At 34.2% G+C, this 1,153,433-nt stretch overlaps 36 protein-coding genes, 1 long non-coding RNA gene and 1 pseudogene across 69 annotated transcripts; 20 read left to right on the forward strand and 18 right to left on the reverse strand.

Annotated features, from left to right (window-relative positions):
* The first annotated feature begins 678 nt into the window (after positions 1-678).
* On the forward strand, positions 679-41,486 carry LOC111048503. 3 transcript variants are annotated; one of them, XM_022334399.2, is made up of 8 exons: positions 679-918; positions 8,089-8,215; positions 8,488-8,622; positions 9,332-9,474; positions 22,477-22,706; positions 28,567-28,835; positions 30,861-31,175; positions 37,355-41,486. In XM_022334399.2, the coding sequence occupies exons 3-8, from the start codon at positions 8,569-8,571 to the stop codon at positions 38,672-38,674; spliced, it is 2,331 nt and encodes a 776-aa protein (XP_022190091.2). In that variant the 5' UTR covers positions 679-918; positions 8,089-8,215; positions 8,488-8,568; the 3' UTR covers positions 38,675-41,486. The 3 variants fall into 3 exon arrangements, with proteins under 3 accessions (XP_022190091.2, XP_022190092.2, XP_022190093.2); XM_022334400.2 differs by having other exon boundaries at positions 694-1,129; XM_022334401.2 differs by having other exon boundaries at positions 694-872.
* Positions 41,487-44,955: 3,469 nt separating this feature from the next.
* Positions 44,956-62,596, reverse strand: LOC111048499 (hyaluronidase B). Of its 4 annotated transcripts, none has more exons than XM_039424932.1 (6): positions 62,204-62,596; positions 54,883-55,217; positions 50,159-50,298; positions 48,712-48,836; positions 46,763-46,964; positions 44,956-46,044 (listed from the first exon to the last, which is right to left on the reverse strand). In XM_039424932.1, the coding sequence occupies exons 1-6, from the start codon at positions 62,269-62,271 to the stop codon at positions 45,790-45,792; spliced, it is 1,125 nt and encodes a 374-aa protein (XP_039280866.1). In that variant the 5' UTR covers positions 62,272-62,596; the 3' UTR covers positions 44,956-45,789. The 4 variants fall into 4 exon arrangements, with proteins under 4 accessions (XP_039280866.1, XP_039280857.1, XP_022190087.1 ...); XM_039424923.1 differs by having other exon boundaries at positions 48,712-48,890; positions 62,204-62,588; XM_022334395.2 differs by having other exon boundaries at positions 48,712-48,890; positions 54,883-55,199; positions 62,204-62,583.
* Positions 62,597-86,075: 23,479 nt separating this feature from the next.
* Positions 86,076-90,691, forward strand: LOC111048500. The gene is made up of 3 exons (XM_039424966.1): positions 86,076-86,387; positions 89,580-89,666; positions 90,530-90,691. The coding sequence occupies exons 1-3, from the start codon at positions 86,286-86,288 to the stop codon at positions 90,554-90,556; spliced, it is 216 nt and encodes a 71-aa protein (XP_039280900.1). The 5' UTR covers positions 86,076-86,285; the 3' UTR covers positions 90,557-90,691.
* A 422-nt stretch (positions 90,692-91,113) lies between these two features.
* Positions 91,114-105,767, reverse strand: LOC111048504. 4 transcript variants are annotated; one of them, XR_002605909.2, is made up of 8 exons: positions 105,612-105,767; positions 103,559-103,678; positions 100,220-100,254; positions 98,734-98,845; positions 98,136-98,205; positions 97,161-97,307; positions 94,838-95,007; positions 91,114-92,561 (listed from the first exon to the last, which is right to left on the reverse strand). XR_002605909.2 is itself a non-coding variant. In XM_022334402.2 (7 exons), the coding sequence occupies exons 2-7, from the start codon at positions 103,595-103,597 to the stop codon at positions 92,488-92,490; spliced, it is 477 nt and encodes a 158-aa protein (XP_022190094.1). In that variant the 5' UTR covers positions 103,598-103,678; positions 105,612-105,767; the 3' UTR covers positions 91,114-92,487. The 4 variants fall into 4 exon arrangements, 2 of the variants coding, with proteins under 2 accessions (XP_022190094.1, XP_039280893.1); XR_002605910.2 differs by having other exon boundaries at positions 105,685-105,755; XM_022334402.2 differs by lacking the exon at positions 94,838-95,007.
* A 2,065-nt stretch (positions 105,768-107,832) lies between these two features.
* LOC111048505 (ubiquitin carboxyl-terminal hydrolase 10) lies at positions 107,833-136,158 on the reverse strand. The gene is made up of 18 exons (XM_022334403.2): positions 136,001-136,158; positions 132,841-133,013; positions 131,553-131,728; positions 128,987-129,258; positions 127,240-127,374; positions 125,971-126,728; positions 124,465-124,693; positions 123,928-124,021; positions 123,357-123,532; positions 123,040-123,165; positions 121,737-121,865; positions 120,664-120,782; positions 119,180-119,375; positions 117,789-118,021; positions 113,212-113,328; positions 112,511-112,635; positions 112,060-112,203; positions 107,833-110,408 (listed from the first exon to the last, which is right to left on the reverse strand). Exons 2-18 carry the CDS (start codon positions 132,975-132,977, stop codon positions 110,338-110,340), a joined length of 3,237 nt encoding a protein of 1,078 aa, XP_022190095.1. The 5' UTR covers positions 132,978-133,013; positions 136,001-136,158; the 3' UTR covers positions 107,833-110,337.
* Positions 114,361-114,466, reverse strand: LOC120349528 (annotated as a pseudogene).
* Positions 136,159-136,477: 319 nt separating the features above from the next.
* On the forward strand, positions 136,478-144,024 carry LOC111048501 (NADH dehydrogenase [ubiquinone] 1 beta subcomplex subunit 3). 4 transcript variants are annotated; one of them, XM_022334397.2, is made up of 4 exons: positions 136,758-136,893; positions 138,416-138,449; positions 142,040-142,189; positions 143,718-144,024. In XM_022334397.2, the coding sequence occupies exons 3-4, from the start codon at positions 142,068-142,070 to the stop codon at positions 143,899-143,901; spliced, it is 306 nt and encodes a 101-aa protein (XP_022190089.1). In that variant the 5' UTR covers positions 136,758-136,893; positions 138,416-138,449; positions 142,040-142,067; the 3' UTR covers positions 143,902-144,024. The 4 variants fall into 4 exon arrangements, with proteins under 4 accessions (XP_022190088.1, XP_022190089.1, XP_039280932.1 ...); XM_022334396.2 differs by lacking the exon at positions 138,416-138,449 and having other exon boundaries at positions 136,478-136,893; XM_039424998.1 differs by lacking the exons at positions 136,758-136,893; positions 138,416-138,449 and adding an exon at positions 140,434-140,520.
* An 11,671-nt stretch (positions 144,025-155,695) lies between these two features.
* LOC120350634 lies at positions 155,696-203,988 on the forward strand. Its single transcript, XM_039425021.1, has 4 exons — positions 155,696-156,095; positions 199,954-200,109; positions 200,951-201,027; positions 203,729-203,988. Exons 1-4 carry the CDS (start codon positions 156,076-156,078, stop codon positions 203,821-203,823), a joined length of 348 nt encoding a protein of 115 aa, XP_039280955.1. The 5' UTR covers positions 155,696-156,075; the 3' UTR covers positions 203,824-203,988.
* Positions 203,989-204,620: 632 nt separating this feature from the next.
* LOC111048507 (chorion peroxidase) lies at positions 204,621-218,019 on the forward strand. Its single transcript, XM_039425011.1, has 13 exons — positions 204,621-204,814; positions 207,186-207,359; positions 208,377-208,455; positions 208,683-208,828; positions 209,417-209,544; positions 210,390-210,503; positions 211,295-211,427; positions 211,883-212,010; positions 212,578-212,687; positions 213,130-213,222; positions 213,916-214,085; positions 214,720-214,828; positions 215,824-218,019. Exons 1-13 carry the CDS (start codon positions 204,646-204,648, stop codon positions 215,978-215,980), a joined length of 1,710 nt encoding a protein of 569 aa, XP_039280945.1. The 5' UTR covers positions 204,621-204,645; the 3' UTR covers positions 215,981-218,019.
* A 3,665-nt stretch (positions 218,020-221,684) lies between these two features.
* On the forward strand, positions 221,685-328,067 carry LOC111048508 (histone demethylase UTY). Of its 5 annotated transcripts, none has more exons than XM_039425028.1 (21): positions 221,685-222,106; positions 223,220-223,286; positions 224,299-224,488; positions 228,274-228,382; positions 299,456-299,631; positions 300,248-300,376; positions 301,834-302,059; positions 303,260-303,360; positions 305,017-305,302; positions 306,497-306,683; positions 309,122-309,382; positions 313,392-313,634; positions 314,481-314,666; positions 315,553-315,757; positions 318,847-318,963; positions 319,621-319,762; positions 320,910-321,139; positions 323,126-323,439; positions 324,935-325,138; positions 326,307-326,773; positions 327,829-328,067. In XM_039425028.1, exons 1-21 carry the CDS (start codon positions 222,039-222,041, stop codon positions 328,034-328,036), a joined length of 4,116 nt encoding a protein of 1,371 aa, XP_039280962.1. In that variant the 5' UTR covers positions 221,685-222,038; the 3' UTR covers positions 328,037-328,067. The 5 variants fall into 5 exon arrangements, with proteins under 5 accessions (XP_039280962.1, XP_039280970.1, XP_039280976.1 ...); XM_039425036.1 differs by having other exon boundaries at positions 309,125-309,382; XM_039425042.1 differs by lacking the exons at positions 221,685-222,106; positions 223,220-223,286; positions 224,299-224,488; positions 228,274-228,382 and adding an exon at positions 263,889-264,668.
* Positions 328,068-340,307: 12,240 nt separating this feature from the next.
* On the forward strand, positions 340,308-580,544 carry LOC111053314 (potassium voltage-gated channel protein Shaw). 3 transcript variants are annotated; one of them, XM_039425067.1, is made up of 12 exons: positions 340,308-340,661; positions 396,055-396,088; positions 484,566-484,833; positions 542,077-542,209; positions 545,484-545,663; positions 556,299-556,529; positions 558,748-559,059; positions 560,101-560,310; positions 563,286-563,433; positions 564,878-564,985; positions 566,215-566,342; positions 577,471-580,544. In XM_039425067.1, the coding sequence occupies exons 3-12, from the start codon at positions 484,640-484,642 to the stop codon at positions 577,591-577,593; spliced, it is 1,767 nt and encodes a 588-aa protein (XP_039281001.1). In that variant the 5' UTR covers positions 340,308-340,661; positions 396,055-396,088; positions 484,566-484,639; the 3' UTR covers positions 577,594-580,544. The 3 variants fall into 3 exon arrangements, with proteins under 3 accessions (XP_039281001.1, XP_039280995.1, XP_039280997.1); XM_039425061.1 differs by lacking the exon at positions 577,471-580,544 and adding an exon at positions 569,798-570,205 and having other exon boundaries at positions 340,312-340,661; XM_039425063.1 differs by lacking the exons at positions 396,055-396,088; positions 577,471-580,544 and adding an exon at positions 569,798-570,205 and having other exon boundaries at positions 340,312-340,661.
* On the forward strand, positions 340,341-378,378 carry LOC120349867 (piggyBac transposable element-derived protein 4-like). Its single transcript, XM_039421131.1, has 3 exons — positions 340,341-340,469; positions 367,258-367,362; positions 377,038-378,378. The coding sequence occupies exons 1-3, from the start codon at positions 340,341-340,343 to the stop codon at positions 378,376-378,378; spliced, it is 1,575 nt and encodes a 524-aa protein (XP_039277065.1).
* Positions 380,548-389,426, reverse strand: LOC120348702. Its single transcript, XM_039425079.1, has 3 exons — positions 389,146-389,426; positions 384,407-384,560; positions 380,548-383,749 (listed from the first exon to the last, which is right to left on the reverse strand). Exons 1-3 carry the CDS (start codon positions 389,303-389,305, stop codon positions 383,440-383,442), a joined length of 624 nt encoding a protein of 207 aa, XP_039281013.1. The 5' UTR covers positions 389,306-389,426; the 3' UTR covers positions 380,548-383,439.
* On the forward strand, positions 507,914-509,646 carry LOC120350649. The gene is made up of 2 exons (XR_005570966.1): positions 507,914-508,443; positions 509,461-509,646. It is a non-coding gene; the product is annotated as an uncharacterized LOC120350649 (long non-coding RNA).
* A 2,646-nt stretch (positions 580,545-583,190) lies between the features above and the next one.
* Positions 583,191-603,162, reverse strand: LOC111053312 (ATP-binding cassette sub-family B member 6, mitochondrial). Its single transcript, XM_022340169.2, has 15 exons — positions 602,945-603,162; positions 599,887-600,180; positions 598,577-598,776; positions 597,178-597,331; positions 596,238-596,415; positions 595,765-595,931; positions 594,828-595,065; positions 594,126-594,301; positions 592,276-592,481; positions 590,530-590,737; positions 587,680-587,858; positions 586,670-586,784; positions 585,171-585,311; positions 584,240-584,361; positions 583,191-583,694 (listed from the first exon to the last, which is right to left on the reverse strand). The coding sequence occupies exons 2-15, from the start codon at positions 600,178-600,180 to the stop codon at positions 583,571-583,573; spliced, it is 2,502 nt and encodes an 833-aa protein (XP_022195861.2). The 5' UTR covers positions 602,945-603,162; the 3' UTR covers positions 583,191-583,570.
* A 236-nt stretch (positions 603,163-603,398) lies between these two features.
* LOC111053315 (DNA-directed RNA polymerase I subunit RPA2) lies at positions 603,399-652,617 on the forward strand. The gene is made up of 22 exons (XM_039425094.1): positions 603,399-603,675; positions 605,087-605,221; positions 605,848-606,039; positions 606,804-607,043; positions 612,459-612,631; positions 613,667-613,819; positions 617,815-617,977; positions 618,385-618,475; positions 618,616-618,729; positions 620,438-620,640; positions 621,600-621,809; positions 622,054-622,251; positions 623,068-623,175; positions 624,898-625,074; positions 634,340-634,441; positions 641,157-641,269; positions 643,733-643,877; positions 645,346-645,502; positions 648,303-648,428; positions 649,780-649,907; positions 650,663-650,827; positions 652,026-652,617. Exons 1-22 carry the CDS (start codon positions 603,604-603,606, stop codon positions 652,257-652,259), a joined length of 3,399 nt encoding a protein of 1,132 aa, XP_039281028.1. The 5' UTR covers positions 603,399-603,603; the 3' UTR covers positions 652,260-652,617.
* A 6,070-nt stretch (positions 652,618-658,687) lies between these two features.
* On the forward strand, positions 658,688-667,467 carry LOC111048618 (meiotic nuclear division protein 1 homolog). Of its 2 annotated transcripts, none has more exons than XM_022334541.2 (6): positions 658,688-658,996; positions 661,923-662,015; positions 662,787-662,923; positions 663,425-663,530; positions 664,325-664,471; positions 665,610-667,467. In XM_022334541.2, exons 2-6 carry the CDS (start codon positions 661,926-661,928, stop codon positions 665,742-665,744), a joined length of 615 nt encoding a protein of 204 aa, XP_022190233.2. In that variant the 5' UTR covers positions 658,688-658,996; positions 661,923-661,925; the 3' UTR covers positions 665,745-667,467. The 2 variants fall into 2 exon arrangements, with proteins under 2 accessions (XP_022190233.2, XP_022190234.2); XM_022334542.2 differs by having other exon boundaries at positions 658,724-659,000; positions 665,610-666,724.
* LOC111048617 (E3 ubiquitin-protein ligase MSL2) lies at positions 667,182-686,363 on the reverse strand. Its single transcript, XM_022334540.2, has 4 exons — positions 685,418-686,363; positions 683,814-684,110; positions 671,062-671,163; positions 667,182-668,414 (listed from the first exon to the last, which is right to left on the reverse strand). The coding sequence occupies exons 1-4, from the start codon at positions 686,177-686,179 to the stop codon at positions 668,295-668,297; spliced, it is 1,281 nt and encodes a 426-aa protein (XP_022190232.1). The 5' UTR covers positions 686,180-686,363; the 3' UTR covers positions 667,182-668,294.
* Positions 686,364-688,061: 1,698 nt separating this feature from the next.
* LOC111048616 (transmembrane GTPase Marf) lies at positions 688,062-705,150 on the reverse strand. Of its 2 annotated transcripts, XM_022334538.2 has the most exons (14): positions 705,003-705,150; positions 703,438-703,564; positions 702,917-703,079; positions 701,621-701,851; positions 700,669-700,776; positions 700,187-700,213; positions 698,268-698,421; positions 697,285-697,423; positions 696,623-696,800; positions 695,730-695,937; positions 693,990-694,222; positions 693,187-693,363; positions 691,458-691,654; positions 688,062-689,676 (listed from the first exon to the last, which is right to left on the reverse strand). In XM_022334538.2, exons 2-14 carry the CDS (start codon positions 703,458-703,460, stop codon positions 689,472-689,474), a joined length of 2,043 nt encoding a protein of 680 aa, XP_022190230.2. In that variant the 5' UTR covers positions 703,461-703,564; positions 705,003-705,150; the 3' UTR covers positions 688,062-689,471. The 2 variants fall into 2 exon arrangements, with proteins under 2 accessions (XP_022190230.2, XP_022190231.2); XM_022334539.2 differs by lacking the exon at positions 700,187-700,213 and having other exon boundaries at positions 688,071-689,676.
* Positions 705,151-709,303: 4,153 nt separating this feature from the next.
* Positions 709,304-744,698, reverse strand: LOC111048626 (serine protease nudel). The gene is made up of 15 exons (XM_039421301.1): positions 744,440-744,698; positions 740,696-740,839; positions 739,915-740,082; positions 737,054-738,709; positions 735,639-735,836; positions 733,759-733,919; positions 732,689-732,825; positions 731,732-731,955; positions 729,888-730,187; positions 727,152-727,296; positions 717,525-717,655; positions 713,224-716,181; positions 712,492-712,747; positions 710,643-710,756; positions 709,304-709,722 (listed from the first exon to the last, which is right to left on the reverse strand). Exons 2-15 carry the CDS (start codon positions 740,811-740,813, stop codon positions 709,434-709,436), a joined length of 6,855 nt encoding a protein of 2,284 aa, XP_039277235.1. The 5' UTR covers positions 740,814-740,839; positions 744,440-744,698; the 3' UTR covers positions 709,304-709,433.
* Positions 744,699-754,546: 9,848 nt separating this feature from the next.
* Positions 754,547-783,463, reverse strand: LOC111048613 (translation machinery-associated protein 16 homolog). The gene is made up of 5 exons (XM_022334536.2): positions 783,244-783,463; positions 771,254-771,348; positions 770,758-770,901; positions 755,946-756,091; positions 754,547-754,776 (listed from the first exon to the last, which is right to left on the reverse strand). Exons 1-5 carry the CDS (start codon positions 783,244-783,246, stop codon positions 754,562-754,564), a joined length of 603 nt encoding a protein of 200 aa, XP_022190228.2. The 5' UTR covers positions 783,247-783,463; the 3' UTR covers positions 754,547-754,561.
* A 9,091-nt stretch (positions 783,464-792,554) lies between these two features.
* LOC111045871 (zinc finger protein 2-like) lies at positions 792,555-829,445 on the forward strand. 3 transcript variants are annotated; one of them, XM_039425184.1, is made up of 6 exons: positions 792,555-792,812; positions 794,310-794,447; positions 795,469-795,564; positions 819,807-819,905; positions 822,282-822,432; positions 825,880-829,445. In XM_039425184.1, exons 1-6 carry the CDS (start codon positions 792,660-792,662, stop codon positions 827,175-827,177), a joined length of 1,935 nt encoding a protein of 644 aa, XP_039281118.1. In that variant the 5' UTR covers positions 792,555-792,659; the 3' UTR covers positions 827,178-829,445. The 3 variants fall into 3 exon arrangements, with proteins under 3 accessions (XP_039281118.1, XP_022187039.2, XP_039281127.1); XM_022331347.2 differs by lacking the exons at positions 792,555-792,812; positions 794,310-794,447; positions 795,469-795,564 and adding an exon at positions 811,919-812,121; XM_039425193.1 differs by lacking the exons at positions 792,555-792,812; positions 794,310-794,447; positions 795,469-795,564 and adding an exon at positions 812,249-812,990.
* Positions 829,446-835,648: 6,203 nt separating this feature from the next.
* Positions 835,649-841,773, reverse strand: LOC111063368 (cytochrome c-like). 2 transcript variants are annotated; one of them, XM_022331348.2, is made up of 4 exons: positions 841,324-841,773; positions 839,540-839,598; positions 837,505-837,646; positions 835,649-836,193 (listed from the first exon to the last, which is right to left on the reverse strand). In XM_022331348.2, exons 2-4 carry the CDS (start codon positions 839,576-839,578, stop codon positions 836,048-836,050), a joined length of 327 nt encoding a protein of 108 aa, XP_022187040.1. In that variant the 5' UTR covers positions 839,579-839,598; positions 841,324-841,773; the 3' UTR covers positions 835,649-836,047. The 2 variants fall into 2 exon arrangements, with proteins under 2 accessions (XP_022187040.1, XP_039281147.1); XM_039425213.1 differs by lacking the exon at positions 841,324-841,773 and adding an exon at positions 839,906-840,095.
* On the forward strand, positions 841,724-859,001 carry LOC111053513 (succinate dehydrogenase [ubiquinone] flavoprotein subunit, mitochondrial). Its single transcript, XM_039425199.1, has 13 exons — positions 841,724-841,912; positions 844,312-844,395; positions 845,118-845,335; positions 846,232-846,332; positions 847,437-847,723; positions 849,140-849,278; positions 850,989-851,157; positions 852,309-852,504; positions 854,305-854,502; positions 855,825-856,016; positions 856,516-856,659; positions 857,662-857,775; positions 858,332-859,001. The coding sequence occupies exons 1-13, from the start codon at positions 841,850-841,852 to the stop codon at positions 858,416-858,418; spliced, it is 1,992 nt and encodes a 663-aa protein (XP_039281133.1). The 5' UTR covers positions 841,724-841,849; the 3' UTR covers positions 858,419-859,001.
* LOC111053512 (reticulocyte-binding protein PFD0110w) lies at positions 858,835-863,246 on the reverse strand. Its single transcript, XM_022340417.2, has 3 exons — positions 863,024-863,246; positions 859,414-862,080; positions 858,835-858,876 (listed from the first exon to the last, which is right to left on the reverse strand). Exons 1-3 carry the CDS (start codon positions 863,042-863,044, stop codon positions 858,835-858,837), a joined length of 2,730 nt encoding a protein of 909 aa, XP_022196109.2. The 5' UTR covers positions 863,045-863,246.
* A 7,505-nt stretch (positions 863,247-870,751) lies between these two features.
* LOC111053511 (insulin receptor substrate 1-B) lies at positions 870,752-906,587 on the forward strand. Of its 7 annotated transcripts, none has more exons than XM_039425224.1 (17): positions 870,752-870,860; positions 874,177-874,301; positions 876,258-876,367; positions 877,576-877,781; positions 880,016-880,164; positions 881,021-881,163; positions 882,192-882,310; positions 883,491-883,592; positions 885,747-885,929; positions 889,758-889,917; positions 891,189-891,364; positions 891,859-891,989; positions 892,361-892,442; positions 894,297-894,461; positions 895,448-895,646; positions 896,162-898,048; positions 898,696-906,587. In XM_039425224.1, the coding sequence occupies exons 1-17, from the start codon at positions 870,767-870,769 to the stop codon at positions 898,883-898,885; spliced, it is 4,221 nt and encodes a 1,406-aa protein (XP_039281158.1). In that variant the 5' UTR covers positions 870,752-870,766; the 3' UTR covers positions 898,886-906,587. The 7 variants fall into 7 exon arrangements, with proteins under 7 accessions (XP_039281158.1, XP_039281168.1, XP_039281189.1 ...); XM_039425234.1 differs by having other exon boundaries at positions 891,862-891,989; XM_039425248.1 differs by lacking the exon at positions 870,752-870,860 and adding an exon at positions 872,643-872,756.
* A 6,035-nt stretch (positions 906,588-912,622) lies between these two features.
* Positions 912,623-946,239, forward strand: LOC111050700 (26S proteasome regulatory subunit 7). The gene is made up of 9 exons (XM_039425276.1): positions 912,623-912,825; positions 931,694-931,731; positions 932,683-932,856; positions 933,610-933,749; positions 935,209-935,377; positions 936,514-936,678; positions 938,397-938,588; positions 939,644-939,839; positions 945,966-946,239. The coding sequence occupies exons 1-9, from the start codon at positions 912,756-912,758 to the stop codon at positions 946,121-946,123; spliced, it is 1,302 nt and encodes a 433-aa protein (XP_039281210.1). The 5' UTR covers positions 912,623-912,755; the 3' UTR covers positions 946,124-946,239.
* A 12,712-nt stretch (positions 946,240-958,951) lies between these two features.
* Positions 958,952-970,653, reverse strand: LOC111050692. The gene is made up of 3 exons (XM_022337040.2): positions 970,453-970,653; positions 963,781-964,047; positions 958,952-960,711 (listed from the first exon to the last, which is right to left on the reverse strand). Exons 1-3 carry the CDS (start codon positions 970,511-970,513, stop codon positions 960,485-960,487), a joined length of 555 nt encoding a protein of 184 aa, XP_022192732.1. The 5' UTR covers positions 970,514-970,653; the 3' UTR covers positions 958,952-960,484.
* A 5,233-nt stretch (positions 970,654-975,886) lies between these two features.
* Positions 975,887-982,294, reverse strand: LOC111050699. Of its 5 annotated transcripts, none has more exons than XM_039425308.1 (4): positions 982,245-982,294; positions 979,367-979,445; positions 978,596-978,755; positions 975,887-977,258 (listed from the first exon to the last, which is right to left on the reverse strand). In XM_039425308.1, the coding sequence occupies exons 1-4, from the start codon at positions 982,263-982,265 to the stop codon at positions 977,009-977,011; spliced, it is 510 nt and encodes a 169-aa protein (XP_039281242.1). In that variant the 5' UTR covers positions 982,266-982,294; the 3' UTR covers positions 975,887-977,008. The 5 variants fall into 5 exon arrangements, with proteins under 5 accessions (XP_039281242.1, XP_022192739.2, XP_039281251.1 ...); XM_022337047.2 differs by lacking the exon at positions 982,245-982,294 and adding an exon at positions 981,202-981,476 and having other exon boundaries at positions 978,600-978,755; XM_039425317.1 differs by lacking the exon at positions 982,245-982,294 and adding an exon at positions 981,202-981,465.
* A 1,078-nt stretch (positions 982,295-983,372) lies between these two features.
* Positions 983,373-994,835, reverse strand: LOC111050691. The gene is made up of 4 exons (XM_039425335.1): positions 994,486-994,835; positions 991,083-991,165; positions 987,630-987,779; positions 983,373-984,456 (listed from the first exon to the last, which is right to left on the reverse strand). The coding sequence occupies exons 2-4, from the start codon at positions 991,144-991,146 to the stop codon at positions 984,242-984,244; spliced, it is 429 nt and encodes a 142-aa protein (XP_039281269.1). The 5' UTR covers positions 991,147-991,165; positions 994,486-994,835; the 3' UTR covers positions 983,373-984,241.
* A 7,746-nt stretch (positions 994,836-1,002,581) lies between these two features.
* Positions 1,002,582-1,012,032, forward strand: LOC111057717. Its single transcript, XM_039425343.1, has 3 exons — positions 1,002,582-1,003,664; positions 1,009,082-1,009,249; positions 1,010,835-1,012,032. Exons 1-3 carry the CDS (start codon positions 1,003,598-1,003,600, stop codon positions 1,011,038-1,011,040), a joined length of 441 nt encoding a protein of 146 aa, XP_039281277.1. The 5' UTR covers positions 1,002,582-1,003,597; the 3' UTR covers positions 1,011,041-1,012,032.
* Positions 1,012,033-1,021,754: 9,722 nt separating this feature from the next.
* LOC111050695 lies at positions 1,021,755-1,026,703 on the forward strand. The gene is made up of 2 exons (XM_022337043.2): positions 1,021,755-1,021,880; positions 1,023,348-1,026,703. The coding sequence occupies exon 2, from the start codon at positions 1,023,574-1,023,576 to the stop codon at positions 1,026,400-1,026,402; it is 2,829 nt and encodes a 942-aa protein (XP_022192735.2). The 5' UTR covers positions 1,021,755-1,021,880; positions 1,023,348-1,023,573; the 3' UTR covers positions 1,026,403-1,026,703.
* A 7,294-nt stretch (positions 1,026,704-1,033,997) lies between these two features.
* LOC111057712 (probable malate dehydrogenase, mitochondrial) lies at positions 1,033,998-1,042,312 on the reverse strand. The gene is made up of 4 exons (XM_022345171.2): positions 1,041,849-1,042,312; positions 1,041,031-1,041,183; positions 1,039,526-1,039,786; positions 1,033,998-1,034,996 (listed from the first exon to the last, which is right to left on the reverse strand). The coding sequence occupies exons 1-4, from the start codon at positions 1,042,146-1,042,148 to the stop codon at positions 1,034,652-1,034,654; spliced, it is 1,059 nt and encodes a 352-aa protein (XP_022200863.2). The 5' UTR covers positions 1,042,149-1,042,312; the 3' UTR covers positions 1,033,998-1,034,651.
* Positions 1,042,313-1,043,180: 868 nt separating this feature from the next.
* LOC111057711 (ATPase family AAA domain-containing protein 1) lies at positions 1,043,181-1,055,691 on the reverse strand. The gene is made up of 7 exons (XM_022345169.2): positions 1,055,213-1,055,691; positions 1,054,400-1,054,441; positions 1,053,328-1,053,505; positions 1,051,577-1,051,777; positions 1,046,551-1,046,747; positions 1,044,700-1,044,920; positions 1,043,181-1,044,051 (listed from the first exon to the last, which is right to left on the reverse strand). The coding sequence occupies exons 1-7, from the start codon at positions 1,055,354-1,055,356 to the stop codon at positions 1,043,895-1,043,897; spliced, it is 1,140 nt and encodes a 379-aa protein (XP_022200861.1). The 5' UTR covers positions 1,055,357-1,055,691; the 3' UTR covers positions 1,043,181-1,043,894.
* Positions 1,055,692-1,058,364: 2,673 nt separating this feature from the next.
* Positions 1,058,365-1,067,170, forward strand: LOC111057715 (endonuclease G, mitochondrial). The gene is made up of 5 exons (XM_022345174.2): positions 1,058,365-1,058,855; positions 1,061,623-1,061,816; positions 1,062,322-1,062,558; positions 1,065,574-1,065,754; positions 1,066,531-1,067,170. The coding sequence occupies exons 1-5, from the start codon at positions 1,058,610-1,058,612 to the stop codon at positions 1,066,633-1,066,635; spliced, it is 963 nt and encodes a 320-aa protein (XP_022200866.2). The 5' UTR covers positions 1,058,365-1,058,609; the 3' UTR covers positions 1,066,636-1,067,170.
* A 404-nt stretch (positions 1,067,171-1,067,574) lies between these two features.
* Positions 1,067,575-1,093,252, forward strand: LOC111057713 (dynein heavy chain 2, axonemal). The gene is made up of 17 exons (XM_039421491.1): positions 1,067,575-1,067,923; positions 1,068,780-1,068,856; positions 1,069,141-1,069,498; positions 1,069,919-1,070,083; positions 1,070,529-1,070,642; positions 1,071,199-1,071,323; positions 1,071,684-1,071,850; positions 1,072,879-1,073,044; positions 1,073,784-1,073,929; positions 1,074,515-1,074,691; positions 1,075,021-1,083,172; positions 1,083,785-1,083,951; positions 1,084,532-1,084,703; positions 1,085,598-1,088,666; positions 1,089,498-1,089,593; positions 1,090,666-1,090,816; positions 1,091,586-1,093,252. The coding sequence occupies exons 1-17, from the start codon at positions 1,067,836-1,067,838 to the stop codon at positions 1,091,738-1,091,740; spliced, it is 13,545 nt and encodes a 4,514-aa protein (XP_039277425.1). The 5' UTR covers positions 1,067,575-1,067,835; the 3' UTR covers positions 1,091,741-1,093,252.
* A 1,053-nt stretch (positions 1,093,253-1,094,305) lies between these two features.
* LOC111057716 (trithorax group protein osa-like) lies at positions 1,094,306-1,100,627 on the forward strand. Its single transcript, XM_022345175.2, has 2 exons — positions 1,094,306-1,095,450; positions 1,097,448-1,100,627. Exons 1-2 carry the CDS (start codon positions 1,095,433-1,095,435, stop codon positions 1,099,512-1,099,514), a joined length of 2,085 nt encoding a protein of 694 aa, XP_022200867.2. The 5' UTR covers positions 1,094,306-1,095,432; the 3' UTR covers positions 1,099,515-1,100,627.
* Positions 1,100,628-1,111,075: 10,448 nt separating this feature from the next.
* Positions 1,111,076-1,133,871, reverse strand: LOC111057710 (leucine-rich repeat extensin-like protein 5). The gene is made up of 2 exons (XM_022345167.2): positions 1,133,707-1,133,871; positions 1,111,076-1,113,956 (listed from the first exon to the last, which is right to left on the reverse strand). Exons 1-2 carry the CDS (start codon positions 1,133,722-1,133,724, stop codon positions 1,112,373-1,112,375), a joined length of 1,602 nt encoding a protein of 533 aa, XP_022200859.2. The 5' UTR covers positions 1,133,725-1,133,871; the 3' UTR covers positions 1,111,076-1,112,372.
* Positions 1,133,872-1,153,433: the final 19,562 nt, after the last annotated feature.

The following is a 1,153,433-nucleotide window of genomic DNA, read 5'->3' on the forward strand; positions in this document are numbered from 1 at the left end:
TTAGTTTTTTTTGGATTATATTTAATAATGTTCTATAAGGTTAGGTTAGGTTTTTGCTTTAAAATTGCAATATGCTAGAAAGGGCTAGAGTCCAGGTAGAATTATGCTTTTTGATATTTCAAAGGTGGAAAGATAGGTTAGGATTTTGCTTTGAAATTGCAATATGCTGAAAGGGATTAGAGGTTTTTTCAAATAGTTATGTTTATTAATGTTTTAAATGTAAAAGGGGAGGTTGAGGGTTTGGTTTTTGTTTTGAAATGGCAATATGCTGACTTAGTTATAGTTTTTTTTAACATCAGTTAAACAACAACTGTTATATTTTATTAATTATATTTTTCAAAAGTACTCTTTCTTTTATTAAATAAAATGAAAATATATTGATTATTATATTGAATTTAATGATAAATCATCATTGGATAATAATATCTTCATCAAATAGAATGATGATTGGCTCCAGTTATAGTGCTCGGTAACCATCATCACAGAGAACGTTACATTCAAAGATCTGACTGAATGGAACGGGAAAAACCCGTTGCTAACGCATGCGCGATACGGTGCTGTCTGTGACAGAGATTATTATGAGACAGTTATTATTTGATCAGCTGTTTATTAACACTGAAGAAGAAACTGAGCATGGGTAGCATTTTCTTGAAGGAGAAAATCAATTACGGTATTTTGTTATTTCTTCTGATTTCAGGAATTCAGATTCTTGTTATAACCTAAAACCACCAAAAACAGTCACCTGTGACAGAAAAGCTCAACTCTTCAAACTAATATTTGAAAATTAGTATACTCATCTCTCATTTAGTTATAATTAGAGAATTATCTCATCAATATTGCGTTTCTGGGACAATTTTGGCTCAGTTAATGAGGTATCTAAGCTTACATCATGTTTAGGCTTGATTGCTTTTTCTTAATGTGAGTTGAAATTATCTACTACATCTCTAGACATTTTACTGTTTTTGATTATTTTCCAATATCAAAGATAAGTACGTCAAGTTTTTTGTGTTATTGACCAAGTGTAGTGAGGTAATTTTTAACTCATTTGCTTTTGTCTGTGGGTGTAGGGCATTTTTGACCAAATCCTTTTTGATCACATTTGGCAGGAATTTTCACTTTTTTTAATCAGGTATGTGTTTTTAAATCAAGTTTTTTTAAGGATACTTATTGCATTTTTTTTTAAAGTAACTAACTTGCCTACTACTGAACATAGAAAGCAACAGACTATAGAATTAACAAAAAACGATAAACTGTCAGATGGATTGTAAATCGTCTGCAATTAGTACCTAACATGATTTAAGTTTAACTATTTCTCTTAACTGTTCATAGCATTCAAGTCGGGCTGACCAATTCATAGTAAAACTTTGAAATATTACCCCAAGTTGTAAGTTAGGCTACCTGAATTAATATTAGTTGGTAGTAGTTATGAGTTCGTACCTATTGTGATTTTGTGAAATTGAATAGAAATTTGCCTATCCAGCTTATCGGTTAATCCGTCCATTCCGTCAGGAAAACTAGTAGCAGATTTCCTTGACCCTGTAGAATAAAAATAAGATATTTTCAGACTAGGTGACTGAAAATTAGATGTATTATACATTATTAGTGCAAAAATATAGTTCAAGTATATTTAATGTAAAAGATGATTTGTACATGCAATAAACCAGCCTTCGTGGTGTACTGACCAAGTCAACAAGTCCATGAGAGATAGATTAGCATGCTTTTAATGTAGTAAAAGTAGCATTTGGTATTTCAGAATTTCTGAACGATGATCTATGTCTAGATTTTGTAAAGTTAAATGCTTCCAAGTTGCAGCTCAACTTTTTCTTCTCCAAACAAATCTTTATGTGTGGTAAACCTTTGGCTGTAGATGGTACTCAGTTGAAGTTGGTAACGTCAGTGCGTTGATTTTGTTGCCAATGGTCTCTACAATGTTAAAAGTAAAGTCTAGGCCAATTATTATTTGCCATATCTCACAATCTATCTGCAGGAGGTGAGAAGGGCAATGAAAACAAATACAAATTGATGTAAGGCTGTCTAAAATATAATTCTAGTCAAAAATGAATGTTTTATGTCAGTTCCTACTTCAGACGAATAAATCTGAAAGACAAAATTTGAGGTGGGCTTTCAAAATCAGCGTCAAATCTGAAACACAACAGATGTCTTTGAGGTGGGCATCACTTGGTGATGTTTACAATGCTTTTCAAGTCAGTGATTAGCAGCATAGCTGCTCCATTGTGAAAATTTACCAATGACTGACTGGAATATGTAGTTTTCGTACCCTGTTCAAGATATCAATAATTATTTCCATTTCAATAAGGAATCCAAATGAACTGGGAAAATATTGGCCATTATATCCATACCTATTTTCCTCAAAGTGTTTGAAGCTGTGGTATTTTTCCAGCTCTGTGCCTACTTGACCTGGATTGTCAGACAGATGGTGATGATTGGTGGTGATGAATATTTCTGGGCTTCGTGGTTGATTTCACTTTGAACCCGGAGAATTTACATGATATTCAGTAACCTGTCAAAAGTTTAGTTAGATTCCTAAAGCTTAGTCATGTCTAGAGCATACTGGTAGATACCGGTACAGATAACTCCTGCCTCTGAAAAATGAGGGTTCTCTGCGCCCTGACTCCTTTGTATTGGCTCAAACATTGTGTTTTAGAATATATCAAGATATATAATCAAAACATCTTCATAATATATTCAAGATTTTGACAGTCGACTGCCCAACCTAAACTAATCTAACCAAGCCTAAACTATCTAACCATGCCTAAATTAATACAACCAAGCCTAACCTAATAATTATGATAACACTGTAATAATAATAATTGACCTTTACATCACCCCTTACAGTCAATCCGTTCTACTACATGGCGCTTCAAATATCTGCTTCAGTATGCTTGAGCAATTTTACGTGTAATAGGAGTATAGGACGGCTCAAGCCTTTATTTATTGCAACTGCCAATGGTAGGCTAATTTTGTATTGTAACATATTCATCAGTGTCAAATGTTTCAAAGGAATCAACTCTATTTACATATTCTTATACATCTTTCAAGTGGTAACTTCTCACATGAGCATGAAACTGATGAAATTTCCTCGAATTGCGTGGGAACCAAAATTTCAACTCCATGATTGCCAACTTTCAGGTTTCCATATAAGCATTTGTGCAGTAAAACAGCGTCAAATATTTCTCTATGCCATTCCAAGGTTTCAAGATTGACTTCCCGACTGACTGTTCAAACCTTACCTAAAAGGTTGTTCAGGGTACTCTGGGTTAGGGTTTTGATCAGGTTAGGCTTTGTTTGATGACTTGGGAATGGTTAGACATGATTAGGCCTGGTTTGACAATTTCTAGAATTCAATTAGAAGCAGAACAAAATGTGGACTACGGTACTAGTAGATGCAAAATACGTGCCGTGTTACCATGCAAACATGTTAAACTCTCTAAGCAAAAAAAAAATTATTTATTTTTCAAATATTTTAATAACTACTAATTGAATTGAAAAAAATATTTTTTACTTTCTGTGTGTCAATCCATTTTTACATTAGACGGATTTTACTCACATGCTTCATAAGTTTTTGTTACGAAACTTCATGTTTTATTTCCAACTCCTATAAGTTGGAGTATGCTTGATGGTACCGGTATTCATATTCTTTCTGATTAATTATTAATATTTGATTTAATTATTCTGTTTATTTAATCCTTCAATACTGCAAGGGGAGAAACTTACACTGTATTCCATCCTCCAATTCAACATTAGAACACCAAATATTGGACTGTCTTAAGAATTTCTATTTCAATCTCATTTCAAGCATAATACTTACTTTACTTTACTTTATGTGGCTCTACAGTCCAAGATGAACTTTGGCCTCAACATGTCGCCTCCACGTCTCTCTATATTGTGCTCTCTGCCGCCAGTTTGTCACTCCTAGCATACGCAGATCACCCATCACGTCACTAATCCATCTTCTCCTTGGCCTTCCTCTTCTCCCCGTCCCAATCACTATATCATCCATTATTCTAACCGGTCCTCTTTCTTCAGCCATTCTTACTACATGACCAAGCCATTCGATTCTTCTTGCTTTTATGGAGCTTATAATATTTTCTTCCCCGATTTTTTCATCTATCTCACAATTAAATCTGCCTCGCCATATACCTTCGTCACATATTGGACCCCAAATTCTTCTGAACATCTTTCTTTAACAGTCATCTGTTATTTTTAGGTTGTTCCCTTGTCTTGTTCGCTCATTCGTCGACATTCTCATGTACTTGGTCTTCTCCACATTTATTTCTAGACCTAAAATTCGGGCTTCGTCCTTCACTTTGCAAAAGAGCTCTTTTAAATTATTTTGATTTCTGGACATAAGAACTACATTGTCTGCATAGGCTAGTACTTGAGATGTTTTATTCACAGTTGTTCCTTTCATACCCAGCCTCTGAATTACCGTTTCAAGGACTAGCTTGAAGAGTGTGGCTGAGGCTGAGAGTGCGTCTCCTTGTCTGACTCTGGCAGTAACTCTAAAAGTTTGACTTAGTTTATTTCCTACTTTTACTTGGGCTGTTGTGTTGTCCATTGTCAGATTTATGAAGTTCCGAAGTCAGATCAGCTTCCCTGGTATTCCGACTTCTTGTAATATTCTTATCATTCTGTTCCTTTTAACACTATCAAAAGCTTGGCGGAAATCCATAAACATCATGTGAAGCTCTGTGTTATATTCATAACATTTTTCCATGATCTGATTCATTGTGAAAATCTGGTCTGTTGTGCCTCCCCCTTACCTGTATCCACATTGATGATCACCTATTATTTCTTCTGCATAAACTCCAAGTCTTTTCAACAGAAGAGAATAGAAAAGCTTGTACGCTGTACATAGTAAGGTTATGCCTCTGTAGTTTTTGCAGGTCATTTTATCTCCTTTTTTTAGTATCGGACATATCACTCCTTTCCTCCACTCTTCCGGTATCTTTTCTTGCTGTCATATCCACAATATCATTGTATGTAGAGCTTTCACCATCTTATTGCCTCCGTACTTGATAAGTTCAGTGGGTATTGCATCTTTCCCAGGGACCTTGTTGTTCTTAAACTTATTTATTACTTCTTCATAGTTTGGAGGGTGGATAAAGGGTTCAGCGCTGTAAAATGTAGTTTGATCCTCATCAGCATCATCATCATCATCATTGTCAACTCGGTTCAGGACATTTTGAAAGTATTCATCCCATCTGTTCATTATATTATTTTCTTCTCCAAGCACTTTTCCATCACCATCTTTACAAGCCATTAATTTTGGTTGATATCCTTTCTACATTCTTTTAACTGCATGAATAAAAAAATGTTTTTAAATTTAATAAATTTAAATAAATTTTCTACTTTCATTTTGCTCATTCAATTTCCTCTATGTTTTCTATAAGCTTTTTCATGTAGTCTCTTTTCTTCCTTCTGCATATTTTGTTGGCTGCTTTCCGGCTTTCTAGATATTTAGCAGGATTTCTTCTGATATCTCTCTGAATCATTACTCTTCTATCATTATTTTTCCTTCAAATGGCTTCTCTAGTCTCATCATCATACCATTCCTCGTTCCTACCCCTTCTCTTCTCTTCTCTCCCAGATTTTCATTGGCAACTTGCCGTGCTACCAATTTCTCCTAAATCGGTTGGATAGCAAATTTTCACCTATTAACCTAAGGAAGGTTATCGGCTCCAACGTAATAGATTCTTGGTAAACTATGAATGGATCTATCGCCTATGAATGAGAAATCCAGTTTTCAGAGCAAATGAACTTATAATCTTCAGAAGAATTTTGGCAATACACTACACAAATACACAAAGAACAATATCTTACACGTTTAAGCATCTAAAGTCACTACAAGCTAAATACTTATCCAGTTTATATAGTTGAAAAACAATGGCTATAGGCTTGTATACACAATAAACAAATTATAGACAAAATAGAACACTATAAACTGTTTAAAACTCAATTTAAAACATTAATAATTCACTTAAACAGAAAAATATTCAGAGAGCACAAAATTACAACACACGCAGCCAGCCATAGTTTTAGAGAGAAAAAGTAAGCCTAGCTACAAGGGACAGAGCAGAGCTTTGTAGACACTTCCAACCAGTGTCGACGTTACGGACACGTCACCAAAAAATTATAAATTACAAGTTTAGAATTCACATTTTATATTTGTTTCCAATAAAACTTTATTTTGAAACTGTTATTTTAAATTTTATATATCATCTCTATATTATCTGTTAATTTTGTTAACTCTGTTTACAGAGTTTGTTTTTTCAGTGATACCATTGAACATGCAACACAATCATTTACGATAAATTCTCAGTCAAAAAGTTGTCCGTATATCGATGACTCTGATATTTACTATAAAGTTTTATAGATCTCGAATTGAAGATTCGATTCCAATCGAGAAAAAATGTAATATTACAAACTTCATTAATTGTATTCTTCAGATGGTTCTAAAGTTCTTGTACATCTCTTTCTTCTTCCTCTAATTCGTTCAGGCCATCTGGTATCAATCATTCCATCTCATTTCTATATCTTGCTTCATATTCTTCATTTTTTAGTTTTTCTATATAAAACATGCATCCTCTTGTTCCACTCCCATATTCTCTCTCTCTCTCAGTTTGGCAGACACAAGAAAATGATGAGTCACAGTTTGGTCCTCTTTGAGATCTGACATTTATAATGGATGCCTCTTAGATATTAACACGTAATCAATCTGAGTGCCCAATTCTGCTGATGGAGCCGTCCAGGTACCCTTATGGATATTTTTCATTGGAAAATATGTGCTGCTTATTATCATATCGTTTGCCATTGCGAATTCACATAATCTCATTCCATTATCATTTGTTACATCATGTAACGTACACTTCCCTGCAACTCCTCTCAGGAAATCCTCTTTAACAATCTGGGCATTCAAGTTTAGTCTCCAAGCACAATCAATAAGTCATATTTTGGTACTAATCTGATCTCTTTTTCTAATTTCTCATAGAAACTATTTTTGTCATCCTCGTCAGCCTCTTCAGTTGGAGCATACGCAGATATTAATGTTATATTTCTGAATTTTCCCTTGATTTTCTCTGATACGGCACAATCTACTACTAGCTGGGTAAAAGCCTAAGATTCATGATTTCAATCTCTTTCCTACCATGAATCCTACTCCTCCTTGTCCTGTCCTTTCCTCTGGCCCACTGTACATGAATGAAAAATCTTTCTTGTCTATTCTGCCATTTCCATTCCATCGTGTTTCTTGTAGTGCGACCCATTGGACATTGAATTTTAGCATTCATTCCCTATCTCCATCATTTTTCCAACTCTCATCACTGTCCTTACATTCCATGTGGCAAGATTCCAATCCAATTTTCTTAATCTTTTTTTTTATTGGCATTTCCGTTTCTATTTCCTTTATTCCTGTCCCAATTCCGAGGCTCATTTTGAGGTTTCACAATAAGCTGTTTTTTTCGTGGAAGAGTTATTAGCACCTCGCCCAACCCCCAACCTGGAGGACCAGGTAATTTTTCTTTCGGGGTTTTCTTCCCTTAGCCTCTGAAGGTCCACTGAGCTCCATCTCAAGGCAGCAGTTGCTGGTTTTGTTCCACCCCAGGTATTTAATTTCCCCGGTACCCCCTATATCTAGGAGGCATTCCCCAATCCGCCACCTGGGGAGGCGCCCGATAGGCAACCAGCAACTCCCACGGGAATGTTGGATGTGTTTCGACACATCCAGAGGAGTTTATAAATTCAAAAACATTAAATATTTTTATAAATTTTCAATTTTAACTTTACAATTATTTATGTAAAGTTTTTCAAAATGATACCTCACTATATAATATAATACCTGTTGAGGTTATTAATTCATCATCAAATTAATACAAAATTATACACAAGACAGATTAATGCAAAAATGCTAAAAACCTAAAACTATATCACCCTAACAATCACTTAGTACAATGATACTAAACCGATGAACTATTTTCAACTAGAAATTACCACAAGTATAAAAAGTACTGAATAATAAAAAAATAGTCAATATAATCACTAATAAGATTTTTCATCAAATTGTTCTAGTTTGTCATCGAATAAAAACCAGTTTTCACTGAGCGGCTATTGCCGAGCTGCTAATTTTGAATTATCAAAGGAGATGCAGCAATGATTTTATCATCCAAGGCAACGATTACCTGAGGATATTCTTTCCGTGAGTTCAACTCTTATTGTACCTATGTATCAATCCTAATAACGTATCGCCTAAATAATATTTAAGTTTTTGAAAAATCGACTAAAATGTTACCTCAAAATTTTCATGTTTTGTAGGCTTATAATATATATCACCCTCACCATCACTTAGTACAATGATACTAAACCGATGAACTATTTTCAACTAGAAATTACCACAAGTATAAAAAGTACTGAATAATAAAAAAATAGTGAATATAAACACTAATAAGATTTTTCATCAAATTGTTCTAGTTTGTCATCGAATAAAAACCAGTCTTCACTGAGCGGCCATTGCCGAGCTGCTAATTTTGAATTATCAAAGGAGATGCAACAATGATTTTAACATCCAAGGATCCAAGGCAACGATTACCTGAGGATATTCTTTCCGTGAGTTCAACTCTTATTGTACCTATGTATCAATCCTAATAACGTATCGCCTAAATAATATTCAAGTTTTTGAAAAATCGACCAAAAAGTTACCTTAAAATTTTCATATTTTGTATGCTAATAATATAGGTTTATAAATACAATTTATTTACATATTTTTCTATTGTTCATTTATTATCCTACAATAATTTATCAGGGAAAAGAGATCCTCCAACTATATACTAGAATATAGTTGCTATAATTCAGAGGTATGTAATACTTATCAGAAATATTGTATTCAATTTTTGTTCGTGATATGATCAATAGCATAATAATAAGTTATTAATAGTGACTATCAATCAAAATGGTAGTGTAAACCAAATCATGAACTTCGCATAACCACTGGACTGTTGATTTTAAATTCAGGTTAAAAGCAGTCTTTGGCGAATGCCTGTTGTTTTCACCTGGATTGTATCTATTGTCTACTCCGATAGACACATGTACAGTTTAGTGAATCATATTACATTTTATGTTTGGGAGAATTACAATTTTACTTCCTATCAACAAAGTATATTATCTTACTTGGTATTTGGTACAGCAGTCTCAAGGCTGTAGGAGTTCATAAATCAACTGATAATCGATCATCTTTTATTGACTTATAATAATAATTATTGATCGAGAAAATGATTATCTTATCTAATAATAATAATAACTGATATTCTATTTTCAGCGTTTAGAATCAACTATTCTAGATCGCAAGAAAAAGTATATTGATAAAATCAATGTACTTTTGGCATCATGGGAGCAAGTTCCGACATACCTTATTTGTGCATCCTTTGAAGTGATAGACAAGCTGATAAGGATCATCTACAGGTAATGTCATTTCATCCATATTATCTCTATTTATAGTTTTCGATTTTAATAGATTAGATATGCATTTATTGCGTTTCAAGTACTGATTCTGAATTATCATTGTATTCGTCTTAAAATGATACCATAGCTACAAGGGGCAAGTCACAAGTGGCGTTTTGTTCAGTGACAGACCAGGAAGCTCTCTGATTGGCTGATTGGGTTGATATGTTGCGTGGGCTTCCTATCCAACCAAGAAGAGAGTCCTGTAAAAACGCAAACCCTCCTGTGTGGTTTGGCCCTGGAAAGAGATCCCATGTTATGGGGTTTTTATGTTCCAAATTTCATTTTTTTGTTCAAGCCAAAAGTCCAAGTAGTTCTATTTTGTCAAGCTATGTAATGCTTTCTTTATGAGAGAGTCTCTAATACTGTGTCGTCCATACACTACCATCCGTGCAAGACAGTAATAATCAACAATAGACGACAGCAATCGACAATCGCTTTGAAATAACAGTAAAATTTGGAACACAAACGCCCTATACCATGGGATATGTTCTTATGCTATTTTTTCTCAATGTTGATACGTTTGGAGTATGAATTTAACGCTATTGAGTGAATTCTATGTCTAAGAATATTTATTTAGATCTTGGTAATTTATCAGTAGGCCTATTCTATTGTTAATTAGTATCCCTAGTTCGGAATCTTCAATCTAGGCCTATAATATAATAAAGGAAAAAATCGGCTTTTACATATAGGGGATAGGAAATTCACGAATGATATGCAACATCATGTCTGAACTACTGAACTGATTAACACTTGAAATTATGCATATAGATTTTAATTAATTTACCGAGGATGGTTGTTTATTTATTTATCATTTACAATCAACAGGACAAAGAAACAGACTACAGTCCAAAACTTATTTTCAGCCCAATTTCATAAAATAGATTTCCAAATAAAGGTTATAGGCCTATTTCCAATTCTTCAAATTTTCATCTTGTAATTAGACCCTTGCGGAGAACGAGATACCTGCAGCTAGTCTTTCAGGAAAATAATATTTTTCTCTTTTAAATTTAATGATGTATCAAACCAGTGAAGTACTTCACGCAGGGCCCGTAACCCGGCTGGAGGACATTTAAAAATACTGGCAAGTGTACTAAGCAAGCCTCGGACAAGGACAGGATTAATCGGAAACAAAATAATGGAACTACTACTTCAAAGAATAAATGAATATCGGAAACTTTAAAAACTGCGACATGGAACGTAAGAGGTTTAACGAACAAAGAATGTGAACTGGCCCGAATATTATATGAGAACAAAATAAAATTAGCTGCCATTACAGAGACCAAGAAAAAACTACAAGGTAGCTGTTACAGGGAGAACTACTTGATGTTGTTTAGTGGAGTTGGAAAGAGCCAGCGAACCAGCAAGGGAGTTGCAATATTTGTAGATAAAAGTTGGGAGAAGAACATAACAGACTATAAATTTATAAGCGAGCGAATTATGTCTGTGAGAATTCGACATGACAGAGGCAACTTCACAGTTATTGCAGTTTATGCTCCAGAGGACTCAAATGACCCTTTGAAAAATGGAGAAACAGAAACTTTCTACAAACAACTTCAAAAAATTATAGCAGCCGTCAATCCAAATGATGATCTGTTGTTGCTGGGTGATTTTAATGGAAGGGTTGGAAATAATTACATACCAAATTGTGTTGGGACTTTCGGAGAGACGGTTACAAACAGGAATGGTCATAAACTGAGAGATTTTGTAACCTTCAACAATTTGAAGATAACTAACACTTTTTATAGAAAAAAAGATATTCATAAATTCACCTGGACTGCCAGAGGATATAGATCAGTCATTGATTATATCATCATAAATCAAAGATTGGCTGGTCAGATGAGGGATGTTAGAGTTTTCAGAGGGTTTGATTTGAACTCAGATCATTTCATGGTAGTCGGCAAAATTGATTTATGGAAGAGATGGAAGCGCTCTCGGAATTTAAGGTGCCAAAATGTTGATGAAGTTTTCAAAGTGTCTCTTTTGCAAGATGAAAGCATCAAATACTTTTACCAAAGACGAGTTACAGAGAAACTAATGACAATACCAACTGAAAATGACCTGGAAAAAGAATGGAACAATATTAGTACTGCAATAAAATCAGCTGCTGCCGAAGCAGTTGGTATGAGAAGAAAGCTACGAAAAAGAAAAGGCTTGAAAATATGGAATGAGGAGTTGAGACAAGCAGTTCAAGAAAAACAGCGATTGTATAAACGCTGGCTGCAAAATCAGTCTGAGAACAACAAACGTCTATACTGTCAAGCCCGAAATCATGCCAGATCTGTTGTTAGGCAAGCTCATCAATCAGTATGGGAGAACTTCATCACCACCGTCGAGGAAGATCTGTTTGGCCGCCAGGAATTGGCTTATAAGTTCATGAGATCAATGAACCAAGAAAGAAGAGATGCTGCTGAAATAAACTGTGTTTCCATGGATGAATGGCTAAAACACTATAAAAACCTGTGGTACGATGATTCAATGAGAAATCTGAGTTTCGAAAAATGTGTTCAATGTTGCGTTGATGAAATAACAATGGAAGAGTTTGAGAGCGCAATAAAAGCTGCTAAAAATCGTAAGGCTCCGGGTCCAGATGGAATAAACACTGAATTTATCAAATATGGAGGATTCATTCTCCATCTGAGACTACTACATTTATTAAATGTATGCTGGAAAACTCATAGTGTGCCCAAGTCATGGTCCAAGTCTTGAGTTATTTCTCTTTTCAAAAAAGGTGATAGAACTGACCCTAAAAATTATAGAGGGATTAGCCTTTTGGACACAATATATAAGATATTCGCTTCTCTATTGAATAGAAGGCTTCAGCATATAACAGATGCTCTGATTGCAGAGAGCCAGATGGGATTCAGGAGGGGTCGTTCATGACTCTCTTGTGGGGAATAATGTTGAATAAAGGCTACCCAAGACATTTGGTGACTATCATTGCTGAACTGTATTCAAAAACATCTGTTCTGATAAGTATAAAAGGTGAACCTGAGAAAGAGTTGATCATAAACAAAGGAGTTAGACAAGGATGCCCACTTTCACCTACGCTATTTAATATATATATTGACGAGCTGATGAGCAATTGGCGACAAAGAGTAGACTCAGGTGTTAAAATTGGGCAGGGAGTCTTCCTCAACTCTCTCATGTTTTCTGACGATACAGTGATAGTTCAGGAAAGTGAGGATAAGCTACAGATGTCAATTCATGAGCTTCAAGCTGTAAGTACAGATTTCAATATGATTATATCAGCTCAGAAATCGAAAGTAATGGCATTTCGGGGCAAGTGGCCCTTACGTTTCAAAATAGTTCTGAATAATATAATAATGGAACAGGTGAGGAACTTTAAATATCTCGGCTGTGATGTATCCTATGACAGAGAATGTGATATACCTCAGAAAATAGGAAAGTTTAACTCAATTTGTGGAGTCATTCACCGAACATTAAAGGGTAAGGCCAGAAAAGAGACTGAGATTAAGTTCTATAGGACAATGGCCATCCCTTTAATGACATACGGTAGTGAGGTATGGACAAAGACCAAGAATGATGACTCACGAATTCAGGCATCAGAGATGAGATTTCCGCGCAGCATTCAAGGATACTCGAGACGAGACCACATAAGTAATGAAACAATTCGAAGTGAGTGCAATGTGCAACCACTAACAGCAAGCATTAAAAAAAAATACAGATTAAAATGGACAAATCACCTGCGCCGTATGCCACCAACTCGTCTTCCACTACAAGCTTGGAAGTTGTAGTTGGATGGGAAAAGGGACGTCGGAAGACCGAGGAAGCGGTGGACACCGGAACAGGCTTTACAAGCCTAGTCCATGATGATGATGATGATGATGATGATGATGATGATGATCAAACCAGTATTTATGATTAGAACTTCCTTTCCCTCAACCTTCCCTTTCCCTATCACCATACATTAGGAAAATATTTTTGTTTCCCCAAAGGTTCCTCGACTACATAATTTTATATGTTTGAGAGCTACCTTGTCCGAAATAGTATATTTCGCACCTAGGGCCGAAAATGAGACTTTTCCGGCTCGAAATCGGTTTTCGAGTCCGAGGCCGTAGGCCGAGGACTAGAAAAGATTGAGAGCCGGAAAAACATTTTTGCCCATGGTGATAACGTTATTTTTCGCCACACAGAAAAATAAACAATATAAATATGAGAATAATTGTTTATTAGGCACTTCCGAAAGCAAAACAGGAAGGTCATAGCTCTAGCAAATCTGAGGTAATCTGAATATCAGGAAATTGTCCAAGTATTTTCATTTTTTATTCTGATTTGTATAAATAACCTAAAAGATTATGTTCAATTATGTAAGAGTTTGAGTTTATAATTTTTATTCTTCCAAATTACAATAAGATGATATTATTATAAATGTTTTGATTCTTGAATAATAAACACAAATAATGAAAAGTTTTTTGATCAGCTGTTTTAGCACACTTGAAATTTGGCCAATCTGAATGTCAACGTCAACAATGCTTGTTGTCGTTGACTTCGGAAGTTTAGGTTAGAAGTTCTATCCTACTCTGAAAATCGAATTTGAATAGTTTATAATATATATCTTATCTGTATTATATTCATCCAAATAAAATAATAGTATCTTATTGCAGAATACTTATTCAATTCTAGAAGCATAAACTGATTCCGTTTCATAAACCATTTTGTAAACACGTTCACATCAAATCAGAATCAGCTGACTTCAAGGTTATTTTACAGCCCTAGGGCTGTAAAACTTTTACCGGCCTGGTCAGAAAACAATCATTTTCGGCTTCCATATGACGCACGAAAACCAGATCATTACATCCAAGTGGGGCGAAAAAGTATTTTTTTTTTTCATTAAGAAAATGAATTTTCGCCCCACTTGGATGTAATGAGCTGGTTTACGTGCGTCATATGGAGGCCGAAAGTGATTGTTTTCTGACCAGGCCGGTAAAATTTTTACGGCCCTAGGGCTGTAAAATAACCTTGAAGTCAGCTGATTCTGATTTGATGTGAACGTGTTTACAAAATAGTTTATAAAACGGAATCAGTTTATGCTTCTAGAATTGAATAAAGTTTTTGCAATAAGATACTATCATTTTATTTGGATGAATGGAATACAAATGAGATATTATAAACTATTCAAATTCAATTTTCAGAGTATAGTAGAATCTAACCTCAAACCTCCTAGTTACAGCGTTTATCACGGAACATGGTGGATAAACGGAATCATTTTATGCTTCTAGAATTCAATAAAGTATTCTGCAATAATATACTATCATTTTATTTGGATGAATGGAATACAAATGAGATATTATAAACTATTCAAATTCAATTTTCAGAGTATAGTAGAATCTAACCTCAAACCTCCTAGTTACAGCGTTTATCACGGAACATGGTGGATAAACGGAATCATTTTATGCTTCTAGAATTCAATAAAGTATTCTGCAATAATATACTATCATTTTATTTGGATGAATAAAATACAGATAAGATGTATATTATAAACTATTCAAATAATTAGTTACAGCGTTTATCACGGAACATGGTGGATAAACGGAATCATTTTATGCTTCTAGAATTCAATAAAGTATTCTGCAATAATATACTATCATTTTATTTGGATGAATAAAATACAGATAAGATGTATATTATAAACTATTCAAATAATTCGATTTTCAGAGTAGGATAGAACTTCTAACCTAAACTTCCGTTGACATTCAGATTGGCCAAATTTCAAGTGTGCTAAAACAGCTGATCAAAAACTTTTCATTATTTGTGTTTATCATTCAATAATTAAAACATTTATAATAATATCATCTTATTGTCATTTGGAAGAATAAAAAGTATAAACTCAACCTCTTACATAATTGAACATAATCTTTTAGACAAATCAGAATAAAAAATACTTGGACAATTTCTTGATATTCAGATTACCTCAGATTTGCTAGAGCTATGACCTTCCACTTTTGCTTTCGGAAGTGCTTATAATAGACAATTAATCTCATATATATATATTGTTCATTTTTCTGTGTGGCGAAAAATAACGTTCTCACCATGGGCAAAAATGTTTTTCCGGCTCTCAATCTTTTCTAGTCCTCGGCCTACGGCCTCGGACTTGAAAACCGATTTCGAGCCAGAAAAGTCTCATTTTCGGCCCTTGGTGCGAAATATACTATTAGGGGTTTTATTAAGAGTTTCCTAACTTTGACTATTTATTGTGGCCGTTTAGTGTATAGTTGAAACTGTAAGTGTCAAATTGGCTCTTATCTATTCCGTATGTCTCGGCCAAATTACTATGCACAGTTATTAACGTCCAATAGCCTTGCGATCCATTGTTGTATCTTGTGTGGATGTTGTTCAAATTTTTAGCGAACCAGTTCACTCAGATTTGTTCACCACATTGCGATCAGTTCTCTTGATAGAAAGATCATTGCGATCGTATAATAGTCGATCCTTTGGAATTATTGCTTTCACAGAAATCTTACTATTTAGAAGTTACTATTTTGTGAAAATATTCAAGTTAAAACTTACTATTTTGTGAAAGCAATATTTTAAAAGCTTCGCCCATTATACGATCGCAATTATATTTCTATCGAGAGAACTGATCAATATACAGGGTGTTTCAGAAGTAGTGTCGAGAATTTTAGGGTATTGTACCTGGATGCTAGGAGACTACAAATGTCATATTTGAAGTGTCCAAAACTCAGCGGTTATCCTTATAGCTGCCATTTTGTTTTTTTCACTTGAAAATTTTTATCTCAAGAACGAAATGTTGTATTGATCTGAAATTTGGCATGAATATTTATGCTATAAAGACTCAACTATGAAAAATAAAAAAAAAAATTTTCGTTGAAATTTTTTCAAAATGGCGGCCATTTTAAATTTTTGATGGCGAATATCTCGAAAACCGTCCATTTTAAAGAAAATTTACAAGAGACAAAAAAGTTAGCAAATTTTTTCACGATTCCAATAATACCTAATTTATTAAGATTGGTCGAAGAATAACAGAGAAATTAATTTTTTTCGTACTGCATGCATGACCACTTTTCACCATTTAAAGATCAATATTAATTTTTTAATTCCAGATGTATTTAAGATGAAGCTTTGAAACTCGGTATGGCTCCATATGGGCAAACAGATGATTTTACAATGGTTTTCAGATGATAATGTTTGTCTTGTAAAAGTATTGTTGTTTCATTAAAAGTAAAGAACCAGATGTAGTGCTTCCTATTTCTTAGTCTCACGTTTCCTAGGTCTTATTTCTATCTTAAATTTCCAGTTTCAATATTTTCTTACGTTGCTTCTACACAAATATTTAATTATTGTAATGGAATTTAGTTCGCTGGAGTACACCGACATTCACTTCATGTATGGAGCAGCTCTTGGCAATGCGACCGAAGCAAGAAGAATGTATGCAGCTGCATTTCCAAACCGCCGTCTCCCTTCCGACAAGGTGTTCACAAGAACTCACAATCGGCTGAGAGAAGTTGGTTCATTTGAACGGAACAGGGTAATTGCTGGTAGGCCTCGAGCAGTTCGAAATGTTGCTTTTGAAGAGGAAGTATTGCAGAAATTCGATTTCAATCCTAGAACGAGTACGAGAGCAGTTGCAAAGCAAATCAATTCAAGTGCTTCTTCTGTGTGGCGTGTACTAAACAAGGAAAGACTTCACCCCTTCCGCTTTCAAAAAGTTCACTCATTGGTTGAACGCGACTATGAGCCAAGAGTTAACTGTGCCCGTTGGTTTCTTCAGCAAGACATTATCCAACCAAATTTTCTAGAAAATGTGTTATTTACCGATGAGTCCAGCTTTACAAGAGAAGGAATCTTCAACTCTCGCAACAGTCACGTCTGGGCCTTAGACAATCCTCATGAGGTCAAAGTGCGTGGTTATCAGCATAGATTTCCGCTGAATGTTTGGACCATACATTCTTCCTAATCGTCTGAATTCTCCCACGTACATTACTTTTTTAAGAGACATACTACCAGAACTTTTGGAAGATGTGCCTCTTGCAAACAGATATAATATTTGGTTTCAACATGATGGTGCCCCTGCTCATTTCGGAAATGTTGTTACGGACTTTCTGAACATGACCTATCGTCAGCGGTGGATTGGGCGGGGTGGACCAGTACCGTGGCCCGCACGTTCACCTGACCTCAACCCTTTAGATTTTTTTTCTGGGGCCATATGAAAGACTTGTTTACAGCACGCCAGTAGAAAACGAAGAAGACCTTGTGGCAAGAGTGGTTACTGCAGCAGGTGCCATTCAAGATGATGAAAATGCTTTTATAGCAGTTCGACGGTCCATGATTGAAAGGTGCAGACTGTGTAATCAAGTTGAAGGACGGCATTTTGAGCAATTGCTGCATTAGTATCAGTGAACCGATTTGAGTGAAATTAATATTTTTCAATGTAAAATAAAATTTGGAGGAAAGTTATTCTTGTATATTTCTGTAATAAGAACGGTTTTCATGAAATTATAAAAAAAATTAATATTGATCTTAAAATGGTGAAAAATGGTCATTCATGCAGTACGAAAAAAATTAATTTCTCTGTTATTCTTCGACCAATCTTAATAAATTAGGTATCATTGGAATCGTGAAAAAATTTGCTAACTTTTTTGTCTCTTGTAAATTTTCTTTAAAATGGACGGTTTTCGAGATATTCGCCATCAAAAATTTAAAATGGCCGCCATTTTGAAAAATTTCAACGAAAAATTGCCAAATTTCAGATCAATACAACATTTCGTTCTTGAGATAAAAATTTTTAAGTGAAAAAAACAAAATGGCAGCTATAAGGATAACCGCTGAGTTTTGGACACTTCAAATATGACATTTGTAGTCTCCTAGCATCCAGGTACAATACCCTAAAATTCTCGACACTACTTCTGAAACACCCTGTATATATTGAATATATTGAAATTTATTTCCCAAAATAAACAAAAACAAAACATTATAATACAACACTTTACAGCAAAAGAGAAACGCTAGTGAGATTTACAAAACAGTGTATAATATAGAAAAATACATAATAATAAATGTTAATCCATGCAAAAAAGTACAGTACATTAACTCAAGAGGAAAATATTAATACCTGCATAGGCGTTGAACCTGTGCGCAGATATGAGTCCTATAATAGAATTCAATTGTAGTTGAAAGTTAAGTTGGGAAAATAAATGAGAAAAAAAAAACAACTCAGAATTATCGGTTAAAATAATAATTGAGAGGAAAAGAAAAAAACTAAGAAGAGAGAGACAGGTTCATCAAGAAATTTTTATGTTTTTTTTTTAAATATTGCATCTAATAAATTAGATATTTTTATTCAATACAGCAGACAAATCACAGCGTAATCCTCATATAAAGGATGAGGCTTTTTTAATACAGCTGTCTAACGGTTAGAACTTTGAAATCGGTAAATAGATCGTTGGTTGGGTACAGTCTGGGTTTGGAAGATATAGCTTTAATTAAAAATTTCTTTGTAATGAACAATTTATTGAAATGGACATCTCTGGCTCCCCCCCAGGCAATGATTCCATACTGCAGGACCGATTGGCCATAAGCAAAATATACCAATCGAGCAATATCTCTATCTCTCAGCATGCCGATATTGTAGAACTTATAAATCAAAAATCTTAACCTACGACATAAGTTGTTAATATGTGTGTCCCACCTTAAGTGTTGGTCAAGGATAATACCTAGGAACTTTGTATTTTTTTCACCTATTATGCTAGGGCAGTCACAGGTTCCATTGACATTCAGCAAACAGGAATGAATTTTTAGCTCATTAAGATTTCTAGGGAGACCCGACTTATTAGGTGAGAAAGTTAAATAAATACTTTTCTTCGAGTTCAACGTTAAGGTGTGTTCATCCAGATAATTTTTTATTTTTCTTAGACCATTTTCACAGATAACCTTCATGTCTTCCCAGGAATCAGCCGAAAAAACGAGGGTGGTATCATCTGCATAGGACAAAATTTCACAGTTTTTAACTCCCATTCTAAGCATATCATTGATATAGATTAGAAACAGTATTGGAGACAATACTGTCCCCTGAGGCAATTCATAATTAGATAAATTAATGGTACTCATTTTACCATCCAAGGTCAGATACTGAGAGCGTTCTTTTAAATAATTAATGAATAATTTTAGTGGGATGCCACGTATGCCCAAATATTGTAGCTTCTCGAGTAGTCTGTCATGAGTTATAGAATCGAAAGCTTTACTGAGGTCGATAAACACAGCTAAAGTTTTACTTTAATCGTTAAAATTCTCGTATATAATATTTACTATCTTAACTATTGTATCCTCCGCACCTTTACCTTCTTGGAAGCCATACTGATTATCCTGAATTATTTTATGGATATTTAAATATTTTATGAGACGGAATTTTGAAACTTTTTCCATAATTTAAGAGAAATCATCCAATAAACTTATTGGTCGATAGTTGGAGGGATCCTTGTGGTCACCAGATTTGAATAAAGGAACAATTGAGGCAATTTTGAAATGTTTTGGAAAGATTCCTTCTGTAAAGCATTTGTTAATGATCATAGATAACGGGAAAGCAATATAATGAGCTATTCTTTTTATGGTTAAATCAGATATTTTGTCTATACCCGGAGATGAATTATTTTTCAAAGAAAGAATTAATTTTAAAATCTCATTTTCATTAGTAGGATACAGAAAGAAAGAGTTTGGAGAGTTTATTTTTGAATCTGAACTAGTCGTGTGAGACGGTGGGTAGTTGTTTTTTTATTTAAGTTTTTCCGCATATATTTTACCCACATCGGCAAAATGTTTATTGAGTACATCTGCGTCGATTTTTGGGGATGTAACTTTCTTTTCTTTGCCTAACAGTTCGTTGATGCAACTCCAAGTTTTATTACTGTTACCCTTAGCGTCTGAAATTTTGTTTCTGTAATACGTTATTTTACATAGTCTGATGAGTTTGTTTAGCCTGTTTCTGTAATCTGTAAATTCCTTTTTAAGATTGATATTATAAAGTTGTTTAGTAAGAGTTCTATGCATTTTATCTCTGTTGCGGATAGATTGGATAAGTCCTTTTGTAATCCAATTTTGGGCTTTTGATGGGCTTTTTAGTAGAAGCGATCTGAATAAAGCTATGCAATCTGTTTATTAGAATATCAGTTGATTTGTTTGCATCGTTGAGGGGGTCATTTATATCCACCCACTTTTCAGATTCTAACATTTTATAAAGTGTATCAAAGTTTATTATGTCTCTTTGGATTTGGGTTTTATTGTTACTGTTTGTTAGAGGTAAACTTATATGTAGGCAAGTGGAATAGTGATCTGTTATATTGGTTTTAAAAATAATTCCCAACATGTCGTAATCCTTTAGATCGCGGCCTTTTAAGAAAATGTGATCAATGCAAGAAGATGAATTTAAGTGAACTCTAGTTGCTTTATTAATGTAAGACCTGAAGCCATAGGAAGACATGGAGTTGAAATAATCATCTGTGTATTTATTGTTGGAACTTAAATTTATATTGAGGTCCCCCAGAATTATAATATTTCTATGATCTCTAAAAAAGTGTAAGCAAATATTGAAGCTATTTAGAAAGCGTTCCATGTTAGAAGATGGGGATCTGTATAATGCTAAAATAGTTATATCCACATTCTTCAAAGGCTGAGATATATTTAGTATAATGCTACTGCATTCATCCATACTATAATTTACTCTGGTGACATTTAATGAATCTTTGAAAAATATACAAATACCATCACATTTATTCAACTTACTGGACTGATTGAGTACGCTATAATCTATTAATAGAGAAATCGAAATAGTTATTATCTGTAATCCATGTCTCCGTGAGAACAATAACATGGAAAGTAGTTTTGCTATTTTGAATTAAGTATGCAAATTCGTTAAATATGCAAGTATGCAATGTGGTGAACAAATTTAAGGAAACTGATTCGCTAAAATTTTGAACAACATCCATACAAGATACAACAATGGATCGCAAGATCTGCCAAAAATAATATTGTCACTGTACATGGGAATATGCTAGAGAATCAGCGGCAGTCATCACGCACAAGATCTTTCTGACTTCAAATTAACGAATACAGCTGGACTTCTAGTCATTTTAGCAAGGCTGCTCAATGCACCAGACAACGTACAGAACAATTTTCATTACCGATGTGAGATTTCCAAACAAGGGTATTTCGATCAGAGACGATGTCAACTAGTCACAAAAATCCTGTGATTTGTCACTGCTGAACTTTTTCTTGAAGAGCTATACCAAGTCACAGGTCTATGCCAATAAGCCGTGGACCAGCGATGACTTAGAAGTCAACATTACACGAGCCATCAATTCAGCCGGATTTGTGCGCCAGACTAATGAAAAATGGACTTCCACCAGGCGCGGCTATTTGAACATTATTCCAGATGCATAATGTCATTGATATGCCTTTCAAACAAAAATATATCTCAGCAATATATTAAAAACTCCTTGTTTATGTATAAGAAACCCTAAAGGAAACCCCCTATATATTATTTTGATGAATTTTTCATCTACCATCAAATCATCTCAATTTCAATCATTCAATTTCAAATCATCTCAATTTCAATCATTGGTGTGTTGTTTTTCAACCACATATCCTTGAAAATATCTAACTGTTCACAAACAAATAATGTACAAGAAACTGGTATTAGGTGACTTCAGGTTACAATGTATTTATTTGTGTAGTTAAGAATATTAGTTGACGTAAACCATCACGTTTAAGCTGGTTACCATGTAAACCATCACGTTTAAGCTGGTTACCATGTACTTAGTTGTGGAGAAATTACTGATGAATTTTTCTCTTATTGCGTAATCAAACTAAAACCTAGGCTTAGAAAAGCTTATACTCTTTATATAAGCTTTTATTGAATAATCCTATATGTTTAAAATTAGAAAGAACCGATGGGGTGTATCATTGTTCCATTGATTTTCGTGATTCTAGATACACGTTGCATCTCATTCTGAAAGCTGACTGGAAACATGTGAGTAAGGCCAGCAAAACTCATCTCATGGTTACTGTAACCAGATGTCACCGTGAACTTGACATGAAGAAGAATCCCTATGGTCTTTGTACTGCGCTCTGCGTTAATCTCATTAACATCATCAACGACCCTTGGGACGTCAAAGTATTGACGGACATCATTCACGGAAACCAACCTATCAATCAAGAAGGTCAGTTGCTATCTTTCATAATAATCATCAACACTCAATACTATTTATTCTGTAGCTTTTGATTTGGATTGTTGAAGTTTGATTGGTCATTAATGGATCAATATTGATATTATCAATATGAAATCATTTTAGAATAATGTAATTTTTATAGCGGATGCTCATAAGGGCATCACTTTTTGCTTGTGCGTGGGTAATGGGGAGTGCGTTGGTGAATTGATGAGATGATCACACGTCCATGTTATCGGCGGGATTCGAACCCACAAACCAGGCGGTGCTGGTAGACCGAAGTTTGTACACTCCTTACCACTAGAACAACCTGGCCGGCATTGCATTAAAGTCTAAATGCAAGTGTAAATTAAACAGAGCGAGTCTTTCGTTGAACCAACACGCGCTCGTTCTTGGCAAAACATCTGACACAACGTTTTAAAATGACAGCTAAAAGAGCAATTTGCGTCCGGGCGCAAATGTCATTCCGTGGTCATTTTGGAGTAACAGCCGTGGAAGATGACTCAATTTCTTCGTTAGGTCTAGCATAATAAGGATCGTGATGATGATATGTCGAAATCACAGGCAAACACCTCGGAAACAAGATGGCCGCCAACATTTTCAGGGTTTTGCTATATCGCTTGTATTTTAATTCAAAATATTCAACCGTTTTTTAGACGAAAATATTTTTAAAATCTTCCTCTACAATTTTTGTTTTATAAAATTTTCCACTAAAACGCATTCCCAAGTCTGTACCTTCAAGGAGTCATGAGTTACACGGTTTTCTAATAATTGTTGGGATTGGCATTTGGTGGAAAAAGCGTGTTTTCCGCTGCAAACAGTAAAATATGGACTTACAGCCTCCAACCAGATGTCATTTTGAAGCTTTGGAAATATTCTTCAACACTGTGCCAATAATACTAGTGTTTCTCTACTGCGAATACATGTACAGGGTGGAAAGTGAAATATTGTCCCCGAAAAATGTATGTTTCAAGCTTTTGAAGTTGAATAAATCATGGAAAGAGTGGTCGAAATGAGATGAATCTCTCGAACATCATTGTTTAGTCAATTTTAAACACTTTGGTGGTAAAACCAATCCGATATCTCTCACAATAACTAACAAGCGATATAATTTCTGTCAATAATGACCGCCATCTTGTATTTTTCAATGATGTGGAATATTTTCGTTGTTTCCATCATCAATATTCTTATTCGTCTTCTTATTCGATTTTACAGTTCCAGCTAGTTACCTCATGCGTATGGAAAAACACCAGAAATCATGCCGGGGTTTCTTCGGAGGGCGCTGGAAAACTCATTTTTTGACGTACAGCGCATGAAGATATATTGTTTAAAATTTGAAAAAACACTCTTAATTTCATAGATTTAAAATTTCTCTATATCTCTTGCACAAAAAAAGTTATAATGGAATGAAATTTGAACAAATTTAGAAAAAAGTTTTTTTGGGCTTTTGAAGTTCATAACTAAAAAAATTCGCGTTTTAGAGGAAAATTTTATAAAACAAAAATTGTAGAGGAAGATTTTAAAAATATTTTCGTCTAAAAAACGGTTGAATATCTTGAATTAAAATACAAGCGATATAGCAAAACCCTGAAAATTTTGGCGGCCATCTTGTTTCCTAGGTGTTTGCTTGTGATTTCGACTTATCATCATCACGATTCTTATTATGCTAGACCTAACGAAGAAATTGAGCATCTTCCACGGCTGTTATTCAAAAATGACCACGGAGTGCCTTATTCATGTCATTTGCGCCCGGACTATAACGAAAGACTAGCTCTCTAGTTTACACTTGCATTTGGCCTTTAATATACTTGAAAAATGGAAATCAGGGGCCATCTCCTAATGCTCTTTCTTTTACATTGGGGAAATTTATGATTTACTCTCTCTGCTTCATGCTAGGCTCTCCACTGCACTATTTTTTCAACGTAGACCTAAGGCTTATATGGACACCATCTTTAGTTTTACAGTACAGTATATATACTAACAGGTGCTCTACTACAACCGACGCAACCCAAACTTTGAGAACATCGGTTTGAGTAATACATCTGTCATTTTAGGTCCCGAAGCTTCTATGTTCGCAAAAGTGTATTAAAGGTTAAATGCAAGTGTAAACTAAGAGAGCTAGTCTTTTGTTAATGCTGTTTCAGCTGTCATTTTGTAACGTTGTCAAATGTTTTTTCAAGAACGAACGCATGTTTATTTTCATTTTCAAGTGTATTAAAGGCCAAATGCAAGAGTGTAAACTAAAGAGAGATAGTCATTCGTTAGTGCTGTTTTAGCTGTCATTTTGTAACGTCGTGCCAAATTTACTTTTTTTGCTAAGAATGATTACGTGTTTATTTTAGAGACTTATATTGTTTGTAAATCTTACAAATATGGGAAAATAAGCTACGCTCTGAGTTTCTCCATACTGTAGCTCCCAGTAAGTCGATGATAATGCGGTTGATTGATATACTTTTCACAACTGGTCAAGTGCTACATGATAAAAATCTAACTTGCCTGCCAACAAAGTTGGCATTATTATCGACTTATTAGGAACTGCAGTATGAGGAAACTCTGTTCAAAACTTATTTTGGCCAGATCTGTAAAGCCTTGTGGACATGTCGCCCGGCTTTATCGAATCATGACGGCCCGAACCGAATTCAACCCGAATCAAGTCGGTACGGATCGAGGAAGTCGAATTGAAATCAGTAGTGTGGACGTGTTGAACGAGAATGCGCAACATTTCACACCATTTTTTCAATATTTATTTTATTGAAAATTATTTTAAGTTTATATTATATTAATATATCCATCATAATTATAATTATTTATGATCGAATTTAAAGAGGTGGCCCAATGATACGTAAGAATCTCATGTTGCCAAAAAACGCAGAGTCTTTGCAAGGCGCTGGCTTACTGGAATAGCTGTTCTGAATTTTGTGTCTTGTTTGATGATTACTGGTGCAATTTTACTTGATATATTTTCAAAATCGGAATTATTCATTCTAAAAAAAGTTCTGCAAGCCTACGTCACATCTGTATTCCAAGTTCAAATCATCAACATCATTTTGCAATAAATCCTTCATAAATTCTTCAGTAGCCTACTATATTTTTTCCGTCTCGGACAAGGCTGGGTCTTACCCAACACCTCCTTGGGCGGCGACGACGGCGATCATGCTGACTTTCTGCAACTGCAATGATAATTGCAGCAGCCGCCACTGCAGCGTCTTCCGAGTCACTCATTTATCCATTAACAGTAATTTTAATTCACTTACACCGGCGTGAGCCGCTCGACTAGTCCACATTTACGGAGGTATGTGGACAAGTCAAATATCGAACGTGTCGATCGACACGTGTGGATCGACTTTTTCGATCGGCATAGTCTGGACGCGGCTTAAGATTTACAAACAATATAGGTTTTTTAAATCAAAATGCGTTCGTTCTTGGCAAAACATCTGACGACGTTACAAAATGACAGCTGAAACTAACGAAAGACCAGCTCTCTTAGTTTATACTTGTATTTAGCCTTTAATACACTTTTTGCGAACATAGAAGCTTCGGGACTAGAATTAACCTATGTATTTCTTCTATCTTCTCAAAGTTTGGGTAGCGTCGGTTGTTAAACACCCGTTAAGATATACTGTATTGTATAACTGATTAAGGATTGTATCCTTATAAGCCTTAAGTTGATGTTGAGAAAATAGTGCAGCAGTGAGCCTAGCATGTAGCAGAGAGAGAGATAGAGTAAATGATAAATTTCCCAAATGTTAAAGGTAGATAGAGAACCAGAAGATCGCCCCTGGTTTTCATTGTTTGAAATGTCAGCCAGAAGCCATGTCCTGGTGCGTTGCACATTATCCTGATACAGGGGGGAACAGAGCAGTGATTCTTTTCTACATCCTGTAATCTATACACATTAATAATAATAAAAATAATAGTTGTCAAGGTATTTCCAAGGGAATAGTTTGAGCCCATTGTGGTTTTGTTTAGCTCTGAACCATTGTCTGCATTGCTCAATTCCACAACACATGGATTCAAGCTGAAGGGAGAAGCAAGAGAAATTCATCCACTGTCCCACATGATGTATATGGATGATATCAAGCTATATGCAGGTACTGAAAATCAACTGAAGGAAATGCTGGGTCTGGTTAGAACCTTCTCTGCTGATATCTGCATGGCATTTGGTCTGGAGAAGTGTAGGACACTCAGTGTTGTGAGAGGTCAAGTCAAGGCACAGGTGATTGATGAGGACCTGGATAGTGCTTTTGCAGCGATGGGGCCAAGTGATGTCTACAAGTACTTAGGCTTTTGCCAGGCTAGACAAATAGACCAGAAGAATGTCAAGCTGAAAATGAAGGACACATACCTGACCAGACTGAGGAGACTTTTAAAGACCATTTATTGCTAAATGGCAATAATATGTTCAAGGCCATCAATACTTATGCAATACCTGTGCTGACTTACTCATTTGGTGTTGTTTGTTGGACTGCAACTGATTTGGAAGATCTTATGCTGATCAACAAGAGTACTCCTCACTAAGTTCAGAGCTCATCACCCTAAGGCCTGTATAGAGATGCTCATATTGCCAAGAAAGAAAGGCGGACGCGGGCTCATTGATATAAAATGGTCTTGTGAGAGACAAATCAGAAGCATGAAGACATACTTCATGGAGAAGGAAGGTGACTTGTATGCAGTGGTGAGAAAAGCTGATAAAGGGTACACTCCACTTAATCTTTCTGAGCTGCCTACTGCGGACTTTAAACCAACAGACAGCATGAGAGTGCGATTCTGGAGCAATGGAAGTCGAAGCAGCTTCATGGAAGACATGCATTTGCCTTATCTCAGCCTGGAGTTGATGAGGAGGCTTCCAATGCATGGCTTTGGCACAGGGACCTGTTTATTGAAACGGAAGGATTCTTGGTGGCAATACAGGATCAAGTAATCGCAACAAAAAAATATCAAAATCATATAATGAAGCTGCCTATAAATAATGATTCATGCAGACGTTGTATTTTGGCACCTGAGACTATTCAGTACATCATGTCAGCATGTCAATCACTGGCAGCTACTGACTATTTAAAGCGCCACAATGCAGTAGCTAGGATCTTGCATCAGGACCTTGATTTGAAGTACAAAATAATCAATCAGAAGCTGCCCTACTACTCATACAAGCCATCCCCAGTCTTGAAGAATGAGACACATAAGTTGTACTGGGACCGGTCGGTGCTGACAGACAGAGCAGTTGCTCATAATAGACCAGATATTATCATCCTCATGGATAAGGTAGCCAAGGAAACAACACTGATAGATGTTGGCATACCATGCTGCCACAACTTGGACCAGTATTATAATGAAAAGGTCTCCAAGTACCTTCCCTTGGTTGCTGAGATCAAGGATGTCTGGATGCAAGAAAAAGTCACAATTGTTTCTGTCATTATCTCCACGGTTGGAGTTGTAACTAAAAAAGTGTCAGCAAATCTTTGTCAGATGGGAATATCAAAAAGTGCAAAATATCCTATGGAAAAAGCAGTTGTTCTCAGTACAGCATCCATTGTGAGATCATTTTTGAACATTTCAGTTTAGTAATGCACCAAAGTCTTGCCAAAGGCCGACTTTGACTGCAATAAACACTCACTTATCATGTGATGAATAAAATGAAAATAATAATACTTATTATCAATTTATTCCACGCTCTGTCAAATTTTAGTGGATTCTTTAAATCTGTAAGTGGAGACTTCTTAGTCTTGAAATATGATTTATAGTATTGAAATATGATTTAATACAAATTCCATTGCTTGATAATGTTATACTCATATTTACTCTTCATACAGTTCTACTCTTCTAATTTTACTATTATGTGCTTCCTTTTTTTCAGCACAAAAATATTTCACTTATGAAAATGGGGTACTAGTTGTGATGAGGATAGAGGCGCTTGTCGATTCGAAATGTGAAGATTTTGCTCTACGGCTGGCGGACTCTTGCCAACAATTCTTGAGAACCGAGAAAACTAACAAGTCGAACAATAATACTAGTCAAGAGGAAAGAAAAGAGCTAATATTGGAAACATATCAACTTGATCTGATCATGGATCTCTACCTTACACTGTTGTTTCGTTGTGAGAAAAACTGTGAACTGAAATCAATTGTAAGTATTTGAATCAGGCCGGTCTCAGTTCCTCTCCATTTCAGTTCATCTATGCATCAAAACATAACCTAAAAGGTTCTGTTCAATTACGTTTTATAGTTAAAATAGTAGGTTAAGGCCCGCCGCAAAGTAGAGCCATGCTAATCCACGAAAAGCAACCCACGCCGTGGGATGTTTTGTAAACCATTGCTAGGCTTTACCAGACATATGTGTAATACATGCAATGAATAATCCACTTGTCAGCTGATTGATTATGAATAATTCTAAAGCAATGGTTTACAAAACATCCCACGGCGTGGGTTGCTTTTCGTGGATTAGCGTGGGTCTACTTTGCGGCGGGCCTTAGGGGGTTGGTTTTTGCTTTCAAATGGCAATATGTTGGTATTATTAGAAATGTTTTGTTAATATTACATAATAAATGCAATGAACGTAAACGTTGATCAAATCGCTGAATTTTGATGAACTGAAATCTAGATGAAATAAATGTCACCTTTTGAATCGTTCTTGAATTTGAAATCCATTTAATTTTTATTCTTCCAATTTCCTTCATGGGAGACAATCAAAATTATGCTATAAATTGATTAAATGAGCTCTGATAAGAATAACAATAGATAAGCTAAAGATTACCATCAAATGCATTCATTTATTTATCTCATATTGTACAATTATACCTTCTGAAATAGCCCAACAGGATAATGGCTGTTCTATTTCAACTCATACAACACTTCAAATCAAGGTTATATACTATGTGTTACATCTACAGTCCAAAACAAAAAACAAATTCAGAATTAAAAAACCATCACCATGAATGTCCAAAATTAACATAAAAAACTATTCAAAATGCCCTCAATTTTGAATTAAATTGAAAATTTCTGAGTAAAAAATCACATTCACTATTGGGTGGAAGTTTTTGAATAGCGTTTTTCTTCAATAATTTAATAAAGCACTTATCAAGATGTACTCGTATTAACTCTTTAAATGAAACGTTCTACCGACGATTGTCTGGATAGACTGAGATACTGGAATTCTATTCAGCTGAGGTTGAAAATTCATTTCTAATGTAAATGTGTGTCAGATTTATTATTGAACGAGCAAAGTGAGCTCTTACTGATGACTAGAGCCACTAGTTATACGTTTGTGGGTTTGTTTGACGATAACTTTCGATTGAATCATGAATCTACTTCAAATTTTTAACACATTTTCTTTGGACCAATTATACAGATCGAATTCATTGGCCAATGAAATTGACTCACACCTTCTTACTTTATGAGAATTCAATAGGATAACTTTGAAAGCGCTTAAGGAAAATTTGTAGGTACCGGTATTGATTCATCATCCAACTGACTTGTGTTTTGTGTAATGTTACAAATACAATTTTCGTTCTTTTCCGTCAAATTATAACAGCTATTTGCGAGTTATCACACAGATTCTGTACATTATGCGCCGACACGTGATTTTAGTTTAAATTCAGATTCTGACTCATTTATCCGTATGGAGTAGGATACTATGAATTTCTATTGCTTACAAGTTGCGGATTTCAAAGTCAGTACAATTGGCTTTGAGCAATCTGCATTGTTTATGGGCGGATTTCCAGCCTGGAGCGCTCACAAAAGCTATTTGTTGTTAGTTGAACGTTGACTAAGATGTTCGGAATTTTAAGTTGTATGAGAAATTCACGAGATCCTTCATGACTTAGTTTTTTTTTATAAATGTTAACCATTCACTTTGTTTCAAAATATGACTATTAATTCAGTTAGGTACTTACTTCAGTTGCTTACTTATTAACTCGAGTTGACCGGTCAAGTAAAAAATATTATATTTTATTCAGCACACAAAAACAGTGTCTGCCTATATGATACAAAATAATAGAAATTTTAGAATTTTTTGACTCAAGTTGATCATATTTCAAATTCATTCAGTGTGTGAATAGAAACCATAATATTTATTCGCCATTAACTTTTTAGGATAAGAATAACGTTTTTTATCGAATACTTTTTTTCATTTGTTCATGTTTTTTTCGAACAGTTTCAGGATTATGACCTGACGGAGGGAGTTCATCTTCTTCAACGGTTTCGTGATCGAAAATGCGGATTTGGCTTTAACAAAAAGCTGTGGAAGAATTATAAGATGACAGTCGAGGTTGGTTGCTGTGTGTTTCTGACCAAAGCATTCCTACAACCAATCGAAGAAATTGAAAACTGTTCTCTATTGGAAGCTCTTATCAAGGAATGGCTCACTTTTCAAACAGGAAGTCAGTTGGAAGATGTTATAAGAAAGTTAGTCTATTCAGCTCGCTCTTCACAGCACATCTATACGTTCTGCGAAGTTTTAATAAAGCATGTAAGTCATTTCCATCAATTCATTTTAAAATAATCTTCAAAAAAATTAACTAGAATTTAAAATCTAATAGAAAGTTATCTCAATTTTATGTGTTCAGTCTACTCAAACCGTACTCAATAGATTTTACAACCTCCATAATTCATTCCATTATGATTAGGACTTCTGTGAGATCAAAATGCTTCATTTATTTATCCAGTTTAAGCTTTTTTCGTAACTACAATATGAACAGCAGTTGTGTTTCATAACTTTTGCAATGCTTTGTGTAAATAGAAACAAGTCGTCCATAATATGATTAATAATTACAATAATGTTTCCAAAGAATGGGGTAAAATGTTTGAAAATAGGCAATAATATAATATTGAGGCGCTATACAAGCCACATCGGCAGGCTAGACTAGGGCAGACAGCGAGGCTGCCCTTTTTGCCTACCGATGTGGCTGCTGACTGTAGTGAGGTCCACCCACGTTACAATGGCAGTGTCTTATTAGCAATACCATTGCTATCCTTATCTATCATTCAACAAAGCGGATAGCGCTATCTCTTTCTTGCTTCGCTCTGTTGCCAGATCGTCTTTTAGCAATATAGAATTAATAATCAATTAACAAAATATTTTATTTTTATTATAAAAATTCATTATAAAATTATTGAAAAATATCATTTCTTGCTTATTAAAATATATATTTTTTTCTATTGGTCAATACTATAGCCATCTAGTCTAAAGACTAATGAGCCAATTTTTTCTATCCTAAAATACTACTTGAAAAATTGAACAGTGAATTTCTCATAAGGAACTCTTACTGCTATTGTTTAATTAATGTACACTTATTGACTGCACTATAGAAGCTGGATTCACTCAATCACTGCTCTGCTCTTTCACTGGACACTACTTGAACAAGCAATACACTAGTTCAAACGGTTTCCTCCTTTTGAGCCTCCGCACCAACCCTCCATTGTCTAGCAGCTGGATTGCCTCGACGTTGTCATGATGGTGCAGTAGCCCCTCGTGCCTCTCCGCTTGCCTCTGGATCTCGGTGGACACCAGGTCGACGTGCAGGTCTCTATGAAGATCGCTGTTCCTGACATACCAAGGAGCATCCACAATGTTCCTTAGCACTTTGTTTTGAAAACTTTGTATGACATTAATGTTGCTGTCTTTGGTACACCTCCAAAGTTGTATACCATACGTCCATACTGGATTTAATATCTGTTTGTACAGAAGTACTTTGTTTCGGATTGAAAGGATAGAGTTTCTTCCGATCAGCCAATACAGCTTCTTATATTTGATTCCAAGCTCTTCTCTCTTCTTCTTGACATGGGCCTTCCAGCAAAGCTTTGCGTCCAAGGTCATACCTAGATACTTGGCATCATTAGCATATGGTACAACTTGGTTGTTGATAGTTATTGGTATGGGCAGGTCCTTCTTATTGGTAAAATTGATGTGAATCGACTTTGTTTCATTCAATTTCATTCTCCACTTTCTAGTCCAATCTTGAATTTTGTTGATGGATCTCTTGTGTTTCTCTGTTGCATAAGAATGTTACTGTCTACTGATAATATGGCTGTGTCGTCTGCAAATGTTGCTGTAGTATTCTCATCAAGGCTGGGAATATCGCTGGTAAAGAACTGGTCCCAGAACACTGCCTTGAGGAACTCCTGCTTTAATTTCCTTCAAATCAGAATATGTACTTTCATGCCTGACCCTAAAGTATCTGTCAGTGAGATAGGATTGTAATATATCTGTATATTGCTTTGGTAGCACTTTTTTGAGCTTGAAAATGAGACCTTCATGCCATACTTCATCAAAAGCTTGCCCTATATCAAGGAAAGCTGCTGAACAAACTTTTTCTCCTCTAAGCACTTCTCTATCACATTTATAATCCGATGTACTTGGATAGGACCGGTAACAATGATATTGGCCTATGATGATACTTCATGTGGCTCTTTACCTGGCTTTAGTAGCATTATAACCTCTGCTACTTTCCATATTCCTGGTACGAATTTTAGTCTGAAAGAAGCATTCAAAATGTTTGTTAATTTCACTATTGCTTTCCTTGGTAGGTGCTTGAGGACTGAGCCAGTTATCATGTCAAATCCAGGGTTTTTTTTATTCAGATTTCTTATTTCTCTTCTCACCTCTTCTACAGTGACACGCATTATTTCTTGATTCGGCTGTAAGATATTCTCATCCGCGTCTAAAGATTCCTCTTCACCTGTGTTGTTTGGCTGGAAAACGTTTACAAGATGATTCGCAAATGTCTGTGCCTTTTCATCACTACTTCTTGCCCATTGTCTGTCCTGCTTTCTGAGAGGAGGAGATTGTTGAATGGTTCGTTTTATTTTTTTAGCTGCCTTCCAGGGTGAGTAGTCCCTACTGCATTCTGCTGTCAAGTTTCTCGAGTAACTATTAACTGATTCATCCTTGATACATTGAATCTCTCTCCTTAGTTCTTGAGTTAGATTGTTCAAAACTCTTTTGTCTTGGGAACGTGATTGCTGCCATCTCCTTCTAGCTCTTCGTTTTTCAACAATCAATTCTCTGATTTCCGCAGGGTAATTATTTCCTGTGGTTCTTCTTCTGATTTGTGGGGTATTACACCATGCTGCCTGTTGGATATCAGCCACAAACTTCTCCAACTCCCGATCAATATGTTCTTCGTTCCTTAATGGTGAGTTCAATTATATTCTTTCCTCCAGCATCTGTTGGAAACCATCCCAATCAGTGCGGCTATTTGCTAACGCTGGACAAGTATTTTCCTTCGGTAGAATTGAATCACTTAGAGTCATAATGATGGGTGAGTGGTAGGAATTAAGTTCGAAACTATCCTCTAAATGCAAATAATTAACTGATATATTTTTTGTCAGGAAGAAATCTATGAGATCTGGGATTTTTCTCTTATCGGTGGCCAGTAGGTTGGTTTACTAGTTGAAAGAGCTTCGCACCTCATCTCTTTCATTGCTTCGAAGAGCTGTCTTCCCTTGTGAGTTGTTAAGCGCGATCCCCAATGCACGTGCTTTGCATTGAAATCACCACCAAGAATGAATTTTTCTCCTAACATATCAAGCAATGTCGAATACTCCTCTCTTCTGATGGAATATCTGGGAGGACAGTAAATAGCTGCAACAACGAAGTGATAATTTACCGCTTGCACTGCTACACCTATCAATTGAATTCTACCACTTTCATGTTTCACTTCTTCATGATGTTGTAGATTGTGTCTGATAATGATGGCACTCCCACCCCTCGCGACATTGCTGGGATGTAAAGCATGATAGATCTTAAAGCCTTTGAATTTAATAAACGATTGATTTGTAAAGTGAGTTTCAGATATAAGACATATATCTATTTTTTCTATGTCTAGAACTGCTTCTAACTCCTGTTGTCGTTGTAACAATCCATTCGCGTTCCATTTCATTATTTTTAGTGAATGAATCATTTGAATTTCAGTAGTTTACTCTGTTCTAACTTCTGAAATTTAGATTGTAGTGAGGTGATTATTTGCTCTTGTCTATCCAGTTTTGCCAAGATGAGCTGCAAAATATTATTGGTGCCTTCTTCTACTTCACTTTTTGGCTCTTCCAATTTCAGTCTATTTTATATTGAGACAATCTGGGCGAAAGTTAATTTCTTAAATGCTCTACCATTGTTTAGATTGTGAGCTTCTGTATTTTCCGTGATTTTTGGTGGGATATTTTGAATGATTTTCTCTCGTGAATCTGCAATAGTTTTTGTTTTAGTAGAATTCCTGATTTTTTGCAATTTGATTGCGACAGTGCAGCATTGATAGCTGGCTGGATGTGCTTCACCGCAATGAATACATTTTGGTAGAACATCGTTGGGTTTTAAACATTCCTTTGTTTGGTGTTTACCTGCACACTTATCTCACCTAGGCTTCTTGTTACAATATTTTTGTGTGTGGCCGTAAGCTTGGCAACGTTTGCATTGCGGTATCAGATTGGCCTTCTTCAATGCTTCAACCTCCACTCTACAGCCCAGTATATTTTTCGATTCAAATACTGTTTTAATATCTTCTTCCGCGCTGAATGAGACTATGAACATATCTAATGGTTCTCTTGTCTTCCACCTCAGCTTGTTTACAACTTCTAGAACTTCCAATCCTCGTACTTCCAAATCTTCCAGAATAATTTCTGTACTACAAGAGTGATGAATCTTTTTAATCATCACTCTTATTGGTCTCGACTGTTTATCTTCATAGGAGTGCCAGTTGAGCCCATCTTTAATCAATTCTCTGGTAATATTCCGATAAGTTTCTGAATCAACTGCATTTACTTTGAATGTTGCTTTACTTAACAGTTTTATCCTAAATTTGTCAGCTGGTGACACTTTTTTCAAACTCGTAAGAATTACATTCAGATTCTTAATACCATCCACAATGATTGGCGGTGGTGACATTTCTCTCTTCTTCCTCTTTTCCTCCTCACTGATGGATTTTTCCACGGGAGTGATTTTATTATTCAAATTCTGTTGCTTCTTTTTTGCAGACTCATTTTTGAGTTCTGGCGATGGGGTGCTAAGCTTTCTCTTCTTGGTAGCCCGCTTAGTACGAGTTCTGATCCATTCAGTTTCTTTAGCCAATTCTTCTTCATTTGTCGAGTAGTTCTCGGCTGCTGAGCTGGTAGGCTGTGGGCTATGGATCTTTTTCTCAATATTGAGAAATCTTTTTTCCAAATTCTGCATTTTTTGCAAGAGTTCGTCGGCGTTGCTTCTCTCTAGCTCCTTCCTTTTCTCATCAGATTCCTTCCAGGCGATGAAAAGTACCTGCTCGGCTGAAGATTTGAGTTTATTTGCTTTTATGTATTGATCCGGTGAACACTGGATTTCTGGTGTATTTGCAATGTTGTTGGTGTCCATGCTCTCGTTAGTGGCTTCCTTTTCTTCTTGCTCTGATGCAGGAAAACTAGATGGCTTCACTAAGTCGGACATAGTGCGATTTCGCTACCATACATTTCAAACAGCACTCGTAATCACACTTACGCACACGGAAACGCGAACGGAGCTATATTACCGCCGCGAAAAGCAGGTCGCTTTGCTTGCATAAAATACCGCGGTTGACGACCGATACTCGATGCAATATTTTTGTTCCAATTTTAATCGCGAACAAACTGCTGACTCACTACTTCTACACTACACTATTACTACTTCACTATACGTCCGTTCTCTACGAGTTCTAGCGCAATACTCAAAAATATAATTGATTATTTCAAACGAAAATGAACAGTTAATATTATATCAATAAACCTGTATCAGCTACCGTCTATAGAAAAAAATCACAAGACAGAGGATTGGCATCATTGTTCTCCTATTTTTCTCCACTGCCATTATAACGTGGACTCACTTAAGTTTTTTTCACATAGGCCTATAGCTGGAAAACTTTGGTTTTCGACTGGAAGGTTCAGCTTTGTTTGAACTACTAGTAAGAAGGTGAACACACATAATCAAAATTCCTCAACCCCACACCTAGTGCTTAGGGGATGAGAGTGGTTTAAAAGTTGCATTTTTTATTTTTTCTTACACGCTTACATCTTGGAAGCAATTATCATCACAGACATACCCAGTCTTACAAAAAATGAAGTTTGATAAATTCTTTGTAAGTTTTTCAGTAGAGTTTAGTGATATCTTAAATAGTTTTTGTGATAAACGCTCTTGAAAATGTGATAATTTTCATAAACAGTTTTCCATCCAACTTCTTGTGTTTTCAGTGCTTATAACATACCAACAATGCATCAAGGATATGAGGAAATGAATACTAAACGTGGGGTTGTAGAGTATTAAATTCTGTTTAGTTTGATGTATCAAATAATAATTTATTTTATGCTTTCCTCCAATCAACAATAATTATTGTTATAGCAGCTTTAGTATCGAGTGTGAAATCTTCTGTTCAATGGGTCGATTTGGCAAAAATCGCAGAAAAGTAGAAAAGGAACCAAAAATCCGAGGTTTCTGGGGCACCTTGTAAAGAACTCCAGGACTAAAAGGTCGACTTTTTGTATTCAAGCCGTCTAATACTCCAGAATCACAATAGAGTCTCATTGATAAAGTCTTAATTCTACACTTTCCAAATAAATCTCGAAGAACACAAACTCATAATATATATCATCACCATTACATAACAATTTTGTGATGATTTCCCTTACTAATCAGACTTTCTATTTCTGTTTCAGTTTGGCTTGAAATTGAAGTCATTTTGTATAGAACTATTCATAATAGCACTAACCGTTAATATGAATGAGATCGAGACACATAGAGACAAAAATGACACAGAGAAAGTACGAGAAAAAGAGGTACAACTTGCTCGTGGGTTTTTGATTTTGGCAGATCTTCTACAAGATGATATGGGAGTTTGTCGGGAGTGTGTATTGACGGCGTTTTCATTGAATCCAACTGAATCAATTTTGGAACGAATCAAAAGTTTAGCCGTGGCTACTGGAAAGTGTACACCTGCTGACGACGCTAGTGACCAGCTGCAAGGCTCAATGTCAATTCAACAGCAGTCTCCAAATTGCACAGATTACCATCCCAATGGCTCTTCCTTGATCAACAAACAATGTAGTGTTTCCAGCTCGATGGATGGATGTTTTTCAGATAGTATTACTATAACAGAGCAAACCCATGATGCATTAATAAGAATTAAAGAAGAAGCTTCGACTGAATCTCCAAACTATGTATTATCTTCGCTAAGTTCCGTTTTGAATGCTGAATCCCTTGGACTTTCTAATGTATTGTGCAATGATTTGGCAACAATAATTAGCAGTCCGCGTTACCAAATGTTGAGCTGGGTTCTAGATTGGCCCAGACTGCTTGCAATTTGCGAGTCATATCTTAAGTCCGGCTGTCAAATGAAAAATCAAACCAAAGAACTAAAATTCCTCAATATAGACTACAATATTTTCAAAGATTGGCCCAAAGTAGTTGACCGTGATATGTATTGTGATATAGAAAAAGGGTATGAACAGTGCATCGAGCCAAATTACTATTTCGTGCATACTAAAATTACCAAAAATACTAATTCTGAAACAGCAGAAACGTTTACGAACAAAACAAAGAAGAAACGGCAAAGACCAAGGAAAGATCCCACCTATGTGACTCGGGAAAGTAAAAGGAAAAGAAAACCCATTAATACTTCATTCAAATACATGTATCTTGACATGTCAGATACAGATACAGGAACTGAAGATTGTTTTTCAAATAGCAACAGCTCGGAGAGTGATGTTTTTCAATCTCAACTAGAGAAAATTAATCTCAAATCGGCAAGAAATTGCAAAAGTAAAGCAAAAGATATTAATTACCAAAAACCTATTAATGATGAAAGCATTGTCAGTGTTATGCCAAATAGTGGAGAATCACAGACCAGTTTCATAAACAAACCAAACAATTTGTCTCCACTTGGAAAAACCAGTGATACGGGTTATTCTGTCTTGGAAATGCTAAGGATGTTTCGTCGAGCGCCAAAACAAACCACCGCTAATCCTGGAGCTAATTAGCTATATCTAAAACCATGCACTGATCTATCTAACCTGCAGAGATCTCAGAGGATAGCAGAATGAATAATTGGACAAATAATTGATTAGTGGTGCAATAAACTCGGCTATTTAACTAAAGGGTATCGAACTATGTATCCAACAATTTTAATACCTGGGTATTTATCTTCTATATAAAACATAGGCTACGTTAAAGTATCCAGATGCATTCATGAGTTGCCAGATGGCCAAATAAAAGTTCAACTGAATTGTCTTCAGGTAAAATGAACAAGATTTCATTGTACGATTTTTACATTCAATGAATATATTTCCAGTTGGGCTTGAATACAATGAAGACTGTATATAATCATATGAGACTTATCTATTTCTTTAATTGATTGGTACTTCCTTGAATCAATCTTGAATTTTATCATCGCAGGTTATACGATTCGAATAAGTCAGATTACCCAAGTTAGTGCCCGAGTTACTTTAACGATTTTTAAAAGAGCCAAATAGATAATTTTATAGATGTTTCTGTTCATCTCTTGAACTATGACCAACTTATTAAGTTTCTTTTATAAGAAACACTCAAAGTTCACATAACATCATTTTTGAGAATAAAGTTCAGCTAATAACTGTGATACATTATGCTTCCAAGCATGAATTGTTTTTCACTTTCAATAAAAAAACATCCTACTTGTAAATGTGCTCCAATCAGGGTAGGCTGAGTAACATTTTTTATAAGGAACACTCAAAGTTCACGGAACATGATTTTTGAGAATAAAGTTTAGCTATCAGCTCTGATAGAATATGCTTCCAAACATGAATTATTGTTTACTTTTGATTAAAAAAAACACATCTCACTTGAAAATGTCCTCCAATCAGGGTAGTCTGAGTAAATTTTTTTCTCCTATGAATACTGCGTTTGTAAATCGTTGTAGTTTATGAAAATGTTGACCACTCCATATAAAATTTATTCAGTTCTCATACTCCTCAGTATGAATAATCATTGCAGTGTCATTGATTTCATTGTACTTCATTGAAGTACAAATATTGGTAATAAAATGAGGTAGTTTAGCACATATAGCAACGCCAACATTAGTTTTGGAACAAACTGCATCTAAATAGGTCAGTACAACTACAAATAGTAGTCCTCAGTTTTGCAAAATTCTTTTGATACACCCACTTTATATATTTGTGTATACTTAATATAGCTCTGTTGCTAGTGAGCCTTAAGCTTAGACAACATTAATTCACGGCGAACATCAATTTGGAAGTTCGATTTTCTGGAGATCAATTTAAATGGTTCATTATATTGATACACCGGTTCTTTGCTGTTCTCTTTATTGATAGAAGCGATTAGTGAACGTCTGTTTTAATTCAGGAAAACGCGCAAAGCCCAGTTAATACGTTAATATTATTGATTAGGTACTCAATCTTCACTGTATTCAAGGCCCAACATTGTTATCACTAATTAAATTTGAGAAAATAATCTCTAACATTAACTGCATGATTCAGTGTTGAAGAAATATTGTTCATTGAATGAACTTAAAGTTGCGTCCTAATGAACCTCTTTTGTTTTATTATTATTTTAATTTGTATTTTTGAGTATTGAGTTTTTATTTTATATTTTTGTTTGTACTTAGTTCTGATGTTTTTGTTCCTACAATCTAATAAAATTGATTGTGCTAATTTTTTGGATCATGATTGTTTGTTTCTCACAATGTATAATATAGTAGGTAGGCCTACTGTTATAGTTCATTTGACTACTGAGTTTATTGACGTATTAAGATAGAACTGTACTTTTCTTAAGTCTGATATATCTGGTCGAGTTATAGATGATTATTATTTAAAGTATTCTGCAGAACATATAAGACTGTGAAAAGTGTTCATTACTTAATATGATTAACTATTTAAACACTTTCTATAACCTATTACTATCAATATTTAAAATCTTGAAGAATATCAGTTGGATTGAGAGTACACTGTAGGTAGACGAGTACTCTCAAAAATATGTAGGCTGTGAAAAATGCTTAATATATTGTTTCAGTTTTTATATTATATGTTATTATTGGTATTTTATTTTGGTGATGGTTATCTTGTCAAGTTGAAATATCCACTTGAACATCACATTGTGTATGAGTTTACTGAAAAAAGTAAACATTTTTTGTCTAGCAATGCGTAAGAAGATAAGGACTGTGCACCACGGTTTTTAAAACGTTTTATCTATCAAATTACCTGAATGAAACAAATTTCTAAGGAAAAACTTTCTTTATAAATCATTCTTACTTTCTAAGTTATGATCGCTCAAAGTTGAAATCTTCAGGGGGATTCATTTTCAAATTGGTAGTAAATAAATTCATTAAATTATTATTTAGTATGTCGTATTTGATTTCTCAAAATATACTAGGACAATTTTTCTTTTTTGAAAAATGACCAAATTCAAGTTCTTTCTTTAATTGGAATAAATTTGTCTAGAATTGATATTTTGAGAAATCAAATATATCACGAGATGAACAATAATATCATATATCTTTAAGAATGTAGCCTATCCGCAAAATTTCATGAATTTATTTGCTACCAATTGATTGATTGATGATTTGATTTATTTTACATAAAGAAGTTTCATCTTCTTTCTTAAGTTTACATTATAATGAATAATGCACAAAATATGTTATTATCATTCAGAACAATAAAGTCCAAAGGTATATGCATGGGAAAGTAAACTAGAGACCCCCTGGCTTGAAGAACTCGCTTATGAACTGTTGTATTGATCTCTGAGATCTTTTACAAGTATGATATTACAGTATTAGGTTCCATGGGGATCCTATTCCAATTGAAAAAAAAACTTTCTGTCGCTTCAAAACTTTTGTCCGCTATCTTGGATCCAACTTCATTTTTCAAATCGGAAGGTGGTCATGTTAAACATGATTTCGATACAGAGTTTCAAAGGAAAATAAATGGCGAAACCAGCACATCGATATCTCAAACCGTTTCAATGATCTCAACATTTGAAGATACGAATAAATGATACATAAATTAAAAGACTGAGTACCTATACATTGAATAATCAAGTGCTAGTGAGCATTAATAGTAGCTTCTACTCACAAATTTAACACTGAACAAAAAAATTTGTCATAGCAACTACAGTAACTATATTACCCATGGGTAATATAGTTACTGTAATAGCAACTGCTATCAAAAGTAGTATTATTAATTACATGTATGTTACAGACAGGCAGACAGACGTTAACGGAAGCGAATTAATATAATAGAACTTATAAATTAATGTTGTGTATTATTCAGCTGAAATCATGTGTCGGCGCATAAAGTTAACAAAAAGTTAAGTTGTCGACTGTGTCTGACAGTCTGTGAGAATCTCCCAAATAGCATCAGCTTTTTCAAATGAATGGAAGGGAAATCGAAGAAATAGCATGCAATTAATTCCAGCTGACTAAATAATAAAATCAAAACAAATATTTTCTTATGCACATTCAATGTTATTTTTATATCCTGATAAAGGACGAAGGAGTGACTCAATCTTGTTGTCCAACGAACTTGACCTGTAAAAAGGTTCGAAGTATTCGAGATCAAAATTTGAAGCTGATTGATTTATTCTCTCTAAAGTTCTTGTCAAACATACTTGTTGAAAATGACTTTGACCTTCTGCAAGTCAAAAGTGAGAAATTCGCTAACGCTCGCTCAATAAATTAATCAATGAATTACTAATAAATTAATTTTAAACAAAATAATATTTTTAAAAACATCAGTTTCCGGCCTTGAATTACATACTAAAAGTAAATATTATCTTACATAACATCTCTCAATAAAATTCGACTATGGATCACCCCCAACGTTTCAAATTTGAACGCTCATAACTCAAAATGTAAAAACTATAAATAAAGGTTCTTTATTAGAAATTTGTTTCATTTAGGTATCTTGATAGTACGCTATCCAAAACGAATTACTTTGAAAAGTATCACCAGTAAAATGTTTTCAAAATCTCAGTGCACAGCTTTTTTATTGCTGATCATAAAATCATATCATTGACTATATGAAATTTTAAACATCACTCTCTTCAACTTATTATGTTATGAATTTCATAGGATTTTTCTCGTAAAAATATCAGTGTAATGTGATAAACCCCTTATGAAAATGTAAGACCCCTACCTAAATGTAAAAATATAAATAGTTTTAATGTACAATATTATTTGGTGCTTAGTAATAATTAAATTTATTTATTTATTACACAATTTTTACATGAAATCACTTTATAGAGAAAAACTCTGGTGATGTATGAAACGTAAACTTAATATTTGATGAATAATAAAATAATAATTTGGTTATTTTGCAGTTATTGGACTGATCTAGGTTCTCAGTTCACTACTGATAGTGCTATTCTAGGCTGGTTTAGTTGAATAGAGATTCACTTGAATGTATAGCATTAGAGGATGGATTCTTCATGGTATTGTTGATCTAGTGAAACAAAAATTTTCTAAAAATATCAATTTTTGAAAAAGTTATTCAATTTACCAAAAATAACTCAACTAAACGTTATTTTTAGTGAATTGAAAAACTATCTTAAAAATTGATATTTTCAGAAAATTTTTGTTTTACTAGATCAACAATACCATGAAGAATCTATCCTCTGAATCTCATGGATTTATCTCTTACCGAATTTGAAATGTTCTGTCCCAAAAATTTAATCTTTAGGCGCGCATATCTCAAAAAGTAATGATCAGAAAAAAAATTCCTGAGAAAACTTTTTCATTTTGATACTTTGTTGATATACAAGTCGATAAACTTTGAGAAATATCACAAGTAGAAAGTTTATTTTTAGCCTTTGCACAGCCTTAAGCTGTTTTACCCATCTGTTCACAATGAATTTGTTGCCTTTATTAAAAAAATAATCTTTTCACGATAGACAAATCATATTTCGGTAACCAAGACGCCTGGAATCTACGCTACAATGGTTTCAAGTAGTTGCCCGTCGATATTATCCACCCCTTACTTACATGCTTATCTATCATTCTCCAACTAACCCTTACATTTCCTTTTGTTAAACTTTCTCAAACACTCTTTTCTGTGTATTTTTAATAATTTTATACTTTATGTATGGTTATAACCAATATACCTAGAATACAATGTACTCTAGGTACATCAGTTCATAGACCTGACCATATAATGTTCAATCAGAATATTTGATATGAATTGATATTTTAAGTTTTAATTCAAGTTGGAAGTTTAAGTTTTGAAATTAGACTATTGTTTTCAAGTTTTATTTTCTATTTTAGCAAAGGCAATAAAAACCCTAGTCTGACAAGCCTGTCAGATAATTCATTAAAGAGAATTTTATTTCCAAACCACCAAACTTTAATTTGGTATATTCTCATATCTTATCAGCAAAATGATGAATTATTATCTCATGTAAAATATGTCTATGGATGTAATTATTGCATGAAATAGTTGATAAATGTTTAATTGAAACTTGACTTCAATGTCTATTGAAACTACATTCCAGTAGAAGCAAGTTTGCATTAAACTAATTTGTGTTTTATAAGTCGATATTATCCACCCCTTACTTATATGCTTATCTATCATTCTCCAACTAACCCTTACATTTCCTTTTGTTAAACTTTCTCAAACACTCTTTTCTGTGTATTTTTAATAATTTTATACTTTATGTATGGATAAAATGAATGAATGTTCATTGTGAATTTATTAATTTTTTTCAAGTGCCATTGCTTATAATTTGCGGCTATTAAAAAGTTGTTTGAACAGTAAAAATAAATAGTCTATCACAAAATGTTTAGTATTTTTTGTAAGATCCTATCCATTTCAATATTTTTAGGATAATAATATTTTCATGAAATTAATTTCATTGTCACTAAACTCGTTCTGTGGAACATGTGGTGGCATTCGATTACATAACATCCAGTGTTATTAATTGGAAGGTTTAATCGAGTGTGAAGATTGGAGATTAGTGAATCTCTAGATTGGAAAACTGGTCAATCATTTTTGACACTTCTGAATGTTCATCATAGAGCGCACTATTTCGCCTTTATGCTTTCTGTATAGTTCTGTTAGGAGCAATTCTCACTTCCTTCTTTTTAACATATTCTAGGTCGAAAGATAACAGAGTAGGTCTAGACTACCTTAATGTAATAAATATATGCATTTGAAAATATACATAGTCGTACTGATATTTTCCTGATAATTGAAAAATTATGGTGTAAATAAACAAAAACTATTTACAGTATAAACAAACGTTATTAGGTTATTAATATCAAGTTATGACCTTACAATTTTTTTTCAAAAGTGGGTGTTTAATCAAATGTAGCAGATTACTATGCCATGAGCCATGTACAACGAATGGAGCAAAACAGAACACAGAAACAGATGCATGTTGGACGAATGTCCAAGAGGTCGCCCCAGAACCCGCTGGCTTCAAGATGTGCAGAGAGATCTGGCGTGCTTTGGAGTGAGAAACTGGAGGAGGCGAGCAGGTGATAGAGATTATTGGAGGCGCATTGTTGAGGAGGCCAAGGTGAGAGTACCAGATTCACACTTTTTTGACCAAATGCTAGAAGATTGCAATTTTTTATTGAATTCCAATAACTAGCTCTTTAAACTACTTTTAGCTCTTTCAGTTCATGAACTATAATTATTCACAAATAATGTGAAAATTTTCATTAGTTGAGTTAGTCAATTTTATTGAAAAGTTGGAAGCTCTTTGATAATGAGTAAAAACCAATTATCTTATAAAAATAAATTGAGTATTTGCACACTGCATTTTCTTTATCACAAAAATAGTCCAATCCAAAAAAAAAATTCAACCTCCATTGCTCGTTAACTTCGTTTTAAATTTCATTTACGGTAATTTAATGGTTCGAATTTGATTTCAACAGTAGAAGCAGTAAAATATATTCAATGTTCAGTTTTGAACATTGCAATTACAGCAATTTTTGTTAAGAATATTATTTATTCCTCGTTTGCGAGATTGTTCATGAAAGTTGCTTTTGTCACAGTCTCCTCTCATGCACACAATATTATTTACATATTTATTTTCCCCGACTGGGTAAACTATGGCTGTCACTCTCACTAGAACACAGAATATTGATCCGGAAAGTAAGGCAACGTCATCTTACCAATATCACTTCTTTTTCCACTTCATTAGGATCTATACTCTCATTGAAATGAATTTTTTGTTTTATTCTCTCCCATCTCTCCAGTCTTTGTTTCACTATTTTCACTGTTGGTCCCAAAATTCTGTCAACATAGTCTAGAAGAGCTAAGCACTTTTCCTTGGTATTCACATCATTGGTTGCACCCCAGATTATAACACCGTTTGATCCTTTTTTCTTTGGTATTTCCAGTGAATTTATAAGATCCTCCTGGAAAAAAGAATACGGTAATATCAATTGATCTAGTTTGGTACACGTACTTCATGATCTTCCTAGAAAACAAATTAACTGATCTAGTTTGGCACACGTTCTATATAATACTTCAATACCACTTACACATAGATATTTTTCAATTATACTATTAATTTGAATCAAGAATCAAATCTAATTCAAAGTTTCATAAAATCCTTTGGCACCGATTACCTGAAATCTGATATCACATTACCGTACCGTACTTGAGCCTACTATTATACATATAATATTGTAGTAATATTAAAAATAGTATAATACTTTAAATTTATAATATACCAGCAGGTAACCCGTGCTTCGCAAGAGGCCAATTAAAAACTTGACGTATTAAAATCTTGAAAATTGGAAATAGACCTATAACTATCCTCGGTAAATTGTGAACCTATATGTAAAATTTCAAGTTAAACAGTTCAGTAGTTCATATGTGATGATGCGTCATTCGTGAATTTCCTATCCCTTACGTGTATAAGCTAATTTTTTCAGTAACACCTAGACTTCTGTTTTGATTGAAATTATAAAATACTCGGATCTTCAATATGGCTTATGAAAATCAGGTACCAGTACCTGTTACAGTATCTTTGACATTCTCGAAAAAAATTATCATAAAGATTTATACTAAGTAACGTATAGGTGCTAGTAGATTAAATTTTCATTATTTTCCAAATGTTTTTCTACTCACACGACTCAAAAATCTGTTGACATCGTGATATTTGTACCATGTGTATGGGAAAACTGGCTTGAACTTGCCCTTGTGTGACAACCTGTAGGCTTCCTCCATTCGACCAATCATGAACTTTGCTCTTTTTTCTTCAGTCATGCCTTGATTTTTCAAGTATAGAGATGGATATAGAGCAGTGCTCTCATCGAAGAACCATTTCAATCTGAAAACAAATTTAGAATTCTTTACATAAAATTACTCTGGTCTTGAAATCTATAAATATGAATGTAAAATATGAAGTTCTTAAAATCAATTAGGTACATTTTTAATATACGGTAAATTTATTATACTAATCATTTATCATACTCCCGACAAAATTTATCCAGTAACTTTACTGTAATTGCACTCGGCATTCCTTACATTTTAGAGGTGGATTGATAAATTAATTCAGTTTGTTGATACCAGAATATCCCTAGAGTAATGCGTGCTTGAGGAGATGCTGAGCTTCAAGATTTTTATCAATAGGTACTTAGATACTTTTTATAATACTTGAAATATTGATAATTAATATAATAAATTGCATGTCTACCTGTAAATCATCAAGTTCCACTTATTGAAGAATAAAATTCTAGTCTTGTGTATAATCAAGCACACAATACAAGGTTTCAGGGTTGGACCAAATGAGAGAAATCTCGCTCTAAGAAAGGATTATGAAGAAATATATAAGTATATATTCTAAACCCAGGATAGTGTTAAGTGGAACATTTAGGGAGTGTGTGAATCATAGTGTACAGTACACTTCAATGTACCTAGAATACCTAACGTACGTAATGTATTCTAGGTACCTTGGTACACGTCAACGTCAAGTGCACTATAATATGCAAGTACTGTTGTGTAGCACGATACAAATTCTTGATATCTGTAGACATTAAAAAACTGACTCTAGTTTTGATTTTTTCTAAAAAAAATTGAATTCATATACATAAGACATAGTCAGAGCTGGATTAAATATTTCAGGCTTCACGCTTGTTCACTTCAGGCTTTCACAGAAAACGAGTTTGAATCTATTTTTCATACGTGTAAAAGTATGGTATTAATTATGGTATTAAGTATCGTATTAATTCCTGGTAAGGGATTATGTTTTTAGCGTTTGGACATCAACAACTGAAAATGTAATATAATGAGGATCAAGGAGCAAGGATAATAATCTTCTTTCATTTTGATCTAAGTCTATTTAATGCTCAGATACCGTATGTCAAACATAAATATATTCTCATTGGTCTTTGAATTGTCCATTGTTTATATTTAATTATTCTTCATTCTGAATTATCAATTATTTATAATTCAAAATAATTTTACTACTTTAAATTTGGCTGAATATGAAACTATACTATAATATGAAGGACTCCTGTCCTTCAATCTGAGCTGAAATGTTCAACCACACGGATAGCCTACTTTCGTACACGTATACATTTGCTGATCTTCTTAAAATGTATGAATTCAGGGCTACTTATTTTTATTTATAAAATAGAATTATAGCATCCTTTTTTCAATTAATAAAATAATAGATTAAAAATACAAATAATTATTACTAAACAGTTATAATTTGTATTTTTAATCTATTATTTTATTAATTTCAAAAAAGGTACTATAATAATTCTATTTTATAAATTTGCTGATATGTCAGCCCATCCCTAATTTTATATCCTTCGTCTAGATTTGTGCTCCAGCTTTATATAGAGTAGAGCTTAACTTCATCAGAAAAATATTTTTCAATCAAGTCGTCGCTATTCATATGTGGTTCTTGAGAAGGTTCTCAGTCAAAATACTGTGGTTTCCTCGAGCAAGCATAAACTACAATCGTTCTGATTGGCTCTTGCTATATTTTGCTTGGCAAAATATAGAGTAAAACAATATACTTGTTTTCAAAAATCGTTTATAAATACGAACAAAAAAAGCAGCATATTTACCTGTTATTATCCTCTATCACATCTTCTGTGCAAGATAGTTTGTTATTGCCTGTCAATTTGTAATTGAAACAAAACGGATATCCATAATAGCCCCATTTTGCCAGCGGTCTCAATTGTTTGGACACCTGCAGAGTTGTCAACAGAAATGATTTGGCAGCCTTCTCAAATTGAGTCGTAGCCTATAAAATTAAGAGGAAACAATCATGTCACACTCTCATCTATATTCATGAGTTTATCCCAATTTGAATACTCTCACTTTTAGTGTGTTTATAGTATAAGATGAAATTGATGCTTCCAAAGTAAGTACCTTCAGTACTTCAAAATATTATTAGATTCGATGCGATAAATAATTCACTCTTTATTGAAATAATTTATTCTTCCAAATGCAATAAATATACATCTCATGTTGAAAAAGTAGGTTTAAATTTTTATATGTAAACATTTAAATTGTAGCATTTTACATATTATACAATTTGAGAAACACTTATTTGTGAATCTCTTTCTTCATTTATGAATAAATCAAATTTGCTTCTAATTTATCCATTTTTATATATGTTCCACACCAATATGAATATTATTCATTGTATTGAAGCAGTTTATTGTTGACCGAGCGAAGTGAGGTCTAAGATTCAAGTCGACGGTTTGGCATTTCTCGTAATGTTTAAATGTTTATATGTTGCGCATTTATGGCGAAATGCGGTAATAGATTTTCATGAAATTTGACAGGTATGTTCCTTTTTTAATTGCGCGTCGACGTATATACAAGGTTTTTTGGAAATTTTGCATTTCAAGGAGAATATAAAAGGAAAAAGGAGCCTCCTTCATACGCCAATATTAGAGTAAAAATCAGACTATAGAATTATTCATCATAAATCAGCTGACAAGTGATTACACAGATGTGTGGAGAAGCCAGTCTATTGCTGTATTTCCATAGGTCTATAGTTTCAATCAGGTACTTGTGGATGAGAATACTGCGTGTGGTGTACTGTTCACAGAACTACTAGTAATAATTATAGAGTCCAGAGAACCATAAGAATAGGCATAATACGTAACTGAAAAAATATGAATACGGTAGATCAAGTGGAACGGTATTCTTCCAATAACTATAAGTAATGTGATAATGATTCCTACCTCTATTATAGAAAAATGTCATTGAAAATATTATGATTTTAATAAAAAAGGAGCCCAGGTACCATTCAGTGGTTCATCATTAAAAGGTGATACGTCAAAGTCAAAGTATTCTTCTCAAATATATTATTTTTATTATAAAAAGAAAATCCAAATTGAATGCTGTAAAGTGTTAGTTTTATAAGTAAACGAAAGTGTTTCGTTCAATAATTATTATTATTGATTCATTAGTATTTGAATAAATGCAATACTGTATCTCAGTAATTTCTATATTTAAGATAGCTAGATGAGATACCTCAAAATGTTATCTTGTACCTACCTCTTTCTCGACAGCACTTTCACTCAGCCACGGTTGGCTCTTCTTCACCAGATTCCTCGAATAGATTCTGTAAGAATTCAGTGATCCCCAGTTCTCCCTCCATATAGGCCTCCAGTGTTCAAAATCAATTATGGCTATCCCTGCAAAAATAAATGTTCAATGAAATTGTTTTGTTTCATATTTTTGGTATTTGGTTTGATTTTTAAAACAAAAATCTGGTGTGGCGCACTCACACAACTTTCCTTGCCGTTATGAGAATTGATCACCTGACGCTAGTGTTCCCGCGCATCTCGAGTCTACTTTTCAAAGATTTGAGCCAGCTGGTGACAGGGCAATAACGCTGAAGACACACGAGGTGTGCTATCTCTTCATAGTGAATCATTTAATAGAATCAACAGTTGCCAACAGTTTGCAATTGGATAATCACATTTTCTCGAATTTCGAGCTTATTTTTAATTTTAGGTGGAAATGTTACTGAACATTAATTGTAGAGATTCTCCTGCTGACTATTTTCCACTCGAAATTTTTTGTTTAAATTGTATCTGAAGCCTGATAATTGAGAATCTAGAATCAAACTTTGCATAGATGGGGTGGAGCTCCTGAAATTTTTACAGATATGGGACTTGTGGCAGTTGATAGAGCTTATCGATGAATATTTCAGGTATAACTTTAATCAAAATCGTTGGAGCCGTTTTCGAGAAAATCGTGAAAAACCCTGTTTTTGACAACATTTTCGCCATTTTAGCCGCCATCTTGAATCGCATTTGATCGAAATTGTTCGTGTCGGATCCTTATATTGTAAGAGCCTTACGTTCCAAATTTCAAGTCATTCCATTAATTGGGAGATGAGATATCGTGTACACAGACGCACATACACTCATACACACACACACACACACACACACCACACACACACACACACACACCACACACACACACACCACACACACACACACCACACACACACACACACACACACACACACACACACACACACACACACACCACACACACACACACACACACACACACACACACCACACACACACACACAACACACACACACACACACACACACACACACACACACACACACACACACACACATACAGACCAATACCCAAAAACCACTTTTTTGGACTCAGGGGACCTTGAAACGTATAGAAATTTAGAAATTGGGGTACCTCAATTTTTTTCGGAAAGCAATACTTTCCTTACCTGTGGTAATAGGGCAAGGAAAGTAAAAACTAACTCACTCATTGGCCTATTAACATGTTTTGATCAATTTTCTAAATTAATTGAATAAACCATTGTATCCAATAGTATAGCCTAGTAAATTTTTTTTCTCATACTATCTAGTATTACTTTTTATCATTCTCAGATGAATGTCTGATGACATTTCTATGAATAATGTAATAATGATTCCTATCACTATTATGAAAAAATACCATTGAATATATTATCAAAAAAGAGCCTGCCATTCATGCGGGTAAAAACAATTTTGAAATTCGAAATAAATAATTCGATACCCAAAATGAGTTATTTTATTCTCTAACTCTATTTTCATCACACTTAATTCATTTTGAATGACTCGTTACATAAATAATATTATATAAAATAGTAATAAAATACGGTATTCATTCATTTATAACGTTCACCGTTTTTCTATTGTGATTCATAACCAGGGAGCACTTGCCTTCCACTCTGCATGACTTTGAAATCATGATGAGCCGTATTGTTAGTATAATGCCGTGTAACACAGCCTTCTCCCTATGATATGTTTTTAGGGATGCCCCTCCGTCTCTCCACCCAAACTATGGGTAAACATCAAAATTTGTCATAATATATATTAATGCTTTGTATATTGGGCTAGGTGGGACCGATATACAGGAGGGAGGGAGGATATAGAGAGTCGGAGTACTCCTCCATCAACAAAAAGGCATAAACCTTCAAGTTTTTTTTCAGAATTATCATCATGAGAATAAAACTTATAGGCCGCTTTCACACTTACCGATTGTCGACCGACATTTTTATTATTGTCACGACACCCACAAAATGTTCTCCATTGGCTAATTCTCACCAACTAGTCTAGTCTATATATATACATAAAAAAAGGGGTGTGCATGCAATTTATATTGTAGTTCTGATTTTCCAATATATTATTTGAATACATGAGAGAAGTCCAGAGCCAAATTCTTCATGCAAAATTTCCTTGTGCTATATACAAAGTGGCCCAAATATCTCGTATTTTCGGTTAATTTTCCAGTTTTCAACTATTTTTGCCAAATCCAGTGATCGGACAGAAAAATTTGTTCTCGTCTTTCATTAACATTATAAAATTCTAAATGAAATGAGATCATTCGGAACTCTTTATCTCCAATGAGTACTGGGTTATAATTTTTCAAAAATGAGTGGAATTTTAAGAAAAAATTAATTTTGATGATATTAAGATATATAATTTGTATTTATAAGTTGTATAGGCCTATATAATATTGTATTTTTACTTTCCTTGCCCTATTACCATAGGTAAGGAAAGTATTGCTTTCCAAAAAAAATTAAGTTACCCTAATTTTGAGTTTTCTATACGTTCCAAGGTCCCCTGAGTCCAAAAACATGATTTTTGTGTGTTAGTCTGTATATATATATATATATATATATATATATATATATATATATATATGTGTGTGTGTGTGTGTGTGGTGTGTGTGTGGTGTGTGTGTGTGTGTTGTGTGTGTGTGTGTGGGTGTGTGTGTGTGTGTGTGGTGTGTGTGTGTGTGTGTGTGTGTGTGGTGTGTGTGTGTGTGTTGTGTGTGGTGTGTGGTGTGTGTGTGTGTGGTGTGTGTGTGTGTATCGTGTCTGTGAACACGATAACTCAATTCCTAATCAACCGATTGACTTGAAATTTTAAACTTAAGGTCCTTAGACCATGAGGATCCGACAATAAGAAATTCAATAAGATTGAATTCAAAATGGCGGATAATCACTAAAAAAACCATGTTTTTCACGGTTTTCTCGAAAACGGCTCTAACGATTTTCTTCAAATTTATACCATTGATGGCTATTTATAAGCCCTATCAGCTGACATATAAGTCTCATTTCTGGGAAAATTTCAGGAGCTCCGTAATATTCTTGAGAAAAATGGCGGATAATTACTAAAAAAACATGTTTTTCACGATTTTCTCAAAAATAACTCGACCGATTTTTTTTAAATTCATTCCCTGTATAGTTATTTATCAGCTCTATCAACTGGCATGAGTCTCCTTTCTGGGAAACTGATGGCGTGTCCACCCCATCCTTGAGAAATGGACTTAGTAACCTCCTGAGGTTACTCTTGTGCATGAGGTAGGTAGGTAGCGCAGTTCATAAAAAAGAGCACATAGTCGAGATATTTCATCTGTAGAACAGCTGTTTTGACGACTTTAAAAAAGTGACGACTGAAAAAAATTATCGAATTTCACAATTTACACAAAGGAGAAAGTACTCTGAAAACAATTATATATACACATATACAGAAGTCTGATCGTAGCTTCGAATATGAGCAAGGAAAGTTGTGTGAGTGTACCATACCAGATTTTTATATATTGTATTTATATTTATATTTTTTCAATTTATATTTTTATATATTGTATTTATTATTTGTACTGAAATTAAGATATATTATGATATATAATTTGTATTTGATCAACGATATATCCCGATTGTTACAATCTAGATGTAAAGTTCAAAATCCCTCTGGGCGTAATTTTGTGCTCTACAATCTTAGACTGGGTAGTGAGCTGTATCTCATATAGATTTTCAGGTACACCGGACATCAATGCTGCTTGTATTGTGAAAAACACATCATTTTCAGCTTCAACCATCATCACCATCTATATTGTCCTCACAGTGATATTTTGCACAATGATATAAGATCAAGAGATTATGTTCTATGAGAATCACCCGTTAGATCACGAAATGATCCACGACATAGGGCTCATATATGGACATTAGGTATCTCATATTCATTTATTCATATACAAATACGATCCAGGTAAAAACAACAGGCATTCGCCCAAAACTGCTCTAAACCCTAATTTGGAATACACAGTCTAGAGTTTATGTAAAAATGATAACTTAATTCACACACTATTTTGAGTCCAAAAAAATGTATCTTTCTCATGAGTTGAACTACTTTTTTTCAGTGAAATATAGTGATATTTATCCATAATAGAACACTAGAATATTGTCTATAAAAATATCATATGACAAACTATTTTTGGAAGTTGAATGTATGAACTATTTACTCATTGGTTGGAGGTCACAAATATTCCGCCATTTTGCGTTGATCTTCAGACTGATTGTACATTGTAAACTAGTAGAAGGTATTCTATTCATGAATTGTGGCTCATTGGAATATTATAAGGTTGCCGCTCATCATTCAATTTTCCCTATAGATCGCCAAAGTACTGTACCTTTTCTTAGTTACTACCCACAGATTAATAGAATCGAAGATATTTTTCTCGGGCCACTCTCGTGTTTCGGATGGACACGTTAAGTCGTCGGTCGCGGCTGCCTAAAACCAGTCGCTAGGTCATGTCAGATGCCCTGAAATTGATCAGTTGCGACCTGATAACTCTGGCACCAGGCCTGAGCCAGCCAGGTGACTCCATTTATGATAATGGAATCGATATTATTAGGTGAATGGTCACTTGATATTTTTGTTATTAAGAGAATGGAATCGGTACCCTTGAAGCCAGCATCGGGTATGAGCCGCTCGATGTCGTTGCGGTAGATGTGGAGATGCTTGGTGAGATTGGCGGCTTGCGGCACGCCGCCGTTGCGGGGCTGTTGCGGCGTGAGGCGGGTTGCGTCGAGCAGGGCGGGGAACAGCCCCGGGTCGTAGAGCAGCGCCACCGCGTTGCCTCGGAACTGGTCACCCCGGTTCTGCAGCAAACCCCACTGCTCAGATACACTTGAGAAGTTCAGGCCGTGCTTGTGGCACATAAACGTCGGCACGTTCCACAATACTTTGTACTTGGCCGCTGCCGCCACATTTGCTACTCTGCAACACAAGTTGAAGCTGTGCAAATGCTAATAAAAAACTCTCTGACGTTTTTCAAAGTTGTTCGATTTGTGTACTATCAAGCTATCAAAATGAAAAAGTTTTCTCGAGAAAAATTTTTTTTCTCCAATCATTACTTTTTGAGACATGAGCGCATAAAATTTAAATTTCTGGGACAGGTCATTTCAAATTCGGTAAGAGATAAATCCATGAACTTTTGAGGATGAATTCTTCATGGTATTTTGATTCAATGAAACAAACATTTTCTGAAAAGATCAATTTTTGAGAGTTTTTCAATTTAACAAAAATAGCCTTTAGTTGAGCTATTTTTGGTAAATTGAATAACTTTCTCAAAAATTTATATTCTCAGAATGGAGAATTTATCGTCAAAATTTCATATAACTATTTCTTACCGAATTTGAAATGACCTGTCCCAAAAATTAAAACTTTATGCGCTCATATCTCAAAAAGTAATTATCGGAGATAATTTTTTTCCTGAGAAAACAGGAGAAAAATTTTCTTAGATTTTTTTATTTTGATAGCTTGAGAGAGTTTTAAAATTTTACCTTAAAGTTTTTTAAGGTATACTAATTAAAAACTCCAAAAAAATGTCACCTTCAAATTGAATCAATGCTGTTGCTCTGAACAACATTGGAAGGATTTCTGGAATAAGCTATTGAGATACAATATTGTGTTAAATGCTCTATAGAATGAGCCATTGTAGTGGAAAATATTTGTTCTTGCGTGGTTGCATTTGCTACTCTGCAACCGTAATAGGCCTACTCCATATATATGACAGTAAGATCTATTTCATGATACCTTTAACTTCAATTCTAACTCTATGTCACGTGAAACAAAAAAAGTTTGGGTCCGCTGCACAGTGAATGATTGAGAATGAGATACATTATTTGTTGAGGGAAATGAATGAACTGATTGAATTACAGTATATCAATCTCTCTCAGTCAAGGTTTTGGGGATAGCGTACAGCGATACTCACAATACTACAGGATGTCAAGTTATTCATTCTTATTTTTAATCAATTTATATAATTATCGTAATTAAGGTACTGTTGGGTTTCATACGTGAACTAGGACGATATATACGGATCTTTCTTAGATTTTCCTCCGTTTATGAGTGAGTTGCTCCGTTAGAGTGAGTTTTATTAGCAAGAAATTTGGCTCTTGTCACCTAGCGGCTACCTTTTTGATAGGAGTGTACCTAATAAGCACTGTATATGAAACTAATTAGCACTTATCGAGTATTTATGTCAAAACTCACGATTCAACCCCTTTTACACAAAAAGACACAAAAGTACTCTTCTTGATCGAAGTCCTTTTTGAACTATATGATGCAAAAAGTTTCAATTCTATTTTTCTAAAAGAGAATTAACTTAACTCTTTTCAACTCTCAATTAACTCTTTTTCTAAAGAGTTAATTTTACCTATTGAGTGAATGATGAAAAATCAATTTTTCACTTCCGATAGTGTAATATGAGCAATTACTTTCATTTTACTTTCAACACGATATTTCACTCTTATTCTCAGATTATAAGCAATCCATAATAATTATAATAAAATTAGCCGGGAATCAATGATATCTATTGCTTCCCTTTCTAACTAATTGATATTAATTGAAAAGCTCTCGCGACATCTTGCAGTTCAATACGGTATGCACTTACGAAATCAATATCGAAACTATTAGAAGAATTCATTCATATGAAATTAACTCGAACTTTTAAATCGTCATGAATCTTTATAATTATCTGCAGAGTATAAAAAGTTGAGTTTGACAGACGCATGCTTCCTCAATATCATGGTGTCGCTCGTGTTGTGAAATTTATTCCATTCGATAAACGGAGGCAAACTGTTCGGCACATATACTGCCTATAATAATATAGATTGGCTGAATGTCTCATAAATGAACTTCACTGCACTGAAATTATTGTCATAATGTATTTATGGGCTTTTGTTCAACTGGACTACTTCATTCTTATCACTGAATTCATTAGAATGAGTGAGGTCGTTGGCACATAAAACCAATATGTTAATCAAGTGTCATGCTTTGAGTTTTGATCCTTCTTAAACACTACTGATGACACATCGATTTAATAATTATTACTTGTCAGTTGAGACTTTGAGTTATATGGTTTACCATAGATTTGAACACTCATCAGCTTCATTTATCGAATATTGTCTCCTGATGACACGCATAAACTTACAAATTAATAAGAATTTTCTCAAGTAAACATAATAATAATGAAGGATTTCCACTATTAAGAGTTGAAATCAATATTTGTCATTTTCATTTGGAGCTGCTCTGCAAGCAGATTATCCATTTAGAAGTCATCAATTATTTATCTGAGTTAAGAGAAGAATCCAGACATAGAATTTATCTGAATTATTATCGTACTTGTATGAGATTTATGAATTATATCGTGCAGTATGAGAAAGCACAATCTTATATCTGTTACCAAAGAATCAATTAAAAATTGTTGTACCTACCTCGTCGAAACAAGTTTTTATAGGAAACAGAATCGGCGTTAAATGTTGATGATTTATTATGGAAAACACTCATGTAGATCATTTTTATCTAAATAAAACTCAATTATCATGTTATGTTAGTAGTGATTAGTGAAACCTTCACAAGTTTCATAAGGTTCATACATACAACATTTTGTACTCCTTGAATCTAAGAACAGATTCTAGACTACTAGCATGTTATCAACTACTATTCTATCAAAGTACTACTACTATTCAAAGGAGTGTTTAAAGAGGGGGGGGGTTGATAGAGACGAAGACTGTATCATTGAAATTCTTGAGGGGGGTTAAAAAACAATTCTTTTGAGGAGTTCCCAAAAACGAGCAGCATTTTAGCGAGTGACGATAGAAATTGTTGGTGGGGGGGGGGTGCGTCATCGGGCTTGGGGTATTTTATCAATATAAATAAAGTGGATATTTTTTAGCAATTTGTCGGATTCCATTTATTCATGAATAAACTTGAATGGTCCATGTATTGATCAAAATTGAATTCTGGCCGTTTTTTGTAATTGCAGGAAGTAACGTTGTACTGAACCTGTTCTATTTTGCGCGTTTATTGAAAGAGAGTGACAGAATCCATTGCATCGCATTTTAATGCTCTCTCACCTACCAAGTAGGCCTACCACCCAATTTGTGTTCCAACAAGATGAGATTTCACCTGCAATTACAAGAAAGACTGGACTGTTTTCAGTTCCTGAATCGGCTGACATGTAGCAAGTGTTTTTAAGCGGCAAATGAAAAGAAAAGAAGAAATATCCGCGTTACAAGACTGAACGCAGTGCAGGTTCAAGGTGGAAGTAGCTAATTAGGTACCACTGTGTGAAGGCTACTCAACAAACTAGAATTTAACTTTGAATGTTCAGGACTACGGTACCGCACTATTGTATCATTTTAACAATGGTATCTTGATATGTCCAGTTTCTCATTGGATTGATTTGTTCCCGAAGGGATCCTTATAGATGACAGCATGGTAAGTCTAGTTTGGAGTTTGAGTGCAATCCTCTGCCTGCCAGTCTGTCTCCACCTTTCTTTCACCCTCTCTCTCTCTCTCTCTCTCTCTCTCTCTCTCACACACACACACACACACACACACACACACACTCTCTCTCTCTCTCTCTATTTTTTTCCCAATTTGATTCGTTTAATCTAGTAATTATATAGCGTTGTATTGGAGGGTTGAGTGTAAGAGAGGGCCGGCTGCGCCCTAACTCCGCCCTCCTAGGTAAAAAATAAAGGCAGCAATTCTATTCTATTCTATATATCTCTCTTTAACTTTTCATTTATGTGCATGTCTTGATGTTTATGATAAGTTTTTATAAGTTTGTAACATATTGGCATTGTATTTTTTATTGGAGTGTTGTGTATAAGAGAGGGCCTGATGTACCCTAACATCCCCCTCCTGGGTTTAAGGCTAAAAAAACTTTCTACTGGTGATATTTTTCAAACTTTTTCAATTTGTAGACTATCAAGCTAACAATAAAATGAAAAAGTTTTCTCAGGATTTTTTTTCCGATCATTACTTTTTGAGATATGAGCGCCTAAAGTTTAAATTTTCGGAACAGTAGATCATTTCAAATTCGGTAAGAAATAAATCCTTGAAATTTTGAAGATAAATTCTCCATGTTGATTGAATAAATCAGAAATTTTCTGAAATTATCAATTTTTAAGAAAGTTATTCAATCAAACAAAAATGTTGGTCATTTTTAGTAAATTAAATAATTTTCTAAAAAAACTATATTTTTAGGAAATTTTTGTTTCATTTAATCAACAATACCATGAATAATTTATCCTATAAATTTCATGGATTTGGAAAATATATCTTAACGAATTTGAAATGATCTGTCACAAAAACTTAAACTTTATGCGTTCATATCTCAAAAAGTAGGTATTGATCGGAAAAAAATCCCTGAGAGAACTTTTTCATTTTGATAGCTTGATACTATCAAAAAACTTTGAAAAATATCACCAGTAAATAGTTTTTTAGCCTTCGCACAGCCTTAAAATAAATACAGCAATTCAATTCTATTTTTTCTCTCTCTCTCTGTCACACACACACACCACACACACACACACACACACACACACACACACGCGCGCGCGCGCGTTTTGCTAGTCTCTCCTTACTATGCAGTTCTTATTTGAAGCTCTTCTGATATGAGAATAAGATTGAAAGCATCATGCCTCCAAAGTTGTATACCTTGTAACTGGTGAAGAAAGGTATTTTTTAAAACAGTCTGAATCTAAAACTTCCATTTGGAAATAATTAGAGAATGAATAAGGCTTTCTTACAGAAAACTGCTCCCGCATCATCCAAAATTCTCTTCTCCATTATTATTCCAATAAACACATAATTATATTGCATACTGAATCTCGAGTGATTGTGGAAATAGCTTCTCATTAAAATTACTACATGTCTTCTTCATATGTTCCGATGAATATTAGCTCAGTTCTCTGCTAGTAGGCCTACAGTATAAACTTTCTAAATATTCAAATATAAATAAAAATTCAACAAAATTATTATTAACTCATTAAATCCGTTGCATGACGAATATCTAGTCCTGACCTAATTCCACATTTAATTATTGACGATTGACCGATTTCATTAACAGTTCAAGCTATATGATGAAAACTATGGAAGATATTACAATAAATGTCTATGCCGATTCTTCTGGAACTTCTTCTTTATTCCACAAATCTCATGACTGATCTTATTGACGACAAGCAATATACATAATTTAAGCTGAATTCTCGGTAATTTGTGTAATACATGGAGTTTCCAGGATAGTTGAGTTGGAGGAAGCTCTTGGTAATTACGTTTCCAATTACCTAGAGTGAATGCATAGCCATTTACCTAGAACTCTCAGATCTCTCACTCATCGGCTGGTAGATTACTCATATGAAATTTAATTGATTATCATTCTTGCATTGAAATATTTATGCTTAAGACAGCATATCGGTTTGGCTACCTACATTAATTGAGACGAACCCTAAGTTAGTTATTGGTGCATTTTTTACTTCTATTGTTTAGTAATAGACTCATCTGAAACTGCTTTTATATACTGCTCTCGCTTGACAATAAACTCAATAAGTACATGAGCTTCCCAGTTTCAAAAAAAAACCTATAGAAAGTGATCATTGTTGACAATGTGAATGATTAAATGATAGAAAATTATTTTAAATGTTACAATTTTTTTTATAAAAGCACTTACCTATCATCTTAGTTTTTTTCTATCAACTCTCCCATTTCCAATCCTCTTAGTTCAAGACTTGAACATTCTATTCTAACAATAAATTATTAGGCGTTTTGAATGTAAAAGGTGATATGAATATTATTACCAAAATAGAACAATAATAATATAATTTTTGTTCCTGTCTGATGTAGGCCTATTCAAGAAAAAAATATTTTTGTGTTGAGAAGAGCACAGTCGAATTAGAATATTCTATTTTAATCTCAAATTTCATTAAAACCCCATTTCACTGATATCTTTTTAAATCCTAATTTGCTATTTTTCTCCACCATTACATTGTGCAATTAATAGTATAATGAATGTAATTAATTTTTTAAAGAATGGACAATAATTGAAGCCAGTTAACTGGTACCTATTCAATTTGAATAGGATGATTCGAACCGACATCATTATTCCCTGCATAATTTTCTTTAATGTTTACATTAGTAGCTTAGTATATTGTAGAGGATATAGTACCGTATTTAGAATATTCATATTCATATTGATAGATTTCTAATAGAACTTATATATTTCATAGAAAAAACATGTAAATTCAAATATAATTTAAAGATGGTCAATATTCAAAGATTTCTTGAATTTATTGACATAAATTCAAGTTTTTTCTGCATTTTAGTATGCAGATAATGAAATTATTTCATGATAAATGGTTTCAATATTATTATATTCTGTACAGTATGTATAAATTCAAAAGTAGTTTAATCAATGAAGTAGGCCTACATTATTTTAATCATAAGTTTATGAGAAATGAGATTGCTAGATTGTATTTTCGGATTTTTGTTTGTTTTTCTATGACAGTCCACAATATTTTTAAAAGTAAAGCAAATTTTTCTTCATAGTCAATATTAATAAGTCAATATCAAATTCATAAGTCACAAATCACAAATTCTATGCACATCTTCAACTCGATATATCAATGCCGTACTTCAGGCAATCAATAAATAATATTCCACTACATCACATGACATAAATTTAATTTTATTTAGTAAATTCGAATATCAACTACAGTGAAATTGTACCTTTGTACTGTCGAAGAGTGCAAAAACTGAATCAAGTTATATTTATGTTGTTTTAGGACATTTTTTAACGGTAAAATTCATCTTTTTTTAGGGGGGAAAATTAATGAAGTGAATTATTAGTCTCCTTGTTTTGCATAATAATCAAGTTCAAATTAGTATTATAGTGAATATTGATTTTTGATACACGACCAATGTGTTCCTACCTGGCAAAAAGGAAGCAGAGCATGCAGATGCAGTGGAGTAGGAGGCCTATGTTGTAAGCGTGTGCCATCTCGCGCTCGACGGTCAATCGGTGCGGTGGCCGGTGGAAGGAAGGACTCGCCGACAGCCACAGTGCACTGAACAACTCACTCGGCGATCGACACAAATATATAGGCTTAACCGATCGACACCAAACACAATACCACAATCAAACCAAATCAGCTGCGCTTATGGCGCCCACCGCGCCGATCAACTTTTTCACATCCAGATGAACTTCGGATTTGCATTATAGATTCACTTGAAGATTCTCTGGTTTTTCATAATATTGAGGATTTGTCAATTCAAGTGATTTTGATTTATTAATCTCCTTCATTCACATGTGTATCATTTTCTCCTCCACACGCAGACGATTTTTCTTCGTGGAGGAATTCCGTAATATATTGAGTTAGTTTCTTGTTTCACTGCTTACTAAAAATATATTTTGTAAATGAAATTATGAGATGAGCGGATGTGAAGGACAAATGCTGATCAAACAAGAGTGAGGCTATTTCACAGAATCGGCTCTGCTATTCGGGGTTTCATCGTATGATAATCAAATATAGCAGTATGATGATAAAAAGTGTATGATAAATTGAAATTTTTATACATACTCTATTTCACTTCATATTAGCCTACTCTTAGGAAGTACCTTTTGGTGAAGAGTTATAAGCTATGTGGTTTGAGGCAAGATAAACACTTGAGTTTGAGCTCAAGATGAGGAAGGAATCTCCTTCACTGGAAAATTGAGTATAGCAATAATATTTGTAGTTTCAATAGTTTTTAAAATCATTTGTTCAAAAACTTACATTATATTTGTAGTAGAAATTCGAATTAATTCACAAGTTTCAACAAATCCATTCTTTAAAATTCTGCATGAAATTCTTCAATATTTCAGGTAATATCCCCCCATTCTTGCAATACAAAAATATCCATCACTGTAAAAAATTTCTAATTTCCAATATTTCACTTCCGTAATGAGTCAAATTGGTAGAGAATGTCCAAAATAGGTAGTTGTTCCCAAACTCTTAAAAGTTGAATTTCTCACTTTTTTGATCACTATAATAAACCTTAATTCCCGATGTATTCAAACTCTCAAGGCCACTGTGGTTTCAATATTGAACTTGGAAAGTGATAGTAGGCCTACAGCATTGCACTTTTTTAGAAGAGTTGCAAGATCGTTGAACCGCATGATAATCAAGCTGTGCAAACAACACGGAAGGAGTTTATCAACAACTGGGCCGACTCAGCTATGCTGACAACTGACTGACAAAAAGCACCGGCTGCAACTCCCGACTCCTGATGGCTAGTCACCTGGAGAAACTATTACTGTGAGGATTTCATTTGGACTGCATGAACAAGACATCGCATGACGTTTCGCTCGTTTACAATACGCTGTCTTCCATTCATCTTGTCACCAGATATTAAATGTTCATCAAGTATCTGCTAATGGAGACGGAGATAAATTAAACCGCATTGTATATAAATAAAAGGAACAATAGAAAGTTTCAAATTAATGTAGATGATGATGAATGATGACTATGGAAAAGCAATTAATCTCATATCATTGAGTTTGAAAAAAATATAAAACTTGATTTTCAAGAAAAATATTTTGCTATTCCAGGAATTATGCAGGATTGAGAACGTAGAAGTTTGGTAATGGAATTATTGAAACAGCCAAATATCACGCGAGTCTAACAAAACATGCGATTTAAATAAATTATACAATTAATTAAATGAAATAAATGAATATCAAACGATATCCTGAAGAACGGTTAAAGTTAGAAGAGAAATTGCACATGGAATAGGAAGATGAAAATACATATTTATGGAGTTCATCAAAATTATAATATGGCTTAACACATTCCCAAACGAATTTTCTGAACAATGAACGATTGATACAAAGTCCATATGGATTTCGAATGAAAAATACGGTATGAAAAACATCTATGTAAAGTTGGATTTCCAATAAAAAACTTGTTAATTACTGAGATGATTAAAATATATACTTTAGCTTATTTTGTTAAAAACTTAAATGTTCAAATCAGATGAACATCATCCTTAGCAATTCCAGATTTAAAACAATTTTAATTAAATAAGAATAGTTTTCATTACAATCAAATTTACATGATATTATGATCCTTCTTTAAAATGATCTCAAACACTGTTTGTTTTACTTAACAATTTAGTTTCAAGTTTCAAATTCATTATAAGAACAAAGACTTATTTACTCTGTATTAAAAGAAGCATGGTGAAAAAATTCCTGCAGGTATGAATTAACAAACATTTCATAGCTTTTTCAACAAAAGAATGATAATTGTACTACTTAGTCACTGATTTCCCAACATTTCCGTTCGCTTGGTGTATTGTGCTAATATAAATAATAGGAGAAAATCAATCATGACGGAATTCCGTAGACAAAGAGCTAATGGAATTATACCTTCAGGTCTCACTTGCCTTTTTCTTTCTTTTTAAAAATTTCAATCAATGTATTCAGAAAAAAGATAATATTTAACAGGCCTATTCATTTAAATTGAAAAAACAATGATTAATTGAGAACTAATGTGCTATTATCTATTTTGTATGCTTTCTGATTAGTTCCATTCTACTACTTTAGAATAAAAGACGAGGCTTCATAATATGATACCGTTTATGTATCGTGCCAGTACAATTTCAAATAGTTAGGTACTTTTGATATCAAATACCTACTTAAATATTACTCTGCATGTATAGTTTTGTTATTAGTTTTTTTGAGTTTATAGTTTGTGAAAAACCAACTTTTAACAAAATAGAAGAAACTTGACAAACCGTGAATACTATAGTACACGACCACGCGTAATTATTAGTATTATATAAACGTAATTATTACAACCACGACCACGAAATTATAAGACGTATTTTAAATAAAAGTTTTTTGCATGCACAAACTGATCAAATACAGTTTTCTGTACGGTACAACAATGTTTGAAAATTCTTCATTTCAATTTATTATTAAATCCTTGATTCACATGAGAGCTTGTAATCGTAGGGTGATTTAATTGAAAGTAAACTATTGTAAGAAAGTGAAAGGAAAATTTTTATAAGTCAAGAAATATTAAAATGTTTCTTGGGAAAATAATATATTTTCAGGTAAAAAGAACTAGTCATAGAAATACTTATCCAGAACAAATAATTTTAATTACTCTTCTTACCATTCAGCTTAATGTGACTATTTAATTTAACGATTTTGTTTGAAAATTAATCATTTCAATTGATGATTGAATCCTTGATTCATATGAGAGCTTGTAATCGTAGGGTGATTAATTAAGAGTGAACTATTGTAAGAAAGTAAAGGGAAAAATTTAATAAGTCAGGAAATATTAAAATTTTTCTTGGGGAAATCATATATCTTTAGGTATAAATAACTAGTCATAGAAACACTTATTTAGAACAAATAATTTTAATTACACTTCTTACCATTCAGCTTAATTTGACTTATTACAGATTTCTCTTTGATGAATGAGAATGTACTTTTTTAAATATTGACACAGCTTCTATCTACACTTTCATTTGATTTTCACTTTGTAGAACAGGGGCAGCATTCCATTTTAGCTGGGGACTCAACTTTTTCACTTGACTTGTTGAAAATGTATGTAATGGTTGGTAAAACAGCAAATAACATCTTCTTGATAAATTTAATAGGAATTTTGTCTACACCCATAGCATTACTATGAATACGTTGAATTGCTCTGAAAGTGTCTTCTTCTGAGATTGGATGGAAATGAAATTGATCAGTGATTGGTAAATCTAAGTTTGTAACCTGCTCTTCAAGATCATCAATGTGATTAGCAATGACAACTTCGTCGCGTTGGTTAGAGTGTGAAACGAAATGGTCATTTATATTATTCAATGGTAAGTCAATTTGTGGATTCGATTTCTCTTTGCCAAGCCCGAATTCTTTTATTCCCTGCCAAAGTGATTTAGAGTCTTGTCTATTGTTTGTCATAACGAATTCAAGTACCTAATCTTTGAGTTCCGTAATTCCTGTTTAACCCTATTTCTAAGGCTCCTATACTCTATCAAACTGTCCAAGTCAATGTCTTTTAAATTTTCTATGTGCTTTACCTCTACGTCCCATCATCTTAAGTATGTCTTCAGTCATCCACGGTACTCGTCGTTTTCTATTAATCCTCCTTGTCACATAAGGTGCATGTTTGTCATACAAAGTCAAAGTCCAATTCTCGAAAGTCTTGACCATGTCATCAACTGAGGGTAATGCTTCAATTTGATGCCATGGAGTCTGAGCCACATCAGTCAGGAAGGCGGCTTCATCAAAGTTTTTGAAGTCTCTATAAGTGATAATTTTCTGTTTTGGCTTGGGTATCTTATGGGAAAGTACACAGTAGATCAAATCATGTCTAGAAATAGCTGGGACTGAGATTTGGCCTGCTTGAACAACCTCATTGGGATCACTAACAATGAGAAGGTCAATGAGTGTGTCTGATTCATTAGTATGATGAGTTGGATCGAGAGGTAAAATAGTCATGTTTAGGCATTGGAAAATTGTAGTCAGTTGAAGTTGTAGTCACTTGAGTTTGAGCTCAAGATGAGGAAGGAATCTCCTTCACTGGAAAATTGAGTATAGCAATAATATTTGTAGTTTCAAAAGTTTTTAAAATCATTTGTTCAAAAACTTACATTATATTTGTAGTAGAAATTCGAATTAATTCACAAGTTTCAACAATCCATTCTTTAAAATCTGCATGAAATTCTTCAATATTTCAGGTGATATCCCCCATTCTTGCAATACAAAAATATCCATCACTGTAAAAAATTTCTAATTTCCCATATTTCACTTCCGTATAAATTTATACGTTTAAACAATAATAAAATGATCGTATACTTAACATCGATGGAATAATAAAATTCAAGTCGCAATGCTGTACTACGGATTTTTGTAAATGTTCATAACCTGAAAGAATTTTTAAGATTTCTATCGACAAGAGTGATCTCCATGCTGGCGACTACTCCCAAATCAAAAACACAGATGCTTTCTTCAATTTCAGTACAATAAAATAAATGAATATCAAACGATATCCTGAAGAACGGTTAAAGTTAGAAGAGAAATTGCACATGGAATAGGAAGATGAAAATACATATTTATGGAGTTCATCAAATTATAATATGGCTTAACACATTCCCAAACGAATTTTCTGAACAATGAACGATTGATACAAAGTCCATATGGATTTCGAATGAAAAATACGGTATGAAAACATCTATGTAAAGTTGGATTTCCAATAAAAACTTGTTAATTACTGAGATGATTAAAATATATACTTTAGCTTATTTTGTTAAAAACTTAAATGTTCAAATCAGATGAACATCATCCTTAGCAATTCCAGATTTAAAACAATTTTAATTAAATAAGAATACTTTTCATTACAATCAAATTTACATGATATTATGATCCTTCTTTAAAATGATCTCAAACACTGTTTGTTTTACTTAACAATTTAGTTTCAAGTTTCAAATTCATTATAAGAACAAAGACTTATTTACTCTGTATTAAAAGAAGCATGGTGAAAAAATTCCTGCAGGTATGAATTAACAAACATTTCATAGCTTTTTCAACAAAAGAATGATAATTGTACTACTTAGTCACTGATTTCCCAACATTTCCGTTCGCTTGGTGTATTGTGCTAATATAAATAATAGGATAAAATCAATCATGACGGAATTCCGTAGACAAAGAGCTAATGGAATTATACCTTCAGGTCTCACTTGCCTTTTTTTCTTCTTTTAAAAATTTCATCAATGTATTCAGAAAAGATAAATTTAACAGGCCTATTCATTTAAATGAAAAAAACAATGATTAATTGAGAACTAATGTGCTATTATCTATTTTGTATGCTTTCTGATTAGTTCCATTCTACTACTTTAGAATAAAGACGAGGCTTTATAATATGATAGCGTTTATGTATCGTGCCAGTGCAATTTCAAATAGTTAGGTACTTTTGATATCAAATACCTACTTAAATATTACTCTGCATGTATAGTTTTGTTATTAGTTTTTTACTTCCTTGCCCTACTACCATAGGTAAGGAAAGTATTGCTTTCCAAAAAATAAAGGTACCCCAATTTCAAGTTTTCTATACGTTTCAAGGTCCCCTGAGTCCAAAAACATGATTTTTGGGTATGGGTCTGTGTGTGTGTATGTGTGTATGTGTGTGTGTGTGTATGTCTGTGAACACGATAACTCCATTCCTAATTAACCGATCGACTTGAAATTTTAAACTTAAGGTCCTATACCATGAGGACCCGACAATAAGAAATTCAATAAAAATCAATTCAAGATGGCGGAAAAAATGGCGGATATTACTAAAAAACCATGTTTTTCCACGTTTTTCTCGAAAATGGCTCTAACGATTTTCTTCAAATTATATCATGGATAGCTATTTATAAGCCCTATCAACTAGCATAAGTCTCATTTCTGGGAAAATTTCAGGAGCTCCGTAATATTCTTGAGAAAAATGGCGGAAAATGACTAAAAACCATGTTTTTCACGGTTTTCTCGAAAACGGCTCCAACGATTTTCTTCAAATTCATACCATGGATAGCTATTTTTAAGCCCTATCAACTGGCATAAGTTTCATTTCTGGGAAAATTTCAGGAGCTCCGTAATATCTTGAGAAAAATGGCGGATAATGACTAAAAATCCATGTTTTTCACCGTTTTCCTCGAAAACTGCTCTAACGATTACTTCAAATTCATACCATGGATAGATATTCATAAGCACTATCAACTGGCATGAGTCTCATTTCTGGGAAAATTCCATGAGCTCCGTATATTCTTGAGAATAATGGCGGATATGACCAAAAACCAGGTTTTTCACGGTTTTCTCGAAAACGGCTCTAACGATTTTCTTCAAATTCAAGCCATGGGTCCATATATAAGTCCTATCAATGACATGATTTTTTCCTTGGAAAATTGCAGGAGCTCCGTAATATTCTTGAGAAAAATGGCGGATAATTACTAAAACCATGTTTTTCACGATTTTTTCAAAATAACTTGACCGATTTTTTTCAAATTCATACTCTGTATAGTTATTTATCAGCTCTATTAACTGGCATGAGTCTCCTTTCTGGGAAACTAATGGGGGGTCCACCCGATCCTTCAGAAATGGACTTTGTAACCTCCTTCTCGTGCATGAGGTAGGTAGGTAGAGCAGTTCATAAAAAGAACAAAGACTTATTTACTCTGTATTAAAAGAAGCATGGTGAAAAAATTCCTGCAGGTATGAATTAACAAACATTTCATAGCTTTTTCAACAAAAGAATGATAATTGTACTACTTAGTCACTGATTTCCCAACATTTCCGTTCGCTTGGTGTATTGTGCTAATATAAATAATAGGATAAAATCAATCATGACGGAATTCCGTAGACAAAGAGCTAATGGAATTATACCTTCAGGTCTCACTTGCCTTTTTCTTTCTTTTTAAAAATTTCAATCAATGTATTCAGAAAAAAGATAAATTTAACAGGCCTATTCATTTAAATTGAAAAAACAATGATTAATTGAGAACTAATGTGCTATTATCTATTTTGTATGCTTTCTGATTAGTTCCATTCTACTACTTTAGAATAAAGACGAGGCTTCATAATATGATAGCGTTTATGTATCGTGCCAGTGCAATTTCAAATAGTTAGGTACTTTTGATATCAAATACCTACTTAAATATTACTCTGCATGTATAGTTTTGTTATTAGTTTTTTGAGTTTATAGTTTGTGAAAAACCAACTTTTAACAAAATAGAAGAAACTTGACAAACCGTGAATACTATAGTACACGACCACGCGTAATTATTAGTATTATATAAACGTAATTATTACAACCACGACCACGAAATTATAAGACGTATTTTAAATAAAAGTTTGTTGCATGCACAAACTGATCAAATCTAGTTTTCTGTACGGTACAACAATGTTTGAAAATTCATCATTTCAATTTATTATTAAATCCTTGATTCATATGAGAGCTTGTAATCGTAGGGTGATTTAATTGAAAGTAAACTATTGTAAGAAAGTGAAAGGAAAATTTTTATAAGTCAAGAAATATTAAAATGTTTCTTGGGAAAATAATATATTTTCAGGTAAAAAGAACTAGTCATAGAAATACTTATTCAGAACAAATAATTTTAATTACTCTTCTTACCATTCAGCTTAATGTGACTATTTAATTTAACGATTTTGTTTGAAAATTAATCATTTCAATTGATGATTGAATCCTTGATTCATATGAGAGCTTGTAATCGTAGGGTGATTAATTAAGAGTGAACTATTGTAAGAAAGTAAAGGGAAAAATTTAATAAGTCAGGAAATATTAAAATTTTTCTTGGGAAAATCATATATCTTTAGGTATAAATAACTAGTCATAGAAACACTTATTTAGAACAAATAATTTTAATTACACTTCTTACCATTCAGCTTAATTTGACTTATTACAGATTTCTCTTTGATGAATGAGAATGTACTTTTTTAAATATTGACACAGCTTCTATCTACACTTTCATTTGATTTTCACTTTGTAGAACAGGGGCAGCATTCCATTTTAGCTGGGGACTCAACTTTTTCACTTGACTTTATATCGATACTCTCGTTGTTACAATCCTGATTACTTCTGATTTGTCGAATAAGATCACTTTTCAAATTAGCCATCACAGTTACAGTTTGAAGACGGGCTTTTCTGACTGATTCTCTCAAAACGTGCAGCTCCTTTTGGGCATTGGCGATTCGCCTTCTTGATTCGCAGATGCGCTTCCTTGATCTCGATATGCCATTGCAAATTTTCATTCGCTTTTTCCAAGCTTTATCACAGTCAGCATCTTCAGAAATCGGCAGAGCGTCATCTCCTTCTAATAGAGTGTCATCGTCTTCATCATTCTCTAGCTCATCGTCGCTTTGCCTCACCTTAGCTGCTAAGCTTGCCGAATACTCTGGATTTGCCATCAGGTATATGATTCCAGCTATCATTGCAACAGCTATCCAGAAGGACCAGAAAATCATTCTGCCAAATTATCAAGTCTTAGGAAAAAATAAAGCTGAAAACATCCATAATTTAGAATCACAATTTCAATTTTGAATAACACATCCCACAATTTTTCTTAGAACTACATTTCAAAATATTATGATTCTAAAAACAGCTGTAAACATTGAGAAAGCTTTTTGAGTTTCAAATTAAAAAAAAAAAATGTTATGATTTATTCATGTTCAGATCCGTATAAATTTATACGTTTAAACAATAATAAAATGATCGTATACTTAACATCGATGGAATAATAAAATTCAAGTCGCAATGCTGTACTACGGATTTTTGTAAATGTTCATAACCTGAAAGAATTTTTAAGATTTCTATCGACAAGAGTGATCTCCATGCTGGCGACTACTCCCAAATCAAAAACACAGATGCTTTCTTCAATTTCAGTACAATAAAATAAAAATATTGTCATACATCTGATGAAGAAGTTTCCATGGAGCAGACCCTGAAAATGAGACTATAATATTATAATAGTCCAGTCAACAAAGATTAAAGACATTGATGCGCAACAAATTAGGGGAAAGCTGAATTTTTGAAAGGTGCTAGTATACATAGAACATAGCCTAGAGAGTCCCCATCGTTACAACCTTTTGCCTCTTCTCCAGGAGCCCCGTATATCTATTGTTCAGGAAGATAATCTCATATAAAGTCAGAAAATTAGGAAATATTCACCTTATAATTTTATATTCTGTCTAGTAAAAGTTGACGCTTCTGTTGTTTGAGAAAAATTCCACGTATAAGAGTTGAATCTCGTTTTAAGACATTCAAAATGATGTTGGCCCTATCATAAGTCAAACTTTTTTGGTGTCCTATAATCTTAATTTTCCAGTTAATCTGTACAATATGAATATTTTTTTCGCGCTAGATGCCCATTTGAGTAAACCACCAACAGGTCTTTTTCGGGAAAACTATTATTATACGAGCTTTATTCTGTTCTCAATTCCCAGTAGCTCGAAAACCCTTGGTGATAGAGAATTGAATTTGGTCTCAAATGGTGAATCAGGAATTCTTCTTTAACCTGCATTCAATTGAATTGGAAATTAATAGTTTTGAAATTATTTAGGTAAGTTTGAAGAAACCAAAGATTTCAAGAAATGTATCCTCTCTCCAGAGTTTATGTCTTCCAATCAAACGGAGTGGATGAAGACAGATTTGAGATTACAGGGCTTATAGAGGATAAAATTCCCTTCAATTCTATACCGATTACCTGTCTTCATCCACTCCGTTTTCAATTGGAAAATGGCTTGAACTTTGCAGAGAGGATAAATGTCTTGAAATCTCCGGCTTCTTTTAACTCACCTAACTAATTTCAAAACTATTTATCTTCAATTTAATGCAAATGAAAGGAAATGTCATGATATACAATTTGAAACCAAATTCTATTCTCTATCACCAGCAAGGACTTCGGAATTGGATGGAATTGAGAACAGAAAAAAAAACTTTTAATAATAGTTTTCCCGGAAAGCACCTGTTGGTGATAGTATTACTCAAATGGACATCTAGCGTGAAAAAACATGTATTGTGCAGATTAACTGGACAATTAACATTATAGGACATCAAAAATGACTTATGACTTATCAAAAAGTACTCGCTTGACTTAAAATAAATCATTCTAAAGGTCGTAACTTCTAAAACGGAAGCGTAAACTTTTATAAGACAAAATGAATATGAAATCCTGAGGTGAAAATTTTCTGATTTTCTGGCTTTATATGAGAATAACTTCGTCAACAATATATATATATATTATATATATATATATTATATATATATATATATATATATATATATATATATATATATATATCAGGATTTCATATTCATTTTGTCTTATAAATGTTACGCTTCCGTTTTAGAAGAAAATGTTACATATAGAAGTTATTGCTCGTTTACGACCTTTAGAATGATTTATTTTAAGTCAAGCGAGTATATATATATATATAATATATATATATATATATATATATATATATATATTCGATGAAATGTTATATGACATTAATATTGTAGATCTATTCATCCTTGGAAGAATTAAATCAAAGTCAGATCGATATCTTGATTTGGAGCTGAGATATACTTGTTTTAAGTAAACCATTGTAGTTTCGAACTTCACCCCCCCAGGAGGGAGTGTCCTGATGAAGGGGGAGCGAGCGATGTAACGATGGTGACTCTCTGGTTCCTGGCTATGTACTATGTACATACTAACACCCTGCAAAAATCCAGCTTTTCCCTAATTTGTTGCGCAAAATCCTGTTTTTTTTTTGTCTTCATTGACTGGGATTTAATAATAATAATAATAAATCATTTTATTTGTTTCGACAAACGCCATACAAATGAGTTGAGTTGATACGCCTACATAATACATAACAATAGATAAAATATGTTTAAAAATCAAATACAGACAATCATCACAGTATTACATGCAAATTTCAATAAAAAAGTAACAATAGAAAACAGTAAAATGAGCAAAAATGACTAATTATAAGAAATATCACAAATAACAATAGCAATCACTTTTAGACAGGCAAAGTAGAGCTACTCTGCATTTCTCCTAGACAGAGCTTTCAAGATATATTCATATACGTTTACAGTTTTTTCATTATAAAAATTAAGTCAAGTTTTTCCAATCTAAATCTGAAATAGTAAAAGAATAAATTATGAATTGAAGCCTGAATTCTTTTGTTTAACTTTGCCATTCACTGTACCACTCTTCCAATAATTGAGGAATACTCTGACTCTATTGTCTGCCTGTTTGCCCTTGTTGACAAAATGCCAGACCCAATCGGGTACGGTTCTAATATTCAGGATTAACGGCTTATTAACGGGTTGGCATACAAAACATGTACAGCATAATTGGTGGGCTTTAATATTCAACCCCAATGTATACTCGTAAAAGCAGCATTTTGTCAATACCATAGCATAGACAATAGACTTCTAGCTTTACTGTCATCGCTTCACTGATTTACTGGCAAAATCACACACGAAAAGTATGATTGATCGTATTCTATCAGCAGGTTTGCGGGTGTCGCTGATCGCTTTATTACGTCAGAGTCAACGACCTGCCAAAAGACACAACACGAATAATGTCTGCAGAACAACGGAGCTATAACAAACAGCAAAGGCAAATCTAGTAGTTACTCCATTGAGGCAAAGGGGGCTTCACTGAGTTCTTCACCAACCAACAGAATCACAATACTCGCGACAAATCGAGCGTAACAGGGTCGCCACACCCATTCATAACCGAGCAATAGTTACGATGATGATTATTATTACTATAATTGGCGGCAGCTAGAAGCCACTCCATCCATCACTCCAAATATCCTACTACAATACGACAGTAGGTCTCAACTTTGAACAGGTGTTCGATAATGAATGAGCAAGTTTGTTTTCAAGTAAACTACTCTTGCAACTAAAGTATGAGAAATAACTTTGATATCTTGTCACCTAGACAATTTTTTTAAATAGGATAGAAAAGCAATATACTCTAAAAGAAAGGCAATAGGTTAATAGGAGATCCTTTTTTCTCGAGCAGAAAGGTCCACATTCACATTAATATATTGTCGAGAAAAATATTCATAAAAACATGATTTATTATTTCTCAAACAATTCACAAAAACTGCAATGTTAGATAGCCCATAATTGAAAAATATTTATGTTTTTTTTCATGGAATACTCTGGATCCAAAATCCAGTATTAAAATAATAGAGAAGTAATCTTGATGTTGCAATATGGATTCATCATTTCATAGCAGAATACAGTAGCCTACCGTACTCCGTTTAGCTACTTGCGCCTGCCACTTGTTCTGTTCGGTCAGACATTCTGTTCGAAGTTGCTCGGAAGGCTACAGCTCTTTCAATTCCATGTATGCTATCATTCCTGTATGAAAATAATGAATCAAATTATCAACTAGACTGGACTAAGGCGAAGATACTTCTGTAAAACTTAAATTTTTGGGTCGAGCTACATTATTAGATAAGGATGGCCAAAGTAAGCTCGTACTATAGAAGTTTCCATTGTAAAGAAAAACTTGATAATAAACTACTGTTTTATATCATGCTTACCGAATACCAACTCTAAAAAACACACCTCGAGCGTTTTGCCTGATTAGGCTAGTTGTAGATGGAATACTTGATGAATTATTCTGTTTTAAATAAGGACAAAGGTCGAGTACCTTTATTTCAGTAGTTTGAAACTAAATTTGCACTGATGTATTTTCTTTATATCGATTTATTCTTGAATTTTAGTTGAGACATCGGAAATAAAGTTGGTATAGGTTCTATCGTATAGGTACCAGTTCTGAAATGAAAATGCATGAGCGACACCTATGGAGTAAAAATAATTCATTAAAGAGTAGTAATTTGGTTGATCAAGGATAAATTTATTGTTTTAACAAATCCGTTGCTTCGCTCGGCATGGTCAACTATAATACCGGTACATAAGATGCACTCCTAAGCGGGCCATTCACTATCCGATTTCTTGTCCAACATGTGGTCCAATATTCAATTTTTGATTCGAAGTCGGACCGTGAATGTTGAAGTCGGTTGTTGATGTATGGTCGATTGTTGCCGGACGAGTTGGAAGAGTCGGGTGAACTGAAGACCCGACTCCTCCAACATCCCATATAGTCAGATTTGTAGAACGGTCTTGGAGATGTTGGACAAAAGGAGCATAAGTGATGAAAGATCCGTCTAGTGGTCTTACTATACAGGTCCAACACTCTTGGAAAAAAAAGAAAAGTCGGCATCAAAAGAAATCGGATAGTGAATGGCCCGCTTTATTAGCATTAATTACTATTGCCAACACTTTTGGAACGAAAAAAATGAAACTTTTCAATAAGAAGCTCCCTTCCAGGAAGCTCATAGAGGATAACATCAGTTACAAAATAAATTAATGGTACTATATCAAAAATGTTTATCTCTGCCTTTATCGATCTGCTTCTAATATTTTCAATCGCAATCCTCAGCACCCAGCAGAGAGCAATCGAATATTTTATTTATTGATAGGTTATTAAGATTCATTAAGCAAAGCTTAGATGGAACTATTTCCTGTTGATTGCGCAGTCTTTGATTTGCAGAAACTATTTTACCGATTCCATTTGATGCCGCCGCAAGCCCTCAAGGATCTAGTTTCTAATAAACACCTCTACTACTCAGCATAGGCAAATCCATTTAAATTCTTCTCAGTGCTGTGTTATTATGAAGATTGTTGGCAACAACTTTCCAAGTTATGTCATCATACTACTAATAACGAATGAGACAAATGAACTAACATGTGTCGTAAGTCGTAATCATGATAATTATCATAAAATAGGCACATAAATAACTCTTTTCCGACGGACAAGGGCATTAGAATCAAAACGATATTGTGAAGATGAGATCCAATTTCTACACAGTCTATGATCGGTATTTTCTGCCAAAAATCTTAAATATGCTTTGATACTTCTATCTTTAATTAAGATTATAATTTATTTCATAATTAAAATTCTTGATTTATATTTCTTCTAATTATCTAATTAGCTTCTCTCATCTTAAAACTGTATCAATCAGAATTTGATACACACAGGCCTGCCAAGTCTACATCCAAATCTCTACCTGTATTCTCGTGAAAATTGTGTTTTTTTTAAATGAAATTAGTTTGAAATGAACAATATACAAGTCGTGATAGAGAAAGGTAATGTTAATAATGTGAGCCTCGAGTGAAAACACATTCGGGAGGATCAGTGAAAACAGAGCAAACTGGGAAAATTGCTTGTAGTAGGCCTAATTTCATAACATTCGTATTGCATGAATGTGTCATGACAGCTCTCAATGAAGGAGTGGTGGAAGTTCTAGAGGCGTACTCTTCTGCTTCTAAGTTGACCACTAATTTCACAAAACAAAAACTGTCGTCATGCTACTCCAAGTGGAACAGAATGAGTGTGCTTGTGGTATTTCAGCAGAAAATTCTAAAAAAATATGAAATCTTCAATGTGATATAATCTACAATGTTTGAGAATAAGGCTTACAAAGCAAACTCCAAATCTTTATATTATGAAGGCCTATATATTCGATTATTTCAACTCATTTTTATATTAATTTATCAACGTGCATCTTATATATTTGACCTATTGTAGTGGTACCTACAATATACATACGGTAATATACATAAATAGATTTTTATTTTTCCTCTAATTATTCAATTGCTTGTCATATCTTAGAACTGTTTCCATCAAAATTTGATTACACATAGGACTGACTAGTCTAATCCAAATCTCCACCTGCATTCTCGTGGAAGGCAGTATACAGTAACTGTAGTACTAACTAGTTACCAGTCAAAATTTCAATTAAATCCCGGGAGTTTTGAACCTACCCAAAGCTGTAGGTTCACTCATCTCTCTCATCATCATTACATCATCATCATCATCATCAGATTCATTTACATAGGCTTTACAAGCCTAGCTGATGTGGGCATCATCCTCAGCAAAAAAGTTCTTCGAAATAATCTCAAATCACTAGATACTGGACCTTCCAGTTCATTAATTGCGAAAATTCGCAATTCGTTGTTTCAAAAATTAACTGCATAATTTCCGCAATAGCATCGTCGCTGATAGAGAACTTATTTGTTATAAAATTTAACAAAAAACCGGTTATTTTTGCGTATTTGTAACGTAGCCTTATTTTCTTCTCGCCTGAATTTGGACTCACTTCAAATTTTTCAGATGCGAATTTTAGAAAATATTTTGCAAGTTTGTTCAAACTATAATTTAAAGATAAACTGCATTTTAGCTCAAACTGCATTTTAGCTCTCCTCACATCTCGTCACACTCACACCATTCTCGTATTTGTTTCTTTTTTTAATGTTTGCCGAATGCAGGTGCCCCAGCTAGACAAAGGCGTGCTGTCAACCTTTGATACCTATTAATGCCAATATTTGTTATCATTAATGCCAATGCCAACCCAGTCATGGATTTGGAATGCTCCAATCGAAGAGATTTAAGATCTTTCCTCCTTTCTCTTATCACTTACGCACAAATAAATTTTTAGGTCGGCATTTTCCAGCAAGAAAAATTACCATTTTATATCCAATTATTAAAAAGAGCTTCTGAAAAAATAAACGTGTCTCCATCTAACCATTTTCCTATGAAGCGGTTAGGCTCAACTCACACTTACGCGACTCAGGTCGAAAAGAGACTCGAATCCAGTCGAGAGCATGTGTCTCCAAATGGTGACACTCAGACCAGTCGATTCTAGTCTCCGCGACGTCACCATTTGGAAGAACATGCTCTCGACTAGAGTCGAGTCTCTTCTCGACTGAGTCGCGTAAGTGTGAGTTGAGCCTTAATGTTTTGGAGAATTACCCAAAGTTGCTATTGTCTACTTGATTTGAAGTAGTATTTTTTCTTTTAACCACTATTTATTATCATTTCCATTCCTGAAATTTGTTTAAAAAACGCTTATAGGCATACAGGTACTCACGTAATGTTTGAACAGAACATAGTAGGCCTACTGTTCAGCAGGCAAAGCCACGTAACTATAATATCATACAAAATACAAATATTATTGTATCATAATAATTTTCTTAAATGCCTGGAATGAAGAAACTCTTAGCTTTAATTATAGGAAGATCAGAAAAATGTAATACTTTTCAAGTAGAATGTAGATCAAGCGCATGTGTAGGCCTATCTCTATGTTATTGTTGTCACTGCAAAATATTTTCCGGCAAAAGTACCGTATCCGTAGGTAATATCAAGCATGAAGAGTAGGCTATTATTCAAATTTCTAAGTAAGTGAATAGCTTCCTACAAAAGTAAAACCACAGAATATTTCGTGAATCACTTCAACGTGTTGTATCATGTTACGCGGTGAGATAAAGCCTTGAATTAGTGAATAAGTTGGCAGATAGTCCTAGCGACATTAGGAAGTCAATATGGTGAAGATGAACTGATAGGACTGCTATCGAATTATGCTAATGCGATCATAATCTAAACACACTCATTGTTGAATTGGACTGGATTTTTTTTTACAGCCTCAGAAAAGTGTCGTTACCAGTATTTATTTATTCACTACATTATCGGCTTGGCTTCTAAGTTATATGCGTATTTAAACTAAATTATTAACAGTTAGAAATTCAGGCAGGATGCAGTCCCGTTTCAAAGAGTAGACTCAACTATAAAAAAAAATAATGAGGAAATCTTGAACCTCACTAGAGACTTGTAACCTGTAGGCCTTGAATAATACTATCAATATTTTACAGAAAATCGTTAAATTTACTGGTATCTACTAATTTTTATTGCAACAACAGATCAAATTCCATGAATGAATGACAACAGTTGAATAAAATTTCCTTGATCAAGAGCGAGCTGCGAGCTATATTCAAGTAGACTATTAATATAACGAGAATATACTTCCAATATTGTACTCAAGCATTGTATTTGCGCATCTCAGGAAAAGAAGTGGAATCAATCAATATTCTTACCAACTGGGATTAGTCCAGGCAATGAATGCTCAAAAAAAGGTACGGTATAGAGGGAAAAGTTTGGGACAAAATTTCTGAGCCCGCAGCTCTGTTCAGGATGGTAAGGGGGTGAACATATCAAAAAACCTCATCACTTCTACCCCCTGTACTAATAAGGGGGTGAAGGTGGTTCAAAAGTACCATATTTTGGTTTTTTGCGTATATCTCGAACAATATGCGGCGTCTTTCGGGAATTTTTGTCAAAATTGAAGCTCACAAATTAGCGTACAAGTTTCATCTGTAACATTTTACATATCTCTCATAGTTTTGTAGGTATGAGCTCTCGAAAATGTCACATTTTGAATAAAAACTCTTCCGGCTCAGATTTTTCATCTTTTTGGCCTTATAACTTTTCAACGATTGATTGAAAAAATCCGTGCCAATCATGAGCTCATAGAGTATCATAATCTCTTCAATTTCATTTATTATTTCATTATTTTACGTATCTCCCCACGATTGTTGCAGCCGTTACAGTGTTGAGTGTAATATATTCTGTTAAACAACAATAGATCAATTGACCGTGGAATTTGGAGGGAATGTTTGGTGCACAATATTTGACATCGCAGCTTTGTTTGGACTACTCAGAGGGTAAACATATAAAAAGTCCTCATCCCTACCCCTTGTGCTTAAGGGTGAGGGTGGTTTAAAAGTTGCGTTATTTCATTTCTGGCTTACACGCATTTATCTTTGAAACAATGCATTTCAGCGACATGACTGACTGAGCAAAAGTGAAGCTAGATAAATTTCCTACAAGTTAGAGTTTTGTGATATCTCTTTTAGTTTCAGAGATATTCACTTTTAAAAATGTAAAATCTTTGAAAAGACAGTTTTTCTTCAAACTTTTTCAACTTTCAGGGCTTATTACTCAACAAAAATGCATTGAGTACTGAACGCTGGGATATAGAGCATTCAATTCTCTTCAATTTGATGTATTTATTTCACCATTTTATGATTTCCATCAAATGTTATGACAGCTTTAAAGTTGAGTGTGAAATTCTCAAACATACACACCAATACCAATATCAAAAAATCACTTTTTTGGACTCAGGGGACCTTGAAGTGTATAGAAATTTACAAATTGGGGTACCTTATTGTTTACTTTCCTTGCCCTACCTATTACCATAGGTAAGGAAAGTATTGCTTAAAAAACTAAGGTACCCCAATTTCAAAATGTCTATACGTATCAATGTCCCCTGAGTCCAAAAAATTGGTTTTTGGATATTGGTCTGTATGTGTGTGTATGAGCGTCTGTGTGTATGTATCTCATCTCCCAATTAACGAAATGACTTGAAATTTGGAACTTAAGGTCCTTACACTATAAGGATCCGACACGAACAATTTCGATCAAATGCAATTCAAGATGGTGACTAAAATAGCGAAAATGTTGTTAAAATTAGGGGTTTTCGCGATTTTCTCGAAAACGGCTCCAACAATTTTAATCAAATTTATACCTAAAATTGTCATTGATGAGATCTATTAACAGCCACAAGTCCCATATCTGTAAAAATTTCAGGAGCTCCGCCCCATCTATTGAAAGTTTGATTTTAGATTCCAAATTATCAGGCTTCAGATACAATTTAAACGAAAAATTTCAAGTGGAAAAGATTGAGCGTAAAAATCTCTACAATTGATATTCAGTAACATTTTCACCTGAAATTGTAAATAAGCTCGAAATTCGAGAAAATGTGATTATTCAATTGCAAACTGTTGGCAACTGTTGATTCTATTGAATCATCCACTATGAAGAGATAGCAGACCTCGTGTGTCTCCAGCGTTATTGTCCTGGCACCAGCTGGTTCAGATCTTGGAATAGTAGACTTGAGATAAAAATCAATTTTGATGAATTTTAGTTTTTGATCAGCAATATCTTGCGATTGTTACCATTTAGATATATAATTCAAAATCCCTCTGGGCGTATTTTTGTGCTCTACAATCTGAAATCAGGTAGAGCGCTCTATCTCATATAGATTTCCAGGTACACCTGACAACAATGCTCCTTGTATTGAGATATTGCTGATAAAAAACAAGAATTCATCAAAATTGATTTTTTTCTTCAAATTTGACTCATTTTTGAAAAAATCATAACTCCGAACTCATTGGGGATAGAGAGTTCCGAACGATCTCATTTTATTCAGAATTTCATAATCCAAAAAAAAAAGACTAGAGCAAATTTTTCTTTCCGATTACGAGATTTGGCAGAAATAGCTGAAAACTAGAAAATGAGTCGAAAATACGAGGTTTTTGGGCCACTCTCTATCTAGCACAAGGAAATTTTGCATGAAGAAATTGGTTCTGGACTTCTCTTATTTACCCAAATAATATATTAAAAAAAATAAAACTACAATATAAATTGCATACACCAATGTATATAGTCAATGTACTGGACTATTATTCATCATAAATCAGCTGTCGAGTGGATTATAAATTGTATGCAATGACGCTTGCAATTCAATATCTCAATGTAACCATACAGAAACAATAAGTTGCTCTATGGCGTAATAACTTACGCTATTGTTTCTCTATGATGTAACCTAGTAAAAAAACAGTTGTTGTGTGCACTATTAATTGCATGCAGTGAGGCATGCAATTCATAACTTAAAGTATCATAGTATTTTCTCCCGACTTTTCTCTGCTTTCAACTCGGTAAGCTTTTGATGATAGCTGCATAGCTGTTAACATCAAATTATTAGCATTGTCGATACCTGCTCTACCCGAACAGCCATTAGTCGTTTATACAACGATATCTCGCCGACACGACAGGACATGACAGAATTTACTCTGATGGACAGTATCAGAGGAGACTGTGGTTTATAACTGCGCAAGGTCTACTGTTCACAGAACTACTAGTCTAATAGATTTCAAGAAGAGGAACGAAAGTTAATTCCTACCTACCATATTGAATTTCCTTTCATTTTCTACAGGAATATGAAGAAGTAGAAGCAAAAGCAGAGAAGAAGAGAAAAGAAAATAGACTAGGAGAAAAAGAAAAAAAGGTAATAGAAGAGAAGAGAAGAAAAAATAAGGGAAGAGAAGATAAGAGAGAAAAAGAGGAGAGAAGTGGCACTTCTACTACACCGTACCATAGAGAAATGCGTTATTGTTTCTCTATGACCGTACTTTCTACCGTTTGCGACAAACTAGAGTAGTTTCCGGTCGTTTGGGAAACCTGTCACTTTCGGTTGTTTGGGACTCTCAACACTTTCGGCTCAATGAGACAAACCACGTTTTCTGTCGATTGGGAAAATTCTTTAAAGTTTCCGGTCATTTGGTATTCGGCTGAATGAGAAAGTTCCAGTTTCAATATTTCATTAATTCTGTCAAATGGGAAAAAGTAGTTTTCGGTTGTGTGGGAAAATATAGCGTTTCGGTCGTTTGGGGCTCTGTCAATTGGAATGCCACCAGCAAGAACACCTTGTATAAATGTTATTAATTATCCTAATAGCTTTCATCCTGTAGAAGAAAACCACCGGTATAAGGATAATTTTTAAGATTAATACAAGGTGTTCTGCTTGCAGAACTTACGGTATTTAAAAAAGAGAATTGTGACGGCTCCTGCTATTTATACATTAGATATTTATGAAGATGTATGAAGAGAACCAGGTGAGTCATCCCCATAATACAGGATTGATTACAGGATATTCAGATCCCATATACAGGATTTGTTTACCCACCTCATAGACTTTGTCTGCTGGAGAGTTGTGGCCCGTTTTATATGGAAATGGAAATATTCAATTAAATTCCATCTCAGATAAGAGAAATTGAGGGCTTGAAGGACTTAAAAAAACACTCAGGGAATTTCTTGTATTGTGTCCTTACAGACTAGCAGACATCCTTGTTGGTTGATGTTTGATTAAAGTATCTTATGTTCACTTGACTGTTGTGTTGAAAGATAAAGGATAATAGTAATACAGTGTTAGATTACACTCTAACATGTTATACTGCGGGAGCGTTGCTTCCTTAATAGTCCGGGCGCAAATGTCATGAATAAGGCACTCCGTGGTCATTTTTGACTAACAGCCGTGGAAGATGTTTCAATTTCTTTGTTTGGTCTAGCATAATAAGGATCGTGATGATGATAAGTCGAAATCACAGGAAAACACCTCGGAAACAAGATGGCCGCAAAATTTTCAGGGTTTTGCTATATTAGAAGCGATAATCTGATTTCAAGAGTTTGAAGTTATATTCACCTTAGTAAAAGTTGGTGGAATTGGATAAATCTTTCAGATATTGTAGTATGATTATTTTGGAGGTTCCAGATGGCTGAATTGATCCGATATCCTCGACATTATTTGAATTACAGACAATTTCTTGAAAATCAACATATTTTTGCCGCCATTTTGTTTTTTCATGATGACAAACATTTTTGAGATTGCCATCAAGGATATTCTCTTTCTACACATCATTATAGAGAGATTGATACCATTCCCAAGTCTGTACCTTCAAGGAGTCATGAGTTACACGGTTTTCTAATTGTTGGGATTGGCATTTGGTGGAAAAAGCGTGCTTTCCGCTGCAAACAGTACTTTTTACTCTTTTTCCAATGACGCTCCAGCCGTAAAATATGGACTTACAGCCTCCAACTAGATGTCATTTTGAAGCTTTGGAAATATTCCAAAACACTGTGCCAATAATACTAGTGTTTGACTACTGCGAATACATATACACGATGGAAAGTAAAATATTGTCCACGAAAAATGTATCTTTCAAGTTTTTGAAGTTGAATAAATAATGGAAAGAGTGGTCGAAATGAGGGGATTCTCTCGAACATCATTGTTTGGTTAATTCTAAACACTTTGGTGGTAAAACCAATCCAATATCTCTCACAATAACTGAATAACAAGCGATATAGAAATTTCTGTCAATAATAACCGCCATCTTGTATTTTTCAATGATCGAATATTTTTGTTGTTTCCGTCATCAATATTCTTATTCGTCTTGTTGTAACGAAAAGATTGAGACCATTTGCAAGTCTCTATCTTGAAGTTGTCATGAAAAAATCGATTCTATAGTTCTAGCTTCTTACCTCATGCTTACGGAAAAACGCACCAGAAATCATGCAAGGTTTTCTTTGCAGGGCGCTGGAGAACTCATTTGTTGACGTACAGCGCATGAAGATATATCGCTCCAAAGTTGAAAAAACGCTCTAAATTTCATAGATTTAGAATTCCTCTGTGTCTCTTGCACAAAAACTTTATAATGGAATGAAATTTGAACAAATTTAGAAAAAAAGTTTTTTTGGGCTTTTGAAGGTTATAACTAAAAAACATTCGTTTAAAGGAGAATTTTACAAAACAAACATTGTAGAGGAAGGTTTTTAAAATATTTTCGTTTAGAAAAACGGTTGATTATCTTGAACGGTTATTGAAGTAGAAGCGATATAGCAAAACCCTGAAAATTTTGGCGGCCATCTTGTTTCGGAGGTGTTTGCCTGTGATTCCGACTTATCATCATCAAGATCCTTTTTATACTAGACCTTATGAAGAAATTGAGACATCTTCCGCGGCTGTTACTCAAAAATGACCACGGAACGACATTTGCGCCCGTACTATGATGCAGTTTTATAATTATGATGAACAGTAAAGTGAATATGAATTTTCACAAGGTAAAGGGACAGGTTAGGGAGGTTGGGTTTTAGCTTTCAATTGGCTATAATATGTTGATATTATTCAAAATAATATGTCCAATCGTAGTCCTCGCAATTATAGCCGTCATATATATTGTGAGGTCCACGTTATAATGTCAGTTTTTGATTAGCAATGGTATTGGTATCATTGTCTATCATTCAACAAAGCAGATAGCGCTATCTCTTTCTTGCTTTGATCTGATTCCAGATCGTCTTTTAACAATGTAGAATTGATAATATTTTTAACAAAATATTTCATCTTATTATTATGAAATTATTGAAAAATATAACTTCTCGCTTAATGAAATATAATTGATTATTTTAAGCTAGAATGAAAAGTTCACATTAAATCACATTACTAAACCTGTATCAGCTATCGTCTATAGAAGGCATTGACAAGACAGAGGATCGGCAACGTTGTTCTCTTATCTTTCTCCACTGTCATTATAACGTGGACTCGTGGACCTTACCATAATAATGTTACAGAGTCGCATGAATTGGGAATATCTGGAACTCGATATACATAGTTACTGCAGCTAGCCGGAATTGGACATTTAACATGGATATTTTGATTTCCAAATATTTCTAATTCCGCGGTCCCTATTCAAATAACTGATTGAATGAAAACGTTAGTTGCACATGCGCATTATGGTAATAAGTTAGGATCAGATGGTATTGTGATAACATCAGCTGTTGGGTAGGGTCACAGCTGAGCTCAGAGAAAATTTAACCTTTAAAATTGGAAAATATTATATTGGAGAATAGGAGTCCATCAACCATCATTGTTTGTCTGATATACAACCTTTTCCCGATTTATTCTGACAATTTGTGTCATTGAAATACTTTTTATCTTGCAAAATGTGGTATGAAATTTTACCATGTATTGGAATAATGACAGCATGTCTTGCTCTTCCAAAATATTTAATTCCACTCAATCAGAGTCTGTGGCAAAATGGAAACGTAAGTAAGCTACTGATTTTGTAATAATCTATAGTCTCCAAAATGTAATAAAAAGCCCCAAATTTGCCTGCTAAGTGCTAAATTATGCCATTACCCCAAGATTTTTTCTAAATGTGAAAGTAGTACGGTACTAGATAATTGGAATTAGCAAAATGCTACCTACCATTAGCTAAATGGTACTAAACTGACATTGGAATCAGTAAATGCCTAGTCTCGTAACCTATTCATACAAATTATTGTTTACTGCATTAGGCTCCAAAAATACAAAAAATGTAATAGATGCGTCTTTACAATGCATGTTTTTTTGGGGCGGGACTATTTCGCTGTTATACTATTATAGATGAGGTCTTAGGCCTAATGCTGAGGTTAAAATCTGTCCATTAATTATTACTTGATATTTGTGTCAGTCTTGTTTACCTTTGAATGAATTAAAGTGAGGTCCCCGTTATAATGGCAGTGTTTGATTAACAGTGGAATTGCTATCTTTTATCATTCAACAATGGGGATAGAGCTATCTCTTTCTCGCTTTGCTCTGTTGCCAGTTCTTCTTTTAACAATGCAGATTTAATAATTAATCAACAAAATATTTCATTTTAGTTATATAAATTTATTGAAAAATTTATTGCTTAATAAAATATAATTGATTATTTTAAACGAGAATAAACAGTTGATATTACATTAATAAACCTGTATCAGCTACCGTCTATAGAAGGCATTGACGAGACAGAGGTTGGGCAACGTTGTTCTCCTATCTTCCTCCACTGCCATCATCATAACGTAAACCTGACTATAGCAACTTTAGTGTGGATGGGTGGTTTGCCAGCGCTGAGCTGGCCTCCGCTAGCCAATGAAGGCCAGTTCTGGCAAACACATTAGCGCTAGCCGACGTTGGCTTTCGTTGGGCCAATATGTTGATGCGGCATTTCTTAGTCATAACACACAGAGTGGTTGCATGTTTTACATACCTTATTGTCGGCTGAGACAAGAGACTCATGTCCTCCAGTTAACAGCCTTGAGCACCCAGGCATTCAGTGTAATGTTGAAGTGTTGGTTTACAGAAAACTCTTCCATTGGTTACATTAGTTCTTCGAAGTCACAGTCACCATGCCATCTTGAAAACTCACGTTTGAAGACATGACTTGACTTCAAGAAAAGTTTATTCTAGTACTGTAATCGTTTTTTAACAACCTATCAAACCAAAGCACTTGAAACTAATTGTTAAAGTTTCTTGGTAAGCTTATAAAAAACTTGACATTTATTATTATCAGCTCAATTTACGAAAATAAGGGCTAGACCGGATTAGGCGTTTTCAGAGTCGGCAGGACAGGAAGCTCTCTGATTGGCTGATCGGGTTGGCGCCTCAAACACCCTAATAATCTAATATGATCTCGCACTTAGTTGAAGCTTTGCAAACCTCATTAATTTGCTTATAGTTGAACATTAGACTATTCCAAATAAATACCACACTTCAAGCATGTGCTTTAATGATGATTTTGTTATTAAAGTTTAATTGAATCATCATTCTAGCCTTTTCCCATGTCATTTGGGGTCGGCTATCCGAATCAATTTGCGCCATTATTTTCTGTCTTTTGTAATTTTTAGGTTTACGCCCATCGTCTTCATATATCTATCAACTATCATATCTTTACATATCACCGGGGGGTGACCTTGGCCTCTTTTACCCTCAGCCGTGCTAATTATCGCTAAATATCATATAATTATGATAGGTCAAACTATCAAAGTGGACTCTCGCACATCTTCTTTTTTTTACTTACTTTTTTACTTCTGTTGTCTTCGCCGCAGTCTGCTGGCCGGGGAATTGTCATTAAATACTTCTCCTGTATTGGTGCAACCTTGAATGTGCCACGGATGTACCGGTATTCATTCCGAACCTTGTCCATCAGGGTCACACCTCTAGCCCACCTAAGAATTCGCATTTCTGTACAGTGCATTTTCTATTCCTCTTGCTTGCGCATCGACCAATATTCCGCACCATACAGAAGGACGGGTCGAACTGCTCTCCTGTATATATTCCCCTTGATGCGAACAGGCATTTTTGAGTCACATAGCACCCCAGTCAGTGCTCTCCACTTTTGTCACCCTGCTTGGATCCTGTTTTCCACGTCTTCTTTGGTGCTCGACTCATTAGTTATTATGGAACCATGGTACTTGAAATTGAAGACTTTATTAAGGGGAATATTATCTATTTGTGGTGGGGATACGTTTGCGTCCACACCAGAGAAATTGCAGTGCATGTATTCCGTTTTCGTTCGGATTATTCTGAGCCCTCGGCTTTCTAAACGGTTACTCCATAGGTTTAGCTCGTTTTGTATGTGTTCAGCCGATTCTGACACAATCACTATATCGTCAGCATACAGTAGTGTCCATGGAGCGGGAAGTTGTACTTCAGTGACATAATTCATGACCGCATTAAACAGAAATGGGCTCAACATTGACGCCTGTTGCACTCCTACATGCACATGGAATTCTTCACTCAATTCAACTGGAGTATGCACCCTTGTGACACTTTTTCTAGGTCTATAAAAATGAGGTGAAGGTTGTTTCTAGATGTTTTATACTTATGTAAGAGCAGCTTGATAGAGTGGATGGTTCCTTCCCCACTTGAGAATCCACATTGGTTTGGAGTCAACTTTATAAGCTGGGATCCTGGGATAGTCTTCTAGTCAGCACAGTTTCCCATATTTCCAAGTTGTGCAAAGTTAGCTTTGTGACTCGATAGTTTCCGCATTCGGCAGCGTCACCTTTATTTTTATAGAAAGGGATGATAGTACTATTTCTCCACATGACAGGCATTGTACGATGTTCAATGACTTTATTCAACAAGTTCGCTAACCAGGCTATCCCATTGTCACTTACTTTTTTATTATTTATATGGTCTACTAATAATCTATATGTATTCACAGTCTTCAGCTTCTATCTTATTCTATGTTCTTCATCAGCTTCATGGCTCTTCGTTTACTGTCTGTCAGTGAAGTGCATGATTAGCATTTTGTCTTAACTAGTCCGAGAGTGAGAGCGATTCCCTGTCTGTCTCGCACTCGTTACATTAAGGGCCAGTTAAGAAATTAGGCTGTACATCACTGTAAATAGATGAAGAGGATAGTACGGATACTAAATTATGGATGATTCAGGATAAAAATGGTGTATGACTTAATCTTTATTATTTTTCAGCCTTACAGAAGAGATATGTGTATCAGCTTCAATAGAAATCAATACCTGAGAGATTTGGAATTGAATGGAAACTCTTACAAAGTACAGGTCAGTAAGTCTAGCCACACATTTTGATCAATCACGATGGGATGTTAGCCTATAAGATGTTATGTCATTCGCCACATTACATTATGCTCAAAACTGAAAACAAATTGAGATGCAATATTCGCGAATGCTCACAATATTTGTCGAAAATACAGCATTGAAACGGTTTGAGATATCGATGTGCGGGTTTCGCAATTAATTTTCCTTTGAAATTCTGTATCGAAATCATGTATCACATGGCCACCTTCCCATTTGAAAAAATGAGGTTGGAGTCAAAATAAAGCTGGATTCGAAATGAAACTGGAATAGGATTCCCATGGAACCTACTACTGTAATATTATATTTGTAAAAGATATATTTAGCTATTTCTATAATAATTCTCACCAACTCATTATAATTACAAGTTGCGGATCTCAGAGATCAATACAACAGTTCGTGAGCGAGTTCTTCAACCCAGGGGGTCATTAGTCATATTAATCTTCAACTATAAATATCTATTGAATAATCTGTGCAGACTATTTTTCTTTATTTATATTTATCTTTCTCTATTGTTCTTAATTTCTTGACCATTGCCATGAAGAATATTGTCCAAGCTAGATAATTAAAAAAAAATTATGATTTAAAAAATCATATTAACTTACATTCAAAATATGTATATAATTTCCTATTTAAAATTTCCTCCAACGAAGATTAATCTCCGTTGTAGTGTGACAAAATAATTGTTTATGTTCGCCTATAAATTCGTTGCTCTTCAAATTCCTTTGTAAAATGATTTTCTTTCTACGAAGAAAAACTGACATTGAGAAAACTAGCGGATAAGCTTATCAGAGTCCAGTAGTTGATGAAGAAATGTTTATATTTTTCAGGGATTGGACTTCATTCCAGACGAATAAATGATCGAGTAATAAAGTAAATAATTTTAGTCATGTTCAGAAATCCTTCTTATTCGTAAATCATTGTAATATTTGTCGTTCATATAAATGTAAAATTATACTGTCAATGAATAAAATGAATTGATCATTTCCTAACTAGCAGTATTATTTATATTTCTTCTCAAAAATTGATTGAGCTCTTTACAAGATAGTTGTACCTGCATTCAAGTCTAAATGAGAAAAAAAAGTTCTCGAGAATCCATAGAAAAATGTTGCTCTTGTCTGCACTGAAAGCTATAGTCGCCGCACCCACCGCATATTGTTTCGAATGTCATGCAGGAGAAATATCTTGTTGACGCTACTATATCTTTACGAATTATATCATAATATAATATTTGTTAAGTGATTATAGTCATGAACACACCGATTTGGGACTCCGGAAAACGATTCTTTATTTTTACGAGGACAATTCTATCCATTTAACAACGGCTCCATCCGTTGTTAACTAATAGAATTACCGAGAAAAAATCGCATAACTCTTATTGATAGCTTTTAGTAGGGTAAATAAAATCTCAAACTACAATTTGATGAATATATTATATATTATTTCCTTCAAAATTAATTTCTTATTAATTAAAAACCTTAACTTTAAACAGTTCAATTTGCAATGGGAAAATTTTGCAATCACATGCAAAATAAGATTGAGGCACAATATGCTTTTTGGTTCTTTCATTATTTCTTTATCATGCAATAACCAGGCATGCGGCACAGTTTATTATAACATTCATTAAAGAAAATATTCATAGACAATGATAGACAATTCACACTCTTAGATCTATGTCGTAGAAGCCTTAGACGATAGGCTCCATCAACTTTGATTAGAGGATACAATTATATTTATAATCAAAACAATCCTTTGCAGTAATCCTCTAAAAAATAATCATCAATGATTCAGAAAATTTTGAAAACAATTGGTTATGTCTTAACAATAGGTACTATTTTTTTAAACAAATCAATAACCGATGTTAGTTAGGAAATCGTTAAACTGGGAGGATAAGCTTCAAAAATGCGTGTTGATCCAAATAAGTATACTTTCATTTGACGAATATCTCTTACAGTGGTTTTGTAAACGGTTAATAAATATAAATTCTTACATAAATTTTACTAATGTTGTATATTGTTTCAAAAAATAACTTTATGAATTACCCAATGCTAATTACATTAATCTCTAGACAATAATTTAAAAAACCTGTAATATTAATTGACACAATATTTTTTATTTCAAATAGAAAACATCTATCACATAAAGTAATTGTTAAAATCGTTTTTCAACTAACTAGTGTAAATAAACAAATTACAATAATTAAAACATTAAAATGGAAATACGTTGACGATAATATCGTTACTGGTGATGTAAGTACTAGAATTACATAAATTTTCTAAAAATTAAAAGTTATTCTATTAATAGTGTTGATTGTGATTTATATGGTATGTTTAATGAGAATTACTCGATGTCACTGAAAAGACACTCCTAATATTTTCCATGAACTGATTCTATACATCCGATATCAATACCATGATTTGCTTGAAACAAATAGTCATTGCTGCAATATCAAAAGTAGTAGCGGTAATTCGCCGTTATAAATTCAACTCTGTGACAACAAGTAACCCACTTCCCATTTAGTTATTTATCTGAAATACACTAATGAGTTGATGCTCTTTCAGTGAACTCCACAAACAAAATAATTAAGCATCAGATATTAATAATCTTGCAACCAATTCCAAATTCCAACATAATTATTATGATGCATGTTCAATAGTTTACACATAATTATGGATTATAAGTACTGACTAGTTGGAACACAGATTATGCTTATATTCTTACACCAATTATTATTGGTTATGGTTCATGAATCACACTTTGGATGTCCAAGAAATTCCGATTCACTTTACTACGTCAGAACTCCAACAGAAGAACTGTCTATATCTTCGTATGTATTTCTCTGCACTTCGGCTGGATTCAGGTCTGGAACATAATAAATATATTAAAAGAAATCAAAGTAACAAAAGGATTTTTAAATCAAGGAGTGTAATTTTGTTGCACTGCATACGAATATTGAAAAACCAAAATTTCTTTAATCAAGCATAATCCAAATAATGCATCTCCTTTTCATATCAAATAATCAAATCCGATTCCAGCAAGTGATCCCAAGTTTTATACAAATGGATAACACATTATCTATTAATTGATAAAAATGTGAATATTCAAGAATTAAATATAGATCCATATTTGAAGGCAATCTCAAGTCTTTAATCTTAGGGTTTTGCCATAGAGAAAAGATAGCACAAGAAGATATCCCATGGTATATGTTCCAATTGTTCACTCAAGCCGATAGTAGTTTTTTCGTGAAGGTATGTGATGCTGGTAGGTTATCATGTGCTGTTCTTACACTCTCACTCAGCCAAAACAGTAATAATGCACAGTAGTCGACAGTAATCGGCTTGAGTTAACAAAAATCGGCTAGAAAATTGGGACAAACTACCTATACCATGGGATATCTTCTTATGCTATCTTTTCTCTATGGTTTTATTTATGAGCTATCCGTCTATTGATGGAAGCACGAGTGCAACTGCTGGATGAAAACGAATTCAGGTCACAAACATTGGCTTGATTCGGTGATCGAACTCCACTCATCTGCTTCAATATCGATTGAGTAGGCTAACAGGCCTTGCTAGAAACAAATTTCGATTTGTGGGTCCATAATTTCCCAGTAGTCTAAATGACCTACCGGTAGTCTATTAGGAAAACTCTCCAACAAGAGTCTGAAAATCAACAAAATGACAAAATCAACATGAATACTTGAGAAATGGTTCTCATTTGAACGACCCTAGAATGAGAGAGACACATGATTATCATTTACTTTTGTAAGGACATTAGTCATTGGTACGATAATACCATCATTAATTAATCGTGAAAAGCGTTAAGGGAATCAAGCATTAATAAACCAATAAATCAACTCAATAACCGAAATCAGTGCTGGACTAGTATTTTAATAATTGAAGAAAGTGTAAGTAGCATCCTAGTGATTGTTGAAATTTACAAAAACTACAAACTCATGCAGTACAGCAAGCGATGCAATTCAACTCGTAAATCAAACTAACTAATAAGTTTCATGCTAAATACATGCATAGTTCGCAATAGCAGAATAGTGACTAGGGCAAGAATATGAGAAGAAACAATGCATTTGACGAATATGAGTGAATAGGCTTATTATGACAAATTTCATGCTAGAGGCTGGAGCCCGTTGGGTTATCAATGTTCACTTATAAGGAGAAAAGTTGAAGTAAAATAGAATAATATACACAACATATTAATTTATTGAGTAATAAAAATGTAAAGAACAATGCATGAGGTTTCTGTCTAATAAGAAGAAAATTGATTAGTTATGAAGGTTGATCCTTCTATCTCTGCTTTTTTTAATAGAATATGTGAGTACCAATAAACCCAAATTTGAATACAGCATACATTTATACACACACGTCTCCATTGCTGTAGGAGTATTAGTAAGCTTGAATACTCTCGCTTTCCACCAATCAACTTGATTTACTCTTTATTTTCAATTTTCCACCTCCCATTGAATACTGCATAATAATTCTGTGAGACGATCTAGAAATAAGGACCAAGCCACACGAGACAGGACAGGAAGTTCACGCGAAACGCCGATCCAATCAGCCAATGGGAGAGCTATCCTGTTGTATAGACTGAAAAAACGCATCATGTGGCTTGGCCCTAATCATTTGATTATCCAAACAATAAACTATTTATTTACTTATACACAAATCATCTATTTATAACTGGGAGAGAGCAACAGGCTTAGCCCAAAACTGTTCTTCTCTAAAATGTTAAAAAACAATAGTTTCTTAATTAATTATTATAAACATTATTATCATTGATGTTAATGCAATTCTTTCAATTTGCAGTTGACCCCAAAATAATACAAACGTTTAAAACAAGGTTTCAATTTTATTTTCTATAGTTATTTATTAATGGTTAATCTATTTTGTTGAAGTAAGCCTAAATTGAGCACATTTCATTTGATGTACAATTATTACAGCTCATTATTGAGCTAACATGAACTAATTTCCACAATTTCTCTACACATAGTTAATACACGTTTATTGATATACAGTTCATTCTATTTACAGTGCAAATTGAAACAGTTATGAAATTTGAATTGTGCATTTTTATAATGATCAATTGACAATAGGAATGGAAAAGCCCCAACTGAATTGGGGACCTACCTAGTGGCGTAAAGTGAAATGTGAATGAGTAAAGTGAAGAAGGTGACCGTAGTGAGTGGAGACCAAGGATGAAACTGTGAAGATGTTGATGGATTAGATGCGAGGCACCGTCTGCCCTCCGCCCACCGCAGTCGGAGACATGCCGTCTTGTCGTTGCGTCAGGTCGAAACCTAAGCAGTCAACTTATTTGTAATGCATGTGTTGCTCACGCTTCTCTCCAAATGGACGTCACTCAAGCATCACACCTCCACCTTTCTTAACAATATCATCTGTTATCCCGACAACTTAGCAATAGCTAACAATAGGTAGAGGAATACAGGCAATAATGTTACCTGTATATTTTAACTGAATAAAATAATAATATCGAGTGACCTGGCTAGCTCACGTCTGGTGTCAGAGTTTTCATGTCGCAACTGATCAATTTCAGAGCCTCTGACATGACCTAACGACTTGGTTTGTTAGGCAGCCGGGACTGACAATTAACGTGTCCATCCGAAACACTGAATATTCATTACAATATGTCTTCCATCAAGCCAGTACTATTTAAACTGAATAATATTGCTTTGAAAAATCCGATGACCATTTCAAATTATCTTTTTGATCCACCATCGGTGCTCAAATTGACATCTAATGACCTGCAGTATAATTTTCGTTCATATGATGTAGTGTCACGCGTTTTCCCGCACAAAGGCTCGATTCAACCATTTAGCAAGTGAAGGATCTACAACTTTTTCAATGAAAAGCTAGATAGATATTTTCATGATCAACGTCATTTGAATTGAAATCCGTGAGAGAGAGAATTAATTTAACGTGGACAGTCTAAACTCTTGGAGATCTACTCTACTACTAAATGCGATTTCGCGTAGTTAGTTGATAACCATGCTTTGTTCTACTTCTAAGTACAGCAGTCGAAATATCTAGATACCAATTTGTATTAGAGAAACACTAATATTATATTCTAGTTGAAGCATAAAGCTACAGAGTAAGTAATGCATGTAATCCAATCTATGAATACTAGTACATTATACAACTAAGCTAGAAAATCAAATTAAAATTAATATTTATTCAATTCATTAAATTGATCTATATGAAATAGAATAATTTATTCTTTAGAGTGACTGAATATTTAATAATAATTATAGAGATGAAAAATTCAGATTCAATTGTATTCCAAACAATTCCAGGGTTCTCGAAAATAAAACCTATGAGATGCAGTCTCAAGTGAGAACAACTTTATTTTTCATATAAAATAAGAAACAAGTAACATATATATTAGAATAAAAAATTATCATTTCAAATTGCATTGGAAATGGAATTTAGCTGCATAACAACCATTACAAAATTGTGGAAGCAGTGTACTGTTGAATAGAAAAAGTATTCTGTAGTTCATGAGGAATTCATTCATTTATGTATTATTCCCATTTTACGTGAAAATTAGAAATATGTTACAGTCTTGAAAGGCGGAGAATGAATATTTAACAATAGTTTGAAGGAGCAGCCCTTTATACAATAACCAAGGGGATCTCCCCGCAATTAAAGCTTCACGCATGCGTATTTGTCCCTGACAATCCTACAGAACTGAATTGCATTGGCAGAACAAGTAAGTACGTCAATTAAGTTAAATTTGTATTTGCACATTTAAAGTATTCAAAGTGATATTATGAAGTATCTTTTCTGTAGTATTATTATGCTGCTAATGAGATTATCTGCTACGCTTCACTCGATGAGAAACTCTTCTTCTAAATTTATTGAAATGCTACAAATTCTTGATGCACAGATAGCTCGGTCATGGTTTTCACACAATCATTGGAAAGATAATTGTCATGCAAGTTTGATAGATGATGAAGGTCCTGTACATGCGAAGTGTCTAAATCTAAAATAATTATCAGAACAATTGATATTTTTTGAACAGACTAATTCCATTTACTGGGTTTCTAGGAAATAGGGAAAGATGAGACTACAGAAGAGCTTACATAATTATCACAATAAGAAGTGAAATACTAATTTACAATAGAAATGAGGTTCATATGGTGTTGGAATGATCAAAATGTCTGTAACAGTTTAATGATAATGAGATGAAGAAAAAACAACTCCTAAATGATAAATTGATAATAAAGTCTAATTCTAATTGAAAATTCCTGAATCAATTTCTAATTATATTCCAATTAAAAGCAAGTTTTCCAATATTATTTTTTCTGCTATCTTTTCGATGATTCTTATACTTCATTTGATAGGCAAAATACAAGAAAGCAGGTTCATGAAAACTTTCCCCAAGCAAACGTTCGATAACCCATGTCATTCATCACATCAAGAGCTCACTCACCAAATATCGTTCCAAATGTAGCCGGGTAGAATCCGCCTGATAGCCCCATCCTGTTGGCACAGTTCTTACCCATTACAACGGTGGATACCGGCCTGAAAACCAGGTTCAAGATGGCCAGGGCGTAACTGAACACTGTTCCCACGTACCCTGTCAACACAAAGTCAGAATAACGAGTATATAAACAGAAAAGCTGAGACATATAAATTGAAATTGTAGTCAGCTCCACACTATCGCCAAGTCGCTTGCGAAGCGGCTCACTGTATACGGGGCGGAGTGAAGGCGAACGGTGGCATAGTAGCCATCCACACTCTCGCGCTCATCGTCATTAGTAGGCACTTGGCAAGAGTGTGGAAGTGGCATTCGATCTTTTCATACAGAGGGCAAAATCACTGTACAGAAGAAATCGCTTATTATCATTGATGAATAAAATTAACTGATGAATGATGAAATTAATAATGAATAGTGTTGCAGTTGAAAATCCAAGTTAGCTGAAAACCTATAGTGAGGTCCACGTTATAATGACAGTATTTGATCAACTTTGGTTTTTCTATCCTTGTCTATCATTCGACAAAGCCGGTGGTAATATCCTTTTCTAGGTCCACAATGATGCCAATTGTTTTTGACAGTGTAGAAATATAATTAATTAATACAGAGAATCGGCATCGCTATTCTTTTATCTTTATCCACTGCCATTATAACGTGGACCTCACTATAACAGCGTTGCATCAAATTCAATTCAATTTTATTCAGAAATAAAAACATTGCACAATGAATAATAAACCTAATTTAAAATGTGAAAAATTGAAATGTAATATTAATATCAAAATAAATAAGTATATATAAATATCACCATTCATGGATTATAAATACTTGTGCAAGGAGGAATTTAATATTAGTTCCATTGAATTTGGAAACTTTTGTCAATAAATGAATGAAGATCCATAAAAAAACTTATTATTGACATTTTGAACTTACCGTGGTAAGGAAAGTAGAATAGAATCACAATAATATCCATCAGTATTGCACAGAAATTTATAAGAATCGCCTGGAAAAAATAATTTGAATTTTAGTCAAGAAATGATATTCCAAATCATGAATTGTAGCATATAATTATTTACATTGGTATTTTGAATAATCTTGTTGAACTGAGTTATTAACTGATAATAATTGAGTTATAACCGTTTTCAAATTACTTTTGTTTTTAATAATAAATTCCCACAATTCTTGCCCTTTTCCATTTTATTCCACTCTAGTATGATAATAGTACTACATTTATGAACTAGGAACATGAGTTCAGAAATGAACTACATTTATGAGTTAGATAATACATAGTTGAAATATGAGAAACAGTAGATTTATTGAGTTACCAGAAATTAAATTAATAATTGAAATATAAAACTGAGGGTGAAGCCCACATAAGCTCTTAGGCTTCTGCGTGGATGAGTGAGAGGGATGATGAGATATAATTCTCACTCTATTTCACTAAGAAAAGGAATTGAAATTGAACATACAGAAAAGAATGAAATGTCTTGCTTGATTAGTACCTAACATGCTTAAATATCGTTATACTTACTATTTGTAAAGGTTCTTCTTTTTCCTTTTCATAAATACTCCATATCAAAGCGAAAAGAAAGAATAAATTATAAAATAGGTAACTATCTGGACTCCAAACACCTTGTATGCCCCTGAAAATAATAAATTGTACCAGTGAGTTTGTTGAACACTAAACGTAGCAATAAACGTAGCCTTAGCCTAGTTGTATTAATATCTTCTTTTTGAGCAACATATCACACTTTCTAAGAAACCTATTAACACTAAGGATTTGATGGCTTAGTATAAGCAGCTATCTACAAACAAAGCTTGCCGATAGTTGATAAAACCAAAGGTTTATATGTATATATTGAAATTTGAAGCCATAAGTTTTTCAAAAAGTCTAATTTTTCACATTTGGAAATATAATATCAAGAGCTGGCATAATATTAAACTTTCAATATTTTGGTGAGAAAGATGAAGAGGAAAATTTGAAACACCAAACCCTAACAAGGTAAAAACTGTAGATATTTATCTACTAGTAAACACACACAGCAACAGACAGACGGAGAAAAAATTAAACGTGCAGACGTGCAATAAACAAAACACTCTCTTATTTTATTATATTCACGTTGTTCGATGCATATCATTGTGTGCAAATATTACTGCAAACCGTTTCCGTTTCATAAGACTTTCAAATTTTCATGTATCAGGTTCCTAAATATGTAAATATTCAATGATAAAAAAACTACAAGAAATATTTCATATGTATTTAAAATATTATTCCAAAAAGATAAGCTATAAAGACAATCAATAACAATGAAGTCAAGAATAAAGGCTTAAAGAGGACCCACAAGTACTACTATATTGCGATTAATTTTTTAGTTGATATTACTGATCACATACATGATTATTATTCAACTAGTTGTCACAATTCAAATTCACAAGACGACAAACCGTCCAACAATCTAGACGTAATTAATAATTCAATTTAAAATATTGCACTTGGTGCAATCAAGTGAGAAAGTAAAGATACCTGAATTATTTTACTAAAATGAAACTATGAAATCTTACAGAGATCTTTTCGCTCCTCTGTCACAGGCAAGTGCTCATAAGTGGGCATCCAATCTTTTATGTTGAATGCTATCATTGTTATGAATTTTATTTTTTGGAATAAAGAATTTCAATTTCATACATTCTGACTACAGTGTAATGAATTATTAATTATTATAATAACTCAGATATTATATCTAATTATTTATTAATTAAAGTGAAAAAAATTCATTCTGATTATAATAATTATTTATTAAATACAGAAAATTACGGTAATTAATTTCTGAAAAGAATTGCATCATTTATAGGTATGTTACAGTTATGAATTTTTCAATAATCCCTTACAAACTAAAAATCTGACAAAGGCATTTTAAAAAATGTCAATTACGATACGTTCAAATAGTGAAGTGAGCATTTAACATTAAAAATTGAATAATGAACAATTTACGAAATATTGCAGTGACACAAAAACTCACCATGATATAAGTACAAAGTGTACGGCAAAGACAAGCTGAAAAAAGAAACAGAAATTGAATAATACACATAAAATAATTAATGACTAATTAACTAATTTTAATGACTAATTGAAGTTTCATGATACACAAGGATTACCTTTTGTTTTTATTTTGATGCCTGAGAGCGAACAGAACAAATACAAAAAAATGTCATGGGGCTACTTTAATTATAGAATATCACTAGTACCCTCATTATATTTTTATAAATCTTAATAAAAAAATAATATTTTATAATAAAAACAATATTTCAAGTATTCATCATACTGATTACAGGAATATGATTTTTGATAAAATATCTAGCTAATAACAGCACAATGAAGTAGCCTAATAAATTTGAAAATAATATTAAATGTAAAAATTAAAACGATTTTAATATTGAAAATCAAAATATTTAAAAAATAGTTTCCTAACCTGGGGTTTTCAGAACACACAGATATTGCAAATTAGAAGGACAGTTTTCAGGACAACATTTATTTGCAACGACAATAATTAATAATATTAATCCATCAACTGAGATACTACGATGTTGATAATTTTTGTGAGTATCCAAATACATTAGGTTATAGTAAAAAGAGAAATGAATTGTTCGAACCAATTATCACCTATCAAATCCTAGCTGATGACCAATAATCTAAAAACTGATATTAGACATAAAAATGAAAATAATTTTACCTTCAATAAAGTAGTAGGTTTGAAACGGTCCATCGAAATTATAATTATATTCATAATTTAAAGCGCACAGAATATAACTCAAGAAGAGACATAGGCTGAAGTGTGGTTAGTCACAAGTCAAATGTAAATTGTCGATTGATTACAGGTACTGTAGAAGGAAAACTAAAGTAGGATACCTAGTAAAACTGGGGCAGATCCAAGTTGTGAAGGTAAGTGCAGAGCATTCAGTCTGAATAGATTATGATTTTGAATGGTGAGTAATTCATTATCCGTGGTACCTGTTCAGATCAATAAGCCGACAAGGCCAAGATAATTACTGCTCTCACTCACTGACCACTGAGAGCAATAGAAACCCCTGAAATATTAATACTTTGACCCCTTAAAAACTGGAATGCTGTTAAGCTTCAACAAAAGCATGGAACCGTTTAATTGCTGTTTTAGAAACATGGTGGATTCATCAGATGCAATGCAACTGAATAAAGTTGATGATTGTTTTAAAAACCATAATAAGTATTTCCAAATATTATGATATAATATTAGGTATTTTTATGTTGGATACATATTTTGAGAATTAGGAACCAAATTTTATTTTTTATGATATGATAATTGGAAAATGTATTGAAGTGACAAACTTCATAATAAATTATAAAAGAGAAGAATAAACAATGTATTGATGAGCTGAAAAACTTGAAACCTCATTTTGGATTGAATTAAAAATCTCCCTTTCTCCAGCAAGGGAGAAAGATTAAAAAGTGACGATCATTCATTGCATGATTCATAGTCTGAATTGCTATTATTTATAACACAAGAGTGAACCACTTTGATGAAAAAGAAATCAGATTATAAGAACTCATTGAACATTCCAAATTAGCTAGCATTCTAATTGGCATTGGAAAATAATAAAAATTAAAAGACAAACATATCTTATGAACCTGATCAATCCTCAAAATTTCAAATTTCATTGTAATATATTCTACATTTCATTGAACTGGTGCCCTTGAATTATTCTTTCTCAGTAATCGAGTCGATTTTATGCTAAGACATATTTGACAAGACTGTCAGGAATGATAGGCTTATCGTCTTTCAACAGGAAAATTAGTGGTGAACAGACAGAAGCATCGTATTTTGTTCTAACATGCTAAATATCCTTAATTTTAGCTCTGAAAAAATAACTATCGCACTGAAGTTTTGAAAGGTTTAATGCTTCCAACAACAAATGTTTTGTTAAATAATAGTCTTGTGAAATAAAAAATAGCAGAATAAACATTTCAAAAGGTACGGTAACCATTGCATTGTGCTGTATATAATGAAATTTTTAGGTCAATAAATTTGTTTCATGTGTGTCAGATCGCAGATGCTCCTAAATCACTAATCAGATCAATTTTAATAGCATATTCCTGAGCAATTCAAAGATTTCATGTTTTGAAAATGAAAATATTCTTTATCAGATATTTTCAATATTCTTGAACATGGAACGTAGGATAACAGGTGAATGAGAGATAAGCTAAAAGTAATTTATAATGTGGATTAATCGAAATAGGTGTGATAAGACCTATCTCAGTCAAGAAGCAACAAATTAGTAACTTACGAATTTATTGGATGAGACTGTAATTTTGCTTTAATAACCAAGAAAACCAATTCAAGTATTTTTTTAAATACATACCTAATTAAAGACAGATATGATAATAATTTATAGTATCAGGATTATAAGACGGTAATTTTTTTCAACCTCCGATTGGCCATGAAGACGAATGTATATAAAATAATATTTTTTCATCAAAAGTTACATACATTTATGATAATTACGGTGAAGGTTGAGCGTTGAGGCACTTTTCATATCAGTAGACCAGCCTAGCAAAACCCTCTTCATAAAATGCTGCCGCTAATAATGAGCTAGTGGGCTATGACTTTTTTTTTGGAGCTGAGCTTCATTAGTTTGCCCTCAAAGTAAGTCAGCTCCTTGTAAATTTGGAAGCTCTGCCCCCAAGTCATGTATTGAGTTAGGGGGAAAAGGTCAAAGTTACTAGTGCCAAGTCAGGTTTGTATGGTGGGTGATCGAAACCATCCTATCTGATTTGTTGGAGGAGCCGTTTTGTTATACCAGCACTGTAAGTCCGAGTTGTCATGCATCACATCATGCAACGATTCCGGAAATCATTTCAAATGACGCCTCTCATTTTTTGAGAACATTCACGCACAACATCATCACTCATAATATTTCTTGCGTAAATTTGAATTATTCTTCTAGTGCTGAACTATTGCCTTTTGCTTGCAAAAACGAATAACGCTAAGCAATTAGCACTTGGCGGGAGACTTCAGTGAGGCGGCCATGTTTCTGCGTCTATAACTCGACAACAATTGACGATCTGGCCGCACCAATCACAGGGCGTTTGGTGGGAAAGACAAGCTGTTCAGCTTTGTGAAATTCGCCCCTTAAAGCATGTCAGTGTCTTATAACATGTGACCGGAGGTTAAAAAAAAAATGACCCTCGTATGAATTCAAAACTGATATAATTTAGTATAAAAGATCGAGAATCGATATACAACCATGGAATTATATAATTTTTATACATGGCAAATTTAGAATAATAGCTATTAATTGAATTTTAAAATAATGAAATACATTACCTTTAGAGGAATGATGGGAACAGCATTCAAGTCTGCCATCTTATTCTATGAAAACTATCTAGTCAAATAGGATTCATAAAAATTCAGCTGAATGAGAAAAAACTTTCAAAGAGAATAAACCTGTGAAGGAAAAATAATTTCAGATTAATATTGTTTGTATTTTTTCAGTGAACTGAAAGATCACCAAGACTTACGATAATACCGCATTTTTTTATTTGGACGTTGATATATGATGATTTTGATTACAAATATGATTAATATAATGGCACGGATACATTTATTTCCAGGTCCCAGAATATTATATGCTTTATCCACTGTTGTTTTGAAAGCATAATCAAAATAGCTGAACCATTGGCCGTAGACATAAGAAGCTGCTTTGAAGTTTCTTTTAGAAATATTGATGTGCAAACCAGAAGAATATGGTTCAGGTGTTATAGTCCTTAGGGCAGTGACATATCAATTGCCAATGACCAAAATATAGAATCAGTAAATGAGATAAGAGTGCTAGGAGTGGTGATTGACTCTGGCCTTACAAGGAAACCTCATCTGGAATGCCTAAAAAACAAACTCAACTCAGTTTTTGTTTGAGAAACCTAAAAGCTACCCTGGATTCGACTGCTCTTAGAAGCGTTTATTTCTCTCTGTTTCACACCTTCCTAACCCACAGAATTATTTTCTGGGAAAATTCTAGTGATCTGAAAATTCTAGATGTTCAGTTTACAGAAGTGGGCCTTGAGGGTGATGATTGGGGAATCAATAGGAACAAGTTATTGTCGGCCCTACTTCAAAAATCTTGAAATTTTATTCTTCCATTCCCAAGCATTATTTTTGAAACAATCTGCTCAATAAAAAACATATTCACGAATTTAACCACTACCTCCGTAAACACAGGTGAAGCATTTCATAGATCCTCTATCAGGTACAGAAGTAACTTGAGAGGATGCGCACCGGAGTAGCATGTATGAACGAGGTGTACTGAGTTATATCGTTTTCCAAAAGATCCACTGTGGAGCAGATAAGTGTAGAGTTCAATCTAATTGAACACAATGTAGGCTGGTGGTTTTCAATCACCGAGGATGAGACAAACAGCAACAAATGAGTCAGTCAAGCTGTTTGGCTTTTGGATGGATGAAAATTTAAACTGGAAACACCATTATGGCACTGATTTTCAAGATTATATTCCTTTTAAAGCAGTACTTGAAGACCAGAATGTGTTATTTTGGCTAACCATTCAATCGTTCATCAATCAATAATTTATTAGGTAATAATTTATGAGGGGATATGCTTATGGGGGGGGGGAGAGGTTCACTGCCGGCCTCATGGATCACAGGTATCAATAATTGGTAATGACCTCAAATAACAACTAACAAGTAGACTCATAATTATCAAATAAGAAAGAAAATACCTTAGCACAATAGAGTTTATTAAATTCAGCTATTGGCTAGAAAGTACGTGCTGCTAAGAAAGGAGGCTAATGATTGAGCATTGATCTAAAATGTATTATTGTTACCGGTACTCACTTCTAAGACTATGCATCGTATATTGTAGGTGATTGCTGGTACCTATAGGCTAAAGTAAGACATCACGTCCACTTTTTATAAATCTATTTCACATCTAAGGGCTTAATTAAATGTAATTATTTGTTTTAGGCTTCAGGGACGTATTTCTCTTAGATAGGTTAATATATTCTTTAATCTTTTATAAATTTTAGACTCAAAGTCCATTAACATAGCCTACCGCATTTTCACGTAGAAATAGCTATCTACTTGCACAATAAATATATAACTTAATAGGTTATTAAAGTATACCAATTCAAATAGAAACCTATCATTATGTTTAAACAAAATGAGTTGGTAAACGGATCAACATCTAATGGACACTTTTAATTCAAGATATCGGTAAATTGCTAGAACCTACTTAGATTTTCATTGCATTGGGTGTTGCCATAAATTATGTAACATTACCAAAGTGATTGTGAAAGAGAACGTTACCTAGGTTTATTGTAAAAAGAACGTGGTATAGATAAATAAAAATAGTTTATCAGACTAATTACCTTGATTATAATTCTATTAAGATCAAAATTTTATAACAGGCACTAAGATAAATAAATGCACGTCACAACTTACAACACTTGCAAATTACAAATAACCTTCCTCATTCCTTTTATAAACAAAACTTCGTCTGTCAACAATTTCCATGTGACTGTCGAAGTCAGAGTCGAAACAGTTGATAGTCGATTAAATACTTGATATGAATTAATTATATCGACACCTTGGTTGTCGATGCTATCGATAAGTCGAAAGTTAATTATTAAATACTCGTTCTCAAATTATTATATCGACTCATTGGCTGTCAATATTATCGATAAGTCGATAGAATACTCGATCTCAAATTAGATGACTTAAGAATAATTTTATTGTTGTCAATGTCAATATTCAAGAAAATTACAAGATTGGAACTATTATAATTCTTTTCTTCTACATCAATAATGCTCAAACAGATAAAATAATAAGTTTTGGACATTTTGTTGTCAATAGGCCTGTAGGAAATTTATTTTTCTCGGCATCTGGGGAGAGGGGGACCCCTGACCATCATGTGTGCGGCTTTGAAGTCATTACAAATAAATTATATGGTTGGTCACCAGATAGCCAACACTGCCGTGAGGCTAGTTGAGACTAATAACCAATAAAATAATATTTAGAACATTTCATCAAATGATTTTTTTTTATTTTAGGCTCGTATCATATTGGGACACTCAGAAGTAAGGTTGACGCTACTACGTCACTCCTGGTACACATCAGTTGAGGCAAGAGATTTTGGTGTCCGGCTGAATTCTCAGTTCTCGCTCAAGACCACCAAAATTTGGTGTATCAACTGGTGTACCTAGTGAAATCAATGCCCCGCGACTCGCGAGGACACCAATAGGAAAGTGATGTAGTAGCGTCCGCCTCTTAAAGGTCGGTGTCGGTTCTGTGGCAGCTGGTGGATCCCCCGAGCCCCGAGGACAACCGGTTACCGTCGATGGCTCTTTCCACTCCATGTAGACGCTCTCAGTTGCTGCACGTTGCTGTTTATTTATTTATTATTTTCATCCTAGTGTCCCAATGTAAAACGAGCCTAAAATGCACAATAGTACTAAACCGTTGAATGTGATTTTCAATCTTAATGGTTAATGAGATACATACAACTTGAGGGCCATGCCACATGAAGCGTTTTTGCACTGGCGGTTGACAAGTCGACAGGGCAGGAAAATCTCCGAGTGAGTGACTGATCGCAGCCCAATCAGCTGATAATACGCCAATCGGAGAGCTCCCTGCCCTGTCGACTCGTCCGTCGCCAGTGATAAACGCTTCAGTGTCTTGGCTCTAATGCCTAACTATAGTTTGTGTAAAATAAGTTGAGACTTGGCCCTCCATCCCAAGAAATTACAGGGTTGCCAAATCGTGTAAAATTGCAACTTTCTCAAATTTCCAATTCAACGTCAGAATTGGATGCAGAATATCATCCCCGATATCCTAGTAGGGCTAGAAAAGTTTCAGGGTTGAAAGATCAAAAGAAAATTTAACTTATTTTGATAAAATTGGAAACATCGCAAAAATTTGTTTTTCTTTTGAATATCACTTCTCTCAGAATCATGGGGCGTTGTAATGCGTAATAATTTCATATCAAATTAACGGGGAGAATGTCTCCTTTCTATTGATGTCTGGATAATTTTTATCCGACCAATAGTTATTTTTTAATTAATATTTATGCTTGTCAATGTCAAGACATTTCGCCTTACAAGCTCATCTAGCTTACCGTAAAGATAGGTTTTCGTTAGTTTATAAGGCCTCACAGTCTTTTGCGACTAAAACTGGTGAAAATAAAAATCATTCAAAACTGTGGATAGAAATTAGCAGATATAACCTCACAAGAACAAAAACCATTCAGTTTTGATGTAATGACTGACGTACGATATCAAGTGAGTGAGTCAGCACGATTTATGGTTTTGAATAGTAACATTTTGACTAGTTGCACGACTAGTCGTCAACTCGTTGCGCATTAACGAAGCCCAACCTTCACTTGTTTACCGTTGTCCTTGCTTGTACAGGAATCCTCAAGGCTTTTGCAGGTTAACCTCTCCATAGTTATACCATAATTGAAGAATGGCTGACCTCAAGTAAAACATTTTTGCACAGTGGTGAATATTCTTATTACTTTTGCATTTTGATAAGTGTCAAGAATACCATGACTGTCGTTACAGGCCAAAATAAACTAGTTATGAATAATTTGAATTGCCTGATGATATGATGAATTCTTTATTATGTATCCATTAACAACCGTTCAAAATTATAAGTAAACAATCCATAATGAAAACAATATAATAAACAATTAATAGCATTAATAATAATGTTGAAAAACTCATTTTATTGGGGTTAGGTTCATATGCGATTTGAACTTATTGAGCTATAATTACTGAAGAAACAAATTATTATTCATAGCAGAACTATAAATAATTATATCAACTTAAGAGTAATAATAATTGTAAATTTAACGAGCGTAGAAAATCACAGACACCAAATCACACAAGTTTAATTGAATTAAATTATTACTTTTCGCCCGACTATAAACATAACTTAATGCCTAAGACAAATATAGAAAATAAAGTCAGAATGCGAGTATAATATTACACAAACGTAATTAAAGAGAACCATTACAATGTCGCACTTGGAGCATGTAGACATGATGGCATTGAACGCTGCGTTCATACTCGAGTTAAAACTTCTCCAAAATCTGTCTAGAGGGGCAACTAACGTTGGAGAGAGATGGAGAACCAGTTCAAACAATTAAAACGAGAATAGAGTAATGCCGTAGTCTTAGAAGCAAGCACAGTTGCCAAGTTCACAAACAGGTTCATACGATACAGTGCTTTGAGAGGAAACTACATATGCATATCAAGTGGAGTTGATCTTTTACTCTAAAGACTACAGAAGGCTGTCCGCTCTAGCACGGCTACATCGCGACCGCTGTATCACTGATTTTCTCTGCTTCACTATCCATCAGATTTGGAAGATGTTTAACTCGACTAGACGTTCCAAGCTAATAGATAAATCATGGATTTTTACACACCAATTTAAAAATTGCACCATTTTTTCAGGTATTCTAATTCTAAAACTAGAACGAAGCGTTCAACACCGACATGTGTACGTAGCCTTTCGAAAAGAGCATATTATCATGCTTCCAGGTAAATCGATCTCAACAACTCATTTCCCGTAACACACTCTCAAACGTCTACTTAATGCATGACATATCCAATACGTGTATTTTACAATAATAAAAAAATAAAATTTAATAAGAATAATTTACAAACATCAATTTCGAAAGATAACATTTGAACGAATACATAGAATGGTCAAATCAGTCGTATAAAAGTACTCCAATGAGTGATTGACAAATAGTATTTTAGTTTTTTCTCAACGAAGAACACAAACTAGCAATTTGAACTATAACATTATATGCCCTGAAATTTATAAGGAAACTCTGACACCAGACAGGTCACACGATTTAGTTTTATTATTATAACATTCAAACCCCGAGATTTAAGCCCAATAATGGACTAATTTCGTGTTTGAAATGAGATTTAGTTTCAAACTGGTGTTCAATAAAATAATTCTTTAAAAATCTAAAAAATAAATTATGCCTTGTAAGGTTATATTGTTGATTACTATCTCATTCAAATAGAAATAAGAATCTGATTTATTGAAAAATAGAATATTGTTTTAAAAAGAATAACTCCGCGTCAACTTATATGCAAAAATGAATAGTTCATTTTCCTACAGACTTTGTTCATAACTCTCAAATTTCAAAAAAAATATAAAAATAATCGGAATCGCACTTTACAACAACTCTAGTATAGTTAATTAATACACAATGAGCCACAATTTTGTTTTGTGTCAAATAATAATAATTATTATACTAAAACATAAAAATAAGATAAGAGAGTAAACATATAAAAATTATAGTACTAAAGTAAATTTAAATAGTAGATTCTGAAAGCTGTTTCGAATTTAGCATTTACAATTGAAATAGTATATTTAAAAAAATGAAGAGCAAACATACCCATTTTGAGTTATCTCTGGAGACCATTCAATGGAATCATGAGTGAATCAACAGAATTGTCATTTAATATAATAATTGAATATTTATTATGATTTGGCAGACAAACAGGTTTGCTATGCCTGTTAAGAAGTTCAATGTAACTCCTTTTTCCATGATATTGGGAGTGGGAATTTGATCGATATTTATCTCAAAGTAAAATATTGATCAGCGGATAATTATTGTAGTAATCAACGAGAAAAATCTAGTAAATGAAAAAAGCTTAGAAAATTAAAAACGTTGAATTGATTTTAATTCACTTATAACGGGTGTGAAAGTGTGGGTTATTTTAATCAATTCTGGCGAGCTTCAAAGTATATTTTCAACATAAACATGAGTTTCAACAAATCGCTATTATCTTTTTGTTCAATTCCAAGCATGTTTGCATCATTAGTATGTAATTGACAGGAACGTGGTAAGTTGAGTCCCCAAAATGATAATGCGAGGAGTCGGATTATAGAAGGAACAATATTAACGAACTGAACAAACTGGAGAGTATCTCATAATTTCTTACTCTAATATATAGGATAGACTCTCAAACAAGTGTCAGGTCTTAAGTGAAATTATTGTACTGACAAGTGATGGAGAACTTAATCGAAAGCTAATGCATTCATCGCGGTAGAAAATCATCAACATTTGTTCAGCTACTGAGAGTTGGAGCTGCAGGCGGCGGCAACACCATCACTCACAGTGGGCCATGTGCCCACTGACAAACCTGAAAACAAATTCATTTATATTAAAATACTCGAAACATGTCGAGTTAACAAAATAAGGAAAAGGATACTAGTTCATTAATTGAAAAATGTATTGTGTAGCCGTACAAGATACCATACACTTAGAACTATAGAATATAACAAAGAAAATATTACATTGTATATTGTATACTATTATTTCATCACAATTATTGTCAACAGTATCCTTCCATATAAATCAACATCAGGTGAATTATTGTGAACTAGCAGATAACCCGTGCTCCGCAAGGGTTTGATTAAAAACTTGACAAACTTAAAACTTGATCTACTGAAATCTTGAAAAATTTAAAATAGGCCTATAACCATCCTCGGTAAATTAAAAATCAATATACAAAATTTCAAATTCATCAGTTCAGTAGTTCAGACGTGATGATGGGTCATTCATGAATTTCCTATCCCGTACATGTACAAGCAGATTCTTTCCTTTATTATATTATAGATAATTCTGATATAGAATTCCCGGGAATTCAAGATCAAGGAAATATTCCCAGGGAATTTAAGGGAAATATTCCCAAAATCTATTATTTTTGTGTAAAATTACAAAAAATCCCTTTTTATCATACCAAGTGGAATCACAGGTTATTCATGGTCAGTTGTAAGTTTTATAAGAATGATTGTAATAAGTAACTTTCTTTAAAACTGTAATAAGGACAAAGAATTAAGTAATTTTAAGTTAATAGAATGATAATTTCAGGATTGCTATGAAAAGGAATGAGCGCTCATTTCCAATCATTTAATTCTAAAGGGCCACCACTATTTATCATGCTAATTTTATGTCTTGGAAATTAAATCAGTTTTCAATTAGATTTCTGTCAGTCGGTAACAATAGACAATACAATTCTGTGTGTACTTGAGTCTTGTATTGCACAAAAATGGCATGATATAATAATGATAATAATAAATAATCTATTACTTTGCAGAAAAAGGAGCCTACACTAATTTTAACTCAAAAATACAAAATCCAGAACAAAGTAGGGGGGGAACCAGTAGAATCAATAGTATCGGATTTCAGTAGTAAGTAAAGTAAAGTCTAGTCAAATTTTTATGCATTGATGTAATATGTGAGGTAGCATAATTATATTTACTCTGCTTCTATGAATGGATGATATAATAGATAATATATAATTATATTATATAAATCACGGTATTGATTTCTGATATTGATTATCATATAAAATGTGTCTAAACATGATTAATTTTAACTATTGTTTTAAAGCATTTTGATAAATTCCCATATATTCACAAAATTCCTTGGCCAGGAAAATATTCCCAAATCATGAGTTTCTTCCCACTGAGAATGTTCCCGACCCACATCACTACTTTTATATGAAAATAATACTAACAAGTTTATTACAAAATGTTTGCAGGAGAAGTTGTATAATCTTATATAATAGTTTCAAATAGTTCAATGTATAATATTTATGATCATTATCATTGTCAGGGTTTGTATTTTAGGATCGTTAAACATTCGTTAATCATGACACGTTTTCTTTGAAGAATACACTTTTCGAAAGCGTTTTACGAGTCCTTGACCCTAGAAAATATTTTACCCTAGGAGTATCACTATTAAGTATTTGAAATTGAGAATATGATATTACAATATTTTTGAGTTACCTCTTTTCTTGTAGAACAAAATGTAGGCATTGCTGTAATCTTCTTCCTGCGGCATCTGCTTAGTGACGTAGTCATCATTGTAGTAGTGCCATTCACCGGTTTGCGGGTGCTGGGTGTACGATGTGTAGTGACCAGCCGAGACGCCTGCAACACATTCAACATTTTTTGTCATATCTATTTGTTCACATCTTTCAAAAACTTGTTATCATTTGTAACTTTGTGCTGATAAAGCCAACTTGACAACACAGAAATAGCTGAGAATGGCCAATGATTACAAAATCTGAATATTTTGTCGTATAACTTTTTACCGACTAATTAACTTACTCATATAACTTTTAACTAATTACCTACTATATAACTAATTAATATTACCTTATATAACTAATTACCTACTCATATAACTTTAAACCGACTAATTAAGTGAGGACACATTTAAAAGACGGATAATTACCTCCTATATGACAAACACAAGCATACAAGTCATATAACGAAGTGTAGGGGCTGAGGTTCAGTCCATGGATGGGAAATATCACTTTGTCTTCCAATTTCGTACTGACGCCATCGTGAAAAACAAATCTGTGAACAGTACAAATGCAGAAACTTGAAACCACCTGTCAGGTCATACAAACATATAAATTAAAAACATTTTCCATTTAGATACATTTTTCAAGCGCTAGTTCAATTAGTTAGATAATGTATTACTACTACTACATAATCCGAACAGGGTGCGCTACCAACGGTTTAAAACTCCATCCTCACTCGTCAGCATGACAACAAACTTTCTATTCCTGTATGCTAATTCTATGATAAGATTGAGATGTTGTATAAGTTACAGAAGTACAGATAAATTTTGAAAAATCAACCGTTGTTTTAAACAGTTTCAAGTATTTTAAAACTTGATGGAAAAGAAACGAAAGAGCCGGAATTGAGTTAGCTGACTTGCAACTTGTACATCAAGATTGTTCTTGGTTTTTGTGTGATCTCCCTAATTTTCCACATCACTACTAGGTTGGCAGTGAACGGAGGTCCAAGTCGAGCATCAATCAACGTTCGAAGTTGGAAGTTGCAAAATTCGAAGGAAATTGGAATTATAAATTGTATTCATGAAATTAACATGGCGAGTATGATTTGATATTGGAGTGATTCACTAACCTCTTTAAATACACAATCAGATAATCAGGATAACGCCAAATGGAGAGAGTCTTCGTTGCACATTGATTCTTCTGACACTTGGGACAAAACCAAGGGTTCTGTTTATCAAGCACCTCGCTGCGGAAAAAGACAAAATACATGGATTTGATGTTTTGATATAAATACTACTGAATCCTGAACATGAGACATGCCACGAGAAAAATAGTGAATAACATGCTGCAAATTATTGTGTTAAAAATCCGAACTGCAATAAATTAAAGAAAGCATATTATTATGTCCGGTTTCACTAAGCTCGGTCAAGATATTTTGGCATGGACAAATCAGGTACGCTTGCTTCACAACGTGTTCACTGGAACATATGATCGCATGACAATAGTCACTGTCGATAATTCCAGTGCACACTTGTAGATTGTAATCGGATTGACCATTTTGAAATGTCTTGTTTGGAATTGGTGAAATCGGGCATAGATTGGAAAATCCAAGAGTTACTTTTGAAAACGTTGAACAAGTAGACGAATATAACCACATACAGCCAGAATAGAAAGATATATACGAATATAGCCAACACAAAAATTATTCACTACACCCTCACAAGTCTCATTTGTGAAAAATGGAAGTACATCGGAATATCATGGGGAATGATAACCCATTTGCTCTAGAATATTAGTCCCAGAAAGCAAATTTAAACATGTTTGGGACTTCATTTAGATGTAACAGTATTAATCTGACATGCGATTAAATTCCTTATCTAGTCTGAATAGTCATGTCGTTTTAATGATAGCCAACTTTCGAAACAGAAACCAAATAGACACAATAGACAGAATCATCAAGGTTTTCATCTTAAAAGAAATAATATGTGGTCCCTAATATGGAGGTCCCTAGTATGAATGAGCCAACTACGCATGCCTGACTGCTGTGTTACTAATTATGAAATTGCGGCATACTAGGCTCTTGACTTCAATAGCTGACAAAAACTCAGCTAGTTGACCGAATGTTTTAGAAATGTATAGTAGCGTTTTGATGCTGTGAAAGAGGTAAATCTCCCTAGAAATCAAGTTGTGAGTCCGTTATGAAGCAACAGATTGGAAAAGAGGTGACTAGTCCAAGTCATCTGTCTGTTTCATGTAATGTATCTACAACGTTATTGTAGAAAATTGTGCATTCGCAGGGGTCAACCAAGTCGCAGTGCAATGACAAGGTCTCGCCCTGGGTAACCACATTCTTGATCAAGGTAACCCCTACGCCAGGTAAGTATGTAATCAATGTATCTACAATTTTCTATTTCCTGCCATATTTTCATGTTTCATATTCACTTTTTCTTTATAGGGCTCTCTACAATAATTATTAGGAAAATATAAAAAGGGTACTGGATAATTTACATTTTATTTCTATATTTCATGTTTCTACACTTTTCCATTTGTTGCCATGCTATGTTTTATGTTTCTACATTTTTCTATTCCCAGCCATGCTATATGTTTCATGTTTCCCTGACTTTTCCAGGAGTATTCATCTGTCAGCTTTCAAGCGTAATCTAGACAGGCTTCGTAAAAATAAACCTTTATGCCACATCCACATGTTGGCCCAATGACGACCAGCGCCAGAGTGTGGGTGGTTTGCCAACGTTGGCTAGCGCTGGTCTTCATTGGGAACTGGCCACATTGTAGGCTGGACACTACAAAGTTAGTAGACAGAAGGTGGTCACTCATCTGTAGTATTCAAGTTGACATGCAATTGGAGTGGGGGAATTGCAGCCGGGACCTAGGCTGTAGTACAGAGCAGGCAGAATATCGCATTATTGAAAATCATACGGTGACGTATAGTCAAATTATTGACCGAACGAGTGAGTCTATGTTTTAACTCGGATTTTCTTTTGTCTGTCTGTATATAACGCGATTAGAATCGCGTTGATAGAATTCGATGGGATTTGGCAGGAATATTCCTTTTTCAACTGCGCGTCGATGTATACACAAGGTTTTTTGAAATTTTGCATTTTAAGGATAATATGAAAAGAAAAGGAATTCCTCCATACTCTGATATCACTGTCTCTTTTCTGTATAGGGCTACTTGTAATATAATAGAAATAAAAATAAAAATCTCAGTACCCTTTTTTGAATTATTTCATCTTTGATTAGTAGACTTGAGATGCGCGTGAACACTAGCGTCAGTTGATCAATTTTCAGTTGATCATAATGGCAAGGAAAGTTGTGTGAGTGCGCCACACTAGATTTTTTAAAATTACATGTTTACAAAAACATGTTTCAACATTGGTGCCATTTTCAAGTGATATGAAGTAAATAAATAGTAAGTAAAAAAATGCCATTTTTGATAGAATCATGCAAATTTGAATCCAAAATCTACAGTCCTAGTTCATAAAACCATAAGAATACAATAACATATGATCAAAAATATGAATCTTCCAGCAGTATTTATTTATTCACTTCATATCTCTTGAAAATGGCATCAATGTTGAAACATGACTGTTGTGATAAAATAATTTTAAAAAAATCTGGTGTGGCGCACTCACACAACTTTCCTTGCCATTATGAAAATATTGATCAACTGACACTAGTGTTCACGCGCATCTCAAGTCTACTATTCAAAGATCTAAGCCAGCTGGTGACAGGACAATAACGCTGCAGACATACGAAGTCTGATATCTCTTCATAGTGAAGGATTTAATAGAATCAACAGTTGCCAACAGTTTGCAATTTAAAAATCTTATTTTCTTGAACTTTGAGCTTATTTTCAATTTAAGGTGAAAATGTTACTGAACATAGTAGAGATTGTTATGCTCAATCTTTTGCACTTGAAATTTCTTGTTTAAATTGTATCTGAAGCCTGATAATTGGGAATCTAAAATCAAACTTTGCATAGATGGGGCGGAGCTCCAGGAATTTTTACAGATATGGGACTTGTGGCAGTTGATAGAGCTTACAATGACTTTTTTAGGTATAAAAATTTTTTGATCAAAATCGTTGGAGCCGTTTTCGAGAAAATCGCGAAAACCCCTGTTTTTTACAACATTTTCGTCACACACACACACACACACACACACACACACACACACACACACACACACACACATACAGACCAATACCCAAAAACCACTTTTTTGGACTCAGGGGACCTTGAAACGTATAGAAATTTTGGAATTGGGGTACCTTATTTTTTTCGGAAAGCAATACTTTCCTTACCTATGGTAATAGGGAAAGGAAAATAAAAGGGTACTGAGATTTTTATTTCTATTTCTGATATCACTAAATATATCATCTACTCTGATGATAAGATTAATCAGACTAGAATTATTCATAATCAATCAGCTGACAAGTGGATTATTCATTGCATGCATTACACAGATGTCTGGCCGTGTCTATTTCTAAAAGGTAGGATTTCAATATTTCTTATGATGCGTGCCCATCAGTATCAATATTCTCACATTTGAAAAACAAATTTAATAGGTGATTGAAAATGAAATAATAAGTGATTAAATGAACTGAATAATACTGAAGAAATTATAATATTCTTGATTAAGAAAAGTAATTTTTAAATAGTTGATTCTTATCAGATGGAAAGATTATCACGGAACTGGATAATTATCATATGGGATACAAATTCAAACGTGAACTGAGTTTATTAACATAAGTGAGTTTTTGATCATGGAGAAAACAAATAGTTTTTAAGAGTACATTATGATTCAACTGAATCAACTAGAACAAGTGACATCAGATACTTGTAGATGAGAAAACTGCGTGAGGTCTACTGTTCACAGAACTACTAGTACAACACAAACATTTTCTGACATGCAAGGTTTCTGTTTCTGCTTTACAATAATTATCAAAACATTTAAATAATACAAGCATTTTGCCATTTAATAGCCAAACCCCCCTTCTAACCTTCCCTTTCAAACCCTTAAGGTTTTTTCATCTTCTAGGTCGTGTTTATATTTTGTAGTTTGGCTGTACATCAGCTTGTGAAAACTGGGATGAGATATTTTGATTCTCGTAGAACATATGTTTATCGGTTTATTGCAATGCATTGGTTTATCAAGATTTTTTATAGATTAATCTGAAATTATAATAGTATAACGTTGTCTACTAACGCTTTTCCAGCTTATTAACTTTTTCGTGTCACGTTTTTAGATTCTCGAAAAACTTTCAACTTCATTTTATTCATACAAGTTGAATGAACTTGAAATATTTAACAAAACCATTAGAATCGTAGATTCATTCGCTATAAGTATGGAGAATTTTACAGTTCTAGGTCAATCTTGAGGGTATTAAACGACGATGTATTTGAAGATAAAGTGAATAAACTGTATGCTCAGTGTGGTAACTCTATCACTTTTTTACTACATGTGACGTCACGCTGGCGTTCCCCCCACCACTTCGAATCTTACACCTGTGAGTGATCAACATTCTATCTACTAACGTTGTAGGCACTATATTCTTTCACTCCAATTTTCAGTACATGAATACCTACATTTTTATTGCAATCCGTTTCTTTAGTATAAGTATAAAGCTAGTCTACGTGATTTATATATTTCATTGATTGTCTATAATGTTTGTGCGTTTGCTTACCTTTGACTGAAGGCCTGTATGCAGTCGTAGATGCGTAGCGGTTGCTGGCTGCGTAGGGCGGCGACACTCTCGTGCTTGGAGACGTGCAGCTCTGACACGGGTTCGGTGAAGGTGACAGCCAGAGTGTCTCCAGTGCGCAGGTGCACAGGGCCACCGTCCTCCCCCTCCCCTTCCCCCTCCACCACACAGCCGCGGCAGTGCGAGTTGAACATGCACCTCGAGCAGTGGCGACCCTGTTCAACATACATTCAACATACACTTTTCGTGACTTGTTATCCTTAAGATGCAATTCCTTAACGGCGTCTAGGGCCGCCGCGGCTAGAGCACGTACTTATAACTTTGTTGGATTCGATGATTCATTGGATATTGAATTGAATTGAAATATGAATCGTAAAAGCAAAATAGTAGACAACACTTCTAATCCGCCTGCTACCATTTGTTTATACAACATAAAAATCCGATGAGTCATCGAATCTAATTAGTTAATAGGTTATGAGCTCTAGCGGCGGCGGCTCTAACCATGCGTCTCGAGATGCCGCTAAGGAATTGCACCTTTAGACTTATAGAAATTATAAAAATTGTCTGCTTATAGCCAGTAAGCGCCATTCGAGACAGTGGCATATTCTGGTGAAGAAAACTTCAATAAATATAGTTCAACAATAGATATTATATGTATACATATGTATGTATGTTCAAGTATGAATTTCTGTAACAAGTGTGCGAAAACCTTCTTTGCAAAACGAGATAGAATTTGAATTTGGTCATAAGAAAACACATAGCTAAGCTGTCAAGTTTCGCAAAATGCTTTATAAATTTCATGTAGCTCATAAGTTACTGATGACTACTGCATTCTTCATAATAAATAGTAGGCCTATATTGTTATTTATTGTATTTCGATGTTTTGATTGACCTTGTATTTCTACAAAATCATCTAAAAGCAGTTATGAAGTCAAACTTCTCCTACTACACTGTTGATAGGACTTCCCCTACCACACTATTGAGTAAGTTTGACACTGTTGAAATTATATGTTTTGCAATCGGGTGGTGGGAGGATAAGTTGGCAGTAGGTGGCAATAAAAAAATTATCAATAAACAATTTACTATTCTAAATAAAACATTATGGCACTTATTAGTAATAACTATTTACTTCATTTAACACCGCCGTCTCAAGTTACGTTACTTAAGTTTGGATTCGTATGCCCAATTAGAACAGAAAAAGACATCGGTGAGAGTTAGCACGGCAGCAGCTTGGTCTCATCCCAATAATTAGTCAACATTACTAATCTGCTATGTTGAAAATACGTGACTTTTGTGAGGAAAAGGCTCAAAACATCCAAAGCGTGACGTAGCTAATAAATCCCAGCGTATGAATAATATTTGGTAGACCTTACCTGACCATCAACTAGGAGAATCTTGAAGTCACCTTCGTAAGGATTAATGGAAGCGATCACCGAATACAGACTTTGGCAGCTAATATTATTTGGTAGACGCAAAAGACCCGGATGACCGAATAGACTAACAGTCTTTTTATTGTTATTGCCATCTCCAAGTGTATCTAGGCGATAAACCACAGGAACATGAAGCATCCTGCAACAAACAATATAGATAATGCATTTCTCACTTGAAACTTCAAACGCACAATATAAAAAACCCAACAAAAGTATATTTGTGAAGAATTAAGGGGAGTCGAATACAATAATGCGTATGAAATGGACAAGATCATAATGAATATCAATGAACATGAGAATATCAACATGGAATAATAATGGGAAACGGAAAAGTTAGAGGTCCTTAAAAATTCAATGAGGTATCCACCAGGGAAAAACATTCAAGGTAAATAAGGAATGAAAAAAGGACAGTAATTTCAGGATGGGTAAATTTGATATTTGAAAAAGTTATTAGGGGAATGATAGGAGTAAAAACATCCGTAAAGCCAGTGAATCTTGAATTTATGATTGAAATGTATGTGAATATATAAATGACAAAACAATAAATTGGATATATACTTCCACTTATCAGTTCAAACAGAGTGTGCCACGAAAGGTGTAGATACTAGATAAAATTCACAACAAAACACTACCAATAAAATTTTCCTACATCGACCTTACTTTTCGAGATATATAGATTTTCGATATTTTTGAAAACGTCAATAACAAGAATACTATCAGTCAATATCTAATTTTAATAATATCATTGGAAAGAGGAAGACATTTACAATAACATTAATATAATTAAATTAATTTGAAATTGGTTTTGGACTCGGCGGATGCAATTTTTACAACTTTGAGCGATCATAAAAAGTTTAAAGACGTCAAACAAAGGAACAAATTATATAAATCTCATTACAAATTCCTTCCTCTTTCCAATCTTATCCTTGGAAATAAATGTAGACTGATAGTTTTCTCCTAGTTATTGACATTTTCAAAAAATATCGAATAATCTATATAACTCGAAAACGTCGATATAAGACAATTTTACTGGTCATTTTTTTATGTAAATTTCATGTGATACAAATGTTAAGGTCTTCGGCTGTTACACCTTTCATGAGACACCCTGAATACTTGGGGTGGGTAGACGGTGAGGTGTGAAGAGTTCATGAACAATTTGATAGCTGCTTCATATCACCGGGAATATAATAATGAACTATCCGAAATGTATGTGACACAGGCAACTGCCTGGCGTATAACTAAACTTATTGTTAGTAGATCAAAGTAGACTTTATGAATCATGGTTTAAACATTTTTATTCACAACTCAAAACAATTGAGGGTCCTGCCAAACCCGAAGGTTTTCGGCGGTTGCCCAGTTACAAAATTGATAAAATTTACGATTCTTTCCCCTTTGTGAAAATTGATGAGAATAGTTAGTATTCTTACCGAACAGTAGGCCAAGACGGCAGGGATTTTTCGACAGCAACAAGTTCTATGTCAGGATCCAGCTTGAGTCGACACACTGGACAAACCATGCCATCTTTGCCATAATGCTCGCACGATGTCTGAAACATGAATTTCAACCTGATATCTCTATCTCCTGCTGTCATTACAGGATTAATATTCACATGCCCTTTATGGTAGGATGCAGAGCGATTTTCATTTTTTGTCGTTTTGTTTATGTTAAAATTTTATAATTTGCAGAAAATCAATATTGGGTTGTCTTAATTTTAATTTTATTGTCTATATCAACTTTATTCAGCAGCTTTATTATTTGTAAGAGTAGAGAAAAAACGATTGAACCAACTTTTATATAATATGTTCCTCAATTTTTTATTAATGTACTTGATAAATGTATTAACTAACAAGGAATTGAGATTATACTTCCTGTCAAATGTTGGTGAAGCATTGAAAGAATGCAAGTACAACTGATGAATTCTACTTCGAATAGGAGTGATGATGCATCATTATTATTGTAAAACTATTGGGTACAAATAACAACTTTTACATATCAAGTAAGACAACTAGTAACAAAATTCAAAATATGTAGTAATCCATATTTTGTACACTTCAAGGATAAATAATGCAAGAGATAATTTGTTGACTATTTCGAACTCAACCAAATATAATCTGCTGTCTTTACAGGATAAATATTCACATGCTCTTTATGAAATTATGCAGAGCATATAAACAGAGTGACTGTTATCATTCTTCACATTTATGTTGAAGTTCAACTGTCTGCAGTAAAATCTAGCTTGAATGGTTTACTTTTCAATTTGATGTAAATATCCATTGACTTTCAATTCCACCTTCTGCCATGAAGATGAACAGAAGATTTCTTCTGAAGCAAAATTATCCTTGCTGATAACACAAATAATTAATTATTGATCACATTTATTGCAAAAATTCAATGAAGCTACAACATTCTAATTGAAAATTCTCAGACAAAAATTTTTGAAGCATGATATTGAATGATATACTAAATGACGTACTTCATCATCGATTAATTGTAAATTTACCGTGACACAAGCATCACAAAGAACACAGTCGCAGCCCAAATGCCTCTTCATGTTGGCTTCTTTTTCTTCAAAGCAAATGGTACACTTCGGATTGGCTGACATCTGTTCATCTTCTCCACCATCCCACACCTACAATAAAAGTGGGCAAATAAGTGTTGACATAAAAATATAACCGATAAACAGAAAAACTGAAGATACAAAAGGACATGAAAAACGGAAAATTGCATAGTAAAAAGTGATCTACTGTTTACTTATAGAGTAACAAGGGATCATCGATAATATTATATATGAAGGAATTAGCTCATACATGTACGGGATAGGAAATACACCATTGCGCATTATCACTTATGAACTGAAATTAACTTGTAATTTTATCTGAAGACTCTGAATTTACCGAGGATGGATACAGACTTATTGCTATTACTAAACCAATTCGAGTTTGATAATTAAAACAAATTTATCCGATTTCAAGGTCACGCAACAATACAAGCCCAACCAAATAGAGCTTTATCCAAGAGTCTTCGTAATGTAATTGGTAGGACGCGCGGCTCATGAACCAAATGTTGTGGGTTCGAAGCCAATCAAACTCTTTTGCTGTGAATTTTCAACTCTGAAAAAGATTATCCACGTAATTTTGACAAAGTAATAAATAATTATTCTATTTTTATGTTTCCTGCACATAATGAGATTGCATTTACAACACAAAATTTTCCCCAGCACGGGTTAACCTGCTAGTGATTTATAAAACCAGCATTAGCCTACATGGTTAACAAATACTGTACTTTGCATGTATATAGGATATTCTTATTTCTAGATCTTGCTTTAGAAAAATGTTGAACAAACTATAAAGTATCAGGCAAGCTCAAATAATTATCAATTTCCAGAGCTTCACGGCAGTTGAAGAAAGAAACTGCAAGCGGTGAGTCACTATTTATTTTTAAGAAAATACTTCTTAAATTAGAAGATATTTGGAGTGTTAGTGAAGTTTTTTGAAGTTAAGTTTCGAAGCGATCGATGGGAGGGATTATTAATCTAAAATGAGTTCCAACAAAATTATCGAGCAATAGCATAGAGAAACAATAGCGTAAGTAGATATCCCATGGTATAGGGAATTTATGTCGCAACTTTTACTGTTATCTCAAGCCGATTACTGTCGATTATTGTCAATGTTCACTATTTTTTTGGGGTGATAGTGTATGAACGGCACAATTTGAGAGACTACCAGCGTCACACAGCTGCATAGGAAAGAACTATGCAGTTATAGTTACCTTAAACTATAGTTACCTTATAGAACTATAGTTACCTTATCTGATGATAAATTCTTTGTCTCTTCACTCGGTTCAATATCTGAATCTACGTTGACTTCCAATTCAAATGCATAAATGCTTCGTACCACATCGTCCACGAATCTAATTAGGTGGTTATCGTTCTGAAACAACATAAGAATTCATTTGAAAATTTATTTACAAATCTTATAAATTATATAAATTCACAAATGTAGCAAATGATGGATATTTCTAAATTTGACAAGTTTTAATATCATGACTTAATCTATTTTAACAGAGAATGCGTTTGCTTATCAGTGCAAGTATAAGAAAATGATAAAATATCAGCACTAACCAAGAATTTCGCAATGTGATTTTCAAGGACCTCAGCCAGAATAATAGGACCTCTGACGTCTGAATCCTCTAACAGTCTTAACATTTGTTCTTTCAATGTTGACACTTTGTCTCTCTTATTCAATGTTACTACGTATTGAACTGGAACACTTTTACTGGCAGGAACGAACGTTACACCTTAAACACAGAATACAAAACCAATTAGAATTGTGTGATATTACTATCACCACCATTCAAGTTGCAAGACAAAAATGCTAAGTACTGATACATCTTACAAAGAACTGTGCCAATATATTTTTAATTTATAATAATATGGGTTGGAGAATTATGGTACCACAATCAAAGTGATTGAAAACGATAATTTTAATAAAATTATGTTCCTACCTAACTTCTGCTTACTTCACTTAACAAAGTTCCAAATGTTGAAGAACAATACCGAATCTAAATATGAATAAGGTAATTATACGAAACTTATCTAAGATTAAAATTTAGATTTTTGAAGTGTAAAGGAATCACTTTGAGATAAATAAAGAAACTATTGTTATAAAATACAAATTTTGAATACTACTCACATATTTGCCTTTCCATAGCATGAGGTAGAGGAACTGATAAGTACATAAATGGCTCATATGTGACTGACACATATTTGCAAGCTGAACATACAACCTGAAAAAGTTCAAACAGTTGTCCAGTAACACACTACAGAAAACTGTGACGCTTATAGAATAAAACAGTAATATTTGAGAACAATATCTGACATGGCTGACAATTTCTTGTATTATCTATTGGTAAACACCACCTGGAAAATATTGGACCAATAAGGATCTCAATTCATTTTTGTGAAGTTCCAAGTCACTCAAATTTTAGATTTATTCTATCTCATTTTCACCTATGATATTGCATTGAAATAATGATTTGAAAATGCAAAACTCAAGGCTGACGGACATAAGCCCACAGTTGGGAAAAAAGTCCCTCCCCAGGTGTTCGAATGTTGTAACGAACACAGTCTGTCTGCATATTTCTGCATTCAGACGTTTCATTTTTTCTCAGTTTGTCTACTGCTGTGTGCGTTTACTTCTTCAATGTGAAAAGTGATATGAGGTACTAACCGTGCTTTTGAATTGACCTTGGAAAGTATCGACAATAATGCTTTGATTGGAGGCGAGATGCTTTTCCCAATGGTTGTCGGCCTCTTCCTCCGGCTTTTCTCCATCGGACAGTTTGCTACTACTGACTCCGTCCAGCACAATCGGCTCAACTAGGCTGCTACTAGCACCAGCTGTTTCTGCCTCCATATTTATATCATCAAGCTTTCTCTGCTTCCTTTCACATTCAATCCTAGAAAAGAATTAGTCTTGAATTGATTCAGCTCTATCAATTAGATACATTCTATTAATGATTAGTGGCTTATGAATAAATTGAGCTCCATCAATTAGATACATTCTATTATGTTATTTATCTGTTCAAAACATGCACAATTAAACATCAATAGAATTAATAAATTCAACACAAAAACTTTTCCCCAGTGAATTACTAAATGAAACATATCTAACTGTGAATAATCACATTCTACTTTCAGAGTAGTTTTGATGATGATATAATATATCATTATTATGAGAGTTATCCATACTGAATAAATAGTAAACATCTAGTATTTTTTATTCAGTACCCACATTCTAATACGATGAATGACTTGAATGGAATTGATTAACATTTTTCTTGACTCAGCCGCATTCAATCACTAATTCAAACATCATTTAAGTTAATGCTTGTAAGTCGAACAAGAATCATCATAATTATTCAGAATCAACTAGCCTACTCTTTATGAGACTGTTATCCCTAGTCCCTTGTTGTAACCCAGACCAATCATTGCCTACATGTTTAATTTAAATACGTATGATAGTGTATCCTAAACTGCGCCAGGGATCTGCATGACTATATAATGTAGTCAATTTGTAGATCTGCTCCAAAAGCAGTCTGATGTTGAATCAGTATTGAATTAGTTTGGCAATAATGCTTTACATGAACAGTGTGCATTTGTCACAAAGATAAGTTGGGTTAAAAAAATTAAGATTTTCAAGTAATAGAACAATAGCAAATCTGTGGATGTTTCAAACATTATTAATCGTTAGGGACTAGTAGTAATCTTATTTCTCCACTTAATTAAGTGATAAAAAGTGGGGTTAATACTCTACATTATATATTCACTTTTTCTTTAGGGTTACTACAATAATTGAATTAAAATAAGAGTGCCGTTTTTACAAGTTTTTAATACACAACATGTTTCGACTCATTAGAGCCATTGTCAAATAAAATTTATGAACATAGCTAGCATTAATTCAAAGTTGTTTACTTTATTATCTTTGTACTTGAAAATGACCTTAGCCTAATGAATTGAAACATGTAGTGCATTAATAGAATATAAAAAGGTATTTGATGATTTCTATTTCATATGGATGGTTTCTTCTTAATCACAGTCAATAACAGACAATCAGTGGGAATAATGGTATGCATCTTATCGATTATTAATCGTAATCCTTAGATTACGGTAGTCATATTCATTAATCATACTCCTAATCATTAATAGAGTTTATTTCTTGAAATGATGTACATACCTCAAATTCTTCTCGACGAGATTGATGTCGAGGACGCGGTTTTTGCGCTCGTGCTCCATCTTGTGGTTCTTCTCGTGTTCAGCGTCGGCGTCGGCGGCGTCCGCTTCGAAGCGATGCATCTTGATGCGCTTGAGGTCGAGCCCCTCCCTGAAGTCGGCCACGCTGCTGTACTGGGTCACCGTGCTGTTCACTCGTTTGCCGTTCGTCGTATTGTTCTCGTAGATTTGAAACACATTAACGTTCGAGGACTCTTTTCGACGGGTATTCTCACTCTTCGGGTACTTATCCGAATCGAACTTTATCTCGTTGTTCACTTCTTCATCAGTCACTAAAACGTTCACATTCGATGTCTTGGCATCCTTCATTATGTCCTTTATATTGCTTAGACAATGACTATAATTATTTAACGCACTATTGTTATCAGACTTTATCCCAGTTTCATTTGATTTCAAGTTATTGCCTACTATCCGACTATTTACAAAACTGCTACTCGACACATTTTTGGATTTCACAGGTAAATTTATATTAACTGAACACTCGCTGGACTGTTTTACTTTTGACTGGTCCTCGTTCAAACCTAGATTATTCTTCTCGACACTAGCGCTTTCATTTTCTCCATTCAGTTTTTCCACGAATGTTTTATCGCCACTGTCCGCAAAACTGATCAGCATATTGTTGGTGTTGGTCTGAGGGATGTCATTCGAGTCCATGTCTTCGCCAGAAGAGCAGCAGTTGTCAATCTCTTCACAAGCAATTCCCTATAAACATTAAATTAAAATGTACCTATGTTCATGGAAAAATCATTAAAACTAAAATATGATTTATTAATATATACATGTGATACATAATATGAGTTATAGAAAACTATATTATTTTATTACTATATTATTACATCTTTGGTATTAGATAAAAAAGTTCAAGATGAAGTAGGCTACAGGTTCAGTTTATTGCCAATAGAAAAATTAAAAACCAAATGGTTTTGAAAAACTTGTTGATTGTTAAGAGTAAATCATTGATATATTCTTATGAATATTGATAATTGTTATGGAGAGGCAATATCAAGATTATTGATAGAGGAAATTTGACAGCAGAACCCCTGAGATGGTGATTAGACGATAGAAGATATTGAAACATGTCTACTTTAGCTAGCTGTGAAAGTTTGTTAGGATAAGGCTGCATTCTGACTGTGAGAAAATGTTCGATGTACATAGTGTTTGTTTCAACTGGTGCTGATTTTTTTATTATTGAATAGATGGAATAAAATCTTACTTCATCAACTTGGAAGAGTTTGTCCATGATGACATCATCAACAGGCTCAGGGTTCGAAGATGTTTTGCTTCCTGCAGAGTTCAGTTGTTCATGAAGGCCATCCAGCAATAGAGCCAAAAATTCTTGACAATCGTGCTGTAACAAGATATTTCGATTGAAACACTGTAATTAATGAAATGGAATTGAAATATTATCTATTCGGCTGAGTTAGGACAGCGCCTAGAACAATGTGAAAGTGAGTTAGATAAATGATAGTGATTCAAATTAACACTGTTTCACCCAAATGTCCATATCCAACGTAAGGTATGAAAGGTATCATACCATAGATGATTAGAATCCTGATTATCTAGGAGAGCCGAAATTGTAAGATGTGAGTGATTGTAAAATGTTCTGGAGTATAGCACCACAAATATCAAAAATGTTACTTTAGAAATAAAAAACGTGTGAAAAGTGAAAATTGTATAGTAAAAATGAATATGATTATTTGACGTGACTGGATCTTCGGACAACATGATGTATGTCTTTTTTATCAAACACAGCAAAATAATAGTTATTGCATGATCAGTTTTGCTACAGAAGTGAGGATAAACCCTAAACCCATAGAGATACAATGAATAGAAAATTTGTTTAAATCTTAAAAAAAGAAGGTTACTATCAAAAACAACTCGTTTTGAAGAGTTGTAGAGAAGAGAATGGAAGGAATTAGAACAAAACAGGTTGCCTTTATTTGGGATTGGAAGATGTCTGGAGATAAAACAGAGAAGATTCCAAGAGGCCTACCACACAATTAAAAATTCTATAATATTTCTTTGACCAACGAGCTTTTATGGCAACATCTATCTATACTATAATAAAGGAAAGAACTGGTTTATACACGTACAAGATAGAAAAATTATGTTTGACGCATCATCACGTCTGAACTACTGGACTGATTAACTTGAAATTTTGCAAATAGATTCTTAATTAACATAGGATGGTTATAGGCTATTTTCAATTATTCAAGATTTCATTACGTCAAGTTTTCAGTCTGTAAAATTTCAAAATAGACTCTTGCGGAGCTCGGGTTACCTGCTAGTCTTTTATAACATATTTGATGTTCTAACGTATAAAGATGCAATTCCTAAATACTCTAGCCACGCTGCATTAATATATGGCCAGCTGTAGTCGACATAAACAACAATAATATATAGTAATAGGTTGCCGCATGGTTAGAATCTAGACATCCCTTAAGCGACGTTTACATTGGTCAAGTTTTGTATGGAATGAATGTATTTTGCAAATTTGAAGTAAAGTTTACAAGAGTAGAAACGAATTCACTATACCAATGTAGACCCTTCTTCAAGTTTTGTAGATATTGAACATGTGTGACTTTTGGATTCAACTTGAATCTTCCATCCAACCAACATATGGGGAAATAAGATAAAAACAGTTGTCAGGCAATGTAGAATGCATGAAAACAACTCAAAAGGAGAGTATGATGCACGAAAATAGTGAAAAGTGAAAAGAACTAGGACTAATTAGAGTTTTCAATTTATAATTACAGTAGCCTATATACATTTTTCAATTTACAATTTTATACATAATTATATCTTTTGAGATTATGAAAAGTCAAGTAAATTCACGTTACTTAAATTCAAGTAAACTTTACCAATGTAAACACCTCTTCAACAATAGCACCTTAATACGGATCTAATGGAAAATCAAATCAAACACTTCGTCACAAAATGACCTATTCGATGAAGCTGACCTGTCTGAAGTCCTTGAACTGCGGATAGAGAGCGCCGAGCGACTGCTTGAAGTCGCCGGGCTGCACGGACGAATAGTGGCCACTCCACATCTTGTCGGTGAGCGCGGCCAGCCGAGCCGTCAGCGAGCCGTCCTCACTGAGTTGCGACTGCGACTTGTCCAGCAGACAGCGGACCAGCGACGGCGTCGCCATCAGGCACTGCACGCCCGTGCTCATGAAACACGTGTTGCCCAGGTTGCGCAGGCCACACACGCCCGCCTCTCCGTTCGAATCTGCAACCAAACGCAAACCGTTCCATCAATCGAAGGTAGCAGGAAGTAGATGTCTATTGAATTGTAAGCTTTGTAGGGAGGAGGGTGTAGGTGTCAGTTGAATCGAAATCTCGTAGATCCTCATTACACGGAATATTTATGAATGTATTGGATAAGACGACTTGAAAGTCATCCACTCAATATTATCAAAAAGTTTTTGAGAAACTAGTATCGGTTATCACACCTCTACAGTGACATTCACTTTGAACTTTCAGCCTTAGCTGAATGGGAACAGTTTGAAGTGAATCGCACCATAGTAGGCTACTATACTCTGAGAGAAGATGTTAACAAACATGCGTGTGCAAGAGTGGATTTTGGAGCATCAAGACCGATTTACAGTAGCTTTCAACATCTTTGTCATGAACTGGACTGAATAATCACAGTGTGTGATTCAGTGTGAATGAATGCATTTCTCAAGCACTATTACGAGTTGTTTTTTTTTCAACAGTATGCATTCACAAGCAAATGAGGATACATAAACCTTCAGTAGTATTGGAATTGCTTCCAATATATACAGGGTTTCAGAAGTAGTGTCGAACATTTTAGGGTATTGTTCCTGGATAATAGGAGACTACAAATATCATATTTGAAGTGTCCAAAGCTCAGCGGTTATCCTTATAGCTGCCATTTTGTTTTTTTTTCACTTAGGGATTCTTATCTCAAGAACGACATGTTGTATTGATCTGAATTTTGGCATGAATATTTATGCTATAAAGACTCAACTTAAAAAAATAAAATGAAAAATTTTCGATGTAAATTTTTAAAATGACGGCCATTTTAAAATTTTGATGGCAAATTTCACGAAAGCCTTTCACTTGACAGAAAATTTACAAGAGACAAAAAAGTTGGAAAATTTTATCAAGATTTCAAGGATACCTTATTTCTTAAGATTGGTCAAATAATAACAGAGAAATTAATTATTTTAAACAATCATACTTTTACAAGACAAACAAGATCATCTGAAAACATTGTAAAATCAGCTGTATGGCCATATGGAGCCATACTGAGTTCCAAAGCATCATCTCATACAATTGGAATTAAAAATTTAATATTGATGTTTAAATGGTGAAAAGTGGTCATGCATGCAATACGAAAAGAATTCATTTCTGTGTTATTCGTTGACCAATCTTAATAAATAAGGTATCCTTGAAATCTTGATAAAATTTGCTAACTTTTTTGTCTCTTGTAAATTTTCTGTAAGTGAACGGCTTTCGTGAAATTTGCCATCAACATTTTAAAATGGCCGCCATTTTGAAAATTTACATAGAAAATTGTTCATTTTATTTTTTAAATTTGAGTCTTTATAGCATAAATATTCATGCCAAATTTCAGATCAATACAACATTTCGTTGAGATAAAAATTCCCAAGTGAAAAAACAAAATGGCAGCTATGAGTTTCGGACACTTTAAATATGATATTATTGTAGTCTCCTATCATCCAGGAACAATACCCTAAAATATTCGACACTACTTCTGAAACACCCTGTATATAAACATGGAGAGAAATGCAAAACCGTCGACTTGAATCGTAGACCTCACTTCGCTCAGTCAAAAAAACATACTGTAGTTGAAAACAATTTACACTAAACTTATAAGTTTAATATATTTTAACCATTTGTTCAAAGTAAGGCTTATCTCTAACGGTAGAGCATGCATGCACAAAGACAGTCGACTTACATTGATGTGTCATCACAGCTGTGATTACAGCAAAACGCTTCGAGCAAAATTTTTTGAGGCTAAGTTTTCGTATCTCCGATTTTTGTTTTTTCTACGCTGCTCTATTTGAGATTAAATTATCAGTATAATTTGTAATTTGCACGTGGTTTATTTATTGTTATTGGTTGTCTATTTCATGTTAGAGGCCTCTCGCTGTTGACAGCTGTGATGACACACCAATGTGAGTCGACTGTGTAAGACATGCATGTTCTACCGTTAGTGGCTGCCTAAAAAGCAGTCGTTAGGTCATGTCAGAGGCCCTGAAATTGATCATTAAATGAAAGCATTTCTCAATCACTATTACGAATTGTTTTTTTTTTCAATCACCTGAGCGAGCCAGGTTACTCGATATTATTATTATATAGTGGCCAGCCTCACATAACCACACAACTATTCAAAGGGATGATCTCATTTAAAAAATGATGTTTGCATTATAATAAAACAGTAATTAATAGAATTGAATTCTGAAATTTTTCGCGTCCAAAGTTAAGAGCCACTTGTATAGTTGAGCTGAGATATGCAGAGATAGACCTACTTACCGGATACATCGTTGATATGATCGCCAGAGGAGAAAAGAGCGTCGAGTTCAGTGGTGAATGGATCGGGATCGGATGCCACTTCCACACAGGACGTGTAGTCACCGTATCCAGAAGGCGGAGGAAGTGGGATCGCGTAGTCGGATGACGGCGGTGAGTTGAAAATCGTATCATCACCCCTACAATTATAAATAAATGCATAATATACTGTAATGTAATGGAAAATGAAATGAAATCATTCTTAAATGCAATCATAAATAAATGCATAATATACTGTAATGTAATGGAAAATGAAATGAAATCATTCTTTACTAATCCAAATTCAGGACTTTTTGGTACTCTCTACCACTCAACTTCGAAATAACTATAATTATCAAAGGCAATAATCAGACTAAGGGTATTAGATCACATTGGATGCGTACATGTGAAAGTGCATGCGTGGTCTTGCATGAAAAAATCTGAAAAGAGCAATAGGAACATTCACACTGAACGCGAGCACTTGCTGGTGGCGTTCAGTGTGAGCAGCTGCAAACAATTCACAACGTACTTAAATGGTTCTTTCCAGATTTAGTTTCTCGGCTCATGCATGATTTCACGTACATATTTGCACATTTGCAATGTGATCATTTGAGCCCATCCCAGTGTCATTTGATTTCAAGTTATTGACAACTAAACAACTATTCATTCAACTCCTACTGGAAAGAATATATCAACTCACTGTTGAAAACAACAATCCATATTGTTGTTCAAAACTTAGTTTCCAGAGATTGAGTTACTAGCATAGGCCTACTATGTGAAAAAGTAAGAGTTCAGTGTCATACAGTTCAACACAGGTTCCTTATCATTTTGATTGAGGTTGGTTGACAAGATTTTCTGATATATTTGAACGGAATCAAGAGCTCAGATAAATGAGTACCTAAGCCCAGTCACTGTGTCACTAAGCTCTAAGATCATTAAAACTCAGCGTTTTCAATAACTAATTTTCTCACACTGAAGTAGCTCCTTTTATTCAGCAACATTATAAATATAGATGTCTCTTGCCATTAGAGCCCCCATAATACATCATATTTCTCTTTTGTTTTTGTAGAATAGACTTTATATTAAAATTGAATGGACTACAAGTGTAACCCTATCACTCAATCTTAGTGAGCCCTAATTTCATGTTCAGGAACCGTTTTTAGTTTCACATTTTGGGAATTTATTCTTACTCATATATGACGATAAGACAATGTAATTAAAAGTAAATTGGAGAATAAGGACCATTAAAGAGGAGAAATAGAATTTAACATACCAAGTGTTTTCAATCCCCATCACTTGAGTTTTATTCTGATAGTGAGCCGTACTTTTCAATGAAGGTTGACTGTTGAAGTCTAAAAGAAGAGGTTGGGGGAGAACACTGGCTTCGCTTCCTTCAACATCGATGTCCATCAAGCAGTTTTTCGCTAATGTCTGGGTATTTGGAATCTGAAAAAAATTTCAAGTAGGCTTGTTAGCAAAAGGAGCAATATCTCATAACCCTCTCACTTCAGTATCAGAAAAGTAGTGTTGATAAATTTTAAAAAGCGGAAAAGTCAGCAGTTCTCACCACTGTTGAGAAATATAAGATGGAGAGAAATGTTACAATGAAGAAAGGGCATAACATCTTTTGAAAAGAAAGATCATGCTAGTTCAAACCTTTCAAGTTTATTAGCCTACAAGAGAAATATACAGCATATAAGTTAAATTGAACACTGTATTCAGAAATGTGTCAATTTGCCAATTGTTGCAAAACTGAAGATTTACACACAGCACTGAGGCTGCTGCAACAGTAGTAATGAAATGCGTAAAATTGGACAGAATTTAATGCTCTATACATTTATAAACTAAATAAATTTTTCCGTCGATTTAAAAAAGTTATGAGCAAAAATCTGGTGTGGCGCACTCACACAACTTTCCTTGCCGTTATGAAAATTGATCACCCGACGCTAGTGTGCACGCGCATCTCAAGTCTACTTATAAACAAAGATCTGAGCCAGCTGGTGACAGGACAATAATGCTGGAGACATACGAGGTCTGCTATCTCTTCATAGTGAATCATTTAATAGAATCAACAGTTGCCAACAGTTTGCAATTGAATAATCACATTTTCTCGAATTTCGTGCTTATTTTCAATTTTAGGTGAAAATGTAACTAATTATTAATTGTAGAGATTTTCATGCTTAATCTTTTCCACTCGATTTTTTTTGTTTAAATTTCATCTGAAGCCTGATAATTGGGAATCTAAAATCAAACTTTGCATAGATGGGGCAGAGCTCCTGAAATTTTTACAGATATGAGACTTGTGGCAGTTGATAGAGCTTATCAATTACTATTTTTGGTATAAATTTAATCGAAATCGTTGGAGCCGTTTTTGAGAAAATCGCGAAAACCCCTGTTTTTGACAACATTTTCGCCATTTCAGCCGCCATCTTGAATTGCATTTGATCGAAATTGTTCGTGTCGGAAGTCATTCCGTTAATTGGGAGATGAGATATCGTGTACACAGACGCACATACACTCATAGTGTAGTTGATTGGTACCAGCTGTAGATAATCGTTCCTTGGAAGACCTAGGCTATACAAATAATGATCACTCCCCTATCATTGAGAAACTGGAAAATGTTGGGAAAAAATATTCATCTCATGAAATAGTGTTGTTCATATTGAATTCATTAAAATTACTGAAGAATGACAGACTAAATAATTTTTTTTTCAAATTTAGCTTAGATTATATTCATACTAAAATGTAATATGGAAAGAATATGGAATTCTGTGTAATTCATCGTACATAGCATATTTCCTGGACTATCTGTTAACAATCAACAACTATGAAAACATTAAATCCATCTTTGAAACACTGATTTAACCTATCTATTTTTTCAATTCAACACTTTACTGAAAGATATTACTACCAATAAATTGATAGAGGAGAATATATTTTCGGAATAATAAATGCTGCATGACTAAGCACATAGGAAGTCCGTATTGAGATGTAAATAAAAATATTGATTGTCAGATAAATATCATGATTCACCAAGTAAAATCAAGTGTGACATGAGATACATTGACTTTTTAGCGGTACGAAGTTCGCCAGGTAAGCAAGTAATTAATAAAATTTCAATAACACAATAAGAGGTCAATCGTGGAGAATTTTACATACGGTACACTTACGTTTCAATATTTTGCTAATTTACGGTCCAACACAAGCGTAAAGTAGAATGCTGTCAACAATAGCCTACCTACTGACAGATTTACGTTATCTATATAAATAAAAATCCAGCCTAAAATTTCAACATTCAATAACTTTTTCATGTGCACCAAATTTGATTTTTTTAGTTGTGTTCGTTATGTTCAGAACCAGGTAAATGGTATTATATTCAGGTGGTATCACTTAATTAATAATTTATAATCCGACTTCAGGACTCTTTCCTACGGTCCTTCAAAGATTACATGTAATCCTTATGGGAGAAGATATGTGAGCTGGCCAGACAGAAATAGAAATCAGCTGTTATAATCATTGCGTCATACTACAGCCGTCGGTAGATAGTAGACAAGAGTGTGTGCTGCTCCATAACCGCCCATGTATTTTATTCTAAACGCCTCGACTAAAAACAAAATTACTGTTTTGTGTGCAACCATCCAGCAGTGCGGCCTCAGGTTACATGCTCAAGTCATTACTTTGTTTCGAATAATTGTGCTGTCTTCGGAGTTCAGAATTAATTGATTTTTAGTAAATGATTTATTTTGCAGTTGTAAAATTATCTATAAAATATAATGCCGCATCGCGCCTCCTCAGGTGTGCATCCAGCTAAAGTTTTTCATGAGTTGCATTCAACTATTTGGCGGTACGAAATTCGCCAGGCCAGCTAGTCTTAAATATTAATAATGATGAATAAATAATTTATTAAACTGTAAAAAATATTATCAAACCTTACAAAAAAATTCATCTAAACCAACCATTTTTAATTTTTGTGAAAGACTAGTTGAATCAGTTGAAGTAGGTAAACAACATGGTTTATTGATGTTGAATTTGAAGTTTAATAAGCTTATAATCAGTAGAATTTTGACTATTTATGTCAAAAAAACTTTGACCAAGTTATGTTTTATCAATACAAATCAAATTAAAACAAAATCAACCTGAACAAACAGTATTAGGCTCCTCAGAAAATTAATCTGAGTGAGCACAAGCATGTGTTATGATGTTTCACTAGAAATATTATAGACCCCAGTAAATTTCAACTTACAAATAAACTGATAAAGTTTCACATAATTGAAATCAACATAAGGGATATGATTTGCAGAAAACATGAGAAAGTGAAAAGGAATAGGCCTTTAGTACAGCTTTCTCTTCACGATTCATCAATTTCCGTGTGTCAACTACAACTGTGGAGTTGAACAAAAACTTCAATTTTAGAAATAAACAAAAATATTTACCTGAAAATCGATAAACACAAATTGTAGAATAAAGTGGAAGACAGTAATTATGATAGAGAAATTACATAAAAAAGTTAGAAGTTAATATTCCGCCGACAAGAACTCAATACTTCAAAAGATCCCAGTGGTTACCCTGAGGAGTGCGCCCAAGGTAAAAGATTAAGGTTATCTTGTTCTTGTTCTGAACGAATTATGAAAAACAATGATTTGTAATGAGTTTTTGTACCAAAATTCCGATTTAATGAAATTTACTATGTTTGTCTGTTATGAGAATATTATTTTAGTGGGATCAAAGCGATTCATATATATTGAAATTTGTATTTTGATACATTGAACATTATAAATGGATTGAATTAATATTTTTCAAATTCCGAAGGCTTTTCCTATGAGATTTGATTATAATTATCAATATGTATTAATAGTAGGAAATGAAAAATGTGTATTAAAGATATATTCTTTCTTGTGTTGGTGAACTTGTAAGCGGGAATGTAAGTATCACATTAAACTTACCGCAGCTACGCTCTGAAGTTGTGAATAGACCTTAATATTTAAATATCTCATCTCTACAGTTTTTTTAATGTAGAAAATCTTCGATTCTTTTTAAATCTTGAATAATTCTCTCAACTTACTTGATTTCTATGTCCATTAAAAATTAAACTCTTTCATTTTTGATGCCCAGACGTACTTCGACTCCAATCTCGAGTTTTGCTTGTCGATTGGTTGATATCTCGACCTGTCGAGTGTCGACCACCTTTTCTGTTTCTTCTTCTTGATTTCTTGTACTTACTTCGTAGTTCGTACTTCGTAGTCTGCTATTTTCTGTGATATGACCTTTGAATTGCTATGATGAAAATCATAAGAAACATTCACTAATATTCATTAAAACTAAGAAGGTAAAGTATTTCCATCGAATTAAATTAAATTTACATAACTCTATGAAGGAGCATCATTCCGATTTGATATTGAACATTCAAATAGACTGTAATGCAATACTTTTAATATTCTAACCTAACTTTTTATGTAGAACTTTGAATAATAATTCTGAAAGATCTACTCTCCTTTTATCTTGGCCACTCATTTTAATAATTTCTATAAATTATTATATCAATATTTTTAAAAACTTAAATTTCCAAAATTTAAGTTCAAATATCTCAAAAGCTGTGTAAACAATAAATTTATATCTTAGTGTTCGTTTTGGGTTAATACTGAGTTCTTGGTTTGTAAATAATTGCAACTGCTTTTGTTGTGCTCTGTAGTCTCCCAATATCACTCCAATAAAGCCTTATCACAGCTACATAAACTTATTAATATTGTCAATATTTGACAGCTCTTGATATGTTATGGCACCTATCTTGTCAATTAACTTTTATCAGGTGTGTATAACTTATTGTAAAATTTGAAGTATTCGCGGTTGATATTCATATTTTAGGTTTTGTTTGTTATAGGTGACTTTTTATTTAATTGTTCAGTTGAAAAGTTATTTATATCAGCTATCGAGTCTATAAAATCTGACAACATTATAAATTAGGTTCCTACTATTGCTTTGAAGGTATATGTTTACAAATTTTTTTTGCTAAGTTTAAGGTTCAGAGTTTTGCAGAGGGTGAAGTGGTGTGTCTCCACTCTTGCATTTTAATTATAGTGAGGTCCAAATATTATAATGGCAGTAAGTTATTTGATTAACAATGGTATTGCTATCCTCGTCTATCATTCGACAAAGCAGATAGCGATATCCTTTTCCAGCTCAGCAACATTGCCAGATCATTTTTAACAATTTAGAAATATACAGGTAATTAATTAACAAAATATTCAATCTCAATAAAAAATATAACTATTTTTAATAACTATTGAATATTTAACAGCTATTTTCTAAAGAAGGTAGCCACTGCAAGGCAGAGGCAATCGGCAATTCTGTTCTATCTTTCTCCACTGCCAACATAATGTGGACTCACTTTAGTACCGAGTGCAACAGAAACACATAATCTACTAAACCTCAAGACAAGACCTCACTCAACCCCAGTTTTTCCTGTCAAATGAAATAACATGATGCTGCATGTTTCATCCTTGGCATGAGATTGAATAATTCACAAAATATGTTGGTTATACAACAGTCCTCAATATATTATATTAACTTAGGAGAGGAATCATGTTACACGTTAGAGTAGCTGATATGTCAGAAATAAAATCCTTCCGACCGTGAGAGCCTCAGTACACCTACTTTATGGACAAGCCTCATCATATCTTAGTAAACCTCTAATCTGTAATTGAGCATGTACTAACTATATAAGCGTTTCCTATCTCCACTACCCTTGTATTTAATTAGCTAAGTGACATATTCTACATATTTCAGTAGACATTATATTATCTCAACTGCATTCATTCCCCATGTACTTTCTGGTAATTTATATGTTTCAGAATCTGGAGTAAAAATACAGGGTTGGGCAACAAGGTATGAATCATTTTGAAAAGCAGTTAGACTACTTACTCATTTCTAAATGTATCTCAAAATGTTTCTTTGTTGTGTAGCCTACATAGAGGAAAAATTGTGACAAATTGAACTTTTTTTCAAATAAACTCCTCTTATCGTGCTGTACTTTCGACCACAGAAACTATTATCATCATTTTTGAGTGATTCATCTCAATTTTCATGAGTAATACTAAGGCTTCATTGGGTTATTTAGTGGAATGACACCTTGTTCTATTTTTGAGTATTTTCCAATATATATTCCTGGAAACTTTTTCCAGCTATGTTGTGCAGAGTGTTACTGCTTTCTGCATTAAATTTTGCACTCATGAAGGCAGTTTAAAACTGTGCAACCTTTCTGGCAGTTACCTTCATATAACACCTGTAGCTGACATTATCAAAGACACTATCGTCTCTCGTGCTCCCACATATAATTCTATATCCTCTAAAGCAGATATTCAATCAGTTTCTCAATACTGTATTGTATCAAATTGTGCGTGTTTGGTATGCCTATTCCCATTGAGAATGTTATTTGATTTTGTCTTTCTATTAATATGATGTCTGGTCTATCGTTAGCTATTGTTTCATCCGTGAGTTTTTATCGATCCCAGTAGGCCTACTGTTTGTGGATTGAATTAAAAAAAAAAAAAAACATCACTATGATTCTATTTATATTACAGAACTGAATTTGGTAACAGGTTGTGTTGAACTGCCAAACTTAAATGTTAAATCTTTGCCACCTGGTTGTTTCTAAGAAGGTAGTCTGTTGCTACTAGAGCCTGGCATGCACTTGGTATTTATGTTGAATTGTCTCAGATGACTGGTGACATCTCCGGCATGTATATATGTTCCCAGGCTCTTTAATGTAACTGAGATAAGTCTTGGTAGCAACACACTGATTCTGTATGGCCAACTTGAAACCCCCAGTCTCAGCAAATATGCCACCTCAACTGAACCAGGCATTGGATGATTGCTGACTTATAAAAGCATTAGTCAGGTCATGAGCATGGCGCTTCTCTAGCCATTCCTGTTGTGCAATAGCTATGTGATCCTCACACAAATGGGGGTGCTCAAGTTCAGTGTGGCAAGGATCAAGTGGAGTGCTGCCACAACAACCTTGTATATTAATGAACTTTGAGGAGAAAGTAATTCCTCAGAGAATGCTTTTGCCCTTGGCGGAGTCTGTGTATATCCAACAGGCCTCCTCCACCTTTACTTCTTGGCAATATTAGACGCTCCACTGCTGATTTCGGGTGATGCAATCTGAATTTGGTGAACAGCCTACGAGTGGAGCGCGCTAAGCCTTCCAACTCTGTCTCAGACCATTTCACCACACCACAAGTATACTTAATGACAGGGACAGCATATGTTTTGATAGCCCTTGAAGCCCTGAATGAGATAATAACACAAGACATTTGAGCGACATCGCCTACAATGCTTTAGACGTGTATGGACAACTTCTCACAATGTATACAGGAGTGTCCGACAAAGATGGACGCCATTTTAGGTTGATGTTATTTCTCGTTCGTGATCAAGTTTGAAATCTTCCTCTCTTAAAATGGCGGCTACATTGAAAATACACAATAGAAATAAAATTTAGTCTCGTTCAAAAATGATTGTGTAAGTCCTTTCCCAGTTCATACATTCTTCATTGCTCAACCCTGTAAACATTGATATTGTAGAACAGGAAGCTCTCCCATTTATTATTAGTTGTATACAAAAACTCGTGTACATGGGTTTGTAGGCTGCTCTAATTATTTTATATCAGTCCATCCTAGTGGCGAATGCTGACAGTAACCCTTGGCATGAGGTGACAAAGGAGATTTTATGCTTTATTAATGTGTACTTAGAATAGATCAAATATGTGTATGAGAATATGAAACTGCAATCTTTCATGGAAAGCCTTTTAATGAAAAAAACTGTGCACCATGCTTTTGGGAACTTTTAATTGGATAAATTTCTAGGTATTTCGATTTGGATACTAACGCCTACCAAAATTGTACAATACGAAGACATTTCTGAGGAAAAACTTGTTTGATTATTTTCAATTTTTGAGGTATGAAGAACGCCTACATTTGTAATCTTGGGGAGATGATTTTCTGAAATTTTAAAGGTTCTCAGTTCTCAGTACTTTTGTTCAGTTTATCATCTTATATTGGATCTTGTTATAGAAAAGAATTATTCAAGATATTGTTTATATTTTATTTAATTTCTTATAACATTAATCCTACAGAAATTATTCTAGTATAAAAAAATAACTCGAATTTTGTTATTTTTTCAATATTATAGAATTTTCAAAGAATCAATACTCTGAGAAATAATGTATTCTCAAAATGACATTAGATTATTTGCTACCAATTTGGAAATGAATCTCCCCAAGATATCAACTCTAGGCTTATATCTGAAAGCGTAAAAGAGATAATAAAGGTTTTTCCTTGGCATTTTTATATATATATATTTTTTCAAATTCATAGTATCCTAATCAAACAGTAAAATGTTTTATCAAAGTGAGGTACACAACGTGCAACGGGTGGAGTGGCTATGTATTTCGTTGTATGACAGGGAATGCTGAAACTGCCCGCAAGCCTTGCTAGGGCAATCAGTCTGGGTCTATATCTACGTATATATCGGACAGCGCGCGCTTACGTTCATCGCTATAGTTTTGGCTGCAGAGCATGCGAAAACAGAACGGCCAGCTCAACTGTATGATACAGTATCATGTTGAATGATACAGTATCATGTTTAATGATACAGTATCATGTTGAATGATACAGTATCTCGTTGAATGATACACAACGACCTATCAACGTCAGTAGTAATACAATTTGCGCAATCACTTGCCTAACCTAGAATGCTCTGAGAATTCGCCACTGGTTCATCCATTCCAAATCGTGTGAAATTGAGGCTGGAGTGAAGTTGGAATCGATAAATTGTATTTATTTTCTGTGAATAAAATTACAAATCATATAAATATGATCGCGAAAGAACAACAGGCATGGCCCAAAACTATTCTATTCCAAAATTTTGATAATGATTAACATGTCCGAAAAAATAGGTTATGTTTTTACTGTTAGAAGTTCAAGTTCAATTTTTGTCCAAAAATATATCATATAAGCTTGAAATTTTGAAATTAGAAGGATTAAAACACCAGATTATAGTCAAATATTACACAATTTCAGTTTATCAAACGTTATCGATGATCCTTGGTGTTTGAAATTCCAGATTTTTTTATATCATACATTGATTCAAAAAAAAGGAATTTGTGCTCCGGGTACAGTAATATTTTTGAAACTATAATATTTTGGGTAATCAAAATGTTCTCTCAATATAGTTTAACGCTGTAGATACAGGTAAAAATCGTTGATGATCAGTTGCAAAAATTCCTTTGAAATTATCTTTTGATAGTTGAAATTAGTCTATATTGAAGATTTGTTATTATTTGGTCCAAGATGATTGTTTGAAACTTTCTCAAGACGAGGTATAAATATTCCAATCTATTTCAAAGTAATTTTGTCTTATCAGTTAATGTGATATGTTTCTTTTTGATAAATCTAAAATGGTATATCTCTTTACAGAACTGAATATAATCTAGTAGGAGAGACAATGGGTGGACACAGCAAGATACAGATTCCTGATTATAAAATCTATCGAGTTGAAGATGTACCTGAGCTAATGAAAGTAAAGGAGGCCTTAGCCAAGAAAGGCCTCAAGGACCCATGGCTACGGTAATATATACATTATATTCCAGTATATTTTTGTAGTTCTAGAAGATCAATAAAATAGATATTTGTGCAACTAGTGCGCAAAGTGACAGTTTGCTGCACCGAAAGAAACGTTTATGCAAGAGCCGTAGGCGAGGGCGGAATGGTTTCTTGAGTGCAGCAGAGGAACTTTGCGCAAGTATTTCACATTAATTTTTTCCTACAGTTACCATTGAATATGAGAAGTGGTTGATTATGGGTAAAATGATGGCTGAAATCCATCAAATGTTTGTCTGTATAATTTTGTTATTAATAATAACTTTAATTTATTTTAAACTTGATAATCCAATTAAAAATTAATAATCGATAATTTATTCAAATTAAAAATTAAATTGATCCAATTAATTTGAAAATTTTAATAATTTTGAGTAAATCTTAAATTCTAAATAATTTTTCAACCAATCAATTTATGAATAAAAAAATTATTTGAAATAATGAATAATTAATAATTTTCAAAATGTATAATTTAATGAGTTCTCATTTTTATTTATTTGAAAATCAGAAAAAATATTGTTAGAACAAATTCGCATTCAAAATACACGCCAACAATGTCAACAGCTGATTGGGATGGCTGCAAGATAATACGCAAATTATTAGTATAAAGTAATACTTTGCGCACTAGAGCGGAAAAGTGATTCTCTGCGTTCTGTAATCAGTGCAGGAATGGTCACTTTTCAAGGTAACTGTAGGAAAAATATATTTCCAACATTCAGTTTTTTCTTCTTATATCAGTTTTATCTTCATAGGGTTCTAGTTCCTGAATAAATTCCTAGGTCTCTCATGACAGATTTTCTTGTTATATTTTACGAGACTTTTTTGAAGTAATGGTGCTATTTTCATTTCAAAAGATTGAACAAATATTATATAAATGAACAATCAATTTGAAAATCTTCATCATTCCTAACGGTTGGTACTTGTTAACAATTCGATTTTTAGAATATTGTCGTTCATGAAACGTTTGTATATCTTAAATACAAGCGATATAGCAAAACCCTAAACATTTTGGTGGCCATCTTGTTCTCAAAGTGTTGCCTGTGATTTCGACTTATCATCATCGCGTTTCTCATTAACGAAGAAATTGAGATATCTTCCACGGCTGTTACCCAAAAATGACTACGGAATGACATTTGCGCCCGGACTAGAATAATATTCAATAATTGTGACCCTTGAAGAATGATACATAAAATACATTCATATAACCTAATGTAGTTATTCATTGGAAGAGGGACAGTTTTGTGCATAGGCATGTTATGCTTTTCTGTAGGATGATATTTTGTGAAAAATCTATTATCAAAGATGTTTGTTTTGGCGTTGAGCTATAACCTGTAAGCCCCTATGGGTTGTAAGTTTGTATGAATGTATTAAATAAATAATCGTACATGATGAGATACGTAAATATGTATAGAGTTATATACTTTGATACGTTTTCATTATCAATACATTAATAAAATTATCAATTATAATGGATAATATGAATAGTTTCATGTTGCAGGAATGAAGTTTGGCGCTACCATCCATCGTTTGGTGGCTCAAAGATGAACAATTTGAAAATAATTTTCGGTCGTGGCTTCAAGGCGGGTGTGGCGCTGACCGCCGCTTCGATCGCGCTCGAGTACGCCTACGCGGCGGCGTTCCCCTCCGACGATCACCACGGCCATCACGCCGAGCACCACTAGTGTTAACAATTAGTTCAAATGCAATGCTCTACTAGGAAATTAATTGAATCATTATTATCATTCAACAACTTATAAAATAGTGTTATTGTTACAATAAATACAAACTGATATCTTATTTGATAACAGTGATTTTGATTGTTCCTCCGAATTCAAGATAGGTTCCCAGAAATTCCTTTAGTAACTCAGTCTATACTGGGTGGCGCAGCCAACGGGGAATTTTTTTAACTATGTCGGTATCACGATTAAATTCATGAAAGTGGTAAATTATTAATGAAATGAAATGTATCCAGCATGCCATTTATACTAACTTATACAACATCATATGTTGTCATAAACTGCCCCTATAAATTTTTGTCTTCAAGTTTAAGTTTATCATTACAAACATTCACCAAACCAAAGTTTGTCAATGTCACATTGAAAAGATGTTCCCTTCGGCGTTCACAGTCTGTTATGAATACTTTGAAATTGAAGTGCAACAAATTTTGGAGAATGGTAGTGATTCTGTTTTCAATGTACTCCTCCAATTCATGGGTTGTATCTTACAGTGACACGTCAATGTCAATGATGTTCCAAGTTGGTAATGCTGTCAAAATGTAGGCTGTGGTGCCAATTTTACCTTTTTATTGAAATTCTCTCATATTTAATGCACGTTCTGAACCAGTCAAATGATCCATCGTCCATGTTCTAAATGGCAATGCTTTCACATGATTATCAAACAACTGCCCACTCTACAGTGCTATCAACTGTAACTTTGGAAATTTCCTATATACCTGCGCCACCCTTCACTAACTGAATCCTCAATGTATAATTACCTATTCATATGTAAAGCCGGCTCGAAATATATGGCTCCAACAAAAGGAAATTATCGAATTCAATTCTCAGAGTTTATCATTCGAATTCAAAATATCGACAAATTTTGCTACTTTGGTAAGTTTCAAATAATAAGACTTGTATCACATTCGGCCACATTCAACCAGTGTGTCGCCATGTGTCAGAGCGAGTCGTGGGCCATGAGTTCTTATTGCGCGTATTACAGTAGGGTCATCAGACTCTGGATGGCGGCCGGCCGCCGGCTGGTGTCTATCTCGGGTCGCCAGCCCGGCAGCCAATCCTGATTTATTTCTGCTAAAAATTACCTGGTGGAATTTAGCTTTGGTCGAAAAAAGCTACGCACGGTATTTGATACAGAATTTTTTCTATAGATGATTCCAATTCCAATTCTTCTTTAATAACATATTAAACTAGTTCAATAATATTACTTTATGATACTTCATCTACTTGAAAATATAGGATCACTACTTTGTCATTAAACGTTCTAAAATTTGTAAACTACCATTTTTTGTAGATTGCCAGGTTGTCGCTCGTTAGCTCATTGCCCAGATTTTCATTTTTGTGATATTATGGAAATAAATTAGATTAACCATTGCTATCAGAAATAAAAATGCAATTGTACAGAGGTTTTCCGGTAAAGCTATGGTGATAGAACAGTTGCTGAGAAGCTGAAACAACCTATGCTCAGAGATGGTTTGGTTGATCCAATGGTGAGTGAGTTTGATCAAAAATTCCTGAGACCAATTTATTGCGTTTCTGAGAATTCGAATAATTTTGATACGTAGGCTACTCATTCATACTCAATAGTATGATTGCAGTATAACTCTAAATTCGGTGTAAGAAAAGAGGTGGCTGGAGAATATGTCTCATGCTTTATAATAGAGTTGTTGTTGTTGGCAAAAAACCTTCCACATTCGTTGTCATATTATGGTGTAAGGCTATTGTCATAAAGGAGTGTCATGAACAGTTGGCAGAATATGAGTTGCATCTTTCCATTTCAATATTATTATCGATCGCTTCACTCATGAGAGCCACAACAAGCACACACATGTATTAATAGAATAGTTGATCTGCTGTGTCGATTATTTTAGCAGAATATGATTGTAAATTATTGCAAATCTGGATTCACAACAGCCTCCTGGGCCCTTTGTTGCATGTTAAAATACAAGCTAATAGTTTAATACTCTCCCACTCCAACAATCAACTGACTACTGATATAATTTTGTATTTTATAATGCAATAGTGCCCTCAGGAGTCTTAATTTATTGATAACATGGACTCGGAATTTGATTCAAAGTGAAGCAACATAACCTACTTTTTAGACATTGACTTACTTCTATCAAAATTTGGTCCTTTTCTAATCATGTATTTGATTAGTGCAATGTTAAATATAAATAAATCGGAGGCCTTTCCAATCCTTGAATCGTCATATTTTAATATTCTGTTGTTTCTGATGAACTTTCATGTTGCTGGTGATACTCCTATTGTAAAAAATTCATATCTAAAAACGTACATTAGTACATCAAGTAATACTGCAGTTGTAACAGAAGTCCTTTCACATCCATGAGTGGACTTTTTGTGTAGTGCTATTGATATATAGAGAAGTGACGAGTCTGATGTAGTTAGAGTAACAGAAAAGCGTCTAGAATTTTCTTCTCCGTCTGCGCCGGTAATGTCTCCATTGAGTTGAGTCTGCTGCGAGTGAAATTTCGATGTGATAGGCGTGTAAATGCTCGACCAACCGGAAAATATCAGATCGACAATGAAAACAGCCAGCGAATACAAGAAGAATTAAACATAGCCGCTAGAATAACGTATGGAATGCCAGGCTAACAGAAAAGAAAATGTGGGAAAATAATAATAATTATCAAATTGATAGGATTGGAAACCCCAAGTTTTATGTTCTTGAAAATTGAGCTTTGAATGCGGTCATTGGCTTTGCATTAAAATAAAATGTGCTATTCCCTTTCATTTGTTTGAGAAAGAGTAATTCATATAAGTCAAAAATTTTCATAATAATTCCCTTCTTTAAGTTGAGAAATCTGTTCCTTATTCTGTTGGTTCATCCCGAATTCTGTAATTATTGTCAATAAATGAATAATTTAATATATCTATAGAATTGAAACTTGACATTTCAATAGCTATAAACTTTTACAATAGCTATAGTGAGGTCCACGTTATAATGGCAGTGGAGAAATTATAGAACAACGTTGCTGATTCTCCGCCTTCCATAGGATATATAGCTGATACCGGTAATCTGATGAAATATAAACTATTCATTCTTCATTCTTGTTAAGAATTATATTTTTTGATAATCACCATTATATTCTATTCGACAAAAAATATCTTTTCAATGATTCAACAATAAATTTTTATAATTGAGATTGAATATTTTGTTAATTAATTATATTTCTAAATTGTTGAAAAATGATCTGGTAACGTTGCGGAGCTAGAAAAGAATGAGCGCTATCTGTTTTGTCGAATGATAGACAAGGACAGCAACATTCATGTTGATCAGATATTGCCATTATGTCGTGGACCTCTCTATAGCTATTTTGGAATACGCTATTTCTCATATTCCTCATTTTTCAAGAAAGCCAATGTATTGTCTTCTTTCAATATTAGTGAGCCATTATGAATAAAATTAAAAACATCATAATGTAAATATTGCCTTTGCATGACACATCTGATCGTGAGGAAGAAATAATTGGATGTGTGGAAAAGGATGACTGAATCTATCGGAAAGTGGTTGGAGGGTGAAAGGGGGTTTATTACTAGCTCTTTCTCTCTATCATCATCAACATTAGGTCAAGAACAACCTTCATTCTTTCCAATCCAGTAATTAATCGGCCTGGAGATTTCACAACAGCTGTGTCTTCCATAGATCGTAAGCTAAAAAGTACAAGCCATCAGCCACAAGATAATGTTCTAGGTCGCTCATCTTCTGGGAGAAACAAGGACAAACACCTTTCGAAGGAAGTCTCCAGCAGCTAGAAGGAGCAAACCAGGACATAAATCACTCTTTCTTTTCTTCTCAATGTTTCAACTAATCGAGCAGGTAGATTATCATCAGATGCCTGATTCTTGATTTCACGCCCACTGGTCTCCTATCATAATGTCTGAGATTATCCTAACAAAAAACTGCAACATTCAAGTGGCGTGGTTACTTTCTGCAACCTTCCAGTGCTGGCTGGATTGCAGCTACATTCAACAATCTATAGGCTAATCAAGTATCTTCATGCATGTTCATCGTAAGAAACGAATAATTTTAATACACTGGAATGATATTGAATCATCTCAGACTTACAATGATAGCATATCCGGTGTAAAGCACAGCTATCAGGAGCCTCTCTCATAAAACAATAATCTAGTTATAATAATATAAGACTCTGATTTTGTTCTCTATCGTATCAAAATTAGCTCTCTATTAATAAATTCAAAAGCTCCAACCTCCAGCAGTTCAGTAATACATACACAACTTTTAGGCTACTGTACTTTTATGCAAATATAATTTGTCCATTACAGTATTTCATACAGGCTAATTTTGCAATTCTAATTTTATTTGTAATTCCCAGAACTCATCGTCATAATATAATACCACGATTTTCCTTATCACACTTCTATAAACGGCTTATACTTGGAACCATATAAAACTACCACCGTCTGTCAATCAAAATTAAACTTGCAAACAACCTCTATATATATATACGGTATATATAGCTTTGAAAGAGTGTGCGAACCAGGTCACTCAGTTCTCAAGTTGGATATGCTATGAATCACTCAAAAATGTCAGCATTCTATGCGAAGACCATCAATCCTTCCCATTCAACAAATGTTGACAGTTTGCAGTGAATCTCACTAAAAGTACTGTTATTTTCTTCCACCATACTTGAGTGAATATTACAATACTAAAATACCCTCATTCAAACCCTATAACTGTGAAAACTATACTAACTCAACTGTACAGAGTATCCTCTGATAATTATAGTGTATTTCTACTGAGTTTCAAGTTATATTTTCTTGTTATACAAATTCAGCTTATTCATTTTCATGTGTATTCAACTAAATCAACTTACAGCAGCCTAAACTCTACAAAAATTATTTATTTTTTTCTCTACTTATTACATTTCTCTCAAGAACAGTACCGTACCTGGATTTACAGTAGGCCTACCGTACACAAGAATGTTATAGTAGGTACCGTAATGGACAGAATAAAGTATGAATGTTTGTTGTAGTTTAGACACTGTATTTCCAACTATTCAGATACACAGAGTCTCAACTACAACAGAGTTATTATGAAATGTTTCGTCATGGAAAACAACATCAACTGTATATTATGTATTTTTTAACAGAGTGCAGATTGGATTCCTAGCCATAGCATTATTTATGATTAATGATGTCAACGTTGAATCTGACATGATCTACTGTGTAGGCTACAGTTGGAAACTCAATAGTTCATTTAGATCGTAAATTTTAGCGAAAAAGTTCTATCCAAAATGATGGACCACTCTCAAAATCTCATATTCAACCGATAGCACGGCACTTATCTAATCTGTGTTGCGAATCACAATGAACGTAATCATAATCAACGAGATGCGAATCACTCTGTAAAAAGGTTTCCTGTCGTGAAATTCCGATAAGAGATAAGAAAAAATATTGAAAAGTGGTAAACAGGCTTGTTTTTGAATTTATTGTTATAATAGGTCTAATAAGAAGTATCATTTCAATTCTGCACTACTATCTTGGATTACACTTGATGAGGTCCTTCTTCGCAATGGATTATTTTCAAAGGATTATTTATAATTTCTTCAGGGAATGGGCATGAATAAGGGATACTGTACATGGAGATATAACTTGAGTTTTATAACTTGAAAATTTATATTATGTGTTGAAATCAATCTTCCAAAAATACCTCTCCAATCCCATCCATCAAGTTATTATTATCATTTGTTATTTCTATAACTAGATACTCATTCAATATTAACCTCCTCTCAATATTCCACTCAATGAAGCCTATTCATTGAAGCAAGGTCTGTCTTTCAAGTAGGTTGGAATTGAATCTAGGGCTTTGAGATGTATGATTATCATGCTTTGAATATTAATAATATGTATATTTTGAAGGTCTTCTCAGAAACTCAACCCTATCGAATTCAATCGATGATGTAGCCTCATCTGCCCTACACTTGGTGTTCAGTATCGACAATCGTAGTCGTTGGTTTAATTGATCAACATCATCTGTCTTTGCCTGCACTTGTCCTTGGCAAGGCTGAATTCAGGCCAGCTCTTCTTCAAATAACCGATCCCATAAAGTTTAAAGATCAGGCAACATCATCATCATTTATGTATCCCACCTGAATAGTCCCAATCATCTTTATATTTCTGCTGCTTCTATCAAGGTAATAACTGTTAATAATATGGAATCAACGACCTATTACGATTGACAAGTGTAATTGAAGAGTCTCAAATGAACCGAATTTGTCGAGAGCATCATTTGCTCGTGACTGGATCTTCCTCGATTCCAACTTCAACTAAATCCAAATGGCCATCCTTTCCTACAGTCCTCATCATCATGGTTATTATCATCAAACTAATAATCATTTTTGTCTAGTGATGATCAAATGCAGAGTTGAATGATGAGTTGTATGTCTACAAGTTGGTGAAATATAATTATCTCTTCTAATCCTACTACCGTATCCTTAGTAATTGTTTCTCAACTCTTGGTATCAAAGTTCGATAATATCCAGAAGCGAACTAGAATGATGAAATTATGTACAGGTACTTCAAAAGCCGAAGACTGAAAGTTAAAACTAGAACACACTTATTTAAAATGTCAAAAAGGTGGATTTTTTTGTGCTCAATATTGAAGTTGATACCATATTATGTAAATTCATTTTGCAATGATTGATTAGGCCTACCGTGTATATTCTTTTGATGACGAGAGTTGAAAAATCTGCTCAATAAGTATAATCTCTAAATCAGAGACAGGCCTACAAACATTTGACATAACCGTGACCTCTTGAGTTGTATCTCTTTCAACAAGAAACTATCATCCTATCTCCAAATTCTAAAAGGTTTTTAATTTAAAAAGACTGATTGCAGCCGTTTAATTAAATACCGAATTGAATGGTATTATTCATGTATATTCTTTTCGACTTTGTGCATGATGCCCATAGGTTTGACGATTTGGGTTTTCCAGGTGTAAGTCTACATCCGAAACCTCCAATCAAGGAGGTATACATAATAGAGATATAGATAGAGGTATATCTACTATCTGTATAGATAATAGCCTATATCGTCAAGGGAGGTCAGTGATATTAGATGATTGATTCGAGAACTTCAAGTTTAACTAAACTCACAACTGTTTTAAAATCAATCTGAGAGTATTCTGAAAGTCAAAAATAAAACGTTCATGTGTCTAAAATAGTTTATTCAGGTTAATGAAATTCCACATTCACTTTTTCAATCTTTAGTGTTTCTGATACTGTGATCAATGTATATTGCAACATAACTTGAGAGCTCTTTAGCCCTATAAACTGTTTAATTAATCAAGTGACTGTTCTCTGTCGTGTCAAAACTAAAAATAATTATTCTTGAGATCAAGAAGTTAGGTGCATTTCGAAGAGTTTTCATTGAGTTGGAAACAGTCACTTTTGTACAAGGTGGCCTTGTTTCAAATGTAATTTATAAATAAGAGGATGTTTGTTTGTTTGGAAGATTTAGAATGTGTTAGGAGAGCTGAAGTTTACAATCCTTGAAGAGGATTCTGTCATGAGACGTTACGAAATTAGTAGAAACAGGAAAATAATACTGATTATTATTATTGATTCTACTTAGGCCCAAATCCGCTTTCGATTTCAGAAACAGATTACTAATGTTATTTTTACCTTCTCTAGTAAATAGGATGAAAGATACTGTATTGAACTCATTTAATCCTTGGTAAGACCAATCTCATCCGTAATAGACGAGTTAATGATACCATGTGGTTCAATGTTATTGTTGAGAGAATACATCCGTGTGAGATCAGACCTTTCGCTCTGGACAAGCCATCTATTTTCGTTATAAGAATTTATTGGTGCTTGTCTGTTAAGCGAGACAAACTAGAGTGATCCTTTCCAATATCAAATCAATTCTGCTATAGTGAAAAGAGACAGCAAGAACTATCATTGTGCATTGTTAGAACCATAACATTTTATTGGGTAGGAAATTATCACTTCATCAAGTAGTACGATTGCACTGATACCTGAATATCATTTTCAAGGGTAGCTTGGATATCACAACTGTGGAGTCTTTTTCCAGAGTTCCAACTTTCTGAGTCACTCTCTGGAGACAAATAGTATATCTACAAAAACTGAATATGATAAAAGCAGTTTTTGACGTTACTTAATTGAACTGATAACTCTTCTTTTCAAGTTCAAGTTTTTGATTCATAGTGCGAAATTCATTCAAGATTCCCAGCTGATGATAAACGTCAGGAAATGTAGCAAGAGAATTTCGGGATTTATTACCCCTCTTTTAAAATTAAAGAAATAACAATATATTATGCTCGAAATAACAGAAATGAAGAAAGCTTTAATCCCGAAAATAGCTCGAAACGATTTTCCAGTGACTATACTTTTCCAGTATTTAAACGAAATTTAGAGGGACTATTTTTCTCTCATCATTTGGATCATCAGCTTTGCTGATTTATCTTTCTCTCCCGAACAAGCCAAGAATAAGGGCTAGTATAAGATCCAGTGTTATTCAACTTTTCCCTAGTACCATATATTAACTATTCTTGAATATTTACTATTGCGTGTTGCTCCTCCATGTTAGTACTCTAAAATAATACTTTAATAATAATACTTACCAATATTAAGAATAAGAAGGTATATTAATTCAATGTACGATGTTCCCATGTAGTATAGTTTTCTAGTATTCTTCCCTATTCACCTTCAGCTTGTCTGAATTGAACTGTTGAGACAAATTTTAAATGTATTCCATGAATAATCTCTTTTTTATTAGGCTTCTTAGTGCTTACCAAGTCAAAGTGTGTGTGTGTGATTTCTCCGAAATTAAAGTTGCAAAAGCTTTATCAGCAATTTGAAGAGGAAAATTGGCGAATCTCGTTGGGCGTTGAGAGGAGGCAGGAAGGGAAAGCCTGGTCCGGGCCGTTATGCCGTAATGATAATGTTATTTTGGTCTGCAGCCAGATTGCTGGAATAACAATAATAACGACGATGATAGTGCCAGGGAAAGTTGTTCAAATCCAACCAGTTCTGGCAGAATAATTATTCAATAGCTTTCGGATTGAGACCCGGCAACCACGACGACAATTTGCTGGTCGAATTCAACTCAAACATACTCGCCAAATACCAGAACAGGAAACTATCGGAACGATCGCGTAATATCGATCAGACCCATACTACTTCGTGCATCAAATAAAATTGCTCTGCTTATGCATTTCAACTTGTTGCATTTTATAACACAATTCCTCGATTGTGGAATCAATTGCAGGATAAGAACTACTTGGTAATAAAGTTGATGGAACTTATCTATCAGTTTGATTTTAATCTTGTTTTTAGAACAAGATGTCTAGTAATTTGAAAAATTATACATCTTACTGAAACAGACTAACTCAAGCATCAATATTGTTGAGCTCAAAATTTTTGTGTTTTTATAGAATTATGTTGTGATTTTGAAGTTTGTTTCATGTTTTTATGGAAGTTTTATTATCAATCTATCTAAATTTGAAATTGTCCATTTTATTCTGCTTTGTATATTCAGATTGATGATTTGGTGTATAAATTGAAATTGACATAACCTACATAATATTTGGACAATTCAAGATAAAATGAGGAAATTGAAGAAGTTTTGGACAATAGCCTGTTTTTTCTTTTCCGACTATTGTATTGTTTCCTCTAATAAATAAACTAGAATAAAAATACATGTGTGATTAAGCATACAATCAAAATGATAAAAAATTTGTTGCATGTTGCTTCTATGAGTTGGGGAGTTACTTATTAGTACATATTATATTGATAAGTTAGCTGAAATAAGATTGCAAATTGAATGGAACATGTCATTGGATTTAAGAATGGATGTAAGAATGGGAAATGAATGGAAAAGGAATTGTATTTTTGTTACTGAAGTAGATTTCATTAGTGAAATCTAAAGCCGAAAGACTAAACGTAAATTTACATTTTGCTAGGAAAAGTGTGAGTCACATAAAAGTCTGAACTTATAGTTTGCTGAGTTTCGAAAAGAGATGAAAGTGTAGTGGATGAATAAAAGTTGCAGGTGAAAAATATCGTCCTTTAAAACAGTAGCTTTCACTGCCACTGAGCTGAATAAGACAAACACATCGTTTACTCACACGTACTTGCTTTACTACGGTACAGGTACTGTAATAGAATAGAATAGACATGGTTATGCAAACCGGCCACTTAAAATCCAGGTTGGCCATTACTTTCAAAATCCGCTGAGCAATAAAGAGGAGCAGCTTCCTAATATGAAGCATTTAACTACGCTTTGCTAGCGTACATTTACTAGCATACACACTTAGTACCTGTGTTGCACAAGGCATACTTATAAGGCACACGGTACAGTAGTGTAAAGCTGGCCAGTATTTATACAAATAATTATTCTTTTACGAAACAAGAGCACATCTTAAGTAGGAAATTTAAATAGATGATGTTTGATAATTTTCGAAAAATTTGAAGTTGTGATTCTCTTATTGACTGGTTTTTGATAATTTCGGAGGAAGCTTTAAAGTAGAGCAATGCACGAGCTCGTATCAAGAGAGAAATTTAATGAAATATTATATTTCTGAAGCTCAAATATGTGTTGATTAATCATTATTTGAATTATTCATTAGTCACTCTATAGTTCATTATCTTGAACTTACAATTTTCTTCAACCGAAAATAATCCTCCCAGTATTGGTTATTATTACCACTAAGCTAAACACAAAACATCTTCTACGCTGAAGAATATTTAATATTCGCTGAATATTTAATGAAGTATTTATCTACGCTGAATATTTAATGAAATATTATATTTCTGAAGCTCAAATATGTGTTGATTAATCATTATTTGAATTATTCATTAGTCACTCTATAGTTCATTATCTTGAACTTACAATTTTCTTCAACCGAAAATAATCCTCCCAGTATTGGTTATTATTACCACTAAGCTAAACACAAAACATCTTCTACAGGGGTGCCCTCAGGGGGGGGAGCGGTGACTGTGTTCATGAAATTCTTAAGGGGGGGGGGGTTCAAAGAAAACCATCCTTGAGGCGGTCCTAAAAGGTCTGCAGAGTTTTATTTATAAAAGGAGTGACATTGGACGGGGGTGATACTGGGGGGGGGGTTGCGTGATTGGGTTTCGGAGAGGAATACACCCCTGTCTATTACCATGTTCGAGGAATTTCAAATAAATTTGAAGTTTTGCTTCGAGTGCTGAGATTCTTTTTAGTTCCGTTTACGCTGGGAACATAGAATCAAATATACGCCAACTCTTAATATAATTAACAGGAAAGTATAGTTAACAGGATAGTTCTATCACTGGAGAGTACTGAACTAATTTCCAAATAAACTTGACTAGCTTGTGCTCCTCAACTAAGGTAGGCCTACCTTTATTCTTGTGTGAATAAAGATATCTGATAGCAGAAGAGGTGACTCAAATTGAGAGGGGTTCTATCTCGCTGAACTGATTTCCAAAAAAGTCTACCATCTTATGTTCCTCAACTGAGGAATCTGATAGTGAAAGAGCTTAGTTGACTCTACTTGAGAGGAGTGTTTTTTGCTGGAGAGTCCTCATCCGAGTTTACAGATTACACTTGGTCAGCTTGTTTGAAACAGAGGAATCCGATAGCAAACGAGCCATAAACGTTTGCTAGATGTATGTGTGAGAGTGTGAATGTGTGTGAGTGCAGCGAAAGGAAAGTGTGACCGAGTCCGTGAACGTAGATGACCGGTACCGTGCCACTCTTTCCATCGGCGCTCCTCGTTGCGCTGCTCATCGTGACGCTTCTGCCACAGAGACGGCGGCGAGGACGATACGCGCCAAGACGGTCCCAGGTGCACAGGTCCCACTCACCGCTCAGTGCAAAGTCGCGTCGTGCCGTGAGTGCATGAACCAACCAACCAACCAACCAACACAAGGAGAGTGCCAGTTCTTCGTCCTTATTCGAGTGCTCAGCAACAGTACTGTTTGTCAGTTTTAGTTCTCCATGACGACGGTGGCGTTTATTAACTCTAATCGGCGTTGCGTTTGTGAAAAGTAGTTTATCAACAAGTTTTCAAGTTGATGACAAAAACAATACAAGGAATAACTTTTCTACAGATTTGTGTGATACACTGAAATGACGGCTATATTCAACAGGTATGCAATAAATATTCCAATACACTAATATATTAATAAATAATAATATATTATATAAAATAATTTTGTATTATATTATTATAATATTATATAAATAAATTTAAATAAAAAACACTAAATATTATATTAATAATTTTGTTTCCAACTATACTTATATAATTTTGTTCCCCTTTCTGTACAATTACCTCTCACATTCTCATTTCTTGGCGATAATGGAGTAGGCTATTACTATTTATTTCCATCATTGATAATTAAATAAGTTGCTCACAATTATTAATCAAGAATAATATTTTCTTCAACTTACAGACATATGATTGTATTCAACAATATTCGTAGTCCTTACTTATGTTTCGCTCTCAATTTGTATAATTATTATTATACTAATCTATTATCAAATCAATAAAATATTATTATTGACACTTTATTTTTTAACTCTGGGCAATAATATCAGTTTTTACTTTCCTTGCCCTATAACCATAGGTAAGGAAAGTATTGCTTTCCGAAAAAAATAAGGTACCCTAATTTCTAAATTTCAGTAACATTTTCACCTAAATTTGAAAATAAACTCGAAATTCGAAAAAATGTGATTATTCAATTGCTAACTGTTGGCAACTGTTGATTCTATTAAATCATTCACTATGAAGAGATAGCAGACCTCGTGTGTCTCCAGCGTTATTGTCCTGTCATCAGCTGGCTCAGATCTTTGAATAGTAGACTTGAGATGCGCGTTTACACTATGGCTCAGATCTTTGAATAGTAGACTCGAGATACGCGTGAACACTAAGAGTCAGGTGATCAATAATATTTTCATAACGGCAAGGAAAGTTGTGTGAGTGCGCCACACCAGATTTTTTCTGTAGGCTTCTTATTTGAATAAATGGCTCTATCTGTTTTATAGAATCTTTCACTTATTTAGCAGCCACTTTCATTCATCACTGAATGAAAAATGATTGAAATGACTAAACTATCTGATACTAGACTGTGTAGTATCCTCGAGTTTCAATTTTTGTATGAAACAAATCGACAGATCTCAAGAGAATTCTCAATTTGTGAGTGAATTTTGTAATACTCTCGTTATGCTTCTATTCTCTGGACATGCTTATTCTTCTTTGATATTGATATCAAATCAATAGAGCATAATAGAAATTCTCCATGTACCTGGTACCTTTATGAGCATGGTACTAACTGGATTGAAATAAAATATAAGAGTTCGGAGAGCGCTATGTAAAAGTGGAATCAAGCATTGAGTAATTTCCAGCCAAGTTTTCCAATCACATTCAACTGAGATATGATTTGACTTTAATGGACATTTTCAAGTACCCAATCACAAAATTCAGTTGAAATACTCGACAAAATTAAAAGTGAGAGATAATTGAGTATTAATAATACTCATAAATTTTATGATCTCTTTCAATTGAGAAGAATTGGACCTAATCTGTTGTATATGTTTCGTGGAAAATCCATTTAAATGGTTCAAATGAGACTATTTAGATGAAAAAAAAATATTAGAAAATGCATTGAAAACCTTGCTATATCCACTATAAAACCAATCTAATCCACTATCCATGACGAACTGCTAGTTCATAATTCGTTTTTGAACTATTTTTGAAGACACTAGTGTCAAGTTTTTAAATAAAAGTTGTTAAAAACAAGTACTTAAATGTGGAGTGCTTTCGGATTTTTTAATCCATTTTCTACACATAGAAATGAATGATATGACTCCTTCATTACTTCCCTTAACCATTAAATGATTTTTTTCTAATCTGATGTTTCTAAATTGATTATATCATTTTATGTTTTTAAATTCGGGAGAGGAATATCCAAAGGTTTTTGTCTCTCTCGTCTCTCCTAATAATTCCAATGATGATTTTCCGTACAAATGGAGAATAGAAAATGAATAATAAAAAATCATCATTTTCCTCTCAAACGCAGAGTGAATATTGTAAGGAGAATGAATGATATATTAGAATTGAGTAATAATGCGAGTAGCCTACATGAAACTAAAAAAAAAATTTGAATCTCTCGATGCAACAATGTATCAGTTTCTAGTTGAGTGAAATTAGTTATAATTATAATTCGATGAGCTTATTCCTTTTAGTCCTTGTCAATGAAGTGTAATTTGATCTTCTATCTCCATCAAGAAGACCACAAAAACCTATGTTCTCACCACATACATGCGGCAATGAATTCAATTCCTTCATGTATGGTTTGCAATATCAAGTCATTGTTGATCTTGTAGCCTACTCTGAGAATCAATTGGGCATGAAAGTTATTTCAATTTTTTGTTATTGTAGACATCAATATGTATTAGAGAAGTTCTCATGTAAAAAAATAATAACCTATATTTTTTATAAAGAAGGATTATTCTTCTATTCCTGTATTTTTAGAATAAAATACACAAGTCGTATTTTATTCTAGTTGTGACCAATAAATCCAACAATAACATCAGTCATTGCCATTCAATAGTAGTTTTTGAAAAAGTTAGGTCCCTATTCTGGGAAATGATTTTCCGAATTTCTGAGCATCACAAGAATACGAAATCGAATCCATGGTAATAGGATTAGTAATAAATCTTACGCATATGTGATAAAATTTGAACTTCGGTATACAATTACTGCTAACTGTTTTTCTTCTATATTAGACCTATACTCAAATTTGTTTTCAAATATATCTTTCATTGAGAAATTATAATATCGATACATACTGATACTCTTCTAATTTAAGTCTCAAATTTTAATAGGCCTAAGCACCATGATATTATATACTCTTTTGTTCGCTATAGATAGTGATAGCCTAACAATGCATGGGTTGCCATTCAGTATGTGAGTTAATCTTGAGAGCATGGAAGTACATTTTTTAGTTGTAGAGTATAACTGAGAATGTCCACTACTAAATGCATTCATTCAACTACATACAAAAAGTACAAGGTACGATTGTGAGAAATTTTAATGAATTCGAAGCCCATCAATTTGTTTTCATTGTGATCAATTAATCATGTATTTTTCATTTGTAGTAATAGCAATTAGTTGGAAATTTTAGTATAGGAATCGGGATTAATTTCTATACAGAATAGTACTCCTTCTACGCGAGATTACTTTCCAGGAGAAATGAGAATCCTTTTATTTTGAAGTGATGCTTCAAATCCTATTTGTTCTAATCTACACTTAAATGTGGTGGTTTTCTAAGACACTCAAACAGGTTCTGGTAGTTCATTCTGGTTCCATCGGATGTCAATAACAATGATGAAGAAACGTTTCACTTATAATGCTATTCAAAAATATTTCAGTGTTACGGTCAAAACCAACTCGGATTGTATAAACTTTCTACCTTGCGGTCAAATTCGCAGAGAAAGTTGAAGGTCGAAAGGCCAACATTGCTAAATGTGTGTGAAGTTGTGATTTGAATGTATTTTTTCTAATTCTACTGTTATGACCAAGAACAGAGCCTCTTAGCTCTTCAGAGAAGTGAATTTAATAGATGAAGAGGAATTTTCGGAAATTCAATTATTAATTTCCAACCCTGTTTGTAAAATTATGTTGGAAAAATAACTTCAGAATCATTTTATTGAAAATTTAGTGGATTGATAAAACTTCGTTTCCTATCTAGAAGGAATGATAAATTCTGGACCGATGTAATGTGATATAGATAATAGAGCTCGGAATTAATTGATTGTGCAGAGTTCTGCTCCAGTGACTGAATCAAAGTGCTTTCGGCATCATTCCAGACTAGTCGCACGTCGCAGTCTAATTGCTGGAATTCAATCAATAAAAAGTGGCTCAATACAATAATTGTCTTATAATTCAGAAGCGGGTCAAATTTTCCGTCCACAATTAATAGTCCGATTATCATGTAAACGTATACTAAGACCAAGTTTTGGTTCCAGACAATGTCATTAGTCTGAGCGCGCGGCTCTGACTCTACTAGCAGTTTCATAAAATTTTGGCTTACTCAGTCTCTAGGAAATAAAAGTTCCAAACTAACAAAATTGATGTCTACAAACTTACTAATGTTTTTAGAAAAAAAATCTCTGGGTTTGAATTTTATAATAACAATATCGTGTGACCAGGCTGGGTCAGGTCTGGTATAAGAGTTTTCAGGTCGCACCTGATCAATTTCAGGGCATCTGACATGACCTAACGACTGCTTTTAAACATCCGGAACCGACGATAATATTATCATGTCCATCTGAAGCCCTGGAAAATATAGACCGACATAATATATAACGATCTTCACCACTTACCTGCCCTGCTCCGAAATCATACTTCCAATATTGTAGACAAAACTTCAAAATAATGCAGTCTTATATTATGTGAGGGATTGAGACTACAAGTTTGAAGACTATTCTCAAAGTCAGAATTTTTTTCCCTATATTCGTATCCAAGACAAAACTCAGTCTTCTCCCAATGCCAAAAATATAATTATTATTTCAAGTTTTTTGTTGGGCAGGCTCCATTTGAATCATAATCGAAAGAGAATCTTTCTTCACACCAAGCCACAAATGACAGATCTAGTTCATCTAGTGGTTGTAGACAGATCTTTTTCATCTTAGAGACACCTTTATCCTTCTTGATTATTTTTCCTTCTCCAGAACCTTTCCCGCCTATACCACCGACTCCTTCTCCTCTTTCATTGAAGCTTATTTCACCTCCTTCTCCTTTTCCTCCTCCCTCTCCTCGTCTCCTCCTCCTCCTTCTCGCCTTCTTCTTCTTCCTCCTTTCCCCCTTCTCTTTTTCATCCTTCGTCTCCTACTCCTCCACCCCCTCCTTCTTCTTCTTCTCCTTCTTCTTCTTCTTCTTCTTCTTCTTCTCTTCTTCTTCTTCTTCTTCTTCTTCTTCTTCTTCTTCTTCTTCTTCTTCTTCTTCTTCTTCTTCTTCCTTCTTCTTCTTCTCTTCTTCTTCTTCTTCTTCTTCTTCTTCTTCTTCTTCTTCTTCTTCTCTTCTTCTCTTCTTCTTCTTCTTCTTCTTCTTCTTCTTCTTCTTCTCTTCTTCTTCTTCTCCTTCTCCAAATCATCCTCCACCTCCTGTTCATCTCCTCATCTTCCTTCTCCTTGATCAATTTCTCCACCATATTATCAAGTTATGTTTATCACTGGGTTCCTTCTCCCCTCTCATCTCAACAGAGCAGTTTTTGATAAGATTTGGCTCTCGCCTTGCCTTGACTTGGGAAGCGTGAATGCTTGATTTCACGGTTGGTGGATAACTGACGCAAATATTATGAATGGCGACGGGCGAAGTCTGCTCGCCGTTGCCGACCCAGATCTGCAGCTCTTGAGAAACCACCAAGCCGATCCGAATTATTACGAGTGACATTTCGTGAATCCCACCACGAAATAATATGCGACAGCATCGCCGAAGATGCTCCATAAACCGACACCAGACACCATCGATCACATTATCCGCTTTCTCGCAGCTTATCTTCTAAGCTGAAATAACGTTCACTTTTCATATCTAGATATTATTTTGATCGAAGATATTCTTCGTTCTACGAATCTATAAAATTGCATCAGAGCTAGTTGACAATTTTGGAGTGAACTGGGGAGAACAATAATCTATAGAAGAACACAGATAGTACCGTATGAATTAATCTTGAAAAAATTATAAAATTAATAGAATAGAATATATTATTGGGATGAATGAATTGGTTACTTGGATGCTTCTAGGTCTAAGCTTCAAAACTTGATAAGGTTTAGAGAGCTTGAATGTCGAGTATTAGGATGAAATTACCTAAGCGATAAAAATGAACTTTGTGTTGTAGCCAAGTGAAATTTTAATTCTCCCGTTGTAAATTGCAGTGATGTGCATAAGGCTTGAAAAAGTTTCATGAGAGGCTTCGATTAGTACAGGTCAGCCTTTAGAAATGGTCAATATCTCTTATCATAATAATCTCTTTTAATAATAATAATTATATTGGCACAGTATATCGACTATGTGACTTGAAATCAGCTTTAAGCCTTACTTACACTACTGCGAATCGCATGACGGGAGAGGGGTGATTTTAAAATACTGATTGAATAAATCGTCCACTGTCACCGTTGTCGACATGACATTCGCAGTGTTATGTCATAGGATCTAATGATTACAGTGCTTAAGATATCAGATGATATAATATTCACTGCATATAGAAACTTGTAGGTTATATTTCTCTATCAAAATAAACGTTTAAGAATTAAATTATATTTCTCACTCAAAATAAACATTTAAGAATTAATTATAGAGTCAGATTTATTAAAATGTTATCTGGGTTAATAGGATTTTTCCGGTTGATCAAATTCTTTTCGAAGCTTTGGGAATGTTGAAATCTGGAATAGTTTTATATCTGGTATCATCCCAACCATTATGCAATATTCAATCGCTTATTACTTACGTAAAGGATGCGGAACGTGATGCCTTGGACATACTACTGCGAGCACGATGAGATCTCAGAAAACCAATCTGAAGACCTCATCCAGAAGCTTGATTGTTATCTAAGATTTAAAATAATTCGGTGACCACGAACATATTGATGTAAACAAAAACTAGACAAATTTGCTTGACTCAGATTGAGGCTGCTGAGTTGATTCCTAGAATATCTCACATTTACCTGATGTCTCTACAAGTTAGGAATGCGAAAAATGCTAATTAGTTTTGTTGCTTGAGGCAGCAATAGTCGTCCGGGGAAAGTGCTATGTGGTTGGACATCGCTGTTCCGGAATATTTTTCATCTTAGTTCTTTACTGGACTAAAAAGGCGATCGTGTAATCCGATACCGTTTTACTGTAATTCAATTTTTCCTCTTCGACATGCTTTTAAAGCTCATGCTCATTTGTTTCACAACTTGTGAAAGTTTTGGAGAAAAAACTATCGAGCTCTGGTCAATATTATAGGGATTGAATCTGTGCTCGAAAGATATTCTATAGCACGTGCCTACCCATACCTTGTTTACTTTATTGATATAGTGGCTATTCCTAGTTCTAGAGCAAACATGGAAGTATATATGCTCTGGTTATTCGTTTAACAGACATTGGACAGTCCAGCTAAGGAGAGAACCTCATACGATTTTATCACTCAAATTTCTAACAGTGTATGCTTTATTCTAGTTTCATGTATGTTTGAACAGGACTCATTCAATTATTATCATTGGCATATATACAATATACTCAGTCTCTCATCAACCATAGCCGCTGCAATATTAAGTAAACGTTTTGTACAAATTCCAGTACATATTCCTGGAGATATGCTCACTTATAGTTTCGTTGCAAATAAATGGAATGATAGAGCACTGGTGACTGGGAGCAATAATTATTAAATTTGCCATGATAATTATCAAGTAGAAATATAGTGTTTCTATTTTGCTGTTATTGAAATTTGAATGCCGTATCAGTGGATGTTAATAATAAAACAGGATAGCGCTCAAATTGATAGTATTGAATTGAAATTGAAGCTTAAAATTCCTTCATCTCTCTCTCTCTCTCTCACTCTCTCTCTCTCTCTCTCTCTCTCTCTCTCTCTCTCTCTCTCTCTCTCTCTCTCTCTCTCTCTCTAAACGTACAGTATACATTGAAATTGAAAACTAGGGGCTCCATATTATTACATAGATGTAAAATTAGCTTCAAGGTTGGGTTATTATTACAGTCTAATTACGGTAGTCTACATCAATTTTCGAGATTATTAAAAAATGTGTTCAATTTATATTCAATGTTTTTATAACTGAAAGTTATAATATTGATTTATCAAAGACCTCTCATTATAAATTGTTCAATTCATTTTTTTTCAAATTGAAGCGATTTAATTTTAAAAAAATAATTTTGATAACAAGAAAAACTCTAGTTTGCATACAAAATTCCAATTTAGAATCAAAAATGTTCAGGGTTAGGCATTTAAGTAAGGATAATTTGTCATAGAAGTTACCCTCATATTTAAACGAAACTTGATTTTTTTCTCCCAGTGTGTAAGTTGTAATGTTGCAATTGAAATAATTGTATATAGCAAACTGTAGCATTGATTAGCGATAAATAACATCATTCTGGAAAATGCAGTTCGTTTATGGAGTGTATAGAACTTCATGCTTTGAGGTAGCCCATAAAAAATAGTCTCAATGTGGCATGTCCGGTAATCGAGGAAGTCACTGCACATCTCCACGCAACGTTGTGAGGCGTCCAGGGAAGGTCTCGATGTATGTCATATGTTGGGTCCATACAGTAGCGAGGTTGACAGAATTCTGTCTAATCTATTGTGACACAAAAAACACGCAGTATTATTAGGTAACGATATGAATTAACAGTCTTCTCGAGAAAAGTAAGGGTCAACAATGAAGTTCGATTCATGCCACAGTAAACTATTCATCATTGCCACAAAAACAGCAATGACAAATAGAAACCCCCAATCTTCATCAAACGTTTCCTCCATGGCATTTAAGGAAATGTTATCTCTTGCACGGCACTCAGACATAATCTTCTCACAACGTCTACCAGAGTGTAGACATCAGACACCATTCCATTTGTTATTTTTCGTACATAATTAATGTTACAATTTCTTCTTCTCAAGAACTGCGATCCCTAGAGCTGGCGATCGTCTCGATCGAGACTCATGTACGCCTCAGCCGACTGGCAACGTCTCGATCGAGATGATCTATTTCAGCCTTCTATATCTCATTTCCCTGCAGTCTGTTCGCTTCGAGAATTATACCACTAGATTCAGCATGCTTTTATCTTCATGTCCATATGTTTTTTCAGTACTCTAATATCTCTTAGTGATCTAGTATCTAGCTTTTTCTGAGCGATGTAAACATAGTGTTACTGTGTTAGTTGTTGATAGTTACGTGTCTTGCAAACTGTTAAAATGAGTGAATTATCAAGAAGCAGTGATATTCGTGGATGTTTATTGCATTTAGAAAATGACGACAATGATAGTAATATATTTATAGATGAATCTGATGAATATTTCAGTGACAATTCACATGAAAGTGAGGACAGTGACGAAGTGACGTTAGTAAACATTCCTGAACAAAACATTGACAACGAAGAAAATGAACCCCAAATTGAACAATCATTGCAAGTAAATAATATTGATCCTTTAGATGATAATTTGGTATGTGATAATATAGTAGATGAAGGAATTCCTGTCCCTTTACCAGCTCCAAATTGGGTCAGAATCTACCCCCCAGAAGAAGAAATGAATGTTGAGGAACACTTCAATGTTAGAAATGTAGAATGTTAGAAATCCACTTCAATGAAAACAAATTTTGTTATTATGCTTTTTTATATTATACAAGTGTACATATTCTGAATCTGGATAACATAGGTTATGTTATTGTAAATCTGTTGTGTTTTGGCTCATTTAGAACTCATGTGAAAAACAGTGATTATATCTTAAGTGTTTCAAAATAAAAAAAATAAACTTTCAAGTGAATATTTTTCAAATTTTCGAATAAAAGACATACAAGGAATTCTCTGGTGAGTTTTATTTTTACTTAATATTATTCCTCGTTATTTTCTGAATGAAATGATATATGATACTTTATGATATGTGCTTTAGAGGTATTTCTATAATTATTCAGACAAACCACTGCATACATGCAAAATTCGGTTAGTCTCCTACGGCCAAAAATGCGCATACACTATTACAGATTTTTGTATATAAATCTATTATTCTGCATTTTTTCTTACTATAAGTTTACATATTTTGAATCTAGATGAAAAAAGGAGTGTTTTGACTATTTTGGAATTTCTGTGGTGAACAATGTTGAAAACTTATGAGTGGTTGAAAATGGAAAAAAAATTCAATCCAATTTTTTTTCAAATATTCGTTCAAAAAACAATCAAGAAATTTTTTGTGGGTTTTATTCCTACATTTTATTATTCCTTAGGATTTTCTAAAAAAAACGATGTAAAATAAGTCATATTTCTTGCTTTAGAAGTATTTTTACAATTATTCAAAATAACCTCTGCATACATGTCAAATTTGGCTTGACAGTTTCGGTGAAAATGACCGCCAGTTACACGAAGAGCAAAAATTGAGTTTTGTATAGAAATGAGTGAGTATCTGCTACTTCGATATCCATATCTACATCAATACCTCATTGCCCAACTCTGTAGGCCTATGTGCAAGAAAACTTTTCTCCACATATATATGTCCTTCCACTGATATGAGTATCTCGTCCATTTATGATATTTACAATAACCTTGAAAAATTGGAAAAATTTGGACAATTTAACCAACATTGTAGTACCTAGATACCTCGGAGTATCGAACGAGTTAATGAACGTCTTTGCTCCATAATATCATATCAAATAAATTCAATGCTCTGCTCTCATGGTTGATGACTATTATTTCTATTCAATTAAACAGCCTCTTTGGCAGGCTGGATAGAAAGTCGATTCTATAAATCTTTGGAGTATAATATTGAAAGTCACAACAATTAACTTGATGCAATCTAAACAAAGAATGCTGGGAGGTTTTTTATTTTAAAGTGCATAGAAGCATTTGAAGTTCACTCTTCCCAAGTCAATCTCTTGGAGAATGCTGCTGATAGTGAAGACGTAATAATATAAATAGTCTTAAAGGCTACACGAAAAGCATCTTACAATCTCTGCCCAAATTGAAGGTGGGAACGGCTTTTTTATCGCCATCATCAAATAATTCACATTCACTTGAATAGGTTGAGAAGCAAGAATCCTTGTTGCAGTGAGACTGGAGGCTTTCATGAACACATCTCATGTCCATTATCATCAAATATTCTACTCTATGTAAATGCAACTAGGAAGAGAGTGTAGATTGTAAAGGCAGTAGTAATAAGTGACGTTCCAAGGATAGAGACTGCTCACTGATCAACTGTTTTGACATCCGTACAAAAGCACATCGGTAAAAGTGTTCCGCTTTAAAAGCTATTCACATTCACGCTTCCTCACGCTTTAATGAAGATGGAGCTTCCCATCCCATAGAGCAATTTCCTTGCTTCAGTCCAGCCTGCTTGCGCATGTCAGTGATAAAATGACATCATTGACTGTTCAAGCTCTCGTGCTCCACGTAAAGTATCTGTGCTAACTCAAAAAATGAAATTTAAAGTGTTTGTAATGTGATTCTCCAAGCTATTATTAAGAACAACATTCACCAACATTCTGGCAAGCAGACTGTGTCCTTGACATTCTGCGGGGATGAGGACACAAAATCAAATCTTGATCAAAAAACGTCCTAAAAAACGGTCAGCAGTGTTGAAGCAATCAGTACTGACGATTTTTTTCGAATAGGGGGGGGGGGGAATAGACCCACTGTTTTTGATGGTTCCGAACCCCCAGAAAGTGATTTTGAATTTGACAGTGGAGCTGCCCTTAGAATTTACCCATCCAATGGAAGAACTAAGAGCATGACGATAAAATTTCTGAAGTTGAAATTTTACAGCTGGCTCAACCCGCTCAACCCATTTATTTGTGAATACGTTCAAGAACTATTAGACTCAAAGACCTTGATCTTGAACATTATGTAAATTGGATTAAATTATATGTAATCATGAATTGAAATTTTACATATTTTTTTCAAGAGAGGCGATTAAATTGATTAAAAGAGAGACCAGAAGCTGCTGTGGCTGGCCTTGGAATGCGATTTGATCACAGAGAAAATGAATTGCCGACAACACGGCATTCATGTTTCCCAAAACAGATGTGATAAGGTTTTAGAGTAGGTGATGCCCTCATGGTTTCGAAAGTTACATCGGACGAAAACGAAACTTTTTAGGCTGGTCGTTGTAATGAAATGCCTTTCTCTCTCCGGCTGTCAGTTGCTGCTATAAGCGGGTCGCATCGCATCGCATCTGCGGTACGTGACCCGTACATAAATGACCTTGTGTGAGAGTTGTCCACTAGCGCTTGCTTGGACCCTACTATCTATACTCCCATTTCACAGGCAAGCGCTGCCATGTTGTACTGCATTTAGCAAAGTCGCACTTGAATACTTCCGGATTCTTGGATTTCGTCATAAAAATAGGTGTTTTGAAAGTAGTTCAAGAAAAAAATACAACTCTATAAGGCTGCAAGGGTATGCCAAATAGACTATAGGCTTCAAGCCTATGCTTGAAGTGGCACAAATTATATAGAATTTAGTATTTTCAAACGAAATGTGAAATATGTTCAATATTATTATCTATTAATGAACGGATATCTAACATTTTCTGTATCTACAAATTGATATCCAGTGGAACCACAACCTTTATCTTAATTATTTAATAGAATTTAGTATTTTCAAACGAAATGTGAAATATGTTCAATATTATTATCTATTAATGAACGGATATCTAACATGTTCTATATCTACAAATTGATATTCAGTGGAACCACAACCTTTATCTTAATAATTTACTTATAATACTTTTTCTGTCATTTACATAAATAATTCTCATCCTTTATATAACCTCCATGCAGAATTTCATTGTTATTGATTTGTAAATAATTCTTATCCTTAATATAACCTTTATGCAGAATCTCATTGATATTGATTTTTAGATATAAATGAGGTAAGATTCATCCTCAGTGAATAAGGTTTGAATCCAGGATTGAAATTCGACACTGTGGGTTCTTCATGCCTGACGAACGGCGAGCGTTCCTTTGTCATTCACACCCTATATTTATTATTTGTTTTCCATACAATTCCTTGTCTGGAATTGTCTCACAAGATGTAGAATGCAGCCTGTCATTGGTTTGATTCCATGATCTTCATGAAGCTCAAATAAGTCTTTACAAGCTCATTGCAAGAGATCAACATAATTATTTTTCATTAATAAACCACTCCTGTTGGAACGAACTAGTCTGAAGAGCAAGCAAACTTTAAGGTCGAATAAGATTTCTCAACAATGAGAAATATTTGATAAATTCCACAATTTCCATGACATCAATTAATAGTTTCCAATGTTGAACAATTTATTCGGATATTTGGACTCAAATTAACAGCAGTTCAAGTGTGGTTATCAAAGGTTGGATCCGGAATCAAAAGAGGCTAACTTTTTTGGTCGGTGATTGGATCAAAAACCGTGTAATATACAAATTGTATAACAGAAGAGCCTAATTTTTGTGGCAAGAAATGATCCAATTGCGATTGAAAAAGTAAGCGAACAATAACCTAGGTCGAAATTCTGAGCTCATCCACACTAGCAGTGATTGTTGAGCACGACATTAGGTGAGGTGAGGTGAGCCTATTACAAAAGCGCGCTGGCGCTGCCAACAGAGCCGGAATCCAAAACGTCCTACTTCCATCACGATGCAGTTTGGCCTGCAGTGAGATTCACGTCAAACGGTCAGCAATCCATATAAAAAAAATAATTACTTTCGATTCAACCAATGCTGGCTGTTTAAAGTGAATATCACTATACTGCAGTGCAGTGTAACATTAGATGATCCGAATCACATGGGAATCGATTGTGATAGCTTCTGGCCAAGGCCTCACCAGCCTACATATCACACGAACAGGTCATCAAGATCGCTCTAATTGTGATAATTGCAAAACTTGGGACACGTAATCTGGATCCTTTATCCAAATGTGTTCAGTGAGCTGGTTGCCGGCGGGGTTGGTCCAGTGGTAAGGAGCGTTACAAACTTCGGTCTGCTAGTACCACCTGGTTTGTGGGTTCGAATCCCGCCGATGGCATGGTTGTTTAATCATCTCATCAATTCACCAACGCCCTTAATGGTAGTGCTAATGGTATACGAGGAGCTCTTTTCTTATGCCCATATTCTTTTGTTATAATACAAAACAGACGAAACTGGTGTCAACATTTGAATAGGATGCCATCCAGAATAATTCAATAGAAGCTCAATATCACAAGATATTGTGAGGAAGGTCGAGGATATGATGGTCACTAGAACAGATTAATCGAAGAAAAACCTGGTTCTTGAGATGATGATGGTAAACCCTAATAGAAGCCTTATCCTTGAAATTGAAGTAGTTTCGAGTGATCACCAGGTTATTCATTTACTACTTCTACTACATGTCGACGCTGCAACATCAATGGAAACATATCCATAAAAATTGGAAGAGGATTATTCGTAAATTAATCAGAATCATTACATTATTTATAGCCTTGAAAAACCATTAAACGATGTTTAGTATAGTTCGATATGATACAAAAAATAATGTTTGCTAACAACATGTTTAGCCTACTGTTGTACAAAAATAATAAAATGAGTAGGGCATAGAGATCTGCGGTCACTTTCTTAACATAGGCAATAATATTGGGAATGAAACTCTAATGAATTCAATGAATTTGTGTGGAGCGTAGGTATCGATTATTTTATTTCTAAATCTGGTTTTAGCTTCATTCGGATTCTTCAATAATCTATTCATTTTTCCACATTTTGTGCTAGTCTCACTCCTTTACTATCTTAATACATCAACTCAAATGATAATCCCATATGATTATTTAGAAAAATTTCGAAAGGTTTTTAAACAATAAACAAAGTAATAAGTGCAGGAAAGTGGATGATTCAGGATCAATTCAGAGGTGACAAATCAAATTTAAATTGTTTTAAAATTACTTTTCTAGCAGAGACATCTTGATTGTTGATGGAGTTCTATCTTAACTTTCTCCATTATGATGCATTCGCGAAGATATTCAAGAGAACAGATGGCGAACGAGGAAGAGGAGTAGCATCATCAATAATGTCATCCCTTTAATTTTGCAAAAGATTGGAAGGCAACGTGTAGTTTTCCTGATGACTGATATGACTCTCTGTTTTTGTAGATCTTCACTTTCTCATTGAACTAACAGCATTCTCAATAATTATTGTTATGCTCATCAAAAATATCCCGCTTGACATTTCTGGAATCGTTAATCCTTTCGCAGAATGTCGTGGATTAAAATTTCTCTAAATGCCACTGTCTGATTCCGTTCTCCGTTGAATTCACAGGTGATTGATACCTCAGTAGATTCTACTACACGCGGAAATTAGACTGTTTTAGCTCCTATTAGATTAATCACAAAGATCAAGATTTCTTAACGAAAAATGGTTTTAGAGTAATAATTTTTCCTGTAATGGCATTCTTTATAATATAATATAATTTGATATCAATGCTTCATATTCAAACAATGCAGACAGACTGGAGTTGATATCACTGTGAACTGTAGAGAAAACACTGAATTTAAATTAAAATTATTCCAGATTATTGACTCTTAAGACATCATAAAGGTACCGAAGGTACTAAACTTTAATTAATACATATTAATAACTCTCAAGACGTGGTGAAGGTACTGAATATTATGTAGACTCATGCTGTTCTCGAACTACTCTTCTTAGAAATGAGTATTTAATCTCCAATCACTCTTGAACCTTGAAAAAGTAGACTTTTGAGGATATTGGAGAAGGTGTAGCACGATTCCATACGCATACCACACACATTCGAAAACATGTAAAACCAAGTGAAGTTGACGCGTTGCCTGGAATTACGTGAACTCAACTCGTTTTCGTTGTCATGAGTTCACACGTAATGAATACCTTATCAACGGGGGCTGATGGTTCGTGCACATTGAAGGAGAAGATACATTATCCTGTGGCTTCATTCAGCGTGCACTGTTACCTAATTGCATCACATTTGTTGCGAAGCTTGCTGGCAAACTTGCATGTACATGCGAGTCGTGTGAAGATCATTAATTGGTAAAACCCACATTGAAGCAAGCACGACTCGTAAGAATGTACACATTGAAACCTGAGAGCACTAGATTGTCACACTTCAACACACGCCAAATGTGTGTTTTATTTCATGATTTATTGGAGGTATCAACTCATAAATATATTTTGATTAACTCATGGAATCTTCAATAAATCAATTTTGTCATTCCTTGTGCACTATTCAATTTAGACGAATCATATAACCACTATATTTCAACAAACAAAGCAACGTCAGAGGTTGTCTTAATAAGATCGTTAAATAGATTTTGATCTGCTCTCAATTTTTCATATTCGGGGCTTATACATTTTTGAAAAGAGTACCTCTATTTCTTGACAGAATGTATTTCTTGACTTTATATATTTTGTTTGATTCGTATTACATTTTAACTTGAAGTGGATCTCTCCCTTCTTCGTAACGTAGTAATTTCAAAAAAATTATTGCTGCATAAGAAGAATTCCACATCTAAAAAATGTTATACATCTACATGTTTTGTATTACACAAAGTATTGTATTCAACTCAAGTTGGAAACTTCATCATAGAGCTACGATACAAACTACTCACATATCTACTAATCCATTAGGCCTAATGAATTTGATCAGACGAAAAGTGTGTTTTGGAGGCCTCAAAGTAAGAATTAGTGATAACGAATTCGCCGACAGGAAGTTATTTGGGAATGGGAACCATCATCATTCAATTTTGTTAACTGAAAACTCGCTATCTCAGCCCTTCAATTACCGTTCAGTTTCTGTGAATACGTTCTCTCAATATGAGGTGAAAAAACCTGTTGAGTGGTTGACAAAACTTTCTCCTTGCTCCTCAAACACACGCGGAATACTCCTCTCTCGGCTGTAATTTATAATTCCAGTTTAACGATGTCTTCCTCATATTTATCGTTTTCGTTTTCGATCCAAGATTTTCGTTCTTCAGCTAATTTGTACTGCTCTAAAACGCTTTCAAAAACGAACAAGTCGATTTGTTGATACTGGAAAGGTGGTTGAATTCCTTACCCTCAGTTATCATTTTTGGTGTTTAATTTTTTTTAAGATATCCTTATCACCAAAAGCATCTTTATATTATCTTGGTGAGGCAGGTTACTCTAAACAAATACAAACTGAACCGGAGAACGATCGAATCTTGGGAGAATAAAATGCATTTATTAGAATACATGGAAACGGATTTCATGATAATGCCTGAGACAAATACAAGTTTAGTAATCAGCAATCTAGAGTAGAAATCTTTCACTTTGTTTGAATACAATCTTAACTGTTTCAAAATTGTTCTCGTTGAAATACTTTTCGGTTACAAATACTCTACATCCGAGCGAACTTACAAAGTTATTGTGTTCTACAACAAAGTAAGCTATTTCCCTCAAGATGAATGCAATGCTGAATTATATTAACAATGAAGTATGCCAAGCAAACATCAGAGAATACTGGAAAAGGTATTTAGAGTGCATTGTAGTTCATGAGGTTTATTGATCAATTACTGATACAAGTACATTCTCCAGTGTTGTTAATACGGTATGGATGAGCCCATGATTGCTCATTTTTAAAGAGCAATCGTGAAAGTGCAGCAGCAGCTCTACCGAAGTTCGATTAAGCCACTCACTGGTTTGCCGTCTGCTAGTGAATTATCTCTGTGATCGGGAGCTACACTTTCTGGACCATACATGTATATTAATCAAGTGCGAGAATCGAAAATGGTTTCACTATACATCTACATGAACCTGAACCTGATCCACATTCGAACACGGTACTAGAAATTTTTCTCAAATAGAATGTTGTCGTAAAATTTAGAGCTTCTTCACAATAAAGATAATACTGTATCCATAGAAACTCCAAATAATCTTATTATTTTTCAAGTCAATCAATAGTTGTTCATATCTTATAATCATGAGCGAATTCCAAAAATAAATTTCATGTAATATACCTAACTCGTTTTCAATATTACGATGATTGTCTGTGAATTGAATAGACAAGCTTCCGTTTTAACAACAGGATGGATGACTATTGCTAGTGGGCCACACGATGCAGCAACTACCGGAGGTTCAGCTATAGCAAAGACAATAGTTGAGAAAGCTGTCGCTGCTGCTTCTGCTTCATTCAAGTGCTTGACCGGAATTGTAACTTTCTCATCCAATCGTAAAGCAGTTGTCGTTATTACTCAACGAAAAGATTAGCATTCGTCGAAAAAATCAATTAATTCTGACTTAATGGCGAAGTTTCTATGTGGAAGATGTGGAAGCTCCTACATTTCTCAATCTGGATAACTTTTTCAGGTTTTGGGGAAGATTACGATACGTTATGGAACAAAAAATGTAAGATCATCAAGAGAGTAAACAAGAAAGAGGATTCTTCAAAATTCAGTCATGTGCAAATCAATAGTGGGGACAGAAAGTGTGCTATGTTTTGCTGGTACCTTGGTATAAGATAAATCCTGATAGATAAATTGCAGGAACAGCTCAGAACAAAATTTTTCGTGTCCGTTCAAAATGTAATTTTCCATTAATAGCTAATGCTTCAAATTTGCGAATTTTATTCCAGCTGCGTTCTCTGGTGTGTGTACTCGTCTTACTGCTGCTTTCGTGCTTTTAATAAAACGATCAAGGGATCAAGCAAATATAGAATTCTATATTGTATTCAGAACGATTGTGGACGCATATTTATGATGAATGATCGTATTCTGAAACACAATATTCCATTCATATCAGATCATACAGGCCATATCTTTGTTCACTGAATTGTTCAGTTATTCATTGTGTATTGTGATGCGATGCATCCCGGATCCACTGTCACTTCCAAGCATGAATTGTGCTTCCAATTTACTGCTCTCTCTTCCTCTATTTCAAGTGCATCCATGCATCTTGAGTATATTCCTGCTTTGAAGTGCATCTACTTTGTTTATGACCCGGGATTCTAAAAAAATCGTTCCTCTGTGTGTGGTCTATTGGTCCTACTCTGCTATTAAAGAAAGATTAGCTGAACAGAAGTTGAAAAATAACGGTATAATTATCTTGAGTCCAGAAAATCGTATTTTTTGAAGGTGACTTCCAGCTGCTGACAGCTGGAACGGTAATGCCAAGTCCATCTCAACTACAGAGTCAGTTGTCATGTCAGTAGTCAGAAGTCACGGCTTCGTCACGCTAGAGCTAGCCGCTCCACTTGTCAAGTGTTCTGACTCTCCCAGCTCCCACTTAACTTAATTCTGATGCACGAACGTTTGTTCACTATTTGATCTTCTTCATGTCCTCGGTTTGAAATGTGAAAAATGGAACAGCTACCTGCTTTCTTCGATTATACAGGAAAATGATGAATTATTCACTTTATGTATTTCACTTTTTACCGGTTGTCTGGTAAAAGCTCGAATATAAAACAATAGTTCAAATAATGAAATACAACAGTATTCACAATAGACTGTGTCTCATCTAACAAGGACACAGCTATGTCATGGAGCGATGGAGCTCTAATAATGTAGTTCCTGAAATTATGATCTATACAGATAGGTATGGCGTATATGGAGAAATTGGGTTTATGAGATACTATTACTAACAAAAAGTTATGCTGGAATTCTCAACTGTGAATTGAATTTGAGTCGTTGCTAATCAAATATTTTTTTGCAGGTGAGAAAAGCTCAGAACAAACCAATCTGGTGAAACTGCATGAATGGAACAAGTATACGAGTACCAGAGAAGTAAGTCATTGAAAACTATTTTATTCAAAAGCATTCTCTCTAAACTCCATCATTCGGAATGTTTATTTCTATGAATTTTATTATGTTTATGCTTCCACTGTTTGAATGCTCCCTTATCCTCAGATTATTTTCAACAAATTTTTTGAGCATTAATATCTGATAGAGCAACAGATGAACACTAGAAGAGGATTTTCAAGTGAATCTTCGAATCTTCACTTCACTTTATAAGGATTGGAACACTTTTAACAGTTTAGAACACTCAGATTGGAACACACAAAAAGTTTTTGAACACTAGAAATAATTTGCATTACAGCAGTAATGTCTGTAATTGGTCTGTGAGTTCCACAATAATAGATAATATATATTATCAGTGGAAATAATAACGTGTGCAAAATAAGAATAAGTCTAATGATAGGGCGTTGAGGTCATTACATATCCTTATAGTAGTTTCTGTTTGGATTTGAAAGAAGATGAAGGAACCACGATAACCATTTCTTGTCTATTCGTTAGAATTCAAATGCAGTCCTTCACGAACGTTAGTTTCCTAATGTGTTTCACACCATTCACCCTCATCAAAAACAATAGGCCACTTAAATAAGTAGATCATGAACATTCTGAAACAGATTTCATGCGAAGTCAATGATGTCATTCACACATTCCCTGTTACGTTTCCTAAGTGCAATCCATATAGAAACCTTGCTGTCACGACATAGGACGGGAGGTGCCATCCGGCTTGCTGAGAGATACGTCCTTGACATTTCATTTGCAAACAATAAAAAGTAATGTTCATTGTCGCTCTCTTTGAAACGACAACTAATCTAATGGGTCTATTAACACTCAATAATATTTCATGACAGATATTTAGGTAGAAAGACAAACTAATTCAGAATACGCAGTGATCAGTCGACTTATGTCATTTCGTTTTTCATTTTCAGATAAGGTCAATTTTAAGGATAACCTTAATTTTTCCCTTGAAATTTTGAAAGATTGATTCTAGGCTCGTTTCTCGTTTTCTCTTGGAAATCCTGTAAATAAATTACTAGATTAGTAAATATAATTTCATTATGGGCAGTTTGTAAAGAATTTTAAAAAAATCAGGAAAGAATTTTGCTATTAGATCCTGCTAGCAATCTGATTGAACGTAAAGGACAGGATTTTTCTCAAAAAGTACAAGAATTGAGTTGATAAATTTTTCCTATTGACAATTCCCCGGTCTATTGACTGCGGTGAAGACCTAAATAACTGAAACCATAGAGAAATAATAGCGTTAGTAGATATCCCATGGTATATGACGTTTATGTCGCATCTTTTACTGTTATCTCAAGCCGATAGTCCACATAGTTCTTCCCCGTGAAGCTGTGTAACGCTCCTAGTCTCTCATACTGTGCCGTTCATTCACTCTCACCCCAACAAAACAGTAAACATCGACAATAATTGACAGTAATTGGCTTGAGATAACAGTAAAAGTTTCGACATAAACGCCCTATACCATGGGATATCTACTTAAGCTATTGTTTTTCTATGCTGAAACTGAAATGAACTGAATGTATACGTTATTCCCGGTCTGTTTGTAACTATTATTATTTCTAGGTAGAAGATACCTTTTCCTAACTCTTTTCTTGTGAAATCTGTGCGCATTTTCACGACAATCTCAATATTATTCCATGATTACATCAACCAGAGACGTTCAATAGGAGCTATTCAGAGGATTCCCCAGGGCTGTAGAGAATCAAGAGATCTCCATTGAAGGGGGCGGGGAACAAGATATAGTTTTTAAATTATCTTGAACTCCCTTCACTGGGGATGAAAAAATGTAGATATGAGCCAATCATAAAAATTTAATTTTTAGATGTAATTTTATTAGTTGGAAACAGACATTACATGAGTTTTACCAAGTCATACACTTTATTATTTTGGAAATGAAAATCTCACCATTTCCCGGGTTCAGGTTTTTTCTAGTCTTTAGTTGTATATTTTCACCATGATTAATCTGAAATCAACTTCAGTGTTATTAAACATCTTTTTAATGTTTTCCATCTCTTCATTAATTCAATCTATCCTTGAAATTAGAATTGAAAAATGTAAGCTCCCAAAAAATATATTGTATTAATGTAGACTGAAACATGTATATCAAATCCAGTAAGCTCAACGAAGCCTCAATATCATACATCTGAATAATATTTGACTTCTATTGGCTAGTTTGTTTTTTAAAGGATCTACACATCTCCATATATGAGTAAGCACTTCTGTAAGTAAAAATGCTAGTCAGTACAGAAGCTGTTACCATCTTCATCAGCCAATGTAAACAACCACTTTGAAAGTACAATTTGGTCGAATCAGCGGTTGAATAAGGCACTAACTACTCAAGGACTTGTGGAGAACGACTGAGTGAAATCACCTGTTAACAGACTGACAGCAGTTTACCGCTCAGTCAATCGTCAATGGTTCAGTTGTTATTCATTCCGTTACAGATTGCCAACACCAGGCAACTCGTATAAATTAGTCGCCTCTTTTAAGATGAATTAGCATCCTGCTCCAGTATGTTAGTTTGCAGACTATCAGTTATGTAAGAAGTGTCTCCATTAGCTGAACCCTGAACTGGATAAATTTGTTTTATCGCGACAGTTAGTTGCGACTCCTTTTACTCCGCGCAGATTGTCTGACATTGTTTTCTATAAATGAACAATGTAAACTATGCAGAAGTAGTACAGAGACAGTAACACAGGAGTAAACATGTTTTGTCACTCATCATCTTGTCGGAGTTGTAGTTGACTTGGAATGTGAGTTTCAAGTCAGGACTCCAAGCATAACTAGGAAAAGGTTGTTGAATTTTAAGTGTTCCCGTGTATCCGTTTATCAACCTACATAACATTTGATGCGTCGCTTATCTAGGAATGAAACTAGACAACTTGTTTTTATTGTTCAGTAGTTTGTTAATGAATTAAATTTATTCTCCGGTAGATTGTAAGATTTATAAGACATTTATTGTAAGATTTATGTTGACTTGGAATATCGAGGAATGTTGATTAACGAAAATCATTGAGCAATAGGTTATTTTATTGAAAGAGCTGTACGGCCACAGTATCAGTGATCCCGAACAACCAATCGTGATAGATGACTGAGAGATGGAGAACTCTCAGCAGTCAGTACTATAACGTGGGAACAGTGACAAGTTTAATAATATGGAAAATGATCGGAATCACCTCAAAGATATTGAAGAGAGTTATGGATTAACTTGCCATGAATATATAATGAAAAGGGGTTCCAAATTATAATTCTGATCTGTAGATCTGGCTGGCTCCGATGTGAACAGAGTAGCAAAGAACTAATGAGAGTAGCTTAGCATGGATTTGTATCATTATCGGATTTTATTCAGAAGCAAGTTTGTTCTACGTATTGAGGATGAACCGAACTGATAATAAATGAAAACAAGTTGTTGGACCGCTTTCACCGTCCAATGCCACAGGCAGAAGCTGGTTGGCACAACTTGTTGAAATAAATTGGTTAGTTGGACATTTAATCGATACATACTATATGGATAACACCATCAAATTTCTGTCATTGAAAACAAAAAATACTTGCCGACCTCCAAAAAAACTGACAAAAAAATGCCCTGTAATATAAAGTCTGAATGACTCAATTTTAGAATAGTCAGTGTCAACTGATCTAGCTGATTCAATGGATATTCTATCGAAACCTTGATAATGTGCATGGAATATGGAAGAAATTCAATAATGTTATTCCAAAGCCTACTAATATTTTCAGTACATCAATCATTTAAGTAACATGTACTATTAAAATTGGGTAACATTACTAATACAACAAAGGAGTCCCGTATAAAGCATGGATACATACTAGTCATGAATATACTAATATAAATAAATAAGACAGCAGAATAGAATGTTATTCGAATAATCAAAATGATCACCAATTACCATTCCTCCACATGAGTATCTTCAAACAGTTCACGCTATCTGAATAGCTCATGGTTAGTTCATCTATGCTTCATAGCTTAAGCTATCTGAAATGCTTTGTATGCAGTTACATTACAGTGATATTAATACATTTCCAATTGATTTCCGCTTCCCTGACGTGATTTCAATGTCACCCATCACATCAGACGGAAGAGTTATTATACTAACGACCATTCATCCCCCAGGCTCTCTGAAGTTGGAAATGTGTTTCTGTTTCTGAACTCTAGTGAACTGAACTAACTCATGACAAATCAAGTTCAATTTACTGTCTGGTGATCGATTAGGCCTACTTGGCCTTCATTAACCATCTACTAAGTACCTGTGAAAATACTCAAATTAATTCTGGTCAGGAATCATTAAAATGTACAACCTCTCATTAAGTCATACATGTCATGCATATAAAATCAACTATAAATTCCGGGTCGATTAATCTCAATAAATGACAGCTAAATGATGGGTGTTTTTAAAGTCTGGGGATAATGAGTCCTGTCATTAAATAGAAATTACAGCAATATCCTCTAGACTAACTATAATTTTGAATATAACGGATTTGAAAAACAAGCTAACTATACCCAATCTCATCATCAATCTGGTAATTTGAGAGCTGCACCTCTACCATCTTATAGAATCAATCAATCTGGTGTATAATAATATCTAACATCGATACCTCTATAATGACATTACTGTATCATCTATAATGGATGGATACATCTATGATTCAACTTCAACACGATAGGTATGTAATTATTGATGTTTATAGGCTTTATTCAATTGATCAATGGATGATCTGGTATTCAATCGTTGTTGTCAGAGTTATTCCTGTCTTCGTATTTTTCTCCCTCTTTCCATTTGAAGATTTTTTCCCGTTTCCTTCTACAGGATATATTTCATTTTTCCCGCGTTCATATTCACTTCTATACTTCAAAGTTTTGGGGGCTTCAATCTACTGCTTGATAATACCTTTCAGAATGATTCACATGTTTTCAAAGCAAAATTAATTTTTCATAAACAATTATAATAACACTCATTTGAAAAATAATTTGTACGACAATATTGGCACCAGGAAGGTGGGCCACCAGGTGCACACTTTGTCAACAATCATACTTCTCTTTGTGAGTTGTAAGTGCTCATCTTACATCAAACCTTATCATACCAAGACTGTACCTAACACTATAACTAATGTTCTCAGCGCAACTTTCAATCTGATTATGTTCAAACTTAACATTTCTATTTACTGTGCAAATTTCAAGTTGGAAAATCCAACAGAAAAACTACATCTGACGAGTTGAAAAGAAAACTGAAAATCAAACCTATTCTTATTCAATTTTTCTGAGCAAAATGCCTAGAGCCATCCAATTTTCCACTTTTTCAGGTCTTTATTATTCCAGTTTCAATTTTTATTACTTGATCATTTGAGCTCAAATGATTCATCGAAAATGTGAAATTATATAATTATTCATTGAACTCTTGAAATCTGGTAATGAGCAGTTTATATTTTATTGAGATATATGCGACCATGGATGAAATGTTATTTGTTGGTCTATCTCCTGAAACAGAGAATGTAAAAGAAGAAGGTTATGTCGACAGATCGATTGATCTGTTGTAGTTGTAATGTGTCAACTGAAATCAATAAAAAAGTAAGAGTTAGTGATAAATGTATGAGTTTACATTTCTGCAACATATAACATGGCCGAATCTATCAGTGCCTTCCACCCGACCTGTTTGGATAGAACTGACTCCAACGATCCAAATAAAAAATCATCCCTTCGAAAAAACTGGAAATGTGAACAATGCAATCAGAATGATCGTCAAGACAAAGCCTGTGACCAGTCACAAGACATTCTTGAAGTTATAAATGCATTCCGAAAAGAAAACAACGAGAAACTCGACGCTATGCAGGGCAATTTGAATAAGGTCAGTAACGATATTAGTGAACTAAAAATACAGTTCAAGGATGTAACTGCTAAGTGTGATAAAAACTCTGAAGAAATAGACAGACTAACTCTTGCTAATAATAAATTATCAACTGAAGTTGAAGATTTGAAATTAGAGGTAGCCAATCTCCAGCAACATACACGCAAAAACAATATTGTGATCTCGGGTATTCCTGTAACTAAAGGTGAAAATGTGTGTGCAATACTGCAGAATTTGGCACTTCAACTCAATATTCCATTTGACAGATATGCTATTTCTGCCGCACACAGACTCCCTAATAGAAATAAAAACTTTCCTCCATCAATTGTTGTGAACTTTGTATCGAGGGTCGTGAAAGCAGAATGGCTGTACGCACGAAAGCAAACTAAAAATCTTTCTGCCAGAAATATTCATGTTAATTTCCCGGAAACCACAATATTTATTAATGAACACTTGTCTCCACATATGGGTGCCATCTTCAACCATGCAAGAGCTCTCTGCAAGGCTGGAAAACTAGCCAGCGTCTCAGTCAACGATTGCAGAGTACTTGTTAAAAAACATCAAGCAGGACCGGTAATTCGTATAACTTCAATGGCCCAATTGAATGAATTAACATCACAGACTCTTACTGATGAAAATGCTGCATAGCTCAGCAAACTAGATTAAGGATCAGAAAATTACAATTACTTGCAAATACCGATACCACACTTATTCGTAATTAGTGTATTAATCTTAACTCACTTCTATTAAGTGTCAAGATACTATAATTTAATTTTCTTCAGCTATCTATTTTCTTCTAGTCTGTTCTTTATCCATTAATAAGTGAATACTTATAGATCATACTCCAGGAAACAATTACATAATGTAAAAGAAAAATTCATATTTGAGAACTTGTTATTATGACGTACAGTACTGGAATGGCAGGAATAAAAATTGCCTATTACCTAATGTTTGAGGATTGAATATTACCATGCTTTAGCTTGAAGTAACAGATCTTACTGTCATTTTAACTAGTATGTAATTAGCTGGTGTATAGAAAATTATCAACTGATGATACTGTAATATACATATATTTTTAAAGTCTGAACATAAAAAGAATAAATTACCAGTTTGATCTTCGGAAATATATTCCAATCTATCCAACGATAAAATATTCTATAATCATAATAATATTATCCATCATTATTATCGTTCACACAAGTTCTTACTATAAATTCAAAATTACTAGCACACCGCAATAATTTCTTGAAACGAGAATGTATAATACAGTATAATCTTACTTTATCCATATTATCTACTTAGATTACCTACATATTTAAATAAAATCTATCTTTACTAAACTTATAGATGTAAATAATTCAAATGATATTATTATTTAGGCCTACACTCTTATATTACCAGTGTGACACTAACACAAATGATAAACTTCATTTTTAATTTTTAATGCCTCGTGTCATATCGTAGTTGGCTGGTTATAAGTTGCCTAGGCAAAGATCGCTGGCTTTAACGCTAGTGATGTTTGTTGAAGCCGTTATCATTATTACAGGTACCTGTAGAATTATCTAATCTATTATTGCACCCGAATTCTTCTTTGTTTTTCTTTCTGCTTATTCATTGAATCATTCAACTATAAAGAATAACTCGATTTACCATTCATGTATAAACAAATGTATCACATAGCTGAATAAAGCATTGTAAATTTAGATTTTTAAAATACAAAATTTCAATAAGACATTTAACCCTCCTATTCAAACCGGTTGCATAAAATTCTGCAAGGTTTCAAACATGATTTGATGTTTTATTTTGAAATAAATTAATCATTTGCATTCTGTTCCTCGTACTCCCATTACTATGTGGGTTATTTTATTCTTATTATTTTTATTCTCTTTTTCGTCTTAGAAATTTTTCCTTTGATTGGGGTATTGCAATCACTGGCTATATGTTATGAGTGTGTAGGCCTACTTAAGGCCTACTTCACGATTGTAAGTGAGCATTTTATATTTTATTGTTCAATCGTGTATGCACATGCGAGCGGCAAACGATTTTACTTTTTTTTCTTTTCGTCTTAATGGATGATTTCGTTGATAATTTAGTTGATATGAGAGACGTGTATACTAGCATTTTTGAAGATTTTAGTTTGTTTAATTTTTTTACTGGGGAGCAGGGTGAGATTGGGAGCATTAGTTTTTTAAGCTTGAATATAAGAAGCTATAATAAACATATAGATGAATTGATAGTGATTCTGAACAGTTACAATAAAAAATTTGACATTATAGTTCTTACTGAAACGTGGACTGATGATAGCTGCGTGACAGTGAATATGGAAGGATATGATGTATTTTTAAATAAGAATAGTCGAAATCAGAACGATGGAGTGATAGTCTATGTTAATAAATGTTTTGCTGTGTGCCAGGGGGATGTAAGTCTTGATGGTGCGTCATGTGTGAAATTGGACCTTTCTCTCAATGCTGAACGTTTCTGTTTGTTAGCAATCTACAGAAGCCCCTCTGCTGACATAGAACCTTTTATTAATAATCTTGAGACTTACATCATTAACAGGAATCGAGACTGTACACATTTTATAATGGGTGATATTAATTGTTGTATTTTGCCTCGTGAAATACCTGATCACACGGCGGAGCGGTACTTGGATGTTCTCTATGCTGCTGGCTTTGTCAGTTGCATAAACGTACCTACCAGGATTACTGACACGACGGCCGCCTGCCTTGATCATGTTTTCACAGATGTAAAGAATACTAATGCTATAAGGTCAGCCGTAATCAGATGCAGCATGACTGATCATGATTTTACCGTATGCCAAATTCAAATGTTAAATAATAAAAAACAGTCTCAATTTAATCAAAATCGACGGGTTACAGTTTTAGATGAAGATCTAGTTTCTCAGCTCATTGCTAATTGTGATTGGTCCGATGTAACAAGTACACCAGATGTGAATTCCAGTTGCGAAATTTTTATTAACAAACTCAAGCAAATTATTTTTCAGGCCACAGAAACTAAAATTATTTCATCTAAAAACTTCAAAATTAAACCGTGGATCTCTAGTGGTTTACTGAAATGCATCCGTCAGAGAGATAAATTAAGCAAAAAATTAAAACAACAGCCTTTCAATGCTACTTTAAGAGAACAATTCAAAAAATACAGAAATCACCTCACTAAGTTATTAAAGACAGCCAAAGAGACTTATTTTCGAAATAAAGTAGCCAATGCTGGCAGTGATAGCAAAAAACTTTGGAGTAGTATTAAAGAAATCACTGGATTAGGTAAAAATGCCGACAGATTCCCTATTCAACATTTTTTAAACAATAGAGGTAATGATAATTTGGAACCTGGTGAAATAGTAAATGTTGCTAATAATTTCAACAATTATTATGTAAATGTAGGTGCTAATCTTGCTGGGGCCATACCCAATATTGCTGAAGGACCAGTAAATGATGCGGATTTCAGTGTGGATTCGCATTTTGAACTGTTGCCTGTTTGTGATGTTGAATTAATAAGAATTATAGGTGATCTTAAAGGAGGATCTGCGCCGGGCATTGATAAAATTCCAGCTTCGTTAATTAAGAAAAATATTAATTCTTTGAAAATACCATTACTTCATATCATTAATTGTAGCTTTTTGCAAGGAGTCTTCCCTGAAAACTTAAAAGTTGGAAAAGTCGTTCCCATACATAAGTCTGGCCCTAAAAGTCATTTTGTTAGTTACCGACCTATCAATTTAGTCAGTGTCATATCCAAAGTCATCGAGAAAGCAGTTAGGCATCAATTAGAGAAATACTTGATAAATAATAACATTCTATTCGAGAATCAATTTGGTTTCAGAAAGGACAAAAATCTTAATGACAACCTTTTCCTCTTAACCAATCAAATACATAATTTAATTTCTGTTAACAAAAAAGTTCTTCTGACCTTCATTGATTTAGCTAAAGCTTTCGATTCGATTGATAGGGATATTCTTTTAAAAAAACTGAAGTATATTGGTGTTCGGGGTGCTTCTCTCCAGTGGTTTGAGAGCTACTTTAGTGGAAGGAGTCAAGTTGTTTCTATCTTGGACAAAGAGAGTTCACCAATGAATAACCACTTTGGAGTGATTCAGGGTAGCACTCTGGGCCCAATACTGTTTTTAATTTATATAAATAACCTGAGTAAGGTGAATATTGATAATAGTCATATATATTTGTATGCAGACGATACCGCGTTGCTTTTTGAGGGAAACAACTGGGATGAGGTTTTTCACGCAGCTGAGGTAGGATTGGGTGTTGTGAAGGACTGGTTTGATGATAATCGACTAACCATCAATATCAGCAAGACGAAATACCTACCTATTTCCATTAGAGCCAATGGTGACCCAATCGGTCTAGAACTGAAATTACACACCTGTGGCGCACAGAATAATTATACACAATGTCAGTGTGAGTGTATTGAACGAGTATATGAATATAAATACCTCGGCGTGATATTTGATTGTCGGCTGAAATGGAGCAATCATATACACTACCTTAGAAATAGGCTCCGAAAATTTATTTATGTATTTGCATCATTAAGCGGAATCCTTACACCCACTATAATAAAACAAGTTTATTTTGCTTACATTCAGTCCATCTTACAGTATGGTATTATAGCTTGGGGTGGTACATTCAAAACTACATTGGCTCCTTTATCAACTGTTCAGAAACTTATAATGAAAAGCGCCTTACGCAAACCACTAACATATCCATCAGATTATCTCTTTGAAGAATTTAAGGTATTAAATATACAACAATTATACATAAGAACCCTAACCTTGTATATATTCAAACACAAAGTAGCTATATTTTCTAATATCATTCACAATTATAACACAAGAACAGCTGTAAATATCGGTATCGTCAACCCCAGACTTACTAGAACTTTCTCCTCCACTTCGTCACATTATAAAATGCATTTCCTTTTTCAAAAACTGCCCGTCTACTTGAAAAATCCTGTCAATTTGAGAATAAGTCACTATAAAAAATTAGTCAACGATTGGGTGACTTCCCTAAACCCAGAGGAGCAGGAAGGTATTTTAGTATCACCTTACTCTTTCCGATGATTGTACCTTTTTTGGCTAATAATTATTGTATATTGCCTAAACATTGAGGGTGAGTGACTGATGGGTGAATGAGTACGCTTGTTGGATGTGAGTGTTCTCGATCCTTGGTCAAAAAAGCAGGTTTTCAACAATATTATTGTATCTTTTTTACGATTTTATTTTGTTCGTCGATCTCACCGTGCTTCCCACTTCGTTTTTAGTTTTGGTTTATTTTATTTTTATCCATAATAATACCTCTCTCCAGATTGAGTTTTGTTTTATTTGTTACACTAGTTCCATTTATTCTTAAATAATTTTTTTCTATTTTTATTGTATTTATAGTCATAATTTTGCATAGCTATGAATAGTTAAATTTAAGATTATTTATATTGGATGCTGTAATAAGCACTCCATTCGCAGTTTATTGCTGAGATGAAAAAAGATGAGAAAGATTTGATATTATAAATACCAAATATTAATATTATCGCAGGAAAGATGTATAGTTTGTGAAAATTACTTTTTGTGAATAAGCATAATTTTATTCAAATCAATAATTGTTTATGATTCCTAGAGACATTCAGTAGAACTGGTGACCTCTAGTTGAAATCTTTATCTTCCAGAATAGAAAACTTCAAGAATAGGAAATTGGTGGTTCAAAATCACGGTAAATAAAATAGAATTCAACAAGAGTTCAATCTCAAAGGGATTTCAACTTCTAAAGAATCGAGAGCTTTTAAGCCGAAATGAAAAGTTATTAATTGCTTCCTTGTTTATGAATGGGATTTCCTTGTAGAAGAAATTGTGCTCATCAAACGACTTGATACAAAGTTGTATGACAAGAAAGTTGAAACAGAATTACTTATCAAATCACTGAACAAGGTGCCAATTACTGCTAAACGACTCATTGATTAAGAAATCTCCACATGAATCATTGGTCTGAAAGGAATAGTGCAAAAAACCAGGAATAATCCTGCAGACTGGAAGAGTTGATCGAACAGCTTCTTAGGATTAAATACTAAGCATCTTGGAATAAAGCTGTTTCCCTATTATGTAATAATTATGATTCATGATAAAATTAGCAAATCGATTACTCGTTATTCGTTGAGAATACAGGAAATTCTGACAAACAACACTGAAGCGAAGCCAAGTTGATGCATTGCATGGAGTAGAGGCTTTTGGTAAAATAAGGAATGGTTAACATGTGCGTTAAAGACACTTTTGAATTATATTGATGCATAATCACAAGAACGTTTTTCGTAATAAATGTCACGTTATTCGGAAAAAATGTCACGTTTTTCGGAATTAATGTCCAACTCCAGTTTTAGTCTACTGGAGATGGTTGATCCCAAAGTCCAGATATATAGCAGTCAAACGTGGAGCTAACATTTAAAATAAGATTTCAATGCCATCTATCTCTGAAATGACAATAACACTGATTAAACGCTTACTAACATTTGAAATAAGATTGCAATGCTATCGTTGCTGTTGATTCCTATCTCCAGAAGTTATTTGTACTTTAATAATCGCAATTTATCTAGCTTTCCCCACTTACTGTTCACAAAACTAATGCGTTGAAGGTTGAAAATGATGCCCTGGGGAACGGGGAAAATATATCTGGTGTCTGGCACAGTAACGATCCTGCTCTTCTAATGCTCTGTTGATTACTGTTCCACAATAATCAGACGAATCCTCTCTCTTCAAATTGATCGTTCCTAAATGCACCTTTCCTTACCAGTGCTTTCCTCACCACCATGTTGCACTGCAACATTCACAGAATTATGTTAATGCACCGGCAATTTTCCTTGCTTTTGAAGATTCTCCTGCTAATTTGCTTTGTGTTGAGGCGGTGTGCTCTGAATTTCATGGTATAAACCTGTTGATTGCCTGTGATTGTCTCGGATTCATAACATCAAGCATGAAACTGTGAGGTCTAGGATTCTAATGATCCACTGGATGTTCATCAATAACAATAAACTATCAAGTTCACTTTGTCTGTGCAATCGATGACTTTATTGTTATGATATTTATTATCAAATCATACGATTCAGGTTGGATATTGAATCTTCAATAACGCAAAAGTAAGGCATTCTAAATGGTACGATAAATCAGGTAAAATCGTCAAATCTTTGTATATTTCAAAGTAATCGAGAATAGAATCATATTATCATTGGGTAAAAGAAAGGAGACGGGGCCGCGCTACCTGTGCACTAGGCTATAGTTCCAAAAAGGTACATCCTCAAACTCTCGACTAACATACTTTATTGTCCTCTGATTCCGCTTCATTGCTCTCATTAGTGGCCCGTGTGCTTTCTTGCAGGCAATAATTCTAGCTGGTAGCTAGTAGCACCAACTTATCTATTACTTTGCACTATACATCTGTTACTTTTATTCTCTGCAATTATTGGATGTAAATCAGTGATCAAGTATTTGTAATTATTGTATTATACCCAATGGTTCATTTGATGAAACTCAACTTGCTCACAAGCTGTATACAGACTAAATTGAGTTACATACAGTTCAATACTTATTGAACGTACGATTTTTTGGCGTACTTTCGAATTCTATTAGATTGAACACGACTTGGCAAATATATGATGTGTATGATATGTTTGTCAAGTCCCATTCGATCTCATAGAATTTATAAGGACGGCTAACAAATGTACGTCCAAAAATCGATGTGGGCTTCACACACCACGTACATTTCACTAAATTTGTACTTGTCATCGATAGTAATGTGTGTGTTTATCCAATCACTGTATGCTACCACTGGTTTACAGCTGAAAGTGCCTTCAAGTAACCACACTGGTCCACCAATATATTGCTTGGAGTGGTAAACTCTCAATAGACCACGTGGTAATGAATCAATAGACCACGATAATGTCGAAATTTAATAACAATAGGTGACCACTGAAGGTTCTTTAGAACTTCTACCTGTCCATCCATTGTTTTCGGTGGCCCCGTCTCATTTCTTTAACCCTTATTATTTTTTAAACAAATCATGAGATTCAGGCTAGATCTTTTCGTATTCTGAAATCAAATTATTTATAATATTCGAAATAATACGTGGAATCAAATGATATCGGCAAAGTTTATTAGCTTTCAAAGTATTCTTTACTAGGATGAGTACTTTACAAGAGCACCTACTTTATCAGGTTGGGCCTCAGTATTCTCAGAGTTTAGCTATTCTTTCTAACACATTACTTCATTCGATTGAATAATGAATTTCATGTTCTAGTTTCTATTGAATGGAAACACCATAGTGATCATCTTTAACTTCTATGTTCTTCAGACGTTGAGGAATCTATTACTCAATAGTCACAACAATAAATCTGAGACCTTGGCTACACTTGGCTGAAGTGAAGGGGTCTTTGTAGAGGCTGGAACTGATCTCTCATTGCAGCAGATGCTTATCCTGAAATGTGGATCGATAACAACATATATACATTCATAGTCAGTAATGACTGTGCAGAAAAAGCTGTGTCTTTGATCAACGATAAGTATTTATGAACGAATGAGCTGCTGCCATAAAATCTTAGAAGGAAATTAGACAGCCGAGAACGACCAGTGTATTGAAGATTATGTACTGGTTAGTTAGTTATAGCATACCAAATGACCAGGGTTCGGACCCGGATGAGTATGACATCTTTCTATATACGATGATTTCAAGGTTAAAACGAAAATGATTTATATCTTGAAATCAAACAACATCACTATCGCATCACTCCAACCTTATGGCAAATGATTATTCTAGATTGAGAAAGGATTTGTTGGAATCATAACAGAGTGATCGAAATATGAAGGGAGAAAAGGATACAGAATATGCTGAGGTGATATGAAGATGTCTAATGCTGCTTGATTGATAGAATTTGTCTCTCATGTTGACGATCTCATGACATGAGCCTCAGGCTTTTGCGTTTTGAGTGAGTGGAAAGAAGCCTAGAGGTAAAGAGGTAAAGTCTCAGGAGAACTTGAAAACATTTATAAAAATATTTCTAGCTCATAATTCGAAATGAGCAATTGTTTAGAACCAACCATAAGTAAATTGAAACCTAGCATTAATTATTATCTAAAACTTCTAAGATGTTAGAAATTCGATCGGTATTCAAAGCGTTCTTCACCTATATTATCTATTCTGAGAGATTGGTGATGCCAAGCTAATTTCAGGAACAATCACTTTTCCAAGATTTCGAATAGAAGTGCTCTACAAGAACTATGATATTACCAGCTATTATTTTTGCAATAAATTAATAAAGACTATTCCCCTTTCGCTCAATTGGAAATCATTGGACGAAATTTACACTAGTTTGGAATATTGAAAGACGGGTTTTTGACTAGAATTATTCGATTTATTGGGTGAAAGAAATATCAATTAATGAAGCCTAGGGTAATTGACTAATTTCTATTTTTCATTGGATTTATTGAATAATATAGTCTAGTAGTAGGCCTATAATGTGCCATTCTCCTGACATTTGAGACAGTCATAATCAAAAAAGTTTTGAATCGCTTGTTTGGAAACAAACGAAACTGAATTTCCTTACTAGTAAAACAGAATCTCCAGTACGGAGGCAAATGCCCTCATCTGAGCATTGAAGAAGAATTCGATGACTGCATTGAGAAGAGAATGCTCGAAAGACCTCTCTCCATTGCGTAAACATAATTGAAAATTGCGCAACATTATTAATAGCGTCATCTTTCGTCGGCCGGATGACTATCAGCGGCAACAACGGCAATATTTCAAAATTTCTTTGCCATTTGATGATGATGGCGACCGACACCTGTTGATACTGGCTGAAGAGCTCCACTGTCCGCGTGTTCGCGCCTCACGCAAGCACTCACGTCTCGTGCCAAACATGGATATCCTGTCCTCTCCTCACTGCTCCATTCATGCTTGGCAAACTCTTTTATCGACGGTCATGTCGTGTTGTTGAGTCACGGCCTCAATGAATGACCATGAGAGCCGGTGGTAATTTCTATTGTATTTCATTTGAAAGTGTTTAAACTTGCTTAATGGTATTGAATCACTCTGAAGTATTTAAAGAACTTCAGGTGCTTGAGAATGAATTATTGAGAGCATTCTATTCGAAATTTTAGAATTTGACAAGTGATTGAACATGGAATTGACTAGTCTAAAAGTTTTCTCAACTCTGAATTGCCGACTGCAGATACTTATTTCAACTGTACATTACAAGTTTCCACTGGGAGAAATATGTTACCATGATCATCACTTCGTGATTTATTCAATGAATTGAACCACACAAGCTTCAATTTCTCTGTTTAACGGTTTCTGAGCATGAAATAGCCTATGATTGGTTGTTTGTAAATCACTCTCATACGGTTAGTAAAGAATAAATCTCCAGGATTTTTTCTTAAATACCACTTATGATTTTATTATTCCATTTCCCATAAATTAGTAACTTTACTAGAATGAGTATTATTTGGGGAAGATTCGTTTTATTGTACTGTGAATTTGAGAACAAATTATAGGAGAAATTCAATATTAGAGGAGTGATTTTTGGAGGAATGTAGTCTATTGTAATGTGCTGTTTCCTAACAATAAAACGAATATGAATTTAAGGAATGTTTTCCTTAATTTAAGAAATGTGACTTCAAGTCGTTTTTTATTGAATTCGAGTGTTCATCAGCAGCTACTCAACACTTTAACATAGAATCATCTTGATATTCAATCAATTTATCCTCCAATGAGCTGAAGGCTTCTTAAGCAGGGTGCTAAAACTTTGTTGTTCACAGAGCCACAGCATGGAACGAAATCCTTCTGCTGCTTTTAGACTGTAATAGATTATTCAACAAGCGTTTAACGGTGCATGGTTACAAAACGATCAGAATGGTAACACGTTCAATGACTGCCATTCAACGAAAAGTAGGTCTCATATTGATAGTAATGTGCTTATGCAATTTAAGAACGCTCTTGAACGAGACGTGACGTGTGCAGGCGTCTATCATCCATGTAAGTTACAGGTGGCCAACGATAAACTAATTTCTCTTTCTTACTCATAGTTGTTGTGCATAAATAGCACCATTGTGTTGTCATGTAATATACAATACTCCAAGAATCATTGCGGAATAGCAAGCAGAATAGTATGCTCCACATTGCAATTTTATTACAATTGGGAGGAGTAATCTACCCAGTAAAGTTTTGCTGCTGAGATGATATTTATAACACTCCACATGATAAGGCAAGAGTGTTTGCATCTATGATATTCCACTCTTCACGAAAATATATTACAAGAGAATGATAAGAACTATCATATTATACATGTAAGATTCACTTCACACTATCAGCATTCCTTATATATACAGGTATAACATCAATGCTTCCCGTTCAACCAATGCTGACACTGGGCTGACAGTATGGAAAGAATCTCATAAAATAGTTGCATCTAATGAATCAATAGTTGGTTACAGAAATTTACGTACCGTAGTTACATACGTGGTTACATACGTATCGTATGTTTACGATTATAGAGCTTGTTGAATCATGAGGCATAAAACTATATAAAAATTGTGATATATCTACCTATCTTCCCCCGCTACCGAAATTCTGAATACAATTGATAATATTTTCGGTGAAATTGAATAAATAATCAGTGTATTCGATCATAGTGGAATGGATTTTGATGATTTTCCAATTCTATACAATAATAAAATGTATTGGGAGTGTAATTACAATTTTCCACATCTGTTGAGAAGGTACTCAACAATGAAAAATTCAAAATTAAATAGTTCCCATTATTTATCTCACTTCTCTCGAAATAGAATACTGTGGAATGTGGGTTAAGCCTTGTACCGTAAATTTCAATCCAACTGAGTAAAGATAAAGATCTGAATACCGGTACTTTGAGAAAGCCGAGTAGACTAGTTTGAGGCGTCATACTGATTCTAGTGATTAAATACCCAACTTCCGTTCTAATTCATGGACAATTTTTCAACCATCGTCCCCACAAATGATTTTCCCAACTATGCTTGATAAGGAGTTGGATATATGGTATTCCTTTCTTATTCAAATTGAATTCGAATCATATAGTTCATATGCTCGCTTATTGTTCAAGATATGAAAAAATTGGTTTTGTTCCTCGAAATTCGATTGATATCATTATTATCATTCAATGGAGTGGCTCATCACTATTTTGAAAATTCAAAATTATTTGGATATGCAAATTGATGGTATTTCATCTAATCGTTTATTGAGCTGGACTGATTTGTCATTTATAACAGAAAAAGATGTAACTACTTGAAACTCATTTTCAGGCAAATTTTGACTCAAAGCTAGGATTTGAGTCAGGTGTATACTGTATAATGGTATCCGTATAGCTAGAACCAATGTATTAACATTGTATTCTAGGTACTTTGGCTAGAACTATTGACTTGTCGCTAGTCATTCTAGTCAAGTTTCTATTTAAGTTTCAATCGACCTATTGTGTCCTTCTGATACGATACACTAGTTCTGACTGACACACTAGACGTAGATAGCAGAAAGTAAATCAGAGGGAGGCCAAGGAGAGAGAAAAGGTTGAACAGTGTCAGGAGATAGAGCTATATCAAAGTCGCTATGATAGCTTCAATGTCCATCGTAAAGTAAAGGAAGTGTCTGGGAAGTTCTGTTCTAACAAAAGTGGTCGATTAGCGGATGTACACGGCAATTTGGTGATTGATAAGGATGAGAGGAAGAAGGTGTGGGAGCAATATTTAAAGGATTTATTCCATGACCTCAGAGCACAGCAGCCTGTCTTTGAAGATGACACTGGACCGAAAATTCTATTGGAAGAGGTGAAGGCGGCTATGAAGCAGATGAAGGATGGAAAGGCAACGGGACCGGATGAAATATCCATTGAATTTTTGAAGTTAATGGATGAAGAAAATATAAAGACAATAACCAAAATTTTCAACCACATTTACTCAACAGGAAAAATCCCAAATCAATTATTGGAGTCAGAGTTCATTGCAATTCCAAAGAAGACAAGTGCAAAAGCCTGTGGAGACTTCCGAACATTAAGTTTGATGAGTCACATGCTTAAAGTGTTTTTAAAAGTCATTCACAAAAGAATTTATAACAAATGTGAAGAGCAAATTTCACCCAATCAATTTGGTTTTGTAAAGGCTGTGGGAACAAGGGAAGCTCTGTTTGGTGTGCAGGTTCTGTTTCAGAGATGCAGAGATGTGGGTTGTAATGTTTTTGCATGTCTGATTGATTACAAGAAGGCCTTCGTCCGTGTTCAACATGAGAAAATGATGTATGTCTTGAGAAGAAGTGGGATTGATGGAAAAGACCTAACAATTATAGCCAACTTATATTGGAATCAATCAGCCTTTCTCGGAGTAGATGGAGAACATACAGAAAAGGTGAAGATCCTGCGAGGAGTTAGACAGGGTTGCATACATCACCTATCATTTTCAACCTATATTCAGAGCACATATTCAGAGAAGCACTTGAATATATGAATGAAGGTATTTCAATCAATGGAGAGAAGCTTAACAATTTACGCTATGCTGATGATACCATTGTGTTCTCTGATTCCATAGAGGGCCTGCAAAAGCTGATGAATAGGATTGCAGAAACGAGTAAAACCTATGGACTTGATATAAACTCAGCCAAAACAAAGCTCATGATCATTAGTAAAGATGACATCCAAGGAGCGGAGCTGTACATTGATCAGACGAAAATTGATAGGGTCGCACAATATATCTACCTTGGAACTATGATTAATGAGTCATGGGATAATTCTCAGGAGATCCGGTGTCGGATTGCAAAAGCCAAAAGTGCTTTCATAACAATGTTTTCAAGAGCCATGACCTCACCTTGCATACGAAGATTCGATTACTGAAGTGCTATGTGTACTCAGTACTGTTGTATGGTGTTGAATCATGGACTCTAAAGCAAAACACAGTAGCAAAGCTCCAAGCATTTGAGTTATGGCTGTATAGGAGAATCCTGAGGATACCATGGACTGATAGGATTTCCAATCAGGAGGTGTTGAGGAGGATGAATATGGCCCCAGAACTGGTTAACATCATAAAATTCAGGAAGTTGCAATACTTGGGCCACATAATGCGCAATAAGGGCAGATATGAGCTATTGCAAAGCATACTGCAGGGCAAAATAGAAGGCAGGAGAGCCCCAGGTCGAAGAAGAATATCCTGGCTGGCCAACCTGAGAGCCTGGTTTGGAAAAACCTCCATTCAATTGTTCCGGAGCGCAACTAACAAAGTCATCATAGCCAATATGATCGCCAACGTTCAAAACGGACAGGCACCTTAAGAAGAAGAAGAAGAAATCAGAGGGAGGGGACATAGTTGTTAGGCCTCCCCAAGATCTTAGACCATCCACAATAATACTCTGTCTCCATAAGTTTTTGCTCCATTTTGTTCAGTGATATTCCATCTCACCAGTACAAGAGATTTGTAGAATAATTGGGAGAGTGTCAACATTATTCTATTCAGAAAATTCAATTGACAACTTCCTTGTTAATTGATTATCACAATTCAGTGTATAAACTTGAAATCACTCGAATGTTCCTGATACTGCTTATCGAAGTGATGAACAAACGAAAATGATGTTAAGCATCCTCTCGATGAAACATGATTGTTATTACTAAAGTTGCCAGACACATCATGCAGATGATCTGATCGATGAAATTGCGAAAGCTTGGCTATTAAATTTGAAAGTGAAAGTAGATCTGGTTGTCGTGTTAACACGGTGAAAATAAAAGTCACTGACTATTTTTAGATTTATGATGGTTATTTGAGAATTATCAAGACAATTGACATACATCATGCCATCAACAGTTCACAAGTAAAGAGGAAGGGAATAGATATATTTGAAAAGAAAAACTCGAGCAAGAAACATTACCAAGTTTGGAGTATTCGTGTTTAATGGACGATAAACGTTGTCCCGCCTTCATCAAACTTTTAGATGATGCTCCGTGACCTCAAACTTTCTTCTGCATCGACTTGGTGATAATTTGTATTCTCGTTTGAAACGGACTAATCTCACCCGGAAAGTACCATTTGGTCAACTCTCTTCGTGATCTTTTCTTTCATACAATTTATAATTCTAAATGTAGACTTGATGTATGAAACATTTATTATAGTGATCTGAAGTGGAGAAACCAAGACTACTACTCGAAAAAGTGAGCATTAATTGAAGGACGTTTCCAGGCCTCTCTGGACGTCCCATCAATATTTAGAAAACTCATACAAGAGAGGAAAAATTGTTAGAAACTAACAGAGACCTTCGCAATTTACAAGATTCTAGAATCACAATTGACGAACATCAAGGAGAGGTGTACAGACAATATGACGTTATTATTATTTCTAGAATATATACAATTACAATCCATAGATTATTTTCGTTCAATTACAGTATGAGATTTCTCAGAGAGGCAGTGAAACTGTTTTACCGTAGGTGAGAATGCACTTTTCGGATTAGTTCCTTGCTTGATGCTTGATTGAACAGTTTGCGATAAAATCAAGTTTGCTGTTACTTGGCGTTGGCAACAGCTCAGAGACAGAGACCGACCAACGACATAATGAGTTGAATGATTGGACAGCTTGATTGGAATTTCTACTCGTCCAACCACTTGAGTGGCCACTTAATAGCTGGCAACATTGTATTATAGTGTATACAACTTTGTATTACTTATGTACGGGGCGTTCTAAGCTACACTTAAATATACAGTCGATGTCCGATAATGTTCAGAATTCTAGGCATCTTGAATAATAATATCATAGTACCTCTACATGGAATTGATGAATGAATACTACTATTACTTTTCCCCGTAATTCAATATTGCAACGAATCAAGAAAGCATGTATTGAAATCCATTTGAAAAATCTTCCACTCATTTGAAACAAATGCCTATTTCACGTGGCTTTCACTTTGGTTTTTATATTCTTATCGATTTAATTGAGCTCTTCTGTGTATTCTTGGAACTATTCAGTTTTGTTGATGGCGGTGAGCAAGTGGATAGCTTCGTTAGTTATTAGCATTTCAGAATTTATTTTTTTCGGAGTAAAATCATTTCATTCATTGTTTGTTGTGTCTATTCAATCGTTTCTAATGAAAATATCAATCATACTATATCATCCCTAAAATCATTAAGACATGAGGAATGGAGTTACAGAAGAAGTTGAAGGAGCAGTCTCTTAGAAGGAGTTCCCATTAGTATTCCTCATGCATTGCTGCAAGTCTGCGGTTCTGAATAACTCTCACTATGTGAAAAAACTGCCAAGCTAGAGTCTTGAGTCATAAAGATGATAAACTCATGTAGCTTTTGTTGTTAAAATGTAATGGAATATGTAATGACCTTTTCACAAGCTTTTCACGTCTTTATTAGAGTTTTTATCGTGTAGTACCTACCTAATCTTCCCCATTGTATATGGGTTTATTAAACAGAGTCGTGGGATTAGAGGATAGTAAGACCAGGGAAAGTAAATGAATTCATTCAATCAATCATTGAATAGAATTTTATTATGATTGGGAGAGAATAAAACGTAATATGTATTTCCATAAAAAGCATGACATACTTGAGGCACAGTTGACAGAACGCATGTATCAACAGTTCCATTTATTAAAATGTGTTTTATTATATAATAGCCTAATGAATACGGGCCGGAATGGGGACCCTTGGACGCTCGATTCTTGGGGGGAGGGTAGAAAATCACAAAATCAGATCCCAAAAAAAGGTCAGCAGTGTGCGTCATTGGGATAATATACGTGTTCTATTGTAGTATATATGACTTAAAAGCTGATATATCAAGATATACAGGTTTTTTGATAACGTCAAGGCTTCAGCCGTCTGAAACGATGGAAACCAATCATAAAATTGGCGAATTCTCTATTATTCCGACTTTGTTATACAAATTTACAACATATCTAGACAACTCAATGAAGCTAAACAACGACTCACAGATGTAGTCGAGCAGATGTATGCATGAACAGTGGGACCAATGTAGGCTACCTAGAATACATGGTATTCTAGTGGGGCATGATCGCTATTCTAGTGGGATTCATACAGTGGGACAATGACATGAACATGAATTGGTCATGACCGGGTCAGAGAGATGGGTCAGCTGACTGTAGGTTGGCAAAGCAAGTGCCGACATAAAACCGTTGGGGAAGGAACCGGTTGCATAAGTGGATCCCGTTGTTCCGTTGCTCTCCTCATCGTCAACAGTTTCACTTGAACGGCGAACGTTGTTATCTCTGAGCTCAGTCACCTCCTTTGAACGACGGCGACAAACCGCGTGGCAGCTGCGACTGAGATGGACGATGGTCGCAGTCGCACACGTCACTGGCTCGTAAAAGAGAAAGCTGTCGGTCGGCTCAAGGAAAGAATATCCTCTTCTTGTTTCTTGTTTGGGCAATGTCACGGCCGCCGAAGCTCAAGGACGAATCGCGTTGTTCGTCACTCAGACGGATCGGTCACTCGGATCTCCCTCCATCATACGCCTGTCGCACTCATTCATGTTCATCTCTCGTCTTCACAAATTGATAATAAAGGATACCAGATTAATAAAGGTTACCTAGATACCATGCCTTTCATACTTATCGGAATTGTCTTTTATATATAACGGTAGGTAGATCTCTAATCGAATGTATTGAATATTCGATGAATGAATATATTGGTGAATAGACTTCCGAAATAATGTTGGTTATTTCTCAACAATTGATGTGTACCCAATTGATACTGCTATTCTGGTAAATGAAGCTTCACTATGTTTAAACTTTTTTTACATCCAGTGTTAGTTGATATAATAACTTCAGAATAGTGATTTCTGTAAAAACGTTTTCCAGTGAAATTCAAACTCGAGCGGGAAAAAAAGACCATCATTCTAATCAAATCTCATCGATTTGGCGTTTTGTGTCTGTATGAGAAGGCGACGTGTGGAATATGATATTAGCTGTTGTGCAGACCCAGGATAACAAGAAACTTAAAAAACGATGTGAGATTCCTGACGGACAGGAACTTGAGAGTTTTGATGATGATGATGGAGAAGGAAAATTTTAATAAAGACGCTTTATTCTAGACGGGCAACTATGTCTAGCTTGTTAACAAGTCATAACATGTCGAGTATCTCGTAAGTCTCCTCTAGTCTAACTACAACCGCAAATAATTTCATGAAGATCATCCCATTTGAATTCTGTACTGCACATTTCAAATGATGGATTCAAAATATGTCTTTGTCCGGAGGGGCAATGCTGGTATTTTTTTTTTAATTCGGAGCTTCTGTTTTAACATCTTATTGTTCCTTCTCACATCCGCCAACTACTTTGAATGTTGAACCATCATTATTTCATTTTCATCAAGGAGCCAAATTTGTGAAATTTGATTATATCAAATAATTGTTGTTCATTCGAATGATTCACTATACTTATGTAATATAACGTTTTTTGAAAATAAAATTGTATAAATTGACAAGCTTTTCAGTTGTCAACCAACAACTGAAACTGAGTTGTCGCTGTGTTGCTAGCTCAGAGCCTTCCAAAAATGTTTTCAACTCAATTCTTGATCACTTATTACCTCTCACTTGATGTTCTATCAATATTCCTTGTTTGTATGTTTCAGCCGTGTGCCAGCGGCTTTACTGGGTCTAGTGGCTTGGTCGTCAGCGATACAGTTCGCACCCTCCGATGGGGGTGGGGAGTGCGCCCTTCGGCTGGACGGTCCGGGGAGGTCTAGTGCGTTTGACTTCCACCTCAACACGCTCAGGGGTGGACCTTTGTTAGTATTGCAATTTTATCATCTGTTCCAATTGAATCTTATGATAATTATTCCTTTCATTACTGCGAAAGAAATAAATAGAATATTTTAATCGCTCAATCGAGTGAGTTTACAAAGTTTATTCTTAATTTCAACCGTTTAGAGTTGAGTAATAGAATGGACCTTAATTTCTCAGTGTGTGGTAGAGCGCACATGAGATTCCTCAATCTCTCACTTTTAATTCAATTACATTTCTATTTTTGGACTCAGATTATTGGATAACAAGACAGTTTCCTTTTCATTCTATTAATGTTTGTCTTGTGTTGTCCATTACATTTCAAATCATCTTGATGGCTGTGCACTAAAAATATTTTTAAGAATACAAAACGGAGAAAATGAGCATAATCAACTCATTCTGTGCGTATTATTACACGAACATGTGTCCAGCTCCATTAGCCAGAGTTGCTAGCACGAAATGTGGTGCCGAGGCTGCCTCGGAGCGTCAGTGCGACGATTGAAAAGATGAAAGGAAACCTAGCAACGAATCATCTGAAGAATCGTTTGACACCGCTGCTACTACCGTGTGTTCAGCTCTATTGAGTTACACTGATTGATGCTACGATTCGTCAGACGCTTCTTTGAACGCCAAAGAAAAAAACTCGCCATATGACTTGGGTCTAAATGATGTAAATCGAAATGAAAATTTTTTGATCCGAATTGGGTGACGAGTCTTTACTCAAGAGTTTGACTACTCAATCATCACAAAATGTAAATATGTATAACTAGAAATAAATGTTATAGATATGTCTATTATTTGTCGATGCTGAATGAGTCATAACGGCTTATGTAATTTATGTTACAGTGGTGCTGGAGGTTCAGGGACCTGTATCACTTACGATGCAGTCAATCATGCATACATTGAAGCCAGAAAGAGAATACGTGAGTAAAATTTTCTTACAATAATATTACTTAATATGACTCACAATTATCCGTACCAAATCATTCATAGCGATTTGGAGTACTTCTCTAACCAGATAACTGAATGTTTGAAATCATCGAAACTATTTCCCAACAAAATCAATCATAGTGATTTGGAATACTTTTTATACTAGAAAACTGAATGATTTGCAACCTACAATAATCGAAACTATTTCCAGCTAATGAGATCGATTCATGGGGCATTAATCTCCACGAAGATCAGTACATGATATCATCCCAGTACACCTTTAACAATCCAAAAATATGTAACTACAATATATAGATAGAAACCACACACCGTACAAACCTATTAGATTATAACATTTCAAAAGACTTCATCATTCCATCAATCTCAGAAGATTGATCTCTGTCTATTGAGAGAGTCGATAAGGAAGGAGATTTCGTTTTGTCCGCAGCACTAGAAAATTATACACTACAAGTTGTGAGAACATTTTTCCGGATGTCCAATTTACCAGACAGACATTTTAGTAAGCAATCGCATTACTATCTCATCTATCCTGTCCAATGCTCCAGATATTCTCAACGCTTCATCCTAGAGCTCTTATCTATTGCGTAATTCATTGAATAGAACGGCTGGCGTTAGACAATAGCATCTAATTGGCTTGCTGAAAGACGTCTGCGCTGATTCGGCGAGCAGATTCAAAGTGGTCCTCTGCCCAGTTAATGACATGGCTCACGTCTCCATGTCTGAAGTCTGAATGTCTTCGCTCCACTTAACAAATCTTCACCTGCTCAAACAAAGGAGCAATTTACTGAGTTGCACTCTCACTTTCAATCTAGAGCAACATACACACTCATATAGTTCGTTCTTTTTGTTAAATGTTAATAGCATATCACACTCATGAAATGTTCACAACATAACATATTTCAGCAAAAATTTTCTTCCACTAGGTCACACTGTAGATCTTGCTTCGAAAAACTGAGTAAAAGTTTTGTTCATTTGGACGAAAATCTATATGAAAAGGAACCAATCATTCATATTCATCACACTCATAACATTTTTGAAATGTTCGCAACATAATAATATGATTCACTTTAATGATTCACATTCATCTGCTGAGTTTTCGTTCCTCTATCTGTATGAGGAATATAAGAGCTTCTTGAAGCTCAACAATTCATTACTGTAGGTACTGTACAACCGTAATGTATGGAAAGGAGCTCATCTGACTGAATTTTCTCGCATCATCCATTATTCCATATAATTTTCTTGCAGCTCACCAATTCAATACTATATCCTGTGTACTCGCCTAATTTCTAATAAATTTTTATGAAGAAATGGCTTTTTATTTTATTTTTATGTGATGCTTCAAACAAACATTAATGTCCGAGTTTAAAATTCTTTACAAGTCCTGCACATTCTTTACAATTCGATACAAGTCCTGCACAAGGAATTGGAGCGAAACCAGATTCCCAGGATCAGGGTAATCGATATGGCTATCAGGATTGCAGAATTGTTACTTCTCATTGCATTTATTTTTCAATTTCATTCGCAATCCCCACTTTCTCTGAATAGCTTGTGAGAAAGTACATACGCACAAGCCTACAGGTACGGCGCTGACCAGGTGAAGCTACTCGCTTTCAAAGTTCATACCTTAACGAACTACTTCCCTATCAAGGAATAGAGTAGAAATTGGTGGTCTGCCAAGTGAACGAAGGTCGCTCCATACTATATTCTCCATTTCTGCTCCTCCTCAATGCTTTCTCTGTGTGTTTACGTTTGCTCTTCTCTAAATCAGGATGCGGACCACATGGATCGAAGATCTTAATTGCAATCACTGTCGCCTTAATGGATCGACTGCTATAAATAATAGAAAGAGAATGGCAAGGCAAACTCTACTTTGTATTCTATGAACTCATTTCTAATCCAGTGCAGGTTGAAACTCTCTATTAACAAGATTTGTTTTTCATTTTCTTGTCGCAGCATCTCAATACCTTCAATGCATCATCATCATTTTTGTTATCCATGCTAAAGACTGAAGCTCATGTGAACATCATCCTCAGCAAAAATTTATCAGAATTATAAAAAGAAAAGTCTTTTGAAAGCAGCGTGTTAAATAAAAATTTATACAATATTGGTATACTCTATTATCTTGCAATTCAATTTTAATGTACAGTATCTTTCAACTTGCAATTCTCATTATGAGCTGATGCCTATTGAATATAGTTTTATAAACTGGGAACAAATAAATCTGCCGTACTGGAAATTCATTGACCCATGAAAGTTGAAAGTGAAAATATAAAAATTGAGTAACGGAATTCATTCTTTGATGGGATATGGGAATGGACTTTGAATAATTATTCTGTTTGACTATTTTCTCGAATGTTGTTTTATGAGTTCTCAATTTCATCTAATCAAAATATGAACAGACTATAGGATTCCTGTCCTTTTTTTGTATTTATTCCTAGTTCTATTACCTCTTTTAAATTCCTTTTAACAACTGTATGACCACTAAGAATTGGTTTTCATGAGTTCTCACTCTTCGTGACTCTATATTCTAAATGAAAGAACTCAGTAGACCTACTTTCAAGTGATTCCATCCTCTCATGATCAATATCAAATAAAGATATTGATCGATTCCGATAAATTTCAATATTGTTTCAGCAATTGCTAAACAATTTCCAATTGTTTTCATGTTTGCAGAGGTATCCCAGCCGCATGGAGAGTGGAAACCACACGAAGTGGCATCAGTTGGAGAGCTGCTACTCGACATGTCCATTCAGCTTGCCAAACAGTGAGTATTGCAAAACATTCTCAAACGATTGCAATTCGAACATGATTGATTGAATAGTATTTTCATCAAAACTTAGCACAAGAATTCAACTCCGTTCTATCACATTGTGAAGAAGTTCTTACATTTCAATGCAAGGAAGACGATTGAAACCTTAAACCTTGATTCGCAAGTTAATATTTATTCTAATTCCATCTATATAAATACGATTATCTTTTAGGACATAAGATCAAGTTAACCCTTCGATTCCTTCCATTTTTGATTACTCAAATTTCATCGATACTATGTATGACTCTCACTTGCTCTCTGTTCTCATTCTGATCTCCTTCTCAACTCCAATAATTCAATACTGTATAAGAAACTATAGAATCTGCGATATGTTTCCAATGTGATTCACTGCTATGAATGTAATACTATATTATGTAAAATATTCACTTTTACTATGATATAAAATTTGAATTTAATAAACAGGAATTGATAGAAAGAACATGTTGAACGAAAGGAGAACGTTTGGATTTGCAGGGCAATCCTTTCCCAGTTGGAAGAAGAGTCACCTTGTGGCCAGACCACGTAAAGTGACACCACGCATCGAGAGATTTTTGAAGTCGGAACAGGCAAAAAATATACTTTTCAAAATCTTCCTTCTTGAAGGAAGACAACGACGATTCTCTTTCATAATGTTGAAGGTTTATTCAATTATTCATTTGCGGTTTTCCAGTATCAGTAAAATAATTATTTTACATGAATATGATTATGACAGTAGTGTCTTGATTTGTGAATGAATGAGTGTATGGTTTGCAGGCTTGTGGGTCCACTGTTCGGCGATGGCATGACGACACCACGCATCAGCGTGACGGGCAAACAGCTGCCAATACCACGTATCGTGTCACGTACCATGCATCCTGACGAGGGCTACCATGAACACGCCGGCACCGTCATGATTGTCGCTTGGGGTCAGTTCATGGACCACGACTTCACGCTCACTGCCACTCCACTTGGTAAGGCATTCACAATAAAGATAGTTTGGAATGTAAATCAATAGGAAATTGCATTTGTTCAAATGCTAAATGATATGAATTGATTATTGAACGAAGTTCCAAATGAAACGCAGCCTACAACGCCATGATTGTCAGTTTGGTTAAAGCATGTCTAACCGGCAATTGGGAGGAATCTTTCTCGATTTTCGGGATGACTAATAATTTTTGGATAGAATTCTAGAGTTAACTACTTAGAACTCATATAATTTTCTTGTAGTAGTTCACTCGGTTGTCAAGAATTTGCAGTATAGCAGCAGTATTTGCAGTCTTCAGGGTTGTTGACAGCATTTAATTGAATTCTCCTACATTTATTAATTGATTATTCTATGTTTTTTGAACCCTTCAATTTGAATATTCCATTTCCCAGAGAGAAGTAGTTATCATGCAGTTACATTCTTTACAGAAATACTAATATTTTAAACTTTTATTATAGCAATGAAATAGTGAGATCTGAATATAAGGAACCCAGATAAAATTGGGCAAATAACTTGCTATAACTCTCTACTTATTCTGAATCCCGAAGATACTCCCTTTATATAAGACACGTATATAGGCCTACTACACAGAGAAGGAAGGATTCTTTTCCTTCCTCCCTTTTCTTCTTCTTCTTCCAATTTCTTATCTTTTCACTTTCTGTTCCTTTCCTCTTCTTATATTTCCCTTTCCCTTCTCTGTATTTACTACGAGTTCGGTCCATTGAGATAATATTGGGACCCAACTGTAGGCCTACCCATTGAAACATGAAATGCTGTGAAATACTATAATTATTCTGCTGCAGAGAAATAGTCGCATGATTGATTACTTGATAATGTGCAATTTTTTATCTATTCCATTAGAGGTATACAACATCAAAAAATTCGTAAAATTTGTCTAATTAATTTTTTGCCCTGTAAACAAATGTAAAAGATTCATGACTACTTTCGAACAGTAAAAATCCAAGGAGAGATTTGTCAGGATCAATGACAAAACCTACATTAATTCATTCTATGCTACTGACTTGAGGGTGTGTGGACTGGATTCATGTTTTGTCGCTTGTAGACTATGACTGATTCAGTTCAAGCTCAGGTAGCCGGGAAGTTATGGCCATGTTTACATCTATAAGTTAGTTTGTAGCGATAAGTGCTTTGCATAATAACACGAAATTATAGTGTCTGCGACACAGGCAGTAAAAAGCGTGGCAATAAATAATAATAATATCGCTCGTAGCTGGAGATGATGATGACTTTCACTCGATATGAGAGCCCAGTCGCTGAGTTCAGCAGCCCAGTATATGGAACCGGTGCAGAGCAGAGAAGATGGCCCTACTCTCGGATCTCGGCCTCCTCTCTGCTGCTCTAATCACGCGTGACTGTCGAGATTGCACTGGATTGGTGTATGCTCTCCACCCGGCTGGAGTCTGCTGGTTGCCACCATGAGATAAGAGAAAACTGGCTAAGAATTATTGCGGCTCCAAGATTTACATCTTGTACACCTATAATTAGAAGCCTTTCTCGATTCTATGGAAGCTATCTGAATACATTAATAAACATTTCGCTATGGATACTTCTTTTCTCGTTGTGACTGATTTATGAGTTGTAGCCTCAGTGACAACGAAAAAGCGGCGGAAGTTGTAAAAGCAATAATTATGTTTTGGTTCGATCTCCGTCATTCAGTGAAGAATTTTAAATTATTTTCCTCCAAGTTTGAATTTTCTTAGGAAGATTAGGATTTCATAGGGAAGCGACTGATGGCTTAATAATTGTGCTGATAAGCTATATAATTTTAATAAGTTATAAAATCTGCTGCTCCCGTTGTAAAGGTGACCACTTCAAGAGTCGACTCCTCATATCATGTATGAGTTGATTCCCGGAATCGCTTCCCGGTGGTTCGGAACCTACTGTAGGGCCTGTCATCTCGCATTATCATCCGTCTCATCTCATTACATACGAACAAGCCTGAAACTCATCATCCTCGGCAAAAAAATCATTTCTACCATCGCATAAGGAACAGTTTTTGGCTTTACGCCTGTTTTTCCTTTCCCAATCATTCATAATTGAGAATGATATTGTATGTATCAATGTATAAATAAAAATATGACATGAAAAGAGCTATTTCATGACTTAACTATGTCATTCATAATATTTCATGGCTTTATTTATATTTGTTGCTTGACTACATGATGGTAACACAGAATATCAATGAGCAATATCAATGTTAGTATCAGAGAGATAAATTTTTCCTCTTATTAATTCTATTCTTTACATCTATTGTTTTGATACATCCATCAAGTTACATTGATTGACTTCTATTTAATGTAAAACATGTCTAATTCAATCAAATGTAATTGTTAAAGATCCCCTGAATAAGAACGAGCCAGAGGAATGCTGCAACCGACCTCCCCACCTCAAGAACCCCTACTGCTTGGACATAGAAGTGCCTGAGGATGACTATTTCTACAGAAAATTCGGCGTCAAATGTCAGGACTTTGTCAGAGGATTCCCGGCCGTGCGTCCTGGATGCAGACTAGGTGAATATTTTCTTCTTGATCCTCTTACACATATCAAATCCTACCTTATATCAAGTTATAACTAGGCAATAAAATCATAAGTTTTCCCACTTAATAATATTAAAGTATAATAATGTTATAAAAAGTATAAAGAGAAAATTGTATTATTATTGCTTCTCACTCTAATACCTATTTGGATTAGAATTATATTTCATCAAATTTTCAAACACAAATCAAGTACCTTGGTGATGAAAAATGTATCAGTAGAATTTTTTTATTGTAAGATTCCATTGTAGTTGGAATTCAATAGATTTAACTCTCGGTATGTGAGAATTATTGTTCTCCATGTAGGCATGTTGGCTTACTAAATACTACGGGTACATTGTACAAGCATGCTGAATTGCCGTACTGATACCATGATGTTAAAAAGTAGAATAGAACAAATCTGAATTTGCATACTAAACTGGTTCAATGACCGCTTTGATTAAAATATTGTGGCAAGGGAAATTTTTAAAACCGCCTTCATAATATTCTCTTCGTTCTGTTATTATAACCTCTTCAAAATTCGATTATTGATAACTTCTAGCTTGTTTTTCTGAAGTTTTCTAATTTGCATTTTTTTAAATTCTGGCGTAGAAGAAGATTTGCCTGCTTTGTCTTTCTTCCACATTTAATTTCTTACTTGGACTTATTTCTACATGCTATACATGATTAAATAAGTACAGAATAATATATCTACAAATACGTGTTTTGCCTACATGAATTGCTTGTATGTTTATGTAATTGAATTACCTGTTCCAATAAAAATTGAGAACTCCAGAGATGAAAAAGTCTCCCTCATGAATTCAGCTAGCTCATTATACACTAACCACGCCAGTGTAAGTAATACCGTACCGTACGCCTTTTTCCTTCATTAGCATTTGAACATTTTGAAGGATTCACATCTACATACATCATCGGATACTAAATTTAGTAAGATTATGAAAATACATTTTTAGAGAATTTTCATCAATAATGTGATATTAACCAATATTTCAGGTTCAAGGACACCTTTCAACACGTTAACTGGTGTTATCGACGCAAATACTGTTTATGGAGTGTCTGAGCAGTTTGCCAGGTAATAAATCCATTTTATTTCGCTGAATTACATTCAAAACACTCGAACGTTTCGTAAACAGTTTATATTTGAACCATTCTAAAGTCATATTATGAATGTCTCCTTAACTTTAAATGTTCAATGAATGCCATATTATCTGGCAGCATAATAATACAAATTATGTATAGGCTACTATCAATTTAAAAACCAATATATCTAATTGTTGAAAATGTCAACATTTTTTACAGACATTTACGCAGCGGATATGGAGGTCTTTTGAGGATGAACCCAGTATTCTCAGAATACGGTCTAAAAGACTTGCTACCAATGAAACTCGATATTCCCGATGAAGGCTGTACAAGAACTAACAGATCTCAGTTCTGTTTTGAAGCAGGTAAGCTCCAAAAGGGAAAAATTTATTAGTCAATACATATTTTTTTATGAGTCAATCATCATATTATCAGAGACTAGAGTTCATAATATAATTTATCTCAAAATTTACATGGGAGCATACATCTATTTTTTCAATACATCAGAGATGGCTTTCTCACTGGATGCTTGAAATAAACGGGAATGGATATCATACCTGTCCTTATACATCTTCATACGTGTCTAAAACTTCACAGATCATTGAGTATTTTTATAACGTGAGCATAAAGAGAGCAAACATAAATTTTATGAAGCGAAGAGTTGATTACAACTTGAATACAGCAGAGCTTACTCCCAATGCTCAAAATTGGGAAAGAGGACAGTTCTGGGCTAGGCCTTGGTCCTTTTATGATCATGTATCATGTAAGTTATAATGAGTTGTGTATTATGAAATGTAAATGAATAAATGCTAAATTGGAGTATGAAAGCTACGAGTACCTTGTAGCTCAGTCATGTATTTGCTAAACTGTAACTCCATGGAACTCGTTTCCATTTTATTCTATTGATCTGCTTGCTTATTTACTCGATAAGAACAAGAAGTTTTATGTTGCAGGAGAAATTCGAGTGAATGAGCAACTCGTGCTTGCTTGCATGCACACACTTATGGCCAGAGAACACAACAGGCTGGCACATGCCCTGTCTCAAATCAATCCCCACTGGGATGATGAAACTCTTTATCAGGTAAATACATATCCAATAACGATATATTTATCCATATACTTACTTATTATCATCCATTAAAATCATGTGTATTATTTATTTATTTAAAAATATGTGGGCCCATATAGATAAATCCAAAAATACTGCGACTGTCCCCATCTTACTGATAATGTTTAAACATTTCCATTTTCGTTCTTTAGAGTAGTGTACAAGAAAACAAAATCAAACTTTTTGATCAAGATGATAGTGAAATTATATCCAGTGCATTTAATATGAATGTGGAGGGCATAAAAAATTCATTAGAGATTGAACGCATCCATTGATTTAGTGTAGGGGTGGGGGGGTCTCCCAGGTTACAACCCGTTCCCCCCATGAGCTCAAAAAAGACACAAAAATCCAAGATCGAAGATAAGAGGGTGGTGGAAGCGAGTAAGTTACAAAGAAATAATTGAAGTTCTTCCAATCGTCAAAAGTAGTCGGAGTAACTTATTTATCCTCTTCTTTTCAAGGACGAATTTAATTTCCTTCAACCCTGAAACTTTTCAGCACTACTGGAATATCGGAGATGATATCTGCATATAATTCTGTGGTTGAATTCGAAATGTGAGAATTTTGCAAATTTACACAATTTGGCAATGCTGAACGCTGTTCTCTCTTCGGATGGAAAGCCAATTCTCAACTCATTTTAAACAGACTCAAGTGCAATCCAAACATCCGTAAAACACAAATTTACAATTAAAAAGCGAATCCCCTACATGGTAGGGTATCGGGTATGCTGAAGAGAAGCTTTTTCTTTCGTATTGGCTCGTATGGAGATTGATGATGTTACTAGCACTTTATTTAATGGAATATTGATTTTTCAACAGGAGGCCAGAAGAATTGTCATTGCAGAGATACAACACATTACTTACAACGAATTCCTTCCAATTCTTCTAGGAAAAGAGATCATGGAGAAGTTTGGTCTTCTACTACAGAAAGAGGTATAGTTTCATTTCAAGCTTGAATTCATCATCCAGTAAAAAATAGAAAAATTTTACTCTATTCAGTCATGTTCTCAACAATTACCAGATATTTCTGACTCTTGTCAGATTAAAAATCTATGAGTAGGCCTACTCAATTCAATTCCTTCGGAAAATTAGAAAAATCCATCCAAACATACAATTTTTATTTTCATGAAGATGATAATGATGTAGTCCATGGGAAATTTAGATTTGTAAGACAAGTTATATGGATTAATCATGACTTTGTAGAAATTCTTCATACAACAGGAATCAGGATTGTCATTTAACCGACTGGTTATATTATCTCGCTAGCACAATTAATTCACTCTGGTATTTTTCCAGTAGTTTTGAGAAAAGTCTTCATATTAATATAATGATTATATTACGAGAAAAACTTTCTAGTTAATGAGGTAAATAAAGCTCAGCTTAATAATTTTTGGGAGCATGTCTCATTATTTTCGTGAAAGCCAAGAAATAAAAAGAATGTTCAATCATTTGCATTCTAACATACATAGATTCTTCTCCTCATAAACTGTGAGTATCAGAAAATTAATAATTTATAAATAAAAATATAACTCTAAGCACCCTTTTTGAATAATTAATTATTAAATTTATATTTTAATTCATATTCAAAAGTTGAAAAAGACAATTAATAATTTTATATTAATATAATCTGTCAACTGTCATCTAAGGAGAGTGCAATCATTCTCGCATATTTTGTTGAAAAATTAAATCAACTATGGTACTTAATATCTTGCTTTATATTTCAGGGCTACTGGGATGGATATGATCCTGAAGTGAATCCAAATATAATTGATGCGTTTTCTGCAGCAGCTTTTAGATTTGGCCACACTCTATTACCAACAGCTGTAGAAAGATGGAGCAAGGCTCACAAATTCATAGGTTCTTATGATAATACATTAATACTTCCATATAAATATGTCACTTAGTGCACAAATTATCTCCAGTCACGTTTTGAGAGTACAAACTTAGAATATTTTTTTTTTCCCATGTTAAAGTGAACCATGTTATCCCATGTACATTACATTAGAATGGTGGAAATGATAAATGATATTCCTGTTATAACCAATTAAATTGAAAATTATGTTTCAATTTATTTTTACTTATCAATTTACAAGATTCTCTTAAACATTGCTGGGTCTCCTATTCACTCTGAAACTGAACAAAATTTTACAATCTTCCATCATCAGTAATAATTGAATCCCAATACAACTAACAATCACCGAAATTATCAATTTAAGGCTATATAAATAGCCAACCACTCATTTTTACAAATACTGGTGTCTTACTAATGTCTTGGTGCAATCTACTGGTTTTATGCTTTCTTAAATTTTCAGCTTCAAAGAGATTATCAGACCTGATCAGACGGCCATACGACTTGTACAGAGCTGGTGTGATTGATGAATACTTCATGGGGCTGATGAATCAAGTAGCACAAGCCATGGATGATTCAGTAACGCAAGAAGTAAGATATTATTCCTTATTATTATGTTTTTATTTATTATATAATTCAAAAATTCAATTGTGCCTCAAAAGTTAAGAGAAGCTTTAACCTCTAACTTATTCAATTATTCTAGTATTTATTATAAATCCATGTAATATTCTGTTGAGGATATTATGTTCCACAAGTATTCCTGACAGAAGATTATAGTGTCTTGCTGGATAAAAAAATATTTGTTACAGTATAAATATTTCAATGGTTATATATTATTATGAGAATTTTATTAAGTTGTCAATGAACATCAGGAAATGTATTGATTGAACGGCATGTTTCCCTAACTGTATGAAAATTTTCTAAACCCTTCAAGATCACCCCAAAGGAAAAAAAATCAAGAGGAGTTGATTTCTAGAAGTACCTAACACTCCCTGTTGCTCTTGGCAAAATGAATTGACTACATTATCGCACACAAAACAATATACTGCAAACCTGTTGTAGCCTGTACACATGAAATAACTTTTACATAATACATAAATAGTGGGTACTATCCAGCACAGATTTTGATTGAGATTTTAATTAATTAATTATACACAGGTCACCAACAACTTATTCAAGAAACCAGGACGACACTTTGGAATGGATCTTGTCGCGTTCAATATGCAAAGAGGAAGAGACTTTGGAATTCCAGGATACATGGAGTTCAGGTAAACAAACCAATCACATCATAAATCATTCCATTTCTCTGTTGTTTGATTGATGAAAGGTTTAATATTGCTGTAATGATGATGAAAATAGTTGCAAAATATGTGGGGAATATTGCTAGTGTGTGAGTTTCAGAAATGTACCTATATTTTGTGTTGCATGAAAAAGCTATTTTATAAAGAGATGACAAGGTTTCCATTAGCATTGATTTTAGAGGTTCTATATTGATTCTATTTCAGTGAGCATGTTAAAATGGTATATAAAATAAAAGGAAATATAGTAATCTTGAAGATTTGTCTATTTCCATGAAATTTAGTTCTACTATCAAATATTGAATATTCAACGTTATTCTCCAGTGCATATTACACATAATTGGATTAATAAATGCCCAAATGTTTCAATAATATTGAAGATTTGTACACATTTTTAACTCTTTCATTCTAGGAAATTCTGTGGACTACCAGGTGCTCATTCCTTTGACGGTCTTTTTGGAGCTATGCCGAATACAACAATAAACCGTTACACAACTGTTTATGAGTAAGTGTTGAGAACTATATAAATAGTAGGCCTACCTACACCATTCCTATAAATTTCTCAAACGTCCATTCTCTCTCAATGGGGTATTTCAGTATCTATATTTGAGCTCATTATCGATGGATTGATGCTTTAAATTATATTTATTTATTTATTACAAAAACAAGGAAGACTACAGGCAGTAAGCCCAAAACAGTCTTCACTAACTGATATTGGTCGACTATCCATTTTCTCTAATAATATCAGAAGTTTAGTATAAAAATTATTGGCATAGCTATTCATAATTGAGATGAGTATATTATATATAATTTCTTTTTTATTTTAAGTAGTTTTTTTCGGCCCAAACAGGTTTTTGTAACCTTTGGGATTATTTTCCATGTATATTCGATTTTTGTTAATGTTCTTCTGGGTATGATTGTGTTTTTTAGTTATATGCTAATTGTTTCAGTGACTATGTAATTTCATGCTCTGTATATATTGTAAAAATGTAAAAAAATTGATTTGAAAAAAAATCTGTTATTTGCATATTATCAAACAAATTTGAATTTGAGTGGAGTAGAGTTTGACTTTTAAAAAAATCAGACTTTTAAGATAAGTCGTTTTAGTGTCATGTTATTGATGAAGTAATGACAAATGTGATGAATATTGATGAATATTTGAGAGGTAGAACAGGTATTGAACAATTGATGATTACAGCCACCCATCGGATGTGGACTTGTGGTCGGGAGGAGTGTCGGAGCGGCCGCTACCAGGCAGCATGATTGGACCGACTTTCGGCTGCATCATAGCCACTCAGTTCAGCTACGCCAGGAGAGGTGATCGGTTCTGGTATGAGCTGCCCAATCAGCCATCATCTTTCACACCTGGTCAGCAAAACATTCTTTATTTTCATACACAACTAAAACACCCAACTAATGTTCATATATTCAAGTACTGTATTAAAAATGTCTGATAATTCTATTCTCTGTGGCCTCAGATTATTACTCAATAGTGAAAAATAATCATTTCTGCTGAGGATGAGGATGATACACAAATAATCATCTGAGGCTTGTTAATATTTTATAGATTAGTTCATCGGATTTATCCTCTACTTTGACCACAATTGAGGAAGTAGACCTTATGGCTAACTTTTTTAAACAGTTCAGCAAATTTTGCGTGATTTGTAAGTGGAATTTCAGCATTAGCCTCTAACTCGATTCTGAGTAACATATCTAGCAAAGATAAATATTAATAGTCAGTAGTTTTGATGCTTGATTATAATTCGTATTAAATCGACTGCAATCTTCCAACACGTAAGAGAGATTTAGTACTCATGTTGAGTACATGTGACATTAAAGGGCTTCTATATTTCAATTTAACTCACAACAGAATCCAGTGAATAATGAAATTATGAAGTATTTTCAGATAAGAGTGAGGAAAGTATTATGGTTTCAAAGTTGAACTGTTGAACAACAAATAGGTAGTTAGTTATTGATTACGGTATGTGTTTTATTTTTTCAGAGCAACTGCAGGAAATAAGGAAAATCAAATTGGCGAGAATAATTTGCGATAACACTGATCTAATAGACACTATCCAAGTCTACCCAATGGTCTTGCCTGACCATGAAATGTAAGTTCAATTTGATTTTTTTCCACTTTGAAATACAGTAATAAAATGATGCATAACTGTCTATGAAACTTTCAAAATTTATATTTTGTTTCATTCATGTATCCAAACTCTTCTCCAGTTTAGAAACCACTTATTGTTTAGCACAATAATTATTCTTCTATTTAAATTTTCAAGCAAATTTTATAACAGTTATAATGATTACTTCAATACTGAATAACAATTCATATGAGAAATGCATGACAAAATGAACGAATTCACTTTACATTAGCTTACATTCCATAATAAATCGCCAATAAAATATGCCAGAAAATAGTACTATCATCTGACAATAGGCCTACTACTGTAACACACTATCATTGTACGTCTAGGCTGCACTACATCACTTACGACACAACAATATTTTTTCGCAGATAGATTCTGAATAGGTCTACATTAGAATACACTAATCAATCTTATTTTTAAGCTGCCCAATAATTCACTGAATGTGGTGATAATAGTCAATAAGCTTCTGAATGCATCAAAATTAGTGTTTCCTTGCTCTGTGAAAATCTGAGATTGCAACTCTGGTTTGCACACAGGCATTTGACCATGCAGACCATTTCCTAAAAAGTTATTTAGCTTAGATTCTTGGGATTGTTTTTAATTTTTGTTGATGTTTGTATTGAAACAGTGTTTGAGTACTTAAAGATTTTTTTTTGTAAATCGATCTTTTTGGGATTGAATATCAATCTATCTGACTGTCTGTAATTTGTTTTTATATAGGCTACAGTATATTTAATCTATAAGTCTATTTTATAGAAAGATTCATTTCTAAGGTATTTATTTGTGTGAACATCCCAGAAAAAAATTATTTTAATGGATATTTTTTGTGTTGTATACTGTTGATGAATATTGGATAAATCAATTAATCTTTGACCAAAATTGAGTTTTAATAGATATTGTGTGAACGGCACTAAGTTTACAAATAATATTATATTCTTTGCAATGAATTTCAGTAATCCAAGAGTTCCATGCAGAAGCAGCATACTTCCTCACATAGACTTGACCAAGTGGGCCGACTTCAGTGGCTCGCCCACAGGTCAGTCCGGTCCAGGAGCATTCAGCAACAACATCCATGGAACAGCATTCGATCCACTACTAGGAAAGAAATGACAAACTCTAGTTGAATAGATTAGTGTGAACATTTTCAAGAACATTGATTTGAAGCGTCAACTCTCCATCATTCTGTTGACCAGTAACCACCCTCGACTGAATATAAACTCATGCCATTCATATTGAAGGGGTGGAATAAGAGAAGTCACTTTACACTTCAGACTTACATTTATGACTCTTCTGCTATTCATAAACGTACGAGAAATATCATAATAGAATTGCGAGTAAACAGCTAATCATTATCGATAACATTTATAATTATTTATTTAGTTACCATATACATCCAAGAACTCAATATTTAAAAGATTATTCAATTTATAACAACTTATAATAAGATGTTTGTGTGAGAACATTTGATTTAAGTAGAAAATAGGTTCTGCTCTTCTTCTCAAATTTATTCCACAATCATCAACAAAGCGACTTTGAAGTATTCGGATTTGAAAGAAGTTTCCTTATAAATAAATTAATTTTCCATTCATTAATGACTAAACAAATTTAATGGTAAGTTTAGTTAATGACGTTGAGTATGTGAAGCAATAGCCATTTAAAGTACTTTATGATTGATTTTATTGGCTTCTATTATAATTTTGACAGAAATAATTTGGATAATCTGTCACAATAAATAAGATTTGATAACCTTACATTCCATCATATCATTCTCTTTTAAGATAATTTATACTTTAAAAATAAAATGATATTTCTAATTCTGATAATCTTTTTGTAAAAATGATGGATTCAGGAAAGCATGATTTCTGAACTTCTACATGAAATATTACAAACATAGGCCTACTATTTATTTGTTATAATAAATACTATTATAGGCCCATTATCATCAACCAAACGTACATAATTCTTTATGGAATTTTAATAATGTGTCATCTTAGTTCAAGTAATAATAGTATTAAAAAAGGACTTTTTCCAACACTAAGATACGAGACATCATGAATATTTATGTCAGCTCAAAAGCACTGTATTTACGGTATATTTATTTATTAGTGTGAATAAATCTGAAAATTTGAAAAATATATTAAAATTGGTAAAATTTAGCTATATTTACTTTTTATGCTCAATAAATTGTAATGTCTTCTTGGACTGCATTTTGGGCCACCTAGGTGAATCTATGTGCAGATGAAGGATGTAATTTATTATTTCAATACAAATTAGAAAAAAATAAGGCACTGAATTTACCATTTTCCATTTCAACTCTTTAATTCAAATCAAAGTACCTACTGATTTGACCTTAGTTCATGTATATTTGTGCCAAAACTAGTTTATTAAATAACTTTTAAGAGATTGTAAATAATGTGTAATGATTACTATAGAACTAATAATTTGCAATAAAGTGTTTGAAAATAACTCTTGTGATTCTTGTATGAAAGGATAAAAAATATTGATGAGAAGGTATTGCTAGTTTGTCTGATCAATTAAATTCTGTATCAATTCAACATGAAAAGTTGATGATCGTAGGATTAAGCTTGAAAGTTGAAAGCTCAAAAGAAAAATACTACCTATGAATTGTTGTGGTTTTGGAGCTCAAAACCTTTTCTTGAATGATGGATGTGAACCAATAGAGCTTGATTTTGTTACGCAATATTATATTGTATAAAGAATTATTATCTTAAATTTTTGAAAAAACTCAGGTTGAATAGTTTTTTTTTTCTTATAACCCAAAACTTAACAAAATTTGTTATAATTTGCCTCTGCTTCTACTGTATTTAATATATAGCTCAAGTTCTTGAATAGTCTTGGATTACCTTATATTATTATACAAGCTCTTATTATTGGATAATGAAAAGTTAAATAACCTTATTCTTCTGAAAAAAGTATTGAATTTTCCCATTGACAAAATCAAATTTGTACAGATAATTTAAATTCTTTATTGTAGCTATTGTATAGTTTTTTGTATTCTTTATTTATCGTCAGTATTTGTTCTCATTTCATTATAATCAATAAAATATAATAAATTATAAAATGGCTTCATTAAAACGTTATAGTTAACTATATAGAGGGTTGAATAAATACAGTAATGTTCCTGTCGGTAATTTACCAGTTTCTTTCAGAATAACAGCTCCATCTCTTGATTATTGATATTTATCAAAATAACTCTACATTCTTTCATTGAAATGGAAACCTCCACATGTGTATTATATTCTAGAAATTTGGAATTTTTACATGGATAATCAGCAGGAGAAATTGTACATTAATCATTCAAGAAAGAGAATCATTCAAATAGCGAGCAAAAGAACAGCATATACAGCCTAAGGCATGAATACGGTATCTTGAAATTGCAAAACAAATTATGCATATGCACTCATTGGCCAACAAAAAATTAGAAACATTCAGAGTCGGCCCAATGTACCTAGAATACAATGTATTGATTCAGCCTATGTAGCCTGTCTGTGCGGTTTTCGCCATTCATTTTCTCTTGGAACCGTGCTTCTTTGAGGTACTAGCATTTGTCTTAATGCGTTGCTCAGCTCTGTGTATCGAAATCATGTATCATGAATTTGGATTCATATGAGGGACAAATATGTTATTGAAGCGACAGAGTAATTTTTTAAGAGTAAGTTCTCATTTCAAATAGGGACCCCAATGAAACCTATACTGTCAATATTATTCTTGTAGAAGAAATATTCAGCTGTTTCCATAATTTTCACCAACTCTGTGTAATTAAAAGTTGCGGTTTCAAAGATTACAATACTATAAAATAAGTTGAGACTCTGCTCTGCATCCGAAGAGGCTAAAAGGTTGCAAAGTCGTGTAAAATTTCAACTTTCTCAAATTTCCAATTTAACGTCAGAATTGGATGTAGAATATCAACTCCGATATGCCAGTAGTCCTAAAAAAGTTCCAGGGTTGAAGGAGGGTTGTAGGAAATTTAACTTTTTTGATGAATTTGGAAATATCGCGAAAATTTGTTTACCTATCTTTTGAATACCACTTCTCTCAGAATCATGGGGCGTCGTAATGCAAAAGAATTTTATTTCAAATTAACGGGAAGAATGCCTCCTTTCTATTAGTATCTGGATCATTTTCATACGATCTATAGTTATTTTTAAATTAATGATTATGCTTATCAATGTTGAGAAATTTAGAACAGGAAACATGCAATTTATCACATGCTAGAAACTTTCTTGTTTTAAAAGATAAGTGGGTGGTGGAAGCGTGAAAGTTTCTCAGAAATAATTGAAATAATTTTTCCAGTTGTCAAAAGTAGTCAGAAGGTTGTATTTTGGTCTTCAAGGGATTCTAAAATTAGAAGGGCACCTGCATGGTATTGTGTACTAATAAATTGCATGCTGAAGGCTGGCAATTTACAAGATATTTGACTGAATTATTTCAAACACAAGCAGCTGATTCCCTTCAGGATGGCTGCAATGCAACATTGCTTGGATTATTCGAGGTGACGTTTTAATTTTCATATTTATAATCATGTGGCTTCCAATTATTTAAAACTATTTTTCCAGTTGTCAAAAGTAGTCGGAAGAATGTATTTTGGCCTCTCAGGAGTTTCAAAGTCAAGGATAGCGGCTGAATGGTTTGCCACCATTTGCTATCAATAGCTGGGTCCTACAAAAACAAAATACAGTACGCTTGAAAAATTCAATGACTGCAATCCGCATGATTATAAAAAATATGAAAATTAAAACCTCGTCTTGAATAATCCCAGAAGTGTTGCATTGTAGCCTTTTTTTAGAGAATCAACTGCTTCTGCTTAATATGTTTGAAATAATTCAGTCAGATATCTTGTAAATTGCCAGCCTTTAGCATACAATTTAGTACAAAATACCATGCAGGCGCCCTTCTAAGTTTAGAATTCCTTGAAGACCAAAATACAACCTTCTGACTACTTTTGACAGCTGGAAAAATAATTTCAATTATTTCTGAGAAACTTTCACACTTTCACCACCCGCTTATCTTTTGAAACAAAAACGTTCCTATAGTGAGGTTTTTAGCACTAATGGCATATCGGGGTTGATATTCTACATTCAATTCTGACGTTAAATTTAAAATTTGATAAATTTGCAATTTCACACGATTTGGCAACCTTGTAATTTCTTCGGAAGGAGACCAAGTCTCGACTTATTTTACACAGATTATACAGTTCTTGAGCGAGTTCTCCAACCTAGAGGGGGTCACTAGTTGGGTACTTTTGAATAATCAGATAATCATGTACTTTAGGCATATTACAAATTAAGATTTGGATTTTATTTAAGTTGAAGTTTTTTTCGCTAAAAAAATGACGAGACTGAGCCTAATTTTGCTAGTTGGTAGGAAGCTTCAGGTATAGGATATTAACATTATGTATTAAATTGCAATATACTCAATATTTATTGCTTGAATGATTTCCATCCGTCAGTTCAGAATTTTTTCTCGCAAAATACACGTGATGAGGTGATGACTAGACTTATCTTATCAAACTTATTTTTATCAATCTTATCCGATTGTTAGGAAACGTAAGCTTATGAACTCATATATTATCACCTATTGGTAATGATTGAGCAGATTTATAAGAAATTTAAAATTCTGTGTCTGTACTTAAAGTGAACTGAGCTCAGGAACCACTACAGCGGAACTTCATGGGTGGGACAGATTTTCCATCCGCGTCGATCAGACTTTCATCGATTACAGTAATAGGTAGGCCTACTGTAGTTTGAAATAGAGTTAATCCTCATAGTAGTATTATCATGATGGAATTATAGATCAGGTATTTTATAGTAGGATAATTGAAAAAAGTACAATAATTATGCAGATGAGTATAGTAACTTACAGCCTATTTTTATTTTACGGAAGGCCCTTGGTAAAATAAGTAGTGTGGCTTACAGAAGGCCTATGTAGAACCTATTCGACACAAAATTAAAAATATAGCCTATTACTTACAGGACATAAGTTGCAATAATTGATAAATAATTACAATATAAATACAGTATTAATTTAATTTGTCTTGATTACAAATCCAACCACTCTTGTACTGCACATTGTAATCATTGCTTATATTAGTGCATGAAAAATAAATCCTTCTATAGTGAGGCCCACGTTATAATGGCAGGGAAGAAAGATATGAGAAAAGCGTTGCCAATATTATTCTCTGCCTTGTCAATGCCTATAGATAGATGATGATTCCGGAAAATATGCTGAAATACAATGATAATAAAGTTCATGATTTTGATAAAATATTGGTTGGTTATTTATATTTTTACTTTGTTGAAAAACAATCTGGCAACGTTGCAGAGATGAAGAATATTGCTCTCTGCTTTGGCGGATGATAGACAAGGATAGCAGCAAGAATGTTTAAATCACCTATATTTGAGTTGATTGGTAATAATTTTTTTTTAGGTGAAATCAATCTCAATATTAGTGAATGTCATCACAAGTATGAGAAACAGAATTAAAATTTAGAATAATTATGTTGAAGTACAATTGAATTTCATGTAATAGGTAGTAATAAAAAAAACGCGTTTCGGCCAATTATGGATAACATTTGAATTTCCCGGGTAATCTACATGATCATTTTTGTTCATCAATCTCGAATTAAGATAAGTTGAAGTCCTTTCATACTTTAAAATTTTTCTCAGAACTTGAATTTTTTGAATTTAGAAAATTGTTCATTAGAAAACACTAAATACGGGATTTTCTTCCGTAAAGAATGTCAGTCTGTCTGTCTGCTGCATCACTGTTTTTCATACAACTTGAACTCTTGAAAGGTCATTTCTGCTCGTAATTATAAAAATAGAAATGGGAGCTAGGAGTTGAGAAAATTTTTTATCAAGTAGTAGTTTAAGTGATGAAAGATGTGATAAAAAGTGTTTTTAGTCCCTGTCATAACTATTTTTGAGAGATTTTTACTTAATTTTTAAGATTTTTTCATAAAAGAATGGTTTAGTTATGAACCAAATTCCGTGATCCCTTCGAGTTCGAATTGAGCACAGTGATCTGTTGTCATGAGTGTGCCTGAACTTCTAGGATGTGCAATTTTAAATGTTTTGTAAATTTTTATTATAAAAAATATATAGTTTAAATTTTAATATGGTGTGATTTGGTTGTCCAAGTCTCAAATATGGCTCAAGAAACCGATGAAATTAACTTGACACCACAAGAGTTACAGGTGCTATCAGAACTTGACAGGTAAGCAAAACATGGCTACTTTTAATTTTTATTAGTTAATATTATTACATTTATTATTTATCAGTGACAACTGGTTCAATAGACAGTAATTTTGTCGAAGTATCAAATTATGTAAATATTTATAGGTTTAATCAGGAGATTAACTTTAGTTGATGTAATCTTCTGTACCGAATTAGGTTATGTGACAAGTTTGACATTTCGTCTGCTACAATAATACAGAATGATAAAATTATAACTTGATGTTTTTATTGCAGTAAAGTTGAGAGATATAACTTTCTAATGTGTCTCTTACTTATTCAAATTGGCATTATATAGCCTATTCAATAATACGCTAAAAAATAACTTTTCTCCACACTTTAGGCATATAAGTTATCTTCATAAAATAATGTTTAGATAATACCGTAATATTTAATGATGCGTAGGCTACTGATTTATCTTTGGTGTTATATATACAAATAATGTATTTAATTATTTAAAAATTACTTGTCAGGCGCTTTTAAAATAAAATTTCTACTACTGCCAAATAGAATTTTAAATTTTAAATAACCGTATAAACCATTACTTAAATCTGAAAGACACTGGTAATAATCATGTTCATAGTAAGTTAGTTGGATTATATAAATTCATTTTATAATGATTTAAGTATCTCCTTTTTGAGTAGTATTTTGGTTTTGATACAGTTTTGCTGTAAATTCCTATTTTCCAGATCAATTTTTTAACTTTATTTTATTTCCAAACTGATGAAGTTAAGGTTATATAATGTTTTGAAACTAGTCGATCCTCATATGAATATGAAAGGATTTTGTAGAAAATTTTAATTTAAAAGGAGCAGAGATTTTTTAAACATGATTTCACTTTTCATGGTACTAATCAAGGTAAGTCCACTACTACCCACAGTACTTTTCAATTTCGTCACAGATATTGATGAAACCAATATTCCATTAATCAAAGTTTTGAAATTGGATTTTAAAGCAGCAAGGACGAATTCATTACCTACTTTCCTTACCTCTTTCGAAACACTTCGAAATTTTTACAGAAAGATTGTCTAATTTTATGAAAAGCTTTGTGTATTTTTGAATTACAGTATTTGTTTAATCAAAGTAATTTTTTCAGCCGCCAGTTCGGGTTTTTAAAATTGAACTCTCCAGAACAAGCCAAGAAGAAGGAGCTCGTTGTCAAGGTAAGATATTTCTTTTGTTCAATTTGTGAATAAATAAATGTAGCATAATTTTCTTAATAATTATTTTGTGTTCAGTTACAACAAGGTAAAAATGAAGAGCTCAAATTTGTACAAACAATTTTTTGATTCAAATACACTTAATTAATTAAAACAACAATTTCAATTGATGCTCATCCTCAATTTGATTTTTCAAAAGTAAATTTTATGACAGATTCCATCCAGAACTCACCCATTTTTATGGCTGTAGTTCGGTTGGTTATTTTATATTTTTTATTAGCAGATAAGAAAATTAGCTAAATTCAATTTAAATTGATAGATATGAATACAATATTACAGTTATTCAACATGATGATAATAATATTATATAGGATTACATATAAAATAAATCAATAAATTATTATTTCCGGATTAGAATTTTTTGTGTGTCCTTATTTATTGAATGAATACAAGTTAATACAATATTCAGAAAAACAGCCAATAGCCCTAAAAACATGCATTTTTTCTCATAAATAGTCCAAATAATTATGTTATGCCCAAATTTCAACACAAAAAATCAGTTTTCCATTGGAAATTAACAATTCGTAATCAATATTTTCTAGAAGAGAATTCACAAGAAGAGGTAAACGTAGGCTCCATCCATGTTGCGAATTAACTATTTAGAGAGTTGGGAGTCCTTGTCATACAAAAATTATATAATAAAAGTTCATTTATTATTCAGTAATTCATGTGAATAAACTAAATTCAAATTGTTCATGAGAGATTCACCATAATCACCATGATAATGATTGAAATTATTTCAATATCAGTTTTATGTTGCCGTCAGTACATCCTTTAAAATGTAGAAGAAAATTGAATATATTATGCAATACATTAGTTCTTACCAAGTTGCATCAAAGCTGATAATATGTCAGGGTGGAATTTGAATTTTGAAAATATTATAGGCTTAATTTATTATTCTAACATTTGGAAATGAGTTTACAAATAATATTAATTCTCTACTAATATTTTGCAGGCTGTCAAGTACCTGGAGCGCATGCTGATTCAGGCTCAAAATGAGAAAGAAAGAAGTAAACAATTGAAAAAAGATGAAGAAAGTGCCAAAGCGGAAAGCCCAGATTCCAGTGTCAAGGAGATCAACATCGATCCCAAGACTTACTGCAAGCTGGGCCATTTCCACCTACTATTGGAAGACTATTCTAAAGGTTTGTACTCACAACTTAATATTTCTAGTAAGTCATAATAATATACTTCACATATATTGTAGGTAATATGCTAATACGAATTTAATTATTTCAATTTCCTATCACTTATCATAAGACAAGCGGTAACGGGGCATTGTTGTCAAGTTATAGACCTAGAAACATGGCCGCCTCACAAGTGTCCCGCTAAGTGCTAGCTATGCGTTATTCGTTTTTGCAAGCAAAATACAGTACATAAATCTAAGGAAGAATTATTCAAGTTTATGCAGGAAACGTTATAAGCGATGATGTGTGTGAATGGTATCGGAAAATCAAAGACGTCATTTGAAATGACTTCCGGAATCGTTGTGATGTATAACAACTCGAACTAACAGTGTTTGTGCAACCAAACAGATTCTCCAGCCGAATACATGACTTGGGGGCAGAGCTTCCAAATTTACAAGGAGCTCCAAAACAACGTCATAGCCCACTTAAACTCATTTGGCGGCAGAATTTTTGGTAGGCTGGTACACTGATATGTCAAATGCCTTAACCTTCACTGTCTTCTATTTATCACCCATCAGAGGTTGAAATAAATTACCCTCGTAGATAATGTGATTCTGAAGAAATATTTCAGTAGCTTATTAGTTGGAAACATGAGAATTGGTATTGGATTGAAAGGACTTCCCAAGAAATAGATTATTCCACCATTAGAAACATTTAGGGCCGGTTTCCGAGCTCGGGATTTAGCTAAGTTCTAGACTTTAACTGGCTTTAAACTCTGGAGTCAGAAAATTGGCTTTCCGAGTCAGAGCGTTAACGTAGTTGAGGACTTGAATAGACTCTGGAGTTTAGAGATCACGTTAGACCCTGGAGTTTATAATTCCACTTTCTGAGTGAAGGGCTTATAAGTCCAGGACTTGAATTAGATTCTCGCCTCTTTTCAAGTCGAGGATTTGTTAAAAATCGTCAAGTCCAGAACTTAGATAAAATTATGCGTAAATACTAACCTTATTCTACGAATATGACATAACCTAAACATGTTCAAGAAAAATAATACAGGATTGGCTTGGAATTTATATTCCAATCTTAATGTTATTAATCAATGTCATATTCAACATATTAAATAACAATAATAAATTATTATTCCATTTTTTTTAAACAAATACGTTTTCAAACTCAATAGCCTAATGAAATTTTTATTCAAAAATCACTGGTTAGGATCAATGATCAATAATAGCATAAAGTAAAATAAAATGTTTATTCATTCATCTTTCAAAAGGTAAAGTTTTGCTTTGAATATTTCACAAAATAGTTTAGAGAGCATGCTCATTTGAATTATCCCGCTGCAATCAGCTGTTTTCGTTTTGCTATAATACCAACAATATAACAGCAAAATATTGTGAATTTCCCTCATGTTTACTAAATTAAAGTCCTGGACTCAAATAAGTCGAGAACTTTATAGACCCCGGAGTTTAGAAGATAAAATCGTGACTCAGAAAGTCGATTTAGACCCGAGAGCTTATTTCAGTCCTTGACTCTGTAAGTCCAGAACTTATAGATCCCGAGCTCGGAAACCGCCCCATAAAGTTCTATTTCTGGTTGAAAAAATATAGACACTATAAATTTTGAACCTAATAGAATAATAAATTGAATAATACACCATATTACACATTTTTTATGTCCTGCCTTAGAGAAAAATGGCAACGTCGCTAAGTAGCTATAGTGAGGTCCACATTATAATTGGCATTGTTCGATTAACATTGGTGTTGCTATCCTTGTCTATCATTCGACAGAACAGATAGAGCTATTCTTTTCTAACATTTTGCAACGTTGCCACATCGTTTTCAAACAATGTAGAAATAAAATTAACAAAATATTCAATCTCAATTATGAAAATGTATTATTTAGTCATTGAAAATATATATTTTCTTGACGAATGAAATATAATTTATTATTTAAAAAAGGCATTGCAGGGAATCTGCAACGCTGTTTTCCTATCTTTCTTCACTGCAGTTATAACGTGTACCTCACTATAGAAGCATTGCATACAATATTGCATACCGCACCATAAAGGTAGGCGCACACAGATCGTCATCGGACGGACGGCACGCATCGAACGGATCAGACGATTAGATTTGATGCATTGTTTTCAATTGGAGTGCGCATACCTATCCTCACTATACCTATCCAATTGAAAACAATGCATCAAATATAATCGTCTGATCCGCATCGTCTATTTCCTTAAGCGTAAATTTCCGCAGTCGACGACGGCAAGCATTGTTGACATTCATATTGTCCAAATTTCAAGTGTGCTAAAACAGCTGACCAAATAACTTTTCATTATTTGTCTTTATTATTAAGGAATTAAACATTTCTAAATGTTAACATATTGCCATTTAAAAGTATAAAAAAATAGAAGCTCAACCTGCCCCATTAAAACATAATTGAACATAATATTTTTGGTTATGTAGACAAATTGAAATCTACCCAACCTGAGATTCTCTCCCTGTCGTAGTCGACGACGGCATTTACGCACAAAGGAAAAACCCAGCTTTAAAGGTGCATTTTCGTTTGTGCGTAAATTTCCGCAGTCGACGACGGCAAGCATTGTTGACATCTTAGACCAGTTATAGAATAGACACGGTGGGAAGTCTAGCCTCTGAAGCCAACATCTACTGCCATATCTCCAAATCGTGACGTCATCATCGGATAGAAAACTTTCAGATTGTGTCTATTTCAGAAGGATGTAAATATTCATTAAAATGGTAAACTCCAGCTGCGCTCCCGCTGAAATAGACACAATCTGCTATGGAAAACAATGTAAACAAACTCTACAGAAAAGTTTTCTATCTGATGCTGACGTCACGATTTGGAGATTTGGCAGTAGATGTTGGCTTCATCGACTTTCAGTATGAATATACAATAGGCCGTGTCTATTCTATAACTGGACTAAGGTTGACATTCATATTGTCCAAACTTCAAGTTTGCTACAATAGCTGATCAAATAACTTTTCATTATTTGTGTTTATTATTCAAGAATAAAAACATTTCTGATAATATCAAAATATTGCCATTTAAAAGTATAAAAAAGTATAAACTCAAGATCACCCATTAAAACATAATTGAACATAATCTTTTAGGTTATTTAGACAAATTAATTGAAATCTACCCAATATTATAGTGAGGTCCACGTTATAATGGCAGTGGATAAAGATAGGAGAATAGCGATGCCGAATCTCTGCATTAATTAATTATATTTCTACACTGTCAAAAACATAATTGGCATCGTTGTGGACCTAGAAAAGGATAGTACAACCGGCTTTGTCGAATGATAGACAAGGATAGCAAAACCAAAGTTGATCAAATACTGTCATTATAACGTGGACCTCACTATAGATCCTCACCCTGTCGTGGTCGACGACGGCATTTACGCACAAACGAAATCCCAGCTTGAGCTGCATTCAGATTTACGCGCCGCGAACACGCGAATTTCACTTTTCATCAGCTGATTATATCTGTATTTGTACAGGAACGGTAAGATACAGATATAAAAAACTTTGCATCAGCTGATTCAAAGTGAATTGCTCGTGTTCACGGTGCGTAATCTGTACGCACCTTTACAGCTGATTTCAGATCTATTTCATTAACATTGTTGTCAATTTTTCGGGCATTGCATTTTTATAATGATTAATAGGTACAGCTGTGATTACACTCTATAATCAACGCAAACTTGAAAAGTCTATGATCTCTTTATTCCTGAAACTTTCTGTTTGCGCATTTTTGTTCATTGTTGATTGTTGTTACAGCAATGTCGGCTTACCAGAAGTTCTTCAATCTGAAATCGGATTATTGGAAAGACGCCAACTTCCTCTATGGCCAAGGACTCGTCTACTTCCACTTCAATGCCTTCCAATGGTCAGTTTCCTCATTTTATACACATTATTATTTTAACAGAATCACATCTTGAAAAATTGGTTAGTCTTCAGTGCGTTCCAATTTCACTCAAAATATGTATGCTATGTATCCAAATTTGTATCCTCTTTCCAAATTGGCTGTACTTATTTACTGAATTTTAAATGACATCCAATCCATACTTTTTATTCTTCTAATATATCTATTAAAAATGTGATTAGATTTTAAAAATAAAAGTGTGATATTGTTTACGGCTAATTTAAAATAATTCTTGGATAATAGATAATGTAGCAACCTTTTTGTCGCGATGTTGTATGGAGAATTTAATATTTTCTTAGTTTTTAAATGAATAATAAATACTAGAATTATAACTTTCTACAATTTTATTGAAATAAACACAATGTATAAAATATCAAAGAATGCTTTCTTCTAACTCTAGCAATTTCTTGTCCTTTCCGTTATTCAAACTCATACATTATAAGGGAAGAGGAATCTTCCTTAACTAATTCATCAACTGTAATTTCTCTCATATTCATCCAATTTATTACAGATTGATGGTTTAAAATTCTCTTTGTTATTTGGTGCATATCATCAGTCCTTGATGCTTTAGTTGCATATTCTGAATACTGTACTGTACTAATTACTGTACTGTTAAGCTGCGACTGTAAATTTTCTGTGATAACAATATTAAAGATATTCTTGAAGCTTCATCTTGTAGCCTAGTCTGGTTCTGAATTTGATAATTAAGGTTCAAAAGTTCCCCTTCAAAACTTGTTCAATTTATATAAAATGTTTTATATACGATACACTTTGAGTTATAAAAATTACCGAATAATTTTAAATGCACACGGAAAACTATTAATAACAGCATCATCAAGTCATCTTGAAGATCAGCTGTGTAGGAGACCCCTTAAATATTTGCACATTTTATCTATTTGATAAACTGCAGGCTGATGATAGTACCCTATTTGATACGGTTCTACCTTACACTTCTGTCAACTAGGCAATGAACAAGGAAATATCTTATAATGTAGAAGTTGAATCGTCTCCATGTTTAAATGCGATTAACTTGTTATCAAGTACTATTTATACTTCTATACTATATACAGTAGATAGTATACTGTAATAGTACTATAAATATTCCTCAGAAATGAAGGGAATAGACCGATCGATTTCAAAATAGTAATATTCTACAACTATTCCAACTGATTCAAACTATTATCACCTGAGAAATGATTGAGAAATTCGAATGGCGTAGCAATATCATTTGAAAAGAGGCGGTTTTCCGAAAGGGATGATTGAGCTGGTAGTTCAGTTTGTCTCCGATAGGTTGCATTACCGCCTGCAGAACTCCTTTCTGCCGCTTCACCCTACAGCCCTAACCACTACCCTTCATCCTGCACTATACAATGATTTGCCTTCTGATTACATTTCAAAAGTAACACTTTCATAAAATAAACAGAAACGATTCGTGCATATTTTATATGAATATTGCTGTTCAGTGGTCTAATTTAAGTTCATTCTTAATAAATTTAGATAGGAAAAAATGTTTTCTTTACTTGTGTCTCACTATTTCACTGATACGAATTCAAACTCTTTTCTACCTACAATCTTACAAATTGATGGTAAATTTCAGCTACATCTGCAGTTTTTGGTTATCTTAGATTCATTTATCTGAAAGCAATCCAACAATCCAATCTACCGAAAATAATTCAAGATCCATTCATTTTGCATGTTAGGCTACCTTTATTCAATGACGTATAATAATATGATGGTTCTAATAATATTATATCCACGTATTTGTTCAATATAACTGTAAATTCCTTCAGAGCTTCAAATTTTAGGTTGAATTAGAGATGAGCGTTACACATCTATTTCACTTGTCTGTCCCCCAACATCTTCAAAAGTATTTGGTGAAAAAATAACATTTTAACTCATTGGGCACATTGATTTTAATGTACCAAAAGCAGTACAGCAATGTTTTCTTTGATTATTCATTTCTTCAATTTATTATACTTCTTTTAATTTGAATATTTTTTTTTCTAAAAAGGAGATCTTTTCAAATCATGCCCTACTTCATTATTATGTATGCTTCTATTTTATTTTAGGCTATATACTTTCAAGATAATACTTATCTATTATGTTATTTATGTCTAGTATTTATTTAATTTTTGCAAGTATGTCAAACTTATCTCCTAAGTTCTTTCTTTTGGTTGAAATAGCTAGAAGTAAAGTGAAAACGATTGAGTTATCGAGCCGTATCTGACTCTGCAGACTTTTCCCCCTAATTTGGAAACCTACTCACCAGCTATAGTTTTCAATTTTCACGTAGGTTTCGTTCCTGTTTTATTGAAGATTAAAAAATGTGCAAAATAAATGGGGTGTTATGCAAAACTTTTAGATCGAACCATTGATCTAATAAACTCGAGGAGCTCCTGACACACTTATGAATAATTTTGGTGAATCGGTGCTCTAGAATGGAGTGAGTCGCTCTGTTTGAAAAGCACTTCAATGTGCATTGCAATTGACGCATCCCTCTTTTAATCATTCCCTCGTTGGTTTCTCTATAAAATCAATCAATTTTTTCATTCTGCCACCATCTGGTCTGATGTATATTTCCAATTATTATTCAATTTCTTTCACTAGGTCAATGACCTGAACGCTGTACATATCACATATATATTTCTCTCACCCTATTTGTCACATTCAAATGTTTAATAACTATGACCTCTCAGACATTCATCATGTTCAAGAGTACTAGATTAGGTACATTTATCTTCCTGAACTGAAACAACGTTTTTTTATGTCCTATTTCGAATGCATATTTCAACTAATCTGACTATCAAACATTTCTAGTATGTATGTAAAATGAACACTTCCCTCTAATTATTTATATAAAACAATATTATTATGTAAAATAGGTTGTAATCAGAGAATAGCTGTACATTGTATAGATTGTCTATTCTAACTGTCTATTGCAATTGTATCAGAATTAGTCGAGTTTGAATTGGTTGAAAAATTCCCTCTCATTTTACTATTTTTTATGATTATTCGCTTATGGAGTCTAGTATTTCTATGTAGAGAATCTGTAAATATGGCAACCATATGGAATCCTTAACTATTAAAAATATTTACAACAGAAGTCATGCTTTTAATATTTGTTTTTTAAGAAATCAAACCGTCAACTTCTGTAGTGATTTTGAATTTTTGATCCATACCTCAATGATTTGAAAGTAGCTGGTATTCCCAAATCTCTTCAAGATTCTGATCCAATTGAGTAAAGTTTTGTCAAAGATTTTATCCTCTACCTGCCATAGTCTATAAATAAATTATGTTGACGTTTTTTCCAATTGACCTAGCCGAATAGTTAGGCTCTAGTTCATTCTTAATAACTTATGAATGAACTCAGTAGTAGCATTAATATATAAAAATGTTTCGTTCCTGTTGTTGGGCACATCGATCTACATTCTATGTAACGTGCTGTAGATGTGGAATCCAAGGAAAGTTATTAAAGAATTTATTATTTATTGAGCCGTTGGCTGGCACAATACAGCCCGGAAGCATAATATAGCTGCCGTCCTCGCCTCGCCGTTCTCTAAAATTGCACGTGCAGAATGAACGTACCGTCATGGCCGACTATGGTGAAGGGGTGTCTCCCCTCCTCCCCCCTTTATTTCTTCCCCCATCCCATCATTCCATCCTCGCGTTTCTCTCTTCTTGGTTTGATACTGTTGTATTCCACTTCACTCTACTCCCTACATTGCTGGCTGCTGGGATAGAGCACACAATTTACTTTCACGGCACTACTCTTCTATTACGTCTCTGCTTCCCCTACATTTAACCCTTCATGAACTCACTCTATTTTATATAGCTTTTGTCTTTCTTACATTGTAAATAATGGTAAAAAAATTACGCCTTACTTTCTCTTACATGGTTCATAACTAAGGTTGCTAATAGTTATTGATATTGGAAGTAAGTGCTTGATGTATAAATATTCAATAGTAGGCCTAAGCCTTTTTGAAATTTGCTGATTAGAATATAATGACAATAAATAATTGTTCTAAACGTATCTTATTGGTTTTGTGGGCAGTGAAATCAATGAATGCAGTATTAAATGCAACAGTTGAGTTGTGGTTTGTAATTTATCCCCGTTTGCAAACAAGATTTTCTTCAGCAAACGGTACTGTATATTCAAATCTATTATTAATCTATTAATATTTTTTCCCTTTGTCATTATCATCAGAATGAATTTTACGGTATAGGCATGGCTGCCTGGTCCGGTCTTTGAAATAGCCTTTAGAAATTGAAATTTATTTCTATCCTGATTTTCCCCTTTGTATGATTGTAAATATTCTGTCTTCGAATAAAACTTGATTCGATTTGATTTATTAGAATTTAATTATTAAATGAATAATAGAACTCATATTCGAATTGCTTTATACAAGAAGGTCATTGAGCAAAAAATAATTTTGGCAGTCTTGAGAAAACTGATTTTTCATGTTTCTTGAAAAATTTAAACAGAAACCTTTTACAGAAAAGACAACACAAACTTATCAAACCAAAGAAAGGGGTAGACAGAAACCTTCAAATAATTTATTAGTTTGTAATTATTAATTATTATCGCTGTAACATTTTCATTACGGAATGAAATCCATATGAAATTCAAAATAATGAAAAACCATGAACTTCCATTGAAATCTACTTTGGAATTGGAAAATATTTTTTTCTTGTATAGAGCGATTCACTTGTATAATTATATTTCGGACCTAATTCATTCAACGGAATCAAAGCACGCACAGTTGAAGCATAAACAAAGATCAACAACTACTAAAAACTGGGTCCCAGGATGAGTCCTTCTCTTAAAATATAACAGACTAATTACTATCAGTTTCTTTTTTACTGTATTACTAATTGGAAGGTTTTTGTCACTCGAGCCACACAAAAGGTTTTGTTCTATTGATCGACGAATTTCGCCAGCAGCTGGATCATCTCTGCTTTGTCACGATGTTGAAGTCAATTTTTATGATTTGAAGAGCCATCCACTTGATCTCTTCTGCCACTCATGGAATTAGAGCTCTCCATTTATATCCGAATATCTGATTATCTGTTGCCTTCACTACATTCCGAAGAAATTTATTCTGGAACTTCGGGATCTTTCTCTTGCTGGCGCAGCCCCAAAGTTGGTCTTCATAAATCCAGTCTGTTTGTAGAAAATTAGTTTATTGAGATGGATAATGAAGAACTTCTCGCTAGCCACCAGTACAGCTTGCTATATTCCATAACTAGTTCTTCTATTTTTTCTTTCCATGAGCGAAGTTTTGATTCCAGAGTCATATCCAGGTACTTTTGGCTAGTCCAAGTTGATGATTTAGATTCTTGCTTACATTTCGAAGCTTGAAGAAATATATTTATGTTGAATGAGTACAGACTTCTATTCATGGGTCATAAATTCATGGTTCTCGCTGAAGTTTTAGAGTTATTGATGATACTAGTTGTAGTTATATTGTTTTTGTCATATTAGTTAATAATTGTTGTAGTTATATTAGTGATATCACCTTGCTCACTTGGCCAAGTAAGGATCCAACATCCTTAGTCTAGTCTGGTTTAATCGATTAGCATTTCGTCGATAAGTTAATTCACTCACTCATAAATAAATTCCAACCTTAGAAGATGGTGACATAGCATAGGGCACCTGCCTTTTCCTTACTGCTCCTCATGCAGCTGCTGAACACTGGCCAAGTGAGATTCACTGTAAACTGTCAGCCTTGATTGAATGGAAGCTTTGATGATATTCATAAGGAAGAATGTCGGGATATATTGAATTGCACTATAGTAACTTTGTTTAAAGACTTATAAGACGGCTCTCCGGTGTCCGGTAAGACTTGAAGCACAGGGTCTGGAATTATGATGCCCACCTTGTAGACACTCTCACAAAGAGTGAAGAAACGACATCCTCCACTCACAAATGCTGAGCTCTCGCCTAATATTTCTTGTAACCTATAGACAGAGCAGAGCAGCGCAGGTGCTATGTACACCTGTGCTAGAAACCTGTAACAGAGACGAATTAAATATAGGTTACAAGATGCGAATTCTACCGTTGAGTCTCTTCGGAACGGTTTTTCACCTTTCAATGAGAACATTAATCATACGTTTTAATTACTCCTTCCATCTAATTGTTTGACTTTCAGGTTTTCAAATTTCCCATCAGGTGCGGGAATGTCATCTTTGTTTGGTTTTAGCAGTGAATTGTTAGATACTGACATCCACATCAGAATGTTTAACGCAACGTTTCTATTGTTTTCTCTCATGAACAGCTTCCCACTTAAACAACACGATAAACTAAGTACCAATAAGTTCTTGAATGAAGTTCTTAATTTCGCCTTGAAATAACAATTTTCACAGATTAACAGGAATTGTAAATTTCGGTTTCTTCTTTTCGTTTTTGATTGTTATTAGTATAATACAAAAATTACTTTATCATGGACTTATAAAAAATAAGTTGTTGAAATTTATTATCATGGAAAAATATGTTGTTGTTTTTTTAAATCAAATAGAAGAATCGGAGCACAGTCGATTGGTTATTGTTGTGAAAATATAGAAACTATATTCCAAAGAAATTTGAAATTTTTCTTAATAATAAACATGTTCTATTCAAAGTTGAATTTCGGTAAATGAAGTAAATTGGATAGGCTTACTGTATTATAGGCCAAGGCTTAGACCCAACTATTTTAAGCAAACTAGTTTGAACAACTTGTTTAATTTTAAATAAAATTAGTGTCTTCCCACTGACGATTAACCCAGTTGATTGTCACACTGTTATATTTCAAGGTTATGAAATGAAAGTGGTTGCGAATCGTTGGTTAGGCTACATGTGCAGTCTATTAGTAGCCTTAACACACTTGAATTTACAGTTCTTCTTCCTTACTATTATATTGCAATTTCTATTCTATTTCCCGCATAACCTCATGCTTCATGCGGGTGTTCTAAATTCTATCCATCACAGCATAGCTTTCTTCTCGTTGAATTTTACATCACCATTTCAGAAGCCGTTGAAAGCACCTGGCTGCTGCTTCCCCAGTCATGTTTTTCCTCAGCGGTTTACACTTTAACTATCCATTGAATTGAACTATTTTTTGAATTGTTACAATATAATTGATTGAATGTCATTATCCATCTTCATTCACTTATTTATTGAATTTGAATGAATAAATTTATTTATTCCTCTTGAATAAATTTATTCATTCATTTTGAATGAATAAAGTAGATTCTCCGTTCTACTTTGATAACTTAAGGAAACCGTAAGGATAACAATAAGGAGCCCGTTACATGGTCAAAGATTTGATTTCCTATTAGACAGACCCGTGCTAGACTAGTAGATATTTGATAGATCTGACCAAATATTTGTCAGCGTAATGGGGCTCTAAGACAACTTGGTTGGCACATGTTTAGAACATTGACAAATTTGATTAAAACCATTAAGAGTACTATTCTGTGTTGTATAGATATATATTTGAAATCATCGATAATAGATTGGGAGCTTCACCACTACCTCCGTAAACAAAGCCGTAGTGCATTCGTGTGACGTCAGCAAAGGTAGGGCTCCTACACCAATAAAAAATCGTTGATTTCAGCTGATCTATATCAGCTAGTGTTTTTATTGGTCTAGGAGCCCTACCTGTGCTGACGTCACACGAACGCACTACGGCTTTGTTTACGGAGGTAGTGGCTTCACCGGGTTACATAACGTTCTGTGATGTATATAGGAGTCCACTTCAGAGTTACGCCTTATTACAAAGGGTCGGTCGTCTTTTCAGTAACAGTTTCCTGTAACAGTTTGATTAGATCTTTAAATAGCTGATTCTAGCATTATGCAATTTAGGAAACGCCCCCGCTGGAAATTTTAGGCCACATAGTTTTTCAAACCAATGTCTTGAGCAATATCTAGTTTATCCTACAACAAATTTGTTAGCTCTGTAAAAGCTCAATTATTCGCTAGTAATTCATTTTCTTTAATATTTTCAATTTTCTGAAACGAATTTTTATTCCAGTAATCAAAGTTGCAATAAGTTGTTTAGTCTTTTCCTGTTTCTATTCACTAAAGCCGGGTCCATACTGAACAAATGTTCGACAATCATGTTTGTTGGAACAGTTTGGAAAAATTTTATTATGTATGACAGACAATGTTTGCCCGTGGCCAGTGTGTACGCGTCACAAAACAAAATATTGTCAAGTGGGGAGAGCAGGTTTTATGTTTTACAGCAAACACTGAAAATTTTCGGAAAACAGTAATATTTTGTTTGGCAAACAATGATTGTCCAAACTTTTTGAAATGTTTGTCCCTGAGCCCTTCAACAAACATGTTTGCCGAACATGTATGTCGAACATTTGTTCAGTGTGGACACGGCTTTACACCCTCTTCACAATAGGACACATACATCACCTTATTCATTCATTCTCGTCGGATATTCAATAAGCTCTTGAAGATACATATAGGCTATGCTCCGTTGGCCTCAAGATGAACTGAAATCATTACTAGCAGGAGACATGGATGCAATATTTACCTATTCGCTGAGAAGAGACGGCTGCAAAGTTTTTGCTGGTCGTGGCTTCTAGCATTGGTTGGCTAGGGTCAGCGGACGCTATGCTAAATAATTGAATTGGCGTAGTCTACTCGGCTGAATCGATTTAGGAGCTGTGTGCTGGCAGATCGATTGGTGCTGATGAGGAGGAAGAAGAGGAGGTGCTGATGAGGAGGAAGAGAATGACGATGTCTGAGGGTGTAAGTGCGGATGATGCCTGCAACGAACAGCAGCAAAGCGATAGAACGTGCAATGAAAGACCCTTTCTCTCTGCACCCTTCGTCGCCCTGTGCTGTGTGCTGTGCTGCAGCTCTGGCCATCGGATGGAAGCGAGCAAAGTATCGAGCGAACCCCTGAATATGGCGCTTCGACTCTCCAGCAAGTGGAGAGAACTTCTTGCCAACTACATCAAGTATTCATTCTCTCCAATACTTCTTCGCCAACCTCTGCTCTGTCTGCTCTCACAAACCATTAGAAAGCATCGCAATTCATAACTTCCTATTTGCATTTCACACAACTTAATTTTCCATCTCTTCATAATTATTCCAAGATTTCTCTCTCCAAAAGCAATCGCTCAAATTATTTAATTTTCAATTAATAATACATTTCCTCAGAAAAACCTTCTCAAAGCTCACATTATTAAATTTTAATAAACAATATTACATTATACATTTTACACAAAATGTTCCGAAGTTTTTGTGCTAAGTCTTTCAAGAATAAGGAACAAGGGCAGTTTGGGCCTATTAAAGATTGGCTTGTCAAATAGGTATGTTTGTGCACACAATAGACAAGCAATCTATTGTTATTGCATGCACGTCGTCTTATGGCTATGTGGTGTGTGTATTTTTGTCAGTTATTTTCGTTTTTCAAGACTAGTAATAGTAAATTCCCAGTAATAAGGCGACGGAGTTAGAAAATGTATACACTTTCATATTTTCTCACATGTGTTGATAAGAAAATGAAGCTATTGGAGATAAATATGAGAATACTTTTTGAAATGAGATTAAATTATAAACTTGTTACTTCCAGTAATCAAGATCTAGTATTCAAATACATGATTTATAGATGATTTGAAGGGGTTTCAAATTACAACAGATTGTCAAAAAATCAAATAAGAATCTATTTTATCTCATCATGTGTATTGAAATCTGCTTTGATAGATTCTGCTTCTGACTGGGCCAGCTGTTATATGGAACGTTCAATAACTGTTCACGGTTCACGGGTTCAATAATCCGTGACTTTTTCTTAAAAGTATTCTCCGAATGCAGCCTGTGTACAGTGCATTGTGAACTTAAGGGAGAAATTGTGTAGAAGGATGTCACGTGTAAACGCTTGTGTCTGGCCCAATTAAAGCGTTTTCCCCGCCCCTGTGCTGGAGCGTACTCGAGTACAGCCAACAGCGCTCATTTCCTCCGTTCTATCTTCGTCACCAGCCTGCCTAATTAACTGTATCTCGAGAATCCCACATCCGGGCCACTGCAACTTCCTCTTCATCTCTATTTCAATGCTTCCATTTTTCCTGTCTCTCCATGCAAATATTGAGGAGGCAACTTCGATTTTCCCGCGTGCATGACCTACTTATGTTTTATGACTTCATCGTTGCTGGATAAAGCTTCGTTTTTTAATAGAGGAAGCATTGCGTGTGCACGCACTTCATGTTTGGAGCCTTTTACTTGACCTCAATGGATAAAAATATAGAATTTTCAATGTACCTGTAACTTCGACAAAAATACTATAATAGACAAACAAATTTATGTTTGATGAAAGAAAATCACATTTATTGAGGAAGATAAGTTTACTAGCTAGGCTTAGAAATTCCATCATAATTTTCTTCAAAATAAAAGCGTTTATGTATTCAGTAATTATAAAACAATGAAAAATTGAAAAATCCATATCAGGGTTAGATTCGATAATTCGGTAAAAACTTTCATATATTTAATTTTGTCATCTCGAATAATTCTAATTAAATAGTCTTTTTTGCTGATGGTGATGAGCTCTAGGCTCATGAGTGGGTAATAAGAGATGAATAGACTTACAGTTTTAGGTGGGTTCCGAACTACCGGCAAGCGATTTTGCAACTCATGAATCGTATTCAGAGGAGTTGGCTCAAGCGGTCACCTTCCAACGGGAGTAGGAAAACTAAGTTCATGTCTTTACTGCTTATGTTCAATGAGTGCTATTCTCTATCATGAGATATAAATATCAGCTACCTGTAGCTGATTTTCTTCAATTTCAATTATCAATTTATTTACCAATTTCACAAAAAATCTAATGTTTTATGTTTATAAACCTAATTTTTTTAGGTTTTGATTAACATATCTGAATTTTCGGATAAAAATATAGTATTACAGTTAGTTACAGTTACATTCAGGTCTTATTGAATGAGAATAATTATTCAAAAGTGGCAAAGAATTATTAGCTAGGTAGATGTTATACTCATAAGTGATTGATTTGCATGAGATAGCATTCACATATTTGCATGAGATAACATTCACAGATTTGCATGAGATAGCATTCACAGATTTGCATGAGATAGCATTCACAATGTTAATAGAATAATGATAATAATTCATATTCATTGGTCTAATTAAATTCTAAAAGCTCATTTTTTCATTACTACGTTGCTGCTATGGAATTTGTTTTCAATAACTAAATTTACTTGCTGAAGAATCTAATATAGAAAGGAGTTGGAATGGATGCGGAACTGTATTTGTTGGTATTGTTCACCTAGCGGGGCGTTGTGGTATTGATCAGCACACCCCATGTGATCCAACGTATTCGCCTCTGGTAATGGATTCATCAGTTGAGTCAGTTGTGGGAGCAACAGCGTCTCCTCTGTCAACAGTCGGTTGTCAGGTCACATCTCCCTTCTGACACATTTTTCTCACAAAGCTATTGCACAGATTAGTCACCATTTCATCACCAGCCCACTGCGTCAATTATTATGCTAAACCGATCGCTCACACGACATACATATTTTATTTGTGATGAAGTGTCGGCTCATAATTTTATCAGCTCTCGTTTCTTTCAAAAGCGACTGAAAGGAGACTTCCAGAAACGTTGAATATAAGATTTGCTGAATAGATTCAGGAATCAACCTCAATCTAAAATAGACTGATTGACCTATGAGTGATTGAATGCGAGAATGATGGCTTGTTGATTTTTCGATTTATGAATTCTCAAGGGTTTCTTTTTTAATAATACTCGTACGTTAAAAACTTATTTTTCAGAGAGGAAAGTTCAGAATTCAATTGTAGCTAAATCAAACAAACTCAATAGACTTGAGATTTATTATTCTTTTTTTCTATTATTTCTTTTCACCTTAGAGATGATTTTGAACCACAGATCGATTAGAAACTATCGAGAAACACTGTAAATGAAATAGTGGTATTATGAAGCTACCTTGGAAACATATTTCCAATGGAAGCAGAAATATGTGAACAAGTTTCAGCTGTAAACCAGTGGTAGCATACAGTGATTGGATAAACACACACATTACTATCGATGACAAGTACAAATTTAGTGAAGCGTACGTGGTGTGTAATGCCCACATCGATTTTTAGTTGTCCTTACATTTGTTAGCCGTCCTTATAAATTCTATGAGATCGAATGGGTCTTGACAAACATATGATACATTTGCCAAGTTGTGTTCAATCTAATAGGATTTGAAAGGACGCAAAAAAAATCGTACGTTCAATAAGTATCGAATTGTATGTAACTCAATTTAGTCTGTTTGCAGCTTGTGAGCAAGTTGAGTTTTATCAAATGAACCATTGGGAATAATACAATAATTACAAGTACTTGATCACTGATTTACATCCAATAATTGCAGAGAATACAAGTAGGTAACAGATGTATAGTGCAAAGTAATAGATAAGTTGGTGCTACAGTATCAGCTAGAATTACCTTCAAGAAAGCACACGGGGCCACTAATGAGAGTAGTGAAGCGGAATCAGAGGACAATAAAGTATGTTAGTCGAGAGTTAGAGGATGCACCTTTTTGGAACAATAGCCCAGTGCACAGGTAGCGCGGCCCCGTCTCCTTTTTTTAACCCAGTCTCTACTATTATGCCAATACAGTCTCTACTGGCTATCTATGTGAAATGTGATTTTATAGTTAGACATATTTTGTGAACAGGAGCATGAAAGGTGAAAAAATGGAAAGAGGCAGAAAGTAAATAAAAAAGAAGTCTACGACAACGATGACGTCTTTGCGTATTCAATCTAACATAAATTTCCTTCAGTTCAGGAATAATAGATTTATAAAAAATATTTTACTAGCAATAAATATTACGACATCGTAAAACTCAGTCTGTCATCGCGTTTGTGATCTAAATAATCTCGGATGATCCGTATCTCGCTGGACGTTGGAGCTTCCTACATTTAGTAGAGTCATAGCAATGGTGGTGCGTTACGTGAAAAGTGCGTGCTGTGCGTAGTGCGTACGCCAGCCTCGTCGCATCACACGCACCTTCCGCCCCATCCCACAACCCAGACCCCTTCGCTTGTATTGATCAAATGCGTGCCACGTTGCCACATCGATCTGAAATATAGTCTCTCTCTCTCTGTCTCTCCCGTTTCCTATCTCTTGTCCTCTTATCAGATCTTCTACTGTGGTGTGTATGGTGCTCTTCACTCTTCACTCTCTCCAGCCTACCCTTAATCCTCAGCTCCTCATCCCTGCTCTTTTCTTGTTGTTCTCTGTCCTCATCCTGCTGTAATCTGTGAGCTACACTGCTATATCCTCTGTCGTGGGTGATCCACCCTCTTTTAAACGCGCACCGGCCATCTGTCTGCTTAAGCACATTTTCTAGTGTACTCCAAATTTCTGTTGATGCCATTTCCTTTAAACGGCTCACACTGCGCATGCTAGTACGTCCCTGTTGGCTGGATGCATTTCAGGCATTCACAGTCCACCCTCTTGTGGCCTTTTATTCAGACCAATTGATAGTCTCATTGACAATTGAATAATTCGATATCACAACTTATTATTGAACGAGGAATATTTGCTCATGTTTACTACGAATACAATTCGTTTACTGGTATTGATAATGGAGATCCTCTCCTTCCATTAAGAATTGAGGAGCTCTCATTTCTGCCGAACTTACTATTCGTGTCATACTTTGGTCATTTTGTGTCAAATTTTTATTTTGGAAAATCAACAGGATTCGGAGAGTTGTTTCGTGCAGCTGTGGATAGAGTGAAGCTATCCACCATTGTTGCCAACGTCTGGGAGTGGACAGACACATGAAGAGGAAGAAAAGATGATTAATTAGAATAGAACCTTCCATTACAGAATTGATAGGCTGTCAGATTTCAAACCAAAAAGTTCAAACCAACTACACTGTGGCACCAATTCAACATTGACATAAATATAGTTTTATCACAGATGTGTTGAATAAAAAGCGTGGTATAAGAAAAACGAATGGCCCAAATCGCTTCACTGTTCTCTATTGCTCACCTGAAGTTAGTTAAAAAATGGGATAATAGAACAACTTGCTGAAACAGCATTGGAAAATGTTATGGCTAGGCGCATGTATTCTCGAAAATATTATGCTTGTGAAAACTTCCGGATAATCCTGAAATGTATGAAAAGGCCTTCATTTAAGAGGGCCTCCTCCACCAAAGTTTTCAAAGATTACCATGTACATAAAATACCAGAACCGGGACTAAAATGATGTAGTGTTGATTGACCGTCCAAACACAATTGAGAGGTGGAAGAGTACTTTACTCCTTGGAGAGTTTCAGTATGAATCTCTACCATCCAAATTTCATCTGTGATTTACTTATATTTATGTTTTGATCCATGTGGCTTCTGTTAATAATTTAAAATGTTTTTATATGTTCTAACTGTAATCGAAACAAAATTATTGGACGTAATTAGGTATAATCTAGTGGCAGGCATTAAGTTATCGAATGAATGGTTTGTCTTTACAGCTTGCTTAAGATTATGTATTCCTATAGACTAGCCTCAATTGCACCAGCGTCTACGTAGTTGAATGCTAAGCCTGAGCCCTGAGGACATTCACGCACTCCAAATAAATCACCAGCTTTCACTCACGCACTAACACACCCACGTCAAAGATGCAGCCTTCTTCGTCTCTCCAAACGGAAATGATTTCCCTTCCTTCCGTCCGTTGATCTTTGAAGATGTCTGTTGCCATAGTCACGTGATCATGTTCTCTGTTCTCAAATTCTTGTGATCACGTGAGCTTTTCAAACGCCAGCTGAAATGTTGTTTATTGTTACAGGCTATAGTAAACATCATTGGAGTGCCATCATGTAGCTTCTAAACTTGTGCTCAATTTTCGTTTCTGTATAGAATTTTCAACTGCCACTTGGAGTTTGATAAATTATATGACTGTTATTCTTGATTGAAAGTGATATTTCTCCCAACGTTTCGGTATTAGTATTCAGAAAAATCTTGTTATTGTCCATAGACAATGAATCTTAAGTAGTAACAGGAGGTTGAAGAATAATGCCATCAATGCAATGGTTTATTTTGCTTGCCAATATGAAGCCAGAGAGAGAGAGAGAGAGAGAGAGAGAGAGAGAGAGAGAGAGAGAGAGAGAGAGAGAGAGAGAGAGAGAGAGAGAGAGAGTGAGTGAGAGAGAGAGAAGTAATTTTTTATTAGTAATTGTATTTCATCATAATATTGAGTTGAGCTTTAACAAAATAGATGTGGATTACACCTGATACTTTATGAGTCAGTCAACAACTTTTTTTTCTGTGACTGATAATAATACTTGATAATTTGTCTATTCGGACTGATCTAATCATGAGAACAGTAATGGCTGTCGATTTCTTGTTTCTTGTGGACGAAGTTTGGGTCCTCTGTGTCTTGACGGGCATAGTGTAGGAGGGTTTATTAACGTCCAAATCCAAATCCACCTCCAAGGGCGCCCGCGTTAGCCTGTGAGGACGCGAATCCACCGCCACCTCCGTAGCCGCCTCCTGGGAAGCCGCCAAATCCACCGCCAGGGAATCCACCACCGCCTCCGTAGCCGCCTCCGAAGGCTCCAGCCGCTGACATGGCTGAGGCACCTGAAAAACCGCCTCCGTAGCCTAGTTGCCTTTTGGGTCGGTCAATAGCGGCAATATGGTCAGCTGATGCAGGAGTGTGGTCGGGAGCCCAGCTCTTGATGAGGGCGGCTAGTTCGGCCTTCTCGATCTCGAAGTCGATGGGGAGGGCGTTGCTGGTGAAGACGGACAGTGTCAGACCATCGCGGCGACAGATCTGCTTGCCCGGCTCATGGCTCAGGTGACAGGCGAACTTGATTGGTGGCTCGGCATCAAACGGAGCGGCTGAAACGGCTGCTGCCAAAGCAAACAAGATGAATTGCAAGAACATCTCTGTGTGGAGAAGAGACCGAACTCGATTCAACTTCTGATTCGATCGTTCTCAGTGGGTCCGTTTTATAGGTGATGCTGATTGAGTCCAGCTTTGGGGAATACCTGAGCGATGAGCGATGAGCGATGAGCGATGAAATCACAATTCATTATCACTCGTTACTAATGAGAGCCATAGTCAGATACTCTTGAAACTGTCAGCATTGGATGGATTGAAATGATGGATGTTACTCATAAGGAATGCTGACAGTTTGAAGTGGATCTCAGTACAGTCTATCATAGCGATGAATGTAGTTGCAGAGCTGTAGGCCTATTGGCTTTTCTAAGATATGATAATGGAGTTTCCTTTGACGTCAATGATCTTCAAATCTATAACAACAGGAAGTTGGTCGGGTCGTTATTTGCCGTAAAATAGGTTTCAAATTGAAGTACCTAAATCCACAGACAGCCTACCACAACCCGTTGCTTTCTTTTATCAAAAGTTGTACTAGTTCTGTTGTACAAATACTCCGTTCATAGATTGTTTTTAAACATTTTTTGTTCGTGAACAAGATAACATTCATCATCAATTAACATTTTCGACAAAATAAACATAACTTTTTCATAATACAAATAGAAAATTTCTAAAATCGAATCAAATCAAATTTATTGCCAAATTAATATAAATTCACAAATACCCATGAAAAACAAAATTCAGTTTCATACATTGGAAATTTACTAACAAAATTAGAAAAAACTTTAATTGAAAATGAATAATAATATTATATATAATATTGGCGTTACTAGCATAACAAAGTTTGTGCACTAGCGACGAGCATTCAGTAAGCACTCTAATCATATTAGAGAGAAATAAAAAAAGTATCTGTATGAAACAAAAATTTAGCAAACACTTTCAACAAAAATCAAGCATACACTTAAAAAAACATGATAATGGAGTAGTTCATAGCATAAACATAAACGCAAACACAATATAAAATATAAGAAAATATTCATTTTGATATATCAGGAATTTGAATACAGTACAGGACATATTAAATTAAATTCAGTTTACGACACAACTTTTAGGTAGTAAAGGGGGAAATAAATAAATAAAACATGAAAATAAAGAATTGATAAATGCCTAGAATTGAAATAAAATTAAAACTACTACAACATTTTCGGTCTTGATCCAGTTCTCAATTTTCGTTTCAAGTGCTTCTGGAATAATATTTATTAGTTTATTTACTGTGTAGTTGAATTGTCTTCTGCATATAGATGTGTCAATTAGAGTAACTATATAGGTTCGAGGAACATATCTATATGCTAAGCTGAGATAAACTTATTTCTTTAGCATTTGTATTCTCAACTATTCACCAATATCAGAATAAAGATTATCTACTAGTATATGAATAACACTTCCAATCTTGAAATACTTGAATGAACTGAAAAATGAAGAATGAAATTGAGAAATGATCAGTTACATATACAACCTCGTTTATTTGATTGAAATTGATTTCTCCAGTTCTCTTCTTATGTTCAAAAATCAATTACCACCAAATGGATCCCTCTAATTCGTTGTTCAAGCATTTTTTGTAATACAATTGGCAGGAACTTGATTGAAGAGGGTGGAATCAATTGTATTCTACATCAAAAAGAACCGCTAGAATTGAGCGATTTGAGAACTTCCTGGTGGGAAGCTTCCTCCATCTGCTTTGATCTTTACTCCTACCTCCTAAGTTGTATTGACTCGTGAAAACCTCCCTTCAGATCGTCTCGTGAATAAGTCATGAAACAATCTTCTTGGTACGTTATACAGCTTCCGCATTTTACTAAGAAAACCGACAGCACTTCCTAATCTTTTGAGACTGGCAGTCCCAGAAATCTTCACTCCCAAATTGTCACGGGTGATAATTTTATGTATGTAATTATTCAAATTATTCCCATTTATACTTGCAACTACTGTAACTCAGATAGGCTACCTTTCTAATTTATAACTGAATTTGATTCTGGAAAATTAGAACGATAATATTCATTGCTTGGTTTGGTACGTTATTGTTATCGTTCAAGTCCTGTCAAGATAAAAACGAAATAGTCACTCAATTTTGAAAATACGAACCACTCTGGAATCCAGAATCTATAAGATATACAGTATTTTATTCATAACGTAGGGCCTTAAGTCTATAGGATTTATTGGTCTCAATCTTTTATTAATGAATGAATAATGCAATTCTTCGGTTGTTGTTAATATCAATAATGACTTGACCCAAGCTATTGTAACACGTAGACTATTCCATTGGATTGATTGATTCACAAACCAATATATTTACAAACCAATACAATGCAATAGAACAATCATTGAGAATAGAAAGAGGGACTATCGCCTGATCTTAAGCTATACTAAGCTTTGAGTTTTCTATTCTTGTAGTGTCTCTGTTGATGAAACATCTATAGGTACCTGGATATGAAACTCTATATTTCATCATTCTCAATAGCTTTATTGCCTGAAGTCTAAGTACTAAACTGCAGCTGGATAAAATAATGGCTACAACTACTTGCTATATACAACAATTGCAATTGTAATTGTACGGTATAACAATAGTGTAGTTGTCTAGTACTATAGATGCACATTGTCTCTGTTGGTAACGATCTCGACTAGAACACGAGAATTGGAACAATTACTCGAATAATTCAGATGCAGTATCTATTATTACGTAAGACACTACTTTGTAGCTAATAATTCAGAATAATTGTTCTACTTTTGTAATCCAATAGTGTTGTATTCCAGGTAGCTAAATGCGCCAAGTCCTTTATAGAGCTTGTTATCTTTTATTCTCGTGTGTCAATAAATGTACATTTCCGTTTCTTAAAAATTGCCATTCTATTGATAATCAGTTTTTTCACCTTGTTATTGTCATACTTTCATTTTCTACAACCAGTTGAATAAAAGAAAAGCATACGACACTCGAAAATGAGTGTATCCGTAGAATGCAGAAATATGCAAATATGGAATTGATTCCTGACTATTCAAGTCAACGATTTATTCCCTGTTAATAGTTTTAATATCATATAATCAATATTCTTTATTCTTTCTTACAATAAGTACATCATAAAAATTATAGGGAGCGGAAAAATGAGGTATCCTTGTGCCATTCCTCTCCCTAATTTAGATAAGGTCACACATAGTCCAAAATAAGTTGAGTTTTGTAGTTGTTCACTTCACAAAATGTTCAGTCCTTGATTATTTTCACAAAGTAGATTTTTAAATTTAGATGCTTCAAAGCCAAACATAGAAGAAATATAAATAAAAATAGAAATCTATGTACCATTTTTAAAATTGTTTACTCACAACATGTTTCGGCTGTATGATGCCATAATTGAGTGATTGGAAAATAAATAAAATGATCACTTGATAATGACATCAAATAGCCGAAACATGTTGTGAGTGAACAATTTTAAAAAGTTCACTTAGATTTCTATTTTTATTTATATTTGAGAATAGCCGTAACGAAAAAATACAATAGAAGAAATATTACATATTAAAATACGATAGGAAATATTGACATATTAAATAAATTGATATGTCAAATCAAAGGAAAAAAACAAGCTTTGGAAAAGCTTGTTAAATTGAAGGACCAAGAAAACAAGCTTGATTACTAACATTACATTATCTACTCAAGTTCAACTCTAGAACATAATAAGAACTACAGTAGCATAATATTTTTCTTATTCGTACTTGACTATTTGAATTATAACTATCAATACACTACAAATATTTCAAGTCAAGTTCAATGTATGTTTTGTTTTGTTTCAGGTAAATATTTTCTCGGGCTTTCCTTGAGATCTTGATTTGTTGATTCATTCAGGTAAATCTAAATATAGTTCTGCATTTAGTGACCAATATTTAATAGCTCCTAACCCAATGGTTCTCTTCTGAGAGAAATTGCTATTTGTCCTAGTAGTCCCTAATGGAAATCGTTGCTGGATGTGTAAATGGCTTTAAGAAGATTATTTGTAGTCATAGTGGTCGTGGGCAGCTAGTGCTGCCCAAACCATACCAGTACCGCGAAGTAACTGATTAACTTATAGTTTGCGACTTGTAAAATATGAGAAATTTACATTTTTCTTCAGCGTTGGTGGGAAAAACGAATACTGTTCCATAATCGGATTGATTCTTTTGTTCTTAATTGAAATCAAATCTAGGTCTATTTTTAAATAGAATTATGCAAACATTGATACATTATCAATTTTATAGATTTGAGGCTCAGTCACAATTCAATGTTATGTTAGACGAGAGTCTTACAGTTTTTCAGAAAACTTCTGACATGAATAACCGTAAACACAGTTTTGCCTTGAAAGGACATGAAATTATTTTATACTTATTATCTCAAAAATTAACATACCATACACCAAAAATTAATACTTTGAAAGATTTCATTATCAAATAATTATCATTTCCGCAATTTTATAAAGTGCTCTTCAGACTTGAGACGATAAATAATCCAATTTAGACTTTCCAATAAATTAAAGCTCAACTCTTATCAAGCTTGTAGATTCTAATATTATAATTGAGTATCATACGAAGGTGAACAATCTTTCAGTTATGTTGTGACGTAGTATCTATCTTCAGCTTTGGATTATTGCTATTTATAATTGGCCTAGTTGGCTGCATTTTATCGTCTGCCTTTCAATAAACCTCATTACATTCAACTCATCTTCAAAATCCTTAATATACTAGAGTATAACCAGTCTGAACATGGCTTGTCTTGCTTCGTCTCACTTCATATTTGAATTCGAATTAGAGATAATTATTCAAAAAATCGATGGTAATTTATTGAATACTGTTTTATAATTGAGGCAATGCATTTGATTAATGTTCTTAAACTGATTTTTGTAAAGTATACGTTATTGAAGGACAAGGTGTTCACCAACTTCACTTATCAGTTGAAAATATTCATAATAGAGTCCAAAAAATGTTTGGTACTCGGGTAATGGTACAATATTAAAACCTTCAATTAAGGGTACCAGGAACTACGAAAGAAAACGTTCACCAGTTCTCTCTGCAAGATTGAAATTTAATCATCATTTGTAGAATAATGTTTGATAAAGCTCATTTCAAAGTTCAAACACATTTTAATATCGGAACACAAAAATCACAACAAAGAAATCTTGGAAAGTTTCCCTTATGCATAAAATGAATGATTTTACGATTTCTTCACAAAGTGAAGTTTCGGATTACAGGAAACATTCTAATGTGGTACATTCCTTTATTTTATTCGCATAGTTGATACGCTATGTGCATTCACCAGAATAATGAATTGCATAGGAACAGCATACGATGAAACGACTCACTACATGCAACGGGAAGCTCTGCTCTGCTGTGAGCACGGCACAGTTTCTTGACCTTTCCCAACAGTTGTGCCACCCTCCCCTCCCCCTCCACCCGCGTCATTGCGAGTTTGGGAGCGTTAACCGCGACTATGTTGTTTCTCAGGACTTTATCTCCGTCCAGAGTCTAGACAATCTACGGTCTCTATGCGCTTGCAACATGTAAACAAGAGCTTCATAGTGATAAAATTCTCCTAGTTACAGCTTTATGAAGATTGGGAAAGCTATTTTACAACTTAAAATATTGCAAAAAGCTTTCAGTTTGATAGCTTTTATTGATTGCTTGCAAATGGGATAAATGCATTACCCTTAATAAATTGGTAATAATAAGTACCCATGAATCAAACAGTTTATTCGAGGATTGCAGATCAATATGTCATTGGCGTAGTATTCGAAATGAATAATTGTGGAGAACAAACTAGATATAGCTTCATAGAGGAAAGATTAATAACGATTGGTTGAATTTGAATTCCGCATACTCAATAAAACGAGTTGAAATGAACTTTCGTCTATAATATATTGATGTATTTGCCGTTCTTTAAATGCATGCACTCTAAAAACCGCTTATACTAGTTAGTAGAAAATGTAAGAATCCGACAGAATTTCAAACCATTCTTCCTGAAATGGAATCAACTTACGGGGTGGTGGTATATGATGGAGATTTCCCTGAGTGATTGATTGATTGATACTAATCAAAGATGAAATGTGAATCGACTGATGTAAAAATATGTATTTGTTGAAATTATTGATAGATAAATATAGTTGTTGAAAAAATACTTCCCGTTCCTGATGCCATGATGATAGAAAGTTGTGACCACATTGCTAAAACACTTGACAAATGAAGGGGAAGGTTAGGCAAACCGTGTTACGCATACACACACAGTGTCAGCGTCTCTTTTCTATTGTGTATGAATATAGATAAGATAAGATAAGATAAGATTCTTTATTTCGCATCCATTTTAAAACAACAGAACAGCGCACAAAACTAAAAAAAAGATAGCAAATAGGAATAATAAAACAATACTTAAGACAACTTTTTAACCGAATAAATGTGAAATTTGCTGATAATACTAATTGTATTAATTCTCATTATAGGATGATGAAATGTAATCTAGCACAGCTACTCTGTTTTACAAAAATACACCATAATTAATGCACGAAATAAAATACTGCATGACCTTGCTGACAAGGTCACGTTCGCATTGCAGGAGCATCACTGAACAGAACTAAAGGACAGTTCAAAACAAGCAAAACTTAACTTAATAAATAATAATGAAAATAGATAAAATATATTAAGGTTGAGAAAAGAAATACAATAAAAAATAATAAGAACTAAAAAATACAAAAAATAATCTATCCTGAATATAATTCAAAGAACAAAAGTACTGATATAAATAAACTATCGAGTTTTTGAAGCATGTAGATAATAAATATACAGTTAATATTTCTATTTGAACAATAACAAAAATAAAAAAGCCACATTCAAGTACATCAGTGTACATTGACATAGAACAATGAATGTCTTCAGTCTAGTAGTTTAGAACTTACTTCATGAAAACATCAAAATTCAAGGATAATAGTTCGAGATTTATAGAACCAGTGAATCCAGTTGTATATACGTTCACTTGATTAGAGTGTGGACCATTATCATCTAGATTATCTAGATGATGAGTACACATTCTGAAATTATTTTCCACTTTCACGAGAAAACTTTTTTTTTTGTTCTCCACAATCACGGTTATCTTACTATTTTTCCTGATATTTCAATTTTAAAAAATTCTGTTAAATAATACAGTTGAGTTATGAAATAAATTAAACAATCAATCTTTCTAATCAAGAACTCAATAACTCTGAACTGAGAGTTCAATAACAGACCAGTCTCTAATGGGATGTTGTCGTTTGAGCTTTGGCTGCTGGAAGGAAGAACGATGCAATTACGATCATGTAATGCGTGCAACCAATAAGTGCAGCAAGATGCCTCTCGTTTCCTCTCCAATAATAATGAAGATTGTGTGGAGAAGACCTTCATCTTCGATTTAGTCTGAATGCGAGGACACAACGAAGAGCGTCTACTGGCATTGGAGGCGATTTAATACGCTGCCGCTTTACTTTCAGTGGTGAAAGCCATTCTCCCATGTCGTCGTGGAAGCGCATGCACTCAACAACGTTCAAGCGGCAAGGTCGCTCATAAACGCCCAACGTTTTACAATGGCAGTGCTGCAGTCATTACATAAACGCGCTCATCTTTTATCTTCCGACTATGTCCTGTGACGACGCTCTTGCAACAAATTTAGCCTTTCTGAATCAAGCATCTATGTTGCACTCAAGGTTTTATCACCTGAAAACTATTAAAACTGATAAAATACCGCCATAAAATCTTGACTTACGTTGATTGCCTCTCCGCAGTCAGTGTTTTACTGTGAAAATACACTATTATCAAGCGTGAGACGTTTACTGAAAACACTTTTTGATTGGATTGAAACATTACTACGAAAATATCAAATAAGTTTGATCTTATCTGAAGGTAGATGGAACATTTCTCCAGTTCAGGAAATGGGTTGATGAATACTGATGAAACAAAAATATAGATTTTCTTTCTCATAGCCAACATCTTTTCAGTTCACAATCTTCATGGATGGGGCCAAAATTATTGGACTGTGTTATCCACGATTTATTTTTTTTGTCTGCATGAGTAACTAGCATCAGAGACAAATAAATAGACAATTGAATAGTATCTTTACTCTAAGCTACCATTCAACATTCTCTTTTATGTTTGACTGCAATTCTCAATCGGTGTCATTGCAGACGTTTCAAGGCTACAGTGCCTTATCATTTCTCTGCATTACTGGTGTTCTGATATTTCCTCTTGGTAGAATGAAGTCCTTCTAATTTGTAGTACTCGGTAAATCAGAAATTGTAATATTAATATTTCTCAGTGAAATTTATGAACGTTATTATTCAAACTAATTCAAATCACATTAATCTACAATAATATTTAGTCAAAAATAAATAATGTTATTAACATAATTTTATGAATTTTATTAATTGGACTCGAAATTGGGCAAAAAATATTAAGTGGCAAACATAACCTATTTTTTGACAATTTCCATCCAAATTTGGGAAAGGAACAGTTTAGGGCTTTAAGTCTGTTGTTCCTTTCCGAATGGTTAAGAATGATATTCTATCTATCAATGTACAAATAAATAAATAAATTATAGAACTTTTGCCAAAGTATTATCTTTAAATCTTAGCTATATCAGACCAATTATATCAACTAAGCCGATATCAAGCCACTGCTTTTTTCAACTATCCAGTCGTGAGGCCTAATCGGAAAAATGCCAATTGAACTACAGATTCCTAAAAAGTTACAGAAGGCAACTAGTTTGCAAAAAAGCCTGTTCACTGAGAACAGTTCTTTGTCAGTGGGAATACATAAATAAAATAGAGTAAGCTTAAAGAAAGAAGATGTACAATATTGGCAACTTTTTCAGGGGGTTGTGATTGAAATGGTACTTTACTCTTCCATGTCGTGTAAAGAGGTTTATTGCAAGAGTGCAAGCAGCGGAAGCACTCTTGAATGCTTCACTAATCACTGTTGGTGTTGCCTGAAATCCGAATGCCGAGATATCAAGCATGCTACGAAGTGCTTGCAATGCGTATCAGGTGAGCGAAAAGAGGCAGGTGTACTCCCTTCCATTTGCGTCGCGCCGCGCAGGACTGAGGAAGGCAGGACGAGTCCATTTGCTCCTCTGTCCAAATGGGGTTGAATTGAGAGGGAGAGCTGTGTTTGTAAACTGTAGTCGGTAGCTCATCCCCTCGACTTGCAATAGCAAGCGACTAGGAAACCAATTAACCATCACTTTGAATATAAACTGTAATGAGTTGAGCTGCGTTGCTCATCTCTCATTGGGTGAGATGAATGATGATGCTCTTTCAATTATTAAAATGAATCCATTTTGTGTAGGAGAGCTTGAGAGTAGAGATAACTCTATTAATTGCATATTTCCAAGAGTTAAATTCCTTTGCTAAACTTAGCTAACATTGCTGAAGTTTTGTTTTGTTTATCCCAAATACATTTTTCAAAAACTTTCTTAGCCAAGTAAGTTTTGGTTTGGCTGGCACCCGATAACAGGTAGCCTACCATTCAAATCTATTCCAGTAGCTATAGTGAGATTCACGTTATAAAGTCAGCACCTGATTAACATTAGTTTTGATATCCCTGTCTGTCATTAGATAAAACATATAGCTCTATTCTTCTCTACTTGAAAACCGGGTTATCTACTATATCATGAAAATTGTCAACACTTTAGTCCTATCATTTCCACTGGCCTCATAACGTGAATCTCTCTATAGTTATACAATTCTTATTCTCATTGTTTCTCAATGCATGACCAATAATATTATTGAAAATAGTTTATCAATAGTCTGCCTCAGTTAGCTCAATACTAATTTCTATTGAATTGTCTGGGATATAGGGATTTGAGGTATTGTTATTTTCACCTAACATAGAAAGCTTAACAATGTATATATAATTCAAGGAAAAATTTAAATAAGTAGAAAAAACAATCTTATTATTGTTGAAAAATATTTACTTTGCTATGGTTATCAGACGAGACGAAAATTCGTAATTTAATACAATGTAAGAACCCTTTATTGTATTCCTTTACATTTGCATTATTATTTACCCTTTAAAGTATTAGTTCTCACTCATCTTGTAGACATGAATTAACTCTGCCCTAAAAATTGCTTTTAGAGTGAACAGAGTTTTAGGTTTTTGGAACTAGGAAAAGTTGGGTCTGGTCTATTATCATTACTGATGTATTTTGTTATCAGACTACCCTATATCACTAAAGCACAAAGCTCTGATTCCTAATGAATGTATTCAGTTGGGCAGAGAAAGGATAACATTCGTTCATATCGGAGTGCTCTTTCATCTTCATTCTTCATTCTGCCTATTATGAACACTCATAAAAACAAATGTTATTCTCTCTCAGTCGAACATAATCTGAGTATAAATCATTGGAAAGAAGGGTCTGTGTGCACGTTTCGTATAATATTATCCCATCGATAATAAATGGGCAAACGCTTGCCTGCCACGAGAGCGTATCATGGTGATACACAGCAGTTCTGTGGATAAGGGTGCCGTCTGAGGGCTGCCGAAAGGAGCGGTTTGTTGTGTGTTGCAGTTGCGTTGCGTTGCGTTGCCTGCTGGGAGGTGTGTCCTGTGCCTGTTCTGTGTCGCGGGTTGTCGGCTGGTCCGACTACTCAACTTCTACCTGGCTGCTTGTCTTGCCGAGAGCTGGAATCTTGCTAGCACATTTATTTCGAGGATTGATTTTACCGTGCTTTAGTGCTTGTGTTGTTTTTATGTGTGAAAATTAAAAATTCGTTTGCATCGTCAAGTTTGGTTTCAACGAAAATCATGATTTCTCTTGAGAGAAACTCTAAAATAGATTCATTCATATATTGTCGCACTTACTTGCTAAGCATGTCGACTTTTGTTTGCTAGACATTCTTCAGTGCTCCAATATTAAAAGCTTGATTTTTCCAAGTTTATTGATTAAATCCGTTCTAAAAGTATTCTGCTCTTCAAGAAGTTTATTATTGTGTGATAAAAATACCCTCGCGATCTCTGTGTGCCTTGAGTGACGTAGGGTGATCGACTCAATTCGTTGGAATAGATCTGTATACAAACAAGTCTTAAACATTTAAATACCCACCAGTGTATTTGCGCTTGCGCTCTCTTACAACTTACGCATTCTTCTCATCGTTACATCAGTGTTTCTCATATCATCGTGGAATTGCAAAGCAATAATTAACTCAACATAGTTATCAATAATAATCATTGACGGAGTTTTTAAAAATAGTAGAGTATAACGCAACTCAATTGCCTTCTAAAGAGTACAACTACTTTTAACGTTTGCAAATTAAGGGTTAGTGCAACGTATAGGCTTACTTCGAAATTTTGAACACCAACTCTTCAATACTAATAAGAGACTTTTCAAGTTTTTTGCAGAGTATAGAGTGAAGACACAGTCGAATGCCTTGCTTAAGTCCAATAGTAAGATCCAACTGGTTGCTTGAGTTCAAAACCATTCAAAACATATTCAACAAGTTTTTCAATTGCATCAATAGTACTATGATTCGGTCTAAAGCCATACTGAGAAGGATAGAACAGCTGGTTGTTAACAAATATTCATTAAGTTGAATTACAATACATGTCTCAATGATTTTACTTAGTATAGGTACAATTGCATTGGTCTATAGTTCTGGGGTTCATTAGGATCCCCCTTCTTAAACAGGTGTAACTTTGGTAACTTTTAGAAAATCAGGAAAAACTCCTTCACTCAGTATATAATTTACAATAAGTCAGTTCAGATATAAAAACATCAACTACATTTTTCAACAAATAATTTGACATACAATACACATCCTCAGATTTTGAGTGACTCATTCTATTTATAATAAGACTAATGATTGTTTCATCAACCTTCTTAAATTTAAAATTTTGGTTATTCAGATTACTATTGATACTATTATTTAAAAGATCAGAGAAGTCTACATCATTTGTACTATTACTATTTGTTTGAATATTACCAGTAGCACATGACACATTAACAAAAATTATTAAACTGCTCAGGAGAGATTGGAATGACCTGTTTTGTTGAATTTACCAGATTACTTCATTTTTGACAATTTGCCAGGCTGCCTTGCATTGATTTTAGCCTCAGCTATAAATTTACCATTAGCTACAAGTTTTGCCCTAGAAATCTCTTTCTTGTATTTTATCTTTAAATTCTTGAACATAATTTTATACTCAAGGTTATTAGTGCTCTTCCATTTGTTATATATCACAAGAAGTAGTTTACGCATACTATCAAGTTCAGGAGTAAACCAGTTTATCACAGATGCTTTCTTCTTACCATTTATATTTCTAACATTTATGTATGGACAGCTAACATTGAAATACTTTGTAAAAATATATAAGAAGTTCCTAACACACTATTTACATCTTTGGTATAAATATCAGACCAGTCTGCGGTAGTCAATAACTGTCTGAAATAGTTTAGATTATCTAGAGTAATAAAACGCTTCTTAATGTATGTTCTACTACATGCGTCATCATTTTCAACCTCTGATGTAGGATCCAAATAGAAAGTAGACCAGATACCTGCATGATCAGAGATCATGTCCTGTTCTAGAAACTTTAGCTCCACACTGTTGGCTGAAATATTTGATGCTACAATGTCAAGACAAGAATTGAATCTGGTAGGACATTTATGAACACAGTAGATATCAAATGATCTTAGTAGATTTAACAATTCAATACCAGCACTATCATTTTCTTTTAAGATATCTACATTTAGGTCTCCTGTAATAACTATATGTTTAAAATGTTTAGGTCCGTTTGTCAAATCAGATAAAATTTTTTCAAGATTTAAAATGAACTGGTTAAAATTAGAACTAGGAGGACGGTATATGCATAAAATTATCACCTTAGATTTAGACATCTTAATAGCTGAAACTTCAAAAGCAGCTTCAATGCAGTACCTTTCAACATCTAGCTGTTCAAACAGCATACTTTTAGCCACGTATATTGCAGAGCCTCCATACGGTGATTGTCTACAGTAGCAACTAGCTAATACAAAATCTTCAGGAACATACAAAGAAATCTCATCCTCTAGGAGCCAATGCTCGTTAACACAAATTACATTAGCTGGTGTTTCATTTAAAATAATCTCCAGTTCATGTATTTTATTACGGAGCGATTGTACAACTTAAAATATTGCAAAAAGCTTTCAGTTTGATAGCTTTTATTGATTGCTTGCAAATGGGATAAATGCATTACCCTTAATAAATTGGTAATAATAAGTACCCATGAATCAAACAGTTTATTCGAGGATTGCAGATCAATATGTCATTGGCGTAGTATTCGAAATGAATAATTGTGGAGAACAAACTTAGCTTCATAGAGGAAAGATTAATAACGATTGGTTGAATTTGAATTCCGCATACTCAATAAAACGAGTTGAAATGAACTTTCGTCTATAATATATTGATGTATTTGCCGTTCTTTAAATGCATGCACTCTAAAAACCGCTTATACTAGTAGAAAATGTAAGAATCCGACAGAATTTCAAACCATTCTTCCTGAAATGGAATCAACTTACGGGGTGGTGGTATATGATGGAGATTTCCCTGAGTGATTGATTGATTGATACTAATCAAAGATGAAATGTGAATCGACTGATGTAAAAATATGTATTTGTTGAATTTATTGATAGATAAATATAGTTGTTGAAAAAATACTTCCCGTTCCTGATGCCATGATGATAGAAAGTTGTGACCACATTGCTAAAACACTTGACAAATGAAGGGGAAGGTTAGGCAAACCGTGTTACGCATACACACACAGTGTCAGCGTCTCTTTTCTATTGTGTATGAATATAGATAAGATAAGATAAGATAAGATTCTTTATTTCGCATCCATTTTAAAACAACAGAACAGCGCACAAAACTGAAAAAAAAGATAGCAAATAAGAATAATAAAACAATACTTAAGACAACTTTTTAACCGAATAAATGTGAAATTTGCTGATAATACTAATTGTATTAATTCTCATTATAGGATGATGAAATGTAATCTAGTACAGCTACTCTGTTCTACAAAAATACACCATAATTAATGCACGAAATAAAATACTGCATGACCTTGCTGATAAGGTCATGTTCGCATTGCAGGAGCATCACTGAACAGAACTAAAGGACAGTTCAAAACAAGCAAAACTTAACTTAATAAATAATAATGAAAATAGATAAAATATATTAAGGTTGAGAAAAGAAATACAATAAAAAATAATAAGAACTAAAAAAATACAAAAAATAATCTATCCTGAATATAATTCAAAGAACAAAAGTACTGATATAAATAATCTATCGAGTTTTTGAAGCATGTAGATAATAAATATACAGTTAATATTTCTATTTGAACAATAACAAAAATAAAAAAGCCACATTCAAGTACATCAGTGTACATTGACATAGAACAATGAATGTCTTCAGTCTAGTAGTTTAGAACTTACTTCATGAAAACATCAAAATTCAAGGATAATAGTTCGAGATTTATAGAACTAGTTAATCCAGTTGTATATACGTTCACTTGATTAGAGTGTGGACCATTATCTAGATGATGAGTACACATTCTGAAATTATTTTCCACTTTCACGAGAAAACTCTTTTTTTTTGTTCTCCACAATCACGGTTATATTACTTTTTTTCCTGACATTTCAATTTTAAAAAATTCTGTTAAATAATAGAGTTGAGTTATGAAATAAATTAAACAATCAATCTTTCTAATCAAGAACTCAATAACTCTGAACTGAGAGTTCAATAACAGACCAGTCTCTAATGGGATGTTGTCGTTTGAGCTTTGGCTGCTGGAAGGAAGAACGATGCAATTACGATCATGTAATGCGTGCAACCAATAAGTGCAGCAAGATGCCTCTCGTTTCCTCTCCAATAATAATGAAGATTGTGTGGAGAAGACCTTCATCTTCGATTTAGTCTGAATGCGAGGACACAACGAAGAGCGTCTACTGGCATTGGAGGCGATTTAATACGCTGCCGCTTTACTTTCAGTGGTGAAAGCCATTCTCCCATGTCGTCGTGGAAGCGCATGCACTCAACAACGTTCAAGCGGCAAGGTCGCTCATAAACGCCCAACGTTTTACAATGGCAGTGCTGCAGTCATTACATAAACGCGCTCATCTTTTATCTTCCGACTATGTCCTGTGACGACGCTCTTGCAACAAATTTAGCCTTTCTGAATCAAACATCTATGTTGCACTCAAGGTTTTATCACCTGAAAACTATTAAAACTGATAAAATACTTCCATAAAAACTTGACTTACGTTGATTGCCACTCCGCAGTCAGTGTTTTACTGTGAAAATACACTATTATCAAGCGTGAGACGTTGGATTGAAACATTACTATGAAAATATCAAAACAAGTTTGATCTTATCTGAAGGTAGATGGAACATTTCTCCTGTTCAGGAAATGGGTTGATGAATACTGATGAAAGAAAAATATAGATTTTCTTTCTCATAGCCAACATCTTTTCAGTTCACAATCTTCATGGATGGGGCCAAAATTATTGGACTGTGTTATCCACGATTTATTTTTTTTGTCTGCATGAGTAACTAGCATCAGAGACAAATAAATAGACAATTGAATAGTATCTTTACTTTATGCTACCATTCAACATTCTCTTTTATGTTTGACTGTATATCTAATCTCATCTCGTCATAGAAAGGCACCATATGCAATATTTATTCTATTTGTTGCAATTCTCAATCGGTGTCATTGCACACGTTCCAAGGCTACAGTGCCTTATCATTTCTCTACATTACTGGTGATCTGATATTTCCTCTTGGTAGAATGAAGTCCTTCTAATTTGTGGTACTCGGTAAATCGGAAATTGTATCCATTAATATTTCTCAGTGAAATTTATGAACGTTATTATTCAAACTAATTCAAATCACATTAATCTCCAATAATATTAAGTCAAGAATAAATAATGTTATTAACATAATTTTATGAATTTTATAAATTGGACTCGAAATTGGGCAAAAATTATTAAGTGGCAAACATAACCTATTTTTGAAGAATTTTCATCCAAATTTGGGAAAGAAACAGTTTAGGGCTTTAAGTCTGTTGTTCCTTTCCGAATGGTTAAGAATGATATTCTATCTATCAATGTACAAATAAATAAATAAATTATAGAACTTTTGCCAAAGTATTATCTTTAAATCTTAGCTATATAAGACCAATTATATCAACTAAGCCGATATCAAGCCACTGCTTTTTTCAACTATCCAGTCGTGAGGCCTAATCGGAAAAATGCCAATTAAACTACAGATTCCTAAAAAGTTACAGAAGGCAACTAGTTTGCAAAAAAACCTGTTCACTGAGAACAGTTCTTTGTCAGTGGGAATACATAAATAAAATAGAGTAAGCTTAAAGAAAGAAGATGTACAATATTGGCAACTTTTTCAGGGGGTTGTGATTGAAATGGTACTTTACTCTTCCATGTCGTGTAAAGAGGTTTATTGCAAGAGTGCAAGCAGCGGAAGCACTCTTGAATGCTTCACTAATCACTGTTGGTGTTGCCTGAAATTCGAATGCCGAGATATCAAGCATGCTACGAAGTGCTTGCAATGCGTATCAGGTGAGCGAAAAGAGGCAGGTGTACTCCCTTCCATTTGCGTCGCGCCGCGCAGGACTGAGGAAGGCAGGACGAGTCCATTTGCTCCTCTGTCCAAATGGGGTTGAATTGAGAGGGAGAGCTGTGTTTGTAAACTGTAGTCGGTAGCTCATCCCCCCGACTTGCAATAGCAAGCGACTAGGAAACCAATTAACCATCACTTTGAATATAAACTGTAATGAGTTGAGCTGCGTTGCTCATCTCTCATTGGGTGAGATGAATGATGATGCTCTTTAAATTATTAAAATGAATCCATTTTGTGTAGGAGAGCTTGAGAGTAGAGATAACTCTATTAATTGCATATTTCCAAGAGTTAAATTCCTTTGCTAAACTTAGCTAACATTGCTGAAGTTTTGTTTTGTTTATCCCAAATACATTTTTCAAAAACTTTCTTAGCCAAGTAAGTTTTGGTTTGGCTGGCACCCGATAACAGGTAGCCTACCATTCAAATCTATTCGAGTAGCTATAGTGAGATTCACGTTATAAAGTCAGCACCTGATTAACATTAGTTTTGATATCCCTGTCTGTCATTAGATAAAACATATAGCTCTATTCTTCTCTACTTGAAAACCGGGTTATCTACTATATCATGAAAATTGTCAACACTTTAGTCCTATCATTTCCACTGGCCTCATAACGTGAATCTCTCTATAGTTATACAATTCTTATTCTCATTGTTTCTCAATGCATGACCAATAATATTATTGATTACCAATAATAGTTTATCAATACTCTGCCTCAGTTAGCTCAATACTAATTTCTATTGAATTGTCTGGGATATAGGGATTTGAGGTATTGTTATTTTCACCTAACATAGAAAGCTTAACAATGTATATATAATTCAAGGAAAAATTTGAATAAGTAGAAAAAACAATCTTATTATTGTTGAAAAATATTTACTTTGCTATGGTTATCAGACGAGACGAAAATTCGTAATTTAATACAATGTAAGAACCCTTTATTGTATTCCTTTACATTTGCATTATTATTTACCCTTTAAAGTATTAGTTCTCACTCATCTTGTAGACATGAATTAACTCTGCCCTAAAAATTGCTTTTAGAGTGAACAGAGTTTTAGGTTTTTGGAACTAGGAAAAGTTGGGTCTGGTCTATTATCATTACTGATGTATTTTGTTATCAGACTACCCTATATCACTAAAGCATAAAGCTCTGATTCCTAATGAATGTATTCAGTTGGGCAGAGAAAGGATAACATTCGTTCATATCGGAGTGCTCTTTCATCTTCATTCTTCATTCTGCCTATTATGAACACTCATGTTATTCTCTCTCAGTCGAACATAATCTGAGTATAAATCATTGGAAAGAAGGGTCTGTGTGCACGTTTCGTATAATATTATCCCATCGATAATAAATGGGCAAACGCTTGCCTGCCACGAGAGCGTATCATGGTGATACACAGCAGTTCTGTGGATAAGGGTGCCGTCTGAGGGCTGCCGAAAGGAGCGGTTTGTTGTGTGTTGCAGTTGCGTTGCGTTGCGTTGCCTGCTGGGAGGTGTGTCCTGTGCCTGTTCTGTGTCGCGGGTTGTCGGCTGGTCCGACTACTCAACTTCTACCTGGCTGCTTGTCTTGCCGAGAGCTGGAATCTTGCTAGCACATTTATTTCGAGGATTGATTTTACCGTGCTTTAGTGCTTGTGTTGTTTTTATGTGTGAAAATTAAAAATTCGTTTGCATCGTCAAGTTTGGTTTCAACGAAAATCATGATTTCTCTTGAGAGAAACTCTAAAATAGATTCATTCATATATTGTCGCACTTACTTGCTAAGCATGTCGACTTTTGTTTGCTAGACATTCTTCAGTGCTCCAATATTAAAAGCTTGATTTTTCCAAGTTTATTGATTAAATCCGTTCTAAAAGTATTCTGCTCTTCAAGAAGTTTATTATTGTGTGATAAAAATACCCTCGCGATCTCTGTGTGCCTTGAGTGACGTAGGGTGATCGACTCAATTCGTTGGAATAGATCTGTATACAAACAAGTCTTAAACATTTAAATACCCACCAGTGTATTTGCGCTTGCGCTCTCTTACAACTTACGCATTCTTCTCATCGTTACATCAGTGTTTCTCATATCATCGTGGAATTGCAAAGCAATAATTAACTCAACATAGTTATCAATAATAATCATTGACGGAGTTTTTAAAAATAGTAGAGTATAACGCAACTCAATTGCCTTCTAAAGAGTACAACTACTTTTAACGTTTGCAAATTAAGGGTTAGTGCAACGTATAGGCTTACTTCGAAATTTTGAACACCAACTCTTCAATACTAATAAGAGACATTTTGAAGTTCAGAGAAATATAGACTATGAAAGTTTTATTGTGATTTTCTTTAAAGTTTGCTCAAGTACCACGTTGTTCGTTCATCTATATAGGCTATCTATTCGTGTTAGTGTACTTGAAAGTGAATATCTTGACAAGTTGATAGCCAGGAACATCCTGAACATTGTGGTTTCCTCCATTAAAACCACATCCATCAATCTCAAGGTAATTGTAAAATTTTATATCTCTCTTTAGTTCTCAAATTCATCATTGCTATTTATCAATTATCGCTTTAATTTTCTTTTAATGTAGCTCATATTCGTTTACAAGTTCTCCCCAATCCTGTTCCAGAAACCACTCCCTGTGCTTATTTTAACTTATCTATTTTTTCACTCACTTTATTCTCATTCAAGATCAAGAACCTGTACTATGAAAGCTTTTTACATTATTAAAGACAAATGCTGCGTCTTCCTAACATTGATTCATGATTCAGAGTCCTGCATATGGCTTCTACTCACTCACTAGGCTCCAGTTATAAGTTATAACCTGGTTTAAAATCTTAGAATTTTCGTGTACCTATTCTCTCAATTTTCAGTGAGGATAGTGAGATTGAACTTAAGTTTATCGAAGTAAAATTCAATTCATTCATGCATTTCCTTTCAACGAAAATCATGATTTCTCTTGAGAGAAACTCTAAAATAGATTCATTCATATATTGTCGCACTTACTTGCTAAGCATGTCGACTTTTGTTTGCTAGACATTCTTCAGTGCTCCAATATTAAAAGCTTGATTTTTCCAAGTTTATTGATTAAATCCGTTCTAAAAGTATTCTGCTCTTCAAGAAGTTTATTATTGTGTGATAAAAATACCCTCGCGATCTCTGTGTGCCTTGAGTGACGTAGGGTGATCGACTCAATTCGTTGGAATAGATCTGTATACAAACAAGTCTTAAACATTTAAATACCCACCAGTGTATTTGCGCTTGCGCTCTCTTACAACTTACGCATTCTTCTCATCGTTACATCAGTGTTTCTCATATCATCGTGGAATTGCAAAGCAATAATTAACTCAACATAGTTATCAATAATAATCATTGACGGAGTTTTTAAAAATAGTAGAGTATAACGCAACTCAATTGCCTTCTAAAGAGTACAACTACTTTTAACGTTTGCAAATTAAGGGTTAGTGCAACGTATAGGCTTACTTCGAAATTTTGAACACCAACTCTTCAATACTAATAAGAGACATTTTGAAGTTCAGAGAAATATAGACTATGAAAGTTTTATTGTGATTTTTCTTTAAAGTTTGCTCAAGTACCACGTTGTTCGTTCATCTATATAGGCTATCTATTCGTGTTAGTGTACTTGAAAGTGAATATCTTGACAAGTTGATAGCCAGGAACATCCTGAACATTGTGGTTTCCTCCATTAAAACCACATCCATCAATCTCAAGGTAATTGTAAAATTTTATATCTCTCTTTAGTTCTCAAATTCATCATTGCTATTTATCAATTATCGCTTTAATTTTCTTTTAATGTAGCTCATATTCGTTTACAAGTTCTCCCCAATCCTGTTCCAGAAACCACTCCCTGTGCTTATTTTAACTTATCTATTTTTTCACTCACTTTATTCTCATTCAAGATCAAGAACCTGTACTATGAAAGCTTTTTACATTATTAAAGACAAATGCTGCGTCTTCCTAACATTGATTCATGATTCAGAGTCCTGCATATGGCTTCTACTCACTCACTAGGCTCCAGTTATAAGTTATAACCTGGTTTAAAATCTTAGAATTTTCGTGTACCTATTCTCTCAATTTCATTCATGCATTTCCTTTCAAATATTTACTTCAATTTCAGTTTCCCATCAATCCATTCATCTCTCTTGTAGAACATCGTCCTTCTCATGGAAATCCTTCAAGCATTCTGTCAGTTTTTCATGGTCGTTAATGTCTGTTCAGCTATATTTTCCTTTTGGAATCCTTACACAATTAAAAATTTATCATTCAGTCATAATTTCACAGTTATCCAAGGAACACAATGTTCCAAGGAACTGCATGGTTGAATAATAATAGAGATAATGAAATTTCCGTTATCATACTTTCCCTCTTTCCAAATACTGTATCAATATTAGTATGTCATGTTTCCACAGGATTTAATAGCCTCTATTGTCCCTTCTCACTTTATTATTACTGTAGATGAATGTGAATAGCTCAATTTAAATGTAAGGTACTTGCTATAATCTGAGACTTCCATTAAAACAAGTTCATACCAACCTATATCCATGCTAAAAAGGTATTATTATTATTATAGATTAAGCCCATTAGTAGATTAAGTAATTGATCATTAGTATTATCACAGACAAGAGATACATGTTGTTCATTACTCCGTGGTATTATCACTATACTATTTCCATGGACCAATATAGTTTTATTCCCAATCTACTCAATCTACATAGCCCAATAGAACGCTATTTAGTTAAGCCGTCAGAATATATTATGTTTATTTATCATAATATACTATAATTTACATAATAGTATACTAAATATATAATCATTCTCATGTGATGCGGTGATACCTGAACTCATTTTAGAACAATGTGCATGTTACATAATGGTCAACTACACCCATCAATTCCCTTTTTACTATATTCAGTAGCTCTGAACAGTCTGATCATACAAGCTGTCTATCCATGAATAAACAAACATGTAGTGCTTTAAAACTCGCTGTGTGGAGTAACATTTGAGAGTGAGTAAATAGATTGGGTTGATTTAAAGGGCAAAAAGTGGATTGATGAGAGAGATACAGTGGCAGGAGCAGTAGAGTCTAGTAGAGCAGACAGGAGAGCCGTTGCGTTGCAAGACAAAGAGAAATGTAACCGCGGGTCATTATCCTCTCTCGCTGGCACCAAAGTCCGGTTGCCGTCCGTCGACTCTGAGGTGGCAGTGCCAGAGGAGAGGAAGAGGAAAAGAGATGGCACATCCACCAACTAGCTATTTTCGGATGCGCCTACCTCGCCGATGTTTTTTCTTGTTGTTGCGGTGCTGTCTGTCTCTGTAGGTGAGTGAGTGAGCGGAGAGTGATGAAACCGTTCGTTCTTCGGTGAATTCTGTGCTTATAATTGCATTTCTCTCCAGCGTCCATGATCTTTGAAGAATGCCATTGTTAGGTGCTGTCACAGATCAAAATCCGTAGCACACTACTGGGGTACTGTATTCGTGTCAAACATCGAAGAAATTTGTTTGAATACAAACTCATTTGTAAGAGAAAGTGAACTTTGAACAACATGTAATCTGTGATCATCAGCACCCATTAATACTGAAACATACAACCATCTTCAAATAGATTGGTTTCATGTAAATATTTACACAATGATATCAAATGGTCATCGATCATAATAATTATAAAATGACCCCATCGCTCTTGCAGAAAAAACTTAAGTATGCATGTAGTAAAGAACCTCTCGAACTAAAAATGAATTTTAGGGTTGTAGTCAATCCTCTATTTCTTTTGATTCCGTTTAATTCGTTCTTCCTGAAGAACAATTTCATATTATCCACATTATCCATATAAGTCGGATATTCATTATTACATGAAGTTGAGTAAATTCGTCTGGCTATTTGTTGATAGTGAGTCCCTTGTGGGAAGGTCTCACTTCGCCTAAATATATAATTTGATCTCACGACTTTCATACTCAACCGGGACCGAAAGTTCAACGTGCCCATCCGATAACACGGGGGTGCTCTGGCTAAACACTTTTGTTCGTATCCGGGTTTAACCCGGGACCCCTATCAAATGAACTGATCTTATACTAGTTTCATTGATCTACCATCGAATTTTCAATATTATGATTCTATCTTCTTCCTCTTGCATTTATGGAAAAAATTGTTAAATAATTGAAGATCTTTGAATTTTGTATTGGAATAGGCTATTTTGAACCTTATTAGAATGTTTTATTGCTAGTCTCGTATTCAAGCCTTAGAAATAGTTCGTGAACACTCTACTCAGAGGAATGAATAGTTTTCTAGGGAGTATTATATTTCCTTGGACAGAATCGTGTCCTTGGGATTCTTTCTTTAGTTCGGGCTCCATTTGGAGTTTGATTTTGAATGACAGGTGTGTGGTCTTGGCCTATTGGTTGATCTGTTGTGAACAGTAAGAAGCCCAACGAAAATGCGTCCAAGCGCGAGCAGAATAGGCCTAAATCCATATAGAAAAGGAAGCCCTGAAAGGGCAACACTGCGACTACGACGGCTGTCCTCCCTTCTTCCCAGTCCTGCGCCCTCGGCCCTTATTGGTGAATTGGCGTGCGTGTGATAGCGTACGAAGGGCTGAGCCTGAGCAGCCTCTCCGGAGCAAGCTTCTCCCACGGGTCATAATATGCTAGTCATTCTGCCACAATGGCACATGCTTTATACCATTTTTCTGGCCTCATTTGTTTTGAAGTTAGATGTAATAACACCAACTCCAATACTGGTTGTATATTAGATGCTTGGCTGTGGATCTGCCAACAATGTGATACTAGCTGTTTGATAATAGCTGTATATTATACTAACGATGATGGTCTAGGTCTGGGTACAAGCTTGTTGAGACTATTTTCTTGTCAGTATGTAGATTAAATTCTCTTCACAATACCCTATTACTCCTTTATGGTCGTACACTTCAAATGATGGTTATATTTTCTCGATTTATACCTCAAAATACTACACAATGGTCATTATCAAATGTCATCATTTAACATTCCATAAAAACTTCAAAGATAAAAGGGTATCAAAGTACTTTTCAATCTGATATTTTCAATACAGAAGAACCAATCAGAAACTTAACATCTTGTGATAGCAGTTTTCAAAAAGAAGGATTTTCAAATATGATCTTACCGATTACAGCATGACTAATTGTCTATTCTCATAGTAGTTATAAAGTTTTTGTCATTAAGTACTAAACGTGGCTATTTTTCACATTTGTAGTTGAAATATAAATTTTAAACAATGATTTCCGTGTACTGTAGACTAATAAATTCAATTGAGAGTTGCTTCCTGTTTATTTGGTTCCTTGTCAGTCATTGTTTAGTTGGTTGGGTCAGCAATTTCATTTTCGCATAATGTAAAACTTTTCTATAGCCACCTTGTAAATACTATACCTACATTGCTTGTGAAATGTAGTAGCCCAGTACCTTTTGGCTTTGGCTCTTGGCTTGCTTCTTCATCTTCCTTATAATGTATTTTGAAAATCAATCTTATCCACCTTGTAAGTCCAAGATTTCCATCCCTCAATAAATAAAGGCAAGAAAATGATGTTGCTTGATATGCATATATTTTTTATTCAGAAAGAACTCAAATCGAATGACTTGAAAGCTTGATTGGTTAATGAACAAACTGTAAATGTTGTAGCTAATGGACTTTTGAAACAACACAAATCCATTTCGTGAAGCAAGATAGAAAAGACAGCACTGTAACAACATCATTATTTACGTTACCACTGGATTTTTTTCTCGGGCCAACAAAGAAACCATTCTTGAACTTCGTTTTCTGGCTGTTTACCGACTATTTTCCCTGCTAATTATTATTTAAAGCACATAACATTGAAGAAGGCTGCTCCATTCATCTGGCCACACAATGGTTGTGAATGGCTGAAGAGGGCGAAAGAAATGCCATTCATTGAGTAACCTGTTCGCAATTGACGTGAACTCGTTGAGGTAGGCCATGGCTGGGCGCATATAGTCAACGGTACTCCTGTTTTATTCATATAAGCAGTAGGCCGAGATATTGTTGAAGAGTAGGCCTACACGGGGGCTCTGAATAAGAGGGAAAAAGTTCTCACCTGGTTTTATTCATTTTTCAGGCCGAAATGTGCTCTATTATCTCGTATTTACGAGTAGCTGTAGGCCTATTTGACATTTGTAGGGAATTGCAGGCACATTTCATCATAAAGTTAAATTTTTCGTACATTGTATATATATTATATATATTGTATTTGTTGAATGTAATTCATTCCATGTAGATTTAAATACAAATAAAAATAGAAATCTATTGCAAGCTAGTATTTATTTAATGTCATTTTATTTATTTTCCAATCACTTGATAATGACATCATATAGCCGAAACATGTTGTGACTAAACAGTTAAAAAAAAGGTACACTTTCAATTTTTATTTACATTCAAGAGTAGCCCTAAAGAAAAAAAGACCATGTAGACTTGTTTGACAAAAAGATGCAATTCAAGTTTTATTACTTCTACCTCAGAGGAAAGAAGCACTACTAAGTATGCTTATTCCGTGCTTCTACTATGAAATTCTCCACTTTTGCTATTGCAACTCCGCTAATTATGGAGTGCTCTTATCAAATCTCTGATAAAAAATTATAAATAATGCTATTGTTTGTTGAGAATGAAGTTAATAGTAGGTTTCAGAGAACTTTCTTGAAGTATCATTGATTTTTTCTCCATGTAGTGAATTTTCAATCGAATTAATAGGAATACTGTTTTGTACTCTATTTTATTCTCAAATTCACATCCTTAGTAAATTAAAACTAGTCTGATAAACTTCATGCATCGTTTTATGATTGAGAACATGGAGAAAATCGTTTGACTTGATGGCATATTATACAATCAGAACCAATCTAACTTATCAGTGAAGAACCAATTAGGTAGCTGATTTGAAATGGTATGGATCCGACAACCGTGAACGAGCTGTGATTGACAGATCTCCTTGTCTGGCAATATAATGTGATCAGCTGTTCCTCAACAAAGCTTTACTGTTGAGGCGTATAGGATAGTAGTACTCTCTGGAGGAATATACATTCCACTTATGATAATAAAACTGAATTGAACGTGTCTCGAGTAAATTTTCGCTATGCCCTCTTTGATATTTAATTTTATGTGACGTTCTCATCAATTAAGTATTCAGCCTTTTTTTGAAGCCTGGGGAGGAGGTAGGATTGAAATTCCTTGAACTACATAAGCTTGATATCATCAATCCCTTCTATCAATTGAAAGAGTTGAGAATCACTGATAGCAGAAAAATTGAAAACAAAATTTCACTGCCCATTCATTTTCCCAGTGAAGAGCTGGTGGTAACAATAATTTAAGCTTCTAAGAACGTCAAACCTTATATGGGTGAAGCCATACATTATATTATGCTTCTATATAAGTATTCAACACAAGCAACCTTTCCTACAGGTACCGGTACTATCATCATTATTTTGATTCGTAAATTAAATTTGAAGACTGCTCACATTCGTACTGCCGTTAGCACGTCCGGTCGACCGTCCTTTGAGCGATGAAAAAGAAGAGGATGAAGAAGAAGAAGAGTGCTTTGTTTCCGTCAGCTGTCGGCCATGATGCGTCGAGCCCGCGGCACGTCACCTCGTTTCGGCCCCCTCCCCCTCCCCTCTCCTCCTCATCATCATCATCCCCTGCACCGGTCTACTGCTCTGTTGTGCAGTGTTGCCAGCTCGTGCCCCTGCCTGCTGCCTCCTTGCTTCTATAACTACTACTACTACTGCAGCACTGCCCGTCGATACTGTTGGTTCGCCAGTCTCGTGATGTCATGAATTTAAAAGGCCTCTGCGCCTCGCAATGTTCATCATATCAACAGGGTAAACTGTCAACCTGTCATGGAAATTCTAGTGATGAGTGAAAATGGGAGAGTCAAGCCCCTTGGTGTACGATAATCAAATGCAGTAACTAAACCAAAACGCCTGTGGTTCATTTTGTATACACCCTTCCACCCTTGCAAGATACAATCCTACAATCAAAAAGTATAATAACTTATTGAAATTCACAATTATTAGGAAGAGGTAAAAATTCTTTGTTTTTTTTCACAAGAACCTTGTTTGACGGCAATTGATTTTGCTCTCGTATTTGTATCGTGACTGTGATAAACAAATGCATTCTCAACTTTTAATTTGAAAGTTGGGAGTTGTATTTACTGATATTGAAAGTATCATCTCGGTGGTGAGATGGAAATGGATTTATGCAATAAATTGTGGGTAGACAATATTATTGTGAAGGTAAACAATATTATTGTGATTTAGAGAAATATATAGCTAAACATAGAAATATATAGCTCTATACATATGGCTATATAATTATGTATACCATTGGATGACTCTTCATATTTCAACTTCAACATTTTGTCAATGAATTATACTCATATCATATTCCGAAATTCATGCACCAGCTCTAAACCAAATACTTCCTTTTCCGAACGAGAACCGGAAGTCGAAGAGTGTGAGAGAAATATCAACCCCTAGTAGAGTAGCTCTTCGAAATTCACATGGATTTTCCATGCCATGCAACTCTGACACCTGCTATCTATTTACTCGGATGTTGCTTATTATTTACACATTTATTTTACTTTTCTTTTTTACTTTTTACAATAATCACGTAATCTTTCTGGTGCAATATCCTTTTGAATTACTATATAGATACAACTTGTTTTTTCATTGCTCTTTTGCTACATTTCTACGGGTTCCTATCTTTTACCAAATTGTTTTCTTTCAGCTTCTGCTTCAAGGTAGTGACTCCATGCACGAAATATATTTTTGTACATATTCTCTTTTTATGTGTCATATTACCTTATCTACTTTTATGAATAATTCATCAAAACCTACTTCAACAAAATCTATTATTATACTGTACTAAACACTATAGTATTACAAGAAAAACGTCATATATCCAACAACGGAGTAGGCTAGCAATCTAGCAATAATGAATACGTTACATTGCACTACTTTTTTGATAATAGAAAGCTCATCTATGTATTCTTTAATATTTTTTCATATTTGATTGATAGATATCCTCTTTCATGGTTGTCCATTAAAGCTGCTGTTCTGGTGTGATGATTTTCCCCAGAAAAGCATAGACATTTTCCATAACATGTAGGCTACTCATGTACCCTTCAAGATTTCACTCTGTCTAAAAAATACTATTTTTATGTAATTTTCATTTCATGTCCAGAACTTTTATATAGCAATCTCAACAATCATACCTCTTATTGATCGAAGCAATCTCTCGAGAGTGATTGAAGTGCATCAATTGATCAGCTGAGTGAGTATTGATTGATTAGAATACCGGAATAATCCCGTTGGCAGAGGTAGGCTGTGTTTGACTGGCAAGTAGTAAACAAGTGACCGGGGTCAGTGCTCTTGCTCTGAGCGATGCGGTGACTTTATCATCAGCATCATCTGTTGGATGTTGGCTCTGGTCGCTGCCAAACCACTCGTTTCACGCCAAGACCACTGTCTTTTTATTGCGAGCCTTAGCAATTCTATGACTTCCCCATCAGCGACCACAGCTAGACCTAGGTCGGCCTTGACCTCACCTGCTGCTCTTGTGGGGGTCACTGACTTGACTCAGCCACCATTTCTCAAGTATTTGCAACGTCTATTTAAACATGTTTACCTTATTAGTTGAGATTGTCTATAAATAGTCTTCTAGTAACACCAAAAAAATTATTCAATCTTCTCGTTTTCCTGGTCTGCACAGAACAGTATCAGTCTTGAATAAGCTGATCATTCTTATTTGGCATTGTTCAGATCCCAAACTGATGATGTCGCTCAACGAAACTCAGCATTGAGTATCAATCCCATTCTACTTTTGATATTCTAACCATTAATTGATTCATTGATGTAGTCTAATATTTTAGTATCAAAAACAATAGTCCTGCACTAATGAATATTCTATTATTCAAATTATTCTATTCATCCAACTATCACTATAATAAGTTTAATAAGTTTCTGCAGCCAATTATTTGTTTTCTTTCTATAATATCAACATTTATTCATACCATATTCTCAATCAGTATTTTTCTCAAATTTAGTTTAATATAATAATTTTAATTTTCATAATTTAGTTTATCGATTTTAAATTCAGCGAATTATGCCAGGCCCTCACAAACACAGGCTTAAGCCTACATGTGAGTCTCTCACAACATAAGGGTAGGCCTATATGTACTGTAACTGTACTGTATTATTTGTAAATTGTGAGAATAAAAAATTGATTTGATATAATTTGATAGTCACTTCCATATCAATCTGATCACTATCCTCATTCCCAAAGAATATGATGTATTGTTGAAATTAATTTTATTCAATCCATATCATTTTTCTATCAATTTTATATATCCATATCAAATTAAATCAAATCATTTATTGTTAAAAAGCATTGGAAAATGTACAACAACGTCAAGGTATTAAGTAAAAATATTCATCCACCGTATAGAGACATTTCCCGATTAACAAGTCCCTCAAATACGTCCTGTAAGATGCGATATCCATCACTCTCACGGACTCAGGTAGGCAGTTGAACAATTTTATGGACATCTGCTGCCAGCTCTGTTTAGATAAATTGTAACGGCAGTGTCTGACTAACTTTGTACTTGTTACGTGTGTTGTGACTATGGAAGTCAGAGTTTATCTCAAAATCTCGAATGTTTTTTCTAATGTAAAGCAAACATTCGAATACATATAGAGATAGCAATGTTAAGACACACCTTTCTATAAACAAGTTCCTACATGGTGTGCGAGGGGGCTTTCTACATAGAATTCTCAATGATTTTTTCTGTAACCTGAAATAATTATTGCAGTGGAGCAATTTCCCCATAAACGGATACCATACACAAAATGACTCTGAATGTAAGAAAAATACACATTCATTAGTACAGGTAAACCCACAATTCCATTAAGTCTTCGCTGAAGGAATGTACCTTTATGCACTTTTTTAGCAATGTAACTGGTATGACACTTCCAATTTAAATTTGTGTCGATATTCACTCCAAGAGGAAACAGAGGGGTTGGATTCTTCGTTAACAAACAGCTTAAAGGTGGATTTTCAGAATTCAGAGCTGTGTCAGACAGGATTGCGCTTCTCAGAATCAAAATCGGAAACAATAAGTTGATGATAGTACAAGTACATGCACCGACTTCGGTCAGCTCAGACGAGGAGGTGGAGATGTTTTACGAAGCAGTAGAGGAGATAATTGCTCAGAAGCGATGCGGAGAAAAATTAATCATTATGGGAGATTTCAATGCAAAGATTGGAATAACAAATAAAGATTAGAGTAGAATAGCAATTGGAAATGAAAGAGGAGAAATGCTACTGGACTTCACTTCAAGAAACAACCTAAAAGTGGTAAATAGGAGTTTCAGAGGAAGTATTGAAGATAAATGGACCTGGAAATCACCATTGGGAGGCCTGCACGAATTAGATTACTTGATTATTGAAGAGAGTAACGATATGGTTCGGAAATTAGAGGTAGTTAAAACATTCAAGTACGACTCTGATCATAGATTGTTGATGGCTGGAGTATTACTTCACAAGCGAAGGTTTTTCATAAAGAAGAAATGCATAAGGATAGAGCAAGTAAATTATTCAAGGTTTGTGGAGAAATTAGAGGAGGAAATAAGGAGTAGGAGTCGTAACTTGACGGAAACAAGCAGTATTGAAGTGATTTATGAAAATATAATACAATCTATTCATATGGCTTATAGTGGACTGGAGAGAGTGCAACAGAATGGGAGAAGACGGAGCAATAAAATTTCGCCTGAAACGAAGTGTCTGATTGAAAGGAGAGAAGCACTAAATAGGATCCTATGAAGACTGAAGAGGAAAAGTACGAACATAGCAATCTTAGGAAAGAAGTAAGAAAAAGAATAAGGAGAGAGCTGAAAGATTACGAAGAAAATGTTATAAGTACAATTATGTCAACTTCGGGTTCGACAAAGAAGATAAATCAGAAGCTTAGTTCCACTACAAGGAAATGGATCTCCAAGTTGAATACTGAAGATGGAACAGCAACTGAAAGAAAACAAATTTTGGATCAAGTAACAGTCTTTTATGAGCAATTGTATAAAAAAGATAACCCCAACGAAATATGTACAGAGACAGATAGTCTTCAGGTGGAAATGGAGTTTCAAGGATTAAGTATATTGGAAGTTGAAATAAGACATGCCATTAAAAATCTTAAAAAAGGAAAAGCCCCGGGAAAGGATGGAATTACATGTGAAGCAATAATAACAGGAATGGATAAACTCATAAAACCACTCACTATACTATTCAACAAGATTCTAAAGGAAAAGGTTATACCCAGTGATTGGAAAACAAACAAGATCATAATACTGTTTAAAAAAGGATCAAGGTTTGATATTAAAAACTACAGACCGATTACTCTCTCCTCAGTTATATATAAGATATTTGCCTCAATCATAAAAAACAGGATAATAAATAAAGTATATGAAAACCATCCAACTGAGCAGGCAGGATTCAGACCCGGCTACTCTACAACTGATCATTTACAGGCTGCGAATCAGATTATTGAGAAGTGCACAGAATATAGTATACCGATATACCTGGGTCTAATCGATTTCCATAAAGCGTTTGACAGTCTTAATCATTGTAGGATGTGGGATGCACTAAGAGAAACGGGAATAGATAGAGAATATATAAATGTTATTAGAAGTTTATACGAGAACACGGAGGTATATGTCGAGCTTGAGAGAAGAGGGAGAAATATTAAAATAGAGAAAGGACTCAAGCAGGGTTGTCCACTGTCCCCGGTTATATTCAATTGTTGTTTGGAGTATATATTTCGCAGATTGGAGTGGGAAGGCAGAGGGCTTCGGATTAACGGCCAAGAGCTCACGAATCTCCGATTTGCAGATGATGTTATGATCATAGCAAGCAGCGCTATAGAGATGAAGGGTATGATAGAGGAATTAGTTGGTGCTAGTGAAGCGATGGGTCTCCATCTAAATGCACAGAAGACAAGAATAATGACCAATGCAGAAAGAATAAGTGTGCAAGTAGGCTGCGGAAGTATTGAGTATGTGGAGGAATATGAGTATCTGGGTCAGATTCTATCATTCACGAATAGAGCGGCAAAGGAAGTGAAACACAGGATTGACAAAGGATGGAAAAAGTATTGGGCTTTGAAAAGAATATTTAAGGGAAACTATTCCAACAATCTAAAAGCGAGAACTCTATCAATGTGCGTATACCCTGCAATACTATATGGAGCGCAGACCTGGGCACTCACAGAAAATCAAGATAAGAAGCTGGAGACGACGCAAACTAAAATGCTGAGAAGTATTCTTGGCCTGAAGCAAGTACAAAGAGTTACAAACAGGGATATATTAAGGAAAGTAAAGGTGAAGTACTTGCAAAAAGAGGCTCATGTAATGAAATGGAAGTGGGCCGGACACGTAGCGAGACTGCCTGAAGATCGATGGACAAGGATTTGCACGGAGTGGGTACCGATGGACAGGACCAGGAGACGAGGACGGCCACCGACCAGATGGAGGGACGAGTTGTGCCAGAGAGTGGGCCATGCATGGGCGACTACGGCCAGAAATAGGCAATTATGGGCTAAAATAATAAAGAAACTATGATTGTAAATATATTTTGTAAACAGATTTTTATGATTGTAATTTAAATTTGTGTCGATATTCACTCCAAGGAAATTCATTGACTCTTTATTCACTATTCTCGTGTCACAACTGAATATCATATGCTTTGTTTTCCTAATGTTTAGACTGAGGTTATTGGCTGCACAATGGGATAAATATAATAAATACGAAAAACTAGATTTTTTTAATGTATCAAGGTTTTCATAAACCGTCCTGTAAATATCAAGTTCTACAAAAACAGGCCAGGAAACCAATGTTTATTTGGCCATATTAAGTATCAAATTGGAAACTATGTTCGTGCTATTTTTTATTATATTCAAATAGGTTATACTATGTTATTATATTACACTTTATTCCTTTTACTAGAACAAGCAAGGCTATTACTTGGCTATTTACTAAGGCTAACAGCAAGTGAAGAAACTATTCAAAAAGACTCAGTATGGCCGCATATCCATACCTCTTTCTATAAACTTTGATAAAAATATTGGTTGGATTAGAAGCTCAATATTGATAGTATTGTATTCTATTCCCTAAATATGTTAATCCAATGCTGAATTTCAGTCGTCTGATACCTTATCAGACTTTCCTCCTACTTCATCGGCATTTGTGAGCAATAAACTACCACTATAACCAAAATATTGCGGTCATATTTGAAGCTCAGTTCATTTGTGTTGAACAAAACTAATAAATTCACCATAACCTGCTTCCCCTTGTATTTAAATTCCACTTGAGGCTATTACTTCGAAGTGAATTAGCTATTCCTATTTCTTGGTAAGCTGCAAGTAACTGGTGAGGTGTATGCGGTAGGTTAAGGACCGCGACAGGTCACGGGGTTTGCGTGTGGCCCAGGCTCCACCACTGGAAAAGCTCAACGTTCGACGAACTAAACTCCGACGGCAACAAAATAGCAGGTCGCGTGCACTGATTTTTATTATTTTTATATTCGCTATTTAAGTTCCAGTCCACATTTTTCTACATTTAACCAATCGTGGCGCCCTTTAATCGAGAAGGCTGCTGCCAGGTGGAATGGCACGGGTAATCACGCTAGAAATTATCACGTAAACTATGTACCTGAGCAAACACCTCTTTGTCCCACCCCCCGTTTTCACACGCATGTACCTCTTATCCGATAATCTTAATATGTTTGAAAAGTCTTCATATGGGTTGATGACCAGTGCGTGTTAATGCGTTCCTGTTCTAATTAACATACCCTCCTTGTAATTCATTTTTCATTCATAACTTGTCTTAAATTATTTTTACGACCCACTGGTGTTACATTAGAGTCGTGCTCACGCATATTGGATGAATGAAATGTTTATTCTACGATTGAACATTCCACCTCATTGACACATTCATAGTTTCTAGAATGGTTTCCACAGGCATTCACTCGACCAAACCACTCAATTTTTAGTTGATTTTGAAATGAAATTTAAGGATACAATAAACTAGAAACAATCAAGTGCAGTCTTTCTGAATATGAGTAAATAGCAGCAGTAGTAGCCTACTAAAGATCTTTCGTGTTTTTTAACTAGATGGTGTGTGAATGTTATAATGCATTTATATTCTTCTCATCTCGCATGTATTCTTCTTGAACTCGAAAGTGGATAATCCTTTGATTAGATGAAGCCTTCAATTTGATTAGACCTTTTCAGATTATCTTGAGGAGTGTTTTCTATATTCTTTGAAGTCAATCACAGCAAAATGTACAGCATGCTGAGAAATATTATAGGATAGGTTTTCATCTCTTTCATCATGTCTGAGAAAGATGATTGGTTGACGATATCAAGTTTTTCGACCTTGGTTAGGTATACTTAATAGGCCTGTAAATTACGTGTTGAGGCCAAAGCTGAGTTGGTGGGTAATCATGTTGGCTGTTGGCTGGTCTGATGTTTTGGGAGCAGGGAGATGGGCCCGGCCCGTCCATGGCCCCTTGCCACCCCTCTCTACTCTTTGTCAATTCACTCCCTGCTTTCTACTACCTGTGCGTTGCTACGATCCACATCCGCTCGAAAAACGAAAATAAGAAATAGTGTTTTCAAACTATCCATACGTGCTGTTTCGCCTGTCAGTCTCTCCTCTCCCCTGCGGTGCAGCCTCAAACTGCTGAAAGGTCTTTCAGTGCAGTGGTCAGTGCTATAACGTGTTATAGCCTATTCTTCAACTTGAAATGATTTGATTTGTCTTGAAAAATCGTTGATGAAACAAGTGGAACTTGTCAATTATTTTTATTCCGAGTTCTCTTGAAATTATTCAAGATCATGTGAGTGAATGATCAAACAACATTTTTCGTTGCTCACTTGCTTCTCTCCTAAGAAACTATTGATAATGATGATGATGATCATTGATGATGATGATGAGACTTACTGATCATCATCATCATCATCATCTTCACTTTAAATAAATTGATAAACATTGATTAATATTAGGCAAATTAGCGAATTAAATTCGTTTTAGTGTTGCATCGTCTCTTTATATGATTTATTGCTATTTATTTTAGAAAATTCCTCTATTAATTCTTAATGAAATATTTATTGAAAAGCTTTAGTATGAAGTACAAATACGTTTGGCTACAGTTGGCGGTAATATTATTCATTAAAATTTGATCTATTATTGTATTTCTGAACCAATGTAAATTTTCTATTTTATAAGAAACTTCCTCTATTAGCAGGAGATTACGTAGGCGACTGAGTTTAATCATGTTTTCCTGAAAGAAGCTCAATAGAAAACTAATGAGTTGACTAATTTGTTAGATGTTGAAAATATAAATCAATATTACAAAAAACTTGTGATAAATTATTAACTTACTAACCGACCGACTTGATAATAATAAGCCATAATAATGACTTATTATGAATTATATTGCCAGGTTATAAATCGTCATTGAAAAACTGTTCTTCACTTATCAATACTTTTCCTATTGCTCGTTTGTTTCAGAGTGAAATTTATAGCTGTCCGAAAAGTCAGACAGTTTTCAATTGATTTGAACGGTGTGAATTGTTTACTATTCAGTTGTGTCAAACTGTCAGCAGCATTTAATGTGTTGTAGCACATCATAAATCTCCAGCCATTATAGTCGAAGGAGGATCATAAAACAATTGTGCCAGCCCAGTGTTTACGGCCCATTCGCAGGGTGACTTCCCATTGAGTGAGCTGCGTGAGGGCGTATTCTTCCTTCTCCCTATTCTTCCTTCTCTGTGACAATACGCTTTATCGAAAATCTACCTTACCCATTTCCTATTGTAGTTGTCTCGCTCCAAATGTTCTTTTTGAATTTACAATCTGCAACAAACTAATCACCCCACACGCTAGAAATTCCCACGGAGTTCAACAATCAATTACGACTGCCTTTTGTTGTTTCTAATTCAAGTTCTTTTGAAATGTTCAATCAACAGGCTATTAGTCACAGTTTCCAATAGTCAAACACAATCTTTTGTTAATGGAATCCTTTATTTTCTCAGTTCGAAACTTTCAAACATTTTGAGCAGTTTATTTTGAGTTTTCCCAGTTTACCTATTGTTAGAGTATTTTTTTACAGTTTATATTCTGTTTTTGAAAAAAGACACATTATTTGACAAAACCTTTCTGCCTTGGATGGTGATGAATAGATTCAACTGAAATCTCAATGGAAATTCAACAGCGTGCATAGGCCCACGTCAAACTCCACAAGTTTATGATTGAAGCTACAATGAAAATCACCTAACTTGAAATAAAATAAATTAACACTATTTAAGATATTGTCAAGTATGAAAATAGTAGCTTCATCCCACTAGTTATACCTGATAAAAAATTCTATATTCTAAAATATCTCTGAAAATTTTATATTTCTGAAACTTGAGAATGAAATTATCATTCACCATCAAATATCATGTCACGTCATTTATAAAATTAGCTAGAGAATTGAAAATTCTGTTTGCAAGTCTGTAATGAAAAGTCTGTAGTGAAATGAAAAATACTGATGAATTTTGCCTTCTCTTCTTTCTTATTCTTGTTTTTCCCCTTTCCTTATTGAAAAATTTACGTTTCATATTTCATAATGACAAAGTAGTCAGTCATATATGTCGAAATGATCGTAAAATTGTGCAGTATGCTAGCACAAAGACTTTTAAAGCGCTGTTCTACCATGCCATTTCATGTTGGTTTGATTCTTCTTTTCTTCAGAATGTTTTAAACCAGTTTTCGTGTGGGATCCCTTTGTTTTTCCTTGCTTTTTTCTGCCGACCGCACTCACATTCTGTCTGAAGGACACTGCACTGGATTATTTTTCTTCCATAGTCTTCCACTCTTCGCGAACTCCTTGACAAAGAAAGGGTATCGACCAAAGACCAACTTGAAATGCGCTTGCAAAATCCCCCTGCTCATTTCTCTCGCTTCTTTGATTCTTTTTCTCAACAATAACATCTCACGACAGGTTGCTACTTGGTTTGGTTTGTTTCATCCCTGCAGGTAGATCTGTGGGACCTACACGTATTTCTCTCTCTAATCAGCTGATTAGTCAAGGTCTTTTGTACCTATAGAAGTCAACTTGAGTGAATTAGAAGAACACCAACCTATTGTTTCAAAAATGTTTTGTAATAATATATTGCTGCATGCTCCAATTCTTTCATAATAATTGTTCAAGTGCAGTTTTTACAGATCCACTTTGGACGAAATTTCATCTGAAACTCGATCAGATTCATATCAAGTCTGGTTTGTCATGATGTGGTTCATTTTGTGTTGCCACCAGTTGATTTCAGTTTGAGCTTTTAATGTTTAACCGGCCCTCAATGTTACATTAACTGCACATCAATGTCATTTCAGATAATCGATTCAATTTTTACAATCTACTCTTATTTTACTATTGACTTTCACTTATCTTCCACTTATTGAATGGGTCCTTTGTGTTGAAGTGCTTGTCGTGTCAACATTTTCTATTCTATCGAAAGTTTTTGAAAAACTTATTAAACTATTTTATTTGTTTCAGGTACGTTTGCTGTTACATTCTGAGTTCAGGTATTTGGGATTATTTCTGTGAGTGGAATTTCTTTTATATTGGTGATTCAACAAGCTCCTTCAAACATATCTTGATTTTTGTGTAGCCAGATTGATTCAGTAACATGTAATCGAACTTTATAAATTTCCAATTAATTTTTAGAAGCCTAATCAATTCCAATGAATGATCAAAAGCTTTTTACAAATAACCTATTAATGATTTCTGTAACTGCTTTTTGAAATAATTCCAGAATGTAATAGGCCAATATTTTCAGAGATGTTAGCAGTATGGATGCTTATTTGAATAAGGGTATTAGTATAAACTAACGTTCAAGCAGTGGAAGAAATTCTTCTTCTTTTGAGATTTCCTAGAAAATGAGATGAGATAAAGGTGAAAAAGAAAGTGATAACTTTTGTCAATGATTCTCATCATTGAGAAAATCACTCACCTCAGCTCTCATTCGGCTTCATTTTCAACTGATTCCATATTTATTTAATTATTCAATAATTGTAAAATTCATCCTATCATGAATTCGTTGCACCGTTGTTCCCCCCATCGTTAATTCACTCGTGAATGAATGATGAAAGTCAATGAATAATGGACTCACACACGTTTTATCTCCATGCAGCTCTTATCTTGAATTATAATTCATTATTGGAACTTGATTAATATGGCAGTCGATTGATAGAGACGCTAGAGCTTTTCCCGTACATGCATTATTGTTTTTGGCCTCTTTTCTGTTTGAAGGTTGCGTGTAGGCTGTTGACAGTGCTTGTAGCATTGGCAACAAGGCGGAAGCAGCAGAAATAGTCACTTCTTATTTGTCCTTGTGATCTGTGACAGCCGACCATTGGCTGCACGATTGCATGCTTGTTTTGCAATATAGGCCTACTATAGTGCACTTGGCCTACAATACTCTAGCTATAATTTCCTTCATTATTTATTAGTTGTTTGACATAGAAACCAATCCACCCATAGATTTGAGTTGTGATCCTATTTAATTTAAATGTCAGTTTCTGTTGCTAAGTGACCATGAAAATTATACTTAAAACCTTGAAATGTCATAGCTGTGATTATCATTCAGGTTTACTATAATATTTACTCAATGAAAATAATTTTCATATCAATCTTATAGATTTCAGTGATGAGTGATTAGAGTCCTCTTGGAAATAACTTACATTAGCTAACATGTAAAAATTATATTACAATGTTGTAAATGGACATAAGAAAATAGAAATATGGCATAATAATTTTGTTTTCCACATTTCCCTTCATAACCCATGATTTTTTATTCCTACTCATTATCTTCAATTACTTATTGCCCTTAATAGGCACACATTCCCTGGATGGTAGAAAAGTGACACTTCGTATCAAATACGGTTATTGGCATTATATAAGTACCAAATATTATTGATTTAATAGAAAAATTGCTGACAAACTCTTAATTCTTCAAATTGATAATCCCACATTATTAGTAGGCCTACTCGAATTTTCCAGGCATGTGTTCTGTTGATTGCATTGTTGTACTCTTTCATTCATTTAGTTTTCTATGTTTGCAGCTCCTGAAGTTCTCAAATGCCTTTAATTCAATTTATGATTTATAAAACCATGTGAACTTCCATGACCAGCTTTGTACTGAATATAGCTGTAGCGGAAGTCTTTAGCTGTAGTTACGCAGATAATGGATTGAAGAAATTGTCCCTGAATCCGGCAACTATCCACGGACAAATTTAGAAAATCACATTTCGAAAATCGATTTAGATTTTATCACAGCAATGCCGATAAGCATTTTGAAGAAATATTTTTTTAGAGGAAAATTGATAATAAAATATTTTAATCTTGTTCCCTCTGCTATAAACCCTCTTCTAACATCCTCTTATAATTGAATCAGCTTCTTATATTATTAGGCCAATGTTTATTGAATCACTCTACAGTCACTTTTATGTTTTATGTCATCTGTCATCTGTTCTGCTTCTTCACTTTTTGAGACAAAAAACGTTTGATTATTGATTGATTAATTTACCATCAAAATTATTGATAGATTTTCCATTCATGATTGAAACGTTCAGGTCTATTGATGGCAATGGATAAAGTAGTAGTGAAATGTTATCCTAGTAGAATATGAGCCCTGATTCACTCGAGTGTCTCATCATTCTAGTCTCGCTTCAAATCAACGTTCCTTTTTTGTATGAGTCGTGGAATAACGTTGCTCACAGTCAGGAACACGTTTCCAAGTGATTCTCAAGCACTATCAAGCCGGGAAGGCGGTTTTTTGTTGATGGATGCCGGAGGATAGAGGCCGATGACATCATTGCGAGGGAGATACCACAGACGAGTGAGAGTTGTGTGGAAGAGCAGGAGCAGGTGATAAAGGAAGACGGAATAAGGAAAGGAAACAGATAGCATGTCTTGCGCTGCGCTGGAAGGAAGCGGGATGCTCGTTACGGTGCGGCCAGCGCTGCTAGCAGGTTCAATGCACTCGGCTGTTACGGGTTGCTTCTTCTTCTCGCTTTGCCCATCTCCACTACTCTCCTCTTTTTCTATTTCCCGTCCTCACCGGCAAAATTTATAAAGTTATGTCAAAATGCTTACAGGCATTGCTATATACATTGCTTAGCCGGCTTAGGGCTTGTTGCCACGAATGGCAAACAACATGTTATTTGCAAGAACTGGTCGATTTCGGAAAAGACGACTCCAGGTGTGTTTTGAACATTTTTATTAGTGTTTCCGGTGGCTATCAGCAACAAAATGTAACTTGTTTGTGTCATCATTTATAAATTTAGGCTTCAGCGTTCTCACATCAGAAAATTTATTGTCAGTTACTTTACGACTCTACTTTTCTGACTCGTCAATTCTAGCTCGAATTCAATAAATCAAAACTATCAATTCCAGCTAAACAACCAAAGAGTTAATTTCCCCATCAGAAATGAAGACGCTTTTTTGAGTAGTTTAAGAAGATGATAGTCAAATATTATTTTGAGTAGCGATATTTGAACCAGATATTAAAGTAGATTAGGAGTGGTAATTCTGTTCATACAAAAATTCTGGCTATCTACTATCCTAGTCAAAAGCCAGATCATATTTCAATTGAGATTGGGATGTAATTTGGGGAAAGTAGTTTGGAGTTTTGCTTAGTCTGGTAGTGTGGGAATGAAATCCGTACTATCATGAAACTATCATTTCTATTTTCAATAAACCTATTGAAAAACTTGAAACAATCCTCTTCAACCGGAAATAATGTCGATGCTCTGATAGACGTGGAAAACAAGTATAAATCAATCAGTTGTTTGCAAACTCATCAATGTTGAAGAGATGAGACAGAATTGAGAGAGTTGTTGTTGGTGGTCGAAACCCAATTGAAAAGCAGGCCGAGGGCCAATCGATCGCTGTCTTGTGGTCATGGATGGAAGCTGCAGCCAGAACCGGTTCGCTTGGCGAGTAAAGAACGCCGCGACTATTATCTCAGCGGCCAATGACCACTACAACTTTTCTTTTTTGTTTTTCTCTCGATTCCATCACGTGGATGGTGATTGTAGGTATGGTGTCATCAGATGTCTATGTACGCATATCGATGCCACAGATATGAGTTCTCATCAACATTCAGGAATGCTAATCACCATTTGTGGGTGGCTGGTTTTGTTAGGGTGGAGTAATTTCAGTTCAACAGAGTACTGGAGTTCCATTCAGGCCCATTTTGTTTCACATGCTTGACTGTTGATGCACTGATGTAGTTTGAAAAGATGACGATTTTTCATTTGTGCCAATGAAGTTTCTCATGCATTTCAGATTATCCCCAGTCCATTCCAAAATGTAACCATACTCAAACGAATTATTACCTATAGTTTATCCCATTTATAAAAATGAAAATGACCTTGGCAAGACGGCTGGGTTTCATACATGAATCTTGAAAGTCTATTATAATTTATACTGGTGACGCATCAATCTACGACAAGATTCCAGATCCACATGTTGAAAATAGAGAATGATTCCCACGTATTGTTTAGATTCCAGTAGACACAACTATAATTTCGTTTGATCGATTTGAACGTGATTGAACTTTTACGCGTTCATGATCCTATCATCAAATCTACTCATCATAATATTCTGGTAGAACGAGTCAGAACTGGAAAGGAGCTCTTATCCTCAACCCTAATAGTCAACCCTATTTGGTGATACAAAGCATTCTCACATTCTTTCAACTTGCCTCTCCATAGTATCGAGATTACAGTAGATTCTATTCAGTTTCATTTTTTTTCATGAAAAAAATTCGTTCTTTGTTTAGTTGTTTTTGCGAGGAGCGAGGATTACTCAGTTACTGTATAAAAATTATTTATACTTCATTGCCCATGCAGACTGCATACTTTACATTTCAAAAACAATAACTTTTTCACTATGATATCTTACTAATAATCAGTCAATATCTTATTCATAAGCCTTTCGCACACCACTGCGGACGGCAAAGATTTCAACCATTTAACAGCATGTTAAAAATTATTTTTCTCTCGTCGCCGTCATGCGAATTGTAGTGTTGTACAATGCTCTCCATTATGTTATTTTATACATTATTAACAATAATAATAATAATTATTAGCCTCCATTTTACTGGGTAAGAAGGTGGATTTGGCTATTAAGCAAAATGACACCTCTTTCTATTTTAGAATATTCAACAATTGATGTTGTGTGCACAGTATGATTGCTTTTTGAATCAGATACACCCATGCTGACAATCCTAACTTTTTCAACTTTATTATCATTATCATTTTATACATACATTTATCGTCAATTCAACTACGCTATGATTTCTAATTCTATAGTTACAATCTCATCTCTTGTTTTTTCTTGGATATCAAACTCAGATTGTGATATTGAACTTTATTTGTTTGTTTATTGAAATATCCAGATTCCTTATTCATTTCTCCTCCTCCTCCTCCTCCTCCTCCTCCTCCTCCTCCTCCTCCTCCTCCTTCTCCTCCTCCTCCTCCTCCTTCTCCTCCTCCTCCTCCTCCTCCTTCTGCTGGATAAATAAAAAAGTTCTGGTTACTAAAAATTCGGTGGTTGAAAAAAGTGGAATGCATTGGTGTCTTTTTGTCGATGCGCTCTCTCTATTGGCTCACCGCCGTCCGAAAGATGAATTGCCAATCAATTGGAAATTTCATGCTCTCTGTTCGTTCTTATTACAAGTGCCGCTTCATTCGAGCTTCAGTCTCCTACCTTAAACCATTCACTGTATTTTAATTGCTCCATTTCCATTCTGACGTTTATCTCTCTCCTCTCATTGTATAGTAGCCTATCTTGTCCTGATCGAAAGTGAAAAAGTTGTCCAGCCTTTTTTTGGTGGAACGCTGTGTAGAGAGGAATCCGTGCTACTGGCTACAGAAGGCATTACTCAAAGTTTGATTTCATTAAAAAAAGGATCGGTTTCGTTTGAGTTGAATTTGTTTTGTTCTTAATTATTCTCGTCTAGATTCTGACTAGACTGTGACTAGTCAACAGCCACAAATCAGTCCAGGTGTTGACATTCTTCAAAGCAATGTGAAAACCATTTTCAATACTTATTAATATTTTCCATTCAAAATAATCCATTTCTAGTATTCATATAATTTTCTCAATCCATCTCATTCATAACGTTTCTAAATCCATTATAACATCAATGTTGAAAGATAAATTATTTTTCACTCTATCAATATTTACTTATTGGGCTTCCTTCACTAGTCCTGTTATGAATCGATAATAGAATATTTTCATGAACCTCACAGGCAACCAGTATTCTCTATTTTATTGCAAAATTGTATATATTATATTAAAATATTATCATAATGTAATGAATAGTTTTCTTTTCTGACTATAGTATTATTTTCTCTATCCATTAAATAGTGATTAAAAACTGTTCAAATGAATATATTCATCGTAAGTCTTCTTCAGTAGCCGAGTAAACGATTAAATAGAAAGTGTTGGAATAAAATATTGCATTAAAAGAATTATAAGAACAATATTGAATGAAAAGAAACAAACTTTGATTTTTACAAGCGCTAAACATTAAATTAAACAGTATGGCTAATCATTGTGTATCTTCTGAGGCTCGATATACGCAAAAGTGTATAATATCCTTCAATAATGTCGTATTTTCTAAATGCATCAATCAGTCTTATCTAGGGTTCGTCAATGTGATAGTTAACCAGTTCATATTAAAATAAAGAATTGGTTTATTCATTGAATGTTGATTATCTACTTAACAAATAATTCACAATAAAATTATTGTAACTTGACTATAATTCACAATAATTATTGTAACTTCTTATAAATATAAAATAACAAATGAGAAGAAAGTCTTGAATACGAGGCTCGTGTTGTGATTTCACTCCTTTTGTCTTGACTGTCCAATCAATAATGATTGAGTGTAGATTTCCTATCTGAGCGTATTTCCTCTGTCTTTTCAAGTCTCCAGCAAACTCAAATACATAATACAACAGGGCGGTGTAGATGGTTAGCAAAACTTCTTTGCCAATAAAAGTGGAGAAACGAGATCTGCATTCTTTCTCAGATCAACTACTTGCTTCGGGGAAAAAGAGGAGGATATTAAAAAGTTCAGCGACCCTCGAATCGTAGGCTATGTTTCGACTGGAGTGGACCCACCTAGTCAACCTTGTACCTGTCCCTCCCCCCACCACTACTACCATGTTCATTCACTAAATTTCGCGTGTTCCCCCGCCGACCCACCATTACTCTTATCCGGTACTACAGTCACTTATGCTCCATTGTTGGTTGGCTTGCAAATGACTCATTCTTTACGCTTCCAAAAGACCTGAAGCACAACTTGGCACTCCCTGTTTGTGTTGGAGGAAATAAGGATGATAGAATTGTGGATGCACTATGGCGGATACTGTTGGTAGGTAAAGAAAAGTTGTGACACTCGAAAACTTAACCAAATTAATAGTCTAGTATAACCAACAATCATATTCAATCATTATCATTCATACAATCAATTATTGTTTATTAATAATCATATTGTGTAATTTCTCTTCTCTCAGTAATTGTATCAAAATGAAGAGTCAAAATCAAAAACATTCTTGTATAGTGGAAGGATTGACATCCCTAATCTGTTCCAATGTTTCAAGTTGTGAGAATTTGTACAAGAAAACTACTACTAGGTGATTAGTCTAGACGTCTAGACTTATCAAACACCACATAGTTATTTCAAGTGGAATGCTGCCCTCCTAACACATGTTGTACAATATTTAACAGATATAACTATTTTCGTCTACAATCAATGCTATCTTTAGTTCTCACTTACTCAGTATTATATTCCTCTTCTGCCACCCATAATTCTACAGGGAACAACTTTTGTTATGCCGAGTCTCTTTCTTATTTTCACACATCTCAAAAAATTATTTCGATCGGTAGACGTGACTGCTGCATGTTTAGCCAAGAGTTGAAATGGCCCCTTGTGCGCTTGAGTAGCGAATCATTCTGGCATAATAGTGCTACTTTTTTGCTTTTGTGCCCAGTAGCACCCCAGTACTGCTTCTGCTTTTGATGGATCAACAGTTGGAAGAGGGTCGGGTGTTAGAAAGAGTAAAGTAAAACAGTATGAGGGATGCAACCCTTCATGTTTTAGTGGAGTGTGCGTTCTCTTTTTGCCCCTTCCTCCTCTCATTCACTCTCTCTTTCTTCCCTCTCACTCTATTTCTCTCACTCTCTCTCTCTCTCTCTCTCTCTCTCTCTCTCTCTTCCTCTCTTACAATTTAATACTCATACTCTCTCATTGTCTCACTTATACACATTCCCTCTGTATCACTCCTACTCCCTTTGGTTTTCTCTTTTGGTTTTCTCACCAACACTCAGGCTTGGCTTCATTCTCATTCAGCCTTTGAATTCCTGAGGGAGAGTATTGATCAGTGGACCTATAGCATAGGCCTAGTGACGTCACCACTGATTGTGTTCGGCTTCACCATTTTGCTTGGCCAGCCAGAATAGAATGTTTATCATAGAATAGAATGTAATCTCTAATCACAAAGTCAAACGTTTCCAGTAATTGTCCTCAGTTCAGTTTGTCAATTGAAAAACTGTGAACCTTTGGAGTTCATTGAATAATTTACATTCGCGATTTTCATGAACTTTCAATTATTATTCATTATTATGTATTTATTTTCATGCAAAGGTTTCCAGAAATTGTCCTCAGTTTGATATTGCTTAGTCAATATTATAGGACTGTGAACCTTTGGATCTATTAGATAGGCCTAATTTACATTGTTTCAGCTTTATTGTAGATTTATTGATAATAAAAATCTTCCTTGAAAACTATATTTACAGTCGAATTCATGAACTTCAAATTCTTTTATTCAAATACGTTTTGTTGATAATATTCCCAATCAATTCTGGCCCATCCATCAATCAACGGATTTGTATTATTCAATTATTCATTGTTAATGAGCTACTGTTTTCATCTTCAAGCTGATTTCTACAAAATAAGCTCAATATCCTTCACACTTTGATTTATTGTTTTTGGGGTTCAGCTTGCTGTGTCTCCCTAGTAGTTTCATAATCTTGTACTATGTGCTCAATGAAATTAATAAATGAACATCAGTTCATCAAAAAATAGGATCTTTATTAGTGCGTGTTTAGTTAGCAATTTATATCAGAACATACTAGAAACTGATTGACTAATTGATGACCTAAGAAATCGCTGTATCACTTCTGTATGCTCTCTTCGACGCCGTAGAACAGAATAGGCCTACCCTTCAAGTCGGACATGTGAATTGAGTAATCAGTCTGAAAGTATAGACTACCTAACTGATCTAATGATGCTTTGCAGTCCTAGTCTCCTCCTTTTCAACATCCATCTACAACATTGCAGCTTCACTCTTTCTTAGCTTTGTACTTGCAAAAATTATGTAAACGATAAAGTTAATTTTATATATTTATTCATAATTTTATATACTATGAACACACATATTCATGATTTAAAATCATTAGAGAGAGGATCATACGGAATGATGGGTCTCTCCTAAGTTATTTCTTGTTCAATGGATCTATTCAAACGTGGAATGATTGAAAGCAGACGAACGCGCTTTGATGCGTGTGTAATATGGCTGGAGAGAGAAAGGAGTAGAATGGAGATAATTATGGTGTGTAGCTCACTGTAAAGTATGAAGGGTATTGTGTGGGAGTGAGTGAGAGGGGGTCTCTTCATCCACCTGTTGTGTGTTGCTGGCCGACTGATGATAATGGACCAGCAGACAGCTGTTTACCAGGTGCTTTCTGGCTGCTCCTTTGTGCCACAGCTGCTGCTATCCCATCCTATCCTGGGACAATTACTGTCTTGGCCAGCTTATTTTGGAGGCTGTGCATAAGGTTTCAGGAGATGATGGTGCTGTCGATTCTAGTAGCAACAGGCTGATTCTACGCACATCTTTACAACTTGGACTCTATTTTTGGTATCTCTGTTTTTATCTGACAAAACAGTTATTCAATTGTATTCTATTTTATCCTTTATTTAATCATGAGTGGCCTAATATATGATGAATTATAAAAACACTTCACTCACATGGGCTACTTTTTAACAAATTAATAAAAACAATATACAAATCTTGTAGTACCCTTTATTTTTTAAAAACTTAAAAATAGTTCAACAACTAGTTTCGAAAAACTAGGGTTTTCATACTGAATTGAACATTTCAACTCTCAGCAACACAGTACACAGTAATTCAATCTCTATCTGATTTATATCAATCTCTATTCAGTCTGTATCTATCTCGATAGATAGTAGCAACACTTTGTTTTATGCTCAGAATTATACAGTACTGAACTCAGTCACGTTTATTAAGGTTGTCCTAGTATCGCGTAAACTAATGAATTTATTCAGTAGAATCATATAGAAAAGATAGCATAATGTTATATCTTTCTAGCATAGAGAAAAGAGTGAGAGAAACTCAACCATAGAGAGAAGCATAATGCTATATTTTCTCTATGGTGGCAATTGTATAGAAAACACCATATCCAAACAGATGGAAATAAATTGCAAGTTGCATTTGTTCAAATGCTAATTAATGAATGATTATTATTAAACGAAAATCCCAATTAAATGCTGTAAATCACCCCGAAGACTTCTGCTACTGCAAATATTGACAACAGGGTAAACAACTAGATGGAAATTCGATGATCTCTACTATACAAAAATTATTTGTATTATATATTATTCAATAAATATCCAAACAGAAGAAGAAGCGTTATTAAAAAAATGATGTTAGCGGAAATTGTTGGTAACTAATGTATTACTTTTTCGAGTAAGCAAATGACATGCATGTTCTAAAAATTATTCCCAATCAAATACTTGAATCGTTTCTAATCAAATACTTATACTGTTTTTCATTGTTTGAATCTTGTACAATTCATTCGCATAGATCATCAAATACTGTATAGGCCTTCAGTGAAAAGACCAACGAAATTCATCAGGTCTATCTTATCTCACACGATATCTCCAATCTAAAGGCATCTAAATATCTTATGTACATATTTCTTCGTAAATAGGATGACATAAATACGATTCAGAAATCCAATATTAAATCAAATGCGGGAAGTAGCGGTTGGCCAAGCTGCAAGTTTCACTCGATTTCTAAGCTATTTATAGAGTCGCTCTGGGTGTACTGTTCGGAATGTTCAACAATGATAATAGTTTGCATTTGCTGTATTGAGATTCAGTTGAAACTGTTAGAATTCTTCGTTCGCTTCCCATTCAAAGAATGCTGATAGTTTTGAGTGGATCTCAAGCCTGACCATGGATGATGGCAACAATGTGATGCGGGTGGGGACGGAGGCGTGTTGCACGTGTGACGTGTTGCCCAGGTGAGAGAGAGAGTGGCACAGGGCACAAGCAACCAGTCATCGGTTCGACATTCTACTGAAGACACCGCGCTGTCGCTATCAGCTGCCTAGGTCGGTGCTCAAAGTGTCGCTGTGATTCGAGTGTTATCAGTGTGTGATTATTGGTTTCCACTTGGTATTGAACCTGTTGTGCAGTGGTGTAGTGTATAGTTTTTTTATTCTCAAGGATATACTGAATTTGAATGAGATTTCCATTATTCATTCAGCAGGATATAGCTGATACAGTTCACGAGTTGTTCTACCAGAATGAATTTCTATTCCACCGAGGTAAAATTATAATGTTGATTCTTACAAAATTGGTTTTTGAACAAAAGCACTGAGTCAATTTCTAATTCAAAAAATCATAAATTAATTTCCAAGGGTATTGAATTTCTATTTAAACTGACTGCGGACATGAATAATCACTCCCTTGTAAATAAATAATATCAATAGTGGAAAACTCAAGATTCTCAACATGTAGCTATAAACTGCTCATCATCAAGTTGTAGATTCCTTAAACCTCGTTCTGAGACGTTTTGTAACTATGAAAATGCTTGTACGAACATGTGTAATAAATAACATGTGTATTTTATGTAATGATTGTACGAGTACAGATTGAATAGAACTACTCCAATCCAATTTGAACAAAGCTACGTTTTTCAAAGAGTAACTGGTGGTAATTGAAGTGATTAGAAAGACAGTTAATTCACCCTAATTCAAAATATGGTTGAAATCAGATTGTAGTCAAATAATTGAATCTATTAAGGATTATACAAATATACATCATACATTAATGCATAATCAATGAAACATTTAACTTACTGTATTGGAAACTACTCTCCATAAATAATTATCAGTAGGCAGTGTTCAACTTTTGGGTCATCAGGTCACACAAGCGACCTTGAATTTATTCGAAGCTGACTATAACAGCCTACACGATTATCGATTTTGAAATTCATCGTTGAATATTGAAAGCTTTAATTTAATTGCCAATTGGCATTGATAGTAGAATTTTCGCTTTTGCTTACTGCTCTTTCAAATGGATTTTCCCTGAATTTTCCACTGTGTACCTCAAATGAGTTTTCTTTTTCCAAGAAAATTCAATTCACGTAACGTGATCTCTTGGAAATTACACACGAGGGATTCCCAGTAATACGCCAGTCATGATTAGTCAATCCATGTCATTGCTGCAAGTCATCCGTTTCACGTCCTTGAGTTGAGTACGCGGAAATGAAATGTCAGCATCGCTTCTACTCAAAATTATTACTGTAATACTTGAGTGGCAGTTTCCTCCGCGTCCCCCCCTTTCAGTCGATGATGACGACGGCGATGATCCTCTTTATGACGTCATTTCTGGTGCTATCACTGACCCCCTCTCCCCCTCAACGACTCACCATGACTCGACACCGTATTGTGTTGTGAGTACTATACTGTACTATCCGCGCGACCTACTTTCTGAGTGCTGCTTTTATCCGAGCTCTTCGCCAATGCAACGGAACCAACTAGTTGCATACATTCATAAATAATATTGAATCTCATAGGTAACGTGCACGTGGCTAAATCATACCTTTTTCAGTTTTTAAACGATAATTCTCACGATCAACTAGTTTTTCTTCTGAAAAATCCAATCATTGATCTATCGATATTCCATTGATTATGTATATGTATATCCATATATATTTATATCCAGATTTATCCTTCCATATCCTCCTATATTTAAGTAACTATAATATTGCAGTCATTGAACCATACATTAGTGTGTAATGTGTAATTCTCAGTATGATGTAAGCGTCCGATATTCAAGGATCATTTATGTGCAATAAATTTTGAATCCTTATAATTATAAGACCTTGGTCTTATTCATATAAATCATTAGTGGGAGTCACTTAACTATCAAAAATAGTGATTGCAATTTTCGTTGGTACTCTATATCGATCCGCCTTTTGAGTTAGTTGAACTCAAGGATATAGTATATAATATTTATACTAACTCAATTATATACAATACTATACTGTATACTATTGAATTGAACTAACCCGATTAGTATTTAATCATTTGTGAGTAATCATAAGTACTCATCATGAGTTCCCACCTCTTGTCTGTCAAGAATATACAATAGAGTTCATTCAAATCTAGTTGCTACTCACAAATATTGACTTGGGAATCACATTCTACGTTATTCTAATTATTTATCATCTATTGGAATTTTTCTCTAAAATGTTATTTATGTTTGGAATTGATAATCCAATATGGCTGCCTTCATCTTGAAGATAGATAGCAAAGAATCATAAATAGGATTCTGGCGGTCTCATTGGATGAGGGATTTCAAATGTAATTTGAGGAAATGTATGTAAAAGTGTAGGTGACGTTCGTGATTACTGCGGTAGTGGCTTAATTTCAGGGGCTAGTTATGCAATCTGGTCATCCTTTGTTCTTAGGGGTTAGTTATGCAATCTGCAATACTTGTTTTTTTATCAAACCATGATTGACACACCTTCGATACAGATGAAGTTCATTGTTCATAATGTTGTTCATTTGTGTGATTTAAAGCCGGGTCCAGACGCTCAAGTTTAGCTTCAGTCTTTTGCTCAAGCAAAAGTCGAAGCATGGAAGTCGTTGCGTCTGGACTATCTACAAAATTTCAATCTATTTACAATCACTGTGTCTCGAGATATGACATGTAAACAAAGCAATTTAACGATTAACAGTAATATTTTTGTCATTATTTTGCTAAGTATAGCATTATCCAGTTGAATCAGCGAAAAAATACGATATAATTATTACTCATCTACTGGATATATGTCAACAGTATACAATTCAGACTCAATGAACCATATCACAATTCATATTGAAGTGACACATATCCTCTAGCTACTTTGGACTCTAGTAAAAATTAGAATTGGAACCGTTTTGGGCGTAAGTTAGCCTGTGGTACTTTTCTGTAAGTTGTATAATTCTGAATGATGGAATGAATGAAAAATAAATAAACATAATTATCAAGAACTGAACTTGTGAGCACAAAAATAGGAAAACGGGCGACATAAGACGGATGCGTGTGAACGCAATTTTACATCAGTCTTTTGCTTGAACCAAACGATCCGTATTTTGCTTGAGCAAAGACTGATGGTAAACTTGAGCGTCTGGACCCGGCTTAAGATAAGAATCACTCATCTATTATGAATGAATGTTTATTCTATTCAACAATGATAGCATACATAACCATAGAAAAGTATGTAATATCTGAGGGAGTAGTATCTGATTACTCAATAATCAAAAATAATAACAATTTTAAATCCACTTTACTAGATTATATAATAACTTATTGTATTATCCATATTACTAGATTGTTTTCTAATTCATATTTGTTTGATCTTCATAGTTTTTTTTTGTGATTGTGATTGTGTTGGAAATGATGGTGAGATACGGTGCAGTAGAACTGTATCAACAGTAAATGCAGTAAAATGAGTGCAGTAGAACTCCAAGAGAATCCGAATAATCAATTTCTGTCTATTTAGAATTGGATTCAGATTTCGTAATATTGATAAAGCGGTTGGCTTGGGCCAAAACCTGTTGAAGTTTTTCAATTAAGAAATTACTAATAAATGTGAAATCTAAAATAAATTTTGAATATAGATGGTTAAATATAAAACAAATGTGATAAAATATAATAAAGTAGAATGAAAAATTAAAAATTGTACTCATGATATCTGTCTATTCAGAATTAGTAGATAGCAGATTAGTAGTCAGATTTCGGAATATTTATGAAGCGGTTGGTTTGGGCCAAAACCTGATGAGGCTTTTGAATTGAGAAATTACTGTATTGAATCATTGTAAATGAATTAGAATAAAGTGGAATGAGAAAATTAAATATCTTACTCACACAACAAAAGAGGACTAAGTAAATATTTCTATTGTCAACATTATATTAATTAGGAAGACCATTTCGGAGTAAACATTCACGATTCACGCTGCATAATTATATCAATTTGAACTCTCGTATTATCATCTGTTTTGAATCAGAACAATAGTTTCAAAAGCTAATTGTTGATCAGTGATCAGCGAGTGACGTAATTGAATTGTGGACTAATAATACAGCAATGCACTGCCAGCTGCCAGGTGTGTCAAGGCCTCGCCTTGCATTGGCAATTGCATTGAGCGTTGCATTTGCAGTTGCATTGGGCGATGCTTTGTTGTGTCGAATGCAGCTGCAATTTCCCACCATTGCACTCTCGCAAACTGTGCCAAGGCGACGCTCACATCAACTGGATTGCCCATTCTGGGTCATCTCTTCTTCTTCTTGCACTTCCTCGTCTTCCTTCTCCTTCCCACTCACCGTGTTGTTGAACTTTTGTCTCTTTTACGTCCTCTCAGTAATGCAATATACATCATGTTGTATAATTTATTACCAGCTCTGTTGGCTTGTTACACCCGCCTCATTGTAGTGAAAGTTTCACTTACACAACTCTGATTTCTTTTTAGTTTCCGTTTTCTTCTATTGTCTCACTCTTGTCCTTGTTAAAATTCTTGATGGAATCCATTATTGTTCTTGGTGCTATTCATTCAAATAATCTTTATAATATGAGTAACTAAATCCATAATTCAGTGGACTGTGCTGCCAGTGCTCGTCAATCGAAATAATTCGGGCAGAAACTATGAAATAATTACAGGTAGTAAATAATATAGTACTGTGCATTGTGTATCATGGTATTATGAGAGAAGTGTTATCTTATTGTAAATGATAATTTTCAATGCATCTCAAAATACTGATGAATCAGAAATCAATTTTTTCGATTACATCGAGATTGATAATACAATATTTATATGACGTTATTTATCAATATATTCGTTAGTTGAGAAAATAATTAGCTTATGCAACTTGTCGGTTCACCAAAGACTAATGTTCTAGTTCCCTAGTTCGTGTTTCATTGACTTCTCCTTTTTACACCGTTCTCAGATATTCATTCACGTATTAATCGGTTGAAATATAACATTTACTTTCTTTGAGTAATATGTATTCATATATTCATACATATATGATTTGGTAAAAACAACAGGCATTCGCCCAAAACCGCTTCAAACCTTAATTTAGAATACACCGCTCTAGATGTAGAAATCTTATCAATAAATTCTAGCCAATATCGTTCAACTTAGCTCTGTAAAACTAGAAACTAAAACCTTCTCCAAAGATTGAGGTATACTCTCTCGAAACGATGGTTTCCCAGTTACTCATTACTGCATATTCAAATACAGCACAATTAGAGAAGAAGGAAATTGACTTCAAAATCACATACAGTTACTGAAATATAGTTTGTAAACTGTAATACCTAGTTTTCACCTTGCTCAATATTGTTCAATGTGTTTAGAGTCTGTTACTAAATTGAAGGAATGAATCATTTACGTAAGTGCTATGTGTACAAAATAGTCTCTCTCAGGTAGGTAGACAATGTAAACCTGACGTCAAAAAACAATTTTGGTTTAATTGTTAGATCCTCTTCTCCCTTGACAATTTCAGCATGACGAATCGGAGAGTGGAATATCGTATTTCCCCTGTGCACAGTGTGTAACTAGCCGCAACTTCCTGTTACCGAATGGCCAATTCCAAATAGAACACACCAATGTGGAAATCTAGTCGGATGTTCGCCTCAATTATCCTAAAAAGATACTCGTGTAGGTGAAGTTGTGAGGTTGAGTAAGAGGAAAAGAATGCGGTGGAGTGACCACTTGTGATCATTTTCCTGGTACGTTTTTATTCCTTTTTAATTTTGCCGTGGTGAATCTCCTACCATGATACTAGTCGAGGTCGTTGCACTAGCTGAGCGGCCGACTCAGCCATCGCCACACGCATCTCTGTGTGACGTCGACTCTCTCACTCTCTCCCTGTGGGTCAAGGTCACTCCCGAATTATTCAATCGCGTCATAGGCAGCGGCCCCCTTGGGCTCGTCATAATATTTTGGCTCCATGCCATTCAATGACGTTTGTTGATCTGATGGACTAGCCAATGTGTGAGTGCAATGCTGCTCTCCATAGAACCATTTGCAGTAATTGTAAGCGCCAATTGGGATATAGTTTATATTTATCGTCCAGTTTAGTTTTGGTTCATTGAATACTTACAAATTTTAAATGTTGAAGTTTGGAAAATACCTAGTTTATCACCCCTTTCTGATTCTCCAAGCGTTTAGTTTGTTGAGTTACACAGTTCTGATTCGTATTTCGATCTCCATTGGTAGCATCTGTATTTGTAAGCAGTAATTTGGTTCAACTTTTGTTTGGATTTTAAGACCATAGAAATAAGATCCCACCTTCCTCTTCACTCATTTGAAGATTGAAGATTGACATTGAAGATCTTGACTCATTGAAGATATTATATTCGATCTTTGGAATCACTTTTTATTAGTAGTTTTTGGTGATGAATAGAATAGAATGAATTTTTAAGTTGATGGCCTGAAGAAATTTGCCTAGTAATGTCCACTCTTCCACTTAACAACATAGCCACTTAATCATAATATAATGATAGTGATTGCATTCCTTTTTATTACTACTAGTGGATACGATTATCTCTTTCAATGTAGGATATAACAAAATAATCTTGAAGCAATGAAAAATTTTTAAGAAAGATTGAAAAATATGATGGCCAGAACTTATTTCAGAATAGAAAAATACAGCTGCTGATCAATTGACATTCATACAAATAATTATTTGCACTCTTGGGGTCAGGCTCTCGTATTCCTGTTTCTGTCAGATTCCGCGAATTAATAAACACTTCGTATCACATCTTTGAGCTAACTGAATTAATCGAATTAATTCATTTTTATTTTGCCATAATAGCCTAAAATAATAGTTTGTACGATTTGATGGACAGCCAACGATGCGCTTCCCTTATACCATGCTTTCCTTCTTTGTTGAGAGAATAATGGTTATGATCTTCTCTGTTTGGTACACGTATTTTGCTCGCGTTGTTGAGTAGGTGGTGATGAAATATTAATGAGTGGTTATTGGTGGTGTGTTGCAGGGCGATCAAAGCATTCCAGCAAGTTCTGTACGTTGAGCCGAGCTACTCGCGCGCCAATGAAGTCCACCTGCGGCTTGGATTGATGTTCAAAGTGAACAATGACTGGGAATCGGCATTGAAGCACTTGCAGCTCTCACTCATCGACACAAGTCCTAGCACTTTTTCTAAACTTGAAAGTGAGTAATTTTGGGCTTTATCTATATACTGTACCCACTAAATTTAAGATGAATCAAGATGTGACGAAACGTGATTTCTACTTCTATATTAAGTACTTCATAAATAAATTTAGCCGATGAAACAAATCAAATATGTAACTATCATTAACAGACATAAATTACAGTATTATCATCCCTCCACAAGTTCATAATCATTAGTCTCTTTAATTACTTGACAATCTCTAAAAAATTATATTTTGTTTATTGCTTTATCAAACCTTGATCAATCCAGTGCCAATCCATTGTTTCGCTTTTAGAGTACCGTAATGAGTAAATCTCATTGTGATTTGTATCATTGCTGTTTAATTTCGAACAACTCGTTTATGATTTCTGCTATTGTAGATGAAATATCAATTATACAATCAATATTCTAAATTGTAGATCGATATATAATAATTTGTTAATAGAAACAATATAAAAACTTGTAGTACTCTTTATTATTAAAAACTCTAAAATATTTCAATGACTATTTTCGACCATAACTTAAGTAATTTTCAAGTTGAAATGACATTTCAACTTTTACAAAAGTAGCTCATATTAGTGGAGTGTTTTTAATTAATTTGTTTATTTTTTCCAGTAAAATTTCACATTGCACATCTCTACGAAGTTCAGGGGAAGTACAAGACTGCGAAGGATAACTACGAACAGCTTTTGAAAGAAAAAGAACTGCCCACCCATCTGAAAGCAGACATTTGCCGACAGTTAGGTAAATAAATATTCATTCCATTTTTGAGGAATAACCAAACCTCAGAACTGATTACTAAGTTTATGCTTCACTCCCATGCACCTACTATTTTTTTATGACTATGTTATAAAAATTGGAGTATCGTTTTTATGATCTATACTAACTCCGAAGTTTTTGTTAGATGAACAATTTCATAATGTGGAGCTATCAGCTATAGCGTTCAAATAAATGTCTAAAGTTGAGTCGCCAACCCTGTGCAACATTGTTTCGAATATCAAATACTTGTGCGGTTCAGTGAAAATATTATCCCCATGAGTTCTAAGGCCAAACAATTAATTGCAACTGTTTCACCATAAACCTACACCAAAACAAAATTAACCATCCTCTTCTGCATAGAACATTACTCTTCGTACTAATTATTTCATATTAGAATTTCTCCTCGGCTTCCTAAATTTATCATTAAGCCTATAAATCCCACCAAAATTAAATTTTTTCTACAATTCCACCAATATTATGCTTATCTCAATATATTTTGTTCTTATATGCAAATGAAATACGCGTTTGCATGATTATTTGCAAATAAAATAGGCATAATTTATTCATATTACTTGAGTTTTCAAAAATAACAAGCATGTCACTTTTATTAACTGTTATTGCGTTGTATGAATTTTGATGTACTCGACATAATTCTTGTATTAATATGTTCAGTCATAGTCTTTAAGAAATATTATTCAAATGCTAAATAGTATTTCGTTTTAAATTACTTTTACGTGATGAAACAAGTTTACTTTGTAATTAAATTTGAATTTTTGTGTGTAGTGCAGTACAAATATTTTAGTTTATTTTACAATGCAATACATTGTTGTCAATTTATCATTGGATGCAACAAGTGTTGTTTACATTATATGCAGTTCTATGCAACTGGTGCATTTACGTTGAATTCAAATCAGTTTGATAATCTACAATGATCACTATTGAACACAATGAATATCAGTTGACCACTACAAGATTCGACGCTGAAAATCATTCTCTGGTAATTTTTTATACATCCTATGCTCTTTGATTCTGGTAAAATGTTCACATCCCCAGTACTCAAATGTATAGTACATTAAAACCATTCGGTTATCCTAGTCGCACACCAAAGTAGTGTAGCTTTCAAGCTCATGAAGTCATTTCTTTTAACTACATGGTTCGATCAGATAATACTCTTCTTCATCTACTTGTCCGTTACTTTTAATTGCTTTTCGGTGTTTGAAACTGACCTATTCACTATATTCTCCTTAGCACGTCTATAAGTACAATATTCATTGGTAGTACATACATTAGTGATTTTTCACCCATAAAAGCCCCAATAACTCCATTATTAGATTATTACTAGCAACTAATAATGTTGTCCTACTATTGGAGCTTCAATAACTTGTTCAATTAGATTAATTTGATCGATAGTGACAGGTTAGTGAGTTGTGGTTTGATTTCAGGATGGATGTATCACTGTGTTGAAACTCTGGGTGAGAAGACACAGCGAGAAAGTCTAGCCATTCACTGCCTGCAAAAGTCGATCGAAGCTGATCCGAAGTCCGGCCAGTCACTGTACCTCCTCGGTCGCTGTTACGCCAGCGTCGGCAAGGTTCATGACGCCTTCATCGCTTACCGAAACTCGGTAGAAAAGAGTGAAGGAAACGCTGACACATGGTGCTCAATAGGGTCAGTTTATTCACGCCTAGTCTGACTCAACTATTTCAACTTTTCCATTCATTGTGAGGTCACTATCATTGGTCATCTCAGGTCACCTCAATTGCTGATACTCATGAATCATCTTGCAATTGAATGAATAATGGCGGACTCATATGCCAGTCAGTTTTCCAGTGACTAGACTGAAAAGGAAAGCTGGCTGGCCGCTTGAGAATCAGTCATTAGTCAGTCTCAATAGGACAATATCCGTTTCCAGTGTTGAACCTCATGGTAAACATGTTTAGAGGTAACAGATATTAGCGGATCAGCAGTGAATTCACTTTCATAAGATAAACCAGTCAAATTCCAATCGAATTCATGAGTCTTAATGAAACATTTTTTTTGTAATATCCATTCCTCTTAATAGAAAATGCTCTACACACTACAGTATTTATCAACATTTCTTTGAGGGACAGAGCATTCAAAAATGTGTTAGTCTATTAAGTTATATTGAATAACGGAATATTACTAGTTGCATTTATCTTTTTAACCGTTATTATGTTTTAATTGGAAATTAATTTATCAGCTTCAGCAAGTATTCAGGCTAGCCTGAAGTCTGTGGAAACCCCCCCCCCCTTCCCTTAAAGATATTTTGTAATCCTTCAGCAGTATTTTACTTTTTTCAAATGAAAACATGGATAGTCCCATTATGTTGAGGGATTATTATAACACTTTGCCCTTTATTCAAGAACACCTCCATATCTTACAATGTTGACATGCCCTCGTAAATGCTTATTCCAAAAAAAAACATATCTATTGCAATGTACCTTTATCAAAAGTAAATTTTGATCACTTGTAGTATATTTCATATTATGATGGAAGGAAACTGCCTTCAGGATGCTTGCTCAGTTGAGACAGTCAAGGCTGGAAAATTCATCTTCCATCACGGCGGTATTACGTTATTCATCGGGAATCCAATGATATGAAACGTTATAAAAAGTGCTGTCCCCCAAATTAATGTTGATGATGCCAACTAAGTTAATGTTGAACAATTTATATTTTTCAATAAAACCGTTGCTTGAGATGTAACCTATTAAAAATATCAATTATTGTAAGTAATACTATTGATATCGTAGAAGATATTCCATTATATACTCTGATCCTATTGTTTAATTTCATATGATGAAATGATGATTGAAAATCAATTCATATAATTTGTTTCATTAATTTCAGAGTACTCTACCAGCAGCAAAGCCAGCCTATGGATGCTTTGCAAGCCTACATCTGTGCTGTACAATTGGATAAGAGTCATAGTGCAGCTTGGACTAATTTAGGTAAATATTTCTAATTACTTGAAATATTCTTGGTGTTAAAATGGTTCAACAAATCCTTGTTGATCGAAATGGCATATTGAGTTGCAATCTGAACTATTTGAAGCTCAATTAGGAGCGTATTTATCTTATCTTGTGGCCTACCCACTGAAAACCTAACAATGAATAATTTCCCTGATGAACCATATTGCTATATTTTTACATAAATCTATCGTACACACTTCTGAATTATCTTGGTGTATCTATTATCGCTTGAATAAAAAAATAAGATACCTGTATAGTCACTGGCTCTACAAGTATGAGGTGTTCTCCTTGCATTGAACTGTTTTTACATGATTAATTATTCAAACTAGTAATGTTTCATTGGATATTGTTCATATTTATTGGGATAACTTGAGAGCACATTACAACATGGTTTTTGATGAAATGAGATAGGACTTGTGTAATGAAGTTTTGTGGTGAGTTTTCATTTATTCAATTGTTTGAAGACAAATGTAACTGTATTTATAATGTTAACATGATTTTAAAAAATATCATATCACAGTGTATTAATTACAACACATAGAATTACATAACAGTGTCATTCAATTCCTCTACAAGGCGACACAGTAGTCGACAATAAACTAGATCTTTTTCTCATCATCTTGGTTTAGGTGTGTGACAGGACTTGTCCTTATTTCATCAATTCATTTGAAACATCACTGATATTGTATTATATACCCCATATCATATTACTCATAGGTTTTCCTCATTCCATATGAATTGTCATAGTATCAAATGAATCAGTCTAGATTTCATACTTTACATAACGTACATTGATGCCAATTAAAATTGTAATACTTCAAAAATTTTGATTTTACTCGAATAAAGTTCTATTCTTGCTCGTGATACTTTAAGTTCTATTTTCAATTTCCTATTCTGCATTCCCCTTTTCTTCGTTTCTTCATTATCAGATTAGTAGTAATTCAATATTAGTTGAAAGTGGAAAGTAGAAGTATGGGCAGTGATTCCGGAAGGAATTTGACTCTGTGATCGCACTGATGAGCTTTCGATAAGATAAGTTAAGATCCATGCGCCTGCTAGTCCCATAATAAGACCTGCTAGACCAATAATTGAATAGCTGACTCCACCAAATATTATTTATGAGTTTGAAAATCGCTACCCGGTGGTTCGGAACCCTTCTAAAGTTGTAGATCCTCTCATCTCTCATCATCATCTGTCTCATTACTCAAGCACAAACCTGGGGCTTGGAGATTCAGATTCAGATTCCTTTATTCATGTGTTTAACAATACAAAATTCAACTTACGTTCTAGAGTTAAAAATAAATACCATTAGCAGTAAAATAACATGGTGAATCTTATTAAACTAAAGAGTTCTACAATAATATTGAACAAGAAAAATGACGAAATATGCGAAAGTAAAGGTACTACTGTATAATGCTTTCACATGAAACGGTGAAGTTTGGACCTTAAGAAGTCCATTCTCAGAGAGGGTATCGAGGATACCATCCCCTTCAGCACTTAACCGTGGGAGATTGGAGGGTACAGACGGTGATCGTTAGCAAAAAATTACCAATTATCATCATGATGCACTAGACAACAAAACATTCCCGATCATACTTATTCAACCCAACTGATACTCATATTTCTTGTTGACAGGTATTTTATACGAGAGCTGCAATCAACCACGCGATGCATATGCGTGCTACGTGAACGCGACCCGTGGAAGCGACAGTACAAACAACAACAACAATAACAACAACAACAACAGTAGTAGTAGTGGTCAACTGAGCGGCGGCGCACTGGCTACGCAGGCGCACAAGTTGACGGCGGCCGCCTCTGCCTCCGCCTCCCTCAACCAGGGCATGAACCCCAACCTCAGCCAGCGCATCAAGTTCCTGCAGACGCATCTCGGCAACGCTCCCATGCCCAGCATCACTAGCAAGTCAGTGCCACTTTCACTTTCTCACCAAATTGGTTATATAGTTCATGAGAGTGACCCAGACGTCACTCACTACCCATCACAAAGCTTTGGTTACTTAACTGCAATGTTAGTGATTTGAGTTATGGGTTGTTCTGTATAGTGAATAGAAATATTTCCTATTAAAGTATGATAATAGGGCTACTTGGATTGTTTAATTATTATAGAGATAACTAGTACCCTCTTCAAAACGTTTTTACATAAACACTACTAGTTTCAGCCATCATGCCATTTTGATACTTGAAAGTGGCATGAGTGCTGAAACTAGTATTGTTTATGTGAAACAGTTTAAATAGGGTACTAGTTATTTCTATAAAAATTGGAGAAATATTTTTTGTTCAAGTATTTTGATAGGGCTATTTCAAAGTTTAAAAGTTACAAGGAATTTCCAGTACCTTTATGTTTTATTTCAGACACGACTAGAATCTGACAATACCAGAAACTAGTCTTGTCTAGAATGAAATATAAAGGTACTGGTAATTCTTTGTAATTGAACTTCGTATGAGGATATTTGAACAAAGAATGTTATTTATATTTATTACACAGAGTGGCCGGTAATACCTGAAACTAGGAGTCATGTCTCAAATAAAACGAAAGCGCTCACTTCTGCGCTAAGAAATTTCTCAGCAATTACTTTTAAAAAATTCTAATATTTCTAATAACAGTTGATATTTTTTAATGGAATAAATCGTACAAATTTAATTATAAATTATAATTATAGATTGAAGTACAGGATTGAAGAGAGGAACTAATCAAATAAAATCACATTAAACAAAACTAGAATATACTGTACAATATTCTTATTCGTATTGTATACAAGTCTCGTGTCATATTCATATTTATTGATTTTCAAATTTACATGAAAGTTGGAGAGCATCAACAAGATGATAAGAAATAGTTTAGATGAGTCAAATTATCAGGAGAACAATAAAATATTCTAGAAATGAAAAACTCCACTTGAATTTCACATCTGAAATTGAATAAGTGTACCAAAGTGACGTTTATAATAATTATTGAAAGTATCCAGTTATTCTCAGCTAATGAATTGATTAAAGTTTAAAATGTATACAAGTATTGCTAAAATATTAGAAACGTATTTTCTATGAGGTTTAGGTTGTTTCCATTTTGGCTAAACGGTTCCATTTTGATGCATTTCAGGCGACGCCAGCTGCCCTCAATCGAGGAAGCATGGAATCTGCCGATCTCAGCCGAGATGTCCTCGCGACAGCAGCAGCAGCAACAACAACAACAACAACAGCAGCAGCAACAACAGCAGCAACAGCAGCAGAATGCTAGCCAGCAACGAGCGGGCCAGCAACAGGTCCCTTATCAAAAATCGGCCCAGGTAATTATCATGAAAACCTACGAACTAGCTGGATATAACTAGTGTCATTATTAGATCAATGTTCACATTCGGTTCTATCACATCATTCATTATGATCCTAAAATATTCGACCAATTTCGAATTTAGGTAAAAAGCAATAGACAGCGGTGGTAGTGCGCTTATTTTTAAGTTCAAAACTTCATTGTATGTCCTCGAATCTGTGACAAGCTTCATTTAACTTAGTTGGATTCGTGGTAGCTTCGTAGGGCTGTTGAGTGAGGCTACGACGCTGTGTGCTTTCACAGAAGTTAATCGGTTTTTACTATTCAAAGACGTATTCAACCAGAGACTAATGTGAATATTGTTGTAAATCAGACTGAACCACTGAAATAGTTTTTTTTTTATAAAAAGAAATGTGACGTATCGGTCAGTATGCTTTTACAATTGCATTACGTTAAAATATTTATCACCATTTGTAACCAAGTTATAATTTTTTATAAAAAATATTGGGGGCTCCACATCTTCCCAGATGGGAAGAAGAGTTACAAAGGAGGAGATACATAGGTAGAGATGGTAGAGCAGATATTTTAAAGAAATGAAAAGAAGAAATCATTCTAAGAAATACAAAATTTATTGGTTTACAATATTTAAAAAGAAATAAATTTGAAATGTATAATTTAAAAAGTTATATAATTTAGGCTATGAAGAAAAGGAAACAGATTATTATCGAACAAGTCTTTATTTATCTTATATAAAAAGGAGTTTCTATTTATTTCAATTCGATTAATTTCTGATAATATTATTTACTTAAGATTATGAGGATTTTCCTCTTAGTTGAAATACTCTACATTTTATTTATTATTTTTAAATTCCTATTAGAAAGAAAAGCAACATGGCATTATAATTTTATAACTACTAAAATGATGAATAATTAATTGAGTACGATACCAATCCCCTTTATGATGACCATCTCGTCAGCTTTGGCTGGAAGGTGCGGTCTAGAGGAAGGTCCAGGTCCTGGCCAGTCAGAGTCTTTGGATGTTCGCGAGGAGCGGCACTCATTCGAAAAAGTGGGAAAATCTAATATGAAAATGCCGGCTGGTGGGGAGACTGGAAAGTTCCACCACTCTGAAGCTCTGCGATTTTTCATTCAGTCAGCGCAATTTGGCTTTCTAGTGTTCCTGATTTTATTATTGAAAATTGAAAAGGAAAATAAATTTAAATTTTATGTGCTTGAGGAGCTGTCAAAACCCATGGTTCATGACAGAAACATAGAAAATCAATCAGAGATTCTCATCAATTTTACTTTTATTCGTCTGTAGGCCTAATGGATTTAACAATTCATGCTCCTGATTTAATTTCAACATACAGCCTGTTTTTCAAGTCCTCCAAATTCTTCCTCCAACCCTTAGTGGGGTTTCATACCAAAGCTGGGCCGAGCTGAGCTGAGCCGAGCCGAGCGGAATCCGCGTGTGCGCTAACTATGCAGGATTTAGTCGGGAGCATTCAAATCAACGCTGGGCCGAGCCGAGCGGATTTGTGCAGTCGGCTTGACGCACAACTCGAGCGTTTTCGGCCAAGCGGATTCTTCCTTCTTTCAGTTTATTTCGATCTTCCCACGTAGTGAGTTCTCACTACAAGGCTAGAAAACCTACTGAGTGAATCGGCTTCAGTGTGAATGCAGGCAGATTCCGCTCGGCCGATTCCGCTGGGCTTGGCCCGACCCGGCCCAGCTTTGGTGTGAAATGGGCCTTACAGATAGAACTGAAAAACTTATGTCTTTTTTAGAATAATTTCCCATATTTATCAATTTCCTTTTTCAAAATTCTTTTGTAAGTCTAATTATTAATAACTATGATTGAAAGAAGTTGATGTTGTCAGTACCACTTTATCATCATCAACGTCTTATTCTATCAATTATGGAGAAATATAACATCTCTTCCCATACAATCAAATTATTATAATGAAAAATTAATGTCGCATGAAAGAAGAAAATGTTCATTCCAATGATAGCATTTTTTAAAAATATACTTACCATTGTTTGAATAAAAAGATTTCATTTTAAATTATTAGCTTAAGATTTAGTAACAGTTAAGTCTCTACTCCAACTGGCGAACAAGTGTTTCACTTATGCCAGTAGTTCTTCACCTCCAGCCGTATTTTACAGATAGATGATATAGATATTTAGAATAATAATTATTGTTTTTTTCTGATTGTCACATCTTTGTACTGTTTTTGTGAAATAAATTGAATTGAATTGAAATGCTCCTTCTAGAATAAACTAGTAAAACATGTTTTTGATCATTCAATATAAGAGAAAAGTATTAAACTTGAAAACATTCATAATTATTGAAAAGTATGTTTGAACTACTTCCAGCTCTCACAATTAGAATAGGTGTTTTCTAACAATTTTTCCTAAAAGTTGTCTATGATATTGATAAATGTGACATTTGCATTAGCAGTCTAGCCAACCGCAGCAGCAGCCGACCAGCAACGGGGCACAGGGCCACCAGGGTCCGCCGCCCCCCTACCCGGCGCAGGCAGCAGTCACTGCCAAGCGCTTCAAGCCGGGCGGAGGCGGAGAGGTGAGTCCGCCTCAGAGGCCGGCCGTCGTAGCCGCCCCCACCGCCCCCGCACCACCCGTCTACCTCAACCAACAGCAGCTCCTGCAGTTGCAGTACCTACAGCAGAATGCCGCCAACCTCACTGTGCAGCAACAGGTAAGTTTGCCGACTCAATCACATTACCGTAGATTGTACCGTAGAATTTCAGTGGAGATCCGATTTAACGAATTTTTAGACTGGGATACAAGAGTGAAAAATTCTTGTATAGAGGTAACAGTGAGAAATTATTTATCACATGCCAGGTCTTGAAAAGCCTATTGCATTTATAAAATTACAACATTGCAAAATTACAAAATGATAGTGAATTGAAAATATTATTCTAAATGTACAAAAGAAGAAATAAAAAGTAAACTAAGTTGAAAATAATTGAAAAATATAAGAGTAAGACAAAAAAGTATAACCTCATTACAATTGAAAAATATTAAGATACATATATGGTGAAGAAGGAAGAACATTGTTGTAACAAACTAATGAAGAATAATAATAAAAATCTGGTGTGGCGCACTCACACAACTTTCCTTGCCGTTATGAAAATTGATCACCTGACGCTAGTGTTCACGCACATCTCAAGTATACTATTCAAAGATCTGAAGCAGCTGGTGACAGGACAATAACGCTGGAGACATACGAGGTCTGCTATCTCTTCATAGTGAATCATTTAATAGAATCAACAGTTGCCAACAGTTTGCAATTGAATAATCACATTTTCTCAAATTTCGAGCTTATTTTCAATTTTAGGTGAAAATGTTACTGAACATTACTTGTAGAGATTTTTATGCTCAATCTTTTCCACTTCAATGTTTTTTTTTTAAAATTGTATCTGAAGCCTGATAATTGGGAATCTAAAATCAAACTTTGCATAGATGGGACGGAGCTCCTGAAATTATTACAGATATGGGACTTGTAGCAGTTGATAGAGCTTATCAATGACTATTTTAGGTATGAATTTGATTAAAATCGTTGGAGCCGTTTTCGAGAAAATCGCAAAAACCCTGTTTTTGACAACATTTTTGCCATTTTAGCCGCCATCTTGAATTGCATTTGATCGAAATTGTTCGTGTCGGATCCTTATAGTGTAAGGACCTTAAGTTCCAAATTTCAAGTCATTCCGTTTATTGGGAGATGAGATATCGTGTACACAGACGCACATACACTCATACACACACACACCCACATACAGGCCAATACCCAAAAACCACTTTTCTGGACTCAGGGGTCCTTGAAACGTATAGAAATTTAGAAATTGGGGTACCTTAATTTTTTTCGGAAAGCAATACTTTCCTTACCTACGTAAGGAAATATGGCAAGGAAATATGGTAATAGGGCAAGGAAAGTAAAAAAAGTAAAAGAAAGTTATGATGAAGGAAGAAACAGATGATGAAGAAGAGTACTGGAATTGAAAAGATAATTGTATAAGATTGATAAGTTCACATTGTCACTATTATTGGTCTAATAAATTCAAATGGAATTATAAAAACTAGACCAAACCCGCCCTGCAATGCTGCGCCCGGAATGCTGCAATTCCATCCATAAACTCTATATGAAAATCGCAAAAATGGAGATAAAGAACAAAGATACAGAATATCAATGCCGAATCCTATACTCTAAGCTTGGTAGCTACTGAGAAGTTGGTAGAGCCTTTTTTTGAAAGTAGACAATGAGCCGAATAAAAATATTTTCAGGCAACTCATTCCATTTTTCTTTGTGGCCGTAACCACAAAATAATGATTAAAAATTGCTGTTCGATGCAATGGAATTTGCAGCTTATATTGGTGTGTTCTTGTTCCTCGTCCCGGATTAACACTTGAAATCAGTGTGAGAGATTCGCGAAGGTAACATGGTCCCTCATCCAGCACCAACACTTGAAAGTCAGACAGAGAATGAAGAACTTTCGACGCTCCTTCAGTTTAAGCCAGCCAAGATCAGCAAAGAGAGGAGTGACATGTGCATCTCTTCTTGCATCAAAGATGAACCGCACAGCAAAGTTCATAGACCGCTGCAATTTATTACTCAGTTCATTGGAAATATCATTATTTGCAATGCAACAGTAATAAAGGAATGGAATAATCAATGCATTCACTAGTGTAGCTCTTATTGATTTAGGCAGATAATTCCTAATCCCTTTCAGCTGATGCATACCACCAAAAACTTTATTACACACATGTGTGGTTTGTTCATTCCAGTTGAGAGAACTGTCAACAAAGACTCCAAGAATACGCACACATTCAGAATATGCTATGACATTTCCATTGATCATGACTGATGGAGGATTGATCAATGTCAATTTATACACTAGCCTGGGATAGCCTGTAATAATACTTTTAGTTTTAGTTGGATTTAGTCTGAGACCATGATCAACAAGTTTTGCAATGTCCTCATTCATCCGATTCACAGACAAATGAAAGTTTTCAGAAGGAAAATGAAGATATATGATGAGATCGTCGGCAAAAAGATGATAAAGTATGAAAACATCGTAGGAGAATTATTTATTTATATGGAAATAGAGACGGATTACTTCAAGAGTGCGCGGTGGCAGTCGGCTATATTGAATTATTATGTCCCATATTCAAATTCATTTTATTTTCAGAAAGTACATTTTACAATAATATATTCCCTGAAAATTACTCCTCTAATATGAAACAAGTCCGTGTTTAGAGAAGGAGTCAATATAACAAAAGGTACAATACAAGAAAGAAAAAGTTGATTTTACACTGCTGTAGTTTACAAGCATAAGCTATTCAAACATATTTACATTCGACAATACTATAATAAACGCAAATTGGTAATAAGATCAATGTACTCTTTTGAAATATAAAGTGGCCTTATCTATGGACAGGAATTCATATTCAATATGCTATTGGAAAGATAATATTTAATTCTTCAGGGCAATCGCTCTATTATTTGATAATTTCATAATAATTCACAATTTCAAGGTTCAACTTTTTTAAAATATTTTTGGAAGGAATAGGCCTATGTAGCCTCCTCTCCTTTACATTAAATAATACTCCATCCAATTGAGTTTTTCCAAGAAGATCCATGAAAACTGTAGACATGATGTGTTCGAAAAAGATTGGCACGGTTTTTGCATTGACCTTACGTAATTAACATTAATTCAATATAGCCAACTGCTACTGCGCACTCTTTAGTTCAACTTTTAGAATATCAACAGGAACACTATTATCATGATTGCTATTGTTTCCCCTGCAGTTAGAATAGAATAAATCAATGATTTGTGGTTACTGTTTAGGGTGAACTCATTTAAATACAAGCACTGATTTCGTTGTCACTTGAATTTCTCTTTTGAATGAGTTGAATTTCTCATAAAATAACTTAATAATCTATAAATTCAAATTGTTATAAATCAATCATGATTTAAGGAGCATTAAACACCAAAAAGTTTGACCATTTGGCCTGCATGTTTTTCCAGCTGAAAAGAGTTTCTAATTACGAGGCGCGTTCATAAAGTAAGGGCCGTTTGGTCACAGAAAAAATGTACTCATAGGAAATAAATTTTATTGTCATATTTAGTTAGATACAATCTTTCTTTACTTCTTTACATAATCGCCGTTCACTTGTAAGCATTTTTCGTACCGCTGCACCAGCTTCTTTAACCCCTGTGCATAGAAGCTTGCCGCCTGAAAGTGGAACCAGTTGACAACGGCGTTTTCGAGTCCCTCTTCTGTTTCAAAGCGTTGTCCACCGAACCACTATTTAAAATGCAAAAAGGGGAAGTAATCGCTATGTACAAGGTCGGGACTGGACAGTGGGTGGTCAAAAAGTTCTCAACGAAAATCTCGAATTTTCTCCATGGTTTTGGCAGCAGTGTGAGGACGCGCGTTATCGTGGAGGAGAATTATGCCAGATGACAGTGATCCCGACCTAGCACCTAGCGACTACTTCCTCTTCTTGCATTTTGAACAGTCGGTGGACAAAGCTTTGAAACCGAAGGAGGAATCAAAAACGCCGTTGTCAACTGATTCCATTCTCAGGCGGCAAGCCTTTCTACAGTTTTTTGAAAAACATAATCTCATACTCATGAAAATTGATAGACCTTGATGTTTCAATCCTTCTCACTAACAATGACACTGGTATTTTCTGTTGCTAGAATCTGATGCAACACCTGCAGCAGCAGTATCGTCTGATGCAGCAACATCAACAACAGTTGAGATTGCAACAACAACAACAACAGCAGCAGCAGCAACAGCAACAACAGGAGCAACAGCAGAGGGTTGCAGCGGGCGTGAGGCAACAACAGCAGGTGACTGTGGCCGGAGGATTTGTGGCCAACGCGCCTGCCACCCACTATCAGACCTCTGTCATCAAAGCCTACCCTCAACAACAGCAACAGGTAATTTCACTCTCATCACAAACCCAACTATTACTATTGATTCACAAGTATCATGGGAATTTAAATGCAATGGAGTGAAGCATTAAGCGAGTAGAAGTCATAAATCTCACAGTACTCTAAATATTCATGTATTTACTTGTTTGTATAAGATTTTTTCAAGAAAATGTATTTCATAAAAGGATTGAAAGTTTTCACTCCACTCACCTTATGGAATATGGTAAATATATGGCTATCTGCTTATATCCTAAGACTGGAATACAACAGGTTAGAATGCATTCCCTTTAAAAAAAGGAAATTTTAGTGAAATGGGAAGATTGAGTGTATGTTTGAAGCAGAAGTTTCTTGACCGAACAACAAATACGTAATGGTCAATTCCATGAAATTATCATAAAAAATTGTTGATTAAATTAGAATTGAAAGTTTTCATTCCACAACATGTAAAGAGTGGGATGCAACAAGTTAGAATGCATTTCCTGAAAAAAATTTTTTTTTCGTAAATGGGAAGATTGCTTGTACGTTTGGAGCAGAAACTCTATGACCAAACAACAAATATGTAATGGTGGTTCACTCCACCATATTATCGTACAAAGGTTTACATTTGAACTATGATTTTTCTATTGAACTCTGTATTCCTTACACTCCTATAGTCTGGTTTTTACACACTCTTATTATATCAATTTAGAGAAAATGAGAATTATTTTAATCTTCATAATATCTACTTTTCTATGTATACAGTAAGTTTGTTAATCACTTTCAGTTTTACCTGAAATTCTCATGTTATCAATTACATTCTAATTGTTTGTTTGAAATGAGTTGTAATCAAAATATTTCCATCTATTATTGCAGGTAATGCAAGCTGGCTTCAATTCAGATGTTCAACAGCCTGGATTCCAGCAACAGCAACAACAACAACAGCAACAACAACAGCAGCAGCAACAACAACAACAACAACAACCTGCTTTTAAAGCTACACCAGCCACTGCGCCATACCAATACCAATACACTTCACCCTCACAGCCTGGCTACACACAGGTAAACACAAAACTGGATATCATCAATAATTAAATTTGGATCTATTGGGATTATAATAATTTCGTACTGATCATCAACTTCTAGTTGATTGTTTCAAAATGTGACTGTTAACTTCCCAAGAGTACATTACTCATAAAGACGCTTTCTTAGCGTTTGTTTGATTTCTTTTATTGTTTAGTCCAATTCAAATCAAATCCACTAACTTTTGTTTTTACTTAGAAACATATGCAGTACAGTACATAATTATACATAGTATATAATCAATAGATTCTATAGGTAATTATTATTGAACAAAAATCCAATTTAAATCCATAGGTATCTTTTTAATACTTTGGCGGTTCACTATTTCCCATGATGAATAACTGACTAGCTCAATTTTGATATCTTTTTTGTTTACATATTTTTTTTCAAAATCTAAAATCATGATTATTTTACCAAAATTTGTTTTACTATAAACTTTACTTTCACCAGTGCGTAACGTGCGTGGTACAATTTTATTTATTTTAATTCGTGTTGAACAACACAGTATACAGTTCAGTATCATCGTATTCTAGTCATTACTTTCATTTGTGTTTCTGCCCACCGTTGAGATCTCTTGATCGATTGTTTAAAATGATTTATCGGTCTCTATTTTCAATGTTATCGTATATCTTCATTCTACTCTCCACTATAATAACTAGTCGTTGTTCTGAATACTAAAATTTGTGAATACCAACTTACTAATATTTGATTGAATATTAATAAAAATTAATTACAAATATGTTATTATTTAATTATATTACAATTAATTCAAGAATAAATTGAGAATATATACGAATGATATGTGTGAATACATTAGAGAATCTTAATAGTAAAGTTTGCATTGATTGTTGTGTTTGGCTTTTAGATCTCATCGACGGGTGGTGAGGTGGGCAGCCAGGTGGGCTACGGCGTGACAGCTGGCGACAAGACACCGGCAGCACCCGACCTCGACCAGGAGCTGCAGGCATTGTTGTCGCAGAAGGACATTGCCACCTCCCTGGCTGAGGACCTGCTCAAGCACTTTGGCTCGCCCGGCAACCCAGCCGAAGACGAACCACCACACGATTCCGGTCAGTCAGTCAACCTCACTCCAACTCACCACGCACTCACTCCACTCGGTCTTTGTAATCAATCTGTTGACGTTTCGTTTCAGATGCGGTTCAGATGAGTTGAGATTGACACTAGTAGATTCGGCAATTGATATAGGTAGCGTACGACAAGACATCCCGTAGCTCTCATTGTTGCAAATGGCAGCCTGGGGCCTTCTCGTCGTGCGCTACCCCTAGGGCCAACCACATGAAGCGTTTTTTCTGGAGTTCTTGCACTGCTGGCGGATGAGTCACCAGGGTAGGAAGCGTCCCTATTGGCTAATTATCAGCTGATTTCCGAACGCCAACTCAAACAGCCAATAATCAGCCGATGGGACAGCTTCCTGTCTTGCCGATTCGTCCGCCGCCAGTGTAAGAACGCCTGTAAAAACGCTTCATGTGTCTCTTGGTGTTAGGTGTAGGTTCGGATTCGATAGTCGTACGGTTGATAGAACAGTTTCTTTTAGTTTATTCGTGTTGTTTGTCGTATATTTTTGATCTGCTTGTGGAGTCAATTGTTGGATTTGTGTTCTTAGATTGAAGTATATCAGTAACAATCAGCCGATTTTGGACGTATTATGATATATGTTCTCTACTTTAGCTACACAGCTATATGTTCTCTACTTTAGCTACACAGCTATATGTTCTCTACTTTAGCTACACAGCTATTATTTGCGGTGGTTCGGAACCCACCTCAACCTAGTCCACTCGTCTTTCATAATCATCCGTCTCATTACCCACGCACAAGCCTGGAGCTCATATGGGCATCACATTTAGCGAAAATCAGAATAAATATGTGATGAAACATCAGCCATTACTATTATTGGAATTAGAACAATTGCTTATGAATGAGCTATTAATATTAAAATAATATCAATTGCCAATTTGTAATAAATAATCAATTAACAGAAATCCAAATTTAATAATGCTACAAAATACTCTGTAAACTTTCGTAGCTGTAAATATTTTTAACAGAGAAAATAGCTGGAAGAAATCAGCTTTTGCATTAAATTAGGATTTTTAATTGATAGAAATTCAGTTTAGGTACGAATTCCATGTGAACTCAGATGTACAAGTCGGTTCAATTCAACAGTGATATATACTGGGTTTTGGTACATATGATATCTTATTAAATCTCATTTAGCAGTATATTTTTTTGGAATATCTTCTTGTTTACAGAATGAATTGAAAATGTTCAAAATCAATACCATAACCAAATCGATTGTGTAGCCATTAATTAGCTCATCAAAAAGAACTATCTGATAGATTTTTGAATATGTTTTTCAATGTTTCTCCACAAGTAGATTAGGAATTTGGACGGATTACATAAATTATACGTTATATTATTTGATAGAAGGATGACTTCTCGCTGACGCAGCTACCACTACTAGCTGCGCTCCTCGCTACCAGTTCAACACTACCACAACTCGCACGCTGTCATTAGTCATTTTCATTTGGTTCTTAATTTAATATTTTTTTAATGAAGAAATTTTATAGATTTACTGAACGCGTTTGTAAGTGAGAGCTGATGTCCAACTTTGAACGGAAAACTCTCTTGAACAATACATTCGCAATTATTAGGTTAAAAACGTGTAACTTGACTAACAATGAATTTTTTCCGAATTCGGAGTTACAAATTCGTTAGAACTGCTCTTGAAAAACTCAACATTTGTCCTTCAGGCAATCATCAAATCATACTAAACGTCATATTAAAATAATTACCTTTACCCCTTCACTCTAGAGCAGAGAGAAATCGGACCCAGAAAAATAATTACGATCTTTATAGCTTAGACATCAAAAATGGTTAGGTGACGTATATGAATAATTTTTGTTTGCGATTTCAATGCAATGAAATATTCCATCGACAAGTGAATTCCTCTATTGCTTTGAATTCGGGATTGATCTCTTTCTGTTCTGATCATCCGAGATTACTAGAAAGTTTTATCTACCATAAACTGAATCACCAAATATTAAAATGTTCATAATTCATTTTTCGCGTGAAATTTTTCAATTAAATGTTCTTTCCTTGCAAAATATTACTACTTTGAAATGATCGAGTGTATTTTTAATTATGTTTTCTCTTACATGTGCAACTGAACGAGATGTGACAGGTTCTGTGATTTTACTTATTACCCTATTTATTCCAAGTTTCCACTTCCTTCTTTCCTATTACTTAATTGTTCAACTGCTAATTCCTGTAAATTTTCATAATTCAACCGAGAAAGCATGCCAGCATCTCGTGTAAAGCATGTTTAATATTATTGAAATGATTAAATTCAAATTAAAAATATCACCCATTTTCATTCTCATAACATTGCTTTTAAGATTCATTTAAGAGTAATGAATCATGCTGCTTATCATTCACATCCGTTTGGGGGTTTCCACCCTTCAAAAAATGATACTACTGTACCATAATTGAATAAAAGTAGTTACAATTAACAATCCATGTATACTCCCAATTAACATACAATATAACCGAAACGTTTTTGACGCTTAATATTTTAATTCTAATAAATGACATGCGTGTGTTATTGAATCAATAAAATGCTGAATTTATCTTTATGGCCATCCAAGCAGCAATCTAATTGTCATGTATGGCTATCGTAGCTGAAAAAATAAAATTATTGCCATTATTTTACTTTTTGTGCATCCTACTCAGCATTTGAATAAATTTTATTACAAATATTAGCATATTGCCTCTTGTAGAATTATATTATTCACACAATGTTCATTATGAAATGCATCATTTTGCATTGTCAAAAACTATCCAATCGTAGCTAAAACTTGAACTGTTTCAATAGTGTTGAAAATCAGTAATACTATATTGAAAATTGAATTACTCCACGATAGTAAAAAACGTAATGTTAAAAGAATTGCTCAATCTATTAGCTCATCTCTTGTCCTTTGAGTTTCTTCAAGAGAACAAACTCTAAAAAATTATAAGATTGTATGAACTTACCAATAAATCCCCAATACTTTCCAGTACATTGCCCTTTTGAATCCCTCTACTTAGATGGTAAGCATGTATGGTAGTTGTACAGCGCTGAGTGTAATTTTGTTGGTTTCTGCAGGTGAACGCCACACTCTGAGCTCGGGACCATTCTCTCCGTCCAACCTGTCTTCGTCCAACGCCGATGAGGGCGTCAACCCCTCTCACTCCAACACCGCCACCACACCCTCTCAGTCCGGTAAGCATAAACTACAACTTTATTTGTTCAATTCATTTATTGATTAAAGATACACAATTATTCTTCGCATGATGTAAATTATAAAAATATTTTGAAAGCGATTCATTAAAGCTAATTGCCATTTCATTGCATACTTCAGTACAATACGTAATTATAATTATAAATGGAAAACAATTTAACCAATTATTTTCAAATGAACATTTTAAAAATGCTTGATGGCATTGGTTTTATCTGATTTGCTGGATTGTATGTTCCCAATTTATAAGATACTTTATTTTTCCTTTTGTATAAGAATGTGTTATTCTTTCTCTTGCTATTATTTTTTATATTTAGATTAAAATAATTCAATTGGAATCAATTGCTAGATCAAAAAGCTAGACAGTATATATCCCAATACTAGAAACAGGTTGTTTACTATGACTGGTTGTATCCAGGTAATGTTTAGAATTGTTCTTTTATATTTATAAATTAAAGGGAAATGCCATTTAGTCATGTGCCATTCAAAAGCCAAATTTTATTCCTTTCGTCTAACTATGCTCTCATCAATGGCTTATTCGCTATTCATATAAAAAGCTTCAAGATTTCATCAAATGAAACAATTTCCAATTCTTGTTAATTACTTGTTACTGAAATTCACTATTTATTCGATATTTTTAGGATTGAAGACAGAAAGTGATACTTCAGAAAGACTGAAAATAGAAGAAGAAGACGTGAAAGACGAGTCGTTGATGCACGATTCCCAGTCGGAGAATGAGTACAGCATAGAAATGGATGCGCAATCTGTGCTCGACATGTGCAAGTAAGACAAAGTCATTCTCTACTACTTCAATTTCTCGATTCCTCAACAACTCAACAGTAACAAATATTTTCTTATCGTAATTTATCTCCTCCACAAAGTTATAACTAACTCTCAACATAAAAATAGTATTCCCTGTGAAGTAGTAAATAATATGAAAGTGATATTCAGTTGAATATCTGTATCAGTGGATCTTAATTTCATTCACAACCACTTAGTAAGTATTAAGATAGTAAGATAGTAAGTATTTGTAAGTAAGATAGTAAGTATTGTATCTGATGCCCGGTTTCCAGGACACTCTTTAGGCTGAATCGTTGTCTAACGAGTAGCTATGATGGCCCATTGGATTTAATAATAGTCTCAGAAACTGGGCCTATAAATCTCGGTTCAATCAACTGGGGAACGATAATGGTGTGAAAACTGAAACTAGATTCGCTTTGCCTCAATAATAAGTGGTTGTAATAATCTTGAAGTTTCTCTATTCTATATGAACATTGATCTTTTTAGTATTATTCTATTAATCCTATTTATTTTGTTTCTTTCTGTGTAGAGTGTGTAGAGGATAAGTTAGATGATAATATGTACTATTAGATTTGAAATGATATTCAGAGTTATAATGAAGCACACACATAATGGAGTAAATTGGAATATTCTTATAAAATATTATTTTAATGGAAATAATCGCTAGCTGTGTCAATTAAGCATACTATTATACCAACTTACTATTTTTTCTTTTAAACACTGACATGCAGTCAATTATTTGATGAAATAAACGTGTTGGTTTACTGTTGAAAATGGGTTCTTGAAACTTGAGAATACTCTAGTCAGTAAGTAAACTAACTTGTTTATTACATCAAATGCATGTCTGTGCTTAAAATAGATGGATATTTTTTCATTCAACTTAGCATACTATTACGCAAGCTATTTTATTATTCATTCAACACAGCATACTATTACACCAGCACATAGTTAAACGTCGACAAATTAAAAGTACAATTCACTGAATTTAGTCATCACAATCTTCTATTATATATGACAAAATAGTATGTTGATACATTGCAGTTGGAATGGATCAAAAAACCATAATTTGTATTAGACTATGTTAGTTGTTCTAGTGATTGACATGTTGTTGCTTTTTGCGTTGTTGCAGAGGCCAAGGCCTGAACGGCGTGTCGACGTGTAGCGTGCTGAGCGACAAGGCGCCTCCCCCCGCCCCTCCCGAGCCCCCCGGTGTGCGCCTGACGCGTGAACAACTTCTGCCCCCCACCCCCAGTGTCTACCTCGAGAACAAGAAGGACGCCTTTAGTCCGCGGCTGCAGGAGTTCTGTCTCAAGCATCCCATTGCCGTCGTGCGTGGTCTTGCAGCCGCTCTCAAGCTCGGTCAGTTCAGTTCATCCATATCAATTCATCATTCATTCATTGCCTTACCAATTTCAATAGGCTATCATATCAAATCAATAATTTTCTTGCTCCACCTACTAACTACTTTCTCAAGTTCTATCCATCTCATACTTTCTTTCTCCATAAAAAATACGATTTCATGATAATACTAAACTTAAAATCAAATTCTGCAATTTTTGCTATACGGAGCTTGAAGCCAATTAATTATTAAAGAGGAGTTTCTCCGAAATGTCTATTTTTCAATATTCTACTCTCTTCTGTCTATCGTTTTGCTTTCTGAGGGATTTCGGGCGGTTCCATCGAAATATTTAAGACTCCAAAATTGGGCGTTTTAAATAATGGCTGGAGAATCAATCAGAACTAGTTGTCGCCCTCTCTTTGAACAGTATAGAGTTCTGTCATTATCCAGCCTTTATATTCTTGAAGCCATTTGTTCTATAAAAAAGCATGCATCTGATTTTACTACCGGTGTTTCAATTCACAAATATGAAACCAGGTACCGTTAAAATCTGAGGGTCGACGCCCAAACCACTCTGTATGAACGGGGTTAGAGGCTCGGGAATATGCTTATAATGTTCTACCTGTACGACTCAGGGAACTCAAAGGGAAAAAATTCAGAGATCAGTTACAGAGAGAGTTACTGGAAATATGTGTGTATACGGCTGAGGAGTTTAGAAGTTATTATGGGCAAAACATGGGAAAATAAACTTATACATCTCAAATGTATATAAGAAGTCAATAAATCTATTGGCAAATCAACTTACCCCTTTCATATGTGGTCAATGGATGATAAAAAACTGGCCTACCAACAAATCCCAGCATATAGAAAGATCTTTTTCATTTTCCTATCATCATCCAATGACTGCCTATGGAAGGAGTTTGAGTATCAACCAATAAATATTCAAGTTATTTATATATCCCGAATCGTGATCGATGCTCGTAATGAGCTCTGTATTTGTGTTTGTAGTGCATACATTTTTCCAGTAACACTCCTCTCAATAGTTGGATTCTGAACTCCTTACCTGTGTAATGAAGTTTTTATAATTGTAATCAGTATCTAACCACAACTACAATATATTATATCGTTTCTAAACTACAATCTATAATATCATAATTTACAATCTATCTATATTAGATGTGACTGAGCTAATAGTATTATATTTTCAACATGTACATTTGACGATATTCAACTATGTATTGTAATCAAATACTGTATACTTCATTGAGCAAGTTGCATCCACAAGCCTGCACTTGATATCATTGAAAGCTTACTGATGATAAGCTCCATTGAATAAAAAATATCTTTATAGAACTACTTGTGCCCTTTCCATTTTCAAAGACTCAGTAATTCTATGTGATAAACTTTCAGAAAAGATTATCAATAATACATGATGATTTAGTTAGCCTTTATATTTATTTATGGAGTATCGGTGGTCTGGTGGATAGAGTGCTTGCGTAGCAAACTAGAGATCCCTGGTTCAAACATGTTCATCACCAAACGTTTCTGACCAGGTCACTCCTGTGTTATCGGATGGGCACGTTAAATTGTCGGTCCCGGTTGACAGTCGTAAGGCTTAAATGATATATTCAGGCGAGGTTGAACTTCCGTCAAGGACTCCTCACCAATATAATCCATACAATAATTATATTATATTTATTTTTTCTCCAATATTTTCAATTTTAAGGTAGTTGCTGAAAATATTAGACCTGGTGTGAAGTACATTCATGTTTCATTGAATTAGAAAAGAATGCTCATTCGTTTTTTTCAGACTAGATTAGAATGTATTTTCAAAAATAGAATATATAAAATAAAATAGAACTTCCAAGTAGCCCTATTGAAACAAATTATTAATATATAAATCTTATCTTTGTTGATGTATGTGTATGCATGAACTTTTGCCTCCTCGCTCACATAGCGAACTACTGTCGGTTAATTAACATGGTGCGTTATTTTGCTTGCCACAGACCTAGGCCTGTTCTCGACGAAGACGCTGGTGGAGGCGAACCCGGACCACACAGTGGAGGTGCGCACGCAGGTGCAGCAGAGCGCCGATGAGAACTGGGACCATGTGCTGGGCCGCCGCGGCTGGGCGTGCATCTCGCATCGCTCGCACACCACCATTGCCAAGTACGCGCAGTACCAGGCCTCCTCCTTCCAGGACAGCCTCAAGGAGGAGCGCGACAAGGCCGCCAACAACCCAAGTGTCACCAACCTCTCCGACTCTGATTCGAAAGACTCAACGGGTGTCGTGCGCAAGAAGAAGACCACCGTCAATTCGGTACGTGTTCGACCTCGTTCAATTCTCAGCTTTTGATACCATAGAGAAAATATAGCATAAGTAGATATCCCATGTTATAGGTATTTTATGTTTCAAATTTCAAGCAGATTTATTGTTGAATCAAGCCGATTACTATTGCCCACTATCTATTATTATTGTTTTGGCCGGTGAGAGTGGAAAAACGGCACAGTATGAGTGACTACCAGCTCCACTTAGCTTCACAAAAAAGAACTATGTTGACTATCGACTTGAATTAACAGTGAAAATTGGAACACAAACGCCCTAAATCATGGGATAATGATATCTTCTCATATTTTCTCCATGTTGATACTTGACCTATGATTAAGTTTAGATCTTCATCTATTAAAAATAAAAAATGAACGAAAGCTTGTAGCACAGCTTTCTAGCAATTCCATGCCCAAAACCCTTTTCTTCTAACGTTGGAAAAATTGAATAAATTTTTTACATTTACACAGATATTTAAGGGCAGATGTAATGTGATCAATTCAATTACTGAAGTGTAAATGTAAATACATTCAATTCAATTACATGAGTGTAAATTGAAATACATTCACGCATATCTCAACTTTGATTGATACTTTTTCCCAGTGGTTTTGAGTACTTTTTGAGTCCAACGTTGGTTCACTAATAATTTTTGTTTTGTTTATGAATTTCATTTTTAATTCATATTGAGTTGAGGGAGCATATTTTGTTAAGCTGAGCAGATTTGGTTTTTATCTGTTGTTTCCGTTGTAAAATTGTAAATAAATTAATTAATGTTATGAAATTAAATCTACATGTTCAATTTTCCTTATCATAATAGTTTGCATTTATGAGTAAGGAACAATAAACATTACTGATAAAAGTAAAAAGGTACCTCAAAACGTTACGTCTGAATTAGTTAATGAATCGTACATTAATAAGTACAGTAGATATGATCAGCAAACTATGGACATTTGTCGAATCGTCTTGGAACGCTGTGACCAACAAACATTTTGATATGACAGCTTCTTATATTTGGATGGCAATTGTATGCAAATTGTTACTGAGTTGGAATGGTCAGCTAATCCAAAAAAGTATTTGCCTAATCCTCTTGGAACTCTGTTACTACTACTCTGTTACAATTACCTCTTCTTCTCAGTAGATTTCGTTCATATTTATGACAATTTGATACAAATTGTTACTTATTGAATAGATACCATAAAGACATTTGTTGGATTATTTATAATGCTGTTACTTTTAAAACATTCTTCCTTCCAAGGAGACAGATTCCTTACGTTTTTATGACAATTGAATACAAATTATTACTTATTTAGTAAGTATGATAGCCAGATTCAAGAAATTATCGAATCCTCTTGAAACGCTGTACATGCTTGTAAAGTCTGATATATTTCATGTACATATTTGACATGTGACATATTTGTACGTGTGACATATTTCATGTACATATTTGCTTGTTTGGATGAAGTTGTGACTTGGTGTTTGTGTGTTGCAGGTGGCGGGTTTGAAGGCGCCACCCGGCTCCAAGATGCTGCGCTTCGGCACCAATGTGGACTTGTCGGACGAGCGCAAGTGGCGCTTGCAGCTGCATGAGCTGGGCAAGCTGCCCGCATTCGCACGTGTCGTCTCCGCCGGCAACATGCTCTCGCACGTCGGCCACGTCATTCTCGGCATGAACACTGTACAACTCTACATGAAGGTATGTGAACCTATAGAGTCCATGAGAAGCTAAAAGAAACTATCTTTCTGTAATATTAGGCTGAAATCAACCGTTTTATCAATAATTATGTTATCTCAATTTTGACAATCTTATACTCTGTTAAGATAGATAGATAGATTGATTGATTTAATTCTTTTGCTAACGGACCATACAGTCATCAGCAACGTCAATAGAATATTCATAACACTTAACACTTAATTTATTATAAAGTATGTGTGAAAAACTCCTCCAAAGAATAGAAGGGGTTTGCACGCAGAAGATCGAACAGTAATTTGCCGAACAAAGAGACTGGATAATTTTTATTGACTCTGGCAACCTATTGTAGACCTTTGTTCCTAAGACGTGATGGAGCTTCTGTACTTTGGTTAATCTTGTACGTTGGGTATCAAGTTGTTGTCTTTGGCGGGTGTTGTATGAATGAACCATACCTCTTGTGTTCATTTTACACTTATTTTTATGTATATATAAGACAACAACAAAAATATATTGGTTGTAAACCGTTAATATTCCAAGAGAAACAAATAACGGTTTACAATGTTCCCTGAAAGTGGCCCCCACTATTATCCTCACAGCTTTTTTCTGGAGAAGGAGAACACCAGAAACATGACTACTTCCACCCCAGTGTAGGATACCATATGACAGAAGACTGAGAAGATTATATAACTAAGTAGGAAGATACTTCCATGATATCATGCAGACATCAGCCGTGTAACATTTGCTAACAATGCATTTTCTGAGCTATTTCCCGAAGATGATAAAGTCGCTCTATTCTCTTCCTTGGAGATAAAAAGGGATTCGATTTCAATGTTAGTTAAGCTACAGAACCTACATTAAAAATAGATGAATATAAAACTTGAATGAACGAACCATAATGAAGTGATTTCAAAATAAAACACTCATAGATTATACTCTTTTAATGTGTTGGAAATCTTGGAAAATGAATTATTTTAAAATCAATTATTTGTTTCCTGTGTTGCATATCCATACATTTTCACTAATGATATAAAACTTAATTTTAAAAACATTTATGATGTGAAAAATATAGTAGGGACAAATGTAGTAGTGACACTACTAATATTAGTAGTGGCAATCGTTTTGACCTGTTGTGAAACCAAAAATGATTTTTTTGTTTGTTTGTTTGTTATAGGTGCCAGGCAGCCGAACACCGGGCCACCAGGAGAACAACAACTTCTGCTCGATCAACATCAACATCGGGCCGGGCGACTGCGAGTGGTTCGCGGTGCCCGACGCCTACTGGGGCGTCATCTACAACCTCTGCGAGAAGAACAACCTCAACTACCTGCACGGCTCGTGGTGGCCGGCGCTGGAGGACCTCTACGACGAGAACGTGCCTGTCTACCGGTTCGTGCAGCGGCCGGGTGACCTGGTGTGGGTGAACTCGGGCTGCGTGCACTGGGTCCAGGCCACCGGCTGGTGCAACAACATCGCCTGGAATGTGGGGCCCCTTACCGCCCGCCAATACCATCTCGCCATCGAACGCTACCAGTGGAACAAGCTGCAGAGCTTCAAGTCGATTGTGCCCATGCTGCATCTCTCCTGGAACCTCGCGCGCAACATCAAGGTCTCCGATCCTAAACTATTCGAGCTAATCAAGTGAGTTCATTCAAAAGAATAGAAATACGAGTTTATATTCTTTCCTAAATTTACATTTCATATCAGCCTGCAATCAAATTTAATAGAACACAAATATGAATTTATATTTTTTCCTGAATTTACATTTCAAATCAGCCTGCACACCCCACCATGCTACCTTGTATTTGATATGTTTATCTAATTTGTTATTTTTGAATAAATTTGAAATTCTAATTTTGAAAAAGAATATTAATCACAAACGACAAAACACAATCACAAATCATCTAAATCATTACCATCATACTAAATTATTTCTCATAATTCTATTTTTTATTCAGTTTTATTTTACACTGTTGTTATGTTTGTGCTGCAAGCATTATTGTGCCCTGTTTAAAATGTTACAATCATGTATAATTTTGACTAAATAAACCCAATTCAATATTTTTCAGTTATTTCTATCACTCATTCATTTGTTTATTTATTTGCACATAACTGAAGATAGACTCTACCATCATAACAACGTAGAGGCGATTCAGCTTCTGGAAACGCGGTCATAAATAGGGTACTTGAAAGAAAAAAAAATCGAATTTATATAGTTTCGGGAGTGTCAAAAACTTTAATGAAAGAGAAAATTAATTGTGATGAATTTCCATAAAAAGGCTTTTAGCCTGCTGTCCAATTGTTACTAATTTGGGAGAGCAAAATATTTCTGGTGATCCAAATTGGTGCTATATTTCAATTGATATTATAATTGTGAAATTATCCTTATAAAATTACAAATACAATAAACGAATCAACTATAAAAGTACACTTTGGAAATAAACAAATCACAATTATCGAAAAAACCATGAGGAACAACCTCCTTAAAGTAGCAAGCTCTTTCTACATCAGCTAGCTGTAATGAACTTACACAGTTTATTATATATAGGTTATGAGTTGATCCTCACGCTATTTGAACATATCGATTTTAGCAACAACACTCTGTTACTGAAGCTTGTAGAACTTCATATTTGTCACTATTATTTTTCGATACCGTTGATTCTCCCTATACTAAGCTGTGTGTCTCTTTTTTCCAGAAATTGTCTTCTCAGAACCCTGAGACAGTGTGCCCTTATCTTGGAATTCGTCAAATCAAAAGGAGTGGAAGTACGTTTCCACGGCCGCGGCAAAAACGAAGCATCCCACTATTGTGGACAATGCGAGGTAATTAATCAACTTGCTATTTTGAAGGGAAAATTAGTACCGGTAGTACACTTTCTACATTACTTGAAATTTACATTCTGAATTGGTTTTATTGTATTTCAATCAACTACTAGAATAGTAATATCCCATATAAATAACATATAATTGTAAATTATTAGTATTTTATATTTCAGGGGGATATTTTCTTTTTCTTCATAGACAATATTTGTGTTGAATTTATGTATTCCAAATTATGTAATGTACTCTGTATTTATCACTTTTGTCTTCAATTATATAAGTAATAAGAATCTTATTATTTGCCTTTTGTTATAACATATCACATTTTTTGTTATTAGTTGAATTGTGTAACATATAAATATTTTTTTGCAATTTTGTATCATGAACACTTAGGGCCGGTTTCCGAGCTCGGGATTCTGCTAAGTTCTAGACTCTAAACAGCTGGAGTCAGTTAATATTGATCTGGATGTATTAGTTTGTATTTATTGTATTGCATTCATGAATTACCAATAAAATTTGCATTATTGAATATATGAAGTTATCGATTTGATATAGAGGTAAATTATCAATAATTATGAACACAATTAGAAGATAATTTCTACTTCCAAATTGCATAAGTAGCTAGCTATTTATGTACTAAGAGCTTAAAGCGGAAATTCATCGCTCAAGAAAAAGTGTTATCAGGTGATGTGTAGAGAAGCATGATAATTTCATAAGAGCAATACAGAAAATTATATACTACATTATCTAACACTGATATATGAATCTTTATGACTGAAAAATGAAAAATCAAAGGCTTCAATAAATTATTGTATTTTTCTAACTATTCAATCGATTTTGATTTTGATTAAGGTTATAAATTCATGAGCAAACCTAACTTGGCATTATCTATTCGGAGAATTGTAATTTAACAAATTATTTGATGCTATTTCATCCAAATTACATCAACTAATACCATCAATCATTATTTTTTTGTCGACACGATAACTGGGCTATTTTTGTTGTGTTACTTTGCTATTTCTTCTTCAAACAATAAGAATTGTTTTAATTTTGACTCATTCATGTGTAAAATAAAATTGTATGCCTTGAATAAAGAGATTGATTGACTGAATAGCTTCAACTAATTCAAATTTGAATTGAAATTTAATCAGTCAAAGTAAATGTTATAAAAGCAAGTTATTTGCAATATAATTTTCTCAGAGAAGACAAATTTAAACTTAATCCGTTTCATCTTGTCTGCCAATTAACTTTTGATTTTCATCCATTTTCATCTAATTTAATATTGCTTTAGCTATGTCAGTACTTAATAAGACTTCAACAATTCTGGAGCACTCCTCTGAACATTTAACTTCCAAAATGAATAGTTAGTCATTGTGAATGCATTGTGATGTCAACCAATAATTGTATTGTTTTGTTGCAGCAAAGCCCAGTGAATATGCAAGGATGACACATCAGCGAGCGCTCTGCTGGCATGTCCGGCTAATCGGCTTCCCGCAGCTTGTGCCACTCTCACTACAATCAACTCTTAGAGCAATTATTATTAGGCTCACCCCAGCCTAACATCAAGTGCTGTATTGTCGGCCAATTGTCGTTCAACAACACTCATGTAATCGTGCTATCAATTAGAAGAGGAAATATTCTAAATTTTAACAAATTTCGCGTTCAGACAATGACAATCTTCATTTTTATTGTTGAAAATGTGGAATGATTGACAGTGTATTATATGTGATTTTAACTAGGTAGTTGTAAAAATATTATCAATGTATTATCTTTATCACCAAATGCCTTCGATTGTTTCTCCGAGGGAGGAGGAAATGTTGAAGAGAGCTACAGAAACAAGTTCCTGAATGAAGAAGATATTCGAACGGGCTCGAACAGTGCTCTATGTTTGTGTTGGATATTTGCTTATTAACTTATTGACTCGTGCATTTTGCATAAGTCGCTGCTTTAGTTCTGAACCAGTTCCAAGAGACAGATATATTGGTTGGATGTGTGTAATATTTAGGGTGGAATCTGGTTGGGCAATGTACAGAAGAATATATGTAATTGATCGGTAATGATAAGTATAATCTCAGTAGAGATCAAAATTTTATTTTCAATCCAACTAGTGTTCTGTGAAATGAGGTTTAGTGGATGAGAACGGTGATGTTAGTTACATTTTTGTTGAAAGTTTATGGGGTGTGTGTACCTTGGGATTTTTTTTTGTTCTGTTTGTCACTGTTTTGTATGTGTGTCGCAGTATTTAATAATTATTTTCTCAAATCTAAAATAGCTTTCTCACGGCTCTTGAGTTTGGAAGAAAGAGCCTGGTCGAATTTGCCGTTCTTTTTCTCATTAGTTTGATAGTTTTTAGTTCTAAATGCAGGTGATTGAAATCGCCCGAAAAACAATGATCTCACAATTTTACTGTTATGAAGAAATGACAAAATGCTGTGCATGGACTGTTGGAATTTTTAAAGCCAAGACAGATGTTATTGTGGTGTAAGCTGTGATCTACGCTTAACAGCACACATGCCAACTCTCACACCAATATTTATAATGTTCATAACTTTGACGAAATATACTTTTAATAATGATAATACTCATATTTATTGAATTTTATTATTTCTAATTGCATTTTGAATCGCATAAGATAAAGTGATAGATAGATTGAAGACCGGAATTAGATTAATAGTGTTTAAACAATACTCTTATTAAAATTTATTTTATTCAATGATTACATTTGAAATCATCATAGGGGAAAAATCATTTCAATATAATTATGATGAAGTCAACTGAACCTCGGATATTGAAGTTCACTATATTGAACCTAATATATTTAGGTTATTAGTACATTTAAAATAATATACTTGTGGTCAATTACAATGAAATGAAATATGATATTAAAATAATGTTATTTACTATGCAATGTTCAGTGTAAAAGCAAACATGAAATGAAATATGATATTAAATGCTATTTATTATACAATGTTCAGTGTAAAAGCAAACATGAAATGAAATTAAATATGATATTATTATTTTTATTTTTATACAATGTTCAGTGTAAAAGCAAACGTGAAACAATTGGGTTGTATAAAAATATCGAGGAAAATGATTTATTATGCAGCCTTTAAGTTGAGTGGGGGGATTATTCGATACTATGGATATTGCATGTATTTATAAATAATTTATTTGGTATGAAAACAATAATTTTGTTTTGCTTATTGGATAAGGTTCTTACAAAATTTGGCTGATAAAACTGGTTGCTTGGTCTTTTGTAAAATTATCAATCATCATACGTTTTCCAACCATGTACACTAGATTTATTGAATATGAAAACGTTCTTTACTTTTTCAATACAATATGCTGGAAAACAGTTGTTGGATTTCTACTTACTAAAATTATCAAACATTTTACGAACAAAACAACATTTGAATTGTGGTTAATGTCCATTCCAAATTCCACTTTTACAGGTTGACTCACTTCACTTATTCCTTGTCCTTAGGAATCGGTTATCCAGTCTCACTAGTAAATTAACAAAACTTTATCGAAGATTTTCGAAGGTCTACTTGAAATATTGTAATAGAATATAGATTCTTCTATTGGATAAGATCTCAATTCGACTGAATAAGCAAACTAGTACAAAACTTTCAGCCATATTTAAACGTAAAATCTTCTCAAGTAGCAAATTTATGCAATGTGTGCGTGAATTTCACTCTAGCATTGAATTTTGCAAGTAAAGTATTATAAGTTTGAGTGATTTGAATTCTTCTCACCTGAATAAAGAACACTAACAATGTTTTTTACTAAATGAAGCTTATAAAAAATCTTGTTTTTCAACACTATTCAAAATTTTCAAAAATATTTACTATTTGAAAATTTCTTGAATTATCTATCACTCTCATATAAATTTAAATTTGCTCTGATTGTATTTTCGCTTGATTTTATTAAAAAGTCACATATTCTGATTTCAAATTAATTTGCTATATTAGAACTAAAGTTCACAAATAAGTTGAGCATATTAAATGTATTTATTGATTAACAATCTTCATAATGTTCGTTACTTCATTCAAACCATTGATTGTAATCACTTGAATAATGTGTTTTCATCCTTTTTTCAAATCGCATAGATTTCCACTGCCATAGATGTTAATAAATTTGTTCAGTGCTCAAGTTATCGAATCTGTATCAATGTCAATAGACGAACAGTTACACAATACTGTTTCATCTGTATCTTTACATATCCGTTCAAGTATGTGATAGAATCAATAATCGATTTTTGCACTTTCTTTTGAGCAACAAACTTGAAATAATAAGGCAGTTCATGCAGTGTTAGATCTTTTTCAAATTAGATAGCTACGCTCTAGCATTTACAAATCTTTGTTCAAATCGTCTCGTATAAATCAGTGTATTAACGCACTATCACTGCCTCAACAGTTTTTAGTACTCAAAGTTGAAAAGTTGTTAAAATATAGACACTAAATTCTAATCAATAATAGTGATAAATATTTGTCATCACAATATTGTTTTTCTTGCTACAGTACAAGTGCTCTTGTAATTCAGAGTAGTAATAATATTCTTATTTCACTAGTGCCTCTGTTCAGTCTCAGGTGAGCGTTGCCAAATTGTTTGATTCACAATTTAGAGTGCTGGCACTATTTAAGAGTGCATAAACATTTGAAGCGCTTTGGAAATAGTTTACATGAGTAAGACTGTAGTGTAGTTGAATATAAAATTGTGATTTGACGATTATCCTAAAACTATTTCAAGATATTTATTACCAAACTGTTATTAGTAATTTGTGGTATTTTTTATTATGTGGTGGCTGATTTTAAGCTTACATTGTGATATTCTAGCTCTGTTTATCATTCTATTTTGTTTTGTCTACTTGAGAAATGGACTAATCAATTTCTAAATTTGTATAACAAAAAACCTCAACGTAAAGAACGAACATAAACTAAGATCCTCGATGGATTGATTACCTTTGTTAGTTACTCTGATTATCATTTCTATAATGGAATAAAATGATTTCAAATTCGGGAGAGAAATAGTTGAGTTTCGCCGGTTTTCGCTCCCAATTTTTTATAATATGTGCACGTACTAATGAATAAAATTATTATATTATTTTCATGAAGATAAATGGATTAGATTCATAAGCTCTTTTCATATAATTTTAAACACGATATCGGTACAAGTACTCTCAGTTATCAACTAAAGCTACTTGCATTCTTTCTTAAACAATCAACCCCTTCCCCACGCACAATTCCACGTACAATTTTCAAATTGTACATCATCCTTTGTAGAAGAGAAATGAGAATTTTCATAATGTAAGCTCAAATCCTCGACTGATACTCCAATGTATGATTCACATAAATAATGAAATTAATTTTCCACTCTTGTGTTCCTAATTAATTGATATTCTTCCGTTTCAATCAAACTTCAATGTGTGTGTGTTTTTAAGGTTCTAGAAAAGCCACTGCCCTAAAACTTATATGTTTCATTAAACTAGCTAGCAATTGAAAATTTTTACTCGTCTGCCAAATGGGGAAAATTCTAAGGTGTTCAGTATTTTAAGTTCCATCTTCATTTTAAATGTTACTACCTTGTGGTTTATAATATTTATTTATTGTTTCTATGCAAGAAGTGAAAATAATTTAAGATTGCTGATAGATTTAGAAATTAAATGTAGATGAGAAAACATCAACGTTCAAACAAAAATATGTGCCTGTTAAGTTACTACTATGTATATGCATAAATATGATACTTTAGTAATAAAAAACATAATTCTTAATAATTCACATACTCCATTCATCACTATCGTTATCATTATAATCATCATTGTTAGATATAAATCTAAAATATTCATGCGCATTGATTACATCTGTGATTACTAGATTCTTTAGATGGCTACCCATGTTGATTACTTTCTAGTTGTTGAAAATATTCATGTATTATTTATTATTATATAATTCCAGAATCTCTTGGAGATAACCATTCAAAAATGGTTAGGATTTAATAATGTATCAACCTTTATAAATTGAGTTCACTCTTAGTGTGGCTCATCAATATTCTCATATTCTCACTAGTAAACATTTGTTGAACTTCGTCCCATAGAAATTAAATTATGAATATAATTCATAAAATAATTTCAAAATCAGTTCTATCTAAACCAGTAATTTATTCACAGGGCCTAGAAACGCATCATGTAACAATGCGTATGCTTTAATAATGTAACTTCACAGAATACAAAAATAATAAGAATATTATTGCGAGCAACCTTTCCATATTATCGTAGAATATTTATGTACCGGTTACTTTGAATTTTGAGAGAAATGACTATGACAATTTTAACCTAAATATTTTCAATCAATCGATTGTAAATAAAATGAAAAAATCTATTTATGAATTTATTTCTATTTAGAGTTAATAGAGATTCATCTAATGATATTCATGAATCACCAGGAACACTGCCACATTTGTGTTGTATATTAGTTTGTAATTTACCGATTAATTCTAATGATATTGAAAATACTGGAGTTTTATTAATATATATTATATATATGATGATATTGTCAACAGAATTGTTATATGATAACTTTGCTCTATCATCCTTAGGTAAGGAAATATTAAAACAATACTATTTGATCCACTATGTAAATAATTGAATATTTAAAGAGCAACATTGTTTATAAGTATATAATGTAATTAGTGAATAAAATTATCATTTGAATGTAGTATTGAGTTTACTACAATACAACCTCACCCTTCCCCCCTTTAAAGTATCAATCTTTCTCAAGTCGTTAGTACACCTTCAATAACATAATGTACAAGGAACAAAAATTTGAAATAGTAATTGCTCTCTCGTAGAACAGACTATAAAATATAGAGTGACTTTATATCAGGTATGGTGTCACGAGTTTTCAGGTCGTAATTGATCAATTTCAAGGCTTTAGACATGCTTCAAATTATTTTCTAAGGCAGCCGGGACCGATGACTTTACGTGTCCATCCGAAACACGGGACTGGCCACTACCTCCGTAAACAAAGCCGTAGTGCATTCAGACCAAGGGTAGAGCTCCTACACCAATAAAAAATTGTTGATTTCCGCTGATCTATATCAGCTAGTGTTTTAATTGGTGTAAGGGCCCTACCTGTGCTGACGTCACACGAATGCACTACGGCTTTGTTTACGGAGGTAGTGGTCTGGCCCGAGACAAATATCTTGGCTGGTCGAGATTCGAACTCTGGTCCTCTGGTTAATTAAGCGCGAGCGTCTAAACCACTCGACTACAGCCAACACACAAAGATTGTTCATTCATATTCATTTGATGAAACACATTACAACATTGGAAGAAACAAACAGGTGCTAGCCAAAAACTTCTTCTCTTCCTAAATTTAGTTCATTAAAAAAATTGTTATAGATTAAAAGTAATGATTTTCGGGATTTTGTCTGGAAAATGTTTGAACCAATTCCCAAAGTCAGGAAAAAGTATCAGAATCAGGAAAATTTGCTGTGACAATCCGATCTCCCAATTTCAGATTGTCAGAAGTTAGAATATTGATGTTTAGAAAAACCAGCAGCAGCTAGAAGAAAAACAATAAATGCAATAGATAGCAATCGACGATCAAAAGCTTGTCATATTAAGACTTAGAAAAGGTAGAATTCCTAGATTTAAATTAGAGAATTGCAGGATGTCATGCATTTCAGAAACTATGCCGTCAATAAAAAATATATATTTATCAACTAGATATTTCGTAGGCCTATGTTTATTAAATTATTAATAATTCACTTGATGCTTAGGCCTATTCCTTGTGTTCCATTGCTATAATGAACATGTTAAGTGTAAATACCTACTTTTCGCTGCAAATCAAGCACTATTGGTTCAATAACCTGAAAAAGTAACTTGAAAATGTATGCATCCAAAACTAATATTTGAAAAATACAGTAAAATGATAGTCTTTTACACTTCCAAAGCTCTTTGCTCCATATTCATTCCCGTGAAACCTCGTTCTAAATAATATATATAGGTCTTCAATCTCAATTAATTAGATTTTCATAGTATTATTTCAGGAACAAGAATTATTTAACTTAAATATGCACGTAATTTGGACATCATCTGAATTTGTCTTGAAGTTGTCACATTATCAAATTAGTCACCCAAGTCATTCCCGAGTCAATCGTGTGGCAAACAATAAACTAAACTCTTTTAAATTTGGGTGAGAAAATATTATTATTATTCATTATTCTGGAAAAGGATGTGCAGATATTGTCAAGTCTCAATGATAATGATATATTCATCATAGTAAATACATTTTACTGGTGCGTAATCAGTCCCAACTCTCAACGATTGGTAATTTGTTGACAGCATTTAGATTTACAGTTGCTATTACTTCAAGTTTCAGCTTCTAATGAATCAATAAATTATGAATAGAATAACTCTATTCATGGAAGCTTCAAATGGTATTTCTTTAATCTGTACGTAAATGGCATTACTGTAATGTACTATGAACTGTATTATAACATTAATAGAATTAGGCCTGCTGTGGTTTTCTCTGTTATATCACTTACAGAGCTGTCCTATATTATCAATCCAGCTTCCCGCATCTGGCCAAGCTTAAAGGTTTCATCGATAGAATTATTCTATCAGTAATTTATTGATCCATTAGAAGCTGAGATTTGCAAGGATAGCAACTGTAAATACATTTTTTTCAACAAATAATGGATTTTGGGAGTTCGGACTGATTGCGCTCCAGTAAATTGTTCTTACTATGATGATCACATCATCAGTCAGACTTGGAAATAGCTGCGCATGAATTACCAGAATATTTTCCCCTCTGGGATCAACCACTTCCTGGAAGGGAGTCTGGCTAAATTGATGATTCGTTCTCATCTCAGGAACCCTGTTCTCGTCTGGTTCACAATTTCTTGACGAGATTCCCCCAGTTGATCTCCGAGATAGGAATCTGCAAGAATTTACCTCTGATTTCTAATTTAATCACGATCTCTGCTTTATCAGCAATCATTTTGTCGTGCCCCCCCCATTTCTTGAATGCTTGCAGCGTAGCAACATTTTTCCAATCACGTTACCTTACTTTGCATTATTTTGTTGTATCTCTCCTATCGTGAACAATGTAGCTCTGGATCTTGAAAATATTACTTCAAGAGATATTTCAAGCTGAAATATCTTGTTCATAACTTAATCTTATGGTCCAGCTCCTTCTACTTTGAAAATTATTCTCTAATTTATTATGAAAATGATTAAATTTGACAAAATAAATTTTCAAGAAAAGTGCGATTATTTCAATTTGAAGATTTAGATTTATTATAGAGTTATGATTATGATGACTTTCAACGAATTGGCAGATTACAGGAAAAATAAGGGGAAAGGCGGAAATCGACATTTTTCTGAGAACAATAATGGCATTCACTTTTTGCGGGATGCTCTTCCTTATACCATTCATTTACATTGCTTTCTCAAAAAACGTTTATTCCAAATAAGAAATGTGAGATAATATCTTGAGTCAACCTCATTTTTATTGTGGAGGAATTTTAATGGTACCATACTGAAATGATAAATGTTATCCGTCTCTATCATATAGAATTTCCAAACATTGAAACGTACATACTGAGAATTCCATCATGTTTCTTTATATATCATTGATCTCATCCTAGATCGTTCAAATCTTCCTGAAAATATTTCAATCTAGCAGAAGTCGTTACTGTGCTTCCTCAAAGCAATTATTTTATGTAGTTGACCATTTGTTTTACTTGAAAATAGTGTTTGAAACGGTATGATGAGTCCATTCAAAACACAAGTTAGGACACACAGGGTTGGATTTTATAATAAGCTCGGAAGGGCCAGAACAGTTCCCTGGGTTAAAGCTTCAAGGGGACGCTCGCCCAATTAAATTTATTTTTTTCAATACTTACCAGGAATAGAAATGAATAGACATAACTTAATTTTCTAGAATCGATAAAAAGTATTAGGTTAATAGAGAATTCTAATTTCAAAGTTCAGAATTTTGTGGCGTAGCGACCTCTTAGTTTAGACGACTCAAGGCTTTTGGCGTACAATCATTCCACCATGATTTCTCAATAACCACTCAAGATTCTCTTCAGCTTTATTTGACAAATCAGTTTATTCCACATTAGAGCCAATTGGTTATTTTTAATATGAGAAATGTTATTCACATTTGGAAGCTACTTTTCAATCACTTATATTCGAAGAAACTTCATATTTCAGTGTCGAGTGAGTTGAAGGAATACGTGTACAGTGTTGAGTGAACATGCACAGAATAATGAGTTTTGCAGTCGCTGCTATGTGCAGTGTGCAGCAGACGGGAAAATGTGTGTTACATTCATGATGCATCATATTATAATCGCGTTGGGATTTCCTCCAGCCCACCTTTCGAAGCAATGTATCTCACTTGCTATCTGCTATTGTGCGGTCTTCATCTTGAATCTGGATTGTGTTGCGGGTGATTCATTGGCTGGTTGTCTCTCGGCCTAAGCGATGGTGTACGTGCATAGCAATCTTTGTCGGCAGCAATTTTTTCTTTTAAACCCTCTTGTCATGGAATCTCATCATCTTCGCGTGCCCTTCGTCTCTGCTTCTATTTCTGAGCACTACTTACCACTTTACCTCTCCTCTCCTCCTAACCTTGGTTGAGTCGCAAATAGCTTTTCGCAACTCGCAAATGTAAAACATGACAGCTTTCCTATTTATTTGATTGATGATTGCAGCAGAAAGAATAAATTCACACCATTTATTATGGCTGAATGATGTCCACTATTACGTTTTCCTCTTGCCACTTGTATTCAGCTGCTATGAAAAGCCAGAAAATCATGATGAAGGAGAATCTTAAAAGCTGTTACACCTTTGTCCCTAACCGTGATATATCATGTTCCTATTCATCAATTTCATATCCTTATTGGATAAGTCCTTATTCTAGGACTTTATTGGCGACTAAGTGTTGTTTGCACAGTGCGAGGATTACAGTGCTGGATTGTATACACAGTCTGTTGTTTTAATGTGGTTTATTTTGAGATCAAATCACCATATACCGAGTCAATTCAACTTGATTAAACTACCTTTAATGGAAACAATATGAAAACATGGAGTGCGCTTTTATTTAAAACTTGAAAAAGACCAAAGCAAGCCGAAACTAGTTGTTTGAAACGTTTTTAATGAAAGGGTACTTCATGTTTGTAGTACCTTTAGTGGATAACAGATGGAGGTTTTTATAATAAATTGAGAAAATAAAATCGATTTATCAACTAATTTTCTAATGTCCATGAAAATTTTCAAAGATAGCTTTGAATATTGTGATAATTCGTCATTGCTCCTATAGTGAGGTCCACGTTATAATGGTAGTGTAGGAAGATAAGAGAAAAGGGTTGCCAGATCTCAGCCTTGCCACCAAAACAACTGATACTGGTATATCTGATGGATTTAACTGTGCATTATTGTTGAAAATATTTTATTTGTCAAGAAAATATATTTTTTAAAGATGTAATAATAAATTTTCATGATTGAGATAAAATATTTTGTCAATTAGTTGAATTTCTACATTGTTGATAAACGATGTGGCAACATCGCAATGTGTGAAAAAGATAGCGCCATCTGCTTTGTTGAACGATAGACAAGGATAGCAACATCATTGCAAATTACACACTGCCATTATAACGTGGACCTCACTATAGTATCATGCCTTGATAATCGAATCGAAGGAAGGTAAAGGCTTTACTTGCTCCTGTTTGAAAAATATTTAATGTTAAAGTATGAAACCTCGCCAATTACCTTTGGTTCTAGAGAAAATAGAAAGAAGAAAATACTGTGAAATGAATCTATAAGGCAAGGTTTGTAGCTTCACTAAATGATTCATAGATATTTGATTACAGATAAATATATGATTCTCGACTTGCAGAAGAGGAAAAGAGATTTAGAGATTCATAACTCCAACTACTTGAAAATTGCTTTCTCACCATATAAATATATCCTATGCTAGAGGAAAGAAACGAAATCGATTTATTATTGACATCCATCAAGAGACTTCCCTTAACTTCTTTTGAAATGGGTATTGTTTCCCTGGAGTTAGTCGAGGGAAGCAATATTTTATAAATGATCAACAGTGTGGTGAAACTTTACTGCAGTCTTCTATAAGTCGGTGCAAAAGAATAGCTCTTTCTATATTGCAGAGCTCTTCGTCTTCGAAATAAGTTTGTGTGGAAGGTTGGTAAAGTGCATTTGGTGTGTGCGTGGGACACAGGGTCACCCGCTCCCACCTGTCATAACCATTTGCTAGCGAGTTTCTCGCCAGGTGCTTTTCCGTTCCATTAGGTAGGGCTTGGGTTTGGGCCTGCGCTAGCCAGAGACCAGAATGTTGCTGTTGTCTATATGTAGACGTCCATGACAGGCGTGGCAGAACGGGATGCGGTTGCCATGACAACGCACGGGCCTGAAGCGACGCTGGGCGTCGAGACGCTCAGTCAGCGCCCGACGGCTGCGTCGGTGACATCAGTCGCTCCCTTGCCAACCGTCAGTCGCCTACTCAGCCGATCGCGACGCGTCACGCGAGTTTCTCACTAAAACATCATTCCTGAAATTTTCTTGTCATACAAAAAGTGTTTCAATAAAACGTCGTAATAAAATTCAAGTAGAAAGACTACTTCATTGCAACAAGTTTTTGAAAAAGTTGGTTTGAACAGTTTCCACACACCTGGTTTACAGGTAGGAGTTTGAAAATTCCATATGCTCTCCAGAATTTAAAAATAGAGTAAATTTCAAATACCGAATATTATTGTTTGAGAATGTAGAACTATTGAAGTAAATTATTTAAGATAGAAATCAACCACTTATAGCTGCGCACAAAAAACTCGCTTAAAACATTGAATTCAATCTGTACGGCAATTTCTTAATTTTCAATTATCTTCAAATTCAATGAACAAACTAGAAAACTTGATTTCATATTTTAATCTGCTAGGTTATTGCAATCCACAAGTATACTAATTCGCTGTCTGATCAATGAGAAATAAGCCTTCTAGTCTAGAGAGGTGAGATCATTAATTTTTATACGTTCACTTTTGTAGCTGGCCCGGATTTGATTTGAGTACCCATTCCAAATTTAGAGCTTTGAATAAATCGATAAAATTCAATTAGATCATCGAAATCATCGATACGGTATTTGTAATCTCGAAATTTGTAAACTTGAAACAATTTCTTAGTCGTCGAAATGATTCTACAAACAATGAATCTTTCTCTGCATAGAGAATCTGTTGTTGAGAGTATTTTTTGGTTTCTAGAAGAACGTTTCCAAATGAACTAATCTAATGAGAAAGTGATGTGTCTCAACTGCTAGTTATCCAGTTCATGATAATCAAAATTTAGTAAAATGTTTGAATTAGTGATTTTTTCCGTTTTATCTATCAGGATAAGTGGAGAGTGATCTATAATTTCATTGAGAAGGTGAATGCTTATTCGCCAGAACGATACCATTTACTTTCTATGATAGAGAGTCTATCTTTGAGTCTCGGTCATTCATCTAATCAAGTACCTAATAATGTCTTAAAATCACTTGATCCATGTATTGAAAAATGTAATTGTCAAAATTTCAATTCTGTGGTATGTTTGTATGTGAATTAGTAGAAGAGTAATTATACTGAGTATTTTATTAGAAACATGAGTTTATTAATTTACAGAGTTCCTAATCGATTTTTGATGGAAATTTGCATAGTGCTAGGACATGATGTTACCTACATCCTACTCTAATTATTTCTGTCAGGCTTTAACAATTAGCCAGACTATTCATGCATGCTGGCAATCAGTTACAGAGGATCGCTTTGAGCTAGGGAGCAAATTACAATAGATGAATTAACGGCCTTTGATTCTGGGTCCTATAGACGTGAATGGTTGGTTACTATTCATTACTATTACCACGGGCCACATCGACTCGTGTTCGCCTCTGATGATCAATCTAGATGTATGGTGATGTGAAGCATATCGTGCACTATCAACTCATGGAAAATTCATGCTGATGTACACAAGATTCTCCTCTAGATTAATGTTCGGCAGGAATCAGCTCAGTTTCATAGCACGTATTTACCTCCCATGTAAACAGAATCCAATATTGAGCGTTCAGCATAGATACCGTTCAGAATATTATCAAATAGAAACCTCAAAGCTGGTTGCACGAATTTCTGTTATTACTGTTGGGCTATAATTTACACTGTGTTGTAACTAATACTTTGAAATAAATCTTTTGTCTGGATCAACTGCAATTTAGCTGGTTTTTAAATCGTAATTTTAAAATGATTGAAACTCTTTACTGAAAGAAAGCATAATATTTTTTGAGTTGCTAAAGACAATTCCATGATTCAGATAGTGGAGAGGAAGATTCAGTCATAGAGTAAAATTGAATCAGCATGGAATGGAGGTTGGATGATTTTTTTTAAATAGAGTAGAATCATCGATATACCTGACTCAATTTATTTGAAGCATGAGCACTGTTTTGTCATTCAAATTCCTGGAAAACTAGTGATATAGATAAACATTCAACATCCAGGATTAAATCAATTTAGATATAACATGACACTCAACCGAACTTGGTTTGTCGGAGTCGAAGTGCCATGTTAAACCTACCTCATGCTTGTTCGAGGCTGATCAAAGTACGCACATATGCAAATGCATTGAAGCGAGAGTACAAATACGTTATAATTCCATCAACAAACACAAACTTTTCAACTGTTATGTTGGAAATTGGTATTTATTACATGAGTTCGTAATGCCAACCATTCTCTTCTCGCTGTGCTTTGATGAGTCGTTAGTGGGAACCAGGTCGATTCTCTTCTGAATTGAGGTTTGAAATGGAGCATTTGCATGGCTGCCTTCCTCGAACATGCGAGCGCAACAAGTAGCACTTCACTTTTTGCTAATTTAACTGAGAACAAGCTCCAAACTAACAAGATAATGGAATATAATGGCGCAAATTCAGTCCACGGATTCATCAATCGTTTCAGATAGAGAGAAAGGATTTATCTTACGTAAAAATGAACAGGCTTTAACGGATTTTCCTGAGCAGAAAAAAAGGTTACATGTTCAGCTCATACGATTTGTACAGCGTGACCTCAAACAACATCTGGAAAATTGACCATCCATTGGAATGCAATTCATTTAGCATCCAAGCCACTAGCTTTTTTATCTAGTTCATCCACTAGCTTTTTTAAACCTACTATATAATATGCAAACGGCGCTACTAATCGCATAGAATTGACTGAGGTTTATTAGAATTCATAGAATTTTCAATTTATTCACAACACACAAAAATACAATGAGTAAAAGCAATATATAACAAATCAATAACAATAACAGTAACAATGATATTAACACATTAAAAGACAATAAAATGATGTGTGCTGGAAGAAAGAGGGGGAAAATACCTTGCCAACTATGGTTTCCCATGTAATAGGCAGGTAAGGTATAACTGGAAGGGAAGGGTGTGTGATAGGGAAGTGGAAGAAGTTGGGTAGATAGGCATGGCTGAGGGAAGGGAAGATAGGATGTAAATTAAAGATCCAGGAAACGGTTACAATAATTTAAAGATTGAAAAAATAATTGTTTTTTATCCATTTAATGATTCCCTGTTTCATTTTCTTTGTAATTTTAGCATTGTTGAGATGATGATCCGGAATTTTATTGATTATTATAGTAGAGATAAATAAGTTGCCGTCTAATTGTTTCAGTATTAGTATTATATATCAAATACTTATTTGAAGTAGGGTCTCAAGCGGTCATGTCTATTTAATGAGTTGTTGGTGCATGGAAAATTGATTCTATTTTTTATTAAATATTTAATTACATTTTCAACATATAACTGTCAAAACCTTGAATTCCTCGAATATGAGGTCAGACGTGAAATTGACTGAGGTTTATTAGACGTGTGGTGTTGGGAATTAGTTTGAGTTGTTTACTTGCATTCTAGTTGACAGGACACAAGTACTAAAGGGTTGAACCCGTAGTGTATGAAAATAATTGCCGTCTGGGTGTTTTCAGTGTGACAGAGACAATGCTAGTGAGCTGATTGATGATTGCATTGGACAGTTTTATACTCTGGCAGAAGCCGATGTGATAAATTGTGTCTGCATTGGTGCTTGTTTCGCACCTCTGCCACTGATTACCCTGCAATCGATAGGCTACAGCTACAGCGTCTGTTTACAGCTTTGTTTTATCGTTCCAGACCAGCGTATTATAGCTAACTTATAGATTCAATGCTTACCTTGGTTTAACGTACACTTTTGTGGAGTTATTTTATAACACGAATAATAATTTGGAGTTTGGATCGGTACTGTAGCAAGAAAACACCACAGCACATTGTTGAAATGGTTTTAAATAAAGCGAATAGCACAAGAGCAAATTCTATAAAATTGTTATACTTTTGAAGTTCAGGTTTCTCAACCCTTGAACAATTTAAAGTTTTCAACATGGTTTGGTTTTAGGTAGTTAGGTGGTTGATACGGTAATTCAGTTTAAGTGTTCTGTTTTCAGTTATATTACAGAAGCAATAATTATTTTGATCAAACAGGACCACTGTGAGGAAAACTTTCTAATGTGTTTTTCAAAGCATTATTGATGCAGCTCTCACAGTATTGGAAGAGGATAACAATTCAAAAGAATGAAATATGAGCATTTCTTTTAATGAAATATATCTGTATAAGGAAAAAAGCTGAGAGAATTCTTTTCATTTCCGATTAAATAAGCTAATGCTTAGATAAGATGATTATGATTAAATAGCTTGAATAAGATAATGCCATAGGAGGTAAATGAGTACATAAGAATAAGTCTATTCTACTCATCATTCGCCAGTAGAAGGAAAGCGATTCTCAGCGAGTCGGCGAAAGATTTCCATGAGCAGCGAAGTGAGGCATATCTCATGTATCCTCATAACTCACAGTTTCCTCGGGGATTGGACCTCGCCGGCCGATTCACCGTACATTATACGCTTCGGTTACCAACAAACTCCCCGACGATAAGCAATTCATAATTCACTCCTTGGGTACAAAATTCTCCTGCGGAAGCCTTTGTTTTTGTATTGAGCTTTCTTCACCGAACATGTTTATTGGTTGAACAATTCTATTAAATCCTTCCAATAAACCATCTCAATGAAACGAATAGGTAGCATCACTCAATTCAACGAATGAGTAACTTGAGATAGGATTGTTTCTATCAATTTTCGGACAAAGAGCAGCATTATGTTGTTTATTTTGTCGGATAATTATGTCAGCAGTTTCATTTGATTTTTCAATTCTCATCATAATCAAAGTTGAACAAGATTCTATGTTGAAATATTACCACCTAAAATGGGTAGTATTATCCATATCTAAACTATTACAAATGAAAAGATTATTGTTATGCTCTAATAAATTTATATACCCGACATAAATGCTATATCATTTGAGTATCTGATTATAAATACAGGGAAAAAAAGACCTCAATACAGGGGAAACAAGTAATATTTCATGTGAATCAACTACCCGATTGGCAATAAATCTTTCAAGAGTTTAAACAGTAATCGAGATCCACTCTCTCAATAGATTCATGGAAACAATGATTTTGAGAGTTTTAATTATTGGTTCATTTGACCATTGATTATTGAATATCCGGATTCTCAGGAGCAGGATCCAAAATCCAGTAATGAGTCACTCTTTGGGAAATAATTGAATGTTAGTTATTATAATATCTTCAACATTAAATCAGGATTCAATTAAATTCGGTTCAATTGAGAGGAAAGGATTGCTCGTTCAGAACAAAACTGTGTTGATAATATTACAAAAAAGATGTATTCTGAAGCCAGCAATTGTCACTCTTGTATTCGTTAATTGAAGCTTTTTCAGTGTTCGATTCGAATGGGCTGATGAGTTTTGTGTGTCAACAGCAACATTAGCTTTCATTCGAACAGCCAATGGCAGGCAACTTCATTGCCGACAATCAATAGGACGAAAAAGGATTCTCAACAAATGCCGATGGCTTCAACCCGGACAGAATAGAAGGATTTATTGAAAAGATACAATGACAATGAATTGAAAACGGAATTTGCACATTGAGTTGATAGAAAAGGAGAATAGTATTCATCCACACAAGCTATGGATTTGCTTCATTCCTATTTCATCGGATCAAATTCAGTTTAGATTAAATTCGAAACAGGGGATATATTCAATCAATATTTTCAATTTGACTACATTTTGCATTTTGGAATGGCGCTAGAATAATAATTATTCACTACTCTTCGCAATATTCTGTATAACATTTGAATTAGTAATACGCCGCCTATCCATTATAACTGCTGTCATTGATTCAGCTACTGATTATGTATACTAGACTACATTTTATGCATTGTTTGAAATACGAGAAGAGGTATTTTCTTTGAATGGAGTAGAAATAGTTTAGATCGTGTATTGTAGAAATGCTCTGAAGATTATGATCACTGGTCCGGAAATCATGCTTTCCAAATCAATAAATTTGTATCAACCGTCTCAGCATTTTATTGTTTTTTATAGATAAGAATATCCTATAAAGGTATTTAAATAATTGTGCTTTTGGAGAAAAATACCTGGATAAATATTGAGGTGATCTTGAAAAATCAAACTCCATAGAAAGTGAGAAATGTTTAACATTGGTGGACGAGTCATCCTTCATTTCTATGTCATAGTAGAGAATAATGTGACATTTTTGAATTATAGAGAAATCTAAATACCATCATAAAGTGAAGATACTGTTTAATTAAATAAATTCCTATTGATTTGCCTCTGGTATTATTATAGGAGATATTATATAAATGAGATCTTATCGGAATACTGCAATGAATTAAACATTATCGTACGTTGGAAAATATACCTTCATAATATATCTGTAAAAGTATTAAATAATTCTTGTTGCTATGCCTCCGTCAATCTGTTTTGTAAGTTTCCTCTTCAATTCTCTTCTCTTCAAATCACATTTCGCAAACAGTTAATCTCATCGAAAGCTAGCTCTTGGGATCTTGAATACTCTCTCCATTTCAGAGCACAGTGTTCAGAAGTGGGATGGATGACAAAGGCTAATCCATTGCTGTATTGTTTCATAAAAGTTTTGAAGAGCACAATTCCCCTTCTCTATTATTCGGGGATTTTTGCTTTGTGCTGCTTTGTTTAAATATTGCTCAACGCAGTAAGTGATTTTTATGGAACTGAATCGCGCTATTCATCTCTCTTTATTTTTATCAGTATTCTCGTGTACGCTAGAAAAATATTCTTCATTTGTCATCTTCTTCTCAGAATCAGGCGTACACGAGAAATACTCGTCTAAAAGTATTACCATACTTTTAGAGGTCTGCCAATATCCCTTCTACTATAGGGTCTAAATCTCATGACAGCTTTTTGAATTCTAGTATCTAGAACCAATATGGTATTGATCAATTGGTCTAGAACCAATTGAGGTATTTCCAGTCCAATATACTCCTATATTTCAAGCTGTGCAGCTAATGATGATACTGTATTCCTAACTCATTTCTAAAGTCATTATTGCGGAATCTGTCCAACTTTGTACAACCTTTCACATTTCGAAGAAAACGCATCTCTGCTGGTTGCTCAATCAAGTTGCACCAAAGCAACTATTCTTCTTGCACCGAGCCTTAATGTTTTTTCTTGCTCATCCAAGTTTCTGATCCATACAATAATGAAAGTACCGCCATCATTCTATAAAATTTAGATTGTGTCTCCTTCCTTGTCCTGTTTTCCAATCGGCGTTTTATTGTACCACATATTTCTCTATTTGTAACATCTAATTCAATTTTGTCCTTTCGATACTCATTTACATCAGAATTAATCCTTCTCGGGAAATAAGATTTATATGTTTCCCAAGAACAAGCTTCTTTAAGAAAATAGCAATAATGGGATCTAGTAGTATTTTATAGCGAACTGTTCACAAAATAGTAATACTATGCCTTCAAGAAATATACTGTGGTCAAAAGAAAAAGTTAAAATTTGATTTCTAGTGAACTGAGAGGAATGGAGAAATGAATAGGTCTCGTTTGTTTGCTCTATGAAATATATAATTCAGCATAGCCAGCTTGGCCTGTTTCATTATTGGCTATGTTTGCGTAGGTATCGGTTTGGAAATTCACTTCCACAAGAGAATAGCTTGAAGAATGATTAGAAAAGACGTTTCATAACAAAGACTTGGTTTCATGAAATATTAGAAGCAGAGGTAAGCTGTCTACGTGAGTCTCGAAGTTAGTGAAAGTTTGTGGCTGCTGGTGGAGTTTGAACACTTGGGGATCGTGAATGGCGTGTTTCTTACAACTTTCTAGAGATTTTGTTTGGATTTTCTTGTTCTTTCCAAGTTTATTCAGAGCTCTCCCAGTTTCCAACAAGTTACTTCGAATCATAGGAGAGGCAGTGGTGATGATGATGCAGATGGATTAAAATTACGGTGATGATGGTAATTTCCCGTGTAATAAGCTACGGATCCCGGATGCTTCTCTCGCAATTGTCATGGTTATGCTCAAACTTTAACTCAAGTTCGATAATAAATGAGCTACTTGAAGCTTGAATTTGAACAATGTAAAGATTCCCTCTCGTGGATGATATTCGAGTTCACAAGAAATTCATTGTGATGATTTTCTCACAATTCTTTCCTAAAGTGGATCTGCACATCCATTTCCACAACTTTCTCTATTGAGCTAAATTATTTTTGCTGAAGATGAAGCCCACAAGTCATGGGCTTTAGTTTTGTGCGTGAGTAATAAAACTGATAATGATAGGAGATGAGTGAAACTACAGCTTGAGGTGTGTTCCGAATCAGCGAGGAGTAATTTCAAACTTATAAATGGTATTTAGAGGATCTCGACTCTTGAAGTGGTCACCCTCACTAAAAGACTAGTAGGCGCATGGATATAGATTTATTATAGACCCTATAATCTTATACGGTCTATATCTTATCAGCGCGAACACAAAGCCAATCACTTCCCTCAATTTATGGTGATATTTGGCTACTTTTGTATTATGATAAAGAACACAAATATTTCCTATTAACATTATAATTTGTCAAATTTGGTGTGAATCCTGAATCTAGCTCCCTCAGAAACATATCCTACACTCAGTTTGGAATCAGGGAGTTTTTTTTAATGTTTTGAGAAATGAAGTGATATTACATCAACAACTTATGTGAATCTTTGAGGAAGAGTCACTGAATAACATGATGTAATTATTTCACATTTTATTGCTCCAGCTTCCATTTTTATTAAGATATTTTTTATTTTTGTTAAGTGTTAATCAGAAAGGATCTCGCAGAGAACTGAAAGAAGATGCAACGAATCACAAGACAATGGATCATAACAGTAAGAGGCTCTTCTATTTCGAATATAAAGTCACAAGTTACACATTGAATATTACTACGGCACATATCCAGAATATAATTCCCTTTATAGAAACTCGTCAAAAATCACTATCTGAAAGTTCAGTGCGCTCTTCAAACTATAGTCTACTGCAGTGACAAACAAGGTGCATGATCAAACCGATGTTTGAAGAAAAATAATAGCTGGGAAGCCAAGTAGATCATGATATTAAACATGCACAATTCTGCACAGTGCGTCTGAACGGGTTCAATAATAATGGGTTGACTGAATAATGAGATGGATAAGTTGGCTGCCAAAGTGGTGCTTCATAAGGGATGAAGATCCCTTGAGTTATCGTGGATACCGGAGGCAAGAATAGATCATATTAATATGATCCATTCTAATGGCAGGCTCAACGTCACATCAGTCTGTCCACACATCACAAGGTATTAACAAGCAATTAGCCAAGCTTAGCAGTTAGCACCGCTTCACTTGGCATCCACGTCCAAGGCTGCTTCATCCAGCTTATAAATTCTAAATTAAAGTCAGGTATGACAATAAAATGATCGATGGTAGTAATAATCACCTTTGTAGAGCTTAACATCTGAATCTATTCCTCCACTCCGTGATACTGTGATCTTAATCTTAATGTCAATGTCATTGTGAGGAATATAATTGTATTCATATAGATTCTGATATGATGAGTATGATAAAGATCATATTTGAAAAGGTTTTTATTTAACGCATTTCATGCTATTGTTTTATATAATTCAACTTTCTTCAAGTTCACTTTGGAAATATCAGTCTATTAGTATTGAATTATGTTTATTCCAATTCGTCTATTAGTCTACTAAGAGAAATATTAGTTCAATAAATATTGGGATTTTACTTACACTTGACTAGCATTTATCAAACTTGCGTTCCAAAATAGGAAAAAAAACCACCATTCACATTTGAATACTTTTGGCATAAGACAATTTCCGCTTTATACGTTGAACATAAAAAAATCATAATTTATTTGATCCTTTAGTTTCAAATGATCACAGAATACGAAATGGAGTATACAATTAGATCAAGAGAGATAATTCCTCTTAATTTTCATTGTAATCTACGATTTGTCAAGTGATTGATGAAGATTACAAGACTGGGAGGCCCACTCTGCGTTCGGCTCACGAGTGAGTGAAAGCGGAAATTTGTTTTGTTTGCTGGAGGAAATCCCCACATAAGAGAATCCTAAGCCCATCAATGGGCTCTGGATTCGAGGGGCTGTGGACTTCCCTTCCAATGATACAGGACGTAAACAAAGTCTCTTTTTCATTAACTCGAATGAATGCTTTCTCTTGACAGCCATGAGCGCTCTGCTGTTATTCAATCTCTCACAAGATTGAGAAGAATGATACGTTTGGAGTCGAGAATTTGTAGTTCTGAGAGTTAACAATAATATTGGAATAGAAGTATGAATCGGAGCATATAGCAATTCTTCGTATGAACTGATTTTATGTAAACAAACAACAAGTGAATACGAAGCTAAATTTACAATTTATTGTTGATAAGGATCGATTAAAGATTATTATGCGATCAGCAAAGCCAGAATAACTCAAGTTAGTACGGTATCTGGCAATAGTTCCATAACTATTTAACGGTTCTGACCATAAAGCACATGGTATCATTTTACGCCTGTGTTGATATAATCAACATAACATTTATTTATGATTGATTCCATCATAATTATCTCAGCCATTTGTTCAGTTTTAGCCCCAATCTTTTCACTGTACTAAAAAATAACTGTGGAGTAAATGTTCATCAGAGTTGAATGCTTATTTACTGTGAATTTCTTACTACTGAATTGCCTTAATATTATCTCTAAATTGATTTTCGTCATTCTATATCTAAACTTACTAGATTCTATCAAAATTCCATAGATATTCGAACATATGAGATGATGCTCACTAAAATAGCACCTAAAACCACTTAAATAGAGGACCAGAATGTACATATAGAAAAGCGCAGGAAAATTGTTAGCAACCTACTTCGTTACTGTAATTTTTGGTGACAAATAGCATACTAAGCAGTAACAACCAAAAACAAGCTTTGCGAATAAAATCTAGTGGTTATAAGCTTCTCAGTTTTAAGAATTTCTCTCATTCTCTCGCGATTCAAACAAAATAGTTTTTAATCCACTTTGCAGCGTTGCTCTGAGTTCTTGCAGACTTTATAATCTCTTATGATTATAATCCCCAAATTAACTACTAAAAATAGCTGGACTGCAACTTTAAGATTGTGCATTGAGTTATTATTTTCGAGTCTTGGATGCAAGGCACATGCAAGTACGGCTGTCAGTGAATAATCATAAAGCAGAATGTAATGCTTCATTTCATCATCATTCTACAACACAAGATGCTAGAAAAACTTTTTTCGACTCTCGATATAACACATTATTCGACATAATACACAATATCATATACACAATATAACAGCATTCATTCTACTCTTTACAAATACGTAACACATTGATGAAGGATAATTATGTTACAAAACAGTTTGAGTTGAAAATATGGATTCAACCGAGAATCTTTATTAAAGAATAATATAGGAGGCCGCGGGGAGGTTTTCTAAATTTTCAGATGGAAAATCATTGTGAAACTCGCATCAGAGCAGAAAACTGGCTCAGGAGGAAAATAATGGTCTCGTTAATTTTTCCCGTCGTTTTCATCTATTGTCAATGTCTATGTCATTCCGAGTTGTTTGTTCTGCACGGCTACGTCTATATAACAAGAACCATACCAGCCTTTGTTATTTCCATCTCTCATGTTGATTCATGACATTTTTCATGCTGAGATTCTAATTGGAATCTTATTCCATAGATGAAGAGCTTGTGTAAATGATTATAGACGATAATTCACAATGTTTGTTTGAACAATTTATATCTTCAATAAAACAAACAATTTGAGATTTGATTTCCAATCATTTTTATCGCTAATGATTGAAGTCGTTGTCCATTGACAGTCCTTATACTTTGATGAGCATAATGATTTCCTCCTTTATATTTGAGAGATCCTAGTTTTCATCCAAGTTTCTCAGGAAAAATCAAACTTCTAGAATTCATGAATTGAATCGTTTGACAGTATTGCAAAATCTTGAAAAAACCCTTGAGGAAAGTTGAAAACAGTTACTATACTGTATATCTCACCTTCCATGGGACAAGTTAAATTGTAATTGACGTCCTCAATTCAGATCCAGACAAATACGATTATTTTTCCATTTCCACACCATAAAATTGTGTTGAATATCAATGCGATTATTGCATAAAGTTCTAAGCAGTGTTGATGGTTTATGCATATTTATCAGTGATATTACCAAGAATGGACGCTGTTGAGATTTAAGTAGAAATTCATGTAGGCTTTTAGGATGAGTCGTGTCCTTGATGTGAATATCGTAAAAACGAGTCACTTCTAAGTTCATGAAATCCTCGAAGGAGTTGGAGATTGATAACATATTATTTTATAACTTCACTGCCTATCTTTATGACTGTCATTCATGGAGTTTTGTGACCCCTTCCATCATGGTAACAATTTTTTTATCTCTTCCATCATTGATTACTCCTATTCCCTATTCCCTTACCGCATTCAACATGATTATAAATAAATGGATCCTTATTCATTCAATGCATTTAAAATCCATGAGATACAGAAAATACATCGAAAAGATATGAATATCAATATCAAAGTGATACAATAATAGGAAAATGAATGGTTGTAGAAGTCAATAGTTTAATATCAAATTTGGTCAAAATTTGTCAATATCAATAGTCAAACAGAATAATCAATAGTCAATGTTACCCTGGAAAACATGTTAAATCAATCAATTCATTTTTATTCATGAAATGTACAAGTACAATGTACAATGTTAAGTGTCATGCTTTGATTAGTATACATGGAAAACTATGAAAGCTTTGCTTTTGGAAGAGTTTCAAGGCTTTAACGTCTCATCTATATCTTCAACATCAATTTTTTCTAAAATATTGATAAATGAAGAATTGAAATTAACATGCACGGAATAGGGAATACATGTTTGACGAATCAACAATCCTGAACTATCCAGCTGATTAACTTGGAATTCTGCTTAGAAATTCTGAATTCACCGAGGATTGTTATAGACCAATTCTTATTCCTTTTAATCAACTAGTAGTGATAATATAATAATAATTGAATGAGAGGTTGTGGATCCGAGTCATTTTTCCGCTCAGAATTTCCATCTACAATGGAGATTATTTACGTAATTTTGGCAAAATAATTAATTATAATTCTATTTTTTTAAATTAATTTTTCTATTGCTGTCAAGTGAATTCGATAGGATAATAGTTTAAATTCTTAGTATGGATCTGTAGAACTATAATTCATTATATTTTTGGCTTTTCACAGACCCTTCCAGAGTGTTTGGTTATACTACAGTAACTATATTACCCAATAACATAGTTACTGTAGGTAATATAGTTATGATATAGTTACTGGGTAATATAGTTACTGTAGGTTATACCTGCTCGTATAGTAGCCTATATCCATTATTCAACCTCCAGATATAAATGATTTTCTACCCAATGGAAGAGCAGTTAGGTTTTTATTAAAGTTTTGTGAAATGTAGCCAGTATAACACAATTTCGTTAATCGACACACTTCATACTCTTACAATACACAATTTATACTATTGTATGTTGCACAAAGAAGTAAATCTACATGTGCATGTGATCTCTTATGATTCAATTCAATACAATCTAATTTAATCAAATTCAATGCATGAATGAGTAAGTATAGGAGTATGTATGGATATTTATTAAAGTTACACGTTGCAATATATATGGGAGTATGTATGGATATTTTTTAGGGTCAACTTACACGTTGCTTATTGAATTTTTTTGTCTCATCCATATCGCTTGCGAAGTGCATTACATTGTATCGGATGGTGGGGGGAGGGGTGGTGTCTTGTTATTATGTAGTAGAGAGTGAAGTTTGATGGCGGCGCAGCAGTCCATTAGTCGAAGCGAGACGATGTCACCGCCGCACGTCGAACACTAATGGACGCCACCACCGAGGCACCGACCTCCTTTGAGAATGCATGCTTCCTGTAGTTGCAATATCGGGCAGACGGGCAGGTTCTCTTTATAAAACAATTAGAACACCAGCCAGCCACCCATTCACTCGTGGCCTGGCCGGCTGTCAAGAGCTGTAGCCGCCGCTAACATTCTCCCAAGCCCAAAGTGGGCCCGACAACACACCTGATGGAGCAGCATTATTATATCAACCGACATAGCGTTGGATGCCCTCAGTGCCGTCTCGCCTCTACCATCAATAACACTTCATCAAAATTCCATTCACATTTGTTTTCAGATGTAGACGATGTGTCATCAATTGAACGATCGAATTAATGAATTTTCATAATTGAACGAACGTAGCGAGTTCTTACTGATGGCTAGAACGTTTTTTATTATTAATATTACTACATGACATTAAAATTATTATAACATTGACAATATGTCATACAGTTCACAAAAAAAATAAAATATAGCATAATTCCAACAATATGCATAACAATAATTACCGTAATAGATATGATGACATTTCAATTATTATACATTCCTGTTGGAAGAAAAAGAGGTGTAAGAAGAAAAAATCTGGTGTGGCGCACTCACACAACTTTCCTTGCCGTTAGGAGAATTGATCACCTGAAGCTAGATCAAATGCGATTCAAGATGGCGGCTAACATGGCGAAAATGTTGTCAAAAACAGGGTTTTTCGCGATTTTCTCGAAAACGGCTCCAACTATTTTGATTAAAATTATACCTGAAATAGTCATTGATATGCTCTATCAACTGCCTTGAGTCCCATATATGTAAAAATTTCAGGAGCTCCGCCCCATCTATGCAAAGTTTGATTTCAGATTCTCAATTATCAGGCTTCAGATACAATTTAAACAAAGAATTTTGAGTGGAAAAGATTCAGAATGAGAATCTCTACAATTAATGTTCAGTAACATTTTCACCTAAAATTAAAAATAAGCTTGAAATTCGAGAAAATGTGATCATCCAATTGCAAACTGTTGGCAACTGTTGATTCTATTAAATGATTCACTATGAAGAGAAAGCACACGTCGTGTGTCTTCAGCGTTGCCATGTCACCAGCTGGCTCAAATCTTTGAATAGTAGACTTGAGATGCGCGGAAACACTAGCGTCAGGTGATCAATTCTCATAACGGCAAGGAAAGTTGTGTGAGTGCGCCACACCAGATTTTTTCTTCTTACACCTCTTTTTCTTCCAACAGGAATGTATAATAATTGAAATGTCATCATATCTATTACGGTAATTATTGTTATGCATATTGTTGGAATTATGTTATATTTTATCATTTTTGTGAACTGTATGACATATTGTCAATGTTATAATAATTTAATATCATTTAGTAAAAATGACATTTGAGTTTATACTGTTATTGAGTAAGCTTAATTTTTTTGTTGTTGTCATGTCTCATTAATGAGTCTCTACTAAGGGATATGGAAAAAAGAATTGGAATGGATAGTATGAGTAGGAGACAGTAGAGGCTGTTGATTTTTGAAGGCGATGGAAAGTTGTGAGGAGGGCTGACAAAAGATCATGATTCGTACTCTGAGACCGCGCGGACTTAGAGTGGATGCTCTATGCTACTCCTTTCTACTCCACCAAACGACCAGCTTAGTGAGGCACTCTCAGAATAAACTGCAGCCTATTTGAACATTCTGTATTCTCTTTTGGCAAAAGAAAAATATGGAGTCGTCAAAATGCACTCATCGCTCGCTGTCTCTCTGAATTATTCACTATATAGGTATACTGGATGATGATAGATCAACCCAAATCCATATATCTTTTACAGCTCATTTATATATCACAGATCATCTTTGAACGATGTCATAACTTATTTATTTCTTGAGTGGCTATCACTTTCTTCTCATTCGAATAAACATTCACTTGCCTCTCATATAAATAACCCTCCAACATGTGCTTATGGGCATGTTTACAAGGTTTACATAAACTCACTTCCATCAATGGTCTGTTGCAACAGATTGAATTATAATCATGAATATTTTGTGCAAATTACATGACATGTTACAAACATTAATTGATGGAAGTTTGTTGAGTTTCCTTCTGATGAGAAGAGCGAGTTTGAGTTCATGAATTCCATACAAACATAGAAAAAAATGTAATAGCGTACTATTGATGGGTCATATCAGCAGAGTTCTAGATTTTAAATCAATATGGTCTATGGAGAACTTATAAAGTGGGAGAAAAACTTTTTAGAGTAATGCAATCACTTCAATATCGTATTATCATAGATTAAATTGTTGGGCAGAGGGTTTTGGATGATTTGGAACCACAAACTCAGTGTAGATCAGTGACACACTCATTTTCAATTACAACGAATATCAAAATCTATATTCTTAGTGTGTACCTTTGATGTTGCCATTTGAAAAATTCAAGATGAAAAATGTATTATGTAAGAAAAATAACATCTTTAGAATAGCAATCATCTCCATAAAATTCTTGAGACCTTGTGAAATTTGTACATACCCTCTGAAGCATTGCACGTTGGATCGATCAGATTTGTTGTTTTATTTTTTCACTCATAGCTTTCATATGCACGTGTAATGAAGTTTTGAAGTAGTTACATGGTGAGATGTCCAGTAACCGTTAGCAGCAAACCCCACATCTCCATGCAACAAAATGAGGCGTTCGCGGAAGTACTTCATGAAGTTCTTCATCCGATGATGTGAGAAAGGCTGGAGTTGGATATATTTTGAATGAATTTGAAGAGAGTGCTGGTGAAGATTGTTGCTTTTGTCCCATGTCTGAGCTCGGTGTCGGTGTCGGTGTCCATCACTTCACCGGCAATCAGTCAATCGACTCCAACTCTAATGATTCCTTAGTTTAAACGTAACTTGAATTATACTAAAATGATTCGACAAATCCCTATATCACGTCCACTGGATGGAACTCCTTAAATTAATATGAAATAATTGAATGAATAAGAATTCCAAATCTGCTTTCGAAGTAGGCCTATGCAGACGTTGAAATCATACAATATGGTATTGTCCATACGTCCGGCATCTTCTCAGTTGTGGTGAGAAAGAGTCACTGGGAATTGCTTAATAATTATTTTTTCTCACTTATCCATAAATGACACACACAAAAACCGTTGATGGACCGTTTTTCAAAAGAAGTAAACGTAAGTGTCAATAAAGAAGTAACGAGTAATGCCACACCAGTCGCTGTGTAGGGTTATTTCATGGAGTTTACGTGGATTGACTTCACGTTCAATACTTCATGGCAGTTTTGTAGACAAATTTTCACCATGTCTACACTCTACAGAACTTTTTTTGTATACACAACCATCAATGATGGGGAGCCTTGTTAATGTTTCCTCTTTTAAGAGGAACTCCATTTTAGTGCTGTTTTTTTAAACAGCAATTAATATTTCAATTTTTCGATTTTGAATTTTCCAAATTGCAACATCCAAGGTGAACACTAACAATATCAATTTGGGGTTTTGTCGGAAAATTAGTTTGTAATTGTCATTTCTAATCTGCCCAACAATATTCAATTTTTGAAAACTCAACAATTTCCTGCTCACAATTACTGATATTTATCAAAAACGAAAAAATTATAACAGATGACTTGTGATCTGAAAAATTCAAGCCAGCATACAATTAAAACTAGTAATTAGATAGAATTATAACATTTGCAAAAACTATTCACATAGAGCTATTATTTCAAATACGAATGAACGTTTTTTCCCACTGACGTGAGCACCTTCAAGTCCCTTGAAATTCATTACATCCAATAATAATTTAGTGAAAACAGTGTAAATTTTCACTGAAAATTATCATTCACAGCAGTGAATAACTTCATGTTTATTTTTATTTATTTATTTATTCACATTTAACAATACACACATCAAATACTTGATTAGAAAAGGATGAACAGGCCTAGCCCAAAACTGCTCCCTTTCCGAATTTTGATAGAAGTAAGCCAATGTTGCCTCATTTTGCATGAAAATCGGTGAAATTGCATCTCTTAATGGTTCAAGGAAATCTGATTTCAACCAACATCGATATCTATGGCAAATCGAACATGTGCAAAAAGTGCTAAAGCCTTGCAGGCTTTATAAACAGCTCCACGGAATAATCGATGTGATGTGTTATGAGAGCTGAATTGCTGATCGAGAAAAGCTATTTTGTAGATGAGTTGAAACGAAAACCGTGTGCGAAAGTTTTGCATTGCGTTGGGTTTGCGTTGGAAGTAGGTGAGAGAGCGACGTGTTTCGGGATGAGAACAGTAATTTGTCGCCACTAGAACATGACAGCGTCGTTTTTTGTAGTAAGTGATGGATTCAGGTGATGCGTTCTGTGGTTGGGTTTTTGCCCTGTTTTTGAGTGGCGGGAACAAGATTTGAGATGAACGATGGATGCGGCAAGGAGGGATGATTTGGACTGATGGAATTCTCTTTTTTTCTGCATAGAATAAACGAATTCGTCAAATAGAAGATTGGATGATCCGATGGAGAGGGTGGGCATCAAGATGGATTGTGCTGAACGAGTGCATCATTTGTCCCTGCAATCATTACCGCAAGCACGTTATCAGACAAATTATCTACAAGCACGTTATCTACAAAAAAAAAACAGTTTAGGACATTTGGGCTGATACGTTCCATTGAACTTTGGCAACATAAATGTACCGTATGCCACTTTTGTAGCACAGATTTGCACATCTGCATGGTCTTACGCAATCTGGAGCATTCTTGTATTCGGTTGAAGATTCATCTGTCAATTTAATGTGTTAAATGACAGATTGACTGTCTGCTTGATTTAATATGTATTGGTTTGGAGATTCAGAAAATGCCATTTTGTACATTGCAGGTTCCACTATTGAATAATAAATTGGAGACACGATTCACATAATCATGGAATTACATTATAATGGAATGACATTTTCTAACACTATCGTAGGAAATTATTCAGGGTGGCAAGTGATAATTGATCAAGTGAGACGGAAATTATCTTATGATTATAATGTTATGGGGGAGATGAATTTTGATATTCTGATAAAAGATTAGTCTCATATTGGAAGGTTAGTTATCATTAGTTAGGTTAGTACCCAAGCTGAGTTATCATTGAGGTAGCCTACTTCCAACTGTACTGGATGATGTATATTGATCTTGAGTTATCAGAAATGAGGGAAGAACATTTAAAAATGATGGAATTTCTTGAAATCACTGATGGTTCTCGAAAGTTTTAATTGCGTTCAAGAGAAACGCTTTTTACGATGTTGAAATCCAATATTCAGAGCAGAGGCCTACCCATTTTCTTTAATTAAAATTTATATCCATGATGTGGAAGGGAGAAAGAGGTGAGATTCCATGGAAACGAGCGATACTTTCCTTAGATTGTCTGTTCTGGCGTCGGCTTCCGAGTATCCTCAAAACCTTTCAATGAGTTGTTTACTGAGTGAAAACCTTTCCATTGAGACGCAATCGAATAGTACAAACGAACTTAACGGATCACTCTGCAAAATCAACCGAATAAAGCGATCAAATCCCATTCAAATCTATTTTGATTCCTATATTATGATCTGATAATTTGATTAGGGCATTGACTTCCACATAAATGTATCAATTAGTAAATGGATCAATGACTAATAGACATCATTTATTGAATAGCTAATATTTTTGGAAGCTAATAGATCATCTTTTCAGTAATTGTGATCAGTAAAATGAAAATACTCATGATAACTAGGTACAAAATGGCTTTATATAATTATGAGACCATAGTTTACATCAATATAGTGGGTTGATTGGATAATTTATAATTTATTTTTACAAAGAAGCACTGATTGGAAGAGAAAAATTAAGGATACCCCTTCTACTATTTCTCTCCCAAATTTAGATAACATTTTAAAAGTCCGAAATAGGGTTATGATAATTACTTCATTCATGCTTAAACGTCATCTTAGGTGGAAGGGTAGAAATGTGAAAGAGTGGTGAAGTTTGTGAATTTAAATTAGTGAACATGAAGACATCATACGAGAAATTGAAATTGAAATTATATTCACTCTTCTTTTTAGAAAGTAGCCTACAAACAATATATATATATATATATATATATATATATAATATATATATATATAATATATATATATATATACAAAGCTTGAAGAAGGTTCCTCACATGGGCAAAGCCTGTGTGCGAGAACAAGTTCTCTACAATTCCATGTACTAAACAGTGATAGATATGACAAAGATAGAACACAATTGAAGAACAAAACAACTTCAATCAATAATAAGCACTAAACCATAACATATTACCGAAACAAAAGAAAAAGAGCGATAATAATTATCAATTATAATATATATTACTTACAGACGAGAAATTATAATTAATGATGTTCAATTATTTGTAATTTATTCAAGTAATATTACAATTTGTTATCAATCTCTTTGAAAATGTTTTTTTTATTATTGAGAACAGATACATGCCAACAACTACTGTTCTCATTTATTCTACTTTCCCCATAAATTTTATAGTTAACGGCCTATTCTATTTTGATTTAAAATTATAAAAATTACTATATTTATCAGTAGGAATAACCTCACCCTAGATTATTCCTAACTATTTCTTGCAATAAGGATAGGAAGGGGATGTTTGTTCTTTATGATGGAGGTCTGATAAGTTCGGACCCCTAACTTTCCTGTTGTAACAGGCCAAATCTCATTTTGGCACACAATACAGGGGCATGAAAATGTGCCGTTTCCCTGCCCCTCCGCCACCCTGGCCTTCCCGCTGCCCGTCCAGGAACATCCGATTGCTATGCTTCCTCTCAATCATATATTATTCAATCCGAGTCAGAAAAACGGGCAAGCCGATCCAATTGGCTGATTCTACAGTCGGGCTGCGCTGAGCTGCGATTGCTCTCCTAGCAGCTTTAATGCTTCAAATGGAAAGCAGCTATTTGACCAGCATGATGGAAATTCATTGGGACTTAGTTCGGCTTTTAATGGAGGCTTGAAAGCACCACCTATCGAACGCGGACAACTTTTTCAGCACGGGATCAACAACACATGATTGAGTAAAACATGTCTCTCATGAATATCGTGTGAGTCTCACGATGAGGAATTTATTAATTACGATCATCCATGTGAGTTTCACATGCATGGGAATACTGTACTTCGCGAGTTAATCTTCAAAAACGATGGAGCAGTTATAGTGAGATTCACGTTATAAAATCAGTTGAAATAATAGGACCACAGGGTTGTCAAGTTTCAGATTTCCACCGCCTTCCATAGTTTGTATTGAATAAGTTGAAACTTGGCCCTCCATCCGAAGAAATATCAGCGTTGTTATTTTTTGTGTAAAATTGTGACTTTCTAAAATTTCTAACTTAATCACATAATTGTATGTTGAATTATCATCCCCATTTTCTAATAGTGATAAAAAGGTTTTAGGGTTAATAGGAAAATCAATTTCTTTATGAAATTGAGAAGATTGCGGAAACATATTATCATTTTGAATATTAGATAGTTCCTAATATTTGTTCCTAAGTACACTACCTGATATTTTGCATTAGATCAAAAGAGATACTGTGAAGGGTGAATAGACACAACAAGTTTTGATTATCAATAATTGTTCAGAACCTTCCAAAAACATGTAGGCTATTACTGGATAATAGGATTAGTTGACTTAAAACTCATATAATTATGATATTAATTTCGTTCTTTGTTAATAATTAGGCCTACCAATTATAATAATTATTTGTGGAGAATATAGTATATTTCGCACCTAGGGCCGAAAATGAGACTTTTCCGGCTCGAAATCGGTTTTCAAGTCCGAGGCCGTAGGCCGAGGACTAGAAAAGATTGAGAGCCGGAAAAACATTTTTGCCCGTGTTGCGAACGCTATTTTTCGCCACACCAAAAAAAACTTCCCAATATATAAGAAATTGGAGAGTAAATAAAATTCAAACAGCGTATTTTGATAGTTTGAATCTTGGTTATGACAACTTTCACTGTCAATTAATTTCAATATTACTAATTAATAATTTACAATAGTGACAATATTTTTATACTATTAATATTTCGAATAATTGTTTGAATTTTTATAGCTCACGCTTTGCGTCTGGTGCAATATCTCATGGATAGATGGATGAATAGTATTTTCATTACTATTTTGAAATAATGTGTTTAAAAAATTAATATAATTGCATATTTCACAGTTTTGTCTCAGAATATATCTAAAAAATTGATTGAAATTTAAATTACGGTAACTAATATAAAAAATGGCTAATAAAAGTCGAAATTCATCGACAAAAAAAATGTCATTGACCGAGGTCCGAACCTAGATCATGTTTGTAATTTACTGAGCTTTGAGTTCTGATGTATCACGCATTTACGCTCTCGGCCATTGGGTATTGTTGATCGTAGAGGCCTGTAAGTCAGGTAATGTATGTAGGCTACTATAATATAGGTAGAGTATAGCGGCATCTTGAAGCCGGTTTGCCGGCATTTTCACAACAAAATATTGCTCTGAAAATAGTTAAATCATAGAAAAACATTCGAAGATTCAATCTTGAGTGGGCCTAATGTTTTCTCTATATGGTTTGATATTGAAGAAAAATTATCTAAAAGTTTTAATAATGAATTACGGAAAAATTACTAGGTATTTTTCAGTCAAGGCTGAGTTTCACCAGTAGGCGTACCTTAAACTTTAGATCTCTGCTGTATTTTCCTATTATTATTGTTGATTGTATTGCATTAAGAAGTGGAATTCGTTAATAAAAAAGAAACAATTATTACTCTACCTCACTTTTAAATATTGATACAATTATTGTACTTTGATTTCAAATTCGATTCTTCACTTTTAAATACTTGCGATACGTACCTTTCTGACAATCGACAATGCAGCCAACATTATATTGTTGAGGCTATGGAGATATCATCGTATTCTATTGTTTGATATCAAAAACACAATAATAAATATTAAATTATGAAACAGTAATTTATAAAATATATTATAGACATGATACCGCGATTCACGATACATAATTATATAGATTATTACAGTCATTATGAGATTATCTCTCTATGATTTTTGTGAGATCGGACACGATCAGCTGTTATTAAAGGTCATTTTACAGCCCTAGGGCCGTAAAGTTTTACCGGCCTGGTCGGAAAACAATCACTTTCGGCCTCCATATGACGCACGTAAACCAGCTCATTACATCCAAGTGTGGCGAAAATATATTTTCTTATTATTAAATCATGGATTCTCATCTTGAGCTTATTATATTTCTTTATAGTGAACAAACGATTTGGAAACGTGGATGGGCTAGAAAATAGAGCTATAGGCTGTATCTAATGACTTAAAAGGATAGAAGAAACCAATTATTTCAATCAGGTGTCGACTTTATAACGTGATCTCACTATTGGAGAGTTTGCACCAACAACAATGATATATATGATGAATATTAATGTTTTCTATTTGAAAAGTTGCGAAGTTCAGTAATAACTGCCAAAGCTTAAAGTGTGAACTTCATGAATAAATGAGCTTCAAGGTTCATGATTTGTATAACATCGAACGCCCATCATCATCCTTTCTAATAATTCTCACGAAAAAGCCTGATATGTGAGCATCATTCTCTGCTCAATCAGCTCAGATTAAAAAGCTGAAACAAACAAGTTCTTTCCAGGCTACCTCTGTCCATTCTTTTCACAAGTTTAGGATTACGTTCTCCACAAATTCGAAATAGCAGTTGCAAAAGGTGTCTAGTGGTCGATCATTATTCCCTCATAAAATTTAGAATAACGAGCTGTTACCACATTCGTGAGTACATTAACATCCAGGATACCGGTTCCAAACCGGTAGAGAAAACGAGGGAAAAGAAAGGTGTTTTCACACATTCCCCTTGAAGTTCGTTTGCTTTTCACATTTTTCATTCTATTGACATAGCACGGTTGAACGAAGAATAAACTTTCTGCTTCCAGAAATTTGATTACCGCAATCCTGCCACTTCTCTCATTCATAAAAAATTAAGATTCACCATTTTCGGGAGAGAAATAGGAATTGCAAGTGAAGAATGAGGAAAACAAGGCTCTCACTATGATTCTGCCAGAGTGAGAAGAGATCAACCTGACATTTTAAGACAGACAGTTTCCTTCCATGATTCAGATATTCTCTTTCATAAACTTGAATGTGTATATTTTTATCGTGAAGTCTAATCTCTCTTAATAGTAAAACAATCAATGGCAGAGATTGTCATCATAAGAGAGATTCATCATAAGTAGTCAAAACCAGTTAGCAGTTATTCTCTTCATCATTTGAAATAAAAATTAGAAATCCCTTGCTTTCTTCCCTATCTGGTTTTGTAGTAACCTATATAACTTCATTTTTCTCATCCCTCATCTGTAAGAAGTATCTTTTTTTCTATATTTTTCTCATCCCTCATCTGGCATCACATCGTATTGCTTCACGGAATGAAAAATGCATAGTGACAGTGGAAGGAAAGATTAATGGAGTTCAAGCTCCATGTATTCGACTGTGTCATGATTCTCAGGTAGTACTCTATAAATTGCATGAGACATGGAATTAGATTTTCTATCTTTAACTTTCTATTGTATTTTGAATCAGCCTTCACATTATCACTTGTGTTTTGTTTCTTAGAGAAGATAGAGATGAATTGTTACATACGAAAGACAATGGGAAAATTCTTCCAATCCAGATTGATGAACTCGTAAATTCATGGTTGTGGCTTGTGAAGAAAATTAAAAATATAAATGAACTTTTGAATGTTGAACATTGTGAATTCTTAGCGCAGAACTGTCATAGAAATCGGAATCGTTGAATAAGTTGGGGTCTATCGGTATAGCATTGATCCACTGACGAATAACTCGCTATAAGAACTGGAAATGGCATGATGGCAGCCATAGCATACCTTGATCAGAGATAGAGTGTCAGATGCCATTTCAGTATGGAATTGGCTCAAAGTTTCTAGACATCATTTTCTATTGATACTCGGAAGGAATTCAAGCATTCCAATGGTGCCGACGGCGGATGTATATGTCGAAATGTATAAATATATATAGATTCGGGAAAACTTTACCGAATTCAGACATGGTTCAGTGAGACTCAACAATTCAGCAATGATTGTTTGCAAGCTCATCGCTTAGTTGGAGAAGTTGGCTAAGGATTGCCTGTGATTGCTGGTAGAGAAGCATCTAACATCTACATAAACGTTGAGGAAAGTTGCTTGGAGTTCTGTGTAGTTATCTCTGTGTCTCTACTCTCTATCGATGACAATCAGTATGATATAACCTATCCAGCACTCCTCTCCACTAATCTGATCAAAATGGAGGAATGTATGTTGTAGCTGTGAAATGTATTGGGTAGAAAAGTTTTGTATATCAACTGACATCTACATCCATTGCCTTTTTAGAAACATTATAAATAACGTTTTATTAGGTCTATTTACCAAAAATTTTGAATTGATGTATAATCTATATATAAGAGAGTGTGGGGTTGTGTTTGTTCATTTGTTCGCATCAAAACATGTCAACTTGTGGATTGCATACCGGAAAATCGGGAATGATTTAGATCTCCAAATTTTGTACATAGATTCTAAAAATTTCAATCTCGTGCACCTGGAAGCCCAAATTTCAATTTTCCTTCTAGATTTTTCAGAATAATGTTCGAATTTCATTAATGGTACATAAGATTTCATAAAAAAATCACCAAATCATATGGTCGAAATTATAGAAGGAACATCTGTTTCTATTATTGCTATCTACCTGATACAACTTAACCTCAATAATATTGCTTTGATAATTGATAAATATTTTTAATAATAATAATACTATTTTTATTATGAATATAATAATAGTATCGTTTTGATAATCATTATTTTTTTTTCATTTTCACAAACTCTGTACCGTATAATAGTATGATGAATGTGAAACAGCTGCATCAAAGAAAATATCTCAAAAACATATGTTTGGAAAAAATCTGGTGTGGCGCACTCACACAACTTTCCTTGCCGTTATGAAAATTGATCACCTGACACTAGTATTCAATAATTCAAAGGTAGAGAATAACATTCTGAATAGAAAATGAATCATTAATTTTTATATGAATGTTGCTCAATCACAATAACGAGACAAAGTGCTATGAACAAATAATGTTAACATGAATAAAGTGCTATCTCTTGTAATGTTTCCCTGTAACAATATTAATATCATGATTATTGGCTGGGATCTAAAACTACGTTGACTGATGTGCCCAGATTAATACCAGGTTGCATCTTCTGTATTATTGCCATTTGCCATCTGAATGTTTTGCTACGTAATAATAGTTTCAGGTTATCTGAATAATTTTCCAGTTTAATTTGTCAGAGAAGAAAACTTTTCAACAAAAGTATCTCAGATCCTTATATTTCCATTCCTTACTCCCACATATCCTTCACCATTCACAACGAATCAACCGACCATGAGTTCATGATGCGATGTTACTCAATCGTTATAATAATATAATACTACTACTACTACTACTACTAATAATTATAATAATAATAATAATAATAATAATATATTTCTTATAAACAAATATTTGCCTGGGTGCCTCAAGGAACAAGATCTAACTGATGTAGAAGGCAGTGATGCTCGAAACTGTATCAATGGTTAGGGCATTCTTAACCTAGCAGCAGAATAATTCATCAAAGTCTTGTCATAGACCGATTTTGATGAAAAACTCACTTAGTAATGTGATGAAAAATGAAAATAATAATAATATTTCAATCGTTATATTATTATGAATGGAAGTTCATTGAGCGTTACCTAGAGGATACAGAATATCTTTCTAAGGTAATTGAATCATCTCTTTTAAACTGATATTCGTAGAGTCTTATTCAATTCCACGTGGTGCGTGTAAATGGCTCTCAGATGAAGAGTCTAATCACTTGTGACTACGTGACTGGCAACTTGCACGAGCACATGCTACCCTTGGTAATTTTCTTATTTGATCTTTATGTGAATCTCGGTAGTTCCCAATCTTTTAATATGAAAGGAAAAGAAAATCCGTGGTAATTCTATTCCCGAGGGAAAACTTGAGCTCCGCATTTCGGTCTCTTGCAGGGAAAAGCTTCTTTCGAAAAACGAGAAAGATAATAACGGTGGCTCTGCAGCCGCAAGAGTATTATCACATCCTAAGTCTGCGTTTAGGATCTGATCCTGATGGAAAATACGGCCAGAATAAGGGAACCTCTGCATTGGCTATGCCAGCTATTTGACTTGGAATGAATACATTTTCTTTTAAGAGAGAACTGTACTTTACATGTATGAGTTACTTAGTTTCAAGCTGTGAGATTTGAATAAATTAGCAATGTTCTTGAGGAAACAAGGGAAATTTTACGTCTCAACGTTCAACTTCATGAAAGCATTCTGTTTATATTTTGTTTACAAACAAATCGCAACTGACAATGCAGGAATTTTCAGATTAAATCCACATTATAAGGCAAAAATATTAGAACTTCGCTGTCATGTTTTTGCAACTTGCTCAGTCATAATAGATAATAATAGCCTCATAAAGTATGATATGCATCACTATGATATTTTCAATATAGTGTGTTGAATAATTATATAATTTCACGGTTATAAGAGATGATTGTATTGTATACTAGCAGTTAACCCATGCGTTGCTGTGAGGAAAATTTTGTGTTGTTAAATGCAATTTCCAGGAAATGTAAGAAAATTGCATAATTATTTATTATTTTGACGAAATTACGAGGATTATCTTCATCAGAGTTGAAAACTTAAAAAAAATGTTTGATTGGGTTCCAAACCGCAACCTTTTTAGTCAAGAGTGCTTGTTACCGACAAAGTTTTGAAATCACATAAAGTAAGCTATGTTTGGTTGGTATGTAAACTTTAAATCACAAATTGAATTAATCTGTCTTGATTTTTTAATTAGAACTAATTGATTACTAGCAATGGAACCAAGCCTATGTCCATCCTCGGTAAATTCAGTATCTTCTTGTAAAATTGCAAGTTAATCAGTTCATAATTCCTTTATTATGTTATGGATTATAAGAAATATTGTGAGTGATATTAATTCCATTTGTACAAGCTCTTATCATTAAAATGATTGGGGGAGAAATAAATGAAAATTGTGAACTATTCCTCTCCTGAATTCGGTTGAACAACAAAATGAGGTTGAATGCACTTTCCATCTGGGAAAAGTCTATTAGACAGATTTTAAAGATTGGGTAATAATATAAGGATCAAGACGAATACATCAATTTAACGGTGTATTTGGCAAATAAGAAAACCAATCCTCGACGATTTAATGTACGAGCCAGTTATATTGATTTGTTGAAGATGGCCGATTGACCCACCAATAGTATTAAAAATATCAATTCCACCGTTAAGATAATGTTTGATAGTTCAAGTTATCAGACTTGGGCCAATCAATATAGGCTCTATGTTTCCAATGGTTTCTCAGTTTGGCTCCAAGCCAAAAGGGAGTGAGCTTAAAATAGATACAGCTTGTGCAGTTTATTAGTATCGTAGTTTTATTTTTCATCTAGCATTTTTTTTAGAATTAGAGTGTACATTATGATGATTTATGATTTAACACCTATCCTCTGACCTGCTCCTCATTCCAACCCTCAAGTCCTTTTCATTCCATTATTTTATCTGATACTTCCCAAAATTTAATGAAGATATGCGTCTTTTCCAGGCAAAACGCAGTTTGTTCTGATGAGATTTAATTTTCATTCATTCCACTGTAATACTTGGTATCATCAATTGTATTTAATAGTTTAATAATTGTTTCAAAAATGAGAATCTCATGATATTTTAAAATACAACACTAAAAACATTTATACCACTATCTTCGCCGGTAGATTTAATTACGTGCTTGCCTGAGAATGAGATTAATATTCAACCCAGGCTATGTCCTAAAGCACATGACTCTCATAATATTGTTGAGGTCGCTAGTACACCTCATTTGGTGTGAGGATTAAGACTGGAGGAAATTATAAATTCTACGATCTTGACCCATTGTTGGCTGTTAAAATTGTTGTAAGATATCATGTGCATTTACGTGATATGCTCTCAAAATAATGTGAACTGTTGGATTAGGTTCAAAAGTGAATAATTTGTATCAACCCTGACCTGAATTATTTATCGTATTATGTAAAAATACTTCTTATCTTGTGTGAAGATGCACAACAGGCTCATGCCTGTGTCCCAATATGAGCACAATACTGTTCAAATTAGATAATAAATTGTAAACGAAGCATTTAAATAGACTCATTTCCTAGTCCATTTGTAACAGTAACTATCATGGATATATCAGTAACAAACTTGGAAAACAGATAAATTTCTTCATAATTATGATGAGAGTATGAAAGCTGATGATTCATGAGGTGTATTTAAAAGCATGATTTTTCATAGCAATCGTGCCATTTTCCATTATGTTTTGAGTGTTGATGATGTTACAGTATTTTTGTCATACTTATTCAATTGCAGCTGTTTTCCATGCATTGAATCAATCCGGTAAACAGCTGTTTGCAGAACAAGAAAACATTTGATTTTCATCACAGTATACTATACTGTAAAGAGATCATATGTTTTCTTTACAGTCGAGTATGTTTCCTAGTTCTATGGTTAGTCCTATGTTAATATAATAACTCAAATAATTCAACTACGTTTCGGGCAGAAACACTGCAATTTCAGTCGAGTGTTTTCCGCTTTTCCAAGTACGTTTTCGTAGCTAGACCATAAACTATTGATTGAATTTTAAATAGTTTAAATAGTTAGATAGTTTCCAACCACGTTGAATGAGTTGAGACATTTCAATACGATCAAGCATGATCTAATTTTATATTAAAGAGAAGAGTTGTTTGTTGAAACTTCATATGTTATTATCATCAATAGCGTATCCTCTTCATGTACGCATTATCCTCTTTAAAACAGTTCAGACAAGGCTTATAAGTTCTCCCAAACATTACCGGTATAAGCTCTTGCTTCGCATAATGAGAGTTCAGGTATCAGTTTTCGATTAACTACAAGATGAAGTATGCATAAATTGATAAGTTGATTCTAAGGAATCGCGTTAACATATTCTGAAATTGCAAGTTCAAAGTCTATTCTTGGAATAAAATAAGTTGAAGATTTAAAATCATATCTGTTCTTCGATTGTCATTACAGTATCGGTAAAATTTATTATTGAATTCACCATGGAAAAATACGATATTGGAACGAAATTCGTGGAATAAGAAGTAAAGGCTCAAAGCCACACTCAATGGCTGATTCTCAATAACACAGTCATTTTCTCATTGGTGAAAACTCCGTAGAGCACAATGATTTCAATGGAAGGAAATTGGAGGCGTTTCATGAAGATTTGGCATGTAACAGAATCTTTAATACAATCAATTTATAGAAATCATTGATCATTTTATAAATCCATGTTATTCAACACACAAAAGGTCATGAATATAATCTATCTTTTTCCCATCCTGCATTCAATTATCATCATTATTGATGTGATGCTCATCGTGATTGACAGCATCACTGATGCTGAATGTGTATCCGATACAATGAATGTCCGATGGCGAAATAGCCTATACATACATAAGTAAAAGAATGATTTATGAGTAGAAAAATCAAATTCTGTGTAGAATATAAGCTACAAAAAATACATGAGGAACCAATCATCTGAACCTATTCAATTGCAAATCCTTCTGTCAAAGGAAGCATTTTCTCCTTTTTTCGATAAGATAAAATATAGTAACAAGACCAGTAAGATTTATTATTCATCTATATATATATATATATATATTATATATATATATATATATATATATATATTATATATATATATATAAAAGCGAAATGGCACTCACTCATTGACTGACTGACTGACTCACTCACTCACTCACTCACTCGCAGAACTAAAAATTTACCGGACCAAAAACGTTCAAATTTGGTAGGTATGTTCAGTTGGCCCTTTGGAGGCGCACTAAGAAATCTTTTGTCGATATTTTAACTCTAAGGTTGGTTTTTAAGGGTTTAAAGTTCGTATTTTATCTATACATATATAAAAGCGAAATGGCACTCACTCACTGACTGACTGACTGACTCACTCACTCACTCACTCACTCGCAGAACTAAAAATCTACCGGACCAAATACGTTAAATTTTCAGTTGGCCCTTTGGAGGCGCACTAAGAAATCTTTTGGCGATATTTTAACTCTAAGGGTGGTTTTTGAGGGTTTAAAGTTCGTCTTTTAGCATGTATATTCTTCTTATTCCAATATCTTAAAATTATAATTGAAATGTCCATACCATATGTTATTATAGAACTATAATCTAGAGAGAGTACCTCTTCGAAATAGTTGTTCTGGTAACTAAATTAAAAATTTCGTCAGGTTGGCATTAAGTTGAGTTGACTTTGTTAGGTTGGCACCAAGTTGAAGATTGAAATGCATTTATCCAGGACCTCCTAAATACCAATTTATCCAGTACCTCCTAAATACCTATTAGGAGGTCCTGATTTATCGCGGAGTTGATTGGGTACTGCTACTTCAATCAGAGCTATTCCTGGAAATATTGTATTACTAGCCATCAGGCTCGCTTCGCTCGCCATATCCGTTTAGCCAGACGTTTAGTCTCGACCCCCGACTGGATCGTCCCAACATATGATAAAAATATGACATAACATTTCAAATTTGGTAGGTGTGTTCAGTTGGCCCTTTAGATGCGCAATAAGAACAGATTTGAACAAATTCGGTACAGAGCCCCCTGGCTAGACGGATATGGCGAGCGAAGCGAGCCTGACGGCTAGTTCACTATATTTTTACTATTTCTGACTCAGATTTCAAAGTGTTGAAATAAAGTGGGCATAAAAACTATGTTAATCTCACATTCTTATAAACACTCCGGATCAAAGATCACTCTTTATCCTCCAGAATAAAGTTTTTACTATTTTGGCTCAAAATTGCCTGAACTTGCAATAACAAGTATGAGAATGGAAACATTGGGATTTTGTCAAAAAAATCACTTATTTAATATGAAATAACAAACATCTTTCGTCACCAATGGTGTCATCATCAGTGTGATTAATTTTATACCCCACTTATAGTTTACTCATTCAATAATAATTCACTTCACCATTATCCAAGTTCTGTGCCGAGCACTATTTTTAGTTCAGGCCTTTTCCCAAGTTATAATGGTAAATTCAATATGCAATAGACTAGAGCCATTATTGTAAGTGAGTTAGCGAAATAAATTATTTTCTCTCTCTCATATCAACGGCCATGACTTCAAGTTTCCCAGGATAGATATTTAAAAATTGTGGCTCCGAGTCGTCGAGGAATGTTGATTATGGGATTATCTCTAAAACTTAGCCTTCCTGTCGCGACATAGAGTGCGATAAGTTGGAAAACAGCAAGTATTACAATTATAACAAACTAATAATTTTGCAGTTACTATTTTGTCCTAAGGCTCTAGAAGCCACGCGACGATTGGTCAAATATGATCCCCATATTTTCATTCGCCTAATAGGAGACATGTTTATAAATACAGTAGTGGGGCGATTCCCCAGCCGAGAGACCAGATTACGTTTCGGAGGACACTTTGCTAGGAGCACTACGAGAGTAAAGATGTAGTCATTATGTTTCGCCCTTTTTGAGCAAGTTTATAAGTTTATATCATTAGTTAATGTAGGAGTTAGTTTTATTTTTATTAAAGTTTATATTTTCTAGTAGTGCTGAAAAGTTTGATTGCGTTTCTTCATCATATATGAATAATTGTTTCTTCAAATAACCGCTAAGGTACGTAAAATAAGTTTAAAATATAATTTAGGGAATTTAATTAATTGAAACCTCCATCAGAGAGTATTTTATCAACAAAGCCTGTTATTGTTCAAGTTGATAATATTGATTGAGAATAGTCCTTTTGATTTTATTAGTGATGGAAGATACTTTATTTTATTTTTTTTCTAAAGAAGTACAGAAAGGAGAGAAGAAAGTTTTCAGTTATGTTACATTTGAGTTATTGGTTCTGGAGATATATTATCGTTGAGTATTGCTGAAAATCAGGAAGATATGTAAATCAAATTGAAATGTAAATTTTAATGTTATGTCAAGTTTGAGACTTGCTAAGGTTTTATATTTTTCTGACTGTGTTAAGGCTCTTAACTGAACGCTAATTTATTAAATTATACCAGAGCTTTTGAATTATTTGTGAAGGAAGATTCATTAATTCTGATACAGAGAATCAGTAGTTTAAAGATAAAAATCGATGTAAAATTAGGATTCAAATAGAATGAGAGAATTCAAATAATCTGTAATCAATAGATAACTCCTTTTTTAGCTTTTGATGAATTGTAGGAAGAGTTAAAAATTAATGCTGTAATACATTTATTTACAGCGGTTCATGTGTGACCCCAAACCAACTTCATGTTTCACCCCTTCAAAATCCAGCTTTAAGACACAACTTCATACCATTATGGACTCCACGAGCAAGGCATGTCGTAAGAGGTACCGAGGTACGAGAGGTAAGAGGTAAGAGAAGTACCTGACCAGAATTGACGTAAGGCCGTTTCGGGAGACGGAGGTTCTGCATTGCAAGATGACTTCCCGACATCATCAACTCAACTCTAAAGCCGTGTTTTCGTAACGGGCAGAAGCAGAATCGATTCAAGCGCTCCAAGCGGGCAGAAACAGTAACACTCAAAGAACTAGTTCTTTTTTCCAAATTTTAAATCGTGCTAGAAACAGCTGATATTACAATTTGTTTTTTTCAAACATCAATGAACAAAGTTTTTATACTATATTACTTTTTTGCTATTGTTGCTGCCACCTATTTTTTCTTTTGCTTAAACATTTTGTTCAAACTTATTCAACCGAACGAAAAATATAAGGCTATGCTAAAATGTGCGACTATAACTTTAAAACTATTGCCGCATTAGAAAATCAGTATGAAGAAGAGTTAATTTTAATTACTTTACTTGAAGTAGTGATGATGAGAACAGCGAAAATGAAGAACCAAAAAAAAAAGGAAGGCGATGCATCCAATGTACAAAGAACGTAATAGGGAAGGAGTATTTCAAAATTTGATCATGAGGCATTTAACAGACAATAACAGCAAGTTCAAAGAGTATTTAAGGGTAGATAAAGATCTGTTTGAATTGCTACTTGAGAATGTTAAAGATGATTTAGAGCCGTCGAGGAGGAGGAATAATTCAATCTCAGCTTCTGAAAAATTGGCGTAACTCTGAGGTAAGAAAATTACATTGCAATCTAATAATTGTATGTGCACTATTAATGTTGAATAAAAAAACATTTTTCAAGTTCTTTACAATATTTATATTACATGAATTATTAAATGTGTTGACATTCATCCTTTTAACTCACCAGCTTTTAATTTACTGTAGGCCTGCCATATACATTAAGGTGTGTATTGTTAGCTGATTTAATACCATGTAATAATTATTATGAAATAAATGATCTATTTTTATAGATGATGATTGATTGTTCATCAAACGTCAACCTCAAGAGTAAAATCGTCTAATGATCGATTACCTGGTTTGTTGAAGTAATAGTGGTAGACTATTTGCTTGAAGTAAAAAATGCCGCTTGCTTTTTCAGATCACTTTCATTGATACCTTATTTTTTGGTGCTTTTCAAGAATTCAAATATTTATCTTTCAATCAATAAAAAAATTAGGTTAATCAATTATAATGTCATTAACTTTTAACATTGACTACTTTGGATTGAACAGCAATGTACCCCTGCACATAACAAACTATGATAAATGATAATATTTTTTTTTATTTTTCGTCCAGAATACTGTTTACCTTTGCTGGCACAATTTTAATTTTGCCAAAGCCTTTACAATGGACTATATTATTATAAGAATAATAATTGGACTTTACCAACTAATAAAATGAAGTGATTATCTTCGTCATTCTCAGTTGATATTGGAAATTATTTTCCTTTACACTGTGGAATAAATACATTTCAGTTTTAATTCAATAGTATCAATGAAAAAAAACATTCATAAGAAAAAAAGAAAAATCAACAGTAGTGTTTCGATTTATTTAGAATATGGTAAAAAATACTTAACAGATTATGAAGAGTGAAATAAAATTATTGCACCCTTGTAATTATTCAAATTACTTATATCACAATCAAGAAGTTACAAATTGAAAGTTAAATAATGCTCTCTGGTTTACCTAATTAATTCTAATTGTTTTAATAACCATTGAATAATCTAAACAGAGAAAGTGATCTAGTATTATTCTAACATATTTTCTATGATGAAAGAGATGTTTTGTATTCAATAAATAAATATAGACTACTACAACTTATAACATTTTTTTTATTTATTATAAGTAGTAGAATTGAACAATTTTCCACTAAATGTATTATATTTTTCAACTCAGGAGAGCCAATTTTAAATTGGAACAAAAATAAACAAAACAACATTGAATCAACAAAGATAAACTGAACACATTGAATCAATATAATTAATGCTAATTTATGTTCATAATGTTTATAAAGAGTGAGTCATATGTATGGGAACCCGTCAATAAATTGGAGACTGTTGTAGATATAATACTGCAACTTCCAGGATAAGTCATTGGTCAAATACTCTACCTTTCGAAATTCAACTGAATTTCAACCCCTCATAAGGGGGTGACTTGGGGGTTGTAACTCGAATATTTTAAATGTAAACACCCATTATGTGGTACATAATTTTAACCCAGTAAGAACCACGTATGGGTGGAATCCCACCCAAGCATTCTTCTTTTCAAGCTGCGCATGCGCCAACGTTTCCTATCCCCTCCTCCATTCCAGTACCCTCCCATGCCTACCTCATCAGTCGAGCTGCAGCCTTTGTTGGTGGAACTACATAGTCTGTTTCTATATTTCTCAATTTTTATCTTCCTGGGTGACAAACCACCCAACGTTGTCGTGTATGTTCTCAACTTCAGAACAAAGTAAGTGTGAGTATTTTTCTAGTTTTATTTACAATCTACAGTCAATGTTGAATGTATACAGCAAGAAAAACGTTGGTTTTCACTTTATTGTGGGTTTTTCATCTCCATGGGTGGAGATCCATTGTTTATCTCATTGTTTATCTTCCTGGGTGACAACCACCCAACGTTGTTGTGTATGTTCTCAATTTCAGAACGAAGTGAGTGTGAGTATTTTTCTAGTTTTATTTACAATCTACAGTCGATGTTGATTGTATACAGCAAGATTCACTTTCAAAAATGTTGGTTTCCACTTATTGTGGGTTTTCCATGTCCATGGGAGGAGATCCACCCATTGTTTTTTGTACGTTCTAAACTTTATAGTACGTTTGAGAGTTCTTTTCAATTTTATTCTCAAAATATGGTAAAATAGGCAATGAAATGCAGTATTTCAACAGGTTCATTTGCAAAAATAAACAGTCAAGGTGATGTAATACCTCTCAAACTGGTCAGTAATCACTTCCAGTTCAATTTGGCAAATGAATGAGTAATTTTTCCTCTCTTGTAACTAATTCTGTGCATTGTTGTTTGGATTGCATACTTTCACATATTCTTCTTTGCCTATCTGCACAACTTTTTTCTGCTTGATTTCAAGGCAAGTACTTACATAGAAGGACTTTTGTTTGTTTGTTCAGGTGAGCAAGATGAGCTCCATTCCACTTTTTCGTACGCCTGAAGAGATCACAGCAGAACTAGAAAGGCAGCAGCAAGAAGATGATGAGTTTGAAGAATCGTGTTCAGAAGATGAGGATGGATTATTGATGAATGATGATGATGTGGACGATGAGTTTGATGCTGAAGGACCAAGACATGATACTCAGATGGAGATAGATCCAGAGAATAGAGAATTTTTGATTGGGAAGGATGGCGAGACTATATGGACCAATAAGACTCTACAATCACCATTTGGACGGACTCCAGCAAGGAATATAATAACACACTTTCCTGGTGCCAAAGGAATAGCTAAAGATCTGAAGAAAGAGATTGATCTATTTTCTTTGTTTGTCACTGAAGAAATGATGAACATTTTGGAACGTTATACAAACGAAGAAATAGAGAGAAAATGCTCCAAACATGAATGGTTGGCCAAAGAAAGGTACACACACCCTACCAATGTTCCAGAAATAAAGGCTCTGATAGGACTTTTGTTTATGGCTGGAGAGTTGAAAAATTCTGGACTGAACCTACAAGACCTGTTTTCACCAATTCATGGACCACCAATTTTTCGCTATGGGATGTCAAAAAATCGTTTTCAGTTTCTTCTTCTAACTCTTCGCTTTGATGATAAAAACAGTCGTGCTGAGAGAAAAGCTAATGATAGATTTGCTGCTTTCAGAGAGTTTTGGGAATTATTCTTGAAAAATTGTAGAGCTTACTACACTCCATCAGAATATGTAACAGTTGATGAGACTCTACTCAGTTTCAGGGGACGATGCATATTCCGGATGTACATGAAGAATAAACCGGACAAGTACGGTCTAAAAATAGTTTCCCTATGCGATGCAAAAACGTATTACTTCTTAGGAGGTATACCATATCTTGGTAAAGAGAGGAGAGAGATTGAAAATGTGTCGAAACCCACAAGTTATGTCCTGAATCTAGTAGATTCTCTGAAGAATAGTAATAGGAACGTCACCACAGATAACTGGTTCACGTCCTGTGAGTTGGCAGACAAACTAACAAGCAAGAAACTCACACTAGTAGGAACGATGCGAAAGAATAAAAGAGAGATTCCACCAGAGTTTTTGGAAACAAAGGGTGCTCCAGTAATGTCATCTCGATTCCTATACGACCCTGAAAAGATGATGGTTTCCTTCACTCCAAAGAAAAATAAGAACGTAATACTTCTTTCATCAATGCATGGTGATGGCTTCGTGAATGAAGTAACAAAAAAGCCAGAGATAATAGAATTCTACAACATGACAAAGGGGGAGTTGATGTATTTGATCGTCTATGCCATGAAAAAAAACTACTAAACGCAAAACAAGCCGTTGGCCTATGCGATATTTTTATGGAGTTCTGGATTTTGCAGGAGTGAATGCTTATGTGCTCCATAAAATTAATAATGTTCAAGATACCTATTCTTCACGTGTCAGAGGAACATTTTTGAAAACCTTGGCCACTGATTTGGTTGAACCATGTTTGAAGGTGAGAGCCCAAAATGCCAGACTTCCCAAAATGCTTCGCTTGTCAATCAAACATCATCTAGGTGAAGAGCAACCTCAACGTCCAGTTCAACCACAGGATACAAGGAAACCGAGAAGATGTGACGTGTGTAATGAAGGGAGCAAAACAAAGGATAGGAAAGGCTATGCATTCTGTGAGAAATGTGGGAAATGCTTATGTGGTGAGCATAAAAAAGTAATTTGTAATGGCTGCCTGAATAATGATGATTCAGATTGAAACTATGTACCTTTTTTCATGATTTTTATCTTGTAATAAAACAACAATTGACAGAAATACGTTTTATTTCTTTCCTACCAAATACTCTTAGGATTCAACTTGAAAATCATGAAATATCATGCTGGGTTGGATTCCACCCAACGTGGGTGGTTGGGTCCAGGGAACTCACGTGGTTCCTGCTGGGTTAAAGGCCTTTTTAAAACAAGAAAGATAACATTAATCAAAATGTTATATTATACTTGTATCCAAAATGGCGGCTGATTGAAGTTATAGTTTTCAAAGAAATAATTTATAAAGTTCAATCATCATAGAACATTTTGATTAGACACTTTGTTCATAGAACACTTTGAGTTTAAACCCCAAGTCACCCCCTTATGAGGGGTTGAAATTCAGTTGTACTTCAAAAGGTAGAGTATTCGACCAATAACTTATCCTGAAAGTTACAGTACTATATCTACAACAGTCTCCAATTTGATGAAGAGTTCCCATACATATGACTCACTCTGTATAATAAAATCAAATGATTATTTGATAACTTGAGAATTTTTATATAATACAACTTACAAAATTACAATGTTTTAATAGAAGGTTACACTTTATTAGTTATATTATTAAGATGTCACTCGTATCATTATAATACCTTAGAACAAAGATAATATAGCCTAATTTTCAGCTTAATGCTATTGTCCAAAATATTAACATAAATTTGAATTAATTTATAATGATTCAATTTTTTTTTATTGCTCCCGTGAGTTTAAACTTAAACATGCAATATGTAATCATTATATGATATGGTACAGGACGATATTTTTATTTCATTTCAATAATAGTGGTGCCCCTATATAGAATAAGTGAAAATCATAAAATGATATTCTACAACTTTGCCATGAGTGCTATTGATATATTTGCTCATTCTAATCAGTTAATGCACATTCATTTCAGAAGTTTTCAAAGTGCTAATCAGATTTTAATCATTGTCTAATCAATTATCTGCTGTACAAAACCGTTACGTGGTCAGATAATAACGAATCTACCTCTACGGTATTTTATTCATACAATACAGTGTACAAATAATACTGAATCACTTGGCCAAATTACTACTAGGAGGTTAAAGTAAAGTAGAGAAAATTTACCAGAACAGAGTTCTTTCTAATTTTCTTTGGTTCTAGATGAGATGATGACATATTGATCAAATCCTCCTCCCACGATGACAATAAATTAGTCATGAGTCAGTCTTAAGTTACCATAGTTATTTGGCTCAGTGTTCTCAATGTGTGGTACAACTAATTTCGTCCAGATATGTTCTTTCAATTGAATAATACTGTAACAACAACAGTACTGTAAAAATAGAGATTATTCACTATATATTACCAAATCATAAAATTTTATTGAGAAGTCAAAATCTTTTCAATTTTTATATACTTTTAACACTAAAATAGTTCATATATAAACGTTGCTAGGAATAACTATTTACAGAGAGTTACTTCTATAAAGACATAGTTTATTCTAGACAGATTTATTCTATATTATACATCAATATCGGGGCACCGAGCTTCGCTCGTTATTTTTATTTATTGATAAACAGAACACCATTTTCTAAAATGATCGTGTTTATATTTTACATCCGGCTATACGTCAGCTTATGAATTTCGGGGATGCGATATTTTGATTTTCCACAGAATCACTCGCTCACTTTTTACTATCCACAGACTGAAAGTCCACACTTGAAAGTCTCAGCTGTTTCAGCCAAGGATGAATTATCCTTTTAATGTCGTTCAGCGAGTTTTCCCTAGGATGAGACCTAGTGCAATCGAATTTTTATATCATAAACCCACTATGTTCCAAATTTCGTGAAAATCGTTAGAGCCGGTATCGAGATCAGTTAAACATAGATAACCAGATATAAAAATATAAACAGATATACAGAAATTGCTCGCTTAATATAATAGGATGTCCCACGAAGAGGTTTACACGTTTAATTTTATATTACGTGCACATTCATGCACCAAACTTTTTCAAATTTTACACAGTTTACAAAGTAGGTTCCGAAAATATTCTGGGAAAATTTCAGCTCCCCAACCTTCTTAGAAACAAAATGGCGGCATATTGAAAATTCTACAAATTTGCTTCCTATAAAAACTACTTTCATGAGTTATCTGGATGGTACCAGAAATGGATCAAGCAATCTCCCAACAAGATGGTGCTCTACCTAATTTCGCAAATCATGTCATGCAATTACTAAATGACAAACTTCATGGCTGTTGGATTGATCGTGAAAGTGATTATTTTAGATTGTGCACCCCGATCATCAGATTAAACTGATTGTGACTTCTTTCTATGGGGTTACTTGAAGAAAAACGTTTATACCCATAGCTTCAATAATGATGGGGAACTAGAACGATCAATAGAAGAGGAACTTCCCGGATATGGCGGAGTTTCTTTGTAAGAGCTTATGAATAATTTTGTGAGTATCAGTGTGTTACTGTGGATGGGTTTCAATTGAATAATTTTGGACTTTAAGGTTTTTCATTAGGCTATGTTCTATTTTTTTTTAAATAAAAGTCATATTGCCCTAAAAAGCAACAATAAATATTTTAAAAAGCCACAAACATCTTTTTAATGTTTTTGAAGTATCGTTTTTCAATATGCCATCATTTTGTTTCTACGAAGGTTAGGAAGTTGAAATTTTCCCAGAATATTTTTAGAACCTACTTTGTAGACTGTGTAAAATTCAAAAAAGTTCTGTGCATGAATGGGCACGTAATATAAAATCAAATGTGTAAACCTCTTCATGGGAAACACGGTGTACATCAGACTTGATGTCTCTTCTATCAAATAAAATCCATCAGGTTGTTGGATCAGCACCGCGGGTTTTACGCCATGTCATAAATTAAAGTCATTCTATTTTAATACTATACTATACTATGGTAATCATAGTCAAGAATTTAATACTTATTTAAAAAATCACAAGCAATGAGAAATCAGTGTTTTCGTAAAGAGTATAAAAGTAGATTTCTTGACATTATGTATTGAAGTCTTGTATCGCATTAAAACCTTTACATTAAAAAAAAATAAAGTCGCATTCAGAATGGCGGATCCAAGATGGCGGACTAGATTTTTAAAGTCATGATAAAAAATTATTTTTAATTTGAGTAGGATCCCCAATCACACCCACCGTAAAATCACCTTTGTGTATGAGATATTAAGCCGTTCTCGGACTTTTCACCCAACCTGTATATATATTATGAGAGTAACAATTAACAAACTACAATCCTTGCTAAGTTTCATCTTGAAAATCGTTCACGAAGGAATAAAAAAATAAATTAAAGTAGAACTCCAATTATCCGAATTAATTGGGACTGACCCCATTAGGTTAATCAAATATTTGAACATAATATATATGTAGAAGCGAAATGGCACTGATTCATTCACCCACTCACTCATTCATAATCAAAAGAGCTGAAAATCTACTGGACCAAACAATTCAAATTTGTCAGGTTTGTTCAGTTGGCAATCTAGAGGCGCACTAAGAACAGATTTGAAAAAATCAAAAGATACGCTCAAAATCTGCGTTTTCCCACCTTTTTCAAGAACTAATTGACAAAAAATGTCCTAACTTGGTACACAGGCTCAGCTGAGGAATAGAAAAGTTGTATTGTGAGTTAAGTTCCGCCTAAAGTTAAGACGCCCAAGATTGGCGGATTTTGAGCGTTTTTCTTGTGTTTTCAAGAACTTCTCAAGAACTAATTGACAGATTATGTTTAAATTTCGTACAGAAGTTCATCAAGAGTCTAGAAATTTATTCTTAAGAGGACTCAGAATTACGCCAAAGATATGCCCCATATAGGCACTTTTAAAGCGTTTTCCAAGCGTTTTTTAGAGGGTTACTTTTCTCAAGTTTTTCATTGAAGTTTAAAATAATTTTTCTACATTTCTCATGCAAATTCATACAAGCATATTCTTATTTGAGAGGGTTATATATGTATGTTTGTTAAGTTTCCCATATCATTACTGTTTCAAATTTCAAAGAACTATTAGACTGAAATACAATTATCATCATAGTATCCTAACCAAGTTTCTAGTTCAGAAATAAATGAATATTTATCAATTGTGATAAAAATAAAGAATTCTGCAACCCTACACTACATAATTAAAATAAAACTGGTGATTGAATAGACTGACTTTTTGACGGAAAGAACAAAGCTCAAATGAAAAATGCAGGCGAGCGAAGTGAGTCTGCTGATCCTATATTTGGATGATCCAGCCGGGGGTCCAGGGGGCGGAGCCCTCTAGCTAGACGGATAAGGCGTGCAAAGCGAGCCTGTCGGCTAGTATTTGGATAATTGGATTTTTCACAGAAAAATAATGGGAATTGGATAAAAACTTTTTTAAAATATATTATAGTAGTATTAATTTAATTATAACCTGTTGAATGCTGTATGAATCAACTTTGCTGAAACATTGTGAATGCTTTTCCAACACTTCTAAAAATTGTGGGAATTTTGCTTATTTTATCTAAAAGCAATTTGGATAATTGGAGTTCTACTGTAATGGTTGGGAAAGTTATTCTTCTCCTTCCTTTTCTTCTGCCAACCTAATCTCAACTTCTGAAACCAGGTCACTCATTTTTTTTTTTAAATGGCTATTTCTTTTTTTGGGAAACCCCGCATGGTATCCGCTAGACTACTGAAAAATTTCTCTAGGTTATCTGGTGGGGGAGGAAGAGGAATATTGGGTCTATCCACCATCTTCTTCATCAATTTCACCCTTAGTTCGTCCTTCTCGTTCTGTGGCGGCGGAGCTCTCTTGTTGGAGTTTGAAGTAGGAATCCTTTGAAGAACGGGCAAATCAAGAACAATCGCTTCTTGTCCCTCATCAACATGAACATCAACACTCTCCACTGCTGGCGCCTTCTCCAAATCGGTTAAGAAGTTTGATTTCGTCCTGAATAATAGAAATATGCTTTCAGATTTCATTATTTTTCAATGGATTTATAAGAAAATTAGATAAAATTAAAAAATTAGAGACATTCTTTACTTTTTAAAATTTTCTACATGTTTCAATTTATGTCATTTTCAAGAGAGTGAGTACGAAAATGACATTAGTCGAAACAATCATGCAGAAAATAAAATGAAGTTGGAAGAATGGTATTTTGATTTTTCAATTATTACATAAATATATGAGTAAGCCCTTACCAAGAAAGTGAATAGTGATATTACTTTGTAGCTTATTGATAAAAGCAATTCTTTTGAAAATGATAATATTCAAAAGTATTCATGGACAGAAATGGAAATTTTCCATGTATAAGAAAAATAACTAATGTACAATAATATTTTGAAAGCTCTCTGCCTCACAATACTGAACACTGTCTCATAACACTGTGTGCATAAAAAAGTCTTTAGGTTATGCCAAGAGGCCCTGAAATTGATCAGGAGCGACCTGAAAACTCTGACACCAGAACCTGAGCCAGCCAGGTCACTCATTATTATTATTATTAACACTGAAACTCAAGAAGCCTAGATTTAAAATTTTGAAAATCATATCGGGGTTACTTGACATCAAAGACTAACTAATAAAAAAGAAAAGAGTTGCAACACTTACAGTCTCTGCACAAAATGCGATCCATCTAGGAATGCTAATTTGTCATCAGCCGGAACAATTCCGTCGGAGGATGACCCAGTTCCTTTCTTATTTGCTGCTTTTTGGCGCCTCTGATAATCTCTCATTACTTTCCATTTTGATTTGCAATCTTCCACTGAAATTAAGGATAAAGTAAATAGCTTTAATAAGATTTTATCAAAAGATGTCTTCAAGAATTAATACAGAATTGTAATCATTCATTTTTCAGGTACTTGGCAACAGGTGAATCGTACCGATCATTGGCATTTGCTTACCGGATTCACTATTCTTGGATCAGTAAAGCAATCTCAAAATGTTTAGAGAGCATTGTAAAAAAATTTCTACATGTTGTCATGCCAGAGCCAACAGAAGAACAGTTCAAAAAAATTTCAGCTGATTTTGAAAGACTCTGGAATTATCCGATGTGCTGTGGAGCGATCGATGGAAAACATATACGTATCGTCTGTCCTCCAAAAAGTGGTTCCCTTTACTTCAATTATAAAGGTTTTTTTTCGGTAGTTTTGCTAGCAATAGTGGATGCACAATACAGATTTGTTGCGGTAGATGTGGGATCCTATGGTCGGGAAGGGGATGCCGGGATATTTAAGAAGAGTAAGATGGGGGAAAAAATTATTAAAAATCAATTCAATCTACCACAACCAGCCACGATAGCTGGTACAGAAATTAAAGTACCCCATGTGATTTTGGGTGATGAGGCTTTCTCTTTACAAGATAACCTCATGAAATCATACCCGAGAGAACAAGCCCTGAATGACAGAGAAAAGGCAATTTACAATTGTCGACACAGTCGGGCACGACGCACTACTGAAAATGCATTTGGCATAATGACTTCATATTTTAGAATATTTCATTCTCCGATTCCTCTGAACGCAGAGAAAGTAGACAATGTAATTTTAGCTTGTTGTATTCTACACAACATGATGAGGGATGCAAAAATTCCTGCACCACAACAAAGGCATCTTGAGGACATAAATACACTGACACCAACAGAACACATGGTGAGCCTTTCAAAACCAGGAAACAGCAGATCAAAAGATTCTGCAATTGAAATCCGAAACAAATTTAAAGATTATTTTTGTGGTCCTGGAAGACTTGGTTACCCAAGAAATTAGTTCAATTCATAGCCTCCTGGGGAAATTTTTAACCGACTGACTCACCCACAGTTTACAATTTCAGAATAACCTACAACATAGATTGTAATAAAACTTGGAATTCAGTTTTCCCATAGATCCTAGTTGTTCATTTATGAAATATTTTAGAGAAATTCCAAATTACAGACTCAGCAACAGGTAATTAAAAAAGTTTATACTTATTATTACTCACTAGCAAGTAACCCGTGCTTTGCAATGGGGAAAGTTTTGTGTTTTAATATGGAATCAATTCAAGTCCAGAAACTAAAAAAAATACAATAATTATTTATTATCTCGTCAAAATTACGTGGATAATCTTCATCAGAATTGAACATTTTCAGCCAAAGAAAATAGTATGATTGGTCTCGAACCCACTACCATTCATTCATGAATTATTGATCTTGGTCTTGAATCGCGCGTGCTACCACTCACGCCACGAATTGGCGTTGTTTGGTTGGGTTTTTATCGTTGTGTAAACTTTGGATCACAAATTGAATAAATTTGTTACAATTATTTAATTTAAATTTATTGATTAATGAAAATGGAAATAGGCATATGACTATTCTTTGTAATTAAGAATCTATAAGCTTTGAAAATTTCAAGTTAATCAGTTCAGTAGTTCAGACATGATGATGCACCATTCAAGTATACAATCTCGTAGATGTATCAGCCAATACTTTTCTTTATAATATAGAACTTCTCTCAAGATTTAAAAAGTTGTATTTTTGGATAGATACTTTCAAAATTGATAGAAAAATGAATTCATCATTAATTTTGAGTGTGAATACTTCATGGTAATCTTCTTTAATTAAATAGAAATATCACAATATCTTCAAAATATAAATTCAATCAATTTTCGTAAAATTATTTGATCTGAGTTATTAAAATAAACAAAAAAACTTTGAGAAATGTCAGCTGTAGAAAGTTACAGAAAACCTGTTGCTAGGAAGGTTTTTCCTTTTTAACTGTTTGAAGTTTGGTCCCTTGGAACCAATGTTGTAAGGATTTAATGAATTTACCTTTTTTTGAAAGACTCATCATGATCAAAGTAGTTTTATAACTGTTGTGGTTCGAATGTCAGTAAATTAATAACAGTTTTAATTCAATATTAATATTTTTCAATTTTTTTTCTATCTGATCAAAAAGTTAGGTAAGTAATTAATTTTCAATTTTATTATCACTGTTCAGATTTTATTATTAAAAGTATATTTATACTTTTAATAATAAAATCTGAACAGTGATATTAAAATTAAATTTATTTTTAAATAATTAGAACCTATCAGTGAAATATGGATAACTTATCTAAGAATATACAGATAGAAGAAGTTTTGTGGGAAAAAGGATTCATATTTTTCCATTTCCTAATGTTTTATTTGTTCACATTATCCAAAAAATAATACTGATATAGCCTATACTGTCTGTTGGATAGAATACAACATGTTAAAATTATATTGTCAAAGTATTACGCGTCCCCTAGCTTTGCCTCTGTGACTTTGAAACGGCATAAATTGTAATATTTGAAATTTGTTATGAGTATTATGTATAATTTTAAATTTGGGTTGATATTCTTTGAAGCCATATTATGAGACATGTCTGCCGTTAACATAAAATTCTAGTACAGTTTATGGATACCTTCATATATTCAAATTTAACACACATCAGAAATGTGTATCAATAATTATTATCATAATCTGATGAGGTATATCGAGACATACCGATAATAATTGTTCTAATTATAAGTTTATTTATAATGAAAAGTTTGATTCTAAGTTTTTACATAAAGAATATTCTTACATTTATTTTGTTTTTCATCATTTTGTAAATTGTTTCTAGAATACTTTGTTAGGCTACTGTATTTGTCAGTTTGGTGGGATAAATTTAATTTCCCTTACACTTTTTTTTCATTTTTCTATGCACTTCATATTAAAATGAATGGGAGAAGAAAGAAGAAGATATCAATCTGAATAACAGCAATAATTTGCATACATGAAAAATCTTGCTTTCTATGATTAGAACGACAAATAATCAAAGATGTCGGATATAAATTACTTTCAGTGGTAATCAAGAGCATTCCTTTCTAAATTACATTTTTGCAACAAGTTTGGTACAAGTACATTGGACCAAGGTAACTAAATTCCTGCTATTCTTATATTTTGTAAGAAAACAGACGTCCAAAATGTTAATGACGACCAAGTTGAATGTGAATGAGGGATATTATTTTAATTTATTTATAATTGCTATATTCATCCTTTTTTAAAAATTAAATAAAAATTACAAGAGGGGAGTGAGCGAAAGTTTTTCTTTCTGAATATTTAGATGACTTAAATGTTTAAAATTTAGTTTTGTTCACATCTATGAACATCACAACTATGAATGAATAATGAATGTCCAAGTATATTAATAAATAAGTTCAAAGTAGAATAATTATTTAGACTCAATCCGGCAATAGCATAATTATAATATATTATGTTTCAAAAAAGGGTCTTATCTGGTTTTTCTTTTCATTTTTTGTTGACATGTCTTCGTGGTTTTGTAATCACATTATGGACATGCAATATAATATGAGTAGATACTCATATCAATAATTTTGTATTTACGTTAAGGTTTGTGTGCATAGAAAGCTTAGGTTAGGTTGAGGAGGGTTGTGCGAACAAAAAGGTATGGTTAGGATGGGTATTATAGGTAATGTTAGATTTATCATTTGATGAACATTTGATTTCCGATTACATGGCAAGCAGTGAGTTGATAATTGAGAAAACTTGAAAATGTATAATCGAGTGAATGGGTTGAATAATCAGTAAATAATACAGCCTGTAAATTGACAAGCACTGTCCAGAGACGAGATTAATGTTCAAAAAAATGAAAATAAAACTATAGGCTACATATAGTTGACAAGAAAGTTTTCCTGTCTGGGGGCACACTGATTCAAGATGCAAATTGATAATTTAAATTTAGATCTGAATCATGGAATATATTGAGATCAACTTATTGCCAGTTTCAATAAGTTGTCTGTAATAATAATAACTAATGTATTTTGTAATTACGTTCGTAATAGAGATATATGGAAGTCTTTTAAACCAGAGTTGTCAACTGAGATTTCAATGAACTATGGCCACTTGTTACCAACTTTGTTAAATAGGCTTGTACATAGAATTGACTACTTTATAAAAAAAACTATTTTCTTGTAAACTCTGGTGTAAACAAAGCTTGACATTGTTGGCATAAATTGGCAATATACCTATTAGCATATTACCAAGATTGAATTTACAACTAGTTCAATATTGGATTCTTCTCTGTTCTTTGTGATTACAATTTGTTACAGTACCTAAAAAATGTAGTCTAGGTTATGTAATTATTACTGAAATAATAGAACAGATATGATAAAATGAATATTATTTGTAAAAATCAACTTCTTGATGCATCAACAAGTATTTTCTTCTTAAAAAAGAAAAACTATAGCCTATAGGTTTGGCTACAATAGAGAGTATACCGATAGAATACAAGAATGTGCCAAAATAATAATGATATCAACTTGGGTAAATAAATTTATAAATAATTGTGTCTACTTACTTGACTTCTCCATAGTAGCAGCAATATTTTTCCATGTTTTATTTTTCAAAAAGGAATTCCGATAATCGGGATGCGATATTTGATACAAAACTTCGTTTTGCCTAATCAAGTCTATCAATTTTTCCTCTTCTTCCTTTGAAAATTTTGTTTTATTATCCATTTTAGAATAATTTTAAAAAGCACAATATTCCACAAAATAGCAAAGAAATCACAAATCGTCATAACTCAGAAGCTTCACAGAAACATTCAACGATTCAACATTGAGGTTAAAAGAAACATGGCGACCGATCCAGACCCAGAGAAAGATTAAATTCTGCTGGTGTCACGTGATCAGAGCAGAAAAATAGTTTGAAGCTGTCTGTTCCCGTCGACAGAATCCCGAAATTAGTTCTTTTTCTACTGAACGGTTCACTCGCAGTGATCGGTCAAAGCAAAATAGCATTGTGTTGATAGGCCTTAAAAAGAACGGCAAAATGAGTGACAGTTCGTTTATGAATTGAATAGTTCTTTTTTTCTGCTCAACTTTCTGCCGATGGGTGAACACTCCCATAAGAACCAATGTTAATTTAAAGTGAATTCTGTCGTCTGCCCGTTACGAAAACACACCTTTAGAAGAAAACGCCGAAATAACAAAATAACATCGAAAGGAAACACGACGGAAACAATCAACAAAGTGCAGTGAAACAAAGGGTCATACAAAAACGTCAAAGTGCGGGTTTGAAATTGGTGTATGGGGTTATCGACGAAATTTGAGTTCTTTGGGTTTTTTTGTTTCGAGTTTTGTTCTGAAATTAATATTTGCAACTGATATTATTTGGTTTGGTGACGTATTAATATCTAAAGTAAGGATAGTAATGCGCCCCCAGATCAGAGAATAAAGGTAATGTAACGTGTTAAATTTAATATGATTCTTATTCTCTTTCGTGTCAGTATTGTTGATATTTTGTTTGTTTTAAAATATTGTAGTGTTAAAATAGTGAACGGCGATTAAATCAGGCATGGCAAAAACCTATTGTAGTTTTTCTGACTCTAACCCGTTCGCCTGCATGAATTGAAATAGTATATACTCAGATTCATTTTCTAGATGTGCCGGCCTACTTCAAAATTCTAAAAATTTTATTCAAAATTATTTTTATTCAATTACCTTCATAAAGGTTAAGCACAGTTCTTATAATTAATTAATTAATTTGTTTCCAACTTTTTTGCAACCCTATTGTGTGTATCCTAACCTACAATTTCAAATTTTAAATTTTCACACTGATGATGACACCATTGGTGTTGAAACATGTTTGTTATTGACCGAGCGAAGTGAGGTATAAGATTCAAGTCGACGGTTTTGCATTTCTCGTTATGTTTATATTTATGTTCCGCATTTACAGCAAAACGCCGCAATAGATTTCCATGAAATTTGACAGGTATGTTACTTCTTGAATTTCACGTCGACATGTACATAAGGTTTTCCGAAATTTTGCATTTTAAGGATAGTAAAAAAGAAAAGGAGTCTCCTTTGAACGCCAATATTTACCGTAAAAATCAGACTTCAGAATTATTCATCATAAATCAGCTGTCGAGTGGATTATAAATTGCATGCAATTTATATCTCAATGTAACTTGGTAAGAAATCAGCTGTAGTGTGGACTATTAATTGCAAGCGATGAGGCATGCAATTGATAACTCGAAGTAGCATACTATTTTCTCTGGACTCTTCTCTGCTTTCAACTCGGCAAGCTTTTGATGGTAGTAGCATAGTAGTCCAGGCAATGAATGCTCAAAAAAGGGTATAGAGGGAAAAGTTTGGAAGACAATTTTTGACCCTGCAGTTCTGTTTAGGGTAATGAGGAGGTAAACATATCAAAAGTCCCCATCCCTACCCCCTGTGCTAAGAGGGTGGGTGTGGTTGAAAGGTACCATTTTTTGGTTTCTCGCATATAACTCGAAAGTTATGAATTTCACAGACATGACTATTCTATAAGAAATTAAAGCTACATAATTTCCTACAATATTGATCAAACAACTTTTTCTATATCTCTTTTACTTTTCAAGATAGCTCTAAAAGATGTGACATTTTTGAAAAAGCACATTTTCCTTCGATTTTTTGCTATTTTTGCTCTTATAACTTTTTTAATATCGATGGGAAAAATCCATGCTGATCATGAGCTTATAAAGCATAAAATTCTCTTCCATTTTAATGTATAATTTCATAAGTTTACGCACTAATGCCCACGACTGTTGCAGCAGCTTCAGTGTTGAGTGTGAGATCTTCAGTTATGCAAAAATAGACCAATTGACAAAGGAATTTGGAGATTATGTTTTGAACACAATTTTTGACTTCGCAGCTTTGTTGAGACCAGTTAGGGGGTGAACATATCAAAAGTCCCTATCCCTACCCCTTGTGCTAAAGGGATGAGGGTGGATTAAAAGTTTCATTTTTCAATGGTTTGCTTACACGCTCATATCTTGAGAAAAATACGTTCAACCGACATGACTAACCATTCAAAAATAAAACTTGATAAATTCTCTACAATATTTTTTCTGTGGTGATTTGTGATATCTCCAACAGTTTTCGAGATATACGCTCTTAAATGTGTAAAATTGTTGAAATAACAGCTTTTAATCCTATTTCTTGATGTTTCAGGGCCTACAACTCTCCAACAATGCATTGTAAAAATGAATGCTCACCGTCTATTTGTAGAGCTTTGTTTTCTTTTCAATTTGAAGTATTACTTCACACTTCTTAATGTTTTCCTTCCATTCTTATAGCAGATTCTAGGTGGGGGGTGAAATTTTAATTTTGTAAAAATTGATCACTTGTCAATGAAATATTTAAGTCTGGAATATCTGGTACACAATTTTTGACTTTGTAGCTTAATGAAGACTGGTTTGTAGGTTAATATAGCAAAAATACGCATCTCTAGCCCGTCTATTGAAGGTGTGGAACTGCTAAGTTGACACTTGTTGCAGAGTTGAAAATTTCACAACCAACATTGAATCTGCTATAACAATGGAAGGAAAACTTTAAGTAGTGAAATAAAACATCAAATTGAAGAGGAAACAAAGCTCTACAAATCTACAATGAGCATTCATTTTTACGATGCATTGTTGGAGAGTTGTAGGCCCTGAAACATCAAAAATAGGATTAAAAGCTGTTAACATTATGTTAACCCTGTATAACTTTACACCGACACCGACACGACAGGACAGGACATAATTCACTCTGATGAACAGTATTAGAGGAGGCTGTAGTTTTTAACTGCGCGAGGTCTACTGTTCACAGAGCTACTAGTTTTTTAATAAATAAGTGATTTTTTTAGACAAAATCCCAGTGTTTTCATTTTGGATAAATAACACAATATCTCATCAGCAACAGTATCTGAAGTGAAATTATAAGAACTTCGGTTCGAACAGAGATTCACTGATGGTCTTCCATAAATATCATAGAGAAAAAATAATGTTGATGAATTTTCATTATAAAATACTTGTATTCTTGTATACGAGAATTCTTGCATCATTCTTCTCTGTTCATATCTAGAAGGATGTCTTCGTGACATGCCAAAATCATGCTCGATCGTGAAATAATGGCTTCTAGCAAGCATCAACAGCAGGTTGATGCCAAAGAGTGAGCGAAGGGGAGAGGGAGTTGAGGTGACGTGAGATCGACAAACTGATGACATTCTATAAGCTCTCGCGATTTCCGGGAGCTGTCAATCCAGCGGCAACCGGCATCGAATCAAATCGCAGCATTCAATGTTGATAACTTTTACTCTTGCCTACTATTTGCTAAGCTCTCATAAACCAGCATTACATCAGAAACCGGATATTATCAGATATTGTTCATCTCACAAACCTGTTCATCCTTATAACTATGAAGATAATTAGAAAACGTAGTGATTAAATGATCGAGTAGTTTCTCACAATCATGCTGGAAATAAGATCTGACCTTTCTTATTGGAAGTATTGTAATGGAACATCGTACATCACTACTGCGTACTGCGTGACGATTATACACTAAAATGAACAGAATCTATCTCAACGTCATTTTGTAGTGTACAATGTATAAATATTATTCCATACTGGGCGGATAGGGATCCCTGGAAGGGATAATTATCATTGAAGAATTGATCACTTGTTCGAAAACGGAGCTATGTTGGGAGATACATATTATAATCATAATAATAATAATAGGATTTGATAACATGTAATAAAAACGAAATAAAACATTAACTTTAGCGATGGGAAATGTGAATACAATCTATCAACTTAAACCAAATAATTCATGAGAAACACAAGAAGCTGGGCAAATCTCTAGCAAATATCACCCTCTGTGAAGTACTCGTTCATTTGAGGCCTCATTGATAGAGGTCTAGTAAGAGACGTTCTATTTTGGACTTTCATAAACAACGCCATTCTGAAGCAATAAAATGGAACGTTCCAGATTGCTATTTTCTGTCGTTAAAATAATAATCTATCAATAGCAGAAGCCACGGAGTCTAAACATCACGAAATTCAGTTCAAAACAGAACTACTGATGTAGAAAGTACTGAACAGAAAAATTCCAGACTAATGTCTCAGAACGACAACAGTGCACTTTCACGCTCGTTCAAGTGCATGAAGTGAGAGGAAAAATTACAAACACGTGAAACTTTCTTTCAAAGTTTCTCATGGAAACATTTTTATTATTGGTTGTGAGGTTAGATGATTCTGTATGTATGAATTGTAATCATCTTCCTTACCTAAAGGCTATGTTTGTAGTGACTATTTCTAGAACTCGCATCCCACTATTCTTCATCATGTTATTCTTGTCACAACTCGACTCTTAGAAGATATAGAAAACTGAATCATTATAAGAAGATCCACTGCAGGGAACAACTCAATAAGGATTATTTATATCATTTCGAACACATTGATTGGTGAGGAACAACTGTTGTTCAAAGCAGCCATATTTATCTCTTTCACAAATTGTTGATACAAGCTGTAGTGGAGTTGAAATTGTTTATTCAGGAATGTTTGTATTTGAAGTTTGATATGAATGAGAAGGGGTAGCTTTCCTCCACCTAGAATCTTAGCGCACGATGAAGTGACGGGAATTGGGCAAAGTTGTTGCCAGAAGATGCTGTGTTGTTTTAGCTTCAATCTCCCACTCCCTCACTCCCACACACCTTCACCATTCCTGTCTGACGCAAAACTACGTAGCTCCATGAACCAATGACGAGCTCCCTGGCCTTCCATTCTAATAACTATGTCGTCCCATCTCCAATCTGCATAGTGATTATTAACCTATTGTTCCGACGTCCTTCACTTGCTGCTTGGAACACAATAACTTGTTCAATCAACGAATGGCGTCCACAGTTACTGTCTATGTCAATTTCACCCTATAATTAATATTTCAAGGAGCTGCGACACGTTCAATAACTCAGAGCAATGAATAACTATGCTATGAAAGAGAGAGGTAGCTGTTAACGTCTTGAGATATCTAGATAATTAATGAACATCCTATTAGTATACATGAATTAGTTGACTATATTAGTTCTCAATGTTTCAATGTAATCAATCTTATGTGATGAGCCTATCGTGAGTTCATCAGGCTGTCCTAGAAAATCAAAATTCTTCAGGAGTTATTTTTATAGTTAATAGTTAATCTTTATAGTTAACTCTTATGAGTTATCTGCATGATAATTATTGTTGATCAGGCAAATAACTGCAAAAACATGCAATATTGTTGATCATGATGAATGTTGCCTATGAACAGCGCTGATCTCACGTTTGGAGGATATTTTTGTAAAATCAAAACTTATTTTTTTCGAATCATCTTCTTAAAATTGACAAATCTTCATCCAAAAAAGTTGAATTGCAACTCTTAAAGGCTTTTGAATACCTTACGCTCTTCATTAACGTCTATTTCCTGTATCCACAGATAAATTTCAATATTTTTAGTTTATCTGTTGCGCTGTAATCCAGAAAAAAATCGTCTTCTATTTTTAATTTATAAACATTCATGACGACTATCATGAAACACTAAAGTTGAAATGCTATCAAATGAATGAATCAAGTTCTAAGAGTTCAGAAGGCGGTTGGAAACTGTTGTTCTGTTGGAAAAAAATGGGGGATTACGAGTCCCATGAGAAAGAAATATCAGAGATAAAAGTTTTACCTCACGAGTGGCATTTCAAGTACTGTCCGTCGAGAGAAAAACAAAAGAATCTGGGGGATGTCAAGGTGGAATAGATTCTTAGTAAGGAAACTACGATGATACCGGTATGAGAACATCTGGAAGAGGATAAACTGCTGTATAGTTGGAGAATAATGGCGATTGGGAGAGCAAAACCCACCTGAGTGGCCCTGAGCAAGATGGATGCTCAGCGTGCTAGAGAGCTAAAAAACATGGAAATGTATTTTTGAATGTAGTTGATGATGGGGGATAGAAAATGAGGGGAATATGACTTGTTATGATATAAAATTATTGTAGAGAATAGTTTGAATTATAGTGAATAACTCTTTTCAAACAATAAAGAGTCAATCGTTATGATATTCATGTAATCTAAAATCAGGATCGGCCTTTATTAGTTTGTAATACAGTTCGATTTGACAATCATTTTTCATTGATAATCATTGAACAGCGGAAAAATCAATAATTAATGCTGTAACATACATATTTTGTTTCCATTCTCTTCAACAAAGTAGATATAGTATTCAGGATTTTTGAAGTATCAGGCTTACTTGAATCGATTAGGCTTTTATTATTTTCTAATAAGTATGCATGTAACTGTATATAGAAGTATGGATAGCGCAATTGAATCTGTTTCTTTTGTGACAGTGAATTTTGTTTCTCAATGGTGAATTAAAATAAAAATACTGAATAAATGCTCTGCTAATGTTTTCTCATCACTGAAAATTATCTTGAAATTTTTTCAGAAGAATCACAACAAAAGGTTCTCTGTGAAATCAGGTAAGGTGAACATTTCACTTGTTTTCTTATTCCCCTCACTATTATAAAGAATGATACTTTTGAAAAATGTAAACTGTAAACCTCTATGAAACAAATCATCAAGTTTGGAATTCCATTGTATTAAATCAAGTTCTCTTGTCAAACCAATCTTCTTGTTACATTCAAAGTAAACGGTGTATGTATGTCGGGTCGTTTGGATAAGAATTTTACCATTTTTTAAAATTCAATATAACAATAATTCACAGTTCATAGTAAGCAGATCAAAGTTCTTGCATAAGCATACAAGAAATGAAATATTATTAAAAAAAGTACCGCATGATTTTTCCATGATTACATTAAAGTTTATTCATATGAGATCTGGGGTTTCAATCTTTTTTCGCGAAAATTCTGTATGTGCATATTATAATATTCGAAATATTTTTATTTAAGGATCTTCTATACAAAACTATACACACAGATGAATAGGAGTATTCTATGATGGCTCACTTGCAGGATACAAAAGAATCAAGCAAATACGAAACTATTCCACTTTTCAAAATGATAATATTCTAATTTAGAGAAGAAAACTGAAGAAATAGCAATTAATAGGCATAGATAGGCCGCCCGACGAGAAATGAGAATATGCAAAATTATTATGCCAGGGAAATCTTAAGATAACTCATCCAATTCCATTTTCCAACTTCAAGACTGTGTGAATACTGTATTTTCTCTGCAGTCTGGTTCTAATGGATTTCTCGATTGGAACTACATGGAAAACAACTAGTGAGTTAGTTCTTTATTGTTTAGCTGTTGAGAGGCATTCGACTACATGCTGAGAGAGATGGAGTTGATTATAAGGAAAGTGAATGCGGGGCGCCTCGCCACCCCCAGTGTTGTTGATGCTCTACGCATCCCCAATGAATCACATTTATTGCCGACCACTTGAGAGCTCTTACATGATAATGTGAATTCCAGAATAAACAAAACAATTATTCTAACACTCGCATACAACTCACTTACACGGCATGAACTTTAATATAATGGGTTCAATGGAATGAATCGTCTTATACCTGCATGGGATAGGAAATATTCAAGAATGTCACATAATCACGTCAGAACTACTAAACTGATGGCTTGAAATTTTGCATATAGATTCTTGATTTACTAAGGATTGTTATAGGCTTATTTTTGGTTCTTCAAGATTTCAGTACCGTACGTCAAGTTTTCAGTTTGTCAAGTGATTTAAACAGACCTTTGCGGAGCACGGGTTACCTACTACTGTTAAAAAAATCCAATTAAAAATGTATAATATTAACATCATGGTGCTTTGATTCGTTCTCTATCAAATTTTCCAATTATAAATGAAATTATTCAAGTTTAATTAATTTGCCATGACATTATAAATCAAGTATACGAATAAATTAAATGAAAATATCGATGGATACATGTATATAGTCGTGCTCAAGTTGAGTAAATTCGTATGGCTTTTGTTGGTGGGGAGTCCCTTGTGGGAAGGTCCCACCACCTGAATATATAATTTAAGCCGTCAATGGGCCATACGACTGTCATACTTCAGCCGGGACCGACAATTTAACGTGCCCATCCGATAAGTTGAGTGGAATACTTGAGATTCTCAATACACAGGAATAATAAATAAATTCTCCTGAATTAGTTGTTGACTGAGTTGCATTGCGCACTATTCTTATTACTGTTGGGCTATTTTAATTCAACACTCTTGACAAATTTTCAATGTTCACGTCCCAAGTATGTTGATGAGAATACAGTATCACATCTCAGTTCTTGAAAGATGATGGTAGTACATTGGATTTACAAGAACTAGGTCTACTATTGATCATCGTTTCTAATAGGAATGGATGCGCATCTCAGGAATGTGTTTTATTGGTATAGATTGGAACATTAATGAGGATAATATAAACAGGCTCAAGGGCAATAATTATTGTAAGTTCCCATGTATAGTGATGGATGTTCATACTTCAAATTCAAAGAATTGAATATCAACTCAAAATCATTATAAATAAGAAATTTTAAATGTGATTTATGAAGCCGATATCCTCCTGGTTGACTAGTTGGAATAAAAAAAACTCATTTGGAAACTGGAAAAATCACAAATCTGTAATATTCATGTTATCCAACAGAGAAACTGGATTGTATGTGGCTTCGGGTGTTATTTGTCATGAATCAATACTGTGCTTCTCCGCATATTCAGTACAGAATGAAATGCAATACTGTGAATGTAATGGATGCTACTCACTCAGTAATCAATAATTCCGTCTCTTCAGTGTTGCGGTTGTTTATTTAACAGTCATTCATCAATACAGTAATATGTTTTTCAGCAGTAACATAAATATGAATAGAATCATGACTGAGCGAATTTTGTCGTAAATTAAAATCTCAGTATTCTGAATGTTCTAGTTTCCAATCCCAATAGCTGACTGGAAGGACAGCAAATATAGATGACCGATAATGATACAGATGAAATCTATTCGACTTCTTGCAATCCCGTAATTTAATTGCAACTTATTCATTGTTTGTTTATTTGAAACACAAGTTTTGCATGCTTTTACAAGTTCCGTCGGTTCCGGGAGGGGCAAATAAGATTCACCCCCTGTACAACCTAAGTACTATTTCTTAGGAGTTAGTATAGGACATATATGTATATTATTTGCACTCAATATTTGTATTTTTAAAATATGATTTTTTCAAGAAATACCCATTCGAAAGAGAAATGCAGAGGAAGGAGAATAAAAACAATCCTTTTGAAATTGAGAATAAATTATTTCGAGCTAACAGATTACACACATTTCTTGGAAAATATTCAAGAATCCATCGCTCATAAAATTTGCAGTGGAGAAAGTAGGGGATTGGAAGCTGGACATTGAACGGTGGTTATATTTCTGATTGGGAGCCAAGCGGGTAATCAATCATCGGAGTTTTCTGTTGATGCCAAAAAATTGCGTTAAGGAAAGATGCTTTATATCGCTAATTTCTGAAGCTACTCAGCCTTTTCTTCTCCTCTGCTGATCGCATCAACGCAAGCTGTTTGAACAGATTAAATTCTTCTTCATTCGAAAGAATTCAATAGCGCTTCAGGTCTATTCATTCTGGAAGCCTTTTCACCTCGCTGCAAGCAAAAAATATTTCGTAGGATTTTATTAAGAGCCGTAATATCTGACGAGGTGAAAAGCAAGCGTCCTATATACTGTACTCACCCATTGTGAGTACTCAGCCCGCCTCACCTATCACAGACAACTCTCTCACTCTCACTGCCCATCACAATTAAGTCTTCTCTCTCTCGAGGTGAGAGTGTGTAATAATGGGCACCGTCTTTCAAGACTGCGTCACCCGAAACTTTCAACACACAATAGATTAGAGTGATAAATGCTCACAAAGGAGAGTTTTTGACATCCGAATTTTCATTTACGGCTCGAGTTTTCCTCATTATTTGTGGAAATTCTTCAAATTACAGAGGATTTGGAGCGTTCGCGAAGCTCAACTTGGTCTTCAAAGAGCTTATAACTCCCTCAATGATTAATATGAATGATAGATTAAATCTCTGATATAGTTCATCACATCTCCTGGCATCAAGTGGCTTTATTTAAAATAGTGATAAATTCTATGAAAGTATAGATAACGATAATGATCAATGGTTACACCAGAGTAACCATAAATAGGGTATGCTTATATTTTATCTCTGCTTATACATTCCGCAGTTTGCTGACTGCTGCATAAGAGGTCCACAAGTAATACTATGGCTTACATTTTTTTAGATAGTCCACTTTTTTAAGATGGCTCCACTTGATGGTCCACCAATTTAAAAAGCTTCAAAATAGGCTACTCCATTCCACGTTTGATAATCAATGATAATCGTAGTATGTTTCCCATGTTTAATTTTTCATATAGGGTTACCACTTTTATTGCAATCATAATAACATCAAGGTACCCTTTTTATGTTCAATGCATGACATGTTTCAGATCACCAGAGTCATTATCAAATGCAAACTCTTGCAAGCAATTTGATAATGACTCTAATGAGATTGAACATATCACGCATAAATTAAAATATAAAATATCAAAAGGATTTAATTAATGTTATTTTTATCTAGATATGTTATCAATATTTTGATAGATCTGGTGTATATGATCATGATTAAAGGTTTTAACTCGAGAGGTTTAACTAGTACTGTGGGTGGACCGTATTGTTCAAGATAATATCTTGCTGCAAAAATGAAGAATCTTGTAACCCTTAGACAATGCTCTTACTTAAATTTAATTTTGAAGGAAGCTTAAATACTCGAAATTATCTGAAACTAAGATAATGACTGTTAGTCGATAGTACTGGATCTCAACAATCAATGTACTGAATGGGAATGGATGAGAAAATTTCCCGGTGATAAAAGTCATGTTGATTTTACTTTCTCATTAGAAAAGTTCGTAATGCACAGTCTTTTTTAGAGCTCTATAAACACGTCATGAGTTATTACAAAGCAGTTTGGAACACTTTATTATGCAAATTTCTCCGTGTCAATGACTGTACGCGTATCAACTTTTCCGGGAGCGATTATCCCAAAGTGTGAAAAGTTTTGAGCAGGTGGATGGGGAATCACAGCTTAGCTTGAATTTCAGCTACAAAGTACTCAAACATATATTATCCGTGATCGTTTCACTGACCAGTCAAATATAAATTATTCATGAGCTCTTGAGATATTCCGTTTTTCGACTAGCTGCGCTTTAAAGTGATGTGCCACATGAAAATTCAAATTCATACCAGAGAATAGCAGTGGAAAGAGTAGCACGTCAGTGGAAGTACTGTCATTTCTGGCTTGATGGTAATGGTATAAAAGTCAGCTTTAGGGGAAAATTCCAGCTATTTGTCATGTGTGCGTCTGTTGAAGTAGAAAAGTTTAATATTAATGAGCTGGGTTTTGTTTGTGAGTCTAACTCGATTCAGCACAATGAAGAATAAAAATCTCAAGTGTCACGCACATTCTCTACAATTCAATTATAGTGCAATTAACAAAACAATCTTGAACTCGAATGAGCTCGATCTACAAAATGATGAAATGTTGGTAAATTTTCTTTTTTTAAATGTAAGTTTTGTCTCTCTTCTAATTCAGATTACAAATACAAATTACTGTGATTCCTTCCTGGAAATTCAAATTAAATTTGTTTCAGCATGATCAGATTAGTGTCATCATCATCATCATCATCATCATCATCATCACATCATCATTGATGATGCATTGTATAATGTGATACTAGCATAACACTGTAGCCTCACTAAACGCCTTCGTCACTAGAGAGCGAAGAAGCTAGCTGATAATCATCAATTGATATGTTTCCAAGCGGAGCTAGAATCTGACAGGTGCCTTTTCAGCAAGGGAGGGAGTCTCATTTCAAGCTGTAAGGGATGAAGTCTGCTGCTTCGATGATATTTATGAGCGATAGAACGCTTTGGCACAGCTCCTTGGTACATACTGCCAAGACTATCAAGTTATTGGCTCCTAGTTTCCCCGTCGCTAAACTGGAAAAATCCTTATTGAAATTTTAACAGCAACCGATTCCCAGCCAAGCATTTCCCTCGAATCACGAGATTCAGAACATTATTTCCTGAGTCAGTTACTGCCAACTGCCTATTACTGGAGATGACAAAAAAGCTATTCTATATTTCTCATACTTCGTTACAGGAACAAATAGTGTTGGGTTTTTTCGATCATGTGAATGAAATACACTCAACTTATCTTTCATATAAATAAATTTGAATGACATTCAACTACGGACTTTTCCACTGTAATGTTGAGCCTCAATCATTTGAACATACTCTATTAGAGAAAAAGTAGTTCAATTGAGCATATATTCAAAATCAGGTAGGAGAAATATCGTCCAACAATGTTAGTTTGGAAAAGTCAGAACTGATAGTGTTCAAACAAGTAAAAAAGTTTGAATCAGTGTTCCATCATGCAGCTTCCTGCTTGATACAGTAATCGAATATTAATTCGTTTCCGAACTTAAATTGAAAAACTATATTCTAGATAGAGTTCCCTAGCTCAATCAGTGCTGATGGAGGAACGTCTTGTGCAAGAACAACGGATTGAAGCTCATCACTTTAGTAAACCTTTTATACTGATTTCCCAACTTCTAAAGCACATGAAGAAAGACTCAAACTCGTTTTGTAAGAAACAACATTCGGTTCAACTTTGTTTTTGTTTCAAACTAAAGACGAAAGGAATAAACTCAATGTGCGATTTATTTTGTTTTAGTTCCTTCCTATTCAACTGAAGTAAGTCTTTCAAGAACAGAAATATATGGACAATCTAAGGACTGACTCTCAATCATTTAAATGCTCTTAAAATGTAAAATGAGTTCTAAGTTTCAATCGAGAGTCCTCACGATCCCATTCTGAATCAATCACTTCTCAAAGTATAAAAAAATGACAAATTCATCATAATATATTAATTTCAGGCTCTCTTATAAATAAACCTGTTGTTTGCCTTGCACTTCCTGCAAAGGATTATGGAGGATTTATTGTGATATTGAATACATGAGTGCCCACCCACAGAGGAAGGGAGCGAAGATCCAATGTTTTACACGGAAAAGCGGCTCTAGGTTTATTAGCAGAAAGCCTTTAATGACAATACAAAAGGCTTTTGATTGTTTCTGGAAATAGTTATCAACTTTTTCAAATAAATGAGTTTGAAGGAAGCACATATCATTTTATGATATTTTGGTTAGGGATAGGAAAATATGCATGTAGAAAGGGCTACCAAAGCTCAAGAACATCTCTTCTAATCCACCTGTCTGATATAACTGCCCACCCATCGTTATTGCGGGATAAAAAAATAGAAGAAAAAACAATAACAATTCAACTACCTACACTTCTGATTTCATTTTCCATTATCATGATATTACTAGAATCTTCTAGAAGCTCGCAATGAGAAAAACTATATTATCTCAATATCAAGTAACGATGTTACACATATATTCCAGCATACTAATAGCATGTATGTCGAACATGAATTGCACAGAACTGTATATTTTATAAAATGATAGCCAGAAAATTTGGAGAATTAATAACGTATAATACAAACCATTCTACAGTACCTCAGTTTTTGCTTGGACTTGATAATTTTATTATGAAGAAGCAGTGAATTGGATCATCCCGACTGGCTTTTGTTCTGAATGATTTTGAAATTCGAGCCGGAATGGGATGATGGATTGCCAGTGCTTGAATGCGTCCTGCGATTCGAATGTGTGAATCCTGTTTCACGTGTGGATCAACGGAAACTTTCAACAATTTCGCGTGGAATCAGGTAGAGAATTCGCGCATCATATAGCAGGAATGGTGACTGTGAACCTTTTGCAAAACTCGAATGTTCGAATAATGATTTGAAACTATTCTTGGCTTCTGAGTAGTTCATGCTGAGCTTCTGAGTAGAGTTGCAGCTTGACTTTTGAAGCTAATGACAATTTTTTTTAACAAAGTAACTAGTAAATTTATCGGACATGAGTAGAAGATAAAAATGTACGGTACAATTATTTTGAAGGCTATAACGTCATCAGAGATCATAATTTTACCAATATGCTCCATCGAATAGCCTTTTGTAAATTTTTTTCAAGTTTGGAAACTTATGAATCAATTGTATTTTCATTCGGAAGCTTACTTATTCTCTGATCCTGTCTCGTTTTAAAGATAGAATTGGTTTGGCTTTTTGTTGGTTGGGAATACCTTATGGACAGATTCCTCCTTGTCGTCGTCGTCTTCTTACAAGGATTGGGCAATTTGCCTGTTCCACCTTGTCTAAATATAATTCGTCAATGGGCCTTACGACTATCATACTTCAGCCAGAACCGACAATTTAACCTGGCCATTCGATCACACGAGAGTGACTTGTGAAAACTTTGCCCCATTGTGATTTAGCTCAAGAGATTTGACTATATCGTAATTTTATCACCTCTCATTTGACAGTCATAGTAGAATTGACTTTTAAACCCAAGTTCTTCCTCGAATCTAAACAGTTGGTCTTTCAGAGATGGCTCTGATAGGAGAAGTTGCGAGATAATGTTGCATTGATCTTGGTTCTACTAAATGCAACATTCTTGAATGATCTTGTTTGTGCCGATACATGGTTCTAAACAACATTGCATAGAACTAATAGAAGCTTCATAATTCTAACGAGTTCTCGATACAGTATGAGATGAATCTATTCCAACAATAAATCCATTTTCAGCAATTGTTCCGAGATGACTGATGATTGTGGCTATCATCAAAAGAGCATCACTCATCACTCATTCGACATCCGAAAGAACTCTTGTCAATAAAATTGATGTGACTAGACAAGTGAATGATTATTGTGCAGTTTGCTCACTGACATGACAGCTACACTCTTCTCCAGTCTTTCTCGCATCGATTTCCTCCCATATAACAATGAAAATAATGCTCCCACATGACATGAATGCACTTTTCAAGATATTCCTTGTTATCATGAATATTTCATATTCCCTGTGGATTATCATGAATATTCTACTGAAGACACTTTTATCAATAATGGATAGCAGAATATTATATTTTTCATTACGTTTTCGTTCTATTAGTTTGAACAACTGCATGTGAGTGATATTGAAAAATATAGCATTTCAATCAATGGTCGTTTGATTTTGTTATTTCAATCTTTTATATAACTTTTTGAATAAAAAATAAGCTATTCAATTCCATGCAAAGGTTATTCATTCATTATGATTTTTGTCAAAGCAACCAATATTCTACTATCATCAATTTATTCAAAGCTATTACCAAAAACATTGAAATAGATCAGACGTCTGAATTTAATGTGGGCGTGAATTCCAGTGGACGTGGGAAGCAATCATCATTTTTTCCTATTAAATAATAACTAGAACAGATTTTATTCGATAATCAAATATAGGTGAAATAAAAGCGATATTGTCAGTTCCAATATCGCATTATTTTACCTTAATGTGGAGGAATTACATAATATCTCTGTTCATAGTGTAAATTCAAAGATAGTTCATATCAATACAACTAGGTACTGTCTCTCTAGAAGCACATTCCATATTTCCGTACCGTACATTCCATATTTATGGCAGTTTTGGTTGGTTCCACTTCAATTCTCATCATATACTCAACATATATTGACAACATCTCTATTTCTTGACATTTCATATCGATTTCACCCTAAATAAGTTGTGATATGGATGGAGTTATTTGTTCAATGATAATTTATATACAGATAAATCAAATTCCACATCGAATAATGAAAAATTAGAGGTGTTTTACTATCATCGTAAGATTAATCCAATTTTGTTATTATACTAGTTTTTTTTTCAATTTGCCGCAGTTTTTCAGACTCATAAAAGAAGAAACTCTCCCAGAGATTTCGTTTTCGGATTGTCCTTTTTAAAACAATTGGATATTGAATTTGAAAATTTGTGTAGATGTTCACATACCATTTCATAAGTGAAGAACAGTTGGACGTACATGATAAACATTTTGATACGATAGAAATATTAATATCGGACTTAATTTCATCTGACTCATGAACGGTGGATAACTGAAATGAAAAGTCCTGAACACTGAAATCCCAGCCTCAGTATTCCCAAGGTGCATGAGAGAAAGTGTTAAAATAGAAAATTGTTTGGCTTCCCCCTGGAAGTATAGACCTATGGTAACCATGCTCTCTCTAAACGGAGTTAGTTCAAATACAGGCTACCATGTAAGATTTTCTTTCCTCCGAGAGTTTCGAGAGAGAGGGAGTGAGAGTGCGCGAGTGAGACCTGCAATGACCTAGAGAGAAATGCTCTTCATGTTTCTGAGCTCAACGCTTCACAAAGGCGAAATCATGAAAAATTAGAGAACGCTTTTGACGGTAGGAGCGGAAATTCAACCCTTTTCATTTGATGTCAGACTTATCTTCAGAGCACTAGAGAGACGCGTCAGGGCTTAATTGTCCTCATGAGATTGGAACTCTGTGAAAGGACGGCCAAGAAAATCACTTGCCACTGCCCTTTCAACACCAAAACCTCTAAATCTGATATCAAGACCATGCAAACACCTGAGATTAAAGAAATTGCCTTAGACTACTAGTCTAATAAACATCTCCAAACCTCCTCACAACTAAAGCTGCTCAAGAGTCTTACATTTGCCTGCACTTGACAGTTTTTGTTACAAACATTTCTCAAATAACAAGATGAAAAATAGTGCTATTCTTTTGAAGCACTGTATTCCTTATTCATAAAGAATTTTCACTGCTCAACTTTTCCGAACGTTTATTTCTCAATTTTAAAAACTGTAGTCTACTGACTTTGTGAGCCTCAATTCTCATTTTTCCAACCCTCATCAACCAGATACTTCTCTTCTTCTTCTCCCTCTATTTTCCTCACCATTCTAATCTCTCATCATCAATGCAAGAGAAATTGAATTTGTTTTCCAAAGAAGATAAGCATTAGTACTCGCATCATCATCATCATCATCATAATCATCATCGATGAAGCTTCGGCTATCAACATAGCAAATTCATTATTCAGCTATCTCTTTCTATTCTTTCTCACGTACCTTCAATTAGTTTATGATTCCTTTGTTCTGGCAATATTCCCTCTTTCATCTGTTTAACCTGTGAATTTCTCATCATGGAAATGTAATACACTCCGACCTCTGTGCAGGTATACTCAAATTAATTCTGCCCCGTCCGCTAACCACTGGCAAAACACACCCCGGATAATGTAATGCGTGTAGGCTGCTATGGTGAGATTCACTTTGATCTGTCAGTAATCCCCATCACTGAGCATTCATGCTTTACATTAAACCAATGCTGACTGATCCATGTAGCTGCCTTGCTCGCCTACAGCAACAAATTCTACAAATACAACTTGAACACACAAAGTGGTTACACATGCATGCCTCGTATAGCAGCTGCATCAGCAGCATGAGCAGCAAAAGGAAAGCATAGCAATATTATAAAGCACTTTGCTCTATGATAATCGATATCCTGTTTATACAATCAGGCAAGAATGCAAGCTACCAACATGCATTAGGTATTGTAATTCAGATATGGCCTGTTTAAACTACATGTGAAACGGTATAATATGCAATGTTGTGCATTTTATAATATATTAATTATGTACTAAAATGCATGCCTATATGATGCTCTAGATTGGTGGTTGAATAGGGTTTCTCAGCTATCAGAACTTACTGGTATTCACAGAACAAAATTGATTTCTTTTCATTAAAGCGAATTGAAGGATAAATTCCAGCAGTTAAATATTGTAATGGATGAACCGAATAATATAACTATTTGATTTGATTTTGATTATGCTTAGAAACTCATCGCGAAAAATTTTAGTGCTTTCCTACTACAGCCAGGCATAAAAAAGACAGTCTCTAAAAAAATATAAATGAAAATACTAAATATATTCAGCGATTCTTGGAATTCTCATGAAATATGATACTTTTTCGGACTGGAACAATGAGACCAAGATAATAATATTTTTCTCTGAATAAAGACTGTGCTTCTATATTCTAGTTGACAGCAGTTGACAGAAGAGTTGTTTTGATGTATTACATTGCGGATACTTAAGAATAACGTTCTAGTCATAGCTCACATCATGAATATTTCAAATCAGGAAAATCCTACATCCATTATTATCATCATACATTCTCGAAAATTTCTCCCTCATAATATTTTCCTCCAGTTCTTCACCAACATTCTCCGAATTACCCTAAACTGATTGACTAATTTCAATTCATCTTGGAGTATTTAGAAATCATGGGCATGGATCAACTCCTCAATCAACCACTTTTACTGCCAACCAATTCTACAATAGTTATTGAATTTTGTAATATTTTTTGAATCCTTGTAGTGAATCATTCCTCTTTAGAAATTAATGCATCCAAAAATCGTGAGAGCATGGTCATGAATCAGCTTCTCAATAAGGAGTTCCTAGTGTCGACCTATTCTACTCATGCTATTAAGTTTTACAGTTCGATTCTACTGTCTTTTTTATGTCTTGTAGTAGGTAATCTTTTCTCAACATAGTCAGAAAGCAGCATTTCATTACGTAACACTCTATGAGTTGGGAGAGAACTTAATCAGTTTTACCAACTCCTACAAATAAAGTTAATCCAACTTTTTCTACTGCTATTAATGCATCGATTATATAATATACATGAAGCTACTCAAGACGCATGATAAGTGAATAGTAATATTTTATATTCATTATTCCTATTAACATATTACATCTCAACATTATTCCTAGAGACTATAACAACTCATAAACTTCATAACTGTCTTCAGCACCTCTCATTTTCCAAGTGAATTCTTTTTCAATCTTTTTCCAATCATTTACTAATTCCATTATGATTCATTGCAATTAGAGAATAGAGTTATACCAGAGTAAACGACCTCTATGGATCGTCATCTTTCGCATAACGTGATGAAGGGATGCTTCCTTAGATGTAGGAAAGGATTACTTCTAAAGTTCATACTAAACTTAACTCAGTCTAGGGATGGACCTTATTCATGATCTCAGACTCATTGAAAGCTGTTCAATGATTTGAAAAATTTTAATTATTATATTGCTTCACATTTTTTTCACAATTTGCAAAGAGTCACTTGTTATTGAGTATCACTTGAACTCTGATACAACATTCCATATTCCAGTAATAATCTGTCACTTGGGATGTCAGTTTGGGATATCGGTGTCCAGGCTATTGCGAAAGCGTTTAATTTGCATCTGAATTGTGTGGCTAATCTAGCAGCTGTCATCCTCACTGGATAAGCGGTTCCAACTAACGCCTGTCTCTCTTGCTCATCACTTGTTCCCAATTACATCCCTCCTGTCAGAATATCTTCGAGAATTATTGCTGTCAGATAAATAACCAGTATAGATAGATAACCCATTTGCAATTATGCGATAGCTTTGCAAATTGTAATGTTTTGGGCTTCCCAAGTGACGTAATGCTGCATTCGTAAATTATTATTGAATTTCACACCTCTTTTCTGCATCATTGAATTACTTTATAAAAATGATAGTTTCTTAATGAAGTCAAGTCAAGTTAAGTCATGTTAAATCAAGCTTTATTTCATTGGATAAACTATATTATTTTTCAATGTCATCTATTGCTAGAATCTAAACATATTATAATGAGATCCACAATGTTTATATGAAGACATTAGTGTTAAAATATGTGGAATAAGCGAACATAGACACTGATGTATCCGTTCGTTCGCTGGGTTGGATTCTAACAAGTCTACAAATAACAATCCACAAAGGCAGGAAGAGGGAGTTCTGAAATGAAAAACGATCCAGCAAAGGAAGTGGAAATTTCAACCAGTAGATCAGAAGGCCTATTTCAATTTCTGACGTATCTTAAGGAGAGTAGTAGAATAGGGTAATAATCAATATTGATGAATAGTCAGAGATAATTCAAACAAGTAAACAGAGGAACAAGAAAACAGCACGTAATGACAAATAAAACACATCACTCTACATATCAATTCAATATTACAGTACATTACATCAGAATTAACTAAGAATTTTTAAGCTATAACCTTCCTGATTATTCGAAATAGATATTATGGTGATGAAATGGTAGTATAAAACAAGGTTGATGTTTTACCCTTATATTGAAAAAACACTTATAATTGCTACAGTGTATCATGTATACATGATATCATGATACATGCTACATGTATCACTTGTGAGTCTAACTAAAAATATATTGTGACAAAGCATGACAAGTTGTAATACATCCATGATGTATGACTTCATTATAGCACTAATTCACAGTAGTTGACAGTTGATCTAAAAATTCGACCACATAGGCAGCTATATGAATTATAAATACCTTCATTTGGCCAATTGGCAATTTTTGCAAGTAGGCATGAAACTTTGATGCAAAAGTTATATAAGGCGCGACAAAAACGGATTCTTTCCGACCCGGTGGCCCAGATGAGATGAGCTCCAACTTTTCTCATCATCCTATATGACGAATGCAAATTGGAGTTGCAGAAATGTTTAATAAGTAGCGCCGCCTTATCTCGCCTTACTCCATGAACATTTTTATTCAGGAGAGCATCAACAATGGAAAAGTGATGGAAGTGAGCTGTCTAATCCAATTCGGAAAGTTGCCTTTCCGATGCGAAAGTTATTAAGGAATCACAAGAAGAAGAGAGGCGCTCTAAGGGAATGCACGATGGATGAAGCCATGGAAGGTGAGAGAACATTACTCCAAGTTAGCTTGATACTTATTTCAAGTTAAAACTTCCACAGTTGAATTGACTATGATTTATGAATGAACAATAATTTATCTGTCCACCACAAGGAGATAAGGAGCAGACAAGAGCTCATTGTGTTTTACAGCTTTAAAGGTAATCTATTCCACAAAGCTCCACTCTTTGTGTGTGAGACAGTTTCCATAGAATCTCTCTTCAACAATAGACATTATTCTACTTCGACTCATTTTTCATTCACGACCACTCTCTGTTATTACCACAAACGGCACAAATCATAGACTAGTTTTGGGCTAGGCCTGTTGATCTCGCCCAGTCTTATCTCTATTTTGAATTTGTGTATTGATAAATAAATAGATAATATCGGGGACCGAGCTTCGCTCTGGAGTACAGAAGCATAAAAAATTTATTACGAAAGAAGAAATTATAATAACATTCATAATGTTCTATCTAATCACAGTAAATTGAGATTAATTCCCAGAGGAATGAAAAAATTTCCCTCCAAAGGCCCAGTTCACAAAAGCCAGTTAAATTTTAATCCTGATTAACTTCACCTGAACCAAATCAGAGAAGACCATTTCAAAAAGATGGATCTACTGGATTGAAAATAGCCCAGCTTTTTTGCAACCGGCACTAAGTACCTGATTGAATGATTACAAAAGTTCAACAGCTTAGTCAAATTTTTGACACAGTCCCACACACATGAACTCGCTCACTCACTTCCATCACCTACAGCCGACGAAATAATTATTATCAGCAGCTTTTCCAAGTATGAATAATAATTATCCTTTTAATGTCCTTCAGCGGGTTTTCCCAGGGATGAGACGTAGTGCAATCGAATCTTTATATTATAAACCTACTGTGCTCTGAATTTCGTGAGAATCGTTAGAGCCGTTTTCGAGATCTGTTGAAATACAAACATATAAACATCTAAACATCTAATCATATAAACAGAAGTTGCTCGTTTAATAGTATAGGATATGAATAAGTTGATAAATAAAATTTTTAAATTAATTTTCAAAATATTTGGAAATATTTCCTTTTGATAATAAAGTACAAATGAAACTTTTATATTTAAAAGTTTAAACATAAACATAAATTATGTTTATCACAATAATTTATGATTATGATAAAATTATTTATCATGAATTATAAATTTATAAATGTATATAATTTATAGATTCAAAAAATTTATAAATTTTTATAAGTGTAAAAGAAAATCATAATCTATACTTATAAAATTCTTATCTCACTGACTCACTGACTCACTGATCACGATTTCTGGAAAACTACTGGATGGATTGCAACAAAACTTAGAATATAGCTTCCTCGGTGCTCACTAAGAAATCTTTTGGCGATATTTCAACTCTAAGGGTGGTTTTCAAGGGTTTAAAGTTCGGCATTTAGCATGTATATTCTTCTTCTCCCAATCTCTTAATTATAATTGATATGGCCATACCATATGTTACTATAGACCTATAATCTAGAGAGAGTACCTATTCGAAACAGTTGATAACTGGCAACAAACAATTAATAATTTTGTCAGATTGGCATTAAGTTGAGATTATTTCATTAGGTTGGCACCAAGTTGAAGAATTAATTAAAATGCATTTATCGAGAACAAATTGATTGGGCACTGCTGCTATGCTGCTTCAATCAGAGCTATTTCTGGGAGTATAGATAATTTTTATTTTTCATAAAACAAACTTTTATGACGGGAGTTGCTTCTATAAATTATTGATCCTATTCTATCAAGACTAATTTTGTTTGTATATCCGACAGATCGCGAAAACTGCTCAAAGGGGTATTTTAAAAACTTCAGAAGTGTCCGTCCAAATCCGGCCAAAATTTAACTTGGGCGAAAGAAAGGGGTTATTTATTAAAACGGCCAAATAGCTGTTGCTTTTCCTAATGTGAAAATATCTTGCATAGAAGTAAGGCGCTTCCCCCATGAATCAATTATTCCCAAACATTGATTGTTTTACCAAAGAAAATATAAGGTAGCTTTCGATAAAAATATTGGAGAATATTTATAACAGTTCGTTGACTGTCAGTATTCCTCATTAATAGCATCAATGCTCCCCTTTCAAACAATGCTGACACATTGATGTGAATCTTACCATAATCTGGTTACTTTAGATGAAGAAAATAATGTTGATGATCGCTACTGTTTCAATTTCAATCATGTTTGACATTTCTGCTTTTGATGCCAGCTGTTATTATTATGTGAAATAAGCTCTCATTGAATGAAATAATCATAATCATTGAAGTCAATAATTATACTAAAAAAGCAATTTGTTTGAATATGAGTGTTTGTGGATATAAATATGTATCTATGTCGGACGGATCTCGAGAACGGCTCTAACGATTTTGATTGAATATAATGTGCTTCCAACAAAAAACATTATTTTGGAACAGGTCTCAACTCTGGGATAATTCGTTGAACTACCAAGAGAAAGGATTATTGGTCCCTCAAGTAGCATCTGATCAGAAATAAGTTTTCTATAGTCTGTTGAAAACGAGAGAAAGTGTAAGCAAATAAAAAACATTATAATAGCTGTGGTTGAGTTACCAAATTTGGCAACCTTAATTTAAAACATTGCAGTATTCATGGGACATCTGGAAGAATAGGTTCAAAAAGTGACAGGATGATAGCAAAAGAAATTTAAAATCGATCTCTCCAAACATATGGTAGTTGAATGTGATGTTCATTGTGAGGTGATAGAAATTCTACTGATTTCTTCAGCTTCTGTTGTGTTGGTTCCTCTGTTACTCTATGATGGTACGCAGCCATGGCCTTGAGAGAGACAGTTGCACTGGCTGTTAATTCATAATCCGGACTAAATACCACGAGAACCAGAGAAGCCTTCTATTAAAAAAAAACCCTGCTCTGATGAACTCTCATGAAATTTAATCCTGATTGAAATTGAACATGCTTTTGTGCTGGGCCTGATATTTTCATGTTTCAAAATTAGCTAAAAACTAGATCGAAAAAAACATAATATTCCATCAGCTGTTCCTATTTCCTTTCATGATGCTATTACGACACAAGACAAACCTATTGATATTGATAGATCACAAGTAAATTGTAAAGTTGTCAATTAAGATAGAAATTAAATTGAGTTACATGTTAGTTTACATGCAAATTTTCATCCCTAAGCTTTTGGTTTCAAGCTAAGATCAAACAAAGAAATCATATTATAATGGTAGTCAATAACCGAAACAATTGAATTAACTCTATTCAGATTTATGCAAATCCACATTAAAATGATCCCACTCTAATATTTATGATAGTAAAGTTTAGGACATGAGGAATCAGCCACAATAAATGTTATATTAACTATTATGAATGGACTCTTATGTATGAATGGACTTCCATGTAAGAAAGAATCAGTGGATTGGCTGCTTTTACACTCTTGGATAAGTGAAACGAAAAGTAAGCGACAGGCTATGCCAAAAATTCCAGAATAAGCAAGAGATCCATGTATACCAGTGTCATCAAATTCCGAATCAACTTAATTTGGAATTTATCCTTCAATCGCATCAAGCAAAATCGAAAATAATAATATGATCACTGCTAATTTGATAACTGTCAACGGGAAATATTAATCGCAATGAATAAAGTCGAGGTTGACTTCTAAGCCCCACCCAATATTTTACAAAATTCGATGCAATCAGACTAATATTCTACAGAACACTTCCAACACTTCCAAATTAAATTATAATTATTCGAATGATTCGACTCAATAATTTTCATGCCAAGTTGTGTCTCAATCTCAAAAACTATTATAACAATTTTTATAGAATTTAAATTATAAATGTTTCACAAAAATAATAATATATATTAATTCCTACAGCGAAGCACGGGTGCCCTGCTAGTAACTTTATAAATTTATATACACAAATTTATAAATTATCTCTTTAAACTATATGTTCTTTGTTCTTTAAATATATAGTTTTAAAAAACTATATGTTTAATTATGTTTAATAAAGTAAACATATATTTCATGTTTCCTTTTGATGATGGTTCTTTACTGGTTCATTTATATTTTCTGGGTAAATGAGATCTCGACGTAACTGTAGCCTCAAATGAATTGAAACTATAATAATTATTGTAGTTCATGAACTCATAGCATTTCAGATTCATCGAATGTTTATCGATAGCTATTGCAGGTGTGTCTTTTCAGTTGAACTGTAGTATTATTCATGAAGTAATCCAAAACCGATTCCACTAGAAATATCTATCACTAGTGAATTCAATGAGCTGTAACTTAGAATTGGAGTTGCATGTTTCGAGAGGAACATGGTCTGTCTATGGAAGGAATAAACTCGATTTTTCTGTGTTAGTTGTCGGTGAACATTGTGTGTTGTCCGATAAAACTCTTTGTGTTGTCCGCTCGTGCAGAAAGCCGCCTCAGGCATTACTGCATGTTGGTTGAGGTGAATTTTAGTTACCACGATGAGACCTGCCATCGCGCAAAGGGGCAACCTACATTGTTAGTAGGATGCTTCATAGCAATCGGCACATTAATGTTTCACAACGTTCAGTCCAAGTGTAGACATGTTCTCTTAACTTAGTGGATAAATTGAAATTGGAACTAGTTCAATACCGGGAATCAAAGTAAACGTTTTCTGAAGAATACTCGAGAAATTACAGCTCGGGATGAGGGAGAGGTATAGATGAGCAAAGAGAAATATAGGCCAAAGGAAATATACCTGAACTGTAAGAAAATCTCCAGTCAAACGAACATTTACTGTTCAAATGTGAATGTGACAGAAGACGCACTACCAGACTTGAACTTTCTAGAATTTTTTAGTATGAACACAACTTATAATAAGTTTTCGATATTTCAAGAAGATAACAGGACGTTTAGGATGTAATATGACTTAATTTCATATTTTACTAGTTGATCATTCACACCTAAAATATTTGAACGATGTTATTAGAATGAGGCGATTTTCAAACAGATCACTGAAACACTTCAAACAATATGAAAATTGTAATTATTGCAGTTCGAATTTAGTACGAATGAGATAACCTGTTTCATTACTGAACGGACGAGAACCAATAACAATAAGGAATCAATAATGGGGAGTTGGGAATCGATTACTAATATTCGTATTCATATGGAATTGATATCTATCATTTAAAGTTGAGATTGATTGCAATACTTGTTTAAGAATGAGCATCTTGATTATATTTATTGATTGGAGTCAGACATGTTGAAAATGGAAGAGTAAACGCTCTGGAGCATGGGAAGTCGAATCACTTCAGCTGTCAAAGACAAGGACCGTTCACCAGATACAACCAAACCCAAATTGCTGTTCAACTCTTGAGTTCCAAAACGGTTATATTCTACCATAGTTTCATTCATTTAAAGTTTGAATAGCCTTCTCACAAACAAGATAAGTTTGGTGAACTTAATGACCGTTGAGACCAGTGATTGAATCAATCACTAACACTTTCCACCTTCAACTCTGAAACTAGTTCGGTACCTGTCCAAAGCCGAAGTACTCTCAGTTCCCATATAGCTTGAAATCAGTGGAGTGACTGGAATCAGTAAAATCAGTTCATCACTTTGTCAATGAGGACGGTTTCTGTAAACTATTGCTAACAATTACGAATGTAATGCTGTCAATAAGAAGATATATTCATTTATTCATCCATGTACAACTAATATACATGTATAAGAATGAAAAACTGATTATTCCTTATCAAATTTATATAATAGTCCGAGTAAAAATGTAGGCTGTGTTAATCCCACTTCTTTGAATATCAAATTACATTATTAATTTAATGATTAATTTTTCAATTATTATAAAAACAATATATTCGTTGTTTATTATTTATTAATCGAGTGCTGTAACAATAAAAGCAGTAGTTCCTGCAGTTTCACCACATGAGTGAACCGTTTATTAGGTGTATAAACTATTCATTTTTTGAGAATTTTTTTGTGGAATGCATAGAGATTAATATGAATGTGCTCAATGTCCAAGTACATTTTTTATTGTATTGATGTATGATTAGTGAGTAGGCCTAGAGCACACACGGTGTGATTGCTTTGCAACTGTTTGAAATGTATTTATTTGAATGGGGAAACACAAACAAAGCAACACAACTGTTTTTTTTCCAGTATCAAACCAGTCTGAAACTAGAATACGAATATTGATCCAAGAAAATTAATGCAACTGATCAACAACCGGCCTTCTGTCAGTACATCCGGGTGTGGATTAAAGTTTTGTGTCAGTTGAAAATTGATTTCAGGAGAATTTACGGTTTGCAACCGTAACTGAAAGTCACAGTCACACCGTGTGCGCAGCGCTGGGCCTCTGAGTGACTAAACAATTGAGCGATTTAGTTATCTGTGAAGAATTAGTGAGAGAAAAGGCGAATGCACACAGCAACAGTCAGATGTGAGCAGATAGACTGAGAACAAGCGTCTATTGAGCATACATACAGACGTGTGAGTGCGTTGCTGTATTCTAACACCTATAAAGAGTGTCCTTTCCTTCTTTTGTCTGTTGCTGTGTGCGTTTCCCGTAAGAGTATCTGGAGAACAATCCATCATCATCTTCAGTGAATACAGAGGTTTATTGATTTTGATGTTAAGTGATATTTATATTATTATGACTTGGAAATCACCGTTTCTTTCTGTTACTCCGAAGATATTCTGTAGCCTGATGCTCTGCAGATACTCAGGTACGCCTTCACTATCAAAAAGAGCTCATGTTAATGTCGTCAGGTGAAAGTAAACGAGTTTCTCTCTCCGCAAAGCCCTATAGGAATCGATGCTTCTACATATGAATGAGCGTATAGGAAAGAAATGGAGCATTCACTTTCATGTTAGTTGTGCGATGACCATTTAATGGTTATTACTCTTTAGTTTTTAGTTTAAAAAACGATCTGTTAATCAAATTGCAAACATGCAGAGTTGCAGAATTAAATTTTATAAGTAAGATGGAATGTACAATAACAATCGACTCTTATTTCCATAGGTTGTTCAGTTTTTCGGACAGTCTTCTGGGATTTGTGAATGGAATGATATTTCTTCATCAGTTGGGTGGAATAAGCAATATTACGAGTAGATAGTTTGACAAAATAGTTTCATAGTCTGAATGTTTCAGATGATAAAACCATTAAACGTGAAAACTAATCCTGTAGTCCTCGTGGTTTGAAAAACATTTTTTTATTTGAGTACTAGTGAACATGGACATTTAGAAGTAGCATGAGATTACATATTTGGATTTTCGTTTAATAATTATTCATCAGATCATTTTTTTTTAAGTTGGAGTAGTTGGCTGATTCTTCTAGTTCGTAGAATTGACAAGATTTTTTGTTAATCTACGAACTAGAAAAAATTGATGAATTTTCCAGTGAAAATTTGCATACCTAGCATCGGTAAGGTATTGCCAGAACGGGATGCTGTAATAGGAATGTGTGAGCTCTTTGTGTGCGACTAAATTCGATTGAGCTACACAGACTGTTCACAAAGCAGAGTGATATCGACGAGAAACACATTCCTAAACAATCCAGGTTACTGAATGTATGGAATAACCAACCTATTCGCAGTTTATGATAACATGGATGAATAATAATGTCTCTCTCAAATTCTCTAGAAAAACGTTCTGCTCGTGATCACGAACATAAAGCAAAATATTCCTGATCCATATTCTATATTTCATTATGCTGTACTGTACTTATACTTATACTGTACTGTACTATATTTTCCATACACTGGTATCCTATGAAGTTTTTCATCTGCTAAAAGAACAAGCTCCTTATATATTTCTTCTAATCTTCACAATAAGCTTTTTGTTCAAATAATCATAGGGAAGAGTGGCGTGAGACCGGATAGCTAAGCTTTATTAGCATGTAGATATCTTACTATCATACATACAACTTGTAACAATTACACGGTTTGCTTTTTTGTGGTAATTTAGTTTTAAATTGTCACTGAAGAGAATCAAATCAGTCTCATGCTTTTCCACTTGTGAAAAAAGTGGAATTATATGGTTTTACCCTATACATAAATAAATTGAAATAAATGCAATTATTTGTTGTTTGAATTGATAAATTTAATTCGATTTGTTATATTTTTTATGATCATTCAACCATCAATGTGTAAAACAGAATTTCATTCACAGCTATCTGTACTAATAATATTCTGTAGAAAAATGCTCTGTAGCAAATACTGCCAATTTAATCTTTAAAATTGCGGGGTAAAATCTACTTTGCAACCGTAGCTGTAAGTCACAGTCACACCGTGTGCGCTGCGCTGGGCCTTTGAGTAACTAAACAATTGAGCGATTTAGTTATCTGTAAAGAATTAGTGAGAGAAAAGGCGAATGCACACAGCAACAGTCACATGTAAGCAGATAGACTGAGAACAAGCGTCTATTGAGGATACATACAGACGTGTGAGTGCGTTGCTGAATTCTAACACCTATAAAGAGAGACTTTTCCTTCTTCCGTCTGTTGCTGTGTGCGTTTCCCGTAAGAGTATCTGGAGAAAAAACCATCATCATCTTCAGTGAATACAGAGGTTTATTGATTTTGATGTTAAGTGATATTTATATTATTATGACTTGGAAATCACCGTTTCTTTCTGTTACTCCGAAGATATTCTGTAGCCTGATGCTCTGCAGATATTCAGCTACGCCTTCACTATCAAAAAGAGCTCATGTTAATGTCGTCAGGTGAAAGTAAACGAGTTTCTCTCTCTCCGCAAAGCCCTATAGGAATCGATGCTTCTACATATGAATGAGCGTATAGGAAAGAAATGGAGCATTCACTTTCATGTTAGTTGTGCGATGACCATTTAATGGTTATTACTCTTTAGTTTTTAGTTTAAAAAACGATCTGTTAATCAAGTTGCAAACATGCAGAGTTGCAGAATTAAATTTTGTAAGTAAGATGGAATGTACAATAACAATCGACTCTTATTTCCATAGGTCGTTCAGTTTTTCGGACAGTCTTCTGGGATTTGTGAATGGAATAATATTTCGTCATCAGTTGGGTGGAATAAGCAATATTATGAGTAGATAGTTTGACAAAATGGTTTCATAGTCTGAATGTTTCAGATGATATTCAATAAAACCATTAAACGTGAAAACTAATCCTGTAGTCCTCGTGGTTTGAAAAACATTTTTTTATTTGAGTACTAGTGAACATGGACATTTAGAAGTAGCATGAGATTACATATTTGGATTTTCGTTTGATAATTATTCATCAGATAAGTTTTTTTAAGTTGGAGTAGTTGGCTGATTCTTCTAGTTCGTAGAATTGACAAGATGTTTTGTTAATCTACGAACTAGAAAAAATTGATGAATTTTCCAGTGAAAATTTGCATACCTACCTATCGGTAAGGTATTGCCAAAACGAAATGTTGTGATAGGAATGTGTGAGCTCTTTGTGTGCGACTAAATTCGATTGAGCTACACAGCCTGTTCACAAAGCAGAGTGATATCGACGAGAAACACATTCCTAAACAATCCAGGTTACTGAATGTATGGAATAACCAACCTATTTGGAGTTTATGATAACATGGATGAATAATAATGTCTCTCTCAAATTCTCTAGAAAAACGTTCTGCTCGTGATCACGAACATAAAGCTTCATATTCCTGATCCATATTCTATATTTCAATATGCTGTACTGTACTAATCTTATACTTATACTGTACTGTACTATATTTTCCATACACTGGTATCCTATGAAGTTTTTCATCTGCTAAAAGAACAAGCTCATTATATATTTCTTCTAATCTTCACAATAAGCTTTTTGTTCAAATAATCTTAGGGAAGAGTGGCGTGAGACCGGATAGCTAAGCTTTATTAGCATGTAGATCATACATACAACTTGTAACAATTACACGGTTTGTTTTTTGTGGTAATTTAGTTTTAAATTGTCACTGAGGAGAATCAAATCAGTCTCATGCTTTTCCACTTGTGAAAAAAGTGGAATTATATGGTTTTACCCTAGACATGAATAAATCGAAATAAATGCAATCATTTGTTGTTTGAATTGATAAATTTAATTCGATTTGTTATATTTTTTATGATCATTCAACCATCAATGTGTAAAACAGAATTTCATTCACAGCTATCTGTATTAATAATATTCTGTAGAAAAATGCTCTGCAGCAAATACTGCCAATTTAATCTTTAAAATTGCGGGGTAAAATCTAGTTTAACCCCAAACATCATACCCGGTTGCTAGGGACAGTAAAAAGTGTGACATATTTTGAGTGTATGAATAAAATATAGCCATATCACAGTGAATACGGTATAAAGATATAAAAGTTATTTTATTTATAGTAGATGGTTGAAGTTTCTTTAAAATTTAGAAGTAAATCGGTGAAACAATCAAATGCTTTTCAAATTTTATACTGTGTAGGTATATTATGGCGTTATGTACTGAACTCTATTCCCTCTCCATGTAGGCTATTGGTTAGTATAATAATGTATTATTCATTGGAAGGTAGCAGCACTTACTGGATCATAATCACACTCCCCGGTTTCACCTGACTTCCCGGTTCCATCCTACTCACTCTCACTCTTGTTTTTACATATTTGTCAACACATATGACTGGAAAAATCAAAATGTTGTAATTTTAAGCTTCGTTTACACCAAATTTGTCAACAAAATGTTTATTTTTCCTTATATATTCCATTATAGATTCTATTAGATTGAACATGAATATTAGCATACACATTATTTGCATATGTGTTTGTCAAGTTCCGTTCAATATAAAATAATCTATAAAGACGGAAAAATAAACATTTTGTCGATAACTGTGGTTTAAACGCAGCTTTATCCTTCTTCTTTTGCAAGTTGGAATAGATTAACAAGTTCACGTAATTTTTGCTTCACAAGGTAGAATCATTAATTATTATTCTAATAAAATATTTATGGAGAAGTATGCTATATATTCATCCCAGTAATCGAAATCATGGAAAATTCAACTTGATGTGTTGTCACAGAGAAAACATGTACCTCCACTTGATATTCTTTATCCTTTCAAAGTTATTAAAGAGGACAGATTCTTCAATTTTATCAAGGGTGGCAAATTCAATAATATTGCGTTTCCAATGGATCACCCCTCGAAAATATTTTATTTCATAAAGATTCTACCGATAACCAACCGATCATTCTGAACTGGTCAGCCTTATAATTCTATTAAGGATTAATCTTATTTGAATAAATTTGATACAGTTAGAAATTTAATTCAATTAAATTAATTTTTTTTCTGAAACTTATGGTTTTTAATTTTATAATTATATTTAATTTAATTAGATTAGTAGTTGTTCGTAAACATTATTTGATAACTTTAATTAATCATCGTGAACAACATGTTTGTGGAGCAGTGAGAATAGGATAATGTAAAACATATGCATTTAAACATTGAAATTGTAACATTATCTGGAACAAATTCTAGAATCCTAAACTAACATTATTATAACAATAATTGAGATCATTGGACGATACTCCGAATTCATAATCCAGTCTTTCGGTATATTGTGGAATAGAATGAGCATTGAAATGAACTCCTGACCTTATGACCCGTTACGTCACAGCTAACTTGGTCTCTACAGGACGAGCAGCGCAGCGCTTACGTTAGCCCACTTGCATCCATCTATTGTTGTCATTAGCGAATGTCCGCACAATTATCACAAATTGTTATTCGGAGGACTAATAATAATAATTACCATTATCATTGTGAAAGTTTGAGAAAATTAGCTTCGATTGTTAATTGAAATCACAAGCATTGTTTGTGAATTTATTGTTATCCTACACATACATTTTTGTCAACATCAAGCTTTTTCTCAAGAAAGAATTCCTTTCTAGCAATAGCTTCAGCTTATCGATTCATATAGATTTACCTATGAGCGTTGAATAATTGGGATGTAATTTCAGAATAATTGAATATTCAAATAAATTTATGTATCAATATTACCTTTATAAATAATATTACTTGAAGAATATTTGCTGATAAGTAATTTATAATTACACTTTTTATTGTTTAGTGATTGTGGTAGTGTAATTTTCCCTTGCATGTGATTGCGATTGATCATTGTTTGAACTTTTTCAATAAATTCTGATGGTATAATAATACCCTGGTATCTTATTGCTTCAATACATCCACTTCGACGATATCTCACCATTTCTCGGGAATTCACCGAGCTATAACTTCTGGCACCGCAAAGAATGTTCAGTTTTTAATAATTTTAGTTGACTTAAATGTTATTATCATGATTAGTAAAGTCATAGAACTAGAACAGTTTACTGCTTAACAAATTTTTGTCACCTATGGTTTGTTTTACCTGTGTACCTATATTCCCAAATTTGAAACTATGGTCAAGTTGTCCTGACAGAGGCAGAGGCAGTATACTCGTTTATTAGTCGATGTTTGGCTTCAATATGTCGAGTCAATTCGTGCAACTTGCTGGGTGATAAATTGAAGAGGAGTGGGAGTGGTGAGGGAAGGGATGTCAGTCCCCAGTCTTGGAATTGGCAGACTTAATGGAGGGTAGCATGGCCCTGTGCCAGATATTCCCATCGCGCGGTACGTCCAATGTAGTTTCAAGTAGCAATCAATGGCTGTAAATACCAGCAAACTGATTCACTCAGCTGTGTGGGATTCCGATCCGACTCAAGTCCATCATTGATAATGATCGACCATAAACTACCTCGGCTACCACATACCACTGAGATTAACGTCTACATTTCACTCGCTAGTATCGCACATTGTTCGAAACAATGCACAAATCTTCAGTTATAAGCACAAACAATCAATTTCTTGCTAGTAAAGGATATATCAGATATTTATAAACGGTGTTCAAGCTTATTCTTATGAATTATACTTTTGAGCTTCTTGTTTTGATTACTCCTCATCCTCGAGATCTTATCAAAGATCGTATAATTATATATCAAGATCACAATTTTATTACAATAGAATCTCCAATCTTAAAAATTATGCCGTTAACCTTTTGAGCAACTATTTCTCATATTTATTATACTTCCTCAACCTCGAGATCTTCGGTAGTGCTTAATTTTACTTCAATAACTTCTCCAATCACTACTCAACCACAACAGATTGACACCAGAAGTTGAAAATCTGTGAAATTATTTGAAGAACTTTGAAAAATTGAAAATAGCATATACATTTTGAAGCTCTAGAACTAGAGATCTGGTCATAAATGACAATTATTAGAGTTCTTCGAGTTCCATTATAAGAATGATTGATGATCAGTTGATGACCGAACCTGGAAATGTCTTCAATAATGTTTATATTGAAGTTTGTCAAATCTCTTCTGTGGTAGTGGCGTTGATGGAAGTGGTGTAACAAGGATGTGGTGGCTCGGTTTACTGATAGTGTTGACTAGTTAACTCGGTTCTACCGATTATAACAATGATTGGATGATACAGAGCGTCATACTAGCCTGCATAAACACTGTTCACCAGAAACTCGATCAACTATTAACTATACAAGATTGATCTATCAAACTTGGTTATTAATTATGTATGATTCTCAATCACCACAAGCTGCTTCAACACAAACTAGGTCACTACAGTTTGGCTTTATTATATCAACGTAAAGGAGTTGCTTTAATTCAAGAATACACAAATCTTCTGATATGTGAGATCCAACAAGATTGTCTCAGAAAACTATAGAAATATTTTCATGGATTGGTGGAAATTTAAAAATGTATTAATCTTTAATTTGATCACGCATTACAATAGTTTGTAGAAAAAATAAGTCTACCCCAAAGATTCTATTCTATGCATCCTAAACATATTCCGAAATTGAACGAATAAATTAATGAAAAAGAAATTATGTTCAACGTATGAATGATTTCATGAACGATTGTTACTCACAGAGTTATACTCATTTTTGAAATTTGAGAATATAAAAAGGAATAAGCATACCAATAAACTGTCAATTCTTTTCTAAGAACATAAGTAATTCAACGTAAAAGGGGAGAAAAATTCTACAACATTGACATTTTATTCTGTAAGAAAATCCATTTAATATCAGAGAAATTATATTTTTCCAAGTATACACACTCATATCAGCTTAAGAGAAACCGATGACAGCACTCTCAGCTCCAAAAAGGATAAAGAGAAGTTCTGTTTTCCCACTTCACTAGAACGGTACAAACGAATCGTGGCGAGAGGAAAGTATAAGTGCCAACCAGAATCAATGCTATGCGAATCAAATTGAACTTGTTATGAACTGAATGCTCTGCAAATGCGGTTCTATTAGATGATGAACCAAACTATGAACAAAAGCACCACCTATGTGAATGAAAGCACGCTTAATTTTCTCCAACCGCCGGCATAACAAACACAGAAATTCACTCACGTATTAGGCTTCTATTCACTCATGAACTCAGCCTCACTTACTCACACATTCCACTCTCATTCCTAGGATTTCCTGAGGCTAATACGTACATTGGTTTTGTATCATAATACACTACAACCTTGCTATTTATTAAGCTAGCCTGATAAGAAACGAAAATACTTTACGAAAAGAGTAAAATTTCTAGTGAACTTCATGTTCTAGTTAGGGACTCTCAACATTTTCCAGTTTATTATATTAGTATAATAATCAGAATAATTCTTCAACCATTATTCAAAATTATGAAATTCATAAAGCATAAGTAACAATCGACATTGAAAAGTCATTGTAACCCCACAGAGACACACTTACTTCATGCTAACACAGTAGACACACTGGGGTGTTCAACACCCCAATTTAATTTTGCATTTTTCTTTGAAAAATATACAGAAAACAAGTACTTAGCCCATAATTTATCATCTCTTTATCATTTTTGTTCCAAGTGCATACACAAATCGAAAGTGAAGCACTGCTTATCAATATTTATACTAATTTTAGAAGTACGTATGTTCCGCCTGAGTGTTGGAGCTCCTAATCTGGTTTGAAGGAATGGCTTGATCATTGCCAATGACAACTTTATCAAAAACTCACGTCTCTTTATTTTATTGTTTTGAACCTCAAGTTGTAGAGAATCATAGCATTTATTCCACTCTGATCCATCATCCCATACCACATTCGTAGTGGTCAATACAAGTAAATCTTTGTAATAAAAGTATTTAGACTGTATCCTATAAAAAACCACGACCTGATATTTATAATTATTAAAATATTTCATGCTCTACCGATTGATGCCAAGCAGGAGGCTAATCGTTATTTAACTATAAAAATGACGTGACAATATCTATTGTTCAGGAAGTTATTCCTGTACATAGTAATAAAATTATGAAATCTTCGCCTCCTCATTCTTTACATTGACTAATAAAAGTTAACGCTTTTATTTTTCGAAAAAATGTTACGTATAAAAGCTGCAGCTCCTTACAAGACCTCTGAAATGATAATATCATGAGTCATACTCTTTTGATTTCCTATGATGTAAATAAATTATTCATAGTTGATTACCAGTTGATGATAGAAAATTGAATTTGGCCTCAAATTGTGGACCAGTATTGTTCCTTTCACAGGCATTGAATTGAGAATAAATAGTTTTGAAATTAGTTACGTAAGTATAAAGAAGCTGAATATTTCAAGAAATTCATCCTCTCCAGAGCATCTCCAGAGCAAATTCATCCTCTCAAGTCATTTTTCAATCAAATGGAGTGGATGAAGACGAATTCGAGGCAACGAAGCTTATGGAGAATAGAATTCTTCACAATTCTATTCACTAATAACTTGTTTTTCTCTTGCATTAATCTCTAGTTAGTGGGTGATAATCAAAAGAAAACTACTGAAAAAAAAATGATTTTCAATTACTTGTCAATTCTTTGTAAAATTTAATGGAGCTTGAAGGGGAGAAATGTCTCTACAGACTAACTATATTCAACAATTTCCATCTTCAATATTCTCAAAAGAGGAGAACAGATTGGAAATTTCGCCCAGTCTAAATTAGGTTTGTAGCATTGTCAACTGCACTTCACCACTCTGTCAGTAAAAGCAGTCTACAAGGTCACCAGCTCATCTTGTTCTTCGTTTGGGGTGTCTTCTACACTGGATCGGCAACGTTGTTCTCCTATATTTCTTCTCTGCCATTATAACGTGGACCTCACTAAAGTATATAGATACATAGACACATAGTATGTCGATGTATATAATATACTCACTTGAGTATGACATGTTCTTGTCATCATACATTAATGGGCTCATACAGGAGCTTATAAAAATAATACTGATAATTTATTAAAAATATATATATGGTATTTATCCTATAGTATTGAGGAATAAAAATAAATCGCACACCATAAACAATTTGATACATATATTAACAAATATTGCAAAAAATAAATCAGAGCAAAAAATATATAGAGCGACAAAAAATATATAATATAAGATAGAACAATAATCGAAATCAATAAAATATCACAGGCCAAATACTATTCCTTAAATTTTATAGCACGAAACGTTACCATGTGCTTTCATTTTTATGATCATATGCATTCATTTGCATGTAGCTGCGATATCAGCTTGCTAATACCTGTCGACTTGGACAATTCTATTTTTAAACTAAATTCTTAAAATCAGCATGACAAATTGACAAACTAGTAATCCAAATATATATATTAAATTCTATAGTATCTAATAGATTTCTTTGTAATAAATATATATTTTATCTCAGGGTGCGAGATTCGGCACCTGAAGGAATAAATAGAGCAATTCATCTAGTGAATCAGAGCTACAATAAACTATCGCAAATTATATATTGCAGAAATTAATGATCATATGAATATTGTATTAACAGCCTAGATTTTATACTTCTTTGATTGATAGATCTTCCAATATATGAATTGATTCGTTACTTTCTAATAAAATACCTTTTATACTACATTTACTTGCGCAAGTATTTTTACCAAATTCTTAATTTATAAGAAACCCTTTCGATGAGCTAGCTTTGATTCTTATGTAATTTCGAAGCACTGAGGGCGCCCTATCACTATTTCAATATTTTTCACTCACGTGCCGGAATTTTCTTATGAGCTGCTGAAGTCGATCCAACTCCTGGTGGTCCTGGATTATTGTATCCGGAGTCGTCTCTTCCAAGGGGTTACAAATTATTCAAAAATGACTTTTGCTTTATAAGAGCATCACAAAGTCTTATAAGAAATTTAGTAATTCAATTTAACTTTAAATTATTACAAGGTATTACGCTCTATAATTTTTGGTGACCTCTCATGGTGGTAGTTGGCAGGCGAGTGTGGTTCTCGTTTCTCAATTTTACAATTCTCATTTCCGATTTCTAAATTTGCATAAAATTTGAATATTCTATTCCTCCGCCATTCAAGGCTCAAATAGACCGTACTAAAATATTAAGTTATTACTTATGTTAGATATTTAATAATTTCTTTGCCTTCAGGCCATATCCAAAACATAGACTATACAACAATTTTTATAAATTCTTATTATTTGTAGAAATATATACAAATATTTTTGAATCAGCTCACTATTGCCGCCTATCAATTGCCACTATTTGATTGGTGCATGCAAATTATTACAGTATTCATGCACCAGTAACCTCATACTTCCTTAATACATTTAATTATTTTTGTTGTGTTTTTAAATATGCTCTTTACATGCTAAGTAATTTTTTATAGATTATTAGTTGTTTCATACATTACATAATTAGCCACGTGAGACTTTTAGTTCCTCAATTGCATACTGTTTTGCCACAATAAATTTCTGCTAAGGTGTTTGGTAAGATTCTACGTTGTATGGCTCGGTCGATCGTTAGGTCGCCGATCACTAAATGTTTATGCCTAACCTCAATTTTCAATATTTTATATAATATTATATATTAGCAAAATTCATTTCCATTCCTCTTAGGCTGTTGTACAGTTTAGCCAGGACGTCTGATATTATCTAATCTTTACGTTATCTCTTTGGCGATATTAGCCAATCACTTCACTTGGACCTATAAATATTTCAGCTAGGGATTTTTATTTATCAATCCAAATTAAATATGTTACAATATTGAGTTTATTTTCTGGTAATTCTTCAAAATTATATTTCCAATATGTGAATATTACTTATATTTTAGTTATATAATGTGAAATATTTATTCTATGTTCAGTTTTGAAACTTCTGAATTTGAAAATCTACTTTGTGAAAATACTTGAGGACTGAAAATTTTTGATAATTCGCAGATCCTATCTTAGACCTCCATCAAATACAATAATAAATTCTCCTTATCAACACAAATATATCATAAATATAACCTCTTAGACACATTCCTCCTTACAACACTTGAAACTCAGTATTTTTAAATTTGTCACTCGCAAGGCCGCCAACCTAACTCCACACATTACACTTGAGATTCTCTTATAATAGATTTCTTTCAAACATACCTTTGATGTACAAATTTTCTGGGGCTTATATTTTATTGTAATTCCTAGGTCTTAATATAAATAATTCTCCATATATCAGGTACAATTACTTCTTTTGCTACATGGTTTTTTGGCTTTTATGGTAACTAGCATTCAATTGAGGTTTTTTAGTAACAAACATGGCATAAACTAATGGTAATAAATTATAAAACATATAGATAAATATATTAACATTGATAAATACAATAAATAACAATAATAAATAACATTTTGGGTACAATATTTTTCCATAATCATATGTTAACAGACATTACATATTCGATTCAGGTGGCTTTGCCCAGCTGGTCGCTGGCTCTACATTTCATACCGCTTATGTCAGAATTTGCTGTCGAATCTCATAGTTAACCAACTGCTACATTTTTTCCTTTTAAAGGTAATTAACAAATTTTAATTTTACTATCCCCGTTTGTGTCTTATTTTATATGGTGTAGATTATTAAATTACATACTTAAAAATTATTCTTTTGATTGTTTCAGGCCTCTAACAGTTGGAAGGAATTAAAACGTCGGATTGTTGCCATGCGGCCTAGGTCAAGATTAAATTTATCATGATAGGTCAGTAATTCTTCTGATAATGATGTTTTCTCTTGATTTCTTATCATATTTATTTCAAATTCTGTGATGTTGCATGTAAAATTGTTGTGGTTTTCCCGTATCTTTTGGCTTTCTGCTTGTAGCTAACTGTAGGCCGGTTAGGTTATCTGCTTTCCATTTGTTGTTGATAGATGAGGCTGTCCTAATTGATAATTTTTCATCATAAATTTAAAACCCATGTATCTGATATATCCTTTTAAACAATTCCTTGCTTCATTTCTGGTAGTTCCTTTTAATCCATTCTTTTTCCAATCATCCTGTAATCTTAATTCATCTTTCCCCTTATTTTCATTTAATATTCTTGATCTCGGTTCATTATACTCATTATGCTCAAGACAATAAACATTTTCATAATATTAGCTTTCCAATTATCAATAGTAGTTTCATTTAATAATAATAATACAATATTTTTCATCCTATCCACAACACAGGCTTTATCCATATCACAGTCATAGCAAATAGTACACAATACATCAGAACATTTATCATCTCTCTAATAGTATAATCTCTCATCATATAATATCTAGGTATTTTCACTTTATTCATATTATTTTTCAATTCTTCCAATCTTATTAGCCACCATTTATCCTTTATCAAACTCAATACATAGTCCACTTTATTATTATCATCCACACATGAATCAATCGTAGTTTTCCTATCAGTTCCGTTTTTATCCCTGCATGAATCCATATTAGTCCTTCCAGTAGCTCCAGTTTCATTCCATTTATTAGGTCCATTTTGCCGGTCACATCGCTGATTTGCCCTCTTGAAGCGAATGTGCCGCGGATGTATGCCGTCGGTCTCCTGTCCTCCATCCTGGTCTCGGTCCGGTGTCTTCTTCGGGCGTTTGAAACGTGCATGCGGCCTCCATCGGTGCGCGCGGTTCCTCCTTCGTCGCTTCTTTCTGACTTTCTGCCTCCGGGCCTTACGATGCATGCCTCTTTTCTCCGGTAGTCCGTCCTGTAGTCGGTCGTCCGGTGTCCTCCTCGGGCGTTTGTGTCTCCGGGCCTTGCGGTGCTGGTAACTTCGGTCATGTAGTCTGTCCTCCCGGTACTTCCTGGTGTTATCCTTCCCGTCCTTGGTGCGCTTCGGTGGTGTCCCTTGATAGGCGGTTGTAGGTTCGGTGCGCGGATCTGTTACATTTTTAATCTTTCCTGTATTCACTAACTCCTTAATTAGTGCATGATCCTGGTGACTGTTTATATTTAGTAGTGACTCTTCGGTGGCGGGTTGCTCTTCGGTGGGGAACAGAATACTTAATAGAGGTTGATGCTTTTGGGGTGTTTTAATTGCATTGTTGGCGGCGGTTTTTGGTGGTGATTTATCAGGTGTTGGGTTCTGTGTTCTTTGTTGGTTTAATCCTGTTGCATGCGCTAATGTATAATTTGTACTTATTTGTTGAGGTGGCGGTTTGTAATTTCTATTGTAATTATTCTGAGTGTAATCATTATTTGAGTTTAATCGATCACGGCCATCATAATAATTTCTGCGAGTATTCTGGTGTGTGTAATGATTAGTTGTGCGATTTTGAAAATTTTTACGATTCCAGTTACTATTTGTCTGTGCTCATAGTGGCGTTCAAATTGAGGGGCAGATCGAGAGCGATCATATGATACCGGTTCATAGTTTGGCTGGTATACTGATTACTTTTTGAATTATGTGATTCTGTGTGTACCTTTGGTCTGACCGGTGATTTGATATTGCCATCATAGATTGTATATTGTATAAATAATCTATCAGCTGTTTGCAACTAGTTATTGGCTGTGTAGCCAATGCTGTTCTGACTTGGAAAGGTAGCTTTTTTATGATTATATTTGCTAGAACAGAATCACACATTGGCTCATCTAATGAGCATTTTTCAGTTTAAGGGTATTAACAAAATTGATGCATGTGTCATCTGTCCTAGAATTATATTCGCTAGCAATGATATTGGCTAGTGTATCCATTTGTCTATTTTTACTCCAATATTGTTCCAGGAAAGCTGCACTGAACTCGTCCAACGTCCTGAATTCGTGATTATGGATCTGGAAGAACATCATAGGTCACCGCTTAACAAACTGGATAATCGAAGATGCCAAAAATTCCAAGAGGTGGGTGTTAAGGATTGTACTAGTTTTATTTGGTCGATAAATTCTTTAGGTTGAAGATAGCGGTCTGTATTGTCAAAACGGCCTAATTCATTGAAACTGTGTAGTAAATCAAACGTTGCTACGGGGATAGGCTCTAAATTCTCGTGCGGAAATTGATGTACTTGACTCTCAAGTTGTACTAACTCCTCTTGGGCCTGTTTCCAATGACTAGTAGCTTCCGTTTCACTATCTACTACTTCGGCATTTAATTCAGATAGAAATAATTGCTGTTCTTCAACGGCTGTCTCCAATGAATTAAGTGGTACTTGGTTTTGATGATATCAGAATTTATGTGAGCTATTTGTGTAGATTTACTATTCTGTTGTTTATATATGGAAATAAGTTGACTATTGTTCCTGTTGTAGCTATTCCATGAATTTGCGAAGTGTTTTGTGCTGGTAGGTTATCTATTTTCTTGTTTAACTCACAAGTAACAGTATCTATTTTTGCTGCTAAGTCGGTTGTGATTATTCCTGTTTTTCAGCAGTAGAAGCTGGTATTGTGTCCGCAGTTTCCTTACCCATTCTTACCGATGTATCCTTCAATGATTCCCGCATTTCCTTCATTTCCGCTTTAAGTCCTTCATCACTGTGGTCATTGTTTTTCTAAACTATTAGAAAATGACTTGATCATCCCCTCTACTATAACCCTCCTTATTGTTTCTTGGCAAGCATTTAATGATTTGTTACTGTTCCCAGGATTCTTGGCGGTGATTGGAGATATCTGGGCGTTGGACTCCATCGCGCCCCCCTCAGCGTCGATCACCGCTACTACCGCCGTCTGCAGTGTGTCTGCTACCTTACTTTGCGTGGACGAAAAGAGATTCATATTTTAAAATGGATAAAGTGTCAAGTGTTTGTAAAAAAGTGAAAGTTTTGGTTAACAAAATATTAGTAAGGACACAAATGAGGATAGGCCTATGGGCATTACAAGCCAGGTAACCTATTTATTACTTAAGCTCTTATAATAAATAATACTATTTATATTTTCAATTGTCAGTTTCTGACTAGCTAACATACTGTTCTCCAACCATATATACAAAATAATTATGACTAAATTTCGGCAGTTTAGGCCCATAAAATATAATAGCTCTCTCTATAAAAATATTTTCTACCATAATAATAATATAAAAATTTCTTTAAAACACATAATTTCTCCTTATTAAGCTAGCCTGATAAGAAACGAAAATACTTCACGAAAAGAGTAAAATTTCTAGTGAACTTCATGTTCTATTTAGGGATTCTCAACATTTTCCAGTTTATTATATTAGTATAATGATCAGAATAGTTCTTCAACCATTATTCAAAATTATCAAATTCATTAAGCATAACTAATCGACATTGAAAAGTGATTGTAACCCCACAGAGACACACTTACTTCATGCTAACACAGTAGACACACTGTGGTGTTGAACACCCAAATTTAATTTTGCATTTTTCTTTGAAAAATATACAGAAAACAAGTACTTAGCCCATAATTTATCATCTCCTTATCATTTTTGTTCTAAGTGCATACACAAATCGAAAGTAAAGCACTGCTTATCAATATTTATACTAATTTTAGAAGTACGTATGTTCCGCCTGAGTGTTGGAGCTCCTAATCTGGTTTGAAGGAATGGCTTGATCATTGCCAATGACAATTTTATCAAAAACTCACGTCTCTTCATTTTATTATTTTGAAACTCAAGTTGTAGAGAATCATAGCATTTATTCCACTCTGATCATCATCCCATACCACATTCGTAGTGGTCAATACAAGTAAATCTTTGTAATAGAAGTATTTGATAAAGTCCAATGAAAAAGACACTCTGGGCTGTTAGACACCCCAAACGAAGAACAAGATGAGCTGGTGACCTTGTAGAATGCTTTTACTGACTGAGAGTGGTGAAGAGCAGTTGACAATGCTACAAACCTAATTCAGACTGGGCGAAATTTCCAATCTGTTCGTTATTGACAACTGCAGAACAGAAGAAAAAATTACTGGGGTGTGAAACACCCAAGTGTGTCTCTTTAGGGGTAAAATTGGTGCTATGTTCGATAATACACAGTTTTACTTCAATGACTCCTTTTTTGAGAATATTCAAGATGAAAATTGTTGAATAAAGTAGTCTCGAATTCGTCTTCATCCACTCCGTTCGATTGAAAAATGACTTAAGAGGATGAATTTGCTCTGGAAGAAAAAATTACTGGGGTGTGAAACACCCAAGTGTGTCTCTTTAGGGGTAAAATTGGTGCTATGTTCGATAATACACAGTTTTACTTCAATGACTCCTTTTTTGAGAATATTCAAGATGGAAATTGTTGAATAAAGTAGTCTCGAATTCGTCTTCATCCACTCCGTTCGATTGAAAAATGACTTAAGAGGATGAATTTGCTCTGGAGAGGAAATTCTCCTCTCTGGAAGAGACTCTCCTCCAGAGAAACTCTCCTCTGGAGAGGATGAATTTCTTGAAATCTTCGGCTTCTTTAAACTTACGTAATTAATTTCAAAACTATTTATTCTCAATTCAATTCAATGCTTATGAAAGGAACAATCCTTGTCCACAATTTGAGGCCAAATTCAATTTTCTATCCCAAGGTAGTGAGACCAGAAAAAACATTGTCTTCTAATAATAGTTTTCCGCAAACCCACCTGTTGGTAGTATTACTCAAATGGGCATCCAGCACGGGAAAGACGTACATTGTGCTGATTAACTGGTAATCAACTATGAACAATATGTTTAGATCATAGGAAATCAAAAGAGTATGACTCATGATATTATCATTTTAGAGGTATTGTAAGGAGCTACAACTTTTATACGAAACATTTTTTCGAAAAATAAAAGTGTTAACTTTTATTAGTCAATGTATAGAATGAGGAGGCGAAAATTTCATAATTTTATTACTTTGAACAGGAATAACTTCCTGAACAATAGATATTGAGTTTATTTTTTGATAATTCTTCAAAATTATATTTATAATATGTGAATATTACTTATTTTAGTTATAATAATGTGAAATATTCCTTCTATGTTTAGTTTTGAAGTTTCTAAATTTGAAAATCTAGTTTGTGAAAATAATTGAGGACTGAAAATAGTTGAATTGAAGAACTACAAGACTGATGATTCATATTATGTACAATACGAAGTTATGAAGAGTAATTGATAAAGTGTTTTAATTATTAATGAATCCATGAGTTGATTTATTAATTACAACCTGAGGATACAACAGAATGGCTATGTCGGACTATGTGTTATCTAAATTTGGGAGAGGAATAGCAAAAGGTTAACTTATTTTTCCTCTCTCTATCATTTTGATAATGTACTTATTGTATAAATGAATAAATATATACAATGAAATGTTATACGGCATTAATTGTGATTAAGTCAGTTTGCTATGTTGATTTGGAGCCGAGATTCACTTTTTCTACGGAATCATTGCAGTTTTGAACTACATGGGGGTACTGATGTGGAAAGTTGGAAATACCCTGCAAAAATGCAGTTTACCCCTAAATTTTTGCGCATAGATGTCTCCATTGACGAAGGCCATGATGAGTGCCAGCCACTCTTTGCTCTTTGCAAGCCTACCTGTTCTGATTGACCTTGATCGAATGGGATGGCAGTAAAGTGGCCGGCGTGCAAACAAACATTCTTAATCTGAAAAAGATCTAATTTATTAAGTTTGTTTTTGAAAATCGTCTGAAATGTTTTTAAAGCTTCTGGAAAAGCATTTTATAGTTGTCTATAGGACTTATCCAAGCGGACGTTTATGGGAATTTAATAGTGGGTAAACGTAAACAAAAGGGTGGCTGAGACCGAGAAAAAGAAATTTATCTGTCGATAAATACTCGAGAAAACATGGGTGAGATCGAAATCCTGGGAAGAGATGTCTGGTGAAAACAAAAGGGAGGAAGGATGGAATGGATAAAAGAAGGATAAATAAAGGACGAAAACAAAAAAAGTCATGTGGGAAGAATGATTGCCATGAGGTTGTGTGCATGCCGTTCCCTGTCTCGTTTCTTCGGCTTGTTTTTCAAAGCTTTCTCACTAGGATATCGGCGTCATTCCATCTTGGATTTCGGCTCGCGTCTCCTCCTTTATCTATCGCTTCCATCGTCGTCATCCTAATCAAATATCAATTTTCCTGAATGTCGAGGACGCACAGCCAACTACCAGCACCGAGCACCCATTCCATCGTTCAGCTCCATCATATTTTCTGTTAGAATCGGCTTTGTAAACTCTCGCGCTCTCCAATAGAAAATCATATTTCTTGAGATCCTATCGCGAGAATTTCGCACCGATCGATCCATACACCAGTACGTTGTACATGTTCCAATTGATTCAATTTCCCTTTCTCAGGAAGGAAGAATAAGCGTAACATGCTCCACTCACACTTGTGGAGTGAACGAAAGTGAAATACCCCTGTCATATACCGCGAGCAATACGACAATATTATTGTTGAATAACAATTCTATGTATTAAAAATTTGTGAATGTCACATTATTCACTAGATTGTTTCCATTTCATTATAAGTATGTTTGACCACCACGTAGTAATTGAAGTTAAACATGACAAGTTTCCAATTGAGCTTGAGGCCAATCTTCTGAGTAGATTTTTGCCCACACTGCTTCCTACTAGAAATCCCAGAGTCACCCTGGGCCGGTTTGTCTCAGTCGGCGTCTGGGATGGGCCGCAATAGGAGACGGGACGGTTCGTGTGGTGTCCTTCATCCACCTTAGCTCGTGTAGGGGGTACCTGTGAAATATCAACTCGAATAGATTTCTTGTTAAAAAATACCTATGTATTTGACATGATCAGAAATGAATTTGATTATGAGTATAAGCTGATTTATATAGTTTGTTCAAATACAGCAACGTAGTCAGTTATTTATTAGGAACAGAATTTAAGTGACCAGTATATTTTCATCTGAAAATCTACAAATAAAAAACATATTGAAAATACTCACAAAACCCTTCAAAACATCCAGTACTTTTATGATCATAGTTCAAAAATGCAATTCATTCACTATTAAATAATAACATTAAATATGATTACTTGTAATAAATTATTCTGCAATTTTCTCAAATACTATACATTTCCCAAGAATATTCAATAGTTTGAACTTCGATAACACTGTGTCCCAAATATTCGCTGCATCTCAAGAGAATGATAGTGAGAAGAAAACTTGTACTACCTTTTCTCTATTGTGCAGACTTGTTCTCCTCTTTGGAAAAGTTAATCTGAGATTCTTAAAGCATCCAGAAGGAAATACTAAAGAGTATACTCGGAGATATTATCGAGAGAAACTCTGCTGTGATGGTTCAATGGACTAAAAAAACTCCTTCATCAAAATTTAATGTGGATAATTCTCAAGTAATCTTTGTGTAAGTTTGAAGGTGGTAATACTTGAGCAAGCTTCACACCCTGAGGCTGCAACTGAGGGTACAATTTACGAGAAACAAACAGTAGACCTTCTTGTTGGTTGTTGGTTAGGGGGGGGTGGAGAGGGGCATGCATGCAGCCACAGTGTGCGCCCTTTCCTTCCTGCTTTGTTGTAATTTCCCTTGAGAGTCACCCAGTGTACTACATACCGGTGGCACAATACGTCCGACTGACACCGCATACCACCAGCAGCAGCAGCACAGTCACCGCACATCCAAAACATCACCCCTTCCCCTACAATTTCCCACCGCACCTCATTGCACCTCTCATTGTGTTAAACGTGGTCAAATTCTTTGAAGAAGCTGCGCTTCAGTCGTCACACTGACAAAACATTATTTTGCTTCTTTAAAGTAAGTAGGGCTTGTGTGAGTCACTGTATGAGTCTTTCGTTTGACTGCAATTGTCGAGTTGGCTCCCAGTTCTCTCTTCCCAGCTTCATGCTTGAAAAAGCAACTGCTTCTGTCCTTTCAAACTATGTGAAGGAAACAACAATACAAAGACGGTTATGTGGTTCAGCGGTCCCTATTCAAAGTAAACTTTGTTTCAGAGTGGATGCTTTGCTGTAGTCTGATAGACTTACTAGGACTTACTTGGTGCTGATTCACAATCCACATAGAAGATTTTGCTACTTCTTCTCTGATAAAGTAGATCAGTAGTTCTTAACAGAAGACAATTTCATATCACGCTGAACTTTGTTCAAGTTCATACCTTATTCCTGTATCCCTTGTAAAATGTGTAGCTTACTCAGAAAAAAATGCAGAATATCATAAATCAGCGAATACCAACAATGATATTTCACAAGCGGGTATACCAGTTAATTTACTATGGAATAAGTTCCAGAACTATCAATCATTAAGAAATTTACCATGGAAATGGTAAACTAATGGAAATACTGTTCACGAGAACCATAAATATTTTATTGTTAGAAACTGTAATGTGGAATATAGCAAGAAAACTGTTAAGGAATAATAATACGGCTAATCACCACATTGTTCGATGTGATTTGAGAATTTTTTCATGATTACTAGGTAATATTTGTCACTCATACTATTGCCCCTCTCAGATAATATGAAATTTCGATAAGTCGGTCATTTGGCAGCTGGTGCGCACTCTTAAGAATACATGAATGATGATTGCACCTTAGGCTTAGGCCTGAAATTTGCATATGAGTTTCCCGGGATTCATTCAAGCTGAAAAAGTCGTTTATGTTTCACGTTACGAATGTAATTGCAGACCATTCTGGCGTGTTAGCGGCCAAATGATTATTAAAAAGTGAGCCAAATGTAATGATTGAGAAATCTCAGGGAACGATTCTTGATAGTTCCCAACACACCTTCTTGGAGAACAAAATCTATTATGATATTAAAGATGATCCCTGAACGGAGATATTGAATCCAATATTGATTGATTAGTATAATTATTTGTAAAAACAATGTCGATTCATGAGAAGTGGCTTGTTAATTCTATAATTAAGCTATTAAAAATGAGTTCAGCTTGTTGATTATATTGTATAAGCTATTTTTTCAACAATGCATTGCTATGGATCTAGGCTAAAATGAAATTATCATTTTTCCATCCCGATAAAAGTGAAGATAAAAAAGCTGATAATTGATATTAGAACTCTCTGGAAATATAATAACTGATCACATGACATGAAACATGGGGTTTGTGGTTACGAGGTTGAGTGGTAGAGAGGACTTAAAAGTCCCAACTCCTCAAATAAAGAATTTTTCAATTTTCATTTTCATTTTCAAATATCATCAATATCTACTCACCATTTAGACTCATACTATTTTCACAATGATACTGGAGATTTACAAGCATGATCTTAACACCGGTAAATTCAAGCTTAGATACCACATACGAGCTGGATTTGGATAAGAGAAATTATACATCCTGAACATGCGTGGCGAAACAGTCACACGAACGCACATGTCCTGTTCTGCTTTCTCCTCACAAAAAAGTTGATAAAGTCCTGTTACATGCCATAAAGTGCCCAGTATGTGACGAAGATGTGCGCTGCCTGCAGACACCGCCCTTCTCTAGTTTTGCCTTTACAATATTGCTCAGCTCATGTATATATGAGTCTGTACAATGTACATATCAGGAACGCAATAGGAGGCAGTCAGTGAGCAAAGCACATACCAACTGAACAGCCTAGTGCTCACTCCAAATAGAATGAAATTCCTTTCTAGGAGGCACTGTTCAAGTGCTGTCATGGTTTATGGTGCACGGAGTACAAATCGACTGTCGACTTGTACCTCCTGCCAACTTGGTGATACGTTGAAGGCTGCAACTGTGTCAGACATCAATCAGCGTTACCATGCTCAACTTCTGTCTTCTGTCATGACAAGTGTGCAAATGCCGAAAGCTTGAGAGAAGCCTACTACTATTCTAGCAATGGATCATTATTTCAATATATTAACGTGATATTACGAGTACAATTTGAAAAGAGAATGTTATTTATGTTAATTATAAGTGAAAACATAAGAATATCTCTTTTTCGTTCCTAATTCGCTAACGTAAACTAATTTGCCCAAATAATCGTACTAACAATAATAATTTTGATTCTGTGTCAAGAATCAATATATCCGCATTGTGCAATGTACAGTGTTTGAACATATCGACCTGTATTTGAGATACAACGCTCCAGAGTGAAATGAGATCTCAATAACCAAATTTGAGGTTCACCTCAATGAATGGCTTTGCCTATGACTAATGCTCATGTTTCAACGAATAGCACAACCAGTTTACCACATGCAATTCCAATAATTATCCAGCAAGTGATTGTGAAATTGGAAAGCATTGGTAAAGATTGTTAGGATCAACAACCAGCATTGAGAAACTGAACGATTGATCGTCAACTGGAGGGATAAGTTCTTCACATTGTAATTACAAAACATTTTCCTCTCATCATGGTTTACATTTTTGTCATTTATTTAGCCTCGCTAAAAATTAATTCTGCAAATTCCTTCAAATCTGTCAATTGTTTAGTGGGCTAACTGGTACATTCCATCGTCTTGTTTAAATCTCATATTTTCCTTGTTCATAATGATCAGTTTAGGCCACAAGAAATGTATAATCATTGGCTGTATCCGCTAAGTAGGAGTCAGAGAGGCCGAGTTCTTGTGTACGATGACTGCCGCGGATTCTCCTGCTCATTCTCATGTATAATAGAGGCACTATTCTTGACTGGTGTTGTTTGAACAGTCAGCAAACCAGTATCCTCAAAAATTTGTTCATCACATTGCGATTTGTTCTCTTGGTAGGATGATTATAGCGACCGTAAATTGTCAAAGCAATCGTATATGATAAAATAGTTTCATTATTATTGGTAAGGACAGAGAATAGATAATCTCGATCTGACCCCACACACTACATCCACTTAGATCTGTTCCAATATCCAGGTTGATTCAATTATTTCAATGATCGTACTTGATCGGTTCTTGATAATATAGAACGTGTCAGATGCAATGATTGACAGGCTTAAGAAATAATCTAACTCAGAAGACGAATTGACAAAATGGAAATATAATATAATAAAATATATGATTTGACAGTGCAGATTCAGAGCTTGGATTACAGATTGAAAATAGTTTAACATTAACAAAAATGATTAGAAGTTTGCTTGTGCTCGCATGATACCAAGCATGATTCAACAGAATTTTATAATTGACAAATTTAACAGTTTTGTGAAGAATAGTGAAAATAAATTATAAAAGATTTTTAAAATTGTTCGGGTCGTGGTTCTGGCAGCGGAGGAAAGTTAATCAACTACAAGTTCTTATAAATTCTATATCAAGTAAAATCTAGGATCTTAATGATTATAAGCGCTTGTCGGCGTGGCCATTACTTTAACGAAGAAAAATTTTATATTTTCTGCACTGTATTTTCTTTCGAAGCGAAGATTGGGGCCCCAAAATATAAAACTCACGTGAATCCTCTTGGCGGTCGTGGTTCCTTTAGATCAAATTTGGTATGATCGGTGGCCGGTCCAGGCTTCGGTCACAGCACGTGTGGAATTTTAATTAAATATCTCCTTCACCAAAATAATTAGGGAATAATTAAATTAGAATTTCTAGAATTATCGATTGATGAAATAAATTTACAAATAACAAATAAAATAGCCTAAAATATTGGCTCACAGATAAAATATACAAAAATCGAACAAAATTTCACTAATAGGTCTTTGGTAACTTTAACAAGGTCTTAACGGTGAGGATTTTAAAAGGGAAGTGACTTGCCTTCTTCTAAGCCTTTGGCTAGAACCTTTTCTCTGAGAATCTCTGTGTAATTAATTTGCATGAAAATTTGCCATTGGTAGAATGATTATGACGTAGGCATGACGTCAGTGGCAAGCAGTAAAATATAATTCCTTTAATTACAATAATAACTTAATTTGTATAATTTTTTAAACTGCTTAATTCTCTAGATACAGTTCCTCTATACTGTGTACATGCACTAGCATATATGATAAGGTAGGTTTGTTGTCTGATAACAGATTAACATATAATGTTTTCAAACGATCATCCCTTTTGGTGCTATTTCTATGACATATGATTGGCTTAGACTTGCCAAAGAGATTCATTCACCATGTGACTCAGTTGAATCAATAATTCATAATTTAATATTTCTATACAATTCTTATTATATTTGAAACTGTTATAATTAATTTTTGTTGCTCTTATCAGTAATACAATATTCATGCTATGACCTAGTTCGTTAAAATAACATTTGACATTTTAATGTAATTTCGTGAATAATAAATAGATTTTAACAATAATACATACATTTTATTTTTTTATTTGAAATTCTTTGTCCTTTATCAATAGTTCCTTATTTTAGAAATAATATTATAGCTTGCATGAAAACCTGGCATGACATTTTATAATATATTGAGTCAGTCAGCTGTGTCTGAGCTGCTACAAAAACATCTGATCAATAGTAAACAAAAGTGTAACCTCCAAAAGTTCAATGAGCAATTCATAAATGGCTTGTACTCAATTTGCAAAATAATTTTATCAAATAATTCTTTGAAAAAATGCGTAGTACAGAACGGTACTCTTATCTTATACTCAGCTGTTGATAAGGAAGCCTTATCGCTCGGGTGCTGACTATTCGTTTGGCAGATCTTTCATTCTATAAGGGTAATACAATTTTCCTAGCTAATTCTCTCCTTTCATGAGATTTACTCAAAAGATTCATCACAGAGTGTATGTCCGTCTGTGTACACGATATCTCATCTCCCAATTAACGGAATGACTTGAAATTTGGAACTCAAGGTCCTTACACTATAAGGATCCGACACGAACATTTTCGATCAAATGCAATTCAAGATGGCGGCTAAAATGGCGAAAACGTTGTCAAAAACAGGGTTTTTGCGATTTTCTCGAAAATGACTCCAACGATTTTGATCAAATCCATACCTAGAAAAGTCATTGATAAGCTCTATCAACTGCCACAAGTCTCATATCTGTAAAAATTTCAGGAGCACTGCACCATCTATGCAAAGTTTGATTTTAGATTCTCAATTATCAGGCTTCAGATACAATTAAAACAGAAAATTTCAAGTGGAAAAGATTGAGCATAAAAATCTCTACAATTAATGTTCATTAGCATTTTCATCTAAAATTGAAAATAAGCTCGAAATCCGAGAAAATAAGATTATTCAATTGCAAACTGTTGGCAACTGTTGATTCTATTAAATCATCCACTATGAAGAGATTGCAGACTTCGTGTGCCTGCAGCGCTATTGTCCTGTCACCAGCTGGCTCAGATCTTAGAAAAGTAGACTTGAGAGGCGCGGGAACACTAGCGTCAGTTGATCAATTTTCATAACGGCAAGGAAAGTTGTGTGACTGCACCACATCAGATTTTTTTATCTATATATATAAAAGCGAAATGGCACTCACTAACTGACTGACTCACTCACTCACTCACTCACTCACTCACTCGCAGAACTAAAAATCTACCGGACCAAAAACGTTCAAATTTGGTAGGTATGTTCAGTTGGCCCTTTAGAGGCGCACTAAGAAATCTTTTGGCAATATTTTAACCCTAAGGGTTGTTTTTAAGGGTTTAAAGTTCTTCTTTTAGCATGTATATTCTTCTTCTCCCAATCTCTTAATTATAATTGAAATGTCCATATCATATGTTACTATAGAACTACAATCTAGATAGAGTACCTCTTCGAAACAGTTTTTAACTGACAACTAAATTAATAATTTTGTCAGGTTGGCATTAAGTTGAGTTGACTTTGTTAGGTTGGCACCAAGTTGAAAATTGAAATGCAATTATCGCGGAAAAAAAATTGATTGGACACTACTACTTCAATCAGAGCTATTCCTGGGAATATTATATTACTAGCCGTCAGGATCGCTTCGCTCGCCATATCCGTTTAGCCAGACGTTTAGTCTAGACCCCCGACTGGATTGTCCTAACATATGATAAAAATGCTCAAATGAAAAATGCAGGCGAGCGAAGCGAGCCTGCTGATCTCATTCTTGGACGATCCAGTCGGGGGTCCAGGGGGCGGAGCCCCCTGGCTAGACGGATATGGCGAGCGAAGCGAGCCTGACGGCTAGTTCAACTATATACGACAGCAATCAGATGTCAAAGTTTGAAAACCCTCAATCAAAAACCCTTTATATTCTGGGTACTATACATTTTACCAGCAGAATTCTTTCAACGAATATTCTTTCAGGAATCAATTACTCACATTATTTGATTATGAAAGATATTTCACCATTTTGATAGTTTGATAGTATCTAATCAAATTCTATTCCATCATGTCATCAATTGAGAGCAGAAAATAAAAATTGGATTTAGTTCGCTTCACTAACGAAAGGATGAATTTCATGGCCTGGTTTATCAAACGTTGTGGGAGTCTGTGATGTAAATTATAATTATAATAGTCTGTGTTATTGCAGAGGAAAGCCTTTTTATAGCCACCATTTTAGTATCCATTTTACATGCTGATAATTTTGAAGAGAAACCGCTCGGGATCTATAGAAGCTGGAAACTGTGACCTGAAACGTTGCATCTTATACATTATACATTCAACTTCTGAGCTCCACGTGTGGAATACGAAGTAAATGGAAATAATCCTCTTATCGCTAGCAAAAATAGAATTGAGTCTGTTACCCTGAGAGCCATTTTTTCTGTTGTTCACTCTCAACGGTCTATTCAGATCTCAAATTGATTTGGGAATACACCACTGTTTCACATTATTAACAGTCGTGGAGTGGTCACCGAGACGATTTTTCTTAAAAATACTGTTTCCTCAGGGAAGGTGATACAATCATACTCGATTTAAAAGAATATAGTCAAGAGAATAAGAGAGTAGAGAAAATAATCTTATGATTTCTCCATTATCAGATTTTCATTTTTTGTCTCTTGTTTCATGTATCATCGTTTCCTTCATACGCCAAGAATGATGGAGCCATATAATTTCAACTATTCCTCTGAATATCTTCCACATTTCATGAGAATGATACACTCTGCATACAAGTACATTCCAGTTAATTCAGAATTTTCCCTCTTGTTTTGGATTTGATTGTTAACTTCTGTTCTGGTATAATAGGAGAAACGACTTCTTGACTCTTTGTTATGAGGTGGAGATGAAAATATTATTTAGTACGCAAAAAATAATTATTGAAAATCTCTTTTACAAAGTTCAGGGGGGTATTCCCATATTATATTTTTATGGGAAAAATATCAGACGGCAACCACTGCGGAGACAAACTGAAGGCTACAAATATTTCCTTAGAATGAAGGTTTAGGAAAGAAAAATCCTCTCTCTTCTTGCTCTCTTAAAATACAGATTCCCTTTTTGGAGAAAATCGCTCACACGGGAGATGTCAGCTTCACGAGCTTGATGGGAGAAACTCTAAAGAGGCTTAGCGTGTGACAGGTCAACAATCCCTGACGTCTCCTTCCACAATATAATGAGATACATGGGAACCTGTCCAAAATTTCCCAAATTTATTGCCAGACGTTTCCTGGAAAATGAAAAGTTTAAATCGCATGCGACGTAATATTGTGCGACTGAAAAGAGGTTGAGTGGCTGTTTCCTGTATCCGCTTTTCTCTCTCAGCTACTCAATCTCTCTTGCTTTTCTTCAATCTGCGGCACTCAATCTGTCTCACTCACATACTCATTCTCCATCTCTCTCCTTTTGTGGCACACTCTCCGCCTAATTCACTCTAATGACGTTATATATGTTGGAGCGATACAAGCGCTAGTGGGTAACACAAGTAGCGTGGATGTGTGCTCATCAATCTAACAAGTGGTAGGTAGGTAGTCGTCGTTATTTGAACTCTTGAAAATCCTCCGCGGACCACTCACCCATCCTCCACCCACACAACACCCCTCCCCATCCCACCCAACATTCATCGTTACAGATACCTCGCCATTAAACGTCTGTATTCTCTTGAGATCCTTAAAATGTTTTCGTACACCGAAACGAGGATCCAAAATGTTTGCGAGCATTTACACTCACTCACTCTATTACGCTACGCAATGGAAATTCAAACTCAATTTCCCTTCTGTGTCTATCTAATTACTGCTACTTAATCAAATTTTCAATTTGTGTGATCTGTCAAACGCAAAACTTGTTGCTGAATGTAATTATTATCAGAAACAAATTTCCTGTGAAAAGCGTAGGCCCATTTAATTGTGGTTAGATGAGAGGATTGAACAGTATTTCTCATCCAACACTTATTATAAACAGGTGAAGGAATTGCAATAATATTCATTATTCCCGTTTTAAAGCCCATATGAAATAATTCCACAATATTATCAACTTCTATTTTGTGCTACAATCCAACGATTTTACCCGTATTCAATAACAAAATATTATGCAATCTGAAACCCTCGTATAAAATAATTATAAATACGAATATAATTTGTTGAGTTCCCTGCCTTCCTATACTTCAGAATCCTCCTACAAAATGAATATACTCACTATGAATTCATAATAATTATTGCAAAATAGCTCAATCATTTCTGACATTCGACTTTCTTCTCTTGTACATCATCAAAACACACAAACATGTGAATTTATTGATAATAGCACGTTCTAGTAATTATGGGCAATGTTGGTATAGCTGAGAAGTGAGGATATGGGTATCACTACATCGCTTTATCTCTCTCAGTGCATGTCACTATATCTACATATCTATGTTACATATTATCTGTTGTAACATTCTCTCATACGCATATATTGATATTGGTAACTTAATCATAACAATCACTTCAGATAATATTGTATCTTGATGACTAAATTACCAGGTTTCTCGACCCGAAGAAAATCTATAAGGCTAGTTTCACACTCATTCGGTTCGTTTCGTTTTCGGTTTGTTTTCGGCAAATTCCGATGAGTGTGAAACAATGATTCAGTTTGAATTCGGTACCGAATAGAAACCGCATAGAACCGAACGCCCATTTGACTCTAATAAACTCCATCAGATTTCAATTCGTTGCTAGCGAGAGGCTACTTTCACACACTTTCGGTTTGGTTCGGTTCGTTTTCGGCAAATTCCGATAAGTGTGAAACGATGATTCAGTTTGAATTCGGTACCGAATAGCAACCGCATAGCACCGAACGCCCCCTCGACACGAATAGGTTTCATCATATTCGAATTCGTTGCTAGGGAAACAGGAAAAAGCAAAGTCTTTTTTGCCACACTGCACAGAATGCAGTGCTGTTTTCCAGTCCCTTCTTAGATCTGAAAGACATTGTTTGCAGACGACTCTCGTCTGACGTCAGAACAGGTTTCTTTCCGGCCTAGCCCGGAAAGAGTACCCTTTCCAGCCGCCAACATGGAACTAAGAAAGGTGATCAAAAAACAGCTGATCAAAAAACTTTTCATTATTTGTGTTCATTATTCAATACTTAAAACCTTTATAAAAATATCATCTTATTGTCATTTGAAAGAACAAAAAAGTATAAACTCAACCTCCCACATAATTGAACATCATCTTTTAGATTATTTAGACAAATCAGAATAAAAATCGTTCTCACCACGGGCAAAAATGTTTTTCCAGCTCTCAATCTTTTCTAGTCCGAGGACTAGAAAACCGATTTCGAGCTGGAAAAATCTCATTTTCTGCTCTAGGTGCGAAATATACTATTACACACGCTTGCCTTTTTTGTTTTTATTTTTATTTATTTTTTATTTTACCTCACACCTGCGCACAGGGTTTCTTTGCAGGTGTAGATTCTTATATATATATATATATATATATATATATATATATATATATATATTTTTTTTTTTTTTTGTCTTGAAAGTGTTGTATATTTTTTTGAGAATCAATGAATTTGAATTTGAATTTGAAACTTCGATATAGGTAACTTACTGATTATCTCTTTATTTTTAGTATAGCGTTGCCTTAATAATTCGAGAAGAATCAAATCAATATAAATTACACTTGCTCTGGCAAGAAGTTGTGAGAGCACAAGTTTCAAGATTCCATCGTATGAAACAATTTACTGTACTAGTTAAAATGTCGGCTATTCAAAAGTCCTATCATTAATGACCTTACAGAAATTCAAAAAAATCCGTATAAATATTGATATAACACTGAATTGATTGATGTCTAATATTGATTGAGTGAGTACTATCAAAGCCACCTCTATGACTCATTAACTTGGCTAATATGTTGTCATAATCCTCTGATACAAATCATGTAGCTAAGGTGAACGTGACATTTTCGAGCTCAGAATTTAAGTGGTTTTATTCTTTATTTTGTGAATTTAAAGTTTGTTTCATGTTTTTACCAAAGTTTCACTATTAATCTATCCAAATTTAAAATAATTGTTTGTTTTACTCTAATCTATATTCCCAGATTGTGATTTGGTGTAGTTAATTGAAATGGACATAACCTATGTATATTATTTGGACAATTTGGAACTAAATTAGGAAGTTGAAAAAGTTTTGAGCAATAGCCTGTTCTTTCTTTTCCGATCATTGTATTGTTTGTGCTAACCTAATAAATAGATAAATAGATAAAAATTTTAACCTGATATCGTGATTATCTGTTTCAAAATTTTCCAAGTCAAAATCATATGGTCAATTCATTTCTGTTAGTTCACAGGAACATGTTTTCTCAATAAATAGCTTTCTAAAAAAAGATGAAAGATAAAAATTAAAACTCAGGAAGAATTTTTATTATTTTTATTTTTCCACGAATATTATTACATGATTTCATCAATGGAGAGGAGAGATGAAGTTTATATACCATGTGTCAAAACAAGGAACAAATTTTCAATTTAAAAAAAATAATCTCTCTGAACATCCAAAATTAACATAATCAAAAAGAAAATATTCAAATAATTCACAATTTTTAATTAAATTTAAAATTTTGTTGTTCAAGAAATAACATCTTGCAATTTAACACCAGCTGTTATATTTAAATATACCAGCAGGAACTGTGAAAATCCAAACACAGCTGTGTTTGAGAAGAAAATACCTAACTAGAACCGTACGAATTAAAACCTGACATGTATTGTAACGAATTGAAATTCGGATGGATAAATAAAAATTCCTACTTGAAGAAATTTATAGGTCAAAGTGGAATAATAGGCTAATATCGCCAAAGATGATAATGTTTAAAGATTAGATAATATCAGGCATCATGGCTAAATTTATAACTGCCGAATAGAAATGAAAACAATTTTGCTACCTATATAATATTATATAAAATATTGAAAATTTGAGGTTAGGCGTAAAATATCTATTGATCGGCGACCTAATGATCGACTGAGTCGCATAACGTAGAATCTAGCCAAACACCTTGGCAGAAATTTATTGTAACTAAATAGTATGCAACTCGAGGAACCAAAAAATCCACATGGCTAATTGTTGTAATATGAGAAACAACCTATAATCTTTAGAAAATTACTTTGCATGTAAAAAACGTATTAAAAAACCCAGACAAAAATAATTTAATGTATTAAGGAAGTAGGAGGTTCCTAGGCGCATGTATACTATAATAATTTGCATGCACCAATCAAATGGTAGCAATTGATGGGCGGTAATAGTGAGCCGATTCAAATATATTTGTATATATTTCTATAAATGATAAGAATTTATGAATTATTGTTGTTCAGTTTATGTTTTGGATATGGCCCGAAGGCAGATAAATAATCAAAGATGTAACATAAGTAATAATTTAATAGATCGGCACGAACTATTTGAGCCTTGAATGTCGGAGGAACAGATTATTTAAATTTTATGTAAATTTGCAAGTCGGAAGTGAAAATTGTGAAAAAGAAGGTAGAACTTCCCCACTTGCCTGCCAACCACTACCATGAGATGTCACCAAAAATTGTAGAGCGCAATATCTTACTGTACCTTTTAATAACTAAAGTTAAATCGAATTATTAATTTTTTCATAAGACTTTGTGATGCTATTGTAAAGCAAAAGTCATTTAAATATTTTAATCCCTTGGAAGAGACGACTTCGGCCACCAATAATCCAGGACCACCAGGAGTTTGGATCGCCATCTCCCCGCCATCTCCCCGCTCTTAGAAAATCCAACACGTGAGTGAATAATATTTGAAATAGTGATAGGGCACCCTCAGTGCTTCGAAATGAAATAAGAAATAAAAGCTAGCTCGTCGAAAAGGTTTTAAAAATTAAGAATTGGTAAAGATACTTGCGCAAGTTTTTAAAAGGGTATAAGAATATTTTATTGAATAGTAACGAGTCAATTCATATATCAAAAGATACACCAATCAAAAAGAATACTAAGTTCTAAGCTGATAATACAAATGTTCATATGATCATTAATTTTATAATATAATTTGCGATAATATAATGTAGCTCTGGTTCATTAGATAAATTGATCTATCTATTTCCGTCAGGTGCCGAATCTTGCACCCTGAGATAAATATATTTATTATAAAGAAATTTATCGGAAATTATAGAAATTAATATATATTTAATTATTGATTTGTCAATTTATCCTGCACTGATTTGAGAAATTTATATATGAAATAGGATTATCCAAATCGACAAGCAGCAGCAAGTTGCTACATGTCAAAGCTACATGCAGACAAATGCATATGATCAAGAAGTGAAAGCACATGGTAGAGTTTCGTGCTATAGAACTCAAAAAAAGTATTAATCTGTGATATTTTATTTGATTTCGTTTCTTGTTTTATTATATATTTTTTGTCGCTCTATATATTTTTGCTTTGATTTATTTTTGAGATATTTGTTAATATATGTATCAAATTTTTTTTGGTGTACTATTCATTTTATTCCTCAATACTATAGGATATAAGTTATATTTATATATATTTTTATAAATTATCAGTATTATATTATTGCGAAAGTTCATGTCTGAGCCTATGAAGATTTTAGTGAGATTCCTAGGAAAACCACGACCAGATTTTATAATTATTAAAATAACTCTCATGCTCTACCGATTGACGCCAAGCAAGAGGCTAAGCGTTATTCCACCAAAAGTAACGTGACAGTATGAAAGCCTCATTCGTTTTCGGTAACGAACCGAACCGAACCGAAAACGAACCGAACCGAATGAAACTGAATGCGTGTGAAGCTAGCCTAACTCTGAATATTAACGGTGTGATCCAAGTGTGGAATCAATTGTGAAATCAATTGTGATTCCTCACATTTAATTTGATTGATTGGTTTAATTCTAACTTTGTGCAGTGATTTACGTCCGACTGAATGTCACATTAGCTTTATTTGAATTCATAATTAAATACCGGTTGGAGAAGGTACACCAGAAGAGTAGCATTGAGATTCCAATCGAATATGAAACACAATAAGAATTATTTGAGACGCATAATATCGAGAAGCTTGCTCTATTGGATGGACTCACCATAAAATCGAACTCGGTTTGATAAGAGTTTATCATCTCTTCATCAAGGAGATTTATTATGAGAAATATGAAGCGGGCACGGAACGTCAATTTGTTTAGTCAGCTACAAAACGCAGAGTGACGTTCCTCACAACTGTTATCGATCAGAGCAGAGATGGGGATTGATGTGGTTAACAGATTAATGAGAAAGGAAGGAAGCAAAGGAGAAGGAGCATGGAGAGAGAAGTAGTGGGAGAAAACGTGGTTTGACATGCTCGATAAGGGAAAAGGGAAAAGGGAACGGTAAATTCAAGAAAGTATAAGGGTGAAGAAAGTAAGAACAGGGAAGGAATTATGAAGTGAGGAAGGGTGAATAGGGGGGAGTGGTTTAAACTAGAAGAGAAAGGATAAGATGAGGAGGATAAGAAGATACTGAAAGAGATGTTGTGTGGAAAAAGGAGGAAAATAGAGTACGGTAAGATAAAGTAGGAGAAGGAGGAAAATAAGTAGAACGAGAAGTAAGATCAAGAGAAAGATTAAAAGTAAGACGGTGGTGAGAAAGGGGGAAGGATCAAGAAAGGTGGAGGATAAGTAGCAAACGGGAAAGGAGGAGGAGAAGAAGAGCAAAAAGAGGAGGAGAAGTTGGAGGAAAAAAAAACAGATGAGGAAGGAGGGATGAAAAGGGAGAAGAATAAGAAAAATGAAAAATAATAAGAGGAATGAGAAGAATAATAAGAATGAGAATTATAAAAAGAATGAGAAGAAGAAGTGACGGAGAAAAGATGGGTTTTCGGGAGGTGGGAATGATAGAGAGGAGTTTGATGGGAGTGTGAAGGCGGAAGGCAGTCAAATTAGCCAACAGATAAGACGGGCCCCTGAGGGCGGCGGGGAGTGACCCGCTGTAGAGGGTGGTGGGGTTGCGGGTGGCGTTTATGATTGATGATGCGACAAGAATGGGACAAGCGTAAGCCAAAGGCACAATAAATCGCGCACTAGCGCGTCGCGACAAGCGACAACCGCCACCTTAACGGATACGTTCCTAATGGCGCGTGCAAGAAAAGCGCACAAAGCTTCGCCTAGCTTTCTTCTGCCTGCCTGAGAACTGTCTAGAATATCGGCACATATACACTCACTGGATCAACGACTCCAAAAATATCATCGTCGGAATCACGCTTAGAAGGATCGTAGGCTGATCAGCATCTGATAAACGAGTGCGTCTACAAAAAAGGATTCTATATTCCAGATGCTCAAAGAAGCCTTACTCAAAGTGGTTTTATTCTTTATTTTGTGAATTTAAAGTTTGTTTCATGTTTTTACCAAAGTTTCACTATTAATCTATCCAAATTTAAAATAATTGTTTGTTTTACTCTAATCTATATTCCCAGATTGTGATTTGGTGTAGTTAATTGAAATGGACATAACCTATGTATATTATTTGGACAATTTGGAACTAAATTAGGAAGTTGAAAAAGTTTGAGCAATAGCCTGTTCTTTCTTTTCCGATCATTGTATTGTTTGTGCTAACCTAATAAATAGATAAATAGATAAAAATTTTAACCTGATATCGTGATTATCTGTTTCAAAATTTTCCAAGTCAAAATCATATGGTCAATTCATTTCTGTTAGTTCACAGGAACATGTTTTCTCAATAAATAGCTTTCTAAAAAAAGATGAAAGATAAAAATTAAAACTCAGGAAGAATTTTTATTATTTTTATTTTTCCACGAATATTATTACATGATTTCATCAATGGAGAGGAGAGATGAAGTTTATATACCATGTGTCAAAACAAGGAACAAATTTTCAATTTAAAAAAAATAATCTCTCTGAACATCCAAAATTAACATAATCAAAAAGAAAATATTCAAATAATTCACAATTTTTAATTAAATTTAAAATTTTGTTGTTCAAGAAATAACATCTTGCAATTTAACACCAGCTGTTATATTTAAATATACCAGCAGGAACTGTGAAAATCCAAACACAGCTGTGTTTGAGAAGAAAATACCTAACTAGAACCGTACGAATTAAAACCTGACATGTATTGTAACGAATTGAAATTCGGATGGATAAATAAAAATTCCTACTTGAAGAAATTTATAGGTCAAAGTGGAATAATAGGCTAATATCGCCAAAGATGATAATGTTTAAAGATTAGATAATATCAGGCATCATGGCTAAATTTATAACTGCCGAATAGAAATGAAAACAATTTTGCTACCTATATAATATTATATAAAATATTGAAAATTTGAGGTTAGGCGTAAAATATCTATTGATCGGCGACCTAATGATCGACTGAGTCGCATAACGTAGAATCTAGCCAAACACCTTGGCAGAAATTTATTGTAACTAAATAGTATGCAACTCGAGGAACCAAAAAATCCACATGGCTAATTGTTGTAATATGAGAAACAACCTATAATCTTTAGAAAATTACTTTGCATGTAAAAAACGTATTAAAAAACCCAGACAAAAATAATTTAATGTATTAAGGAAGTAGGAGGTTCCTAGGCGCATGTATACTATAATAATTTGCATGCACCAATCAAATGGTAGCAATTGATGGGCGGTAATAGTGAGCCGATTCAAATATTTGTATATATTTCTATAAATGATAAGAATTTATGAATTATTGTTGTTCAGTTTATGTTTTGGATATGGCCCGAAGGCAGATAAATAATCAAAGATGTAACATAAGTAATAATTTAATAGATCGGCACGAACTATTTGAGCCTTGAATGTCGGAGGAACAGATTATTTAAATTTTATGTAAATTTGCAAGTCGGAAGTGAAAATTGTGAAAAAGAAGGTAGAACTTCCCCACTTGCCTGCCAACCACTACTATGAGATGTCACCAAAAATTGTAGAGCGCAATATCTTACTGTACCTTTTAATAACTTAAAGTTAAATCGAATTATTAATTTTTTCATAAGACTTTGTGATGCTATTGTAAAGCAAAAGTCATTTAAATATTTTTAATCCCTTGGAAGAGACGACTTCGGCCACCAATAATCCAGGACCACCAGGAGTTTGGATCGCCATCTCCCCGCCATCTCCCCGCTCTTAGAAAATCCAACACGTGAGTGAATAATATTTGAAATAGTGATAGGGCACCCTCAGTGCTTCGAAATGAAATAAGAAATAAAAGCTAGCTCGTCGAAAAGGTTTTAAAAATTAAGAAATTGGTAAAGATACTTGCGCAAGTTTTTAAAAGGGTATAAGAAATATTTTATTGAATAGTAACGAGTCAATTCATATATCAAAAGATACACCAATCAAAAAGAATACTAAGTTCTAAGCTGATAATACAAATGTTCATATGATCATTAATTTTATAATATAATTTGCGATAATATAATGTAGCTCTGGTTCATTAGATAAATTGATCTATCTATTTCCGTCAGGTGCCGAATCTTGCACCCTGAGATAAATATATTTATTATAAAGAAATTTATCGGAAATTATAGAAATTAATATATATTTAATTATTGATTTGTCAATTTATCCTGCACTGATTTGAGAAATTTATATATGAAATAGGATTATCCAAATCGACAAGCAGCAGCAAGTTGCTACATGTCAAAGCTACATGCAGACAAATGCATATGATCAAGAAGTGAAAGCACATGGTAGAGTTTCGTGCTATAGAACTCAAAAAAGTATTAATCTGTGATATTTTATTTGATTTCGTTTCTTGTTTTATTATATATTTTTTGTCGCTCTATATATTTTTGCTTTGATTTATTTTTGAGATATTTGTTAATATATGTATCAAATTTTTTTGGTGTACTATTCATTTTATTCCTCAATACTATAGGATATAAGTTATATTTATATATATTTTTATAAATTATCAGTATTATATTATTGCGAAAGTTCATGTCTGAGCCTATGAAGATTTTAGTGAGATTCCTAGGAAAACCACGACCAGATTTTATAATTATTAAAATAACTCTCATGCTCTACCGATTGACGCCAAGCAAGAGGCTAAGCGTTATTCCACCAAAAGTAACGTGACAGTATGAAAGCCTCATTCGTTTTCGGTAACGAACCGAACCGAACCGAAAACGAACCGAACCGAATGAAACCGAATGCGTGTGAAGCTAGCCTAACTCTGAATATTAACGGTGTGATCCAAGTGTGGAATCAATTGTGAAATCAATTGTGATTCCTCACATTTAATTTGATTGATTGGTTTAATTCTAACTTTGTGCAGTGATTTACGTCCGACTGAATGTCACATTCGCTTTATTTGAATTCATAATTAAATACCGGTTGGAGAAGGTACACCAGAAGAGTAGCATTGAGATTCCAATCGAATATGAAACACAATAAGAATTATTTGAGACGCATAATATCGAGAAGCTTGCTTTATTGGATGGACTCACCATAAAATCGAACTCGGTTTGATAAGAGTTTATCATCTATTCATCAAGGAGATTTATTATGAGAAATATGAAGCGGGCAGGCAACGTCAATTTGTTTAGTCAGCTACAAAACGCAGAGTGACGTTCCTCACAACTGTTATCGATCAGAGCAGAGATGGGGATTGATGTGGTTAACAGATTAATGAGAAAGGAAGGAAGCAAAGGAGAAGGAGCATGGAGAGAGAAGTAGTGGGAGAAAACGTGGTTTGACATGCTCGATAAGGGAAAAGGGAAAAGGGAACGGTAAATTCAAGAAAGTATAAGGGTGAAGAAAGTAAGAACAGGGAGGGAATTATGAAGTGAGGAAGGGTGAATAGGGGGGAGTGGTTTAAACTAGAAGAGAAAGGATAAGATGAGGAGGATAAGAAGATACTGAAAGAGATGTTGTGTGGAAAAAGGAGGAAAATAGAGTACGGTAAGATAAAGTAGGAGAAGGAGGAAAATAAGTAGAACGAGAAGTAAGATCAAGAGAAAGATTAAAAGTAAGACGGTGGTGAGAAAGGGGGAAGGATCAAGAAAGGTGGAGGATAAGTAGCAAACGGGAAAGGAGGAGGAGAAGAAGAGCAAAAAGAGGAGGAGAAGTTGGAGGAAAAAAAACAGATGAGGAAGGAGGGATGAAAAGGGAGAAGAATAAGAAAAATGAAAAATAATAAGAGGAATGAGAAGAATAATAAGAATGAGAATTATAAAAAGAATGAGAAGAAGAAGTGACGGAGAAAAGATGGGTTTTCGGGAGGTGGGAATGATAGAGAGGAGTTTGATAGGAGTGTGAAGGCGGAAGGCAGTCAAATTAGCCAACAGATAAGACGGGCCCCTGAGGGCGGCGGGGAGTGACCCGCTGTAGAGGGCGGTGGGGTGGCGGGTGGCGTTTATGATTGATGATGCGACAAGAATGGGACAAGCGTAAGCCAAAGGCACAATAAATCGCGCACTAGCGCGTCGCGACAAGCGACAACCGCCACCTTAACGGATACGTTCCTAATGGCGCGTGCAAGAAAAGCGCACAAAGCTTCGCCTAGCTTTCTTCTGCCTGCCTGAGAACTGTCTAGAATATCGGCACATATACACTCACTGGATCAACGACTCCAAAAATATCATCGTCGGAATCACGCTTAGAAGGATCGTAGGCTGATCAGCATCTGATAAACGAGTGCGTCTACAAAAAAGGATTCTATATTCCAGATGCTCAAAGAAGCCTTACTCAAAGTATTTGAGTATATACAGAAAAATACTATATATTTATTTTTTATGTGACGAGAAAATTCCGTGAGAATTCATAAACACAAGATATTAATATCGATTGCCTTGGTGTGCAAGTGATGAAAATGATAAGCATCTGCCATATATTTCTTCTCCAGCTACCGTAGTCTTGCTTGTTTGTGTAAGTGTTTGATTTGCATACCATTAAATGATCCAATCTATAATAAACAACTTCTGCAAAAACGAAAGCTTTATTAGAAACTGGAAACTTCTTCTTCATCAATTCAACTAGGTTATTGTGCCACATTCATGTTCACACTGCACTATTCAATTCACTAAGTGGATTGGACTCAACATAACAATGAGAATAGTGTACTCAAGTACTTTTAAAATTACCTCATTACTGCTCCTGTTGCTGTTGAGGTGTGGTTCAAATAGCACAAATGTAGATACATCTCTTTATTTCTTGATCACCACAAGCAATCTTCCAACTGCTGTAGTTTCATCAATTTCTCTCCATTTGTGATCTATTTGTCTAGCCTGCAAACATTATGAAATGTAAATCATCTCAAAAACAGCCATCATCTTCTTAAACATAAAATTTTGAAGCTGAATTTTGGAGATTTTCAAATAAAAATATAGCTTTTCAGAAGTAAACAATATTAAACACATTCGATGTTACAACTACTGTTCCAGATCATTTACAAAATAACATGACAAGGAAGTTGTAATTATTATAGGAATATCATCTGCCTGGTATCACATAATAGAACAGTATAATACACGGTGTTACACTGCTATCATTGTATGTTATGATGAGACTGAAGCTGTATTATTCCGTAGTTGGGTTGCCAACCTCCAAGTTTGGTTGCATAGCGAACATAACTGCCAGCTTCCAATGCCGAAACACGGATACGGCACCACTTGCCCCTTGCCCCTTGCCCCATGTCCCTTGCCCTTGCCCTTGCCCCATGCCCCTTGCCCCATGCCCCTTGCCCCATGCCCCCGACCCTCACCCCACACCCCCGAACCTCACCCCAGCACCTTCCCCTTACCACCCTGGCTTGCCGTGTACGAGGTCTACCCTACAAGCCGACAGCGGCTGTTTGGCTGTTGTTTGATTCGCCTCCGAAATGGACGAGGAATTAATTCAAAACAGCACTGCGATGCCTCACAACGAATGTATCTCGACCCCAACACGAGTCAACCAACTACCTCACTCCTTCCTGAAACTTGTTCACCAGTTCCAAATATAGGATATGATAATATGCATTTGAGCTACATATCGCACTATAAAAAATTTGAGTTTAGTTTTGGAACAACACACTTCTCGGATCTGTACTCAACCATGATTCGATTTTGTTGTTTTAATTACTACTAAGTCTAGTTACACACACACACACACACACACACACACACACACACACACACACACACACACACCGATTTCTTACTGTCCTTATAGATTCTATCAGATTGAACGTAATTTGGCAAACAAATGTGCTATTGATGTTTTTATAACTTCCGTTTAATCTGGTAGAAATTTATAGGGACATAAAAAAATCAAACTTCCAGAAATCATTGGTAGTGTAACTGGCATAATACTGCCCCATATTAATTAAAATGATTGCTCTCAAAAAACAATTGGGAAAATTGAAAGGCATTAAGATTATAACTTTCGTAAAGATAGATATTTTTCGGCTTTGTAGAAAAATTACAAAAAATTATAGAGATTTACTCTTGTAGATAGACATCCATATCTGAATCCTATCCATATCTCATCACTATCAAATTTTTCATTGATTGTGTTATGATGCTATCCATTTGGATAAATGGATATGAATTTATTGTGAATATTGTGGTATTGATAAAAAAATAACTAACTCGTTTTCGATAATAGAAACGAAATTGGTTTTAAAATTAAATAATGCTAAACATTTTATTGTGTGCCACTTTAAAGTACATTTCCCGATAAATGAATCGTTCAAGATGACCTTTAAGAGGTCTTGAACAATGCTCATAATAGTATAAAGTTGATTTATACTACAATATGCAGAGGTCAAATCATGTTTGTACAGTAGGAAATGCCTTATAGAAAGTCGGTTCATGGGAGGGTAGGGAGGGGAGGGTAGGGAGGTGAGCCTCTGAGATGAGAAAAGTTCTTGAATGATATTTGGGAGAAAGTTTTGCCGGACTCTCTCTCCCACTTCATCAATACTCAGAATCCCTTCACCGAAGAGAACTTACCAAAAAGCCCCGCGCCCAGAGCTACCGTATGCTCTGCAAAACAATCGCTAGTTTTAATTTGAGATTTTTCGCTGCAACTGAAGTTATTAAAACCATAAATATTCATTTGTGTTGGGTTGTTTTAAATGTCCATTTCGCTTTACTATGTAGACTCGTTTGCTCATTATATCGTATATTAGTTTTCCTATGGGCATACCTGGCGTAAAAACATAATTTCCACTCATATCCTGATTTTCATTATATAAGTCTTGAAGTAAGATGGCATATTTTCTTGTTGAACTTTATCCTCAGTTTATGTTTAGTATTACCTGTGTATTTACTATTTCAGGAGCATTAATCAAGGGTTTGTTCTAGAAAATTAGAGCGAATAACCTACTAGATTCAGGGTACCTCACAGTTTGAATGTGAGTGATCTGTTAAAGTGATTTTATCGTTATTTTTGCCCTCATATTTTCCTTCCCACCCTTGGTCCTTTCCTTTGAATTGTAGTGGATATTCAATTTGTCTGTTACAAAAATTATACAAATTAGGTTGTAAGAACTCGATAACAATCATGGATTGATGAACTAGCTTGTTTCAGTTTATCAAATTAAAATTGAATCTGAAAAAAATTAATTTGATGATAAGAGCTTTCATCCTGATATATTGAGATTTTAGAGAGCAGGGATTCAGTATGAAAATCATCGTTCGAGTTTATTGATCCGATAAAAACATATTTTCCAATGAGAATGCAATACAGGAATAGTCAGCGCCCCGATCGATCGACTGATTCAGCTAGAGCAGCAAAAAGCGAGAGACATGAGTAGCATCATGTTAATATCATTCAAAGTGAGTATTAATCAGGAACACGACAACATGAGATTTAATGGTGTTCATGTCAACGCAAGTATTTTAGTAGGTTGTAATCTTGTAGTCTACGGCATTACTGGGAAACTCAGACTCTAAAGTCATCAAATCAGTTCTAGAAAAGCAACATAAAGGCATTGCATATCATGAATGAAACGATACTACTGAAAAATTTCAAGATAAAGCACTGTCAAAGCCTATCCATTGTGGTTTGCGATTGCATAGAAGAGAAATTACTCAAAGAACAAGGTTGTTGTTGATTATATTGTGAGGTATTCCCACATTTAATGCCCCACGTTGTGTCAGCATGTGTGAGGTATCCCCACGTTTAATGCCCCACGTTGTGTGTCGGCATGTGTAAAGTGTCACTTTTATGGGTACATAAATATATGCCTCTCTATGTTATGTTAGAGCTGAGAATTCATTTATTTCCAAATTCAGAAGAATTTTGTCTAAGGGATTGAGGTTATGTCTGTATGACTCAAGATTATCTGATTCGGATTGTGAACTGATCTTATGGAACCCTGAAGGGGATAACCATATAAAATATTCAGAGAAAATAATATGTAGGCTGTAATAATTATTGATTTTACTAAAATAAATTTTGTAAATGTCACACACAGGGTGACAGATGAAAATATTTTTGATTTGGTAAGAGTCAACGGTAGTATACTGATAGACACACCTTGATCTCCTATATGGACCGTGAAATTTGTAGGTTATCCCAGATTTGGGAATGGGATATTTCAATTGCAATGAGCTTGAATAAAACAATCTTAAAACTATAACCTGTTTGTTGTTCTGATAAAGAGCCAATGCAACTTGAACAAAGATATATATCACAAATACATGTATGATTGTGTCTCTCACCCCTATCGGAGTTAATAATGAGTAATTTAAAAATAAATATGATATCTGAAAAGAGGTTCCAGTACAGAATCTAATCCAATCAGTGTAGAGTTACATTGACCTTAATCCTGCAAAATGCCGCTTACACTGCTTAATTTTGTCTGGAAATTATGAGCTAGGCTACAGTGTAGAATTTGACAACAAATTTGTGTTTTTATTCAAGCTAGGTTACCGACAGTAACCAATGTAAGCAAAACTATATTAATTAATTTCGTAGCAATCAACTGATACATCAGCAACCATCTACAACCTTCCACTCAATTAATTTCTTGACTTGTTTCACTGACCATATGAGGTCTACTAAAATACCAATTATAACGTGTCAAAGACGATATTAAGGATTTTAGAAAGGAAACGAACTGGAAGATATGTTCAGTTATTTCAATGTATTATATAATCATAAGATTTGCGACATTACAAGATAAGTAGACAGTAATTTAAAATTTTCAAGTGAGTAATGGTGATCGGTATGATGTGCTCTGGTTTAACAATACCAGACATGTACAATTGATAATTTAACAATCATTTATGAATTGAAAGAAAATAATATAATAAAATGATAATTACAGGGTTGTGAGTTCTGCTTTGGAATAGCTTGATCGATAAACAGATTATAAATTAGTTAAATTTAATAATGACTATTATAATGTAGATAAACGTTGAATTTTCCCTGATTGCAATCTGGTCATGACCATTAATTTTCTCAAGAATTTATGTCGCTTATGAATCGTAGATGGGGCCCCAATTTAATTATTAGAATAATAACTCACGCGACTTTGTTTTCCTTTTTCCTTTGTTCGCAAATAAATGTTCCACTATGTGCTGGATTTTCTGGCCTCCAAGTAGAGCGTGCTGCTGGCGTATTATTCGGCGATTCATTTAGATTCAATCGGGTATTTTATGTTCATTATTATTTTTACAGATAAAAAGGAACTTACAATTAACATTAATATTTCAAACACTGATATTAAAAACAATTAACATATAGCCTAAAATTTTCAATAAAATGCAAGTCCGCTAGAAAACGTCTAACTAGAGCAAGGTCTGTGCTAGAGAAGAAGTCTTCTTCCACGAATTGATCTAATGATTCCCTGAATCTTCATGTTTCTAATTTGCATAAGACAATAATTGCTATTGGTTGTAACTGAGTGACGTAATATACACGTCATATTTTTATGAAAAATAGTTCCTTTGTTTACACTTAATTCCATGATTTATAGGACAAATGAATACATTTACAAATCAATACAATTCAAATTAAAGTGTGCAGATTAATTCCGATACCAGATAAATTATAACAATAAAGATTTCTACATTTTGTGTTGTATTTTAACAATTCAAATTTTGGTATCCCTTTCTTTGTCCTCTGATTGGTAGTTCATGCAAAGAAAAACAAATCCAGCAAGATCGCTTCCATTCAATATTTATTTGTTAATAACCTAAAAAGTGAATGTAATTAAATTAAATTATACCGTTTATCGATTTAGACTTACATACAAATAGTATTTGTAATGTTTTTGTTGTTACTGTACATCAATATAATATATTCATTTCATAATTCGTTTTTCAAAAATGAATTCATCTATTATGCTAACAATTTCGATTAATTTGTTACTGTAGATTCCTTCATCCTTTTTTACAATGAAGTAAAAATAATAATTCATAAAGAATGGCATGCGTTCACATTATTTTATATGATACGCAAGGCCTGGTTGATCTCATATCTATGCTATTATTCTAAGCCTTCAAGCGTTTTAGGTTAGGTTTATCATAACATTTATTAACCTATAAATGCTGTTTTAGTACAATAATTTTATAAAAATAAATAATTTAATAAATAATATGAACTCTCAATTTATTGAATGGAAGAGACAGATTCAATAGAATATCGTTATCAGTAACGGTAAACGTTGATAAGTGGTTTATTAAGAGATAGTTTGCTGTTTCTGCCTTGATCCTTCATAATATAAATTAAAGAAAGTGGTTTTTTGAGTAGCCACTCTAAAGAATCGTCACAATATTAATATACTTCAATAATCGTGCTTCAAGAATTGAAGGGCTTCAGCTACTTGACAATATATCTTCCAAATAAACTTTAACTTTATCGAACCAACTGACAAATTGGTTCAATAATACTGACAAATCCTCCAATAATATTCAGAATATATTTTCAAATTAAATTTCACGCTCCATTCATTATAACGACTTATTTCGATGAATATAAAGGATATGATGATATAATGTTGAATCAACAAGAAGTGCCATTAGTATAGTCCAAGTACAATTATACAATAAATTGTACAGTATAAACACATACACCGTGTCCCACGAATAGGTTTACACGTTTAATTTTATATTACGTGCTCATTCATGCACCGCACTTTTCCAAATTTCACACAGTTTACAAAGTAAAACAAATCTAAAAATAAAAATATTCTGGCTCTAAAAATATTCTGGGAGAATTTCAACAATCTAACCTTCGTAGAAACAAAATGGCGGCATATTGAAAAAGAATTCTTTAAGAACATTAAAAATGTGTTTTCGGTTTTATAAAATATTTTTATTGTTGCACTTTAGGGCAATATGACTTTTAAATGGGAAAAGCTAGAACATAGCCTAATGACCTCAAAGCCAAAAATTATAATAATAATAATATATTCGACCAAAAACAAACATTGTACAAACAAATTGAAATAAAATAACATAACTGGTGTAGCAAACACCCACGCATGCACAATACATGTTTATCATCATAGTCTAAATGAAGCCCCAAAGGTAATCCTGTGTGGTGATAAGGTAAGGTAAGGTAATCCTCGTTTTTAATCACAATAGAAAATGATCAAACAAAAGCTAGAAAAAAAATGAAAGAAGGAATATATAGAGTCTTACATTAATAGTATACAAAATCTTAAGAAACTACAAAATTTCAAAAAAGAATCAAGAGAAAAAAAATTGAAACTAAAATAATAAATCATATTGCAATTTAAACAGTTCTCCGTGCGGGCAGCACATTCCAAATGATAATTATCTATTCTTCAGTCAACAGATGAAGCCATGCAAAATATAAGTGCTATGACACAATATAATCACATAAATAATTCAAATTCCCAACCATACAAAAACTAAATGGCGGCATATTGAAAAAGAATTCTTTAAGAACATTAAAAATGTGTTTTCGGTTTTATAAAATATTTTTATTGTTGAAAGTATCCAAAACTGCTTTAAACAAAAAGGAATATGTGACTGGTAATACATTAAGGGATCTGAACAGGGGTAGCGAGTGCTCGATCCTTGGCTTGCCACAAATCAATCTTATAAAATGCTTTTGTGCTACAATAATAGGTTTCAAATTTGTTGTATATGCACTTCCATAACATATGAGTCCATAATTAATTCTTGACTCAACCAGAGTATGATACAAATGTACTAGAAAATATCTTGGACACATATTTCTTAAAAAGTAGAAGTTCCTTATGGAAATTAACATTTCTGATTTTAATTTATGTATATGATCATACCATGAAAGTTTATTATCTATCAGCAAATCAAGGTACTTATCATTATTGAACAGTCAAATCTTGTGATCGGGATGGCAAATCTAAAAAATCACTTCCACGACCAAACCAACTGCCATAAAGTTTGGCATTTGGTATTTGCTTGACATGATTTGCGAAATGAGGTGGAGCATCATTTTGTTGGAAGATCGCTTGATTCATTTCTGGTACCATAAAATGAGTCAAGACTACCGCAACGTAGTAAACAAATCAGATAATAACTCATGAAAGTAGTTTTTATAGGAAGCGAATTAGTAAAATTTCCAATATGCCGCCATTTTGTTTCTAGGAAGGTTAGGGAGCTGAAATTTTCCGAGAATATTTACAGAAGCTACTTTGTAAACTGTGTAAAATTCAAAAAGCTCGGTACATGAATGGGCACGTAATATGAAATTAAACGTGTAAACCTCTTCGTGGGACAAGGTGTATAATAGTGTACCTACTCATTCACATACAAAATAATATTTTCCTACAAATGAAATAACAATTTATTCAGATCAAAAATTGACAAGACAAAACATAGTATTACAAAAAATAATGCTGTAATCAATACTCATTTGTAGAAGTCATGCATAGACGTACAGCGTTGATTATTGCATTTGGAATCATAGTCGTATCTCGATAGTATACAATATTTTGTTTCATGAATGAGACTGATAATATCAATTATAAATTTACTTAGAAGCACAAACGCCTCTGGAATCAAGTTTTTGCGTTTGTGAAGTGTATGAATTTTAAGGTATGAATTTTTCTGTAAGAGAGAGATGAATAATAATAATTGATATGACGTTATCAAAAATTATTGTATTTAAAGTGAATGAATAATAATTCATTAAATTGAAATTCATCTAATCAATTGAAAGGAATGGAAGCAAAGCGATCTTGATGTCTCAACTGGATAAATTATGACGCACTCCACATATTTCCTACATCAGGAAATCACCTGTGTCATCACCTATAAATTTGAGAGAAAAGTAGCACAAGGGCTACCTTATTATTTCATCTACCAATCTCATATATTACATCAGATATATTTTTATCGTGAATAAATGAATGAATGAATAAGGTTAACTATTGTTGTGTGGATCCAGATTAGAAGTCATTGAAGCCTCTTGAACACGATTATTTAGAGTCGAGCTTACTGATCAATGTTGGAGGTGCAATACTCAACTTGTATGAGTTTGCTCGATCAATCCGTAGGCTATCACTAGAATAGCGCTATCGCCAAGCAAAGGGTTTAGTGGGTGAACAATGGTCTAGCAGTATATCTGTCACACACAGGCAGTCACGGATTCACGAATAGCGGTGGTGGGGGAGAGGGGGCTCAATCACACTTGGTGGGCCGGTTGCATTGCAGGTCTGGTGCATTCATGACACGTACAAACGACTATTGGCTGGGTGAGGAGTCCGTTGCTCGCAAATAATTGAAACGAGTTAAAAGTCCTGCAGTCAGAGAGAGTCGAGAGCGCGTATGTAGCAGAAGCAGAGTCACCGACCATTAATTTTGTATTTACAATATTACTTTATGTGTATGGAGATTTGATGCAAGGAGAGGAATGTGTAGTTTATTTGTATATAATCTCAATTTCTTCCCATTACGAAACTAAAATGGTTCCAGAAACAAAACACAGTACTGTACAGACGAATTCTCTAGTGATTTCATTATTCATTTCAAATAAACTGTACAGTAAGAATTTGAAGGTTCTATGTATTTCTACAAAAGATAATAGAATAGAATAGGATGGAACAGAATACCTGCCTTTATTCTTACCTAGAAGGGCAGAGTTAGGGCGCAGCCCTATTTATCGCCTTCAACAACTTTATTGGATTATATATGGATTCAGACCAGGCCGTTCCTGTGTTGACAATTTATTCACCCTGAGACATCTAATAGAAAAGCGACTAGCAAGAGGTATGGGATTGCATGTTACTTTAATAGATCTGTGTAAAGCATTTGATTCAGTTCCATTACAGAAATTATGGCTCACAATGAAGGAAGCAGGCATAAATAATGTGTTTATAAGTGCAGTGAGAGCATTGTACAAAGTAAATCAAGCTGTAATAAAAATTGGCGACAAAACCTCTAAAGCCTTTTCTCAAACCAAAGGGGTCAAACAGGGTTCCTGCCTCTCTCCAGCCCTATTCAAAATTCATATGTGCACTGCTCTAAAGAAATGGACTCAAAAATGCAGCCCAATGGGAATTGAGCTGGAGGATTCTAAGGTACATACTTCGCGGATGATCAGGTGGTTCTAGCAAAAGATCATCAGGACATGACCTATATGATAATAAAATTGATTGAAGAAAACATAAATGGGGCTTGGAAGTTGACACAGAAAATAATAAATATATGCAGTTCGGAGGCACAAGACAACTGAAAATGGATTGATTAGAAATGTTAAGGAGTACAAGTACCTCGGTTTGTTATTAGTGATGATGGAAGATTGATTAGAGTGGATATCATGGGGAAGATAAGGAAGGGAAAAAATATGATAAGGGAACTACATCCAATCCTATGGAATAAAAACAATAAAAACATAACCAAAAAACTAATATATATATATATATATATATATATATATATATATATATATATATATATATTGACATTATTTTTGTGAATAACGGTTTGCCTGGCTTGGCCGCAGTCGGTAAAGCATGAGTGCAAAAATATATAACTCTGGTTGTGGTTCTTAGAATACAACTTAGATAAAATTCTTATAAGCTCGCTCAGGAGCTCCCGCAGTTCACTGCTCTTGGACAATTTATATAAGTCTCTGGAACGTATTATTTCCAGAGATTTGATTATCAATGCAATATATTGCTGAGTAAACCAGCTTATTCTATTAAGAATAAAATCGGATGGTAACTTTTTTAATATTTCAATACTGATAATTCGATAAATAAATATGAGATTGGTCATGCATGGAAGTGGAGAATCAAATAAAGGATACACCATAAAAAATTTGATACATATATTGTACAAGTAAATATCAAAAACCAAATAAATGTGGAAACATATAGAGCAACAAGCTCACACAATAAATATAAGAACAAATATATCAAAAATAAAATATCACAGATTGGCTCACTACTTTTTAGCTCTTTAGCACGAAACGTTACCATGTGCTTTTGATTCATTAATGATATGCATTTATTTTCATGCAGTTTAGGTATCGACTTGCTGCTGCTTGTCGATTTAAAAAATCTCACTGTATATCTTCTTTCCAAAAATCATAAAAATAATCAATTGATAAATCATAACTTATAAATATATTAATATCTATAGGTCTCAGTATATTCCTCAATAATATATATATATCTTAGGGCTTAAGGTTCGGCCTCTGATGGAAGTAGATAAATCAATTTATCCAGTGAACAAGAGCTACATTATATCTTTATGAATTGGTAAATAAAGTCAATGATTGAGTGAGCATATGTATATTATAAGATTAAAATGATTAAATATTCCTTTAATCTGTGCACCTTTGGATATGTAAATTTGATACAACTCTTATCCAATAAAATATATTTTTGTACCTTTTCAAGACTTGCACAAGTTTTATAATAATTTTCAATATTTATAACCTTTTCGACGAGCTAGCTTTTATATTTGTTTCACTCGAAGCACTGAGGGTGCCCTAACTTTATATATTTCGATAATTTATCACTCACGTGCTGAATTTTCACAAGATGTTGGCGGCGATCCGAATTTCCTGGTCGTCCTGGATTTTTGTTGGCCGAAATCGTCCTCTCCAAGGGAATAAATAAATTTTTAAATGACTTTCGCTTTGAAGCAGCATCACTAAGTCTTATAAAAAAAAATTAATGAATTTAAACTTTAAGTCTTTCAAAAGTACAATTTAACAAAGGGTCTTGTGCTCTACAAAATTTAGTGTCGTTCCATAGTGGCGTCTGGCAGGCAAGTGGGCAGGTTCTACCCTTATTTTCTACAATTTCATTTCTGACTTACAAATTCACATATATTTAAATAATTCACTACTATGCCATTAAATGGATCAAATAGTCCGTGCCAATCTACTAAATTATCACCTATATCTTAGGTATAACATTTTATAATTTCTCAGACCATATCCGATACATAAACTGAGAAGTGATAATTTACAAATTCTTATCATTTATAGAAATATTTATATATACATTTGAATCGGCTCTCTATTGCCCATCGATTACTGCAATTTGATTGGTTCATGCAAATTCACTACTGTATCCATGCGCCTAGGAACATCCTACTTCCTTAATATTCTAATTTATTTTTATTTGGTGGTTTATGTATGTTCATTACAGATAATAAATATTTTTGGGATTTATAAGTTGTTTCTCCCTCTACAACAATTAGCCATGTGCTTTCCAAAATCCTCTAGTTGAATACCATTTGTTTACAATAAATTTTTGCCAAGGTGTCTGGCTAGATTTCACATTATGCGACTTGATCGATTATTAGGTCGTCGATCAGTAAGTATTTTGAGCCTAACCTCAAATTTTCCAATACTTTATATAATATAATAAGTAGCAAATAACATTCCTTTTCTATTCGGCTGTTCTAATTTTAGCCATGGTACCCGTTATTATCTAATCTTATCTAATTCTTCCAAATAGGGATTTTGCTTGCCTATCAAATTTTAATATGTTACAATATATATATATATATCTATATATATATATATCTATATATATATATATAATATATATATATATATTATATATATATATATAATATATATATATATATCTATATATATATATATATCTATATATATATATATAATATATATATATATATCTATATATATATATATCTATATATATATATATATATAATATATATATATATATCTATATATATATATATAATATATATATATATATTGACATTATTTTTGTGAATAACGGTTTGCCTGGCTTGGCCGCAGTCGGTAAAGCATGAGTGCAAAAATATATAACTCTGGTTGTGGTTCTTAGAATACAACTTAGATAAAATTCTTATAAGCTCGCTCAGGAGCTCCCGCAGTTCACTGCTCTTGGACAATTTATATAAATCTCTGGAACGTATTATTTCCAGAGATTTGATTATCAATGCAATATATTGCTGAGTAAACCAGCTTATTCTATTAAGAATAAAATCGGATGGTAACTTTTTTAATATTTCAATACTGATAATTCGATAAATAAATATGAGATTGGTCATGCATGGAAGTGGAGAATCAAATAAAGGATACACCATAAAAAATTTGATACATATATTGTACAAGTAAATATCAAAAACCAAATAAATGTGGAAACATATAGAGCAACAAGCACACACAATAAATATAAGAACAAATATATCAAAAATAAAATATCACAGACCATATCCGATACATAAACTGAGAAGTGATAATTTACAAATTCTTATCATTTATAGAAATATTTATATATACATTTGAATCGGCTCTCTATTGCCCATCGATTACTGCAATTTGATTGGTTCATGCAAATTCACTACTGTATCCATGCGCCTAGGAACATCCTACTTCCTTAATATTCTAATTTATTTTTATTTGGTGGTTTATGTATGTTCATTACAGATAATAAATATTTTTGGGATTTATAAGTTGTTTCTCCCTCTACAACAATTAGCCATGTGCTTTCCAAAATCCTCTAGTTGAATACCATTTGTTTACAATAAATTTTTGCCAAGGTGTCTGGCTAGATTTCACATTATGTGACTTGATCGATTATTAGGTCGTCGATCAGTAAGTATTTTGAGCCTAACCTCAAATTTTCCAATACTTTATATAATATAATAAGTAGCAAATAACATTCCTTTTCTATTCGGCTGTTCTAATTTTAGCCATGGTACCCGTTATTATCTAATCTTATCTAATTCTTCCAAATAGGGATTTTGCTTGCCTATCAAATTTTAATATGTTACAATATATATATATATATATATATAATATATATATATATATATATATATATTATATATATATATATATATATATATAATATATATATATATATTATATATATATATATATATAATATATATATATATATAATATATATATATATATATATATAATATATATATATATATAATATATATATATATATATATATATATATATATATATATATATATATATATATATATATTATATAAAACAACTTTATTGCGAGGTAATTTATCGCTTCCGAATCTGCATCAAAGCTCATTCTGCTGTCTGTGGTAATTCCACTTTGGCTATGGTCGATTCTGTAGTCTATGTAGAATCTGTTTTCGAAAATTGTTGCTTAAATTAGTTTGGGCCAACTCTACTAAACTTCGTCACAGATTCAAATAATCATACTGATGAGACAAACACAACTTCCGGTAATAACGTATAAATTGTAGAGCTATGATTGTTAAATTTGTTACAACCCTCCTCTTCTGATGCCTAATTCCTTGATAGTTGTCGCCAACACACCTAAGGAATTTAGATTTTATAACTAAATCTGATGCTGCCTCGGACGCCAGGGTGTGAGCATAGGTTTTGTGCTATGAGAAGAGTGCACAAGATCCAATTCCAGAGACAGCAAAATTGAGTCAATTTTTTAACTGACCCAAGATATCTGCCTCCAGACTTACTTTCACACTTGCCACACAACACTCACCTTCACGTGCCGTAGCTTTGTTGTTTCTTCTCAAGTCTATGCCTATAATTGAACCTGGAGAGAAGATGCGGCCCTAAAGAATATTATAAAGTGCTACCTCCCTAGAATCAAATTAGACTCCGACCTAGTTAGACCACACTCATTAATAATGAAATATTGATGCTATGAAATTTGAGTGGTATGTTCTAAATCCCTAATGCCACCTAATACATAAGACAATAATAGAAATATTATTTGACTCCAGTATAATTGGAATTGCCAATATACTGTGTGCAATGAGTCAGATAATATGAAATACTCACGCTCTGCTCGCATACGTGATTGGAATTGTGAGGAAATGGTTTCACACAAAGCCAATACGAATTTGAGGTTTGATAGAAACTGGACCACTGCAATATATGATTATCCTGGAACTTTCAAATTATTGATGAGTGTCGTGGATGCATGTTCTCTCCACTCATAGAGTACATATACCCTCGACACACATATAGGATATTGGAATTTTAATGAAGAATAACTCAATTTTGAGTAGAGAATATGACATTATATCCAATCTATTAATTGAAAATCTGTGTTCAATAAGCTGAAATACAATGAATGTAAACTACGATTTACAAATGATTTGGATCACACAAAACTTGCCAAGACTTGCTTACGACTACTATCTCTGCATGGATCTATGCATCCAAATTTATTGAAATTCGGAAAAACTATTGGAATTTCCTAATTCACCTCAATCTTCTGGTGAATTTTGGGATATTTTCACTCATAGACTAATACGTAGATTATGCACTCATATTTTTTTTAAATTTGAACGTTAAATTTGTAACACTTCTGGGACTGGAACATTTCAATGAATTTAAATGATGGGAACAAAAAATGGTATATGTGACTAATTACAGCACAATTTTATCTCAACTATTTTCAAAGATAACGGCTCAATTTGTTTTTAATTTGAAGGGGAAGAAATAATAGGTGTCGCTGATATGAATTTCATCCTAAAAGACTAATTTAAACATTGAAAAAACAAGTTTGAATTTCTGAAGTGGGACTCAGCAATGAAAAATGAGGTTAGGTTAACAATGAAGTAAGAAGCCAATGCAACAGGTGACTGAGATACGGCCTAGTTGAAGATTTCAAAATATGCGATTGCTCGAATCAATTCAACTTCTTCGAAAGTGATTGAAGAGTAACTGCAGGCAAGCATGAACATTGAAATACCATATAATTGATTACTACTTGATGAAATAGAAATAATATTTTATTCTAGGAAGATTTATCGATTCAACAAAAGAGTTGTTATAGCTAACTGAAACACTACAGAAATTAGTGATTTTTATTGTAATGAAGAAATTGAAATGTTCATTATTATTTGTTTTTTTAATAATTCTTGGTGACTTCAAATTTTCCAAATCGTATTTTTTATTGAGGACGATTTTAATAAAACCATTCTCAAGTCATTTACATTCATAGTGATTAAGATGATTAAATAGAATAATTGAACATTGAGATAGGATTCAAGAGTTGAGATTAAGGAGGTTTCTCAAAAGGTAGAGAGATAAGAAGCCTTGGAGTATAGAAAGAACTTCAAAGTTCAGAACTGGGAGTTGAAAAAGTGGTGAACAAGGTACAACCTATACTTTTGATCACATTTTTTTTATGACAATGATGAATTTTAATTGAATGAAGTCTTGAATCGAGTCAAATAACTGCTAACCTGACCAAGTCCGATCAAAGCTTACTGAGCCTGAGCCAAGTCCAAATCTCTCCTAACCTAAGCTTTTTCTAATCTGAACAAAAACGTATTCTATTAGTTAAGAACTATATCAGATTTGCATGTCTAAGGATGCACAGAGGAAAGAAATATTTAAATTTAATATTGTAATATATATAAGCTCACTCAATTATTAATTTTGTTAGCAAATTATAAAGATATAAATGTAGCTCATGTTCACTGGATAAATTGATTTATCTAATTCCATCAGAGGCCTGATATATATATATATAGTTTGAGATTTGTGATTTATCAATTGATTATTTTTTATTATTTTGGAAAGAAGATATATTTGAGATTTTTTGTCGACAAGCAGCAGCAAGTCGATATCTGAGCTGCATAAAATAAATGCATATGATTAATGATTCTAAAAGCACATGGTAACGTTTCGTGCTAAAAAACTAGTGAGCTAATCTGTGATACTTTTTTTTATATAAATATATATTTTGTTCTCATATTTACTATTTTTGCTTGTTGCTCTATACATATCTATATTTATTTATTCGTTGTTTTTTTGTGCAATATACTTGTATAAATTTTTATGGTGTATCCTTTATTTGTTTCCCTACTTCCATGCATGACCAATCTCATTTTTATTTATCGAGTTACCAGTATTGAAGTATTAATAAGATTACCATCCGACTATATTCTTCACCGAATAAGTTGGTTAAGACGGCGATATACAGCATTGATAGTCAAATACATATATTCTTGGAAATAATACGTTCCAGAGATTTATATAAATTATCCAGTATCGTTATATACGACCAGAAGAGTCTCAAATTTGTAGCTTCAAGTTGTAGCAGCGCAAATTCTCGCATCTATACTTGCGGATTTCTACAAATCAGTCATAGAAATTGTGAACTGTTGGAGCAGCCGACGTCAGTAACCGGCAAGAGCAGAGAATTGCGGGAGCTCCTGGGCGAGCCAGTAAGAATTTGGTATAATTTATATTCTAAGAACCACAACAAGGGTTATATAATTTATTACTCATGCTCTATCGACTGCAGCCAAGCAGGGCAACCCGTTATTGAAAGAAATAACGTGACAAGCTTCTTTAAACCTAAGCTTTCACTAACCAAAGCTTTCCCTGACCAGAGCTTTCTCCAACCCAAGCATTTCCTAACCTTAGCTTCTCCTAACTTGAACTTTCCCCAACCTAAGCTTTCCCTAACTGAAGCTTTTCCTAACCTCACCTTTCCTAACCTAAGTTCTATTATTCCCAATCTAATAAAGCCCAACTCAAACTCACAAATGCAACCCAGCCTAACACAATGAAACCCAACCTAACTTTCCTCTAACCAAGCATAGCCCAACCTAATCCAACAAAGCCTAACCAAGCCAGAGCAGATAAAGACTGAGCAAGCCTCAGGCTTGCTCAGTCTCCATCTGGTAAGGTTTGGTAGTCACATCAATAGGGACCTGGGAGTCAACATGGTATCCTGTGAGATTCAAAGGTATGCAGAAAGTCATGAAGAACGGCTCCACCAACACACGAATGTCGAAGCAATCCAGCTGCTAGACAACGGAGGGTTGGTGCGGAGACTGAAAAGAAGGAAACCATTTGAATTGGTGTGCAGTGAAAGTGGTGTCTAGTGAAAAAGCAGAGCAGTGATTGAGTGAAATCTAGCTTAAGTAGTACAGTTAATAGATGTACATAATAATTATTAGTAGGTAGCAGTAAGAAATTCTAAAGAGAGTTTCACTGTAGTCCATATTATATACAATTAGTAAATTAGGTTTGATAAAATTTGCTCATTAGTCTCAAGACTAGATAGCAATAGTAATGTGATTAAAAAAAAAATTACATTTATAGTGATTAAGATGATTAAATAGAATAATTGAACATTGAGATAGGATTCAAGAGTTGAGATTAAGGAGGTTTCTCAAAAGGTAGAGAGATAAGAAGCCTTGGAGTATAGAAAGAACTTCAAAGTTCAGAACTGGGAGTTGAAAAAGTGGTGAACAAGGTACAACCTATACTTTTGATCACATTTTTTTATGACAATGATGAATTTTAATTGAATGAAGTCTTGAATCGAGTCAAATAACTGCTAACCTGACCAAGTCCGATCAAAGCTTACTGAGCCTGAGCCAAGTCCAAATCTCTCCTAACCTAAGCTTTTTCTAATCTGAACAAAAACGTATTCTATTAGTTAAGAACTATATCAGATTTACATGTCTAAGGATGCACAGAGGAAAGAAATATTTAAATTTAATATTGTAATATATATATGCTCACTCAATTATTAATTTTGTTAGCAAATTATAAAGATATAAATGTAGCTCATGTTCACTGGATAAATTGATTTATTTAATTCCATCAGAGGCCTGATATATATATATATATAAGTTTGAGATTTGTGATTTATCAATTGATTATTTTTATTATTTTGGAAAGAAGATATATTTGAGATTTTTTGTCGACAAGCAGCAGCAAGTCGATATCTGAGCTGCATAAAATAAATGCATATGATTAATGATTCTAGAAGCACATGGTAACGTTTCGTGCTAAAAAACTAGTGAGCTAATCTGTGATACTTTTTTTTTATATATATATATTTTTGTTCTCATATTTACTATTTTTGCTTATTGCTCTATACATATCTATATTTATTTATTCGTTGATTTTTTGTGCAATATACTTGTATCAATTTTTATGGTGTATCCTTTATTTGTTTCCCTACTTCCATGCATGACCAATCATTTTTATTTATCGAGTTACCAGTATTGAAGTATTAATAAGATTACCATCCGACTATATTCTTCACCGAATAAGTTGGTTAAGACGGCGATATACAGCATTGATAGTCAAATCTTTGGAAATAATACGTTCCAGAGATTTATATCAATTATCCAGTATCGTTATATACGACCAGAAGAGTCTCAAATTTGTAGCTTCAAGTTGTAGCAGCGCAAATTCTCGCATCTATACTTGCGGATTTCTACAAATCAGTCATAGAAATTGTGAACTGTTGGAGCAGCCGACGTCAGTAACCGGCAAGAGCAGAGAATTGCGGGAGCTCCTGGGCGAGCCAGTAAGAATTTGGTATAATTTATATTCTAAGAACCACAACAAGGGTTATATAATTTATTACTCATGCTCTATCGACTGCAGCCAAGCAGGGCAACCCGTTATTGAAAGAAATAACGTGACAAGCTTCTTTAAACCTAAGCTTTCACTAACCAAAGCTTTCCCTGACCAGAGCTTTCTCCAACCCAAGCATTTCCTAACCTTAGCTTCTCCTAACTTGAACTTTCCCCAACCTAAGCTTTCCCTAACTGAAGCTTTTCCTAACCTCACCTTTCCTAACCTAAGTTCTATTATTCCCAATCTAATAAAGCCCAACTCAAACTCACAAATGCAACCCAGCCTAACACAATGAAACCCAACCTAACTTTCCTCTAACCAAGCATAGCCCAACCTAATCCAACAAAGCCTAACCAAGCCTTAGCAGATAAAGACTGAGCAAGCCTCAGGCTTGCTCAGTCTCCATCTGGTAAGGTTTGGTAGTCACATCAAATTTTGGTAGGTATGGTTTCATCAATAGCATTAGATACAGGAGAAAATGTGGTCAGCAAAAATGATTGTCTCCATATAAAAATATTCACATAACATTTTTTCAGGCATGAACCGGCACTTTTTTGATATTTTTCAGATTTCCTATCAACTTCAATTATCAATATCTAGATGAGACTTCACAATTTTTTCACCCACTGGAGTTACGAACTTTTTCAAAGAAATAATTCAATCTAGGGAAAAATGTTGATTGAATTAGAATTCAAAATATGTCAGATTGAAGTTTGTAAAAAGAATATTAAAATTAAAATGGATATTGAACTCTAGAATCAGTAATCGAACAAGTGAAAAACGCAATCTTCCTCATCGTGCAATAACAAAAACCGATGACAACTTACTGTTTAGCATGCTTCAAACTTGTTTCCTCAAGCATAGAGCAACACCTCTATAACTCTAGAACTAGTACTAGTAAAAGCATTATAGGTTAGGCAAAATTCAAGCTTCGGACACCTATTTTTCCTTCCTCTTCCATTTAAAAAAATATTGAGTCGTAATGTTCAACAATAGTTGAGATACAAATATGCCGTAATTAGTAACGTTAGCCCAAAAAATTACTGGTAACTGCATTGAAATAGATCTTTGGCAATTTACAATTAAACATTTGAAAAACAGAAATTTACGGAAAAAGTTACAGACATTGGAGCATTCAAAGCAAGAAAAGGTTTAAAAGAAAATTTTCTCCAATATAGGTCAAGCGTCTGTAACGAAGTGGGAAAGGTACAGCTTTTCTACCAAGCAGCCAGCAGGTGTGTGGCAGGTTGGCCAGTATAATTTCAATAAACAAAAATCATTTCTGTAAAACATTGTTTTACAAAAATTATTTGTTGTGGGAAAGAATTGTTTATCTTTTACTCATGGAATAATTATTACACTTATTCTATTTCTTTCTAATAAATGCAAAAAATCACAATTTTTTAAATTGATTCAACAAACACCGAATCCAGTAGATCTAGCAGGCATGAAAAAACATTCGATCAGAACATGACGTTTAATGTCGTCTGCTCAGAACCTAACCTCGAATAATATAACCTCAAATTTAACAACCAAACGATGTTTTACCAAAATAAATAATTTTGTGATTTCCTATTTCTTATTATAATTCTTAGTTTTAGATTTACATGCCAACTTTTTAGGATTATGACGCTAAGGCGTGATGCGTCGTCACATATTGTAGAACTGAAAATTTACTCTGCAGCTCTAATTATGCCTTCAGTTGCAGGAGCTATAACGCAACCCGCTTAACAGTTGCACTTCAATAATAGTAATACGAAGGCCTTCCGTTGCAGGAGCAATAACGCAACCCGCTTAACACTTGCACTTGAATAAGTAATAGGAAGGCCTTCCGTTGCAGGAGCAATAACGCAACCCGCTTAACACTTGCACTTGAATAAGTAATAGGAAGGCCTTCCGTTGCAGGAGAAATAACGCAACCCGCTTAACACTTAATAGGTAGGTAGGTCAAACGCAAGGATGGACAGCTATACACTATCGTTGGGTCAAACGACCAAGTAAGATTCACTTGATACTGTCCTGACGTGATACTTGATTCCTCACTGATGCTTTGTGTTCAACCAATGTTGGCAGTATCAAGTGAATCTCAATACTGGATGAGAGAGGATTTCACGTGAAAAGCGTCGTCTAGCACACTAATACTAGATAATGATGCATTATTACTATCATTGATTTTTTCAATCCATCAAGAATTGATAATCGTAATCATAAACTCTAGCTAAGATTCTATAAAATTAAGTTTCTGACTGAAGGGGCTGTTATTCGCTTATCAGTAGACGTAAAAAAATTAATAGTCCTTGATGAGTATCTTACATCAATAGAAATACTTTTCTTGTACCACTCAAAATCAATTTCAATTCAGAACAAGCGCAATGTTAGTTATAAGTAGATGGTTGATCAAATCAGCATTTATCGACTTCGAAAACAGAGAAAACATGTTAGGTGGAATAAGAATGTGTTCTTTGTACCTTTTCTTTCAGAGTGTTGGTTGTTCCAGCTTTCATCCAGGAAATTCTACAGGAGCAAATGTTGACTCTATAAGTGGAACGCTTCAAATGTTTCCACACATTGGCGACAGTATTCAGCTAGTTTCCAATAAGCAGTCGTGTCTTACATGATAAAGAAAACTTTGTTGAAGTTAGATTGTGGTCGGCCGGCCAGCGGCGGTATCGCCATTACATTATGCGCAGCGTGTTTTGCCGGTGGTTAGTAAACAGAGAACGGCGTTAATTGCCCTGCCACGAGATCGACCCTGGCAACACCCCCCCCCCCACAACCACAACCACGCTCACATCATCATCCTTGTCCAGACCAAGTCGCTTGCCACTGCGCGTGAGTGCGCGTTAATTAACGCAGAAGAGGTGTCTGATGATAGAACAGTCCCCAAAATACCGACACCCCACCCAATTCGTAGGCTGAGGATGAGAACATGGTTTCAACACTAGCTGCTTCTAAGTCTATCCTCATGTACTATGCATTTCAATTCACATTCCAATTCTCGTAATGAACCAATCGCGAAGCGAGCTTCACTATTACTTGTCCCATTGTATTATCTCGTATTTAGTTCTCTATCCATTGAGAAATGATTGGCTATTTGAAACCGAGTAACCAACTTGCCCAATTCCGTAACTCGATTCCCGATTTGTAACTTGATCAACTCATACTTGAATATGGTTCAACACAAAGTGACTGACCGAAATGTTGGATGTTTGGTGTAATTATTTTGTAAATTCCACAGTAAATTGTATAGACTCATGGATGTATTGCTATTGTAAATGATTAACCACTCACCTAAGATATAAAACATCTTATAGACAGGGGATTAGAGACGGGATGTTACTGGCGGCCAATATTGTTTTTATTACGTACATTCATATAAAATTATTCACACAGCCAGAAGTTGTCCTTGATGGTAATTGTTGGACTATGGTGTAAAGAGAAGCACTAGCCGCCACTAGCTTCAGGTTTCTACTTTCCCTGTCTATAAGCAGTTGGCTAAATATCAATCAATCAATCAATCAAGAATATTCTTTATTCCAAAAATACAGAAAGTACAAAAATTATGAATAATATAAAATATTATATACAAATAACTAGGTTTCCATATTAAAGGTCATTTTTCCATAGTATATCAATTTGCAATGGTTCGGAACATACCTTAAAATTTTATTATTTCCATCAGTAGTAGAGTGGGATTGGAAGATTGCTTTTTCTTTAAGAGAGGGCAGAAACCCTCAAATAACCTTCACACTGCAGCCACGTTCAACGCCCATCTCATCACTCACATCCAAGACCAAGCTTCGAGCTCGGCATCATACACTTCACAAATTATTACTTTGCAATCTTTATGAGAGATTGCCTATTATGCCTATTGGTCCTTTCCCAACTCTTTACCAGCTTTCAAGATGGAATTTCTTCTCATGTTCTCGAAGAATGCGAATAAATTGATATTCTAATGATTAACATTACCAATTATTATGCTTGGATTACTTGGGAAGATTGTGTATTATGAAACAACAAATGCGTTTTCCTCACAGTTCTCGCACTAAAAATGATACTTCTGTTAAATATAGACTTTGTAAAATAATTTGCATGCTCTCAAACTCTCGATTTTTCGATTTCTAACAATCAAACCTGTTTTCCTGTTTGTGTGCTGATTCAATACAAAGTTTAATATAGATATCACATGAAAATCCATCACCAATGAAAATCCGATTTTTACAACTATGTTCATGACAATGGACAGGATTCATAAAATTGGATGGAATTGTATAAAAAAGAAATATGTTAAGGTGCATACAGATATACGCGCCGCGAACATGAGCAATTCACTTCTAATCAGCTGACCTTATCTGTATTTTTACAGAAATAATGGTAAGATACCGATATAAAAAGCTTGGAATCAGCTGATTAAAAGTGAATTGCTCATGTTCGCGGCGCGTAAATCTGTACGCACCTTTATATGATACTGGAAACAAAATTTCCACAAATAAGAATGAAAAACAATCAAGGTATAGTAAATATTCATCGCATATTCAATAGAAGCCTCCTCTAGACAATAGAAACTGCACATACAAAACATATTGGGAAATCCATTAAGTAAGATACTTTGAAGAGCGAGGTTGATTGTACATTATGGTATGAATTTACTCAAACAATAAAGCCATCACAGTTGTTTCACAACTACATGAGCAGTTGACTAATCTCTTTGCATTGCTGTGTAGCGATTGATGATTGTACATGCAGTGCAGCGTCCAAGTGATCGTACTACAAGCACGAATTAAGGCCACCTGGGTCTGCGTTCGGATGGCTTATAATTGGGTTAACACTGGTTAATTGCTATCTGCTTTTAGGTTACTCGAATGACTTGGATTACATGCTATTGGCGCATCGTGTTCTGTGTCTCCAATCAGAGAGGTCGAGCAAAATGACTCATCCCAACAAAGGCTCCTGCCGATAAGTGGGACCAGTGTTGATAGCCTCATTTGCTTGTCCACCTGAGATATGAAGCTCACAAATATTATCGGTTTTAATTTTCCTCATCATATTCATTCTTTGGGGCTGCTCTAGAACATCTAACATCAGATTCAAACATTCCAAAACAAAGTACTGCGGAACATGGTGAATGCGCCCTGGTACATAAGGAACAGCGATTTGCACCGAGATCTACACATCCCCTATGTGACCAGTGAAATAAGACGATTGGCAGTCCATCATGAGTCACGTCTTCATCAACACGACAACACCGAAGTCATCCAACTACTAGACAGCACTGAACTCACACGGAGGTTGAAGAGAACAAAGCCCTTCGAGTTGGTGTAGTGCTGGTGAAGTGAAAAAAGTATAAATTAAATAAATGTGTAGTGAAAGAATTTAAAGTAGAAGAATTATAGATTAGAACTCTAGGCTTCACTGGAAGGCTTTAGCAATAAAAATTAATATTTTAGGATAAGAAGTAAGAGAACAAAATTAATGGTTAGTCCTAGTGACTAGTTTTAATGGAAGTAATAATAATAATAATAAAAAAATTCATTCTTCATGGAACAGCAATGCTAACTGTAATACTTCAGAATGAATTGTACAGGAGATAATTGGAACAGGAATAAATTCAATAGAAAATCCTCCTCCATTACAATTGTGTTCTGAACATTTTCAAATGATTGATATAATTTTGATACTATCCATCTCAAGAGATTGGAACATTGTTGCATTTGTTGATTTTTAAATAATTTTTATGATTTCTACACATGTGAAATCTCAATTGAACTTACAAGGATTAAGAAAACTCACTTTTTTCAGGACTACTGGAATTTTATAAGCACAATGAAAGTTATCAATTACCCTTTTTTTTCAAAGGAAGTTCAATCTGTCAAATCATGTGTGAAATATTTTTTTATAGTTGAAACACGATGGAAGCTATCAAGTTTCCTTCGTGTTTCAAATATAAAAAAATATTTCACACATGATTTGACAGATTGAACTTTGTAAACAATGTAAATATACTCCCTAAACGAGGTTTTTGTTGATATTTATTTTTTGGATGAGAATATGACAGCATATTGATACTATCTTGACAATAATAATGTTATAGGTAGCTTTTTTCTTCTTCTTTTCCCTTCATTTAAGGTTTAGGCTCTTGCCTGTTCCGACTCACAACATTATAATTTTATATCTATCACAGTACAGTGGTCAGAAATTAAAATAATTATTTTTTTCCCTATAACTCATTAGCCAATCATTCGTTAGATGTATCAATAAAGCATATAATAAATTCATTCAAAATCTTCAACTGCTTTGCTCTTGGTAAAAAAGTAAAATCATATGGCTTTTGATGGTGGGGAGTCCCTTGCGACTGTCATACTTCAGCCGGGACCGACAGTTTAACGTGCCCATCCGATAACACGGGAGTGATCTGGTTAAAAAACTTTTGCTTATTTAGAGGGTTTGAATCCGGGATCTCTATGCTGCTACGCAAGCACTCTATCCACTAGACCACGGATCATTTGCTCTTGGTAATAAAGAGCCTGAACAGCTCTTCAAAAATACGGTACTATAATAATTATTGTAAAGAAAAAAAAACACAGAAAATTGAGCACATTCATGGCGGCAAGTTATGTTATGATCTCATTTTAAAATCGGTGGTTTTATAACTTTATAATCCATATCAATCAATGAATTGGTTCTCGATCAATTTAAGAAATCAATTATAAATAGTTTTTGTTAGTAATCTTACTAGCCTATAACTTCAATAATCAACAACACAAGATCAGTATTGGATTGTTGGGAGAGACCATGGAATGATAGTAATTTTGCTGTTGGATAAGCATCAAGTCAAGAGGGCTAAGCATAACAATATTGCTAATTAGCAACAGGCTAAATGGCCCTCCCATACATTGGTTTAGCGAAATCAACTTGACATGAGAAACATTTCCCAAATCGTTTGAAGTGGTATTGATCGGGTGGAACGATGTTAAAAGCTTGGTTAGATAATTCCAGAAATTTCTATTAATTTATAATGAAGAGCGAACAGGTCTGTGGTACAGTATGATAAAGAGGGTAGACAAGTATTTCGAAACTGACCATCGCATAGCGAGTGTAGAAACTGTCGTGGTGCAGAGAGTCCGCTGGACGGAGGAAACACACCCGTTTGGGGAGAGGAATCGATTAGATACCGCAACGCACGTATTAATACGTTCCACAGAGCTGGGAAACACGCTCGCCCGTAATGTCATCCCGAAACACGTCAACCAACCATGTGTGCACTGCTAACCAATAAAACCTCAACAATCGTAGCCAATGCAAAATGAGGACTGTTTAAGTTGTGCTGGTCAGAGGACGCTGCACTGTACAAACATTGTGGCTCTTCTAGTGAAATCATCAGCAGCAATAAATATTTTGATGGTAAAATTCATTAAAATGTCATGTTTGTTCAATAACCAGAGAAATTTTCAATTATTGTATTGATAAATGTGGGGCTACTTCATCTATCAACATTCAATATTTTGATGGTGAATCTCATTTAAGTTCCAGAGCCATGAACAAAGACTTTTTCGAATTATTGAGTTGATTGTGTAGGTCATGAATGTGTCATAAAAACGGATGAGTTATAAATATGTGAAATGATGGAAAAAATATTATATAAACATCAATTCATCACGAATGCTCTTGAATATTATAAAAATAAGAATAAAGAAATTTTATTCTCAAGAATTCTACCATTATGTGAAAGCATTAGAGACATTATGAGTCGATTGATCATCAGTCAGTATACGATATCTCAAGTTTTTTCAACAATAATAATCTATCTTTCCCATAATAATCCATCTGGCTCTGAATAACATCGATGATAATTGGATATGAGATTTGGTAGAGGGAAAATGATGAATACTACTGTAGTATCAAAAGATAAGAGGAAAGATGACATTAAAGCTGTGCAAAGGCTAAAAATAAAACTTTCTACTGATGATATTTTTCAAATTCCCTGAGGATAAATTCTTTATTGTATTTTCGATTGAATAAAACATAAATGTTTTGAAATATAAATTTTTGAGAAAGAAAATTATTCAATTTATCAAGAATATTAAAAAGTTATTTTTGGTCATTTTTAATAAATTTAATAACTTTCTCAAAAATTGATATTTTTGAAAATTTTTGTTCTATCCAATCAAAAATACAATGAAGAATTTATCCTCCAAATCTCATGGATTCATTCATCTCTTACTAAATTTGAAATGTTCTCTTGCAATCATTTAAACTTTAGGTGCTCATATCTCAAAAAGTAATGATCGGAAAAAATGTTTTCCTGAGAGGAGGGAGGAGAGAGTTTAGAGGAAAGACGACCGTTTAAGGAGAGAAGAGACGACTAGACAATGAGAACAATCAAGACGTCTCGTGAAGTCGTGATAAACTCTGTAAGGCGAACAAAATTAAACACCATAACCACTAGTACAAGTTTAAAAATTGTTCATCATTAGAACTATCATTTACATGCAAAACTGCAACGCTTGAGATATTCGTGATTCTACTTTGTCATTGAATTCTTCAAAGCTGTTAAATGTTGAAAATTATCCAAAGCATTATTAGAACAAAAGTCTCACTTTTTAATAGCGATTAGAACTCCGACGATGAATACCTTCTAGAAGAATTCTAGGACAAGTTTCATATATTATATTGTTCAATGTAATTATAATTAGACACTGCACTTGTACGCCTTAAGTGAGATGACACATGCTTATTTCATTGAATTTCATCAGATAAGCCGGATGGCATGAGACACATGACGTAAGCCACCAATGTGTGAGCTGGCTAACTGGTACGTGAGTGATATGTCATTCAAAGGGTTCACATCTAGAGTTTCAACATAAATATGTCCTCTTCATACTGACAATCTTATTGGGATCTAATAATTGTCTCATTTATAATATGCAGAATTTCATCATGAATTGAATATTTATCTTCAAATTATCTATCTCTTATCGTATTGGTACTTAATTGACTCTCCAAAAATGAGTATTCAGTAATTGTTTCGATCTTGATATTTCCTCCACATTCTCACCAACAACGTTTCGTGAATCACGGAATAATAATAACTGGTGTGATTCATAATATGTTTCAGGGAACGCTTGGTGATGTGGTTACGAAGAAGAAGGTGACAGAGGAGGTGAAAATAGGAGGAGGAGGAGAAGGAGAATGGACGGCGAGAACCGGATAATCCTGAACGTGGGTGGCATCCGGTACGAGACGTACAAAGCGACCCTCAAGAAGATCCCGGCGACGCGACTGTCGCGGCTGACCGAGGCACTCGCCAACTATGACCCCGTGCTCAACGAGTACTTCTTCGACAGGCATCCTGGCGTGTTCGCTCAGGTGCTCAACTACTACAGGTAGGCCTGCTCCACAATATCGTTAACATAATAAAAGAGAGAGTTCTAAGAGGAGTTGAGGAATTTTTTGAAACAGTTCCTGATAATACGGAAAAAGTATCCATCAAATTTACAATAGAATCAGTTTCAAGAAAAATACATTCTCTTCATTAGCGACACATAACAGATACGAACAGATAATTGGAATATGGGTCATTATTCCACTAGTAGTTCTGTGAACAGTGGACCTCGCGCAGTTATGAACCGCAGCCTCATCTTATACTGTCCATCAGAGTAAATCCTGTCTGTATGTCGTGTCGGCGAGATATCGGTGTGAAAACGGCTAATGGCTGTTGGGGTTGGTGTATCAAAAATGATAACATCAAAAGCTAATATCCTTCAAGACATACTGTCAACAGGACAGCCTGAGTTCGAAGCAGAGAAAGTTCGAGAGACAATACTATGTTATTTTAGTTATTATTTGCATGCGCTATTACACGCAATAAATAGTTTATCTATTTATTTATTCACAATGGAGACAACTGGTTTCCCCGAATATGTCTCCTTGAATAAAAATTGTACAGATACAAAAGAAAAAAGAAAAATAATACGAAATTATGCAATAATAAATAATACAAACAACTAAAATACCACCTAATTAAAAATGAAAGAAACAAAGATTTCAAATACTTATGAAAAAAGTAAACATAAAACAAATTGAGAATTCAAAATTCCAAAACTTATAAAAATTAAAGAATATAATAAAAACAATGAACAAAAAATTTATCAATAGAATAAATAACATTTATAAATGAACGACGTCTCAAACCATATGCACATCCACACTGATACACCAACTATTTATTCGATCAGATCATGCTTACACAAGATTTAACTATTGTCATAATAACGCTTTCAGGAATTTAGCGCGAGAAAACCAGAAAACATCTAGGCGCCCAGACAAGCTGTTATAAGTTCTTTGCATCCTATTTGATAGTGCATAAAGATTGCATTCAATGAGGCAAGCAATGAGGCATGCAATTTATAGTCTACACAGCTGCGGATTTTTCTTTAAACATTTAAACATTTAAACATTTAAACATTTAAACATTTAAACATTTAACATTAAACATTTAAACATTTAAACATTTAAACATTTAAACATTAAACATTAAACATTTAAACATTTAAACATTTAAACATTTAAACATTTAAACATTTAAACATTTAAACATTTAAACATTTAAACATTTAAACATTTAAACATTTAAACATTTAACATTTAAACATTTAAACATTTAAACATTTAAACATTTAAACATTAAACATTTAAACATTTAAACATTTAAACATTTAAACATTTAAACATTTAACATTTAAACATTAACATTTAAACATTAAACATTTAAACATTTAAACATTTAAACATTTAAACATTTAAACATTTAAACATTTAAACATTTAAACATTTAAACATTTAAACATTTAAACATTTAAACATTTAAACATTTAAACATTAAACATTTAAACATTTAAACATTTAAACATTAAACATTTAACATTTAAACATTTAAACATTTAAAACATTTAAACATTTAAACATTTAAACATTTAAAACATTTAAACATTTAAACATTAAACATTTAAACATTTACATTTAAACATTTAAACATTTAAACATTTAAAATTTAAACATTTAAACATTTAAACATTTAAACATTTAAACATTTAAACATTTAACATTTAAACATTAAACATTTAAACATTTAAACATTTAAACATTTAAACATTTAAACATTTAAACATTTAAACATTTAAACATTTAAACATTCAAACATTAAGAGAAATGCCAAACCGTAGACTTGAATTTTAGACCTCACTTCGCTCGGTCAATTAGGTATCGAGATTTTTCGACTCTCCCTACAAGTTCCGTAAGGAATCCTTCTTAGCTGGAAAAACTGTTGCTCCTTTCTCTTGTGAGTGTATGTAACATAATTAAATAAATGCAGATTGCAGCTTATAACACTATTAAACTCAAGTTCAATGCTTCCTCCCATTCTCCCATCTCCTGGAATCTCCACACTAATAGTAATCATTATCATATTGGATTATCAGGTACCTATTCAATCGATTACATTCTTTCGAATGTTTTAGGAATGTGAGATCAGGGAGAAAACAAATCGTATTCAATTAAATAACAATTGAGTGCTATTTTAAGGGATCAAAGAAAACGTTCTTCTGCAAGCTTTCATCTTGAAGGCCTCACCTCATTCCCTAGGCGAACTATAAATCCGATCTTCAACTCCTAGAAATCTTCCACACCAGAAGCCTACCCTAATGTTCATGCATAGACTTATCATGCTTAGGAATTATAGTAAATTGCAAGTCAATGATTTTGGGAATAGTGTTTTAAACAAGTTTACGTCATGAGTATGTATTAGCTTTAAATGGATTGTATTATTTAATGTTCTGATACACTAATTAAATTATAACTATACCAATGCATCCATGTGCGTTCCTCGCTTTTCTTCTCAAGGAATAAGCTGAGAATCAATTTCGAATAAATACAGGAATCACTAAAAAGCTTGGAAACAGGAATAACGCAAATACCGATTCGTGAACCGCCGCAATCACTTTATCATAATATAGAAATGGACCTGCACGACCAAAAGCCAAATAATATTTCTCTGAGACTGAAGTTATTCCTATGACTTCCATAGCTACTGCTTTCATTTTCTGCTCCATTGAATTGGACAGTAATCATAATCCAACGTTCAACGTCTTCTCTTGGTCGTTTCCCTCCTCCCACATATTCATAGGAAACTTGCACGATGCTCTTGATAACTGCTCATACCACTATGGGAGTACTTTATTCGGTTACAAGTGCTCAGGGCCACACCCTCGAATCCGAAACCCGTTACTTAGGTTCTCTGCCTAGTATTCTGTCGTGTATAAGCTCTATTAATCACAAACACAATTAGGCTATATAGAACCCGTTCAGGTTATGGGCTCATTCACTTAATGCTGCTGAAATGACTCAATGATTATAGCAATTAATGGAGGAGTTTAAACATTATTTCACAAAAGTTCAAACTCGGAAACTCGAAAGTGATAACTCAACTCCTACAAAATTAATTCAATCAAAACTTTCCAATATTTGAAATTTTTGATGATTTTTGACTAGGAAACAGAAATCGAACGCAATCAATTCAGTGTTTCTTCATCCATTGAAAGATCGAACAGATGACATCATCAATTAATAACAATATAATAAAATATGATATTGTAGAAAAATTTTTAACGAATTGAAAAACTCTCCAAGGTACGGTGGATAATTATTTCCTATCCTATTATATTAAGCGAGCAATTTCTATATACTTTATGTTAACTTTCAAAACTTCGCGGATGGATGAATATGGTAAATTATCAACCGGGTACATCCGATAAGCAGTTTCACTTACTTGCTGACGTTTCGCCATTATACCAAATGACATCTTCGGAGTGCAGTCAAAGCTACACTGACTCCTGCCTTTGCTTCGAAATTCTTCCTCGTGGTCGAAGGGAGTACCTGCTCCCCTCTCCTTCTTCCACGTGTTCGGCCTGGCGAAGCTGGGTGAATGGAATTCCCGGAGAAGTGTCTGGCTTTTGTGATCTGTTTGTTGTGTTCAGAATGATTTTCCAAAGAGAATAGATATTTTTACTGCCATCCCTTTTGTTAAGGCTACCTTGTTTCTCTATTTCTCTATTTCCAGAGCCTCTCGTATAATCCTAACCCGGAAATATTGAATATTGGCTATTTGTTTAGAATTGTTGAAGTTTATTTTGTGCCCTGAGTTCTTTTCGTGGTTGTAAAGAACTGAGGTTGATTATTTGTTTTTATGCTCAGTTTGTGTTCCTCTATCCTAGCTGAAATTCTTTCATTTGCTTGACCTACATACATCTTGTCACAATTCAGGCAAGGGATGCTGTAAACGCCTTGATTTTCTAGCTCTAATCTCTGAACGGGCTTCTTCAGGAATTTTAAAAGGTTTGTTGACAGGTTTGATTTGATGTTTTTTTAGTATTCTCCCGATACGGTCGGTGGTACCCTTGATGTATGGAAGGGGGACGGTTTTTTCAAATGCTTTCTCTTCCTTGAGTTTTTCTTCAGGTTTTGAAGGTGTCAGTTGTTTTTTTAAAGATTTTTCAATTATTCTATTATTGTAACCATTATACTTCAGTATGGATTTGATTGACAGTATGGATCTATTCTTCTTTGTTTTTTTGGTCGGAGAGATGGATAGATCGAAAGATGAGACTATTGATTACAGGGAAGGAAAGTGCGGGGTGATGATGAGATAGTGCATTGAGGTATCTATTTGTATGGGTTGGTTTTCTGTATACATAGTGTTCCAGATTGCCATTTTTGTTTCTGGTGATTAGGATTTCTAAGAACGGTAGTTTTGCTTCTTCTTCTATTTCGAGAGTGAACTGTATTTTGGGGTGTATCTGGTTCAGCTGATTGAAGAATTCGAAAAGTTCTTCTTTACCATGAGGCCAAATGATAAAGATATCATCTACATATCTCTTCCAAAGGGTTGGTTTCAGTTTTGTTCTACTGAGAGCTTCTTCTTCAATATAAGTCATGTAGAGATTGGCTATGGCTGGAGAGAGGGATGATCCCATGGGGGCACCTTAAATTTGTCTGTAGTATTGGTTATTGTAGATGAAATATGTATTTTCCAGGCAGTAGCTTGTCAAAGCAATGATTGATTTAGAAAAGTGTGCATTCTGATTCATGATGATTATGGCTTCATCAACAGGGATGTTGGACATTTTATAGTGTATATAGAATGTCTTTAGGATCATTTATAGTGTATAAATCGAAGTTCGGGGAAGAAACCATTTTGGGCTGTGCCTGTTAGTCCTTCCCCAATCATTTTGAAAAATTATGTTCTGTTTATCAATAAATAAATAGCGAGCGAAGCACGGTGGCCCAATAATAATCATTAATTAAAAAATAACTATGGGTCGGATATAAATGACACCAATAGAAAGGAGCTATTCTCCCCGTTGATTTTATAAAAAGTCGACGCCCAATGATTCTGAGAGAAGTGATATTAAAAACAAAAACAAATATTCGCAATGTTTCCAATTTTATCATGAAAGTTAAATTTCCTTTTAATCCTTTTTAAAACTTTTTTAGCTCTACTGGGATATCGGGGATGATATTCTACATCCAATTCTGGCATTGAATTGGAAATTTGAGAAAGTTGCAATTTTACACGAGTTGGCAACCTTGTAATTTCTTCAGATGGAAGGCCAAGTCTCAACTTATTTTAGACAAGTCATTTTAATTCAAGAATTAGAAATTCTGAACTAAACAGCTAAAATTGGTGTGGGAAGTATTTATAGGTGTTATTGTAAGGCGTTTGGAACTTTCTACTTCACAAGGAGCAAATACGGTATATTGGATTTCAGAAGCAAACTCTCGGGTATTTCCAGTTTTAAGGTTCTGCAGGATAGCCGGGAAAATTCAGGATCCATTATCCGTTCTTGTACAAACTAGGTTTGGACTAAAATAAGTACAAAATCTCTGAATAAGGTATATGTGTTTGTGTGAGTGTGAGCAGTGAGAGCGCCAGAGGGAGAGAAACAGCGAAATAGTTATAAACTAAGAGTAGTTATAGTCTTCTATAGGAGAACTCGCCCTCAATGGAAGATCTATTCAAAGTTACAGGCTTACGTGACTATATAATTGATTGTTGTAGGTTTGGGGACTGGCCTGAAAATGTTGCTAGCCCTGCTGAAAAGTCATGTTAGCTAGACACTTACTGTGAGAAAATTCACTTTCAACTGTCAGCATTCCTTATGAATAACATCAATGCTTCCCATTCAGTCAATGCTGACCGAGTCAGGTACTCCATGATTGTATTCTCAGATAGCTCGAGTACACAAGTTTATAAATGGGGAGCTTTAAAAAATCTCAATGATCTAGACTGAATATTAATTGGATGGATTCGGCTAGACTTCCTCTTCAATATTTGATTGATATTCATTACATTTTTCCAGGTGAAGCGTTGTCTTCTCAAGATGTATGAATGTGTTTTGTAATTGAGTGATGACTGAAAGAATGATAAGTTCATGAGCAGTACAGAAATTGATGACTATCATTTGTTATTATAATTTTCACCATTCATATATTGTGCTAGAATACTAACAGGAGTTTGAGCATACTAACAGAAATATGAACAGAAATAGATTACAACTATATACTTAATTAAGTTCGAAAATTTCAAAGAGTCCAAAGTTTTGTGACTGTATTTTAGTTATTTTTTTCAAATGCCTGTTTAATATTTTGTGAGAATGATGTTATTCAGTTGCACTTTATGAATATTGTCTTTTATTGATAGATTTCCAATACATTAAAGTGCTTAAAATAATTTAATGTCTCATACATTACATAACATTGATTTTTTTATGTTGCATTGTAAATCAAATACTTTTCCATAAAATACTTTCCATAAATAAAATACTTTTCCATCAGTTTTGATCGAAAAAGATCATCAAATTATAACATCAATTGCTCCAATGATACGCTACATATTGTACGCTACATATTCTCTTCTGTATCACGAGATTTGATACGAGACTTTCAAACTCAAAAATAACTTATGATGAGGATGGGAACAGAATTATGTTTTCCCAGATCAGGTGGAAAGTGTCTTTCTGTAATCAGTGAACTGTTTCAATCACGATTTTCAAAGTTTTTTTCATCATTTTTCCACTTTAATGGGAATTACACTTCCAACCTTCAAAAACACGAAATAAAAGGGGTACAAAAAAATTTTACAATTAGAAAGGGGAGAGAAGGTTTCATTTTAGCTATTGACAATGATTAATACCCGAATTTCAGTTCTAGTGGCCTAAAAAACAGTATTTTCAGTTTTAGTATCATTCTAATATTGCTTCAAATTATATGCTGCAGATTATAGACAATGGATATAATCACAAGATTTGATAAAAAACTTTTATTCAATTCATAGAGTATGTTGCGTCATCTAGAACTTATAATTAATTTAAATACAGTGAGTAAGCTCCTCCTGTAACCAAACCCTTACGAAAAAACATTTAACAAGTGAAATTTTGATTTGAATTACCAATACAATACACAAAATACTGGATTCTTCTAATTTAATTCTTTGACATGACATAACAACCACACAATATGTTTCTTAGCCATGATATAGTATAACATGACAAACATCAAGAAAATATCTAATGAGAGAAGGAATTATTGTTTAATCAAATTTATAACAGGAAAACTCGGGTCGATGTCAAACGAAGCAAACGACAGAAGAGTCCAGCGACAGCCGAGGCAAGCGACGGAAGAGGACTCCTGAAAAAGAGGCCTGAAATGTCGCCTGCGTTATGCAGCAGTTGAGGCCTCTTCAACTTTTGTACAGGCCCGACAGTTGAGACCTACGACCGTAGAGAACTTTTGAAAAAGAATCCTCAAATGTCGCCTGCGCTAGTCTCTCCAGAATGGCAGACGGCACCTGGAGAATTATCATTTAATTTGTATGGATTGACCAGCAATTCTATTTATTCTATTGTATGAAACATAATCATAATATTATAATCATAAAATATATTGTAATTTATTATATCCCATTATTCCTTCCATCCTATGAATAAGTATTGCAACTTTACAACTGTAAATATACCTTAGTTGCTTCTCATAAAAACAAAATTTTTGAACTCTTAAATACCTATTTGGATGTCAAATTCACACATTATAGACTACAAATCCATGTTTGAGAAATGAAGAAAATTCACATTTCGTTTTAAGAAAGACAACATAATAAGAATAGAAAAAACTTTCCTTGCTCTTCAGTTTTACATGTTTTAATGTAAACCCAATTTTCAAAATTATTATTGATAGAAAAAAAGTGTTTGCAGCATATCTTTGGAGCGTACTGAATTCCCATGTATTGTGAGGCGAACTGGATACTGGATCAATCAGTAATTCGCAAAAAGATCTTAAAAAATAGAGGGAAATTTTGCATTAATTTCTTATTGGATAACACTGCCATGATGATGAAGATCTTTTTGATCAATCAATGAATTCTACAAATTTACAGAATTAAAGCAATTCAAATTGACGAATTATTGATGAGAAGAATATCCTTGTATATCATTGACGTTCATAGTAAATGGCACAGACACAAAAACACAACTTTAAACAGAGAGATTGAGTGAGTGAGTGAGGGAATGAGTGGGATGTGAGTAAGATAGATAGTAAACGAGAAAGAGAGAGCGAATGAGTGTGTGTGAGAAAATAATTGAAAACAGAAGGTATTACAAAAAGAAAAATCAGTATACTAGATTTTATGTTTATTACAAGTTAGAACCAAAGATATCAATAACTTTCTGAAAATCAAAATTTCGTTATAATTCCACGAAATGGGCAATATAAATACTATATTATTATCTAAAAATAATATTTAATTTTTTTTCCAATTTTTTACCTCAAAATTGATTTAATTTCATAATACCATACTTTCTCGCCAATTTCCGATAGATTAAAGGCTATTTTGCTGAGGCGAATTACGAAAGGGGGTGCGAATAAGGAAAAGAAACAAAAAATGTTATATGCTTCCTCTCTCATTGACAACCCCTGTCTTTGACAACATTTTCGCCATTTTAGCCGCCATCTTGGATTGCATTTGATCGAAATTGCTCGTTTCGGATCCTTATAGTGTAAGGACCTTAAGATCCAAATTTTTAGTCATTCCGTTAGTTAGGAGATAAGATATCGTGTACACAGACGCACATACACTCATACACACATATATACAGACCAATACCCAGAAACCAATTTTTGGACTCAGGGGACCTTGAAACGTATATAAATTTAGAAATTGGGGTTTCTTAATTTTTTTTCGGAAAGCAATACTTTCCTTACCTATGGTAATAGGGCAATGAAAGTAAAAACTCTCCCTGCTCTTCAGTTTCACATGTTTTAATGTAAACCCAATTTTCAGAATTATTATTGACTAGCCGTCAGACTCGCTTCGCTCGCCATATCCGTCTAGCAAGGGGGCTCCGCCCCCTGGACCCCCGACTGGATCGTCTAGGAATAACATCAGCAGGCTCGCTTCGCTCGCCTGCATTTTTATCATAATGTTAGGACAATCCAGTCGGGGGTCCAGACTAAACGGCTGGCTAAACGGATATGGCGAGCGAAGCGAGCCTCACTGCTAGTAATATAACATTCCCAGGATTGAAGTAGCAGCGCCCAATCAATTTTTCCGCGATAAATGCATTTAAATCTTCAACTTGGTGCCACCTAACAAAGTCAACTCAACTTAATGCCAACCTGACAAAATTATTAATTTAGTTGCCAGTTAACAACTGTTTCGAAGAGGTACTCTATCTAGATTATAGTTCTATAGTAACATATGATATGGAAATTTCAATTATAATTGAGAGATTGGGAGAAGAAGAATATACATGCTAAAAGACGAAGTTTGAACCCTTAAAAACAACCCTTAGAGTTAAAATATTGCCAAAAGATTTCTTAGTGCGCCTCTAAAGGGCCAACTGAACATACCTACCAAATTTGAACGTTTTTGGTCCGGTAGATTTTTAGTTATGCGAGTGAGTGAGTGAGTGAGTGAGTGAGTGAGTGAGTGAGTGAGTGAGTGAGTGAGTGAGTGAGTCAGTCAGTCAGTGAGTGAGTGCCATTTCGCTTTTATATATATAGATAGAAAAAAGTGTTTGCAGCATATCTTTGGAGCTTACTGGATTACCATGTTGATATGATAAACCATATGTTTTCGTTGTCATTGATTCATTCATAAATATCAAATGTTATTGATCCGTTACTAGTAGAAAGTCATGTTCAATTTTATTTGATTAAAGCTCTACAAATGAAGAGTTTACTTATTTCAATTTAATCAAATAAAATGCCGACAAAGAAAAAGACAAAAACGATTGAAAACCGTAACTACGAAGAAGATAAGATGGAATCACATATTGACAAGTTTCTCAAGCCAAAGGAATTATCTATCGACCCAGATTCGCCTACGGCAGAGAGAGAGTGGAAACATTGGAAAAAGACGTTCGAAAATTTCTTAGAAGGAACGACAACCAAAGACAAAATGAAAATATTGGTAAACTTCTTATCACCTGCTTTATACGAAATTGTGGAAAGCTATACTTCATATGAAGAAACTATATCCATGTTGGAAGATATGTTCGTTAAACCGAAGAACGAAATTTATGCACGATACTGCCTTGCTAATGCAAAACAACAAATAGGTGAGTCCATTGATCACTACTATTCTGAACTAAAAAGATTAAGCTTATCATGTAACTTCACTAGAGTGTCAGCCGAAGAAAACAAAAACGAGCATATTAGAGATGCTCTTGTTTCAGGGTTATGTTCTATTGAAATTAAAGAGAAACTTTTTCAACAAGGAGATTCGAGTCTACAAGAAACCGTTTCCCAAGCACGTGTTCTTGAATCCGCAAAAACATATGCCGACTCCTTTAAAAGTACTTGTTATACAAACTCTGTTGAAGAAAATAAAAACATAAGCTTGAGCGAATCTTTCTCAGATGTTAATGCTGTAACCCAAAATCGACAGGCAATTGTAGAGAAATCCGTTCAATGCCAACGTTGCGGATATAAAAAACACTCAAATTCTCAAGAATGTCCTGCAATAGGAAAGACTTGTCATAAATGTTCCCGAATTGGACACTTTTCCTATGTATGTAAAAGTAAAACGCTCAAAGAAAAACTAACTACGTCAACTATTACTGCAGCTGGTATAGCCAGTAATCTTTCTAAAGCTACAATTATTGTTTCGGTGAATGGAATAAATACACCAGCTCTTATTGATACCGGAAGTGTTGCCAGTTTTATTGATGAAAAATTTGCAAAAACAAATAAATTTAAAACTGCATCAGATTCTTGTTTTATAAGATTTGCATCTGTTCAATATAACACCGCTACAAAAGCATGTGTTTATAGCAATATTGTGTACAAAGGAAATGAATACAACAATATTAAACTCTTGGTATTAAAAGAATGCTGTTGCAATGTGATACTTGGTCACGATTTTTTGATGAATCACTCTACAATAAGTTTAGCATTCAATGGTAATAAACAGCCTCTTGTAATAGATAATAATTCTACAACCACACCACCCTTGAAAGATTGCCTCTTGGTGGAGGCCATGATAAAACCATGTTCCCTTTTCAATGACTTGACTCCCGATTGCCACCCAATAACTACCCGATCCAGAAGACACCCACAAGATGACTATGAATTCATGAAGAATGAGATCAATCGCCTCCTTACAGAAGGAATAATTGAGAAAAACCAGTCCAGTTGGCGTGCCCAGCCTTTCATTGTAACCAATGGACAGAAGAAACGAATGGTCATAGACTATTCACAGACTATTAATAAATTCACAAATTTAGACGCATACCCTCTCCCATTGATCGAAGATCTTGTAAACACAATTGCCAAGTACAACTTTTTTAGTACTGTAGATTTCAAGTCAGCTTACCATCAAAAAACGATTCTTGAGAATGAACGACATTACACTGCCTTTGAAGTAGGCCGAAAACTTTATCAGTTCAAACGAATACCATTCGGAGTAACCAATGGAGTAGCTGCCTTCCAACGTACAATAAACGGACTTATAGAAAGAGAGAATTTGAACGACTGCTTTGCTTATTTGGATGATGTTGTCATTTGCGGTTCAGATCAAGAAGAACATGACAGAAATCTTAAGAAATTTCAACAAGTAATTGAATTGTATGGCTTGACTATAAATGAAGAAAAATGTAAATTTTCAAAAAAATCATTGAAGTTCCTTGGGTATGAGATAAAACATGGAGAAATTAAACCTGACCCAGAACGCCTTGCACCACTCATGAACTTTCCACCCCCAAGAAATGCTAAAGAATAGAATAGAATAGAATAGAATAGAATATATTTCTAGATCCATAGGCATATTGATGCATAAGATCACGTCAAAAATTGAGATGTTTTATTGTTTTTTAAAATTTAGAATTCATTTCTATGTTTGGTTCCGACATCTGCAGAAACTCATCGACCTCATAAAAAGGATTACTGCATAGCCACCCATACATTACACATTTGAACTCTCTGAGGCTTAAGTTCCTGACCTTGAGGGGTAATTTATTGAAGAGTCGTATACTCATAATCAAATGACTGGATCTCAGTTTTTCAAGTCGAACAAAGGGAACGTCAATGTCATGTCTACGTCTGGTATTGAGTCCATGTATGTGATTCTGTGCTGATGTTTATGCTTCCCTTTATACGCGTGAACTAGGCTATTGTAGATGTAGAGATTTACAACTGTCAGAATTCTAAGCTCAAGAAAAAGTGGCTTACAGTGGGCAATTCTTCCAGCTCCACTCATAATTCTTATTGCTCTCTTTTGCATTATCAGCACCTCTCCAGTCTTGGTTGCATTGCCCCAGAACATTAAACCATAACTCATAACTGACTGGAACAGTGCAAAATATGTGGATTTTACATATTCAAATGGTACACAGCACATTAAACGCGACAACAGAAAGTTGACTCGAGACAGCCTATCCAGAACTGCATCAATATGAGGAGCCCATGATAAATCCCTATCCACAATCAGACCCAGAAACTTGGCCTTATTGGTCACCAAGGAGTCTCCACTGTACGGTCTCAAACTGAAGACAACCATCTGAGTCTTGGATTGGTTCAAAAGAAAGCCATTTGCTGAGAACCAGTCTGAAGCCTGTTTTGTTGAATTTCTAGCTCTCTCACCAACAGCCAACACATCAGAATCTGAATCAATCAGAGTTGTGTCATCTGCATATATGTAAGTGTTGCTGTCTACATTATTGGGTAGGTCATTTATGGCTATCAAAAATAGCAGGGGTCCCATTATGGAGCCCTGAGGCACTCCACATTCAACATTCACCACAGGGGACCATCTACCATCAACTTCAACAGTCTGTTTTCTGTTACTAAGGTAGGAGCCAATGAAATTTAGAACTGAACCCTCAACACCATATAAATTAAGTTTTTCAATTAATATTTTGTGATCAACACAGTCGAATGCACGACTTAGGTCACAGAAGGTGAGAAATGAAACGACTCATGGGATTACTGGCTCATTACTCCCGATGGATTAAAAACTTTTCTCAAAAGATTCACCCCCTTGTCCACATACAGAAATTCCCTCTATCTCAAGATCAGATGGAAACTTTGGAATTGTTGAAAAATGAAATTGCTTCCGCGGTACTGCTCTTTGTTGATGAAAATGTACCATTCATAATTGAGACAGATGCATCAGATTTTGCAATTGGTGCAACATTAACACAAAATTCTCGACCAGTAGCCTTTTTCTCACGAACTTTGTCCCAAAGTGAAACCAGGCATTCAGCTGTTGAGAAAGAAGCCTATGCCATTGTGGAGTCTATAAGAAAATGGAGACACTATTTACTACGAAAACAATTCACTTTGATCACTGACCAAAAATCAGTCACATTCATGTTTGGCACTCAACACAATAGAAAAATAAAAAATGAAAAGATACAAAGGTGGCGCCTAGAATTATCTGAATACAAATTCAACATAGTCTACAGACCTGGAAAAGAAAATGCACCAGCTGATGCACTCTCTCGTATATGTATTACAGCTGGTTGTTCAACATTGAACTTAGCTTTGGCAAAATACCATGATGAACTTTGTCACCCTGGTGTAACTCGTTTCTACCACTGGCTCAGAATGAAAAATCTCCCCTATACTGTAGATGATGTAAGGAAAATTTGCTCCAATTGTGCAATTTGCTCTGAAATAAAACCACAGTATATGAAGACAAAAGGAAATCTCATAAAGGCAACAAAACCTTTTGAACGAATTAATATGGACTTCAAAGGACCCGTACAATCAAAAACAAGAAATAAATACCTACTGGTGATGGTTGATGAGTACTCAAGATTCCCTTTTGTATTTCCTTGTCCAGACATGACTGCGAGAACAGTCATAAATTGCCTGGTCTCATTAATATCAATGTTTGGCCTTCCAAGCTATATTCACACAGACAGAGGAACATCCTTCATGTCAACTGAGTTGAAGAGCTTTCTTGGCTCAAAAGGGATAGCAACTAGTAGATCAACGCCTTACAATCCGAGAGGGAATGGTCAAGTAGAGCGATATAATGGAATTATATGGAAAGCAATAACACTAGCTCTAAGATCACGAGGACTTGATTCAAATCGATGGAGGAAGTGTTGCCTGATGCACTTCACTCTATTCGATCTCTTTTGTGTACTACAACAAATTGCACCCTCATGAACGAATGTTCCTTCACATGAGATCCTCAACAAATGGACAGTCACTACCATCTTGGCTAATGAGCCCAGGACCAGTTTGGCTGAAGAAAATGAACCGAAATTCAAAGCAAGATTCATCAGTAGAAGAAGTTGAATTGATTGAGGCAAACCCAGAGTATGCTCACATTCGTCGCCCTGATGGACAAGAGTCTACTGTGTCGCTCCGTCATCTTGCCCCTAAGATAACACGAAAATCTAGCCGGGTAGAATGATATGATAAACCATATGTTTTCGTTGTCATTGATTCATTCATAAATATCAAATGTTGTTGATCCGTTACTAGTAGAAAGTCATGTTCAATTTTATTTGATTAAAGCTCTACAAATGAAGAGTTTACTTATTTCACATGTATTGAGGAGAACAGGATTCTGGATCCATCAGTAATTCGCAAGATCTCAAAAAAATAGAGGAAAATTTTGCATTAATTTCTTATTGGATAACACTGTCTCATGATGATGGAGATTTAAAGATCTTATGGATTATACAATCAATGAATTCTACAAATTTACAGAATTATAGCAAATTTAAATTGACAAATAATTCATGAGAAGAATATCCTTGTATATCACTAACGTTCATAGTGAATGGCACAGGCATAAACAGAACTTTTATCAGAGAGATACTGATTGAGAGAGTGAGTGAGTGGGGGAATGAATGGATGTGGGTAAGATAGATAATAAACGGGAAAGAGAGAGCGAATGAGTGTGTGTGAGAAAATAATTGAAAACAGAATGTAGTACAAAAAGAAAAATCAGTTTAGATTGCTTCTCATGCAGATCACCATTTTTTGACTTAAATACGAGATCGATCGTGTTATTATGATAACAACGTGAAATTCACATATCATTAATTTTTTATCATTCTATGAAGATGAAGATGCAAACATCAACAATGAAGATGATGCATGTTAATGATTATAAGAGTTGACTGTATGGAATTAATGAAGCGGAATAGGTTGGAACGGTATTGATAGTCTTTTTGGATAGATTCAACTGCACTTAACCATTGAATAACTTCTCAGTTATTCCCAGTTCTTTGAGTCTATAATTAGGTTAATGTTGTCAGTTAGCAAAATTTATTTGTATTGGTAATGTGCTGTCTTTAAGTCTTCAGTCTTCACCATGTCTGCTCATATTTCGAAAAGAGAATTACTGATGGATCCAGTATCCAGTTCTCCTCAATACATGGTAATCCAGTAAGCTCCAAAGAAATGCTGCGAACACTTTTTTCTATCAATAATAATTCTGAAAATTGGGTTTACATTAAAACATGTGAAACTGAAGAGCAGGGAGAGTTTTTACTTTCCTTGCCGTATTACCATACGTAAGGAAAGTATTGCTTTCCGAAAAAAAATTAAGAAACCCCAATTTCTAAATTTATATACGTTTCAAGGTCCCCTGAGTCCAAAAAAGTGGTTTCTGGGTATTGGTCTGTATGTGTGTGTATGAGTGTATGTGCGTCGGTGTTCACGATATCTCATCTCCCAATTAACGGAATGACTTAAAATTTGGAACTTAAGGTCCTTACACTATAAGGATCCGACACGAGCAATTTCGATCGAATGCAATCCAATATGGCGGCTAAAATGGCGAAAATATTGTCAAAGACAGGGGTTTTTGCGATTTTCTCGAAAATGGCTCCAACGATTTTGATCAAATTCATATCTAAATAGTCATTGATAAGCTATATCAACTGCCACAAGTCCCATATCTGTAAAAATTTCAGGGGCTCCGCCCCATCTATGCAAAGTTCGATTTTAGTTTTCCAATTATCAGGTCTCAGATATAATTCAAACGAATAATTTCGAGTGAAAAAGATTAAGCCTGAAAATCTCTTCAATTAATGTCCAGTAACATTTTCACCTAAAATTGAAAATAAGCTTGAAATTTGAGAAAATATGATTATTCAATTGCAAACTGTTGGCAACTGTTGATTCTATCAAATCATTCACTATGAAGAGATAGCAGATCTCGTGTGTATCCAGCGTTATTGTCCTGTCTCCAGCTGGCTCAGATCTTTGAATAGTAGACTTGAGATGCGCGGGAGCACTAGCGTCAGGTGAACAATTTTCATAACGGCAAGGAAAGTTGTGTGAGTGCGCTACACCAGATATTTTCTAATCTTATTATGTTGTCTTTCGTAGAACGCACTGAAATGTGAATTCCCTTTATTTCTTAAACATAGATTTGTAGTCTATAATGTACTGAGAATTTGACATCCAAGTATCGAAAAGGTAATTACGAGTTCGAAAATTTAGTTTTTTATGAAAAAGCAACTAAGTTATATTTACAGGTGTAAAGTTGCAATACTTATTCATAAAAGAGAAGGAATAATGGGATATGATATACTAGTAGGTAACCCGTGCTTCGCAAGGGTCCTTTTTAAAACTTGACGTAATAAAAAAATCGAAATTAAAAAAAAGGCCTATAACCATCCTCGGTTAATGAAGAATCTTTATGCAAAATTTCAAATCAATCAGTCCAGTCTGAACTCGTGATGATGTGTCAAACATAATTTTCCTACATCACGTACGTGTATGAGCCAGCTCTTTCCATTATTATAGTGAAGATGATGGATAGATAGATGGATGATTTATCAGTATCTTTGAATGAGATTAACTTTTGAACGGTTTGAGAAATCGGTGCGGTTTTGTTGCGACAGAAAATCAGTTATTTTTATTCGAATAGGATCCCCAATTATACCTATCATCTAATGTCCCTTTTAAAAGAAATGTTCAGCTGCTTCTATACAACAACTGGATGCATGACAAATTGAAAACTTGACATAATGAAATCTCGAAGAGCTGAAAATAGGCATGAAAAACCATCTTCGGTTAATTAAGAATCTATTATGCAAAATTTCAAATGAATCAGTTGAGTATATTGTAGACGTGATGATGCGTCAAACATAATTCCCTATTCCTTACGTGAATAAGCCAGTTCTTTCTTTTATTATAGTATAGAAAACTGAAGAAGACATAATACTTGAAAACCTCACAGAATCATATTGATTTTTCCAATACATCAATAAATTTTAGTAGCGATTAGATCCTCCTCAATTTGAATCAGGCAGCCTTTCGTTTTCCCAATTTCAAACAAAATACCTAAAATACTCGTTTCACTGCGAATTTGTGTCTGATAGTTCATTATAACTGAAGAATATAAATTATTACTTATTTTATTGTGATCTATTCATGTTTTCCTTATGAAATTCAATGATAGGCCTACAGCATGAAGACTATGTCCATTTCATTTGTACTGGTGGCAAAATTTTACATGAAAAATAACTATTTCATAAAATCCAAGTTCAATTGTAATGAAAACAAATTCCTTCAAAAAATAATTGATAATAATACGTTTTGAGGAAGAAAATTAAGAACAAAAAAATTGGGAAGAATCAGGATTCAAACCGAGGAACCATCGCTCCATAAACTAGCGTTCTACCTTTATGCTACACGGCCGTTTGGAAATCAATGTCTTGTAACAGCATTAAAAACACACTTCTGGGCTGCAACAATGTAGCCTATGGAACTTCATGTACGGAAGCAAAGATGAAATTTAAGCTTTAATTCTGAAAAATCTAGAAGGAAAATTGAAATTTGGGCTTCCAGGTGCACGAGATTGATATTTTTAGAATCTATCTGCAAAATTTGGAGATCTAAATCATTCCCGTTTTTCCGGTATGCAATCCACAAGTTGACATGTTTTGATGCTAACACACGAACACACGAACAAACACAACCCTACTCTCTCTTATTATATAGATGACCCAATTGCTGGTAAATCCATACTAATTAAATGATAATTCTTTCGGTGCTGTCTGCCATTCTAGAGAGCCTAGCGCAGGCGATATTTGAGGAATCTTTTTCAGGAGTCCTCTACGGTCGCAGGTCTCAACTGTCGGGCCTCTACAAAAATTAAAGAGGCTTCATCTGTCGCCTAACGCAGGCGACATTTGAGGCCTCCTTTTCAGGAGTCCTCTACGGTCACAGGGCTCGACTGTCGGGCCTGTACAAAAGTTAAAGAGACCTCAACTGCTGCCTAACGCAGGCGACATTTCAGGCCTCTTTTTCAGGGGTCCTCTACCGTCGCTGGCCACAAATGTCGCAGGTTTCTACCGCGGAAAATTCGGGTCGATGTCAAACGAAGCAAACGATAGAAGAGTTCTGCGATAGTCGAGGCCAGCGACTGACTCTTCTATCATTTGCTTCGTTTGACATCGACCCGAATTTTCCTGTTATAAATTCGATTAAACAATAATACCTTCTCTTATTAGATATTTTCTTGATGTTTGTCATGTTATATTAAATCATGAGCTAAGAAACATATTAGGTAGTTGTTATGTCATGTCAAAGTATTAAATTGGAAAAATCCAGTATTTTGTGTATTGTTTTGTTATTTCAAATCAAAATTTCACTTGTTAAAAGTTTTTTCGTGGGGCTTTGGTTACAGGAGAAGCGTTTTCACTATATTTACATTAATTATGAGTTCTAGATGACGTAACATTCTATATGAATTAAAACAATATACAGTAGGATTCTGATCAACTAAACAATATAACTATTGATTATTTGAAGCCTGTGTAACAAATCAATAGGAGAATTTAATCCAAGTATTGATATCAACGAAAGTTGTGTGCTGGCTGACGCATTATTGAATAGGAATTCAACCATGAATCAATAAGATTCAATCAACATTCAATATAAATATAATCAACTGTACAAGAGAACTAGTAAATTCGCAGTCTTTCTGACAAAACAATAGAAGAATTCGTTACAGTATTGACATTAATCAAGAGTCCTGACTGACACAACATTTAATAGGAATTCGATCATAATTCAATAAGAACTCGATCAATAGGATTCCAATCAACTGAACAATAGTACAAGTGAATTCACAGCCTTTCTGACAAAACAATAGAAGAATTCGTTACAGTATGAAATGAAATGAAATTGCTTTATTGTATCTTCGAAATAGATGCATAATTTACATACACTATATTATTATCGACAATAAAGTTTAATAACAACCTGCAAAGGAGATCCTGAATGCAGGTGTGAATCAATTGTAATTACATGGTACAAAATAAAATCACAATAATAATAAAGAAAAGAATGAATACAAAACAAAAGCAAAAATATTAAATAATATCCTCAACATCCTAAAATTTAGACATACACGAATGTATCTCAAACTCTTATTCATTAGATTAATTTAAAGTAGATGTTCCTGTCAATCCATTCCTGTATAATTCTATTCAAATTCCCAGTTATATTCCTGTTAACAAAATCTAGTGGTATTTTATTGATTAAATAATAACAATAGTATTGAATTTGATGTATGCATATAGTAAGCTTTATGAGATGTATGTTAAATGTATTTGTACTGTTTGCCCGTATGTTATAGGGAGTTGTATGAATTTTAAACTGATTTCTATGTTTGTTTATGTGACGAATTACTCTTATAATGTAGGTCTGTCTCAGAGTCGGGACATTTAGTTCGATGAAAATCTCTCTACTTGAATAAAGCCGTGGTCTTCCAAGAGCTGCTCTTATAATGTGTTTTTGCAAAATAAAAACTTTTTTAAATGAGTATCAAAGGCGGCGCCCCAGACCTCTATTACATATTGAAATAATGAGTGGGTGCATGCATAATATACTTTCCTAATAATATCCATTTTTTTTATTTTATGTATTTTGTAAAAGATGTGTATCACGTACTTTAGTTTTGAACTTTGTTCCTCTTGAGGTGTTGGTCTACTAATATTCCTAGGTATTTCATAGTTTGCACTCTTTCCAGTGATTTTATCTCTTGCTCTTCATTCTTGGTATTCATTTTTAAATCCAGAGATACTGGTGGTTGCCCGGTTATGTTGGGTGAGAAAGTGATGTATTTGGTTTTATCGGTATTGTAAAGACGTGCTTCCTGGGGGGTTATCTCTTGTGATAGAGTCCCACGTTGTGAAGCCATTGTGTAAAGTGGTAAATTGCAAATCCTTCACATGTGATGCGGTATTCTTGATATTTATAAGAGCGGTCGCTAAAATCCCTATTTTGCAAATAAATTTGCAAAAAGTTAAGGCCGTCCGGCTCGCAAATATGCTGGGTTCAGACCGCAGCTCTAGCTCAGTGGTAGATGCATGAATTTTCCTAATATAATTTATCGCTACAGGGTTCAATGACTGGTGATCAATAATTCTTACCGCTGCTTCCGTGAAGTTCTTGAAAAATACCAATAAGGAAGTCAAAAAGATAATTGGTGACTGATTATCAGTAACCATATATTCAATCGAGAATAATGAAAATCAATTATGATCTTTCTAGTTGATTTTTAAAACGCTTATCATGAATACAGGTATTCACCAACTTACCCTTCTAAAATTCCTTGGAACTTACAACGCCAGTTCTTGAAGTTCTCTGGATCCTTATATGATATACTGTAGACTTATTAATATAATTATCAGTAAGACCTTTCTGGCTGAATAGTGTTTCTATCATCAAAGGATGATAAGTAATAAATGCTCTGAATAAGATCAATATTAATTGATTCACTGATTTTATATGCTGCTGACGAATATTTCTTGGTACCAAGACAGCTCAAACTGTATATCACGAGATGAGTTAGGATATAATAAAAACTTCTATGATTTTGTATGCTGACATAAAACTTAAAATATATTCCCATAAAATAATATATATAAAATATTCTTATATTTATAATTCCAATATATATAAATTCTTTAATAGTTTAACAATTATCACAAGGTTTAATAGCATTCACAGTTGTGAGCTTTAAAAATTATAAATTCGTATTTAATACTGATACGTGGACTTCCAGTCAATTCAGAATTCTACAACTTAAAACCTGTTCGGTCTGTAGATTTAACATGACATACTTTGATCAATGAGCAAATAATAATTAATAAAAATGACAATTCAATAATCTCAGGGTTTTATGAATTCGTGCCATGCATGGAAGTAAGCTTCCTACATAAATCAAGTAAATTCATAAAACGTTCTTATAGACTATATGATAGTATTCAACACGTTGCAAATTTCTTAAACTTGAATTAATTTATATAGCGCTTTGATCAATTTCCCAATTCACTATTAAAGGCCGGCTAATGAGCTCATTAGAACTAAAACTCACAGTAATGATGTTCTTGAAGGTCTTGTAGAGTGAATTAATTATTTCCAATAATAAATTATGTAGGTCCTTTTCATCTCTGCTGGGCTCGCGCATGGTCCAGTTTTTTTTTATAAATTTCTTTCAGTATAAAAATATATTTATGGGAACAGATTACAATTAAGAACTCTTTATCAACACTGAGTTCACAAATAATCAAACATCAATTACATATATTTCACATTTAACAAAGGGATTGGCTTGATGATTTTAAAATTTAATAGGAAGTAAGAACCCTAATCTCCATGTGCGTCCTCACAGATCGGGATCACAAGCCAGAGAGTGAGATTTCTAGAAAAGTTTCATCTCTTCCTTGAACGATTTGTAAGCTTCCTTCTGATTGGCTTTCTCATCTTAGTAAGACACAATGCAATTGGTTCTTTAGGATTCAGGGTGTTCCTAACTTTGTTATACAAAGATAATTGAGAATTTGTTACATAAATAAATCAAATGATAGACTAAAAGTATTTTAATAATTAAATCTCGATACATGATACTATAAAATGATGTATATATAATTTTTTATGTGAGTTTTGTGTACTCTTGGTTTTCATACTTTTTTAGATTGCAATAAATACTCATGTAACAATAATAGTTGTCCTCATTTATTTACATAAACCTTCCCTAGTGTATATAACATATATTTTGTGAGTAAAATTTATAATTTAATTCCTCCTGTTTGATCGAGCGATCAGCTGATTCATTAGGTATCGAATCAAAGAACTGTCGAAGTGTCGATTGATCCTAGATCGATTGATTCATTTAGAACAAAAACAAAGAATTCTAACCTCAAAAGTACATGCAAACTTATATTTTTATGATCTGCCAATAATAAATAAGCCACTTTATAATTTTTAATTCTGCCAATGAATTCTCATTATTGTCGAATTACAATTTGCTTGATTCTCTTATCGTATTAGATAATATGATTGCTCTTTATCACTAATAACATTCGATTTTACTTGAGTGGTACTTTGACTAGACTATCTTTCCTTTCTATTTTATAATTCTATTAAAGCTCAATAGTTCATTTCAAAAATATTTTGTGGTGCTAAAATACCACGTGACAGTATTTAAGGTGAGAATGTGATCCTGAAGCCATTTTTACACTATTTTTAAACTGTTGTTTGCATTATTGAAGAGCTCCTCCCAGCCATTTCCACCACATTAATCAAGTGTCCTGGCTGATGCAACATTCAATAGTAGTTTGATGATAATTCAATAGGAATTCAATCAATAGGATTCTAATCGACTGAACAATAGTACTTGTGGATTCGCAGCCTTTCTGACAAAACAATAGGAGAATTCGTTACAGTATTGACATTAATCAAGTGTCCCGGCTGATGCAACATCCAATAGGAGTTCGATCATATAATTCAATAAGAATAAAATCAATAGGACTCCAATCAACTGAACAATAATACTAGTGGATTCGCAGCCTTTCTGACAAAACAATAGGAGAATTCGTTACAGTATTGACATAATCAAATGTCCTGGCTGATGCAACATTCAATAGTAGTTTGATGATAATTCAATAGGAATTCAATCAATAGGATTCTAATCAACTGAACAATAGTACTTGTGGATTCGCAGCCTTTCTGACAAAAAAATAGGAGAACTCGTTACAGCATTGACATCAATCAAGTGTCCTGGCTGATGCAACATCCAATAGGAATTCGATCATATAATTCAATAAGAATTCAATCAATAGGATTCCAATCAACTGAGCAATAATACTTGTGGATTCGCAGCCTTTCTGACAAAGCAATAAGAGAATTCGTTACAGTATTGACATTAATCAAGTGTCCTGGCTGATGCAACATTCAATAGGAATTTGATCATAATTGAATTGAGATTCAATCAATAGGATTCTAATCAACTGAACAATAGAACTGATGATTATCCACAGCTCCTGCGACAATCCAGTAGTTGAATTTTGATATAAATACGGCTACCTCGACACTCAGATAGTCAGAAGCTTCCGAGATCATCTTGCTGTTTCACAACATTGACAGATCTTCTCTCAATCACCAAAATTGAGATGAAGGTATTTACTAACTCATTCCAAATACTCTCATTGTTTTGACTTCTGGGAATAGATAATAATATAGAAATTATATTCAATTGAGTTTGGTTCGAATTTTTTCTAATTTGCTTTGTCATTGTCAATGTAATATGGTTAGATTTTGAAAGGTAAAAAAATACAATCAAGTTATCTGTACTCGACAATTTTTCTGTTTAGTGCGCAATTTGCAGCACTGAAAGAAACGTTTACGCACGAGCCGTAGGTGTGGGTGGAATGGTTTCTTGAGTGCAGCAGAGGAATTTTGCTCATGTATTTCACATTAAATTTCTCCTACAGTTACCGTTGAATATGAGAAGTTATTGATTATGGGTAAAATGATGACTAAAATCTATCAAATGTTTGTCTGTATAGTTTTGTTATTAATAACAACTTTAATTTATTTTAAACTTGTTAATCCAATTGAAAATTAATAATCGATAACTTATTCAAATCATAAATTGGATTGATCCACTTCATTTGAAAAAATTTAAAAAAATCTCAATTTCTGAACAATTTTTCAACCAATCAATTTATGAATGAAAAAATATTATTTGAAATAATGAATAATCAATAATATTCGAAATGTATAATTTAATGAGTTCTCATTTTTATTTATTCGAAAATCAGAAAAATATAGATAGAACAAATTCGCATTCAAAATACAGCCAACAATGTCAACAGCCGATTGGGATGGCTGCAAGATGATACGCAAAGTATTAAGAGTATGCAAAGTAATGCTTTGTGCACTAGAATGGAAAAGTGATTTTTTGGGTTCTGTAATAAGTGCAGGAATGGTCACTTTTCAACGTAACTGTGGGAAAAATAATTTCCTTTTGGGTCGGTAATATCATCATTGTATTGGAAATGTATCGAAACTTTATCAAAATTTGTATCATCTCATTGAGAAAAAAAATTGACTTTCCTTATCATTGAATCGAGAATGTATAAAAAATTAGTAGCTTTGTATAAAGAGTGTTTGCCTATTTGCTTCTTTCACAGTTCTTCTACATAGCTCTCATAGCATCTGCGTTGCGTTGGTTGTCATGCTGATGTCTCCGGTTCTTGCCATTCCCAAGCCCGGTCAAGTTGCTCTAAAAGGACGCAAATGATTTCTCATTTTTTAAATTGCGTTTTCTAGTTCAATTGAAATAATGTAATAAATGCGATTGCTACTTGTGAAATGGATTTTTTTATTGATTCAACCCAAGTATCATCTTAGAGGCAAAATAGCATTCATGCTGAAGCTATATCTTCTCTATGGTACTACACTGTAGTGTTTGTGTCATTGATTTGCCATGATATAGAATAATTTTTTACAGATATTGTACTAGAGCTTGAAGATACATTTGTAGGTTGACTGATTGTCGTAGAATGTTGATTGGTAGATTTTGATCAATTTTACTTTCGTCAAAAAAATTTCCTTATTGGATATTGTCTAACAAAACCTTCAAATATTTTGAGAAGTTTACTGCCTTAACCTGCTTTCCGATGACGTCACAAGGGCACAAGAATCTAAAACCAAAAACTTGACGATGTTATTATCATTATTATTAAAATCAAATAGTTTTATTATTTGTTCTTGAGCAAGTACTCGTACAAATAGGAGTTGCTATCTTAATCAGATACATAATACATTCTTCATTAACAGAACAGATGATCAAAACAGGAACATTTCAAAAAATCCTGCTACAATAGCCTAATATAATAACAATATTCAAAAGTAACATTACAAATCACAAAAATAACACAAGTAGTTTGAAAAATAAATCGATAGAAATTTCCAAATACAGCAATAACAAAATTAACAGACAATGTGATGTTAGATTAGGAATTTTGTAGCTACATTATTGTGTGAGAATTCTAAGGTATAAATTATTACCAATATAAATATACGAAATTCAATATGTGAGAAACTGTAAAAACAAGTGATAAAATGATCAGTAAATCCTTGAATGACAAGAAAGGAGTTAATTTTAACAAGTAATCTTTGAAACAAATTGAATCATCTCAAATACAATTTTATTCAATACACAAACATTTATGTGAAAATACTTCAATTTTCGTTCTTTGATCCCAAATCACAATGAATATAATATGAGAAATTGTCGCACTTCACCAATAAATTCTAACATAATAATAATTAATCAGGCCGATAACAAATTACTTTCTTTGATAGCCCCGATCCAGTAACAAGTAGATGTTTTCAGTTTTCTCACTATCCAGGTTTGATAGTAGAACCAGCATCTGATCTGAAGGATTAACAATGTTTTCTATGTGTTTCATCAGATACTGAGATCTTAAAATAAGTTTACAACCTCTACATTCAATAAAGAAATGCTCCAATGTTTCCAAGCCTGAGCTAGATGCTAGACACATCGTCTCCAGATTGGGATTATCCCTTGTGTAATGGAAGTACAGATGCACACCTGTTGTTGTTGGTATACGCAACTGCAAAAGACATCTCATTCTATTTACAGGAATTGGGAAAGTCAATTGATCAGCTACTTCGAAATTTGGATTCAAGTTGGAATAGCGTTGACAATTAAGAGTACTAATGACTTTCTACCTATCTACCTCCCCAAGCAGCCATGAGAACTCATTCAGAATAGCCGCATAAGAATTGCTTAGATCTACCCCATAAAAACCGTCGAAATCATCCGAAAACCCTGGACTTTCCGGACAAATGTCCCTCAACTTTCTCCTAATACAGTGCACCCAATTATCTACTCTGTCATATTTAGCTTCACAAAGAATCCTATAATATATACATAAGGCCCACCCGGGAGCGGTGCGATTTAGTAGAAGAGTACGCTTGAGAAGAAATAACTGAACTCGCTCGACAGCTTCCTCTCTACCCAGTGACCAAACTTCAGCGCCATACAACGCTGATGATAGAATTACCGAGTCAAAGAGTTTAATTTTTCCTAACAATCATCCGATTTCACCTTTGCTGGAACTGTCATCTGTATCTGTATCTGTATCTTGCTCATTGCACCTGTATCAGTTTTAGCTTCATTCATGCAATTTCTAAACATTGCTGTGAATTTTCCTGATGACTGGGAAGTTACACCCAAATAATTACAGTCTTTGCAAATCTCTATGCAACACCCGTTGACAGAAAATGGCCTAAGAGCTCTCAATCTGCCTCTGTGGAATGGCAATACTTTGGTATTTCCTGAATTCACTCTCAAACCCAGTTTTCCGCTGTACTCCAATAGACATTTCAACTTATTCCTTACATCTGAGCAGCATAAACCTGGTCCCCGACTTTCTCAAATCCATAAAAAATTATATCATATTTTTGTACCTTTTTGTACAAGCGATTGAACAGTCGGGGGCGGGACCCCGACTTCAGCAAAATGCAATGAAACACATACCAAATGAAAGCTAGAATTTTGTACCTTTTTGTACCACCAAGAAACATTTTTGTACCTCTCCCCATCATAAGTAATTTGAGTTTGAAAGTTTTTTATCAAATCTTGTGATTATATCCATTGTCTATAATCTGCAGCGTATCATTTGAAGCAATATTAGAATGATACACAACTGAAAATACTGTTGTTTAGGCCACTAGAACTGAAATTCGGGTATTAGGCATTGTCAATAGCTAAAATAAAACCTTCTCTCCCCTTTTCAATTGTAAAATTTTTTGTACCCCTTTTATTTCGTGTTTTTGAGGTTGGAAGTGTAATTTCCATTACAGTAGAAAAATTATGAAAAAACATTGAAAATCATGATTAAAACAGTTCATTGATTACAGAAAGACGTTTTTCAACTGATCTGGGAAAACATAATTCTGTTCCCATCCTCATCATAAGTTATTTTTGAGTTTGAAAGTCTCGTATCAAATCTCGTGATACAGGAGAGAATATGTAGCGTATAATATGTGGCGTATCATTGGAGCAATTGATCTTATAATTTGATGATCTTTTTCTAATTCTCACAAAATATTGAACAGGCATTTGAGAAAAATAACTAAAATCACTATATTATACCTCCTGTCACAAAACTTTGGACTCCTTAAAATTTTCGAACTCAATTAAGTATATAGTTGTAATCTATAACGCTCATATTTCTGTTAGTATTCTAGCACAATATATGAATGGTGAAAATTATAATAACAAAGATAGTCATCAATTTCTGTACTGCTCATGAACTTATCATTTTTTCAGTCATCACTGAAAAAAAAATGTAATGAATATCAATCAAATATTGAAGAGGAAGTCTAGCCGAATCCATCCAATTAATATTCAGTCTAGATCATTGAGATTTTTTAAAGCTCCCCATTCATAAACTTGTGTATTCGAGCTATCTGAGAATACAATCATGGAGTACCTGACTCGGTCAGCATTGACTGAATGGGAAGCATTGATGTTATTCATAAGAAATGCTGACAGTGGAAAGTGAATTTTCTCACAGTAAGTGTCTAGCTAACATGACTTTTCAGCAGGGCTAGCAACATTTTCAGGCCAGTCCCCAAACCTACAACAATCAATTATATAGTCACGTAAGCCTGTAACTTTGAATAGATCTTCCATTGAGGGCGAGTTCTCCTATAGAAGACTATAACTACTCTTAGTTTATAACTATTCCGCTGTTTCTCTCCCTCTGGCGCTCTCACTGCTCACACTCACACAAACGCATATACCTTCTTCAGAGATTTTGTACTTATTTTAGTCCGAACCTAGTTTGTACAAGAACGGATAATGGATCCTGAATTTACCCGGCTATCCTGCAGAACCTTAAAACTGGAAATACCCGAGAGTTTGCTTCTGAAATCCAATACCGTATTTGCTCCTTGTGAAGTGGAAAGTTCCAAACGCCTTACAATAACACCTATAAATACTTCCTACACCAATTTTAGTTGTTTAGTTGAGAATTTTGAATTCTTGAAGTTAACTATTAGAGTTTTTTGATACAGGGAAACAATAAGCAGGCAAACAAAGGCTTGTGACCCTCCGCAACGAACCGGAATGATTTGCTAATAACCGTGAAATGAGAGAAATCGCTTTGGGTCTCCACATTGTTGATTCTTATAGTTTGTCTAAAATAAGTTGAGACTTGGCCTTCCATCTGAAGAAATTACAAACAAGGTTTCCAATTCGTGTAAAATTGCAACTTTCTCAAATTTCCAATTCAACGTCAGAATTGGATGTAGAATATCATCCCCGATATCCTATATATCTGAAAAAGTTTCAGGGTTGAAGGATTAAAAGGAAATTTAACTTTCATGATAAAATTGGAAACATCGCGTAGATTTGTTTTTCTTTTTAATATCATTTCTCTTAGAATCATTGGGCGTCGACTTTATATCAAATCAACGGGGAGAATGTCTCCTTTCTATTGGTGTCTGGATCATTATTTATATTCGACCCATAGTTATTTTTTAATTAATGATTAATATCGGGCCACCGTGCTTCGCTCGCTATTTATTTATTGATGAACAGAACACAATTCTCCAAAATGATTGGGGAAGGACTAACAGGCACAGCCCAAAACTGTTTCTTCCCCGAATTTTGATTTATACACTATAAATGGTCCAAAAAGTAGGTTAGGTTCCATACACTTGAACTCAGGTCCAATTTTAAGTCCAAATATTTGAAAACAGAAAAGTTCTAATTTTGAAAGTTTACAAACCAAATTGAATAACAAAATAATCTTCACTAATCACTTGAAACTGTAAAATAATTATTAATTTTGAAGATTATGATATACCATGTCATGTCAACAAATCAGATTATTTTGATCGAGTCTATAATTTGAGATTTCTTGTGAGATACGGTAAGCTGATTGATTACACAGCTGATCTCCCACACAGCCACACGCATCCTCTGTTATCGACAGACGACGAAATTATCATCGGTTTTTCCAAGGATGAATAATTATTATCGTTTTCATGTCAGCGAATTTTCCCAAGGATGAGACCTAGTGCAATCGAATTTTTATATCATAAACCCACTATGTTCCAAATTTCGTGAAAATTGTTAGAGTCGTTTTCGAGATCCGTTGGACATAAATAACAATATATATATATATATATATATATATATATATATATATATATATATATATATATATATATTATATATATATATATTATATATATATATATTATATATATATATATATATATTATATATATATATATATATATTTATGGTATTCATTTTTTTTTTATTTATATGGTTATGAAATTATATGGTTTTATGGGTGTATATTTATGTTCAACGGATCTCGAAAACGGCTCTAACGATTCTCACGAAATTTGGAACAAAGTGGGTTTATGATAATTATGAAGATTCGATTGCACTAGGTTTCAACCCTTGGATAACTCGCTGAAGGACATTAAAAGGATAAATACCGTCCTTGGAAAAACAGCTGGAAATTTTGTCGTCTGTCGTCTACCGTAATGGAAGAGAGTGAACGACTGCATGTGTGAGGGATCATCCAGCTGATCTCACGAGAAGAAAAATTCAGCAAGAGAAACTTATTTCCGTCTATTTCTCTTTTTTTAGAAAACATGTTTACTTCAGAAAGGCCAAAATAGTAACTAGATGCTTTTAGTGTAGAATTGTACATAGTATATTAACAAATTAATATTGTAGCAAACATAGTAAATCGAACTCATCGTATATCTATTTGTAATTGATGATGTGTTTGTTTTTTGAAGTGTGAATAAATTGTTATTTTGATGAGTGATAGTAGCTTAACCTAGATTTTGATTTGGACTGTAGTATAAATTTGAAAAGGAACAGTTTTGGGCATAATCCTGTTGTGCCTCCTCATATAACTGTAAAAATAATTATACGACCGAGAAAATGAATAAATAATTATGAACTATATTTCAATATAGTTCTATATTTATATTGTTCTATTGAAAAATTTTATATAGTTCTATATAGTTTTATATTTCACTATAGTTCAATCTTTTGTTACAAATTTTCTATGCTTTCACACTCCAGAGCAAAGCTCGGTCCCCCGATATTAAATGAAATGATCTGGAGGTTTTTCTATTGAAATCAATTTTATTGCACCTATTAACCTGAGATAGCCACCATAAAAGTTGGAAGAGAGCTGCAAGAGTGGCATTGCTACGGATCCTTTTCAAATTCCAACGGAAAGAAATTCAAGAAGGAATTCTGCTCTATTGGCTTTTATCGGAAAACTTAATACATTGCTGTATTTATTGCATTAGTCTATTCTTCAAAATATTTTATTGCTCTTCATGAGTCTGCCATAGAATTGGAAGCAGTAGTTGTGGTGATGTATTATCGAGGCGTATAGACAAGGAGCTGAATAGTAGTATTTTACAATCCACATTACATTTGAAAAAAGAAACTCCATTATTGTTATCACTCATCCATTAAAATATATGGACTTTCCATGCATTAGTCTGAAAACTCATTTCACGATATTCTGATTGAATATTTTTCCAAAATTGAAATGATAGAAGCGCTGTAAAATATTAAAATAACCCATATTAAATGTAATGTCGATCTTGAGCCAATCAGCAAAACAGAGTAATGGATTAAGCATCCATGATGGAAAATAGAACACAGTTCCGTAGAATACGTGTTATCCTACATTGCTGCTTGTATAATATAGTGATCAAAGTTTAAAATCAAACAAAACTTTCTCTATAAATAGGAGATTTGTAGACTACAAGCTTCATTCTTTTCCAGTCTGAATGACCATAGATGCTCATGTATATTATCTCTCTCATTTCGTCTGAGATTATATCCTTTGTAGTACTGTCACTCGTGCATCAGAATAACAATGTATTGTTTTCTTGCAGAATAGAATAAAATGACTTTTTTTATTTGTTGACGTGGTTAAGTTTGGTCAGTAATGTCCACTCTACTACGAAAATTTTAAATGATTTAGAGTAGAACCGCATCAATCCATAAAATTATGGTGAAACATTCATGAAAAAGTAAAGTATCTATACAGAACAGCTTGAAAGAGATGATAAAATGGATACACTGAGCAAAATCAATAATTTTAAATGAACTTATTTTTTAACAGATTGGATCCAATGCAATCTCAATTGAATAAACAGTGATATTATCTTTTATTGAAGTAATTATTCCGTGCCGGATTAGTTGCAATTGAATGAAGAATGCACAGATAAAATGCAATATAGAGATTGGGATGCAAGTATCATAAGGAACAGATTATCCAGAGAACAGTAACGGTTTGAAGTGTATTTTCTATCATGATGAATTATCAGCTTTTTATAATAGAGACTTGGTAACGACGTGAGACGTGCGAATATATTATGGTCAAATAGTAGTGATTCCATGATCTTTCATCCTTTGATCGAATGTTGGCGATTCTGGAAGAATCATATTGAGATTCATGTTTATGTACAAATAATGATATCGAAGCGACATGTTTGAGCACGTGCTATGAGGTGCTCGGCCATCTATTTGCTGTGGCGTGGGGAGTGGTGTGTGGCAGAGAGCAAATAGCTCAGCCAAACAACAGACATCGACTGATGGAGATTTGGTGACAGAGCATAGGCCACAAGCGTGAGTATCACATATTTGTGTTCCCATTCAACCCATGTATCGCTTCTACCACGTTCACATTCAAGACTATCCCACATGCCAACTTGTCAATATAACTTCTGGATTATTCTATCCAGATGTGTCAGAAACAATACTTATAACTCACAACTGATATTATAGCACTTGAGCTAGAGTCTAGAAATTTGATCTTGGGAGGACTTCAAAATTAATTTCAAAATAAGCGTTTTTCCAGCCTTTTTTTGCATTTTATCAGCTTTAAGATCATATTATGAACAGAAAATGTTAAAATCTAGTATAGCTTTTTACCTAGATTCTTGAAATTTCGTGTTAGAAGGGCTTCGAAATTTCACTGCAGATACGCCCGGAATTGGCGTTTTTCTGCTTTTTCATAGTTCTTCGAGTAGTGATAAGTGATTGACAGAGAAGTTTGGTATTTGGTACAGTGGTTCAACGGAGATGTACGAATATTGTATTGAGAGCGCTTGAAAATAATTGGGAACGCCAAAGATAATTGGCGTTTTTTTTTGTGTTATCCAGATTTCTCGAGAACGAATGTAAAGTAAGCGTTTAGATCTGTTACAAAGATTCTGCTAGAATCTAGGGACGTTGTGTAGTAAGTTCAAAATTCTGCCAAATGGTTCTCAGGAATGACGGAACTAGAAAGTCTATACTCGATACACAGGGAATGTTTGAGTAATGACGGTGCTAAAGTTTAGAGGGTCCTTCTCTACATAAAGTTTTTCAATGTGCTCTTTCAAATTTTTCAAGAAGATTGGAACTTGATAGGGTGAATATGAATGTTTTGTAAGTTCATCTTCACTTCAGGGATTAGGTTTATTAAACAACCTGTTCAGGTACCCATCTCTTTCTTGGCCTTCCTACGTCTCTTTTCCCAGTAGGTCTACAGTTTTTTTGCAATAAAATATCTGAAAAAGCTTTCTCTACAATTCATTTGATGAGGAGGTTTCCTCTAAAACGTATATTTTCTTATTTTTTACCTTTCAAAACTCTAAACAAACATTTTCTCTTTATTTTCTCAAATGTCTTCCTATTATCATAACTTTTCTATGTGAAAGAAACAAAAAATTTTAAACCTATGAAATTTAGGTAGTTTTCTAAAATGATACTATCGTCTTCACTTCACATCATCGGGTTTCTCATACACTCAGTGTATGTGCGTATAGTCCTGAGGAAGAAATTAGGACATCTTCAACGGATGTAATACCCAAAAACCAAAGACCACGGAGTGTCTTTTTTAGTTTATTTGCATCCGGACTGATAGCTTTTTTTAGAACGGCCAACGTACAAGTTAGTGCCCGGTAGTGCCATATTGTAATTGATGATTGATTTCATCATTTGTAATTGATTTTATGGCAAATGAATGAATTACGATTAAAAATAATATCCAGTTCGAAATGCTTTATTTTTATTTCTCAGCTTCTCAATGTCCTCAAATGTGTGGTAGTGTCCGTGGCAGAGAGGACCAACAGATCTTATTCCACCCTCAACAAAGGCGATCAATCAAATAATGTGTGTTGGGAATATGTTGATGAATTAAAACTACGACTCAAATCTACAAGCTTATTTCCAAAACATTGTCAGGTTTTCTCAAATCGGCTTGATCAAAAGCCAAGGATGAGTTAGTCAGGGAGACAAGGTTGAGTCTTATTTATGATTCATTCATAATTTCCGCCCAAGAAAAATTAGGATTGTTATCCAGGATTTTTGAATCCTAAGGAAAAGCTTTCTTTCAGCACTCATCAAGACGCATAGTATCATGAGTGAGAATGGATGATGGATGGATAACTGAGAGTGAATATGATCTCATCAGAATAAGGATTTGAGGAAGCGACAACTCAGTGATTGATCACAATTTAAAATGATTCACTGCTACTATATACAAACCTTGAAAACATGTCCTCAGTCTTATAATAATAGTGTGTCAGTGTGAGGCTCAGGTGTTATTGAATGCTTACATGAAGGAATAATTTCTTCATAACTTTTATCAATATTTACTTGATTGAAAGCATTTAATACATTACATTCTATCAGACAGGTTGCACTGCCATTTTTCAGAATTATGCTGATCCTTATTTTCCATATTCAAATTATATGCTAACTTTGTGTGGGAGAATAATTGACTCTCAAATCTTCATAGCATCGATTTCAAAGCTGGATTGGAACCTCCATTTAGTCCGCTTTTCAACTGGATCACTGAATAAAAAACTAAAGTGTTCGTATGGGAGGTGGGGGAGTGTGAATTGATATCACGATCCCTTCTCAGTATAATCAAGTAGGCCTCCATGTCAGACTCTCAATCACAATCCCAAGAGAACAGGTTTTAGAACGCATGTTCCCGTAACTCAGCCCTACTCTATGGATTTCAGACGTTCTTTCATGTTCTCTCCTGCTTTATTCCCTTTGTTACGATCACATTCCTCTCCATTGAAGAGATATGCATCTCTTTCAAGAAATACTGTAGTCCATCTCAGAAGATTGCAAATTCGTTCGTGGATTCCAGGCCGTTCGCTTCGGAAAGAAGCCTTCGTATATTCTTCGTAGTCGAGATCCGTATAAATACAACACAATATTTCTCTATATTTTTCGATTCCATTCCATTTCTGACACAGAGTTCGAAGAAAAGGTAGCGTGATGATGATAGTGTAGTGGATGACCTTTTTTCGAAATATGCAACTTAATTTTTTTATATCATGCTGAATTACTGGGTTATTTTATCAAATAAGCTCCTTCACATACGTTCTCACAGTTTATGTTTACCCATTATTGGTCAATATCACTCGTATTATTTTTGAATCTGTCTAGTTTTCAGTTTGAATTTCATCTCTCGTTTAATTGTACAGTAAGCCCTTATATTATTTCCAGTCCTTCGGAAATCATAACTAAATTTCTCCAGTAATTATAGTTCTCCTCAGCTTATTTTGAATAAGCTCATGTCTCGTCCCAAACATGCCTACATCCCAAATCCTTCATCTTGGTTACACATACTGTATATGTTTTTGTTTGGTGGATTTATGGACAAAAAAATGGAAAATGAATATTGAATAATACTGATTGATTTTCAGATGAGACGTGAGTGATGCTGTTGTGGGTTTTCTATGCAACTTTGATGGTTCAATGCTTTCACGTGATAAATCCACATGTCATAACAGGACAAATCATGAAAAACTGGACCTCTGCAGATGACATTCCAGCCTTACTAATTGGTTCCACGTGAAATTGATCTGAACCAACTAATTAAGGGAGAATGGCCTGATTTTACTGAAAGCTGGTGCAACCTGCTCCTCATATGTGGAGGAAGTGCTTTTCCGTAATTACTAGGCCATCATGAATATGACATTCCAACTTGGGCTGTGATGAGTGAGAGTTTGGAATGGGGTTCTCGGTGAAATCCTTGTATCACAATCAAAGAGATTTTCGTAAAGATTTTTTTTTCCAAAACCAGAATATTCTTTAAAGAAAAAAATGGATGAAAAAACAATTAATGGGAAAATGAGAATTGAAGTTGAATTAATTAATTATTGAACAATAATTTATCGAAATGATGTCAAAGCATCTCAGCCATCAAGAGGAGAAATGGATTTTGTATGATTTCTCAAAGAATTAACTAGGAGAATTTTATTTATTCGAATTAGAGAAAGTTTGAAAGAGATTAAAAGCTATTAACGATCAAATTCAACAAGAGTGAATGCTTGATGGAGAAAAGACAAATTTTGAGTTGTCACTTCATTGAAAAAGGAGTAACAACAAAAGCAAGTTTGAAAGATGTAAAGTTGAGAATATAGACTAGACAAGGACTGAATTGAATAATTGTATCTATTACTCTTCTTATTAGTTCTAGAATGATGCTCGTTTCAGGAAATTGGACTCTTGTCCATTGCATACTAAGTTAATACATTAACAGTTTCTATGTATCGTTTAAGTTTTCATCTCTTATCACATCAAAGATGTCTCTAGACCTCTTTTAATTGATCAAAATTGTTTATTTGTGGTATCCAACATTTCATGGATAAAATTTCTTGGAATACCTAGCATTTGTGTTAATTAAACCTCAAATTATAATTGAAGGAAATAATATCATTCTCATTCTTAACAGATAAATCAGAGATTCAAGGAGACCAGTTGGATAAACAAAGAAATTTGTCTTATTCCTCCAAGCTTGGAGCTGTAACAAGACGATGAACTCAGCAATCAACTGATTGCTGACTAAAAGGAACTTTGAAAATGCAGAGCTTTCCTCATCTCGCATCCGGTAGACTAATGAAACAGGAAATGTACAAAATCGAATGTGTCATTCAATTTCGAAACGTGACTTGATGGTCAGTGCTTGGAACACTATGGAAGAAACAAAGATACCCTCCTGCTACGTCCGATAATTTGATTGCTTCCGCTTTGGCAATTCATTGATTGATAGGAATGATTCATCAACCAAATAGACAACGTGGTATCAGGCTTTTTTGGGGCTCATGTGAAATGTGATTCATCATCAAAAGTTAGCAGCGTCAATTATCAATGTCAGCTCTGATATGGTTGATGAGAAAGTTTATGAACATTATACTGCACCCCAGTACAAGCAAAGAAGAGGGACAAAATGGAAGCCAGCATCCTAATGAATAGACCAGATGGATGTAAAGGTAATACAATTAATTACTTTACGACTACGTTACTTCAAATTTTTCCTCCTTATTCATCAGGAGCGTGCTTGCTTCTTGGTTGCTCGTTTCTTACTCATTATAATGTTTTCTTCATTTTATGTGTTTTTGTAGCGACATGCACTTTACATAACTCCGATATAGCACTTGTATGGCACTTCATCGACTTCTCATCGCATTAGTGTTGACTAGAAATAATAAGCAGTGATATAGACTACATAGAGCATACACTTACATCAATAGATTTTCTTCCACTTTTTCATTCTTATACTTCTTATTATATTTTTATTCTCATCCTCTTCTTGATTTTATAATGGTTTATCTCTCTAAAGTAAGTACATCCGTCTCACGCATTAGTCACATAATAAAACATGTAAAATATTAAGCCCACCTCGGAAATAATATTCACCCAGAAACATTGTCACCTACCAGTGGGAATTTGATTCGATTATTGTTTGTTCCAAGGAAGAAAATGTTGATGACTTTTTTCTTCAGAGAATGAATAAATTTGACTGCAGAGAGATAATTGAATCAGCTGTGACGGACAAACGTGTTGGAATGGTGACACGCCCTTCCGTCTCCACCCCCTACCATCACCCATTCTGATTACGAGGAGTGTCGTTTAGGGGCGAATAAATGGAAACAAAGCTGAAAATAGAAACATCTCTCAGCGGGATTTCCTCAGTTCTTGGAGGAGAAACTTACATAAGATCTCTTCCGAGAAAAAGTTTTGCAATATCTCAAGAAATTTGGCTTTAATCCATTGTGAATTTCATCTCAACTAAGGAGAACTGTAATTAAATTAAGATAATACTCACACATTATTCTAGGAAGTTGGTTTATAATTCTAATAATAATTATTCCAGTGAATGCTAGTTTTCAATTATTTATATCCAAATTAATTAGAATTCCACATCAAATCTGTTACTAATTCAAACTTCGATGGCCTTAAAAGTGAGCTGGTTATTTTTCTCAAGAATCCTTTTAAATTATCTTCCCATTTCAAATAAAATATTTTTGAAAGATAATTTCCATCACAATTGATCTTTGTTATCATACTCTAATCCATTGAAGAAGAGGTTTGTGAAATAGAACTCATTCTTATTAAGTTTACTGCTCCACTGAACAATGAAATGATGTTTTTCCTCTAAATTCATTTTTGGAGATTAGAGGTTACTTCAATTGAGCCAAAGCTATCTCACAGCATCAAGTGATAGAGTTTCTCTAAAAAAATTATGATATGCTGATAATTATTGTGAACTCATCATTGATTCGATGAAAGAGTTGGAGGGAACTTTGTTATGTTAGCATGAGGGAGGAAAGCGAATGATGTGTTAGTTATGAGGCAGAGAAGACATTTTTCTCGATAAGGTACGCTCGGCAAATAATATGCCGGTGACTTTTCTTCTTTCTTGTTTCCTCTTGCTCTGATAAGAAAAGTAAATCTTTGTTTTTTTGTGCTTGCTATTTTCTTAGCCACCATTTTGTCGCTGATTTTATTGCGTGGACGTGACTTGGTTGCCGAGCCATATTTGTGGAGCATCGCTTTACTCGGCGAGGGTCTCTTGCAGTAATAACGACATCTTGGAATGGGTCACGTCACTGCATTAACTCGAGATCACTTCGTCACGCTACGACCCCTTGCCCCCCTCTCCAACCTTGTCTGACCATCCCTCCAATCAACCCCCCCCCCACCCTATCACACTTGCTCGATAGCTATTCCAATGTTCTACCGAACTTGGTTCTACAGGCTCCCTTACAACACCATCTATTATAACTTTGTGATAATGTTCTCAACCCAACTTCTTCATCTTTTCATAGATGAATAGCGTTCGAAGGTAGTTTGATTGGCTTCCATTGACTAGATGTTTCCAAATTACAACATAGGCCTATACTTGACAAATCTTCCCTGCAAAACTAAACTGTGGTTCCTTTATCAAACTACAGAGAGTATGCAGGAGTATAGAATGTAACATTACATTCTATACTTTCTGACTGAATGTGAAGAAACCGTAGAATTAGAGTTATGAGATAGCATCACTAGAGTATTCGGAATACATCGGAAATCGACTCTTTTCAATATCCAAATCATTTCGAATTGGTGGGGACCTTATTCAACACGACAAACAATTTGATTGATTTGTATTTAAGTTATTTGAGAACAATTTAACTTGGAGCAATAAACTTGATTTGCAGGTGTCTTAGAAAAGGATGGTTAGGTTTTTAATGACTATAATACAGATAATTTTCAACATAACTCTCAATTTTTTACATGTCTGAGTTTGTTGAACGAGCGTTAGCGAAACTCTCACTTTTGACTTACTAGAGCTCAAAGTCGTTTTCTGTCTGTTTGTATGTTTACTTGTGATAACAGTTGCTATGATAATTTTTTTGTTCAAAGTGTTGAAATGTGAGTAGAAGCTACTATTAGTGTTCACTAACTCTTGATTATTCAATTTATAGGTACCGTACTCATTCATTTCATTTTTGTATAACTTATAAGTACCTTTAAATGTTGAGATCATTGAAACGGTTTGAGATATCGATATGCGGGGTTCACCATTAATTTTCCTTTTAAATTCTGTATCGGAATAATGTATCACATGACCACCTTATATGCGGGGTTCGCCATTAATTTTCCTTTTAAATTCTGTACCGGAATAATGTACACATGACCACCTTCCCATTTCAAAAAATGGAGTTGGATTCAAAATGAAGCTCGATTCGAAATGAAGTTGGATTCATATGACTTATCCAAGATGAACAAAAGTTTTTTTTTCAATTGGAATAGGATTCCCGTGGAACCTACAACTGTAATATCATACTTAAAAAATAAAAGATATATTTAACTGTTTCCATAATAATTATTCTCACCAACTCTGTATAATTACAAGTTGCGGATCCCAGAGATCAATACAACAGTTCATGAGCGAGTTCTTCAACCCAGGGGGTCTCTAGTTAAGCGCTTCTTCAGTATGCCAAAAAATATCTGACAAATTCAGAAATTGAGTTGTAAATGACCGATTTCCACTCATATTCGGAGTTGAACATCAAAGAATATCAGTCTAGTATCCGGTTGAAGGGAAATGATCAAGTTCTTGCTGATAGCAATTATTTTCTGTATCGAGAGATTCCATCAAATTTTTCCTTTGAAAAATATGCTAGAAAAAACTCGATTTACTTTCAGCTGAGTTGCGACAAACTCTTTCTCTGCTTTGAGTGAGAAACAGCAATTAGAAAATGTTTCAGCAAAGTTGCCAATTACGGTGACGAGTCAAACTCGCCAAGTAGAAGTTTGATATTCATACTTCGCACCTATATTGGCTCATAACAATCTCTCTTTGAACCATCATCCATTAAAATTTGAAGCAGTTGGTGCTCAATAACTGATTTTGATGAGGAAAGCATACGTATTGAACATGTAATACATTACACAAGACAACATTAATAATTTAACATGTCGATTAATGTATTGAATACTCGAGCTTCATTACTAGTTAAATCTCAACTACAAGTTGAATCTATTTGAGCTTTACTAAATTATTTGAACATGCAATATCAATTCAGCTCTGATAAGATCATAACAATTGAATAGTAGAGTAATTTACTATTAGTAGTAGTAGTATATTACTATAGTATATTAGAGTAATTTCATATTAGACTCATTAGTTCTCTGAATTTTTTTAATATTTTATTCACACAGAACTCTTATCTTCTTATCGTTTGAACTTATAGCTGAACTACTATAGTAAAATAACAATACTTCAATCACACAATTTTAAAAGGAGAAAAAGACATTGAATGGATAAAATAATTTACAACAGTAGTTGTTCTGATTAATTTACCATTCATTTGGTGGTTGGTCTTTTTTAATTTCGTCAATTTATCCATGACCGATATTTTTGATTAATTATATTTTTGTCATTGTCAGCACATTTGTGCAATATCAATAGCAATTGTCCGTCTATGACAGTTAATTTGATTATTCTATGAGATAGAAGGTTTGTTGCAGGGTGTTGCAAACATTTGTTTTATTAATTTTCAATCAATGAAGTGTTTTCTAAGCATTGCAATTTTTGAAATGAATGGACTGACGCAAAAGAAGATAAGAAGAGTAATTTGTATTATAACGGTGATGTGAAGAGAAAGCGTTGCATTGGCTATGGTTTGAATCGATCGCTATTCGGAGGAAATTGTGAAGTGGAAGAAAGTTTCAGGAATTAGATCCAATTCTTCTAGAGTGCGTAGAACGTGAAGAGAATTGAGGAAATCCTTTTCCTCTCAGATTCCGTTCCCAAACTGATTGACAAGTACAGTTCTTTAGTTCAATAGCTCTAAAATAAATAAGCTCGAAACAATCCCCGAGTTCTCAACCATGGTCAAGATATTGAGTACATATTGTGTAATCCATTTCAATACTTGCATTGATCAATGCCCACACACTACCAGTAACTTCAAATAAATAAGTTGCTTCAAATTTGTATAAAGTTTGACCTACACCAAGCCTAGAGTTTACTATCTAGTTTATATAAGATCTTTTCTACCTCAATGAAAGATTGGTTGTTCACAAATGACTATTGAAGTCTTGAGAGAAGATAATTATAATAATATGATAGATCGATAACAAGAGAGAAACTTGATTGATCAGAAGTGCGTATTGTTCATGTACTTGGACAGCAAGGGCTTTTGTTCTTCGAATAAGATTTGATCCGAAAATATATTCTTCAAATATTTAGGATCTGATAGATCAGATAGATTTCCTCCATGCACACGGACTTATCGTCCAAGCATTGAGTTATTAATTCATGTTTAACTTGTTTTTCATATTAATGTTACAATCTAATGTATCGCCTTCACTTTGCTTTTACTTACTATGTAATGTATAAATTTTTGAATAGATTGAATTGAATTGAGATCTTATTGTGATAAAAAAATAAATAAGATCAAATCAAATAGTGAATAATGTTTCTCTATTGCATTGTGCTTGTGCGACGTGAGCGGAATTGGTAGAATTAAATTGGTTTTTTATGAATGGCAAGGAATCTACTCCTGCTGGAAATCCAATCTGAGAAAACTAAAAAGAGACTTTTCATTTTGAAATAAAATCGAGTAAGGATTAACTTAGTGATTACCTTATTTCTGATTCCTTAGCATCAATGTTTCACATAAACCCATTGCTGACAGTTTGAATTGAGTATCAATGGATATGTTGGCATTTTCCGGGAAATTGTATCTTCCCGGAAGTAGATGTTTGGAAGGGATAAAGTTACTTCTGTATACGAAGTGAAATTGAGCATTCGAAACAGTTTTCAGTGGAAACCACCACCCGCCTTGCTTTCTGCTTCAAGCCTACTGAGTCAACATAAAACGCAACAAATGGCCCAATATAAAGCCAGCCTTCTTGTTAGAAAGCCGAAATTTATAAGATCTCCAAATTCCTTGTCTCTCGAATGGAGAATGGTTCATGAATTTCGCCCCGTTGTAATTGCATTGACGCCTCTTCGCATAGTAAATACCATAATTATGAAGTTTTTGTTGCTGTCTTCCAAGCATAGGGTCGCTCTGACTATGGCCTGGGAGGATCGATCTGTACTTAAACTGTAGCTTGAAGTAGAATCAGTTGCATACACTGTAAACATTAGACCGAGCGTCGAATGGATGCCTAGTAATTGCTAGCCCCCTACATCTACATAGGATAATTTATAACTTCAAGTAAACAACCGGGGACCATAAAGTGTAGAATAGTGTTGCAAGGTTGTGGCTTTCGGAGTTCATGGAGATTGGAATATATTGGTAGTCATCAAATGCTGAGTACCATGCTGCACGACCTCTTATTATTCTAAATTAAGTTTATTGTTCGGGAACTTATTCCAATATCAAATCAAAGGTATTGTTTATAAGAACAATATTGTTGGAGCAAGAATAATTATTGATTTTAATGGTTTAATGATTCATTAGATTTGTGACCTGGAGACCGGGCCTTAATCTCTTATATTTATAATAATTATTATATCGCTTGTCTTATATTATGGCAAATAGTTGACCTTTTGTGGTGGAGCGTTTCTCATTAATATAAGAGATTAAAACCGGGTTTCCAGGATACTTATCAAATCGAATAACCAGTAAATTCAATATAGATTCAATTTTTCATTAGATTCAATCAGTACCATATCCTAGAAACCAGGCCTGAATATAATATTATTTATCATATTCAGAATCACTGAACACTTCAAGAGTTCTTTTTCATCTTCATATTTGATTACTGGTTCTCACCTGCAAAACTACTTGCTATCATGTTTCATCTCAGCTCTTTCTGTAAACGATATTGCACTACAACCTGTATACAAGTCCACTCTTCAGAAGGGAAAATGAAATAAAGTGATCTCTTCTGAAAGGTTTGTTGTGAGAAAACACGAGGATTTCAGCCAAGTATGACGTCTTTCTGTGAACCGTTATGAGTCTGAACTGAGCAGCTTGAATGTGAGACGCCGATGCTCAATCGTCTAAAATAAAAACAAATGTGGCATGAAAGAACGCGTCGTGTAACGGCTTGTATTCGTGTTGAGTATCACGTCGTTTCGCAGCAAAATGGCGACAGGTAGAACGAATGAAACGATTTCGTAGACGCAGAGAGATGCCAGCCTGGCAAAGGAGCTATGACGTGGGAGAAAGACTTCTGGAATGAGTGAAGACGCAGCTTTAAAACAACGCGTTCAACTTGTCAAACGTATTCTTCAAATTCCTCCTATCTACCTCTCTCTTAGTAATTTTCTTCTTGATTTTACCCCTATCTTTTCCTGATTTTCCTTCTACTCCTTAATTTTTCATTACAATACGTTACCCCCTCTTCTCCTTCCTCTTTTCCTTCACAATTTATATTCCCTTGAGGTCTGCCTCTCCATATTCCCTCTTCCTATTCATTCCTGAACTAGGTATAGGAATTAAAAATTTCATAAAAAATAAGATATGGTTACAAGAAGCATCTGAAACATCAATATAATATGGCGGGTATTCAGATCCCCAAACAAACGACTCCATCCTCCTGTTTGATTCCAAGATCGGTCAACTGGCACTTCAAATGTGAGTGACTGATCGAGGCAATGATAGCTCTCTCATACCGTCATTTGCCATGTTATTTATTTCATCAATGTCTTGCGAAATCATGTTTGAGATAATTGTGTAATTTTTTACAAATATCTGCCTAAAAGTTATATGTTACCTGTAATGTTATGTTTTTATGTTGGAGTAACCTACTGTCGAAAACAGCTCCCTACAAATTGCAATAGTTAAAAAACTTGAATTCATTACTTTGTTCTTTGTCTTTTATTTTTACCATAATCTATTCATTGGCAATAATTCAGATCATCTTTCAAACACCTCGAAATTCACGTAATTTATTTCGTGATTTTATCAATTCACAACAACTGTATTTCATGCCTATAACTTTTTTTTCTCAGTGATATACAGCTGAACAGAAAATGTATAGGAATAAAAATTGATTGACGAAATACTGAGAAACAAGTCACTAGTGGAAACCTCTCAGGAGGACGAAGGATTGAAAGCAATAAAACGTTAGAATGCACGCGATAAAAAGAAATATCATTTCCGTATCCAGGGTGGGTGAAATGATTCTGCGAATAAGCTCGTATGTCTCCATTTGTTCCATATTGAACAATTCCAGTCACCTCACAGCCAATATATTGAATCGTGTGTGAACACGTGTGCAAAACATGTGTGCGTGATCAACCAGAAGGGTCGGGTTGGGTCGGGTCGGCCAAGGAAGGAAGGAAGTACGTCTGAACAGTTGACTACCTCCAGCGTCTACCTCCATAGCGACGCCGCACAGGCGCCCATCTCAACAATAGAATAGGAATTGAGTCTCTTGTCCTAGCCTCTTGTTCGAAATTCCTCTATCACGATCGCAATAAGGAGACAACTGACAACATCCCCTCAATGATAAGGAAAGCCAGGTTTTATCAAGTAGTTGCAGTTTATCGAATCTTCTCCTTGCCAGACTACTAGTTCGTAAATCGCTCGAAAACGTTATTGGAATACGGTAATCTAAGCTTACATTTGAGTAAACGTGACCTCATCTTATCTTGCTATCATGAAAAAGGAAGATTCCACTTTCGAATCGTGAACATTAGTTGAGGATATCATCTTTTCCGTGAATCACATCTTAACTTCACATGACTATTATCATTCCTTATGAAACAAAGTAAAACTTCTTGAGTAAAAGTTTATGCTGTTGGGAGATTATAGCCTGTAACCAAACATAATTTATATTAATTATAGGATCTTTTCAACCAAAGGCTATTTTTGTTATTGTTTATTGCTTTTTACTTTCCTTGCCCTATTACCATAGATAAGGAAAGTATTGCTTTCCGAAAAAAATTAAAGTACCCCAATTTCTAAATTTCTATACGTTTTAAGGTCCCCTGAGTCTAAAAAAGTGTGTGTGTGTGTGTGTGTGTGTGTGTGTGTGTGTGTGTGTGTGTGTGTGTGTGTGTGTGTGTGTGTGTGTGTGTGTGTGTGTGTGTGTGTGTGTGGTTGTGTGTGTGTGTGTTGTGTGTGTGTGTGTGTGTGTGTGTGTGTGTGTGTGTGTGTGTGTGTGTGTGTGTGTGTGTGTGTGTGTGTGTGTGAGTGTATGTGTGTCTGTCTACACGATATCTCATCTCCCAATTAACGGAATGACTTGCAATTTGGAACCTAAGGTCCTTACACTATAAGGATCAGACACGAACAATTTCAATCAAATGCAATTCAAGATGGCGGCTAAAATGGCGAAAATGTTGTCGAAAACAGGGTTTTTCGCGATTTTCTCGAAAACGGCTCCAACGATTTTGATCAAATTCATACCTAGAAAATTCATTGATAAGCTCTATCAACTGCCACAAGTCTCATATCTGTAAAAAATTCAGGAGCACTGTACCATCTATGCCAAGTTTGATTTTAGATTCCCAATTATCAGGCTTCAGATACAATTTAAACAAAAATTTAAAATGGAAAAGATTCAGCATAAAATCTCTACAATAAATTAATGTTCAGTAGCATTTTCACCTAAAATTGAAAATAAGCTCGAAATTAGAGAAAATAAGATTATTCAATTGCATACTGTTGGCAACTGTTGAATCTATTAAATCATTCACTATGAAGAGATAGCAGACTTCGTGTGTCTGCAGCGTGGTTGTCCTGCCACCAACTAGCTCAGATCTTAGAAAAGTGGACTTGAGATGCGCGGGAACACTAGCGTCAGTTGATCAATTTTCATAACGGCAAGGAAAGTTGTGTGAGTGCACTACACCAGATTTTTTGACTAATGAAATTTGGCTTTTATAATAATTCAATGTGGAAAGTATGGCGAGGTGTAACTATGAAAGGAACTGGAGAACCAGAGGACCGGAGTGTACACAAAAAAGGTCAAGATATATTTATCGAAAAATGCGGTGTACAACTTTTACGGCGATGAGCGTCTGGCAAGTGAGAACAGAAGATTGCTCAGGGTAAAATGCCCTACTCCTAATGAATCATAAGCTGTGGCGTGGTGTTGGGAAAGGGTTGAAGACAGGAACAGAAACGAAAGATATGAATACCTCCAACTCTTCTTATCATAATGAGTAGTGCAGAACTGGATAAAGGAAAACCATAAAATTGGATCCGAAATCAATAATTTAATGGTTATTCCACTATTAACAGAACTCATAAACTCCAATTCAATGGAAAATTAAAATGGAAATTGATAGAAAATCGAATCCAATCCCTTTGCTTGAAGAATGCTCAATCATCGATATGAAGGAATTTTTTTCGGCCAATTCAGTATTTAAACTCAGCACTTCTATACTGCCACGATCAATTCCGATCGGTATCCATTCCACTTCATTGGTGGATACTGCCTCCCTCATCTTCGAATAGCCGCCGAGAAAATATTCAGTAGAAACCCCATTGTAGAGAAAATGTTCTGTTCTCGTTTTAATCAGTGAAGTGAGCAGAACTGGAAAAGAACTTGCACTTGCAGCATGCAAGAGAGCAGCACACGTGGGGGGTTGGGACAGCTATCGGAACTCGCCCTGTTGCTTTTTTCCTTTCCCGGTAAAAGAAAATAAGTTTCAAAACAAAAAACAACGAAAAGAGAGGGATCAAAAGGGATAAGGAGGGAGAAACAAGAAGAAGAAACCATTCAGCATCACTCTCAGAGGAACGCAATCTTTAGACCGTGAATTGTTCTTCTCCTCTGATCACTAATTATTGTTTCTTCCTTTACACATTTTTCCCGAGTAACTATATACTGTACGTAACTTTTCTCGTCCGACTCTTTTGTTACTGAGAGAAAGGTGAGTTGATAGAAGAGATAGCAGATTTAAAACAACATCAAAGTGTGATTTTCATAGTGGAATGTTTTAGGAGATTTGTCTCTCTTATCTGGTTCTATTTTGGACGTGAAAATCAAATTATTTTTTCTTCATTTTGATTAAATGACCTAAGAGCTTCAAAATAGCTCAAGGGAAGATTCTGATAGTTTAATTTGGGTGTCAAGTGGAGATTCAAAACACGTGACGGTTAACAATATTTCTATTCTCAAAATACAAATGAAACTTTGGGCCTATTATTGCATTAGTTTGTCTGTATATCCTTCCGTATCTGATAAAAAGGCAGTGGCTATTAGTTTCTGATTCACTCGCTTAGTAATTGAAACAACCTTTGTTTGTCTTTCTGTCTCAGATGTCTCTGTGATTTCAACTGAAATCAAATCAACTATTATGAAGAAATAATTAAAAGAATCATAGTAGGAATGTTCAGAATTTATTATTAAAGGTTTGATTCAAATCTGCTTTATTTATTGAGTAAGTGCATCGATTAAAATTTGTTCTTTGTTTAGTGATGTTTGGACCGATATGTCTACTTTACCAACCACAAAATAAAATGTATATTTCATATTGGATGAATGGAAATGAATAATTCCAATAAATACTTGTGTATCTAAGTATGATTGGATGTGGCATACAATATCTTATTGTAGCTCCAATCAGGGACGATCGTGATACATTGATATCGATAATATGTTAAGTTCATCAGTCACTTGTGATTATTGATTGGTTGGTTGCTTGTTAGATCGTTTAAGTGAAACTCCACTCTGATGTGTGATATCGATAGCTAAACTTGATTCACAATCATCAACATTTGATGCTTTGTTGCTATGACTAATAATTCAATTCCCTATCGAGGAGCTGCAATTGCGAAATTGGTAAACTAATCGAGTAAACGAAGTTTGCCAATTAATTAACTAATTGTTTTTGAGCGTTTTTGGCGAAACTAATATTCATGCGATATCAATTATCCATTTGCAAAATCACTGGAAACAAGAGAAAGGAATGAAATATCAATGATCAAAAAGTTTTTATACGTTCGAAAGTCTCTCTTTGATATTTATGAATTATTAAGACGCATAGTAACAGACGGTGGGGGCGGGTTGATGTTGTTTATACGGATCTCTCAAAGGCATTCGATTCAATCAATCACAGAATATTAGTTAAAAAACTAAAGTCGATTGGTTTCTGTACAAGCCTGGTAAATCTTGTTGAGAGCTATTTGAATTCAAGAGTGCAGTATGTTAGATTACATAATTTCAAGTCTAGAACTTTCAACTGTACATCTGGGGTGCCTCAGTGTTCTAGCCTTGGACCACTTCTCTTTCTTCTATTCATTAACGATCTCCCTGCTGTATTTGATGGTTCATCCTGTCTGATGTATGCAGATGATGTGAAGCTGTACAAAGCGATTTTGAGCCCTGATAACTGCCTTAGCCTTCAAATGGATGTTGATAAACTAAGTGTATGGTGTATGAATAATGAATAATGGCCTTAGAATAAATATAGCTAAATGCAAAACTTTATCATTTTCCCGGCAGGTAGCTTCACACAGATGCATCTATAGTATTGATGGTATATATATGATGGTATACCGTTGGAGGAGTTAGAGTCTTTTAAGGACCTGGGTGTGATTTACAGCTCTGATTTTACATTCAATAAACATATAGACCTTTTGTGTAGTAGGGCCAATCAGCAGATGGGATTTATCCTGAGAATATGTTCACCTTTCAATGATGTCTCACCCATAATATTTCTGTATAAATCTCTTGTCCGAAGTATTCTTGAGTATGCGTCTGAAATTTGGAACCCTTATTGTAATGATCAAGTGCTACTTTTGGAGCGTTTACAAAATAAATTTTTAAGGTACATTTACTTCAGGAAATTCAATTTCAATTGTCCGTTTGACTTTCCCTCTGACACTCAGAGAAACATGTTTCAATTGAAATCATTAAAAACAAGACGAGATGTTAAGTCTTTAATTTTCCTTCATAGCTTATTAAATAATAAAATAGATTCCCCATATTTGCTTTCATATGTAAATATTTATATATCTACCATATCACGTCGCTCCACTTTCTCTTTTTTTGTGCCCCGGTCCAGAACTGTGAGTCACTATAATTCTCCAGTCAACAGAATTCAAAGACTTTTCAACTGTTTCTCTGGGCAACTGGACATCTTTTGGTTCTCTCGTGAAAAATTTTATAGAATATTAAACAGTCTATTGTGAGATTTCCTTGCTCAGTCGTGTTGTCGATTATTTGTTGCTGTATATAGGTGTGTATCTTTTGCACTATGTACTCGTACTTCTTACTCATTCTGTTGCTTCATTGGCAGGTATCAGTCCTCTGACATCCATTTGTTAGTTTTATCCATTCTTTGTAACATTTTTATTTTAATTTTAGAACCTTTTCATTTCTATATTCCGTTTTATAATTATTTTATTGTATACATCTATTTTTTTCCTTCTCTTGTATTTCTATAGTTTTTTTTCTTTTAACAATAAATAAATAAATAAATAAATAAATAAATAAATAAATAAATAAATAAATAGATATATAAATAAATAAATAAATAAATAAATAAATAATAAATAAATAAATAAATAAATAAATAAATAAATAAATAAATAAATAAATATAAATAAATAAATAAATAATAAATATAAATAAATAAATATAAATAAATAAATAAATAAATAAATAAATAAATAAATAAATAAATAAATAAATAAATAAATAAATAAATAAAAATAAATAAATAAATAAATAAATAAATAAATAAAATAAATGAATAAATAAATAAATAAATATAGGAATTTGATAGCACTGTGTATAGTGTATCTAGAAAGTCAGTTGATCTTCCACAAGAAGACTTGTCAGTCCACTGGCGCTGAACATGGCAATATTATATGCCTAGAAAATACCATAATAATGAAAAATAATATTTTAAGAGAGTTTTTCCAACTACGGAGATTATCATGAGCAATTAATTTTTATCAATTATCATTCTGATTCTCATAAATCTGAATACAAAGGGCTCAAAATTCAGTGAGTCTAGTTCTCGATCAATTTAGTGGAACGGTTCTCGATTAATTATTCATCGTTAAAACCGAGTTATAATTTTCTTGAAAATACGCCATAATGATTTAGGTTCAGGGAAACATATCAAGAAGGTTCAACCAATTTTGTCGTTAACAAAATTGATATACATGTAGTTATATAATAATATATAATATATTATATTCAAAAATAAGGATTAGAGTATAATATTATGAAACTTGTGAACCTGAGTCCACTCGACATTTGAAATGTTTCATAAAAAAACAGGAGTTGGTCAGAAATGCTGTGACAAAAAGCATTCTTTATAACATGAGACGTTAGGATTCGTGTTGAGAAACAAATATGAAAATTAGTTCATCGCATTCTGTCAGAGGTTAGTACAGGTATGAGTTTCATGAGAAAGGAAGTCAAAGTTCCTAACATAGCACTTTTTAGGGCTTTCCCACCACTGTTACGTACTGAATTTTTTCTCGTCCAAGTACAGACCAATTGCAGATCCACATTTCTCTTTGAAGTTTTCTAGTGAATAATAAATTCCCACGAGCGCTGCGCAGCAAGTCTAACACCTATTCAGCTGCATTTCAGAGAACATGACAATTTATTCACAACCCTGCTTTGACTCTTCTCCCCCATCCTCAAGAAAAAAGCTTTCATAACTTGCACAGTTCCATGAGATTTCACTCTGATTGAATCGATTTCTGCACTCTCTCGTCATAGAAGAGAATAAAAAAACCAAAGAGACTTTTGAGATTTTTGAAACCATATACATCAGTTTCTGTTCATTAAAAGTGAATCAACCAGGAAAATCTGAAAAAATATGAACCAAACATTACTTACGTGATTGAGAATTCCAGTTTCATGTTGGATAATAAAAAGACTTTTGAATAGAAAACCTGTAATACAGTACCCTTCCCTTCTACAGTATCTTGTTCATAAATATTCATTTCCCACTCATATTACTCTCCCTTCCTACTCATATTTTTCATAGCTTCATTGCAATAGTAACTGATAGGACTGTTCAATAAAAAATCATGCTGTATCTTTTATTTTTTCTCTCTTGTCTATCTTTTAATCATGGATGTAAATCCGATTCATAGTTTCATTGTACACTTCATGTACATGGATGTAAGCATGGTTTACTCAACCACATAAAGTAGCGGTTTTAATGAAGTCATCAGAGCATTTACGATTCTGGCCAAGCAATAACCGATGTGAACTTGATTCAAGACTCACATTCTGTAGATTTGATCAGCCATCAATTAGATTGATGGTAGGTGTAGCGATCAAATTTGTTTGTGATTCAAATCTTTATTGGATGGAAGATCTGTTGCGAAAAATATCCGTCGATTAAACTTATCAATATTTTATTCTTGTTATATTTATGAGAAAAGCTGGATAAGTAACTGTCTATCAACGAATTCGCTCAAAAGTCTCAACCATCAAAGAGAATTCTGTTTATAACTTTTATTTCTTCCATTCAACTCTTGATAAACTTACTTTCCAATTATGAACTTCCCTCAAATCTTCATAATGCGTCAACACCAATATTGAAAGCAGCATCAAAACAGAAAGATTTATTCTATAGTGCCTGCGAAAAGAGACTCATGGTGCGATGTTCCATCATCTTGCATTTATTTTCGAAATGGGATAATGCATTTTTAACTACAAGTTAGGCTACTCCGCTTTTTCAGGTTTAAGATTCTAAACACTTCCAAACAGTGGGCTGAAATCAGGCTGAGATTATCGCAACATGAAAAAACTCTTAAATGGATAGGATCGGCTAAACATCGTTCAGACTTCTTCGAATTGAATATGGAAAAAAAGTATACAGAGTGAGTCATATATGATTGTATGGGAACCCTTCAATAAGTTGGAGACTGTTGTAGATATAATACAGTAACTTTCAGGATAAATTATTAGTCGAATATTCCACCTTCTGACGTACATCTGGATTTCAACCCCTCAAAAGGGGGTGACTTAGAGGTTGTAACTCAAGTATTTCAAATGTGTTTACATTTTTAGTTTTTAAAGAAATGAGGGGTTGTAACTCAAATACTTTGTAAACACCCATTATGTGGTAAATCATTTTTTTAAACAAGAAAGATGGCATCAATAAAAAGTTTCGATGATACTTAAATCCAAAATGGCGGCTGATTGAAGTTTTGGTTTTTAAAAAAATGAGGGGTTGTAACTTGAATACTTTGAATGTAAACACCCATTGCGTGATACATCATTACTTTCCTTGCCCTATTACCATAGGTAAGGAAAGTATTGCTTTCCGAAAAAAATTAAGGTACCCCAATTTCTAAATTTCTATACGTTTCAAGGTCCCCTGAGTCTAAAAAAGTGGTTTTTGGGTATTGGTCTGTTAAGGTGCGTACAGATATACGCGCCGCGAACATGAGCAATTCACTTTTAACCAGCTGATGCCAAGCTTTTTATACCTGTATCTTACTGTTTCTATAAAAATACTGATATAGTCAGCTGATTAAAAGTGAATTGCTCATGTTCGCGGCGCGTATATCTGTACGCACCTTTATACATACAGTATGTGTGTGTGTGTGTGTGTGTGTGGTGTGTGTGTGTGTGTGTGTGTGTGTGTGTGTGTGTGTGTGTGTGTGTGTGTATGAGTGTATGTGCGTCTGTGTACACGATATCTCATCTCCCAATTATCGGAATGACTTAAAATTTGGAACGTAAGGTCCTTACAATATAAGGATCCGACACGAACAATTTCGATCAAAAGCGATTCAAGATGGCGGCTAAATGGCGAAAATGTTGTCAAAAACAGGGTTTTTCGCGATTTTCTCGAAAATGGCTCCAACGATTTTGATTAAAGTTATACCTGAAATAGTCATCGATAAGCTCTATCAACTGCCACAAGTCCCATATCTGTAAAAATTTCAGGAGTTCCGCCCCATCTATAGTTTGATTTTAGATTCTTAATTATCAAGCTTCAGATACAATTTGAACAAAAAATTTTGAGTGGAATAGATTGAGCATGAGAATCTCTACAATTAATGTTCAGTAACATTTTCACCTAAAATTAAAAATATAAGCTCGAAAATCGAGAAAATGTGATTATCCAATTGCAAACTATTGGCAACTGTTGATTCTATTAAATGATTCACTATGAAGAGATAGCAGACCTTGTGTGTTTCCAGCGTTATTACCCTGTCACCAGCTGGCTCTAATCTTTGAATAGTAGACTTGAGATGCGCGGGAACACTACCGTAGCGTCAGGTGATCAATTTTCATAACGGCAAGGAAAGTTGTGTGAGTGCGCCACACCAGATTTTTTTAAAGGTCTTTCCAAAACAAGGAAGATGACATCAATAGAAATGTTCTATGATGCTTGTATCCAAAATGGCGGCTGATTGAAGTTTCAAGTAGAATACAAGCGTCATACAACTTTTTTTATTGAAGCCATCTTTCTTGTTTTAAAAAGGCCATTAAAATTATGTACCACACAATGGATGTCTACATTTGTAATATTCGATTTAAAACCCGTTAACACAGTCTTTAACACAGCCTTTAGTCTGTGTAAAATAAGTTGAGACTTGGCCCTTAATCCGAAGAAATAACAAGGTTGCCAATTCGTGTAAAATTGCAACTTTCTCAAATTATCAATTCAACGTCAGAATTGAATGTAGAATATCATACCCGATATCCTAGTAGTGCTAAAAAGTTTCAGGGCTAAAAATTAAAAGGAAATTTAACTTTTATGATAAAATTGGAAACATCGCGAAGATTTGTTTTTCTTATGAATATCACTTCTCTCAGAATCATGGGGCGTCGAACTGGGTAATAATTTCATATCAAATTAAGGGGGGGAGAATGTCTCCTTTCTATTGATGTCTGGATCATTTTTATCTGATCTATAGTTATTATTTAATTAATGATTATGTTTGTCAATGTTGAGACATTCCGAGCAGAAAACATGAAATTTTCGACATGCTGGAAATTTTTCGTATCGAAAGATAAGTGGGTGGTGGAAGCGAGAAAGTTTCTCAGAAATAAATGAAATTATTTGTTCGATTAGGGAGATGCGTAATGAAATAATATATTAAATTGAAGAGAATATGATGTTCTATAAGCTCATGATTAGCACGGATTTTTTCAATCAATCGTTGAAAATTTATGAGGCCAAAAAGATTAAAAAATCGGAGCCGGAAGGGGATTCTTAAAAATGTGACACCTTCGAGAGCTCTTATCTAGAAAACTATAAGAGATATGAAAGAATGTTTCGAATGAAACTTGTAGGCTAATTCATAAGATTCAATTTTGAATTTCAATAAAAGTTTCGAAAGATGCATATTGTTCGATATATGTGCAAAAAACCAAAATATGGTACTTTCAAACCACCCCCACCCCCTTAGCACAGTGGGTTGGGGTGAGGACTTTTGATATGTTTACCCCCTAACTATCTCAAAAGAGCTGCGGGGTCAAAAATTGTGTTGCAAATTTTTCCCTCTATAATCTTTCGTTGACTGGACTAAATAGCAAGGTTTGATTGATTGATTGTATTGAAAATTTGGATCATAGCTAAATAATCAATGTATATAGTCACTTTCTCATGAATACATTTAATCATAGTTTTTTTCTACTGTATAATTAGGGTGTATAGATATTTCTTTAAATAACTATCTGCAGTATTGATTAACATCAATTTCTCATAGTGCCTACTAACTGAGATGACAAGTTATTGAGTTGTCATTTTGTAAAAGTACTGTAATATGGATTTCGATTCTTCAATATTCCAAAAAGATCACTCATTCAGTTGATTCTTCCAGTGATGCGTAATTAGTATGCACACAAAAAATTTCAAAAACAAGTATTAATTGAAAAGGTGAGGAGCTATAATGCGATGGAGCTGGTATCTTTGCCGTAAGGAAGTCTCTTGAAGAAGATTTTTTAATGGTGCTCAACTTTTATTCTGTTTTGCCAGTTCATTGTTGGCGACTGGTGGCGCTCATTTATCAGCTCTTCACTAATGTCAAGTCTTGACATTATTCCTTGTTGCATAAACAACGCCGCCAGCTAGCTGAAAAGACAGTGATGACATGATCGACACCAGATTACATCCTTGTCTTAAATCCTTGAACTATGAAGAGGCTTTCAAAATAATGTAACCATCAGCTAGCGACATGAATGGCAAGTAATTATTACTTTATCGATTCATCTAGAAAACAGAAAAGAAAGAATTTACAAGAGGTCTATTAGTGAAGGAGAGTTCTCTTAATGTATCTTTGTGGAGTATGTGACTTTTCGCGGTTTCGGATTATTCCTTCTTACTTATTTCTTGAAAGTAATTGTTTGCTTTTCTGTGGTGCTAAATCGGAATTGGAAAATAGGTCAATGGAAGTTACTTAGGGAGAAGAGAAAAAGGATTTAAAATTCCAACCGACTAATATTTTTCTGTTCAATTAGCTAAGTCACAATAGTTTTTCTTTTTCAAACCTCTTCTGGTCTTCTCTAGTCAAAACAAATATAAAGTTTCTATGAACTTTTCAGAGAAGGGAATAATGATGATGACCATGCTATCATTGTGAATTTCTTTCAAAACACATACAAAATCGATTCATGAGTCGAATGCCTATTCGCTTTGATTATTAAATTCTTATTTCTTGTGTTGCCTGCATAAACATATGTACATAATAATAGTGATAACACAGTAATAATCTTGAATAATATCCATCTAATCGTCTCACTATTACGATCACTACTTCTTTCTATTACATCATTATTCACATTCTATAAGTTCAAAAATGTGAATAATGATGGAGATGGAGAGCAATATAAGAAATGTACTTCTTAAATTATACGAGGCCTATCCATATAGACCCTAGATAGATACTAAAAAGACTTCTTTCCCTGTTACTTCAGAGAAAATAGATACGATTGAGCTTCTTTGGTTTTACAAACATTTTTTCGAAGGAGAAGTTAGCATTCATCAGACATTGACGTTTTGAAACGTTGGAAATTACTGCCTTCGATTGGATCTTGAATTGAGTTTGAATAAATTGGATAATTTTTCTCTCAGCTCATTTTTATTCTCAGGAAATCTCATTGGAATGAGATTGTAAAAGTAGCTTGGGCAGACAGTTACGCGCTTATCAAACAGAAAAGTCCAATGATATCCAACTTTTGCTCTGTCATTCTTCTCAAATCCAACTTTCCTTTTTTCCTATAATTATGTGAGTTCCGAGAAATCAGCTTTCTCAATTTTTCCACTCGATATTGATTCCCAGAATATGAAGCTCCCGGAAGACCTGACTTATTACGATTATAATAAAAACTATAATAAATAATTCAAGGAACCAAGAAACTCGAAGCTATTGAGTTCATGCTATGTCAAGAACAATATTTATAGCAAAACGAACTTCTTTTATAAAGAGTGAACTTGTTCAATTTTCCGCCCACATGCTCTTCAACAATATCTTTTTAAAGAATAATACATGTTTGTATTATTTCAATCAACTTGGGATAAGAATATTTTTAGAATTCAACTATTTAAAAGATCATCGTCTTCTTCCTTTGATGGGCCTACTTCTGCTAAATAACCGGTGATCAGTGCAATGCTATTATTTGTTTTATTGATCACAATGATATTAAAGAATTATTGATGTTTACGTTTCTTGGTTCACTAATTCTTCATCATGATGAAGCAGATGTTCAAAACACACGAGGGTATAGTAATCATAATCATCTAGACTGCAACGGACATAATAACCAACGGGTAATACATTTTTATTGAGTGACCACTGAACTGTCGTATTCATCAATAGCACTGATGTAAAATTTGAAATTGAAGTTGATTTCCAATGAAATAAACACCGCCTATGACTTCCAACATTTCTGCTTCCATCATGCTATACTAGCCTTCAGAACTCCTCTCTGCTTCTACTGACTCACTGATATCAAACATAATTTTTTTACTACTATTTCACTTGTCAAACGTCACTAATGAAACTTTTTATTCAAACAGGACTGGAAAACTACATTACCCGACCAATGTTTGCGGACCATTATTTGAAGAAGAACTTGAGTTCTGGGGTCTAGACTCCAATCAAGTGGAGCCTTGCTGCTGGTCAACTTATAGCATTCACAGAGACACACAGGTAATCACACATATTACAATCTAGCACAAATATCATGAATAATTATTAAGTTTTCAACAATCTAATAGGCTTGAGACTACTGTGAAAAATAATGTGAGTAAGCCTATAACATTTATTACTCGAATTGTATTCTGATATCTTGTGCCGAATGTGAACATAATTCGAAAATTCTGAATTCATTACTTTTCGTTTCCATTAATTCTATCCAACCAAGCCCAGGAAATGCCCCGTAAACTAGCAAAAACCTATGGTTCGAAAGAAAAACTTTCACACTCGGAAGACAGTCATATTCTCTAATATCATTTGAAGGGATTTGGATATTAAACACTTAGTTGCCTGATTAAAACCCGTCTTGCAAAATAATAATTCCAAACAACCCTCAGATGCAAACATTTAGCACATTTTAGGATCAACCATACTTGATGAATATTCATGAGTTGAGCTGGATTAGACATTGGCACACTTATCAGTATTCCTTGTGCACAAACAGCAGAATGGCAGTTACTCTTTCCAGCTCTAGAAGTGCAAATGAGAGAGTTAGCTGCTGAAAAGAGAGAGATGAATGTGGAGTTGGTGCGACAGGAAGGAAGACATCAAGAGGTGATTAATTGCTGGAGTTGAACGGCAGTGGATTGAGAGAGTCACCTTCGCCTTCGCCTAGTCTGCTAGTGATGAGTGAGCGACATCCTGATCCTGAGCAGTCCAGTTGCATTTCGGAGCAGTGTCGTTTACAATTAGCAGAGTCCTGGCCCCCAAACCACCACTATCCTCCTAATAGCCGAGCTGATAGAGATAAGAGATGCCGCAGGAGTCAGGCGTTAACGGCATTAATTAAGTGACTCTTCTCTCTCACTCGCACTCACTCTCTCTCTCTCTCTCACACATTCACTCTATCTCCCTCTCCCTGTCCCTAGGTGGCAACTAAGCTTGTCTGCTGTTACCCCTCTAACGACATGCACGGTGATAACTCAATTAGCAGCTGCTACGTGGGTCGCGGATCACGGGATAGAACCAAGAAAAAAAGTGCCGACGCTTCCACCCAATATTGGATTGACATCGGTCTTCACTCCTCAAAGAGTATTTAGAAAGGATTATTCGAAGAGACCTCTGGAACGGTTCACTTGATTATTTGATTAACCCCAATTTTGCAGATTAACAAACTTGTAGAACAGCATCCTAGTAGAATCGGCAATCAAGTAAACTACTCCATTCACTTCTATGATGGGAAGCATACCGTGCAATTTCTATCACAAGAAGTTTTCATATTAACATTAAAATTTTGACGATCCAACAGAATGAAACATTAATAATTGATAGTAATAATCGACGTCGGTTTTTCTAATACAGACTGATTCTTAATTCCATAATTCCTTATTTCTTGGAAAAATTACGGAATGGTATTTGGAAGAATACTCAACGAGCATGCGCAAGTCGTATATCAAAAGGTTATTAGGTCATTTACCCGGTCGATAAGAAATTTCGTCACCTGGAGAATGACATGCCTGAGGTTTCACGAACATAAGATTATTCTGATTATTTTTATGACAAGATATGGAATTTTTATGGCATTATTTATCGATGACAAGAAAGTGTATGATGAGGGAGATTTATTCAGTATTTAATGGAGAGAAAAACAATTTGAAATAAAATGTTGTTGAGATAGAACTTTTGCTGAGAAAACATTTCTCGAGAAGTAAAGTGGAGAGTTGAGTTTATAGTTGCACTTCTCCCAAGGTTACTTGGTGATATATTTGATGGTACTTGCGGTGAATATCGCGAGGAGTAAATTGAATGATCTAGATTTTCTACGTTCCACTAACAAGGAAATGTTCACCTTATTTGGATTTCGCTGCTTTCATATTTAAAGGTATCGGCATTGGAATTGGATGATAATTCTTTATGGTGTAGAATCAAGACTAGGAGACCAGATTAATGCTTTAATACACTCGTATCAATCAACAATACATTGATACAATACAACATTTTTTCAACGTGATTTAAATTTATTCAGTACACTAGTTAGTATTTAATACATTTTTATAAGTGTGCTTCATAGGCTCAGAACTGAGTTGTGATAAGGTTAATCCAATCAATTGCTATATTCCGAGAATTTTGGATAATTTAAAAGCAAGAAGTGCTCTGCAACTGACTGCCAACGTTTCTCACTTGTTTTTTCAGTGTCGTTTCATCTGAAATCTGTTAGAGGATCGAAATGGCTAAACCTATTCAGAATCAGAACCGAACATGTTTTGTGACCAGCTCGAAAGGCCGGTTGAGAGTAGTATTGGAAACAGATCTACCAATTAATCATGAGGAGGCACCCACAGCACAGTTCTAGCAGATTAAGAGCTTTTCGGTTTATGGGCTTATATCGTTGCACAAGATGATCGAGTTTGGCATTCGTCCTCTCCAAAGTGTGTGAAGTGGCCGTTACAACTTTATTGGTTCTTGTTGAAAGATGGTCATTTCTTTTATGTGAAATGGAAATCAAAATAATTTCTTCTTACAAATGACTCAATGGTGGAACTATTTCATTGTATCATAGTTTTATATAGTATATTCGCTTTATCTCATATCATTTTGAACATCTCTATTAATCAATACAGTCTTGATTGTAATATCTGAATTTAGAAAACTTGAATATTGAATACGGTACTCGAATATAAAAGTAGACTGAATGATGTCCATAATTCATTCCACTCAGCTTATTTGACTCATACCTGTAATAGTTTAGGTTTCTCGATGAACTTTACTCTCATCATGATAGTTAAACAACATAGAATAACTACTGAAGATACTTATCATAGAAGACAACTAAACGTAATCAACAACATGAAAAATCATCAAAATATTTCATCTAACAACAAATATTAATTAAAAGCGTAAAAGAATTGTCGGTGTAAGAAACTGGAGTTGCTTAAATGGCTTGCAATAGGCTTTTGCTCAGTATATTGAGTTGGAATCGAATAAATTTAATGTAATTTCAATTGAATAAGATGAGCTACAAAGTGTAAGAATAACACTCACGTGCGAGTGCAACACTCACTCCTTGGTGTGCACATTATCGAGCTATAATAGAGGATCAATTTCAATCCTAAATTATATTATTCTTATCAAGATTTGTGTAAATCGATAAAGAGTTCTACAAACTATTGCATGGAGAAATATGTATAAAATGTCACAGAGAATCAAATTCATCGAATGTAATCCAGTACAATAGTCTTCATCATGTTTTTCAAAAGACAATAAAGAAAGTGAATGTTGCTATTTGCAGGCAACACTGGCTATCCTTGACAAGCTGGACATTGACGCTGACCGTCCCACAGAAGAAGAGATAGCTCGCAAATTCGGCTACGAGGAAGACTTTTTGGCGGGGAGGCTGTCATGTTGGCAACGGATCAAACCTCGCATCTGGTCACTATTCGACGAACCCTACTCGTCTCTGGGTGCTAAGGTTTGTAACAACTCCAACTTCGGTACTTATACTTATCAATTTCCTGTTCATCGGGAAACTCAATTTGATAGATTAAAACGCTGCTCGCTCAAGTAGAAATGATAAGGAGGAATTTAAATTAAAAAGCTTCAAAAAAAGAAATTGATTTCATTATAGATTTCTACAAACAAATTTCTACATTAGGCTCCGACATTCATCATTGGAACAAAATTAGAACCAACATAACTAATTTATTTTCAAATTAAAAACATACCTATTACAATAGAAAAATCTGGTGTGGGACCAGAAACTTCTATAAATCCAGTATTGCTAGAGGTTTGGAAAATAATTTTCTGATAATTCAAATTTATAAGCTTCAAAAAGAATACTTTGGATTTCAAAAAATGAATGTTACTGTGCTTATGTCACTCTGTCACTGTTACTGTGCTTTGTAGGCATTATGTCAATTTATATATTGAGCAGTGATTTAATAATGCTTTGTGTCTGAAATCCCCACTAACAAGCAATCTCGTAACGGGCCTAACGAGCTTCAGTCAAGAACTTCAAAACAAATCCATAAAATGAAGCTTCATCCACATCATTACGGATAACGGTTGTCCTCTGTCACAGCTCACAAATGAAAAGCTCACAAATCTGTTCCAATAAGAGACTTATTTTGGAATATTTGCTCCAATTATACTGTGAAATTATTCAAATAATGACATTAAATCCCAGAAATAACAAATTGATAAGCTGAGAGATGAATCTATTCTCTATTATCTCATACGGTACCCTCTTCAAAACTTCGAATTACAAAAAATACAGTAATTGTCAAGTGGATGGTTACTGAGATCTACCAAGCGTCAGGCAAAATATGAAATCATGTTCTTAATCATAGTCTTAAGCTGCGTTTAAACCAAAGTTATTAACAAAATGGTTATAACTTAATCCTTATAGATTCTATTAGATTGAACATGACTTATCATACACATGATGTGCATAAATGTTTTTCAAGTTCCGTTTAATCTAATAGAATCTATAAGGACGGAAAAATAAACATTTTGTTAATAACTTTGTTGTAAACACAGCTTAATGATAATATTTGTCAATGTGATAATAGATCATAAATGATACATTATTGAAAGAAAACTTTGCTCCTAGAAATTATATTATATTTATTTTATATCTTCGAAAAATATTCATGAAGATGTTATTGAATTGTAAATAGTACTATGTTATCATGAAATTAGTGTTTAAGAAAAAATGAAAATAATACAGAATCAGCATCAGAGAAATCATAGTAACCATGGAGGTGACAATTTTAGTGTTAACAAAACAATAAATTACAATTTAGGAATACTCTTTTGATCCCCATTGAGCACCATTTTATGGCATGATATAACTAGATCAGTAGAATTAATTTCCATACCAGTTATGATCAGAAAGTGTTTGAATAGAAGTGGAATGAATCCTATCTGAGCTTATGCTCCGATTTAAATCATCCAACTGCGTGGGCAAAGTAGCAGATGCTGATGTAGCCCACCGTGGAACACTTTTAATCCTGTTGCCATAATTGGTGTGGAGCGCCCTCAACCAACATTGATTATCAATCACCCACATAAACGTTTTGTGGAATGTGATTATCAGAGAGAAGTTTAACACGGAATATATGTCTTTTAGAACCCGGTCTGTACGTAGTATTCAATAGAAGAATGTATTTTACATTTTACTTGAATCCTGATGAGTGTATATGAAAAAGGAAGGGATATTCAGTTACAACCAAGAATATAGACTACAAAAAGAATGTAATGAAATTTTATTCGGTCCACTGACTCGAATTCGATTCACAACAAAGAGAAGCCGATGATGGGAAAAGTTTGTGAGGATGTAACGTGCTTTTTTCAGAAAGCTACTGCCAATTATAGTTGTTGAAAAAGCAGCCTTTGTGCTTTGCCATGATGGAGTTCTGATTTAATTTATACATACTGGACTCTATTTAGTCTGGTCTCAGACATCATTTCGCTGAAGTTGTTGACTGAAAGAGGAAGAATTGAATCAGAGCTATCTTCTTTTATAATATTGTATTGAAGCTTTAAACTTTTTATCAATATTTTTAAAGTACAGTAGATTCTTTATGGACTTGTGCTTGTTTAATGATATGTGAGGTGAGGTTCAGGCTAACTAAAAAAACAATGTCAAGCGAAATTAGGATCGAAATCACATCACTGATCGAATTCGAGTCAGTGGACCGAATAAAATTTCTCATGGAAATTGTACACAAATCACCAGCTGCAATACCAGCTGGTCTCAAAGACCAGCGTTGCATGCTATAAAAATCTGGTGTGGCGCACTCACACAACTTTCCTTGCCGTTATGAAAATTGATCACCTGACGCTAGTGTTCCCGCGCATTTCAAGTCTACTATTCAAGTATTTGAATAGCCAGCAGCTGGTGACAGGGCAATATCGCTGGAGACACACATGAGGTCTGCTATCTCTTCATAGTGAATGATTTAATAGAATCAACAATAATTTGCAATTGAATAATCACATTTTCTCGAATTTAAAGCTTATTTTCAATTTTAGGTGAAAATGTTACTGAACATTAATTGTAGAGATTTTCTTGCTCAATCTACTCCACTTGATTTGTTTTGTTTCAATTGTATCTGAAGCCTGATAATTGGGAATCTATCTGCATTGATGGGGCGGAGCTCCTGAAATTTTTACAGATATGGGACTTGTAGCAGTTGATAGAGCTTATCGATGACTATTTTAGGTATGAATTTGATCAAAATCGTTGGAGCCGTTTCCGAGAATTGGGAGATGAGATATCGTGTACACAGACGCGCACACACACACACACACACACACACACACACACACACACACACACACACACACACACACCACACACACACACACACACACATACAGACCAATACCCAAAAATCACTTTTTTTGGACTCAGGGGACCTTGAAACGTATAGAAATTTGGAAATTGGGGTACCTTAATTTTTTTCGGAAAGCAATACTTTCCTTACCCATGGTAATAGGGCAAGGAAAGTAAAAAGGGTACCTCTATTTTTTCCAATATCCTATGAAACTACGGGTACAATACAATTATTAGAGAAATAAGGAATAAATTACAGAGGATAGCTGGAATAAGTTATAAGTATGTTATTTGACGAGGTGACGAAACGGAAATTTGTTATTCCAATACATCTCTATAAAACTATAATTCTTCAAAAAAACATAAACCACTTTTTGGACACACTTCTATCAAAATTCATTCGGAAATTTAACAGTCTCGGGTTAGGCGCCTGTCGGCCCTTTTCTGATTACGTACCGTATATGATTTGTGTATTATGAAATTTTGCAATGTATAAATGTGGGTTTAGTAACTGTAGTATCTTCAAATCCGTTGAATTTGTTGAAATATTGTATCGGCAAACACAATCAGTGTTGTCACACCGAATAAAATATAATATTGAAAAACTTTACACAATTTGGTATCGCCGTTATTTGGCCGGCTAAAGCTTGAGCCACAACTTATTTTATCAAAACTGTAACTGATCGAACATATACAATAAATGTAAATTCACCAGTGTACCCATCCAGCAGTAATACTTTATAATCTATTCCATTTTGCTTGTAGATATTTCAACGATTCTGTGAGAGACTATTTCTGATTTCATGAGATTATTCTTTTCTTTAAGAATGGCAAAAAACCCTTAATATTTCCGTTAAGAATGTCAAACAACTCCATAGGTAATTATTAGTTGCCTGTAGCACAGATAATTCTGTACTCAGATTACAATATGAACTGTGACTGCAATGAGTAGCACTCAATATAACAATGAATACAATACTAACGTGTGAGTCTAGATTTTTACATTCAGGCCTACATGTATGATGGATTTGTATGGAGTAGGCCTACTATTATGATAATATGTATGTGCTTACAATGTGCTCGTTATTTTCAAATATGTGATAGTAATATAATAGTTTACATGGAATTAGCTTGTGATATTTCTCATACAAATTTTAAAACTCCAGTTCAGCACTTTGCCTATATGTACCAGTGCAGGCGCTCTCTTGTACTGTACTGTTCATTTATTTTCTAGGTAATCAAAAGCCATATAGGAGAGTTATCTCATCATCCATAAATGAAATTGAACTGCAGAAATTCATATTGTTGAATATTTCAATCAGGACAAATGATACGAATCTAGAAACCTCCCAAAAATACAAGAAATAAGGTTCTCAAATTTTACATAATTATGCAAAGGATACCTACTTTTCACATGAAATGAATTTTCGAGCAAGGTAATTCTTTTCCCATGACAATCTTTTTCGATTTTGGTTTTCCAACTTCACAAAGTATTTGAAGTAACAGATGTAGGCCAGCTCTGTGAATCAATCACCGGAAAAACATCAGTGCAAACGTATTTTTGAATCGAGGGAAGGCTACTCTTGTAGATGCTGCGCAAAAAGAGGAAAGGTGTCGCACAGGAGTGGATGCGGGAAGGGTGCTGCGGTGGTATTATTGGTTCGGACTGTAACAGTTGAAGCTGAGCTTATTACGGCTGCTGGCGTTTGCCTGTTTTTCCGCTTTTCCGAGTCGGTCGGAGGAGAAAAAGTGTGACCAATTACGAATAATTGATGGTGCATTTTGCTCCCCGCCCCCTCTGTGGGTTGCCCCGCCGGCCACAACGTCCTTTCTCGCGCCGAAATACCAGCGAGTGCTCGGCTCCCTACACCCCAACTCCCGAGCGTGTTGTTTCCTTTCCTTTTCGAGAACACAAATCTCTTTCCCTCAACATAAGAAAGGTCTCCGAACGATGCAGCCGTCTCCCCCCCCCACGACACTCCTCTCCTTAACACAAAATTGAATTCCCGCCAACTCTTCTAAACACTGGCGAGACGGCCGAGGTAGCGCATTTTTAATGAAGCCTCGTATTAAAATCGAATCTCACCTAATGACAAGATTAAATAGCATCAGTGACGCTAATTCAGGCATTCTAAAACAACGTAACTCGATTTATCGATTAATGCCCCGTGAGAAGAACAACATTAGTGATAGAATTACTGTAGTAATGGCCCTTGACAATGACATTAACATTCACTAGATTCATTGATAGTGTATGACGGTGATGCTGTTAGTGAGATTTCCACAATGTAAATAATCTATAATAAAATTTCAAGATTCTTATTAATAAAATTATTGCATTACTGCATTTATATTGAATAATTGCATGTAGACTAATAATAAATTGAATTGAATTTGATAATCAGCAAAATCAATAATTTCTGATCAGTCTGTCAGTACTTTATATTGCTATCTAAATACTCGAGCTTTCTCAGTCATTTTACATGACAGTTTCAAATATCTATGAAAATTAATCTGAGTTGAATTAAGAGCGTTTAACATGCATAATTCAGCATGTCCCTCTACTGTAATGAATTATTATTAAAGTACTGTATGTCACTCTTATCGAAACAAATATTGGAACATTATTATTATTAGGCTATAATGAAAAACTAAATGAATAATTGATTGTTGTGAGGACTTAGTGAAGACTTACAACTGAGTTGAAAATAATAAAATATAAATGCTAATTAAAACAATAATATAAAACTTGTAGTAACCTTTTTTATTTCAAACATTTTAAAAATTTAAAACAATTCAACGACTAGTTTCGACCTACTTTCGAAACCAGTCATTGAATTGTTTTGAAGTTTGAAAATGTTTCAAATAAAAAAGGTACTACAAGTTTTATATTGTTTTTATTAATATGAATAAAGTAGCCCATATAAGTGAAGTGATTTTACGATAAATTTTGTATGATGTGTAAACAATATTACTGTTCTAAAGAGTGTGAGCTATTACAGTGTGATATTGAACAGTGTAATAGGCCTACATAACACATTGCTACTGATGATGATAAGTCTAAAATTTTTAACTGTTGATATTATTGCGAATATGGATACACTTCTGGATGGAACAAGAATAAAAATGTTTCTTAATTGATTTTTCTTTCCTTGCCCTATTACCATAGGTAAGGAAAGTATTGCTTTCTGAAAAAAATTACGGTACCCCAATTTCTAAATTTCTATACGTTTCAAGGTCTCCTGAGTCCAAAAAACTGGTTTTTAAGTTATTGTTAAGCTCTATCAACTGCCACAAGTCCTATATCTGTAAAAATTTCAGGAGCTCCGCCCCATCTATGCAAAGTTTGATTTTAGATTCTCAATTATCAGGCTTTAGATACAATTTAAACAAAAAATTCCAAGTGGAAAATACTGTGCATGAAAATCTCTACAATTAATGTCTTAAAGAAAACTGAAATTCCCAGCTGGATCCTTACAGAGAAAATATGGCCTCACATTTCAATGTAAAGATACAACCGAAAATCTACTATTCAAACGAAATAAAAATTTGTAATCTATTAATTCCCAAATCAAAGTTACGATTTAACAAAAAAAGTCCAATTCAGCACGTTTTAATTGATTTAAATGGTTCACGTTTTACACCCCTCCCCTTTTTGAAAGTCTATAGTCACTAAAACCCATTCTGTCACATCCGGAGTTCCTGGGATGTTCGTTTAATTTGGAAAAAAGTTGTTACCTCAAAGCTGTTTCTTCAATTTGAATCTAGGCTCGGTGATCGAGCTCTACACGTCCAGATGAACAGGAGCCAGTATACCCCAAGCTTCTAGGACTGCCATCGATTCAGAGGCATCTCATCGGCTTAAAGACACACGTTCACGAGACATTCATGACCCCGTAAATTGATGGACTTGTACATTGACGGACCCATAGACCGCTGTTAGAATAAAAAATAATCTAGGATAAAACAAATTAACTTAACTTCAGTTATATCATAAAGTCAACCTACTTTAGGTTTTTTTATATAAAACTCAAATCAATACTTATTACTTTAAAACACAAATAGACATTACCTACTTCAATATCTTGATTTAATAGAAAAGAATTTATTTGTAATCAGGGTCATGCCCTTTATACAAAGAGATGAGTACATAGTATTCCATAATACATAGTTCACAAGTTGATTGAATTACTTCATAATAAGGTCTTTCGAGTATTGTTGTTAGTTTGTTCAGTCTGTTCTCTTACAAAAATTACATATTGAGTGTAATTTAAAAAAAATAAATTACATGATAGGTGTTTCCTAAATAATCAAGAAAGCTTTTCATTAGAATCAACAAAACGAATAAAATCTATAACATAAAATACTGTCATTTAAATTTAGGTTAATAACTTCCTCTTCAAAAATAGTTTAAAATCAAAAAAATCTCAATTCTTTCTAATAGGTACTCTAAATTTCTACAAAACATATACCATTCATTTTCTTCCAACATTTATCAGTTTTAATATACAAATACCACCTTCCATTACACAAGAGAATCAAAAGGACTATTCTCAATTATTATACTTTAATTATATTACAATGAATACTTTGATGGAAGCTTTCATCGATAATAATTTCCTTAATTATATTATAAATCTATGACGTACATTAGTAGCGGTAATAGGAGGAAAATTTCCATTGTAAGGTGACAATTTGATATCCTCTCTTCTTAATTAAAGCATTTACTGAGGCGGAAAAAACTAAAACATCCTATTGGAACAGATGGTTCCACAGCCAAATACTACCAAGCCTAAAGCTGGCATAAAAGCCATGATTAACACAAAATACTGTGACTACATTTTGTACTGCTTACAACAGAGGACAGACGCTGAGTGAAGCCACTGTATGCTTGCCTTGTCGAGGACAGCTGTGTACGGCCTCACTAGATAGGAACCTAACCAACATTAACTGTGATTGGCAGTTACCATTTTATTGAAAATATTCATCACAATTTCTGCCAATAGAATGGAACGGTACAACTATAATTTAAGATACATTCTCCCACCAAGTGACAGCTATTTTCCAAATTCCTAACCAAATAAGGCATGATTGATAATCAATTGGACACAAATTCCTTGCCTTATAAGGTCATGAACCAGACTGATGCTCCAGGAAAATCGTTGATTTTCTTAGTACCATAACTTCTATGCACACACTTACAGAGTCGTCACAACACAATGCAGAAAAGCAAACCAGTGAAACAAACTATTATAACAGACTGACTTCTCATGATAATTTGCATAATCCTCATCATTCATAATATGACCATAAATAAATAGACTTTCTAGAATAAATCACGCTATTTAATAACATTTCACAAAATTCACAAAGCTTAGACAACAACAGACAAGACTCCATCACAAGACAAGACTCCCACTCCCCTGACCCACAGCACGCAGGCTGCCAATATAGCACTGCCCTCCCCTTTCTCCAATTTAGAACAACTTGACCAAAATATACATTGACATACAAACTACAAGACATAAGACATAAGAGCAATGACTGACACTTTACAATTTCTGACAACAATAAAAGCAAAATCATTTTCATGAAACACTACCAGTTTCCTAATACAATTTTCATAAGACATTATTTCGAAAGAATCAATACAGACATTAAACAGTACATTCATCAAAACAAAAGTATTAATTCTAAGTACAAAGTAAATTCTTATCAATACAACTAGAAATCAGAATCTGAATACCTGTTTGGTCTTCGTATTACCCTATCAGATCGTCTTAAATTTTGTAACCCATCATCCACTACTCTACCTTCATCTACTCTGCCTTCCCCCTCATTCACCCCCTCAGGAATCCTGACTGCTAAGGAATTATTCAACCTTGCATTAGCATAGAATTCACGCAATTGATTTACATGAACCTTCACCACTACATCATTAGACATTTTCACAAAATATACATAATTACTAACTTTCCTTACAATTCTTCCTAATTCAAATTTGACACCTTCATAAGATGTTTTTTCATTAAGGTTGACCCATACCACCTGATTTTCATGAAACTTTTTAACTGACCTGACTACTGACTTATTTTCATTCTCTACCTCATCTTTGAAAGTAACGGTTTTCTTCCTAAGATTAGACAAAGGTACTCTTGGCTCATAATTCAACAATGCAACCATAGGCGATTTACCAGTCACTGAAGAGGGAGTACATCTATATACAAATAGACAGTCTTGCAACAAATTTTCTGCATTGACACTTTCATTTCGAAACCTCTTTTCTAAATTGAATTTGGATAATAAAATTTTGAACGTTTGAACACTACGCTCAGCTAACCCATTTGACTGTGGTGAGTACGGTGGAGAAAAAATCAACTTTATCCCCTTATTTTGACAAAATGTTTTCATATCATTAGAACTGAATGGAGGTCCATTGTCGCATACTATTGTGTGTGGATATGAGAAGCGCGAAAATACTTCAGCCAACTTGGACAGTACACATTGAAAATTTGATTTATTCCCAAGAATAAAACATTCCACCCACTTAGAGAATGAGTCACAAATTATCAAATATTTTCTATTAAAGAAATCAAACAAATCCATATGAATTCTTTCCCATGGAATTTTTGCCATTGGCCATGGATGACGATATCTATTATTTGACCTATTTTGCGTGGCCTGACAAACTTTGCAAGTTACCACTTTATGATAGATATCATCATCCAAATCAGGCCACCATACATAAGATCGTGCAAAAAATAATTTCGATCTTACTACCCCAGCATGATTGGAATGAAGTATGTCTAACACTTTTTCTTTTAAGCTAGTAGGTATTACAATTCTATTTCCAAAATACAAACAATTATCCAGCACTGACAATGAACTCTTATTCTGCATATATATTTTCAAATCCTTAACAACTTCATTCGGAAATCCATTCTTAACATAATTAGGTACTGTACTCAATACCTTACTAGTATGTTTACTAACTTCCTCAACATTTATCAATGGCGTGGATAAGTATGTAAAAAAACTTCATTATCGTCAACGCTGTCAGATGAAGGTAATCGCGAAAAAACATCTGCATGAGGAATTAGACTTCCTTTTTTGTGAACTATTTTGTAATATTATAGGCTGACAATATTAATTGCCCAACGTATTAATCTGGAAGATGCCATGATTGGAATCTTTTTATTCTCAACAAAAATCGTCTTCAATGGTAGGTGATCACTGAAAATAGTGAAATTACGGCCATACAAATATTTATGAAATTTCTTTACCCCAAATATGATTGCTGATGCCTCTTTGTATAATTGAGAATAATTTCGTTGAGAAGAATTTAAAGTAGCAGATCCGAAAATAATAGGACACTCTACTCCATCTACAATTTGACTTAGAATTGCCCCAACCTCAAATGAGCTAGAGTCCACTGACAAAATTAGTTCCTTGCTAGGGTCATACAAAACCAACATAGAAGCTTCAGACAAAGCAGTCTTACATTTAGAAAACGCTATCATACATTCTGAAGACCATACCCATGGCTCATTTTTCCTCATAAGTTTGTACAATGGCTCCAGAATAAGTATTTAATAACATTTCACGAAATTCACAAAGCTCAGACAACAACAGACAAGACTCCATCACAAGACAAGACTCCCACTCTCCTTACCCACAGCTCGCAGGCTGCCAACATAGCAATTCACAATTGGAACAATGAATATTGTTACAAATTTTACATAAGTGTATAATATTGTTGTGTGTAAGGTGGTGGCGGTGATGTCGGTGTTCTTCATCTGCGTGTCAGTGTTGTCGTTCGCACTGAAGACGCACCCGGACATGCGTGTGGCGAGTGTGCGCAACGTCAGCGTGAGTCTGGCCAACGGCAGCTGGGCGTGGACACTCGACAAGCAGCGCACTGACCCGCATCAGGCCTTCTTCTACGTCGAGTTGGCCTGCAACGCTTGGTTCACGTTCGAGCTCGCTGTGCGCTCTGTGGTCAGTCACACACAACACACCACTCCAATATTGATAATGGCTCATATTCAATTTGGATTGAACTTCTTCATACTTTTTGAGGAACATATTTAGTAAAAAGAATGTCTGCAGAAAGGCTTCCCCAACAGGTATAGACCAAAAGGTAAAAGATCGATTGAAAGACCACGTAAGAGATGGCAATAAATGACATGTTATGTACGAATGTAAATTTTTATAACTCTTTTAAATTCAAATAACTACTGTATAAGCTGTTTGTAAGTCGGAACAGGCAATAGCCTAATCCTTGCACCTTAGATGATGATGCTATTCAGTACAATAAACACGCAGCGCTTTAATTAATGATGGCTTAAAGTTAATTTGAGTTAAACTTTTTCACATTTTTTTAAAAACATATTCAGTGAAAGTGAAATATAAAACATCTTGAGCAATATACTTGACAGATTGGCTGTATTCTATGGTAGTCTGCCACTCCTGATTCACATAACATGAACTCGCTTTGCGGTCTGTCTGTGATCAGTGGCACCACTTCAATTTATGGATATTAATTCTAATAAATTATAAAATTGTAATAAATAATTTGCGATATTTATGAATTGTATAACATACACCTCTAGTGAAGGTGCCTGTTAGCTAGTCAGCTCGAGTTAGAAGCTGTGAAACTCAATGCACTTTAATCTTTCTAAGGGGTAACATTATTTTCAGTACTTTTCAACTCGGGCTGCTGTCAAGTCGACCGAAACGTCATATATGCGATGTTGCCATACATTGGGAAATGAAAGTAGTAGTTGCGATGCATGCCATCAACTGAACCTCAATAAGCCCCCTGTGGGTTGGGGGAGCTTTGAGTCGATCATCGTACTCAAGAATGTGTTGAAAACCAGAATTCACCCACAGTATCCATGCTTGTCGTAAGAGGTGACTAAAATGGACCTCAAGGCAACTCCAGAAGTTGCCTTGCCTTCAAACCCACGGGATCTGCCCCATCAGGGCAGTATCGGAGGGGCAAAAAGAAAAACCCAAGAGACCAGAGATGGGTGAAAATCCAGGCACAAATGTAGGTCAAGAGGCTAAGTCGAGGGTGACCAGGTGCCCCAGAGGAAATTTGGCGACCCCTCCTTCAGTGCAAGGACCTACAAAGAGGCCAGAAGTGGAACTCACGTAGGTCACGAGTTTGTGGGTGTAGATGCCAAAACTCACCATTGCTCAGAGAAGGGCGGCCATTCAGGCAAAACTTCTTGGGACAGGTGAGGCTTTTGACCCTGGAGAGCTTCGGAGGGGCAAAAAGACAAACCCAAGAGACCAGAGATGGGTGAAACTCCAGGCACAAATGTAGGTCAAGAGGCTAAGTCGAGGGTGGCCGGGCTCCCTAGAGGCAGCTTGGCCACCCCTTCCTCAGCGGTAGGACCTTCAAAGAAGGCCAGGAGTGGAACTTACGTAGGTCATGAGGACTAATCAGTCTGAAGAGACTGAAAAGCATATCACAATGGATTGCAACAAGCAACCGGGTGATGAATGGGATGTTAGTATATGGAAAAACTCCTGGTACTCGTAAAGAACACGGGTATTGGTTTGCTCAACTAACATACTACTTGGGATCGCAATAAGCTTTGCTTGACGTGTGGGGCTCTTTGAACCTTTGGATCCTAGAATCCGTCCCTTCAAAACAATAAACAATAAACTACAAAAAACAAAAACCTACAGGTTTGGCAGGACCCTAAATTGTTTTTTTGAAATTGTGAATAAAATTTGATTTGATTTGATTTGATTTGAACTGAACCTCAATCTATAGTATTTCAGCATTACTAACTTGTTAAGAATTGCATCATACCAGAAATCTATATTATTGCATTCAATTTATTAAGACATATAATACAAGAAACCATATGAAGAAAGTACGTTTTAAGAATAGAGTATGGTACCTAGGGAAACGAAAGGAAGAAGAATTCAAACCTAGTAATTACCTGTGCTTACAGAATTAATTTATTTGCATGAAATTAAAGTAAGAGCAGAAGACCATTGCCATATGTATTTCCCCTTTATTACTTGGTGAGTCTCGGATTCTTGTTAATTATCATATTCCACAGAAATATTGTGAACTGTAACATCTTACATGACGATACCACCTCCTAGGAAACATCTATGAGGCTCTCCATTTCCCATCTAACTGAAACAATCAATTTCCTCTCATGTATCAGTCATTTGTGGTTTTAATTTGTAGGTGAGTCCGAACCTGGTGCAGTTCGTGAAGTCGCCGGTGAACGTGATAGACGCGGTAGCGACACTCAGCTTCTACACGGACAGCCTGCTGCACAACAGCCTGGACCAGCGCCTAGACAAGTCCGACATCGTCGAGTTCTTCTCCATCATCCGCATCCTGCGCCTCTTCAAGCTGACCAGGCACTCGCCAGGCCTCAAGATACTCATCCACACTTTCAAGGCGTCCGCCAAGGAGCTAACGCTGCTCGTCTTCTTCCTTGTCCTCGGCATTGTTGTGTTTGCCTCGCTCATCTACTATGCTGAAAAGCTGCAGGTAAAATACATCTAACTTTCAAATAATATTCCTCGCTCATCTACTATGCTGAGACAATGCAGTTAAAATAATATAAATCAAACTTTCAAATCAATGGTGATGTCAATAAGAAATTATTCCCTCAATACTTAGCCTACAATTCAGTTGGGTTTTCTAAACTTTTTGGAATCTGTCAATATCCATAGGTTAACCATATGGACCTGCACATTCGAGTTTATAGAGATGCATATTCATGATTCCATAGAACGTGAGAGAAATCTCCTCTTCGTAGTTGATGAGTAAATTCTTCAACATCACAAAATCGTATGTGTTCTCAAACAGTAAAACACTCTGCATCTCTCTCTAAATCTAATGAATAATATTGTGTTTACGTCACTTACTTTCCATGCTGGAAACTACTAAAAATTTAAATACAAACGAATACTTGAAATTTGGTAAGTAAGGTTTGAGTGGTCGAACTATTTGGGAGTATGATAATTTCAATGTAAATCACATGAAAACTCAAAATGTAGTACGAATAGTATACGTAGTAAACGAATAGTATCGCACTATTCGTAATAGTACGAATAGTATACGAATAGTATCGCAGTCGAACTATGTGAAGACAATTTAAAAAGGTAATTACTGAAAACATAAAACTGGGGTGTCCCCCCTTGATATTACAACCATTTCAACCATTAGGAGTATGACTATTCTAACTTCATTCTCATTTAAAAATAATCCATCGCTGTTTATATTTCCAAGGAAAAACTAATACTGAGTACTATTTATCACTTTCTGCCGCAGTTTCCAAGTGGAAAACACAAACACATTCCTAAAGCCTAGCAGGGCATTTGATGAATTGGTTTTAATTATCACGTAGATGATAAAACCTTCTTATTGTAGAAGTTCATTTAGTGTGAGGTGGAAAGCCAGTGAAGCTCTTAACGAAGCTGAAACACTGCTGAGTGTTAGTAGCAAGCAGAGCGCATGGGGGGGGGACAATAGTAGTCTATTTTCATATGGAAGCCGGAATGACGACTATAAGTTTAATCCCTGCAGGCGAATCCGCACAACGACTTCAAGAGCATACCGGAAGGTTTATGGTGGGCCATCGTTACCATGACAACGGTCGGCTATGGCGATATGGCGCCAAAAACTTACGTCGGCATGTTTGTGGGCGCGCTGTGCGCTCTCGCAGGCGTACTCACCATCGCGCTCCCCGTGCCTGTCATCGTTTCCAACTTCTCCATGTTCTACTCGCATACTCAGGTGAGATCATTCATTCCTCCATCAACAAGCACAATGTTCAATTTAGAAGCAAGTTCCAGAGAAAAATGCTATTCTTCTTTAAGGTAGTCTGATGAAAAGTCTAAATTGAAATTATAATTATAAGTGAAAAACTATATATTTATTTTCTGGTGATCTATTGATTCAGATAAAAGAGAATCTAGGTCCGTTATATATATTTCCAGTCATCTACTATTGTAATTAATTTGTGAATTAAGTTAGAAGAATCGTAAACCCCAACTAGGGAAGCTCATAAACTCAGATTAAGTTAGTTTTAGAGAATGAAAATTTAAGTTTTGAGAGAGTAATTCTGTAAAAGTTGAACAATTTTACATCGTCAATTTTTGATTTTATAACAAAATCGAATAAACAGCATAAAATATTTTTTGTAATAGTCATTTCATCTCAGCTGTTTTCCATGCATGAAATCAAGCCGGCAAACAGCTGATTGCAGAACAGGAAAACATGTGATTTTCACTACGTTATACTATACTGTAAAGAGATCATATGTTCTCTTTACAGTCGAGTATGTTAGGACTCTACTGAGTCTCAATAACATCTGAGTAATTAATATACTAACTCAAATAATTAAAGAACTCATTTAAGGAGTTTCAAGTTATAAGAACTCATCTGAAATCTTTTAATTTAGGCCTTTATTATGTTATTTGAGCTCGAAGGGTCTGTCTGCTATGAACTAGGCGCTACGGGCTAGGTCATGTTTATAGAATGCAGTAGCTCGAGCAGCAGCAGGTAATGGTTTCTGTTTCTCAGCAATATTATTCTTTCTCAGATAAGTATGACAAAAATATTGTACGTAACTTGTACGTTAACGTATTTACCGCATTCGTATGAAACAATCATAATTATGCGGTAAATTATCGTTACCGGACTTGTTACGTAAAGTACTAATAACATTAGATGATAATATGAGGTTTTACGTGAAAGCGCACAGTGTTACCTTTATAACAAGAAAAAACTATTCATTCTACCTATAAGCTAACCTCATTATTCTAAGAAATTCGAATATTTGAAAAATTGCCGAAAATCATAGAAATACTTGAGCGAGAGTGAGCTGTAATCCGTTACATTATAGCTTTGAATCTATGACTCATAGTGGAGGAAAATTATACGTTTCGAGAATGCTGACTTCCTGAGCATAGCAATAGAATGATCACTCTTTACCAAAGTGGTTCATACTCCATTATTTTGATGAAAAAGTTGAATCGTCTTGAAAGAAGTGCCGAACAAAAGGAATATTTAATCTTCTAAACGTACACTGGAAAATTGAACCTGTCATGAGGGTATCATGAACATTTTCCGGATGAAAATTGCTATGGAATGTAATTTGAAATTTCGTTAAGCATACAGCTTGTTTTTAATTATTCGTCGTATGATACGATAAGCATATTCGTCAGGCTAATTGGAAAACTAATATTTAATCGGCGCGACGAGAGGCAATGATGCTGTGTTACACAAGCAAGCAGATTGCGAAACACAAAGTCGACAAAGCAGGGAATTTCCCGACTGTGGAGGGGGGAGGAGGGCGTTCCTTTTGTAGACTGGCTTGCAATATTAAACTAAACATTCATAATTCACTAAGACTTGACGGAAAGAGAAGGACTGAGCCGACAAAGCGGCTGGCTGGCTTTGCTGCGCTGTAATGCCTTTGTGTCGACACCGAACAGTCTGCAGTCTGCCACACGCCTCCCACAGTCCCACACCGTCACTGCCAGGGAATGAGGATAGCCAAAGGCAAATCAAAGTCCAGTTTCTTATCTGTTCGACCAGATTAAACCAGTATCAGCTTGAAATGAATCGGCGACCCAGTTTAGGAGAGGTTAAGATCACTTTTACCCCTCCCTCCTTTCTTTCGCCTCAAGAAAAGAAACGTCCAAATGAATCGCAGAAGACGTTTTTCAGCGAGAAAGAGAATAAATGAGCCAGAAAAGTGAGTGAGACTGTGTGAGTGGAGAGTGATCGATGTGGTTGCCACCCTCTTTGATGAAAGAAAAACTCATTACCAAAACTCGTTAAAAGACATTAATATAAAGAGCTTGAATCCGGAAAAGTGCTGCCGCTTCTGCGGTGGCTGCCTGAGTAATGTTCAATTATTGACTAACAATGGCGAAATCTCTTTGCCAGAACAGAATTAGAATTAATGTCAGAGCAGCTGGATTTTGTTTGAACAGCGAGATCGGCTAAATGAATGTTGCACTTCACTTCTTTCGCCGATACTTGACGTGCAAATTTTATAAAATTTCATCATTCTTTTAATGGATAAAATTATCTCTGAAAAATCTTCACCAATTTTCATGTAACAGAGGATTGCCAATCGATAACCGCTACGCTTTGAATAAGAAAATACAGACCATAATAATCAGATGAAAATAAATGAGAGCTACTATCATAAATAATAAGTTTTAAATAAATATTCTTTGAGAGGGACAGGAATTTGAATTCAATTGAAATCAGGGAATTGGCAACCTATTGATATTATTAGTATAATATAACTATAAGATGAATGAAATAAAAAAAAAAAGCATGAAATAACATTCTTGCACTGCTTGAGACTTCGTACAATAAATTCAGATAAAATGAGAAATCAGCTTTTGACAATATGACGACGCAAAGTGCGCAATATATTATTCACGAGCATATTTTGATACAGCATTTATTCATAGCTGAGTGTAGCCTTTACCCTAATTATCTAGGCTTGGAATCACTGCTTGAACTGAAAAGAATTGAATTTCATTTGTTCATATTCTACAAAAAATACAATATTGAGTAACATCATATTTCATATAATAAACAGTGAAACATATACCGTACTGAAAATTGTATAAACTGCATACCGTACTATTGAAGTGTATCATAGATGTTAGTTAGGTAGGTAGTTACATAAATGGTATAAGGTAGCTATCGAATTTGCTGCTAGACTTGATTGGGAAATGTTACAGGCGCGATCCAAGCTGCCGAAAAAGAGAAGACGGGTGCTGCCAGTGGAGCAGCCACGACCGAAGCGCGGAGACTGCACCGCCGTCAACCGCCGCATGGGGGCCATCAAGCACCATCAGCACCCCGCCACTCTCAAGGACGCCAAACTCGGTCAGTTCACTTACTCCTTCTTCAATTACTATTCCACTCATTTCAACAATTTGTCTCATCTCATTTCTTTCACTTATTTGACTCAATTCACTTATCTTACTAACTTACATAATCTATTTCTCTTATTTGAATAATGCACTCATCTTACTTCCCTTGTTCCACTCATTTATCTTATTTCACATGTCTCATTCATTCCTTATTATTAATTTGTTGTTACTTTTTTAGATCAGGTGCAATAAACCTAATCCGTGAAGTGTAGATGATGATGATGATGATTCTCCTATTTCACACATTTCACAATTGCACTTACGACTGAATTCTTCCTCTCAGCCTTGGGATCTAGCCTCTAACCCATTTTCGTCATTGGTTCCTGAATCTTGTATTTATTCTGTATGGCTCAACTATTTGATAGTGGCTGAACTATTTTTATAAATATTATTTTCGTTAGTTCGTTTGGTATCATTATTTGTCTGACACTTTCCTCTTTTGGAACTGATTGATAGGTAATCAATGATATAATGGTACCGTACTCCAACATGATTGAACTGTTCATCAATTATTACCTTCTACTCTTCAAATGTATTAGGTTATATCATTTTTTCCATTTCAACTAGCCTACCGTAGGGATATTGTCTATGTAGTATTAAAGTTGTCTTTTCCTGTTTTGGAACTTGAAGTTTTGTACGGTACTTGTTACTTGTCGCAAATTATTAAATATTGAGAAGAATCTTGTATTTTATCAGACAATTTGATACTCATAAATAAGCAAATAATGGATCATTCACATCTAATTCCTTGACTATTGACATGGGTGAAGAACAGCCTAAAAATGTTGCCTGTTGAGATGTTCAAAGAACAGAGCTGCTAGCACTGAATTGTCAAGTGCTAATGTGACGTGAAAAATGTCTGGTCTGGCAGTTGACATTTCCCAAGGGAAAGGGTCAAAGCAAGGAATGTGCCAAAGTGAAAGGGACGACAAAGGAGAATGGAAGAGATATAGATAGAGGCGGAGCGCACATACCTTAGCTTGCTTGTAGCCTAGGCTACATCAAACGTCTCACTGAGCAGCATACCGAAATGCTCAAGACTTCCATCATCAAGTCTAAGAAGATATAAATATGCAAATATACGATTAGTATTTTATCAGCTTATCGAATTCTCATTGAATATCACAAGATAATTGAATTGAGTTGAATCATTCAGTGGAATGATTGGTTATTTTTAATTGAATTAAAACCTTGAAGGTAGATTTAAATAGCTTGCCTGGTTAGTCCCTTACCGAACTAAATCCCGTTAAATAGGAATATGAAATTGTGATTCCTCACGAGAAGTTTTGATATTATTTTTATTTCTGATAACAAACAGCTTTATAAACTTTACCTTTTTAATAAACTTGTTGAAACTGATAAAATTTGTCACTTATAATTTATGCTGTTACTCACAGGCACAGTGAATGGTGTAAATATGCTGGGTCTGGCTCTTCAGGGACCATCTATACCCGGCCTCACATTACCTGCCCCATCTGCTCCAATTGGAATAGCCTTCACTGCAGGTAACATTTCGGGAATATCGCATATCTGCTCAAAATATTCATTCATTCCTCGATAATCGACGCCATATTTAGTCTGACCATGATAAAAGATTTGAAATAGTCACAGCTAGGCTACTTGTTCTTAAAAGAAGCATACCGTAGCATACCGAAGCATACTAGCTTCAATTTTTACTCTTTAATCATCAATATCCAGAGGGATATTGTTTAGTGGATAGTGGAAGAGGGGGGCTCTTATTGCCTCAACTTCGCTCACATCCCTTTTAATGTTATATAGTGCAAAAATAAATACATTTATATCTATGGAATAACTGTTCATATGCCTGGCCATATACCCTACATCCCATACAATCGTATATGCTTGTTATGAATGAAAAAATCTGGTGTGACGCACTCACACAACTTTCCTTGCCGTTATGAAAATTGATCAACTGACGCTAGTGTTCTCGCGCATCTCAAGTCTACTATTCAAAAGATCTAAGCCAGCTGGTGACAGGACAATAACGCTGCAGACACACGATATCTGCTATCTCTCCATAGTGAATGATTTAATAGAATCAACAGTTGCCAACCGTTTGCAATTTAATAATCTTATTTTCTCGAACTTCGAGCTTATTTTCAATTTAAGGTGAAAATGTTACTGAACATTAATTGTAGAGATTTTTATGCTCGATCTTTTCCACTAATTTTTTTTGTTTAAATTGTGTCTAAAGCCTGATAATTGGGAATCTAAAATCAAACTTTGGGGCGGAGCTCCTGAAATTTTTACAGATATGGGAATAGTAGCAGTTGATAGAACTTATCAATGACTACTCTAGGTATGAATTTGATAAAAATCGATGGAGCCGTTTTAGAGAAAATCGCGAAAAACCCTGTTTTTGAAAACATTTTTGCTATTTTAGCCGCCATCTTGAATTGCATTTGATCGAAATTGTTCGTGTCGAATCCTTATAGTGTAAGGACCTTAGGTTCCATATTTTAAGTCATTCCGTTAATTATTGAGAGATGAGATATCGTGTACACAGACGCACATACACTCATACACACACAGACACATACAGACCAAACCAATACCCAAAAAACACTTTTTTGGACTCAGGGGACCTTGAAACGTATAGAAATTTAGAAATTGGGTTACCTTAATTTTTTCGGAAAGCAATACTTTCCTTACCTATGGTAATAGGGCAAGGAAAGTAATATGATTTAACTAATACTGTCCAATGTTTTAGCAGCGCCGGAATCAGAAGGCAGCAGCTCAACGGGTCTGGCGTTGATCAGCAGCCGTGGCTCAGTCGCCCCAGCCCCTCTGCAGCCCAGGGCAGCCACAATTGGCACTGCCAACCTTCTGCTCCCACTTCAGGTAGCCTACTCATGAACTCAATCTCTAGCATTCAACTCTGACTATTCCTAGTTCCAAATGTGATACCGTACGGTAATTGATTTCATTGAAATTTCCTTCAACACATTTTTGTTTCTTTAATTAAGATTATCTTTAGTTTCAAATATAATAGTTTTGGTTGATTTTATACAGGTCTCGTTCACGACTTTTTGCTCTTTGAGAACTTTTTTAGTTACAAATGTAATATCTAGTATTAGTTGATCTTGCTTGAATTATAGTTGAGCATATTTCCTCCAAGCAATTCTAACACAAAAGATCAGCATACATTATATTGCAGTTAATTGCTGAGAATAGAATCTTTTCTCAAGGTCCCATTACACGGTCAGTATTCGGTCAAACATCTTTCATCAACGATCTTTGATAGTCATAATTTTTATCAAGTATTTATTGCTAGTTTAACACAGTTGTCATAGGGAATCAAATCTTTGATTATATTTTTGGTCGTTTATACGGTCATTTGACCGTATAATGTGCACCCAATTCGTTATAAATGGTAATTAATTTAATAATTTTTATAAGTTGATAGTAGAAGGTATCCTTCGTTTCTCTCCCTCGATCTGTGTTTATTGTGAAAACTGTGATGAATTTGTTTTTAGTAAATCTCATGAAAGGAGAGAATTAATTAGAAAAAATATAATTACCCTTATAATTAAAAGGTTGCCAAACGAACAGTTAGCACCCGAGCGATAAGGCTTCCTTATCAACAGCTGAGTACCGGTATAAGATAAGAGTGCCGTTTTGTGCTGCGCATTTTTTCAAAGAATTGTTTGATGGAATTATGATTGTTTTGCAAATTGAGTACAAATCATTTATGAATTGCTCATTGAACGTTTTTGGAGGTTACACTTTTGTTTACAATTGATCAGATGTTTTGTAGCAGCTCAGACACAGCTGACTGACTCAATATATTATAAATGTCATGCCAGGTTTTCATGCAAGCTATAATATTATTTCTAAAATTAAGAACTATTGAAAAAGGATAAAGAGTTTCAAATAGAAAAATAAAATGTATGTATTATTGTTAAAATTATTTATTACTCACGAAATTACATTATAATGTCGAATGTTTGTAACGAACTAGGTCATAGCATGAATATTGTATCACTGATAAGAGCAGCAAAATTAATTATAACAGTTTCGAATATGATAAGAATTGTATAGAAATATTAAATTATAAATTATTGATTCAACTGAGTCACATGGTGAATGAATCTCTTTGGCAAGTCTAAGTCAATCATATGTCATAGAAATGGCACCAAAAGGGATGATCATTTGAAAGCATCATATATTAATCTGTTATCAGCCAGCAAACTTGCCTTATCATAATATATGCTAGTGCATGTACACTGTATAGGGGAACTGTATCCAGAGAATTAAGCAATTTAAAAAATTATACAAATTAAGTTACTATTGTAATCAAAGGAATTATATTTTACTGCTTGCCACTGATGTCATGCCTACGTCATGATCATTCTACCAATGGCAAATTTTCATGCAAATTAATTACACAGAGATTCTCAGAAAAGGGTTCTAGCCAAAGGCTTAGAAGCAGGCAAGACACTTCCCTTTTAAAATCCTCACCGTTAAGACCTTGTTAAAAAGTTACCAAAGACCTATTAGTGAAATTTCGTTCGATTTTTGTATTTTTTATCAGTGAGCCAATATCTTAGGCTAATTTATCTATTATTTTGTAAATTTATTCATCAATTGATTATTCTAGAAATTTTAATTTAATTATTCCCTAATTTATTGGTGAAGGAAATATTCAATTAAATTCGACACGTGCTAAGACCGAAGCCTGGACCAGCCACCGATCATACCAAATTTGATCTAAAGGAACCTCGACCGCCAAGAGGATTCACGTGAGTTTTATATGTTTGGGGCCCCAATCTTCGCTTCGAAAGAAAATACAGTGCAGAAAAATACAAAATTTTTCTTCGTTAAAGTAATGGCCATGCCGACAAGCGCTTATAACCATTAAGATCCTAGATTTTATCTGGTATAGAATTTATAAGAACTTGTAGTTGATTAACTATCCTCTGCTGCCAGAACCACGACCTTGAGTGATTTTAAAAATATTTTATGATTTGTTCTCATTATTTTTAAAAAACTGTTAAATTTGTTAATTATAGAGTCTGTTGGATCATGCATGGTATCATGCGAGCACAAGCAAATTTCTAATTATTTTGTCAATGTTAAACTATTCTCAATCTGTAATCCAAGCTTTAAATCTGCACTGTCAAATTATATATTTTATTGTATTATATTTCCACTTTATCAATTCGTCTTCTGAGTTCGATTATTTCTTAAGCCTGTCAATTATTGTGTCTGACACGTTCTATATTATCAAGAACCGATCAAGTACGATCATTGAAGTAATTGATTCAACAAATTAAATTTAATTGATTTAACAAATTGTATTCCGTATTTGTAATATTGGAACAGATCTAAGTGGATGTAGTGTGTGGGGTCAGATCGAGATTACCTATTCTCTGTCCTTACCTGCTCATATATCAGCTTTTATCTGTTACCAACTTCGGCTTGGGAGCGAATTTTTCGACTGTATGGCAGATGCAGCTGGAGATAATATAATTTCCTACAATAGAGCATAAAGCCCGACAAGACTCTGTTCTCGAAATATATTCCGAACGATCTCTGGTCCTTAGTACCCTATCTTAATCCTTCGGAACTTATTAGAGATGCAGTCCCGTAGATTATCTACATCGGGATTTTTGCTCGACCTGTATGATTTCATATGCTGTTTCATCACAGGTAATAGTTTTAAGATATCTGTATTCAGTGTTTAGCAACCGCTACACTACCTCTGAAAATGTTATTATTATACAATCAGTCATAATAAGAATCAAGGGTGAGCGAGTGTTTATGCCTCCCGCGATTCAGACGATTGTACCGAATCTTGTAGTGACTCAGTACAAGATTCGTTATATGTGTGTCAACCTAACCTTGGAGGCGATAGTAATTCCCCCAAGAAGAGCTATTTGTACTCCACAAAACATAAATGAGAAACGAATATTACTTTTACTACAATGAATTCATTATATTTACTATAATGAATTCATATGGTATTTCAATACCATATCGTGCTCAACAGTAGCTTCAGAATCAATCATCATTTCATGTACGGCACTGCACTGAATTTATATAAGGAAGAGGTAGCTTTTCTTTTAAGGTGAAATATTATTTTTCCCACCTACCGGTACCATTAATTAATTATAACGATGGTACCTACACTTTGAATCACTTTTCTGTTAAGGTAGAATATTATTTTCCCCACCAACCATTGATTAATTATAACGCTGGTACCTACACTTTATATGATTGTCCACTGTTTCAGCACAGTTATTGAAGTTAAATAAGCTAATAGAGACTTCAAGTAATTGAATTTCTATTTTCAGCCTTGCTTACTAGCTGCGACAGCTGAAGAGATGCAGAGAATGAGAGGACCAATAGCAGCACAACCCAGCAGCGTCATCAACGGCGAAATGGAATCCTCTGTGAATCCAGCATCGACCGACTGATTGCCTCATCACTGGCCATTTATTGTAAATCTCAACATAGAACAGATTATATGTATATTTTTGTGTATTGGAAACTATTTATGATCTAAGATTCAACTATTGCCAGAAGTCTTTCATTGAAATAGTCTCGTTTAACTGGAAAACTATAACAGTCGGAATTTTAAGGTACAGTCATAAATATAACCATAGAATAAGCATACAGGAATTGTGTATGTTTTCTCTATGATTAATCATAATACTTTCTATGAATAATCAATCCATATATTATTGTCTGATTATATGAATTCGAGCTTCTTAGAAAAGAATATTTATAATTCAGAACAATTTTTCCCAAAACAAAGAACTGACTGAATCTGAAACATGACATAATTATATATAATGCCATAAGGATATTATCAATAAGAGGAATTCAATTTAGAAACCTTTTTCAATGTGTGGAAATATAAACTCTATTCAATTTCACTAATTTGATTTATGAAATACGCATTATAATTATATAATATATTCTGTGTGGAAGTAGGCCTTTCATACTCTCCACTTTAGGGACATGTATAATATAATTTCTTCTGTTCAAAGATGTCGAAAAGTATCTAATAATTTGGACGTCAGTTTGATAACAGAAAAAAGAAAGCAGATAGAACAGACACATGAAAACGGCAGCCTTTACAAGCAGAAAAAGAATAATGTAATTGCATTTAAAGACACCATACAACTTCACACAATATTCAATCTGTTGAGACATGTGACCTGATTGATTTAAACTGATTAGTCATGACAACTATGATAAAAATTATTTTTTATCAAGGCAAATAAATGACATGAATAAAGATAATGTTCAGAAGAGGAATATAGACAACACTTCTACAAAAGAGGTGAATTTTATGACAGAGGTAAATAATTGTGTAGATTTAACAGAGCAAGAGTCCTTAATAGATGAAAGTAATGGGTCAAGGGTGGAACAAGGTGAGATTATGGATCTGAATGGACTCGACAGGTCATATGTTATGTGTTTGAATATCCAGGGGTTTGCAGGGAAAATTGATGAAATAGAGGCTACCTTTGAAACATATAAGCTCAGACCATTGGCAATCTGTTTGAGTGAGCATTGGCTGGGGGCGGCAAATTCAGGTATCCTAAACTCTCTCACTGGCTATTCCTTGAGGTCTCTTTTTTGTAGGAAAAATAAGGCTAGAGGAGGAGTTGCAGTTCTACTCAGAGATGAAATTTCTTATCTAGGGAGAGATGATATTGGCGGTTTGTCAGTGGAGTGTTTGCTTGAGATTTCGGCAGTGGAGTTGAGGGATGATTGTTTTCAAAAAGGAAGGGGCACTGTTATCGTTTCAATCTATAGGCCACCCAATGCTTCATTCAAGGAATTTTATTTAGTCTTGAATTGCTTTTTAAAAGATTACGTCTTGAGTCAATAAAGAAAAGTATATTTGTTTGTGGCGACTTTAATATTAATATATTGGATCAAAAGTCTAATAATAGCAAAAAGTTCCTGAATCTATGTTCTTCTTATCATTTAGGACCTATGAATAATCCCCTACAAGAGTTCAATTTCAATGCAATCACACATCTATATCTTGCATAGATATTATTTTGACAAACTTAGAAATAAGTAATTTGAACTGTACTACTCTGGATATTGGGCTGTCAGACCATCATGCATTGTTCTTTCAGGTTTCTGAAGCTGCTTTGAAAATTAAAGGATCCTATGTAAGTAAAAGATATTTTCCAGAACCTGCTATTAAAAATTTTACCTCACTGTTGGAAAGGGAGACTTGGGAGAGTTGTTTGAGAGCCACTTCCTGTTTGGAGGGTTTTGGCAGGTTTTTTCATAGTATAGACAATGTTTCTTGGAGTCTTTTCCATTGAAAACATTCAAGGTGAACACTGGTGACAGAGCTTGTAGGGGATGGCTGACTAAAGGTATTAAGGTATCATGTAAACGCAAAAGGGAAATTCTTGAGATGTTGCATTGCAATCCTAACCCTACCACTATGGAATATTTCAAGAAATATAAACTAATTCTGAGAAATGTTATAAGATTGGCAAAAAGGAAATTCCTATCTCACTGCATTACTTCTTCCAGCAATGTTACAAAGACAACTTGGAGGGTTATCAAAAATACACTTGGTAATAATAAAACTGCAGGTCCTTGTCCATCACTCAAGATGGGCTCCAGCTTGATCTCTGATCCACAACAGGTGGCCAATTCCTTCAATAAGTATTTTAATATAGTTGCTGAAGGATATATAAACTTGTCTTCAAGGAATTCGGCTGGTGGACGGAGATATGAGAGGACCTTTGATGCTCCCCATAATAAGCCTAAATCAGCTTTCCAATTCAAAGAAATAACATGTGATGAGGTACTCAATATTATCAATGGTTCAAAAAATAGCAGATCATCAGGGTGGGATGAAATTCCAACATTTATTTTGAAACGAACTGCTCAGCTTATTTCAAAACCTCTCTCACATGTTATCAATTTGTCGTTTGGAAGTCGTTCCCAGATTTACTAAAATTCTCATCCATAAAGCCACTGTATAAGAAGGGTGATTCACAGGAAATGTCAAACTTCAGGCCAATTTCTCTGGGAACGGTATTTTCAAAAATATTTGAGAGAGCAGTTCATATTCAGTTGAATTCCTATTTTGAGAGAAATAATCTTTTCTGTGATTCCCAGTTTGGATTCAGGAGGGGTAGAGGTATTGACAATGCTGTGTTTGGACTGAATAAGGAGGCTCTTAGTGTTTTGGATGGATCGCAGAAGGTACTTGGTATCTTTTGCGATCTGTCCAAGGCCTATGATTGCGTGGATCATGACCTGCTTTTGTCCAAGTTGTGACACTATGGTGTGAGAGGAGTTGAATTTTTGTGGCTGCAATCATTCTTGCGGGGTAGATACCATAGGGTTTCAGTTGTTGCTGATGGAATGGTTTTCAACTCTACTTGTTGGCAATGAATCGGGGTATTCCACAGGGATCTATTTTGGGACCATTGCTCTATCTGGTATATGTAAATGATATCTCAAAGTTTGTTAATTATGATCTAACTCTATTTTCTGATGATACAACAGCTCTCATTAAGGGTGGAAATGTTGAATTGCATTTGATCGAAATTGTTCGTGTCGAATCCTTATAGTGTAAGGACCTTAGGTTCCATATTTTAAGTCATTCCGTTAATTATTGAGAGATGAGATATCGTGTACACAGACGCACATACACTCATACACACACAGACACATACAGACCAAACCAATACCCAAAAAACACTTTTTTGGACTCAGGGGACCTTGAAACGTATAGAAATTTAGAAATTGGGTTACCTTAATTTTTTCGGAAAGCAATACTTTCCTTACCTATGGTAATAGGGCAAGGAAAGTAATATGATTTAACTAATACTGTCCAATGTTTTAGCAGCGCCGGAATCAGAAGGCAGCAGCTCAACGGGTCTGGCGTTGATCAGCAGCCGTGGCTCAGTCGCCCCAGCCCCTCTGCAGCCCAGGGCAGCCACAATTGGCACTGCCAACCTTCTGCTCCCACTTCAGGTAGCCTACTCATGAACTCAATCTCTAGCATTCAACTCTGACTATTCCTAGTTCCAAATGTGATACCGTACGGTAATTGATTTCATTGAAATTTCCTTCAACACATTTTTGTTTCTTTAATTAAGATTATCTTTAGTTTCAAATATAATAGTTTTGGTTGATTTTATACAGGTCTCGTTCACGACTTTTTGCTCTTTGAGAACTTTTTTAGTTACAAATGTAATACCTAGTATTAGTTGATCTTGCTTGAATTATAGTTGAGCATATTTCCTCCAAGCAATTCTAACACAAAAGATCAGCCTTTTCTCAAGGTCCCATTACACGGTCAGTATTCGGTCAAACATCTTTCATCAACGATCTTTGATAGTCATAATTTTTATCAAGTATTTATTGCTAGTTTAACACAGTTGTCATAGGGAATCAAATCTTTGATAATATTTTTGGTCGTTTATACGGTCATTTGACCGTATAATGTGCACCCAATTCGTTATAAATGGTAATTAATTTAATAATTTTTATAAGTTGATAGTAGAAGGTATCCTTCGTTTCTCTCCCTCGATCTGTGTTTATTGTGAAAACTGTGATGAATTTGTTTTTAGTAAATCTCATGAAAGGAGAGAATTAATTAGAAAAAATATAATTACCCTTATAATTAAAAGGTTGCCAAACGAACAGTTAGCACCCGAGCGATAAGGCTTCCTTATCAACAGCTGAGTACCGGTATAAGATAAGAGTGCCGTTTTGTGCTGCGCATTTTTTCAAAGAATTGTTTGATGGAATTATGATTGTTTTGCAAATTGAGTACAAATCATTTATGAATTGCTCATTGAACGTTTTTGGAGGTTACACTTTTGTTTACAATTGATCAGATGTTTTGTAGCAGCTCAGACACAGCTGACTGACTCAATATATTATAAATGTCATGCCAGGTTTTCATGCAAGCTATAATATTATTTCTAAAATTAAGAACTATTGAAAAAGGATAAAGAGTTTCAAATAGAAAAATAAAATGTATGTATTATTGTTAAAATTATTTATTACTCACGAAATTACATTATAATGTCGAATGTTTGTAACGAACTAGGTCATAGCATGAATATTGTATCACTGATAAGAGCAGCAAAAATTAATTATAACAGTTTCGAATATGATAAGAATTGTATAGAAATATTAAATTATAAATTATTGATTCAACTGAGTCACATGGTGAATGAATCTCTTTGGCAAGTCTAAGCCAATCATATGTCATAGAAATGGCACCAAAAGGGATGATCATTTGAAAGCATCATATATTAATCTGTTATCAGCCAGCAAACTTGCCTTATCATAATATATGCTAGTGCATGTACACTGTATAGGGGAACTGTATCCAGAGAATTAAGCAATTTAAAAAATTATACAAATTAAGTTACTATTGTAATCAAAGGAATTATATTTTACTGCTTGCCACTGATGTCATGCCTACGTCATGATCATTCTACCAATGGCAAATTTTCATGCAAATTAATTACACAGAGATTCTCAGAAAAGGGTTCTAGCCAAAGGCTTAGAAGCAGGCAAGACACTTCCCTTTTAAAATCCTCACCGTTAAGACCTTGTTAAAAAGTTACCAAAGACCTATTAGTGAAATTTCGTTCGATTTTTGTATTTTTTATCAGTGAGCCAATATCTTAGGCTAATTTATCTATTATTTTGTAAATTTATTCATCAATTGATTATTCTAGAAATTTTAATTTAATTATTCCCTAATTTATTGGTGAAGGAAATATTCAATTAAATTCGACACGTGCTAAGACCGAAGCCTGGACCAGCCACCGATCATACCAAATTTGATCTAAAGGAACCTCGACCGCCAAGAGGATTCACGTGAGTTTTATATGTTTGGGGCCCCAATCTTCGCTTCGAAAGAAAATACAGTGCAGAAAAATACAAAATTTTTCTTCGTTAAAGTAATGGCCATGCCGACAAGCGCTTATAACCATTAAGATCCTAGATTTTATCTGGTATAGAATTTATAAGAACTTGTAGTTGATTAACTATCCTCTGCTGCCAGAACCACGACCTTGAGTGATTTTAAAAATATTTTATGATTTGTTCTCATTATTTTTAAAAAACTGTTAAATTTGTCAATTATAGAGTCTGTTGGATCATGCATGGTATCATGCGAGCACAAGCAAATTTCTAATTATTTTGTCAATGTTAAACTATTCTCAATCTGTAATCCAAGCTTTAAATCTGCACTGTCAAATTATATATTTTATTGTATTATATTTCCACTTTATCAATTCGTCTTCTGAGTTCGATTATTTCTTAAGCCTGTCAATTATTGTGTCTGACACGTTCTATATTATCAAGAACCGATCAAGTACGATCATTGAAGTAATTGATTCAACCTGGATATTGGAACAGATCTAAGTGGATGTAGTGTGTGGGGTCAGATCGAGATTACCTATTCTCTGTCCTTACCTGCTCATATATCAGCTTTTATCTGTTACCAACTTCGGCTTGGGAGCGAATTTTTCGACTGTATGGCAGATGCAGCTGGAGATAATATAATTTCCTACAATAGAGCATAAAGCCCGACAAGACTCTGTTCTCGAAATATATTCCGAACGATCTCTGGTCCTTAGTACCCTATCTTAATCCTTCGGAACTTATTAGAGACGCAGTCCCGTAGATTATCTACATCGGGATTTTTGCTCGACCTGTATGATTTCATATGCTGTTTCATCACAGGTAATAGTTTTAAGATATCTGTATTCAGTGTTTAGCAACCGCTACACTACCTCTGAAAATGTTATTATTATACAATCAGTCATAATAAGAATCAAGGGTGAGCGAGTGTTTATGCCTCCCGCGATTCAGACGATTGTATCGAATCTTGTAGTGACTCAGTACAAGATTCGTTATATGTGTGTCAACCTAACCTTGGAGGCGATAGTAATTCCCCCAAGAAGAGCTATTTGTACTCCACAAAACATAAATGAGAAACGAATATTACTTTTACTACAATGAATTCATTATATTACTATAATGAATTCATATGGTATTTCAATACCATATCGTGCTCAACAGTAGCTTCAGAATCAATCATCATTTCATGTACGGCACTGCACTGAATTTATATAAGGAAGAGGTAGCTTTTCTTTTAAGGTGAAATATTATTTTTCCCACCTACCATTAATTAATTATAACGATGGTACCTACACTTTGAATCACTTTTCTGTTAAGGTAGAATATTATTTTCCCCACCAACCATTGATTAATTATAACGCTGGTACCTACACTTTGAATCACTTTTCTGTTAAGGTAGAATATTATTTTCCCCACCAACCATTGATTAATTATAACGCTGGTACCTACACTTTGAATCACTTTTCTGTTAAGGTAGAATATTATTTTCCCCACCAACCATTGATTAATTATAACGCTGGTACCTACACTTTGAATCACTTTTCTGTTAAGGTAGAATATTATTTTCCCCACCAACCATTGATTAATTATAACGCTGGTACCTACACTTTGAATCACTTTTCTGTTAAGGTAGAATATTATTTTCCCCACCAACCATTGATTAATTATAACGCTGGTACCTACACTTTGAATCACTTTTCTGTTAAGGTAGAATATTATTTTCCCCACCAACCATTGATTAATTATAACGCTGGTACCTACACTTTGAATCACTTTTCTGTTAAGGTAGAATATTATTTTCCCCACCAACCATTGATTAATTATAACGCTGGTACCTACACTTTGAATCACTTTTCTGTTAAGGTAGAATATTATTTTCCCCACCAACCATTGATTAATTATAACGCTGGTACCTACACTTTGAATCACTTTTCTGTTAAGGTAGAATATTATTTTCCCCACCAACCATTGATTAATTATAACGCTGGTACCTACACTTTATATGATTGTCCACTGTTTCAGCACAATTATTGAAGTTAAATAAGCTAATAGAGACTTCAAGTAATTGAATTTCTATTTTCAGCCTTGCTTACTAGCTGCGACAGCTGAAGAGATGCAGAGAATGAGAGGACCAATAGCAGCACAACCCAGCAGCGTCATCAACGGCGAAATGGAATCCTCTGTGAATCCAGCATCGACCGACTGATTGCCTCATCACTGGCCATTTATTGTAAATCTCAACATAGAACAGATTATATGTATATTTTTGTGTATTGGAAACTATTTATGATCTAAGATTCAACTATTGCCAGAAGTCTTTCATTGAAATAGTCTCGTTTAACTGGAAAACTATAACAGTCGGAATTTTAAGGTACAGTCATAAATATAACCATAGAATAAGCATACAGGAATTGTGTATGTTTTCTCTATGATTAATCATAATACTTTCTATGAATAATCAATCCATATATTATTGTCTGATTATATGAATTCGAGCTTCTTCGAAAAGAATATTTATAATTCAGAACAATTTTTCCCAAAACAAAGAACTGACTGAATCTGAAACATGACATATATATAATGCCATAAGGATATTATCAATAAGAGGAATTCAATTTAGAAACCTTTTTCAATGTGTGGAAATATAAACTCTATTCAATTTCACTAATTTGATTTATGAAATACGCATTATAATTATATAATATATTCTGTGTGGAAGTAGGCCTTTCATACTCTCCACTTTAGGGACATGTATAATATAATTTCTTCTGTTCAAAGATGTCGAAAAGTATCTAATAATTTGGACGTCAGTTTGATAAAAATCGTCCATAATCGAGAGCACTGGAAATTTAAACCATTAGATTCAAATATTTCTCACTTCAAACATGGCATTAGAATATAAATATTACGTACTGTTTTCCTTTCACCTTATCACTGTAATTCTGAAATCACTGAAATCTGAACTGAATTTCGACAATATGGAGTAATCAAAATTATTGTTCCGGTTTAGCTGAAATTGAAATTTTGTATGGAAACCACATTGCTTCTTCAAGTTTTTAGAAAAACTTTAATCATTATCAGTCGCTTCTATATATCTTCAATAATATATTCAATGCGTTTTAATTTTTTATTGCAGCTTCTCATTTAAAATTGGTTACAGAACTTTAAAAATTATACACGGCCTAAAAGTATGTGTTCAAATTATTGCATATGCATAATAGGTATGATATGTAGGCCTGAACAGACGAATCAATTGGAAAAGTATTGATAGAAAGTACTTTATGAACTTCCGTACAATATTGATAACTGAAATAGGAATATTGAAAATTGCGTGTACCTATGAAATATTTTGGAAAATATCTTTCAACTTCATGAGCTCGATGGCGTTTTTTGAATATTCAGAAAAAATATTAGAATAATTGTACTTGTATTGCCAGCTCCAAGAAATCTGAAAAAATCAATACATTTACTTCACTTAATTACACTTACACAAAATTATTTTATAGATTCTATTGATATAATGTCCTTTAATATGAATTAATTTAGATTGTGAATCATTGTGATTAGTAATATTATCAAGCCCGTTCATATTAATGTATCCAGTAACATGACTCGGAATCAACTAAATACTGATTATGAAAATGTATAAGACTGATTAGCTTGTATGCGGAATGTAGGAGAACATTGTTTTTAGAATATTGGCAAGAAATTAACAAGGATATTGGAAAATACAATATTGTACTGGAGAGAAAAGTATAAAATTAATTTATAATATACATCTGTCCAGTTAGTATTATTTATTTATTGGTGTTACATTACTAATCTAATGATTGAGGCTTACCATTAGCATAGGATTGATTATTGGATCAATTAGCTTGGAGGATGATCAGTGCTTATTATTGATTAGAATTTTCTAAACGATCAGGTTCCCTTCAATACCACTTAAAAAATAAATACTTTTGAAAACGGGTATCAAATTTCACGTATGATAATAATTTATTAATTTACATAATATTTTTTGAAGAAAATTAGGTGAACTTTTTCTGTTACACATGAATAGAATACCTATGTTATATGAACATAAATCTTTGCTTTTTCAAGATAATCTGAAAAAATTCAACTCTTGTCAAACTCAAATTTTGTTCAATGTGAATTTTTTTCAGGAAATCTATAAGATAAAATCAAACAATAGAAGAAATAACAAACTATATCACTAATCGGTCGTATAATTCAATTATATTTTGTGGGTTTCAATAAGTTTTCATAAAGATGATTTCCCAAAAATCTAATTACAGTCTATATTATCCTGAAAAACTACTTGAAGTGGAGCAATTATTATAATACTATGCATTCTGTCCTTATAATTCAAGAAGTGAAAGGCATTGTTAATTGATTCATTAAAAAACAACTACCTATTTTAATTGTATGCGTAGGTATCATTGCTAAGTATTGTATGATAAAATTGGTTGTTGTTATTATTCAACTTAGACTATACAAAGTAATCGGGATGAAGAAAGTAGATATTGAAAATAATTGTGTCAGTTATTGTTTTAATTGCATAAAAGTAGGTGTTTATTGTGAAAATACGCTTTTCCTCCTGTATGCTACAAGAAAAGTATCAATGTTTTTGCTCCTCCAATTTTATGTCATTCTTTATGCTGTCTGTATAATGCTGTAGCTACTAATGCTTTTTCAAATTGTGCCAATTTTATAATTAAATATCTATCAAAAGTTGTATGAGTTAAAGAATATAGTGGAAAATACTCAATGCCTAACAAAAGGCTACTTTCAAATAAAGAATAAGCGATTGCTGATATGAACAAGCGAAAAGTAAGAGTCATATCATATTATGATTCTGCAGTTCTTATTGATTTATTCCAAGAGGAAAATCAATCAATTGATGATAAAATATCTAAGATCTTGTTCAATAACGAAGATGTACCGAACCACGGAATAAGGAAGTTGTTCTTTATTCTGTGACCGAACGTACATAAGCAATGCAAGTAGATTGCAAATAATTTATATTTATGATGCAAATATAGCAAGTAACTCTAATGCAATCTTATGCAACTGGATGGAACATAAATGTAATATTGTAATTATAATGTAAGTTATGTGTCGAATAAATGTGTTTATATTTTTAAACAGTTTTCAATATTATCTGTCTCCAGTTCAATATATCTACCCTGGGACCGAGTAAAATAGGAAAGCGCCTAGTAAAAATCTGGGAACCGGACTTGGTCATGACAACCCTCTGTTGCGTGTACAGTCCGGGTCATGTAGCTTTGCCTGTCAGCGGAGGGCCACTAGAGTTCAAATACTACCCGTTCAAAAACACCGACCATTTTCAAAACTTTCCAGTATTGCTCCAAAAACCGTGATCCTATAAAACTAATAATTACGCATTTTTTGCCCTTTGAACTTTTAATGTGAATCTACTCATTCAGAAGATAAATAGAATTTAATAAGAATCAGACTTTACTTGTAAATAGTGTTCAGTTTTCATTTCCAACTCAGTTACTCTCGAACAAAGAATTAGAAATTGATTAAACTTTTGTAATATGATGAGAATCGTTGGAGGATGGCAATTATGTCAATAAAATTGAAAATAGTCAAAGATATCTTGTAAACTAGGTACTCAAGTTGAGCAATCTACATGTTGATATTTTCATGACATGAAAAAGTTACTGATTGAGAAAAATTTTGTTTTTGATAATTCGTGTATATATAATTTATTTTTCAAGAAATAATCATGGAACTAAGTCTTTTCGCTGAAATTCTGAAGAGCGTCTATCATGCTAATCAGTTGCATACGGTATGCGCTTGCTAGGCTAACAATATAATATCCAACTTATCTGTACTGCTTTGTGTGTGTTACATCTGTACAGCAGGCGTATCAGTTTTCAATATGAAGGATCTCTGTGTGTAGGGAGCTTCTTCAAGGAAGCTTTGTATGGATCTAGGGACTCTGGAGCCTCATATTTGTACAAAGGCATAAATATCACCCCGTGAACCATACCTTGCCTATATGCCGTTTGAAGGACACGGTGGCAAAGCAACAGGACGCGCACTGTATAGTTTCACGTTATAAAGTCAGTGGAAAGTCAGTTATTGATGGGACTTCAGAGTTGCCGATTCTCTGCGTTACCATTACCTTCTAAAATTGTAGATAGCTGGTCCGGTAGGCCTATATGTAATGTAATTGACTATTAATTATAGTTCATTGTTGTTAATAATGATTATATTCCATTTATCAAGAAAAAATATTTTTAATGATTGAATAATAAATTTTCATGATTAAGATTAAATATTTAGGCAATTCATTATATTTCGACATAGTCTAAAAACACAATCTGACAACGTTGCAGAGCTAGAAAAGGATAGAGCTCTGCTTCGTCTGCTGACAGGTTAATCAGGTGCTGACTTTATAACGTGAATCGGACCATTTTTGTGCTGTTGACTATAGTGAGCCCCTGGGTTGGAGAACTCGCTCACAAATCCTATTATATTAAGCGAGCAATTTCTGTATTTATATATCTGGTTGTTTTTATATCTGGTTATTTTTATATCTGGTTATTTAGGTTTAACGGTTCTCGAAAACGGCTCTAACGATTATCACGAAATTTGGAGCATAGTAGGTTTCTGACATAAAGATTCGATTGCACTAGGTCTCATCCTTAAAAAAACTTGCTGAACGACACTAAAGGATAATTCATCCTTGGCTGAAACAGCTGTGGATAGTAAAAAGTGAGTATGTGAAAAATCAAAATATCGCATCCTGAAATTCATAAGATGACGTATAGCCAGCTGTGAAATATAAACACGATCATTTTAGAGAATTGTGTTATGTTTATCAATAAATAAAAATAACGAGCGAAGCTTGGTGCCCCGATATTTACGAGTGAATCGTAATTGGGTGAATAAGTCAATGGTTTCTTGAGTGCAGCAGAGGAACTTTGCACACGTATTTCACATTAAATTTTTCCTACAGTTACCATTGAATATGAGAAGTGGTTGATTATGGGTAGAATGATGGCTGAAATCCATCAAATGTTTTTCTGTATAATTTTGTTATTAATAACAACTTTAATTTATTTCAACTTGATAATCCAATTGAAAATTAATAATCGATAATTTATTCAAATTAATCCAATTAATTTGAAAATTCGAATAATTTTGAGTATATCTTCATTTTTAAATAATTTTTCAACCAATCAATTTATGAATGAAAAAAAATATTATTTGAGATAATGAATAATTAATAATATTCAAAACGTATAATTTTATGAGTTCTCATTTTTATTTATTTGAGAATCAGAAAATATATAGATAGAACAAATTCACATTCAAAATACACGCCAACAATGTCAACAGCTAATGGGATGGCTGCAAAATAATACGCAAAGTAATACTTTGCGCACTAGAGCAGAAAAGTGATTCTTTGCGTTCTGTAATCAGTGCAGGAATGGTCACTTTTCAAGGTAACTGTAGGAAAACATAATTTCAAATGTAAGTTATTAAAATAGAGATGCTTTCCATGTTATTTAAATGGAGTTACTTTTATGCTAGGGAGTTTTTCTCTTTTTTCGTCCCGAGAGCAAAAAAGTGACACTTTAGTATTATGTTACAGTGAGTAAAGTAAGCACTTTACACAGAAGCTGGAGGAAAAAGTAATAAATTAATCGTCGAGCAAACCCACAAACGGACGACTAGTCATCAGTAAGAACTCATTACGTTCGTTCAACAATTTTCAAATTTGACGGAGAAACTATTGTATTAATTTGAAAACAAATAATGAGGCCATTCTTTATATAAAACTCGGGTTTTATTAGGAACTAATATAATACAACATTTAGAATACACCAACAAGTCATTGCTATTCAGGGTAGAGTATTTCCAACAAATCCCAAAAATATTTTACATCTTTCATATATTAATCACGCTTCTTTTATGAACTGATGGATTACTTCGATCAACGTTCAAGGGAATAATAAGCATGATATTTTCATAGCATAAAATTATCGTTTGCTTGACTAATTATAATTCACTTATCATTAACATCACCTTCATGCATTCAACATTGATATGAAATACAACAATATTAAAATATGAATAAAAAATAAAAAATATCTAATACGATTATCGGGAGAGGCTAAAAATGTTGATTGATCCTGGAAGTGCGTTTAGCTTTGATCCGTGTCGCCTGCAGCATTCACCTGGTCACTGTCAGCTTGGATGTCGTCGTTCTTCAGCTGAGCCTCCCACATCGAGTGGTACATGCCACCAAAGTTCAGCAGCTCTTCGTGTCTGAAATCATCACAATATAGCCGACACTTGATACACAACAGCAACCAAGAAACATAATTATATAGAAAGCTATCGAAACCGATACTTCCAAATATAATCAATAATCAAGGATACCCGATAAACTATCAAAAAAAATTTATGGAAAAATGTTTGCTTTGGTATTGAAGGTTTTAGTTTATATTGGATAAAATTAAATCTATTGCTTGTATGATCTGATGTGAGAAAATGGCGGGGGAAGGGAATTTTTCAAGTTTTATGAGTAACTGGAGGACAATATATCATATCAAAGCGAGGTAAATAAACACCATGAGCACAAACAGGACAATTCTTATGGAATATATATGGAAATCGCTGTATTTTACGATTTTTCTCTTATAAATTAGGATAGAGAATTATAGAAATCAGAAAATAGTGCTTGTCAAATAAAAGGAATAATTTGAATAACCACACAATTTTAATAATAATTCTCATTGAATATACCAAATCTTCACTTTCAATTTCTGTTTTTTGAAGACAAATAAAAACTGAATTTCGATCTCACTCACCTTCCTCTCTCTACGATTTCTCCATCTTTGAGGACTAGAATCTCATCGGCATGGATTATTGTGGAGAGCCTATGCGCAACTATTATGGTGGTTCTGTTCGCACAGACTCGAGACAATGCAGACTGTGAAAAATTATAATCAATCTGATTATGAAGAATAGTTCAAGTTTTTAACAAAATTTCTTAAATTTAATATTATCCAACTTCCTATGCCAAAATGAAAAACCAATGACTAAATGGCTTGTTAGTTAAAAAAGTTATGAAAAAATCTAAGAATGGATCAAGTCTAATTGCAAAGAATCTAGAACTGAATATTTCAGTCGAAATAAATTTCATTCCTCTATTTCAGTTTAAGACTTAAATCACCATCATATTTAAGAGAAATCGGTTTAGTTATTGATTGACTTGTTTCTAAAATGTGATCATGAAAACCATTCAACAAAGTATACCATAAAAAAGTGAAATATGCCTTTTTATAGGTATAAAAACAAGTGAAACAAACGCTTGTCCAAAATAATATAAAAGCGAATATACTATTTTTGATTTGTATTCTTATTTATTCATATTTACATATTATTCGTTCAAAAACATTACAATATTGAAACAGGTGCTAGCTCAAAATTTTTTCTCTTTTTTAAAATTATGCAAAGTAGGGTTATGTTCTTCAATTTTTACAATTTTTCCTTTTCACAAGACTAAATAACTCCAATAGGCGTAAATTTTATAATTATAATCTAAATAAGATTATTTTCATTTTCAAGAACCATAAATTGATCGAGTCACGTCAAATGTGGTTACACGAGAACCAATCAGAAAAGACTTTCGAAAAATAGGATCTGATTGGTTCTCATGAGATTAATCAGGATTAAAATCTAAACGACTTTTGTGCAACCGGCACTAAATGTTTAATTGTTATAATAAATTTGACAGACCTGGATGTTGCGCTCAGTTTGGGTGTCGAGCGCACTGGTGGCCTCATCTAGCAACACAACGATTGGCGATTTGAGAATGGTTCTCGCTATTGCAACCCGCTGCTTCTCCCCGCCACTCAGTTTCAATCCCCTCTCACCGACCTGCAACATCATCATCATCATCAGCCCTTCATCAATATTCCACAATTGAATGCTCAGTTCACAGCATTCGGTTTCCGGTAACTGAGATGATTTCAAATATAAAAAGCACAACACATTGAATACCAATTCAGATTGTTGAATATTAAAACTTTGAAATAGTGGAATCTTAACCTGGAAACCTCATATTATCTTCCTACTCAAACCTAGGCACATGGTTTGACACATTCTAAAAATTTATTTACATCAACTATTGATAATAATTTCAACCACATACAATCTAAAACAATACCACATTACCACATATAGAAAACTATTGATTCAAACAAATTCGCAAATTTTTCATCCAATTGGTGATGATTGAATGCCATATTCACCATAATATTATTTTTATAAGTAGAAAAGCATTAGAATTTATCTTTCTAATTGAACATAATAGTATAAAATGTAATAAAACATAATAATTTGGTTCCAACTTGGTTAGTAGTAAACAATCCAAAATTGAGTGCAAATGAACAATAAAAAATTCTTACTATAGTTTTTTTTTCTATTATGCTTATGCTTATTCCCACTTGAGCTATGGGACAATTTTTTGGGGGAATTCAGTAAATAGCCACAAAATCTTTATTATCCAGAAGAAGATATTAAGAGTGATTTGTGGATTACGAGCAAGAGACTCTTGTAAAACGTATTTTAAAGACCTGGACATTCTTACACTGCCTTCTATCTACATATATCAATTGCTAGTTTTTGGTATACTAAATATTCACCGATTTCACTTGTGCACAAATAACCATGAGTACAATACACGACATAGAAACCTGATTGCTTACCCAATTCATAGACGCACATTCATGGTAAAAACTCCCTTTTATGCCGGAATGAGATATTATAATAAACTACCAGCAGCCATTAGAGATATAAATTCGGTATTTTTTTTTTTAAAGCAGTCGGAAAATTTCTAATTGAAAAAACCTTGTACTCCATTTCACAATTTTAATTAAGTAGAATAGATACATAAACATTATAAACAATATTATTTTGTATACATTAAGGCATTCTATGTATAATCATGCATTTTTTATTATTTTCACTTGACAATACCGTATAGTAATTATATAATAATTTAGATTAGTAATACTGACATGTCACCAGTCATCTGAGTGAAACTCAAAAAATTGATGTAATGTGACAATGAATGAATAGATAAAATAAATAAATAAAAGTATTCAATTTGTTCTATGTAAATAAAGAATATGAATGAGTAATAAATAATAAATTTTTAGTCTCTATTCGTTGTTTTACAAGTATCGCCTGTTGTTTATCATGATATTCTTTTGCAAAGTATAATGATCTCTGACCTGTGTGTTGTATCCTTCGGGGAATGTGAGGATCCTCTCATGGATGTCAGCTGATCTGGCAGCTTCAATGATGTCAGCATCAGGGGCGGCCACCCTGCCATACTGGATGTTGAATCTAATCAAAACAGACATTGGAAAAGTTCAACCAACAGCACAGAGCACACCATTAATTTATTGCATCAATTGAACAACACAACTACGTTATCAAAGTATCCCAACTTCAGGCAGCTATTGCTGCGTTTGGTCATGGGTTCGAATCCCGGTTATTTGGTTAACATCTTCTTGTTGCCCACGCACAAGGCCTTTTTTGGCCATCTTTCATTAAAAGTTCAACAGAGATAAAATTTACTTTGTTAGTAATACAACAGATAATCCATGTCTTAGTAGTTAAAGGTGATAATATATTGGACTGTATCTGTATAGTACCTTCACTGAGAGCATTTATATTAATTAAATACACCCTTTTGAAGCTTTTGTTGGTATTGGAAACTTTTTCATATTCAATTAAATAAGGGAATTCTTAATTGAATCAAGGAGAAATTTCAAATTCCATAAACTGCAATAAATATGAAAAATGCGTGCATATTATCATTAAATAGTATGATCTCATTAAAAGATGGTATAGTTGAGATATTAACTTCGACATATTAATCCGACCCAACTTAACTGTAACAACATTGATCTTATTTTCTACTGAAGCTACAGTTTCCCCACTTATTGTAGTCGGCTTGGTGTTATATTAGGGTTGTTCCTTCAACATTAATCTTGATAGCTTTGAATACTTGCAATTATGAAGACTGTAAAAAATTGTGATGTTTTATAATTTATTTTCCATCAGATTAATCAGATACAATACAAAAGAAAGATGAAAGATGATTATTACAAAATTCGAATTGAGAATAGAATAAGAAATAATAAGAATAAAAAGTAATTTATTGATACAATAAAATGCTGGATCATTTGCTACTGAGTTCTTAGAGTACGAATATATACTAGAAAAGTGCACTCACTTGATTGTATTATTGAAGAGAACCGTATCTTGGGGCACAACGCCAATTGCTCTTCGGAGAGATGACTGCCTCACTGTTTTCGTGTTTTGCCCATCCACCAGAATGGCGCCCTGGTCCACATCGTAGAAACGGAAAAGAAGACGAATTATGGTGCTCTTTCCACTTCCTGAAGGACCAACCTGTAACAAATTATGATAACGAATTAATACAACAAAACAGGTTTTCTATAAAACACGAATATACTCATTTGTAGTAAACATTCATCAATAGATATATTTTCACACACAGCTTACACGGAATAAATGCAGAGGCATTCACAATATACTTTATACAAAATAGGCAAGCAAAAGGGTTAATAGGTAATGTTCAATCAACTAATAAAATAATATGAGAAACAGTTGTCTTTGAGCAATAGAATGGGGGAACGCTTTTCAATGAAAGTAAGGAAAATATTAAATATAAAAAAAGAGGTTCAATTATGAAATGTATACGTTCAAATAAGTAAGAATTAAAATTATGCTTTCATAAGTATCGCACTTGAGTTGGAAAATCAATGAATCTGAGAATAGAACTTACAGAGGAAAGTAATTTGAAAAGGCTCTAGAATACTATTCAAATAATAAACTATATGATTTTGTCTATTCTATTTATAAGAAAATTATTATTGTTCTTGAATGAACTGAACTAGCTATAACTATCAAGTGTGATGCAGATGAGCAGCAAGACATATTCATTGAGGCGGTATACGGAAAAATGGCACATAGAACTATATGCCCTTCTTCCGGAGATTACTTTATTCGATCGGCCATCTTGTTCTGCATATAACCTAAAAATCTCAAACAAAAATCTTGAAAACTGATGTTGGTATAACTGTTTATAAACAGCTGTGTCAAGGAGGGATTTGGTGGTCAGTGAGACCACGGTATTTATATGAAAACGGTAGTGGTCATGAAATGTGTGCGCAGTGGCCAGCCAGCTAGATTGCGTCATCGCCACCAACCGAAGTTTTTAAGACCTATTGGCAATAATTTATAAAACTTATTTATAAAAACAGATGATTGGATATAAAATGACGTCAGCTACACCGGAAATTCAGCACAAACATGCGCGTGACACCTGTCGTCTTCATCTATATACCGTGAGTGAGACTATTATTTTCTCCCTATGTTTCTGTCAAAATCATCATCAAAGTCAAATAAGTTCACTATCATGAAATATCTATATTATATATATATATATATATTATATATATATATATATATATATATATATATATATATATATATAAAGCGAAATGGCACTCACTCACTGACTGACTGACTGACTCACTCACTCACTCACTCGCAGAACTAAAAATGTACCGGACCAAAAACGTTCAAATTTGGTAGGTATGTTCAGTTGGCCCTTTAGAGGCGCACTAAGAAATCTTTTGGCAATATTTTAACTCTAAGGGTGGTTTTTAAGGGTTTAAAGTTCGTCTTTTAGCATGTATATTCTGCTTATTCTCTTAATTATAATTGAAATAAGGCCATACCATATGTTAATATAGAACTATAATCTAGAGAGAGTACCTCTTCGAAACAGTTGTTAACTGGTAACTAAATTAATAATTTTGTCAAGTTGGCATTAAGTTGAGTTGACTTTGTAAGGTTGGCACCAAGTTGAAGATTGAAATGCATTTATCGCGGAAAAATTGATTGGGCACTGCTACTTCAATCAGAGCTATTCCTGGGAATAACATATTACTAGCCGTCAGGCTCGCTTCGCTCGCCATATCCGTTTAGCCAGACGTTTAGTCTGGACCCCCGACTGGATCATCCTAACATATGATAAAAATGCTCAAATGAAAAATGCAGGCGAGCGAAGCGAGCCTGCTGATCTCATTCTTGGACGATCCAGTCGGGGGTCCAGGGGGCGGAGCCCCCTGGCTAGACGGATATGGCGAGCAAAGCGAGCCTGACGGCTAGTGTTATTATAAAGATAAAACAAGATCGTTCTTTGCTGTGCTCTGAAAGCTTCAATACTGTGAATTTCAAACATATGCAACCTGCTAGGAATACCTATGCATATTTCAATATTGATTTTTTTCAACATATATAATCATTTTTTTTTTCAACAATCATTTAATAAAATGATTGAAAACTTATTTATAATATGTATATAAATTTTTAATTTAAGAGAAATACAGCATTTAGAATTGAATAACATGTGTTTTATAGTTGATGAAACCCGAATTTGTACAAAATAAAATTTGTCTTTGGCAAAAGGGCGCATACAAGCAACTTTTCAAACATATTTATTGGAATAAATTAGAAATACAATCATGTATCATTATTGATCAACATGAGATCAATATAGTGAATTTTGATTTGGTACTAACAGAATGTTTAACTCAATTATAAAATACATTGATCCATCCAAACTAAAAACTTAAATGCGATTTGCTCAAAACACAATTTTGCTCTATGTTCACTTTTTCCGTATACCGCCTCATTTTACAGGACTCATATAAAAAATAATCATAGAAAATCACTAGTACCAGACTAGTATTATTCTATTTTATATCAATTATGACTATTTTCGGTGATAATGCCATTACCAAGTGTCCTTCACAATAATAAGGGGAATAGTGATTTTTTTATAAATTGATCATTCAAGTATCCATTTTGAAATACTTGATTATCTGAAAAATATGGCGTGTTTTTTATGTGAAATATTTCAAGTGAACTTGAATATTCAAAGGAATATTCTCTCAATCACTTTGAATATTCAAAGTTAACTTGAATATTTTGTTACTAGAAGACATGCAGTAAAAATGAAAGTTCCGTATTAATCAAGAAAGTAATTTACCAAGGCAACTGTTTTTCCAGGTGGTACAGTGAATGAAATGTTTCGGAGGATCAGTCTTTCCTCAGTGTAAGCAAAGGAAACATTTCTGAACTCGACCGCTCCCTTCGTGATTGCCAATGGCATTGCTCCAGGCGCATCCAGAATCTCAGCTTCTTCCGACAACAAGTCCAACATGTTTTCCATATCAACAAAGTTCTTCTGAATTACTCTGAAAGAAATAGAAAATCATTAAATGAGATTCATCTGATAAGTCGAGCTGTTGTGATAATTTCACATATCGTTATTGCATTGACATAGTGATTTAGATCTCACATGTTACATGTCACTGTCAATCAAACGTTCAAAAATCGATGTGTGTGTAACTGACTTTGTTATTCAAATGAAAAAGGCAGGATAAATTGATTATTAAGAGTATTCTATCCATAGTTGAATTAGATAATGAAGAATTTTTTCAAAGCCAAATTAATACGGTTGTTGACTCATACTACATTCAGTATACAGGTAAGTTTATGAGGAGGTACACACAACCGTAATGAATTAGAACTGAAAAATCTGGTGTGGTACACTCATATAACTTTCCTTGCTCATTGATCTATAAGCCTCATTCTTAAACGAGGATAATCTAGGGGAATAACATTATGCCGATTGGCGGCTAATTTTATAAAAACTACGATTATACTATTGTTATTGTTTTCAGAATGCATTTTCCTTTGTTTGAATTATGAAATTTGAGGATTTTTTAAAAGTTGTCAAAACAGCTGTTCTACAAATAAAATATCGACGTGTGTTCTTTTGAATAAATCATAAATCATAATAAAACTGCTCTACCCACCTACCTCAAGCATGAGAAGTAGATTACAAAGTAAATTTCTCAAGGATGGGGTGGACCCCCTGTTAGTTTTTCAAGGAGGAGACTCATGCTAGTTAATAGAGCTGATATATAACTATACAGGGTATGAATTTGAAAAAAATCGGTCAAGTCATTTTTGAGAAAATCGTGAAAAACATGGTTTTTTAGTGATTATCCGCCACTTTTCTCAACAATATTAAGGAGCTCCTGCAATTTTCCCAGAAATGAGACTCATGTCAGTTGATAGGGCTTATAAATAGCTATCTAGGGTATAAATTTGAAGAAAATCGTTAGAGCAGTTTTCGAGAAAACCGTGAAAAACATGGTTTTTTAGTCATTATCCACCATTTTTTCTGCCATTTTGAGTTGAATTTTATTGAATTTCTTATTGTCGGATACTCATGGTATAAGGACCTTATTAGTTTGAAATTTCAAGTCAATCGGTTAATTAGGAATGGAGTTATCGTGTTCACAGACACACACACACCCACACACACACACCCACACACACAGACCAACACCCAAAAATCATGTTTTTGGACTCAGGGGACCTTGAAACGTATAGAAAACATGAAATTAGGGTACCTGAAATTTTTTGGAAAGCAATACTTTCCTTACCTATGGTAATAGGGCAAGGAAAGTAATGAAACGTATAGAAAACATGAAATTAGGGTAGGCCTACCTTTTTTTTGGAAATTTTTTGGAAAGCAATACTTTTCTTACATATGGTAATAGGGCAAGGAAAGTAAAACACATAGTAAAATTCGACAGATCCGCAGGTGTGATCATGACAATCCAATTTTTCAGTTTAGGATCAAGGCTGACGTGCTGAGTTGTTTTCACTTTTTAATCGATGGTTTTTACTAGAAAAGTAGCAGTGAAGAAAATATACATACCTATAATACGTTCCAAACCAGTTCAAAGGAACATAGAGCTGAATCAAATAGGACGCAAAAAGAACATAGTCACCAGCCGTCAGCTCCTGTTTTATTGTGACCAAGTAGACACAGAACAATGATCCCACCAGCAGTCCTCCTGATATTACAGTGTTTTGCAACGTATTCAAAAGTTGCAGTGACACAACACTCTTCCATTCTTCTTCCTAGAAACAAGCCAGCAGCAATTAAATTAGAGAAGCATGTTTTCCTTCTATTCGATTGGAGCAATTAGAGGAGTGAAATGCACACACATGTTTGACAGTTGGAGTGATTGATTTTCTCTAAGGGCCGTTTGCACAGTGTAAGTTTAAGCTAAAGCTTAAACCGAATCTGGATTTTTTTTGTTTAAACTAAAATTCCGTTTGCACAGTATTAGTTTAAACTCTGTATTGAGTTTAAACTCTGGTAAAGTTTAAACCTCCAAAGCAGGAGTTTTAAACCAAATAATTTGGATTAACTTGACATCTGTAAAGATATGATGGAGAAACAACTGATAGTAAATTATTTTTCGACGGTTGTTTTTAATGCTTCTGTAGACGATAATCATTATTAATTATTTAGGTTATAGTGAATCATTATTTGAATGTAAAAATAATTATAATGGAGGAATTGATAGAAGTTTTTAATGCGATTGATAAAGATGACTGCGAAGAAATTTTGAAACTGAGAAAAATTGGGCAAAAAACAAATGATTTGAATTTCTGGAATAGAGAATTTTTTAACGGTTTTGCTTAAGTACAGCAACTGCTAATTTAGTATTTTGATTGAATAAACCACTTGATAAAAATTGAGATAATTTTTAACAGTGGTCTTCGATTAGAAAACATGTTTTTAATAACACATTAATGAGATATATTGCTTTTGAGAGATTTCTAAATTAGGAAGACCGTAGTAGATTCAAACGTAACAAAATAACTTTTTTATCTTACATTCTAAAATATATTTTCTGGTGCCAACTAAACATGAGTTTTTAAAGAATATCTTGATTGCTTTTCACTTTTATAACCGTACAGCTTATACAGCTCTGTCGATTTTGAACAAGAACAAAAAAATACTAAAATAGTAGCTACATAACCTCAATTTACTGTTGGTTTGTAAACAAATAACAAATTTCCTGCAAAAATCAGCCTTCCTGATATTATAAACGATGACATTCTATTACCAACTTAACGCTAAACTAGTTTAACTTAAACTGGATTAGTAAATGCACTGAGAAAACCAATTCAAGTTTAAACTTTCAGATTAACTTAAACTCGATTAACTAATCGAGTTTAGCAACCTATACTGTGCAAACGGCCCTAAAGAATTCAAACTATTAAACCATGAAAAGCACAAAAATTTAAACATCCTACTTCTTTTGAGAAAATTATTGGATGACACCATCTTATGAATGAATAGCTATCTATCTTATTGACTCTATAAGAATTTTTACAATATTATCGAAATATTACAGAACACTTTAACCTTTCAAATTGAGAGGAAGAAGGATTACCAAGGGCATAAACTCAAGAATGTTGAGAAAGCAAGGAAATAATAACTTTCAGTGGCCTAGATTAGAGACAAGATTGTAAATAATGTTTATGGATTAGTATAATTTCAATTCCTCAATTTAATCGACAATATCTTATTCAATATCTGATTTTCATCATAATAAGCATGTCAATAGGCCATCAGCAGTACTCTTACTTACTCAAGAGAATGTCATTTACAAAAATCCCAGAATTGAAGACTATTATTTTACTTTTCTATTCATAACGTGAAGTCTTCATATTTATATTAGTGATGTGATTGTTTTGAGAAGTACACACCTGGTATTGAAGGATTGACTCTCTGTAGGCCTCCACCTCATATGCTTCAGCGCCATAGTACTTGACTGTTTCAAAGTTCAGAAGCGAGTCCACACTCCTTCCCTTGCAGGCATTATCAGCCAGATTCATGCTACGCTGAAACTTGGTTCTCCATTCAGTGATGATGACTGTGAAAGCTGTAAGCGGTAAAAGTAGAATACTTTATTGCAATTATTATTATCAAAAAAATTTATAATGAGCAGCTGAATTGTTTTGTATTGACTATACGATTGAGGTCTTCAGTGTTGAATTACCACTTTCTATTTATTTTCTAGTTGTTTTTGTTTCAATTAGTCAATTGGACTGATCATAATTTTTATATTTTGCCTAGTTTAAGAATATCAATAGACAATTTCTTATAATATTCAATAATATTGAGGAGAAATCCATATCATGAATTCGAATAATTTGAAAAATGTGTTTTCTAAATTTACTTCAAAGCATTAGTTGAAAATGTCTTTTCTTGCCTCAAGTTAAAATAATAATCATGAACATGAATAATTATGGATTGTTATCACTTTAAGAAGTTATTTACTGAAGAAGTCTTATTTTTGAAGTCTGAATTTTTGTGGCACTTGGACGAGTTTCCTTCAATTATTAGGAAAATTATTGAAAATTGAATAATTGCTGTACCTCAGTGATGATTGCACTTGATAATCTTACCTAGATACAGCGCCATGGTGGTGAATACAATAGCACCAAACCAAGAGTTGAAGAATGTGGCGAAGAAAATGACAGCGATGATAATATCAATCAGAGTCGGAATGATACTGAAGAACAGGGAGCTCAGCAGGCTGTTGATGCTGTCAGTTCCTCTGTCCATTATTCTTAGCACCTCACCAGTTTTCCGCTTCAGATGCCAGTTCAAGCTCAGACTATGCAGGTGAGCAAACAGACTCACCTAAACAATACAAAGATTTAATGGTGAAAATAATTAAATGACCGGGAAACGGTGGATCTATTTTCCAAGATATTTAGAGTACAATACTTCAGAAGTAACACATAAAGAACTATATTGAGTAGGAAAACATACCAGAAACAGCTTTTGTTCATTTTTCGAATAAAATCATGTTTACAGATATAATTAAATATTCAGTGATCATGCTATACTTACATAGATGAATATAAAATATGAATATTTCATGAATCATCAATGCTATAGCAAGCATCCAAATTGGATTCAACCAAAATAGGTTGAGAGAATGAGAATAAAATCCGGACGGTTCAACTAAAATCTTATATCTATTTTTTTAAACAATTTTTTCAGAGGATTCTGAAAACGTCAACATTATTTTTTGTGGAATGCGTGATTATTCGCAGTCATAAATCTCCGTCTTTGTTAATCGTATATCACAGTAATTCGTACAGTACATTTGAAAGTGATACTACCGTAAGGAGTAATACACCATGATATGAACATGCCGATCCATTTTTATGCCTGTTGTTCATTTCCCAAACATTATTCATAATAAGTTAATAATGACTGTGTATCAATGAATCTAAAAAAATAATAAATATGTATTAATTTGTTTGAATGTGAATTTTTCACCCAGAAAAATATTTTACATCAACAAAACAGTAGTAAGCCTATTTCTATTACCTGCACTTCTCTAGATGTATACTGCTGAATTGCGAGCCAGAGGTACGACCTCAGATTATTCAAGAGTCCCATTCCTCCGGTGCCCTGACCTTGAAGGAACTTCATTCCAACAAAGGTTACAACCAGATCCCATCTGAATGTCAGAGGCACTGTCTTCAAGCTATCGACTGGAACAAAAATAAATACACACGTAATTAGAAACAGGTTTAATGAAATTTGTGACAATTTTGCTACGGTTAATTTATAAACACCTTTATTCAAAAACACAGTTGGATTAACACTTTTTTTTCAATATTTCAATTAAGAATTTCGAAATCGATTAACCAATAACCAATACTAGGACAACGCAAAAGTGAATTCAGGAGATTTCTGTTCAACTAAAAAGAGAGATCGACTTAAAATTTGTAATAGCCCTTCGATAGTTAACAATTTAAAAACCACAAAACTATAGACGAAAAATAAATTATACTCACCAATGTATTTACTGTAGAGAGGAACAAATACGTTTATTATTCGCGCAATAAATAGCAGCAATATGCAAATAATCAGCTTGATTTGTAGGACAGTACTCTTCTTTGGCCAAAGGAATGGAAGTAATACGGACATATGATGATATGCATTTCCCAGCCACGAAGAAGATCTTTGTGAGTTCTGGAGAAAAAAACATTTTGTGATTTGTAGTCGTAATAGAGTTATCAATGAGCAATAAATGGTTGTAAGCAATACAGCATAAAGGGTTTCTATAAAATGAGGAAAGTGGTAAGAATAAGACTGAATACAAGAGGTATGTTATATATGATATTTACTGTATGAACTCAAAGTACTGTACAATAATTATAACTTTTTAAACCATTAATAAAGTACATAAATGAGTGGTTGTCATTTAATACACTGTATTGCAATATTTTGGATTATTTAGGGCGCAACGCAAATAAACGAAAGAAGAGATTGCGGTCTATTTGAGCAGATGTAGAACTTGAAAACTTTTCCACCGTTAGGTCAACAGTACAAAGACAATAATTGCTTTAATCAAATACACCTCTAAATTTGTTCAAATACATATCACTTAATGCTTCGATTCAAATTATGATGCTATTTTACATTGCATTCAAGATTAGTATTACAATACAGAAAAACAATGTTTTAAAATTAACAAAGACAGCCACTTTTTTAAGAAAATCCACACTTCAAGTTATACAAGTTGATTTGCACAAAACTTTCGTCGTTTGGTAGCTGAAAGATTGTCCTTTTGACAGTTAGAAGGTACTTTTCTGTCAAATTACGTAATAAATAATCATTTATTAAAATAAATTACCGTAATTTTCATTATTTTATATATATATATATATATTATTTTAGTTGATTTATTGTAGAATGAATTGCAAAACCAAGCTTGCTGAAAGTGAAACCTACACTTCTGTTAGGAGGCAGAATTCGGTTGGTATACTCATGCGCATTGAAGTAATCCCTCGTGGTAATACCAGGTGCTCGAAGTCCAAGAACAAACAGCAGTAAGCAGGTGACGTATCTTCCCACAAATAAGGCCATCTCTATTTTGTCCGATAGTCTAAAATTGAAAAAAAAAAACAATTTTGAAATTGTTTGCCGAAAAACTGACCAATTCAATTCAAGACAACAACAACCAATGAAAATTCAAAAACAAAACAATCGAAAAAACAATAAAACACTTTATTATAGAATTACTATTAAACTTCAGTTTTTCAAGACACGGCTGTTTTCGGCCAATTATTCCATTATCAAGTGTCCAAATCATAAAGTGCCAGTTTCAGTTAGTACGAACATAGGATTGTAAAAGAATTTGATATATTTTTGTTCAGTTGATATGCCTTGGTTCGTTATTTTCCCCATTTTTGCAAGTTTGAATATTCTGTTCACATCCATACTGAACAAAAAATAATATTATTCAAAATATGAAGAATAAATTACTCGGGAGATACACACGCATCATAATGTATCAGAGAAAAAAATTGCTGATAATTTGTAGCAATAATAAGACAATGATAGATAGAGTAGATTGAGCCATAAATTCAAGAAGGTGTGCTTGTAAAGTGATTACCTGTCTTATCTTACAGTCATTCGAACACATTTTAAAGATGAAACTGCATTCTTCAGAAATTTTCGACAAATAACGTTTACTTTCATTTAGAGAAACGAGTGTTTCTGTTTCAAGTGAAATTAGTTTTTATTTAACCTGCCTAATCAGTTTTTATTCATCACAATCACAATTGTCTGATTTCTTTGTGAAAATGATCTCTATGAATCATTTAGCTCAAACATTAGATTTAAAAATTAGTTCAAATATTCATATCTTATTTCACTAAATCACGCGACCAAGTAGTGTGCAATGAAATAAAGTTAGGAGGACAAATAACATTGATAGAGTAAATAGAATAGCATGGATTCAGGAGACCGAAATCGCACAAACACCTAAAAATGTGATAATATCTAATCATATGGAGATAGAATTTAATATAAATATTGAAAACCTATGATAAGAAATTGTATCGATATAGTGGTTTTAATTTAAAAGACATTATTGCGTAAGAAGCACACATCATTATAATGTACCATTTGAATTTATTTGTAGTGTAATATTTATCTCTGTATTTATTTTTAGTGTTTATATTTAGTCACTAATTGGAATTTATTAGCAAACTCAATCACACCTACTATTTTTGACACTACTTTAAAATTTAATAGATACTTTCACATGGTATGTGAGCTAAAACAAGACTCGGTATATCAAGAAGGAGCTATTAATAATGGTATTAATTTCAAATAGAATACATACTTTGTTGGATGAAACCACCAGTCATGTCGAGCCAAGTTCAACAAAGTTAGATTCTCTGTGATAAAATTCAGCGTCCAAAAGACAAGCAAGATTATGCCATGACCCTTGGGTGGCACAGAAGGAAGATGGTAGTTGCATTCAAGCCAGATCAGCACAGCCGAATATGGATAGATGAGAACACTGACACTGGTCCAAATCAACTGCACAACACAAAAATCAAATACTTTCATCACATAAAATCATATTCAAGGAACCCTACTTGACTATCAAAGTTTGATTGTTCATCTAGAGGTTAGAATTAGGTAATAAGAACTGGAACGACAAAAGAAAACTTCAATATGATTAATTTTCATTTTTGTTTGTATGGTATCAAGTTTTTATGTTCATACTATCTTTTGTAGCCTGGGGGTGTGACACGATATTCTGATTTTATAGGATTTATAACACATTTTTTTATTTTTCAAGGAATAATGTATATTATTTTTTATTTGAGAAATTAAAATTCGTCTCAAATAAAAACAAACTTGAATATACTTTATCTGTATCGATGAAAAATGATTGTAAAAATAGCCAACTTTCTCCAAGAATAAACTTCTCTACTCGTTAATGTATCTTACTGTAACTGCAGGTACAGGAGGCCGACTAGAGTGCTATTTATACATAAGTTAAATTCTAAAAACCTCACATTTTTAAAGGAGCACAAATTTGAAAAGCATCATTAGGCGAGGTTCACACCTGGGGGGGGGGGTAATATCCCAGGCAATTTCTACCGTGTGATATGACCCGCGAGATACGCACAAATACTTGAGAAAGGGAAAGGGAGCCATAAAAATGGTTCACCGGCGCGATTTTCAGAACAGGAAAAATAACCTCGAGTGCTGCTTGCTGCAGGTCCTAGCGGTAAACTGGTCGCGATTTTATTGAGGTTCATCATAAACTGTCAGCATTGAATCATTATCTTTAAATAACATTCATACGAACGAATGATGACTTGAGCTCATTTTGTGACTGAAGCCACAAAACAATTCCGAATTCAGAAATGACGATCAATTATTATTGCCTTCCACATTTCTACCGTGCTGAATAATCGCTTGCTATATGAAACCCCATGCGATTTATCTTGACGATATTTCCTAGGCAATTTCTCGCATGAGTAATATTGCGCCGGTATGATCCCCTCCTTAGTCTCAGCTAAGATAATAGAGTATTCCATTATCCGTGGGCTATCTTGCACGTTATTTGATGATGATTATAAGTAATACTGTTCATATTAATTAATAAAAAAGACAAATAACGATTATCATACTAACCATATATCCATAAATAGCGCCTGGATTCAGTAATAAAACCTGCAATAGAAATCTGCTCAATGCCAACGCACTGAGTAAAAAGCAGAGAAAGAACTGGAGATAGTAGAGCGTTGATTGGTGCAGCGGAGCGGAAGCCAGAGTTCCATACCTTTTGTACATCCAAACTTGCATGGTTCCAAATAGTAGAATATAAACTCCAAGGAGGTAGGAGGAGAGCGTGGCTGCAAAGCACTCCGAGATGCCATGATTCAGCCAGATCTGGATTAGAGATATGCCTTCTGGACAATACAGCATCTGTGACAAACATTACAAAAGCCAACTGAGACTGAGAAAAATATATTTAAATAGTATAATACTTAACATAATAAAATAGCAATAGTATAGAAGGATAAATAGAATTATTTTCGATAAATTTATATAATAATTGATTAAACGAGATCGTAATTAAAGTATGCAATCCTATAGTCCATGCAGAATTCTGCAACTGCGAATACAGCCAATCCTTATTATGAAAGGTGTGGCAAGGGCTTAACGTTTGAAAATAATGTATTTCTTAGAGACTATTCAATATTTTTTGAATAGTTGAATTTAAAACAGTAATACAAATTATCTTAATTGTGTACCCCTGTATTATAGCCTATGTAGGCTAATCATATATAAAAACTTTATATACAAAGATAATATGAAGTTATAAAGAAAAAATGTCCAGTCACTTTATTGCCTAAACTCAGAATTGTTCGAGATATTTGGGCAAATAAAAATATTGCAACTCCATTTTTTGCTAACTAGGGAGAACTTAGGTTAGAAAAAGCTTAGATTGGAATAAGCTTAGGTTAGGAGTTTGGATCAGTAAAATATTAGGTTAGGGGAAGCTTAGGTTAGGAAAAGCTTAGATTAGGGAAAGCTTAGGTTAGGAGAAGCTAGGGTCAGGAAAAGCTTAGGTTAGGGAAATCTTAGTTTAGGAAAAGCTTATATTAAGAAAAAAAAGCTTAGGTTGGGAAAAGCTTAGATTAGGAAAAGCTCAGGTTGGGAAAAAGCTAAGGTTGGGAAAAGCTTAGGTTGGGGGGAGCTGGGTCTGAGAAAAGCTTAGGTCAGGGAAAGCTTGGGTTAGGAAAACTTGCATTAGAAATAGCTCAACTTAGGAGAAGCATAGGTTAGGAAAAAGCTAAGGTTAGGAAAAGCTTAGGTCAGGGGAAGCTGGGTCTGGGGAGAGCTTGGGTTGGGAAAAGTTTGGATTAGAAAAAGCTTGAGTTAGGAGAAGCTTAGGTTAGGGGAAGATGGGTCTAAGAAAAGCTTAGGTTGCAGAAAGCTTGGGTTAGGAAAACGTAGATGAGGAAAAACTTAGGTTAGGAAAAATTTGAGGTTGGGAAAAGCTTGGGTTAGGAGAAGCTTGGGTTAGGTAAAGCTTAAGTTAGGGGAAGCTGGGTTTGGGAAAAGCTTGGGTTAGGAAAAGCTTAGATTAGAAAAAGTTTAGGTTAGGAAAAGCTTAGGTTAGAGGAGGTTGGGTCTGGGATAAACTTAGGTTGGGAAAAGCTTAGGTTGGGTAAAGCTTAGATTAGTAAAAGCTTAGGTTAGGAGAAGCTTAGGTTCGGGGAAGCTGGGTCTGAGAAAAGATTAGGTTGGGAGAGCTTGAGTTAGTAAAACTTAGATTAGAAAAAGTTTAGGTTAGGATAAGCTTAGGTTAGGAAAAGCTTAGATTAGGAAAAATCTAAAGTTAGGAAAAGCTAAGATTGGGAAAAGCTTAGGTTGGGAAAAACTCAGGTTAGGGGAAGCTTAATTTGATTCAATTATTTTCACAATCTTTTAAAGCTCCTGAATTGCATTAAAAGCTGAATAAAATGTGATCCTCAATATCGGTCTGCACTATGCCTATGCAAACATATTGAACTCTTCTGAAGCTAAAATACTACATTTTCTTGTATTTTTCCAAATATCTTAATGATCTATAAAATTTTCTGACCTCAAATCTATTTTAATGAAATCCCTGCAAAAATCCCAATGAGATTTAGCCAATTTAGTAGTTACTAAAAGTAGTAGAAAAAAAATAAATATGAGAATTGAAGAGTATTGAGTGTGCATTTCTTTTTATTCTCCCAAATATCTCGAACAATTTTGAGTTTAGGCTATCAAGTGATTGGACAGTTTTTCATTAAAATTTATGATTCTACTAAATCCAATAGTTTTAAATACCTATTAATCATCATGCAAAACAATTTAACCTTTTTTAAAGCAAAAAATTTGCACTTTTCTGCACATTTTTCGCAATATCTCAAAAACTATTGAAGTTACAAACCTGGAATTAGTTTCATACTCGTCAAATTTTACATAAGATTGTACTAGTTTAAAATATATTGTAGCCATGAAAAAATTATTAAAAATAAAAATTGATATAAAAATGTTGAAGTTTCCGCCATGTTTTTTCAGCTAATCCTTGGAAATCGACAACAATGTCATACATGGTTGATCTCGTCTTGACCTCCTCTATCGATCTATGTAGGTCTCAATGCTAGATTCCGCGGCCCATATACTAAAGTGCCCCCCACTAGGCTCCCCCAGCACTATTGTCTATCTTAAAGTTGGAACATTGGGAGTCAAGACCCTAAGTTTTAAGTTTAGCCTACATTCATGAATTTTGGTTACATAACTAAAGCACTATCTGAATTTACTTGCTCATAGACCTACCCAAAATACCAAGTAGGCCTATTTAACATGAAAAATTATATAAAAAATATTGGTATATTAGTTTACGTTTCTTCAATAGTTTTTTAAGACATTTTAAGGACAGTATGTTTGAAAGAATATCCTAGAAACAAAGCACTGCAGTTATCCTGTTAAAACCTAACCGGCGATTAGGTTTGTATTTACATCTACTCTGTATCACCAAATTTATTTTCAATTAATCAAGAACCAACTATGGAAATTTAGCAACCTGATATATTATCAAGCAACTTGAATTTAATTTGTTTAGGTAGCTTACGAATCTATAATATAGGAAATAAACTTTGTACAAAAGAGGTAACATACGCAAGTAAATACAAAGAAAATCAGATTTACACACCTTCAAGTTATATGAAAATTATTTATAAGATAGAATAATGTTATTTTATTAACAGCAATGAAGAATTGTATTGAACTTCATTAGACCGTATTTTGAAACCAAATTTTAAAACTCATGATCAAAACAGAAACAGACCGATAAATTTGTCGCAATATTCTGAAATTCTAAAAGCTGAAGACTGATCATTTTTCAGCTGTTTTGAGTTTTTGAACAAAACAGCTGTAGTCTGTAATGTCGACTGTAATGCATTTATATTAAAACACTAAAATTCTGAAAAAATTATACTCATCTCATATTATATATTATTTTTCAGCATTCTTTTCTGACATTCATTAAATATCAAACTGCATTTAAAAAAATATCAAATGAGCATGAACGATCACGTTTTCCTGAGTCGTCTTAGAGTCGTCTTAACGATAGAAGTGGAATTTGAAATGTTTACCAAGATGGCGGCCAGAAAACAAAACCATAACATAACCTCATATCTTGAAGTTGTAGCTCTGTGGTTGTAGCGTAGCTCTACAATTCCAGGAGCACGTGTGTAAGATTTAGAAGTAAAATGTTTTGAAGTATTGATTATTCATTATGTGATAAGACTATAATTTTTCTTCATTTTTTTTTTTTTTGGCCGTTTTTATTTGTTAATATCAGGGCTCAACATGTTAGATCACCCTACATTGAAGAACTTGATTAGTTCTAATTATGCAAAAGCACCTAAAGTTCAGAATTCTGTAAGTGAATATTTAACTCTTATTTAAATTATTATAGTATTGATATTTAGCTATAATATTCATAGCATTCAATAACTCATAACAGATATCTCTTGAATGTTTTGAAATGAGTTCATTAAAAAAAATTACTTAGCTTTTAACTGTAATATCCTGTAAGTTATTATGGCTCCTAATTTTTATATTCATTTTATTTCTGCATTTTTCTTTTTTCTTAATATAAGACCACGAACGTTAGAACATGCATCATGGCTTATCCACTGTGATTTATGACTCTTCGCATTGTGTTTCAAGTGGAAAGTCTTTGTTGAATTTAAACAGGAGGTAGTTGAAGCTGAGCACACAAGATAGGCATCATGATAATGGAGCAAGAAGATCATGTTTACTTAGGTAGTGTAGCAAAACTTCTCAAGAGTACTTTTCAAAATAACTCTGTTGGCAGTCTGTTCAAGTGGTAACTGGTAACTGTCCACCTTGCAAGAGCTCACCAGTGGTGGGAGGGACCACTCTATTGCCTCATGATCACTGAGTGAATAGTGCATGACAAACTACCAAACATTTACATTCAGCCTCATATTTGTGGCAACATTATCCAGACAAGCCTCCAATCTTGTAGATTGATCAGCTGTCAAAAGCATATTTCGTGCCTTCAACAGGTTCATAAAGTTCTTTGTTTTGTTGTCATCAACAAGTACATTTATGTTGAAGTCTCCACTTAACACTCATTCAAAGCCTGGGTGCAAGGATTCGAAGTGATCAAGCAAAGAATCAAACACCTTGAAGAAACTGTCCAACTCACCATTAGGATGTCGATACACTACTATAATGAAGACTTGTTCATGTAGCAATGCAATACTTGCAAACTCATGCTTACCATCTAAGCAAAAGCAGTCTACATTTATGAAACTAGCTTTTACACTATCATTAACAATGATAGCCGCACCACCATTACGGTTCTCTCTATGAGGAAATTTAACCTCAAGTTCAATAACGTTTTATTCTTTTCTGCTGCAGGTTTTCTTTCCTCTGTCTGTGTTAACAGAAGCACGAAATATTATACTCATCAAAATGTTCAATCGCTCCAATCTCATAGATCTTGTTGCTCAAGCACTGAATGCTGTAGAAAAGATACCTTCAAGGATCCTACTCCGGTTTAAGTTTATGCTGTTCTATACCCTTAGTTGCTCTTCAATTCAGAAAATTGCCAAAAAATCACAAACATTAAAAAGCACATGAAATGCTGGTGATTGAGCAATGCTCCAACTACCACGAATCTTTTTTCCGGATTAGTAACTAACAGAACAAAATTCCCACTTATGATTTTGTAAAGTGGGCGTCTTACAAAACTAATTGAGATTCAAGATGGAAATTCCTAAACTTCATGTTCTTATGTTGTGATTCTTTTGTATTGCAGTTTCTTGCATCGTTGGGGAAACCTCATCTTGATTCTTTCAATTACATGCTTCATGAAGGACTAGCTGCAGCTGTTGAAAATATTAAACCTCTGGATTTTCAAGTCGGCAGTAATAAGCTTTTTATTAAAATAAAGGTATGTATTTTGTTGAGTACTTTTCGCTAAGATTGCTCTGTTTGCATATGTATTACTGTATTATTATTTATGATGTTCGAACAATACCTGACAATTACGGTACATCAACTAGAATATTGTCGATATAGTGTGTGCAGTGAAACGCGTTTCAATAAAATTCGTGCACTGCTGTGATTTAATTTTATCTATGGGGTTTTCTGACATTTCTTGAAACGCGTTTCCTCGATTTGCATCGGCCCAAGTTTACACAACTATATTAATACTTGTTTGCCGAGTAAACATTACAAGTAAATATTTGAAATATAGGTTACATAATATAATGAAATTATTCTTTGACAAAAAAAAAACAAAAACATTAGTCCCGAAAAAAACATTTTGCTCTGTTATTAGTTGAAAAAGGATGTTTAACAGTACAATCGATCAATCAATCTAGTTGAACTAAGGATACAAATAAATAACAACTGAAAGGGTAGTAAAACTTTGAGAATCAATGCCCTATTTATTATCTAAGCATTTTCTCAACTCTCATTACTACGCCCATTCAATAACATTTAATAATGTTCAATTAATAACGATTTTAATTCATGTTACAGAAAACTAACTTATACTAATTTGTGGTGTTGCAGACTATAAAAATTTCGCCGTCAGTTGTTCCGGCCGGAGTGGGGACGAAATATCCGCGCATTCTGCCGAGTGAGTGCCGGCAGAGGGGAGCCACCTACAATGGACCATGTCACGTGGTTCTCGAGTGGTCAGTCAACGGCGTCAGACAACCGCCACTCAATCAAGATTTGGGCAGAGTGCCTATTATGCTCAAGGTGGGTGCTAGCTCATTTAGTAGGCATATCTACATATTCGTTTCCTCTCTAAAATACATTTGAACATACCAATCGTGCCAACTCACTGTCGCCCGATGAAATGATCTAGCAGTGCTTTAAGTTACCAAATAATATTCTACAAATCCATCTATAACACGGATTTAGAAATGAGGATGAGCGGCTTTCGGATCACTCTGTGTTATATTTTATGTTGATCTGAAATATGGAAACAGTTCATCTCTCATAATGGGTGACAGACATTTTTAAAATGTAAATTATTAAACATATTAATACTATTTAGTAATTGAATAAATATAATTGATTAAATAATAATGTAATTTATTAATTAAATTTTATCATAATATTCTTGTGTTGAATGTAAGTTGAATTGTGGCATATTCCTCTATATTGAATAGAAACTTGACGTTGTTACAATAAATGAATGAATTGAATTACAAGAAACTACATCATTTCATCAAACCTTGTCTAAATTTCAGAAATATATAATGGTGAACCACAAGCTTCAAGCAATACTATTCATTCATTTCTAAATTCCCCTTTTTTATTCTAGCCAACCTGGATCTCAATATTGGAATTTATAAAATCTATAAACATACAGTCGACTAAATTCATATGAAAATCAATTTCAAATGAATATTCAACAGGAGTATTTTGATTTAATGACAATAGTTTTCATAAATATTCGTAAATATTGAATGCTATATCATATTCTTATTCGTGTCTGTTGACATTTGTGATTTCAGTCGGAGCTGTGCCATCTGTCTAAATTGAGCCCCGCAGAGCTGGTCGAGCACAACGAACATGAAGACGAGTGGGGCGGATACTTTGTGGTCAAAGGATCAGAGAAACTCATTCGTATGCTGCTCATGACCAAGAGGAATTATCCGATCGCAGTCAAAAGAAATTCGTGGAAAGGCAGAGGTCCATTATTCTCCGACATGGGAATATTGATTCGATGTGTGAGAAATGATCAGTTATCATCGGTAAGTACAAATTGACATCCCTTATTCAGAATTCAATTTTAATCCAAGCTGCCATCTTCTATACTGGATACAAGCGAGCCTGCTGAAAATATGCGCCTTCTCGTTCTCTCATGTGCTGAATTCATTCCAATATTGTTTAAGTTTTTAAGTTGGCGATGCATAAAGTTTCATCAGCAGTTGTCGAACAAATATAAACTTGCTACGCAGTGGCACATGTATTTCCATGGCAAATTAACAAATGTATTACCCATTTGACAAACATATATTACCGATGACAGTGGTTTGATTGGAATTCTGTATTAGCTTATGTGGCTCTTGTGTGAACAAAATTCTTCCTATTCCCCTGATTTATATGAATAATCAGAAATCTTCAATTACTCCATCATTCTCAACTTTACTAGTCAATTTTTATTAAACTTGTATGCTCACTAAGCTTTATTACACTTCAATTCAAATATTAAAAGCCACTTACTACCATTACTATCCTGTGTTGGTCCAGGATAGTAATACCAAGGATAAATTGTTAGTAAATTGATAGTAATACCAAGTAAACCAAGGATAAATTGTATAAGGAAATTATAAACTTGGAGCATGATATAGCTGAAAATAGAAGTATAATTAGTTCATTGGAATTGGAAAGGGAAAATCTTGCTAATATAATATCAAAAGTAAGCCAAGAAGTTGAATTAGTAGGAAAATTAGTAGTGAGTGAGGACTGCAGTGAGTCATTGGGTCAAACAAGTGAATCTAAAATAAGGAATATTATAGAACATGTAAGGGGGAAAATTATTATATTCTCTGATAGTCAAGGTCGTGATCTGGCATCCTATCTACAAAATAGAATACCACATTCATATAGTGTCTCAAGCTTTGTATACCCTGGTGCTGGTATGTGTCAAATATTAGATAGAATTTTTAATTGTAAAGAGGTACAGCTTATGAATAAAGAAGATTATTTAATTATATTAGGTGGTACAAATGACATAAATGACTCAGCTAATGAAAAGGACACTATTATATTCAGATTGGCAGTTGAGAGTTTACTGCGTCAGACAAGACATACTAACGTGATAATAGGGACTGTGCCTTACAGATATGATATGCCGGCTGCCTCACCCATAAATTGCATGATAAAGGTGATTAATGGTCTCCTGAAAAAAATTGTCTCCGGATTTGTTACCTTGTTGAACACATGGGATCTCACTGCAAAAGAACACACAAGTCATGGTTTACACATCAATAAAAAAGGGGAAATTAAAATAGCTAGGAGGCTTGATGCTATTATTAGGGATTCCCTGGATAGGAAAAAAGCCACTTCTAGTAGTAATCTTTATGAGTCCATGATTATTGAGCTCACAACTGGGCCATGTTTGGAGGGCAGTACTTCGTTGATTGGGGGAGAGGTTGATGCTGTAGTACCGGCTACAGGCGAACCAGATGTAGCATTAAATTTAAACTAATAGCTCCAGACAATGAAGTTGAACAAAGCTTCAGCCTGCATGCAGAGGTAACTGGCTCTCTAATACCTATAATTTCGAACTCCATTAGAAAACCTAAACCTCCCAGAAGTATAATGATTGCTCATTCAAACCTCATTGATATACCTATAACAGCCATGGACAAGCACAGAAGGGGATCAATTGAACATCATACAGGTAGGAACGTAAAATTGTGCTCCATTAATGTCCAATGCATGCGGAATAAAATTAGTGAGCTTGAGTTACTTTGTGAGATGCATGACATCGATGTTTTGTGCATCTGTGAACACTGGCTTGTTGAAGATGAGATTGAATACTACAGCAATTTGGCTGGTCTCAGGAAGGTAGCTCATTTCTCTAGGCAGACTTCAAGTGGTGGTGTAGCTGTTTTTGTGCGAGAGAGTATGGCATGGTCGGCAAACGCCCTAGACCTCAAAGAGTTCTGTATTGAGATGCATGCTGAGTTTGCTGGGATACATATTCCGGAGTTGTCACTTGTTGTGGTAAGCATGTATCGCTCTCCTAATGGAAATGTTGAATGTTTTTTCCAGTAGCTTGAATTATGTGTTGGATGTCTCAGTAATATTGGTTTGTTTGTAATAATTGGAACTGATCACAATATTGATTTGCTTGGCACGTCGGCAGCATCCTCAGGTTTTTTGAATTTGTTAAGAAGTCTGAATTTGTATAGTGCAGTAATGCAACCTACAAGAGGTAATGCTTCCCTTGATAATTTTTTCACAAATTTGGACCATTGGAGCTATGTTGCTGAGGTTAGTGTTGATCAGATTGCAGATCATAAACACATTCTCATGGAAGCCACTTTTATGGCAGATGTTGTTGGAAGTTGTAATGGTTCCAGTAGAAACGTTTCTTACAGAGTGTTCAATGATGGTATTGTCAGACTTTTCTGTAATTATTTGGGAGTTTGGGTTGACTCTTGGTTGGAATCTGTTATTGATATGCAGGCGGTTGGTGGTTTTCAATGTTTCTTTCATGCTCTCATGGATGGTTTCAAGTTTTTCTTTCCAATAAGAATGAGGTCGCTAAGTTCTAAAAGATTCACAACTATGAAGGGAAATTCTGTACCACAAGTAAAAGACTGGTTCACTCCTGAACTAGCCCGAATGAGAGATATGGTATCCATGACAAATGATTTAGCTAGAATCAGGCCTCACCTGGTTGAACTAGCAACTGGGCTCAAGAAGGATTACCGTTATAGATTGCGAGAGGCTAAGAAAAACGCCAATGCAAAATTCATTGCAGAGGCTCAAAATTCATGTAGGGCTGCCTGGAGTCTTATAAATTCACATAAGCCTAAATCAGAAGAAGGTGATCTAAGTTTCACAACTGCCAGTGAATTTAATCAGTTCTATGTCACATCTGTGGAGAGTATTGTGAATAATATTCCAAATAATATTGCAACCGATCTTCCCAATGCTCTTCAGGGTATTCCAGTTGTAGAAGGAAACTTTGAATGGAACCATGTGACACCTGCTGATGTTGTAAGCATAGTAAATGATTTTAGTGTATCAAAGGCAAAAGATATTTATGGAATGAGTGTGGCTTTTCTGAGGCAGATTATTTGTTTCTTGAGTCCAATACTTGCATGCCTTATCAATAAGTGTATCGATGAGGGTGTTTTCCCTGATGAGCTCAAGATATCAAGAGCAGTTCCAATTCACAAGAAGGGTGCTCTGGACAGTGTAAGCAACTATAGATTCATATCTTTGATCCCGGTGATTGCAAAAATTTTTGAGACGGTATTGTTTATTCAGCTGTACAACTATTTTGAGAATAATGGTCTGCTGGTTCCTGTTCAGTTTGGTTTCAGGAGAGGAAGATCGACTGTCTCTGCTGTGCAGACTCTCATTCAATCAGTCCTGGAGGCATTTGAGAATGGAAGATCTTCATCGCTTTTGCTCTGTGATTTATCACGTGCCTTCGACTGTGTCTCGCACAATATTCTATTGGGAAAGCTGGAGAAGTATGGCCTTGGAGTCGGTGCTGTCAGACTGATGAAATCATACCTGAGTGATAGGTTGCAGGTTGTGGACTGGAATGGTGAACTATCAAGTCCTGCACCCTTGAAACATGGAGTCCCACAGGGATCAGTTTTGGGACCTTTGCTCTTTCTCATCTCAATAAATGATATATATTATTCAGTAGATGGTGGTGTTCTGTTATTCGCAGATGACACATCACTATTTGCGGATCATAAGAGCGTAGATTCTGCCAGGCTTGCTGTGAGGGAGCTGTATCATAGTGCGTCTCAATGGTTTGATCTAAATAAGCTGGCTCTTAACAGTGACAAGACTCAGGAGCTATCATTCAGCCTCAATTCTGGGATTGCCACGGGTACTGTGAAGCTCTTGGGGTTTTCCCTGGATAGTAGGTTGACCTGGGAGGCTCACATCAGCCAGCTCTGCAAAAGGCTAAGTAGAGTCATTTTTCTGCTTAGAAGGCTTGTATCATCTGTGCCTGACGGTTTTGTGCGCCAAGCTTACAGAGCCATATTGCATATGGTACAAGGCTGTGGGGGCACGCTGCGAGTGTGAATAGGGTGCTATTAATGCAAAAAAGAGCCATTAGAATTGTGATGAGAGCTGGTTGGATTGATCACTGCAAACCATTGTTTGTACATTTACGAGTGATGACAGTTTACAGCCTGTACATATACGAGTGCTTGGTTTCGGTTAGAGAGAATATTCATTTGTACACCAGGGCCAATCAGATCCACAGTCACGCTACACGGGGAAATGGAAACCTGGTCCTGCCCGGGGTGAGATTGGAAAGATCCAGGAAAAGTTTTCCCATATCTGGCATCAGATTTTTCAATAGGCTACCTGATGAAGTAAGAGAGCTGCCTCTGGTGAGCTTTAAGAAGCGGGTCAAGTCATGGCTGGTCGCCAACCCGTTCTATTCCATTCATGAGTTTGACGAGTCTGACCCAAGCACTATGTAAATTGACTGTGTAAAGCACTAAGTAAATTGCCGACTGTGATAATAGAGTTTATATGGTTTTAGTTTGTTCACGATTTATTGTAAAAGTAGGTATAGATTAAAATTAGAATAGGCTGTATAGACTGTGATAGAATTGAAGTTTAGTAATTGTTTATTGATATTTCTGTATTATTATTTATTATTTTCTTGTGAGAAACCGAATAGCTTTGAAGCCTGCTCTTGCACTGCATGTTGTGTATTATCTTTATTTATGTATTGTTATTGTAATTCTGTTAGAAATTTTATTGTAATGACATGGCCTAGTGTACTGTATGTATTTTCTGGCTGTAATAAAATCATTGAATCATTGGTAAATCAGAATAGACATTTTCTTTCAATTAATTTAATACATCACACAAAACTTATTCAACAAAATAACATAATGAAGTAGGCCTAGATAAAAAAAGTTCTTTGATCAGGTGTGCAAATCAGTAAAGCCATAGAAAACTAATCAAAGCTCACGTACTAGGATAAGTAATGTTGGAAATAAATAAAGTAGTTAATAAATTGAATAAAATATGTAGCCTGTCCAATAATACAATCAATTTATTGTGAAGGAAGATTTTTGTTTGTATTTGTATTATTTTTTTTTTTAATCTGATAAATTAAATGAATTAATCTGATAAATTCAAAATTGTAGTAGATATACATTTTTTTGACTAAAAGTAGTGTGTGAATTAAGTTATCATTTTTAACCTCTAGACTGTGTATTCCTGATTGAGGTTTAGAACAGTTTTCGGCGAATTCCTGTTTTCACCTGGATTGTATTTGTATATGAATAAAAAAATATGAATTTACCAATTTCAACTTTCTAAATATCCTTCTGTTTTAATATTCTCACTAGTAAATTCTTCTTCCATTTTTCAAATTTTCACTTTAGATAAGTCATTTTTCCGCCTAAACACTTCCATAGACAATTTAACTTTTGTTTCAGAATAACGTTCTGCATTTCGTTACGGACGGCAGTGCAAAGCTTATGATTGCATTCAGGCGCACTCTGTTCTACATACCAGTCCTTCTCATCATCAAAGCGTTGGTCAATAAGTCCGATGAGCATATCTTCAAGTGCATTGTTTCTGGATATGATGACGACTTCTATTTCAAAGGGTAAACCACACTTTCCCTGTTTATTCATAAAAATTGTTTATCAATTCGGGATCTTTCTTTCAGCTGATCAAAACTAGTTCAATTTATTCCTAGACATTTTTCATAATCTCTGATACATGGTGCTTGAAACCCCTGTATACGCATTTTATCTTTATTAAGTTGTCATTTTTTCAGCTTCAAGTGGAACTTCAAAGAAATTTTTATTATTAATATATCATCAATATCACTAATTCAAGTAAAAATTCTCAAGTACATGAAATGAAACAAAATCGACTCAACTACTTTTCTACAGGAAGTGGAAACTTTGAATATTCTTCTGGAACACCAGGTTCATCACTACGTTATTCGAGTTCAAAAAAGAAACAAAAAAATTATTTGAACTTGAATTTTAAAAACACTTTTGAAGTGAAAATGCACTTACTTTTGTAGTGACGATAGTTTCGACCTGTTGTTGGTCATCATCAGACTGTGGGAATTTACTCAGATGACAAGGCTATGTGTGGTAAGGGATGAAGGTGGTGGAATAGGTTGTGGTGGGGGTTGGGTTGGTGGATACTTAGTCGTTTGGTCTAAGTATCCACCAACCCAACCCCCACCACAACCTATTCCACCACCTTCATCCCTTACCACACATAGCCTTGTCATCTGAGTAAATTCCCACAGTCTGATGATGACCAACAACAGGTCGAAACGATCGTCACTACAAAAGTAAGTGCATTTTCACTTCAAAAGTGTTTTTTAAAATTCAAGTTTAATTTTAACAGTGAAGAAGTATGGATATACAACAGACATTTATTTGAATGTTGATAATATACCTTATACCTTATACGGGGTTTTTACAGCGTTCCCGGCCGTTTGCCGCACTCAACACGCCATCTGCCTCTATCTCTCCATACGTCTTGTTGGATGCGCCTGCTCACCATGATTGTATGGTGATAATCATAGTAATTTTAACATATCTTTAATATTTATTCGGATGTTCAGTTAGTTATTAACAGAGAAGTTCTATAAATATCTCAAATAATTTCTTTCCAGATGCATCTTGAGCATGCTTCGTTCACTGCATGAGATGAACATTTTCTGCCAAGCTGATGCGCGTAACTATATTGGAAAGACTTTCAGATCAAAGTTGCCTGACATAGCTAGAGAAGCCTCTTCTGATGAACAAATTTGTGATTACATACTAGAGTAAGTAAGCCTTAAACACAATAAGGCTCCAAAATATTTGGCGTGATACTTGATAGGACACTTTCATTCAAAGAGCACCTAACAAAGACAGCAGAAAAACTAAAAACCCGAAACAATATTATTCAAAAACTTTGCGGAACATCATGGGGAGCTTCAGCATCTACATTACGCTCTACAGCCCTAAGCCTTGTCTTTTCAGCTGCTGAGTACTGTGCTCCAGTCTGGATGAATAGCTCTCATGTTTATAGGGTTGATGTTCAGCTAAATACTCAATGAGAATGATAGATGGTGTTCTGAAATCTACCCCTGTGGAATGGCTCCCGGTGTTGAGTCACATCCCACCCGGGAGCCGAACTGTCAAGGCATGCTGAATGCACTCGAATCAAGAGACTTTTTCATTTAGGTTAAGTTTTATCAGTTTCATCCCCATTTTCCCCGTCATGTGTCGTTCTGAGGTCGGTTCACGATTGGTCTGCTGCTTCCATGATGCCTCTCACTGACACGTCAGCTCGCTCGCCCTCAAGTAGGTATGATTATTTCAATAATAGTAATAATGACGCAGGTATGTTTCTAGCAAATAAGCTCCACTCTTTCAAAAACTTTTCAAGGCTGCTCACCTTAACGTACAATCCCTCAGTTGCCACATTGATGAACTCAGAGCAATCTTCCGTTTTCAGGACTTCAATATAATCGGAATTTCCGAATCATTTTGAAGCCTAGTATTTCATCAAATTTTGTTGCATTGCCTGGATATAATCTTTTCCGAATGATAGATTGAATAAAGCTTGTGGGGGTGTAGCAATTTATGTGAAAGAAGGTATCAAAACAAAAGTTTTAATCACATCTAAACAAGAGTATTGTTCCAGACCAGAGTTTATGCTACTTGAATTATCCTTATCTAGTACTGATAAATTACTCGTTGGTATCTGTTATCGCCCACCAAAAATAGGTCATTTCACAGATTTCGAAAGTGCCTTGCTTTCTCTTATGCCTTGTTATAACCGTATACTAGTTATGGGGGATATGAACACCGACTTGAACATGACAAATCGTAACTTTGACTACTTTCAACTGACTACAATTTTCCAATGCCTAAACATGACTATTTTACCTCTCGATCCAACTCATCATACTAATGAATCTGACACACTCATTGACCTTCTCATTGTTAGTGATCCCAATGAGGTTGTTCAAGCAGGCCAAATCTCAGTCCCAGCTATTTCTAGACATGATTTGATCTACTGTGTACTTTCCCATAAGATACCCAAGCCAGAACAGAAAATTATCACTTATAGAGACTTCAAAAACTTTGATGAAGCCGCCTTCCTGACTGATGTGCTCAGACTCCATGGCATCAAATGAAGCATTACCCTCAGTTGATGACATGGTCAAGACTTTCGAGATTGGACTTTGACTTTGTATGACAAACATGCACCTTATGTGACAAGGAGGATTAATAGAAAACGACGAGTACCGTGGATGACTGAAGACATACTTAAGATGATGGGACGTAGAGACAAAGCACATAGAAAATTTAAAAAGACATTTGACTTGGACAGTTTGATAGAGTATAGGAGCCTTAGAATAGGGTTAAACAGGAATTACGGAACTCAAAGATTAGGTACTTGAATTCGTTTATGACAAACAATAGACAAGACTCTAAATCACTTTGGCAGGGAATAAAAGAATTCGGGCTTGGCAAAGAGAAATCGAATCCACAAATTGACTTACCATTGAATAATATAAATGACCATTTCGTTTCACACTCTAACCAACGCGACGAAGTTGTCATTGCTAATCACATTGATGATCTTGAAGAGCAGGTTACAACTTAGATTTACCAATCACTGATCAATTTCATTTCCATCCAATCTCAGAAGAAGACACTTTCAGAGCAATTCAACGTATTCATAGTAATGCTATGGGTGTAGACAAAATTCCTATTAAATTTATCAAGAAGATGTTATTTGCTGTTTTACCAACCATTACATACATTTTTACAAGTCACTTGAAGAAGGCATTTTCCCTGAAAACTGGAAGTTTGCTCTGGTTCGCCCTCTAAATAAAGTTCCATCACCCAATAAAGTTGAGGATTTTAGACCAATCAGTATTTTACCTGCATTGTCCAAAGTGCTAGAAAGACTCATTCATGCTCAAGTTGTAAAATTTCTAGACAACAATAGTAAGCTTCATAACTTTCAATCAGGCTTTAGAAAATTCCATTCAACTGAGACAGCTCTGCTTCGTGTCACTGATGATATAAGGTTAGCTATGGACCAAAGAAAATGCACCATCCTCACCCTATTTGATTTTTCTAAAGCATTCGATACTGTTGATCATACAGTCCTTCTGAATAAGTTGGCTATTCTTGGTTTCAGTCACAACTCGTTAGTTTGGTTTAAATCCTATCTATTAGGTAGGAAACAATGTGTATCTGTCGGTGACAAAAAGTCAACTTGGAAAAACGTTATGCATGGAGTACCACAAGGTTCAATTTTAGGCCCTCTCCTCTTCACTTTGTATGCTAATGACCTTTCTTCCATTATCAAATTCTCCAGTTTCCATACTTATGCAGACGACCTTCAAATCTATTTAAGCTGTCCCATAACAAAAATTAATGAAACAGTTGGAATAATGAATCAGGATATCAATTCGATAGTGGAATGGACAAAGAAAAATGGCCTTAAGCTTAATCCCATCAAAACACAACCCATTATAATTGGATATTCTCGTCTTATAAACAATATTGACCTTGAATCGATTCACAAAATTAGTGTAGACGGTAATGACATTCCTTACTGTAGCTCAGTTAATAATTTAGGCATTATTATGAATAATACTCTTGACTGGTCAAACAAGTGAACAAAACTTGTAAAAAGGTATTCTCAGCCATGCATGCATTGAAGAAAATGCACGATATCCTCCCTAGAAACATTAAATTATTATTGGTTCAATCTCTCATCTTCCCACATTTAATGTATTGTAATTCTGTTCTTAACGATATGCAAGTCACTCTGAATGATAAACTACAGCGTTGCCAAAATTATTGTCTACGTTTCGTCTACTCTCTCCAACGCCATGATCATATCACCCCAGCCCACATTGCTAGTTCAACATTAAGCTTCCCGATCAGAGGCTTTTTCGAATAGTCAAGCTTGTTAGAGATATCTTGATATACGGTAATCCGAACTATTTTAAAGATGATTTCAAATTTGTCTCTGAAGGTAGGAGGATAGATGCTTCACATACTAGAACCGGAGAAAGTACTTTAAGGATACCCAATCATCGAACTACTATTTTCACAAAATCCTTCTTAGTCAGTGCCTGTCGTGCATGGAATGCACTTCCTGTTTCTATCAGGTCCATCGAGAGCCGAGCGAGCTTCATCCTGACTTTAAAAAAACATCTTTTGGAACAAATGACTGAAACTGTCCGGCCCTAGAACGATCACATGACAACCATCCCCCACCCATCCCACAAATACAAACCTTTAAACCATGTTATAGAACGAATTGTATATATATATATATATATATATATATTATATATATATATATATATATATATATATTATATAAACTCATGTTATTTCAATTATCCACTGCATACTGCTGTATATTACTGAAAGTTGATAACCCTGATCTACTTTCAGCCTACTTCATTTTATTAATCAATTATTTGATCTTATCTACCTATATAATTGTGCATTAATCGTACAAATTGTGAAAATTGAGCTCTATCAGTTGATTTTTTCACTCCAGAACTCTAGAAAACATGTTTCATTCTACTGACATCATAAACAAGTTCAATTACAAATTCTCAATTCTTTTGCAAATTCTTTTGATGTCAAAAAGCATTCTAACACGCTTCAAGATTCTAGCTATTTCTAGAATATTATTTTTTCACTTGAACAAAATACAATATTCCTTAGTTTTTATCTAGATGGACTAAAGAGTAGGCTATTGTATTTCTTATCTGTGTTTTTCAATTTTCAGAAACAGTGTCTGTATACATCTGAAAGACAACAATGATAAATTCAATTGTCTATCATTGATGATAAAGAAGTTATACAGCTTTGTTCAGCAGAAATGTATAAACGAAGGTGTTGATTCAATTATGACACAAGAACTACTCCTGGGAGGACATTTGTATTTACAGGTATGCGAAAATGATCTCTCTAGATATTTTTTTTATAATTAGTTCTATATAAATTTGGAACTTAATCACTGTGAAGTTAACATAATGGAAGTAGCAGAGGAAAAAAATACCTGTAAATTATTTAAAAAGAGCTCTATGTACAGTTATTTGTATTAAATTCTTATAAAGTATTTTAATAGGGCTACTTGAATATTTAATTATAGGAAATAACTAGTTTTAGACCAAGTCATGCATAGCACAGCACTGAACACATTTATTTAAAACTCAAGATAACCTCCGAATCATTGAGATTGTAAATTGTAATCTCATTACCTTTTTAAAAATATTTCATAAAGTTATAACTAAAAATTTGTTTAGTTTTAAGGTGGAAGTAGAATTAAAAATGTTAAATTTCATATTTTTTTCAGGTTCTTGCTGACAGGATGAGGATATGGATGGCTGTATTGAAGGCTAATATAATTAAGAAATTTGATGGATCACTTGCCAAATTCGGGATAGGTAATTATCAGGTTCCATACTGAATTTTAGTGCCAATAATTGTAGTGTAAACTTTGTTTACTTGAATAGTATATTTTGTAAAATACTGATTAATTCTCCTTGTTACAAATTTTATAATAACTGCACGTTTCACATTGCAGCTCACCTTCAAGCCGCAATAAAAACGTGTGGAACAATCGAAGCCACAATGGAGTCTTTCTTGAGCACTGGGAATGTGTCAAATGCTTCACAGATCGGTGTACCTCAGGATAAAGGTAAAGCATTCATTTTAAGATAAAATATTTCCAAATATTGTTTTCAGCTTTGCTATGTCCTTTCGACTATTATCTATATAATAAGAGAGAGTAGGGTTGTGTTTGTTCGCATCAAAACATGCCAACTTGTGGATTGCATACCGGAGAAACGGAATGATTTAGATCTTCAAAGGTTGCACATCGATTCTAAAAATATCCTTCTCGTGCACCTCGAATTTCAATTTTGCTTCTAGATTTTTCAGAATTAATGTTGAAATTTAATTCATGGGACATGAATACATACCTATGTTAATATAGAACTATAATCTAGGGCAAGGTACCTTGAATATTTACATTATCTACGTATTCTAGGTACTTTGATCTAGAGATCAAGAGGTACTAGATCTAGTAGATCTAGAGATCTACTACCTCTTCGAAACAGATGGTTGAAATTGGCAACTAAATTAATAGCCAGTCCAATTTTATCTGGTTGACATGAAGTTGAGGAAGGTTGCTGAACAAGATTTGAGTTATGTCACTTTATTATGTTAGTATCAAGTTGAAGAATTTATCTATACCATAATAAAGGAAAGAACTGGCTTATACACGTACGGGATATGACAATTATGTTTGACGCATCATTACATTCAAACTACTGGACTGAAATCAACTTTAAATTTTGCATATAGTTTCTCAATTATTAACTGAGGATGGTGTTCTATGCCTACTTCAATCTCTACAATATTCCACTCAGTCAAATTTTCAAAATGGACCCTTGCGGAGCACGGGTTACCTTCCAGTAATTTATAATATATTGTGTCACATTATCATTCATATTCTCTAGGGTATAACTCAAGTTTAGAAATCATTAACATATTTTAAACAAGTTTTTTTGCAACATCCTTTCACCCAAGTTATCTTGAACATAGTTCGTATTTCTGACCAGCTAGCTAGGGTGCAACAATTTCCTTTGAGTAGTGTCAATGGTATAATACCATATTATCACCATATTGCAAGTAGAGTAATAGGATTGTTCACTTTTCACCAATAACTTCTGCCCCAATTCAATGTTTTCAACATTTCGAACAACTTTCGAATTTTCCTTCAATATTTACCGTAATGAGACTTAGAAACGTTACCCGTTATAAAATAAATAAAATAACCGATCTATATTTGGTTCGTTGTTTCTCGTTCCTCACATAGTTTCATTTGAGGAGTCTTCTTTAGAAAAGATACTTTTTATTTGATATTAACTCTTACTATTATCTGATATTTTATTAATAGTATATATTTTATAATAGTTCAATTTAAGGAGCCTTTATTAGAAAAAAATATTTGAATTTAATTCTTCTCTAGGGGATTATCTAATATTTTTGTCCTGGCACAGTTTCAAACAAACTTCCAAATCAGAAAATAAATATCAAACCATAATTAATAAGTTGTAAATAATTAATAAGATGAATTATAAATAATTATAATTATTCATTCATACTCTATAAGAAGCTTTCCTGTTAGAAACTTACAGCTCTCATCTTTTTTTAATTTACAGAGATTATCCGCAAATTCTTACCAATTTAGTATTGGCTTATTTCAGATCTCTCCAATATTCTATACGTAAAAATTTAATGTTTAGCTTTGAATCATAGTCTTTTTATATCCTCAACTTTTCTATTTTTTTTTTTTTTTTAATATTTCCGAGTAAATTGTAGCTTATTGTGAAATATTTCAGGACTGGTTATAATAGCAGAAAACATCAACCGAATGCGATACATGTCGCACTTCAAGGCGGTGCACAGAGGCTCGTTCTTCCAAGAGATGCGAACGACGGAGGTGAGACAGCTGCTGCCTGATGCATGGGGCTTCATCTGCCCAGTGCACACGCCTGACGGCGCACCCTGTGGCCTACTCAACCATCTCACCAAGGCCTGTCAGGTTAGTATATCTATATAGCTGCTCAACCATCTCACCCAGCCATGGTTATCCAGCTCACCCTGATAGCAAGACTTGTGTGGCTTAGGAAGATTACAGCTACTGTCTATCTGTATAGCTGTTCAACCATCATGGCTTAGGAGGATTACAGCTATACAGTATCTGTATAGCTGTTCAACAATCTCAACAAGGACTTTCATAAGAGCCTACTCTATAATACATTCATTCTAAATCATTTTACAAAAGTACTAACCTAAAATGAAATTTTTCTATGCTAATGGGAGGAGAAAATTTTACAGTATTTTTTCACAATAATTAAAATTATTAATTACTTTAGACAAGGTAGTCAGGTGGGCGTGCGATTGCACACACCGTCATCAGGCATTTTTGTCGAACAAGGACAGCCAGTTGACAGCCTTATTTTGACTGCAGAGACTGGTGACCACACCTGTACCCCAAACGTGACTGCTCTAGTCTAAACAATGCATGAGGACTAAATATGTTGTCGCTAATAAACACTGTCTTGAAATTGAAACTTGTATCTGGCTAGCAGAATATTTTTATGTGTAGAGTACGACTTGTTGCGCACTGTGCTGTTAGAAATGCTTAGAGTAGCTTATTCAATAGTAAATTATATTTGCAATTGTAACAATGTAAAAAGTTTTTTATTTTTTCTGGATTTCTTTTATAACTTCAGAACTTCGAACTTTAACTTTTCTCATTATGAACATAACCTATTTTTCCGGACATTTTATCATTTATCAAAATTTGGGAACAGAATAGTTTTGGGCTATGCCTGTTGTTCTATCCCGATCATATTCATATGATTTGTAATTATATTAACAAATAAATAAATAATAACATTTTAAAAGCTCGTGTGTGGTTTTTGGTTCATTAGATTAGATGTGTACAAAAATTAGACTTTTCAATAACTTTTTAAAAACATTATTCTTATTTCCCAGGTTACAACGACCCCTGACGAGAAACTTGTAGAAAAACTGCCTGAAGTGCTGGCAGTTCTAGGCATGCAGCCATTGGAGCAATCTGCTGGAGTTCCACCAAATTCTTGCTATCCTGTTGTTTTGGATGGTAAAGTAATTGGTTATTTACCTTTCGCATCTGCTGACAGATTTGTCCAAAAGTTGCGGTTTTTGAAAATTTTTGGAGAAAAGGTACAGTTGTTCTACCCATTTACTCTGCTAGATTCACTTTGTCATTATGAAACCTTCCTCTGATGAGATTGAATAGAATCATGATTATCTGATCAAATACGATCTTCAACAATGTTTCTTTTGAATTAATATTAATTGATATTCACATTGTATTCCGATAAAAAATCCCCGTATTTTATTTTTAGGGCGCTATACTGCATTATCAGTCTTTGATTAATCCACTGAAGCTTTCACATTTTTGCAGGTCCCTTCTACACTGGAAATAGCACTGCTACCGAATAAAGAGATAGTGTGTCAGTTCCCGGGATTGTTCTTATTCACAGGGCCAGCTCGATTGATGCGACCTGTCTATAATTTGGAAGCCAAGCAAATCGAGTTGATAGGAACGCTGGAACAAGTCTACCTTGATATCAGTGTGATACCAGAAGAAAATGTTCCTAATGTAAGTGAAATCCAATACAATCTCTTATTTTAGATTTATTGTTAATTTGATTATTAGGTTGACAGATTAATTGACACATTATTAAATTGACAGGTTAATTGACACCTGATAATTGAGATAAATTGTTATTATTCCCCCTAAATTGTGAAGTTAAACTATCGTAAGTAGGTCACATGCTCGCCTAATTAGGTCTATGAGTAAATGTATTAACAAAATTCATTCTGATTTGTTTTTGTGCTTTCATGGCTTTTTCATTAATTAGAACTGAAAATACTACTCTTGTTTTCTTATTTGTATTAATAGGAGTGTCTCGATTAGACCAGGTTTCGTTTATCAGAAAAGTCCGACCTGGGGTAATCGAACACCTAGACTAATCGAAGACCTAGACGAAATACACCCATATTAATGATCACCGGCAAGACTTTAAATGTGTGTTTTCGTTTTTTCTTTGTTTTTAACCAAACTATTTTTGATTTTATATAAAAATTATTCTACATTTTATGGTATCTAAACATTTTAATGCAAGAAAAGATCCAGACTATGTTGAGAAAAAAGTATAATGCTGGGAGGAACGGGAGATATTGCATCAAATGAATACCAATAAAATAAGAATAATTAAACGAAATTCAAAACAATTATCTGAATATCTCTTCATATCAAATATCGACAACAAGTGAAATAGCTAAAATAAATAAATTAATTTTTGAGAATTTATCTAAGACACAATATTTCTAGGATCTTTCAAAGCTCTCCTAGAAGAACCTACATTACAACATGCAAATCAACTCACTTCACTTCAAACATTTTTGATGACAGGTTACCACACATCAAGAACTATCAAAGGATAACTTTCTAAGTAACTTGGCTTGTCTAATACCAATGCCAGACTGCAATCAGAGTCCACGAAACATGTACCAGTGTCAGGTGAGTTATTATTGCTCGAGTTTTGAACAAAATCATAGCTCGTTGTTGTAGAGTATTGTATCACAATAATAGAACCGTGATTTCCATTTGAACTTTACCTCATTTTCCATCAAGTATATTTAATTTTAATTCTTCCACCCCCGATTGCACTCTAGACAAAGCAGTTCTTCAAAAAAATCCAATCAGTTTGATTTGTGCCGTCTTCCATTTTTACTCTTATTATATTTGTTAGCCAATCAACGTTATTTTCCCCGATTGAAACGTATTCATATAAGAACGCTAACATATTTGTTCAAGCACTATTCTTTAGAAAACGTTTCAGCTGTCAAGATTCAAGAGAAGAACTGCTTTGCCTGAACCGAAGCCTGATGTATCATGATCATTGTATGGTTTGTAATTTTATAAATAAATGACCCAATATTATATAGTGGATATCAGTGGATTGCCAGTTACTGTGTACATTACAATATTACAACTGTACTGTACATTATTACAATTTTCCTTGTAAACTGCTGGGTCGCCGTCAAGGTTTACCTGTACCCTCGTAAAAATATACCATTGCCGTCAAGTTGTCACCCCGACTACTTGTCACCTACTGGACCGAAGGTGCCAACTTGTCATGACCGTAAACGACAACCTGACACCTCGCACACACTCGTCAGAGTGTCACCCCGACTACTTGTCTCCTGTACCTGAAGGGGATAGTTTGTCAGTACCGTTCATGACAGCCTGACACCTTGCACGCTGGTGTCCTGTCTGTCACCCTGACTACTTGTCACCAGAGTACAGACTACAGAGCACCAGTTGGAAGAACTTATACCCCCGCGGCGTGGGGAGGGGGATCAAGTAATTGTTATTACTGGTTATGATGTAGAATTGAATTCTCAGCACTTTTGGTTCAGCAACATTTTCCCGTCAAACGCACGGTTCGGGAGATATTCGCCGTTTTTGCTATTTTTAGGACATATTTTTTCGAGTTGGTTGGAAACAGAAAAATTGAATAATAAGCTTTGAATAAAACTGAATTGAATAAAACTTTCAAATGAAGAGCCAGCCAGAATGGTGACTTCTTGTGGTGTAAAATCGAGGTCATAGGTTGTCGTGACCGTAGACGACAACCTGTACCCTTGTAAAAATATACCATTGCCGTCAAGTTGTCACCCCGACTAGTTGTCACCTCCTTAGAAAGGAGACAAGTAGACGGGGACGGCTCACGTCAACCTGTCCCCTCAAAACCGGTTTTAAAAGGGGACAGGTTGACGGGGTGTCAAGTAGTCGGGATGGCACCTAGTCACGTTAACCTCTAACTGCCTTGTCTACTCAAGAATTATTTTCATACTAATTGCAAAGTTCAATTCTTTGTCATTGGATTATTTTGTGTTATGTATTATTTATGTTATTATAGAATATGCTTAAAATGTCTATCCATTGAAGCTACACACGCTTTAACTTTTTTGCCATATTCATGTTCCATGGTAATAAATATTCTGTTCACGTTTGAAATCCACACAGAATGTTACACCGCTCAAGGATAATCAACTCGCACTGCCTTATGAATGTTGATTAAATAGGGTTTCGTGTGAAAAAACAAAATTTTCACTTATAAGTTGAGTGTTTTACCTTACACTTGAAATAGGGTAACAGGACTAAAAATCACTCTGTATTATATTCTTCTTTGATGTTTCGACAGTCTTACAGAATCTGTTGATACATATTTTTCAGATGGGCAAACAAACGATGGGAACCGCATGTCACACGTGGCATCTGCAAGCAGAGACCAAACTGTATCGGCTGCAGACTCCGGCCACGCCCCTATTTAGACCTCTGCACTACGACAACATCAACCTCGACAACTATCCAATGGGAACCAACGCCATTGTAGCCGTCATCTCTTACACTGTATGTGCAACTATTATTATTTCTTTATGTAGAAGCTTATCTGTCACTTGCTCTGAAGCGGCTCAATCTTGAGATGAAATGAAAACTGGTTCAATAATTGTCCTTAGAATTAAAGAATAAGTATCTAAATAAGATTAACACAATTTAATTTAGTGAGCAGCCCTGGAAAAGAATTTATTTAATTTTAACATTAGAGTGAGTATTTAAATTTATGTTACAATTAATGTTTTTATTTAGGCATGATTTTTTTCCAATTGAACTAACCGAGATGGTTGAATTTTAGTAGAATACAGTAGAGCTCACAGAAATCGGTCTATCAGTAGACCGATCCAGAAATTAGCTTATTTGATGTAATTTATTAATATTAATATTCCCATCCAGGTTTCGTGGCATAGAAAGTTTATAATATAAATACTGTGTAAATTATTATATTACAGTCAGGTATGGCTTCACAATTGCACTCTGATTCGCTGCAACTGAACTTAGGCTCCAGTCAAGCAAAAACTGATGTGGCTGTGGGCATCATCCAACACCTGAAACAATCTTTTTTTATAATTCCAATTGAAGTAAAAAATAGAACTTGAAGGAAAATTGCCATTATTTTATATCCCTCAGTGAAATTTCAGTTTATTCGAAATACATGTACTGCGCTTCGAGAACCCATATCAAAGTCTGGTATGAAACGTTTTTTGATAGAGCTATTACCTTATTCTCATTAACTTTTTGACCGAGCGAAGTGAGGTCTAAGATTCTGGTCGACAGTTTTGCATTTCTCTTTATGTTTATATGTTGCGCATTTACAGCTAAACGCAGCAATAGATTTTCATGAAATTTGACAGGTCCTTTGAATTTCCGTGACATTCTTTTTGAATTTCGCGTCGACGTATAAGGTTTTTTTAAAATTTTTCATTTTAAGGATAATACGAAAGGAAAAGGAGTTTCCTTCGAACACCAATATTACCGTAAAAATCAGACTATAGAATTATTCAAGGTACCTAGAATAGAAGGTACTGGCCACGCGCATCTCAATCTTTTAATGATCAGTCAGATGATCGGTGTGATGTCATTGGTGCTCTAAATATCTATTCTTCCTATCTTTTCAATGTTAAATTGAGCAACTTTGTAAGTCTTTTTCTCAAAAAGTACATAAATTTCAAGTCCCATCAACATCTCAAACGATTCATACAATATTTATCTTCAATTTTTCTAGAAATTCAATACTTTTGGACGGCTGGATCTTTCAGAATGATCGATTTTGTAAGAGCCTGCACATCGTATACTTCTTGCTCTATTATTAAAAATTAACATGCTTTTCCTGGCTCTTTTGTAATTCGATTACTCAATGCTAATGAGTTCGATGAATCTATCATTGAATAAGGAATTAAAAACGAGAAAACATTGATTGTACTATAATATTATTTCTCTCACAATCCTTCATCTTGTCTGTGTACTGTATATTATATGTAGAATCAATAGAACATCTTGTCTCCCTTAGGAGGAGGATTTCTCTTTTTCAGAAAAATTATTACTTTCACATACTTGATCAGGAAATAGTTTTCTGGTTGAATCTCTCTAATTGGAAACTACAACAAAATATAAGGGTGAATATATATTAAAGCATGCATACCGCGTGGGGAATTCTCAATAATTGAGAATTGTATTGAATATTTGCTCTCGTATTGTGAAACACATATTTCTCATTTATTATTTATGAGAGGAATTCTCAGATAATACTTGTTCTCTTATTGTAAAACTCTCATTCTTTATTATTTATTTGCGATAAGGGAAACATACTCTTTATGTTCCAATAATGTATTAAAAAAATGGATCATTAATTGAAAATCATACGTATGAATATGAATTCATACTATAAGTATCCTACAATATACCGGGTGTCCCACGAAGAGGTTTACACGTTTAATTTTATATTATGAGCCTATTCTTGCACCAAATTTTTAAAAATGTTACAGTTTACAAAATAGGTTCTGAAAATATTCTGGGAAATTTTCAGCTCCCTAACCTTCGTAGAAACAAAATGGCGTCATATTTAAAATTTTACCAATTCGCTTAATACTTTCATGAGTTATTATCTTATTTGTTTACTACGTTGCAGTAGTATTGCCTCATTTGATGGTACCAGAAATGGATCAAGCAATCTTCCAACAAGATGGTGCTCCACCTCATTTCGCAAATCATACTAAGCTATTACTAAATGACAAACATCATGGCCGTTGGATTGGTCGTGGAAGTGATTTTTTAAATTGGTCACCCCGATCACCAGATTCAACTGTTTGTGACCTTTTTTTATGGGGTTACTTGAAGGAGAAAGTTTATACCCATAAATTCAATAATGATGTGGAACTAAAACGATCAATAGAAAAGGAACTTCTTCGGATACCGCGGAGTTTCATTGTAAGAGCTTACGAATCATTTCTTAAGCGCTGTTATCAGTGAGTTGCTGTGTATGGGTTTCAATTTCAATAATTTTGGACTTTTAAGGTTTTTTATTAGGCCTTGTTCTAGTTGCTTTATTCAAAAGTTATATTGCCCGAAAGTGCAAAAATAAAAATATTTTATAAAACAAAAAACGCCTTTTTAATGCTTTTAAAGTATCGTTTTTCAATATGCCGCCATTTTGTTTCTACAAAGGTTAGGGAGTTAAAATTTTCCCAGAATATTTTTAGAACCTACTTTGTAAACTGTGTGAAATTTAAATAAGTTCGGTGCATGAATGGGTACGTAATATAAAATCAAACGTGTAAACCTCTTCGTGGCACACCCGGTATATTCCTTCTAATAAAATTGATAATTCTATAAGACAAGTGATTGGTTGAATGCCTGTTTGAAAGATTACGAAAGGATGACAACCTCTTCAACCATGAATTTACTCTTGAATTCACTTTTATCAAATTATTCTTAGCTTTTCCTTTATATGTCTTCTGCATTAGATTGGTATTAGAATCAATTTTGAAAGGATAGATATTGGTTGAGTTTGCAGAAGAATATCACAATGAACAAAGGAAACAGCTCGAATGTGTAAAACTTAATAAATAACGAGAAAGCTCAAGATAACTATTAAAGTATTCAAGCCAAGCCTAATTATTATGATGATAAAACATTGATTGGAAAAATATATGCCTATATTATATAATTCAAAGTATTACTAGGAGAAATACATTCAGTACCTTTTTTTCAACTTTATAATTGTTGGGATATTAAAACTTTGAATAGAAAACCTCCAGTAGAAAACCTTTGAAGCCATTCATCTTTTCAAATTTTGCCAAATTAAATCTATTCATTCCTTATAGATTATCCCTTCTCGTAGTATCAAATGTTAGTTCTCTATATCCAAACCGGTATGCCCTCACATTAACGAGCATTCTGGAAAATCTGAGAGTTCATAAGTGATGAATTTCTAAAAAAAAATGAAGATAAATATTGTAGAAATCGTAGATGTCGGTGGGACTTGAAAGTTATGTACTTTTGTAGAAAAAGACTTACAAAGTTGCTCGAGAAAAATAAATATTGTATATGACCGTAACACACAACTATCACCAGGTTGAAGTATGTGTATATGTGTATATCATTTTTTTCTTGAATTATGAGTGCAGTCCCAAAGGATTAAAGATGTTGAACCGGCAATATGTTCTACTGATTCTACGTAATATACAGTAGGCTACACAGACAAGATATCAAGGATTTTGAGAGAAATAATATTATACTTTAATTAATGTTTTCACGTTTTTAACTCCTTATTCAATGATTGATTTATCAAATTCATTAGCATTGAGTAATTGAATTACAAAAGAGCCAGGGAAAGCATGTTAATTTTCAATAAGAGAGCAACAGGTATTCGATGTGCCGGCTCTTACAAAATCAATCATTCTGAAAGATCCAGCAGTCCAAAAGTATTAAATTTCTAGAAAAATTAAGATAAATTTTGTATGAATCTTAGAAGATGTCGATGGAAGTTGGAAGTTATGTACTTTTTGAGAAAAATACTTACAAAGTTGCTCAATTTAACATTGAAAAGATTGGAAGAATAGACTTTAAGAGCACCAATGACGTCACTATGTAAAAATTTAGGGGGTTTGCGATTTAATTTTTTTGTTTTCTTCGATTAACTTCGAAGCGAGTAGTTTTAAAGAAAAATGAGCCGAATAATTAATGTAGCCACTCTTATTGCAAATCCATTGATGTATATTGTTATGTATTTGCGATTCGATTTGACGCCGTGGAAGGGGAAACAGTCAACGCGGAACGGCGCGGTTGACTCTCTTAGCCATAGTAAACAGCAAACTGGAATTCAATTATCTCTGTAAACATTAATCGGAAAAAAATCTATCATATGCCATTCGATTCGTTAAATTAAGGACTACAATATTAGTCGAATTAATTTCCTCAATAAATCGAACAGTTTCCTTAATAAAATAATATAATGTAAAAATCTAGGGGTTTTTCGATTTGATTTTTTTGTTTTCTCTGATTAACTTCGAAGCAAGTAGTTTCAATGAACAATGTGACGAATAATTAATGTAGCCACATTCATTGCGAATCCATTGATGTATATTGTTATTCATTTGCGATTCGATTTGACGCTGTGGAAGGGGAAACAGCCGACGCAGCTGACTCCCTTCACCATAGTAAACAGAATAATACTGCTGTCTACATTGCATCTCATTTACAGTATGGCGCTCGAAACAATCAATTTTGTCTATTGTTTTGACATGCGCTGTATGTAGATTTTCACTTTTCAATACTCTTAAAAAATATTACAATTTTCTTGATTTAACCATGCTCATGATAAAAATCAGGATTTCGTTGTTTTCTCACAGAATTTATTATATTAATTTGAAGTGTGCCTTCTCCATACGAGTCAGAGGTAACACAATTTGATAACTCTAATTTCAGATATTGATGTTTTTCATCAAAGTTTCATGATATATTATGTGTCCGACTCCTTCATCTTATCCTTATTTTGTGAAAAATTAAGATTCAAAATTTATTTTCAAGAACAAAAAACAAAAAAAATTTCAAGCTGAAAGTAGATCAATTTGTTGCACATTCGGTTCAAATATTAACAAATGTTACCAAATATTATCACATATAGTGAGAACGAATTATTCTGAAGCTTACTATTCTTACTGAACATGAAGAGGCAATACCAAGCCAGAATCGCAGTTCCGTTCAAATCATTATTATCAGAGCTTTCAAATTGATGCTATTTAACTATGGATGTTATCCCCATCTCACAATTTCCCTATTTATCCTTATCCTGATTCAGAATAAAGTAGTTGATCTCTATAATCACAGAAATCAATGTACAGTACCTATAATAAATAGTAAAAATAACAAAATTTCTAGTAATAATGCAACTTTCTCTAGGTATGAATTTCAAGGCTCATAAAATGACTTTTTCTCAATCACAGACAGAAATTCCAATGATTATCATAATAGTAATTTAATGAAAATTTTTTATATTGTACATTGTTCGACGTAAGATAAGCTACATCTTTAAGGTAACCAACGTATTTAGGATTATCATGTTTATGAATGAAAGCGAGACTGTGATGGAAGATTGGTCAAACTGAAATATAAACATTATAGACAATCCATATTTCTGATCAACTATAATTATAAATGATAGTATCAAGCCGTAATGAATTGAGCAATTGAATTTCAAAGTTACTATCCACTGTTCAAATCGCACTGTGATTTCCTTTTACTTCCAAATGGATTGACTTGCCTCACTCTTCAACGTAACAATTATTGAAAAATCCAATGGAATGTGAACGTCATCCAAAAAGCATTTGAATTTCAATTTTCATATCATGAAATTCATAAAAAACTAATTCTTGAGAGAATAGTGATGAATTGCAAACAGTGCAAGTAACATTGATACAAAGCGATACAATGAAAGTCAACATCGATTAATTTGATATTGGACTTATCAAATTTATATTATTTATAAAGCTTATAAAATGTGGAACCAACATCGATAGAAAATAAAGAAGAGCCCATCATAAGCACAATATACTTGTGTACTAGAATTCACTTGAACTAACTCATCACTTCAACCCTTCAATGATCACAATGAACAAGAATGGTATAAAAACCATGGAATTGATAATCAGGTACATTTCTCAAATAGCTTCACCCAACTAAATCTGTAAATAGATTCAATTTGAATGCTTCAAATAGAAAATGATCTATCCTTTTGGTGCCCTAATCAAAATCAATTTCAATCAACATTAATCGACATAAAGAAAAGCTTCTGCCAACCTTGTATAGTGAATGACAAGATGCGAGTGGAGGTGAAAAATCGATGTGTTAACAAAAATAATAGAAGATGATGAATCGTCTTTCAATTAATCTTATACGGTAGGGTACTTTGTGGTTAAATGTGAAACACTTTCATGATTTTCCTACCTTTTATGCATGCTTACTCTTCCTTAATTTGTATTTTTGCATGGCTTTCATCTTTAGAATCTACTGAATTTTCATATTGAACTGTCTAAATAATCTAGATTCAACTAGTAAGAACGGAAGATAAGCTACTTTACAGAGAGAATCATAGAAAGCTTCGACTTAACTATCCCAATGTATATTTTTTTTATGCCTCAGCCGTCATATATATTTGGCTCAACTGAAGGTATATTATCAACCTGGCTTGAAGAATATTAACTGTAGAAAACAGGTAAGACTGCACGCTATGATTTTTCAGGAAATTGCCACTGTTAACACTATTGTAATCTATGATTTATCTCAGTTTTTGACAAAACTTATGATACATTTTAGCATAGAATTATAATCATACACACATATTTTAAATATGTATTATATTATGTAATAGTATGAATATTTTATCGGTTGCAAACAATATCTTTGTCTGTCATAGAATGCATGATTTAGCACATCTATAACAACAAAATGATTTTAGAGAATTTAGAGAATTAAAATGTGAAAAATTAGTTTCATCGCATGTCAAAACAATAGACAAAATTGATTGTTTCGAGCGCCATGGTGTGAATAAGATGCAACTTAGAAAGCAGTAGGCCTACTACTGTCGTATTTTACTGTTTATTATGGTGAAGAGAGTCAGCCATGCCATACCGCGTCGACTGTTTCCCCTTCCACAGCGTCAAATCGAATCGCAAATTAATAACAATATACATCAATGGATTCGCAATGAATGTGGCTACATTAATTATTTGTCTAATTTTCTTTAGATTATTTGCTTCGAAGTTAATCGGAGAAAACAAAAATCAAATCGAAAAACCCCTACATTTTTATGTATATATTATTTTATCAAGGAAACTGTTTGATTTATTGAGGAAATGAATACGACTAATATTTTAGTCCATAATGTAACGAATCGAATGACATATGATAGATTTTTTTTCCGATTAATGGTTACAGAGATAATTGATTTCCAGTTTGCTGTTCACTATGGCTCAGAGAGTCAGCCGCGACGTTCCGCGTCGACTGTTTCCCCTTCCACAGCGTCAAATTGAATCGCAAATACATAACAATATACACCAATGGATTTGCAATGAGAGTGGCTACATTAATTATTTGGCTCATTTTTCTTTAAAACTACTTGTTTCGAGGTTAATCGGAGAAAACAAAAAAATCAAATCACAAACCCCCTCAATTTTTACATATATATCATTTTATCAAGAAAAATGTTAATTTTATTGAAAAAATGAATATAACTAATATTGTAGTCCATAATGTAACTAATTGAATGGCATATAATAGAACTGTTTCCGATCAATGGTTACAGAGATAATTGATTTCCCGTGTTTACCTGCATTTTTCATGTTTTAGGGGGTTGGGGCTGAAAGCTCCAAGGGGATTTTTTGGGACTTTTGGGAGAATGACCCTCTGGAAGGGTTCTATCGATGGTGGGAAATTCAGCTTTTATTTAATTTTCGGATCGAAACTGCTTTTTTGGACCTTCATTGACTGGGCTATACTGTCTACTAACGTTGATGGAAAGATACATTTTCAAGATGTTCGATGTTTTTGAACGAGTAGACAGCTGTGTCTACTGTCTACTAACGTTGATGGAAAGATACATTTTCAAGATGTTCGATGTTTTTGAACGAGTAGACAGCTGTGTCTACTGCCTACTAACGTTAATGGAAAGATACATTTTCAAGATGTTCGATGTTTTTGAACGAGTAGACAGCTGTGTCTACTGTCTACTAACGTTGATGGAAAGATACATTTTCAAGATGTTCGATGTTTTTGAACGAGTAGTATTATAGTCCACTAGACAGCTGATTTATGATGAATAATTCTACAATGAATGAATAAAAGACAGTTGTCTACTAACTTTGTCTTTGTCTTTCCATAAGCTGAGACCATGATTCTAGTTTGGAGTTATTGATAAAAAACATTTCTTTTACCTTTTTCTTTTTTAATCTGATGATTAAAATTGCAACAAATATTATTGAAAAGAAATTGATTTCCAAAATCATGAAAAGTAAGAAATGAAGTTTGTAGGAAATCAGCATTATTTTGTTAATTTCAACACACCGATTTTTCGCCAACCCGACAACACAGAATGTTCTGTTATGGGTTGATTGGATTGGCGTATCGACGGCAACCAGACCAGATAACAGAGCTCACACTCACATTCCGGTCACGGGACGACGATAGAACAGAAAGCTCTATGTTTATTTAGGATTTTATCTAGACATTTTAAATTGATAAATTATTTATTAATTTTTGAGAAAACATAACAACAGGTCAATGTCACTTACTGAGCGCGAGGTCCACTGATCACAGAACTACTAGTATTTTCATGTTAAATTTTCTACGACTGATCAAGATTTCTAATTCAGAGCTATGGTGAGCTCATGGTGCTAGCCTCATCATTTACATTGAATAAATGGTGTTAACTAAATTTGTACTTATCATCAATAGTGATATGTATGCTTATCCAATCACTGTAGGCTACCGCTGGTTTACAGCTGTTAGTGCCTTCAGGTAACCAGAATGGTCCACCAATATATTCCACCGACTGGTAAACTTTTGATTCATTAACAATAGGCCATGAAAATCTCGAAATTTAATAACAATAGGTATCAGCTGAGATTTTTACCTTTCCATCTGTTGTTTTCGGCGGCCCGTCTCGTTTCCCAAACCCACTATATACCGTATATTGGATGGCCTCAAAAGCTAGATGGTTATACTTGTGATGTGCTTTTGAAGATGTAATCCATGGAAATCAATCTAATCGTTGTTGTGTTTTCAGGGCTATGATATGGAAGACGCAATGATAATAAATAAAGCATCTTTGGAAAGAGGATTTGCTCATGGTTCAATTTTAAAGACAGAATTTGTCGAATTGAAAAATGTGAGTATTTTACACTGAAGGAACTTTCACTCTCTGAGAAAACTATAAATTCGCTTGTCGAAATTCCATTCAAAATGCTATAAATTTTATTTTATATCCATAAATAAAAAACTGTATAAATAGTCCAGGCAACGAATGCACAAATAAAGGGAAATGTTTAGAACACAACTTTCAACTCCACAGCTCTTTTAAGGATAGTAAGAGGATTAACATATCAAAAGTCCTCACCCCTACCCCATGTGCTTAAGGGGTGTAGGTTGTTCGAAAGTACCATTTTTTCATTTTTCGCATATATCTCGGAAACTATGCATCTTATGAACATTTGTATTCTGTGGAAAATTGAAGCTTACAAAATTACCAAACAGTTTTGTTCTTTACATTTTTTCCATATATCTCATAGTTTCCGAGATATCCGCTCTTGAAGGTGGGACATTTTTTGTAAAAACACTTCTGCCTCCAATTTTTTCATCTTTTCGGCCTTATAATTTTTGAACGATTGATGAAAAAAAATCCGTGCTGATTATGAGCTAATAGAGCATTAAATTATCTTCAATTTGATGTATATTTCAGTATTTTACGCAATTCCCTACGACTGTTGCAGCAGTTTTAGTGTTGAGTGAAATTTTCTGTTCAGCAACAATAGACCAGTTAACAATGAAATTTGGAGGGAAAGTTTGAAACACAATTTTCGACTTTGCAGCTTTGTTGAGACTAGTTTGGAGGTGAGCATATCAAAAATCCCAACTCCTACATCATGTGCTGAAGGGATGAGAGTGGTTTGAAAGTTGCATTTTCCACTTATAACTTACATCTTGGAAACAATGTGTTCTATTGACATAAATAATCAACAAACAAAAAAGAAGCTTAATAAATTGCCTACAAGTTTTTTTTGGTAGAGGTTTTCGATAAATCCGATACTTTTCGAGAAATTTATGCATTTTCGAAAAAGCAAGTTTCTCTTCCATTATTTCGCTCTTTCAAGTCTTTTAACTTTTCAACAATAATTGATGAAACAAGAATGTGCTAATTAGGAGATTGTAGAGCATTAAATTATCTTTCATTTCATGTATAATTCGACTATTTCACGCATTCCCATGCGACTGTTGCAGCAGTTTTAGATTTGTGTGTTTTTGTTTGGTAGGAAGTTAAGAAATACCCCCTGTGTTTAGTTTCGCAGACGTTCCAATAGGTATTCAATATGAATGTTCATACTGAAGCACACTGCCAATTTATGATGACAGAATAGTGTGATATTCGATGAAAGTCACTTGTTGCAAATCTTGAGATTTGACACTGAAAATTAAAACTGCTGCAACAGTCGTATGGGAATGCGTGAAATAGTCGAATTATACATGAAAGATAATTTAATGCTCTACAATCTCCTAATTAGCACATTCTCGTTTCATCAATTGTTGAAAAAGTTATAAGACTTGAAAGAGCGAAAAATGGAAGAAAAACTGGTTTTTCGAAAATGCATCACTTTAGAACATAAATATCTTGAAAAGTATCTATAGTAACTATAAAAGGATTTATCGAAAACCTCTACCTAACAAAACTTGTAGGAAATTTATTATATAATATTATTCCTATAATATTTCGTTGACTGGACTAATATCCAAAATATATTTTATGAAATCACAGTATTAATAAGAGATGCATTATTGATTCAAAGTTCTGATTCTTTTCAAAAAGTCTCTAGAGAGATTCACAGTAATTGCTATCAAACCATAATTATTTTAATTGATGTTAAATTTTCTTATGGTAGAAATTTTCTGTTATTGGGTGAGTCAATAGAATTTCAATAATTCAATCATTTCAGCATCATCACAATCTACATCACTCTACAGTCAGATTTATTGTACTCTACTCCACTTTGTGTAACTGCGGTATGGTTTCACTTACGAATACCAATTCTTTTCAGAGCGTAAGAAACAGAGCATTTCTTGCATGAAGTTAATTTTTGACTTTCATTTCTATTTATAAAAGCTATTATTGTGGTAGTTTATTTTCTTTGAGTTAAGGACCCATACACGACCGAGTCCGGCTCGCCAACTCGGCGAGCCACATTCAGGAGAAGTTTCTCCCGAGCCGAGTCAAGCCCCATTTGCCGACCGCTCCTGCCCGGCTCGGCTCGGCTTGGCTCGGTACAGTGTACGGATCCTTGCGAGACAAGCACTTACTGTACAGCACATAATGAGAAGGCATGCATTTGCACCATTCGTAGTATTTTGTTTATATTTTACGGTTTATTATGTATTCCATATAAGAACCGAAATGGCTGAACAGATAAATACAAAAAACTGTTCATATTTCAATTCATATAACATTTCTAATCTCATAGATTTATAGTTAATTCAAGTTATACTATTCAAAGTTCATGTGAATTTTACTGTTGATTTCATTAAACTCACGAATAATTTTCAAATTTCAAATCATAGGATGAAAATATTGATTGATTACAGTATCTAAAAATGTTATTCATTCATTCGCACAAGTTTCTTCCTATATTTTCAAGCACAATTTATTTTTAAAAAATGATAACCATACGTAATATCTATTCTTTCATCAAAGAGCAAAGGTTACACTACCAGTGTCTTTCAATAGATTTAACCTCTCTCTTGGACCCCTTGATCCAAGCCCAACAGACTTATTCAACAATTTATACAAGGGAAGCGTCATTAAATACATAACAGCACGGATAGCCTGTGCTGATTTTTTATTCTAGTTTCCAGTGCATTCTGTTGGAACGTTACTCAGAATTTTCTATATTATACAGTAGTATTATAAATGCTGTTGGAACAAATGGCCAAACTCTAGAATCCTCCTGCTAAAACTAGAATATGTTTCAATTACAGATCCCTTGCAGTTTTTGCGAACATCTTGAATAAAACTAGATTATCCTACCTAAATTAATATTAGAATCTATGGTTAAAATTATATTTATTTTTTATTTATTGCTAGCATGTCAATTCTGCTTATTTTTTATTATTTTCTCGATAAATTTTCTCAAACATGACATTGATGTGCCGTGCTATGAATTTAGAAAGTTAATTTGGAATTTAGAATTTAAAAGCACACACAATATAACTTAATAAATGGGATGCTTGATAAACATACTTAGTGCTAGAGAACGGGAATCCAGAAATGACAAAAGAGACAACTAAATAGAGAGAAGATATCAAGTATATTGTCACCTTTAACAGTTAAATTCAACATTAAATAAAACAAAAATTAAGTTGCATCATGAAAACGAAAACAGAATTACTAAATTTAGAAAGTTATCTCCGATACACATAATTCGGTAATAGCCTACTCTGTCTGCTTTACATTGAAAACGTTTTAGATTGAATCATAAGAAGCTTAAAGGACTCTTATTATAGAAAGAAGAATTGAAAGTTACCATAGATATTTCTCAGAAGTTAATCATAAATAACAATAAATATTTTAAAAGAAAGATCAACAGAAACATAAAATTCAGAAAACTCTTAGAACATTTAGAACACACTTGGTAACGTTTAAAACACTATCAAAATATTTTCAAATAATTATAATCCCCGATAATATCTATTAAATAAATAAATACATTTTTATTGTCATTAAGCAACATTGGCAATAGACCAAGTCAAAACTAATACTACACAATATACAAGTCAGAAGGTTATAAGTTAATGTAATTGAAAGTATATACGATATACATATATAAACATATATATGTATGTATATAAATATATATTCTGTATCTTTATATTATGAAAGCTTTAAAGACAAATATTCCTAACGGATCACATCACCGAAATTCTACATATTAAGACTATTCAAAAAATATATGACATCAAAACAAATTTAGACAAAGGCTAGGGTCGTTGAAACTTCAATCGATTCTTCACAACTTTAAGAAAAAATCATTTTAAAACATTTATCAATAACCGACCTTTAAACATTTCATATACTAGTTCAAGTAATTTAGTAGATTATAAAATATAAATTTGAAGAAAACTGAAATTCCCAGCTGGATCCTTAAAGAGAAAATATGGCCTCACATTTCAATGTAAAGATACAACCGAAAATCTATTACTCAAACCAATTTAATAAAATTTGTAATCTATTAATCCCCAAGTCCCAAATCTCAAAGTTACGATTTAACAATAAAAGAAGAGTCTAATTCAGCACGTTTTAATTGATTAAATGGTTCACGTTTTACCCCCTTTTTGAAAGTCGATAGTCACTAAAACCCATTCTGCCACATCCGGAGTTCCTGGGACGTTTGTTTAATTTGGAAAAAGTTGTTACCTCAAAGCTGTTTCGTCAATTCGAATCTAGGCTCGGTGATTGAGCTCTACACGTCCAGATGGGACAGGAGACAGCAGACTCCAAGCTTCTAGGACTGCCATCGATTCAGAGGCATCTCAGCGGCTTAAAGACACACGTTCATGAGACATTCATGGACCCGTACATTGACCGCTGTTAGAATAAAATAATAAACTAGGATAATGCAGGTTAACTTAACTTCAGTTATATCATAAAAATCAACATTATTTAGGTTCTTCCTATATGAAACTCAAATACAAAAAATACTTTAAAATACAAATAGCCATTACTTTTATATCTTGATTTAATAGAATTTATTTGTAGTCAGGGTCATGCCCTATATACAAAGAGGTAAGTACATAGTATTCCATAATACATAGTCATAGTTAATTGAATAACTTTTCATAACAAGGTCTTTCGGGTATTGTTCTTAGTTTGTTCAGTCTGTTTAAATTATATGATAGGTGTCTTCTTCCTAATCAAAATTACCAAAATACAGTAATAAAATTAATAATAGAAATCATTATAATGTACTACAAACATCAGTAAATTTGGATTTAAGCAACAGTAATTTAAATTTAGGTTAATAGCTTCCTCTTCAGAAATGATATCAAACAAAAATATCTTGATTCCTTCTTATAGGTACTCTAAATTTCTACAAAACATAACGTTCATTTTCTTCCATCATTGACAAGTTTGAAAGACTTTATAAAAATTACAGTTAGCATCTTCCATAACTAGAGAATCGAAAGAATTATTCTCAATTACTTTACTAATATCACAATAAATTCAACACTTTGATGGAAGCTTTCATAATTACTCAAATTATATTATAACCTAATTTCACGTACCTTAGTAGCGGTAATTGGAGGAAAATCTCCATCGTAAGACGACAACTTTTGATACTCTCTCTCTCTCTTCTTTACTTTTGTTGGAAAAAACTTCTAAAACGCAAGCAAACTAAACATGCTACTACAACAGAAGGTTGCACAGCCAATAAAGAAAGACTAAAGACCAGTCAAAAGCCATAATAAATATCTAATCACTACACAAGTTTAAGCAAAGTTATTGAGAAACTACATATTCAGTTCTGTTAGCAGCAATGGACAGACGCTGAATGAAGCCCACGGTACACTTGCCTTGTCGAGACAGCTGCATGATCGCCCATACTAGACTATTGCAACTTAACCAAAGTCAACTGTGATTGGCAGTTACTATTTTCTAGAAAATATTTATCAGAATTTCCGCCAATAGAAAGGAACGGTACAACTACAATTCAAGATACATCCTCCCACTAAGTGACAGCTATTTTCCAAATTCCTAACCAAATAAGGCATGATTGATAATCAATCGAACACAAATTCCTTGCCTTATAAGGTCATGAACCAGGCTGATGCTCCAGGAAAATCGTTGATTTTCCTAGTAGTGTGCCTTCTACGCACACTACTGACTTCTCATACAACTGGAATAATGAATATTGTTACATTGACCATGTATTATTTTGAATATTACTTTAGTGAGTTGGAAGTTTAGTTGTATAATTAATATTGCTCGACGTAATTGGTAAAGCGATTTAATTTTCGACATGTTAGTTATGAACATGTGCTTTATCACGTTCATTAGCTGAGTAATAAAGTTATGATTTACTTCATGCGTCCTACTAACTATAGTAAGTTGGCTTTTGGTCAGCGAATCAAGGTATTGATTGGAATCACACAAATACTTTTTGATTTTTTATTTCGAAGTCCATATCCGTTTGTTCGTTAACAAGTGATTGTTTGAGGCGCTGCTTACCTGAAAGGATCTTTGTCTTGGAAATCAATTATAGGCTGTCTCAGTCTGGGCAAAACCGTACGTAATTGTATTTTTCAAGATTGATCTTGTAAGGAAAGGTGGTGTTTTAAACATTAATTTTGTAAAGATTTTTTTTATATTTTTTTAATTAACGTCGTGAGTTGTTGCCATTTCGAGACCTGACCAAAAGGACCAAGGGATCCATAAGGTAGGATTTTAGATAATAGGATTTTTGAAGCTCGGTTCAATATCAATTACATTTTCTTTTGAGTCCCCACAGACACCCTAGCTTGTAGCCAATTGAATATTTTTTTTATAAATTCATTTTAGTTTTCAATAATAAATAAAACGTATTAACCTTTTGTTTTTGTAATTATTATCATTTTTTATAATAATAAAAATTAATAGTAAAATAAATTGTTTAGTTTTCCTCTGTTAATGTTGTTATACATTTTCATATCCATTAACATCTCTTTTTAATATATTACATATTTGGTGGAGGCGCCGGGAAAATGTAGAATATTTTTTTAGTTTTCCTATGTTAACGTTATATATCCAAACGCTCTAAATACATTATCATCTCTCTTTAATATATTACAATTTGAAATTCCAGTCAAAATCGTATTTTGGACTTGATCCTGCAAATCCGGAACTTCGTACATTTTTAGGTGATGACGGCCTTCCATATCCAGGTTCAAAACTCACAGATGGAACCCCCTATTATTGGTATGTTTCAATTCAATGTTCATCGATTGATCATATTATTTATATATATATTATAGTCAAGTAAATTTAATAACTTACTTATGGTAAGGTGGTTCAAAGGAGAGTCCGTATTTTTAGTTGAAGTGGCTCTTCATAACTGCATAATTATAGTTATAATTCATCATTCATAGTTGAGAATGACATTGCAGCCAATGTATCAATGTATAAATGTATAATTTATTGTAATCCAACCTGCAACCTGCACAGTATGTAGTATCGTATGAAGTGCTCAATTATCATTCCATTTGGACCTATACTGACTGGTATTAAAATTACATGTTCCTTAAATAATATCAACCTCCTATTCTATATGCAGCATTTGCTACTCATTCTTTTCCAATATATCGATATTAATAATTGATTGAATAAAAGTAGACTCAGGATATCATAGATTTTTTTCATTGCTGCTCTTTACTCATTCAAAACTCCATATCACTTAAATATTTAATTTGCTATCTGCATTATTATTTCTCTATGTATGCTGATAATGATCTCTTCTTCATGATCATCCTGTTCTGCTTTTGACTAAATCTCTCTTTTTATGATATGGCTCTCTCATTATCTTATTCTCTTCAATCTCGGTAGATAAAATCATTTTCTAAACTGTTACAATACATAATCCTTTTTGATAGCCTCTATGGAAAGAGATATTATATCTTTCTTTCTCCCTTCTCTCTGCCCCTGATTGTTTGTCTTTCCAATTTTATCTGCAGCATGATTAGACAACAGTAGGTCCGCTGATGGCCCTGCTTTTCAGCAAGCTATTCAATACCTTTCCGGATTCTCTCATTGCTTTAGCCAACTCAGTTGTATCTCACCTTTTCTGTTCTTCTTTTATTTTATCACTGATGAGACTAAACAACCCAGGCCTATTAATATGGTGCTTATCTCATTGCCGATTACTTATTTATTTTGCACTTCGTCATGATTTATATCTCTCCTGCTTGTTTGTAAATGTCACTCATATAACTCCCATGCAACGAGGCCTGAATACATGTTTTTTTTTTTAATTAAGTGTAATCGAGTTGAATTGTTGATAGCAGTTTTCTACAGACCACCTAATATTAGCTATATGCAGAAATTGTGGAAGTGCTTTTAAAACTTGCCCATTTAAGGCAGTTATAATGGATGACTTTAACACTAGTTCCTCATGACAATCCTATGAACCTGATTTTCATGAAAAATACTACTAACCTCTACGAGTTTTTGCCCCGTGATAGCTCTCTAAGCTGCACATCATTTATCCACCTCAGGCATATTGTTAGATTCAATTGCAGTTGCTGATCCAAACGCGGTTGGAGCAAATAAGTTATATAATTCCTTTATATAAAAAGTTACTCAGTTAAAAGTCCCCAAGGATCCTGCCCAATTGCTCACCACCATACGATAACAATTTCCATCGAATTCCATTATGCAAACTTTGAAACTTTATTCCAACTCCACGATGAGGTCTCATCTGTAGGGACATGCGATGGATTAGGAAGTTAGATTTGGCTGGACAGGTTAGTAACGTTGTTTGTGGTTGTGTGTGAGTGTGTTAATTTTAGTAGAATTTGCTGAATTTGAACTGATGTTTGTATGCATAGTATTTCTTCTATTTTCTGTCTTATTATTTCTATCTAGTTGTAGTAGCCTAGTTGTTCTGATAAATTTCCGTTTAACGCTTCTTAATTATTCTCAACTTATTTTGCATTATTTTTTTCAATTTTCATTCCTTTGTGGATGTTTTCTATAATTTGTATTTTTCACATTTCTATTGGAAGGTCGAAAGTAAAGGTATTGTTCCGCAACAAGAGACAGATAAGGGCGACAGAGACATTCTTAGGCGATGAAGACTGAGACACCATATGAATTGTCTCTCTGAGACAGCGACAGTGTAGAGTGTACTGCTACCAGTGTACGAGTCAGTACTGAGAAAGTTACGTCCGGCAACAACACACTTCACTATTGCTCTGCTTTGAAAATGTAAACTCAAGAGGCAGATGTTTAATTATAATAATAATTTACAATCACTTCAATCGTATATGTATGAACCCACTTACAAACAAGGAGAATGGAGGGGAAAACATAACAAAGAAATCGGGACATTGGAAGCGAAATGAAATGTAGGAAAATCGGATGGGATGGGGAGGTACTGAGAAGAGGAGGCGAGTCCAAATTGAAAAAAGTATTAGCGCCCGACCCTCGAGGAAGGCAACCCCATGGAAGAATTAGACAGAGAAGGTAACAACAGGTTACGACCAAACATGGAGAGGCTTGCAGCTACCGAAGGAGATGCTGATCGATATTGATCCACCTTGGAAACCTTTTGTTGGTGTGAGAAAATGTCAACTTAGATATACATGTCCCTGGGAGTAATTTAGTAAGTACTTCAAACCTGTTTTGTTACATGTTCACTTTTTTATTTTGTGTTTGTCTTCGCAGCTACTATGATGAAGATACCCAGAACTATGTCACGGGAAAACACCATGGATCTTATGAAGTAATAATCGACAATGTAAGAATGTTTGATCCTTTGGGCCAGAAGAAATCGGTCTATCCAAGAGCATGTATTACTCTCAGAATACCAGTAAGTTCTTATCAAGTCTCAAAATTTATGCATAGTCAATTTTAATTATACATCTTAATATTCAATTATATATAAATATTTTCGAAAAAAGGATTCGCTACAGTCCTCTTTTATGAAATAATAGTCTCACTCATAAGTAATCATCAATGTTTCTGTTTTTATACAGAATTTGAATCATATTTAATATTATCTGAATTTGAATAATATTTTTTCATACTTTCAAATCTAATTGATTTTAATTATGAACACTTTCATTCTGAAATCTTTTATGGTTTGGCAAATTTTTATCGATCGCCTTCCAATAATAAATCGTCATAAACTTATCTATTTTATTTCTTTACTTTTATACAGATTTGTAAACGACAGGCTTCGACAGCACAAAACTGTTTCCGATTCAATAATAAGAAAAATAAGCGGAATATAGTATTTACAGAATATAAGTTTTTAACTCTTTCAAGAAGAGAATTATTGGAGAGTGAGGAAACATATGATGTATCAAATCAAGTCTTTGAGAGTTACCTTAGTAGATATACCTTACTCAAGAGAACACACTTATGCCCGGCGGTTTCACCAAGCTTGGTCAAGATTTTTGAACGCTTTATAAGTGTGGACTGGAATTATCGATAGTAACTTTTGCAAAAGGAATCATAATTATGTTCCAGTGCGCTCGACAGACCCTTCAAACATGTTTAGATTTCCACATTCCAATTTTCTATTCTGCTGAATGCAATAGAGAATATTAATTTAATTATGCATCAATAATATATTATGTAATACATTACGTACTCATAGCTGTGTATAAGTGTAAGAAAAACAGATGCTATAACATGGAAAATAACCAAAGACATCAGGGAAGAACTGTCAATAACGTCATTCACTAGATTACATAGGGAAAAAATGCAATGCATATTTCTCTTTAGAAACCAGTGTGTGCAATTTTAACTGCTCCTGCACGTGCATTCGTCAATTTAACGAAGATCATTTTGAAAACTTGAATACCATTAATCTATTGACATAAATTACAAAGCGAGAACAGACATGTGCTCAAAACAGCTTCGATTATTAATTTTATATAAATAGTCCCAAGATATTATGTAATGTCTTTTTTCGTTAGGGCTACTTTATAAAAATAAAAAATGAAAATCCAAGTACCCTTTTTTAAAATTGTACAATTTTTAAAAAAGGCTAGTCTACTTAGATTCTTATTTTTTATTTCTATTATGTAATGTATATTTTCAATTCACATATATTTTTTCTTCAATTTTATTCAATTGAAACATGCAATATGAAGAAGACAGTTTTAGGCTAGAAATTTATTCAATGTCAGTTGATCACTTTCGATATTATTTCCTACATATATCCTCAAATCTTGACTATAATTTGCTGGAAGATGAATGAATAGTGTAGATGTGAATTTCATTAGCGTATATATTTATTTATTCAATAATCATAAATATCCCATTTTCAGCGTAATCCTTCAGTCGGTGACAAATTCGCCAGTCGAGCAGGTCAGAAGGGAATTTGCAGCTACAAATGGCAGGCTGCCGATCTTCCTTTCACAGAGAGTGGATTGGTACCAGACATTGTTTTCAATCCTCATGGTTTCCCGTCCCGTATGACAATTGGTCAGTTCAATTCTCATGTCTTATCTCTTACTCATCACACTCTTAAATTATGCGTACCTTGACCAGTTAAAAAATTATTCTTCTCTAGTTGAAGACTATTTTTATTTTGGTTGAGGACTGAAATTTTCATCTTCTCTGTTAATATTTCAATCAAAGTATCAAGTAATATACTTTCGAAAAGAAAATAATCATATGAAATGATAATTATTACCTTATTTCATGTTCTACAACGTTGAACAAATTTATTCGGGTTAGTTCAACTCTTATTTCGTGTTGCTGGAAAATTCTCATTTTTGTAAAAAATATGGTACTTGAACAAGTGGGAAACTTTTTGTGTGGTTGAGAAGTTGATATTGTGCTAATTATTCATATTAAATAAAAAGAATAAAAACTTGTCGAAACCACAGATTTTATTAAAAGTAGAACGACCGGTTTCGGTTGTTACACCAATGTCAATCTCTGATAAACTAAATACAAAAGCAGCAGAATTTTATACTAGTGGGCGAGTACCGCTATTGGTCAAGGACATGAACGCCTGCCATTGGCCATTACACTCTTTTCCCATTTAACAGTGCATATAATAGAAACGCCACAAAAGCAATAGGTGGTTTGAGCAATAGACCCGCCATGATAACAAAATTTACTTGCAGTACATAATAAAACCAAACAAATCAAGTAGAAGATAATAAAACAAATAAGTTTTAAATAAATAGGAAAAGTGGGAAACTGGAGTCATTTGTAAGTGCGATATCTCAAATGTGTATTTCAACTTTTCGTTTGTTTAATATATAAAATTATAAACACATTTTAAATAATATTAACATATTGCCATTTAAAATCCAAAACCTTTCCTCTCCCTGGGAAACGTCAATGGATATTACCATAGCTACCTCTAATGCAATACAGAGGTTATTAGAGGTGGCTATGATATTACACGAGGTTCGTGATATGGAGACGGTGGATCCAAAAACTTGAAAGCTGAAGCATGGTGAAAATCCCTGTTAACATTTGTTTTTTATCGAAATGCAATGCAATTTGTTGAAGGGTGTACTATACTGTATAATGTAAAACTACAGAGACCGGCATATTAATCTGACGATTTTGTAGTAATTGGCATCACTGTCATTGAAAAGCCGGGAATGTTGTACATCGGAAGGTCTATTCATGCCATTTCAGTAGACGGTATGTCGTGGTCAAGTGAACATCGAGCGTTTCTGATTGAAGCTCATTTCAAAAATAATGACTCAGTTATTGTAACACAGCGTTCATTACGCAGACATTTCAATTTAAATCGACACGCGACGGTTCCCAGTAGAAATACGATCTTATTATTGTGGGTAAAGAATTTTAGGAATACGTCGTCTGCTCTATAAACAAAATCAACAGGACGAAAACGGACTGTGAGAATTCCTGAAAACATTAACGAGGTAAGAGTAGCTGCTACACGGTCTCCACGACGTTCAACAGCGAAACATGCTGTTGCGCTAGCCATTTATGATCGAAGTGTACGACGAATTATTCATTCCGACCTGAAATTCTATCCGTATAAGATACATTTTAGTGCAATAACTTAATGCAAATGATTGGACACATCGCAAAGCCGCTTGTGAGATCATTCTCGAAAATGTCCACCAGGGTGCCATTATTCTTTCAAGTGACGAGGCATATTTTCCTTTGTCGGGATTTGAGAATGAACAAAATTGCCGTTATTATTGGGCAGCCAATAATCCACAGAACTATAGGAAGTCATTCAACGAGAAATTAAAGTAATTCCACAAGAGATGATTGAGTGAGCAATGGCAAATTTTAGAATTGGGTTGAGTGAGTGTGTGAAAAGTAACAGAAAACATTTGGATGACATAATCTTCAGATAAAAAACGTTTCAAGTGCTCTATGTAATTCACTGTAAATTGCAAAATTTGATCTTTAATTTGATACATTTTACATCATGTTTTAATTGTACGAAACATACTTTGATTATTGTCCCTCAAAAATCGTCAGGTTTTTATGTCGGACCCTTTATATTATATAATGGCTATATAGCTAGCTATATATATGGCTGTATAAGCACTATATTCATAGTGTTTGATATTAGTATTCTTATTTGTTGCAGCAGTATTTTTGCAATTTTAACAGTGCACGGCCAAATAATAATGTATTGCTCTAAAATACGATTAAAGTTAGAGACACCTTCCAAGTCTCGAATTGTAGAAACTATATTACCCTCAGAGTGAGTTTAAATAATGGATTGCACTTGTCACAGTCGAAAGATATAGTTGACAGTTTATTAATAACTAAAAACACTTTATGTATAGTATATCCAGCAAATTGTATACGTCTTTGAGAAGATGTAAGTTTAAACTGATTGAACATAGAACGATTAATTAGATGTTATTATCTTCGAAAAATCCTTATTTACTTTGAAAAGATTACTATTTCTACCCGTTAATTGTATTATTGATGGAAAATGCATTGAACTGAAACAGGCACAAGAATTTCTAGGTTTATTTGGCACTAATGTAACTGTTCACCAGACAGGTTCAACAGTCAGATAAGAAGATTTGAATTTCTACTGTTATTCGGTCACCTGTTCGCCTGCACAGCCAAATCGAAAGCGACAGGTTTCGTTGCCCAGGTGAACTGTCCAGTCAAACCTATTTAGTGATACAAAATATCTCTTGGAAAAATATATTCTTTTAAAAATTGTAAGTGATCTAAATACGCTTGAATAAAATCATATTTTTAGTAGGCTTTTACTGCAATATTGTTGATGAGTGAATAATTATTACTGTGGTTACAGCTATGATGATCGAATGTATGGCAGGGAAGTCAGCAGCCCTCCATGGACTCGTACACGATGCATCGCCTTTCAAGTTCAATGAACAAAATACAGCGATCGATTACTTTGGAAAGATGTTACAAGCTGGTAAAGTATAATCAATTGAATAACATCCTCTCATATGGGCGTTGTGCACGCCCGTGGAAACGCGTGACGGTAAATGCAGGAGCGGGAAATTGTCAACCATTTATAGGTCTCTTCACACTTAGCTATGCTACGTTGAAATACGTCCTATCTCCCAGTGTTAAATCCAAGCTACGAATCTGTCCCGTTCACATCAGCGTAGCGTAGCTTTCAATATTGGGAGATAGGACGGCTACGTCTTTCGAAGGCGAGTTCCAGCATAGCTAAGTGTGAACAGACCCTAAACGCTGCCGTCGCCTTCATGAGTTTCACACCGGTGTCCGCAAGGCTATGGACTTGATAAATTTGAATGCAAAACTTGGTATTAGTAATTTTTTATTCATTTTTGCACATTTACATTCAAAACTTCGATATTATACCGAATCGTAATTGTGAAAAGTTAATTTATATCATGAATATGATAATGAATTATATTGTTCCGGTAATTTAGGACTATAAAGCTAGATTCCCGCACAACAATGAAAATATAATTCCCATAAGCTCTTATGGGATTATTCATAGTCGCACGGTCGGGCTGAATGGGAATAGTCCAATAATTAGGACTCGTGAGAATTATATTTTCACTGTCACTGACATATTATGGGAATCCATTTTAAATAGTGATTCATGATCTTCTGATAAATTATCAGTTTTTTGTCAGCTCACTGGCATGGTTGTATCAGAATAGAATAGACTATAGTGCTATATAGTATTTTGAACTTTTTCATTTCTCCTCTCAAAGATTAAGGTCTTGAAACCTAGTTAATTGATGAAACTCCTCTTTCATTAGAAATGTAGATTCAATAAACAAATTCAAACTAACAGTCAGAAAAATGCTAGTAGAGAAAGCCCTATACTCTGCTGCCGAATTTTAATTTATGAAAAGGGGCTGTAGAGTGCAACTTAACTTTTTGTGACTTTCATTTCCATGTGAATTTGATGAGATACATCATAGAGTGTATTTATTTATTTTACTTTCAATAAGTTAGAACTAAGTCTTTTAAATATAATTTTGTTCTAGTATTGACATGTCCCAGTCAAATGAGTGTTACTCAAAAATTGGTGTAATGTGACGATAAATAAATGAAATGAAATTATTCTGTGATAATGTGATAAAAATGTACTTTTGTCAGTGATCCTTTGGCAGCTTAAATAATGAAGTGGAAAAACACAGTTAAATCTCTTTTCTGTTCTAATCAATTAATCATGTATCATTAGAATCTCTTGAAAATTTTTCCTACAGACAATATACATTAATATTGGATTTCTCTATTACTTGGAGGATGATTAAATAAGGATTTATTCATTTTTCCAGGAGGATACAATTATTACGGAACTGAAAGAATGTACAGTGGTATCGACGGTCGTGAAATGACCGCAGACATATTTTTTGGAATCGTCCATTACCAACGTCTAAGGCACATGGTGTCTGACAAGTGGCAGGTAGGCCTACAATAATGCATCACTACTTCAAGTTCCAGTATTAATATTTTCTAGAACAATTTAAAAATCATTTGAACGCTATAAACACAGCAGAGTCCAGAGAAACCAAAAGATCTGGTGGTTCAGATACAACTAACAATCTTTATTTATTCAATCTTCAATAAGTTTACAGAAAAATACTTTTGAGTTCAATCAGGTCTGATCTTTTGTAATTATAGTTTGAATAGAATAAGTTGAGACTTGGCCCTCAATCCGAAGAAATTACAGGGTTGCAAAATGGTGTAAAATTTTAACTTTCTCAAATTTCCAATTTAACGTCAGAATTAGATGTAGTATATCATCCCCGATATCCCAGTAGTATTAAAAATGTTCCAGTGTCGAATGATTTAAATAAAATTTTTTCATGAAATTGGAAACGTGAAATTTGTTTTTCTTTTGAATATCACTTCTCTCAGAATAATGGGGCGTCGCAATGCGTAAGAATTTTATACCAAAATAACGGAGAGAATGTCTTCTTTCTATTGATGTCTAGATAATTTTCATCCGACCCATGTTTTTTTTAATCAATGATTATGTTCGTAAATTTCGAGCAGAAAACATGAAATTTTCGACATCATAGAGTGATCTGTGGTAAAGGTTTGTATTAAAAATTTTTATTGAGGAATGTATGTTGTTATTTCTAGTTTCTATTCAATTGAAAAGTGAAATGAAATTATTTTATCCGATTTTGGTTTTAATGTTATTGGCTCTTTTAGGTGCGCAGTACAGGACCAATCGATGTGATAACAAAACAACCAGTGAAGGGTCGAAGAAGAGGTGGTGGCGTGCGATTTGGGGAGATGGAGCGGGATGCCCTGCTCGCGCATGGAGCTTGCTTCCTCCTCCACGATCGACTATTCAACTGCTCTGACAAATCTTCTGTAAGTATTATCATAGAAAAAAGATAGCAGAAGAAGATATCCCATAGAATAGGTCGTTTACGTACAAATTTCAAGCCGATATTTTGTTAACTCAAGCCCGCCTACTACTGTCTATTTATTCTGTTTTAGCCGGGTGAAAGTGTAAAAACGGCACAGTATGAGATGCTACACAGCACAGTATGCTACCAGCGTCACATAGCTTCATGTTAAACAATTACTAGGACTATCGGCTTTAATTAACATTGAAAATTGGAACATAAACGCCCTATACCATGGGATATCTTCTTATGCTATATTTTGTCAATGGTATTATGCACTCCATTCACTGTGCTCTCATAACTACTCATTACTGTTATCACATATATTTGCATATTGATAAACTTTGCCTCCATTGAGATTTACTCACAATTCATTATTATAATTTTATAATAATGACTGCAGGAAATATTACACAATGTATCATGAATATTTTTAATATTCCAGGACTGAATCCGTTGTCACAATCTAGATGGAAAAAACACTTTTATCTTGCCCAAAAAAATTGAACGTACAGTTGTTAAACTGCATCTTAAATACCAGTGGTCTCAGTCATGAGATTTTTAGGTTAGAAATTGAGTTTGATTTATGACGAGTGATATCATAGCCACCTCTAACACAGAATAGGTACAGAATGGAAACTTGTAATCAAACGCCTATCTAACCAATGCTTTTTACATGGCGCAAATACTAGAAACGTCACGTGACCTTGGGAAGTTCCAATCCTGGTCTTCTGATTGGCTCGTAGCAGTAAACGAGATCAATTATTCCGGATCATTAAAGTGATCCGAACCTACCATCAATACTATTACAATGCGGAGCTTCCTAACAAGATGGCGGATTTTTGCGTCAGGGTACTAGCCAAGTTTCCATACTGTATGTATACTGTGCCTCTAATACAAGGCCCCGGCCTACGATATTGCAACGTCGCAGTGTAGGCCTAGAATCTAATACATGATTGGTGAAAAAGATCAGCCGGTATTTTTTTAAATCGATTTCACCAATCATGTATTAGATTCTAGGACTACACTGCGACGATGCAATATCGTAGGCCGGGGCCTAGTATTAGAGGTGGCTATGGTTATATCTATCGACCATTGAAGTAATTTATTAAAATGATCATAGATGTTGAAATTAGTAAATTCAATATTCTCTTTTTCAGACATTGATTTGCCAAACATGCGGAAATATTCTCAGTCCATCAGTGGTAGTGGCAGAAGTTAACAATTCTAAGAAGAACCAAGGAAAGACTGACAGTAAATCTGCAAAATGTAAGATTTGTCAAGAGAAAGGGAAAATCTCTATTATGGAAATACCTTACGTATTCAAATATCTAACAGCTCAATTAGCATCTGTCAACATAAACGTCAAATTAAAAATTACAGATGCAGAATAAACGTTTCACTTTGTCATAGGATAGGCAATTTTTTTTATCTAAAAGTGATTTTAAACGTGAAATTTACAGACGCCGAATAAATGTTTCCATTGTTATAAGGATAAGCAAACGTTTCATACTATAGAAAATCCAGTTATTCAGATACATCATAGTTCCTTTGTATTCTATAATAGAATAGCACACTTTATAACATACTTACTAGTAAGTATGAACTGAAATTCCCTATCAATGTATTATTCCTTAAATTAGTGTTGAATTATTGCAAAATTATTTTTCATAAATTAAGATGTTTCTATAATTATTGTTGCTGAAACTTGCTGTTCTTTATTTCAGTGAAATAAACATTGTTGACTGTGGACTTTTACTATTTTTACTTGGGCTACCTAGTTGATTGAAGGTGATATTTCGATGATTCATTGAAAGCTCAATAGATCAGTCTTGTTGAATTTTAAATTCTCCATAATTCTAATAATTTGCTAGCTGGTTTAATTGTTGAGATTGAGATGGTTGATTGGAGGTGATTTTTTTTTCATTTTACTATTTGATAGAATACAGTGAAACCTCAGTGACTAATACAAGTTTTTGTGAGCTTGAAGACTATTCATATTCCTCTTGTTGAAGATGAAGCCCTGTTCTGGTGTGTTTACAATGAACAGGGAGATGTCACTTATTCAACTATAAAAAAAATTGTTGAACTTTAGTTAGGTCCACGTTATAATGGCAGAATTTGATTAACATTGGTGTTAATCCAATCGTCTATCATTCAGCAAAGCAGATCATTTTCTAGATCCACAACGTTTCAGATAGTTTCATAACAATGTAGAAATACAAATAATTAACAGAATATTTCATCTCAATTATTATAATTTATTATTAAATCATTGAAGAAAAATATTTCCTTGATGAATTAAATATAATGTAATTATTATTTAACAAAAATTAATAGTATATATCATAATTTATAATGGTATCAGCTATCTTCTATAGAAGGCAGTGGTAAGACAGAGAATTTTCAATTATGTTGTTCCATCTGTCACACAGTTATTATTATGTAAACCTCACTAGACGTGTCCACCACATCATTTTTGGCAAATTTCAGACCAGTCTCCATTGTCCCATTGTTTCCATTATCATATATTTGATGAAGTCAGTCTGTAATGAAGGAGCAACAGGTTAACCACTTTGAGAGAAATAAGTTACTCTGAGAGAAATAAGTTATTTGTGGAGAGTCAGCATGGTTTTCGCGGGGGCAAATCTACCACTACAGCTGTTTTGTCTCTTGTTAGGGGTGTTTTGGAGGCTTTTGAGGCAGTGTATTCCATGGGATTGGTGCTATGTGATTCAAGTAAAGCCTTTGATTGCGTATCACACACTTTGCTGCTGCAGAAACTGGAGTGCTATAGAGTTGAGGGTGTAGTGCTCAGCACTCTACAGTCATACCTACAGAACAGAAAGCAGATTGTGGAGGTGGAAAATGCTCAGTCGGCTGAGCTTGATGTGCTTCATAGAGTCCCACAAGGATCAGTGCTTGGCCCTCTAATACCTGCAGGGCTGCATGAAAGGTAATAAACAATCATAGACCGAAAAAATCAGAAGTGGAATCCTCGCTGAGTCCTGACGAATTCAACAATTACCTTGTGTCAGTTGCGGATGATATCCAGATGAGCTTACCAAACACTGATGTTGATCCATCCTCTAACATCAGGATAGGACAGAACAGAATGACTGCATGGAAAGAAACAAGTCCCGCACGGATTATTAATGTGGTGAAGCATTTCAAAAATTCAAAATCACAGAAAATCCATGGAGTATCCTGCGATATGTTGAAAAAAAACTATCAATACAATTGCAGACCCATTGGCCAGTGCTATAAATGAGCGCCTGAAAAGTGGCAGATTCCCGGATATCCTGAAAACCTCAAAGACTAGACCAATCCACAAAAAGGGCAACATTAGAAAAAAGTAAATTCATATGGCTTTTGTTGTTGAAGAGTCCCTTGCGGGAAGGTCCCACCGCCTGAATATATAATTTAAGCCGTCAATGGGCCTTACGACTGTCATACTTCAGCCGGGACCGACAGTTTACCGTGCCCATCCGATAACACGGGAGTGATCTGGTTAAAAAACTTTTGGTTGTGAGAGGGTTTGAACCCGGGATCTCTATGCTGCTACGCAAGCACTCTATCCACTAGACCACAGATCACTCCAAGGGCAACATTGACCAGCCAGCAAACTTCAGGCCAATATCCATCCCACCCACGATGTCCAAAGTTGTTGAAACCATAATGAAACAACAATTGCTGGAAAACTTTGAAAACAACAACCTCTTCAACAACGCTCAACATGGCTTTAGGAGTAAGCGCTCAACAACAAGTGCCCTCATTGCCCTCACAAATAAAATCCAAAATGCTTTTGAGACAGGTGACACACTAGCCCTAACACTTTTTGACCTGAGTAAGGCTTTTGACTGTGTTCCACACAAAATCCTTGTCAGTAAGCTGGAAGGGTATGGGATTGGTGGACAAGTCCTAAAGCCATGACCATCAGCAGCTATCTTGAGAACCGGAAACAAGTTGTCTCAATAAGAGGAGCAAGTTCTCAGATCAGAGATATAAAGCATGGAGTTCCGCAGGGATCTGTACTGGGCCCACTGCTATTCATACTGCTAACAAATGACTTCACACCAGCTATCGACTCCATGCTATTCGCGGATGACACAACAATTATGTCAAGAGGAATTCCAAGAAACCAAGTCCATGTAAGAAATGAAATTCTCACCCGTGAGGCAAACGGATGGTTCCTGACAAATCGCCTGAAACTCAATGAAGACAAATCCCAAATTCTCATTTGCTCATTAAAAAATGAAGCTGGGAATGTTGAAAATGTGCCAGTGAAATTGTTGGGATTCTGGATTGACAGGAAGCTGAAATGGAATGTACACATCACTCAGACTTGTACGAAACTTTCAAGAGTGCTTCATCTGCTCAAAAGGCTGAGATATGTGGTGACGATGGATTATTTGCTGACAGCCTATCACTCACTGTTCCACAGCCATATAACCTACGGGATTTTGATTTGGGGGCATGCTTCGACTGCATCGGGCGTGCTACTGCTTCAGAAAAGGGCAATCAGGATCGAAACCTTCTCGGACCGCCTGGAATATTGTAGGCCACTGTTCAGAAAACTGAGAATTATGACAATGTTCAGCCAGTACATATATTGCTCATTAATATGTAAAAGACAATGTGGACAGCCTGAAGAAACGGGTACATGTTCACCAAACCCGAGGTGCAGGGAACTTGGATATACCCCGTAGCAGACTGACAGGGACCCAAAGGAGCTTCCACATAGTGGCTCTTGAATTGTTCAATCAGCTCGCCAGGTCTGTTAAGGATGCTGAAAAAATGCTTTCAAACGCACGATAAAGGAGCGACTGGTAGAGCGGCCCATCTATTCTCTGACGGAGATGGAGGATGAGCCTTTATTCCTCAACGATGTCTATGGCCTCACCAGAATCTGAGGGATCAGATTCGTCTTCCTTGACACAGTCTGTCTGGTCATCCCAGCTAACGACGAAGGATTCAAGTATCAAGTAAGTATTTCTGATTCTTATCAATGATTTGGAATTAGGAGCTCAGTCTCTCTTGTATACAGATGACACAACCCTGTTGGTAAGGGAAAGAAGTATAGAACAGGTTCAGGTGGAATGTGATAGACTCCTTGCTGGAGATTAAAGCCGGTTCAGAAAATAGGCTTCAATTGAACGAGGACAAGACACAAAGCCTAATATCATAGAGAAACAATAGCGTAAGTAGATATTCTATGGTATAGGGGATTTATGTCGCAACTTTTACTGTTATCTCAAGCCGATTACTGTCGATTATTGTAAATTTTTTCTGTGTTGTTGGGGTGAGAGTGTATGAACGGCACAATATGAGAGACTTCCAGCATCACACAGCTTCATAGGAAAGAACTACGTGAACTATCGGCTTGGGATAACAGTTGCGACATAAACGCCCTATACCATTGGATATCTACTTATGCTATCGTTTCTCTATGCTAATATGTACTTTGAAAAATACTAGTCCTGTAACTACATGTTCACTTAGATTAGTTACTTGGATTCTGGATAGATCCAAAGCTGAACATGGAACGAGAATATATCACAGTTGTGTCACAAGCTTTCCAGAGTCACTTACGTTTTGAGAAAATCGAAGACATCTGTCCCATCAGACTATTTGGCTACTGCCTACCATGCCCTATTCCATAGTCATGTAACCTATATGGAATTCTACTGTGGGTTCATGCGGCAGGGACGAGAAGAATATTGCTGCTGCAAAACAAGACAATTAGGATTTTGTCATCTAACACAGGCGGTATGTATTTGACTCCCTTGTGCATATTGTAAAGGATAACATTGGAAGGTATGTACAAAGATGTGCAACTCACCATCACCACACCAAATCAGAAAGGAACCTTGACATCCCAAGATGTAGACTTTCACATCCAGTATGAAGAGCTCTACTAGTAAAGACTTTTATTATATGTCTAGTAGGTTTATAAAAAGTATTATTAAGCTGATTGTCGTTCCCCTGACATACTGTATAAACCTACGTTTAGCTCAGTCTGTTTTTCCTAGCCAGCTTAAATTGGCAAAAACGATTCCAGTTTTTAAAAAATGTGATAGATGTGACCCCAACAATTACAGGCCAATATCTATATTACCTGTACTCTCAAAGATATTGAAGATGGTAATAGCAGAGCAGCTATATGAATTTTGTGAGATTAATGGCTTATTTGCAGGTACACAGTTTGGATTCAGAGCGGGGAGGTCCACTGTTGAGGCTGTGGGATATTTAATCTTAAAAGTAATTGAGAGTTTGGAGGGGGGAGGTCTTGCTGGGTTGACTCTCTGTGATCTCAGCAAGGCTTTTGATACCCTAGACCATGACATCTTAATGTCTAAGCTCTCTGCCTATGGCATAGTTGGCAGTCCTCTGGTGCTTCTCCGCTCCTACCTGGAGGGTCGTCAGCAGGCTGTGTCTGCAAATGGTATAAGGTCGCGGGTGAGATTGGTGACCTGTGGGGTACCCCAGGGCTCTGTGCTGGGGCCCTTATTGTTCCTGATCATGATAAACGATGTCGCTCTCTCCAGAAACAGGACAGTGGTATGCTATGCTGATGATACCTCATTATTGGACATCAATGGGGACTTGGCTGACCTGCATGAACTGATGCAGGCTTCAGAGGGGACCGTGGCTGACTGGTTCCGAGCAAATAGATTTTTGCTTAACAGCGAGAAGACTCAGTCCATTGTGTTCAGCCTCAAGAATGGTGATCAGTTCAACTTCCCCTCGGTGAAGCTCTTGGGCTTTACAATGGATCGTAAGCTTGCTTGGGGAGATCACATTCAGGGTGTCTGTTGCAGGCTCAATAGAGTGCTGTTCCTGCTGAGGAGTCTGAGAGGTTGCATCCCGGGGGCTCATCATCGAATGTGCTACTTTGCCTTCTTCCATAGCGTGATGGCTTATGGTATTACACTGTGGGGTGGTGCCGCCGAAGTAAAAAGGATATTGCTGGTGCAGAAGAAGGCTATACGAATTTTATGTGGGGCTGATTATCTGGCGAATTGCAAGCCACTGTTTGTAAGGGAGCACATTATGACAGTCTTCAACCTCTACATTTACAGGTCTGCCATTGCAGCTTTTCGGGGACTTGTTGCCTTGCCTACCAGAGGTGACTTTCATCGGCATGACACCAGGAACAGGAACAGGCTGAACCTCCCTTACAGTAGATTGGGGAGGACTTAAAACAGCTTGGCCAACCAGCCGGTGAGGATCCTCAACAAGCTGCCCATTTCCGCCAGAGGTTTGCCTGAGGTGGTCTTGAGGAGGAGATTGAGGACGTTCCTGCATGAAAATCCCTTTTACTCTTTAAGGGAATTTTTTTGAATGTGACACGGCAACTGTAAGTAGCTACTTCTTGTAATAGCGCATTTGCCTGCTGCTTGGTTGTATTTTTCTGTGTTTCTTTTTACTTTCTGTAACATTTTATTATTATCTTGACGTGTTCCCTTATGGACATGCCCTGGTGGCATGTCTGTGCTATGAACAAAAACTATTATTACTATTATTATTATTATTATTATTATTATTATTATTCAAGGACTCGGGGATCATTTCAAATGATGGCGCTGAAGCTCTTCAATCTTCTTCCTGATGATATAAGAAGGCGGGGTCTTCTGACTCCATAAAAATATTATATATATATAAACTGGGAATGTTAAAAAACGTTCATCCTTCATTTCAAAATTCCCGCACATACTACTCAAAGAGTGCCTACTTGATACGATTGTTCGTTGTTGTACTTGTAGCACGAAGAAGTCTGATTTTGTTGTAGTTGATCGATATCTAAAAGTTATCCTTATATACTGTAATTTGATCAACCTCATAATATTTTCATTCTGATTAATTGATCAGTTTGTTCATACATCATTCATTGCAATTTAATATGCAAACAAATGTTCAGAAATGAAAATATAGGTGGCCATGGTTAAGAACTTTTTGCGGTTTTCTTATTCAGATTTTTGAAACTCCAAACTTTGTTTTTGAGGTTATATTTTTTTATTTACAATTACAATACTTGCTCGAACCTGACAAAGTGACAAAAATAGTGTTATTTTCTTGCCGTATTTAATACATTATACATTTTGATTTAGTTTTCCTCAATCTTCATCAAGTACGTGAGTAATTTACTTTATTGATTTTACTTATTCAACAATTTTAACATAATTACAAACAAATTTGCTTAGTAGAAGATATAATTATTTTATATATTGTGTTGAGCATTTACACTAAGTAGTGTATATTTTTATATATTCAACAATTCATTTTCATTTCCAAACAATCAATAAAATTTTACAATAAATTATTACATAGCCTACCTGACTAACTGTGACTACCGTACGGTACGGTATTCTAAATTACAAGATGTTTCAGACAAGTCTATAAGTTAGTTTTTTTTATTAGAATTATATTTTTTAATATTTCTTATAAAGGTACCTAATTTATTAAGTTAATCTATCATATAATAAAGAAAAGAATTATTGTCTTAAACATTTAAACTCTTGACGCAACCCATCCGGCATTGCTGGTAGCCTATTAGTGAAGAGGAAGATAGGGGATATATAATACACGAATCATGTCTGAACTACTGGTCTGATTAACTTGAAACTTTGCATTTAGATTCTTAATTTACCTAGGATAGAAGCCTATTTTAAATTCTTCAAGATTTCATTAAGTTACATCAAATTTTCAGTTTGTCATATTTTTAATTTGACGCTTGCGGAGCACGGTTTAGGCCTACCTGATTATTCTTAATAATTCAAAGACCTCCCAAAAAAGCAAGCTAAAGCTGCTAGAGGATACGTATGAGTTTTATCTGCATTTGACTGCATGTTCAACTATGAAAGAAGTATGATAACAAAGGAGCATGGGTTACCTGCCTAGTTCTTGATAATTCGTAGACCTAACAGGAAAGCTAGCTCAAGCTGTAAGAGGGAGTACAATACTGCATTTGACTGCATTTTCAACTATCTAAGAAGTATCATTTAATTACGCCAATTACATATTGATAATAAAATAAAAACTGGTGAAATTTTCTTGCTCGGTTCCACTAAGTCCGATTAAGACAATTTAACATGGCGAAGCCAGGTACGATTTACAAGAATTGTGCACTGTTCACTGAACATTTGTAGCTTCAGGCCAATCTCCATAACTCCTGTCTTTGGCAACGTGATTGAGGCAGTGATCAAGCCTCAGCTGGAGGCTTCCTTTGAGGAGAATGGCCTGTTCACCAAACATGCAGTTTGGCTTCCGAGTTGAGAGATCAATAGTGGATGCTGCCTTGGAGGATGGTGAGTCTCTGGCTCTGTGTGATCTGAGTCAAGCTTTCGAATGTGTGGACCATCGCATTCTACTTAGAAAACTGAGTTTCTATGGTCTAAGGGACTCGGCCCTTTCCATCTTGGGCTCATACCTTTCTGGAAGGACTCAGCTTGTTTCCCTCGGTGGTGCAAACTCCCAGACCCTTCGGGTGGCTTTTGGTGTTCCTCAGGGATCGGTGCTGGGGCCTACACTGTTCCTTGTCATGATAAATGACCTCGACGACCATGGTTCTTCTCTGATGTTTGTGGATGATGCATCACTGCTGTCATCGGGTGCTGAGCTTGAGCGGGTTTTGGAGGCGTCTGCGGAGCATCTTCGATCTACCACTTTATGGTTCCTGGCTAATCGATTCCAGCTGAATGAGGACAAGACCCAAAGGATCATCTGCAGCTTGTCACGAGAACTGCGTTACCCTTAGAATCTAGTAAAGCTGCTGGGGTTTGTCTTGGATTGCAAACTCAGCTGGAACAATCATTTACAGCAGGTAACCAGCCGACTCTCCAGCATTTGCTTTATGCTGATCAAGATGAGGGGCCTGGCGACGGAGAACTATCTGTTAATGATGTATCACGCTCTCTTCCATTGCCACATCACTTATGGATTGATATGTGGGGTCATTCAGCAGGGGCTGCTGATGTCCTGAGGCTGCAAAAGAGGGCTTTAAGAATTATAACAGGCAGCGACCATCTTGCCCACTGTAAGCCATCTTTACTCGCCTTGGTGTACTGACTGTCTCCAGCCATTACATCCTCCTGCGCTTGGTGTATGTCAAGAAGATACAGCATACTCTAGCTACCCGTAGTGACATCCACCGCCACAACACCAGGCGCAGTGAGCTGTTCGATATCCCCAGGAGACGCCTCCACCGATCACAGGCCAGTTATAGGATTTCTGCCCTGAAATTCTACAACAATCTGCCTAGTAGTGTGAAGCAATAAGATGAGGCCGCCTTCAGGAGAACCGTCCGGAAGCTACTGTGTAACAATGCATATTACAGTGTAAATGAATTTATGGTTGATAATTTGAATATTTACTGTGAGCCCGATCACTGCTATCTGAACTGTTACAGTTTTTGTTGAATTGCGGTACGTATTTTGATTCTTTGACGCCATCGATCCCACGATTGTGGGTAATGGATGAAGCAGAAGATATCAAAGGTATTATTGAGATGAATGTTTATGCCATAAAAATAATATGTTCTAGTGCACTCGTAAAGCGAACCTGATTTAACCATTACATGTTCAAATGTCTTGACTGAGCTTGGTGAAATCGGACTAAAATCCGAATCAAAAGTTTAAGAGAAATTAGGGCATACCATATAAATATAAGATATAGGCCTCATGTAACACGAAATCGAGTTTTGAAACTCGAAATGATAAAATTGCATGTATAACAAGCTACATGAATTTGTATTTTTGAACCTGTTATATGCTAGGCCTATAGCAAAAGCTTTATATCAAAGTTACATGGCGTAAACGGTTTTACGTCTATTCTACATCAGAAACGTTTTATAATAAATATAAGTAAATAAGTTTCGCCGATATGCCGAGTCCAACGTCTCCGTATATTTTATGTCCAATTTTATGTTCAAGTACAGATTAATTATATATCATCAAAAAATGTTGTATTCTAATATGCTTCCAAGGTTTTAAAAAATGAACTGATTGGTTACTTGATTACGACCCTTCAATCTTAATTAGGTATTTTCAATGTTACAGATCATGTCAAAAAAGAAGGGAGTAAGTGCAGATGAAAAACGAAACAGGATCCTTCAGTTATTTTACGAGAAGAAAGACTTTTTCAATCTAAAGGTGACTGAATCCATATTAAATTTCTTACTTGTCAATTTCTAATTAATTACATTTTTTTAGTTTCTGTTTTTTTTTTTAATGTGATTAGTATACTAGAACATCTATATCTTTATACAGTCGAAGACAGTTATTATCATGGAGATACCATTTCCTGTAACAGCGGGTTCTGGAGAGAGGCAGAAGGTAATTAGAGAAATCAATCAAACTGGCCCAAGGTCTACATTGGTAATTTTTAGTGGAATAAAATTCTTGGACTAAACCATATTTTCTGTGTATTGGACTAACAGATAATGAACTGGATTTTTAACACTTGGGCTCGAAGTATATTCGGCCACCAGTCTCGACCACCAGTGAGATGCCAGAGAGCAACCATTGGCGACCGAGAGTAGAACACGCTGAATCACCAGGATTCGCACGACTCGAGCGAGACAACAGTTGGGTCGCCAAAACCCGACTGGACACCCTAGTGTAATGATTACAATAAGATCTAATTTCCCCATACCCACTGGTTGCCGAATAATATACGAGCCTTAGCAAGCGGAATTATCTATAATTTATGCTTATAGTCTTACTACTGCATGATAATTATAACTCAGTACAATTATCATGCATATGCATTAAGATTATAATGAAAGTGTTGTTTTTAAGAATATAGAATGTAATATTTCATAAAGCAACAGTGTAATAATTACAGTATGCTTAATGCTTAATTTGATTTTTTTATATTTTGGTTTCTTTTTTGTTCATGTTGTTTTAATTGTTGTTGATTAGGAAGTGGAAAAGATTGGCCAGAAAGAGAAGGGTGTGAAGAGTCAGTACATCAAAGATATAGTTCAAAACTTGGTGGCTGATGGTCTTGTAGACTCTGATAAGATTGGAACGTCCATCTATTATTGGTCTGATCCAAGGTTAGTAAGTTATAGAATAAGTTCAGTATGTTGAAAATTTCAGTCACCAAAAAATTACACAAGAGTGGAAACCGTAGATTGAAGGGTAAACTTGAGACTGCTGAGGGTAATAGGCCTACCTAAAGAATGTGTATGGGAAGGATGATGATGATGATGTTGGTGATAGATGGAGTGTGTGTTGAAGTGTTTAAAAAACATTTGTGATGAAGTTTTAATTAATCTAAAAGATCCAAGGACAATCATTAAGTTTAACAATTTCAGATTGTTTGTCTTTTTCATTCTCTCAACCAGCAGCTAAGAAGAAATTTACTTTCTTAAGTAAAAATTAAATAAACAGACTTCAATAATATTAATAGGAAACACGTTTATTAAATTTATTGGTTGGAAAGCTGTAGACACAATACTTGAATCTTGATGTTTTTAAAATGAATTATGTAAAGCTCTAATTCAACATTCCTTTTCCGTCTTCCCAATTTCAGTTATAGTATTTTTTTATTTCAGGAAAGCTATAAATGCTAAGAAAAGATCACTAAGCGATATTGAGAATAAACTTGAGGAATGTAACAAAAGGTTGAAGAAATCAAAAGATGGACTATTGGATGCAAAGGTAAGTTTTATAAGATTTCGCCTGTTTCACTCAAGAAAATCTCTTTCTACTGTAATTATTTTGACATAGAAAACAATAATTATTATCATTTGAAATAATTACTATGACATATTGTGTAATTTGGCATAAATTACAGAATAAACTAATGCATTGAAATTACAAACATATGTACAATTTTTTTTCAATCGTGATCCTTTGAGCCAAATAAAAATAAAGATATTGGTTATAATGCTGAGACTATGACTCCTTCAAATATTGATATACAACTCATGGAAATTTCCTGGGGTTGAATTTAGTAGTATGTAGGCTACCAATAACGTTTAACGCCTGCAGAATTCATCCCACAGCCTGGAATTCTCCATTTATTTTAACCAATTAGATAAAAATATAAAAGAGAAAATTATTCTTGGTGCGTTACTGTGTTCATCTAAAAGTAGTATCCTCCCTCATACATTCTTTTCCATTTCATTGCTGACATTTCGTAACTCACACTTGAAAATTATTTATAAGTAACTGATATGAACATGGAATGTTCATAGCGGGGAACATGCAATTTATGTCAGTGTTTCTTTCACAAACAACACCATTATTTTATTTTTTATGTTGTCAATATAAATTTGTATAACTAAGTTGTTAATACTTAATACACAATATTACAGTTTCTATACTACTATATATTTTCAATTTGCTCTACTAGAACTGTAATTTTCTCAAGCTTTAGAATATTGAAAACCATATTGTCGACTCGTTTTCATTTCATTCCTCTCTAATTAAAATTTCTTATCAATCACCAGATCGGTCGAGAAGAAACTCCTGAACGAGCTACTCTTATGAAAAGGTTGAGCGAGTTGGAGGAAGAAGAACTAGCTGTTAATAAAGAATGGGAAAAGTATAAACATGCTGATCCTAAACTTCTTGAAATAATGACAGAGGAAGTGAAGGTAAGGAGAAAAAATACAGTACAGTTCCTTCTCATCTTACTATTCGACCAAGACTTGGTCTGACCAAGATATTTTTCTTTAGTTTTTCGGATGAATGTCTTGCATTGAACCTACATTGAACTCGATCGGACTAATGCCCAAAAACAGTCGTAACGTTATGCCGGAGGCCATGAAATTGATCTGGTATTCAATTCATCAGTTTTGAATATAAGTTGCGTATGAAATATATTGCATTCATTTTTGGTTAATGGTTAATTTATTTTTCTTCTATTCACTTGAGTGTTTATTTTAACTCATGAACAAAGTTTTGTCCATCACATAAAATCAGCAAGTTTGCTTGTGAAACATGCAGTGAGCTCCAGGTACATTGGTTTTGTCTATTCCACAAAATCAGCAATCAAGTATTTTGTTAATTAGACATAGGTGCAGTTTTCTATTTCGAAAAATTAGACATGCTTGACATGTAACTTACGTGTAGTTTTGCACACATTGCCATTCATTTATCGCATCCATTCTATGGTTATTGCCACACACTTTTTTGCATTCACTGTCTTTATTAGTTTTGAAAATAACTTAATATTGGAAAACATTATTCTCATTCTTAACGTAATTAGAAAAGTTACTTCTCTCGTAAAGAACCAGATGACCTGGGAGTAGTTCGCTAATAGTCGTCTCCTAAAATATCCAAAATAACTTAAAGTCCGAGAGATATTACTTTTTACACGGTTCTTTCTCGAAGACAGAAAGGTCCGATGCTCTTTCCTTCACTAATCTCTCTCTCTACCTAACAGCATTCTCCCTACTATTGTGTCAGCATCCAAATGTGAGCACCATGCTTACTCCTCTCCACTACTCTGTCCATGCTACAAACTGTGGAAGGAGAAATCAGTTTCTCCTCTTCATATTAGAAGTAATATATCTCGGACTATAGCTATTGAGAGATTCATCCATTTAATCGAACGTTATTGGACATTTTTATCCACTGTCAATATCAATTCAGTCATATTATGACTTTTTCATCTCGCTAAGTTCTAGTAAACAAAATGTCAAGATAACTGTAATACAATAGCATAAACTAATTGATTAGTGACCTGTTCAATTATAGTAGCCCACCTTCAAATGCATTGTGTTTTTCTAGGTTGCCAAAGATGCTATCAACAGGTGGACCGAAAACATAATACTTACCAAATCTTGGTGTAAAAACAAGTTTGGCATTGACGAAAAAACGTTGGACAAACAATTTTCTATACCTGAAGACTTTGATTACATTTAATCTACTGCAATCCGAGAATTGCTTTTGCTGATTTAAAGTTTCACGACTAGTCATTAAGGGAATAATAATATTATTAATATGATTGATAATTTTCGAATAAGTTGAGCTAAATATTTAGTATTGCATCAACTGTTTAAAGTTCGTCCATTCAATAGCACTTGTATTTCGTTCATATATTACGGCACCCAACTAGACTGATACAGTACCTGAAAATATAATAGTAGCCTTTCGGAATTGTAAAAAAAAACAACTTTGGAGTAATTAATTCATTGAGTTATGATACATGACTCATTTTCGATCATCATCGAATCAATTCATAGCCTAATACCATTTGAATTTTTCTATTTTTCATGTTCTATTTTAACTAACTTATTCAAATATACACATATCATAAAAAAGAGATACTAAAGGCTTAACTCAAGATTGCCTCTCTCCCGAATTTTGATGAAGTACTATGTTACGTGTTGAAAATAAACATATTTTCAGATGCAGGATTTGTAAATAGTGAAGTAATATTAAAGATAAAACTTTTGATTAGTATAAGTAGTATTTTTTCAATGACGTTTGATAAAAAGCTCTGAATTTTAATATAAATTCGAAATCTCAAGGTTGACTACTGGTAGCATAAACTAATATGTAAGCAGTTAGCTGAGACCCGGCCTCAAAGGCTGAGGCCAATCCAGAAATAGGCCTCAATACAAAACTCCTCCGGCCTTCAGGTCGAAAATGCAAGATTGATTCCTCAAATTGCCTCTACGTGATTCCTCGAAGTGAAGTTCCTTCAACGCAAATTGCTTTTGAACTCTGCCTTGAGAATGTTCAACTATTAAACTTTCTCGAAGGTGAAGGTATGAATATGAAATAATAATAATTAGTAAATTCAGTGACCTATTCTCAGGAGTATAAGACCAATCAGTAATCGAATTTTATTAGTTGACGTTATTCTTTGCCAAAATAATTGCCGGTCAACTTGGGTTGCACCTACAGGATCAACTATTTTGAAATAGCTAATACCCAAGGATAGTATATAACTGTATACTATCCTTGAATCATACCTGCTACTTAGCATCACAATGTTCCAGGATTGATTATTATGCTCTCATAAAAAATTAACAGTATATTATCAGTTGAAATCTATAATTGCTAAATATCCCATTCATTAGTTCTCTAATACAGAATAATACCTCAATTTTCTATTTATGAATAACATTTTATTTGGCCAGTCAATATTTCAACAAAATTAAGCTTGAATTTGTATTTAATCACATTATTAAAAGCTATATTTTATTTAAAAACATTTATGTTATATAAAATTAAATTCAATTCGATAAAATGTATGTTATTCAGTTAGATAAAATAGCAATAAATTCAGATACATTGCTTGAATTTTATGATTTATGTTCTATTACCTAATTCATAGAATTATTACTGTTCAAATGGAGTTTTAAAATCTTTTATTTCTATCAATATGATTGAAATTCAATTTTCAATTACATTATTATTGCTTCTGTAAGTACAATATTATTTATAGATCTCCTAACAACAATAATTGCAATAAGAAGAGATTGATGAATACATAATGTAATGAATAAATTATAAAGAATCTTAATACGGTTGTTCCTAGCATGCGCATGGAGCTTCGAATATGACATGAAAATTATAATACAAAACTGATAAGTTGATATAAAATCTATGTTATTCAGTTGGATAAAATAGCAATAAATATGAATAAATTCATAATTTAATGAATAAATGATAAATAATCTTATTACGGTTGTTCCTTGCATGCGCATGGAGCTTCTTCGAATATGACATGAAAATTATAATACAAAAATGATAAGTTGATATAAAATCTTTTTTGAAAATGTAACATTCCTTGTTATACAAATTTACTGACTAGTCTAATTGTTGCAATAGATTAAAGCATGCTACATTCTGCTCGACTGAGAAACTGCGCTCCAACAATCAAGTTTTTAACAATTAATTAAAATCACTGAATACTCAAATTAATGTATAAATATTAAAAACATAATTGATGTATATATTGGCTGTAGATATTTAGCTAAGTATAGTCTTAATAAATATAATCCAAGTATAATATAAGAAATAAATTCATAATATACAAAAAATCTTAATGGTCAAATATAGGGGACTCCAAAATATTTACAACACATGATATATCTTTTACTGAGATGAGGGTGGTTGCAGCATTATCAGACAACCTAAAAATTTTACTTGAATGAGTGGGAAAAACAAAATAAATAAAATCGAATCACATAACTTATTCCGGTACTGCTATAATATGTGTATCTATATTGTATTGGAGAGAATGTACAATGGATTATGTCATTGTTTGTGAAATACTTTTGATTATAAGGTATTGCTAAGTAGATCACTTTTTATGTTGTATAAAGATTGAATAGAAGATTTGAGGACATGTTTTAGAGATTAGTACCTATGGAATAAATTATCCACTACTTGAACACATCTGAAGACCATCGATATCTTCAATGCACTCTACACAATTATCACATAATTCGAAATACAGTTTCACAACTCCATGGTGATTCCGTCATCGTCGTGATCAGTAGTCACAACACTGTTGCCGTCCAGGATTATGCCCGACGTATTAGGAGAAACGTTCAAGGGGGTTGTGCACATTCCGACAACCTAAAAGAGTCATCAAGTAATAAATCATACAGTGGATTGGAGATTAAATTATATCAAGCAAAAAACTGAAAGACAGTATAACAGATGAAACCCATCCAGAAATGAAGCTGCGAAGTCAAATATTGTGTTTTATTAATCATTCACTCCAAATTTCTCTGTCAACTGATCTATTGTTGTTGAATAAACAAATCTTCAACTGAAGATTTGACACTAAACACTATAACGGCTGCTACAATCATAGGGAAATGCGAAAAGTAATAGAATTCTACATTAAATTGATAATAATTAAATGCTCTATGAGCTTATAATGAGCACAATTTTTTCAATTCATTGTTGAAAAGTTACAAAACCAAAGATTAAATTTGTGGAAAACGTTGCTTTCTTCAAATTTCATTCCTTCGAGCGAAAATATATCTAGAAGACTATGAGAGATATGAAAAAATGTTATGAATAAAACTTGTAGGCACATTTGGTAGCTTTAATTTTGTATTCGATACAAATATATTGTTCAAGATGTAATGCGAAAAACCAAAAAATGGTACTTTAAAACCACCCCCACCTCCTCGGCATAGGGAGTAGGGGTGAGGACTTTTGATATGTTTACCTTCTAACTCCTTGAAAGAGCTGCGGGGTCAAAAATTATGTTACAAACCTGTTACAATTCCTGCTCTATTCATTTTTTCAAGCATTCGTTGCCTGGAATACAGCAACAACTGGCTATTAATAAGATAGTTGTGATGATTTTTTTATAATCATTTTTCAGATTAATTTTAAAAAAGGGTTGCACATTTTCAATAGGTACACTACTTTCTTATACAGAGTGGGTGAAAAGTCCGAGAACGGCTTAATATCTCATACACAAAGGTAATTTGACGGTGGGTGTGATTGGGGATCCTACTCAAATTGAAAATACTACTTTACTATGACTTCAAAAATCTGGTCCTCCATATTGAATGCAACATTGTTTTTTTAAATACATGATTTCGATACGGAATTTCAAGAAAAAATGAATGGCGGAATCCGCATATCGATATCTCAACCCGTTTCGAAGATATTCACATTATTAATCAGTACTATTCAAAGCAGAAAGATAAGAAAAAAGTATGAGAACATCTCGTGAGAAAATGTGATTTCAAGGTGGGTGTGATTGGGGATTCTGAATGCAACTTTGTTTTTTTTTTAAATGGGAAGATGGTCATGAGATACATGATTTCGATACGGAATTTCAAGAAAAAAATGAATGGCAAAAACCGCAAATAGAAATGAAATAGATGAGTAGTATTGATTAATAATGTGAATATCTTCGAAGCGGTTTGAGATATCGATGTGCAGTTTTCGTCATTCATTTTGTCTTGAAATTCCGTATCGAAATCATGTATCGCATGACCACCTTCCTATTTGAAAAAACAAAGTTGCATTTAATATGGCGGACCAGATTTTTGAAGTCATAGTAAAGTAGTATTTTCAATATAAGTAGGACCTCCAATCACACCCACCTTGAAATCACATTTTCTCATGAGATACTAAGCCGTTCTCATACTTTTTTCTTCCCTTTCTGGTGTGAATAGTATTGATTAATAATATGAATATCTTCGAAACGGTTTGATATATCGATAAATGGATTTCGCCATTCATTTTTTCTTGAAATTCCGTATCGAAATCATGTATCACATGACCACCTTCCTATTTGAAAAAACAAAGTTGCATTCAATATGGCGGACCAGATTTTAGAAGTCATAGTAAAGTAGTATTATCAATATAAGTAGGATCCCCAATCACACCCACCGTCAAATTACCTTTGTGTATGAGATATTAAGCCGTTCTCGGACTTTTCACCCACCCTGTATTTACCATTTTGTGCTGCAATTTCAAGATGATGACAAATATAAAATAATGCCTACTTATAATGATGAATATACAGAGTGTTTCCGAACTCCCTGCCAATATTCTGGAACATTGTTCCTGAACACCTAACATATCTAGATATAATTTTCAAACTGTACGGAAGTCCTTAGTTACTCACATAGCCGCCATTTTGTTATTTTTCTTCTAAATATAATGGCTGAACATACATAATGCTTTACATTGTGTAAGTGAAACTTTGCACAATACTTTATGACAACTGGACAGAGCTACAAAAATTATGAAAATTTTTCAAGTTGTCATTTATTTTCAAATTTATAAAACAATATGAATTTGAAATATTTATAAAACAATGACAAATTTATAAAACAATATGAATTTGAAATACTGTTATATTTTTTGGTAACTCTGTCTAGTTGTCATGAATTATTGTGCAAAGTTTCACTTCGGTATGTTACCTTATTTAGAACAAAAATAGTTAGTGAACAAATAAAATGGCGACTGTGTGATTAACTAAGGACTTTCGGACAGTTTAAAAATAATATTCGGATATGTTTCCTATCCAGGAGCAATGCCAAAGAATATTAGTAGAGAGTTCGGAAACATCCTATATAGGGCTTAAATTCCCTTTCGAAGAATTCATATAACAAGCGAGCTAGCGAGCGCTGATTCATCTGAGCCACGAAAGATTAGTCCTTCCAAAAATAAAAAACGCTATAATGTTAACTCTGTTTCTTCTTCCCGTGAATAGACTACAAAATAAGTTAATGTTATCATTGCTCACCTGAACAGTAGCATTATTTGCCGAGATCGAAGATGACTCTCCAAGAACAGACAAAGAAGCATTGTTCAACTGAAGTCCATTAGAGGCTAAAGGATAGCTTATCTGAAACAGCCCATAATAATTTCCCAAATTAGCATTCAATTCATATGCACTCTATAAGAGCTTCCCCGAGATCTAATATGCAGAGGTGTGCAATACTTGAAAAAAAACTTGAATGAGAAATTTGTGTAAGGAACATTAGCTTAATGAACTATTTTTTATGAACTATATTTTGGAGATAAAAGATAATATAAAGTCAATAATGATCTACTTTAAAATTTGCTGGAGAATGGTAACAAAAATCTGCTCCTTAGTTCAAATGGTTGGTGAAAATGTGGTTCAAAACTTTCTTGGATTCAATTCACATAATTATTTCAGAGTTATTTCCAATTTACAATATTAATGATGTAGGCCTACTAAAGTGAGGTCCACTTTATAATGGCAGTGTTTGATTAGTAATGGTATTGCTATCCTTGTCTATCATTCAACAAAGCGGATAGCGCTATCTCTTTCTTGCTTTGCTCTGTTGCCAGATCGTCTTTTAAAAATGTAGAATTAATAATTAATTAACAAAACATTTCATCTTAATTATGAAATTATTGAAAAATATAATTGATTATTTTAAACGAGAATGAACAGTTAATATTACATCGATAAACCTGTATCAACTACCGTCTATAGAAGGCATTGCCAAGACAGAGGATCGGCAACGTTTTTCTGCTATCTTTCTCCACTGTCATAACGTGGACCTCACTATATATATATTATTATAGTATTAAGGTAACTTAATTAGGCTATATAGTGCTACTTTTTTATATGTAATCTCTTCATCTCATATTTTCATCTGAGTGATTCTGATAAACTTCAAACCTAGCATGTATCAATAAATTGAGAAAATAAATCAATTAATTTTTTTATTGGATCAATGATACTGATAGCAATTGTTTCTCCTACTTAATAATTTTAACTTCATACCTACTTTTCTCAACAAATTGAGAAAATAAATCAATACATTTTTTTACTGAACCAATACTTTTTTCATCAAATCAATAAACTTTTTCTCAATAAATCAATACTGAGAGAAAATTAAACTGATCCTATTAAAAAGAGTTTTTAAATAAGTAACTGTGATGCGAACATAGGCATATCTACGGGGGGGGGGAAGTTCCCCGGTATCCTCCATTAGAAATAATGAAGCACTAAATTGAATGCGTGTTTTCTGAAATAGCCTACACAGAACGATGTTTATCAATAATTATTTAGTCTATACAGAATAGGTAAATAGTTTTCATCTATGTAGAAGTTTTTGTTTGTAAAATAAAAGACCAAATGGAATAAGTTGCAATTGGCGTCTGTAAAGCAAACAATTTCGTCACTTACTGAGAATTAAACTTGCAATTCATTCCCATATTTCATTTTCCCTTTCCAATTCGCATAGTATATTGCACATCTTTTCCATATTCCACTTTGCCCCTTCATTTTTCCACACGATTTTTTCAAATTCATTTTTATTCAAGTTATTCTATTCTTTCTTCACCCTGAAAAGCTCAGAGCTCAGTACTTTTGCTGGCATCAATCCGTGTAGTTAGCAATTCGCTTTTGAATACGAGCCCGGTGAAGATATTGTGATAATATACATTTTATAACTGAATCGTGATTGTGATAATGCGAAGTTATATTAATCCTTAGATGCATGATTTTTTGTAATAAGTTGATTTTTTTATTGCTTAGACAGTAGTCTTAATAAAGCTGAAAAAATAGTAAAACATTTTTTTGGGTGCCTAAGCTTTATTATACCAAAAATACTGGTATGATGCATGTATGCAACATCATGGCCTTGAATCTAAAAAATTAGTTTGACTTTTTACCATGCAACATCATGGCCTTGAATCTAAAGAAATAGTTTGACATTTTACCATGCAACATCATGGCCTTGAATCTAAAAAAATTTGACTTTTTACCATGCAACATCATGGCCTTGAATCTAAAAAAATATAATGACTTTTTCCATGCAACATCATGGCCTTGAATCTAAAAAAATAGTTTGACTTTTTACCATGCAACATCATGGCCTTGAATCTAAAAAAATAGTTTGACTTTTTACCATGCAACATCATGACCTTGAATCTAAAAAAAAAAATTATTTTGACTTTTTACCATGCAAAATCATGGCCATCAATCTAAAAGATTAGTTTGACTTTTTACCATGCAACATCATGGCCTTGAATCTAAAAAAATAGTTTGACATTTTACCATGAAACATCATGGCCTTGAATCTAAAAAAAAAGTTTGACTTTTTACCATGCAACATCATGGCCTTGAATCTAAAAAAATAGTTTGACTTTTTACCATGCAACATCATGGCCTTCAATCTAAAAACATTGTTTGACTTTTTAATCGTTAATGCATAGTGTTGCATATTTGAGACAAACCGAGGTACATAACTCATTAGGTAAAAGACAAATAAAAGGTGAGGTATATAATTAAAAAAATATGTATTGATATTCAAATTAGGCTACAAAATTAGCAAAATATTATTTTTATTGTTTAAAAAAATTAAATAACCTACTGTGAAATAATGAAAAAATGTCTGTTAGTTACTGTCAAGTGAAACAAATAAAAAGTGAGGTGTATATGTAGCCTATTGATACTCAAATTAGGCTAGGTCATTTACAAAACATTATTTTTACTGTCTAAAAATATTAGATAACTACTTACTGTAAAATAAAAGAGAAAAATGTCTGTTAGTAGGCCTAACTGTCAAATTACTGTAAAACACTAGATATAAAACTAGTTACTGTGGAATTATAGGAAACAATTCTGTCCTTGTTGAGGCACAGATTCAATGAACATTTTTCACATTTGATGTAAGAAAACCATTTGCAATTAGGAAGCTTACACCTTGCCTCTCTTCAGTCCAAATTTGCCAATGCCCTGAGTTGTCTAGTCTCAAATATTTTGGAGGAGGCGTCAAAGCGTGCCCTTTCTTTTTCTTTGCTTGAAGTTGGTTTTCAACATTGCTGCTTGAAGATCTTCCTATCTTTGTAGTGATCTTCTCTCCTATTGAACACAATGTTACCGCTAAGTCCTCACGAAATTTTGTTTGTGTCATAGTGTTCCCGTGAACTCGGCGGTACAGCAGCCACGCATTAACCATAGTCAATGGTAAAATATACGAAAATACCATTTTTTCGACTTGATAGAGATTTTGTGTTGAACCAATAAGCTGTCCAACAAGGCAACACGTCCCATAAACTTGGCATATTCTTGAACTATCTTTGGCCTGGGCACATCTACCTTGGATCGGCTTTTTTGTCAAACCGCTAGCTTATTCCTACTGGATTGGTTCCAACCAATGTAGAAGCTTTAGAAACCAATTTGTTGTCAAGCCACTGAACAACTGCTACATCCACACCATCTACCACTGCCATATTTTCATTAGATATTCTTCTAAGCTGTTTTTTCACAATTTATTCCTCGGGAAATTTAAGGCCAGGAAACCGATTTTTTTCTAACAGTCCCGAAAGAGTGAATGTCTTTTTTTCTAGATGCACTAGAAGAGGTAATGTTGTGTACCAATTGTCAAAGTAGAGCCTGAAATGTTGGCCATCTGGAATGATTCGAGAAAGTCTCAAGACAACATTGGCACCTAAGTTTGGTTCTTCAGGAAGCATTTCCATGTCAGTGCCCAAAAATATTTCGAAGTTGCAAACCCGCTCACACCGCTCAAAACAAACAATTTAAACCCCCATTTGTGGGGTTTCATTGGATTGTATTGCTTCATGAAGTGTCTAATCTTGGTCGCACGTACCTGTTCGTCAATTGAAAGTTCGGATTTCAAGGGTACAGTTCTGAACCTACTAAGTAAATGGTCAATGACCGGTCGAAGGCGGAAAAGTCTGTCATGAGCACGGTCCTCTCTGGGTTTCATATTACCATAGTCATTGAAGTGTAGAAACCTTCATATGTCTTCGAAGGTGTTGATGCCCATGGTTTTCGCAATTAACTGGTTGCCAATATTAGGGTCCCAGTAGGATCGAATATTGTTCAGCTTTACAATCGACATCATTACCAAAATACCCAGGTATTTTTTGAGTTGAAGTGGGGTCAAATTGAAGGGTTTACTTGGATCTTTCATCACTCTGTATTTCACAGTCTCTTCACAAATAGTTTGAACTAATTCATCATAAAAAATAACAACAAAATTGGTAAGGAGATTGGAGGTTCAAAATATTGTCTGGTAAATTTGTATTGCCCAAAAAGGTTATATCTTTGGAATAATCAAGATTCTTCACCATCCATCTGGGTTTCAATGATTCAGGTTTAGGCTTAGCTTTAGGTTTAGATCCAGTTGCAATTACATTTTCGGTAGGACTGGGACTTGCAGTAGGAAGAGAATCATGTTTAGGCTTAGTTTTAGGTTTAGATCCAGTTGCATTTACATTTTCACAAGGCCTAGGAATTACAGTGGGACGAGGATCAGGTGAAGTTGATGAACATGTTACACTATCACTAACACTATCTAATTTGGTGGAAGTTGTGGGCTCATATTCAAACTCTTCCTTTTCATTAGGGTCCAGCTTTTCCCTCAACTTAGCACTTGAGACACTAGTAAACTGCACAACCTCATTATCATTTAACTCGTCATCTGAATCTAAATCACTGCCATCAGGTATCTGTAAGTCTGTAGAGAAAATAGCATCAAGAATTTGCTCATCAGTTAGTCCACGATTAAAAAGCAAATCATCTAGTTTATCCATTTTCTTCAAATCATCACAAGTAAAGTAATCATACTAAATAAATAATAAAAGTAAAAACAATATAAATCAAAAATACTATTTAGCACTGGGCATAAACTACAGAACACAAGAAATTGAGAGTGTAAACAGTAACAGAAAATCTAATCCAACTAACCTCAAAATGACAAGAGTGAAAAACATGGAAGTCCATGATGTTGCATATGTTCTACAATCCGTTTTTTTACTTTAGGAAATAATGGAATAGCAAAATGAAATATTATGTGGTTTGATATTGTTCCTAATATATATTCTCAAATTTAGAAGATATTCAACTTGAATACCCCCCCCCCACCATACGAAAATTGCTTGTGAGTAGTCTTGAACGCTGTGCTGAAATTTTTTGGAACCACCCCTCTGCCCCGAAGAATTTTTAGGACGCAGTCATTGTCCAAACCCATCATCCTATAGGCACCCCTGCTTTATAGGTAAAATTGTGTTGTAAAATATGTCATATGAAACACATTACATTATCATCATTACTTATTTGTATTCTAGTCACTATTATCAAATTATCCATAACGAGACTTCAGGATCTTATCTGTGATTCAACAGAGAAATCCTTGGTGTACGAGCAGAACGGTCAGGCATCCATCTTTACCGCAACTTACTCGTTCTGTTCACACCTTTAGATCTTTATAGATGAGAAACCTATCTGTTTTTTTAATATTTTTTTTTATTTCTTGGGAGCTTACAGAATGTATTTACCTACCAGTAACATGTGAACTTCTAGAATTCAATTGAATCAAGAACTCATAATGAACAGTAGAACATTTGTTGAACGGTGGATCGAAGAATCTTCATGTTTGTATCCAAGGCCAGAACAGGTGAATCTCAACTGAGTAAGATGTCATCTCAATACAATGCTGGATTATTTTCTGTGGAGTGATTCATCAAAGTCTCAAATATTAAAACTGCATAAAATACTGTATAACAAGAGAGCAATGTAATTTGATTGAAATAGATTCAATTTAAATTTAATTGATCTGAAGTTTAATTCAACTTTATATCAAAGTTCTAATAAATGTATTCATTTTCTGTAGACATACTTGTCCAACTAAGCTACTTGTTTAACTGTCAAATGAGCGTAATAAGTAATAAAATAGTTATTGTGCATTTTAACTTGACTGGTTATCAAACCTGAAAAAATCATTCGCTACAATAATTGTTCTATTCATTCAATTTCAATCAAAATAGAGTGAGTCAAATATTATCGGAATGATCAGAGCTATGCAAAATGATGCCGGAGGTCCATGATGTCTTCATTCTTCAATCTTCTGCTGCTGAATAACAGTTTTTCTTCTTGAAATTCGTTGCAGACATTACAGGAAATAGCTAATTATAACTAATTTATCAATCCAATAATGGCATTAGATACATTTGAAGCATCAAATCTATCTCAACAGATTCTATGAAAATGGTAAGCCCCCGCAGGGGGTTATATTATTAACAGCTTTTTCAAGATGTTTACGAATGAGTCTGAGACAGTATGCTATCGTTACGTTGGTTAAATGATCTATTGGTGTCTGTCATTTATTATAATCATACCTCATCTTATAACCCCCTATAAGTCATAAATTATAGTACATGCAGACTTGAGGGTGCATCACAAAAAAGTTCCTACCTAATATCCCAGATAACCCTACTATAAGCATTTCATTAGATTTTAAACGAGTTGAAATCGTTGATGATTGCATAGATTTACTTTATATTCATAAGATTGAGAAAAGAAAATATCGGTAAAACTTTATACACACACTTATCAAATTGAAAATACTGGAATTTTAATGTATTTTTTTCAAAGATTAAAATTTAATATGAAATCACTGGAACGTTTTCAAATCAAAAGATGTTTTTTTGGGATGATGTCCACTTAAGCTTTTAGCTTGTAAGTAGGTGATTTTATGGGATGATCAAACGTCCATGCGGAACGTACAGCGGAATTCGAACCCACGATCAGGTACAATATCTTAGTCGTCTCGGCTGGCTATTTAAAACATACTTTTATTTCTTTAATGCTTATTTGAAAAAATACTAGTCTACAGTATTTTTGATCATGATGAGTCAAGTCATATAGAAACTTTCAATTGTTAAAATTGTAAACTAAATATATAAGTATTTCGAAAATAACAAAAATTCGCTATTCGGAATTAAAAGAACTGTCATAATTTACAACATTTTATTGGTTCTTCAAACAAATGATTTTTTGATACATAAGCAACAAAATAATAATACTGGTTAAATGAATAGGAGCTTCCTTCTTGAAAATGGAATGCTGTCTTATAAAGAATAGCAAAGGCCTACTACTAAAAATGCTCTATTGGAATGCATAATAATATGCACGCTATCATAATACATTTTCAGGTACTCTACCTTGAAAAATAAGAACTTAATTCTATTGAGAACTTAGATAATTATTATTATTTGTACTTTGTAGATTATGATATTAATATTCTTGTACTTTATGTAATATAATATTATGAATAATACTGGTCATAGTACATCATAATTAATATGCTATCATAATACATTTTCAGGTACTCTACCTTGAAAAATTAGAACTTTATTCTATTGAGCTCTTAGATAATATTATTATTTGTACATTGTAGATTATGATATTAATACTCTTGTACTTTATGTAATATAATAGTATGAATACATAATATTAATAAAAAATCAATTTTTCTAAGAAGAGGTTTACAAAAAAAAACTTGCAAAAGGTAAAATAAATGTTAGAATAAACAAAAATAGCCGTATAATGATAATAACATAAAGCTGTTTTGTAAAGTTTATCATATTTATGATAACTTTGTATTTTTTATTACATTGTTAAATTCATCTTCTTGGGCTGGAGTTAGACCAACCACGCAAATGCTTGTTCTGAACAAAGATGGATAAAAATCTGGATAAATCCAGTTTAAAAGCTCTAGAGCCATGAGAACTAACATGGCATTCATACACTTTTGGAGACTAATAAAAACAATATAAAAACTTGTAGAACCCTTTTATTAAAACTTTAAAACATTTTAACGACTCATTTTAAAGTATTTAAAATGTTTTAATAAAAGGGTACTACAAGTTTTATATTGTTTTTATTAATTTGTATAAAATAGCCCATATAAGTGAAGTGATTTTACTTTTGGAGACATAACTTATCAACCTTTTCATATGTCGGGTTGTTTCTATGTGTTTTATGCTCTAGAATTCGTGCTTCAGCTCTATGCTCGTTTGGTCCAAACAGCCCAGTAACATAATTTGCTAGCTATAATAACGGTACTCTACCTTGAAAAATGATAACTTATTCAGTTATCGATTGATCATTTGACATCTTGTGGGAATGGACGCCTTAAACTAAAACGTTATTTATTCTACGTAGCTCATAGATTAATATTATTTGTACTTCGTAGATTAGAATAGGTACTTACATTTTTGTACTTAATGCAATATAATATTAATACAAAATCAGGTTTTTAAAGGGAAAAATACAAATCTTGCAATAGCTAAAAGAAGTACTTCTGAAATAAACAAATATAACCGAATAATAACAAAGTCATTTAAAATTATATTTTATAAAAAATTGTCAACTGATTTCTATAAGATAAAGTGTTGTCGTTTTATACTCAACTTAAGGTTAATAGAATAATAGGATGAATATTACTTTGTAATGAATAATACTTTGAAGATTTAAATATTAGTATAATATAGAACCAACGAGAGTATAATAATATTGATATTTTTTTTTACATATATATAAAATATAACTTGAAAAATTATCAACAGGAGATTATTATTCTTAAAAAATACTGTATACATTACAAGCGAACAACTTCAAAGTACCTCAAAGTTTTGGAATATATGTTTGAAATTTCAACAAATTCTTGTAGCCTATACGAAAAATATTGCACAAATATACAATACTACGTTCTTGACACCATCCTACTAGGGCCTCCTATATACTATATATACTGTAGTACTAAGTCCTGATCCTGCTAAGATGCATTGAATCGATAAAGTAATTAACCCCTGAGCAAAAACAAACCAACTGATGTTAGTACTTAGTTATTACAGAATAAGTCATATGATTGCACAGACGCACCTACCGCGTATTCAAATTGAACTTTGACTCTGTTCAAGTTTAAGGCTGTGCAAAGGCTAAAAATAAACTTTCTACTCGTGATATTTTTCAAAGTTTTTCTATTTGTATATCATCAAGCTATCAAAATGAAAAAGTTTCCTCAGAAAAACATGTTTTTTCCAATTATTACTTTTTGAGATATGAGCGCCTGAAGTTTGAATTTTTGGGACAGAAAATTTCAAATCCGGTAAGATATAAATCTATGAGATTTGGAGGATGGATTTTTCATGGTATTGTTGATCTAGTAAAACAAAAATTTTCTGAAAGTATCAATTTTTGAAAAAGTTATTCAATTTACCAAAAATAACTCAACTAAAAGTTATTTTTGGTTATTTTTAGTAAATTTAATAACTATCTTGAAAATTGATATTTTCAAAAAAGAAAAATAACTGTTTTACTAAATCAACAATACAATGAAGAATCTATCCTCTAAATCTAATAGATTTATCTCTTACCGAATTTGAAATGTTCTGTCCCAAAAATTCAAACTTTAGGCGCTCATATCTCAAAAAGTAATGACCAGAAAAAAAATGTTTTCATGAGAAAACTTTTTCATTTTGATAGCTTGATGATATAAAAATTGAAAAACTTTGAAAAATATTACGAGTAGAAAGTTTATTTTTAGCCTTTATTCAATAATCTAACTCAAATATTTCTATTCTGAGGTAGGGATAATTAGACTAAATTATTGAAATTCTAGATCATCATTACAAATAATAAAAAATACAAATAATAATAATAATTATAATAACAAAATAAGTATATCATCAGCATAATTTGTATAAATGACACAATCTTTTGTTGAGCAAAATCTTATCCCTGGGAGAGAGCATATTAGGACGGATGGAAAGGGGTAGAAGACCATTTCGAGAACAATAAGATTCCCTTCACCTTGAATAAAGTTTTTTTACAGTTTAAAAGGTTGAAAAGTATCAAAAATGGGCTACAATATCAGTTAATCATATTTTAATTTATTACGATTTAAATAACTTGAATATAAATTTTAATTAATCATCAAACATAATGGAGATTGAAGCTCTGCGTGGTTAAGAAAACCTGCTTACTAAAATACACTGATCGACGATTCACAAGAAAACATGGTGGCATTCAATTTACAGAATGAACAGTTACACCATAAGAAATCCAACAATATTGTGAGCATGATCAATTTACAAGAAAATGACTATTTGTCAAGGATCATTATAATCTTAGTTACTATTATTACCAAGCAGGAACTCTTAAATTACAGGCACTAATTTGGTATATAATAGCCAACATTCAATATTTACAAAACAAATTATTAAAGCGATACCTAGTCTTTTTTAAATGAACTAGATTTTTGAAAAGCTCGATTTTTTCGCATATACAACATTAAACAATAATGTATTCTTTTTGAAAACAAACTTGAAGAAATAACTAGTAGCCATCAATTAGATGGTTAAAGCATGACGTTATTCAAATGAGCAGTACTAAATCAACTTGAAAGCTAATATATAATTATTTTCATGCTACACAAAGATTAACCACTTCATGAACATGTAAATAAAATAAAAAACTACTAAAATCCTTCTCACTGAATCATGGCTCACATATGATGTGCATGGTGGCATGCGTATCAAGTCAAACTCCTGTTTATTGCAGCACTCAGACTGGCGAAGCTTTTAAGCATCGTTGCGGTTATGGCACGGCTAGCAGTTTTCAAAACTTGGACAACATAAAAAAGCCAGCAGAACCTGCATGAACAGCAGGCATGTCTCAAATAATCGCCAGTATGAGTGCAAAAATGATCAGGAGTTCGATTCTGTGAGAATTTCAGGCCTTTTTTTATTTTACATGTCTATAAATGGGTTTTAGAGCCAAGGAGTGAGTAAAAATTCATGATGTCCATGCATCATATGTATCATGCATGTTTATCATTCATGTTCTACCGCTAGTGGCCAGCCTAACGAGCAGTTGTAGAAGAAATAATTTTTATAAATTGATTTCATACTGCTCTTTTGAAAAATCAGTTTCCCTTATGACACCCTAAGGCTTGTTTCACACACATACGGTCCGTTTTCGGTCGATTCCGAATAAATTTGAACCGGTAATTCGGTACCGAAACCGCACAGCACCGAACACACGCTCGAAACGAACAGGTTTCATCAGGTTCGAATTTGTTTCCAGGGAAAGCAAACAGTTGATTTCCATCAAACACACTTGTTCAGTTTCTGTTTCAACCTGATAGCGAGTGGATCTATTCCAAAATCTCCTAAAAGTCATTTTTATCAATTCATTCCAGCAGTTTATATCAAATAATTTTATTTAATTCAGCAGAATAATTTTAATTGATTCATTGTATATAGTTTTTAATAAATTGGTTAGGTTTCCAGGTGTTTATATGGACTGATTGATTTCTGCAGTGATGTGGGAAAAACTATGAAGTAAAAGTATTAAATTAATATAAAATAGATATTCACAGGGAAACTACTTGATTACTCTCAATATTGATGATCAATATTCACTGTGGGAGAGGTGACTGAAGCTTATACTTGGAAAGAGAATACAAAACCTAAGGCTGGCCTCTGACGGTAGAACATGTTCATCATTAGCGAGAGGGTTCTAACATGAAATAAACAACTTAACAATAAATAAACCACTGGTAAGTTATAAATGATAATTATACAAAAATAATTTAACCTCAAATAGAGCAGCAATGTAAAAATAATAAAAAAACCGGAGATACAAAAATCTAGCCTCATAAAATGTTTTTCGAAGCCTTTCGCTCTGATTCACTTAACAATTAGGTTTCCGAGCTCGGGATTTAGCTAAGTTCTAGACTTGGAGTCAGAAAATTGGCTTTCCGAAACTGGACGTAATCGCAGTTTTCATGATAATCTTATTTTATCATTTCTATAATAAATTGGAGACGTTTTTTTCTTCGACGAAATAAAACATTCCTAAATAATTCAAAATATCTGAAACTTTACACTACTTTCTCTTTATTGTGTTCATTCTTCTAGTTTTTCAAAATTTAATTCAAACGTGGACTGCGACTACGCCCCGTTTTGGAAAGCCAACTTTCTGACTCCAAGTCTAGAACTTAGCTAAATCCCGAGCTCGGAAACCGGCCGTTAATGACATGTTTATCATGGATGTCCTACCGTTAGTGGCGGTTTCTAATATCGATAGATTTCAGAATAATAGCTGACCTAATAAGAATCTTTTATGAATGAAAGTCTGGTATAAGGTTCTTTAACCAGCTCTCCACATCATGGAGTGATTTAGATGTAAGACTCTTTCAAGAACTCTGACTCATAGGCTGTTGGAAAGAGTACCCTACACATTAGATGAATGCTGTGAAGCTATCACGGGATAGAGGTAACTCCAGCATATAGAATGAGACTACAACTTGACGTGTTGCATGATGCAAGAGCCCTGCTCACTTAAGCGGCTAAACGCAACAAATTAATATTATAATAATAAGTCTCAATTCGTTTTTGGAAGCGACCCAAAACTAACCATATATGTGTGAAACAAGCCTTATTTGTAAAGATCATTCCTCATAATTTTTGGATATTCATATAAAAAAAGTATTACGAGAATACATATGAATAGTATTTATCAAAGGAAAGAAACATTTGGAAATTATTCTTTGGGTTTAACCCTATATAAATGAACTTTTATTCCTAATCATATTATCAACCCATCCTCTCCCTCTCTCACATTCAACTATTCAACCAGCTACTATTCAACTATACTACAGCTACAGCATACAATAGAATGAGTTATTTTTTGTTGACCTTTTGTCCGTCGAGCGTGTGCGGGTTGCGACATCCGCGACACTTGCAGTCGGAACAGGCGCGGCGCTCGATGTAGCAGGGACAGCGCTGGCCACAGCAGGTCAGCTTGCCAGGCTGCGCCGATTTGGTGGCGATGCCACACCGACAGCCCTGCCTCGCCGGCGTCACCACAGCAGGCGTTGCTGTCGCGTCCACCACTCCTTTGCTCGCACTCCGCAGCGACTTGCATGATCGCGCCACGCTTCGAGACCTTCGCGACCCCGACGTTGCTACGCGCGCTTTCAGCGCTTCTCCTGTCTACAAGTGACAGACAGTATTCATATTATTAACATAATCACACACAGTAATGATAAAACAATAAAATTATAAATAATTGATGTGTTAAAATTAATTAAAAGTATAAATAATTCATTACGTTGCATTTTTTTCCTAATTTGGAATTTGTTTTTAATGTAGGCCTAACTAATTTTAATACATTGTGGGCCCAACTATTAATAATGATTTTAGGCATAATTATTGGTTGTGTCCCTAAAAATTAGGATTAAAATTATTAATAATTCAAATTTATAACTCTTTTTACTCACTGCAAATGACAAACAATATCTACAGTGTATTATTGATAGTTGCCCCCAAGAAGCAATACTTCTGTTATGACTAGGCTACATGACTGACACTATCCGTTAATCATGTTAGACACAAAGTTAAGCGTTATTGACATTGAAACGATTAAAACCATCATTTCAATACTTTACTTCTTCTAAATGAGGAAACGAAATACATCCATGCTCTATGTTATACAGGATTTCTTAAACGTTAAAAGGACATTTTTTCACTGCTAAAGTTAAATACAAATCTAGGTTTTTCTGAAAAAGGTTCGGATGTTGAAATAAGTTACTATTTCAAAATATACAAGATAATCTTCATCAATTGCAGAAAAATTGTAGACGATTTTTGTGTTAACATTTACTAATGAATAAATTGCCAGTTTTAAAATAATTTTTATTGAATTATTCAAAGCATAGGAGGAGAATTTTGAGAAAAATGTTCAGTTTTACTAAAAATAATTTATGTGATACCAAACAATAATTATTGAGCTGAAATGAAAGAGATGTTGTCAGTGCCACGTAATTTATTCAAGCTAAATAATAGTTTTAATTAATTTAAGGCATCATCAGTGGTGTTGAAGACATTTTACTCGGGCTACTCCCGTGTTTCGGATGAACACGTTAAGTCATCGGTCCCGGCTGCCTAAAAGCAATCGTTAAGCCATGTCAGAGGTCCTGAAATTGACCAGGAGCGAGGAAAACTTCGACACTATACCTAACCCAGTCAGGGGTGACCATCAGACCGCAGCCCCTGGTTGCATCCTCAAATTCTATTTATTTTATTTTTTATTTTTAAAAAGACCACTGATAACTGACAAAACTTTAGTACGGTATGGGAGAATTTCACAACATATCTAGTGTAAATTTTACACAATAATTATTTCATTATTTTTTTACACACAAACTGATGCTTTTAGGGTAGTGAATAAATGATTTTCTTTATTACAAAGGCTTGTTTCAATTGAAAAGCTTCAACAATGATATTTGAACTATACATACCTTTTCTTGCAATTCAATGACTGGTAAGTCAACAACTGATATTTCAGTAGCATTTTTATCAAATTGATCATGATTGCTATCTAATTGGCTATAGACAACGTCAACTTGATAGACTGAATTGTGGGTTAAAGGCAGTGAGGATGATAAATTGATGCTACCACTTTCAAGTACAGCTTGTAAGTTATCACCGATGGGTATCTGATTTGAGTCTTTAGAAGAAGTGAATTCAATTTCAATGGGAGTTTGAACGTCAGTTTTACCGGATGTCTGAGTTGATGTGCTGGAGTACAGTTTTGGAAAAAAACTGTTGGCGGTTTCTGCTAATGTTCCTTCAGGTTTAAAATCATCTTCAAAACCAGATCCTTCTTTAATCAGTTCAGCCAAAGTTGAACCACCACTCACAATATTGCTAACTAAACGTCTGTAAAATGCTGAACTTGCTAAGTATTCACACAGGGACTTGTAGCACTGTAGAAGAATTCGAATTTGAATATTCTCAATGTATTTATCATAGTCCTTACACCAACTACAAGACGGTTTGAGATTTTTCTTTCTACCTTTACAGGACTTACAAACATGATGTTGACAATTTGATTCTGTAGGTGTATGAGGTTCTATTAGTAAGTTACCACATACTGTGCAAGAAAGAGATTGACGTAAATGTGGAATAATATTGAATAATTCCGAGTATGTTGTTAAATCTTCCGGATCGGCTTGAAACACAAGACTTGTTGTTGATACATACAAACTAACAGCATTCATTATCAGAATACTATTTTCAGAGACTATAAAGCACAATAGAATTGTTTTAAACAAATGAACACAAACACTAATTAAACTATAAGTAGGCTAACTCATAAATTGTTGATAAATTATAAAAGTTTAATAACGTATAGAAGTTTTTAGGTTAGTCGTTAACTGACAAAGAAAACGAGCCACTTTGCCAATATATTTTCGCTCCCATTTTTCACTTTCGATACCGCTTTTTAGTGCGTTTCATTTGAACACGACGGATAAACAGAATTAAAATTGCTCGAATTGAAAGTAGTCAATTTTCAAGTTATTGAAAGATAACTACACGTGCCAAATATCAATATTTTTGTTAGAGTACCTCTTTTTAAATAAGGTTAAATAAATTTACTTTGAATTAGATATCAATAGTTGTAACATAAAACCAATATAAAATTCTAACCTCTCAAACATATATTGGATGCACGTTTGTGCACTTGAGACCACACTTGCAGATGAGAAATGAAATCCGGAAAGATCCATAGAAACTATAGGTAAACATTACAAGGAGGGACACGTTTATACTACTTGTTTGTCTCTGCTCAAACGCCACTAGCAGGTGCACGCATTCAGTGTGTTTCTATGACCCTCTCCAGATTTTGCTTCTTTAATGTTATCATACTCTAAAATCGTGTACTAAAACCATAGAGTAGAAATATTCAACCAAATAAAGATAAAGATTCTGATCAATAAAGATATTTTATGAATTAGATAGTTTGACTCTGCTAAAACTTCAAGCTAAGCTCCAAACTACAATTCTGAACAGAACTCATAACCTAACCTGACCCTAACATAACTGAAAACTCATTCTCCCAACCAGACTGTGTCTTTGTGGGAAACATCACTTTTTTATTGAGGCTGTTCGGTACACAAATTTTAGACCATTTAAATTGGATAATCTTATAATTGTTAAGATCATTAAAAGAGTGAGAAAAAGTGGCAACTGAAATTTTTAAGTGGTCTAATGAGCGAGTTATGGTTTGTTGAAGTGCTAAACTCCGTTTTCTTTCCAGATCATAAACGGTTTCGAATTTTCCATTGGTGTTTTTTAAGACATTCAGTTTATTACCATTGGCTTTGTTATAATATGCTGTTTTTTTTGCGATTAATGTCAAATAAACAAGTTAGGTATCGAATTTTCAAAAAATGTTACTTTTTTATTTATGAACGATATGGGGAATAAAATGTTCTAGTTTGGAAAGATACATTTTTTGAATTTTCAAGAGAAGTTTTAATAATATAGTCAAAACCGTATTAAGGATTCCTACTAATATAGGTAGGTACCGGAGGTTTTCTTTGTGAATGAAGATTTATTTAATTTGAACTTAAATGGTAACATAAACATACTTACAATACCAGTAATTTAATTAGAAATAAATGTTTAGAGGGAATGTTAGGAGTGTAGGCTACTTGCATAGACGAATAACCGAACTCAATACTTTCTGTATGGTATCGGGTAGTCTCCAACTGAGAGTGAGCCTTGCTGAGCAGCGGCTGAGGGCGAGGTACTCGCTGATCAGGTCAAAAACCAACAGACCCTGCAAGCTGTTAGGACTGTCGACCATTCATCTTCGTAATGCATTGGAGAGGTGACTGCTGCAGAGCTCCAACCAACATAACTCACTCATACAATTACCTTGTCTACATCGACTATAAAATTTGTTCTTCAAGTTGGTCAAAAAAGGTTAACCGGTCACCTTGGCAGGGTTTAAGATGCCATTAAAGCGCTTTCAATCAATATGAATTCTTATAAAAGTGCTTAACTCCAAGTGTGATTTTCAATCAATATGGCACTACTGCAAATAATAAAGCGCCATTATTACAACAGAAGGGAGAATGTGGATTAAAAAAAACATTTTGGCCACTTGTAATTTATTACTTTCAACACTTAACAATGATGAATCGAACTATACACAAATATAACGCAACACTTAATATGTTGTTAACAAATAGGCTAAATAATTCATCTACACAGATTCAACTGAATACAAATAATGACTACTACATCTCATTTCTGTAGTACAAATTAATGAGGTTCAAGTTTTATCTACATAAAAACAATCATGCAACAGGTAACAATAATTCAGAAACAGAGCTGCCAATCTAGAAACTGATCAATCAAAAAGTAATTTGAATAATTTTAATGTAAATCAGGACAATAAATATCATTGTGAAAATTGGTTAAGAACGATTTGGTAATGAATTCGGAAAAATAGATGCATAGCAACAAAAGTTGATTAATAAAATTCTATTTTGCATAGTTAATTAAGAATTCAACTATTTAAAAACTTTTTCAAGAAAATAAATTTACTCTGTAAAGATATTAACAAATATTAAAAAAGCATCATTATCAACTTTATAAACGGTAAGACCTTAACAAATGTTTTTAATAATTAGGCCCGGTTGCACAAAAACCGGTTAAATTTTAATCGTGATTAATTTTACAAGAACCAATCAGAGAAGGCCTTTGTGATAAGACGGCTTCTCTCTCTGATTGGTTCTCGTGGAACTAATCACGGTTAAAATTTAACCGGCTTTTGTGCAACCGGCACTTAGAGAAACACAGAGGTAGCTAGTCAAAATCTGAAATATTTGTTAAGTAGTTTAAATAAAGAACGAGAGTCCTTCCGATATTTCTAGGGTAAAAAGCAAGTAAGAAGTGATATTACTTTTGAAACAATAATGAATAAAACAGTATCGGAATTTTCAATAAATTTCCATATAAAATTATTTGATCGATTAACCAACCTATCACAATGATTGTTTTTATAATAATCAGACTAGCAAAAATTACTATAGAAACCTAGTTTGATCGACTTTACACACATTAATAGCAATCTATTATAATATTACTGGTTGAAAATCGAGTTAGAAGAATTATAAGAGATTGAATGTAAAAGAAAGTATACATAATATGTAAGAGATTGAAATCAAAACAGCTTAAAATCACCAGTTATTAGAGGAAAATTGTGATTGATATTAAAACATGAAATTAGTGAACTACGTTGGACTGATTAAACAAATATATAATGTTTGTTTTTTTTTAATAAAGTTGCAATCCAGCTCTTAAATCCTTGACAACCAGATGCCATAGAAGTTCAAAAAGAAAACTACAACAATCTCCTAAAACTTTAATTACAGTAATTATTATTTATATTTGCAAACAATGCATATCGGGAAAACATGTTTCAATATACTTGACTCGATTCTTTTCTAGCCTGTACATTATTATTGTTAGTAAACAAATTTACATTGTACTGTCAATTTAGTTATGCGATTTAAGGTACGCTTCTTCGAACATTTCTAACTCTTTAATAATATAAGATGCCTTGTTCTTGAGAAGTTTTGCTGAAGTGGCAGCTTCATCGAGCTGGTGAAGTTGCTGCTCCAGCGACTTCATCTCGACATCCATCTCTTTGGTGGCTCCATCAACCAGATGACACAGGCGAGCAAATGTACTCGACAACTCTCTGAAAATTATAACAATTAAATCAAAAACACATGCTAGAGTGCAACAGGCAGAGCCACCCAAACATCATTCATAGAATAATTATAAAAGAAAAACGAATCAATAGGCCTATAAATAAAATAATTTATTATAAAAGAATGAAATCAAAATAATTACCAAGATCAATATTTATCTGTATGAGGAAATTAGCAATATTCATTTATTTATTGTACATTAATTGCTTATCAAGAAATATTCATTCTTGGCAAGAAGGTTGGCATTTACACAATTCAAATGAGACAATATCGATGCATAAGTCTCAAATCATGACAGTAAATAATGATATCATGAAACGAATTTTGATAATTAATCAAAATTCATTTCCCTTTTCTTTAACTTGACAAATAAGTTTTGACGTTCAGAAAGAAAGAAGAAGAAGAACGAAGAGAGCATTTATTCATTTTTGCTTATTCATGTGCTGATATGACTCAGCTAAGTCTGGGTGACAATGCTTGTATTGATGGAGGGGAGAAATTATTCTCTCCTTGTTTCAGTTGCAGTGAAACCGCCCTGGGGCTAGCATCAACTCCTCAATATGTAAATTCTGCCCTACTTATTTTTCATTTGCTAGTATTGTCAGTTTATTTTTGTGTGAAACTGTAGTTTGTGTAATCGTGAATATGTTACGTAACTTTGTCAGACCCGCTATTGAAGCGGTCCATGTTTAAGGCTACTCAATACACATAATCATTATTTGAAGACAACGGACGCAAGGTGCATCATATGAGGAACAGATTAATTAAGTGAATATGGAGGATAGGAGACAATCGCCAAGCTGTGTTTTTTTTTTAAATTGTCAATCATCATCACTAAATAATCTTCACTAATCATCATCGCTAATTTTCGCAACATAACTCGGTACCGAGGTAATGTGATCGATCAATTAATATTTTCCTGTCATTGAAAATCATGAAAGACTTTATTAAATGAATATGGGCCCATCGTCAATTTAGAATAATTTCATGTTCATGTAGGCCTACTGGCCTATATAATATTTTGTGAAACAGTAATTTTTCTTGAATAATGAACTATTTCAGAACATTTATTGTATTTGTTTGAATTTTTCCTGGTTTCATTACATTTTTTAAATTATTTATATATATTTTTTTAAATCGTCTTAACAAAATTTTTTTTTAATTTCAAAATTTCTTTTCAAAAACAAACGATAACGATTTCAATCATGCAAAAAAAACTCATGAAAATCTTATTTTAATTTCACAAATAAATTTCACTCATCATTAAACAAGCAGGGAATAAGTAATCATGTGATAAGAAGTAACAACCTACATAAATGAATAGTGGAAATTTGAAGGCTTCAATTGTATAAGTAGATAGAGTTATAGTACTTAGTTCCTGGGCATCTGAGGTTTTCGAAGTTTTGGTCTTGAAACTGTTTTTAAATACAGCTCATTAATGTATGAATTGATGCCAAAATAGTATGGAATGACTTTCTAGTTCTATGGCACTACATTTGCTTTGTAAGAGAAGATTATCAGATATATTTGTATGGCGTTGAACTTGAAATGAAACGTTTTTTATTCTACGGTAATGTTGTCTAATTGAGCGTTAACAGATCAGGTGTGAATTAAACTGCATAGGAGCAGTTTGAACGAATCTAGAGCACAATTGAAATAACATTTTAAGCAAGTGACCATAATTCTTGAATTCATTTTCTGGACATCTATTAAAAGCAGACAGTTGCATTTTGTTTTCCTGTATTAGATCGATGATTGATTGACTTACTGTTGCACTTGGTGGCTGCAGTTGGCGGATGTGAGATCGACGATTAATTTGAGTTTCTTTGTTGCGTGGTTAACATACTGACTCTTGAATGTGCGCTCTTTTGCTTTGTTCGTCCACGTGAGACGCTCGTAAGCGTACAGACAGCCGTACAATGCGCCTGTTACCAGCACAAATCGCCAACCAACTGTTTTTAACATCTATAAACAAAAAATATTAACAATTTAGAAGGGTAGTATTTAAGAAATCGCCGAAAAGCACAAGTAACAGATAATACTTCATTGCATCTTTCAGTTCCTATAGTTTAAAATTTGCAAAGTATAATAATTAAACATGTAGTACCATCACAGAAAGTATTAGTACTGAAAAATGTGGCACTAAAATTTGTGCACGTGAAGATTACACAATCACACACGTGAATGATACACAATTATTTGGTGGAGGATTAACAGGAGCAGCCCAAAACTGTTCCTCCCGCGAATTTTGATTCATTAAAATAGTCCATAAAATAGGTTATGTTTTCTTCAAATTTCAACACATCAAATTTTGTATAATTTTCTGAAAAAAAACACTTGAAACAAGAAATCTTGAATTTAAAAAGATTGAAATCCAAATTAATAACAAAATTCCTCTCACTTAACTTATGTTAACTCAACTCTATGGTGAAGGTTAGTGAGTATAACAGTTTGAATTTACACTTTTAACCTCATTAAAATTTGTAAGAAAATTCATGTTGGTAGTCTACATAACATAGAACATAAACACGGCCCAAAACAGATACGTAATCCAAGACTGAAATAAATTTGAAATTGACAACTCCAAATTTTATGACAGATGTATTCTCAGAAAAGGTAAAAAATATAGCTCACTTAAGTTGCTTTCTCATCAGTGTATGCTCCTATGATTTAAATTATGCGACAGTAAAATGATGAGAACTAAATATTTATTACACCAACTGAATTTGTATTCAAATGAATGATTCGAATGAATAGATGTAGTAATTTTTCAAAGTAATATTGGGAAAAGCCAGGTAACAATATGAGTTTTAGTTTCAACTAATCTCATATTAATCTTATTTAGTGAAAATTACATGTAAATTATTGTGTAGAATACGAACAGCACAAGTGAAAACACTTAACGATAACAATCATATTTTACTTTAAAATATATTCATTATTTTTTGAATCAACATACTTCAACATCAACTGCATGTTAACACATTGAAATGAAGATTATTACTTGACATAAAAGTTATCTAAGAAATAACATGTATTCTTAAATCAAGCCTTTTGATTGTAAATATAATATTATGTACAATAGTGTAGAACTCCAACCACAGCTGTAAGGCTAGGCGCACACCAATTAGTCAAGACAAGACAAGACATGATCAGACACGTTCAGTCACAATTCTTTACATTGTTGCTTATGACGCAACACACACTGATTAGTCATTGCAATTAGACATGTCTTCATGAGCAACTATGTGAAGTATTGTGACTGAACGTGTCTGATCATGTCTTGTCTTGTCTAACTAACTGGTGTGCGTCTAGCCTTAAGCTACTGTTATTTTTTCCGTAATGATACTGTTCTATATAATTTATAGTATAATAATAATATTGTAGAACATGTCAGTGTTGTGAATAAATTTCAATTTCGAAAATAAAAATTGACTGAATAAGAGGAATAAAATATTCACAGCTGAATTTCCTGAATATAGTTTAGGTTCACTTACAAATCCAGCTACAAGCAGTCCTCCCATGGTGCCTTGAGATCCCGCTGAAGCCAGAGCGAACCGTGATATGAGAGACCATTCCTCCGACTGCAGTTGCGGGAAATAAAAGGCATTGTTGGCACTGCCGTAGCCCATGCCTTCGTCAGGCTCCACCGGAGACACCAATGACGGTGGAATCTACACACATGAAACATTTCAATATTCCACACTGGTACCAGACTGCATTGCATGTTATCAAATCAGCAATAACCTTCCCACTGAATAACTTACGGTAGTTTGCATTTTCATAATATTTTACAACTGATTACTGATGATACATATGATATTTAAGGAAAATTAGAAGAATATGTGAATACAGAGAAAGTTACATGATGGAAAACACGAGATACGAGATATTGCATTCAACTGAAAATTGATTAATTATACCTATTTATATCGAAGTTGCACTCTGTTGAACGCTTCTTATTTTATTCATTATTGAGTATAGAAGAGATACGATTGAATTTATATAAAATTTCATCACGACATAGTATAATATGTCATCATCACGATTAATGGGATTTGAGAGCAATGACTGTTGATGAAGATTTCAAACTGCCTCTCAATGCTTATATGGTTTTAAACAGTTTTTCAATTAAATTGACAGTAAATACGCATAAGGTTTTGCAGAATTATCATATCTCAACTCTATATTTAACAGAGTTCAAGAGTTTGAACAGCTCTGTCGCTACTTCGCAAATGCAGATTGATGGTTCTATTCTAAAGTGAAATAGAATTTTGGAGCGCCATGCCAATAAATTTACCCTTTGAGGATGTTGCGAATAGTGGTTGACCGCGATATGATTGGATTTCTTGGCGGCGAACCGCTGTATGATGGAGGTAATGCTCCACGAGAACCTGAACTGAAGATCTTCATGGAAATCAGCACACAGGTTGTCACAATTCAAACGGTACAGAATTTCGAATGGCTCTCTTCTGGGCAATACATTCATATGCACTTGTTTATTATCTGGGGGTAGTAGCTTCGCCATACGATCTGAAAAAAATTATTTTGATGTACGCCAAAACATGTTGAAAAAATTCTACTTCCTAAAAATAGTTCAAAAGAATCGAATAATATTGCAGCATGTTAAATAATTTAATTTCCAACTTATTCTAGATTTTAAGCAGTATAAAAGATTAATTTAGTTGACATTTAATGGTACCGATATAGGCTAATGGTATGAAATGTCAACTTTTCTTCTAAATTTACAAAATTTATGCATCAGATAAAGTTTACATAAATGTTACCACAAGGTGAAGGACAGTCAAATTGACTATCATAAACAAAACAATTGACGATGAATATATAATAAAAAACAATTGACGATGAATATAAATCATACATAAACAAAAGAATTTTGGATGAATATACAGAGTGGGTGAAAAGTCCGAGAACGGCTTAATATCTCATAAACAAAGGTAATTTGACAGTGGGTGTGATTGGGAATCCTACTTATATTGGAAATACTACTTTACTATGACTTCAAAAATCTGGTCCGCCATCTTGGATCCGCCATATTGAATGCAACTTTGTTTTTTTGAATAGGAAGGTGGTCATGCAATACATGATTTCGATAAGGAATTTCAAGACATAATGAATGACAAAAACTGCACATCGATATCTCAAACCATTTCGAAGATATTTACATTATTAATCAATACTATTTATCTATTTCATTTCTGATTTGCATGGTATTGATTTAGAATGTGAATATCTCCGAAACGGTTTGAGATATCGATATGCGGTTTCCGCCATTTATTTTCTCTTGAAATTCCGTATCGAAATCATGTATCGCATAACCACCTTCCTATTAAAAAAAACAAACAAAGTTGCATTCAATATGGCGGACCCAAGATGGCGGACGAGATTTTTGAATTCATGGTAAAGTAGTATTTTCAATATGAGTTGGATCCCCAATCACACCAATCTTGAAATCACATTTTTTTATGAGCCGTTCTCATACATTTTTCTTCCCTTTCTGATTTGAATAGTACAGATTAATAATGTGGATATTTTCGAAACGGTTTGAGATATTGATATGCGGTTTTTGCCATTCATTTTCTCTTGAAATTCCGTATCGAAATCATGTATCAAATGACCTCCTTCCTATTTGAAAAAACTAAGTTGCATTAAAAATGGCGGATCCAAGATGGCGGACAAGATTTTTGAAGTCATAGTAAAGTTGTATTTTCAATTTTAGTAGGATCCCCAATCACATCCACCATCAAATTACCTTTGTGTACGAGATATTAGGCCGTTCTCGGACTTTTCACCCACCCTGTATTATAAAAAAAACAACTGTCAGCGCTGCTGAGCATAATACACCCCATAGAAAACCAATCTCCAACTTTAGTAAAATATCAATCGCGCATATTATTAGTTTTGCAAATCACTATCCAGTACTCAATATCAATCCACCTCTCACAACACTCAATATGAGCCTCAAGGGTTATAATATACTTTACCTAAAAAAATTCTAGTAATTTGTTAAATTACTCACCAGTCATTTCTCGTTGACTGTTCTCGATATTCATTGATAAAGCTGTTGAGAGCCGCGCTCGCAGATTACTTCCTAATCCAGCTTCGACATGCGTGTGTAATTCCTTCTTATAAACATTTAATACAAGTGGCTCTGGATGAAAAGGCACACTAAATTCATCAACAAGCACTGAAAGTCTACGAATTTCTTCACTCAGTGCTTTTGAAACCTGGAATGAATGAAAATTATTACTGACAACTGGACCGTTTTGGTAAATTGCATAGAGAATTGTGATAGAAGTTTCTTGTTCGGTTTTGTGTTTAGAAATGTATTAATCAGATTAATTATTCAAAATTCTAGTTCATATAATTTTGGGATTTAAAATTATGTGTAAATAAAATCATGGTCTCTACATATCCTCTGGACTGTTTAAATTAAGGTTGAAAGCCGTTTTGGACGAATGCGTGTTGTTTACACCTGAATTGTATCTATCGTCTATGAATAAATAAATAAAATATAAAGTATTGCATGAATATTACAATATGATCTTCATAACATGTTCAGTGATATCTAGGGTGAAAAGATATGCGAAACTTCTCATCATTATTCAAGTCGAACGTATCAAATTGTTTTTTTTTCGTTAGAGCTACTCTTCAATAGAAATAAAAATCTAAGTATCCTTTTTCAAATTGTTTACTCATGGCTATGATGCCATTCTCAATTCATTGAAAAAAATCTATTTATTTTTCAATCACTTGATAATGCCATCTATCATAGCCGAAACAATTTAAAAAAGGGTACTTAGATTTTTATTTCTATTAATGTATCAATTATGTTTCAAAAAGTTGAAACCGCGATACTCATTTGTGAACATCATGTCGGCCCTATTTATAACATTAAGAGCCCACTCTTACTTTTTGTTCAACATCTTCAACCATGAAGCGTATTTTTTCTTTCATTTCTTGGGTTATCAACATCAGTTGCTGCTCAGTGAAATTCAGCTTGTCATAGACTTCCTTCTTCAGGTACGTTTTCTCTTTCTGTAGCGCTAAAGCTCGTTCGTACACCTTTTCCATTACGTCACGAACTTCTCTGTAGACAGAACAAAAATAATTATGGAACTATTTGGCTGTACAGAAACAAAAAAGTTTATGAAACAAATTTATATATTCAAATTTACATGAGGATTATAGGTATAAGTGGGTTTAGATTCTTATTACATTTGATCATTCCACCATCTAGCCTAAAATGATAATGAAAAACAAGAATATCAGCAGTTAAATGCTATCGGAACAGGTGACTTTGAATTCTCTAGTAAAAGCGTTTCTCGAAATACATATCTGGCCCGGAATATAGGCTTGCAAAACTAGACAATCTGAGAAAACATTCTATTTCTAAGTAGAGATAGAAGCTATAGAATAGGAGGCCACTTGATCCAGCTCAAGAATAAACGACAGATTTTCAACTTGAATATCACACACTTGGGAGGAATCATTTCAGTTACTTTCCATAGGTTCGGCAAGACAACAACCAAAGGATTTAATAAAATATAATTTATTTTAAGTCGGTTACTCACACAGCTATGTTCTTTCCTCGCTGAGAATGTTGTTCGAATTTCGTGCGCACAGCTGAATTTGATATACATTCTTCAAATTTCCTCTCAAAATCTTGAAATTCAAAATATCGAGATTGAAACCCTTCTGCTAATGCACCACCTGCAAATTATCATATTAATAAACTATTTGTTTACATTCAAATTTAAAACAGTATAATGAGAATATTATGGATACTTTTATTATTGCTGTTTAATTCACCAATTTTTAATAGATTTCGAGACATTGTGTAAAATAGTTATAACTTAACTTAGCACATTCATTGCTTATTGTTCTACACAGTGCCAAACATATTTTACTTTTTGCAAACGACTTTGCTTGGATACCAGCTCAAAAAAGTCTTGCTTACAATAAAATTCATACGGATATTATTATTACTCTATTAACATATTATACGTTTCATCAGGGAGCGGTTTGACTCAGTGTTCGCGCTGATAAGCTATCGCTTAGATAAGTTAAGAATCATGAACCTGATACTCCCGTTGGATGGGTGACCGCTTGAGCCAACTCCTCTGAATATGATTCATGAAATGTTAAATCGCTTCCCGGTGGTTTGGAACTCACCTAACACTGTAGGTCCATTTATCTCTCATTATCATTCGCCTCATTACCCATGCACTAGCCTAGAGCTCATGTGGGCGCCACCCTCAGCAAAAAAATCTTCTAGTGCCAATCAGATATCTTTTTGATAATTTTTCAAGTATTCGTCATAAATTTATCACAAACTTAGGGAACAATTTTGAATCCAATAAAAGAACATGAAACTTGAAATATGAAAGCTCGCTCCTTCTCACAAGAAGACTGTTGAAAATTTAATAATGAGTAGCAGGAGGCCTATTCTTTATTAATTCAATTAAGAAATGTTTTAATTGAATGTTCATATAAACTATCAATAATTCTGAATTAGAGTAGTTGGAATACAATAAATTCAGTGATATGCTCTTACTATGTGCTGGCAGCCCTTTCTGCTCCTGAAGCCTAGCTTGGAGAACTTCTTTAGCTGAGATGAAAAAGATTCGCTCTGCTGCTTCCTTTGTGCTGCACACTTTCAACTCTCTAACCAGAAAATCAGCTGCTCTTTCAGAGTGTTGACTTCTAACCTGTTGAGAATTAAATTCAACATTGTTGATTCAGATGATTAGCTCAGCAGTTAGCGTAGCATCGCAATTCATTATTTTATTATGCATGTTTCTCTAAAGTACTTGCTTAAAAGGGGTAAATACTCTCAGATGAGTGAAGAGTGCTTAAAACTCTCTGGAATGGCCGTTTGTATGATGATTTACTAAGGTGCCAAAATATCACGTTCGGAAACAGTTGAAACATACCACTAACGTATCATGGTATGTAGCACAGAATGCCCAAGGAACGAATAGAAACTAAAATGACAATGAATTCCTCAAAAACACAACTTAATTTTTCCCCAAAGGCGTATACCCACAGGTTTCCGGTTTACTTCTGACCCTCAAACGGCGAAAATCATTGTTTCAATAAGTATGAACATGTTAAATTATAAAAATATAGCTCTACGAAAATTATTATGTTCAGTCAACGTTAGCACAGTTAATCTTGAACTTACTCGTAAACAAAAGCCTAAGCCACACGAAGCGATTATCAGACGGGTCGGCAAGGCAGGAAGCTCTCCGATTGGCTGATTATCAGCTCATTCCCGAAAGACAACCCAATCAGCCAATCGAAGAGCTACCTGCCCAGCTGACCCGCCTGAAAAACGCTTGGTGTAACTTGGCCCTAATGCTGACACTCACATTGGTTGAGTTCAAAGCCACTCATCAATTCCATCGTGTTTTTTTACGTTCAGTAAAAAACCTGATCACAGATGTACCACAGAATGGAAAGTCGGCTAGTAACCTGACGCCAAAATCCGCCATCTTGAAAGAAAGTGTAGCATTGTATTATAGCGGTAGTTTCAATTTCTAACAAGATGATGCAGTCATGTGTCGTGGTCAAGTCTTGGTTAGATTGATACCTTCCATTCTGTATGTATTCTGTGGCTGAACGGTTGCTCATGAGTCATGACTGACAGATGTTTCGTCTGTTGCTTACATTATAAACAAAACTTGAACCTAACCTATCTCATTGTATAATCAATTGAAATGAAAAACCATCAAGTGATTGGAGTTGTTTAAAATGCTTTGGATAATATTTTAAATGTTATTGAATTTATGTAATCATGCATTTATGTGCTCCCAAATACATTATAATGGAGTCCATTATAATTGTAAACAACCTCGTATTCAGCCATGTCTGCTTACGTTCAGCTACTCTACGTTCTTTTCCATCAGTAGAAAGTACGATGAGCTTGATCAGTGAGCGAACCGGATATGACGTATTTCTTTTCTTAACAGTTAGACCAAAGACCTTAAAGAGGTATAAACGCACAATGTCTATGCCTTCCCAATGCTAGCTCTTACTTGAAATTGAAGGTATTTTAGCGCGAGTTATTATATAATATATATTTTTGTGATATTATAGATTACAAAAATCTTCAAGGTCTTTGGTATGTAATAATCTTCCAGGTTGTCCCCGTAATGGCCGATTTCAATTCCAAGTACAGTAGCGCTGCATGTGAGTCTATGCATCGTTCAACGACCTAACAGTGGTTCGTTCAGAGCCACGTTCACTCACCGGTCTCATCGTTCACTCATCGATCAGTGGCTTTGAACTCAACCATTGTTACTGAAAATAGCGTTCAACTTATGGAAATATTTTATAGAAGAGGATTACATTAATTTCTCTAACTACCAAATTGAATAATAAGCTATCTGAATACTATTGTTGCATATAATTAAAGCAAAAGGTGCGCAAATACAGTATTCATTTATGACATGAAATATAACTACTTCTCACCTGTCTTTGAATAACATCATTTTGCTGCTATCCAATGTGAAAATAGAATGTTGAATTAGGGTTAATTTCCTCAAATACTTTACACAGGAGAATTTAAGTGAAAAAGCAATAGAAATAATACTATTTTTCAAGAAAGGATCAAAGAGACTCAGGAAACAGGATTCAAATACTTGTATTATTATTTTGTATAGAGGTGTATTAATAGTTATTTATTTAAAATAGCTTAATTAGATAATATCATATCTATATCAACATATAAGATCATATTTGCCAGATAAAACATACATAGAAGCAACAAGGGCTCTACATAAGCTATTTCATCACTGTATGAATCAGAATAGATCTTAGGTGAGTAGGAGAGGTTTGCAGTTTCTAACAGTGGATCTAATCTGCCATGTTATTGAAGAGTATAAGTTTTAAGACAATTACAACTAGAACTCGTCCACCAATATTATTGCTATGTTTGAAAGAAATCCAGTTACCTGATCAATGTATTCAGCCTCTGATACAGATGCATCCCACCTATTGTTCAAGATAAATATATTCGGCTTCGATAAACGTGTCGATACTTTATGGAAGAAGTTTTTCTCCTGAAAAAAAAAAACATAAATTCGTCAAAATCCAATATGAAATATTTTTTTACGTGGAATGGAAAAAGCTAGTTCGATCGACCATGTACACCAAGGTGAACTAATGACATTCAAAGAAGAATCGCTTTACCAATAAAATTATCACTAGAACTATTTTTCCTACAATATCACTCGAGTTATCACCACTATTTCAACAGATCATCAAAGAATCAACGATTGAGTAATCTTTATCTGCAATACCAATTCAAATGCAATATATATTTCAAGGACGCATATTTTCGAACTAACTCCTGCTCCAAGGTATAGCTGAACTCTAAGCTGAATCGCTATTACTTCACTTTTCCTACAATATAACTGTTTTAAGAAAAGTTATCAATTACAATACCAAAAATATAAATACAACACAATCAAGTTCTAAAACTGTTTTTTATTCCTCTGATTAATAAACTTCCAAACATGAAACCAACCCAAAACTTCTATCAAAATTGATGAATATATTTAAAATTTCACTTGAAGTAACGATAGGAATAAAGATTCAACTTTGGATACAACAGCCCAACTTTTTGTATCTAGGGTTGTATGGAAAGTGATTGAATAATGCAGTTCAACACAAGTTCAACTTAATCCAGGATTAAAATGAAGCTATGATCACATTTAATAAAATGTTACATTTCAAGTTTCGTCTAAGCTGTGAGATGGTGCATACGGTCCTAAATTAAATTTTACATAGCATAACATAAAGTCGACATGAGTTGGATTCGGCGTTGACGCCTATTATTATAATGTGTTAGATCCAGTTCAGAGTTTAAAGCAGCAATGATGCGAATGGATAGGGGATACTGACGGTCAACATGAGAGTAGACTCTGCGTTGACGACCAGCACGAAGACGTCGGCGTCGAGGCAGTGCTTGTCGATCCACTCGTCCATGTTGGGCGTCACGTCGATGCCGGGCGAGTCGACCAGCACCACGTCGTCACGCAGCAGCAGGCACTTGTCACGTGGCCAGAAGATGCGCACCAGCTGACTCTCGCCCAGCTTCTCCTCGCACAGTGCGTGTGCTAGTTGCCCCACTGACTGCAATTCATTCAAATGTTATTATACCCACGAAAGGTGTAACAGCGGAATACCATAGATTCTACATGAATTTTGCAACAAAACATATCTAGTAAGATTTTCTTATATCGATCTTTTCGACATATTTTGAAAAAGATGAATAACTAGAGAACTATCAGTTAAATTCTATTTTTGAGGATATGGTTTGAAATTTGGCTTTGAACTTGACGAATGGACTTTTTTCAACTTTCAACTGTGTTTATCGTTGGTTTGATTTTTGTTAGCCCAGAGGTCTCTAATGGTGAAGCTTTCAAATAGAAGCTACTGCTTCAAATCTGACCAAGGGATTTTTCTCTTTTCACTGTCGTGTTTATGATGGACACGTTAAGCCTAAGGCAGGGAGCACACCGGAGAAACGAGTTTCGTGAAGCCCCTTTCAACTTGTTTCATGCGATCCGTTTCACTCGCGCATGCATACAAAAGAAACGGTTTTCCGTCAGTTTCACGATGGATTCCGATGAGGATGTGGTCGTTTTGTCGTGGTGGCTAAGGAATAAAAATAAAATACTGGGTACACCCACTGATCAGGGATCGAGACCATAGTTCCCTCGTTATTGCGAACTTGCTCATAAGCGATCCTATCAAGTTTAAGGATTTTTTCCGAATGTCTAAGGCACTTTTTCTTCGTTTGGTGGCATTGGTTTTTCAGCTTCGGCCAACTTCACTTAGAATTCCTGCCATAATATTCTGTAAATCACACAAGTTTCTATAAATAACACAATTTCTCAACGCGATACGTGAAACTACAGCTAGAGGAAACCAATTATTCGAGTTTCACGCAATCAAAGAAACTGGAATTTCATGAAACGCAGTGTGCACAGCCCTGCGTAATCTTTTATCAGTCAATTGCGAGCAACTTTCGTTTCATGTTTCCTGAAACGCGTTTCTCCGGTGTGCACCCCGCCTAAGTGGGAAGTCACAGGCTTTGAAACTAATAAGGGTTTGACAGAAGTTTTTCTGTCTACAGATCTGTCCAGCCAGGTCACACAATAATAAAGTTAGCATGAATATTCTCAAAGAACTTACCTTGACATTCTGCTTCATATCTGAACCCTCTGTCATAAGATATGATTCGCCATTTTCGGATCCCTCCACTTGCAAGAAGCAGTTTGTTGTATGGCCGATTCCACTCGGGAGGATCTTGTCTCGCAGCATAGCATTGATAACACTACTTTTTCCATTGCTTGTTCTGAAAAATATTTTTAATGCAATAATTAAAAATGGTACTACACTCCCGACTTGCTTCCAACAAATCCCGACTATCCGTCTAAATTATACAATATAGATTCCTCTCTATTTTAATGATTAAAATCATATCACTGTTATAACCGTTTATTTCAATAAAGAAATATAAACTTTCAGTAGCTTATAAAATGAGTGAGAAATGATACTCCAAGTAGATCTTACAGCATGGAAAAAAGTATTATTTTCAACTAGTTTCATATCGATGAAAATAAAATATTTATACATCCATGAGACTACTCGATCAATATTTTAGGTAGCCTAGGCCAATAAGCTTATTAAAATACAAAACTGCAACAGATTACCTTCCAAAGAAGGCCACTTTCATATGATCACGCTTCAACACTTCCTTGATTCCAGCGACTTTGCCTACATATTCCTCAACTACAGCTGCTTCGGCTTTTTGAATCAAGTCATCATTACCTTCGGTCGCTGAAACATACAAGTTAAGCTTAGCAAGCAATGCCATTCATTTCAAGCAAATTCATTATCCAAGCGAGACCGTTCATTTAGGATTACATTTTGGGAAGAATAAATTTAAATTGGAATAATTCAATATCAATTAAACAATCTTACAAAACAAGTAGCCTTCATTAGATTTTCATAACTTCTCATTCCAATAATCTTTTTATTCAGTAGATTCGAAGGGGAGAAAATTTAATCTCAGAATTGAGTCTGCATAAAGAAGACTTTCTTGCAATGGAAGTAGATGCAAACTGACACCTAATTCGATTTTTCATGGCTGATAATCTGAGCTGATAAGTCTTATCAATAGCACTAAAACTTCAAAACTAAATATTTGAATGAGTTCAACATAAACCCTTCAAGTGATGGGTGTGTTTACTCATCTCAGTGCACTGTGCACACAGTGCATAACGGAAGGTTTCAATATTTTTTCCTGAATATTTAAATAAAAATGAATCAAAATATTACCTAGAAGCTATTTCAGAATTGATTATACATCATATACAGCTAAATTTGATAATAAAACAGAAAATTTGAACAAATGTTTTACCCCTCATTTTTTTAAAATAATAGTGTAAGTGCTTGCTTGTTGTAGAAATGAATAAATTCAGTATTCATCTAAATCTTTGATCATTTGAAAAAACATACAAGCCTACCTAGATTAGAGCTAGAAACGTTCTACTCTCGTCTAGTCTTATCAGGTGACCCAACAGTAGCCTACAGTTAGGATATTCCAACAAACTTTCTGAATAGAATATTTATCCACCATTGGATACATTAGGCTGCTTCATTACATGAAAAAGCAATGTACACTAACAGGACATATCAAAATCAAAATATTCATCAAGACTATAAAATTCTCTGTCCTTGAGCCACTGTAACACTACTGTTCAATATTTTAATTCTTGCAGTTTTCCAACTGTTAGAGGTAACTAATTGTTGGTACTGTGGCTTTTAAATGTCTCTCGTAAGCGTATGTATGGTGTCACGAGACTACGAGAGTAGTTTCTTCTTGATACGTGTCTGTGGGGCTTCTCCTGTCGTTGGAGATCGTTTCATTTATCTTCATGTACATCAGGTTGCGGAATATATACATAGATGAAGAGTAGAGTCATTACTTGAAGTCCTGAAAATTGTGATTATCTCAGACATGGAATACATCTAATAACTTTTTTCTGCCAAATACCATCTTCATACCACTGCAAGTACCCCACAGGCGAAATCAATAATTCAAATTAAAATAGAACATTATGGGCGGATATTAGAGCATCACAGCTCAAGCACAGTTTGTCTCTTGAACACAAACAGCTGCCAGATAGTTTCCAAGGAAATTTACAAGAGATTAAATACCTATTGAGCAGCTAAGTATGAAATACATTTACAAGTATTCTAAAAAATATATTACCTGTTATGTATTGCACAGCATCGTGTACATAATCATCGATCTCGCCAAAAATGTCATTGATTTTGCGCTTGGATTGATTGAATAAATGTGCATCAATTCGTGAGAGACTATTCAACTTGAATTATATTTTCAAAATTATTTAGAATAACTAGACTTATTGATTATTTATAAAGTTTAAATATAATATGTAAGGAAAATCATTACATTTTTAACGAATTATTTACAAAAAGGGCATATTTTGAATAAATATAAAGTATGTTGGTTATAATCGAATTAAAAACACACAATTTGAGCAAGAGATGTTTTTTGAACAACCTATAAGCCTATGCTAATATATTGACTGCAATAAGTTTCGTTGCAGGATAATTTATCCGAACTACAAGAGATAGGTTTCTGCTCTAAATACACAACAAACATGCATTAATATTATATTAAGCTACATATCTTTATTATTTACAGTATGAAAATTTCAATTGTGACACAGGATTGTGTTTGTTACTTAAAAATCTGTCTATTAAAGTTAGTAGAACAATTGATTCAAATTTTATTCATAAGAATATATTAACTTAAATTTTCCTAAAAGAAAATATAACCAGACATTGGCATGCATGAAAATAAGACAAAATAAAAGGTAAATTTAATCAATCAAATTTATCAGTTTAATGGAGTTTAAAGTATTATTCGCTAAATTGTGGTTTGCAAACATAGATTGAATGCATAAAACAACCAATGTAGGCTAATTATTACTTTCTTTATTTGCTTTCTTAATTTTATGTTTGAAGTTCAAGAACAGACAAGTTGAGATCCTATAAGTAGCTAAGTTATCAGATTTCAATAACAATTTACAAAACAGAAGACCAGTGCTTTTCTATGATAGGTACATCATATCAGTAAATATTGAATGAAAATAAACAAATTTAGATATTGTGTAGCTTGGAGAAGAATTTCAAGGTTAGGTTAAAAATAATTCTATTTTACTTATAAACTGCTTAACAAATTTGAAATGCTTGGATTATTAGGAATTCACTGGGTATAAATTGCACTATTTATATTGCAAATTGCAATTCACATAAAATTTGTTTATATTATTTCAAAAATTGCGTTCTAAAGTCTTTGATACAATTGAATGCAAATCGATAGGAGTGAGAGTAAAAGAAGCCGGTATTTTTCAATTTTTATAATACCTACTCCAAATTTTTACTACAAAAACTTAATATTTTTCAGGAATTATCCTATATTTGTAAAATTATAAATAAACAAAACTTACCTCGATGGAATTGAAACTGGTATTACTTGAATTCATGAAGTAGCCAAAAGTAGAAAGATAAAGATTCAAATAATATTTGATTGTTGAATAGAGTATAAAACGCTAAAAATCAATTAATAACCCCATTTTAACAAATTGAAATGGAAAAATGACAATATTATATTTCATAAAATCTTGAAGTTCAGAACTGATGAAACATACAAGGCAAGAATACAAGATCAGCTGATTTGTTATTACAGAAGAGAAACACATGATTGAAGATGACCTTGTGGTCAAACAAGAGACGATTCAAAATAAATTTCAAAAATGAATAATCTACTATATTTCTGTTTCTTCACTATCAGATTTTTTATTTCATATTTTATAATAACATCCTTATTGAATTCATTTTTTCAGTTTGTTCAGCAACAAACTGATCTCAACAACTTTATCTCATCGTGTTTTGTTAGGAAAACATCAAATTATATCACATTGAAATTGTTCGAAGTGACAATAGCCAATAATCGGTTGTTTGAATAATGTATTTTAAATTGTGAATCAGTATTTTTGTTGAATTATAGTGAGGTCCATGTAAAGGTGCGTACAGACTTTCGCTCTGCTCCGCAGCCGAACGTCACTCCAGCAGAGCGATTGATGATCGACCGGGGAGCAAGAATGGTTCGACCCGGGGAACGCGAGAAGATCTAACATCTTCCGTAACGTTCATGATGGGTGCGTGGGCGGCGCGACTGTAGTTCGATGGAGGAACGAGGGCGGTACGAGGGAGGAGCGTGCTCGGTGCGGGTTGGAAGAGCGTATATGTGTACGCAGCTTTATAATGGCAGTGGAGAAAGACAGGAGAAAAATGTTGCCTATCCTCTGTCTCAGTGGCGGCGCTTGACCTGAACAGTTGAGTGGGCCAATGGTGGGAATTGTTGGGGGTGTGAATGGGAAGGGTGCTTTATAAAGCATATTCAACTTTACAAGTTGTTACCCAGGTAGTCTATAAATTAAACTTTAGTTTAAAGTAAACTGAACTAAACTTTATTGTTCTATAAACTAAATTAAAACAGCATAATATGCAACTCAAAGACCTTAAAAGATGCAGACCTTAAAGACCTTATCTCTTTAAGGTCTTTGATGCAACTCACCAAAAGACTTGTCAAAGTAAACCTAACCTCACTTAAATCAAGATCATCACACACTAATATAGCACTTCACAATAAAATCACACCTCTATCACAACCGCAATCATAACACTTGGATTATTGCTAATTAATCTATGCAAATATTAGCACAAAAGTAGTTGAAAGTATTAACTTATTAACTTTATAAAATAGGTAATAAAAAAGCTGTTGCCAATTCGGAAGCAATTCAATTTTCACATGATGGCTGGCATGTAAACAAAGCTATACTAGCGCTCAGCAGTCTGAGCGAGAATAGTGTGAATCAACGTGCAATGGGCCAGCTCAAACTGGCCCACTTGCTCCGTATATCAATACATTGCTCCCAGCCAGTCTAGCGCCGCCGGCTTGCGTTGTCTTGCCAATACGTTCTTATGAGAGCTGGAAGGGCCTGAATTCTGGGGCCCTTCAATGTGCTACGCAATGATTCGTGGCCATCGTTGAACTCGTACGTATTCTACGATGGCCACAGATGCATTTGCATGGTATTTCAACGAGAATTTTTACCAGTTGACAGTTCAAAATTGATTTATATTGTACTTTATTCAATAATAATTAGCCACATAACCCAAAGTATTTTAAAATGTATTTTACTGTTCATTTGGGTGGGCCCGGCCCACTTGGCCCTTATGGAAGGTTTGTCTTGTCAATGCCTTCTATAGACGGTAGCTGATACAGGTTTATGGGTGTAATATTAACGGTTCATTCTCGTTTTAAATAATCAATTATATTTTATCAAGCAAGAAATTATATTTATCAATAATTTCATAATTAAGTTAAGATGAAATATTTTGTTAATTAATTATTGATTCTAGATTGTTGAAAGACGATCTGGCAACAGAGCAATGCGAGAAAGAGATAGCGCTATCAGCTTTGTTGAATGATAGACAAGGACGGCATAACATTACCAATCAAACACTGTCATTATAACGTGGATCTCACTATAGATCAAATTTTACTTGAGACTGAATATTGATATAGGTTGAACGATTGCTACATGTGGTGGCTGGAGGGGAACCTTACTACAGTCAGGTCCACGTTGTATTGGCAGTGGAGAAAGATAGGACAACAACGTTGCTTTGCAGCTTTCTGCCTCACAGTAGTATAAAATATAGCTGATACCGGTATATCTGATATTACCCTGAATAATAGATTTTCATAATTGAAATTGAATATTTTGTCAATTATATTTCATCTTAATTATCAAAATTCAATCTGGCAACGTTGTGGAGCTAGAAAAGGATCGAAGCTAGAAGCGCTATCTACTTCTTCGTATGATAGACAAGGATTTCAAAACCAATGTTAATCAAATAATAACATGGATCTCACTATATAGTAAAATGAAAATACTGAAGGATAGAACATATCTACTTGCATCTCCTTATAACTTAATACCTATTTATCCAAAACAGGTAAACTTGAGTCGACAAATAGTTCATGAAAATAATGCCAAATAATGTTGAGATCACAACTAAGCTGAATTTCCTACATTCCCTTGTTCCGTATTTCAACACTCAATGTTCATTAAATTTTAGAAAAGCCGAGAAAAACATTGTAAAAACCTATTTCGAGCTTATATCATAGGAGTTATTTCAAATTCGTTCTCATTGTGCGTCTAGAGGTCTATCAGAACATACATCCCAAATTTCTAAGTTATTACATAAAAGTAACCCAAAATATGATTAAAAAAAGGGTTTTCAAGACTCAATTTTCCAATGGTTCCCTCCGGACACTGCTCTGATTTGGGAGGGGAAGAGGGATATTTTTAATACTTACCTTAACACCCGGAATGAGCCCACCCCAATAATTTATCGTCAGCCCAGCGATGATTACTAATTCCACAATTCAATGATGAATAATGCAATAAAAAGTAAGATTTTAGCATATTTATTTTACACTAATATTTATAAAAATTACATATGAACAATCGAGGTATGATGCTTTATGAATTACATTTACTTTGTTCATCAACAAATATATCTATTTTTACACGTTCACTGATTATGAACATACTAGGTGCAAGGCTTTACAAGTAACATTACTGGATGAATTCAAGATGAGATTCGTAAACGAATTTCTGATGTACATTTTTTCTGAACTATTCGGGAATGTTATACCACTGAAAGATGAGTTATTTATTTCCATTCTTTGCTCGAGCACCAATTCTGATCCGGACGACTTCTCACTTCCAAGAGATTGACACATTTTATTCAAGTTCAGTTCAGTTGGAAAATCGTCAAAACAATAGGGCATCCACTGTCCAAACACTTTCACTTTCAGCATTCCTTCTCTGAAACCATAGATTCAAGCATTTCAGGAAAGATTCATTCAATCATTCATACAATAAGTACCTACATCATCAAAATGATAGGGAGAGAAAAAAAGGTAACCTTGTGTTATTTCTCTCCCAAATTTAGATAGGGTTTCACATAGTCCGAAACCGGTTAAGTCTTATCTTGTAATTCTTCACTTTACAAAATTTTCTGTCCTTAAATATGTTCACAAAGTAGATTTTCAAATTTAAATGTTTCAAAACCAGAAATAGAACATATATTTCACATTAACATTACTTATATATAGAGAAGATTCACATATTAAAGAACTAATTTTGAAAAAAAGAACGGAAAAAAACAAATTAGCTAAACATAACAATTCTATAGTTTTCATGATATAATCTTCTTGTTATTTGATGGTATAATCATGAATTGTTATTTGATTTTGGTGTTTTAATATGGGTTCCAAACCAAAAAACTTTAATATGAAACTAAGGATAAAACTAAACTTAGAAGGATGAAAGCTGAATTAGAGAGATATTATCTTTGAGAGAATTCTTGGAAATTCTAGAAGTATTATATTATTCCAATGAATATTATGGATAATTAACAGTATACCAATGAGTGTAATATGGTTCCCCAGTGATCTCACTTAAAAAGAGGTTGTTTTTGATTATATCAATATCATTCGATTGTAGCGGAAAATGTGCAAAAACACCATGCAAAATTATATAAACGGAATAAGTGAATCAATCAAACGAGATAAAACTATGCTCAGACAACATAGTTTTCAAAAAGGACAAATGAATAATAAAGAAAAAAAATTGAAATCACTCAAAGAAAATTGAGTGAGAAAAATGATGAATAGGCTAATGATCACTGTCAGGATTATTATGTATCAACGAATTTAAAAGAAAATCGACAGGATTTTACTCACATCTTTTGATGCCCTTTTGTATCAATAATTGCACTGCACTCCTTTTCATCTTCTCCATCAGGGCAGTCCTCAGCCCCATCACAAACAACGTCATTTGATATGCACTTTCTTGAACTGAAAAAAATGATCCTTATGATAGGTTTTTCGAATTTTGCAAAATCATTGAAACATGCACACACTGAAATTTCGAGGAGCCTATCCAGACTAAGATAAAAGTATGAATTAAACAGATTGTCAATGGCCTATCGTCGATTCCAAAAATCATTCAAACTTAAAAAACATTATCCTTACTTGGTGGTTGAGCCATCTTTTATCAAGTTTAGAATCCAGAAATCGAAACTCGACTTTAAATGATCCTGTTATTTGTGGATTTGACAATATCTGTTTAAATCATTCATCTTCAAATTATTTTATAATTTTTTATCAACATATTTCATCTTATACACTCACTCAACACATTTTCTCACTTTCAACACAAAACTTTTTTCACACAACAAACTCAAAACTGTAAAAATTATTCCTATAAAAAATGTCACTCTATTTTACATTTTAGAACATGATCATATTGCTAGTTTGAAATACCAAGTTTAGACAATACCAAATTACAAAAATTGTTATAATTAATGCGTGTATGCTTGTAAATAACATAGAACACAAAAATATTATAGCGAAATGTTATGGCTGTGGAAAGGTGATGGTGCACTAAAAGGGAAGCCGAATCTAACTCATGTTGGGGAATAATGAAACCGTTTTGGACTGAACCCGTTGTTCTTTTCCCCAAACATTTCAATGACTTGAGTTTAACTGGATTAATAAATGAATAATAATTATGTTGGTCTGTTCAGACCTTTCATTTTTATTATAAAGGTGCGTACAGACTTTCGCTCTGCTTCACAATCGAACGTCACTCGAGCAGATCGATTGATGATCGACCGGGGAGCAAGAGTGGAACGCGAGAAGAGCTAACATCTCCCGTAACGTTCATGATCGGAGCGATTGCGTAGCGTGCGCGGAGCGTGTTGGAGGCGCGTATATCTGTACGAACCTTAACAGAAACAATTTAGATGAATAGCCTACATTGTTTGCGTATTCATTAAGACACCTTTTGAATCTAAAAATTGGTAGGCTAATTTTATATATTATGGGGACCTTGTTTTGAGTGATGAATAAATAATTGAAAATTAAGTTTGTTAGTAGGAAATTGAAGAAAATGATTAAATATTAGAAACAACAATTGCGCTGCGCGCAAACGCGGTTGGTTAAACTCCAGGCTTACGCTTCAAATTATTCTACTGTAGACCTATATTCTATACAAATTTTATTCCTCTATATATTTATTATTTTGAGCTTCCAATTTTCATCTTCTCTACCTCCATCAGTAATCAACCAATGAATTTAAATGCATTTAACAGCCATTTTAGAATGTTGGTGTGTGTGTATGTGTGTGGTGTGTGTGTGGCTGTCTTCCCCCTCCCTGTATGTGTGAGTTGTATGTGTGTAGTTGTGCTACAATATTTCTATGATTGAATAATAATTTCTATTATCTAACATATCATAATTCAATTTACTTCTTTATTTAAGTTATTCTTTTCATTTCAATACAATGTACCTAGCCAAATCTAATTTCCAGGAATTTCTCTCAAGTTATAATAATTTAAATAATGTAATTACGAACTCAAACAACTCACAAACAGACCTGCGTGTCCATGTGAGTGTTGTTTCAATTATATCTTTTTATATATTGTTTATACTGTAAATGCTGGAAACAAATAAATTTGATTTGAACAAAGAACACCAAAAATAAGTTAAGTGATTTGATTGTGAGCTGTAGTGTGGTAGTATAAATTACCGTTTGCAGGTAAAAGAACCAGGTGCGTCACATTCCTTTTTTCCGCAATATTGCCAGCTCTCGTCCGATTTGTCAAGACAATTAATGTGGCCGTCACACAATTTCGATTTGTCAGAAAGCTCAAAATACATTGTGCAATTTTTCTCACAAGAATCTTGCTCATCGCTTCCATCATTACAATCCTTAACTCCGTTGCAGTACAACGATTTTTTAATGCATTGTCCACTTTTACATTTGATTTCATCATTGCGACATTCTGTAAATGAGAAAGAGTTGGCAATTATACAACGTTTCTATGAAATATACATGAATGTATCATCACATTCCACTGCAAACATACCAATGATAATATTACATATCTTGCCTTCATGTATACAAAACATGTGTGAAAGTTTTCACGAGCAACATCGTGTGGATTATACCAGTTATTTAAATGTTAATAAATCATTATTAAACATTAATACTGAAAGCAATATATTGAGCTGACAAAATATTCCACTTCAGTGGAATATGAAATATTTACAAATATATTTCCATTGGCAATCTTCTTCTATGAATTTTTTGAAAGTGATTCTAAAATATCTCTATATTTCCTGGGCATTAACTTGAGATTGTCCTGAAAATATGCATTTACTCAAGCAACCAAGGAAAAGCATAGAAGATTCAAATCAATTAAGTTTAGTAGATTAGGAGAACCTACAATTAATCAAAGAAGTTTATGACAATTCTTACCTTCAACAAATGTCTTCAATAATCGTTTCTTCTTCATTTCTTCAGCTGTGTGTTCTTCATCGCTTCCATCTTCGCAGTTCGGAATTCCATCAGCAACTTTATTCCAAAGTATGCACGTGCCTCTGGGGCATCGCCACCCGCTACAAGTTGCTATTTCGTCTGTACCACTCAATTGACTTTTCATTTTTGTGGCAGCAATAATTTCATCTGAGAGTTGAGGAAGACTGTCAAAAGAATACACTTTGTTTTCATTGGAGAAAGCATCTTGTACACTGAATGTGGAATCCGCATACCAGCCCCAACCATTCACTCCGTTGCATACGATCACACCAGATAACGCCTGTTCTTTTACACTTTGGCCATCGTCACTAGAATTGTGTCTATTGAAACAACTTTTACCAATTTCACAATCAACTTCAGTACTTTGTTTGTAGGCCCTCTTCGACTTGAGATTGACGGCAATGATTCTATTGGACCTGCCAAAGCCAGCAGCCATGCACTGTCCGTTGGAATGGTGCACATTGTACATAGAAGGAAGTCCCAGAGGCCGTACCCTATAGCTCAAAACAGCTGGTTGTTTAAGATGGATTAATAACGCTGAACTTGAAGGGATGGGTACAATATTATCAATCCCTATATTTTGTTCATACAGTCCTAGTTTGTTAACAGATAGGAGAGAGCTGGCTCCAAGGGAAACTGATATGTGCTTTTTCCACGAACCAAACCTCTCTGCATTGTGCCTATTGGTGACAAGCCAATCCAAACTGAGGAGAGCTGCAGATCCTATCAGCTCCCCATCTACAAAAATCCCTGCCAGCCAAGGATACTCTGTGGGATCCTTCAAGCCATAGCACTCCACAGAAATTCCCATACATTTGTCCGAATCACTTCCTCTAACATCTACACTTCTATCAGTTCTATGTTGAATGCTTTTATTACTTACGGTTTCGGTTTTGAATTTATCATAGCCAGCAAATCCCAAGTTTAGACAAGTTTGGAACGCACTTCGAAACTCCATAGCTTTTTCAACACAAACTGGCCACCATTCACAGTCGCGATATTCTGTTACAAAACCACCAATCATCAACTTTGGCTGACCCCCAGCATCTAATTGAAGGTTTTTACCGTCAGTCAGCATGAAACGATTATGCTTCTTGGTCTGATTCATCGTTCCTGTATGATTGCTCTGGCCACTTCTGATGACATTATGTAAACATCTTTTACTATAAAAATATTGTGGAATTCTTCTAGTGGGACATTGGTGAACAGAACAATACATTTCATCTGTTTCATCAGCACAATCTACAATGCCATTACATATCAGCTCTCTTTTTTCAATCAACAGTATTTCATAGCAAGTGCAATTCACTTCATCCGAACCATCTTCACAATCCACTTGACCATCACATCTTGAGCTTTTTAAAACTAATTGATTGAGCATTTTGCATTGAAAATGTGAACCATGAGTTTGATTCTCAAAATTAGATTCACTAAAACGGTCTCCAGGACAAATTATTGGGAAGTCATCTGTGACATTTTCTTGGCCCTTCAATAGAGAAGTCGTTAAGTTGGACTTGCTATCGTGATCAATATCGTCTGCTGATTTTCTTATCTCATGGGAAGCCTGAGATTTTGAGATATACGGTTCTCCACATTTTTTCAAATAATTTCTACACAGATCTCTAAACAAACAAACCGAAGAAATTTCATCTTCACTCAATGAGTCATAGTCCTCCAGATTACATGACAGCTCGAATCTATCCAGTAGCTTCCATACCACATCAATCGTGAGAGCTGTTAGATTATCAGAATGGGCAATTGAAGAGTCAGACTGCATTTCTGTGATAATCTTTGACACTTCTCTCTCCAAAACCATCTTCCTCAGCATATTTTCAGACACATTCATGCCAATTGCAATATCTGATGCATTGCACAGAACATCAGTGATAACCTTGGGCTCCAGCTGATGATTGAATGACTCATTGGATGATTGTGAATAGAAGGGGCTTGCAGTTGTAATGCTTGGGTGTTGAGTAAGTTCAGTAGGCTGTTTATTTTCACCAATAGAGGTACCTTCAATGTTTTTCAAACCATCTGGAAGTTTATCGTTAGATCTGCTATTCACGGTTGTTGTTTCATCAAGTTTATTACTACTGATAGTAGTTGTATAATCAGGATACTTATTAATTATTGTAGTTAACTCATTAACATCCTTACTAACAATTATTGTGGTTTCATCATCAAAATCCTTACTATTCATTGTTGTTATATCATTAACAACCTTACTATTAATTGTAGTTGTATCATAAACATCTTGAATATTGATTTTAGTTGTATCAACATCCTTAGCATTAATCTTAGTTTCATCAGCATTCTTACTATAAATTGTAGTTGTATCATCACCATCATCACCATCATCATCATCATCATTACTATCAATTATTGTAGTAGAATCATACAACATATATTTACTATCAGTAGTAGTGATATAATCAATATCCTTACTATTATCAGTTGTAGTTATATCATCGATATCCTTACTACTGATAGTGGTTGTATCATAGAGATCATACCTTGTCACAGGTTTGTCATATGCTCTGGATTCAAAATAACTGTTATCGTTATCAATATCGGAACGATTAATATCATATGGTTCAACAGAGCTGATATCCATGGTTGTCGTGGAAGGATATTCAGTAGTAGTATTAGCAGCAGCTTCGGTTGTATGATAATCTGATTCATTTTGCGATTTGGGCTTGGATTCAGTAGTGGATGGGAGCTTGTCATCGGTGATATTTTTAGTGGAGCCTAGCTCGAAAGAGCAGCCAATCTCGTCGTCGGCGTTGAAGCAGTCCACTTTTCCGTTGCAGCGCCTCATCGCAGGAATGCAGTGGTACCCACCACTGCACTGGTGGCCGGGACAACTGGCAAGAGGCTTCTCCAATGGCAGCCTACTTTCTGCAAACAGAAAAGCAAAAATTGAGTATTCATGTAATTTCAAAGGCAAATGTCGTGATAGTTTTATTTGAGTGGAGTCTAAATTTATTGTAGTATTGCAACTTGTAGTGATGTAGTTATATTCTACATATTTCCTTTTTTGTATGATATTCTAATTTTCAATGACATTTCAACTTTATTTTTAGTTTTCTCACTTCTTTGTATTCTTACTAATGTATAATAAATCATTGTAAGTATCATGTTATGGAAGCAATTTTTGTGAGAAATCCTGTCTGCTTCCATGTTTTCATAAATGAATAAGTACCAAATTAACAAATACATTTCGATTGGCTCCAATGTAAATGTTCGCACCAAAACAATTTCAGAGCCTTTGTCAAGAATAAAGACTGTTTCTAGACAGCTGGAAACGACGATTTGACTTGTCCATCCAACAATTAATCAACAATATTAAATACACTATAGCCTACACTTTAGAAAATTATTTATTGAATGAATGGATATTTTTCGATCAGTCGTATGAATTGCTATGAAAAGTTAAAACTGTCACTATCATAATATCACAATTTACGGGATGGTCTAAACCCCCGTACGAAAACTATAAAATCTAGGATCAGTCTAGTTAATACGAAAAAGGAAAAGAATAACAGGTCTGCCTTTTAATAAAATCCAAACAAGTTTGAACGTTGCAATAACGCCACAGTTTTAAAAAAATATATTTTTTATAACTTCTCGTAATACAATTACTTAATATATAATTTTGAATAAATTGTTCCCAATATATATATGATTTTAATCAATGTCTCCTCTCGAACAGTGTAGCCAATTTCCAATATGAAAGCCTATCTCAAGACTTACTTGGGAACTTGGTGTGAATCAGTTATTTTTGAATAATTGAAAAAAAGAAAAAGGGTTTCAATAATAATAGACTATTTACCATTACTCAATAAATTGAGGATTTTATAAAAATAAAATAACGTTTAAAAATAAATTTATATCTATCATTACTTTAAACAATTTAAATTTCTTACCAGCTTAGGTTTTTGGTTCGAAATTTTCCAGTTTAATTCGAAATTTATAGGTTATTTGAATAACTGTTTTTTTATTATGTGAATTTTAGTTATTCATGATATCTATTTTTAATTGAAGATTTGTTTGTTTTTGAAGTGTGAATTGTTATTTTAATAAGTGATAGTAGTTTAACCTAGATTCTGATTTGGACATAAATTTGAAAAGGGGCAGATTTGGGCATAACTCTGTTGTGCCTTCTCATAATTATAAGTGTGTAATAATTGTTCATGACTATATAAATAAATACAACTGTGAATAGCAGGCCTGATACTTACGCATTTTAGTGGTTATCCAATCGAGATAGTTGGCAACTCTTGTATAAGCACCGGGCTCGTTGGGCCTGGCGCAACCCTCGCCGTGGCTCACTATCCCTGCCACATACCACTTGTCTCTAGAGTCTTCAAATCTATAACAAAGTCATCACCAAATTATTAATTTCAGTGGAAATTGAGAGAATTAAGTTCGTATTATGAGTCATTCTATTTGAAGACCTGAGCCAAAATTATTCTTCTTCTCTTGAAATCAATAGGCTAACATGATATCTAAATTGGAACTGAGACTATGAATATTGTACCTCAGGCTTAGGGTGATTATAGAAGGACTTTACAACTTTGAAAGCAAAATATTTTATTGAAATTACTTACAGAATTGAGAAATGTGTCATTTTGTTACAAAACACTTCAAGTTTAAGGTGTGAGTGACGGGTGACAAGTTTAAGGCGTGGTTATTTTGGTTCGATGTGACAGCCGTTGGTAATGCAACATACATCCCACCGATAATCAATTTCTTGTCACACTCGTACCAGCATATCAGGCGTAACTTATGCAACCGCAGCGATATGATTGTGATCCGATTTCGGAGGTAATAAAAATTGTCTGGTAGAGACGGAACATAAATCTTATCTTCAATGAAACACCACAGGAAGAAATCCATCGGTGTTAAATCCGGTGAGCGAGGTGGCCATGTAATTGGTGCTGCACGGCCAATCCAGCGAAGTTGAAAGCAATTGTCTAGAAAATCCCGAACTTTTTAGTGGAAATGAGCTGGTGCACCGTCATGCTGAAAGGAAAAGGGCACTTGTTCACCTTGTTCAGCATGACGGTGCAACATTTCATTTCCACGGAGAAGTTCGGGACTTTCTAGACAATTGCTTTCAACTTCGCTGCAGCGCCAATTGCATGGCCACTTCACTCATCGGATTTAACAACGATGGATTTCTTCATGTGGGGTTTCATTAAGGGAAAATCTATGTTCCGACAATCTTAATGACCTCCGAAATCGGATCACTATCATATCGCTGCGGTTGCACAAGTTACGCCTGATATACTGGTACGAGTGTGGCAAGAAACCATCGATTATCGGAGAGATGTATGTTGCATTACCAACGGCTGTCACATTGAACCAAAATAACACCCACACCTTACACTTTATGTGTTTTGTAACAAAATGACACATTTATTAATTATGTAAGTAATTTCAATAAATATTTATGTGGTTTCAAAGTTGTAAAGTTTTTTACACTGTATCACACAGTATTTTTTTTCTATTGGACAATACTATAACCATCTAGTCTGAAGACTAATGAGCTAATTTTTTCTATCCTAAAATACTACTTGAAAAGCGGCGCTCCTAATAGTGGTGTACTAGAGGGTTAATATTCTATTCTGTATTTTAGTGAATGGAATATTGTATGTCGAATTGCCGACTGTATTTGAAGGTGGATTTTCCTGGGGGATTCTCTGTCCTTGTAGGTTTCATTTAGAGCAGTTGTTCGGTGAACGGGTTTGTGTACGGCTGCGTTCCGAGCGGCGCTCCTAATAGTGGTGTACTAGAGGGTTAATATTCTATTCTGTATTTTAGTGAATGGAATATTGTATGTCGAATTGCCGACTGTATTTGAAGGTGGATTTTCCTGGGGGATTCTCTGTCCTTGTAGGTTTCATTTAGAGCAGTTGTTCGGTGAACGGGTTTGTGTACGGCTGCGTTCCGAGCGGCGCTCCTAATAGTGGTGTACTAGAGGGTAATATTCTATTCTGTATTTTAGTGAATGGAATATTGTATGTCGAATTGCCGACTGTATTTGAAGGTGGATTTTCCTGGGGGATTCTATGTCCTTGTAGGTTTTATTTAGAGTTGTTCGGTGAACGGGTTCGTGTACGGCTGCGTTCCGTGCGGCGCTCCCAATAGTGGTGTACTAGAGGGTTAAGATTCTATTCTGTATTTTAGCGAATGGAATATTGTAAGTCGAATTGCCGACTGTATTTGAAGGTGGATTTTCCTGGGGGATTCTCTGTCCTTGTAGGTTTCATTTAGGGCAGTTGTTCGGTGGTTGAGCGTGAGATCGGGTCGCGAATCTCCTCTCCCTACGACGTTCCCGATACTAATTATTATTCTATTTTGTGTTAATATAGAATATTGTAGGACGAGTTCCGGGCAACTCGAAGATAGAACTTCCTGGGGGATTTTCTTTCTTGTCAGCTATTTATCCTAAATTCGTATCACTGGGGGTGAACGTGTTATCCTTGGTTTGAAACCTGTAAGGGATCTCAAGTTTGTGCTACAAATAGTTGAGTGGGAAATTTAGCTAGGCTCTTATAGCGGATTATTTTTGAGTACTTAATTTATAAGCCTCGACTCTGTCGCTTCACGACGTTTTTAATTATAATACGGGAAGTGGGAATCGGTTCGCTATTCTCCGTATCAGTATCCACGTCGATTCAAGTAATTGTATGTCAGGACTGGTAGTCCGTATATTTTTCCTTCTCTGTAGTAAGGTGGCCTTCAGTTTAAAGAGTAATTTTTCTCCATTGAATTTTTATTCTTGTAGGGAAATCCCTGTCCTTTTTGAGAATAGTTTTACTCAATTAATTTTTATTCTTGTGGGAAAATCCCTGTTCCTTTTGAGAAAAGTTTTCTCGATTAATTTTTATCCTTGTAGAGAGATTATTATCATTTATGGTAAATTTTCCTTGCTTAGTTTTCATACTATAGAGTGGCCCTGTATTTTAAATTCACTTAGCAGTTTCTGACTTGCTGTAATTCCAAGTAGGAAAAGTCCAATCGTTTTCCTAGAGAACTCAGGTGCAGCTTGAGTTCGTCCTTGTCGAAGTTTCTAGACTGCGACGTCCATTCTCTTTCTTTCTCTTCACTTTCCCTATTCTAAAATCCTTCTAGCTCTCAGGTACAGCTTGAGGACTTCCTCGCCGAAGTTTCTAGACTGCGGCATCCTTTCTCTTTCTTTCTCTTAATTCTTCCTGTGTTAAAATCCTTCCTGATCTCAGTTTCAGATTCGAGATCGTCCTAGTCGCGGGTTTTCAGACCCGCGAATCCTTTCTAAAATTCTTAGAAACCTGTCTTCTTTAATAGCAAATATTATTTGCTGGTTTTCCCTGTGGAAATTTCACGAATTTTCCCGTGATCTCAGTTGCAAATTAGAGATCGATCTTGTGGTAGTCCTTAGACTGGCAATTACTTGGAAAAGTCTATTGAAATCTTTTCCTGAATTAGGAGTCTCAGACTCGATATTTTCCTTGTGGAAAATCCTGGAAAAATCCTTTCCTACCCTGACAACGACAGACTGTTGTTTTCCCGATATTATTCTACAGACTGTGTCTGTGAAAAATCTTTTCTATCCTCTCATAATAGTCGACATACTGACTATTAATTTAAAAGCGTTTCGGACGATTGAGAGTGATTCCCATACCCTTAAGGGCAGTCACAGACTGGCCCTTAATAACCGGCGCGCAGTCATCAGATTAGCGCGGAAATCCTGTTTAGCAGTTTCAGAATTGCTGAAAATCCTTTCGCAGCTGCAGGCTCGCGATTCAGAAATCCGACACCCGAAACCTCATCCTCCAAACTTTAATAATCATATAATTGAAATTGATATACTGTATTTAGCTAGCAGGTCCAGCTTGCTGAGAGCTAGAGCGCAATTCTCAGATTGCGGATTATTGAGCAGATATTTATTTGCTGTAGAGATTAATAATCTTATTATTAATTGATTCTCTGTTCCCTATACCCTATACCGTATACCTCATACCCTGCACCCTATTCTCTATAGCTTACACCCTATGCCGTGCCCTATTTAACTACATCTTAAATACTACTAATAACTCCATAGTTCCGTCATACCTTTACCCCATAGCTCTCACCTTAAACCCCATAGAAAAACCACATCCCGGGCTTGCAGGTACAGCTTGCTCGCCGTCAATTCGCAGTTGGTTCAGATTGCGTACTACCTTTATAAATAGAATTATTGGTAGGGATCTGATAGTCAGATCCGTCTCCTTGTATAGGGTTATCTTAATCTCCCTTAACACCCACCCTGTATTCCAAAGGCCGAGGGCCGAATCGGCCAGCAACGGCACGGGCGAACACTCTTCCCCTGATAGTAAAAATCTCGCGAAAGAAGCAGAGGGTAAAGAATCAGGATAGAGGGAGAAGTATAGGTCCGGTAACTCCACCTGTCAGTGCGGCCACTGACCCCGACCCATATCCAACTGTAGCTAGTCCGCGTTGTAGCAATACTTCGCAATTATTAGGAAACCTAGAGGGTGGAATAGGACATGCTAATAATACATCCCACCTATAATCAATTTCTTGTCACACTCGTACCAGCATATCAGGCGTAACTTATGCAACCGCAGCAATATGATTGTGATCCGATTTAGGAGGACATAAAAATTGTCTGGTAGAGACGGAACATAAATCTTATCTTCAATGAAACCCCACAGGAAGATATCCATCGGTGTTAAATCCGGTGAGCGAGGTGGCCATGCAATCGGCGATGCACGGCCAATCCAGCAAAGTTAAAAGCAATTGTCTAGAAAATCCCGAACTTCTCAGTGGAAATGAGCTAGTGCACCGTCATGCTGAAAGTAAAAGGGCACTTGTTCACCTTGTTCAGCATGACGGTGCAACATCTCATTTCCACGGAGAAGTTCGGGATTTTCTAGACAATTGCTTCAACTTCGCTGCAGCGCCAATTGCATGGCCACTTCACTCATCGGATTTAACAACGACGGATTTCTTCATGTGGGGTTTCATTAAGGGAAGATCTATGTTCCGACAATCTTAATGACCTCCGAAATTGGATCATTATCATATCGCTGCGGTTGCACAAGTTACGCCTGATATACTGGTACGAGTGTGGCAAGAAACCATCGATTATCGGAGAGATGTATGTTGCATTACCAACGGCTGTCACATTGAACCAAAATAACACTCACACCTTACACTTTATGTGTTTTGTAACAAAATGACACATTTATTAATTATGTAAGTAATTTCAATAAATATTTATGTGGTTTCAAAGTTGTAAAGTTTTTTACACTGTATCACACAGTATTTTTTTCTATTGGACAATACTATAGCCATCTAGTCTGAAGACTAATGAGCTAATTTTTTCTATCCTAAAATACTACTTGAAAAATTAAACAGTGAATTTCTCATTAGGAACGCTTACTGCTATTGTTTAATTAATATGTAAAGTTATTGACTGCACTATAGAAGTTTGATTCACTCCATCACTGTTCTGCTCTTTCACTGGACACTACTTGAACAAGCACTACACTAGTACAAACGGTTTCCTCCTTTTGAGTCTCCGCACCAACCCTCCATTGTCTAGCAGCTGGATCGCCTCGACGTTGTCATGTTGGTGCAATCGCCCCTCGTGCCTCTCCGCATGCCTCTGGATCTCGGTGGACACCAGGTTGACGTGCAGGTCTCTATGAAGATCGCTGTTCCTGACATACCAAGGAGCATCCACATTGTTCCTTAGCACTTTGTTTTGAAAACGTTGTATGACATTGATGTTGCTGTCTTTGGTACAAAGTTGTATACCATACGTCCATACTGGCTTTAATATCTGTTTGTACAGAAGTACTTTGTTTCGGATTGAAAGGATGGAGTTTCTTCCGATCAGCAAATACAGCCTCTTATATTTGATTCTAAGCTCTTCTCTCTTCTTTTTGACATGGGCCTTCCAGCGAAGCTTTGCGTCCAAGGTCATACCTAGATACTTGGCATCATTAGCATATGGTACAACTTGGTTGTTGATAGTTATTGGTATGGGCAGGTTCTTCTTATTGGTGAAATTGATGTGAATCGACTTTGCTTCATTCAATTTCATTATCCATTTTCTAGTCCAATCTTTAATTTTTTTGATGGATCTCTGTAGTTTCTCTGTTGCAATATGAATATTACTGTCTACTGATAATATGGCTGTATCGTCTGCAAATGTTGCTGTAGTATTCTCATCAAGGCTGGGAATATCGCTGGTAAAGAACTGGTCCCAGAACACTGCCTTCAGAAACTCCTGCTTTAATTTCCTTCAAATCAGAATATGAACTTTCATGCCTGACCCCAAAGTATCTGTCAGTCAGATAGGATTGTAATATATCTGTATATTGCTTTGATAGCACTTTTTTGAGCTTGAAAATAAGACCTTCATGCCATACTTTATCAAAAGCTTGCCCTATATCAAGGAAAGCTGCTGAACAAACTTTTTTCTCTTCTAAGCACTTCTCTATCACATTTATAATTATATGCACTTGATCTATTGTTGAGTGTTTCAGTCTGAAGCCAAATTGGTGATTTGGAATTATGTGCTGTCTCTCAAATATTGGTTTTAGCCTACTCAGTAAAATCCTTTCAAACAACTTGGAGAGGACCGGTAACAATGATATTGGCCTATATGATGATACTTCATGTGGCTCTTTACCTGGATTTAGTTGCATTATAACCTCAGCTACTTTCCATATTCCTGGTACGAATTTTAGTCTGAAAGAAGCATTCAAAATGTTTGTTAATTTCACTATTGCTTTCCTTGGTAGGCGCTTGAGGACCGAGCCAGTTATCATGTCAAATCCAGGGATTTTTTGTTATTCAGATTTCTTATTTCTCTTCTCACCTCTTCCACTGTGACACGCATTATTTCTTGATTAGGCTGTAATATATTCTCATCCGCGTCTAAAGCTTCCTCTTCACCTGTGTTGTTTGGCTGGAAAACGTTTACAAGATGATTCGCAAATGTCTGTGCCTTTTCATCACTACTTCTTGCCCATTGTCTGTCCTGCTTTCTGAGAGGAGGAGATTGTTGAATGGTTCGTTTTATTTTTTTTAGCTGCCTTCCAGAGTGAGTAGTCCGTACTGCATTCTGCTGTCAAGTTTCTCGAGTAACTATTAATTGATTCATCCTTGATACATTGAATCTCTCTCCTTAGTTCTTGAGTTAGATTGTTCAAAACTCTATTGTCTTGGGGGGAACGTGATTGCTGCCATCTCCTTCTAGCTCTTCGTTTTTCAACAATCAATTCTCTGATTTCCGCAGGGTAATTATTTCCAGTGGTTCTTCTTCTGATTTGTGGGGTATTACACCATGCTGCCTGTTGGATATCAGTCACAAACTTCTCCAACTCCCGATCAATATGTTCTTCGTTCCTTAATGGTGAGTTCAATTCTATTCTTTCCTCCAGCATCTGTTGGAAGCCATCCCAATCAGTGCGGCTATTTGCTAACGCAGGACAAGTATTTTCCTTCCGTACAATTAAATCACCCAGAGTCATAATGATGGGTGAGTGGTCGGAATCAAGGTCGAAACTATCATCCAAATGCAAATAATTAACTGATATATTCTTTGTCAGGAAGAAATCTATGAAATCTGGGATTTTCCTCGTATCGGTGGGCCAGTAGGTTGGTTTACCAGTTGAGCTTCGCAACTCATCTCTTTTATTGCTTCGAAGAGCTGTCTTCCCTTGTGTGTTGTTAAGCGCGATCCCCAATGCAAGTGCTTTGCATTGAAATGACCACCAAGAATGAATTTTTCTCCTAACATATCAAGCAATGATAGAATATCTGGGAGGACAGTAGATAGCTGTAGCAACGAAGTGATAATTTACCGCTTGCACTGCTACACCTATCAATTGAATTCTATCACTTTCATGTTTCACTTCTTCATGATGTTGTAGACTGTCTCTGATGATGATGGCACTCCCACACCTCGCGGCATTGCTGGGATGTAAAGCATGATAGATCTTAAAGCCTTTGAATTTGATAAACGATTGATTTATAAAATGAGTTTCATATATAAGACATATATCTATTTTTTCTATTTCTAGAACTGCTTCTAACTCCTGTTGCCGTTGTAACAATCCATTCGCGTCCCATTCCATTATTTTTAGTGAATGAATCATTTGAATTTCAGTAGTTTACTCTGTTATAACTTCTGAAATTTAGATTGTAGTGAGATGATTATTTGCTCTTGTCTATCCAGTTTTGCCAAGATGAGCTGCAAAATATTATTGGTGCCTTCTTCTACTTCACTTTTTGGCTCTTCCAATTTCGGTCTATTTTCTTTTGAGACAATCTGGGCGAAAGTTGATTTCTTAACTGCTCTACCATTGTTTAGATTGTGAGCTTCTGTATTTTCCGTGATTTTTGGTGGGATATTTTGAATGATTTTCTTTCGTGAATCTGCAATAGTTTTTGTTTTAGTAGAATTCCTGATTTTTTGCAATTTGATTGCGACAGTGCAGCCTCGATAGCTGGCTGGATGTGCTTCACCGCAATGAATACATTTTGGTAGAGCATCGTTGGGTTTTAAACATTCCTTTGTTTGGTGTTTACCTGCACACTTATCACACCTAGGCTTCTTGTTACAATATTTTTGTGTGTGGCCGTATGCTTGGCACGTTTGCATTGCGGTATCAGATTGGCCTTCTTCAATGCTTCAACCTCCACTCTACAGCCCAGTATATATTTTTATTCAAATACTGTTTTAATATATTCTTCCGTTCTGAATGATAACATGAACATATCTAATGGTTCTCTTGTCTTCCATCTGAGCTTGTTTACTTCTAGAACTTTCAATCCTCGTACTTTCAGATCTTCCAGTATCATTTCTTCCAGTATCACACTGTAAAATTGCATTATAATGATTGTAAGAAAATATATTTTTTGTAATTAAAGTTATTCCTCAATATAGTGTAATTTCATTTCTATGTTCGCTTGACTGACAAAGTCCATGTAAAAAATTCAAATGATTTGATTCATATAAAAACACTGATGAATAAACCATGATAAATTATCATGATTAAACAAATTCAATTGAATTATTTCCATAGAATAATACGACTATAGAATATAATACATACACCGGGTATAGTAACACTACAAATATTCAAATTGATTAAATATAGCAATACATAATAGTGGGAATTATCCCCATCACTTTACATAACACCATTATTACTATTATCGAATACTATTTTATTATAAATTATGTAAGTACGGTATTATACGGAAATGTATTATTATAAAGAATGTACAGTAGGCCTATACCAATACCCTGATAGTGAAATAATAGTAATTGGCCACATAGACTAAAAAATTCTGATTGTGGGTAACAACACTGATGATTCAACAATTAATATTATTACTGGAAAATGATACTTTGTTAAATAACTTGTTTGCTCAATTACTGTAAAGATGATAGAATATGTTGAATAAATAATCAAATAAAATAAAATTTATTCATCAAAAACAATTACATTACAAATTAGAATACTATATCAATTAAAACAATGAAGTTTTATGCATTGAATAATTTCTTAATAGGAAAAGATAATTCAATGAATAATATACACCCCACTATAAATGATATGTGTTGGGATATAAGTTATTAGTTGCTTGTTGCGTGTTATAATTACTATTTACAAACTTCATTCACTGATGTGGGAATGAAGTTCTTATAATGAAATTAGTAAAAATGTATAGTACAAACAGAATTATGAAATTAGTAGATGAATAATTATGTTCTATTAAGGATAATAATAAGAAAGTTAATTTTTAGAAAAATGAGAAACTAGTAAAGGAAAAGAATATTACGTAAGAGTACTAACTTGCAGAGAAGCGGCCCGCCACTATCTCCCTGGCAGGTGTCACGGCCTCCCTCGTGCACACCCGCACACAACTCGTTCCCTTCCCTGTCCGCTCGGTGCACGCACTCTGGCAGGATTGGTACTTCTACTTCTCTCATGTGGTCGGCTGCAACAAAGCAATGTCATTCATTAAACACATATATTTCTACTGCATATTAGTTTTGAGATCTAAAATCTAAACAAATATACTGAAATTTTGTATATTTTTGAATTCAGTGAAATATTGTTTCCACATTCTAACAGTACATTACTATAGTGAGGTCCACGTTATAATGGCAGTGGAGGAAGATAGGAGATCAACGTTGCCGATCCTCTGTCTTGTCAAGGCCTTCTATGGACGGTAGCTGATACAGGTTTATTGATGTGATATTAACTGTTCATTCTCGTTTGAAATAATCAATTACATTTTATTAAGCAAAAAATTATATTTTTCAATAATTGCATAATGAATTTTCATAATTAGGATGAAATATTTTGTTAATTAATTATTACTTCTACATTGTTAAAAGACGATCTGGCAACAGATCAAAGCGAGAAAGAGATAGTGCTATCCGCTTTGTTTAATGATAGACAAGGATAGCAATACCATTAATTCTAATCAAACACTGCCATTATAACGTGGACCTCACTATAGTGTACAACACTCAGATTACAGTGTACGGTAGTTGAAGCTTCAGATCACAATTTCGCATGTTTTTCGCAGATCAGTTTTCAAAGTCAGTTTCTTATAATCTATTTATTCTCAAATTCAAAACAATAAATGTATTGAATTGCCTTTATAATTTGAATCATACCCATTACAATCAGCATAAGAACAACCGAAATTATCAATTCCTGCTGTGTGCAGTTTATAATAATATAAAACCAAATAAGATAAGGTGCTTCACTATTAAAGTGTTACTCATGATCGGTCTGATCATATTGATTTCTTGAAAATCGACATATTTTTGCCGCCATCTTGTTTTTTTTCATGATGACAAACATTTTTGAGATTGCCTTCATGGATAATCTCTTCCTACACATCATTATAGAGAGATTGATACCATTCCCAAGTCTGTACCTTCAAGGAGTCATGAGTTACACGGTTCTCTAATAATTGTTGGGATTGGCATTTGGTGGAAAAAGCGTGTTTTCCGCTGCAAACAGTACTTTTTACTCTTTTTCCAATTATGCTCCAGTCGTAAAATATGGACTTACACTCTCCAACCAGTCATTTTGAAGCTTTGGAAATATCCTACAACACTGTGCCAATAATACTAGTGCTTGTCTACTGCGAATATATATATACAGGGTGGAAAGTAAAATATTGTCCCCGAAAAATGTATGTTGCAAGTTTTTGAAGTTGAATAAATAATGGAAAGTGTGGTCGAAATGAGATGATTCTCTCGAACATCATTGTTTGGCTAATTCTAAACACTTTGGTGGTGAAACCAATCCGATATCGCTCACAATAACTGAATAACAAGCGATATAAAAATGTCTGTCAATAATGACCGCCATCTTGTATTTTTCAATGATGTCGAATATTTTCGTTGTTTCCTTCATCAATATTCTTATTCGTCTTGTTGCAACGAAAAGATTGAGACCATTTGCAAGTCTCTATCTTAAAGTGGTCATGAAAAAATCGATTTTATAGTTCTAGCTTGTTACCTCATGCGTATGGAAAAACGCACCAGAAATCATGCAGGATTTCTTTGGAGGGCGCTGGAGAACTCATTTTTTGACGTACAGCGCATGGAGATATATCGTTCCAAAGTTTAAAAAACGCTCTAAATTTCATAGATTTAAAATTTCTCTGTATCTCTTGTACAAAAAAGTTATAATGGAATGAAATTTGAACAAATTTAGAAAAAACGTTTTTTGGGCTTTTGAAGGTTATAACTAAAACAATATGTGTTATAGAGGAAAATTTTATAATATAAAAATTAAAGAGGATGATTTTAGAAATATTTTCGTCTAAAAAATGGAGGAATATCTTGAACGGTTATTGAAATACAAGCGGTATAGCAAAACCCTGAACATTTTGGCGGCCATCTTTTTTCCGAGGTGTTTGCCTGTGATTTCAACTTATCATCATCACGATCCTCATTATGCTAGACCCAACGAAGAATTTGAGACATCTTCCACGGCTGTTACTCAAAAATGACCACGGAATGACATTTGCGCCCGGACTATCAATTCAATTTTATTTCCACATGAAATAGCAAGTTTGTACAATATAATTCAGTTAATAAATGTAATGATAAATTACTATTTTGTTTTGAAATTGAAAAAATGAATTTTAAAATTAAAACTGAGACAGTTTTAACATTGAAAACTGAAATGCCCCAAGAAGACTATACGTATGTGAATGGGGGAGAGTTCCTAGAAGCAAGCTAATGACAAAATGGAAGAAGATAAAGAGTGAAATAGTAATGAGCAAAATAATATATATTGAGTTAGCATATATGTTAGAATGATAGAGTGCAACCTACAGACTATTGCACTTCCTTGCTGTTTTTGTCACCATTTGTGAAGAATATAGAAGAATCTATACATCTCAAAAACTAAGGTCGATAGAAGAAAATTCTACTCGACATTTTTTGTTGAAAATTTAATATTGAATCTATTATCGTCTTCGGCTGTTAAAACTTTTGTGGGACACTGTACAAGTTTTAAAAAATGTATGATAGAATAGTTTAGAAAATTGGCACTCACGATCAGGTCCATGCTCCTGTGTGGCGCCCCAGCCGACGGCGGTGCAGAGGGTGCCAGGGCGGGGCATCCAGGCAGGCACGTCGAAGGGCAGACAGATGGGGCGCACCCAGCGACTGAAGCGCAGGGGCTTGGCCAGCCTCACCAGCGCCACGTCGTTCTGCATGACCGAGCGCACGTATCCCTCGTGCATCACCACCTCAGCGACGCGGCGCGTCTGCTCCATCGGTGAGAACGAAAAGCGTCGCAGCACGCCTGCCTGCATCTCATAGTAGTGGTGCTTGTACCTGCAGAGCGATTTAATGGAAGATCACCTTCTATTGGACTGATAAGCTTCAGTTCAGTTTAGTTTTCATGTCTTCACCAAAGGGAGATTACCATGTATTAGATAAATAAGCTCCAGTTCAGTATAGTTCTCATGTCTTCACCATAAGTCACCAAAGGAAAATTACCTTCTAATAGATTGATAGGCTTCAGTTCAGTTCAATTCTATGTCTTACCATAGTTACCAAAGACCGGGCACTATAGTGAGGTCCACGTTATAATGACAGAGGAGAAAGATAAAAGAACAGGTTGTCGATTCTCTCCCTTGCCACTGCCTTCTATAAAATATACCGATATATCTAATGTAATATTGAATATTTAGTACCGGTTGCACAAAAGCCGGTTAAATTTCAGTTACGATTAAATTCCACGAGAACCAATCAGAGAAGGTTTCTCTGAGAAGAATGCTTCTCTGATTGGTTCTCATGGCATTTAATCGGAATTAAAAGTTAACTGGGTTTCTTTCAACTGGGTGTAACTGTTCATTCTTATTTAAAATAATCAATAACATTTTATTCGTCAAGGAAATTGATTGTTATTGGGTTTGAGGACGAGAACAGAATAATGTTTTTAGAGCACAGTAATGATTTGAATCGTAAAACTATGAATTAAATTTCCGAAGGACCAGCTTGACATCAGTTCAAGCAATGAGAGATATAATAAAACAGAGGAATATGAATATACTGAGTAGCGACTTTGGAGGAGAGGTTTGAACGAAGCATTTACAAGAGGTAGGGTGTGACCGACTGAATCTAGCAGAGGCGAGCAAGCGACTGTTGTACTAGGCCTAGCTAGTTACCCCGGGCGAGGTATGCGACTAGAGCCCCGGGAGAGATAGCACCGCGCAGGCGTACTATGAGAAGATTACGATGACTTATTAAAATAATAATTATATTGTTGGCGGAACTGATACAAAATAAGTAGTGAGCTATTAATTCAGTATGATTATTACTTAACAGAAATACTGTAACTTTCAAATAAAATGGAATAAAAAAATTGCCAATGATGAATAAATGAAATTTCATAATATAATTGAGATAAAATATTTCGCTAATTGATTGTATTTCTACATTGTTGAAAAACTATCTCACAACATTCCGGAGCTAGAAAAGGATAGCTATCTGCATTGTAGAATGATAGACAAGGATAGCAACGCCATTTCTAATCAAATACTGCCATTACAGCGTGAACCTCACTCTAGTCAAAGTCATTGTTCTTCTAGCCAGGACGCCCTGGTGACGGCGTTTCAATAATTCAGTAGAAAAAAAATCTTTTCAAAGAAAATAATTCAGTCTAAAATTAGTAGAATCAAATAATATTCTAACATTCTATTATAAAAAACTTGAATATTGAAAAGCATGTTCCAATAACATGTGCTCTGAACTGCTTAGTCATCAAAAATCAAGCGTATCTTAATCAGACATTGTTTTCAATCCAATTTTCAATGTAATTGTTCTAGCTTTCAGGTATTTCAATCATAGAAATGCATAAAGAAACGTTTGAAAAAGTCGATATTTATGAGCAAAAGTGGAAATTTGAGTCATCAATAGAATCGTAATCTTCATTTCTCTCTTCAGATGATGGCTTGTACATTCTAGTTCCACACTGCATGTCAGCACATGTAACAAATGTTGCAATTCCGGTTTTTCCGCAGCCATTTGTCAAGGCTAAATGCTCGTCATCAATAGGAGTCAGGAACAAACCATTATAATGATGTGAGACCGACAAGTATTCCAGTTTTGGAGGCCTGTAACAGAGAATAAAACAAGTTATGACCCATTCAGTTATTATTTGGTGCATTTTGAAAACATAAATATTTCAACATTTTCAAGATCCAAGAGTATTTTACCATAGTAGATAAATGGTTTCTTTAGTACTGGTCTTGAACAAACAAGTTGGGATCCAGTTAGAAAATTGAAAGTGTTTGATTGTTGTGGCTCTAACAATTGAGTTTCGATATTTTTAGCTCTGATCCCATTGTGGACTTTGGCCTCCTCAACAACATTCCTCCAAGCATCTGTCTTCAATAAATCTTCTCCCTCCTCTATAATCCATCTTTATTAAATCTCGCCTCCCATCGTATTCTCGGTCTCAGAAGAAAAGGGGCTTCTTCTCTAATTTTCTCCTATTGTTTCGATATTGGTCAGAACCAAAACAGAACGAAATTTGACGGAAAATTTCGGTAAACAATTATTTTGTATAGGTCCGTAGATGCTTGGATCTAATAATATTCCAAAAATGAATGAATTATTGTTACATATTGATCGTTGGATAGGAATTAAATCTGTGGGAATCTTCTTACATTATATGTAAATGGCACATAGAAGTAACACCGAATTGTATGTCCCCTGTTCGGAAATAAACCTAATAACATTGTAGCATTACTAGAAAGAATGAAATAATATTTTATAGTATATACATTTTCGTGATTTGAGGAAATCGTATTGAAAAGGAACTGTTAAGATTAAAATCGTACTTACAGGGAATTTCCTACTTCAGCAGAGCAAGCAGTATTGGCCCAAACAGAAGATCCGGTCCTGAGATCTGGGCAGGCAGGATACCAATTGCCTTGCCAATTTCTATGTAAAATGCCTTGAGAAGATGGTACCGAGAACGACTGCAAAGATAATAATACAGTAATAATGTTTTACTAACTTCAATAATAACTCAAAATAGTACTTCAAGTTAAGAGTTTCAATCTCCAATAAAGTAAGGATAAACAAGAATGTTTCAATTAAAACTGAATACATTAAAATCCTTCAAACCAAATTGAATAATTTTTGTCGTTATCGTACATCAAATCTTTTGTATGTCTGTAATTAATCTTTGATATTTGCTCTTATTTAAAGTCCATGTACCTGACGATGTACATGTATTTGTGAAAATGCTCACGAGAGTAAAGAATGAATTAAATTGAATTGAATGAATATGGGAGAATGCACGTATACGGTTCAAAAGAATCTATGAATCAGAATATATGCGAACTTCTGAAGAATACCCTACAAATCATAGATATTATTGTATTGCAGTAGAACCCAATATGGTAACACATCAATATTGCAAAAATCAAGAGCTGCAAAAATAAGCAAAAAAAAAAAAATATTTGAATGGAAAAAACAAAGTATAGATTGATTATACATTTTAAGGAAGAGAATATTCAATGATTAATCTCAAGAATCAAGAATTTTATTTGTCGTTAATATTCACAAACTACATCATAGACAGTCAATACAAGTAACTGTCTGAAATGTTTAGACTATAATTTAATTTCAATAATAGAAGAAAAACTTCAATTATTATATAAAAGTAAGCTTAGTCGGTCTGGTTAACTCTTCAGTCTAAAAAGCTAAAAAGGTAATGTGAGCATCATCCGTAATAAACAAATGAATTACAAGTACCTATTCGATTGTGTAAGAGTGATTATAGATGCGTCAATCTATCTCGAAGCATTCATCAACAGAATACAGCCATTTCTCAATTAATAAATCGTTTAGGCTGATTCGAGTTGCGGCCTTCCTTCCCCCCGCCGATCAAGAGAGAAATGTCTCACCTCTTTTCTGCTGATTGTGCTCCTGAGTACGGAGCAGTCGGCTTCATCTTTGGCGTTGGGGCAGTGCGCGATTCCGTCACACCGCTGTTCGATCATCACACAAGTGGTGCGGGTTCCATCATGACTCCAGTCATCGCAGCTGAATGAGTCCTTTGGACAATCTTCAATCAAACAGCAAAAAACAATTCATCTATCTAAAAGAAAATCAAAATCCATTGAACATTTTTTAACGTTCAGATAAAATTCAAATATTGAATAAGATAAATCATTGATTAAAATAGTTCCCTTCAGAACACGTCACGAACACGCGTATCACGCTTTAAATCAGCTGATGCTATACTTATTATATATGTATTTGTACAGATATAGTAGGATACAGAGTTACAGATATAATAAGTAATATCGGGGCACCGAGCTTCGCTCGTTATTTTTATTTATTGATAAACAGAACACAATTTTCTAAAATGATCGTGTTTATATTTCACAGCTGGTTATAATGTCATCTTATGAATATCGGGGATGCGATATTTTGATTTTTCACATACTCACTCGCTTACCCAGTTTTTTACTATCAACAGCTGTTTCAGCCAAGGATGAATTATCCTTTTAATGTCGTTTAGCGAGTTTCCCCAAGGATGAGACCTAGTGCAATCGAATTTTTATATCATAAACCTACTAAGTTCAAAATTTCGTGAAAATCGTTAGAGCCGTTTTCGAGATCCGTTTAACATAAATAACCAGATATAAATATAAAAATACAGAAATTGCTCGCTTAATATAATAGGATAGCATCAGGTGATGTAAAGCGAAATGCGCGTGTTCGTAGTGCATTATGTCTGTACGCACCTCTACTGATTTACGAGGGTCATTTTTTTCAACCTCCAATTGGCAATAAATAAATGACGAATGTATACCATATATACAAGAATTTTATATTTTTCACCAAACGTTACTTACACTTATGATTATTCTTCAACTTATAATTATTCTTATTATTATGAATATTATTTAATTTCCGTGAAGGTTGAGACATTTTTCATACCAGAAGACCAGCCTACCAAAGCCATCTTTTTAAAATGCTACCGCCAAATAGGCTATGACTTTGTTTTGGAGCTCCTCGTTAATACGGAAGCTCTGCCCTCAAAGTCATGTCTCAGTTTGGGCAAAAGTTATAATTTAGTTATTAGTAGACAAGTCAGGTTTGTATGGTGGGTGATCGAAATTATCTTATTTGATTTTCTGGAGAAGCCATTTGGTTTCATGACCATTCAAGCACAACATTATCAGTCATAAGGTTTTTTGCGTACACTTGAATCATTTTTCGTTAGATTTATGCTGAACTATAACATTTTGCTTGCAAAAACAAATAACGCTACGTAACTATCACTTGACGCAAGACTCAAGTGAGGCGGCCATGTTTGTAAGTCTATAACTAACAACAATTGACGGTCTGGCCGCACCGATCACAGGGTGTTTGGTGGGGACGATAAGCTCTCTGTGAAAGACGCCCCCAACCGCCTGTCTGTGAAAAAATTACCCTCATATATTAATCTCATAATAAGAAGGAATTGGAGCTATTTGAAAAATGAGTGATTTTCAAATCACCACTGAAAAAAAGGTTGTTGTATCTATAAGAACAGTAAGAAGTTATTCAGTATAAAGCACAAAATGCTGTAATGTCTTGTATCGATTAGTTGCTAACAAACAGGACTGATTAAAATACTTGAATACTTTAATAATTACAACTAAGGATTGTATAAAAAAGAGCATAAATGAGCTTGAAAAGCTGAAATAATTTTCCCAACAAATTAGAACTTCACCAAGAAAATAAAATATAGGTAATCTTCGAACGATGAATTCTTAATGTGAATTCTACTCACGACCGCATCCCAATTCGTCCTCTCCATTCGGACAATCGAAGTACTTGTCGCAGAGACGACTCTTGTCGACGCGCTTCCGACACGGACACGACATTTCGTCACTTGCATCGCTGCAATCGACTCTGCCATCGCACACAGCTGACACCGCCACGCAGTCACCGTCCAAGCAGTTTATCTGGCCGTAATCACATTTCTGAACTGGTAAAGTACAAAACTAACATAAACAAAGAATATAGGTGATCACAGAGTTGTGGATAAAATGATGAAAATTATCATATATTTATAACTTAATTTAGACTCATGAGCATAAATTTTATTATAATTCAATACTGAAACAAATAGAGTGTAATCTGCTTTGAAGTAATAATACAAAAATAAAGTGAAGAAAATTTGAAATGCATATTTTTCTCATCCATAAAAATATTATTTATTCATCCTAAATTTCTATTTTATATTTTATCTATCCATCATAATACTTTCTAATGAATTGTTTAACTTGATATGTATTATGGTGGTTTTGAAATAACTAGATATAACAGATTGTAATAAATTTAGGTACTAAAAAGATTATAGAAGAATATTATAAAAGAATAGAAAAAAATATCAAGTTTGATAACTAGTCTGTTATTTAATAACTGTATGACATAAAAAATATGTATTATGGTGGTTTTGAAATAACTAGATATAACAGATTGTAATTTAGGTAGGCTACTAAAAAGATTATAGAAGAATATTATAAAAGAATAGAAAAAATATCAAGTTACACTAGTCTGTTATTTAATAACTGTATGACATAAAAAAAATATTATAATATTAATACATTTTTTCATTTCAGTTCATCCACTGACCTCCTACAAAAGGGGTATATGGATTTGTCAAATTTATACCACAAGAAAATGTGTGTTATCCTCTTAAACCTCCAACTTGAGGTTTGTAATATTCATTAAATTCCTCCACTGAATATGCACCAATTGACAGCAGTTTCCTTCTCAAAAGAATTCTAAATTTCCTCCCTGATAATTATTCTAAGTGAGATGGCAACAGGTTGTACATTCGAATACCTGAGCTCCGTACACCTCGTTCATACATGCTACTCTGCTACATGTTAATTGATTAACAGAAGAATAAATTATTATAATATTTGTGATAAAATGTACTTACATCAGTCATTCGCACAAGAAAACATTGCCAAAAGATGTTGTTTAACAACATCTCTCTACATCTCTACACGAACTGTAAACTATGTTGTGGTTGAAATTCTAAAAATCTCCTCAAAATGAACAGTAAAGATACTCCATGACTGCATCTAGAAATTAACTAGGACTAGGAGATCAGTTAAACTTAATTATATAGGAAATTGGAGCTATAATATGAAATTAGATTGTTGGATGATTATGTTAAAGTGTGCTACATACTTAGATACATCCTTGGATTGATGGTTTCATTGCTGCTTCGGTCGTGACTGTTGACTGGATAGTGTTCCTCGTCAGAATGCCGCGTCTCGGCCACACCGGGGACAGTGGGGAAGTTGACGGTGCGCAGGGAATCGAGAACATTGCACTCCAGTGTGGCAGGCTGACTGTCGACGACAGGAGCTTGAGGCTTCACTTCAATGCCCGAGGAGTACGGTAATCCAGGCATATCATAATATGAGTTGACATTCCCATTCGGAGCTAAATTTTTATAAGGAGCTAAACCTGGTTGCGGGGAGAACAACGGTCTACCACCATTAGCTGTAGGTATTATGTATGGATTGGGAGATGACATAGCAGTGGGTACATGAATAGCACGGCCGTCCATTTGGTTTCCATTCAATCCACTAGTTCCATAATTACTTTGTCTTGCGTTCAATATACATTGGTTGCATATAGTTTGCTGAGGGAGAGATTGCAATCCAAAATCATTACTAGGTAGTCTTTGGTAGTTAATATTTTCAAGATGTTTATTCTTGCAAGCAAGGTAGATATTATCACTGGTCTGACCATCGTCAGCAGTGGCTGGCTGTTGAGGGTAAGGATAGACTGATTGTGGCGATACGGATAGCTGCTGGCTTGTTTGTATTTTCTCGTAAGGACGACCGCCAGACGCGGAGATCCCTGGACCTGATGGTGGAATGAATGATGGCTGGTTGATGAATTTGTTTGTTTCAAAGCTGTAGGGATGATTTCTTTGACTACCCACATAATCAGTTAGGCCGGGTTCAGAGTCTATCGAGGGACCAGTAACTGAATAATAGTTGACGGTATTTGAAGATGCAGGAGGTTTTTCAGGTTTTATCTGATCCGATATACCTGTAGTTTGATTATTATTGTTTGGAGAGCAATTCACACAATGATTCATATTGTTTTCCTCCATCAACAAGGTAGTACACTTCCTGTAAATTTCATCCATAATTTTCTTTGTAAATTGTCTCTCGTCGACTGATAAATCTCCGGTCTGTTTCTTTATTTCTTCGATTAAATTTAAAAACTCTTTCAGTTTTAAAACGCAGTCATTGAAGCTCTTTATCTGTTTCATGAACTCATCATAAATGTAACTGATTTCAACGCTGTATCTTGACTCGATGCTTCTTCTTTTTCGACTACCGATATGATACTCATTTGCCAAATGATTTCTATCGAAAACTGTTTCACGCGAGTTGGGCGTCGATGACTTTGCCGATTCGACACCAGACATGTTCTTCTTTTCTTCGATTATGCTTAAAATCTGGCTTAATCCTTTAACAATATTCTCATTGACAACGTCTTCCAATTTGATGCCATCCACCTCATTATTTTTCAAATATTGTTTCAGCAAGTTGGTCTTCAATTGTGATGGACTGCTATCTTGTGATGAAAATTTCGAGCTTGAATTGGAATTAGCATCTTCGGGAATTGTGGAGGAGTTTGTATTGTCAGAGTGGCTGGAATTTAACAACACAGTTGTATTGCTTATTACAATTTGCGTTGTTGGATAAATTGCAAGAGCTGTTTCATTAGTCCCGTTCATTGGTATGTTTATGAATGGATTCGACCGTTCTAAACTGTGTGGTCTGATAAGAAGATGGAGAATTTGCGCTCCTCGCTCTACTTCTGTAATTGAAAAAAGAATAAATTATTCAGGAGTAATATTTGTACTACTTTAACCATTATTTTCAATGGAAATAGATGAGTTTAACAAATACTATTATTTTAGTAATTCATTGCTACAGAATGATGATAGTTAGCTTCTCACAATAATTAGTCTATCATTATATATTTTTCTTAAAATATAAAATAATTATTTCCTTTATTATTTAAAACTGAAGATAAGAGCAAGGACAATTGTAATTCAATAGATTCAAGTTATTTATTGTGATTATTTCATAAATTATATACAAAGGATAATGGCTATTCACAAAACATTAAAGCCTACATTTTAGCCATATCAAAGACATTGAACAAATGTTTCAGTACGGTAATTTAGCAACTGACAAAGTAGGTATTGGGATTATTCTGATTGATTAGTGGCTGGACTATGAAAAATAATTTTAATAAGAAAATTGCTTGTATGTCGAAGTTTCTAAAGAACAAATCCCGATTCATTTCTTAAAAATACAAAAAAATACCCTAGTAATTTATAGTAGAACTCCAATTATCCGAACTCTGATTATCCGAATCAATTTGAGAAGAAAGTAGGCTAAGCTTCCGATAGTTTCGGATATTTTTTGAAAGCATTGACTCTTATTTTTTTAGCGAACTTCGATTTATACAGTTAAGTATTTTTTAACCGGTCATAATTGAAGTAAATTATACTATAATATATTTAATAAAGGTATTTTTTTAAATTTTCTGTTTTTCTTTTAAGCTCCAATCATCCGAATAACTTGATTAACCGAATGAGGTCCGGTTCTAATCAATTCGGATAATTGGAGTTCTATTTTACATTCAAGATCATTAGGCAGCATCCGAATAATACAGTTTTGAAATTTAGAGAAAGTTTGTAAGTCAACTATGACTTTTTTCAAGTCAACTCATTTTACAAAAATAGAGCAAATGGTATAGCTGAGATTTAAAAGCACCGGCATATTTATTTCATTGATATGTTTCAAAAGTAGAAATCTTCGCAACATTTCGAGTGGATGGATAGATTGTTCTATTATAATTTATTTTACAAAAACAATTTAACAGATCATTTGAAAATAGAAAAATAGAATGTAACATGACTGTGATAGTAAAATAATTGTAATACGGTAATTACTTTATGGAAAATAATATAATAATTATTGTTGTATGCCTTAAAGGTCTACAGTACTTACTTTCCATGTTGATCAATAGAAACAGCGAAAGAGAAGTAATGTAGATGAGTCCAAGAAAGAATCCAAAAATCAGAGGCGTTAGGTTTCTGTGCGAACATTTGTAGTTTCCACACTTAGTGCAGTAACGCACTGACGGGTAGTGACTTTTCCATAACCTTTGCAAACAACCTGGTGGAAACAGCATAAAATATGGCAATATTATAACAATAAGTAGGCTAATAGCAGTAAGTTTTGCAATCAATAGTTATCTCAGACTAGTTTTAAATTTCAAGATGTATAGAATTTGTTGAGATGAGTTTTTTATTGAATAATTTGAATGAAAAATTATACTAAACTTCTAGTCTAGCGCCAAGATATCATCTGGTATCTAAGCTATACCATTCTTACTAAAGTGGACATATAATAGAACCTTTTTCACAAAGAAGGTAGACAAGTTTTTCAATTTTAATATTAAACATGTCTATCAAATAGGATTAAAGTTGAAGATAGTAATAGCCCAATCAGCATTCATCAGTCTCAAGTCCAGTTTACACTTTATTCTTCCACTTTTTCATTGTTATTTTCTATATGATCAGTCAAAAGGTATCAGAAAGAGTATTCACGTGAAGCGGATGGTTTTCCCAGCGGAAGACATTTGAAGGATTTTCCTTAATTCTTTCAATTAATCGTAAGAATTTGTCTTCCATATGAAAGACAATTTGAAAAGTCAAATTTTAACGGAAATTCTAATGCCTAAGTTCTAGACTCATGATTTGATAGAATATTGAGTAAATAAATTCACCTGGTGGACGATCATCCGTTGTCAGACCCACACTGCTTCCACCCAAGATGCTGTTCGTTTGGAAATTCTCTATCCCCAATTTGTGGAGGGAGTCCGATCGGCTGTTGTAAGCTAACATGGTTTCTATTCAGAAGGAAACCATACCTGTAATATCATTTCAAAAGTCAAAATCAAAAGTCTTCAAATAAAATAATATCTTCGGTATTTTAAAACGTGACAGGTTCAAATGATAAATTTATAAATAAAAAAGTGAGACAATTGAATAGAAAAAATAATGCATGATAGATATTTTCAATTCTGTACCCGTGCTCCTTGAGGCTGTATGGTACACTTTTTTATTTAAATTGGATAATCTTTTTCAATACAATTGTTAAGATTATTCTAAGATTGAGAAAAAGTGGAAACTGAAACTTTCAAGTGGTCTAATAAGCGAGTTATGGGTTGTTGAAGTGTTGAACTCAGTTTTCTTTCCACATCATAAACGGATTCGAATTTTCCATTTGCGTTTTTTTATACATTCAGTATATCATTGGCTTTGTTTTAATATGCGTTTTTTCGCGATTTATGCCAAAATAAACAAGTTATCGAATTTACAAAAGATTTTACTTTTTTATTTATGAACGATATGGGGAATAAAATGTTTTAGTTTGGAAAGATACATTTTTTTATTTTTAAGAGAAGTTCTGTTAATATAATCGAAACAATTTATGATCTGGAAAGAAAACGGAATGAGCACTTTAACGACCCATAACTCCCTTAACTCGCTTATTAGACCACTTAAAGATTTTAGTTGCCACTTTTTCTCACTCTTATAATGATCTTAACAATTATATTGAAAAAGATTATCCAATTTAAATAATAAAAATGTGTTCCGAACAGCCTTAAGGGTCCAATTAAAAATTTGACTAATCGCAAACTTGATACTGAAATCTTGAAGAGTTTAGAATAAGCATATAACCAGCCTCCATAAATTGAGAATCTATATGCAAAATTTCAGACGTGATGATGCATCATTCGTGAATTTCCTATCCCGTACGTGTGTGAACCAGTTGTTTACTTATTATATATAGTATAACATACAAGTATATGATATACAATATACAAGTCAAGTAGAACAATAAAAAATCTGGTGTGGCGCATTCACACAACTTTCCTTGCCGTTATGAAAATTGATCAACTGACGCTAATGTTCCCGCGCAACTCAAGACTACTATTTAAAGATCTAAGCCAGCTGGTGACAGGACATTAACGCTGCAGACACACGAAGTCTGCTATCTCTTCATAGTGAATGATTTAATAGAATCAACAGTTGCCAACAGTTTGCAATTGAAATGATAACATTTTCACGAATTTCAAGCTTATTTTCAATTTTAAGTGAAAATGTTACTAAACATTAATTGTAGAGATTTCCATGATCAATCTTTTCCACTTGAATTTTTTTGTTTAAACTGTATCTGAAGCCTGATAATTGGTAATCTAAAATCAAACTTTGCATAGATGGGGCGAAGCTCCTGAAATTTTTACAGATATGGGACTTGTGGCAGTTGATAGAGCTTATCAATGACTATTTTAGGTATGAATTTGATCAGAATCGTTGGAGCCGTTTTTGAGAAAATCGCGAAAAACCCGGTTTTTGACAACATTTTTGCCATTTTAGTCGCCTTCTTGAATTGCATTTGATCGAAATTGTTCGTGTCGAATCCTTATAGTGTAAGAACCTTAAGTTCCAGATTTCAAGTTATTTCGTTGATTGGGAGATGAGATATCGTGTACACAGACGCACATACACTCATACACACACACACACACACACACACACACACACACACACACACACACACACACACACATACAGACCAATACCAAAAAAACACTTTTTTGGACTCAGGGGACCTTGAAACGTATAGAAATTTAGAAATTGGGGTACATTAAATTTTTTGGAAAGCAATACTTTCCTTACCTATGGTAATAGGGCAAGGAAAGTAAAAAGAATACTTTCAATTGCGTTATTTCATTGAAATGAACGGAGAAAGTCGGTATAAATTTTAATGTTCAAAACTAATATGAGCAAATACTATTGTAAATTCCAAATAAAATAGTGCTAGTGATTTAATTTGTTTTCAATCAGTATCCTGTATACAGATAAAGAGAGCTTGTATGCTTCAAAAATTTCTAAAGAGATAGAAGATGAATGGTAAACCTCAAGCACCATTCCATTGACTGTACTGGTAATTCAATTCTGTGAGATTTTCTCATACATCTTTATTTGTGTATATTTATTTACTAACTGAATATTTTTGACACTTGATTTTTTTCGACAAACTGAATATTATTTTTGACACGTGATTTTTTACGAATATTCTACCAATTCTTTATAAATAACATTCCATCTACTTAATGTATTTAAATAATTACCGTTGACTGAAGTGAGATTAACTCTAAAACTCATGCATTTTCATGTATACTAATTTCAATGGTTTCTTCTCTGTATGGTGATTACAAGAATATACTCCTAACTATTAATGTGTTTATTCAATCTTGCATTTTAACGAAACTGCATAAGCATATAAAAAATATAACTTTCGTATTAAGTCTCTCTGACTCACTTAATTTAGTTCGTTCCAATTCAAGTAATATCATAGCCACCTCTAATAAAAGGCCCTGGCCTACGATATTGCAACGTCGCAGTGTAGGCCAAGAATCTAATACATGATTGGTGAAAAAGATCAGCTGGGATTTTTAAAAATCTTTTTCACCAATCATGTAATAGATTCTAGACCTACGTTGCAATATCGTAGGCCGGGGCCTTGTATTAGAGGTGGCTATGATATTACTTGAATTGAAGCGAACTAAATTAAGTGAGTCAGAGAGACTTAATACGAAAGTTATATTGTTTATATGCTTATGAAGTTTCGTTAAAATGCAAGATTGAATAAACACATTAATAGTTAGGAGTATATTCTTGTAATCACCATACAGACAGAGAAGAAACCATTAAAATTAGTATACATGAAGGTGCCGATATACAGTTATTACAATAATGCGATAATATACCGGTACAGTCTGTGATGGTATGACATGTGACATGGTTAGGCCTACATTGAACTCAAATTGAAAAAGTTTTGTTGCCTACTAATAACAATATTTTTCAACCACATATTTAACAATTCACCAAAAGTTTCTTGAGTCAGAATTCTTGAAAGATGAATAATATTTTATTTCTACAACATGTAATGCTTTTCCCAGAGATATTTTTTTGTGAATTGATTTTATTTATTTATGTTACAAAAATAACATTGGTAGGTGAAATACTATTATCCTTGGTAACTGAAGAAAGAGAAGTCGCAGATAATTAGTTAGATTATAATTTTATCATGCTTTAAATGATTGAGTTGGTTCTATTCACTATGAATCATCCCAAATCGTTATAAGTTACAGATGAGAGAAAAAACATTTTTCTATTACCGTAATATTAAATAAAACTATTCTGTCAACTGTAATGTTTCATTCACTTAATATTATTTATGGTAATTAATTTATTACGGAACCTCAATTGGATTTTAGAATATATGGACCTTCTCAGATTTAGATTATTAAGGTATCAATATAAGACAGCTTGCTATAACTTATGTATATATCTTATCACACATAGTATTTATTAATTGGAATTATAATATATGATTACATGCATAGGATTGAATTACTCAAATATTTTTTATTATTAAAATGAAACTGGAAACTCACCGGGAAAACAGGGCAGGTTCTTGAGTATACACTACAAAGGTAGAAACTACGGTATTTTCTGCAACGCAATCTGAAAACTAATCCAATAATGAAACCAATAATTTGGGAAAACAGTTGAGAATTAACAGCGCAGCATTAATTTAGAACAGTAGACTCATCAATGCTGTAAGAAATGAGTTACAATATTTCATTTAGTCAGAATTACTGAGTAAGCAGGCAGGCCTAATGCAAAACTATGTCATCAAGCGTATTCCATGATACAATGTTTTCGAGTATATAGTATCATTCTGATAGAGAATAAATTGTTGACCCATAGGTTAGCTTAAAAATAGCTACCGTTACTAATCACTTAACAATATCAATATATTTTTTTCAAATACGAATACTTTCATACAATAGTACTTCGAGAAGGATGCAATATTTTACAGAATACACAAATCGAAACCATTCTATTCCAAGAGTGCATGGATTTTATTTTTAATTCATTTATATGAATTTTATTCCAAGAGTTCCAAATCGAAACCATTTTAAAGCAAGAGTGCATGTTTTCATGACCATTTCACTTTGACCATTGTGAGTCTTGTAAGGTCATTCATAATTAAAAAATGAATCTAAGAGAAAAAATATTTTGAAAAATGCTCAAAAAATGTTTTATTATGAAAGAATAACTAATTTAATTGATTCAGAATTCAAGATACCAGTGTTTTTACTCACCAGTTTTGCCATATTCGATGACAGATGTAGACTGTAAAGTTTCTCAAGTAAACAAAGCTCCAGCATTGTTTTAATAAACTGAAAAGTTTTATTATAGCCGAAACTTCAACTATTGCTCCTCACAATCCCTTGACTGTGTAGTTGATGACTAGTCATAAACATTTATCCATTGTTATCAATTATTTTTTCAGATTTCAGTTCTCGTAAATGTTTTTTGAAGTAAGTTTGAGAGGAGATTTCAAAAAAATAGCAGTGATATTTGCTATGATAGTAAAAGTGATTGATTATCATATTCAGTGTTTTCACAATTCTGAGGTCTAAACCGATGGTTAAAGAATGTTAATGTTTGTGGGGGGGGGGGTGAGTTTCTACTCAACTAAGTTCAATTTCAACCGATCCACATTGTTACTGGTACATAGAAGTACAATAAATATCTATTTATTTTACAGAGTTACTTGATGATAGCATCAAAGGTACTACTGATTCTATTTGAGAAAAAAATATTTGCCAAATTAAAGTGAGACGACCACTTCCATTAACATTTCAAATGTTTGAGATATTTCATTCGTTTGAAGACGTTATTATGAAAATAGTATATACTACTACCTTATTGACTCATGATTCACATTATTGTTCCTATTGGATGCCTTTAAAAGGATAAGTTCATTGACCACACCATTCATAGCTTGTATTGTTCACAAATTATTCGGATCGTATTCGTTTATTATTGGTATCTGTATTTTACAAGTTGAATTTTTGGGTATTTTTTCAAGATAAGGTCTTGGGTAAGAGAGCAATAGATAAAGTAGCATTCAAGTTGAAGTAGAAGTACCTACTGCAGAGTAAGAGTATTTTTTTAAGAAAAAGTTGACTAATAAATGCTCTACTAGAATCCTAGAAATTCATAATTAATTACTGTATTCATTTTTGCAAATCAGGCATGTTAAGCTATAAATTTAATTTGCATGCTAAAACAGTCTCATATAATTATTACAAGTAAATATTGTAGACGGATTTGTGTTTTCAAGTATTGCAGAATTTATCGTAACATGATAAAACTAAAACTCTCTTTTAAATTTCAATTGAAGTTGAAGCACAGAAACACCAAATTAATACAGCAATTATTGGAAATAATTCCAGATATATGATTATAAAAAATGAATCTTCAATACTAGGTTTGGAGAACCCATGACTGTTCACTGTTGAAATTCGTGAATTTACTAAAGCCTCTGGCGGAGTTTTTAATAGTATTGAGTTTTCCATAACAACATCAAAGGAGTGATAACAAAGAAACGAATGAAGTTACGTGAGACTAACTAGTTTTGGGTAGGATAAGCATTGATTAGCGACAATATTCAATAGTAAATTTTATACAGATCTCCAAATGATGATAAATTATAAAAAATGATGAAGATTTAAGACCAACATATATTAGTTCCCGTATCGAATAGTAAAAGTAATTTAACGCTGTAAATGATTTTCCAGTGATACTTCAAAATTCCAGTGTTTCAAATTATATACATTCTTATAAATTTATTTTATTGCGGATGATACCCACATGAGCTTTTTGAGTGTGCGTGGGCAATGGAACTTCAGTTATCAGTTATCAGAGTAGCAAAGTAGAAAAATAGGACATGACTGGTGAATATCAATTACGTGATGTATTAGAACATTTTTAAAATAAAAGTCGGCATAATTTTTGTTTGTAGCTAAGAAACATTAAATCATAACAAAGAGGTGTGGTAATGTAATGCTATAAATTTAGGTGAGAAATTCGCTTGACAGCGCATTATTTCATTATTTTGAATGTAACCTGCTCATTCATTATACCTTAAAAGTAGTCAAAGAGATATTATGACATTCATTTGTTGAGCTAGAAATTTTTCATGACACAGATTAGAATAGATAAAGAGAAATAGAGTATGAGAGAACAGAATACGGATTACTGAATTTTAATTCAGTAATTTTATTCATCTATCTCTAAGATAGATGATTAACTATGATTAATTATTTGCAACAATACAAAACTATGCATGAAGATTCTGTAAATCAAGATTAATACCAGAGCTGAGTGGAAAGGCTTTGATTTTTATGTGGATTACAAGTATGATAAGGAGGTTTGATAATTTACACCTGTGTGAGTTAGGAAAATAATTGAAGATTTAGAAAAACATTGGGACAAAATCTGAATTATTGAGGTTAGAAAAAATGATAATTTTCTTGTATTAATATTGAAATCAATAAAAAGTTGGAATGTATGAACTCAACTGAAAAATAATGAATTATAATTGACCGAGCGAAGTGAGGTCTAAGATTCAAGTCGACGGTTTGGCATTTCTCTATGGTATGTTTATATGTTGCGCATTTACGGTGAAGCGCGGTAATAGATTTTCATGAAATTTGTCAGGTATGTTCCTTTTTTAAATGCGCGTCGACGTATATACAAGGTTTTTGGAAATTTTGCATTTCAAGGATAATATAAAAGGGAAAAGGAGCCTCCTTCATACGCCAATATTAGAGTAAAAATCGTACTATAGAATTATTCATCATAAATCAGCTGACAAGTGATTACACAGATGTGTGGAGAAGCCAGTCTATTGCTGTATTTCCATAAGGTCTATAGTTTCAATCAGGTACTTGTGGATGAGAATACTGCGTGAGGTCTACTGTTCACAGATAACTACTAGTTTTAAAAGTATTGGTCATTAAATAAATTTATTAATGTCACAGATTGGTTTCATGTCATTCAATAGAATAGACAAAACTCTCATTGACATTGACATGCATATAAAAAAGTGCAGCTCTTATAATATGGTAACTATCGATATTCTTGAAATATATAATAGATATATTATTAATTATAAACTAACGATAAATTATTTAAGAACATTATAAACTAGTAGTTCTGTGAACAGTAGACCTCACGCAGTATTCTCATTCACAAGTACCTGATGTCACCTGTTTTGAATGTTAACAAACTCAGTTCACGTTTGAATTTGTATTCCATTATGATATAATTCATCCAGTTCCGTGATAAACTTTCCATTTGATGATAATTAATTTTTACAATCAAAAATATTATAATTTTTTCATCATTATTTAGTTAATTTGATTATTTTTAATCACCTATTAAATAAGTTTTATCGAATGTGAGAATATTGATACTGATGGGCACGCATTACCATTTATGATATTACCATGACTGCAAAACAAAATATTGAAACCAAAGACCATTAAGATGCATACCTCTTTAAGGTAGGCGCACACAAATCGTCATCGGACGGACGGACGGCACGCATCGGACGATTAGATTTGATGCATTGTTTTCAATTGGAGTGCGAATACCTATACGATGCGGATAAGTATGCGCAATCCAATTGAAAACTATGCATAAAATCCAATCGTCCGATCGGTGCCGTCCGTCCGATGACGATCTGTGTGCACCTACCTTTAAGGTCTTTGATTGAAACTATAGACCTTATAGAAATACGGAAATAGACTGGCTTCTTCAGACATCTATGAAATAACTTGTCTTGCTCACTTGTCAGCTGATTGATTATGAATAATAATTATTCTATAGTCCGATTAATCCTATTTTCAGAGTAGATGATATACAGTAGAGATATCGGAGTATGGAGGAATTTATTGGAGGACCTTTTCATACTATCCTTAGAATACAAAATTTCAAAAATCCTTGTGTATACATCGACACGCAATTGAAAAAGGAATATTTCTGCCAAATCTCATACAATTCTATCAACGCGTTTGGCCGTAATTGCGTTACATATAGACAGACAAAAGAAAATCCGAGTTAAAACATAGACCTCACTAGGTTCGGTCAATTATAGAAGATGAGATGTCAAGTAAAAACGCCATGTAACATGTAAAGAGTGAAGAAATTTCTTATCGATTATCTGAGGATTTGAACATAGAAGAATCTCTACATCCTTCAGATATGTTATGCTTATTGCATATGTTGGTTTTTAAAGGAATAACAGTTAACTATGGTGCCTGCGAAAATATGGTGAGCTGGACCCCATGCTCAAACAATTTATCAGAGAGCATGGATGCTTGCACATCGTCTCTCACCTACAACTGCAAGCTCATAATGTGAAGGAGTATGGGTCTCTTTTTATTTGAACAATTCATTGTCATGAATGATAAATTGACAGGAGCTGATAAATAATTTCTGAAAAAATAATGAATTTCACCGAGTGAAATTGATGTTAAACTGTGAATGTGACAAACTTTACCAAAGACAATATTGTAGCTGTTATGATGGAGGATGGACTTGACCTGAATGGGAGGAGTTCTCCCATGATATCAGGGCTACAAGCTGACTAAGGAAACATAATTTCTCACAGATAAGTGTATGTAAATTGTTCAAGATAATTTGCAATTCAAGTTTCATTAGACAATAGATTAAGGGCCGGTTTCTAGGACACTTATTAAATTTAATGGACCATAGATGAGTATGAATGGACCATATACATGAGCATGAATGGACCACATACATGAGTATCAATCGACCATTACAATGATACTCATGTACGGTGAAGCGCGGTAATAGATTTTCATGAAATTTGTCAGGTATGTTCCTTTTTTAAATGCGCGTCGACGTATATACAAGGTTTTTGGAAATTTTGCATTTCAAGGATAATATAAAAGGAAAAAGGAGCCTCCTTCATACGCCACAATTAGAGTAAAATTCGTACTATAGAATTATTCATCATAAATCAGCTGACAAGTGATTACACAGAGAAGCCAGTCTATTGCTGTATTTCCATAAGGTCTATGAGTTTCAGTGGATGAGAATACTGCGTGATGTCTACTGTTCACAGAGAACTACTAGTTTTAAAAGTATTGGTCATTAAATAAATTATTGTCACAGATTGGTTTCATGTCATTCAATAGAATAGACAAAACTCTCATTGACATTGACATGCATATAAAAAGTGCATCTCTTACAATATGGTAACTATCGATATTCTTGAAATATATAATAGATAATAAATTATTGAATCACCTTGAAGCTAAAGATAATAAATTATTTAAGAACATTATAAACTAGTAGTTCTGTGAACAGTAGACCTCACGCAGTATTCTCATTCACAAGTACCTGATGTCACCTGTTTTAAATGTTAACAAACTCAGTTCACGTTTGAATTTGTATTCCATTATGATATAATTCATCCAGTTCCGTGATAAACTTTCCATTTGATGATAATTAATTTTTACAATCAAAAATATTATAATTTTTTCATCATTATTTAGTTCATTTTATTATTTTTAATCACCTATTAAATAAGTTTAATCGAATGTGAGGATATTGATACTGATGGGCACGCATTACCATTACCATATGATATTACCATGACTGCAAAACAAAATATTGAAACCAAAGACCATAAAGATGCATACCTCTTTAAGGTAGGCGCACACAAATCGTCATCGGACGGACGGCACGCATCGGACGATTAGATTTGATGCATTGTTTTCAATTGGAGTGCGAATACCTATACGATGCGGATAAGTATGCGCAATCCAATTGAAAACTATGCATAAAATCCAATCGTCCGATCCGTGCCGTCCGTCCGATGACGATCTGTGTGCACCTACCTTTAAGGTCTTTGATTGAAACTATAGACCTTATAGAAATACAGAAATAGACTGGCTTCTTCAGACATCTATGAATTCACTTGTCTTGCTCACTTGTCAGCTGATTGATTATGCATAATAATTATTCTATAGTCCGATTAATCCTATCTTCAGAGTAGATGATATACAGTAGTGATATCGGAGTATGGAGGAATTTATTGGAGGACCTTTTCCTTTCATATTATCCTTAGAATACAAAATTTCAAAAATCCTTGTGTATACATCGACACGCAATTGAAAAAGGAATATTTCTGCCAAATCTCATACAATTCTATCAACGCGTTTGGCCGTAATTGCGTTACATATAGACAGACAAAAGAAAATCCGAGTTAAAACATAGACCTCACTAGGTTCGGTCAATTATAGAAGATGAGATGTCAAGTAAAAACGCCATGTAACATGTAAAGAGTGAAGAAATTTCTTATCGATTATCTGAGGATTTGAACATAGAAGAATCTCTACATCCTTCAGATATGTTATGCTTATTGCATATGTTGGTTTTTTAAAGGAATAACAGTTAACTATGGTGCCTGCGAAAATATGGTGAGCTGGACCCCATGCTCAAACAATTTATCAGAGAGCATGGATGCTTGCACATCGTCTCTCACCTACAACTGCAAGCTCATAATGTGAAGGAGTATGGGTCTCTTTTTATTTGAACAATTCATTGTCATGAATGATAAATTGACAGGAGCTGATAAATAATTTCTGAAAAAATAATGAATTTCACCGAGTGAAATTGATGTTAAACTGTGAATGTGACAAACTTTACCAAAGACAATATTGTAGCTGTTATGATGGAGGATGGACTTGACCTGAATGGGAGGAGTTCTCCCATGATATCAGGGCTACAAACTGACTAAGGAAACATAATTTCTCACAGATAAGTGTATGTAAATTGTTCAAGATAATTTGCAATTCAAGTTTCATTAGACAATAGATTAAGGGCCGGTTTCTAGGACACTTATTAAATTTAATGGACCATAGATGAGTATGAATGGACCATATACATGAGCATGAATGGACCACATACATGAGTATCAATCGACCATTACAATGATACTCATGTACGGTCCTTAGATTCATTAATTTGAATGATCCATTAGATTTGGAAATGTTCTTGAAACCGGGCATCAACTGAATATAGGATATATAACCATAAATAGGACGTTGTGTTTCTTGTTTACAGAAGCTAAAGGTGCATGATGCACCTGGTGAGACACTATGATTGTGAATCGGGATTTAGAGTTTATAGAAGTTTTTCGTTTTGTATGCTGTCGGGTTGACCATAGAGACACAATAGCGTAAGTAGATATCCCATGGTATAGGGCGTCGCAACTTTTACTGTTATCTCAAGCCGATTACTGTCGATTATTGTCGATTTTTACTGTTTTGACCGGGTAAGAGTGTATGAGAGACAATATGAGAAACTACCAGCGTCATAAAGCTTCACGGGAAAGAACTACGAGGACTGTCAGCTTTAGATAACAGTAAAAGTTGCAACATAAACGCCCTGTACCATGGGATATCTACTTATGCTATTGTTTCTCTATGGTTTGACGGAGTGGGGTGCATTTCTAGGTAGGGGAAACCTTTTTGCCATTTTTACTTTCCTTGCCCTATTACCATAGGTGAGGAAAGTATTGCTTTCCGAAAAAAATAAGGTACCCCAATTTCTATATTTCTATACGTTTCAAGGTCCCCTGAGTCCAAAAAAGTGGTTTTTGGGTATTGGTCTGTATGTGTGTGTGTGTGTGTGTGTGTGTGTGTGTGTGTGTGTGTGTGTGTGTGTGTGTGTGTGTGTGTGTGTGTGTGTGTGTGTGTATGAGTGTATGCGCGTCTGTGTACACGATATCTCATCTCCCAATTAACGGAATAACTTGAAATTTGGAACTTAAGGTCCTTACACTGTAAGGATCCGACACGAACATTTTCGATCAAATGCAATTCAAGATGGCGGCTAAAATGGCGAAAATGTTGTCAAAAACAGGGTTTTTCGCGATTTTCTCGAAAACGGCTCCAACGATTTTGATCAAATTCATACCTAGAAAAGTCATTGATAAGCTCTATCAACTGTCACAAGTCCCAAGCCTCATATCTGTAAAAATTTCAGGAGCACTGCACCATCTATGCAAAGTTTGATTTTAGATTCCCAATTATCAGACTTCAGATACAATTTAAACAAACATTTTCAAGTGGAAAAGATTGAGCGTAAAAATCTCTACAATTAATGTTCAGTAACATTTTCACCTAAAATTGAAAATAAGCTCGAAGTTCGAGAAAATAAGATTCTTCAATTTGCAAACTGTTGGCAAGTGTTGATTCCATTAAATCATTCACTATGAAGAAATAGCAGACTTCATGTGTCTGCAGCGTTATTGTCCTGTCACCAGCTGGCTTAGATCTTTGAATAGTAGACTTGAGATGCGCGTGAACACTAGCGTCAGTTGATCAATTTTCATAACGGCAAGGAAAGTTGTATGAGTGCGTCACACCAGATTTTTGCTATTTGGAATGCGTGCGACCAAAGTTGGAGTTTTTGGGGTAGATCATTTCGGAGTTGGTGGTGGGTGAATTAATGAGATCGAGTGTGTCTTTTTATGTATCTTCAGATTTTTGTAGTTTTGTTTGCTACTAATTCCAGGGATTACGGCTTTGGACGCTAATATCCTGGGAGGAATAAGTGATGAGGAGGGATTAGTGTCCAGGTCAGGTCAGGAAGCCTGATGCACTAAAAATAACTCAACAAAAAGTTATTAATTTTCAACAAATTTCTCAAAAATTGATATTTTAAGAAACTTTTGATTTATTCAATCAACAATAAGCAGCGCTCTTAGCTTCAGGCTCTGCTTTGGAATAAATCTTTGCTTTATGAGAAGGAGAATCACTTCTTATTCTCCATACTGGCTGTCCAACGTGGGAGGATGTAGACTATCTTTACTGCAGGTGGTGTGTATCATGAGTAGACTGAAGAAGATTCTCTTTGTGAGGATCCCTGTCTTACTCTTGAACAGAAGGCAGTTTAATGGGTATGAGTCCAGTCTTGAGGAGCGTATGGTTATTCATAACCTCCTTATGAAGATTCCAGTTCAATAATGAATTATTGAAAATATGGCCTTTCGTGTGAAATTGGCAGTTTATAGTGGAGTTGTTGGTACTGAGTGCGGGATGAGAGTGTAGTTGTAGGCTATATGACTACATTTATGAATGAGGTATTGACATTGATATTTTATTTGGTGAATGTGAAGCACAAATATCTACAACCACATCCCAGAGTTTTAAAAATGCACCACATTCAGCTCTAGTGAATCCAAGACAGACTAAAAAGACACGGATTGATAAATTGATTGTAGAAAGTATTTCTTCTTTTAAATATTCTACTCAAAATTCAATTATGAATCAGCAATAGTTCCGTTTTTTAATACACTTTATACAAATTTAAAAAATGTATTTCTAACTCTAAGAAACAATGGTTTATCGTGGAAATCAAGAATAGTTTTTTTTAAATTGTTCTTTGATGAAAGAAAACACTTTAAGCTTGATATTTTTCCGAGATCGGGTTACAAGAGCAAACGTAAAACATTTCATTGACACATAATTGAATCACGATTGCGCACAGCATATTCTAACTTGAATTCTCGTTAAAAAATCTCATTTTGACTCAATTTTGGTTTGATACACTATACGATACTATTGATAAGTGTAGGTAGTAAAAGGAATTGAATTTAAAATGAATGCACTAAAATAGATTTATTCAACACTATCCATTTCCATACAAGTCGATAACGATTTTTCATTTGATGCTTCTAATTCAGGATTCGATTTTGACTTTTCAGTTTTATCCAATTGAGAAGATAGGAATTGTTTACTAAACCTTCTTAATTTGAAATTTTGTATAAATCGTATCTCACCATTCCAATCTTTCAGCATAGAAACCTGGGTGGCATTCAGGAGATCTGGGATCTCTGTAAACACAAATGGATTGAAGTAAATGCATTATTCATACTTTTCCCAAATACATGCAGTATACTTTTCCTAATATTACTCTAACTGCTTAGCAAAATTGCTCTAGATTGTAAAATATTTGATGCAGTATGCATAATATAGCATAGCCTACTCTAGATTGAAACATGAGAATCATATCATGAACGTTCCAAGAGAAAATCTCTAACTTATTCTAAACATTTAAATAAAATATATCGATGTATTTGGAGGAAGATACATGATTGATTGAGAAAATAAATATTCCAATCTGAAGTGAATAATACTATTTTCCTCAAATCAACTAGTTGAATGTTTCCACTTGCATTGTGATTGTTGGCTTTACACCTCAACACTATTACTATGAAACCGATAATTATTAAACATTTTTTGGAAACAAATAGCACAGGTCCGCAAATAATGATCAAAAAGAGATTTTTATAGATGCGATCGAACAATCCAATTTCATTTTTTTTCTGTTTTGTTTGATCAAAATTTGGAAAGGTAACAGTTTTGGGCTAGGTCTGATGTTTTGTGTATTATGGAGTCTAAAATAAATGAATAAATAAATAAGGATATAACCTGTAGAAATTGTGATTTCTGATGGGTGGATATAAAAAATGTTCAGAAAGTATAAATTGGGGAGAAGAACTTCTTGATATGAGTGAAGGGCCTTGAAAGGCAATTGTAAAAATACATCCTTCATATCCATGAAACGACCAGTAACAAACGCTTCATTATAAATAAGTAAAGTTCCAGAATTCAGCAAGTAGAAGTTTTCAGTAATGTGAAAGTAATGATGGGTCAGTAACCGAAAAATGTTTTTATACCAGTAAAGTAAAAAGTATTAAAAAGTATTTTTGGTCGAAGAAGTACTGTATTAACAATTAATCATGGCAAATGCCTAATTTTTAATTATTTGATATTATTTTGACGGTTACTGGTAAAACCACTCACGTATTCCTACTTAAATGCTCATTGAATTGTCGCTTGAAGAACAGTATTGACGATGTAAGGAAGATATATATAACACGTGAAGTAAGTAAATAAGATGAGAAATTGGATCGAAGTACCAATTCTGCATTGACAATTATTTCAGGAATGTTTCTTTACCGTTATTGACTATTCATAATACTATTATTAGCTTCCTTACCTATTCCACAAGTTTCATATTCCAATTTTTCTTGCGATTTGATCATGTTCAATGCGTCTTCTCGACTTGCATGCTGACGGCCTCTTTTACCAATCGAGTGTTTCAAAGCGATTTGCTCCAGCTCCTCATCAAATCTACTGAGGTACCTGTTTTTAACAAATATTTATTTTAAATTATAAATTTCAACTTTTGAAGAAATATTGTGGCATAACTTAATAAATTAATAGAAGATTACCAAATATTACATTAATTTTCAAAAGGAATTATTTCAGAAATTTTTCTAAAGCCTCTAATGCCTTTTTCATAAGATTAATTGATTTTATAGCATAGAATAGTAGCTACAAGTAGAATAGAATAGGAGTCAATAAAAATTAAATAAAAAAAAATTAAAAAATGTACTGCACTTAAGAATTGAGATAAAAATTAAAATAAGCAATTTGAAGACCAAAAAAAATCAACTAGAATACATTGTAATAATAGTAACAAGTAAAATTTAAATATACAGTACTTCTATTGGATAAAATTACAAAAATACAACAAAGGAGTTTCGATGCAAAGCAAGTTTATATACTAGTGAAAAATATTTGATCATGGCATAAGGAAAGTAGCGTAGTGTGAATGTGCCACACCAGATTTTTTAATAATGTTGAAATAAACTTTATTAACTAAATATTCAATCTCAATTCTGAAAATGTATTATTTCATTTTTAAATACTAGTAGTTCTGTGAACAGTAGACCTCACGCAGTTTTCTCATCCACAAGTCACCGGTTTTAAATGTTAACAAACTCAGTTCTTGTTTGAATTTGTATTCCATATGATATAATTCATCCAGTTCCGTGATAATCTTTCCTTCTGATGAAAATGAATTTTCTACAATCAAAAATATTATAATTTCTTCAGAAATTATTTAGTTCATTTGATTATTTTTAATCACAAGTTAAAATAGTTTTTTCAAAAGTGAGAATATTGATACTGATGGGCACGCATAATACCATGACTGCAAAACAAAATATTGAAACCAAAGACCTTGGACTTATTAAGATATACATTTTTATATACTTATATAAGTTACATCGTGAGAATCTACAGCAGTCAGCAGTTTCTATACAATTTCTTGGAACTCTCCTGGAACTGTTGGAGCCAGCTTTCTCACACATTGAGCGTCAGTCCTGCTTACAACATCGAAGCGAGAGGTACTCACTTTATCAAAATTCACTTGTTTAAATTGTTTTATTCCAAATTTTGTGTTATGTAGAAATAAAGATTTCTTTTTAAAAAGAAATCTTACGGAACGCATTATTTAGCTGGCGCAGTCGGTAGGACGATCGTGATTAATGAACATAATCTTCAGTTTTTAAACTGTTAACGATCGTTCATAGTACAGGGTGGCGCAAGTCACTGGACAGTTGGCTAAAAGAAAAAAATAAAATAACAGGAAGATGTAGTACAGTAGTTTTAGCCCATGATGTTGGTATTACAAAATGTTGATAATTACGCCTCGTCAAGTTGGCAATACCATGCAATGACAAACACAACAATCGATCTAGTCAGTTTTTGAAAGCGTGTTCTGTGAAATGTGTTCGAAGCTTTAGTTTCCAAATTAGTTTTTTTTTTTGTTTAACAGTTGTCACGATGTTAACGAAAGAAGAAAGAATCTTTGCTTTAAAAACATTTTATAAAAGTGGTGCTACTGCAGTTGTTAATGAATGGGGTAGACACTTTACATCAAAACCACCATCTAGACAAACAGTATACGACATAAGAGATAGATTTGAACAACATGGATCTGTTATGGATGCACCAAGATCTGGCCGCCCAACAACAGTCTCAACTGAGGAAAATGTGTTGCGGGTATGTTTAGCTGTGACCAACAGTCCACGAAAATCAACCAGACGATTAGCATCTGAGCTGGATTTATCACGAAGGTCTGTGCAAAGAATATTACACAAACAGAATTTCAAAGTTTACATTCCACGTTTGCTACATGGGTTACTTGAAGATGATCCAGATCAACGTCTTCAATTTTGTGAATTGATGCTTAACCAACAGAAACACGATCCTAACTTGTTCAATAAAATTGTGTGGTCTGATGAGGCTAATTTTAAGTTAAGCGGACAAGTTAACAGACATAACTGTACTTACTGGTATACTGACAATCAAAATCTTTTGTTAGAACAACAACTAAATCAACCTGGTGTGAGTGTCTGGGGGGCAATATCATCATTTGGCGTTCTTGGACCATATTTTTTTGAAGGAACTGTGTCAGGAGATAGATACTTGGATATGCTTCAGAATTACGTGGTACCAGGACTCATGACGTGTGCTGAAAACTTTCAAGAAATTTACTTTCAACACGATGGTGCTCCACCACATTATGCCACTAACGTTCGCGATTATTTAAACGAAACTTTCCACAGACGAGGGGCAGATATAGACATGCCTCCACGCTCACCAGATATCACGCCCATGGACATTTTCGTATGGGGTGTCGTCAAGGACTTTGTTTATCCTCGAAAGCCTCAGACAATCGACGAACTGAAGGACTACATACATGACGCATTTGAAGGTTTGGACAGTGATACCAGGCTATGCCATAGAGTATGTCACAGTGTTCCCGGAAGACTGGAAAGATGTATTAATGAAGACGGAAAACACTTTGAACATAAAAAATAATTCTAAGTATTTTTTGTAATAAAAAATAAATTCAGTCTTTGTTTATAGCAGTGTCCAGTGATTTTTGCGCCACCCTGTATAAGGACCTCGCGTTCGCGACATCCGAAAAGTGTGATGAATTATCAAGCTGCGAAACACCAACATTGTGGAGTGCAGTGGATATCAAACTTCGATATCATCATCACCAAATCTTCTTCATCGAACGTGCATCATCAACGCTGAAAGGACATCAGAAGAGATGAGCATAGCATTCGTTTTAGTGTAAGTCTTAATTTTAAGTTTTAATATTGTATGTATTTTAGTTTGGTTATTCTCGAAATATTTAAATATTTCAGAATGCCTAATCAATCAGTAGATACAGCACCCTCTGCTGCTACCCCTGTTTTGAAAAAAGAATTCCTGGATATGATACCAGAATTCCAAGTTTCATATTCCAATTTTTCTTGCGATTTGATCATGTTCAATGCGTCTTCTCGACTTGCATGCTGACGGCCTCTTTTACCAATCGAGTGTTTCAAAGCGATTTGCTCCAGCTCCTCATCAAATCTACTGAGGTACCTGTTTTTAACAAATATTTATTTTAAATTATAAATTTCAACTTTTGAAGAAATATTGTGGCATAACTTAATAAATTAATAGAAGATTACCAAATATTACATTAATTTTCAAAAGGAATTATTTCAGAAATTTTTCTAAAGCCTCTAATGCCTTTTTCATAAGATTAATTGATTTTATAGCATAGAATAGTAGCTACAAGTAGAATAGAATAGGAGTCAATAAAAATTAAATAAAAAAAATTAAAAAATGTACTGCACTTAAGAATTGAGATAAAAATTAAAATAAGCAATTTGAAGACCAAAAAAAATCAACTAGAATACATTGTAATAATAGTAACAAGTAAAATTTAAATATACAGTACTTCTATTGGATAAAATTACAAAAATACAACAAAGGAGTTTCGATGCAAAGCAAGTTTATATACTAGTGAAAAATATTTGATCATGGCATAAGGAAAGTAGCGTAGTGTGAATGTGCCACACCAGATTTTTTAATAATGTTGAAATAAACTTTATTAACTAAATATTCAATCTCAATTCTGAAAATGTATTATTTCATTTTTAAATACTAGTAGTTCTGTGAACAGTAGACCTCACGCAGTTTTCTCATCCACAAGTCACCGGTTTTAAATGTTAACAAACTCAGTTCTTGTTTGAATTTGTATTCCATATGATATAATTCATCCAGTTCCGTGATAATCTTTCCTTCTGATGAAAATGAATTTTCTACAATCAAAAATATTATAATTTCTTCAGAAATTATTTAGTTCATTTGATTATTTTTAATCACAAGTTAAAATAGTTTTTTCAAAAGTGAGAATATTGATACTGATGGGCACGCATAATACCATGACTGCAAAACAAAATATTGAAACCAAAGACCTTGGACTTATTAAGATATACATTTTTATATACTTATATAAGTTACATCGTGAGAATCTACAGCAGTCAGCAGTTTCTATACAATTTCTTGGAACTCTCCTGGAACTGTTGGAGCCAGCTTTCTCACACATTGAGCGTCAGTCCTGCTTACAACATCGAAGCGAGAGGTACTCACTTTATCAAAATTCACTTGTTTAAATTGTTTTATTCCAAATTTTGTGTTATGTAGAAATAAAGATTTCTTTTTAAAAAGAAATCTTACGGAACGCATTATTTAGCTGGCGCAGTCGGTAGGACGATCGTGATTAATGAACATAATCTTCAGTTTTTAAACTGTTAACGATCGTTCATAGTACAGGGTGGCGCAAGTCACTGGACAGTTGGCTAAAAGAAAAAAATAAAATAACAGGAAGATGTAGTACAGTAGTTTTAGCCCATGATGTTGGTATTACAAAATGTTGATAATTACGCCTCGTCAAGTTGGCAATACCATGCAATGACAAACACAACAATCGATCTAGTCAGTTTTTGAAAGCGTGTTCTGTGAAATGTGTTCGAAGCTTTAGTTTCCAAATTAGTTTTTTTTTTTTTTTTGTTTAACAGTTGTCACGATGTTAACGAAAGAAGAAAGAATCTTTGCTTTAAAAACATTTTATAAAAGTGGTGCTACTGCAGTTGTTAATGAATGGGGTAGACACTTTACATCAAAACCACCATCTAGACAAACAGTATACGACATAAGAGATAGATTTGAACAACATGGATCTGTTATGGATGCACCAAGATCTGGCCGCCCAACAACAGTCTCAACTGAGGAAAATGTGTTGCGGGTATGTTTAGCTGTGACCAACAGTCCACGAAAATCAACCAGACGATTAGCATCTGAGCTGGATTTATCACGAAGGTCTGTGCAAAGAATATTACACAAACAGAATTTCAAAGTTTACATTCCACGTTTGCTACATGGGTTACTTGAAGATGATCCAGATCAACGTCTTCAATTTTGTGAATTGATGCTTAACCAACAGAAACACGATCCTAACTTGTTCAATAAAATTGTGTGGTCTGATGAGGCTAATTTTAAGTTAAGCGGACAAGTTAACAGACATAACTGTACTTACTGGTATACTGACAATCAAAATCTTTTGTTAGAACAACAACTAAATCAACCTGGTGTGAGTGTCTGGGGGGCAATATCATCATTTGGCGTTCTTGGACCATATTTTTTTGAAGGAACTGTGTCAGGAGATAGATAATTGGATATGCTTCAGAATTACGTGGTACCAGGACTCATGACGTGTGCTGAAAACTTTCAAGAAATTTACTTTCAACACGATGGTGCTCCACCACATTATGCCACTAACGTTCGCGATTATTTAAACGAAACTTTCCACAGACGAGGGGCAGATATAGACATGCCTCCACGCTCACCAGATATCACGCCCATGGACATTTTCGTATGGGGTGTCGTCAAGGACTTTGTTTATCCTCGAAAGCCTCAGACAATCGACGAACTGAAGGACTACATACATGACGCATTTGAAGGTTTGGACAGTGATACCAGGCTATGCCATAGAGTATGTCACAGTGTTCCCGGAAGACTGGAAAGATGTATTAATGAAGACGGAAAACACTTTGAACATAAAAAATAATTCTAAGTATTTTTTGTAATAAAAAATAAATTCAGTCTTTGTTTATAGCAGTGTCCAGTGATTTTTGCGCCACCCTGTATAAGGACCTCGCGTTCGCGACATCCGAAAAGTGTGATGAATTATCAAGCTGCGAAACACCAACATTGTGGAGTGCAGTGGATATCAAACTTCGATATCATCATCACCAAATCTTCTTCATCGAACGTGCATCATCAACGCTGAAAGGACATCAGAAGAGATGAGCATAGCATTCGTTTTAGTGTAAGTCTTAATTTTAAGTTTTAATATTGTAATATTTTAGTTTGGTTATTCTCGAAATATTTAAATATTTCAGAATGCCTAATCAATCAGTAGATACAGCACCCTCTGCTGCTACCCCTGTTTTGAAAAAAGAATTCCTGGATATGATACCAGAATTCTCTGGAGAGCCATTATTATTAAACAGATTTGTATCGATTTGCGATAAAGTAGTTGCTAAGTTTTTTGTACAATCGAATCCTGATGATTTTCAAAATGAATATCTATTTTCTACTATTATTTCTAGACTCAAAGGTAAAGCTTTAGAACTCGTAACCAGTGGAAACACTTATGCTTGGCCTGAAGTGAGAAGAGTACTTCTCGACGGCTATCTTGACAAACGTGATTGCTTCACGTTGAATATTGAAATGACAGAATTGAAACAAGAAAGTAGCAAAAGCCCTTTTCATTTTCACGAGTGAATTCAAAAGATTCTCAACTTACAACTTGCATATTTCCTTACGAAGATGGCAGCAAACTCAACTATTCTAAGCAGCTTGTCCTTAGGGTATTTTTGAGAGGTCTGAATGAACCTATAGGATCACTGATGAGAACAAAAAGTCTAAGTGAAGCTTTGAGTATGATCACAAACGAAATGCAATACAAGAACAGAAATAGTAATTATAATTTCAATCCCAATAAGAGACCAATCTCACAACCATTCCAACAACTTCCTCTGACTAAACAAATCCAACACTTTCCTCAGACTAGACCAATGCAAAACTTTACCCAAAACAAGACTTATCCGAACTTCCAAAACCAATCAAAACAAAGACCAATGTTTACACATCGAAAAAGCAATCAACAATTTCGCAACTTCAGTTCAATGAACCAACAGAGACCAATGTTTCAAAGGCAATTTTTCGGTCAACAACACAGACCACAAATGCAATCGCAACCAGCTCCAATGAGTATTTCAACCAGAAACACTGAACTTGAACCCCCGAAAAAGAACCCCAGATTCAATCAACTGACAACCGAATTCGCTACAAACAATGACGAATTACTCAATACTAACGAAAACTAACTCTTGACTGACAATTTCTCAAATGAACCGTTCGATTACCCCGAAATGACTGAAAATCTTATGAACTATTTTGAAAACTTGGAATTGAATGATGATTACAATAATCAAATGACTTCCGACCAAACAGAACAAAATCATTTTTTAGGGGAAACGAGCCTCGGAACAAATTTTCAATTATGAACTTGCAATCAAAAGATAACGAACTCTCTTACTTTCTAGACCCACAAACGAACTTTCGAGTACTGATTGATCCCGGAAGTACGCAATCCTTTATAAAAAAAGTAATTACACATAAAGGTTTTAAAGATTCCTTGAAATCAACACCATTTGAAGTTACTACAGCCCATGGTAAATCAAAAGAAAAATTCAGTGCAAAAATACCATTCCTAGGAAGAAAATTTGATTTTTTCGTATTTGATTTTCATAAAGATTTCGATCTCTTGTTAGGAATGGATGCTATAAAGCAATTGAGAGTAAGATTGGATTACATTAGTAACAAACTTTACTATGGAAACAACAAACAAGTACCAATACTGTATTACAATACAACTTTGCAACACAATGAACCTTCTAAAGTCAATAAACCTCGTCAACTGTGGACTTACTTGATTGAAGCACGTAGTCAGAAAACAATATCAATTCCGATAAAAAACGCGTCAAACGGAGAATGCTTTCTCAAATACCAAAATCTCTCTGGACTAGAAATTCCACAATCTATCCTAAAAGTTGAAAACAATAAAGCAATCTGTCTAATTACAAATTCATTTACGAAAGATAAAAAATTGACTATCACACGACCTTTTGAAGTTGAAAATTTGGAAAACTATGAACTAGTCCCTCATTCAAAATTCACCTCATCTCCAAACAGAAATAACTTGAATAATTTTGAAGTTGACCAAGCTAGATTAGATCTTTCAACAATTAAAACCGAACACATGAATTCCGAAGAAAAAGAAGCAATATTAGAACTGATAAAAGAGTATGCAGACATTTTTCATGTAGACGGAAATAAATTGACATTCACAAATCAGGTCAAACATGTTATCAGAACAACCGATGAGATTCCAGTTTATTCAAGAAATTATCGATATCCTGTTGTTTACAGAGCAGAAGTTGATAGACAAATCCAAGAAGTGCTAGAACAAAAAATTATCAGACCCAGTCATTCAGCTTGGAACTCACCAATTTGGATTGTACCCAAAAAACGTGATGCATCCGGAATACAAAAATATAGAATTGTGATAGATTTTAGAGGAGTAAATGCAAAAACTATTGATGATAGATTCCCATTGCCAAATATTGCTGAAATCCTGGATAAATTAGGAAGATGTCATTTTTTTTTTTTTTTAAGATTACGTCCTAAAGACTCCAGTCATGGAGTATAAGACAAGTCATGTTATTACATAATAATTCTAACACTAAGTAGTTCAACCTAGTTTAGGTTTGAAAGGAATTCTTGTACACTATAAAAAGCTCTATCAACTAAATATTTTTTAATTTGTTTTTTGAAAATCTTCAAATCATCATTACTTTTCAAGATTTGAGGTAGCTTGTTATAAAATTTCCTACCAATATAATCTGGTTTTTGTTCAAATAACCTACTATTGTGACCCATTATATGATAATCTGCTCTGTTTCGCGTATTATACTCATGAACATCTGAATTCTGGATCACACCACTCGTTTTCACATGCATTACAACTTCATATACATACAAAGATGGCACAGTTAATAGACCAAGCTTTTTAAATAAAGGCCTACAAGAGTCTAACCTATTCACTTTCTCTTGATTTGGCAAGTGGTTTCCACCAGATTCAAATGCATCCCGATAGTATTGAGAAAACAGCTTTTTCCACAGATACAGGTCACTATGAATTTCTGAGAATGCCTTTTGGATTAAAAAACAGCCCACCTACATTTCAAAGAGTACTTAACAATATCTTGAGAGGTATTCAGAACGAAAAATGTCTTGTCTATCTAGATGATATAATAATCTATTCTACCAGTCTCCAAGAACACATCCAAAGATTGAGAGAAGTATTTGATAGATTACGAAATGCTAACTTTAAAATTCAGCCAGACAAAACAGAGTTTTTAAGAAAAGAAGTAGCTTATCTAGGACACATAGTCACACCAGAAGGAGTAAAACCAAACCCAGAAAAGATAAGAGCAATACAACAATTTCCTATCCCAAAAACTACTAAAGAAATCAAAGGATTTCTAGGACTGTAAGGCTATTACAGAAGATTCATAAAAAATTTTGCAGATGTAACAAAACCACTAACAAAACGCCTAAAGAAAGGAATCAAAATTAATGTTGAAGATAAAGATTATGTGAAATGCTTTGAATATTGCAAAACCCTTTTGTGTTATGACCCAATTTTACAATATCCTGATTTTTCATCCGAATTTTTATTAACAACAGACGCTAGTAACGTATCAGTAGGAGCTATCCTGAGTCAGAAGGAAAATGGTGCTGATTTACCTATAGCTTATGCTAGTAGAACCCTCAACGAAAGCGAAACCAGATATTCGGCAATAGAAAAAGAATTATTAGCGATAAGTTGAGCAACCAAATACTTTCGTCCCTACTTGTACGGCCAAAAATTCAAAATTTATACTGATCACAAACCATTGCAGTGGCTATTCTCAATAAAAGAACCAAATTCCAAACTTCTTCGCTGGAGATTGAAACTAGAAGAATACGATTACGAGATTTGTTATAAAAAAGGAATTTTGAATCAAAATGCTGATGCTCTATCTAGGATCCAATTGAATAATAATGATGTTATTCCAGGTCCTTCAAGACAAAACACAGGTGAAGAAGTAGATAAGATAATAAACGAATCTATTCAAATGCATTTTTCTGTACTTGACGATCTATGATAGGAAATGTAGACGACAATGATGTATGTGACAATAACATTGACATTCGAGAAGAACAACATGACTCTGACGATCAAACAGTGCATTCAGACTATTACAGTAATGAAATGATTGGAATTCAAACTCTTGACGAACCAGTAAACTTTGCCAAAAATCAAATATTACTAAATCTAGTGGAATACAATCCACGAAAAGTAAAAATACAAAAACTATTTGATAACAAGTGCCGAATTATTGTAGAAATTTCTGAGAATAATTTTGAGAAAGATGTAGTAGAATTTGTAAAAGAATATCTAGTCCCGAATGTAAAATATTGTCTATACTTTGAAAATGATTTCTACAAAAAATTCACTGTAGTAATTGCCACTTATTTCAAAAATACGCAACTCTAACTAGTACGTTGTATGAAAAAACTGATTGATGTCACAAACGAGGAAGGAGATAAAAGAGATAATCGATAACTATCATGTCGGAAAGAATAATCATCGTGGAATTCAAGAAACTTATGAGCAAATTAAAAGAAAGTACTACTGGCCAAATACTCAAAACAGAATTCAAAATTTCATCAATAGATGCGTCATTTGCTTAAAAACAAAATAGGAAAGAGTACCCTTGAACTTGGAAATGAATCTCACCCCCACTGCTTCAAAACCACTTCAAACTATTCATATTGATAGCATTACTTTTGACAAAAGAAAATTTTTGATGATAATAGATAGTTTTTCAAGTTATGCACAAGCCTATCCACTTGCTGGTGCACAAGGAATTGAAATAGTTGATAAACTACTGGATTTCTTCAGTTATCACGGTGTTCCAGAAATTATAGTTTCAGATAATGGCACAGAGTTCACTAATAATGTGGTGAAAGAATTGATGGCACTTCATAAGATAAAGGTTCACTTTATCAGCACACAGCATCACCAGTCAGACGGCATGTGTGAAAGATTACATACAACCCTTGTAGAGCATATTAGACTCCTTAATAATCAAAGCTCAATTCAAAGACGATTCTATCGAGAGAAAAGTGAAACATGCAATTGGATTGATTGGATTGTGGCAATCTCTACGGGGAGATAGTGTTCAATCAGTATAAAGTGTTCGAAAAACTCCAGTCGAAAAGGACAACGCTATTGTGTGATTTGAATTTGACAGTGATGTACTTCCCAAGTTTACTAAGCTATCTTATCATACAAATAATTTCAAAACTGAAAGCATTCTCAAGAAAGCCAGTAAAGCTTTACTCATTGAAAATATTCAACGTGTTAGGAAACAACTGAGTACTCTAGAGTCAAAATTAATCACCTTCCACCACACCCTCAGTAACTTACTACACCCCCTCATATGGCAACGTCTTGAACAATTAGTGTATTTCCGTACTGAAACTGACAGAACCCTTAAAACTAACAAACTAAATAAGAAATTTGACAACCTTCAGATCAAGGACAGTAAGACTAGGAGAGTAACAACCGAAAACACAAGTAGGAGAGTTGTACACAATCTTTCAAGCCACAAATTATCAGAAGTTGAAGAAAATTTTCTAAAAAAATGTTTTAATTTTGCAATCACCCCCAAAAACTTACCCCATGAGGAAATAATATCCTCTATTGAACCAAGTCTTAAAGATTTGGAACACATTGGAGCAGAGGAAATCAGACAAGAAATCTTTCATATTCGGAAAAAATCGAATCCTCCCAAGCCCAATTTACCGAAAGAAATCACAGCCTTGAAACCCATTTCTAGAGATCCCTCCATAGTAATCTTACCAGCTGACAAAGGTAACTCCACAGTAGTTATAGACAAAACCGTATATAACGAAAAACTAGAGAATATCCTCAAAGATGCAGCCTACAAGCCGGTTCAACGAGACCCCACAACCTACCTTGAGAAAATTACAAAATCAAAAATCAAACAATCCGATATCGACCCAGATACCCAACTTGAATCAATTCCCAGAGAGAAATCTAGTAGGTGCCCGAAAATTGATGGCCTTCCAAAAATACACAAGCTGGATACACCACTCAGACCAATTGTGAGTGCTATTAACTCACCTACCCACAAACTTGAACGTTTCATAGCCAACCTCATTCAACCAGTCATAAAAGAATCACAATCATATGTGAAAAACTCCTATGATTTTATCAAACAAATAAAAGACATAACCCTAAACTCGGGGGACTTACTAGCAAGTTTAGACATCATTTCCATGTACCCCAACATCCCTGTTGATGAAGCCCTAATCATCATGAATCAAAATGCACACTTTTCTAAATCAATCATTGACCTGACAAGCCACCGCCTGAAAAATACATATTTCATCCACAATAACCAATACTACAGACAAATTGAAGGTGCCCCCATGGGATCATCCCTCTCTCCAGCCATAGCCAATTTCTCATAGTCATCTCTTCATGACTCATTTTGAAGAAGAAGCTTTCAGTAGAACAAAACTGAAACCAACCCTTTGGAAGAGATATGTAGATGATATCTCTATCATTTGGCCTCATGGAAAGAATAACTTTTTGAATTCCTCAATCAGCTGAACCAGATACAGCCCAAAATACAGTTTACTCTCGAAATAGAAGAAGCTAAACTACCGTTCTTAGACATTCTAATCACCAGAAACGAAAATGGCAATCTGAAACACTCTGTATACAGAAAACCAACCCATACAAATAGATACCTCAATGCACTATCTCATCATCACCCCGCACATCCCTTCTCTGTAGTCAATAGTCTAATCTTTCGATCTATCCATCTCACCGACGAAAAAAGCAAAGAAGAAGAGATCAAGACCATCAAATCCATACTGAATTGTAATGGTTACAATAATGGAATTGAAAAATCTTTGAAAAAACAACTGACACCTTCGAAACCTGAAGAAAAACTCAAGGAAGAGAAAGCATTTAAAAAACCGTCCCCCTTCCATACATCAAGGGTACCACCGACCGTATCCGGAGAATACTGAAAAAACATCAAATCAAACCTGTCTACAAACCTTTCCAAACTATTTCGAAATTCCTGAAGAAGCCCGTTCAGAGATTAGAGCTAGAATATCAAGGCGTTTACAGCATCCGTTGCCTGAATTGTGACAAGATGTATGTAGGTCAAACAAATAAAATAATTTCAGCCAGGATAGAGGAACACAAACTGAGCATAAAAACCAAACAATCAACCTCAGCTCTTTACAACCACGAAAAGAACTCAGGGCACAAAATAAACTTTAATAATTCTAAACAAATAGCCAATATTCAAGATTTTCGGGTTAGGATTGTACAAGAGGCTCTGAAAATAGAGAAACAAGGTAACCTTAACAAAAGGAATGACAGTACAAATTTCTCTTCTCTTTGGAAAATCATTCTAAACACATCACAAAAGCCAGACACTTCTCCGGGAATTCCATTCACCCAGCAGCGCCAGGCCGAGCACGTGGAAGAAGTAGAGGGGAGGAGGTACTCCCTTCGACCACGAGGAAGAATTTCGAAGCACAGGCAGGAGTCAGTGTAGCATTAACTGCGCTCCGAAGATGTCATTTGGGATAATGGCGAAACGTCAGCAAGTAAGTGAAACTGCTTATCGGATGTACCCGGTTGATAATTTACCATATATATAAATAAGGTAATATATAAGGTAATTTGACGGTGGGTGTGATTGGGGATCCTGCTCAAATTGAAAAAACTACTTTACCATGACTTCAACAGTTTGGTACGCCATCTTGGATCCGCCATTTCTAAGGCAACTTCATTTTTTTAAATAGGAAGGTGGTCATGCGATACATGATTTCGATACGGAATTTCAAGAACAAATGAATGGCGAAAACCGCATATCGATATCGCAAACCGATTTGAAGATATTTACATTATATCAATACTATTACATTATATCAATACTATTCAAAGCAGAAAGGAGAGAAAAAAGTATGAGAACGGCTTAGTATCTCATAAAAAATGTGATTCCAAGGTGAGTGTGATTGAGGATTCTACTCAAATTCAAACTACTAATGACTTTAAAAATCTGGTCCGCCAAGTTGAATGCACCTTTTTTTTAAATAGGAAGATGGTCATGCGATAAATGATCAATACGAAATTTCAAGGCAAAATGAATGGCGAAAACCGCACATCAATATCTCAAACCGTTTAGAAGATATTCACATTATTAATCAATACCACTCATGTATTCATTCCATTCATTTCTGATATGCATGGTATTGATTAATAATGTGAATATCTTCCAAACGAATAGTACATATTCACATTATTAATCAATACCACGAAGTCATGTATTACCACCTTCCTATTTAAAAAATGGCGGACCAAACTTTTAAAGTCATAGTAAAGTAGTTTTTTCAATTTGAGTAGGATCCCCAATCACACCCACCGTCAAATTACCTTTGTTTATGAGATATTGAGCCGTTCTCGGACTTTTCACCCACTTTGTATAGTGATATCGGAGTACGGAGGAATTCCTTTTCCTTTCATATTATCCTTGAAATGCAAAATTAAAAAAAAACCTTGGGTATACATCGACGCGCAGTTGAAAAAGGAATATTCCTGCCAAATCTCATCGAATTCTATCAACGCGTTTGGCGTGATTGCGTTACATACATTCATATAGATAAAAGAAAATCCGAGTTAAAACATAGACCTCACTACGTTCGGTCAAATATATATGATTTATTTGATGAATAAAATATAATGGATTATTTTGAACAAGAATGAGCTGTTAATATAACATAAGATATAGAGTTATGCCTCTATAGAAGGCAGCGGCAAGGCAGAGGATCAGCAACTTTGTAATCCTATCTTTCTGCAATTCCACTATAACGTGGACTTCACTTACTTTTCAATTATTTCAGCAATTTGTTCCGGAGTGCACACTGAAGACTTGATTTCATCAACGTTTTCTTGCACGAAAAGCATCTTTTCTCCAATTGTATTCAATTTCATTTGATGCTGTATTTTTGATTTGTTTCGTTTTATCAATCTAGAATCAATTAGAAAAGGTTATATTAATGAAACTCGTTGACAATAAAATATTTGGTAATGAAAACAAGTATTTAATGTAATAAATGAATGTTTAGAATGTTTGTATGTGATATTTTTCATGTTTTGATTCAGTAAGTCCAGTCAGACTATTTTTTCAGTTTTCTACATAAATTTGTAGTTGTCCCAGAAAAATATGTCAAAGTCTTCAAAGAGAAATAAGAAACTAGCTGTTGTGTGTTAGGATAGAAAAAATAGCTCATTAGTCTTTATTTAGGCTAGATAGCTATGGCACTTTAAAAAAAAAATCAACAAACAAAATTCGCTGTTTATATATAAAAAATCGTACTTACTTAGTGGTCTTTTTTGAAAGCTGTTGAGCTTTTCTACTGTTCGGATGCGAAATCTGTTTAACTTTCAATTCAGGTTTCTTGACACTTTTTTTAGCCTGCAATGAAAAAATACTGTATAACATATTGATTTAAAATGTTCAGAATGTCTTTGAAAATTGAAACGCAATGCATTTTCCCCACCAAATATTCTCACCAAAAACGTAAAATCAAAGAGAGAAAGTACTGTATGATTTTTTTAAAATTAAACTATTCTAATGACTTGGAATTCAAAAACTGAGATTATTTAGCTTAATATATCTTCTTCTGAACCAATCTGATATTGAATGTACTCAATATAAAATACTAGATTATCCTATTCCCATTTTGTTTTTACTCCATATTGCTGGAAACTTAGTCAGCCCCCCCACCCCCGTTCTTCATCATCATGAGAGCTTTGACACCAGGTAGATGTGTATATAAACGGCACTGAGACACTCTAGACCAACAGTTGCATTCTAAGTTTTTGTTTCTCTCACGTAACATACACACTATATCTCAATGGACAAAAATTTACGAGCGCTTGCTTTCACTTGCCATCACTACGATTTTTGTCGAGTGAAGGCGAATGGCCAGCCAAGCATCAACAAATTGTCAAAATGCAGTGTGGATGTCAAAACCAACGTGCGGCTTCCGACTTGGCGATAGTGTGGACTATGCATCAAAGGTCTCAACACTAACGACACTCTAGTACTAATATTGTTATTAGTATTCGTATTTAGTAATAATAATACGGAATAAAATGCGTAATTCGCAATAATAATCCTATATTGGATAATAATAATAATAATGCATCCAGTAATTCAGGATATTCATTCCATGACCGGCAGTCGCCAGACAGACTTTGTCGAAGTTTAAAACTTTTAAAAACACAAATAACCTGAGATGGCTGCAGATAGTTTGTTTCATGTGGCTTTGTGGAAGCAATGCAATTCCAAATTATGAAACAGTCTCAAACTGTTCCACAAGTCCACTGGTTTCATCACCTCTCAGTGAGTACAGAGGGTAGTTGATGAGTTTTTCACGTAACAGCCTACAAAACTTCCTATACTCCAGCTCACTAACACAAATCAGCAGCCTGTGTTAGAAAAATGTTCGTAAGGCGTAAAGAGTCTGTAAGGATTAAAAAGGAGTCCGTAAGGCGTAGCTTTACATGTGCTTTCGACAGTCTGGAGGAGGGCAGGTCAATGTTGCCTCGTCTTCTGGTATCGTGGTGGTGCAGCTGGCCCCTCTCCCGGAAGGCAAGAATTTCACTCCTTAGGAGCCGTAGGGAGCTATACATGTACGCTACTGACTGTAGACTCTCAGTATTCTCAGACGTTTGAAAATTGGCCGGCAGTGCTCCAGGTTAATCCTTACAGCTACCCGCATGGCCTCATAGTATTATTCCACAGCTTATATGACTATGGGACAGCCCATAAAAGGCTGAAATAAAGTAGTTGGCAGGCACATGTCACTTCAGTTTCCACATCAAAAATGTCAACCTGGCCAGTCGGTTGCACAGCATGCCAATATGTCGCTCCCATGATAGAGTGGGGTCCATCACAAAACCCAAGAGTTTAACCTCCGCCTCACCACAATCTTGCGACCACGCCTCAAGGTACACACAGTTTATTTGATCCAAACCATTGGCTAGCCTCTTCTACAAGTAGATTTGGCAGGGCAACAGCAGTTTGGGGGTCCTTATCCTGTGCCAGTAGGGTGGTGTCATCAGCAAACAATAAGGCTCTTCCATGCACACTCAAGTCGTTGATCAACAGAGGACCAAGAATCGATCCTTATGGCATTCCATATATCAACTCCCTTCAAAGTGATTCCACACTATTCAATGATGTCACCTGCAATCTATTAGAGGAGTAATCCTCCATGGTTCCTAAGGGAAATCCACGTATCCCCAATTTCATCTTACCCAGCAGTATGTCATGCAAGACACAGTCGAATGCTCTAGTCAAATCACATATAAAGCAACGGAGACCGACTAGCTGCCCTCCATACCAACTTCACTAGATAACGTTGTTCTCCTGTAGTAAATCTCCTCTGACGGAACCCATACTGGTGAGGTTGGAAGATGGAATTCATACAATACAATATTCAATTCAATTTCATTCGATCCATGACCAGTCTTTACACTGGATAGATTTAGTCACAGAAATTAAAAAAACATAAACGTTCATGAAATTTACACTAACTATCGAGATGGCATGTCAAAGAGATAAATAAAATGAGTGATCTCCTCTTCACTCAAGGAATAGAGTGGAAGTTTATCTCTTGAATACTTGAAGTTCTCCCACTAGAAGCACATCAGCGCCGTGGTCGTCATTAATAAGTCATTCTAGTCCCGTCTCGAGTCGTCGATGTGGGCAAGTCATCTCTTCAAAATACTCTTGCAAGCTGTAGTAAGGTTTCTTAGTCAGGAAACCTTCAAGTATATTTTTAAACAGGTTTGTGTTGTCCAATGTCTTCAGTTTCGGTAGGCTGTTGTAGATCTTTGTACAGATATATCTATGTCCGCACTGAGCCAGTCTGGATCGAACCGCCAACACGTGAGCATCATTCCTTCGCCTAGTATCGTAATGATGATATTGCTGGTTTCCTTGAAAAACACTTGGCTTTTTTCTTACAGTTAAACTTGCTTCCAAGATGAAAAGTGCAGGCAGGGTAAGTATGCCAGCTTCCTTGAACAAGGGCCTACAATGCGCTAAATAGGGTTGCTTTATTATGGTTCTTATGATTCTCTTTTGTAGCAATAATACTCTTTCCATATGCGGGCTGTTTCCCCAGAAAAGAATTCCGTACTGAATGATGCTTTGAAAACAGCCATAGTATACTTTCATAAGAACTGCCCTGTCGAGAAGTGGTTGAAGACAGCGCATCATATAGCAGACAGCTGTTAACCTAGTCGAGAGACACTCAATATGTTGCTACCAATCCAGATTATCGCATTAGACACTCCCAAATATTTTACACTCTCACGCTGGAACCCTCCAATTTAAACCTAGGAGTGCTTTCATGTTTTTTCCTATTATAAAATTGTAGGATATTAGTTTTTCCTTTATTAAGCAACAGCTTATTTGAATGGCACCATTCACTTACTTCGCTCAATCCATCTTGTGCTCTGGCCCAAAGGCTTTGTTTATCATGGTCATGAATCAGATGGCTAACATCATCCGCGAAAAGCCAAATATTACCTATAGATACATTTTCAGATAAGTCATTGACATACAACAGGAACAGCACTGGTCCCAAGTTAGGTCATGAGGTACGCCAGTATTCATTGGTGGTGAAATAGTTGATTTGTAGGTTCGGGTTGTGCCATCATGTCCTGAGTTTCTAATGCTAACAATTTGTTTTCTATTTTTCAGGTAAGAGGTTATCCAATGGAGCGGTTTCCCCCTTATTCCCATTTTTGCGACTTTTCCACGAGGTTAGAATGTGATAATAGGTCATAAGCTTTTTTCATATCATAGAAGATAAAAATTTGTTCTCCTAGTATCACAAAGTTCATTTTTAAATTGTTTATCTTCCAATTCACGGGCACACAATGGGAGCCTGTTGAATATTTTCAGGGTGCGAATTGGAAAACTGATGTGTGATCTGGCCAATTGCGATTGTGGCAGGTCTACATCATTACGCATTCTAGTAAAATAATCATGAACCTGGCCTCGAGATTGGCAGGCCTGATCTGCCTGTGTTGGTTGTTAGAAAAATCGTCTATTAGTTTTTTTGAAGTTTAAGTAGTTTTTCATGACTAAAGTGTTTCAAGTTGAGTTATTACGTAAAGGTGTGAATCTGGCGAGTCACTGAGTGTATAGTCTTCAAAATTGACACCTATTTATTGTTTTGATGATATTGTCAAGTTAAGTTAACCTCAATATCAACACTGTGCAAGTGTCCAATTGTTGGAGAATCTTTTTCGCGCGGGAATGAACTGAACTGAATTGAATAGAACTGAGCCAGTTCTAGCGCTGTTTTTCGTGTTGTGCTATCAATCTGTTGATGATAAGTTGAAGGTGAAGGCATCGCCTTATCTTATCCACCTGTCACTTCCACGTGGAACGGCTGATAATGTAACTAACGGCATTGTTTATTTCTTCTATCTCGTAGTATAGTTGAAGAATGTACAGTATAATTTCTATTATGAACTGTATAATATAAACATCTCAAGCTACTGAATTCTTCCCTGTGGTACGGAGTCTGGGAAATTCAGTATGATTAAAACAATGACAAGCAAGGGCAACCCGGCGCTATCAGTTGACTCATTCAAATACTCATTCAAATACTCATTCAAAGCGGGACCTGTATCCTCAAATTGTTTGGGTGAAATTGTTTGGAGATGCTTAGCTAGAAATTGCAATGCTAGTGTAAGGACGGACGCTGAAATTGTTATTCTTAAGAGTAGAATGGGAACACATAATCACGAGAAAGTGGTCATGGATACGCCTCCTTCTGCATCTAGATTACATAGCGTAAGAACACTAAATTCTTCAATCACAAGTAAAACTCCTACAAATTCAATGAACAGTCTACCGGAAAATTTGACTCCACATTTGGATATATCAGCAAAATCAGATGGCGAGCTTCCTGAGTCCTTGCTGGAGGAGGAGACTGCATTGGATAACAGCCTGAGAGTGATAAAATCGGCGGCTACTGAACTAAAAGTGAAGGACTCCTCTTCGGAGTGCTGTCCACATCTAAGGCAGGAGATTCATAAACTTCGGGAGGTTCTCGACAAACGTTCAATAGAGTGGGAGGCAGCTGTGGATCGTGCTGCTGACATGGAGAGTAGCCTAAATAATTTTAGAGTAAAATGTAGGTGTGGAGAATCTCAGGTTGACGTTTCTTGCAATACTGAAAGTACTGATTTAGGTAGTAGAGAATCATCTGTAAAATTTTCTGTTGATGAAAATGCTTTTTCCCTAAAAGAGAAAATTAAACATCAGAAGTTAGAAATTGAAGGTTTAAATGATCAAATAAAGAGAATGTTAATTTCAATTGAAACATTGGAAGAATATAATCTTTCTCTTCAAAACATAATATCTCAAAATTCTTCAAGACTAAATCGCTTGGGTCCCAAGATTAAACCAATATCAAATAGATCGTATGCCTCAGTAACTGGAAAAAATAGAACATTTCGAAGAAATATTGTGAATAATTCACGGGATCTGAGAGATCTGATTTGGGAGAGACTGCCGGTGGGCTACACATGTGAGGCATACGTTGCACCAGGAGCAACATTTGAAATAATTTCGAATGAAATGCTTTCTTGTAGTAGACGTCATAATCTGGGTGTAAACGATTGGGTAATAGTTAGGGCGGGCACTAATAGTGTGTCTAACAGGTTCAAAAATAGCGATATTGAAAGTTACATTTGTAAGTTGAGTAATCTAGTAAACTTATACGGGAATTGTAATTTAATACTGTCAACTGTACCGTATAGGTATGATTTAAGTTTCAATTCGGTTGAGAATGAAATGATTGATTCACTTAACAATGAAATTCGTTCATTGTGTAATAAAAATACTATCCATCTAATAGATATATGGTATCTTGATCCTTCCAACTATACTAAACATGGACTGCATATCAATAAAAAAGGAAAACAGAATATGAGCAAAAAAATAGCTGCATTAATTGGAGAGTGTGACAGAGTAAAACCAAACATGAATAACTTTGTTGTCCCTAAAAGTATTAGCCTAATCGTGCACTTAGTCATGAAAAGCATTCTACAGGAAAATCTATTGACAGTCAGAGCAATGTGCAATCTTCTCTGATAATTGCTGATGAAACTTTAGGATCTGCTAACGATTCTAGTAACTTTGACAGCGCTCCTATTGCTCTAAATTCGTCATTAGTGGAGCATTTAAATTAGTAGCACATGACAAAGATGCTTCAAGCATATCTGCTGTAGATTTACAATTAAAGAATCCTACTCGAACGAATGTTATTGACAAAGGGTCTGATATTGTTATGATTTCAAATTCTGTTGCTAATAGTTCCTGTAATATAACTAGGTATGATGATTATAACAACGAAAAAGTTAATTGTTTTTCCTGGGAGGTACAGGGTATTTGTAATAAGTTTGACTATTTGTCTCTAATTTGTACTAATTATAATATAAAAATTCTTATGATATCCGAGCATTGGATTAAAAATACTGATTTGGATTTCACATATCTGCCTGGATTTAAAACTGCCTCTGTTTTTTGTAGATCAGATCGTACAAGGGGTGGGGCAGCAATTTTTGTTCATGATCAACTAGAATTTAGGAATCTTGATCATATTAGAGACATTTCAATTGAAATGGTATGCGAAGTTGCCGCAATTGAACTTATAAGAAATAAAATCATAATTTTGACAGTTTATAGGCCCTATAATAGAAGTGTGAATTATTTTAATGATTTCTTAGCGTGCTTTTATAATGTATTATGTGCTGTGTTTAAAAATGGTTACAATCTGGTGATTGGCGGTGATTTTAATGTAAATTTGATAGGTCACGATTGTTTCAAAAACGACTTACTGAACTTGTTTGAATGCTTTGGTTTGAGTGTAACAATAAGGGATATTACTAGACCTGGTCTTGATGGAGTTTCAAATGGATCGTGTATAGATAAAATTTTAACTGATATTCATAATAGTCTATGGTCATCTGAAATAATTCACACTCTTTTTTCTGATCATGATGGAATTCTGTTAAGGCTTAATTTAAATAATAGGAATGTTAAAACTACTGCAAATAATAAGTTTAGATTAATAAATGATGATAATGCTAGAATCTTTGTCAGTTATCTTAATTCCATTAATTGGCTGGAGGTCTACTCCACACTTAATTATAATGATAGATACAATAAATTTTTCGAACTTTTCATGAAAGCTGTGAATGGTTCTTTTCAATTGAAATCAGTAAAATCTAATAATTGCAAACAAAACAGTGAGTGGTAGTAGTCTTAAAGCATTAAAGGTCAAATGCGATGGCCTTTATCATTTGTATAAAACCTTCAGAACACCTGAGTTACTCTCCCTCTATAAAGAATCTAAAAAGTTGTACAGGCATGAAATAAAGAAGACAAGAATTTTGTATCATAATGCAATTATAAGTAGTTCTATTAATAAGAGTAGGGCTATATGGAAAATTGTAAATAGTTTCACAAAAAATAAATGTAGTAATAGAACTTAAGTTGATGATATAACCTCTGAGGACTTTAACAATTTCTTTTGAACATATTTCGCAGTTGAGCCAAGATATACATGTTAGTGTTGAAAATACAGCTTTTTATTATAGTAAGTTGACAAGACCAAGTGTGAATTTCTCTTTCAAGCCAGTGACTGTTGAAAAAGTTTTCCATACAATTTTAGGTTTAAGTAATAGTAAGTGTATGGATATTTATGGACTTAATGCTACGATTCTGGAAATAGAAGAAGAAGAAGAAGAAGAAAAAATGCTTTATTGAACAGTATTTTCATACAATGCAATGAAATTTGTAACACACATTTACGGCTTGATACTTTTTGATCGTCAGCCGGAAAGTCGGTAAAATGTTGAAACTAGTGACAATAACAATGAAAATAAATCAATATCAAGCAATAGAGATGACTATAACTTGTAATAATCGAAAACACAACAAAAATCTGAGAAAAAAAAGCATAAAATACCTCGAGAAATAAAACAATAAGAAAAATAATAAATTTCAAATAATGCTAGCACTGAACTTATTCTAACAAATAAAATCTAACTTTTTCTTTATTTTGTTAAACTAAATTCAACAGTTTGTTTGCTCTCAAATAAAACCTCTGGGAGGTAGAGGACTCATGAATTTGACCTATTGTAGATAAATATTTTTCCCCAGAGCATGACAAAATACCCTACCAGTTGAAATCCTGGACTAGTTCTCGCCTATATCTCCAAGCGTCCCTACAATAAGAAGCTAATCTCTTCCAATCTAGGCCATTCATATAAGACATAAATACTTCTCTAGAGAGTACCGCCGCCCCTAACCATTTAATTCTCCATTCCTTCAAACATGGGCATCGCCCAACAAAGTGGAGAACGTTCTCAATTTCTTTTAAATTACACATTGAACAAGTATAGTTCCTATCTGACACCCATGGCTTATAGTTCAAATCGATCAGCTCGCCTCTCGCTTTAAACACCCATCTCATCACCCACAAATCACAATTATTGCTCTTATGTAATTGTTCTCACCCAGTTGTAGGTTCAATGATCTATACAATGAATGGAAATGGCCTGCTTGTGCGTCCTGTAAGAATTTATCCCTGTGAATTATGCCCAAGCCTGAGAGAATTTTCTTAAATTTATTACTCCAATTAATATTGTCATTATAACTTATCCCTATATCATTACACAATTTTCTCCAATCTTTAAACCAGAAGACTCTCTTTTTTATTACTTCTTCCACTAGAAATCTTGGAAGTCGACCTTCTTTCATTTTCATAACTTTTGTAATATAGTTGTAATGCAACCTGAGACAGTACTCAAAAAGAGGTGACAGTTCTGTCTCAATAAACAACATGTAGTTTGGGGTGTTTATAGGAAGCGAGAACACTTTCTTAATGAAAAATCTCTGAAATTTTCTACAGTATCATACTGTCTATAGCCCCATACTTGAGCTCCGTAACACAGAACTGCCCTTGCGCAAGCTTTGAACCATTTACATTTAGCTGTGAAATCTATATTATCACTATTTAAAAGACCTCTCCAAGCCAAATTCACCGCAAGTTTAGCCTTATCTGATTTTTCTTTCAAATGAGCTTCAAATTCAATGTTGGTGTAAGAACTACCCCCAATATTTGTATCTATTTACACATTCAATCTGCTCATTTTTAAATGTCCATTTCTCACACCCAGCTAGTTTTCCTCCATTCCTAAAGACCATTATTTTCGACTTATCTAGATTTACTTTTAAATTCCACATTTCACAGTACCTTTCTAAATTATTTATCATGTACTGAAGCCCTACTGGAGAGTCAGAAATCAAAGCTATGTCATCAGCGTACAATAAGACCCGAATCCTCTTACCATTTATCAATAGTCCTCCACCCAGTTCATCATTTAAATAATTTAAAAACAAAGAAAATAGCAAGGGACTCATTAAGCAGCCCTGTCTCAATCCTGATTTAGTTTGAAAACGTTGTGAGAGACCACCCTCTCCAGACCGTTGAGTGCACCATACTCTAGCAGAAGTATCCTCATTTAACGCTCTCAAAATAGCCAACATTTTTGTTGAGAGGCCCATATTACTAAGCTTATATAATAGAGATTTTCTGTCTATTGAGTCAAATGCGGCTGAATAATCCACGAAAAAACAGTATAATTTACCTCTTTTTTTAGCTAACTGAAGACTAGCGATAGATGTTAAGGAAAATATATTATCAATAGTAGAGTATCCCCTACGAAATCCCGCCTGAAACTCGTTTAGTACGTTATTTTCCTCCACCCAGTGATTAAGTCTATTTAGTATTAACCCTGCAAAAATTTTGAAGAATGCTGTTAAAAAACTGATACCTCTGTAATTACCTACTACGTTGCTCTCACCTTTTTTAAAAATCGGAAAAATAATGGAAGACTTGAAACTACTTGGGACCCTACCTATTGTAAATATTGTATTGTAAATATTCAGTAATCTATCTAGCATATTGGGCGGCGCATTCTTATAGAACTCAAAGGGAATTTGATCTTCTCCTGGCGCTTTGTTATTTTTTACTGATTTTAAAACTATATTCAACTCATCCAGACTGAAGTCACTATCTAATTTATCATTATAAATATAGGGTTCCGCATATAAACAAGACAATGCTAACATTTCAGGATTTAATAGTCGACGGAAATACTCTACCCATTCACGTGGATTTATTGAATTATTTACAATTTTTGATCTAATTTTAAATTTATTTAGAGCATGCCAAAAATCTTTTGGGTTTTGGGCCGAGGAAATATTATTCAGGAGAGCCTTTTGATAACTCTTCCTCTTCTCGTTACACATTTTTTTGTAATCATTTACAAAAGAAAAACTTTGTTTTAGAAATATTGATAATGTGAGTGTAATTGTTGTAAAATTGTATAATTCCGTTTGCTTGAATGTATTGCAAGTGTACATTAACTGTAATAATTGGGAGAGAGAATTTTATGAAATGAATAATTTACTGTTGCAAAACGCAGATGAGGGATTCTTGGTTTTGGGGGATAAGAACGTGAGAATAGGTACAGAGCAGAGATTATCGAGTAAGATGAGCCAATATGTGTCGGATAGATTGTTAAATAATAGAAATTCCAAAGATAAAACAGTCAATAATAAAGGCCGGCGTTACTTGGAGATGTGTTCAGAATTAGGATTTATTATACTAAATGGTAGAATGAATAGCGATCTAGAAGGGGAGATGACTTTTGTGGGAGCAATGGGTGACTCTGTGAACGATATAGCAGCAATTAGTATGGAGTATTTCAATTACGCATTGGATTTCAAAGTCGTCTCCCAGTCATTTTCTGATCACTTTCCAATCGAAGTTATATTAGACGTAGGTAAGAAGCCAGGTGATAATTATCAGTGTTTACCTCTATTGCCAAAACTGTCTTGGAATAAGTCTATTTCTGAAAAATATAAAGATAAGATAACAGTACGAGTAAATAATGATTTATTGTTGAATGAAAATGTCGAGAAGGCATGTCAAGATTTGTCAGAGTGTATTCGAAGTGTAGCTAAATCTCTTGGATCCGTTCGAAGCTTAGATAGGTACAGAGAAAAACAAGCATGGTTCGATAATGAGTGTTGGAAAGCCCGAAATAAGGTCTTATCTTTTCTAAATCTGTACCGCCGATTCTGAAAATAGCAGCTGATAAAATAAGTGAGGTACTGGCTTTTTTATTTAATGATTGTATGTATCCTAAAAAGTTGAAAAATGTAAAAGTTTTGTCTATACCGTACATAAAAAGGGTTCTAGAAAGGAGAAAAGTAACTTCAGACCAATTGCTATTGTACCTGTTTTTTCCAAGGTTTTTGAGACTTTGATTCATGAACAGATGTCATCTTATTTTGAGTCCAACAATATATTCACGCATAAGCAATTTGATTACAGGGCTGGTAGAAGCACAAATGATCCTATTGTTGGTGTTGTTAGTGGGGTTATAAGCAACATGGAGTCCGGTGATTCTGTAAGTCTGAGGTCATACGATTTTTCAAGAGCTTTCGACACTGTTCAGCAACACATATTGGGAGATAAACTGGGTTTCTATGGCTTTACACCAGGCGCAGTGCGACTTGTTTTATCATATTTGACTGACAGAAATCAGTTTGAATACAAGGATGGGGTTTTGTCAAATAGCAGATTGGTAGAGTTTGGCGTGCCTAAGGGTTCTATTTTAGGCCCTATTCTCTTCCATATCTATATAAATGATTTGCCGATTAATATTGATGAAAACAGTCTGGATGGTTACCTTTTTTCTGATGACTTTGGCTTAAAAATTAATTGCCCATCCGAGTTTGATCTTGAAAGAGAACGAAACCATAGTTATTTTATTCTAAAGGACTGGTGTGCAGCTAATAATCTGTATCTCAATAATGACAAAACCTCTGATATAATTTTCAATTTCAGAAAGCAGAAGGATGCTACACCACTCAAGTTTCTAGGTTTTGAAGAGTGGAACTGTTCTTGATATCTTAAGCTCCTTGGGGAAGAATTATCTCCAGAATCCAAACAGTCGTTTATTAAATTACACAGTGGTACAGTTATAAAACATCAATTATTGACTTCATTACCACAGTTGAAATTCCATACTTGTTTCCACATAGAAAATGTTTCCATGTGACAAAGCTCACCAATGAAAAATAAGAAAGTAAAATGAATTTTTATTTTATTCTATTATTTTATTCAATACTATCCACTACCTATCCAACTTGTATTAAATATAAAAAATACAAATTAAAAACAAATATTGTACTTACCATTTTAAAAATACAGTATTTCAAATGATTGATCACTAATTTTTTTATTTTACAAATTCAAATGACTTTTAAGATTCAAGTATGAGAAAATGTGCACATGTATGTTATTTTATTTTAGAAACCAAACTTTAGCTTTTAGGTTATCAATGCTTTTATGTTGTTTTTTTACAAACCACTATCGGTCTCAGTCAGCACCGTATTGCGCATGCGTTAGTAATGGTTTTTTCCCGTTCCATTCAGTCAGTTCTTTGAACGTAACGTTCTTTGTGATGATGGTTACCGAGCACTGTAACTGGAACCAATCGTCATTCTATTTTGATTATGATATTATTATGCAATGATGATTTATCATTAAATTCAAATTAATAATCGAAATATTATTATTTTATCCAATAGAAGAAAGAGTTCTTTTGAATAATATAATTAATAAAATATAACGATTGTTATTCAACTGATGTTAAAAACACAATAACTAAGACAACATATTGTCATTTCAAAGCAAAATCCTAACCCCCTAACCACCCCTTTTACATTTGAAACATAACTCTTGGAAAAACCTATAATCCCTTCCAGCATATTGCAATTTCAAAGCAAAACCTTAGCCCCCTAACTTATCTTTTCACCTTTAAAATATCAAAAAGCATAATTATACCTGAACCCTAGCCCTTTATAGCATATTGCAATTTCAAAGCAAAAACTCAACCTACCCTTTTGAAACATCATTAAAAATAACCTAAAAAAACCCAACCCCTAACCCTTTCACATTCAATACTTTAGATTTCTAAAGATACACTTTAGATAACCCCTAACCTATCCTTTACCTTTGAAACATCAAAAAACATAACTCTACCTGGACCCTAGCCCCTTCTAGCATATTGCAATTTCAAAGCAAAAACCTAACCTCTCCTTATGGAACATTATTAAATAAAACCTAATCCCTAAGCCTTTCACATTTAATTCTTTAGATTCATTCGTCATCTTTAGAACAAAACATAAACATGTGGTTCATTTTCTAGAAATAAACATATCCATTTTATGATGCACAAGTTGAATCTTGTCGGCACGCAATCAGCTGGTATAATGAGGTTCACGTTATAATGGCAGCATAGGAAAATACAACGAGCTATTGTAGTAAACTATAGAGCGGCTGAGTGGCCACTATTCCTGTTACGAATTGAACATTCAATCAAATCAGTTATATTTAATAATAACTACATTGAATTTTTATTGAACATTTTAAATGAATGTATTACAGTTGTTATGCATCCATAAAATTAACTGTTTGAATTGCTTTACTTGAAGCCTTAGTTACATTGTTGATACTGCTTAGCCGTACAAGTGCTCTACAAGTTAAAAAGCCATACCGTTACTGCAAAATTATGATTTTAGAGATTGGATTTTTATGTTATTTCGAACAAATAATTCGAAAAACCAGTTTATGTTGAAGTTTCTTTTACTTATTATCTACAATATCTCCAAGTTCAAAACAAGAAGGCAAAGCATGATAGGTACGGTAGTCAAAAAAATAACAAACTAACTTGAGGACGCTATTGGACGGTAATATTTCTGTCATATTCAGATCGTATGAAATAAGCAAATACCTTAAAGATTATCTCTTTAAGGTCTTTGGAAGTAAGTTGTACGAAATCATCTTTTCATGTCATAGAACTATTACCGCCTAATACCGGCATAAAATCACACATTTAAAAACAACAGGCATAACATGATCATACATATAAGCTAATGTCTATCTATGTTCATTCCAGTCAAGTTTGTATACCATCATCATCATCGTTATATATATCACTAGCAGGTAACCCGTGCTTCGCAAGGGTTTATTTTAAAACTTGACATAATGAAATCCAGAAGAATTGAAAATAGGCCTATAAGAATCCTCGGTTGATTAAGAATTTATAAGCAGCATTTCAAGTAAATCAGCCCAGTAGTTCAGACGAGTGATGATGCGTCAAACATAATTTTCCTATACTACTTTACACCTGTGTATAATCCAGTTCTTTAATATAAAATTTTTTTTAAATTCTGACCATATGATTTGGTGATTTTTTTATGAAATCGTATGTACTATTAATGAAGTTTGAACATTAATTTTGAAAAATCTAGAAGGAAAATTGAAATTTGCGCTTCCAGGTGCATGAGATTGATATTTTTAGAATCTATGTTCAAAATTAGGAGATCTGAATCATTCCCGTTTTTCCGGTATGCAATCCACAAGTTGACATGTTTTGATGCAAACAAATGAACAAACACAACCTTACTCTCTCTTATTATATAGATACTATTATAGTCATGGTCTCTTTATAGACCTTGATTATATTATTTTATAATATGTAAAATAGACGTATACACTATTCTGGTAGAATGTAAGCTGTATGTCCAGTCTTCATTTTCAACAAAATAGCATGCATTTATTTCACATACCATTATAATAATATTCAAAATAATATATTCTCTATTATTTAATATAGTTGTTTACTTTGTGAAATTTAATATACACATTTTATATATATCTAGTTGGACTACAAATGGGTATAAAAGAACCAACGAAAGACGAACAATCTAATAATGATTTGTTATATTTATAGTTAATTGAAATAAGTAACATTCTTTAGCACCAAACAATATAAATTTTGCACAATAGAATTCCATAGTTATTAGTAAGTACATGAATTTAGTACCTAGTAAAAGGCTATAGTAGGCTACTCTTTAAAAATTATTCATTTTTAAGAGTTTTAGTTAAATAGAAGGTTACTCAGTTCAACAAAACATGTTTATAATCTATTAAACTGGGTTTACACCAAAGTTATTAACAAAATGTTAATAGCTTAATCCCTATATATATATATATATATATATATACTATTAGATTGAACATAACTTATCATACACTTGATGAACATAATATCTGTTTGTCAAGTTCCGTTCAATGTAATAGTATCCATAAGGATTAAGCTATTATTAACATTTTGTTAATAACTTTGGTGTAAACCCAGCTTTAGGCTATGAATCAAATCAAAGTCAATTTATTTTCAAAGACAAATTACAATTTGTATAGGCAACTTCATGAGAAAATTACATAAATTACTACATAAAAAACATATAATCATACCACATAAAAACAAGAAATCATCATATTATAACGTCTTACAAATTCTCCATATTAAAGGCAAAATATTCATCATTAGTATAAAAACAGGTTTCTTATTAGAAAATCCTTAATGTTAAGTTTATATTCACTCACTAGTAAGCCTCTTTATATGTAACGGTAACTGATTATAAAACCTAATTGCATAAGCCCTAAAACTGATATGACTAGATTTATACCGACAATATTCGTTTCTAGGTTCAACCTATTTCTTGTGTTGTGCGAATAAACATCAAAATGACTAGACAATGAGAGCAAGTTAATCTTTATAAATAATAAACATTGAAAAATAAAAATACACGGCAAACACATAATTCTCAATCTAACAAATAGCGGTTTGCAGTGCTTAAGGGGAGGAGCATTACCGTATACATGGTTCTTATTACCCACTCTTTTTTGTAACACAAAACGTGAATGGAAATCACTACAATTGGCCCATAATATTGCTCCATACAAAAGATGTGAATGAACTTAACTATAGTAGACATTTACTAAAAAATTTTGACACACTATTTTTTTTCAATTTTTCAATTCAATTCAATTTATTTATCCTTTTTACAACATAGTTATTGTACAAAGTAGTTATGACATAAATAACTTAAAACTAAAACAAAATAACTTAAAATAGCAGGTTAACAAAAACACGGAAGGTCCCTGCAAAGGCAAAGCCTGTGCGCAGGGGCCGAGTGTTACAAAAAACTACAGAACCAAAGTGAAAGCATAAAACAAAAATATAAATTATAAGTATGAAATTTGTATAATAAAAAATCTCGAGAATACAGACAATTAACAAGAAATAATGAGCTTATTTAAGAGAAAAAAAGAGTTGAAAGGTGAACAGTTACAAGAAATCGAACAAATCAGTAGAGTTATGCGATGTGATCCATTGACTTATTTCGTTAGAAAGATTTCTGGTCAAATTGTTAGAGATAAAATGATCAGGTATTACGTTAACAAGTTTATGGACAATGTAATTGAACTGCCTTCTACAAATGGATAAAACTGATGAGATTCGAAAGTGATGGATGAGGGACGAAGATTGTACGGTGATAAATGGAGATTGAAAATATTACTATGCTTATTCATGTAGATTATCAAGTTTTTCGTGTGAAGCTGCCTGACAGTCAGCACATTCAGTTCCCTGAAAAGATTGTCACTAGGGAAACGTCTGGGCTTTCCAAGAATTGCCTTTAATAAGGTCTTCTGAATAACAATTATCTTATTCAAGTGATTCATGTAGGCAGCGCCCCAAACGATAATCCCATATTGAAGAAAAGACTGGATGTAAGCACAATAAACCAATCTAGAAACGGCTATGTTACTCAATTTACTGATAGTGTAGAATTTGTTGATCCAGTGTTTAAGCTTATTACAAATGACATTGATGTGGACATCCCACCGAAGATGTTGATCAACAGTGACACCCAGATACTTGAAGAATTTTTCTCTACCTAGTTTTGGACAACTACAATCTGATGAATCTGAAAGGTTACAATCAGGACTATGAATATGAATATGAGTGAGATCAAGCGGCAAACCAACAACATTCGGTGAAAAGGCTAAAAATACACTTTTCTTTGCGTTGAGGGTAAGAATATGCTCATCTAACCAGGCTTTAACAGTTCTCAATCCAGATTCAGCCCTATCTTTAACCTCTTCCCATGAATTACCAGTAAATATTAAGGCGGTGTCATCTGCAAAAGCAAGTGTCACACAGTTCTCAATATCAAGTTTGATTAAATCATTAATGTAAATGAGAAAAAGGATAGGAGATAGCACCGTGCCCTGTGGGAGACCAAAATCACTCAAAAGTCTAGAACTAGTTTTATTTTCTAAGGTAAGCTTTTGATGTCTATCACTCAGGTAACTGGTGAATAATCTGAGGGGTACACCACGAATTCCTAATTTCTCCATCTTGTTCAGTAATTTTGAATGAGGAATGGTGTCAAAGGCCTTAGCTAAATCCAGGAAAATGGCTATTGTTTTCTTATTATTAGTGAAGTTATTGGCAATTGTTTGAGTTAAGAGAGTTATAGAATCAATTGTATTTTTGTTAGTCTGAAAGCCATACTGCTGTTTATGAATGACCTCGTGTTTGACTAAGTAACCAATTAATCTAGACTTGATTACTTTTTACATTATTTTTGAGAAACCACTTAACAGGCTGATTGGGCGGTAATTGGTTGGGTCCTTAGGATCCCCCATCTTATGAAGCGGTATAATATTAGCTAACTTTAAACTAACAGGGAAGTGCCCTTCTAAAAAACAACGGTTTATTATTACTGTTAATGGTTTAACAATGTGTGGAAGTATAATTTTCAATGTTCTATTGCTTATTTTGTCAATTCCCGGAGCAGAGTTATTGTTGAGAGAGTTAATAATAGCTGATATTTCACTTTCGTTTGTGGGTGATAGGAAAAAGGAGCCATGACCATTTACAGAAGAGTTCATGAACAGATTACCATCAGATGCATTGGGATTATTACTTATCAGCTTTTCAGCGAAAGTTTTACCTACTTCAACAAAATGACGATTTAAGATGTCTGCATCAATTTTAGGAACAACCTTTTTACGGCACTTACCCAATAATTCATTCAACGAGTCCCAAACTCTCCTAATATTGTTTTTATTCTGATCAATCTTGTTTTTATAATAGTCGCATTTACACTGTTTTAATAATTTATTAAGCATATTTCTGTAAGAGATGTATTCGGCTTTTAATATTACATTAGAAGGCTGTTTAGAGAGCTTTTTAAAAAGTTTATCGCGTTTAGCAATTGCCACAATAAGTCCCCTGGTGATCCAAGGCTTCAAAGGTTTTAATCTATGTGGAATATGTACTTTAACTGTAGCCTGTTCTACATGGGATGAAATCTTGTCAGTCAAAAAAAGCATTTGATCATCCAAGTGTAAATTAGGGCTTAACACCTCACTCCAATTTTCTTTTTGAATAGAAGACAATAATTTATCATAATCAACTTTATTGTAATAATTAATAGGTTTGTCAGACCCATCAATATCAGCCGCAAGATCAACGTGAACACTAGTACAAAAATGATCAGTTATATTAGTTTTCATAATAGAGCTGATAACATTATCAGAATTGAACGAAGAGTTCTTGAAAAAAATGTGATCGATACATGATTCAGTATTGTTATAAATTCTTGTAGGTTTATTTATGTAGGATTTCAAACCATTTAACGATAATATTTCAAAATATTCACTGGCTAAATTAGTATTTCTATTCAAATGAATATTCATGTCACCAGCAAATATTACGTTGGATTTATTCCTTAGATTTAACAAACAGTCATTCAAGCTGTTCAGAAAAATATCAACATTGGATGAAGGCGATCTATAAACAGCGATAACAGTTATCTTTTCGCTAATTCCTGGCACTTGAACATCCAAACAAATAGAGTTGGCTTCATTAATCTCACAATTCAGCTCATCTACAATCAAGTTACTTTTAAAAAATATACAGATTCCGTTACATTTATTGATTTTTCCTATTTTATTAATTACTGAATAACCATTTAGGTTAAAATTGAATTCATCATCATCGACCACCCAAGTTTCACTAAGAATTATAATATGAAAGTCAATTGAACAATTACTTATTACGTAAGAGAACTGATCGAAGTTTTTTTTCAAACTTCGAATATTTAAGTGGATTACATTAAAAAAAGAGTTGCATTCTCTATTACCAAACAACTCAGTTCGACACTGGAAAATATTCTCAATTTCAATAGTATTGTAACATTCGAGGGAAATATGTTCGTCAACGTCATTGACAAGAACCATACTTAAAAAAAGTAAGAAAGAAGAAAGAAAGAAAGAAGAAAATGGAAAGTTAAGAAGATATGAAAAAGCTTAGAAGAAGCCAACATATGCACGTTGAGTCTCCACAATCTTATCGTAATGATTCATATTAGAGAGAGAAAAAAGATGACCATATCTGATGCAAATAAAATCAATTATAAAATAACGAAACTACCGTAGTTACCTCGGCAAAATATGAAAACTAAACTTAGAAATCCTAATCTCCAACCAGACACTCACGCATCAAGAAATCCTGATTACTAATAATAAAAAGATGTTTTATAATGAAAATAATAATAAATAAGTATTATAATAAAAATAATAGAAGCTTTATAATAAAACTAATAGAAAATACTCGTTGAGTAGTTTAACAGAAAAATCAAGACACCCAGGACGCGAGCACAAGTTGAAGAGAGAATAATAAAGAATTTTAAATACTAGAAAAAAAAATGAATTAAACAAAATTGGCTATAGATATAGATACCTTAATCATGTAGTAGACTAGGGCACAAACACTCACTCACTTTCATTCATACGAATGCGAGCTTTGGAGAACTGAGAGAACGTTTTCCCATTCTTTTTCCAAAACACAACACCATCTCGACTCCACACATTTTTAAATCCAATCTTGATACACAAATCTTTGAAAAACGTACGTCTTTTCATGGTAAGGTCCTCATGAATGGAGAATCCCGTACCCTTCAAATTTCGTCTGCCCGTGATGACTAAGTTTCGCTTTTGGTAGCTGACAAATTTGATGAGAATTTGTCTGTGAACCACACGAGTAGAAGACGAGTCATCAGCAGCAGGAGGGTGGAGGTGGGTCGGGCGACCGACACGGTGGCATCTGTCGATGTCGTCCGGGCAGATTCCCACATTCAGCTTCTCATTCAGGAGACTAACGACGGTGACGGTAACATTCTCACCTTGAACCTCCGGAATACCCGAGACACGAATATTATTTCTTCTCGAGTACTGAGCTAGCTCGTCTAGACGAGAATCGAAATCCTCCTCCAGCCTTGCGATGTTACTTTTGAGGGTATCCACCTCACTCGCGAGCCTCCTAGTCTCGTCAGCCATAGCCTCGAGTCGCCCGTCAAGTTCGGCAAGCACCTTAGCGCTAACCTCGGCAGATAGGGCAGATAGTCGCTCGCACAAACGCTCCTCCAGGCGGGCAGCAATCTTGTCAACGAAGGCTTCGTTTGACAGCAGTTTTTCAAGGGCGGCTGCTATCTGGTTCTCTGTTGTCATAGCAACCGGGACGCCGTCTGCAGAATGCGGCCGGGCCTGGCACTTCTGCTGCTTCTTGTGTTGCTGCTGTTGATGCTGCTGCTTCTGCTTAGCCGGTGACGGAGCGATAGCCAGGTTCTTATCTTGGTTCGAGATTTCATGTCGAATATCAGTATATGCTATTTAACTGCGTAGGAATCAGATGTGAATGAAAAAATGATAAGGTAGATCTGTGACAAATGTAATAATCAACAGATATGCCAAATTTCAATAGAAAATACGGTTAAAAATCCACTCAACAAGCACTAAAACTGGGAGCTCAACTACAAACACGTCAGCCTTCAACCATTTCTTATCTCACACTATTTTCTTTTTATCTTTTCAACATAAAAACACCTCTTGTTACCTTGCGTTGGGGATAGTGCAGTCAATAAAATAATGGCAATATATACAAACACATACCAAAAAAATTGTGACTGTGGGAACTTTTTGAATGATGAATGACTTCATTGACATTCTCTACACAATACAAATAAATAATATATTAACAGTGTACAGTTGAAATGTTTAATAAGTCTAAATCTATCCAACTCGACTGTAGTTTCATATGCAATTCAATTTGTAAGTAATATCACAAACAAAATTATGAAAGTCGACATGATCCAGTCTAGCCTACTCCTATAGACCTACATTTATATTTTGTATCCTCAGTCGATTCTGAACATTCTAGAGGTTATTTCAATGAGATAAAAATATTCTCACACAAACCTCATTCAATTTTCGTAAAAGTACCAATTGTAATGATAATTTAATATTGATAGAAATCAATCTGAATAAAAAAACACATCTATTCCTGCAGTCTGCAGTGGCAGACCGGCTCTTCTTGAAATCTTGCCTTTCTCTGTCATGGCTGCCCTTAGTTGGCCGTGTAACACATTGAGAGCGCTGTAAGCACACCAACAGCCACTCTATAGTTTACTATTAATAGCTCGTTGTCGACGACAAACTGGGAATGAGTCGCTGGAGTTCCGCTGAACCGAAATATTCTTAGTACGAAATAGTCTTAGTTAAGGAGCTATAAAGACTGGGTACGCGCAGTCGCCATTTTGAGTCATAGCATAGCATTCGTTTCAACTGTTTGTATTGCTTTGCTTCGACAGTGGTGATAATATTTTGATATTTTTAATAATTCTAATTCATCATGGTGGGGTGCTCGGCACCAAATTGTGCCAATAAAACTGAAAAAGGGGTTCGCTTGTTTAGATTTCCTACAAATGAAAAAAGAAAGGCAATTTGGCTTCAAAATTGCAGACGTGATAAATGGAACCCAACATCAAATTCCAGACTTTGTGAGGTGAGTGTAACTTAATTTATTCTTTAGATTTTAAAGAATTAGAATAAAATTATTTCATAAAGCATTGTAATGTCCTAATTAAATTTTGATAACTTCATTATTCAACATTAAAAGTAATGATGCTTTCGGTTCCCAATTTTAAGGTTATGAATTATTAAATTAACCTAGTTCAAAAGTTTATTTGTTTATTCCAATATGGTAAATGAAATATTATCACAGGATGAAAATAATACTTATTATAATTATACTTGATATTGAAATCTGTGAGAAAACATCTGCAATTAACTTTTCAAGATATCTTAAAAACATCCCATCATTTGTTTAATTGCATAATGAATAATTATAATGCGTCCCACAGGGATCGAATCTGGGGCCATTGCTTTTTATAATTATGACAAATGATATTAGAGTGAGTGTGGATAGTGAGCTATGCTGATGACACATCATTACTTTCTTGTGATGCAAATCTGGATATGTTAAGGGAAAGGATGGCTGATGCTCAAAACGACATTTCTTCTTGGTTTCAGGCAAACTACTTCTTATTAAATCGAGAAAAAACCAAGTCACTTATTTTTAATTTGAAAAATATAAAAGATGAAATCACTTCAGCTAAGCTACTTGGTATTATTCTAGATTAACAAAATTAACATGGACATTCCACATTGACTGGTTATGTGGTCGGCTCAGTAGAGTGGTTTTTCTTATTAGATGACTGAGAACTCTTGTTCCTCAGCAATATTTAAGAACTTCCTACTTCGGGGTTTTCCAGAGTTTAATTCAATATGGGCTTATCCTATGGGGTGGAGCAGCCAATACTAGTAGGATGCTGCTTCTTCAGAAAAAAGTAGTAAGGCTTATGGCCAATGCTGACAACCTCGCTCATTGTCGTCCAATATTTGTCTCATTGGAGGTTATGACTGTGTTCAGCCTGTACGTCATGCAACTCCTGGTCAGGGTCAGGGACGAGTTGGATGTTCTTGAATGTAGGTCTGAGATAAACGGGCATTTTACCAGACAAGCATGTAATCTGAATGTTCCTTTTGTCAGGCTAAAAAAACTTCAAGGACATTATAGAATATTATCAATCAAGACATTCAATAAGCTGACTGTTAGTGTGAGAAATATGACGTGAAATATGACTCAAGCCCATTTTAAAACTAAAGTTAAAAATCTGCTAACAGAGAACCTGTTATATAATGTAGAGGAATTTTTCAATTTGCCCGTCGATGTAGTGAATACTTATTTTGTGTGATGATAATATATATTTATGAAATGGCTCAGTAGTTTTATGGGATTTTATTCTTGACGACACCTAATGTACATTAAATTGTATTTATTGGTGGATTAACGTATTCTATTCTATTCTACATAACAAATAAATAATATCTGGGAATTTGGAAGCATAGGCAGATGGTAGATTACACTTTTGCTTTATAATAATACAGGTTGATTACCTTTCTATCCTCAGCTGTTTAATTCCAATTTTATTCTATCCAGGACCACTTTGAAGAAAATCAGTGGGAGCTCCATCGAGCAGATGAGTGGAGAAAGTTGAAGCCAAATGCTATTCCAACTTTATTTAATGTTCCGAATGCACCAAAAAAGCTTATATCAACAAGGCGGTCAACTTACAAGGTAGGTGCTAATAAGTTAAAGATTTTTTAATTTGATTGATTTTCTTTCTGAGGGTTATGCCCACATGATCTCTTAGGCTTGTGCGAGGGTAATGAGAGGGTAATGACTGACACGTTATCACATTCTCCAATGAGTTATCACTTTCTCCACTCTGATAATCCTTGAATTTTAAGCCTGATAAGCTCAATAAAGTTAGTTTGTGTAACTGGTTTTAAATGCTCATTGATGAAAAGTTTATAAAATTTCAAGAGCTGTATCTCAATACATTTTATGCCTACAATAAACATCTTGGCATGTATAATAGTGACTATCTTTTGCTGTTATACAGAGCATCTCAAAAGTACAAACCCCAGTACCACCAAGGTATTCTCCACGCAAAAACGAACAAAAAATCTCATTTGCAAAACATCTAAATCTTTTTCAATCTGCCACGTGTAGATCCCCTAAACAGGGTTCTGCCCCTTAAATTTTTCAGGTTGGCAGTCCTTGAACCTCTGAGTGAGTGATCTGGCAATTGATGGATTGGACTGTTAATGAATTTAATTAGTAATTTCAGATCCTTCAATGAATTAGTCTCTGAATATCAAATATTTACTCAAATAAATTATGATTATTGTTAAACGATGTTTATATGAACACATAAAAAAGATTGGAATGAAACTTTTTTTGAAAATAATATAGTCCGCAAATGGTGAGAATAGAATATGGGGGCCATGCTATATAGACAAGTTTAGCATTGCATGAAACAATTCAAGAATAAATTGAGTTCCAGTGGCTAAGGAGCTGAAATTATTTTGCGTGGTTTTTGTCAGTGTGTTATTTCCGGTATAAGCGTTTTTCACAGTGCGCAAAACATGTCCATATAACATGGTCTTTAGACAGTAGCAGCAGCAACTCAGAGTAAACAAGCTGTCATATAGTTGTACAAAAATGACTCATCATGAAACTTCTTATTCATGAGTGTGACTGTCTCCATAAAAACCCTGTAATATTAAATTCTGTATGATACAATATTTTTCAGGACACAACCCCTAGTGAGATAGCTGTAGGTGCTACAATCACAGAAAATGAAACTGCTAATCTTGGTGTAGGGAATGGCACAGCATTATCTCATGAGGCAAGTATAAAACAAACGTATAAAACTGCTCTATTACCAAATAATTAAAAATGTCAGCTTTTAATTCAAGGAAAATTAATCTTCTTCTTCTACATCTAATATACATTTTTATATTCATCATACAGAGTGTTGAATTGTGTGGACTTTCTGTTGTGGCTGTCACTTCAGATATGGGGTCAAACAACAGATCAATGTGGCGGACCTTGGGAGTGCATGTTAATCGTGAAAATAGGAAGACATCATCAAAAATTGGTGAAAATGAAATAGAAATAATTCCTGATGTATGCCATCTTCTGAAAAATCTGAAGAATGCTGTTCTAAGCAACGGGCTGTTTCTACCACAAGAGGTGGTTGAAAAGGAGGAGCTTCCCAACAATTTTGTAACAGGGAGTTACATTGTAGAATTGTGGAGAAGAGAATTCGGTGGCAGCAGAGAGATCCGGCTGTTGCATCATCTACAGCGGACAGATGTAGAGCCCACTCATTTTTCTAAAATGAATGTTGGTTCTGCAATGAGATTTTTCTCATTAAAAACTGCTGCTGCATTGGAAGTTGCTGTGAAGTTGAAAATACTTCCAACACAAGCACTAACCACTGCCTTTTTCTGCAGGCTGATAAGTCTGTAGGTTTTCAATAGTTAGTGCAAAAATTTCAAAAGCCAGCATCACCTTCCGCAATAAAAAATTGAAGTTTGGTGTACTGAATGAAGTTATTGAGATTTTTCAAAAGGTAGTCATAGGTGATGGTTGGAAGCCATTAAATACTGGTATAATTATGGCCAGTTTGTCGACATCATAGTTCCTAAGAATATTCTGGTGACGTCATAGTGACTAAGAATGTCACTGCATGTGTATGCGCGTGCGTACGTTGCCCTGTGACGTAATGTACTAAGACTATTTCGTACTAAGAATATTTTGGTACACCGGTGACGTCAAAATGACGTAGCATACTAAGACTATTTCGTACTAAGAATATTTCGGTTCAGTGCACTCACACAACTTTCCTTGCCGTTATGAAAATTGATCACCTGACGCTAGTGTTCCCGCGCATCTCAAGTCTACTATTCAAGTATTTGAGCCAGCAGCTGGTGACAGGGCAATAACGCTGGAGACACACATGAAGTCCGCTATCTCTTCATAGTGAATGATTTAATAGAATCAACAATAATTTGCAATTGAATAATCACATTTTCTCGAATTTAAAGCTTATTTTCAATTTTAGGTGAAAATGTTACTGAACATTAATTGTAGAGATTTTCATGCTCAATCTACTCCACTTGATTTGTTTTGTTTCAATTGTATCTGAAGCCTGATAATTGGGAATCTATCTGCATTGATGGGGCGGAGCTCCTGAAATTTTTACAGATATGGGACTTGTGGCAGTTGATAGAGCTTATCGATGACTATTTTAGGTATGAATTTGATCAAAATCGTTGGAGCCGTTTCCGAGAAAATTACGAAAAACCCTGTTTTTGACAAAATTTTCGCCATTTTAGCCGCCATCTTGAAATGCATTTGATCGAAATTGTTCGTGTCGGATCCTTATAGTGGAAGGACCTTAAGTTCCAAATTTCAAGTTATTCCGTTAATTGGGAGATGAGATATTGTGTACACAGACGCACATACACTCATACACACACACACACACACACACACACACACACACACACCACACACACACACACACATACAGACCAATACCCAAGAACCAGTTTTCTGGACTCAGGAGACCTTAAAACGTATAGAAATTTAGAAATTGGGGTACCTTAATTTTTTTTGGAAAGCAATACTTTCCTTACCTATAGTAATAGGGCAAGGAAAGTAAAAATGGCCAGTTATTACAGACGTACCAAAGTGGAACAGTGATAAACAAAATGGGTCTATTCCTATTTTATATCTCTCATTTTTTGGCAGTTCTGAACCTGTATTCCTCTTAGTTTGTAGTAACATTAAAAAGGCTGAAAAGTAAAAAGGCCTATAGAAAGTGTTTATTATAGGAGTTATCATTAGTTTTAGTAATATTCTTTAATTGGGGAATTCCATCATATTCAGGGAATAAAATTTATTTATGAAAACATAATATCATTTTATGATAAATATTTTTTTCTTAAATCTCCTTGTAGTATGCAACTGTATTGGAAACAAATCTAAGATATTTATAGGCTCAGAAATAATATGCTCAGATCAGAGAAGGTAGTCAATTTGCGTTTACCAATTTTATGGGTTAGTAATTCTAATTATTATTATTGATTATCATCCTGGCTCAACTCAACAGAAAAATTCTATTGAACAAACCGTTGACTGCTTGACCAGTTACTCGAAATTGATAGTTTAATATGATTAATAGAATGGAATACTATTTATTACTTATACAAACGTTTATATTATATTGAAATAAAATTATTATCTATATTAATTATTTTTTGAAAGAGTATGAATACTTTTATGAATTGAGCATTTATAAACAAGCGAGTTTTTAATCAGTAATACAAGCAATAACAGGAAAACATGTGGACTGTGCATGTGGAGTCACATGGAGTGTTGTTGTAGCCTTGAGACGCATGCAAGGAATTGTACCTTCAGTTTTAAATTGAATTCAAAATACTGTGATTTTTCTTCTGTTCAAGAGTTAGTAGTTATAATGTGAAAACTATTAATTCTAATAAAGTTTTTGCTCATTCAGTGTTGTTTTTATTGGTTGGAGTTGTTGTTTAGTTGTGAATTGAGGTTAAGTTTGTTCAATGTTGTGTATGTTATTCAACTTCATTCATTTATTTACAAGAGTTACAGAACAGAGTTTACACTCTTATCAGTTTTTTCTGCGAGTAAACCGCTTCACGCACACGACAAGCTAGATCAAAAAAGAAACCTAGTTTGTCGTCGTCCCAGTTTGACGAAATAGCCCAATTTGTCCCATTTTTTTTTTTTTTTGGTTTTGAGTGTTTCAAGGGCTGGTGGTTCTCTGTGACCCCCCTGGGTCGATCCCCATTTCACACTGACGACAAACTGGGCTAACGACAAATGCGGTCAGCGACAGATTGGGTCACATTCCTGAGCAGACCCAGTTTGTCGTGTCATGAACCTACAATTTCGGTCAATTTTCATTCCTGCACCTCCCGACAAATTTGGTCAGCGACAGAGTGGGTCACATTCCTGAGCAGACCCAGTTTGTCGTGTCATGAACCTACAATTTCGGTCAATTTTCATTCCTGCACCTCCCGACAAATTTGGTCAGCGACAGAGTGGGTCACATTCCTGATCAGACCCAGTTTTTCGTGTCAAAAGGGAACAAATTAATGTGGTCGATTCACATTCCTGCACAAAGTAGAAGATTCTTCTTCTCTGTGATTCCTGCACCTCCCGACAATTGTGGTGAGCGACAGAGAGGGGTACATTCCTGAGCAGACCCAGTTTGTAGTATCAAGAGGCGACTGCTGTGGTTGGAAAAATGACCCACTTTGTTGTCAACCCAGTTTTACCCTATACCAAGCTGACAGGGTCCACAAAGTAGAAGGAATCTCTGTGCAGGGTCACAGAATGGAAACAACTGTCAATCAAACGCCTATCCTACCAACGATTTTTACATGGCACAAATACTATAGTGCAGTCCATGTTATAATGTCAGTATTTGATCAACATTGGACTTGCTATCCTTGTCTATCATTCGACAAAGCAGATAGTGCTATACTTTTCTAGCTCCGCAACGCTACCAGATCATTATTTAACAATGTAGAAATATAATCTGGCAAGGCAGAGAATCAGCAACACTGTTCTCCTATCCTTTTCCACTGCCATTATAGCGTGGACCTCACTAAAGACATGTCACATGACCTTAGGAAGTTCCAATCCTGGTCTTCTGATTGGCTTGCAGCAGTGAACGAAATCCGAATCAGTAAAGTGATCCAAACATCCCATCAATACTATAGTGAGGTCCACATTATAATGGCAGTGTACGATTGACAATACTGTTGCTGTCCTTTTCTATCATACAACAAAACAGGAAGCACTATCTTTCTCTCACTTTGCAATGTTGTCTGTTTGCCAGAATAATATTTATATTTACTTTTGACAGTGACTGTACAAAACTGAACAAACAATCTCAGTTGCCTTTTTTTTAATTCTAACAAAATACTTGAGTACACAAGTCGTATAATTGATTTAAAATGTATTTTTGAAACAATGAAATAATTTTAATGAAATAATTTTTAAACAATGAAATAATGAGGAACACAAATTAAAATACCTGAAATGACATTTTAAAAGTTGATAACTAACTATCCTAGACTTCATCCATGCATCAGTTAGCCTACTCACTTACTTACTTACTTACTTGATACTTGATACTTGTAGATATCCCACTAGTAGCGCGACAGCGCCGTGTTCATCATTGGTTGCTTGGTTGTTATTAGTTGGCCCTGCGGAACATACTGTCATCATAGAATTCCTGCAGGCTATAGTATGGCCTTTGTTGTAGGTGTCTCTTAAGTAGGTCCTTGAAGGCGCCTATGCTTTCAATATTTTTTATTTCTTCTGGGAGATGGTTGTAAATCCTGCTGCATAAGTATCTGGGCCCCTTTTGCACCAGTCCAGTTCTCACTGCCAGTATATGGGTGTCATTATGTCGTCTTGCTTTGTATGGATGTATATGTTGGTTCCGTTGGAAATAGTCCGGTCTTCTTTTAACCATCAGAGCTGATTCAAAGATAAGGAGGGCTGGGAGTGTTAGTATTCCGGTCTCAAAAACAAAGGTTTGCAATGTGCCAGGTAGTTTTCATTGCATATAATTCTAACAATCCTCTTCTGCAGGAGAAGCACTCGTATTGCACTATGGCTGCTCCCCCAGAATGTTATGCCATAATTCATTATGCTCTGGAAGCAGCCATAGTACACCTTCATTAGTATTTCGGTGTCGAGTAAGCTTCACAATCGGCCATCATGTAACAAACTGCAGTAAGTTTTTTTGAAATAAGGTCAATGTGAGTCTGCACTTCAAGTTGTTGCTGATGGTAACTCCTAGATATTTTATATTTTCATCGACCTTTACACTAGATCCCTCAAGTCTGAGAAGAGGTGTTGAATCATGCTTACTTCGGTTATAGAACTGCAGGGCTCTAGTTTTCACTTTGTTTAGTATTAGACTATTAGCATGGCACCAATCACTCACATCTACCCGTATAAGTTAGACCTACTCATACTGGTATAAATAATATTGAAAAGTTATTTCAGGATTAATCCATTGAAATAATTTATTTAAAATAGGATTTCTATTTTTTTAAAAAGAAATTTGGTTAGAATACCTACCAAATAACTCAATTTCTGTTGTTTTGAAATTCAGATTGTTGTATCACAGCTTTTTAAATTAGCCGCCATTTCAGGTTCATATAAAAATAAAAATCTGATCTCAGTTATGAAAGCGAATTTTTGAATCAAATTATGATGTAATGAAAAACCTCTGCATTCTAGGCTTTATTGATCAGTAATGAATTCATAACAGATTCAAAATTAGAATAAATAGTTCAACATCTGATAACAGAAACATAAGAAGAAAACACTAGTCATATGATGATTCAATATCATCACATTCTTCCCGTCTTTAGGAATTCAATGAATAGTCTTTCAAATAAGAAGGCATTTTGCGCTCTCTATAAGATCTTCGCAGGGTGCCATCAGGAGGCTCTTCTTCATCACTGAGAGGGAATCCTGTATTTGTTTCATCTTGATTTTCATGATAATTTTCTTGATTGTTCTCAGGCTCTGCGTGATCACTAAGGCTTGATCCTGCATTTGTATCATCTTGATTTTTATCGTTATCTTCTTGAATGCTCTCTTCTCCTCGAGGGGCAAGGTTTTTCAATGATACAGTTCTCTCTCTTCCATCACTAAGCCGTACCTTGGCATATTGTGGGTTGATTTGAAGAATATCCACCTCCTCGACCAATGGATCGAATTTACTTCTTCGTATAGGTACTTTCATTAGGACTTTGTTTGAAGGGGCAAGCCAGGTTGGAAGTGCTATACCATTAGATGATTGTCTATAGTGTCGGAACATCCTATCATGTGGCGTCTCATTAGTAGCCATGCACAATAGGGATCGAATAGAATGTAGAGAATCTGGGAGCACAGATTCCCAATCAGATACATCCAAATTTCTATGCTTCAATGTAAGAGACACTGTGCGCCAAATTGTACCATTTTCTCGTTCGATTTGGCCATTTCCTGGTGCGTTATAAGGTGATGACATGGAAGTGACTACTCCTCGATTATGAAGGAATTCCTGCAGCTCTCTGGATTTGAAAGAGGTTCCATTGTCAGTATGTACATAAGAAGGTAAACCAAATGTGGTAAACAAGTTCACAAGGCACTGAATTACAGTTGATGAATTCATATTCGGACAAGGGTATGCAAACGGAAACCTAGAGTACTCATCAATTATTGTCAACAAATATTTGTTTTTAGTTTTTGATGGAAGAGGACCCTTGAAGTCCACGCTTAATCTTTCAAATGGATGTGTCGCCTTTATGAGAGTAGATTTCAATTTCTTGAAAAATTGAGGTTTTATGGCATTACATGTTTGACATGAAGAAGTCATTTTTCTGACATCCTCAACTGAATAGGGTAAATTATGAGTTCTTACCCAATGAATCATTCTGGTCACTCCAGGGTGACACAAGTCACAGTGTAGGGAGTGTAATTTATCGGTTTGAGTTGCATTACACACTCTGGAAAGTGCATCTGCTACTTGGTTGTCCTTTCCTGGTCTGTAAATTATTTCGTAATTGTAGCATGACATCTCCAATCGCCATCGTTGTATTTTTTCATTTTTATTTTATTTTGATGAGTCATATCAAACATGAATGATACAGAGCGCTGGTCAGTGATAATTTTGAAGAATCTTCCAAGTAAGAAATGTCTCCACTTTTTAAGAGCACACACAATAGCAAAAGCCTCTTTTTCAATGGATGAATGTTTACGCTCACTATCATTCAGCTTCTGAGAAAAGAATGCTACTGGACGTCCACACTGTGATAGGACAGCTGAAATTGAAAAATCAGATGCATCTGTTTCAACCACAAAAGGTTCAAAGTCGTCAATTGTACTAACTACTGCCTTAGAAATCTCAGTTTTGAGTTGATTGAAGTCAGCTATAGCTTCAGAAGTCAAAGGAAAGGTCTTTGCTGTAAGAAGCCGTTTAGCTTTATCTGAATAATTGGATATCCATTTGGAATAGTGTGCAAACATTCCAATTGTTCGCTCAAGAGCCTTTCTATTATCTGGGGGTGGAAGATTGAGCAATGGTTCCAGACGTTCAGGGTCAGGAGAAATTGTCCCATTTTCAATTTTATAGCCAAGCAAGCTTATTGAAGTAAGTGAATATTTGCTTTTTTCTGTATTGATTGTAAAATTATATTTTTGTACTGCATCTAAGAATTTTTTGAGATTCAAATCATGTTCCTTCTGATTCTTACCACATATTGTCACATCATCCAGGTATGCATACGTTTTTTCAAGTTTTTCATTATTAATAACATTATCAATGACTTGCTGAAAAGTGGGTACACCATCTGTCAGACCAAAAGCAAGCCTTCGAAATTGATACAAACGGCCACATGCCTCAAATGCAGTGAAAGGTCGATCTTTTTCTCGTAGGGGTACCTGGTGGTAAGCGCTTTTCAAGTCAATAGTGGTGAATACAGAGTTTTTTGAGACCTTAGAAACAATATCTTCAAGACTAGGGAGGGGATATGCGTCAAGATGTGTGTATCGGTTAATAGTTTGAGAATAGTCTATTACCATTCGCTTTTTGTGATTTTCGTTCTTCACTACTGCCGTGCTACCAATTTTTCCTTAAACGGTTTGAATAGCATTTAACACCTATCAACCTAAGGATAGTTGTCGGCTCCAATGAAATAGATTCTTGATAAACTGTGAATGGATCTATTGCCTATGAATGAGAAATCCAGTTTTCAGAGCAAATTAACTTATAATCTTCAGATGAATTTTGGCAAAATACAGAAATATAGGTACAAAGAACAATAACTTACAAGTCTAAGCGTCTAAAATTACTACCTACGAACTAAGTACTTAACCAGTTTACAGTTGAAAAACAGTGGCTATTGGCTTGGATACAGAAAAAACAAATTATCCACAAAATAGAACACTATAAACTGTTTAAAACTCAATTTAAAACATTAATAAATTCACTTAAACAGACAATAATTCAGAGCACAAAATTACACACACAACAGCCAGCCATGTTTTCAGAAGAAGAAGGAACAGGAAAAGATACAAGCCAGAACAGAGAGACCTCAAAAATTCATTGTCCACGCTACAGACACGTCACCAAAAAATTATAACTTACAAGTTTAGAATTCACATTTTATATTTGTTCTCAATAAAACTTTATTTTGAAACTGTTATTTTAAATTTTTATATATATATTCTATTTAAATAAACTATTTATCTAGTAATTTGTTAACCTGCCTCGGTGACACCATGGAACAATGCAACAAACATTTACGATAATAAATTCTCCGTCAAAAAGTTTGTCCGTCTATTGATGACTCTGACATTTACTATAAAGTTCCATAGATCTCGAATTGAAGATTCGATTCAAATGTGAGAAAAATGTAATATTACAAATACCCCCCTCTTGACATAAAAAAATTTTACTGTTTGAAAATTTAAAGAAAAAATTTACATTGACCCTAATGAAATTGTTGAAATTTAAATTCGAGAACAGTAACAATTTTTTCTAGAAAAACATTACATGTCATCCAAAAATATTGAAAATTATTATAAAAATTCATCAATAGCGTTTGTTATATGTTTCCAAACAATATCTCAAAATATAGAATATCAATATTACTTTTGATTTAGCTTTATAATTTAAAGAAAAATATCTCAACAGAAAGTTTAATATGTAAGAATAGTTTTTTGAAATTGCACATAAATTTAATAGATAGAAAAATTTAATTTTTATTGCATAAAAAAATTTTAGTGTGTTGAATAAAAAAATTATTATTATTTTTTTTTTTTTTTTAAATGAATTGATGAATTGTTACATTTAATTTTCACATAAAATTTCAATAAATCAAAAAATGTTCATTTCTTTCACTATTGACGCGGTTGATTTTATTGATGCACATTTTGGAAAACAGTCCGTTAAGGCACTCAGTATGATTTTCAGTTAAGTGTGACTCCAATGTGATGACGTTAAGTGTTGGGCTGATCTGGATGCACGTAGTGTTGGGCTGATACTTGTAGTCGACTGATGCATATCAAACTCGATACAGGTGACATCTCAGTTAGCATTGCTTCATGTTTGTAGTAGACGGCTGCATTCCAAATTCAATACAGAGTCACATAAATTTTGTATCATATTTGTAATTATACAATGTACATTTCAGGCTTGAAATGACAATGTAATTCGTTTTTTGGAAAAGAGATAGACGCTGCATACAGGATTAATTTAGGTGAGGATTAATTTAGGTAAGGTTTGGTTTTTTGATATTTTCAGCTTTCAAGGTTTAGAGTTCTGCATACAGGAATAATTTAGGAGAGGATTTTTTGAATCAATTCTTTCATGATACTGTGACTGTTCTTCTGAATTCAAAGTTGTGAATGTGAACATGGATGGCAATTACCTCCAGGTAATGTAGTAGTGTTGAAGTTTGAGATACAGAGTCAGCAATAAGCGTTGACATCGTTATTGGCGTATGCTTTGGTGTCGGCATTGATTTTGGCATTGGCATCAGCATTGGCGCAGATTTTTGTTGTTGGCATTGGCATTGGCGCAGATTTTGGCATTGGTGTAGCTATTGGCATTGGCGCAGACATTGGAATCAGCATTGGCGCAGATTTTGGCATTGGCACAGGCATTGGTGTAGTTATTGGTGTTGGCATCAGCATTGGCGCAGATTTTGGCATCAGCATTGGCGCAGATATTGGCATTGGCACAGGCATTGGTGTAGTTATTGGTGTTGGCATCAGCATTGGCGCAGATTTTGGCATCAGCATTGGCGCAGATATTGGCTTCGGCGCAGGCATCGGCGTAGATATTGGCGTAGTTATTGGTGTTGATATTGGTGTTGACATTGGCGTAGTTATTGGTGTAGGCCGCAGCGTAGATTTAGGCGTAGTTATTGGTGTTGATATTGGCGTAGTTATTAGTGTAGGCCGCAGCGTAGATTTTGGCGTAGATATTGGCGTAGTTATGTCACACTAGTTCGAAAATCACCCAAATGTTCTTAACACTCTTCATGGCGTTCACTTGTTGCTGATTTCGAGATTCACATGATAACTATTTCAATGTTAATGTCTGTGCTGTACCTGTTATCTTAAAATGCTTATAAACTAAAAGAAAAACTTGATTAGGCTATCAATACAATCTAATACACATGAAAATTATTTTTAAATATTTATGAAATTGAAATTTGTTAACATCTTATTATACAGTCAGCAATACATAAATTGTGAAATATGGACATATCAATGATAAATTTAAAAAAAATTCATTTTCATCTATTCACTGTTCAAATATCAAAATTTTAATCCATTCTTCAAAATAGAAATAGAATTTCATAACACCCTGTATCATTATCAAAATTGTAAAAAACATCAGATCATCACAACAAAATTAATTTCAATATATATTTCAATAATTTCAGACAATTGGTCTTCTATTCACAATCATTTCATAATATATCTGCATTTCATTATCATTTAATATAACATTTCATTTATAGCATTTATAGCAAGTTCATTTCACATTTATGATTTATCATTCAGGGTTTCGAAATTATTTAGTTTTAATTTTGTTCAAAAATTGTATAAAAAGCAAATTATTTAATATTATTAATCATTGTTTGTTGGATACTATAGTTTATTTCGACTCTTCAATGTTCTGAACACAAACTACATTTCATGATAAAACTTTACTATCAATCATTAAACAAGAAACCATTCAAAACATCAATAATATTTTGCTTCAAAGGCAAACAATATTCATAATTAATCATTATTTTTGCATCTATGGCAATCAACATAAGTAATCAACACAAAAAATATTATCTCATTACTGCCTCTCTAAGTCATAACCTCTGTTATTCCTTCTTTAGGCAATAATGGGTTTCCATCTCAAAAAACAATCACATACCAGCAAAATTCTAATCAACAAACCCCACTAAAAATTCTACATTCACTCCAGCATCCATTTCAAACGATAATCAATCATATCAAAATTTATAGAACAAACAAATTTAAAAATTTTGAAAAAGATATCAATCACAAAAAACTTATTTCAATTAATAATATAACAAAACGTTTTAAATTGAACCATTTATTTTTTAAACTAATTTAAAATTTAAAGACTGTATAATAAGTACAAACATTTCAAGATTATAATACAAAGACGATCAAGATGAAATATGGGTAAATAAGTTCCCTAAAAAATACAAACAAGAGAAAAAGAAAACTGGGTAAATAAATTCCCTAAAACAATACAAAGAAGAGAAAGATTAATTAGAGCCTATCCTACATGTCAGTACTGAACTTTCATGAGGAAGTATATTTAATAAAATATACTACTATGGAATTTACAAAATTCCAAGTATGACTCTAATTTGTTATAATTGTGAGCTATCACTCCCACAAAAACAACTGGTGAAGGAAAAAATAATATGTTGACTATTGTGACTGGGTGGAAAGTTCCTAGATGTCTGTAAGGCAATGTGATAGCAGACTCTAGTATCGGACCACAAAAACAAAAGTATGCAAAAGGTTTTACAAACATTTGATGTTGCAGTCATAAGGTTTTTATATCGCAAACAAGTAGGTCAGATAATCGAGTCCAGCCATATGTGGTTCACGCCCACACCTCTAAAAGAATCACACCTACTTGTCTACCAAAAATCCAAAGTATGGACAGCAAAGAAAAATAAAATGCAAAATGGGTTAAAAGCCCAGAAGAAAACTATAACCTAATTACATATGGCTTATGGCACGATATGCAATGAAAGATGAGAACATGGGACAAAATTGCTCTGAAAAACCTAATTACCTAATATGATACCTAAAAAAAATAGACATGATTAAAATATGTAATACATGATGAAAAAATATACCGCAAGCAAACAATTATTTACACAACAATGGATAGATTTTAGAAAAGTTAAGTTTTATCAACAATTTAAAGATTAGGAAAATAAGCTACTATTTTAACTTCCAAAATTATTTCAGAAAAATACAAATTTAAATGACTATGGACAAGATTGGTTAAGATATGCATCATAGAAGAAATTTACTGAATATTACACAAAGACAGGAAAGAATCGAAAATTGAAAAGATTAAGGGCCAAGAAAAATAGGCTACAGGAAAGAAAAAAGACACAATTATGGACTCTTACCATACACTGCGTAGCGATTATGCTATTCTGAATCCCGGCATAACACAGGATTCCTAATCATTGTGTGTTGGGGAATACCCTTCCATCATGTGATTTACTATCATCATCTTGTAAATAAGCAACTTGAAACAACCTTTGAATACTAATACATCAATGGAAACTTTGCGTTTTGTTTTCTTCAAGAGCATGATTTTATTCATGGGTTCATTTGTTCCAACAAAGCCGTTTTGCCTACAAAAGTAAGTCATGTTCACTTGAGAATGCATAGCATACACTTTTTCAATTCTCAGTTGAAAGTTGAACTCATCAACTTGACTCAAAGCAACATTCATTTTGTTTACATTTTTCCTAACCTCTACAGAAACCTGTCTCATGTAATCATTCACTTTGTTTATAGTTTTCCTAACCTTCAATGTAGCAATATTACTTTCATGATAGTTGACTTTCAGTGAAGACAACTCCCTACCTACTTCTTTACTCAATTCTACTATCTCATTAGGGTTGACTTTTTCAACAACAGTAACTAGGCCTACATTGTCAGAAACTTGAATGAGTTGATCTTGTAACTTAACACTACTAACATCCTGCTTCAATTTGTTTTCATCTTCATGATTCTCACTCAATTTTTCATGTGCATCTTTCAATAGAAGGTTTATACTAACCTGCTCTAGTCTAATGCTAGTACATTCTTGCTTCATATCATCAAACCTAGCATTTTGATTTTTAAACATTTGGTCTAACTTAGCATTTTGCTTATCAAATTTAGCATTTTGCTCATTAAACCTAGCATCTAGCTTATCAAACCTTTGTGTTAAGAACTCTATAAGATTTATATCATTTTTAATGTTTGCCATTTTGTAATATGCACTGATTCATTAAAACTTGATCTCTCTTGAACCGACCTCCCACTCAGCAACAAACCATTCATAACCTATCAAGATATCTATCCACTAATAATTTCTATAACCAGGGATCTATTTTGTAGTTTGAGTCCCACACCAGGGCGTACCATTTGCCATGCTACCAATTTTTCCTTAAACGGTTTGAATAGCATTTAACACCTATCAACCTAAGGATAGTTGTCGGCTCCAATGAAATAGATTCTTGATAAACTGTGAATGGATCTATTGCCTATGAATGAGAAATCCAGTTTTCAGAGCAAATTAACTTATAATCTTCAGATGAATTTTGGCAAAATACAGAAATATAGGTACAAAGAACAATAACTTACAAGTCTAAGCGTCTAAAATTACTACCTACGAACTAAGTACTTAACCAGTTTACAGTTGAAAAACAGTGGCTATTGGCTTGGATACAGAAAAAACAATTTATCCACAAAATAGAACACTATAAACTGTTTAAAACTCAATTTAAAACATTAATAATTCACTTAAACAGACAATAATTCAGAGCACAAAATTACACACACAACAGCCAGCCATGTTTTCAGAAGAAGAAGGAACAGGAAAAGATACAAGCCAGAACAGAGAGACCTCAAAAATTCATTGTCCACGCTACAGACACGTCACCAAAAAATTATAACTTACAAGTTTAGAATTCACATTTTATATTTGTTCTCAATAAAACTTTATTTTGAAACTGTTATTTTAAATTTTTATATATATATTCTATTTAAATAAACTATTTATCTAGTAATTTGTTAACCCTGCCTCGGTGACACCATGGAACAATGCAACAAACATTTACGATAATAAATTCTCCGTCAAAAAGTTTGTCCGTCTATTGATGACTCTGACATTTACTATAAAGTTCCATAGATCTCGAATTGAAGATTCGATTCAAATGTGAGAAAAATGTAATATTACACTACAAATGCTTGAGCTCTCCAGGGAGACCTGCTTTCTTCAATAATTCCATCAGCTAGCAGTTTCTCAATTTCTTTCTCCATGAAACTAGTGTCTTCAAGAGAATGCTTTCGGGATTTAGTAATTATAGGTTTAATGTCTTTAGTTAAAAACTCAAAAAGTGGTGGAGGTTCTATCTTTGCTGGAGCCAGATAATTGATAGTCAATGGGGGTTTAGTTCCTCCAAATGAAACTCTAAGTTCAGAGTGTTGATTAAGTAAGTCATGTCCTACAATAACATTAGCATACAAATCAGGCAATACACTGAATTTTGTTTTGGGGTAATGTTGACCTGAAAATTCTAAATGAGCTACACAATAAAAGGAAATGTTCTTTCTTAGTGATGTTGAAGCCATGGACACTGCACCAGTTGTAGGGTACATTTCAAGTCCACATTTTTTAGCAAAACAGTGTGAAATAAATGTCTCAGAGCTTCCTGTATCTATCAAAGCAGAAGTAGGAATGTTGTTTACCTGAGCTTGTACTGTAGCATTTTCAAGAACAGTAGAGGCTGCAATAAGCGCCGAAGATGTAGAAGTTTTAGTAGATTTGCAGACATTTTTCCAATGACCTATTTTCTGGCATTTTTCGCATGAGTCATTTAGTGCAGGGCACTGCTGACGTGTTTTATGTCGCTGACGACCACAAAAATAACATTTTTGAAAACTTGAGCTTCCAGTTTTTACAGCTGACAAATTTGTTTCTTTACATGAATTTTCTGAAGAATTATTTGAAGTGGCATTAAGAGTTATTTCAGAAGAGTAAGAAGCTGATTGACTTCTGGCAGATTCCAAGGCACATGCTTTTTCAATAGCTTCATCAAGAGTTAACTTGTCAAACTCCAAAAGTCTCAGTCTTATCTGATGAGAGCTAAGGCCCCGGATAAATGAATCACGAATGTATGTTTTCCTATGAGTTTCAGAATCAACATCTGCAAACCCACAATTCTTACTCAGTTGTTGTAAAGCTTGGTTATATTGGTCAATTGTCTCATCTGAAGACTGTTTTCTAGTTGCCAATTTATGTCTAGCGAATATTTAATTTATTGGTTTTACATATGCAGATTTTAGTGTGTCAATAGCCGAAGTATATGAATTTTTGTCGGCAATTGTTTGATAAACAGAATGAGATAGAAAGTTGGTAAGCAACCGCAACTTACTTTCATCATCGATGTCTTCTTCGTCAAAAGATGCGATGAAGTTCTCAAAAGTCTTTAGCCAGAAGTTCCATTCTTGTAGAGCTGTTGGAGAATTCGGATCACCATCAAACTTGTCTGGTTTCAAAAATTTGTCCATCGTAACGCGAATTTTCAGTTTTCGTTTCCAGAAAAGATTTGAAGATTATACATTTGTTGTTGAATAGAAATTGTGAAATAGAGAATAGAAATTGATTGACTCGTATTTGATAAGATGAATTGATTTGATGATTTAGATTACTGATCAATAAATTGTAATGAAAAACCTCTGCATTCTAGGCTTTATTGATCAGTAATGAATTCATAACAGATTCAAAATTAGAATAAATAGTTCAACATCTGATAACAGAAACATAAGAAGAAAACACTAGTCATATGATGATTCAATATCATCACATATGAAAAAAAACTTTTCTTGATTTATTTGAAATTAAATTGTTATTTTATCAAGGAAATGATAATTAATATTAGATTAAATTTAATGGGATGAATTGAGTAACAGCTGTATACAGTCAGTGGCAAAATGGAGAGACTTGGCAACGTTTTTCTCCTATCTTTCTTCACTGCCATTATAACGTGGACCTCACTATAGGGAGGTCCACGTTGTAATGACAGTATTTGATCAACTTTGGTTTTGCTATCCTTGTCTATCATTCGACAAAGCCGGTGGTACTATCCTTTTATAGGTCCACAACGATGCCAATTATGTTTTTCACAGTTTAGAAATATAATTAATTAATGCAGAGAATCAGCATCGCTATTCTTCTATTTTTATCCACCGCCATTATAACGTGGACCTCACCATATATTACAATGCCGAGCTTCCTAACAAGATGGCCGGATTTTTGCGTCAGGGTACTACTAATCGAGTTTCCAATTCCATACTGTTACAGGATGACAGTTCTTGACGTGCTTTTATAATCTTTTTGTCTTGTCTAGGAGTTTGGATTTTGAGATTCGAGTTGGTTATATTATTAACAAAATAACTTGAAAAAGTTGTTTTTCTTTTTGGAAATAAGTCATTTTTTCAGCTCGGTAAAATATACTTATGATAATTGGTTATTTGTTTCATTTGTACAAAATTAATGGATGAGGTGAGTACATGAACATTTTCATTGAATCAACCTAAAAACCAATTACTAACCTATAAACTATGAAAATAAAGTCTTGCAGCCAAGACCTCCTAAATATCGGACCTGTGACTGTGTGAAAATCTAGGTAAAATGGCGCCGATATGTGAACACTGAACAGTAGATGATCCCCTAGTTGTAGTTAAGTGAAGTTAAGTTAAGTAGTTGAAGTTAAGTGAAGTTTGTTTACAAATGTCACGGCCTTTAAAATATTTGCGAGTTTTATTATTGATTAATTATCATTCTATAATTGATTATGTAAAATATAATGAATTATGTAAAAATGAGAATTTAAAGAAGAGAATTTAGTATTCAAATTGTTTAATGAATTGTGAATAGTAAATTTTTAAGAATTCAAAATGTATAGTGAGTGTTGAGTATTCAAAGTGTTTAATCAACAATAATTTTATATTATTGAACAGTAAATTACTTTTTGTTTATCATCCGCAACTCAACATTTAGCTTTATACAACAACATACTACAATAAGTATAGTTTTAATTGAACATGCCTACAAATTGTTGTGTCCCTGGGTGTAAATCAAACTATTATAGAAAAACCCCCTTAGTGTCAATTTTTGCTTTTCCCAAAGATGAAGAGCTGAGGAAAAAGTGGATAAGGTGTATCCATAGGAAAGATTATAAAGTCACTAACAATTCGGCTGTGTGTATTAATCATTTTAGAGCATCAGACATTATTAAAGAAGACAAGTTTTTGTGTGAAGATGGTTCTTATGTGACTGTTCCAAGAAAAAAAGTAAAACTATGTGATGGTGCCTTCCCTACAATTTTTTCAAATCAGCCTTCTTACAACACAATTAAATCGTGTGTAAAGGTATTATAATTTAGCTCACATTATAATTTATAATTCATATGCAAGTACAATTCAGGTAAAAACAATAGGCATTTGCCCAAAACTGCGTCAAACCTTAATTTGGTATACCGTACACAGTCTGAAGGTTATGTTACTTACATAACTTGAATGATATCTTTATTCAAACATAATTTTAAATTTATCAGATTGATCAATCTCCAAATACGAATCCAAACAAAAATCTTCCTGTGTATATGATGTTTATGCGTATTGGGCAATATATTTCTGAACAATTACTGCAACAAGAAGAATAATAATCAGTTGCCCAAGCAAGCAAAGTCGTAAAACTTGAGAACATTGAATTCTTGGGCTAGAATAAAATAACGATAATTATAAGCTATGTGCATGTGAATTTATATGTATCAGAATGCACGTGAATGCTATATGCATGAGAATAAATAAAGTCCAGTTACGCTATCAAATAATTACTGCTTTGATAAGAACCATATTTAAATCCTTAAAAATGATTTAAAACAGTAATAAGTTATTAGAGAGAGCTGGAACCTAGCTGATGGCAGTAAGTTAGTCCACCACCTACGGCGGCCATCTTGTTTGTATGGTCAGGTCCGGTATTTAGGAGGTCCTGTTGCAGAATAATGAAGTTTACCGCTGAAAGGAATTTGTTTATATTAAACTTGCTTAATCTATAACTTATGCTTAATTTAGTTTGTATTTATAGTGTTGGAGCTAATTTTCATGTAGGCCTACGGTAAATTAAATTTTAGTTTAAAGCTAGTAAATATAATCCTACTTAAATATAGGCTACCTCCTTTTTTAGTAATGTATTCTTTAATTTTTGTATTCAATTTCTCTCTTTATCAATTGTAGGTTGTTATTTATTACTCAAGTTGTAGGTCTACAACTTGAGTGCAAAAAAGCTGTGGGGAAGTGTGCAATTTGCCAAAAAAAACTTTTTCATTGTATTGTTGAACTGTATGTCTCCACGCACTAGAAAGTTTGTCACGTTTGGTCAGGGTTGTGCGCGTATGAAGTTTTGGTTGGGATGTGTTTGGTTAAATTAGCTTTTCATTTTGCATTGGAGGTTGAAGTTTTGAACATTGAGTGCAGACAGTGGCCAGAGAAGACTTTTCGCGCATGCGCTGAATGAGGATGAGGAAATGGTTGAACTCACCTGGACTCTCTGGACTGGCAGTGACTAGGCACTAGGCCTTCACCTTCTGACAATCAGACCCATTGAATCAGACCAAGTGCTCAGATGAGAAACAAAATCAAGAGCAATAGAAACACTCGCACTGAATGCGTGCTCTTACTGGTTGCGTTCAGTGTGAGTAGCTACATGCAAGTTACAACTGTTTCAATGGCGCTTCCCAGATTTTGTTTTTTCGCTCATGCATAATCTGTCGTGCACTTGCACGTATAAGCAACCAACTCCCTTAGTCTCTTGGCATATTAGGTTACATGTTCATAATTCATCACAGGAGTTTTGCATGTTTTATGTTGAACAAATCCATCAAATATATTTGAGTTGAGTACTAAACAAAATTGAATCAGCAGTAGGTGGTAAATTTGTAAAGCAAATTTGTAAGTTATTACAAAAGGACACTTATCAAGGTAACTTACCATTAGCATAGATCAATAGCATAGATAGTGTCTAACCTTACCAAGATTCTACAGAAATAGCCTATATTAAAAAGAGTTTAATCAAATTTCTTGAAGAATATGGATGGCTATCCAACAGGCAATATGGTTTTAGAAGTAGTAGAAGTTCTGAGGAGGCGATAGCTGATTTGACTCATATTCTTTACAATGACTTGGATGAGGGACCCTAGATTGATAAGAAAACTTGAGGGTAAGGGCATCAATGGTCTTGCTCTCAGTTGGTTCAGATTCTATTTGGACAATAGAGCACAAAAGGTAAGAATTAACAATGTATTAAGTGGGAGTCAGCAGGTAGTCTATGGGAGTGCCCCAGGGTACAGTTTTGGGTCCATTATTATTTGTAATATTCATTGATGGCTTGTGCTCTATGAACCTGGGTGAGAATGTCAATCTCCAGTCCTTTGCCAATGACACGGTTCTGTGTGTGAAAGGCACTACATGGCAGGAGGTTTATAATGTGACAGAGAATAGGTTAGCGAGAATAAAACGCTAGTGAGATGTGAACAAATTTACCTCAAATATTAATAAAACCAACCTCATTGGACCATATGAATAAAAACTAAGCATATTTTCTTGAGCATGAGCATGGATCATAAGGTTTTGCTTATGTGTATTAGGTAGAAGCATAAACATTTGCTCCTTTTTATATGAAAAAGCTTTACCTTATACTCTTACCTTATGCTACTGAACTCTGGAGCAAATGCACACGTATTTTAAAGATTTTTCATCAGCTGATTCGCCTTACTTTGTTTTTATAGTGAAAGTGAAAGGTTAGAATGTGCTACTCACGTAAGTGCTATGCAAGTATAGAATAGAATAGATAATAGAAATCTTTATTGTCATTAAACACATAGTGCAATAGACATCAAGAAACAAAATACATACAATCTTCATACAATAGTCACACTGATAAATACCGAATAAAGCAATTCACACAAATCAATATGAAGTCTGAACACACATATATAAGCTTCCACAAAATATATGAGTTCTATACATGTATAATACTTAGATAGAAATAGCCTAAAATTACATGTAAATAGTGAAATAAGTCATAAAAAAGAAAGGCTCTCCATACTCAGATCATGCCATCCTTGAAGTGAATAAAGTGGTTTGGCTTTCAGGAACTTGAGCATTATAAATTTAAATTTTCTAAAGGTAACATTTCTAGTATCTAGTGGTAACTTATTAAATAATTTTATACTCATATAATCATAGTTCAGTTGAGTCTTAGTCAATCTAGCCTGAGTCACCTGCAGCTGATACCTATTTCTTGTGACATGACTATGAATATCACTTCTTTGCATTAATTATCAAGATTGTCTTTAGCAAAAAGCAAGCAGTTGAGAATGAGAAGACATGGCACAGTGAGTGACTAACTGTACAAAATGATCCCTACAAGACTCTGTGGATAGGATGCCAATCATCCTTCTCAGGGCCTTCTTTTGCCACAGTAATACATCTTTAGCACCAGGAGCATTACCCCAGATCAGAATCCCATACAACAAATGCACATGGAAAAATGCATGATAATAGGCATTCATGACCAAATCGAAACTAGTACAATATTTCAATTTGCCAAGTAAATATGTCACTCTGGATAATCGTTTACAAAGTTCTATTGTATGAGTTTCCCAGCTCAGCTTGGAATTCATTCTCTCCAGCAGGTTTTAAGCTGAACACTAATGACTCTGTTTTGTTTTTATTAACGATCAACCTATCAACATTAAAACAATAATCAGCTTTATTAACAACTAGTGATGTTTTCTGGCTAAGCTTTACTGGGTCTTTATAATTAATCAGAAATGTAGTATCATCTGCGTATAATATGCATCTACCCTCACTTGCATAGTCAGGAAGGTCATTTATATAGGCCAGAAAAAGGAATGGTCCAAGGACAGAGCCCTGTGGAACCCCATTTTTATGTTCCTTGCCCTATCACCATAGGTAAGGAAAGTATTGATTTCCGAAAAAAATAAGGTACCCCTATTTCTAAATTTCTATACATTTGAAGGTCCCCTGAGTACAAAAAAGTGGTTTTTGGGTATTGGTCTGTATGTGTGTGTGTATGAGTGTATGTGCGTCTGTGTACACGATATCTCATCTCTCAATTAACGGAATAACTTGAAATTTTGAACTTAAGGTCCTTACACTATAAGGATCCGACACGAACAATTTCGATCAAATGCAATTCAAGATGGCGGTTAAAATGGCGAAAATGTTGTCAAAAACAGGGTTTATCGCGATTTTCTGGAAAACGGCTCCAACGATTTTGATCAAATTCATACCTAGAAAAGTCATTGATAAGCTCTATCAACTGCCACAAGTCTCATATATGTAAAAATTTCAGGAACACTGCACCATCTATGCAAAGTTTGATTTCAGATTCCCAATTATCAGGCTTCAGATACAATTTAAACAAAATATGTTAAGTGGAAAAGATTGAGCATAAAAATCTCTACAATTAATGTTCAGTAGCATTTTCACCTAAAATTGAAAATAAGCTCGAAATTAGAGAAAATAAGATTATTCAATTGCAAACTGTTGGCAACTGTTGATTCTATTAAATCATTCACTATGAAGAGATAGACTTCGTGTGTCTACAGCGCTATTGTCCTGTCACCAGTTGGCTCAGATCTTAGAAAAGTAGACTTGAGATGCGCGGGAACACTAGCGTCAGTTGATCAATTTTCATAACGTCAAGGAAAGTTGTGTGAGTGCTCCACACCATATTTTTAATACCAAGTAGCCCAGGTTGTTATTCCCTATTTTAGTGGTTTGCAACCTGTTACTCAAGTAAGACTTCAAAATATTATATTCAATACCCTTCACTCCGTAGTATTTTATCTTTTCAAGTAGAATAGTGTGGTTCACCATGTCAAAAGCCTTAAGTCTAGAAGTGTTGAAGAAGCATCATGACCAAGTTCAAAGCACTTTAGACACTGCTTGTGTTTGGTCGTCTGCTCTGTTCTCTATCTATGAATTGAGTTTCAGGTTAGTTGAGTTCTGAATTTTGAAATAATAACCTGAAAAAATATCATCTCTTTAATAATCTTCAGCATAATCTTATAATCTCAATAGCCTTCTTATAATCGTATACACTCTTATCTTCTTAAATGCATATTTTCTGTTCTGTGATGGCTATCTTTATATCTTATGTATCTTTATATCTGGTATCTTTTGTATTTATTCTTTTGTTGGAATAATGGTGATATATCATGGTTGAATCTAAAAAGAGTTTTATAGTTCTCAACTATTGGTTGTGATCGTATCTGGTATAGTTTCCTCTTCCTCACACAAATCAGTTGAGCCATTTTACTAAGAGCAAAAGGTGAAAAGCTGCTCTAGACTAGACTCACCTTTTTTGAAGCATTTGCTTCAAAAGTAGAGCAAATGCTCCAGTTTATTCATACCATTCTGAGTATAAGCTTCTACTTTTGAGCAAATGCTCAAACTATATTTTTGATGAGCATGAGCAAAAGGTTTTGCTCACGTTTATTCATAGAAAATGAAGCATATGCTCAATATTTTAGAAGTATAAGCAAATGCTCAACTTTATTCATATGGCCCATTGTCTTCTCTCTTGACAAGACTGGCCAGCCTCCTGCACTGGATTTGCTGCTGAGATCAGGGGATTGTTGGACTGATGGGTGTAGTTGCTGTGTAAAACTTGAAAAGGTAAACACCTGCAAGTACCTTGGTGTCACCATAGACCAAGATCTACGCTGGGATGTACATATAAATAATGTAACAATAATTATGAGGTATTTTATGATCCAGGTTTCACGGCTAAGGGATCTCCTTCCAAGTACAGTGTACAAGTGCAGGCAGTCCTCCCGTATGGTATTTTGGCATGGGGTGCAGCCTTTCATACAACTGTTGAACCAAGAACTATTAGTCGCAGCAAGAACTATTAGTCGCAGCAAGGATGGTTTTAAGCATAAAGAAGCTGAACATCAAGGGGTCGATTCTATTCATGTGTAGGAAGAATAGTTTACAATGTTGCCTCATGCACATCAAACTAAAAGGATGGTGTCAGGAATGGAAGTGGAGACAAGAAGGGAAACGACCACAGGGCAGAGACATTTCTATTATTTGGCCCCAAGATTATTCAATAAATTACCACCAGAATTGAGATAAAGAATCAATCAGAAATGCTTCAAGGTAGAGCTTAAAAAATGTCTTTTTTCTTCTCAGAATTGGCATTGCTTTTGAATGAAGTTCAGTATTAATCCTAAATAAGTATAGACTCATCTGTTATGAAAAATAATATTGTTATTCTCCTATATATTGTAGAAATGATTGTTTTCAAATGTGTGAATGAGTTCATTGAGTACATCGGTAATGTTTCCAGTAACTATGTAACTATGACAAAAAAGGTAGCAATCAGTTTTTGTTTATTGTGTTATGGATGAGGCCTTTAGGAGGATGGCAGGAGGCAAGGGGTTTCTAGTAAACAACACAGAGGAGGCAGGGGGGGGGCTTCTGGATCGTTCTAGATCATTCCCGTGAGTTCATCTTGGTACATGGAGACTTCATGGAGTACATGAGATTAAATTTCTTTCAATTGTTTTATGTGTTAGTTTTATTGTATGTAAATATGTAAACAATAACAACTTCTTCTTCAACTTCTTCTTTCTTGTATTGTACCTATTGTTGTTTTGACTCCTCCTCTAAACACGGACTTGTTCCATATTAGAGGAGAAATTTTCAGTGGAATATATTGTGAAATGTAAATAAAATGAAAATAAAATTAATTCGAGAAAAAATAGCATAAGAAGATATCCCATGTCATAGGTCGTTTATGTTCCAAATATGAAGCCGATTTTATATCAAGTCAAGTAGTATACTGTCGACTACTGTCTGTTATTACTGTTTTGGCCGGGTGAGAGTGTAAGAACCCCACAGTATGAGAGACTGAAAGCATTACATAGATTAACGAAAAAGAACTACTATGATTATCGGCTTTAGTTAACATTGAAATTTGGAACGCCCTATACCATGAGATATCATCTTATAAAATATTTTCTCTTTGCTAGTAGTGGCCATCTAAGGACTCATTTCAACAAATATTTTATGTGAGATAATTTTTTTCTAGTTATAAGGATTTTTAATTTGATTCAAGTTATAAAAACTGGTTATTGTTTTCAATTACAGGATCAGATGGATAGAAATGAATCAGATTATTTGCTGATGAGTGACGTGGCCTTCTATGAAAGTGACAAGCAGAACACAACCGATTCCAATCAGCAGCAGGTAATTCAGCGTTATAAGTTTTTTAATTTAAAAAAAATGTTATTACAAAATTATACCTACTGGTAAATTACCAGTCACGAATAGCTGATCATCTTAAGCCTAGTACACACAACAAGTCATGTTGCGCGATTTTGGTCTCAGGTTGTTTACAAGACTTGTCTATATTAAATGAAAAATACTAAGAAATTGACAAAAAACACAGATTTAGTTTCTAAGTATCAATAAATCTGTGGTTTTTTGACAATTTCTTAGTATTTTTCATTTAATATGAATAATTACCACAATATCAACTTCTCAACTACACAAAAACTTGTCTTTATCCTCGTCTACCGACCCGTTGCGAGAACAAAAATTGCAGGTCGTGGTCTGCCGGCTGAAATGGGAGACTTCATGCAACGTAGACAACATGTTGAACGATATTTTCTTTGTGTGGAAGACAAGAAACTGAATCTAGAGACGAGACGTCCCAACCTAGCTGACCCACCCTGTTTTATCAGTTGTGTTTAGCAGTATATTTTCTAACGTCATTTAACAACTAGTAGTAAAGAATGAAAAGTCTCGTCTATACTGCAAATTTTCATAATTGAGATTGAATATTTTGTTAATTTTATTTCTATATTGTTAAAAGACGATCTGACAACGCTGCAAAGCTAGAAAAGTATAGCGCTATCTGCTTTGACGAATGATAGATAAAGATAGCAACACCAATGTTATAATCACATAGGCTACTGCCATTTTAAAGTGGATCTCACGATAGACATTGTGTCTCTAGAGTCTAGACCTTAGTCTCTGGTCTACTAGTGTGAATGAGTCTACTTACGATTTGGCCCAACAGTGTTTATTTAGCTTCAGAATTTTCTTCCATAACTAATTTTTCACTTTCACTTTTCAAATCCACCTTTTTACGCGTCCACTTAGTTTTTACAAATCTACCTTATATTTATTCCTTTTTTACACTATTTGAACCAGTCATTGCCAAAGAGATGGAACTTCGGCTGAACAAAGCGTAGCTGAGCTAATGGTTCATTAGATTTGATGACCCGTGCCTTGTCCGAGGATAGGGGAAGTGTCCTGTTTACTATCGAAATCCTAATCAGGGTCGTGAATAGTCATAATCTATATAATATATAAAAGCGAAATGGCACTCACTGACTGACTCACTCACTCACTCGCAGAACTAAAAATCTACCGGACCAAAAACGTTCAAATTTAGTAGGTATGTTCAGTTGGCCCTTTAGAGACGTACTAAGAACGGATTTGGAAAATTTCCAAAGATACGCCCAAAATCTGCGTTTTTAGCGTTTTCTCAGCTTTATCGAGAACAAATGAACAGGAAATGTTCAAATTTAGTACAGAAGCTCAGCTAGGGTGTAATAATGTTGTGTTAGAAGGAATTTGCAATAACATCAAAGATACGCCCAAAATTAGCGTTTTTGACTTTTTCTCAGATTTATCGAGAACAAATGAACAGAAATTGTTCAAATTTAGTACAGAAGCTAAGCTAGGGTTTAATAATGTTGTGTTTGAAGGAATTTGAAATAACGCCAAAGATACGCTCAGAATCAGCAGTTTTTTGCGATTTCTCAGTTTTTTCATCAAGTAATAGACAGAAGATGTTCAAATTTGGTACAGAGGTTTAGCTAGGGTCTAAAAATTTTGTGATGAGGTGACTTTATTATATTTCATCAAAGATACGCCTAAAATCAGCGTTTTTCTCAGCTTTTCTGCGTTTTCTCAGTACTTTGACTTTCTGATGGAATGAAGCATGCTCAAATGAAAAATGCAGGCGAGCCCGCTGATCCCATTTTTGGACGACCCAGTCGGGAGTCCAGGGGGCGGAGCCCCCTGGCTAGACGGATATGGCGATCGAAGCGAGCCTGACGGCTAGTATTATATATTACTATGAGTACTATTGTAGAGAATGAGCCTCTTACTTCTGTGATAGCAATTCAGCACAGAAGTCATTTTTTTTTATTGGTGTAGTAGCTTTTTCTATTTTGTAGAGTATTATTTTGTAATTTATATTTGGCAAATAAATAAATTCATTCATTCAAAGCATGCAGTCGATGCTTCTAAGCCCCGTATGCAGATACTCGGACACGGTTTAAACAGAGAGATGTCAGCTGTTCGTTTAAACCTCATATGAAACATATTATGATGAATGCAACCATATCTACAAGTGCACCAAAGTTAGTAGACAAACTAACTGTCTACTAACTTTGCAAGTGCACGGGGTTTAGCGTTAAACGTAGTGTTAGCTATGGCCCTTAGCATAGCTCTCAGTTTCTCAAACATTCTCGGTATGTGATTTTGTTTAATATTGAATCTGGCTTGACTTGATTGTATCATAATTGCTTGTGAATGGCTTCATTGCAGACGGCAACCGTTGTTGAGCAGGAAAACAATAGCCGCCATGAACCAAAGCCAGAGTGCAGCTATGCTTCGTCTCCAATCAATGATGATGACGATGATGACCAACAACAATTAGCCAATTTTTGTCAAGTAATCATCAAAGAAGAAGTGAAAGGTAAAATTTGTTTTCTTATTATCCAATTGCCAGTTTAACTACCTATCAAGGGTATGTTTACTGTCTATTCTCATTCTGTTAAAAATATTTATGAATACTTATTCTTCTTCTATTTATATCCTCTTCATCTATATCTATACTATATGTGAAGGAAGGCTTATACATGTACGACATATGAAATACATGTTTGACGCATCATCTGAATTACTGAACTGATTAACTTAATATTTTGCATAAAGATTCTAAATTTGCCTTGGATTATTATAGACTTATTTTTATTCTTGTTAATCAATTATTTATTTATTCCATTGACAATCAAAAATCATAATAATTATAATTATATAATATGATTGGAAGAAGACAACAGGCATAGCCCAAAACTGTCGAAACTATTATAATTTCAATAATTGAAACAAATTTATTCAATGTTTGATACAAAGTTCACGTAAGCCCAATCAAATAGTTTTCCTATTGTAAATTACTACAATTGTCAATAGGTTCTTCAATATCAGCTTGGAAATTTAACACTGAATTCAATTTATTTGTGCTTTAAACAGATTTTTGTGGAGCCTGTTTAGTCCAATCAAAGAAGGGTTCTAGAGGGAAAAATTTGGAAGATAATTTTTGACCCCGCAGTTCTGTTTAGGGTAGTAGGGAGGTAAGCATATCAAAAGTCCCCAACCCCTACCCCCTGTGCTAAGGGAGTGGGGTGATTCAAAGGCACCATTTTTTGGTTTCTCGCATATAACTCGAAAACGATGTATCTTACGAACATAACAACTGTTATATACAAAATTGAAGCTCACATAATTTCCTACAATATTTATCTCACAACTTATCCTATAACTTCCTTAGCTTTCGAGATATCCGCTCTTGAAGGTGTGACATTTTTGAAAAAAACACGTTTGCCTCCAATTTTTTTTTTCAATTTCTGCTCATAACATTTTAAAAATCGATGGGAAAAAACCATGCTGATTATTAGCTTATAGAGCATTGAATTCTCTTCAATCTGATGTTTAATTTCACACTTTTACGAATTTCCCTACACCTTTTGCAGCAGCTTTAGTGTTGATTGTGAAATCTCCATTTTTGCAACACTAGACCAATTGACGAATGAATTTGGAGGGAATGTTTTAAACATAATATTTGACTTTGCAGCTTTGTTGAGACTAGTTAGGAGAAGAACTTATCAAAAGTCCCCATTCCTAACTCATGTGCTAAGGGGATGAGGGTGGTTTAAATGTTGCATTTTCCAGTGTTTTGCTCCCACGCTCATATCTTGAAAACAATACAATCAACCGAAATAACTAACTATTCAAAAATTAAGCTTGATAAATTCTCTACACTTTTTGTTCAGTAGAATTTTGTGATATTCCTAACAGTTCCCGAGATATTCGCTCTTGAAGGTGTGTAGCTGTTAAAATGACAGGTTTTTATCCAATGTTTTGCTTTTTCAGGGCTTATAACTCTCCAACAATGCATCAAAAAATTGATGCTTAACTAGTCCAAATCAGGCTGAAAAGTCAAAAATTGTTTCACAGACACCCCCTTCAAATTTCAAATGATGAATTGTTGCAACAATGAAAATTTCACTCCCTACATTGAAGCTGCTATAACAATGAAAGGAAAACTTGGAATAGTGAAATAATACATCCAACATACCAAAGAGAATTCAATGCTCTATAAACCGGCGATAAGCATCAGTTGTTATGATGTATTGTTGGAGAGTTATAAGCCCTGAAAAAGCAAAACATTGGATAAAAACCTGTCATTTTAACAGCTACACACCTTCAAGAGCGAATATCTCGGGAACTGTTAGGAATATCACAAAATTCTACTGAACAAAAAGTGTAGAGAATTTATCAAGCTTAATTTTTGAATAGTTAGTTATTTCGGTTGATTGTATTGTTTTCAAGATATGAGCGTGGGAGCAAAACACTGGAAAATGCAACATTTAAACCACCCTCATCATCTATGTGTTAGGATTGGGGACTTCTGATATGATCTTCTCTCAACTAGTCTTAACAAAGCTGCAAAGTCAAATATTGTGTTTAAAACATTCCCTCCAAATTCCTTTGTCAATTGGTCTGTTGTTGCAAAAATGGAGATTTCACAATCAACACTAAAGCTGCTGCAAAAGGTGTAGGGAAATTCGTAAAAGTGTGAAATTATACATCAAATTGAAGAGAAATCAATGCTCTATAAGTTGATTATCAACATGGATTCTTCCCATCGATTTTTTAAAAGTTATAAGACCAAAATCTAAAAACAAATTGGAGGCAAACGTGTTTTTCAAAAATGTCATACCTTCAAGAGCGGATAATCTCGAAAACTAGGGTAGATATAGGAAAAGTTGTAACATAAATATTGTAGGAAATTATAAAAGTTTCAATTTTGTATATACAGTATCAGTTATGTCCGTAAGATACATAGTTTTGGTGTTATATGCGAGAAACCAAAAATGGTGCCTTTGAATCACCCCACTCCCTTAGCACAGGGGGTAAGGGTGGGGACTTTTGATATGTTTACCTCCTTACGACCCTAAACAGAACTGCGGGGTCAAAAATTGTCTTCCAAACATTTTCCTCTATACCCTTTTTTGAGCATTCATTGCCAGGACTAGTTACCTGCTAGTAATAATTATATAAATATATATAAGTTATATAGAAAACAAAACTCAAATATAGAATGATACACCGATTGGCTCACACTTTTCAGTAGATATTTCAGTTACTGTCAGTTATTGAGATTGAAGTAGTGTTGAGAAATATAAAGATATACATAATCGATTGAAATATATATAACTCTACACACATATTACATGACAAAAAATAGTGACTGCTGCCCTTTTGCGGTCATGGTCAGCAGTCCTTTCTCTTGATGATCTGCACAATTTTTCGTGTAAATCAGGGTGGATATCCTGTTTTACCAAATTTGCAAGGATCAATCATGGGATTAGTAGCATCAAAATATGTATAGAGAACTGAGTAATAGAAGTAAACTACCAAGTTAACATCATTCATGCGATGAAGCTCCTCCCCAATAGGCAGCTATAGTTCATCCTAAATTCTCTGTTCAATCTTCCACTTTCCTACTTCATTCAAAAATCCTTATTCAATTTCAAAACTACCGCTTCCCAAGATAGTTGCCCCGCACATCTTCCTCCTACGACGTATGACCCACAACCACTCAAAACGGCTTGATGTGAAACTTCCAATCATATTTCAAACTAAAAATGATCGACTTAAACTATTAATAAAAGCTTCTATAATCCTTATCAATTATATGAGATACTGTTCTATTATTACGCTGTTATTACTGCTAACTTCTTTAAATTTTTTAATTTAGTGTAGGCTAATTGGTAAGCAAATCATCTTTTTTTTGCTTATGATCTCTTTACTGCTTTCAACCTCTATAACTTACCATTTGCATAAATTATATTTTCAGTTGAGGAGGAAGAGTGTGGAGGTACTTCAGTGGACGACGAAGTGGAGATTTCGCTTACTGACTGCAACCCATCTGACGCCACCGCTGCCGCTGCTAATGCAACACAAGTGGATCAACTCAACAGTGAGAATGCGACTACTATTTCTCCAGTCAAAAAGTGTACTGACCCGTCTGTAGTTGAGAAAAAGATCAAGCTTCACGTCTGCGCATTTTGTGACTTCAAATGCACTCAATCAGGTCAATTGACAATACATATCAGAACACATACGGGAGAAAAACCTTATAGCTGCGATGATTGTGACTATAAATGTATTAGTTCAAGTCATTTGAAAAGGCATATTAGGACTCATACCGGAGAAAAGCCTTTTAGCTGCCCACGTTGTGACTTGAAATTTGCTCAATCAAGTCATTTAAAAATGCATATCAGAACTCATACTGGAGAAACACCTTTCAGTTGCAAGCTTTGTGGCTTTAAGTGTGCTCGTTCACCTGATATGAAAAGACACCATAGAACTCATACAAGAGAAAAACATTTTAATTGCAAATTTTGTGACTATAAAGGTGATTGTTCAAAGCAATTGAAAATACATAACAGAACACATAAAGGCAAAACAGTTTTCAGCTGCGATCATTGTGATTATAAATGCACTAATATTACCAATTTGAAAACACATATGAGAAGTCATTCCGGAGAGAAACAGTTCAGCTGCAAATTTTGTGACTATAAATGTAGTCAGTCAAATCAAATGAAAATACATATCAGAACACATAAAGGAGAAAAACCTCAAAGCTGCGAACTTTGTGACTATAAATGCACTAATTCAGACGATTTGGAAACACATATGACAAGTCATACTGGGGAGAATCTTTTCAGCTGTAAACTTTGTGGCTTTAAATGCGCTCAATCAGATCAATTAAAAATACATATCAGATCACATATATACGATTGCAATCTTTGTGACTATAAATGTACTAATTCAAGTCTTTTGAAAAGACATATTAAAATTCATGTAGAAGAAAAACCTTTCAGCTGCGATCGTTGTGACTATAAATGCAGTAAATTGAGCCTTTTGAACAGACATATTAGAAGTCATACTGGAGAAAAACCTTACAGCTGCGATCGTTGTGATTATAAATGCGCCCAATCAGGTCAATTGAGAATACATATCAGATCACATACAGGGGAAAAACCTTACAGCTGCAATCTTTGTGACTATAAATGCACTCAATCAGGTCAATTGAAAATACATAAATTGGGTCATTTAAAGGTGGATATGAAAAGTCATACTGGAGAGTAGCCTCTCATCTGCGATTTCTGTGATTTCAAATTCACTCAATCAAGTAATTTGAAAGCAAGGATTAATAAATTATTGGAACTTTCATGTAGAATATTATTGCATATTTAGGGCGGGACTTGTAGATGAACTTGGGCTTTGTTCATTCGCAATCGGTAGTTTTCATCGAACAGTAGTTTTTAACAGTTTTCAAATCAGAAGTGATCATGTTATTCTACTCTTGCTTGATTGAATGAGCGAAGCGAATTCTATGTTTCAAGTCAATCGTCGTTTGACGGTTTGTTTGTTTGAACCGTAGTTAGAGTCGCAGTTATGATCAGATTTGAATGAAATTTGGTATGCAAGTACTTTGAAACAAGGCGCAGAAACGTATTTTAAACAGTTGTAATTCATCCCCGTTTCAAGATGGCGGCCCTTTATTCGGAAATTTTACCCTAAAAATCAACCTAACTTTTCTATTTCTACTTTATCAGATCAGGTTCAAATTGGGCACATTCTTCTCAGCGCTTCAAAGATGTTTTATTTCATGTATCACATGTCAAGAATTTTTAAATTTTTGAAATTCAAATTTTTTTCCAAGTCCCAAATTTTAAGTTTTTTAACTCTTTAACCGTGCATCCTAGCTCAAAAGTCTAAGAGACTTTTATTTTCCAGCGCTCCAAGGCGGTCTTATTTCATACATCACATGTTGAAAATTTCTAATTTTTCATAATTAGATAATTTTTTCCTCAAGTTTCAGATATTTTATCTCTTCAACCGTGCATCCTAGCTCAAAAGTGTAAAGAACTTCTATTTCTTAGCGTCCTCCACCAATCCTATTGCATATAATATCATCATTCTCTAAATCCAATTTGTTTGTGTGTGAATAGACGGGCGTGTGTGAGTAGTGATGTTAGTGAGTGTTGCGAGTTCTACTGTTCCTACTACTCTACTGCTCTATTGAATTTACGATTCAATTCCAAATTTAGTTGATTAGAAAATTGTTGACTAGTATCCATGTAGATCTCTTGCCTTTTCTAAATTTCAGGGCGGAGCCTAGCCTCCTCATCAATATTTATCGAGATCTAACCCCCTATTGCATTGTTTCCACTATTTCATAATATTATAAAAACGTTTTTTTAATATAAATCATTCATCTAAGGCTGGCCACTAACGATAGGACCTGCATGATGAACATTTGTGTAATACATGTCTTTGTGTTGTTTTGTAATCACAGTCAAAGGATTTGAACAAAAGTTTTTGTATCTTCGATTTTTTGTTGCTTATTTTTTCTTCACTAATATATTTGAGGTTAAATTATTTTTTACTCGCTTCGCTCACCTGCATTCTTCATTCGAGCATGCTTCCTTCCGTCAAATAGATACAGACTTTCAGACCCTTTCCAGCTAAATAAAACCGCCGATTTTGGGCGGATCTTTGGCGTTATTTCAAAACTCCTCCAATACAACATTTTTAAACCTCAGCTGAGCCTGTTTACTAAATTCGAACAAAAACGCTGAGGAACGCTAGGAAGACACTTTAAGCTACTCATCATTGGCGTCAATTCAATTGAAAACACAGAAAACGCTAGGAAAATGCAGTAAATTTGCCATCTTGAGCGTATCTTTGGCGTTATCCTGAAGTCATCTCAAGAAAACATTTCTAGGCCCTCAGCTACACTTCTATACCAAATTTGAATATTTTATCTTAATTATTTCTTGAAAAATCTCAAAAAACGCTAAAATACGCCGATTTTGTGCGGATCTTCAGCGTTATTCCAAACCCCTTTAATACATCATTTTTACACCTCACCTGAGCCTGTGCACCTAATTTGGACATTTTTGTCGATTAGTTCTTGAAAAAGCTAGGAAAACGCAGATTTCACAAAAATATTTTATTATATTTAATTTATGTTCACTTCAACATACTGAAGTCGTAATATCGTAATATATTTGTCAGTTATACTGATTGTATAATGCTCGAAGCTATTATTAGGGGCATGATTGCTGATTTTTTTTACTTTGTATTATTTTCAGGGTATAAAATTATTTCTATTACTGACCTTTTGTAGTATATAATAATAATATGATCTCTATTATTTGTATGTATATTGTATCTAATATAAGTAGCCTATATTATATTACTGATTCGTCGACCCCAACACGGTATTTTTCTTCTATATACCGTGGACCCCAATACATACCTTGAGGTCCATAGGGCGATTAACAAAAATGTTTGTATAATATAATGTGTATAATGCTTGTCTTGTTGAATAAAAAATTTGAATTTTAATTCATTCTTAGTGTATACTATATTATATACTGTATATATTTTTTTAATCATCTGATCTCTTGTTTTTTGCATCCAATCATACCTTCCTTGTTCCTTCATCCCATCCTATCATACCTACAACATTCGCTTCATGTTGCCTGGTTCTTTTTATGTTATACTCTGAACTTTGAAGTATTTCATGATACATTGTGTCAACTCTAGTAGGAAAACCTATAGCAATCTTCTCCTATTTTAGCACACCCCACCATGAAGCCTGTTACTTTGTGTTTGATATATGTACTTTGAATTGTTTTTTATTTTGATTCTTATTGCTTTTTGAATAACGTTAGTCTCCATTTCGGATGAGCAGGAAAAACTTATTTTTTGAAAGGTCAATATTAACAAAATTGTTCTAAGTGTCTTTGTAGTTGAGAATACAAACATGCAATTAAAAATGACTGCTCAATGTCGAGGACACACCTGCATGTAGGGTTCCGATTGTATGACAGTAAAATAGACAACGGACATGAATGTGGCAATCCTCACGTATCCGTCATAAGACCTGTTCTTCCACTACCAGCCCATAGAAAAATCGGGCATGAATCTGATCTGAAGGCTGCATAAAAAATGTGTGGGATCGTATGACATGTGTGTCCCGGTCTTTAATATTGTCGACCTCCATTGAGATGAACATTCATTGACGATTTCAGACATTTGTCTCCACTCCGCAGCAATTGAAATTTTACCTATGCTGGTATTGCAATGAATTATTGTTCTTGATGTGAGCTGATAGTCCAGTCAATATAGACATAAAAAAGGGGTATGCTTGCAATTTATATTGTAGTTCTGATTTTTTAATATATTATTTGGGTACATAAGAGAAGTCCAGGACCAATTTCTTCATACAAAATTTCCTTGTGCTAGATACAGGGTGGCCCAAAAACCTCGTATTTTCGGCTCATTTTCCAGTTTTCAGCTATTTCTGCCAAATCTCGTAATCGTACAGAAAATTCGCTCTCGCCTTTTTTCTAGAATATGAAATTCTCAATAAAATGAGGTCATTCGGAACTCTCTATCTCCAATGAGTACTGAGTTATGATTTTTCAAAAATGGTGAAATTTGAAGAAAAAATCAATTTTGATGAATTTTAGTTTTTGGTCAACAATATCTTCCGATTGTTACCATTTAGAAGTATAATTAAAATCCCTCTAGGCGTATTTTTGTGCTCTACAATCTGAGATCAGGTAGAGCACTCTATCTCATACAGATTTCCAGGTACACCTGACAACAATGCTCCTTGTATTGTGAAAAACACCTAATTTTCAGCTTCAACCATCATCACCAACTACATAGTCTTCACATTGATATCTCGCACAATGACATAAGTTCATAAGATTATGTTCTATGAGAATCACCCGTTAGATGCACTTCATTTCAGTATTTCCTAGTGGAGAGGCGCGCTTAAGGACACCTCAAGGATCAAAATTTCAAACAGTTATAACTTCTGATACAATGCTCAGATTTCATGGTACTATACTTCATTCTTCTCGGCTCGTCAAGGCGGTCCAAAATCATGCATCATAAGTCAAATTTTGTCGAAAAGTTGAGGATTCATTGTTGAGTGTACTTAAGCCCATATTCCAATACACAAAAAATTGCCAATTTCTATATTCAAAGCTGCATGTCTTTTGTAATACTTCTTATAAAATTTCCAAATCTAGTGAGGATGTAAAAATTGTCCCCCTCTACCCACTCCAATAAATAATACTTTCAATTCCCAATACCATTCGAAAGTTACAGAAGATTTCAAAAATGGCTTTTTCAGTTTTTACATTTTTAATGTTGAACCAGAGCATGATCATCGTGTTGATACTAATTTCTACTAGATAATAAATAGTGTTATCTATAGGGTTAGTGACAAGTATGGAAACAGCTTAATATTAAATATTAATAAAACATTTCTATTACAAGGGAAAAATGTGACATCATTCCACTATTTCAAGTTTTCCTTTCGTTGTTATGACAGCTTTAATGTGAAACCAATAGTTCATTTATGACAATGGAATTTGAAGGTGTATGGAGCACAATTTTTGACTTTATAGCTCAATACAATTGAGTCTAGTTTGGAGGTGAACATGCGCATCTTTACCCATTCTGTTGAAGATTTGGAACCGCTGAGTCGATATTTGTTTCAAAATTGCAAATTTCACCCCCCCACGCCCACATTACAGCTGCTTAGTACAGGGGGTAGGGGTGAGAATTTTTGACATGTTTACCTCCTTGACCCTAAACAGATCTGCGGGGTCAAAAATTGTATTCCAAACTTTTCCTTCCATAGCTTTTTTGAGCATTCATAGCCTGGACTAAGCAATGACTCATCTTGCAGTGAATTGCTGGTGCCAATATTTGCTGAACATTTTTCATGTTTCCTACAGTGCGTTCAGGGTTAAATTTGTACACCATCATTTGCAATAGTTTCTGTTACATTTAGCAAAAATATTTACCTCAAAATATTATTTTGTTTATTCACAGCAACATTCTACAGAGTGTACACAAATGACTGAATATCACAGTTCTAACTCTTTCTAATATTTTGTTAGATGTAACCTACATGACTAAAAACGTATTTCTTCAGGGCTACTTGATTTGATAGTTGAAAAATAATATCGTAGTACTCTTTTTTCAACGTTTCTAAGAAAAAGCTTGAAAATGGATTAAACATACAAAACTAGTTGTTTTTGTATTTTATATTTTATTTTTCAAGAAAAACCATGAAAATGTATTCAACATCCGAAACTAGGTTGTTGTTTTTGTATTTTAAGTTATATTGATTTTTTTTGAAAAAAGAACACTATGGTATTATTATCAAACGACGTAAACACATAATCATAGAATGATTGGAATTGAAAAAGAACTATTTCATTCCAGAATTTTGATTATAAGGTATTATTATTTTTTGTAATGACAGATGAAAAAGTAACTCAAACAGTTTCATCAAGAACTGCTTAAACATCAATATTATGTGGCATTGCACACATCAGTCTTCAGTGCAGCCCATTCCAAACATTGATAAGTGTGTCTTCAGTTATTCAATCCAGCTTTCAATTCAGAGTACAGTTGGTAGCGGAGGCAAGTATACACAATCCTAAATTAAGCTACAAGGTGAATGTATGGGGTAAGGTCGTAGAGACCATGCACAGTAAGCCCTGTCATTCAAGTCCTTAATCGGCTTATAGGGGATAGAGACAGCAGGTAACTGGTGGCCAGTGATTTTATTAGACAACTTTTCATAATTTCCATTTGCAAAACATCATTCTAGATGAAAATTAATGAAAAGTCCGTCACCAGTATCATTTGTAAATAACCAGTATAAAGTATAATACGGTACTGGCCTTGATGTATACGATACACATTCATTTAGATTCAATTCAATAAACAAGATCGATGTAATCTAAAAGTGAAATCAGTTTTAGGTGAATTGAATAATCATTACAAATAATATTTATTTCACAAAAGAGCATTGCAGTTAGTTCGCATAATGCTTGTTTCTATGTTATATACGTAGTAGGAAAACACTGTTTAGAACCTATTGCACAAGTTAGGCTTCAAGGCCTGTGATGGGTCCAAGTCTATTTTTAACCTTGGGCAGGGCAACAGGTAGTTGGAAAGGGTCAGCTATTGCTCCTAGGTCTATGAATGCCTATTGTTGGTGGCTAGTATGAAAGTTGGACCCAAAGGTAATTTGTCATCTAAGAGTAAGAGAGCACGATTTGGAGTTATGTGGAGTACTTGGCTACACATGCATATTGGCAAGTGGGCCTATGGATTTAGGAGTTTAAGGACTATGATAATAATTGTTACGACTGTTATTACAAACCCCCTCCCCCTAATCTATCTTTACTCACTGATACAAAATTACACAGCTTACTAAATTAAATATATATTATGATTATGACGATTTACTAACTATGCTTTAGAGTTGATTCTTCATCAGTGAGGACTGTAAGCGAATCATGATTTATTTTCACAAAAATAATTAAAGCTCCCCTAGATAATAAGTGAATATTGTAGCTAAAACACAAATAATTCAATAATAATATTATGTTTAAAAATGGATTGTTTTCTTCAAGAGAGAGTTACGTTTAGTCAAGCAATTGAATCAGTTCATCAGATTCAAAGTTTGGATCTTGTAATAAATTTATCCACATCTACAACTACCTACTAACCTACCTATAATTCATTTGACGAGAAGATTAAGTAAGAGCATTGAAAAATCATACTCTCTTGAGGTCTATCTGTCTATGGTAAAAGAAAACGATTATGTGTGTAATGTGTATCTATGGTAAAAGTAATAGTATATTTCGCACCTAGGGCCGAAAATGAGACTTTTCTGGCTCGAATCGGTTTTCAAGTCCGAGGCCGTAGGCCGAGGACTAGAAAAGATTGAGAGCCAGAAACACATTTTTGCCCATGGTGAGAACGTTATTTTCGCCACACAGAAAATAAACAATATAAATATGAGAATAATTTATTGTTTATTAGGCACTTCCGAAAGCAAAGGAAGGTCATAGCTCTAGCAAATCTGAGGTAATCTGAATATCAGGAATTGTCCAAGTATTTTTATTTTTTATTCTGATTTGTCTAAATAACCTAAAAGATTATGTTCAATTATGTAAGAGGTTGAGTTTATACTTTTTATTCTTCCAATTGACAATAAGATGATTTTATTATAAATGTTTTATTATAATGTCTTGAATAATAAACACAAATAATGAAAAATTTTTTGATCAGCTGTTTTAGCACTGAAATTTTGCCAATCTGAATGTCAACGTCAACAATGCTTGTTGTCGTTGACTTCGGAAGTTTAGGTTAGAAGTTCTATCCTACTCTGAAAATCGAATTTGAATAATTTATAATATATAAATCTATTCATCCAAATAAAATGATATTATCTTATTGCAGAATACTTATTCAACTCTAGAAGCATAAACTGATTCCGTTTCATAAACCATTTGTAAACACGTTCACATCAAATCAGAATCAGCTGACTTCAAGGTAATTTTACAGCCCTAGGGCCGTAAAACTTTTACCGGCCTGGTCAGAAAACAGTCATTTTCGGCCTCCATATGACGCACGAAAACCAGCTCATTACATCCAAGTGGGGCGAAAAAGATTATCTGTGTGCCGTAGATAGATAGATCTCTAAACAGTATGATTTCTTAATGCTTTTACTTTATTCTCTCATCAAATGAAGTATACTATGTACTGAAACTCAAGGTTTGATTCGAAATAAGAATTTTGTGGTGTAATGAAAGTTTGAAGTGTAATTTTATAGCAGTTTCATACCGGCCAGTACGGGGTTGAATAATACGAGCGGTACGGACCTCTCATGGGTCCACAAAATATCTACTCCGAAACGTGCTCTCTTTAGTCAACAGCAACAGGGAAGGCTCGAAATCGAGAACATGGCCAACTATTAGAACAATGGAAAAAGGATGAAGAAAGAAATATTGCCACCTTTATAAACAATAGGCCACCCTTTCCGATCCCATCAACCTGTTGCATTTCTACCTTCAGGTAGTTGGACTCATCAGACCTCAAAGCCCACAAGTTATAAACCAAAGGACAAATAAATGATAGCAATCAATCTAAGAGGAATAAAGTGTTTAGTGGTTGTTTTCAAGTGAGATGAAGAATCATGGGGACTGGGGAGCTCCAGTGTTACAAAGGTCGTTTTAGTAGTACCAGTATCTAGTATCAGGTAGAAGGGTGCAGAAATAAGTATTTGAATGAACAAATCCAAAAATCATATAAAAAAATGAAGCTCGCAAATGCTGTTTTTGATAAAAAACGTAAAAAAATTTCCAAGTGGGGGGGGGGGGCTCACCCGGACAACCACCACAATCATCCCCACCGCCCTAGGTCAGAGTCATGGGCCTGAGATGGAACTCGGAAACTCGTAGTTTCAGATTATTATGAAATAGTTACATAAGATGAAAATTATACACAAATTAAATAAAAAAAAACTAATAAAATTAGAACGATCACACCATTTTCAAGTTTTGCTAATTCTATAAAAAAATATCATGAGATTTGATAAAAATTTTCAATTGTCTTCTGAACTAAGCCAATAATTTGATACAACCTTCAAAACGAAAGTTGAAATAGAACAGTCAAGCAGTGGAACAAATGCCAAGTTGGAATCAAAAATAGAATAAACTAGGTCAAGCTTCGAAGTCTCTGTTTTTATTTGTACACAAATAAAATACTCTATGAGAACAAAATTTGATTTTCTAGAAAATATTCTGACAGTCACTGGTAAATTTTCAATTATGGGAAAAGCTACAGGTTTAGACAAAAACAATTTTTCAACATGAATGAATGGTTTTATGCTTATTATTAGACAACAAGGAACCAATTTTTTTAAATATACAATTTACATCAACATGAAGTGTGTCACAGACACAATAAATAAAACGAGCACGGATTATTGATTGAAATCAATAAGAGGGTAGTTTTTACATTAATATTTTTCCTATGTACTTTGGTAGCCACTTGCGTCCTTGGCCCTCACTTGCATAATACTTTCATCACTACAATACCATTATGATAACGCGTTAAATTTACTTAGTGGCCTGTTCTAGGTAGGCGATGAGATCGGCGCGCTCCTGTGGCTTCTTGATGCCGGCGAACACCATCTTTGTGCCTGGAATGTACTTCTTCGGGTTCTCCAAGTAGACGAATAATGTGTCTTTGTTCCAGGTGATGCCTGAAAGTCACAAATAATATCATAGTTATTTAAAATTGTCAAAATAAACAGTTTTGCTGAATTGAACAGTTTAGATGAATTGCATTCCATTTGTTATCGGACAAAAAATATTATTAAACAGTTTAATAGACTATGAAATACCCTGTGGCTATAAATATAGACAACAGGGAGAACAGCTAGAAGAAGATTAAGACTCAATTCACACTTATGCGACACTGGTCGAGAAGAGACTCGACTCCAGTCGAGAACATGTGTTTCCAAATGGTGACACTCAAACCAGTCGATCCTAGTCTCCGCGATGGCACCATTTGAAAACACATGCTCTCGACTAGAGTCAAGTCTGAGTGTGAGTTGATCCTTATTCATTGGCATAAAAACAATAAATACATTATCATTAATATTTTCTATTTTGCAAGTTAATTACTATCAACTTCTTTGAATTAAAATAAACTGTTTGGCAATAAAATTTACATTAAAACCAAATTTAATGCCAGTTAGTGGTTAATAAATGGCAATATATAGCTTACAAAATGAAGTCCCACCCCAATGTCATCAAGTCTCTCTAAAGTTCGATAATTTGATTGTATTTAAAATGTTATCGAGGATGATGTCCACATGAAATTCGAGGCTTGTTCGTAGGTGATAGGGAATAGGTGGAATTAATGGCAGATAAAATAACTTAAATGTTGATTCTGAACCAGAGGGTTCGGTTTGATTTTGAATCTCATTACTGTCTATTAGAGCAGCTGGCCTAGAACAAATAATAACTTATACTAGAAAATAAAATAATTCAGGAAGGTTCTTTAGTTTATTACAGTATCTTATTGGCAGTAACCAAATAAGTTAAAGATCAGTAAAATCTATCAAGATAAGGCAAAATTTTTATCACACCAAGGAGGAAAAATTTCAATTAGCCTATTTCCATAATAATTATGCCAAACATAAATAATATCTGCAGGAATTTTACAACTATACTCTAATTTCCAAACCTTCAAAATTCGAATATATTATATATTATGTATTCTTATCTTATACGTGTTACACCAATATGGAAGTTATAAAAATTGAAATATTACCTAATACATTCTTCTTCATCTATTACTCACACTTGTAGGATCGATGGCTTTACGCCATGAATAAAATACAGAAACAAACTTATAGCTTATTAGATACTGGTAATTTATGCATACAATAAAATTAAGTATTTCAATGTGTACTACTAGTTGCTGACAAATGAAAATGATAACAAATATTTTCTTTGACTAATTCTCAAAACAAATAACGACAAGTTAAAAGATTGGGTTAACAAACCTTTGCTAATATTGGCGTCTGTGTAGGTGTATCCAGCTGCCTGTCCGGTCTTCCTGCCAATCAATCCATTGAGGTTAGGTCCAACCTTGTGCTTCTCTCCCTTGCCAACTGTGTGGCACTGTGAGCACTTCTGTACAAACACCTAAAACAATGTCCACAAATCCATGTCAGATATTTCAATCAATAAAAATAGAAACGAAAATGCATTATATTTTAGTTAATTTAAATGTTTTGAATTCCAGTATTCTACTTGAAACAGAAAACATATTCGCATTTTATCGTTAACATTTCAGTACACATAGCATTTTATAATTTTTATTAATTAAAACTAGACAATTATCCCCCACCTACCAATCAATTAGTGTTCTACAATCAATACTGCCAAATCAGGTTTGAGAAGAGGGCATGATTGCATGTTAAATTGAATTCTATGAGCATAGTTGTACTTTAATTATTATGGGTCATGTTTATAGCAGCACACTCATTACTGAAATTACATTGCAAGGTCCAAAACTACAAAGTTTTGGTAAGTGATAGGCCTACCCAGTTGCATTTGTAAATAAAAAAATTGCTAACTCAAATCTCGAAATAATGATGATGATAAAAAAAAATCAGAATCAAATAAAATTTATTCATCAAAAACAATTACATTACAAATTAGAATACTATAACAATTAAAACAATGAAGTTTTATGCATTGAATAATTTCTTAATAGGCAAATATAATACAATGAATGAATATACACCCTACTATAAATCATATGTGTTGGGATATAAGTTATTAGTTGCTTGTTGCGTGTTATTACTATTTACAAACTTCATTCACTGATATGGGATTAAAGTTTTTTATAATGAAATTAGTAAAAATTTTAATACAAACAAAATTATGAAATTAGCAGATAAATATTAATGTTCTATTAAGGATAATAATAAGAAAGTTATTTTTAGAAAAACTAGTACCTAAAGGAAAAGAATGAAGAATAAATAGTTTCAATATTTACAGTCTAACTAAATTTTCACAGTTTTCTACTCCAATATAAACTAACCAGTAAAATAAACTTTTCTTGGACCTGTGTCTATTGAATTCTTCCCTAATGTAACTTGGTATTGAATTGTAAATTTTTGGTCCCAAATATATGTAGTAGTTTCTTTGCCCAAATGTAGTGTCCATCATTGGTACTATTAAATTCGTGTTTCTCTGCCTTGTTTGATGGTTATGATCTGCCAGACGTTGTGTTCGTTGTTTCTCCTCATTCGCGTGATGATAGCCTGGATGTAGAGTTGTCTTACACTCAGTACTTTACTGTCCTTGAAAAAAATGTTCGTGGGGAATTGATTCTCCTTGAAGCCTATTATTTTTAGTATTCGTTTTTGAAGTTTATAGAGAGGTTCAACATGTATAAAATTCGTAGCTTCCCAGATAATTATGACGTATCTCAAAATTGATTACACTAAAGAAAAATAAACAGTTTGTAATGTCTCATAGTTGAGGATTTTACGGAGTTGATAGAATTTGTAGAGAAGCTTCCTGATCCGGGTAATTGATAGATTAATGTGCTTGTCCCATTTAAATTTGTTGTCCATTATTGTTCCTAAATATATTATTTCATTGACTTGTTGAATAGAAGGGCAATCACACGGGTTGTTGTTGGTGCTTCCACAGTGATGTACAATTATTGAAGAATCCGGTGGTTTCGTCCGTTCCGTCAGAGAAAAAACTACAAATTTTGTTTTTGTTGCATTTACTGTAAGCAAATTTTCTCTCAACCATTTATCGACTTTCTTCAATTCTTCCTGTGCCAGATCAAAAACTTCCTCCCAGGTGTTTCCTTCAAATAGTATACACGTATCATCAGCAAAAGCTATGACTCTCCCTCTTATCTTAATTGAACATAGCTCATTTGCATATTATGCCAAATACAGAATTGCCCCAAGAATCCCAAACTTCATCGTTTCCTCTAAACTGAGATGACATTCATATGATATGATTTTTTAATCACTCTATAGTTAAAGTATTAAAAATAAAAATGCTTACCTTCTTTCCCTTATCGGCATCTCCAGCAGGTACGCTCATTGTGGCTATTTAGTTGATATCTGGAAAGAAAAAGGGAAATTAATCAATGAGACAGAAATACAAATATACAGCATTAAATAGCTTTTAAATATAGTAAATTTTCTGCCGTGTAGTTGAGGTATGTGGTATAAATTTATATCAAATAAAACCACTTAAATAATTATTTACAAAATATTTTTATTATTGAATTATAATTTATTAGTATGAAGGTGCAATTCCTTAAGACTCAAGATGTTCAATAGTTAATCAGCAATATTCTAATAATTAAATGAAATGGTTATTATAGGCCTATATTATATTTTTCTAATAAGCTGCTAAGTTAAATACCAATTATTATAATTTGTAATAACTCATAGTTTGATATTGAACAGCCAATAACCTTAAATAAATACTTATGGTTGGAAGGTTGTATTTTCTTATCAAATGATACATGCGTTGCCTCATAAAACTGATAATGTTGAAAAGAGTTTTAGAATTCCCAAGAAAACTTTCAATGTCTTCCAAATCAATCTAATTGTCAATGACATTGGAAAAAGATAAGAATAACAATGACCACTCATTAAAAGTTTGACCCACTCTAGAGAGAAGTTTTAGTTGAGATAAACATGTAAAATAGTAGTTAGTAGTAGTATTACTTTATTATTGTTTGTTATCCGAGGTTTGAGTAGATAAATAAAAAAAGATAGAGTATGATTTGCAGAGTTTAAACATTTCTAAAATAAGCTCTTATGCTTTAACCAATTGTAAATTTATGATTTTGGAACATTTAATGTAACTTGTATATTATATAACCTTCAACTCTACAATTTGATACAACGCATAAGTTATTTGAAAAAGTTGTAAATATCAAAATCGCAGGTAACAAAATCATTAACCTTTTAGAAGTACGGTATTCATAGTTCATACCTAACATATTTCATATTTAGAACTAATAAGTAGGTAGGTCTCCATTACACTTGCATAGGTCTATTCTAATAAAATTATCATGGTTAGCAAAATGTATGTATTCCATGAATAATTATGGATCAGATTGTTCAAGATATGTAAACCTGCAAGAGAAAAACTTAAACAACGCTAAGTAAGCCCAATTTATTCACAATTTGAAATGTGTCACAAGATCAGTGAATTTCAAAATAGCCTATAATAGCACGTGATGTTCTTTGAGGCCAAGAACAGTGATGGAGAGGAAAATTATTGATCAATGATAATGATTTCTGAGTGTGATTATTGCATCATTCTTTGATCATGCATTCATGCTTGTGAAAAAAAGTAATAAAATAAAAAGAAAATATCCATTAGAACTAAATATATACTAAAAAATAAAAATAGAATAAGTTTTAATTCGTTTAAAATTATTGAACGGCAGAAAACGTGATAAAGATTTAAAATATCAGGATGACCCTGAATCATGCTTATACACATAACCTTGGTTTCAATATCACAAATTTCTAAATTTTTCGCCAAATCAAGTGCTAATTATAGATTAAACTTATCAAATACTTAGATAAACATAAAATATATATCTAGTTTATAATGTAAACATAAAATATTTATTCTATGTTGATTTTTACGGCTTTATTACAATTCACCACGCTTCATTTTAAATGAAATTAACACACATATAACAATAAACTTTGCAGAATTGAACTATAGAAATTAATAAAATGTAATTCTGATTCCCAAATACCAAAATTAAAGTGTTGAATAAACTAATAAATAGCAAAAAAAACTCATTTGTTACCTACCTTCAAGATATTGAGCGATAGTGACCCAGTCAAGGACTGCAAAAGACAGATTCTCTTGAATGAAGAATGTAGGACAAGTGTGAAGTCGATATTTTGTAATTAATTAATCGATAACTTTTCCAATCGATAAATAGAATAGTTTTAAAAAAATAGTTCCAGTAAATAATATTTTTTTTAAAATTCAGTTAACATGAAAGAAAGTTAATTTTTTAGCAAAGATGTTTATTATGAGTAAACACAAAAATCATAAGTGATCAATGAAAGAATTTTAAATCAAATGTAAGTATTTTTCATGTGATTTTTAGTATTTTTACTTTCTTCCTTTACCATGGAATTTCAACATATTTTATACAGTAGTAATTTTTTGGTGATTGGTAAATTGACATTTCAGTCATCAGCTGATGTCAACTGAAGACGAAGAACGACTGAACTGAGTCGAGTCTTCTGCGATTGTGATGTAGTGTAGGTCAAATACTGGTGCATATTTTGAATTGAAATACAAATTTTTCAAATTGAAATATTTAACATGGCTGGCGCAATTTTAAAACTATCTTCAATTCTGGGAACCAATGCTGCAGCTTCTTCTCTTGTAAGACAATTTTTGTGTATTTATAACAGTATATTTATTAACCATTACAAGTATTTGCCGAACTTGAGTTTGCAAGCAAAGTGTCCTGTACTCTATTTTTAAATATAACCAAATGGTTATGTAACAAAATTTTTATCATTGCATCAAATGATAAAAATAGATTCAGGTGCATATATGTAGCATTGTCAAAAAATAACAATCAACCTTACCTAACTACTTATACTTTTTTAACTTGACAATCATTATCTGTGCATGCAAGGTGTGTTCGTTAATTCGTGTTTATTTCTATTGAACTTTCTATTGCAAGTATTTATTATTTTTTAAGCAAAGCTTTTGGCTATAGCTTAATTATCTGTTTGTCATTTTCCATTTTTGAAAATTTAATTTATATTTCTCATGCTTTACTTTAAACATCAAAACAAGTTTCTCGTTGATCTCTTAATGTATGAACCGAATTCAGTGAGTTTCTAAAGCTTGTAAGCTCATACTTTAATTTATATCTTTTAACGTCTTTATCCTTTTCCACACTTGTGGGATCGCTGGCATTATGACATAGGTAAATACTAGATTTTAGAATTCAACATTGATAGATAAAGATGACGTCACTTGGTATTCAACTAGGACATTGTGGGTGTCGTGTTACCCTCAATTCAACACTCAATTGCTATTTAGTTGACTCACACTTAGTTATTGAAGGCCTCACTCTTCAACTAGGACATTATGGTTATCAAGCCTACCCTCGGGGAGGACAGTCAATGGCCATTTAGCCAGATAGCAATTTAAAAAGCTGTCATCTTCCAAAAATTCGCTAACATCATAGCAAGTCCAGACTCAACTGGCTACAATTCTCTCAAACTCGTCGAGATCCATTTGCTATGCCTGCAGCAGACAGCTTGTCCAGTACATAGCCTTTAGTGGAATAAAATATCTTCCGACTCGGAGGGAAATGCAGAGTAGATGGTCCGCATTTCCCGTTGAGTTGGAAGATATTTTTTAATTCCATTATAGTGCTGAACTCCTTTATCGTATCAGTGATCAATACCAGCTTTCAATTCCCAATTAATTTTGTAACTATGCACGTCAGTCCAAATTTACAAATTTTGTTTATTCTTCTTAAAGTACTTAAGACAGAGAAGAAGAAATTGCTGTCAACTGTTGAAATACCATGCCTAACTAAAAACAACTTTTTTTTGCTAGGGCTACTTTTGAATTAATAGATACAATTAAAAATCTAAAATTTCAATTTTATTTTTTCACTTGATAATGGCATCATGGCCGAAACATGTCGTGAATAACCCATTTTTTTAAAGGGTACTTGGATTTTTAATCAACTTACTATATACTAATATACTAAACATAATGTTTTTTAGCCCGATTTTGCATCTTATGTCCACAACCTTGGCTGAATGAGCGGCATAAGGCCGATTAACATTGGTTTGCTGTCATTTTCTCTTATTAGACACACCTGATAACTCCATCCTTTTTCACCACCGCACCGTTGCTAATATTGTCCAGGTTTTGTTTGTAGGCTACATGGAAATTTAGTGACTAACTTACCAGAATATTCAATATTAATTATAAAAATTCATCAATCACAGAAAGATATACTTTCTTGATTTGTATCAATAAGAGTCAAAGATAAATATTAGATTTGAGTTTTTACTGCGCAGGATAATGCCCAAATGAGCTTTTTGTTTGGGTGTGGATAATGGAAAGTACGAAGTTGATTTGATGATATGATCAAACGTCCACACCTTTCGGCGGGTTTCGAACCCTTGACCAGGTAGTGTTAGCAGACTGAACGGTGCAACGCCTTAGTCGCATCGGCGTGAATGACAACTATCTTTAAACTATCTAAACAATTATACGTGACAGCAATGCTCTCCTATGAAATCCTCTGACTTGGAAACGTGGATATCACTATAGACATGTCACTAGTGACATGGCAGCGGAAACGAGCATGAATATCATGACCAGATATGCCCTATCATACCGTATTCCCAATCAGTTTTAGCAACAGGGAACAGATTCGGAACAGAAATAAATAAATACCGTAGTGCATGTCGTGACAACACGGAATTGGAAATGTGATGTACATTCATTTTGTGTTCCCTGTTTTGTATTATTGTTCTAGTATGCAAGCTGTTCAAGACAAAGTCCAGCAGCTTCACAGATTCCTGATCATTTGTTAAACTTGAGCACCTTCAGCACCCCAATCGGAGATGTGGTTACGTCTCCACAGTTAGTGTAGGCCTACAACAAATTGTTGCTGACTCCGTGAACTGTGGAAAACTTGTTTTAGGTTGCGATCTTGAGTATTTTCAAATTATTATTTTAAAACCAATTCGGCTTAGAATATAAAAAGTAACTTTCACTTAACAAATCCTTATACTTTTCAGAGCTGTGTTGGCCGGCCTGCGTTGAGCACCAGAAAACTACATTTCGTTTTTGGAGATCGTAGTCAACACAAAGAAAGTGGCTCTGTAAGTAGTAAAGTTTCAATAATCTGTTTCATGTTCAAAAAATTGAGTAATTCCTTGAAACATGGCAATGAAGATCAACATTTCATGATAGACAGAACTTAAATTCTTGGAAATTCATTTCTGTTGGAATTTTGAATCAACAAACACAGTTATTTCGGAATGTTCCCAATGTACCTTCCTTTTCTTTTAAAATTCCTTGCAAAAAAACTAGCTTACTCCTACTGTCATAGTGTAACTTATTACAGGGGTGTAAAAGTGTCGCTGAAACCTGAAATGAACATAACAGACAGCCAGACTTTGAAAATGCCAAAAATATGGGAAATGAACTTTGAGTTTCGCAAACATGCACTCGATACAAATATCAATGTATTTATTGCGACAACATTTTACCTCTCATAAGAGATCTCACATGGCTCTATTTTAGATTTAGTTCTATGCAACTTTTTCTAATGTTTTACTTCAAATTCCTTGTGTGGGCTTTATCGATAGATCACAGCCGAAATCTATGCCAGACTAGTAGAGCTTGAAGTCTATTATCATTCATTTGAATAACAGTAAATCAATATTTTTTTGAAGGGTTGAATACAAAATAGGGTTGAGCTAAGCTATCAGAGTAAACAACATAAACGGTGTATTACAGATTACAGGATATGACTGTATTCGCACAAGTATTTGTCAAAAATCGGTATTTTTTCTTACAATATAATTTGTATTGTTGGCAGATATCTCGCGACTACAAGGTGATCGACCACAGCTACGATGCGGTGGTGGTGGGCGCGGGGGGCGCCGGCCTTAGGGCCGCATTCGGCCTGGTGGCCGAGGGGTTCAAGGTGGCCGTCCTCTCAAAGCTGTTTCCGACCCGGTCGCACACCGTCGCTGCCCAGGGGGGCATCAACGCCGCGCTAGGCAGCATGGAGGAGGACGACTGGAAGTGGCACATGTACGATATATTATTCGACTTCCTCTCTTCTCGAGATATCCATATTCATTTAGTCATCATCAATGATAAAAATACATAATCATATCATGATTTCGTTAGAAACGAAAAAACAGGCTTTGCCCTTAGTATTTCATTCCAGAATTTGGTTGACCTACTCCAAACTTAACTTATACTCTGTCCAAATTGGCATGAGCTCTGAAGGATTAGACCGACCCTCCTACTACTCACACACACAAGCGCAGTCTTTTTTTGTGTGTGTGAGTAAAGGGACGGTCTGCCTACCTGTATAATACGTAGTATACATAGTATATCAATGGTGCAGGTAGGCCGGGCGTGTGTGCCTGCGCGTGGGGGAGCGAGGGTCGGCTTAATCTTTCCGCGCTCAAGCCAATTTGGACAGAGTATAAACTTAGTCCAGAAAAGGTTCTCTTTCGTGTATTATATTGAATTATTGTCACAACCACTTTGGAGAAAATAGTTTTGGTTGCTACTGAAATTAATCAATTTATGATGAACTCATTCTACACTTCAGTCTATACTACCTTTCATTCGAGACTTTACTAGAGATTGATTATGGTGTAGCAACAGGAACTGGTTTCTCAAAAGTGGATGTCAATTTCAAGTCGTTCTCTAAAAAAATAATAGAAATATTTATCCTAACTTTCTCCATAGGAATACAAATAACTATTTTTGACTACAAATTATAGTGGGTGATGAAAAAGTTTGAAAAAACACCAAATTGAAAGAAAAATAGGCGGAGAAAATTCAAATTGCGATAATTTGAATTCATACACAAAACGTATATCAATTCACAATTATTCAAAAACTACAAAATAATGTAGTTAGCTTCTTGTTCTGCTAGAATTCACTATCACTCTCATTATTTTGTGTTACAGGTATGACACCGTCAAAGGTTCAGATTGGTTGGGTGATCAAGACGCCATTCACTATCTGGCTAAAGAGGCACCATTCGCAGTCACTGAGCTCGAAAATTATGGTACGTTATTTTGTCTCCAAATGAATTAATCAATTTTATAGAGTTGATAGCTGATCAGGATTCTAAATCTTTATTTTTCACATGGTATTCTGCTTCATCAAATGAATGTTATTATAGAATCATAACCTCAATATCGATCCAAGTGAACAGGATATCAGGTTTAAGAATGGTAGTAGACTAGCAAGGATTATACATTTTGAAGTTGTAGTGCATAAAGTATCTTCAATTTAATTAAAAATTGTGTGTATTTTTCGACTATTAAACTGTGAAGCCATATAAAATAGTACAAAAATGTTATATCAGAAGCTATGCTATAATATTTATATTATTTAATTCATAGTCATATTCTGTTTGAAAACATCACAACATTGAAAAGGAGAAATAGGCGCTAGCCCAAATCTTCTCTTCCTAAATATACATACTATACGTTTAAGCCAATGAGTGTTGAGACAAATGCTACCAGGGCGGCTTATCTCACTAAGGGTGGCCGGCACGCTCACCCGATTTGAGCATATGCGGTTTTTTCTATGGAGTTACCTCAAAAATGAAGTCTTCAAAGATCGCCCACACACCTTGGAAGAACTAAAGAAGCGAATCAGAGAAGAGATCCTTACCAATCGCGGTGTGCCAAAATGCGTTTTAAAACTTTAAAAATACGCTACATCAGTGTATTGCTTCTGATGGCCGCCATTTAACTGATATAATTTTCGAAAATTAATAATAAAAATTACATTTCAAACTGAATTGACCTCATTGAAGATTTTTTTCCAAGTTGAACGGTTCATTACTTATAGCCCTTCCAAACTCGTCAATCGGCTCTGCCCCACCCTGCATAATGTATAATACATTATAATAGCCATGTATTGGCTTGATTGGTGCTCTGCAGTTGTAGTCCAGTCTTCAAAAGGCTCATCTTATCCAACTATGACTAGGAGGGTGTATCTACCCCTAGGTATCACTATCACCAGTTGTGGGCATGAGCCTGTTGTGCCTGTCCTGATGTCAAGTACACAAGTGTCCTCAAGTCAAGTATTTGTACGCAATGTGATAATTGCAACATGCACCTCTCCATGGAAATGTAGTAGAGTGTGTGGATTGTTGCAGGAATGCCATTCTCGCGAACAAAGGAGGGCCGCATCTACCAGCGCGCGTTCGGCGGACAGAGCCTGAAGTTCGGCAAGGGAGGACAGGCTCACCGCACGTGCTGCGTTGCCGATCGCACAGGTCACTCCCTGCTGCATACGCTCTATGGCCAGTCACTGCGCTACGACTGCAACTACTTCATCGAGTACTTCGCCATGGACCTCATCATGGACGGAGACGCCTGCGTCGGAGTCACCGCCTTCTGCCTCGAGGACGGCACCATTCACCGATTCAAGGCCAAGAACACTGTCAGTACTAAGTTTAGACATATTTGATCACTTTTTACCTCACAAATTCTACTTGCCTACTGGTGGGAAAACAATATTTATTTACAAGAATTGCGTAACAGAGATGAAACTGTTATTATTCTAATGTGAAACGTTATTCTTCATTTATTTATTCGTACAATAAGTTCTTCATCAAAATAATGATGTACATTATTTATTCGTACAATAAGTTCTTCATCAAAATAATGATGTACATTATTAATGCCCTCTCCCAAATTTAGATACAGTTACGCATACTCCGAAATAGGTTAAATCTTGTAGGTCTTCACTTCACAAAACTTTCTATCCTTGAATATTTCCACAAAAAGCAGATTTTTTATAATTATATTTTATTAAATAATTTGTTTAGCAGTAATTATGAACAAAAAATACATAACATTTTAAGATTACGCTCATGTTAGGATTGTTGAGTTTACAATAATTATCAATAATTTAATTCAATTTCAATTGATATGTTAAATAAAGAGGTAACTGGTAAAAGTAGTTTGTAGACTTCAAAAATTTGTAAAACATTGATAGAGAGAAAAAATGTCTACCTGAGAAAATACTATTAACCAATTTAACGAAAAATGAAGTAGGCTAATTTAAAATTGAATTTTTACTAATGAAAATTAAAATAATCACTAGAAAAAATCATGAAATAGACATTTTATTAAGATTATGAAGTTATTATTAATTCATCAGAAAAAATGCACATACAATTATGATAAAACATAATAAATTAAAAATTACATTGCACATTGAATCTCCCGGTAACCTGATGCAGTAAACCTCTAGTTTGGCCAACTCGGGATCAGACCATCGGCTAAACTACGGTAAACAAAATGTGTTATCAAAGGTTAATATATAGCCTAAGACACTTTCAAATACATCACCAAAGCTTAAAAATCAACAAATATTATTCTTCAATTATATACTTTTTTACCATAAGTTAAAATTTGAAATTTCTTCTCTCAAAGCTTCACATTCCTTCCATATTAAAGTATGGTAGGTAATTGGAAGAAAGCAGTTTTTTCTGATGTGACTCATCGCACTGAGATGAGTCAAACCTTCCTACAAGTCGGCCAAACCGACCCAAGCAAAAGTAGAGGGAGTGAATTGGACTGTATAAATGTATACGGTAACAGTTCTCGATCAGTTCAGTTCTAATTGTTCGTTTGTCCTTGTACAAGGTCGTTCTCCCAAAAATAGTCAATCAACTTTTGTTCGTGCAATTTATTTTATTGAATCGTATTATCTGTACTGCTTATATTACTGGTAGTATTTGGGATTAGTTTTGTTCTTAGAATATATCGAAGAAGGAAATTGATTGTCTGCGTTTTGAAATTGTAGCCTATTGATATGCAAGGTATACAATTGATATGTTTTTGTTGAAAGGTGCTGGCTACTGGAGGTTACGGCAGAGCTTACTTTTCGTGCACATCAGCTCACACTTGTACCGGAGACGGAAATGCGATGATTTCAAGGGCAAATCTGCCACTGCAGGACATGGAGTTCGTACAGTTCCACCCAACTGGTATGTATGCTCTAATTTCCTTCTATTTAGTATAATCTCGCCGCGTAATGTACTAAATTCCAATTATTGTAGTAATAGAAATGAGAGTAAAAAATAGACACAAACCTATGGATAAATCTCTTCTCAATCATCATCTATTATAATGAAATATTTACATATTTTTCTAATTGAAACTCCACAGCATAGCGGAATTGAAAACTTCAATTTATTTTAAGGAAGGATTCTGCAATATCAAAATACGTATTTTACAACTTGCTGTTGAATGTGATCTGTGATGCTTATAAAAATCTATGACCTGTTATTGGGTATTGAGATACCGGTTGGTTCAATAAATTCCAAGTGGAATGGACGGACATCAAACCCATAAATGGGGCAGCGATGGCAAACTATAATAATTTTTAATTAACTTATAGTGTAGTACAGTAATTGCTATTTGGAAGCTCGAAATCATAGAATTTGTGACCTGTTATACTATAATTAATGCCAACCTTTCTTCTTTTATTGCTACTCATTTCTTTTTTGCTGTTTAATGTGAAGCCCGTGTAAGTCTAAATGATGTTTAAGAAAGGGCTAGCTATACATGCTAAGTGAAATCCTTTATTGGAGTTCAGTAATGCCAAACTGCTGTTGGAACGCTCCTACCAGTTTGGAAAGCGATAATTATCTATTATCAAAAAATTGTAATCCATCTTCTTTCCACTGAATAATGCACATTCCAAATAGCAACTGACGATTGGTGAAGGGGCCAATAATGCAATAGGACAGGTGTCTGATTGGTTTGCAACTAATGGTTTTCTATTGAACCAAGCCAAGACACAGTCAGTTGTCTTCAGTTTAAGACCATATATGGGTGACCCCTTGATTTCTAATAAGGCCAAATTTTGTGGGATTAACTGTGGATAGGGATCTGCCATGGGCTCCTCATATTGATACAGTTTTGGACAGGTTGTCTCGAGTGAACTTCCTCTTGCTGCGTTTGATGTCATGTGTTACTTTTGAGTATGTGAAATCGTCATACTTTTTTTATCTAATAAATTACCCCTAAAATTTAGATACATGGAAACCATAGAGTTTGAAAAGCTAAATACAAGTGGCTATGCATAAACCTTTTTTATGATGTTGAAGAGTTTTTTCAGCTGCCTGAATCCAGCATAGACCTGCAATGCTTTACAATCATTGAAACCATATAGGCATAATAACTTATTGACTTGTACTCTATTATTCATGTGCTCTAATCTTTTGACGAGATCTTATGAATCTTCATGGCTCAAGAAAGATATTTATATATTGAAAGTAGAATGTTCTTATGCGAAAAATACAAATTGAAAGTAAAACACATTTATGTAAAAAATAACACGTTTTTAATTTGCCGACATATTTCGTTGCACATTTTCAAGTCCAAACAGAAACAAAGTTCTGTTTATGAAAAATTTTGTTTCTGAAACAGTGAGTTTTTGTTAGGACTTGAAAATTTTCAACACCAGAACAAAACATGTCATCACTTGAGAACGTGACTGCCTTTTTCACATCATAGTATTTTACTTTCAACTTGTATTTCTCATCCATTTCCATAGGGCTACTTGATCGTTTTTAAAGAATTACTAGTACCCTGTATTCTTTTTTGTGTTAAATATCTTGAAGATTATAATATTATAATGTGATTTCAACAACTTGAACTATTTTAATTAAGCTGCTTTTTCCGTGACTCAGGTATTTACGGAGCTGGTTGCCTGATGACGGAAGGCTGCCGTGGTGAAGGAGGCTACCTGGTCAATTCGGAGGGTGAACGATTCATGGAAAGATATGCTCCCGTCGCCAAGGATCTCGCATCGCGAGATGTTGTCTCACGATCAATGACCATGGAAATCAGAGAAGGAAGGCAAGCTATGCTTTACTATTATTTGAATTGCATCGAATTTGTAGATGAGAAATTTTGAAAGTCATCGTAATCTTCTCATAGTACGCCTGCGGGGTGCTATCTCTCCCGGGGCTCTAGTCGCATACCTCTGCCCGGGGTAAGCTAGGCCTAGTACAACGAGTCACTTGCCCCCTCTGCTAGATGGAGTCGGTCACACCCTACCTCTTGTAATGCTTCTTTCAAACCTCTCCCCCAAAGTCGCTATACAGTTATTTGATAAAAAACATCATTTAGTTAGACCTCGTTATTTTCGTTTACACCTCAAGACAAGTGTTACCAGTGAAAGTGTCCAGTGCTCGTGAACTATGCCTACTCTTTCCAAGGCCATGGACGCAAATTCAGGTAACTCGTCGAAAACCATCGAACAATGACTTAATAAGTTACTGTGAACTATGATTATTATGTTATGCTTCATTTTTAATATTCTTTTGTTTTATTATATCTCTCATTGCTTGAACTGATGTCAAGCTGGTCCTTCGGAAATTTAATTAATAGTTTTACGATTCAAATCATTACTGTGCTCTAAAAACATTATTCTGTTCTCATCCTCAAACCCAATAACAAATATTTACACCTACAAATTTAAAAATTATATTTTCTGACTCCATTAGATAAAAGTTCTTGATAATTTTAAAACAATTTTAAGTATCTACCTTTTAGCTAGATCTCTTCAGTAATTTTATCTTTGAAATTAGCTATTCAGGTTTAAGTAGTATCAAAGTATTTATGTGGTATATTAGGTCTCACTCTATGTTCATGTTTTGTAGGTGGAAAGGAGATGAAAGAATTCCTATTTATATTATTTAATATTTTCTGTCTCAAAACATGGATTCTCTAAACCTGAAGCTTTCTCTATTTTCCATTTGAATGAAAGTAAAATGAATGCTTTCAATGAACACTTTATGAATGCCGTAAATTGATCGTTGAATAATATTAATGCTGGTGCTTCTATTACACAATGTAAACTTCAAAATTGGAAACTGTTGAATTGAGTTGAATGGCTGCCTTTATTTTGAGGCATGTGATTGAACCAAAACAGGGTTATTTTATATTTTCATTAACAATTTGAATATTTTGTTGTTGGGATTTTGAATTGATGGACTTGATTGCAGAGGAGTGGGACCAGACAAGGACCACGTGTACCTGCAGCTGCATCACTTGCCCGCCGAACAGCTGCATCAACGGCTGCCGGGAATCTCCGAGACGGCCATGATCTTCGCCGGCGTCGACGTCACCAAGGAGCCCATCCCAGTGCTGCCAACTGTGCACTACAACATGGGAGGCATCCCAACCAACTACAAGGGGCAGGTGAGTGTCTTTCTCAATAATACAGTGCAGTACCAATTATTTTAATTCTAAAATGCAAACACATTAAACTAATAATCGATTTGAACATTGAGGTTAGTGGCAGTTCAAATACAATACTCTTAAAATATTTTTTTTTGTAATTAGACTAACATTCGATTTTAACTAAGTTATTATCCTTGCCCATGCAAAATTAGTTACATGAAAAATGTAACATTGTAAATGAAAAGTGGTCAATTGTGAAAATCATCTTTTAAATTGACTAATTTGTTTAATTTAAATTTTAAATTTGTCTAAATTGACTAATTCTGTTTCGCAAGTTGCACTGAATTTATGAAATTTCGGGAGATAAGCTCAAGGTTAACATTATTTCTTCTCTCTCAATCATTTTGATATCTATTATCGTTGAGAAAATTCAGTGTTACATGAATGAATCATTCTCAATTTTCATATTTACTCATTTCAAATTACATTTTTCAACAATACTAATTTACTTGTGTCATTCTAGATCGATGTCTACTTAGTGGACACAGTTAGGTTATCTTAATAGATGTATGTTATCTACAATTCCACTAAATAGTAAAACTCACGGATGATTTTAACTATTCTATGATCTGTAAGTTACAAGCAAACAACATAAAAATTTAGAGAGTTAGCAGGCGAGCTTTTAATTATTATTTCTTTTCTAAATTCTGACAAATTTATATTTTTATGTGTTCACTTATACCTATCAATATGAATAATAATAATAATAAATATCAGGGGACTAAGCTTTGCTCTGGAGTGTAAAAACATAGAAAATTTGTAATGAAAGATTGAATTTATTCAGTCTAAATTAAAATCTAGGTTAAGCTACTATCACTCATCAAAATAACAATTTATTCACACTTCAAAAAACAAACACATCATCAATTACATATCACATTCACATTGTTATACTGTGAAAAACTTTTGATTATCTTTGATCTAAGAATCTTTGATATTTCATATCAATTTATAAAAAAATTCAGCACTCAGCCTCTGCGCTCAGGTTTTCTTAACCTTGCAGGGACCCTCCTTATATAATACATATCTTAATCATACTACCTACTGTATATCTAACTATTATGTTATGTATTTTATACTTTAAGTTTCTAACTTTGTAACCATCATTAAGGATAAATAAATTTGAAATTTGAATTACAAATAGATATATTATGAATTCGATTTAGAATTATATACTATGTTTGCTACAATATGTGTTAATATACTATGTACTATTCTACACTAACAGCATCTAGTTACTTTTTTGGACTTTCTGAAGTAAACATGCTTTCTAAAAAAAGAGAAATAAATGAAAATAAGTTTTTCTTGCTGAATTTTTCTTCTCGTGAGATCAGCTGAATGTTCCCACACATGCACTCGTTCACTCACTTCCATTACGGTATCGACAGACGACCAAATTTCCAGCTGTTTTTCCAAGGACGTATTTATCCTTTTAATGACCTTCAGCGAGTTATCCCAGGGTTAAGATCTAGTCCAATCGAATTTCCATATCATAACCCTACTTTGTTCCAAATTTCGTGAGAATCGTTAGAGTCGTTTTCGGGATCCGGTCACATACAAAATATATAAACATATAAACTGAAATTGCTCGTTTAATAGTATAGGATAGGATTTACATATTGTTGTACGGTATATTCAATTATAAGGAATTTAGTAGATTATCAATAAGATTAATAATAATTTATTAACATATTTGTATATTCAATTATAACATTTGTTATAATGTTGATGTTGTTGATTGATGTGAATGGTTTGCAGGTGGTGACCAGCAAGAACGGCTCGGACAAGATAGTGCCGGGACTGTACGCGGCGGGTGAATGCAGCTGTCAGTCGGTGCACGGCGCCAACCGCTTGGGAGCCAACTCACTGCTCGACCTCGTCATCTTCGGCCGGGCCTGCGCCAAGACCATCGCCGAGGAGAACCGACCTGGAGACAAGGTGCCCGACTTCAAGGAGGTATGTCGGCAAGCCATAGGCCTATTAATAGCTCTGCAAATATTTTGGAAGATTCAAAGTGAATAGTAAACCTGTCGTTGCAACATGCGAGTGATTTCCCGGATCAGTCCATTGTTGAATAGGAATGGTTGGTTGATTTAAGATAGCCTATATTTGAACTCGGTTGGTGCAAACCAGTATTATGTCAACCTACAATTTTATTTAAAGTATTGAAGTCCTAATTATCAAATCCTAAAATTTTGATACTTGAGAAGATAGCAGTCCTTGATGGAAAACTTATTTATTTGGTACTTGAGAAGAGTAGCCTACATCTTCATTCAAGTTTAGCTTATCCACTTCTTGAAGAAGAAATATGTTGCTCTTCCAATTCTATTCTATTAAAATTAGCATAAATACTCTAGTTGTATTCAAGATTCTTTTATTCGCAACAAAGATTGTTAAATTTCACAAAAAAATCAACCCAAAAAAAAATTTCAAGATCAAAGTAATTTATTCATTATTCCTATTATTTCAACATTTAGCGTTGGTTTTATTGACATACACAAAAAGTGTAACAATTTGCATACTAAAATAGGCCATAAAAAAGTATGAAGTCTTTAATTTGTAGACAAAGCTGGAATTGATCGGCTCACTTCATCCTTGTAAAATAGCATTTCTGGAAGCTATTATCGTGTCTTCCGTAATTTTGATAAGTTCAATATCCACAAATATTCATATGCCTGGTTTTCTCGACTCAGTAGACGTTCTATTTACTTGAGGCAGGATACCGGAAGAATGTAACTGTGTAGACAAGTGGGCCTTGCACAGGTTACAGTTTCAAGTAAGTGTTCACATAATTCAAGTACATTCCGACACGTTTCAAGTTACATTCATTAATTTGAACGTCCACTGGAATTATTGGAAAAAGGCATTAGAGAGTAATGGGCCATTCCTTACATTGAGTTCATCTTCATCTGAACATCGTATACAGTATTATTCTGTGCAATTAATTATGTTAATACTATTTGAAAGCTTTTCACAATGTAGTTATTTTTATTATTTTAATTTTAAAGTATATACCTGTATTAGCTTTTGCTTATGTCGGGGGGTAAAAACGCAAAAGGAATAATAATTGATTTATTCAGATTGCTTAACTTGTTTGAATATTTGGAAAATTCTCTGTGCAATAATCAATTAGATTCGGAAATTTTATCATCTCTAGTCTGAAACTTTTCACAAAGCGTAGATTTTTTTGAATTCATCATTATTCAAGTATAATTCATATGATATAATTATAAGTATAATTTATTTTTTTTATTATTTTGAGTGTTTTGTTTGCGTAGAACACGGGTGAAGAGTCGGTGGCCAACCTGGACTCGATTCGCTTCTCGCAGGGCTCAACTCTGACGGCCGCTCTCCGCCTCGAGATGCAGAAGGTCATGCAGAACCACGCCGCTGTCTTCCGTGAAGCAGCCACGCTGCAAGAAGGCTGCAAGAAGATGGCCGATCTCTACAATGTGCTGCGCGATGTCAAGGTATAACAAGTGATGCTGAAAAATCATATTATCAGTAATCTTTAATCATAAGAGAAGCAGTTGACCACGTGGTTGCGCTAGTATATATTCATTCAGATTAATTATGACGCATCAACATGTTGGCCCAGTAAGCTGGCCCAGCCTGTAATGTGACCAAAGAAGGCCAGCGATGGCAAACCACCCATCCACACACTGGCGCTGGTCGTCATTGGACCAACATATAGATGCGGCATTAGAAATATCTACTTGTGCGGAACCAGTCATTGCTAAATTAGATATCTATTGAGTTTCACAAAAGTTTCAGTTGGAGAAACGGACATCAGTTGCACATAATATTTACTCAACATTCAAGTTATTATCATATTTATATCATTACGAGCAGGTGTAACTCGCGCCCCGCAAGTGTCTGAAAAGCACTTAGATTGAATAAGCTATAATATAAATAATATTATTTTCCTAACCTAACTTTGATACTGACTTCATGTGCATCTCGTTTCAGGTTGTTGATAAGAGTCTCATTTGGAACACAGATTTGGTAGAAACATTGGAACTTCAGAATCTCATGATTTGCGCTCTGCCAACCATTGTTGGTGCTGAGAACAGGAAGGAATCCAGAGGTGCTCATGCTAGAGAAGACTTCAAGGTAAACCTCATATTCATTCATCTCTTGTATACTAGTAATATAAATTTCAAACTTCTATATAGCATTAATAATGTTTGTAGTATTACAAACGAGTAGTATTTTCCTGTAGGAAAACATTCCTTTATTTATTATGAATGATTAAATTAATTTCAGAAGAAAATATACAGTGTGAGCATCAACGTGCATCGTTTTTAGAGTAAATTGGAAAGAATTAGAAAAATAAGAATATTAAATAATATATAGAAATAAGATAGAGAGTTCAACTGTATGGCAAAGTCGAATTAATATTTTTTTTACACTCTTGATAAAATCATAGATAAACAATAGCGTAAATAGAAATCCCATGGTATAGGGCCTTTATGTCGCAACTTTTACTGTTATCTCAAGATTATAGTCCACGTAGTTCTTTCCTGTGAAGCTTATGACGCTGGTAGTATCTCATATTGTGCCGTTCATACACTTTTACCCAGTAAAAATCTACAATAATCGACAGTAATCGGCTTGAGATAACAGTAAAATTTGCGACATAAAGGCCCTATACCATGGGATATCTACTTACGCTATTGTTTCTCTATGATAAAATATAGCCATATTTGTATTCAATGTCTTTTTATGCAAATCATATATTCTATCTATTGCAATTTGACAATATTCAGCCCATATTTTTTGATTGAATAATGATTGGAAAAAATCAATTAAAATTACAGAAGCAATTCATATTCTCTAGCATTCATTCTCACATTATTTATAAAACAATTATATTATATCATTGATAATGATATTTTTGTTAGATTCAATTGAATAAATTATTTTGTTCTTGAATAACCATTACTGGCTTATTTTCAAAGAACTATAAATCTAGCAAGGCATATGAGAATAGTAAAATCTCTAAGAATCTTAGTATTCCAACTTCATTATGTAGTCTGTGGATCAATCAGATTTAGATAATAGGATTCCTCCAATTTGAGCTATAAAATAATTTTAATTTGCTTTTTTCAACAGATAAGAATTGATGAATTCGATTACTCCAAACCCCTCGAAGGACAGAAAGAACGACCCTACGAAGAACACTGGCGAAAGCATACATTGGCATGGCTCGATATCAAAACTGGAAAGGTAATTTACCAGAGCCAATCAGTTCATTACTTGTTTTCACTGAAATCAAATCAACTGCGCTAGCATGGCTTTCAATAGCAAATATTATAACTGACGAAAGGTTGAATATCTTCTAGTCATGTATTTTCACTTTGCAATGGTTCGGAGCTTACCTAGAACTTGGATAGGTTCATCTCTCACGTCTATCTTGATCCATTTCCTTATCACCTATACCCAAATCTAGATGTTCCTGAGAAAACAATTTCTTTGACGTATATTAGGCGTTTTATATATATGATTACGTGAAATTCGGAACTTCACAAGTGTTTTACCATTAAAATATTTTTAAAAAATACTAAAAACCTATTAAAATACTTACCATAGTTTATGGTCTTCACGCAAATATATACTTTACGCTAAAAAATTATGGATATGGCTGGTCAATCATTGAAGCAAAAATAACTTGAGATTATTAAAGTCTCATCTCTTAAAATAAGTCCACAATTTGCAAAATATTGTAATTTATTTGCAAATTTAATTTTTCATTACAAATAAACTTATATGGTTGATGTTTCAGGTGACCCTTGATTACAGGCCAGTAATCGACAAGACCCTAGATGAGAATGAAGCACAAACCGTACCGCCTGCTGTACGATCTTATTAATTAGCTAGTGTAGATTATTATGTCTTGTTTATTTATTTTTTATCAATGATGTTCTGATGTGTAATCCTTAGAATTTTCACATTAACTCAAGATATTGGTCTTGAGAATATCAGCACGATATAAATATTGTGAATTTTTTTGATTGATGTGAACTTTCCAGTTATTTGTTGTGGCTTGGAACTAGAAAATGTGGCTAGAGCTTCTATTCAGGGGCATCATGTCTATTCGGGTATCATCGTTATTGTCCTCAAACATTTGCTCTATAATCCAACAGTATTTATTAAAAAAATATTTTATGATTGCAGTATTGTATTTTTTAGAAAATAGATGAAATTATAAATGAAGCTTAATACAAGCCAGAAAACAACATTGTATTATTGCAACCAACCACTGCAATTTCAAAAATTCAACTGTGATTAAATTTCGACTGTCAAGGAAGAAAGCTCTATTGCTTGAACCTAATCAAAATATTCTTTTAGTACAAATTAGATATAAATCATGTTTATTTCGTTGATCAAATGAATGTTTGTTTGTACAGGTATCATCACAAAATAATAATATTCAATAATATTATGTCCAAATATCTTGGTTCTTATTATTTTAGTATTTATAGAAGTCGAACGTTGTCTTTGAATCCTTTTCTTTCCTACCACGATTTGGTTTTGAGAGCAGAATACATGGTTCGAATCCCTATCATATAATGGTTCACTTCTCAATAACTCGTCAATTATTTTTTTCAAAGTATTTATTTCCTCGCAACAAGATCCAATTTTGCTGCTAAATATCGAGCTCATGCTATGGTTGCATGCTTTCAAATAAAGAATTTCTTTTTCAAAAAAATGATAACTCTCTATCACACAATCATTGATTTCCTGTTGCGCTTTAATATGCAAATTCATAAGTTTCTCAAAATGGCTTGATCTTATTTCATGTTGTTGTAAGATAGTATCAAATACTTGGTTAATTTTAATTTGCATTGCTATATTTTTTCTCACAAATTCCAGTAGGTCTTGAGTCCGTGGATTACTCTCGTCCATTATTTCTGCTATTGACGGGGTTCTTTGTATTTGGGCTGTTCTTTCATCCAATTGCTTTTTCAATTCCAAAATACCTGTCAATATTATTTCTATTTCATCATCCTGTTTTTTCATTTGTTCGTCTACTTTCTCATTTATTTCGTTCTGTTTCTTCACTTTGTCTTCAATTATATTAGCGCCTACCTCAATGAGATATCTATTTGTGTAGATATCCTCCTGCAAGGAGGTTGTGCTTGTTTGAACTGCAGTGTGTATGTTATTGATAAACGCTTCAATATCATCCAACTTATTTGATGTTAAATACTGCTGAAATGCATTCAAATTTGCTAGAGAATCTATGTTTTCAATCTTATTCGAATGAAATTTTGCGCATTCCTTGAGTACGTTGATAGCATACTTGTAAACTTTCAAGTGCTCTTCAAATTTGCTTGTAACTTTATTCAGTTTCTCTAGTTCACTCTGATAATTTGTAAATTTGTTGTTTTGCTCGTTTATGGCTTTATAAAATTTCTCCTTGTGGAATCTTTCTTCCAAACTGATCTTTTCTTTAGAAGTTGATAATATTCTACCCAAATTCTTAAAATTTGATTCATACAATCTATTTCTTACATTACTTTTTGTAATGTATGCTTTCATGAAACCTTCAATCTCTGTCTGCTTCACACCTATCACCCTCATCCTCATATTCAAGTTATTGAATCGATTAATTATTGTTTTTATATTCGAGTTATATTTCATTATTAATTGTGAAATTTTCTTTGAGTTTCTTTGGCTATTGCTATATCTTTTTGCAAAGCCCATGTCCATCAACTTTTTTATGGTGTTTACTTTTCTTGCTAGATCATTCATTTGTTTGAACATTTCATCACCATTTACAATATTATCATTATTCAATGACTCTGTATATTTTGAGTGTTGGTTTCCTTTAGATCTGTCCCTGTCAAAACTCATACCTGTCTTAGTAGAATATACCTCATTAAAAGCATTATTAGTTGTCAATTGATTTTCTTTGCTGAAGTATTTAATCGTATCATATAAATTCAATTTATAATTCTGATGAGTTGTTGGATTTTTCTTAACAATCATTCTGTTTAACTCACCACTTTTATAGTAATAGTCCTTTTCTCTATTTCTAAGCTGTTTTCTACGTATCAGATATTTGTATGATGAATTTTCTCCCCTAAATACTTTACAATATTCAATGTTTTTTTTACTGTCTGTACCTTTTGTGTGAGATATATTAGAGAACTTGAAAATCAAACTTGCTGAAATATACGATAGGGAAGCACAATCTAATATTCTAGATACATATTTTGTAACAGGTTCATGGTATGTTCTACATAACCGTTCAAAGGAGTGCTTTATAGAATGCTTAACGCATCTGGACAGTTTTGAGTTCTTCTTTAAGTCTAAGCACCTAAATGTGTACTTAAAAAGTTGTTGTACATGCTTTAGTCTCAAGCTTCTCTTATGCTCAATATGAATTGGCATAACATCATTTATCGAATGATATTCAATATCTGATTTCAAATTTCTATCATTTTTTGTCCATTGGTTCTTATTTTTGAGTGGAGGAGATTCTTTCATGTGAATTACTTTGCACAAAGTTTGTTCTTCTGAATCTGCTGTTTGCGTTGCAGTTGAATACAATTTCTTTTGATAAGAGGGTTTCTCATAGTGCGCTTTTGTCACTAATCTTTCATAACACGAGTTATTTCCAATCACGGTTTCACTGACAGCTCTAATTCTCTTCCTGATTTCCCTCTTCAAATCATGTTTTGTGTTACGAGCTGAACAAGATTGTTTGTTATGAGGACATGGAATTTTGGCTTTGTATGTATCATCATTATCCTTACAAGGGATGCCATAATTTAATTTATCATTATTATTACTGTCGTCATCATCAATAATTATTGGTCTTCTGTACAGTACAATGATTTCATTATCATTATTTACTTGTGACATATCTGCCATTTTTTTAGTTTCCATTCGACAATCTTGTATGGAAACATTTTTCAAATTGGACTCAAACTCGTTTGAATTGTTTCCAAAAAACATATGTTTCAGTAGTGGCTTTTTGAAAACTATTGCTGATATTCGATTCGAAAGTTTTTTGGTTGTTCCGTTTATTTTTCTATATTTCAATCCTCTTGTCTTTCTATGAAGCTCAACATGGAATTTTGTTATGCATTTTTGTATTTTCCTTATGACTTTTCTTTTGCAGTTACTAGTTTTCCTCTGTAAAACCTCTTTCTTTGCTTCCAAGCGTTCACATTTCGAAATTTCTTTTGATTTTATCAGTTCATCAAGAAAATTAATCATTTCCAAATGTGCAGTCCCTATTTGATTATCAATACTTTCCAAATTATTAAATATGGATCCTTTGGAATTAACATCTTCCACTTTGATGCTGATAGATTTATCACTTGCTTGGCTTAAATTAATATTAGATTCTTTTGAAGCTGCTCTTATATTCCTTATTGATTGAATTTTTATAAGAATTTGATCAATTTTTCTTGTTAACTGCTCCAATGCTTTCATATGAGTAGATTCCGTTCTGTCTTCCAATTCGTAAGATATTGAACTACTTACATTCAAACTTGTTGCTGAATTTGTCTTACTTCCCTGTAAAAGTATCACAAAAAGAATGAGTCCTTCATTACTTAATATGATTTTCAGCTAATTAAATTATCTTGGAAACAGATTACATCATAAAACTATGTCCTGACTTTTGACTTTGTGACATAAAATCTATAGATGCTGTATATCTCAATTTCACTCTATTCCATGTCATATTTCTATAATTAATATGAGTCCCTCATTTATGTATACATTACATTATGTCCTTTATTATGTATACATTGGATTTTAAAATGAAGCTGAATTATTTTGATGGACCTATTTTTGAATATTTATGTTGGAGTAAAAATCCAAAATGAACAACTTTTTCTACACAAATGGATAAAATCTAAGGCTTTCCAATAAATTATACATGTATTCAATGTATCTACCGTCGCTTATGGTGGTATGATGAGGGACCATCACATAACATAACCACCTCATCTACCAAAATAACTGAATGATACGTGGCGAAATCGCATCACTACCGAATTCTCTAACTTCTAACTTGTGATTTAACTACACTCCTCATTAAGGCATTTATTTTGCGTGACAAAGCAAATATGAATACGTCATCATCATCACTGTAATTCAGCTAATGTCAAAAATCAGATTCCAATCCTCAATTTATTGGATGATGCTTTACCAACTTATGAAGGGCAGCCTGAGTCAGAGTTGGAATCCACCAAGCGCATATACTTTTATCATGCCACTTTCATGCAGGAGGGTGGATACCGCATCATCCAACAATAATAAGATATAAAAGTATTAAGAAGCCTATTCAGAATAACTAGACACATATAATACAATACTCATACAAAGCAATGGATAACACTACTTCTACTAGAGAACATAATGCTGTACTACTAGACGATGTACCGTACCAAGATTTATAATTAATTGAATGTGAATGGCCAATTTTGCTGAACTTTACTGAACGTTGGCCTACCTGATCTAGTGATTTTTCCATATTTGGTGAGTGGTGAAGAGTATCTTTTTGAACTATTGCAACTGCATCTCAGTATTCCTCCTAGTTTCAGTATTCGTCAGCTCCAGTCTCAGTTAATTCTACCAAAGAAGATACAAGTCCAAATTTATTGTATTCTATCTTTCAAGTGTGCTACTTGAAGATATATCCTCCTACTAGTTCCAGCCTTAGATTCGACGTATTAATATTTCTCTTGAAGGAAAAAATAATAATAGGAGTAAAATTATGCTGCATTGCGAGTGCTCCACTCCTGTACTACCATCCACGGCACTCATACCGTACAGACAAAACACCAATGCTGCCTTACATCCTAGGAGATGTCTGTTGTAGAGAATGATGAATACCGATTATACTGGGATTATTCATTCCTCACCACCAGGTTGTCTTTCAGGATTTGGTTGCAAAGGCAATATTAGTCATTGAACTTTCTGCAATAGCTGAACGCAATATTGCTGCAAAGGAGGAGGACAAACGGACTAAGTATCAGGAGCTTCTTTTGAGGAACTGCACAAACTGAACCCAGCTGGCTACTCTGTTAAATTCATTGTGTTCATAATTAGTGTCTTATGAGGGGTTCGCCAATCACTATACTTTCGAATCGTAAAACATTACCGGCTTGTGAAAAAAGTTCTAATTCACTGGCAGGCCGAATGCAGAAAGCACCTTGGGCTCACTCCGTCTGCTCAGAGCAAACGATTTGTAGTAGAACGCGGACATGGACATGACTGCTCACCTCAGGAGTAGTTATGTCACAAATCGCTTGTCAAACCTCCTTGGGAATCGGAGCCCCAGGTTGGAATGGTCAAACAACTCCTAAATGGAAAATAAATAATGATAGTAGATTTAAAACTGTTGTCAGTGATGTTTCAAAGATGATTTTCATGAAATAGAAACACTAAAATACATGTTGTATTCTTCACTAAAAAAATCTATCAAAACAGAAGTTTCTTTGCTTAGTGTAGCATCGTCAGTTGTTTAAATATGTATGAATTCAAATTAAAACTTATTTATTACTAGTCACCTATTTATTTTTAAAATGATTAATATAAGATGAATCACAATATCACAGCCAAAGGAAAATTATTGTGTCTAAACTACATACACTAATTTTTGTACCCTAATCAGCTACCGTACACTAATATTTAAACGAATTAGTGAATTTCAAATCCCAATAATCAGCTATTTCGGTATCAATAAGCTTATTATTAAAAATGTTAGTTTAGAAAAGGTCCGCGGAACTTTAAGCATAACTTGCGAGTTCTATATATAATTAGGCTTAATAAGGAATGAACGCCTGATCAAGCCTTCAAAAGCGGTCAAATATATTTTCAGGAATAAGTTGAAGACTAATGCATTCACAAGAGCAAGTTAAATAAATTGTTCACAACTTAGCCTGTAGAACGAATTTTCAAGTGACTGAGTATATAGTTCAAAAGTACCATATTCTTTTAATGATTGAAAATAAAGGGACCATACTGAAGAAGAGAGCGGTGTCTCTTTAAGCATTTTCGTAGTACCCTAGTTAAATACGGTAGGCCTACTGTAAAAATGAAGAAAAATTGATATAATATATAGATTTATTCGTGCACTCTTTCAGAAAAATCCTTTCAGTCCAGGAGTCCAGTACCAACAGAGTAATCTGATTACAGGGTTTTTTTTTGAATGGATATTATCATCTTTTTTCAGTTGATTGCAAGATTGGCCTCCCATAATGAATGGAACTTCATTTATGTTTATGAACAGAACGAAACTTTTGAATATTTATACCATAATTATTCTGGGAGTTGAACCCAGACACATTATTCAGCCTCCCCTTGATTCAATCCTGGATCCGCAACTGGCTTTAAGATAAGAAATGTCTGGATGCTTATTTTGATTTTCAAGTCTGCCTTCAATTATTTTGAAAATTTGATTTCTGCCTAGAAAATTTAATGGGAAATTATACATATTCCATTCATAATTATGAAGAAGTAACGGTTCATTTTTATGTAAATAATTATTCATAAATGGGTTGCACTACTTTTTAATCTAAAGTAAGTTATAATTTTTGCAATATAAAAGTAGACTATCCACATGGGCAAGGCTATACAACCTAGCTTATAATAATACTATTGTTTTAACAGTGGCTTGACTAGAAAAGTGGTTTTGTGCGGTTTCCTACAGGTTTCCATTGCATAATATTTGCTATTTTTGAAAATGATAGGTTTGCATAGCTAGGTGTCAAATAAATACCGTAGCTGATTTGACAGTGTGACTGCAAGTGTCGCATCTTTATCGTGGGTGTGTCAGTGCTGAGCGGGCCCGATACATACATAGCACAGCACGCCAGACGCTAGGCGTTACCCTGCAATAGGGCCTGGTGATGGGGTGTGGGGGGGGTCTGGTGGTGGCAGGGTGCAGAGCCGCAGCCATGAATGAGTTGACACGGCACGGCGCGTCAGAGGTGGCGGGGGGCGGGCGGGCATCTTGGGCCTTCGTTCGGTAATCGATCCAGTTGTACGCTTACTGCGACGTAGTATTGTGAGGCCATGCTTGTATTCGAGCGTTGTCAGTGTCTCGTCTAGTCATTCGATTTCTATCGTTTGCTGACATCTATTTGCGTCTTAAAATTGCTACACGGTTTCTATTAAACACCTATTCAAACTTGTCATGTGTTGTGCAGAAACATTTCGCCCACTATTTTGAAATAACGGTTGATATTATTTCGACGTAGGCAGTGTCTAGAATGTCAAGGACTCGTCTGCGACTATTCGCGTTCAAAGTGTATAGTCGTTGTGATTGACTTTAAATTGAGATACTTTCTTCGATCATAGTAAAGACATTTTTGTGCAGTGAAATTAACAATTATCAGTGACTATTTAACGTGTTGAAGGAAATGATTCATGCATGACGCAAATTTAATCATCGGGCCAGTATCGAGTTGTTGGCCTGCGGCGCATGCGTACAAGTTGTTTACAACCTCGACATGTACACAGTCACACATGACCTTTTCTAAAAAGATGTGTGCTGATGAGTGTTCTTTTCTTATTTTTGGCTCGAAAAGTAGTAAATCAACTACTTTTATCCGGTGTCATGCCAGTGTCTTGTTCTTAAAATCTCTAACTGGACAGTGCAGATCATTTTGATGTTGGCATTAAATGTAGGATATAATTAAATTGCGCGTTAATTTTAGAGTTCTTTGCGTCTTGTAGTAGGTTTTAATAAAAGAATCACTACGGTAGTTATATTAGATAATTTTAATCTGAGACAGACTCAGTAGATTAAATATTTGTTCGTACTAAGCAATGACTGTATATAGTTGGTACGGATTTTTGTGGACGAATATCTACAGGAATTGGCAGGAAATGCCATTCTTGACCTGGAATTTCCAAGTGTTTGGATATTGCGCATAAAAAAATTTGCCCTTGGTAATTGTAACACCGTAGAATACAGTGTACGTGTATATAATTAGAATATTTGATACCATTAACTGTTGTTTGTGTTTGTGAAAATATGTTATAATTGGCTACATCTTGATTTCCCATGTAGGCATATGCCTTCTCACATTAAATCGTTTTTAGACTTTTTCCAATAGGCTACCAAATGATATGCATTTCAATTTTGTGCTCTACTAATAATATTTTTCAGGTTCTGTAAATTAAGGTATTTCCAAACGTCGTTGTTCAAAACCCATTCAGACGATATTAATGATTTGAACATCTGATAATTTTGCTGTAAATAAGAATGATGTTTATGTGGCTAATTCTGCTACATGATCTACATTTAATAATAAAGATTAATATTTTATGAATTGAAGTAATTAAACATAATTTACAGCAATGAGCTAATGATATCAACAAACATTTAGGCTATACTTATTTTGAATGAGTTTAGAATTAGCCTATAGGCTTATAAATATAAAGAAAGAGAAAAATACTGTTCTATAAAAATCAGTTCATAAATTCAATTGTGTTGAGTTCCATAGATTCAATGCAACAATAACTAAAGTAAAATTCCCAGAAATGTAATGCAATAGTAAATTTATATGATAATGCGCGGAAAAAATAAAATGTAAAGTTAAATTGGAATATAGCAATTTTTTAATGTGAAGTAGATAAGTTAATACCGATTCTTTAGTATAAGACCCTTATTATATTCGGCCACCAATTTCGGAAACCTTTGGGTCGCCAAGTGTCTTCCAGTTTCACCAAACTTGGTCAAGACATTTGATCATGGTCAAATCAGGTAAACTGTAGAACGAGTGTACTAGAACATATTATATTTGTATGACGATAGTCACTGTCAATAATTTTAATACTCATGGCTTGACCATGTTTTATCTGATCAAGCTTGTGAAACCGGGAATAGTTTTGCCAGATTCTGCCGGCTACTAGAACTTGGCGACTCGACTGGTGTCCCAGCGGGCTTTACACTCGGCCGCAAGTGTTTGCGGTCATCTCATCAGGTGACCCGCTGGTGACCAAGGGCCTCGTATTACATTTTGCTCTTTGATCAAGACCTCGTTGTAGTTAGCGACTAGATATTGACACTACATAGGCCTAATATTTAGACTGGTACTTTGCAGTTTCATGCTGTAGAATGATTAAAATCATACCTCAGCTCGATGTATTTCAATGACAAAAACTCATAAGACTCCTAATTCATATCTGTATTTTATTTATAATTTATATTTAATGTTATTTGGGAGCGTGCTAATTCAATACTTAATTTTTGCTAGATATTTGACTAGAGATTTAGAGGAGATTATGATAAACGATCTAATAATCAGGTCTTATAATAAGACCTAATAATCAAGTATGTGACTACATATGACTAATATGGGATTCTATTGCAAACGCACCCTGCAACAGACAGACGGGAAAAAATCAAATGTCTGCATCCATACTTGAGCAGACATAAGCATTCAGATGTAGGCTACCTCTGTGTGTGTTGCAGCATTCAAACACCTGGGGAGGGATTTTTCCTTCAAAATTCAACTGAGAATATATTATATACATTCATCTTTATTGCTAGTCTGAATTTTGCAATTACTATAAAGTATAGAATAAACATTTTTCAATTTATTCAAATTTAAATGTTTCAATCAAACAGTTGAAATAATATTAAGCCTGTGCACCACGCTTTTAAAAAAATTATATTAGTGATATTTAGGTTTTTAATTTGGATTCTATCAAATCACCAGAATGGAATGAATATCGTCTAAGGAAGCATTTTTCTTATCATTTAACTTTTTGAGATATGAGCGCCTAAAGTGAAATTCTTTGTAGTGATCAATTTCAGACTGGGTAGCAAATAAATACATGACATATCAAATGACATACAGTAGTTTACTTAATTTTTCAGATTATCAATTCAGATTATTTGTGCTTTAAAAAATTAGTCAAAATAATAACTAAAATTCTGATTGAAATGAATAATTGAAATTAGGTTATTTTTTATGAATTTAATTTCCCTAGAAATGATATTCTGATAAATTAAATAACTCATTTCATTCGATAAACAATATCTTAGAGAATTCATTCTCAGAATTTCATTAATTCATTTGCTATCAATTCTGGAATTGATCAACCCAAAAATTTTAATTTTAGGCGCTTTTATATCATCAAGCTATCAAAATGAAAAAGTTTTCACAAGAAAACATTTTTTTTCTGATCATTACTATTTGAGATATGAGCGCCTAAAGTTTTAATTTTTGGGACAGAAAATTTCGAATTCGGTGAGAGATAAATCCATGAGATTTAGAGGATAGATTGATTCTTCATGGTATTGTTGATCTAGTAAAACAAAAATTTTCTTTAAAATATCAATTTTTGAGAAAGCTAACAAAAATTTTCTTGAAATATCAAAAAAAAGAAAGCTATTCAATTTACCAAAAATTGATATTTTCAGAAAATGTTTGTTTTACTAGATCAAAAATACCATGAAGAATCCATCCTCTAAATCTCATGGATTTATATCGTACCGAATTTGAAATGTTCTGTCCCGAAAATTTAAACTTTAGCCGCTCATATCTCAAAAATTAATGATTGAAAAAAAATGTTTTCCTGAGAAAACTTTTTCATTTTGATAGCTTGATGATATACAAATCTAAAAACTTAGAATAATATCACCAGTAGGAAGTTTATTTTTAGCCTTTGCACAGCCTTAAAAAATTGTTCCAGTTTTGTAGCTCGATAATCCTAATCGAAAAACTTTGGAAAATGTCACCTGTTAAATGTTTCAAAAATCGTGATGCGAGACTTTAACTCCAAATAACGCAACTAATAGAACTCCAAATAGTTGAGTCGAAATTATTTCTACCATCAATTGGAGCAAGTCCTATTATATTCTGTCAATCTTTATCGAAATTGTTTCAAGTAATACAATTTCTATCAGTCCTCTTAGTTTTTACTTTCTTATTGTTCAAAAGAAAAAACAAAAATGGAATCTCTCAACAATGTACAAAGCAATATTCAGACTTGATAATTTAACTTGAAATGTAATGATAAGTCCAACCAATACTTAGTCCTCAATAAATTCGAGTAATATTAAAATGAATTAATCTAATTATATTAATTTATAAAGCAATCAATTCGTCCAAAAAAATGAACTTGTTTAAATGTAGTATTTTATTTTTGTAATTTATTGCACTGTATTTGTGACTATAAGTAATTATTTATTACTAGATTGTTGATGCTATTGTATGAAGTACGAGTTCTGAATAGGATAGTCTAATAGAATTATTTAAAGTATAACAGTTTTTATTGTCGTGGCAATGCTAATTATTGCTTCCTTGATGTGTGAAGATTCTCTTCAATGTGTTCTAAAATTCAATGGAAATGTTGCTTAAAACTTGTTTCATCATTCATCTTTGAACACTGCACTCTCCCAATCTGAATCGCATTTTTAAAGTTGATCTCTGATTGAATGAAATGTCTGGAAGTTGGTTTGATTATTGATCATTGTACTGATGAGATTCCATTCATACGAATCGGCACCCTTATCAATTATATGATAGATCTTTTACTTCATTTACTTCATAATATGATCACTCAGATTATATTCTTTCGAAAGCGTGACTCATTAAATTCGATGAACAGGAAATCAATTTTCCCCAATGAAAAAATTCGTCATTCCAATTTATATAGCTTCTTCCATCTGGCATTCAAAGTTGTTTTTCAATTTGCACTTAGTTGAAAAACAGTGTCATATCCATCCATTTTTAGTAACTTGAGGGCACAGGCTATCTTTTGTTATCTTGAGTACAACCAACTATTATGCCATTTGTCTCTTTTCTTTCTTGTTTGTGAGAAAAGCATATTAATTTATTAGCCGTTATTTTCATGATAATGATATCATTTTCTTATCTCGATTAGTGGAATCGTTTAGTTCAAATTCATTTAACTTGCTGGACATTTGAAATTAACAATACTGTCTCATTTCATATCACAATCTTAATCCGATAATTCAAAATTTCATTTTCCAACTAAATCCTGTCCAATATCAGACAAAAACAACTCATCGACTATATCAACAGAAGTCTATTCTAACCTTGCGTTTATTGTTTACCCTTGAACTAAATTAAATTTTGATGATAATTAACACTTTCTATTCAATTCATTGCAAAGGAATTATTAAAAATATTTTAATATTAGTTTAATATTTAGTTACTTTATTTCTTTTTGAAATCATTCATTACCTTCTGTATCAGGTAAATATTTAATTATGTATTCATCACTTTTCTGGAATCAAATCCCTCCTACCGCAAAAACTGTGCATATTGAAAGCTACCATCCTACAGTGAAATTCACTTTAAACTGTTAGTATTCTTTATATTAAGATTAATGCTTCCCTTTCAATCAAGGCTAACAAATTGAAGTGAATTTCATATTATCATTATTTCATTTCATTTTCATATTAAGCGAATTTCATATCAAGACTAACAGTTTGGTGTAGATTTCATAATAATTATTATATCGACGTAAAGAATTAATTTTATAATATAAGGGAAATTGTATAATTTACTTTTAGATAACAACTTCATAATCAGTCTTATTAATATCATATCTTCATCTCATCTGATTGAGAAGTTGATTATCTCTAATGTGATGTGAGAAGTTGTAAAACACGTGTTCTATCTGCCAATCCCTTTGTTACACCCGTTTTACTTTCCTTGCCCTATTACCATAGGTAAGGCAAGTATTGCTTTCCGAAAAAAATTAAGGTACCCCAATTTCTAAATTTCTATACGTTTCAAGATCCCCTGAGTCCAAAAAAGTGTTTTTTGGGTATTGGTCTGTTTGTGTGTGTGTATGAGTGTATGTGCGTCTGTGTACACGATATCTCATCTCCCAATTAACGGAATGACTTGAAATTTGGAACTTAAGGTCCTTACAATATAAGAATCCGACACGAACAATTTCAATCAAATGCAATTCAAGATGGCGGCTAAAATGATGAAAATGTTGTCAAAAACAGGGTTTTTTGCGATTTTCTCGAAAACGGCTCCAACGATTTTGATCAAATTTATACCTATTATAGTAATTGATATGCTCTATCAACTGCCACAAGTCTCATATCTGTAAAAATTTCAGGAGTTCTGCTTCATCTATGCAAAGTTCGATTTTAGGTTCCAAATTATCAGGCTTTAAATACAATTTAAACAAAAAATTCAAGTGGAAAAGATTGAGCATGAAAATCTCTACAATTAATGTTCAATAACATTTTCACCTAAAATTGAAAATAAGCTTGAAATTCGAGAAAATGTTATTATTTTAATTGCAAACTGTTGGCAACTGTTGATTCTATTGAATCATTCACTATGAAGAGATAGCAGACTTCGTGTGTCTTCTGCGTTATTGTCCTGTCACCAGCTGGCGTATTTCTTTGAATAATAGTAGACTGTGATGCGCGTGAACACTAGCGTCAAGTGATCAATTTTCATAACGGCAAGGAAAGTTGTGTGAGTGTGCCACACCAGATTTTTACCCTTACCAGTCACAAGATATCAACCCTGATACCATCTGCCCGCCCACCTTCAAACTGTGTTTGCTTTGTTTTGTTCACAAACCATAAAATTCATTTCATAGAACTGAATTCTCTGGAGTTGATAAAATTTTCAACTAAAAATGTTGACCCAATTCAATTTTCATTCTTGGTATTATTTCAATTATTAGTTCATCATTAGATAGTTTATCTTTCAGTTTTTGAAATTTTTCTAAAATGTAAAAAAGTATTGAGCTTTATCTTTCCATGAATCTGTTGATTTGATAGTTATTACATCAGTATTCTCCTTAAAAGCCCGAACTGATTCGATCACTCTTGTCGTGACGTCTTTAAACAAGTGTAAGCGGTTCCAATTCATAACTTTATAACTGGTTTTATTGTCTGTTGGATCGACTTGATTTTATTGTGTTCTATTAATGATCCATTGTGTGAAATTATATTATTCAGCAAGAAATAATGAACTACCTAAAAGATGAGGTGCCAGTAGTGTATTGATTAGTTTCTGTAGTGATTCATTGTGATATTCGAGTTGCTATTGACTCAATACTATCTTTTATGGTTTTACTATCAATGCAATGCAGTCCGGCATTATTCCAAGCATTATTGTTGAAGTCTGAACATTATTCGTGCTCATCATCATTGAGCTCTCATTATCTGCATCTCTAATTTTATTTATTCGGTGAATGCTTTATCCACCAGCTTTTTTCAGGTGAGACATTGACAACTTTGATGAAGTAAAAGCCAAATTACGTTTAAAAATACATTTTTTTCAAATATCATTTTGTGATACAGCATTTCTTACATTCTTCTATTAGCTTGAAAAGTTATCTTCTTAGTAACCAGCACAAGCCTAAAATTAAATTCAACAGCTTATTACTGACTCATGTTATTGTTGAAACTATAAATTGAATAACAAGATAAGGAGAAAGTCCAAACCAGTGGAAGTGAATAGATTACTGAATAAGTTCCATCGATCGAAGTCCTTGCAGTGAATTGTCCCATTAATAGTTTGTTATTTCGTTTCATTCATAACGGAATCTAATGCCATTGAACTCGATAGTGTTCTCAGCAATATATGGAATGATTACATTCTTTATCTGAAATGAAATAATCAAGTTACTTTGATTTGTTAGCTTAGAAGAGTTTTGAGAAATTAAACTTTAGAATGATTGATAATATTGTGTTTTGATAATAATATTTGACTGGTTATGTAATTATGAGTTCTGTATTTAAAATTCCAACATGTCTTCAGCTTTATGACATCTAGTGTCTCGTACCTCTATCAATAGATAATCTGTATAGACTACACACATAGATAATTCCTGTTTGTGTTTACAGAGCTGTAGAGGTTGTAGAAAAGTTTAATGTGACTTGTTTCTCTCCATGGTATTCAATTCTATTTCGCTATCTTCCATTACCATCCAAGCTCTACAGAATGTTGTAAACATTGTTAATGGCGTTTTGAGTTCTTATTGTCAGATACAATGGTTATCTAGTTTAATCATCGTTTTTGTACGTGTCAAAGTGGCAACACACTTAACAGTCTCTGTTATCAAGGTACGGTACTCATTTTAAAAGAAGTCCTTCTCAGCAATTGTTTAAATCGAAAAACGATTCGCTAAATAAAAATGTAATAGATCCACAATAAAGCAGCATGAAACTGTTAGGCACTGTGAATATAATTGAATCGTCTATGTGTTGATATTTTCTTCTAGAGTAGAAAATTTTCAATCTTGAATTGGTAGAAGTAATTTAAACTGCTTCATTATGAGGGAAGGATCCATGCTATTACCTTGAAGCTCATATATGTTATACGAATACTTTGTAAAGGAGATAATAAATTAATTAAAATTTACTTGAAACATGGCTACTTTTAAGATTATTCTTCAATAAAACAGATCATAATCATTATAAAAAATTACCAAAACTGATCATATTCATAAACAAATAGATTTAACGATTGTTTTAAATTAGCTATCCTCATTTGTTATATTATGGGCGGAAGTAATTTGAGCTTTATTGTTTCTAGACAATTTTTAAATGTAATCTAACTGACCTTATTATTAAAATATAATTTCATTTGATAATAATTATATCATATCAATTTAATAATAGAATATTTTTTGCAGATTTAATTGTTGCCGAAATGTCTGTGAAGAGTTGGTCATCACTGGGAGGAGGAGGAGACAAGGAACCTCCTCACCGGCAGAGTACTGACGACATTGTCAAGATGGGATACTTAAAGAAGCTCAAGGTACTTCACTGACACTGAATACATTCAAAATTAAATACAAACAATTTTTCTCGGTGGTAACTATTATTTTTGTCGAATTAAGTGTCTATCAGTGCTTCTTGTTATTTTTGATATGCTGGTTTAATACGCCTGATATTTAACAAACAACTATATTTTTTTTTCAAGGATAGTAGCCAATACCTTATAATGTGTTAATGTGACACAACAAGCGTGCTTAAACCTAATACGAAATCAGCGCAAAGCTAAGTAGGAATAATCAGCTTATTCAATATAATTATTGATCTCGATTAGTGTAATTAAATGAGTACTGATTTTTCTATAGTTCAAAGTTTCGAATAAAAACAAGAGATGTTCGTAAAATCCGTATAAATGTACAGCTGTAATGAGACAATATTCAAAGCGGCTTCTTGGCGTTTCACCTCATAGACAGTCATCTTGATGAATAGTTAACGCCACATTACATAATTTTTATCATAAGTCTTACAATATTTACGTTGATGATTAAAGAAAAAAAAACTTTAAAATTTGAAGAAATAAAAGTATTAAATCGTAAAGGGAAAACTTTTAATTATCATTCTTTTTAAGGAGGGATTTCTTAAATTTACAGAAATAGAAATGACATTAAAAAGGTATATTTTATAGAAGTAGAGATTCGAAATTGCCAAAGATTGAATCATTTAGCAGAAGATGAACTTTGAAATCAGTAAACAGCATATCAACGACAATTTAGATTCTATTTAAAAATTTGTTGACATTATTTGTAATCTACTTTTGGAACACGGTTAAAGTTGTTATATGTACTAGAATCTCAACATTTGTTTTGGAAATAGTCCAATTATTGTAAACTAACATCAAATGTCAAACTTATTTAGCATTTCCAATTCATTTTAAAAAAATGTTGGGTTTTCAAGTTGAATAAGGAAAGAGCCCAGCAGTATTTGAATAAATGCAGGCCTTCACTTACTTCAGTTTTAGGTGAATGAATATTGCTCATATTTTGACTTGAGAATCTTTCTTGAAAGTTTTTGATGCTTTGTTCACTTTCCTTGTACTTGACCCGTTTGACATCGTTTCCCTTGGAGTTTTTAACTTTCTGACTTAGAAATGATGCCTTCATCTGTCAGATTTTATCATAAAATGACATTCATTAATATTTCATAGTCAGTTCCATTGTGCATTTGTCTTGCGCGTGTACGCACTATACATGATCAACATCCAGAAGATACTAAATAAAGCACAAATACTGGGGAAACTTTTGTGACACCGTATATCAAAGATAATCTTGATTTCATTTCTTTCCTAAATTTCTCTGTATTTTACATGACTATTTTATTTACTAAAACTATAATTATTTAGTCAGGAATAATAATTATTACTTCTCAATATTCATATATTATTTCAACTTTAATTGTGTGCTCAACTGTAGCCAAACAAATGTGATTGCATAACTAGAATGTTATGTAACTCAATATTATTTAAATTCGAAAATTGATGTCATTGCATGTGAATTATTTAGTTTATATAACTATTTTATTAGAAAATCTTATTATTTTTTGTTCAGAGTGGAGTAAGAATGAAAATGTTGGCTTGGACAGGAGAAAACATAATTTATGATAATTTTTCATGAAAAATTAAATACCCCTTTTAATTTTATTTTTTATTTTCACACAAAATGTTTCAAACTTTGAAGTAATTTTTAAGTGTGACCTGAAGGTTTTAAACATGTTTTGTGAAGAGATAAAAAACTAAAGCTAAAAGGGTACTTTTGATTTCTAACTTTCTATCTACATATTATATTAGTAACCCTAAACAAGAAAGTCAACATTTATATTGAACTGTTTATCTGTTGTAAGACTTTTTAAAGTACATTGTTAACTTATTATCATTCAGCTTTCTTTGTATCTATTGCTTCTTACATAAATCTTATTTTACAATATCCATTAACTTATTTTTCAGACAATGAGAAAGAAATACTTTGTTCTTCGAAAAGATTCAGCTGAAGCTTCGGCTCGTTTGGAGTATTACGATTCTGAAAAGAAGTTCCGGGCCAATAATAGACCGAAAAGGTAATGTTCAAATTCAATTGAAGTATAAAACATCGAACATGCATTGGAATAATGAAACTACGAATTAATTGTATTGTAAGAACTCTTTTGATGTTATCACTGTTCAATGTGTAAGCATTATATTATAGTTACCATATTTTTCTGACAACATCCGGTTACTCAGAATAGATCGGTGACGGTTGTATGATTGCAATTATTACCTTCGTTTAATCGTTATTGCTTTTCATGCTGAGACAAATGAGAATACATCACAGCATTGATTTGACTTTGTCAAAATCAATTGAACTAGTGACGAAAATAACGCATTAACGAAACCGTAAGTCATAATTTCCACTGTAACGTTCTACTTTCCTTGCCTTACCTATATTGGTAAAGAAAGTATTGTTTTTCAAAAAAAAATTAGGGTACTCCAATTTCAAGTTTTCTACACGAGTCCAAAACAGGTTTTTTATTTTTGCACTTGCTCACTTCCATGATCGACTTGAATGCAAGCGTATCAAAGAAACATTCACATGGTATTATATTTTTAAAATTATTATTTCATTCATCATTATTTGTTGACCAAATTTGTTATCAAAAGATGATGATCAAATTTAAATGGATATTTTGTGTTTTAATCAGAGAAATATAGTTTGAAACAGTCATCATTTGCTAAGATGTCTCATGCTGATGCATCATTGAGAATTTTCATACTGTAGATGCAATTTAGTCTTAACTGCATCCTGGCTTTCCTGGTATATTTTTTTTTTTGTATGTTCGCGGTGTTGATAAAGCTTCAAATTGTCAATTAAAGTAGCCTGTATGGTAGAATCATGAAATTTTTATATCTTGGAATTACTAATTCGCGAATTACTAATTAGAAAATCGCTAATTAATTTTAGATTTAGTCACTCGTCAAATTTTCTTCAAGCTATCAGCCCTCTTAGCGATAGAAAGAAACATGAAACAGGAAAGCTCGACCTTTGCTTGTGTATTCATAGATCTAACTCGTTCTCAATAGTTGATGTATTTAGGACGATTATTCATTACTCTATTTATATTTATATTTGTATTAATCTATACACATAGAAATATTTGTATCTAGATTATTTATTGGTCTATATCGTACAGTAATTCTTCTATCTCGTTAAAATGTGAACATCACATTCCATATTATATTTCCATGTTGAATGATTTCATTTTATTGAAATTTATCTCTTGTTTCACAGGAGTATTACATTGAAAACTTGTTTCAATATAAATAAAAGAAACGATACTAGACAGAAGTGGGTGATAGCCCTGTACACGAAGAATGATTGTTTTTGCCTGGTACTGGAGAATGACTTGGAGTTGGATGACTGGCTCAAGAAGCTGCTCACCCTGCAGACCGGCGAAGATATTCCTGACGGCGAACCTCCACCAAGGCCTGCTTTCGGTAATCCCATTTAACAAGTTTATTTATTCAAGCCACATGATATAGAAGAACATTTATTTTTCCTCGAGATATAATATAATCCTGTACATTTTATACATTAGTGGTATCTGGTATGTGAAGTAGTCTTGAATTAGATAAGCCTAAATTATCCCAAAAAATTGAAATATTCAAGATGAAATGATTATGAACAATTAAAAATATGTTTTTAATGAAACAGGTTAATTTCTAGGCCTGTTAATTTTTAGTGATTCCTGTTCGAATGTTATTCGTATTAGTTGGCTCAATTTATCTTTCCTTTTTGTTCTGAGTTGGTAATCCTGACTCTGCTCATTATCCACATCTAGTTAAATGATGTAATTTATTTTTCGCCCCACTTGGATGTAATGAGCTGGTTTTCGTGCGTCATATGGAGGCCGGAAATGATTGTTTTCTAACCAGGCCGGTAAAATTTTTACGGCCCTAGGGCTGTAAAATAATCTTGAAGTCAGCTGATTCTGATTTGATGTGAACGTGTTTACAAAAATATTTTATCAAACGGAATCAGTTTATGCTTCTAGAATTGAATAAAGTATTTTGCAATAAGATACTAACATTTTATTTGGATGAATGAAATACAAATAAGATATTTTAAACTCATATTACTCAGATATTAAACTCAAATATTTTAAATTCAATTTTCAGAGTATAATAGAATCCGACCTCTAACCTCATAGTACTGCGTTTGCCACGAAACCTGGTGGATAATTTTGGAACTACTTGGTCAATTTCCTTGGTGCTGAACGTTTTTACAAATAGTTTATTATGAAACGGAATTAGTTTATGCTTCTAGAATTGAATAAAGTATTTTGCAATAAGATACTATCATTCTATTTGGATGAATGAAATACAAATAAGATATAATTATTATAAACTATTCAAATTCGATTTTCAGATTAGAATAGGACTTCTAACCTCAACTTCCGCAGACGACGATAACAAGCATTGTTGACATCCAGATTGTCCAAATTTCAAGTGCGCTTAAACAGCTGATCAAAAAACTTTTCATTATTATTTTGTGTTTATTATTCAATAATCAAAACATTCATAATAATATCATCTTATTGCCATTTGAAAGAATAAAAATGTAAAAACTCAACCTTTCACATTAAAAAATAATTGAACATAATCTTTTAGGTTATTTAGACAAATTGCAATCTACCCAAACCCAGTACTGCGTTTACCACTAAACCTAGTAGATAATTTTGGAACTACTAAAAACAACCTATTTTTTGGACATGTTATTCATTATCAAAATTTGAGAGCAGAATAGTTTTGAGCCATGTCTGTTGTTCTTCCCCGATCATATTTATATGATTTGTAATTGTATCCACTGAAAATAAAAAAAATAGAAGTACTTGTACAATTTCCTGATATTCAGATTAGCTCAAATTTGCTAGAGCTATGACCTTTCAGTTTTGCTTTCGGAAGTGCCTGATAAACAATTATTCTCATATTATATTGTTTTATTTTTTTGTGTGGCGAAAAATAGCGTTCGCAACACGGGCAAAAATGTGTTTCCGGCTCTCAATTTTTTCTAGGCATCGAACTTGAAACCCGATTTCGAGCCGGAAAAGTTTCATTTTCGGCCCTAGGTGCGAAATATACTATTACATTTATTTAACTATTCAGAATTACAAAAAAGTACCACAGGCTTATGCCCAAAACGGTTCCAATTCTAATTTATACAACAGTCCAAAAATGTAGCTAGGTAGTCCTATGTTATGTTGGATACACAACAATACGGCTAGGCAATAAGGAGCTGTGCAGTTACACGATTATTATGTCAATACTGTAATAATATCGTTTGATTTGGCTGGCTCAGGTTTGTTGTCAGCTCTTCAGGTCGCACCTGAATATTATTTCAGGCAGTCCGAGCTTAAAATTATTTTCCTGAAACACGAGAGTGGCTGAGTCAAGTTTTTCTCAATTTATTAAAAAATTAGATGTCAAAAATTGTTGATGGCAAGAAGAAACCGCGAGTTTGTATCAAATAATTTATGTTGTAGATTAAACATTCATTGTTGTCTGTGACTTCTTCATCAGAACTTTACTGGAAGTCAAATTGACTTTGTTTGAGTCAAGAATGTTACATTTATTGCATAATTTTCATTGTGGATACATTGTAACTCTAACTGTAGGAGTAGAGAAGAATTGCTTATTGTTTTTAATAATAATTGAAATTGCTCTTTTTTCAGAACATGTTTGGCAGGTTGTGGTTCAGAAAAAAGAATTGGGCCATAGTAAAAATATACTGGGGCCTTACCATCTTTGCCTCACAGACAAAACATTGTCACTTGTGAAGATGGGACCGAACGCTGAGACATCAGATCCCATTGAATTTTCGGTGAGTAATTCAACTAATAATTACATTTATATAAAGTAAGGAGATCATCTATCAGTCAGCCCTTAAGATTTAGTAATCATTTTAGATTGTGTATTTATTATAATTTAATTGAGATCTGTGTATAAAAATGTCTAATAGCTTTGGAATTTTAATTGGTTTACATTGTAATTAGAGTTATTTTCATAACAGCATCATTCGATGAACTGTGGAATCGATTATCGATCATAACATAATTAGTAGTTACTGATAATGAATAGTTACTTATGGATATCAAATAATTTTCAAACCCACCATCAAACTGTTTGTTGTTCTTTAAGCTTTTTCTCATTAAGGTCTATTTACATAGTGATTTAAACTAGAAAAATCTACCATTTATTATTATAGTTTGATTACAAATATATTAAATTCTCATTTAAGGTATGCTCCTGGTTTATTCAATATTAAAAAATCAACTGGTAAAATAAACAAGGGGCTCTTTTAGATTTGTTTAAAAATTACATTTCCTACACATTCAAATTTAGTAAGAAAATTAAAAAAAAAATTAAAGAAAGCTCGAATAATTTACAAAAAAATCTTATTCATGATCACAATTACTCAAATAGTCAGTTATTTCTGATTTTACTATGACAATTTCGAGACATGGTTGACTCTATTCAATTTTTCAGATCGATGAGGGATGTGCTTTCATCTGATGATGCCAAAACTGTTTCACATTCATTTAATCAAGTATTGCTGAAAATGTTATGACAAAGTCTCAAAATACTTTGAACTTTCACCACACTTCCATGATGTGACTTAAACTTTGATGATGGCTGTTAGTTGTAATGTATTGTTGTTGTGTGACTGCACTGCACAGCTACACAGCATCAGGAGATGTGGCGAACTGGAGTCGTTCTTCTACTTGGAGCTCGGTCAGATGGCGGTCACTGGTGCCGGCAACCTATGGATGCAGACTGAGGACAACAACATCGCACAGAACATGCATGCTGCTATTCTCAGGTCAGTCTACATTAGATAGCTGTCATTCATCCGATGCAATAAATTAATAGTTGATTGTTGTTGATCAACTCTTTCTATAATACATGTTATTCGCCATGAAAATATATTTCCTCATTAATCAATAATAAATCTCAAGTTAATTATAACTTTTTTCTTGAAGAATTGATTTGAGTCAGAGTTGATAATAATTGTTAACAAGTGTCAACAATTAATATTACATCACATATACCGGAATAGCTTGAATCGCAGTTATCCAATATAGAAGTCGATAGTAACAGAGAATCAGCAACTCTACATAGAGTTGATGATTTTTTTATATTTTGGTAGTTCATTGTATGTTTTCCATAATCAACAACCAATTTGACAATAGTGCGTATGTAGAAAAGGATAGGGCGATCTGGTTTTTCTAATGACATACAAGGATAGCAAACCAATTTTAATCAGGTGCTGACGTTATAACGCGAATCTCACTATAGACTGACACTCTCCAGCGTAAAATGACTTTCTCTTTGCTTTCTTTGATTGTTAGAACTGATTATAATGATTGTTGATGGTAAGATGTGATTAAATCCACCATTCAATAGCATTTCTTCAATTATGTGTACTTACATTGGTCAGTTTTCAAGATAATTACTGAAAAAGTGCGTTCTTTTTACCGAAACCTCATTGTTCTACAATGTGTTTATATTTTTTAACAATGAAAATAACATTCTATGTGAGAGTTATGTAAAGATAATTCAATTGGCTATCAGTCTCATTGGTTGAAAGCCAAAGTTGACTTGTTTACTGGCGCTTTACATATGATCACCCTTTTCTAGTACTACTTGAAAAATTCCTGTAGAAGACTTCTCGCTGGATAAACTTATAGTATTTTTGATCAAATTAACAACATATTTTTTCAATACTTATAACCGCCTTATCTAGTATTGCTGTTATATTGGTAAAATCACATGCTAATCGGCTCATTATTACTGATCAATTAACTCACCATTAAATTTCGTGTTATTATATTTTAAATGAATGTGCAGTGCATGCAAGAGGAACTCGCAGAAGGACTTGGCTCCGAAGGCGCGGCATCGGTCGTCGTCCGCCACCGAAGCCTCCAAGCCAATCACCGTCAACCAAAGATGGGCAGCCGCACACTCCGGTAAGTACCCATCCAACCATCTTCTCGTCGCACGCACTTTTAAAAGTAGTTTCAAAATTAGACGTCTAGTTTGTCGAAAAGACTTTTTGTCTATTATTATATTATCAGAAACACGTGGTTGACAAGCTATTTATCTTCTAGTCTCCTGCAGCTGTCGTTTTGTTCCGAATCTAGTCTATTATCTTAGTTGGAAACTAGAAATTTGTAGAACATTTGCAATTTTTATTTTGATCATTTTCTTTATTCTTTCTCCCTTATCTAGAAATGATTTCACAATCCTATTTCGATTGACAATATTAAATTGTAATATTTGTATGTCCCCAGAATGGTTACGAAATTCGCTTCTATTTCGTTATATATGTTGCTGTGAAGTTTATTTGGAATTCAACAATTTAGTACTTACTTTTGCGGGTCTACAAATGACATTTTTTAAAAAGACTTGTCGCTTCATTAACTACATGAGAATGTTTTGCACTTCAGAAACAATTTATCAATTGATATTTGATATTCCCAGCATTAAAATCATTCACTTATATTTTGGGTTTCCTCATTTGTTGAATAGGCCTAGACATTTCTTCTCTTTTTATTACCTATTAGATTTAAGTTATAATGTTTATATTGACTTCTGTTGTTACATATAATTTTACAATCTATTGCTTGCCTAAAGCTTCTTCTTACCAACATTCGATGAAACTTGATGTTAATAAACTACAATTAACAAAATTGAAATTTTAACAATTATTCAATCAGGTTCTGGCAAAGAATCTCACAAGCTGGTGCTGTTTTATAATAATTTTAATTACTTATCGATGCTTTTGAACAGAAATCTGTGAATGAACTAATCACATATTAGTTTGGGTGTCTTTCTCCCTTGCAAAAGGTTAAACGAAGTTTAACAAGAATCTTGTATGCAATTTTCGATACAGTAGCTTGAAACAGAGAAAATTTGATTTTTTTGAATTTAGGGGTGAATTATATCTGATTATGGTTGTTAATACGCTCATAACCTTTTCATCAATCTTCTTGTCTCTCCTAAAATCAATCTCTTCAATTCTAGTCAGTTTTTTGTTGGGATATATTATTGGTAGGAAGTTACATTTGCTTTGTAGTACTCTTGATATGATGATGATAGTTGAGTGAGGTTATGTTGATGAGGCACTGCAGTAGTGTGAATTTACAGAGGAAGGTTCACGACCTGTTGTACATAACAAGAGTCAAAGATACGGCCCGATTCATGAGATCTCGACGCCTGCACTCGACTCTGAGACGGCCTCTCACTCTGGTACTTGATCCTCCATTTTTATGGTTTTCGACTAACAGCTTTATGTTTGTCATTAATATGGACATATTTATCCATCGTCATCATGCAGTCTTCGTGTTTCTGGATTTTGAAATGCATGAAATCATCATCCATTCAATCATATCAAGTGTTGATTTATATTGCATAATTGCATGAGAGACATTTCATTTGAAATTCAAAATGACTTAGTGATGAGCGCTTATGTTTGTCGTACATGATGGCCCGTTTGTCGTACATGAATTTTGACTTCTTTCGTGCAATGAAGATAGGATGTCACTAGAGTTTGGAAAACCTTTTAGATTGCTCTAGTGCTCATTGCAACGTACTAAATCTCATCTCACCTTTCACGATTTCTATTCAACTTATTTTAATTTACTGTACAATTAATTTACAAATACAGTAGTTGAACTTATCATGCCTTTCAAAGAAAACAAAGTTTTCATAAATAATAGATTCCGAAAAAAATGTTTGAGGAATGATTGACAGCTATTGAATCATTTATTTACTGGGTAAATATACACGAATCCATACACTTATAATAGTGTGATTTCGACCAGTAGCCCTTATCACCAATGTTTAAATAACACATTTTTGATAAAGAATAATACATGTCTACAGAATACAATGTATTGACTCATCAACCGTCATCTTTGTTGGAATCGTTTCATTGGTATTGGCACATGAAGCTTATTCACCTTTCCATTGAATGTTTGTTTCATTGTTTTCTGTGTTTTGGGATATTGATTGATAATTTATTACTATTTATGTTGTAATCTTTCGTTTGCAATTTTGGTCTCCTGAAGGATTAAGATGTTTCAAAGTCATTTTGTTTATAAGTTCGTTTTGAAAACAATCAATTTGATCTTTTTGTAAATAATTAAGTAAGCTGCTATTTATATTAATGAAATCTTCGTGAAAACCTTCTACACCAATAATTCAGCAAAATCAAATAAGACCATGTCAAGAAGCAATGCAAAATGTTCGTCATTCAGTTTTGAACCATGAGAACCAAACATTCATTATTATTAAATTTAATACTTTTTCATAATACCAATCATATCAGTAATTGATCACGAACCATATAATCTCATTCAATTGTTGATTGATCGATAGTTTATTGATTTTTAAAGGATTTTATTTCTTCTCTGTGGGCTCTTTTTGAATTACGTATCACAATTTAATGTTGGCTTTTCTTTTTTTCTCATTCTATAATGGTTGAATAAACCATTCCTATATGTTTATTTTTGTTGTCAATTATAATTATTATGTTGATACCTAGTTCCTCATTCTTAATTATTGTATTGATCATATACGAGAATTTAACTTGAGATGGTGGGATTTAAAAAAGTAACATCGATCCTGGCTACATTTCCAATTAATTTGCCTTTCAATACTGATTATTTAGTATTATAAATAGAAAAACTTATTTTCCTTTATATACCCTCATCTATTTTGGTTTTATTTTTTATTGATAGTATTTTATTGAACTGTATAGAGCATTGCATAAGTATTATTATATTTATTTATTTATTTCCTCTTCATAGAAATTACTGTTCCATTCTTTCTGATAACATACAAATTAAAATTTATACCTTTTCTGATGAAGCTGAAAAGAATTCTCTCCGCATCAATCGATTCTATTATTATTAAGCTCTTTTCTATCCTTCTTTAAATTGTGTCTTCAAGCTAAATAATTTTTAATCTGCTCTTTTTACTTACCATTACATTACATTCGACTTGCTGAAAGATCAACATTGTCAAGTCTTAGTAGACAGAGCACATGTTAAATACTATTGTGGTGGTATAATTCAAATGAAAATGTGTTTAACCAGCGAGTAAAAGTTCCTTATAATATAAAAGTAGTTGAAATTTGGCACAAAATCAAAGTTCAAAGTCAAGTTTACATTTTTGTTAACTTGGTTGATATATATTTTTACAGTTTTTTCTTTCAGCTTTCCATTCTATTTATTTCAAAATGAAGTCGACTCAGGTGTACATATATTGTAAAATACGATTGTGAATGTTATGCACTTATCAACTAGTATTGTCTTGCACTGAGTGATGATGTCCAGATTTAATGAACGGTGATTGTCTGTGTGTGTAGTGTATATGTATGTGTGTGTGTGTTGTGTCTAGTTGCACCAGCAGGGGCTATGACAGGGGGTGGGGGTGGGGGTGCAGTGCCCATGCATCAGCGCACCTACTCGTTTCCCCTCTCGCCCCTCCCTCCTTCGCGCCGCGCCAGCACTGGGAATAGGCCGGCAAACAACAAACACTACTCCTCCTCCTCCTCCTCTACCACCAGCACATGTCACAATAGTACGTAGATCATCCCCCTCTGCTCTGCTCTCCTCATTTTTCTACCTCACTAACAACTCACAATCAATCATTTTCACCTCTAACCAATCATGCACGATAATAGGCTAGTCGCATATTGGTTCGTTAATACTACGATAAGCCCACTAACATTATTCCGACAATAATGATTGAGCGTTTGGTTTCTCATAATTATTTTACAGCATATTAGCAACTTATCACCAAAAATCCATGCACTATAATATTCATTGCATATTGAATAAATTATTTGACTGTTTGCTTTTGACAATTGGATAAGCCTATTAACATTACTTCCACATGACTGGTTCAAGAATGTTAATTGAACTTAGAATTCATTTGCCTTTATTTAATGCCTAAACTAGCGAAGTTAGAGTGCAGCCGGTACCCTCTTACTAAACCTCAGAATATAGCCACCAGTAAATATAGTTTATTTTTGCTTATATCGACTGAATTCTACTGTAAGTAGGCTTATTTAGGTTAACTTTAATTTGTAAGTTCTATTTTTTTTTTGCTGAGTGACGCCCTATGAGCTTTACTAGTGCTTGGGTTTTGAGATCAGATTATGTCTTGAAACAACTGTTACTTGTAATAATTTGAATCCACGCTTGCTCCAGTAGGAATTTATGAAAATTGATAGTGCCTCATCTGACTGAGCTATTGCAGACCGTGCATATCTTATTCTGAAAGCCTAATAAGGTCCTAATCAACACATTTCTCAATTATTATAAAATGGTTCTGATATGAATAAAAAGTCTAATAAGGTCCTAATCTACATATTTCCTAACTATTCGAAAATGAATGGAAAGGACATGAACAGCTGAGGAGGGATTCTTTCCCTTTAATGAAACCTGAATTCAGTCAGCAAATTTTTGACAGAGGAGACATAAAACTGTTGGCAGTTTTTGAAGATCAGAAGCCGCTTAATGCTGACATGAAACAAAAGAAGCAGGCTCAATGTGAACAATCTAAGTTAATGAAAAAATAACAAACTGCTAATATTGTCAAGAAGAATAAAGCTTTAATTAAAATCTAAAAAGAATGCAAGGTTATCCTTTAAGGCGAAATGCTGGTATGCATACAAGTTTATCTAGAATTGAAAAAAAACTGAAGGTGGTAACTTTGAAGAAAATTGCAGGTTGAGGTGCTTGAAGCATCAAATATATAGATGCAGATTTGATTGAATTTCTTTATAGGAAATATTGCATTGGATGAATCAAGAGTAGCAGCTCATCAATCTACGATTTTCTTTTATCATTGATAAATTGTAATACTTCACTTTATTGCTATTCATTGAGCTTACAAGACTTGGAATACAATACAGTAAAAGACAGAATATACTAATGATGTGCATCCTATAATGATTATGATCAACGCTTCTTTCGTTAATGCTGTGCAAAGGCTAAAAATAAACTTTTTACTCGTGATATTTTTCATAGTTTTTTGATTTGTATATCATCAAGCTATCAAAATGAAAGAGTCTTCTCAGGAAAAGATCTTTTTTCTGATCATTACTTTTTGAGATATGAGCGTCTAAAGTTTAAATTTTTGGGACAGAACATTTCGAATTCGGTACGATATAAATCCAAGAGATTTAGAGGATGGATTCTTCATGGTATTGTTGATCTAGTGAAACAAAATTATTCTGAATATTCTGAAATAACTCAACTAAAAGTTATTTTTAGTAAATTGAATAACTATCTTAAAAATTGTTATTCTCAGAAAAAAATTGTTTTACTAGATAAACAATACCATGAAGAATCTATGCTCCAAATCTCATGGATTTATCTCTTACCGAATTTGAAATGTTCTGTCCCAAAAATTTAAACTTTAGGCGCTCATATCTCACAAAGGTAATGATCAGAAAAAAATGTTTCCGTGAGAAAACTTTTTCATTTTGATAGCTTGATGATATACAAATCAAAAAACTATGAAAAATATCACGAGTAGAAAGTTTATTTTTAGCCCTTGCACAGCCTTAATGATAGTCTCTGTTCTAATCAATAGATTGTACTAAGTATAGTCAGCCATCTCATTATTTTCTCTGAAATGACATGGAACGAACTAATAACCAAAGCATATTAACCATCATAATCCGTTATTAGAATGATTAATATGTTTCTAACATGGATAATACATTATGGTTGATATTTATCATTAGATCAATCATGTTTTTTCAACTATTTATCACGCTGACCCCTTCTATGATTATAACAAATAATCTTCTATTATTATGACCTCTTGTTGACACATCTGCTTGCTTGATCACAACCAAAATGACACAAGGTAGGCCTACCTGTCATGAGAAAGCCCAGTATGGCCCCTCATCTGAATCGCTTTCACAGTTATGGCAACTTAACTCATGGCTTTTGAGTTTGCTGTTTTATGAGTTTTAGCTTTCATAGTTTGTTTGTATCCTTGCTTTCAGTAGTCGAAGTTATGTCTTGTGTGTTGATTAATCATGATATTTCCATGTTGTATTGCTAATGTTTCTGGCATGTAAAATATAACTTACCTGGTTTTATATTATTTGAAATATAAAAATAAGGATTGTTAATTTATAATTTTATGTAGACATCAATTCATATTCGTTGTTGTTTACCACTCAAGATAATTTTATTTATACATTCATTATTATAATAACATTATTGTGTACATCACTTCCAATTATATCTGTTCACATTTTTCAAGATTGCGTTACCTCGATGATTAATTAACCATAAATTGGTTTTCTTAAATTGGTTTGTTAAGTTCTACATATTTAGTAGGTACTAGTATTTAGTAGGTAAGAACTAGCAAACATACTGAAAAAGTAGATATCAACAAAAAATGATATTATTTCGTTATTATTTTCTCCAAAATCAATTTCAAATTTCTTGAGAAATAGAAATGAAAGTGAATAATTATGACATTTAGATTAGATGTTCAATATTGCTGTAACCTTTCTTGTGAAAATCTGTTGAAGATTTTATCAACCCTGTTGCAATACCATGGATTTTATGACCAGGGAAGCAAGCATTTTAATGCATTACTGTATCACGATATAATACTACTCTACCTCAATAAAATACAGCTGTGGAGAATCCATAAAGCAAGAATCACTCGGACACATGAAAGTATTTAGTAACAAAATAGTGCATTTTTATTACAAAATAGTATCACTGCTGTATTGGTGAGTATTATAAATAGCGGGTGTTTCATCAAGGACGAAAACCAAAGTTGTATGACAGAATTTATTTCACCACATATGGTTATACCTTATGATGACCTTTTTATGCCAGTAGTAGTTGATTACACCCCAGTGTGTAATAAACTTCTCAGCGAGTCTTTTTAAGTGACTGCAAGAAACTATTGTACAGATCTACCGCGGTTGACTTTGTTAGCAGGCGAGTTGAAAGTTGTGTATTGTAATTTGAATGCAAGTTTTAGCTGTAGATTTGTTATGGCGTGTCAGAAATTATTTTTGCCAATGATTAACCGATGTTTATTTAAGATACTTATATTGTGGGCAAATCTAACAAATCGATGCAAGATAAGTTCTGAATGGAGTTTTCTCATACTCTAGTAACTAGTTCCTAATAAGTCGACAATAATATGGTTGATCATTCAATTTCTTTTAACTGGTAGTGTGCAAGATGATACTCATCCAACCTGAAGTTTTGGGGACCTAAAATATACCTATTTATTACCACTATCTTCTTGACTTTGGGTTGTGTCCTTAATGAAACAGCCGTTATAACATAGTAGCATAGACTAATTAAACGTCTGGTTGGACGTGTGATTGTGAGTTAATGTTTGTATGTGTGATGGCAGGCATGGTGGGAGTGGGAGGGGGACGGGAGCGCTGCGCCAGTATGCCGTCTTCACGCCAGCGCACCTCGAGTGAGGGGGGTCACCGCTGCCCCTCCTTTGCCCGGCCCAGCTCCATCTATAACTCCTACTCGCCGCAGATGACTGATCTCAGTCCTGTCAGGTAACACACACATCCCACATATAATGTTGAGAAAGTTATTTTATTGATTTGTTATTTAGTAAAAATAATTATTCATTATCCTCGTAAAGCTTACTGATGATATGTCAGTGAATATTCAAATATTCAATAAAATTGCTGTAGACAGGTGTTGATAAGTGATCGCACATTCTTGTCTTCATTCAGTCTTCTAATCAAATATGTGTCTTTCTAGTTGAAATTGAAGTATTCACGGATATTATTTAGGTATGTGGTTATTTTTGTGTTCAGGTTGAAACGTTATTATTTATAACAACTATAAAGTCTATATTTATTTATTTTTGATACATAGAACACAATTCATTAAAATGATTGGGGAAGGACCAACAGGCACAACCCTAAACTGTTCCTTCCCCGAATTTTGATTTATACACTATAGTCCAAAAAGTAGATTACGGTATGTCCCATACAATTTGGAATTTAAGTCCAATTAAAATTATATAAAAACTCACAAATGACATGATATGCAAATTATAAATTAAATAAAATACTGATATGACTATTGTTTCCCAGGTTCATCAGTGAAAAGCTTCAAAGTTGTCCTTGTGTAATGTTTTTCTCATATTATATGCATACATATGCAAGTCCACATATTTTGTCATATATGGTAGAAATATCGTTAAATACATATTTATCCTACATTATTGATATGCAGGTGTAATAGGGCCCTAAAACTTTACAATTTGTAAAGTTTCTGATTTTGGAAATTATTATTTTTTTTAATATAACTTATTCGATAACTTAATTGATATTTCTGCTGAGTTTGAAATGAGGGGAATTTCGCATCATACAGTAACAATTTTAAACAAGCCACGAGAGATTCGGCCTATTTAAAATTACTATTTTGAATGTATTTAAATTATAGTAGCTTAAAATCGCTTTGAATTGCAAAATATTCTGTTGTTGGTTATCCATCTTGTTTTCGCTGGAATTATTACCATTGTATTCTTATATAACTTTAAAGTGAAAAAACTCTCACATTCTTTGGTGTGAAACCAAAGTTTCTGTTTGGCTTGAGAATGTGCAACACCAGCACAAAACGGTCGTCGCCACACCAAAGAATGTGAGTGTCTTTTCACTTTTAAGTTATATAAGAATACAATAGTAATAAAAATTCTGATTTATGTACCTTATCGTAATATTGGATTAGTCCTGATAATATTGCACTGGAGATTCATTCCTGATCGTGTTGTTTGTTGTGTCTTCTTACTGGAAGATTTGAATTTGTTTTTCAGTCCTGAACGTGAAGGGTTGACCGACTCGTCACTTTCTATGGATGGTGATGGCATGGAGTTCAGTGAGGGTTGTTGGCAAGGGCGGGATTGCGAGAACAGATTGGGCCACTCGCTCACTCCCGAGGAGCCCGTCATTATGGAGGAAGGCAGTGAAGATTGCTTGAGATGGACTTCTGGTATGTCCATCCGAATACATCCACTTCATCATAGTCTCTTAACTAGATTATTCCAAATAGTTCGATTCACACTCAAATGTTCAAAGCGTTCTAGGATCTACTTCTTGAGCTATTTTAAAATTACCACTTGTCTTTTGAAATATGTTTTACAAGGGAATCTGATTTTTTGTTTTTTTTAGTGAAGATAACAGCGTTTGAGATCAGTCCTTTGATAAACTCTGATTCAATCAATGAATCATTTACCGTACTTTAAATCAAACATGATTTACTACTCATTGAAGAAAATGGAATTCACACAAATGAAAATTTCATAGTTTGATGGCTTATTGTAAGTGAAAAATTGTAAATATGCAAATAAACTCACTGAAAAAATAAGCATATCTAGGTAGCTAACGCTTGAGGAAAAGTATGGGTTGAGGATATTCATGTATCACATATTATATTCTATGTAAGCTGTTGTTATTAATTTGTCTTTGAACTTGAAATTTGTGCAGGAGAAGAGGAAAGAATTAATAATTCTACAAGAGAGAGGTCTCTGTGTTTACCAATCCAAAACAACAATCTGCACTACAGAAAGATTTCGCCAAATTCCACTGCAGGATTCAAACCCAGCTCACCGTCTCAGGTTCGTTGACTAATCTTTAGATCAAAATAATATTTTGCTCTATTACAATTGTTCATCCTTCGTTCCTCATATTTTTGTGTCCAAATATTGATTGTTCAAATAATAAAAATTGAATATGAATTAAATATGTTACACTTTTACTAATATATGATGATAATATTTTGTAATTATATTATATATTATGTGTCCAAATTGAGATTGTACATATAATGTGTAGAATAATACATTTCCAAAGAGGGTTTATGCATGAATATCAATCCTGGTGATTTGTTATGTACTTATGTTTATCAGTATGAGGTGGATTAGTTTTTAGTGGATAGTTTTGCTAAAAGTGTAAACAATTTTACTATTATTACTTGTTACTTTTACAGGCTTCCCTATCTGACATGTACAGCCCACCCTGTGGTTCTTCCCCTCTGGAAACATCGTCTGCTTACATGCCTATGAGTCCAGGTAGAACTTCTACGATTATTATCAGTTCCACACTAATTTCCAAGTATCATTCATTTCTAAATCTTATACGATCTTCAGAAGTTTTTAATATTGCTCTAGGAAATTTATACTAATTATCCAAATGATTTCGAAACTTACTGATTATTGATTGTGTTCATGGGAGGTTACGGTGCATGTACGGCTTCGGCGAAGTGAGCAGCTTCGGCTTCGGCACGTGACTGGTGCACCACTACTTGCTCCCACCGAACGAAAATCGAATTCTGGTTCACCGTTTTTGGCGCGTACTTTTGAAATTAGGTAATCGTTTACAGATCGGTGTTGACAAAATAATAAAGGTGTTATCAATATGAACATTTCAGCTATTATTTATTATTATTGAATCAATAATAATTATTAATTTATAATTTGAAAGAAATATATATTTTAAAATTTACTATACAAGCTTGTCCAAGCCAATATTATATTTTATGTAGGTTGCAACAGACCTTATCAAAAATGTAATGTTGGCTACATCAGGTGAATACTACTATTTCAGACCAATGTTATCTTATCACAAAAAAGCTGGAGTATTGTTTAGTTCTTATAGAAGCACTAGGCTAATCATGTTTTTCCTTATAAAGTTTTTTCTTAATAATTAATGATGGCTCGTGCTGTAATCAATGAAAATTTGACTATTTTTTCTATGCAATTAGTGTTAAAGAATAAAACGTTTTATGGAATATTAGCAAAATGTTAATAATTGAAGTTTCTTGATTTATGTCTACTATCCAGACATTTATCTGGGTAGATCCTGGCCTAGGAATAAATCAACAAAATATAGTATTCCGACTAATAGATAACATAAACACATCTTAGTTTAGTAGATAACTCGATAAAGCTAAAAAATAATAAACTTTCCAGCCAATAATGAATGAATTTCTTGCTTTTCGACTATTCTGTAATTAATTCCATCAATGGAATAAAATACTTCGTACGCCTCATCCTTTTTTAGTATATAGATTCTGGATGTGAAGACATAACTTAACAAAACAGCAGACAACCAACGCTTTAACTCTCGACCAATAAGAAGTGTTGATCCCGGTACCGGGTTTTGTGGAACATACTTTTCGAGCGGTGCAAGTGAGCATGTACGCGGTGCACGTGAGCATGTACGCGGTGCAAGTGAGCATGCACCACTCCACTCTGTTCCAAGATGGCGACCGGTACCTGAACTGTCAAAAGCTCCCACCGAACGCATTTTCGTGTCCTTGGTCGAAATCGTTCATGTACCACAACCTCCCATGAACACAATCAGTGAATCACTTTTTCCAATGCATTTCAGTATAAACTTTTATTATCATTCAAAACAATTTAGAATCTAGATTTTTCAATCAATTTGGAAAATGTATCAACTATGAGTCTTCTAGAAAGATTTATATATTGTTAGCATTAACTGCAGTCCCAAATCATTTAATTGACAAAAAAGCTCTTCATAATTCATAATAGATTGTGAAATTATTGTGTCATAAGCAGTGTAGATCTCAAAAGCATGTTATTAGCGATTAATGGTTCGATCCGAAAATAATTTTTGAACATTTTAAAAAAATTATGCAATTTGAAAACTATTATCGAAAATCTAGAATGCATTACGAAGTTATTCATTACTAATAATCAATCAATCAAACTTTAATTCATAACATGCATGAAAGCTTCATAAAGATAGAATCGTCATGATTAAAGTATACTAATAAAGAAAGTATTAATTACTATTATATTGTTAAGTATGACGTTTAATTTAGCGTGGAGATAGAGATAAAGTCAATGAATAAGAAAGTGTATTGACGTTTTATGTTTAAATTTGAAATTGTGTTCCAGGTGAAAGAGGAATGATTGGAGTGAGAACAGGCGGCGCACACTCGGCCAACCACAGTCGAGGCAGCAGCCTCGCCGAGGAAGGATACGTTCCTATGGCTCCCTCAATCCACGACGATGGATATGTTGATATGGACATTCATGGTCGCTCCAACAGAAACTTGTCAGGTACTGACAAACTTCTCAATTATCACATCTGAAACAAAATTAATATAATATGGGAATTTCAACATTCCAAGAATGCTTTTTTAGAGGAAAATTATAAGTTTTTCAACAAATTGATTTTCTCAATCCATCTTATTATACAGAAAATACAAGGCTTACATTGCAACTACATTTGGTGCAGCCTTTACAAATTGGAGGCCAATTGAAGAGGCCTTGAAGAGGCCATTGTAATACGAATAGTTTCTGGTTTCAAAACTTGTCATAGTCAGGATGTATATGGATATTGCCTCTCCATTCCTGTACTGAAACGAATCATTCATCTGATTGCTGCTCCACTCACAAAGTGTATGAATCAAAGTATGAACGTGGGAGTTTTCCCAGACGAGCTGAAGATTTCCAGTACTGTTCCAGTGTACAAGAAGGGCCCTAGAACTATGATGGGTAGTTTTCGACCAATCCCTATTGAGCCAAAATCATGGAGGTTGATATGAGGGAGCATTTGATGGTCTATTTTGTGAGTGAAGATCTCACTGAAATTATTTCAGAGTTCTGAATCACAGAGTTTCTGATAATAGATTTCAGTGTGGCTGGCTGCTCCATAAAGAACATTGCAGCACCAACAGGGTTGTTGCTGTAAATGCTTTGTTTCCAGTTTACACTTCGTAATTTCATAACATTTTATTATAGAAAAATACACTTTTTATCATCCAATTCTAGTCAGAACGAGTTTTATAAAATTTATACAAAAAAATTGTAATTTGATTGTACTAGAAAGAAATAGAAATCGAATACAAGTTACAAAGAGCAGATTTGTAAAACCTGTAGGTTCTATAGATTCTTGTTTGGGAATCCATGATTTTAGACAGACCTAAATCATACAATACAGATAAGATAGCATAAGTTATGCTATATTCTCTCTATGGCTATATTTGGTACATAGAGAGTGAAATATACAGTAGTTGAATAAGCTGTCCAATTTGTTGAATTAGAACAATTTGGTGACGGCGAGCTGTCTGCATCAAGCAGCTGTTCGATGACATCTGGCACGCCATCGACGGATATCCGCTTCCCCGAGTACACCCTGGAGAAGGTGAGCACCTACATCACACCCAGCGAGGACGACCTCACGCCCAGCGAGCGCCCCGCCAGGGCCTACTCTGTCGGATCAAGACCTATGCTCAACAAAAGGTTGGTTATCTTCCTGCTTCACACTGTTTACTGTATCTTCACTTCATATTTTAGTCTTTTCATCTAATTATCTTGGAATAAGAGTAGCTCAATTAAGAGTTTTCAATTATTTTGGAATTAAAGTTGCCTCAAAATGTTTTACAAAATTGATGTTAATCGGAAAGTTCTATATTATGAATTATTTTAAATAAATATGAAATATCTTCTATTTTAATAAATCTTTTATTTATGACAGTCAGTTTTTGTTCGGTGTGAAATGTAGATATTATGGTTGAAACATTTTTTTGTTATCAAAGATTCTGGAAAAAATGTGCAGTTTTGGATTTATGACCGATAATGGATTATATGTAGCGCAAGACTTAATGACACCTGTCAGCGATTTGAAACAATGAAAACCAGACGTTATATCGTAGTGTTTCACTTTCAGTTTCATGGGTCTAATTTTTTGTAAAAATTGGTGCTTCAGCTTGATATGTTCATGGCTTGTTGTTTATGGTGTTTCCTGTTTGTAACAGGACGGAGATTCTGAACCAAAGTGAGTGCCAGCAAAGAACAAGAGCTTTTTCGGTCGGATCACGCTGCCCGCGCCTGCCGCCTGAAAGCACACTGCCTGCCAACAAACGAGCTCTGTCGTCGAGCCACTCATCAGTCGAGCCATCCGAGGATCTCATGGAAATCGACTTTTCAAAAAACAATAAGCGGCGCAACCGCTACTTCAAGAAGCCGTCGAGCGCCGAGCGACTGGCAGTGCCGCCCAATGGTTCGCTCACCTCATCGCTGGCATCCTCCTACTCGACGGCTGAGGGCAGCAGCTATATGGACATGTCACCTAGGGGCTCGCCAAAGCTCTATGAGAAAGAGCAGGCTCACTCAGAGTACGTTCACGCATCTTCGCCGAAAACGCACGAATTGAAGTTTGGTCGTTCGCCGCCCAACTCGTTTGCCACTTCGTCTTCGCCGCCTGTGATCGGCTTCTCGTCAGTGCTGGGTCAGGTGCCCGAGGGGGAGACCGGCTTCATTGAGCCGCGCCCACCCCCCGAGCCACGCCCCTTCCACCATGGCCGCTCTCCCCCCGCCGCCTCCGCGTCACCATTGCGTCGTGCGACAGACGAGGGCGCCTACATGCCCATGCAGCCGGGTGAGGCCACCAAGTCGGTCGTCGCCAAGACGTCGAGGCCCAGGGTCGACTCCTTTCCAGTTGCCGAAACTTCCAAGCCCTCTAACCAAGCCCCAAAAACAAGTTCCCTGCCTACAAGACTGCCTATCAGCTCTGTCGTCAACGCAAACGCCTCTCACAGTCTGAAGTCCATCAGAGACGAGTCCTCGGAACCGAATGCTCTAAAACGAAAGTCTTCCAGTGTTGAAGACAACAATAACACAAAAATGATGATGACCAGAACAGCACCGATGGAGGTGCCCTCATCACAGTGTTCCAACGATGACTACGTGCAAATGGCACCCGACGGACGCCCGGTCTCCATCAGGAGGGTGTCTCTGGACAACTCGAGCAGCCGCAACGAAGACTATATGAACATGACGCCGGGCAATGGCAATGGTAATGGTAAGCAGCAGCAGCAGCAGCAGCAGAGGAATGGGCGCAAGGAGCGCACTCGCTTCAATTCGCAACCGATCGCCATTCGGTCATCGACGTCGGGTGCGGCGCAAGCGCCCTGCTGCACTTACAACGGCGTGCGGAAGCTGTCGAGCGGCACGCCACCCAAAGTGCCATCCTACCTGGGGCTGAGTGGCTCCTCGCCCTCCTCCAGTCCCTACTCGTCGCTGGGCCGCAGGAGGAGCAAGGCCGAGGCCGGTCTGGCCAGGTCGGAGAGCAGAGATTCGAACGGCGGCCTCTCCACACCCGACACGCCCATCTTCCGCATCAGCCTCAACAGTCCCATCTCACCAACCACGCCCACCTCCTACGACTCGGCTGCCAAGTGTCCGGTCGACGCCACCGACGGCACTATACGTATCTCCTACCTCCCATCACAGCAACCATCCGATCAAAGTGACTACATCAACTACAACCCAAGGCAAGTGAGTGGCTCCTGCGACGACTACCTGCCCATGCAGCCGGGTAAGCCGCCTGAGCCGGTCAGGAAAATATCGGCGCCACCTGTCTTTGCCACATGCAGCTCTGCAGCGGTCGCGGCAGCATCAGCGGCAGCAGCAGCGTCAGCATCAGCGGTTGCTGTCGTCGACGAGGTGGTCGCCGATCTCGGTGGACTTGAGATCAACTCATCACAGCCGAGCAGTGTTTGTTCTGGTGCTGCTGCAGCTGCAAGCAGCCAGTGTTCAACCATCGAGGAGAGTCCTGCTGAGCCAGCAGCCGCCACCGAACGCCACAACTGCCATGCGCCGTCCACAAGCCAGTCAGCCCCCGCCAGTCAGCCGCCTATAGCGTGAGTCATTTCAATGATTACCTAATTACATACAAATTATAAGATTTCAAACAGTCTAGGGTTCCAATGCCGCCAAGCTGTTTGATCATTTTCTTATCTCATTGCCCGGGCACGAGTAACGTGGTACGAGTGGGCACCACCAAAAAAGATCCCACTTTCGATGTAGATCTAATTTATACTATTCTGTAGAAAATGAAAAATTCAAGTGGCTTTTCTTGTAATAAGGTATTTGCACTTTCTTTGTATTGAGGTAATGGGGATATCATTATTTTTGATTAGCCGGTGGTTGTTTGTTGTAACGATGATATTAATCAAGTCTTTTCTAGCCCGATTTCTAATGCAATTTCATCATATATCACTATAAGTCGGTATAAATTACTAATTTCTATATTCAGCCCACCCTCTTTTGTCATTTCTAATATTTGTTTACTCAAATATTTTCCAAAGCTATATGAAAATAAAACTATAATCTCCTAACCATTTTTTAATGTTATTTTTTCATATCGTTTCGTGGAGGATGGTCGGCTGAAAATAGAAAATTCAATACTATTATTAATTACAATTCTCGATCGTAGACCAGTCTAACATAGTTTCAGCGTGAAAATTATTTAAAATACAAAATTTGAATATTGCTTTTGTGTTTTCAGTGAGAAGGAATTACACTATGCTTCGTTGGACCTGGTAAAGCCTGAGGAGAGCAGGGTGGGCGGGGGCACTGACCTGCGCAATCAGAGCTCCACCTCTTCAGCCTCCACCCCCAGCCCCAACATACAGCACAACACTTCCACGGCTACATTCACCTATGCACAAATCGATTTTAGCAAAAATATACATTGATATCTAGTTTCAAACCCTTTATCAAATATTTAGTAAGTTATACTAGAACGTGTGAATATAATTGAAAATAAATATATGAAATACATATATATTTTCAACTGTAGAACAATGTTTGTAAATAATGTAATAAGCATGGCACAACATAATATTCCTATTCTGTATGTTTCCCCGATTCATTATTTGACGCATATTTTCCTCCCATGCCATTATATGCTTTATCGTGTTATATTTTCCATTTGTTCTTGATATTTTGTCGGAACAAGTACATTATTTGAGTTCATGATGCATTATTTTTATTTTACTATAATTGAAAATTAATTATTCCTATACAAAGCCATTACTACAATTTGAACACTTCTGAACACAGAATCAATCCCATTTTACAAGCTATTCAGTATTTTTCATATGTTGTTTGTTTTCGTTCCCTTCATTGTGTGAAATATCTTACTATTTCTTATCACTGTTTCTCGTGGTATAATGCATCATCGATGAATCCATTTCAGCTGTTAATATAAAAAAGTCCTTCTTCTATTAAGGAATAAAACACGTTCTTGAATATTGAATAAAAGTCACTCCCATTTGAATGTTAATCACCTCATCCATTCTGAAAACAGCTAATATTTTGAGCAGCTAATGGTTTGACCGGACAAGACATAAGAAACTACCTTTGACATGAATTAATAAAATCCATCAAACATTAAGTTCAGATTTCAGAATTTAACTTATCTAATGATTGATTATAATGAACTGATCTCTATAGAAAACCATAATACCATGTCATTATATGAATAATCTTTTAAAACAAAGTTTTGAAAAGTTTTCTATCCTATTTTACACATCAAAGTTTCATTCAAACGAAATAATTGATCTACAATAAGTAATACTAGAATGAGCACTCGATATTAAGTGTTTTTAATATTGTTGAATAATCACTACGTAGTTTAACGTATTCAACAAATGCAAAGTTACTGTTTTTCTTCATAGCTCCTCATTTCTTAATAATTTCAAGTCTATAAATTAAAAATTTCTTCCAATAAACTAACTAAATTTTAAACCCTAATCCTCATTGTAATAATCGTTTTTTAATATCAAACTTCACGATTAGAACGATATCTCATATTTTTAATCAAAAATCTGAATTTTTTATTTTGATAATTATTCATATGTCATCTAAATTTAAATGTAAAAAGTTATTTTATTTAAGGACCAAAAGCATTACAATGAGGATATCAACTTTCATGATTTATCTTCAATCTCTTCTCTGTTCCAACTCGCACTATGAAATGGGCCGGTAGTCATTTTATTCAACTTTTACTTGTCTTGAATTTTATAATAGAAATTCTTTTCTTAAAAAGCTGTTAAAACTATCTCCCAACTTTTTAAAGAAAAAATCCACAGAATAATAGACGATTTCTGAGTTCAAAAGTGATTTACAAAATCCTTTCCAGTAATTTATTATTAGTTTACATTCTTTAACACGAGCTGTTCATTCTTATATTCATGTTTCTTTGTATTCGATACCTTTTAAAATAACTAATTCCTGTTATCCGAATAATTTCATTATTGGTGAAATTTTATTATGAATAGGCCTTCAAATACTCCATATTTCAGAATTTCATATTTTTATTCGTCGTTGTACAAATCTGGGTTGAATTTTGAGGTTTTGTCAACCGCTCCTCGGACTTGTCAACTTTTTGAAATAGGAAGAAAACTAAAAAAAAAAAATGCCTACATTTTCTAGACTCGCTAGAGATTATTTTTTTTAAAGAAAGCGTTCTCTTGTGTTATAGTTAAAATCAGATTCAGAATCAGATTATCATCAATCAATCATCTTATTAAAAATAGTCCACGTTGAAGTAGTGGGGCACTAGTACTATATTTCTTCAATTACTCTAGATAATTTGATCAATTATCAATAACTATATTAACTATAATATTTGTTATGATTGATTTCGTATTTAATTTTAAACTAGTCACTAAATGAATTCCTGAAATACAACGATATAATCATTTATCATGTCTCCTTGCAAAACTATGATGATTTACATGAGTCTTGAAACCTCCCAATAGTCGAACAATTTTTATGTATAATTTATTGCATTAATTGATGAATTTTCATAGTGTTCAAAATTAATACCAAAGTTTTTTAGATACTACAACTAGTTTTGAACTGCATTGTATTGTTACTTCCTATTATTTCTCGATTTAAGGAAGAATAATTATATTGGCCCATACGTGCATAGGCCTATATACAAGTGTTGGTAATAAGTGACGAAGAGCACACATTCAGCTTCAATGGTTTAAATGTGACGAATTTGTAGTTTGAATATTAATCACCAGTGAGTTTTCTAAAAATGTATATTGTTTTCATATTTATATTGATTGGAAAATAATTTTTACAGCATATTTTTTTTCTCAGTAACTCACCGGATTTTTTTATTATACTTAGATTTTTTTCGAAATTACCTCATTGTAATAGATAAGAAAGTTGATTACCTCCATTTTACGATTATTCAGGTAGTTAATATTCATAATGCTGAACTTTAGAAATACCTCACCTCTTCTGGTGATTTTTCTGTATAAATAGAATTTTCGTATCTCGAGGAAAGTCAGTTGAAAATGTGCAAAATGTTTTAAAATAAGTTAGTAAACGTTTCAATTGAGCATTGGGCTTTACTTCTATTGAAATATCAATACTGATTATTGTTCATCGATATCATTTCATGTTGAATTTTAAATTGCCCAACTAAATACAATCTTCATGAGAAATTATAAAATGTGACAAAAGCATCATGGGAACTGAATAGTAGGACTCTTTTTGAAATTGTATCTACAATATTATGTTGAACCTCATATCAAATATTAAATTTGAAGCGACTTTGTTCCAACAACATATCGGGAAGAAAATTATTATCCAACCACTAAATCAAAAAACCTTCTTTCGACAAAATTGTGGAAAAATAATCGTAATTTATCAATTATACAACTGAATTGGTTAAAGCATAGTTCAGAAAGGTTGTATGTAAATAGAGCTTTCGATATTCTATAATATTACATATTATGTGCTAACAATAATTCATATCACAGGATTAATAAATAGTTCTTGAATTCTGTAAATTGAAGTAAGAAGTCAGTCGTATTACTGGTTTTCCAGTTTCTATTTGAATCCCTCGCAATTAATCTAGTTGAATGTATCCTTCTGCTCTTGTGAATATTAGATTTTCAACAAGAAGTTTTTGAAATCAGTCTATATTAATTTGAAATCATGAGTCAAAGTAATTAATGTACTGATTTACCTGTAGGATTGTTTGAATCCAGAATATGCTCAATGAAAATAACATTAGTCCTAGATAAAAGACTGCATATTTTTTCAACTGAATATTAAAGTATAGTTATAAGTTTTTCTAACACCTTATGCATGTCATATGAATTGTAGTTATGTATTGTATGTTAAATTATACTAGTTTAATTGAAGATCTTTGAATGGTTAACGTTTAGCATATTTACGTTCCTTTAGACTTGAATTTAAAATGAATGTATTGTCAGTTTATTATTGACATTAGCTGATTTCAATTTGTAAGCAAGGCACAAACTATTGAGTTGCTCCAAATTGGTTCATATTTTATACTCTAGTAAGAATTAATATTATTTTACCTTCATCAGGTAAATGTGTACCATTTACCATCAGGTAAATGTTCGAATGTGTACCATTCCTTACTACCTTTGGTAGTAAGTAGAATGATGAATGCATATTCATAGAAAAATTAGTTCGTGTATTTTTTCTTCAGATAAATTTATTATTATGTAATTGAATAATCAACTATCAAGTTTATCACTATTGTTAATTAGTTCCTCATGCCTAGCAGCGTTAGAGTTGAATGTTTTGATTCATTAGATTAATAATATTACTATTATTGTTGAATAATGTAAATACGTATAATCACTAAACAAACTGCAAGGCCTACTATAATAATTATATAAATAAACATAAAAATGGTAGGTTTTAGTTAAATTTATATTTTTTAGAAAGTGGCTCATAAAGTTGGTGCCATTCCTCCAGCCCTTGAATCTTTTCCGAAAAAAATGTTCACTTATGGCTGATGTATTGCTGTACACGACGAGCTCATTATACTGTATTCATTTCTTAAAAAAGAGAATTTTGTAATAACTGATGCAGTAATTCCTCGCCAACAATACCAAACATTTGTTCCTGTGCTTAATGTTTTATGATAAGCATGATTTCTCTTTTATAAATGAATTATTCAGAATGAAATAATTTACTTGGTGGGCTTGTATTCCGCATTGAAGTTCGTAAACACTGACTGAGTGCAAGCAGAAATTTAAGAAAGAGTACCGTAAGTTATGTTTTACTTATCAAAAGTTGGATGACATTTCTACTTTCTAATTCTCATTATTTCTTATTATTAATGTAGAAGAAAAGTCTTCCTTCATTTAAAAAAACCTTGAAAAAGTTATAGAATTCATTGGAAAAGTAATAACTTTGTAAATGTGCAGTTATAAAAGTATTCACTCTTGTCATTATTATGTTTGCTTTTTACAATATTTTTAGAGTTGGTGGGGAAATACTGTATTGCAATTTAATATGAATACTGAAATATGAATGTAAAGTATATTGTCAGAGCTGATTCTGTATCTTATCTCTTATCCAAGTATATAATATGGCATTCTGAAAGTGATTGGTGCTAAAATTCTAACCATTAATTGATCCCGGCTTGAAAATAGAATACTTCCACATACAATATCATATCATATCATCTCATATCCAATTATCCAATTCCATAAAGCAGCATTAATCAACCAGGAAAATAACCATGTGTGTGCTCAAGTCCTTATCATTTGTTTATTAAGCTTTTTTTGTCCTCCATCTCAAAATTTCTCACTCGCCTTATATCAATTGAAGTATTATTTTAGTACAATATTTATTTTCGTAAAAATGTGTGGCGGAATGGAAAATGCACTATCGTTTATCCTGCTTCAAGCGAACCCACGGAGGTCAATTGTTTAGGGAAATGGTCAACTCTTTCGACTTTTATTATGAAGATGTGGGGCTTCTCTTACAGCTTCTGTCCATAGTCTCTCCTCGCTAAATTGATGTCCATTCTATTCCCAATCTCATCGGTGACTGCAAGAATCCCGCAATAAAAGTATATTAAATTCTCATATAAAATATAAGAATGTACGCGTATTCAAACCCTTATCACCTTCATGATAGGTGTAACTTGCTATTCAAATTTATGACCGACCAGTTTCTTATCCAAAATATAGGTCTACTGACCACTCTCGGATTTCAAAGAATCTATTCTGATTTACTCCTTGTCAGATCTACCAAAGATACATTATGCGATGTGCCTTCTCAAAAATTAATATGTTCAGATTAAAATAATTATTTTGTAATTTAGGGTGCTGTTCTATATAGAGTATTTCATCATTAACTCATCATTTTCCTACTGTAATGAAAATAGTTTCCAGCATTCTACTTGTTGAATGAATTATATAAATATATCTACATAAATTTAATAAAGTTATCACATATCCCATTTACAAGAATTACTATTATGATAAGTGCAGTAATTTTCAAATTGCTTTTAAATGCCTTGTAACTATGATCTGTAAAAATGAAAATTAATGAAAACTTTACACTATGATTATCTTGAAATATTCTTCTCGTCTGAAAACTATTAAAATCTTTGTGGAAATTGTGTGTTTATTAAAGGTTTTATAGACTTGTATTTCTTATTAAAAATATTTTTATAACAAAATATAATAATTCTCCAAGATAGCAAGCCGCTATTGAATATTATTTTAATAACAATAGAATACAGTAGTCTATTGAAACTTGTTTTGGTTTATGTTTTTTACAATATCATGTTTGCTTATTTAGTTGACTACTGCTCATCTTTTTTGTAATTTAAAGTCTTCCCAATCACAAAACGATTTTTATAATAGTTTTATCTTCAGACTCGAGTAGTATATTCTGCTGAAATCATTCTGTGAAGTTTTCAAAGCAAGTTGAATTGTTGGAAATGTTTATACAGATTTATTAATTATCAATGTTATATTCTCCCTTTTTAACTATAACCTGTTGCGAAATTTATCAAATATTAGACGCTAGATAGAATTATTTTGTAAATACTTATTGTAGAGTAGCAGTACTTTTATCTGGTCTTAATTGAATTCGTTTATTGTTAACAAATTTGACTCCTTTTAACGTAATTTTCAAAGTTTATAAAGTTACGATTGCTCGCTCGATAGGCCTAGATGATTCTGCCAACAATAACACTATCAAAGCAAAATCTATTGTTGGCTCTTAGAAACTTGGTTTTCAGTTGATCACAGGAAAACAATTTTCTTATTGTTTTTAAGATTTGATTCTTGTACAGAGTACAGTAGTTAACAAGTTTCAAATATTATAATTAGCTGTTTCTTCCTCAACGGTGTATTGGCATTAGGTGACAAGAATAGAATTTATTGGAGAAAGATTTGTGCTATTAGCCGTCCACTATTGTGTTCAATAATTACTGCAACTATTGATGTTTTATTATACTGTTTGTATATCTACATTCTCTTCCTATTGTGCTTCATTATACTGTAAATCAACTTATCGAGAGGAGTTGTTACTATCATTAGATCCAAAAATTATCACATAATCATGAGAATGTTCTTGTGTTTCTTGAAATATACTATAATTATAATATTCACTTTTTTTATTCTTCAGTATTATAGATTCACACTAAGTAATATCTTCAGAATTGCTATAAATTTTATTTGGGATGAATGAATGAAGATTCAGTATCGCATTTGATTTCGTGTAGAAATAAGTAGTTCGTTAATACTGTGTACTGTAAACCTTAGTTCTCCATCTTTTATATGGTTACTGTTGCAACATAATATATCTATCAATTACGCCTATATACTAAAATTTTTGGTTTCAGTAATTGCGTAATCAAACTTGGAAAACTCATTTTAAGGTTTTGTTCTTCATTGTAGAGTGGATTTTATTATTTAGAGTGTGCTTCAATTTTTCTACAACACTATTTAACTATGAAATATCACTATTCCTAAGTTGATTACCGGTAATATATTGAAGAATTATTATCATTATATTCTCTTCTTAACTGAAGTATCGGTATGACTTATTACAATAATCATTTCAGAGAACCAGTAGGCCTACGTGAATGTTTGATTAGTATGAGCACTGTAGGCTATCTCTGTTTTCAACTACCACAACTTAGTAAAAATGTGTTGAATTAAAAAAAAAAAAACTTTTTCATCATCGATAAAAATAAATTGATAAATTTAATTTCAATAATAATCATGTGGATTTTGTTTGGCTTATTCGACTATCAATTCAATTTATTTTCTCAAATCATTGCTATTCTGATTTGAGCACTAGATTTGCAGATGCGATGCGCCACCTATTAAGTAACATTAGCAGATTGATAACTATACTCATGTTACCAGTTGGAGAAAAGCAAAACTGCCACTTGCCTATGCAAGACCCACTACAATATTATTTTATAAATGTAGTCTTTACCATGGCTTATAGTGGTAATAGACTGTAATATTACATAATTTTTTATATTTGTCATTTTTGTTTTGTTCTACTTAATAGACACATAATGCCAAGTAAAGTTTCTAGTGTAATTATAATAATTCTGTATAAATGAGTGTTTCTTTATCGCTCAGGCTGTTTCATTCATATTCCTCCTATCACATGACAATTTACAGATATTCGCCCTCCCTCTTAGTGATTGTTCCGTGAGTGGGAGGGGGGTTCCCCGAAAAGTTAGTTACGTATGGCTTGTTGGTGGGGAGTCCCTTGCGGAAGGTTACACCTCGCCTGAATTTATCATTAATGGGCCTTACAACTGCTGTACTTACCAGACTGAACGACTCGCGGGCGCGTATAAATAGGATAAATATTAGTTCTAAGAACGAATGCCTTGCGACTTTCTGTGACTGCGCCCAAAAAATTACGAAGTTGTAATAGCTCGCAAAAGTGTCTCTTTTGGAAGGGGAACACAATGAAATAAAAAAAATTGAAATCGGTTGACATCTTCCGGTCGCGCATGGGCACTAAAGTTTGTTAAAAATCTAAAAAAAACGAAATTTTTCAGAATTTTTTTTTCAACTTAAATTTTATTTTTTCGTGTTGTAATAGGTGAAAAATACTTAAAGTATAGCTTAAAATCATTGTGATTTTTTTTCATTTAGGTTAGGCAATATCTACCGGTGGCGCACAGAGCCTAAAATTCGCCAAAATATAGAAAAAATCACATTTTTCACAGAACATAACTTGAGCATTTTCAATCAATGTGGGCTACTTAAAGACAAGTTTGAAGAGCCTGATACAATATGATGGGTGAGTATAGAAAAACGAGCTTGGTACATTGTTTTTTATTTCACAAATTGTAGAATACAAGAAACTGTTGAATGTTATTGGACAATAAAAACTGAAATAGAAAATGAAGCAAAACTAAATTTTCAAAACTGTCCAATTTTATGTCAAGAATCAAATTCATATGTTTATAAACTACATTTTTCCTTCAAATGGAACTCTGAAATCTGTTTTGCTTGTGTAATTGGCCATAGACGATCTTGACAGAAGATTTGCTCTTATGAAGCCATTTTGGTTGTGAAATTCACAAAGCGTTCTCGAAGCTTCGGTGACAAGTTTAATGCACCATTCTACTGCCTGCGTGTGAACTGGAAACTTTTTAAAAGTAGAGTTCCAGTCAGGGATGGATTCACTGTTGAAGTCAATGTGCGCTTTTAATGCTTTGTCTGTAAAGCCCCTTAACAACGGAGGTGATGGAAGTGTGAGATTGGAGTCCATCCAGTTGATTAATTCAAAGTAGTCTTGTGCACAAAAGTTGATTTTTGGAGGGGTAAATGTTCTTATGGCTTTCCTTCTTTCATCGACCTGCCTTGACTATGGAATTCTCCGGAATCCGAGCTCTCTTATATGTTTCCTGTTATCCTGAGTCATTGCCAATAATATGTGTTCAGGGTGTGCAAAAAAAACCGTTTCTCTCGATTACAGGATCAACAATGTCAAGCAGGTCTTTTGGTAAATACCTTGTTGATTTTATGGTTTGGTACACACGTTTTGGACCGTCAGTGAATAGTCAACTTTTTCTATTGCAAACCACATTGGCATATATGAGCGGTAGCACAAATAGAACGAGTTTTTTTAGTTCAGGTGAGGGGCTTACTTCACTTACGTAGAGTCTGAGGGTCCTGTAGGCTTTTGTCAACCACCTAGAATGAGATAAGTGTCCTGGATCTCAAGCAGCCAAATCTTCTTCACAAATATCTGATTTAATTGCACTAGAAACATCAAGTAAATATTGCTGATCCTTACTGAGTACCTACTTGTCTGTCTTTTTCATGGATTTCACAGTCAATGATCTGGAAGGCAACTACTGGGAACTTTTCACAGTTAGATAACTTTTCACCGATTGGCCCTTTAGAGGAAGTAGGCCCCGTTGTTATGCCGTCAAAGTGTTCAAATAAATGCCGAAACGGCAACTCATTCAAGTGTATGAGACAAATTTCCCATTGTAGAGGTCTTCTCAAAAATAGCTCTATTCGGCGTATCAAACCAGATTTCAAACCTGTATTGACTGCAGTACCATCGCAGCCAATCACAATCAAGTTTTCAAGAGATATTTCATGTTAAGATAGATAAGAAATAACAGATTTAACGATTTCTTCTGAGCTTCCAGAGTTTGGAGTAACATGACCAATGTAGAGTGAGCTGAGTTCTTGAATAAGGGAGTAGTGCTCTTCTTTTATGACTCTACGATACTGTTTCAAGTGGGCCTGCTCTATCACCAAAGTATCGTCTTTTCTTCCATTTGAAGGAAATATGTAGTTTCTAAACATATGAATTTGATTCTTGACATAAAATTGGACAGTTTTGAAAATTTAGTTTTGCTTCATTTTCTATTTCAGTTTTTATTGTCCAATAACATTCAACAGTTTCTTGTATTCTACAATTTGTGGAATAAAAAACAATGTACCAAGCTCGTTTTTCTATACTCACCCATCATATTGTATCAGGCTCTTCAAACTTGTCTTTAAGTAGCCCACATTGATTGAAAATGCTCAAGTTATGTTCTGTGAAAAATGTGATTTTTTTCTATATTTTGGCGAATTTTAGGCTCTGTGCGCCACCGGTAGATATTGCCTAACCTAAATGAAAAAAAAATCACAATGATTTTAAGCTATACTTTAAGTATTTTTCACCTATTACAACACGAAAAAATAAAATTTAAGTTGAAAAAAAAATTCTGAAAAATTTCGTTTTTTTTAGATTTTTAACAAACTTTAGTGCCCATGCGCGACCGGAAGATGTCAACCGATTTCAATTTTTTTTATTTCATTGTGTTCCCCTTCCAAAAGAGACACTTTTGCGAGCTATTACAACTTCGAAAAAAAAAAACTTATTTTTTTCGGCCCACCCTAGTGTATAGGCCTATCAGTATAGCCTATTTTTTTAGCAGGCAGAAACAATAGGCCAGCTAACAAAATAGTGCCTGTGAGGGCCAGTAGCGTTCTACCTTACCAAAATAAGTAGCCTACCTACCGTACAGCCATAGGAATTATAATAATTGGTTTTATAATAATATAAAAATAGACTTGGTATATTATAGTTTAACTATAGAAAGTGATAGTTGAAAAGTATAAGTTATTATTTCAATAAAATTTGATACTGATAGCTAGCCAACTGGTGTGAAGATTAAAATATTAATAGGCCTATTAATTATAATAATATATAGGTCTATTATATTATAGTGGGGTATCATAATTAGAACTATAAGTTTAGTATTAGCAACTTTTGTATGTATAATATAATAATTATGTATATGTTTCTAATGTTTTGACTTGTAACCGAAATCAAAATTGAAATTTCTCATGTTATCAAAATGCAAAATTGTTCTCAGAAATTCCAAACGTGCTACTCCTCCCCTAATAAATGGGGAATAGTTTTGGGCCAAGCCTGTCAACACATAATTTCCTACAATATTCATCTAACCATTTTTCTTTATTTTTCATAGTTTTCGAGATATTTGCACTTATCTAATATTTTTGCACTTGTATCTTTTAAAAAATCTGGTGTGGCGCACTCACACAACTTTCCTTACCGTTATGATAATTGATCACCTGACGCTAGTGTGCACGCGCATCTCAGGTCTACTTATAAACAAAGATCTGAGACAGCTGGTGACAGGACAATAACGCTGGAGACATACGAGGTCTGCTATCTCTTCATAGTGAATCATTTAATAGAATCAACAGTTTGCAATTGAAATAATAACATTTTCTGGAATTTCGTGCTTATTTTCAATTTTAAGTGAAAATGTTACTGAGCATTAATTGTAGAGATTTTCATGCTTAATCTTTTCCACTCAAAATTTTTTGTTTAAATTTTATCTTAAGCCTGATAATTGGGAATCTTAAATCGAACTTTGCATAGATGGGGCGGAGCTCCTGAAATTTTTACAGATATGATACTTGTGGCAGTTGATAGAGCTTATCAATTACTATTTTTGGTATAAATTTAATCGAAATCGTAGCCGTTTTTGAGAAAATCGCGAAAAACCCTGTTTTTGACAACATTTTTGCCATTTCAGCCGCCATCTTGAATAAATTGCATTTGATATCGAAATTGTTCGTGTCGGATCCTTATATTGTGAGGACCTTAAGTTCCAAATTTCAATTCATTCCGTTAATTGGGAGATGAGATATCGTGTACACAGACGCACATACACTCATAAACACACACACATACAGACCAATACCCAAAAACCACTTTTTTGGACTCAGGGGACCTTGAAACGTATAGAAATTTGGGTACCTTAATTTTTTTCGGAAAGCAATACTTTCCTTATCTATGGTAATGGTGATAGGGCAAGGAAAGTAAAAATTGACGGGAAAATCCATTTCACTTTGTGGTCTAGCCTGGTAGTAGGAGATTGGTGGTTGATTTCTTCACTAATATAATATAACTTACCACAAGCGGTTCTGAACGACATGAGAATGTATTATTTGCAATAAATTTATTTATAATTAAGTCCAGTCAAAGGAGGGCTATAGAGGGAAAAGTTTGGAAGACAATTTTTGACTCCGCAGTTCTATTTAGGGTAGTGAGGAGGTAAATTTATCAAAAGCCTACCCCCTGTGCTCATGGTGAGGTGGTGATTCAAAGGTATTTTTTTTTTTTTTTGGTTTCTTGCATACAACTCAAAAACTATGCATCGTAAGGAAATATATACAAAATTGAAGCTCACATAATTTCCTACAATATTCATCTAACCATTTTTCTTTATTTTTCATAGTTTTCGAGATATTTGCTCTTATCTGCTATTTTTTCACTTGTATCTTTTAAAAAATTGACGGGAAAATCCAGGCTGATTATGAGAATAATTTTTCCAAGGATTGTCATAATATGTTGCATGATTTTTCTGTAGTTCTGTCTAGTTGTCATAAATGATTGTAAAAAAAACAGTGAGTAAGAAAAACAAACTGACTGCTCTGCGACTAAGGACTTGATAGTTTGGAAATCATATTTTAATATGTCTTGTGCCCAGGAGCCCTAGAAAATTAGTAGGGAGTATGGAGTTCGGAGACGCTCTGTATAAAGTACCCACATCACCAGTACATTGAAAATTATAACACAAACTTCCAATAACACACCGATTTATTATTGAAATTACATAATTCCAATTAATGATCAACAAAAGTTTAGTGTGTTTTATGCAATCTGAATTTCTCATCGGTTCTTGAAAATTGAGCTTATTTCATACTTAACCTTTATCAATTTAAACCGTTGTATCAATCTTTAGTATTAATTTCAGCCCAGTATACTATAGTGAGGTCCACGTTGTAATGGCAGTGAAGAAAGATATAGTGAGGTCCACGTTATAATGACAGTATTTGATCATCTTTGGGTTTGCTATCCTTGTCTATCATTCGACAAAGCCATTGGTACTATTCATTTCTGGGTCCACATCGATGACAATTATGTTTTTGACAGTGTAGGAATATATTTAAATAATGCAGAGTATCGGCATCGCTATTCTTCTATCTTTATCCACTGCCATTATAACGTGGACCTCACTATAGGGGACAACGTTGCCAATCTTCATCTCGTCTTGTCAATGCTTTCTATAGACGATAGCTGATACAGGTTTATCAATGTAATATTAATAATTCATTCTCATTTAAAATAATAAATTATATTTTATTAAGCAAGAAATTATATTTCTTAATAATTACATAATGAATTTCCATAATAAGGATAAAATATTTTGTTAATTATTTATTCCACATTGTTAAAAGACGATCTGGCAACAGAGCAAAGCGGGAAAGAGATAGCGCTATCCGCTTTGTTGAATGATAAACAAGGATTGCAATACGATGGGATTTGCTAATCAAACACTGCCACTATAACGTGGACCTCACTACTGCTGAATGTTGTAATTTCAACCTATTCCAACCAGTGTGCTTTTGACATACACCATTCTGGTTGACAGAATGCTCAGCGCTCAGCTTTAGCTCTGTATGAAAATAGCTTCAAAAATATAAATATTGGGATACCTCTACGACGTAGAAACGACTTTTTAAAGTTTTGCGAGCAGGTTGCGTTTTGAAAGAGCTCCATAAATCATCCATGACTACTCTATACACTACTATGTCTAAGCCCATCCATTGCAACACAAACACAACAGCAAGATAGCATCTCTCTCATTGAATTTTGCTGTGTCAATTCCAACTTTTCAATATAAATTAAACTTTATTTAATCCAAATTAAGAAATTTAAATACTATCAATAGAGTTCAAGATGCCAGATTTCCTTGGAGATGATATGAGAAAAACAAAAGATGATAAGGAGGAAGAGAAAGAAATAAAATGTGAGTGACCATTAGTCAGCATTTTTAGGTTATATTAATTACTAAATGATAGTCAATACTATTTTCTTTTATTAATGGGAATAAGAAAATATATTCTAGTTAAAATTGATGTTTTAAATCCAATGATTTATTCAATCATATTACTATACTTTAGAATTCGAATTCTAGTTATTAGAAAAGTATTGAAGTGACTCAGTAGGTAAGTTGTCTGACATTTGCATTTATTTTGTTATTGGCAATTAGTAAGCAAAATACCGTATAGTCTACAACTTTATTAAATGATCTGAATTCTATTTGTAAAATTAAAAAAAAAAACATTAGTTCCATTTGTCGACAAAATTCATTACCGGGAATAGAAGAGATCCTACCGTATCACTAAACCCTGAGGCACTCTACGGTAAAATTGCAGCAAACTTAATGGAGCGAGCTCAGATTTAGTGATAGTGACTTAGTTTTCAGTGGTATAGGTCCTCTTTGGCTTTTGGTGATGATGAACGACCTAGATGTTTGACAATGATATCACCATCTAAACAAGGGGAAGAGCACCAGATCTCTCTGAAATGGTTGCAGCGGATATTCTTGAAGAAAGTCAAGCAGTGCTTCTTACTTACTTGATTCTTGATGTCTGGGTCGTTGACTGGGGCTGCCAGATAAACCGCGTCGTAGTCGTGTATCCAGCCGGGGGGTCATCCGGCAGGAAAAAGCGTCTCTTCGTCCAGTTCATTGAGCGAGTACAATGGCCGCTCAAGAAGAGTGGTTTTCAGGGCTTTCTCGAATCTCTTAAGTTGCATTTCCTGAACATTGCTGGGAAGTTTGTTGAAGATCTTCAATGCCGCTATCTGGAAGCTCTTCTGATTGCTTGTCAATCTTGTTCGTGGAATTTCCAGGTTCCCCGCTGACCGTGTATTGTAGTTGTGAACCTCATTTCTCCTTTTCATTTGTTCATTATTCTTCTTCACATGCATCAATGCAACGAAAATATATTGGCTGTAAACAGTCACTATTTGAAGCTTTCTAAACAGCGGCCTGCAATGTTCCAAATGATTGGAGAACGTTATTATTCTCAGAGCTCTTTTTTGAATCAGTAGCACATCCTTGCAATATGGAGTGTGTCCCCGTATTAGGAGGCCATATGTGACATGTAAATGAAACAGTGCGTGATATAATTCGTTTATTTCACTGCATTTTTACAATTGGTAATACAAATACATACATTAAGCATAATGATTGAACATTACAATAATTGGTAAAACAAATACATACCTTAAGCATAATGATTGAACATAGATAATAATATTAAGCATGTAACAGAAAAAACCACACTGCATCCCTCTTTAGGCTAAACCTTTGTCGTGATATACTGTAAGCAGGTAGTTTGCAGAGACAATGTTCCTCAATTTAAGCAGCAAGTGAGTAACCCTGGACAGCTTAATGCAGACATTACTTATGTGATTACTCCAACATAATTTGCTGTCAATCCAGAACCCGAGTAATTTCACTGGGGCATTGTCTGTATGTCTAATATCATTTTTCTTTGTACAGACTAATATCTGGGTTTTGTCTTCGTTCAATTTCAGCTTGTAATTGTTGAACCATTTCCTTGCCTCACATGTTTGAGATCTGCTTATATCCATTGTCTGATTGATAGTTTTACCTCTGGACATGATTATAGTATCGTCTGCAAATAGTACTGAGCCATCTTATGGTGTAAAGTCGTTCATGAGTATGATTAACAGCAGTGGGCCCAGCACAGAACCCTGTGGCACGCCGTGACAGTTTGCTTTCACTTCTGATGCTGCTCCTCCTATAGACTACTTGCCTCCTATCCTTAAGGTAGTCACTGAGGGTACTCAGCACTGCACCACAAATTCCATAGTGCTCCATTTTCTCAATTAAAAGGTTGTGTGGGACACAGTCGAACGCCTTGCTCAGGTCAAATAGAGTAAGAGCAAGGCATTCACCTGATTCAAAGACTTCTTGAACTCCTTCTGACACTGATATCAGTGCACTAGTTTTTGATCGGCCGCTTCTGAAGCCACGCTGCAGTGGCGGCTGGTGCTCAAAATTATAGGGGGTTGCAAAACAAAATCATCTTTGAAGATGATTTATTATTCTGAATTTTTTTTCTAACTCAACAAAATTCATTTTCAATGACACTTTAAGAATATATTTCATACAATTATTTTATTTACATGTTGATAATTATCACTCACCATTACTTGAAGAGGAAGTCCATCCGTCTTTCTTTGAGGTGAGCGAATTTTTCAATCACCTTTTGATTGAAATCAGGAATTTCCATCAGCAGATCCCTCTCAATTGACAGCATAGCTAATGCTGACAATCGCTCTTGAGCCATGCTGTTTCTTAAGAAGGTTTTCACTCTCTTAAGAGTAGAAGCACCTTTCTGCTTCAGCTGTTGTCATGGGTATGGTGATAATTATTTCAAGAAGTTTCATTATTTCACTGAACGTTTCATTTAGTTTATTGTCTTTCAAGAAACTATACAATGCCACAGCTCCTGATATTCCTCTGAATTCGATTGCACTGTAAACTGTTATAAGTTCAGTGCGAAGTTTTTTAATGTCTAGAAATTTGTAAGCATTGTACACTGCATTCAACTTGTTTTCAGGAAAAAGTTTTTCATAAGTTGGAAATCTGTCAGGAATGAAAAGACTAGCTGCCACAAGATGCCCAGTAAAACTGAATCGTTCTTTCGATTGGCAAATTATAACATCACAGACTTCTATGGCTTGTCTTCTCCATTCGATTCTGTTGATTTTTCTTTTTTTTTATGTTGAAGGTTGTTCCTTAGTTGTTTCTGTAGAGGTTGAAGGGCCTGTTTCGATGCTATTGCGAATTTTTTATATGTTTTCTTCAAATTTTGAAAGAGATTGTTCAACTTGTGTGGGTTCTATTTCAACTTTCTGTAGCTGGCCAAACAATATTTCTATCATGGGAAAAATCTTACTGAAAAATGACAACCAAAAAATGAAACTTTCACTTACTAAAACTTTTAAATGTCCAGAAGCCTGAGATAGTGTACTGTCATTCTTAATGTTTTCGGACTCTAAAAGAGTCTTCATGCAATTAATGAGGCCCTGTCTGTGTTCATGAATTGTAATTACGCTGCGTGATTGAAAGTTCCATCTGGTAGGAACAGAACGTGGCAATCTTTTCTTCACAACTTCATCTAATACTGACGTTCTTTGCACACTACTCAAAAAAAAAAGGATCATAGACCCTGCACATTTGCAAAGAATATTCGCACATCCCTGTTGATGGAAGCAGCTCTCATCATCACTAAGTTGAGTTAATGTGCATGGCAGTAGATAAAGTGAGCACTAGGATAAGCCTCTTTAACAATAGCTTGTACACCATTAGAAGATCCAGACATTACAGAAGCTCCATCGTACATCTGAGCAATAAACTTATCAGGCATTTCATTCAATTTATGTAGCTTCAATTGATCTAGAATACAGGAAGCAAGTGCGGCAGCACCATGTTGTGGAGGATTAACAAAAGTCCAAAATCTCTCTACTGGCTTATTTTTCACAATATATCTACAAACTACAGTCATTTGAAAAACATTTGAGACATCACTAGTCTCGTCTGCAATGACTGCTAAAAAATTAGCATCTTTTATTTCTTGTGAAATTTTTACATGACAAACTTCAAGCATTACATTTAAAAGTTCGTTTTGAATTGTCTTTGAGGTTCCACGAAAAACTGTAGCACAATCCAAGTGAGTTTTCATAGCACTATCAAGTTCTGCACTAAAATCTATCAATCCTCTGAAAATCCCTGGATTGGATGAATCTTTAGATTCATTATGCCGTCTTAAAGCAAGCTCAAACACACCACAAAAACGTACACAGTTTATAATGATACTCAGAACATACCGATTTTGCTTGACTTTTTCGTTATGCAGTAGAATGTTTTGTCTGTAGGCATTATTTAATTTTTCTACAATGTTTGTAGTTCCTAATAATGCTAATTTTAAATTGTTCTTCATATGTACACCTGAAACCTCATGCATTTTTGTTCTTGTTGAAATGTGATTTAAGTCTTTGAATCCAGTTTTTGTCCATGTATCCTCACCTCCAAACAATAGACAGGGGAAACAAAACGGTGCCATTTTAGTGTCACATCCACAGAGCCAAATGCATTTATTGTATAAGTCTCTGTTGACTTTCCTATTAAAAGTTCTGTTCCCTGATTTTACAATTTGAATGAAATTTGGGAGGTCCGGTGTTGGCCTACCTAATGTTTTTATTTCAATCTTTTCTTGAAGCGGCCGTGAATTGAAGGAAGCAGCTACTGGCAGTTTGTAACTGAATTCATTTTTCATTGGATCCGATAAGTCATAGAACCGATCAACCGAAGCACTGAACTATTAATAACTATCAATATCACAGTTTTCATAGGAACAACAACACAATAACAACATCAAGATCAAACTATGCAAAACAAAAATACAAACTATCTATGCCACATGCCACATGAATACAAACAAACATAACCTGCAATCCAATAACAAAAATAATTTAGGAAGTTCAAATGCCTTCTTGAGCTATGACTTACGTTACGACACTTACAAAATACACTAGCGCTCCCGGTAGCATGGTTGCTAAGCACTCTGCAACCTAGAAATATGGCTACAAAGCACACGTTGCCATGGCAACCACAGTAGAGTCCGAAATAACAACAATTCCTATGCTATTCTTCTATGAGTAGGCCTGGTGCATGCACTCCGATGGTTACGCGCGGTATTTCAAACACATTCTTCTCTTGCCAAACACCAGAACGAAAATCGTTTGTCGATCTGTGTGCAAATGAATGTGAATATGGAATGTAATTTTAACTTAAACTACTAGTATTCATTATTTTGTTTAAAGATTACTGGGGGTTGTGCAACACTGCAACCTTATCAGGAGCCGCCCCTGCCATGCTGTGAGCTGGAGAAAATCATTTGTGTCGAAGTATTCCACAAGCTGCAGTTTCATGATAGTTTCGATGACCTTCGACATTGTTGGAGGAATTGACACTGGTCTAAAATTGGAGGGTTGATTTGTGTCCCCTTTTTATAAACTGGAATACGTGCACGATTCAGCGCTCTATACAGCGCTCGAATACACGTGCAAGATTCAGCGCTCTCGTCAGGCAAAAGTTGATTGATAGAGCAATTTACTCGTTGGCAGAATTAGCTAATGAGCCTTTATTTTAATGACACAGTCTGTCTGGTAAACCCGGTCAAGGACGACGACAACAAGTATCAAGTAAGTAACAAGTATCAAGTAATAGTTTTAGACAATTTCAGTATATCTGGAAATCTCCCCTTTAGCCTTTACTCCTTTCTCCCCTTAAGCAGTTGTTTATTGCCTCTGCCATGGGCTCAGCAATATGCTCAATTGTCTTCTTGAGAACTGAACAAGATATTCCATGGACATCTTGAGCTCTTCAACTCTTGAAGCTATTCACCATTTTTATAATCTGTACATGGCTTATTTCCTTCCATTTGTCTAACCTGGTATTGGTTGCTCTGAGATTTGGAGTAGGATGATTGATGTTTACAGCCGGTAAACTAGCAACAATGTCTTAAACTGTGGTGATGAAAAACCTTTTGAACTTGTCAGGATCCAGTGGGGGTTTAACTCCTGGTCTTTTGGGTCGATGACTGTTTATTGTTTCCCAAGCAGCCTTGCATTGATTTGGGGCTGACTTTATACTTTCCTCAATAGACTTTTTCTTCACTGCTTCACGGTAAGCTTTGTTTAGGTTAGAGTATGCTTTGAAGAAAATGTTTCTCTCCTCAGGTGCATTTGCTGCTTTGTAGTGTGAATGCATTAGAACTACATTACCCTTCAAGTCCTGTAGACGTTCATTGAACCATGACTTATCTCTGAGAATAGTTTGTTTCATATATGTCTTTGGATCTTTGGTTATAGTTTGGAGAAACATATAATTGAATTAGTAAATGTATGTTAGAATCAATGTGTCAAATTGCGATTTAGGACTAATATTTTCAAATATTGAGCCCCAATTCAGTTTTTCAAGTTCTTTTCGAAATTGGGTTATGTAAACAAGTAGTTGTTTGACCATGTTTCCTCTTGACTATGTATGTTTTGCTGTTCAATTACTTCAAAAACTACTGCACTGTGGTCAGAAATCATTGTCAGAAACATTTGTCTTGTGTTCCCACAAGTTTAAATTAGTTGCTATCACGTCTAAGCAGGCGTCTCCTCTGGTTGGGGTGTGATGTGTTATGAAAATATATGCTGATGCTGAATAAAAACAAAACACAGAAAACTGTGCACTCTTGGGTGGAGCCAGCTCAGTGGCCTCACAGAAGTAAAGCTCTTTGGTTTCATCTTGTATTCCAGACTCAGCTGGAGTAATCACATTAAGAATGTCTGCTAGAAACTATGTATTTTGATATTTATTTTCAGACCCCGAAAGCATCTGATGGATGCATACTTTTCTATGTTCCGTAGCCATATCAATCATAGGCCTACATTATACAATGATCAACTTCAGAAAACGAAACGGAAACTCCATACAAACCTATGACGCTTTGCAGGCAAGGCAGTCATTTTTTAAAAATTTAATATTGAAACTAGTCACTATGACTAGTCACCATTAATTTTGTTCTCTTATTTCTTATCCTAAATAGGCCAACATTATTATTGCTAAAGTCTGCCAGTGAAGCCTACAGTTCCAATCTATAATTTCACTACTTAAAATTCTTTCACTACACTTTTATTCAATTTCACTAGCACTACACCAACTTGTAGGGCTTTGTTCTCTTCAACCTCCTTGTGAGTTCAGTGTTGTCTAATAGCTGGATGACTTCGGTGTTGTCGTGTTGATGAAGATGTGACTCATGATGGGCTGCCAATCGTCTTATCTCACTAGTCACATAGGGGATGTGCAGATCTCGGTGCAAATCGCTGTTCCTTTTGTACCAGGGCGCATTCACCATGTTCCGCAGTACTTTGTTTTGGAATGTTTGAATCTGCTTGATGTTAGAAGTTCTAGAGCAGCCCCAAAGCTGAATTCCATACGTCTAGACAGGTTTTAAAATTTGTTTTTAAATCAATATTTTGTTGTCCATTGAAAGTTGTGATTGACGGCCCAACAGTCAATACATTTTACTGTATTTGAGTCCTAGCTCGCTCCTTTTCATCTTGATATGCTCTTTCCATTTCAACTTGGCATCAAGTGTCTTTCCAAGGTATTTTGCTGTGTTGCTGTGTGGTACTACATTCCGGGGCGATGTCAGGATACACCACCGTCAAAGTCAGACACATCCATCCTAGCACTGAAAATCAGTCTTGTTTTGGCGGTGGCAACTTTTGTCGTTCTTGTGCTGAAAAAGAAGTGTCTTGTTTTGGCGGGGCGAGTCCGTGACTAATTTCTCTACCTGGAAAACAGTCTCTGGTTGTCGCTATCAGCTTTTGACGCTTATGTGAGTTAAGCTGACAGAATACCTTGGAAGTAAACTGGTTTCAATTTTGGAGAAGACTGTACTTTCTTTGAAATATTCTTTTTAGAACTTAGTGTGACTGTAGAAGTGTGGACAATACTCCTGCGTGACATTGTCTCTTATCTCAACCTTATTTAGTTCTATTGCTTCCTCTCTCATTCTCTCTCTCTCTCTCACACTCTCTCTCTCTCTCTCTCTTCTCTCTCTCTCTCTCTCTCTAACTCTCTCTCTTACCCGGTTGTGTGCTAATGCTCTCCTTTCTTCAAAACCCCTCAGGGTTTTGTTATTATTTCATACAATGCTTCAGACATAATTATCTACAACCTATCTTGAATTTGACTTTCCCATGCCTAGATTTGTAAATTTCTTTGTGTCAATAATATTCATTACTATCAACTCTTGCTTGTAATATTGTGAATTCCCCCATTCCACCGAGTAGGATTGTATAATATAGTTGATGTAGCATCGTACTGGAGGGTTAATGGTTGAATGTGAGAGAGGGCCGGCCGTGCAAAAAAAAACTAAAACTGCAATTCAATTAAATCCTCACTTCTTCACTTTCTCACTATAGGCCTATATCCCTCAGAACCACACTCTCTTGTGAAATACACAATCCCCTACACTGAAATAATTTTACTCCTTCAAGTTATGTGCTCCCAACTTGATAATACCGCCCGTTGTTCTCTCAATAATATTTGTTGAACGAGCGTTAGCAAGTTCTTACTTTTTACTCAAGTTCAAAGTTGTTGCCAGTCTGTGGGTTTGCTTGTTTGTTTGAATGCACTACAATAACTTTAGAAAGAGTTGATCGATCAGCTTCAAATTTTGAACACGCACTCTTCGAACCTTTTTACAGGTCAAGTTCGTTGAACAACAAAATATTTTACTCACTTCTTCGTCCTTTTTCAGGATATAAAAGTAACATTGAAAGTACTGCATGAGACAAAATAACTTGCTCCTGTGTGTCTGCCTGACTATTATCCTTCAGTAGCATACGCGTAATATTAATGATACAAATTGTGATGGCAGTTGCTATGTCGTTGGTATTATTGATTTAACAAAATTTGAATTCTGATTCTGAATCATTTAACCATACGGAGAAACCTATGAAGTCCTATGGATTCACGTAGGCCTACAGCGTAATATTAATAGGAAAACAGCTTAATGTTCCTTTTCCAAAGATAATATAACAGTGGGCTCCACTGGGATTTTATTCAAATTGAAAAAAATTCTATAGGTAGCTTCAAAATAATTTTGGTCTGCCATCTTCGTTCCGCCACATTGAATCAAAAATTTTCTATGGGAAGGTTTTAATACAAGATTCGAATAATAAAGAATTTCAAGAGACAATGAATGGTGGAAATCGCTCATAAATATATCAAACCGTTTCAAAGATATTCACATTTTAGTGTTGAAGTTTTTGGATATCTGTGATACAGAAATATTGCTCGCCTAGAACAGGATAGATTATTCATCACATATTCTTATCATTATCGTTCCCTAGCAACCTATTTTAAGCGTTTATATAGTAGCTGCTGAGAGAGATTTATGTGATAGATATACCTGAATAATACTATTAAATACTATATTCGACTAAACAACGAGTGACCCAAATGAAGCGATTCAAATATAAAAAAAAGAAAAATGGGAATGCGAAAAATATTATAATATTTGGAACTCCATAACTTATCATTTAATTAAGAGACATTTATAGGATTAATAATTTATTGAAAAACACTAATAATTTAGCAATATTGCACTAATAGTTTTAATTTTAGATGACTCTCTCCTGGATTATTGAGTTATGTGTTGGATATTCCTCAGTGATTGCTGCATCATCTGAGAAAACTCCGTAAAAGTGATCTCTGTTCGAAATTAACAGAATGCTCAAGTATAGACATTTAGAAGAAAACAAACATTTCATTTAATGTTCATTGAAATCGACCACATCAGTATTATTTACACGTGAATTACCGGTAGTGTATTGTTAATGTATTAAGATTTGAGAAGATAATATGAGCATCTTATTGGTTTTTCTCTCAATGATTGAAATGAATGGCTAAATTGCTTTTATATAATCATGAAAATATCACAGTTTATTACATTCCAGTACAATTATCTTGTTTCACAATCCATTTCTAAGTAGAGCTCATATGTATCGTAATCTTGCCATACAATTACCAAGTTGATTTCATTCAACTTCAGTGGTGCCATTTCACCAAACTGCTAAAGGGGGGGGGGTAAAAACCAAGGGGTATTGGGGGGGAGGAATAGAGGGACCTGGGTTTTTCCCCATAAATGTTACATTAGAAGATGTTATTATATGCTTCATTTTTTCCAATTTTATACAAATGTGGTTGAAGTATCAATACAAACATATACATTATTAGTTATTGAATTCAATCATGGAATATTTATTAGAAATATGGGTCTACAGAGAGGCCCTAGAGTAGGAATACACTGAAACAGATTTCTTAAAAAACATGGAAAAAGATAAATTTTTCTTTTACAATGACAATTTCAACAATTTCATTGTGGATCATATTCTAATTGGAAAATAACTTCCAGTTAGAAAGCTGAAGATACATCAAGCTGTTTCCTTAATTCTCAACAACCCTTTACATACATTTTTGATTGTCTGATTGTGCCCTTTCTTTTGCTTTCACTGTGACATCTTGCAACTTGTTAATTCTCACATTGAAATTTATTCAATAACTCACTTATTGTGCTCTGATCAATAAGTGTACCCATTCTGTATTCAAATTATACCACAGAGAAAAATATATTATTTATTACTCTCTACCCATACTTTCAAGGCAATTTTGCTACATTGTTGATACTGTAGAAGGAATTATACTACTGCTGATAAAGAAAAGTATTAAATCATTATGAGACTCTGAGGATTCGTGTAGATAGACCCGCATTTTCATTATTTATCTGATCCTTGAGGGGGGCCTAGGCCCCCTAGGCAGCTGATTATAAGTAAAAATTGATATTGATATTTTCATAATACAGTACACCTGAAGAATTGGCAAAGTTTATGGTAAGGGGTGAGGAGGTACTCAGCTCTTCCAACTAACATCGGATTAGTTTTGTGCAGTCTACTATAACAGACGTTCCCATATGGATGTTACTATAGACGTATTTATCATCGTATTCAATTTCTGTTTGTTAGTTTGTTTGTATGTCTGATGGAAATCGAAAACGGCTCTAACGATTTTGATTAAGTTTGAAATATAGAGTTTGTGATACGAGAATCATCATTTGGATTAGGACTCATGTTTAGGATAACTCACTGAGGGAACTTAAAAATGATTAGGTACGGTAATAATATTCATCAACCGAGTAGCAGCTGACTGAGAGAGTTTTCCGTCGTCAGTTAAAAACAGTTGATCAAGAGAGTTTTTCATCGTCAGTTGAAAACAGCTGATCGAAAGAGTTTGCCATTGTCAGTTGAAAACGAGACAGATGTGTTGAGTCACCAAGTTTGTTGACGTCATTTTTTTGAAGTTATTGCATGATTCGAGAAAATGGTGCAGAGAGCAGCCGAGTGACAGCAACGCAACGCAAATTTGAATTTAAAACATAATGATTGCGGTAATATTAATCAGGTAAATGCTAAAGTAGTCAGTTTTAATATACCTGAGTAATTGAATTATAGCAATTCATTCACTTCTAAATTTCCATCTCTATGTCTTTGTACTTTCAACTCTGTTTCTTTGATATTGTTATCTTCATAGACGTGAAGTAGATAGATAAGGGTGGGTGTCTTCCATGAGTAAAATGAAATGTCTATTTCCGACTTCTGCAGTTGAATACTTGTAGCTAGTAGTTCTGTGAACAGTAGACCTCGTACAGCATTTATAAACAGATCTCATTGTCAATATGTCACTTCAATTAGCCCTTCGGACATCGGAAAAACATCCAATGACTGATTGGCGTGTATTGACGATGACAATATTACCTGTTATAAATAAAACCGAGAGCATTGCCAAGCTGTAATCATCAAAAGCTAATTTACAAACATGCCAACATACATATACAGACAAAAGCAAATCCCGTCGTTGAAACGTAGAAAAATCAATCATCAAAATATTATCATGAAAAAATAACATTTTCCCGCTATTTTGGGAAATGATAACTGTATATCTTCCAGTATTGAAAATGACATTCAAAATGAAAAACAATACTGAATAATTTTATTATATTCAAAATTCTCAATGTTCGAGTAATTAACCCTCCAGTAGGCCTAGACTACATTCAACACAGTAGAACCTATATAATTTGTAGCTTACGGGACCAAGCATTTAATACGAATTTTGGAGGGTGACGAATTATATATCAAGCTCTGCAATATCGAGGCTGATAAAACAAAATACGAGAAAATTATATCATTGATACTGATCCCATCTTTGCCCATAATTAATTCATAATATAGCCTCTATGAATGAATATTAGAAAATATTGTTAAATATTAATTTGACATACTTGTAAAAGATTTCAGAGATCAATACAACTGTTCAAGAGCGAGTTCTTCAACCAAGGGTGTCTCTAGTTATATTATTATATGTGAATCCATAGAACTTTAAAGTTCACTCCGTATGGGTAAATAATTAACAATCAGCATTAGCTGTTATGAATAAATGGGTAAATTGTGGTAATTGCATGCAATTAATATTCCAGCTTACTAATGATAAATCACAACACCCTTTTTTCCAATTCACTTCATCAGTTGATGTGATTTTCGGTCTCCTCATCACTGGAGTTATTAGTTACTGTAGCATAATTTTCGATGAACTCATTACTGGAGTTATCAGTTACTATGGCATATTAGTGTATTTATCTTTATGGGAATACTAATTACAGTGTTTTTGATGGCAAAACTACGAATTATAGAGAAGTTTCAGTGTACTCACTAATCTTGACAATTGACCTATTAAGTGAAGTTATTTTTGTTTTGTGTCAAGAAATTTACTAATAGTTCTATTATTTAAGCTCCAAATAACTGCAGAAAAGAGAGACAACTGCACAAAATAGGAATGATATATAGGACTTATAAAATATATATAGGACTGATAAATAGGAATTATACAGTTACAAGATAAGTCATCGACTGATATTACTACGAAGAGGGATAGAAAAGAGTGATAGGTTTCAGAAATAAATTGTCAATGGTCTTGTTAAGAATAGCCTACATGTGGGGATTCATCAGAACAATACCATTGTTTGAAAACCAGTCAGCTCTGCGTAGTACAGTCCGTCCAAGAAGTATAACCTGACTGTCTTGTTTTTGAAGTGTCAGAGATTTGATGTGTCTGACTTTGTCGTTTCTGTACGGATGTAAAAGTGTCCGGTTTTGGCGCCTAACGCACACGCCAATTCGAGACTCTTTCAAAACAGTCTTTCCCTGTCGCTGGCGTACGGTGTCGATGGATGAGATAGTCGCTGTCCACTCCTGTCAGGTTCTGGGTGTGTCGGAGGACTAAGGTGGCGCGTACCCCTACATTCCCATTCAGATTTATTCGGATCATTGATATTTTTGCTTGTGAAGTTGATATGAATGGACTTCATCTCATTCAATCGAATTCTCCATTTTTTGGTCCAGTCACTGAATCTGTTGCTAGCATTCTGTAGTTTTGTGGCTGCTTCTTGTACTGTTTCCCCTTCTGCCAGTATTAACTTCCCCTTCTGCAACAAGTGTCAACTTAGCAGTTCCACATCTCAGAGATGCGTATTTTGGCTATGTTTCCTCACAACTAGTCTTCATTAAGCTACAAAGTCAAAAATTGTGTACCAGATGTTCCAGACTAAAATTTCATTGTCAAGTGATCAATTGTTACAAAATTGAAATTCCACCCCCCACATTTAATCTGCTATAACAATGGAAAGAGAACATAAACTAGTGAAATAATACATCAAATTGAAGAGAAAACAAAGCTCTACAAATCTACGGTGAGCATTCATTTTTACGATGCATTTTTGGAGAGTTGTAGGCCCTGAAACATCAAAAAATAGGATTAAAAGCTGTTATTTCAACGTTACACTTTTGAACACATTTTTCTCAAGATATGAGCGTGTAAGCAAAACATTGAAAAATGCAACTTTTATTCCACCCTCATCCCTTTAGCACAAGGGGTAGGGATGAGGACTTTTGATATGTTCACCCCTAACTGGTCCCAACAAAGCTGCCAAGTCAAAAAATTGCGTTCAGAACATCCTCTCCAAATCTCTCTGTCAATTGGTCTATTTTTGCATAACTAAAGATCTCACATTCAACACTGAAGCTGCTGCAACAGTCGTGGGGATGTGCGTAAACTTGTGAAATTATACATCAAATTGAAGAGAATTCGATGCTCTATAAGCTCATGATCAGCATTGATTTTCCCCATCGATATTTGAAAAGTTATAAGGGGTTAAAGAAAGGAGACGGGGCCGCGCTACCTGTACACTGGGCTATTGCTCCAAAAAGGTTCATCCTCCAACTCTCAACTATCACCCTCTATTGTCCTCTGATTCTGCTTCATCACCCTCATTAGTAGCCGGAGTGGCCCCGTCTGCTTTCTTGAAGGCAGTTTTAGCTGGTAGGGACTCATCTATTACTTTCCACCTTACCTGTTACTTGTATTCTCACTTTATTATTGAATCTAGATCAGTGTTAAAGTACTTGTTATTCAATTATTTCTAATGGTTTATTTTGATGAAACTCAACTTGCTCACAAGCTGTATACAGACTAACTTGAGTTACATACAATAATTCGTGGTTACTCACCACGTGCGCTATTCATCAGCTGATGATATGCGTACTATATTATGTATTTGTATGAATATAATATTATCAAATATTAATAATATATATAATAATAATAATAATAATTTTTATTTGTTCAATACAGTACAGTCATTATGAATCACAACTATACAATTGAACATTGTCATGTACAAAGAAAATCTCTTCAATATTTAACAAAAAAGAATATTTAACATAATAAAAAAATATATATAGCCTATATGATATTACACATAATTGTCACATAAAAATTCATTCACATTATAAAAACTTTTTTCAACAAGGAACTTATGAAGATCTTTTTTGAAAGTCATGCTCTTAAAATCTATATTACCAGGCAACTTGCTTAGAAATTTTGTCCCTATGTAGCTAGTTTTTTTCTCAAAAAGAGTTAGCCTGTGAGGCTGAACGATAAAGTTGTTCCTGTTTCTTGTGAAGTGTGAATGTACCTGTGCATTGGTCGTTAAACTGCCCATCTTCTTAATCATATATAATAAAGTTTTAAAAATAAAAATACAAGGTACAGTGAGTATGCACAGCCTTTTAAAATAATCTCGACAAGGATGATTGAACCCCAATCCCACTAAACACCTAATAGCCCGCTTTTGCAGAATGAATATCTTATTTATGTTCTGCAGAGACGTGTTATATTGATAGTTCAATATAATGTATAGTATGATAATTATAGCATCAGCTTATGGAAAGCGTACGGCGTGTGTTCGTGGCACAAGTCTTCTTAGAAAATCTTTATAAAAAAATAAAAAAATATACGTTTCTAGTTTGACTAAATTTGTACTCATAATCGATAGTAATGTGTGTGTTTATCCAATCAATGTAGGCTACCACTGGTTTACAGCTGAAAATGTCTTTAAGTAATCAGACTGGGCCACCAATTTATTCCTCAGTGTGGAATCCTTAACAATAGACCACAAAAATGTCGAAACTCATTAACAATAGGCGACCACTGAAGGGTCACTAGAACTTCTACCTGTTCATCCATTGCTTTCGGCGGCCCGTCTCCTTTTTTTTACCCGTTATAAGAGCAAAAATAGCAAAAAAAATGAAGGAAACTGTGTCTTTTCAAAAATGTCACATCTTTTAGAGCGGATATCTCGAAAAGTGAAAGAGATATAGAAAAAGTTGTAAGATCAATATTGTAGGAAATTATGTAAGCTTTAATTTCTTATAGAATAGCCATGTCTGTAAAATGCATAATTTTCGAGTTATATGCGAGAAACCAAAAAATGGTACCTTTGAACCACCCCCACCCCCTTAGCACAGGGGGTGGGGGTGGGGACTTTTGATATGTTTACCTCCTGACTACCCTAAACAGAACTGCGGGGTCAAAAATTGTCTTCCAAACTTTTCCCTCTGTAACACTTCGTTGACTGGGCTATAATGAATAATCTGTACTGGCATCAGCTGTCAAATTTTGAAGGTAGTTATTAATGGATTCCTCAGTTAGTTTCCTTATCTCTATTCTCAATTGTTGTGTTTTGTTATACAAGATATTCTTGTCAGCAGGATCACGAGTTTGTTGCTATCTTCTTCTTGCCCTTCGTTTTTCTAAAACAAGTTGCCGAATCTCCAGAGGGTAATTGCATCCTTTTGTTTTCCTGGTGTATTGTGTGGTGTTTTTCCAGGCTGATTTCTGGATTTGACACATTAAATTTTCTGCGGCTTCATCTAGCTGCTCAGCTGTTCTAAGTGGAATATTCAAGTTGATTTCATTCTCCAAATCCACTTTAAAAGCTTCCCAGTCTGTTTTGTTCTGTTGACTAACTTTGGTCTTTCTTCTTTCTTTATTATTCGTTCACTAAGTGTGAGAACGACTTCTGAATGGTCAGACTCCAGGTCAATGTCGATAAAATTACTGGATATTCTCTTTGTTATGAAGAAATCTAGAAAATATGGAGTTTTATTCAAATCTGTTGGCCAATAAGTAGGTGTCCCTGTTGAATGGAATTCGCAGCCCAGCTCCTGGATAGCCTCTCTGAGTTCTTTTCCTTTCGTAGTTGTGAGTCTTGAACCCCAATCCTTATGCTTGGCATTAAAATCTCCACCCACTATGAATCTTTCTCCAATCTGAAGAAGAATATTTGTATAATCATTTTTCTTTAAACTGTAACGTGGTGGAAAATATGCATCTCCAACAAGTATTTTCTGGTTAATTGACTCTAATATTCCAACTACAGTTAGCTGTATTTCATCACTTTGAATACTGAAGTCTTCATAGTGTTTAATACTCTCCTTCACTATTATAGCACTTCCACCTCTTGCTTGATTTTGGGGATGAATAGTTTCGTAAACCTTATATCCATTGATTTTGAAGTGAGTCTGCTCAGTTGAATGGGTTTCAGAGATGAGGCAAACATCTATATTTCGTGTCTTTAGAAATATTTCTATTTCTTGTTTTCTATTATTATTGATATTATTTATTTCATTGGCATTCCAGGTAGCAATCCTAATATCTTGTTGGCTCGCAATATTCATTTTCTAGTTTTCTTCTCGATACTCCTACTCTTCCCTTCCAAGCTGTCAAGTCGCCCAGAAAGAATATTTAAACTGTTCTAAATTTCCTGCAAAACCTTATTAACATCAACCGGTTGTTGTTGTTGTTGCTTTGGTTGACTCTCCTGTTGTAGGCTTGGAGTGGGTTTCGTAACTTGGGAATAGGATATTTCTCCAGTGTACTTTTTGAAGTGAAGTTTCTCTGTTGGATTGTATGTGGTACTCCGCTACTTCTTTTAACCATGTTTTCTTTTTCAGTTCTTCTTCTCTGAAGCTCTTTAGCGATGAGACAGCCTCTGTAGTTAGCAATTGAAACATTTGGCTGGGGTTTCTTTAGCCTTGGTACATGAAATAGTCCAGTGTTTTCCAGCTCATTTCCCACACACAGGCTCATGTTGACAGTATGTCTGAGTATGACCAAACCGCTGACAACGTTTACACTAAGGAATCATTTTATTGCTTTTAATTGATTCAATTTTCACTTTCATGTAGCAAATATGTTTAATTTCATATATATGTTTTGTATCTTCTGCATTGTTGAATGTTAACATGAACATTGGAAGTCTGATAATGTTGTGTTCTTTTCCATCCTTCTTCACTTTTTTCATTTTGTTGACAGCACTGATTATTTGAAAGCCTCTGCTTAGAAGATCGTTCTTTATATCCTCTGGATCGCATGATGGATGAAGCTCTTTAGCCATGACACGAATTGGACGAGTTTGTTTGTTCTCGTACGTGTGCCATACATAATTAGCTTCACTCAACATCTTAGTTGAATCTCTATATTCTTTTTCAGTTTCAACATTCAATTTTAGCTGGTTGTTGTTCATCATTTTGGCACTGAAATTGAGATTTTTCGATTTCAATGCCTCTTTAATTTTAGAATACTCTTGAACATTGCTTAATATGACTGGTGGTGGTTTTATTTTCTGTCGGTTTCTTTCTTGTAGACTCAGTTGCAGGCCTTATTTTTTCTGGTGAGTCACGGATTTTTCTCTTCTTTTGTTTAGGGAGAATCTATGCAGTCTCTGATGCTACCATTTTCTCTTCTTTCTCCCAATTCGGTGGTGAATAACTTTTATTGTTACTCCTAAAAGATGCTGGTTGCATTGTATTTGAATTTGATGATTGAAGCTTCTGTGTCGTTGAAGATGCTGATGAAAACATTTCTTTTAGCTGAATGATCTCCAACCGTGCTCTCTCTAACTCCTTTCCCAGCTTATGCATTCTTTCTATCTCTTCACTCTGTTGGCAAGTGACTTCTTTCCATTTGTTGTATAAAAACTGCTCCGTTGCAGTTTTCAGTTGGTTCGTTTTTAGAAACGATTCCGGGGAACTGTTGACGTTGACAGTCATTGATGCTGGTTCAACGCTCTTAGTCGGTGTTATTTGACTCATTGTGTCGTCATCTGTTTTCTCCTCCTCCTCTTCGAACTCTGGCAGTAGGAAGGTCCGCAGTCTTTTGGGAGTCAACATTCCTTACATTCCTCAGCCAGACTATATGATAATTCAGCACTGAACTGCTTTTCCAGCGTAGGGCACTGAACTCAGCACTTTAACTATTACATACACTATTTCAACTACTCTCACTAAAAAAAAAAACTACGTCTGCTCGCTACGACTGCTCGATCGATACTGAGGCAGTCATGATAAAAAATTGTGAACTTATATTTATTTGAATTGTATAAATGTTTGAGTAAATAAATGTGAATAAGTTTTTTTGACATAAATCATATTAAAACACCTAAGACAAGGACCAAGGCAGGTCCACTTACAGACACAGTAAATCCAAATCTGTGGTTATGACTAAGGAGAGAATTATGAAGGAAGTTTATCAAAAGCTATTCAGAAGGATTCTTTCTTTGAGTATTTAGTACCATAGTCCAAAATCTACGTTAATCTTGTACTGAACGTTATGGGATCAACTACTTTAAATTCTAATTATGTTCTGGGTTATTCTAGAAGCAATCTTTTTAAAAATAACTCTCTCAATTTCTGCTTGATAGCCTATTCTGGTTACTTAGGCTCCACTTCAATTTATCAAATTTCACTCTATTTACTTATTGATGTTTGTTTATCTGTTGCAGCGTTGGATGAAGCTGACATTGCTCTTCTCAAGACTTATGTAAGTGCTTCTTATATCATTAATGTGAAAGGACTTAATATGAGATAAAATAATAAATAAATAAATAACCTACCTTAATGCTAACTCCATTACGTTTCTTTTATTGCTGATGATTTCCACTTGAGCTTTTAGTTTGTGTGTGGGTAACCCTTAACTGTCTTGGAAAAAAATAGTTATGCAATTACTGATGGAGCTCAAATCTGACCACAAAATTGTTCAAGGACTATTGTTAGGCCTAATAAAACTCTATGCATTAGAACTATTATATTATATCTTCTAGAACTCAAATCCATATTGTAAATCGTTAGTTGGATTAGTAAATTGTTAGTTGGATTTGAACAGAATTTTATATTATAGATTTTATAAAAATTTTAGATGAAACTCTTACAGGTTCGTCGACTACTTTTAATTTTTTATAAAAGGGGTATTTTAATTCCCCTAAAAATTTAACATCACTAATTGGAAATTGTCTTCTGGAGTTTTTGCTACAATCTACCTGAAAAAATAATTATAGCCTATACATTATTATGCAACATATTTGGTGAAACAATGGCCTTGAATTTGATATATTTTTTATAGTGATTTGGATCTAACTCACACATTTGGCAAGATATGGTCGTTGAGTCATCATGTATCTACAGTCGCTCAAACCCTCCAAAATTAACGTGTTTGCTAAAATTCCAATTGCTAAACGATTTTTGCAGCTATTTTTTTATGATTTCCCAATAATATAAAATATGTATTATAAATCTCAGATCCATTATAATCTCAGTAATAAAATCTTCAAGATATATATGTTATTATTTCATTGACAGTAGAGTTAACGTAACCGCAAATCAGTCAACTTGAAGGGTGAGCATCCAATCTATCCCAGCCTTTCAAATTTATCATTCATACATCAAAATTCTAAGATTGTCAGAGTTTAATGCTAATCTCTTTTAATGTTTTCAGGGCCAGGGCCAGTACACAAAAAGTATAAAAGCTGTGGAAGATGACATTCAGACTGTTATAAAGAGAGTGAATGAGTTGACAGGAATCAAAGAGTCGGACACAGGTCTCGCCCCTCCCGCCCTCTGGGACTTGGCTGCTGACAAGCAGACCCTTCAGAATGAGCAGCCACTACAAGTAGGCCTAACATGATCAGTCCCAGTCCCGCCCGTTTGCAAATTCATTCAAACACTTCCTAATATTAGACTTTTATTATATTCATGCTTCTCAATTTCACAACAATCTAATTATGAGAAAATTGATTTAATTAGTTTTGTTATTTTAAGTGTGAAGTCTCCTACTGTAAAAGGCTTATAAAGTTCTAAAATTGATCTCGTTTATCTGCTTTAAAAACTTTCATAGTGAATCCAAGTAACCAATAATTGCCTCTAATCAACGTAAATTAACGAACATCGAAGCACAAGTATACTAGGATAGCTTCCAAGTAAACATTGGAGTTTTTGTGAATTTGAATAAATCGAAATGAATACTCATTGTTTATCAACGTTTACTGCCAAGCTGGTTCTGTTTTGTATTCTTTCTTTGTTTTATTCCCACTTTTTTGATTCTGCCAGAAAAATGTTATTGGTTGATTTCATCATTTGTTACAAGAACAAATTTTACATCGAACTATGGTGATTTACCTACATTCAATGAAAGAATGACTAGGAATACAGACTTGATTAATTAAGTAGTCATTAAGTATCACAATTGAGTGTCATTCACATATTATGAAAACGTCACTTGTTTCTACTTGCAACTATGACGAAGGATATACAACCCTGTACCCGTCTCCTTGATTTCAATTTGTTGATGTTATCACCTCTGTAAATTGAGTTATTCCTAAATCATAATGAACATTGCAAATAATCGATAATAACTTTTTGCTAGGTGGCAAGGTGCACGAAAATTATTAGTGCCGATACTGATGATCCCAAGTACATAATCAATGTGAAGCAGTTTGCCAAGTTCGTAGTGGACCTAGCTGACACGGTCGCACCCACCGACATAGAAGAAGGAATGAGAGTAGGGTAAGCTTGAAATTGCATCGACTTTCCACATGTATTAGAACATTCAATTTCTCCTTATTTTATAGGTTTCATTTTAAATTATAACTTTTAGTTCAATTTTCCCTCCTAGGCAAAATAAATTAAGGAAGTCACTCTATCCTATTTTAACTATACTTCCATCAAAATATTAACCCCAAAATTTGAATAGTGCGTGAGCTTTCTCAGATCCAAAATTCCAAGTCTATTCCAATTTTTGGGCTTTTTAATTGTTTTTTCTCGATTTAATTCATATCCAATGCTCCATTAACTATCCCCAAATAAACATTATTTGTTCTTTCTCTTGATTTGAAGGGTGAATCGTTCAACTCAGAATGTGGCTAGTATAACTTGTATTTTTTACTTTGTTATTCGCGTATAAATTAGATTAGGAATAGTTTTTTACTTGAGCCTGTTGTAACATTTTGCAAATGTTGTGTTTCTACTCATTGTAATAAATAAATGAATAAACAAACACGATGTACTCAAGGTTTCACTCGATAGAAGTAGTTCAAGTTCAAAATCAATTGCTGATTGTAGAGCATGTGATAGTAATGCAACGTAATGGAGAACCATTTATAAGAGTACCTACATGATTCGCTGAGATAGGTTGACTGTAATTACATGATTCGCTGAGATAGGTTGACTGTAATTACATGATTCGCTGAGATAGGTTGACTGTAATTACATGATTCGCTGAGATAGGTTGACTGTATTACATGATTCGCTGAGATAGGTTGACTGTAATTACATGATTCGCTGAGATAGGTTGACTGTAATTACATGATTCGCTGAGATAGGTTGACTGTAATTACATGATTCGCTGAGATAGGTTGACTGTAATTACATGATTCGCTGAGATAGGTTGACTGTAATTACATGATTCGCTGAGATAGGTTGACTGTAATTACATGATTCGCTGAGATAGGTTGACTGTAATTACATGATTCGCTGAGATAGGTTGACTGTAATTACATGACTCGCTGAGATAGGTTGACTGTAATTATATTCAGATAAGAAAGCTTATTGACAAAAATGGACGATATCCTCCATCATTTCATTTATTTATACATTCATAGATACACTATCATTCTTATAACTCATTATAAATTATTGGGAAAGGAACAACAGGCTTAGAACACATTTCCTAAATTTTTACAGAAATAATTTAAAAATTATTTATGTCAAAGTTTGATTCCAAAAGATGTATATAAATTACATACACTTGGAATCGAGATGAGTTCAAAACCAAATCAAATTAAAACATTGTTCAGTAGTAGCATCCCCTTTTTTGTAGTAACTTCATTTATTTATTTATTCATTTATTGTATAAAATACTATAATCATAATACAATTATGATATTGGAGGAAAAACTAGGCTACTTGAATATTGTATTCGAGAATTTAGCAGTAGTCTAAATTGAATGAGTAATTGAATTTGCAGTGTTGACCGCAACAAGTATCAGGTGCACATCCCTCTGCCCCCAAAGATCGACCCGACTGTGACGATGATGCAGGTGGAGGAGAAGCCGGATGTCACCTACAGTGATGTCGGAGGCTGCAAGGAGCAGATCGAGAAGCTCAGAGAAGTCGTCGAAATACCTCTTCTGCATGTAAGCCAATTTCACAATCGATTCATCAATATCGCGGGTATTTAACTGTCAGTTATGAGTTGTGTAAGGTAAACAAAATGAATGAGTTCACTTTTGAGGTTTAGGTTGCGCGACTTATCGATCACGCTATAGCCAAAGAGTAACTCAGATTGGCTTGTTGGCACCAGTACGCTCCATGTATGTTGCTATATGGTGAGTTGAATATACTGAAGTGTAAAAACGCCGGATTTATTCACTAAAACCATGTGTAACAGGTTGTCATAAATGTATCCATTTAAAATGAGAGGTAGTTTCTGAAAATGACATTCAATACGCTCGTTGTTCTAATAAATGTGGTTATGTCAACTTCTGGTAATCTTGTTAATAAATTATGTATAACGAATATTTATGTCTGCTCCAATTTAATAATTTCTGTGTAATGAATGCGATTTAGTGAAATATATGCTTTTTAATTGAAACTATTTGAAATTGTCATTACCGGTGAGAATCTATCGAAAGCATTCTTAGTATTTCAAATCAAAAGGTTGTTTAATAAATAAATGACTGTCATTACTTCAAATTCAATAATATATTCTAAGTTGATCAAATTTGTTCCTCCCATTCCAATAATAATTATTTTAGTGACTTGAAACTTTGAAAACACACTTATGATTGTTGTTGTTTTTCAAATACACCTGGTCAATATTTACTACAAGATAATTATATATATTTAATACAGTATAATAAAATCTAATTCAGTAAACTATATATGTTATATTATTAGTATAATAGTAATTATATATTTAATACAGTAATTTCAGATTTTTTAATGTCGATTGGATGAAAAGTTAACTTCTCTACATTCCATAATTTTTATTACATAGGCCTAGGTAATTTCATTGTTCGCTATGAATTATTGATGGCACCTATGCTTCTGTATGAAAATTTTCGTACATGACTGAGTTTAAAGTAGTTTGTAAACGTCATGTTAATGTGTCAAGGAAGTTTCTTCTGGAAATAGGTATTTTTTGGTTTCAATGGTTCGTTTTGTGAACGCTATCTTCCAACGTTATAAAGTTATTTAAGGCAAAAGTTCCATGTTCACATTCAAAATTAGCATGAATAATAATTCAATGTTGTTTTCTTGACGTTTTCAGCCTGAGAAATTCGTGAATCTTGGAATCGAGCCGCCGAAAGGTGTTCTGCTGTTTGGACCCCCTGGCACAGGAAAGACTCTGTGTGCCAGAGCTGTGGCCAATCGCACAGATGCCTGCTTCATTCGTGTTATCGGCTCAGAGCTAGTACAGAAATACGTTGGAGAGGTGAGATAAAACCAGAAAAATATAACCTCCAATTTAATTGATTTTTTAAAGAGGATCCAAACATGTGAATATTCATCCTCAATTACGTTACATAGGTCATTCTTGTTGGTTCCACAAAGCTCTGTTTCCTTCAAAATCAAATACTGAGATTTGTAATTGTATTTAATATGGAAAAGAAAGTATCAAATACTGAAATTTGTAATTGTATTTAATATGGAAAAGAAAGTATCAAATACTGAGATTTGTAATTGTATTTAATATGGAAAAGAAAGTATCAAATACTGAGATTTGTAATTGTATTTAATATGGAAAAGAAAGTATCTGCTACATTGGACCGCCTGAATAAAAACTAGTAAGACGAGTGCAAGTTTTTAAATTTCAAGTAAAACAATGTGAATAAACTTCCGAGTATAATCGAAACGGTTTGCTTGCAAGTATTTTCTTGCGAGACAGCAAAATATTGTTAGAATATGAGTAGGTGCTCGGCAGATTAGCTTAATTTATTCGACCATCATGAATCAAGAGTGACTCAACACTTGAGTGTATTTTTTATAACTCAAGATAAAATTATATACGTCAAGCAAAAGAGATTCCCTATTTGGGTTATCATTCTTCAAATTTAAATTCATCACCATCATATGGGTCTTTCTCAAGTCTCTACCTGATAATTTTACCAAAAGAAACAAATCTTTTGTTTACATCTTCGTTGAATACACTGCATACAATTCTGACATCAGACTCTACCTTGTAAATCAACGACTATTTCTTGCCATGGAAGCATTTACTCCCGATCATTCACATCAATTTATTTAGGCATTTTGTTGACGACCCTCAAACATTTTATTGGGAGTAAAAGTTTAATTCACTTAGATTTTAACGTTTACTTGTCTCTTGATAATGATCGATAAATCACTCGCCCTACTCGTTTTTATTCACCCAGCCCAAGTATCTCACTAAACTTATTTTTCTAGTTTCTCCTAAATTCGATTGCATACAAATAAAACCACATAGTGATTCACACATGGATTGGTTGCTCACATCCATAATAATAAGCACTACGGGCTTTCAATAATGTTTTTTGAGCTTCCAGTTATAAGGAGGGTCGTTGATTTCAACTTACGATACATAAAAAACGAATGTATAGAAAAGAATAATTTCATCACTTAAAAAGTTGCATACTCTTATGATACGCCCTATCGCTTGTCTTATGTTGGCATTATGTAATCTGAGGTTGAACAATATGACTATCGCACTTGAAAGTATTTGCGAAAGTAGTTTAGTCGAAACTGTAACTACAATTAATTGTTGCTTAGTTAAAATTCTAATACTTTGTTGCCTGCTAATAGGCTACATTGTACTTCCACTAACCTATTGTGCGTTGCTAAATTACCAAAAGGCATTAGAAATTTACAGTATAGTTTTTTTGTACTGTATTTTATTCAATTACCTTGTTAATGCCTTGTTGTGTAGGCTTTATGTGATTCATTTCAACTGTTTGTGTTTGTGATAATTCTTTTGGGATTGTATTAAAATTAATTGTGATTTTACTTGATGCGTCTTGAATCACAGAATATTCAATCTTCTTTCTCCTGACTCTCATCTCTGTTGTGGATGTAGTGTTATGTTTGTTGTTGCTTATTCTTTAACTGTTCATGGTGTTTTAACTGATGTATATTCAAAGGCAGATCAATGTTAATTTCAATTTGACTTGAATGTAGGGCGCCCGTATGGTGCGAGAACTGTTCGAGATGGCTCGCAGCAAGAAGGCGTGTCTGATCTTCTTCGACGAGATCGACGCGATTGGCGGCACTCGGTTCGACGACGGCGCGGGAGGGGACAACGAGGTGCAGAGGACCATGTTGGAGCTCATCAACCAGCTCGACGGTTTCGATCCAAGGGGTAACATCAAGGTCAGCTAAATAGTTCAACATTAATTACATTTTTCATGCTATTCACCAATTATGTTTACATTTCATATAGATTTCTAGATAGATTATTACATTTTTAAACAAATATTCTCGTTACAATTCATATTGAATCTCATGAAAAAAGGCTCCATTCAATAAGTCGAATTCATAAAATATATTTTTCCAATCTCATCTGATATTGTCAAGTAATACAATATGTTTTTTAACATATTAGCTCACTGAAATTCCACTCCACCTCTTACGGGCTAATGCCTAGGGTTGTCCACTTTCATTTTGTATATTATGTTATTTTGTGAAATGGATAAATAGATTGGTGATTTATTGATAATTCATAAGCATTTCCATTGTATATAAGTTAAATTCAAAGTAAACCTATAAAATCAATAATGTAATAAAAAATGGAAACTATAAATATTTTCGATTTTTGTATTGAATATTACATCTTTGGAATACTTAATCAGTTGATTTGTTGGAAAAACCCAAAACATTATACTGACTTATTGAAACTGACCTATTTGTCCGTAGCGTTTGTGGTATTCCTTTTTCAATATAATTCACATTAATGAGCTCATTAAGTTTTTTAACGACCCTTATTCCCACCAATAGATCCGTACATTGTTAAGCTGGATTCCCATACAACAGTGACAGTGAAAATATAATTCCTTCAAGTTGTACGGAGCTATTTATACTGGGTCGGCCGGGCTGAGTGGGAATAGTCCAATCACAACTCGTGGGAGTTATATTTTCACGGTGCACTGTCACTGTTGTGTAGGAGTTCAGCTTTATCGATCGTTGTTTTTGAAATAAGCCTTAAATAATTTACACACATTCATTGGTCCATTCAGAGAAAACTTTCTCATACGTACCTGTCTTAATGTTATTGAATTATTATATGAGTTGATAATAGAGCTACTCTCTGCAGATAATAATTCGGTGGATGACCAGCTTTATGTTGAGCCTGTTGTTTTGCTTGCAATGTTTCCCTGATTAGGTGACGATTAGTTTAATATTGTATTAATATTAAAATGTGGTTGTAGGTGTTGATGGCAACCAACCGGCCGGACACCCTGGACCCGGCACTGATGCGGCCCGGTCGACTGGACAGGAAGGTGGAGTTCGGTCTGCCCGACCTGGAGGGACGAACCCACATTTTCAAAATCCACGCTCGCTCCATGAGTGTCGAACGAGACATTCGTTTCGAACTTCTGGCTAGGCTGTGTCCTAACAGTACTGGTGAGTATTCCTCTCACATTTAGTTCCTCTCTTCATCTTATATACAGTATTTTCATGATAAGTGTTTATAAAGATGAATAGATTGACTGCTGGATGAATGGATCGATTGATTGATTGGTATTGATAAAACCTTTCGCCTCATTTTGATCAAATATTTATATTGAAAAAAAAACACTCACGGAACAATATTCTCCTTTTTGACTATTGAAGTACAATTGAATATTTAAGTACAAGTACAATTTAAGGTATATTTGCCTTACTTATACATATCATTACATACATATTACATACATATATTTAAAAGTAGCCCTAAAGAAAAAATACATTGAAAGCATTTATAAATCATGGAATCAGAAACGTGAAAGGTAAATCAAACCATCAACTAGAAATCCAAATGTATACGACTAACGTACGTATTCAGGAGTTATTCATTCTATAGTGGTTGGAAGCAATTTTTAATGATAATGTCCAATGGTTATTAAGGAGTAATATGAAATAATATGATTTTTGTCTAAAACTGGAAGATAGAAAAAATATTACAAATGTACAAGTTGAGGTTATTGATCTTGTATATTTCAATGTACAACAAATTTTGTTGTTTTTGAAGCTTCTTGATTTTTCTTGTGCGTAATCTCTGCAAAATTGGATATGAATATTATATTGTTCCCTGTTTTGAATGGTTTTTCTTTAGACATTTGTATTTGACTTCACTCGGAACATCCCTCACTAATTTAAATTCCTCATAAGCTTCCCTAACAATATTTCTTTGAGTAAGAATATCTTCAGTTATCCATTCATCTACTTTGTTTAATTTACTTTTTACTTTGACTTTTTTTATTGGACAGCATACACTAATGTGAAATCTTAGAGTATCAATGAATTGCTTATATTTGTAATTTAGGTTACAACTGTTATAAACACTACTCCAATTTTCTTGAAGCAGTTCCTGCTTCAAACAATTTATATTTCCTAGCTCATATTGCTGAATTTCTTTCACAAAAGTTTTTTTTCTGCTGGGATTCTGGCCCTGCAACTTAACATCTAAAATTTGATAGTTATGATCTGATAGATCTGAGCTACCTAACCTGACATTACAACCTTCTATATTTGTGAGGATATTATCAATAATTGTCTGTGAAGTTCGAGTTACTCTTGTATATTCGTGGACCTTAATTTCTAAATTATTCATATTAATAATATCTCTAATATCCTCTGTCATTTTATCCTGCCTGGCAAAATCGGTATTGAAATCTCCTACTACTATAACATTTGTGAAACGAGCGGTTGTAATTTCCAAAAGTGTATGGAGCAGCTCACAAAATTTTTGCCAGTCTCCATTTGGTGACCTATAGATACCTAACACTGCTACCTCAAATCGATCATCAATTTTTAACCTTAGTCCCGTCACCTCTAAATCCATCTCAACAGAAAATCTCTTAACAAAATCCAGTTCATAAGTTTGGGTATGTTTAGCATTGCTAGTGAATATACATACACCACCACTTCTATGAGCTATTCTACAAAATTCTGATCTCAGTGAATAGCCTGGAATCCTAACTTGATTTATTTCCTTTATTTTTAAGCCATGCTCTGTGAAAATAACAATGTCAGGATCCTCCTGTTTAAGAAATACTTCTAATCTGTCAATTTTGTTGCGAAGATACTGAATATTTTGATGATAAATACTAAAAACCTTACCATCTTGTGCTACTCTATCTCTAGCATTTGTAGCTATTTCCCTTTCCCTGTTTTGAGCCAATTTACTAAAAAATCGTTATTTGTTTTTTTGACTGTTTTTAAACCAGAGGATTGCAAACGGCTTTCAATCAGCTCTGCCAATCTATTACAAAAGATTACTTTGCCAGATCGATTTAGATGCAACCCATGATTAGTGAAGTTATGTCTTTTCAGCCTTTCATTTAGAAAACAAATCCCCAGTTGTTTAGAATTCTTATTTTTTAGGCTGTTGATTGTATTATGGATTGATTTGTTTGTCGAATTGATTGCTTCATTTAATTCTGGCCTATCAAACCTATTAGGAATAGTACTTATTATTAAGTTTGTTTTTTTGCTGAGTGGCACAATTTCCTTGATTTTTTCTGTTACTTGAGGAAGATGATTCAAGTTAGGTTCATTTATATTATTTGAGCCACCCAGTACAATTAGATAGTCATTTTCATCAAAGTCTTTAGTTTGTTCCCTAGCTGACTCTACAACTGCATTAATTGATGCACTTGGCTTGAAAAAACATTGGACATCAAATTTATTTTTTAATCTTTTATCAAGGAGATCACTGCAATCACGTCCATGACTGGACGTCAGTAGCAGAACTCTCCCTTTCCTATCTTTATTTCCCTCAGCTATATTTTTGGTTGCTGTCTTCAAAACCTCACTGTACGTTTTATTTCGACCATTTTCAGAGCATTTCCCATCATTTAGGTTAGATTCTATTTTTTTGCATTTGGACGGAGGTTCTATCATACATTTAGTATTATCAAATTTAGATTTTAGTTTCTTTATTTCCTCCGACATTAGACTACATTGATTTTTTAGATTTAGTATTTCTTTTTTATGGTCTTCATCTTGTAATTTTATAATCAGTTCCAAAGATTTAATTTCTTCTACCATCCCTAACCTTTCTTCCTCAGACGTTTTTAAGTTACTTCTAATTGGTTTTTTAAATTAGTGTGGCTACTTTGTAGTTGAGCAACTTTTTCGGCTAAAGTAGTTTGAAGAACTGGGGTTTTTGGTTTTGGCGTTTTTGAATTTTGGTTTTGGGAACGCGTAAGTACCGTTCCTTCGGTGTTTTACTTGAGCTCATCTTCCTATCTAAGAAATTATATTACTTGCAATAATAATAATTGATTTATAAATGATAGGATTTTAATTTGGTTATAATTTTAGTCAAGTAAACTATCTATGTTTATTTTTAAATCTCGAAAACCTAACCTCAAAATAACCTCTAAACGATGTTTGGCTTATAAAATAGAATTAAGAATTAAAATCTAAAACAAAATGATAAAACGTGATCAAGAAACAATTAATAATGAAATTAATACAAAATTTGTACTTATCTGTGACTATTTATAACACAAAATCTTCCAAAACCCAGGAGCGAAATTATGTATGACTTTCATTCACATCACCAAGGTCATCTCCCAAGGTAATCAGTTGATTTGTTGGAAAAACCCAAAACATTATACTGACTTATTGAAACTGACCTATTTGTCCGTAGCGTTTGTGGTATTCCTTTTTCAATATAATTCACATTAATGAGCTCATTAAGTTTTTTAACGACCCTTATTCCCACCAATAGATCCGTACATTGTTAAGCTGGATTCCCACACAACAGTGACAGTGAACAGTGAAAATATAATTCCTTCAAGTTGTAACGGAGCTATTTATACTGGCTCGGCCGGGCTGAGTGGGAATAGTCCAATCACAACTCGTGGGAGTTATATTTTCACGGTGCACTGTCACTGTTGTGTAGGAGTTCAGCTTTATCGATCGTTGTTTTTGAAATAAGCCTTAAATAATTTACACACATTCATTGGTCCATTCAGAGAAAACTTTCTCATACGTACCTGTCTTAATGTTATTGAATTATTATATGAGTTGATAATAGAGCTACTCTCTGCAGATAATAATTCGGTGGATGACCAGCTTTATGTTGAGCCTGTTGTTTTGCTTGCAATGTTTCCCTGTTCATGGTGTTTTAACTGATGTATATTCAAAGGCAGATCAATGTTAATTTCAATTTGACTTGAATGTAGGGCGCCCGTATGGTGCGAGAACTGTTCGAGATGGCTCGCAGCAAGAAGGCGTGTCTGATCTTCTTCGACGAGATCGACGCGATTGGCGGCACTCGGTTCGACGACGGCGCGGGAGGGGACAACGAGGTGCAGAGGACCATGTTGGAGCTCATCAACCAGCTCGACGGTTTCGATCCAAGGGGTAACATCAAGGTCAGCTAAATAGTTCAACATTAATTACATTTTTCATGCTATTCACCAATTATGTTTACATTTCATATAGATTTCTAGATAGATTATTACATTTTTAAACAAATATTCTCGTTACAATTCATATTGAATCTCATGAAAAAGGCTCCATTCAATAAGTCGAATTCATAAAATATATTTTTCCAATCTCATCTGATATTGTCAAGTAATACAATATGTTTTTTAACATATTAGCTCACTGAAATTCCACTCCACCTCTTACGGGCTAATGCCTAGGGTTGTCCACTTTCATTTTGTATATTATGTTATTTTGTGAAATGGATAAATAGATTGGTGATTTATTGATAATTCATAAGCATTTCCATTGTATATAAGTTAAATTCAAAGTAAACCTATAAAATCAATAATGTAATAAAAAATGGAAACTATAAATATTTTCGATTTTTGTATTGAATATTACATCTTTGGAATACTTAATCAGTTGATTTGTTGGAAAAACCCAAAACATTATACTGACTTATTGAAACTGACCTATTTGTCCGTAGCGTTTGTGGTATTCCTTTTTCAATATAATTCACATTAATGAGCTCATTAAGTTTTTTAACGACCCTTATTCCCACCAATAGATCCGTACATTGTTAAGCTGGATTCCCATACAACAGTGACAGTGAAAATATAATTCCTTCAAGTTGTACCGGAGCTATTTATACTGGGTCGGCCGGGCTGAGTGGGAATAGTCCAATCACAACTCGTGGGAGTTATATTTTCACGGTGCACTGTCACTGTTGTGTAGGAGTTCAGCTTTATCGATCGTTGTTTTTGAAATAAGCCTTAAATAATTTACACACATTCATTGGTCCATTCAGAGAAAACTTTCTCATACGTACCTGTCTTAATGTTATTGAATTATTATATGAGTTGATAATAGAGCTACTCTCTGCAGATAATAATTCGGTGGATGACCAGCTTTATGTTGAGCCTGTTGTTTTGCTTGCAATGTTTCCCTGATTAGGTGACGATTAGTTTAATATTGTATTAATATTAAAATGTGGTTGTAGGTGTTGATGGCAACCAACCGGCCGGACACCCTGGACCCGGCACTGATGCGGCCCGGTCGACTGGACAGGAAGGTGGAGTTCGGTCTGCCCGACCTGGAGGGACGAACCCACATTTTCAAAATCCACGCTCGCTCCATGAGTGTCGAACGAGACATTCGTTTCGAACTTCTGGCTAGGCTGTGTCCTAACAGTACTGGTGAGTATTCCTCTCACATTTAGTTCCTCTCTTCATCTTATATACAGTATTTTCATGATAAGTGTTTATAAAGATGAATAGATTGACTGCTGGATGAATGGATCGATTGATTGATTGGTATTGATAAAACCTTTCGCCTCATTTTGATCAAATATTTATATTGAAAAAAAAACACTCACGGAACAATATTCTCCTTTTTGACTATTGAAGTACAATTGAATATTTAAGTACAAGTACAATTTAAGGTATATTTACCTTACTTATACATATCATTACATACATATTACATACATATATTTAAAAGTAGCCCTAAAGAAAAAATACATTGAAAGCATTTATAAATCATGGAATCAGAAACGTGAAAGGTAAATCAAACCATCAACTAGAAATCCAAATGTATACGACTAACGTACGTATTCAGGAGTTATTCATTCTATAGTGGTTGGAAGCAATTTTTAATGATAATGTCCAATGGTTATTAAGGAGTAATATGAAATAATATGATTTTTGTCTAAAACTGGAAGATAGAAAAAATATTACAAATGTACAAGTTGAGGTTATTGATCTTGTATATTTCAATGTACAACAAATTTTGTTGTTTTTGAAGCTTCTTGATTTTTCTTGTGCGTAATCTCTGCAAAATTGGATATGAATATTATATTGTTCCCTGTTTTGAATGGTTTAGATTGTATTGATTTCCCAATTTTTCACCGACAGAGAAACTTCTGCATATCTGTATTTTTAAAAACTTTTCGAGTACCATATATATAAATTGATTCGTTCTAAGTTATTTACTGAACCATTTCAAATACTGTACACCTATTGAACAAATTTTGGCTTCCAATTTATCAAAGTTTACTGTTATAATCAGACAAATCCCATTCTTACTACAAGTGTAATTGTGTTTCAGGTGCCGAGATCAGATCAGTGTGTACGGAAGCTGGTATGTTTGCCATCAGAGCTCGTCGGAAGGTCGCTACCGAAAAGGATTTCTTGGAAGCTGTTAACAAAGTTATCAAGTCCTATGCTAAGTTCTCTGCTACTCCCAGATACATGACTTACAATTAATTCAATAGCTTGAATTTCACTGGTATTTGAAATGATCGTGAATTGAAATTCACGATTCTTCATTTTCTAATCACAATAATTTTCTGAATGTCAAAATATATAACATTTCTATTAATTGAGATTGTTACTCACTTTTCTCCCTTGCTTCCTACATGGTTCCTGTTCTGTCTTCACAAGTTTGCAGTTTTAGTTCAACGCAAATTTTCCTGTAATGAATAAGAACAGTATTGACGCTGTTGAACCATTGATGGATAACAGCTATTATTCATTGTTTACAAAATCTTGCTATCAAGGAATCACCCACCTTATCCTTAGCTGTTCCACAATTCGTGGAATTGCAGCTGGCAATATGGCTGATTGTCTGACCTATCATAGGATATTGTTTTTAATAGAGCTGGTTTTCTCCATCAATAGAGATAACTCTGTTTGATCAAACTGGTTTAGTAGATTTAACTCTATTTTACTGTTTGAACTTGATGAATCAACAGTATTTAATTTGATTACTTGTCATTTAATTCAAAACATCATCAACAACAATGACAGTTTTCAAATGTGTTACTAAATCCACATCCCAATGTTGATGAACAATTTAAACATAAGACGTACCCCAAAAAAACAATACAATGAATGAATTAATATATGAATAAAACCAAAGCATATGCTCATGAGCATGAGCATGGAGCGTAAGGTTTTGCTCATGAGCATTTGCTCATTTTTATATAAGCTTTACCTTATGCTCCTGAACTCTGGAGCAAATGCTCACGTATTTTAAAGATTTTTTATCAGCTGATTCGCCTTTGTGACCTTACTTTGTTTTTATAGCTCACGTAAGCGCTAAATATGCAAGTAGGAGACATTGCTTGTGTTTGCGTCTTCTGCTCTTAGTCCAGTCACTATATACATTGGTGCATGCAATTTATATTGTAGTTCTGATTTTTTAATATATTATTTGGGTACTTAAGAGAAGTCCACAAGCAATTTCTTCATGCAAAATTTCCTTGTGCTAGATACATAGTGGCCCCCAAAAACCGCGTATTTTCGGCTCATTTTCCAGTTTTCAGCTATTTCTGCCAAATCTCGTGATCGGACAGAAAAATTTGCTCTTGCCTTTTTTTAGATTATAAAATTCTGAATGAAATGAGATCATTCAGAACTCTCTATTTCCAATGAGTACTGAGTTATGATTTTTCAAAAATGAGTGAAATTTGAAGAAAAAATCAATTTTAGTTTTTGATCAACAATATCTTTCGATTGTTACCATTTAGATGTATAATTCAAAATCCCTCTGGGCTTATTTTTGCGCTCTGCAATCTGAAATCATTTAAAGAGCTCTATCTCACATAGATTTCCAGGTAGGCTACACCTGACAACAATGCTCCTTGTATTGTGAAAAACACTAATTTTCAGCTTCAACCATCATCACCAACTGTGTCCTCACATTGATATTTCGCACAAATAGCTGAAAACTGGAAAATGAGCCGAAAATACGAGGTTTTTAGGCCATCCTGTATCTAGCACAAGGAAATTTTGCATGAAGAAATTGGTTGTGGACTCCTCTCATGTACCCAAATAATATATTAAAAAATCAGAACTACAATATAAATTGCAAGCACACCCCCTTTTTTATGTCTATATAGACTGGACTATCTGTTTTCTATTTATGAATTGAGTTTTAGGGTTAACGCGCACTAGCACGGCCAAGACCAAGACCAGTACGGGTCTGGAACAGCAGGACCACAACCTCGACCAAGACCAAAGTTTTACATTCATAAATGTACTGGTCTGGCAATTGGTCTGTGCGACCAGAGCCTACTGCTGTGGTCGTGCGTTTGTCGTGTCTTGGTCTGACTAGTGCTCCATATCATTTCAGGTTGTCCTGGCTGCAAGTTCTTGGTCTTGGTCTTGGCCGTACTAGTGCGCGTCTACCCTTAGGTTAGCTGAGTTTAGAATTTTTAAATAATAGCGTTTAAACATGTCATCTCTATAATAATCTTCAGCATTATCTTATAATATCAATAGTCTTCTTATAATCGTCTATACTCTCATCTTCTCAAATGCCTATTTCCTATTTTGTGATGGCTATCTTTATATCAGATAGCTAACTATCTTTTGTATTTATTCTTTTGTAGGAATAATGGTGATATATATAATGAATGGTTGAATCTAAAAAGAGTTTTATAGTTCTCCTTTATTGGTTGTGATCGTATTTGGTATAGTCTCCTCTTCCTCATACGAATTAGTTGAGCCATTTTACTATGAGCAAAAGGTGATAAGCTGCTCTAGACTAGACTCACCTTTTTTGAAGCATTTGCTTCAAAAGTTGAGCAAATGCTCTAGTTTATTTATACAATTTTGAGTATAAGCTTTTACTTTTGAGCAAATCCTCAAACTATTTTTTTGATGAGCATGAGCAAAAGGTTTTCCTCACGTTTATTCATAGAAAATGGAGCAAATGCTCCTTATTTTAGAAATATAAGCAAATGCTCAACTTTATTCATATGTCCCATTATATTGGATCATGAAAGGTCGTATCAATAAATGCTTATATGAACTATTTCAGCAAAGCTTGCTTCGGTTGCCTTTAAAACATGAACCAATCAGTATAGTTGAATCTACTATACTAGATTGGATCACTAAAGTGTGTCTTGCTACCACAGTGAAAATTCTTTATACATTCAATCATATTCATTGTAAGTACATTAGAAAAAGTCTCCTATTCCACAACAAATTTTATTTTAATGTAAGTTTCATTTATTAACGTTAGCATTTTCTTCATGAACTTGGCAATAAATACCTTGGTTGAGACAGTTTTGGTTTAGCCAAAGAGAAACAGTTTCGATTTTATACCAGCTCATTGGACCTGCTCGTAGACTCGTTTTCTGAGACAATACTTACTTTCCTTGCCCGGATTTGAATTCGATGGACTTCCAAAATCTACCAGTGAATATTGCTTTGTCATTTGCTAAAAGCAGGTCCTTTTTATGGCATGCAATAATACTGAGCTTCTCACAGACCAGAAGATGCTCAGGGGTCTATGGGAGATCACACTCACAATTTTGATCATCCTTGTAACCCCATCTCTTCATAGTGCTCCCAAATCTTGAGACACCAGTTTTCAACCTATTTAGTGACCTCCATTCATGATATTGGAGAGGATAACTAGCTATCGTCCTCTCACCAGCCTTTATAGTGAGGAACAATTCGGAAGATCTCACAATTGTCTTTCACTAAGGCTCTCTGCTTAGAATAGCAGTCATAGCGTCCAACAACCCAAGGTGCTAGAGTAGTCAAACTCCACCATAAATCCGGGTACCCTACATCCTTGAACTCCTATCGAATCCATAATCTCTCATCTAGAATTGAAATCCTATATCAACCCTAGCCTTGGCGCATTCAACCTGGTCCCATACTATACCACATTTAATATTCACTCCAGAAACCTTCTGTTGTTTTTTCTTTTATCCATTATTTATTTTATTTTCCTTTCTCTATTTTTTTGCTTTGGAGCTTTCATGATCGCTGAAGCGGAAAGTTAATAACAACAGTCAGCAGGATTTTTTATTTTATTGGCATGTCTAAATTTTTTTTTGTCATTTGCCTTCTTTCTTGTTCTTTTCCTCATTAACCTTTTATCTTCGTTTACATATTTTGAATAAGTTTACTCTAAAATTCTTACTGAATCTTTCTCATCATCTGGCGGTGGTTGTTTGGTAATAGCATAGATAGAACATAAGGAGCCTACTAATATGCTTCTTTATCATTATTCTATATTGTAATAGTGATTGAATTGGCAATGACGTACATGATGGACACGAAAAGCTTATCAAACAACAGGCGGCGTCACCGAAGCGAACCTCTCACCACCGTACTCAAAATGAAGGATGTGAGTCAATAAACTAACTGGATGCAAATAGTAGTTCAAAGGCATCATGAGGTATCAGACAACATCACTGAACCTGTCACATATGGTGTTAACTAGACAACAAGTTGCAATCACCATTAGTCTAGACAGGGAGCAGAGCAGAGCAGAGCAGTGAGACAGCACAGATGAGTGACAATCGGTGGTCGGTTGAGCAGCGGCTGCTGGCTGGCGAGAAACGTGATCGATAATCGGCCTGTGTGACAATGGCTTTAGAAGGCGAACAATAGGTGAGCCGAACGAAGCGCATATTGACTGCTGGCTCCATTGTTTTCGCTGGCTCAGTCCCATTATTAATCGCTACCCCTCATCCCCACCCCCGCTCTACCACTACCTCTTGCAGCTCTGGCTGATTGCTACTTTCATCCGCTCGCTCGAGGAGTCATCCTCATCCTCATCCTCATCCAAAGCACTCTTGTCGTCCCCCAGAGTCGCCTCTCCTCTCGTGAGATGCGGCTCTTTGCTTTCTATTCGGCAGGTGGCTCGTAGCTGTCTCTATTGAACAAGCTAGCTTGCCCAGGTCAAGTTTCCCAAGAAAATAGTATTTTGGATTAATAAATTAAAATGTGGGGATTGTTTCCATTGATTTTTTCCTAAAAAAGTAAATTATTAATTAATCGAAATTTGGGTTTTATCTTTGCTGATTTAAAAAAGAAGATGTTTTGGATTAATATACAGTGGAACCTCGATAACACGGGCTAACTGGGACCGGAGCCTGTCCGAGTTAATGAAAATCCGGGTTAACCGAACTTCACATAGTTGCTTATGAAGACATGTCTAATTGCAATGACTAATCAGTGTGAGTTGCGTCATAAGCAACAATGTGAAGTATTGTGACTAAATGTGTCTTGTCTTGACTAATGGTGTGCGCCTAGCCTTACAGTACAGGAACTGAAAGTACTCATTAAAAAATATATTTCTTCTTTATTCAAATTTTGAGTGTAATTAAAATTAACTCAGGAATTCAAGCAAGATCCATCAATAGAAGAAGTGGAGTTAATTGAGACCCACATTCGTCGTCCTGATGACAAGAGCTCATCCACCTCTAATTGTAGGACATATCAAGCATAGCCTCTAATTAGAGGTGGCTTTGACGAGAGCCAACGGTGTCACCCCGTCCACCTTTTGCCCCCTAGATAACGTGATAATCGAGCCAATTGAAATTCTCTTATTTGTTGATTCGTTACTAGCAAGTAGTGGTACATGTCTTATTTTTAAATGAAATGAATTTGATTGAAGCTGTGCAAAATAAAAAGTTGTTTAAAAAGCCCGAATCAGTTGTTCAACTGATTTACCCGTTCGGCGTGATTTCTACAGAATTGTACAGCTCTAGTAAAAAGTATTAGGGCCGGTTTCCGAGCTCGGTATTTAGCTAAGTTCTAGACTTGAGGGTAACCGTCCACTGGAACCGTATTCAACCAATACGTTCGGCCGTTGGATCGGACGAATATGCTGGCCGTTAGTTCGACCGAACACGGTCGTCCATTGGAACAGTTTTATTCAGTCTAGTTCAGTAGTTGGCTGATTGCCAGAAAGTGAAGTGGCAAGCTAATTAATAGATTAATACTGTAGGGAAAGACATTCTTCTGTGTGTGTTTACTCACAAAGATAATAAAAAAAATTATAAAACAGAGCAAGTTCAAAAAACAAAAACAGACAAGACTGTGAAACAATTTTGAGGTTAGGATGATGTTGTCTCAGCTCGACTTCGGACGGATAGAGCCGGTAAATTCCATTCAATTCGGATCTAAAACTTGATCGGCCAAAGACGGCCGTGCACGGATGTATGAACCTGTTGCAATGGACAAGCATCTATAAAAATACTGAAATGAAGTGCATCTAACGGGTTATTCTCATAGAACATAATCTCATGAACTTATGTCATTGTGCAAAATATCAATGTGAGGACATTGTAGTTTGTGATGATGGTTGAAGCTGAAAATTTGGTGTTTTTTATAATACAGAGAGCATTGTTGTCAGGTGTACCTGGAAATGTATATGAGGTAGAGCGCTCTACCTGAACTCAGATTGTAGAGCACAAAAATACGCCCAGAGGGATTTTGAATTATACATCTGAATGGTACTGATCGGAAGATATTGTTGATCAAAAACTAAAATTAATCAAAATTGATTTTTTCTTCAAATTTTACACATTTTTGTAAAATTATAACTCAGTACTCATTGGAAATAGAGAGTTCTGAATGATCTCAATTCATTCAGAATTTTATAATCTAAAAAAAGGCAGGAGCAAAATTTTCTGTCCGATCACGAGATTTGGCAGAAATAGCTGAAAACTGGAAAATGAGCCGAAAATACGCGGTTTTTGGGGGCCACTATGTATCTAGCACAAGGAAATTTTGCATGAAGAAATTGCTTGTGGACTTCTCTTAAGTACCCAAATAATATATTAAAAATCAGAACTACAATATAAATTGCATGCACACCCCCTTTTTTTGTCTATATTGACTGGACTAAAGCTAGTTGCCTGGCAACCAAGTTTAGAATAATACTAATTGTTTGCAGTTATCGTTATCGGTTGTTAGTCAACAAATTTGTGTTCAAGTAAGCTGCTGATTGTACTAGTTTTGATCATAGATACAGCTCTATTTTCTCAGGGATTGCTGCTCGATATTACGGCATCAAAGTGAATTACATATTGCAGAAGTACCTACATATTAGGAATGAAGAAGAACTGGATTATGAAGTCGAAAGATTCACACAAGATATTCAAGAGGCAGCTTGGGAAAGTACACCATGAACAGTCCAAATAAAAAGACCAGATGGAAGACATTAACCCTCAAAGTGTATTGGATCTCAACCATGAGAAGAGACTAGCTAGGAAAAAGTGGCAGAGAACAAGAAATCCACAAGACAAGACCCATTTAAACTTTCTTGTTCAAAAAGTGAGAGATGGGATTAGAAACCATAAGGACTCGGTTACAAGTGAAACCTGGGGAGTGACAAAAACTCTGACTATTCACTCTGGAAGGCAGTAAAGTATCTCAAGAAACCATCTGTACAAGCTACTCCTATTAGGGAAACAAATGGCGATTGGGCTAGAAATAACAACCAAAATGCTAGGAGATTTGATGAACTCTTGGAAGAGGTTTTTCACTCAACTGGAGAAGAGTGCGTTAATGAGGGTAAATTTTCAACAGAAATAGGGGATATTCCAAAAGTTTTGTTGAATGAGCTGAAAGTTCTTATCAGAAATATAAATTTCAAGAAGGCTCCAGGATATGACCTTATTACTGGGGCAGTGCTCAAAAAACTTTGGAACAAAGCCCTGCAAAAATTGAGGAACATCATCAATGCAGCTTTAAGACTGATGTACATCCCAAATATATATGGAAGGTTGCTGAAGTCATAATGATTCCAAAAACAGGAAAACCACCACACGAGGCTTCATCTTATGAACCAATATCTCTTCCACCGATTTTGTCAAAAATTTTCGAGAAAGTGCTACCTAGGAGACTGCAGCCAATAATTGAAACAATGAAGCTAGTTCCAGATCATCAATTTGAGAAAGTCCTTGAGGAGAAAAAGTTCTGTGTAGCAGTCTTTCTTGATGTAGCTCAGGGGTTTGATAAAGTATGGCATGAGGGTCTGAACAGAAAACTCCAGAAAATACTACCCATCCAGTATTCAACAATATTGAGATCCTACCTATCAAACAGATACTTCAGGGTGAAACAAGGAGATAGCTACTCAAAGTTAACGAAAATTGAAGCAGGAGTGCCCCAAGGATGTGTTTTGGGGCTCATTCTCTACCTTCTTTACACAAATGATATTCCTGTACCAGAAGAAAACATCATTGCCACGTTTGCAGACGACACAGCTGTCCTAGTTTCAGGAGACAGAAACGAAGAAGCAACAAGAAAAATTCAGGCAAGTTTCACAAAAATTCAAAAATGGAATATAGACTGGAGAATTAAATTGAATGAAAAGAAGTCTGTGCATGTGACCTTCGCAAATAGACTGCATGATTACATACCAGTCAGAATCAACAACCACGTGATACCATATGCAAACGAGGCAAAATATGTTGGCATTACCCTGGATGCCAAACTTCGGTGGAAAAGCCATGTCAAGAAGAAGAGGGATGAGCTCATCTACAAGTATAGTACAAGTATATAGATGTATTGGCTGATAGGAAGGAATTCAAGCTTATCAACCTACAATAAAATTCTACTCTACAAACAAATAGGTACTGAGGCCTGTCTGGTTGTATGATGCGCAACTGTGGGGCTGTACAACAGAGAGAAATATTGGCGTCATCCAACGATTCCAAAACAAGTTTCTGCGAAATGCTGTCAATGCTTCATACTTCATCAGGAACGCCGACCTTCAGGTGGAGACAGTCAAGGAGATGATTGTAAAAACAGCAAGGACCTATGAAGAGGCTCTACATGACTACCAAAATGTTGAGGCAATCCAGCTTTTGGACAACTCAACATGGACGAGGAGATTGGAAAGAAAGAAGCCAACAGATCTGGTGTAAACCTCCAGGAGTGTTTAGTGAAAGTGGAAAAAAATTTAATACCTATATCAAGTTAGTGCAGTGATCATGAATGAACTAATTTAAAACAAGGAGAAGCTATTACAAGATTATTTTTGAAAATGACTTCAAGTAGGTATTATTTTAGGATAGAAAAAATGGTCGTTAGTCCTAGTACTAGTAACAGTTATATTCAATAAAAAAAAATAAAAAAATATTGCAGAAGTACTAATATATAAATATTTTTATTACGAGAGGCTCGGATTCTAGGGGGAAAATGTTCTAATGATATGATAGGAAGTACAATTTCCATAAGTCACAGTTCAAACTACTACAGTAAACATTTTGAAATCGATTAAAAATAATCCAAAAAAATAGATTTTCCAAAGGAAATGTACGGTAGTAAGTTGCGCTCTTATTAAAAAATATTCCTAAATTACCAATTCATAGGTTAGATGTTTATATGTTTCTATTTTACCGGATCTCGAAAACGGCTCTAACGATTCTCACGAAATTCAGAATAAAGTAGGTTTATAATATAAAAATTCGATTGCACTAGGTCTCATCCCTTGGAAAACTCACTGAAGGACATTAAAAGGATAATTATTATTCATCCTTTGAAAAACATCTGATAATAATCATTTCGTCGTCTGTTGATGATGGAATGAGTGACAGAGTTCATGTGTGTGGGACTGTGTCAAAATTATGACTCAGCTGTTGAACTTTTGTAATCATTCAATCAGGTACTTGCTGACGGTTGCAAAAATGCCGGGTTATTTTTAATCCTAATTAATTCCAGTAGAACCATCTTTTTGAAATGGTCTTCTCTGATTTGGTTCACGTGATATTATTCAGGATTAAAATTTAACAGGGTTTTGTGCAACCGGGCCTTTGTGAGGGAAATTTTTGTATTCCTCTTGGAATTAATCTCAATTCACAGTGATTAGATAGAACATTTCTTTATGAACTATGCATATTAATATAATTTCTTCTTTCGTAATAAATTTTTTATGCTTTTGTACCCCAGAGCGAAGCTCGGTCCCCGATATTTCTAGTAAAATAAACAATTTTTTGTTATGAATTGAACTGGATAGCATCGATTTGTATTTGGGTGAATAATTACGACTATTTATGATTTCCCTTTGTCGATTACTGTTGTTTCAACTCTTTTCGTTTGCTACCAGTAATTAAATCACCATATTACCGTAACTAATATTACCAGCTACTAATTGCCGTATCAAAAAATTATACTCTATTATTCTGGTTACAATATTAGTTGAAGCTTCACACAATATTATAGGTACTGAATCCAGAGAATTGTCAGACTCAGTCTGATTCAAAGTCAGACTAACTTATCGAAATGACAATTTCAGCCGATTGAAATAGTATGATATTGATAAATCATAATAAACATGAAATTGTCATACTATTTGTAATTCCATGATTTCTAAAGTTGTCAAGCTTGAGAAACTGTTGTCTCATTTAATGTAATAATTATAATGTCTGACACGCATGAATAATGAAACCTTTTTAAAGGTATGTATTGATAAGGGGGGGTTTGTAATTGAAAAACAATTTTCGACCATCGTACTATGTGTAAAAGACATAAAAACATCAAATATGATGCGCGTCATTTTCACATCCCACCAGATCTATAAGAAGCTGCGGGAAGTCTTCCGACAGCCTTTTTTCTGAAGTACCTACGTACGCTAGTAGACGTCGAGCAGTTGGAGAGTTGAGCAACTGACGTAATGAAGTCTGTGAGACAGAGATGCCGCGACGATATTCAAGACGGATAAGATGCGGTGGAAGATAAGGGTTTGCAGCTGGATTTAAGGTCCACCGATTGGCTGCAATCGATAAGCTGAGATCAATATCGTCGCCGTCGCCGCCGCTGCTGTCTTCATAATGAGCCTCTTACATAACGGTTAAGGAGAGCTAAGTCGCTGCTTAGTGGCCAGACGTCATTTTGCTGCTCGCTCACTCACTCACTCACTCACTCTCGCATTGATCGCAGTCACTCACCACTTCAGACGACGACACCGACGATGACAAGCCAACGAGCTGAAGAGGAGGAGAAGGAGATTAAGAGGAGGTGAAGACGGTGGAGAAGGAGATGAAGAGGAGGAGAAAGAGATGAGTGCTACTCAGGACTTAGCTGCCATGCAACGCACGTACTACACCAAAATGCCCTCCCAAATGTAAGGGTTTGCTACGACGAAAATTCTACTCAAGAAGGTAGTAGGTAGAATGCATACGAACTTCCACTTAGGAAGAGCTTTGGATTATGCATTGAAAATTCTCTGATATAGAATTTTCCAAAGTAATATTTCAAAAGCTCACATAAAGAAAAGAAGTTGGAAAAAAGTCAGAAGTTAGAAAAGAAGTCACATAAGTCGAAGTTGGAAAAGTTCAAACAATCATTCTCAATATCAATTTTTCAAATTTGCCTTAGTTTTAATTTCGAGCTTCAGTGTTGTTAATCTATTCGTCAATATTGCTTAACATCCCAGGCAGTGTGAAACGGGGTACTGAGATGTGGGAATAATATTGTCCCAAAAGGCTGATTGATGTTCCGAGTTAGGTAGTTGTTTCATGAGTTATGTTTCGATAAATTGTAATTTAATAATTACAAAAACATATTTGAACCATTTGATTGTTTCAATGAAATTCATTAATATCAAATAAGCTCAATAAGTAATTCTTGATGATTTCCGTTTGAAAATACAATAATAATTTTTTATATGATAGCTTTGAATTGAGAGTATTATAATTATATGGGAGAACGTCTTTAAGACGTTTGATTTTCAAGACAATTAAAATCGTCTTTAAGACAATTAATTGATTTTTTCTACAATAGAATAAATTTAATATATTATTTATTATTCATCTATTCGTGGATATGATAATGATGTCTTAAACGGTTCTAGAGATGCAGAGATATATCTAGTAATGATCAATTTTAATTTTAATCAGAACTGTTAGCTACTTTCAATAACGTAGAGTTTCTTCTACATCCAATCAATCGTTAATTCTACGAAAGTCATTCGAGAATAGAGAGGGATTTCGTAACAAGAGGATTGTAGTGGTTGTTAAAACAGTTTACTTTTGAGATGGAAATCACTAATTGGGTCGAGCGTGGATATTGCACAAGAGTACCTTTTAATTAGGCCCTCGAGGGAAAGTTTTCGAGGGAAATTAAACTTTCCCTGACTTGAATTTATCAAACGATGAAAGACTAAGTGCCGGTTGCAAAAAAGTCTGTTAAATTTTAACTGTGATTAATTCCATGAGAACCAATCAGGGAAGCCGTCTATTCAAAAAGGCCTTCTATGACTATTCTAATTTATTTCTACATTGTTGACTCTCATATGCTACAGTTCATAGCAATCATAACCAAGCAATCATTCCCTTTGTGAATGTAAAATATTGTAACGCTTGTAACTCACAATTTCCTGGAAATGAAATACCTATGAAACCCAGAGAGTAGAGATTGTAATAAAATATTGTTAATATAATGCAATGTAATGATACATTCTATACTCTCTGATGAAGCCTAGTAATAAACCTTGTATTGAGCCTCGAGCAGTAATAATCATTATTGAACAATGATAACAGCTTATCATACATTGGCCTACACGTGATTCATCCAGCCAAGAAATCATCACTTACGCAGCTTCTTGATGAACGGCAAGTTCAATAGCTAACCGAATAATGTCGAAGAGCCCCTACAAACTCCAATAATACCAAAAGTTAATAGTATATGCGGTGATATTCGTTCATGAGAATGGAATTCTGCCCTTTATTCGAGTTGAGTTGAGAAACCCACTCAAAACTCAACATTATTTGAAGATCGATGGAGTGAGTTCGCTTTGTTAGAATGTAATGTATAGCTTTCTGTTTAAATTTATACCATATTACTGACTTTATTTGAGAAGGGAGATCTTTTCCTCGTTCTCTGGAAAGCATATCACTGTTTTTACGTGTAGCTGAATAAAGTAGTAGCAAAGCAATGTAGCTAGAATACAATGTATATGAGTTGTAGTATAGTTGTTGACTATTAAGACCCAAGTTTATATAATCTATGACCTATTATCTTTAAACAAAATAAAATCTTATACAAAAGCTGTTTCTGCAGAAAGCTTCTCAAATTTTTAATTTGATCGCATTTGATCAAGAAAGAAATTTGATGCTTGATAAAGTGCAACACCAGCACGAAACATGTAGGCCACTATAAAATTTGAGTGTTAATATTTTCCAAAAAAGTATTCTTATTATAATAGGTACTGTAGTATTATACCGTGTACTTTTTTCCACTTATTAGTGGAAAAGGAGAATTTATATCCAACAACGGAAATTTAATGTTCACGTAATAAAGGAACGATAGGGAAATTTCAATGGATGAAATGGATTTCTTGGATATAGGTATTGGTGAAAAATACATACCTTTATTCAAATACATATAAATATTATTCACAAAATTCTAAGATGTGGGCAAACTATGATTTGTGTCCCAAATTCTATTAGTCAGATAGTAATAAGCTCAAATAGGTGATTGATTATATTAAATTTTAGTGTTACAATTTTTTGACTATAATTCATCGTTTTAAGTTCACCTAATAATCTATCGTACTTGCAAAAAAAACTATGAAACTAAACACTAAAGTATGAGCTACTTATAAATACAGTGGGTGGAGAATAGCAAAATGGTAGGCCTAATGTATACTAGTAGTTCTGTGAACAGTAGACCACACGCAGTATTCTCATCCACAAGTACCTGATTGAAACTATAGACCTTATGGAAATACAGCAATAGACTGGCTTCTCCACACATCTGTGTAATCACTTGTCAGCTGATTTATGATGAATAATTCTAAAGTCTGATTTTTACTGTAATATTGGCGTATGAAGGAGGCTCCTTTTTCCTTTTATGTTATCCTTGAATTGCAAAATTTCCAAAAACCTTGTATATACGTCGACGCGCAATTAAAAAGGAACATACCTGTCAAATTTCATGAAAATCTATTACTGCGTTTTGCCGTAAATGCGCAACATATAAACATTTAAACATAGAGAAATGCCAAACCGTCAACTTGAATCTTAGATCTCACTTCGCTCGGTCAATTAGAATTTATTGAAGTGGTGATGACTGTCCACACTCCTCAGTAATAGCTCTTGCAAAAACAGAAAAACTGCTTGAATGTTAAAATTTGAGAGTTTACATTCATTTAATTTAAAAAAAACAAGGTCGTTTTTTCATTGATCTAATATCAAGCTAAGCTCTTGAAAACTGTCATAAGAAAGAATCCACTTTAGTAAAATTTATCCTTTTCTAGCTTTCTATCTAAATTATTTCCTGCTTCAATTAGACTTTGTTGTAGCAAATAATGATAATCTCTGTGCGAAAATAAGAGAAAGCATCTTTAACCATAATCAATACGTGTCCTCTTTTTCCAGTAAGTCTATAATAATACATGAAAAATAATTTAAATATTAGTTAAGTAAGTATCTCGTAAGTACGGTATACTCAATATTCTAAAAAAATAAAAAAAGGTACAAATCTGTTCCAGAGAGTAGATTGAATAATTATAAAATATAGCATAGAAAATATTAATATAGTATTGCATAATTTTTCCAAAACCTGATCTCTTAAGCTGATTTTAAGTACTACAAACTACTTCCTACTTCGCTTCCTTAAAACATGTTTCATGAACTCAGCAAGTTTCTGCAACAAAATTAAAATGTATAAACTTCTTCATAGCCATAGCCAACTGGATCTACAATAACAATTTAGAAAATTTTTTATACTAGTCAAGTTCATTATTCACCAAGACGATGAAAGAGCGAATAGTTTCATAGCCGTAAATCTGATCTCGAACGGATTCCACTACAAAAATGCAGACGGTTTCTATTGGTTACAAAATTGTCTTGTTTGTCGTGTTGCTTATTTGATGATACCGATGAGAAGCAGGAGGAGGCAGATGAGTTGGAGGAGGTAGGGGGGTCGGATGAGGAGGAGTGGAGCAGCCGTGTTGCAGCCGTCGTGGCTGCAGACGCCGCAGTAGTCGAGCTGCACGTCTGACGTCATCACCAGCTTGACCGCGTCGCACGGGTTGAAGCCTTCCATCTGGTGCACCGAACAGCCTCGGCCTGTCACCTTTTCGCCCAGTACTGGCCCAAAAAATGACTCATCATTAGAATACAGTTTCAAATTTATAGATTATTGTATAAAATAGTGGAATAGGCATACAGTACGTGTAGGGATGTCAATCCCGGGACTGATGTCCAATCCCGGTATTTCGGGATTATCCAATATCAATCCCGGGATCCCGGGACTGATCCCGGGATTGGTAAAAATCAGTTTCATGCATTTTTAACCAATTTGTTCCTCACAATTACATGTTCAGTAACAGTGTGTGTAGATAAAAAAGGGCTCATTATAGAGGGAGAGGATATTATTGAAATGAAACATTACTTAGGAAAAATATTAAAATTAAACATTCTATTCCTATAAATGTTTTCAAGATTAGGAGTAACTTTTTTCAAAAGCTGTACCACTACTAAATGAAATTTTGTAGAGCCAACTGTATTATTCACTTCAACTAGCTATTCTACTTATGATAGAGAAAGAGAAGATATATGATGAATCATTAGACAGATGAGAGAGTTAATAGATGGTGCTTGTTTATTTCTGATTTCTGAAGTCTTTTCAAAGTCTGAGTGCATTTCAAGGAACATCAGCACTATTGCAAATATTGCGCCGTCTAGACCAGTGAATATAGATTGTAATAAAGAATAGAATTATTAATATGAAATAGAATTTTTAATATAGAATGCAATTTTTAATATAGAATAGGATTCTTGAGTATGGAATTAAATTTATTTTCTCACTGGTGTAGACTGGTAATTGTGGTGCTGTGTAAACAGAAACAAACGTAGAGGCTTGAAAACGATGTTGAACTGATCAACAACCATTCTGAGAATGATGCGAACCCATTATGTGAATTCTATTTAGCCAGTACAGAGTACAGTATATTATGTATATGCAACTGAAGGCTGTGCCTGTAGAATAAATTAGTCAAACACTAAGGCTCAACTCACACTTACGCGACTCAGGTCGAGAAGAGGCTCGACTCTAGTAGAGAGCATGTGTTTCCAAATGGTGACACTCAGACCAGTCGATTCTAGTCTCTGCGACCTCACCATTCTATGCCCTCGACTAGAGTCGAGTCTCTTCTCGACCTGAGTCACATGTGAGTTGAGCCTTAGAACAATAAATTAGTCATGCAAAACTCATATTCATCACTGTAGATGAATTCTATATTGAATTGTTTTTGGAAAAATGCTATTCACAATTTCAGGCTTTCTAATTCCGAAAATCCCGGGATTGACGCTGAGAAATCCCGGTATTGTTAGGTATCAAAAATGGACCGGGATCCCGGGATTGACATCCCTAAGTACGTGGTAGTACAATACAAGTGGTAGGTATACGTCACCCGCATCAAATAAAAAGTCATACTATTATTTTTCATTCTATTCTAATGTGTATTCTTTATCCACGATAAAATGTAAAGAAATCATCCTATTATAAAGAACAAAAACTACGGACTATCATCTTCACGTCCATTAGTGGATGAATACATTGTTTCCAAGAGCTAGAAGGAAGTCACAGTATTTAGAAGTCAAACTTTGTATGCTCAATAACGTTTTATAGAACGATAAGCTTAATTTGATCCACTGGGCTATTCGTTTGATTAAAAACATGTGTGTGTAGTGTGTATCATCCTTAGTAAAAAAGGAAAGAAAACGTACGATAAGCTAATGTGTGTAGCATATTCAACAAATTGAATGACAAGTGTCCCAACAACTTTTTATCACATAATGAAACACTGGTATTCGTTCCTACATTTATTTTCCTATCTCTAGGAATCTCCACATACAAATGAAGAGTTGGTTACAGTATTATTAATTTCCAGTAAATAATGTTTACTATTTGATAGACTCGACTGCTAGATTTGTTTAAGATTGAGTAGGATATATAAATTATAATAGTAAACTTCTCATTATCAGTCACATGAAGCAGAGGTGTCCATTCGCCCAACCCCAAAGACGCACCACCCTGATATCTTAATATTAGTAAAATAACCGCCCCGCGCAAATAAGACACCCTCGAAAAAAAGGTGGTCCGTCGTAAGTTTAAGCACTACTGACACTTTTTTGGACCCCCACCAAAAATTGTTTTTGAAACATCCTCCTCCGAATTCTGCGTCTCCACCCCCCTCTATGGGCACCCATGCAGGAAGCAATCAGATCGGCCTATTCTATGCTAGCTGATGGTTCCAATGAATATTAGTGTATCCTCTCTTGTTTGGAATAATATTTACAATTCTGCATTCAGGTTTCAAGTAACAGAAAACCCCTATAAAATTGATCATCAGTATCACTTTATCATATCATTGAGGAAAGATACTGTTAGTACTATTATTTTTATAGTACCATTGCATAATAATTATTCGTCTCTGCTAATACTGCTAGTGGATACGTCTAGATACTAAACAATCAATACTAAACCAATCGATTGAGCCTAGTTACGAAGGAACCAAGGATTGATCAGATATTTCCCAGTAATAGATGTGAATGCTAAGTAAGGTACAGATGAAAATTAATGGAAAATTTTATTTATTCAAATGCCAATTAATGAATAATAACTATTAAAATAGAATCCAAATTAAATGCTGTAAATCATCCCGAAGACTTCTGCTACTGCAAATATTGACAGGGTAAACAGCTAGATGGAAATTCGACGAGAACTACTATCCAAAAACTATTTGCCAGCCCGGGAGAGCATTTAATTTGAATTTCATTTAATAATAATTATTCATTAATTAGCATTTGAAAGAATGAGATTTATCATTAATTTCTATCTGTAGACTGGCTGGCCGCTATGGCTTCGTATAAAAGCGCTGCTATACAAACATTGTCAGTTTGGCTTTTGGGCAAGCATACCTGGCTAGCAATTAGGAGGTAGGAGTCAATTCCCAGGCTTGCAAATAATTTTATAGATAGATAGTAGCTATAATAAATATATAATTTTTGAGATAGTAGCTGTCATCGAATTTCCATTTAGCTAGATGTTAACCCAGTTGTCAATATCTGCAGTTGCAGAAGTGTACGGGGTGATTTACAGTACTTAATTTGTATTTTTGTTCAATAATAATTATTTATTGAGTAAGATCTTACAAGTGAGATCGATCTTCTGGCAAGAGGTGGGTATGGTGGAGGTGACGCTGTGCGCGAGGATGTCGGACTTGTCGTGGGCGGGGGCCTGGCCAAGCTTGGTCATGAGGTTGGCGACCGTCTCCAGGGCCTCGCGCACCCCATTGTCCTGCTCACAGTCAACTGTTGCCAGTGCACCGCCAATGCCGCTGCTGTTGCTGGCCGACTGGAAGGGGTCCAGGCAGCGCGGGTCTTGCCGTGAGTTGCACACGTAGCACCTGATGCCTTCGCCTGCAACAAATTCACACCCAAAATAGGCTGTAGGACGAAATTATGCTATTTATAGGCAATGATGACAGTTTAATCCAAATAATGAAAAGATGTCATGTTGAACGTACTTCATCCAGCGCTTCCAGAATAAAGTACTCAGGAGTTGTGTAGACGATCCTTTGTACATCAGGAATTCGGATCTCCACCGCGAGTGGCGACATTTATTAGTGAAATCCAAATATTTGCAGAAAAAAATGAGGAAAACTCCATCAATATGTGAACATGGAAGCAATCTAGCTGCTCAACGTGCATGGAGTAAGAAGACTTCAACGCAACAACGCAGAAAGCCTGATGAATTAGTTTAGTGCTTAAGTGTTCAAATGGATGTGCAAAAACAGAGTATCCTTTTATGTGAATAACCTTCAATTCAATCCATTATAGAAGACTGAACCAATTTGGCTTACCTTCACAAACAATATTATTACCAATTCAAGTTAAAATAAATAGCTTATCAGTCTTCAACTAGGTGCTCTAAAAATCATAAGAAAAATGTTTAACGTGAACTGAGCCTCATTATACTGCATATTTTTCATTTGTGTTTTCAATTTAAATGCTTACAAATACTCTATTTCTCCTAGGGATTCTTTAAGATCCTGTATGATTTCTGTGATTAATGTTGTGTAGGTAATGGAAAGCATGATAATGAGTGATAAGCGTTCCGAATCGCCGGGAAATGAATCTCATTTGAAGCAGCTAGTAAATATATTACGCTGTGATGAACTGACCTCTGTAGCTGCCACCCTTCTAAAGCAGTAAATGAGAACAAAGCGATTTTCTAATATGTGAATGACCTACAGTAATATAGCAATGAAAATAAAAATAATTATTATAAGCTGGAGCATAGGAGCAGCGTAATGAATGTGGGGTGGATAGACGACTATAAGTTTGTTTTGTAAATAATGCATGTTGTTGATATACTAGCTATTTGAAATTATTTATTCATATTTAACATTGTAACAAAACACATTCGTTTTAAATTCAGGAGTGTTCACATGTTAAGATACAGACTTTGCAGTTATTGAGGTTCTTGTGGATCACCAAAACAAGAAGTTCTATAGGATTTCTGACGATTTTTTGGCGATTCAAGATGCCCAATATTGTAGTATTGGGTGGCTGGGTGCCGAATTTAGGGTTACAGGGGGTTGAGGGTAACCCTGTTGAATCGAAGAACGAAGAATATTCATGGGGCGGATTTTCGGTAAATATCATAATGTAAACCCTTATACGTTATTACTACAGAATCAATTTATAAATTTCAGCTCTTATTTTTCAATAATCCTGTCTGAGTAATCAACAAAGGATTCACTTAGCAACAATAAAAGACTCACAAAGAAACAACAAAACAGCTAATGCTCACTTTAACTTCATCTCTCAGAGCAATTCACTTCGAAAAACAAATTATGTTTAATGGATGAAAGGGAATTGGGGTGAAGATACTTTCCAAGCTACTGCTGTATGGAGTCGAAACAGTCGCATCTACATAATCGCGTAGAAAGCAACTGCATAAAAATTCAGAATGTTTAGGGAGGTAGCAGCAACTGAGCTCTTGGCAGTGATGTAGTTTGGATGGAGAGAAGATGAATTTTTGATGAGAGGGCCTCTACTAGTGCTCTGCGTTGAAGAGGAAAAGCCAGCCTTAATGAAAAGGCGTTGAGTTGCCGAGTGCTCCGCTTCTGCTGCTTGGCTTGCCTGCTGATGCTGACTCGCCTTTACTTCTCATCCATCGCATCGCAGCTTCTATTCACAGCTCACAACTCGAATTGACCGAGAACGAATCCAAGTTATGATTAGGTGGGGTCGCCTTTCCGCCTAAGCTACTGCTCTGAATTGAGTGCATGAAATACGTAAAGTCTGATAAATATGAATTGTGCAGACAAAACGTATGGTGGAGATATGCTTATGTTAATGCTAATGTCAATGGATTAATTAAGCCTGAATTGAGTGATGAATTGATTAATTAAAAATTTCAACTATGTTGTAGTTTTGACGCTGTGTATCTTTCTAAATATTTAAAAACCAATTACTTTTCTTGACGAAATGAGGAATGCATATCACTTCTGAATAATTCAACCCTACAAGCTCAAGTGTATTTTGTGACATACATTTTGTTTCAATAAGCACACGTCTTGGATGAGGATATAATACATTTTTCAATAATGTTATTTTCTACTTTAGAAAAATATACTCTACTAAAAGTTCTACTGGCTTCTCAAATACGATTTTTTCTTGAGTGATACTCTAGTCTAATGTATATATTAATTCCATGAATTGGCAACAATTTATTGTCATGAGATCAGTAATTTATCGGCTATTTTGTATTACTTGTAACTTGTATTGATTTTGTAGTAGAGATTTGAGCAGTGATACAAATCATTTAGAAGGGGATACGACGTCAAGTGAGTATAATCAGAGAAAATAAAAAAAAATAAATGAAAAGAAGTAAAAAATAGAAGTATTCAATTCTATTGTTTCTGGCTTCAATCGTAAAGGCATGCAAAATGGCAAAGATTATTCATTTTGGTCAGCACTGAGTGTCGAAACGTAATCTTCTATTTGAGAAAATATATCACAAAGGCATTCGCAATCTCTATTGAAGGAACTTCTTATAGGAGAAGATGGAGGGAAACTTAATATTTCGAGTATTGTGGTATCATGTAACGGGTTTAATAAAGTATTAAGAGAGATGGGGCGGAGATTATCAATTAATCTATACACTCCGTATCATGATTGAATGCAGTATGATTAATCCAATTCAGCAATTTTCAGAGAGTGAATTGGCTTTCGGAATTGGTCGATAAAGTTTGTACTTGATGCGGTAAGTAATTAATTTTACGTGCATGTGCTATAATATTGAGGAGACATCAGATACCGATTCCATCATTAGAGGCTCACATGAGAGTGTTTGATACATCGCTAATTATGAAGGTCTCAGAGCTCAAGCTAAAAAGGGAGCTCTCGAGAATCTATAGATATCCATATCTTACATTGCGTAAGGGATATCGAGTTATTTATAATTCTCCATTCACTAAACAAAAGTCCCTATTCTGTGTCACACTGCTGATAATGAATTATTATAATTAGCGAATGGCATAAGTATAACACACATCTACGAGGCAAATATTGTGGTCGAACGATAATGAATATCGCATTACAATGGGTTGGGGGAATTGGATTTTGCAATGAAAGCGAATAATAATAAATTGTTGTTCACAGAGTTGTGTGGAAATTGCAACTCTGGTGAATGAAGTGATTACATCGTATTATTTGCTGGTATTGAAGGGGCAGCAAAAGCGAGCCGAGCCTTTCCAGTTTCCACTCATTCATTACTCTACTCTCTACTGCCTGCCTCACCAACATTGAAAAACTTTCGCGTCTATTCCAAATCTATTATTTGTTCTTTGAATAGTGACGACTGCTATAATAACACTCTCTATTGAGTATTTGCGGAGGATTGAAAGCATTTTCATTCATTTTCCTATTTTTATAGGTTAGAGATGATAGTTCTTAGGTTGAAATATGTGAACCAAATGAGTTTTACCCAGTGAGGATAGAATGTAATTATTGCGAGTAGATTGATTATACATTCAACAAATTACATTCAATACTCACTGGTTTTACCATGACCCCGCTAAATACTGGTTATGTGAAGCTTCACGGAGAGATTGGAACTCCATTGTTCCCTTTTTTCTACAAATAATGCATTTTTCATGCAAACGTAGCTACTTCTACTAGGCCTACTACTTGTTGGATGAGTAGGCTCACTCATCAGAAGTGGCGAGTTTTGAAACGTGAATGAAAATCCTCTTTCGCTGATTATTATTAGTCCATGATGATTGAGGAAATTAAAAACCATTGCACAGTTCTACCTCTCTAGTCTCTATGATTATAAATTATGTTGCTTCTTGTAATAACTTAATTCATTGAAAAAAAATCGGATTCCAAAAATAACTTAAAATCTACCAAAGTTACAATTGTGTGGTGTTATATTTCAACAAAGTTTTGTGAGTAAGGAATTTAGGATTTATAGTTCACAGTAGCTTGTATAAGAATATCACCAATATGGAGGAATCAAATTTTCTATTTCATACAATGGAGGAGTATTTCATATCATGGAGAAGTGAAATTTGTAGCTTTGTTAGCTTAGATCTCTGTGAGTCGTTGTTGGTGAGAAATATCATGAGAGAAAGAGAGAGAGAGAGTGATAGAGAGGAAGAGAATGCTCGAGGCTGATGAAAAGTGAAGTGCAGCGGATTCTTGGGAAATTGAAGTCTTCTGTTTTCCTTCCATTTTCTTCAAAAGCTCTGAGATTGTTTCATATTTTCTTACTCATATAACATGTTCTATAGTTTTGCTCTAACAAATAAATTTCGTCCTTGAGAAATTGGATTTTCGATTGAGAACTGCAAAGACTCAACGGTCTACACAGAAAAGAATGTTTTGACGAAAAGTATTTTCAGATCTTGAAATTTGGGAAACGGAAGAATCTTTAACAAGATTGAACGTTTTTGGGCTCTTACTAAGGTACAGGATCTATATCATCTTCAATTATGATTTATTTATTCTACTTGAATATAAATGAGAGCTCGTAATTTTCATTATTAATGCTTTGAAATGAAGGGAGCAAAGTGTGATAAAAAATTGAATCAGTTGAAAAGTACAGGAGAATAGGAAATACGATGGGCTCCGTAATTACATCTTTCAACACTAAATCTCTCAACTTCCCATCTTCTTGATTAGATTAAAGTCTGGCATCCAAGACGAAATGAAATCCTTTCCAGCATTGATAGAAATATCATGATTGAATGAGTTGGTTCAAAGCTGAAACGAAGCATTTTAAGAGCGCAAATTGTGGAACGTTGCTCAGCTTCTAGAAATTCGTTGGAAGACGAGACTAGAAAATTTGATTATTATTTGCAATTGAGATCTACTTGTAATAACTGAGGATTCATCACAAAATTATAAAAGAGATTTTAATTTTTTATTAGATGAGATTAAATTTTTTTCAAATTTTAAAATTCATTCTTCTTTGGTAGTTCCACCATAGAGAAACAATAGCGCAAGTAGATATCACATGTTTTAGGGAATTTATGTCGCAACTTTTACTGTTATCTCAACAGTAAATTTTTACTGTTTTGTTGGGGTGAGAGTGTAAGAGCGGCACAATTTGAGAGACTACCAGCGTCACACAGCTGCATGTGAAAGAACTACGTCAACTATCGGCTTGGGATAACAGTAAAAGTTGCGACATAAACGCCCTATACCATGGGATATCCACTTATGCTATCGTTTCTCTATGGTTCCACTATCCCGTTTCAACTGGACGGTATTTACGGCGCTTAGACGGCATTTTTGGCACCTGATTTCAACACTTTTCTACAGACGGATGCCGTAGTCAGTCTATTGAATAATATACATTTATTGAAATGGATAAATCTGTTATTTCATTCAATAGATGAGGACTGAAATAAAATTGTACTTCTGGCTGCTATACAGAGATAGCCATAAATCTGATCTGATCTGAAGAATTGGATAAGGGTAGGATACAAAGAACAAATCAAGTCAACCGGAACAAATCAAATATTGTGTTGATGTCTCAGAGAATGGATGCCATACACTTTCTTCCTCTTTGAATAAACAATAAATCAATAATCAACATTCACCACAGTTTCTAGAAACCACAACATAAATTTATGACCAGGTACAAGAAATTGATGGAGTCTGGAATAAGCCGATTGATTCTGGATGCATTTGAATGTTATTACAGAATGTAAATCAATGTAGGACTGCAATATCTCAATTTTAAAAATAACATTTTGATGGAGGTGTTTTTATATTCAATATCCTTTCATTTTATAAATTGAGAGATTTCATAAATCCTTTTAAATGAGTAGGCCTACAAATTATGAATATGTCTCTCTCATGGGCCCCTGTTCTTCACAGAAAATAAATTCACAGAAAATACAGTTCATACAAAATCTCTAATCAAGTTTAATGTTAATCGGAGAGTTACAATACTGAAAAAATCAAGCACTTCCAAGCAAGCACAATACAAGTTTCAACAATCTTATTTTGTTGTGCAGAAGAGTTATGTATTGAGTATTGAGAGTTTACTATCGTTCGATGTCTCTCATTTTACTCAGTTTCATTACTCCTGGTAATGGAACTCTCTTAATTGAAATAATTAATTTTTTACCGTGAAGCAATAAATTTTTTCAACAGCATTTGTTTATTGGAAAATTTGTTCGAGTGTGTATCGAAATGTGTGTTCCCAGTACAGAATCCAGCATGTCAGACGAAATCCCCGGAGTGACGTGCTTTGCATCGAAGCTGTTACGAAATTTTTAAACACACAGAGTTTGTGCTTACCAAGCAGGGGCGCAGAGGAAAGCAGCAGGAAATAAGCGGCGAAGCGCTCTTGAGCAGTCATCGCAGAACGGCTTTGTGAAGTTGAAAACTGTGAAGTTTCAGCTAGATTTGCCGACGCGGCGTGGAAACTTGGCGCTGCGTCATCGGGAGAAGCGCGAAGCTAACTGAGAGGAGCGCGCTTTGCTACCCCACTGGTCGAGCGCTCTTTCAGTATCACGTCACGCTTCTCTCCTCCCCAAACACGACGTGATCCGCTCTCACTGTCACGCAGCCAACAAGGGTCGCCCACTTCTCTCCACCTTTCCCGTCTTTCACTATAACCGACAGCTCGGCCCAACTTCATTTAAATGTAATTAGAGGAAAATGAGGAGTGGATCACGTGAGAAGGCGGTGAGTCTCAGAATTTTCCATTGACTGGGTGAAGAGAAATTGACGAAGTGGACTCCAATATTAATGACGAGATTGATTGATTGCATTGAAACAAGATGTAAGAATGTGATGGAATAATAAATTATAGTAGGCCGTGAGTCTCAGAATCTGTGAGAGTTTTCTATTGACTGGATGAAGAAAAAATAACGAGGTGGACTCCAATATCAACGACAGGATTGATTGATTTCGTGGAAACAAGGGTGATAAAGAGATGGAATAATTATCTTTAAATCTTCATAGATGAATGAAGGAACCTTGAATATTGTTGAAAAATTTGGACCTTGACTATCAGCTACACTCTATGGCTTCGAAAATAATGTAGAAAGAATAAATAAAGACGATAGGGGCAATGCAAATACAATATATACACAATCCTGCATCCATTTTTGAACACTGGATCACAGATCCCTTGTTTACTTGGTCTATGAGTCTATGCATGGATCGTGTTTTTTTCAAATTCATTTGCAATGCAACCCCAAACCAAATGCAGATATAAATACAGAACATGAATATGAATCACAATGGTGATAAATTACAGTTTTCCTTAGGGTCGTTTGTACAGTGAAAGGTTAAACTGAATTCAATCAACTGGTGGTTTAAACTCAAAATGAGCCACATTATAAACTACAAGACTTGGTATGGATTTGATCCAGTTAAAAATGAAATTTCGTTTGCAGTGGGAAAACAGCACTTAATAGCTTCAAGTAATTCCCAAGTAAATAGAGTTTCTAAATTAAAATTACTGAAACGTTATCTAAAGTGAGTGAATGATCTTAAATTAATAGTTGATTAATAAACAAGCAATTAGCAAATACCCAAATACAGATGTAGATGAAAGATTTTAAAAATTCGGACTACGTGGTTTTTATATTGGCTCTAAATATTTTTCTGATTCTTACTTATTAATAAATAATCACTATAGAATTGGATTGAATTGAAATTCAAAGTGTTCTATTGTGAATCCTATCCTGAATACTGTGAACGTAACTTAAATAATGGATAGAGTCTCTAGTCTCTAGGGATATGTGTATTCCATTCCGAGTAATTTCAGCAAATTGATCAACAACCCCTATTATAAGCGAATACATGGCCAGGAATCCAGTTAATGATAGCGGTTTCACATTTAGGAATGCGCCCCATCGCCCTACCACTCACCTCAAATTCAACCATTATCAAACCGATTCGCAGTAATGGCATGGAGCAATACCCAAATAATAGATACCGTACATCGATTGGATGAACCAATCCAATTCATACACTCTTCTATAATGAATCAGTTTCACAATTAATCAAAGTGAAATAGAATTTGTGCTCTATATTGCTTTGTGTTTGGCTCTATTCTGCTCATTCGTAGTTTGTAACGTCCCATTCAATCAATGTCTGAATGAATTCTGAAGAATTTCAGCCGTTCAATTCAAACTAGAAGTATAAGCCGAAAGGAAAATATACAACCAAGGAAAAGCCTATATCGATTTTTGAAACGAAATTAATGATTTCTGTTGAAGAGTATACACTCAATTGGAATTGTTATACAATAGAATAATACGTTGAATGTTATAGGATAACCGTGCTGTACCTTAGGTTAACCTGTACCGAAGTTCAAGTTACCAAGGAATTGTATTAAGAACGGGTGTTTGAAAAACGAAATATTAATGAATTCGCGATGGGATTATAATTTTAGCTACATTAGAATGGTCATATTCAACAAAAATCTATAGCGACTTGCTTGAACTTTGCTTCCATTTATCAAAATGCATTACCTTTATTACTTCATTAATATTATTATTAGTGTGGAAATAATTTTCGAGAAATATTATATGTTGGTAAAATACAAATCCATGTCCTGTTAAAATTGAGAATCACATTGACGATAATGAATTATTATCACTTCTATCTGTAGGGCTACTGAAATATTCTTGTAACGCAATGAAAGTTATCAAATACCATTTTCTTACCATCAAATCGCAAAATGAGAAGGGGGAACTGACAACTTTAATTGTGTTTCAATTATTTCTCATCATAATTATAATGATTATAGTACACATTTATTTAAACAGTTCAAAGCCGAGATGCTCTACTTAACACGCAGGCCAACATATATCCTGGAGATAAGATTGAACCATATTTTTCGAATAACAAAATCATAAGATACTGATTACGTGATCAGATCCTACTGTATGAATCTTCCGTGCCAATCCAGTGCTTTCAAGGAATTGAGATTTTGCAGATTGGAAGAAGAAGTGTACTTTCAAAAGCAGCTCCGTATTCATAAGAGTGCGTTCGAATGGAAAAGTCACTCGAATGAGCTCTTTGTTGAAGGAGCTTGTCTGTTTTGATTTGCGAATAGCCGGGGAATATGATGGTTGAAAAATAACAATGGGTTGAGATTTAATGAGGAAGAGGAAAAGTGGAAAAGCATTGGAAGCAGAAGCGCATTGCGATTTGTGGAAATGTAGCGAGGATTTGTTGGGTGGCTCTTTGTCAACATTGTGTTAGTTCATAGCAGACCCAGCGCAGGCTGAGTAAACTCAATTCTCACGAGAGTTCATCACCTGCTGATATGAATGTCTGTGTTGTTTGCAGAACATGGGATTCATTCTCCAGCATTGAAATTTCCAACTCAGCAAATGTTATAACAATATTCGAGATCGAGTAGGATTTAATTAATTCACAAGTAGACATTATTATTATCATACTATACGGTATGATATAACATTGTTTACTATATAAATCCCATGGCTACCCACCCCCCAATAAATTGAAATTCAAGGGGACAGTGGAAGGCGTTTCCAGTATTCTCCTACTATGCTATTTTCAAAAACAGCAAATTAGTATGATTTTTAAAGCCATTGTGCGAATCTAGTAACAAACCGGATCAAATAAAAATGTATTTTCTTATACTGAGTACAATTTCCAGCAAACGTTACGATTGCAGGGTTGAATATACAATTTTCAGGCAATGAAGCTTATACAATCTAGGAGAAATGAACAAATATCTGTAATTTTTCTAGTCTTGGAAGCATTCTCAACACTATCATAAATTTGATATTTATATTATTGAGAATTGATGCTGGTTAAAAAAAACCTGAGAGAATTATCCTGGGGTGAATCTTATTCCTCGAAATTCCTCAGTTGAATGGAAACGATTTTATTCTCAAAAAGCATCATTTGCAAACATTTGAAATGTAAACTTTACAATCATTTGAAAGAATAGTACTCCTCATCTAGAACGAGTCTGTGTGTGAGGAGGGTAAATCACAGTTGAAATAGGAGAAATTGAAATAAGAATGAACATGAGAAGAATATGGTCAATCCCAGTATAAATTAGTTTAAAAATATCAAAATTAAAAATTTTTAGTTTAGTCATTAGTTTTGAAGTGTAAATTGGACTTTTTGAAGTGAAAAGTGAAATCTAACCTCATTCTTTTTTGAAACTTTTATTTGTAAAAATTCGGGAGAAGACAGTTTTGGGCTATGCCTGTTGTCTTCTCCCAATCATATTTTAATTATGATTTGTGATTGTGAATAAAATAAATAAAGTGTGTTTTTGTAAATACATTTTTAATGATGAACTATAAATTACTTGGATCATTGAACTTTGCAGGGATAGTAGTTCGATGTGAACTCTTCCTCGAGCTCTTCATGTTCATGATTAGTCACTTTCTTCAATAGGCTGACAATCAACCGATGACCTTTGCGTGTGTCTGTGTGTGGCATAATATATCTTGAATCTTTCAGTACCGCATCCATTCATTTTTCACATTCCAAGTCTCACATGCTATGAATATTTTCTGTTATGTTCTGGTTGGCCAGTCAATAAGATCGATTCACCCTCATAGTGAATGAGATCATGAATTGCATTTTGAAGAATTATTTCTAGTGGCAAATACTGTTGACTCAAAATAAATTAATGAGATTCACTTTATAAAAGTTTGCTGTTATAATATAAAGATAGTCTAGGAAAGGTTTAGGCTAGTAAACTTAAATGTGATCAATCATGTTACTGAGGTAATCATGATAGTAGATCATGCAAAATTATTCTTCACAAGAGCCTCTCATTAAGCTCTAAAAAATTCCGATTTGAAGCATTTGATATTTCTTTTAATGCAAGAATTACTCTACATATCAGTCCACATTATCTCTGATAAATCTATCTACTTTGCTGATTGCTGATGGATTGTCATGTGATATAAATTGATTTGTTCTACTTAGAACCAACAATTAATGGTAGTGTCTAATAAACTTCTATTGTACCAAAGTAATCCCCGAAAGCAACTCACTTCAAGTAAATCACAATGAACATCATTCGTTGTTCAATTATTGTCTATAGTGAAGTTGTCTATAGTAAGTATAACACAAAATAACCCACATCACCAAATTAACACATTTCATTCACTTCCACTATTACTCCATAATAAAAACTGATAAATATTCCACATCAACTCATTGATGTATTTTTAGCTTTCTGAAAGTGATCAATAAAATCTAGTTCATCACTAAAGAAAATTAAATTTGATATTGAAGCATTTTATTCCAATACACTAATCTTGGAATAAGGATGAGTATAGTTTAGTATTATCAATACTTGACATTTCCATTGGTAAGTATGAGTAAATATATTTATACAAAATACAAAGCTTTGGTATCCATCTCTATTCAAATTTAATCTGTTCAAGAAAATAACCATAGTAATGTATAAAATAAATTGATGTTGAAGTTGAGAAACACATTTATTCTGAAAGTTTTCCGTTGAATAAATTTCACTCTTTTCAAAGAACTCTATCCAGGAACTTAGATTGCTCTGGAACTTCAGATATTGTACACACTTCTTTTCGACTTTCTGTAAACTTCACTTGAGTTTCTCCCTAGAAACTTTTCTCAATAGATGATGATGGAAAATTAGATTCTAATAATATAATTTATTGCCGGCAGACACGGACTAAAAAAAGCCTCACCTTCACTGAGTAAAAATCAAGAAGACTTTCAGGTAAAAAAGAGAATACTATTTGTATGCACCTAATTGCAATTGTTTATTGTTTATTTTGTACACACTTAAGTACGAGGGTCTTGTTATCACGTTCTCCTCTCCAAAAAGTTAGTCCCAAACAACATAGAGATTTTCCATATTTGTTCTGCTTGTGATGTCTATATAAGCCTTATTGACCTTGAACGTGATAAATGGAGAGAATGATAAGATATTGTTACAGTATACGTCAGTTACATGATAGATTAGCTGCAAGATAGTTAAGTTATATGATAGATGATCGTACATGTAAATCACAACTCATCATTTCATAAAGGTCTCTCTCTCTCTCTTCAAGACCAAAAATGATGATTTCCAAATACTCTTCAAATGCTACTAGATCTTAACATAGTTCTATCCTTCAGTGATCTGACCTTAACACTAGTAATTCTTATTCTAATATACTTTTCTATCTAATGTAAATTCTAATTTGCTGCCTTTTCCACTGATGATCCTGGTAGAAATGATCTTTCTTGATCCATGAATATCATAAAGGTGCGTACAGAATTTCGCTCTGCTCCGCAATCGAACGTCACTTGAGCAGATCGATTGATGATCGACCGGGTAGCAAGAGTGGAACGCGAGAAGAGCTAACATCTACGGTAACGTTCATGATCGGTGCGAGTGAGGAACGTGGGCGGAGCGATGGCGGAACGATGGTGGAGCGTGCGCGGAGCGGGTTGGAGGCTCATATATTTGTACGTACCTTAAGATACATAAGATAACGTCAAAAGATTGGAACACCAACATACATAATAACGTCCAAGTCGATAAGACATATGTAATGAAGCACTTGAACTAAAACTAAACTTCACTACAGAAACATTATCGTATTTCTACTCATTTATACAATTGTTGTATTGTAAATGTTTTTGCATCATTTTCCTTAGGGAGTTCTTTTGAAAAAGTGAACTGCTGTATTGGATACTCAATCACTACCGTATTTGTGTCCAGGAAGTAGTTGGTACTGAAGATGAATGGAATTATATTAGCGGTTCACAATATTCATGTCATATATTAAGGACCTTTTATTGTCCTTCCAATTACACCGAACTTGGTTGAATGAGTTCACAATACACCAGACCCGTATATCGCAATTGTTTTTCAATTATTTTGAGCCGGGTTGAATGATGTTAGGAAAGACAACGGAACGCAGTGAGCGCGATAGCTGCTAGTTGCAGTAGAATGACGCCAGCTGATGCTGTAATGCTGGTTGCAGAATTGCAGCCGTCTTGGAAGCATTGGCAGACGGTCTCCTCGTGGTCCTTGTTGTTGGCCGAGTAGCACTCGAGTCGCGGGTGCTTCACCCAGCCGCACTTTCTCACCACTCTCACCAAGCCATTGCGATCTAATACTGCAAAAACAGCCAACAACCGTCAATACAACGTTCATTAATATTGAGTATTTAAAATTATTACAATGAATAATTCAAATTAAATTGAGTAATACCACAGATACAATGGTTGTCTGTGGTAATACACAAATATAAAATAGTACCAATAAATAAATAAATGAATAAATATAATTTTATTGCCATAACATTCATAGAAAGAAAGACAACGTCAATACACAAAATATAACACACTAATAAAAGTGAGATATCACTGCTTACAGCACTGCTTACCATAGCAGTAAGTATTAAGTTGAAGCTAATGCACAATATATAAATAGCTACTAGTAGTTGAAATTTTGAATAATCCAATTCTTCTCACACAATCTTTAGTAACGATAGGGTTTCCATATATTTTCCCGATTCACTGTCATCATCCTAACTGCAAGTGTGCAGCTTTTCAGTAATTCTTTTCTCATAACCTTTGATAACGATAGGGTTTCCCTATAGCTGGTAGTGGACATTTTCCTGATTCGCTGTCATAATTGATATGATTGATATGATATGGATGAGATAGATGAAGATATAGAAACTCCAGTTGATTTTAGTTGTCATGAAAGTCTCAATCGACCTATTTCTCGCTCTACCATTGATGTGACAGGCTCAATCGAAATAGTTTAATCTCCATGTCACGATAACCAATCAGAGAAGTTTTAATCAAAGAAGACTTCTTTTCAAAGGCTTCTCTGATTGGGTCTCGTGGCATTAAATCACGGTTAAAACTCAACCTGCTCTTAAGCAACCGAGCCTTAGTTCTATTTTTGAGATATTACACTTATTGCTGCAATTTCCAAAGAAGAACTTTTCGGTTCCAACATACTATTTGCTCTAGACTTTCAGCAGTGAACTTTTGTGTAAATTTTACTCCAATGATAATGCAACTGGAGTATAATACTCCAATTCTCATTAACGTATTCTAATAACTATCTTACTAGAAAATTTGAGAAACTGTTATCAATTAATGTAAGCCACAGAATTAATATTTGATAGAGTGACATAAATATTAATAAGAGTTCTCAGTATTTTTGTAGGTGCAGAAAAACGATTCGCCAGATACATTGACTTTCGATTATTTCATGTCTTGGCGAATATTCGAATGTAAATCGATTTATCATATTCTCAAAATCTATAATTACTTCATACAATCCTTCTCTCAAGTTATAACAGAGATATTCAGATTAAAATTTTATGAAAACGTTTCGAATTGAGCTTTAAATGAAATTGAATTTAATATGAATGGTGTAGAGATTTAAAGCTACGGTACTTCTATGACCTTCAATTTTTGATGCACAGTAAGTTACTTACTTTTTTGAACAATCTTCCGACAGAAAATTTGTTTTTCAGAAACTTTTTCCTCCTCGCATTCACGATAGTGGAAACTGTCTGTGTCATTTTTCTCCAAATTGATGCATTCGGGGTGAGTCATTGAGTTGCATTGATAGCACTTGATACCTTCCACGCCTATCAAAACAAAACTACATTAAAACACAACCATAAAAGTCCAAGTTGTAAGAAAAAGGGTTCCCTTGCTAAATAAGGAATTACTTTCTAGAAGACCTTGAAAGGCTCGAAATCGATAACCTTCAGAAATTCACTGAATGCAAATTTATTTTAAATTTTCAAAATAAAATTTATTTTCTTATCATGTATCCCAATGCTAGTTGTAGTACACATCACACAATATGCATGATTTATTAATCTACCAACACATTATTATCCTCGAATGGCAAGCGTTGATGGGAAACTGATTCGTACACATTACTTTAAATTTTCAGTAGTTCACTTTCCAAGACTTATCTCCTGTGCGAAGTATGGACATTTAAAAGTTTATTCCACGACAAATTTTAATTAAATAGCCTGTATTTCAAGTAATATAAGGTCTAACAAAGAACTTCATTATGACAATGAACTTCTCTTGCAAGATAAATTGTGATCAGTGAGTTGTGTAATATTGACGAATGTTTAAAACTAAAAGGTTTTCGCACTTTTATTCAAATAAACCATTTTTTAAAGTATCACCCATATACCTAAATCTTAAGCTACCAACTACAACTATGTTTGTATAAACTTACATGATTGTGAAAGGAAAATAATTTGAAGAGCGAGCAACATGAATAACAGCTTTGAAATGCTTGCAAACCTATCCATTTCCTAGAAAAGAAAAATCATGAAGTTTAAAAAAGTGTCTAAATCGAAATTACCAAAAATAATAAGAAAAGTGGATATGCTATGAATGCTTCAATGCTATTCAATGCTTATTTACATATTTCTAATAATCCTTTTTTTCTTGCTTTCAGAGCTCAGGCATCTTTGACTCTTCGGAGCCCCATATTAGTCTATATTCTCTTGGACGCCCTCGGTCTCTTGCCTTTCTGGTTGTAAATTATCGAGCGCTATTTTGCTAGTCTTCCCTTACTCTATTTACATGCTGTTAAAATTCACATTATTTATTCTCAGATATCCTTTTTTTGTAAAGAGAGGACGTCGAACTGCTCTCTCATACGTTGAGATGTTGTAATTCTCGAAAGATCCACTCTAATGCAACGCAGGTGCATGTGAAGAAAGTGACTATTCCACCCTGAGAGAATGTTAGTGTATTCTAGAATCCTATTAATTATTCATTAATTCATTAATTTGTAGCTATATTCGTCATTCACTTATTATTCAATTAAAGTTCCAAGCATGATTTTACGGTAGAGTGTGAGAATAGATACACTACCTAAATTTATTTATTCATTTATTGTACAAAACACTATAATCATAATATAATCATAACATTGGAGAAAAACAAGGCTGAACATGTACTATTTCTCTCCAAAACTTTTGACAAAATAAACATTTTAATGTTGTCTATAGGTCAAGGTTATAAAATAACAAACTGCTTCGTCACTTGATTTTTTGAAATTGAATGAGGGTTTTTGAAATTGTTCAGATATCTGTAGAAAACTACTCATACTAATAGCCTCCAATATACTTACAACTAACACTCTTGAAACTTTAAAAATCGTTTGAACGATGGAAGTTTTCATTATTTTCAGAAGTTATGATGCTAATGTTACACTGTAATTGGTTCGTCTACTAATAATTTCTATTCTTGATTGGATGCAAGAAGAGATCAGCGTTGAAACTATTAGAATACTTTGTTGGAATGTGTAATTACATTTAACTATGCGAGACTTTTTCCATGATGCTCAAAATCTAAAAGTGGAGATTGTATGTTTGATTTAATGATTACAGGTAGAATATAAATTAATGTGATTGATATTTTTTTTTAAATCAAATTTAATTGAATTGATTAGTTTAAATTAAATGTAATAATATCAAATCACTCTCCTAATGATTAATTTCAAATGCAACTAGTTCGTTTACAATTGTCGTGAGGAATCATGAAGTTATTTTATTCTGTGCCTAATGTTTCTCAAGGTTGGAGTCTCCATCTATCCAAATGTTAATGTCAACATGTTAATTTAGATTTGAATTTATGTTTACCAGAGCTTTATTATTTTTTTAATGAAATCTGAAATACCGTACTAAATTCGGATGTATAATCTCCAGAAAAATGTCGACTCTGTTAATGAGGCTATCAAGAGGAAATCTCTTGAGTGAATGAAAAATGTTCTTCTTCATTGTTATGAAACAGAGCATGCGAAAGATTCACAGTCTAATGAGAGGAGAGATAATTAATAATTTTATCTCATTTGGTAAATTTCCATGAAAATCATTTAATTAATTTTAAAACACCAATTATAATATTCAAATCATTAAATTTGATTTTCAGCAGAATGTTGGATCATACTATATCTAAAGCAATAAGAAAAATAAGACTGATTCTCGATTTTAAAGAATTCTTCTTCTTTATAATCTGTACTTTTTCCTTCAAAATTAGATCAATGCATTCGGAACTCACTTCGAAATTCATTCAACTTCTATACCGTAACTGAAGTCTTTGTGGGCCTACGATTTCACAGCACTATTCACACGAACTGTTCAATAACTACAGAATCCCGCAACGATACGAAAGATCTGTTAGCACATACACTTCACTCCACACTAACAATCTCCAAACCTTTTCAAGAGTGTGTTGTCTTCATCATCACAACACATAGACTGGGATCGGGAATTTCGACTAGGAAACTAACAATTTGCTAAACATTAAGTTGAATCTGGTTTCATTACGATAATGAACTGGTTTCGTATCAATATATCACAGTAGCCTTTGACCTGTATGTAAAAAACTATTGTCGTCCAATAAGTGATACATTGAGCACTCTGCTGAAAGATCATTATTGATTTATTATTATTTTGATCTAATTTTTGTGCATTTTGTGGAATTTAGTTACAGAAAATGACCTTCCGCTATAGGAACTGGTTGATTCAAGATTCAAAAATTACGTGTTCAACAAATCATGAAGATATAACTGGGTTACACCAGTCTCACTATTGTGATGAATACAAGGTTTAGGAAATCCAGTTGCGCCCAGAACTTAAACTCTGATAATGAGGGATGAGAATGAAATTTCGATAATATTGATGAAGCTTATTCCATCTTTGGTAGGATTGGAAACGATACTGCATGAGCCAATCCATTGAGAGACCTTGATACTTGAAAATAGGAGAATAATCACAAACCAGAAGATGGGTCCACTAAAATGGAATGCCATGAAGAGAATAAAAATAGGGCGGAGAATAGCTACCTTTCGTCATTCAAGCAATACGGTAGTATTGAATAAGGAATTACATGTTTTTCATTGCAATGAATAATTAATGGACATACAACGTCACTTAATTGTAACAATCGCAGTAATTTTGGCTGAATTTACTCAATAAATTCACACTAAATACACTCTTAACTCATTAGGAACAACATGCGTGATTTACTCAATATATTCCATCTTGAAATTACTAAGTTCACAATCATTTATCCATTTATCGGATTACCAAACAACTTACCACATGGACATCAATATTCATGTGCCGGTAATTAGGTACTGTACAAATGAGTGTTGGAAAAGTCAGACTGAAGGCATTTCATGCAAAGGCCTTATCTCTTATCTCTCAAAACCATAATAGGGAAAAGCCAAAACGCACTACATGGGGATGATTCATTCTTGTGTGTGACAATAGTTCCTGCTTTTGCGTTGAATGGCGCTATTTTCATGAACTCATCCTGTTTATTTTTTTTCCTCAAATAACACTTTGCATCACTTAACTACAGTTGTAAAATTTATAATATGTTTCATTGGTTCATAATAGGTTGAAAATGTTATGTTGGATAATATATTATATTCTCAACTTTCAAGCTTGGTTACAAGGTACCTAATAAAGTAGTTGAAAATGATAGGTACTGTAATAAGAAATTTTTTTGAGTAAAAATGATGACAATAATCCTTCAGCCTATAAAAAAATGGCATAATGAAATTGGTAGCATGGAACCTTGCACGTTTTATTGAGTTTGGAGCATGAAGCTTGAAAGGAGCAAAAAACGCTGGATCTAGTGCATAACAGAGCCAATTTGTCACGAAACAAAATTATAAATAAAAAAGTTTACTGTATATAAATAATAGTAAGGCCTACTTATCGAGAAAATTTTCGTTGCCTATAAACGTTCTAGGATTCCTCTTAGCAGATATAATCTCTATCACCATGAGAATTATCATCCAATGCTCCAGGATTACAGAGTAGAGTTGAATGACTCAATCGACCAAAGGGTATCTGATATTAAACTACTTGTGAGAGTTGTCAACAGTAGATGAAAGCATATTCGGTGGTGGAGATGGATAACCCAGCTTGAACTGGATCGACTGGTTATCGTCAGGTTGAAACCCTGACATATTTGTTTGCTTGTAATATCTCCAGTTACTCTAGGTCAAAGAATAGAATAGCTATAGATCTTTTATTATGTTTCCAGTGAGGGTTGTGATATTGTATTATCATTTCTCAAAACGTTTCCGATTTTGTGTGTAATTTTTATGATAAGGGACCATAATTAATTTCAATATTTGCTTTGATATGGATGAGCCTCAATGGTTCAATAAATTCATTTGAAGGTGGTGGTTCATTGCAAGAAGGAAACACAAATTGAAGTTAAAAGTTTTTATTAAAAATATTGACAGAGATTTTAATTTGTAAGGTCTACGTTAACTCGATTGTAGCAATAATTATTAATTTACAAATTCACAACGTCATTCACTCATTCTACAATACATCCAGATACCATAGTTCTACTATTACTCTATTCTATGTTATACTTCATTTCTTCATCCATAATCAATACTCCAATGTTTAAAATGTTTAGATGATTATTAAAACTTATAAGAACACATTTCCAACAATTAAAAAGTCTAGGTACGAGTTTTGTAAACAGTTTTGAAATTTACTTTATATAGTAAATTCAAGTCTTTTACTAAAATGAGGGTTGAACGACTTTTAAAAACTTGGAATCCAGAAGCCTTTTTCAACTTCAATATCCTATAGGCTAGATTTATAGTGAGGTTCACGTTATAATGACAGTATAGGAAGATAGGAGGAAAGCGTTGCCGATTCTCTGCCTTGCCAATGCTTTCTATAGAGGATAAGTTAGCTGATACCGGTATTTATGATAAAATATTGACTGACCATTCTTGTTTACAATAATTATTGTCAAATATATTTTATTCGTCAAAAAAATATATTCTCCAATTATTTAAAATTAAATTTTCATAAACATTGTGGAGCTAGAAAAGGATAGCGCAAATTGCTTTGTCCAATGATAGACAAGGATAGCAACACCAACGCTAATCAAATACTGACATTATAACGTGGACCACACTAGAGAAGTCAACAACTGCATTATGCTATATATTTTCATTACTTATGCCATTGATCCAATTCTTCAAGATATAGGAACCCTACAATCCATTGGACTCCTACCAATTACACTGCTTAGTCTATGCTGTTCATGGTGATTGTTATGACATGATATAATAGACAAAAGATGCGAGTGGAGCGAGCTGCATTAGAAAAGGAGAGGAGAATCGATTGGCGGAGTTGCAGCCATCGTCAAAGCACTGACACACAATCTCCCTGTGGTCATCGTCCTCGAACGACTTGCAAGTCAGGTTGTGGATATCCGTCTCCCATCCGCATCTTCTGATTATCCGCGTTGATCCAATCATGTATTTCACTGGTGCAACAAAATGAAAGCATTGGAAAACGATGTAAAATTGTTCTACAAATCAAATCAAGTTTTATTCTATGATATCACTTACATGACAAATTCCGTTACACTACCATTATTGGTTTCTACATTTATGAACAACTGAAACCAAGCATATTTGTTGAACAAAATAAGAGAACACGAAGTGAGTATGAAAATATAAGTTCAGAATTCTCATTTCCATTGTCCTATTATAAAGAGGTGATAGTATGAAGAGGTGATGACAAATAAATGATCGCTTTGAAAGCGAGTAGTTTAATAATAATAATAATAATTGAAAAACAATTAAGCATGTTCAAATAAACATAATGAACAAATATAATCACAATAATATTTTTTTCCTACAGTTACCTTGAAAAGTGGCCATTGCTGCACTGATTACAGAACGCAAAGAATCACTTTTCCGCTCTAGTGCGGGAAAATTTCTTCTGCACTCCAGATTTGCAACATGACAACGAAAAAAAATGGTTAGTAGGTTATATGGAGCACCAGTGCAGCAAAATCAAAATTAAGTTGGTAACAGTGACTGTGGTATAGTGTTGTGGTGCACGTTATAATAATATCAAGGACAACGAGGACAGCCACCACATGAGTGACAGCCGCCCCTTCATACATTTACTACTACATTATTCAATTTGACAATAAATTAAGGTTTTTATTAATAATAAAATTACACAGAGAAACATTTGATGGATTTCAGGCAATTTTACCTATAATTACCCACTTTTCATATTCAATGGTAACTGTAGGAAAAATTTAATGTGAAATACGTGCGCAAAGTTCCTCTGCTGCACTCAAGAAACCATTCCGTTTCTAAACGGAAAGTAAACGTTTCTTTCGGTGCAGCAAACTGTCACTTTGCGCACTAGATGCACAAATAACTATTTTTTATTCAATTACAATTGTAAAATCAAATCTGTTATTTTGAAGATTTATTACATAATACATAATATAGGTGGAATAGCATTCCTGTAGTGAATTTTCCTAACCCCGAATAACTCTTTGAAACTCCTTTACTAAAGCAAGAGATCGCTCACTTGATAGGTTTTCATTTATAACGCTTCTAATAAACTCAGTTTTCCATAGATTACCCTGTGATGAGAGATTCTTCACAAAAGGCACCATGAAAGTGAGAATAGTGAATGTTGAAGTATGGAAACTGTGAAGAGGTGAAGATAAAAGTCAAAAGAATGAAAGAAAGGGAAAATAAATAATTAATTTGATGTGTTTCATGCAGAGAAATTGAGGGGAAAACTAAAACAGCACAGCAATGCAAGTAAATGCAGTGTACTTGTTCAGAAGCTATAATAAACTTAATATGATAAGAATAATCCAGTTTTCCAACACATTTCAAATCCAATCAACTTTGAAGTAAGCAATACTCCATTGTCATCGAGAATTATAGAAATCAGTGTTTCAAAACAGTTTTATCCTAGGCTTAAGGGATTGCAGCTTAACTGAGAGAGGCTATTTTAATATGTAGCAATGGTTAGCCTATAGGATTAATAGATACAGAATTTTACTAGATATTTTGAATGAAGAGAATCCAAGAGAAAAGTTTGAAGATGGGGATATAAATGAGAATGTTGCGCAAAAAATAGACAGAAATGAAGTGGCTGTTGTACTGAGAGCAATGAAGAATGGGAAAGCTGTGGGAGTGGATCAAATCCCAATTGAAGCCTGGAAGTGCTTAGGGGAGGAGGGAGTTGATTTGTTGTGGAATCTCCTGACAAAAATTTGGGACCAAAAGGAAATGCCAGATGAATGGCGAAGTAGTGTATTGGTTCCCATCTACAAGGGTAAAGGTGATATCCAAGAGTGCAATAATTATAGAGGCATGAAGCTAATGTCTTATACAATGAAGGCTTGGGAGTGGACTATTGAGAAGAGACTAAGACAAGAGACCACAATCAATGAGGAGCAATTTGGATTTATGCCAGGGAGAGGAACAACATATGCAATATTTGCTTTCCGGCAGCTGGTGGAGAAGGCAAGAGAGCTAAGGTCTCAGCTGCATATGGCATTTGTTGACCTGGAAAAGGCCTATAACAGGGTGCCCAGGCAAGAGATTTGGCGAAGTATGAGAGGAAAATGTGTGCCAGAGAAGTATGTTCGATTGGTGCAGGAGATGTACAAGGGAGACATCACTCGAGTGAGAGCCAGTGTGGGAAGGACCCAAGAGTTTCCTGTGCAAGTTGGCCTTTACCAGGGTTCACACTTAGCCCATATCTGTTTGATCTGCTCTGTCGTGGGTGCTGCAGTCAATAGGCCAGCACCATGGTGCATGCTATTTGCAGAAGATATCGTGCTCTGTGAACCTACCAAAGATCAGTTGGAAGAAAGGCTGGAAAGCTGGAGGAATACTTTGGAGGAAAGGGGACTTAAAATTAGCCGATCAAAAACAGAGTACATGGTATTGGGAAACAATGATGGGCTAACCTTACAGCTTGAAGGAAACCAACTCCAACAGTTGCAAGTTTTAAGTACCTGGGTTCAAGTGTACAAAGAGATGGAGGGCTTGATGTAGAAATACAGCATAGAATAAATTTGTGGATGGATGAACTGGAGAAAAATGAGTGGTGTTCTTTGTGATAAGAGAGTGAATTGTCAAATGAAGGGAAAAGTGTATAGATCGGTTGTGAGGCCAGCCATGCTGTATGGAACAGAAACATGGCACATTTCGAAGAAACAGGAACGAAAGAAGGAAGTGACTGAGATGAAAATGTTAAAATGGATGTGTGGGGTTACAAGAAGAGATAAAATAAGAAATGAATTGATCAGAGGCACTGTAAAAGTTGGACCACTGGGAAAGAAAATGCAGGAGACAAGGATGAGGTGGTTTGGGCATGTACAGCGACGGGAGGAGGATTATGATGGACGAAGAGTGCAGGATTAGGTTTTGGATGGTGTGAGAGGACGAGGTAGACCTAGGATGAGGTGGGGAGATAGAATAGCGGTTGACTTGCGGGAGAGTGGTTGGAGGAGAGAGGAAGCATTGGATAGGGCTTTTTGGAGAGGCAGACTAAGAGAAAGGAATGCCGACCCCATTTAAATGGGAGAAGGCACAGCCAAAGAAGAAGAAGAAGGAGAAGAAGAAGAATAAGAAGAAGAAGAAGAAGAAGATAAAGAATTTTACTAACCGTGTTGAACAATTTTTCGACAGAAAGCGCTATTATTGTGAACATTTTCACATGGCTTCAGGTAGATGTGGGCTGCAGTTGTATTAGCAAAAGTGTCACAGTAGGAATCGGTGAGTGAGTTACACTGATAACATTTTATGCTATCAGATCCTGAAAAATCACAGCAATCAAAATTATTATAATTGATATGTTTCAGGATAATGTGAAATAATGATGTTATTTTACAATAAAGTTGAAGTTGATAATGCTACATTCTGTGAAATATATTTCCTTGGTTCTCTGTTTTGTTCTGAAACATTGATAAAATGATGATTGCTTTTTAAGATGCTCTAATATTTATTTCCAGAGACATATCAAGTCAGCACCACTATATTGAGTATAAAAATCATTAGTTTATAAGCAACTCATACTGAACTATAAATGGTTTTTCTAAGAGAGTTTTCGCATTCTCGCATTCCAATACAACATAACAATGCCAGAAATTAAATCTTTGAAGTAAAATTTCCCAAACAATAATTAAAAAAAACTAGTTTTTGGTTCGAAAAACCTGTACAGCATCATCGCATGAATGACATTCAAATTTTTATATAGGCCCATGCATAAACATATTGAAGAGAGTTTCAAAGAAAAGTGTATAAATGAACTACTGTAAATTCGAAAAGCAGTTTCTGACACCGTGTTTATGTTGTATTGAAAGGCGAAACTAATATTTGTAGAGAAGTAAACACAAGTTTACTCATTTTTAAAAGTCAGTAGAGTCGTCTCATGATAATTAATTATTATTGACAATTGAATAATTTGAGCGTCAACTTCTCCAATTATAATTTCTCTACAGATATAATTTCATTCTCACCATCAACGATCAGTCTCTTGGACTCAGGTATCAAGGTTCTAGAGCTAGAGCTACGGAATTCCAATATTTTCAATGAAATTTCTCGGATGCCAATAACAGAATGTGAGGCGAACATTTCAAAGGGATGGTGTGATGGACGGAGAGCTGAGTGCTGAGTTTCAAGTATCACCGAAGCAGCGAGATTAATTTCCGCAGCTTACTGCCTGTCACTGCTTTGCCATTCAAACGACTGAGAATGCATGGAGGAGATGCTGGTACATATTAGAAAAGTTTGATCGATTTGCATTTGCTACCCTTAATAGTCAGTCAATCCTCTTCAAACTCTCCCCTTCAAATGACCCTCGTAGCGTTTAAATGAGCTCAAAAGCAATTATAAACTTAATCAAAATGTTTGCGACAAAGTTTTCCTTTCTCTATTGAACCAGATTTTATTAAATGGATCTGCCAATTACAGACAGATTTCCAATTCAGTATGATTGTGGATGAATAAAGTTGTATCCTTAGAAGAATTCACAGTGCTCATCCACTGTCCCTATGTGTCACAACTTGCACTTTTCAATTCAGGATAATACAGCATTATAGAGACTGATGTACTGTACTCAGTTCTGTTTGGAGAAAACATTTTGAAAAAAGTAATTGAAAGATAGGTCATTTCTAAAGGAAAAAGAAGTGTAACGCCATATATAATAATTAATAAAAACAATATATAACATGTAGTACCCTTTTCATTTAAAACATTTTAAAACTTTAAAACATTTCAACGACTAGTTTCGGCCTACTTTGGTCATTTTAAAGCTAAAATGAAAAATAATTTTAACATTCTTATTTTTGAATTTAACTTGAAAATGGCCAAAGTAGGCCGAAACTATCCATTGGAATGTTTTAAAGTTTTAAATGAAAAGGGTACTACATGTTTTATATTGTTTTTATTGATTTGAATTAAGAAGACCATACAAGCGAGTGAAGTGATTTTATAAAATCGCCATTTATAAATTTTTTCATTGTTCAATACTATGCTTTCATGAAATACTCACATAATCTTTCAACAGGATTATAACGTCTCTTCGGCTTGGTTAATGATATAACCAAGATAAATATATGAATATATTATTATAGTTAATAATGGAAGTCAAACAGCTTGAGCTTCAGAGTTGGAATATTCGTTTGCAATAATTGACACTGTTGAAGAGGAAGTTGATTAGAAAAGCGTTGATTCTTTCGTCTTTTAGAAATAGGAATGAGGATTTTGAGATCAATGATTGTGGGTACTAACCAAGACTAGCAGCCCTCCCAATCCACAATATTATGTAGAACATTTTCAAATATCATAATATACCGGTAAGTTAATCAATTTGAATTGTTAATATCTGAGAGATAAATTTTATTTTGATTCGAATTTCGAGATAATAATTGAATGATTGATTATTAGTCTATATTGACACCAGTTGATATCAATCTTTATGAGAAAAATGGTAATATTTTTGGAAGTCCAATTCATTTAGGAATATCAGATATATTGCAATTTTCAGCTCAATTTTATCAAGTCATAGACATACTTCATAGACTGATATCTCACTCTTGAAAATATAAATTTGAGTTGCAATATTCACGTATTGAGTAAATATGGGATGATTAATAATTGTTAAAAAACTTGTAGTATTCAAGAAGAAATGAAAATATTGCACGATACAAATTGTGGCTGATTCTATCTTAGTTTTTGAATGTTGAAGATGAACTCAACAAATTGCAGCAAATGACATACACAGAGAACTTGAAAAATAGAATATACCGTAATAAAGGGAAAAGTGAAAACTGAAAAATTAGAAGGCCTATCTCCAGACTTAAATATCATAGTTCAGAATATTTATTGGCTTAATGTGAAAGGATAATTATCAATGTCAAAAGAGGTTTTTTAGACATCCATAAAATGTAATGTCGTCATCAATTTCGACATAATCATAATTTCAAGAATCATAATTTCGACATAATTCATATTTGTTTTTTTGTGAAATTTGAAAGATTAATAAATTTCGAAGAGTCAAGATTAATAGTTAATAACTTTGAAATAGTTAATAAATTCCTCTAGAGGATTTATTAACTATTACAATGAGAGCATGTTAGAGAGGATATAATTATCAATGCTCTTAAGATTGCAATATTGGGGGAGAAATTGACTGGTCTATTATGGAATTTTGAGGCTATTAAATCAAGAATTGTTGGTTTTTGAGTTGATTCAAAAACCTCTATTTTCACAGTCATCTAGTTGGATAATTTTATATTTCAGTTCTTGATAGAGCCACAATCATACATTATTACTTATTCAAAGTATTAGACAAGTGTATACACGTGTACTTGAAACACAATACGAATTATCAAGTACTCATTTTATATTATTGATTCACAAATAGTTTTAACTCCTTAGTTCCATGATTACGTTTATAACGTAGAATTTAAACGTTTATTCGCGTTAAATTTTATTGTGTCTCAATCATTTTTGTATCACTATAGAGAATAGTGAGTATTATTTACTATTGTAATTCTATTACACAAACATGAGTAGGTAGTAATTAAAACCATTATGATATTATATTTATTCTCACCTTGAATAAAAAACATGCTAATGGTGAGGCTTATTGCAGCCAGATATTTGAAGACACCTTCCATATAAATATCGAATAATGAGCTGCAAAATAAAAAAATAAGTTAAATAACTAATTTGAATATAGGCCATATTAACAATAAAAACAATAATTTATTCAATTCAATTCAATTCAATTCAATTTTATTTCCATCAAAAAATACATCAATAAAACATTTACATCTCAATTCAATAACAAATATTTTCAGGAAATAAATATTCCCCCACATAGACTATTGGTGTGTGTGTGGGGGAAGAATTCCTATCTATAATAACTGTAAAATAAAAAATTCTGCAGAGTTCTACCTTAATATTATTCTCACTTAACTATTACAATATTGGAAATACGTTATATAAAGAAAAATAAATATAAATTATTAATAATTTTTTTTTTAATAAACAGAGCATGATGTCGTGGGTTTCTTTTATTAAAGACTTAGTATTATGTTGGAGTACCTATCTCCTAAAGTTTTTAAATTACTTATTATAATGTTCAGAGTGCTGCATCACAGTACCAGAGTTAACAGAGTTTGAATCAGAATCTACATATAGGGCGAGTTTATGAGGGCTTCTGATGCCTCCCGACCAATACCAAGCAACCATGTGACTATCTTCTTTTTGTAGTTAGCAACACTGCATCCCTCAGCCTCTTTTATTGTGATTGGAAGATTGCGATGAAGTAGGTGAGCAATACGAAATGGGTTGTTATCGACCGATGTAAAGGTAGCTCTAGGTGTATTAAACCCAAAATTCAGCATATGTCTAGTGGGGTAGTTATGGTTTAGCTGTGTAAAAATTTCTGTTCTGTACGATCTGATAAAAATAAGAAGAGTTTTAATGTAGATTTGTCTTATGTCAAGAACAGGTCTTATGTTTTTATGTTTAGGTTTGTCTTATGTCTTATCTCTACAAGTTATTCTAAAACTTTATAAAAAATTGTAGCTAAAAGACTTTAATCAAGAATCAAAATATAGCCCACTATATAAAGGAAATTGATACATGATTTAATCGAATAATACATTTAAAATTAAATTATGTTCGATTGATTCTCAGCCAACACATATTTTCCAAGTAAATCTGAAGTTGGGCCAAAATTTTGCAAGTGTGCTCTAAATACTTGTGTGTTTGAGTTCCCAAATAGATTGCTATTGGTAGTATTTTGGAATAGTTGTGCTAATTGGAGAAGATAGGAGGCTAATAGGCTTATTGTTCGTGCACGGGTTCAACATATAGCCTACTATGAAAAACTCGAAAAGTTGCAAATTAAGTTTTGTGGATATGATCACTCTAATAGTGAGACACTGTTGTGAATTATCACTTCAGGACATACAACTCATTCATTTATCCATAGTTGTAAGAAGCTTCGAATCTATAAGGATGAGGATCTTGTTGAAATCGACATAATATTTCCAATTCAAAAACTTTCAAAATAGTGAACAGAGAATTGTAGAAAAAATGGATTTCATAGAATGTTGCTAATTCAATCATTGTATAAAATTTATAAATAGTCATAATTATGAAATTAATTTTATTATGTTACATTATAAATTCTTACATTATATTAGTAAATATTACATTATTGTATGAACAGCCTGGATTGATATCTATTCATATGCTTGTATGAATACTATTTGAATTGGTTGAATAATCACTTTGGTATTGCACCAATTTCATCTCTTACTTTGGGTTCTTGTTCTCAACCAGCACAGAATTCAGAATTCGAGCACTGAAGTGAACACGAGCTCTGAGTTAAAGGCATGATCAGACTGCTATTGAATGTTGAATGAATTGCTGCTACTAAAGTCAATCAACCTCTGTGGATTTATAATGAGAGATTGCGCTAAGACACACACGTTCAAGTGTATTGCTTCTCAGAAAGGCTGGCTGCACTTTACCACACATTCTAGATTGATTAATCTTATTTTGAATCAAGCGAAAGAGTTTTTGTTTTCGATTGAGTTAAAAACGGAGTAGAATAATGATTCAGTACGGTAACTTATTACTTGGTCATAGTGGATGAGGAAGAATGTTAATATTTCTTATCATTTCCAATAATGGAAGTCTAAAATAATGTATTGAAAAATCAATTCATATTCAATATTAGAGAAGTTGAAAAGTAAATCCTTGATCGGATTCTTAATCAATAAGGGTGATTCCATGGAATTTAACATTGAAAGGTCTGTAATTCTTTTACTCCTTTAGAAGTAAGATAGACATCTTCTTCCGAGATAGACTTCTTCAATGATGATAAACTTATTTTTATACAGTTGATATTTAATATTTTTTATTTTAAATATAGGCCCGCAGTAACTCTTATTACGTATCATACCAATATTATACAAATCTTACAATATTACACCAATCACAAATGCACTTTTTTGAAAGATGTGAAGATCTTCATCTTCTATTCTGTGTAGCCTAGTTGAAAATCTTGAAAAGGTGTACTTTTTTATTGGTTCAATGCGTTCAACTATAATAGAAGAATAGGCTACTAAGCACTAATAAGCACTCACTGTATAATATACATTTGAACTAGGCCTACAATTTGTCTTGTCCAATTTTCTAGTGGACTGGAGTTAGCGAAAATCTCCTGGGTCTAAGCGGAACAAGTATTTTATGATATTTGCATAATCACTTACAAGTAAGTTGAAATTCACAATGGAATATGATTGAAAATAGGGTCGGGACAATTAAGCTAATGGACTTGAATTATAACCCAAGAATGTAATTTTCCGGAGATTCAGACAATTTTTATAAAATAAGGAAAGAAACACTGCCGTAAACCAGATTAATTTTTCACCACTCACAAGCTCTCTGGATCATTTCGCCGTTATTATTACACTCTTTTAATTTGACTGTAATAATAATAAATTGTGCAGACCTGATTGACATTCTATCTATCAAATGAATCTGGAGGATTTAGGCTCAACTTATTTGGAATGAGCAGAACATTGTGAAGGATTTGAGATTGAATTTAGCGAAATTTGAGCTTAGTTTGTATTTTTTATCTATTTTCTAAGACATAAACATTTGGTTATTTATTGGGAAAAATCATTGCAAAATTATGTGAAAATCAAGTTTATCATTCTGATTGATGTTTTATAGGAAGTGTGTGTGGTGTGTCTAATTCCATCAAGTCTCCTTACACTGTAGCAACACTTGTTGAAAACCACTCTCGCAATACCGTCCGACAAGCACCACTTTCTTACAACATTCCCACAAACGAAAACAAGGGTGTAAGCAAATTTTGATTTTTGTCAAGGAATTCGCTATTTTTAAAACCGTCAGTGCCTCTATCTTAGAATGACATAAGATCCCATTCACTATTAAGGATCTGAACTTCATCTATCTTCGAACGAACTTACCCTTCTATAGCGTTGATCCTGTTAACAGCAAACGCAACCACTATTGAGCACTAGCTAATATGAATTATAAAAACACTGAAGCACAAGGTGTGTTATTCGAACGATTATTGCCGAAGTTGCACTTGAACCTGTCAAGTTGGACTTTCGCACTGACAGCGGCGCGCGTGAATCACCGATCGCCGCAGAAGGGCGTCCTTGCCTCCTGTCGGTTGATAACAGCCGGTAAACAGAAAGCATGAAGCTCGCACCTCTGCCCAAATAATTAGCGATAGACTTCAGTCGAATTCTCCGGCGCTATCTCATTACGTAAGAACTGTAGCGAACAAGCAATCACTCAGCTCTAAACGCTCCATCGATGCTTTTATACAATGGGAAAAAATGTTAATGACATTACTTGAAGCGCACCAAACAAGAATTATCCAGTTCTATCCTTACAAATCGTAACTTCTCACTAATTCAATTCATTTTCACGCTTTATTAACGCACACTCTCAGCAAATGGCCTACAAGTGCAAGTTTATTAGTTGTCAATCTCGACCTCTAATAGAATCAAACAAGCCGGTTTTATCCCTGGCATGAGACTAAGTAAACAGTTGAAAACCTGATCGATTCGGTTGTGATTGATCCAAAAACTGAATTGTGGAGTTTGATTGATATCATCTATGAATTCATCGAGCAGTAGTAATAATAATATAGCCATTCTTCGAATATGATGACGCATGACGATTTTTCACTCCTTCAATCAATAAGTCTGATCAAGTGGCCCCGTGCCTCATTTGTATAATATAATACGAACCCTCTCATTCAAAATAACTTACAATATTTAATTCTATTTGGAATTCATAGCTGGATGTTGTAAATTCTTTACCAAGAGATCTTGAGATTACGTGACAAATATATATTTTGAATATTGGTTCATTTATTTGAAAAGTGTCTGAATATTTTTCACAATCTCTTGTAAATGACAGAATAAAAACAGTAATTTCTCGAACTACTGATGAAAATAGACATTTTGGACTTTGTATTATCAGGACTTCCTATATACTTAGCATAAGTCCTGGTATTATTCAAGCCTCGTTTCCATTACTACAGATTTTGCGTTGCAACATGACTAGAGATCGAATGACAGTAACCATGGAAATGATCTACAACATTTTAATTCGTCAGTTGAAACGTCCATGCAGTTTGTACCGAAATGGAACCAATAGACGAAAAGTTGTAAAAACCGCTCAACAAGCTAGCACAGCTCGTTGTGTTGATGTGATATTGCAAATTGATAGAATGGAAACTAGGCTTCAAAAGCTTAGATATATTGTAGACAATAATCTAGGGCAGAACAAAGTCAAAAATTGCACAGCTTAGGACAAAAATGTTGCACTTGGAAGAGTTGATATTGGAACCCACAAAAATAATTAAAGGTAGAACTTATTTATTACAGCCGTGATGCAAAATCTTGCTAAAACTTTGAAAAAAGTAGAAAAAATATGATACCACAGAATCATTTTATTTTCAATCTACATCGAAATTGAATGATTTTTATTGCCCTTGAATTACCTTTATTAGCTTCTTTTCTTCTAATTATCTTTTGATATAATTCGTGGTATACTCAAGGGTTATGATTCATTTCCACATCGATCTCAATTTGTCAATCTCGAAAAACAGTCGTTAAGTCATGTGTCATGTCAGAGTCCTTGATATTGATCAGGTGCGACCTGAAAACTCTGACAAAAGACCTGAGCCAGCCAGGTCACTCGATATTATTAATCTCTGAAAAGCTCATAACAAGCCATGTATAATAGCTCTTCATATTTCTTACTCATCTTATGTTATTAATCTGTTACACATATTTTTGTGTTGATCTGATTCTGATTCATTCGCATTTTCAAACTTCCAAGTTTTATATTGAATTATCAAATTTTCAGATTGCCCATTCTTGTTTCATATGATTTAATTTCAGCATACATGACTCACCTCAGAATACAAATAATTGAACAAGTCTGCTCAGAAACTACAGTGACAAATATGTTAATTGTTTAGGATTTTTCAACAGTGAATATTATTGTGAATGAAAGTTTCTACAGAATGAGAAATTCTTGAAGGTATAAACAGTACTAAAGGTTATACAAGCTCATGTACAGTATGAATTTGAATTAGTGTATCCTGAATTGTGCTAATTGAGTACAATGACTCAATTCTCCAATGCAACTGCGCCAATAGAGACGCTCTCAGTTGGTGTGACAACATTGTTGCAGGTATTGCCTATGTTTCAAAATGCAGGCGCTACCGGCTACATAAAATTCTATTCTATAGTGAGGTCCACGTTATAATGGCAGTGAAGAAAAATAGGAGAAAAACGTTGCCAAGTCTCTCTATTTTGCCACTGACTGTACACAGCTGTTACTCAATTCATCCCATTAGATTTAATCTAATAATAATTATCATCTCCTTGATAAAATAATCAATTCAATGTCAAATTGATCAAGAAAATATATTTTTTATAATTTGATTCAAAAATTTGCTCTCATGCCTGAGATCAGATTTTTATTTCTATACAAACCTGAAATGGCGGCTAATTTAAAAAGCTGTGATACAACAATCTGAATTTGAAAACAACAGAAATTGACTTATTTGGTAGGTATTCTATACTAATTTCCTTTAAAAATAATAGAAATCCTATTTAAAAATAAGTAATTCAATGGATTAATTCTGAAATGAATTTTCAATATTATTTATACCGGTACGAGTAGGTCTAACCTATATGGGTAGGCTAACTGAAAGCATGGATGAAGTCTAGGATGGTTAGTTACCAACTTTTAAAATGTCATTTCAGGTATTTTAATTTGTGTTTCTCATACGGTAATGTTTAAAAATTATTTCTTTGTTTCAAAAATACATTTTAAATCAATTATACGACTTGTGTACTCAAGTATTTTGATAGAATGAAGAAAGAAAATGGCGGCTGAGAATATGGTTTGTCCAGTTTTGTACAGTCACTGTCAAAAGTAAATATAAAATATTCTGGCAAATAGACAACATTGCAAAGCGAGAGAGAGATAGTGCTATATGTTTTGTTGTATGATAGAAAAGGACAGCAACAGTATTGTCAATCGTACACTGCCATTATAATGTGGACCTCAGTATAGAATTAAATTTTTGTTAATAGTTATTGGAATTTCAATGAAGTACAATAATTGAATTAATGTTCCATGATTATTCTCCTGGAGGGTAATAGACCTACCAATATTGTATCATCTATAAACTGGTTGTTATAATTTGCAATATTTCCTGATAGAAGATCAGGACTGCTTCCTTGAAGTACGTTATTTAAGTTATAGATGTTTGCGTTCATTTGTTTGAAGCAAGATTTTTAAATAACTGAATTAAGAAAATTTTGGACCACTAAAAAGTGAACTAATTTACAGACCTCTCATTCAAGGGAATTTTGGACCACTAAAAAGTGAACTAATTTACAGACCTCTCATTCAAGGTTTTTTTCATTCAAGGAATTTTGGACCACTAAAAACTGAACTAATTTACAGACCTCTCATTCAAGGTTTTTTTTCATTCAAGGAAATTTTGAACCACTAAAAAGTGAACTAATTTACAGACCTTTCATTCAAGGTTTTTTCTCATTCAAGGAAATGTTGGACCACTAAAAAGTGAACTAATTCACAGACCTTTCATTCAAGGAATTTTTTGTATAATGGATTAGAATTCTCATAGATTACCTTTGAAAAAACTGTGTTACCTATCATTCGTAATATTGGCTTGGAACTATGATCAACACATCCCTTCAGCAAAATGCATAGACCAAAATCATATTGCGTCTTAATGATGTTTTGCGACATCAAGCCACAAAGATCCCTCATCGGGGCTATAATATTGATTCTTACAAAAATTTGAATTCTTCAGTCATATCAGTTCTAATAATTTGAGCAGACTCTTGTTTTCATTAACTTTTTTGATGATTATGAATACGATTCATCTTCCCTGAATGAAAAATATTTATTCCTTGAATGAGTAAGTTAGTAATGAAATCAGCATGAAAAGGGAAGAATAGAGTTTACATTATTTAGAGTTTAGCTCTTGGAATATTGTATTGAGAAAATAGTAATGTGAGACGACATATATCACTTCTTGTAAGCAGAGAGAGCTGAGTATCGTACTTACATTATACGTTATACTTTACATACTTTAATACTTCACTTATGCAATTCCTAGATATTATTTTATCTCTGATGTAGCCTAAGCCACACATAAACATATGAAGCGGTACATTGAAATAAATGGATAAGAAAACATCAATCTTCACTGAAAAATCTCGAATATTAGATTAACATTTCAGTGAATTGGGGTCCTAACAAAGATCTCAGAGGATTCATTAGTTTATTATTTCCAATATAATAACAAGAAACTTTCTTTGAGAGTCAATGTTAATCAATATTATTGCAGGTGACGAATTGCCAGTCTGACATTAGTAGTGGCAAAGCTCAGCATCAAATTGTGATTTGAATTGAGAATGGATTGGCTGAGTGCGGCAGGCGGCGGCGACGGCCATTCTGCGATATCCTGTGGCTGATTGCCGGCCTAACAATGAGTCAAGGCTGAGCAGCCTCTTGTTGGCACTGATGGAATAATGTCTTCTTCCTCTGCATGGCATCGCCCACTTGGGCCAGAGCAGCGCACAGCAGATCAGATCAGAGCAGAGAGCATCTCACAACTCTCACATCAACTCAACAACTGAGAACAATAATGCCGACGAACAGATTGCGTCCACAAACTGTCAGTCATGTTTTAATGTTGACATGAATGCATATCTATAAGGAATGCTGTCGGTTTACAGTGAATCTCACATCAACCTCATTTGACTCCCCACTACCACAATCACCTCTCACTCACTCACACACTCGCACGTTCGAGCTGACCCCGTCGTTTCGACTCCCTATCAATTCAGACGCGATAAACAACCAATGTTTCAATTCACAAATCAGCTCTACTACGAAATAGCCCAGCCAAATCAACAATGATAATTGATCAATCTCTTTGCTTGTTGGTGCTATTTTCGTTTCTCACAATTGGCATGTCCAAATCGGATCAATTGAATTGTATCATATTGTTCTGAGATTTACTGATTTTTCAATTATCAATCAATCAATCGAAATGTTTATTTGTTATCGAACATATTTCATAGAAATAGAGTTGCTATCCAGGTATCATAATTCTGAAAAAATATAACATTCAAATAAATAAATAAATAAATAAATAAATAAATAAATAAATAAATAAATAAATAAATAAATAAATAAATAAATGAATATATATATATATATATATATGTATATATGAGATTTTTGGCAACATTACACAACAAGATACAATGTAGGTAAGTTAATTAATAACACTAATAAACAAGTTACAATGTAGTGAATAGTTAATCAGATTATTCAATTAAGTGATCTAATCCAGGAATTTATCCCGGAGGTGATAACATTACGCATTTGAACATGTGCTCATTACACATGATGGCTTGTCATTCTTTTGAGAATCTATTTTGGTAGAGTCCAGTGCTGTTACTTCAACGCTCCAATAGTGCTCCTGTGAGAGACAAAAAAGAAAATTGATACGGTACTCTGTTGGTTCATGGAAAGATTTGCAAAAAGCAATCTTGAATCACACAACATGTTTTGTATTTTAACTCTATTTTAGACTGAGATATTTTGGATAGTACTAGGTCCTCTCAATGAGGTGAATGTGCGTTTTTAATTACAAACTCCAGTGAACTTGATTGATTGGGATTTTATAATACAGTAGGTGAGAGAAATATTGAATACGATATTAAATGATCTGCAATCATTAATGAATGTTATTTATTAATGTAGTTAGTAGTCTACAGAATGACGTGGATTAATTAACACGGAGATGATGTTTTAGATCGGTACGTGTAATTTATTATATGCTTGCTCTCTATGTAATGAGACGAGGTCGGGAGACTGAAAAAAGGCGTTTTCTGAAAGTCTGGGTGTGAGAGAAAGCAAAAAGAGTGAGAGAGAAAAGAGAAGTAGGAAGGAAAACAGTGTCAATGAGAGTGATCCATGGAGTGCACAATACATTAGGAAATGACCAAGGTTCGTATTTTTCAGAAAATACAATACCTTAGCTCTGTTAAAATCGATACGGCGTTCACGCCCAGCTTCTAACTGGCGTATTTCCACCATAAACATCATTCCTGATGAGTTCTCAATACTTTTTGGGTTCTTGAGTTGATCAAGTATTTTCTGATCTGTTTCTGGAAATTCAATTTAATCATCGAGCTAGAAGCAGAACTGAGAGATGGAATAAAACCTTTTAGGTCCACCACATTTGAAAATGTTCAATCCTTTGGGCTATCATTTGTACTGTACTTCCAGTACATTCTTTGTTTACATAAAGTATACAGTACTGGTGATCACCCCGTGCTATGTGCTTGTCTACGGAAATCAAAAACTCTAGTTCAAAAAAGTTCTAGTTTTAAGAGACTTAAAACCCAACTCAGCTACTGATTCAACTTGAATTATTAAAATAATATCCTCATCTACAATATTCAGAACTCGATATCAAAACATGCATTTATTTATATCTTCAGATATTATAACTGGAGTATCAGAATACGACATGGGCCCAACTGAATTCTAGTCACAGTAATATAAATCAACTAAGCTACATAGATCAATACTAAATACTGTATTATCATTTTCCAAATTCTGGTTGAAGATGGCATTGATTCGATTGAATTCTCAATTTTCAGCTGCGTTCTAAAGACTGAAGGCTTGAGATGTTTTCAAAAGAAGATATTTTAGAGAAGAAAAAAGCTCTCGAAAAAACTCGCAAAATTGAGAGTAAAGTCTACTCGGCTAGTGATCATATTTATATCTTTGAATAGTTTTCTCTATTCTTACACTCTATTATACACAAGCTACTGATCAGCGTAATAATTATTCAGTAAGGCATTGCAACTGTGTTTGACTCTTATAACGGGAAGACTTTGTTACGAGATGACAGTGATTGCAATATGAAGATTAACTATGCAGCATTGTTGGGTTATTGAGCGAGATTGCTCTCTTCTTTATAATATGCCTCATGTGCTAGAGACAGGTCCCTCATTCATTCTTTCTCTCTCTTTCTTTTTTGCACTGTACGAATATATATTGGCATACATAGTTGTCTGAGTCCTAATAAAAAACAATAGAAGTGGAGTATAGAAGTGGTAATTCTATCATTGCTTGCTTTTTCAAATTATACATGCAACTCGCAAAAAATGGAGTATTGGACTCATATGCTCATGATTAGCACCTGTACTGAAAAAAATGTTGATAATTAATCACGATACCCATAGGACAACATAATATAAAAGCTTCAATCTTACCTAGAATCTAGAAACTGATACTTTACTCATTAAAAATCGTAACTAAAATAATGGATTACTTTTTATGTTCAATTTATTTGAGAGTATAAAACTTGATCTGTGAACTGTGAAAACCGTATATATGATAAATATATGATACAGAATGGAGCTTGCAACAACTTTTTTATACGAGTGCTCTGCATTAATCTCGTACAATCGCTCTCTAATCTATAGAAAAAGTGCTGCTTTCAATTTTCAAACCAATTTCTGGGGATGAAAGCGATTCACCTCTCAAAAAAAAAAAAGAATGTGATTTTTCATATTGAGTGGTTGGTCGAGGTCTTTTCCGTTTTGTTAGTTTACATGGATAATAATTTTTTTTAAGTAGTGTATGATATCCTTTTAAAAATACATATAGAGAATTTCTAACCCCCTAATATTTATCATTTACCCCCAAAGACCATTTAGCTATCTAGACAATTTCTATTTTTCAATATTAGAGGAAACAGCAAATGTATTGACCTCTGAAATGTATTGACCTTATTTCACAACAATAATCTACTGCCAATATTATCTTCTGCTATGAAGAAAATATTGTTCCCACGTAGGGCCTCTGCTCTATCAAACTTATACTAATAGAAACTTGATAGACGTAATTATGATGAAATGCTAATATAATGTAGGCTATTGATCCACGAGAGTCAAAAGGTCAATAATTGTCTTATCTCTCATTTCGAACAAAACTATTGAATGAAACACTAGCAGAAGGATACCTAGTGAAACAAGACCGTAAATATTATAAATGTTATTGCATTAGTTTTTTTCAAAATGGGAGTACGGTATTCCTTCAAAGTTTGAAATGTTTTGAAATTGGTACTTAGAAAGCTGGTTAACACACTTCGATAATTTGGAGTTGGTAAATAAAACTCTTCCTACTGTTAACATCGGCAACCGGAAATTAAAATTAATTTTCTTGCAACGTCTTGAATTCTAGGAACGAATCGTTGTAGAAAGCATTAGACTAATTTCTTATCAATTAATTATAAAATGAAGATAGCTAAAAAACAATCAAATATAATCATAAATCGATAAAATATAATTTCTATGTTGAAAATTTCTTCCATCCTCCGTTATTCCATCCTTTTGGTAATAAATTAAAATCATGATTACTATCACTCAATATTCCAACTTATTTCTCTCACCATTTTCACAAGTGCCTGATTAACGATTAGATTCTTCATCTCAATTTATTCCATTTTACACACAAATACAAGCAAATTATAGGACAACAATGCAAGTGAATACATTAATAATAAATATATTAGATTTGATCTGATTTGGACTGTAGTGTTAATTAGAAAAGGGAATTTTTTGGGTTTAAGCCTGTTGTGCCTTCTCAGATGAGTGAATAGTTGTACATTACTAGATAAATAAATAGATAAAATGTCATCAACCACTCCGATAATATTTATTCGCCCAACCATGTATGGCTCTTGTAGAACGGAACAAAGCATGGATCATCACCAAATGAAATTATACAATCATGTGTGCGAGTCGCCTGAAATTTGCATTAGTGCTCTCTGCTCTGCACTCCCTCCGGCCGCCCGCCCATCCAGCCGAAGGCGTGAACGCGACCACGACAGCGCAGAAGTGATCAGAGGAGAGAGACGCTGCCTGCCCTGTGTGTTGTCGCTATTTGTTCGTCACCGGCTTCACAACGCTAACCAAAGCCATGTATCCGTCTTCACTGCAACTTTTGGCCGTCCTTTGCCTGACAGCTGTCTTCTTCATACAGCCCGGTACGTCCTCACTGATAAAGTTAACCATAACATCATGTAATTTAAATACACTCACAATGTAGTTCACATAATATAATCACACACAGTCTCACATTCCAGACTGTTTGATAACATGGAACTCATGTGAGATGGACTACAGAGGCTATAGAAACAATTATTTATAGTCACTGTAAGATGGACAAGCCCTATCACTATCTATTTCAAATTGTAATCTAATGTGGTCTCTACATGTTTCTGATGAAATAAATGGTGAAAAATTATGAATAATGTGTGATAACATGAATCTCATGTGAGATGGACGAGCCCTATAATCATTAGGCTATTTGTTTCACATTGTAATCTATTGTGGTCCTCGTGACATGTTCGTAGAAAATAATTATGATGTCATAGTGAATGGAAAATGTTTGTAATGCATGTTGAAGACATTCTTCTGTTGTATCCTACATAATCGAGTAATATTATAGAGGTGAGCTGGTGGAGTTCAGTCAACTCTAGATTAGATTAGATTAGGATTGATTGATTGAGTACTTTATTTATGTACATTACAATATATACTGGCTTGTACACTTATATAAAATAGCTTACAATACAGCAAAATTATAGATGAATTTACATAATATAGACTAAGAAAATGATTATTGAACTGTATATGATACGAAAAAAGCAATTTGTAATAAATAAAGATAATATTGTTATGCATCTACATAAATTGGCGGAGATTTGGACATATCAATGTCCATTCTTCGGAAAGAATATTCAAAATATCCTTCCCACTAACTCTCTACCAAAACGTTAATTTCATTAATTCAACTTAGAATTTATTTATAAATGGAAATATTGTATAAGTTTTATATTGTATAAGGATGAGAGACTCCTCATATTATCTAATATCTCTGAAGAGATAATTATTCATTGGAGGTGTGATATTTTTCAATGTTGCCAATTTTGCAGGGAACATAATTAATTTGAATATGGGATGCTTTCTTATTTGGTGAATCTTTCATAAATTGAGAATCGAATGGAAATAGATAATACATATCTGGATAAGGATTATGCTAGGCCCACGTTTTACCACTTGTCTTGATTAGATAACGTAGCCTATATATTCCAAATGATTATAAGGTTTTATATTGATTAAGGTTTAAATGATTAAGGTTTAGCCTATATATTCCAAATGATTATAAGGTTCTATATTGAGTAAGGTTTTATACATTGAAAATACAATTCAAACAGTTTTATATTTTCATAGGTTTCCATTTGAGATTAATCTCAAAGGAATCTTGAAAAAATTATAAACATATCAATAAAGCAATATTAACCTGAGGAGACACTGAGATACATATTTGCTTCTCTGTTGAAGAATCGCAGTTCGGCATTGAAGTTGAGGAATTGATATGTTGATACAATAAATTATTGAATCTTGATGTGGTAAATTAGACATTGTCGTAAAGTAATTAATGACTCTGTTAAGTACCTTAGTTTATGAAATTGCAGCAGAATATTCAGGCCTTTCTAATCCAGAGATGTGAAACCATGGTTTGTAGTTTATAACGTTTGATATTTGTTGATAAGGCACGTTTACTTGCAGCTCTAATTTCTTAGTTGCCATTGCTCCATATGACAGTTGTGGGCCCTTCATTTTCATTTCGCAAACCTATCAAGACGAGCGAAAATGTCCAATAATTCTAGAGTTAGCTACTCTCGAATTTTTGTAGAGCGTCATAAAATAATTAAATTTATTCCTAAAAACATTTTCAAATGTTCAGACGCTCAATGTTATAAGATAATATTTATAGAAACCATTAAATCGGAATGTTGAAACTCTGAAAATGTGTTGAGTTCACTCATATTAAGAAAATTTTCGATTCCAGTTTGTTGAATCCAATAAGCAACATACTCCATGCATATTGAATTGGAATATTTAACAATCCTTCAATACAAATTTATAGCAAAGTATTATTAGCAACTCATCAATATTTTCCAGCTTTTTATAAAAAAATTAAGATTGAATAATATAATAATAAGATTTATGTTATAGTCACTAGCTCGACTGCACGGATGAATCAGTTCAAAGCATATTTGAATGCATTATCATTGACTAAAACCATTCAACAAATTCACTAAATAATCATTCAAATGTTCATACATCATTTTGCAAACTGGCCCAACTCAGGGAAACAATTTATTAGCGTCATGTTAATGTGAAGGTCAATGTTATCGCAAGAAAGATAGTGTCTCGTAGAATAAACTTCCGAACCAAATATGAAGGAGTGTTGATTCATATGCGTTATACTCACCTTGAAGAGGAAAGTTGTGATTAGGCTAATTTTGCCTTAACGTGAATTCTAACTATTAACTTAGAAAATTGAATTAGAACGATGTTACTAGCAAAGTTGGCACTTTGCTGTGGTCAGTCTATTCCAGTGTTAGTCCTAGTGCACAAGTTTTTTTCGGAACTGAAATTTGAAATAAATAGCGAACACATTTCAGTCTCGAAATCTGAGCCAGAATTGGAGAGAGAATAGATGAGATTATAGGATTTTTCAAATAAAAATCTGCTCTGTTTAAATATATATCTCTCAATGTTTCGCCGTTCCACACTTCTCGAATCCATTGAAAATTTATACTTAAAAATTCTTATTCAATATAAAATCATTATTAACAATAAATCTTACATGTTTCCAAGAATATTTAGAAACTTTTAATAAATCATTAACACTTCGCTAATTCTTTTCGAACCGTAACAAATCAGAATGAAAATATTGAACAGAGTTTTAGCAGAGGAGAGTGGATAAACTCCCCAAATCAGGCTATACTCAGCTCATTGTGAAATCAATTCAATTTAGTGTAGAATATGAACGTCAAGAAATTGTAGATTGATTTTGATTATATTATGAATTGTCTGTTTCAATCAATCTACTGACTGAATAATTGAGTAGGATACAATAAATTAATGTTTTGTGAAATGTCTCTCAATTTAAAAGGAGCTCAGTGTCAGTTTCACCATTATCATATTGACCACTGATAACAAGGTCAGATTTGTATACACTAGGCTATGAGCAAACACTTCTATTTCTGTTCAATTGATTATATTATTATAATAAAAATAAGTTTTCATTTCCAACTACTTATGTAACAATCACTTTCTGTTTTATGATTTGTTAAATAATGAGAACCTGTAGTAAAAATGAAATATTATAATATAACATAGATTATTTTATAATTATTCTAAGAATATAAGAATTAGCCTATTGAAATAGAATAGAATATTATGCTAAATGAAGAAGCTTAAACCATTATTCTATCCAATGCAGAATTTTAAGCTCAAGATAAAGCGGAAAAGTTATAGAGTTCAATGAACTGAATATTATCTTGAAAGATGTTTTACTATCGAATAGTAAAAGTTTCCTACCTGTCCAAATTTCTGTTGCTATCTCCACCTTATATTTTAATGTCGTAGTTGACACGTGAACCCTATTATCGTTATTCTCACTCACTAATGAATCTATTGATTAACATTCAATAGGTAGGCCTACCATTTACGATTGATCAATTACTAATTTTCAATAGGAATAGATGAAAAATATCATAAATATATCTCGTAAAAAGCAGACTTTAATAATATTTGTTTCTTACACTAAGATATTTGAAGATCTTGGACACCAGTAAACAAAGCATAGGTCAAACAAAATTTGTTCAAGAGACTAGAAATATTATTGCCAGAAGTTTATCTCATTTGTGTAAAATTAAGGTCAAGTCGCTCATCAGCATTTCATTCGTGTCGCTTTGCTTGCATGTTGATGTGCTCATGAATAATACATTCTAGTAATAATTATAATTTTACGTGTCGCGCTGGGCCTGAATCTGGAGTCAAGAGACGATTCCACTAATAATATTAATTTCCTTGAAGGTTATCATATTCTGAAAGATTTGTCTTTTTACTTTCCTTGCCCTATTACCATAGGTAAGGAAAGTATTCCTTTCCGAAAAAAATTAAGGTACCCCAATTTCTAAATTTCTATACGTTTCAAGGTCCCCTGAGTCCAAAAAAGTGGTTTTTGGGTATTGGTCTGTATGTGTGTGTGTGTGTATGAGTGTATGTGCGTCTGTGTACACGATATCTCATCTCCCAATTAACGGAATGACTTGAAATTTGGAACGTAAGGTCCTTACAATATAAGGATCCGACATGAACAATTTCGATCAAATGCGATTCAAGATGGCGGCTGAAATGGCGAAAATGTTGTAAAAAACAGGGTTTTTCGCGATTTTCTCGAAAACGGCTCCAACGATTTTGATTAAAGTTATACCTGAAATAGTCATCGATAAGCTGCCACAAGTCCCATATCTGTAAAAATTTCAGGAGCTCCGCCTCATCTATGAAAAGTTCGATTTTGGATTCTCAATTATCAGGCTTCAGATACAATTTAAACAAAAAAATTCAAGTGGAAAAGATTGAGCATGAGAATCTCTACAATTAATGTTCAGTAACCTTTTCACCTAAAATTAAAAATAAGCTCGAAATGCGAGAAAAAAAGATTATCCAATTGCAAACTGTTGGCAACTGTTGATTCTATTAAATGATTCACTATGAAGAGATTGCAGACCTCGTGGGTATCCAGCGTTATTACCCTGTCATCAGCTGGATCAAATCTTTGAATAGTAGTTGAGATGCGCGGGAACACTAGCGTCAGGTGATCAATTTTCATAACGGCAAGGAAAGTTGTGTGAGTGCGCCACACCAGATTTTTTCTTTAGGGCTACTTTTGAATATAAATAAAAATATAATTTTAAAAAAGGGTACTGTGATTTATATTTTTATTTAAATCTGAAGATTTTCCTTAATGGGCTCTCCAAACTCTATCTATTTTCCCTATATTTTGATATTTCTATCTTCTCTATTAAATTACCTTTCCAAAGTACTATCACATTTTTATAATTTTGAGCTGAATGCTTTTCGAATTAAAGCTATCTATTAATATCACCTCAAGAATGAAAATAATAATAATCATTAACAACTTCATGAATGCTACTCACTTGATGGATAAACTCGATTTCTGTGTCGGTTCAGTCAATTAGTTGCTGGTGAATGTGAATAGTGTACCACACGCACATCAAGCTAATTTCAATATGTATGGCACACTGTTAGGTGTCAGATGGAAAATTTAATGTGTAAATCATTTAGCGTTTTCTCTAAACTAGTGTGCTATTAATAAAAGAATTAGAGATTCATTCTTAAGATCACTAGAATCTAGAATCTTATGATATAAGCTATTCTTATAACATGATTTATAATAGAAACTCATTGAGAAAAATGAACATGAGCTGTATAAAACTAACTATAAAGCTATAATAAAATAGTTAAGAAAAGGCACTTATTTTTGAGGAAAATGAAAATATTCTTATGAATTGAACAGGTTCCTGTATCAAGTGTTTCCAGTGCAACAGTCACAATGACTCGAGATGCGCGCAGGAAAAGCCGCCAGAGGATTTGATGAAGGACTGCAGCGAGCTTGATGACGCAACCAAGAAGTACTCCATGTGCAGGAAAATCACCCAGACTATTGAGTTCGAGGTCAATGGCTGTAAGTATTCCTTTAACTTGAGAATATTGATAATAATCGAAACGCTCATCAATAAGGTAAATATATTTTTTATCGAGCACAGTAAGATACAAAAAACTAAAACTTACATCCGGGATAAAAAAGCTCATTTATAAAGCTTCTACTGAATTTGATTTGAATCAGAATTATCAGAAGACTGAATTGGAATGAACAATCAACGAATTGAATCTGGAGTTATATACTAGACTTCCCTCCAAGAGAAAAAGGTGAGCGATTTTTAATATTTGAGGGAAATGTGAATAATAATAATGATGGATTGAAACATGAGATATTGCATTTATTTAAAAAAAATTTCAATAAATTTAAAAATCTTTCAATTCATGCAAAAAAAGACGACTTCAATATTCACTTATGAGCTAGCACTTATTCCGTGATATTGAATGTAGGTCAGAGCTTCCATGTATGCTTTCGAAAAAGATCGCAATTGAGAGTGAAAACATTGAGCTAAGCCAGTGGTATAATTCAAGTGAAAAATGGAGGGTAGAGGGAGTTAATGCTCTACTTCCTTTCCCATATTACAACTGCGGGATCTAAACGTCACTTATTCAACTTCAAACTGGAATGTTTAATAATTCAACTTGATGATCGTCCTTGACATACGCCCAGACATATCTCTCTTATAATCCTCCACAAGCTCCACAACTCTTTAGCTTGAAACATAATTAAATAACAAATTTATTCCTACAGCCAGTCAGTCCACTCCTCGGCATTCCTTTTCTATTTTTATTTACTAGGAAAATAATGTTTCTGAAAAAGTCACTATACAAATGTTGGAAAAAAAATTATTTTTTATTATACAATGTGTTCTATTTATTCTTTCTATGTTTAAGAAAGAATTTTTTCTATTTATTTGCTCTACATATTCGAAATTTTCATAGAATCGCAAAATACAAGTGGAAAAATAGAATTTCTTAGTAATATAGTAGCCTAGTAATGCCGTAATAATATAGCTAACAATCAAATACATGTTTTATAATCTCTCAATTATTAAAAAGTTACATGTTTTCAGACGTTCTCTGGGAAGTTATGCATCGCATTGCCAAGGAGTATTTGCGAAACAAGAGATTACTTTTCAAGCGAAAACTATTAAATAGGTAGCCTACATGTTTTCAGACGTTCTCTGGGAAGTTATGCATCGCATTGCCAAGGAGTATTTGCGAAACAAGAGATTACTTTTCAAGCGAAAGCTTGTCAGATTGATATCTGGAAAGTGTGAGCCTTAGTCCCACACTGTTCTTAATACTGTATAGATAACGCTACAGATAGATTTTTTCTTACTGTCATATTCATGGAAACAACGAGGTTATTAAGTACGGTACGATTCATTAGTAGTGAGAGTTTGGACTCTTCAACGTCTTGCAGTGCACTACTGAATAAAAAAACCATTTCTTGGTATTATTTTTATTCGATAATATGATTGTTTTATTCCCCACATGTATGCAGCTTCCTAATATAGATGTTTGTGCTTTGCAACCTTGTTTGGAACTATTGTGTCCAACCATTATGGCGACCAGTCTGGCAATTTGGTTTGTTGGTATGTCCGTAGTGCAGCCCGATTCGCGCGTGATCCGCAGCTGCGGCTGGGACGAGAGCAACTACAAGGGTCGCTGCTACCAGCGGTCCGGCTTCGGCGGCCGTCAAGAGGTGTGCTCCTGCCTCACCGACCTCTGCAACGCCGCACAGCGGACGGCCACAGTCTCCGTCACCGGCCTCCTCCTCGCTTCCGCAGCCCTCCTGCGATTTGCACTATAGCGCCACACAGTCTCCTTGATTCAACCAAGAGTGTTCACTGCACACGCAAAGATCAATCTCCATTGATTTATCCCGAGGATGGAATCTCCACACCCCTACATTACATTCGTCTCACTCTTCAAGCCCAGCTTCCATTCCTAGTAATAGTATTGAAATGATCACCAAGTGATTTGAAAGAGTCATTTATTGGACGTGTATAATTCATCATCTCCTTCATAATATATTAGGCTTGTAAGTAGATTTTATACTTTAGTGTTAAGAAAGAATTATTGATAGTCGTATTTATTTTTGAGAGAATATTATGGTTGTATACGGTAACTAACTAGGAAAATCTTGATAACAAAAGCGATTGGTCAAAGAGCAGCTGGAATATTTATTCAAATTTGCAGTGATAAATAATGATTATGTGATTGGAGTTGGTGAATTTTGTTGATTGATAAAGATACGAGAGGTCAATGATGATGAGTCGAACTCATAAAAATTCAACAGCTAGGCACCGTAATGTATTGTAAACTAGTAAATATCCAATTCAAATAACAATCACTGATCGTTGTTGAAAATGAGCTTTAATGGAACATTAATGATGACGTTTGTCAAATGAGCATTTGGAACGAATTTCCAATTTGGAAAAGAACGAGTATTACTCGTTACTAGATGCATCTAGTCTAATATCAACTGCTATATGAATTGTGTATGTTAAACCCGATCTTCTCCCAAGATTTTAAACAGATTTGATTTTTCAGTAATTAGATTAGAATTCATTACGCTTATGTAAGTTTTATTGATATTATCAGTAAGTTTATCATCGACATGAAACGCAATAAAATCCATTCCACATAGTTCCAAACGCATTGAATACTTACATTACCGTATTCGATTAATGATGGATCTGTATTCTTTTTTCCTAATCTACCTACACCTAACTATAAAATGTATTGTATTTTCATTCGAGAAATATTTTGGAAAATAAAGCGTTCTACTGTTAACTTCAAGTGAGTTTATAGTGTTCATTTTGAATCTTCCTTGCAAATCTGAAAATGATTTACATACTGTTATAACTATCAGGCCTCCAGTCAGGCAGAATCATGAGAGGTAAGTTTCCTAAAGGACAGAGAAATTGCATAAAAAGACGAGTATTCTTGACTGTCTTAACAAAAAAATTATGGTACTATTGAAATAGTACCCAATCATAACAACATTGAACTGGAAAATATATACACTAATATAAGAACTTCAACTATAAGGAGCTTCTTAAATAATAGGGATGATTTGATAACAAAATGGTGATTTGTCAGGGAGTCTCTATAATAGAATGTATATCAGTTTCGTTCTTGTGTATTCTCAGAGATTCTGCTCTGGTGCTATTATACTTGTGTTTTGTATTTATTATAGAAGAGTAATTATTTTCAATGAAATCGAAATCACTTTAAAATACATCTACAGACATTTCCATTCCATCAATCCTACTCGTGAAATCAAAAAAAAAAAAAAAAAATAGTGATCAATCGAGTGCCAAACATTATTGTCAATCAAATACCGAAACTATCTGATGATAAGAAATCCATAATAGGTCAAAGGCTGAATAAACATGAGAGAATTCAAGCAAAACCAATGCAAATAGCATCTCCATTATTATTTGATTTGAAAAAATCTATTATGTTAAACTATACTTCAGAAAACTGTTGCATAGTTTAAATTTTCTATGAAAATTAACGTGAGATGGATTATTTCATTATCTATAGTGAATTAACACTGACATTCTATACTATCCATATAGTTCATTGCAACTAGTAATAGTACCATTACCATTGCACAATTGTTTAACTGTAATATCAAACTAAAAGTTCAGATATTAAGATAATTCTCGAGTAGAAAAATTTCCATTAATCACAGTAAATTGATAGTTTGTTGGGAGCGAGCTGAACGCTAGGGTGTTGGGTTTGTCGTCTCTATTTTGGAAGTGACCTTTCTGGTTATTTTAAATGTCAAGAAAATGGAGAAACAGCAGAATTGACCTCCACCCAATTTCAGCATATGTGAACTTTGTGAAAAGCGACAAACCATTCTTCTTTTTTGAAGCGTTTGTATGATCCAATAGAAAATAATTTTAAGAGAATTGAAATATTGTAGACTCTAATTTTTCATGAAAGTTGATTGAATGGAAAAACTTAATTTGAATTCATATAATTTTTTAGTGAATGAAAGAACTTCATTTTCAGTTTCACTTTTAAATAAAGAGAGTAGAATATTGTCAGTAGGTTAGTCGTTACTTTTCTGTTTTTGAGCCCCCCTCTCCTCCAAAAGAATTTCAATGACATAGTCCGCGACAAACCCTTCCCCCCCTGTGTGCACTTCTGGAGCCTGGAGTAGGAGATATTCAGATAATACTTCCACCACATTATTCTCTGCACAGTAGAGGAGGATCCAAGGTATACGTTATTTCGAACCAAACATAATGAAAGCATGGTTTTCATTAGACTATTGGTTCCAAAACATTGGTGTAATAGAATTTAGTTCTGTATCATGCTCACAAATGCAAAGAGGTTCACGTTTCAATGACGTTTTGTAAAGTGAAAGTACAAGTTTTATCTGAAGGATAGATTCAGACTCACGATATTATGATGAAGATTTGATGACTTAACGATGGCAAACTGTAATGATGGTAATAAAACCGCTTCATCAAATTGAAGTTCTGAAAAGTTGAGTTTGAGTTTTTGTTTAATAGGTTTCAGCAAAATATTTAAAATTTCTTGATTGTTCTATATTTATTTATTTATTTACAACAATATGGAAGCACACGGGAAACCCCAAAAATTGCTCCCCAATCAAAAAAATTACAATAAGCACTTTACAAAAAAACTTAAAAATCGAGAGAAAGACATAAGGAAAAAACTATTTCATATTTGTGAAGAGAAAAAAATGTGATGAGAATCTAAATATACTGAAAACTTAATATACTAAATACTAGATACTATACTATTATTATACTGTACTAGAAACCATTTACAATATGAGAAAATAATGAGAGGGGAATCAAGAAAATACAAATAACATTCCAATAATGAGATAAATGATAACAGAGCTAAGAATGAAAGGAAGTCATCTACTAAATATGGTACTCTATGTAAGTTGATGAGGTCTAGCGTGGGAAAAATAGGTGTCACATTGGGTGGAGCCGCTTACATGCCTTCTTGAACTGACTGGGATTCATATGAAAAAGGTCTAAGTGAAAACTATGGTAATTATAAAGATTCATCATGCGGTTGATTGGAGAATTGAAGTGACTATTGGAGTTGCATTGGGGAGGAAGAAATCTGAAGCCGGAACGCCGTGAAACTGAAGACATACATATTCAGCAATGAAAGGAGGTAGGTTGATTGGACACGGTTGTTCAATATATTATATAGGAACAAAAGCAATTTACAGCTCCTAGATGCTTCCAGGGATTGAATATCAAATATGGCTCTTAGGTTAGCTGTGGGAAAATTGAAAGGACAGAACATTTTAAAACGCTTGAAATATACAAACCTTAGAAATTTACTTTGAATTCTTTCTAATTCCAGCCTATGAGAGGCGAGATATGGATGCCATACTTCAGAGCAGTAGTTTAATAAACTTCTGATAAGTGTCTTATATAATAGAATAAGAATATTGTGATTATCAAATTGAGAGCAGGTTCTCCGAATGAATCCAATCTGTTGACATGCTCTGGAACATAAACTTCTCACATGATGATTGAAATTGAGCTCAGGATCAAAAATTACACCAAGGTCTTTAAAATGGTCCACTCTCTTAATTATTTGGTTATTGATTCCATAGATGGGAATTTGCGGATCTCTTTGTCTTGTGAAAGACAGCGTAGCACATTTACCAATATTATCTCTGAGCTGTTTTTTCAAGCACCAATCAAAAAACTATCTACATCAATTTGAAGCAGCTGACAATCAGTTTCAGACCTAATCACCCTGAAGATCTTCACATCATCTGCATACAGCAGACAAGACGAATGCTTTATGACAGCCGGCAAATCGTTTATGAACATTATGAAGAGCAAAGGCCCCAAATTTGAACCCTGTGGAACGCCTGATGGGCTACTGAAAGATCTGGAATGAAGACCACCAACAGAAACAAATTGATTCCGATCAGACAGATAGGAAAGAATAAATCTAGCACTTGACAGTGAAAACCCAAAGGATGACAATTTCCGGACCAAAATTGTATGGTTTAAAGTATCAAAAGCTTTTGATAAATCTGTATACACAGTGTCAACACGAGTACCTGCATCAAGACAAGCTGATACCTCACTCCGGAAATGCAATAAATTAGTCACTGTAGACCTGCCTGGCAAAAATCCATGCTGGCAATCAGCAATCCACGGTTCTATATGATTGAATATTTTTTTATAAATATAAATATTTTTCGAAAATCTTTGCAAAACAATTAATAATGGATATTGGACGGTAGTTTTCAACAGATTGTCTGCTCCCAGCTTTAAAAATGGGAATTACTTTGGCTTGCTTCCACATATCAGGAAACGTGGATGTTTTCAGTGCTAGATTGAAAATGAACTCAAGCGGTTCAATAAACAAATCGGAGCAGCCCCTGATGACATACGGTGGAACCAAGTCTGGACCAACAGATCCATTACCTTTCAAGCTCCGTATAGAATTAACTATATCAGCCCTTGAGATAGAATTCAAGTGGAAAGGGGAGTGACCAATTGTGTCATCAAAAACTCCAGCATGATTGTCGCTTCTGTTGAAAACAGATGAGAAATAATCTGCAATATTATTTTTTTAACGGGGTTTGTGCTGACAAAATGATTATCATCTAGTGCTGAACGAGAGGTAACATCACCTAGCCTAATTATAAAAAAAGAAAAGTCCGAGAGTTAAATGTACAAGTTAAATCAATTTCATTTGAAATATTTTAATTAGTTTAATTGATTATTAAACGTATATACTAATTGAATAGGGTCATTATCACTAATATATTTTCAACAGGCATATAATATATTATACTATCGTATATTATATATTATATTATCGTATGGTATATAGTATAATATATACTGTAGCATATTATACTATCAGTAGGGTGAAGGTGTATGAGGTACTTAGAGAGTTAAATGTCCCCACAAATCTGATCCGTCTCATGAGTTTGACAACGATGATTTTTAGGTAAGGAGGGGACTAAGGCAAAGAGATGTGCTGTCAACCATGCTATTCAATCATGTGCTTGCCCCCTGTGGGTTGGGGGAGCTTTGAGTCGAACATCGTACTCAAGAATGTTTTGAAAACCAGAATTCACCCACAGTATCCATGCTTGTCGTAGGAGGCGACTAAAATGGACCTCAAGGCAACTCCAGAAGTTGCCTTGCCTTCAAACCCACGGTATCTATCCCATCAGGGCAGTTTCGGAGGGGCAAAAAGAAAAACCCAAGAGACCAGAGATGGGTGAAACTCCAGGCACAAATGTGGGTCAAGAGGCTGAGTCGAGGGTGGCCGGGCGCCCTAGAGGCAGTTTGGCATCCCCTCTCTCAGCGGAAGGACCTACAAAAAGGCCAGGAGTGGAACTCACGTAGGTCACGAGTTTGTGGGTGGAGAGGCCAAAACTCACCACTGCTCAAAGAAGGGCGGCCATTTAGGCAAAACTTCCTGGGAGAGGTGAGGCTTTTGACCCTGCGAAGTTTCGGAGGGGCAAAAAGAAAAACCCAAGAGACCAGTGATGGGTGAAAAACCAGGCACAAATGTGGGTCAAGAGGCTGAGTCAAGGGTGGAACTCACGTAGGTCACGAGGACTAATCAGTCTGAAGAGACTGCCAAGCATATAACACTGGATTGCGACAAGGATTGAAACCAGGTGTTGAATGGAATGTTAGTTTAGGGAAAAACTCCTGGTTCTTGTAAAGGACACAGGTATTGGTTTGCCTAACTAAGTAACATACTACTTGGGAACACAATAAGCTTCGGTTGACGTGTGGGGTTCTTTGAAGCTTTGGATCCTTTAATCCGTCCCTTCAAAACAATAATAATCCTATGCTGGAAAAAATTATCAGAGAGGTGACCACCAACAAGCCCTGGAGCACACGCTTCAACTGGATGTGTCAAATAATAGCTTATGCAGATGACGTGACCATAAAAGCAAGAAATAGGAGTGAGCTGAAAGAGATATATGAAAAGCTGGAACATGAGGCAAGAGATTGTGTAGGACTTGAAATTAAATGCAGAAAACCAAAGTAATGGTTACGTCCAGGAGGCCAGTGAATGATGGAGCACAGATACAGTTATCAGGTAGAACCTTTGAGAAAGTGAAATCATACAAGTATTTAGAATGATTTACACCCTAATAAAAGAAGAAAATAATTTGGCTGTAGAAGTGGATGCTAGGATGATGTCCGGAAGTAGGGTCTATTTCGCCCTGCAGAATATCTTCAAGTCCAAGAATATGTCAAAAAAGGCAAAATAAAAATTTACACAACAGTTTTAAGACCAATAATGACATATGGACCGAAGCTTGAAAATCAATTAAAAGAGAAAAAGGTCTGCTACAGAGATGGGGAAGAAAGATTTTAAGAAGAACTTTTTGAGAAATCAAGGAAAATGAAATATGGAGGATAAGAACAAACGAGGAACTAGAAAGATTGTTCGAGGAGACCAGTATTTTTTCTGTTGTGAAAAGAAAGTATGAGGCTGAGATAGGCTGGTCATGTGCACAGAATGCCGTAAGGGAGGGTGCCAAAAATGGTGCTGGAAGGCAAACCTGGAGGAAGAAGACTTAAAGGAAGATCAAGGAAGCAGTGGTTGACGATGTGGAGGAGGATTTTCGAAGACTGGGTGTAAGAAGATTAAGAAGAGCGGCAAAATGTGCTGAAGAACTAAAGCAATTTATGACGTTTTTACACGACTGAATGCATATTGGAAATACCATTGTAAAAGGCTTACTATTAAAGATTTATTGTATCACAATGGAATTTACGTAGCTTAACACAGTTATAAAAGACAAACAAATTTAGAAATGAGTTTGAAAATCATTTTCTAGTTAATCGGAACCCACCCAAAGCTTTTGAGTTTTGGTCCACTCGTCATCTCTCATCATCAAACTTCCGAATACTCAAGCCTGGAAGTTATTACAAGCCTGTAGCTGTTGCTGTATGGTTGTATGAAACAGTTTGGTCATTACCTTTCTCCAATAAAAATATATAGTAGTGAGATCCATGTTTTAACTCTGATTTTCTTTTGTCTGTCTGTATGTATGTATGTAACGCAATTATGGCCAAACGCGTTGATGAGATTCTATGAGATTTGGCAGAAATATTCCTTTTTGAACTGCGCGTCGAGGTATACACAAGGCTTTTTCGAAATTTTGCATTTTAGGGATAATATGAGAAGAAAAGGAATTCCTCCATACTCCGATATCACTATATTAGTCCAGTCAATATAGTCATAAAAAAGGGAGTGTGCTTGCAATATATATTGTAGTTCTGATTTTTTAATATATTATTTGGGTACAGAAGATTTCTCATACAGATTTCCAGGTTTTTCTCAAACACATTTCTTGTGTATTGGAATAATGGGCTTAGGTACACTCAATAATAAATTTTCCATTTTCGACCGAACGTGACTCATGATACATTATTTTGGACCGCCTGGACGAGCCGAGAAGAATGAAGTGTAGTACGATAAAATCTGAGCATTGTGCCAAAAGTTATAAGTGTTTGAAACTTTTATTCTTGAGGTGTCCTTAAGCGCGCCTCTCCACTAGGAAATACTGAAATGAAGTGCATCTAACGGGCGATTCCCATAGAACATAATCTCATCATGAGCTTATGTCATTGTGCGAAATATCAATGTGATGGCAATGTAGTTGGTGATGATGGTTGAATCTGAAAATTAGGTGTTTTTTACAATACAAGGAGCATTTTTGTCAGGTGTACCTGGAAATCTGTATGAGATAGAGCGCTCTACCTGATCTCAGATTGTAGAGCACAAAAATACGCCCAGATGGATTTTGAATTATATATCTAAATGGTAACAATCGAAGGTATTGTTGATCAAAAACTAGAATTCATCAAAATTGATTTTTTTCCTTCAAATTTCACTCATTTTTGGAAAATAATAACTCAGTACTCATTGGAGATAGAGAGTTCAAAATGATCTCATTTCATTCAAACTTTTATAGTTTAAAGAAAGGCGGGAGCAAATTTTTCTGTCCGATAACGTGATTTGGCAGAAATAGCTGAAAACTGGAAAATGAGCCGAAAATACGAGGTTTTTGGGCCACTCTGTATCTAGCACAAGGAAATTTTGCATGAAGAAATTGGTTCTGGACTTCTATTATGTACCCTAATAATATATTAAGAAATCCGAACTACAATATAAATTTCATGCACCAACGTATATTAATAGGGGTATTGTGACTGGACTATTATAGTATATAGTATAAATAATATATAATAATTATATCATCTACTCTGAAGATAGGATTAATAAGAATTATTCATAATCAATCAGCTGACAAATGATTTCACAGATGTCTGCAGAAGCCAGTCTATTTTTGTATTTCTATAAGGTCTATAGTTTCAATCGAACATGGATCAAACTAGAGAAAACAAAGTACTATTCGAATTTGAAAGACCTATCTGTAAAAAACCAATGGAAGGAAATGAATAACTTATTTGGACAGACCTCGAAGAAGAATCAGACTATTGAATTGAAAATAGATGATGCGGTAATATCTGATGAACAAATGTTAGCTGATTCTTTCAATAATTACTTCATTGGAGTTCCTACCATTATAATCTCCTCAATGAGTCCATTGACTCAAAATACTATAGATAATTACAAATCTTGTTTCAAATCAGAGACTGTTTTTAATACTATTTTCATGAGACCAATAGATTCCCATGAGATCCTTACTGAAATAAATTCTTTGAAGGATGGTAAGTCTCCTGGTCCTGATTGTATCTCCTGGCATCTTTTAAAAAAATTGCCGTTCCATTGGTTCCAGTTCTATATGATATATTTAACGCAAGTATATATACAGGTATTTTCCCTGATCCCTTGAAGATTGCCAAGGTGATTCCTATATTCAAGAGTGGAAGCCGTTCGGATCCTTCGAATCACAGACCAATATCTCTTTTGTCTGTGTTCTCAAAAATATTTGAGAAGATTGTGAGACGGAGAATTTTTCACTTTTTGAAGAGTAATAACTTTTTTATAAGAGCCAATTTGGATTTCAGGAGGGTTTGAGTACTGAAATGGAATTATATAACTTCATTTCACAGATTTATTCTGGATTGAATGCGAGAAATGTAAAGGTTTCTGGACTATTCCTTGACATAAAGAAGGCATTTCATACGGTTGACCATTCTATATTCTACTTAAAAAACTAAATGCTGCTGATATCCGTGGCCGGGCTTCAGAATGGATGAAATTATACCTTGAGAATAGGCATCAGTATGTTTCCATTGGAGGTGTAAACAGTAACATTCTTAGTATTAGCAATGGTGTGCCCCAAGGATCTGTTCTTGGACCCCTACTATTTCTTGTGTACATTAATGACCTATTCTCCCTATTCTCTTTAATGAGTTCTCTATCATGAAATGAGAGTTCTAACCGGTTTGCCCTTACATTATCGAGAATTCTGAAAGATCAAGGAGTTCAAAAGTGATGAATTTCTAAAACAAATTGAATATAATAAATATTGTATAAATCGTAGGAGATGTCGATGGAACTTGAAAGTTATGTACTATTTTAGAGAAAGACTTACAAAGTTGCTCGGGAAAAATAAAGATAAATGTTGTATATGACCGTAACACACAACTATCACCTGGTTAAAGTATGTGGATATGTGTATATTATTTTTTTCCTGAATTAAGAGTGCACTCCTAAAGGATAAAAGATGTTGAACCGACAAGATGTTTTACTGATTCTATGTAATATACAGTAGGCTTCACACACAAGATATCAAAGATTTTGAGAGAAATAATATTATACTTTTATTAATGTCTTCACGTTTTTAATTCTTTATTCAATGATCGATTTATCAAATTCATTAGCATTGAGTAATTGAATTACAAAATAGCCAGGAAATGCATGTTAATTTTCAATAAGAGAGCAACAGGTATTCGATGTGCAGGCCCTTACAAAATCGATCATTCTGAAAGATCCAGCCGTCCAAAAGTATTAAATTTCTATAAAAATTAAGATAAATATTGTATGAATCTTAGAAGATGTCGATGGGAGTTGGAAGTAATGTACTTTTTGAGAAAAAGTCTTACAAAGTTGCTCAATTTAACATTGAAAAGATAGGAAGAATAGACTTTTAGAGCACCAATGACGTCACACCGACCAGCTGGTTTGGATTTTTTACTGCTCAACTTTTCGTGACCACTACCTTGTATTCTAGGTACATTGAGAAAATTCATTATGAAAATTAGATAATAATTCAGGTAAAAATTACCCTTATGTAACAAGATATTGAGCTAATAAATAAGTGAGACTTGTTCACTTATATTACAGATGATTATTTATATTAATTAATCCAATGGTATACAAAACTACTTTACGACAAGCTAAGCTTTGGTATAGTTCAGCTGATCAACATAATGAAAAAATAGAGAGAATAAGAATAAATTATTCTTAAACACGTGGTAAAATAATATTGATGGATGATGAATCCCTACAAAACTTTGGTATCCATTTTGCATTCATGAAAATTCGTGTTATTTTCATCAGTCATGAAGAGTTTTGCTTGTGATCCATTGATATTTTACAGTTTCTGATTATCCAATCAGACATATGAGAATGATTACAACATTATTGTGAAAAACTATCTAGTAAGTAATAATTATACTGATCTATTGATTTAGACTTAGCATGTAAGTACCTACCTTTGTCTGTAAAAATTGGTCAAGTCTCTATTAATTTAATAAAAACTATTCTCAGACATAAATAGATATTGACTATTGAATTCAATTTTTCATGTAAAGTATACTGTTTTTCTTGCTCGTAGAAAACTATTTAACGTGTCTGTAGAAAAGTATTGTTAGAATAAAAGACCATGCCTACGATTTCATCAATCAATATTAAAAGGAATTTTGAATAAAAAATAATAAGCCTACACTCAAACTAAGTATAAATCTTTAAAAAATGTTTATTACCGATAATATGCATTCAAAGGGTTTTATTCTTTTTTTAGAGACAGTCTAGAGCATTATTTGAATATTTTTTAGGTTATTCATTCAAGTTTTTAATAGGGCTACTAGAGTTTTCAATTACAGATAATAATAATAATTATTATTTATAGAGAATTACCAGTATCCTCTGTTTTATAGACAAAGAAACTATTCGTGTTTTATTATATGTAATAATGATACTAGTAGGCCTAATTCTCTGTAATTCTTAGGTTATTTTAATTGGGATTAAAGTAGAGTAGCTTTTCTAAATTACCTATATGGATTAGCCAACATTTTTTATGAAGATCTTTATAAAATTGGAGAACTTTCTTCATGATTCATCTACTTATGAAAGCTTTTCTATATTAGGCCTCCAATTATTATAATATTATTCATGCAATGAACTAATTACGGCAGAATTATCATTTTCAAAACTATAAATAGCTACCCTTATTTTCTCTGTATTAATTGGATATATATATATGATTAAGAAATGAAATTAGATACATTTCCATTGTTGAAAAAATCAAGTTGAGTGGGGGAGCTTGAAAAATGAATTAATATTGTGGAAACAATCAAGTAATGAAGCAGATTGGTGATAATATTGTCTTATTGTTTATTATTAATTTAAATATGATTTAAAGGCAGCAATTAATATTTTAAATATATTGATGATATTCATGCACTAGTTCCAAACACAGAATTGAATAGGAAATACTTTTCTTTTTTTTGTAGGACATACTTTTCCTACGTTGACGCTCTTCTCTTCTGTGCGCCTAGCATAGGCTGGATAGGCTTTATGGTGAACAAGTATTCAAAAGTATCATATAGAGATCTCGTACTTTACTCGTAGATTACTGGAGAATAATTTTCCATGAATTTTCTGAGTGTGAAAATTGAAAGACATGCAAAATTTGATTCGCTGACTGGGAAATAATGTGACCTTGTTAGATTTAGCGTTGAAAAATTTGTTGTCAAAAAGAACTCAGTTTTTCATTAATATTTTTATTTATTTATCCTGTAACATTGTTTAAATAATTTGAATAATAAATAATTTAGGTACTGTGGAAATTTTCCAATATCATAATCTTTTTTAATTTTTATTTATTATTATCTTCTATTTTTCAGATTTATGAGACTATTTCTTCATGATATATCCATCGAGTTGAAATACGAGAAGGTATGTAAATAACGTGAATGATTAACAGTGTTTGCTTTCAATGACTGGTTCGTTTGGTGGATGGTCCAGTCATTAGTTGGATGAAATGATTGATGTAAGGTAACGTTCGGAAGGTATAAACAATATTTCAAATCAATAAATTAGATTTTAGCAGACTGTTAAAGCATTACGGATATGGAGAATAAGATTTTTCCTAATTCCATGAATAGTATTGACCGAGCTTCCAAAGGAAACTTTCCGCAATCTATTGGTGATGGAAAATACTGTATGAATCTCTGCAATGGGGATACTGAAATAAAGAATGAGGAGGATAGTACAATCTTCAATTTTGACTCTTTAAACTTATCTCAGCCTGAGAGTGATACTTCTCGCGATGTGGAATTGTCTAGAAGCTTCGATTTTTTCTTGGAAGGAGAAAGACTAGTATCATCTCTCTGCGGGCCAAAAATAGAAGAGAAAAACTCTCGCAATACATCTAATGACCGAAGTTCTGACAAATGTCCAGAGCATGGAAGTACAGGACTGTTTGAGATAAATGATGAAAAATATATCGCTCCCGATAGGTTTCTGAGCTCGTTAATGCCAATCACTGTTAGGGAAAGTGATTGTCTCTCAAAAAATAATATGATAGATTCAACAGATAAAGACTCTCAATCAAAAGCACTGACAAGAAACCCGACCGAGCATACATCAAGAGAATTCACCGAGGATAAAACCGAATCTCAAATGAAAATGCCTACCTTTCTTACAGATTACCCTTCCTCAAATATGAAAGACGAATTCAAAGCGAAACCATATTTCAAAAACTCTGGTCTTATTCGAAGAAGTCCCATTTTGGATCTGAGAAAGAGTGACGATGGAAATCATCCTGGAAGAAAACTTGAGAGATTTTCACTCTTCAAGATGAATGATTTGGAAGTGAAGATACCTTTTCAGTATGACCTGCTTGAATCGAAGAACAAAATTGATTTTCCGGCACTCAGTGCAGGCGGTAGTGATGATTTGCATTGTTCTGAAGCAGAAACTAAAATATTGACTCGTTCAAATGATTATGCTCTTTGCTTTACAGATAATTCAAAAAATATTGGAAATAAGTGTTTGGGAGCTATTGGTTGTAATCAGACTGGGCATTGTGATGATGAGATCTCATTTAGAAAGTCAGCTATTGGAGGATGTTTAATGTTCGAACAGATAATTCGTGATTTTCAACTGAAATCAAATGAATGCGACCTTGAAAGTTATTGCAGAACTGTGAAGAGGTGTGTATCGATAGCCAACAATTTGGAAAACACAGAGCTGGTTTCCATGATGACGCAGATGATTCTTTGCTCTCTAAAGCTGGCTGATTCCTGGAGTACATTAAATTCATATTTTGGCACCAACAGCAAACAAAAACAGAAAAGTGAAGATGACTGTCATTTGCTCCAGCTATTCAAGCAGTGGCAAGTAGGTTCCAAATCAATTCTTGATTGCTTATTAGTTGTGATTCAGAATTTGAAAAGCTGCATCCCCAAAGTGGAGAATCCGACAAACAAAAGCTCCGCCAAACCTGCAACCGAGACCAACCCTTTTCTCAATATGAAAAAATTACAATTCGATTCGGGTAAATCTGTTTTCCAATCTGACAAAGAAAAAAGCTCGAGTTCAATCAAACAACAACAAGGAAATCAACCTGGAAATTCAAGAATGAGTCACTTTTTCGATTGTATCAATTCAAAAAACACAAGTTTGCCTCAGGAGAATAATGATCCATCAAACTTATTGCTTGAGATTCAACAAAAGGCTCAAAGTCTTGTTACAACTAAGAAAACAACAGAAGAGAAGAAAACAAAGAAGAAGTGGATTCCTCCTTCGCTGGAAAACAAAATACCAAATGCAGCTTCCAACCGTATTTCGGGACAAGGCATCGGCTTCACAGCACCAAATCAAACAGAACAGCCCATGACTCTATTCAATAGTAGCCTTAGTACTCCGATGGTGAACAAATCTATCTTTGAAAATGTTCCAATTCCCACTATGAATTTAATGTTCAACCCTTTCAATACGGCAATACAGAATACCACCGTTAACGCTAACTCCAAAGACTACAATGCGATTCCTCACATCAACTTCATGTATCCACAAACTGGCATGAACTTAAATTCAAAACCGGCAGTACAGGATAAGGATGCCAATAATATTTTGAAAAGTCATGAACTACCGAGTCAAAGTTCTATTACCAATCAAATTCCAGGACTGAATAGAAATAACCTGTTAAACCAACAGCAAATGAGTTTGATACCTTTTCAGCCAAATTTCAACTACCAGCCATTTAGCTTTCCAAACGACCAGAAAAATGAATTTCTCTATAGAACAAACTACTGTTTTCCTGATGGAAAGATGATGCCACTACAATCTGGAGGACCTCCTCAACCACCAACGGCTCCATTCTTCTATCCTTCATTTTGTGGCAATGCCATGCATCAAATGGACAATTTCAATAATAAATTCATTCACAATAATGATAAAAGACAGAAAAGTCTTGTTGAAAACTCGGATGGAGATGAAAATAGTGAGGGATTTTATGAAATAAAATCCTACATGAAGCCTGGCTCCTATAAAGTGCCCAACAAGAACACATTCAACACGGCTACGCCCAACGACAATCTCAATTATATTTTCGAAGATATTGTTGTGACAGGAATAGCAGTGCCTCTCACCAAAACTGAATCATTCTCGCCTTCTAAGAAGACTAATTCGAAGACAATTGTCACTGCAAAGAAAAGTCCACCGTCTGGTGGATCTAAACCGAGGGACTCAGTGTGGAGAGCAGCAGTCGCCTCAGCTGAAGCCATCGGAAAACTGGTTGAAAACCTCAAACAACCGACCAGTCAAGAGGCAACAGATGGAGAGAACGGAGGATCAAATCAGGGCAGTTCCAAAGCTAGTGCCACGGAAAGCGCTCTCTGTTCGAGCTCAGAAACTGATTCAAAGGAAGGTGATTCCCCAAGTAAGAGCGAGTAAGGTGCAGTGAAACATAAACATGAGCTTCATCAAGTTTTGAACATTGATTGAAATATATCAACTTTCCGTATGAATTCGAATCTGTATGCAATTATGCTATTAGCTTGAAAAATATCTATTCTTTGAGCACCTTGACTTGGATGCTTTTCTAGATACTAATTGATAGATTTACAATCACCAGTGAAGCAAAAACCCTTCTCTCATCTTATATAATTTCAATTTTCATCCAATTTCATTCCTGATTATGAGAAATTTTGTGTTAATGAGATTATATTAATCCCAATTACATAAATGATTAGCCATTTGTCATGTTATCATCAAATAGTTCACTCAGTATTTAGTATATTTTGTTGATATGGTACTTTCGTTCCGATATAGTACTTTCTCAAATTACAATTTGATTTCGTTATAGCTATTTCGACAATATTATTTGCATAATAGACATTTCTCAATAATTTCCACTTTAGAATCAGTTACTGCCTTGTTATTCTGGTTTATGATTTATTTGCTTATCACATATTTTTCATTATGCTCGTGATCTGATATAGTTATATTTAGTCTCATAAATAATGTTATTATTTATTATTCTTATCATTTCCCTGTTAATCATTATCATCCATTGTCGAACAATTTTCATCAATCATATGTACTGGATCCTGATAGTTTATCAAAGATTGAATATTGAGGAAAATATAGGTTGAACTCGATTTAAAGTGAAGTATCGATTGCACCGGCACCACTTCAATTCATTGTCCAATTAATAATTCTTGTTCTTCAATTTAATTTCCATCCAGCTCCCTATATTGTTTATCGTTATTGTTTATCATTAGTGTTGATAATTTCCACCAAACATAAAAATCTTCCAAACAATTCAAGTTCCAGTGTTCTGCTTTCTTCAAGTAATCTACCGTTTGTAAATCACTACTATATGTGCCGGTTGCACAAAAGCCGGTTAAATTCTAATCGTGATTAATTTCACGGGAATCAATGAAAGAAGCGTTCTTTTCGAAAAAGATTGGTTTTCGTGGGATTAAAGACGATTAAAATTTAACCGGCTTTTGTGCAACCGGGCCTGTGACTTGAATTTTTGGTTGATTTTTATCGATCGCTTAAGCTTTACAAAAAATAATACAGCAATATTGCTTGTTATACACTAGTGTACATAACTTCACATTGTATAAAGCAATATCTATTACTAGAGATAGAACGCTTTGTAGATACAAGCTCTCGTAGTTAATAAGCTCATTTCATTGTTTTTTTTGTATTTTCCATCATATTTTCTCATCAGTTTATATTTTTAGATTTTCCATTGAGTTTGGAAAATACCTCTCGAACTGATGACTTGATCATTCTTTATTCTTCAGATTAGGGTAACATAAAATATGCTTCATTAGTAGATGCTTAGCCTACTAGTATATATTCCACCCTGCTATTAGCTAATTTCCAAATCTACTTTCAGCTATACTCAAAGTTGAAAAAATCATGTCGATAACATTTTTCATCGACAAAGGTGAACAATGTGCAGTTTATGCTAGTCAATCATTTTCGATATTTTTTATTCATTTCACTGGTATTCTTTACTATTAACCATAATTAATATTTTGATTACTTATTGGTATTTTACGTTCCAAATTCGATTATTCTTACAGAAATTGAAATTTGATCACATTGTAATACCCAGATAGAAATTGATGAGAATGAAAATATGAGCATCTATAGATAGTAAATCAACTATCATATGCAATAAATTTCTCTGATGCAACATTGAAAATAAAATTTTGAACAGTTCATAGACTAACAGTTATCAAAATCGAAAAATCTAGTTTATTTTTAGTAGAAATTTAAACCCAACAGATTTGGTACTCTAAAATTGATGCTGTTCCATTTCCTCAAAAATGAAATTTTGTAAGTTATCTATTTAGTCCAATTTATGGAAACAAATCAAAAATTTCCTCAACACAGAACACAAAATAAAAAATAATTAAGGCTTATCTATCATTTGGATAGACAAATCTCGGGGTTTTTAAAACATATTCAGAGACTTGGATAAATTAGCAATGTACTTGCGGTGCAAATATAGGCCTCTATAATTTACTAGTCTAACTTCGTGATGAAAATCCAATTCTAATATGTGAAATTGATCAGTATCAAATTATTGATATTTCAGTGTAATAGTTTTAAGCATGAACTATCTTGTATTTTAACATTTAGTAGAGAAATTCAATCTTTATAATTAGCCGATTCATGATCTCGTTTGAATTTCCTCAATTGCAATAAATTCAGCAGTAATAGTATAAAGTATATCTCACCGAACTGTCTTAAATAAATTGTTAAGAGAGGAAGAATTTGTTATGTACAACTCATTAGCCCTTAGCCCTTGATAACGCTTATTGTATACATTATAATTAAACGAATTAGATAAGAGAGCTCACTTTCAGGAAGTATAACTTTTCAAAACTTAGTTTTCTTTTTTTACAATAATTATTATAGTTTTCAAATTGATTATAATATTCTTCCAATTTCTGAGAATGAATATAATTTTAAATAGGAAATGTATACCCACAAGTATAAAAATAATATCTTGATTTTAGATGATTCTCTATTTTTCAAATTTAATCTAATGCTCACTTTATTTGTATGAGTACCATAATATAATTCAATGTTATATAAATTCTACACGTGATTGCTCCTTATTTCCCAACTAAAAGTATAAATTTATTGATGTTTGTTTTAGATTTTCAATGATAGTTACTTAATTATTGTAAAGTTTATGATTCAGATCCGGTTGCACAAAAGCCTCTTAAATTTCAGTCATGATTACATGCCACTACACGAGAACCAATTAGAGAAGCCTTCTCCGATTGATTCTCGTGGCATGATAATGATAATTCTAATCATGATTACAATTCAACAGGCTTTTGTGCATTCGGGTTAGTGTTTCAAATACTAGTTGAGAAAAAATTGTATAATTTAATCCAATAATTTTCTTCACATAATTTTTGTAATTGCAAACTTGTATTAATTTGTGAGATATTAAGAAATTGCTGATTATAATAAATTGCAGTTATCTTCGAATCTTGTTAACAGTATTTTCATCTTTAAAGATATATTTTAATAAAGATATATTATAAATTAATACCATCTCACCATACGTTTACATATTCAATGCTATTTCAATCAAATAAAGTGCAAACTGCAAGACTGAAGAAGACTGCCAAAATACAATTACACAGAATTATTATATTTATTAACAACTACTCTGTGAAGTATTTGTTTTGTTTGATTAGCTGCAATTTATGTGGACGTAAATTTATGTATATTATTACAATTTTTTTTAAATTTAATACTATTTTCTAATGTGATATTAGATTATAAGATTATGAAAAACGTTTATGTTAAAAACTGATTGATTGTCTTATTATAATTTTTGTTTTTCTTCAATAAATCTTTTGTCAACTGATACTTTATTTCAATTTATTCAGATAATAATTCAGTTAATTATTTGTTACCGGTATCTAAGAAGAATAATGTTCCTTCTAAATCATAAAAAGCCCATTTATAACTACTTTAATAAGAAATGCTAGCTTTATTGACTATGGCATCCACTGATCTGCACTCTGTCGGATAATCATCGCAATTTAATTTGTCAATAAGGCCACAATTCAACACAAATTTTAAGGAGGAAGTACATAAAAGCATATTCAAAATTGAGTATGCATTTATTGTGGATATTTCTTATGTTCAATATTTTTTGTATCAACGGTATAATAAATTTGAATAACATAATTTTAAAACGCACTCTCACAAGTTTAAATTTGAGCAATTCATTTGACAGTTGAATTTCATAACGTTTCAATCTCGAATCAGATTATTTACATAATTATACTAGCCGGCAGACTCACTTCGCTCGCCTTATCCGTCTAGCCAGGGAGCTCCACCCCCCTGAAATAAGATCAGCAGTGTCGCTTCGCTCGCCTGCATTTTTCATTTGAACTTGATTCCTTCTGTAGAAAAGTCAAAAGAGACGATCAGGCTCGATTCAATCACTAGTATTCATTTGAATTATGTAGCGCAGGGTTGCAAAAATCTTCATTTTCATCAGAATTAATGAATATTCAGTTATTTCTTGATTGGAGACTTGATTAAGATATGAGAACTATTGTATTTCAGTCTAGTTCTTTGAAATTTGAAACAGGAATGATGTGGAGAACTTAACAAAGCTCCATATCACTAACCCTCTTAAATATGAATTTACTTGAGAAATGTAGAGGAATGCATTGAACACTCAATGAAACATTTGAGAGAAGAAACCCTCTAATTTGGCACCGCCATTACTTAAGCTAAACCTATGTACACTTTAGTGTTTACATTTTCAATTGTTCCTGAAAACCCTGGTAAAACTTACTCAAAATACCCCAAAAATATTAGATGGACATGAGTACCAGATTTGAACAATTTGTGTCTATAAGATAGTGAAAAAGCTGAAAAATAAAAAAACGCCAATTTTGAGCATATCTTCGGAGAAATATTGAAGTCCTCTCAACATAAGATGAATAGACCCTAGTTGAACCTCTGTATTGAATGTTCTCTTATTTTGGGCTTAATCTTGGACGAAATTAAAAAGTCCTCTGAAGAAAACAATGTCTATACCCTAGCTGAACTTTTGTACCAAATTTCTTTCAATTTTTTCTTGAAAAATTTGAGAAAACGCAGAAAATACGCTAGGAAAACGCAGTAAAACCGCCTATTTTGGGAGTATCTTTGGTGTTTTCTCGAGACGAAATTTCTAGACCCTAGCTTAGCTTATGTACCAAATTTGAAAATTTTCTGTCAATTAGTTCTTGAAGAGGCCTAGAAAACGCTCAAAAACCGCCGATTTTGGCCGGGTCTTTAGCGTTATTTTAAAACTCTTTCAATGCAACGTTTTTACACCTCAGATGAGCTTGTGCACTAGTTTCGGATGTTTAATAAATTTTCAAGTTTTTCAAAATCCAATTTTTGTATGTTATATTGAAATTTTATTTAAGAAGAGGGATACTATGGTATCTTAACCATTTTTTCCACTAACAAATCAAGTAGCCCTGAAGAAATACGTTTTTAGAACATAGGTTCAGTAGATTTTTAGTTCTGTTGATTATGAGTGTGTGAATTAATGAGAAAATGAATCAGTGCCATTAGCTTCAATATTCAGAGTGAGTCATATGTATGGGAACCCTTCAATAAATTGGAGACTGTTGTAAATATAATACTGTAACTTTCAAGATGAGTTATTGGTCAAATACTGGTATAAATAATTGGTCAAATACAGTATTGGATACGAGAGATGGAAACATAGGTTCAGCAAACGAGGCAAAGGTACTTGGAGTAGTGCTGGACTCTGAACTCTCCTGGCGACCTCATTTAGACCAGCTAAAAAGCAAACTAAACTCAGCAGTATTTGTTCTTAGAACCGTGAAGAAATTGCTGGATGCAGGAACGCTTAGAAGTGTTTATTTTGCTGTGTTCCATTCTCTTCCTTCATATGGTGTTATATTTTGGGGCAATTCATATATTTAGGATTCAAAAGTGGGCAGTTAGAGTGATGGTGGGTGAATCTATTAGAGCAAGTTGTAGAGATTATTTCAAAGAGTTAAAGATTCTCCCACTACCAGGTGTATATATTTTAGAGGCTCTTTGTTTTATTGATAGGAATAAAGATAGGTTCAATACAGGAGAGTTGTTCCACTCATACAATACCAGATATAGACAAAACCTCAGAGACGACATTCATCGAACTGGTATGTATGAGAGGGGGGTAAAGAGTGCAGGAATTCGGCTTTATAATTCATTGCCAACACGCATAAAAGCTCTTACAGGTGAAAAGTTCAGAATTAAGGTGAGGGAGGAGTTGTTGCAGGTTTGTCCTTATTCCAGTGAGGAATTCTTTTTGCATTATAGAATGCAAAGATTGACGACTTAGATTATAATTGACAAATCCTTATACCCCTTTCATAGGTGGTCAGTGGGATGAAAAAAATGAAATGAAGAAAAAATACTCTACCTTTTGATGTACAACTGAATTTCAACCCCTCATAAGGGGGTTATTGGGGGTTGTAGCTCGAATATTTTAAATGTAAACACACATTGTTTGGTACATTATTTTGAAGGCCTTTTCAAAACAAGAAATATGACACCAATAAAAATGTTCTATAATACTTGTATACAAAATGGCGGCTGATTGAAGTCTCGAGTAAAAACTAAACCCACGTCACCACCTTATGAGGGGTTGAAGTTCAGCTGTACGACAAAAGGTAAAGTATTCGACCAATAACTTATCCGCGAAGTTACAGTATTTTATCTACAACAGTCTCCAACTTATTGAAGGGTTGCCATACATGTGACTCACTCTGTATATAGATGATAGCTGTGATAAGAAACCCGAAACAATTATTAAGCTATAGAAATTAAGTTAAAGGTGTGATAAATTAACATATCTCTTGGAACAAAAAAGTTACTGGCATGTCGAAAATTTAATGTTTCCTGAAAATTTAATGGTTCGACATTGACGAACATAATCATTAATTGAAAATAGCCATAGGTCGGATAAAAATGATCTACACACCAATAGAAAGGAGATCTTCTCCCCGTTCTTTTGAACTAAAATTATCACGCATTACTACGCTTCATGATTCTGAGAAGTAATATTAAAAAGAAAACAGATTTTTGTGATGTTTCCGATTTTCCTAAAAAATAATTAAGTAACTTTTAATCCTTCAACCCTAGATCTTTTCTGACACTACTCACTGGATATCGGGAATGATATTCCATTTCTGACGATAAATTGGAAACTTGAGATTTGGCCTGTAAAATAGCAATTTTACACGATTTGACAACCCTGTAAATTCTTCGGTTGGAGAACCAGGCCTCAACTTTATCTTGCATAAAAAAGCTAGGCTATTATAATAGAAAGATATTCGAGAAAATGAAAGTTTATAACTAATAAAATATGTGTAATAGAGAAAATGTATGACAAAAATTGTAGAGGAAGGTATCTCACATATTTTTGTGCAAGAAAATGTGGAATATCTTAAACGGTTATCAAAAAACAAGCGATATAAGAGCGATGGACGAGAACTTTTTCCATAAATAATGAGCCCATACCAAAATAATTGATCAAAATAACAAACCAATTTTCCACTTTACAAAAAAAAAAACAAAAAACAATTTGTCTTTCTAGCTGGGACATAGTAGTCCTACAATATAAGTCATAATAAAATAATACGGTATATCTTCACCATCTTGTAACTAAAAATTGCAGGTGTGTTTGACTCAATTCATAACTGAGTTCAGTCCAGAGTTTGTCTTCTACTTAATATATTATATTCTTTCACTTGCTGATCAAGGTCCAGGCTTTAATAAGCATGCCATACGAATATTCCATATTTGTTAATCTCAAGAAACATCTCAACTTGCATTAAAACATCAATACGATTTGGACAATTTTCGATTCAATTGACAGAATAATATTGATTTTTGCAGAAATTAATATCACAGATAGAATAAGAATCATTCAGTATAAATTTATTTCTTCAAAAGTAGTCAAACTACAAGCAAAATTAATTTAATTACAAAGAATACTAGTACCCTTATTTTATTTTAGACACGACTAGTTTCGGCTTAACTACCATTATAAAGTATCAGAATGAATATTATTCACTAGCAGGTAACCCGTGCTCCGCAAGGATCTAATTGAAAACTTGTCCTACTGAAATCCTGAGGAATTTAAATTGGCCCATAACTATCTTCGGTGAATTAAGGATCTATAAATGCAAAATTTCAAGTTAATCAGTCCAGTAGTTCAGACGTGATGATGCGTCATTCGTGTTTTTATTATCCTGTACGTGTATAAGCCAATTCTTCCTTTTATTATATTAACGATTAATGGGAAAGAACAAAATACGGTAACATGAATAAGGTACTTGTAATCCTCTTAATTAAAATTTCATTTAGTTCTATCAAAATACTTGAAAGTGATTAGTTTAATTTATTTTATGGAAAAAGTATACGACAATAATGCTTTAAAAATAATTTCATGAAATGAAGAAGACTTCATCAATATTCTGTAATTTATTGTAAATGATTTACATTTAAAACTGAAGGAAAGTTAGGCTATGAAACTCATTGGTTTTTCCAATGATTATTGAAACTGATAATTCTCATAACATACGGCAGTGATGGTTGATTTAATTAGATTTAGTTGTGAAAACAGCTTATCTATCAAGCAAATAACTCTTGACAAACTCGTTGGCTCTCTTCATGTCGATTTTGAGGTGGAAAATGGCACTGTGGAAGAGGGCGTCTTCGTAGTCAGAGAGGGGCGGCAGTGGCTCGACCGTTTGCAGTCCGGCGGGACCAAAGCGCGCTTTGCCGACAAAGAACTGGCAGCCGGGCGCATGCGTGCACGCCACATAGCCGCGTTGATACACCTCCTGGCCCTTGGACGCCATTGCAAGCGCATTCGCCAATCGGTACAGTGCCGCGGCCGAGCTCAGCGGACAACAGACGCGACTCACGCTTTCTCGCCTCACTTCCTCGATGAAGCTTTTTGTTTCATCCTTCAGCAGAGCATAAAATAATAATTTACTGTATAATAATTATTTCAAACATCCTATAAAACGAATCATGTAAATAGAACTAAGGAATTCTGCTACTGCAAATACTAACCAAATAACTAAGTAGAAGATTTATGAATGAAACTGTCCAAAAAATAATAGTAGGGTTCAACTTTAAAAAATAATAATTAAGCCTAATAGTAGGGTTTAAAACGGGACGGGACTGCATTATCATAAAGAACAATCTCAGAAAATAATGAGACAAAAGCTTGATGTATTTGGTGTTTTATTATTATAGAAATTACTAGTAGCCTCTTCATACTTTTTTATATAAACACACAACTCGTTTCAGCACTCATGCCATTTTCAAGTGTCAAAATTATTTGTCTATATAAAAAAGTATAAAGCTTGACACTTTTTCTGTCATTCATTTCATTTGAACTAGAATAAGAATAAAAACACATAAGTAGAAGAAGGAATAACATTCTTCAAATGTTTCTTGCGAAACAAAATTGAGACCCTTAACAATGATCTTCGGGAATACAAAAGTGATAAGGCTTTGAGTAGTCTTGGAGTCGTTCTTCAGGATTCTCAGATGATTGATCCCAAATTAAATGAGAAACGTCATCCAGGCCTGCGAGCACTTGTGCTAGGTGATTCAATTATCAAGCACTTCAAATGGGGAAAATCAAAGAAAGGGTCTTTTTTCAGATCATATTCTGGAATCAATATAGATTCAATGACAAAAAAGCTCTCAGATTTTGAAGATGTATACGATGTTGTGTTGTTTCATGTAGGTATAAATGATGTATGGAGATCTAATACACCTGATGAATTGGGAGACAAAATGGAGCATCTTATCAGTGTGGCTAAATCAAAGTTCCAATTGGGCAGCTTAGTGGTCAGTGGTCTGCTTCATAGAAGGGATACTGATTATAGGTACATCGATGCAATAAATGGGGTAATTGAATGGCATTGTGGCCATAAGAATTGTATGATTGTGGATCCAAACTGTTTGGTAAGGGGTCGCAGCCTTGCTCAGGATGGACTTCATCTTAATCGTCGAGGCTCAAACATTATAATAAACCTATTTAATAGAATCATAATGAGCTTTGAAGTTGATGAGAACCAGGATAATCTTTCTCAGACTCATATTTGCTCCAGTGAAGGCAATTTAGAGGGTGACACTCCTGCAAATGCTATTCCCAGTCGCCTTGGTGGTGCTTCTGATAATATTGAGGACATTATTCTGGAAATACCAGTTGTCACTTCTAATAGACATTTTTTAGAAGAAGGGATAGAGCATCACAACCCATTTTGATTGATTGTCTGGCTGAGGCAAGAACTGGAGCTCTTAATCAAGCACCTCCCCGGAATAAGAAAACTTCAAGCATACTGCACTATAATATTCGTAGGATTAGGAACAAGAATGACAAACTGGCCATTCATATCGAAAAACTTCAAGAAGATAATGTGATCATAAGAGTAGATTTGTTGTGTTTAAGTGAGACTTGGTTGAATGGGAATGAGACAGTGGATATTGAGAATTTTATCCTCGTCTGCTGTTTCAATAGGACGACAAGGAGGGGTGGAAGCGTTGCTATCTATGCCAGAGAAGGAATAGGCCAGAGAGTACTCTCTGCCGGGGGTGTGTGAGACTGACTTTGGCTTCTGCATTAATTTTCAATGAGTGTTTCTTGGTTGTGTGTGTTTACAGGCCACCTGGGAGTGATATAGCAACTTTTGTGACCAATCTTGATCATCATCTCTTAACCTCGAGTTTTAGAAGATTTGAGAGAATACTTGTTGTTGGCGATTTTAATGTGGATTTTTTGGGTGACTATTCCGCGGCAGGAGGTATTGTCTGTCTTCAACTCTCATGGCTTGCGGGGTCTCATTATTAGAGCCAACTCGTTTAGCGTCTAATTCATCATCGCTATTGGATAATGGTTTTATCACTACGGAATGTGTTGACTCAGTCTCTGTAAAGGTTATTGGTCTCTCCTTGTCAGATCATTTGGCTCAGGAATTTGTGATCTCTTTGGGGGAGGCACCTTTGCAGCATAGTGATTTTGTTTTGAGGAGATCCTTTTCCTCAAGAAATAAGTACAGGTTCTCTAACTCCCTCCTTATATGTGACTGGGGCCCTCTTTATGCTAAATCATGGTTCATTTGATGAAAGGATGGACTACTTCATGAGTAAGTATAGTGATGCCTTCATCAGCGCTCTTCCAATGGTGAGGATGAGAGCTAAAAATCATACAAGGAAGCTATCTTGATTGAATCCTGAATTAAAGAGTCTCTGTGATATGAAGAGGGATTTAGAGTTATTCATCAGAATCTATCCTCGGAGCGAGTCTCTTGGAATTTTGTTTAAACTTGTCTCATGGAAGATTAGAGCCCTCATCAATTCCCTCAAAGCTGACTTCTCAAAGCGACTCATTTGTCACGCAAATAACAAGTTAAAAGTAATTTGGGACTTGAAAATGCATTCAATGACTATTTTGCGGGTTGTATCAGTGATGTTGCTAGTACTGATGCAGTGAATTTTTATGAATTGTTGGTGAATGCCAATTCGGGAAATGACATTGTCTCTGGGATCCCTAGATTTTCGGAGGAAGATTTGATGGCCATTGTTTATAAGCTGAAGAATAAGATGTCAAGTGGCCTGGATGAGATACCATGTAAAATTTTCAAGGAGTTTTTCAATGAGGTGAGTGAACCTTTGACTAATTTGTTCAATCTCTCTAGTGATGTGGGCATTTTTCCATCCTGATTCAAGGTAGCTAGGGTCAAGCCAATATTCAAGAAAGGATCCAAAAGCCAGGTTGGTAATTATAGGCCGATAGCCAATCTGTCATCGGTCTCCAAGCCCTGGGAGCGAGCAATTTATGATGCAATCCATGACCATTTTAAGAGCAACAATTTGTTTTCGAGCAGCCAATTTGTTTTCCAACAGAATAAATCAACAGTGGAGGCATTGGAATAGTTTGTGAGTGGAGTTTATTCCTATCTGGATCAGGGTCGGAAGGTGTTAGGCTTCTTTGTGGACCTCAAAAAGGCGTTTGATATGCTTGACAATAAAATTTTGATTGAGAAGCTGTACTATTATGGTATCCGAGGCAATCTACTGAGTCTTTTAGAATCTTACTTGAGGGGAAGAAGTCAGGTGGTTAAGGTGAGGGCTTCTCAAGGGCAGCTGATTGATCAGATTTTTAAATCACATCCACGTTCCCTCTCTAAGCGAGTACCACAGGGATCGATCTTGGACCCTTTGTTGTTCCTTGTTTTCATGAACGATTTCCCTTGTAATGTGCCGTCAGCAAGGTCTGTATTATTTGCTGTTGATGCAAATTTCTTAGCTTCGGCGAATAATGTCGTTGAATTGTAAGCTATTGGTGATGCTGTTCTTGCTGAAATTACAAGGTGGTGCTCTGCAAATAAGCTTGAAGTCAATATAGGCAAGACAACCTTCATTGAATTCTCAATCCACAGACTTCCTCCAAGTCAGTTGGAGTTTGAGGTTGAGGCAAAAGGGTTACTACCCTCTAATGCAACTAATTTCTTGGGGGTTTCTGTGGATCAGGGATTAACATGGTCCTCTCATGTTCAATCTCTTTTTAGGAGATTAAACTCAGCTGCGTATGCAATGTCCAGGCTCAGTAGGGTATTAGTTCATGAGGCAGTGATCTCTGCTTACTATGGAAATTATGAGTCATTACTGTCTTATGGGATATTGCTGTGGGGAGGATCAAGATTATCTACCTCTATCTTCCGTGCCCAAAAGAGAGTCCTAAGAATCATATTTAGAAAGCCACCCAGTTTCTCGTGTAGATCGCTATTCAAAGATAATAGAATTTTGACGGTTCCTAGTCTCTATTTGTACCATCTGGCAATCTTTGCTTATAAAATGAAAGATGATTGGATGACAAGTGTGGATGTTCATAAACACAATACAAGATACAGGGGCTTAGTTAGAGTTGAACAGCACTGGACTTTTTATGCTCAAACCCTAAACTCTTTCAAGACTAATCTAAAATGTTGGCTATTAGAGAAATGTTTTTATGAGTGGCGAAGTATCTTCGACCATTGAATATGTTGCATTAGTTATAAATGTTGTCTAGGTCTTAGATATAAGTTATTTGTGTTATGATGAGAGTTGTTCTATTAGGTACAACTATTGTGTTTTGTTTATCAATATCTTGTTTTTTCTATTATTGTATGACTATTGTCGATATGGTGCTCGTCACTATCCATGACATGTATAATAAACCAATAAACCAAAATAAAACAATAAATTTCAATGTTGTATGTAAAAATTCGCCTTGATAACACTGTAACATTTTCACCTGTTTTTAAAGAAAAGATTATGCTCTCGTACATCGAAAAGTAGATGTCTTGTTATAAAATGGAATTTCATTTCATTTGTCATCCATTGATCGCCTATGGAAGTGGTATGTGGATTTGCCAACAGAGAATGATATTTGATATAGCCTAATCTGAAATCAACATAGAAGAAAACCAATACTCACTTGTGACATTTTACCAGCCTCTTTCACAGTAGAAAGTAGAGGGATGATTGTAGTTCTCGAAGAACCACCAATTAAGGGCACTTTTATTTCGTTGATAGGTTTCTGCAGTTTCTTCGACAGTAGAAGATTCGCTTGTATTTCATCTTTCAATGTGAAGCCGACCACTCTATTGGCGGTTACGTTGTGGTTGAGCTTGGATGCCAGCGAATAAACGAGCGGAGTCATGATGTTCACTGGTTGAGCAGCAACTGCTACAATTGCCTGCAAAATTATGACAAATGAGGGAAATTGATAGTCAACCCGTTAAAAAATAATGCTTACAGTCATTTAAACCGGAATTCATTTACACTGAATCACGATACATTATATAATAGAGTAATAACATATTTATGTATAATAGGCTAACATATATAATACTGATAATGCGTGAGGAAAACAATAATTGGTATGGATAGAGTATAAATAGTCGATTCATGATAAGGCATGATGTAGAATCAATCACAATTTGAAAACTATCAAATTTTTGTACAAGTTTGAATATTGCTAAGCTGCTGCTATGTTTGAATCCCACCATCCCAACAATTGCAAGGTTGTTTGTTCATGTGATTTCCTCATCTCATGATAATCCAAGTTATTTATTATCATGTTGGCATCATCCAGCAAAAATTACATTTACATAGCCCAGTTATTATAAACCTAATGAATTAATATTAAAAAAAATTGAGAAAAATAATTTTACTTTATTTCAGCAAGATCTATCAAGGCTTTCTTTAGAATTAAAGAAAAGGTTTTGGATCACAGAAAAGTATATTCCACAGTTACTATTTATTAGTAGAGTGTATAGGTGTTTCAAAAGTTATGCCACTTTGGAATCCAACGGATCAATCAATTTACATAGATTAATTTATTGTATGAAAAATTTACTAAAGCACAAAAATTGCAATAAACAGTTAACTTGAATAAGAAAAACACAATACAAAATACATTTTATTTGCAGAATGGAATGGTGTGGTGGAAAGAGAAATGAGGGAACTATACCTTCCTCGTGACAGGCAAGTAAGGGTGAAACAGCAAGTAGGGAGAAGATGTGAAAAACAGGGGAAGAGGGGAGGAGGAACTGAAAAGTTGATCAAGTCCATCATAACACAAAAAACTTGACAATAAATGTAAGAGCAGAAATCTCAGCTCTCTAAATATGACAAGGAAACCAAAAAAACTTGGCAGAATGGTAAAACAGATGATGTATTGATGTATTCTGAAAATAAAACGGTTTCGCAAAGGTCGACTAGTGACTGAGATGAACCTACAATCATTTGAACTACGGTACGAAGAAATATATTATTTCTGGAGTGCAAAAGTTGTGTTAGTGTAGGCCTGAGTACCAAAAAGAGAAACAAAGTTCTCATTGGTCAAGGTTTACAGGTTGCAAAAATATTTCAATATGCGTAAGGATAGCATGATATCAAAACAATGTCAACATAAAAGGTGATGATTAGGTTACTTACACCTGGACAAATGGAAGCATACGTCTCAGCTACCATCCCACAATGGTCTGCGTTTGAATTGAAAAACATTGTTTCCAGAGCTTCAGGAGATGATGTTTTCATGTTTTCTTCTTGTGAAGGGGTTTTATCCAGTATAATAATGAGATTGGCATCCTTGAATTCAGAGCAAACCGATCAACTTATTAGAGTGTAATATGAAATCTAAAATAAAAATTAGTTCGGTACGACAAAAATGCATACCTAGTATGAATATGTTCTAATTCAAAATGTATGGATGTAAATGTTGGTAAAATGGAATAGTTCCTCAGGTTAATAAAAATATGAGCAGCACGACAAAAATATACTATTATTTCTAAATAGTTCTAATAAAAATATCTACATGTTAAAAACAATCACACTATTTTTATTACTTTGAAATTGTGCTACTCTATAATTATATACCGTACTAAGCAATTTTGTTATATTATTATTCATGTTTTGTAACATAGAATAAGAAATCAAAAATTTATATAATACCGTATATTTTTAATGAAATAGCCTCCTAATAATTCAAAATGTTACGGTCTACAGAAAAAATGTATGAAAATGCTTTTATTATCAATCAGTTTTTCTATTATATTTAAAGATAGACATGAAATAAAAATAAAAATATGTATAATAAAACTACAAACACAAGCCTTAATAGTAAATATGTGAATAGTAAATAGCCTTTACCAATCAATAATAATATAGATTCATTTGTAAAAACTGTTACAGTACTTCATAAACGATCTTAAAATATTAGTAAATAGAGATTTCAGGTGCTTTAATAATATTACCTGTAAAGCTTTTTCAAGAGATTGTATTCCCTCATGATAAGTGACTGTTGATGGAGTATGGATAGTATTTAGATCTGCACAAATACCTTTCAGATTTTTTGTGTTGAAATCGTGAATACATATTTCGGAAAAATGATTGCTCTGCTTCAGCATAAGGGCAAGATTAACTTGGAGGGGACTCTGACCACCGACACAAACCACTTTGACTCCATCGCTTTTGTGACGCACACGCACACTATTCTCAACTCTGCTCACAGATCTGAAAAGTAGCTGCTTTACTGATGATATACGAGAAAACATTTCTAATGTAACCACAATATTAAATTACATAATTTTGATAATAATTTGATCAAATTTACGGTTAAAAAAACAAAATAGAACTACTATTGACCAGTTGTCATGCCAACTGAATTGAAAACATATGAAATCAGAGAAAACTGTAGAAAGTAGTGAATGGGTGTATGAGCCCATTATCTGTCTGAGGTTAGGGAAACTGTGATAATAGCATCAAGCATACGGACAAAATTGAACGTCTGCATGCAGATGTGAGCAGATATACGGACTCCTATGTTCTTTGTAACATTTTAACGCCTTGGGAGGGACTTGCCTCCTTTATTCTGCTTACGATTGCTGTTTTTGTGATTTTGCCTCAAGTTGCGTTGACTCTGGACGTAAATAGATTGATATCAAGAACAATAAAAATATATAAATCTCATAATTGGTAAGTATTTTATTATCTTCTAAAATTATTCATCAGATTGGGCCTAGATAGAAATGGAAATGTAAAAGGCATTTTCGATCTGTGCGCTACTTGATCCTTGTTCTTGCATGAAATCAATTGATTCAAATACAAATACATTATTTGAAAAGCTCATAAAATACTTGACATTATAGATTTAACTTTGAAGAAAATGTCAAAGAACGTTTGAGTGATTTACAAATCAATAATTATTCCTTAAAGGTCATTAGAAAAAATCCACCGAATATATTTATTATTTCTGCCTACACTTTTTTCTTTGTTCTAGCATGTATTCTTGGATCCAATAACAGCCTTTTCAAAATAAGATGTTGAGCAGTACAGGTGAACTCCTCTATATTTTCAAAAATCCCATTTTAAGTCTTGCAAGTAAGAAATAATTTTGAATATTGTCGTTCATTGTAAAAAAGTATTACTTCAAGAATAACTACTCAACGTAATAGAAAATACCACATATCCAGGACATGTTTTTTCAAAATATAATATTCAATATACATTTATTTTAATTTAGTAACCCTTTTCTGCTGAAATAATGGCCAAGGTTTTAAATTAAGTTAAAGTAAGACAAGTTGAACTGAGTTTTCTGACTTCATCAAATCTTTATTCATCGCAAAATTAAATTAAATTGCATTGCGTAAACAATAGAGACCGGAAACTATACAGAATTTACAACAAAGCTTATTAATAATGAGCATATGATTACGATTGTTCGTAATTAACCTGTTATTATTTTTGATTAAATAAAATAAACTGTCCACGATATCATTCAATCATTCACAATTATTAACCACATATACAAAGATATTATTTATATTATTTAATCTAAGATGATCTCTATTGAGATCATTAATGCTTACTCATCAACGGCATAGTGTACTTCACTATTAGAGTATAATATCTATCGCTGGGAAAATCCCCTGCATAGGAAACATCAAATAACGTTTTCAACTAGACTTTATTGTTACATTCATCACGTTGATTTATAGTAATGAAATGCATAATAAATATTCTATGTAATATTTCAACTCATCATTTACTTGGTAAATGGTACAATCCCCAACAAGGAAAAACTATTCTTGATAGATTAAATGATTCATTGATAAATGAGATTTGAATAAGTAGTCCGTTATACATGGGGTCAGAGAAGGAAAATATGCTTCACCTGATCGTCTATTTTGTGCTTATTAATTAAATAACTACTGTAATTCGTATAACACGTTAAGAACAAAGAACACTATCACAATCAAGTGAATACTCAAGACAAGCTATGACTTTTCAACAACGGAGGCCTAATCTATTGGAATATTTCCACAGTGAACTTTCGACTCCCTCATTTTGGAGAAAGAAATCGATAGATCTGCCATCGTGATCGGCCTGAGAGAGTCATGGAATTCACCATCAGAAGAGTCTCCAGATGCATTATTGTGTGCAGCACTGGTTCCGGATCTGAAATAACAAATTCAATAGTAATTATTGGAATCATTATGAACATTGTTGATTTTTTTAATCTGAAGATTCTTATACTAACAAACGCAATGAGTTGGATGACAAGTAAGAATTAATAGAAAATAATTCAATGTATTTGGTTTTTATCATTAGGTATTGAATGAAACAAATAAACTTCATTATTGTAAATATCTACTGCAATACCATCTTAACTACAACACAAGTTACCATAACAATATATTCATTTAATAGAATATTAGAATAGATAAACAGAAGTGATTGTTTATTGAAATACTTGATTTGATATTTACATATCACATTGTAAGGTTTACAACCTCATTGGACGGATGGATGATAAAACACGCCTGTCTAACATACAGAAATGTATTACAAAATTATTTTATCTTTTAAAATTTCTATACTGTGTTTACCAAAGTATGCAGTCAACTTCTAAATTCAATTTTTTCAAATCGTTCTAATGGGGTCTACACTTTCCATTATACCTATTGGTCATATGATAGTTGTTGATATCAACATGTATTATGTAGATATAAAATTATTGCAATAAATTGATAATCTTATTTTAGATAGTACTGACTTTCATAGACGATGGAAATATGTTTGAATAAATGGCTAAGTGTTATTTACCCGGATGAAGACGCAGCAGATGAAGCTTCTTTGTTGGAAGTGTTGTTTGATGAGCGCATGAAGTCGCGGACTCTGTACATGGATGCGTTTCGGCACAACTCCCTCAAGTCGGACCCTGAGAAGCCATCGGTCATCTGAGCCAGTCTCACAAGATTCACATCTTCGGCGATCGGCTCGCTTTTCAAGATCAGTTCCAATATCTGCTTCCTTTGCACTTCATTCTGACAAAATAAAAATGATAATATTGACAAAACAGAAATATTGAAAATATTGGAAAATAGAGAAGAAATATGAAAATATATATATTCAATTGAGGATTGATGAATATAAGTTGAGGACAAGCGAAAAAGCAGAATACCAAATTAATTTTTGCGTTTTCAATTTCAGCTTGGTCTAACTATCAATTATGATTAAGTTTCGAAATGTTCATCTCATGTAAAACTATTTTGAGGTAACACTCTGTAAAAATAAAGTGCTGATTCGCACCAGAATAATTCTGAAACCGTAAGATTCTAAAAATTACAATACCGGTATGAAAAAACAATATTGACAAAATGTATATTTATAAAATCGTCATTATGAGAGAAATGCCAGACGACAACATTTGCACACCTATTCATGCCAACAGCATCAATATGACTAACATTATTAGTAGATTATCACAAATCAGAATAGCGATTTCAATTAGCCGTAAATATTCCTTTTTAAGCGCTGTCTGCTGAAACTAGGTGGTCTTACGTGGCTTTCTGTATATTGCACTTTTTGGCCAGATAAAATAGAATAGTGGAATAGTAAAGGCAGAACGCATGATGCACAGTCGTCAGTCGTCGACATTGTTGTGTCATCACAGCGAAACGCTTCGAGCTACATTTTCTGAGGTTAGGTTCTTGTATCTCCGACTTTTGCTGTTTATTTATTCTTTGTCGCTGGATTTGAGTTCAAATTATTTATCTATTATTATAATTTGTAATTTTTCAGTGGTTTATTTATTGTTTGTTATTGGTTGTTCATTTTATGTTAGAAGCATCTCTCTGATTATAAACATTATTAACGTATTTATTTATTGGATAGATCTTAAATAATCCATTTCAATTTATACACTAAATCATCAATCTGAATATACAAATCAGAATAAAACAAACAATTTTAAATTTAGATAGATTAATAATAAAATTCCATAAATACATAAAACAAACTTCACAAAATAATTCTATGAGAACACATTAATTTTGAGCTCGAAAATATCACGTTCACCAAGACAACAGCTGCATATATATGTACATGCATTATGCTGTGTACAGCTGCATTATATGTGTATGTGCATGATAAACATGTTTATCATGCTTATTCTACCGTTAGTGGCCAGCCTTACATATTTTTTTATATTTTATAGCGGATGATGCCCACATGAGCTTTATGCTTGTGCCACGGTAAATTATAAGATGTTCATATGTCCATGCCAATTCAATGAGATTCGAACCCGCAATCAGGTATCACTAGCAGACTGAAGGGTGCAACGCCTTAGTCAACTCGGCTATCTGGCCAGACAACATGATATTAAATATTTACAAGTTATTCTCCATATATTTATTTAGGGCTACTTGATATTTTCATCATATCTAACTACAAGTACCCGTTTCATTTCAAGACCAGTTTCGTGTATTCATCCCATAATCAAGTATCAAAATAATTAATACCTTTTAAATGGGGTTTTCTTCATTTTGACACATGATAATGGGATGAATTCTCAAAATTAATCGTGCCATAAAAGAAAATAGAAATGTAAGCTACCAGTAAATAAATATAATGTATATGATAAAAGTTGATATAATTGTGTTGAGGATGACTTACGGGAAGGCTGATGTGAAAGGTGGCGGGCATGCGGCGAAGGATGGCGCGGTCGAGGTCGTGTGGGCGGTTGGTGGCTCCCATGACGATGACGGTGCAGCTGGCATCGGTGTTGAGGCCGTCCCACAGCGCCATGAACTGCGCCTTCATCATCGCCGTCGCCTCGTGGTCGTGCGAGTTCCGGTTGCGCAGAAACGAGTCTAAACAAAACATTCACATAAATGCAACACTCAAGTTTATCGAAGCACCTCGTCTATGAATTTAACAGGTAAATCTTAGGCCTATAAGGCTGGCCATAACATGCATGATAAACATGTGTGTTCATGCATGTTTGTCATGCTCATCATGCATGTTTTGTCACCAGCGAGAGACTTCCAACATAAGATAAACAACCAATTACAATAAACCACTGGACATTACAAATATTATAATGATAGGAAAATAATTGGGTTTACAGGTAATCATAACATTGATAATTTTCTTGATAGTGTAAGTGATGAAATCAGTTAACATTCCAAATGGAATAAATGTATGTGTGGCTGGAGACATGAATATAAACACTCATTCAACTAGTGTTTCTGTTCAAGATTATTTGCATATTTTTAATAGCAATGGTTTTAAATCCTATATTAATGGTGATACCAGAGTTACTAGTACAACCAAATCTTCCATAGACCACATTTTCTTTAAAAATTTGAACAAAAAATTCAAGCACATAAAGGGAGCTATATTTAGGACAACTATAACGGATCACTACTCTGTTTTGCTAAACTTGGTCAAGGTCCCTAATCAATGTATTGTTCAACACAATAACTAGAATAAACTATAATGCACTTTTGGAACACCTGAGGTATGAGGATTGGGATGACATTTTTGTAATTTGAATGAAAGCATTTACACTATTCTGGATAAACTTGTAAATACTTTGACCAGTTCAATAGATCATTGTAAGAAGATAAGAAAGGTGCCGAACATACTTGGTCCCCTGAAGCCCTGGATATCTGAAGGCATTATGAAATTAATGATCACGCGAGATAAAATGCATTCTAGGATACGAAGAGATCCAAAAAACAATGATTTAAAGAATGAGTATAACGCATATCGTAACGGTTTGAATAAGATCATAAACCATGCGAAGGAAGTCTATTATAAAGGAAGGATTGAGAATTGTAATAAAAACAGCATGAAGTTGTGGAAGAGCATAAATAAAGTTACCGTAAGGAGGAGAAAAGTGCTGAGCTTGATATGCTCACTATACTTTGCAGTTGTGGGTAAACTTCAGGCTCAAATTATTAATACCCACAATGATGTGAAGCAGTTCCTAACCAGAATGAAAATGCAATCCGTATAATTCTACTTTTTTAGGGCCGACCTGCTCCCTTGAAGTTGAGGCCACTATTAAAGGTCTCAGAAACAATTGTAGTCCTGGAATCGATGGTCTAAGTAATATTGCACTGAAGAAAATAGCACATTTCATATCAAAGCCTCTCTCATTCATATTCAATAGATGTTTTGAAGAGGGATATTTTCCAAAGCAGCCAAAATAAAACCTTTTTATACAAGGTGACCCTACTAATCCCTGTAACTATCGACCAAGTAGTCTAATCAGCAATCAAGCTAAAATAATGGAAAAACTTATAAAGTCAAGAGTTATTTATTTCTTAAATGAAAACGAAATGATAAACAAAAACCAATTTGGTTTCCAAAGTGGTAAAAGTTCATCTGATGCTTTAATAAAATTTACGAATACCCTCTCAGATAAAATAAATTTCAGCCTGTTGATAATGAAGAATTAAAGCTCCACTCAAGGTGCACTTCAAACCTAGGTATTTGTAATAGTCCCACAATAAAAAAAGTCAATAATTTTAAATACTTGGGAATCATAATAGATGATCATCTAAAGTGGGATGTACATATTAAGTCCGTCTGTAGAAGAATTAGATATTTATCTTACAAATTCTATCTAATAAATAAAATTCTAAATAAGAAAAATTTAGACATGGTATATCATGCTCTAGTTAAATCAATTCTGCAGTATGGTATAGCTTGGTATAGCTGTTTGGGGAGGGGGGTTATTTCAACTGTCATATTGAGGAATTATTCGTGGCGCAAAAACTAATCATCAAAATTATTCTAAACAAACCTAGATTGTACCCTACCGAGATGGTTTTTGTGACTTCAAGGTAACAATTAGGGGACAATACGACAATTATATATAAAAACCGTAATTGAATACTTGATAAAATATAAATCCCTTTTTCCTCCCACTCTAAATTCAATTGTAAATAATTATCATTTAAGGCCCACTAAAAATAGATATGTCACATATCACACCAATATTGAATGTTTAAGGAAACAGTTTATCTATATAAGCACTAAAATAATAAACCTTATTACGGACCACTTCCTCATAGACTCTAAGATTAGTAGAAAAACTAAACTAGAAATAAAAACCTGGACATACATTAACTTTTTCCCATATCGACGTATGAATCTCGGTATTTCTGCTCAAACTACTGTTTGCAAGGCCAATTCTTTTAGATACTTTTGTTGAAAGTGGACTCGCTTACAATTTTTGCACATATTTTTTTATTTTTTCCTACTTTCTTCTCCAATACTTCCCTTTTCTTCTCCTCTTCACCCTTCATTCCTTACTTTCATACCCTCTACCTGCCTATTACATGGGAAAACATACTTAGTTGGCTAGGTATTTTTCCTCCTTTTTTTTCAGCACACCCCACCATGAAGCCTGTTTTTGTATTTCATTAAAAATGTATTTTTGACTGTGTTTTGTTTTCTTTTATGTATGTTGTGTTGATTTGAATAAAAATGAATTGAATTCAACCTCAAATAGAGCAGCGAATAAAAATAAACAACAAAAAATTGGACCTAGAAAAACCTAACCTCAAAAATTTGGTCGAAGCAAAATTTCGCTGTGATGTTTATGCTTTTCCAACATATAAGCAGTCTAGGAACAGGAGAGCTCTAATTGAACTTTATAATATATCTATGGAACAACTATCAGTCAACTGAGATAAGGCCAACCAAACCACTCTACAATCTACCATAAGGGATGCACAGCGACGTTCTCAAGTGGGGAGATATGTGTAGCACTATGTGTAACCAACTAGCTGACAATAATCTTTTTCACGCTCTTTTCGGAGGCCCTAAGTATGAACATCGCAGAAGGACGTTCTTGGCTGAATATCTTCAAGAGGGTCAGGGAAAATAGGAAAACTACAAAACCCTTTTCTCTTACTTCTCCAGTTATTTGAAATTAGACAATTGGTGAATGATTTAGTGTGATTTAAATTCTCAAGAGACGATTATAAACATTTAAACTGATCAAAGTTTCTGGATTATTTAGCATGTGTTTTCTCAAGCTCACAATCCACATTGACTCTGTAATATTAATATATTGATTGTATACCAAGTTCTTTACATGTTTCAAGGGAACAAACGCAAATAAAATATGCTATTCTAAATTTCGCTGTGATGACACAACAATGTATTATGATATGTTAATCATGCATGTCCTAGGTACCGTTAGTGGCCAGCCTAAGACGATTTCTAATATCAATAGTGTGGTGTATTCAAGGGTGGTGTATTCAATATCATCATTTGCTTACTAATTGAACTTCTTTTTACTAATGAAAGGGGATTATGTATGACTAGTATGTGAATACCGTAAGATTATTCACAGGGTTTTATATAAATCAAATGGGTCTTAAAATATGATAATAATTGAAATAGAAAATTTAGAATAGAATCTCGTATGCTAAAACATGATTACATGGACACTTTATCGTAATACTTATGATTACTTGGACACTTCATCTTTCATCTGTTTACTTATAAGAATCAATTTATAATATCCAATAAACATAATGTAATATTTTTATAGGGTTTCAAAATAATGATTTGTTGATTAGAAACAATATTTGAATAATAATACGATAGAACAAAAATTCATACGTAAATTTCAAATGTAATTGTTACATGTACAAAAGACCTTGTAGATAGAAAATGTATGATTTCATGAAATATGAGTTTTTTTAATACAGAGTTATCATAAAAGAATGGTGCGGTTTCGAACATGGTTTAAAGAAAAATCAAATTACTTACAGTTGATGTTGTTTATTCATCTAATTTGTCGTCTCAGGCAGTTTTTTACATAATTGATAAATTTAAATATGTGCGCCTCTAGTCGTTCGACAAAATATCCAAACGATAATCAATTTCTCTCCAAACATTCGCTAACATTTCATTGGTTATGGTTGTCATTGCTTCATTAATCCTGTTTTTAAGTGGTTCAGGTAGATTTTTTCTTGTAAATTTACATCAAAAACATTGTTCATTCACAAGAAATCGCGAACTGTTCCACTTCAAAACAGGATTAAAGAACCAATGACAACCATAATCGAAGAAATGTTATCGAATGTTAAGAGAGAAATTTATTATCGTTTTGAAATTTGTCGAGCGACTAAGGGCGCACTTATTGAAAGTTATTAATCATGTAAAAAAACTGTTTCAGACGACAAATTAGGTGAATAAAAAACATTAACTGTAAGTAATTTGGTTTTTCTTTAAACAATGTTCGAAACCGCAGCATTCTTTTATGATAACCATGTATTAGCCTAGGTATAGATTATTAGAAAATCTTTCATGAAATAGTAGCCTATTTGATGAAAAAATCGCATTATCAAGATTTAATAATTTGATTATACGAAAGGTTTTATGGAGCTAGGCTATCTTGAAAAAATTGTTATTTTAATAACCAGGAATTAATGATGGATTTCAAGTGAGTGTGACATTCACGATATATCAGGTCCATTTTATAAAAATCGTGCCTTGAAATATAGACATATCGTGGAATAGTACTGATAACTTTTGCGATAGCTTAGAATTGAGCATTACATGATCACCATATTGAGGTAAAGTAAGTACGTACACACACTTTTTCTATCCATAACATGTGATGGCATATTTCCCATGCTATAGGACTTATACATTCTTATGAAAAACTCACCAATTTCATCAATGAATATGATGCACGGCTGGATTTTGACTGCAAGCGAGAAAACGGCCGAAGCCAGTTTCTGACTCTCTCCATACCATTTGTCGGTCAGAATGGAAACGTCCAAGTTAATAAATCGGGTGCCAGCTTCCTTGGCGGTAGCTTTGGCAATCAATGTTTTGCCACAGCCGGGTGGACCATGCATCAGAACACCTGAAACAAATCAAATTTATTGAGCACAAATCCAAGTTATGTGGAATTTACAATTCACAGTGTTTTATATATAGAGTTACCAATTTGGATGATCCATGAAAATTCATTCAGAAAATATACATAGGCCTAGCTGTATCCTGTATCTAGTCTTGTTTCGAAGTGAAACACTTACTAGATAAAAATCTTTCTTAGTGTAAAATCGTGCCATAACAGGCACTGTAGGTATTCAAGTGGAAATGTATACCCGAAAAAGTCCTAAAACCACTTTCTTTTCCAAGGAAATAATATGGTTCGTTAACTTCTTGATGTTTTGCAAGAGTTTTCGATACCAATGTTTTTCGAGGATGGACAACAATGATATGCACTAATATGACTGACGTCCAATTACGATCGGACCCAGTGGAGGCAGCCATTTTTTCTCAACTATTGTTAATGCCTATTGTTGCATAATTTTGCTCTAACACACTATTCGATAGAGAACTTAAGGTGTTTTCTTCTGAAAAAAGATTGGACAGACAAATGTATCTTTCGTTTTTATAAACCATCCTAATAAGTAACAACTTTTTGAAACAATCTGTATCCTCTAATTCGGGTTGATATTTAAAGAATTCCACCAATTCTCGTATGGTAGGGAGAAGAGAAAATTAGAGATAAATTATTGTTGAAATACAAATAAGTATTCAATCAAAGTTTATTTCAATTTATTTTCAAGTTATATAAATATACGAAGAAGTATCATAAAAATAATAGTTATATGTGAGAATGTTTGAGAATTGATCAAAGATGCATGAAAATAATTATGTGACTATTGTCATCACACTTGAGAATACTGATTATACTTGAGTGAAATACACTTGTGGATTTGAAAATACTACTTGTTTGATTAAACAAGTTATCATTTTAGAATAAGTTGTTTGACATAATGTTCTCAGGCTTATAGAGGCACAGTAAAGTGTTTTCAAAATTTCTCCAACTACCCTGATTAATCACTTAAGTCCTTGTGATTACTGTGTAATATCATTGTGATAATGAAATATATTATTTCAAACCATATCAGTGCAAGATCTGAATCACCAGTATGTCAGTTGATGATTATGAATTAATTAAAATTAATATTTGATTTATTGTGATGTTAGAAGCGTATGAGCCTAAATGCCATGGAAACGCATTATTAATGCTCAAATCAATTGCTAAGCAACATATTTCAAGGATTAAATGGTACGCTACACATGAGTTTAATGTTAGAGATTTCAAAATTAAATATACCTGTATAATATCAAACTAACCAATTTGAAAACTGCTTCACAGTTCAAGCATAATTTGGAACCAAAAAACGTGAAATAGCATTAGATTCTGAGCTGCAATCTTATAAGCAGATATGTAAGGTGTGAGTTATATACTGGAACTGGATTCTTTGAATAAAAGTATTATTACTTGTTTACTCTAAACTGTGAAAATATATTCTGATCCATCACGGTACTGCCTATAACTGTTCAAGTGGAATAGTTGATGATTATTCCAGTAAATGAATGAGTTCTGTTAGAAATTACCTTTGGGTGCATGTGTGAGTCTTGAATCTGAGAACAAGTCTTTGCGTTGGATTGGCAGAATGACAGTTTCTTTGAGTTCCTCGATAACGTTCTCCAATCCAGCGATGTTGTTCCACGAAACAGGAATGTCAGCAGGGTCGACTAAATGACTGGCAATTACCATTTCGTAATCTGTCAACTATATAAAAGAAATCGGTATTAAAGATCCATCTAGACCTAGAAGATACATGAATTATAATAGTTATCAAGTAGCCATATAGAACAAAATAAATATAAAAAGTTATATCTCTATGTGAGTGTTTTTATTTATTTATACGATACTATAGCAACTTTGTGAAATTGATAAATTAATAGTGTACAGTAAGCTTACTAACTTAAGCTTATTAATTTATCGATAGAACCACAAAGTTGCTATGATATCATATAAATAAAACAAAAGTCACTCACATAGAATTAATACGCTTAAGTAAGCTTACTGTTAGAATAAGCTTACTATTGATTTATCAATAGAATCACAAAGTTGATGTTGTATCATATAAATAAAACAAAAGTCACTCACATAGAGATAGAACTTTCTTATATTTATTTTGTTGTATAGGGCTACTTGATAACTAAATATATAATTACATATAAAGTAAACTAACTCATAATAATTATTATAAAATTAATCAATTTCAGTGAGAGAAACTGTAGTGTTGCAGTAGCTTTAGGGTATGATCACATTGAATGCACTTGAGATCATTCATGACCAAGCGCGCAGATGAGAAACAAAAACTGGAAAGATCCATAGAAAGACGTTGTGACATGTCTGTAGCTGCTCACACTGAACGCCACCAGCAAGTAAACGCGTTTATCAGTGTGAGTGTTCCTATGACTCTTCCCAGATTTTGTTTCTCATGTGCGCGCTTGGTAGTGCATGATCTCACATGCACTTGCACATTCGTGCATCCAATGTGATCATACCCTCATGTTTGAGAGGTCATTGTTAATAGCTGTAATTTTAATTCTACTGTATTTGACTCAGCAAGCTTAGGAGTTTCTAACAAAGCAAAATGGTAAAGGTTAAACTTACATCTACATCCTTTATTCCAAGTCTTCTGAATTGCTCTGCAGCCTGAAAAAAGATAGTCAAATATTAGGAAGAGAATGATCGAAAAACAAAGATAATTTTTATTGCTTACAAACATATGTGACGTCATTTAACATTTTACTTCGTTTTATGTATCATAATACAGAAGTGGTGTGGATAAAGGGCCAAGTCTCAATCTATTTTAAACAAATTATAGGTACGGTATGAATAATTTAAGTATTGAACCATATTTTATGTAAGTTGATTATTCAAATATACAACATTATAAATTTGATTCTTGTCACAATCTATATCTACTTAGGCCTATTTGAAAGTAAGTATCTAATGTATTGCAAGTGAGAGGCACTACTCTCTCTACAGAAAAGAAAAAGTTACCCAAAATACAAGTAACATTAATCATGCAGTTATTCTGCATCTAAGCCTATCACGAGAATTGTTTCATCAAGCACACAACATTTTGAAGTTGACAAAACACTTTACTCGGTAACAGTTGCATGCCTGGTAAGTTCATTAAAAATAAGAAGAAACTTACAATAGAAATGTTTAACAACAATGCTTATTACAAACCCGATCAGGAATGCCTGCTTCTAGCCCTTGGATTTTTAACTGATTTATTGATAAAAACAAAACTGAAGATATTTAGTAGTATTCCTGATTCCTATTTCAGATTGAGTCACAGCGTTTAAACACATTGAAGATTAAATAGAAATTTGAAATAGGCTAGTATATTGAAATTCTAATTTTTTTAAAAAACGAAGTCCATTTTTTAAAAAGCGAATAAAAAACATAAAATACCCTCTTTTTTGCATCTTTCTTGTGATCTCTCGTAGGATCTAGTCGTTTGATGAGAAATTTTGCTGAAAAGTAAGATATTGCAGCCAATAACGATAACCTCAAAATAGCTCCAATGATTTCACGTTTACTTATTTGGTCACTCATTGTGTTTTTTTCTGTTAAAATTGAAAATATTGATTTCAAATGTAATTATTAACTGGAAAAAGACTGATTTACTATCATACTTAAATAATTATGTACTTTACACTTCACATTCAATTGGTGCAAATATGCAAGAATTTATGGAAGTGGAAACTGTGAAGAACGAAAATGAAAAAGAAAAGTATCTATCGAAGCCAAAATATCGATATTTGAGTAATTTGACTCTTGATATCGATTCGTGGTTTAAAGAGATCGCCGGAGTTCTGCCAACCCTGAAAGCCGCCACTCACAAAAAATAGTCAGTTTTTACGGACGCCTCAAGTGAAACAGTGAAAGACAAACTGGGTCTATTCCTATTTTACATCTATCATTTTTTGGCAGCACTGAACCTTTATTCCTCTAAGTTTGTAGTAACATTAAAAAGGCTGAAAAGTGAATAGGGCTATTAAAAGTGTTCATTATAGGAGTATTTTACTTTTAGTAATATTATTATATTGGGGAAATCTATCATATTCAGGGAATCAAATTTATGAAAACATAATGTTAATTGACCGAGCGAAGTGAGGTCTAAGATTCAAGTCGACGGTTTGGCATTTCTCTTAAATGTTTAAATGTTTAACTGTTTATATGTTGCCCAATTACGGCGAAACGCGGTAATAGATTTTCATGAAATTTGACAGGTATGTTCCTTTTTTAATTGCGCGTCGACGTATATACAAGGTTTTTGGAAATTTTGCATTTCAAGGATTATATAAAAGGAAAAAGGAGCCTCCTTCATACGCCAATATTAGAGTAAAAATCAGACTATAGAATTATTATCCATAAATCAGCTGACAAGTGATCACACAGATGTGTGGAGAAGCCAGTCTATTACTGTATTTCCATAAGGTCTATAGTTTCAATCAGGTACTTGTGGATGCAAAGACCTTAAAGATGCATCTCTTCAAGGTCTTTGTGTGGATGAGAATACTGCGTGAATACTGTTCACAGAACTACTAGTATCAGATACTAGATCAGTACAGATTTAATATGCTCAGATCAGAAAAGGTGGTCAATTTGCATTATCTATGTTATAGGTTATTAATTATAATATTATTAATTATCACCATCCTGGCTCTACTCAACAGAAAAATTCTAACGACTGAACCGTTGACTGCTTGACTAGTTACTTGAAAATGATAGTTGAATATTATGAATAAAATGGAATACTATTTGTTTCTTGTACAAACTTTGATATTGTATTGAAATGAAATTATTATCTATATTATGTGCCTTATTACCGTTATCTGCCATACCAGTATGCTATAAATAAGAAACTACTGTATAGCATAGGCAGAAGCTGTATGTAGTACCTTTTCCAGTAATAGTGATAATAGATTAGTGAACATTTCATCTCTACGAAATTCTTGTTCAACTAATTGTGAATTTTATTGGATGTTTGAGGTATCCTTGAGGTCAAGAAAGTAATACAATTAGATTCAATGCAGTTTGCTTGGACCCTACCTAGTTACATTTTGATTTTGTAAAATTGAACTTGGCGGTTGAACTGAAAAGCAGTTTGTACCGGAAGTACTGTATCAGATACCAAAAATATTTACATCCAGTTATAACAGTTCAATGGCTTTAAAGCTATTGCTATTCAACTGAAAACCTAAAATTGAATAAATACATGGAGCACAACAATAGATTTCTAATATTACAGTAAATACCGGTATACGGTAAGTTATATACATAATAATTATGTTGTGTTTTCGAAAAATAGCAAACAATATTTATAAATAACATTTTTGTGTGGTCCGACAGGCAGGTGACACAGAAATAAAAATAGAGAACTTTGTTTTTGGAAAGGTAGCAGAATTTAAATACCTTGGCTCTGTAATCACTGATGACAACAACGTCCAAGTCGATATAAAAGCAAAGATAGCTGCAGGTAATAAGTGCTATTTTGCCCTAAGATCAATTCCTTAGATCCAAAGTGCTAATGAAGAAGTTGAAAATTCAAAATTATGAAACAATAATAAAACCAGTTGTGTTGTATGGTGCAGAGTCCTGGGTTCTCACAAAGAAAGATGAAGATCTCTTGAGTACTTGGGAACGGAAAGTATTGAGAAAGATTTACGGACCAGTCTGTAACAATGGGGAGTGGAGAATAAGGATAAATCAAGAGTTACGTGACCTATACCAAAAAATAGAAATTGTTAACGAAATAAAATACAGGCGACTGAGTTGGTTAGGTCACGTAGAAAGGATGAGTGACTCAAGAGCAGTAAAGAAGGTCTTCAGAGAAAATCCAGGAGGAAGGAGACTACGAGGACGACCACGAAAACGCTGGCTAGAAGATGTGGAACAAGATTTGAGAAGGCTGGGTGTCCGGGGTTGGAGAAGAAGAACTGGCGACAGAGAGGAATCATAGAGGAGGTCAAGGCCCTAAACGGGCTGTAGCACCACGGAGTAAGTAAGTATTTTTGTGTGATCAGAATATTCAATGATTCTTAATAATATTGTCCTTCATAATATCCAATCAACAATATGAATCTGAACCCATTGACAAAATAATCATCAACAGCTCTGTAGAAAGATGCCACTTTCGACAAGTTGCCTACGTTTGGACAATAGAATTTTTCGACCGGTGGTGGTGGATTTCCGCGAGTAAACCAAGCTTGTCGTGTGCGATAAGGACAAGCTGAATTGAAAAAAGACCAGTTTGTCGTTGACCCAGTTTGACGAAATAGCCCAATTTGTCTCATTTCTTTTGGTTGTGGTGGTTTTGAGGGCTGGCGATTCTCTGCAACCCCGTTAGAAGGTTGATGATCTGCAGCATTTAAAGTAGAATCTAATTCTAAAAACCTCTCAACTAGGTAGAAGTAACATTTTCCGAAATGAATAAAATTGCTTTTTCAAGAACAGCGTAAAATGGAACAACTTCCAAATTTGTGACGAATTTTCTTTTTGGTTCAATTGACTATGATATTACAATGGCAGTATTGCTGATCAGCTGACCAACCAACCATGTGACTGCTGGAAACCTTGCTCGTTTGCGACTTTGCGATTGCGTTTGCTTGCTGGCGAGGTTAAAAAGGTTATGTTGTTGTTTGTGTACTGTATAAGCTTTTTATAATAAACTTTAAGAGACAGATACATTTTTAATTTATATCTGCTCTTAATACTCTTGAAATTTGCATTTCAATTACTGTAAATGTGACTCTACAATTTTGAGTTTACAACTTTGAAATTTCATAAAATAAGATACGGAACCATGGGCGCCAAAAAACTCACATCATTGGTGAAAGCTTTGGGTTCCTACTCATTGATAGGTGCTGGAGGTTGGTTTATCGGTACATATAATGAACGGTATAAAGAAAATGAAATGATTGCTTCTTTTAAAAAACAGAAACCCTTGCCGGCTCTTCCAATATTCGGCAGTGTATCTGCTGCAGTCCCTGTTTCAGTGTCAGGAAATAATGACAGTGCTGTTAAAGAATCAGAAAGTAGAGTTTCACAAGTGAGTAATTCAAATTTATACTTCACTAATTTTTTATTAAATTTCCTTTCTTTTTTAAAATGCCTACTAGTGGGATTCAAACCTGAAACCATACAGCAGGTTAATGCTAAAGTAGCAAACCCCGAAAACAACTTTGGCCATACTCAATTGCACTATATTTAGTAAGCGCCAAGTTAAAATGGCAGTATTTGCTTGATTTTATTACTGCTATCCTTGTCTATCATTTGACAAAGCAGATCAAAGCTATCCTTTTTTAATTCTGCAACGTTGCCTGATCGGTTTTTAACAATGTAAAAATAGGCTATAATTAATTGACAAAGAAATGTAATTTTGGTTATGAAAGTACATTATTTATAAGGTCAATGTAGACCTCACTATAGTTTAAATGTATAAATAGTGTTATCATATGCCTGACATATATTGCCTGTTACTTGCTTGACATATATCAAAAAGTCAAAACTATGAAATGTACTGTCTAAAGTCCGATAGATATTACTCTCAACATGAAGAGGGGGAATTAGTTCCTCCAAACCACAGTTTGTAGCATAGACAGAGTAGTGCAGAGAAGTAAGCATGCTGCGCAAATTTGGATACTGATACAAAAGTAGGGAGAATGCTGTTAGGTAGTGGGTGCAGTTGACCATGTAGCTGAGCGGATTGACGCAGCCTTTGATGATGGTTAGTCTCTTGCTCTTGCTCTTTGTGATCTGAGCCGAGCCTTAGACTGCGTGGACCATGACATTCTTCATAGAAAGCTGAGCTTTCATGGTCTAAGAGACTCAGCCGTTCCCATCTTAGGATCTTAGCTCTTAGCTGGAAGGACTCAGCTTGTCTCCCTCATTGGTGCGGACTCCCAGACACTTCCAGTGACTTTTGGTTTTCCTCAGGGATTGGTTCTGGGGCCTACACTGTTCCTTGTCATGATAAATGACCTCGACGACAACGGTTCCTCTCTGATGTTTGCGAATAATGCATCTCCACTGTCATCGGGTGCTGAGTTTGAGCGGGTTTTGGAGGCATCTGCGGAGCATCTTCGATCTGCCACTTCATGATTCCTGGCTAATAGATTCCAGCTGAATGAGGACAATACCCAAAGGATCATCTGCAGCTTGTCACGTGAACTGAATTACCCTCAGAATCCAGTGAGGCTGCTGGGTTCTGTCTTGGACAGCAAACTCAGCTGGAACAGTCATATACAGCAGGAAACCAGTCGACTCTCCCACATTTGCTTCCTGCTGCTCAAGATGAGGGGCCTGGTGACTGAGAAGAACCTTATAATGATGTATCACGCGATCTTCCATTGCCACATCACCTATGACTTGCTTCTGTGGGGTCATTCAGCGGGGGCTGCTGATGTCCTGAGACTGCAAAAAGATACTGTAAGAATTATAACAGCCAGCGATCATCTTACCCACTGCAAGCCCATCTTTGCTCGCTTTGGTGTGCTGACGGTCTTCAGCCATTACATCCTCCTGTGCTTGGTGTATGTCAAGAGACATACAAAAATGATAATGAAAAAAATGATAATGAACTTCAAAACTTGGAATTTTTAGAGAAATTCCCATACTTTATAGCTGCAGCTCCAGAATTATCCTCATATTTTTTAATTGGCATCTCAACTTTTTCAAAAATACCAAGTAAATCAATCACAAGTTTCAATTCAGTTACTGCATCCGATAAAGCTACATATTCAGCAAAGGTGAATGATTTTGTGACACTACCTTGTTTCTTAGACTTCCAAAATACAATGTTACCAAACAATCTTATAATATACCCAGTGGTTGACTTCCTATCTACAGAGTCTCCTGTCCAATCAGCATCAACAAAACAATCTAGAATATTATTACTTTCATTTTTACTGTATGTGAGACTTTCATCTTTTGTCAAATACAAATATTTCAAGAGGGTACAGCTTACTCTGGCTGCCCGTAGTGACATTCACTACTACAACACCAGGCACCGTGAGCTGCTGGATGTCCCCAGGAGACGTCTCCACCGCCTTCAAGAGAGCCGTCAGGAAGCTGCTTTGTGATAAGGCATATTAGAAAGTGAATGAATTTATGAGAGATAATCTGAATTTAAAAAAAAGTGGTCACTGTTTTATCTGCCATCTGAATAGTTGTTGTGTTATTATGTATATTTAAATCGAAGTCTATGACGCTATCGATCCCACAAATGTGGGTAATGGATGAAGCAGAAGGTATTAAGTGATTAGTGAAGGAAAGAGTATCGGGCCTCTCTGTCTTCGAGTGAGAGCCGTGTTAAAAATATCTCTTGGACTATAGAAAAAAATTCAGGGACAAATAAATTTGTATTGTAAATGATGCCAAAATAGCTTTTTGCTTTACAGTTGTGTTGTGCGTGATGTGGTTGGCAAATACTTTTTATGTGGTTGATAACAAGTGTTATCAATATTAACATTGATAAAAAGTGGTTCACAATTTCTATAAGTGTTTTCAAAATTAAATCAATTTTCAAAGTAATAAGTATGCCTAGATAATGAAAATATCAAGACAATATTATTATTTAGGCCTATACAATTTGATAAATTATTAAAAATATATGCAACAGAATGTTGAGTGGTCATAGGAATCAAAGTTGCTCAGCATACAGCACCCTTTCAATATGTCCAACTCAGAAAATTGTTCTAGAAAGTGTAGAGTAACTCATGAAATACAGTACTCGTTGGAAGAGTATTACAGACTATCTCAAATTGTCTTTGTATTGAACAATGTCAGTGGAATATGCAAAGTTGATATTTTTTCAGATAATGAAATATGGGTTCCCAAGTTTATCCAACATCCGTTCACTGGATGATTACATCCTGTCGTACGACACCCGCAACAGAGTCGCTTACTGGGTGTTCGAGCACATGTCCAGTGACAGGTTGAAGCCCAACAATGACCTCGACAGAAATCAATGTTCTTTTATCGAAGATGACTCGGTACACAAGTACTTCAGGTAAATATTATGCCACATTTTTCCAACTCATTGTAGAATTCGTTCTAATTTCATATTATTATTTCATTTATAATTATTAGAACTAAAAGGCCTATTCATAAATTAATTTGATTCAAAAGAAGAATTCGTTGTAATTCAAAATTAGAAATTAGTTCTACATTTAGCCTATACTGTGGATTTCATTCACAAATGACACTTCAGTTACGTTATTAATAAGGGTTGAAATGTTTCAGCCAAGTGGCTCAATTCTCTTGATGCTTAAGAAGTTTATTCAAAGGTTGAACAAAAACTCATTTTCTCGTTCAATTGCGTTTAGTAGCCTATATATATGTGTGTGTGTGTGTACATGTCAATACAGTAGAACTTGGTTCCCATCTTGTTCCTTAGCCTCTTGAGTATCAGGAGAAAAAACATGAAATTTAATGATAAAATACAATCTACAGTTGCTACAGTTCACCGATAGCCTACTCATCAAGATTCTCATTTTATAATTCCCTATTTTCAGATCAACAAATGCTGATTATAAAGGCAGCGGATTTGACCGTGGCCATTTGGCAGCTGCAGGGAATCACAGAATCTCTCAGAAACACCTGCAGCAAACATTTCTTCTATCAAATATGGCTCCCCAGGTCGGGCCTGGATTCAACAGGGATGCTTGGAACAGCCTCGAAAAGCATGTTCGAAAACTAACCAAATCATACAAGAATGTTTACGTTTGCACTGGACCTCTCTTCCTACCAAAGTAAGAACCACATTTTTACTTTCCTCGCCCTATTACCATAGGTATTACTTTCCTTGCCCTATTACCACAGGTAAGGATAGCATTGCTTTCCAAAAAAATTAAGGTACCCTAATTTCAAGTTTTCTATACGTTTCAAGGTCCCCTGAGTCCAACAAAAACATGATATTTTGGGTGTTGGTCTGTGTGTGTGTGTGTGTGTGTGTGTGTGTTGTGTGTGTGTGTGTTGTGTGTGTGTGTGTGTGTGTGTGTGTGGTGTGTGGTGTGTGTGTGTGTGTGTGTGTGTGTGTGTGTATGTCTGTGAACACGATAACTCCATTCCTAATCAACTGATTGACTTGAAATTTTAAACGTAAGGTCCTTATACCATGAGGATTCGACAATAAGAAATTCAATTAAATTGAATTCAAAATGGCGGAAAAAATGGCGGATAATTACTAAAAAAACATGTTTTACACGGTTTTCTCGAAAACGGCTTTGACGATTTTCTTCAAATTTATACAATGGATAGCTATTTATAAGCCCTATCAACTGACATGAGTCTCATTTCTGGGAAAATTGCAGGAGCTTCGTAATATTTTTGAGAAAAATGCCGGATAATAACTAAAAAAACATGTTTTTCACGGTTTTCTCGAAAACAGCTCTAACAATTTTCTTCAAATTTATAACATGGATAGCTATTTATAAGCCCTATCAACTGACATGAGTCTCATTTCTGGGAAAATTGCAGGAGCTCCGTAATATTCTTGAGAAAAATGGCGGATAATTACTAAAAAAACATGTTTTTCACGATTTTCTCAAAAATGACTTGACTGATTATTTCAAATTCATACACTTTATAGTTATTTATCAGCTCTATCAACTGGCATGAGTCTCCTTTCTGGGAAACTAATGGGGGGTCCACCCCATCCTTGAGAAATGGACTTTGTAACCTCCTTCTCGTGCATGAGCTAGGTAGGTAGGGCAGTTCATAAAAAGAACACATAGACGAGATATTTTGTCTGTAGAACAGCTGTTTTGACGACTTTTAAAAAAATAATCGAATTTCACAATATTTACACGAAGGAAAAAGTACTCTGAAAACAATTATACACATGTACAGAAGTCTGATCGTAGTTTCAAATGTTGCCGCCAATCGTCATTATGTTATTCCCCTGAATTATTCTCGTTTTAGAATGGGGCTTACAGTTCAATGAGCAAGGAAAGTTGTGTGAGTGTACCACACCAGATTTTTACTTCATGTGATATCTTAATATTTTTTATTATTGATAAAAAAGCACTTGCTGTTACATCTTATTGAAAATTTCCTCAAACCGTTGCGTTGATAATATCCCAAATTTTCGGTTCTAAGTTGAATGTAAAATTGCCGTTACATCGAATTCATAGAAATTTTCACTTTGGCATTTCGTTCTCCCTTCATGCATAAAATTATATATATGATCCTGAAAAGTACGAAGGAAATAGTTTGAACGTGAAATAATAATCGATTAAATTTAAAAGAACAAGAACCCAAGTGATATAACATCTGAGTCGTTTTTGCTTTCAAAAGATGAAATGGAGGAGGCATCAATTGAATTGAAGAATCTAATTCATTTATAGCTTAATATTTGTCTCCAAAAACTACCTAGCAGTAGTAAGAAGGAAAGAATAAGTGAGGTTTTTTGCTGAGAATGATGCCCACATGAGCTCTAGGCTTGTGCGTGGGTAATGAGGCGGATGGTAATGATAGATGAATGGACACACAGTTTTAGGTGGGCTCCGAACCACCAGCAAACGATTGAATCATATTCAGAGGAGTTGGCTCAAGCGGTCACCCTTCAAGCGGGAGGAGCAGGCGCATGATTCTTAACTTATCTAAGCGATAGCTTATCAGCGCGACCAGTGAGTCAACCCGCTCCCCAAATGGAGCCTATAGAGAAATATCATCGTTCATGATCCTGGAATATTGGATAATCTTCGAATCTTGGATAATCTTGGGATATGTGAGTATCTCGGTTTGAGATATCATTTTGTCTTGAAATTCTGTATTGAAATCATGTATCGTAAGACAATCTTCCTATTAAAAAAAAATAAAGTTACATTCAAAATGGAGGATCGAAGATGGCGTACCAGATTTTTTAAGTCATAGTAAAGTAGTATTTTCAATATTTGAGTAGGATCTCTAATCACACCCACCTTTGAATTACATCTTTTTATGACATACTAAGCCGTTCTCGGACTTTTCACCCACTCTGTATGTAGTGAGGTCCACGTTATAATGACAGTGGATAAAGATAGGAGAATAGCGATGCCGATTCTCTGCATTAATTAATTATGTTTCTACACTGTGAAAAACATAATTGGCATCGTTGTGGACCTATAAAAGGATAGTACCACCGGCTTTGTCGAATGATAGACAAGGATAGCAATTCCAAAGTTGAGCAAATACTGTCATTATAACGTGGACCTCACTATAGCATTATTATGGTATGCGCTTTCAATGACTTGACTGTGTATCTTTTTCTGCTTTGAGTAGTATTGATTAATAATGTGAATTTCTTCGAAAATGTTTGAGATATCGATGTGTGGTTTTCGCCATTCATTTTTTATTTGAATTCCGTATCGAAATCATGTATTGCATGACAACCTTCCTATTATAAAAAAAAATTGCATTCAAAATGGTGGAACCAAGATGGCGGACCAGATTTTTATAGTCATAGTAAAGTAGTATTTCCAATTTGAGTAGGATCCCCAATCACACTCATCGTTGAATTACCTTTGTGTATGAGATATTAAGCCGTTCTCGGACTTTTCACCCACTCTGAATAGAATTATTATGGATATGCGTTTCCAACGACTTGACTGTGTATCACATTCTGTGAATTTCTTAGTGCTATATTAATAGGAGAAGCTGTAGAAAGTCGAGTCGCTTACACATATTTTACTAACTTTACTACATTATTATTACAATTACAAAAATATTACTTGATCATGCCGCTTCTTATACCGTCCGTAGTATAATCAAATACTGATTTGCAGGAAGGAATCTGACGGAAAATCTTATGTAAAGTACCAGGTGATTGGCTCCAATAATGTAGCAGTCCCCACACATTTCTTCAAAGTGGTTGTAATGGAAACAGCGGACAGCAAACTCCACATGGAGGCGTACGTCATGCCTAATCAACCCATAGACAGCAACACACCCTTGTTCGCCTTTCAAGTGAGTAGCTACTGCTCTGCTTGTGTTTTAGTTATAGCGACTCAATTGGAATTATCAACTTGATGAAGCTCTATAGAGCTAGTAATATCTAGTTTCGTAAATCCAACTTTGTTGTTAACATAGATACCAACTCAAGCTGCTCTAGTTTTCAACAGGGTCCTCCACGTCACATAGCTTGATAAAATCAACTCTTGCTTCATCCACCTTTGACTTATAAATGGTACAACCCAAGAATGGTGTGGATAAAATATGGAAAAATATTTTCTTGACAGAAATTATTCTATAAATGATTGTGTATTCCCTAACTCTTTTTACCCTTTCCCAATATTTCTGCGTTATCTCTATTAATTTTAGCAATATATTCGCATCGGGTTCTGATATAACATGATAGAGAAGATTTGATTTTAGTAGTCAAAATCACAATCTTTGTATTCAAAATATAATAGACAGTGTTAAATTTAATTGAAATTATTCTTATTTCCTACTATGTGAAATCTTTATCCTTACTCCTAATTATCACGATCAAATATTACAATTTCATTATAAAGTATTTTAATAGGGCTACTTGAATGTTCAATTTAGACACTTTAGAATTTGATAAATGCCCGGAAATAGCCGTTTTTATATACAAATATAACAAGGGTACTAGTAATATTCTATAATTAAATGTTACAATTTCAAATTTAAATCAATACAGTAAATGGTAAGTGTGATATTCATCATTGATGGCATTAATTATTGCTCCATATTACAATCAATCACCTATAATGTTTCAGGTACCTCCTGATTCAATAGAAAGAGCATCTGGACTTTTATTCTTTGACAAAATGAATAGAAACAATTTGGTTCAAATAAATGGAAAGAAAACTACATTTCTTTGAGTGTTCAGCAATTTTAATTAGATCTATACTTGTAGAACTCAACTTGCTCAATAGTTATATTAAATCCAACCAATTCTAAAATTGATTGATCTTGAATTTTCTAGATATGATAATTGGCTTGTTAATTGGAAATTAATTGATATTTTGTTGAGAATAACAATAATATACATATAAATAATTTTATTTTATACATAATTAGCAACCTACAACCTACCCCATTGATGTACTGTATAGTAATGTTCTTAATCATATCAATATTAGTCTAACATTATTATTCTTGACTCGGTCAAAATTTTTGCAAGGAGATTGGCTAAAACATTATTCCATGTTTATGTTGACCATTTATTGCTATCAATATTGTCAAGTTTAAAAAACTACGTCGTGAAACATGTTATTTTAATGGTAGTTTGTTATTGAAGTGTCAACAAATTATATTTTATTGTTATTATTGATATAATAATTTAGTGTACAATGATTGTAACTAATTCTAGTCTCTGAATGTTTTGAGAATAGATTAATTGAAGATTATAAGAAATATGTTTTGATTTCATTCCAAAGAATCTGTTGTATCGATGATTCTAATAAATGAAACACTGTTCATAAAGTTAGAAACAAATTTTCAAACCAAAAATTTGTTGTACCGCAATTTATGGCATTAACTTGCCATTTCATCACTCTATAACAAACATTTCATATAAAGAAAAATGATCAAAAATTATTGAAAGTAAAGTCTGTAAATTTAAATGCCGTTCAATTGTGCTGTCTCAGCCTTATGAATATTTAATTCAATTATGATTTAATCCTGATGCTTGTAAAACAATGTGGATTTTAATTTTTTTTTAATATTAAATATTGGAGCATATTATAATATTATTATAGTTTACGTAAGCGTATTAATTTTGATTGATTTTATGGCGGCTTATCATTCAAATTGCGAATTCGTTCTTGATGGCATTGATTAGCCTCTGCTCTGTCGTCATGGTTACCAACTAAAGACGGCGTAAAGTAAAAAGTAGGGTAACAGCAATCTATTCTAAAACCATGCTAATTACTTCATTTGTAATTAGGTAAATAACGATTTGATTGGATTAGAGTAAACTGTGCTGCTCCACGTTTATAATAACTCATAATGATTTGATAAGAATCATATAACTAAACGTATTCACTTTTTAAAAGTGATAAAGTTTTATAAGTAATAAAATGGATCCTACGCAACCAGAATTTAGTAGCTCGACGGCAGCATCTTCAGAGACCGAGGAGACAGAAGAGAAGACTGAAAAATCTGCAGGTAATCAAATAATTAATGGTTTTATATAAAATAATTTTTTTTTATAAAATCAAGAATTCATCAATTTCAGCAGAATTCTATTTCTGTAAAGAGTTTGACCCATATTTTTTTCTGGTGTAAGTGCACGTCCAGTGCCAACATACCTATTATCAATTTTTGGTTGGGATCGATTTAGCATGTTATTTTGAGCACAAAATCACAAAAATTAAACGGCGCTTACTATTGTTTTTTAAATAAACTAAGTTCAAAGTAGCACAATTTTACATGCATTTAACCTATGAGTAGCAGCCATTTTGATGATTGAAATCATCAAATTATGATATTCCTAATCTGAGTTTTCCAAACCCAAAGCTTTTCCTAACCTAAGCTTTCCTAACATAAAGCTTTTCCTCACCTAAAGCTTTTCCTAACCTACAGCTTTTCCTAACCTTAGCTACTTATGGTGGCTAAAGTGCACGTCCAGTGCCAACATACCTGTCATCAAATTTTTGGTTGGGATCGACTTAGTATGTTATTTTGAGCACAAAAATTAAACGGCGATCACTATTGTTCTTAAAATAAACTAAGTTCAAAGTAGCAGAACTTTACATGCATTTAACCTATAAGTAGCAACCAACAGCATAAATGCATGTAAAATTGTGCTACTTTGAACTTAGTTTATTTAAAAAACAATAGTGAGCGCCGTTTAATTTTTGTGATTTTGTGCTCAAAATAACATACTAAATCAATCCCAACCAAATATTTGATAATAGGTATGTTGGCACTGGACTTGCACTTACACCACGAATAAGTTGGAATAAGTTGGAATCTACTATTGTGATAGGTTATACAAACTAATTACTCTATTCTTTTGCAGAATCTGAATCTGAACCAGAGATAATCAAGACTCCGTCTTTAGAATCTGTAATAGATGAAGAGGAGGTCAAAAAACTTGTGAGTATTATCTTTGATTATGGATACTATAATCAAAGGTATTATTGAATAAATATTGAAGCGTTGAACATTTTGGTACGGTATTAACATTTAAACAAATCTATAAAATCTAAAAATAAAAATTTTTATGGATCTTCCAATGTGCACAACCATGTTTGATAGAAACTATTATTATTTATATTTTGTAAAATTTGTATCTATGAATAGTATGAATACCTAATAATATTGAACACATTAGCTTCTGTTAATTGTCAATAAATAATGTTGTATTTCAATTTTTACAGGCAACACGATTTAAAAAAATAACTCAGCTATTTAATCTGAAGGAAAGTGATTGGAATAGCGAACATGACATGACTATATGGAACTTTTGCAAGGAAGACAACTCCTACGATAAAAGTAATGTACTGTGTGTATTTTTTTCCAAACATAATTTGATGGTGAAAATCGGCATTCCTAAGAATGTCAATTCCGATTTATTCTACTTCATAAAGAATACGCCTGGAACCCAAATAACAGTTGAAAATGTGTTGGATAGTGTGACGTTCGGGTCGGTTGGCGAGATAAAAGAGCAAACTATTCTGGATGTCACCAAATATGTCTACTCGCCGATGTTCTTTAATGCAACACATTGGCCAAACAGTATCCTTCCAATAATTCTATACTAAATTGAAATTATGTATTTATTTTTAGAACCTTCTCATTTTTTTTTCTTTTACAGGTGTTATAATATTGATTTTTCTCATTTTTTATTATAATCCACAAATTATACTCAATAACACTCATATTATTCAATTATTCAGATATTGCCATAAATGTTTTATTTTCCACAGATTTACTATAACAGTACCCTTGTGAAACTAATGTAATGCTCATATCAAAAGAGAAAACCTATTGGCTTTTTTGAAAACTCTTGATTAAAAAATTAATTAAGAATATCTAATATTTTTCGCTCGTATCTTATAAGACTAGTATCATAAGATGAATTATATATTGTGTCCAAACATCTTTCTAGATTAATGATTAAACTTTCTTGAAGTTAATCCTTAACCACGACCATAGGTGTAAAAAACGAATTCAGCTCTCGTTTGTATTCTTTCATAGAATACATAGACGATCTGACTTATAAATTCATGGGATTGACATCGATTTTTATGCCATTGGAGGCAAAAACCGTAAATCTGGAGCAGGCAACACGGGACAGGCAACTCATCAAGCGGATAGAAAGTGAGTATCTGCTTCTTTTTGCTGAATATGCTCTCATGAGTATTCACTTGTAAGTGGGTGAAGATATGATAAATTATGTGATGCTCTCAAATCCATGCGCTTGTCAGGATTAGAACCCACAACTGTACCAGCATCAGTTTGTCAAAGGTTGGTAACAAGCCTTATCCAACTGGACTACCGCAATTCACATTTATTTGTATGTCAATGAAGGGTGAAGTTAACCAAGATTGTTCTAATCGATTCGAGACTGAAAACAACACGATCAATGAATAATTGGTGATTGGTGAATCACTAATCAAATTTCTCCTGTGTTTCAAGTTTTGGAGTTTGGTAAATACATGGAAATGAGTTATTAGTTGAAGAGTGAAAACTGTATCAATTCTATTGAACGATAGTTAGTTAAGTCCTGAGAATGTCTCTTAATCTAGGATTTTGTTTCTCTTAGGTTGCGTTCTTGCATGGATTTGTAGAATACGCATGGCTATTGGTGACAAAGACCAGTCCTCTCCCACGGAGATGCTTGGGCTTATTGATGAAGTTGAATTCTGGAAATATCGCTGTAAGTAAATTTCATTTGCTTCAACCATATCATCATCATTGTCTGATACGAATTAAATAGGTACTGAATTTGTTTGATTCCATCATCCTTGAAATATGTATTGGGGTAAGACACTACTCCCATTCCATGTTAATGTTTAGAAAGCGAAAACGTTTCAATTAAATCAATCTCGATAAAAATTCTACTTTTTTCTTTCAGTAATATTTTCGATTTTGTGGTAAATTTGGAGTTTTATTATCATCCCTGATTCAAAACCTTCTAGTCAGAGTGTGTATCACAATTGACATCTGAAATCGAATTAATATCAGAGCATTTTTCATTGCTATACACTGACAAGATTCTCGATAGTATAATCTTCTTTTTTCAGTACGGTACTCATAATAATATGGAGTCCAACTTTGATTACCTTAGAATTTTCTCATCTAAAATCTCATAATCTCATTTGGTATGTAGGGTTGTAGGCTATTTACGTATTTGTAGTCGTTCAAACTGTAATTGTGAATAAATTGAAAATATCAATTTTTTTCAAACTTGTAACACGTGCTATCTTTTACAGTCAAAAACTTGAATTTGATTCGTGTTCAATTGGATAATGAAAATGTGCAGTTCTTGATAAAAATCCTAACCACAGCTCAATCACCAGACGTTCAACAATTGGAAAGTGTTTCTGACGATTTAGATGTGAGTTTGAATAATATAAGTCACATTTAATTATTTTCTTCTGTAATTATTGAATATCAACCATTAGTGACTTGATAGAGGAATGAAATTCTGAGACTGATACCTCAAAACCTTGAATATTCCACCTACGTTATCATAATTAAATACATTCCTTCAACTATTTTTATTAAATATCAAAAAGAATTTTGACTAGATTATTTCTATATACATAGAGTGTTCTATGTCGAAAATAATATTATATCAACATACTTACGGTTGTACCATTAATTTTGAAATATTAACATGTGTTGATGATATGACTAGCCCACTCTATATTGCAATTCACATTGTTGAAGAGTAATTTGAGTTCAATAATTCCAGGATGCATTGGATGAAGCTGTATCAAATTTCCAATTTTTGCATATTCTGGAAGAGTCGGCAAATGCTTTGATGGCTGTAGAGGATCCAAAAGATTTGATTCCGCTGCTTCCAAAAGCGTTCTTCAACATCAAGCTCATTCTTGAAAGCTCGCCTTATTATGATACCAGGTACATACATTATTTTATCGAATAGAAATTGAAATCAAAAAATTATGTAGAGGGTATCTACAGACTTTGAAATCCATATCAATAAAAATAATTGTTTTGACGGTATGCACATTGTTTTGCAATATATTTCAAAGAAATTGTTATTTCATTAAACTGGAAAATACACCACTTGCTGCATGAGTTCCACTTTCATAGAATAATCTCCTAAGCCTGCCGTTTCAGGAACAATAATGAGAGTTCCAGAATAATTTTGCTCATGATCAAACTACGTATTTATTGATAATTATTTCACTTTTTGTGTTAACGCCGTTTGAATATAATGGAGTTTGGCGCTGAGTAGTTTCCAATCTTCCCCGTCTAATGGCGCACTCTAGTGCTTAATTGTTTGTTTTGTAGTTTTCAAGTTCAGTCGGCTTGCATAACTGCCTCCGTTGACAGGACAGTTTGACTCGTTCATTAGTTGTTTGTATTTTTATCAGAAATTATCAATTGTAATTATGTGTCTCCGATCGTAGGGAGTAATAATTGATTTTAAAGTACATGTGAGAATTTGAGTATTTTTTATAGGTATTGAAAGTAGTAGTGAATTAATAGTAAAATTGAGAAGCAGAATTCCATACATGACTCAACAACTCTCTGCAGTGACTGGCTACACATAAATCATCAGATGTCAAGTGATTTATTTACATTTCTCTATCCCTTAATTCTTTCCTTTACCTTTTTACCACCCAAACCTATAGGTGAAAATCACTCTGACTTACAGTGTAGATCATCAGCCGGGGTAAGTTTTAATAATATAGATTTTCATTGCATCATGAATGGATTCATTAGTATTTTTCTGCCAGAATATATTGAATATTAAATCGAATAAAATTACAGTCCACTTAATCAGAAATTTGTATAATTTTTTTTTCACAATAATATTCAATTGTATTTACTGATTATTTGCTATGAATTAAAAACGTGATTAACCTTAGTATAAAATGTTCACGAACAGCGTTCTAATTTAATATATTTATCTGTTTCAGAGACAAAGCAATTGTGTTGTATTCTGCACTAAGTAATCTGATCATAGTTCAGTGCACCAAGTATGTCGATCTAAGCCTTGTCTTCGAAGGTAAATCGAGATCAGCAATTGCCATGTTGAAGAAATGCATTGATTGTTGCCAGAAATACAAGATTATTTACAAAAAGGTGAATGGAAAAATATAGTAAGGTCCACGTTTTGATGACAGTGAAGAAAGATAGGAGAACCACATTGCCGATTCTCTGCCTTGCCTCTTGCTACTGCCTTCTATTTATAGAGGATAGCTGATACCGGTATATCTGATGCAATATTAACTCTCCATTCTTGTTTTAAATGATCAAATATATTTTATTCGCCAAGAAAATACATTTATCAATCATAAAAAAATAAAAATCATAAAAAATATTTTGTTGATTAATTATATTTCAAAATTGTTAAAAACAATCTGGTAACGTTGCAGAGCTAGAAAAGGATAGCGCTATCTGCTTTGTTGAATGATAGACAAGGATAGCAACACCAATGCTAATCAAATACTGCCATTATAACGTGGACCTCACCATAGACGAGATGTTACAATATAAAGTTTTTCAGCAATTCAACATTAATTTGTTGAACCTAGCCTACTCTTATTCAGGATTTATAGATTATTATTGAAGTTGAAATGGTGTCTTCCTCTATTCAAACAAGTATTTTAAATAGGGAGTAAATGAAAGAATAAAGGAGTTGTATATAGCTGTGGGAGCTTCCTTCATCTATAGGGACTGTCGAACCAAATGTTACTGTTAAATGTACTGTTGTTTCCCCCCGCGAATCTTACCTTGCCGATATGTAGTTTCAAGGACATGTAGGCAGAGCTAGAGGACGAGTACTGTAATTTTACTCATTGTTTTCTATCTCTATTTGCAGGCTCAGGCGATATACAAAAATAATAATAAAGAGCATTGCGTTATCAATGAAAATGATGAAGAGTTGATTTTTAATCAAGTCAATACTTTTATTCAAAGATGCAAGGATGTACTTGAAATTTGTGATTGCATGATCACTTTTGCAAGGTTCGTTTTTCGTTTCTTATATTTGCAAAGAAGTGTGTTGTTTGCTTAGCTTCACCCCTAGACCACGCACCAGCATTACGAGTTAATTACATAGTTATTTGAACTAGTTATGAATTACCTCTCTTTGAAGTTTCTTACTATCCAATTATCACCATAAATGAAGATGAATTGATTTATCTTTTTCATCATATTTTTTATATTCTCAGTTTGGATTCTAAGATATTGTATGGTTTATTTTCTTAATTATAAATCTGATAATGAATTCATATCACATAGTGCTATTTTCTATTATAGCTCGTTCAATATTTCTCATGGCATTATTTGAGTTATTGTAGTTCAAAGGAGTCAACCGAACTTTCAACTCTGTAGATGTTTTTGAAACTCAGTATCAATAATAAAACTCTCTAATTACTTACTAATTCTGAATGATTCCCATATTTTTGTTAGTGCATTTGAAAAATTCCACCGTCAAAATTTCAAATTATGCAATCTTCAAACTATCTTATTCATATCTTTTTACTTTTTTACAATTTCTATTAATCCTCTCATAACCTAATTTTGTTTCATATATTCTCTCATTCACAGATTGGACGAGACAGTGAACATGCCAAAACCGGAATTCGGCCTCACCAAAGGTATAGAGCTAGAAAAAATATGTGAAAAAGTGGAAACAGACTTTATTAATTGTTTGTCTGTGACTGAGAAGGTTCAAGATACCATACTAGATGTGCGATCTTCCGTCTGGTATGAAGAGATATTAAGGTATTGATATTGCTTTTTCATTTCACTAAGCTCATAAATCATAAAAAATGCTATACTAGAATAGCTAAGAACAATATCACTATAAAGACAAATATTTGTATATTAGTTTTTTATGGCTATTCTTGCTATTCTTTACATTATATACATGTGTACAATACACAAAATAGAGCTGAACATTATATAATGACTCTCATTAGTAGATTATTCGAACAAAAACCAGATTGTATTGGAAGGGAATTTTATAACAGGTTAACACAACTCCTTAAAAGTAATGATGACTGAAGATCTACAAAAAACATTTGAAAAATCGTTAGTTGATTATTTTGTAGTGTACAAAAGTTCCTTCCAAACCAAGATTTGATTTACTTAGTGTTGAATTATGAAGAATTTTCAGTAGTTACGAATGTATTTGAAGGACTGAGCACTCTTCAATCTCTGTACCAGTATTCGAAGCAGCCCAACTTGTATCCCATATTCGAGCAGAAAACAGTGGAAGTTTACAAAATGTACATTGAAGAGATACAAGACGCTCGCAATGACCTTGTGCAGGCAAAACGCCAGCATCCATCCGGTCTGCCCAAGTACGCAGGGAGGGCTCTTGTCGCTCGTTTGAAGCGCAAACGAATGGAAAACTTATTCAAGCAGCTTGAAGAATGCCAGTGGATGATCCGTGTACCCTTAGCTGATGAGGTTCACATGCAATATCAAAAACTCCTCATATCTGTTGACGATGTTATCAGACACTATCACAAGAGGTGGATAGAATCTCTACGAAAAATGAAGAATATCAAATCGAAACTACATCGTAACCTGATCATCAGATCAGCTCACAAACCTGGATATCTTGAAAATAATATCGATAGAAAGCTGATGAGTATTTATCATGAAGCTTTCCTTTGGATGAAACTTGAAATCCGAATTCCGGTTGAAATCGACATGATATTGGCACTTTATACGAATCTGAGAGTGTTGAAAGGTGGAGTCACAAACATAGTCATACATTACAATCGCATACTGCAATCTCTTTCCGACCAAGAGCGTGTCCTGTTCCGTGAAATGCTCAATGAAGTTGACCAGATAATCAAGCCTGGCATCACCAAATACGACTGGGAGCTTGATGAGGAGGCATCGCATTTGTACGTTTCACAGTGCTTGAGGTCTCTTGAGCACATGCAAGAGTTTGTAGACTCATATAAATCGTGCAATCTAGAAGTCGTCAGTTTATGTGAGAAAATATGCAGTTCTCGAATGCTTGATATTCCAGTATCACGCATCTATGAGCTCAGGGTAGTTCAGCAAAAAATCAGTGCTAAAAGAAAACATTGTGCCAGATACATAGTTAACCTGTACAATAAAATTTTGAAAATGCTACAAATCATATTTGAAGAATTTGTTCCACATTTATCCAGAATGGAAGTTCACTTGAGAAATTATTTCCAAAAAGTTGACAGCGTTGTTCAAGAGTCTCTTGTGGTTTGCGTCCGAGAGTCTTTGAAAAATATGTTCAGAGTTCTCCACGGCGACGGTATTGGTGGTCCAATGATTCATATCAATGTGATAGCTAGTTTGAAAAATAGAGAAATCACATTCTCACCCAGTATGATCGGGTTGATTGTGATTTTTTCCAATGTACTCAATGATATGGTGTTAGTCATGAACTTGATTCCTCGCTTGACCGAGAATTTCCGATTGAAGCAGCAGGTGAAAAGTTTGCCTTATGCAGCAGTGATTGCTAAGGATGCAGAGTGCATTGAAATTCAGCACTTGATTGAACAAGAGCTTGTCGCTTGCTTCAGTAAAATGAAAGAGTTTGTTAAATCGTGGAAGATTTATAGGACAATTTGGGAGAAGGAGAAGAAGCTGTTTCTTGAAAAGTATGAGCATCGAAGACCGAAAGCTGAATGCTTCAATCGGGATATTGGACGGTACTCGGTTCTGATTCAGTCAGTTGAACAAATTGAACCACGCTGCGCTCAACAGTTTCTCATGATCAACTGCGATAATATCAAGGATACTATAATCAAACATTGCAAATATTGGCAATTTTGTTTGATTCAGCTTCTATCTCGAATCTTGAACTTTCAGATTGAAGACTTGTATCGATATACAATTGAAAATGCTCACAGACTAACATTCGAGCCGAAAAATTCGATAGAGCTCCATGAGTACGCCAAACTCCTTGAAATGCTTACCGAGGAATCAACAAGAAAAGAGAGCCAATTTTCGTCAATCAAAGATAAGATCGATATATTTCACAAGTATGAGTTCACAGTAAATCCCAATATAATTGAACGTGAAGCTGGTCTACAGAGTCAATGGTCCAAGTACTTGACGCTGTTGCATGAGTGTGGCGAAAATGTGGTTCTATCTAATGAGACATTCAAGACAACTCTAATCGGAAGAGCTGACAACTTGAAGAAAGATGTGAAATCTCTGCTGTCTGAATTCAATGCAGCAGGCCCATTCACCTCAGCTCTCAAAACAAGTGAAGCTATTGAACGTTTGAAAGACTTTCGCTCCAAATTGGAGGCTTTCAAAAGTCTACAAAAAGATGTAAAAAATGAGTTCATCTCTTTTGTTATGGACTATTATGATATTCCAGAATTGGAATCTCTCGAGAAAGACTTGAATATTCTCGAAGTTGTTTTGAAATTAGCCGATAAATGGGATAAATCGTTGGAAAAAAATAAAGCACAAAATTTCTGGCAGCTGGATGTGGATAAATTTGAAATGTATGCTCAAGGAATTTATCGACAACTCAATAATTTATTCAAAGAACTCAGAGATAAAAATTGGGAAATAATCGATTTTACACGGAGAAGAGTTGATTTTTTTATAAAATTGGTCCCACTAATGAATGATTTGAAAAATAAAGCCTTGAAAGAAAGACATTGGAATAGAATTCGCCAAGATATCGGCCATGACTTTGATGAAAACTCGGATGAGTTCACCTTGGAAATTATACAAAAATACAACATGCACTTACATGCTGACAAAATCTATGATATTTCTGACTCAGCTACGAGAGAATTACAAATTGAGAATAATATGAAAGCTATTACTGAAGCATGGGATAATATTTCGATTGACACAGTGCAGCATAAGGATTTGTTTCGTATTGTTAGTATTGATGATATTTTCAATATTTTGGAAGAGCATTTAGTGTCAATTGCTGCTATGAAAGCCACCAGGTTTGTGGAACCATTTTTCGAAGATGTCGACCATTGGGAAAGAACGCTATCTCTGGTTTTGGAAATATTTGATGGCATTTTGAATGTGCAACGGAAGTATTTATACCTTGAAAATATATTCTCAGGAGAAGACATACGAAGTCATTTGCCAAAAGAGACTGCTGAATTCGATGCTTGTCTAAACGAATGGCGTTCCATAACAAAGAAGATAAGAAAAGATCGTTTGGCTCTGGCTGCTTGTAAACAAGTCGGATTACTGAAAGCACTACAACGACTTGATGCAGGTCTGGAAAATATACAGAAAGCTTTGGAAGCATATTTGGAAACCAAACGTAATGTATTTCCACGATTCTATTTCATTTCAAATGATGATCTCCTAGAAATATTGGGTAGTTCTAGAAAACCAGAACAGGTTCAGCCTCATTTGAAAAAGTGTTTTGACAACATCACAAAACTAAGAATATCAAAAATAGCAGCTCAAAAACATGATTCTAACTCTCAAAAGTTCGAAGCTACTGGAATGTTCTCAGCAGATGGTGAACTAGTAGAATTCAGTAAGCCTGTTCTTCTGGAGGGCTCCGTTGAATTATGGCTTTGTGCCATTGAGACAGTGATGAGATTGTCTCTGCGAGATCAATTGAAACAAGTGCGTTTAGCTCTTAGAAAGAATCTGGCAAAGAGAGATAAGTGGATTAAAGAATATCCAGGTCAATTGTGTATCACTTCAAGTCAGATTCAATGGACAATGGACTGCACCAGATCGTTGATGGCATGCAAAGTCGTTGATAGTAAGCTACCTTTGAAAAAACTCAAGAAAAAACAGAATAAAGTCTTGGCTACTTATTCAGAAGCTATTCGCGGGAACCTGACAAAGTTGCAAAGATTGAAAGTAGTATCTTTAGTGACAATTGAGATCCATGCCCGAGATGTTATAGAAAAAATGTATAAAGCAAATTGTAAAGACATTACAGCTTTTGAATGGCTTGCACAGCTACGCTTCTACTGGGATCGTGATGTGGATGACTGTATTGTTCGGCAGACAAACACCAAGTTTTCATATGGATATGAGTATCTCGGTAACTCTGGGAGACTAGTGATTACGCCACTCACCGATCGGTGCTATATCACTTTGACCACTGCTCTGCACTTGCACAGAGGCGGAAGTCCCAAAGGACCGGCTGGGACGGGCAAAACTGAAACAGTCAAAGACTTGGGAAAAGCACTTGCTAATTACGTCATCGTTATAAACTGTTCTGAAGGCTTAGACTTCAAAAGTATGGGACACATGTTCTCAGGCTTTGCCCAGTCGGGTGCATGGGGTTGTTTCGATGAGTTCAATAGAATCAATGTTGAAGTGCTGTCTGTAGTTGCACAACAAATACTCAGTGTGTTGACAGCTCTGACTCAAGGAGTCAAGATGTTCACATTCGAAGGTAAACAACTGAAACTGAATCCCACTTGTGGCATTTTCATCACAATGAATCCAGGATACGCAGGTAGAACAGAATTGCCTGATAACTTGAAATCGATGTTTCGACCGATATCTATGATGGTGCCTGATTGCATGCTGATTGCCGAAATCACACTTTTTGGAGAGGGATTTAGAGATTGTCGAGCTCTCGCCAAAAAAGTCGACTCATTGTTCTCTCTTGCCAGGCAGCAGCTGAGTAAACAAGATCACTATGATTTTGGACTTCGCGGTATGGTCTCTCTCTTGAGGTACGCTGGGCGAAAAAGGAGATTGCTTTCAAATATACCAGATGATAGTGTTATGCTTTTGGCAATAAGAGACATGAATGTTGCAAAGTTGGCATCTGATGATTTGCCCCTCTTCAATGGCATTACCAAGGATTTGTTCCCAGGAATTGAGTTGCCTGCTATTGATTATCAAACGATTGTGAAGGAGATTCAAAAAGAATTGATCAGTCAATCTCTACAGGACATACAAATAGCTACTTCAAAAGTTATCCAGTTGTATGAAACAAAAATGTCTCGTCATTCAGTGATGCTGGTTGGAAAGACTGGTACAGCTAAAAGCACCACATGGAAAGTTCTCAGAAACATATTGACCTATTTGAAGAAAGAGAATGTGAGTGGATTTGAGTCAGTCACCGAGTATCCTATCAACCCGAAAGCATTGGGTTTGGGTGAGTTGTATGGAGAATTCAATGTAGCTGGTGAATGGACTGACGGGGTGCTGTCATCCATCATGAGGAAAGTGTGCTCTGATGAGGGCACCGATGAGAAGTGGATCCTCTTTGACGGACCAGTTGATGCGGTCTGGATAGAAAACATGAACAGTGTAATGGATGACAACAAAGTGTTAACATTGATCAACAGTGAACGAATCACAATGCCTGAACAAGTTTCTCTCCTTTTCGAAGTGGAAGATCTGTCGGTTGCTTCTCCTGCTACCGTGTCTAGATGTGGAATGGTTTACAATGACTATAAAGATTTTGGATGGGAACCTTATGTTAACTCTTGGTTGGAATATCAAACTCCATGTAAAGAGTACAAAACGTGTATGAAAGCCCACATCGATCGTTATTTGCAACGTTTATTGGACTTTGTACGTTTACAATGTGAACTCCTCATTCCTGTTCCAGAGATTTGTGTTGTGAAATCGTTATGCAACCTCTTGTCTAGTCTTGCAACTGCTGAAAATGGTTTGAATTTGAAAAAGTATGATCTAAGTAATTTTGAAACATACTCAAAATTGTGGTTTTTGTTCTGTTTGACTTGGTCAGTTTGTGCAGTAGTCAATGAGGATGGTCGGAAAAAGATAGATGGATTCATTCGAGATTTGGAAGGGGTTTATCCGATGAAAGATACAATTTATGAGTATTATGTTGATGTTGACAGTTGTACTTTCAAGCACTGGGAGAATCTATTACCGACTGATTGGAAGTTGAATTCTGAATTACCATTCTATAAAATTATAGTACCTACTGTTGATACATTGCGCTATCAATTTCTGGCAGGCGTTCTCATTCGAAACAATCATCCAGTTCTACTGGTGGGTGCAGTTGGCACAGGGAAAACACAATCAGCGTTGTCCTGTGTGGAAGGATTGGACAGCAGTAAGTACTCACTCTTCACAATCAACATGTCTGCACAGACATCTTCAAAAAGTATTCAAGATGCTATAGAGAGCAAAGTTGAAAAAAGGACGAAAGGAGTGTATACGCCGATAGGAAACAAGACAATGATAACATTCATGGATGATTTGAATATGCCAGTAAAAGAGATTTTTGGCGCTCAGCCGCCTCTTGAGCTAATAAGACAATGGATTGACTATGGCTTCTGGTATGATAGACAGAAGCAGTTTTTGAAGCACATTAGAAACTTGCAGCTGATAGGTGCGATGGGCCCCCCGGGCGGAGGCCGCAACCACATCAGCAACCGCCTCCTCAGCCGCTTCTCGGTCATCAACCTCGCATTTCCAAATGAGTCGGACATTTGTCTCATCTTTGGCACCATGTTACAACAACATACGACTACTTTCGATGACTCTGTCAGACAACTGTGGAGGAGTACAACCGATGTAACAGTCAAGTTATACATGGATGTCAGTAGTAAAATGCTCCCCACACCTACGAAAATGCATTACCTTTTCAATATAAGAGATATTTCGAAAATATTTCAGGGACTTCTTAGAAGCACGACAGACCACCAGAATTCAAGAACTAGTTTTCTAAGATTGTGGATTCACGAAACATTCCGAGTGTTTGGTGATCGACTCAACAATGAATCCGACAAAGAGTGGCTAGTAGAACAAGTGAATTTGAGATTGGGAAGGCATTTGGATCTGACATTGCATGGTCTTTGTCCTGGAAAGGAACTACCAATATTTGCAAACTTCCTCAATCCGTATCAGATGTATGAAGATATCCATGATATGCAGAAATTGAGACTTTTCCTTGAAGAAAAAATGGAAGAGTATAACATGTCTCCTGGCAAGGTTAAAGTGGATCTTGTACTTTTCAAGGATGCAATCGATCACATTTGCCGAATTTCGAGAGTGATTTCGCAGCCGCGAGGCAACATGCTGCTGGTGGGCACAGGCGGAAGTGGCCGACAGTCCCTGTCACACATCGCTGCACATCTCTGCGACTACATCACTTTCCAGATCCACACTTCCAAATCATATAAACTGCACGACTTCAAGGAAGATCTCAAATCACTCTACTACACAGCTGGTGTAAAAGACACGCCAACATCGTTTCTGTTTGTTGATAATCAAATTTCAGAAGAAACGTTCCTAGAAATAATAAATAATGTTTTGAGCACAGGAGAAGTCTCAAATCTATACAAACCGGAAGAGTTTGAAGACTTGAAAACGTTGCTGACTGAACCTGCAAAAAAAGCTGGTAAATATTCTGAACAGATTTATGGATTTTTCATTGAAAGAGTAAGAGCCAATCTCCACATAATAGTTTGCTTGAGTCCAATTGGAGAAGAATTCAGATCACGTCTGATGCAATGCCCATCACTAGTCAATTGTACAACTATTAACTGGATTATTGACTGGCCCAGAGATGCTCTTTTGGAAGTTGCTGAAAAATTTTTGACTACAGTAGATTTGTGCACGACGATAAACGGGTTACCAAGAGTAGAAGATCCCACGGAAAACATTGTTATGACCAGACAAGAGCGTTTGCAAAAATCCATTTCGAATGTGATGGCTGAAATGCACGTGTTAGTTTCGCATTACTCGAGGAAAATGCTCGCCAAATACAAGAGATACAACTATGTGACGCCGACCAACTACCTGGGGCTTCTGTCGCGCTACATCGCGATGCTCTACATCAAACGGGAGGAGGTGGCCGAGAAGGCCAACAAGCTGCGCAACGGTGTGTGGAAAATCGATGAGACTCGGGTCAAAGTGGAGGAGATGTCGATTGAACTGGAAAAGTCGACTGTGCAGGTTGATCAGCTGACTGTGGAATGCGACGGGTTCCTGGTGATGCTGCGCAACCAGAAGAAGACAGCTGACGACCAGCAGAGGGCGGTGACGGCGCGGAGTGTGCGCATCAAGGAGGAGGAGAAGGCGTGCCGGCTGCTGGCCGATGTGGCCCTCGCTGATCTGCAGGAGGCCATGCCGGCACTCGAAGAGGCCATTCAGGCTCTCGAAGCGCTCAACAAAAAAGACATCACTGAGATTCGCTCCTACGGCCGACCTCCAGCCAAAGTAGAAATGGTCATGGAAGCAGTCATGATTCTGAAACAAGTGGAGCCAACATGGGCGGAAGCCAAACGACAATTGGGAGATGTTAATTTCCTCAATCAGGTGTGTGTGCTATCGAATTCAATTATTTTGCTTTCATTATGTTGTGATAAAATGAAAACAATAATAATTATACTATGGAAATATAAAAAAAAACTATAGAAAATGTGAAATTGCCTAATAAAATTGAAATATGTATTTATTTTTTAAGGGAAAATAATATATTGAAAATAATTTTTCTCGAGGATGAGTATAGCTGGTCACATTATTGTGGGAAAATTTGCCTTTCAATAGTATTCATGCACATTATCTTTGGTTCGAAATATCACCTCATAAAATTAATATGTACTTCTGGAAATAGATTTACAACATTTTGAAACGGAAACTTCCTATAAATACTTACAAAAAATACAATTTTTCCTGCTTGTAAAAATTTTGATTTACTTGAAACTGAACGTTTTTAGTGTATGTGAATGTGAATCTATAATCGTAATTCAATTCTATTCGAATGAAATTCATATTTCTATTTCATTATTTAAAAAAAACCGATGTAACATTATTTTGAATTTGGTATTGAAAATGATTAACATCTATCATTAAAATTAATATTTGCTAGTCAATATTATATTTGACATCAATTATCACAATAACACAAAAAATATTTCCACTTTACAGCTGAAAGAGTTCGATAAGGATCACATATCAGATCGCACATTGAAGAAAATTGCTGTATATACTTCGAACGAGGAATTTGAGCCAGAAAAAGTTGGCATTGTCTCAGCGGCAGCAAAATCACTCTGCTTGTGGGTGAGAGCCATTGAAAAATATGGAAAAATTTACAGGTACTTTACAATGCCCATTATCTCTCATATCAAATTATTTATCTTTCATATAACATTCCGATTTCGTACACAAATTACACAATATAAAAATGAATGACTATCAAAAAAAATTATATCAATGAATATTACACTCACATCAATATTGAAAGAATTGATTTATCAAGGACTATTGCATTTTTCATTAGCAATTAGCAACCAACATAATAATTATAGAGACCAGTTTCAATCATAGTAGATCTAGATGAATATTGTGGAACAGACTTATTCAACTAAAACTTGAATAACTAAAATTCAACCAAACTTATTTCAGTAAAACCATAGAAAAATAAAAACTATTGTATCCTCTTTATGGAATATCGTCAGAAACACCCAAAGTTCAGTCCCAAAATGTTCGTGAACTCTATCGTCCTCTTATGTACCGTAATTTTCATATTTCAATCCGTCACTGACCGCAGCATTTTGTAAATTATTTTCTAAATTTGTAAATTTAGAAAAATTGTAAATTATTGTAAAATAATTCAAATTTTAAAAAAATTACTGACGATTGTTTTCTTATAAATTGTGATATTTTTCTTGATAGAATCGTTGCTCCGAAGAAGTTGAAGCTGGATGAAGCGCTGGCATCTCTGAACGAGAAGCAGTCAGCGCTGGCAGAAGCAATGGCCAAGCTCGACGACCTGCATAAGCTCATAGAAAAATTGAAACAGGACTATGACGAGAGAATGGCCGTCAAAGAAGAATTGAGGAAAAAGGTAAACATCACATTTATGAACCATAAAACTAAATCAAGAATTAATTCTAGACTTATTTGTCAATTAATCGGACTGTAGATCAGTATAGCGTATTTCAAGAAACTAACCGGAAGCAAGCTGGGACATCAGTGAGTCAGCTGGAATGGTGGCCCGGCTGGCGACCCTATTTTAAGGCTGTGCAAAGGCTAAAAATTAACGTTCTATAAGTGATCAAATATTCGATTATATATCAAATATTTTCGATTTGTATGTCATCAAGCTATCAAAATGAAAAAGTTTTCTCAGGAAAACATTTTTTCCGATCATTTTACTTTTTGAAATATGAGCGTATAAGTTTAAATTTTTGGGACAGAACATTTCAAATTCGGAAGAGATTAATCCATGAAATTTAGAGGATTGATTCTTTATGCTATTATTGATCTAGTAAAACAATTTTTACCAAAAATGACCAAAAATAACTCAACAAAAAGTTATTTTTGTTAGATTTTTAGTAAATCGAATAACTTTATCAAAAATTGATATTTTCAGAAAATTTTTGTTTTACTAGATCAATAATAGCATAAAGAATCAATCCTCTAAATCTCATGGATTAATCTCTTACCGAATTTGAAATGTTCTGCCCCAAAAATTTAAACTTTAGACGCTCATATCTCAAAAAGTAAAATGATCGGAAAAAAATGTTTTCCTGAGAAAAATTTTTCATTTTGATAGCTTGATGATATACAAATTGAAAATATTTGGAAAATATCACTAGTAGAAAGTTTATTTTTAGTCTTTGCACAGCCTTAATTGGTGCAGTAAGAACTTATGCCCCTTGACTCGCTCGGAGTCAAGATAACCGAGCCTGGTGGCTTTATGTGATATGGACCTTAATCAGAATCTCTATTTTTTCAGGCAGAGCTTCTGAAGCTGAAATTGGAACGGGCCGCAATGCTTGTTGACGGCTTATCTGGAGAGAAAACTCGTTGGATAGAAAACGTAGCAACACTCGATGAAAGGTTTGAACTGTTGATCGGCGACTGTCTTCTGTGCACTGGATTCCTCACCTACTGCGGCCCATTCATGTCTCAATACAGAGAGAAACTGATGGCCAGATGGAGATCTTCCATAGTAGAAGAAGAATTGAATTTATCTGCGGACTTGGACCTCGTTGACTTCCTGAGCGACCAAGCTACAATCCAAGAGTGGAATATTGCTGGGCTGCCAACTGACATGTTTAGCACAGAAAATGGTCTAATCATTTTCAAATGTGCTTGCTGGCCCTTGATAATAGATCCTCAGGGACAAGCGTTGAAATGGTTGAAAAATATGGAGAAAGGGCTAATAGTAATAGATTCATCCTATCCAAACATTGCTAAACTTCTAGAGGATGCAATAGTTATGGGTAACTCGGTTCTTATCCAAAATGTAGGTGAGATTCTTGATTCTGCTCTCCGTCCCGTTCTCAATAGACACCTTACTGAAAGTAATGGAAGAACTTTCATCAATTTCGGGGATCGTTTAATAAATTATAATAGAAATTTCAGGCTGTTTTTGGTAACAAAATTAGCAAATCCTCATTTTCCTCCTGAGGTTTGTACCTATGTTGGTCTCGTTAATTTCACAATCAAGGAGGAAGGCTTGGAAGCACAATTACTTGGTATCGTCGTTCGCAAAGAAAAACCAAAATTAGAAGAAGATAAAACATTATTAGTTCAAAACATCACCTCAGGAAAGCGAATGCTGATTGAATTGGAAGATGAACTGTTGAGATTACTGAATGAGAGTGAGGGTTCACTACTTGACAATCTTGAATTGATAAATACATTGCAAACTTCCAAGGAGACGTCAACTTCCATCAAGGAGCAACTGATTAATAATCTGGAAAACGAAATAAAAATTGATACGGCACGAGAGGGTTACAGAGAGTGTGCTAATAGAGCGTCTATTCTGTTCTTTGTTTTGAACGATATGTCGAAAATAGATCCAATGTATCAGTTTTCTCTTGATTGGTATTTGACCCTGTTCTCTCTATCCATTGACAAAAGTACCAAGTCTGAGAGTCTTTCGGAGAGACTGAGGCACCTCAATGACTACCACACATATGCTGTGTACCGCAATGCATGCAGGGCACTCTTTGAAAAACATAAATTGTTGTTTTCTTTCCATACTTGTGTGAAGATTCTGGAATCAGCAAATAAAATAATTGCTACCGATTACGAGTATCTGCTGAAGGGAGGAGTGGTGTTGAACAGGGAAGGCCAGGCTGAAAATCCTTGTCCTAGCTGGATGGGTGACACGGAGTGGGACAATATAGCAGAGCTAGACAAATTGCCTGGATTTCACGGAGTGGTTGGTTCGTTTGAACAGTATTCGCGAGAATGGAAGGAATGGTTCTTGTCGACTGAGCCTGAGCGGCGGCCACTGGTTGGAGAGTGGCAAAATGTCTGCAAAGAGTTTCAGCGCATGCTGTTTGTCAGAGCGCTGCGCTGCGATCGCCTCACTTTCTGTATTTCTTCTTTTGTGGCTTCAACCCTTGGCGAACGATTCATCGAACCTCCCGTGCTCGACATAAAGTCAGTTGTGGATGACTCCAACTACAAAACACCGCTTGTGTTTGTGCTGTCCCCGGGTGCTGACCCGGCTCCTGCTCTCATCACTCTAACCGAGAAGTTCAACATGACCAATCGCTTCCACTATCTCTCTCTCGGTCAAGGCCAAGCTCCCATTGCCACTGCATTGATAGAAGCTGGCCTCATAAAAGGAGACTGGATTTTCCTTGCCAATTGCCACCTTTCGTTGTCTTGGATGCCCAAACTGGACAAAATAATTGAAAACATATCTCAAAATACGCGTGCCAATAAGGATTTTCGTTTGTGGCTGAGTTCAAGCCCTCACCCCGAATTCCCAATATCGATTCTACAAAACTCATTGAAAATGACTACAGAACCTCCTAAAGGTATCAAAGCTAACATGAAACGACTATATCAAAACATTTCTGATGCTCAGTTCCAAAGCTGCTCTGATCAGAGTAAATACAAAAAACTACTCTACGCCCTATGCTTCTTCCATTCGATACTGATTGAGAGGAAGAAATTTCAACAGCTTGGATGGAACATTATTTACAGTTTTAATGACTCGGACTTTGAAGTCTCTGAAAACCTACTGTCGATTTATTTGGACGAGTATCCCGAATCCACTCCGTTCGATGCTCTCAAGTATTTGATTGCTGGCGTGAATTATGGCGGCCACGTAACCGATGACTGGGACAGAAGATTGCTAACCAGTTATATAAACCAGTATTTCTGCGAGGAAACAATCAGTGTCCCATTCCACAGGCTTTCTGAACTGGGCACGTACTATGTACCAAAAGACGGCTCCCTTCAATCCTACAAAGATTTCGTTGTAACAATTCCAAACATCGATCAACCTCAGGTGTTTGGTCAGCATACCAATGCAGATATCACCAGTCTCATAATAGAAACAAAACTGACCTGTGAATTGCTCATGTCTCTGCAAGTGCAGTCCGTATCCAAGTCTTCAGAGAACGTTGAAGAATCTGTGATGCGGTTGGCTAACGATATAATGTCAAAAGTACCGGATGACATTAATTACGAAACAACCATTAAAAATATCGGCGCTGTTAAGACACCTCTACAAGTTGTCCTTCTGCAAGAAGTTCAACGTTACAATGTTCTCCTGAATGTGATAAAGTCGTCACTAGACGACGTAATCAGAGGAATTCAGGGCTTTGTGCTCATGTCGCCCGAATTGGAAGCGGTTTTCAACGCTTTGAATGAGGGTCGAGTCCCCCTGACTTGGCAGAAAGCCTACTCTTCTTTGAAGAACTTGGGCTCCTGGGTGAGAGATTTGATACTACGAGTACAGCATTTCACATTGTGGGCCAATACATTGCGTCCTCCATTACTATTCTGGCTGTCCGCTTACACTTATCCGAACGGATTTCTCACCGCTGTATTACAGGTAAGCATAGCAGAACCCTCATATCTATCAGTTTTAATGATAATGTCTGAATCAAAATTGTAAAAAATGTAAGTCCGGACTTCTCTCAAGCTAAATTAACTTCATATCCTCATATTTTAACCCACTCTCCACTTGGTACATTTTATAAATTAATATTTAAATAAACAATTAGTTTGTTATAAATTTGCTTGGTGAAGTAGTTTATGTGAAGGTTTCTAAAGTGATATCAATTACATTAATCACCTTGTCAGTGTCAGCGATTTTACAACTTATTGCCTTTAGATCATTAAAACCTGTATCATATTAAACAAGAATATTACTAACATTGAGTGATTGATTCAAATCTGATGCGTTTTCGGGTTTTAGAATTTACAATAAATTATTGAGAACAGAGAAAATTATTTTGAACAGAATTATGGTATCTTGGGAGAAGCATCCATTCAAAAAATTATAATGTTCTCATGCCTTAGTTTTATCATTACGTAGATGTTATATACCAATTTAAATGTTCTATAATGTAGGGGAAAAGCTTACACACTTTATAAATACAATAATTGCAAGTGCTCGCAGTACCTCTAGTGTGAAAGTAATTTTTCATGAATATATTACAGGACTTCTAATCTCAATAAAACTCACTCAGTGATCATCAAGTGTCAAGCAAAGCACTGAAATAATTCATTTTAATAATTCTGGCTGTAAATTATTAAACTCAACAGTCAAACAGTGCTATAACATATTCCGTGTCGTACTTAATTTTTCAGTGGTATGACGTATTCTTGAAAATTCAAGACTTGCCTTATCCTAAAAATGTTTTTGAAAATTATTTTTCAGACTTCAGCCAGACAGCTTTCGGTTTCCATCGACGTCTTGAGTTGGGAATTCATTCCTCAGGCGATCCCTGAACATGATATCACGATAGCTCCAAAAGTAAGTTATCTTCCCTCCTCATCAAGCTCAACTTTCAAGCAGAAACCTGTTTTTCCATCTTATGATCAACATGGAAAATCAATCAAAATTTATATCTTTTCATTCACACTAGCAATATACAGAGTGAGTCATATCCCATATCTTATATGCAAGATATAATTTAATTTTTAAGATTATAATTTAATAATTTGTTTTGCGGGAACCCTTCAATGATTGAAGTTTTAGTTTTCAAGGAAATGAGAGGTTGTAACTCCAATATCTTAAATGTAAACACCCGCCATTGTGTGGTACATCAATTCAAAGGTCTTTCTAAAACAAGAAAGATGACATAAATAAAAATGTTCTATGATACTTTTATCCAAAATGGCGGCTGATTAAAGTTTTTGTTTTTAAAGAAATGATTGATAAAGTTCAATCAGCCGCCATTTTGGATACAAATACCATAGAACATTTCTATTGATGTCATCTTTCTTGTTTCAAAAAGACCTTTAAAATGATGAACCACACAATGGGTGTTTACATTTAAAATATTCGAGTTACATTCCCTAAGTCATCCCCTTATGAGGGGTTGAAGTTCAGTTGTACGTCAAAAGGTAGAGTATTCGACAAATAACGTATCCTGAAAGTTACAGTATTATATCTACAATAGTCTCAATCTTATTGACGGGTTCCCACACATATGACTCACTATTTATACTACAGTATTAACTATTCAAGATAGAGCATTTTCACTGTCAGATTTGTTTTGCTAAATGAACTTGCTCCAATCAAATTAAAATGAAAACTTGATTCAATTCCAATAAAGTTTAATTCATTTGCTCAATATTATTCCAATGCTTTTTAAAACTCGGCATTATTAATTCAAGAAACACCTTATCATTTTGATATTTCCAATTTATTTATTTTCAATAAAAATGAAATTGAATTCTTGGCAGACAAACATCTACATTATTCAGATCTAAGATCAGTAATATCAACATTTCCATTGATATGTAGTATGAGCATATCCTTTCTTATCTAATGTATCCTCTCAAAGTGGAAAATTACAATGTGCTTTCGTTTTCTATTGAAGGAAGGAGTTCTAATTCGCGGTATGTTCTTGGAGGGTGCTGGATGGGATAATAAGAATTTGTGTCTCGCAGAACCGAAGCCACTGCAGTTGATTGTTCAAATGCCTGTCACCCTGTTCCGACCATGTGAACAGACAAAACTCAGAACAAAAGGTAGCCTATTTTGTCAATAATTTCCCCAATTGCTTCAAATACTGACTTGAAGAAATTCTTCTCTCCTTCTTATTTGATTTGTGATTCAATCGGCCTTTCCAAAATAAGATTAGAATAGACTTTTATTTCATGAAGACACTTATAAAATACAATAGATTTTTTACATTTTCACCAATTAAATAATAATAAAAAGTATTGTAGCATCAAGAAAAATAACAATATTTTTGTTATAGCAATACTATAATGAAAGTCTCTATAAATAGAAAATCGTACATTGAAGCTCTTTAACTTGATTATTTTTATCCAAATGACAAATGTTACTGAATTAACTCAATTATTATAAAGAAGACACAGTACAGAGAACCTCTCAAATCATACCAGATTTCAATATTTACAATGGTAATATACTAAGCAATTATGTATTTCCAAATCATTCTTCATCTACAGAAGATATGAAATGACTGGGGTATCTCATTACATCATAAGGCATCATATTATTTGAAGAAGTTGCTCCAAAATAATGAGCTCTGAAATGCAAGTATGAATAAAAAACTGGAATTATCAAATTCTACATACTGTACTCCAATTGGAAATGATTCTCATTATGAGGCGTCATATTTGTGGGAGTTACTAGCTATATTCCAAAATAATTAGCTATAATATGCAGGTATGAATAAAAACCATGACTTATAAAATTTTACATACTGTACTCCAACTGGAAGTAATTCTCACAAAAATATTGATTTTGACATTGTTCTCTCTTCAATAGGCTTGTACGTTTGTCCAACCTACTACTTCCCATTGAGGTGCGGCTCTCAAGGAAGGGAATCTTTCGTCATTGCCGTCGATCTGAAGAGCGGGGAGGAATCAGCCGACCATTGGGTCAAGCGGGCCACTGCTCTACTTCTGAGTCTATCCTCATAAACGTCAATTAATGTGAATCGTTTGAATATTGATATTTTTGATAGTGTTTAACAGTTGAATTTTCATTACAATCATAAATAATATTTGCAATCTCTGCATTTACAATATATTTTATAACAGTTATTTTAGATTTATATATTTTTCTCAATAAAATATGTTCATAAAATTACTTTTCTGTTGTTGGTTTCCAGTTTAAAAATTGCAAATTGAGGTTTGCACTATCAACTGATTGGAAAAAGCTGTAAATGAAATCTAAAAATATTCTTCGATATCTTCAACGATTATTGTGTTAATCTCTTAAAATTATCATGAATGGAATATGAGGATCGGTATTTTAAATACTTCATTTATCGCATTATTGTAACTTCTATCAATATTATTAGCTGTGCCGGTGTAGATAGCAATCAATTTCCAATTCTATCTCCAAGATTCAAGTATTGGATTTTCAATTCAACAGTAACTATTGAAACTCTTTGAATAGCCTACCTGTCATTACAATTACGTTCTATTGAGTCATTGCTGTGGTCATAATAATTCATGTTTTATCACTTGTCACCAATACTGTTCTTGTATATTAAGCTACACACTTTAATGAACTCATTAATAGTCGCAATTATTGTTCCAACTCATGCCAAATAAAGACGCCATCCCATTCAATTACATTCCAGTGAGCTTCGTGTAGTCTTCAAGTGATTAGTAGCAGGCCTCACTAACATCAGCTTCCGTTGCAAAGGCTGGGTTCAATTGCAGCGTTTGTCGAACATGGAAAAGACATGAGAAGGAAACTGCCAGTATAAGTTAGGTTGAACGATGCATTGAAGCTGCGGTGGAGGAGGTGGCGTTTTCCCAGGCGTCTGTTTCACAACTGGCGGGACAATGGCTGACATAAATCACAACCGAGGTTTGGCGCAACCGGTTGGACTTAGTTTTCGCGGGCTGTGTTTGTTTATTGCCGGCTCCTTACTCCGATGCCCTCCTCTCTCCCACACCCTGTAGCATGGCGCAAGCGCGTGGGAACCGAATGTGCCACTGTAATTAATAACTAAGATAACAGAAGATAATTTCTCCTCCCCCATCCTCATCACTACACTACACTCTTTGAACAAATGAAGAAGGTCGTATGAAAAATGTCGCAAGTCTCCACTGCATCTAATTGAATCTTCTGTTGCTTACAGTGGAGAAAAATGTTAACGTGATGATGGGAACTGAAATGTCGTTATTAAAATATCATTTACGAGCCTTCTTTCATGTTATAAGAGGGGAACAATTGACAGTAGCCGTGGCCTACAACTGTTACCCTTATGGTAATGGTAAAAAAATGATTGAACTTGATGAGGGCGTGTTCTACTTGAATCCGTCAACCAAAGTAAAACTTAATAATGAGAGTACCTATTTAAGAGTTCACTTACACTTGGAGAAAAGTATTCATATAGATCATAAAACTCTATTATATTAATCGAATACTATATATTATTATAATATGTGGCATATAAATGTCTTAATTTTTGGGTTTTTCACGCGTTCATGGTATATTCATGCTGATACATGGTAAATTTCTTTTGAAATAACTAATCACAACTCTAGTCTACTTCATCCTAACAAGTTATTTGAGCCAAGTTGAGACTCACCTCTCCCCATTGAGAAGTTGCTGCAGACCCTAGAAACTCTCTTATGGTAAAAAATCAATTTGTTTATCGAATTCCTTACATAATGTATCCAGTAATTATAACTAGGAAATGAAACACAAGGCATTGAGAAACAAAAATAGAAGTCTTACAACAAATAAAGAATAAGATGAAAGCTAACAACAGAAAAAAATAGTAATTAAAATAACTTTTAGAATTTGAGAAATGTGATCTCTCACTGAACAACAAAAAACGTCCGAAGTCGACCGCCTCCGGAAGAAGACCGAATAGCCACTCTCTGATCAATCTACCCCTGCAGGGTACGATTGGCAAGATCTTACATTGTCAGGCAAATTATTGAAGAATTTTGGACCTAAGAACAAGAAAGATTTTTGGAACATGGCGGATCTTGGTCTTGGCAATTGAGCTCTATTACCATGTCGTGATGAAGATCGAATAGTATTCACAACTAGATAGAATGCCGCTCTAGTTCGGGAATCCACCTTATAAATGACGGAATGCCAGTGATCCAATCCTTCACAATCTAATTTCTCATCTATATTAGACTAGGGATATGAAACCCTTCGAATTGGAATTATCTCTGGAGAACACTTGAATCCTTCTTTGAATTATAAGTTGGATAGCTCTTCAGTTTTGATTCCGTCTGATATTGAACTTGAAATTGAAATTTATTCCTCCAAAAAATCCATTACAATATAGGCCTACAATATATTACTGGAAATAGTGAAAAAATATTGTTTTAAACAATCCCTGAGCTAATACAGTTATATAATTCTAATTATATTTAAAACTGTGTTGGAATATCAAAACCCTTATAATTGATAAAAAAATCAACTCTAGTTACATTAAATTAGTCTTTAATTACATCACACATATTCAGGATCAGTTATGCTCAATAATTGTTCCGAAATTACCTCAAATTTTCAAATAGAGCGATAGGCCTATTTTTTATTATCAATGTAGGCTACTCAGATTGAAGCTAGAAGCGTGGAAGCTACGAGTGTTTGGTACTCCCGTTGTGAAGGTGACCACTTGAGGTCAATCTTTTGAACTCTTACAGGTGCCGTGATGGCTTCTTGATGCATTTTGAACTGCGATCAATAAAAAGTTGATTTTTTAAATTTTACACCGAAATGCAGTTATTTATTAATTCTGATTTGAATCTAATAAATAGTTGCATGAATTGAAGAACTGCATTCATTTGATTTACATAAAATAGATGCATGTCTGCATGTCGGTGTAGAAGTGATAAAATGTTGTGTCTAAAATTACTTCCCGCTAGTTCAAACCCCTCAATTTCATCATTATCCCTACTATTATTCATACAAGAAACAGTGATGCTTATTTCTGTGAACAACATCTCAGCAAAAATGAATAAAGACAAACTAATTTTCCATTTCTTATCATACAGCACCCATTTTATATTAAAACTACGTTAATGCAAACCACCAAAATTGAGCAAATATTTATGTTATCTTTAAATCCAATAATTTTTAATCGAAAAACCAGACTGCACTTGATAAACTTATTTAAATATCTTTATCGCGCAGTAAAAAGTTTGTGGAATATAATGCCTAATCATGCATTAGGGCCTACCAAATTCCTTCCTCTGCAGTGGAAATGAACTGACAAATACCTGACCCAATTAATTCAGAGATGATTTAGTTCATTGATAAGTACACATAATATTTTCAAGATAACGTTGCGTTCAGATGCATATGAGATGAGGAAACATGCGTTACGAAAGTTTCAACTGTATAATGACATTTTATTGTAGATTGTCACGATAGTATGTAGAAATAATAATAATTGTGGTGTTTTCAAGCTGAATGTGTACAGTACGCGTACATCAAGTGTAGATGCAGAGGCAGGTTGTTGGCCTATTCTTGGCTCCTGTAGCCCACTGTCCTTGGCGCAGACAAACTCCTGGGAGATTCATTGACTGTGGCAGACAATGGGTCATGTTCTCCCATCCCTGGCTGCCAACTGCAAACTTTGTCTATAAAGCGATCCTCCCGTCGACAACAGCACTAGTCACAACTAGCCATGCCGGCCATAATCAAGGTATACTCATTCACAAGTGTTTGTTATTTATCAGTTCAAGTTATAAGATATTAATCATTATATAATAGTTATATTGTATGCGTTACCAAATTTCTATATAGTGTTGGTTGTTTGTGATACCCTGGTTCAGTTCGTTTGGAATTACAGTGAATTAATCCTGCCCAGGAGCCAAGTACTTGCGAGAAGGCTAAGTAGCATGTTTGATTATTGAAAAATATTTTTATCTCTCAATACACTTCGAGATTACAATCGTTAATTCAATGAATAATAATACATAATTTATTATTTGCTCAAAGCATACCTATACTAATAAATGTATATGGTATCAAAATATGTTTAACAATAAAAATACTTTATTAACCATGAATATATCAGATCCTTGGCACTGAATTACATTCATCCATAAAAAATGACAATTATATGTGATAGTCTGCATGAAAAATTATGTGAATATATATGGAAGGGACTAAATAAATATTAGTCTAATAAACACGAATATTTTATATGACCATATAAAGATAACAGAAAAATTAAGAGCAGAAAATTACATGAGCGATTAATAATATTTGAATAGGAACGTTATATGAATAGAAATAATCTGTTTGCAATAACATACGATAACCTAACGATAGAGTAGGAACTGTAATTAAATTAATAATTATTGAATGGCCAGTTAAAAATATCAATAAGTAATATTGAATCCTGGTTATTCGGATTCCAGATCTTTCATTTTATCAAATTTGAAATTCTATTCCAATTTGGCTCTCCCTATTAGATTTAGAATTATGTTGCATTAACATTATGTACCTTGAATACTTTCTTGATATTCAGACTATCCATGTAACTGGAAAACTTCGAATTTCGAAATAAAATCAGTTTTGGATCACCTATTGTAGAGCTGTTTTTTTCTAAAGATTGAATAGTCTATATAATGTTCTCTTTCATCCAATAAATTATACTACACACGAATGAATATCATGTTCAATGATCACGTTTGTAGCAGATATCCATTCATCAACAAAAACAATAATTTTGAATGGGTTCGACGTAGAAATACTCCACGATGTAACTTAATATATGAATCTGGTGTGGGGGATTATGAAAACTTATGAGAAGGGTAAAAGGAGGTTTGCAGAGTTTTTTCAAATATTCAAAGTGCTCATTATAGTAACCAAATTGTTTCATATTCGAGATTATTGGATATATCTCCAATAAAATCATTCGGATTTCAAATTCTCGTCTCTATCCTATAGCCTACAAGTTTAATTCATTCAAATCTTGAGTTTTGTTTTATTTTCCTTGTCAGGCAATCTAGAAGAATAATAAATTGACCATTTTTTCTTCTATTCTCAATCGTCCCCATTTCGATGAATGATCTGATTCATTACTTGCTCCTGGTAATTGGCTCACAAACATTATGTCTTTAGAATGACGACTCTGATTGTAAGCATTCCTCCCAATGAACTGTTTTATTCTCCTCTATTCTCATAAGTACCCTATCCATATTTTAATTTAACAATTCAATAATCTTTTACCTCCTTCTCTATTATCCCTCTCCAATATATTTAATTACCGTACTGTAAAATTTAAAACTTTTTCTCAATTCAAGCTTTGAACCAGATTAAATATCTTCTATCGTGACTCCCTTAACAGTTCCCGTCCTTATCATCTCATTATCTCTAAAAATATTGACTCTGATATTACACTCATGTTACTTCTGTTGGCATTGGTTGAGATAACCAACGGTATTATATTTATTTATCCATTAAAAAAATACCGTACATACCGTACGCGGGTGCAGTAGAAGTAAATGGCGTTCGATCAAACAACCAATCCTCAAATGACTAATTTTTTCAATACTATATTAATCTTAATAATTGAATTCCACTTCTTATAAACCAATTATCAATTCCTAATTGATAGCAGTAGGATCACTTAATTTCACTATAATTTGTGTAATGTGTAATTCAGTTTTCCGATTGATCGATTTTTTCCAGACTAATGTGCTGCTGACAATTTTATGCTGCTGCTGTTTGGTGAAGGTGACACGTGCAGCGCAAGACGTTCCAAAAGGAGTGAACATTCTCAAGCACATCAACCGAGTCAATGATGACGGCTCTTACACATTCGGCTACGAAGCAGATGACGGCAGCTTCAAGATCGAAACAAGAGATGTGCAAGGTAATGTAAAGGGCATGTTCGGTTACATCGACGAAACAGGAGAGTTGAAAAGAGTCTCCTACACAGCCAGCAACGGCACAGGATTCGAGCCAATGACCACGCCTACTGCTCCCGTATCAGAAGATATTGACGAAGAGGACAGGGATGAAGCGAATGATAGTGATAATGATGAAGACAACAGCAATGACGACGAAGATAATGACAAAACAGAAGAGAAAGATGTATCAACTAGGAGAAGAGGTCCAGTGCTTGTATTGCGACAACCAGCTACTTCAACCAGAGCACCTGTCATACAGCATATACCGAGGAAGACTCCAAGTGATGAAGCTGTCAAGTCTACAACTCCAGCTTATGGAGATTACATTGCAGGCAGGAAACCTTCCATGGACCTCTTTATTAGAGCTGTTGCTACTGCAGACTCGAATTTACACAGGGCAAGAGACAGGATTGATCAAAGCCAGCCTAGGACAACAGCAGCTCCAATTAGAAGGATCCTAGTGACGCGGAGACCAGTGTCAGAAGACCCTCACCACAGAGAGAGTGCAAACCTGATTCGTCGCCAGCTCGGTAGTGATCAAGCATCCAGGGCCATTGACTCACATGACGTCTATCCAGAGGATGGCAGATCTCGTTACATCGCTCCACAGGCAAGACTCCAAAATCAAGTATTGGCCTCTCTCCTGCCACAAGCATCTCCCGAATATAGAAATCAAATTCTAGCTCAGAATGCGAGAGGTTTTGGCCCGATATCTGTTGTTGAGCCCACCTTTCGTCCTGGGTTTGAGCCTCCAGATATTGCACCAGAGGTCAGCACAGTACCACCCACTCCATTTCCCCCTAGGAACAGATACTACCCCGAGAATCATGCTCTACCTATTCCAAGGAGATTTCGCCCTCAAAACGGGTTAGAAGGAGCACGAATTCCTCTTCCCATTGGAGCAGACCCACAATCAAGATATGACAGACCACAACTCACCACTGAGACTCCTCAAATAAGTCCAATTCTTCAAAGAAGGCCACTCTATGCAGAACCCCCTTCTAATTACAATAGAGGAGGAGGTCATGATCAAGTCTCTGCAATCCAGTCACTAAGAGATGAGCTGATGGAATATCTCCTCCAGTACCTTCAACAACGCACAGGAAGAGCAAATGTAGGATTTCAGGGCAGATATCCAGGTCCTGTCCCCCCTCTAACCCCTCCTCAAGTCCCCAATCAGTATTACAATCCCGGTAACTACTATCCTCCTTACAACCAATACCCTGTTCCAAACCCTCAGTATTATAACCCAATGATGTACAATCAATACCCTGGTCAGTTTGTTCCTTTCCCTAATCAGAATCAACAGTATTTCAACCCTTATTTGGGTCAGAACCCTCAATATCCAGGCCCTGTTTTCCCCAATCTGGGTCAATACCCTCAGATACCACCAATTGGGCAGCCATTTCCTGCAGGGATAGCTCCAGGGTTTGCAGGACAAGCGCAACTCAACAACCCAAATATTCAACACTCAGGACAACAGAGTCAACAGTTGCAGCAGGTCAATTCTCAGATTCTAACTAATCCCAGTGCTGCTCCCCAATTGACAGATGCAAGAACTCTCAGTCCAACTCCTTTTCTAAGGACTTTCCGTCCGACTCCTCTGCCACAACAGGATCTCTCACAGCAGGAGCAGATCTTCAGGACACTGGTAGCCGCCTCCACCAGAGCACCTCCCTCACCAGGATATGACTCATCTCCGACCACCGAACTACCCAAACGATCCACACAGCCAATCAGGAATGTTCAAATCCTTGGATCAGCATCCGAGACGGTGACACAACGAGTCACAACCCAGTCAACTCCTGCACAAGTAACAAGCATCAAGTCTTCTACATCGAGTTGAAAAATATCAAAGAATAAGTTAATTCACATCTATTGAACGAACAATCTCAATAGATCTGCATTTTCAATAACTATTGGAAAATTAACTCACAAAAGCAATGTTTTTCCAAATTCAATTCATGAATGTGAAATTATTTAATTGAGTCTCAAATAGATTTTCTACTCTCTCCACTTTTTTTAATGATTGCAAATTCAGCCATTATTCAGATACAATAAACAGTTCATTATTTTTTTATATAAATTCCAATTCCAGTGATTTCTCTATAAATTGAAAAATGAAAAAGTTATTATCTAAAATGGGGATAATATTATTATACTTATCTCTACAAACGAGGGATGTTCTAGTCCATTATTGATCCATTCCTCTTGAAATATTTTTGTCTAATCAAAAAAAAAAAATTAGTTCTACCCAATAAGCTGTTTCACTGATAATTGCTGAAATGCGCAATTTGACGTCCTTAATAATGGCCCAATCATGGATTTTATTGATATGGCTTGAACCAAGCTCAACACTGTAAATTCAACTGTAATAGTAACAGTTTTGAATACGCTACTTTTATCCTATGATCCATATCATTCACTTTTTGAAGAAGATGAAATGGAGATAATCTTCATCCTTATTACATACGAGTTAATGATCAATGCATTTCTGTAATCACCTGCTGTATATACTGTCAGATTCTTCAAGTCTCTCTCTTGGATGATGTATGTTGCGCTTGCACTGAAAGCAAGTACAACCATGCACACTATCCACTATTAGCCTATTATTGTACATATCAAACACAGATGCGATTTATTCGAGCAATATCTTCTATTGGTTTTTATTCAATATACAAGTCGTGATAAAATCTGTTATATTGTGATTTTCAAAGTATGAAAAATACCCCCTTATCCTTATTGTGATTTTAGAAATCAGGTATTCAATATTTTTTATTATTTGATGTTGATAAAAATGTTGTTCACTCTACCTTTGCATGATAAACCTCGTCTTGCATGCTAACATCTATTGTTGTATCAATTATAATATTATTTATGAGTTCGTCTTATTTGAAGGTGATTATTTATTTTTGTAAAGAAATATGAAAATAAATACATTTATATTCATCTTGAAGTATTACTTGTATTCTGTTATTTTTCATGAAACCCCAATTTTTCTTCTGATTAACAAATATCGGAAAATTATTAATATCGTAGGAAATGTTTTCAAAGTATAATTTTGTAATGATATTGTTAACTCTAAAATTCTTAATGTAGGCCTAATGTATCTCATTGAAAATGTACATCTATAATCCCATTGCTTGAATGGATGTCCTCAATCTTTCATGGAGAAGTATTTTAAAACACTAAAAAATATGATAGTTTAGATGTTTGATTTTTTTTCTTAAAATTTTTGATATCTATGTATTATGTATTCATGCTTTGATAAGTAAGAATATCAAGTGTCATCAATCATCTTCATCTCTATAAATAATAAGTTGATAGACGAAAAATTAATGTCAACCCAACTCAACTGATATTATCTTGAAAATTATAATCTCTCTCAACTGATCTATCCTTGAAAATCTATAATTCTTGCGAAAGTAAATGGGCCTAGGCTTTATTATATTTTGCGACAGTTTCACACTGGTGAGAAACTTTATTAAAGGCAAAACTTTGAAGATTACAGAAAATTGCTTGAGTTAATCGGAATCAAATTCTACATTAATTACATTAACCTCCCCTGTTTCTTCCCAATGGAAAATGTCAATTCCAATAATATAATTTTAGAATGCTTCAATATATTGATATAATTGATTATTTGATAATTATTTATTTTTAAAAGTTTAATTACTCATCAGTTTAAATATCCAATCAAAATTTTAGTGGAAGAAGTTAAGTTAATTCAAAATATTTAAAGTAGGATGGAAGGAAGTTGATGAACAATGTACCACATGTTCCCATAGTAGGCTATTGCTGAATATTTATTGCTAAATTTTTGAGTAACCACTGTTCTCAGGGAGAACTCATGTGTTAGTTATAATATGAGTTGCTCAATCCATACCAGTACTGTACCAAACAACTAATTACCGAATAGACATGAAAGTATATTCGAATGGCTGTTAATTTAATACGCTACTTGAGACATTCTCTATTGTTCCGTGACATATAACTTCGCAGACCAATTACACAAATAAAGCGTGAGAGTAACATCATTCAAGAAATAATCGTCTAGCAATGGAACATTGCAAAACAATGAGAACACGCTATACATTCAAGGTAGGCCTACCTGATCGAGATAGGACAAACTTTTGATGTCTGTATTAATTTTATTGCTATTACATTGTTATCAAACTATGTAATATTTACCAATGAACCATTTCCAGCAACACAAATTGCGTGATATAATAATAACATTAGTTTCATAATGCTCCAGTTTCATTGTTCTTATCAACTAACCGGATGGTTGTGATAATAATATCCAGACCCAGCGCTAATCAGTATTGTGCTGATGGTTTCAAGGATTTTATTAATTGACTAAAGTGCATGACTGGTTGTGAATGAACACTATAGAAACAGTTTTCCAAGCTTATCCAGAGTTTTCCTAGTCTTAACCCAAGTATCATCTTCATATTCCACAAGCAAGAAACAAAATAAGTTGTTCAAATAAACAAATGCAAATTTCCTCAGTTTTTCACAATTATCATTTTTCTAATACATGACATCATACTTTGAGGATTGATTTCAACTTTTCAACTTGTTACTTCACTCAATGGATATTTTGGACTGAAAATACTGAAGCGAACCCAAATCTTGGAAATCTGGTTATACATAAGTTTTCAAATAGCATTTTTATTCAATGGATATTTTGGAATGAAAAGTATCCCAATACTCTAAAGTGTAGACCTACCCAAATCTTAGAAATATGGCGATACAATTCAATTTTTCTATAATAATTATATAATTCATCTAATTTTTTCTTCCTACAGCCTTGCGAGTATTGATATCATTGAGTAAGTTTTTGTTTAGTGTTGAAGTTCCAAGGATCTCGGAGCATTCTAGAACTTTACTACAGCCTACTGTGGTAATGTTATAGTTTCAATTTCATTATTGACAATGATCGATGTCAATAGACTCCCCTCCAGTTTCAAAGTTTTGTTTTATTGCAATAAATATCATAAAATATTATCAATGACAATAATATGTCAAAAAGCACAATTATATTATTATTGGGCCAAGAAGGTTCATTTTGTTTTTGGAATGAACAATAAATACTATGGTAGAGAGGTTGAAAGAGAACATTTACATTAGCATCAAACAATTATTATATGGGCTGTATGTTACATTTTTTAGAAGAATCTCCTCACTAACGATCCTGAAGCCCCCTGTGGGTTGGGGGAGCTTTGAGTCGAACATCGTACTCAAGAATGTGTTGAAAACCAGAAATTACCCACAGTATCCCTGCTTGTCGTAGCAGGCGACTAAAAGGGATACCAAGGCAACTCCAGAAGTTGCCTTGCCTTCAAACCCACGGGATCTGCCCCATTAGGGCAGTTTCGGAGGAGCAAAAAGAAAAACCCAAGAGACCAGAGATGGGTGAAACTCCAGGCACAAATGTGGGTGAAGAGGCTGAGTCAAGGGTGGCCAGGCGCCTTAGAGGCGACTTGGCCGCCCCTTCCTCAGCAGAAGGACCTTCAAAGAAGGCCAGGAGTGGGACTCACGTAGGTCACGAGGACTAATCAGTCTGAAGAGACTGCCAAGCATATCTTACTGGATTGCGACAAGCAGTCAGGTGTTAGCATAGGTGTTTGCAAGAATGGGGTGTTAGCATAGGGAAAAATTCCTTGTTCTTGAAAAGGACACAGGTAGTGGTTTGCCTAACTAACTTACAAAACTTGGGATCACAATAAGCTTCGGTTGACGTGTGGGGTTCTTTGAACCTTTGGATCCTTGAATCGGTCCCTTCAAAAGCAATAAACAACAATAAATGATCCTGAAAATGTGTCACAGACCTGCTGAGGATTTTAAAAATATTTCTAGATGGCAATAGACCCATATCTTTTCATCAAGGATTCGTTGAATGTTCCAATTTCTCATTGAGAGTTGTATTTGTGAAACAATTTCTTAGAGCGCTTTCGGTCAAGCACGCTTTGAGAACCAATCAGAATTATTATCAAAAGCATCTCCATATAAAAATAGGCCTCATTGATTCTTATTATTGGAGGCTACTAGAGACAATCAAAACGTGTTTGACACCTGAATTTTCCTGGAACATCTTTTACAAATGAAGGTATAGGGTCAGTCTCATTTTTCAAAAATCAATAATGTAAAATGTTACACGATTAGTTGGAGAGGAAGAGTGCGTAAAAAGCCTTCATGTGCGATGTGTGAGAGTCAACGTTTTCCCTACGTTCCATAGCAGTTCGACAGGTCCTGCACTCTGTGGGCAATAGCATCAAGCTCATCGCTCTCGCCTTCTACAGTAACTATATAACTTGCTATAACATTAGCTACTGTATCGTCTTCTAGTTTCCATGTAGGCTAAGTTTGACAACAATGCTCGGCCACGGAATAAGCATACCAGTAGTGCTTCTTTTCTCTGTGGCTCGGCTATCGGCGAAGTCGTAACAATAATAATTATTGTTTCTTTATTTTTTGTATCATTATTATTTTTTTCTTTTGAAGCCCCACGCGGAACTACTTAGGGCTCATTATATATTTATTTTTTATATTTATTGTATTTTATTATTGGAAAATGTAGTGTTGATAGTGTTTTTTATCCAATAAATTGGAATTTGAATCTCTCTTTCTTGTCAAGAACTATTTTAGTCTTATTGTTACAATAAGATCCATTGAAATACTTTTCAACTTTTGAATAAGTTACACTTTTATTCCCCAGCAGAGGAACAGTTGAAAATAGGGAAGAAACAAATCTAGGTCGTGTGTTCGGTCACAATGAGTCACCCCAAAATGTGACATTTTTACAATTAATGTCCAACATCTATATATCATTCAATTAATTTTTTAATTTTTTACATAGCTTTCCAGTAATTCAGAGATATTGTGAGCGGTATGTGATTGCAACTGCACATTGATAACCTACTATCACGCTTAATAAGGGTTACATGATTCGTGATCATGCTCAAAGCATGTACATGTAATTTGGGTATCGATCCTTATCCGATAATGCAGTTTATCAACACACAATATACGAATGTTAAATGAGCTGCATTGAATAAATGATTGTTAAACATTGGTGAATGTGCATCGACATTGAACAATGAAGAATATTAGCAGTTAACAGTAACTAGGTACTTGAGAAGCGAAGCGGCTTGTAATAAGCATGGAACCAGACGACAAGTAACAGCCTTGCTGATTGGGCAAGGTCAGTTCGGAAGATATTCACAATATTGCTCACATATCTGCTGCATTGGCCTGTGTGGTAAAAGATTGACCAGGAAATAGGTTCAAGATTTCAGCGGTCGCGATCTCTTCTCATGAGAATGTTGTCACAAACACCTGCTCGTCTCATAACTAAATACCTGTTACTTTGTGGTTTGAGCTGGTCTTAATTGCTGTCGATCTCGTGCACTGACCGGTCCAGCTTCACTCTCACTAATTCCCCTCGGCTTAAACGTGATGTAACCGGATCTGTTACGGTTATTTAGTCCAGTTAAATTATTGTCACTTTTCCTCTGCACGTTTCCGACTAAACGTTCAGTTCGTGCACTCGATTCATATTCGATTGTTTATGATGCCCCCGAAAACGATTAGTTCGATCATGTATCCTGTATTGAATAACTGAGAAATATTGGGATTCTCCAAGATATTCTAAGAGTTCTTGCACGAGCAAGGTACCTGATGCAAAGATATTCAAACTCACAATTCGGGAGCCATTATTGCGTATTGGATAACTCACGAGAGACTCAACAGCTAGTAGTTTATTGAATCAATAAACTTGTATAACTTTGGTAGATTATTTGATGAAGTTTGGATTCATAAAAGACAAGTTTATCAGAGATTCAATCAGCAAGAATCGGTTATTGTAGCTGCAGAATATTGTGACATGCCAATGTGTCTTGGTCCCAGGTATTAAGTACCTAGTCATTATTTTTTTTTAAATTCTAGTGATCTTTACTCATTGAAGCTTGTGATTTGTCTTAAGTTTTTATATCCTATTCAAGATACGGGTGAATATGGATAAGTGATAGTAAAAGAAGTATCAGCATTGATGAGATTTATTCTATTATTTACTCTGGCTGAGATGTGACCAATAATGCGTTTAATAATTCCAAAATGATTTTGCAAAACTTATTGGGTAGGGTATAGAACGCACGAATAAGTATCTTAACCTGGAGTCTGGAGTAAACAGCTTGAACAATATGTTTATTTACATACTGAACCGGTTTTGTTGGAAAGCTTTGACGGCAACGAACTATTTATGTAATTTTTTAGAACAACTTTGCGACTGGTCCCCCTGGTGTCCATTGAGAGAGGCCGTCCGAGATGATCTAGATTCGAGCGGGAAGATATTGTAAATAACCGTCGGCATTCGAACCACTGACCCGGTGCCAGTTCGGGTCCAGTATTTTTTCCCTTTTCGCATAACTGGAAGATGAAGACAAAATTGCTTTACGAGAGTGATTTTCACATAATTAGAGATAACATATTGAGATGAACGACTGCTCCAGTCATGAAGAATGCTGTACATTGCGCAAGTTGTGTTGAAACGCCTGTCATGTAGTATTTTATGACAACAGTGAAAAATTGACAGTATCATTCAGGAATGTTTTTTAAGAGTTTCTAAGCCCTGAATATAAAATAGGATAATCTATCGTAAATTTCTACTCAATTGAGTCTTCATGCCCGTCGTATTTTTTCTCATTCAAAGAGACTTATGTGAAAATGCGTGAAAACTTGAATGAATCTTCATCATTTGACTCCTTCAAACCTTATCAGCTCTTGCCTGGAATACAGTTGAGAGGCGACTTAAAGCTAAATTCATCACTCAAATTATAAATATGTTTACTCATTTAAAATAAACAATGATAATATTCTCAACCAATCGAAAGAGGAGATCTCAATGTGTTGTTTCTAATAAATTATGAATGTGCAAGGTTATCACAATCTTCTAATTCGTTAAAGCTTGTCTCATATCTGACAGAAATGTAGACGTCTGTAGATTGCGGGAATAATAGGTAAGTCCTTATTTTTTATAGGTAAGCCCTTGTTGGGCCAATTGATGTACCGAACTGAATTCAACCAATTCCATTGAATCGAATCTCTTGTGAATCAATAATATAACTCTTCATGGTGTTTCTTGAGATTGTGGATAGAAGGTTGCTTACATAATTTGATTCAATAGTCAGGACAGAATCATATCAGTGTATTAACTTAGTAAATGAGTCAATGACAGCTTTATATATACTTTGTCGTGTATGTCAAATTGTGGTACCAAATAGTTTAATGTTTACTATGCAGTAGAAAAGATGTTATGTTTACTACTGCATATTTATCTAAGATTTAATAAATAATAGGTGGACTAACCTTTTGAAAAAGAATGTTGATACCTCATTCTCCCATTGGTAAGAAGATTTGTATAGATTAATAGCATTCTAGATTTAACTTGAATAAGATTTTACGCTGTTAAGAGTTGAGATGTTATTTGAATATGACTTTATTTTGAGAATACGATTGAGATTGGATCGGGGGAGATGAGTGACACTGCATGTCCTGATATTTTATTACTCAGATATTATAATAAGTGACACGCTTTTGATACTCCAGATGTGAAGGAGGACAACTCGAATTCTTTAAATTTTAAATGTGAAGGAGGCCAACTCGAATTATTTAATTTTTTTATTCAAACAACATAAATACAATTTTTAATTCAGAAACTGTGTCTCATTCAGAGTGTCAATACAACATTTCTATCCACTCAAGATTCAAATGTGAGTGACGAGCTAAGTGTTTCAAAATCACCTGCCAGAGTTTCGGAGCCCACCTGTAATAATATAATTTTTTTCTCATTATTTACCATGTTACCATGTTAGAATAAGATGATCACTTGATATAAGACCACTCTGTAGCAAAGACTATTTTATGAAGATTTGTAACATCTCAAATAAGGGTTAGGGTTCAACACAATATTATATCACTTTCCTTTCCTAAGTATGTTCTACTCTCTCAAGTCTCTCACTTCTTCTGTCTCATCTTAAAAATTCTTTGTTATGTAAAGGATTACGATAAAATTGGGCCATAAACATTGTTTTTCAGCAATGCACAGAGTACAGAACTATAGTTTGTAGCTCACGATTGGATTCTATAATACTTGGGACTAGCTAGTTGCCATTTAGCTTGATTTCTATTTCTTCAATAGATGTAAATCTTGGGTAAATGTCGGCTATGCGTTCTCATTTGCGAGCTCTTAGTGCATCTAAAATTCGAGCCAAGTTTTTTTTGCACCTGGCACAAAGAGAAAGTGAACATTGATCTGAGCAGATGACTCCAAGTATCCAAGAGAGGCGATAATTTACCAAGAATATGTTGAAAAATTGAAATTTGGCTTGTATTGCATATGGAATAAGAATATTTCAAGAAAGTAATAAAGATTTGATTCGAAATAAAAAATTGCAGTTCCACATTCAATTATTATACTTTGCATTGTAAATTAATGAAGATTGTGTTTTTTGTTGTTATTTCTGTAATCCTTTCTTTTAGTTTTGACAAAATGGCATTGAAACCACAGGGTCAAAAACCATTACAAACAATACAACGAAACACAGAAAATGATCCTACTTGCCATACTCTGGCAACTTAATCTCAACATCTGAGAACCTATTCTAAAATCATTATATATAGATATATATTACAATGTAATATATATATATATATATTATATATATATATATATATATGTAATATATTACAGATATATTGACGTAGTCATGGTCTATAGTCATTGTAGTCAATCATGAGGTATTTTGAAATTAGATTATGAGAAATGATGCATCGCATGAGGATGAGCGTAGCCTGTAGCTAATTAGTTAAATGCCTTTAACCAATAGCAGTACTTGCCTACTAGTATAAATTCTGCTGCTCTTGTATTTAGTTTTAGTTTATCAGAGATTGAGAATGGCGTAATAACCGAGACCGGTCTTTCTGAGTATCAATAAATCTGTGGTTTTTGACAATTTCTTAGTCTTTTTCATTCAATATGAATAATTACCACAATATCAACTTCTTAACTACACTAAGTAATTCTTTACAGTTTTTCAAATGCAAAAAATCAAAATAACTAGTGATCAATGGCATTTGTGATAGTGATTGTGTACTGTGATACAATACAAAAATTTTATAGAAGTTCTATGGGGCAAACCTCCTGTTCAAGACCCAGGAGGTGGGAGCATTATTCTTCATGTGAGAAAAAAGTTTGTTTAACATTCAGCAAACTGTTCTCATCTACTTGCTATCATGCCTATCTACTTGCTTGCTCATGCTAGTAGGATAATTATGCTACAAGACAACAAACATTTTTGAGTTTATTTTGAGGTGTGTTGATGAACTTGGTATAGCCTACTAAAGTATCATTATTCATATTCCAGATTATAAAAGGATACGTACGTATTTTCCCATTATTCTTATTGTTATTACACTTAACCATAGAAGATAGTAGTCTGGATTCTAGGCTAGGAAGTGAAACCTATCCACCTGCTTGAGGATTTTTTGCATAACACAAAATAACATCTCCCACAATTATTAGGAATTTTGGCCAGATTGGATGTTCCGCATTATAATTGGAGTGGAATTGCTTTCCTCTAGTTGGAAATTCAATGCCCTAACGAAAAGGAAAGGAGATACCTTGTTCCGGAAGTTCTTTCAAAATATTCATAGTTCCCATGATAGGAAAGATTAGATTACAAATCAATTCGGATAATAGTGTGCAGTGAATGTTGAGCCCGATTTCCACTATAAATGCTGGAGAATTCGGAAATAGATTATAATCAATCATTTTGAAACTGAGACGTCATAATTTTCTACAGATTCTCTCAACTACCTCCTACAACTATGATGGGATAAAGCCTTCAGAAATGAGATTTTTTGAATTCAAACTAGAATTCTCAAATTTGAGGGAGTGAAACTATAAAATTAGTATTGAATATATGAACTCTAAATATATTTTGTAGAATTTTAGAAATCGTTGACCAATTTCTTGACCACGTGATGATCATTTGATACTTACTTGGGAGTAGGAATACTTTTTGGAAATTAGTCTACAGTTTACCCTGAATTTAATATTATTATGTTCTATGTGTTTGAGATCACCAGTGGATCGGAATCCACATTGAATCATTTAATCCCAAGTCACGGGCCCAAGTGACAGAAACATTCAATAGATAGATTTTCACTCTCTCTTCTAGCAGGTGTGCTCGCCTCACAAGCCCCTGGCCGTACTCACCACACCACCCTAAATTGAGAAGAAAATTTCTATTTCAGGCCGCACTCACCACCAAAACAAAAGATTTGTCAGTAGTCTTTTTGAACACTGCTCTGCTGACCTTTCTATGTTGTCCTTCAAGATCTGATTCTGTGATTTTGAGCCCAACACACCCCAAGGTATGCATTGTTTACTAAATATGGAATTAAAAAATATGAGAGATCTTGAAACATTTTACAACAAGTATTGTTATAATTAGCTTGAAAAACTGTTGAAAATGCCCATTTTTCATGAATGTCAGTAATCACCCCTACCAATTGATGATAATTATAAATAATTTACATCCTTTTTTCTTTGCAAGTGTTGTGTTCGGTGTCCTGTAAAAGAACAAAAAAGACAACAGATTCTCAGACTCAATATGTTCAATATTAATTTGGTACAACAGCAATATGAGATTCAGTAGTATAACATATGATTCACGCTACTTGTGTGTTGGATTAACTAGTTTTGATGGCACACAAAGAGAATGAAAAGCTGTTGCTCAACCTGTTGTTGAATGGAGTTCATTTGTCCTACAAAAAAGCCAATTGCACGAATTGAACACTAACAATTTGATGATTCCACCTTTGCACCACTGTGCTGCTCCTGGCTCTCTGTAAACCGGTCTTTCAAGAATACTGTATCGTAAGTTCATATAATATTATACAGTTGGGTTCAATTGCAATTGAATTGATCAGCAACATAAACTATTATGAAGAATATATGATACATTTTTGAAAATTTATTTTTTCAACTATCAAATTTGAAGAATGATGAAGTATGAGGAAAACTTATGAGATTTTGAACTAGATAGCGACTTTCCACATCTTTTCAGGCTTTTTAAAGGAAATCATTCAATTTCCTTGTATCTTACAGGTTTTCTTGTACCTTCTCAATGGCTTCATGCTGTATGGTGCCAGTTGACGTCATTCTCATCGAGATTTTCATATAATACGAGGAATAGAAGTTTATATTTCAATGACTCTTGCTTGAAACTTGCGTCAAAACTTCAAGTTCTGGTCACTCAGTGTCCTGTTTCCGGATTTAGGATTGATAATAATTATAGTGAGTTTATTATAGGATTGGTTACATGGGTAAGTTCAATAAAATTCAAGGCGAAAAAATTGTTTCATATTTTGTACATTGTATACTGTTCATCATTCATATCAAATTATAACAAGATGTTCTTAAAGCTATTTCAGTACAATATAAAATATATTTACAACACAGTTATGATACTAATATTAATATTGAGTTCTTGAATAATCAAAATATTACATCAATTTTCCAGATTATTTGACAGTATAGTCTCTACAACGTTTTAATATGCTTCAATATGAATTTATCGTTCTGATCTAAATCTACCTTCAAAATATGCTTTCGATATTCAATGAATTTTCAACAACTGGACCATTGGAATTGAGAATAAACTATGCTTCAACTATTCTATTTTTGCACCAGAATGAGTGATAGAATTTTCATAATGGGAAATTAGACTGGGTTCAAAAAACTCAATCACATTTCTATAAATTAATTCAATAAACTTATCTTATGGCTGTTGATTCTATAGTGAATCTACACATTAATTTTATTTATTTACAGAAAACTACTAATAAATGCAACAGATCTCACAAAAACAAAAAAAACTCTTACCTATTGAGCGACAGTTGATCAAAATGAAATTGAAGAATGACACGGAATGGATTTTGATTTGAACAATTAGTGAGTTTTTCATATATTATATAAGAAGGAAGGGATGAAAAGCTACTTCTTAATAACCCATTATCAACTTTACATTCAAGATACAAATTGATTGATTACAACTCAATTGAAATCTTCTCAGTCCATAAAAAGTATCGTCATCGAATAAAGAGGGTATGTCTTTTCTGATATTCCATTGGCCTTACAGACTAAAATAAGTAAGAGTAATCCCATCAGATAGATTTATCAATGAGAATGGAGTACGAAAGATTCTTGAATAATTTCTCATGATTCATGCATAGTGAAGATATTTACCATATATTATAACTGGATACAAAATTATGAGAAGAACCGAATTATATTATTTCTTAATCGACTAGCCGAGCTCTAACTGTGCTTGCATCTTAGAGCTATGCTTTCCTAGAAAATCTTCAGAATCATATTATACAATCAAGAACAACCATGGTTTCAATATCCTCAATTGATTAAATAAATGGAATTTAATTTGGTTCATTAAGAATAATATATTGGAGTATCTATATAGAGTTTATCTAATTATTATTTAAAAAGAAGTTGGATGTTTCAATATAGTTTTGAAATCTGTTTTGCTTGAGTATAGGCTATATTCTTTGGAAACCATAGCTTGGAATACACGCAATGCTGCTCACACAGATAATAGGCTGCAAGTTTCTAGATCTGTATGGACTAGATAGCGAGACTGTGTCCCCTGAGGAAGGAATCGATTTGTCCAGATGCTAGGTTTGCTTGATTTGGCTGTGGCGATACATAGTAGAACGATTGAATGGGGCTAGGAGAGAATCCACCGGGCGGAAATCTCTGTGTAGCTTCTGGTTTGGGGGTGGCAAACCTTTGAGACTGAGGCTGAAATTGCTGTGGCTCCTGACGCAATAGTGAGGGTGGGAACCTCTGAGTCTGGAATGATCGGGGGTCCTCTTCTGAGGAGGGCTTCTGCTGTTGCTTCCTCTTCTGTTGATCAGCGAACAGCTGTTGCGACTGCTGCAGGAGTGCAGCTTGCTGCTGCTGGAATAGCTGCTGCTGATACACTGGGGATGGCACAGTACGCTCAGGGGCTGGGAATGGCCTTGCTGGAGGAAAGAATGGATTTGGAGCTGGATTGTGAACATATGGCTGGAGCCTGTGTCTCAGGTTGAAGTCTCCCTGGGTCTGCGGGAGTTGTTGGTAGAGCACTGTGTTGTACTGACCAGATGCTGGATCAAAGACAAGTTCTGATTGATAGATTGGGTCAGTGGAAAGGGTTTTACCAGTGGGTGTACGAGGTGTTGACACAACATTGTTATCAATCTGGAACTTCTTGAGCTCTTCATCAAAATTGAGGCTTCCTGGGGTGGTGGGTCCAGATGGACGCTTGCTGTAGACAGGAGTGGGGGTTGGTGATGCCAGGAGTTGTGGCCTGTATGTGGTGGCTGGCAACTCAGCAGTTGCTGGTCTTGGAGTTATTCTTACAGGCTGCCTGGGAGCTGGTGTGGTTGAAACAAACGTTGAGGCTTTTGGTGTGGCAGCTCCACGAATGATTGATGGCTGCAGTGAGCTGCTGACAGGTCGGTACAAGGGCCTGACTGGCAGTGGAGCTTGGGGCCTGCTGTCATCATCATCACTCTCTCCTTCATCCTCAGCGCTGTTGCGGCCATCCTCGTAGGAGCCGGTATTGTATGTGTTCTGGAACACAGTGGTGGCAGGTCGGAGAGGTTTGGGAGCGCTGACTGGACGAAGGCTGGCTGGCTTGATAGGACGGCGGGGGTAGTTTTGGGGAACGTTCTCCTCGCCACTCTCTGAAGATGGACGCTCTTCTTCTTCTTGTTCAACAGCGTTAGGGTCACAAGGGTTGCCTGATACGTAAGTAAACTCACGTTTGTTGCCGTCAGGGTCGACGTATCCGTACTTGCCTCTCACCACACAATCGGTGCCTCGGGTTTCTTCCTTGAAACTGCCATCAGCAGCTTCGTACCCGAAGGTGAACGATCCGTCGTCGTTGAGCTTGTTGTAGTTGCGTATGGTCTGCACAGGCGGCTGCCTGGTCTCGGGCCTCAGCCGCGGTGCGCCTCCCGGCACAGCTCTGGCGGCTCCGGTCGCGCGACCGTAGGTGTCCTGCCGAGACACAAGCACCGGCGCATTCTCCTCATCGGACTGCTCGGCGTAGTACTCGACCTGGCGGCCGCGGTTGTCTTGGTCCTCGGTACTCGAGACAGGCCTCACCCGCACGCGCCGCCCATCTGTCGCTGCTAGCACGCCAGTGCTCAGTAAGAGAACCTGCAAACAAAACATCAAACAACATCAATACATGCTTAATCAAGATCGATCTACTTCGAAAAGTGTCTTTTCTCTTTTTCAGATTACAAATTGAAATAGAATGCCACTTCTCTAACAGAGATAAGAATGAAAGAACTCAATAAGAAGATATGGAGAACTAGATGGAAGAAAGGAGCTCATCAAGAACTGTAGGATATCAAAGTACGTTCCTGTAACATTTCACTCATAAAATGGAATTATTCGAATTAGAAATTAGAGAAAGTTACAATAGAACTAGTAAATAAGGTTTCCAATAGAATCAGAATTCATTGATCAAACAACAGCTTTATTTCAACTAACTTTATTCAATTTTTCCCAGTTTAGATGAATATAAACTTGGAGTAATCATCCATTACAACTTGGATTCATTCATTCATTCATTCGGAGGTACTCGTTGAATAACATTGCATCACGATATTTGGACTGAATATGAAAATTAATTGAATTCAAATATTTGAAATTAATTCATCCAAATTCACATATTCGTTTTTTTTTTCTATTGCGGATGATGCTCACAGGCCTGTACGTGAGTAATGGAATGAACGCCTAAGTGATTGATCAAGTGAGATCAAACGTCCATGTCTACCGACGGGATCCGAACCTACGATCAGGGAGTCGGTTAGGCCAGACTAATAGGTTAACATGACCGGCTGGTATTTCATACATCAAATGTTGGATACTGAATCACTCAATATTAAAGTGAAAATTGAATGATTTGAAAATAAAGAAAAATGAACTATCACCGGTAGGGATGTATCAAAATCCAGAGAAAATGAGTAGAGAATACTTTATTTCAATGCCACGAGCATTTTTTTATCACCCAGTATGTTCTCATTGTGAGCATAATGCTCCAAAATCGCTGTCTTTAATATTGAATTGTTTTTGAGAATCCGTTTGCAGCTGATCGACTATCTCTGAATGCGGAAAAAACGTATGGAACGTTCAAAAATTAGTTCCAAAAAACACCACTATCTCATACGTTTTTTTGTAATCAAGTGTAATAATTACTTTTTTACCGGAAACATAGCTCTATGTTTATTATTTTGAATGCAATGCACAGAATAATTAATTCTATTACTTGCACGTACGTTCACGATGGACGGTCAGTTGCATTCGGAATGTTTGTTTAGCCTAACAATGCTATCAGGTGGAGAATGAAAGTGGCTTGGCGACTTCGCTTTCTTCTTACAGTAACGTGTCTCATTATTTTCGCTGCAGTCCGAGGAAGAGGTAAATTGCGTTCGGGCTCATAATTTGTGACGCAATCCGGAAAAATCCCGTTCCCTGTGCTCCAGTAACTCTGATTGCAAGAATCAACTAATGAATACACACATGGTATTTATTCTAACCCACCTATTCCACATATGTTAATCCTGTTTGACTTTTACAAGATCATGATGGCCACTTATAACGAATATATAATACAAAATATAAATTGGAACAAGTGATTCATTGGATTGAATTAAAAAAATTAGAAAAGTACCAATCATTAGAATCATGATTCTTTATCACGAGGCAACGTAATGAAATAAATTTTTGCAATCGCATGTGGAATTTTGCTTAAATAAAATTATGGTGACTTGAAAATGAGGAAGTGAACAATTCAAACTAGAGCAGCAAAGCAGGAATTTGATAGAATTGTTTGAACGGAATCGTCATTCTTGAAATGTAAGTAACTCTTCACCATTATACTGTATTGTGATGAGAAAATTCATTACTCACACTTCGTGATTGTCTTCCAATGACATTGAAACTATTCCTCCTATTTTTTGTATGAGCTTCATAAATTCTTTTCTCGTTTTTCTTATCTCATCAGTTTCATCACCAACAATAAGCACTCTTGTTCCATTTTCTTCCATAGTTTCCTGTCAAATATCACCCCTTGCAATTGCACGTTAAAATTCTTCTTCACCACTGCAGTTCTTTCATTATACAGAAAGTCCCTTATTCTCTGATTTGAAGTGGATTGAAAATTGAACCTGTTAGAAATATCAGTGGAAGTTGTTTTAAATATACTAGAGCTATCATTCCAGTTGATCATTGAATTTGGTCAAGCTACATTCTCCTCATTCCACATTGCGTCATAGTACAAGTACTGGCAAACATGAGCAATAACATACTCCAGTTGTTTTTTAATCAACAAAACTAACCTTGGCAAAGAGCGACGTCCAGTTGCCATGGGGCGTTTATTAACCACACCTAGACCTTCACTTAACTCCTTACAAATCATCGGGCTGATCAATAAACTAGCTAATCTGACTCACTTCTTCTAACAGCGATTCTATTGTTCCATAGAAATGTTGTGTCCGTTGCCACTTTTATTCGTTTAGACTTTGCACCTGCTCTTAGTGTTTGTCTGCTTAGGATCCGTGATCAGTGAAAAAATCATTGTGAGATTTTCGATAGTAATCGCAGAATAATATTGAAGTAGAAAATATGAATAATAATACGTGTACAGATTTTTTTTATGTGACTGAAAGTTCAAAATATTCATGCTTTTTATGACAGTTGAAAATACAATAATAAGGAATCAGGACAGGTAATGATCTCGTGCAAATGAAGAGTTGTGGATCATTATTGAAAATTTGGCAAAATTTAAATTGTTTATGCTTATTCCGAATCCCCAAATATATCATGGTATGAAATTGGATCACAAGTTTCATGCACCTTCCCTCTTTGGTAAGGAAGTTTGAGTAGAGTACAGAGATCATTATTTTCCCAGTTCTAAGAGAAAACAAAACATATAGTAGAGCTAGTACCGCCTATTCAATGATATAGTTCTTTCTGTGATAGACTCTGATTCTGCACTTTCTATAAATACCAAGGTACAGTGTTTAATGGAGTGTTCATTCAAACAATTTTTTGGGCAAAATTTTTTTTCAACTAATGTGGGAAGAGGATTAATCCCTTGAGAAATATCAGCCATTGAATTCCAAAGATTAATCCAAAGTTGACAGTTTTTCTTCATATCGAATTTTAAATTACAAACAGAGAATCAGTGAGTCAAATATTACCGAAAAATTCTGAACTCTCATCTTAAGGATGGTTTTTCTCTCATATTGGGCTTACAGCCGTAGGTATCATTTTCGATATTTAGAATCCCCTACAACATAATTTTAGTATGCTGATTGATAAATGCGTTCCGGTCCAACTTTTTTATGACTCCAAAGCTGTGTTATACGTCAGTGGGCAGACCGTGATTCGTGAGCAGTACTCTGATAACGCCTTCAGGCGTTTACCAAATCATAACTATCTCAAGTTTCCAAATCCAAGAGTGTGCTCTACCCAGTCTAGCACACACATCTCTGCCAGTTCGAGCTCGAATTTCATGTTACTCAAGTGTAAAATAACTATTATCAGCTGGTTGCTCACAATGCAGCTAGTGGTTTGTAGTTGGGAGCGATTTGTGTGTGGAGAATGTGGTCGGCGTGCTGCACTGCTGCTGCTAGCTGCAATGCTGAGAGGTCGGGTCAGACACGACTGGCCTGGTCGCGTCTCCCGATCCAGCCAATCGTTCTGTTCACTCAACCACATGTTTCGCAACTACAACAAGAGCTACTCAGAGAGGGCTGAGGGCAAACATGGAGAAGTATAGCATGTGATGAAGGGAGGGACGTTGAGAGGAGAAGTTGCTGAAGAACACTGTCTGAGAGTACCGACATAGTATAAATAATCTAGATTGATGAAATCTATTTATTGCAATCTAGATTGTTTATTCTATGGTACAGAGTGAAACCTGAGTAATTTTGGCGCAAATCTAGTTCTGATTTAATATCTCTGTTATGATTGCGATAATTGCTATGATGTTTTATCATGAAGACAAATTTCTTTATTCTTTCTTTATTCATTTATACAATTACATTATCAAAATGATAGAGAGAAAAAAAAGGTAAACTTGTGCTATTCCTCTCTAAAATTTGGATAACACATGGTCCGAAATGGGTTGAGTCTTGTAGTTATAGAAGCAAAGTTATTCTTATCATATGAGTAACGCTAGACATCCTCCATGCAAGACATCTGAAATATGTGTTGAAGCTACCATAGGTATCGCATTTGTTCTATGCATGAATATTTCCGATGTCATGATCTATTTGAAGTAATATTTATAATCAGTAATTCATTCTACTACCCCTCGTTTTCAAATGAGAATGAATGCAGTCTATTCAGATCTTTATCGAACTGCATGATTACCATCATCATGGTAATGTTAATGAGTACTCATATTCTCATCAATTTATGTGAGATATTTCTAATCTACGAGGTTTCGAGTGTTTCCGAGAGTCGGAAAAATTTTATGAACTGTAATGATCTGCCAAAGGGATTATAAATAGCCACTTCTTGACAAGCCATTCACAATCAAGACTGTGAAGCTGGGGAAAGTTCTATAATTTCTCAGAGAAAAAAGTATGAATTATGATTTTACTTTTACAAAATTACAGAGAAAGTGAAGGTCAAAGATGGTGTTCTATTTTATGCACGACAGATATTATTAGTACAATGATGATTGACGATAAACATACGGTATATTAATAAGGTGATCTCAGATAGTTTCAGATAGTACTTATCTTCAAGTAGCTGGAATAAATATTGTAAGCTACGTGAAACAGGTATGTGATATATCCACGATGAAATGGATGAGTCATCATTGGCAGATTATAATGTAGTTAGAAAGGAGACAAGTCGCGGTAATGTTTGCTACTACAGTATCTACAGTATCTTCTTGGAGAATCTCTCTGTACAGTTTGATGTACATCACGATGAAAGTGGAATCGATAATTGGCAGAAATGACAAGACGATGAGCAGGTAATGTCGTGCCATCTCTGCACAGGTTTCTTGAGAAGAAAACAGGTGAGAGAATACGACAGCAGGTGGTTTGATTGGAAAGACAATGCAACACGGCTCTTGGTCGTCCATGGTGTAAAGCTTTTTAGACAGTAGCTTGGAATGATGACAACAAACTCGTGGGAAATACACACTCTTCTTCGTTGTCTCTCTCCGTTGTGAAAATTGGCCATAAAAGCTTGCTCAACCTTGGAGCACAGTAGACAACGCTTGAACCGGGACACCGCTGAGACTATCGACTACCGTTGCATCAAACCGTGCGATTTTTCTCGACGCCTTCTCATCAATGGAGATGATAGCGTTTCTAATTAGCGAAATTAGCTTCACGTCTACACACACTCTCATAACGGAAAACGAATTATTACAACTTCTTTCGTGTTAAAGCCTGAGCGGTTTGTAAATAATGCGTCAGTAATGTGTTAACCAAGATTTTGCTGTTTATTTTATATATAATAATTGATATCTAAACTTTATAACTCACGAGTTTTGTTTCTGATCATTCCCTTGTATACTAAACCTATTCGGTGGATCTCTACCACAACATGAACAGAAACGATTCAATTCAATTTTTTATTCAGTACCTATGTCGAGGATCAATGAGTTTCCTTTCTCAACGAGCTTCATAATAGGATGCTCAATATCAGCATAATATGACCTTGATGAAAACATTTACATAATAAGGATGAAATGGAAGATCACGGACTCATTGAAATCAATCAATTCTTCACTCGCTAACTTACTATTCGCTTGGAAAGTCTCTGATGAATTTCAGTGCAGTAGTTGAAACTCGGGGAATGTTGACAAGCAAGCGATACTCTGCGTCTGTGAGGCAAGTTGCATACTTGCTCCTGGTAATGAGTAATCTATTGATTGATGCTACTTCTCCCATCGCAATGTAAATACATATTGAAATAATAAGATACTGAACTCTTTTCATTCCTTTTTCAATTCTCTCTGACATGTGAACAACAGACTATTGTAGCTACTGATTATGATAACATTCATCACAAATCATAATTTTTTGTAATATGTCAGTTTGAATTTGATAAAATTGGATATGTACAAATAAGTTGATTCTCTTCTACAATGTTGTACTAGTATTGAAAATTAAAGGAAAATCTGAAAACATGTATCATTCTGTGGAGACTGTTTGGATTGTTTTGAAAACGTTGAAGTGTAATTAGCATAATAATAGTGTGCTCCGGTGCTACTGATGTTTCTCACATAATTTTCTTTCGCAACAGCTCTGTATTCACTCTTCTTTGTGGAAAGGAGCAGCGAAATCCTCTTACTCCATAGAGAAAATATGTAAAGCTTATCCATTATGAGCAAACAAAACTTGGGGAACTGTCGAGACATTTCCCGCTTCTTGTCTTTACATTAACAATGATTGTCCGGTAGTAATAGTCAGGTATAATTTCTGTAATTGAGTGAAGTAAAGTACCTTATTTGAGATAAATAGAAGTTACTCACAGTCGAGAATAATTGCATATCATATTTAGTGTACCCTTTGGAGCGTATAATGACGAGCACTTTCGTTTTCTTGGTCAGTTGTTATCCTATTGACCTATATCGGCTCAGAAGTAAATAGACGTTGAAATGTACGGCGAGAGGAAGTGAATTCGAACGGAGAAGGCGTTGGGACTTTCATCCTTCGATGTCCTTGAATTATTATGAGTAATCAGGGATCGGTCTAGATTCAAGTTGTGATAGTAATGCCAGTCAAAGTCCGGCACCATTATTCCCCCCGGGATCCATTACGGCATATAACGATTACGTTACCGTTGAAAAGGCTCGTTATTGACATTTTTCTGACGGCACCAGTTATCTGCTCTCTTTACTGGACTTTATAAATAGATGGTTTATAATTCTCTGAAATGAGCCGACCTTTCACTTGTTGAGAAAAGAAGGGAGAGCCGGCAGTGCGCTTAACTGGCCACCTGGGTCACTCATCAGCGCTCCCTAAGTCTCAGCTGCAATTTTTATTGAAAGAGTTCTCAGCCCTCAAATAATAATGAAATCGATATCTCTTGTTCCAATATCTGCAGTATCTTGAAATATTGACGCTTCAGTTGAAGATTACTAACAAATGGTGCGATACAGAAAAAATATTGCGATTCTTTTTCGTACTTAATTTTTCGAACTACTTCATCATACTCCAAAAGAATACCACAATTCAAAACACTTTATTCAATAAAAAATGTCTTCTTATGAACATTTTGTTACTTTACGTGATCCATATTTATTTATCTGTGGGATACTATCTATATTTGTGATCTTTTTCTAGATAGTGGAGGCTGTAAAAAATAACGTGAAAATTAACAGGAAAATATAATTTTTCTGAGAAATCATTAATCGTTATTTCAGTTTGGTTCAGTGAATTGTTAATTTCCATTCGATATATTTTTCATTTTCATATTTTCCTGTGTAACTTGTCAATAAAGCACGAGAGAAATACAATTGAGGAACGGTTTCTATGAAAACTAATTAATTTTCTATTTGAGACGAGAATACATGCACTGTGGAAGATGAAATTGATAATTCGATAATCAGATGAGTTTCTTTTTAAGCTTTGAAATGTTCAATTATTAATACAGTATTTCTCAGTTATCAGTGATGATTTAGAGAAGAATTCTTATTTAATTTGGTTTTCAACTTTTCTAAATTCTAAATTCCCAGTTTTTATTTTGGACTCGAAATTGGACAAAAATAATAAAGTGTAAACATAACCTATTTTTGGAAAATATCTATGAAAATTTGAGAAAGGAACAGTTTTGGGTTTTAAGCCTGTTGTTTCTTTCCCAATCATTCATAGTTGAGAATGATATTGTATCTATCAATGTATAAATAAATAATTCCAAGCAGAGCTTCTCAGAGTGGGTTTGACAGAATAGACGAGATATTGGTGGAGTTTTGATTGAAAATCTCTATGAATTACTTCAAAATAAGAGAATGTTTATGAATACATAAATAGATGAAAATGTGCAATTTTGATGTTCTATTCAGTGTTGGTCAACGATTATGCATCTTGCATTTTGTAGAAGATAGGCATACTTGTTCTGCATTCACGAACAAGCCTGTATATAACAACAGTCGTTTCATTATCACTTTCCTGTAGTACATTACTCTTTTCAATCATTCATTTCTCCTGTGAGCTCTCAAAAGAGTGAATTCAAATGTCATATAATGGAAATGTATCCTTTATCATGAGATTCTTGCTTTTGGAACAATTATTGGAATGAGCTCTCAAAAGAGTTCTAAGAATTTTATTGAATGATAGGCTACTATACATTGCATGATAAGTTGTAACAGAAGAACATTATTCCAGATAGATAATTATTCCTTTCAAACTTGGAATAGGTTTCTGAAGAGATTTATTCTGCTTCTCGTCACAAGCTATCACATAGCTGAAGAGGCTATTCAATTACGGCCGGTATTTGAGTTCATAATATTTTTTTCTGCAACACCAAGTGCCATTTACTATTACAAATAGTTCTCAATTCAAAGGTCAACCCCATGTTTATCCTTGAATACAATATCAAGTGTCATATCTTATAGTGGAAAATAGTTTTGAAATATCAAGTAGCATGAAGCATGTCATCAAACATTTACTTAGTTTTACACCAGTTTTGAGTTGATCGAAATTTCACGTTAATAGAAGATCAAAAAATTAAATCACTCCCTTTGCAAATCTCATTGACTTTACAATTAGGCTGCAAGGGCGATATATAGGATCTATAAAATTCATATTCTAATCGCATTGTTTCATTTAAATGTATCCTACCGTTTGAAACGATTTCGCTGAAAAAATATTCTCGGTAGGCATGAAAAAATAAATAATAAGTTTGGAAACTTGGAACAAGGAGTATTGGTTTTGCAGTGCTACATTGATGCCGGAACAATATTATTTGAACGTTTTTGATTCGTTATGTTGGACAATGGTTTTGATTAGGCTGAAATCCATTCGACATCACAGGCTATTTTCAATAGCATCAAGCTCTTATATGTGTGTCGCTCAGAGGAACCTTTGTGCCAACTAGAAATTTATGTGGTAAGGATAGTAATGAATGGAATTATTATTGTTCATGCTCTTGTTATCCTATATTCTACTTCTATTATCAGTCTTTAAATGAGTGTAAGATCTTCTTGATTGTCAATATTCACTGGCCAATTATATTTTTGTGTTTAGAAGCTTACCCATTCTTGAAAAGAGCTTTGGACTGTAAAAGAAAATGGTATCAGGAATCTTGACACAACCTTGGAATTAAATGGACCATTCATTGATCTCAATAGCTTTAAAGACTATAAAAAAATGAGAGATGTCCAGCATAACACAATGGATGTACAACAGCTGCTACTAGTTTTAATGTACTAGTTCTAATTATAGGAAATAAAAGCATTAAGTTCAACAATCGTGATTAGATTAATAAAATTGACCATTTCATGCATGGAACAGCTAATATGGACAGCATTTGAGACTGTTAAATGCAATTCAATATCTAGTTCATGGTTGTTGAAGAGAGCTTGAATCATATTTTTCGAGTGCTGGAACCTCACAGCTATTATTGATCTTTACAATAAGATGTAGGAGCAGAGATTCCATCCCACGGCGATATCTCAGTTATTGAATAGGATGTTGAATGTACAACACTTATTAATGGTTCAGGGCTATGGAGTAAGTTGGCGTGAAATGCATTCGTAGGATTTAAGGGCGTTAATAACAATAAGAGTAGTTTGAAGTCTTGCAAGCGCAAACAGAATTCGCAAACACGATCTCAAGATTATGGATAATGTTAATGTTTTAACTAATGTGTGTGACGGTGATAGTGCTATAGAAATTTGATTCCAAGGACAAAGAAGGAGGAGTTTTGAAACAATTTATCGTATTTGCGGGAGACCAACTTTTGATACATTGCCGTGCCTACTATTTGTAACAGCGCACCCACCCTATTGGTTGGAGAGGAAGAATGGATAACTTCTGAGGAGGGCTGTACTCATACTTCTTCTAGTCCAAGGTTATTCGGACACGTCATGTCGAGAGTGTTGCATAGGCGTATGTAGGTAGGATGTTTATCGTCGGGGAATTCAATCGATACAATAAAAATCTTTTGATTAGCCCTGTGATTTATGATTCCAAAATCATTCACACTCCTTTGGATGATGAATGTGTTATGAAGGAGGAGTGTATGTACATTGTGTACTGTGCACTACGTACTGAGTTTCTAAACAGTATGCTTACTTTTTTGGGGACCCTCATCAACATTTTATTTCTAGAACCACCCTCCCCCACCACAGGGGCATTTCAAGGATGCAGTCGGCGTCCTAGGACCCCTGTAGAAAGAAGTATAATAGCTTAGAGAGAAAATGTTATGTATTCATATCAGGGAAATCGTAAAAATGTGTCATCCAATTGACTTCATCGAATAAGGCCCAGTCTTGAGCCGCATATTCATGGAGTTTATAAAAAATGAAATTCATCTCCTTTGGAGTGCTGACATTTCATTAATATTTAATTAAATAGTTCGAATCTAAATCTTCAATAATCAACTCTGATAACGAGTACTCATAAGTACACGAGTATACATGAGCAGCACAGAAACTGGTAATTTTCTGGTTCATATGTGTTTCATACCCTGAACTACAAAATTAATATGGAAGCAAGAACAAGATCCACATTCTGAAAAGTATGAACACAATCTTATTCGTCCGAGCCCAAATTCCAGTCAATCCACTCCATCTCTTCTCTCACTCTCTCTCTCTCTCCCCAACATGATTAATTGAAATCAACTTCTCACATTCCCCATTGTTATTAACATCCAACAGTGGTAATGCTACAACTAGCTTACTCCATTGATTGAAAATAATTTATAACTCAATTGATAGTGGATTTAGCTAATACCGATTCAAAATTCTCATCGCAGTATTTGTATCCTGGCTTTCAGCCGGCATGCAATTTCAATTATGTAAGAAAACATGGTGTGACCGGTTTGTTTAGCGGTGACCAGATCATAGTTGTTCAGAGCAAGACCAGTTCTGTCTATCCGGTCTTTTATATTTGCTCTACATCTGGACCGGACGATGTTTATCTCCGACTGAGCATTACAACTGTTTATTGTTACAGATTTTACAGGGAGTTATGGAAGCGTTGATACAAATTCACAGGAATATGCACCTTATATAACAATCAGAACGTTTTCAATTTTGACCATAGAATAAAGCTGATATTCTATCAGATTTCACGGTGAGAATGATTCACCTGCAGCTGGGAGACTCTTTGTTACTTCTCTACAATTCCTGGAGAGCGTAACAATAATCATGTGAGTGATGGTTATCCCGTATAAATGATAAATTATTGGTCTTGAATAATCGATATATCTGTTGCTATTGACTTGGAATAGAAAGTCTAAGTCATTGGAGTCGAAGAATTATCGGAAAACTTCTCACAGTGAACTGTGATTAGTCATTTTGAATTACATATTACAAAATAATTTTAAATGAAATACAGTAACAATCACTTGGAAGTGTGAGGAGGACTTACCACAACTGTTCTACAATTATGCTTTAGTCTAAAAAATATTAGCTATATTCCATCAGGTGATATATTAGCTTATTATAAAATAAAATGTTATAAAATGTTTTAGTGCTAACTAAACAAATAAAGCTCAAGTCTAGAGAGCTTACATTTCATCCAAAAAGATAACTACCAGTCTCTTATATTATTAGTGGATAAATTAATTCTGAGAAATGTTATTTGACATTCATTAACAACTCCAAAATTAACGCATTATTGTCACACATATTAAAGGCTGCAAAAAAGTAAACTCAAGAAATTTGAATCAAGGAATTTGATCACCAACAATCAAAATCTGGAACAAAACTTTTATGCATCTACGTGTATAGAATATTTAAAGTGTTCATAATGTTTTTGGGTTGAAATTACCGCACATTGATTCCAAATTACTATACAAATAAGTATAGAAACAATTCATAATATGAAATAATTATTAGTGTTCGGTGGTTCGGTATTATAGAATAAATAAAATAATATCAATCAATTTGTTTTGAAATTATATCAATTCTGATAATATAATTTATCAAGTCTTGTTAAAGTAATCTTGTTTACCTATTCTATTATTGTCATTCACAATCGACTCTCGATAAATTAAGGTAATGTACAGGCCAACTCAAGAAGAGAACACTTTTCAACTTCGTGAGTTATAAATTCACTCGTTGCACAAGTTCTGCTAGCCACTGATTTATATTATCATTGATATAGTACTCTATTGAATGCAATTTTATGGATGCTTTGATGTTTGATCGATGTGAGATAATTTAAAACTGAATTGATAATTCTAAGGAAGTTATTTCTCGATTTTAGAAAGGTGAAGTGTTGTAAAAACAGTCCTACTTTGGCTTTAAAGCCTTCACTACTGACTCTCTGATTCTAACGATAAGAGTGACTGATAATTTACAACCTTGAGCGGAAGATTTATTCTTCTCTTTTTCAGAAGATAGTTCCCGGTTGAAATAGGCTTGAAGATTTGTTCAGTTCACGCGTCGTTTAATGGTTTAAGAGAGATTAAGTCAGCTTGGATATCTGCTATGGGAGCTCATTAGAGTGACCACCATTCTCACTTTGTTTCAAGATTGATATTGATAGATCTCAAGTGGAACTGAAAACAACATTAGTCAGTACACTACTTTCTTTGAAAATACACTCAGAACAGAATCAAAGAATTTGGTGTGGATGAGAAATTATCTTTTTGTACGACCATGAATCTCCCGTCATTGTATACAAAAATCAACAATTTTACAATCTACTATCCATTCCGGAGATAGCTGGTGCTTTTTATCCAATCAAAAGTATAAATCTGTTGAATCTATCTAGTGTGTGGTTAGATAATAATAATAATAATATCGAGTGACCTGGCTGGCTCAGGTCTGGTGTCAGAGTTTTCAGGTCGCAACTGATCAATTTCAGGGCCTCTGACATGACCTAACGACTACTTTTTAGGCAGCCGGGACCGACGGCTTAACGTGTCCATCCGATACACGGGAGTGGCCCGAGATAAATATCTTGCCCGGGCCGGGATTTGAACCCGGGCCTCTGAATCACAAAGCCAGCATCTGATCCACTCGGCTACGGCCACTTTTCTGTGGTTAGATACTGATCTATGAAGAAGACTAACTTTTCCTCTCATAGATATGAGAATCATACTACTCAATGGGTCTTCTATCTCATCTCAATACTTATTCTATAAGCTTAAGTGCTTTTTCTGCACTTATGGCATTAATGTCCGAAACATGTTCTAATAAAATTATTTAAAAGGGTACTGTGATTTATATTATTTTATTCATTCTATAAGCTCTTTGAAGCCTCTAAAGCCAATTGCTGAACTGATAATTGTCAATAATATTGAAGACTTGATAGAAATTGGAACGATTGAAAACTGCCTAGATAGAGAAAAATGTAAAATAGTGGAAGAAACCTAAACCTCAGGCAGTTGAAAAAACAATATAGCATTATTGGAGACTGAAGAGACTGATATCTGATATTCAATTAACTGTTATGGGAACTAATAAAAGGAATACTCAATGTTCTAACACCCAAATTCACCCGGAGAGTAACAGTAGTCGAAATTGGGGGAAAATTGATTCAATTTTATGATATTAGCAGTCAATTGTGGTCAAATTACCTCACTGTTCTTGAAATTATTTGAAAATCGCCTATTTATTCCATTTCTGATAAGCTTTCGTCCGCAAACACTATTATTACGACTTGATTATAGTGAAGAACAACATTTCTCTTTCTGCAGTGTGATTATTATGTTGGATTGACTGGGTTTGTTCCGGCAACAGAGTGGCCGGCGAGCGACGCGCTGCTGCACGCCTCCTTGCTCGCCTTGACCACAATGCCCGTCTGCACAGATCACACTGAAGCTATTTCACTTCAATCTGTCATTAGAAGTCGAATGGAAAGCCTCGATGTTATTGATAAGAAATGATGACAGTGAATATCACAGCACTCCACCATCGCAGTCTGACCTAGCCTTCTTTCGCATTTCTAACCTTTTCTCATTCGCGCCTGTTTGAAAACAATTATTTTCCACGCCGGTTTATATTACGGCAATCACTGAGACGTGTTCGAGAACAGTTACACACTTGCGTCGCACTGTTTCATGGAATTATTTTAAATTGGACGCTGCTAGCCCTATAAGGATTGAAGGATATAGACTATTTATGATGTTTTGATAGGTCTACTACATGTTGTAACATCTTGGGGTTTCCAAATTCCCAAAGCAAATCAATCACAGAGAAGTTCATTCATCAATTCTGGTTCGAGACGAATTATTCTACATACACTTCAACTCAAACCCAATTTCTTCAATTCTTTTCAGAATAATCATCAATTTCTTCTCATTCGCGTCTAATTCCACACTTCATACCTGTTTCTCCTACTTTTTCAAAACTTGTTTGAAAACGCATCTATGTTTTTATTGAATTATTGAGAATCTTGATATTAATTAGACATATATGAATTAGTTTTTTCCGGTTGAGGGATGTATTGCATGTTCAGTATTAGCTAAGGTAGAACTGTAAAAAATTGTTTGATACCTATAGAAAAAGTTTGATAATTTTCATCAGATATAACTAAACTAAAAAACTAATTCCGTTCATTGGAAAGTATCGTAAAGAAGCTTGAAATTTTCTATCATTACTTTCTAAGTATAAAATCTTGAGTTCAGCTTCAGTGAACGTAAGACTGGTCAATATGGGAAAGTAATCAGATATCCAAGTGACGTTTTAATAATGAGTGCTACAGTAAACTGTATAGATATAGCATAGTGTGGTCGCGACATAAATCGAATCGGATCAAGCCTGCCGCTTGTTGAGCTAGTTGCATAACAGATGCCCGGCCCCGGTGATACATTTTTCAACGAAACACGTACACCATAAGAGACTGCTTTCCATCTCCAGTATAAATGCTTCCGCGAGTCCACTGCGCGCTCTGGGTTGTTCCTCCTCCCTTTGGTGGAGCGTATTTCCTACGTGATATGTGTCCGTAAACGCTGCTCTTTGGTCATGGGCACCTCACTGGTCAAACTGAATAGGAATCGATGTGTGACCATGTCGCGAGCTTCCACGCACGCGAACCCGCACACATGTATGCAAAGAAAGTGAAAACAAGACGTCCGATTCGCCAGTCACGTCGATGAGCAGTGAAATGGATTATAGAGTCGCAACACGTAACTGCTGAGGTGTCGAGCATCGTGTCAATCAGCTTAGCAATCAATCAACATAATCCTCTGATAAAGCTATTGAATCATCAGATAACAGCATGAAATAACATGACTTATATGATGCATTATGTGTCTTGATTTTCAGGACCAACTCGTGACTCAATTTAATCATTAGGTTCCCTGTGGTGAAAATTCCGATAGAATTACTAGATAGCACTTTCCAACATCGAAATTCTGTGTTATGGATGGAATTTTATTCAAAATAGGAAACTCTTAAGTATAATGTTTATTCTCATAACAATGTTATATATTGTATTGAATGTTAATATATTCAATGATATTTTTGAAGAAGAAAATGCTAGTTTCGTTACTTCAATTATTATCAAGCTCGAAGCTGCTTCTTGTTTTACTGAGGATGATACCCAAATAAGCTCTTAGGTTTGAGTGTGGGTAATGAGTGAGGAGGATAATGATGATAGAGCATAGATTATAGAGAACATGGAGCTTTATTTTCTATTTCTATTTCCCATGTTCATTTTCTATGCCCCAAGTACAATATAACTCGAAAATGAGAAATATGCTCTTCTTGAAATGTTTACTGAGCTGAAACCTTTCATGCTATATAATGTAAAAAGGGTATGTAGTATCTAGTACTTACGATGCTATTTATATTTTAAGTGTAGCTAACACTATAAAACAAACTGAATATCTCATCATCATCATCATCATCGTCATGGATTAGGCTTTTCAAGCCTGTTCCGGCGTCCATCTCTTCCTCGGTCTACCAATACTTCTTCTGCCTATTTGCTTGTGGAGTAGGGAATTCAATGGGAAACGGTCTTCAGGCATTCTAAGGACATGATCTAACCACTTATTTCTATATTTTTTATCAAACTCAACACTGGTTGAACATCACATACTCTTCTTATATTTTCATTCCGAATCCGATCCTCTCTAGTGCTTGACTTGCTTGACTTGTCTAAGGAATCGCATCTCTGCTGACTGTATTCTTGATTCAAGCTTCCTTGTCAGCACCCATGCTTCTGAATATCTAGGATATCTATTATCGTACATTCTTATAGCCCCTCAGATTGTATTGAGCTCTCTACATGGGAATGAAGCACTTTACAGTGATGTGAAGTAGAAAAGATTCAGTGGAAAGATGTTAGTTCTAGACTCAGATGTATACAATCTGTGAAACATATTAATTTTTATTGGAGAAAGATGCCTTTGAATCCTCGACCTAATAACCATCTGCATATGACCTCCATCTTAAGCAAATTTTCCAACGACCATGCAGGCAGATATGCATATCAGATTATTGAAGTTCGGAATTGGCTAGCGTGAATCAATTAAACACAAAGAAAATGACCTTTAAAACATTCTGAATAACGAATGGCTCTGACTGCTCGTAATGAAAATGAGAATTGACCATTGAATCTCATGATGAAGAATAGTTGAGTAGACTTCCACACGGAATCAACGTTAATCCTCTCGATCTTCAGATCTGAAATTCCCTCTATGAATGTCCTCATTGGAACTAATAGAAATTAATTTTGTTCATATTTATGCCGCGTCAATTCGTATTTGTATTGATATTTAAATAACTATGTTCGTATTCTTTGTATCCATTGTAGTATGTATCCCTAATAAACTAATGCTTCAGTGTTAGTCTGTTATTGGCTATATCTTCCAGGCATTGTGAATTGAATTCATCCTCTGTTATGGTGAACCCATTGAATAATGATAATGCATACTGACTTAAATGGATCTTATCAGTGACGTTGACATGTGGCATTCAAAATAGAGTGGGTATGTTACGGAGGCCTCATTCATAGATTAGTAGCATGATAGCTTGAACTGGAATGAACAGGAACCATTAATTACATAGGACATGTATGTAAGAAGAAGTCATTAATAAGTTATGAATTTGATAAGGCTCTGTTAAGATACCTTTGATTGGAGCTGGACACCTTTCTTACTTACGTAAGATGAGAGCACATGTTGAATACCGATCAAAGATAGAGCACAGCATGCATCTTAGCACTTTCTTGCCCTTTCATGTCCTTGTCTATTTTCATATCGCTTTCTTCAATGCGACTTCTGAGCAGTTCGCTTGCATTAATGTCCTCTATAATGTCACCAATGAAACTCCCGTTGAAACTTCAAGATCAAACCGATTGGCAGGTAAATTGTTCCACATGAGTTTCATCTTTATCACATTTATGATATCAATCAGTGATGTCAAATGAGGATATGCTAGTAGGATAAGTGAATGATAACAGTATGTTAAGATTCCTATTTAGCTGAGATTTCCACAAAATATGAGTAGTATGTACACATGGGGATGAATGTAGCATAACAATTTATGCATAACGGAAGTCAGAAAATATAAAAACAACAGAATTGTCAAATTATCCCCTCTCTCATAGAGAAGGAGTAAATTATAAAACGTGTAGCAACTCTGCTAGTAGATATTATGACTTTCAAGTCAAACATAAAAATATCAACTAATTTCCTAGATCAATGAAATACCGGTATCCGTTTTCTTTGAGTATTGCACAAGACAGTTTTTCCCAAAACATAGCAATTGTAATTAGACTGCACGAAATGGTGAAACATGTGGCGTAATATATGTAGCAAAAGTGATACTAATGACTCTATTCATCTCGTCCAGGTTTCTGGTAGGCCGCGTAATCTGGGGCACTTATGCTCATGTGAATGTTATGTAATGGTGCAATGTCTACAAGGAATTCATTCGGCTCGTTTACTCAGCATAGGTTTACAGTCTAGGACACACATTTAGCATTGCTACTGAGCAAAAACAGATGAAAAATGATAAACGAGAATTGAATGATTATTATTTAGTGGTATGGATTATAATGGCATTCACTTTCAATTTTTGTTAGAAATTAATGTACGCCTGAATTTATGTAGCCCTACCGTAGGCAGAACATTGGACTACATATTCATTTTGAATCAATGATTATTTGTTGAATTTATTCAATTGAGTTATTCATAACTTCTAATTATGTTTATTTGAAACGATCTAATGCTCTCAATATGTTCAAATGCTGCGAATCATCGTTATTGGTTTATGATTTCATGTAATCGATGTTATGAAATATAACTTTTCTCAGTGCACTAATAACAATGTCATCAAATTTACACTGGCACTATTCTTGGACTATTATTATCACAATCTGGTACTATTATTAGCGAGTTGACAATAATTATTATTAAAATGATATAAGTCATTAAATAATAATTATCATTATTCTATGTTCAAATTACCAAAACTAATACTCGGATCCCTCCTCCCATATTTCATATTGATTGGTGGGGGGCTAGTCCCAGTCTTAGAACAAGGTTCAGCTTCCCGAAACTCAAAATACCCTGAAAATGTATCCCCACAACATTTTTGCGGTCTGTTCACTCGAAATGTTTGATTGGTGAAGGGATGACTTTCATCCCCCATTGTAATGGTATTGCGTAGAAAGTTTATCTGCAATAGATGATAGTTGATATTGGTGAAGGTGATGGCCACATGAGCTTTAGGCTTCTGCGTGAGTAATAATACGGATCATGATACGAGTGAATTTACATCTTCTGGTGGGTTCCGAACCACCAGACAGCGATTTTTAGACTCAAATGATATTTGGAGGGGTCAGCTCTACTTTCCAAAGGAGTGACAGGCGTATGAATCTATCCAATCGATGACTCATCAGCGCGATCACAGAGACAACTAGGTAAATATAATTATTACTAGGAATTGAAAATATTACTTGTAAAATAAGTTGGTAAACCTGAATTTCACGATTTGTGTACTAAGAATTGTTGGAGACTGTTAATCTTTAATAGGGGCAACTCTTAGAATGCTGTGAATTATTGGTATTGATTTATGAATTTTCCATATATGTAATGTATTCACACAGCTACTCCCAGTGTACTGACAATACGATAAATCTGGCACCTCTATCCCTGTATCATTAAAAGCGGGCTCACAATTTAATTATAATTTCAAAGCCGAATTGTACTTTTTATTATTATCTCTGTATGTACAATTAAGTAACATCTTTTAAACAGGTACGGTACCAGTCAGTAAATAGCAATTTGAGCGTACCATGATTGCAAAGTAAACTCACATATCATGCATGCTATGTTCAATAATATAACATATTGTCATTTTTCGAGATTTGTTTATTGTGAATTGTTCATTTTTAATAAGTACTTTGGGAAGTTTAAATATTAGCAAGCTAGAAATTAAGCAAACTCTCATTGCAGGTTTTTGAACAGTTTTCTGTGATGCACACCCTCAAGTTCTTGTCCCATTGTACTGCCCGATACATAAAGTCAGTTGAAGATATCATTGGACCATAATAATATACTCGTTCACGCGTGAGGGGTCCCTCATGATTATCCTTGAAAAGAAAGCTTGCACACTGAAGTTTCGTGAATCGATCGACACTGAACGATAATACTTCACATGCTTTGTATTACGATAGTTTATGAAAAATTATTCACTTGATGAACATGGTTGTTTTATCACGCAACAGCTTAGAACTAAGAACTAAGAACATTGTTTATCCTTTGTAACGATAAAACCAATAGAATAATTTTGACTTACACAAATTATTGATCTCATATCGATTGTCGGCCAGTCTCCTTTGTCACGCACCTCACTTTACGTATCCTCAATATATAGACTAGGTATATACTGAAATACTAGTATAAAAAATATAAAAACTGTGTCCTGTGTACTTATAAAGATCGCATCAGTAACTGGCCGCTCAGTGCAGTCGGAAAGTCTTTTATAACTTCGCATTGTCGTGCATCTAGCTGGTGAAGGGGGAGGGAATGTGGCAGACAGAGACAGCATGACTCATAGTCCGCGTACAGGTGAGAGTGAACCGACCGGAGAGTGGTCAGGTGTGAGAGGAGAGGAGAACAGGAGAGAGAACGAACTTGGTTGAATCTTTCTCTCTTCAGGCCGATTGTCCGTCCGGTAAAGTACTTCCACTATCATTTTTCAATGAGAAGTAATATCCTAAAAGGGTGAGTTTCCAGATTGCTTGAAAAACACTTATTCGTTGGTCTTTGGAGAATAATCCAGTAGAAATTTGTGCGAATAGCAAGAGAGAACCTCGTAGAGGTAGAATCAACAAAGGAACTATTGAATTAGATCATTCTATGCAAACCACTTTTATGAATGAAATGATTGTTATCACAGCACTCATATCACACCGATTAATAACATCTTGACACCAATCAAAACAATGCATCATATTGATTTCAAACTAGCAAAATCAAATAAATAAGTATCGAGACACCTGAAACATGTCTGGTGTGACAGGTTGCAGTACATCTTCAGATGATTTCACGACTACCTACTCTTAGAAAAGAGAATGATATTTAGAATGGCTCGTATTCCTATTCTCTTTGATTTTTAGGTAGCCAGGACCTACGACTTTACATGTTCATCCAAAACACGGAAGTAATAAGAGAAAAATATCATTCTTGACCAGCTGAAAAATGAAAAACATAATAATGTACGATTAGATCTACCAAAATATAATATTCAATTCATTTTTTACTCAATATATTTCTGTGGTCCTTCACATCACGCGTTTTTCAGGTAGCATATCTAAGTCATGTAGCCCTCCTATAAAGGAGAGATAATTTCGACCACGGATGAGTGAGATGAAAATCGCAAATTGTTACTATCATTATCCAATTTTATTAATTTTGATTCTATTGATTCTTTCTTCTCAATATTTATAAATTTAATGTTTTATTTATTGGATAGAGCAAACAATACAATAATCAGAATAGAAAAAAAGTTATTGTCCAAAAGTTTTCTATTTCTAAATTTTGTCTTAAATCGTCCAAATATTATGTAGTTTATGTTGAGCCGTTCATGTTAGAAATTCGATTATTATTAATTTTGTTTTGTTATCAATCACAACTGGACTCTATGATGAAATCGGGAGAGAACTAGTCAATAGTAATATTTAAGATTGGATAATTAGTATTTTTTTGGTTGAAATGACAGATTAATTGAAATTTTAGACTGAACAACTGTTCATAAATAGGACACTAGTAACTCTCTACAACCTACATTGCGATTACAAGTGATCTGACTTTTCAAGTCATACAGGAAAAGCACTCAATGATTGTTCTACTTGTCGGTACTTAGTGGACACTCTTGATTGGACATTTTAGTTAATGGGCTTTTCTTCACGTGATCACTTGATTATTCAATATTGAATGTTCCGTTACGAGCCATGAGACACTAAGTTCCAAGTGAAAAAACTCATTTCATCCAGAAATAGTCTATTATTGTCTTGAAATGGAAAGCTAATCAACTCGCATTACTCACCGACAGAACTAATGTGTCCACATCCTCTATTCAACTATTATGCTCTGAATAAGTTTGCATAACATTGGATAAAGTATAGATTTTAGATTTTCTATGAATAGCAACCGCTATGATCAAAGCATAAGTTCACTTTTCTCAAGCAATCAATATGCTTAAATCAAAACGAAATATAATTGGATTGGGTGACCCACTTGTGGGTGAGAAAAGGTCCAGGTCATGAATGGACAATGAATCGTAGTTTATATACAGTTTAAAATCATTATCAGATGATTCGAAACTCACTTTGAACAATAAAATGAAACTTTGAAACTGATAAAAGTGAATAATTCTGAATGAAAGTGACTAAAAGTGACAATTTTCAAACGTCAAGAATTTGGAATGCTTTCAGATTTCGATTACCAATCAGCGTTTTAATACATAGCATATTCATCGTATGATGTATCAAAGAGGGGTCATCAAGATCTGCGAATAGCAGCATGATATACTCAATGAACATCATCACTGAAATACAGAGGTTACAGATGAAAATAAAATAGAAGTTCCATTATTATGAGAATTGAATAAAAACAGCTTCACTACGGAATTTCACCAATTCCATTTTATATCTTAGTTCCTTGCTTCCTTCAATCTTTAAAACTGAATGGTAGGCAAACATAGAAGTTGTAATATTTGAGTAATTTATTCGTTCATACTGACATTGATTCTATGCATATTACAGTGTCAGCATATTGCTTGAAAAGAAATGGAAGTTTTCTATTGTGGAATCAGTTTTCCTTGTCGCTTAGTTTGAAAGAGCACTCCTGATCGACCGTGTAAACTTGAGTGACTACGTGCCGCTGTCATATCTCGGCGATAAAGACATAGTCGACGATCAGAACTGATCGCTAAGCGTCAACAATATTGAGAACAATCAGGTCGGCTGATTTACGTTTAGTTGGTTCAAGGGCGTTCGAAATTATACTCGGCTCCTTCAAGAGCTGCAAGCGTGACAAATCAAATTTCATGAACTCACATCGTAGTCACATTTCGGAAAATTGATTGGTAACTCGGAAAGATCATGGAGACTGCTCTAATCACTGTCTGCATGTTGCTCGTTAGGGCAGCTCTCGACAAATGTGAGGCTAGAAAGCTCGGTTTCGTAAAATCGTGAAGAAACAGTTGTCGTGTTGATAGGCCATAAGAGAAGCATGGAATTCCATCAGTTTTGACCTCCAAAGAAAAATTATCAGGCATTGCGTATTGGAATTCCTACCTACACACTAGTTCTGGAACATGCGTAAGCTTATCCAACATACAATAGTCCGTTTATTGATTCGTAATGAATTCTGCATTCTCTTTAAAAAGAGTGCCGGAACGGTAATTTTATCAACAATCATTTATAGCGTAAAATTAAAATTTTCGGCTCCCCATTATGAAGTGAGCATCCAAACATTGGATTGATATTTATATTCAATCCATTTGTCAAACTTTCAATGAGGAAATAATAACTTCAGTATCGTGAGTTATATATTAGAATAACGAGAGTTCGACATAATTATAGATTGATATCCACACAAATTTTAGTTTCCGAAGAGCAATGCTGTATAAAACCTTCAGGTGGAAACTTATAACAGATTTCAAACTTGTATTTCAAACTAGCTTACCCGGCGAACTTCGTATCGCCCAAAAGTGAATGTATCTCATGTCACACTCGACTTTATTTGGTGAATCATGAAATTTATTTATTCACAATCAATATTTTCATTTACATCTCAATACGGACTTCTTATGTGCTTAAAACTACCGTTTTAATACCAGTAAACAATTTTATCACAGTATGATGTGTTTATTACAGCTGGTAAGTTTAGATGCTAAATCACAACATGATCTTGAATCATGATGATCTTCCCGTTCTACGTTTGGCCGACAATTTCGAAAACGTAGGTCTGTGAAATGGATTAATATATAATTATTTTTAGCCCTCCTATTAAAATTTCTGGTCAGAAACCGTCTCCAATATTCACACAACATATTCCCAAAGTTTCATGCCGTTCTGTCAAGTAGTTTTCGAGTCTATAGGGAACAAACAAACACACAAACAGACATTCATTTTTATATACAGAGATGATATGATAAAAACTTTTATTCAAATCGTGGTACTGTATGGTATTTGAATATAGATGGTACACCCACCTGTAGCTCACCAGAAGGTACGTATATATATATATATATATATATATATATATATATATATATATATATATCATATATCATACTGAGATTGTGTCTGATTAACTCCTCTGGTTTGAATTGGTAAACGTCAATCTTTTTTCAAAATTTCCATCTTAGAAAATAGTTCTGGTTAATGATCGATCTTACTTCTATGGATCTCCCAGTTGAGCTCATACACTCCAAGATAACATGCTATGGAACTGTTTTTTACGAGAAAAAGTAGAAAAATAATTTTTAATCATCCAAGGATCCTGACCTTCTTGAACACATCAAGAGAGTCAGACGGAGGAAGGGTTGCCGTCACTAGACATTGTACCGTACATGATTATCCTCTGGTCGAGAATGAACTATGATTCATTTTGGAGTAGAAATTCAAGGTGAAAACGAAAACATTGTTCAATTAATTTTTATGTCAGTCACGACAACTAAGATAAACATTTTCAATCAATTAATCATCTACTATATTAGTAGTGGAGTTAAGGTTCTATTGGATCATAGACCTTGTCGTGTTGCTTCTGATGGAAAAATTCAGTAATCCTAGATCCATTAAACCCTTTACAACGATGTTGATAATTTGATATTGTCATACATTGATCAATCATCTACTCCAATAGTAAATCGGGCTATTCATTGTCCAATTTTTTGTCCAACTTGTGGCTCAACATTCAATGTTGGATTCGACGTCAGATTGTGAATGAATATTGATGATGGATCAAATGTTGTATGTTCAGCTGGACGAGTTGGATCAACTGGAGTTCCAAAACATCCGACATCTTGAGGTCAGTCGCGCAGTCAGGTCGTGTACCAATATTGTTGGACCACCAATGGAATGGCGCGCTTGAAACAAGCTCTACGGAAACTCTATGAAAAATAATTATCGACTACCAACATTCTAAATTATAAATCAAATTAGCAAATTCTAAACTTTATTCAAAATTCACCTCATTCATTGATTCAACCTTTCTTATTGAACTAGAATTTTAAAAAAACAATTATGGAGTGAAAATGCACTTACATTGTGTCACGTGGTACTTTAGTACCATCAAATACTTTAAAATGCACCAATGAATTTTAATAGAATTATAAAAGGGAAAGGAGGTTAGACCAAGTCAAAGGATCAACCAACTTAAATCGAATATTATTAGCGATTAGGAGTAATAGTATTATCAAAAAACGATAAGAAAACATGTATAATTGTGATTCTATAACTATGAGAACCCATTGGCAAGATTAAAAAATTATCAAGCGGCTTACTTATTATTGGCGGATTATAAAAAATAAAAGTTTGCATGAACATTGAGGTTAGAATTATTTGTTTACATTTTTGAAAAGAATTAGTCGATCTTGAATAAATCGATAATTATTAGAATCAATGCTGAGCGAATCAGCTGATCACTCGATCAACCAGTATAACAGGTTGAATTATATAAAATTTACTCACAAAGGATATATTATAATTATATACTAAGGAAGGTTAATGTGTAGAAATACGGACAACTATTATTTCTGTATAAATATTTATTACAATCTAAAAAGCACGAACAACCAAGAGTATACAAAACTCATATAAAAAACTAAATGTATTATCTATTAAAATCGTATGTTACGATTTATTTATGAAATTAATTCAAGATAAACACTACAAGTATTTGTATAAAAACTTTTTATTTAATTTATTTTTCTATTATAAAGTTGAGGAAGCCCTGATTCTGAGGCGACCAATTGTATTGAGTTTATTAAATTGAAGACCAATCAGAGAGTAGCTTACAAAATTATTCTAGGAAGAGACAAATTTTTCTGAAAACCTCCTTCTTCTGGCTTAAGATCTTGACCTGAGAGGATGCACATGGAGTTTAGGGTTCTTTCTTCCTTTTAAAATTTTAAAAACTATCAAGCCAAACCCTTTTTAAATGTGAAATATTTGTATTAAATGTTAAATTATCTGTGAACTCAGTGTTGTTGAAGAGTTCGTAATCGTAATTGTTCCCTATAAATATATCTTTAATTAGAAAAAGAAACTTATAAGAATCTGGACCACGCGTTAGCCCAGCAGAGACGAAAGGAGCCTGCCTAATTAATTATTGGAAATAATTAATTCAATCCACGAGACCGTCAAGAACTTCATGAATGTGAGTGATAAGTCAAACGAGCTCGTTTTAGGTTTTCTACGTATAGTGGGGAAATTAATTAAAAGCGCTATTCAAATTAACCTGAATAAAAGAAAAAGTCACAACGTGTTGAGTGATATCACATAGTTCATAAGAACATTTTATAAATTTATTTGATATATGTAGGAAGCTTACTTCCACGCACGGCCCGAACTCATATAAATCCCTGAGATCTCATGTTTGAATAATAATTGGTTAATTATTAATTTTACTAATTGAACAAAGTATATCATATCAAATTTATAGACCAAACAGGTTTTTATTTGCAGAATTTTGTATTGACTGGAAGTCTAAGTATCAGTATTGAATATAATGTGTTTATGAATTTGAAACTCACTATTGTGAATACTATCAAAACCTGTGATAATTGTTCAGATTTTAAAAAGAATTTATTTAAGAAAAATTATAGATATATCGAACATTTTATATACACTTTTTTATGGGAATATATTTTGTGTTTTATGTCAGCATACAAACTCATAGAATTTTTTATTATATCCTAACTCATCTCGTGATATACAGTTTGAGCTGTTTTGGTACCAATAGATATTCAGCAGCACTTAAAATCATTGAATCAAGTAATATTGATCTTATTCAGAGCACTCAGTATTTATCATCCTTTGATGACAATCATTTTAGTTTGCCAGAACAAGTATATAGAAAATTATATTAATAAGGTTCAGTTATATCATATAAGGATCCAGAGAGCTTCAAGAACTGGCGTTGTAAGTTCTAAGGAATTTAGGAAGGATAAATTGGTGAATACCTGTATTCATGACGAGCGTTTTAAGAATCAACTAGAAACAACTATAGTTGGTCCTTATCATTCTCCAATGGTACATGGTTACTGATAATCAGTCATCAAATATTCTTTTAATTTCCTCACTGGTATTCTTCAAGAACTTCATAGAAGCAGCGGTAAGAATTATTAATCACCGGTCATTGAACCTTATGGTGATTACTTGTATTTGTAAAATTTATGTATCTACCACTGAGCTAGAGCTGAGGTTTGAACCCAGTAATTTTGCGAGCCGGACGGCCTTAATTTTTTGTGAATTTATTCGCAAAAGAGGGAATTTAGCGACTGCTCTTATAAATATCAAGAACATCGTACCACCTGTAAAGGATTGGAAATTTACCACCTTACACAATTATAGCTTCATAACGTGGGGCTTTATCATAAGAGATAACCCTCCAAAGGTACACCATTTTACAATTTATTGGTAGTGACGATCGTTTCGACCTGTTGTCGAAATCATCAGACTATCTGATGTCTGACTGTCAGACTGTCTGATGATTTCGACAACAGGTCGAAACGATCGTCACTACCAATGTAAGTGCATTTTCACTCCATAATTGCTTTTTAAAATTCAAGATTAATTTTTATAGTGAAAAGTATGGATATGCAACAGAGCTTGCTTATTAAGTCATTTTTTATCGTTTTTATTCCTGATTGTTAATCACAATAACATATGGTACTCAATTTCTTAGTGTATGTAGTGTGGAGAACCCATGATTGAGACTTGTGGACTCATGAATAAATCATCTACCGTAGTCATCAAATTGGAAATAAATCTACAAATGGACTGATGAGAAGATACCTAGTCACCCGGAGCGGGGGCGGGCGGAGGTAGAAGGAAGCCAACTGGGATGCCTGGGCAAGACTGCTGTATCCCTCTAATTATAGAATTACTGCTTGCTGGCGGGTTGATTAATACAGCTGAATACAAATCAGCTGGATGGTCAAATGTTATTGTTACGCATAGTAGCGTCTTAATGCTGTGAAGGGGTAAATCGACCCGGGGTTCTTCTTTCCAGTCCGCGACTGTTTGCACTTGGAATATTCCATGATTATCCATTTATTAATTACAATTTTTTGCATTACAGATTTTCAAATTCAACTTGAAATGTGCGGTAATAAAACTAACATTTCGTGCGACACGAAGTTATTACTCAAGAAGTTTTTTTGAATTGCATGGAGTTTACACGTAATCATTTTTCCTGAAAATGCTTAAATGTTTATCAGTAATCATTACATGAATGATAATATCGAGAACTTATTGATTATACTGTCTGCTTCCACGTTATCTTTTTAAGTTGATGTGAATCCATCATTTCCTTCTACTAGATCAAATTCTTATGTACTTTACTGATTTTGCTAGTTGCAAAGTGAAATGTCTGCTCAAACACGTCATATTTCAATAATTCAAGGGAAAATGCTACTCTGGGATAAGAGATTGTTGAAGGAAGGTATTTTTTCAGTTTGCGTTCATGGCCTACGTTATGAAGCTATAACTTTCATTTTCCTGTGTTAACTTTGAATAAACTATCAAATCCAATAAAATCAAATATACCGTTCAGCCCAGATCCTAACAATGAATTAAATTTGAGTGATTTGATTTCTAACATTTATTTTACTACAGATTTTCTTCTCTCTTTTAAATTTGGTTAATACTATCCAATTTCTATGGAACATTGTCCTGGATGAAAGGGGAATTTTTGCGTTCCGGGATCGACTTACGGTTTATTCACTCGCATGATTGGACATATCTGTTCCATTAAGTCTCATTTTCTACTTTCAAATTATTATCGAAATGTTAGTTACGAATTGATCTTTTTAAAATTTCAATCAAAGCTTAAATAGAAGCTTGACCAATCAGTTCCTCATTAATTTACTTTCATCTAGATTTAGCACCTGCATCAAATAATTAGAATTAATTAGGTGTTGAAGAGGTTGTTGCGTTTCCACATACATCGTTTAAATGAAGGTGATTGATGGAGATGAGAGTTTCCGAAACCAATTCCTTACAAGTTACACTTGAGAGGCAGAACAAGTGAATTGAAGAGATTGTTGGTGCGTCTCAGATATTAAAATGCGGCAAGCTGGAAGTCAAGAAGAAAGTGAAAAAAGAATCCAGAAAATGAACTGAACTACCGTTTATTATTCGACAATGTGGGAAACTTTCTTCACAGGTCGTATCCTTGAGTGAATGCTGCTGGTTCAGCTATTAAACGTTTCTGTATCAACGAAACTGAAGGTGATAATCCACTTTCTAGCGTCACTGGCTCAGCGTGCTATGAACGGCTCGTTGTGAGTTACGTATCTCGAGATACATTCATTACACATATCTAAATGAGAAGAAAGTCATTGTTTCAAGAAAGTAGAAGATGCACATTGTCACTCAACTGTGAAGCAGTAAATTTATTTGAGAGTGCCAACTACTATCAGTCTGAATTTGCACGTTCATCACAAACTTTTCTAATGGAAATTTATTAAAGAATATTTTTGATTCAATTCTATTTATTCTCTATTTCTAATAATCCCCGCCTTGACAATTGCTATGTCGTCTATTGAATATTTTTTTGTAGTTCAATGTATGTAGCTTATAATAACTCACATTTTCAACTACAATGTAAATTAAAACAATGTACTGTGAATTCATGAACCAGTAGTTCGTAACACATATTTTATTCTGGAGGATGCATTACTTGGATTGTTATGGTCCGCTCGCTTCTGATTCAGAGGATGGATGCATTTCCTGGCTGCACTTTTCATTCTAATTTGCACTTGGAAAATTCGAGAATTTACTTCGTGAAATTCCCATAAAGAGAGAAACTTTTCATCCCAGAGTTTGATTTTCTAGACCTTGTTCATCCTGTTCAAACGGATAAACATAGTCATTACATGTGATAGTGATAATAAATTCTACACTTGTCGTGAATGTATTGTGTACATTCTGTTGAATAATTTAAAGTAATAGGATTCCTATTATTAGTGTGGATGTGGCTTGATGAGGCACCTACATCATTGACGACATCAAATATCTTCCAGTTCGACTTGTTGGATGAAATGAATCAAACTTTTGACTGAGAATAAAAAATATTACAGAAGAAGTTGAAGAATGACGAAAAAGGAGAAGGAAGATAAATAGATTTTGGGAAAGAACTACCTGATACTTGCCATAAATACCTTGTTACCAAAAACGTCAGAGTAACTTTCATCTATCTATTTCAAAATTATTGAAAATTGGTGATCCTAATAGATTATTGATGATGAAAAGCCATCGATCAGATTATTGTATCCAATAAAATTATTTTGATCATCATAACACATTCTCAGTTATTTTAATCATACTTAAGAATGAGAATCTGCAATCCTTGACCAACGATTCGTATTCAGTGAATGTAACAGAATCAATCATCAGCTGTGAACTTGCACATGCAGCCGCTTCCTTCCTCGAAAGTGAAAGGGAAGAAAGAGTGTATCGGTCTCTCATTAAGCAGAATATGAGCATAAAATTCATTCAAAACTGGTTATTGTTCAGTTGTTATGATCTGGCAACCTTCACAAGGTTGGATTCAAGGCTGCTCTCGTTATTAAGTAATAAACTGGAACACTTGAGTACTTCTCTAGATAAATGCATGATTCAGATATCACATCGATACAAGTCCACATGGAGAAGCTCATAATCAAAGTGGTGCCTTGATCTTAACGATTGACATGTTTATGAAAGCATTCAGACTAAGTGGATGGCTATGGTTCTATCGGTAATAGTATCAAAGATTCTTATTCTCTTCCAAATGTAGATTGGAAAATTTTGCTAAGCCCTGATTTGAACGAGAATACTGTGTTCAAAAGTCGAAAAGAAAGACGAAAGCCTCTCCAGACTATCAGTAAGTCCAGATAGATTGTTATGGAAATAAAAAAATGTGTAAGGATCTTTAAATTACGGATAAAATATGGAACGAAGTTGTAATTATGACCGCCTAACTTTCAACTTCCTATGATTTTTTGTGAGATATTGGAGGGGATGGTATGATAATGAACCTACTACAGTTCGAGATGGTTCGTAACCAAGTAATGTTCTCAATTATTGCAGCCACCGAATCGAAAACTGCTACTCAATTACCAAGAAATTCAGAATACGCCTGAATATGATGAAATACTGGTGGAAATTTTGTTAAAATAATAAGATATCTCAAATTTACAAAATGTCTGGATGAATAGCTTCAGATGAACAATTATTATTGTCATGGCGACAGATACCTACTTTATGAATAATTGTGAAACAGTTATTGTGACACACGATGTATTACTAAGCTTTGACAGTTATTTCAAACCAGCTCAATTTATTGCGTTTGGAAATACTGAATGGGTTTTGAAATGGATGTAAGGTACGTGGAGGTGGAGCCTTGTTAGGCGCTCAAGAGCTCCATATAATTTGGTTTATTAAGTGAGGTAAGGTGGATGAGAGCTTCCAGCTCCAGAATGTTAATATGGAGAACTGGTGCGCTGACAATAGGTCACTGACGTTTGCCACCATTCAATGCAATGAATGTAGGTTGCTTGCCAATTTGAATTCTACAAGTTATACTCCATTATCACTACGAGTGTAGGCGAAATGAATTCTAATGGAATTATGAAGTGGCCACTTTTTCTCCTATTCAATATCGTAGTATGCTGTAGAGTGGATGAAAGCCTACATTCCCTCCTAGCAAATTCTTCTTGGCTCAAAATTCTTCATCAAATTCGCTGAAAATGATAATAATAATAATGATTATATAATTGTGGGATAGATAGAAATACAACTGCTTTAACAATGAAACTGGAATTATTAATATTAAAACAGTGGTGGCCATCCCCCCAGGAGGCAGTGTCCAACCCCACCCCCAGCCTATGTGGGCGCGCCTGAATATATGATGTAATGTGTAATTTATGGATGTACAGTTCCAACGATACAACCGATGTTTTTCTCTCCATTGCACAAATATGTGAAAAACGTGAAAAAAATCGACTGATCATACATGAAATAAGAAGATTCTCATTGTTGAAATTGATGATTGTGAGTAGGAATAAGTTTAAGAGTCAAGTTGGGATTAGATAGTTATGATTTACCTCCTGATGCTATCAGAGTTTACAATCTGCAATATTACTATTTACTACGTTTTCCTCTTTAAAAAAACTCTTCAAATTTGACCAATGAAAATGAAATATCCTGAAAGATACTTTCCTCTTCCTGGTTTCAATTTGTAGTGTGAGCCCTCAAATCTCTATTCAACTCGTGACTCCTATGTGAAAAATTTGACGAATCTGGTCACATGTAAAACAAACTTCATCTCCAAAGTGTGAGTAATGTTTGCTCAGTCTATGGTATCACCATTTGCATGGGTGTTACCCATGCCTATCATCAACATCATCGGCCGTATGAACGGTACTAATATTATTATTTGAGAAGTGATCGAAGTACTTCACCAGCATTAAGCATGATACATGACTGCTAAAATTGGACGAGTAACATGCTCTCTTCACTCCCGTTGAAATGCTTGAAGCTGACATTTATGTTTCGAAATCACTTTCCGCTGATTCGAACCCTAGCTAGAACTGTTAGGTGCGTCCATTTATCTCTTCTTATCACTCAATCTTCAGCGTCGCGCTCTTGCAAGTACCGGTATCATCCTCAACCAAAATGAATAGATAAACTTCTAGAGCCGATCTGTCAGGCTGAAATCTATCACTGTGTGTTTTTCAACTACCGCTCTGAATAATAAATATTGGTCTTGAATACATTGAATTGAATTTAATGTACTTTCAAACATTTCCTACATATTTCTCTTTACAGTCTCACCTATCATTGTACAATCCAAAACTCATTGTAGAAAACTCTTTTCCTACTTGAATGACGATCCTAGTTTCCTAACAATCCAATTATTACAGTCCGTCAACTGTTGATCCGACATAACCGCACCGGTAGTCGACGCTCCATTCAGACTGCATCACAAATAATCCTCTTTTTGGCGACTGTCACATTCCGGGCAATGTGACGCAACTTGTCCCGCGTCTCTCGACAATCGAGCGGCCGGCCAGTTCAGCGCTTCTAAACGAGCCGAGCTGCTGCTGATTCTACATTGCACAATCACTGAGCTCTGCGCCATGTATAGGTCATTGCTTATCAGCAATTCATATGCGTGATCGTAAATAACATCCAGTTAATGTGTGCATGTGTGATGGAATATTGTTGGAAGACAATTTGGAAGAATTTCTTATTAATCGATTGGAATAATCGTACAGATGAATAATTTTAATTTTGAAGGTATTACTGATTGAACTCATTCGCTTGTGAAAACTTTGATGCGTGTTGCCAAATGAATGATGACCAACTTAATAAACATAAAGAATGTTATATCATGAATCGTACTGTTGAAGCTGATTATATTACTTTTAAAGATAATAATATTATATTTATTCCACCCTCAAAGAGAATAAAACTAGAATTCCAAGGCTTATTCTGAGAATCTATTTTTCACAATTTCTCGTACGGTACTATATCCACAATTTCTCAAACATCATATATACTCATATATGTCAACAGAGCACCTACTATTTCTGTTTGTTGTGATTATACCAATTTGGATAAATTGATTCAATTGTCTTATTTGAGAAAATTAAGGGGGATTCTCAATTTTTGAGAAAATTGAGAATATCATATTTATTTTTAATGATAATTGAGAACTTCAGTATTTGGACTCTTTGATTGGAGAACTATTGTGGAAGAATTATTATTGTGGAGGGGGGGTTAATAGTGCATCTTTTGCTGAGGAAGATGCCCACATGAGCTCTAAGTTTCTGCGTGGGTTATGACTTTTCTCCCCAAAGTCGACGCCATGATCAGTAGGCTGTATTAGAGAAAACTTTTATACCATAGAAGATATAATTTATAGATTGTTTATTGTGTGGCTGTGTATTCGATAAGGTATGTGGAATGAATGTGCATGTCATATCTATTGTAAATGCACCAATAAAATGTTTGAGCAATGAGCATATTATTTCAGTTGATTTTTTTTCCTACAGCTCTACAGCCCATTTTGGGCTTTGGCCTCCTCCAAGCATTTCTATCCATTATAAATCCTCTCCATCCTCTTTAACCCACCCTTATCAAATCATCCCTTATCTCATCTTCCCATCGTATTCTTGGTCTGCCTTGTTTTCTTCTCGAGTGTAGCTTCTCTTTAAGCATTATTTTTGGCATTCTATTACTTCAGTTGATGGTGTATATTATGAGATAATGTTGGCTATCCTACTTATGAAAATTATCACATTCTGAAATTATCCAGGTTCGAGTTTAAATTTGAGCATAGCGCATCCTATGTTCAGATGATAAGATTTTAACATCATGATAATGAAAAGGATTGTGTTCCTGAGCATTCCAAATTTATCAAATGATGAGGCTATCGAGCTCATCTTGAATTTTGGATGAGCAAGCCCTGATTAATATTCCAGAATCAAAGGTGAAGGACAACTGTGAGATATAGATTAGAGTTCAGTTACACTGCCAATTGACCTTTAAGACTCCAGAACAACTTTTTAACTTGTGACCAGACTAGCAAATCTGACTCATTAAGACTGCTGAACAGATTTTTCTGTCTTTTGATGACTATGGCTCCTAGATGGAAATCAACTGGAAAGTTATGATATGGAATTTTTATAATCCACTTGAAGAGTGAGTTTTTTAGAAGAGCCTTATTAATAGGAAATTATGAATTGAAACTTTCATAATTTCAGATAGTTTATGGTGGAAAGTGAACCTACATTGATAATTATTATCTGATAAAGTTCTGAATTTCATTTACATATATGTTGATTTAATTTTCCATTGTGAATTCAAGATTTTGTTTCCTTGATTGTAGATGTAATGCAACTCAGAAATAGTAAAGATACAAGGATGTTCTGGATGCTATAATGTATTATGACAGTGTAGAAGTCAAAGGAAAGATTTCCTCTTGATTATCTTATCCGCAATGATGATTACAAATGAATTGAATGAATATTCAAAATTTTGATGCTCAGTGATCTGATTTTGAGCATTTGAGTATTTCTTTCAGCATTCAAAAATGGAATATGAATCACCAGGATTGATTCAGTAATAAAATAGATTTTGAATAACAATTGAAGTACCGTAATGGAATAGTGAAAAGAAACACAATATTCAATAGTTTATAATATTATTGCAAAGAAAATCAAGAGCCGGATACCATAATGTGATCGAATTGTACAGGACATTGAGTTTCTGAGTGATTGAGCTGTCGCTATTAAAAATAGAATATACCTTTATTCACCCTCTATTTGAAATCATATAAATTATTGTAATTTATTATTTTTCTTCCAATACTTGATTGTACTGTATTTACGATGTCATGGATAATGAGAAAAGAGGACAAATCAGCCTGATTGGATTCAGACCTCAATCAAAATTCATTACAAGGCTCTTCAAAGAAAAATATGAACTATTTTTGGAAATGGCTTGCTTTCTTCAAGGTTTTAAACTCTACTCCATGATCGTAGAACAGAATTAGGATCTATAACATTGATACATCATGCGTTTCTGTTTTTTTTTTTTTTTGGAAAATCAATCAATTCCAATACTTTTTGTTATTAAAACATATTTCCTGGCAGATTTTATGTCATGATCGATATTGAGGTCAATATTAATTATTTCTTTGTCAATCCAGGAAATGTCAGGAGGTCGTCCAAAAATGCAATTATGACTAAAAGATTGAGAATCAATTATTTTTTCTCCAACCATGACTTCTAACTACGCCATCATTGCGCGAGTATTTGATTTTTGAGAAAGTTTCCTGAATAAACTAACTTATTAGATTATTATTGATTCAAAGATGTATATAACTTGAGAAAGCAAGGAACAAAAAGGTTCCGATATGAATCAAATGAACATAATGTTCCAAAATTTGTTTCTAAAAGATTTCTAGTTCATAGAAAATATTATGCTGATAGGAATTTGTTATAAAAACTTTATGCAGATTATATAATATTTAATTGTTGATCTTTATTTCTAACCAAATTAAGCCCACACTCCTGCTCTTCAATTTCTGATATAATAATTATGTGAGTAACGATATTTGGGAATTCTATTGTTCTATTATTATGTTTCAAATGCTTTTTTCTTTCATGTGTTTGGGTAGAATTGAAAAATCAATTTCAAAACTGAATTGAATTTTAAATTCTTTGTTCCTTGAATAACAACTCACCACTTCTCTATTTACGACCCATTATTTATATAGTCTACAATGTAAGAAACAATGATTATTGATTCCCCTATCTCTATAGCTTATTGTTTGTTCTAATCAGGAAATCAAGTCATGATTATTTCAATACTTTTATGTTATTTACAGTGAAAATGACGAACATTATGAATACTTATTTGTTGAATCTCACAAAAAGTGAGATCTTTCCAAGTACGTTGATGATAATATTATAATTGACGCTTTGGAACTCTCCTTCTCTGATATAAGAGCTTCTCACTCTAGATTTTTTCAGTTGGTGCCAACTGGTTTGCCTTTCAGAATTTGGTGTCTTCTTTAAAGATCCGCTTGATCCGTATAAATTATTGTCTCATGAAAGCTTTTTAATGTCAAGTGTTGATTTCAAGGACATCATGACCTGCATCAATTTAAGTGTCCGTTCAAAGGAAATGTGAGTCCATGACATAGAATGACATCCTATTAAAAACTTCATGTGATTTGAATGTTGAGTCGCAAAAGAAGATCAGCTTATTCTACGGGTCAAAAGTGAACTGCTATGATTGCACAACATACAAGAAATGCTATAATTCTGTTCATTGGGTGGATGTGATTTAATGACTAGATTGACGGAGTACTGTTCAGAACCTTGATCAACTTTAAGCAATCAAGTCGTAATCATGTTGCTTGATAATTTTGCAAAAAGAAAATGCTCTCATTCAATAATATAACCATTTTTAACAACAAAACTGTGACTCAAAATTATTGAAAATGACGATATAGTATTGTATTTTTTATTTGTATTCTTATTTGAAAATACTAGAGGAGTTGTAGTTGGTGTTGAAGTTACACAGCAGTAGGAGTTTTACATCAGATAAGTGACATCGATGCGTTACTGCCTTTAGAAGAATACCTACTTCAGGCCACCTCCACTGTGGAGGCAAGTCAGTGGTTAGGAGCCCCCCTTAAGCATAGTTTATTTATCTTCAATCATGATGAAATAAAGGATGAAATTAAACGTTACTACTTCTCAGTCATACATAATTATTTCCAACTAAGGAGTTGACCTGAGATTTGGAAATTGCTTCGTTTCATACCAACTAACAAAAAATATAAAGTGCAGAGCATTGAATATCTTATTCAGTTAAGTCAATTCATTTCTCATTGCTCCTAGGCACTATAATCAGGAACAATTTTTTCAATCAAAGAACTCATATGATATTAGTTAGCATTCAAGCCATCTAATATTGTTAGCCGTGAAGATAGCAAATGAATAATAATATTGAGCTCTGGGCAAGTTTTAATTAATCTGTTCGCTCCTATTCGAGCAGAAACAGTATGGAGTATTGCTTGAAATAATTGATAATTTGCATTAATTCCTACGCTTGTACCCAATCGATACTTCCGATATCAGTCGATAGTGTTAAATCAAGCTTGACATACCCATATACTTTCTCGAACTTGCCAAACATAACTATTGGAAGTATAGACAAGGACGTTAATTATGAGATAATTATGTTACGTGAGCAAAGCATAACTTTCTTTTCTTTCTAGTTCGATTCAAGTTTTTCCCTGCTTTGGTTGGCGATCTGACCAGGTTAAATATTCAGAACGTCGTCTACGTATTTGGAATGTTGAATGGCATACTTGCGGCACTATCGCTGTTTCCGTTTTATGTAATATTTGCTGCTGCTCTAACAAGAAACGGTTACCCTATTCAAAAGTGAATATGTAGCGAGAAAGAAAACTAGTTCAACTTCTAGCTCCAGGTACTGTCCGAAAACTGACAACATTCCTTCTTACTCATAAGCATGTTATCATATTTTCCCTGTTCATCACTAACCTGAATGTGTCTGGGATTCATGAGTGTAACCATAGAGAATAAATTAATGGAAAGTGATGAAAAAAATCTTTATCATGCGGAGTTAGGACTTCTTCGTCCTCTCTACCACTCAACCTCGATATAGCGATCTTCACAAGGAATATACCTAATTAGGCACCTCAAATTTTCATCTTTTATATCAAAAGACACTTATACCACGGTCTATGTAAAGTTCAACAGAATGGTGGAGAACAATACATTTTAAAAGTAAATCTAACTCTGATTATCATAACCTCTTCTATCAAGTTTATACGTTATTATTTCTGATGAAAATAAAATCTATTAACAGGCCCATTCATAGAGCTAAATCCGTTACACTTGTCGCCTAAAACAGGGACACAGTAATAAATCCGTTACACATGGCAAAACTTTGATCGATCTCTAGAAGAGGGTACATCGCACAGTCCAAGGTGATTATAATTATACATATGAGATGTAACAATACTTCATTCAGAGTAGGTTGACTGATTTGATCGGATTACTCCCGATCAGATACCAATAAAAGTTATTTTGACATCCATCAGATGAAAGGAATGTAAAAATAATCACGAAATAGAAATTTCAGATCACAGATTCTTTTTTGAAAGAAAGATAGAGTTTTGAAAAGTAGATTATTATAAACTTGACTTGAAACAATATGCTCCTTATCTATTGAGGAAATGAATTTATCATAAAGTGTTTGTGCTACTAGAACCCAAAGTGCAACTCTTACTTTCTGCAGGCAACGTTTATCGCTCACTGGTGTAGCCGATCAACCGATGTCACCATTTTCTTCAATAATATACAGAGGGTTTCCAAACACCCTACCAATATTCTAGGGCATTGTTCCTGGGTACGGAATATATTCGAATATCATTTTTAAACTCTCCAAAAGTCCTTAATTAGTCACTCAGCCGCCATTTTGTTTTTTCACTTAATATTTTTTTCCTCAACAATGCCTGAACATATGGGAATGAAACTTGCATAAAAATTCATGATTATGATAGAGCTACAAAATAATAATGAAAATTTTTCAAATTCATGAGACAAAATGGCGGCTGTTTGGAATTGAATTTCTTGAATAACAAAACACCGTTGATTTTACAAAAAAAACATGAATTACTTCTTTAGTAAATTTAATTAAAAATCGATTGACATTTTACTTATCAAGATTGAACAAATATTGAGTGAGATAAGGCAGCTTCAGTGACCGGTGACCACTGAACGTTTGTTGTAGTGCACACCAAGGAATGCTGATGAACTCACTCAATAATGCAACATTCTTAATTTGCATTGAATGTTATTAGTTAGCGATTTTAGGTTATTTCTATCAATAATAAACAAGGTGGGTGAAAAGTCCGAGAACGGCTTAATATCTCATACACAAAGATAATTTGACGGTGGGTGTGATTGGGGATCCTACTCAAATTGAAAAAAACTACTTTATAATGACTTTAAAAATCTGGTCCGCCATCTTGGATCCGCCGTATTGAATGCAACTTAATTTTTTCAAATAGGAAGGTGGTCGTGCGATACATGATTTCGATAGGAAATTTAAAGAAAAAATCTGGTGTGGGGGACACTCACACAACTTTCCCTGCCGTTATGAGAATTGATCACCTGACACTAGTGTTCACGCGCATCTCAAGTCTACTTATAAACAAAGATCTGAGCCACCTGGTGATGGGACAATAACGCTG

Source organism: Nilaparvata lugens, chromosome 1, assembly GCF_014356525.2.
Source record: "Nilaparvata lugens isolate BPH chromosome 1, ASM1435652v1, whole genome shotgun sequence".
NCBI classification, from domain to species: domain Eukaryota; kingdom Metazoa; phylum Arthropoda; class Insecta; order Hemiptera; family Delphacidae; genus Nilaparvata; species Nilaparvata lugens.

Coding starts and splice junctions, on each gene's coding strand:
- LOC111048503 (XM_022334399.2), top strand. CDS start 8,569: ATGATTTTAACATCCAAGGATCCAAGGCAACGATTACCTGAGGATATT. Junction 28,836..30,860: donor ACTGTGAACTGAAATCAATT/GTAAGTATTTGA, acceptor TTTTTCGAACAG/TTTCAGGATTATGACCTGAC. Junction 31,176..37,354: donor GCGAAGTTTTAATAAAGCAT/GTAAGTCATTTC, acceptor TTTCTGTTTCAG/TTTGGCTTGAAATTGAAGTC.
- LOC111048499 (XM_039424923.1), bottom strand. CDS start 62,271: ATGGCACACGCTTACAACATAGGCCTCCTACTCCACTGCATCTGCATG. Junction 55,218..62,203: donor CTCTGCTTCCTTTTTGCCAG/GTAGGAACACAT, acceptor GCATTTGCACAG/CTTCAACTTGTGTTGCAGAG. Junction 46,965..48,711: donor GTGATAGAGGATAATAACAG/GTAAATATGCTG, acceptor ATTTGTTTTCAG/ATTGAAATGGTTCTTCGATG.
- LOC111048500 (XM_039424966.1), top strand. CDS start 86,286: ATGTGGTATGAAATTTTACCATGTATTGGAATAATGACAGCATGTCTT. Junction 86,388..89,579: donor GTCTGTGGCAAAATGGAAAC/GTAAGTAAGCTA, acceptor ATTATTTTTCAG/CCTTACAGAAGAGATATGTG. Junction 89,667..90,529: donor GAAACTCTTACAAAGTACAG/GTCAGTAAGTCT, acceptor TATATTTTTCAG/GGATTGGACTTCATTCCAGA.
- LOC111048504 (XM_022334402.2), bottom strand. CDS start 103,597: ATGGCAGACTTGAATGCTGTTCCCATCATTCCTCTAAAG. Junction 100,255..103,558: donor TTCCCATCATTCCTCTAAAG/GTAATGTATTTC, acceptor TTCTTTTTTCAG/CTTGTCTTTGCCGTACACTT. Junction 98,206..98,733: donor AAGAAGAACCTTTACAAATA/GTAAGTATAACG, acceptor TATTTTTTCCAG/GCGATTCTTATAAATTTCTG.
- LOC111048505 (XM_022334403.2), bottom strand. CDS start 132,977: ATGGACATCGATGTTGAAGGAAGCGAAGCCAGTGTTCTCCCCCAACCT. Junction 113,329..117,788: donor ATACAGGCCTTCAGTCAAAG/GTAAGCAAACGC, acceptor CTTTTTCCGCAG/CGAGGTGCTTGATAAACAGA. Junction 112,636..113,211: donor CTGATTGTGTATTTAAAGAG/GTTAGTGAATCA, acceptor TACTGTTCACAG/ATTTGTTTTTCACGATGGCG.
- LOC111048501 (XM_022334396.2), top strand. CDS start 142,068: ATGGGTGGACACAGCAAGATACAGATTCCTGATTATAAAATCTATCGA. Junction 142,190..143,717: donor CTCAAGGACCCATGGCTACG/GTAATATATACA, acceptor TTCATGTTGCAG/GAATGAAGTTTGGCGCTACC.
- LOC120350634 (XM_039425021.1), top strand. CDS start 156,076: ATGACGGCTATATTCAACAG. Junction 156,096..199,953: donor ATGACGGCTATATTCAACAG/GTATGCAATAAA, acceptor TGTATGTTTCAG/CCGTGTGCCAGCGGCTTTAC. Junction 200,110..200,950: donor ACGCTCAGGGGTGGACCTTT/GTTAGTATTGCA, acceptor TTTATGTTACAG/TGGTGCTGGAGGTTCAGGGA.
- LOC111048507 (XM_039425011.1), top strand. CDS start 204,646: ATGACGACACCACGCATCAGCGTGACGGGCAAACAGCTGCCAATACCA. Junction 207,360..208,376: donor GCGTCCTGGATGCAGACTAG/GTGAATATTTTC, acceptor CCAATATTTCAG/GTTCAAGGACACCTTTCAAC. Junction 211,428..211,882: donor CAAGGCTCACAAATTCATAG/GTTCTTATGATA, acceptor TTAAATTTTCAG/CTTCAAAGAGATTATCAGAC.
- LOC111048508 (XM_039425028.1), top strand. CDS start 222,039: ATGGCTCAAGAAACCGATGAAATTAACTTGACACCACAAGAGTTACAG. Junction 309,383..313,391: donor ACCTCACTGTGCAGCAACAG/GTAAGTTTGCCG, acceptor TTCTGTTGCTAG/AATCTGATGCAACACCTGCA. Junction 325,139..326,306: donor CTGTACAACTCTACATGAAG/GTATGTGAACCT, acceptor TGTTTGTTATAG/GTGCCAGGCAGCCGAACACC.
- LOC120349867 (XM_039421131.1), top strand. CDS start 340,341: ATGACAGGCGTGGCAGAACGGGATGCGGTTGCCATGACAACGCACGGG. Junction 340,470..367,257: donor CAGTCGCTCCCTTGCCAACC/GTCAGTCGCCTA, acceptor TGATATTCGTAG/AGTCTTATTCAATTCCACGT. Junction 367,363..377,037: donor ACGAGCACATGCTACCCTTG/GTAATTTTCTTA, acceptor TTGTTTGTTCAG/GTGAGCAAGATGAGCTCCAT.
- LOC120348702 (XM_039425079.1), bottom strand. CDS start 389,305: ATGGATAATAAAACAAAATTTTCAAAGGAAGAAGAGGAAAAATTGATA. Junction 384,561..389,145: donor TGCTACTATGGAGAAGTCAA/GTAAGTAGACAC, acceptor CCTTAATTTCAG/TGGAAGATTGCAAATCAAAA. Junction 383,750..384,406: donor TCGCATTTTGTGCAGAGACT/GTAAGTGTTGCA, acceptor TCTATTATTCAG/GACGAAATCAAACTTCTTAA.
- LOC111053314 (XM_039425067.1), top strand. CDS start 484,640: ATGGACGGCGAGAACCGGATAATCCTGAACGTGGGTGGCATCCGGTAC. Junction 484,834..542,076: donor CAGGTGCTCAACTACTACAG/GTAGGCCTGCTC, acceptor TTATTCAAACAG/GACTGGAAAACTACATTACC. Junction 563,434..564,877: donor TCTCAAGGACGCCAAACTCG/GTCAGTTCACTT, acceptor TGTTACTCACAG/GCACAGTGAATGGTGTAAAT.
- LOC111053312 (XM_022340169.2), bottom strand. CDS start 600,180: ATGCTGTATTGTCCAGAAGGCATATCTCTAATCCAGATCTGGCTGAAT. Junction 597,332..598,576: donor TGGTGGTTTCATCCAACAAA/GTATGTATTCTA, acceptor TTTCAATTTTAG/ACTATCGGACAAAATAGAGA. Junction 585,312..586,669: donor CCGAAGGATACAACACACAG/GTCAGAGATCAT, acceptor ATGATGTTGCAG/GTCGGTGAGAGGGGATTGAA.
- LOC111053315 (XM_039425094.1), top strand. CDS start 603,604: ATGTTAGATCACCCTACATTGAAGAACTTGATTAGTTCTAATTATGCA. Junction 617,978..618,384: donor GAGGACATTTGTATTTACAG/GTATGCGAAAAT, acceptor TATTTTTTTCAG/GTTCTTGCTGACAGGATGAG. Junction 623,176..624,897: donor GAAACATGTACCAGTGTCAG/GTGAGTTATTAT, acceptor CATATTTTTCAG/ATGGGCAAACAAACGATGGG.
- LOC111048618 (XM_022334541.2), top strand. CDS start 661,926: ATGTCAAAAAAGAAGGGAGTAAGTGCAGATGAAAAACGAAACAGGATC. Junction 662,924..663,424: donor TATTATTGGTCTGATCCAAG/GTTAGTAAGTTA, acceptor TTTTTATTTCAG/GAAAGCTATAAATGCTAAGA. Junction 663,531..664,324: donor ATGGACTATTGGATGCAAAG/GTAAGTTTTATA, acceptor ATCAATCACCAG/ATCGGTCGAGAAGAAACTCC.
- LOC111048617 (XM_022334540.2), bottom strand. CDS start 686,179: ATGAATGCTGTTAGTTTGTATGTATCAACAACAAGTCTTGTGTTTCAA. Junction 671,164..683,813: donor ACACGCTCGACGGACAAAAG/GTCAACAAAAAA, acceptor GGGCTGTTTCAG/ATAAGCTATCCTTTAGCCTC. Junction 668,415..671,061: donor CAAATAATGCTACTGTTCAG/GTGAGCAATGAT, acceptor TGACTCTTTTAG/GTTGTCGGAATGTGCACAAC.
- LOC111048616 (XM_022334538.2), bottom strand. CDS start 703,460: ATGAAAGTGGCCTTCTTTGGAAG. Junction 696,801..697,284: donor CGAGGAAAGAACATAGCTGT/GTGAGTAACCGA, acceptor TTCTGTCTACAG/AGAAGTTCGTGACGTAATGG. Junction 693,364..693,989: donor ATTCGCAACATCCTCAAAGG/GTAAATTTATTG, acceptor TCATGTGTGTAG/ATTCCACCGTCATTGGTGTC.
- LOC111048626 (XM_039421301.1), bottom strand. CDS start 740,813: ATGTTAGCTTACAACAGCCGATCGGACTCCCTCCACAAATTGGGGATA. Junction 727,297..729,887: donor ACAGGAGCATGGACCTGATC/GTGAGTGCCAAT, acceptor GCTTTGTTGCAG/CCGACCACATGAGAGAAGTA. Junction 712,748..713,223: donor ATTGAAGACATTTGTTGAAG/GTAAGAATTGTC, acceptor TCTCATTTACAG/AATGTCGCAATGATGAAATC.
- LOC111048613 (XM_022334536.2), bottom strand. Junction 770,902..771,253: donor CTTTCAAAAAAGACCACTAA/GTAAGTACGATT, acceptor AATTGATTCTAG/ATTGATAAAACGAAACAAAT. Junction 756,092..770,757: donor ATTGCTGAAATAATTGAAAA/GTAAGTGAAGTC, acceptor TGTTAAAAACAG/GTACCTCAGTAGATTTGATG.
- LOC111045871 (XM_039425184.1), top strand. CDS start 792,660: ATGGTGGGGTGCTCGGCACCAAATTGTGCCAATAAAACTGAAAAAGGG. Junction 795,565..819,806: donor GCACAGCATTATCTCATGAG/GCAAGTATAAAA, acceptor TTTCAATTACAG/GATCAGATGGATAGAAATGA. Junction 819,906..822,281: donor CCGATTCCAATCAGCAGCAG/GTAATTCAGCGT, acceptor GCTTCATTGCAG/ACGGCAACCGTTGTTGAGCA.
- LOC111063368 (XM_022331348.2), bottom strand. CDS start 839,578: ATGAGCGTACCTGCTGGAGATGCCGATAAGGGAAAGAAG. Junction 837,647..839,539: donor ATGCCGATAAGGGAAAGAAG/GTAAGCATTTTT, acceptor ACATTGTTTTAG/GTGTTTGTACAGAAGTGCTC. Junction 836,194..837,504: donor AGACGCCAATATTAGCAAAG/GTTTGTTAACCC, acceptor TGTGACTTTCAG/GCATCACCTGGAACAAAGAC.
- LOC111053513 (XM_039425199.1), top strand. CDS start 841,850: ATGGCTGGCGCAATTTTAAAACTATCTTCAATTCTGGGAACCAATGCT. Junction 849,279..850,988: donor CGTACAGTTCCACCCAACTG/GTATGTATGCTC, acceptor TCCGTGACTCAG/GTATTTACGGAGCTGGTTGC. Junction 856,660..857,661: donor ATGCTAGAGAAGACTTCAAG/GTAAACCTCATA, acceptor TTTTTTCAACAG/ATAAGAATTGATGAATTCGA.
- LOC111053512 (XM_022340417.2), bottom strand. CDS start 863,044: ATGGAAAAATCACTAGATCAG. Junction 862,081..863,023: donor TGGAAAAATCACTAGATCAG/GTAGGCCAACGT, acceptor ATACTTTTACAG/GGAAGTAAGACAAATTCAGC. Junction 858,877..859,413: donor CTCAAGACCTACTGGAATTT/GTGAGAAAAAAT, acceptor TATTTTGATTAG/GTTCAAGCAATAGAGCTTTC.
- LOC111053511 (XM_039425224.1), top strand. CDS start 870,767: ATGTATTCATCACTTTTCTGGAATCAAATCCCTCCTACCGCAAAAACT. Junction 870,861..874,176: donor AGTGAAATTCACTTTAAACT/GTTAGTATTCTT, acceptor TATTTTTTGCAG/ATTTAATTGTTGCCGAAATG. Junction 880,165..881,020: donor CAGATCCCATTGAATTTTCG/GTGAGTAATTCA, acceptor TGCACTGCACAG/CTACACAGCATCAGGAGATG.
- LOC111050700 (XM_039425276.1), top strand. CDS start 912,756: ATGCCAGATTTCCTTGGAGATGATATGAGAAAAACAAAAGATGATAAG. Junction 912,826..931,693: donor GGAAGAGAAAGAAATAAAAT/GTGAGTGACCAT, acceptor TATCTGTTGCAG/CGTTGGATGAAGCTGACATT. Junction 935,378..936,513: donor TCGAAATACCTCTTCTGCAT/GTAAGCCAATTT, acceptor TGACGTTTTCAG/CCTGAGAAATTCGTGAATCT.
- LOC111050692 (XM_022337040.2), bottom strand. CDS start 970,513: ATGACTGCTCAAGAGCGCTTCGCCGCTTATTTCCTGCTGCTTTCCTCT. Junction 964,048..970,452: donor TTCCTCTGCGCCCCTGCTTG/GTAAGCACAAAC, acceptor AATTTGTTGCAG/GCGAAGGCATCAGGTGCTAC. Junction 960,712..963,780: donor CCAGAAGATCGATCTCACTT/GTAAGATCTTAC, acceptor TTTTTGGGCCAG/TACTGGGCGAAAAGGTGACA.
- LOC111050699 (XM_039425296.1), bottom strand. CDS start 980,921: ATGAAGAAGAACATTTTTCATTCACTCAAGAGATTTCCTCTTGATAGC. Junction 978,756..979,366: donor TATTTTCCTTTCACAATCAT/GTAAGTTTATAC, acceptor TTGTTTTGATAG/GCGTGGAAGGTATCAAGTGC. Junction 977,259..978,595: donor AAGATTGTTCAAAAAAGTAA/GTAACTTACTGT, acceptor CTGTTTTTGCAG/TATTAGATCGCAATGGCTTG.
- LOC111050691 (XM_039425335.1), bottom strand. CDS start 991,146: ATGGAAGGTGTCTTCAAATATCTGGCTGCAATAAGCCTCACCATTAGC. Junction 987,780..991,082: donor TAGCATGTTTTTTATTCAAG/GTGAGAATAAAT, acceptor GTGATTTTTCAG/GATCTGATAGCATAAAATGT. Junction 984,457..987,629: donor TCGAAAAATTGTTCAACACG/GTTAGTAAAATT, acceptor TTGTTGCACCAG/TGAAATACATGATTGGATCA.
- LOC111057717 (XM_039425343.1), top strand. CDS start 1,003,598: ATGTATCCGTCTTCACTGCAACTTTTGGCCGTCCTTTGCCTGACAGCT. Junction 1,003,665..1,009,081: donor TGTCTTCTTCATACAGCCCG/GTACGTCCTCAC, acceptor TGAATTGAACAG/GTTCCTGTATCAAGTGTTTC. Junction 1,009,250..1,010,834: donor TGAGTTCGAGGTCAATGGCT/GTAAGTATTCCT, acceptor GTATGTCCGTAG/TGCAGCCCGATTCGCGCGTG.
- LOC111050695 (XM_022337043.2), top strand. CDS start 1,023,574: ATGGAGAATAAGATTTTTCCTAATTCCATGAATAGTATTGACCGAGCT.
- LOC111057712 (XM_022345171.2), bottom strand. CDS start 1,042,148: ATGTTTTCTCGTATATCATCAGTAAAGCAGCTACTTTTCAGATCTGTG. Junction 1,041,184..1,041,848: donor CTCTTGAAAAAGCTTTACAG/GTAATATTATTA, acceptor TCTGAATTCAAG/GATGCCAATCTCATTATTAT. Junction 1,039,787..1,041,030: donor ATGCTTCCATTTGTCCAGGT/GTAAGTAACCTA, acceptor ATAATTTTGCAG/GCAATTGTAGCAGTTGCTGC.
- LOC111057711 (XM_022345169.2), bottom strand. CDS start 1,055,356: ATGAGTGACCAAATAAGTAAACGTGAAATCATTGGAGCTATTTTGAGG. Junction 1,053,506..1,054,399: donor TTGGAATAAAGGATGTAGAT/GTAAGTTTAACC, acceptor TCTTTTATATAG/TTGACAGATTACGAAATGGT. Junction 1,044,921..1,046,550: donor CCTTTCACATCAGCCTTCCC/GTAAGTCATCCT, acceptor TTATTTTGTCAG/AATGAAGTGCAAAGGAAGCA.
- LOC111057715 (XM_022345174.2), top strand. CDS start 1,058,610: ATGGGCGCCAAAAAACTCACATCATTGGTGAAAGCTTTGGGTTCCTAC. Junction 1,058,856..1,061,622: donor CAGAAAGTAGAGTTTCACAA/GTGAGTAATTCA, acceptor ATATTTTTTCAG/ATAATGAAATATGGGTTCCC. Junction 1,061,817..1,062,321: donor TCGGTACACAAGTACTTCAG/GTAAATATTATG, acceptor CCCTATTTTCAG/ATCAACAAATGCTGATTATA.
- LOC111057713 (XM_039421491.1), top strand. CDS start 1,067,836: ATGGATCCTACGCAACCAGAATTTAGTAGCTCGACGGCAGCATCTTCA. Junction 1,074,692..1,075,020: donor TGGTATGAAGAGATATTAAG/GTATTGATATTG, acceptor ATTATTTTGTAG/TGTACAAAAGTTCCTTCCAA. Junction 1,084,704..1,085,597: donor AAGAAGAATTGAGGAAAAAG/GTAAACATCACA, acceptor CTATTTTTTCAG/GCAGAGCTTCTGAAGCTGAA.